General features: G+C 38.5%; 68 protein-coding genes, 15 long non-coding RNA genes and 1 pseudogene across 268 annotated transcripts; 50 read left to right on the forward strand and 34 right to left on the reverse strand.

Annotated features, from left to right (window-relative positions):
- Positions 1–23073: 23073 nt before the first annotated feature.
- LOC126918768 (cAMP-dependent protein kinase catalytic subunit 1) lies at positions 23074–54512 on the reverse strand. Its single transcript, XM_050727156.1, has one exon. It carries the CDS (start codon positions 53354–53356, stop codon positions 52295–52297), a length of 1062 nt encoding a protein of 353 aa, XP_050583113.1. The 5' UTR covers positions 53357–54512; the 3' UTR covers positions 23074–52294.
- Positions 54513–58080: 3568 nt separating this feature from the next.
- On the forward strand, positions 58081–61331 carry LOC126918780 (uncharacterized). The gene is made up of 3 exons (XM_050727174.1): positions 58081–58280; positions 59589–59779; positions 59968–61331. The coding sequence occupies exons 1-3, from the start codon at positions 58261–58263 to the stop codon at positions 60126–60128; spliced, it is 372 nt and encodes a 123-aa protein (XP_050583131.1). The 5' UTR covers positions 58081–58260; the 3' UTR covers positions 60129–61331.
- Positions 61332–62063: 732 nt separating this feature from the next.
- LOC126918741 (probable ATP-dependent RNA helicase DHX35) lies at positions 62064–71575 on the forward strand. Its single transcript, XM_050727076.1, has 12 exons — positions 62064–62478; positions 62778–62992; positions 68292–68471; positions 68608–68748; positions 68842–69004; positions 69276–69437; positions 69542–69688; positions 69831–69972; positions 70074–70360; positions 70464–70769; positions 70849–71002; positions 71094–71575. Exons 1-12 carry the CDS (start codon positions 62448–62450, stop codon positions 71218–71220), a joined length of 2055 nt encoding a protein of 684 aa, XP_050583033.1. The 5' UTR covers positions 62064–62447; the 3' UTR covers positions 71221–71575.
- On the forward strand, positions 63346–67768 carry LOC126918767 (ceramide phosphoethanolamine synthase). Its single transcript, XM_050727155.1, has one exon. It carries the CDS (start codon positions 65326–65328, stop codon positions 66400–66402), a length of 1077 nt encoding a protein of 358 aa, XP_050583112.1. The 5' UTR covers positions 63346–65325; the 3' UTR covers positions 66403–67768.
- LOC126918764 (WD repeat-containing protein 89) lies at positions 71429–73910 on the forward strand. Of its 2 annotated transcripts, none has more exons than XM_050727149.1 (7): positions 71429–71840; positions 72335–72561; positions 72625–72959; positions 73040–73165; positions 73240–73343; positions 73500–73602; positions 73678–73910. In XM_050727149.1, exons 1-7 carry the CDS (start codon positions 71677–71679, stop codon positions 73831–73833), a joined length of 1215 nt encoding a protein of 404 aa, XP_050583106.1. In that variant the 5' UTR covers positions 71429–71676; the 3' UTR covers positions 73834–73910. The 2 variants fall into 2 exon arrangements, with proteins under 2 accessions (XP_050583106.1, XP_050583107.1); XM_050727150.1 differs by having other exon boundaries at positions 71431–71840; positions 73249–73343.
- Positions 73911–77184: 3274 nt separating this feature from the next.
- Positions 77185–89889, reverse strand: LOC126918729 (rho guanine nucleotide exchange factor 18). 3 transcript variants are annotated; one of them, XM_050727022.1, is made up of 17 exons: positions 89729–89889; positions 89322–89413; positions 86849–87184; positions 86349–86725; positions 86042–86191; positions 85771–85964; positions 84830–84967; positions 83911–83986; positions 83724–83836; positions 82526–82597; positions 80411–80464; positions 79772–80324; positions 79453–79682; positions 78824–79368; positions 78532–78737; positions 78106–78285; positions 77185–78045 (listed from the first exon to the last, which is right to left on the reverse strand). In XM_050727022.1, exons 2-17 carry the CDS (start codon positions 89359–89361, stop codon positions 77329–77331), a joined length of 3981 nt encoding a protein of 1326 aa, XP_050582979.1. In that variant the 5' UTR covers positions 89362–89413; positions 89729–89889; the 3' UTR covers positions 77185–77328. The 3 variants fall into 3 exon arrangements, with proteins under 3 accessions (XP_050582979.1, XP_050582982.1, XP_050582981.1); XM_050727025.1 differs by lacking the exon at positions 84830–84967; XM_050727024.1 differs by lacking the exon at positions 82526–82597.
- Positions 89890–90507: 618 nt separating this feature from the next.
- On the forward strand, positions 90508–97257 carry LOC126918730 (RNA exonuclease 1 homolog). 3 transcript variants are annotated; one of them, XM_050727027.1, is made up of 9 exons: positions 90515–91100; positions 91254–93061; positions 93168–93507; positions 94991–95157; positions 95227–95697; positions 95776–96073; positions 96160–96322; positions 96474–96733; positions 96883–97257. In XM_050727027.1, the coding sequence occupies exons 1-9, from the start codon at positions 91001–91003 to the stop codon at positions 96966–96968; spliced, it is 3693 nt and encodes a 1230-aa protein (XP_050582984.1). In that variant the 5' UTR covers positions 90515–91000; the 3' UTR covers positions 96969–97257. The 3 variants fall into 3 exon arrangements, with proteins under 3 accessions (XP_050582985.1, XP_050582984.1, XP_050582983.1); XM_050727026.1 differs by having other exon boundaries at positions 90516–91100; positions 91251–93061; XM_050727028.1 differs by lacking the exon at positions 96883–97257 and having other exon boundaries at positions 90508–91100; positions 91251–93061; positions 96560–96716.
- A 1008-nt stretch (positions 97258–98265) lies between these two features.
- On the reverse strand, positions 98266–108361 carry LOC126918750 (solute carrier family 41 member 1-like). 21 transcript variants are annotated; one of them, XM_050727105.1, is made up of 9 exons: positions 108188–108361; positions 107709–108018; positions 105276–105378; positions 104289–104429; positions 103519–103969; positions 103229–103408; positions 101709–102148; positions 101357–101577; positions 98266–100854 (listed from the first exon to the last, which is right to left on the reverse strand). In XM_050727105.1, exons 4-9 carry the CDS (start codon positions 104375–104377, stop codon positions 100514–100516), a joined length of 1722 nt encoding a protein of 573 aa, XP_050583062.1. In that variant the 5' UTR covers positions 104378–104429; positions 105276–105378; positions 107709–108018; positions 108188–108361; the 3' UTR covers positions 98266–100513. The 21 variants fall into 21 exon arrangements, with proteins under 21 accessions (XP_050583062.1, XP_050583061.1, XP_050583075.1 ...); XM_050727104.1 differs by adding an exon at positions 104650–104808 and having other exon boundaries at positions 104289–104550; positions 107709–108361; XM_050727118.1 differs by having other exon boundaries at positions 104289–104426; positions 107914–108361.
- A 564-nt stretch (positions 108362–108925) lies between these two features.
- On the reverse strand, positions 108926–113211 carry LOC126918759 (solute carrier family 41 member 1-like). Of its 4 annotated transcripts, none has more exons than XM_050727140.1 (7): positions 113011–113211; positions 111173–111602; positions 110606–111077; positions 110351–110498; positions 110063–110265; positions 109852–110000; positions 108926–109751 (listed from the first exon to the last, which is right to left on the reverse strand). In XM_050727140.1, the coding sequence occupies exons 2-7, from the start codon at positions 111563–111565 to the stop codon at positions 109566–109568; spliced, it is 1551 nt and encodes a 516-aa protein (XP_050583097.1). In that variant the 5' UTR covers positions 111566–111602; positions 113011–113211; the 3' UTR covers positions 108926–109565. The 4 variants fall into 4 exon arrangements, with proteins under 4 accessions (XP_050583097.1, XP_050583098.1, XP_050583096.1 ...); XM_050727141.1 differs by lacking the exon at positions 113011–113211 and adding an exon at positions 112866–113010; XM_050727139.1 differs by lacking the exon at positions 113011–113211 and adding an exon at positions 111734–111870.
- A 574-nt stretch (positions 113212–113785) lies between these two features.
- LOC126918755 (uncharacterized) lies at positions 113786–118375 on the forward strand. Its single transcript, XM_050727134.1, has 2 exons — positions 113786–114279; positions 114861–118375. The coding sequence occupies exon 2, from the start codon at positions 114891–114893 to the stop codon at positions 116505–116507; it is 1617 nt and encodes a 538-aa protein (XP_050583091.1). The 5' UTR covers positions 113786–114279; positions 114861–114890; the 3' UTR covers positions 116508–118375.
- Positions 117320–125842, reverse strand: LOC126918753 (alkaline phosphatase 4-like). Of its 2 annotated transcripts, XM_050727127.1 has the most exons (8): positions 123638–125840; positions 122557–122663; positions 121608–121828; positions 121342–121534; positions 120441–120607; positions 119787–120098; positions 119242–119671; positions 117320–118718 (listed from the first exon to the last, which is right to left on the reverse strand). In XM_050727127.1, exons 1-8 carry the CDS (start codon positions 123664–123666, stop codon positions 118519–118521), a joined length of 1659 nt encoding a protein of 552 aa, XP_050583084.1. In that variant the 5' UTR covers positions 123667–125840; the 3' UTR covers positions 117320–118518. The 2 variants fall into 2 exon arrangements, with proteins under 2 accessions (XP_050583084.1, XP_050583086.1); XM_050727129.1 differs by lacking the exon at positions 122557–122663 and having other exon boundaries at positions 123638–125842.
- Positions 125843–126961: 1119 nt separating this feature from the next.
- Positions 126962–128876, reverse strand: LOC126918165 (40S ribosomal protein S13-like; annotated as a pseudogene).
- LOC126918742 (microphthalmia-associated transcription factor) lies at positions 128462–145985 on the reverse strand. Of its 4 annotated transcripts, XM_050727079.1 has the most exons (8): positions 143839–144905; positions 141489–141696; positions 140539–140886; positions 133903–134092; positions 133206–133281; positions 131788–132067; positions 131483–131574; positions 129927–130054 (listed from the first exon to the last, which is right to left on the reverse strand). In XM_050727079.1, the coding sequence occupies exons 1-7, from the start codon at positions 144528–144530 to the stop codon at positions 131494–131496; spliced, it is 1875 nt and encodes a 624-aa protein (XP_050583036.1). In that variant the 5' UTR covers positions 144531–144905; the 3' UTR covers positions 129927–130054; positions 131483–131493. The 4 variants fall into 4 exon arrangements, with proteins under 4 accessions (XP_050583037.1, XP_050583034.1, XP_050583036.1 ...); XM_050727080.1 differs by lacking the exons at positions 131483–131574; positions 143839–144905 and adding an exon at positions 145365–145985 and having other exon boundaries at positions 128462–130054; XM_050727077.1 differs by lacking the exon at positions 131483–131574 and having other exon boundaries at positions 128462–130054; positions 143839–144879.
- Positions 145986–146448: 463 nt separating this feature from the next.
- Positions 146449–149788, forward strand: LOC126918770 (procathepsin L). Of its 3 annotated transcripts, none has more exons than XM_050727158.1 (5): positions 146449–147229; positions 147472–147648; positions 147920–148279; positions 148843–149003; positions 149541–149788. In XM_050727158.1, the coding sequence occupies exons 1-5, from the start codon at positions 147092–147094 to the stop codon at positions 149734–149736; spliced, it is 1032 nt and encodes a 343-aa protein (XP_050583115.1). In that variant the 5' UTR covers positions 146449–147091; the 3' UTR covers positions 149737–149788. The 3 variants fall into 3 exon arrangements, with proteins under 3 accessions (XP_050583115.1, XP_050583116.1, XP_050583117.1); XM_050727159.1 differs by having other exon boundaries at positions 149546–149788; XM_050727160.1 differs by having other exon boundaries at positions 147122–147229; positions 147401–147648.
- Positions 149789–150475: 687 nt separating this feature from the next.
- LOC126918761 (growth/differentiation factor 8) lies at positions 150476–156385 on the forward strand. 2 transcript variants are annotated; one of them, XM_050727144.1, is made up of 5 exons: positions 150476–150603; positions 150724–151666; positions 152179–152436; positions 154086–154468; positions 155152–156385. In XM_050727144.1, exons 2-5 carry the CDS (start codon positions 151183–151185, stop codon positions 155317–155319), a joined length of 1293 nt encoding a protein of 430 aa, XP_050583101.1. In that variant the 5' UTR covers positions 150476–150603; positions 150724–151182; the 3' UTR covers positions 155320–156385. The 2 variants fall into 2 exon arrangements, with proteins under 2 accessions (XP_050583101.1, XP_050583100.1); XM_050727143.1 differs by having other exon boundaries at positions 150575–150654.
- LOC126918782 (uncharacterized) lies at positions 156241–158812 on the reverse strand. Of its 2 annotated transcripts, none has more exons than XR_007711430.1 (3): positions 158693–158812; positions 156919–157311; positions 156241–156595 (listed from the first exon to the last, which is right to left on the reverse strand). It is a non-coding gene; the product is annotated as an uncharacterized LOC126918782 (long non-coding RNA). The 2 variants fall into 2 exon arrangements; XR_007711429.1 differs by lacking the exon at positions 158693–158812 and adding an exon at positions 158126–158263.
- Positions 158209–160770, forward strand: LOC126918766 (acidic fibroblast growth factor intracellular-binding protein). 2 transcript variants are annotated; one of them, XM_050727152.1, is made up of 6 exons: positions 158276–159192; positions 159316–159517; positions 159602–159829; positions 159915–160142; positions 160208–160462; positions 160546–160770. In XM_050727152.1, exons 1-6 carry the CDS (start codon positions 159108–159110, stop codon positions 160622–160624), a joined length of 1077 nt encoding a protein of 358 aa, XP_050583109.1. In that variant the 5' UTR covers positions 158276–159107; the 3' UTR covers positions 160625–160770. The 2 variants fall into 2 exon arrangements, with proteins under 2 accessions (XP_050583110.1, XP_050583109.1); XM_050727153.1 differs by lacking the exon at positions 160546–160770 and having other exon boundaries at positions 158209–159192; positions 160243–160356.
- Positions 160759–163236, reverse strand: LOC126918769 (pyruvate dehydrogenase E1 component subunit beta, mitochondrial). The gene is made up of 5 exons (XM_050727157.1): positions 163051–163236; positions 162874–162936; positions 162265–162471; positions 161532–162162; positions 160759–161449 (listed from the first exon to the last, which is right to left on the reverse strand). The coding sequence occupies exons 1-5, from the start codon at positions 163057–163059 to the stop codon at positions 161301–161303; spliced, it is 1059 nt and encodes a 352-aa protein (XP_050583114.1). The 5' UTR covers positions 163060–163236; the 3' UTR covers positions 160759–161300.
- A 3654-nt stretch (positions 163237–166890) lies between these two features.
- LOC126918728 (calcium-dependent secretion activator) lies at positions 166891–178221 on the reverse strand. Of its 4 annotated transcripts, XM_050727019.1 has the most exons (16): positions 178120–178221; positions 177823–177981; positions 175663–176185; positions 175406–175573; positions 174246–174737; positions 173654–174060; positions 172998–173462; positions 172001–172357; positions 171673–171912; positions 171254–171556; positions 170624–170790; positions 169811–170262; positions 169250–169408; positions 169031–169147; positions 168721–168956; positions 166891–168627 (listed from the first exon to the last, which is right to left on the reverse strand). In XM_050727019.1, the coding sequence occupies exons 3-16, from the start codon at positions 176083–176085 to the stop codon at positions 168432–168434; spliced, it is 4182 nt and encodes a 1393-aa protein (XP_050582976.1). In that variant the 5' UTR covers positions 176086–176185; positions 177823–177981; positions 178120–178221; the 3' UTR covers positions 166891–168431. The 4 variants fall into 4 exon arrangements, with proteins under 4 accessions (XP_050582976.1, XP_050582978.1, XP_050582977.1 ...); XM_050727021.1 differs by having other exon boundaries at positions 170624–170780; positions 171256–171556; positions 177823–178167; XM_050727020.1 differs by having other exon boundaries at positions 169031–169144; positions 177823–178167.
- LOC126918789 (uncharacterized) lies at positions 169408–169907 on the forward strand. The gene is made up of 2 exons (XR_007711439.1): positions 169408–169683; positions 169720–169907. It is a non-coding gene; the product is annotated as an uncharacterized LOC126918789 (long non-coding RNA).
- A 3033-nt stretch (positions 178222–181254) lies between the features above and the next one.
- LOC126918763 (beta-1,3-galactosyltransferase 5-like) lies at positions 181255–184900 on the forward strand. The gene is made up of 2 exons (XM_050727148.1): positions 181255–182026; positions 182195–184900. Exons 1-2 carry the CDS (start codon positions 181885–181887, stop codon positions 183298–183300), a joined length of 1248 nt encoding a protein of 415 aa, XP_050583105.1. The 5' UTR covers positions 181255–181884; the 3' UTR covers positions 183301–184900.
- Positions 184901–185673: 773 nt separating this feature from the next.
- LOC126918736 (splicing factor, suppressor of white-apricot homolog) lies at positions 185674–190736 on the forward strand. 2 transcript variants are annotated; one of them, XM_050727069.1, is made up of 8 exons: positions 185674–186340; positions 187229–187398; positions 187476–187678; positions 187764–187986; positions 188250–188332; positions 188473–188643; positions 188733–190141; positions 190327–190736. In XM_050727069.1, exons 1-8 carry the CDS (start codon positions 186144–186146, stop codon positions 190487–190489), a joined length of 2619 nt encoding a protein of 872 aa, XP_050583026.1. In that variant the 5' UTR covers positions 185674–186143; the 3' UTR covers positions 190490–190736. The 2 variants fall into 2 exon arrangements, with proteins under 2 accessions (XP_050583026.1, XP_050583027.1); XM_050727070.1 differs by having other exon boundaries at positions 186197–186646.
- A 2456-nt stretch (positions 190737–193192) lies between these two features.
- Positions 193193–196467, forward strand: LOC126918773 (inositol oxygenase). Its single transcript, XM_050727164.1, has 6 exons — positions 193193–193323; positions 193780–193963; positions 194403–194611; positions 194750–194886; positions 194960–195190; positions 195463–196467. The coding sequence occupies exons 1-6, from the start codon at positions 193306–193308 to the stop codon at positions 195569–195571; spliced, it is 888 nt and encodes a 295-aa protein (XP_050583121.1). The 5' UTR covers positions 193193–193305; the 3' UTR covers positions 195572–196467.
- LOC126918784 (uncharacterized) lies at positions 194467–208871 on the reverse strand. 2 transcript variants are annotated; one of them, XR_007711433.1, is made up of 5 exons: positions 208292–208871; positions 206959–207102; positions 206628–206729; positions 205612–205738; positions 194467–194649 (listed from the first exon to the last, which is right to left on the reverse strand). It is a non-coding gene; the product is annotated as an uncharacterized LOC126918784 (long non-coding RNA). The 2 variants fall into 2 exon arrangements; XR_007711434.1 differs by lacking the exon at positions 208292–208871 and adding an exon at positions 207658–208085 and having other exon boundaries at positions 206959–207095.
- LOC126918746 (bone morphogenetic protein 2-B) lies at positions 196589–212010 on the forward strand. Its single transcript, XM_050727090.1, has 3 exons — positions 196589–201514; positions 206685–206805; positions 209675–212010. Exons 1-3 carry the CDS (start codon positions 200582–200584, stop codon positions 210505–210507), a joined length of 1887 nt encoding a protein of 628 aa, XP_050583047.1. The 5' UTR covers positions 196589–200581; the 3' UTR covers positions 210508–212010.
- LOC126918745 (nucleolar GTP-binding protein 1) lies at positions 211520–215163 on the reverse strand. The gene is made up of 8 exons (XM_050727089.1): positions 214954–215163; positions 214592–214866; positions 214281–214518; positions 213951–214193; positions 213626–213877; positions 213249–213527; positions 212890–213168; positions 211520–212778 (listed from the first exon to the last, which is right to left on the reverse strand). Exons 1-8 carry the CDS (start codon positions 214999–215001, stop codon positions 212479–212481), a joined length of 1914 nt encoding a protein of 637 aa, XP_050583046.1. The 5' UTR covers positions 215002–215163; the 3' UTR covers positions 211520–212478.
- A 135-nt stretch (positions 215164–215298) lies between these two features.
- On the forward strand, positions 215299–220232 carry LOC126918743 (uncharacterized). 7 transcript variants are annotated; one of them, XM_050727086.1, is made up of 9 exons: positions 215302–215439; positions 216366–216464; positions 216651–216814; positions 217262–217541; positions 217667–217807; positions 217898–218095; positions 218185–218358; positions 218440–218968; positions 219090–220232. In XM_050727086.1, the coding sequence occupies exons 4-9, from the start codon at positions 217338–217340 to the stop codon at positions 219764–219766; spliced, it is 1923 nt and encodes a 640-aa protein (XP_050583043.1). In that variant the 5' UTR covers positions 215302–215439; positions 216366–216464; positions 216651–216814; positions 217262–217337; the 3' UTR covers positions 219767–220232. The 7 variants fall into 7 exon arrangements, with proteins under 7 accessions (XP_050583039.1, XP_050583043.1, XP_050583040.1 ...); XM_050727083.1 differs by having other exon boundaries at positions 216366–216814; XM_050727088.1 differs by lacking the exon at positions 216651–216814.
- Positions 220072–222997, reverse strand: LOC126918752 (GPI transamidase component PIG-T). Of its 3 annotated transcripts, none has more exons than XM_050727124.1 (9): positions 222857–222997; positions 222357–222592; positions 222111–222288; positions 221786–222017; positions 221548–221715; positions 221184–221481; positions 220957–221109; positions 220570–220816; positions 220072–220480 (listed from the first exon to the last, which is right to left on the reverse strand). In XM_050727124.1, exons 2-9 carry the CDS (start codon positions 222532–222534, stop codon positions 220225–220227), a joined length of 1710 nt encoding a protein of 569 aa, XP_050583081.1. In that variant the 5' UTR covers positions 222535–222592; positions 222857–222997; the 3' UTR covers positions 220072–220224. The 3 variants fall into 3 exon arrangements, with proteins under 3 accessions (XP_050583081.1, XP_050583082.1, XP_050583083.1); XM_050727125.1 differs by having other exon boundaries at positions 222818–222864; XM_050727126.1 differs by lacking the exon at positions 222857–222997 and having other exon boundaries at positions 222111–222263; positions 222357–222522.
- Positions 222998–223049: 52 nt separating this feature from the next.
- Positions 223050–224549, forward strand: LOC126918776 (BLOC-1-related complex subunit 6). Of its 2 annotated transcripts, none has more exons than XM_050727169.1 (4): positions 223050–223275; positions 223383–223910; positions 224010–224170; positions 224260–224549. In XM_050727169.1, the coding sequence occupies exons 1-4, from the start codon at positions 223186–223188 to the stop codon at positions 224309–224311; spliced, it is 831 nt and encodes a 276-aa protein (XP_050583126.1). In that variant the 5' UTR covers positions 223050–223185; the 3' UTR covers positions 224312–224549. The 2 variants fall into 2 exon arrangements, with proteins under 2 accessions (XP_050583126.1, XP_050583127.1); XM_050727170.1 differs by having other exon boundaries at positions 223123–223280.
- A 3799-nt stretch (positions 224550–228348) lies between these two features.
- Positions 228349–288322, forward strand: LOC126918738 (PDZ domain-containing RING finger protein 4). 2 transcript variants are annotated; one of them, XM_050727073.1, is made up of 6 exons: positions 228349–229273; positions 282889–283278; positions 284066–284236; positions 284745–284843; positions 285292–286740; positions 286851–288322. In XM_050727073.1, exons 1-6 carry the CDS (start codon positions 229253–229255, stop codon positions 287229–287231), a joined length of 2511 nt encoding a protein of 836 aa, XP_050583030.1. In that variant the 5' UTR covers positions 228349–229252; the 3' UTR covers positions 287232–288322. The 2 variants fall into 2 exon arrangements, with proteins under 2 accessions (XP_050583030.1, XP_050583031.1); XM_050727074.1 differs by lacking the exon at positions 228349–229273 and adding an exon at positions 266915–266935.
- On the reverse strand, positions 287941–293206 carry LOC126918733 (importin-9). 13 transcript variants are annotated; one of them, XM_050727035.1, is made up of 15 exons: positions 293127–293205; positions 292959–293021; positions 292396–292491; positions 291945–292326; positions 291630–291863; positions 291186–291555; positions 290865–291109; positions 290496–290757; positions 290092–290411; positions 289800–290019; positions 289437–289708; positions 288905–289313; positions 288532–288680; positions 288383–288452; positions 287941–288257 (listed from the first exon to the last, which is right to left on the reverse strand). In XM_050727035.1, the coding sequence occupies exons 4-15, from the start codon at positions 292269–292271 to the stop codon at positions 288043–288045; spliced, it is 3093 nt and encodes a 1030-aa protein (XP_050582992.1). In that variant the 5' UTR covers positions 292272–292326; positions 292396–292491; positions 292959–293021; positions 293127–293205; the 3' UTR covers positions 287941–288042. The 13 variants fall into 13 exon arrangements, with proteins under 13 accessions (XP_050582992.1, XP_050582991.1, XP_050582997.1 ...); XM_050727034.1 differs by having other exon boundaries at positions 291945–292329; XM_050727040.1 differs by having other exon boundaries at positions 292838–293021; positions 293127–293200.
- Positions 293207–293607: 401 nt separating this feature from the next.
- Positions 293608–293962, forward strand: LOC126918786 (uncharacterized). The gene is made up of 2 exons (XR_007711436.1): positions 293608–293679; positions 293816–293962. It is a non-coding gene; the product is annotated as an uncharacterized LOC126918786 (long non-coding RNA).
- A 527-nt stretch (positions 293963–294489) lies between these two features.
- Positions 294490–299407, reverse strand: LOC126918749 (tetratricopeptide repeat protein 39B-like). 5 transcript variants are annotated; one of them, XM_050727096.1, is made up of 13 exons: positions 299140–299404; positions 298486–298606; positions 298024–298230; positions 297866–297935; positions 297755–297783; positions 297503–297683; positions 297296–297428; positions 296708–296840; positions 296522–296621; positions 296389–296454; positions 295585–296306; positions 295269–295502; positions 294490–295194 (listed from the first exon to the last, which is right to left on the reverse strand). In XM_050727096.1, the coding sequence occupies exons 4-13, from the start codon at positions 297887–297889 to the stop codon at positions 295092–295094; spliced, it is 1725 nt and encodes a 574-aa protein (XP_050583053.1). In that variant the 5' UTR covers positions 297890–297935; positions 298024–298230; positions 298486–298606; positions 299140–299404; the 3' UTR covers positions 294490–295091. The 5 variants fall into 5 exon arrangements, with proteins under 5 accessions (XP_050583053.1, XP_050583054.1, XP_050583055.1 ...); XM_050727097.1 differs by having other exon boundaries at positions 299131–299404; XM_050727098.1 differs by lacking the exon at positions 299140–299404 and adding an exon at positions 298689–299078.
- Positions 299408–300312: 905 nt separating this feature from the next.
- LOC126918754 (TBC1 domain family member 22B) lies at positions 300313–304889 on the forward strand. Of its 4 annotated transcripts, none has more exons than XM_050727131.1 (8): positions 300313–300466; positions 301287–301460; positions 301575–302134; positions 302208–302338; positions 302428–302682; positions 302773–303022; positions 303115–303338; positions 303442–304889. In XM_050727131.1, exons 2-8 carry the CDS (start codon positions 301378–301380, stop codon positions 303580–303582), a joined length of 1644 nt encoding a protein of 547 aa, XP_050583088.1. In that variant the 5' UTR covers positions 300313–300466; positions 301287–301377; the 3' UTR covers positions 303583–304889. The 4 variants fall into 4 exon arrangements, with proteins under 4 accessions (XP_050583088.1, XP_050583087.1, XP_050583089.1 ...); XM_050727130.1 differs by having other exon boundaries at positions 300413–300523; XM_050727132.1 differs by lacking the exon at positions 300313–300466 and adding an exon at positions 300536–300742.
- Positions 304068–323521, reverse strand: LOC126918725 (uncharacterized). Its single transcript, XM_050726991.1, has 25 exons — positions 323387–323521; positions 322678–322945; positions 322289–322576; positions 321811–322073; positions 321465–321509; positions 320247–321381; positions 319477–319840; positions 318939–319248; positions 318361–318863; positions 317938–318233; positions 317310–317817; positions 317014–317155; positions 316771–316944; positions 316145–316690; positions 314994–315921; positions 311439–314385; positions 310838–311187; positions 309317–310704; positions 309010–309194; positions 308744–308898; positions 307309–308480; positions 307016–307227; positions 305875–306903; positions 305322–305765; positions 304068–305239 (listed from the first exon to the last, which is right to left on the reverse strand). The coding sequence occupies exons 4-25, from the start codon at positions 321896–321898 to the stop codon at positions 305156–305158; spliced, it is 13005 nt and encodes a 4334-aa protein (XP_050582948.1). The 5' UTR covers positions 321899–322073; positions 322289–322576; positions 322678–322945; positions 323387–323521; the 3' UTR covers positions 304068–305155.
- A 240-nt stretch (positions 323522–323761) lies between these two features.
- Positions 323762–326626, forward strand: LOC126918779 (RING finger protein 11). Its single transcript, XM_050727173.1, has 3 exons — positions 323762–324255; positions 324568–324958; positions 325180–326626. Exons 1-2 carry the CDS (start codon positions 324124–324126, stop codon positions 324919–324921), a joined length of 486 nt encoding a protein of 161 aa, XP_050583130.1. The 5' UTR covers positions 323762–324123; the 3' UTR covers positions 324922–324958; positions 325180–326626.
- Positions 326627–327099: 473 nt separating this feature from the next.
- LOC126918734 (leucine-rich repeats and immunoglobulin-like domains protein 3) lies at positions 327100–334826 on the forward strand. Its single transcript, XM_050727049.1, has 14 exons — positions 327100–327667; positions 328802–328873; positions 328989–329132; positions 329221–329358; positions 329455–329595; positions 329681–329968; positions 330081–330224; positions 330306–330544; positions 330648–330794; positions 330869–331183; positions 331267–331548; positions 331633–331908; positions 331988–332290; positions 332391–334826. Exons 1-14 carry the CDS (start codon positions 327372–327374, stop codon positions 332516–332518), a joined length of 2913 nt encoding a protein of 970 aa, XP_050583006.1. The 5' UTR covers positions 327100–327371; the 3' UTR covers positions 332519–334826.
- A 731-nt stretch (positions 334827–335557) lies between these two features.
- On the reverse strand, positions 335558–380315 carry LOC126918735 (trehalase-like). 17 transcript variants are annotated; one of them, XM_050727052.1, is made up of 14 exons: positions 380103–380315; positions 379656–379741; positions 379285–379563; positions 379060–379201; positions 378509–378958; positions 378236–378437; positions 377384–378153; positions 377273–377320; positions 376831–377006; positions 376541–376743; positions 376262–376309; positions 375778–375961; positions 373999–375669; positions 349505–350048 (listed from the first exon to the last, which is right to left on the reverse strand). In XM_050727052.1, exons 1-13 carry the CDS (start codon positions 380198–380200, stop codon positions 375590–375592), a joined length of 2766 nt encoding a protein of 921 aa, XP_050583009.1. In that variant the 5' UTR covers positions 380201–380315; the 3' UTR covers positions 349505–350048; positions 373999–375589. The 17 variants fall into 17 exon arrangements, with proteins under 17 accessions (XP_050583014.1, XP_050583013.1, XP_050583015.1 ...); XM_050727051.1 differs by having other exon boundaries at positions 376831–377015; XM_050727050.1 differs by having other exon boundaries at positions 376831–377039.
- LOC126918783 (uncharacterized) lies at positions 355391–359225 on the forward strand. Of its 2 annotated transcripts, none has more exons than XR_007711431.1 (3): positions 355391–355567; positions 355905–357997; positions 358958–359225. It is a non-coding gene; the product is annotated as an uncharacterized LOC126918783 (long non-coding RNA). The 2 variants fall into 2 exon arrangements; XR_007711432.1 differs by having other exon boundaries at positions 355399–355567; positions 355905–356129.
- On the reverse strand, positions 366253–367707 carry LOC126918788 (uncharacterized). The gene is made up of 2 exons (XR_007711438.1): positions 367516–367707; positions 366253–367448 (listed from the first exon to the last, which is right to left on the reverse strand). It is a non-coding gene; the product is annotated as an uncharacterized LOC126918788 (long non-coding RNA).
- Positions 380316–380434: 119 nt separating the features above from the next.
- On the forward strand, positions 380435–384474 carry LOC126918737 (polynucleotide 5'-hydroxyl-kinase NOL9). 2 transcript variants are annotated; one of them, XM_050727071.1, is made up of 7 exons: positions 380435–380670; positions 380791–381002; positions 381132–382708; positions 382789–382991; positions 383484–383534; positions 383621–383814; positions 383902–384474. In XM_050727071.1, the coding sequence occupies exons 1-7, from the start codon at positions 380603–380605 to the stop codon at positions 384132–384134; spliced, it is 2538 nt and encodes an 845-aa protein (XP_050583028.1). In that variant the 5' UTR covers positions 380435–380602; the 3' UTR covers positions 384135–384474. The 2 variants fall into 2 exon arrangements, with proteins under 2 accessions (XP_050583028.1, XP_050583029.1); XM_050727072.1 differs by lacking the exon at positions 380435–380670 and having other exon boundaries at positions 380860–381071; positions 381155–382708.
- LOC126918731 (DNA (cytosine-5)-methyltransferase 3B-like) lies at positions 383067–444780 on the reverse strand. Of its 3 annotated transcripts, XM_050727029.1 has the most exons (19): positions 444566–444780; positions 422499–422542; positions 390528–391761; positions 390146–390234; positions 389656–389760; positions 389500–389581; positions 389016–389126; positions 388787–388930; positions 388347–388438; positions 388146–388256; positions 387818–388040; positions 387151–387278; positions 387000–387047; positions 386442–386506; positions 386083–386354; positions 385748–385984; positions 385211–385352; positions 384924–385138; positions 383067–384836 (listed from the first exon to the last, which is right to left on the reverse strand). In XM_050727029.1, exons 2-19 carry the CDS (start codon positions 422538–422540, stop codon positions 384610–384612), a joined length of 3567 nt encoding a protein of 1188 aa, XP_050582986.1. In that variant the 5' UTR covers positions 422541–422542; positions 444566–444780; the 3' UTR covers positions 383067–384609. The 3 variants fall into 3 exon arrangements, with proteins under 3 accessions (XP_050582986.1, XP_050582988.1, XP_050582987.1); XM_050727031.1 differs by lacking the exons at positions 422499–422542; positions 444566–444780 and adding an exon at positions 394154–394251; XM_050727030.1 differs by lacking the exons at positions 422499–422542; positions 444566–444780 and adding an exon at positions 392586–392714.
- Positions 396930–452933, forward strand: LOC126918732 (probable serine/threonine-protein kinase yakA). Its single transcript, XM_050727032.1, has 10 exons — positions 396930–398531; positions 398829–399169; positions 422752–422819; positions 424759–424976; positions 427639–427940; positions 429588–429729; positions 432469–432538; positions 442095–442244; positions 445160–445302; positions 445386–452933. The coding sequence occupies exons 2-10, from the start codon at positions 398982–398984 to the stop codon at positions 447390–447392; spliced, it is 3288 nt and encodes a 1095-aa protein (XP_050582989.1). The 5' UTR covers positions 396930–398531; positions 398829–398981; the 3' UTR covers positions 447393–452933.
- Positions 452934–453200: 267 nt separating this feature from the next.
- LOC126918765 (26S proteasome non-ATPase regulatory subunit 6) lies at positions 453201–455002 on the forward strand. The gene is made up of 5 exons (XM_050727151.1): positions 453201–453434; positions 453724–454075; positions 454139–454467; positions 454547–454715; positions 454787–455002. The coding sequence occupies exons 1-5, from the start codon at positions 453290–453292 to the stop codon at positions 454959–454961; spliced, it is 1170 nt and encodes a 389-aa protein (XP_050583108.1). The 5' UTR covers positions 453201–453289; the 3' UTR covers positions 454962–455002.
- A 134-nt stretch (positions 455003–455136) lies between these two features.
- LOC126918781 (transcription elongation factor 1 homolog) lies at positions 455137–456005 on the forward strand. 2 transcript variants are annotated; one of them, XM_050727176.1, is made up of 3 exons: positions 455137–455390; positions 455501–455650; positions 455723–456005. In XM_050727176.1, exons 2-3 carry the CDS (start codon positions 455535–455537, stop codon positions 455853–455855), a joined length of 249 nt encoding a protein of 82 aa, XP_050583133.1. In that variant the 5' UTR covers positions 455137–455390; positions 455501–455534; the 3' UTR covers positions 455856–456005. The 2 variants fall into 2 exon arrangements, with proteins under 2 accessions (XP_050583133.1, XP_050583134.1); XM_050727177.1 differs by having other exon boundaries at positions 455504–455650.
- A 312-nt stretch (positions 456006–456317) lies between these two features.
- Positions 456318–459362, forward strand: LOC126918778 (PRA1 family protein 3). Its single transcript, XM_050727172.1, has 4 exons — positions 456318–456891; positions 456973–457190; positions 457317–457430; positions 458142–459362. The coding sequence occupies exons 1-4, from the start codon at positions 456692–456694 to the stop codon at positions 458198–458200; spliced, it is 591 nt and encodes a 196-aa protein (XP_050583129.1). The 5' UTR covers positions 456318–456691; the 3' UTR covers positions 458201–459362.
- LOC126918760 (UBX domain-containing protein 7) lies at positions 458141–461892 on the reverse strand. The gene is made up of 10 exons (XM_050727142.1): positions 461322–461892; positions 460923–461168; positions 460561–460835; positions 460215–460481; positions 460067–460130; positions 459821–459969; positions 459707–459752; positions 459543–459628; positions 459292–459464; positions 458141–459219 (listed from the first exon to the last, which is right to left on the reverse strand). The coding sequence occupies exons 1-9, from the start codon at positions 461359–461361 to the stop codon at positions 459306–459308; spliced, it is 1332 nt and encodes a 443-aa protein (XP_050583099.1). The 5' UTR covers positions 461362–461892; the 3' UTR covers positions 458141–459219; positions 459292–459305.
- A 173-nt stretch (positions 461893–462065) lies between these two features.
- Positions 462066–464548, forward strand: LOC126918757 (uncharacterized). Its single transcript, XM_050727136.1, has 6 exons — positions 462066–462682; positions 462765–463184; positions 463260–463458; positions 463527–463757; positions 463830–464039; positions 464119–464548. The coding sequence occupies exons 1-6, from the start codon at positions 462515–462517 to the stop codon at positions 464448–464450; spliced, it is 1560 nt and encodes a 519-aa protein (XP_050583093.1). The 5' UTR covers positions 462066–462514; the 3' UTR covers positions 464451–464548.
- LOC126918722 (twitchin) lies at positions 464536–542328 on the reverse strand. 41 transcript variants are annotated; one of them, XM_050726947.1, is made up of 126 exons: positions 541939–542328; positions 536837–537358; positions 536529–536550; positions 534194–534356; positions 533860–534001; positions 531719–531854; positions 530886–531089; positions 530036–530337; positions 528882–529099; positions 528301–528706; positions 527428–527600; positions 527192–527362; positions 527009–527088; positions 526760–526925; positions 526325–526468; positions 525884–526063; positions 525389–525433; positions 524864–524881; positions 524059–524103; positions 523934–523969; positions 523797–523844; positions 523579–523635; positions 523398–523445; positions 523180–523248; positions 522477–522533; positions 522327–522383; positions 522193–522249; positions 522051–522116; positions 521919–521975; positions 521802–521858; positions 521644–521712; positions 521480–521536; positions 521350–521406; positions 521091–521147; positions 520944–521000; positions 520753–520806; positions 520617–520670; positions 520402–520500; positions 520263–520316; positions 519862–519915; positions 519708–519764; positions 519528–519584; positions 519340–519390; positions 519178–519216; positions 519037–519090; positions 518877–518942; positions 518715–518771; positions 518477–518533; positions 518288–518344; positions 517686–517730; positions 517355–517396; positions 517040–517198; positions 515963–516148; positions 515807–515821; positions 514185–514364; positions 512011–512055; positions 509545–509583; positions 506044–506191; positions 505214–505450; positions 504871–505007; positions 500690–500815; positions 500140–500284; positions 499699–499838; positions 499454–499598; positions 499215–499356; positions 498724–498848; positions 498290–498643; positions 497766–497972; positions 497081–497389; positions 496025–496615; positions 495458–495763; positions 494823–495125; positions 494440–494724; positions 493944–494255; positions 493325–493627; positions 492954–493235; positions 492259–492558; positions 491741–492043; positions 491045–491632; positions 490580–490882; positions 490018–490319; positions 489091–489676; positions 488661–488935; positions 488231–488537; positions 487204–488085; positions 486683–486982; positions 486204–486485; positions 485771–486070; positions 485344–485646; positions 484551–485009; positions 484227–484349; positions 483257–484144; positions 482184–482486; positions 481222–482103; positions 480825–481080; positions 480337–480662; positions 479836–480138; positions 479248–479632; positions 478956–479161; positions 478386–478846; positions 477751–478285; positions 477254–477448; positions 476657–477140; positions 476246–476498; positions 475676–476010; positions 475470–475585; positions 475020–475304; positions 474694–474833; positions 474278–474541; positions 473393–474009; positions 470972–473296; positions 470738–470871; positions 470349–470556; positions 469935–470087; positions 469601–469827; positions 469209–469499; positions 468657–469028; positions 468108–468164; positions 467012–467175; positions 466812–466911; positions 466580–466722; positions 466232–466388; positions 465835–466152; positions 465612–465725; positions 465267–465503; positions 464536–465115 (listed from the first exon to the last, which is right to left on the reverse strand). In XM_050726947.1, exons 2-125 carry the CDS (start codon positions 537147–537149, stop codon positions 465310–465312), a joined length of 27756 nt encoding a protein of 9251 aa, XP_050582904.1. In that variant the 5' UTR covers positions 537150–537358; positions 541939–542328; the 3' UTR covers positions 464536–465115; positions 465267–465309. The 41 variants fall into 41 exon arrangements, with proteins under 41 accessions (XP_050582904.1, XP_050582918.1, XP_050582908.1 ...); XM_050726961.1 differs by lacking the exon at positions 525884–526063; XM_050726951.1 differs by lacking the exon at positions 523398–523445.
- On the forward strand, positions 501560–504788 carry LOC126918791 (uncharacterized). Its single transcript, XR_007711441.1, has 2 exons — positions 501560–501689; positions 504630–504788. It is a non-coding gene; the product is annotated as an uncharacterized LOC126918791 (long non-coding RNA).
- A 127-nt stretch (positions 542329–542455) lies between the features above and the next one.
- On the forward strand, positions 542456–548400 carry LOC126918785 (uncharacterized). The gene is made up of 3 exons (XR_007711435.1): positions 542456–542561; positions 548194–548247; positions 548306–548400. It is a non-coding gene; the product is annotated as an uncharacterized LOC126918785 (long non-coding RNA).
- Positions 548401–549462: 1062 nt separating this feature from the next.
- On the forward strand, positions 549463–556803 carry LOC126918787 (uncharacterized). The gene is made up of 3 exons (XR_007711437.1): positions 549463–549744; positions 556481–556538; positions 556628–556803. It is a non-coding gene; the product is annotated as an uncharacterized LOC126918787 (long non-coding RNA).
- Positions 550569–560170, reverse strand: LOC126918777 (Na(+)/H(+) exchange regulatory cofactor NHE-RF1). Its single transcript, XM_050727171.1, has 2 exons — positions 559167–560170; positions 550569–553334 (listed from the first exon to the last, which is right to left on the reverse strand). Exons 1-2 carry the CDS (start codon positions 559590–559592, stop codon positions 552990–552992), a joined length of 771 nt encoding a protein of 256 aa, XP_050583128.1. The 5' UTR covers positions 559593–560170; the 3' UTR covers positions 550569–552989.
- A 2037-nt stretch (positions 560171–562207) lies between these two features.
- On the forward strand, positions 562208–568777 carry LOC126918756 (rab11 family-interacting protein 2). The gene is made up of 7 exons (XM_050727135.1): positions 562208–562516; positions 565260–565298; positions 566256–566502; positions 566653–567031; positions 567108–567382; positions 567461–567905; positions 568018–568777. Exons 1-7 carry the CDS (start codon positions 562486–562488, stop codon positions 568192–568194), a joined length of 1593 nt encoding a protein of 530 aa, XP_050583092.1. The 5' UTR covers positions 562208–562485; the 3' UTR covers positions 568195–568777.
- Positions 568778–569013: 236 nt separating this feature from the next.
- Positions 569014–572079, forward strand: LOC126918748 (dnaJ homolog subfamily C member 2). Of its 2 annotated transcripts, XM_050727094.1 has the most exons (5): positions 569014–569195; positions 569564–569833; positions 569951–570335; positions 570416–571520; positions 571599–572079. In XM_050727094.1, the coding sequence occupies exons 1-5, from the start codon at positions 569144–569146 to the stop codon at positions 571647–571649; spliced, it is 1863 nt and encodes a 620-aa protein (XP_050583051.1). In that variant the 5' UTR covers positions 569014–569143; the 3' UTR covers positions 571650–572079. The 2 variants fall into 2 exon arrangements, with proteins under 2 accessions (XP_050583051.1, XP_050583052.1); XM_050727095.1 differs by lacking the exon at positions 569014–569195 and having other exon boundaries at positions 569691–569872.
- A 772-nt stretch (positions 572080–572851) lies between these two features.
- LOC126918727 (muscle calcium channel subunit alpha-1) lies at positions 572852–631908 on the reverse strand. Of its 17 annotated transcripts, none has more exons than XM_050727002.1 (44): positions 630732–631908; positions 614255–614884; positions 612806–612911; positions 610214–610353; positions 608234–608340; positions 607969–608121; positions 606240–606436; positions 606052–606155; positions 603837–604000; positions 603256–603358; positions 602973–603118; positions 602774–602847; positions 602552–602703; positions 602342–602459; positions 602161–602253; positions 601950–602070; positions 601671–601762; positions 597864–598036; positions 597680–597786; positions 597458–597578; positions 597215–597344; positions 596987–597153; positions 596567–596654; positions 595831–595938; positions 591281–591388; positions 587671–587723; positions 587317–587463; positions 586843–587044; positions 586110–586379; positions 585927–586010; positions 585643–585831; positions 585247–585349; positions 584753–584907; positions 584432–584656; positions 584151–584355; positions 583943–584076; positions 583677–583778; positions 583495–583593; positions 583218–583336; positions 582969–583115; positions 581892–582157; positions 580769–581275; positions 579432–579559; positions 572852–579180 (listed from the first exon to the last, which is right to left on the reverse strand). In XM_050727002.1, exons 2-44 carry the CDS (start codon positions 614563–614565, stop codon positions 578815–578817), a joined length of 6684 nt encoding a protein of 2227 aa, XP_050582959.1. In that variant the 5' UTR covers positions 614566–614884; positions 630732–631908; the 3' UTR covers positions 572852–578814. The 17 variants fall into 17 exon arrangements, 16 of the variants coding, with proteins under 16 accessions (XP_050582959.1, XP_050582961.1, XP_050582957.1 ...); XM_050727004.1 differs by having other exon boundaries at positions 579432–579520; positions 581892–582160; XM_050727000.1 differs by having other exon boundaries at positions 581892–582160.
- On the reverse strand, positions 604704–606045 carry LOC126918792 (uncharacterized). The gene is made up of 2 exons (XR_007711442.1): positions 605099–606045; positions 604704–604772 (listed from the first exon to the last, which is right to left on the reverse strand). It is a non-coding gene; the product is annotated as an uncharacterized LOC126918792 (long non-coding RNA).
- A 1228-nt stretch (positions 631909–633136) lies between the features above and the next one.
- Positions 633137–636976, forward strand: LOC126918774 (RNA-binding protein squid-like). Its single transcript, XM_050727165.1, has 2 exons — positions 633137–634315; positions 634423–636976. Exons 1-2 carry the CDS (start codon positions 633944–633946, stop codon positions 634927–634929), a joined length of 879 nt encoding a protein of 292 aa, XP_050583122.1. The 5' UTR covers positions 633137–633943; the 3' UTR covers positions 634930–636976.
- A 585-nt stretch (positions 636977–637561) lies between these two features.
- On the forward strand, positions 637562–643343 carry LOC126918775 (E3 ubiquitin-protein ligase SIAH1-like). Of its 2 annotated transcripts, none has more exons than XM_050727168.1 (6): positions 637562–638115; positions 639328–639679; positions 639774–640013; positions 640087–640279; positions 640371–640568; positions 641505–643343. In XM_050727168.1, the coding sequence occupies exons 2-5, from the start codon at positions 639451–639453 to the stop codon at positions 640546–640548; spliced, it is 840 nt and encodes a 279-aa protein (XP_050583125.1). In that variant the 5' UTR covers positions 637562–638115; positions 639328–639450; the 3' UTR covers positions 640549–640568; positions 641505–643343. The 2 variants fall into 2 exon arrangements, with proteins under 2 accessions (XP_050583125.1, XP_050583123.1); XM_050727166.1 differs by lacking the exon at positions 641505–643343 and adding an exon at positions 639107–639220 and having other exon boundaries at positions 640371–641289.
- A 318-nt stretch (positions 643344–643661) lies between these two features.
- On the forward strand, positions 643662–649079 carry LOC126918747 (transketolase). Of its 2 annotated transcripts, none has more exons than XM_050727091.1 (8): positions 643662–643900; positions 646276–646421; positions 646510–646699; positions 646829–647063; positions 647148–647291; positions 647371–647544; positions 647629–647844; positions 647908–649079. In XM_050727091.1, the coding sequence occupies exons 1-8, from the start codon at positions 643794–643796 to the stop codon at positions 648577–648579; spliced, it is 1884 nt and encodes a 627-aa protein (XP_050583048.1). In that variant the 5' UTR covers positions 643662–643793; the 3' UTR covers positions 648580–649079. The 2 variants fall into 2 exon arrangements, with proteins under 2 accessions (XP_050583048.1, XP_050583050.1); XM_050727093.1 differs by lacking the exon at positions 643662–643900 and adding an exon at positions 645289–645464.
- Positions 649080–649366: 287 nt separating this feature from the next.
- On the forward strand, positions 649367–708143 carry LOC126918726 (serine-rich adhesin for platelets-like). Of its 7 annotated transcripts, none has more exons than XM_050726999.1 (8): positions 649367–650741; positions 694267–694409; positions 694622–694839; positions 695517–695743; positions 695948–696274; positions 696383–702110; positions 702797–704307; positions 704409–704588. In XM_050726999.1, the coding sequence occupies exons 1-8, from the start codon at positions 650640–650642 to the stop codon at positions 704409–704411; spliced, it is 8259 nt and encodes a 2752-aa protein (XP_050582956.1). In that variant the 5' UTR covers positions 649367–650639; the 3' UTR covers positions 704412–704588. The 7 variants fall into 7 exon arrangements, with proteins under 7 accessions (XP_050582956.1, XP_050582951.1, XP_050582950.1 ...); XM_050726994.1 differs by adding an exon at positions 689199–689829 and having other exon boundaries at positions 649369–650741; positions 702797–708143; XM_050726996.1 differs by adding an exon at positions 689199–689817 and having other exon boundaries at positions 649370–650741; positions 702797–708143.
- On the forward strand, positions 654313–656378 carry LOC126918790 (uncharacterized). Its single transcript, XR_007711440.1, has 2 exons — positions 654313–655948; positions 656025–656378. It is a non-coding gene; the product is annotated as an uncharacterized LOC126918790 (long non-coding RNA).
- Positions 708144–709803: 1660 nt separating the features above from the next.
- On the reverse strand, positions 709804–711830 carry LOC126918771 (cell division cycle protein 123 homolog). 3 transcript variants are annotated; one of them, XM_050727161.1, is made up of 8 exons: positions 711657–711830; positions 711385–711445; positions 711079–711298; positions 710917–711024; positions 710634–710856; positions 710427–710549; positions 710069–710328; positions 709804–709956 (listed from the first exon to the last, which is right to left on the reverse strand). In XM_050727161.1, exons 3-8 carry the CDS (start codon positions 711283–711285, stop codon positions 709894–709896), a joined length of 984 nt encoding a protein of 327 aa, XP_050583118.1. In that variant the 5' UTR covers positions 711286–711298; positions 711385–711445; positions 711657–711830; the 3' UTR covers positions 709804–709893. The 3 variants fall into 3 exon arrangements, with proteins under 3 accessions (XP_050583118.1, XP_050583120.1, XP_050583119.1); XM_050727163.1 differs by having other exon boundaries at positions 711079–711313; positions 711657–711782; XM_050727162.1 differs by lacking the exon at positions 711657–711830 and adding an exon at positions 711620–711638.
- A 44-nt stretch (positions 711831–711874) lies between these two features.
- LOC126918740 (uncharacterized) lies at positions 711875–717404 on the forward strand. The gene is made up of 4 exons (XM_050727075.1): positions 711875–712158; positions 712259–712539; positions 712629–712935; positions 713010–717404. The coding sequence occupies exons 1-4, from the start codon at positions 712155–712157 to the stop codon at positions 714647–714649; spliced, it is 2232 nt and encodes a 743-aa protein (XP_050583032.1). The 5' UTR covers positions 711875–712154; the 3' UTR covers positions 714650–717404.
- LOC126918762 (probable E3 ubiquitin-protein ligase makorin-1) lies at positions 717391–723140 on the reverse strand. Of its 2 annotated transcripts, XM_050727147.1 has the most exons (7): positions 722678–723140; positions 722060–722202; positions 721915–721975; positions 721380–721704; positions 720976–721298; positions 720762–720915; positions 717391–720666 (listed from the first exon to the last, which is right to left on the reverse strand). In XM_050727147.1, exons 1-7 carry the CDS (start codon positions 722710–722712, stop codon positions 720532–720534), a joined length of 1176 nt encoding a protein of 391 aa, XP_050583104.1. In that variant the 5' UTR covers positions 722713–723140; the 3' UTR covers positions 717391–720531. The 2 variants fall into 2 exon arrangements, with proteins under 2 accessions (XP_050583104.1, XP_050583102.1); XM_050727145.1 differs by having other exon boundaries at positions 721915–722202.
- Positions 723141–723769: 629 nt separating this feature from the next.
- On the forward strand, positions 723770–731594 carry LOC126918793 (zinc finger MYM-type protein 3). Of its 4 annotated transcripts, XM_050727183.1 has the most exons (13): positions 723770–723925; positions 724641–725002; positions 725063–726858; positions 726943–727296; positions 727379–728214; positions 728282–728505; positions 728585–728820; positions 728903–729089; positions 729159–729284; positions 729355–729476; positions 729554–729701; positions 731054–731153; positions 731243–731594. In XM_050727183.1, the coding sequence occupies exons 2-13, from the start codon at positions 724663–724665 to the stop codon at positions 731415–731417; spliced, it is 4644 nt and encodes a 1547-aa protein (XP_050583140.1). In that variant the 5' UTR covers positions 723770–723925; positions 724641–724662; the 3' UTR covers positions 731418–731594. The 4 variants fall into 4 exon arrangements, with proteins under 4 accessions (XP_050583140.1, XP_050583137.1, XP_050583139.1 ...); XM_050727180.1 differs by having other exon boundaries at positions 724641–726858; XM_050727182.1 differs by having other exon boundaries at positions 724641–726858; positions 731057–731153.
- A 131-nt stretch (positions 731595–731725) lies between these two features.
- On the reverse strand, positions 731726–733144 carry LOC126918797 (39S ribosomal protein L19, mitochondrial). The gene is made up of 4 exons (XM_050727192.1): positions 732944–733144; positions 732342–732783; positions 732005–732280; positions 731726–731930 (listed from the first exon to the last, which is right to left on the reverse strand). The coding sequence occupies exons 1-4, from the start codon at positions 733008–733010 to the stop codon at positions 731801–731803; spliced, it is 915 nt and encodes a 304-aa protein (XP_050583149.1). The 5' UTR covers positions 733011–733144; the 3' UTR covers positions 731726–731800.
- A 48-nt stretch (positions 733145–733192) lies between these two features.
- LOC126918796 (uncharacterized) lies at positions 733193–735125 on the forward strand. 2 transcript variants are annotated; one of them, XM_050727190.1, is made up of 3 exons: positions 733193–733341; positions 733612–733709; positions 733788–735125. In XM_050727190.1, the coding sequence occupies exon 3, from the start codon at positions 733938–733940 to the stop codon at positions 735045–735047; it is 1110 nt and encodes a 369-aa protein (XP_050583147.1). In that variant the 5' UTR covers positions 733193–733341; positions 733612–733709; positions 733788–733937; the 3' UTR covers positions 735048–735125. The 2 variants fall into 2 exon arrangements, with proteins under 2 accessions (XP_050583147.1, XP_050583148.1); XM_050727191.1 differs by lacking the exon at positions 733193–733341 and adding an exon at positions 733351–733507.
- Positions 735126–735558: 433 nt separating this feature from the next.
- LOC126918795 (oxysterol-binding protein-related protein 9) lies at positions 735559–740860 on the reverse strand. Of its 3 annotated transcripts, none has more exons than XM_050727188.1 (13): positions 740696–740860; positions 739945–740160; positions 739641–739871; positions 739454–739529; positions 739298–739387; positions 739034–739154; positions 738858–738958; positions 737844–737873; positions 737608–737770; positions 737254–737519; positions 736782–737176; positions 736477–736704; positions 735559–736407 (listed from the first exon to the last, which is right to left on the reverse strand). In XM_050727188.1, exons 1-13 carry the CDS (start codon positions 740858–740860, stop codon positions 736315–736317), a joined length of 2175 nt encoding a protein of 724 aa, XP_050583145.1. In that variant the 3' UTR covers positions 735559–736314. The 3 variants fall into 3 exon arrangements, with proteins under 3 accessions (XP_050583145.1, XP_050583144.1, XP_050583146.1); XM_050727187.1 differs by having other exon boundaries at positions 738858–738961; XM_050727189.1 differs by lacking the exons at positions 738858–738958; positions 739034–739154; positions 739298–739387; ... (2 more) ...; positions 739945–740160; positions 740696–740860 and adding an exon at positions 738133–738563.
- On the forward strand, positions 738263–739311 carry LOC126918800 (uncharacterized). The gene is made up of 2 exons (XR_007711443.1): positions 738263–738373; positions 739059–739311. It is a non-coding gene; the product is annotated as an uncharacterized LOC126918800 (long non-coding RNA).
- A 304-nt stretch (positions 740861–741164) lies between the features above and the next one.
- Positions 741165–744900, forward strand: LOC126918798 (protein sarah). The gene is made up of 6 exons (XM_050727193.1): positions 741165–741417; positions 742107–742376; positions 742449–742638; positions 742723–742875; positions 743598–743922; positions 743990–744900. The coding sequence occupies exons 2-5, from the start codon at positions 742119–742121 to the stop codon at positions 743723–743725; spliced, it is 729 nt and encodes a 242-aa protein (XP_050583150.1). The 5' UTR covers positions 741165–741417; positions 742107–742118; the 3' UTR covers positions 743726–743922; positions 743990–744900.
- Positions 744901–745092: 192 nt separating this feature from the next.
- On the reverse strand, positions 745093–750260 carry LOC126918794 (cullin-5). 2 transcript variants are annotated; one of them, XM_050727186.1, is made up of 11 exons: positions 750162–750260; positions 749212–749421; positions 748955–749134; positions 748746–748887; positions 748351–748665; positions 747803–748275; positions 747448–747711; positions 747209–747364; positions 746654–746934; positions 746448–746571; positions 745093–746358 (listed from the first exon to the last, which is right to left on the reverse strand). In XM_050727186.1, the coding sequence occupies exons 1-11, from the start codon at positions 750162–750164 to the stop codon at positions 746164–746166; spliced, it is 2343 nt and encodes a 780-aa protein (XP_050583143.1). In that variant the 5' UTR covers positions 750165–750260; the 3' UTR covers positions 745093–746163. The 2 variants fall into 2 exon arrangements, with proteins under 2 accessions (XP_050583143.1, XP_050583142.1); XM_050727185.1 differs by lacking the exon at positions 750162–750260 and adding an exon at positions 749931–750113.
- An 875-nt stretch (positions 750261–751135) lies between these two features.
- On the forward strand, positions 751136–755389 carry LOC126918674 (ero1-like protein). Of its 5 annotated transcripts, none has more exons than XM_050726836.1 (9): positions 751136–751254; positions 751736–752084; positions 752170–752373; positions 752480–752637; positions 752722–752907; positions 752993–753039; positions 753123–753471; positions 753556–753849; positions 754008–755389. In XM_050726836.1, the coding sequence occupies exons 2-9, from the start codon at positions 751872–751874 to the stop codon at positions 754057–754059; spliced, it is 1503 nt and encodes a 500-aa protein (XP_050582793.1). In that variant the 5' UTR covers positions 751136–751254; positions 751736–751871; the 3' UTR covers positions 754060–755389. The 5 variants fall into 5 exon arrangements, with proteins under 5 accessions (XP_050582793.1, XP_050582796.1, XP_050582792.1 ...); XM_050726839.1 differs by having other exon boundaries at positions 751141–751254; positions 751736–751795; XM_050726835.1 differs by lacking the exon at positions 751136–751254 and adding an exon at positions 751410–751635.
- An 800-nt stretch (positions 755390–756189) lies between these two features.
- Positions 756190–758976, forward strand: LOC126918678 (D-aspartate oxidase). Its single transcript, XM_050726848.1, has 7 exons — positions 756190–757305; positions 757709–757921; positions 757996–758221; positions 758286–758353; positions 758448–758565; positions 758643–758744; positions 758821–758976. Exons 1-7 carry the CDS (start codon positions 757121–757123, stop codon positions 758929–758931), a joined length of 1023 nt encoding a protein of 340 aa, XP_050582805.1. The 5' UTR covers positions 756190–757120; the 3' UTR covers positions 758932–758976.
- A 3-nt stretch (positions 758977–758979) lies between these two features.
- On the forward strand, positions 758980–763792 carry LOC126918673 (tubulin polyglutamylase TTLL13). Of its 8 annotated transcripts, XR_007711405.1 has the most exons (14): positions 758980–759851; positions 759913–759994; positions 760085–760375; positions 760456–760612; positions 760680–760780; positions 760931–761059; positions 761132–761357; positions 761461–761642; positions 761720–761951; positions 762044–762205; positions 762280–762445; positions 762537–762625; positions 762706–762770; positions 762832–763792. XR_007711405.1 is itself a non-coding variant. In XM_050726834.1 (13 exons), exons 1-12 carry the CDS (start codon positions 759575–759577, stop codon positions 762617–762619), a joined length of 2088 nt encoding a protein of 695 aa, XP_050582791.1. In that variant the 5' UTR covers positions 758980–759574; the 3' UTR covers positions 762620–762625; positions 762706–763792. The 8 variants fall into 8 exon arrangements, 5 of the variants coding, with proteins under 5 accessions (XP_050582791.1, XP_050582790.1, XP_050582789.1 ...); XM_050726834.1 differs by having other exon boundaries at positions 762706–763792; XR_007711404.1 differs by having other exon boundaries at positions 758982–759851; positions 762280–762625.
- Positions 763332–770667, reverse strand: LOC126918676 (protein pygopus-like). 3 transcript variants are annotated; one of them, XM_050726843.1, is made up of 5 exons: positions 770348–770667; positions 769355–769587; positions 768250–769269; positions 768021–768166; positions 763332–767942 (listed from the first exon to the last, which is right to left on the reverse strand). In XM_050726843.1, exons 2-5 carry the CDS (start codon positions 769568–769570, stop codon positions 767822–767824), a joined length of 1503 nt encoding a protein of 500 aa, XP_050582800.1. In that variant the 5' UTR covers positions 769571–769587; positions 770348–770667; the 3' UTR covers positions 763332–767821. The 3 variants fall into 3 exon arrangements, with proteins under 3 accessions (XP_050582800.1, XP_050582799.1, XP_050582798.1); XM_050726842.1 differs by having other exon boundaries at positions 769355–769602; XM_050726841.1 differs by having other exon boundaries at positions 769355–769652; positions 770348–770666.
- A 404-nt stretch (positions 770668–771071) lies between these two features.
- Positions 771072–772559, forward strand: LOC126918684 (uncharacterized). The gene is made up of 2 exons (XR_007711407.1): positions 771072–771516; positions 771850–772559. It is a non-coding gene; the product is annotated as an uncharacterized LOC126918684 (long non-coding RNA).
- LOC126918683 (uncharacterized) lies at positions 772338–774962 on the reverse strand. The gene is made up of 3 exons (XR_007711406.1): positions 774208–774962; positions 772812–773158; positions 772338–772434 (listed from the first exon to the last, which is right to left on the reverse strand). It is a non-coding gene; the product is annotated as an uncharacterized LOC126918683 (long non-coding RNA).
- Positions 774963–776826: 1864 nt separating this feature from the next.
- On the forward strand, positions 776827–782558 carry LOC126918681 (allergen Tha p 1-like). Its single transcript, XM_050726851.1, has 3 exons — positions 776827–777134; positions 781508–781697; positions 782076–782558. Exons 1-3 carry the CDS (start codon positions 777117–777119, stop codon positions 782219–782221), a joined length of 354 nt encoding a protein of 117 aa, XP_050582808.1. The 5' UTR covers positions 776827–777116; the 3' UTR covers positions 782222–782558.
- Positions 782559–794430: 11872 nt separating this feature from the next.
- On the forward strand, positions 794431–834417 carry LOC126918677 (lachesin-like). Of its 4 annotated transcripts, none has more exons than XM_050726846.1 (9): positions 794431–794668; positions 802249–802376; positions 819447–819544; positions 828107–828353; positions 829504–829677; positions 830998–831135; positions 831462–831597; positions 831757–831914; positions 832285–834417. In XM_050726846.1, the coding sequence occupies exons 2-9, from the start codon at positions 802250–802252 to the stop codon at positions 832617–832619; spliced, it is 1413 nt and encodes a 470-aa protein (XP_050582803.1). In that variant the 5' UTR covers positions 794431–794668; position 802249; the 3' UTR covers positions 832620–834417. The 4 variants fall into 4 exon arrangements, with proteins under 4 accessions (XP_050582803.1, XP_050582801.1, XP_050582804.1 ...); XM_050726844.1 differs by lacking the exon at positions 794431–794668 and adding an exon at positions 798695–798940; XM_050726847.1 differs by lacking the exon at positions 794431–794668 and adding an exon at positions 798698–798940 and having other exon boundaries at positions 831007–831135.
- Positions 804490–819321, reverse strand: LOC126918685 (uncharacterized). The gene is made up of 4 exons (XR_007711408.1): positions 818212–819321; positions 817654–818027; positions 807964–817569; positions 804490–807886 (listed from the first exon to the last, which is right to left on the reverse strand). It is a non-coding gene; the product is annotated as an uncharacterized LOC126918685 (long non-coding RNA).
- A 93-nt stretch (positions 834418–834510) lies between the features above and the next one.
- Positions 834511–835290, reverse strand: LOC126918682 (protein kish-A). Its single transcript, XM_050726852.1, has 3 exons — positions 835122–835290; positions 834842–834957; positions 834511–834763 (listed from the first exon to the last, which is right to left on the reverse strand). Exons 1-3 carry the CDS (start codon positions 835122–835124, stop codon positions 834658–834660), a joined length of 225 nt encoding a protein of 74 aa, XP_050582809.1. The 5' UTR covers positions 835125–835290; the 3' UTR covers positions 834511–834657.
- Positions 835291–835490: 200 nt separating this feature from the next.
- LOC126918672 (ras GTPase-activating protein 1) lies at positions 835491–840729 on the forward strand. 2 transcript variants are annotated; one of them, XM_050726828.1, is made up of 15 exons: positions 835493–835889; positions 836405–836586; positions 836696–836877; positions 836953–837350; positions 837420–837565; positions 837631–837964; positions 838172–838515; positions 838585–838776; positions 838842–838991; positions 839075–839123; positions 839190–839408; positions 839512–839744; positions 839825–839966; positions 840040–840180; positions 840272–840729. In XM_050726828.1, exons 1-15 carry the CDS (start codon positions 835842–835844, stop codon positions 840347–840349), a joined length of 2838 nt encoding a protein of 945 aa, XP_050582785.1. In that variant the 5' UTR covers positions 835493–835841; the 3' UTR covers positions 840350–840729. The 2 variants fall into 2 exon arrangements, with proteins under 2 accessions (XP_050582786.1, XP_050582785.1); XM_050726829.1 differs by lacking the exons at positions 840040–840180; positions 840272–840729 and having other exon boundaries at positions 835491–835889; positions 839512–839749.
- Positions 840730–841424: 695 nt separating this feature from the next.
- On the reverse strand, positions 841425–845038 carry LOC126918679 (ras-like protein 1). 2 transcript variants are annotated; one of them, XM_050726849.1, is made up of 5 exons: positions 844884–845038; positions 843990–844180; positions 843773–843916; positions 843483–843689; positions 841425–843350 (listed from the first exon to the last, which is right to left on the reverse strand). In XM_050726849.1, the coding sequence occupies exons 2-5, from the start codon at positions 844116–844118 to the stop codon at positions 843246–843248; spliced, it is 585 nt and encodes a 194-aa protein (XP_050582806.1). In that variant the 5' UTR covers positions 844119–844180; positions 844884–845038; the 3' UTR covers positions 841425–843245. The 2 variants fall into 2 exon arrangements, with proteins under 2 accessions (XP_050582806.1, XP_050582807.1); XM_050726850.1 differs by lacking the exon at positions 844884–845038 and adding an exon at positions 844443–844872.
- Between the last annotated feature and the right edge of the window lie 167410 nt (positions 845039–1012448).

Consider the following 1012448-nt stretch of genomic DNA (forward strand, 5'->3'; position numbering starts at 1 on the left):
CAAAACGTCGATGGGACACAGGTGGTCGATTTCCGACGTAAAATCGAAAATTATTTTACCTTACAAAAATTAGTTTTCGTGGCTGCGCGTTACATGCAAACGCGAGATGACTCGAAAAGGACCAAACGTTCAAAGTTCAAATATCTTCTCGTGTCTTATTTTAATACGTTTTGTCTCTTTCGATAAAACCACTCGACAAATGTGTTTGTATTATTGGTAACTGTTAGAAAAAAAAGAAAGACATTTCACTCAAAAGGGTTGAAAAAAAATTGTCGAAGCGAGATAAAATTAATTCCATCATAACGGTAATAATTTTATCATAGATAAGGCTTGATGAATATCGCCGTGAATAATTCAACGGCTTAATTACGGCTAGGAATATCTTGTACAACTTCCTTTAATTCGCTGATTATCCCTGAGAAAATATTTTGGTATAAATTAATCGGTAATGAAGCATCGTTATTTTACTCGTCCATGAACCAAGACCGATTAACTCGTCTCTATCCACGTGAAAAGTATCAGAAGTTATGAATAAATAATTTTCTCCGTCATCGTTGACTTATAAACCAGCTTAAACGGTTTGCCGAGTTTTAAACAATAAATGTTTCGATAGCAACGTTCAATAAGATTACAATAACGATACGGCTATAGATATTGAAATTAAAGAGGAATATTAAATCCGATAATGATCTATCTAGCAATATTCTTCCGTGAAAGCTGTTCAATCTATTGGTAAATGTATTCTAATTAAAATCTATGTTTCATTGCAGCTTCGATTCAGATATAGAAGAACAACATACTAATAAACATTGATGGACGTAAACGTATCGTATTTAGTTTGCATACCATTTACGTCAGTTAGATGCCGTTTGCGTATCGCGTTTCGAGACACATCGCTATATTAACGAAATTGTTTTTTCCATTAAATCTGCTTTTACGTAAGAACGATTAATACTTGCTGACTAATATATATTTCTTTCAAATTCATCCATCTCCGACAAACTGATTTATCGATACCACGATTACGAAAAATCTGGAACACCTTACCATTTATCATTTTATCGTCCTAACGGATCTTCTAACGTATCCGTAAGTTTCTCAAGGCAAGAACGACGACTACGTTTGAAGTTTGTTCATTTCATGAAAATAAGTTCTAAGGTGTGATATTGGATAAAAGCGGTAAAGGTATGTACCTAATATCCGATAATTTCGTTTCACGTTGTTTCTGTTTTTAAAAAGTTGTGAAATTATTAGCAGAAATATTATGTAGAAATCGTTTAAACGTGAAACAATGGGTGGTCTTTTTATATTTCTCTCTTATATTTTTATATCTTTAAATGAAAATTCTATAATACACTCACTGTACATGGCAATATCAATTAATCACTTCGAATATCATTTTATTCGATATACGCCAGATGCTCGGTACGTAGGACAGAAACAATCGATTCTATTTGATTAATTAAAACCGCAAGTAATTAATTTACATGAATAGAACATTGAATTGCACTATATATCGTTCTATTATAAACATGTGTACTGTTAAAGAGTATGCTTAATTGGTTAATGGCAGATTAATCGTTCGACGATAAATATAACAACGTGCTTAATTTATTTGCCTTTATTGAATATTATTAAACAACCGAACATATTTCTAGCGTTTAAACGACACATTAAAATTATGATTTACGATCGTTATCTCACGCACATCTACTTAATCTATTGCAAATACTCAAGAGTAAAGTTATACACGTTCTTCTATACGATTCACGTTAATTCCAAATTCTTAAAAATACTTTGATAATACTTCGATCACACTTATGTTGTCTGGACTAAAGGACTTAAAGATAGCAAACATCGATCCACTTCATAATTCCACTTTACAATTCGATAAAAGAAACGATAAAATATCCGTTAGACTACTTCGTAGGAATACTTAAGATAAATGATAAGAAAATATTTGCCAATAAGTATACAAATAATCATTTTACACACATGCCTTACGATACTCTAGAAATTACTCGAATCGATAGCGTCGCACTTATCAAACTCAAACGTTTCTAAATATGACGATGGTGCGCGACTAGTCGATAATTTATTAAAAATAGAAACACTGTACATCGTCGTAGTCGATGGTTGACAACAATACCTGCAATTATTCGTTTCTTTACGAAATAGCAAGAATTACAAATTGCCTTATAGCAAGAAATCACGAATGCTGTACGAGATTAATAATTCAAAGGGAAAACATATAATTTTATTCGCAACACGACGTATAGGGGATGAATTCTAAAAATAGAGGTCTATCGGTAGGGGGAATTTCAAGAGTCCAAGAGAGAATTTCAAAAGCGGTAAGATAATATTTATTTTATTTTAGATCTACGTGATTTATGGACACGGTCGGGAGAAAAGGTATTTTTCGCGAAAGATATTTTTTACTTTTATCGCTCGTGTTTAACCGCTGTCTACCTTAGAAAGGGTAATTATATAGATCTTATCGGGAAACGAGTAGGAAAATCAGCGAACAAGGGAATCTCTGTAAGCATCGCGACGAATCAACGTGTGCACGCATGTAACGTGTTTCCCATTTGCTGATCGGCGACGTTGATTGACAGATAATGGAGATCGATATTTCGAGGCAGCCACGAAGATTCTGTTAGCGGCGTTTGTTCGTCGAACATCTCTCGCTAGACTACACGGTGCTCGTCGTTTCTCGCGCGATCCACCTGTTTAATTAAACGACAGCAGCCGGCGCGTTCGGTTTCATTAAAAATTTAATAGTCGCGATTGCAAATCCATCGACGTATTCGGTTCGATGTAAATCGATCTTTAGCCGAGATACACTGGGCCATACGGGTTACCGTGTCACTGCGAACGATAATGACGATACACTGGATGATCCGTGGCGAGCACCATAATACCAAATGCTATCTATGTTACTGATATGTATTTATTAAATTTAATGCCTATCGATACGTTCGCTGTTCCCGTGTTAAATATAAACTTCGATCGTGCGCCGGATTACCGCGTATCATCTGCAGCTTATTCAATAACGCGCCGTAAATTCGGATTGGCGGTAACGTAATTTAATAGCCTTGAAGCTCACGGAGTGGTATTTAGATCCGTGACAGTTTCTCGACGAGTCGAATCTCCGAATGATCGAAGACGATCTTCAAAGAGCCGGCGTTTGAAGGCGACGGCATTTCAAATATTCATGATTCTTCCTAAATAGCGAAGATCGTGTCGGTATCGAAGTTATTCTGGCGAATTACCAAAGACTTTAATAGCTAGGAATATCGGACAAAAGACGCGTTATTTCATTTGAAACGAATGCAGCCATCCTGCATCCTATAGCACGATCGATCCAAAAAAGATTGAAATTAAGAATTTAACGAAATTTTACAAATCACGTATTCCCGGTATAAATTGCCGGAATAAATTTTCCCATTACGATGTATCAGATAATCGTACGCGGGCAAAATTCCACCAACTTACGAACCAATCCGATACAAAGGAACAGAGATGTATAAAGAAACCTACGCGTGTACGTCGAACAAGCTGGGAAGGTTAAGGAAAGGAAAAAAGAAAGAACGAGCTGATTCCCGATTGTTCGCTTTAAAATCCGACCGTTGCTCGAGAAAAGTGATCGAAGGCAAGGTATTCTGCGTGGAGCGGCGCTACGACTTTACAGCTGGCACGAGGAATAGGGATAGCTGTGACACAGGACCAGGGGAGGTTTTGACGGTATTGATTTCCCAAGCCCGGGACCTCGTACCATCTGTAACTCAAACTGCTCGACTGAGATACCCCTACGTGCTCTAACCGAGCCGTATAAAATCGTACATGCAGCTAACTCTATATCTCGTTCGTTCCATCAACCATTTCGTCAACATTTTGCACCCCATTCTCGCCGGGGTATGCGCGATTTTATTGACGCGCTATAGCACGACAGAAAAGGCGAACGAAGAAAAATTTCTGACGAAAGTTTGAAAGGAAACAGAAGTCGATGTTGCGTCTAAAAGGAAATTGGCAAGCTGCTCGACAAAAGTTGCACAAGTTTTAACGAAATACATATCTGCTCGCGCAGAATACTGGAAACAAAAAGACGCGACTGCTTTATTTTACTTTAGTATTACATTAAAATAGAAGAGCGTTGTCTGAAGTTTTTCATTTGAAAAGTAATTGCCACCCTTAATAGCCAATTTGTGAGTTTAAAAGGACTAGTCTTTAGAGATACAATTTATCAAGCATTCTGTCCTTTTTTATGCCCGAGTATTGCGGATGAAGAATAGATGGTGACACGATAGTGACGTGATAGATTAAAGCTATAGAGCTTGAATAGAGTTTAAAGGACAAATCTTTTTCGGAAAGATGCTTTTTATAAGAAACGGTAGACCGTGGCAATGAAAAATGCTTTCAAAGTGAAAGAAAATATCACTTGAAGTAATAGATTCGAATATCTTTGGGATACGCAAAGAAATCTATCCGGCCATAACTTTCCGGTATCGTGTAATATTCGGGTCAAGAAGCTTTCCAAATTTTCCCATTGTTTTACGTGAATATCAATTCCCCAATTTTCCTATCCTCCATATCTTTTCCTTTTTACGTATAAGATTGCCCAAAGGAGCTGTCTAAGCTGGATTCATCCGGAGTTAGTATTTATTCGCAAGTTGGAATTTATTTATTTAAGGAATAATTATAATATCCCTTCTATAACATTTACGTGAATTTCCATTTTCATTTCCCTTCCAGATGGATTTAAACGGTGCAAGCCGAATCTTGGGAATAAGAAAATGTGTTACTACTTCGATCCACGCAATCTGACTGGCTTCGACGCATGTCGCCTACGCATTTTCTCGCTTCATCGTCGAAACAAAGGAAGCCCGGTTACCGGGTCAAAGGTGACAAACCACCAATTCAGAAAATTGCCCTGCTAATACATACATCCGCGCAAAGCATACATAGTTCTATATTTACCTAAAGTGTTTACGAAAATCTACTCTATGAATAGGAAAGAACGTAAGATATAGAAAAAATTGCACGCAGAAAAAATTACAATTAAACGAACGTAAGAAAACAGGAACGAAAAGAAAGAGCAATTGGCAGTGTGCCTTAAATGCATACTATCGATAATTCGATTAATAATTTCGCATGATAATAATGCAAATGATATTCTGCCTCTTTTTTCTTTTTAGAGAAACATGTACTTCGCTTTTGTCATTTTCAACATTCTTCTTGAATATACGCGAATATATCTCATACGCGATCTTTGAGATGTTTTCTTTAAAATCTTATCACGTACTAGGTAACCGTGTTTTCGAAGAAAACCAAAGCTCGTCTTCCATGCGAGCGATGTTTTTAATTAGTTTTACTGCAACCCTAATCAACGACAAGAATTACTAATAAACTTATGAATTATAAACAAGATGATAATTAACAACTTCGTTAAATTTCTCGAAAGCGAACCTTGATTTATAGTTTATTATTATTTGCGATATATTCGGTTCAAGACGATGCCGAGAAATATCGAGAGTCTCGAATAGTCCCAATTCGGTGAATATCTGAACCGCTACGTTTGCCGACGATACGGCTGTATTAGCGTGCGATCGGAATTCGCGTGAAACTTCAAATAAACTGCAACAACGTCTCAACGAGATAGAATATTGGCTAAAAACACGAAGAACTGGAATCAATACTACGAAATCTACACGCGTGAAATTCATCGTAAAAAGCGAGCATGCCCTGCAGTAAAATTAAATTACTATCACAGCTGCTATACTTCGACAAAAAATTATCACGGAAAGCGCACGTCCAAAACGTAAGAAAATAAAGCGATTGAACGAACGGCGGAAAACTTTGGTGGTTGATTGACAAAAAATCACAGCTAAGAACAACGCTAACGACAAACTTGCAACAAACTGGGAATACGCGAAACTATTTTCAAGCCCGTGTGAAATATACGCCTGTCGATTAGGGGAGCACAGCCGCGAATTCCGATAAAATCGATAGAGACACGACAAAACAAAAATTTGAGAGGCGTTTTGAAAACAGATCGGTACGTGCCGAACAAACAAACAAAGAAAAAGACCGGTATATCCAGCGTAAACTAAGAAATCAGCAGACACAGCGGGTTATATCAACAACGGCTGAAGAATCGTCCCAATAACCTGGCTACGAAATTACTGGACACCACGAGAGAATACGAAAAATTAAAGACACCTTCTACGTCTACCAAATAGATTTAATCACATAAGCTGAGTAACATCACGTCTCTGGGTGTGTTCATATTCGTGTCGACTTAAGTCACCGACCTGTGCTGATTATCGTTGTACGATAAATCCCATATACGCAAATTATAACAATAAAAAGAGGAAGAAAATAAAGAATGGGATTATAGATAGGAAAAGAAAAGAGCGAAAAACCGATGGTGGAGAACGCACGATGAAGGTAGATCGTCTTGCGAAGAAGCTTGACGCGGTAACGTTCGAACGGCGCATATATCCGTGGCGTTAAAAGGAGCCTCCTACCTTTTTACTTTATTTCCGTACGTAATCAATAGGCGTTCGATCGGGTCGGTACATTTCCGAAGTGGCGTCTCAACGTTCAGAGGAGCGCCTCGCCTCCTTTATCGAGGTTGTCGGCGTACGAACGAGCGAGGAAAGGATACATATAGGGAGCGGGAGCAAGAGGGAAATTGGCAGAAGTGTGTAGACCACTACATCTTCTTCAAGAATCACAGATATCGTATATAAATAACCAACCGCTTATTTATCATGCTCTATCGAGAAAGGAACGGAAAAGAAGGGGTGGAGGCAAAAGGCCATTTTTATACGATCGGTATGGTACACTACCGCTCAAAGAACTCGTAATCTGATGCTCTTGTTCATTTTTTATAGGATGCATATTTAATTACAAAATAGTTTGCAGTAATTTTGTTACGACGCGATAATATTAGCTTTTTAAAACTAATATGTTACACGGTAAAACTATATCAACTTGCATCGATGAATCGATGAATAAATAGTCGATGTGATTAAAGTTCCTATTAACTTCACTTACTAAAATTCATTTACAGTTTACCACGGGTACTTTTCCTCGCATAATAGAAGCTCACCTTCAGAGACGAAAGAAAAGTCGCTTTAATGAATGAAATTCTCGCTGCAAACAAAATCGATGCTCGGAATTTAAGGCCACAGTGATAAGATACGATAAGTTATATAGTTCGTTCTTCGTAGGGAAGCAATTTTTCAATCGAATATGCCGATAACTATTCTCGTGGTAATAAAATTGTTTCATTTGAAAATATCGCTTGTCATAATATTATTTAAGTCCTTAGCCTTTAATAAAAATTCGGAGATATAATACCCATTTTTACGAGGCCTCATATTTTTGCACATAATAGCTTCTTCCCCCTTTCCAGCGTCATATTGTGCCACATTAAAATACTCCCTCTTAGCTATAGAATAACATAAAATCAGAAAATAAAAATGAATTCGCCATATTTTCGTCTTATGGCTTTCAATTTTCCCAAACTTTCTAACATTTAAGGAACCTTTTATCGTCGTCTTCTTGCACGATTGAACTAACATTATTATCCTTCTTTTGCAAATAGCGATGAAAATGTAACGAAGCTTATATTTAGAACGATACTTAATTTTAATTCGTGAAATTGAAGCCTATTAAGCACGAGCTGCGTGTGAAGTTTCAACGTCCTTAATCTGGTACACTGTTTAAACATCGAGTACTACAATACACAACATATATAAGCACTAAAAATGACAAAAATAAAAAGATAATCAGGTAAAGTATAAAAATCGTTGTTCTCTGCGCCTGGTTTATTTACGCTGCTTCCTACAGTTTTAATTACGTCGCATCCGATTATCGCGTTTATATGATAAAGTAGCGGCGATTAGTATAAGTCAGCAAGCAGACATACGTATGCATAAAGGACCTTTGTATTCACATAAATGGAGAACATATGCAACGTCCAATGATAAAGGAAATTAATATTTCAGTTAACATCTGGTAAATTCGAAAATTACTTCTGAATCTATGTTCGTTATAAGCTTTTACTCTACTTGAACAAGTATCCTAAAGTTCGGACGGAGCTTTTTCGTTGCGCTGTATTTTCGAAGAGGACAGATTGCCTCGGGGTAACTCCACGCTTCGATATTGATAAGATTCCAAGTTCACTGGAAAGGTTATTGGGAGAAAAAGTGAATTATATTCGGAATCAGAGCATGTACAATACTATACAAAACGATTGGATGTTTCCAAAAGAAATTGACTAAGTTCGTTCGAATAGTCGTAAACCGTAATGTTCATCGTTGTCTTCTGAAACTGTTATATCGCGTAGAATAAATTGTAAGTACGCGAAATTATTGCTACCTCCTTCTATCTCTCCCTCTCTCTCTCTACTCAGTCTATCTTCTATTAATAATATTTTCTATAATCAATGTAAAACATATTTACTCTGTTAAAGGATGGCGAGTGAGCTTTATATATAACGAACCACTTGTTTATCGAACATTTCTAATAAAATCAACAACGTTAATACACGTGCATTTTCATACTATTTATTCGAAATAGTTGGGTTTCTTAAATTGAGGAAATCAACGAATTTATACGACAATTTATAGAGGACTCGAAGTTATATTAGTACAATTAGAATATTCTTATGCTACTACGAAGAGAGCTCTTGGAATATTTAAAAATCTAAACGCGTTGTATGTATAAATTAGCCATTTAATGAAAATATTACTTTATCAAACGGATGACAGCCACTGACTAATTTGATTTATTTTCCTTCGTTATTTCTTGACGGTATTCTCGATATTCCTCGTAACTTTATCAAGAAATTTCATTGCGTATCTTTCGCGTTCGACGTTGTTGCGAGGGCGCGCGAAGAATCTTCTTCGAAACGAAATGAAAAGGGAAAATAATGCTCGGCGGGATAAATGTGAAAGTTCGAGTTTTATTTGCTATCAAGTTTTCGCGGAGGAATACGCGTTTATTAATAACACAACACATTTTCCTTGAGAAGCGCAGGCATCGCTTATAAATAACCAACTTATTTGTCGTAGCCCAAGGAAAAAAGACAGGATCGCTATTGTGGTGTATTTTTAAAAAAAAACGACACACAAGGGGAGAGATTGGAAGCCGCTTTTTACAAAACGTCGGATACTACGGGCGATTTACCATCGCTATGACAACGGAACAAAACGCCCGGTGAAAATTATGTTTTTCGTTACGTCCATGAAACGACACGATGAATCAATCGGTTACTGCAAAAGATAGCGATAATATAGATACGCAGCTCGGATTCAAATAATATTTGACTCAAATTACAATTGAACTTTAGAGAAGATATATACACATATACGTAAAACTTGTTGGAAAGAAAGCATTAGCGCTCTAATAAAGAATTTGAGACACCTGATAAAATCGCTGATTGTTCGTATCGTAAGTAACGTAATTATTAATATTAATTTTTGTACGAAAAGTCAAAGATGTCGGATGACAGAAAGGCAAAAAGTCTTGTCGATAAAGGAATAACCAGTTTCCAAATCGTTCGTTCGAAAGGAAACACGCGTGCAAAACCACGCTTAAAATTCGTTGATTTATTCGTCTGGCGGTGGTCCATTTCGCTGTAATTTTCCTGCTTGGAATTTATCTGATAGGTGGCATTAAAACGCGATCGAGCGGTCTCGTGGTTATTGATCAACGTGATTGAAATATTTATAAAATCCAAGGAAATTCGCGATCGACCTTTCCGAACGAAATCACTGCCCTCGTGTCGTCGCCGTGGCAAATTCTAAGGTGGCCTGAAATAAATGTCCGTAGGCGTAGTAAGCACGAGCAAAGCCCGCTTGCACGTAACATAACGTGACGTAGTCCCGTGAGGGTCCTCGTTATGGGGATTTGGCGAGCCGTCTTCCCGTTTAAATATCATTTCAAACGGCTATAATACGTTGCATGACGAAGAGAAACACGATAACAACACGTGCAGAACGCAGGAACCAGAGCGACGAATAAACGGAGACGAGACCTTGAAGTGCATCGCGGAAGCTTAAACGTCTAAAGAAATGGCCAGAGTAGGGAGAGAGAGATGTGGAGAGGGAAAACCAAAGGAGGGTGAACTCGGAAAATCTGGCAAAGATTACGGAACATTTACCACGCCACGGTCCGTCTACCTTTTCGTTTGTCACCGCGTATCCACGTCTAACGACGACCACTCAAACTACCCCTGTTTTAATTTTCAATCGGACAATCGTCGCGCATTTAATTTTTGCCTGCAAAGAAATAATTAAAACGGCCACGAATTATAAAAACAGAATAGAAGTTCGCAGCAGCTCACTGACTAGCAACTTGTGTAATTAACGTATGCAGAGAAGAACTCAGCCAGTAAATCTGATAGACCGATCGATAGAAAGATCGTCGATGGAAAGATCGTCTGCGTCTATGTGATATTCGACTGTACATGAAATACAAAAAGTTATCTATAAGAAACGACGTTTTTCGTAAAAGTTGTCAAGCTCGGATAAGCTGTTAAAAATATTTAGAAATCGTAATTATAAATAAACGTCTCTTCCGGAAGATGTAAAAACTTATTTTTCTTGTTCGAAAGGAATTATAAGATGTGAAAGAATAAAAAAACTATAAGAGAATAAAAGAACTAAACATATGCGTAATGCGCCAACGAAATGTCGTCATGGACAATGGCGATAAATTAATCACCACGTTCAGCTGAGAATAGTGACGTTGCCTTGTTTTTCATCAAAACAATTTAGCGTAGAAGATCAGAGTATCGCGAAGGATTACGTGTATAATGTGTTGCGAATTAACAGCCTACGGCCACTACTTTGTACTAAAAATAGTGACAAATTTATCATCCGTCTTCCTCGTGAAACTTCGAAGAAAATAGCTGCAAAGCGTTTACGACATACGAGTATTCGCTTAATCCAACTTGTGTATTTTGAGAAAATTTTAGAAAAATGTTATCGCGATAACAAAAGGATTAGATAAACGCACAAAAGGACAAAAGCTGAACAGCTGAGAAACACCATCGTTGTTCAGAAATTTCCAAGAAGTACACTTGAACGTATCGGAAACCCGAACGAGGCTACGAGGCATCGTGGAGGAATACTTAAAATTTTCCGCTGCAAAGGAAACGACCATGATCGTCGTATTCCTCTCCCTACTTACGCAAACCACACGACGAACAAACGAATAGATTCCATACGAAGGAGAAACAGATTCACCAGACAAAGATAACGCATATACGTGTACTCGCATGGTTTCCGCCGGTTCTTCGGTCACTGCTTTCGTTCATCCTAACCCATCTCTATATCTATGTTCTCGTCGGTTGACAATTTCGTATGTTTCTGGTAGGACGAAACGTGGACAACTTGGCTAACTAGGTCTCGGGTGTTAGGACTAGGGCAAGATACGTTTTGCGGTCCTTGTACCGGACTGCCCGACCGAATTTAGTTTCCTGTACGGATAAATCTATTTCCCGCGCTGCCAGATACCGCGTGGGATGAGACAGCGTCTGTGACTTTGATTAATTCGAATTTCGAACACACGAATTCGATGCTTAAAATATTTTCAAGCGAAACAGTGGAAACTGCTACGTTCGTAAATTCAACTAGCTAACGTTATATATGTATTTACTGCGAAGGAAGAAAGTGGTAGGAGATGGTTCATCGTGTAAGGATCGTACGATGGACTGCGATTTACTGAAACAAATTTATACCGGTATTTATATTGACATATATACGTGTAGATTCGTTGAGCGTGCGCAAAGTTGAAGAAAAATTCGGCAACGTGTAAACAAATTGCACGAAATCGGCATCAACGGTTGCTAGGTACCTCGACGAAGAAGCAGTCGTACAGTTATGCGAAAAAATGTTAATCGATAAATTTAAATACGTAATAATAATATATAATAGATTAATATCAAGTAAAAGAAAAGGCGTTTCCTCCGATGATTAACATTACTTCCAGGAATGAACTTTACGATTAATTATCAGTCGAGCGTAAAATATGCGATGCAAATAGATAACTTATCGTAGACTTTAATCTTTGGCTGTACGTTTAAAGGAAAATAAAATTCGCGATAAACCATTTCTATGAAAATCTCTTACAAGTCGATAGTTCCGTAATCGTATCCGATAGAATATTTCAAACAGCCGTGTTTCAAACACGAATGTTACGTTGATCAACATCAGGGAAACAGATCTTTTCTGCGAAAAAGAACAAAACGAGAAAAATATTATCTCTCGGATCGTGATGAGAATAGTCCCGTTTGCAAACTGTTTCGATGAATTTCAACAAACGTGTTAACCTATGCGATCTAAATCCGTTTTCAAGCGTCGGTATGCAAAATAAAATCAAATACGTATAACGATACCACACGCCTGTTACGGATCCTATCGTAACTATATCGAATGTCAATTCACACAGAGGCAGTTAAATCCATCGGAATACTTATCGAAACGTGACAGGCCATGCGAAACGCGCACCAAGTGTATGTATACGTTTGCGGTCTAGCGGATATTCGCGGCTATCGATGATATCCGGCGATGTCCTTGCCCTGATAAACGACGAGATACCTGTTTATCCGAATAATCGCGGCTTTATCTTCTGGTTCATGCAATCTCACGTTTGCTAGGTGTAATAAAAATTCGGTACTTTCAGTTTTCACTTCTACGAAGAAAACGTGTATCTGTATCCTTCACGATCGAAATATCTTTTATCACTGAACCGCAAATATTCGCGCATTTATGAGAAAGACGCGGAAATGCAGGGAATACGCGTAACACGCAAAAATGTATATCGCATGAAATATCGAAAAGATAGTGGTACTCGTTGTGGTATTTAATATCAGAATTTAATAAACAGATCCATGCTTAGGTTTCGTTTCTGCGATTGTATTCGCTTATAAATTCGTACAAACGTTTCCTTTTTACTCTTTCCCGTCGCTAAAAACCCGTTGATAAAGGTAGAAATAACGAGAGAAATAATCCTGGTAAAATATAAAACCAAAGACACAATACCCTTTTCTACACCCAGCACACATATAGTTAAAAACCAGTTTTCATTTTTTTACTTCGTTCGTTTCATTTTCATTCACGGGTATTTTCCTTTTTCTCCTTACTCACCCTCCATTTCTTTCGCCGTTTCCCCTTCATTCCCGGAAAGCGAAATGGGAAATACCGCGTTTTCTTGCCGCTTGGCTGGTGCAAGATGAAAATAAAGCAACGCAGATGGGAAGAGGAAGAATAAGAGAAACCGGCAACACGGAAAAATGGAAAGCATCAGCGCGCTCTTTTTACCTTCTCCTCGTTGGTCAAGAGCAACAACGTGGTCCTCGGCTTTACCATCTCATCAAACCGCGCATAGATTTTTGTCTCGTTATCGACTACAATTTATGAACCGATAGACAGATCGTGTAGTCGTCTGAGGAGTCTTATACCCGATGCTTATTACATCTCGTCATAGGAAAGCACGCGAATGGTCGATTAGGCTGTCGAGGCGTAACGACCAAATGAAAATTGATGAGAGTGAAATTTCTGGGCTGTGGATTACCAGTGGCGACGGTAGTCCCGAAATCTCAAGTAAACGCGTAGCCGATAAAATTGCGAAGCGTCCGTAAGAAAAATGATCTTACCAAAACAATTACGAGTACGATATAATTACGTGTTCTACATTCGTAAATTTCTTTTCCGAAGCGTGCTGCAATTGCGAAGCGTCTATAATTATGGCTGTGCGCCCTAAATTCGATGTCTGCGAGGTGTTCGATTAAAACAATCCGGATCGAGCTTAAATTCAGCTGCTACATATGTAAATTATGCCAGACCGTTGTTCAGGGAAAAAGCTACTGACGTATATGTATTGCAATCGAAGGAACACGAAAGGTGGAAATTGTGCGAATTCCAACGGGATAATCCGTACGAAACGTAAAAATGCGCACGGAAATATATAAATTATACAAACCGAAAGCTGTAAAACATTTAGAAAGATATTCTAACGTATCTAACGTACTGACGTTTAAGTAGCTTTTCTGCGATCAGCCAGCTAATACGTATCGAATCGCGACAAGCTTGCGTGTAACAGTGGCAGTGAAGTGGCTAGAGACAAGAGAGAACACAGGATTTACGAAACGTGCCACTGTGGCAAAAGAGAGGTGTTTGCTGACATTTTCGACGATGAAGTGGCGTCAAGCGAGAAAAGAGAGTGGCGCGAAGCAGTGAAATCTTTATAATTTTCACAAGGCAAACGAAAGGCTGAACCGGAGGTAAAAAGGACCGGACCGATCGCGAGTATAATAACGAGGCAAACATTAAGCGCAAGAACGCCTCGGGTTGCGCCAAAGGTCCCCTCTTAACACACTTAATAAATATGTTTATCGCTTCAGTGACTTCCGTCTATCGGCTGAGTGGATCCAGTGACGTCACTGGCGCTTCTCTAACGTCATGTCACGATAAAACAAAACCGTCGTTGTCGGATCGCGGCAAAATAATTGCCCGTTATCGGCCTCGAAAAGCACGTTGTATCCCTACACTTTGTCCGACAATGTATTCCCGATTCTATTTACGCTCCGCTTCACGACTATTTTTAACGAAAACGAACAAAGTCGGGGGGCAAGCGAACGACGAAACCGCCATCCGACGATTTCTTCGACGCAGAGTGCAAAGTCTGCCGTGCCGAATCTGAATGAGAATGTTCTATTTATTATCGGTCGTCTCCTCTTTGGCGACTCTGTGGCTCGAGAATAGCGATATTTTATTACAATTTATAATTCTTATTACGCAATCCTACGTTTTTAGATGAATGTATATCTGTATATTTTTGCGCTACGATATCATTCAGATAACACCCTGTATAAAAGTTGATTTCATCGTTCGTAGTACACGGTTCAGTATGCAACTATGTGTATATTAATAAAACTGAAAACCGTGGGATTATAGAGGAAAGTACAATTATAACGAGATTATTTTATGTTGGAGTTAAGGCGTTTATTCTTATTTAGTACGGCAAAGGAGAAAAAAGATGTAGAATATCTATTTATACGTTGTTTGCTCGTACGTGTTGTTCTATTCAGCTACGACAGGTGGAATGAAAAATTCCAGAAAAATCGATTATCAAAGATAACGTGTTGTAAATGGACGATGCGTTGCCTTGTCTCTATACTTTAGCCTCTCTATACCAAAGGTCTGTTTATTTCGTTAGATCCTTCTTTCAAGTATCTCTGAAACATTCTCAACAGACGTTAGTACGTCTCTCGTTGCTCGCGCAAAGCATCTTAACAATGTTTTCTTAAACATCATAGTAAAATCCATATACCAACTCGACAAGAAGAAGACACACACTACGTGTTTAGTAAGTCGTTATATTCGAGTAACTTGCATCTCGAGATGACACGACTGTGCACACAAATACCGTGACATTTCAGAACGAGCAAAAGTAATTATTGACTATCGTTCGTGTTAATAATATTTGGAAGTCACCTTACACCGCGACGTTACAACTCCTATAAATACGTATGTATATTATGTGGATTTGAATACGAACAATGCGAATGTGTTTGAATAGGAGTAAAAAAGCACATAAAAAAGGAAGTAGCTGCATTGATACCGATTCAAAGCATTCGATGTTTATACTTGACGACACTGATTACGAATACAATGCAAAAATATGTACATATCTGCGTCTCTATCTCATAGTAGTGTAACGGATACTTTCAATTTTCTATTGATCATTTCCAGTGTGTTGCGCGTCGTATTTTCAAGCGTCTTTTTCGGCCTTCGTTATTCTTGAACGACGAACGATATTTACGCGAACAAATAAAATTCGACGAGACGGATTCATAAAGAGCTGAAAGAATAGAAACGATTTAACAGAAAACGATCGAGTCCTCTTGAAACGTTAAACGGTAGTCAACTATAAAACATAAAAAGGAAATCAAGTTGGAAGCTTGCGGGGTCATCGAAAAGCTCGTCACCTCCATTGTACTCACGTAAACTGAAACAATCGAACGGTATCGACAATCAATAGTTGCAACTCGATTTACGAGCACGTTCTGCAAACTATAGGTAAACACCCTCTAACGAAGATGCGTTTTGAGTTTCGTCGTTTTTTTGTCTTCGTATCCTTCTATTTCTGCTTTTCTCTCTCTCTCTCTCTCTTTCTCTCTTTTCTTTTTTTTTTTTGCTTGTTAAAAAAGAATATCCGTCGTTTGAGGGAATATCCATCTTCTCTGGAGCAACATGTCTATTTCTGACACGTGGCTCATACATCAAACTCTCATTCTCTACGTACTGTACTGACCCACATATGTTACAAGCAACGTCCCGTATAAAATCCCATACTCTGATAAAATGACGAATGTAAGCTTCATTTCTATTCGACGATGTTTTGTCGTTCCATCATGAACGTATCGCCCTTCTCCGTGTAACTGTTTTACAAAAAAATGATTCATATTCGCGTGGATACGTCAGAACGAAGAACGTACCATGTCGATCGAACGTTTATTGTTACATTGTTTCGTGGTAATTTAATATCGTCGTTTCATCAGTTTAATAAAGAATACACGGACGTCGTTATAACGATTCGTAGCAACGGAAACGTCGGTCGTAACGTTAATATTAATTTTTCCATCGTATACCGAGTGATACGCCTAAGAAATAGCATCGGTGCGTTTCCAATAGAAGACAAATTTCAATAACGTTAGGAGAAATTCGATGGAGGAAAAATTATAATCGTGAGTCGTACGATACTACGACGAGATAAAAATTCGATATCTACGACAGGCACCATGTTTATAAAATTGTTTGTGCGCGACCACGTTACGTGTTTACGTTATGATTTATATTATGCGTTTAGTCGATAAAAAGAACAGAGTGCTGGATGTCAGGTCAAATCAAATTTCCGAAACCCCACTTTGACCTTCGGTAGACATCTTACACCTGTATGAACCTCAAGATTAGCTTGGATTTGTTACACAAGAACGACGATGCGGATCAAGGATGAACGCGCTGAACCGACTCAATAACGTTCATAGGGTTCGGAAGCGACGACACGTTCTATTTATTCTTAACAACTACTTCTATCAACCGAAGTTGTATAGTACTCCGCAAACACGATGCAGAAATTCCCTTTACGTAGTCTGCTATTGGAAATTACATTTTCTTTTCGATAAAAGTTTGCTTATCTTTCCTAACAAAAGGGTACGAGTTTAATGGCTTCTAACATGATCGTGCCTTGTATCCTTTTCTATCACGCGGCAAACTCATTAAAAATGAAATAAAACGTTTGTAAAACGATACAAGAATAGCTGGATTTCTACAACGCGAAATGATTAACGTTAAACCATAGATGAAGAAATATATTACGATTAGCTTACGAGTTAAACGTATTTGCTTGTTCCTTCATGACGACGAAAAATACAATTTTAACAGAATATTTCAATCGTTAATTATATACGATCATAAAGAATTCGTGGCATCGCTTGTAAAAAAAAGGGTTCCGTCGTCTAATCTCAACAAATGACACGATACAGTTACATCGTGTCGACGAACTCACCTCGTCCTTGAACATCATACGCATTCTAATGGACGCAAGTAACTCGTGCGTCTAAGCAAAAATTGACGTTAGTTCGTTACACGATACCTTCGACGAGGTTAATACCCGTTTAGGCGATTCGTTGTCATTGCCCTCGCTGCCATTTCCGCTCGTTGCTTTGAGTACTTGTAAATGCCGCGCAAGTCGGTCGAACGTCCACGAATAATCATAGACAATTTATTTATCGACTTGTTATTTTTGTAATTAGACGTTTCGCTTGAAACACCTCGTATACAAGCAATATTTAATTTTTCGCCCGATATTCCAGAGGATATTATTATTACGTGTATGAATGAATGGATTAACCGGAATACGAATAACGCGAGTATAGTGAAAAACGATTTTGAATAAAAATGAAAAGAAGAAATGGTGGTAATACCGATTGAAAATATTTCGTTGTTCGTGTGCTATAAAGTTTGTGCAATGCAAATGATCCACGTCTCACTTTTGTGTTCGATGACTACTGAAAATATACATGTGTACGCTGATTGATACGAGGCTTTGCACACGGTGTTCCGAGAAACGTTTAAATAAAAGTGTCTTTGAATAAATTGAATAAATTGAAGGATAAAAAACGAATAAGAAGTAGCTGCACTAATACCGATCCCAAGTATCTAAACGTTTATACTTCACAAAGCTGAATACAATGGAAAATATCTGCAGCTCCGTTTCACGTGACGCAAATTCCCGTTTATTCTGTTTCTATCCACCCAATCGACGACGCGGCGATAGAAATACGAACACAGGAGGCGTGCGCTTCATTCATCGATCCTGGCTTTTAAATTTACTGAAACCACGTAACACACTACCACGTCGTTTCGAGGACGTTACGCAACGCACGGTTAAAAAAGATGCAACGTATAACACGATCAAGTCATCCAGCCACTGTGGTTCCCGCCAATTATTTTGTAAAACCTGCAAAAACGATGCTACGATGCGTCCCGTTTGGAAACTTCGATCTAATCGAAGTAACATTTCAGCGAAACTCTCGGTAAAGCCAAGTTCCACGAAACGGCCACGTTTTGCCTCACTTTTCGCACCAGCCATCCTTTGCCGTGTACACGCGCGTCGAGTTTGTCTCGTAACGTGCAAACGTTCGATGTTTCCTAGAGAATCTTTTCACCGAGTCTGAGTCGATGGACGATGGATCGTGCGACCTCAAAAATTATAATTCGACGAATCGTTGACGACCGTACTCACGGTGGCTACGAACGATTCCGATCGATCGTAGTCGCCCGATGGATACGAAGAAGTCGACTGGTACAGGACCTAGCAAGTGTCTTACGATGGCTGTGCACGAGCGAAGACATCGATCCAACTTTGGCCTTTGGAATATATCGTGCCATTATATAATTACGTCGACGTAATGTTACATCGTTACGTAAGCAAAGGACCGTGGCACGGACACGATCATCGTACTGGCAAAGAGGCTACCAGTTCGTCGCGTAGCTCTAAAATTAATTGTGTGCTATTCGCCAGAAGTTTGCTGATTTGCGATCGAAGACCGTGAATTTCTAGCGGCTCGACGCGTTCGTCGTGATCGCTTTCGGCGCTCGTGCTGCACAGCGTTGTAAAAGCGTCATAAAGACGTACAGAAAATAAAGCGTAAGATGTCTCTGCCTCGTCGTCGAGTGTCCGTCGTTGATTTTTGTGAATCAAGTCGATTGTTTTTGCCGATCGAGGAACGTGTCTCTACGGGGATATAATCAAACACAAGGAAAGATTAAGTTTACGTCGAGTCGAGAAGAGATTTCTGTCAATCTCTTCTTTTCCAGCGAACGAATTTGATCGGTTTTTCGCCACGGAAGGAATCAATCTGTACAAACGTCGAACTACTTTGCCGCCTATGGCCATAGAAGATTGACTATTGAAAAGACCATTCTTTGAAAAAATACATATATTTTCGTTTCTTCCGTCTGTCCTATTTTTGAGAAACGCGTTGCATAAAAAACAGCCCGTGCCAAAAGCTTCGCTCCGAACACTAGGAGGTTCCATTGTGCCAGCGAAAGCAACGAGATACAAAAATACACGGACGTATTTCTCGTGAAAGCGCGTAAATCGTACCATCTATGACTCCCTTTACAGCGTCGATATTCTCGATTCGCGGCAAAAATCAAAATGGGATAGGCAGAAACGATTTAGCGGAGGAAACTCTCGAGCGATTTACTTTCTACTGGACAACGACGTCGATGCAGAAAGAACGCCGTAAATCGTAGACCCATAAAACGATCTGTTTCGTCGGTCGATGTATCGATCGAATCTTCTTCCTTTCGTACGATTTACATCCGATCGCGATCTACGGCGTACGGAGTTCCATGGGAAATCGACGTCGAGAAGGCGGAAAACGCGTTCTCGGCGAGGTCGACGTAGAGATACGAAGCCTCGGGCTGGTCGATGCAGCAATTAATGGTCTTCGCGGTTTCGACGAAGGAACTGGCTTGGCTTAATCGAACAATTAGTTTAGGAAGATGTTCGTCTCGTTCGAGCATGCTTAGGACGATCTTGCGTTGACATTATCATCTTCCGATTTCGCAACATAATTATCCGAATGGTCTACCTTTTTATTTAAATCCAATTAAATATGTAAATTTCTTCCTTGGCAATCCGAGTCTTCTATTTCGCGTTATTCGAGCATCTTAATCGATGTTATTCTTTCTTCCCGTGTACTGACTACGTACATTTTACGCTTTATTCGTGGAACAACATATATAAGAAGGTACATCGTTCTAAACGTAGCCGACGCTTGCTAATAAGAAAATTAATGTAAGCAAATATTTCCAGTAATTTGCAACATCGAGTTTGTTCGGAATATAATCATATACAAAGTTTAGAAATCAAACAGAAAGCAATTAAAAAGAGATAACTACTAGCAGGTGAGTAGAGAGACAATTACGAAACCAAGGTTTTACGACATCCCATTTCAGAAATGTGTTAAGTGAAAACAAATAGGCCAAGAACTGATGTGTTATTAAATCCATGCATAAGTTTGCACCTCGTTATCACAGCTAATTACGCATTATGATTCTATGATAAAAAATGTAATTCCAGTCCAATCAAAAGAAGAACTCGGATATCAGATTGGAATTTTAATTAGAATATCCAACGCGATACATTTTCACATGCATAAAGATCTCTGTTTACGTGGAAAGATAAATACGTATTTGACGTATCACGTTCGCTAGGAGAATTTTCATTAAAAATGTCTCCTTACAAAGTTTTATACGGCAAATTAAAAAAATCTATTCGGCCGGCATATTATCTGCAACTGACCCCTTCGGTGTCGCGAGGTGTTTTCTGGCAGTCGCCACGGTTAGTTGTTTCCAGCTGAATATTTTTAACGCTAATTAAATACTAAGTTAGAATTATATTTTGAAATATCTGTTTTTTTTTTATCTTTTCAGCTTGTTAAAAGTGTATCTTTTTTTTTTTTTAATGAGAAGTGGAAGTTTCTAATATGAGAAAATTATAATTTATAAAATATGGCACAATTTCGTGCTTTTCTATTTTTGTCAAATATCTTCCACTTCCTGCTACGGGAAAAACCTTCGCAATTAATGATTAATAACGCAAACATTCTGTACAGCACATATGGAAAGCATTAATTAAGAAATATCCTGCTTCGAAGCGCTTGACAATATAAAACATTTGTTTAAAAAGGTAAACGATATGTATATAAGGTCATTTATTGCCGAGTAAAAGATTCCAATCGTCATCGAGAAATTGTACGATATTCCTCTGCAATTATTATATGCATATACTTATTGGAGCGTCACGTTACGGATGTGCAGCTTCTAATTGCTTGCGAAGTAGATATAACACAATTATTACGTTCACGCTTGATTCTGTTGCCCGTTGATACATCTATAAGTCCATGTTAAAACCGCATCGACCGATGTGCACACGCGTACAAAGTAAACGTTACGTTTCTGCATGCGCTCCTTTGTGTGCAGACTAAATCGAGTTGGTGCTCAATTTGAAGCTAACTTCGATTCACAGCCGAGCTCGGAGAAGCATACGTTTAAACAATAATTGCGCCATTCAGACGCGTGACATCGTTTAATATCGTTATTCAGCACCGGCCGATGAATGTCGGAATACATTCTTCGGTTCTTCAAGAATCGGCAAACCCTGCCTAATTGGCAAGCTTGTCTTCGAATTATTTATCTACTATAAACACGCTGCAAAACTCACTATTTTCTCCCTTTTCCGTTTTACTCCATCTTCACGGTTCCCTTAAAGCAGCCAAGTTACATGAAAGGGCGAAGCTGATATGTAAATGTTATACAAATTTCACGAATACAAACCTTATTAAACGTGCGTGGATAATTTCTGAAAAATTACATTGCAATTCGAAAGGTTGATCAGTTGATAATTACTTTGATATTGTACTGTATGTATTATTACGTGTATTATATATATGTACACTGATTCTATCAAATAAAGGTATTCATATTGGAGAGTAGTTTAGCGATATAGGATATAAAGCAATTGTAAAAACAAACATGTAACTCGATGAAACGAATGTGAAAGAATTTCACTCTACATCTTTAATTCGTTGCTCTCGTATCGAGTCAATTTTTCTACGGTATCAGCATCGATCACGCGCGTGTAATATCTGTTAGGAACAATAAACATTCGAATTCATAGGTGCGGAGAAACGAATTACTCTATAACTTACGAGTGCCGATATCGAGCAATTTGAATTTGCACCTACAATTTTTACAACCGTTGCAACGAAACGGAACGTTTGCGACGATTATTACGATGATTATTACGCAACTCGAAATTATCCTACTTCATTCACGTATTGTTCGTCTAATCTTTTCTTTCGACGACGAAGAGAATGTAATTATGTAATCCGTTTAAGACTCGACCAAGCTAAAGGCAATTCCATGCGATAAACAAATTACCGAGATACGAAACTCGTATCTCGATTATTTAAGGAGCTGCTCGGATGTAAAAGGGAAACTGAACTCTGCTGATATTCAGCAATGACGATACTGTACAAGGCTGACTGCGTACGAGCGATATTTTACTGTGCGAGGCCCACGCGACTACGTATCTTTCTTTGTGCTGCTGTTAAGAGCAGCAAAGACAGACGCAAAGCGTCGTTCGTGGAGTTGCCGTGTAATCGTCGCGAAATACGATTCAAGTCGAAAATAAGAACCGTGTAAACGATACGTATGTCGAAATAGGTGTTTACAGCTACGTTACAGCGAATAAACGTCACCGAAACGCACATGCTTGCAGAACGAAAGCTAATCTTTCAAATCTCATGCTAAACGTGCAATTAATTAAAAGCGCCGTTGGATCGGTGTAACAAAGATTTTTTCGATACGCATACAATTTCCAGCAACTTACCTGATCGATCGATAGAACGGAGATTAAATTGAAAAGTAGAGAATCCTGTAAGCAACGCGTTACATCGTGGTAGAAAAGACAAATTGATTAACTATTTAATTAATTTATTTGTATTTATCGTATAATCACTCGTAAGTACCAGGGATACGTAAACAATCAGCTCAAATTAGTTTAAATACAAATAGCCTAAAACACATCTTTGTTTACATACTTGATATTATATTCACAGACAGACTTAGCCGCGTTTCGGTTCACGATTCGGTAGAATTATCTATATTTATACATATACAATTGACCCGTATTGTCACGGATCATAGACGTCAAAGAGGCCGAATTGCAGCGAACCTCAGGTAATTCGGCGACTTCGATCCGCATTTAGATTCTTTATTATTTCTTCCTCGTTATATTCATATATATATATTTACTTATTTATATATTTATTTATATTTATATTCATTTAATTTATAGGTACATCCTTACGGGCGATCATAGCTGCGAATCGAAAAGAAACAGCGAAACGTACATCGAAATGACGATACGATACGATACGATACGATACGATTCAACGTTCGTCCCTTGCCACGTAATTATTGCTTTGAAAACTAGTTTAACGTTTATTGTATTCGCTAAAGGCTGGTTCAACGATCCTTTCAACGGTATATCATGGCAACGGGTATTCGCGTATTTTGATTCTTCTAGGTTACATTTGTTTGCGCATCGCTGAACTGGCGATCTGAAGCTGAGATACTCGATCAACAACATGTGATCTCGGTTGCCTCTTTGTTCGTAGTTTCTAGCTGGATGCCTGGGCGAGCAAATGGTCGGTCATCGAACGATCACAAGCATCGTTTCGTGGTTTCTTTTCGTTCCCTCTTGCGTCTGTTTCAGCAACAGCAACAGCAGCAGCAACGGTAAGTATGCGGCCCACAAAAAGGTACCTCGATACAGATTGACACTTAAACGATAGCTTCACGATAACGGTCGAACGATTCAGGAGTACACTAAAACGGGTACAGCATTCTTTCTTTTGTTTAAATAATCTTGAAAGATCGCGTGAGATGTCGTTTCGTGCGAGACATTTGCCTACTGGACTCGGTGGACGATCTACTTTAACGACGAGTGACTAACTAACCAAAGGTTACGTACAGATCTCTCTTCGTTTAAGTTTAAGTTACACAACGACAATACGTTTTCCTCTCGCCCTAAACACTCCAGAAAAATATATACGTATTAAGCGACTTTGGTTCCATCGTCGAGGTTCGACGCTACTTCAACTTCCTCCGCTGTGTATTACATCTCTGGATTCGCAGCTGGCCGCGAAAACGAAAGTTTTACACGCCGAAACACCGGTTTTCGCCATCTCGCGATAGCTAAACGCTGGAATCGGATGGGTCTGCCGAGGATCAAACTCTATCTGCGTTCCACTAAGGAAAGATCCTGTGGCTGAAGGATGAATCGTACAATTAGCTATCCGCTCTTTAAACCCATGATCGCCCCTTTTAACAGCGATCTATTCGCAAAAGCGGTGGCTTCGGTCGGTTGCCTTCGAGAGATCGTTTCGTAGGAGTTGCGGCTCGAGTCAATTTAACCCTGAAACGGCGCGCGGATCCCGATAGCGTCATCCAAACGTACGTGCAAACCTCGTGCCTCCTTGCCAGTTAGCGAGTTCAATTTCGTTCGCGAATGGACGTGAAATTTTCGAACGACGGACGACTACGAGCGTTCGTCGTTCACCGAACAAGAAACGGTTAAACCGAATCAAGCTGAAACTCAAAGCGAAAGGATCGATCCCTCTAATCGCGAGTTAAGCTCGATGACGACTCGAAACGATCCACGGGACGTACGGGCGATCGGGATTAATTATTTCCAACTGGTATCGACATCGGAAAGATAACACAGCACGTATACGACACATTTAATGACAGCTGAGTCTGCTGCTAGTTTAACGAGCTTCGACGAGCGCTATTAACAAAAAGCACGCTTCAAGAGCCTGCAAACGATTGGAGCCGACAATTGGCAGGTCATCACGCATACTCGTTCCGTTCAGACGAATGCCTGAAGCATTCGAATCGCCTTCCTTTGGTCGTTACGTGCTCTGCCTACACGCGTGCTTCTCTGCACGGCGATGCGAATGGAAAAACAATTTGCCGGTTCCGCTAAACGTACACCAAAAACGCTATCGGCTATACACGAGACAACGTTATTAAGAGACGGTTTTTCAAATTCTGCCAGCGACGAATTAATAACGATATCGATTCGTACACTCTTATGGATCACGGATTTAGATACGAAGGGAAAAAACATGGAATTTCTATTTTCGCTGATTCTGCCATGTATAACGTATCTTGGATTTCTGGATTACGAAGCAGAAATATAAAACGACATCGCTTAAAAATGATTGTTTGGCGCACCGGTTAAAAACAAGATCGGTGAAACAAGACACAGAAAATGTTGCCAATTTCCTACCACTTCCATTATTTTTCGTTTGTCTAAGATCGAATTACGCGATCGACATACGTAACATGCGAGCGCGTAACGATGCATCTAAGTACATATTAATAAAACGATTGGATATTTCTCGTCCTGATAATAATGGAAGCAGACATTTCTCAGTTTGTTCCAACGTTGCGCAGTTTACAACTGGAGAAACATCGACATAACGTGGAACGATTATCGTTTTATTCGTATTTTCACCGATTCCTGGTAAAAAAACATCGCGTCATAAACAATATAGTTAAACTTACCGAACCTTGTTTTTTATTGGCAGACCAGAACATCAAAGTTCATCTTCTTCGATAAAATTATTTCCTAACGTTCCTTGTTCTTTCCCCTTATCCGTTTTACGCACGTTAAAATGACATGAAATTGACCAAGTGGTTCAAAACTGAAGCGAGAAGAGCCAACTAAAATCGCGTCTAGATTCTATCGTAGAGAAACGCAATAATCGAATCTGTGTATGTATTCTGTGCATTTTCACGCCCTCAAGTTTCCTGTAAATGTATAAAATTTCACGATCCATCGACCAATGTTAGAACGTATTGTTATTATGTATTTTCGTAGAGATTGAGAAAAATGTATCTTTGTCGAATTATGCTCGATGCTATTCGGTAACGTTCAATTCCGAACCACGTATACAGAATATCTCCAAATGTTCAAAATTTCGGAACGAATAGTGCCACTTAATATTTTTGCTATTTTTAATTAAAGCTTTCTAATTAAACTATGAATTACGTATCACATATTCACGCATAACATTTATCGTTACATTTTACGTTAGTCTTACACTTCCGCCACAATCGCTGTAAACTCGGCAAACATTGTCCACTTCTCAGAAGCATTTTATCCGTAAAACGTAACAATTACGTTTTAATACATTTCTGATCCCTTCTTTCTCTATTCTATCGCTACAAATCCGCCCGTTGTTGAAAAACGCATTAACAAAATAAACCGACTATACATCTATATTACACCTGAACCTTATTAAACAATTCGCAGTAACCCGAATGCCTACATAAAGTTTAATATATCATCAACCCCTTAAACGTTCGAGCAAACGTTCGTTTCTAAGCAATGCGAGAATCAACGTGTTTCAAGATTTCGTGCAAAAATTTTGCGAATATAAAGTTCCAACCGAGCTGCAAAATTGTTGGTTAAAGGTTGGTTGGTTAACGTTGCACGTGGTTTTCGCTCAAAATGGAACCAATTCGGGAAACAGCAGATACGCGACAATCCATGTCCATGAAATTAATAGAATTTGCAACAACTGGTGCTTACAGATGTAAAATTTTTCGTTCCAAAAAGAATGGAAGCATTTGTCGATGTTATCTCTCAGCTTTGGCTATCTTTGAATTTGAAACGTATTACTACGTGAGGAAAATATACAACGCTTTTGCGTTAGGATAAACAAATACATATGGGGATTGTTCGAACAGTTCGTAGCGAAGTTTCAGAAAAATTTTACAGCAGGAGAGGAGAAAACATTTTTCTCTTTAATTTGTGTATGTAATGTTCGACCAGCGTGAATTCAACATTTCGCCATATATTTCAGCGAAACGCCAGATACGTATCAGAACTTAATCCTTCCTTTACACAGAAGGTATTACATTTGCTAAAAAAAGCATATGCACGCGTTCTATAGAACATCGAGTTATCTCTATTTCTATTTTTACTTATACGTGTCACATGTAGAAATTATGTAAATATTCGTGCATATGTTTCTCTCGTGCTACCAAAAATTAGTTTCAACGAATTTAAGACGTTGAGAAGATTAACACTGATCGTGAAAAAACGCTATGAACTTTTCAAACAACCAAATAAAAGATCAAAGTCGTGTATAAATTGTTCCTACAATTCACCGACGTCTGTACAGGATTCAACAAAGATAAAGAAAGACGGTGTATCGATGTTCGTCGCTGTATAAGCGTCGGACGAATTTACAACCCGTCATCAACGATACCCAACGAAATACTTAATCAACCATTCGCATTTTTACGCATCGTCGAAGAAGAAACTTATTCCTGAGGGATGGGAGGCGGGCAGATGTGGTTTAATTTATTTGTTGAATTTAACTTGTTGGTCGACGCGTTCAATCGACGAGTTAGCACAGCACGCGATACCGTACCCTCGTCGAGCACATCCGCTTGTTCTCGTGGTAATCGTAAAATATATGCGTAGCTTATTATTCTAACTTAACGCATATGTAGAGATAAACGACGGTAAGGAACCACTTTGTGTTGAAAATAGAAACTTGCACGATGGAGACACGCTAAAAATAACAAGAAGTACCGACTTCACACGCGACAGTAGAAACGCTGCGCGCCTTGTATCTGAAACAAGCTATCTTGGGAAGTACGAAAATTTTCACGTCGATCGTACGCGAAGGAGCGCCACGATAGGTTCGTTAGCGAGACACAGCTATTAATAAAGATTTCCAGCCGATCGGTGTTACCTATTAACGTACTTTGGACCCACGCAGCTCTAGTCTCGATCTCCTACGATCTAACAGCGTAACAAGTAGACTGCGAATTAATATCGTTCGATTAACCGTTGATGGAATGCCGTAAATCTTCTTCCGTTTCAATCAGTGAACTTGTCTTCCACAGACTGTGTGCCTCGCTATAACGTTAGAAACTATATACGCGAACCGTGAATGGTCGCGATGCTAACAAATTACACGAACCAATAGAACGCTGTTTCCTTCGCGTCGATTATACACGTAGCGAAATTAATTTCCTTTGTATCCAAGCCGATACGAGATTACGTGCCGTGTTCTCCAGCAAAGCATATTTTCAGATTTCAACTTGCCGTTAATTAGCGTAACTTTTTCTTTCTTACGAACAGCCTACACGTATAAACCGTTGAAGTTTGGTCGTAGCCAAGTTCATCCTCGCGTTTATCTTGCTTGCGATCGATCCACCTGTGAGAAAATTCGTGATATTTCCGAGCGAAACTTTTCGGACCAGATACCGAACAGATCATCGCCTCGGCATTCTCATTGTCTTTTTACTTTCCGATCGAACAACGATTAGGTATATTCGACGCCTAATAAACATCTTCCTTTGAAACATCCTCTGACGAAACGTTGCTATCATAACGAACGTCGATAAAAGTATAACGGGAAAATGGTTCGTAAAAAAAAAGAAATAATTTGACAACTATCGATAAATAATTTCCGTCGGGCGTTTCTTCGTCTCCTTCTTCTTCTTCTTCTTCTTCTTCTTCTTCTTCTTCTTCTTCTTCTTCTTCGAGGAGGAAACAGTTTTATTCGATTCGACACGCATGAATCATCGCGCTAATATTATGCAAAAATTCAGAGATAATTCACACGATAACACGAGTCACCGTGACATCTGTGAACTAGACAGATTCACCATCTGACGCCCGTCAGCGAGATAACAGCCACGGGAAACGCGGCCTTTTAACCTTTCCAAGCACGATTCGTCTTACGAACACCGCGTTTTTTCAGATCGCCCTGCTCTTTATTAGCCAAGCGAACAGACGTAAATATACGTTTCCATGGCGAATGAAATACGTATCGCGATCAATTGTTAATCACCTAGCTGACTCACCGCGGTTCTCCTACAACATCGCGGTTCTCGCCGAAGAAACTCGATACCGTCGCTTTCTAAGCAATAACACACTCTGTGCAATTCGCGAACGCTTTAGTCACACGCTAACAGGCAGCAAGATTTATGGCTTTAAGATTTCCTTTATATTACCTGCGATTTTATACTTGGACAGAGGAAAATCGGATGGTTCTTTTCCGACAAAGATATCTGGCTGTCTATGTCGGTTGACGTTCGGTAGAATTGTCGTATCGAGTCGTCTAATTAGATAGTTGTACACTTCAAAAATATCCATCAAATAAAAGCAATCGATGAGAAGCAAAGTATCGTTGTTCGTCCGAAGGAAATCATCTCGCTGTTGCTCCGTAGCCAAGCGAATAACGCGGATCAACGGTATTTTGCCAATGAGTTACACAGTCGCACAGAGAAATTTTCAAGCGAAGATCGGTTCGGTTGCCAAAGAATTATTATCGTAGATAGGAAGGATAAAAATAATTAGACGAAAACGAGGCGAATGTAAGTAACTATGAAGTTTCGGGTTTCGGTATGGCGAAAGATCGAACATCGGATGGATGTTCATTGTTGTATCTAGAAAACGAATTAACAGGAGTACGACGCAAGAATGATTTCGTGACACAAGGAAAGTCACTCGTCTAACGTTCTTTATACTTTCGGAGCATCGGTGGACGATGTATCGTTGCGGAAACATTATGATTGTTCGTGCACACGGGAGTGGTACGAATTTAGACGCAGCAACATTCTATAGATGAGCCAAGGTCGTGCCGCTGGCTTTTTCACAGGGAGCCACTCCTCTCGTCCGCCATTCTATTTCGAGGATTTTCTAAAATTTATCGTCCGGCACCAGCAGTCATCGTTATACCGCTCTAATACACCGACGCCGTCAATTCGAAGCTACGACACGGTAAAGCACAATGTTCATATCGTGTTGCTCCATGTACACTACCATCCATAAATATTTAGACACTGATAAATTACCGCAAACGTGGAAAATGTATTTCGAACGAAACTTTTTCGTCTAATTCTGTAGTCTCTGATCGTACAGCCAACAATGTACAAGTAATTAGTATAGGGTAATTTACGCTGCGTCAGTTAGGTAACTTTAAACGTATCTGTTTAATGTTAGGATCCTAGGTCGACCAAAGTACCTGTGTGTTTTATAGTTACATTGTAAATTCGATAATGCGGATATATTCCGTACTTTAGTTAAAATTTAACAGGGAATGCGATCCCAATTAGGACAAGAGGAGGTAGTGAATGAATAATAGGAAAATGTTCTGCGATCGTTCTTCGAAACTGTAACGAAAATATCAAACACTTGATCAAATTGCATCAGTTACCCAAGTACCGATGCATGGTAATGTACAGTTTCGAATCGACTACGGTTGCAACATTACAGCTCGTAAATTTGTCCACGATAAGAATGTACCGGGCAATTTGTAATCGTTCGAACTCGTGCCAATAATACAACTGCAATGAACGTACATGGTACTTTATCCTACTAACTTTCGTGCATCCATGAGAAAAGAAATTTGTCCTACAACTCGGATGAAAAAATTGATTGAAAGATACAGTAATTTAGAAAATTCACTTATATCGAACGGAATGCGTTTTATTCGCATTATCCGCTGTTAATAATCGACTAAATTTAACGATGCAACGTTATTTCGTTTCGACAGATTCCGTATTTTTAATATCTTTTGTTGCAACCTTTATATTCGATCAAAGTAATTTTAATCAACAAAACCAGCAAAGAAATGGCAAACGAGCGATCTAGTACGACGTACTAAACCTAAGAGATTTCTGCAAAACTTTTCTACAAAACTTTATCAACTTATGTAACGTAGCTTTTGCATAATCGATACATATAGCTTTATTATTCTATTTATATGTATATAAACGAAGTAACGAAAATTTTACGTGACTTCTACCTAACTTTCAAGCTTCCACGACCCAACTTTTCATAATTTATATCTTTCATGTAATCCATGTTTTTTCCCAAAGAACGTTTCAATGTTTCGCCAGCATCGCAAGACAGTTTTATCGTATAACGCCAGGACCAATGCCAAAGTTCTCAGATCCATTGAAAACAACCGCAATGCTGGCGAAACGTTAAAAAATTTCAAAATTACATCACCTACAACCACAAGTTCCTACTTTACAACTAAATACGACCGTCGATCCGAATCGTGTCCAAGGAATTAGACCGTTCCCGAAGGATCCGATTAGCACTTTGGAAACCACTGTTTTGTTCCACGTATCCTGTTCAATCTCGATACAGATACAGATGACGGAAAGCCAAGACTGAGCATCCGATATCGATAGCGTAACCGCACGACCGCAATCTACCGATGTTAGCGCGAGTACGATGATCGTTGTTGATCATTCGTAAATCGCACGAGCGAATATATTCGTAAATGAACGTTTCTAGAATATCTTTCAGAGAAATTTAGCGCCTATCACGAGCGAAATTTCACGCCACGCAATTTTTATTTTAATGTTATCGTCATGTAGTATCGAGTAACGATAGAACTTTTAATCCCATTTCCTTTGAAATTAAAAAGCACGTGCTGCGATGAATTTTCACTTATAATAAAAGTCTTCGGCCTTAACGGTTAGGGAAGAAGATGTATATAAACCGTGAAGGATCGAGTCTTTGGAAATGTAAAAGGGAAGAAACCTAGAACCGTACACGGTTATTGAGAGTTAACGATGGCTTGGTATCTGCAGTTACTGAAAATAACGGTGTTACGTGTATTATATAAGACGATGCATTTGTTCCTATTTTATGAGTGCACATGTAACTCGTAGCATTGAGCTGAAGGAAACACGCGATGGAATATAATGATTTAAAACACTTACGAACCTTGATAGATGTACGAATTCTGTTTAATTCGATAATACCGTTGTTTCGCAATTTCTTTGTCCGTGTTATTATTCGAATTTCATAATGATTAAATTTATTAATACGTAATAAACGCGTTAGACGTATATAAACGAAAGGAAATTATAAAAAAGAAATTATTTGAAATATCGTAGCAAAGTTCCACTAAAATGGCTTCTAAAATTGGTAAGGAAATATTATCCACTTTTAAATGGCGAAAAAAAAAATAATATATTGGAAGAAAAATCAGAGATTAATATATCGCGCAAATTACGTTTCTTACGACTCGATTTATGCTTCGAAACTTTTTATTCCTTTTAATAAATATGTCACGTTTTATTCGCATAGTACAACGTAGAAATATCAAATATATTTGATAAAAAAAAAAAGAAAGAAAGAAAAGACCAATTCTATTGGACTAATTTTAATCGGAATACAGGAAACTTGTAAACTATTAACAAAAAGAATACTATAGTTAATACTCTTGAATATAATATATTGTTGCCGCAAATATTTTTCTTTAGTCATCAAGTATCACATTTATAAGACACTAATGTAACCACATAAGTCATTTGTATCGGATAAAAATTATTTTATCTTTAAACTGACAAACGTTTCAACGTATCCGCTTCCTTTATATTTGTCGAAAGAAGCGTTCAACAATAACTTCTTCGATTTTAAGATGCGTAACACCTATTATCGTTGTCGGAGCAACAGTAACAATGTTTCGTTAGAATGCGTTCGTCGATTACAGGATCGGAAACGTTGTCGCACGATGAAACGTAATCGCACAAATAAATTCTAAACACTGCACGCATTTTTCACTTTTTTCTTCCCTGCAGATAAAAAGTGCTTAAACTAAAAAGAGAAAGAGAGACGTACCGTTACGTATTGATCGAAATAATACGATACCGTGAAAGTTCCGCCGCTACTTACAAAATGAAAAGCGTACTAACAGTGTACGGTAAAGACGCGCCATTGCCAATACGAATTGCCAAATGTTTTATGTGCTTCCATGAAAAAGGAGGAGGAGGAAAGATATTTCATGCAGCATGGACGAACGAAGGGGAATAGAATAGAAAAGAATAGAAAAGAAAAGAAAAGAAAAGGAAAGAAAATGAAAAGCGCAACGGAGAGGGAGGATCGAAGGAATACGTGCAGTAACGATTGACTGAGAGAAATCGGTAAAAACGTAACGATGGTTTAAATTATATAATCTTTACAATAAGATTTATTTCTTTTTAAATTAATATTTACAAAAATGAGATTAGTATATTCACCAACGAAACTTCGTAACTCATTATCGAGTGCTAAGAATAAAATAATACAAGTCCGTTTCTCGAAGTGTCTAGAGTACATATACATCGTATTATAGGAATCGTATGTCGGCTACAATTTACAAACATAAATGATCACAAGGCGAGGAAAATTCCCCGTTTTACAATACTCCTGATGCAAAATAGCGATGATACTGATTTCTTCCCCTCCCTCCTGTCCCTCCCGCCCTTAAATTTCATTCCTCTTTTTCATTCCAATTTTCTATACTCGCAAGAACTTTTATCGCGTCACCCATTATCGCGGTACACATAAATTACTTCACAAGTACGTACTTTTTGACGCAACAATATATTAACGAACAAGCTAGTATTTCCATTGTTCTTTTTTTTTTTCTTTTTTTATCTTTAGCAATCGTGGTTTTGTTTTCGACGCAGTATACCTACGTATATATAACGATCATAGTGCTTACGTTCAGTTCCATGCACGGATTAAATCTCTGCACGGCCATCGATACGTAAGAAAGAGACTCGCGTTGCTATCGCTACGCGAAATCATTTTGAGCCTACTTATTATAAGAAAAAGGTACGTGGAGATTTGATTGGTGCGCCTGTGGTAAACGCGGCAGCAGGGTCGGTTGAAAGCCGACCCGTGAAAATAACGTTTTCTCAGCGTAAAGCGTTTTCTCGATATCTACACGAACCGGAAACGTGTGACACGCGGCGTCAAGCTTTCGCGGCAAAGATCGGCAACGACACTCGCGTGCCTGACAACGCTTTCAAATTCCGATTTCGCCTCGAAATTCGCCATCGATATTACAAGGGGATTATCGAACCGAATTTCCACTGGTCAACCATCGACAGCAATTCGAACGTCACTGGCTAATCCTACGAAATACCCTAATAATAGCCCTAATTGCACGGGCCAACCGGGCAAATCTCGAAACTGTCGTGTTTAATCTGGCCAACGTTTCGAGGTTACCAACGACAAAAGTACCCGGAGAATTCACGGGCTCCGCTCTTTCGCCACACACGACAGCGTCGAGATTGCCACGTCGAACTTCCGGCAACGACTCGTGAAATCGTCGATCGATCGGAAACACGCGACACGCTCCCGTTCGACGTTGCGCCGTTGCCGTTATCGTTGTTGTCGTCGTCGACAATCGATGCAGCATGATTTCCTGAATTTACCGGTCGCCACGCGCCCGGATCTCGGAAAATCGCCGTACCGGAAACGGGCCGGCAGCGTACGCGGAATCTCCGAAATTATCGCGGGCGAGCCGCGTCTAGATTCGCCGGTACAAATTTCCAAATTATCGATAACGTATCATCGGTCTGCGAATTTCCCGGCGAAGCGGGCGAACAACACTCTTTCGTACGTATGTGTACTTTACTCGTGACTGCGGAAAATCAATACAAGCGCGGCTATCTGCTGCCACGTTTTGCTAGATTTCGCTATCGCTGTACGTTGCATCTATTTTCGGGCTAAGGCTGAACGGTCCGATTTTCCTCCTCTTTTCTTCGTCTCCGAGTTTTTATTTTTTCTTCCCTCCCCCTCCCTCACCGTTTTCTTCGCAATTAATTTTAAACGCGTGTCGACTACACGGACGACGACAGAGACAGATTATGAAAAAGAATGGTCGAATCACGGAGAGAATCGGTTTTCATTTACGACGAGTAGACAAATTGCACGTTTAACAGAGAAATGCCGTAAGAGGGAAAAAAATCATGCGACTCAGCCTTGACGCGTCACGAGCCACGACTCGTGTTCATCGTATCGCCTGCTTGTATAGCTCTCTCCCTGTCGAATGCTCCGGACAAGTCGAAACTTGTCCAGCCTCTGGATTATTCTTTCCAACTGCATACGTATATCTCATCTACGAGGCAACATACGTAGGAAGCTAGAAAGGAGAAATTGGACGCGTGCGAGCGAGTAAGCATTCGATATGCGTGCAACGACACAACCAGATGATATTGCAGATACGAGTTAATTAATTTTCGTCGAACGCTGCTAATTAATTTTCGGCGAAACAGTTAATTAACGCGAGCTACACGATCGAACGACGCTCGGTCCGTTCGAAAATACGATGCTGCAGTTCTCAAACGACGATCTCTCCGATATTACATCTTAGCAACTGTTGGAATAACCTTGTTTCTTCGAACGTCGTTAAGAGATACTCTTTCGCAGAAATATCGTTGATCGTTAATCCTCGTACATCCCTCTCATCTTCGGTAAGAGAATTTGCAAACTCGACTCGGTCGTTACATTGATTTTCGTTATATCGACGTTTTATCATTGTCTGCTCTGACTTAACACCAAAGTACGAACATTAAGCGGAGAAAACGAGCGGACGGACGAGGATTAATCGAACGACTGACTTCTTGAAATATGTTTTCAACGGCGTGTGACAGTACCCGCTTTATAAAACTACGTCGTTGGATAACGCAAAAATTATCGAAGAAATTTGATCTTCTGGTTACGTCATCGTATCTGTTAACGATCGAGTCGCGTATTCGGTGCACGTTATCGATGAAGAGGAAAAGTCTGCAACGACGAATAACTGCGATCGAACGATAAGAGAAGCTGTTCGTAGGTAAAAGCATCTTTCACTCTGTACACGCGTATTTTTATTTCTACACAGACATAGATATTTCGGACGGCCGTTTGAATTATTTACACGACCGTGAACACTCGTTTACTTTTACCAAGAAAACACGCACAACGCCAATTATCGTCGTTCGCATCCATCTTCGAAATTCGATTGCCAACGACGCACGACAAAAGTATACCCTCCCGTTCGTACCTATCTATCTCGTTATCGCGAGTAAATACCTCGAAGAGACATAAATTGGTACGTAATGAAATTGCCGTAGAATAAATAATATCTGTTACCCGTTATCGAGCAACGTAAGGACGAACCAACGCTGTTGCCTTTGAGATTCTGGTAAATTTTTTAAGTAACTTTAATTCGCAAAACGAACGTCATTGGTAAATTGAATTAATAAGTCGCCGTTGTTCAAAGAAAAGCGCGGCTTGTTCGGTTACACGGTAAGAATCGTAACGCGGTAAACTATCTTTTCTCAGCCGCTCGGTATTCCGTAATTTCTTTTCTTTCCTGTCTTAATCCATCGTATTAATTCGTTAATTCATTTTGTACGACTCGGAAGGTGTTGGACGGTGTGTAATTCTCTCCGAGGTACGTAATTTCCTATTAGATACGCGTTACATCTATTCGAGGTTCACAATGTACGCTTCGATCCTTAATATCCCGTCACGACTAGAAATAGGGGCGATATAATAGAATTTTCTTCTCGTTTTAGTGTTACGTACGCTTATTTAATGTATTATATTTATATAAGTATACGTATGTATGCGTGTATTACATGTACAAGAGCATAGAAAAGTAAATTGGATGAATGCGGTAGAAGGACCGTCCTGTCCCTGTCCTGACACCTGAGATTCTCCACTCGATGATAACGAGATTTTTGTTACAAGCAACAGCTCGTGTGCTCACGTGGAGTACCGATAAATATTATGTTTGGTCTAAATCGATCTTACGAACGACTTCTTCTATCTATTTACGTATTTTTCAAGTCGTAATTACGTACGTAACTCGATGCGAGATTCGATAAGTTAACGTTACAAATATTCCACGTATTACCTAGCGAAAACGTAGTTATCTAACGCTAATTAAGAGTTGAAACGTTGATGAGGAAAAATGAACGTAAGGACTCGTCGAAGAAATGGCTAAAAATATTGTACGCGTTAAACCGAAACCGTCTATCGAGAACAACCAGATCGTTCTTTCCTTTCCAAATAAAGAAGATCCGGAGAAAATTCAGATGAAAAATCGACGACGATTACTTCTCCGCTTCGACGAACTGAATTAAATCTACGATTTATACATATATATATATATGATATATATTAGGATTCTCGTCGAGAACGAGGTTCCATCAGGTTTCCCCGAGAGTCTCGATTGTCTTTGTACGCGACGTTTCCAGTTACGTGTCATTTGCAGGAAAGAGACGAGTCACCCTAAAGGATAACGAAGGAAACATAAATAAAAGGACGAGTTTTTAATGCCACTGCGATGCAACAAAACACTTGGAAATTTCTTATCTCGTCTTATATTTGGCTAGCAGATCTAGAACTTGGAAGGAACTTGACAAAGTTCGAACAAAACCTAAACGTTCGCAACGAATTTATTAAATCTTCGGTTTTATATCGGACAGACAAGAAGCTATCGTTCGATTTTCCTGTCTTTCGTTTACCAATTCCGTTCAAATAAAATAGGAATTAACCGGCAAGTCTAATCGAATACCCACCCAAACAACTATGTCCAGACTGACCAGATACGATCTATCTCCGATCGCTATAGAAATCTCGATATCGTCGCTGAAACAGCGTAGACCTATAAAAGAATACGAGTCTTTGGAAAGAAATCTTAATAAATCGACGATCCATGCATACACCGTAGTCCGTAAAATTAAGCCAAAATTTTGTATCGTACGCGGATTCGTTGGAACCTTCGACCGTCGGCCTAACGAGAAATATCGCCATTTAAGAAATATTCAGGCTAAGAGAATCAATTTATATCCTTGTCTCCGAGACAAAGAGGAATTTGGCAGAAATTTGTATTATCCGTCCTTTACTCTAACTTTTTCTCATTGGAATTTTCCCCGATTATTTTTACTTCGTCCGATCTGATCGCGAGTAATAAATACGAAGCAACGAAACGTTATATTCTCTCGGAACAAAATCGTACGAACGCGTCGTGGTATGTACGTATTTTAGTACGAATTCTAAATACATGCGCCATGGTGAAGTACAACTTGGAGGCGGGCCTCGATGAATCATTTCGGTTCGCGTTGAGCACACACCCTCGCAAAGTCGAAGCATTTAAGTACATGTACGTTCATCGAACTAATAGCCAGCGAACTATACGAACGCGATTATCACACAGCTTCCAATCGGGCGATCTTCGATTTTTCGAAATTATTTCGGAAAGATTTCGCGTAAAAAAATTATTTGTATGTAAAGAACATTAATTAACAAATCGGAACGTAAGAAACGAACCGTGTCAAGGTTTCGAAGAGACGTTACATGCTCTAACGTTTGAGGTTCATGGTAATTGATTTATCGTTAAACGACTCGAGAAACTGCAAAGTGTCGATACTAAAACGCAGCAGAGCTAATATCGAATAATTACAATGGTCGTTCGCTACCGAGTGTCGCATCTGGAGGCCAGACACGAGGTCGATGCATAAAATTATAAAGACTAACGACGGCACATCGTAGCTATTGCTCGAGTTAAAGCACACAGTTAACGCTCCGACTTCAGATCGAGACGTTAGAGCGGAAAATCTATTTCTAACGACCAGGTATAGCTGGATAATTGTGCTCTGGGACGAAGAATAATTTTAATTCTAGTCGCAACTTCAATAATAATTTCCCGTTCTAATGCGTTTTCAGGATATTCCACGTATTAATCCATTTAACAGTGTCGTCTGAAAGAGACTCGCGGCCAACTTGTTAAGTATACATGGTACTCTAAATGTCGTATCTTAAACGCTTATGTTACTTCTAGTTTCATACAAAACCATTCGCCATGAATATTACTAGAAAAAGTTTCAAATATGCAGCGACTGCGAAAAGATATTTGCACGTATCGTTGAATCTATCGTGACATTTATATCGATATTTTATATTTATTAAATTAGCTAGAATTTAGTAGTACGTTCGTACGATCAAGAAAATTTCATATTATACAAATAAATAAAACGCAAAGCGTAATTAAAAGATGCCTCGTTCGGATGCGCAAATACTTTTCCTAGCCACCGTATATCAAAAGGAAACATAATACTGAGCAACGCTTTGATCGTTCTAATTTAAAATGGGAATTAGGTATCGGTTGAATTAGATTTGACTGTAGACGAAGAGGTAATTGAAGCTAATATAGGTAAGTTAGCATAAGTAACGAGAGTGTAAATGATACTACGAGTAAAATGTCGAAGATAAATTGAAAATGTATTTTTCACAACATATTCGTATCTCTTCTTAAAATACGTATGAAAGATCGTATTTAAGGAAACAGCGCGAATGTAAGTAAAAAGAAGATCAAGTTATAGAAAACTCAAACTTAACAACGACTAATTATGGAGGTAAACGTAAATATTGCAACGACGATTGCACACGATATTCGTAACGATAAAATTCCAATTGCTTTCGCGTTCTACTTTCATATTCGACGCAGGAGAACAAAGACGTCGACGAGAAATATCAACTGTCGAACGAGCTGCCCTTCCTCGACTCCACATTTGGAAGGGAAGATTAACGAGGCCAACGAAACGGCTTCGTTCGTTGGCGACGACAAAAAAATTCTGCGGGCGGCTGAACGCCTAACGAATGCAGGTAGCCTTCAGAGGTCGAGACATTGCGTACGGAAAAGCAACGAACTTCACCAAGGCTGACTACTTTGCCTATGTACAAGCATAAAAGGCTCCCACCTACTTTTATTTCGCACATAAAAACGCTTACTTTGTCTTATACACAGCAAATGCGACACACGAAACACGTACTCGCGGATATAAGCGTACTCCGACAAAACGCATAAATTATACAAAAAAATTGGCGAACTGACGTCTCCAAAGTTTCGTTAATTCGCCATCGTAAACGTTATCTGATGATACTTTTCGAAACCTAGCCGTGACGGTCGAAAATAACAGAAATCGGATATGTCTGTTTCTCAGAAAATAGAAAAAAGTTTCCTGAATACGACGACGCGTTATTTCGTCGACCAACATCGAATTGATGTTTGTCGCTTTTACTTTATAAAATGTCCATCATTATTTCTGTAACAAGAATGCTATATTTAAAATATAAAATGTCATGCATTCGCTTCAACGGTTCCTTTGCCTAATTTAACGAGACGCCTAAACGCGATACGTTATTTGCCACAGACAGCAAATTCAAATGCCGAGATCCTGGACGAACGGCAAACAGCGCGAAATAATTCGACGAGAAAAGTGCGAGACTTTGCTAACTCGATTTCTCGATCGTTAGGAATATCGGGGCTGATCGTAGAGGATGGAAACGAGAGAAAGAGGAGGGGACCATACTCGCGATATCGTTCTTCTGTCGCCGATCGATCACGTCGAGAACTGCGTTCCAACAAAACTATGTACTTGGCTTTGAATCGAAGTCGCCTTCCTTCCGATAGAAGATCGTCCTCGCTGTTCCACTTACATCGCCATACTAAAATCACGCGATACGTCAATGAAGTGTTCGACAGATGGAGAACGACGTTACAATTGCGTCGAACATTCGCAATCAAAACAGTTCCTCACACGCTTCTTGCTCGAACGCAATCTTATCTGGTCGTCCGATCGAAAATCGTTACACCTTACGAGGTCGTTATCGGTAGCGCGTTCCCGTGATATCTGCGACGGCGACACACTTGCGTCGATAAAAACCAGAAAAGTCGAAGATCGTGTTAATCGATACAAGTAGAAAAATGTATCTAGAACAAGAAACAAAAGCAGATACATCTCTTAGATCTTGGTTTGGCAAAAACTCTCAAAACTAATTGGTTTTGTCCCGTTTGCGCGAGTTTACAACTTGGCGAAAAGGAAATGCGACTGAATATTTTCCGATAATTACACGTGTATTATATCGTGCGATAATTACTAATCGACCAACTAAATATTATTTCCAAGAAAAATGATGATTTCCTCGTGTTTGCAAGTTCGCCCGTAAATGTTCCACGATACCCAACACGACGTACGCTTATCTATTACGCAATCAGACAACGACGAGCTAAATAAACGCGAGATAAGCAGCGATAGGAATAGAATGGAATCGAAGGAACTCGCGAATTGAAACATAGACGTCGTCGTTTGAAGTCGTATTTACGAATATCGGCACCAACTAATACGTATCTGATGAAATCAGAATGCATTTGTACATTTAAGAATCAAAAGTTTGATATTGTACTTGCTACGTTGTATTCTATTGATTATTACGAGGATGAAACGCGTACAAAGTGGATTTTTAAAGATGCAATAACTCGATGATAAATTCTCCAAAGTAGATGCTTTCGTAAAGCAAAAAAAAGAAAAAAACGCGTGACTATAGACCAGACTATTTTAAATTCACGAATGTAATTCCTTCGAAAATCCCAATCGCGATAAGAACTAAGGAAGCAGATCAAACTATTCCCCAAGGAAATTCCTGTGGACGAAAAAAAGTCCATATTGCTACGACGCACAAGCGCGTGAAAATCCCATGAAAATCTTACGTACTTGGATTCTAGTTTTCTACGTCACACATCAGACAGAGGAATATTTCTAAAGCTGTGTTCAGATTCAACGGTAACCGTGTCATCTCATTTAGAACGGCGATGTTTCACCGTCGTATCCCACCACTTTATCAACATGTATCTGACGTTCGTTTTGGTCGTTAGTTCCCTATGTTTACAATGGTCGTGGAGAAAACGTCGTTCTCTCTGCATCGATAGAATGTCGCGTTTTAGCGCGTTATCGCACGCGATGGTGTATGTGTTTCCAAAACTATAAGTCGCGTGATTCATCGATTAACGAAACGCCTGACGCGCACGGATGGAACGAACTGTCAGTGTTTCAACTGTCATCTCCGTGTTTCACGGTCAATGAGAAATGGAATGTCGATGAAACGGATCAGGATACGCGATACGAAGAAGCGGATTCTCGGCTTCGTTCTTCGAACGCGCTACCAATTAACACAAAGCTTACCGAAAGAAGAGTTTCCGTTCTAAGAGACACCTGGCCGATATCCTTCTAATGTTCACAAGAGTCGGTGCAACATCACTCGCTGATCACGCGCAACCCCCAAGTTTCCGCGGAACTCTTGGAATTTTAACTTTTTCACAACTTTTGAAATCTTCTCGACGTTCTGTCGATGCCGATCGCGTTCGATCGACGATAACTGGAATCCGATTCGATCGGAACTTACGATGCAATCTCGAGAACGATATCTTCTTTCGGGCTGGTTGCATCGTCGCGTAGTCAGTTTCGACGCCTGTCCGTTCGATAGACAAAACGTCAACATGGAGAATGAACTTGGCCAAGAGTGGAAACTGCCACCTCGACGAAGCGATACTTCCGACGCCGATTAACGGATTTTCAGTTTGACGAATTTCAGTTTGTCGAACGAAACTATGAGCCAGGAAGGAGACGAAGTTTGGCTGAGTGTGTGGAAAATTGCGGTTCCTCGAGATGTCGGCGAGGATGTCACGGGGACGTTTGGTCCCATAAACCGGGAGACGCGCAATGTAAATAACCTGGTACGCGTAACCCTTGTGCAACTAGGAAGCGGATCGAAGCCTCGCTCGCTAACGAGCATCACTGGTATCAGCATGAGATAACGCGGTTTATTCGCGTCGAAAGCGTCGATAGCGACTATCTACATATCAAGACGAGCGACGATAACATCCGAGAAGCAGAAACACTATCGTGAGCACAGCCACAGATGAGGAACGTCGGCTGAGAGGACCGACGATTAATTTACTACGGATAGTCCTTCTTTGCACGCTTGATAACCTTGCTGATCGAATAAGTCGGAATTACTTCTCAAGCCGGATCAAATAATCTTGTACTTGATATAAAAAAGACACGATCCTACACTCGGAATGGCATTGCCTGGGTCGGTGGAAAGTGGATTTCATCGCGTAATTCCCGGGATAAAAGGAAATAACGTAGTTTCGAATTGCATACGGTAAAATTAGTTGGAGCTCGGAAACTCTTACGAATTTCAATTTCAAGAGATCGAAAATGAGCGACGGATCGTATCGATGCGAAAGTTTCGCTGCTTTTTCCTATAACTATCTCTCTAGAACGCGTGAACGCTCCATAGATTTCTACGAATCGAGCAACTTTAATAGATTTCCAATGATAGAAGAACGTCGATAGACTTTTATTTACGAATCTATTTCCATTAAAACGGAATTACATCGGCAGGACTTCCGATCTAATCCGGTAAAACAAACGAACGTATAAGAGAAATTCTCGAATAAAGATCTTAATAGAGAAGAGGGTTCGATGTTTGGTTAAATAGCAAAGTAAATTCAAGATCCGACGTAATTTTAATTTCCTTTGATCCCGCAATTATAGACCTATCGAGACGTTCTGTGCATTACGACGTGCACTGTGAATATTCCAACGAACGAAGCATAACCGTGATGTCGCAATCGCTATCTGTTACAATGCCGAATGAGTTTCGCGTTGTAGGCGAAACAACCGAAAAGAGACGAAACCTTTTTATCAGATTCAAATCAAATTGAACCGCACTCCGCGAGAGCAATTTAGGCCTCTGAATTTTCATTTCATCGATCGTAATTACCACGCTAGACACTTCCATTGCCTTCGAATTCCTTAATCTCCATCATTTATCCGACGATAAGTACCGAGAAACGAAAGAGGCAAAACGACGCGTTCGCTTTAAAACAAAGCAGCCTGGAATTATACGTGAGAAGTATAAATGGTACAAGCGTATTTCTGCGATTCTTTGTATTACATTACGATTCTCTGTGACGCAATACTGCGACAATCGACCGCCAAAGATAAAATAAAATACCAGAATACCAACGATAACGAACGATGAACAACTTTCGATATTAAGCGACAAAGAGACGCGTAAATCGTTGGAAACGTGGAGAGGAAAATTAAAGATCTGAAAAGAAGAGAAGAAAAAAGGGAAAAAAAGAATGCATTTCATTAAAGCTGGCTTCTTTCAAAGTGTTTCATTCCACAACTTCGCTCTTCGTCTTCCGATCAGAATTTCTATGCTACGAATAATCGAACGTTTTACTTCGAAGAATTATAAAATACTCGACGTTGATCGCTAATAAAACTTGGCGTAACATCGGACAACTTTTTTTAAATGACTCGTTCAATTTCACAAATTTAAGCGGATCGAAGAGCCGAACGAAATTTTCAATGCCGATCGAACAACTCGAACGTCATTTTGCGATTTCAAAAAATCGATGCGAACTACCGCGCAGTTTTACGTATTCTGTCCGACTGTTCCACTACACAAACAACAATGATTTTCAATTATCTATCGCGAACTCTGCAGAATTCGTAAAAATTTTCCCTACGCTGATTAACAAAAAACGTGATTACGTGTTCCCTATCTAAAATTACAATATGCAAACAAAGAATCAACCAGACATCGCCGTTAATGTAAAACGGATATTACAGCAATAAATACGAAACGGAATTTTGATCGATAAATCAATACCGCGCACGGTTTACAAAGCCCGATATGAAAATAATCTGCGAGCACGTAGATTTTAAAGAAACCTTTATACACTGCAAGTTATTTCCGAAGAATGGCACACCGCGTAACTACTACCACGCTCGCCTTGTCTCAAACTAAATTGATCGTTAATAGCCCAATCGTAACTTTTACGAGCGTGGTTGTCATAGACGTTCCATGTGGTACGTGCTTCGCTCTTTAAGATCATCGTTCTCTTTCGTTGCTTTCCCCTCTGCGCTTCTCCCTTTTTTATTCCAAATAGTGATCTTTCTTCGTTCTACGTAGAATTAGTTTGCACATTATAACGGAATTTACTCAACTACTTTATCGAACTTCACTTGTGCGCACAACAATCTCGCAGTGTCGATGTTTCATATAAAAATATGAACGTGAATATTAAACGTTTCTGATAGCGACTCTTACGAGCAGAAAGTAACCTTCGAGGATCATCGTCGTATCTTTCATCGTAGAAATATTTTAATATAATTATCGACGGTACGTCGATATAAAATATAAATCGATAAAACACGTAACGATGCAAACGAAGATATCCTATTGTATTACGTAAGGAAAGTACGCCTGGAAATTCACGAGAACATGATAAACCGTAAGAAAGTTGGAATTTTAAAGACGAACGCGCGGCAGAATAGCCTGGCAAAAGATACGCAGATAGACGCGTCCTAATATCTCATATATATAAATTACTATTGCACCAGTTATTATTCGGTAGATTTAACAACCTATAGAGCGCAAGACAAACACATCGATTTTCGAAGAAAGGACAAAGGTAATATCAATTACCGTTGAGTTCGCTAGTTGATAAAACTACGATGATGGGAAAATTTCCAAGTCCATATATTCGCCGACGTTCTATCGTAGCAGTTCAATATTATCGAGTACTCTCTTAACCTCTATCCCCCTTCCTTCTTCGTTGATTCTCTTATTAAAACGTCGCAACAGTTTGTCTGTTACACGAAGAGGGAAGAACCAATGTGCCGGCTAAGAGAGAGAGAGTGTGTATATGTGTGTGTGTGTGTGTGTGTGTGTCCGTTTCATGAATATTGAATTTATTAATTCGAAACTGCACCGTCTCGACCAAACCTGATATTTCATGCCAATATTCCCCCAAGCTCTTCAAAGAGATTTGCTTTTACCAATACTACCGTTATGGTGAAATATAAAAATACAAAAGTATCGGTGAACAGTTCATTGGTAAGTATTTTTACATTTATAAGTATTTCACTGACACGTGTTCTGTTAAATTTCTCTTATGCTTCGATTCGAACGTTATTTCATACTAAACTTTGAAATCGTTCGTTATTTTATGTAAAAACAAATAGCTTCGAAGATACTAACTGACGGATAAGCTGATTCTTTTACTCATTAACATCGTGTATAAATCGTATTGAGAAAAATTGATAAAAGTCGGTATATCGTTATTCGACTGGACGAAGTTAAATACGAGATAGGATTTCGAGAAAATAATAATTGCTGTGCCGCTTGGATATTCTAACATAAAAGCAGATCGATGAAACAGGTCAAACCTTGTTTTAATTTTGGATACCCATAGGACACTGCGCTACTGGCTATAAAGGCGTTGGGTAGCTATTTTTGAGATGCAAAGTCACCGTGAATATCCGAAATCCGTTCACCACGGTGATTCGGATATTACCTTTCCAAAGAAATAACGATAACAAAGTAATATTATATGAGAAGATGAACATTCGTAAAATAACACAGATAACACAGAAGAATCTATTCTCAGAATTAATTTGCTACGAAATGAAATTATTTGAAAATATCCGTTTGTTATTTCGACTGATGTAGGTTTTTAAACCCTGAACTGAAACCATTGCATGAGAAATGGCCACGTTACCGTCACATTTATACAAAATTTTAAGATATTTCGTTTTAATTTGTATCATACTTCGATCATCGATCGATGCTAGTTCGATCGCTGATTATCTTTATCACATAAAATACAAAATACAAATTAAAATAAAGTATCCTAAAATTAATCTACCTTACTGTGGATTATCTACAACTCAACGATACCAATCGAAGACTAAGACATAAAATTATCCAATCCTAATCGTACTGATTACATTATCCTAAGTTAGAAACCAGGCCACTAAGAACGCTACGATCATAGATACAGAAACGTATCAAAAATGAACTGCCACGATTCCGATCATTATAATTCACTCGAGATATTTAAAATAGCGATTAGATAAGTTGTCTTATTCGATTCGATTCACTTCCTGCGTAGAATCTTAATAAAATACACTACGCTGCAAGCAAAAACGTTGCGACTGTTCTGTTCTGTGCAACGATATTTTAATGGGCACCGAAGGCAAACCGTTACATGACAATGGATGAAACAATAAAATAACGCAATTGACCGCTTTCCATGAGCGGAATTGCACTTGATTTACGTTCAATAAATAATTAATTCCAATTCGAGAGCATACGGATAACAGACGGAAAGTAACCATCGATACGCATGTACTATCAGTCAGAAGTTTAAGACCGCTTCTGTCGCTGTATTACAAGCTACGCGTAATAACAACAAGTGACGCCGGATATAATAGATTTTCAATGTTAAATTAAATAATAATACGATGTAACGTAACAGAAATAAACAACTTTGAAAAATGTATAATTAGAAAACAATCTTTTGATTACATGATTCTTGAAACTGTGGAAAAAAAAAAACGTTCCGCTGTTCCAGGAAAATCAAATTAGATTTCGATCGATATAAGAATCAATAAAAAATATGTAACAAATTATATCAAATAAAGTAATATAAAAAGCATAAATTAAAAAATGTAAACGAAATAATGCGCGTCTTCTCTTCTTTTTCTTTCTTAATTTAATCTTCTTTTCTTTTTTAATTTCTTTTCGCTACGGAGTGGTCTCAGACTCGCAGACATTAAAATATTTCTATACATTCGAGGTTTTAATATCAAATAGAATTATATTCGTTCTCTTACTTGCCAAATTATCTGATCACTGACAAATTTCCTCTCTATCGTGGATTAACTGGTTTTACAAGAGGAAAGAAAACAGGATTGCTCAGTGGTTAATAACGAGTTGTAAAATAGATCCTTCCCTTCATCGACGGGTACAATTGTGCAAAGAGATAGCAGACAAAAGACAAACGTAAAGTACTAAACACAAAGCGGAACAAAGTGTTATTGCCAGAATGTATGCGTCTGTAACGCAGGCAATTTACCACTTACGATATGAACTTGAACGAAGATACTTTTGATACGATTGCGTAAGTATTTATACGTGTGATTGTTCAAAATTTTATCGACACACGTGGGTCAACGATTGCGAAACGATTATTCAGAGAACCAAGGGACGATCTATTTACGAATAGAGCAATAGCGGCACGTATTGCACGTCGAATCGAAGAAGAAAAAGTGGAAATGGATAACGTTGAGGAGTGCGATACGTAATTGAGAATCGACTTAACGATACGTTCCGTGGCAAATTCACTAGAAAGAATCGCTTAACGCAGCAAAACTACGATAAACATAGCGGTATAATGTGGCTTTAAACGATCGCTTACAACTAATATTTACAAAAGAATCTTTGTACACTCGACGATCGTACACGTTCTTCAAGATTTTCAAAATACAATGAAACTATCCCGTGTAACTTTTATTGCACAGATATGACTCGACGGTTATTATTCGTCGAAAATAAATATTGTTCGAATGCATTAACGCTACATTAAGATGCCGTAATCTACAACCATTTGTAGAGAAGCTATAACGCAGAAAATAATACGCGACGGTGAAAGAGGCCTTATCTCCTCAAATCCTCACGTTATAGCGATAAAGCTTAGATGATTGCCTTGTAGTTGTCCTAGGACAGTTACGAATAATCAATCAGATAAAGGTCCGCAACAAGAAGCGTAGTATGAAACTCGTTCGTACGCGTAAGATTATCCGATTTATAGAGGTGCCACGATCGATTAAGAACCTTTTATAGCGTGCCTGTCCTTACCAAACTAGAAAAACATACGAAGAAACATTTTCGAACTAAGATCGATAAAATATAAAATCAATTGCTCTAAAAATTGATAGATCTGATCCTGCTTGTATGATTTGCAGTGTATCGAGCAATTCAATGTGCGCTAAATTTACAGCGTTCAGCTATAACGATATGCACATAGGTGAGATAACGTGGAACTTTTATGAGCAAAGTTCCAACGCGAATCATGGCGATTTGCTCCAAGTTGAAGATTAGAATACCGAGCGAAATGAATTTGTGCTATTCAAACAACTTTACCGAGTCACAGGTTTACCTTTCTTTCTGAATATATCGAGAGAAACGGTTTTTGTAAAATGTAGAAAAAAGATGAATTTCATACGAGTAAGAAGCGAAACCAGCGATCTAACCATTCTCCAAACTACAAATATCGAAGAACAGGAATAAACGACAAGCTAATCACGATACTGGTAGTCGTGTCGCCGCAATCAACGTTTCAATGTATACATGTGTGTGTGTGTGCATATGCGGATAGAATACCAGCCAAAATTGGACGATTTGAAAGCATAACCTGTCTCGATCGCGCAATTCCTTGCCAACAACTTCCGTGCTACTTTGTTCGAACCAAGCCTATTCTTGTTTTTATTTATTCAGCACTGCAGCATACGCGACCGAACAGTGTACACGTGTATACTCAAGGTAGGGAAGGAATATACATCCTAAAAGTCACCAACGCGACAAAAAAGAACATACATTCTTTTCTCTGTCCAGTTCTTTGTACTTGCGCATTGCTATGACGCGCTCGTTTACCGCAATAGAGAGAGAGAAGATTTCGCGTTTTTCAAACTGCGATCTTTAAATATAAATTTTTCGTGGATATAAGTTGTTCGATAAACCAGCTCGTTCAATTTAGAAAAACCATACGTATGGTTGTTAATTACATTCTTGTTGAAAGAAACTCTATTCAAAAACAAGCACGTATTTTTTACGTTATATACATATATATATATATATATATATATATATATATATATATACATACATGTTATATACATATATATATATATATAACTCTTATCGAGAATATCCAGATACGAGCACGTTCAAAGCACGCGGAAAAGTAAGCCTCGTTATAATTTGACTTGTTACCCGTTACGTTTTCCTTACCCCGTTCTACCTTTTTTTTGCTCAGTTGCAACTTTGATCGTTAAGTTTTGTCTCGTTTGCAAAGAGAACGAAACTGGACGAAGCTAGAGGAAACTGGAAACCGCAGTAATCGTATACCCGATGTTACCGCAACGAGGGCCACAGATTTATCCGAATGTTTCGCATTCTCTATCTTTTTCTTATTACATATATCTAAGCTGGTTAACTAAAGCCTTGGCCAATTCGCCGAAATCGGATTGATACGACGTCCCTGTAATTTAAATTACTTCGTGCCTACAATCAACCTTATAACTTTTCTTATCGCGTAATAATCGAACAGCCCTTTGAATTCGGATCAGAAGTGACAATCTTATGTCACGGCGAAACCATTCGCAGAAAGTTTCGTAATATCTGTATATACGCACAGTGTGTGTGGCTTGGAATGAAGCTACGCGTGTGGCGGAACTTCTCGTGCGTGTTTCATTGTAAAATCGATTCTCATTATACGATCGACGCGTGTCCAATCGTCGACGCTCAGGGTTCGTTGGTGTTGGTGATTCTCTGATTCTCGCGTTCCTTATGTTAACTGGTCGTTGAATTTCATTACCGCCGAGATACGATGCCGTAAAGTATCCCATATGCTCCATCTCGAAAGAAGGTGGTTTTAATGGATTAAAAAAAAAAAAAAAATTAACAAACGCGTCTTTCAGCGATAATATTCTCGCTGTCATTGCTACTGCTGCTGTTCTTCGTTTCGTTATCGTATCCCTTTGTTCTCCTTCGTTTGTTCTTGTCCCTGGTTTCGTCATTCGTTTTATTTTTTTTTGGACAGTCTTCTCGCGATTATGTTTTAACACGCTTCTGTATCCCGTTCAATGAAATTTTCACTTCACGTGTACGTACACGCGCAATTTCCTTTGGCCATTTCGCGCGTGTGCATCGTTCGTTTCTCTTTCCTCTTGCACAAATACAGGATTGTCCATACGTTTACATTTCGTACTAAAAGTGCAGCTCTATATAAAAGATAACGTTGCTTTTTTTGCATACAGCAACTTAAGGCGATATAATTATATACGAATACTCTTATAACGTATCTATGTACGAACGCCGATGGTCCTCTATTAAAAACGTTCCAAAAATGAATCCTTATTTTGCTCGTACTCCCGTCGATCGCATTTTCACAAATACTCTCACTTTCTCGCTCTTTCTCTCTTTCTCTCCCTCTCTCTCTCTCTCTCTTTCCCTTTCATCTCTTCGTTCCTATTTTTCCTGTATCATTTATGCAAGGTACAATATAATTCAACAACGAGCATCTGTAGCCAGTATATAACGAGTATTTCTCCATTTTTTTTCTTTTAATAAGATTCATAATATGCTATAATAAAGGTCTACTTTTCTCTCTCTTTCTCTCTCTCTCTCTCTCTCCCCTGTTCTCCCACCCTCTCGTTCTCCCCCTTCTCGATCGATGAAAAACGAGTCATATAAATATTACTTCAGCAAAATAATCGTGTGACGACTAGCTATTATAAATACGGTTCGTATTGTGGCAAAAACTTTTCTCCCAACGAGAATGAAGAGAAAAATGCTCGTAGACAGATAGACAACAATGCACGACATGACAATTAATTGTTGGTGTATTTTATATCCATTTTCTCCCGTCAAGTCCCTTTTTATAAACTTTATATGTGCTAAAAGAGGCAGGACGATGGAGTAGAGGGGCGTGGTGTAAAAGGGGGTCGGGGAACATTCATAAAGATTACAGGGACACTAGATGTATGTACAAAATAATTCCGGCAAAACGACGTTTTCCGATATTAATAGTACTTATCGAGAGCAATCTTTACACACGCCGCCTCTAGTAAACCGGATAATAAAGCCATCTTAGGGAACACACACATATACGTGTATATATATATATATATATATATATATATATATTTATTTATTTATTTATTTATATATAATAAATAAATATATATATATATATCGTCATTCTCATACGTCAATAATGTCAGGCTGAATTACTTGGCTGAAAAAAAAGATGTTTCTCTTGTAAAAAGTCGTAGTGGTGACAGTGACTATGAGTGTGAGCACACGCGTACGCGTATGTGTATGTGTGTTTATATATGATATCTGTGTATGCAATATATCGTAATATTTTCCAATATATTATATCTCTTTTATTTCTGTCAATCTCAATACGTTCAACGACGCCGATTACCGTGTTTCCTTCGTATACTCTTTTCATTTCCGCTCTCCTCAGAAGTCCACAATCATAAAATAAAGCGCAAAATCTGCCATCTGCATCTTACGTACTCGTCTTCCTTAGTTTTCTTTCCCTTTCTCGACTCTTCTAAGCCACCTTCCTTCCTCTATAAAACTATTGCATCGAGCGTGCCCGAAACGCACAGAATCATACACGCGCACGCACACACCTGTATACGCTTTCTTTCTATTTTGCATACATGTAATACATTCTCTCGTTTACACTACTCGCTCCCATCCTCCCGCTCTCTTACTTCATCTATATTCCTCGCCCGAAGAAAAGCGAGCAGCGAGCGACGAACCATCGCGTATGAATGTATACGCGATACGTGTGACCATCTTGAATCAATGTGGGAATTCAAAATTCGGCAAATTCCTTGGCACACTTCTCCGTCAACGAAATCCTCAGCGTCTCCTCCTCGTAGTCGTCGAAATTGCTTGTGTCTCCCGGCCCTTTGCATTTCGGTATGAACGGGGCCTCGATTTTCTTTTGGAAGACAGCTATCCAATCGGTACTGGCGAACCACTTGTGACCCTTGATATCGTTTACACCGGCCTTCAGATTACCGTACCTCTTGGTAAGATCAACTTGCAGCAAATTACGTAGTAAGTCTTTCAGATCGGATCCAAAGTGCGAAGGAAATCGTGGCTTTCCGCTCACGATTTTCTCGTAGATTTGGATTGGTTGATCAGCGAAAAATGGTGGATAACCGGCAGCCATCTCGTAGACGAGGACACCGAGCGCCCACCAGTCTACAGCTTTGTTGTATCCTTTGCTGAGAATTATTTCAGGCGCGAGATATTCCGGCGTGCCACATAAGGTCCATGTTCTACCCTGTACCCTTTTGGCAAAGCCGAAATCCGTGACTTTCAAATAGCCCTGTGAATCGATCAACAGATTCTCCGGCTTAAGGTCCCTATAGATTAAGTCGAGGTAGTGAAGGTACTCGAACGCTAATACGATTTGTGCCGCGTAAAAGCGCGAGTGTGGTTCCGAAAAGCGACCAACCTTTCGTAGATGGCTAAACATTTCCCCTCCTGGGACATATTCGAGGACCATGTAAAGATAAGAGTTATCCTTGAAGTGAAACCGTAACGAAACCAGGAACGGGAAGCTAATCGCCTGCAGTATCCTCTTTTCGTTAAGCGTATGTTCAACTTGCTTAAGTTTCACGACCTTCTGTTTGTCGAGTATTTTCATGGCATAATACTCTCCGGTCGGCTTGTGTTGCACTATCATGACACGGCCGAACGAGCCGGTGCCCAGTGTCTTGATTCGTTCAAAATCGTCAAGGGCAGCAGTATTTGTAGGGTTTCTTTTCCATTTGTCCTCGAACTCTTTCTTTGCCTTGTCAAGAAACTCCTTGACGCTCTCAGCAGCGTCAACCTTTTTGTTTGCAGTCGCGGCATTGTTGCCCATCTTAGCAGCCGCGCTCGTACACGAGCCTGCCAGGGCTCTACACAGCTCAAGAAGTTCCAGAAGACCGCGTCTTCGTTTTCGTTTTCTTTTGCCCTCTTCCGTAGTCGAGCCTACCACGGCCCTGCCAATCTCCACTCTCTTCAAAATTGTTGCTACCTTCTATTACTTTCCTCCACTATCCGTACTCTCTCCTAAAGTCACCGACGATTCGCAATGTTTCTATCCGATACTTGTCAATGCTGGCCCTACGAGACCTATAAACGTCCGAGAGAGCACTCACACTTACGCAAGAACAGGGCACACGCGCGCACTGCACGATGGATACACTCCTACCGATGGCGGACTATCCTTCCCTTTTTTCGCCAGTGTTCGATTCACTTAATAACAACCGTACGACTTCTCGCACTCGGTACAAACCTTCCTGGTCCCTTAATTGTATGACAAAGTGAGACCGAGCGATTTCGCGCGGAAAAATGGGTCAGCATTAATCCTCGTCCGCACCTTGCGCCATCTTTCCTGTCAATTGTACTAGCCCGTCGTTGTCGTCGTCTACTAGAGCTGTCTCAGTCTTTCCTTTCTTATCCTTCTCTCTTTATTTCTGCCTTAACTTGTCGCTGTACTCTCGTACACCGCAGCAACTTTCTTTGACGTGTTTGTCCCACTGGTTTGACAAATCAAAACACTAAACACTAGTGGGTTCTCACAGTAATAGTACCGAGTAGCTAAATCGCAATTCGAGAACGACAGTTTGAAACAAGGGTCGAACGGAACGAGAGAATGACGTCGGTTTCGATCGCTCTCAACCCTCGGAACGCTTGCGAAACGTCGTCTGCTCAACTTACACGACACGCACACCACAAACTTTGACTCGGACGTATTAAATGAACATCGCGAACAAACGTGTATCGCATCTTCTCGCGATAGAAAACAAAGTACGCGCTATCGCACTAAACACACGAATTCTTTTAATATAGTCGCGGACTGATTTTAAGCTCTTAAAGCGAAGCAGGCGGCGATAGCGGAGATAGTCGGTACCGTTCCTAAAGATGGCGACGCGGCTCGCTCCGCTTGTTCGTTCGGGATTTCGCACGGATGCGAAAATGACGAAGTGTCGCTCTACGAAGCGAGAGAGCTACTGTAATGCACAGATCGGATATTGCTTCCACTTATCGCCGATAGATGTAGCATTGGAAGGTTTAGTGACTTCCTCGATCAGTGCTGCCACCAAACGAAAGCGTCAACGTACTTTCGATTCAAAGTAAACTCGTTCTTGCTTCCAAATCCTCAAGGTTTTCATATATACTGAATCACGAAATGTTTCGGACAACTACTTGTGTCGCTGTTTCAATGGGGAATGTGATTCTCTGAGTCATCGCGAAAAAAGTTACGATATCTTGTGAATTATCTGTCGGACTTATTATTGAAGTTCATCCATTTAATAATACTAATTATTAGCTTTTAAATTCTTATATTAGCTTGACTAAATTCTATGGTTACCATGTAAACTTAGGGTTCATTCGTTGTACTAAAACTTCAGTGATGTCATCCTATATATTTTCTAAAATTTTTTATTATTTTTACAAACTACGTATTATAATTTTATGATATTGATATTTGTAGTAAAGATAGAAGCCTGCTTGTCTTAATGTGTAAAGCTATTTTTACTCGCTCGTCATTGATATACGTATTTTTTAATAATCTAAAACAACTGCAAGGTTGTGACTACGTTTTTGTCATTGTATTTAGTGTATTTTACTTAACTAATATAATCTATATTATAGTTATTTTGCTATAAACTAATCTTATGTTGCGTTTACTATTAATTTGGTAGTTTCATGGTTATTAATAATAATCGACCTGCTTGTGGTATTGAACCGTGGTACGCACACGGAAGGTTGAACACTCGCTGACCTGTGATAATCCTTTGGCAATTAGTTTCTAACTGTAGGTAGGCATATAGGCACAATTTTAGAGCGGTAGATGCGGTCGAGAAAGCTAGGTGGAGTCGGTGGGGGACGGGACGAACCGGTTACGATCGAGTCAAAAAGGTACGACCAGGTCAGGCCTTTCGGATATATACAGTATTTTTGTGTGCAGCCCTGGTGCATTGCACATCAGACTAGACAGAGATGGGAAAAGACACGTCCATCGAGGTTGCAATCGGATGTGTTACTTATATTAACTTTAGTTTGTTTCTACCCTATGGGATGCGCGCGACCACGCGTTCTATTGATTCCATGACCCGAAGCTGAAAGTGGTGTGCCAATTTGTGAAAGGAAAGTAGAATCGACTCTGCTATTTCTTGAATACTCTTTTTCGAAAAATTGTATATACAGTATACTTTAGTAAATTTGAGTCCCAAATGACGTTAATCTATTAAAAAACTGAATATTTAATACTAAAAAAAAACACTATCTACATATAAATTAGAAAAATTGTGTATATATTGGTATAAAATATAAAAAAAGGCGTATATAAATAATTGTTACTTTCACATGTGTGTATGTTTAATACTTTTGAAATGTCTCGCTTCCTTTATTCGTTTTGCTTCTCGACACTTTCTAATGCACAAAGAAAGTAACGAAACAAACGTAATAGGCAAAATAGCATATAGCGTGGTGAGTAAGAACGCATCAAGAAAAGTGGGAATTTAGTCCAGCGAAATGAAAATTTAGATGCGTGGATGCTATCTTTAGTTTGACACTGCAAAGCCAGTGGAAATATAGGTTACTGTCATCGAAATAGCTTGTGGCTGAACACTTCCACTGACCCACTAAACGAAATTTAATTTTATCAAGTAATACTGCATGTCACCAACTACATGGTTATTTTCGTTAATAAAATATCTTGAAACATTAAGAAAGTTCTACAATAGTTACCAATATACATATATATATATATATATATATGCATGTATCATGAAGAAATTTGCTTATTAAAATAACTTTGTTAGAAAAGACAAAAATGTATATATAAAGATAAATCTAGTTCACAATGTTTTGAACAAGAAAAAGAGACGTATGTATATATATATCGTTTCTTTCCTATGTAAATATCGTGCATTTATTTGTTCCATATGTATCATAAATAGAAGTGCACTTGAAACAGCGAACACCTTCCTTTTGGAAAGTTTCATTGAAAACCTAACTTAATCTGATATAAATGTGTCTTCAAGGTTTTACCGTGTAAAGGATATTCAAAAAGAAGCATCTGCTTTGCACGTCTTCACCTGCATCGTCTATAGCAGCTGCTTGGTGTTATCTTCGTGCTTACGTAGACCTCTGGCACGTGGCATGTTCGGTAGGACAAAAAATACATTTCTTAACAGACTAAACTAACACGTTTGCATGATTTTTGCAAATATGAAGATTGATAAATCATCGAATATTCGTTTTTATAGATAAGATTATCAGAAAAGAACGATTCTTTACCTTCGTTTTCGAAATTATTACATTTCGATGTAATTATAGGATAGATTATCGTATTGAAACTTTCTGCAGTGTGATGGAATAAATTTTGAAAACGAATTTAATATCTACTTCTTCCTCATTTATAGAAAAAAATAAAATATATTTATATATGTATATATAATCATATATAAAAGTAATAATTATATTTCCTTACTCTAGGTAATGAGATATCGATATATATAAATATGTATTAATTTTTGTATATGTATGTACATCTATATATATACTAGCATACACATAGTATTTAATGTATCCATATTGCGTATCATAAGGGCATTTAGAGTGTCATCATGAGTTAAGTTACACCTTTGATAAAATGCCCGTAAGACTTTTAGAACTAACGTCGCAATAAAATAATACTGTAGCGAACAGGAAATGTAATCTTTTACTATTTTATGGCTAAAAGCAACCTGTAACATGGACGTAAATACAGCAGAGCCTTTTAGACGGGTGCGTGGATCAACCTGAAAGCATCGCGCACCTTTTAATATACACCGGAAATAGAACCATACGCGAAACTTCTAGAACTTTCTGCACCTTGCTTCCGTTTATATCTTGTATATTATTCATAGTATACATTAAATTTCATTAGAATCGAGTTAATATCTTAAATCATACATAAGATTTAATAGACATTATTTTGAAAGTGATGCGGGACAAAATACATGTTTCTCAACAATACAACGCTAGCGCCGGAAGCACGGGGATTTTTTACGAGCTTCGTAAGACAGGATCCAATTGGCTAGTGTGTTATTTGGAGGGGCATTAACAATGCGGTAGTGGCGAAGCTACCACTACCATGAACCTAAAACCACATAATCATTGACAGATTTAGATAAATGTATTGTACTTCACATGTGTGGTATTTTTCATTTGAAAGAAAATGAAACTAATACTATAATTAATTACTTGCATTCCATATTTTTTATGATCCACAGGCATTTTTCTAAGAAACTTCATTGAACCATGATTCATGATTAAAATATAGCGGCAAATTATTTATACGTATTCTAAGGTCATATTCGTCGGAAAATAAACTGAGATTAATAAGTACTATTGATAATATTATTCACTAAACATATTGCAGTAATTCTTTGCTCTTCTGTAAAGGAATTATATATTAATGATTTCTAGTCATTTTAAAATTATATTTACAATGAATAGTTTAATAAGGAACCGAATCGTGCGCCATCTGTAAACGAGCGGGAAAGAAAAGTGTTTGAAGGCCGCCGGCCTGCCGGCCGGACCGAGTAACTCGGGTCTTGGGCGAATCAGTGTGCGAGTCTCTCTGCCATTTGCGCGTCGGTACGCGACTACGCGGCAGTGGTGATACCAGAATTCTACGTCTGCTTACCGGTGCGTAAAAAACGCAGGCCTTATTAAGTGCGTTTTGTATCTAAGTGCTTTATCGATCACACCATTAAATTGATCAGCATGGCGGATACAGAAGCTAAGTAAGTACTACAGATTTTTTTTATTGATCTATCATAAGGAAATCACACGTTTTCACTGAATGCTTTTGTTATGTTTCTTTGCTGGATACAGTAACGGCGGGACAACAATGCTTTATAATCCCCATTTTTTACTTATCTGTTTTAAACGATTCGAGTTTAAAGTTGATTCTCTTGTTTTGATAACTTTATTTGTATCGCAATTGTTTGTGTACTTTTGAAAGCGTACGTAGTTTGTACAATCACGAGAAAGGGACCACAGTGGAGGAAGAGGGGATGCTCTCTCTACGTGATATTCTCAGCTTGATTCGTAAGGCGCGTTACGTTCTCAGGATTACCTGCTTTTGCCATGACATGTGCTCTACTTGTAGAGCCGCTTTTCTGGCGGTATCGTTTACCCTTTTATTTTCCCCACTTGTAGCTTCAGTTATACGAGACATGCGATAAGAAACTACAACGCGTGTTCGTCTATTATTAATATTTATTTCATGAATATTTTAATCGTAAATACCCCAGTTATTTGTTATCTATGAATCATTCGATATTTTTGCGAATATAATGGATAAACGTGACTGCAAATTAAAATAAAATATTTTGTAATGCGTTAAATTGTAATTTTTTAATATTTACAATAATTCGAACATTTTTATATAAACACATAGAATGTTGATTACTCATGTATAAAAAGAACTCTCGCTCTCTCTAGAAATATTTTGCGGATGATTGTACACGTATCACCTTAAAAAGAAAATGGACAACGTATCGATCTGTTCTCCCTTACCGACTAAATGTCAGGAATATTCGCATTTTACTTTTTACTAAACATTTCTAAGAAAAAATACATAATGTTTGTAATAATAAACATCAGTAATATTTAGGTTTATTTAAGTTCCGATAATATGGGAATAAGTACATATGTAACATTGATGTATATATTACGGTCCACGAACATCCACGGTTTGCCGCGCCGAAACAGTCTGTATGTATTGCGTACGTATACGTGTGTAACGTTCTGTTGAAAGGAGTATGTTGCGGGAAGGGGGAGACGAAAGCAGGATAATATTAACATCGGTAGGTGCCGCTACGGTTGGCGTCCTATCTCTATTTCTTTTCCTTGTCATTCCATCTCTGTCTGTAGCTATAAAGTTTAGCCGCTCTAAAGAATCACGTATCATGATAGAATAAGTATTTCATTCATACAAATATGAATGTCATGGATATTTTTAGTACAGAATATATTACATATTATGTTTTACTCTATATGAATTATTTGAAAATTAATGTAGGCACATAATATATCCCAATTTTTAGAGACACCAAAGTTGTTACAACCCCAGAAAAGAAAGTAGTGGAGGAAGAAAAGAAAACTGTTCAAGAAGTTGACGAAGATTCAAAAGCATCTGAAAATGGAGATGCCAAAGAAACCAAAGAAAATGGCTCAAACGAGGAAAAAGAATTAGAGGAAAAAGAAGTAGAATCAACAGAAAATGGGGATTCTACAGGTAATATCATGAAAATTACAACAAAAATTTTTTAATTTGTGATTAAATACTTAATATGTTCAATTGCATGCATACTAATAATTATACTAGGAGTAAACTATATAAGTAGTTAATATATTATTGATGACTGTAGAAAATTCAACTTACATTTATAAGAATAATATTAAAATGATTGATTCTATTTGTAGATGCTCCCATTGATAGTTGTTGTATAAAGAGGAAATCAACGACTTTGAGTGAAACAACAGAAGAAGCTGCCACTGATGGTGCCAGTCCTGAAAAAAAAACAAAACTTGATGAGAAGAGTGCTGAAACGGAAAGCAATGGAGAAGCAGAAGCTACGGCCTAATATTTTTTATGTTTACTGCAGATTTAATCTATAGATGCAATTTTAAGCTAACCGACAAGTCAGAACACCTAAAATTTGTTATCCATGCATCGTCATGGTAGACGAGCATTAAAAACGAAAATTTCAATATTGTATTAATGACTTTTTGTGTTCAGACATTTTATGTGTGTTTATTGCAACCATTTTTATGTCTTTGATTGGCAATAGTATATATCCATAACATCATTACAAATTACCATCTTAGATGACTACCATTCATGTTTCCTAAGTTCTCCATTGACGTCCATACATTACACGTATATACACACAGATTTAATCTTACAAAATGAGGAGATTACAAATAATATAAATAATATATTTCTGATACGTAAAAGTAGATAATAGTGTGGTGCTTGAGAATGATATTTGTACGAAGATGTTCCATATATAATTCTCATTCTTTCTGATGCACAGACATATGTTAACACTTTATATCGAAGATGGAAGAAACAATATTTGTTTGCAAATCAAAATACATTCCTAAAATACCTTAAAACTCACCCAGTGTTCATTAGTATTTTTTGACGAAAGGTGTAAAACGAATCCTATTTGTAAATTCTTACAAATACTTGTTTCACACATATATGTATATATATAATTTAACGTTCATCAAACGTAAAACAGAAATTACACAAATTGTAAAGTGTGTGAGTGCGCTGACATTAATACGATATATAGTTTAAATGATTTGCAATTAAAATTTAAACTACATTTAATAAAAAAGATATATATATACTATTACTCAATCATCAGAATTATCCAAATACTTAATATATGTAATAACTTGTATGTACAAAAAAATACTGGTGAGCAAAAAACATGTAATGTTATTTGCAATAACAGCGACGGAAAATACTATACTAACAGTTTTACTTTAGTGAAAAGTTGCATATCAAAAGTTTGAAGTTTATGTGTGAATAAAATAATATAATAGCATACTTTTAAACACAATATGATAAGTGCAAAATTAAAAGCAATCTAGTGTATATGTATCAATATAACCAATTGATTAATAATGTTAAACACGAAGATGTTACTATATCATCATTAGTCTTCTTTAGTTACTATCTAGTACAAATTGTTCTCATATAAAGTATGATAAAATCAGAATAACTCTGTAATATTATTTCTTATATAATAAATATTACATGTGAATTGGCAAAACTGTATAAAATTATATTAAAACATATCCAGGGATAAGATAAAATTAATTAAAACGCAATGTTAATATATTTGTGTTAAATTTTTATATTCTTATAATTTACACAGAATACGAGATGGTTGTTATTAATAAAACTATTTGTGTACAAAGTAATATATCTATCTTTGTATATAATATTGCAATTTATATATAATTTAATAAAAAGTTATTTACTATCAGTTTACAGAACCTGAAAAATTTTAACATAATACATCAAAGAATTTTTTTGTACTATTTGTATTTTGGTTTGATATACATAATATACATATTTCTATATACATGTATATATAATGTCATATATCGCTATTGATTTTAAATCTAAAGGAACTATGTATAATTTCCAAATGTAAATGTTTATTATATCAATTGAAATATTATATTCATGTTTTCCTAATTAGGTCTTTAATTTTTTTTTTTATATATTGTTCGTCCAGTTTAGAATTGAAATAAAATTAAATAATTTGCTGAAATATATGTATGTGTGAGGGTATGAAATTGAAATTTCTGATTCGTTCAATTCAATTAAAAATAATAAAAAATATTTCCTACCAAGTGGATTTTTTTCTGCTGTTTATATAGCTGAATAATATAAAATATAATAATTATAAATATTCTTATACTTAGAATTATTTAAATATTTTCAAATCATATACAATGTCATCTATACGAAAACTCATTTAAAGGAATATGACAGGTGTGAGAAATATATATGTACTGCATTGTTCGTAAGTGTCGTTATCAATTCGAATGGCATAGAGGCAAGAGAAGTACTGCATTATATCGCTCATCGTCATGCGTGCTATATTGCTTTATTTGTATGTGACACTTTCAACCAATACGCATGTTTATCTTTATGATTGTGTTGAGTCTATCGGAAATAACCAATTAGGTCCACATTTCTTCCGTCTGTCAACGTACCAATAACACATTATGTGTATTTACTTATATATATATCGGGCGGTAAAATAGTTGTGTTTATTTGAATTGTGTGATTATTATGTAAATATAAGAGTTTATAATCTGATGATATACGTGACAACTAATTTTATCTCGTTATATTGTTTACATAATTATATAAAATGAATACAAAACCGACTTTTTCTAAACCTGGTAAGTACAATTGTTTTGGAACATATTCGTACAAACATATAAAAGGACAATATTTCCTCTTTCTTTATTTTTATTTTCCAATATTGTATTCTTTTTAATTATAACTGATTTAAAAGTAGTATTATATGCTGACATTATCATATGTTGTAAAACTTATTCTTACATATATGTATAACAATTGTATAACATAACCTATTGAACTTATGAATTTTGTACATATATGAGCCTTATTTGCATATGTTTATATATATTATATCGAGAAAAATTTTATATTCATCTGATAATTTTTTTAATTACAGGTGATAGTATGTGGCAAGAGGATAAACCAGATACAGAAGCCCATTCGTCCACACAATTTGTATACAATGCGCATCATTCACTTGCACTTAATATGCAACGTCAACGATTGCCTACATTTAAGTATAGAAGTCATATTATATATTTACTGGAAAAATATCAAACATTAGTCTTAATCGGTGAAACTGGATGTGGAAAGAGTACGCAGTTACCTCAGGTATGCCTTTATTTTAAAAGAATTATTTTATAATATAGTGAGGTGAAATTTAAATAAATAATATTGTGATGATATGGATTTTATTGCATGTAGTAATATAATTCTACATAAATTTATGCTATAAAATATAATGTAACATATACATATATATAACATATTTGTTGTTGCCACTTATATAATCTTTTACGGAGTTATACATATTTCAAACATGCACTTATAAAAATTGGGATATTCTTAATATTTCATAATTAAATTTTTCTTGCTTATTTTTTAAATTTTATGTGACATTTAAAGTAGTTATATAATATTTTTGAGTGGGAGTTTTGATTTTTTTGATTGAGAGTATGAATATACATGATTTTCCAAATAACTTAATTAATTGTTTTTCATATACATAAGATGACTCGTTTTGAATCTATAAACGTAAATTACTCGTACACCATCTGACGTAAATACATAGTTTTTCTCTGTATACGGACATATAAAATTCGTACGAAGATGACACGTTTTTGTATTACTTATATACCATATACCTATATACCATATTACCTACACATTACTTATATACTATATTAACCTATTTATATCGAGAAACCATTAGTTTAACAGATATCTTAACTTTAATTTGTCAAATATAATGTATGAAAGACAAGAAAAGACGCGAAGCGGTATTCTTGTGTTTACGTTGCCTTGTTTGTGCGTCGTCTTCAAAAGAACTACTTACACCAGCTTATGGCCCCCTCGAAATCCCCACTTCTTATCTAAACTATTTTTTTATACAATTGATATATTGTTGTATGAGTAATTTGCGTATATAAATTAAAATCGGTCATTCTGTATATACAGAGTGTTATTGAACTGGTAGTACAAACCGAAAGGAAATGAATCTACATGAAAAAACAAGTCAAACACATGTAATAAAATCCTTTCATAAGAATTACATTCTTTTTTTTCCGAGAAAAATAAATTTGAAAATTTATTATGCGCGTGTACCAAGATAGCTCTTAACTAAACATATGCAAACTCTATTTTCTTGAAAACGAGGCTTGAAACAAAAATTTTATTTTAAAATGTATCGTTTACGCATATTTAGTTCATGATTAGTTAAGTTTAAGCATATTTGACAAATTTTTTAATTCAATTTTCTCGAAAACAGTGCGTTATATGACAAAATTTTATTCTATACATTTTTGACTTTACTTTTCATGCATTTATCTTCTTTTGGTTTGTACCATCTGTTCAGTAACACCCTGTATATTAGATTTACTTATTTAGGATTTCATCTACATGATATATGTACAAATATCATAATAATGTTATTTATATATTATATATATATATATATATATATATATATATATAATAGAAATTTGAAGTAATATATAAACTCGCGCACGCGCACAGATAAAGATCTTGTTGCATCGCCATTCTGTTGTGGTCAAACAAATTCGACAGTACATCATCATCTTTTCAAATTGTAATGTGTGTTAGTAAAATTTTTCGGGAACGGTAATTTTCATAATAGTTATACCTAATAACTTAGTGAATAATAATGTGTCGTAAAAAGAAATATCATGGAATAACAACTTTTATAGTTATCTATTTTGTTATCGAACAATTAAAAAAAGAAATTATCTGACAACAGTGCGATTGAAATATTATTATCATAGAAGAAATTCATGCTATTTTGATAAATAAAGCGATAATGTATTAAATAAGGTATTTGAAACGTTTTCCAATACCAAACGTTTTCTAAAAAAATATACCGGCATAGTATCAGTTAATCGATCAAAATAGTATATTCGGAATCTGCAGATTTCATCTAGCCATGTGTAGTCACGGCACACTGATCCGTGTCCCATGAATACGTCGTCCATGAATATTGCAACATTACTAACAACGGAGCAAAGTACTGTTAATTATAATGATAATTTCACTGTACTCGTAATCCTGCAAAAAAGTGTGGTACAAAAATCATCGTAATCAAATTAGTCACGTGATGAGTTTAAAAGTTGAAAGACTATTTTTTATTTGCCATACACAATTCATTATATTGAAAAAGTGAATATCACAATAATATTATTGCTTCAAAATAATAAACGGACGTGTTTTTTTATTCGTGTTATATTAAAGAAGTATCTATAATAAAATTACTGAGCAATGAATTTATTGCTAATATTTAATAGCAGTGTGCATTTACATTAACTACATATCTCTAATATATTTGAATCTATTATAAAGAAAGAAAGTGATGATATAACATAAGGAACATGTTATAAAGATATAACAATATATTTACCAATTTATACAAACGTGCCAAATTTATATACAAAATGTTTGGTTCAACAACTGTAGTAAGCAGGTCATTCCTAGCAATTTTGATATTAATGACATTATACTTCCTTGGAATGGATCTTCTATTGTATTCTAGAACACAAAATTATGATATAAGACCTGTATCAAATGGTACACAATATGTTTCAATCATACCTTGTGATTTTAATCCATTGTGTACTGTGACTATAAAAGGATTAATGCTTGATCATCCAAATCATTTTCTCTTGAGTCCTCTCGCAGCTATCATGGATGATCTATTGCATATAAGCAGTTCTTGGATATGGGTGACACCAAACACAATCAGTTGTTTCCATGTATTAATAGCAGTGCTGGCTGGTAAATGTGTTTCCAGTGATTCGTTGTCTTATAGACGTTTAGGTGTAATACTGTTTCAAGCAAGAACATGGTTGGATGATTTGGATGGACATGTTGCTAGAAAAAGAGCAAATATTAATGGTGAACGATCAGACATTGGCTCATCTGGTTATATTATTGATGGTATTTGTGATGCTTTTGGATGCGTTGCTTTTATTATTGGCTTATATCAATTTCTTGTTCGTAACTCAAGTAGACGTGGAGGTTACGATAAGCTGCCACAACTTCCTGTATCTTCAGTTTTGGAACCTGGAAATGTAACTTTGAAAACTTCAAATGCAGCACTTCGTAACATATTACTTATAGCCGTCCATTTGTTCCTCAGCAGTGCCGCCTGGAATCGATATATATATTTATATCAAGATCTTCTTGAGACTGAATATAGAACAACACCGATTAGTAGAGAACATTTTTATGCTAGACAAACAGCTATATTTAGAAGTTTATCTTTTACAATAATAACCCTCTGTTGGAAATTTTTGAATTTTCATGCTGTCATGGATTACTTGCTTTTGGCAATATTTTTTGATCGTATGCGGGAGTATATTAGACTTGTAAAGTGGTCTTTATATGTTGTTGTATTATTACTTGTTTATGTAACTGAATTTCATTATTTACGGGCCTATACATACATGCAAGATGTACCATCACTGATTGATGAAGAGATATCTTCATCTGATGTCTATACTCAAGGATGACAGTGTAAATCTTGGAAAGCATTGTTTTCTACTATTTGTTACTGGTGATATAATGACTAAGATGACTATTGTACACTGAAATTTGCAAATTTGTCTACGAAAGCAATATGTTGATAAAATTTTTTGTATTTTCTATTTTTCTGCATGTATTTTATATACACAGCAGACTGATATATGAAAAAATGTGTATAAACCCTTAAATGATAAGCTAATAATACTTTATTACGAATTAGCTTTATAAAATATATGATATGTTAATGTTCTATTATAAACAAAATTTTGAACAGTAATTTTTCTAAATTATTTGTAGATCATAATATGTATTAGTTCATATGTTGCTTTTTTGGATAAACATAATTATTAGTAATAATTAATACTGATTTACATCGCTAAATATTTAATAATACATTTGTCTTCCTAGTTAAGCATTTATATTATATGTCTTAATTTCATATTTGTAGAATATGGTTATTAAAATATATTGATTAATTGTCATAGATTATTAATTTTGGTGGTATTGCTGTGATGTTCGATATTATTGAAATACTTGAGGATAATGTTAATATCTACTTATACGATAATAAACAATAACTTACATATACTATTGAAAAATAATGATGGACTTTAGCGTAAATTTTCATAAAATGTCAAACCTCATAAAATGTTTTTAGTATGTTTTTTATACCTGAACTTCAAATTAATGCATATTTTGACTGTCATTATTATATGCAATAATATTGTATATATGCAATAAAATTGTATTATATGCATAACATAAATATGTATTTATATTAAATATACGAGTTAAGTAATATATGTTGATACATGATAATTATTAACACCAAGTGCATCAAAGTATATAATTTTGTACTTTTTATTTGTAATAATTAACAACTTCTTGCCTTTATCCGTATTTCTAGTGTGATCCAGTGTCGTGAGTTACCTAATTAGAGTACTTGTAAGTTTGCCGAAGTCGAAGTAAACCGTTATAACAAGCTTTCAATAAAATCCGATATAAATATGACATTAAACCACAAAGACGTAATACGTGTAATATTCCGCCGTTACTGATGTGCGCTAATGCAAGATTAAAGCTGGTAATAGATTTCAGAGAATAGAACTTCACGTTGAACTTGAAAAACGATCAGTGCATTCAACAGTATACTAATCAAGTTTATGTGAAATATAATTTTTATTTATCTGACATATGATGTTACTTTACTTAGCCTTGGTCATTCTGCGATAAGAGTATCAATTGATTTTTATGTTAGGTAATCTTTATAACTACCGAATATTACATAATAACACATCAATGTCTATTACAAAACCTTTTGTCTAAAATAAATTCAGAACAATAGTTTATTTATATTGAGGCTATTTACTTTTTATAGTTTTCGCAAAATGTATTTCGTATCTATTTGGTAGTTCCTCTCAAATATGAGGAAAATTACATTATTAGATAAAATAAAACCGTATTAGTATTTTCAAGAATATAAATGTAATATTGGATTTTTTCGGCATTCATTACATATTTCTTTATTATGCATTTTATCATTATTCGTATTACTCATATCGTTCATCATTTTATTATTATTATCATTATTATCTTAGAACGTTTCTAGTATCAATAAGCGTTTATTTTATCTCTTACTATTTCTTTTGTATTTATTATTAATAGTTGATATTTGTTTTATAAAAATTATTAGGAGCAATAAAATTTTGATAAAAAGTCAATAAGATTTCGGTATTCCTAAACCATGAAATGTTTAGTATATTTTCTTAATGTAATAAACGTATATTATTATAATATTAAATTAATTACAAATGTACATATATTTATTTTTATGAATTGCATACATAAGAAGCTTTATTTTCTAAAATGATTACAGTATCTTCTTGAAGCAGGATGGTGTACAGATGGGAAAATGATTGGCATCACGGAACCAAGAAGAGTTGCGGCTACATCTTTATCTAATCGTGTTGCTGATGAACGCAATTGTATTTTAGGCACCGAAGTTGGTTATTCTATACGTTTCGATAATTATACGGATGAAACGACAAAGATCAAGGTATTATTTTAGACGTTAATTGTAACAGCAAAGAAAATAATAAATTAAAATAATAGAGAATTTTAATTATCAGAAAACTAAAAAATAATAAAAGTTAAATGAATCCAGTAATTATATAAAATTATATTATTGATAGTATATGACAGAGGGAATTCTGCTTCGTGAATTAATGAGCGATCCTTTGTTGACAAGTTATTCTGTAATCGTGGTGGATGAAGTACATGAAAGGACCCTTCTTACGGATATTATTATGGGACTTCTGAAAAAAATAATCCGGGTAATTGAATATTATAAATTCATAAATATTTAATTTAATTTAAGTCTAAGTAAAAGATATACTAATTATTATAAAAAATTTGTTTTCTTTTAGAAACGAAAAAGTTTACGAATTGTCGTTTGTTCCGCTACGGTCGATGCAGAACAGCTTCGAGATTTTTTCAATACAAATACAACGAAGGATTCCGCAAAAGATACTGCAATTATACTTACCGTCGAAGGTAGACTTTATCCAGTGGATATTTTCTACATTATAGGTATATCTATTTATATACATATATAAATACATCACATCATTCTATAAATAATATGTTAGGTCAATTGATAAATAAAGCAATTGGTTTACAATTATTAATCACCAATATCTTTTTCTTATTTTCTACAATGATTTTTTACTTGTTTCCTAATGTTCCAATTTTTTAAATATGTTTTTTATTTCCGTTTCGAGTTTTTGTAATACATATATTACCTATGCGACGTCTTATAACTATGTCATGAATATGTTCTCATTTTTGTATTTTATTTTAGAGCCAGTAGCTAATTACGTGACCAGTGTCATAGATACTGCTTTAAAAATTCACGAAAATGAAGAACCTGGTGATATTCTAGCGTTTCTTACGGGTTTGGACGAAGTAGACCAAGCAGTTTCTCTTTTATCAGAGCATGCAAAGCTCATAAAGGAAGGCAAGCGTGAGTAGAATACGGAATGATACCCTCGTCGTCATTGTCCTGTTATATAACTGTTCGAAGTTTAAGATAGATCTTATCAGTGCCTTCGTATTGTTCTTTTTCAGAGAAACTTTTACCTCTAGCTATGTATGGATCTCTTCCGAACTCAGAACAACTGAAAGTATTTTGGAGGGCTGCCAAAGACACTCGTAAAGTTATCGTAGCCACAAACATTGCAGAAACATCTATCACTATTCCAAATATTGTTTATGGTATGAACTTAATAAAACATTAATTTTGTTAGTTATATTTTAAATAAAATATTCCTATTTTTTATTGTTATTATTTAAACATATATATAAGACCTTATATAAAAAAAATTCAGTTAAAAAAGATATTGAAATTTTTATCTAGTTATTGATTGTGGCTTTGTAAAAATTCCATGGTATGAGGCTGAAACTCAGACAAATTCTCTCGTAATTGTTCCTGTGTCCAAAGCATCCGCGAATCAACGTGCTGGTCGAGCGGGTCGTGTCCGAACAGGAAAAGCATATAGGTATACAATAGGTGTAAATGCTCAAATTGTTTAAAAATTTAATAAAAATTTATTTGTTGGTTTATATTTTCATATTTTTCAAAGTTTCATCCAAAATCTAGATTGTACACAAAGGAAGCATACTCAGAACTATTTGAGGCAACGCCACCAGAAATGCAACGCTCGGATTTAGCACCGGCGATCATACAATTGAAAGCTTTAGGAATTGATAATGTATTAAGATTTAATTTTCCTTCTGCTCCACCAAGTAAAAATCTTCTTACTGGGCTGGAATTACTTTATGCATTAGGAGCAATTGACAGTAATGGAGAATTAACGACACCATTGGGCGTAACAATGGCAGAAATGCCATTGGAGCCTGTTTTGGCAAAATCTCTTATAGTATCAGGTAAAGTTTAATGAACAGACTTAATTAATCATAAATTTTCCATATAAATCACCGAAAATTATTTTAAATAATTTATTATGTAATTAGCTTCTATCGTACGCAGGTGAAATGGGATGTTCCGAAGAATTATCAACGATTTTAGCTATGCTTCAAGTACAAAATGTTTTTGTAAGACCTGCAGGAGGCCAAGCTGCTATAAAGGCAAGAATAGCGCATAGAAAATTCGAAGTTGAGGAGGGAGACTTATTAACGTTGCTCAATGTATATACTGCTTATGAGAAAAATAGAACACTTAGTTGGTGTCAAAAACAGTTTCTTAATAACAAAGCTTTACGCAGAGTTACGGAAATTCGAACACAAATGCATTCTATGATGAAGAAATTAGATATACCGTTGGTTTCGGCTAATGGTAAATTAAACTAAATTTTATTGTTTTATATATAGTATGAATTATAAAAATTTTCTAATAATAGCTCATTTCCTTCAAGGAAATTTACAACAAATTCTAAAATGTATAACTGCTGGACTTTTCCCGAAAGCGGCGTACTTGCATTACACTGGAGTATATAAAACAGTACGTGGAAATAAGGATTTGTATATACATCCAAATAGCTGTTTATATACACTTCAGCAACCTCAATGGTTTGTATATCAACCTTAGTGTAACATCTTGTATATTTTTATAATAACGCATGTACATATCATACTAAATTTTTGTTTTTTCTTTTTCAAGGTTACTATTTTATGAAGTTTTACAAACAAACAAAACGTATATAAAGGACATAACTGTGATACAACCAGAATGGTTATTAGAATTAGCGCCTCACTTTTATGAAAAAACATCTCTTGATCCTATTTAATATAATTTTTATATGTATATACTTAAAATAATAATGTAGTAAAAAAAGGAACAAAAGTTTACTTAATTCAAATACCTTTCTTTAATTTGATAATTAGACCACTTAAAACAATGCTACAAACACAGAGCCACCTATCGATAAAGTAGTATAGTTATTATAACTAACGCTAGACAAACTTCATGGTTTACGTTAGTTTTTGTTCTTACTGGGGCAAAAAAAGTTGCGTCTTTATACGACGCAATCTGATAAAACTCGCAGTTAAAATAAAAAAAAAAGAAAACACGCGTTGGATAATTTTACACATCAAAATAGAAAGTTAAAAATAAAAAGTCTAATAATCCTAATTTAGTTCAAAGTGGCAGATATTTTATATTTGAGAAGGCGTATGGCTACAATTCGAACGTGATATTAACCTTAATTTTGTGATATCTGCTCAGAATCTCGAAAACGAGCAGCATGGCTAAAATTGTTGAATCATTAAAAAGATTAAGTGTTGAACATGGTGCACGTAAGCATGATAACAATCGAACCATCAAAAGAAAAAGCGAATTAATTTCGTCGATTGAAGAAGCAGTATCTCTTGATCATAATTATATTCTTGCTATCTGTGGAACTCAAAGGCAAATCTTATTTATCCCCATGGAGCATTTTACGTCAAATCTATTTTAGAAAAATATGATGTTTAAAAAATTTTTTAAATTTTTACGTGAATGTTTATTATTATGTAGTGCTATGCAATTTTTTTCTTCATTTCATTTAGAACGTGCTGTTTAACAATTCCATGGAGAAATCAGTATTTTTAAAAATGTAATTTATTTAATATATAATTTTAAAACTTTGTATTTAGGAATTAGTATTTTATTGTAGTAAATGAAATATTAATAGTATAAATATATTTAATTTTTTAAGCATTTTAATATTTTTGCTTAATTTACAATACATCCAATTAAATGTGAAATTAAAAATACCATTTTTATAGTTACAGAAAATATATTTTCAAAGCATAGATATTAGATATTTAATATTAGACTTGGATTTGACATGAATTGACTCATAATTATATATGTTTAAAAGATATCATCAAAATATCTGATGAATTAATGTTTATGTACAGTGACCCAGAATTTAGAATTGGTACAGCCTTATCCAACCATACATGTGTAATATATTCTGTTGGGGAAAACTTAAACCAAACTGCCACATTAAGTCATAATCAAACACCTATCGTTGGTATTAGGTTTAGTCCTACTTCTAGAAATATTTTATATACAGCTACAAACAATGGAGAAATTACAGCATGCGACTTGAGAGCTAAAGGCAAAGTTGTTGCAAGGTTTAAAGGTATGTAACGATAAATTTTACAATTAAGTTTGTACATTTAATATACTTCTCTTTTATTCTTAGATATTACAGAAGATGGCAAAACAAAACCTCTCTGTAGTTTTGATGTCAGTTGTGATGAAAAGCTTATAGCAGGTGGTACTGAACATATTGGAGGAGATACATTTATTTTATTTTGGGATGCACGATATACTAGTTCAAAATTGGGTGACAAAAATAATCTCCTTGGTGGATACTGGGAATCTCATGTGGAAGATGTAACCTCCTTGGCATTTCATTCTAGTAAGCAGGACGTCTTAGCATCTGGTAGTACAGATGGATTGATTAATGTCTTTGACCTTACACAGCCATCGGAAGATTCTGCATTAACTTATTCCTTAAACACTGAATCATCAGTGGTAAGTTAATATGCTTTATAAAATCTGAAATGTATTTATACTCCAAAAAAAATTAGGATCTATTTTAAACAAAAATATAGGATAGGATAGGTTGGTTAAATGATGACAACCTTTGGTGCACAACACATAATTCACTACAACTTTGGGACTATGATGGAGCAACACCATATGCTAAATTTGATCGCAGTAATTTAGTAGTTTCTCAGGTTAATAGGATATGTATAATTTATATTAATATTAATGTTTATAAAAATGATAAACTTTACATAATTTATATCATTCTTTTCAGAATGCTGATCCAGATGATTATTACATAGTCAGATTTCATGCTTCAAATGCACTTGGGCAACCGTTTCTTCTTGCAGGTGCCAGTAGTGTTAAAGGGTAAATTGCTATATAATTAAAAAATTTAATAATGTCAGATAGTATAACATCAAAGTTAATGATGTTCTTAACAATATTAATTAGAAACTTGAACATAAACAATTAGTTTTACATACTGACAATATTTTTCATATATTCCTTATTAAAACATTTTAGGGAAAACTTGAGATGTTTAAATGTTGTAAATGATCAATTAGAAACATGTTACAATATGATAGGGAATAAACAAATAGTACGTGATAGTTGGCTACATGAAAAGGTATAATTTTAATATACATAAAGTTAAAATGAAATTCATATCATTTTAATTAATATTGTCTAATATCATTTACAGAGCGGTTCTTTGATAACAGTAGGTGAAGGTGGACTTATAAACATTTGGAGGACAGCTGAAACTATACCCATTCAAGAAAATTCTAGCCATAAATTGGTGGCGAAAATTGGCACTGGTAAAGTACGTGATCGCCAGCATAGAACCAAACCATATTAAAGTAAAAGTGATAGGATAAAAATTTGTAAATGCAAAGAAAGTTTTTGTAAGTAAATATAATAAACAGAAGAGAAATATTACGTGTAACATTAACATAATCGTACATTTCCCTCACGTTTTTCTTTATTACAATAACAGTTGTATGTACATTTATAATAAATAGATATTATTTCTTTATGCGGTTAATGATTTAACGGCGATTCATGTATCAATCGAAAAATGTAGCATATGTATATATATAAACGTTAAGGAATGTAAATCACATATCAGTATGTATATATTTGTATAGAATTGAAAGAGGAAGAAAAATATCGTAAATATTTGTTTACTCTTGCCAAGTAACAGATTAATTTCTATGGATATCGCCTTCCGGAAAAATCATTTCATTTTACAATATAAGGAGTTATTAAAATAAGAGTTTACGTGCATTTGTTATAGAATAGACGCATTTAGTGTATCGCGAATAAATGGTAATCTTGATGAAGTAATCAAGCAAATAACACAATAATAACAATTAATATTAGCATATAACCGACGTAACGGCCTTTAGTTTAAAATCGTTAAACTCTAAGAGAATTAATGCTGATGTACCAAGTAAACGCGTCTTAAAACAAATACGCGTTTACTTATTAGGTGTAATTTTATATTAACGTTTCCAAATACGATCGCAGCTGCGAGTATCACAATGATAACAGTAATATATAGTTTTAGAGTAAAATAGTAGGTACAGAGTAAACGTACAAAAATACTTCCCATGAGCGTCCGGGACGTAAAGATTCACTAAAACGTGGAAAACCGCGTTACTAATAATTCTTTATATCCTCTCTTAAACTTATGCTGTCCAGTGACCTCGAATATTTTAGATGCCACAAGACGCATGTAGGCCGCCACACTACTCCTTAGTTGTTATCCCAATTTGATTCTTCGCGTTACCCTGAAGATGGTGTGCGACTTCATTGTATAAGGATAATATTTAATAACAATAAACTTTAATAGCATGAAGTTACATTTGACATGGTGCAACGTTCTTAATGTATATAAAGAATACATTCTTTAATATATATTAAATTATATATATATATATATATATATTTACATATATAATTATATGCATATATATATATATATGTATACATGTATAGAATATATAATTCGTAATATCTATTTGGAATAATTTCGTGGAATTACATTCCAGTGTTAAAACTTACTTTTCGCATATGTTCTATGTTTTTTTCATAATGAGCATTATGATATTAAGAATATTTTAATTTGTGTTAAGTGTTTTTGAAATGAAGTCGTACACCCATCCATGAAGGCTACTAACAGGTTAATACAATATTATTTGCGAGCTAATATATACTCGGCATTGTTTTAATAATAGACTTGTAAGAATTCAATTATATTTTTTTCTCTCACGCTTTACATCTTATGGAAATACTTTTAAGAACTATTGTCATCACGATTGATTGAGACAAGTTGATAGCATTACTTATGTTTCTTCACGAAGATAAATTAATTAGTCACGTGTTTTATCATCGTGCCTCGACGACGCTGTCCTTTTATTCGATCATATTGCACGCTACAGCATCTTTTGAGGTAAATACGTGGAAAATTTAAACAAGACGTACGTATCAAAACAAACAATTTTTGACCTTATAACGACGAACTACATTATAGAGTCACATTTTCAAGATTACTTTTTATCTAACATCTTACAATTAGACGTGCAGTATGATCAATCTTTGTATAATACTTTCTCTGGAACATTTCCATCTTCACGAAATACTCAATAAGTCTTTTCATGAAAAAAGTCTCGTATAAAGTATAAATAAAATAGTTTAAACGATCAAGAATTATCACTGATCTTACATAATGCAATAAATATGTTATTTAAAAAAGGATAAAAGAAAAAACGATTACAGATTAATGATAATGGCAGTGAATAATCTCGAAGAAAAGTATCAAATATAAAATATTGCTTGAATTGCTTTCGATTCAATTAAATTAAAAACGATTTATACCCGTTACAGGAATGATGTAATGAAATTCAAATAATTAACGATTTCGATCTGTGGCTTGGCACACATAATAGCAATGCATTATTGTTAATAGTGGATCTTACCCGTCGTTTTAGCACGTATTAAAATACTTTTAAAGTTATGGTATAAGAATAGCTACCGCGCTCACACATTCATACACATACATGTACAAATACATATACACGTATACGTGCCGCAAAATGAAATTGTTACGTACGAACGTACATTCAATATTTCATTCATATGCACGATATACTTCCGCGAGTTTCATTCTCAACATACGTACACATGATGTCATACATATGTCATGAAAAAGTATATATATATACACATCCATGTATATATGTCTGTATATGCAACCCTAATATAATGTATTTTCTCTATTTTGCATTTGCAGTAAACTGCAACAGATTTGCTTAAAAGATTCGTCTAAAATCATGTTTCTAAAACTGTCAGTCGGCTTAATAACATAACGAGTAAGAATTTAACAAGATCGGCTGATCTATTTCACTAAGCCGGCCATTTTAACATATTTTTTTTCGCAAATATTTCTGAGCACTAATCATTATCTCTTTATTTCTTCACATATTTTATAGTTATTCTCCTTTTATGATAGGTTTTGCGAGAATTTGCATAAAAATGATATTATTGCCCTCAGTAGCAGTTGAAAAGTAACACTATCTTTTATCAATTCATTGAGAATAATATAATATATTCCTTTTTTTATTTGACAATCACACTGTTATTATGGACACCATAAATGCATCACTTATATACTATGTTGCATTTCAATGTACAACATTAATAAAATTGTTAAGAAAAGAGAAAAAGAAAGATACGGGCAAGTGAGAAGAAGAAGGAGCAAAGAAGAAGAAAAGAGGTGGTCGAGGAAGAGCTTATCATAAACACGATACGAACAAGGAAGAATTAAAGATAATAGTAATAATGAAGAGAACATTAAAAATAATGTAAATCTTACCGAGAAAATGTTGAAAGTCAAAATGACTTTACGCGACTTCTAGGTTGAGCATCTTTTGATTGGCTTCGAGAAGGAGTTAATGTAGAAGTCGGGGTAGCTTCGCCAGTTGCAGGACGAGAAGATCGAGAATGTTTCCGACCAAAACGAAAGAAACGTCAGAAAAAAATGACTTCTTCTTCCAATGGTTGCTGCTGTTCCGTTCTTTGATGCTGTTGCTGATGTGAATATTCCGGAGGAGATCGTGTAATTCTAAGTGAACGATTTGAGGAATGACTTTGACTTGTAGCGGCATGATTGTTTCCTAATTCTGGTGAAGAATACGTAGAGCCAGTTACGATTGCCGGGCTACTTCCCGTTCGTGAATGCCGATCTGGACTATTATTACTCGTACTTCCGCTTCTATATTTTTTATTAGATAAAAAATGTATATGCATGAAATATATTTTGTAATTTAAACACATAATTTCAGACTAATATTTATACTTGCCTACTATTATTGTTGCTTCCACTAGCAAGTTTTAGAGGCAATTGTTGCTTGACTGGAAGATTACTTTGCACTTTTTGTTGATTAGTAGCACTAATTAAATTTAATGGTATTCTTTTAGCATCCGGCTGTGCTTTCCGCGTCTGCACAGTGGTATCAGTTCCTTGCGTCAAATGGGATAAGTGAATAGTTGTAGAACTAGGTGCAGAACCTGTAACTACTGTCACTCCTTGCCGTTCTAATGCCTCGAGTCGTCGGTATAACTGATCTCGTTGTTGCGTAACATCTCTCTGTTCTGCTGCTAATTGTTCACGTTGTCTTACCAATTCGGCTCGTTCTTCTTCTAGCTGCTTTTGTTCTTGTTGTGATGCGGCGCGAAACGCTGCTTTCTCTCGACTTAACTTGTCTTGTAAATTACGTAATTCTTCTAATTGGCGATTTGGGTTAGGTCTATTATTTGATTTGCCCATACTACCCTCTTTACATGCTGCTAATTGAGCCTGTAGACTATCAATTGTTGTCATCTGATTACTAATTATACAGACCAACCTATAGACATGATGAGACAGACGAATCGCTGCCCACTGTTGATCTTTATTTATTTCTGTATCTTGATTTCCTTTTTCTTCTTGACCTTCTTTTATAAATTCACTAACCTTTGGAAGAGAAATTACAGAATGAATTGCAGACTCTCGTAACGGATACTTTTCCTAAAAAAAGAACATAATATTATATTGATTTTAACTGCTATGTATGTATTGTGTATTTACCTTGTTATGATCAAAACCCGCAAATGTCTCAGCTCTTCGAGGAACGCAAAGAGCAGATGGAACATAGGCCTCACTATGTCGCTCTCCCGCAGAACTCAAACTTCTCGAAAGAGTAGCGCCACCCGCAGTAAAAGATAATGAGCTAGCAAGTTTTGTTGCTTCTTGTACAGCAACAATCACCTACAAAAAGAGTTACTTTTTCCTTAATTTTCACTGTACTTATATGCACAGGATATTTAATTTAATTCTATACATATGATTAATTTATTCTATGCATCTGATTAAAAATGAAATAAAAATGTTATATAAGTTTGAATAATATAAGTTATAATATCTTACAAAGTATATACAGAAATCTGTGAATATCCTTTATAGTTATAATTTAATTTGAAAATATATAAAGTAGTATATATAAAACATAATAACCTCTTGTCGTAACTGTGTAGTATCTGTTCCTTCATTGTGAACTAATCTTGTATAATCTGCAATTTCTTTATCAGCTTTTTCTATTTTCTCATTATCACTACTTTCGTTCCCACTCCAAATATTAGCAGCATGTAAGAGTTGCATTTGTAAGCTGATTTTCTCTTCGAGTAATAACGCCTGTTCTGCATCCTTTTTTCGCAGTTCACCTAATTATAATAATATAAAATGATTTAATAACATATTCATGTTTTTATTAAAATATACATATTTAATAATGAAATATCGCACGTACCGACTATCTTAAGAACACGTGACTCTTTAGTTTTAACTAAACGTTGTCTTTCTTCAACAGAAAGTAACGATATAGAAGAGGAACGTGTATCTCTTAATTCATTATTATTATTATTTTCAGTTAATATATCAGTTTCATTTTCAGATTCTTGTGGACAGGCTTCAACTGCTGATCTAATTGCTTGTATCCATAATTGTTTATCTTTCGGTTTTTGAATTTTCAACTCGAACATCTCAGGTTCAGCTGGATTACTACTTATTAAATAAATTCCTCTAGACTCTTGACCCGCTTTTTCACGAACTAGTAATTTTTGAAGTGATACTATACCAGCCTTATTGTCAGGCACAAAAAATGCATACTTCTGATCTCTCTCAGCCAAGAAAAATAATATGTCAGAAAGAACAACCACTACAATGGCAGTCATTTTTCCACGACCTTGCATTAAATATGCAGTCCCTTCGAATTTTAAGACTCTATTAAATGCCATGATGTCTGATTTTTTGAACTTGGCACCACGATATGTCGCAAAAGATTTTGCATCAATCCTAAATGATAATAATAAGAGAAATGTTATTAATAAGTATGAAAGCATTAAAAATATAGTTTATAAAATATATAATTTTTTTTACTTGTTATAGATTTCTAATTTTCTATCTTCTCTTTCCTTGTCAGCAACACATGCATCTACATTTGCTAAGATTTCTTTAACAAGAACCAGGGCTTTGCGTAAATCTTCACCTTCTTCGTGTGCAATAACCGTTTTTATGAGTGGTTCAACGAGCAGTGGATACTTTGTTAAACGTTGAGTAACAAATAGAATGCACTCAGGAATTCCTTTCTTCTTCAGCAAAGGATGTGACTGTATAAACGTTAATTATATACATCTTCATGTTATTATATATATATATATGCAAATGGACAAAAGAATAAATGCTCTACTATAGTTACCTGACATTGGCGTACGAATCGTGCAAATCGAGGTTCATGACGCAAATAATACTTATAAGCTTCAACAGCATCTCTGTGACGGCTACAGAATTCTCCATAGGCACTCTTCATACGTTGCGCATTCTCTCCAGAGAATTGATCCACTAATATATCAGCAATTGTAGGAACAATAGAATTTGTGTTTTGTCTCTTACGTAACTTTTGCAGAAATCGTAAATGAATATCAATGAGATCGCGTAGTCTTGGGAACATGCGTTCCAAATCTGCTTGACTCAAACGAAAGTGACGTCGCAGACCTTCCGCAAAAATTCTTTCCATGGCGAGAAGTACCAAACAGTGATGTTTTTCCGTAAGTACAAATTCATAAATGTGTTCTTGTCTTTTCACTTTTCGTTCACAGTTATCAGCTAATCGTAATGCAACGTTATGTCCAATGGCAGCACTCCAAGAATCAGGTTCTTCTTTAGCTAGGCCTAATTCAGGATCCAAACCTTCCAAATCACCCACTGTGAATTGATAAGCATCATCTCCAAAGTCAAATCCTTCTAATCCACTGCAATATTATTTTAAACAAAAAGCTCTTATAAATTAGATATTTTAAGATAAAGAAAATTTAATAATACACAAGTTTCTACAAACCTAGATATATCACGATGTTGTCCATCTCCATCTTTCTCCTCATTTATTGTTTGACTGAAAGAAAAATATAAGTCTATATTTTCAAATACTGTTTCTATCATAAAGAAACAAATGTTGTGTTTGTTGTAGTATTCCATAATTAAAATTATATATTATATGACAATTTTATTTTAATGCTGATTTGAAAATTAAACACTAGTGCCACATTTATCAAAACTTGAAGTAATAAAGGGAATAGTGACACAAAATTATTAATGCAATTCTAATTAAACAAATCTATAAGGTCAATATGATGTCAGATATTTTGAATATGTTAAAATTCTTTGATAGTTTATTTATCAGTTAGGGACAGATGTTTGTATATTAATTGGTCAGTACTGCGGGTACCCGAAATTAAAGTATGATCTGGTAACGAGATGATATTCAAGACATAAATTTTCATATTCTCCAATATTTTCGGACTAATTTGGACCGATTCGTATCTTTAATTTTATGAATAACCGTGAGCTATTAACTTCGAAATTCAAAACCGATCATGTCGGACCAAGTCGGATGACTTCTTTCTTTTAATCGACTTAAATCGGCTTGAAAGTGACAGGCTATTCGTTCATTCGTATGTCTCGGATATTTGTCCGAGCCTGTTCGACTCTTTTGAATCCGTAATCTCAGGTATCTGCAAAACTCGGATAAATTATATATAAGGAATACTTCTTGAATAAGATCTATTGGGTTGGCAACTAAGTGATTGCGGATTTTGACATTAGGTGGTATTGACAAAATTCGCAATCACTTATTGGCCAATCCAATAAAAATAAAGTGGCAGGTCTCATACCCGTCCCATATGTCACTTATACCTACCGAAGGGTTTCTTTAATGCCATTCAAATGAATATAAAGAAGGGGGGTTGTGTCACATGATGTGTCTCAACATAAATGTAGTCTATATTCACTTTATTTTCTGTTTAGTTGCGCTGCTAAACATTGAATATTAAAGGAAAGATTTAATATGGAGTTAACATGGATGCATTCCATAGGAGTAGTACGAACAATCGACCATAATAGCGAAGCATACAGTCCGTTTACCTGAAATAAGGTGCACGTGTTGCACCGTCTTTAGAAGCTGAATCAATTAAACATTTTCAAAAACTTCATCGGGGAAAGGACTTATTCTTTAACTAAAATTTCGAGGAACATTTCATTACATCTTCTTAAATTTAAAAACACACGATTTTCGGACAAATTAAAAGAATAGGAATATTTTAAATAATATTTTCAACATTACAATACGTCAAGTTCTGCGAATAGTTTCCGAAATCAAATTTTTTAACTGTAACTCATTTTAATGAAAACAGGCAAAAATTCCAAATTTCGCAATATTTTTAAATAAATTAGAAATTAGCAAAATTATTACTTAAATCTCCCTTTCTCTGATTTTACGTGCACTACATCATATTTTATTTTGGAAAATACATATTACTAACATAAAGAAATAATTAATTTAATATGAAATCATAATCTGTGTATAAATATAGAAATATAGTGTATAATAATAGAATTTTCCCTAACTTGACACTTAAAATGTTTATTATTAATGTATTTCTACAAAAATTTTATGAGTGAACAATGCTGAATGTAGATTCTGAGATACATCTAGTAGCACGGGACAGATTGTAAATAAAGCTACAAATTCATACTATGAAGGGAAAGTCAAAGTGCAGGGTAATAAAGAAATTTATATCAATTGGAAGCACGAGAGTACTAGATGTTCATTCTTGATGATGCTTGATAAAGAAATTACTTAGTTATTTAATAATTGTATGTTTATATTATAATGATTGGATGAAGTTACAAAGAGATGTATACACAAAATATATCATTGAATAATCAGAAATGATAGAAGCAAGCATATCAGAAGCATAGGCAGGGGCAAGGTGATGTCTCTGTCAATACAACACAAAGAGGCAATTCAATTGCCTTTTGAACAATGTGTGCAAGAAAAGAATCGAGAAACGATAGACGCGGGTCATCCTACTACTGTGTAGGATTTAATATACGAACAGAAACGTACGAACGCTTCGACAGAATAGGAGGAACACATCAGACTTCTGAGACTTACTTGACTCCGAGCTTAGTAGCAACTCGCCGCCAAGGACTGTAGCTTGTCACGGCTTTCTTGCTGTTAATTTCCCTTTAATCGTCGAACAATCGATCGGTTTGTCGTTGCACGAGAGGGAATGCACGGGGGAAGGAAAAAGCACACACTGCATTAGGGCAACCCTATTTTGCCTTTTGTTTCCCTTCCTTCTTCAGTTTTCTTACTCTATTACGTTTCTCAGTTTTTATATATCACTTGATAATACACGCTCTTTTATAGGTAAACATTACCTTTTCGAAAGCATACTTTAGTGCAATATAGAACACATTAGAGCAACATAGATATGCATTTTTAAAAAGATTGTGTATACCCTTTTCGAATTGTAAAAACTACCATTTTTCGTTAATATCGTATCTATAATTTATGTTGAACTTGTAAAATCAATATCCGAAGAAGTTTGGGTATAGAAATTTGTATGTTAATTAACATGTATATGCAAATGTTTTTATCAATTAATGTTAGAGACGCGAGGATAAACACGCTAAAGCTTGCCATACTATTTGGTTAAATTGCAAAATTAATTAGAAATAATAAGCTTTTGAGCCAGCCAAAGCTTCTGAATAATAAGCAGATACAATACTTTCTCTAGCATTTATCCTATTCTATTTGTTTTTCATCCAAAATGTAGAAATTCAGTAAGAGAGACTTCTCAGAGTAAAATGTGAAATATAATAGATTAACAGAAGTTTTAAATATATATAAATATTGACATATCGAAGTTTTTTTGGCAATTAACTATATTAAATTATCAATTGATAAGTGGCAATTAACGAAGTTTAATTACTTCTCTCGGATGATACATTTTTATAAAAATCTAATGAGCAAAGAAAAGTAAAAAAAGTTGCAATATTTTTGCTGAGCGCAAATATGCGTATGTATTCTTTAAGTTATACAGTACAGTAGAATCTCTAATATCCGAAGATCTATTCGTTATTAGAAATTTGATTCTCCGATATTCGAAAATTTTCTCATCTAAACAATCATGCCTCCTTAATAATTCGGATGCTGGAAGTTCTCCTGTACTTCTGTTGAAAATAAGAAGAGTTTATAATAAACTCCGAGTTTAGGCCTAGTCATGCCAATTGCGTGCGAATCTTGAACCACAGATACGCAGATCCAATGCAAAAAATCTATAATTCTAATAATAAAAGTTATTTACCTTCCACTTCCAGAGGATGCTGGTAGGGGTAACGATGCGGTAGATCCTCTCTTAACATTATAGCTATTCGAAGTTGTGGATATGCTTGATGTAGATTTGATGGAACTCTTATCCTGCAATTTCATTGTAATTTTTAAAATTATATTTTATTTATATACTTGAATCTCCTATATCGTAATTTTAATACCTTTTTTTTACGAAAAAAGATAGAACCTCGTTTTCTTCTAGTTTTTTCTGATTGATGATCGTCATATACAACTCCACTAAAAATAAATGTACATATATTTATTTATTATATCTACATATTATAATATATAATATAATATATGTATAAGTGTAATTAATTGAAATAATTTACAATATAAAACAATATAGTATGAAAATGATTAGCAGTAAATATTTACAAGCAGTACTATGGTGTATTTACACTAGTGATTACGATAAAAATAAATTATAAGTTATGACTAAATGCGTACATTACTGAGCATTTCAATAAAAGAGTAAGATACACATAGAAAAATCTAAATAGTATTATAATCTGATTATCATGTATATACGATATAAGAAAAAAATAATTAATAATAAAGCTGATACAAACCAGTTATTTGTTTCCTTGTGCCTTGTTAGCAGAATACACTATATAAAGTGTTTGGTACCAAATGATAAATAATTGCTTAGACAAACTAAAATAAGACGAAAATGCAGAATAAAAAAGTCGTGTACATAATGTATCTCTTTTGTAATCATACGGACAAATTCGTGAATTAGAGGAGATGATAGTCCTTTCTACTTGGAAATTCCATAGGGTAGATTGATATTCTCTTATGGATTTTTGTGAGTAGGCAAGTTCTATGTTCAATCTATGATCTTTCTTAAAAAAATGCATTATTTATGGCAGTAAATGTTATAGTCTTCTCTTAATATTCTATATTATAGGGATATTGAAATTGACTTTTAAATGTCAATAACTAATAAAAAGGAGTTCAAATGTAATTTTCTTATTCTTCTCTTTTGTCTTGTATAATAGAAACACCCCTTAAATTGTTTTTTATCTGTTACCACACACTTTATATATATGTGAAAAACTGAAAATGTATAATACTCACTCCGTCAGTAACTCATCAAAGGATATCTGAGCATTTGGAGTGCCTTCTCTGTCTTCATGGAATTCATGGCTGTTTGGAGTGTGAAGATCCTCAGTTTCAGTTTCACTTCCACTACCCTTTTCGTTTCTTTCACGTCGGCTGTACCATGCAGGATGGTAGGAAATTATCAAGTACAAACACAAAGTATGCGACTATTGTGTAAAAGATGCAAATCAGATATTCTCGCGTGGTTTTCCACCAAGATAATAGTGCCACAAAGACGTAAAGTTAAACAGAGTATACAGAATATCATTTAAATGATTATTTAATGATTACTGAGATTATTCAACGTGAGATAAAAATTTTTGAAATAATTTTAGGAATCAAATATTATGAGGATGAAGTAATATTTTGACTTTAATATAGGTGCAATGTAGTCTTAAAAAATTGAAAATTGCTTAAGTATAGCAATAAATGGTGCAACCATGCTAAAATACTTTCATCTACAAGATGCAAGCATTCTTAAATGTAGGCAAATTTTGAAATCTTTTATAAACGTATTAATAACCATGCAATTTGTTTTTACTATTAATTTAAAAATTATTCAAGTTAAAAGAAATATATGTATACACATATTTTATACTTCATATATACATAAAATATGTGTTACTTTATATGCTACTTGTATATGATATCTTAAAAAGATTGCAAGCTAGATCATAAAACATGAAGTATTTATAAGCAGTTGTTAAAAATTAATGAAATTAATACAAAACTGAAAATAAAATCAAAATATTATTAATATACTTCAATGACATTTCAAAATATAAAACTTACATTAATAATTTTATTATAAAAAATATTATTGTTATTTCTTAAATTAAAAGACAATACAATAGTTTACAAATTTGCATCAGTACTGATCTAGCTGTACAATCTAAAAATATTTTTATTTAGCTTACGCTGTAAGTGACGGTGTTGTTCTAGTTACAGTTTCTGCCAAGTGAGCATTAACTTGAGGTGTAACAATTGAAGGCGTTGAAATAGATTTCTGAAGAGGTAAACGAGAACCTGTAAGACCAGGCATTAAACCACTGCTGTCTGCTAATCTTTGACTACCTTTGAATCGTTTTGTAACTATCTTCTGATATTCGCTCTGTTAAAGAAAAATTTGCAATGTATTTCATTACAAATTGAACATATAAGAAACTTCTCAATACGAGCATCCATTACCTGTACAAGATCAGCTTCATTAAGAGAATGAGTACTTGCTTGCGACCTGCATGCTCGACTAGCAACTCCTACAGGTCTGGTACAAGATTTTCCATGTAATTCTATTTCCATTTCACTGTCTAAACTGCTTAAACTAATACTGCGTTGTCGCTGCAATTGTAACGGTTATACAATGAATATGATAATGGAAAGAATAGTCAAAAGCTTTAACAAAACATATTAAAAAAAGCAATGAAGCTATTAAACTCATGCCACAAGTGTACAATGAATAATGTATTTCTTTAAAAATGTATCAGAAAATATTAACCATGTTCTGTGCTTGTAGATGATTTTGCCCAGAATATCTGCGACGTCCACATCGAGTGTCTTCCAAGTCAGTCCAGCTGCGTCTTCTGTCTATACCTTGTGCATTCTGTGAACGAGGACCTACTGATGGAAAATGTGTGGGAGAGCTGTTGGTGGAACAGTTAGCAAGGAGATCAGGATCAGATCCTGTATCATTATTGCTTGAGCGTGGTGCAATTTCAGGCGAAATGAAAGGACATAGGGAAGGACATGATGAAGTTAATCGTTGAGGTACATCGTTGTGGGATGTGCGGTGATTATATCCCCAGTTGCTCAGCGTCAGATCTCTCATACGCTGAATACAATCATGGATTTCATGCAGATGCTGCAAATTGTCCTCTGCAAGGAGGTGAACGAATTGTTAGCCACAAAAGCACATAAAATTTTATAATGTCAAGTGATACTGAGATCAACGAAATGTAATGCATGGAGTTACATAAATCAAAAATCAAAAATATTTACCTAAAACTGGGTAGTTTTTAGCAAGACCAGGTGAATGAGGTGTGACACTAATAATTGGCACCAATGGATTAGTCTGAGCTTGACTATTAGTGCCAAGTGTAAGCAGTGAGTGCTGCTGTTGCTGTTCATCTCTTTCAGTCCCTTCAGACATTGTAATAGCCGTTTTCTCTGTATTGTCTTTGGTGTAGCCGGTCTCAGTAATTATATTTCCATGTAAATTTAAATTGCCAAGATCTCCATTAATAATAGGTATACGATCGCAATCAGAATGCGATGATCCCAAATAATCAGTTATTACATCTTCTTCACTATCCTCCCCACTATTTGGACATTCATCTATAAGCATATTAAAAACAAATCTTTTTTTATCATTTATGGCTATATAATACAGAGATGAAATATAACAAAATAATTATTATTTAAACACATTCAGTGATCAGTTTAAGTAATAACAATATGTTATTGTATGGCACAATATAAATTACTCAAAAATTAGATTGTAAGATAATACTCTTTCACGAAAAAGACGGTACTGCAACAAGGAATATCGCACTTCATGAACTGCATCGAGATATGAGAAAACCGATATCCAAATGTCCTCGCGTCTATTGACTGCGAAGAGAACAAATAGGGGACCCGCTCGTGACAATTGCAGCAGCCTCCCGCTCTCATGTCAGTAATGTATAAAGATATATTCAATGAAAACCAGGTCAAATTGTTGTATGGTATATATTTGTATTTTTAATTTTATGAACGTGTGAATATCAATACGAATAATTTGTTCAGTTCTTTTATCGAAACGAACTTAATTGAAAATAGTAGTTATATTTTATTACATTAATATCGATCACAGATAATCCAAGGTCGTCTGTCAAATGTCACAATTCGGAAACAAGTATGTCTTATTACATCGATTTAACGTTAATTGGTAATAAATAAATGTAAGACTATTATCTTGATCTTATCACTTCTACTGATAAAACCAGTTTTCTTATTATATTTGATCTAACAGTTACATGTTCAATTTTATCAAAACAGAGAATCTAATATAGATGTTGATCACATGAATCACCCGGATAACGACACTCCTGATGAAAATATTCAATCAATTAACATATTCTATTGTACCTACATATTGATTTGATGAAATGTTTATTGTCATCCTAGTATCACGAATAAATAAAAGAGATTAAATCGTATCAAGTACTTTTCCGGGAAGCAAGGGGTAGACACACTGTTGCTTTTCCCCGTAGCTCCCAAGCGCGAATTGATCCGTTGGTCCGCGCGTGCCACCCCACCTCCATGCACCCCCGATCCTTAACCGACCTCCAACCTTCAACCTAATACTTTTATTACCACCCTTTTCAATAATTTTATTTTTTGTTTCCGTATTCATAATTTATATCTCGCGATTAAATATCGTTTACAAGAGCTATTAGGCTTTAATCAAAATATTTTTAGATCTAAATTGTATCTGTTTGGAGTCTCATCTTAAACTAACTAAATTATTATTTAATCTGAATAATGACGAATTTATTATTTGACCATATTTTAAAATTTTTTACATGTTTAATATTTTTTTAACGCTAAATAATTTTAATATAAAAATTATCATTTAAATTTGTTCTAATTTTTATATTTTTATTAGTAAAAATATTATACATAAATTTGAAATACTTTGATTATGATTTAGCTATGCTTAACTATTACTTATTTTAAGTATTTTCTATTACACTACTATATTTTGAAGTATTGATAAAATGTATAATTTTAGAATACCAGTATTGTATCAATTTTATACTCATGGAAGCATTGAATCCAATCATGTGAAAATTAAATATACATATATTCTCATCCTATAAATATAACAAATGACAAGTTTCTGTAGAAAATCGTTATTTTAGAAAATTTATTACAACTAAAATATTAATTTAAACAAAAAGTTATAGTTGTTACAATAGAAATTCGTTTTTAATTATTAAATAAAACCATAATAATAACAGATTAATAAACAAAATTGCATGTGTATAATATAATATTTATTCAATTTAAAGTCACAAATGGAGACTAAAGAGAATTAATAGCATTTTAATAAAAACAGCGAATTTTAAAAAGTTATGAAAACAAGACACACATCTATACTACAACGTTAATTCTACTTTGAATTAATATACATAACTGTATTTGTATATTAAGTCAATAACATTGAAACAATATTGGAATATATATTCTATAACAAATATATAAAAAGTTATACATATAATATTTGTATGAAATATTAACAATAAACATTTATACATTTTACAGAAGAAAGAAAGGCTTTAGTAAATAAAATATAGACAGGATATCAACTCTCTAAGAAATATTATGTTCCTTCTTTCAATATTTTATTGCATACAATGATGGTATCAATAAATGTATATAATATAGACAGAGAGAAATTACTCATGTCTTTGTGTCAGTAGCAACTTACCAGAAGAAAACGGAGCCAATATTTCCTGTCGTTTTTCCATCTCTTTTATTTCTGACGATTAGATGATTATTTAATTTTTCCAAAAGCGGACACTGAAACATTTGTAAATATTATAAATAGCGTTACATTAAGTTTATCGTTTCGAAAACATTTCATAAAAGAATATAAATTCGAGAATCTTTATACAGTTAATGGAAAAATTCGCAAATAACAAGTACAACACAATTACGATATATTTTAGACTTATTATGAGTTGGGAAACATTAGTTATATATGCAGTCTTTCACACTCTGATAAGGGCGACGTACACACTTTGCTGCCAAAAGAAGCCGTATTGACAGGTGAACGCTCGACTTAATTACTTTGCTTATTGAAAGATATCACTTAACATTAAAAATAATACACACCTGAAATGCAATAACCTTTATAAATCCATTAATATTACACGTAGTGTATTGTATCTAATTCCTTCATGAGGAAACAAAATGTTGTATCTACCAATCTGTATCATACACTCAAGGCACGTCGACCATTTTGTACTAGCTGAACTATAGGTAGTAAGAAATCGTAGAGATGTGGTAACGCATGAATCGTTTAGTGAAAATAACAATATAGTATTAGGCGCGTACTTAAAATTTATGCGATGCAAATCTATTTATCGGAAGATGAAAATTATTTAAAGAACACAAGGGATACTGACAAATTAAAGCGAAAACCTTATTTTTCAAAATATATTGCATTTTATTTTTACGTTAATATTCTCAAATATTTAACCAAAATATTCATTAATACTGAATTTTCGAAATATAAAACTTTCGAAATATATTTCGAATTAATACACATATTAGGTTCAATTATTAATAAATTCCGGATTCATTTTTTATTAGATTTAAAATATATTATATTTATATATAAGTTCCTAATTATAAATTTAATGCCATATTTTTATTAATCTGAATCAAGTATTTATTTAGAATATAGTATTGTTTTGTACAATTAAATTAGAAAAACAATTACAATATACGACCGCACTTGTTATATATTTACACCCATTGTTATAATAATAGAATTGTTTTATCGTCATTATAGTGAATATAATATACATACTTATGTGTACATATAAAAAATATGTGAAATTAAGATTGACTTTAAATTCTACAATAATATCAAAATAAATTAAAAATTTTCACATTTAACATCTTTTTATAAGTGGTATTATATACAATTCTTTATAAATTATATATATGAAATATTTTCAAAATTTCTGCAAATATTAGATTGCAGATTTGAAAAAAAGTACGAAATTGAGGAAGAGCAGATGGAGGAAACAGTAAGATGTCGTTAGGGTGGTTGGTTCAGGTGGGGAAGGAAGTGATTGAATACTCTCAAACAAATTGCAAATAGGGAAATGTACTACTCAATTGTACATAACCTCTGTTTTCGGGATTCGCTTCGTTTTGAGTTTTGTGTTTTCGATGTGTCTAATAAAAATTCATAAATCTCTTGATTTATAATAATCACACATGTCCATTAATTAAATATAAAGAAGAATAATATTTGATATATAAAGCAAGTTTACAAAGGTTGGTTTTGTTTAAAAGCCAATGTTCTAATATGACTTTATACGATACCATGTCAAAGAATGAACGATCGAAAGTATAAAGTACAATGAAATAGTTATGTTGCCTTCGACTGGTTACTTTAAAGCTATAAACTGTCCATTTTATGAAAATGGAGCGTGCGATAGACCTTACTGTCATTTCAAGCATTCGAAACGAGGTAAGTTCCTTTATTGTTCAGCTTTTCCTTTATCATAAATATATTACGCGTGATATTTTATATTGCTCCAGAAGATTATTTCGGTTTTATCGCAGAGTTTTCTAGCATAAACAATTTATCTAAAAAATGTGAATTTATATATTGTTTTAGAAGATGTTGGAGTTACCACAGAGGCTACAGAGACAGTGGAAAACCATTCTGCGGGGCAGGCTGAAGATTCTAAAGCTGCTACAATGGTAACATCTGATTCAGGCGTTTTACAACAATTAGTAACAGAAGCTGTCAAAAAAGTTCTAGCTAATCGAAGTGTCACAGATGTAGATAATAAATTGTCTTGTCAGAATGTTGTTTCTCAGGTAGTTGAAGAATTAAAACCAACATTAACCACTGGATCATCTGGTACAGTAAACAATGTTAAGGCCACTGTGGTAGAAGAAAGAACAAATACACCAGCACCAGTTAATATGCAACCATGCGTTTATAATCCAACACCAATTGCAGAACTAAAGAAACGTCACATACCGATAGTATCCTATATGCCAACTAGGAAAAATACAGTAGCTGTGAAACGTAAATCTTCTCCAGATGAAACTAAACCTTGGTTAAATATGGACAATGAATCTGCAGAACCTCAAAGTGTTGAAATTAAATACAAACCTACTGTGATAATCACACCTGAAGCTCGGGATACTATGCAGAGTTATATACCTACATGCAAATCGGACTCAGCTTCACTAAATTCATGTAAGGATGGTAGTCCAAATGAATATTTACTTAAACTCAGGGAGACCTATTATCCAAAGAGTAAAAAGAAAAGGGAAGAATATGTTCCAAAAAAAGTGAAAACTCGACTAAAAACAGGTGACGAATTAAATGAATCTGCATTAGATCATATTGAAACAGATCTCAATATGATGGATGAAGTACTCACATGCTCTAAATCAACTTCTGATGTACAGTCTAGTAAAATATCTCCAGATACTTCTATAGATATCGAACCAAAATTTTCTGATGATGAAGAAGAGAATAGTAATGATTGCGATAATACTGACGATCATGATGACACAAATAAAAATAATACTTCACACATTGATTTTAAGACTTTAGAACAAAATGAATCTTATCCTGATATAAAAAAATCTGACTATGTGAACAATTTACAGGATACGTATTTTCCAAAGATAATAGATAGCACTGATAGAACTATTAACAAAGAAAATCATAATGAAAAAATATTGACATGTAGCAATACTGTGAAACAAGAAACGCTGCCTAGTGATGAGAGTTCTAAATCCTCACAATGTGAAAAAGGAAATGTATCAGAGGTAGATTCGAATAAAAGTACGGTTAAAAATGTAAAGGAATATAAAAGCAAGGATAAGGATAAAGGTAATAATCAAAGAGATCACAGTACCTCTCATAAAAGGTATAAAGAGAAGCATGAGTCAAGTAAAAGGTCGCATTCCAGTTCGCATAATAAAAGTAAAAATAAAAATCATTTAAGTCACAAGAGCAAGGAATCAAAAGATAAGAATCGTGATAAGGATAGGAGTAAATACAAACATCAGGAAAAGGACAAGGCCCAAGATAAAGATGAGAGTAAACACAAATCTAAGAGCGATAGAAAGGATAATCATAGATCTGGGAAACGTCATGGGCATTCCAAGAGTTCTTCAAAAGAGCACACTAAGAATAAAAGTGATAGAAGTAGCAAACATTTGAAAATGCATCGTAGTTTGGATGATACAATAAACGAAAAATATGTGAAGAGTAAGGAAAAAAGAAATTTAACCGAGAGATTCAGAAATTCTTTAGAAAGCATTCGTCTGAATTCCATGAATGACAATGATGAAGAGAATGATGATCATCATAGTAGTATCATCGGTAATGATATTGATGTAACTTTCAGCATGTCTGATTCAGACCATGATGTACAAGAAGAGTGTTTAAAGATATTTCAGGTATGTGTAATAAATTAATCTTGTTAAAATTCTGAGGACTTAAAAATTGCAATACAGAATATATTAATTTGCATATACTTATTTTTATTGGAAATGTTATTACAAGGAATACCAAGTACCAGAACAATCAAGGGTAGCAGAACCATTGAAAGTCAGATCATCTGCATTGGACGAAAAAGAAAAGGAACAGGTAGAAGAGATTGGCAAGAAAAGAGTAGCACATCCTTCAGCAGCTGCATGTGTTATCAGGCAAATTGGAGTTAATCAACAGGCGAGAAAATTTGTAAATCCACAACAGAAAATGTACGAAAGGTGGCGTCTGATGCGCGATGCTGTAGCAGAAAAAACAATTTCTGCAAGTAGTAGTGCCCCCAAGGATGTACGTCGTAATTGTACCGAAGCAATAGGTACAGCGAGTAACAGCGAATTGAAGTTAACTGGGAATGGTACGTAACTATTTTTTTAAGAAAGTATTATAAATAGAAACTTAAGGTGATGTGCGTGATAGGTGTAGAAGAATCACTCGATATTGTTCAACAATAATTATTTATTTGTTTGTGTTCGTGGTACACAGTCGTGCGCCGAAAGCGCGGTACAATTATCGGTTCGCAATTACAAGTTCAAGCTCGGCGCAATACTTTTCGCGGTGCGATTCAAGTCGAGACGATTGCACCAGATGTCGAGAAATTCGGGTTCGCTATTACGGACAACTGCCGACGATCAATTCAGGTGGACATCTTCCAACTCGTCTCGCGGCTCACGACAGAATGAATCTTTGTCGCGATGATGCTCCTTAGGAAAACTGTGATTGGATATGTCTAAGGATGCGGAATCATCGGATTCGTTAAGGAAAGTGTTAGTTCAGAAAGTGAGGAAATGGACGTCGCTGTTAATTGGCTAAATTTTGAATTGGTGGTTGAAAAGGGATGTTAACCGCCCTTGAGAGAAAGTTGCTAGCGAGGAGCGTCTTACGTGAGGAAAAGCAAATTTCCTGTGTTTTCCCGTAATGGGTGGTATGTGTAGGGACTGTTGAGACAAAGACTAGAGAACCCTTTAGAGAACCTTAGCTACATGAATCTTAACCCTTAGAGTGCTATGGGCGCATATAAGCATCTGGCGAAAGCTATCGGTGTGGACTAAGGACATATATATGCGTTTTCTATAAGTGCCTGGCATGGACTAAGGACGCATGTATGCGTTTTTCAATTCACCTACGCAGAAGTAATACTGTTACGTTTGTGTGAGATAAATATAAATGCATTCCTTAGTAACGGCAGTAAACAAATGCCAATAATGCCTCGTTATAACAGTTGTCTACCTGTTTCGCGGACAGTCGCATCTAATTATTAAGAAGAAAATGTGTTGTTTGTGTGAAAAATAAGAGAATGCAGAAAATGCGATGTCGGATTATGTATCGATAATTGTTTTGAAATTCTGCACACACAACTGAATTATTAACTTGTGTTATATTTACTAAATTTAGTTTTCTAGTTTATTGTTTTTTAGTTTATTACCCAAATTCTAGTTAATTATAAATTTCAATGTTTATAATAAATAATTAATACTAAAAAATAACGCTCTTAAATCGTTTAATCTCGCACGAAAGAATTACTATAACTTATTACGATTTGCGCTTTGAATAGTCAATTAATAGAGTTCAGTCTAACGAAAAAGTATTCCACCCACAGCGATCGTCAGCGCTAGCTGCGCGCCGTACGTACGGACTGCATAGACCGCGAGTATTCAGCACTCTAAGGGCTAAGATTTATAGCGGGTCCTTAGGCTAGCTGAAAATATTCAGTGAAAATATATCGACATCTGGCAATCATCTTATTCGAAGGGTAGAGTCTTTGTGTAGCGGCCGCGGGACAGAAAGTTTGCTGTCAAGTACCGCTACGAACTGTTAATAATTAATTATATATTCGACAGGTCGTGTCAGGATTGCACATGTACCGTATGCTAAATCCTTAGCACTAGAAAAAAGAAAGGTAACAGAAAATGTAGGAAAGTCAGTGGAGCCGAAAGCCGCAGATAATTATAAAACAGCTGCACAAACGGCGAAGAGTGGTGTACGCATAGCTCATGTTCCACAAATGGTCTATATTCCTTGTTTTTTAATTAATTATAAGTGTACAGAGCTGTATAATGTCTTGGTTGTGTTTCAGGTTCCTCAGTTAATTCGTCCTGAACCATTACAAGTAACCACGCAGAAATTTCCTTTAAACGTTCGTCAGTATTATGTGAATATGATGCAAGACGTATGTGTATTAATTTATACAAGTGCCGAGGACGCAGCACAACGTGCGATTAAAGAAGAATATGCTTGTCACGAAAGATGCAAAGCACTAGCCGTTTACAAAAGTTCCTGCATGCTTGCTACGCATAGATTGAGAAAAGAAGCTGATCAAAATTCATCTGTGGATAATAATGCAATAGTAATTCCAGGTAGTAGTACAGTTTCTCATGAAACAGTGCTGGCTGGGAAAACTAAAGGTTCGTGGAGTGTTCTTAAAACAAAAAGATCCGTTACGCAATTTAAAGGGGCAGCTTTATATGGTATGCTAAAAAAATGGATAATGACGGAGCAACAACTTCAAAGTAACGGGTTTCCTCGTCCATATCCAGATGGTCAGAAGGTAAAACGAGTGAAAAAAGCTTTTCAGAAATATAGTAAAATATTCGTGAAAATATCGCTCAATTCCTTTCAATTGCAGGGTCGTGCCAAAGTCTATGTAACTAACACACGAAATCAAAGTGTTCTGTCAAAAGTGCCTAACGAAAGAATATGTAGTCGATGTGGTCAAACCTATATGATTGATAAACGAGGATTTGCTTTGCGATCACAGAACTGTATATATCATTGGGGCAGAAAGTTCACAATCAGAGGTGAAAGCAAATATAGTTGCTGTCAACAATATGGTTCTGCAACTGGTTGTTGTGACGCGAAGACGCACGTTTGGGATTATACAGATTACGAAAACCTTCGTGGTTACGTGAGAACTTTACCGAAAGGTAATTTGTAAATGTTTATTTATCTCTATTTCCAACTCTAGTTTATATGTGTTCTATTATTTGTCTTCATTGTTATTATTATTAAGATACGCCGGTAGAGGAACAAGGAGTATATGCACTCGATTGTGAAATGTGTTATACTACTCAAGGATTGGAACTAACCAGGATAACAGTTATTGATGATGATTGTAGTGTAGTATATGAGACGTTAGTGAATCCCCAAAATCCTATAGTCGATTATAATACGAGGTAAAAAATATTAAAATATTTCTTCTTTCATCTTTTCCTGTTCCTTTCTCTTTTTTCTTTAAAAAAAAGGTAATGCGTAAAATAAAAAGAAAAGTAATTTTTCATACAATGTTTATAAATAATCAAATCAATATTAAAATCGCGTATACAGGTTTTCTGGGATTACAGAAGAAAATATGAAAGACGTGACAACAACGTTATTAGATGTCCAAGCAACATTGTTAACAATGTTTTCAGATAAAACTATATTAGTGGGTCATAGTTTAGAAAGCGATTTCAAAGCTTTAAGGCTTTTGCACGATACTGTCGTTGATACAAGCGTGATGTTTCCACACAAAAATGGCTATCCACAAAAGAGAGCATTGAAGAATCTTTGTTCCGAATATTTAAGAAAGATCATTCAAAATGACGGTTAGTTTAGAATCATTTACTTTTTTGTTTTTTTTCATTCGCGGTATAGTTCAATAACGATATTTTATTTCGCGATTTCTTTGCACATTAAGGTTTGTGATGAAGTAAAAATAATTCTTCTATAACTAATTTTTTGTTTCATATTACAGTTGGTGGACACGACAGCAAAGAGGATGCTGTCGCTTGTATGGAGTTAATTCTTTGGAAAGCAAAGGAAGAAGCAAAATTACAATAAGCGAACCTACAAGCACTTTGTCAGACTGAATCGTGTACAGCTTATGGTTTTATGGTATATGAAGCGATGATAACTTTTTTTAAAATTATCGTATGCGTTGTATTATAGTTTTTAATGTATAAATATGTGATATACATGTGCCCGGTTAATTCTAGAATCGATTATTATATAATCACCGCTCATCTTCGAATTTCATTCATTATTCTAATTGTGGAAGATACACGTTTGTTCTTTTGATTATGCGCAATTCATACTTTATAAAATTCTACAATAAATATTTACAAAGCAATTGACCGCTACCGATTTCAATGGCCTTGAGATATGTTACCAAGCCAACGCGGTTGAGTAGTTTTCCTCTATCCACGTATAACGTGTAAAAGTAGTTGCAATCCGGAATCACATTTGGTTGCTTATCTGACAATGAGTAATTATTTCGAGAATTCAAGTGAAATAATAAGCGTTAGTAAGATATTGATACTTAACATAAACATACCATATATACATCGCTGACAACTCGATGTCATTATATGCATATTGAATTGTCTAAATGCATACTTTTTCGCACCTGTTTCGGTGCAGCATTGTTTCTATTTTTTTCAAAATCAGCTGCATTTACGATAATGGCGCATTCAAAAAATATGTGTATATCTAATTAATACAGTATCATCGAATCTAAAACCAAGTGACGGTTGTCTGGAATTACTCAGTCATTGAGCTTGACAATATATATTAAAGTCATATCGGTGAAGTATGTATTATTCTACATAATCACCTTCCAGATTAATGGTAATAATAATTTCGTAAGAAATTATAATCATGTCTTTTATTTACTACCTAAATCAAACCTAATCCAGACTCAGCCAAATCTTTAGAAGACATGTAAAATAATAAAAGACATAATGAGATACATAGTATCGAAAGTACTTTTGCGAACATTTTGAAGGCTGATGCCAAGCGGCGCCTGTATGTATAGACGATGTTACACAACATGTTGACCTTGACAACATATCGCAAGGTCATTGAAACCAGCTGGATCAGGGTAATGGGCTTTGTAAATAATTACGTTTTCATTGTACTTTAAAGTGGTACCTGCGTTGCATCTGTCTCTTTAGTTGTTTTCGAAATTATACACGATATAAACTTATTTTTGGAGATTAAGAAACTTGCAATAAAGTAACTTCGATGTTTTGTATGCGTTGAGGTTTTCAATTTCTTTTACTCTTCAATAGTGTCTTAATATTTTGATAAGTAGAATAGAAAGATTAGGATAGGTAAAAAAATAATTTAAACGATAATGTAAAGAAGCACATTAGATTGTTTTTTTTCATTTAATTTTATTATATAAAACTACTATCAATGTTTCATTCAAATGTGCGTTCAATCGCTTTGTACCAGCATGGCATCTCGGTTTTAATCTCACCATTAAAAAATGGTTAACGCTCCTCTTACTTGACTTGTTCGATCGAACTATGACATTTTAGAATGCGTATACTTTGACGAAGAACAGGTACCATGACGTGAATAAGCGAGCTCGTTTCGCCATTTACGTCTATAGTTCGTAGCAGCTCGCATGCGTTTTGCCGTCGTAAACCTACTTTCTTTTTAGTAGCACCGTATTAAAAAATAATTATCATCCTCAATTTTTCATCCTCTTGAAATTTACGTGTGTCCAAATTTAGTTTTGCCTCTCTCTTCTCTCTTTCTCTTCCTCGCTTTTCCTCTGTTCAAATTTTGTTTTCTTTTCGTTCGAGTGTTAGGAGAGACTCGAAGGAAAATATTTCATTATTCGTATCATTATTGTTGGCACGTATGTAAATATATACATCTGTTTAGGGAAAAAATTAAATTCACTTAAAAGATACTGGTTAAGCAATGAAGTATCTTCCTCCGAGTTTTCCTAGAACGAAACGTTTATCGTTCTCGTGAAATCTGTATCTATATTTGTAAAAGGAAGAGTTTTACTTTACACCTTTTGTTCGTGTTGGGTAAAAAATAGTCTATCTGCCTCCTTGAAACAAACATTATTGTCAAGATATATTTATAGCCTAATCTTTGGTGTGGTTTTCCTACTGGTTTTTACAATGTTTTTCAAATTTTAGGCATATGCTACGCTCGTGTACGCGTGTTAAGACAAAAAAGAGACAAAGTATATGTTTGTATCGTTTGCATTTCAACATGCGCGTGTATCTATCGGCGACACTCCTAAGGAAACCTCCTATGACGAAACCTGACTCGTTTCGAGGTACATATTCAATATAATCTGTGTACATAGTGAAAATACATTTTGCGGTGTCGATAATCGTCTAGCTTCGGTGGAAGACTCGCGAAATTATGGACTATAGCAGATGTGTAACTATCATAGCGAAATATGAACTTCTACAATGCCGCACTGCGACTGATTTTATTGAGTGATCGAGAATGCGCTAATAGTTATTACAAGGAGGGTCGCTCAGTGTCCCGCCCCCTTAACTTCGTTAACAAGTTATTCAAAGCGTTCAAAAATAGTTCGTGTGGACATTACTCGATATTTAAATTACCTACTTAATTCCCATCGTATACGAAGGCAACTATTTGAAGACACGTACACATTGTATCGATGTTACAAGTATTAGGTATGCGGATTTCATTCAGTTTGTAACATATGCGACTTAACGACTGATCAACTAAAAACAAAATTCAGTGTAGTATCCAAGCTGAAATAATATCTCGTATATTCTTTTTTCTTAAACTGTTTCATATCCGGATTCTGGGATGCCTTTTCCTTCCTTTACTTATCTCTGATCACAATCTTCGCGAAAACGCGGATTGCCCATCGGTCTAAAATTATTTATAGCTAAAGATTATCATAAGACCTCGTGTACATACATAGTCCAATTATGATAAACTTAATTTCTTCACGACTAGATGAATAAGGAAAATAATATCACGGAATCATTGTGGTACGGGACTAAGTAGTGAATCAAACCGAATCGAACTAAGTTGAATCGAGTCAACTGCATGAGAATTCGGTTTAATTCAAACGAAAATATTTCGGGCAACAAGGTATGCTCTATATTACTATACAATATATGTACCTCCGCAAAAGCACAGCCTTATTAGGCATTGGCCTTCATTCAGTTACATATACATTTTTTCGATGTATTGCTTTCTTTCGTGCAAAAAAAGTATTACCTTTCCACATGGCGTACTAACAAAGCGAGTAACTAACTTGTAATTTTCCTTATACAAGGAAAAATACATAGAATATGTAACGACGATAATAACCACGGAAACTATGGCGACGACGACGACGACGACGACGACGACGACGATAGCGACGGCGACGGCGACTATGACGATGACGATGACGATGACGATGATGATAACGTTGATGATGATAATGAAGATAACAGCGACGACGACGACGACGACGATGGTGATGCCGGTGACGAAGACGATGTCAATGATTTTTCGAGAGAGGATATTTTGTACGACGCATCGATAACTATCGTCGCCTCAAAGGAAATAATCGAAGAAATCTTTGCGATCTATTTAGAATGCAATTTTTATGGAGCGATCGTCTGATCAGAATCCTGATCTCCAACGAGATACAGGAATTGGAAAGCGATTGCCAATAAACTGATGCCTAATAGGTCCCCCATTGCCGTCAAGTATGGAATTGCTGAATTATCGGGATCGATTTTTCGCTTCCACATCCAATGTATCATTATGTAAGCAATGTACAGGAGAGCAGCAACCTGCAGCGTAGAGGCACACAAGTAAACAAAAACGAAGAGTGGCGTTAACGAGGTGTTGCCGTCCTTCATATAATTGATCAGGTAAATGAAGATGATGTGACCTGGTATAACCATTGCCATTAGGACTCTTGTTGTTCTCGCGTGCATACCTGAGAATCAAAGGAAGAGAAAGTAATTAATTCAACTTTAGGTTGATATTAAGTGGAGACAGATGCATATACACCGTCGACAATGAGCATTAGGACAAAACCATGCGTTACGTTTACTGGGAAATTTTACCATGTTTCGCTTTACTATTTTATTAAAGGTTGGTATTTTTCTTAAAATACTGTTACAAGAAATTCCTTGTACTTTTCCAAATCACGGAAACGTATCAAGGGTATAACTTAATTAATTATGAAACTAAAGGAACGATTCTTGTACGATTTGGAATAAATAACTAATTGCAAATTCCCAACATCTTGATTCGCATCACCATGGTTTCCGATTTGCCATACGATGACAATGAAATAACAGATTCATAATATAATAACAAGAAAATAAAAGCAGTAAATGGCAATCAATTTGTACTAAATATCGACAAGCATCTTGATACTCGTGGTCGTCGGTGTAAGTCTCGACTCGTGAGTTTCGTTAATATGGCTTAATTACCTTTGCCAAAAAAGTTAGCGATAGGTGTAATGAAGATAACAGGATGTGTGTGACCCGGTGGAATTAGAAGCGTTCCCAGTTCGGCTTGCTTATGAAGGGCCGTCGATATCCTGCTTGCTTGCACAGCTACCAAATTTCCACCGACACCGTTGATCACCGGTTGGAAAACGGTCAGGTTTTCGAATCGCGACACCATGAATTCGAGTATTAGACCACCGCAACTGCTTGGTCAACAACAGCGGTCGTTCGTGTTCACTTTAATAGTTAGTTCGTGCCTTCTTTTTCTGTTTACTTTCCTGAGTCGTTCTTGGCACTCGCAATAATTTTAACGAAACGGAATATCGGTACTCACCTGCTGATCAACATAGCGATCATTACAGGAGTCCATCCGAAGTAAAGGACATCGTTGGTGTACTTGTTTCTCTTGGCGATCCATACCCAGAGCGGCGTGACAAGGATGTAACAAGCGATCACCAGAGGCGCGACCCAATCTTGTTTATTTATCGATTCGTAGAGAATCGTGGATATCCAAGAGAGCAGGGCTAAGGAAGTGATGTCACCGAGACTGGCGGCGATCGGTGTCGCGACGTTGTCCGGATTTATGTGACAATGACGGGAAAAAACAATCACACCTGCGGTGATCAATCCAAGGACGAAGGATGCCAGAGAGGCGGTAACTAGGCTGCTTGCACATAATAGGTATGCATGATCCAACGAGATGGTACCGTTTCGGAATGCTCCCATTACGATCGCCACCACAGAGCCCAGAAATCCAACCACTATCGCCTGGCACTGCCAACACGAACTGATCTTCTTTACACAAATATCACGCCAAATGGCAGAAATAACGGCTGTATAAGATACATTACTGAAAAACTGTTGACCAGTGGAACGGAGACAAATAAAAGTGAAAATTACACGGGAAGAACAAGATGAATCCATTTTTATCAACTTTCTGAGCTTGATGTCGCTTGAAAAGGGGAATCTAGCAAATCTGGCAGCATCAAAATAGTTGATGAGTCTTGAAATTTTACAGAAAATCAATAAATATTCTTAAAATGTCTTAAAATGTATTTAGTTCGAAAACGAAAGCGAATTTGGAAACGAATCCGCTATAAAAACGTAACTTGTCATATTCTTCCCTTGTGGTCTTCAAATAGAGATGTATTGCGCGCATCTTATCCATTTTCTGCATGATTTTTCGATTAAATATTCAAAGGATATACCGTGACTTTTACAAACATAGCAACGTTTCAAAGTATCAAGATAAGTCCGATAAATGATTAGAGAACTGTACAGCGTAGATATTTTTAATGTTCTTCCAGCGAACTGCGAGTGTTCCGAAGATAAGGGATGTCCTGGTTAATAGATTAATAAAAAATGAATATTGCAAATTAAAACGTATGCATTTTGCGGTAAATGATCGTACGATCTGGTGGAAAAGCGCAAGTAACGTGACGTTTACACTTGAAGGTCGTTTACCGTTGACGCGTTGAACGTATAATCAAATAGAATTGTGGCGCCAATGATAAGGCACCTGCGAGTCGCACGTCTTGTCAGTTCAGGTATCTGACATGGGATAATTTTTGTGGCCAATATATCGTAAGATGTGTTGACAATTGCTAGAGTTTGTGGAAAAAGTCGTGGAATTAACGAGTACGAAAAAAAAAACGAGATAAAGAAGACGACAAGATGCAATAAAGTAACAGACGACGCGAATAGAAAAATCGACAATGATGTGGAACGATCGCAAAAAGCGATAGGTAAGTGGAAGAGAGAATAGAGATAAAGAGAAAGGGAGAGTGCACTTGAGACAATATTTGCGGATAAAAAACAAGGAAAGATTAAAAATAGAATGTGAATCCGACTCACTTGAATCAAGACGAGATTTCCGACGATCATGTGCCACTGTTCTTTCGGCGCGTCCATGTGTCCGAGATTTGCTTGAGTCGAAAGACGAGATGCGAGAGTCATTTCCAAATTTCCTTTCAAACCCAACAGTGCTGGTACCAGAATGATAAGTTCGCTCACTTTCTCAAACACGACCCAATGCTGTGGAAAGCAGAGACGTATAAAGAGGATGTTAGATCGGAAGCTGTATGGTATTAATCCGATTTTGATGGAAGAGATAGAGGAAGATGAGGGAAAAAATGTTTTCATACTTGAACCAAATCTAGGACTAATCCAGCTCCAACCATGCCAAGACCGGCAATAAGAAACGGTATAAAAACTTGAATAGTGATCGCTAGGTACGATTCGAGGGGTTCATCCCCGTTTACGCCGTAGATTTTACTCTCAGCGACGACGTCGGGGAGGCGGCCGCCATCGGTGGTTCCCTCGTCGAATATGGGTACCTCGACGCAATCTTCCTCGATGGATTTGTCGGTAGGATCGGTGGTAGTATTCACCCCGACAACGGTGTCCATCCATGCATTCGCATTCGTGCCCGTTCCCATAGCCGTCACCGCAACCATACTCGTGCCTGTGGCAGAAGTTGTGCCCATGATCGTGTTTCCGACTGTTGATTCTGAGATAGTGCGCGAACGAGCACGAACTGGCGTTACCCTGTGGGTAGTTTGCTTCTCGGAAAGCAAAGGTTCCTTACATTGATCACTGTCAACAGAAAGTTAATATAAAATGTATATATTCATAATATACATGTGTAAACGTTTGTAGTATATACATGTATCTATATCCGACGGTAGATAAACAGGTATTTTTACGAATGTGTAAACCGAATTCCAATCAAGAAATGTAATCGAGTCACAGATATGACAAAACGTACGTCTTAATTCCATCAGCGATATCTCGTTCAAGATCATGGTTGTCAACTAGTCAGTAATTTATTTATTATCGTGTACGCTTCGAGGATGCACTAGCTGCGTATCAGATTTAAGATTGAAAATGAAATAATGTTAATCGTTGAACGTACTTTTCAATTTTGGCTCCTGTAACATCGATATGGGCGTGTTTGTCGGGAGGTAGTCGTACCGGATGTTGATGCACCTGGTCCTCTATCATCTTCTACTGAGGACCCCGTGTGACTCGCTGCCACGGATATATAGCCATTCTCCTTTCAGAATGATAACGCTTGTCTAAATGTTCGCTCGTTGTAGTTGTATTTCAGGACAAGAATCGAGCAAATTACGTAACCAGCGAGGGACGATATCTCTAGTCTGATTCGCTCGGAACCACTGTAAGGCACGTCGAAAATTAAAACACATCGGCTTTTAGCGTCGTAAGCAAGTCAGATTTGGTGTTACGAATTCTGCAAACTGTTCTTTTGCTCGTACCAAACTATCGATGATTCGATCGGTGCATTCATTATATTCGACACGTTGTCTATTGCCACTCGTTACTTTCGATATCACTGTTTTCTCTTTTCTATCCATTTTCACTAATCTGCATCTCTCATAATTTTTCATCGTTTCATTTATCTTTGTCACAAGTCACTTTATAAAAAAAAGAAAAAATTAAACTTCGTTCTATCGAATCAACCTACATTTCGTTCGTGTTATATCACGTAAGAATATGATCGTCTTTAAAACGATTCTAATAGTTAAGTATATTATAATTTTTCGTGAAAAAAAGTCGAATATTATGGTTATTTAAAATCGTAAAATACTTCTATAATCGACGATCGCAATTTTTATTCGAACGTAGTTTCTTCGGATAAAAATTACGACAAAGATATCAAACGTTTGTTTTCTGGCTTGAAAAAGGTGTCAAAAGAGAAAGAAGAAAAAGAAAGAGAGAGAAGGTAGAACAACTTTAAAGTGTAGTTTGCGGATTATAAGATATCGATTAGCGTCCCTGCTGTTTACGTAACGAATACGTTTCGGCAAAGGAAGAAATATGAATTTTTGAAAGATGTTACATAAATATCATGCTTGCATGTGCATCGATACTTTGACCATACCTGTACCTCTGTAAGGGAATCCTCGATGGTGTATCGAATCGTGGCCAGATTCATAGACTCGAAAAATCTGATTTTTAATGTTCTCAAAACTGTTGTATCGATTCTGATAAAAAAGAAAATCAACCGTCGTCACGCATCTGGTGGTGTAAGGCTGGTGGCCTGGTGCGAGGCCGTTTCACGCTATGGTTACATCGCGACTGATCTCGATCATGCATCACGTTTGTCTCCTTTAAACTCACTTAGGACTTTTACCGGGAACATACGGTAAACGGAGCAAGCGCGAATTTATCGATCGTCAGCCGATGTAAACCTTGATTGTTCGTCTACCTTACCGTCTGTTATTCCTCGCCTATCTACCTGTCTGCTTTTCTGCTTTCCTGCTTGTCTGCCTAGCTGCCTGCCTACCTGCCTGCCTTCCTATCCGTCTGCTTGCTTGCATATCTCTCTTACTTTTCTGCCTTACTCTTTATCTATTTTAACGTTTATCTGTTATTCTAATTGTTCGTTCACGCAATAAAATATCCATTCGCATATGTGGTTGATTATAGAATTATATTTCTTTCGCTCGACGAGGTTACTTTTTTAAACTTTTTTATCGGTTAAACCCTCTCTTTGCCTCTTTCTTTCTCTCTCACCACCTTCCTCCCTTTTACCATCGCGTTATTTTGCTCGATCGACCTTCGCGCAAAGAATCGATACCTTAATCCGTTTCAGATGTAATCTCCTATCGAGATTCGATTTTCTATCATATAATCGATCAATCGACAGACGTTTAATCACGATATTGTCTATACCGGGGACAGAATTTATTTGAATTTAGAATTGAACGTAGGTGCTTGTCTTGTTTGACGAAACGCTGAATTTTACAATTTTTCTCGGTAAAAATCACGAACTCGATATTAATTTATCACACTTTGAAAGCTCTAAATTTTAGGTATTAATCGGTTCGCTGTATACATTACTAGATCGCCTATATTGAAACTTATTCATTCCGCGTTTATCATTTCAACGTAAGTTTCCACGACTGTATTATACGATTTAAGTCAGGTTCTATCATCACAATGTTTATTTACTATTTAATTGGATATCCTCTATGTGTACGTATTATTATATCTTTATCGCACTATGTATTCTTATCTATTTCCTAAAAGACTGGTTATGTAAGATCTCTTACAATTAGTCGTCCATAAATCGAGCGATTTGCTATGACATTGAGTTTCAACTCTCGACTATGTCGTGGTGCCACGATAATCTACGTCTCCCGTATTTTATTAACCCGATGTACTTTCTTTACTCACTAATTAAATCGACTTACGTATTTTGCCTGCGAATTCTACTTTTTTTTTTCTGTCGATGAGTTCATTCGATTTTAATACAGTAACTCGGTTTAAACACGTTTTGAATACAAACAATGTTGACGTCGCAATTGATCTCAAACACGTGGTATAGAGAACTAATTGCTGCAAGCATAAAATTACCGTTGCATCTACAAAATGTGCGATCTTCGAAGGAAAAATTGTAGAATTTTGACATCGTTATGTATCCCACTTAGATATATAATAATTAATAGATATTAAAAATAATTAAAATAGTGTCGGTATATCTTTCAATAGATAAAGTTTGAAACAAATTGATACAAATAACGTAAAAGAGATTGAAACGTATCGAGTAAAGTTTTAATAAGAATCAAAGATAGAATAATTACGATTTATGGCACGAATATGCAAATGAGTAAATTTGTAATGCAATGGAAAAATAGAGTGGAAAGAATGAAGGTACAGAAAAAGGAAAAGAGAGAAGAACGACGAGGGTGACTACTATTATCGTAATTGCGATACGTTATGATATCACGTGTACTTATAAGTGCGATATATCATTTTCGATCGTTCTACAGCCACACGACATATTTCTTCAAATGTAAGTATATACTTGTTAAATCAATATCCATTAACCACAACGTTGTAATATTAATCGTAGAAGTATATCTGCAGATGAATGAAATAATAGAAATTGTCAATAAAAAGTGCTGTTCGTCTCATCATGTTATAAAGTCGGAAGGACATCGGGTAATCAGAAGTATCTTAATTATAAAAATGAAATGATCGTATGCGGTCGGAAATCGAATATGTCCTGCAACATTCATGCATCGGGATTTGCAAACATTGCCGTTTAACGTTAACGGCGCGCGAGTACGAAGCACTTCCGTAACATATTCACAAATTGATAAATTACTCCACGTGTTTAAGTTCGACCATGAGGAGCAATAACTTAACATACGTTTTGATACTTGGTTCCCGTGACCCGTGAAGCGTGCATTCAATCGCATCTCTTTCGTTTATCATGGAAGGCCAAGAATTTCGTTCCTTCGTCCCTATAGTGCCCTCGTATCTCATGACAAAGGGGGTATAGTAGTTGTGTCGTAATTATACTTACACACGGTTGTATCGCGAGACGGAACGGTAGTAAACAGCAAGGAAATACGTAAGAAGAAAATAGATCACGAAACAAAGATTCACGTTAAAACGTGTTTTACAATCTTCACACACCGTCAAATTGCTTTTTTCTTTCTATTCCAATTAAAACTTAACGTGTTATGAAAATCAATGACTGATATATAATTTTCTACTTTGATAGTTACTTTCGTTCTGTATTTTATTTTGTCTTCTTTCTTTCTTTCTTTCTTTTTCGTAGTTGACGATGAGTAAACGAAGAATGAAGGACAGAGTACGAAAGACGTATGTATCTACAACGTACGAATAGGGGACGATAAAATGCAAACGAAAAAGAATAACACGGATCCGAGACAAAAGTATAATCGACTGAGCGGATTTTTATTTCTTCCGTTGCCCTTTCGTTATTACGTATTTAGTAGAGAAAGAGATCCAAAAGAAATATAGAAACGGATATTCGACCGATAACAATCGACTCAAGGTTCGCGACACTCTCTCCCTTTCTTCTTGAGAACTAGAAGCTACCGCGGCGGATGTAGGGAGGTCAGTACGAGAACAGTTTTAGAAAACGACTTAATCAAGCAACGCGATAGATAAAATCTAAAAGGCTCCGCCGAGAACGAGGCGATAGTTGGCACTGACAGATCTAACTATTTCATTGACGGAGACAGGCTGATGTGCTTCTCAACCACAGCTTGGTCGTTTCGTTTGTACGTTGTGCGTGTGCGAATCGTTGACTAATGTTGATGTGCACGTGCACGCATCATGATGTATATTCGTTGAACGCACACGCTCAGATGCTGCCTCGCTTATGCGATTACGCTTACAAACCTTTAAGCCCTATTCGTAACTCGATCGTACAATATCGTACGAAAGAAAGACATCACTGTTACGGTCCAAGTAGAATTGCGCTTAACTCGAACCATATTACAATTTGGCCTATCTGCGGCTGCACTTATAGCGTTCTTACCCCCGTGTATATCTTATCGCGAAGCTTCTATCTACTCATACTTCTCTTCTACTTTACCTCGCTTTTTTTTTCCTTCTACGTTTCCTCTTAATCCATTCCCCCTTTAACGTTCATTCTGATTCTGGATTACATGCTTTAATTTTAGAAGCAATTATAATACCGTACGTAATAAAAATAGAACAGGAGGAAACCTGGAAATTGATGAGAAATAGTAAAGGTACAACGACGTATATATTTTAGTCGAATTTATTTCGACTAGTAAGTACAATATTTGGTACAAAATAGTTGAGCATGTTACGTTATATACGATATGCTGGACGTGCTCACTTTAAAAATGGCAATTGAAATGAACGCTGTGTTCGTCAAATGTTATTAACGTTTGTACATACGTGTCTGCATGATGGTATAGAGAAATACAAACGATAAGTATGTATCTTTATACATTAATAACATACATGTAAAAATACGTAAATATTGATTTTTAAGAATCGAACAATTCGATCACATATCGTGTAAACTTCACGAACGTATTGCCTATGAGATGACTGATTTTGAAACAATCCCAAGATTTGCTCCAAGATCAGATAATTTTCCTCCGCCCATAACATTCATTACTTTTTACATTTGCATCAAAATCGAGAAAAAGTACTGTGCAACGAAAAATGGCAAAGAAGAAAATAAGCTATAAGAAAATAATAAAGAAAACAAAAAATAAAAGAAATAATAATATGGCTTGTTACAGAATACAATATATAAAGATAGGAATCGCATGAAGTATTTCAAACTCAATTAAACATCACACAAAATCATCAATGTTCTCTTTTCTATATACATTCGGTATTTCACGCGAGCTGTGAATATAAAATCCAATCAGTCTCCAACATCAGAATCTCCATCTCCAATGGCATATAGTAGGTGAAACGCGATTCCTAGTAGTGCTGTTCCTATCAAATCACCTGCTGCAGTTAGATATGGTATTGCAGAACTATCTGGGTCCATTCCTCGTATCCACATCCATACAACCATCAATTGTGTGATGTATAACAATAATACTACCTAACGTTCAAACGAAAATACGAATGCAATGATCTAATTGTTCAATGAGTTTTTTTATTGATTATATAATATAAACGCTGATAAAAAATTGGCTGTATACCTGTACTAAAGCAGCAGTTAGATAAACAATGAGAAATATAGGTGTAAAGGAAGTATGACCAGCTTGGAGGTAACTAATGGTATAGCTAAATATCAAATGACCAGGTATTACCATTGTTAACAGAACTCTAGCAGTCCTTGCGTGTCCGCCTGTAATACATTCCCATTGTACCATATGGAAGACATCTTAAGTTTAGTTATAATTGACGTACCTTTGGTACAGAAAACGTAGAACGGATTGAAACGAACGACGGGTTTCTCTTGATTATTAAATCGGCAATCCTTATGCAAAGACGTCGATATTCTACTAGCCTGAACAGCAGCTAGATTACCACCAACGCCGTTTATTACTAATTGAAATACTGCTATACCTTTGTAATTGGATACCGTATAATCTAGTATCAAACCACCCATACTAAAATTAATAGAAACATTGCTGTTAAGCGACCAATATTGATTTAAAATTGCACGCATTTCCAAAATGAAGAATATGTAAATACCTGCTAATTAACATTGCACATATCACAGGTGCCCAGCCGTAATCTAATATTTCCTTGGTAAATGGATTTTTAGCTGCGATATAATACCAAAGTGGTGTAACAATGACATGAAATATTATTAACACGGGTGCTATCCATTGTGCATATTCTGAAATAATGTTGCAAATGTTTGGTTAGTGGAAAGCTATTCTACTTTTAAACAAATGTATACACTTTTGTGTTTACATATACATGTATACAAATATACATATTTACCTGTTGCTTTGAATAGAAGAGATGCTATTCCTGAAAGAAGCATCAAAGTGGTTAAATCACCAAGGGAAGCTGCAATTGGTGTAGCTATATTATCTGGATCGATGTTTATCTGCTTGGATAATAATATAACTGCGACCATCACCAAGCTCAACAAAAAGCTTGCTATGGATGCAGTAACTAAGGCACTGGCGCATAACAAAAGCGCGTGGTAAATATCAAACTGTGCTTCTGGAATCCAACCAAGTATGATAGCAGCTAAAGAAGCCAATAAGCCTACTACGGTTGCTTGACATTGTATTAAAGCAAGATTTCCAACGATCAAAGTCCATTGCTGTTTCTTTGTATCCATGTGTCCAAGATTTGCATGAGTTGAAAATCGTGAAGCTAATGTCATTTCCAAGTTTCCTTTCAAGCCAAGCAATGCTGGCACCAATATATATACTTCGGATACTGTTTGATATACAGGCCAATGCTACAGGGAAGAAGGAAATCAACCGACGTGTGCATTTAAACATTTTCTCAATGTTTTTATATTGCGCTCCTATCAAATTCGGTACTCGTACGTACCTGCACAACATCCAGTAACATACTGGCAGCCACCATACCGAAACCAGCTAACAGAAAAGGCACAAACATTTGTATAGATATAGACCAAACATTCTCATCTCTGAATTGCCTAAATTGGGTGTCTCGTGTAACTGATTTTTTCGCATCATCGTTAATACATTGATGATCAATTGGCGATGGTATAAGTCGCTGTGTATGTTCTCCATCGCTTTCCGTTTCTTCATCAGTTTTAATTTCCACTTCCATGGTAATATCGGAAATATTCGATCGAAGTGATTCATCACTATCTAGTCCCACCATTCTGTTTACGCGAAATTTCTTTTCTGATTTTCTCTGTCGTATGTCTGATAAATTACTTGCGTACACCTTCATTCCTACATTAGCATGGCTCATTCTTGACAAATCGCTTTCCAAGCAGTACTATCGAAAACTGTAACGAAAAAGATGATTGCTGCTATTCTTTTGAACTCTGACAAAGATTGCGAATTTGCATCTTAATCAGAAGAATGTGAGTGTAATTGTTGTAACTGATGTGTAATTAACGAGCATTACTATTATTACTATTATTGTTATCATTATTGTTATTATTATTATCATCATCTACAGCATCAACGTCCTCATCCGCCTGTTCTTCATCATCGTCATTGCATTTATCATTGTCATTATCATTATCATCATCATCATCGTCATCATCACCATCATCGTCATCATCGTCGTCATCATCATCATTATCGTCATCATCATCGTCATCGTCAATGTCATCATGATCATCATCACTGTCATCGTTTTCGTCATTACTACCACCATCGCTATTATCATCATTAGCATTATTGCATTGCTCGAGAGTTTCCATCTTTGATATATTTTCTCCTTTCACCATATAATTAATAATAATTACAATGCTGTACAGTAAAAGAAAGATCTCTTTTCATTGCACATAGGACAGCTTATCTTTTTATTCTTGCTGTACAAAACTGTCAAACGAAAATTAGCATCGTATAAGAAAAAGCATGCATTCTGTACAGAAAAAAATTATTTATTGTGTGTTCATTTTGAAAGTACATAATATTTCCATATCTTACGCATCGGATGACATTAGGCGTGAATTGACTAATTCTTAATGATCGATATCGATATTTGTATCCATTATCCATTTGGGATGAAGTCAAACGCATTGCTTTTTACCTGTTTTGTAATCGATTGTTTCGTAATCATGATCAAATGGAAAATTCGATGAAAACAATTTATAACGGAGAAACGAGAAAAAGAGAGACAATGAAACACAATTTCATAGTCGTCAAGTTAATAATAGGATCAAAGTAATTGGCAAATGTGATACGACTAAAATTATGAAAGTCAAAAAATGAACGACAGTGAAATTAATAGAATTCGTATATTCGTATATTTAATAGATATCTACCGATATAAAATTTTAGAAATAATAATATCTAGAGTAAATGGAGGTTCGTTATTTAAAAGATTGTCAAAAAATAGAAAATGGTTATAGCTTGAAATAAAAGTGTAATTGTTTATATCAATAATCTATCATGAAAAACGATATTATTATATTGTACAAAAAATTTGATCGAAATAGGGATGCTGCTACAGGTTAAAATGCCATGTTTATGTGTAAAAAAGGTGTTTCCATTGTAATTGCATAATTACATAGCTTAATATTTTTGATTTTACGTACGAGATATTTAACATTGATACAGATATTCTGGCTGTTAGTAGTATTTTTATAAATAATCTTTTGGCAATAAAACAAGAAAATACTGTATTGCCAAATTGATGATGTTTCAACGTGGAAAACATAACCTCGATGCCGTATAACCTACCTTGAACGTATAATACGGCTCCATATTCGTTCGTCGTTGAACCACGTGGAGGCGTTCTCAGTTACCAGCGAAAAAGTATGAACAGCTGTAATACGAAACATTAGTAATCTAGTTATTGAACCGTGAATGATGTATACACTCTTTCATGGTACATATGTACGTGTTGTATAATATTCACGCAATGTAATATGTATATCGAAGAGTTCAAATTTGACGAGTTTAAAGTTGTAATTTCGAACTATTGAGTTAAAGATATACCAAAGATACGCGAGATCATATAGATAAAAAACAGACAATTAGATAATAAATGGTTGATGATAAACGATATAACCGATTTTATTGTTTGTATAGAAACGTAACAAGAGAAGAAATTTACTTTACCGATACGTTTCAGTTTGTAAAAATGATAAAAAGCAAAACTAATCTGAGAACGAATTTTCTGAATGTTATGAAAATCTATAAAATAGGACTAGTATTTTATATTGCAAAGTTAACGAACGTGGCAGTTGTCATGTACTCTTCCATACATGAAATTGTTTCTTTCGTTAAATATAAGAAATTAAATTTACATAAAACAAACAGGAGAACAGGAATATGCTGAACATATTTTTAGAATGCAAAAAGTAAATTTTTATAAAGTAAATTTGAAAATTAAAGTAATAAACAAAACATTATACAATTATTTATTTTCGTATATATTCTTTCACGTACGTACGACTAAATGCATAATTTCCTAAAAATGCAAGAGAAAGGTACATGCCTAAAAAGAATGTAGTCTTCTGTTGAGTAGTAGAATAAAAAATTTAATAAAAGCTTCGATAATCGTAAAATAATGCAAAAATATTGATTTCGGAGGAAAATTCAATAAGAAATCGAAGGAAGAAATAAAAATACACGCGGCTGCTTTGTAATAAATTCATCTTATTACAAACGAAGACTAATTAATTTAGATGCAAGTTACCCTGGGCATAGGGGGTATACACCGAGGAATGATGCTCGAAATACTTTATCTGGGCAATGGGCATAGTGCCCGTAAGAGAGTTCTGTCTAGACGATGCATGCGTATTATATGAGACTTCGACGAGTTAGTTTGCATCCATTGTGCGCCTTTCTATTGTCAAATCGATCACGCGTTATTTACGTGATATCATTTCAAATAGAATCGGATAATTGTTTTTCTTCTTAATAATAATGAATTCATATACATCATAAATATTATTTAGTAATTTATTACTCTTATATTATCAAGATTTAGTGTAATATTACAAGGTAAGAGATTTTCCTATATATCGTTCGTGTCTACTAAATTTTTAGTAAAAATTTTAATCTTCTTTTCTCGTATCTCCTTTTTTTCCCTTTCTCTCTCCTTCCCGTGTATTCTTAATCGGATTCATTTGCTCGTTCATTTGCATTTCTTCGTTACATGCTTTCGATCCAGATAAAGTTAGATCCAACACTTGCATGTAATAGATTGCATAATTAAGAAACACTTGAAAGCTCTTTGTTACATAATACTTTCAATTAAAACACTACTGAAACATTAAATATACAGCTACATAAAGCGAAAGATGATCCTATTAATTTACCAATGTGATTATGATGATCGTATCACATTGTATATACGTGCGAAATTTTTTGCATAACCCATATATTTAAAAACAGTTTCCATAAGTGTTCACATACTTTCGCGAGTGTTCAAACGCTTCCCACTATAGCTGATTAATATAATAAATGTCAAATTATCGAAGAGAGAGAGAGAGAGAGAGAAAGGAAAATAAGAGAAGAGGAGGAAATAAAAAGCACGAAATGAAACACGTCAGTACCGTAATTAATTTGAAATTTGAATAAAGTGACAGTGCACGAGTTTCGAAGAATCTGCAATGGGTCGCAGAAAACATCGGAGCAAAGGAAGCAAGTTACCAGCGTTGAGATCGTCGAAGTGTAACGTAGCTTGTGGGAAATCAACGACTTGCGATGAAGCGAAAGCGAAGGAAGAGAGAGAAAGAAGAGGAACAACAGAGAAAACTATAACACCCGATGTTATGCGTTACCAGAAAGAAAGGACAGACTGTTTTCACCAAACGAATGATCCAATCGGTGTACGTTCTCGATTAATGTATCCTTTGGTTCAGTCGTCTTTATTAATTAACTCATCGATATTATCAGAGGAGGATGAGAGCGTAGAGGACGAATGCATCGAATTAAAGGTAAAACCACGGTTCGTATTCGTGTCTAGCCTTTGTATGGTTTGCTCGAAGAAGTCTCAGTTATTTTGCGAGCGTTGCCAAATGGTGTCTTATTGCTCGATAATGCATCAAACGCAGGGACTGTCGCTGCATCGTGAGTTGTGTGAAGCACTGACAGAGATTCATTCGTCCATCGTCTTGACACTCTCTGATGGTTCGGGCGTGCAATTGGACGCGGACCAGTACCGTATTTATCGGCTAAAATTGCTGGCGATACTCGAGTCTGAGGTCAAAAGATCGTTGGATCTTTGGGAAAAAGAAATCATATTATATCCTAGAGTTTGTCGAGTTTGTCGTCGCTTTAGCGAAAAACTAATCTGCTGCACGCACTGCGGGATGGAATTCTTTTGCGAGGAACATAGTGACGAACATAAAAATTGGTGCGAAGAGTTTCGAGTTTATCAAAGAATTTTGCACCTTCAACACAAACACGGTTACGTTAATCCGAAAATTCCGAACGCGCATCTGGAAATGTTCGTCGCGCAGCCAGAATTCGATTTCGATAAATTAATGCATCGAATTTACGGGAATTCTTTATATTATCGTCAAATGGATTGTTATACGTACGCTCTATTATCGCATCTGTGCACGATTCCACTGACAGCCCTTTATTCCATGCAGATTTCTTGCCCCGAATGGCGAGATAGAACCGATTGGACTATTCATATACTTGGCGCGGAATTCCAATTCGAAGGTATACATTTAGACGTCTGGGAGAAACTGTTTCTTCATTTCTTACCGAACTTACAGAAGCTCCATTTGATTTTGATTGGACCAGAGTTACAATTACCGAAAGACATCCCTCCTAGACTTTTATCCATGGTTCAAATTTGTAAGAAATGTAAATCCGCTGGTCGAGCTGTTATCGTTACGTTTAAACCGGAGAAGCTTTATCACTGCTTGGTTCGCGATCCATCGCAAACTCTTGCTACTCCTGATTTAATTTGTCTCTATAATCCTGGTCTTTATCGGACGACTGGGTTTGCAGGAAAAGACACATGGCTCGAGACGATACGCGAGTTTTCCAAGACGTTAGCTCCAACCACCATCACGTCTTACACTGCGCAAGAAATGCTTTGGGAAATAAATCGTATAAATTCCGTTGCTGACGTCGAAGTTCTTTTACAACCGTGTAAAAATCCATTTGCGTCGGTCAAGCCAGACCGAAACTTCGTTAGCGATAATACTAACCCTCTTATCTATAAGAATTACTACATTACCATTGTCAAAGGGAAATCGATTGTACTCTAATCCTCTGTATCGCACACGCGGATAAAGTATACACGCTCGCCTGTATACGCTCTTATCGTTAGATTTACTATGTATCAACGGCAAAGTGAATGCTTTTACGGCTTGAAAACTCGTCAAGTATACGCGAATTTGAGAAATTCCCAACTAGGTAGGAGCAGACAATTGGCAGGGCATTATCTTTCATTCGAAAGTAGGTAAAAAATGTATAGTAACATATCTTCCGCTTCGAAGAAAATTTGGAAAATTTCCAAGAAAAGTTGGAACTTGTATAATCAAGAATTAGTCTGATACTACGCGCGTACTCGATGAATCGAAGGGCTCTCGACAAACTCGGCTCTAGCGTCTTTATGCACACTTATATGTACATTTTTTTACCGTTTTAATAAATCATCCTCACGAGACGCTTTTTATTGTTTCCGTGTATTTTTGTATTCCTGATTTCCACATATTAAACGTTGATTCGCATAATTTTTCCGATATCAGAATGACCGAACAATAAGTTGATGTATCTGAAGTACCAGTGCTCTCGTCCCTCTTGCATTTCAGGATTTACGTTTAATTACGTAGACGAATTAGTTGATTGAAATGTGTGTCAGGGGCATCGTTGATTCTTTTCAGAAAGGTCGAAGGGGGATCGGAGTGGAATGGAGGAATAATCGACCAAGACGGACGAACGTTCTCGTCGAAGATCGAGTAAATGAAAACATATACGTGGCATTGAGCGCAAAGGCGAGCTAAGCTACTTCTTTTCCAAATGCGAGTTTACAACATTATTTTATTCGCTTCTGCTCTCAATGTTTCGTATCGTCGTATATCGAAAACAGTTTTCCGTTCGATTTTTTTTCGTTTGTTCAACTGTAAGCGAACCGCATACTTTTCAAAAACGAGTACAATTATAGTTATGGTTACGATTACCAGCTAATTTGCGTATATATCACAGATGAAACTGCATTAATTAAATAACTTACGTTCTCTGACACGCGCCTGCAGGGGCGTTAAGGCCCGTTCAGACGCGTTCGTTAGTTTGGTAGAACGACTTTGCCGAGAAGATCCGTTTTATTAGATTTTATTGCCATAATACTATGGATACGTTTGAAATACACGTACGTTCGAAACGGATCTTTCTACATCCATTAGAAGATCGACCAAATCGTTTCACTAAATTACTCGACTACACTTTCGTCCACACACGGTAAGTTACTAAAATTACTCGCCACTCGACTAAACCATTGAAACGTCTTACTAAACTACTCGACTAAATTATTAGACGCGTCTGAACGAGCCTTTACATTACGCACGCATACACGTACGCAAGTGTATAAATATACTATAGTAAGTTGAGCCAGACATTGAAATACAATATGAATCGTGAAAATTATATACAAAGGACAATTCGTATTGTTGATCGCTGTATTCTAGATCAAACGTTATACCAATAGTTATTTGCGAATATATTTGCCGCTTATGCGTATGTGTACACCACCGCTCATAAGCGTTCGAAACAACGCTTTAGTTGATTTGCAGCTTATAAAAATTCTTCTTATCTCATCTGTGTTTTACAGGCGATAAAACCAATTTTATCGTGTCGTAAAAATAAAATAACAATAATACAGAATGTAGTCGTTATTTGTTAACATGTAACTTTGGCTCGTGATCCAGCAATTAAATTACATCCTGTGGCAAAAATAAGGAAAAGAAGTTCGAATACTTTCGAGCGGTATATACATGTGTCTTTTGTACTGCTTTCAAAATCAAAGAAAGTGATAGAAAAGAAAAAGAGGAATACAGAGGGGAAGTAACGAAAAGTAGGAAAGGCATCAAATATATTTGACGCGTAAATTATAATTGGCTATGGAAGAATTCAACGATTGGAGGAAAAGAAGGGATAGACGAGATCTAGGCAAAGGATATTTGAATGAGAAAGAATAGCGAAGAAAACGCAAAAGTACGATCAGCAAGAAGAAGCATACTCGTCACGTGCGTTGTTCGTGTTTATGGTTAATACATACGATTAATCGAACCCGGTGACGATTAAAAGCAGCACGGACGTCAGGAGAAACACAATAGGGGAACTAGTAGGTTGAGTTACCGAATTGTAAGAATGGGAGTTATCACAGTGGGAAGGCCAGTTTTTGAGGCACGCCGCATACGCTACTACGTGAGCGATGTAATTTTGCTCGAAAGTGCCACGAATCAAGTGGGAGTACGGACCTGAAAAATATTTAAGCGTTAATTATATTTCCTCAAGTAGAATATAAAGTCAGAAATTGAGGAATATAAGATTGATAGATATCGTAGAAATTGATAGCGCAAAATTGTATTCTTTGTTTTATGTTTTAGAGTTATCGTAAAATATTATGACACAATAAAGCTACCTTCTGGAAGTTAATCTGTAATAAATAAAATGGTATCCGTCAATGTCAAACATACAGCAATTTCGTCAGTTGAACAGTGCATTATGCAATGTTGATTGTCAAGTTATATAGATAAGATAGAGACAGTTTTTCCAATTTGATGTGCTATCTTAATTAATTTTAGCGATATTATTTACAGCAGGCTAACTTCTACTTCATCGGTAATATTCAATCGATAAGATTGAATTAAATTTTATACGACATAGTGTCTGTTGATTTCACGAAAGCATAGTATTAGTATTTCGATCGCTAGTTTGTCGTTAATTTTCATATCTCGATAACGTCGGTAGACGAAAGCAAGCAAAGGTAATATATTTTACCTATAGCGTAGACTCCAACGTCTTCGCCCCCGTGAGTTTCATCTTCCAAGTATATGCCAGCCATATGGGTGTAATATGGTTCGTCGCGTTCCTTGTCTTGATCGACAGGTCTCCATGTTTCGTTAATGTTGTTACTATCCTTTCGCCTATGATGATAGAATCCTGGACCATTGATGTAGCTGAGCGTTTCGTAGGACTGTATTTCTGGCTTGTTTGGATCGTTGGCGAAACCAAGGATATCGTTTCCACGTTTCGGATAACCATTCATGGTGAACGCGTGCGAGTGGTCCGCAGTTACGATCACCAACGTTTCTTCCAGTTTAATTTCCTGCAGAGCTACCGATATCGCTTCTTCGAGTTCCGATAATTCCCTCAACGCTAGCTTCGCCCAGTTATGGTGATGCGCCATGTCTATTCTTCCACTCTCCACCTATGCCCGCAACGAATATTTTTAACCGCTTTGCCACCACGTTGCTTCTTTACACGAACGAACGATTTTGATAAAGTTCTGGCATAAAGTTGGATCTGTTTAATCATTCACTCACCATTAAGAGAAAACCATTGTCATTTTTTTTAAGCAACCGAACAGCCTGCTGGGTCATCTCGGCTAAGCTCGGTGTTTGCTCCGTCTTCACAGCATGGTAAGGGAGATGACTAGGAGCAAAAATTCCGAGAATTTTCGACGTGTTAGCGATATCGACGGAGAGAAGCTGTTCGAGATTGGTCACCACTTTGCCGTCGGGATTATTCTCAGCCCATACATCCGCCAAATTTTGTCCATCTCCTCTGACACACGTATCGGGATCTATCGGCTCCATTGGTAAGCCCATATGTTGCGCTCCACCACCCATAATCACCTGACGTTAATTAAACGATCGTTAGACGAACGTTCGAAGCGGCAACGAATACGGATGGAAATGTAGTGGCTCGCGAAAGTATCTGGACAACTGATCGTGGAATATCTTTGTGAAGAAATTATTACGCGCGCTGTACAAAGCATTTTGAAGACGAGGAACGATCATCACGATTGCAACAGTACGGAATTTGAAACGTGTATATCGAAAATGTATATTGTACGATGAATCGTTAGTGCAAACACGTACGCTTAACGTAAGTACGAATAGTAAATTACGTATCCTAATACTTATGGCTAACAGGGTACAGTGAAATCAAGGGAAAGGACAAATACATTCCCTTACCTTGAACTTGTTTCCTGGTTCGTCTTCGATTAGTTGTCTCGCGATATCCTTTACGCAACCTTTATACTGCGCCGGTATCGACGTATCGCATTCCCAGTCGCGATTATTGGTATGAGCGTATAATCCGCCCGGAGTAGCATGCGTGATCCGAGTTGTCGTGACAAACCCTGTATTTCGCCGAACGATTCAGCAAAAAAGGAAATGAGAAAATCATCCAAAATTTAATTTCGCTTTATCTTATATTAACGCGTCTCTTTCGTTTCATATTTGCGAGTTTATACTAGGAAAAAGATGTTTGCTCTCGCGTTTCGTTCATTCACTGACATATTGGAAAGCAATGGTGAAAAAAACGAGAGTTACGAGCGTTATGCCCTAGATAAGGCGGAAAGTTGGCTCGCGACCTTCTCTCTGCCGTGTCGTTTTCGAGCTCGTCCCGGCAAGGTCTATTCGATACTGATGTTTAATGTTTAACACCGGTAGCTGGCCGTGAGTAGGTCGTCGTTGCTAACGAGTCACGTTCGCGCCAGTCCCGGTTCTATCTATGCGTATCGACCATTCCATTCGGTCAATTATACGTATGTATAGTTACGCCTAATACGTGCATCTACATGAACCTATATATATACATATTTATATATATATATATACATATTTCATTTCATTCGGTCAATTATACGTATGTATAGTTACGCTTGATACGTGCATCTACATGTACCTATATATATATAGGTTAGGTTATATAATATATATATATATGTATGTATATACACACACCACACATATACAATAAGTCTCTGGCGAAATCTCTTTTCATCTATTTATTTACGTATTTGCAACGGGTTATCAGTTCAATCCTTTCCCTATCATTTTCTTTTTTTCGCAAGTATAAGAAGCGGCTTACCGGTATCCATGCCACTCTGCTGCGCCCAATCTGCGACAGTCGTAACTTTGCTCGCCCCGTCGGTTTTGTTATTACATCGATTAAACGAAGCTTTCGTATCTAATCCAATAACCTTGTATCGGCATTTAACACCGGAAAATATCGCGGTAGCTGTTCCAGCTGAATCGGGTACTTGTTTATCGGTGTTGTACGTCTATAAGGAACAACTCGAATAGAAATTTGTCCGGCTACGAAACTTTTGCAAACCGCTGTACGTGTATAAGTACCTTGGCGAGTCCAGTGTTAGGAAAATTTTCAAAAGCTAATTTGTATTCCTCGCCGGTGTTACCCTTGATTTGGCCTTTGTATATTCGACCAGCTGTGATCGTAGATATTCCCATGCCATCACCGATAAAGATAATTACATTCTTCGCGCGATTTTCGTTGTTTCGATAAGCCAGAATTCTTCGTAGATTCTCTTGGCCGGATTTCAGCCAAAAGGACATATCTGTAAAGAGTAAAGAAACACGCTCGTTTGTAATATCATAGCGAATAACTATGAGATTACCGATGTTTACGTAAATTTGTATTTTTATCAGGGATCGTAGCCGTTATGACCCAAATTTAAGAAAGTTACAGAATACGAATTCGTATTTTACTTGGAACGATTTTGACTAGGATTAACCATTAAACACGACTAAAACTTTGTTAGTTACCATTACCGATAAATATCATAAACGATACACATTTTTATTGATTATCGATAACTATTATCGATAGGAAAACTATTCATTTAGTAGGTACCTGTAACCATCGCCGATAATGAAAAATTATTTTTCTGCGTGCTTTCGATCATCGTCAATTTTTATCGAATTTGAATGAAAACGAACCATTTCGTTTCGAGTTACTCGAATTTAAATTGCTGGAATTCAGGAAACACGACCGACCTGGAAGAAGCTCGAAGCGCGAGCATGCACATGTAGAAACGTGAACGGTGTTTAATAAGCGATTTAAAAGCGTGGAAAGTGGCGACCTTGGTAATGTCAGTTCACGAGTTCGTGAGTCTTGGATACCACGTAATTGTTAATTCGAATAATTATAAAGATAATTGATTCTTATCAACATGGCAGGACGTGTTTGCCGTAAAGAGCGACAAATACCATTTTATCTAATATTAAAAATTTGCTTTTTGATAAAACCCGAAGTGGGTCGAATAATTTGGAAATATCAACAAACCTTCGTAATCGGTAGCATTTCGAGGTAGAGAATTTGCGAGCTCGAGAAATCCCAATAGAGAACACGCTAATACAACCAGACACCTCATCTTCGTAGAATTTGTAAATCTGTAACAGATTTTATACCATGGTGAATCTTGTATCGTATCGTTGACTCTCTGGTAACGCGACTTGTCGCGAAACGATCAGTTAAAGAATTTAAGTTATTTTCGTATATGCTACTTCCATATCGGTGGTCGATATATGATAATGCAACTGTTAAAACAATTACGAAGGAATGGAAACAAAAGAACTTTTATAACTTGTTTGTTAAATAAATGGAACAAAGATCCAATAACAAATATCCAATACGCGACAGAGGCGGAGAAAAAAAGAAATATAGAAACCAGAGGTAATATTTACAACTACAGCATGATGGATTTTGTGGTCAATGACTGGCCGTTCTTCTAGGTAAATATATATATATACACATACACACACATATATATATACATATATATATATATATATATATGTAACAGTAGTTGGCTATTGTAACTTAATCGTAGCTGTTCGTTCATTAGTTATAATTTAAGGTTTCTTTGATTCGTGCATTGGCCGATTGAATAATAGGTGGCGAAAGAAAGATAGGAAGCGTTTTTTCTCGATGAGATGAGAACAATTGGTTTGGTGTTTGCGCGTATCGGACAGGTTGATAAAAAGGGAGAGGGATATGAGGTGAACGAGTAACAGGCAATGAAAAGGGGAGCTGGTATTCGGGTCAGTCAGCAGAGCAGCGAAAACGTGCCGATACACATCCTGACGTTCGTAACAAGGCTACTGTATAGGTAGCGCGCGGAAAGATAGCAAAGATAGGAAGACGACTCGTGACCAGCGATTGTCTTTAACCTATACAGCTACGATACACGATCACTGTGCATACCGACCGAGAATCGAGAATCGAAAGTCGATAGTCGAGAGTCGTTCGAATAGTCATGCTCGATCGTAAAATCGTTGTCGTGCTTGACGGTTCAGCGCTTTGAAGGTTTGGCGGTATTTTGCTGGCGCAATAAAGGGGAACGATACTCGTGAAAATTACCTACCCAAATAACTCGATCCGTAAATGGATCATGCTACGTGACAAACGTCTTCTTCCGCCCGTGTGGTACGTTATAGAATAGGTTCTAGTTGTAGATCTCACGGCGTTTATTGTCGTCAGCAGGCACGTGTTTTGAGTGGGATCATCCTTCAACGGTTGACGAAAAGGATCACCGTGGACGAACGTGAGAGTTGGCAGTGGAAAGACGAATGGATTTGTCCGATTTGATTGAATCGGTCGGCCCTGTTCGGTGGCGATGTCCCGAATTTTTACAAACACGAAGAGACAGCGATGAAAGCAGCAGTCAGCGATAGTAGCAACAGCAACGGTAACAATCGGTAGTAGAGTAACGGCGCGATATCGATGATGCGAATTAAGAACTGTATCGTCGTTCGGTAGATTTTATCCGGCGATTATTACCTGACCGGAACGTGATGCCGTATTAACGCCAATACAGCGGCACCGAGGAAGTTTGTCACTTTATATAGCGTTTCAAAGGCCCTGGTAGATTGTGCACGAGGTGGAGAGCGTGCAAGGGACACTGAGAGTACAGATTCTCGAGGAGAGAAGTGGTTTGGGGAGAAGGGGAACCCCTCGTGTACTGCTAATCCGAGCGTAATTGAGCTGCTCGGTGCCATTATGTCTTATGTCCGCGAAAGATTAATTCGAACGCGGATCTCAAAGCATCTTGCGAGTCGCCAATTCTCCACTCTTGCTCTTCATCGCTCTTCATCGCTCTTCCTCGCTCTTCTTTAGCTTTCCCACCTTTTCTTCCCCTTCCTCCCGCCCCCTCTTCGTCCAATTTTTCTTCTCAACGATTTTTTCAACGACAACCGCTTTCGAGCCAACGTCGCCTCGATTTTTGTTCACTCGAATTAATTTGTCGTATGAAAAACTGATAAAAAAAAATCGATCATCGACCGATCGATCGACAGATTTTAACGATTGTCGATATCGAGTGGCGAATATCGAGCGATATCGATTGGGAAATCGTGGCAAAGTGAAAAGACAAAGAAAGAAACACGAAGCGAGGGGAACAGACACGATCGAGAGAAGAAAAAGACACGAAGAGGAAAGAGGAGAAAGATTTTGTCTGCGATAAAAATCCCGATATTACATTATATGATGGTATCCGTTTCCTTTTCTTCTTCTTTCATTTTTTGCTAGCTTTATCGCTTAATCTCACCTTGCAGCGACATATCCGACGCGAGATCGGGAAATGTAGCGAGCATGAGATCGATGTGCTCGCGCGTAATTCCACGAGTGCCCTGCGTCAAAAACAATGACAGCAAAACGAAGAGGGATCCAGATCAGCCAATCACGATTTCCAAGTTGCCACGAGCCTTAAGAGGTGAGACGAAAGTTTGACGCTCGATTGGTTGGAGATAGGAACTCGCGTGTTGGTTCGATGTTGATCTCCACGTTCTGTGCACGTGACGAGTACGAAATAAGCAACTTTCAAAGTTCTCACGACCAATGCGCGATCGACGTTCACGTTTCACAAACACCGGCTCAGCATCGTGATCACTGGCTGATAACGATAATCACGAGTATTGTCATCGTGCCTGTTAAAACTCTGTGCATTTCTTCCTACTTAATCCGTTGCTTTTTCCGTATCGCTATTTATCTTCTACGATATGTCGAGCACTCTGAATTTGTGACTGTTTTTACAACGCAAGATAGTTTATAACGTAAACCAGTTGACTTTTTTCTCTCGATATGCTATCGAAATAGTTCACCGCAAGTCCCAATTGCTCGAAGATACATACATCTTTCTATTATCACAGAATAGTATTTCGTTTGTACGAACTTCATTTGCTGCAACGAAATCGTAGGTGATGCCCGATTAAATAAACTATCGTTGATCGGATTCGCTTACCTGAACGTGAATCGTTATTACGTAAACGAAAACTCATTGGTTGTGGGCATAATCAGAGGATTCTTGTTACCTAAACTCCGATTATACTGTCGATTACACCAATATATTATCTTTGGTTCGACAATTTTACATAAACGAAGTTCTACCATATATATTTGACTTGTGAAAAAGAGAGGAGATTAATTGATACGAGCACTTCCTACTTAATATTCGTTGTCGATGTCAGTACTGTATTTGCTATAATACTGGCACCGACAACGATTAAACTGAAAACTAAAACCATTACATGATCATCCATCCATGAGACGGTGAAGTCATAATTACGACAACGGTTTCCATCGACACCTCATAATGCATTTATTATGCAACTTACGTTTCGCATCGTTTCTTACTAAATGTAATAAAATTCAAATAAAACGCAAAGTTAAGTATTCTTTATAACTTCTTATATACGCATACTCTAGTCCATTCTTCTTAATATACTATATAATAAAAATTGTAATTAATAACAGAGATACAATACTACGTATGCGGGATATATATTTTACGAATAGATAGTACTAACTTGTACAATACGGTTCGAGAGTAATCTTTACCTTCGTATATATAGATAGAGTCGTATTGAAGAAAAGTATACTATAAGCTTTATCGATACTTTGAGTTTCCAGTTAACGAATTTTAGTGAATTCTTACATCTTTATTGCCTAATAATTTTATATCTTCTACTCTTGATAAGGGAAATAACAACCAACTGTGATTCAAATATGGTACAAGCAAGATTTTAAGCGACCGCGCATTCACGCGCGCTTCCGATCGTCAACATTCGGCTGTTTTCGGGCGATCCCGTTCACCGATGCGAACTGCGGCACGCCTGCGCAGGAGTCGATGTAGGGACCGCGCGAAGTCGAGAAATGAACGCGATATTCAAATCGCAAACGTTTTTCAAATCTCAAATCACAAGACTATCCTGCAAATCACATTGAGATTCAAACTGTCGTTTATACATAAAAACTGCACGATGTTATAATATTATTTTATTGCGATACCGTCTTTAAAATTAAAAGCACGACAAGCCGTAAATATGATCAACAAAAATTAGCGTCCATCAATCAAGCGTCGCGTCAATTCAAACAATAGTGAATTCGTTCATTAGAGGCGTGCAGCAATTTTTGTTTTATATTTACGCCTTGATATTCTTTTCGAATTCCCATTTTTAAGGGAAGTTCAGTATCCTGGCTTCAAGACCTTAACTTTTTAATAATAGACGATTAGTGTTTCGTTACTTATTAAAAATAATATTAAACCACGGTGATCTTTACGCTAATAAGATTTTTCATTTGTATTTATATACCAATATTTCATTCCAGATTAATAGTAACTATATTTAGGTTAGATACACATAAATGGAAATAGAGAATTTGGAATGAATTGGCTAGTAAAACACAAGTCTTATATTTAAATTTTTATTCTGTTCAAAAATTTGTAAAAGTAATTAAGCGACATGAACGCTAGCAATGGAACTCTCACCATATTTCCAGTTTGCTGGAGGAATTCCCTTGGGTTTGTAATATCGAGCAAGTCGATGGATTCTAGACTCCAGGAGAATCAACATGCTGTTTTTGCCTTCTTCGTTTCTTTCCAAACGTTTTCTAATAGCGAATGCATCTTTTTTAATCAAATAATATGAATCTTTTGGTAAGTCTAGGTCACAACGCACCACACTTTTGACGATTCTGAGAATTTTATTTGCACTGCGGTAACGCATTTGAACCACTTCATGAGGATCTCGAAGAATTACACCTAGATGATTTAATCACATACTTAGTTATTGCTGTAATGATTATATATATTGTATTTTTCAACAAATAAATAAATTTAATAAATGTAATATACGTTAACTTTGAAGTGTTGGTGATTACCTATAATAGCATGACAAAATGTCATAACTACCTCAAAAATCATCATATTTTTAATATTGCAAACTATTGATAAGAATCAACGATAAAGCATTGAATCTTAATCAGTTTGCTTGAAAAAAATTAAATCTGGACACAAGGGGAACAAGAGTTTAATTTGCTCTATAATAAATATAACATATACATAAGATATTAATATGAAAATTTCATTTTTACAATTTTCATTAAATTAACTGTGTATCAAATGAAGTAAAAAATTACCTATTTGAGATGGATGCCCCTTTTTAGCTAGCTCAATTCTTTATAGTTTTCTGGTATCAATTTCAATCATGTTGGAACTGTGCGTCTGTAGAGTAGAGCCGACTGGAATATACCCTTTCTGTAATGTTACAAGTTTTTATTACTAAAATATATGGTTCTTTTAATAAAAATTATATAATCAATTATATATGAACAAAGAGAAAAACCATTTAGAAATATTAAGATAACTACGAAAGACAAGTTGGAGTTATGTATAGAAAAAAAAAACAGAGATTATGACACATTTGTAAACTACTAAGAATGTAGTTACATATCGGAAAATAATTATCTTAAATTGTTACTTCAAATAAGAAACACATGGCTACTAAGAAGAGACTGTTGTGATAACCTTTTATACTAGAAACTTATGAAATTGTACTACAATAATAGAAAAAATTCAGGCCATGCAAGACAAAAAATAACTTTCAAAGCTAAACATAATAATCTATCATGCTAGAATCTAATTAATTTTCCGACCTATACGACCTATCTCTTACATAATTTTCGTATGTAACAAACGGCTAGTGGTCTTTTAATTCGTTCAGTAACTGGTAGAATTATAAAACAATTTAAAATTTAAATATTGTATACCAAACGAAGAGTATATCTTATTTTGGTCAAATTATTAACATAAATTTGTCAGGTACTTGAGCCCATCGCTAAGATGCTAGGAAGAATATTGGGAATATATAAACAAAAGGAAAAGACAAAACGTGAAAAAATGATTAAACACTTTTTCTGTAACGTCTCTTTATATACTCTGTAGTTTCGCGCGATCACCGTGAAGAATTATCACGGGATTCTCGCACGGTTTTCGCGGATAACAGTGAGCGAATAATACGCATTAACGAGGTAAAACGCGATAGTTACATATATTAAAAGGATCACAGAGCGACGGGAACAGCAATATTATTCGCGCACACGAGACATCTCTATGGAATAAGAGCATACATTATTCACCAGTAACATTAATCACTTGCTGTTTCCGACGCAAAATACTTTAGAAAATATATATTCTGTCGCAGGCCTTTCTCCTACGTAAGTTTTCGTCTTTCAATAAATCACCTTCTCTTATCTTGTTTACAGCACTTGTTCAAGTTTTCCTTCGAGTTATCGAATCGTCTCTTTTCTAATTGATCGATTATCATCTTAGATCTACGTGTCAAGTTTAATTAGCCCGTACTCGCCATTATATATCTATATCTGAACGTATGTTCACTAATGTCTTTTTAAATCGAGAAATTTTATAGGAAGAAACGAATAATCGTTAAAAATGGTTAACGAAATCGTTGGACGATGAAACACGCAGTTGATTCTCTTCGCACATTATGAACAACTAAGACAATGGGTAGCGAAGGAGAGTGACACAAAAAAATTAAAAGGCACTTGAACGAACTGGTTTGAGTATTGCAGTATGTTTTGCTCCTAATAATGCGATGAAACGCAACATAATGCAATACAGCGAAACACTGACTGTAATCGAACTGGAAAAAAATTAGAAATGAAAAGGACCACCCAAAGTATTTCTCGTAACTTTGGACAACTCCAAAAAGTATTTTAAAGTATATTTCAATTTTTTGTTTGTTCGTCAATGAACTCGCGACCTGCGCGAGCGCTTATTTATCGTAAAACTTCGGTGCTGATCGCATCCGTTATTCATTACGTATATCCCATAAGTATTTGACACCTGTAAGGGATCGATGGTTGCCATCGAAAGCAACCATACGAATACGAGTTCGAGAACCTTTTTGCTTTTGGAACTATTTGAATACGTGAAAGTACGTGAATTTTCTCAATGAATTATTATACGATTATACTAAGTAACTTTTTACATAGACTTACGATTTATAATACGTATGTATGTAACGGCCAGCCGTTGAAAAAAAGGACAAGAACAACACATAACATGTATGTTGTTAATCAGACACAAGGATGCGACGTTCGCGAGTCGCTATTCGCCTATTGCATCGCTCAGTATCGATTATATTGCGTTTGTTACTTTCTTGTTACGATAAAATTCGAATGTCCTTCCGATTGAAAAATATATAAATTGATTATTTGGAGCGCTATTAACGCTCGGATCCTATTACGCGACAATGTCCATATCGGAGGAGGAATTCGGTGTGGTTGGTGCTAAACTACCAAGGGTATCTTCGTCTGGTAGGGCATGTTGACAGCCAGCCTGTGCTGGACTTAGTGGTGGTAAATGAGGCGAGGAGAGCATCGGGTCGCCGCTATGAATCGGACCGTTTCCATCGTCCTCCATCAGATCTTCGAGCTGCGACATACTTAAGCTCGTTGCTTCTTCGGTAACCAATTCTGGAATCTGTTTAGTACACAAAAATAACATGTCTTTACAACGGACAATCTATTTTTATTTATTAACAAACGAAGATCACACGAATAAAGAACGATAAGTACATTTCCGTTTATTCGTTTACATAAAATTCATAAGAATGGAAAGACCCTGTCAGGTCCAGCCAGAGGAATAATTGTTAAGACAAACGGTACTTTGGTATCTTCGATATTTTAATACAAAACGATATTATTTTTTGATTATGGAGGAGGTAGGAAAATACATACATGCTAAATCCGAAAATCAAATAAAACGACAATTTCGGTAATGTAAGATTAGTTGAGACAATATTCTGAATTTTAAAACTGTTGTCTCGCGAAGGATGGAAAATGCGACTTATCGTGTCTTTCCCTTGTAATCTTCGAGTGTGATAACCGAAGCTAATCGTCATGTAGTATCGAAATATTTTCAATTCACGCGAATGAACGATAGAAATAAATTATACATGTATATACGGTGCATATTACTCAACACTTTCGTTCGATGTAATCGCGAACGAACAGCGGTGAGGGACGTCCGCTTTATTTTGTTGTTTGAACATGCGATTCAAATTGCGCTCTTATCAACGTTCGCATTTCATCAAACCAACGAATCGCTTATAGATATACCGACTAGATTTTATCAGCAACAATTCACCAATGTGTCCTTTCGATATTTGTATTCCCGCGCGTGGAATAGTTTCATCGTTTCCGTTTCGAAAATCTCTTCCTTCGCTTAAACTCGGGAGACTGACAGTCCGAACAACGAATTGACTCATAGTCTTTTAAGACTTTTACGACGAATTAACGAATTAACTCGTTTCCGTCGTCAACAAGCGGATATTTAAGGAAAACGCAATTAGATAAACAGGAAAAAAAAAATAGAATACCGAATGTAAAAATATACCTAATGTTTCCAAATCACGATAAGATAAGTCATTTCCGCAATTGGATAGTTCTGTAACGTAGGATTAGAGTGCCTGATATATGTACTCGTCGTGAATCGAAGAAACGCGGGGTGAAGGAAGAAGAGCGATGCGATGCAGAGGGAAAAAGAGAGTAAAATATTAGAACGGCAAAGAGAATAAAGAAAAGACAGACTGACAATAAGAATACGCGTACAACGGAAGAACGAACGGAAACATGGTGCTTGGTGGAAACACCAGTAACAAGGGAGAAGAGGATGTGATATCGACGATAGAACTATTTATTTGTACACGCACACAATAGGAGACAGAGAGATGGAGCGGCAGAGAGACAGAGAGAGACAGACAGAGAGCAAGACGAGCGATTTCGTAGCTGGCAGTCTGATCGGAACACATGCGAATTATGAAACCAGTCTCGGGAACGAAGCGAGCGTTTATTCGGATCAAGGATCGTGAAACGATCAGTGGTACATATCGGTGTTGATCGGTATAACCTTGACGAAATTCATAGCAGCCGCGATATCGTGACAGTCGTCGTTGCGCGAGGATGCACACCATCGAGAATATGTACATATTCACCTCGTTCCTGAGAGAAGACAAATGACGTTCGTGATAAACCAAGAGAGAATAATATGGGCCGTCGAATTAGGACCACGGACAAAAATTTGGATTTCTTTTTATGCATACGCTTGTAAACGACTAAGAAGTAAAAACAGCAAGAAATATCCAATTTTGTATTAAATATCAACGGATGTCCTAATTCTGTCATGACCGGCGTTATATATAGAAATTCGATTACCTTGCGTTGTTCGAGCTTGTTTCGAGGAAAGGTGTTCAGCATGCTACCGGAAGTCGAAGCCCAACTAAAATCAGTCACCGGAAGACCATGCGCCTTCGCTTGCAACTCCAACTCTTGAACTCGTAAAAGGAGTCGACGATTCTGATGTTCCAGTTGCTTGTGTCTCAGCTCGTTCTGTTTCATCCTTGTCAACTCGTTTTTCAACAATTTTATGTACTCGACCGAAGACTTCAGAATCGTTCCCTTGTTTGGCCTGACGTCTCGAACGATTTCATAATATCTGCAACAAGTGAAAATTAGTTGATTACGATGTTACGCTGTTCAGGTCGCGTTATTAAAGATTCGTCGTGTCTTCTCTTCTCGTGAGATATATTCGATTAGACTTTCAATCCTTAAAAGCTATCCTTAAGAAATCGTTCGAATGAATAAAAATTTCGCTCCTCCTCCAAGATATATTCCTATTTATTTTACAATCCTATCGATAAAGTTAGACAAATGCAATTCGGTATTTTCTTATCGTTCCACGTTAGATGGAAAAGTAAAATAGCGCTGTAAAATTCAACCGCATAAAATCTAACACAATACGAGACAGAAGATACATACGTAATGCCAGCCAAGAGACATCGATCGGCGGTGAGAAAGAGAGAGAATTTTGGAAAACGGGGTCGTATCAGAATGTTTGCCATTGTACTTAGACTCGTTTCGTTATCGAGGTGAGACTTGAGACACGGTAACACGGTCTACTCGCAGTTCCGTACATCTTTCTTTCGTACGGTGCTAATCTTAGAAGGAGGCGATGCTTTGGTACTCGACCGTACCAAGTATCGCTCGTTATTTCGTTCTCCGGAAATTTATTACGCAATGCAAGACGCAGGATACAGGGAGACACGAAATCGAACGAATTTAGGTTCGAGAAGTTGTTTCAAGAACGAATTATCGTTCGTTTTTCGTTGCTCTTTCGTCTTTCCATTCTCTGATCGATCTATTCTTAAGATTTATAAGTTTAATATCGGCTCATGACGAAGGAAGCGTAAGCTGAGAAAAGAAACGAGAGAACATGTCAAGAAGAATGACGTAAACGTCATTCTTGAGATACTCGGCCTACTGGCAATGAAAAATGAGCAGAAATTAAAGACGACGAATAAACGACCCATTGATTAAATATTTCACGTCGAAAAATATTAACTACATTTTCACTAGCAAGTTCGTTTTCCAAAAAATTGTCTACGTACGTTTTTCGTCCGTGAACGATATATTTTGCACGACGAGCAACGCTCTTCGTACATAATGTGTTTTACGAATCTTATCGAGCATTTTGTTCTCTAAAAATTGCAAAGGAGTTACGCGCGAAATGCTTGTTGCTGCCTTACCGCTAGCAATACGTGGTAAACGATCATGAAATTGAAAAACGTACTTACGGGTCGTTAGTTTTAGGCAAGAGAGTGCCGAGCTCTTTGATTCTATCGTTGATATTGAACCGTCGCCGTCTCTCGACTGAAAATCATAATAATAATATGAATTATAATTAGGATATCGCAGTTGCGTCTGAAAATATTTTTACATATTTTCATATCGAGTGCCGACGCGCGAAAGCTGGCATTCAGATGGTAAGCAGCATGGACAGCAGCCGTGTTGATTAACGACAACCATGTCGGCTACGAATAATAAATAGACAAAATTATCTCCTACTCTAATTTTATAAAATTACCATTTCTAGTTTCACGTTACTCTGCAGATTTCTTATTCGCGCCTATACAACCTATCGTATTCTACATTAGTATACTTTATATACTCGCCTACATATGAACCAGTATACTGGCATAACAAAAATAGTTATCTCGTTGAAGAAGCACGAATATCAGAAACGAAGCAATTACGTTCCGCTCCATGGATATTTGACGTGGATATATCAGATTTTACAGGATCGCAGGAAGAGGAATCCGTCTCTAATTCGTTTACAATTCAAATGACTGTTTCAGTTGTTTTAAGCGGACAACGAGCATCGAAATAGAGACATACGAATGTATTATGGTTTTTCGCATACTGCTAATAATTAATAGTAACAGGTTACCGTCACCGCATACGTATAGCCAATAGTCGATCGTATTTACTTACTCATATTATGATTATCTTTCTTTTGTCGATCTTTGGCAAGCGCGTGTATTTCAGCATCGGTAAGCAACAGAGGTTCGGGCTTGATTTGTAACTCTGGAATATTGGACAGACTTCCTGACTGGCTGTCTTTTAAATTATCGCCTAGGGAGTTGGCTTCGAACGACAAGATGTCGTCCAGAAGATCCTCCGCCTGTAATCATACAAATTCCTCAACTCAAATCAAACTCAACTTTCAGATCGTCTGTGTTCTCGGACGATAAATAAAAATTCCACCGTGATATGGTACTTTTACACGCGACAGAGGGTACACGATTCTAATGTATTTCAATCGTCTTCGAATGCCTTTTCAATTTATACTTTATCGATTTATCGATGGAAGGAGGACTAGATGCAATTTTGCCTCGATGCGGGGTCAGCAAACGAGTTCACGTTAAAACCGCTGTCAAAGCTAATTATCATATCACGTTTTCTCTGTAACATCTCCTTTTCTCTGTTTTTCCCCTATTGATTCATTCGCCGGGTATCTGAGCCAACCTTTGAACGAAAAAAGTATCATAGAGGATGTGATATTTTCGGAAAAACAATTTGATTATATCACGCTTAGTTTGCCCTGTTAAGCGGATTTGATAACAGGAAGAACGTTCTCGCACCTATATCGTACACACTGCCACGATTTTATCGAACCTCGTGGACTTTATTCGCAATTCTTGATATCCTCTCCATTGACGATCGCCGATTCGATTGCTGTCGATAGTCAAAGAATGTTTTAATGGGACGGTGGTAGATCAGGTTTGAACAAACGAGAGTGAAATAGAGAGAGGAAGCGTTAAGCAAAAAGAGAAAGATGATAAAGACGATAAAAAGTGAAGAAGAGAAATGTGATAGAGAAGTTGAACGGTTATGAAAAAGGAGGGCAAAGTGGTACAAATTCAGAGGAAACGATATGAAACGGGTTGAGATGGCGAGCATTGGTGCTCAGCGTACGGCGCTTATGGCTATTCAAGTTGCGTACGTGTAAGTTACGTAAATATTACGTAACAACAATAACCGATGTCTGTCCGTGGAAGAACGTGCCGATAGAACGTGTTGTGTCAGAAAGACAACGGTGGCAAAAGCCAGAGCCAAAGGATACATTTAAAGTTGTACGGGAGAAAGCGATCGAATAGATAAAAATATGAAAAAGTCAAGAGGAAAGAAAGAAAGAAAAGAAAGAAGTCGATTGATAAAGGGAACTAAGTAGCCGTCTTAATAAAGGGAACCTAGTTTATCGTTGGAATTTCATTTATGTTTCAGCTACCGATAATCTAACTGCGAGATTAAGCGATAATATGAAAGATATCAGTAATTACAGATAGTCGGAGAAGCACAGTTGTAAAAAATGATCGAAATCGCTATTGTTTATGTCATATCGGATAAAACAATTATCATAGTTGAAGTCGTGTCTGGCCTTACGTTCTAATGTTTCATCTCGTTTCGTCATATCGTGTTATATCTTTCGCTACGCAAGTGAAAAACGACATTACCATTGTATTGGATACACAACGACGTTCTTTTTCATTCGTTGAAAATACTATACGCCTTAATAGGCTGCGAATATTTATGCAAATTCCTATTTTTATTGACGTAATTAAACGAATAGAATTTAACTAGAACTCTAAAATATTACTGTGGATATTTTGCTTCAAATATTTTATACAATTCACGTTATTTATTTATGTGCATTCTGTACATTTTAACGACTTCGAATTTCCCATAAATGCATAAAAATTCACAGACTACTCGTTAGTTGCGATAGAAGCTATCCTTGTAATCGGCTGAGAGCGATTAAACCAAAATGGTCGGAGGGCGGTTTCCGTAATAAATATGCTAACACGTTATACATATGTGCACTTCCATCACGACTGGCATCCTCTCGCTGATCCGCCGTCTATGTCTGCCTGTTCGTATTGGTATCGGTTATGTGTTCGCGTTTCTGACTTCGTACAAACGAAGTTGTTCGTTACGAAACCTAAGTATGGCATCGCTCACAAATATTAGCATCGCCCAGAATGTTCGTAGTATTTAGGTGTTTTTACCTAGATAAGCTGTTATCGAGGCGATTGTCGTTATCTTGAAAAGCGTTTTCAATCCTTGATCGAGAAAGATTTATATGCTCGCCCAACCGGTCGGAAATGCTGACGCTTATCACGATTATCTTACGCATCTTCGCCGTGAATATACGTTGAATAGTAAAAGAAAATTAAAAATTCCAAATTATAGCAACGAAGTTTCGTAAGGTGAGAGGTCGCGATGTGCTACTGCCAAAGATCTATCAATTGGTGATTACGCGAACGACGTCGATCGCTGCTGTATCCTATATATATAGGATGTTATATTAGGATAAATATAGGATAAATATAGGATATTTATGATATTATATATATATATATAGGTATATGTATATGCAGAAAATACGAAATACAGAAGATTAAAGGTACGTAAACAATCCATCGCCACTCGTGAATTTTTTACACGTTACGCTTACAACGGTCTTTTGTTAAAACGATAAAGGATGCGATAAGCGCCGATACACCGACTTAATCGATATCGATCTTTGACAGTTGATTAGTTCGCAAATACGAATCGATCAAACGAAGCGTGAACGTATTAAATTTTCTTCAAATTCATCTTGCATCGTCTTGCCCTTCGCTTCGATCCATTCAACGTCTCATCCGTCCGTCTACTCGTTTGCGTTGTGAAATGCAGCGCTGATAACGTAATAACGCGATAGCGTGATAACGCGATAACACGAGTAACTAGATGCAATTAACGAAAACGAAGCGTGTCGAGATGCGCGTAAAATACGAGCAAAATCAGTGAACGAGCGTATCTTGAATCGTTTCGTTGGTAATAGTTTAACGAATCGAATGAAACTCACCTTACACCTTCGGGTTATTATATTGAACACTGGCATGTTGTCGTTGCTTGAAATGGATCCGATGAACGAAAAAGTAACAAGAACCGTATATGCGTGCGATCAAGTACTAGAGACATGCGCGCACGTGTAGTACGCGTTCACGCACGTGGCTAGTAGCGCGCGATGGTGGCGTGGGGCCGCGTGGGTTCGAACTCACAAACGCAAAGAAGATTGGTAATTCAGTAAAATTCGCTTCTCCGCTGAATGTTAAAGAAGCGTATATACGGTGCGGTAATCATGCCAACCGTTAAAACTATCTTGAAGCGAAGCCGACGATGGAAATTATTTCCTCGCGATCTCAGATGAGTTTCAGCGTCGCCGTCATCGTCGTTATTGTCGTCGTTATCATCGTCACTATCGTCGTCAACGTCACTGCCACCACTTTCGACGTCATCGTCCTTCTTGTTCTCTTTCCTTTCCTGCTTCTCCGCCGCCCTCCGTCTGTCTTCTTCTTTGCAAAAGGAAGATCCTTGGCGCCGATCGCAACTCCTGATAAACGCTGCGTGTTCCACTAACTATTCTCCGCTTCGTCCATTCATTTCCCGGAAATTTTCTCGTAAAACTGATCGTCGCTCTCCTCATGAATAATCGTTTTTACCCGTTCGGTGGCTGGCACTCGAAACGTACACGCGCACGATAATCGAAACACCGAAACAACAGTACTCGCGAACGAGAACAAGAACGAATACAAGTGGGAGAAAAAGAAAGTAAAGGTCGGTTAATCGGTCGCGGTCGCGAAGGATACTCGAATATAATTGTAACTACAACCTTGATAACAGGGTGGATTGGCATTCAAGAGGACAAACGATTCTTCCTGTGCGAAGAATACGTGTCAAAGTAACGGTGCTAGAACGAGCGCGAAAGCGAATACGAATGCGGATAACCGATCGAAGAACGAATGCATTTTTCGGACTCAGGCTTGGACTCGAAGGTTTTGCCGATGCGACGACGTTGTTTCGTAGCAACCTTGCGTTTTCTCCTCGTACCGCCACTCCGTCGCGACTCGGCTACCTACGATTAAGCGTACCTCAAGGTTGCGGTTACCCAATAACGTATCTCACGATCTCGGCGAAGTGAAGTGGGATTCCGAGTTAAACGGGAACGGCGGGAGAGTTGGGAACAGGGAGCGAATGATAGATGACGAGTGACGAACAGGTGGAGTATACGCGAAGATAACTCGATATTAGTCTATAGTACGCTGAGTTGAAATATACGTCACGCTTTAGAACGATCTATCGTCCAAAAGAGTCGTTATCGGTTCGAATTGGCAGCGATAAAATGAAATATGATCAGCGTTGAACTCTATCCTTCTCCTTCGGTTCTAAATCGGATCTGTCGTAGCTAGAAAATCGCTTTTACCGTATCGATGGATGACAAGTTACGTGCTGGTCGTCGGCTTAAAGCAGATGCGAAACGAATATCGCGCCGATGTTGTTCTTAACCAGAGCGAGATCGTTCGGCGATTCATCGATCGCGGTTCTCCTCGTTGTGAAACATCGTTACCGGGTGTTGTCACACGATGGACGCGTTGATCGCGTGGAAAATTTCCGCGTCGAATAATCTGTGGCAGGAAGATCTTTTCTCTTCCTTCTTCTCTCACCCCTTGTTGGCCCGTTGTGAAAACGTCGATCGCTCTGACAAATCGAAGAAACGAGACGACACGGAAGATCGCTTCGCGAAACAAACATCGAACCACCGTCGAGGTAAACGACGCTCCACGAAGGTTTGCTCTCGCGCGAACCCGAACCTCCACCGTCGATCGGCTCGTTTCGGTACTGCTCGCTACTGCTCGCTACTGCTCGCTACTACTCGCTGCTGCTCGAATACCCGCCACGCGCCACGAGCATCGCCATGCCCCACGCCCGCTGCCCTATCGGCTATCGTTAAGTTACCGCTTCTACCCATTATCCCCTACTATTAGGCTACAGCTACGGCACTACGGCCACATGGCAGCCGCGCATTTTCATTTCTATCATTCGCCATTTAAGCCACGTTCAAATTAGTCCAGTTAAATCGAATTCAAACGGCTTGGATTCCAGCAACTCGAAACAACTTGACTGGCGTGAACTTGCTATTTATCTAATTCGAATGCAATATCCTTTCAAATTTCTACGCCCATTGGTCCAGTCAACCATTTCGACCGCCTTGGAATTCAAACTTGACCAATTTAAACGAGGCTTCGCAGTAGGATGTTCGCTTGATCCCTTTTGTCGGCACGTTCTTCCATCCTTTGTCATTTATTCTTTCGTCGTTTCAGCCTTTCGTGAGTCACGGAGGGTATTTGTAAATATTTCCCTGGCTACGCGAATTGCCTGCGATAACAAAATTTCTAGTTCTAGCTCGTCGCGAATATCTCGTGAACGACATTTTAAGTTTTGGTTTTCGCCCCGGAGGTGCTCGCTTCTCTATGCGTCGTTTTTTTTTTTAGATTCTTCCTGTCTCCTCACCAACTCGCACTCAATACGTTCTTTGCTTAAATAATTTTACGACAGTTGTTGAAGCTTGTGTCGCGACCAATTTCTCCTATCGTCCACTACTATTATGTATTCTACCCTCGCACTGACCGTACGACGCGCCTTAGGTATTCTCCGTTAACCCAGTTGTGTTGCGGGATCGAAAAATATCGCATGCTACGACCTCGTGAACATAGCTAAAAAATAGCAATGTAACAGGTTTCAACTGATAAAATTAACAGCAAATTACGAAAAGAGCCGCGTTTACGTTCTTTGTTCGTTTTAACGGAGATACGTGTAACGTAATCCATTTCTGACGTAGTACCCAATACCAGCAGTTCGTTCCTCGTGTTATTCGTTTTTAAGAGCCTCAATAAAATGTTAAATAAAAATTCCGAGAAGAAAATTGCCGATGTAATAAATAAAAAATAAGCCGACAAATAACATCTATGCGTCTTATAAAAAAGAATTAATTGCAAATGAACCAGTAATTCTCGCGGAGATATGACACGTGTCATCGTCGAGCAACTAATAAAAAGCATTATAGTTTCCGTGCGACTTTCGATGCCGCACGAATAACAAAGAAAAAGAAAGTGAGCGAGCGAACGATCGATCGATCGATCGGTTCGACCTTCAAGCTGCCAAGTATGATCGTAACTATGATTTCCAGCCGTTTAATCGTTGTTACGTTTAGCGAACGAAACAGGTGAAAGTACGTTCCACGATTTTGTTTTCATTTTAAAAAGCCAAAATTCTGTTACACTCTTACGTACGCGTACACGCGCATACGCGTGATTCGGCAGATACGCGAAGGAAACAGATACGCGGCATCGATACATTCTTTGCGGTTCGTCTGTGCTTCAGTTTCCCTAAATTTCGTGTATTTCTATTATCGTTTTCCGATACTTTGTACGAACTGAGCGTCCTAGAGTAAAGCAAGATTATTCGAGTCGAGCTAAGCAATTGTAAGAAAAACGAATGAAAAAATTGAAAATTGAATTGTAAGAAAAATGACTTTTGTCTTTTCAGATAACAGTACATAGAGTACATCAACGAGTACATCAGACTCGAATTAGCTGACTCGAATAATCCTTTCTCTTACTCCTGCGCTTTGCGATCTTTTCTATTCCGATAGTTCCAACGGAATATTAGGTGTTGTGCGAATTGAGAGCACGAATTTGATGACAATGATAAATCGATAGGCAACAGGTAGACGTATTAAATTACCTCGGAGTTGCTGGTTGCGACACTGGAAAGTCCTGGTGACATGGCACCAGTCGCAGGATCTGGACTGGCCGCAAGCGGATTAACGTGCGACAATACCGTGGGACCATGTGGGTACGAGGCCAGGTGAGGATGCTGTGGCTTTGGATGGTGTACGGTTGGTCCCGGTGGTGCGCTCTGGACGACCATCGGCGCAGACGTCGGCACGGCTTCCACCGAATTTCTTCCGAGAACGCTTTCGTCCCCAGCGGTACCATTGCCGCGAAACGACTCGTGAAGATACTGTCTCACTTGATTCTTCTGCTTCTGAACAACGTGATAACGCGTCGGATTTTCCAATAGCGTTCGTACCTGTGAACAAAAAGTGGCGTAACTCGTTTAATCTATCGGCCCTCTTTCTCTTTCTTTAAACCACATTTCGTGTTTGTTTCTATTCGAAGAAACGACTATCAGTTTCGATGATTGTTACCAAGTGACACGTGTTTCTATTCTATTTTTGGTCTTATCGGCAGTGTTGGCTAAAGCTTGGAGAAATATGCAATAAGGTCGAACACTGTAGGTTTCTTACGCTATTACTTCGAAAGTGCACCGGGATCGTATTAGTTCGTCTGTCTTTATCGTGCCTTTAGTTGAGAAAGAGACGGTATTTTATGTTTCTTCCCCTCCTTCTGGCTTGAATTGTGCTACGCTGTGAAAACGTTAAAAGTTTGAATCATCTGTTTTTCTGAAACACGTGTTTGCACACACGTTGCATTGTCGCGTTCAAGCGTACACGAGCGCGTAACAAATATAAAAGAAAGGAGAAAAAGAGTATTCACGGGACGATACGTCGTATAAAAATAAATTGCATCTCGTACACAACGTCGAAATAAAGTAGACGAAGGGCGAGGGTAGAATTGGAGTCAATGATAAGAAGATAAGAGAAATGATAAGAAGTATACATACATACATACCTGTAAGACTTGCGGTGGTACATCTACCCCGATAGTCGACAGCGTAGTAGTGGGTACGGGTCTAGGAGGGGCGGTAGTTGGTCTCTGTTGCTGCAAGTTCTGACGGAATTCAGCCTCTCGCCTCTCTTGCTCCTGCAGCTGCTCTCGCATCAGCTGGAGCTTCAGTTGCGTACGCGATGTGGGTGTCGCAGTTTTAAACGTCGGTGGACTGAAAGCCATCGGAAACGAATCGATTTTATGCATCAAATTTTAGCTTCCTTCTCCAAGCTGATGTACGAGCCGCTTATACGTTGGACACGATTAACGAATCTTTGTTAGAACCAGCTACTCGTTTTCAACTTCGTTACTAGCAGCAACGACTAATCAATTTTTTTTTCTTTTTCGCAGGAGTGAGAGGAAAGTGCCGAGGAAATGTCGAGGGAGCAGTACCTTCTCTATCCCACGATCGTTCGATCGTTTCGTAGTTTGGTCCACGCATCTATTCTATTATCCTCGACTAAAGTCAAGAACGAAATATGGAAACGATGACGCGTGTGTACGCGCAAATTACAGCAACATGCGCGCGATACAACCGTCGAAATGTAAAAAATAAGTCAAAGAATGCGCGTATCAAGAATCAAGGCGTGGTTCATTAACATCAAAATCTACGACACAGCGTTAAAACGATTTTCCTTTGCCGTTATTTCCGTAACTTGGCGCGATCCTGTTCGTGCTAATATTTATAATAGCCGAACAAAAGTAAAGAGACGTTCGGTTGATCTGATACTTGCATATAGATTATAATTGATACGAGGATCGGTAAATGACAAAGGTGTGCCCATTTACAGAGCACAGTTCTATGCAAAAAATAGACGCGCAGAAGTCGCATGGCGAATCGACGGTTTACCAAGAGGAGGTGGTACCAGTCGCCTAAAAGGTATTCCCGGTTTGGGAACACTGCCAAATTATAGCCATAAGAAAACCAAAATAGAGATATTGTGCAATTTGGATCGAGATGCGATTCTTGTCCTCCGAGTGGCGATCTTCTCTTCCGAACAATACATTGAAAGCACAACGCGGTTCTGTCGCTGCTTTCTGTCTCGAAGCGATCGGGATCCCGTTCATTTCGCATGTTTGTCGCAACTGCGTTACGTAATCATCTTCGGCGAAAACTAACCGAGTTGCTCTATATCTATTCGTTGCTTCTCTTTCCCCCCTCTCTCTCTCTCTCTCTCTCTAATTGTAAGTCGTTCTTACGCTTTTGTGCCTTTCCTCTCTATCTCGCTTTTGTCGCGTTGGCAATCAATTATTTTCATTTCTATTCATCTAGCCTTTACCACAGAGGGGAAATACCGACGAACGTTATTCCTCTTTTCGAATTTTTATACACTTGTGAGAAATTGAAATGGTGAAAGGTGTATACAATTTCTAAAGTAAACTTTCCATTATAATATTTAAAAAACGAAAGAAATGTTACTTTTAGATTGCTTTTCTTTAGCTATAAAAGTATAAATTTGCATAAAAATCCGCAGTCTACTAAACGCATATATTGAGAAACGATCGAAAACGACTTTACAGAGATATGTATCTATCGCTTGGTGACAGTGAACAATTTTCGAGGTAGAAACAAGGAGGGATAAACGTAACGTAACGTGTAAAATATATAACGAACGAATTGCGCACATGTAAAACGAAATTTACGATTTACCGGCCAGCGATATCGAGTCGCTATAGCCACTGTCGGACTTCCTTTCGAGGAAGGAACATTATTTTCCTTCGTCTGTGACAGAATAGAGCGATCGAATCTTCTGTATGTTTAAAATCAAATTGAAAAACAGGAAAAATATCGGAGACGAAGGGCACAGACGCAAGGAAACGGCGAGACTCGTGTGCACGATACTTGCGGTACACCGCCAGGTTCACGAAACACATCTACGTGTAAGAACCAAGGACGCATTTATATTTAGATGCAATGTTTACAGTCGAGAAGAATGTAGACGTAGCGGTAAACGGAAATGGACACACATGTTCGGCGAGAAGAACGATCTTACGAGGAAGATCTCGCTATTTGGCGAGCAAGGTTGAACAAGCAAAAGCCAGAACGAATAAAAGATTTAGATAGATAGATAGATAGATAGATAGATAAATAGATAGATAGATAGTAATGAGCAGACGAGCAAGTGCGGGAGCGAGATAGAGACGGAATGAGAGAGTGGGAGTAGAAGGCGTAACGGTAGCTGGGCAGGAGAGTAGCTGAAAAAAACGAAAGGACGTAACGTAATTGAAAAATCAGGTTGAATACGGATATGATAAGAAATGAAAAGATGCAAAGCGTTGAATGAAACTCGAACCGTTTTTAACAGTTCTGTACCAGCCTTGTGGGCGAGTAGATCGTAATGGTCGGGCAAACGCAACGTGACCGTTGTTCCGAGAATTGCCGTGCAACGGAGACAACGTCAGCGTTCCGTCAACGATCGACGGATCCATTTCGAGGATCATGCGCAGATCCTCGTCGATACCGATGTTCACGCGCACGCGTTGCTCTTGCTCACGTTGTCCAACCTTCCCGTTTTTCCGTTGACGATCCAAGGTAGACGAGAAATTGAACGCTCGATCAACGACGGACTTTACGGCAGATTCGATGTCCGAATGCGCGGGCGACGATAACGACAATGGAATCGAACTAAACGATGGTGATTGCTGTTTGCTCGCAAACTCTACCGATGCCGACGTCGACGTTGGCGCCGACGCCGGCACAGGCACCGTACCCAATTTTGATACCGATTCCGATTCAAATTCAGGCACTGATCCCGGAGCTACATAACGCGGACCTAGCAACGAGCCAGTATTACTCGTCCAATTGGACAACGACTTTGTCGTCGTTGTTCTCGTTAACGTAGCCGTTATAGTTGTTGTTGGTAGTGTAATTGCGGTCCCGATTCTTCCTTCGATAACGGAACGGTTATTGGTCAACGGACGTCCAACGTCGTTTATTCGATTCAATCGCGACACTAAATCCTCGAATTCGACGATTTGCCGCACTGTCTCGGATATATCTTGCATGTCCTCCGAAGGAGGTGAAGACGCTTTACGGCCAAACTAGCCGACGCGACGAGCCGCGACGCTACTAAGCCAGATGTCTTATTTTGTTATCTTCAACATCGTCGACGACCACCACGCTGTTAGCTATGAAAAAACCAACGATCGTTGCTCTAAACCTGGATCCGTTACTCTTATCTCTTTTCCACCCTTTCGATTTCGCTCGCGCATCTCGCCACTATCGCGCATTCGCGTATCCGCGCCAAATCTCGTTCGTCGCCTAAACACCAACTATCAACTAGACGTCAAAATCGTCGATTTGAAGAATACAAAACGCGGCAATTAAATTACCCAACCACCACCTAAAGCGTTTCTTTTGGGATTTTTAGGTTTGTAGCGAATTATTTCGGGAGATGATTTTATCGACGAGAACGTATTATTTTCAACATCGACATGTGCCCATGTGTCACACAAACCAATTTTACACGGGATGAAATTTTTGTAAATGTTTTGGCAATAGAGATTTAAATCCTACGGAACGTCAGAGGTACGGATTATTCCAGAATCGAGAGATTTTTCTTCCAAGATCGAAATTAAGATCGAAAGTGTGAGAGCGGCGGTAGACAGACGAATTAAGCCGAATCGAAACCGAGTCGACTCGATGTACGACGAACCGAGCCGACTCGAGCCGAAGCAAGAAACGAGCGCACAGATGACGGAGACGAGTAAAGAATGTAACTTCAAGAAGTTGCAAACGGTGAATTGATATCGTGAAACTGTTCGGATTAAGAAACGATTTGAACCTTGACCCGTATAACCGTGCTCGTGTATCGTGATCATAAGTTTAAAGCAACGTACCTGTCGATATTCGGCGCTCGACTTTTTAATTCGTAGTACATGATGTCTTGCAGTGGTGTCGAGAGAAAAGATAGAGCTTGTTCCCAATCGTCGTGGTTGTTTCTATGCCCATTGTCTTGTTTATTACCGCAATCCGATTCATTGATACCAATTATTCCATTCTGTTTCTCCTGACATAGACGATCGCAGAGATCCGCTTCGCGATGTTCCAAATCAGCGGTAATAGCTGCCAGATCGAAACCCATGTCGATGCCAGATTCGTCCATTCTTATACTTTTACTACTAGCGGATAGTAAACGAAAGCCGCGACGCGACGCGACGCGTCGCGGTCAATAGCGTCGCGACGCCTCTTGCCGCGAACAACTACGATCTTCGATACTTTTCTCGGTGAAACGATCGCGATTACGAGACAACGATGTTCCCGAGTTTTGCTTTCTAGCGTGGCGCCTCCCCACTGGTTGAAGCTAGGACGCGCGTGTCGAGCGATAATCGGACCGAGAGAGAGACGAGAGAGACAGTAGTCGCGAGTCGTGCGAGAACTTTTAACCGATCGGAGACGAGCGGGGGTCGCGTTCGTTACTCTCGACTATCCACGCTACTCGATGCTCGATGCTCGATGCTCGATGCTCGATGCCCAATGCCCAATGCTTTCGATGTTCCATGTCCGATCTCGGCTCGATGCCCAACTATCTACGCAACGAGGGGATAAGAGACGAGCAGATCACGAGTTTCTCGCCAACATCCGCGATCTTTCTTCCTCCCCTCTCTCATTGTCTTCGCCATTCTCTCTATCCCGTCCCGCGCAACTACATCACCAACCACTATCACTGCTAATATGTATTGCAAGCGAAAGCGAATGAGAAGCGGCTAATAGATTTAGCTGGCGACCATGCATGCATGCGCGCGCGTGTACGCGCTCAAATAATTCAACCCTGCAAAAAAAACTTAATTCGTAAATTGGAAGAAATTAGATATGTCAGTGCTAAGAGAACGTAGAAACGCAAACCGTAAGCGAAATGTACAGTACAAGCGGTCGGTTATGCGCAAACGGTACGTGAGTTAATGAATTAATCGTCGGTCAATGCATGAGTGTGTGTGCCTCGAATTCCTTATTTCTAAAAGTTGCGCGATTTCTGCAAGTACAGCCATCTCACGACGAATTTCTCAATCTTTCGTGTCGAACGCTATTCACGATCTTACGAACTCTATTTGAGTATTTGTTAGCTTTGCTTCTCGCGTTTCAATATCACTCGACGATACAAGCTTAATTCCTCTGAAGAATATAGCTGATAATAGTCGAGTTTTCATGCAAGCTATATGTATATAGAAAAGCTTGCTCCAAGGAAAAGTGCAGGAAAGGTTGTGAAAGTAGATCTGTCATTTGCTCTTTGACCCATTTGCGGTGGAAGCGACGTTCGTATCACATTGTAGAGACATTAAATCGGGCACCGCAGATATTATTCTGCAGGCTGCTGGTAAATATACTTACATATATTGCACTCGAGATGACGCAAGTTTTACGGTTCAACTTCCCTCGTGCTTACGTACGTACGAAATTTGTAAAATTGCTGACACTGTAGTTACAAATTGGATGTCAAATGAGAACAACCGTAAGGTCAAACCGCATTCGAATCGAAATAACGAACGCTTGAGTCAGTTGATCGAACTGCAGAAAAAACAACGATTCGTGTGTTATCGAGCCGATTTTTAATACGGTTGCATTCGCGATGTCTCTTCGTCTTTGTGTCCTTTTAGTTCTCCTTGTAGCTATATGGGGTATCTATGGCATCCAAGTGTTTGACAAACAAAATCGTTTTCCTCAAGAAGTATCGGAACGGCTAGATGAATATTGGAACTTGTACAAGGTACTATAAGCGTCTTATTTGAATATCTTCGATCAATATTAAAATTAGGCTGGATTATAATGCAAATTAATACCCTTACAAATATACATAAAAGAAGTAGAGAATATAAATAAAGGACTGATCCGTTTATTAAATATTACGAGGACCTTATTGAATTATTAAATATTTCAGCAAAATTTTGTACTCCATCGTACGTATCGTATGTTATAATATTTTACTCTAAGATATTACTGTTGCCGCAGACTCGTTACAATAAAAGTTACTCTGGAAATCTCGAGACTAACCGAAGGATAGCTTGGGAAGAAAATTTAATAACGATTTATAAGCACAATATGATGGCAGCTGCGGGTCATCACAGCTATACATTGAGAGACAATCACATTGCCGATCTTGGAACTAGGCAATATATTCGAGAAATGGTTCGTATTCTAAGAGAGCTATCGTAAAACGGATATTGTTCGGTAATAAATAAATTCTAATTAGAGATCTGTTTCATTTCCTAATCATACTATAACCAACAACATAGATTACCATCTGGCGAAGATATTCTCCATATTTTTTCATATTATGCGCAGCACGCGCATTTCCACAAATTTAAATTTTCCATAAACATTCAGTTACGAGAAAAATTGAAAGAAAACTCTCCTTTGTAGCATAACGGTTTGGATTTTTCTTTTCTTTATTCTCTAGGTAAAACTAATTCCTAGTCGTAAGCGGCGTGTATCGAATGAACCGATAGTTGGAGCGGTTTTACATGATCCTCGAAGAATTCCACCACAGCTTGATTGGCGCGAAATGGGATTTAAAACGCCGCCAGAAAACCAAAGAGACTGCGGAAGTTGTTACGCGTACTCGATAGCCACCAGCATTCAAGGGCAAATCTTCAAAAAAACAGGAATGTTGATTCCATTGAGCGAACAACAGTTGATCGATTGCAGTACGTCTACTGGAAATTTAGGTTGTTCAGGGGGTTCTCTGAGAAACACACTGAGATATCTCGAAAAGGCAAAAGGTCTAATGCCTCAAAGCCGTTATTCGTATACAGCGAAAGTACGTTCCTTTCTATTTTTCCTCTTCTTTGTCATTTTTCTTTGCAATAACACTGACATACGAAATGTTGAAACAAAACACGGACTGTTCTCAATCCTGATAATGCTATATTCGGAAAGACATTCTTTATTTTATTCCATTATACTTCGACTATAACGTACAATGATTAGAAAAAGTGTTCGCACAACGTTATGTCTATTAATTATACGTGCAAATACTTCTCGTAGCTACTGTAGGTAAGTTCGTTCGTCGATTATCGGTATCGAGATTTCCGTTATTCCGTTATCCCTCGTGTTTCATAATATATCTTATCTCCAAATGCTGATTTAAGTTATGCTCGTGGCTGAAGTAACAAATATATTTTTAAACAAAATGTATACATTAGGAATTCGCGAATGTCAACAAACATGAGGCAACGAAATCAATATCGAAGAAAGTCCAAACGATATCAAATTACGCTCGGATTATGTGTTTTATGTATCGTAGATTAGTTTGTATACATGTATATGTATAGAAGGAAAAGATAATTATCCACCAATGATATGTTTGCTTTTGGAGGATAGCAAGGTCCCTGTCGTTTTGTAGAAGACTTGAGCGTAGTTAACATCACTTCATGGGCAGTTTTACCAGCACGTGACGAAAAAGCTTTGGAAGCTGCCGTAGCGACCATAGGTCCGATAGCTGCTTCGGTAAATGCCAGTCCAAAAACGTTTCAACTTTATCAGTGAGTATTTTTTATTCCTTGGAAGCCAAGATTATCGGGGCTGTTAGGGCAAACAATATCGTGGTATTTCAGGTGATAGATGGGGTTTGAAAGGGAGTGGGGTATTAAATAGAGCTGTTGTAAAAAAGGGCATAGGAAGGAAACGGACAAAGCGCTTTTGACACGCGACCAATCCGTGTTTAATGAATGTTTATGCGAAAGATGAAAGTACGAAAACTCGTATCATCCCCCTCTCACAGATGTTCAAAGAAATTGGTCCATTCGTACGATAACCTTTGATGCATCATTTATGCGATGACCCTGAAACGACAACGAACCGAAGTTATTGAACTGTCGTTTACGAATTAAAAAGAGGCGCGGAAGTTTTTACATGCTCACAAAAAATACTCGTTATCGCAAGTTTTTACGATTGCTCTATCGAAATCTTAGTACGCGATCTTCTGTACCTTCCATCCTCGCATTTCCTCTCTTGTTATTTCATTTTCTTATTCTTTTGTTCTTTCCTAGTTACAAAGGTAAGAAAATTTTGTTTCGCAGCACAGGAGTCTACGATGACGAGGTTTGTAGCTCGGACACGGTGAATCACGCTATGGTGATCGTTGGATACACGCCAACCGAATGGATTCTGAAGAACTGGTGGGGCAACGGATGGGGTGAAAATGGATATATGCGTCTGGCTAAAAACAAAAATCGATGCGGCATAGCCAATTATGCGGCGTATGCAAAAGTTTAACTCAATATGAATCGGAGAACGAACCCATTAAAAGATATTTATTAAAATCTATTATTTTTAAATTAACGACGATACCATTCTACATCTCTTCGTGTTATTCTCGGTCATTAAAGGAAGAACGTATAGTGGCATGAACGTATAGATCGGTGTGTATGGGTGTGGATGACCCGAAAACACGATTAGGTCGTAGCTCGCCAACTCCTTCAAGACACTGAAGAGATTTACGTACTTTCACGATGTTTCCCACCTCCGAAAGAACAAGATAGTATAAGTATAAAACAGTAAGAGTTTGATCGCTCTCGGAAGCGATAGTTTAATCAGCCTTGAATTCAGCTACAGATTGCTCATTTTCTCAACGATTAATTTTTTTTTTTTTTTTTTTTTTTGTTACTTCTTCTTATCTAGTAGACACTTGAAATAAAATTTCAGCAAGGGGTAACCGTTTATCGAAAAGAGTAACGTACGCATGGGCAATCGTGTGCGAGGTCGGATGCGATCGTGGATCGAGAAAATTTTGTCGACGAAATTTGTTCCACGAATTCGTCCAATGGACATAACGTAGTGCGTTTACGGAAAATAGACGACGCGCGCTTTCGCTTTACGTATCAAATGTTCTAATAATTTCAAAATCTTTCTTACCAAACCGAGCACATAATTAAGAATTTAGGTGAAAAAGATGAAAAAACGGACTACAAAGACGACGAAGCACAAAGCATGTTCGTGGCGCGTGTTTCCCCCGACGATATCAGTACGATTCGTCTCCGTCCAATCCGCTGTATCCCCCGCTGATGGAGCAAAGTTCAGACTGTACCAAGAGCCGATGCGTGACTAAATAATGATTTAACGAAGTGTCTTCAGTCTTCGCGGGTAAGTTGCATGTGTTGTTGGATCAGCGAAAACGACCGAATCAATCGAAAGGTAGAACCGTAGCGAATTATTGATTATTACGTGGACCGAATAATAATTTTCGCTCGTTTATCGTTCAAGCATTCTGGGTCGAGCCTGAGGACGGTATAGTGATAAAAAAAATAACGAAGAAGGTAAAGAAGGAAGAAGAGAAAGAAGAAAACAAGGTTGAGAGAAAGGGGGTAGAAAGGGGCAGAATGGGAGGAACCTGAGGAAGGAAGAAAGCGCGGTAGCAAAAAAGGAACTAAGGAGGAAAGGAAAGAAGGAAGAGGGAAAATAAAAATGTGGATTAATCGAGCAAAAATATTTTTCAAAACACAGTCGAATTCGAGTTAGTGGAAGATTTTATTAGCGGTCCATGCATTCGATAGCTACCGATAACGAGATAAAAAGAAGAGAAAGGAGATCGATGTGCGACTTAATGGAAAATCAGTGGGTATTCCTCGATCGATGAGATTCTTCGAAACAATGTTAAAGGGCTAAACGAATGAAAGAAAAATATCTGTAGGAAAACACGTGTGAGTGGGATATTCATACCCGATGCAAAATATCGACACGATGCGTCTAATTCAACAGCTGGTATTACTTTCTATTCTCTTGTTGGATAATCAGGTGGAAGTCACCTGGCCCAAGGCCGCAAATCCCTTGCCTTACCTTCGGTGGGCATCTAATTTACGATCAAGCAGTTCGACCTCACCGAGTTCTTCTTCCTCTTCCTTGCTTTCTTTATCGACCTCTTTCGAGGAAGAGAATTGCGCTGAATGTACACAAAATAAGGTTGGCATACTAACCGTTACCGATCCGATTTTAACAGAATTAAGAGTCGAGTATGTCAAACAACAAATACTCAAGAAGTTGCGACTTTCCAAGCCACCAGAGATATCGATGCCGCTGTCGACCTTGCCGAAGCCTCTGATAAATGGTCGTGTACTCGAACTTCAACCCGGAGCACCACTCGAACCGGAAAAATCAGCTGACAGTTTTTATGGAAAAACAGACCAAATTGTTGTTTTTCCGAACGAAGGTCAGTCCCTGTGAAATTGAACGATCCGTTTCACGAGACGCGTGTATCTCTGTGAAATTAAAGCGAGGCGAAAAGATCGAAGGAAGATACATCTAATCTTACGTTTAACGAATATAAATTTTCAAGCAACTATTTATGCAAGTTGGTATTTTTACAATACCACAACTAAATAACATTGTTTCCAATATTTCAGCGCGATACGTATATCTCGCGGATTTTTGCGTATCAAAGTTTTCTATAAATGCATAAACATCTGCAGTCTGCGAATTATTCGATTACTTCAAATTTCTACATTTAATTAAACGTTAATTAAAAATTTCGTATTTAAATTCCATCGATAAGATGTTTACGCGCGGCGATTAACTGACATTAGACCTTCTCTTCTGCATTTCGCTGCTGTAAGCATCTTGTCGTCTTTATTCCAACGTTAACATGTTCGAATCGAACAAAGACCACTTTACGTTTGTTAGTAACGGCAAACCGAATACGAAAATAAATGGCAAACGTTTCAGGTATTGCCGATTCGAAAAAGTGCCAACAGAAATCGAACCATCTGACGGGCTTTAATCCGGCGGCCTGCTTCACGTTTTATCTACCGAACGAAATGCAATTCGTGGATGTGACCTCGGCGCAGCTTTGGTTTTACAAGGAGTACGACGAAACTGACTATTTAAATCAAACTTTCGTGCTCTCTGAGCTCGATCATTGGGATATGAGCGGGAACTTCGAGAAAAACACGATTATGGCTATCTTTGAAACCGATATCGGAGGTAGGTAAATCGAGATACTTCCTTTTCTTAGATATTCGCGCACAGGTCTCCGTATAAAAGCTTCGTCTACTTCTCGTTCTTTCGTACATCTTTCGTGTTTTCATTTCTCTTAGATACGGGATATACGACGTTATCGTAAAAATACCGAACCGAGTGAAATTGACCGCTTCCTGCCTCTGTCCCGTTACATGTCATTGTTACAGCAAATCCATGTCGTAATTTTGTCGCGTTTACATCTGTCGACAGAGTTTATCGTTCTATAAATGAACGCTTTAAGCTTGAAGATCGAACAACGGTTTAGAGTAACAACGTGGATACTTCGATCTCTTTTCTCATAAAATTGTAGAATTTCGAACGGACGACATAGTGACGAAAGAAAAATTTAAGCGAATCCTTGGAATTCCCCGCCCTAGTCACGATGCTAATAAAAAACGGAATTCGTCGATGTAAGCGAATCGATGGAAAAGAGATTGTCAACGATACGTTACGTTAACGCAACGTTGATCCTTAGTGGGATAAACTGTTTAACCGAGTCGTCCCTTAACCGGAAACTTCTACAATTACCGAATCAAAATTAAACAAAAAGAAATCGATTTCGGTGAACTTTTAGTCCTTGCTGTTATAACTATGTATTATATAATTTATTTTCGACAGAATGGAACGATACATAAAAAAAAAGGTCGGAGATCTCTAAATAAAAAAATAATTCCTCCTAATAGATTTACAATCTAAATAATCGGTTAATTCGACTTCCCTCAGGTAACAGATTAAAACGTTGGAAATGTTGGACCAAAGTCCATACACCGAAAGTATGGGACAAATGCTAACCTTAAAGCATGTTTTAATGGATTTAGTTAGTGGAAAAATTGTAAGAATATGAGAGCGAAAGAAAGAAGATGAGAGGGCGGACGGGAGAGGGGCAACTCGTTAAGATACACGAAAGGAATCGGCAAAACTGAGCGCAAAACTGTGCAAAGATATTTGTTGACAGTTGGTAAGGACTTTAGACCGTGAAGTGGTATGTCAGCAAAAAAAGTCAACGCTCTCACGGTATAAAGTCACTTCATGCTGTATTACTGAAAGATCGCGATTACGAATCGATCAATTTACAGAAATCGAACGCGAAATTAAGTCGATCGTATCACGGAACTTACGAACGGTCGTGCGGTTGTTCGATCGAATTGGGAGGGGGCGAGTGTCAAATTGGAAAGAACAATAACGGCGTAGTCAAATCTTGTACCTCCCCTCTTCTCTCGTGCCACATGTACCATCGCCACCACCCTCCACCTTCCCACGCTTCTAGTCATTCGCAATGCAATTATGCATTTAGAATCGCGATCGCATTGAAAAAAAAAAAAAAATGAAAAAAAAAAGAACCGGTAAAACAAAGAAAGAAAAGAAAGGAAATATATGGAATATAGAGATGGTAATGGACAAAATATCGATGCTCGCAGATACAGCAACATTCTTGGTTGTGCGAACGAACAACGAAGTAGTCGAATCGAAACGATAAGAATAAGAATAAGCGAAATGGAAAGGAGAGGCGAGGCGAGTCGAGGCGAGGCGAAGAGAGGAGAAGAGGGACGAGGCGTGGCGCGACGATATGAAGCGATCGCGGGTTAAAACGATCAGGACGATCGCTGTTTCAGAGGGATGGGTGAAGAGCGACGTAACTTTCACGCTGAAGAAATGGGTGGAAGAACTTCGATTGAATCACGCGATACAGATAGCTTGTAGCACCTGTTCGATAGATCGAGACACAGCGCCTGTATCCGTTGAACAAACATTAAAACCGTTCCTTGTGATACACACGTCGCCGTTACCGCAGAAAAACAGGCCGAAGAGGAACTCAAATTGTCTGCCGGAAATGAAGGAGTGCTGCAGGGACGAGCTCTATATTAATTTCAAAGACATCGGTTGGAGCGATTGGATTCTTCATCCGAGCGGATATCACGCGTATTTCTGTCGTGGATCGTGTTCTTCCGCAGCTTCGTTGACCATCAGTGGATCTCCCTACAATAACGTGATCAGAGTAGGCATCCTCTTTTATCTTCTCTTTTGCTCTTGGTGCTTGAATTTATGATTGGATTTATTGGATTTATTGCTTGGTTGAATTTATTACACAACGTAATGCTCTCAAACCTGACTTATTTTACGATCTCGCAGTATCCTTCCCCACCAAATAATCAACAGAGACTACCGCCAACGATTGTATAGGGTGCAGTCGAATAACACGTAAGAAGTAAGAAAAAGAAATAGAAAATACAATTTTTCTCCTATGACGCTTCGTTTTCAAGAGAATCAAGTTTGAACATTTCTCAGCTATACTTTAGCCGCTGATAAGCCGACTGGATACGAGTAAAGAATCAACAGGTTATTTCATTCTAGATGCGAAGATAAATCAAAAATGAGAAAAAAGTTTTTTCGTTGAAAGCGTTTCATCTTGAAGAAAACAGAGTTTGAACGTGTTTAGTTAAACGCCGTTGATTGCTTACTCCTGTTCAGTCCAGAAGTCAGTCCATGTTCAAGTATACTTGATTGAGTTTCAAACTCGATTTTCTCGAAAACGAAGCATCGTACGAACAAATTTTATTTTATATTTTCGTCTTACTTTTTCGTAGGGAATCGCCCGAGGCCCGCTTGTACGTGTTATTCGACCACACCCTATATGGAACTCTTTCGAAGCATTAATTTCTTTCTCTTTTATTGTTTCAGAGGTTATTGGCCAAGAATGGTAGCTCAACGCGTCGTAAAAACGAGATCATTCCATGTTGTTCACCTACGCAATTGTCGCCGATTCAACTGCTCTATGTTGATTCGAACAATACGATCACGCAAAAAACACTGCCAAATATGGTAGTGGAAGCCTGCGGTTGCATGTGATTTACAAAAGTCGCTGAAACTCTCCCACAAATCCCTCGAAAATAACCTACGTCGGCTCGATCGATTCGAATTCGAGGTCCTATCGCATCTGATTCAATCGTTTCCAAAGCGACGAGAGTTTGATCCCCTTCGTTACCTGAAACAAGTTCCTTTTGAATAAATTTGCACATGCAACCTCGTCGTATCCTGAATTTCAAAGGACTCTCGAATGTTCACCGTTTCGTCGAGAATTTATCGAAACATTATCGCGGAGAAACGCGATGCTTCTGTCGAATCGAATGGACTTCACGCGTAGTTTTATGGTTCGCAGTGAAGAGACTAGGAAAACGTTTAAAGTTTAAACGTTGTGAACTACAAATACTCTCAGAAAGTGCGTGGAAGGCACGAATACAGAATCGAGAAAGAATGTACACGCACGAATCGCCTTTGATTTTAGTTTCCACGTGGAATACAGTTGTTTATACCTTCGCATACAAAGGCTCAAGAAAGTATTTACACAGTTACAGAAACTTCATATTACACAGAACATTTTGAAATATTATTAACACGACTGTCACAATTGGTAAAATTTGAAACGAATTTGAAAATTGATATATATATAGATTTATATATACAGAAGTTAAAATATTTGAACAGTCAATTATTCGTCGTATTAATGAGCCATGATATTTAATGATATTTAATGAGATCATCTTTAGCACTAATTATACGTTTAACACCACTATTCATGCTATATACATACTAATTTTTTAACATGTAGATCGATATATGTACACTAGCGTTCGGATATATGGCCACGAATTTGTCCGCTCGTGTGGCCACAAGTTATCCCCACCAATTCCTGGAACTGCTGGCGCGAGGCAGGCCTCTGCGTTATCTATGATCCGCATCGATGTAATTCAAATCGGAATAAGAAAAATATAATGTTTTTTTATTTTTTTATTATATCGTTACGAGATAGCCTCAGTCGGATTATTGAGATTTGTACAAACATGACTATATCTGATCAACAATTGTTAACTAAACTAATGAAATATGTAATATACAACTAGGAGTAAAAAAATGATCTGATTCTACAGTATCTTATTACACTCTACCTATTCTGTTTCACTCGCAATGTCTACTTCTCCCTCTTGCCTTTCATGCACGGACAGCGAAGTGAGCAGGAGTCACATAATGTAGGCAAATTCTCGGAAAGTCAACTCCCAGGATATATGGCCAAACAGGTCCCGATCGGTGGCCATGTATCCGATTTTCGTATTGGTTTCAAATTTTACTAAAATAATGACGATGATTATGTCTCGTTACTAATAAAATTTTAAAAAATTTGGTACAATGTGCATAATACATCCATCAAAACTTTTCATTTATGTTCAAATACTTGTGTTCGAATACTTTTGTGAGCAAGTGCACGTATAGTATCCATCTTTATACACAAATGTATACACAAAAATAGACCGCCTCTTAATTTTTCACGTGAGAATGGTGCTCATTAATAAGTTAAATAGAAAGTTGCGTAATGCCGATAAGAACGAACATTATTTGCACGTTAAGTCATGCGAATAATTGAAACAGTATTCATTTCCTAGCTCTACTTACCGCTAGTGTGAAAATCGCGCGCACCACGTGTGTTTAAATTAATTGTTCCATATTTAATCCAAACGTAATTGCGTAATCACGCACGTTGATAAAATGTATTTATTATTAAGTCAAATCAATTATATGTATATTCGAACAGACAAACAACCATCGAGGCGAGCAGTAAAGCTTGCTTCTTCCCGTTGTCAATTCAGTTAATACGCTTATTCACCTCAATGTCTCTATATTTACTGAGAGAATTGCGATCAATATCCTCGCCATTGTTTATTGAATGCAAGAACCAAATAGTCGAATGATCGAATTGGATCCAATATATGTAGAATATTAACCACTGGCTAAGTTTCAGATAGAGATCTTACATCTTAAGGGACTTCGTGACTCGTAACAAATGTTCTGAAATACAAAACATGTAAAAAATCAGAGATCTTGCTGTGCCCTCTGCGATTTAAAACGATGAGTGTAGCGATTATATTGAAACTATAAACAAGTTTTAATAGAAACTATCATTACTGTAACGAATGAAATAGACCTGACATCTTACGGGATTTGATATCACAAGTTCTGAAATACCGACCGTTTAACTTAACTTAGAGTTCAGAGTTTAGGATAATAAATGTAGAAATTACATTTATAAACGCAGAGGAGGTACCTGATGAATTTTTAGTGATTCGTATAACAAAATTAAATTTTACTATGAAATTATAAATAATATACAAACAATGATATCTTACAATTGCAGTCCGAATACCTCTACAATATTCGTTTATCTTAACATAGAATTAAACGTAGAATTTAATACGTAGTACTTTACTCAACAACTATCAGATAAAAATCTATGCTTATATAGAAATCAGCGAAACTACTTAGTAAATATTCTAACTACGTAACACAATCAACCACGCAGCTCATATTATTTGCTATACAATTCATAATTGTATTATGTATAGTGGTGTCTGCAGTTGCTTTTAAATGGGAATAGGAAAAAAAAAATATTATGGAAGGAAAGCAAAGTTAGCGTAAATAAAGTGATCTTCACAATCAATCAATGATCCGTGCAAAAGAAATTATAGTGTAAACTACTGGCGATTTTGACAATTAAGTAAGAGACCAATAAAATGCGAACAAGATGAGTTCGAAAAACTATTTAACTTCGATATAGCATTATCTAAGAAACTATTAAATAAACAAATATATTCGTTAAACAAACCTGGTAGTAGTTTATAAGGGAAGAATTACTACGTTATGGAAATCACGCACTTTTAAACAGGATAACACGCGTAGAGTGTAGATATCATGCTTTCAGACATGGAAGTGGTGCTTTGTCCTGCCAAATGCTCGCCTAATTGATCGCTAATTGGCCGAGGCGGCGCGGATTCTTATCAATCAAAACCAATTCGAGAAACTGAAATACTGCACTAAACAATTCTTTAACAAACTATGATGTTTTCAGACCAGATAGGTGTAAAGAATTTTTAACGGTTAGTTTTCTGATTAATAATTAAGGAGCTCACATGCTAAGTGGACGATTCCTTGAGAAAATATTGAATGATATGAAAGAAAGGGAAAGAAAAGGGGGAAAAAGAGAAAGAAGCTAAGAGAGAGATTATCAAGAGTGAATGAAATAAAATATAATGACAAGAAAGAGGAGGGAATAAGAAAAGTCGAGAGGAGTAAAGGGGTTAAGAAATGGGAAAGAAAATGGAATAAAAAAAGAGACCAAGGAAAAATGGAAAGAGAAATGATATGAAGAGTAAGGGAAATAAATTATACGTACTTTGTCTATAATTATAACACAGAATGGATTAGCTTGCAATACACATAATCTAACATGACACATTTTCTAACCTAACCTTATTCTATATTGAATCGATAACGTCGGAAGTGACATAAGGATGATAAAGGAATTCTAACCCAGACGAGTAATAAACACTGATCTGTATGAATACATAGACTACAGAATAGACATATTACCAATAATTATCGTCTGTAGTTTTTAGGATATACAATATATACTATCTTTAATTAGCATATATCTCATTTATGGAACAAGACGTTAAACGCAATCGATGATATAAATACGACGCACCTAAAAGCTGAAAATGTACGTGATGTCTTGAATCGATGTGTGGCTAAGCCCATTTACGGGCCTACTTTTAAAGTGTGAAATTAAAAGACACTGTATTTTCGTGATGCTGTCAGAAGTCGATGTATTTATCAGTAATTATACTCTTGTCGATCCTGAGATATATCAGCTTTGGGTCGATGGCCATTCATGTAAGTTCGTCAAATACAGTTGTATAAAAATAGAACTCTTTGTTAAATAAAATTACTAATCTACTTGGATTGTCGAGTATAGATATAAGTGAAAATTCACATGAATTTTTCTTATCCGTTTAGCAAGCGAAGCAGTAAATATCTTACATCAACGAGGAATATGTCAACAAACGAATGCCTCGATTGAATTAATAGCTTCTGACATCCTCGATCACTATCGGACTTATGCACTTCTAGAAAAATTACTTCACACGCCTACTAAACTGGCGAGCGAACAGCTCGCGTTTCAAATAGAACCACAAACAAGTCAAATGCTTATTGAAATGTAATCAGATTTTTTTATTAACAATGTTATTTATATATCCATATTTCTTCTTAAAACGCGTATTCTCTCGATTACAATTCGCAGGTACTATGAATTCGATGACGTTGTTATTAGAGAATTATTAGGTAAAAAATTAACATCAAAAAGTAGAAAAGATATGGATGAGGTGTCAGAAAAAACAGGCATAACGTTAAAGAGTTGTCGTCGACAATACGATAATGTGAAAAGAGTCTTCAAAGTTGTTGAAGATCTGCCAGGTTCTTTGGCTGCTAATATCGAACAACATTTTTTGCTCTCAGAAGATCTTGCCAAGTACAATATAAAATTATTACTTTGCATTGTTCTTCCATATACATGTAAAATTTGTCTTAGCAGCTATGTTTTTATTATCCATCAGGCGATATGCTGCTGTGGTGTTCATAGCATGTCTTAGATTTGAGATGAACAAGAGGAAGCTTCAGTTTTTAACATTTCCTGATTTATATCATTGTGCCAACAGTATGATGTCATCTTGGACATACCGTTGTGTTGGATCAGAATATTTTGACACTGATTTAGATAGAGAATTTTTGTTAGAGTTAGCAGAATGTAGGGTGCTTTTAGAAAATGATAAACATCATAAACAGTAAGATCTTTTTTGTTGGATATATAGGATACATTGTGTTTAGTTTCTACTATATTCCTTTACAGTTTGGTGTGCATCAAGCTTAAACCTATGCTTTTAGAACGTTCGTTTCAAGAAATAGATACTAACTTTCGTTCATATACAAGAGCTATCCTAGGAATAGGATGTAATCTCCATCGCACCAGAGATTTACGATTTTTTTTCTTGGAACTGGTAGAAAGATGTATAGAACCATGGCGTCAAGTGAACTGGACACACGCTGATCTCAGAAATTTCATGTCAGTCTATACTCAATGTGCGCTAGATATGGATGTACTTAGGTAAAGGCCAAATAGATTACTATAAGAAGTAAAATTTTTTGGAGATATTTTACTGTGTCTAATTTCAATATTTTATTTTTCAGGGATAATGAATTAAGAGACGCGTTTGAACGTTATATGACTGTTGTTACATGCTGTTTATTGCGCATGTATCATACATGACCATTAACAGATGAGGAAAATGGAACACAAAAAATTAATACAATTGGGAATGATGATAAATGAGCCATAAAAAATGAATTAAATGGAAAAAATTGTAGTCATATTGGAATTTATTAAGTTTTCATAATAAATAATTAATAAACAAATGCGGCATGTTTATTCGTTCATTTCATACACGCTAAGAATTTACAATTTTGCCTATCTATGTAATACATTTGAAAATTATCTTTAAAGTTAATTTAAAGTGAGAGATTAACTCATAGTAGCATTTAATAAGATGTGGCAGTATTTCAATGACTTATCTTTCATGTACGAAGGACATTCTGGTATTGTTCCAGAAGCAGTAACGTTAATTTGTTTTAGTAAATAGTTATACTATTTCGAATCAACATGTACAAATATACAAGCTTGTACGCACTAACGTCACACATTCACACACACACATCACTTAATTATGTGTAGATCTGTGGATATAGTGTACAAGTACTGCGAATTGAACTCTTTTTCTATCAGTAAAACAACTTTCTACCATCTTATTATCGTTAAACTTTGTACTTACTTTCTACCTCATGAGGAACCTACTAGAGGCCGTAACGTGAAATGATACAAAGATCATGTGAAACTCAAAGAAGAAACAAACAGCATTTTTCATTTACCTAAAGATCTATATAAATAATTACTCCAACCCCAATACTTTATTTACTGCAAACACAATATCACTCGTTTGCGGCAGACATGCGATTTCCAATGATTTGGCATAGGGCATAGGCGCGTCAACACCCGTGACACGAATTACCGGTGCATCAAGATGATAGAAAGCCTCGCCTAAAAACGAACGTGAAACGTGAATAAAACTTACACGCGATGATTAAGTTGCTTACACATCAATTGAATTAGAAAAACTTACTTTCTGAAATTTTAGCACTAATCTCCGCTCCGATACCACAATGTGGCCAACCTTGTTCCACAGTTAAACAATGATTTGTTTTCACTATTGATTGTACAATGGTGTCTATATCTAATGGTCTTAAAGATCTAAGATTTATTACTTCTGCTTCTATTCCTTTCCCTGCAAGCTCATTTGCTGCTTCAAGAGCCTGCTCTACTGCTTTGGAATGTGCCACTAATGTAATATGTTTTCCAACACGTTCAACCTTTGCTTTACCAATTGGTAAGACAAAGTCTTTCGATAAAGCCTCATCAGACATAGGATACTGAACACCATATAATATTTCATTTTCTAATACAACAACTGGATCGGGATCTCGAATGGCAGCTTTTAGCAATCCTTTTGCATCTTCGCTAGTATAAGGTGATACTACCTTTAAACCAGGACAATGACTATACCAAGCACCGAAGCATTGAGAATGTTGTGCAGCCACTCCAGCTGCTGCACCATTAGGTCCACGAAAAACAACTGGTACGTTTACTCTTCCAGCAGACATGTAAAACGTTTTGGCAGCAGAATTGATAATTTGATCGATAGCTTGCATTGAGAAATTGAATGTCATAAATTCACATACAGGACGTAAACCAGCCTAAAACATTTAATTAGACAAAGAGTATTAATTAAGAAAACAAGAAATTATGAGTTTTCAGAAAATGGAAGAAATATTATATGAAAGGATGTAGAAACATACCATAGCTGCTCCAACAGCTATACCAGCAAATCCTGCTTCTGTAATAGGAGTATCAATGACACGTTTGTCTCCATATTTTTTCCAGAGGCCCCTAGACACTTTGTATGCTCCATCGTACAGTGCCACTTCTTCGCCCATCAAAAACACTTTCTCGTCTCTTTCCATTTCTTCATCCAGGGCTGAGTTCAAAGCATCTCGAACTGTCATCTATATCGTAATTGTGAAATCAGCAACGAGAAAAATACGTTAAAATTTAATGTTACCTTCTTTTGATAACAGTAAAATCATTGCGAACAACGTATAGTAAAAACTGTTATCATAAATATAAACGCTTAAGTCATAATCAAATAATTGACATCGGAAATAGATGACCTTTGTCGTCCTTCAGCATATAACAACCAGATCGTATGATTTATTAAACGAACAATATAAAGCAAATAAAATCCATCAAATAGAGAGAAAGGAAGAGCCTTTCTTTAAGAAGGCTATTTTTGTTAAGCGACAAGAAGGTTACACACAAGTACAATCTTGTCAAAGTAGAAATAGGTTATGTCCGAACAAATGATAGAGAAAAAGAATAGTCGCACAATGTACAACAATAATTTTTACCTGCTGTGCGCCGCTCCATTTTGACGTTGAAAACGATCGTCGAACAACCCTCCTTACCGCTGACTAAAAATAATGAATAATGAAAAGTATGAGTTTTTCATTTTTTCTTAAACTACCAATATCATATGTTCTATACATTTAAACTCAAAGTCGGTTTTTATAAGAACATATATTTACCGAGAACATTGTAGGCCGTTAATTGTTTTTAATAATCTTAAAATTTTGGATCGTTTCGATCGTTTCAATCGGTTCAATTGCTCCTACTCGTTATTCACGTGTGTCGCCAGGGCCTCTGGTTCGTGAATTTGTCTTTACTCTTTACCATAGATCAAAATGCTGAACCAGAACAATTCAAGGTCAGTAGGCAAGCTCTTATGAAACATTTTTACTATAATTTATACCTTTACATTATGATTTTTAATAAATGACCAAAAAACGAATTATTAGCCATCTAACCTATCGTTTTTTTAAACATTCCTATGATTTTTTTTAAATTTTACATAAAGTTTTAAGAAATTCCATATAAACGTAATATATCATTCGATCTCATAACAATGATGACGATAAATAGAAAGCGCCACTTTTTCAAGCCAATGATAGTTAACCGAGTTCATGATTTAACCAATCACGGCAGGATTTAATGAGTCGGTCTCTTTTTATTAATGTATCCGAGCAATATTAGCGGTTAGTCTTGAGTATGATGAACGCACGTGGTACTACACGTAACAACATAGTAAAAACGGTCCAATTAAAAACATGCGAACCATTCAAACAAGTGAATTAATTTATTTCTCTTAATTTATATTTTAATCTCAAGTTCTTATATTTTGTTTTACATATTTAAAACGATGGTTACATATATACTTACACGAAAACCACAACAGTGTGTATTATATTATCCACTTTGCAGTTATTTATTGTCGATCTCGATTATGTAAGGGAAATAAAAAAGAGAGAAATAGGGAAAATGATTTAATAATTCGTTCATCAAAAACTGTATTATATCATATAACGTATCGTTTAAGCATCTGCGAATGTATGCGAATGTACATGTATACATATACGTGTTGTCTGTATATTATACAATATGAATGATTGAAACAAGATCATAGAATTTAGGCAGTTTTGCGAACGATGGCGACGTGAACTGAACGTATTGATTAGGAAGCGAAAATAAATACAAAAATATCGTAAGGTCGTATCGACGTATCGAAGTTATCGCGTAAAAAATATATCGATGGTATTGTTTGGATGTATCGATCGATAAGGAGTCCGCGTCAATCAAATCCATGATTCGATCGATGATATATTTGAACGGAACGAAATTGGCTTACGAATCCTTAGATCAAGGAGACAAAGTACCAACATTAGCATATTGTTTATTTACAAAAAGTATTCGCTCATGGTACAATGACAATGCTATGTGAAAATGCGTGTTGCGTGCGTGCATGAGGATTGCTTTTATAGAAAATGCATACGTTGTTAACAATCATACAAGAACAATGTATGCGAAGACATTGTTTGTATCGTGACTGTGTTTAGGATCTTGTTTCGAGTATACGTACAGATTCTCAATAAATCGGCGAAAAGAATGCTCGATGAAACGTACTACATGAACGAATGACAATGAAACATCTCCGTGCATCGATATCTCGAGAAGGAAATTCAGTTTGGGTATACGTTCTAGACCGTAATAGCTTTTTTTCTTTGTCGGACTTTTTATTAACGAGAGAACAACAATTGCATAGAAGTTTAATGGAATAAAACACTAGCTAGAGTAAAAGATCTTCTGTTTAGTCTGTAATTAAAATTATGATAACACAATCGAGATCAAGTGAGATAAGAGAACGAAGAGAAGGCCCAAAAGTATGGGACTTTTATATATGTCTATTAACTGTTAGGTACTTGTTTTCTTTTGTGTATTTGTATCGATCTGTGTATGTATGTATATACGTGTATGCGTTGACGTGTATGCGTGTATGTGTCTGCGCGCAGATACGTCGCTTATGGCTATAAGAAGGCATAAAATGAATTGAAATAAAAGAAAGATACAAAAAGTAAATAAAATAAGATCGAAAAGAGAAGTAGAAATCGTGGTTGATGTAAGAATACTGCCGTCGGAGCAAAAAGAGATCCTTTCTTGATCATCCTAATCTAATTAGCCGTAGATTGCAGAAGAATCGTCGATAGTAAGAATGATAATGATCATAATAATTGTAGTACCGTTAGCATCGGCTGTAAGTACACTACAACGATTTAACTTCAGTTTTGATAACGTCCACTACTCTCGGTTGTACGTTTATTCTTCCAATGTGCCCGAGTACCGAGATAAATGCCCATCTCGTTGCACATTTTGTCGTCGAATAAATGCTGGCACAATATTTTTCTGATTAAATCATAAACTTAATTCGTTCGATGGCATCGAATCGTTTAATCGTTTTTCGCGCGTTTACTTCACGTTGATCATTGTGTACCCGCGATAAACGATCGCAATGAATGCAAGCAAACCACACTCCAAGGAGGATCAAATTTTCCAGTGATTTTGACCGTGATTTAATCTAGGTATATATACTTAATAATTCGACGAGAGCTTGTCAAATTGCTCCGTGCCAATTAATCGCAAAACGCGTAACAATCTACGAGTACAGATGCATGTATACCGAGAGTACGAAAGGCATCTGTGATAAGAAATAACAAGGCATAACTGACACGTGTTTACGCGTCGAGAGAATCTGTCGAAAGAATAATCTAGGAAATTTTTTACACGAGTCGAATCGAACAATAGAGTTCCTGGCTAATCGGCGACACGTTGAAGCGCGCGAATGCGGGCACGGGCGCAGGCGTAAATGCGCGCGCAGACACAAATTCAGGCGCAAGCGCAGTAGCAGGCGCCAGGCCGGAATCGGCGCACGTGTCATACGATTGGACGCGTAAACATCATTTCAACGCGCTAATTTACACGATATAAAAATCTCCTTTCCTTTGTATCATTTTTCGCTAATGTATGTACAAATAAACGGCTACCGATAACTCTTTTCGAATGCAGCGCGCATTCTCTTCGAACAAAGTATTTTTAAATAGAGTTGTCGCATTTCGTTCGTCAACGTTTCTCTATTTACTTAATGACAAGCGTCTGTTTTAGTCAAAGAGCTGGCTATATAAATTTCAACGTTATTTGTCGTGATTCGCATCATGCAGTTGTGATTTCTGCACGGAAAGGTTGGACTACCGTTGCCAGTAACAAAACCTGCCAGGTAGAAGTTGGTGCGCAAAAGATGGGCGAATGTTAGTGGTCGAACGTGTGAATTTTCAAAGATCATCAACGTTATGCAGTTTTGGAAATACGCGTTGATACAGTAAATAATAGTACACACATGGAAAAGTATCGGCGAAAGTCTAGGTAGAAGATAAGATGCCGGCAGTCGCCAAAGTTGCTGAAAATTCGGTAAAGTCAATGATCGAACAAGAACAAGTACACGAAACACTGTCAAAATCGATAGCGGCTAATTAATTACCATTTTCGTTTTGTTCGAGCATTGGATTCCAAGATCTCATGACCGTTGTTGAGCCCAATCTTACACCACGTAAAGAAGAAGCGATTAAAAGAAAATTAATTGTTTTAAAAGCATCAACCGAACAAGAAATAAAAGAACTTTAACGAACAATTACAAAAATCGAATATAAATATTAGACTTACAGTTTCAATCGTATAAATGAATTGTTAGGACCACGAAACGATTCGCAGTATGCGCACACTGTATACGCCGCGCTCATTATTAACTTCATTAGCAACGATAATCCAATCTATTCAAGTAGAAATGACCGCGCCGAGTAACGTTGAAATTTATTAGGTAGTCAGCTCTTGGTCTATTTCCTTGTACGTTGAATGGGAACAAAACGATTAAACGTACGTGTATGTATTTGTTTTACGCACACTGAGATGGCCAAAGTACACGTCGATCGGAAGATACATCGAAATTTTGTTATACTTTTGGCACTACCCTTGTTTGTTCGTACGTTCGTTTCGTTCGTTTCGTTCGTTTCGTTCGTTTCGTTCGTTTCGTTCGTTTCGTTCGTTTCGTTCGTTTCGTTCGTTTCGTTCGTTTCGTTCGTTTCGTTCGTTTCGTTCGTTTCGTTCGTTTCGTTCGTTTCGTTCGTTTCGTTCGTTTCGTTCGTTTCGTTCGTTTCGTTCGTTTCGTTCGTTTCGTTCGTTTCGTTCGTTTCGTTCGTTTCGTTCGTTTCTTCGACGATTCGGTGTTTCTTATTTCTTACGTAGGCTGAAATTTTCCGTGGCGTCCAGGTTACTTATACACGGACAATTTGAGGTAGTCAAAATACTTGAAGAGCTCGACGGTCAATGCGATGTTACCAATCGTTTAAAATTATCGATCATTTCGTGTTGATACGAGAAGAAACGCGATCGTCTATTAAATCATTACTACACACAGGTTGAGCCCTTTTGGACCGTCGCGTCGTTGAACGCTTATTCGTACCAAAAATAACATAGCTTTCGTTGACAAATCTTTGTTTTTTTGAAAACAATATCTATGTATATTATAAACATGATTATCAAACAACGTTAGACATTTTTACGATAGTGGCATTAGTATAAATAAAGTAGGGATTTGCAGAGAAATAGAGATGTGAAGAATAAAGAGCGAAGATAGAAACAGGAAGAAACACGAAAATATGATAACAAATAGCTGTAACATACATATGATCAGTGAATTTATAAATCGGTTTCTCTCGCGATGCGAACACCTATTTGAAATACTCATCCAACAGCAACAGCAACTGTATAGGATCGTTTAGAACATAAATACACAGTCGATCGGCGCGTTTACTATATGTATAAATGAGAAACGTGATATCTATAAAAGTTTTGAACAAAAGAAACGTTTATCGATGCACAGATGGTAGAGAAAGATAAAGGAGAAGACCTTTCGACCTTACAGCGGTCGCGTTCGCCAGTAGTTCTCGTTCGAGCAAGTGTATCAAATCGGTAACGATTCGAAAAAAGATGCGTCACACTCTCTTTGGACGAACGGCCGAACGTAATCGAACAACGAAACGAAGATTTGTCGAAAAGCCTGTAGAATCTATGAAAACTAACACAAACACACACGTCTGTGCGATAACGATAAGGTTTATCCTTTCGATCGATTGTACCGAATAGTGATTCTTCTTCGAAGAATGCTTCGTTCGAACAAATTTCTAAAGTGTACTATGGACAATCTTGTCGTCGAAACTCTCGTTTTGTATGTACATATGTATAGACAAAACAATCTATTCGTTCAATGTAAAGTTGCCGACTGAATATTAGAAGTAATAGTGGCTACAGTAATGACGAAAGTAAAGTGATAACGATAGTAAAAAAGAAAAGTATTAATAATACGAACTGACGGTAATTATCATCGTAGTAATTGCTATTCAACAATAATAACAACGATACTGATGATCATAATGATAGAAAAGATAAGCAAAGTATGGAGGAAAAAAGAAGAAACAGAAGGAGAAATTAAGATAAGCAATAATACTAGAGGTAATAAGAAGAATGATCAAAACCAGCTAGGTCCGCCAAACTTCGTCGAAAGTCCACCAATGCCCTTGCCAAACATGTTTCCAACTTTTTCAACAACGTTCGAAGTAACGTTGCTGATTAGATTCGCGTCTTCGCTGTTGACCGTTTCGACGACCGTTACTTTTGGCTTTGGTCGTTCTACCTCGTCGTCGTTACCGTTCTCCGAAAGACCTCTAAATAATAAGGGAGAACAAGATTTTACAACTCTGTCGAATCGCTTTCGTTTACTATAGGTATCGTCGTTCGATCAAATTACGAGTACTCACTCTTCGTTCTGAACGCTCGTTAAGGCACAAGTCGCTTCTTCCGTTTGCATCCTCTTAAATATAGTCTGATATGTTGTCGAGTTGAGTTTCTCCTCTATGACACCTTGCAGCTCGAAGTCCGAGTAAATCTTTTTTACGATGTGGGCCAAACAGGTACACTGATAGAGATGTAGGCTGTGATCGAGTCTTTCCGAAAGCCATGTGCACAGCATTTGAATTTGCGCCGTATACCATTGCTAAAGGGAAGAAGATCGAATAGAAAATAATTCTACAGAGGAGAAAAGTTTGATCAAGCTATCTGTATGCATACCTCGAAGAACGTTAAAATCCATAATTCGTCCAAGACTTTTCCACGAATTTGGTCCATACAGTTTCTCGTAAAGCTCACATAGGCCTGTCCCATTTCTTTTCCGCTTCCCGATACCTTCTAAAGAAGAGTTTCGTAAATAGTTCGCGAACAAACGTGTTAATTTCTATCTGTATCCGATTAATCGGATTTTCGTGATTTAAGAAAAAGATAATAAACTACCGTTAAACTGAGAATGGAACCTATGAAAGATCCCTCGTCGTAACGAGATAGTTTGGATAAGGTAGTCTCTAGAACCGTGACCAGCTTGTTGATCATTCCTTGTGTCATGGAGGCCAACATTTTTTCTATCAAATCGTCGATATTGCCATGATATTGGTGCTGAAAGGAAATCACAATCGGTGATAGTCACTGTAGCGAAGATTAATACAGTCGGATGTGACCCGACGAGGAAACACACTGCGCCTCGTAGCTACAAATCCAAACGTAGCATTTACTTACACCGGTACGAGGTACAAGATACAAAGTGCCAAAATCTGATTAGAAACGTACAAAATTTAGCGAATAACTCGAAGTTGTTGCTACAATTTCATCTGCAATTGCATTCCGAGTTTCATGTTAATATAAACAAAATATTCTGCTATACTGGTTCTATGGTTACGAAACGAGAATATAATATATCTTTTTGCAAGAGGAAAAGACAAATTGCCCTTCAACGTGATTCCTAACACGGCACACTTTGTTCTTTATCAGTGGTGTATTTTAGATAAATAAAGAACTTACCACGTCGACACCATCGATGGTGCACAATTCGAAGCTTTGGTTTTTCGCATCGAGAATAACGTTCACCATCGCGCACATTTCCGATGGTATGATGTAATCAGTCGAAATAAAAGTTACACCTTTCTTCAGCCACTGTTGAAACGCGGCATCTGTTCGTTGCATGCAAGTTTCGATCATGTCGCATGCCATCAACGTTAATCTCTGTTCTAGATGCTGCCGAAATTCTTGGTCCGGCCAATGAAGGTCACGAATGAAAGATTGAAGCGCATCGAGCTTCCAGAATAATTCGCCGGACGTAGCGCATCCATTCCCTTTTATCTCCCAACGTTCCTTCTCGAAACCTTTTAAAACCGATTGTGCAATGGAGGTTTCCATCAAGTCCACGTAACGCACCACCATCGGAGAGAAAGTATCGCGAAGATGCTGATGAAACCTTCCATTCTTCAAATTATCTACGAATCGAGATAAAGAAAGTTAGCCTTGATCGAAAGTTGACGGCGGTAACGACGACGATCAGGAGGAGAACAAAAACAAGAAGAAAATGGCAACGATAAATAAGAAAAAGGCTATGAATTTGCATAATAAAAAAAAAGAAAAAGTAAGTTGTCGAAGTAGAGAATACAGCCGCTCGTTATTTATTTTTCATGTTTTGTATACGTATCGATGAGAAAATTTAGGAAAGTCTCGTCAAAATTCGCATAATAAATATGACTATATTTCTATATAATAGAAATAATAGAAGTGAAACATTTTTGCTGTAAATTGATCACAAAAGGAATAAAAAGTATGGAGGAACAACAAAAGCACACGTACCATCTTCCCTCAAATAGTCGTTCAAGATTTTGAAGAGCGGGAAGCTGTCCCATGTGTCGCGCGGTTGTTCGGCAAGCACCTTGTCCATGTCGTCGGCGAACAAGGACCAGAAGATCTCGGCGTGCTCCACCATAAGATCGCTAAACCAGGCGAACGCCTGCGGTACAGTGTAGTAGGAGCGGCTCGTGAAAATATTGGACGTCACACATACATACGGCGGGTATGAGTAGCATAAAACTCAGAGCGATGGGACTATCGCCCTGAGGAAAGAATCCTCGAGTATACGTAGATACGATAAGGTCTATTTGTCGTAATACGATCTTGTACATAACGTATATGTATTATGCATTTTGCCTACCGGTTCTAAATAATCCAAGTGGCTCGAGGAATTCATGGAAAAACAGCAAGCTACGACTTAGCGTTTGTTGGACTTTTTGAAACATGCAGCAACAACAGGCAAATAAAAAAATTCTCGTTGTTGCTTCAACGAGGACGTAGTCGTGAACGCGATTCGTATGAAGATGAATGTGATCGTGATTACCAATACTGTTTGCCTTTTCCTTCTCGTCAATGATCTTACTTCTCGAGGATCCAGAAAAGATGACATTCAGTTGTAGAAACCCAACTAATACCTTCGAATAGTGCTCCCCGTTTTGTTGAAGCAGATCCACGCACATTTCGGCCAGATGAATGAGATCCTCGAGCTTCTTGCTAGGCGAGGCACAAACCTCACCGCTGAAGTCATCTTCGATCTTAGCTTCGGCAGAAAGTTTCGTATAGTTAACAAGAGCAGCTTTCTCGAGGCAACTCTTGATCAAAGCCTTCACTTCCTCGGGAGGTACGGAACTGACGCCATCCTTCATCATTACTCGTTCCAGAAGAGACAGAGTAGCTTTCAATGCTCCCTCCGGCCGACCGAAAGGGAAACTGTATCTATGTATTTCGACAAGAATTCGTTTTTTTATCACTTCAGCAAAAGAACGAAAAGAGGAAAGAAAGAGAAAGACAAAAGAAACACGGAGTAATTGCTGTTAACTACAGTCTCTTACCTAAAATTAGTAATTTGTTCTTCGAGGATTTGCCTGAGCCTTTCTTTCACCTCTTGAAATTTCTCCTTCTCCTCGTGAGTGATAGAACCGACTCTGTCCGTACGGCTGCCGTAGACGTGGCTGGCGCAAAAGGCGAAACTAAAGTGAATCAGAGTTGGATCGATCATGAGTCCGCGATCGATTCTGTCCAGTAGATCGTTCAAGTAGCACAAGTGTCGAAAACAGCCTCGTACTCCGTATCTGCGAAGGCAAGCGGACGAGAGCGCAAGTTCACGATGTTCTGTTTCAGATACGGGAGATCTTTTCTCGCATCTCGTAATCGCGTTACCTAGCGCAATATTCGTCCAGAACGAATAATTGACCGGGTGAAAACCAGCCAAGGGAACAGTATGGATCGTTCAAGCGATAATCCAGAATCAAGTTTTGTAAAAACTTGAAGAGAACGTGGTGATCGAACTTGCAAGGATCCGCGCTAATGTAATCTTCCATCCCGTGCTTTTTCGCTCGATCGGCGTCGCCCTGTATCTTACTGATGGTGGAATTTTTGTCCGCGGAAACTGGTGGAGTGGGTTTGTGGGACTGGCCGGTCGCCCTGTACATGACCATCACCCAGGTCTGGCACTCGTTCTCATCGTCCGTAGCGAACACTATGCTGTCCCCTTCGCGAACCGCATTAAAATAAAATCTGCAAAAAGATGATGCATGGTATTTATCATTTTACGCTCACTGTCAGTCCAGTAATTCCATCATTTCTGTATTTCTTTGTTCCGTCTATACGCGTTTTTTCGTTTAACTGGACTTCTTGAAACAAATTTCAGCCCGTAACCGAAATGTTACAATTTAAATGTTACAAATGTTAGAAATTTACAAATGGTATTTTGGATTAATACATGCACCGATAATCATTCAATTGTGCGTTGAAGAATATACTGTAACATCCGACAACGTGTACTTTCCGAATAAACACGAACATCAAAACTCTTAAGGTTTCATAAATACATCGCGTTATTAGTCGCAAGTCGAATAACTACACGCAGATACTTGCAATCGTCGCGATTGCAATCGCGAGGATTACCACGACCATTCGTATATTCAACTGTATCCGATCGTACATCGATCGTAATTCGCGCGAAATGTGTAGATACAGCGGAGTGTACTGGAACGAATGTAATTGATTCAGGAATACATATAGCATACACCGAGATATCTGTGTGTATTTTATTGTACCAAACTGATTCTCTTGATAAACCCTGATTATGCGTGTAGCTAGCATACGTTCGTTCCGATAACATACTCCACTGTACATGTACACAGGCGATATCTACCTTCCGTCATCTAGATCCATGCCAACCATAAGATTAGCAGAGGCAGGTTCGATATAATCAACCGTATAACCATCTAGCTGCATCATCTCTGAGGGTTCGCTTCTCCTCTCTTTGTACGAGCACATCGCGAACGTGTACTGAGAAACTTGAACTAGCACGTGGTATCGTTTCTTCCACTTTTTCCACACAGACTTGCCCATTGCGTAAAGGTAGCCGCAGTGTTTCATGTTGAAAGGTTTGTCCATTCGGCAACCAACTTTGATGAGGAGATCCTGGTCGGGACAGTTTTTCGGGACGGACATTCGATACCATTCCGGATGTTTGCAGGAGAACGGTGTAGGTCGCAGATGTACCTTGCCTAGCTCCTTATCCTCGAGCGCGAGCATCGCCGAATTTTCAGTGTAGAGACGAACCTTGACCAGTGGCAGCGGTTGCATGGTGGTAAAGTCGCCCTGCGTGTCCCACCTGTAAATCGATGCGGCCAAAGAGAGAAAGAGAAAAAAAAACAGAGAAGAAACGATGTAAGGGCGAGTCGGTGCAATATGCCAAAACGTGGATGCAAAAAAAGAAAAGAAAAAAATAAATCGAACTTTCGGTTTAGCTTCGCAGAATTTAGCTCTACCGGTGGTCTACTTAATGCTCGGGCTACTACTCACATAGGTTTCGAAGCCTCGGCGTGATCGGTTTGCAGCTTTTTGCCACGATCGACTTCCATCGTGCAATAAACTATCTTGTTCGGCGGCAAACTCTTCAAGCCCCTGACCTCTACAACTACCACAGCCAGCTGGAAGGTCAGGCCTACGTCCATTTTGGTTAACTGCGGTTCCGAGTCAGCGGAGTCGCTCTCCAATTTAACGAGAGAACCCTGACCGCGGCAGCGGGAGCGCTCACGTCGATGGTTGCAGCGCTTCAGCTTCTGCAGGCCGTATTTGCTGTCTGTCGAACCTTTCGAGACCGGTAATGACTCTAAATTAGCCATCAACAGGTTGATAGACGACTTGAGTTCCTCGATGTAGAGCGACTCCATTTCTTTTAGAAGGAACTTGGGCATAAGCTTGCGGTTCTATCGAACAAGAGGAAAACAGCGATCGTAACGATCGTGCGTATGTGCAGAGTAGAATCTCGTTTATCCGAAGCTGAACATTAACGTGTTCCTATAAACGAATGGCGAATAAACGAGGTACTACCGTACTTGGAAACATATAAAACAAACGCAAACAGACGAATGCATGCATCGAAAAGCGTTACCTTTTCCATGTCATTAACCCTTTGGAGGCGACCATCCAGCTCCCTCCTGATGGCGGCAGCCTGTTCGTCGGCTGAGTCCAACAGGAGGGCGTTGAACAGAAGCTGATGCTCGAACTTCTTGATGCCAAGAATTTGCTGAAACATGTCGTACAGCTGCTCCTTCGGTAGAATCATCTCCGAGATCAAAGACTGCTGTTGCATCCTGGAGGGCCTCTTGGTCTCCTCGTCCCCCGAACCTTTCATGATACAATCGAATTTGGCCAACCAGGACGTAAGTACAGTCTCTTTGCTCAATCCGTCGATTTCCGGGAAGCGTAGAACACGTATCTTTATGTTCTCCTTGAACACCTCGCGGAAGTCGAGTTGTGAGCAAGCACCGCTTTGCACCATTTGCAGCACTCGATCCGACGTCAGAAATACGTCGTAATAATTCTGTATGGCATTGCGGAACGCTTCATCCGCCATTATCTGCGTTTCTCCCTTTAGAAAACTCTGTAAATCATAACAAAGCATATGAGTCTTTCCTTCACCCTCTCCTTTCTTTCTCCCCGTCTCTTTTTCTACGGATTACGAAGTCGAGACGGATCGACTCGCGTCAATCGCTCTCCTTCTATCAGCCACTCGAAGGTGAAGGTTACTCGTTTGCGACGAATTCGTGCATAAAACGACAGTATACGGCTTCTTTCATCGCGTTACATCTTCTTAGACGGGTTTCTTTCGTTCGCCCTTTGATCTTTCGATCGTTTATATGTATACTCGCTGCAAACGATATAGTATGATCGTTAATCGAAGCTTTAAAAAGAGACAGCCGTTGACATAGCCGTACGCAGGACGATAGAAGCAATTATCTTACTTAATCTTACTTGTTATCTTAAAATGCAAAAGTTATTTGTAAATTAATATTCTGCTCGCGATCTTTCGTTAATTTTTCAAAATCGATCCGTAATCGGCGAAGATTGGGACGTGTGCTTTCGAAGAAGACACGAAGAAACGGTCCTGAGTCGACATTCGCACGACTCCGAACGACCGAGTTATATCGTACGAAGATGGGCAGAGACAACGTGCGTATATCTGCATATACGACGGAGAACGGGAAAGAAACGAACAAAGATGGAATATCTGTCGGTTGATCGATGCGAAGAAGAAACATCGATGATTACCTGAAAACGAGAACATATCGTTTCGAGTTGCTGCTTGGTCACTTTTAGCGAACGTTTCGTCATATCCAGTGGTTGTTTGGCGTTAAACGGATACGAAATGCATCTCGATACGAACACGTACAACTGTATCCTAGTCTTCCTTTCCTCTTCTTCCCGCTCTTGTTTATCCTACGCAGAGCAAGATCACGCTTGAACGTGAAAATCTTTCGAGCAAAGGACAAAGTGTAAACGAAAGAGACAAAGGTATAGATAGATACTTGGAGATCCGCTTCGGTCTTCTCGCTGGCGACGGAGGGCGAAGGGCTGGTAGGTCTCTGAGCGTAACTTGCCGCATCCTGGGCGGTAGACATCGACGGCGACAACGAGCTTCTCGCTGTAGTGTAACTAGATGCATCCAATGTGCCATCCTGGCTGGTAGCCGTGCCAGCACGAGGTGTCCCGACCGGTCCGTGGATCGATCCTCCTGGTGAGGCCAACGAGCTCACGCTACCCGATACGGGACCGCTCGCGCCACCAAGGCTAGCCCCAGGTCCGATCTGTCGCCGGGATCCGTACGAGCTACCGCTCCCTGTGCGAACTCCACCACTACCTCCGCCACCTCCGCCACCGCTAACACTCCCGACATGCTGCGAACTTTGATCCTCCTCGCTTTCCGATTCCGACGAGCTCGGGTCGATCATTCTGCTTCCTCAGGATATACTTCCCGTATGGTCCAGGAAGCCTAACCTTCCCTCTCAATTACGGATCCGTTCTTCCTCCGCTTCTTCTTCTCCACCACACCTACGATCGAACCAGTTTCTTTTCATTTTCCTATACCATATATACATGCTCTATCTATCTCCGTGTTTCGTCTACTTTCGTATTCACGCTCTTTCTTATTTCCATTTCTTATTTACACGAGACTCGAGAGAGCAAGTACATGCACGTAAATTCCAACGAGAGAGCATTAAAAGAGATAAAGCAACAACAAACGTTTGCCGGTTCAGATGCAACGAATATCGATTGTCCAACGTTTGTTCGTCTCCGTTCGACTCTATTCTCTTTGTTGCTCTTTCGTGTCACTCCACTTCCTTTTCGATCAAGGATTGACTTGCGCGCGTGCTCGCGCGTCAGACACGCGACACGGAACGCGACGAGAAACCCGGCGACAGATTCTGATCAAGCAACGCGCCGATCATCGATCCTCTCGCATACTCGTGTATCGAAGAGGCGACACGGCACGACGCGAGATTCGGCGCCAGCACGGTAATGGAGATTCACGAGTTCGTTATAATCACCCGTATATGGGTCTTAATTACATACAGATATGTAAATATTTCTGGCGCAACGCCGATATGCGGCGTGTCACAGTTCGAGCACGAGTTTAGATTCGAGTCGAATAGGACGTTTCGTATTCACACACATCTTTTTCACGACACTTTCCTTTCTCCTCCTTTTCAATGTTTTACCCACGTGTTCCACTTTTTTACGTTCCCAATTTTTACGTTTTCACAGATTTGCCATTCTACGAATAACGTATTTCGAACGAAAGAAAAACTTCCTCCTCGATGCGTTTCATATCGATTCTTTTTATTCTTAGTGCATCTAGCGTTTACACGGATCGTTTCTCTTCGCCCGGCGTTCCTCGTTACTGTCTTTCACGCGCGTCAAAACCACGAAGTAAGCGTTATATTCAATTAACTAAGGATCTCTTTTAACGAAAGCGAGCCTATCTATGATCAAACGTTGCTAGTTCATGTTGCTCCTCCGATATTTTTTATCCAGAGAAAGTCGAGATAACAACGTGAACCAACGAACGCTCGTTTCGAGAAAGTAATTTGCATCGATACAGGATAATACGCTTATACTATACTGCAGGATATACTAGTTACCGACACTGCCGTTTCAACCGACGAATAGAAACGCGCGCAACTACCGGCAGCGATATGCTTCGTTATCGCCGCGTATCCTTTGCCTGCATATCCTTCCGTCGATTCAGATGTTTATCGTCGTTGTTAACTGCGTTCCTGTTACGTTCTATCGAAACCTGTTTTAACATTCGTATACCGTATAGACGACCGCAAGCTAAACCAAGTTGAAGTCAGATGTTTCGGCGCGAACGTTATCTATTGATTTAATGCGAAACGCGAAAACGAATTGGAAGAATGTACCGTCGTTCGGTGGTCGTTGGGTGTGTCACGGTACATAGAGGACTTTGGAAACGAATCTACTTGTTGGAGTGATTTTTTCTCTCTATGTATACCTATATGTCCACCTATCTAGCTATGTATTTTATCTCTTTTCCTGTTTCGCTTACTGACGAAACAAGCTCGCTCGTGTTCGTATTCTCGTTTGCTCTTTCGCACTCTCGTTCTCTTTCGTGCATGCGCACGTGTCACAGCTTTCGCGATCGTTATTGCGAACCCACTGAAACCAACCTTTTTTTTCAAGCGATACGCGGCCACAATGACCCTGAATATCGGCAGATCATCCTGCGTTCATGCTATCACGCTGCAATCCACTCCGAGGTCTTCCTTCGTGTCGCGAATATATTGGATCAATTTTCGTAATGCGTACCCGTAACACGATACTGCGATCTATTGGTAAGAGAAAAAGGAAGGATAGCTGATTTCCTTTAATACACCGGCTATCGTACAAACATCAACCGATATCGACAAGCGTGAACGAAGGTTAAAGAGAGTGAACGGGGCGAACTCTCAACGAACGTGACGTACCTCAACGTACTCGACCGCCTTCGTTCGTCTACTAACTAACCACCGAGATCATAGCGCCGACGCCGATACCGACACCGACGCCGACGCCGACGCCGACGCAGCTGTCCACGCCATTATGGAAACACTCCGAAAGATAAAGACAAACTGTCGTAAAGCAGACGAAACAACGGATTGACAAAAAGAAAAGAGATATAAATACCCAGAAGTATGTGAAACTAAGAATGAAATGTGTTGCAAGCAAAATATTCAAAAGTATAAAAAACTAACGATGAAAGTAAGTACTAAATGGATTGCTATGCGTAACAAAATGTTACACGTCTTCCTCTAATAAAAATGCCAAAAAGGATAGAGAAATATGATTGTAAAGATAAACGAACGTATTTTAAAAATCAGATTTGAAGCAAAGAAGATAAGAAGGAAGAAAAATTTTTTATGAAAATAATTACACGAAGTAAGGTGATAAAGATGAAGTGGTAGCATAAACTACGTCGAGTCTGAGAACGGGAGGACAAAATGGAGAATGGGGTGTGTCGAAGAAGAGGGTTAAAAAGAGAGGTAAAGAGAAAGTAAGAAAGACAGGCTGTAGGCAGAAACGAGTGGCAGTGGGCCATCGATTGGGTGCGCGCGATTGTCAATGTTGCCGGCTATCCGGCGTTACTACCGCCGTTCTTCTCTTTTCATATCGATACTTTATATCTGCGCTTAAATACACTCTAATATGTAGTTAATTCTTCCTTCTCATTCAACCTTCTCGTTAACGTTTTGTAATTCTCATCTCGCCTTCGATTTTTTAAATTATTCGCTTATCGATTACTAGGCTAGATTATCAACGTATGTGAAGCAATAGCTTCATATTTTTGTTCTTAAGGAACCCTCCGTTTTGCAAAGAAACAAAAGTTTCACGTAATTTTAATGAAGAAATATTCTTCTGTTCAACCACTTGCTAACGACTAACTCGCTTGTTGGGTTTTTAAGGTCAAGTGATTTCTCTCTAGAATCTAGAGTCTAGAGTCTAGTATCCAGAATCTAGATGCTGAGAAATACTTTACATTCGAGATAGAAACGACGCGTCTGTTTACGACACGTTACGAGTCAATATATCCTAGCTCTATCCTAATCTAACACATTTCGCGTAAATGAACGTAAAACGCTTACATTGCAAACTCGTCTTTCGAATAATCGTCGTTGTCAGCCGAAATGAAACTGTGTCGGACAAGAAACGTACGAAAGAAAATAATGTTTTGTTCAAATAATGCCAATGAATGCGAATAATGAAAACGATTCTCTGATATACATTACGTTTAAACATACGTATAACACTATTGTGGTTGTCACTAGCTTCGCTTCTGCTTCTGGTAGGAACACATATGTATATGCAGATTATTGTAGATCGATATTTAATCAAGTAAATTGGAAGTGCTGTAATAACTTAGTTACAGCGGAACAATTCAACGATTCTGCCGAGGTCTCGTTATTAATTTCGCTAGTCCAGTAAACATGAAAACATTCGTGACCTAGGATGAAGTTACGCCATTTGCCTTCTCGAAGTCAGCGTATTCACTTGAAATCTGGCACTCTGCCAACTATGGAAAAATAGGTTATCGATCAATCGCTCGTATTTCGCAACAGCTGCAATTTTAAATTCGTAAAGAAACATTGCAAGATATTTTATTTTATATTTATTTTATTCTATCTTTGAATTTCATTCTTTTTTAGTTCATTATTTCCGCTTTTCATCTGTCTTACCTTTTACTCTCTCGTTTCCTGATACCTCGTGATATTATGGTTATTCTCTACTTTATCAGTACGACTATATCTAACTTCAAACGATCGGTCGATTTCTCAAATTTACCATATCAAACCGTACGAATGAAAATCGGTACTCGGAAGATTATTATCCGATTGATTTATCATTTTCCCGCTTTTCGAGGAACGAACGATTGAATGAAAATGCGTGAGTGACAACAACGACATCTCAAAGGGAAAAAAGGAAATACGACTATTCGATAAATGTACTATTCGAGAAACGAATTTTACAATTTTCGATAGGATGTCAGTTATAATTAATGATCGAAAATCCGATGTGATCGATATGACAAATATCGATATAATAATAACGAAGATGAAAGAAATACGATAGCGGTCAGGACCATAAAAGGTACATAAACTATGAACAAAAAATATAAATTAGGTTTGGGTTAGGTGTCATTTGATCCGCCACGGACGCACAATTATAAACAGAATTCACTGATTGGTACCGACAGTTTTTTGCAAATATTTCGAAAACTAAAGCCGAGCGGCAGAATAAGAAAAAGTTGTTCAGAATCGTGCCCCAACGATATGTGGCAGCACTCGACAAGCCAAATACCACCACTCTGACACTAACTAGTGTGAGACGGCGGCAGTGCAGTAGTTAGCGTCTTAGGTTACGAACGTTCGGGAACCCGGCTTCGAATCCCGGCGACCGGAGTATGATTTTTCTTCCACGCACAAAAAAAAAAAAAAAACGGAGGAAAAATTTAGCAGTACCACAGCAGTGACATCTACAGCCCCTAGCCGACAAGTATTCCGGACGAGGCCCAGCAACTACACAACTATCACGGACAAACATATATTACCACCTCAGATATATTCAAAAATCATCGATTATCAGTGCAATAAGGAAAACTGTTATAATAGCAATAATAATAATGTTAATAATAATTATCAAAAACTAATTACGCCTCCCTTGAAACCATTCAACTTCCATCTGAAATATTTTTCATTGAAATCGTTATTTATGTAGTAATCCAAGTAGTTCCAGTTACGTATATCTATTTATTGTATTTAATGAGATCGTGCTTAAATAAAGTAAGGAAAACTGTATCGTTAAATCATTCTAAAATGCAATGTAATATATACGTACATATTGTATGTACATATATCATCTCTGGTGTAATCCTCTAATCACGTGTACCGTGTAACCAGAGGGGTATTCTTATCGGACTTTTAGTCGTATACGATTTACCCTTTTAACACTTGTCTGTGATTTTACCAACTTTACAACTAATTGCATTGAATGTAATTCCTACACTTACCGCTGTAAATCGCAGAGGGCGTAAGAAACAGTCGGATTTTTTACACGATCGGTATTTCAGAACATGGGACATGATTCATGAAGTGCCATAAGATGAGAGGTCTGTGCTGCATATTCATCTGGACAGGACCGTGTATTTACTTGGATCTTGGATTGGAACCACAGACTTCTATAGTATATAGAACTTTCGGAATTTCGGAATAGTAGTCAGACTTTCATGTACTCAAAACGATTCCTTCGTCCAGCGAATATGAAGGTTACGTAAATTCCTCTGTATAAATATACTCATCTATTTTTTGCTGGACAGTATTAAAAAAACTGTGCGTATTAATACATGGTAACGCATCGGAAATTGACGTACCTTGGTTAAAGAATGGTTTAAGGATATGAAGATTACAAAGAAGATTTGAACTGTTGTTATAACCAACCATCTGTTCTAAACATGTTTAGTACCATAAAAGAAAACTCGGAGGAAGATCGACATATTACTCTTATAATAATTTCAAACGAAACAATATGAGGATAATCTATTTATCTAAATACTTGTCAATTTGTTTCACTGAACTCGCCACTACGATGGAAAATTTCTGACGAACGAATTGTTTGTAGTGGATTGAATATCACGGCGATGTAAATGAAGAAGAAGGATTCGTTTTAAAGAAAACAAGCGGAATAAACGGGCAATAAAAATGATCGCCATGTGTCAATTACTACATCTTCGTAGTCGCCCTTTGCGAACCCTTATTCTAGGATTGGTCTGTTTGACTTTCTACGCGTATTATCGTACGACTCTCTACGATGTTCCTCAGTATACTGTACCACGAAACATTTGTAAGTATTGATTCTTTGCTAATATTAAATAATATTTCGTTCACATACGATTACGAAATGATTTTAACATTTATTGCTATTGATAATAGTTGGATCAACTATTGGTAATCGTTAGATAACAATTGAATATGCATTTACATGTTTTAAGAAATTTTATATTCTATTTAGGTCGACCTGCATCTCTGGAGATTTACAAGCAACGATCAAACACCAGCATAGAGATTCATATAGGAACTTTGTCCAAAAATGACTCTCCAGAATTATCTGTCATTGATCCTTACAGTGTACAAAATGCTAATCTTTCGAATGCTGTGATTACTACACAGTCAACATCTTCTAGTTCTCAAACTGCGAATGTATCAGTCGTCATTTCCAAGCAAAGTAGCGAAAAACCACCTATGCAAATGGACAAGGTTATCAACGAGACCAAAGCAGTCTCTGTGCTTCCCAATGAATACTCTGCACGTGCTATTTATGAAGCTGGTCATATGGTACCAATACCAGAGAAATGTCCAAATTTTGGTAGAGAAATGGATCTGGTAATAATAGTAATGTCGGCACCAACTCATCTAGAAGCTAGAATGGCAATACGACAAACATGGGGTCATTTTGGTCAGAGAAGCGATATTAGTATCTTGTTTATGTTAGGTGCAACTATGGACTCCAAAGTGGAAACAATTTTGAGAAAGGAACAAAAAACTTACAACGACGTAATACGCGGGAAATTTCTAGATTCATATTCCAATCTGACACTTAAAACAATTTCTACCCTCGAATGGGTAGATAGTTATTGTTCCAAGGTTAAATTTCTTTTAAAGACTGATGACGACATGTTTATTAATGTTCCACGTTTGCAAGCTTTCACGATTAAACATGCAAAAGAGAAGAATGTAATATTTGGCAGACTAGCCAAGAAATGGAAACCAATTAGGAACAAAAAAAGCAAGTATTATGTATCTCAAGCACAGTTTAAACATGCCATCTTCCCAGACTTCACCACCGGACCAGCATATCTTTTATCCAGCGATATCATACGTAAGCTGTATGATGCTGCATTAGACCAAACATATCTTAAACTTGAAGATGTTTTTGTGACTGGTATAGTTGCAAATAAACTGGGTATCAAAAGGACGCATGCTAATGAATTTTTAAATAAAAAAATATCATATAGTGCGTGTAATGTTCAACGAGGTATAAGTATTCACATGGTCAAGTACAGCGAGCAATTTGATCTTTGGAAAAAATTACTCGACGGCAAAAGCAAGTGTAAATGATAAATTTTCGATAAAATAGTAGATATTATATCATTGATTTTTTTCATTTTGCAACACCATTACTCCGAAAAAATCAATGATATGATATCCTATTACTACAAAAGCTTGAAATCTAGAGTAGATGTTTGAGGTTTCCAAGTCACATGACAAGTAATGTTAGTCATTTATTGCAGTATGAAATCTATTAGACTGTGTTAAATCAATTTGTAACATTTATTTCTCTTTTTTTTTCTTTTTCTTTTACCTTTCCAAATCAATTAAGAACAGAAATCATGATTTCATATTGCATACTTGATACAGAATGTACTTTTGCGCCTCATCATAGCAATGAGAGGCTCAAACTGTCTCTCTATATAATTGTACGTGAATGAATGACTCGTAGTTTCATGCATGAACTATCTGATATTTATAATACTCAAACATCACAATCAAACAACAGTACTCTTAATATACTTAATATTTTAACATTTATGAATATGCGAGAAATAGAAGCTTCCTACATGCACAACTGCGCGATCATTTCGAGTAACATCTAAGTATTTATCATAAGAAGATGGAGGATTTAAAACTATTTTATCCAATTAAATACTTTTCACAAAGCTCTTTGTTTGGATATAACGCGGAATGATTTAATACGATTACATAATCTATCATTTCGTTACGCAGTGGTATATATGTGAACAAGATACGTCTTTCCCACGATTTAAAACGAACGATCAAATAATTAGCAGCGTACCATTCAAACATGTATTGATAATCTCAATACGTTTTCGACGATAGACATGTGAAAATAATGTTTCAACAGGAATCGCCATCGAGTAAACAGCGCGTTTAATTACTAAAGTACGTGGTTCAATTCGTATCAAAGATTTTTCCTTGCTGTCTAAAAGAAAAACAAAGCAGAAAATAGCTGTACTTAAGATGCGTTTCAGAAAGAAATAAAATAAATTAATTAAAATTCGAAGATGTATACGAAAAAGCGCATTTATCGTATAAATATATGTACTCTGTATAGCTCTGAGATTTATCGAATTTGAATTTTTATATAACTGGAGAAATGGTATTTTAAAAATCATATGCGCAGTGTATTATTTAAAACAATTCATTTTTTTCTATAAAGAAAAGACATGAATGAAGTAATAATATTACTCAGATGAATGAAACGTACAATATAGAAATATTGTACATGCCAGTATTATAAACTATTATAATACGCGATACAATGAACAATGACTTAACGATTATGACATGCCTTCCGGGATGACCAATATCGTTTTATACCAACGATTGTGTAACGTATGTACGGTCATGAGATACCTACATTCCATACTTTTGCTGAACTAGTTACTATCCATGAACAATTTGCATTTTATTTTTATACGATTCTATTGCAAATATATTCTGTGAAATTATACTATAATATGTGTAATTGTTACGCGAACGATCCGTATACCGATTTTTCGACAAAATAATTGTTATTACTTCACAATAATTTTATTCTGAAAACAAACACGAATCTAAATTTAAAATTAATATCAAAGAAACAGGTACCAGTGTGCTATCATTTTACAAAACGTAAATATATCTAATTTTCTAAGGATATCTGTTCATTGATTTTTACAAAACGTTAATCAACCCTTAATTATAATTCATAACTCGTCTATTAGAATCGCAAATCATCACATAATCGAATCGTGATTAATTATGTTGGTACATAGAATCAAGTACTATATGTATCATATCCTATATATATATAAGTCATGTTAATACACTAATCATGTAATTTGGAATGGACTTGAGAAATTAAAACGCTTTGAGAGAGAAGTTGATGAATTTGTCGGTGTAATAGAAAGTTTGAACACGGAAACAAAATATTATTCATTTTATTTATTTATATTTCGATCTAGTAACGTGTCCATGAGTAAATTAGGTATTATAATCAATGGAAGAAATATAGGACGCTAAAAATAACATGTTCGTACAAATTATCAGAAACTTGAGAAAATAGGAAAACCAATACTCAGTCAAGACCGCATTGAGATATACAAATATTATGAACATAGGCAATGGCAAATATACATATGTACATATATATATATATTATATATATACATATATTTTAATCTTGATTTCTATTGAAAAATTTCTACTGTATGCGATTATAGGTCTCATTATAATTAATCAATACTGTTATTTGATAGTATAATTTGAGACGTTTACATCTCCAAGCTGTATTTCTCCCATTGTGTGTACCCTACCACCAACCCATAATCAGGTTTCGACACTCGGGAAAATCATCCAAAAATTGAATTGTAAAAAAATCGACATGAAAAGCAAAAGTTGATTTTCATGACTCAATTTTCGGATGGTTTTCTCAAAGTTTCGGTATACGAATATTGAGATCTGTTTAAATGATCATGGTATATACATATTTAATAAATATGTAAGTGCAATGTACATATGTATAGTGAGCGAAATTTGATTGGAGTTTACAATATTAGAAAGCGGGCGATTTATGCCTAGGCAATATTCTTTCCCATGGTAAAGAAAGTAAATACGAAATTTGTGAGTGATCACACTTGTTACTGACAAATAATTTTGACATTTAATTAATAAATTTGTTAAATAATTTCTATTCGTTGCCTCGTATACGCTGTTGCATCATGCAAGATATTCACGCTAAAGAGAGTCACAGGCCTTCAGATCTAGAGACGAAATAGTTGAAAATTATGATAGCAGGTTTAGGCAACGTTCTAATCCCGCAGCCAACTTCAGGTTTATTGGTTATTTCTTGGCATGTATAATGTACAAGGTGGAACGCAAGTAGTATCAGTGGATAGAAAATGGCGACATCGAAAAGTCAGCGTTGGATGGTAGATTCGGGGATTCTGCGTAAAAAAAATGGAGAAGAGGAACCGCAGGAGCTGTTGGTGTTTGGATATAGCTGCAAATTATTTCGAGATGATGACAAGGCGAAAATGATTGATCAAGGAAAGCATTTGATACCATGGATGGGCGATAGCACATTGAAAATAGACAGGTCCGTTTCCCTAACCTAGACAAATTTATCATCTAGGATATTTATTCTTGCATAAATGCACCGTACATGTAACCTTTAGAAGAATGATATCAATCGAAACTAAGCAAAGTGCAGCAGTTGGAAAAATTCAACGATAAACGGTTAACGTACGGATAAGCAATCTGGAGACTGTTTAAGGTTTCTGCAGGTGTCTTGGCTGTGAACAGGCGGTGTGGAAGCGCGATATATACGCGCTTTGCACGGCCGTAGAGCAACGTGGTCTCATCACGTTGGTGTTTTGTGGCTGACCGACGGCGCAGCAGCAAGGTGAGACACAGCGTAGAGAGACAAACGGCAGCTGACGATTGTAGGTACTATAATCGTTCAGCATGGTATGTATTTTAGCGTTCTAGAATCGAATGTATCTACCTACATAGACGCACAACGCGGTTCCTGTTATTCGCCTCTGCTTCTGGATCTGTACAAGATCAAATTGAACAATGCTCAATGCAAACGATTATACATTCGCGAAACAAGAGAAACTCTAGCGTAATGTCATTCGTTGTCCGCTAATAATAAGTAAAAAAGAGTAGTACTTTTTGCACAACTTTTTGGGTTGATTACGGAAGTTTCCGCGATGTCTATAAATAGTAACAAATAGTTCGAATGAACAGAGCATTTGAAATCGAATTGTTATCGTTGTTATTATATCGTTGTCGTTATTATTTTGTAAAGTGACATAAACGGGACGTGTGTGGTATAACTATATTCTATTTCAGAGAAATTTTGAGGTTGACTGAAACAGGGTTTGCTTCGTGACACAATTTTCAGATGCCGCAATCGAGCAAATTGCTATCTGAAACACATAACATCTCTTCTACGTTTAAATCGATTTATGTATGTGTATAGGTACGATGGACGAGGTGCTCTGGGGGACTTACGGATATATGAACCACCGACAGGTGGTTTCGATCATCGAACGATCCTGACCGAGGATGAACTGAAAGTGGAGCAATTATGCGACGAAGAGCGGTATCGGTCTCTCTACAATAATGAAATGGAAGATGCTGTACATCATGGTAAGTGGATCGCGTATATGGTACACTCGTATTTACTATCAGTGCATGAAATCAACAACAAAATGGTCGTCTTTCAGAGGAAGAAATAAAGAGGCTACATCAAGCTCTGGATTCAGAGAACACATACACTCAAGTAGCATATGACTACAACGAGGAAGGGAACGGATCGAAAATCGCGTGCGATGATTCACAAAGTCCAAAACAGTCTGAAGGTTCCCAGGAGGAGGATCAAACTTTTGTCCCACCGCCTGATTTGGAAATTCCAGAGGGTATTTCACTGGTTGGTAAACAAACAACAATAGATGTGTTTATATACACAATTCATATTTCTGTTCATCATGCTTATTGTTATTGTTTCTTAACAGCCAGAAACACAAAAATTGAATGCCATCATAACAAAAACGGCGCTATTTATAAGTCGTCAAGGCGGCCAAATGGAGATTCTAATTAAAGCGAAGCAGGCGAATAATCCACAATTTTCCTTCTTGTCGATAGACGGACGGCTTCATCAATATTATAGATATATACTGGATGCGATCAAGACTGGAAAGTATAATCCTGAAAAGCAGCCGGAGAAAGAAGAATCCGGTACGCATATTGTTTTATTTAAGAGACCATCTTATCGCAACATTCTCAAATGTTGTCATTATTATGTCGTGTTAAAATAATCCAAGAGATTTAAAGCAGGATTTATTTACCCACATCTACTTTGATTCTACTTAGCTTTTCCATCTGTAAGTATTTCTATGTTACATTTGTTAATCCATGTTAATCTCTGTAACTCATAGGAAGTATTAGTAAGCCGGTATACAACTGAACGTTTTATTAACTTGTATTCTTTTTAATGATAGAACACGAAGAAGGATCATCCGATCAAGACGATGAACCGTATCTTCATCCGAGCTTGGCGTCGTCCTTAACTAAAATAGAAGCGGTATGTAACTTGCAGTTAATGCGTTCTGCGCCGGATACGTTTTGTACGTACGAGTCGTAGATCGTGTGTTTCGATGTTCGTGCAGTTCTCGTAAACTTGGCTCGAATACAAATCAATCTCGAATTCGTCGTTGTTTACAGGCTCCCAGTATTCCAAGTATACAGTATAAACCATCGGCTGACTGTGCTTATTCGATGCTTGTAAATAAAATAACCGGGAAACCACCGCCTTCGAAAGCACCGCCGCTACATCGCGAAAGCACAGTTCAATCAACAACTAACACAGGATATTATCATCCTATGCCAGGACAAGTAAGAGATACGGAACGCAAAATATGATAAACAGAAACATGGTTAAAGAGAAACGCAATGTAACGAGCACCCTCTCTTATTCTTTATAGAATTATAACCCTTATTCAACTTCGGTTACTGCGATGACTGCAACGGCTACAACGGCTGCCACACCTGTACAATACTCTCATGGTCCAGTAATATACGGACCAAACGGGCAGATACAATCACCATTACAAATGGCTGTACCGAACTTATTAACATCTACGAATGAAATGTCGACGACACAAATTACAACGAATGAGTCACAGCCGCAATTGGTACCGTACGGATCCACATCTCAGAAACAATTAAGTAGACCTTCATTTATCGTTCCACCGGCGGATGTACAAATAATTATAGATAAAATGGCGAGTTACGTGGCGAAGAACGGTAGAGATTTCGAGGCGATCGTTAAAAACAAAGGAGATCCGAGATTCAATTTTCTCGAATTATCGCATCAGTACCACGGTTATTATGCGCACAAATTGACAATATACGAAGGTGCAGTAAACCCGAAAGTATTGACAGAGGAAGAGCTATTACAGAAACAGGAGCCGCAAGAAGAAAAACAGAAGAAGCTGGAGGAATTGCAAAAGAAGCAACAAAGAATGGAGGAAGTGCAGAAGAGAGTGAAGATGATACAAGCGAAAAAGAAGTGCGAGCCAAGGATGAAAGAAACAACTACGACATCGACGACGACGACGGCGTCGAACACCGAAGGAGTGAAACAAGTGACGACAGTTTCGTTTTCGATAAAAAAGCCAAAGGATGGGGATACCGGGGTGATTGAAAAACGAAACGCACTGCCACTGGAAGAGAGTGACGATGAAATGGAAGCCGAGAGTAAAGATGGAAATTCAAAACCAAGCTCGCCACAAGATTCGAACGAACAGAGTTCACTAATCGGTGTTGGGATTTCAGTTGACAAAGATGGCAGTGGAGCGTGGAAATCAGAAAAAAAGTGGAAAAACGAGGAAAAGGAGTTAGTGGACCTTACGGACGAGATTCTGGAAGACTGTCAAAAGGAGATTAGGCACAAACAGGCCGAAGACAGGATCAAGGATAAGCTAGTTGCTGCAGCACGTGACAAACTGGCTGCTACTTCGAGAGAGAGGCAGCTTCAATTGGAAAGGAAAAAGAAAGCGGCAGCGTTTTTAAGTCAAATACAGAGCTCCGGTTTACCGAAAGGTAGTGGAACCGTAGCGACTGTCGCGAATCAGGTAGGAACGAGGAAAGACGACTCGGACGAAGTGCACTCCGTCCCGTCGCCATCCCCCTCGCCGTCGTTGGAGGACTCAAAGTCCTCTTGCGATTTAAGGACCACCGGTGGAAACTCTTTGATGGACAGGCTCAAGAGCGCAGACTTGACCGGCAAAAGATCTAGACCACGATCGAGGAGTCCAAGTGGAAGTCGAAGTTACACAGATAGACAAAAATTTCACAAGAAACACAAAAAGAAGAAAAGTTCTCACAGAAGGTACGCGACTTTTTCGATCGATTATCACGTCTAATACTGCGTACAACGTAGTGACAGTTTATCTATGCCTATTCGTAAATACAACCAAAACCACCGCTTCGATTATCTGTAATCGATCTCTTTTCTTCGCTCTCTCTTTTATACTCTCTTCCTCTGTTTCTCTCGCAATCGTTTGTTTGTCACAGCAACCACGACAGTCCGAGCAGTTCTCGATCGCATAGATCCAAGAAGAGCAAGAAGTCTTCGTCCAAGCATAGGTCACCGTCGCAAACATCATCTCGAAGACATCATCACAGTGCACGACGAAAGGGAAGCAACTCCTCGTACTCGGATTCGTGTTCATCCTGAAAACGTGTTGTCCTCATATTCGCGCATTATCGATAAGCGGAAATGTATACCTTACAAATGTACATTTACATACGCGTATATATAAGTGCACGCATACGAGATGTAAATATGCGAGTACATATGTATACGTAGTTTCGTGCGTATATCGGTAATTAAAGTGTCGGTGATAATTTTAATACGACCACTGTCCAAGAAAAAACGAAAATAACGAAAGATTGAAGAATAAAAAGGTTTTGCCAAGATTGTATATGACCAGCCGTAATTTATTTATTGCTTTTCCTTTGCCCGATTACTCGTAAATCAAATTACACTCGAATATTTTGAAGCTGGTTACGATAAAAATTGTAAATAAGAATAAACATATCGAGAATACGAAAATGTATCGAGCGTCGCTCGAAACGAACTAAATTTGTTTTACATCAATTTTCGTATATTATAAAAACAGTGGGAAATAGAGCGGATGGAGAAAGAACGAAGATGCTAAGAGCACAATAAAACCGATTATATAATAAGAGTATACCATTATGCGAAAGAATGTCAAAGTAGATGCCGTCATCACGGCAAACAGTCGATTGTCGTCACAGTTTCGTCAGTTTGATGTAAAGAAAAGCTGAAATACTGTTGGCAACTCGCTTTTTATTTTCTTTTTTTTTTCCATTTCTAGATATTTGAATAAAAAATGTTTAACTTTGAAAATATATCCTTTACGTAATACCGAAGGTTATCAATTTAAAATATTCCATGATTCGGCATATGCGCCACATCAATCGATTCAGTATTAATACGAGAGAAGCATTCACAGATGTCAAACAGTAATCTATTCCGAGTTCTTTCCACTCTTTGTCTTCTCCTTCTTCCATTTGCTCGCCGCTTCCCTCCATAGTCGTTGAACGTTTCTATCGGCTAAATAAGTAAGCCAGTCGTTCTTCCTCGATAATTTGTGATATGAAAATAGCATCGATGTGTTATGCATTTAACACCGATCGCATATAAACTGCCCCGAGGATTTATTTCCTTTTGCGCCAAATCAATCGTCGTCTAATTGAGTTTAATAAATCGAGAACGCGTCGCTTGAACTACGTCCGCAGAAGGCACGTGTGCCGTCGGAACAAACAAAGAATAAAATACCAACAAACACCTGTTTAAAGGTGCTGTCGCATAACTGTACCAAATGGAATCGTACAAAATGCAATTTTCGTTGAATTTTCTCCAAAAGTCAACAACGTAGTGCGAGAGCAACAACGTTATTACTTGTAATCCTGCTGCGGCTCTCAAACTTTTATATTTCGATTTCGATTTCAACAAATTACAGACTTTCGATATTTTAAGAAAATGTTTAACAGGAAATCACGTATCGGTAACGACTTTCTTCGTATTTTCTTCGAACCTGGGATATTTTCCAATGTTAGAAAAATACGAGTGTATCGAAAATGACTGAAAGTACCTCCTGATAGTTCGTAGACGCACAAATTCGATCGAAAGTAGAAACGCGTACCACGAGGTGAATCGTTCAGTACTAATTTGTAATACAAAAGCGTGAAGCGTCAATTTCCTTTCTTCAATTTCCAGTCAAAAGAATTCAGGGTCTATAACATTACAGGCTAACAGAGTAACCTCTGTTTTTCTCCTCTTCTTCCTCCTCTTCATCCTCTTTCTCTTCCTTCTGGTCCTCCTTCTCATCCTTGTAATTTCAAGAAAGACTTAATCGTTGATGAAATAGACTGTCTTTTCACTAGCCAATAGAAAAATACCGTTACGCGAAACTTTTTCATACCGTCCCTGGTACAGTTTGAAACATCTTTTTCATAATATAAAGAATGCCATTCATGAGCCCGCACGATATCTTTATGCGTCGCTTTTCACGCGATTACGTCCAATTGTATGCTTTGTTAATTATATAACGTTATGGATCGATTCAAATTGCGAAATACATTTTTATTTTCGTCCAAGATAAATAATGCTTCTTTCATAAGAAAACCGTTAATAAAAAGAGAGGGAAAAGTATATCAAAGCAAAATAGTGTAAGAAAATAGCGTCCCTTTGATAAAAAAGACTTGCTTACGGAAGAAAGGAGGGAAGTGAATTAAAAGAAAAAAAGAAAAATGCAAATGTTTGTTTTCATCCAAAATAACATCTGTTTGGTAACAAGAACTCGAACGAAAAAGAGAGAATAATGGGATAAAAGAAATGAAATTATACTTTTATTTTCATCCGAATTAGTATCTTTAGTTTCATCGCGAAACGAGTTCCAGCAAAAAGGGAAAGATACGGGTAAAAGGGGAAGAAGAACGTTAAGAAAAAATGACGACAAAAAATCGGATGATCCAATGAATCGAATATCAATGGCACCAGAATATTACGTGAGCGAAGTTAAAAACTTTCCAACTTGGAACACTGACGATGAAAGAACAGTAAAAGAAAATATTATTCGCAAGGCATGAAGAGGAGAAGAAGGGAGAGAGAGAGAGAGAGAGAGACAGAAAGATAGGTTGGTACTGTGAACGGTACTGAAGAGATGGATAGATTGATTGGACGAAGAGTTCGAAATGGGGAGATCCGTAGAATGCGCTACTGCTAAATTGTTAAATTCCACAAAATGCTTTTTATTTTGTGGGTTCGTCTGTTTAGAAACATATACGAATGTATTGGATCGAGATAACATTATCGCTTACCGAACATTACGCGCGTGACCATACTTTGATGAGACAGAGGTCAAGGGTTGAATTGCCTCAGATTTATAAGTTAACTCGGTCGCATGGGACCAGTTAGTCAGTGTTGCATACTCAATACCAGTTGGAATATAGTCGCATAGACAGATGTCGGCCAAAACGCTCGTAAGTATCAACAGGAGACGATGAATCGAGTAGTAGCGATGATCGTTAGCTTCTTCGATCGAATTTGTCTCGATGATCGATCGTCTTGATCTTTAATCGTCGCCATGGTAATCGAACGCAATTTTCCATTTCTCTTTTTCCGAGACGTCTCCTTTTTTTTGACTTCCGTGTCGTTCGTTGCGGTACAACATTTTTCGGTTGTCGATGTACGGTGTACGGTGCGCAAACCCTACGAAAAAAAAGACGATGTCGATAAACACGAATCACGATCGACTTTCACGAAATTTGGAGGCAAACGTGTCTCTCCTTTGCTCTAAATTTGAATTACGAGTCCTCCGACATCCATCGGAACGTGGGCAACGGCCTCGGTGTTTAGTGTTTTTGAAATCACAGGACAAATAGGAAGAAGCGAGGGAAAAAGAAAAAATAATAAGTGTGATTGATATGTGACGACAGGCACAGCCGCAAAGGCAAACCATCCTGGATCCTTCGGACAAGTATCGACCAGAGACTGTTTACGCGGGAAAACTGAAGGGCGAGTTTAGAGATTTCTCTGAGGATCCGACCGACCCGGTGAAGGAGCGGGTTCGAAAGACCTACGAAAAGATGCACGCTAATCAAACCGTCGAGTTTGTAAAATGTGAGTAATACATCGTAATGCACATGTATGTAGGTGCACTGACGTAAATATCAGGACACCTATTCGTTACGTACAATGGAAAATCCTATACAGTTTTACTTTATCTTATTTTGTTTAGCATTCTAGACTATAAAGTACACGCGATAAACGAATGAAATAATGGATTTATAATAAAATAAACGTAGTAGGTAATTTAATTACTAAGCAGAAGATACTTGTACGTTAACGGGTGTCCTAATATTTATAATCGGTATCGTAAGTGCGCTTAAGTTTTGCATTCACGTCGCGTGTTTCCCCATTAAGTTTTCAATTGCGAGCTATTCCGAAATAAATAGCGAGTAGATAACGAACGAGTAATTTTGAATAACGGGAACGAAAAGAAGGGAATAATAATCATCCGGTGAATCGTATTCGTAATCTTACGACTCTTACATTTCAGCTCGCATGAAAGAATGGCTGCGATTCGACAAGGCCAAGATGACTATAAAGGAATCGTTGATCAAGTTGAACGACTTGGTGGACGAGAGCGATCCGGACACCAGTTTGCCAAATATCGTTCACGCTTTCCAAACTGCAGAATCTATCAGAAAGGAACATCCTGACATGGATTGGTACCACTTGACCGGCTTGATTCACGACTTGGGCAAGGTAACGTATCTTGGAGCTTCTCTAGATTAGAAACCATCCTAAAAAAAATGGTAAGGAATTAGTTATTTCGTACTTGAGACCGTATTCTTTAAATAAAATACTTCTCTCTTAAGTAAATGCTAAATTCCTCTGATCCAGATAATGGCGTTTTACGGGGAACCACAATGGGCAGTTGTGGGTGATACGTTTCCCGTGGGATGCGCCTGGGCTGATTCTATCGTCTACAGGGCAACTAGCTTCGAAGATAATCCGGACGGTAAAGACGCCCGATACAAGTAAGTATCGAAGAGAACTGGTTCATTCCTCGAAGAAAGATCGTGGTAAAACATTTTTCACGTTTCGCTTCAGCACGAAATACGGTATGTACAAACCAAAGTGCGGCATCGACAAGTTACTGATGTCCTGGGGTCACGACGAATACCTGTACCGTGTCCTGGTGCACAACAAAACCAAACTACCAAACCAAGCTTTAGCTATGATTCGTTATCATTCGTTTTATCCATGGCACGCGGGTGGCGACTACATGCACTTTTGCACCAACGAAGATATCGAGATGCTGAAGTGGATCAACGACTTTAAGCAAGTATCCATATTCAATCACCGCGTTTCTCTTCTTTCTTCAAAAAGACTAAAACTAATGAAAAAAAAGAAACAAAAAACAAAAGAAATAAGAAGGAAAAAATGGTAGAATATAATATACGCGGAATGTTAATATCAGTTTCTCGAATAATTTAGTGTCTTTGATAAATACGTATCAGACAACCGTCGATTTTATCGTCTTCCAAAATATATATAAAAAGAAGAAAGATGAAAGATACGCTCTGACTGACCGTTTGACTATTACGTTTCAGTAAATACGATCTGTACACCAAGAGCGCCGAAGTGCCGGACATCGAGAAATTGTGGCCCTATTACGAGAAATTGATCGATAAGTACATCCCAGGTGTACTAGAATGGTGAAAATGGAAATCGTAGATTTTAATCGTCCGTGTGCGTAACGCATGGACAAACGATTAATCCGTGACCGATTACCGGTTATCGTTTACCTGCTTCCGACCATCGGGCATCGTGCGATCGACGAGCTTTCCTATCTGCGATAACGATAGTACAATGGATCGGACGATACTGTACTTATCCTTTAGTCGCTAGCTTGATACGCAATCCGTTTCGCTTTTGTCCGTTCCCGACGAAACTCGACTGGAAGAAGGCGCGATGAAAGAGAAGTAGTCGATGTCGAGTCGAGTGAAAGAGAACGAGATCGGTTAAGCAAAGCGGTGAAAGAACGGAGAAAATTGTAGCGTGCAGAAGCGAATGAATAACGGGGAATAACGATGAGCGACGTGTTCGCGTTTCGTTCCTTTTCATCGATTATACGACTCGTGACTTTCAAGTTTCGAATTTCGAAGAAAGTTCGCGGTATAATCGATAGGATCAGGGATCGGCGCGAAAGTAGGACTAATGTTGATTGAATAGAAAATCCAGCGACCGTGAGTTCCGAGAAAAGAGCTGACTAAGACAGGGAAAAAGAGGGAAAAGTTGGGACAAGCTGGAAATTGTCGTATCGACCGGAACAGTCATAAAATTCTTGCGTTTACTACGCTTTTCTTTCCTTTTGCTCGATTTCTAGCACGCGCCCTCGTTTTACCCTTAGCTCTCGCCGCGTATATGTTTAGCCATTTCTTTGCTTCGATTCGCTCGATCGAGTACCACTCTTTACCATTTCGTATTCCAAAGGAACGCAGAGTCGTCAGCGCGAGGCTCGGTGGTCGATATAATGTAATAATTTATGCATTCTTCGCGACTAGTCTTTGTTTAATATTCGCCGAATAAAGAATTCTTGTTATACAATCATAGAATCTCTCTCTTCGCTTTACGATCTTGGCAGGTACTACTATCAGCGATGACGAATTAACCCTTTATGCTCGATGCATATATCGCCTGATACTCTTATCGTCCTAGACTTTCGCATAATCTTAAACGCACAATTCCCATTGAAGTTTTAAACATTTCGATTTCTAAATAGAACGTTCGAAATACCGTTCTGAAGAAATTCCAGAGTGAATAACGATACTTTACAAAGCAAAGATTTCGAGTTGAGGGAGAATTCCTTGGTGCACCCCGTGCTGCGATGCGCCGTATCCTTAGTGCACGAAAGATAGTATGGGAAGCTCTAGAAACCACGGGTATGCGTGGTAATCGAAAACGCATCGACTTTCGAGAAGACCCATCGTGCACCATCAAACGGTGGTATTCGCTTAACCCGCCCGTTGCGTTCTTTCGTTCCCACGTGGTGCGATTAGCCTTCGCTAACTTGCTGCACTTTTCAAACATTCACATGTTTCCCCCAACTGAACGTCAGATTGAAACGATTCGATTCGAAGATTCGGTCGAAGATTGGACCAGGAGAAGAGGGAGAGACAGAGGGAGAGAAAGGAAGGGAGAGAGAGAGAGAGAGAGAGAGAGAGAGAAAGAGCCGGTTAAAATGAGAGAGATCGTTAAAACGGATTCCTACGTCTTTTACACGCTACGATGACATAGCGGCAAAGAATTTGGTTGAGAAAAATCCGGAAGTACGGTTTCGAAGGTTATTCGCGGGACATTCGCTCGTTTGATCTTGGGAACGGTTGGTGTCTCGAGCCGCGTCGTCTCTCAAGTTCGTTGGACGCGAACGGGAAACACCAGTATGGGGCTTCTTTATTTTTAACGCGCGATTCATCGGCGCTCTTGTGTCGGCTGAGGATATCCGAGCGGAGGCGGTAACGTTCGTGTTGGTATCGGTGCCAATGCCAATGCCATTGTCGATTCTGATGTCAATACCGATATCAATGACATCAACACCGACGATAATCACGACAGTGATCAAGTGCGATACCATCTGGAAGGATTTGTCAATGACGAAGAATGAACAACATTCCAGGCGACTCGTAACGAATAGCGCGTAACAGTGCGGAGAATCGGCGTTATGTAGTTCAGGATTTCCCATCGGCAGAGATTCCTCGAAAATAGCGCGAATCCTTCGTAACTTGCAACGATATGCGTTACAGCGATGGTGCGCGTAGGTTGCCTGTTGTCGAAGGAACTTTGCTCGCGAAATTGGCTTAGTCATCGACGTATTACGGGATATTACGGGGTATTAGCGGGAACAGCCGCAACGACCGGCAACGACCACGACTTTCTAGGCGGACGTGCACGAGGGGCGTGCAGGAAGGACTGGCCGTCCCCGGTATTCGTGAATCATGCTCTACCTTGCAAGTCCGCCGGTCGCCGTTTCCAAGAACAAACAACGCGACGCGATGTGACGCGAGGTAAACCGAAGAGGTAGGAGCATTTAGCGAGTCGCAACGAGGCAAGGCGGGGTAAGACCAAGCAAGCGTACCGCACCATGCGAGGTAGAACGAAGCGAAACACGAAGCGACGTGACGGAGCGAGGCGCGGCATCGTGCGACGCGGTGCGATATGTCGCGTTAAACAGGACAAACTAAATACCATTCTCGTACAAACTATATATGTAGTTACGTATCGCTCGTCCTTTCTCTCCCTCTCCCTTTCTTTATGCAGTGTCTCGTGAAAGTATTTCAACTTATCGTATATCGTGAGTATTGTATGAAATGTTTTAAAATTTCATTTCAGAGTTGTGGCGACATCTGACTATCGCGGTAGCGTTGATAAAGTCGAGGCTGGTCCAATAGGAGTTTGGGAAAGTGTGCGTACATTCGCGTGTAATTTTATCTCTTTTTCTGTTTCTTCTTCGTTCGGCCGCGGAAATTTTCTCTCGCGTTGGATCGTCGATTTGGATCGACGGAGGGCTGAAACGTTGTTCCGAGATCCCTCGGATGACGCGTCGACTGCCACGAAAATGCGACGCGGTCGTTGCGTCGCGGTCACGCGAACTTTTCATTCCACGAAAAAACGTGCGAGCCCGGGGGACACGAACGCGCGCCTCTAGCGCGAATTCGTTTCACCGATCAATCGATTCCCCGAAATCGAGCAGCGTTTAACTCTCCGAAGGGTAGTCTCCCGTACTTTTGAGGTCGCGTGCGTAACCGGTTAGCAGTTGCGTCAATGTTGCGAATCGCAGTTCCGTCTGCAAACCGTTCCCTGCATCGAGATGCGTATTTCGTCGATTGGATGGCTTGAAAAAAGGATATCAACCGTTTCGCGACCGAATATCTCGCGTCACAAAAACGAACAGGCACTCGTCGTTTCAAGGCGACTTTTGACCTCGCGAGCGATTATTCCAATCTCTTGGCTGACCGTCTCTCGATTTCCTCGTTGACGTTGTCCTATTTAACGGTCCTTCCGGTGATAAAGAAGCACGGACTAGGCGCCGCCTTTTCTTCCGTCACACGGACGCATTTGTCGCGTAAAACTTTGATGGTTACCGACAAGAGCCGCCACTCGACAGGAATTCCTGTATTCTTCGTATAATCCTGTTCGTCCTAATTCCACGCAATTTGCAGAAACTCCATTCTGGCGAATACATATAGCGTACAGCGTTGATATATTCGCGCGTAACATCGAAACGAGACTCCATGTAAGATACGATCGACAATGTCTGGAAATAAAGTACCTCCGTATCTCTGTTACTTTTAAGCTGTTCTACCCTTTAGTCACGCGGTATACCAATTTTTCACTAAAGAAAGATTTCCAACGAATATTTTTTGATTTGTATACCTATGCATGTTCGCATTAGTTTCGAATATGATCGAATAATCGAGTAATCGTTAGGGTCGCGTCTCGTTACAGCGCTAACGATACTTTAAAACGTTTTACGTGACATGTGCAACGTATACATGAAAGATTTCAACGATAAGAATCGGGAAACTTTGGTGAACCACCGCGTGCCTCATTTTGTCAGATTCGATCGAGGAAAGATCGGTGCTTGGAAACGATAGACGACGAACACGAGACAATGTGGTCGACGGGGGCTACGACGACAGCAAGGATAGCAGCAGCAGCGGTGGTTACGACGTCGAACTGGACGCCGAGAGATTGGAAGCGCGATCAGCCGGCCGGCGCGCCGGCGGGGAGTAGTAAACGGGATATATACGCGAGTGCGTGTTGCCGAGTACGGTATTCGGCAGTCGACGCGCGACGTCCGAACGGAGCGGGTCGTATTTTCTCGTCCCGTTCCGTCTCAATCTGCCGTGTCCAATAAGAAGTTCCTCGTGTCATTCGATATTTAATATTTCCGACGAGTCAACGAAGAAGAGGGAGACAGAGAGCAAAGGGCGCCTAGAATCATTGAAAATCAGTCGACAATCGTAAATGTTCGACCGGCCTGTGTTTTAAGATGACCGCCTCGGCACTGTCTCCTTTACCTTCCTCTCGCTTTCTTCGATCCTTCTCCGCGTTCGGTTCTATTCCGTCCACGTCAACGTCGTCGTCGTCGTTGTCATCGTCGTCGTCGTTGTCATCGTCGTCGTCGTCGTCGTGGTCGTTGTCGCAGTCACCGTTACCGTCGCGTAGGAAGAAGAAACCAAACGAGCGGACGATCCATCGTGGTCGGCATTGTTTGGCATTACGCGTTAAGAGGAGCGGATGAATCGTCGCGTGGCAGAGCAACAGTGGAAGAAAGTGAAAGAATCGAATACGGTTCGAATAGCGGTCGGACACTGTAGAAGTAGTTTTTGGAAATCTCGCAGACCTTTGCGTACTCGTTTCCAAGTCGATCGCCAAACACCGTCTTAACCGATTCGTTGAGATTCGCGCGAGTCTCGGCTGACATGTTGGTCGACGCGTTTAATGGTTGACAAAAGAGTAAAAGTTAAAGGTAAGAAAAGCGACGTAAAGAAGATAATAACGAGATAGAGACGAGAAAGATAGAAAGAAAGAAGGAAAGGAAAAAAGGTGAAAGAAGAGAGGTGTAGGAAATTAGATATAGAATCGGTGCACGATAGCGACGAGGTGCTTCCCAGGGAGGAGGTGCCCCGGTGGATCGTGCTTAAACTCGTGGATCAGGAGCCGGCTATGGGAAAGCTGGCAACGGCTGGTCGACTCGTGACCCGTGACAACGAGCAGCAAGAGGCATCGGTGTGGTTGCTCGAGCGAAGCGGCGCCAGTTCCGGCCGCGCTCTCGTCGCGGTCCCTATCGGTGGGGTCGCAGTCTGTGGCGTGATCGTCCCGCAAGTTGAATCGGAAGCACCGATCGAGGTGACCGGCCGAAACGCGTTTACCGGCACTGCGTCGAGTTGCTTGGAGAACGGTGCTCGAAAGGGGAAGGAGGATCGCCGAACAATAGCCCTGGTTGGAATTTGTCGGACCAGACACCAGGCGCTGATCGACGATCCAGACTCTCGATACTTGGTCGAGACGGCAACCGGCGGCGACGACGGTGCCGGAAGAGATGACGCGGTGGTTCGCCTCGAAGGTTCGTCGTTCGAGTCTTCTCTAGGTCGGAAATCCGGATGGTGGTTCGACGATATCGTCAAGCAGAATACAAAGGAGAAGAGAAGAGACGTCGTTCAGGAATACCGTCCGAGAATTTCCAATGAATGGCGACAAGTGGCGCGTAAAGAATCGTTAAATCGGCGAACGATCGTCGAGGGAAGGAGATGCGAACGATGTCGTCGACGTCGGTGGCTGAACGGAAGCAACGAATCTTCTCGTCTGTTTGGAATAGCGACGACGATCGTGGCGGTTGTGGTGGCAGTAGCGGCGGCGGCGCTTTGCGTGCCGGCCGCGTCGGCCGTGCCGATGCTGCCGCGGGAGAGTCCGCTCTCTCGAACCGGTCCTCGACACGACCTCGACCGCTCGACCGGTCTCGAGGACGTCTACGAGGACGCTTTCCGAGAAGAGGATCGACCGACGACGAGGACCGTTCTCGACGAGACTGAGCTGGATATTATCAGAAGGAGCATCGCGCGAGGTCTTGGCCTCAAGAGGATACCCGACCCTTCCAAGGTGAGTAGTCTTTCGCTTCTCCCTCTTCCCTTTTTCCTCCCTTTCTTAGTTCGCTTTTGCTTCTCTCGTCTCTCGTTCTGTTCCACTCGATATCGATGCGGATACGGAAACGGCCACAGATATGCATATCCATGTCGATGTTTCACGTGACAACGTCACACGTCCGTTAGAACACGTTAGTTACGCGATCCATTTCGAGTTTTCTCGTTTAGGGAGTCAATTTTTGGTCTGTAAAAAATTCACATAGCAACGTAATGTCAACGAGAAAGTTGCTTGAGCGAAGAAAATTGTTACTATTATTATTGTCGTTGTTATTATGAGATTCTATTTATTTAACAGGCGAGATAAGCGAGAAGAGCTCGCGTTTCCTTTTATATATTTTATACCAATCTTTTATACACTAATGGAAATTTATTCCCGTCTATGGTATGAGTAATAACAATGATAATAATAAATAGCACGAGAAAAATGGGAAAAGCAGTTGGAAAGTGAAAAGAAAAAGTGAAGGGAAGCCGGAACTCTACGTGGAAATAGAAGAATGCTCGACGTAGAGAAGGCAGAGAGTAGCGATGGTGGCGGTGGCGGTAATGGCGGCAGTCGAGTTTCGCAGAGGGTAACGAACAATGAACGAAAAGGAAGAAAGGACTAAAAAGATAGAGAGGGTACAGAGAAGGGGAACAGATGGCGAGAGAAGGGAATGCGAGAGAAAGGAAAGAAAGGGAACGGAAGGGAATCGAATCGAAAGGAGCAACTCGACGGCGAAAGGGTATTATGTGTATACCGTAGAAATCGCGGGAACGACATGGTGCAAGCGGCAAGTAGTACGTAAACAACGGCGAGTCGAAGACGAGGAACGTGGGTGGTCTGCGTTGCCCCACTTTCGCTACGTATGCACGAGCACGTGCGCATTCCTGCTGGTATGCAGAACCGGCTGTCCACGTGCGTACGACGACAACGCCGCCGCTGCCATGCTCTGTTCTTTTCTACTCTATTCAACTCTTCTTCTCCCCTCGTTCCTCTTCGCCTTTTTTCATCTGGTCCCTCGCTTTCTGCTACTAATGAAGATGCAGCACGTTGCCTATGATGAAACTGCCGGACCTGCCGGGGTCGTTGGACTATCGATACGATCGAGGCAGGTTACATCGCATCGAATCGACTAATTCGTGTCGCGAAAGCAAACGACGTCTCGTTTGGATCAAACGAGTTACACGAATTCGAATGAAGCAATTCGACCAACAAAAATAAGTATAAGTTTCGGATATAAAAACTCCATGGCCGTGGGATGATTTAGTTAGAATCGAGATCGATGGAGGTTTAGCACGAGATGCAGAGTGATTTTAGACGCACGCGTTTCCATCTAAATTCGGAGCGTTACGTGAACGTTGGCATCGATCGTTCGGAAATTCCCAAGCGATCCGAGACGATCGGTGAAATCGGAGGAACTTGGACTGAGGATTTCGGTAGGAAAGTGGAAGGAAGGTAGGAACGGCGATTTAGTCGATGACGATGATCGAAAGAGGTCTCGTTCCGGATCTTGAAAAGGACAAGAGCGGGAGAAGAGGTGGCGGGAGCGACATCGCAAAAGAACACCTGTTGTCGCAGCCTCTATAGCCGGTAGGTTCGCCGTTATGCGCGCACGCGATAACGAACGTCGATTCTTGGCCGTCCTCGAAACTCGAGGACATCCTCGACAAGTGTGAGAGAGAGTACGTGTGTCTCGAACGCAAGCACCTACATATATACATACATGTAGGTATGTAGCTCTAATGCCAAAGGGAAGATAGAACCAGTTATCTTTCTGGTTTTCTAGTTTTCAGGTCTTCTGGTTGCGTGCGCGCGCAGACATACATTCTTCTTTTACCTCGTTCGATGATCCGCCGCACTTAACGCGTACCCACCCGTCCATCGTCGACATTTATATCCAGCTTCGTTGGTTTTTAACAAGACGAAAGAGTCGATCCGAGACGAGAAGAGACGAGGAGACGACGATGGGACGACGGGACGACGAGACAAGAACCGGCGGCGTCGAGAACATAGAATATGTCCAATTAACTTTCTTTCGCATTCGTCGCAATCGATTTGCAAGCACTTCGTCGTAGTGATCAGAGATAGTTTCAACACGATTGTAAGCAAACGACGTCGCAGATTACATATTGCGCTGTCCGCTGATCGCTTCTGTAATGTTGCAAATATATAACATTGTATTAGACTTTTCCTTCGGTTCTAGTAACGTGAATTTCTATTTTATACTCTTATGATTTCTATGTACACTTTATACTTTTTGTACACTGATGACAGATAATTCGGTATACGAAGGAAACGTTAATTCCGTTTGCAAACGAAAGTAACGAGTTACGAAGCAGAAAGTGGCGATCGTCTAAATTTATCCAATCGACTCGGATGATTCGCGATTCACAACGATCATTCTACTCGATGAACAATGAAATTGAGCGAACTTAACGATCTGGAAAGATGAAAATCGCAAATAGATATTTGTTTGCTTACCTTCCCACGACTTTCACCGCGTTAGACCATCTCGACCTCGAGAAAGAATGATACAGCGAGATTCATGGTCGTTATGGTTGATACTGAAGAGAAAGCTATGGGAGAAGAGCGTGATGGCGTTGGCTCGCGATCGAACGTGTTACAAACGCGCACCCGACATCGAACGAAATCGAGTTCGATGAGAAACGTTCGAATCTCAAACACGATGACGCGCATTCCCGCCGCGTGTTTCGTCGAGCCCTCGAGCCTCGAGGCAGAGGGGCGAGGATTACGCGAAGAATGCGGCCTGACTCGTCCGTCGATACACCTAGACGCGATGTGCGTTGCTTGCGAAAGATCTTTCTTCGAGACGTAGGCGTGGGAGGCAAACGAGCGTACGTGGTTGCGCGAACGTTTCTTCAAGGTCGTCCGCATTCGCTACAACGTCACCTATGCCCTCGTTGCGCGCTTACATACACTTGTTTCCAGATTTCTTTCCCCAAATACGTTATATCTCGTGAACGGATCGCGCAGTCGTTCGGTCATCGCACCGACCACGCGATTACACCCATTCGCTAATATCGAAGTTACGTCGAAGATTCTATTTTCAAAGTGAATCGCTAAAACCACGAATGACAAAGTTGCGTCGGATACTTCATTTTCTCGGAAACGAACTCTGATTTTCAGTCGTCCTAACTCTATTTGTACTACGAATTTAGGCCCACGGCGTACAGAAGATAAGTTCGGTCGACCGTCTACATCGTTCAAAGAACGTTAAGATTCATAATTCATGCAATATCTTACAACGAATCTGGTCCATACCGTTTCTCATAAAGCTTGCATAGGCCTATCTTATTTCCTTACGCCACGGTGTATTTTTCCAAGAAAATAATACAAGACTATCGATGAAAGTGATACGCGGCGTGGTTGCGTTTAGATTCTGTTCCTTTTGAATCCCGGCGCACGGTCAACGCTCGTTGGAGCAACATGTACATACGTACATACTATGTATCGGGATCTTTCTACAATTTCGTTCGTGTTCGAAGTTCGCGCAGTCATACCATGTCTACATCTTCTTACCCCTCCTCGCACATCCTCTCTTTACCCCATTCCCTCTCCTCTCCTCTCCTCTCCTCTTTTCCTTACATTCTCCTACCTCTTTGCAAGTAGAAACATCTTCGAGTTTCGTGATAGCCATTGAGCAAGCGTGCGCCAGTCGAGTCTAGCTACAAACCAAGACGAAAGACCAACGAACGCGACATCGATGACCGACACTGACCGACCTTTCGAACCAGTCAAGCGGTTGCACACGAGTCAACTCGCTTGGGGTCGGCAAACGACGTCTCGGTTTCAATCCGCAACGAGCGAAAACGCGTGTCTCAATCGATTTACGATTCGCCACACGAGTCCTTCTGACGGACTAACGATCTTGTGTCGTACATTCCGGTCGACGAGGGTTATCTTTCCCTCGAAGTATGCAACTTCGAAACCTTGGCGAATACTTGACGCACGAATGACGCGACGGACCACCGTCTCGACAAACCGGAACTCGCTCGAATCCACTAACTAGCCGACTTTAAAGAAAACAGCCTGTTAAACGAGTCCATACTTACTCGACGTATTGCGGAGGCGTCCGTGTGTCTCCGTTTCACACGGCTCACGGCTCTGATAGCTCGCTGAGTCATCCTTAACGACACGATCCTTCAGTACTCGTGTCCTCCTTCCTTTCAACCTCACGATCTGTGAAATTCATTTCATTTATTAAACGTCTTTTCACTTATTAATCGTTGCGTTGCGTTATGTTGGTCGACTCGTGCGTTATCCCGCGTACCGCGGCTAGCTAGAGCCGCGCGAACCGGCTAATTTTACCGGAAACGTCTAGCGTGTCTGGACTTTCTCACCATGGAAATTATATACCAACACGAGTGACGGCGAGGGTAAAGTAGCGAGGGACGTGTTTCGAGTGGATCTCGAAAATTGCAACGATGCTCGAGAACGACAAAGGGATTTGAAGAATAGGGAAAAAAGTACAAAGGGGGACCGGCGAGCAACGGCGAAAGAAGGCGAATGACGAGTGACGAGGAAAGAGAGAGGCAAAGCGAAGAAAGGTTGTTGAGCCGCGACGTTGGGAAGATGGCAGACACTATATCAGTGCCTCGCCCGCAAACTAATTATCCCGCTTGAAGATCGATTTCAGTGAAACGTAAAAGCGTACGATTCGGTGAATTTTTCCATAGGTCACCGGAATTTTGCTTTACGTGTCCAACAGAGATTCTATCGCGCTTTTCACGCAATCTCTCCGATATTCAACAACTTCATTTCCCTTTCCAAATTGATTAATGGAAGAACGCTGTCCACAACTCCTTAAACTAATTATGTAACTCTTGCGTGTTAATAAGACCTTTGAGATCCTCATAACCATTTCTCCCATATCCTTATTTTCCAGTAAAACGATATTGTATCAAGTTCTACGTTCTGTTTTCATAGCTTCAAATTTTTGTAGAATTTCCATTCCACGTAACATGACTTTCGCTACGCTTACACATCTTTTTATGCATTTTACGCTAATTTCTTCTATGCTAATAAAATTTTATCCTGCGTATGAAATAAATAAAACCATCATACCTACCACTGTGCGTTCGTTAGCTGGTCAATAAGTCATCCTCGCATATTTCCTTTTTTTCAGGCAAACGTCAGTCAAGCCGAATACGAAAGAGCACACAGAGAGTACCTGATGAGAATGCAGTCGTCATTCGACGAGCGAACTTTTGAAAGCAAGAAGTTTCTACATGTGTTTCCCGCTACAGGTAACCAACGATAATTGATCATGATTGATTGATCGTGTATTGAGACATTCTTCTTCGTTCTCGAATCGCTGATAATTTAGTATCGGTTCAACAGAACCGGCGATCTTTGGAAACGCGAAATATCTTACGATCTTTCTGAAAAAATATACATACCCACGCTATAATTACTACTTGTGTAAACATCGAGCATCCTAGTTTCCGCCAGTTCGGCAACGTCGACGAGATTTTACCAGGCGTATCTGGAATCGATGCGTATCGAACGAACCGCGATTATCGATCTTTCGCATAACCTGTAAACTGAGAAAGATAAGTCAATTTCTTACTTTGATTGTTAATATCATGATAATTTTTCTTATTTACGCATTTTCTGTTTTTTTACATGTCGTTTCACGTTTGTTTAAAATAAATTTAAAAAACGTAAAAGCAAAGTTACTTAATCTTGAAAATTTCATCGTAATTGCGAATAAATAATGTATCATCTGCTTTCCCCTAAATATTTAACTATTTCACTTTCTTCGTCCTTTTTTATTCTGTTACCACTTTAAGATTCGCTATTTTATTAAATTTCTTATAGCTTGTTTATTTTACAACTACATTGTTGTTTAGATCCTGTAGTGATCAAAATAAACGAACATCTATCGGTACTAAGTTTAGAGGATAGAGCGAATAACGCAACAATTTCCAATTATATCATTTTAAATAGTTTATCCAATGTTTTTTATGCGTGCTACTAATCATTCTCATAGTAAAACAAACCTATTTTTTGATTCATTGGTATTGATCTTTTTTATATTGATGTTATTTGCGATCGTTATAATAATTAATTATAAATTTCAGTAGCTACGTATTTACCGTTTCAGTTTATCGTAGAAATTCAAAATGCAAAGCATGACTGATGTTACTTATGGAATGACACGATATAAAGCGAATGAGTTTACAAATAAAACGCTTCGTTTCGCTTAACGTAATTCCACTTCGGTTTATCTCGATTCGATCAGATTCCATCAACTCGTATCTTCGCTCTATTTTCTCCTTTTCCGTTTTCGCGTTATTCCGCTTGAGAGGCCTCGCCAGAAGCATCTGCGTTATTATGAAAGAGAAATTCCGATCGCCACGGAATGCCGAGTAACGAGTTTCCGAATGCAATAAGAACGAATCGTCGAGAAAGATCAATTTGTCGACGACTCTCACGCGTGACTCTCGACAATCGATTGCAGATCGCCGGTAATTTATACCATACCGACCCTTACTGTTTTTCGTCACGAGCCCAGACTCTAGACTCTAGACGAATGGAGGCGTACCGATTCTACGAAAACTAAGCCAAAAATATCGTAAAATACTATTTATAAAAGATATACCCACAGACTAAAATATTTTAGATAGCAGTGGTGCAAGGTAAGCTATAATTGGTGCGAGTCAAATATTCAGAGAAACCGTTGAATTTCCATTCAGTGACGGAAGCATATAGGCTTGCTCGATTACTTACACAAACTGAAATATCGAAATATCACCAATTCCTGAATTTCACTTCGTTTCCAGTTACTTCACAGTTTGAATTTTCATGATTGATTTCTGTTATTGATATATATTTACCACGATAATCGTGGCGAGACCATTTCTTTAGCAATAAATCGACTCACAGATCTTTTCAAACATTCCAAGAAAAATAGAAACATTACCGAATATATCTCGAATCGTTTGTTATACATATACATAATATGGACTGTTTCGAGACACCGAGTCGAGATAACGTTCGAGTCGAACCGTTGCGCGTTGTATATCGTTGCCGACATACGACGCATACCCAGATAACTTTCTCAATCTGTTTCGTCGTATTTTTACGATTATTCCTGACAGATTTATTTCCTAGGATCCGTAACGCGAGCTTCGTATTACACGATGTTTTACGACTGCTACCGAACGAGCCGATCTAAGTGACGCGACGCTAATCCGTCGGTGTTGTGTTACAAGAATGCCACCGTGTTTTCTCTTACCAAACCCAACATCTATTTTCCAATTGGGGAGATCGAATATAGATCGAATATATCGAAATAATCTAACGAATAAGTTACATCGTAACTATAGGTATCAATTTTCTTCTATGAGATCGTTGCGTACTTCAATATGAAGATGACTGCGTACAATCAATAATATTCTCAATATTGTTTATTACATATCCACGAAAATTTAAATATGTAAATACGATACAACACAACTTAGAACTTCTTATATATTGATAATAATTAAATATTGATACTAATATTGAATCATCCTATAAGTAATGCGGTTTTTCTGAAAGTGAAGTTCAAAACAAAAGACAAGTTGTTACTATCGGACTTCTATAAAATTGCAAAAGAAAGTGTAATATATCGTGAACGATATTGATTACGCGAAAAGAGATCGAAAATTCGATACGCCCGCGAAGCGAAGAAAAAGCGAACAGGGACTCGTACGTACGTGTACCAACGAATTACCCCGGAATTTAATAATTCCACTAATTAACCGATGAAAATGGAACGGACGAGAGTTGCCGTTCTCGTGATCTCTAGCCGGATACGCGTGAACACGTCCATTCTCATAGGTCATAGGCGGTTCTAACGATATTTTCGCATCCGCTGTCAAATCTCTTAACGTACGTGTGGTTAAGTTGATAATCGCGACGGGAAAATTGAGAAGGTGAAAGATAAAAGACAGGTAATTGAGAATGCAGAAATCGTGGATTCCATTTAGCGTCGACATACCAACAGGCGAGAGAACGAGGAGGGAATGTAGCGATAAAAGATCGAAGATAATTCAAGGTTTTCACTTACGTAACGTTACGCGTTACGCGTATCAATTGTTCATGTTTATTCGTTCGTGATTGTTACAGCGTATCCTGGAAACGAATCGAGTCGACTAGATGGAACGAGCGAAAAGGAAAAACCCTATCGTCACTGGTTGTTCTTTCCCGTGGAAATTCCTCAGAAGGATCTGGATCAAACGTCGGTAGATCACGCGACGCTGCGACTGCTGCTTCACGGGCCGACGACAGATTACTATACCGAACGTTCCGAGCTGGAGGTGTTATTCTATCTCCGAATTTCGTCATTTCGTCGCTCGAGAAAGTTAATCGGTCGTAGAAAAATTCAGCTGCAGGACTCCCGAAATCCAAGATGGCTCGAACTCGACGTGACTCAGGCCGCTTCCTCGTGGATCGAGACGCCGCTCGAGAACCTAGGAGTCGAACTGGAATTTATGATAGACAGCGAACCGGTGACACGTACCTTTTCCTTGCCGGTTCTCAACGTGTTCACCACGACGTATTCGGGCAGTGCCAGAGTAAAACGTTCTTCACCCAAAGATGTGATGTCTCTGCACAAAGGTCGTAGGACAAAGTGCAAAGGCGAGAGTAAAAAGTGTTGCAGACACGAGCTTACCGTCATGTTTAAAGACTTGAAAGGTTTCGAATTTATCGTTTACCCGAAAACCTTCGACGCTGGATACTGTAAAGGACGATGCCCGCCTAGATACAATCCAGCTCATCATCACGCCCTTCTGCAAAGTCTGCTGTGGAAGGAAGATAGAAAAAAAGTGCCTAAACCATGCTGCGCGCCGAGTAAGCTCGACGAGTTGATGATCGTTTATTTCGACGAGAACGATGCTACTCAGTTGAAAAACTCGTACTGGAAGAACATTCAAGTACTGGAATGCGCTTGTTCCTAAAAATACTTTGTCCTTTCTTCCCGAATGGACGAATCGGCTAAATGACCGACTGAGCAACAGAGCTAACTAAGGTCATGTTTATAGTGGATGCTTATTCGAACGAACTTGAGTTCTAACGAACGAAACATCTGAAGACTGCAATGCATATAAATATACTCGTAAAAATCTATATACATATTTGATTAGGCGGATGTATCTTCGTCAGAACGTCAGTTTGTTCGAATACCCATCCACTGTAACCACAGTCTAATTCAATCAACTAATTAGTATATGTACATGTGAACGAACAACGAACGAGCGAACGAACAAACGAGTGAATGGGAGCGAACGATAGAATATATATGTATACGTTCGATCGAAACGACACGATGATACGGACCAGTAAATGCTGCGATTGAAAACGTTGGTTACAGAATGACGAAAGGACAAGGGTTTTCATAGTCGCAGACGACTCACCAAAGAATCGTCCGAATACTGTTCGGTTGTGTCACTTTTTCGTCGTTACTCGCGACATACCGAAAACACTTGCTGTTAACGTATCACGCGAAACTTTCCTTTTCCGCTTGACCCCTTGTCCGCTTGGCATATACATTTGCGAACGTTTCGATCGATAAAAGTTATTCCGTAAAACGAATGACGAAAGATTTAATCGTATCGCTGATAAACGTTCGATTCGGTTCGACTCGAGGCATCATCGAAAGTCCAGGCTCCCGATCCAGGCTTTCGCATTGACTGTGATACTAAAAGATATCTGGCGTTTCTGCTTGTAGTAATCGTATTTCACACTTTCATCCTCTTTTGCCTTATTTCCTCTTCTCTATCTTATTTTCTCGACTATTTTCTATATTCTCTCCTCCTCTTTCTTTTCTTCTTCTCTTTGTTTTTCTATTTTGATATTGAAAAACCATTAAGTGTATAGAGTTATTGACAACGAGAAGAAAGAAATACCGCGACAGCAATGTTTCGTTTATTTGGTTAGTGTCACTATTAAATGAAGTCTTAACCGGAACAATTTAATTGCTTATAATTTATTGTTCGATCAAATATCGAACGATGGAAACTGTTACATCTTTTTACATATTAAAATATTATCGAACGAATCTTTGAAAGATTGTGCATTTTTTTACCAATGAAATTATGTTAACGTTGTACAGAGGATTTGATCGAAACTTGGTAGCATAACCGAAGTTTGTGCACGGCGGAAATCTCGCGAATGCTCCTGCAACTATATATATGTATAACATTTATGGACTATCACCCAGAAGACTCCCCTGTTTCGCCTTCGTTGTATATGTACAAACGCATAACCGAAATTATAATGCTTCCGCTGCACCTCGATCAAAAGTTTAAATGCGTTCTCATGTCGTGATGCAAACATGTATCGTTCGCTGAGTCAATTTCGATCACGCACCATAATCGTAACCTCGCGTTACATGTATTTGTCTAATCGACTACTATCGATGATGTAAAATAAAATTTTATTCCTTATTTATAACCAAATAATCCATAACTGATCTTGATTGAACAAAATGTTTTATCCAACAACCGGCATAAAGAGTTACTTGATTTTCTAACGCAACAATGATATGAAGCGACAGTAAGCATTGCACAACATGACACATTCGATATAGGTTACACAGGAAGGAATACGAATCTACGAATAAGGCAAACTTTTCAATACCGCAGCATGTAAAAGGTTATCAACATACGACAGTAATAAACTTTCGCTGAATGCGATGTTTCTTACCCTACGTACGAAGCCAAAGGTCGGTTTACTGGCACTAAATTATGCAATCTAAGACAATTCATTCACATTGTTGCATTATCTTTCAGCGAGTTTAACTAACCTTTTACGGATACTATCGTAATTACGAAGCAACGTCGATTTATTCACGCAATACATGGGAAATGAATCATCGATTCAATGAAAATTTGGAAAAGATTTTCGAAAATAACAATTTCGAAATACCACTATCTCCTGTCTGTTTTTCCAACACCTCGTTTTCCCGAAAACAAATGTTTTGGCATTTTCGTGCCGATGAATCGATCTGCTTCTCCTTTCAATCCCTTCTTCGCGATCTTTTTCTTCAAAGCTTTATGCGCAATGTTCTTTAATTTAGTCTTCATCGTCGAATCCTTTACACCCATTTCGTCGCGAGCAGGTTTTGAACTACTTCGAGCTCTTGATTGAGACTCGGATTGCAGTCGCATACGTTTCCTAGCTGGTTGCGATAGAGATCTTGCACGTCCTCTAGTCTTGGTAAAGTGCGCCTATTGGAATTTAAACAAATAATCATATACGCGAATCTTATACACATTTCGTTCCGTTACATATCGTTATTCTTGGTATTTATTTTGATTATATTTCGATGCGTTACTCACATTTTCTGTGTCTTCCATATCGATACCCAAGTCTTCCATTTGTTCTTTCAATTTCGATACCGATCTGTCTCGAAGTTTCGCCGCTGCTGTGCGCGGCATTACAGGCTTTGTAGAAGCCTTCAGTATTCGGGCTTCGTCTTTCATAATAGCCTTCTTATCTCGAATTTGCTTAGCCATTTGTACAATTTCTTGCATCGTTTCGGACAACTCAGCCACTTTATAATCGTACATTCCCGCCTCTTCGCGAAGCTGCTCCTCTTTTTCCAGGTCATTTAATTTCTACCGTAGAGGATAAAAATAAACTACTATCCAAGCAAAATGTAATACGCGTATTTAAAATGAATAAATGTTGTACAAACATTAAATATTTCTGGATCGATGTAATCAGCGATATTGTGTCCTTCCCAAATTTCTGGAATAACATCATATTTCTGATCGCCCTCGATGTCATAATTCTTCTTCAAATCAAGTACATAATCGTCTCCCATTTCTTCCTCTATTTCTCGCTCTAATTTTCGTTTTATCTTTAATCCTTCCTTCCTCTTTCTTAAAACGCTCTCAGGAATACAAGGAGCGCGAATTTTATCGTCTCTCGGCACAGGTTGTGCAACGTGTAAACGATTAAGCAGTCCCTCTACCTGCAGTCATAAACATTCAAGAACTTGAACCAGTGTTTTAACGCCTTTTACATTACTATAAAGTAACACAAAAGGTGTTTAAAAAGTATTTATCTTACCTTTTTCGTTCTTATCTTCTGATCAACACGGAAAGCTAACAAACGTTCACACGCTTGTATTTTCACGTCCATTACACCAAAATCAGTAATTGTACTCATTTCCAACACTGGGACATCTTTATCCTCCAACGACTTTAAAAGAGCTTGTTTTTCGGGCGAAAGTTCATCCAGACGCAAAATATCCGCTTTATTTGCCACAACTGTCAAAGGTTTGTTAGCAAACAGAGGTTTAATCGATTCAAATAGTTTCACCTAGAAGGTAAAACTGTTGAATCATATTTGAATAAAATGTATACTTTGGTTAGCTACGAAACCAATACTTTACCTGCTCGTCTAAACTATGACCACATTGTTCCGATATATCGCAAAAGTAAAGTACAGCTGCTCGTAAATGCGCGAGTGCAGTTATTGCCTGCATTTCTATTACGTTTCTTTCTTCAAGTGGATGATCTAGAATTCCAGGTGTATCAACCACTTGCCATCTTAAATATTTGTAATCCGTATGACCAACGTATAATGACTTTGTTGTAAATGCATATGGTTGAACTTCAACATCAGCGCGAGTTATCTAAATAGAACAATTAAAACAGTTCATAATGTTCCCTGTGCATAAAATGCATAAATAATCTGTTAATAGTTATTAAAATTAAATTACCTTGTTAATGAAACTGCTTTTACCAACATTTGGGAAGCCACATATTATTATAGTGCGCGTATAAGGATCTATACTAGGTAATCGGGCTAAATGCTGACGAACTTGCTCTAAATATGCCAGATTTGCTGCTTGCCTCTTCATAATTGTTGCCATACGTCCTAAAGCAGCTTTTTTCAATTGTTTACAACGGTATAGAGAGTCTCCATATTTCATCAAACGGACATAATCCTTGGCTACACTATTTTGACGATATATGTGAATTTCATTGAAAAACAGTGATATTTGAAAAAATACTATTTCAATATACTTACTTATCGATTAAATGTCTCGCTATATTTATTTGACCAAGAGCTAATTTGTAATGATCTTTGTCATAAAGGACGTTCATTAAATCAGCATAAAATGGATGAACATCATTTAGCTTAGGAAATTCCTGTATAATTTGAGATAATCTGTCATGAAAGTTTTGTTGCGTAAACCTCACTTTACGCAAATAAAATGCACGTATCCTCGCAATTTTATAATTTTTGTGTATAACGGTTGGAGTTTTGCGTTGAGTTTTTGATAAAATTATATCAATAAAGTCCTAGACAAAAGGAAATATTTATTAAATGAAATTTGAATTACAATTGAATTAATTACCAAATAGAAAATTAAAAACAAAGTTGCTAACCTTTGCGGTAGGTACAACCGCGATTTTCTTGAAATTGTATAACGCCATTATTGAGTTGTTCTTTCGACTTATCGTTTTATCAAAATCTTACACTTGAAAAGTTTGTAAAAACTGTTTAATGACCAAGTTTAAGAGTAAAATAAATAAAAAATTCACAAAGCGTATACAACCACGTGTACATACCGAAATTTTACATCATTCGTCATATGAACACAACTTTAGTTGCGATATCAGCGCTCTGGCGGCAAACGTAAGAGACTAATGGTACTGTCAGGTACTGGTTACATGTTACATCAAGTTACACCAGAAAGGTTACATTTACACCAAGTATTTGTTAAATCACTAGTTCCTCACTAACATAATCTAAAGATCTGAATGTAAAATTAATATTGAATTTCTTGGTTCTTCTTTGGGCTTGCGTAAAAGATAGTATATAATTTTTCAATTTACTGCGCTCTTTGAAACATACGTGTACATAATGTATAGGTATGAGACTCACTTACATATATATTAAAAACATACTTATTTATATACGTACATCTTAAATATTTAACATAAAATTTATTCAGCTAATAATTTTTATTAAAGAGAAAAGTTGAAAAATAGTGTTATTTTCCTTGTATATTATTCGTTAATTTTGTTTAGATATAGAATACTGTACAATTAAATAAATAACATAAATTTTGAATTTACGAATCGTTCAAGTAGCTCATTGAATGATTGTGGAAAAATACTTGACGAGTTTATTATTAACAAATATTTAGAATTAGCTGGAATGACCGTAGCCGAAACCACGGTCACATAAATAGGTCTGAACATTTCTATACCGAAAGCATTGACGAAACTGTCTGCCTTTTGAGTCGAAAAAAGTCAAGGTGGAGGGTAAGAAAAGGTCTCGTTCTGTGTATATGCCACATGTATATACATACATGCATACATACCTACGTGTACATATAAATTCTATGAATGCTCAGACAGAGACAGAGACACTCCACTCATTTTATCTGTCTTGCAGAACGAAACCTTCTCGTGCCTTCCATCTTGAACATTTTTCACTCAAAAGACGGACGGTTTTCCCTAGCGAATGTGACTGCCTATATGATCATGACCAGAAACGATAGAGAGGAAGAACAACCACCGATGAATGGGAAATTTCAATAATTTCAAAATTTTCCTAAATCAGTTATCGGTATTTTTGTATTAAGTAAGAAAAAATTGTACATGTTGATGTGGCATTATTAGTAAAAAGAAAAAGCGAAATAACAAGAAAGTAAAATAAAACCTAAAAAGGAATACATCATGTGAGAAGTAAAATAATTTACGAATGATTATTAGCCACCGCGAATTAAGCTGATTCGTTCCGCCATCTTGAATTATACCGTGCTTTATCGTGGCAAAATATTCTGTTCAAGGAGGGAACCACGGAGGGAACTGTCAGTACATGTATACATACATCTGTAAATTCGTAATACGACGCGTGCCTTTCCACTTTCGAACCTCAATCGAACGAGGTACAGACTAGTTTTATAATTCAGATGTCGTTTTTACCACTTACACCACATCTGCCAATTTAAATAGTAAATTAACTTTTACAAAAGTACACGTAGGTTGCACATTTAAATCCGTATTCGTCTTAAGCTTTTTTCAAATTTTAACAAATATTACAAAGATAATGCAAAGATGTATCTTCATTATAGCAGTTTTATCTTAAAATTATTCGATAATCTGGCTATTGTGCAACTTATATATTAGATTGCATACAAACTGTAACTTACAAATCAGTGATTAGGAAGATTTTTAATCGTGTGGAATATCAGTCTGAAAATACGGAGGAAGAAAGATCTTTCGATCGTCTGAAAAGGTATACGATTGTTAGTTGCAAATTTGTATTTTTTGTTTAAAAAACTAATTAATTTTTTATATCTCTTACCATGTATATTGTATTCATTTTGTTCGGTTTTCATACTAATGATATATTTCATTAAAATCTAACTTTCATCTATATTTGATTATAATTAGATATTAATAAAATATAAACGAGACTGGTTGATTCATGTAATGCTTCATGTCATTTATTTTCTAGTTTTCACAATTTCTAATTGTCAGAAGTACGCATACAAAATTGTTCAGTGCTTTATGTATGAACAAAATTATGAACAGTACATATAAATACATTGATTTGTTTTTTGATTTTGTGAATAGATCTTAATTATAAATAAGAGTGTTTTATGTTTATCACTTTTTTCCATTGCTATTTTAATATACAAAATAACATCTGTAGCCTTCAAGACAATATTTTTGTATGCAGAATAAGCAGAAATGGAAAACAGCTTTATAAAGGAAAATGTACCTTAAGTGAAAATAATGCAAATAGCTTTGAAAACATGAAATACTCAATGTTGCAAGAACAAGAATACGGGGTAGGTTTACCTCAAAATCTGGTGTCCAGTGAAATGAACGAATGTGTGATGGTCGATACAGATCCTATGGAAATAGAAAGCAGTTCTTTGGAGGAAGCTTCTGTGGTATCTAATCTTCCGCTTTTATTTGCCAATGGACATCCAACGTCATTGGAAAAAATTACTGTGGTAAAAATATTACTTTTTATACTTATACATTTAAAATGAATTTTAAGTTATCATGTGGTAATGAAATTTATATTTTGTAGTAAATTATTAGTAGTGTAGGTATCATAAAAAGTGTTTGATTTTAGACACAATTAGAACGTTTTGTTACATTCATGGTTAAATGCTCCTTGGGTCATGATACTAACGAAGTGATCAGTGAACCAAGGTGGTGGCCAAAAGAAGTTAAATTTTCAAATCCTTTAACAAGACCTAAAAGAGTAAACGATGTAAGTTAATTATCTCAGTAAAAATATAATGATATAATTGTTTCCTCAATGGTAAAGTATTTAACTTTTAAAATGTATATTATATTTTAGAACTGGATGGCCAATTTAAAAAAATTAGTATTCAGATGTTATACATACCATAGAAGTGAATATCTCTTACGTTTTTGCTCATATCTTGCACGGTACTCGCAAGAAGATCTACAATATGTTAATAATTGGGACTCTACAACAAGTTTGTATCACAAAAGTACTGGCAAGCTATTAGTGACATTTCGCAATGAAAATATGGTTTGTTCTTGTATTCACATCTTACTTCGCTTTGTAGAATACTAAAAATTTTATAAAAAATAAATAAAAAAATTTTATTTTAATTACAGAATTATGATAGAACTTGTGAAAGTCCACGGAAGAAGTTGTTATCTTGTAGAGGAGTAATTTCTTCCTATACGAAACAGCAACAGCATTCCGTTATGATGAATCATACACCAACAGGAGATATTTATCTATGTGATAATTGTGATGCGGAATTTATAGGCCTAGAGAAAATGAAGGTACACACATCAAATGTGTGTGTTTATATGAATTCTAATAAAAAATATAAATGAAATTAATAGTAATTTTGTATATTATAGGAACATGAAAGGGTATGTTATGAACAAGAACATAACGGAAGTAATTCTCGATCTACAACTCCGGACTTGTCGATTGTAGAGCCTGAATTAAGGCAAAACCAGTTCTTGGAATATTTTCACTTGTGTTCAGTGAAATCGGAATCAGAAGCGAAAGCGGAATCGAAATCAGTTGAAATTGACAATGATGCTACAGTTAATAATAACAATAATATCATTAGCCGAACTTCCCGTCGTGTTCGAGGGTTTGTAAATTTTACAAGATGTCCGACTATTCCTTTTTCTTCTCCTGCTGGTATATTATTAGCTAAAAAATCCAAGGCAATGACAGAAGAAACGCAACAAGAAAGGCTAGAAAGAATAGAAAGACACCTCATTGCTCCTGTCTTAAACAGCTCGTCTAAACCAAAGTGGTTGGAAGCGGACGTTGATAACGATAAATGGAGTGTTACATATAAACCAAATCGAGATAAACTGGCATGCGATTATGTGCACCAATATAAATTTGTAAATTCAGTTAAAAAGAAACCAAGTAAGTGCTTAATCTTTGGGGGAGTTTCATAGGGTTTCGTTTTCCTTATTTCTACGTTTTTTAAATGTTATTATAATATGTTTTCTATGATATATATAAGAACTGTTCTTTTCCTTTTTAGTGTTGAGCATACAATCACAGTTATTGTATGTTATTTGCCGACCTGTTTTTGTTATTCTAAATCGACTGACCCAGGAACAAATACATGATTTTAAACAAAATCAGCCAAAATATCAATGTCTTATTCAAAATGTTTCTATCGTAAGCAAGAAAATGATAACCCATAATGAAAGAAAAACAAGACCAAACGTTCCTTCAAAACGTAAAGCTCCAAGTGATGAAAGTGACATAAACACGATGAAAGAAAACGTAGAAAAGGTAGTTGGCAATGAAATTATCAATGTAGAATTAATTGATTTTGGAGGTAAAAGTTTTTCTGGCGAAAATAATACGACTACCATTCATTCAATTAAAGAGATCGCATCGTGTATAAGACCGTCGGAAGCGATTGCAGTAATCGATCTATGCTCTTCGGATGAGGAAGAAAATACATGTACTCCTGCATCTTCAAATGAAAATAAAGATTCAATGAGTTGTTTATCTCACGATGTCAAAGATGTAACAGAATCATTCTTAGAAAAATTTTCTTCAACTAAATTTCAGTTAAAACATGAAAAATGCGAGTGGCTATCGGATAATATTTTAAATAACGATGTTGAAAATTATACAGACAAGTACCATAGTACAATGTTAAATACATTTACAAATTTATCCCCAATCCTTAGACCAGCACCATAAAATAATGATTATTTAGTATATAGCATTCATTGTATGCGTGTTACATTTATTACAATATTTATTATTTCACTTTTATATGATTTTAAAATGCGTAAAATAATGTTACATCATAATGTTTTATTATTAGCAGTAAATTGTTAATCATTACAAGAAATTCTCAATTGTAAAATAACAAACTCGGTATTTTCATTAAAGGGGAATGTCAAATAATATTTGTTATATAATAAAAGATAAGCCTACGCATTTTTATATATTATATACTTATAGAGAAAGAGAAGTTAAGGAAAAGATAAATAAAATTGAGATGAATTGTTAATTTTCTTTATGATCAACTTCGTTAATGTACCTCATTGCAAGATGATTGTATTTGTATTTCGTTTCCATTTATATTTTAACAAAAATTTTTATCTTATTTAAAAATGCATATATATTTAAAACCAAATAATAAATTACACTTTTCATTCTTGTTTCTTTTTTGATTTAAAGATCTTTTTCATTAAAGACGATAATAACCTTTCCTTCCAATCCATTTCAACACGTTTCAAAACTAATCTTTTAGTTGAAATGTTATGAAGTGGACCAAATGCTAGGGCAATTGCTGTACAGGCTAAACAAATTACGTTGTATGGCATACTAAAATCAGGCGTCGGTAAACTAATTAGTAAAGATTCAGTTTTTAGCTGTACTTGATAGACATCCTCTGAAGCATTGAAACTGAAAATTCAATTATGCTTTAGCAAAACTTGAGTGTTAAATATTATACATATGTTGTAATATTAATTACTAATGTAGACATTTTTAACCTTGATATTATGGTAGTTCCATCGATTTGTATTGCAGTATAATTTCTTGCAATTGGTAGTAATGTAGTGATTGTAGAAGGACCTATGTAAAACCCATGATTTGCATCTGGCGGGTATTCTTGCCACTTAAGAAATGAATAATCCATTTCTATAGAAAATTTAGTTACTGATTGTGGTGGTAAACTTAAAATAAGTTCCAAATAGTAAGGCTTTTTTCGTTCCTTGCCTGGTAGATAACGCAGCATCACTATATACAAAATTTCAACAGATTAAGACAACAAAAAAAAAAGCTCATAGAAACAAAAAAGATACAAATAATTACAATGAATATATCACTGCCTATGATGAATACAATGATATATGATATATATGAATACAACTACTTACATGGTATAATATTTTCTGTCCCACAAGTTATTTTGACAGAATGTAAATATACTGGCAAATACCATGGAATACTTTCTAATAAAACAATATTGAGTTCTTGCCAGTAATTATTGTAAATTTTTGTTACTAAACTACCTCTTTCTTGTCCATATCCTGCAGAAAAGAATTTTTATTTTGCTATTTCTCCCCACATATGTACCTACTATAATTTAAGTAGTATTACAAACCAATGACATATCTATTTGCATATAGAACTGGAGGATAATTTAAACCAGCTGTATGAGCAGTATTATATAGAACTTCAATATTAAATATTCCTTTTGAAGAAAACGATCTAATATCATAAACAGCTATTTCATTTAATTGTCCTCCTCGAAGATTAACAATCTTCGCACTTGGAGGAGGCATTAACTCATAAACTTGATTAGTATTATTATTAGATATGTCAATATATACATTGCTTAATGTAGCAAGAGGGCATGCTCCTCTAATACCCATTCCAAAAAATTTTCTAACTGACCAATTCTGAAGGAAAATTCATATGAGTACTACAAATTTCTTATAACATACAAAATTTTGTTAAAAATTTACCTGTGATACATCGGTTATTGTGTCATATATCAATGAAACAGATTGACGTAACTCTAATGATGTTTGAACACAGTACATGTTTGAGCATGTAACTCGAAAATGTACTCCAATGGAATGATAGTTTGTGTTGTGAATATAAGCAGAGTTTAATAAGGTTGCCAAGCCTTTCTATTAAAACATCATATATATCAGTATCTGTTACACAAAATAAATAAAAGTCTCTATTTTTTACATATACCTTAGAATTACATGGCAATAATTTTTTAAATGGTGTTAAATTTTCAGTGCAAACTATTTCTTTTGGTAATGATGAATAGCGTAAATAAGTAGAATTCATACTGAGATCTATTACCCCTGTAGGAAGGAATGTAAATTCTGGAGACACACTGTTTGCAGAATTAACAAAATTCAAGGAAGCACAAAATAAGCCAGCTAGTGCATTTGTTAAACCTTTCCACTCATCATCAATACTATAACAATAAAAAATAATTTTGTTATTAATATCATTCATACAATTTTTAGAGTAATACATTGTGTTTATTAAGTTCAAAGTGATACTCTACTTATTAACATCTTCGTGGAACCGTGAATATATTTCAACACCAGGACCAGCATCATGATAAGGATATCCCCATTTTTGATAATTCCATAATCCTTTGGTTAATGTAAGATGTAATTCATTTACATTGTGACGACTTATAATTTCACCAAGTCCTCTTGGAAATAAATGAGAATGTTGAACTGAAATATTAACTTCTATTTGCATAAAAAAGAATTTTATATTTGGTAACTTATGTCTTGTAACTTACATGTTGTTATGTCTTTTGTGGTTTCCCATAAAGTAGTAAATTGGAAATGTGCATAGACATGACCGCTTGGTAATGGTTTTAACATTAGTTCTTCATGAAAGAAATCATTTTGTGAAAACACGAATTTCATAAGGGTGATAAGGATAAAAAATGATGGTATTTTAAAATGCATCATCATCAAATGATTTTGATATAGTTCAATTTAATATTGCTTTAACTATAAAGCAATTTTATATCTGTTATAACAGAGAAAAATAAAGATTTAGATCAATAAACAATATCTGCCTTTTAGTACGTTGAATAAATCATATTTAATTCACTTATGGGTAAATGTGAAAATGATATAAACATGAGATAATATATTATGGTACATTATACCAAATACTATTAAATCTTTCTTAATTTTCAGTCAATTAATGGGTTAATTGGTTTCAGTCAAATATCGATTGTTCAAAACTTACAAATGACAACAGAGAGCATATAGCTATGAATTAACTAACCTGAAAATTCGTATTTATATCAATATGATATCAACGAATATAAGTTTTCGTTTAAAGGCGAGTTTTCATTATTACAGAGGATTGAGATAATATACCGTAACTCTAATGAAACGTTTTTGAAACAGTTGTATAATTATTTCTTTACTTAAATTTATTTCTTAAATTTTAAGAGAAATTTGTTTCAGGAGAACTATCGTTTTAGTAGAAACGTCCTTTAAGGATCGATAATTGTGACAGTATTATTCCATTATATCAGTTGTGACGTACGTCAAATAAAAGGGACGTTTGTTTTATTATAAAGGACTGGAAAAATAAATTGTTTCTTAAATATGGAATCAGAGGAAGGGGAAACATATCCGAAACAAGGAACGACAATACGTAGTGAAAAGAATGCAGTTATCGACTACGATGAAGACAGAGTAAGGTTAGAGTTAATGAATCCTGTGTAAAATGCTGTTATTTATATTTGCAAAATGTGATTGATCGAAAAGGGCAATACTAGGGACATTAACTATAATTATTTCAGCTACATGAGATGACAGCATCATATTCGGAAATATCATTCGATTCACAATCATCTCCACCTGTTTCGGAGTTAAGATCGCTGATCGATTCACCAGATATTGATGGAACAAAATTTTTAGATGGTAGCCTAGAGAAAATGAACGGAATTGGTGGTAGACCAGACCAGCTAAATTTAAGGAATAGAGAATCTAGTCCAATAGAGGACGACGATATAGATCCCCCAAGTTATCACAAAGCCATGGGATATTTGCAACTTGAGGGGACAGTAATGCAAGATGGTGATATGGTACTGTTTGTTGCGGAAGATTTAGAAAACAAAATTAAACTGTCAAGTCCTGTAACAAAAAAGGGAGAAACTCCATCCTTTCCGGGTTCTCGCAGTTCTACTCCCTGTTTGTATAGGCAAGCCTTAACACCTCAGGTGCCTCTTCTTGATCATAATGTGTTAAATGAATTAGAGATGGAAGCGAGAAAAGTGGCCACCTCTGTTGATGCACTAACAGAAAATTTGGCAGCCATTTTGCATAGTGTAAATTATCTTTTTCTATTATATTTCTTCTTTTTTGCTTTGTGAAAATTTGTTGTTTCATTAAGTTTTCAAAGGGTTTTGCATTAAAGTTACTTTTAGGCATCTGCACTCACCGTAGGCTGCTTAGAAACATATAGGGATGCTGTTTGTAAAACGTGCGATGCAGTGGATCATAATATTAAATCGATGTATCAGTTAATGGCAAAATGCGAAGAATTATCGAAATCAATGGGACCTGTATATAAGCTAGCAGAACAAATGTGAGTATTAGAGTATCTGTCTTTACATTTGTATTATGTATTCCATTTCTGTAATCATACTAACATTTATCCATTTTCTTAACTTTCAGTAAAGAGATGAAAAGGATGTTGGAGCTATTTGAGAGTGCAATGAATCTGTAATTTATAAACGGAAAAGATTTTAAGCTTTTACTCTAATATGTTTATGCGATTAGAGCTCTTGTCTGTTATAGATCATTTTGGAAGTTGTCTCAATTTCGAAATTGTTTAGTTTGAAAAAACATATATTTGCTGAAATTCAACATTTGTTTCCTTTACACAAATATTATTACGTTGAATATATCGTCACAAATGGAACGCAGGGGTATTTATTTGATACAAATAAAAGGCTAGACAAATATGTTTATTTAATTATGATTTCAAGTGCCAGAGGCGTCTTTGATAACCTCCATTATCTACAATTGATACTTGAGTAACTATGAGAATCAACAACATGGTCCTGACTGCCTGCCAAATTTCTTGTGATTTTCAAATTATCTTGCATCTCATTTTAACCTTGATCAAATGCCGAGGATTCCGAATGACACGATTTCATCGACATTTTATGAATCATAAAAAGACTTAAAATCATATCGTATGATATCCTTTCTTTGAATAAGTGATTTTAGAGAAAATTACTTCTGGGAAGTGAATGATGCGAATGTTTCCTAACAATCTTTTCACTCGATACACTCGTCGAAAAATAAGAAAATAAATTCCCTTGTATCATAATCGTAAAAGATATATAGTTCTTATTTTGAAGAGAAATACTGACTTTCAACAATAATATTTTTCATAATCTTGCATGTGTCATAAAAATATTTATTGCAACGGATTTTATTATCTTAATGTACATAATTTAATTAAATGTTAGCAATGTTAATCAACCCTTTAAAACGTGTATTTTTTAACCTTTAAATATTAATTGATATTTCGAATATGATATGCGCATAGTAGTCTTACAATTATCACATAGTACGAGATCGCAGTGATATAGTATCCGATAATGGTCCGAAAAGTAATATCCAGTGTTTTGCTTTTATGCTTTATACGTATTCAGTGAGCGCTTCTTCTCTTTCAATGTGACGAATAAAATTTACTACCACACGTCGCATTTTATATCTCTTTTATTCCTTAATGGTATATACAATGTAGGGAGGAAGTAATTCGCGTGGATTGCGAGGTTCAGTGGCGATCTATTGTAAATCACAGCTGTAAATAACATTATCAAAAAGCAACAGTGGTAAATACGTCGCGACGCGCGCCTCATTTAACGTATTCGGTCGGTATAATTATTAAAGACAGAATGATTTTAATCCGGCTTGGAAAAAGAGTGGTGATAACGGACAAACACCTCGTTAATTTATTCTCCTGGCCCGACGCCTATTGAGATCGCGGATAGGTGTGTATGTGTATCACTCTCGTACCACTCTCTACAAACGTGCTCACGCGTTCGCTCTTTTGCACGTTTTGAATTCCCGTCGATGAACACCGATTCCTCCTCCTCCTCCTCCTCCTCTTCCTTTTCCTCTTTCTCAATCCTCTTCCCTATTTCACATTTCCACACGGCCTCAATGAAAGGGAGCACGTTCCTTAGACTATAAACGAAACGCTTGAATTACTAGTATATTTTCGATGTCATTACATGCCGTCGCGTATCAGTCACAGGTATTGCATTGTCGGTTTCCTTTTCTTTCAAAGAAGAAAGGAGACCCAGATCATATATCGTGCATTGATCATTAATATATCTCGATCATTAAAGAAAAAGATATTACATATTTCGTTGCGTCGATCGTATATCGTGATTGCGACGATTTAAAGTTATTTCATTTGTATTTACATCTACATATCTGTATATTAATATAATTTACGTTATATTATATACACAAATAACTTATTTTCATGCTCTCAAGTATTGTTTCGATAGAATTATGTATTCTTTATCGAGAATGCAGTTCGATTTGTTTATCGTGGTTAGGTTGAATATTTTCGTTGACGTTGTATACTATGTATCTAATTGTAAGATTAGATACATAACCAATTATATTTCATCCCTCTTTTGTCTCTTTCTTAAGAAAAAAGAACTAAATGAGAAATTGATATTTGAAAATGTGGCATATCTAAGGAGTGGGTGCGCGAAGTGTGATCGACTCGCAATCAGTCGAGTACGAAATTGAGGAAGGAGAAAAAGAATGAAGAAAAGGAGAAAGGAGAAGAAAGAGGAAGAATAGGGAAGGGTGAACAAGGAAAGCAAAAATGCTTGGCAGATCACAGACAGCCTAATTAAAAGGCTCGCCGTCACGCAGAATTTTCTTTCTTTCGTTTCAACGAGAGCAGCTAACGGTAAAATCTCAGGAAGCCGACATCTCTCCTCCCTTTTGTCCTGTCTTTAACCCTGTCTCGCATACGTATCTATGAACATTCGTTCGTGGTTGCTTGGTAATGAGTCGGAGGTATCTTCTTTCGAAACGTTGTTGCCCTTTCTTACAGAAATGAAGATAAAAGGAGACATACGTATATCTACACTCATATGTATGTATGTATATTATATGTATACTAATGCGCAGAAGTATGCACATTGCATACACAATATATAGATTGGAGATGCTTCGATATTTGCCTACATATGCATCGCGCTGTTTGTTTTAACTATTATATCTATGCTGTAACTATCTATGTTGTTCGGCTATTCTTTTTGTTACAGGCTGGTAACCAATTTTTAACAATTCCCTTTCTTCTTGGAAACTAACTTTTCTTTCATGAAAAAGTATTTTTTTCCCTATGTTTTATAGCATTTGCTTTCAATCATATAAATCGGTTTGTTCGTTTACGCAACCACTGTGTTGTTTTCGGGAATGAACTGAACCGAACCATCGTAAAATCCTATTCCGTGAAAGACAAAGTTTAAAGAACCTTCAAGAACTGGCCAATTAAATTGCGATTCGCAAATTAACTTTGGTAATTATGAGTGGGCTTCGAGAGCAGTGCGGTGAGGAAGGGTTGGAGAGTTGGGATTACAAACGAGACGGCGCCGCGGGAACTTGGTAACTTTTCAGTCGCTTTTTATACAACTTTTCTTGTTAAGATCGTGATTATGAATTTTCTATTTGATCACCTCTTCATAAGCTAGCGACGTATTTATTTTGTAGTCTCTTGGCAAGACTACGCGCGAATTTGTGGTTGACCAAAAACGTGACAATATTACAGATTAGAGAGGGGAGAATAGAGAGCGCACAGAATTGTACCACTGAAGTATATTTATCGTACGAACAGTAAACGAATGAACAAAAATTAATAAAAGTAAAATTAAAAATACGTTATGAGGGATTTTGTTTTTATTTATATTTTTTAAATGGAATGTATTAGCGCGGAAATTTATATTTTTGTGAATGCAAAGATATAGAATCTACTCAAAGATTTGTTGCGTTCATTAAATATCACGAGCAGTATCGTATTTCGAACATTTTACTATTTTTATATCTTCCTTACATTTTGTGCATTTTTGCATTAAAAATTTTTTTTATAAATGCATAAACACCCATTAAATATAATACGACGATGATTTTGATCACGTAACTTTTATGTATCCACAAGATCGTTTATCGAGGTTCTGTGTTTCCAGTTGCAACTAATCAAAAAGAGTTGCATTGAAAAAATTGAAACGGAAATTGATAAAACGAAAGAAACATTAGTACGAATCGTGATAAGTCGATTGTAAGATTCGATGGAATGGAACGGAAACATAAGAAGAAACACGAAGCACACGATAGGTATCGTTAAAGGGAAGAGCTATCGGTGTCTGTGCATACCTACGCTATCGCAACGGTAGCGTTGCAAACGGTAGTTTTGGATAATCAGCATTTGTGTAACTCTCTTTTGCTCTTTGTGTCATTCGTCCGTTTTCACGAGTCGAGGTATGTATGTATCTCATTCCATTCCATTCCGTTCCGTTCAATCCCGTCGCGTCCGTTTCTCCTGAAACCATTTCTCTCCTTTTCTCTTCACTCCATTTCGCCGCGCTCCGCTCTGCTCCACTCCACTTCACTCCACTCCACTCCACTCCTCTGCACGCCGTTCAACTCCCTCTAACAGTTGCAACCAGTGTGACTATGGTCTCCGACGGCCGGTCGCGGCGGTCGCTCATCCTTTTACCCGTCTCTGTCTAACGCAATGAAAACTATTCTCCTCTCTGCCTCGCACTTTCTTCATCCCTTCTCCGTCGCGATAGTATACCTCGGTCTCTTTTCATCGTACACTCGAGACACGCCTCCCACTCGTGGCGCGCGACTGCCGTTGAATTCAGTCGACGCCAAGCCGGCACGCGTGTTGGCTGAATATTTTTCTCGCGTGTTACAACGTTGCACCGCGCCGTTTGCCTTCTTTTACCTCGCCTCGTCTCGCCGCGTCTCGTCGTACCTCATTTCATCTCGTCTCATCTCGTCTTGTCTCGTCTCGTCTTGTCTCGTCTCGTCTCGTCTCGTCTCATCTCGTCTCGTCTCGCCTCGTTTCGCTTCGTCTCGCTTTGCCTTGCCTTGCCTCGCCTCGCCTCGTCGCTTTTCGTTTTTTCTCGCGTCCAGTTGTGAGTTCTCGAGAGTCTGTCTGTCTGTCTGTCTCTGTCCCTCTTTCTGTCTCTCTCTCTCTCACATTCTTTTTTTTTTTTGTCAACACATAAATGCAAAAGTTGCATTCGATGCAATGCGAGTAATCGGTCCGTTTGCATTTGTGGCGTGGAATCGCGAGGAGGCGTGCTACGACGATGCTAGATCATCGAAGTAAGGACGATCTAGCCGCCTCGTGCCGCGTGTGAGTGCTAACGTCGATATTCCTCGTTGTTTCGAACAAGTGGAAAGAAGTGTCGAGTGGGAGGTTCGCCACCGTAATTGCTTTCGTTCGGTTTCCGTTTGATTCTATCTGATCCTTCTTTCGAGCTCTTCGTTGTTCATCTCCGGTACATCAAACCAAACACATCCTGACCAATCTTGGCTTCAACGTTCGCATCTGCCATCGCTTTTCTTTGTAAAACGTCATTAGCACGCCTCGTCATCAACTCCAGTCCTGTGAAACATGGATTTTGTCATTTTAAAGGTAAGCACAATTTTCTGTGATCCATTTCCTCTATTTTTTGTTATTTATATGTTCGATTTTAAGATTCGCGGTACAATACACATTTGGCGAGTTTCATAGGGGTGATTTACAACGTTGCGTCCAAAGGACGTATACACACTTAGTTAATTCGAAATTATTACACGGAGGTATACTCCATTCGAGTATGGTTTCAAAAACGGCGCACGTCAGTAAGTAATGGCAAATATGGTACAGCGATTGTTAGCGAATAATAATAATAAACTTTCATAATTGTCGTTGAGGAAAGATGATTTATTGCGAATAAGATAATACAAACTATCGGCTTGAGAAATTGAAAAAGGGGAGATAGAGAAGAGTGGAATTCATAGAATAAGATGATTTAGCATTCGGGAATAAAAGATCAACTCCACGTATTATTTTCTCTTTTATTTTATATTGCGTGCGTGAGTATACTATCGAGTGTGCTTTCATGGATAATTGCTGTTGTCGAGCGACACAGTTATTGAATGTATGTGTATATTTCGAACCTCTCTGTACAGTAACATAGTATACATCGTAGTATCGAATTTTAATGCTTTGGATTATTTTATCGATCGAGTAACATGTTTTTATCGTTGGAAAATTTCCAAACATTTAAAAACTCAAAAATCAGTTACAAAAATTGTAACGCGAGAAAGAATTGTTATTGACAATATTTGGTTGATTTTTTTCTTGTTTGAATTCTATACTAAAGATTTTCGTAAAATATTAAGAGACTATTTTTCGATTGGAACGAAACAGAGATATGAAGAATTCTATGACCTTATCAGAGTTAAGCGAAGACAATCGACGAAGATAACGATAATTTTTATTCCCATATTTTTGATAATGTGGCATTTTACAATTGACAAGGGTTATGGTAGAGAATACATACCAAGGTGTCTGAAAAGTATTATTACGTAATTGTAGTTTCAGTTATTGTTTTAGTATTAAAAAGAATGTACGTTATGTTATGACGTACAAACACGGAGGAATGTAAGATAAAATAGAAGCACAATTGTTGATCCTCTGACGAAGTGTATCTTTGGTCATACCTGGACGCGCTTACCTTTTATTCTTATCGTATTCGAACTAGTGAAGCAAGTACGCTTTAAATAAACACGACGATAAAGAAATTTCCAAGAAACACAGTGGCCCGAGGTGTGTTTACCAACGTTCGTCGTTTATCGAAGTTGCTAGCCCTGCCGTACATATACGTTTGTATGCGTTCCGTTTAATTTTAGCGCTCACGTTGCGATCTAGGGGATGCTGTATTATTTTTCTTCTTTCTTTCGTTCTTGCGTTCCTCTCTGTTACACGTAATTTCGAACGATCCAAGTTACAAACGTTCTATCGAGTCGGTTTTACAGATTCGATAAAACGATAAATACGTCGTTGAACGATGGTTAGATCGTTATCGTTACGAGCGTTGAACATTCTGCCTTATAGCCATAACGCGAAGAACTGAATAAAAGGGCATCTTATTTCTATCGTATCTGATTTCTCATTTCAATTCTACGTCTAAAGATTCTCCGAGAATATCGAGCCTTCTTTTTTACTCGTTAAAGTAAAGACAAGATTGAAATATAAAAATTTAAGAATTGCAACAGAGTTAGCTGCAGGCGTTGCTTTCTGTACTCGATAAAGCGAGAATTGGAGCTCTCACCTTTCCGGATGTATGGATTTGATCGGCGAAGGAAACGGGCGTATCGCGCTTTAATATCGGAACTTAAATTAAATGCATATCGTGCGACACGATGCAACTTCTGCATGCTTCTCTCTCGTCTACCTAGTCGGGAGAATGGACGTATTATCAGACGAGAATAGCCTCTCTGTAAAAGGATGAAAAGGATCACGCTTTGTCTTTCGATTTTGCAAGATATTTTGAAAATTTTACTTTACCCTTCAATGTTATCGGCAATGAAGTATCCTAGACGGGAGCTTCTATTACTTGTAAAAGTTTTACCTTTCGTATGGATCTAACTATATATAGCACTTATTGTTAGAAGGGTTCGATCTTTTCTTTCGCTTGAATGCGTTTGCGAACTTCGTTAATGTTCAAAGTTGTTACGTAAGTGGGTATGAGTGATTGGCGAGGATTCGTGTGTTCGGCACACGAATTTTAGGATAAAATTACTTGCAAAGGTATTCAGGCAGTGATGATTAAGGCGATATAATAACGTATCTGGGTTAAGCGAAGGACGTAGGGAAAAGATCCAACAAGTACATACATTTTCTTAGTAAAAAAAAAAATAGCGTAATTAAAAACAAAAAGAGAAAAGGGGGCGTGGCAGCCGTTTCTACTCTAACATTTTGTTCCAATTTCAATCAAAAAGGAAACGTAGCTTGTTTCAGTCACGTGAATCACTCTTTACAGTTAAATCTTGTTATAGTCGTTGTTAGCATATAGTTAGTAAGTTATTGGACTAAGTACTTCTCGGAGTAACTGTAAGTAATCGGCGTATGGAAAAGGGAAGAGAAATTGTCTCGTTGTGGAACGGTGTCGCGAGACTCGCAAGATTTCCAATTAGTTTGCTAGTAGACGCATGTTATAACGACCCGATTGCGTCGATGAAACGCGTAAAGTGTTCGTTACAGAATAGCGATGAGGAGTGACGAGTAGAGGGGAACGGAGAGTAGAGGATGAAATTGCAAAAATTACTTGACAGCTGGGAACGGTGGAAATATTTTAATTCTTTCCTTCGAACACTCCTCGTACTCCAGATAATTGCCATTTGCGCCAATAAAGTCGGAATCTCGGCAGTTCCTCCTACTACCTACTCCTCGCGCTCGTCACCGTTGTTTTCTCCCCTTTACCCCTTCTTCTCCCTACCTCTCACCCCCACACTGTTTCTATTCCTCGCTTTCGTTCTTTCATTCGTTCCTTACTCTGTGTACGTGTGCGAGAGCGTGCGTATGGTAACGAACAAGGGACACAAAGGAAGAAAAATTTAATCTTATTAACGGAAGATATTTTCATTATAATGATTTCTTTATTTACTTGAGATGTTTCTAATGTCTGTCTATCCTAATTCAAAATATCCAACGAGGTAATAATTCTTGGAGGTTAGTAATTTCTTAATAATATTTGAGGTTATTTGAGGTTAATTTCATTCTCCATCGCGATACTTACGATCGATGGTGAACATCGACTACTTTTAGTTTCACATTGATCGAGATATTCAGATAAAAAGCTGTCCAGTAGTCGCGTGTATCGAAAAGGGTCGAAACAGAGGACGAAACACCGAACGCCGAATTATCGCTGGCGATCAAGTATTGGCTCGTCGTGGCATTGTTTACAGCATGCATGAAAACATAGTCGTTATTCGATATATCGATGCTGCATGCAGTTCGATCGTGCGTGTATTTTTATCGATCTGTTGGACACTGGACACACGTGCGGTGCATGTTGGTACCGTAATAACACCGTTACCACCGTAAGTTCGTCGGGACATTTTAATTAAACGCCCACCAGTATTGGTAACAGTGCTATCGCCGATACAACCAATACAACCACAACCTTCACCACTGGCAACAGCGGCAGCAGCAGCTTCCTATCACGATTATTAGTCGCGAAATTTTGAAATTGCCGATGAATATCGAATTGGATACGGAAGTGACGATTTAAAGCGGCACGCTTCCTCGTTGTTTCTCTCCGTTTCCTTTTATTCCGGAATTTTTCCTCTTTCTCCAGCCGCGTCAATCCCATTTCCGGGCATTTTAACATCGACTCGCCGGACAATCGAGCGGTATAGCAAGCACAATCGATATACTGCAATTTTAAACTTGTTCTATCCATTACATTTTTTCGAAACATTCGAGACGCAAAAGTGTCTTTCATTTTCTTTCCGTAATCTGTGTTCCTTCTTCGTTCGATTAAAAATATTCAGTCGTTATTTTACAATAGCCTATCGAGGATCTTAAAAAAGTAAAATCTGTTTCTTTTAGCGGGAGACAAATTTCTGTAAATATACCGCGAAGCAGGGACCGGTTCTAAATTTCCAATATATTTACGAACTTTAATTACTGAACGAATTTACATGCTTACTGTATCGTTCTCGCCTACTATACGGCAAAATTATTGGTATGATGCACCTTATCGATCCAGTCGCTTTCGATGCTGTCGCACATGGAACAATCGCTTGACTAAGGTCGACGTTGATTAGATCTCGAAGCGTTAGCGCGATAAAGGGTGAGTGATGCACAGTTAGAACCAAACAGACAGACAGACAGCCAGGCAGACAGACGGATAGGATAGATAGATAAAGGCGGACACAAGCTTCGAAGGACAAAGGGTTGCAGATGACCGAAGAAGTAGCGAAACATCAGTGAAAATCTGCTACTAGTTGAATACTGTATTTCAGAGTAATCGATAACTAGACGAGATTTTCTGCACGCATGTCAACGAAGTCTTGTACCATCATGTACGATCATCGAAGAAAAGCACCGTGAACGTGTCGGAGATAGTAGGAAATGGTGTTTTTATTGGAAAAGTTTGACAAAGGGACGGCGCGACGTATACGCACAAAGTGTCTCGTAACTGGCGATAACGAACAGAAAGAGGATGATTCTACGTGGAAATGTAAATTAAAGACAAAGAACAGAATATTTTCGTACGAATCCAGTGCTTTCGAGAAAACTTCCGTTCGGTATATTTGTTTAGCGTCCTTGGATCTTTTCTTGCGCAATTGAGCTAATGTCTGGAGTGGAATTTTATGAGCCGCGAGTGAAATTACGGATAATAGACGAGCGATAAATATTCTTGTAGCAACTTTGGTAAAAACAATTAAACGAGATTATTCGATTATCCTATTCGGAAAATTGGGAAATTATGAAAGAGGATGCGTAAGCTATGACCTGTAACGGAGGGAATTTAATTCCATAGATATTTAATAGGAAGAGAAGAATCAAGCATCTATTTGGCAGAACATGAAGCGTTTCATATAATTTCTGCCGTGATTATATCCATTCTTGCGAAATTTCCGGTTTCGTTGCATATTCTCCGGTATACAATACGCAAACACGGTAGAGGTGTTAGTTTAACATTAGTTAACATTCGCTCTCGTAAAGTATTTAACATCTCTTTCCCTCGACTTATTAATTAACGAGAGAATTTATGAGAGAAAATTTACATTTGTTACGATTAAAAGATTTGCCGATCGTCCGGGTCTGTATCGTTATCCTTCTAGGTATTTAATGTTTCACCATTTCCTCCGGAAACCTGATGCTTCAAAGATTTACATAGGCTGATCATGCGCGAATATTTTTAATAGGATACGTTTAAAATAAGAAGGCAGATATAAGGAAATATCTTTGAAAGTTTGTACCTAATACGTAATAAAATTAAACCTGTAGTAAGATGCATATTCGTGACATCGAGAATTCGCAGTTAACTTTTTCTAAAACGGAACTTAAGCCGCGTAAGAAAATGTTACTTTACGTTTTTAACTTCCTTCTTTACGATCGCACCGTTCTTTTTTTCTACTTTTCCTGTTAGTAACATATGTAGGTACATATTAGGTCGTCCGAAAAGTTTCTTTCGTTTTATAAAGAAATAATGGATGCACAACATTTTTCGTTTTATATTGTTTTATCGAATTAAGTACGATCCATTTTGTTCTATCGAAATAAAGATCGCAACGTTCGACAGATCAGGTTTCATGTTCGTATAAATATGCATCGTTGTAAAAGACGTGTCTGTAAAGGAAAGACTTTTTCGATAACCTAATACTTAACTACACATGTACCGAGACTCTAGAATCAATCTAGAATCGACGAAAGAACGGTGCAGTGTCGAACGATTTTCGTTCTGCTTCTCGGATTACGTGGATACTCTCCGAAATATGGGCTGCGTGCAGCTGGCAAAACCGAGAGAGTCGAGAGCGTGGAGAGTGAGCCGATATCAGCACTAGAGAAATAGAAGGGAAACTTTTCGACCGAAAGAGTGTATCGTATGTCCATGGATCTGTGTATAAACCTACGTTTACCCCGGGCTCGTCGTTACTTTCCCGCATCTCGGATTTCATCCCATGGAACCGAGTGTGCGTACTTTTCCAACTCACCGTCGTGTTTTCCAATTTCCGAAGGTTAATGTGCGCGCAATATCCACCGTATGCTAATGTTTGCATCGTTGACACCTACCATCAGCTTTCTCCTAGTCATCCTCTCACAATGCGTTATCGACTCTACCGACATTGCCACGTCCCTTCTTTGTGCTTCCCTTTCCACTTCCCCTTTCCCTTTCCTTTTTGCCTCGCTCTCTGTCAGTCGTCGGTGCAGCAGCATATTTGTACATATGTAGTTTACAGCAGACTGCAACCGGATATTTTTGGGGCTGCACCTCCCGTGTCGAAGGTCCATGATTTTTGGGGGGACAGATTGACGGCTCTGCGAGACAACAGGAGGTGTCTTTTAACCTCGCTGCGGTTCTCAAATTTTTATGCTTCAATCGAATTTCTGTTTCGAGTTCTTTGGTTTAGAATGTCACTGTTTAGATGTTTTTCTAGGAAGTCACGACTTCTTTTCGTCCTTCTTCTTCGCGTATATATTACACATGGATACTTGGCAATCGATGCCAACAAATTTAGCGGAAACGTAGGTCATCGACGACCACCGTGGCAGGGTTTAATTTCGCCTCCGGTTGAAGTCGAGCTTTATTTCTCCGAGCAGGAGCACTTGACGATACAAAGGATAGAGTACGTAACCTGTTTTGAGTCAAACGACGGACGGTAGTCGAGCGAGTAGTCTAATTTTGAATCTAATAGCGGGAAAAAGTGTGAGCGAGATTACTCGTTTATTCGTTTTTACAGGCTAAGACGAGCGAAACGTTGAACTACTCGTTGCGATTCGCTCCGCTCCGATCCTACGTACGATTAATTACTTTTCTCGAGCTTCTCGATCGTTCGACGAGAGACATCATTAACCGGATATCGATCTTGCGAGCAGCAGCGTTCAGTGTTTATCGAAAGTGGATTCGTCGTGGTTGGAGCTCGTTAGCGTGCTAAAACTCGTTTAGTAGCGATAATAATGCGTGTCAAGCAGCGCAAAAAATCGTTGGCGTAAAAAAAAAAAGAAAAGAATGAAATAGGTGAGAGACGAAGAACGGAGAAAAAAAGAAGAGAGGATTTCGCATGTATTTCCGAGAATCGGCTCTATTCGACTCGGAATCGATCTAACGATCGTTCTTCGTTCACTGGTCCGCTCGTTCGTTCGTTCGTTCGTTCGCCCCTTCCTCCGACAATTCAGGTATAAATGACGCGTTTAGCAACGAAAAGGACGAATGAAAATGAAGAATAAAAAATGCAAAAGAGAAAATAACTCGATGGTCAGTTTAATCGCGTGGAATAGAACCCGGACTCGGTGTTTCGTATCGTGGTACAATTTTTATTCTTAGCACGTAAAGTTCTATAAGTAAGTTAAAATCCTGTAGCGAAAATTCAATAGAAACCTGTGGTGTTTCGTTAATTTAGAATCAAACAGGGGTAAGAAGCGTATACAAAGTTGTATCTGTACGCGTCTCGCTCACTACCAATAAGCTATTTTTAAAAGACTCGTACCATTGAATCTAAGGCCGTGATTATACAAAGAACGTCGAGGGGGTAAACGATAGGCGGAAAAATTGGCATTTCCAGCAGTGGTATTAGCCGTGCCGTCACTCGATTTGCCTATTTTGCCTATCACTTGTATCGCCCATTTTGTATAAATCTACGAGTTTGATTTATTTTCTGCCGCTTGTTCCTCTCCGCGTAATCACGACCAAACGGGTCGTCTTCCTTTTCAATTATGTCACATTAAAATTCTCCCGTTTAATCGCAAAGTGACATAAAAACCAGAAGATCGATAAAAACGTATTTATCGGACTTTTCTTCTGCGATCTTCGGTTTATTGTTCTTTTCTTTTTCTTTACTAGTCTCGTTACGTTCTCGCCGTACCGCGTGCATCGTGTTGTATTTAATAATAAAACCGACGGACTACCTTGCGGCGATAGATCTTTTTTCTTCTTTTTAAGCGCCTCTCCCTTTCTCCCTTTTGTTTTCCTTTTTAACGAAGAATCGAACGATCCGCAGGGAGAAATAGGTCGATTCAATTGCTAAAACGAGACGTCTAGCCGACGGCGAAAGAGCGAACGAGATAACGGACGGAACACGAGCGTTTGCGCGCGCAGATGCATTTATCGTCTTTATTACGAGCGTCGAGAATCACGAGTAAGCGGTTATTCAGTAACTATATTCGAACACGAAATCATTAAATAAAGTGGGCTTAACGAATGCACAAGTGCATAATCGTTGCGCCACCCGCGCTACATTTGCACGCGTTTTCTCGTTTACTTCCCCCGCGTGACAGCCTCGAATCTCGCCAAATTAATTTCGTCGACCGTCTCTGCCTTCCATTATCGCGTATATTCCCACGGAACTAGAGAACGCGCGAGCGAACAAGAGAACCGGCAGAAAGCTATTCCCTGAGCCATTTTCACTCCTCGATTACATCTCACGCATCAACGATCTTTGTTACTCTTTCCGATCGTTCTCTGTCCTCTGTTTCTTCTTTCTTATTCCTAGTTGCCCATTTTTCATCTGCAAGCCTCCGCAATCTGCTGCGATCGATTTGTCGGATCATTTTTTACAGCCTCGCTTCTATCATGTCACGCACGTACAGCCGAAGAATCGTAATATTTGACGCGGATCGTTTTTCTTACGAACCCTACGACTTTCTATCCGATCGAATTGTCCTGCAAGCAGACCGCTTCCTCGTCCGCTTTAGTAAAATTGTAAATTGAGGTGTAAACGACTATTTTTTGGAAAATCGTAGAAAATCGCAGATGCTCGAAAAGCAGCTTTTTTGAACGTCGTAAATGAGATTACGAACTCGTGATTGCTCGATGACCGTTTACGCTAAACGAACACGACCGAGAACCCTTTTGCCCTCGCTCCGTGTTCTTTTGTTCTAAACTTTCCTGAAAGTGTATCGTCGTGCGTTGGAAAAGTTGTATAACTCGCGGGGTTAATCGACTCGACGACCCAGTTCAACGCGTGAGACGAATCAACGTAATGAACGAATCCTCTTTCTTTCTCGAGATGCGCGGTGAAGCATCGTTGAAACTCGTCAGAGATATTAGGAAATGCCGGTTTAATGGCAACCAGGAAACAGGTGTACGTGGAAAGAAGAAACACGCCGAGGAATATGAAGAGGTCGACTAATCGGATCACGGGACGGTGTACGCGACGTTTCGAGTACGCGACGCTGCTCGAAACTTGGAAAGTACTTGGACGCCTGCCTCGAGAGCATAATTTACGTACATAGTTTGCAAATCGCTTTGTAATCGCGTTAACGTTCCGGACCGTGTTTCCACGTATTTCGGCATGACGCCTAAAGCGATCTCCAAAGTACGTATCAAATTTTTAGTATCGGGCAAGGTACAGTCCGACGTATCTCCAGCACTGCGGCTATACACATGTTTCCATCAGAGATCAAACGACCCTCGATATTCTTCGAATTCTTCCTCGAGTTCTTTTTCGAGGTCTTCTCCGTGTTCTTCTTCGAGGACGCGGCTTAGACCTCGATTTAAAAGATTTTGCGACTATACTAAACAATGTGCAAATTTCTGACGCTCAAAATGTCTTTCACTCGGTATATCCATTCGCGGGAATTTTAACATGTTGAATGCCACGGGGCTCACCGGTGACTAGCTTGTCGGTAGCGCCGTAGGAGCCACAGGTAATCGGCGTGCTAAGATTGGTAGCAATACGTAATTTGAACAAATGTAAATAGTTAAAAATTTTTCATTATTACTGTTGTTATTTCTGTATTTAGAGGTAGGATCATAATAATTATTAGTTTATTCTTTGGATAAATCTATCACACCGTTCTGAGCCGAAAAACCTTTATTGAACTTTCTTACATGGACTAGGGATAAAAACAAAAGAAGATTATCGACTAAATCTATCGATTGTATCTAGAACTATCTTCTAGTTACTATTTATTGTAACTAGCGCATCTGCATATAGATGGCGAGCGCGAGCTCACGTTGTCATTTTCAACAATTACATCGTTTTACAATGTGTGACGAAGTTTAATGTGTGACGCAGTATAAATCATCATGGCATCACGGGCAATCCCTGTAAAACTAGCATGGCATTCAACGTGTTAAACAAGGAAAGATAATTTTGGGCAGGCGAATAGAGTGGATAGTTGGTTACGAGCTCGAGAAACGTGAAACGACGATGATGCACAGGCATTGTTGGAGGAACCGTAGAAAAAGAAACTAGGCTGAAGTTTGTAGCAGGTGGAAAGAATATAGCAAGGAGAGCGTAGGTTGTAAATGAAAGCTGTAAGAAGGAACCCACGTTAATGAAGCTGCATCCAGGACCGTGCGGGTTTTCTCAAGGCAATTAAAATTTCGTACTGTAGAAATTATTGGCACGTTTATGTTCTCTAATCTTTTATCACGCGTATATGATTTTAAGTCCGTGTCTTGTCCTCTTAAATAACAATTGTCGTATCTGTGAAGATTAACTGGTAGTCGTTAAAGATTAGGTTTCGTATTCTCGAAAGAGGCAGAAAGAAAATTTTAACTGGACGTCGTTCGATCTTGAAAACCCTTGAAAACCCGAAACCCTTGTCCCTCCAAATGGGTTTCCAATTACGTGTTAATACCTTTCGCCTGAAACGCGTAAACTTTAGCTGTCCGTGGATTTCGCGTACGATATGTAGATCGTATCGATGTAAAAAGGACAAAAATAAATGTTCTCGAGGCTAAAGAAGGTAAAACTGTATTTTCGATTGATCATTAACGATTAACCGAGTGAAACGATTAAAAGACGACGCGACGACGTAATTTATTCTGCTCGTCGCTGGTAGTTGGCAGATCGAAGATAGGCGTCTGATTGTAAGGTATAGACGAAAGGCTGGATATACTCGCGAGAGCTTGAGCTGTAGCTTTACGCCGACTGTCCGCTGGCGCGTTGAATGTGATGCATTCATAGAGGAAAGGTTCGTGGGTCTGCGGAGACCAAGCAAGAAAAACGAGAAGATAGCATCGCTGTTTGAAACGGTTTAAAAGCAAGCAAGAAACGACACGTCGCTCTCTACCCTTCTCGCACGCGAGATCGTGTTCGATATGTTTGACGCGTGGCGTGAAATTAATCCAAATTTTCGATCCGTTTCACGCCGTTTGTTCGTCCCTCTGTGTCCAACCGCACCTACCGTTCTCCCTTTTCGCTCGCAATAACGCAACCGATGATCGGTCGAGCGTGTAAAATATTCATCACGATTGCAGATTGATCGTTACAATGGTAAACGCAATTGGTATAATTAAAATAAATTCAAAGCGCGGAATAGCCGACAAATATTTGCTCTTTCTCTTTCTTTGTCTATCTCTTCCTTCTGACGTTTATTTGATAATTCTTTACCGGTTAACAACAGCACACGATTGCGCTACGCAATCTATCGATCGTGGTCCGGTACGACCGATGGTCGAATCTCGCGAATTATCGTCCTTTTGGCTTTTCGATCGACGCCGAAACGTATTAGCCTTTGATCTCGCCGGTATAATTGGAAGAATAAGATTAAAAGGAAAACGAAGTTGTTGCAGTACGTCGACGTGTACATCGCAGCGCGATTGATGACAGAAAAGTTTTTTCCGATCCACCTTGGTTAAGGCGTCCTATCTGCCATTTCAGGACAAGAAAAAAAAAAAAATAAAAGAAAAGGAAACGAGACTAACCTCTTGCGTCACTTTCTTCGCGGTACCTTTGTTTCCCTTCGTTCGATGGAAATTAGATATTTTTGTATTTTTATTTTTATATTCGTTAGAAAGAAAAGAACGGGACTTTCCTTTGTACGATTGTTTCGATAGAAACCGCCCATGCTGTGGTGACACGACTCTGGTACGTGTTGTACGCGACTCTTAATCTTTCCAACGAAATGCGTCCAATGAGCGCGTATCGAATAAAATACGCGAGACCGAGCAGTGTTTCGCGGTTTATGCGTTTCGTAGCGGTGGGACGCAACCGCGGTGAGCTGGACTGACGTTGTAAAGCGGTTCGGTGATTTCGGTGAATAGGGAAAGAGGGAAAAACAAGGGGTCAAACTGGCCGAACAGAGGACACAGGGAATACGGGATCTGGTTTGAATTAAACGAATAGCCTGTCGACGCGTTAGCGGACCAAGCGACATTCACAGGGCAATTCGCGCGCAGTCGATTAAAAGGTGCATCCCTTTTTCATTGCACGCGCATGTTACCCCCTAATGTCAACTTAGAATACGAGCTATCGAGCGCTTTTTGTCGCTTTTCCTTTTTATCCCTTTTCCTTTTCCGTCGTATTGCTTTCAAAGTTACGAGGTACGTTGAGCATCGTTCGATCGCAATTATCAGGAAAATAGTTGTCCCGTTTGGTAACGATCGAGTTTAATTTTCCGATGTCCTCTGTTCTGTGCTTCTTAGCGCTTCCGTCTTCCAAGCTCGCTTTCTCTTTATTCTCCGCTGTACTTTGTCCGCTGTTCTCTCATTTATCGACTCGAATCGTCAACGATCCTGTTTGTTGTAACTCCGCTGCTACGAATCACTTTTACAAACGGAAATTTATAATCAAAATCGAGCTACGTACGCTCTGATTAACTCAGCTACGTGGAAACCTGACAGATTCGTACCATTTGTTACGTCCGGTGACTACGTACGAGGCGGCCACCAGCTGTGCACATAGAATTAAGCGGATCGCAATAATCCTAAGGAACTGTCATAAAACGAGGCTTTTTGATTTACCGTTAAGACCGTCAATTGGCATGAAACATCTTCGAGTCAAGGGGTTCCTTATAATTATTGCTCCATGAGGTAAACATTGGGGAAACGTAGGTTTTCCAATGTTTCCCGGGATTCCACCCGCACGAGATCCCCATCCAGCAAGAGTTTTCCTTTGTAACAGCATCGTCACCGGACTTCACTGGTTCATCATCTTTAGAACAGTCAACATCTCTTACCGGGTTTCCTCCCTTCAATCATTCACCTACTTAACGTATACCTTACGCACCAGCGTAACTATCTTTTTTACAAAATTATTGGAAATATATAATATCCTCGAACTGTTAATCAAGTATTTGTAGCGGCACTCGACACCAACTAGTGTCGGATGACGGCAGCGCAGTGGTTAGCGCCTTAGGTTACGGACGTTCGGGACCCGAATTCAAATCCCGGCAACTGTAGTCCGATGTTTCTTCCGCGACATCTAAATGAGAAGAAATGCAGCAGTACCATCTACACCAGCGCCATCTACACCAACAGTACCACTATCATTACAACTATACAACTATCAAACTACTAACACTACACCTCATATTCTACTCATTAAACCACCTCTATTATCCTAATCGAAATAGATGATCGATCAATTTGTGGCGTCGATTGTAAAATCGTAACGGGAATTTACGACTCCCGTTGACGCGCTTCCCCGCGATCGCGAACGGTCGAAAAAACACATTTACTTGCTAGAATATTCTGGATCGTGAGAGTTACGATTGTACTCGCCCTTTAAAATTTGTCATTTACGTCGCGATAGCTACAAATCACGCGTATCTTTCGTACGAAGTGCTGTTAAGCGAAACGACGTTAAACGCAAAGTAGCGAGCGAACGAAGATTCGGCTGTGCAGTCGAACGAGACACCGTCATGCGCGTTCGGTGGCCAAAGCGATGGTCGAGTATTCCTAGTACGTAGCTATGAATCTGTTAAAGCGACAATTGCGACGGTATACGCGAAGCGAGGGGTGTTCGGTTTTAGAGTAGGCTGGCGACAACCGGGATAGAGAGGAACCGCCTGGAGAAGAGAACGTTTGACTCTGCGAATGCGTATTATAGGTATACAAATACAGTCTCGGGAGACCAGTTCAAAACATAGCGTATATCCCACTGGCCACGCTATTCTACGCGTACAAAGCGCCCTCAGTGCCGCTTCGTTCAGTCCCATTCCGTTACATTCTCTGTCTCTTGACTAGCTTGCATTTGCATACGCGCGCGAATCGCTGCCTCTCGTCGCTGTTTCCATTTCCATGCGAAATCGTTGATACATTTGTCATTTTATCGCCAAAGTATATCTGTATAAGTACAAAGTCTTCATATGCTTTATCTCGATCCAGTGTGTCCAGCTCTCCTTTCTTTTTTGTCTCGAGACGTCACACTGCGCTTTGTCTCGTTTCTCGACTTCGTACACGAAACATTTTTCATATCGTTCGATCTTCGCACGTTCTACCACGGGAAGGAAGAATATATCAGGTCGCCCAAAAGTTTCTTTCGTTTTATAAGGAAATAATGGACGTACAACATTTTCCGTTTTATATTATTTTATCGAATTACGTATGATCTATTTTGTTCTATCAAAATAAAAATCACAACGTTCGACAGATTAGGTTTCATGTTTGTATAAAGATGCGATGTTGTAAAAGACGTGTCTGTAAAAGAAAGACACTTTCCTGACAACCTAATACATTCGGCTAATTCTTGAACGGTGTTTAGACGTTTTCTTAAAAAGTATTTACCTCGGCTAAACCTAACAGAGGATCGAAAGAACTATACACGGCGTTCGTGGACCGTAATTTTTTAAAGGCAGCAAGTTGATTGCGTCAAGCGTAACAGGATATTAGACGGTCGTTGGCGATTCGAGCCGAGTCGCGTTCGCAGATCGCAAGCTGGACGAAAGAAAAAGGACGACGATGTCTAAACAGAGACAGTGGTCTCTCTTGCGTGTTGTCGTGACAAAGGAAATCGCGCGAAAGAATATCGAGGTCGTTCTATTCCCTGTAGAAGGAGCAACCTCTTTTTATGTAAAGTTGGACAATCGCGACGTTCTGTAGAATATAACGCGACAGCGTGCAAAGATTTCTTTTCCTCGAACGGAAGAAAGGCACCTCGGTTAAAAGTAAGAATCTCGGTCGAGTTACTTGGATTGAAAAAATGTATACTCGTAGCGCACTTATGGCAAGACATTTACTCGAAACGTGTATTCGCTGGAACAATTATATATCGCGATTTCTGCTGATTCTTGCAACAGAAACAAAGACGCGTTTTGATATAGACATCGATAACGGATGACGAGCTTTGCCAAGAGACGAAGAGAGGGCAAGTATGGTAGTACAGAGAGAAAGTGGAGCATATTGCAACGATGGTTGCATCCATTGTCCGTCGTAGTCAGGAGAATCAGACCCCTTTTCCTCGTTCTCTCGTCCTCGGTTTCTTGTTGCTTCCTCTTATTGCGATTTCGACTCGCTTTGCACTAGTATCTCAACGTTCCTCGCGCGTTTCCTCGCGCTCCCTCCTTTTCCGTCTCGATCCACGCGTCTCTCGCGTTCTTTTCTCCTTCGTTTTTCCTATTTATCTCTAGTTTGCTCTAGACGTTCTTGTCGCTACCGGCGACTACACCATCGTTCAAAATTCCCGCGCCTGCCTATTTCTCACACGATGTATCTTCATCGTAAAATTGCGGAACAAGTACGAGAGGAAAGAAGCTTCGACAATTTTGAACGCGTAACAGAAGGAGAAACGTTTTGATTTATTTGATTGTTAAAATCGCCAAAACGCTTTCATTTATTCCCTGACCAATTCGAAATGATACCACGAGCGCATGGCGATAAATCGATAGAAATAACACAGGCAGTTTCTCGAACAGCGGTGTAAAAATGGTACGAAACGAAGCGGAAGATAAACTGGTAATTCGCTGATAGCAATAAATTCAAAATCTGACGATTTTGTATGGGCTTCGTATATTTGTGAAACATGATGTACATCGACGCCTACATCGAAGAACCGCGTCCCCTAACTTTTAAACACGGATGGCTCGATCTCTCGTTCTCATTTCCGTAGTTGCTTTTCTCCCGCTGACCCATTCGGGCTTTTTTTTCTTCCGCCTTCGAGCGAGAACTTTGCAGCAAAGACACTAGCAGTTTTCAATTACTGTTGCAACTGCGCGCCGGTGGATATGTACGCAACTGTGTCGCTGAGAATGACCGACAGGCCTACGGCGATGATGAGACGAGAACGAATGGATGGATTCGAAACACGTATTTGGGTTACTGCGAACAACCATCTCCGAAAGCTTCTACGCTGATTCGAGTCCGCGATATTACTTCGCGATAGTCGAATCGGAAGCTGGACCGGTGCTCCATTTCCGACCTTTCATTCCGTCGAGGAAAAATCGGTTACGTATTTCCTCCCAATGGTATTGGATTCGATGGTTGTGGAATCTTCTTGCTACGTTCGTTTTCATCGAATTCCGATGCTTTTCCTTCGTTCACTTTTCCGAGCGGACGCGTTCCTTACGCTGTTATTTCGCTTCGCCGATTCTCTTCGTGGACCTTTGCATAATTTTTCTGACACGTTCCTGTCACAAATCGCAAATGCGCTCGATATTTGTGAATTTCGCTGTTCGTACGAGTCAAGGGATTTTGCGCCGATAAAGATTCAACAACTGCTATATACGCTCTTAACTTTGCAATTTGCTACGAAATTTTCCAATTCGATCTCCATACTCGCATCTCGCTAATGAAATGTCAAAAGTTTCGCACGGTACATTCGTAAGAATTGTCCACGGTGAACGTTGAAATACTTTCGCGAATAAATGAGCGTACCTTGGCATAAACGCGACGTAATAAACATAGGTCGTAGGTAAATACGGCGCCAGTTAAATACTGTTGAAGGTACAAACGTAAATACATGTGGTTTGATCGATCGTGTTTAAGCTACGTACCTTACGTATTGTCAGATCTTTGCTTTCGCTTGGAATCGCGTCTGGTCACGAACGAACAGAGCTTCGATATCCGGAAATGCAATTAAGAAAGTTTCGTGGCATATTAAAGCCTAATTTTTCCCTTCTACAGGGAAGAGAGGCGCGGTTGGGTATTCTCTGGTTTTATACAGCCGTTGCCGCATTCAACCCTTGTCCACTGGCAATGCACATTGTTCGGGCGATACGAATCCGCGTCTATTGACGTTGCCGTTTGTCGAATGCTCCACCAGTCTCTTTCCCTCCCTGTCGCTCTTTCTCTCTCTCTCTCTCTCTCTCTCTTTTTCTCTCTCTTCCTCTCTGTACGTGTCTTTTTTTCGTTTCTCTTTTATAACGTAACGTTCCTTCCTACCACTTACTCTGTCTCCCTCTTTCTTTCTCTGCTTCTATGCGGCGGGTGAACGCGTAGCCTCGCGCACTGCCATCACCCTTCCTCACCCTATTCTATTTCTCTGTCTCCTTTTAGCGTCGTAACACGGCAGCAAGCGCGACTTTATTAGAATTTTATTGGATCGCTGTGGCCGCTTTCATTAAGCTGGATGTAGCTAATTGAGTCGAGGCTTTACTTCCGCTACTCTTTCTCTCAGTGTCCCACGAACCACTCCATCTCGTCGACGTAGGTCGATACAAAACTCGTTGTAGCTTACAGCTCGACGAAGCACCGGAACTCGAACGGTTTCTACGAACCGCCGTCGCATCGCGTCGCGTCGCGTCGTCTCGATTCCGCCCCCGTCTATCTATTTCCTTTTTATCCTTCCACCCCGACTCTACCCCAACCCCGTGCCACGCAACACAATCACCCTCCTCTCCGCTCCTTTCTGCCGCTCGCCGTGAAATTTTTTTTTTCGTTTCTTTCGTTCCCTTCGTTTCTTTCTTTCCTTTCGCTTCGCTCTCTGTCTCCAGTCTGGACAAGAACGCGGGGGCGCGGGCGTTTAACCTTCGGGAAAGATGAATGCGTCGGATGACTGGCACGAAGCTCGCAAAAGGGCACACCCTTTATGTCGACGATAATCCTCGCGACCGCTCGCGCTCCTTGTTTCGCGCCCCATCTCGTCCCGCGTTGTCTCCACGCATTCACCACCGTTTCCATCCTCTCACCGTCGCGCCTTTCTTACCGAAACCAGTTCCTCTTCCTTCCGCCGAGCAAACTACCACTACCCTACTTCGTTCTGTACCCTCTTCGTCCCAGTGTCTTTCTAATATCCGCGCGGTTTTCCATCGACGCGTAAACTACAAGACGTTCCTGCCTCGCGTTATTCCATTTCCCGCGATTTTCCACCAGACACGCACGTTTCCGTTCGCAAATATCAGAACACGGAACTTACGTATGCGCGTTCGATATCGCGATAAGCGTACGACGCAGTTAAATTTCCGATTCGGCGAACGATCGCCAAACTTTCGTTTATACATTTTTCGTAAAATCAGGGAAGGACGACCATATGCGTTCGCTTGGTCGAAACGCACCGTTAATCCCTTCGCTTCGAGCTTATCACGTTGACTACCACGCGTGTTTTCACTGAAATCTCCGTCAGGCCACTCGTGCCGCAGTACCAAGCGTTCTCCGCTAGGTACTCCCATCGATATTTTAGTAATGCGAGTAAATAACTTTTTTAATAAACCATTTTCGCATTACTTTTATAACAATTCAATAGTTTTATTATTTCCACTGGAATATCTTTTCAAATACCTGCGACGATCCTTCGCAAGTAGTCAAATAAGCGCTATTCGAATACGGGTGACGCGGCCCTACCGGAAACTTTGCTGTCACCCGTATTCGGATGGCGCTTATTTGACTACTTGCGAAGGATCGTCGTAGATATTTGAAAAGATATTCCATAATTATAAAACTGCTGAATTGTTATAAAAGTAATACGAAGATAGTTTATTAAATAATTTTTTAGAATGTGAAACTTTAAAGCATTCTATACATAACTGAGGTTGGTCAGTACAATTTGGACAATAAGTTGCTGTTTTCTTTAAATTCTTTCGTGCCTTTGTTCGGTCCATTCGACGTCTTTTATTTGCATAGCATAGTTTGCATGCGCATCTAACGTTTCTTCCGGAATCATTTTTCCGAACGGCGATATTATACTGATTCCGCCGAAGACAAGGATTTTTTGTATTTTCAGACAACCCTAATAATTGTCTAAATATTCCAATATTTATATTCTTTCTTGTTGCAATTTCGTAAACCGTCGAAGCGTTTACAACAGAAATTCCCAGAAGGAGTTGAATGCCAAGTTTTCTGTACCATTTGATGCCTTTTCTAATAGTGGTGGCATAAAAAACCATTTGGTCGGAATAATCTATACCACACTATCCTTCGTTATATTCAACAACAGCTACTGGTTTTAATGTTGCGAACAAACGAAACGAGAGATCATTCTTGAGACCACCACACCAGCGACTCGCATTACTAAAATATCGTTGGGAGCACCTAGCAGAAAACGCTTGGTACTGCTGCACGCGTGGCCTGACGGAGATTTCAGTGAAAACACGCGTGGCAGTCAACGTGTTAAAGGCGGCACCCGCGAGATGACCTGTAGGTACAACCTCCGTATATTGGTGGCAACCACGCGACAAATCCTAAGTCCAGCATCTCATATATGCGGCATTCAAATGATGTTTATGTAGAAAATTTGTAGAGGATAGGTAGTTAGACTAACGAGAATTTGCTGTTGCAACCCGTCAAATATATCTAAATTAAATAAATAAATAAATATAAATATTGTGACGCTCGTACAAACGTATTCGCTAAGACAGTGTATAATCGCTGATTAGATCGCTGATAGATACTCCGTTAAATCTCGTATAACTGATTCGCTTGCGATCGCGTCCGTTTATTTATACTGATCGGGGGAGAGCCGGAAAATTCAAGTTCGTCTTTGTTGCACGTAGTGGCGACATTGTTTTGTTCGGAGTTTATTTATTTTTATTTTATTTGCGTGTATCGTAACTCCGAGATAAAACAACAACATGATTTGAATTATCCTCTAACTCATGTGCCGCTACATATATACAAGTGCTATCTGTAGTCAATAATATATTTTTTCGTTATCGGCAGAACATTTTCTGTTGATTTTACTGACCTCTTGGATCAATCACTTCTTAAAGTTACTCATTGTTGAAACATCAAAACGTTTCGCGTTATATATTTCAAACATCCAAACGATCGTACACTGTTTCATGCTAAAAAATCTATTAAATCCGTTGACAGTGAAACGATATTTCATATACGGTTCTTACAAGAATTATTATTATTTAAGACTTAGATATAATAGGTAGGTGTATACAGCAATCACGCACACTGTGCGTATTTCTGGCGCGCGTTTCCGTTCAGTGACAGTACTTCGGTGGACTGGACTGCCGAAGCGAAAGGGTTAAGGGTCCAAGGACAAAGAAAGTTCTCCGCTCTTGGTGAAGATTCCGTTAGGGGGAGTAAGTATCTTTGATCGTATTACGCATCTTGCTACATCCGATGTTAGTAGGACAGTGCGTGTACCGAGGGTTGGAACATGACGTTCCCCGGTTTGTGTACCATCGATGGTACACGATCGGCAGTAGAATCGGCCACGCGTGCCTCTATCGGCAAAAAGTACATATGTAAGTACGAAGCAGCAGGTCTCCTCCGCGATAAGATCTTCGTACAACGAATCTAACGACTTCCTTGAAAATCGCCCGGCAAATATTAGCTCAGCTATTGTTGCGCTCGAGCATTCTACCGGATAACGGTCGAGTCGATCGCAAACCGATTGCAAGAGGTTTTTCTGACTTTATGAAATTGCGAATCGCGTTCGGTGTAGCCAGCGTTCTTTCTATTTGCAAATGTAACTGCTTAGAAAGGATCGACATCGATTTCTTTCGTCTCGCGATCTTTTTTACAGGATATAGCTAAGTAGTTGATCGTATTTCCTCTTCTACCTTCTTTCCTGTATGTTATTGTAGCGGCACTCGACAACAAATACCGCTACACGACACTAACTAAGCAACGGACACGGTAGCGAAGACCCCCCACCCCTCCCAGTCCATCCCCTCTCATCCCCTCCCTAATAGGCTAGCGAATTGTCCTGTTTTTGCGTCCAGGCTTTCAGGACATAAATTAAAATATCGTACATAAGCACACCGCAACAGCGGCTCAAATTTAAGGCACAATGATAATCTTAAAAAAAAAAAAAAAAAAAAAAAAAATGTAATAATGCATGGCACGTCGTACCGTCGCGCATCGGTACTTTTGCCTGTACCATCCTACAATTAGAATTCAGCGTTTATTCTGGAAAAAAAAAATCATGTAAAAAAATATGTAAAAAACCTGGAATTAATAAACAAAGATAAAAAAAAAAACACGGTAGCGAAGTGGTTAACGCTCTAGGTTTCGAACGGTGGGGAGCCGGGTTCGATTCCTGGCGCCCGTGATCCTATTTTTCTGCCACGCAACAAAATAAAAGGATAATTAGCAGTGCCCCAGCAAGCGGCATCTACAGCCGGCAACTACTACTATCACCGACGACAACATAACGCCACACACACCACATTTCTACATTATCAAAACTTGAGATTTAGCGCGGGATCTATGTAACATAGATGATAGAGCGTACTAAATCGATCAATGTACGATAAAAGTAATTTATCAAAGCTAAGGCTTCGTGTATAAGCGAATAAAAATTAATCGTACGAGCAAATAAGAATTAATGTACATACGAGTGCCACAGTTTCATCATCTTTGATGTATAGCGACTATTTAATTTGTCGAGTTTAGTGTTAGTATCATGGAGCACGCCCGTATTCTCGTAATCGGGCAACTAGGCTGATTAGAGTGTCGTTGAAAATCTTTTTTATTATCACCGTAGCGGCACATGAGTCAACAGAAGATTTGAATCAGCAGAGAGACTCATACTATTGTGCCTTGGAATTCCAACGTTGTTTTGGTTTGCTAGGTTCAAAGGTAAACGAACTCCAGACAAAATATTATCGTCGTTATTTCTAATCGTCAACCGGAGTTACATTTGGACTTTTTATAATAACACCAGTCGATACAAATAGACGAACGTGCTCTCCAGAACAAAGTCAGTATAACGAATCATACGGTCGAATAGCGACGATTACGACCGGCATACGCTATCTTTGTATGTTACGTCCGTTAAGACCGTCAATTCACATGAAACATCTTCGAGTCAAGGGGATCCTTATGGTTATTGCTCCGTCAGATAAAAATTGGGGAAACGTAGGTTTTCCCATGTTTCCCGGGATTCCACCCGTAAGCGACCAGTGGTGGGGCGATCATCACCGAGTAAGAGTTTTCCTTTGCAACAGCATCGTCACCGGACTCCACTCGTTCATCATCTTTAGATCAGTCAACATATCTTTCCCGGGTTTCCACCCTTCAGTCATTCGCCTACTTAACTTACACCTTACGCAACAATGTAACTATCTTTTCTACAAAGTTGTTGGAAATATATAACACCTTTGAACTGTTGATCAAGTGTTATACCAATTAAACCACCTCTATTATCCTAATCGAAATATCCTAATCGATTGTCAAATCGTAACGGGAATTTACGACTCCCGTTGACGCGCTTCCTAGCGATCGCGTGTCTGCGCGACTGATCGAAAAAACACTGTACTTGTACTGACAATGATTTTAATATCCCTTTGAGTGCTTACTACTCGCGGCGCGCGTCTAGCGCTGACGATCGCTGTGGACGGAATACTTCTTCGTTAAACTGAACTCTGTTGATTGACTATTCAAAGCGCAAATCGTAATAAGTTATAGTAATTCTTTTGCACGAGATTAAATGATTCAAGAGCGTTATTTTTTAGTTATTTTTAATTATTTATTATAAACATTGAAATTTACAGTTAACTAGAATTTGGGTAATAAACTAGAAAACAATAAACTAGAAAACTAAATTTAGTAAATATAACACAAGTTAATAATTTAGTTGTGTGTGAAAAATTCAGTGCTTGAGAAAACTAAAAAAACCAGATGTAGAGTTTTCTTACAAGTGGTGACCACTTCAACAATAACGAGGCACTATTGGCATTTGTTTATTGCCGTAAGGAATGCATTTATATTTATTTCACACAAACGTAATAGTATTACTTCTGCGTAGGTGTTCGGAAAAATTGAAAAACCCATACATGCGTCCTTAGCCCATGCCGGCCACTTACAGAAAGCGCATATATATGTCCTTAGTCCACACCGATAGCTTTCGCCAGACACCTATATGCGCCCACAGCACTCAAAGGGATATACACTGACTATTACAATTTTATCACTCGTCTCTTTAATAAACGAACCAACGCCTCATTACGCATTATACCTCATTACGTTCGGTTATTTCGGAAACAAAAATTCAGAATGTTCGAAAACATATGGAAATAACGAGCGCGTGTTAACAAGGTCGTAAACCATAAAGAATCCAATTCTGGGAAGAGAAATTATTAACATGTACGGGTTTATAAATCTAATCGATGGATGGAACATGCTATCGGAATTTGCTCTGTCAATTTGACTAGAAACGCGAAAAGTACGGAAACGTTTCAACGATCCTAACTCGATGAACTTTGGTATTGTACGTCGGATAGGAAATCCGAATTCCAAGGAGGATAAAATTGGTGCACGGATACGAGAACGTGATTTCGACCTGTGGTAGTTTGCATTGGAGGAAGAAAGGGACGAGGCTTGAGGGAGCGAAGACGAAGTTGAAAGAAACCGACGAAGAAGATCGTGGTCGTGAACGCGGATGAAACCGATCGTAAATTATTCCGCGCGTTTAGGGGGTTAAGCGACTCGCGTCCCTTTCAGCCACTAGCAGTCTCGTTGCTTTTGGTCGAGAAACCCACCCATTGACCATCCTTTTCCAACCTAGCTCGCGAAGAAATGCGAATGCAAGAGGTAAATGGAGGGTAGAAATCTATGGCGCCATCAGTACGATCCTTCCTTTCCATTTTTACCTATTCCATTTCTCAAATTTTCCGTTTGTCCAGTTATTTCCAGACTGTCGTATACAACCGCAGTAGCTCGCCAAAGTATTAGAAATCTTGAATTTTCGTTCGGGTACCAAAGCGTTTTCCGCTTGGCTATAGACGCGCATACGACGAAAGCGATTGTGGTGGACGGTGTGCGTGTTGTTGGTTAAATCAGTAATGAGACGTGTTAATTTAATTAACTATATTTACAGATATTTTAAAATGTAGAATACAAAGTTCTGAAAATGACAACGTGAGTTCGCGCTCGCCATCCATATGCAGAGCGCCAGTTGCAATAAATAGTAACTAAAAGATAATTCTAGATACAATCCCTAGTCCATGTAAGAAAGTGCAATAAAGGTTTTTCGGCTCAGAACGGTGTGATAGATTTATCCAACGAATAAAATAATAGCTAATATGATCCTACCTCTGAATACAGAAATAACAACACAAAGTTAATCGCAAGCGTTGCTTGCTTGATGGTATTCGTTATAAGGTTGCGCGATACTGCGGTACTGATACTAATTGTTATGCCGATTCGTTAGATCGATTCGTTATACTTATTGGCACTACTACTGACTGTGTCTGGAGGACATGGTCGTCTATTTATACTGGTCGAGGGGAGGTACCGGAAGGTTTGAACTTGTCGCCGGTTGTAGATTGCGCGTAGCAGCGGAATTGCTTTGTCCAGAGTTTGTTTGTTACATTATGTGCGTCGTACAGTGTTAATCCTCTGTGACAAAACAACTATGCGTATCGCAACGTCCTAAGACGCATATGCCGCTACACAATGTTACTGAACAGATTGTATATAACAACGTTTCGATGTGGCCAACCAGAACGCTGATAACCCGTGTTGCTAATTTGCTTACGGGGCGTATCTATCCACGTGACGTTGATCAACGTACTCAAAAGTTTGCAACGCGCATCCAGACGTCGTCGCTGGCGACTACGTTACTGGAAACCAACTTTTCTCCCTTTTTCTACCTTTCTCCTTCTGCCCCTTCCAACCTTTCTCTTTTATTCGCGGATCACTGGCACTTAATCGTCGCGCTTGTATCCTTTTCCTCGAGCAATTAGATCCACTGGACCTGTTTGAAAAAAAGCGCGTAGTCCAGCGAAAGCTGCGAGGCACGGTAAACGCGTTTTCATGAAAGCGTAACCGGTAGTCGAGGTTGCTTTCATTTAAAACTACTGCTTCAAGACTTGGACTCGGCCGAGAAGTAGTACCTCATTATCCTACATACTGACTCGTTTATGCTTCATGTTTTCAAGCTCGTACTTCAGCTTTTACTCCGAATCTGTCTAACGTTTCTTTCACTCCCTCTCATTCTCTCTGCTCCTTTCCCATTGTCCTTGCTTTTCCCCCTTATCTTCTAATTTGTCTTTACTTTACTTCTCGTAGTAACTCGTGCAAATTCAATTGAAAACGTTTGCGCGGCGTTTCCGCTGTTCAAATAAAAATCTCCCGTTTGGCGATGTTCGATAGTCAACACTGGCGATGTTTGGTCGTGTTTCAGACAATTTTCTGTGTTTAGTTTACTCTTCGAGGTTTGAAAGAACATAGAAAGGGAAGAAAAGGGAAAGAAAGCTAATACGAGTAGGACAAAGGTAGTTATAGAAGAACTGGAACGGTAAGTGGAATCGTTGGAAACGATGGACCCGGGCCAAGATATAACGAAGTCGTGGAACGAGTCAAAGTAATCACGTTGCATGTATCGGAACAATGGGATTATAACAGAGAAATATGGCGATTTAGTGACCCGAAACGAACCCTCAGCCAGAGCTCCACGTACGAAGAAATATCTAGTCCAGTATCCCGGCTTGTTCAGTTATATTCCGGATTCTCAACCCGTGAATCGTAAGCTCTAGGAAGTCTTCAAGTATGTTCCACGCTCTAAAGAATCCTGCTTATTAACACTAGAACTACCACACCAGTCAAATCGACTGGTTTTACAATTGTGTTATATTTTTCTTCCGCAATGATGTAACGACTTTCGCAACGATAACTAAAAGAATAATATAACGAATTTTGTTTTGCTTTTTATGTATTCAAACTGAAAATAGTTTTGTATCAAGGCTACTTATACCAATAGCAGTCAAAACGACTGGTAACTTGTCAGAGTGTAAAAGGATCCTGCAATCTGTTTATCGAACCCCAATTAACCAGTTTCCTCGTTTCATACAACTTCCCACATGATTTTCAAATTTTTACCGCGTATCATTCGATATGACGATGTCAGATATCAGGAAAATTCCGGATCGATCGCTAGATCGCTAGATGCTAACGCTAGAAATACCACAGCAGTCAAAATGAATGGTTCTACAATTTTATAAATGTGCCAACCCTCGTTTAGGGATGATGGTCCCAGACGGATTAATAATACCAAAAATGTACTACATAACATGGAATTGCTTCTGTAAGAAAGTAATAAATCAATAAATATAAAAATATTTTATTATTACGTATTTTTAAAGACCAGTCATTTTGACTTGTTTTGGTAGAAATAGCTTCGTGTTAACTATCGGTAGTTCTAGGGTTAAAGATTTCTATTTAATCTGTTCAATGTAATACAGCTACGTAGTATCGCTTTCTCGATAATCTAAATTAACCTTCACGTTTCCTGCGAAATCGGTAGATGTTGCGATACTGTTAGGGAAGTGTACGGGTTTAACCGTGAGAGGGTTGATACAGAATACGACGAATTAGGCTGTTCGAAAAGTTTCTTTCGTTTTATAAGGAAATGATAGACGCACAATGTTTCTTGTTTTATATTAGTTCATTGAATTATACACGAACATAATAATAGAAATACAACGAAATGGATGATACCTAATTCAATAAAATAATATAAAACAGGAATTATTGTTCACCTGTTGTCACCTCATGAAACGAAAGAAACTTTTCGGACAACCTAATACAATCCAAAAGGTGGTCGCACAAATCGATGTCAATTCTGAAAGATCACATAAACCGATTACTAAAATTCTGCGGCACACCAACAGTATATTATACTTGGTCCGAGACAGGACATTCGCACTGAACAATTGTCCTTGTCTTTGTTCGACGATCCGTGAGAAAGGAGGTCAGTTCTGTCGACTAATTACTCAGGTGAAAAAGTTCTCGCGGTTGAAAATCGCCGGTCTGAACTATTGGCTTGGCAACTAAGTGATTGCGGATTTTGTCAATGCCACCTAATCACAAAATCCGCAATTACTTAATTGCCAACCCAATATAAGATCGTTCGTCGATATCGGCGAGCAAAATCGCTGCCTTTCAAAGTATCGCATTTCGTTGGGGGGACGAACGTTGCGCGCTGCGAGTTGTTGACGCTTTCCAACTCGCGATCGTGAGTCGCAAACGAGTCGGAAAATGAGAGAAAGGGCGAATCGGGATCGAATCGAAGTTTGCTCGCGGGGCGAACGAGACGAAACGAATCGCAGCAAAACGGGACGGTACGGTACGGAATGGGACGAGTTACTTTTGTCGAGGTTTGCAGGTACGATGGAAGCTTAGCACTCGGTACTTGGTCGTAAAAGCTTTCGCAGACAGTGTCGGGGAGGAGGTCAACCGATCCCGATGCACGTACGCCTAAGTGCTCTGCCGTTGTATGCGTTCGCCATAGCGCGTTTTGTCTCGCCGCGACGCGACGAACATTTTCACGACGCGCGTTGTGCCGTGCCTTGTCACCGCGTTACGTTATACGATTACCGGCAATGAATCTGCAATTTGCAAATTTTACCGAGTTGCAAGAAGAGAAGGAAAACAGCAGCCAAGTTTGTAAGCAACGGAATACTGGTTTTTAGCCGCGAGAGATTCTTTGGAACAAGTTTCGTTCGAGCAGCGAACAACTAACTTTCGGGATTTACGTCGGACGAACGACGCGACTGTCTCCCTTGACGATATTTCTTATTGTCGAAGTACGCGGGCTACATCGCTCTGATTACTTTGCTTGTAGCAGTTTGCATGAATTTTTGTTGTACGACGCCGTCGAAAGTTCGTGTACGATATGGTTTTGTGGGAGAGCTCGCCTCTGATCGAAACATGATCGCAGGATACGATAGGTTTTACAGCTAGTTAATTATACAGAGAAGCGCGATACGGGCAGAATTAAAATGTTCATTAACATCGAATTGAATTACGCAAAGCGGAAGATACGGTGATTCACGCGGCTGATTTGAATATTTATAGGAACTTGCTGCGAATTTATTAGGAAATTCCGAGAATCCGCATTATAAGATCGTTCGCAGCGTGTGTGGGATCGCATAATGCAAAGATATAGTTAATAATTAAATCGCGGATGCTTACGGATTTATGAAAGAACGTTAAGGATGTACGTAATTTACCAGAGTAGTTGTAAAAAAAAAATATTCAAAGTAGAGTGATTCTTGTAATATTTACGAAGTAAAACAAACCTCGATTTAGTTTCGATCTTTTCAGTTACGTTCGTAGAACAACGAATTTGCAAGAACATCCACGATGTAATAATAATCGCGCGAATATTTAAATCGATCGAGGTAATGATTTTTCAATGTGTCCGATCATTTCTAAAAGGCGTACTCGCGACGAAAAGTAAGAAAGAAGCAGAAATTCGCCTAGTTTCTTCCCGAACCCACCCAACGATCGATCGAATAAATTTCCCAGGTTTTTCGAAGCAACCGCATCATGCGGCTAGGGTCAATGTCGTCATTGATACCGCGTTCACATCTCATCCAATTGTACGTTGTCGCGATCCAATCTCAATTCCAATCTCGATTCGGGAGCTAGTCTCGGGAACTCGCTTTACAGTCCCTATTCGTGATATTTCCTTCCCTCGACCAACCGCTTTTTTCTCCCTTTTCCCCCCTTTTCCCTTCTTCCTTTTTTCCCTCTCGAAGATACACGCGAATCCGGGCGCGGTCCGGGCGTGGGCGCTTTTCTTTTTTCTCTTCCTGCCTCGGTGTCTTCGTCTTTCTTTTTCCGCTTCTGTCATCTGGAATATCCGCGAGTAATCGACGGTTCTCGCATCGTCCATGCTGTATACCATGGTCGCAATTCCTCTCCATACTTCGTTTTCGAATTTCGTGATCCCGAAACTTCCCGAAACTCTTTCCAGTTTATCGAAAATGGAAAATAAACTCTGTTTTTTCCTTTTTTTTTTTTTTCTTAGAGGAAGAGTAACTTATTCGTCGGATTAACACGTTGACCGTCACTTACGCGTACATCTTGCTGCCGCGATACTTCGAAGTATACTTCGCCATAACGTTTAATCTTGGCAAAATATCACACGATATTCACGTACATCCTTCCGACGATGTTTATCCAAATTGCTCGCATCGTTGAAAATTGATTAGTCGAGGAACTCGATCTTCTCTCGATCGTTCTAAATGAATTGTAAAACGTCCTTTGGTACGATCATCGCGGACGATCGACGTGTTAACCGATCCGCGTACAAATAAGACCACTAGGCATCGGGTGACGGTAAACGAGCTACGATGACACTCCTCTTCCACCTATACTCTGCCGAATGACATATTCCGATCGACGAACAGCACACACTCGCTTGTTCGGCCACTGCAGCCTTCGATATCGCGCGATGCTTTTTACTTTTCTCGAATCGATGCGACGTCGCGTTGATACCGACGCCACGGTGTATACACCGCGGCGCGCCGCGGCGTTCGCGCACAAAAGAGAAGGAGAAAAAGCGTCTGAGTGCTGTTGATGGCCGATAAGCTGGAAAAAATACCTCGTTAATTCGCACCCTCGATGAAGATGGAGGGGAAGCGATAAATCGACGCAGGCGAAAGATGCTTAGGGAGACGGATAATGTTTCTCAGAGCGTGTTCGTTAATTGCGCCAATGTCGCGGACCGCTGCGTTAATTGCTCGAGAATTATTCGGCGACGTTTGCCCTTCGCCAAGAAGAAGACGCAAGGGAGGTCGCGATCGATAGTTCGGTCGATCTTTCGATCGACGCTTTGCCTCGGGTAGCGAGCTTTTATTCCTGAAATCCGATCGGAACTATGGAAAGGGAAGGTGGAACGCGAGGAAATTAGTTTATCCCCCGATGGCTACCGATCGAATTGTCAGATATATCCGAGGGTTTCGCTTCGTGGAACGGTCCTTTAATCGAATTCTCGATACAAAGACGGGACGTCGATACGTCGTCGCCTCGTGAGTGCAAAGCGATCGATCCGCGAGGCTCTTGCGAAAAGTATACGATGGCCAGGTTGCAAAATCAATCGACTTTCGGACCACGTATATGAGTTTTAATCGGCGGAATAAAAAATTGCATCTGTCGTGTCGCAGATGGGTCCTTTCGTGATGTATCTTTTACTTAGCTCTGGGACTCTTCTCGCACGGTACCCTTCTTACGCGATTTTTTAACACGTTTTATCGTTTCAACGCGAACGACATATTTCCAGCGTCTTACGCGAGTTCAAAGGGACTTGAGATTGTTTGTACAAATTTTACGCAAATATTTCTCTCTTTTTCTTAGGAAGAAAGTATACTTCGTCGCGATTCATACAAGACGATCGAACGAAGGACATTTCGCGCGATGAAAATCGATTTTGGAAAAGAAATACTTTTTTGATCTTCCTTTATGTATGGCGTTTTTGCTTTCTTTTTTTTTTTTTTTGTCATTATCGAAATGTCATTATCGAATTCGCTTCTATATTTTAAATTACTTTTTCCTATCGTTCGCTTCAGTTTAGCGCAAGTTTTATACTTTGCTGCGAATCGATTTTCTCGCAGTTCTTTTTTTGCTTGGCTTTTTTTTAAACGCTACTCATCGACCGTGTAAAAAGAGTGCCGCGTGTATTTTTAATCTGTAGATTAATCCCACAGAGCATGTACGTGCATTTACGAAACACGCTGTATATCGTGTATACATGTACGCAGTTAACGTGATCGTTGCTAATAGCCGCAAAGTTGACGCGGCTTTCTGATAAATAAATAAATAAATAGATAAATAAATAACAAAGCAACGATGAGAGTTTTGCCCGCGAGTGTTTTCGTTCCGATACAGCGACGCGACAGCAACAGCGGTCTACTAGGCGAGTTCTCTCTCTCTCTTTCGCTCTCTCATTTGCATCTGCATTTGCATCTACATCTGCATCTGCATTTGCATTTGAACGGGAAGGTTTGGATCGTGGAAGCGGTTTCGAAAGTGCGAGGAGATAACGGCGGAAGCGTGGAATCGGTCGTGGCACGCCGCGCTCGCTGAAAGAGTCAGTCTGTAGCTTGGTGGAATGGTGGTTTCGCGCGTACACCTTGAAACGTTCGCGGGTTTCACGATGGTTTAGATCCCTAGAGCGCGATAATATTGTGTGTCGAAGCCAGTATTTGCCGAGGGGACCGTCCGAGCTCGGTCAACCGTGCTCAGAGTTCTCCTCGTGGTCGGTATCGCTAGTAAGAACCTTTAGAAACACGGAAACTTGTTTCATTGCTGCCACTCTCTCTCTCTCTCTCTCTCTTTAGGTTGCTCCTCTTTTTCTCGACGCGAGATCATCCTCGCACTCTTCTTTCAGCGAAGTAGAAATTCCACGCTTCGAGTTCCTATCCAATTCGTTCTACGTCTTGCGTTTCTGATTTTCTTGCGATTCGCAGCTACGATCGATCCTGTCGATCTTACTTTTCTCCGATTCGTTCGCCTTTACTCTATTTCCCTTAACGAATCGATCTTACGAAGGAAGCTTGAAATTTTCGAAGAAGAAGAAAACGATTTTTAAAACGAGATCGTGGCATTTACGACTACACGCGGTTCGAGATTCGAGAAGATAATTGAGAAATAAACGCATCGTGTTTCTCGCGTAACGTCGATGCTGCGATGACGACGCTGGTGACTTCACTCCGCTGAATAACTGTTTCAAAGTCGTGCAAATCCATCGATGAATACGAAAAGTGATTCGCGATTGATACGCGATACGCCGAATATACCGAAAGAGATGTTTCGCGACCGATTGAACGCGATCGTAAAACGCTAAATGGAATCAAAGTAGAAACTCGATCGACGTTTCATTGGATATCCGGTCGAATAAATAGGCAGCGGCAAAAGCGATGAGGTAAACGTCATTCGGTGATTAAACTGCCTATTGCGAATAGCACCGTATATCGAATTAGATACCATGTTGCAATACGTATCGCTGCGCGTCCATCTATTTCACGGTGTTTACTGTCTCTTTCTAGCGAGGTCGTAAAATGGAACGTCAAGTAAAGTTATCGATCGATCGATGTAGTCGTTGCTATAATAGAGGGAGCTACGGTAGATCGAGGCGTTGGATTCTGGTTGACGAAACCAGTTGCAACGCTGTACACACAGTCGTTAGAAGTAGTTTTATTCGAGAAACGAGCGTGTTTGATGTGTCGAGAGTCGCGGAAGTTACGACGTCTTATATTTTCTATGATTTTTACGATTTACGTAGGACGTAAGTTTGGCAAAATAACGGTCTATTTTTCGACATTGCTCTTTGCGTTACTTGTTCGTTTCCCTGTCCGCTGGTCCAGTGGAACGAAAATTTTCACTGCAGAATTTCCAGCCGATATTCAGCCCCATGATGGAACGATGTATGTTATATCGGGCGCGTTTGGCGTGTCGAGAGTCGCGGAAGAAACATCTTGTATTTTCTATAGTTTTTGTGATTGGTGTATACATACATATGACGTAGTTTGGCAAAATAACGGTCAGTTTTTCGACTTTGTTCTTTGCGTTTCTACCAAGCGTTATTCGTCCGTTTCCATGTCCACTGATCCAGTGGACTGAAAATTTTCACTGCAGAATTTCCAGCCGATATTCAGCCCCATGATGGAACGATGTATGTTATATCAGGCGCGTTATCCCGATATCGACCAAGGGCCGGTAGCCTACCGCATCACCGCAACGTAATGAACCGCCAGGTATTCGCAATCGGTAGGACCGGTAATTACAGAGCTATTAGACAGGACCTTTGCGGACATCGTCGCGCGCTTCTATCAGCCCTCCATACGAGAATCGAATTCGAATTAATTTACAGAATCCGCTGCAAATCTAGTGAAACGTTCGGCTTTGAAAATTTTTTCTTCATACAAGCTTACATAGGATTAATATAGGCTGATATAGGAAATTTGCGCGTTAACGGCTTTTTAGCGCGTTACATGAAAATGATTCACAGGGGGAAAAGCTCGAATAGCGGTCAGACTGTGTACGAAGAAAATTGAAAACGGCCGTGTACGGACGCATCGTGCGGATACGTTGAATCGGGGCAGGTCAAGCTAGGTCAGCATAGGCATTCTGCGTGAAATTCGCCGAAAATATGAACGACAGAGAGAGAGAGAGAGAGAGAGAGAGAGAGAGAGAGAGAGAGAGAGAGAGAGAGAGAGAGAGAGGTTGTCTGGGGAGGATAATATAGAGACGTAGGAAGAGACGGTGGCAAAGTCTGAGGATCGATGGGTCGGCCAGATCGCTCCATTATACAAGGATTTGCTCTCGGCGACGTTGATGGGATTTAGGGAGAAGGACCTCGTTCGTCCGGCTGGTAACGCTTTAACTACGACCATGATTACGGAGACCAGATCGTGACGCGAGCTTTGGATTCACGGGGTCTTTCGAAAATCGACAGATAAGCCGATATGTATATATTATATATTTTTCTTTTCTTTTCTTTGACACGGCAACGAATTTTCAGTTACTTACGATATTCATTCGTAACGCGTCACAGATCTGCAACTATGGAGTCTGTTCTTTTCGATCGTCGGTACGATCGTATCGCTTTTTTACCTTCTAACCGATTGATCGCGACTTCGTTATTGCCGGCTTGTAAACATCGCGAAACGACACTGGGAAGTTCACAGATCGAAAGGAACGACGGTGTCGACACTGATCGACGAGACCGAACTACACGGCGGAAACCCTAGCTTGGCAGTGAAATTCTCACATGGCCGATCATTTCGGCTAGCAACGCTCGAATTCCTGCTCGACGTCGTCGTTTACGTGTCGACGATTACCTTCCGCGTTCGCTCGATCGAAATCCTCTCTCAAGCGTGAAAACCGAGGGATTAACGGTTACTGTCGTGGAACAAGTTAAACGGGTGTCGTTTGCCTTTGGACTCTACTCGAACATTCTGGAATTTGTACCGCGCGATTCTTCGCTCCGGACGAGCCGCGTGCGTCGTGGCGATGAGTAATTTCTAAGCGAAACCGAAACTGCCGAAGAAAATTCGATTATTACGTAGAATGTGCTACATCTCGCGGTTTCAATGGTTTCGAAATGTACTTCTGTATTAATTACGAGATATATTTGAAACATATTTTCCTGTATGAAATATAGTTGGAATATATCAACACCGTTGGAATTTATGGGAAATTTCAAGCTGCAACAACGCACTATAAAAATGTATAAAATATCGATATCGTAGCACTCGATAAAACTGTGAATTTGCATAAATATCTGTTTACAAAGATCGACAGATATCCGACTGAATCTAAATTCTGACCGACGTTCATTCGCGCCGCTATGATTTTCAGCCCGCCACATAATTGTCGAAGGTTGATCGAACGCGCCGTGTCGCGTCGCATTCGAGCAGACGTTCGTCTTCCGAATGCGAGGAAAATGTGGCTTCCGCTTGCTTCCGTGGAAAAACTTTTCTCGGTTGTCGAAGAAGCGGGAAGACTCGGAGAAGGCAAAGAAGGGAAATAATTGCGAGAGAGGGTAGTTTCGACGAGTTCTCGGTCGAGCTAATTCTCAATCCCCTGCGACAACGCAACGGTAGTATCCTTAGCCCATGGCCCTCGAATCTTTCGTTCTTTCCACCGAATCCAAATTCAAACTTTTCTCCCTTGAGAAAATTATTAGGAAGTCGCTTTCGCGACAAGGTCGGCCGATCTTCGGAAAGTCGTGAGTAGCTCCCCACCGAATAACTCTTTCCACCATTCACGTTCTTTCAACGCTATCTATACGCCGTGAGCCTAAATTCGTGGTACAAGCGAAGTCAGGAAGATCTTATCGCTGGAAACAAGAACGACGAAATTGCTTTGGAAGCTCTGTTTTCGATGGAAACCGAGCTTGTCAACTTGTCAAGATGTTTATCCCATCGATCGAATAAATCCTGTACGTGCCTTCTGGTTGTAAAGAAAACTCAACGTTTCGTTCATTTAGACAGATGGCACAGATGAAAGCCAAGGAACCGTTAACTAACGTTTATCGACACATGTGTTTTTTTCTGTAGAGAAGACGTTCTGACATCTCCCGTTTCTTTGTCTTCCAGCATTATATTAATAACTATTTCGAAAGAGAGATGGCACTTAAATTCTATATCGCTATATCCTCTCATCGATACGTAGAACGTTTTCCAATAGAAATGTTGAAAATGACAATGTGAGTTCGCGCTCGCCATCTGTATGCAGATACGCTAATTACAATAAATAGTAACTAGAAGATAGTTCTAGGTACAATCGATAGATTTAATCGATAGGTTTAAGATGTTCTTTTGGTTTTATCCCTAGTCCATATAAGAAAGTGTAATACAAATTTTTCGGCTCAGAACGATGTGATAGATTTATCCAAAGAATAAAATAATAGCTATTGTGATCCTACGTCTGAATACAGAAATAACAACAAGAAAGTTGAAATCTTTCAATTTTCTACTGACAGCGTGTTTCTTCGATCGTTCGCGAGAAGACGCATTCTCAAGGAAGTACGTCAACGGGAGTCGTAAATTCCCGTTACGATTTTATAATCGACTTTACGAAACTGATCGATCCGTTATTTCGTTTAAGATAATAGAGATAGCTGAATTAATTATAACGCTGAGATAACAGGTTACAATGTATTCTTTATTCCAACAACAATTGTAGACAATATGATTAAGCTCGTTGCGTCTATATATATGTTAACTAGATATATGTTGACTGAGTTAAAGTAGTGAACCCAGTGCAGAGATGTTGACTAATCTGTAGTCGTAGATCTAGTAAAGTTCGGTGACGATGCTATCACAGAGGAAAACTCTTGCTGGGTGTTGGTCGCCCCACCTCCGGTCGCTTGCGGGTGAAAATCCCGGGAAACATGGGAAAATCCACGTTTCCCCACTTTTTAACCTTAACTTTGGAGCAATAATCATAAGGAACATTTTGACTCGAAGGTGTTTTATACCACTTAACGGTCTTAACGGTCAAATCAAATTGCTTAGTTTTGCGACAGTTCCTTATGATTATTACGGTCCAATTAATTATGTTGACGTAGCGAGTGGCAGCCTCGACCTAGGGATAGATACCGGACAAAACACAGCGTTTTCTACGAGCGCTCTTCGATTCTCGATCAAATAGAAGCGAATATTTATTTTATTTTATTTGTTTTTGATAAAATCGTACGAAAATTTTAGTAGGTTTTACAGAATCGTCTGAAGAAAAAGAGAAAGAAAGAAAAACGACGATTCTTCTGATGAATACGTGATCGTGATACCACAGGAGCTTCATCGTCGTCGGATATTCGTTAATTATTAAAGACTATTTTCTCTCTCGCCCTTTTGCTTTTTTGTCACCAGGCAGGAGAAAGCGGAAAGCGTAGCGGCAGCAAAGAGGCGACTGAAAAGACGCGACGATTCGAATTAATCCGATTTCGCGTTCACGACTGGAACGAAACGTGGAGAGACGCGTTGTTGCGATTCGCGGCAGTGCTTCGACGCGTGAAATTCGTGTGGCTCGCGCGCCATGATTTCCACTCCCTCACACCTTTGTCCAATTTATTCCTCGCCATATCGAATTAGGATCGCTCAAAGCTTTCCACGCTCGCCACTGTTTTAATAAAATTTATAGCCTTCACGGATTCTAATAGCAGAGATTATTAATCATTCAGCTATTACACACGCGATACACGGGCTGTCTGCCGAGTGTTTCAAGTTTGATGATCTTCCGAACGTCTCTTCGTTCTTTAACACTCTCCTGACCAATAGCTGATTAATCGGTTTTTTGCCACCGACGTTTACCGACCGATAAACGATTAATCGGCTTTTTGTCGCCTACGCTTACCGACCGACAGCCTATTAATCGGTTTTTTATCACCGATGCTTACCGACCGATAGTCTATTAATCGGCTTTTTGACGCCAACGATCTTTCTTATTATCTGAGCAGTAATTTGTTATTAAATACTAAGATACCTTGCTCAGTTGCGTCAGTTGCGTTGCTTTGTAAGCTGCCCATAGTTTTATACCAATTTGAAAAACTTACCGTTCGCGATGAACGAAAAGAATGGTATTGGAGAGTCTAAACCGAAACAGAGCCGGCGTCAGGGAGAATCTGCGCTCGAGCTACCGGTCAGACGTGCGTATGCTGTCGAACCGCTAGCGGTCGGTAAAATGTTAAAATCGCGATGGCTGCGAATCTTTGAACAAACTCGTCGCATCCTTAAAAAGAGAAGCATCGAAAGTTTCGCAAAGATTTCCTATTTCCGTGTAAAATTCTTATACGAAGTCGCAGAAACGTGTTTCTAAAAGGTTTTTGACTATCGCGTTCGTATGGGGCGCCGCACGTGTCTAACGCGTTTATAGGAAATTCCACGTTCTCGCAATTTTATTTTATTCGCAAAACTCTCTTAATTTAAGCGGCGTGCTGATTTCCGGTTCACTAGGTCCATACCTTTTGCTCTCTTCATGCTGCACCGTGTGGAAATGGAATTGGAACAAGTTTGCGAAGCCCGGCGTATCCGCGCGAGGAAAAAAATAAAATTTCTCGTAGAGAAATTCACTCGTTTGACGTAGAGAGCACGAAAGGTGGCGAACGGCAGACGTCGGATGACGGCAGCGGTACAACGTTCGGTTCGAAGCGTAGATCGATCGGTTAAGTTGGCGCTAATTACGGTTTCGTTGTGCAAAGGTTTCAATGGCGATCGACGAAGAGAGGAAGAAACGAGAAGCTACAAAGGCTACGAGCGGGAAAGAGTTGGCCAAAGACGATGTCGGTACGGAATTTGCGATGCAATGGTGGAATGGCGAGGGTGGGTGAATGCGACCAAACACGGGACAATGGTCGCGAGCCTTTGTCTCCGCCACTTACGCGTCTTCCCCGCTTCTTGGCCAACGACGGTTATCGTCGGACGAATATCGCGTTATATGGAAACCGTGAGGCGCGAGGAGAAATCGATTCCAGTGTTTTCATGCTGAACGTTCCCCGCGAACGAGCAAAGGCTTGGAAAAAAGAAAACGTCGCGTCTCGTGGGTCATAAAGTTGGTCGGTCGACAAAGTTACCGGCTCGCCGAGAGACGAACGCACACCAGTCGCCGTGTTCCAACGGATTAGTCGCTCTCGTTTTTTCAAAATTCAAAATCTAGACAAAGTTTCGCTGCTCATCGTACAGTTAAGGATCACGGCAATCCTCTCTGCATCGTCTCTCCGCAAATAACGAGAACGTATAGGTACGAGACTCTTAAAAGTTACGTACGAGAAGCTCTTTTTCCGATGGTCGGTTCACTCGCGTGCAGATTGCACACGGAGTCCTCTGGACCGATCCGCGCGTTCAGAAACATCCGCTTGCGTCGCTACGTAAAACTGCCGCGGAGCTCCTGCTCGCCACAGAACTATCGCATCGTCGGCGTATTCTGAGAAATATTTTACTAACCGCAACATGATGGAAATCGATATTAGGAAAAACGATCCGCGTATGTCTTCGCTTATCTCGATAAAAATAAAATTTAGAATTTTTAATTACAAAACTTTCCTTTCGAAATTTAACAACAGTTGCGCTCGCGAGAATTACGTTATCCGGTGAGTATTTCTGTTAGAAAGACAGAGACGTGTTAAAGGAAAACTAAAGACGCCAGAGCATCCTTTTGCTTCGTTTGTATCGCAAGCTGTTTTATCGACCTTTTTAACGTTTGCCTTGCAAACTGCAGCAGATTCTTCGGAACCGCAGAAACGATAAGAGTGTATTCCAAAAACCATACCGAACCCGATGTATTCGTTGCCGATTGAGAGCGGTGCAGTGGCGCGGTCGGACGAAAAGCGCGGACACGCTTCCGGCGTTTCAATGGATTTTCGAAAGGAGCGCGAACAATGGTGGGTAGCGCAAAACGATCGGGACGGCCCCTCTCGTTTCGACGAAATTGGATCGCGTCTGAATACTCGGCCGATAAAAAGCGAATCGCTTGCACACCGGACATTCGAAGAGAAAACAGCAACAAGGGGAGTCGCTGGCATTCGTAAAAAGGATGACTCGCGTCCGTCCAACGATCCTTCCGCTTTTTGTCTGTTTGCCTTCTCATTCTCGCCTCCTTTCTCCTCTCCCTTCCTCTCCTTCTCTCCCCCTTTATCCTCCATCGCTATAGCAGGAAAATTGGCCGGACGCTTTGTCGACGCGTAGTTTCGCCCGGCGTTTGATTCGTTTCCGTTTGCGTTTCTTTCGTACAACGATCTCGCTATCCGACGTGCGCACCTACGCAATCGATCGTAAGTAGACTGGCTAATATTTATCGGATCTTTTCTAAAAGCTCACATTTACAAATCGATGCTAACTCAGCGTAGCCTGCTTTTTTTAACTTTCTACGAATCGCTGGCTTTATCTGTCGGCAATGAAAAAGCCATTGGCAAACATCGAGAAAGCTAAATTTCCTTCAGCTTGGACGATTATTCGTAACCAGTCGAGGAACAAGTTGACCGATCGGTACTTCGTTGCGCGCACGATTTTCCTGGGTGAAACGATGGGGGAGAAAGGCGAAGGTGACCAAGCGGAGGGAAAAGAAGGGTGGCACAGGGAAAGAAGTAGCGAGAGGGGAAAAAGGGAAGAATCGGTCGCCGCAGGGGACGTAAAGCATAAGCCGTGGATTCTCCCGACTGCTTGCTAAACGAGAATGTTTACGCAAAGTGGCACTAACAACGCTATCATTAAGAAAATCTTGCTCTTCTCCCTTCGAAACAAACTCCGTGCACACGCTTAAGCTTACCACTTTTCTTCCCTGCTTCTTCTCTTCTTTTCCTTCCCTCCCGCGTCACCGTACATGGTTTTAACAGCTGCTTTCACCTCTCGACTGGTATTCGTTTCGCGTTCCTCGAAAAGGCAGCGATGGTGGCTTCGCGAGAAACACGAAACCTTCCTGGCCATGGTATATCGTTCAACTATCCGTGAGTCCGTATAGTAATAGATGGAAACGATACAGCGTAGTTAGCAACTGTTGAAGTAATTGCTTCAAGAAAAACAATACATTTTTGTTTATGTATATTCCATTTGCCTGATGGCGCTATTTAAGAGAACGGTTGAAGACATTACTCTAAGATCCTTAATAGATGCACCTTGGTATGTTACCAACGAAACAATACATCGCGACCTTAAGATACCTACAGTTAAAGAAGAAATATCCAAATTCAGTAACAGATATAATATAAGACTTGACAACCATCAAAACCCATTAGTTACCCAATTGCTTGACACGACGGATCAGATCCGCAGGCTAAAGAGACATTACCCTTTAGATTTAAACATTAGATTCAGATAGAATCAAACATACTATAAATACTTGTAATCCAAGTTACAATAACACGCCAAAATAATTTACTTATAATTCTCAATGAGAATTGATTGTAAAAATTCTACCAAATAAAAAAAAAAAGTTGAAGGCATCAGCGGCGTTCAATTGACGACTGATCCCTATCACCGCGCGCGGTCGGTCGTAGGTGCAGTAAATGACATCCGAATTCTTCATGGAGATTATCAAAAATTTACTGTTCAAACATCGCATCTTACACTCTTCATAACAGAGGAAAAAGGTAAAAATTATTTATTTAAAAAAAAATTATTTAGATTAAAATGGAAATAAAAAAATCAGTCGCAGCATTGTAACACTATGAGAGTCAAAATCTGGCTCAGCATAAACTTATACATTATACTTATACTTATACCTTTATTTCAATATATTTTTCTATTACAAATTCATCCACTCGTTCTTCTATCAGTCAACCTCAATAGAAACTAAAGCTTTAGGAAGAAACATCCGTTGATGCAACCATATCCAGAACGATACACTATCGCATGTAATTATCTGGACATTTCCAAAGTATCGGGTATACACGAAACGCGTTTGGAACGTTTTCGAGAATGCTTTTGCACGCGGTTTCATGGTCAATCGAGTCACGCACCTCGTCAGTTGGTTGTTTATGCGCTTGAATCGTAACACTATATCCGACAGAGATAGAAACATTGCTCGAGGAATCGGTGTTTGCGTTCACTCAAACTAATATCAAAGAGAATCTATTGGGTCGTCCGAAAAGTTTCTTTCGTTTTATGAGGAAATAACGGATGCACATTTTCCGTTTTATATCATTTTTGTAATTACGTATGATCCATTTCGTTCTATCGAAATAAAGACCACAACGTTCGATAGATTAGGTTTCATGTTTGTATAAAGATGCATCGTTGTAAAAGACGTGTCTGTAAAAGAAACACTTTTCGGACAACCTAATACATCATGGACGAGACATCTGTTCGTCGTCGATACCGAGCACGAGTCACGTCGAACAGTCTAGGCGATTCTATCGTCGATCGAGTAGCGTTCCTCGTGAGACACTTCGCGCGTGGTCGATCCCTGAGAAATTTGTTCGGCGGAAGGAAACTGCAAAGCGGAACGAACAGGGCTCCATTGGTTTCCTCGAATGGACACCGTCGAACCGTAGGTAGGTGGTTTATCGACCAACTACGCTTCGTTAAATCGCCGTGTCGTCGGAATGAATTTTTCACGCGGAGATTGGCAGAAGTTTCGGCGAGCAATCGGCAGCGGCAATTAGGTGGGTTCGAGCGGTTCGAAGAGCAACAACCGGAGGTTAATGGACTGTGATAGAGGGCTTAATCGCATTTAAGTTCGCGCACAGAATTAGTCGCGCGCACTGGAAACAGCAATCGCGGAAACGCGTTATCGAACTGGTAGACTCGTATCGGATTAGAGGCGTTCGACCTTCAGAGGGTTGTACCGTTGATATCGTCGTTGGCCAACTACCCTCCTATTAGCAGTGATTCGCTTTCACGGCGTGTGGCGCGTGATTTTGGCTACTAGCGATTATATCGGTGTCACGAAGTAGCGGCACGAAGATTATCGCAAAATGGAACAGGAGTTTGAGCAACGTTGCGCAACGTCGAGTAAAAGTAGAGATATGAATTTAAGGAAACGTAAGACAGTTCCACGGCTGCAATAAGACGATTTTATATACGTTATATCGATCGTGCGGAGAAGCCTGGGAAGTAAGACGACCTTAGACATTTAAGCCCTTAGCCGCGGTATAATTCACTCGGAACTAAGCCGAGTAAGTCCCTAAGCTGCGCCGCTTACCTGCTTAAGCGTTTATGAATCATAGCTAAGAGCGAGGTATTAGTCATCCAACGATTCGTCGCCCTGGTTCCTAACTATCCCATCTGTATCTTTTAAAAACACGTAATCGACCGATTCACGCGTGTTATAATAATTGCCTTGGTATAGACAGAAATTTGCTATAGGCAGCAAACGCTCCGTTGCTTTAGGTCCCATAACTGCATTTTCTCAGGTCACAGACTGGCAGAGGCAGAACAAACAGCGACGAACTGCAGCGGCCAATCGTCCAAGACGTAAGATCTTCCGGGAAATTTGAACGACCGTAAATATCAACCCGCTGTATCAACGAAAATCGATTGGATGCGTTTCTGCGAAATCAAATAATCCAGATGCGAAAATAATTGTACGTCACATCGCGAAATACATTATGCAGCGTGCTGGTTTTTTTATTTTTGTAAAAACCAGATGCGCAGTAACGGAACGAGGGAAATTAAAATTCCGCTTACGGCCGTTGGTTGGGTGGCGCACTGGCGTGTAAAGCACGGGTCTCGAACAGTATCACGACCTTTTCGTTCTCTCTACAGGCCGACAACGAACCAGAGGAGAGAAAGGGAAGATCGTAAAAACCATCCGATGCAAACTCACTCACCTATAAAAGGCTCGATGTAGCTTTGTCGCGCGAACGTTTCACGCGCGTTTTAACAGTACATTGGATTACACATGGAAAAATACGTACGTACGGCCGTGTAAGCCGCGATGTCTCTCGCGTTCATAACGGATAAAAAATTGACGCGCGTCTACGATTCCCTACATTTCTCTACATCGCACGGTTTATCGCCAATAACGAATCGAATAATCCGCTTTCGAACGCGCGTCCTTTAAAAATCGTTCGCAAGCGAATTCCTCGAGTTACCAGAGAAATTACTCGACTGGTTCTCGACGAGTGACTCTGCGTTACCCTACGCGTTAGCGCAACGCGCGCCACACTTACGCGCGAGAAAACACGTTCGTCTGTATCGAGCCCGAGCGCGTGGAGTCAGGTTTTCGAGACAAAGGAAAACGTAGAAGGCGACGTAATCCGGGATGACGTGTTCCGTGACCGGTCGTTAGACTGTCACGTCGCGAGTCTAACGGCTCGCGGGTCGCGGTCCTTTCCTTTCCTCGTCACGGTGTCTGCACGCGGAGCGCGTATACGTTTGGTGGGTTTGGAACGCGCTGGAGAATAGCGTGGAAGACGATAGCGGGTACCGGGACGAGGAAGCGAATCCAGAGAGGGAGAGTACGCGCGCTCCAGACGGAATAAATTAATCGAGAACGAAGAGCTGGCAGACCTCCAGTTAGTCGCGTTTCCGTGGGAGTCGGCGACCGTCTCTGTCCCTCGACCGTGACGCATCGCGGTCACCGGTTGTTTCGAACGAGGCGCACGTTCCTTGGACGCGAACGAAAATACCGAGACGCGACGACCATCGCGATCACGATCGCTGGAAGGTCGGCGAAGCGAAGCGGAGCTCGTCCACGCGTGCCGCCGGCCGTTGCGCAGTGCAGCGACGAGGTCGAGCAACGTCGAACAGACCGGCACGCGCGTTACTCGTCTGCGATCGCGCTCGATTGCTCTCGCACGGATGATCGAGCGGAAAAGCATAGTTATCCGCTCGGAGAAGCTGCGAGACACGGCGAACGAAACCGCGATCGTTGAAACGCGTTCGTCGCTGCAGAAACTCTACAGGGCGTCGCAAAATAAGCGGCAAATATTTAGGGACAGCCAGAAACCAATCGCGCGAGTCTTAACACTGGAATTACCGATAGTTAACACGAAGCTATTTCTACCAAAACCAGTAAAATGACTGGTCTTTAAAAATACGTAATAATAAAATATTTTTATATTTATTGATTTATTACTTTCTTACAGAAGCAATTCCGTGTTATGTAGTACCTTTTTGGTATTATTACTTCATCTGGGACCATCGTCCCTAAACGAGGGTTGGCAAACTTATAAAATTGTAGAACTATTCATTTTGACTGCTGTGGTATTTCTAGCGTTAGCATCTAGCGATCTAGCGATCGATCCGGAATTTTCCTGATAACTGACATCGTCATATCGACTGATACGCGGTAAAAATTTGAAAAATATGTGGGAAGTTGTATAAAACGAGGAAACTGGTTAATTGGGGTTCGATAAACAGATTGCAGGATCCTTTTACACTCTGACAAGTACCAGTCGTTTTGACTGCTATTGGTATAAGTAGTCTTGATACAAAACTATTTTCAGTTTGAATACATAAAAAGCAAAATAAAATTCGTTATATTATTCTTTTAGTTATCGTTGCGAAAGTCGTTACATCATTGCGGAAAGAAATATAACACGAAGTAGGAATTTTAAAATAAAATTGTAAAACCAGACAATTTGACTGGTGTGGTGGTTCTAGTGTTAACCTGCCCGCTTCGTTAACAAGACTTCTGTGAAGTTCGGTTTTAGAATATCGTTATGATACGATCGCGTTATAAAGATCGTATTATAACAACTAAATTGCATATGTCATACAAATTGCTTTTAGCGAAAAGTGGTTTACGTTTGTGATTGACATTTGAACCCTAATATCGAAACGATACTAAAGGTTGATAAAGAAAAGCGTCGTTTGACGCTGTATATAGAAATGCGAATTAATAGGACAGAAAGGAACATCGGTAAGTGCATAAGTTACGACGCCCGTCTTTGTAAAACTCGCGTACTCGCTTTTGACACTCACTGTACGCTCGCACGCTCGCGCATCCCTCTTCTTTATAAAGCGTGGTCAGATACGCGATCTTCTCCTTTAAATTATAGGTTTTCCGTTTGATTATGAGCAAAGACAACACGCAGGGAACGCGATCGGTGTGCAAAGGGGACGGCCGAGGTGTCCACTTGGACGACGTAATCCGTTCGTCCTTTGCTCTTCACCTCATTTCGTTCCACCCTTGTCTCGTACGCCTTTCCACCCTAGATCGCGCAGAAGCGGAGAATCGCGAGGGTTGTCTCGCGTCGTGTCCGCTGAGAAGCAACGATGCACGGACCACGTATCGACAGCCTGGGACAGCTGCAGACTTTCTCGATGAATTCGACAAAAAGCGAGTACAAATCACGCGTAGCAGTACGTCGATTCTGTTTCTTATCGTCCAACAGACGGCTGAACCGAAAAAGAGCAACGGTCGATCGTTGGAAGAGTTAAAAAGGAAAGAAAGTGCGAGATACGCCGAGGCAAAGCCAGCAGTGCGCAGTTCCTTAAATCGTCGATCAGCAACGGTATCGGTAGATTTTGGCGCATTTTTCTGCGTTTATGAGAAATCTGCGGATACACGAATCCGCGTAACGTGCAGAGATATATGAAATATTTAAGATGAAACAAATCTCTAGAGTCTGATTCCATTTTTACTCTTTTTTTTTTCTTTTTTAGTTATATTCGTAACAATACGAAATCGCATAAAAATCCGCGTTGCAGCGACGAGACGAGTTTTCGTCCAGAGACGACTGCTTCGAAGTTGCGCGTCCGCATAACTCCGGCCAGTTCTTTCGCAAACCGAAAAATCCCCTGTGTCGTTTTCGTTTTCTCAACGGGCCGTTTTTAAATACGGAACAGAACGATGGGAAGAAGGATGAGCGAGACGAAGCGAGGCGAGGCGAACCGAGGCGAGACTGGATGAGAGACGAAGGGTCGTTGGACGGTCTCGTCTCGCGCGACGCTTCTCTCGTCTGTCTGTTCTCGGCCTATTCTATCGGCTACGGAACGTCGAACGTCGATTCCCTCGGCGATACCGTCCAAAATACGTGGAATCTCGTTACCGTTTGCCCCGGGGGTTTCTCGGCTCGGCTCCTCCTCGCGTCGATTTTACGATCTGCGGTTATCGCGAGAAAGCGATCGAGAAAATTCGATAACGACAGAAATTCGAAATAGCACCTTCCGGGATAGATCGCTGCTGGATTTTAGACTTTAGTCGCAGGGGATTCGGCGAGAAGATCGTTGGAATCTCCGTGTAACGGCGCAGTGGGAACACCGACGAAACGTTTGTTGATTTTGACAACGAAGTTTACAGTTGTATCGTACAGTATCGTTTGCACAGCGATCGACTGACTTTCGGCTTCGATGAACTTGTTCGAACCTCTCGAATGCAAACCCGATTAAAAAATCTCACTTTTCCCCGATATCTTTAGCTTCGTTAAGCGATCAGTTAGTTAGCGAACGAGCGAATCACTTGTCTTCGTAAATTTGTTCGTCTTGTCGCGACGATACGAGCAACGGTAGACTTAAAACGCAACGTTTCTTAATGTCGTCGGTTTTCTATATTTCTCGATATACAGAGTCGATAGATAGACTTTTGAACGGTTTGTACGTACGTACAGAAGGTAAGAGCGTCGTCGTAGAAAGGGTAGGATAGGAACGCATCGCAAAAGAGATAGCGATTCGAGGATCGTAAGCAATTAAAATATCTCGCCGAGTTTCTTGTTAAGTTGAAACGATCCGACTGGTTCGAACGAGGCGTTAGTCACCGAAGGAACTTTGAGAGAAGCAAAGATCGGCTGACGAAGGGATAGAAACGAAATAGGTTGGCACGGAACGAGACGAAGCTAGGACGATAACGGTAAAAGCGGTAAAAGTTTAAGGTTCGAAGGAGAACAGGGTGTAGGTAACGAGCCCTTCCGAAGAAGAGGCACTTGGCTCGTCACAGCGGAAAGGGAGCGACTTAAAACGTTTCGCTTGCGTACCGAACTACGCTCTTCTTCTCGCTCGGCACTTGTTATTATTTGCCGAGCAGAAAAGAAAGAGAACGAGGAAAATCAAACCGGCGTTGTCTCCTTCGCACCGAAGCTGTGCTTTTTCCCTCGGCTTGCCTGGCGAGGATATAAGGGATGAGAGGGAAGGTAGATGAAAAGTAGGAGAAAGAGGCAAGGGGAGAAGGAGGAAAAGAGAGAAGAGCGGAAACAGGGGTTTTCCCGTTAATCCGAGTCTAGAGTCGGGTCGGCGTATAGACGAGCGCGAGATCTGCCGACGTTTTCATGGCTCTCGGCCTATGCCAGCACGCATTTTCCCTGTTCGTTCAATTTTCTCACTCGCGTTTCGCTGTGGGCGCGGTTATTTTCGTCGTCCCTCTCTATCCATATCGGTGGCTATCGGCGAAATTATCGACGTCTTTCTCTCCCAAGAATCGACGTATCGAAGTATCGATCGTAAAAGCCCACTGAACTGTTCATCTAGCCGTGTACTAATAAGCGTGTATTACCGTAAAATAAAAAAAGGAAAACCAGAGAAACGAAGAGAAGGGAAGAGGTAAAGTGAACGAGAGGGAGAAAGTAATTACGAGAAACAAGGACAAAAAACGACGGCTGAGAGAAGAAGGATGATACGGGGACTCGAGATCGGGAGGCTCGAGTATCGTGCTTTTACGGTTTTTACTTACGGGGATAAACGCGAAATACGGTTTTTATACGCCGATACACGATTCCGTACAGGTTTGTCAACGTAGAATTAGCCTTGCGTTTTCACAAATCTACCTACGCGTCGCGAACGTCTCGTAAACGTATTCGAAAACCGCGCGCGTTCAGCGATTTTCAATGCGCTGTCCGAGCTACGGGAAACACAGTGGCGATATCAGCGAAGAGAAAAATGTACGCCCTTTTCTGTATCTTCCTCTGTGAGGTCCGATTAGGGGCCGAAATCTCGTGGTCGTAATTACGCCGTTGGTCGAGCACCTTGGCAAGCGTCTATGGAGAACGGCGAAAAACAGCGCAGCCCCTTCTTTTTCTCGTTGATCCGCCGTTGCGTGATTCGGTTCGGACGGTTTCGAGCAACGGAACGAATCGAAACGTTTCCTCGCGCGACGTTGCTCGCTCGGAATTGCGCGCAGACAGGAAATTAAAGAGGGAAGCTCGAGCGAGGAGAGCAAATAGCGATAACGTTGCCTTTACGCGGCAACGATCGATATCGAGGCTTTCCACGTACCAATTAAAAACGCACCCCGCCGCCCACACCGCGGCCGTCCGCTCCAATCGAACTCACGATCGATCGCTGTGATCCGTTCTTGCACCTTTTCATCGCTAGTTGCCAAATATCAGTGACTCTGAAGGAGAGAAATTCAAGTTCGCAACAGTCGCTTCGTAGCTTTGCCGGTTTGTACTTTACGCGAGTACCTCTCGTTGAATGGCCAACCACTTTTATCGACCTTTCTCTTCGACCCAACCTGCTGCTGCACATTCTGCGCCGAAATAGTCTATTTTCGTGAAGTTCCAAGGGTAGAGTTGGTCCGAGCTGGTCATCGACTACTCCTTTTCTTCTCTACGCTTTCGAAGCTCGCGAACAAAGATCGTAGAGAAATTGACGACGCGAGTGTCAGAATCGAGCGCACAGATTTTTATCGCAATGTCGAGTCACAGTTTCATCGTTTTAACCGGTAGAGTCGCAGCGATCGCGCTGTTTAGATTTTGCGTCGAAAAGTCCCAGTACGTTCGAACGCTACGGACGGTATTTTGTATTTCATTGTTATGAGGTGGTTGTTATTGGTGAAGGTGTCAACAAGAAATACTCTTGATGTTCAACAAAAAAGGTATATTAAACTATTAACAATCAACAGTCAACGATCAACGATCAAAGAACAACAATTAACAATCAAGAGTTAACAATCACGTATGTCGAATGTGTTTGCTTCGCCATGACGCTAGACCTTTCGCACTTCACAGCTCGCGGCAGAATGAATCTTTTGTTCGAAACCAAGCGGATTCTTTTCTTTGTTGCCCCTCGATATCCCCACTACGCACGCGTTTGTTAGATATCCGCGACAGTTGCTACGTATGCATTCTTCCGAATATTCGACGAAAGAACCGTAGGGATATCGATGGGGTACATTAAGCATGTCGGCCTCACGCTTTGAAGGTATAGCGCTTTGTGTCGCGAAGCCATAGGAAAGTTCCATGGTCGAGTGCCGCCACACTTATCTTTTCAATAATGTTTATCGGACAAAACTTGAAATATTTATAAACTAATAGTACTCATATATAATAATACAGATGTATTTCATAAAATAACAAATATGAGGAGCGAAATATAAGCGCCGCTTGTTTCTCTTCGCCATCGCGCTGTTCAGCATTTTTCAACCTTGTTTTTTCAAAGCCCCTGAAACTCAAACCGTTAACACTTCACCAACCGATAGCCTATTAATCGGCTTTTTGTTGCCAATACTTACCGACCGATAGTCTGTTAATCGACTTTTTGTCACCGACAATCTTTCTCATTATTTGAACAGTAATTTGTTATTTAGTACTAAAGTACCTTGCTCAGTTGCGTCAGCTGCGTTGCTTCGTAAGCTGCCACAGTTTTATATCAATTTGAAAAACACCGTTCGCGATGAACGAAAAGAATGGTATCGGAAAGTCTAAACCGAAACAGAGTTATTGAATCGCTAGCGGTCAGTAAAGTGTTAAGACTCCGTAGCTTCTGAGTAAACCAACAGATGGCCATGAATCTCTGCGCGAAATTAGCCTAAAGATCGCGAGGCACAGTCCCAACGTCGTTTCGTCTGAAAATTTGATTCGCGGTTTAGAGAAGCGGATGAACGAGACCAAGAGGGAAAGTTGCTTCCACGGCGTATAAATAATGATTCGGAGGATCAAGGGAACCGCGAAGAAACGAAGGGCGAAAATGAAGAACTGTAGGACGGGTGCGAGGATAAGTGTCGCCGAGATAAGGCGGAAACGCGATTTTAAATTATCCCTCGTCCGTCTCTGTCCGCGTCCGGTTAGCGGCGTCTGATCGCGATTATCGCGTTTCCTCTGCGAAACCTCCCCTTCATCCTGTTTACGCCAACTCCATCGAATCCATGGAAACGAAACAACTTTTACCGACGCGAAAACGCGAAATCGCGCAAGTTGCAAAGTTCGTTCCGCAACGGCACCGATCAGCGTCACCGCGATTTACGATTTATTTCCGTCTTGACGCGAATCCTTATCGACGTTAAAATTCCGGTAGGTGCGTCGAGATCGACGGACGAAGCTAATTATCTTCGCCTAATTTAGACAATGTGCTTCTGCGCGTTCCAAACGTACGACTCTGAATACGATTCGCGGAGCCTGCACAAATATTAAATAATAATAAATATTAAGCTGCGTACGCAACGACGAACGAAATTATCGATACAGAGTGAACTTTCCCCTAAGATATTTGTAGAAATCCGTGGAGATATAGGTAGGATTCTTTGCGAGACGTAACATTAAGAGACGTGGCGTAGGTTCGTGGTAATCCGTAATTTTCCGAGACGAAAGCGAGTAGACGTAGCACGTATTTCTCATAAGCGTCAGAGATCCGCGTCTGTACGCGTTCGGTGCAACACAACCACAGAGATTTCCTATCGATGTTAGATGCTTCGCTGCAATACGTGTGCGACATCTTCCGCTACGAAACACGCTTTCAAATGGTTTTCAGCTGTTGCGTTCGCGTGAAACGTACGCGTCCCACGCAAATACACGGAACCTCACCTTAACGTATTTAAGCGTAGCAGCTCGGTTGCTACTTCGTCGGTCGGTGAGTCAGTGACTCGTAGTCGTCCGACGTGCAAGAGCTACAAAAACCTTACCCTCGACGATGTCGATGAACAGGGGTGGGACCGAGTCGACGCGATATCACGAAGAAGGAGAAGGTTCAAATTTACGATTCCTATTAATACTTTGGAAGATTTCGGGGCGATGTTGGCGCGTGCCATGCCGCCACGCCAGCCAAAACGAAACAGAACGCGTAGTCGCTGGTCGGCCGGTTTTGTATATTACGACCGCTTGAAACAAGGAAAACGCGCGATACAGAAAAAGCTTAAATTTAAACGAGTACGAATTTTCCAGTGATTTCGACTACGGTAATTGCGATCGTCTTGAACGTTTGTCGTGGTCGTAGCGGTCGTCGTCGTCGTCGTCGTCGTCGTCGTCACCGTTCGGTAGTCGTCGGTGTTCAAAGCCCGACTACTTCAGACTTCCGTGTTTACGGAACGCCAGCGACAGCTTGACGGCTCCCTTTTTTCTTCCTTGTACGCGATTCCTTCACCCTGCACTTCCCTCACCACCTGCCTCACAATCCGCGCTTTGCCGACAGAAATGCCAGCTTGTTCGCCTCTTCCCGCGCCTTGGTGCTCGCCCCCTGCTTTACCTTCTCTTACGCCCTTACCTTTGCCCTCTGTCGCTTCTCTCTTCTCTCAATCTCCTTTTTTCTCTCCTTCCGTACCTTTGCCGCCTCGTCCCTTTTCGCTTTTCCCATTCCCGTTTCCGATCCCATTCTTTCTCTCTCTCTCTCTCCTTTTTCCTTTCCCCGGTTTCCCCCTCGCTTTCGTCATCTCGCTCTAATCACCTCGCGAGCACGAACGATATTTTTTTCGCGCGGGACATATCGCGCGAAATATATTTCGCGAGTTTGAAATACTCGCTCGTTGTTTGCGTGTTAAGAAGTGAGAGAAAGAGAGAAAGGGGAGAAAGTAACGACCAACGGGGAACACGGCGCATCGTGATAAGTCTGTTTGCGGGACAGCGACGTAGCTCGTTCCAAGAGGGAAGATTTACGCAATTCGCGAACGTTTGCTCTGCGTTTTAGCCGCGCGAAAGCGTTCCTCTTGCTTGGATAGGATTGTTTCCCTGGGGCGCGTGGAAATTCTTGATTTTTCACCGACAAACGTTCCAAAGTATTTGGCCGTTTTTTGCTTTTTTCGCGGATTTCAGGTATTAGAATCGAGCGGAACGCTTTCAACATTCGACGACGAGGTTCGTTCGAACAAGTACGTTGCGAGGTTCTACGATTATTTGAGTTCTGTATCCGAGTGGGCGTCGAGTAAAGTAGGAAGTTTCGAATTACTTTAATATTTTCATAATCTCTCTCTCTCCCTCTCCCTCTCTTTGTTATGGTTCTCGGCACACATATTCTTTCTTCTCGTCGAATAAAGCTAAAAGAAAATTGCTATTCCGATTCCGCACGCGGAAATAGGAACGTCGATTTCAACGACCGATCGTTTTTCGATTTGGATCGCTTTCGGATAGAATTACCGTGACCAAGACGCGGTTAACGACGCGTCTCTGGTAACGATTCGACGAAACGCAGACGCGTCGATCGTTTCCTCGACGAAGAATAAAAACGGCGGGGGGGGGGGGCTCTCGAGTGTTCTCCGTAAAACGGTCGAAAGCATCCTTCGGTCGTGACTAATGGAACGAAAGGACGAGCGACTGGGTAGTCGAGTGAACCAACGAACGAACAAGCGAGTAAACTATCGATCGAGAAATTACAAAGACTGACTTCTTGGCGTCGAAACGACTCCGTCCCCCGTCCGTTTTTCCTTTGCTTTTCTCTGGCAATTATTCGCCGATTAGGAGGTATTATTATCCGTGACGACTGCCGCTATTGCCCTCTACTCCAGAGAAAAATCTATCGTTCGAATCGGTCCGAGGATCCATGTTTCGTATCGATTTTACCGTCAGAGTAGTCTGTAGCTTAACGCGTGTCTTCCGTTTTAACACTTTACCGACCGATAGCTTATTAATCGGCTTTTTGTCGCTGACAATCTTTCTCATTATTTGAGCTGTAATTTGTTATTTGATACGAAGGTACCTTGCTCAGTTGTGTCAGTTACGTTCGTAAGCTCCCACAGTTTTATACCAACTTGAAAAGCGTACCATTCGCGATGAACGAGAACAATGGTATTGGAGAGTCTAAAGCGAAACAGAGCCGGCGCCAGGGAGAATCTGCGCCTGGCTAGCGGTCGGTAAGGTGTTAAGACGAGTTATTGGCAACGATACGTCGAACCGCGACGACTATGACAAACAACGCTGTACCACTATGTCGGAGAAACGAGGAAACTCGCGTTCTCCGGCGAGAATATAGATGGTTTCGTAATCGATGGTACAACCGGGGAGGGGATGATGCTACGTGAGGAAATATAAGACGGAAAGGAATTATAGAGCAACGAATTACGGACGATTCTTTCGTATGCAGCTCTGTTTGCGGAAAAATGAATCGTTAACGTTGCCTGGTATACGTTGTCTGTGTATATCTCGGCCGAAAGAGCCTGCTTATAGACGGCGACATCGTTGTACAGATACTCGCGATTTGGGACAAGCGAACGAAGAAAAGAACTTGACTTGAACTTAAGAAAAAGAGACAACGGAAACGAAGACGAAATTTCATGAAATAGCGAATAACGAGAAACCGGAGACCTCTTGATTTCGCGTAAAGCCGCTCACTGGGTCACCGCTGAAATCCTCAAGCACCGTGACGGCTCTCGTTGCCAACCGGAAGAGATAAAAACGCGATGAATATCCGTAATTCCGTTAATGAATCGTACAGAAAATTCGTCCTCGAACGTCGTTATAAAGGACCGTGCGCCGTGCTGCACCGTCATCCTCCTCTGTCTCGCATTTAAACGACTCTGAAGAAGCTCTTTCCACTCCACTCTCTCTCCGCTCTCTTGCCAATTGACCTCGTCGCGCCTATTGATATTTGCCAACCGTAAAGACAACCCGGTTCCTCCTCTACCGCGTTACTCTTCTCGATATTCGCGATCAAACGCAGACCCGATTTAGCACGCGGGATAAAGTTAGTTCCAGTTAATATGCAGTTTGCTCGCTTTGTTGCAGGTAAATGGTCAAGATGTATCGAACTCGAGTCACGAAGACGCGGTGCGTTGCTTTCAATCGGCCCAAGAACCGATCATCGTCGAGGTATTGCGACGACAACCGACTCAACAGCAACAACAGCAACAGCAGCAACAGCATAGTCAGCGAATCGGATGGAAGGAACAAGAGAGTCGAAGCACGGAACCGGAGAAAGAATGGGAGAGAACGGCCGAAGGTGGCAATAAACGCGATCAACACGCGATCAACACCTGTCCGAATTTGGTGTCGACCGCGGTACAGACCGACTGGACCGGACTTCTCGAGACCGAGGAAGAAGAACTGCTGCCGGTCGTCGACGAGCAGCCAAACGACAGTTTCGAGGACTTTCTCGCGCACGACATCGATTTCGAGGTATGTTAGGTGGAAATGATACGCGCTATCGGACGACATAGCAACTATTCGAACGACATGGAGGTGGATGGACGTTTCTTAAATAATTTTAATTTAACGCGTGTACATCTCCGTTCCCAAGTACGTAGTCACCGTGAACATTCTGACCGATACTTGTCAACAACGGCCGATCGTTGCTAGCGATATTACGCATCGAGGAATCTTTCTACTTGTAATTCTACGAGACGAGTAAGAGTCCGTAAATTTTCGAGTAGGTGGTGTACGTATCGATTAACACTTTACCGACCGATAGTCGATAATCGGTCTTTTGTCACCGACGCTTACCGACCGATAGTCTATTAATCGGGTTTTTGTCGACAACAATCTTTCTTATTATTTGAGCAGTAATTTGTTATTTAATACTAATGTACTTTGCTCAGTTGCGTTGCTTCGTAAGCTCCCACAGTTTTATACCAATTTAAAAAACGTACCGTTCGCGATGAACAAAAATAATGGTATTGGAGAGTCTAAAGCGAAACAGAGCTGGCGCTAGGAAGAATCTGCGCCTGTGATGCCGGTCGGACGTGCGTATGCTGTTGAATTGCTGGCGGTCGGTAAAGTGTTAATTTGTTACGACTAATTAAATTTCTCATTGTTCGGTTACGGAAATGAAACGTATGTAGAATCGGATAAAGAGAAAAAGAAAAAAAAGAACAGTCGATCGGAGAAGAAGAGTACGTGGAAATATTTTTTCTTTTCAACGTTCGAGATTGGATGACGAGAATTTGTAACGAAAGCACAATTACAGGAGGTGACGTTGCGGAAGGCGGGCAGCGCTGAGAAGCTAGGACTCACGGTGTGTTACAGTTCCGGATCCGGCAGCGAAGACGCCGACACCGAGGTCTACATCTCGGAAATAGTTCCTGAAAGTCTGGCAGCGCGCGATGGCCGATTGCGAGAAGGCGACCAAATCTTGAGGGTAAATCGCGAAGACCGCGGACTACGACGAATCGAAGCGGTTGATTCGATTACGGGAGAACGAGCCGGACGAGCTCATCGCGTTTTCTCCTCGCGATTTCCTTCCAATCTGCTACCCTTCTAATCTCGTTAAGCGGATCGTAATCGCGGAACAAAGACTTTGCGCTTCGCTCGAGGGAAATCGGATGGAAGAACGACCCACCGTGTCACGGATTTCTTCCCTCGATTTTCCACGTTTCCGCGAATCCATCGAGCAACGTCGTTGCGGCAGAAAAATTCTCTTACAGTTCGCGAGGCTGCAGAAGAACCAGGCCACGATCGCGCTGAATACGAAATTTCCGCGAACAACCAAACGAACGAATTCTAATTATTCCGCCGTTCTTCGTCGAAATTTCTTCGTTCTTATACATCGACGAGCAATCAAACTCGTTTCAACAGCGACGAAACTTCGCCACGAAAACACGTTGCGACCACCGTTTCCGCACCAAACCACGTTACTCGTGTTACAGGTGAACGGAAAGGACGTGGCGAACAAAGAACAAACGGAGAACCTGTTCGCCGAAACGAAAAACGCCGTGACCATTCTCGTCAGTCGATGTCTTTATCAGGTAAGATCTCTTTGTGGGCTACTAAAATACGAGGCTAAGAAAATCGAAGTATGGTAAAGTATGCTACAACGAACGCCTTCAAAACGAACTCCAAGAGACGAACATCGTAACGAGCAATTTTTGCCAGTAAAATCAAATTGCTGCGTCAGATACGAAAAAATATTCATAGAAGATGCCTTCTTCTTTTCTAACGCGGTTTACGATCGATATAGTTGCAAGTTGAAAGGAACCAACCAGCCTCGTACGTAATTCGTTCTAACGTACTCCACCGGGTAGCCGATCCTTTTATCAGACTTTGATCTTTCGAAAACCGTTTCTTTCCTCTTTTCCTCTCGTAGGAGGACGATTACAAGGAGAGGCGCGTGTACCCTCGGGTGAATAGGGACGATCGTCCTCCGTACTTGCGATACTCGTTACGAATTCATAGATCCTGCTGGTTTCTGTGCAGGGCTCGCCGCTGCTTTCGCCGGACCATCTACCTTCGTACCAGAACAGCCTGATCGAGCAGCTGATTCGGCAACAGCAACAGCAGACGGAGGAACGGACCAAAGGCACGGAAGAGGACGGTTCGACGTTGAGGCCACCGCCGCCACCGCCTCCACCGGTGCCCTGTCACACGCTTGGACACCAAGCAAATAATAACACCCCTTCTTCGAGCTGTTCTTCCCAAACGTCGCAAAAATCTTCCGGTAGAAACGCTGCGTCGCCTGCGCGACACGCGGATCACGATCGCAAACAGTGGATGCAGGAGACGTTGAAGGATTGCTCGAAGAAGATGGAGGGTCTCTGTATGCGCGGTCAATCGCAAACAGGTTGCGGAGGCGGAGGCGGAGGAGGAGGAACGATCGCGGTTAGGTTGGCAGACGCTTACTCAAATCACGTGTGGAGCGAAACAGAACACATCTACGAGACTATACCCGAGTCTGACAGCGAACCGATCTACTCGTCGCCGTATGAACATCACAGACATTGGCATCATGCGAATCATACTTCTAGCGTCGTCGCTACTGCGCAGCCAACCATTACCACCGTCCCTCCGCCACCGACGACCATCGTCTCTACCATCGCGATCGCCATCACGACTACTGCAAATACCACCACGTCGAACGCGGTGATTCAATACTCGCAGAACCAAGCGAACCAGAGTGGAAGGTGGTACTGTTCGTCGAAGAGCAACAGCTCGGGCGAGGAGAAGGATAGCTCGAGCGCGTACAACACCGGAGAATCCTGCAACAGCAATCCGCTCACGTTAGAATTGCAACGCGGTGAAAGGGATCATCACAAGAGTACATTGGTGCTTTGTCCCCCGAAAGCGTTGGCTGTACAGCAACAACAGCAGCAGCAACAACAGAGGCTCGGTTGCACGTGCCCCGCGTTCACCAACAGACAGACAAGGAGCCAATCGAACAAAAGAGGCTCGAGTTCTCATTATTACAGAGATCGTGCGACGGATCCAACCAACTTGCCCGCGGATACTATGTACACGAACATGGCTAACCTTCAGCAAACGATGCTTCTGCAGCAGCAGCTGTTCAAGCAGGCTCTCGACCGGAGAAACTCGACCATCGGTGGATCTAGAGAGAGCAGCAGCGTTACCGCGGTCGCTGCCGGTGGCACTGCCAAAAAGTCCAGGTCTCATGGTAATTTTCAAGCACCGAATTTGACTCGGTACCAGTTTGTCGGCAGTCAACAGGTGTGCGCGTCCAGTTCCTGGATACCCCCGGAGGACAAAGCGAACGACGTGCAGATGGAGTGGAAAGTGAAGAGGAGAGCGGATGGAACCAGGTACATCGCTCGGAGGCCAGTCAGGAATCGTATTCTGAGAAATAGGGCGATCAAAATATCGGAAGAGAGAGCCGGTCACAGCACGGAAGACGACACCATGTCGGAAGTGAAGGTGACAGCATCGAATTCAGGCCAACCTTTTATCTCTCTTCTCTCTTCCTCTCTTTTCCATAAGCACGTACACGCGCCGCTGTAATTCTTATCTGTTCGTTCTTATTTTAGGTTGGTAGATACTGGACCAAAGAGGAACGTAAGAGACAGCTGGAACGTGCTCGCGAACGCAAACAGAGACAACAAGAACTTCAGCTGCAGCAACAGCAACAGCAACAACTTCAACAGCAACAGCAGCAACAGCAACAACAGCTTCAAATGCAGCAGACCAACGAATTGTTGTCGTGCGAGCATGGCGAACACGAGAAGCTTCCGAAGAAACCGTTGAATATCGTGGAACTGAGTCACAAAAAAATGGCTCGTAAAAAGAACACCCTGGACGATTTCACTACCGTTCAGGAGATGTTGGTTCATGGAAACAGAATCGGTAGCGCGGGAGGTCCCGGTACCGGTGGCAAACTGATGGGTCTTCTTTCGGTAACGACCGTTTGAACCGTATGACGCGCGATATCCAAGGAAACGACGAAAAGCAATTTTTTCCTTGTTCCTGCGTGTTTCCTTTTGTCGCGTTATATTTGTCTTGCCACGGATGATCTCGTCACTGTTCGATCGTTTTTCAGGTTCCGTAATTATAATCAAACTTGTAATTACATATTTGATCCACGCGTTATCCTATCACCGCTCCACGAGTTTCCATTCCTCTTTCTTTGCGCGTCGTTTCATTTTCGTGTTATAGGGCTACGAAAACCATGACCGAGCTTTATCTCGTTTTCAATTTGCAGCAACTGAAGCGAGTCGTGTAATGCTCGTGTCGTCGAAGTAGCGTAAATACGAATAAGGTTGTACATATTTTTCGTATAACGATATAATAAATGTATGTAGATTATTTTACACGAGCTGAAACTTTTGCAGACAAAGAAAATAGAACGAGTACGCTTTTGTAGATATGTACAATAAACGTAACGATGGTATGAATAAATCGCGGGTGAAAATCGTGAATCATGGCCCTGCGACCTACTGTGAGAAAAGGATAAAAGGAAAAGAATGTTTGCATCGCTTCGTGCCATCTTTCTTTGCACGCGAGTCGTCGATCGGACGATACGAAACGTCGAGTTGCCACGCGAACAATGTAAAACAGGTAAAATGTGCCGTAACAAAAATATATATAATATATATACGTATATATATACATACACATATATATACGAAGAATCACATATTTTATTACGAAATTCGAAACTCGTCATTATCGACATATGTATCTCTTCATGCGTCTATTTAACCATCTTATTTATCCATCTATCTATTGCATGAACGATGCGTTGATGTTTAAACCGCTTAAAACCTTTCGTTCCGGAATATTTAGATGCTGAATGTATACCGGAAAACAATGGTGAGTCGAAAAATTTAATAGAAAGTCTTGCAAATATTGACTCAGATTCAAGTGATAGATGGAATCTTGCAGCATATCCGGATCGTCCTCGTCTTCCTCAGTTTTAGGCATATTTCCTCCAAGTACTAATTCATAAAACGATAATTTGTCGTGTGTTAAATAACGAAAATATATTATAATGTTAACGTTAGCGAGAAAGATTAATGAATCAAGATGTGCCGAAAACACCATGGAATCGTACCCCACTTACTTATCATATTTTCGTAGCCCGGATCTAAGTAGTCGTCTTCTTCTTCATCGTCCTCGTTGTATGATGAATTCTGCGCGTTAAAGACTGATTAATTCGACCCGCGAAACAAAGATAAAATATCAAAAATATTATTCTTTATTATCACTAACGTCCGTGTCATGACCAGCGGCGACCGCTTCGATGTCGTTCGACAACTCGTTGATTATCAGCTTGAATATTTTCACCAAAACAGTTATAGTGGTCCACTGATAAGGCTGTGATTCGGCTTTACTCCTAGTCCTCACGCCTTCTTCGTTTCCTACGTATTCTCGAATTTTAATTAGTCAGTCGCTCTTTTGGGATAAATATTTTATCGACATCTTGTACTAATTAATGAAATTAATGAATTGAAAATAAACATTCGAAAGGATTAACAAAGAAAAAAACAACAATCAAAATGTTTTCCCTGTGTACGCTCGTAACGCGTTTAATTCGTCCAAACGTTTCCGTTATCAAATTCTCTACGATGCTTCAAATACGAACCTGAGAATATTTGGTCTCCCCTGACTAGGATCTCGTTCAATCGACTATCGTCGTGAGTAACACCGTACTCCAATATCTTGCAAAGCGCGACCGTTGCTACCTTTCGGTCGTATTTACCGAAAAACAGTTGTTGCCTTGTGACCCATTCGGAGAGCACGAAAGTGAGAGCGCTTTGTCCTGTCGGACCGGGTACGGTTGACAGAAAATTTAGGACAGCGTCAAACTCTGTGTTTATGAGATGAGCGTATACCATGAGCAAACTCTGTACCACAGCCAACGTCTGAGCTCGCTGCATTTTGCTCAATACAGCCTTCAATAACAGATCGAGATTTTCGCCCAATGTGTTTCCCGCTTTCCTAATCAACGTCGTCACCAATCGTCCGACAAAAGTCGCTGTAAACTCGCTCGACTACAAATGCCACGCGCCTCGTTAAAAAATCAATTCGTTTATAATATAGATTATGTGTCGATCATTTGGCGGAATAAATTAACAGAGGCGGATCTAACCGTTGAATCAGGATTGTCAAGTTACCTGCGGGTTCAATAGCTGAGCAATGATCTGCAGTATGTATTGTAAACCCGTTTGACCGTCATTGTCACGATGCACTGTCACCTGCCGAGCCGCGACCGATAGGTAAGCTCGTATCACTTCCCCGCCACTTTGCAACGTTTCGTTGTCTTCCGAATTCAGAATACAGTGGCACGCAGCAGGAAACGCAGTTTCGACTAACGCGCTACTCAGTGGTTTAGGAGAGTACTGCACCAATACTTGCAAAATATCTAGAGCTACGTTCCGACATCTCTCTATTGTACAAACAATCAGAACGAATAATTACAATTTTCATGTCATGTTACTGCCTGTATCCAAGTATGTCTAATTTTTAATAAGACTTACCGTCTTTTAATTTATCCATAGGCGATACGGCCATCATACTGGTTAACGTTGGTATCAAACGTGTTTGTAATGGTCCTATGCAGTCAGGATTTTGTGTCAGACTTTTGAATATGTCTTGACACAAGTTCAAAATTTCATGATCGCTATAGAACTTCAAAAATGCAGCGATAGTTAAGGGGCAAATCTTATTTTCCACTGAAGCGGTAAATGCTCTGTCCAACTGTAAAAACAAGCAAAACCTGATGAAACGAAGATGGACAAAGGCAAAGAAAGATGATAACTCGAACATTACCGGAACCAACACTTGAAAAGTTTCCATTACTAGTGTAAAAATTTCCATGGATGTTTGATTAGCTAGATTGAAAAGTCCTTGAAATATGTTCGGCAAATGCGATCGTATAATATTGCTGAGAGTACTGTTATTCTCCGCCAGTGAAGCCTTGCAAAACCAGTAAATAGCTTTTACTGCACTGATGCGGATACACGAAGGCTGATTCTCCTGTAAACCATTAACAGTTGCCTCCAGGAAACGTGAACTCATTTCTGGTGGCATTATTTCAGCGTATTTGCCACCAGTACACAAACAACGGCCAAGAAGTAACGGCGGTGAACCTAAAAATTGCCGGCACGACACAAAACGACAAACGAATGAATACCAAAGTAGAAACAATTGTTATTTTATTGAATATCGGATACCTGAATCCTTTAAAGTAGCTAAAACGATCGTATCTAAAAATCTAATAATATCGAATTGAAGCATTCCAGTTTTCTGCCTCTCCACAACGACATCTTTTACATTACTTAAGGCTAAAATAGACGATTCCCGTAATTTCCAACACGTTTCACTGTTTCCGCTTCCATCATTTGCAGTCTGTAATCTACTAGTTGCTTCGATGTGACGCATTACAACCTCGAAAAGTGCATTCACCGCTTTTTCCTCAGAATAATTTACTAAAGTCTGCATTCGAATAAATTAATTACAAAGAAAAGAATTTCAGTTTAAACGTTCTATTATTATCAACAAAATTAACTAATCCAATTGTTCCCTAGAAAACATATATTTACCGTTAAGAGCTCTTGCGCCGAAATACGAACATTGTAAGTCAGTACGTCGTCTTCCTCCACAAACTGGTTGGGGTTAGTTGTCCATAATTCGATTTGTTCGTCGGTTATTTGCATAAAAATTATTAAATAATACATTACTTCTTGCAGGAAACTATCCAAAAGATTTGAGAACCGTTTACGATCTACAATAGAATGAACAAACTCGAATATGGCAATGATCAAATTATTAAAATTAATTATTTCACCTGCAAAAGTCAAAGCGAATTAAAAACAGATTAATCTTCAACAATTACAAATTAAGACTGCAAAAGCAAAGTTCACCATCTGAATCGACTTCCTTCTCGTTTGTATCTCCCTCGCCATTTACAGATCCTTCCTGATAAAGTTTCGCGCTTTGCACTAAAGTTTCCCAAAAGGGCGGTAGCATTTGAGGTAAAAAAGTTGCGACGTATTTAGGTAATCTGGTAACTAGGCAATTCATAGCTTTGATAACATCAGTTTTAAGACCACTATCGCAAGTTGAACCATCAGGCAGTCGTAAACAGTGAACGAATTTTTCACAAAACATGGGTATAACGGGCTGTAAATATCGCCCCGCAAATCCTTTTTCGAACAGTTCCGTAACAGCAACTAATGACGCAATCGTCGTAAAAATTTCAACGGCACGACCACGAATTCTAATAGAATATTGCTAAAGACACAAATAATCATCGCCATTATTATTATTCTTGTCAGAACCAATGCTTGATAAAATAATCAACTTACATTTTCACTTTGAAATATTCTATACATTTCTTGGAGGATTACTGGTCCCACATTAGGCAACTGATTATCAGTAAGGTCTGAAGTAAATTCTGTTAAAACACGCATGGCTCCATGAACAGCATACTCGTTTTCCCCGCTTAAACAGCTGACAAGTATATCAAACAAACCGGGCCAATTTTCTGGCCAGTCCCAGTGTGCAATCGCTGATATCGCATAAGCTACTGCTGCACGTACCTGAAATAAGTAATGAAATAAAACATTTTTACATGTAATGTGTACAGCGTATATACATATACATAATTATAAATGGATTACCTTACTAATGGATTCACGGAGTCCTATTGGCAGTAATTCTTTGATTTTTTCCTTTGTTGCATACTTTATTTCAGGAGCCCGAAATTTCTCAGCCATGGAAGACCAATGAGTTTCAACATATTGCTTTAACAATATAGAAGCTAACTGTCTAATAGGTAAATGCCCATTTGGATCTATTACAAATTCCGTTAAATGTATACCAAATTCTTCTGTCACTTCTAATGCTTGAATTCTCTGTTCTGCTGCTTGACGAGCCTCTGTATGAGGAGACAAAATACCACTTAAAGTTTCATACAAAGCTTCTCTCAGGGAACCTTGAACGTCCATCGTAATTGTGCTTCTTGTAAAAATTTCTGCTTCCTTATTTTTTATTCCTTAAATGCTTCTTTTTACAATATGATTAGAATCTATTTTTTTAATTTTACATTCAATTTATATGATATTCATTTACCTGAGCACATATCCTTGGTAAATTGTTATTGTTCTATTATTAGTACAAGTGCTTCTTAACATTACCGATCATCTTAATCTCTCAAAAATAGTTTCTCTGCAAATAATAGAATAACTATTATAGATATGACAAAAAGGTAAACGAAATTTCATATGAAGATAAATAAGAAATCAAATGACAAAAGTAAGTACATTGTTGCTAATTAATAGTTACACAACCTAAAAGAGATCAACGTGTATATAATTTGTGTTAGAGCAAACCACTTGTACCTAATGAAACGAATCACTTTTAAAATACATAAATTTGGAAAGAAATTTAGATGACAAATAATTTACTTTATTTTCCGTATGCTGACTTGCGGACAAAGCCGGCTTAATCGAATGACACAAAAGGTTAAATCATATCTGAGATAATACAAAGATAAAAAATAAATGCTTCTCACTCTTAATATTATGTGAACAAAACGTTTATACGTGTAATTTATTTAATTTGAAATTCCTTTGAAACGGTAAATGCGTATTATTCACAACTTTATAAGTTTCTATAATTGAAATCATACGTACGCGATTGAAGTATAACAGTACAAAACGACATATCGAACATCAATGTATTTGTGCACGCACGTCCTGCAATTCAGAAATTAATTCTTACCAGAATATGTACATATCCAGTGGATATTACGTATACATATACATGATAACCCAACTAAATGGGATCATTTAAATACCTACCTTTTTTATTATTGTATGAAAAAATTTTTCTGAACAAAGTTATACGACTATTGTATAAAATGTCATATATATATATATATATATATCCATATGATGGTGGATATAGCTTTCTTCCATGATCATCTTTTTTACGAAATTTTTAAGTTCTCAGTATTTTTTTAAATAAAATCGTAAATTTATTTTCCGATATGGTTTGTAGAACGTGAAAAATCAAATTTACCCGCTTTAATAACCATATCGTTCTCATTATTTAATTTTCAGATATTTATCTGGTAATATAAGTAAATTATATTCAATTGATAAGTAGCAAAATTAAAAAATTCAAATTTTTCGGCTCCTGGGTAGGGTTTCGTAACTTTCGGGGCTCAAATGAAAATTTAGAATCAAAAAATGATTTAAAATTTGTTTTGTCTAAATATTCCCCCAGTTTCTTAGTAATAAGATGTTATAAATTTAAAAAGTTGTCCAATAACCACTTAGTGGTGAAATAGTGGAACTAATATTTTCATGAAGAAATTGAAAAGTAAAATTTCGTCTGTAGGGCGATTTCCAGGTCAGTTCAGGAATCAAATCAAAGTTTTAACTCTCAGAAATTGTTTCTGTATAATATTATTCAGATTTTTTCCTAATTAATTAATTACATACCATTAATGGGTATCCTGTTTTTGACATAGTTGTGCCATTTGCAGGTGATTCCATGAAACTTAATAAGAAGCAACATTTTTGAATGGTGCTCAACTGTAACTGTATAAATAAAATCAGTAACCATTTTTGAAACAGTGCCACCTTCTGCAAGATTATATTTTCCTGGTACAAAATCAAGATTTTGACGAAAATTTTCTTCGAAAACTCGAAAACTCCAAAACTCCAAATTCGAAAAATTCCCGGAATATGAATGATGTCATTTCCAAGAATTGCTGGAGTCATGCCACTTCCTGATACAAAATTGTAAAACCGACCGAAATATTTCTCGAGGAGCAAAAAATTTCGGGGTTTCGAGAAATTCTTGGAGTTGCATGACATTTACAAAAATCGCTGGAAGTGTGTAATTTTTTCCGTTATCATGTTCTCGTAATCCGAAACTGCAAAACCGACCGAGAAGTTTCTTGTTCGTACAGTAAATTTTTCGCTCTTGGATTTCCTAAAAAATGACATCTCCACGAATTTTCAAAAGTTTCGAATACCTCTTACTCTCTTGATATCTTATTCTCTTGATACTCAGTAATACTTACCAATATTTTTGGACCCTTTCGTCGTTTTTTGCAATATAGTCTGTTATCTGTCAAATTAAAATTATTATATGACAACCAGGAAAAATATGTTAAACAAAATAATGCAAAAGGCAGAATTATAAGTCAATCACTTTTGTAACAAGTCCAATCAGCAATAAATTACTTTTATTTCCATTTCGCCCCCTTCTTATATTCTGTTTGATTTACAATTTATTAAACACTGCAAATACAACATGTGTAATGAAGAACGTATACATATAAACAATAGTGATTTCTATTCCCAACAATTAAACTGTCGCATTATACTATCGATACAAATTCGCTAATATCTTTTACAATTAAAATAACTGAAATTTAAAAAAATCATTCAATCTTTAAATCTTTCTTTAGATCTTTTGAATGAATTATGATATATGCACTAGATACTTAATAAATATCATCGTCAAAGATGGTACTTTTTAATCAATATCATTAAAGATATTCGTTGATATGTAAAAACCAGCAAAAAATATACACGATATAAATATTCTATACATTAGAAAAAAAAAACCGATAACATTAGACATGAATTTTAGAAGTTATTAGTTCCAAAATGAGCATTAAAGATCATTAATAACTTATTACATAAAAATAAATCTTTAACAAAAAATTAATAGTGCCCGAATCTGCAATATTGTGATGCTATTGGTAGTAATGAATTCTTTCTCGCAGAAAACTTATCTTTCAGGTACTATTATACTAAAATATCTTCGGCCTTCTTTCCAGTCAATTTCATTAAATCGGAATGGATCCTAAACTGTAATCTGGATTCCAACAGATATCCAGCGAATGTTTTTCTGCAACGAATAAGAGTTAACAACTGAATAACAAATGTTATGTGAACGTCTAAAATAAATCATATAGAAATTACTTGACGTCCTCTAAATATCCAATAGCGAGTTGAATATTTCCTTGATCTTGTGCCAGCAAAGCTAATTCTACTGTTGCATAAGGAAGTAAATAGGTATCCTCTTTGATCGATTTGTCCAACTCGAGAACGCGTTTTAAACAATTTTCAGCTAACAAAGGATGTTTCATTTGTCGTAAGCAAGCACCCTTTAGAAGCAATAAGAGTGCTTCATTATCCGTGTGATATTCTGTTTTCCTGTAAAATATTTGAAATTTTTGTATGCTACCAGATAAATATTCTAAATTAGATTAGGAATGAAATCGATCGAAAGACTTACGAAGCTTTCGCAAGTTCCTTTTCAGCTTCTTCGATTACTTTAAACATGTTTAGCGTCAAATCTTGTCGTTTGCCTACTATGCGAAACAAATTCCACACATACATAAGTTCAAATATAGGAAGGACCAGGTTTTTTTTTTGAGCAAAGTACCGTTCAGTTTTTTTTACTATAAATTTTTCCATTGGTAATGACTTCCCTGCAATACGTTGTTTATACGTAGACGCTTGCATCATTAAAGTATCTATCATTTGCTTCTCTTCGCTTTGTACTGGTGGTTTCCGCATCATAAGTATCGCAGCTCTTTGATACAAATAAATTGTACGTGACCAATGTGATTCTTTGGCTAAAGCATCTGCAAACGTTGCAGCTTCATCCCATTGCTGCAGTGAACAATGTGCCCACATTAATTCCCAGAAACAAATATGATGAAAGTGAGGCCATAGATCTTGACTTTTCCAAGACTTTGTATACCATTCTAAAGATTTCTCAAAATTTCCTCTCGTTAGTTCTAGTCTGCCTTTAAAAAACAAAAACCATATACCGTTTGGATAAAGACTCAGTTCTTCTTCCAAAACTTTTTCACACCAGTATAGATCACCGTCTGTATGACTCAGAACAAATGATATTATTAAATTGTAAGATAAAAGAAACATCGCGCACAACACGTGCCTTAATCCTCTTCTTTCTCCGTATCCCGCTTCTAATTCCGATAAACCATATTCCTATTGATGAAAATAATATGTTGTCATCATAAGATGGAAAGATTTATACAAAGATTTTTTATAGTAAAAGATATTTTAGTACCTTATCACCCGAAAATCCAATAAACTCTAACAGTTTGATAATTTTCGCTGGTAATAGGGAAATCATCTAAAAAATTCTCAAAAATAGTTATTGCTACTTATTTTGTACAGTAAATATTGTTAATACCACATACCAAATTAAATGCACCAATACCAGTGCGGACACCGCTCTCAAAATGTATTTTATGAGCATTATTTTCCCATTTACGATTATTTAAAATTGATAAACATTCTCTGGAAAAAATAATGTACATAAATAATATACTATTTTTTAATCGACGTAACATCTACATAAATAATTCACACTATGATTCGTTTACTTATATGACAGAAAGCAGGTACGAATTTTCAATCCAGCTTTAACAAAGCTGACCAAAGTCTCGTCCTCCACAAACGTGAGCATCGATTTTAAAAAAAGTGACTCGGCATAACAGAGTTCCGCATGCACTTCCTCTGCAATAGTAATTCGATATCATTCCTTACATGCTTGATGATTTAGTAATATCAGTGCCACAACATGTTATAATATGTGGGTAATTTAATTATTAAAAATGGAAAACTTGTTTGTTAGTAAATAAATTCGTACATCAAAATACTTTGCATTAGATAATGAACTATGACTATTGAATTGTCTAGATTGATATATATATATATATATATAACAAATATAACAAAATGTCCTGACAATATTCCATAATTTTGCTACAAAGAGGAGATTTAAATATCTAAATTAGTACAAGTTACTGGTAGTGAAATGTTATCTGTTAATTTAAAAACCGACTTACATATAAAGTATTACATGCTTTCCAGGAAATTTTGTGTTGACAATGCATTATAGACAAAAATAATATAACTAGCTTGATAAGACATGATGGCACAGATCAATCTGGTATAAGTGTATACATTACCAATTGTATAAGCATCGTAGTTAGTCTTCTTCACCATTTTGCCAATATTTTGTGTTAGTGTAACATGTTTACGCTGTTTCAAGCACACAGTCATGCATTGTTTTACAGCTCCAACCGCCTTTTCAATGCATTTCTAAGCAATACACATTACAATATATTATTGAAAGACATATTTTCCGAATATCACAATTTACTGTGGTTTAATACTTGTTCAGATGTAAGAATAGCCTCGAGGAATGCAAATATACTTGTTCCTAAAGAATGATACATGCTACTGCCTGCCCAGGGCTCCATAATCTTTCTTGCTTCTTCAAAATCATTATTAAAAAAATAGTGTATGGCTTTTTTTGCCTCCATTATTGCTGTATCCAAATCCATAGAAGTAGGCCTTGAAACAAAATATAATTAATTTAAAACATATAATGTACATATATATAGGTATATCAATATAATACTTACTGTGGTAAAGATTCTTGAGCATCTTGAAACTAAAATCGTGGAAATGAAAATTTAAATAAGATACTGCCAATTATTACTAATAATGAAACAATCTTACTTATGCATACATACCTCATCTTCTTCAATGTCTGACATCTTGAATTAATATTTGAATATATTTGATAATATTTGAATTAATATGCTAAAGAGATAAAATATTGTATATTACTATTTAATTTATTGACACTTAATTTATATGAGGGATTTGTATAAAAATAAAATAGTCTCACATTGAATAAATATACAGCATAGAGATCTTATATTTTGTAAGATGATCCTTTTATGCATCAGATATGTTAATTATTAGAGATGAAAGATATATTCCTTAAGACAGATTTCTCAATTGTGCTTTTATCTTTAATTTTAGGTCGTTATTTCTCTTGTTCCATCATAAAAATTACATTTTGTAATTTGTAAATATAACTATTAAAAATAAACTACAACAAAAAAATAAAAGCAATTTCTTACTATAACATATCCTTACTTTTATAATTTATCTATGTATTGTGATATACAAAATTGATTATGATAATCATACAAATATCAAACAGGTTTATAGATTAACATATATTGATAGAAAAGATATATTGATGATAAGATAAAATATATTTTTCAGAGGAAAATTATCATCTCTTTAAAGATCGTATTGATAAAAACGACATAATTTTTAAAGAACAATGTCAAATATTTACCTTCAATGATATAGATATATACTTTTATCATGGAAATTTCTTGTTATTACATTCCTAGCTTTGCAGAGAAGATGTTTTCTTCAGATATATCCAGGTGGAAGGTGATAGTAGAGTGATAATGCTAGAAATAAAAATTATAGATAGTAAATATACATATAGACAATATATACATGTATATATAGAAACAAAAACCAATTACTTACTGATTCTTTCTGATATGTGCGAATTATATGTAATTTAAATATGTATTTAATTTGAATTTAAAATATTGTAAAGTGAAGAAGATATTATCATATTAAATAAACATAATACATATCGTAATCATAACTGTTATTAAAAGTGTAAAAACCTCAATCGCAACCTTATTACTAGAATTCTTTCTGTTCTATAAAATAAACTGGCAACTACGAGACATGAACCCGGAAGCGATCTAAAGTAGAATGTTACAAAGAAAGTAGTATAACTGAATTACCGCGGTGGTACCGATAGACCTACATCGCTCATATAAATTCACGATGAAATCATGGCAATCGATAAATTGAATACATTACAATTAATCAATGCTTATAAATTAACAAAATCTGATCCTTTTATAATCTATAACTTCTAACAATAATATAAATTACTGTATGTAAACGTTTCAACGAAACTTACCATGAATCCATAAAATGTCAAAACGTAGCAGATTCGATTCACAAGGAAAATAAGGAAATTAATACTTATTTAATAACATTTCTAAGTTAATATAATCAGATTCTAATACGTGTATATGTTACAATGTAAAAAATTATAAGTAGACGTTTTTACATTTTTGTTCAAGATTTGCAAGAATTCTTGTTATACGCCGCTACAAACATAACGGTGTAAAACATACGCGACCGACTGACAGTGCACTGATTATGTTGGTATCGGCCAGATCACATACGATGCAACTGTACACGTGACACTAACTCTACACAGTATAATGGTGCTCAATATATGTGTGTGCGCGCGTGTGTGTGTGTATATATACACATCGAAATCACGGTTTTTAAAAGGAAGATTTGTTAGGAATTTCTTTCGAGATCATCAACATATAATCAGCACGATGATAATTTTGTTTAATGCTTGTTCTTCATAAAAAATAATCAATTGTATTTTTATAAAGATGACAAATGTAATTATTAAAAATTTCAAGAGTCACTGATAGTCACGTGTAATCTTTTTAGATTTCGAATCTATGAAATTCTGTACCTTAATTATACATGTATATTAATATTTATGTAATCTATCACATATCTAATCCTTCTCAAGGACTAAGAAATAACAACATAAGTATTAGAATGGTATACACAACTTAAAGAAATATTTTCAATTAAAACATTTCTTTTAATTCGTAGGTTCATAGGATAGAAAATAATAAATATTACATCAACATTTTTATGTGACATATTTATTTTATAAGGACATATACAAATGATTCTATATAGATTTTATTTTCAAATGAGATTTTAAAGTTTTATGTTTCATTAACCCAAATGTTTAAAGTTTAAGTTATATAAAGAAAATTGATATATGTATTGATGTACACTAAACTTTTCTAAATATTGAAAATCGCTGATTTCCTAGCAGACTGCTTTCTCTACCGCGAAATTTCATTTAGTCGAGAAACTGTTACTGTTTTATATTTATTTATTGTTTGCTATTATTAAAAACCATTTTTCATAACACTATTGTGCTTTATAACATTAATGTTTTTATTTATAAGTTTCGAGTTAGTTTAATTGATATCAAGAGAAGGATATTTTTTCAGACAAGAGGTTTTAAAATTACTAGTACAGTCTTAACAAGAAAAGAATATTGTACTTACGTATATAGTATGTAAAAAGGTGATGTAGTGCAACGAATAGTATTGTACATATGCTGATATACCTATGCAAAATTTAATTTAGCCATTTCTTTGATGGCAGCACCAGCAAAGACGTGTCATACGTCAAAAGCAGTGAGTGTATATGCATCAAACAAAATTTTGTATCATATCCTATTTCTTGTACATTTGGTAAATTTTTAAAAAGTCATTTAATGTTATATAGTTTATAGTGCACTTGTTTTAACATCTTGATTGAAATGTTGAATGCACTAAAACAAGAAATCAAAACTAATTCGCCTTATACGCACAGTGTCCCATACCTTAAACCCTACTTAATGTTAAATGCTTTTTTAGTTTGTTCATTGTTGACGTGACTACGCTATTGCATAAATATTTTTAGATATAATGGTATCTCCATTTTTCCTAGTCACTCGCTGCGATCAAAATATTTGTACAGTGTAACCTAACCTGTTCATAATTAAAAATAATATGAAGATTTGATGTTACAGTATTTTTGTTTTTCTATATCTTTTAGAGATAGTTTGTTATTATTACTTATAATTTTTAATATAATTTATATATATACCAAATAAATGTTTTTTTTATCCTATATAAAATAACTGTATATTATTCTTAACTATTGATATATTTATCATAAGATGAACAATAAGTTGGATAAACTTATGTATTAAAATTTATATAATATAAAGCAACATGAGTTAGAAGAAGATGATAATTACATAAGTTCACTAGTGTCTGTTATTTTTGGCGCTTGTATATGAAATGATATGATCTTTGTAATTTTATATATTAGTATATATTCAGTATATATTCAGTATATATTCATAATATATTCAGTATAACGATGATAATAACCCAAAGACTGTAATAAGACTGTGTAAGACAGTGTAACAATAATAATAACAAACACTATCATTAAAATTTGTTTCAGTAAACTTTTCTAAGGGAATGAGGACTTTGTACCATTTTTTTAATTATTTTGGAAAGGTGACAGGTGCTAGTTAACATAATTTCTAATAATTATGGAAAATCAGAGTCACCAAGGCGAAGCTTACCAAACGTATCAATCTTTTTGGAAAAAGAATACTCGTGCTGTTCCAGGCAGGTATGTATAATAACATTATGCTTCTAATAATGGTAAAAATAAAGTTATAATTAATCTTTAGTATTGATTATTGAGAATAATATAATTTTTTATATTTTACATGCATAATAAAAGACCAAGTCCCAAACAAGATGGTAAGCTTGGTAAAATAGGTAGTACTACACTGATGTCTGGCAGTTCAGCTAATATAATATCTACAAGTGGTGGAGTTATATCAGGAAGTAGTGGAGGCTCTACATCATTTCAAGATTTTCAAGAGAGTGTAGATGATGCGTGGGATTCGGGAGATGATGAGTTTTGCACAGTCTCAGATGTAAAAATATCAAAACGAGTTAGCCAATCTGCTGCTATCAGTGTCATTAATAGTCATAGGTCAGGAAAAACATGCATAGATTCAGGGACAAATGTAAAATCTACGCATCGCGTTCAAGAAATTATTCCGGAGGAAAAACGGGCGGAAGCTCTCCAAAGACTAGCCGTGCAACCGTTGCATTTGCGAAATGCTAATTTGTCTATACATTCTCAAGTGAATAACAGTCAACATTCCACAGAAGATGTGGGTGTAAAGTACGGTGTTTCCCCGCAACATAAACCAACGCAATTCCCAGGCAGGCCGCAACCGCTAAGACAAACAACCGCGCCTGCTAAATTTTTTGTACCTTCTAAAGAACAAGGTGCTTATGGAACAATTTTTTACATTCATTTATCTTTAATATATCCTTAGTTTTGATTTGTTAATAATTGTAGATGGGGAAAGTAAAGTAGATAAATTTCAGTCCCTTCTGGAAGCTTCTGTATTAAACTTAGACGAACTGAGGCAGTTGTCGTGGTCGGGTGTACCTGCAAGACTGCGTTCTGTTACATGGAGGTTATTGTCTGTAAGTAATAAAGGTAAACTATGTCATATGTTTTATGCATAATGATAAAATTTCGTAAAAAATTTTTAATTTTGTTTTTTGTCATCCAGGAGTATTTACCAGCTAATTTGGAGCGAAGGCAACACGTATTAGAACGAAAACGATTGGATTATTGGAATTTAGTGAAACAGTATTACGATACTGAAAGAGATGAAGGATTCCAAGATACATATCGTCAAATACACATTGACATTCCAAGAATGTCACCGCTTATTTCGTTGTTTCAACAAACAACAGTGCAATTCATCTTTGAAAGAATACTCTATATTTGGGCGATTCGACATCCCGCCTCTGGTTACGTTCAAGTATGTTTACGCCGTTGTTCTACCTTTAATTGTCATCTTCAGATTGTTTTTATTTTCATTTCTTTTCCATGTAATTTTCTTTGTTTTTAGGGAATGAATGATCTAGTGACACCTTTCTTTCTCGTGTTCTTGCAAGAAGCAGTGCCTGTGTCAGCGTGGCAAGATTTAGAAAATTATGATGTTGCATCATTGCAAAAAGAACAACGAGATATTATAGAAGCAGATAGCTTTTGGTGTTTGTCCAAGTTTCTCGATGGTATTCAAGATAATTATATCTTTGCTCAATTAGGCATCCAGCACAAAGTAAATCAGTTGAAGGAACTGATACAAAGAATTGATGGTTTGTAAATCAGTCATTTGGAACATTCTGTTTTTCTTTCTTTCCATTATACCTTGTTTTTGGATAATCACAGATATAATTCATTTTCTTAGTACCTTTGCATCAGCATCTACACCAACATGGCGTGGATTATTTACAGTTTTCTTTCCGATGGATGAATAATCTATTAACAAGAGAAATCCCTTTACATTGTACCATTCGTCTATGGGACACTTATTTAGCAGAATCTGATCGATTTGCTTCGTTTCAACTTTATGTATGCGCCGCGTTTCTTCTTCGCTGGAGACGTCATCTTTTATTGCAGCCTGATTTTCAAGTAAGTTTAGACCATAGCACTAGTGCAAACTATAATTCGATGTAAAGCTTTCTTTCAGTTATTAAGTAAAGAAAGATGGAGATAGTTTATTATTACTGTTTAGGGGCTAATGTTAATGCTACAAAACCTGCCTACTCAAAATTGGACAGATTCAGAAATAGGAATATTAGTAGCAGAAGCATACAAATTAAAATTCACATTCGCAGATGCTCCCAATCACTTGCAAGCTCACGATACCAGGTGACCACTTTGTAATGTGTTTAGATAACGATATGAGAATTGCAGCCACGAACATTGACACAAATGATTTTGTGCTAAAATGATACGCCTGTTTTTATAGTCATCGCTTATATTATATAATATATCGATGACTCTCAGGACCAGTTTAAATTGTTTTCTAATTGATTCAAGTTATTAATTTTAAGTCGCTTTGTTCTGTAGTTCAAAAAGGAAGCTTTGTTTTCGTTATGTTTTTCAAAGACTCAAAGTCTTTACAAATTTTATTACTATATTATATGATATATTTTATTATTATTATTATTATTATTATTATTATTACCATTACCATTTCTATCATTATTACTAATAATATTGTAGCAATTATTTTTAGAGTTACTGGACGATAATCTATGAACAATAAGTTTGCTCGCCATTTCTCAATTTGTGAAAAATATATTTAGATGCATCCTGAAATACGAAGATGTAATGCGGATCGACCGCCACTCATGGTTCGTGTTACATTTGTATAATATATTTAAAATTATTATATACATCGGTAACAAATAAGCGAAAGATTTTATAAACCAGTTGCAATTATATGATTGCTATTTTACGTAGCGATTACAAGTTTTCTTCTACTCGTATAAATTTTCAGTTTGTGCCCGATTTCATTTAAACAAGTTAGTATATGTAATTTACAATATACAAAGAGTAGCACATGTATTATGATAATATTTATTTCCATTTCTGTCAGTTTTTCTTACTTCAGAATACCTTTAAAAAGAGAACAGGCTATTGTTCGGAATTTAGAATCTCGTGTCAGGAGATTTCGAAGCAAATGTTTGCCATGTTTATGCATTGCCATAATACAAATATTACAGAGAGAGCTTCTATCTTTAAATTATCTGTACGTTATTCTTAGTTATCTATAAACATCTTACAAAATAATTAGAATGTATGATATTTTGTCCTTGGTCAGTGATTCAGTTGACTTTCGAACGAATGACATTGCGTTTATATATACACAAGAGTTTAATAGAACGTAAAAGTATCGAAAGATACTTGCCTGATAATTTGCATGTTGAGAAAGACTAATCGAAAATTGTATAAAAAGGAAAAAGATATAAAAAATGCGTATTTCATAAGATGAATTGTACTCTTAGCATATGGCACGTATTATTATTATTTACTCGATATTGTTATGTTCTTTGTCGATTAAATTTAAAATAGCGTGATGTTTTTTGATTCTTCGATTCCAATTTTTTGATCGAAAACTTGTACACACAAAGCGTGTAGCGTCGTCGATTAATAAACGAGACTGTCTCTTTCTTACTTATGTATCTATATAAATATAATATTCCTTTCAAAGTATCTCGAAGTAAAAGTCGGACTGAATATTACTTTATAAATACATGAAATTATTTACTAAACGTATGGTATCATTATGATATTCTTAAGTTCAGAATACGTCTTGAATACTCATTGTCGAAAGATGTATGGCATATACATTGGTAGAAGTTTTTCGTTCGAGCGAAATTAACAATACCTATAAAATAAGTAAGAAAAAGGAGGGACGCGTGTGCCCATTTAGTGCTTCTTCAGCTGTCATCGATATCGATTTGATCATAATCGATGTTCAGTGACTGTAGAGATGCCAAAGAATCGTTCAGATTAAATGTTTCCTGTAAAAAAAAGAAACCTCATTATATTCTTACGTTAATATAAAAACAGAAATACAGATGGAAATGGCAAGAAGAAACTTACGTAATCAACAGAAACCAGAGTTGGATAGATGCAAGGTATACATTCCATACGTGTGACGCCATTATTATCAGCGGTGCATTCGCAGTTTTGGCAAGGATTAGGTTGCGCCGTTAAAGCTACCCTCTTGGAGAAAACACTGGCGAATTTTTTGATCGAAGTCAGCTTATCGAAACGTAATTTGTTACCGCTAAATATTGTTCCATTAATCTCCAGAGACAAAGGCGTGCAATAACCTAACGCACTTTTTGAAAGTTTCACTTGTCTTCGTAGGTCGATATCACCGATTAACGTTCTGGAATCTTTTTTCGTATACGATTTTGTCGCGTCCAGACCATAGAAGATCTTATTCAGTTTCTCTTTTTCGAATTCGAAATCACCATCCATCAATATGTGAAGCGTAATATCGTGTTCCAATAATACCTCGTGTACCACTGCGTAGTCAAGCTAAGAGAGGAAATTTGTTTAAGGAAACAGATTGATTGAACGATTCGAATCGAATTGTAGTTCTGAAAAGCACAAGTGCCATTCAGAAGAATAACGTCGAATCACTTACCGTCTGATTTTCCGGCTCGCAATGCGAGCATGGCATTAAGATGAAAGTTTTTGATACGCCGGTTCTGAACACGAGTTTCGAGGCAAACGCGATTGCCGCGAAAATATCGCCGCTTCCATCGCCGATAGGCACGTGATCGAAGTAATCGACAAATCGCGCCACGTTCTTAGTAAAGATTTGTCCATCGAAGACGACGCTTCTCGGATGATCAAACACTCCGTTCGCTCCAAAGGTAACCAGAGACCAACGATTATCCGTCAGACCTTGATCGTTCAGCTCCTTGTTTAATTGAGTGACTAACTGTTCGATGCTACGATTTTCTTTCACACCGTGGTTACATTCTTTCCCCTCGACGATAAACACTACGTCGGTCGAGCATGGTACTCGATCACCTTCTAATTTAATGAACTGGCCTTCCGCAACTTGACTACCGTCTATCATACTGCAACTACTACATACGTCCGGTATTCTGAGATATGTATCATGGAACATACAAATCTGCATATAGGATAACGCCACGGTGCAGGCTTCCGATCTGCTCTCGCTCGCAGTACATATTTTCGAGTATTCTTCCGGCTCTATTACGTGGAAGCAGCTAAGGAATTCGGAACTTTTGTTCACGAACAAATCATTACAGAATTCTATGACCACCGAATCCGCTTTTGATTTTATTCTTGGATCGGAATTATTTGTCGGACACTTATCTTCGGTTTCTTGTTCGACCGACCAACTTTCGGCAAATACCCTCACGTTTTTTGTTACCATACCATTCGATGCGATGGTATCGTCCATTGGCTCGTAGTTCATCGTTCCGAGAATACCGGCGGTTTTGCCGTGATACCAACCGGATAATTCTAATGTACACAGATTGAATTTCAAATTGCATTCGAGTCGGAACTGATTTTGCTTGCGCTCCACGGTAACCACGCTTTCTGCCTGATAGACATACGTCGTTCCATTCTCGAGTTCGATCGGAAGCACGAGATTGCTTGCTGTACTCGACGATTGTCCGGAGATGAGCTTAATACTCTGCGCAAAGATAAATGTATCATTAATCGATTGTTATTTCACAAGGGAAAAATATTTGAGCATATCGCTAATTCCTGCTATTGTTCTTATTATTATTGTTATCGTTACTAACATCGTTGAAGAAGTTGAGTTCGAGAGCATCCTTTCCAAGTAACACGATAATCTTGTGCGTAACTCGATTGGATTGTTGCTGATACTCAAGGAGAATGGCAAAGGTGTCATGCACGAAATCGCGTGCTAACAGGTACGTACAAGAACCGATGAACTCTATGTGTCTTCCATCGAAGGTAATAAAGTCTTGCAAACCAACGATCATCGCTTGTGCTGAAATTAGATCGATCGAAATTAGATCGCCGCGAAACTAACAAAATGAAAGAGACACAAAAGACTGGATCATGTGATTACCTCTGAACGGTGGAAGCCAATTAGACGGATCCATGTACGGCCTGTACCGGTATAAACTCCAGAAAGTCACGTCTGAGGACGCGAAATAGGAACTTGCGTCAGAAATGGCCCTGATTTCAGGTATCTCGTGAAATTCTGGCGTTTGATTGAACGAGTGCCAAGACATGGGAAGCTTTTGCTCCAAACACATCAAGCCCTGTCTAGGATCGAAGATGAATTTCGTTTTGGCTACCCGGTATTTACTTTCAGCCTGGAGAGCTGTCTGACTTATATCGATTAATTTCAAGTGAATTAATCGTATGGCACTTTCTATTTTCGCTTGTATCTCGAAGTAATCGTAAGCATAGCACACCCTATCGTACACTTGTTGCATCTTCTCTAAAGCGTAACGTATAGACGGCAATTTTTGCAATTCCTTTAGCTCGTTCACGATCTCGTCGATGACGTCCTTCAATTCTTTTCCAAATGGTACGAAGGCGAAGTATCTATCTTTCAAGAATTGTATTATCAAACTTGAGTATTTCTGAATGTTGGTGATGATATCGTTGCCCTTGATGTCTCGGTAAAACTTGTCGATATCTTGAGTGAAATTGGAGAAATGATCGAAATAAGGAGAAGAAATGAGGTCGTTTCTTCGATCGTAGAGGAAGTCAAGGAATTCTTTGCTCGTCTTCCAGACCACAGTTTCCAAATAGTGAATGAAACGGATGAACATCGGCTCTATAAACAGTAAAAATCGATTCCATTGCTGCGAGATCGACTGAGAAATCTGTCCCCACAAATTTCCTATGTACTTGATGAACGACACGTGAAGATCTTTCATGAACTTGTCGTATTTTTCGAGCAGTTGATCGATTGTGCTTGCCACTTGAGTAATCATGTCACCCCTTAGAATCGCTGCAGTGATCTCGGGGATTTTGTTTAACGCGCTCTTTATCGTTTCAATGATCCAGAGTAACGAGTTTCTGATCGCTTCTCCAGATTCGCCCATTATTTCCCATATTTCGTTCAGGATATTTGGCAGGGATTCTATGTGACTTCGTAACGATAGCTCATCTATTATATATCCTCCGTAAAGAACGATATCTTTAATGTAAAAATCGTTTGCGTTGTAAGAATCGTTTAAATAGTTCTTCAACTCCTCTAGGTCTGTCTGCACTTCCTTCAGATTGCTATAACATAAACAAGCGATGACATGACTATGAATATCGTTTGAATAGTCAAATACTAGAAAGATTAAAATCATCGCAGTCTGATTTGTTCGTAATTTTATAATTACAGAACATCTTGTTAAGAATAAATGTCCGAATACTTCTGAGCGATAATGTACATAAAATAGATTTTGCTATTTTAGTGGTAATTTATACAAATATAAATTTACATAGATATCTGCAGTCTATTGATACTAAACGGTAAAACGACGAAAGTTACTCACTTCCAGTCATCGATAAATTCTCGAAGATCTAATTGAGCGTCATCCCAAACATCCGAAATTACGTTCACGGTTTCGATTTTAATATATTGTTTCCAATAATATATATCGTTGTTTATACCATCGTATGCATCCATTGCCGTATTTTTCAAAAGAGCCTGAAATTAAGAGCACATATATTTATTTTCTTTCTTCGTCTTCTTCGAAAACTCGTCTATTTTGAAGTGAAATTTGAATGAAAAAGGATAGTGTGAGAAATGGTTGCGTACAATAATATCGGCCTTGAGCTCGGGTCTCCAGCGCAGGGTGGAAGTAATCAGTCGGGAATGATTGAGCTTTAAGTAAAAAGAGACGTCTGACACGGTAAAATCTTCCTCGTAAGTTCTCCAAATATCGAACACCGCATTCCGTGCGTCAGGAATTCTACCATACATTCGTAAACTCTCCACAGCATCTGTTAAAGAATTTTTGTTAAATTTGTTAAATTCGTTAAGATAAGTTCACATTAGAAAGAAGCAAGATTCAAATCTAAATAATTATTGAAACAATATTTTTCTTTTTAGCTCGTGCGCTAACCTGGAGTGTAGTTGACCATCATCCACGTCAATTTTTCAGTCGGATCGAGGAAAAAGTAACCAGTAGCATTTAGATTCGGTGTATTTATTATACTACCGTTCAAGACGTATTTGCGGTCAAAGGGATAATACCGAGCGTTTAAAAACTTGATCGCATCGTTATACTCTCGCTGGTAAAATATCTCGTTGCGAATGAGATCCAATCGTGCATTTAGTTTTCCAGTATCTCGGGTTATGAATCCACGTTTGTAATGTCCGTTGTTCGCCATTCCGAACAACCTGCTATTCTGTTCGTATGCGAATCCTTCGGCGCCTAGGTCGAATTTCGTACTTGGATGCTTACCCACTATTTGGTAAGAATATTTTTTAGAAATCGGTGGCTCACTTTCATTTCTAAACGACGCTGAAAACTCTAACCACTTGCTCGGATCGATAGAGTAATTAGCGACGAGAAGAATATTCATGGAGTCTCTGGAGTTGCTACGTTTTACTTCGCCTGTCAGAGCGGCTTGTTTCAGGAAACTCGGATGAATCAAAGCGAAGGTTGCTCGGTGATGCATGCCAGCTTTATCCTCCGAAGAAAGTTTCGTCCAGTTGAACAATGCTCCTATGGTTCTAGGTTTCGTCGTTTTTTGATCCCAAGCGAGTTTCACCGCAGACCTCAACTCTTCGCTGCTGATCCAGTAAGAGCCGTCGAGGCTGAAATTTCTACGAGGATAAGAGACGTTCAGGACTAAGAATTGATTATCCACTTCCTCGGTAGTTTTGTTCAAAATGTTGATACTGTAAGATGCCCAAACGTCGTCGCCCAAACTGAGCCAGCTGGTTTGCTCGAATTCGCCTGGTAAAACTTGATAATCTGTCTTCAATTGCACAGTCTTGTTCAAATGTATCGCCTTCAAATGGATATCCTGGCCTGTGTGCGACGTTTTAATCCTAGATTCGCCGACTACGTTGAACGCCGTCTTGTTATCCAATCGGTACAAATTAACTTGTTTAAATTCGACAGTCGGATAGTTGGTCCCTTCGTTTCCTGCGCTGTACTCGAATTGGTTTATGTAAAGAATACCTATCGGCTTATATACGTTCTCAATCGTGATTTGAGTGTGATCTTTCTCGAAGCCAGCTCTCGACTCGCTCTTCGAATTATATTGACCGTGAAGAACTTGCTGACCGTTGTACGTCAGTTTGGAGTAACCGCTGGTCATTTGTGGTCGTTTCTTGTAACCGTAAGTCAAGTGGCCGATGTGACGTGTATTCAGAGGAACTTCAGCGTGCAGAATTCCTTCCAGATCCGAATTCAATTTCTCGCTCCGGTAATTGTAATCTGAATCCACGATCGCGGTGTTTTGTGGCCAGTAAAATTTCACGTATCTCTTGTTTCGTTGCCTGTAACAGTTACCATTCGTTGTACTAACCCAGATGTACCTTCGACGTAACTTAATCGAAAAGAAATATGACCTACTATGTGTAAAGACAAAGGTATAGATCTGTGAACGCATAAATGACGCGATTTACTTACAAAGTAGTGAGAACTGTGAACTGACATCCTAACGACGAGATATTCGCCATAGGTAAGATGGTGTTGATGGTTCCGTTCACGTTCTCCAGACTTTCGAAGGATACATTTGCCGAAGCTAATCGCGTGTTAGCTGGATAATAAATTTCTGCGTCTATGGAGCCTTGCGTAGCGCCGTAATCAAGCAAGAAAACTAACGTTTCTTGTTGCTGAAACTTTGGACTGTATAGCGAGTATTTCAGTTTGAACTCTTCGTCGATGCTTATGTTCAGGAGATTATTCACGGATTGAACTGGTAGCGTTCCCCAGGAGCCGCGAAGATGTCCGTTGATGTCTTTCTCGTCTATGTGTATCTATGGTAAAACCAAAATGAATTTTTCATTTTACAGACTGTTTTGCTTGCCTTGTATTCGTTAATACGTTTGTAGTCTTGCCGATAGAAAATATTATGTCAGGGCAAAGTTAGTCGATTGGGAACGATGAAGAGATTTGCAACGGGTGTTTAGGTTTTCGACGATAACGTGTATAGGCAACGACAGTAAAGATAATGAAATAAAAGCTAAATATTTAAGAATACAAGATAAAAAAATGTGGGAAGACAAACCGAGCCATCGGAAGCGTAGTTAGTTTTCGCACGCAGACAGTTGTATCCGATCACGTAAGTTACGTCCTTGAAGCCTCCGTTGGCGTGATAACTAATAAGAAGACGATGATCATCGTTATCAGGAGGTGGTAGCCTAACGCTAAACACTCCATCGATGTTCTCATGGTTGCGGAATCCAACAGTAGCGTTCGCCGCAAATTTCCATTTTTCACGATCCACGTCCAAATCGAAACCTACGTCAACGTTTTTGAACGCTTTACGAGGATTCTTGAAGAATAGCCGGGTATCGACAAGCCTGTTGTCAAGATCGGTTGGTCCTTCATAGCCGATCAAAACCCTTCCGAACATGTCTGCCATATAGATCAACTTCCATTGAAGAATCGCATATCGGGTGTAATCGTTCAGCCAACCATTTGCTCGAATATCACCGCTATCGTTGGACATCAGCATACTTCCGATAAGAGTGACGATACGAATATCCGGTAACGGTGTTATCGCATGAACATACAGCGTCGTGTTACCGTTCACTTGAACATTCATAAACGTGATAAATTGCACCTGACTTTCCACGGTCGATATTTTGTCAAAATTTGCAAGCGCTCTCACATCCCAGTTCAAAGGGTTAACGAAATTCACGTCCAACGATCCGTTTATCGGGTGACCAATTAACGCAGCGTTTAATCCATACTTCTCCTTCTTCAGTTTCAGAACTAAACTGTCGTTTTGACCGACTTCGGCTTCCTTTGGCTGGATCGTTACCTCGACAGTGTGTAAAGAGCCATTCTGCATCAGCTCGATGGTACCGAAAACAGTAGACACCTTCGAAGTCATGTGATTTCGTAACTCGCCGTTCAATTTGTGTATAGAATCGCTTTCTTTCATCGTGTTGCCGTGAAACTGGAGATGCGGTTTCCCGTTCGAGGCAGGCGTATAGAACTCAGACTCGATCGTGTCACCGCTATAATTGCCCAATAGTTTGTATTGTTGGTCGAGTAGTTTCGCTAAAACTTCTAGATTCGCGGTACCGTTGTTCGTGGTCGTGTTTGGATGATACGAGATATGAACTTTGATGTTCTTTAACGATTCTATCCAAGAGTTGAAGAGAACGAAAGCTTTAATTTCATCCTTCGTCGCGTGCCAGCTCGACATAAGGGAAAGTCCGACAGGTTCGGCAACGTTACAACTTATCTGCGCGTACCTTTTCTCCACGGTAAATTCTCGTTTCGCGGTAATAGTAGATTTCGGTATCTTCAGCAATGGTGTATCGACCTTGATAACGATCAACGTGTCCATCAACGATTCTTTCGTTTCCAGAAGTCCGTTCACATCGATGACACTGTCCGGTGCACGAACACTGAACTTAGGCCTGTAAAGGCTGCCAGAGACGCGCAGGCTGCTGTTAATGTTAATGAATTTCAGAGACTCTATCGGAGTTTTTATGTTCAACTCTAGCACTTGCTCTTCGCTTTCTCGATAGGTGTAAATAGCGAGTACTCCGGTTTCGTACCAAGTCACATTTTTTTTAACTTCCACATTTGCCTCCATCCTGTAGATGAGTTTTTCTAGGTCCACGATAAACGCATTCGAGCAAACGATCTCATTGACGGAACCGAACGGAACGACCAAGTTCAATTTGTTCCGCATATTGAAAAGATCCTCCATCCAAAATGTATCGTGCAACAGGATTTTCTTGTCGTTGAAACTGCCCAGAACAGCGGCAACCTTGTAAGTCGGTCCTTCGTTGTCTATATCTAGTTCTCCTACGATAGGTTCGATGATTATAAGACACACTTCGAATTCACCGTGCCAATGAAGGCTACTTTGCTCCTCGTAATCCTCGAACTGATCCAGCTCGTCTTTCTCGATGTCATCCTCGTTCTCTGTCAACTCCTTGCTACCGTCGTTCTTCACTTCTCCGATGTTCGTCTGGTTACCCGTGATAATAATCGGTATAGTAATCGGCGCAGGTTTCGGACCGGCTTTAGCTCTGACACCGATCTTCACGTCTGCGTATTTTTTGTCAGACATTCTTATGGTGAATTCCGTATCGATGTCGACAGACTCGTTCTTATCGCGTGCGACGATTAACTTGGCAACGATTCCGTTCTCCTCGAAACCTTCGACAGGCGTAAACAGTACATAACTGTAATGAAAATCAGTAATATTGCGATAATGCCAAATACCCTGGAAGCCAGCGAGTATACGGTTGTAGCCAACACGGAAGTCGGCCTCTCGATTGTTCAACTTAGCGACCAAAAGTAGCCTTTGAAGTATTTCCAATGGCGTCGCGAGTGACAGTCGAACGTTGAAGTTGTAAATCGGCGTGATGAACTGACAGAGTATCTCGAAACCGATAACACTAGTTGGAGTGGCCACTTCAGCGACGATGTGTCTATTGCTTTCCGACAGACCGAACCTTCCACGAACCAAAGAAAACTTTTCTAACGGAGTGGTAACGTTGAATTCCACCATGGATTCCTTCAAACGATGAAGATCGCCGATCAGTTTGCCAGTATAGGTTTTCACATCCAAATCCAAGTTAGCCGCCCCTAAGAATTTCCAGTTTGGTAACACTTGCAGCTGACATTTCATGTCGCTCACTTTGTAGCGAGTCACCGGCGACTCGAGATGCAGATTACCGGTTAGATTGAAAACGTCATCGGACTTCTTGTCCAAGTGCCAAATACTCCAAGCATTGATCACCTTATCCGGGTGATATTTAACTAGTAAACGAGTGTTCGCGGTTTCCCAACCGATAACCTTATGAGTAACATTGACGGTGGTCGACAAAATGTCATGAATGGAGCTACTTATTCCACAGTTGGCTCTCCATTCTTTAACGTTATCGTGCTCTTCCGTGCTGCCGTCCAATTCCGCCATCAATCGTTGCGAATCCTTCCAGTGAACATTACCGTTCAATTTTATCTTGTTTTGTTCCTGCTCGTACCTGTAACCCAATTCGAACGAACGAATTAATCGAGCCAAATTGACTTATACGTTACTGTATTAGACTTATACAGGGTGGTTGGTAATTGTTGGTACAAGTGGAAAGGGGTTGATTCTACCGAAAAAAGAAGTCGAAAATATAGAATAAAAATTTTTCGTTTGAGGCTTTGTTTTCGAGAAAATCGACTTAGAAAGTGTTCATAGAAATTTAATTAGAAGAGCAGAAGTATGTGTTCGGCAGAATGGGCAACATTTTCGGCAATTTTTGTAATAATAAACTTTATGATTATTTCATATTATTTCATTATATATTCCTAATTTTCCGTTACGGCAAAAACAAACTTAAACTGCGATAATATCCATCGAGACAACGGTCTACAGTGAGATCCGTTATAACGAGACGTGATAAAGTGCACGCGTACCCAGCGAAAATTTAAAATCGATTTTCTCGAAAATAAAGCCTCAAACGAAAAATTTGTATTCTATATTTTCGACTTCTTTTTTCACGTAGAATCACCCCCTTTCCGCTTGTACCACCAGTTATCAACCACCCTGTATATTACTTAAATTCAAGGATTAAATTCAACCGAAAGAATTTTCGTTACTTGCCTGACGCCTAAGGCCGTTTTCCTCCAATTTTCAAATGGCATGAGCAACCGAGTATCCAGGCTGATCGATTTTATCAACGGTTTTACGTTATATTCAGTCGCGATGAACAATTTTATCGCTTCTTCTGGATTCCAATCGATCGAAGCATCCACGATGTAATTGTAGTATCCCCGCGCGGTCACGTGGCAGGAGCAGGCTAGTAAGCGACCAGGATAGGTCAGAGTGACCATTGTGCTAATATTTCGTTCGGTTAATTGTTCCTCCGCGCTGGAAAGTGCGGGCAATTGAGCCTTTTGACAATCTAATGAGAAAAACAACGCTAGCTTCAACGCAGGATCTCGATTTGCGTCCCATTTCACTTCCGCCCCGAATCTCTTTTCATTTTCCTCGTTCATGCTAATAAACGCTAAATGAACGTCTCGCCATTTGTCCAAGTGTATCTGCATTCGAATCTCTCGTTGCGTGTCAACTTCTGTCATCACCGAATACACGTTTCCTTTGTATCTTCCCTCCACGTACGATATAATGTTTGTCGGTGATGCTACCGTGTGATTTAAGATGAAAGCGTATCTATCCTGATCCAGCTGCTCTACGTGCAGAGCGATTCTAACGTCGCTGTAATTTCGATACACCTTGCAATTCACCAGGAAGTCGTTGACGAAGCTCGGAGATTTCAAAATCAGCTTCAAGCTGTGACTAAATACGGTCGCCACGGATCTGTCCGAGTAAGTGCCACGTGCTGTTATGTTGTGGCCGCTGAACCAAGTTCCAGCAAGATCCAAATCGTACGTTCGCTTCATTCTCTCTGTGATTCGTAGGTTGACCAGCATCGAATTAAAGTTCGGAATTGTTAAGTTTACGCGACTCTCCATGATGAACGCCAAGCCGCGAGGCATTATCAAGTTCACTATTAGGTTAATCTCTTTTCCTAAACACAAAGAAATTGAGATTAGAAGATGAGGTAAGGGTTTTATTCTACGTCAGGAATTGAATTATTATATACGAGGCTGAATCAATATCACAACTGGAAATAGTTGAATTTTGCGTTAGAAGAACATGGGAGGAGAATTTCAGGGAGTAGGGATGAGAAATTTCATTTGACCATTGTTTTCTAGAGCGTTTTTTCCCAACATTGTGCGTTTAATTCTAACCTGGAGCGTATCTGATCAACAAGTCCGTCTTCGATTCTGGTCCCATAGCATAGTGAATAATTCCAACTTTGATGTCCAAGTTCTGAATGGGTTTTGTTATGGCGAACAACGCGTTTACTTTCGTATCTTGATTTTGAAAATACATTTTCGAATAAAAGATGCTCAGTAACGCTGTAAGCTTGTGACGATCGTCCTTAAGATGTGGACTCGAATTCACTTCCGCGCGTAACTCCAACTGACCGAGCGCTTGTTTATACGATCCTTTGATCTCCGTGTTCAATTGTGGATATGCGCTAGATTGTAACTTTAAATCGACCGTCTTGTGCGTCACAGGTTTCAACGAACGATTGTAAGCTGACAGCTCGAATATGAGACTTTCCTTCTTGGGCATCTTTTGTATCTGATACTCCAATTGGAAGGCGCTGGTCAAGCTTACGTTTCTTCGAACGATGTATCCCGTGAATTTGCTCCATACCCTTTTCGTTTGGAAAGTCAGGTCTATATCGCACTGAGAAACATTGCTTTTCCAAACGTTTCGGATTTTACCTTTAATAAAATCGAAGCTTTGGTTAAACAAATCGAACTAAACCAAGTAATTGATGATAGGCGAATCGATAGAGTTAAACCTGAAAGAGCCGCAACCCGTTCGTTGTTCACGATTAAATGCATTTGTGGGCTGAACGTGTATCCATAGGGAAACTTTTTGATCGCGTAACCTAAGCTTGCGTCCAAGTGTTTGGTACCATTTATGTCGAAACCAATGTCCACGAATGTCTCGTTTTCCGTGCTTTTGTAGGTACCTGAAAGAAATGAAGTTAATGACGAACGTCGATGAGTCTACTCATAGTTTTGCTGACGTACGAGCTCACCTTCAGCCACCAGAGAATTTCCAGCAGACTTTAATAAAACCGTTACGTTGTGAGTCTTCGTATCGAACGCTACCATTGCGCTTAACTCTCTATTAACCAACGATCCAGGTGTATCGAATGCGACTCTAAAAATATTTCTCTCCTAAAATGAGACAAACGAAAATACTGGATACTAATATATATATGCTACGTCTCTCATAATTACAAAATCATCGTAAAATCTTTTATTCTTATACAGATGCGAAGCACGTGTAAATTTAGCGGTTTTTGTAAAACGAAAATAAAGGAGACGATACCATTGTCTTCTCCCATGTATACTTCAGCAAGTAGTTCTTGGCGGTCGGATCAGCTTTGATCAAAGAGATTTTGAAAAGCGTGGGTCCGTTCAAAATGAAGTAAGGCGCGTTCGGATCTTTCGTTGCGTTGGATAGCTGATAATTAACGCACATCTTTAAACCAATCAATCTATCGAGTGCGGCCCAAGTGCAGCTCGTGTTGCTAATCACATTTTTCGGGATTGGTATCAAAGCCCGATCGTTGCTATTTTGGCCGGCGATTAAAATACCTAGTGGCCTTTCCACTAATTCGGCGCCGTTGCCTCTTGTTAGAAGGATGTCCGTGCCAACGGAAAATACCTCCATTTGTTTATTCGGCAGGCCCAAACTCAATTTGACCGACTGTACTCCTTTTACCTCCAGATGAATTTGAACTGCTCCGGAGGAGTACACGTTCGTTCGTAATTTAGTTCCAGCAGTCTTATAAAAGGCGTCTACGGTCATGCTACCGATCAAGTCGGCGCTCATGCTGTTCACACATATAGATATTAGTTTCATACATCATAATTTGATAATGCCGAAGAAAGAAAAGGCAACAAGAGAAATAAAACAAGGAAGATGAGAAAAGAGACGATGCATTTAATTATACCTAGGTGCAATATTACTGATGAGTTCGATCTCTTTCTTAGAAATCCTCTTAGTGTCCAATAACCCTGACATTTTGAAATTGCAAGCCGCTGAGCCAGCAAAATCCAAGCGTACAGGTAGCCCCGATGTCATCGGGGCTACATAAGTGGAATCCAAGAACATTATTGCATTTTCGTAGCGTATCTCCTTTCCAGAAGCAATTTCATTAAACTTCTCCCATGGATTGATACGCGTTAAGGCTTCTCTAATTTCGCGATCGCTGTTATACATAGAATACTTCAAGTCGCTTCCAAAGATCTGCAAACGAAGCGAGAAACCATCGTTTCGTACAACGCGCAAATAGACGAATAACGAACATCGAAATAACATTTATAGGAATTCATCGCTATGCGTGATCATTAACTGGTCACGTTCTCTATCTCACCTTATAACTAAAGCTGATTCTGGGTTCGTTGAAATTATTCTCGATAACATTCGGTAGCCTTTTCACGCGTTTCCAATAGTCTTCTTCTTGTTCCGGAGCTGCTCTGAAGTTTCTGAATAAATGTTTGAAGAATCCCGACACTTTCTCGTTACTATACGGTCCATTCGGACCAAAGAACTTCTCCGCATAATATTCGAAGCCTTCGAGCCTGGTGGTTATTTCAAAAACATTCACAGATTCGCCAAACAGGTCGAAGGTCAAATTGAACGTAGCGGTTCTAGGTATGTACGATTTAGGAGAAAAAATTAAATTTCCTTGGTAATTTCCACCGAAATTATATTCCTCCGAGAAAAAGGATCCGTCGTAGTTTCGTGAGAATTTTCTTCTGTCTTTGTTGAACTTGTCGTCGAGGTCGCGATCCGTCAAAAGACTTTGAACTTCGATTCTGGTCGGCGAAGCGGAATTATAGAGATTGGTCAAGTGGCTCCAAACGAAGGTCCCGACTGTGAACGAAATTTCGGAAAATTAAATTCGATTCTATTTCACGCGAAGATCATAGAAGAGAATTCGACGAGTACCTTGGTTAATTTCTTCCGATTTTAACGTGTGCTTAATTGTTTTAACGACGTTGTAATCGGGGCAACGCATTACTTGCAGATAAGACGCGATACGTAATTCCGTATCCAAGCTAAAGTTCCGGTAGTAGTTGAGAAAGTAGAGATCTCGCGTTTTCTCGCAAGACGGCATTCTACGATGAGCGTCGATACTTGCTACGCGAATCTCCATGGATAAAAATCCTCCTACGTCATCTATGCATTCTTTCAATAGTTTTGATAGCTTCTCGGTTTCCAAGCCCATGTTTCCGATCGCTTTTAACGCCTCTAATGTCTGTAAAAGCAAGGAAGAATCAGGTAAAGCCAATCACTTCGCAGCATCTTTCGAATTTCCGCTCATAGATCAGTCGATCCAAAATTTTTGTTCCAGCTCAAAATTTTTGAACGAGCAAGACACTCGAGAACCAAATTGATAGTTTACAGACTCTAATGTATTCTAGTAATTTTTACAAAGATTAAAGGGTTTAAATAACTCGCCAAAATACCTCGATATTTAACGTACCTCTTTGGTCGTAGAAAGTGAATGCGTTCGAGGTGCACATCCCTTTTCGATCTTTTGCTCGAGGTATGAAAGGAATCGTGTCACCTGTTCGACATTGGTGCAACTTATGTCGTGAGTGGAACAGAAGCCATAAATCGTCGTGGAGTAGCTCAAAATGAACTGAGTCTCTGGAATTTGTTGATGAAAATCGAGAAGGGGTGACAGAGCCCTGATCGTATCTCGATTTGGCCGAGGAACTAAAGCAAACGCGATCACCCACTTTTCGATCGTTGAATGATTGACGTATCGTTTTATTATCAGATCTTTCATTACGTTCAAGGCTGCGTTACTGCCAATGAATGGCAACGAGTCGACAATGTGTTTCCTATGGAATTAATAAAAAATAAATTCGTGTATTCCGAGGAATCGTGGATTATGTGCCGTATTCCTCCAAATGGGATCGGTAACCAATCGAAGTGAAATTTGATATCGTGGAAAGATACGATGGCTTTGAGACACAAGTACAGTCTATTGGAACAAACTAACGTTATAAATTTAAATTCACAGACGTACAATTTTTGACTTAATTCAGCTGTGCTTTCACGTACAGGGAACGATGCCTCGCGTATAGCGACTTGCATCATTCAGACGCACGAATCGTCGAAACTGAGATTTCATATTTCAAGTTCACAGTTTCTCCCCATAATACGTAACAGATTTCATCTCGATCGGTGTCTTTCGGAAGTACAATCTCGCATTCGATCTTTCCTTTTAAATTTAACGCTACTCACTTGCCAGTTTTGCAAATACCGTGGGCTCTGACGAATAATTGCGACAAGGATGAATAATCGAGGAGTCGCGCCGACTGAATGAACGCAGTGAATGTCTCGGGAAATCGTTGCTGCAACTCATCCGTACTCACTCCTAGTCTACACATTGTCTTCAGCAAATCTCTGGCACTCCTCAACTCGCCGTGAATGGTCCTCGGTGTTTTCGAGTAATCGTACAACAAATTGGTTCTTCTCGCGCGACTGTGTCTGTCCATTTCATATTTTTCCTGTTCCTCTTCGTCTTCCTCTTGGTCGGCCCCGTAATTGTCGCTTTGTTCGTACTCGTTGCCGTAACTATAATCGTCTTTCAATTCTTTGGTCAATCGAAGGGTAGTCGTCGATTCGGTTCTCGCGCCTGTGCTGCCACTCGACAGCGGCACCAGCACATGAAACTCGTTGCACACGATCTTCTCGTAGACGTTGTGATCAATCGTTAACTCGCAATCGCTTCGGGACTCGAGAAGAGGATGACGAGGACCGTGAGCGCCCGATCGGGGACTCTTGTAGGCGTTTGAACGAATAACAGAGAAATGTTTTGGCCCGTGCATGCAGTTTGACAGATTTTTCGTTTTCTTCACGACCAGACTGGTCTGTCTCGCCTCGTGGAATCGATAACTCGTCTCGCAGATGCCATTCACGTCTAACTCTTCAGCGCGATAATCCACGTCAAGTCTGTGCATGCTGTTTTGCAGCGTAGACAACACGCCTCTCTTCAAGTTCAAGGCCCAGACTGGGTCGCGTTTGTCCGGACATAGCTCGCCTATCCGACCATCGTCGTAGGCGAACTTTAACGCGAAACGTTCCAGGTTCTTCTTGAACTCCGAGCCGGCACGGTCGGGAAATTCTGGATTGTATTTCCGGGGATCGTGACTTAGACTCACGTTGTGGAATTTCAAGCTTCCCTCGCAAGGGTTGTTGAAGCGAATCACCAAATCCGCATCCAATCGTAAGGTGGACTCGTTCGCAAGGAAATCCGATGACGGCGGCATCGAAAACGACGTCGACGATACATTGCCCAGATTGGTGCTCACGTCTACCGAATATCTGTACCAGTATGACACGTTCTCTTCGTATTTGAATTTCTTCGTCGCTGTCACTGTAAACATCGATCGACATCAATTATCCGCCTCTTCTCTTTCGCTATACGGCTACAAGAGCTTTAAAAATCGTATCAATTACCTTTGCATTTCGCTCGGCCACACGATGTAGGATCTTTGACGAATTCTGTAACGAAAGTTTCGTAATCAAATTAATCCACGCTCCGTTTCGTGATTCTTAGAAATACGTTCTATGCTTTTCACGCTATTGATAACGGTAGCCACCGATACCCGCGAATCGAGTACTCGACGTAAATTCTTGGAAGGAAACGTTAAACAATAAGCGCCACCGATAACCAGCCGACGAAAAAAGATTGACGCGAAACCGATAAACTATCCTATAAATGAATTTCATTCTGTTCAAGCTTGATCTTACGTCGATCGAAAATCGTCAATTGATCTTTCGATTGCTGAAAACTTGGATTTACCTGACTGCGCTGTACCGAGGACGAGACAGATCGCAACGAGAAGAAAAATAGTAGCGCGTCCCCGCGACCGTTCCTTGTTCCAAATCATATTGCTGGTTACGATAACAGGGCTGAATATCTGCTTATTTCATCTATACGCTCGCTCCTTCATCCCCTTGCGTTCCTCATGGATAGTCTTCTTACAGCTTTTAAATTGAACGAGATGACCCGCGGTTTAGCACTAGCGCACTCCTACCGGAACACGATCAGATACTCGAACCCTCCTGCAACATTTCGATCTCGTTACCTCTCTCCTTCTCGTTCTTTCTCTCTCTCTTTCCCTCCCTCCCCCTCTCTTTCTCCTTCCCTCTTTTTCTGACTGGTCCATCGCCTTTTGAACTTTGCTTTTCCCACGAAACGATTTAAAGGATTCGATCGGCGAATAGAGAAATGATAGAGACTTAAGACACTACATGAAAGAATATAATGTAGCTCGTACCGTGTCGAAGATATCCAAAGATTGCGTTAAGAAATCACTGATCGAGGGGAATGATCGCACTAAGAACAGGATTGGGGTGCAAAGCAGGTTGCGGTCGTACACGCTTGATGGGAAGCACGGATACACGATAGATCGGTTAAGTAAGTGCTTCCTGCCCCGACTATGTTCGCTGACCGAATGGCCAACGACATCGAATCAACTACGACACTGCTACTCTTTTCAAGGGGGAGAGGATCAGTATCAAAGGTCTTCTTGCTTTTCGTGCTTATTGGAGGTTACAGGTCATAACTAGATAAGATAACAACAAAAAAGATTATTCTCGGCCACCTAAGATTTTTACATTAAGTTGCAACAATATAGTTCATATTCTCATCACTGACCATACGTACTTATAGCATATTTTCTTTCTATTTCGTTCAGAAACGTTAACGAAGTATCGGTACATCAGTACTGCGTCAGTACATTATAACATTTTTGTCTGCTATAATGCGTTAACGATACTTTTCGTTACGATTACATCGTTGCTTTTCTCTTGTTGTTTTTTAAATTTAACGTGCCCCTTGCTTCGAAATAGATTCGGTTTGATAAACCGTACTTATTTTATAAAATTATCGATCGACGCATCGACGCCGCGCTGTTATCGTCGTTGAAGTCTAACTAAAGATTTCACAATGAAGAGCAAAGAAATCATATTTGCTGAAATGAATGCTTATTTGGTATAGTTTTGAATATTACATATTCCCGCATATCATCGAAAGAAACGAAGATCCACGAATCGTTCAAGATCAATAGGACAAGGTCATAAAGGTCAGAAATACATAATAAAGTGCATAGTATGATAAATTCTCGTATAAACATCGAGTGTTTTTGCAACTTCCGCGTTCTTCTTTAAGTTGGAGGAATATCGATATAACGTCAATTTACACAGAAAATATCGCGAATAAAGAAACAGTAACAAAAATGAACGAAAATAAATGAACAATATCAATTAAACAGCATTTGTACATATGTATTTGATCTCACGCAATCCATACGCGGGAACATACCACAGTCATTCTACCGATAAATTATTTTTTCAAATTCATTATTCACGTTTACCGACTCATTCTTATTATAATAACCCCATCTTTTGAAAGTATTTTGAAAAATGGGAAACAAATCGAATGGAAAAGCATGTTTATCGACATTTTTCGCAAATCGCTTCGAATCCAAAGATTTAAATTAAAGGCACAATGTAAACACGTTGTTTCACGATATGTCGGTGTTGATTTCGAACCAATCGCACGTCAGTTGCCGAGTGTCTTCTGAACGGAACGTAGTAATCTTGTGCAAAGTCTTTGTATCACACGGAATCGTTTTTCGGTGATTGGAGGTTGGAAAATGCGACACGGTTGTAACGACGAATCACAGCGAGGTATTTTCTACGCAGTAAGATGAAAGCGGTGGTGTGTACTAAACGTTTGAAGAACGTCGCGTGGGGGATGTGAAGTGTTTTTTTCACAACCTGTGACTAACTGGCCCGTTTTTTTTTCTCGTCACGTTTCGTTGGATACGTCGGGCGCTCAGCTGTGGTACGGGTATGTGACGGCTGAAGATGTTTTGATAGTAAAGATTCGTACGTGAAATTTTCAACCGAGACACGAAGTGTCATCTGTTCAAAGGCCGAAACGGGCTTTGTTAAGTGTATCGGCGGAAAAACAAGCAATTTATGATGGGGACAAGTTTCGGAATATCCCACGTCGAAGTTATCGCGATCGTTTAATCACGACGTTGGGATTAACGAACCGAACCACGTTGCCCGAGAAACGTAAAGCTAGAGCTGACGTTCCTTCAAAATGGGGAATTGTTTGAAACGAGCTGGAAGCGGCCACCAGGATAATACCACTTTGCTGAGTAACAATACTGATCCTCCTACGTTAACTAGCGGTTCTTTGCAAGAAGGCCTTGGACCTCCAGTACCTAACAATGTAATTTCATTTCTTCCTATATTTCGACCAACCGTGATTCCACTATCCAAATGGTGTTTATCGTCGCATTAATCGTAACTACTGTGTCTCTACTCCATCTCTTTGATTTCATTTGTGTATTTTTAACGATAAAAATATTTTTTGTAAAAATGCTATCAAGATATACGAACGATTATAATAATAATCTACTTTTGTCAAATAAGACGATATCCAGCTAAATTTTCGTTTTTTAAGAAGTTAATAAGATATATCAATGCTAAAAAAATTTGATTAGTATACTCTAATGAAACTTACTAATGCTTGATTCTGTAGGAGGCAGTTACCTTTTCCTATGCACCAGTTTTCACAAGAGAACTTCATCTTCAACAAATTGGCATCGGTGTTAATCTAGGACCAGGTAACGAAGAAGAACAACAAGTTAGAATAGCAAAGCGCATTGGACTTATCCAACACTTGCCTATGAGAGAATATGATGGAACTAAAAAAGGAGAATGCGTGATATGTATGATGGAGCTTCAAGTGGGAGAGGAAGTGCGTTATTTACCCTGTATGCACACTTATCATGCTGTGTGTATCGACGACTGGTTGCTACGTTCCTTGACTTGTCCATCGTGCATGGAACCAGTAGATGCAGCACTGATTAGTTCGTACCATCCAACCACTTAACACCATGAAGATGGGAAATGGAATAAATAGCTAATCGGTAATCAAACAATATTATTGCTGAACAGAAAAATTGAAAGAAGAACCATTAATTTTATTACCACGTATAATGGCTTCTAATTAGCAAAGGGACCTTTTCTTGTTAATGGTCGATCATATTTGCCATTGTATCCACCATACCTGCTCGTATGCTAAGTAATAATAATACTTGTATTATAAAAAGTTTCAAATGTCTTCTACATAGGTCATTCCCTCTTACAGGGTAATGTTCTACACATGGATCATTGATAAGAAGTAAAGTGTATTTACGATCAGAAAGCAATTGCCATAGTTGTTAATTTTCTGCTAAATCTAAAGAATAGCTTTTCTTTCATATGGCTGCAAAAGATACACTATCTAATGCTCGAATTTACGGAGCAACCGAAGATATGAGATCTTGTTAAAAATACTTTCAGTTGAAGGAAGAGTAGCATCTACTTGACTTTGGTGATTTGGTCGAGTAGTTATAGCCAATTGTATGCATTGTGAATATCATAAGTAATATTATGTATCACAAAAAATATCGCACTATGTATATTTTCAACCATATTTGCGATGGTTTCATGTTTCCAAATACTAAAAACCTATTTTCGGAATATATCTTGTGGCATATAAAGTTAATCTTATTGTTTCTAAATATAATGCCTCTTATTTCAATGTGACCTGGCCTTAGATTATGAATAATCTTTCTTCTGAAAATAGTACACATTGTAACCGAAGAAATTGTAAAGCAAAGGTATTGGTATTCCGTGTCTCTTATTTATATTCCAAATTACTTCACACAAGGAAACGGGCTGGTTGAATTTTATATTTATATTAGTATCTATCGAGTATCATTTATATGTCCTTTTTATATACGCATAGTTACACTGCATTCAAATTATTTAAAAGTTTAGATTTATTAACCCTAATGGCCTTATCGGCAAAATTTTTATACGACCGTAACGACCATTATACGTATTGTTACGTTGGTGCTTTCGTCATAAGCAGTAGCAACGCAATTATCAAAGTCTCATTCAATGCAGTAATTAAACACATCTTACTTGAATATTTTTCCGTTGCGTTTTCTTACTGATAGTAACAATAATCGTGTATCGCAGTAGGTATCTACGTATAAGAAACTCATTCTTTATTTTTATAAAAGTATTCATAAAGAATATACAATTTGGGAGATTTTGTTGAACAGCATTATAAAATTCAAAATACAATTTCGATTTTAAATGGAGGAACGTAGTTCGTATAACAGTTTAAACTCAATCTATTCCAGTTCGATATAATCGTAACTTAAACAAAAGGCTGCACGATTTAACTTAGATTTCTACGTGGACTTAAAGCCCATAAATAAAATTTTCATAAGAATAAAAAAACTGCAACAGTTATGATGGTTTTCCAACCCATAACGTTAATAGAAATTGGACGAATCGGTCGATTTCATACATAGAATATAAATGTATATATTCTTTTAAGAATACATATACGTACATATAGTATATATACATACGTTTCCTACTTGGACGAAAATATTTTAATGTTTTATGGAAGCTTCATGTGTAATGTTAATGATTTGTTTGGAAGAAAAGTAAGCGATGCTGTGAAATAGTGATTTACTGACAAGATATAAATATTCAGATAGAAATTGAATAATAATAATAATATAAATATTTAGTAACAGCTGACGATTTTTTCAACAATACCTATCCTTACTTTACATAGATATGCTATTTTGATAATAACTCAGAAATTCATTCTACTAGAATTTTCATATTAGTTAAAATGTAGTGAACAAAACACTAAAATAAATGAACCAAAGATTCAGAATATGTTTATGCTGAAAATAAATAAATTCTTACGTTTCATATATCTTACTATTAATTATTTAAATAGTTTCTAAAAATTTGCTTTGATGGCGCTAGAAGTGTTAAATACATTCTTTCATGAAATGAAAGAGCATAGACTGTCAACAATTTATTTTCATAACATTTGTGGTACCGTTCGCATACAGTAAGAGCTCCATTAATGAAAAACGTAAAAGTAAATTTTCATTCCTACTTCTTGATACATACTCTTAAATCTGCATCTGTATGTATATATGTACATATATACTGTCCGATGCTATTAAACATAGAATATGTTACTAGCTAGGAACTAAAATTCTAGTGATATAAAGGTTGGAACGTTGCAAAGAAGTAGATGGATACACGAAGGAGAAAGAGAGAGAATGGCATCGCGCAATCAGTGAGGGAGTCTCGCATCGGTCCGTGGGCGTCATCATGGTGTGTGGGTTGAAGCGTTTTTGAGAGACAAGTTTGTTTTTAATCGATAGGACGTAGGCATTTTTATTATTACGGTGATGGTTTTACCAGAAATGTCATTGTTATTCCGCAAACCGCTATGGAGAAAATCATTGACGCGCGATGTACAATTACGAAATAAATTTTAAGCGGAACGATACAACGGTGCATACGATGTCGAATTCGGAACAAGTTTTTCTTCAACATCGACTTGTGTGGAGATACAAATGGATGGTTGTTACATTGTCGGTGTTACTCATAATTCCATCGAACTTTACAAAAGCCGACAGGATATCATACGATAGTACCAAGGGTAATCAGTGTCCCGTTGAGTGTTCGTGCCTTGGGAATGTAGTGGACTGCAGTAGCTTACAATTGATCGGAGCACCCAGCGGGCTACCACCATGGACAGAGATCTTGTAAGTAAATAATCGCTCGTTATTCTATCAAGAAGAACGTGCATCATCATGACGCCACGCTGTCTTGTCTTTCACGGATTATTTCATTTGATTCGTTTCCGAAAATTCACCGAGATGCTATTATGTTCCACCTCTTCATCTTAACGCTGATTGTCATTTAGAAATCATATAAGTTTATTTTTCTTAATTTTATTCTGTTCCAATCGTTATAGCGTCACGTTATAACAATTATCGCCAAAATTTAAACGGGAAACTACATATATCCAGTGTAACATGATCTAACCAGATAAGATAGCATACTATGAATTTCTAACAAAAACGTTAATGTACACAATAAATAACATTGGCTTCATTAACTAAATGAAAATAAATACTTTTCATGACATCTTGTTAATTTGTTGTTTTTTCAAATATTTTCATTACTCTTATTGTATTTTTATATATCATATTCTTTATATTCTTATGAACTTATGCGTAACATAAATAAATCTAAAAATATAATATATAGTATAGTAATATATAGTATAGATATAGTATATGATTCCATTCTTTAATAAGATTCTGTTCAGAATAGTTCATTAAGTAAGGTAAGACAGGCTAGTAATAATAAGAAGTAACTAATTTTGTATTTAAGTAGTTATTTTAGTTTAATATTTGTTAAACAATTAATTTATATTGGAGTATTTCAATATTTATCAAAATAGTCTTTATTCTTCAAATCATAAGTAAATCAAAATAGTACAGACAAGACACATGTGTAATTGTATTCCAAACATAGGAAGATGTTACATTGAAAGCAGGTTTTTGTTCCCAAATATGCTGGCAAGGATTTTTAACTATATATGGCAGTATGTACTGACATAAATCGTTTGAGACTACATGGTGTTTAGAGTCAAGGAGATCAAGATCGAAGTGGAAAAATCCTTATCTTACATTGTCTTAAGACCACTTATATTATCTGCTACGTATAATTGTATTTATAGATATTACGCTTGACATTATGAAGAACAAAAGATAATACATACATACATATATATATATATATATATTAATTATAAAATATTTTCTATTAGAAGTAAAATAAAAAAAAGTGAAGGAAGAAATTAAAATCAAGATTATTGTTTTCCTTTGTAGAGAGTTAAAAGAGAACAACATAGCTAGCTTGGAGCCTGATGTATTATTACATTTAACTAAATTAAAGGAATTGTGAGTAACTTCTATAAGTACCTTTAATTTAAAATATTATTTCAATCACAAATATATTTTGAAACACGAATGTTTTATTAATTGCAATTAATATTTTGTTTGATAATTATTTTAGAGACCTTAGCGCCAACAAATTTGGAGACAATTTTACGATCATTCTACCAGAAGATACACATTTGCAAGGGCTTAAAATAAATAAAAATCAATTAACAGAGGTACCAGATATGTTTTTTGTTAAAAACATAACACACCTTGCCTTGTGAGTATATCAACTAGATACTATTGTATAGTGTATACATAAAATTAGTATTTTTAACATAGAAGAAAATAATATTCTGTTTTTGTAGGGCTCATAATTCTATCACTGATATAAATGGAACTGCATTACTTACTCTGCAGCTACTTCAAAATTTGGATATGAGTGGAAATAAAATAAGTGTTATTCGGAATGGGTCCTTTCTTGCTCCTAATTGCCTTACACATTTGTATGTATTGGTTACTATTCATTTGTGTAACTTATGATACGTTGTTGTTTCATAACGATAATCACGAAAACTTTCGTATTTTCTATTTTCTTACAGAAATTTGAACATGAATCAAATAAGGATAATTGAAAACGGAAGTTTAGATAATCTAACTTCGTTGGAAGAATTACGTTTGAATAAAAATCACTTGACGCAGCTGAAAGATCTCTTTACGAATTTGAAAAAATTGCGTATATTGTAAGAAATTTTTTCATATGATCTTTTATCGTTTATTATTACTTGTGTTTAGGATGATGATAAAAGTACGATATTCCTTTTGTAGAGAAATAAATAAAAACGAATTACAAACGATCCAAGGACTTAGTCTAACAGGTTTAAAAAATTTGAAAGAATTACGTTTGAAGAGAAACAAGATTGAAACGTTACATGATGGTGCATTCTGGCCACTCGAAAATTTGACGATCCTGCAACTTGACTTTAACATGTTAACCGTGGTGAGAAAAGGAGGCCTTTTCGGATTAGAGCATTTACAAAAGTTAACGTTGTCGCACAATCGAATAAGCACCATTGAAATACAAGCATGGGATAGATGCAAAGAAATTGTAGAGTTGTTAGTAATATTTTCATCCCGTAATACATATAATATACAATAAGACATTCTGGAATTTATAATGTTAATTAACACACAGTATATTCGATTATAATCGAGAATTTGATTGCAGGGATCTATCGCATAACGAAATGAAGAGCATTGAACGAGACACTTTTGAATTTTTGGAAAAATTAGAAAAGCTCAAACTGGATCACAATCAAATTACCTATATTTCGGATGGTGCATTTGCTTCAACTCCTAATTTGCAGATATTGTACGTATAGTATAGTATAACATAATACACTGTAATGATATAAAACCTTGTGAAACTTTCAATAACTATCCTTTATTAAAGGGAACTAAACTTCAATAAAATTTCGTACATGGTGGAAGATATCAACGGTGCCTTTGATCCACTTGGACAACTATGGAAACTAGGATTGGCGCACAATAGAATAAAGTCGGTAAACAAAAATGCATTTACCGGACTAAGTAGCGTAACTGAACTAGATTTAAGCGGAAACAATGTAACGAGTATTCAGGAAAATGCATTCGTTTCAATGACTAGCCTAACGAAACTGAGAATGAATACAAGTAAGTACGAATGTGAAACGTGTTCTTTTATGATACGATTTAAATCGAAACGAGGTACTCTAAGTATTCGCACGCAATTATCATGTTTTCTTTACATGCACAGGAGCTTTAGTTTGTGACTGTGGGCTGCAATGGTTAAGTATGTGGTTACGTGAGCACAGTTACAGTGACGCGGAAGTTTATTGCGGGTTTCCACATTGGCTACAAGGAATGTCGTTGACTCAGCTTCATCATAAGAATTTTACATGCGGTTGGTATATTAGAATTCATACGTAACTTTACCATAAACTAGTAACTATTAACGAGATTTTGTGTGATATTTAGATGAATATCCAAAGCCAAGGATTATTGAAGAACCTAAAAGTCAAATGGGCATTAAAGGAGATAACGTGACGCTAGTTTGCCGAGCAACGAGTACTGCCAGTGCGCCACTACATTTTACCTGGAAGCATGATAACGTTGAAATGGATGATGTTAATCTGCAAATAAACACCGATTCTGTGGAAAACGGTGTAACACAGGCATCTTCCATTTTACATTTTACTAATGTTACACACGCGAATGCTGGGAAATATCAGTGTATGGTAACTAACACATACGGAACGACATATTCCACAAAAGCAAAAATAAGCATTTTAAGTAAGTTTTCATTTTAAATAAGTTAAGTAAGTTCCTAATATGAAACTGTCAAATGTAAGTATAAAATGTCATCCTCGTTGTAGTTTATCCATCTTTTTCGAAAATTCCGCACGATATACGTGTAATCGCTGGAAGCACTGCTCGACTGGAGTGTTCCGCGGATGGGCATCCATCGCCGCAAATAGCGTGGCAAAAAGATGGTGGTAACGACTTTCCAGCGGCAAGAGAGAGAAGAATGCACATGATGCCTACTGACGATGTACTATTCATCGTCGACGTGAAAACGGCGGATAGTGGCATTTACTCGTGCACTGCGCAAAATCTTGCTGGTTTAATCGTCGCGAATGCTACTCTTACGATATTGGGTAAGTGGCATGTGCTTTTACACAATACAGTTACAATTACTTAATGTAGGCGAAATTATGATATCTAATTTTTTCTTCCGAAAGAAACGCCATCATTCGTAAAACCAATGGAAAACAAAGAAGTAACAATGGGTAGTTCGATCGTATTAGAGTGCATGGCAAGCGGTATGCCCAGACCAAAGTTATCATGGCGTAAGAATGGAAATCCTCTGCAGGCGACCGAGCGACATTTCTTTACAGCTGAAGACCAACTACTGATAATCGTCGACACTAAAATTAGCGACGCTGGTAGTTATGAATGTGAAATGAGCAATTCGTTGGGTAGTGTCGTTGGTGCATCTATCCTTACAGTGAAACCAGGTAAGAGATCTTCAGTGAATTACATCTTTCTTTCAAATTTGGAATAAAATCTAATAAAAAAATATTTTACGTGTCGCAGCTCCGGCATCAACTCCTAATCCGTCGGTAAACGAGGATGATATACTAGGTTTGATAATAATCACCGTTGTATGTTGCGCTGTTGGTACATCGGTAGTATGGGTGGTTATAATCTATCAAACTAGAAGACAGTTGAATGCTGTTGCTCAGACTAGAAATTCACAACCGTCGTCAGCTATAGCAGCTACGGTAGCGGACACGCAAACACATATATATCTGGAAACGAGTTCTCAGCATAGTAAAGACAGCGGTACAGGAGACAGTACCAACCCTAGTAACGATCAGTTACAATTATGTTTACCCGGTACGCACAAATATTTTTGTCACTCGTTCCGTTTCACCTTTCATTTTATTCTCGTCTTCTGTTCCTTTTTATCTTGAAATTTGACTATTTCTATTTGTAGAAGAGATCGTTACATGTTCAGTGAACAATGAGGAAGAAACAAGTGCAGTGGTGAATGTAGGAGCACCTTTGTTACGATACACGAATCATGAACGACAGGTCCTGGAGAACAAAGACTGCGCCGTTTAAAAAACAGAAATTTCAAATATGTTTTCATCGTGATCGGTTCGTCGCAGTCCGTGCATAAACGTTCTTCTTTACCATGTGCAAAAGAACGATTGAAAAATCGCAAGCGATCGAACGTTGTTTCAACTGTTTGACAACAAACTATTTGCTACAGCAAATGTGCAATTTGTCAATCCTCGTGTGTCATGAACATTAATGTCGTGGTGTACGATAGGGGTATAAGAGACAAGGATCCCGATCATTGTCGTATTTATTATAAAAACGTTTGTCAAAAGAACGATACGTAAACTAGAAAGTACTAATGACGTAAAATTTGTAAATATTTAAGAGTAAGGACTCATCGTAATTAGTGTGTAACTGAGTGCCGTCAAGAGAAGGGTAAAATAATAAGAGTATGTTGACACTGGGAATTACCGTAACCCGCAAAAGCCACTTATATCATAAACCAGTCTTTTGTGATAGATATTTATTTTTAGGATTACTTAATTACTATTAGATAATGTTTGTATTTATAGTGCCCCATGACGTCAGTTTGTCTTAAACGAAAAAGAAGAAAAAGAAAAAAAAACAGATGAGATGAGAAAGAGAAACGTACATACGTACACAAGTCCACGCACACGTATTTTACATATACAACAAACGCGTTAATTGTGTATACATATATACGTACGAGCGAACGGGTATGCGTGTACAATTGTTACGCACCAAAGTGCTGATATGTAGACACTTCATGATTTGTCTTCCTCTTTATTTTTTATTCATAGCTAATGGTTACGTCGCACCTAGATAAACACTTTGATACAATTTAATCCGATAACGATTGCTCATCACCGATAGATATCAATACCAGTTTTCTAGTATCTGCCTGTGTATTATCATCGCTTAAAGTCAACGATTTTCCTTTAGTATTTAATTTACTAAAATTTATAGCGTCTAAACATGCAAAGAATATTATATTTATTATAGTAATTTCATGAAAGTTCGCAAACGTTGTCACGATTGCGTTTTATCGTCGTTTTGATCGAGGAGAAATTAACAGGAGAAAACACTTTCTTCCTTAGTTTTTCTTCTATCAATAATTTGTTTCTTGTGTATTCGTGCGTTTTAATAGAAAATCTAAACGTAAGATAAGTAGAATTGTAATTAGTTGAGCGATCAAGCGACAAGACGACGGTAGCTGTGTAGAAAAACTCCAGTGGATATTATAGTTTTTGTGAATTTGAAGTTCATTTGTGATATTACCGTGCTGCGCACATGCAATTTAAAATGACCGTGAACATACATGGTATAAGATATCAAACAGGAAAACGCAAATCTTTGGTAAAAGCCGATGCTTGCAAAAATTATGATTGTGATACTTCATCGTTTCGCTATCATGTCGCGGTTAAAAATACATCCTTCATAATCATCTATATTTTTTTAAATCATATAATTCAGGAAAACGAAAGAGAAAAAGAAGGTTAAGCGAATATTGTCATTCTTGGTTGACGCGATACAACGCATTATATCGCGTAGTAACGTATCACGAGCGATAGATGGTTGTTCGGTCTACGATCAAGTTCGTTTATTAGTTCCTTTCCCTTTTCGTCATCAATGACTTGCAGCATGCGTCGTTTTTCATTCTACGGAAGATTTTTATGAAATATACAGTTATTTTGTTCTGCGAAAGAGAAGAGAATGAAAATTCAATGTATCGTCGCCGGTGGATTCAGGGATGAGTCGCGAACGATTGCGAATTAAGATTGCGTCCAGCAGGCCAGCAGATCCAGTGGGATCGTGCAAACTTACCACTGACAAGTATTAAACCGTATTTTGCCAATAAACAAGAGAATCTGTCGCGAAAACGTTGATTGACTTGTGCCTGTGTGTGATACACCGAATAAGGTGTCCTCGTTTAATTCAGTATTTTTCCTTGTTGTTACGTGGTATATTATAAACAAATACAAGTAATCTATCAGAATAATGTTATATAGTCAGTCAGCAAACAAACTCCCTCATCTTTCCTCTCTATTAACATTTCGTTTCTTTTCTTTTCTCTTGAGCTTTATTTACCAAACGAGCATACTTTGTTAAAATATACAATTGCTGATACATGTACATGTACATTCATAGGAGAAAGAAAGAAAAAAGCAGACGGATTCGGCAATCTTCTTAGAAACATTGAAACGATACGCCAGCGTATCATAACCATATGCTTTTTTTTCCTTTCTTTCTTTTCTTTCTTCCTTTCTTTCTATATTCTTTTTTCCTTTTTCTTTTCTGCTATCAATGAACATATCTGTGCGGGTGTACATATTTTGCGCGGTTGCAGCCATTTCGAATATTCCTGTTTACACTACATCGGTGATCATGAAAACACGCATCACACACATATACAAGTATTCCCACGAGATATTAGTTCTCTAAGGGTTAAAAAATACTAGATTCGCATTCAGATGAATTCAGAATTGATTTTTTATCATCAATCTGATGGCGTTGATGTCAGTCATGAACGATCGATAGGAACGAAACCCCTTCGATGATTTTGTTACGCATTCGCGATTAGAATCGTTCGAAGAAAATAAAAGGACGCGATGTCCGATTCGTTTAAAAATTAAGATCTTAAGAGAAAACATGATAAGTACTTTTTTCTTAATTTTTCGATATTAATATCGTATTAAAACCGGAAAGGAATATTTTAATATAAAATAATTAGAACTGGAAAGAATCTGACAGATATGGATAGCCAGAAGTATGATTGTTAAGATAAAGAAAATTTTAATATGTTCAATACTTTAATGACTTCAAGCAGTGTTTTCCAAACTATGAATAAAATGGAAAAATATATGTTTAGAATAAATATTAAATAAAAGAACAATTTTGATAACGCAAGATTAATTAATAGCGTTAGTGAATTTTAAAACTACAGCATGATAGAAAAGAGATGGAAATTACGTCTTATCGTGTTTTTCCTCTATACATAGTTTTCAAACGCGAACGAAAGAAACAAGAAGTTTGAGGCGGGGAAAAGAGAATTAAGATGTAAGAAACATAATACATATATAACGGCACGTGGGTAGTTACTTATTTCCAAGTATCACAATGATCAAAGTATCGTACATATACACAGCGTGTATCAAAATTGTCGTTCGATTCGTTGTCGCAAGAACTGATCGTTGTTGATACCCAGGTTGCGAATATTTATGCATTTATGGAAAATAAAAGAGAAAAATATATAAAATATTCAGAGTAAAGCACAATTTATAGCATTTAATAATTGAAAGAAATCTATATTTATGTTTCAGTTTGATAAATATTTGTGTAAACATTCGCAATCTGTTGATAACGTTCATTTCATGCGATGGTAAAGTAGAATCGTGCTTTTCTGCGACGCGATTAAACAATAAAAGAAAACGCGTAGGTTATGACGCTTTAAAGGACGAACAATATATAAATAAATAAGAAGAAAATAGTTTAGTTAAGTAAAATACATCGTGTGGTTCCTTTTAAATTGGGAACAGTAACATCTTTGATGGTAAAAAGCCACGATATCTCTTGCGAAAGATCTCTTGAAGTTTGTTGTCGTTAATGGAAGGAATTTACTAACAAATTAGACTGTTCGGGAAATTCGTAATGTGAGTTAAGAAAGATCTAAATTAAAAATTTGTCGTCTTTTTCATCACTAAACTTCGCATAGCTTTTACAGGCTTCTAAAGTATTTTTTATTTCATGTTTGACTTTCGACTAAATTTTGTAAAGATCACAATAAATAATAACGAGGCCGATAGAGACAAACATTCTAAATACGATTCAAAATTTGAATGTGTAACGTTTAACATTGTCCCACTGAAAAAGAGAAATATATTTTATTAATAAATTTTGGATACTTCTTCCTAATTTTCTTTAATATCCAACCAAGAGCAGTATAGTTGTTTAAACATTTCATTATTTGATAGATAGAATTTGTAATAAAAATGCTACGAACTTTTCGAACAATCCAATAAAAGGCGTTGAAAATTGTGATATTCGCAGGAAAAGGAATCGTTCGATTCTTGCCGGTTCCGTTTTATCTGCAAATCGCAAATATAGTTTCTTAATATCCTGCTTGTTAAACATGATGCGCATCCTGACTCGGCGCATCCTGAACGAACCAGGTGATTCGTCTATGTCGTTAAACGGTAACGCGAAAATAACAGATTTATTTCACCGCAAAATATGTACAGGTTTCGAGCGAATTTTCGTCGGTAAGACGGCGCGCGATGGTTTCAGAATAGGCATGCGCGTGCGCGAAACAGTCGCAGCTAACGATCGAGTCCATCCGACCGCGTCGTCATCCTTTGTGATGCGGTAAATTTCCTCATAGGATCAACCGCGATCATTCTTCGTCGGCTCTCGACCGATTTTTCGTTCACTCGCAAACACAAAATTCTCTATCTATCTACCTAACTATCTATCTATCTATATATATATATCTGTATATATATAATATTCGCGTCGCTCACAATAAAACTAACAGTGTCAAAAATCATTAAGACGCGGTGCTCGTTGGTCGATGCTCGTCGGCCGGCGATCGATCGCGATTAGCGGAAGATGCAGATATCGCGGTAACGTTCTTCAGTCTCGAACCAGTCGATTTTCGATTCGTCGGTTGACGCGCTTCGACGACGGTTCGTCAATAACTCGTTCCGTGGCCGTGCAAAATTTTGTTCGTTCGAGCTTTTTGATACGTAAATCTGTCTATAAACAACGATTATAGTAGAAGTAACAGTTCAAATTGTCTTATGCGTTTGGCCAATTACGTTCCGCGTATCGACGTTCCAAATCGTCGAACAACGAAAACACGTATTACTATTTACAAGAAAAGTTGAGCGAGCATAGAGTTCGGATTAGAAACGACGTCTCTTGTTTCGATTCGGTCGTCACAAACGAACGAGGATAGCTCGATGCATCTTTTACAATTAGACGGATACAAAGCACGAAGACCGGTTCTTGCGAAATCTCGTCGTCGGTAATTGATCGTTCATCTCGTCACCGTTTCCGGATAGCAATGCGCACCTTGCGGCAACTTTGCGCGACTCGTTTATACAAGTCGATAATAACGTTCAAGCGAATTATCCCGGATGGTAAATAGCAATAAGAACACGACTTTCACTAAACGTACAAGCTGCTCTTTATACAAAAATATCCTCAAAGATACGACATTTTTATCTACAGAATCGATTATCTAAACTCACCTATAAACAATGAACGTGGAAGTACGTGCCACAAAGCTTGGTCGCAAAGTTGCACATTCTTCATCCGAGCTTCAACGCACGCACGTTGTTGCTCGTTCCGATCCTTGCACAGCTCTTCACACCATCATTCGTGTTCAATTTTGCGAGTTTCGCTCGTCGCCAGTGTGTTTCGAAATTATAAGGTAATTCGAGAAGGATAAGCGCGTGCTTGCAATGAAGATAACTGTCGTGTAATTAGGCCGAGCGCGTAGTGGAAGGGAAGGGTTAAAGTGGGGGAGCCCACGACGCGAGCGGACACCCGTCGAAGTCGCGGCGAAGCTTGGCGAGCGAAACGCACGGTTTCCAGCGGTTTTTAGTGCCGTGCTGTGTCGCGTTCCAAATCGTTCCGCACTGCCGTCTCTTCTCGAACGTTTTCCTTCGGAGAAGTCGATTTTTCGCGCTTTAGTCTATCAGCGACAGAGTTGTCCTACAAAGAGTCGTTAACGTGTCACCGTGCTACCGTATCACCTTCCCCGCGAATGTAGCGCGCGCGATCCACTTACCGAATTGAAAACCGAGAAAGAGAAAAAGAACTTGAGACGGACGTGATCACGCACGACCAACGTGCGAACTTTTGTTACGAATATACGACCGTAAAAACGTTCGAGTCGGAAGATTCACCGCGATGGATGCGTGCGCGAATCAACGGCGATGATGTTCGCGTAGTCGAATCGTGCCAGGACGATCTGAAACCGCACACGAATTGTTACCAAGCTTTCTAGCCTTTGGCGAGAAAATCGAAAGCGACGATCTTCGTTGGTTGGTTCACGGTCGATCTTGATCGCGATCAGTCAGTAATCGACGGTTTCTGGTTTCTAGTTGGTGTCCTTTTTGCGTCTGCGCTCCTTTTATCCTATCCCCGGTCTTCTTGTGCTCTCGTTGCGCTTTAAGAGTCTCTTTAAACGAATCGGCTTTCTAAAAGAGCAACGGTCGTCAATCATTGTTCATGTCCTTCAATTCAGTGTAGGCGATCCTCTTTCGATAAACGTTTCCGGTCGGTGAGATCACTTTTCTCTTGTTTGGCATCGTCGATGGTCCAGGAACATAGTAGTGTCGCCTTTTGTAAACCACCATTCTGTAAATGTAGCAAACGATTCGATTAGTCGATTGTCAATCGCGATTCCTAATTCCTATTCCATCGATTTGTATCGTTATGCGAGGTATTTAAGAATCGTCCACCATTTGCTATCGACTTTCACGAGGGAATAGCGTAATATCGTTCTGTAATATTTCAGGAAGAAACGAAGCGCAATTGGCGATGTACGCTTTAAAGAGGATACACCATCTTGAAGATCGATTCTGTGAGAACTGGTGTCAAGTGCTTCGATGATGCGTTCCCGTCACGTCCGTATGAACACGTGTACGTACAGTGATGAGAAAAGTATTTGACTCGCAGAAGTATTTAAACGTTTATCGTAGAAAGTTTTTCTAAATATATTACGCATATACCTACAACATACGAAACTTTTCGAAATTTTATAACGAATCACAAGTATCGTAATCACGGTGATAGAATTTGAAAGCAGTCTAAAAATCTACATAGGAGTTACAAGATATTTGCTGTAGGCATATAGTTTGTAAAAATGTAATATAATTTAAATACATTAAAAATGATAATAATAATATAGTAGATACGTAGCTGTTTAAATAATAGCTTTAGCGAAACTGTTAGTTTCAAACTTTATCGATGATCTCGTGTCATGCAAAATCTTTTCCATAACATACATAACATATTCCAACAGTTTCTACGAGTGTTCGAATACTTTCATGAGTCATCGTATGTGAGTGTATGTATGTTAATGTTAGGTCCATGGGATTCACACGACTCTACGCGACCAACGCTTGAAACGTATCCTTGTTCTATCGATAAACGATCGAACGACTAATAAACTTTCGTTCGACGTTCTCAGATCGAACAAATTGTTTTTGTTATCCGTTTGCTAATAAAATACAACGATAAATTATGTAGATCGTGTAGAATCGAAGTGTCGCGACGAGAAAATGTTGTTTCGCGTTGGTTTACCGATCGCGGTTACGTCGGCGCGATATAGCGAACGTGTGTTACGTGTCGCGACTTCCGGTGTTCCGTGCGTCGCCATGAAATTGGCGTAACCGTCAGACAGTCAATGTCGATTGTCTCGACAATACGATCGAGTTCTAACATTGTCATTCCACGTTCTCGAAATGAGTCCATTTTATGTGTTTAACGATAACAAAGACAAACAGAGAAAAGAGATAAAAGAGAAATGTTATGCGAGAAATCGTCACGTTCACTTTTATGCGTTGTTTTTCAGCACGATCAACCGGGACAGTGGCGCGAATAAATAGCTGTAGTTGCAAAAATGCGAGTTTATTTAAATGGATATGCGAAACGGATTTGGATTTGTCAAAAGGGATAAATTTTGAGGATCGGAGAGACGATAGACTGCGTCCTCGCTGAAGCAACACCGAGCAGCTTTTTTGTTGCCTGTCGTTGCTGCATGTTCCGAACGGAACTCAACAAATATCGAATCGTAAAATTAATCACTTGGAGTTCTCTTTTTTTAATTTCAAAGCGAAAATTGTTTTCAATAAGTTGTTTGCACCCAAATGCTTTGTAAAACAGTTGACAAACTGTACACGCTGAAGGAACGTTTGTTTCTGTTGCAACGCGTTGCTGCGTGTTTCTTACTTTTAGCCTCGGTCTTCGGCATTACGGAAACAGGCAAGAAGCACCAAGCTTCGTCATCAACGACAGAAACGCGAAGGAACATAAAAAAGAACACCGAGCAACGACCCGTAACTTTTTCATGCGGTATGCAACTTGAGTAAGAAGATCCTCGTTGTTCAATCGCTTCAATGAGGACGAAACTTTAGAGGAACAGGTTAGGTAAATTTTCTGATTAATATATACTCTTTATTTAAAAATCAGCACACACGCAGGTAAACCTAGGTAAGAGGAAGCATGCCGATATCGTTGACCGGAAACAATCGAAGACGGTCTCCGTTTACCTTTTTCATACGAGCGACGTTTCTTTTACTCTGTCTCGTTTGTCGTTCCTACTTTGTTTCGTCGTCCTGCAACCATCCCATCCTGCTTTACGGATCGATCAACGACCCGTTAGGACGCGTGGAACGAGCGTATTTACTAATAAACTTTATTTATTCGAACGATTCAACTACTATCACGAAATAGTTGGTCTAATTGTAAGCGTCGAGCGTTACCAGCGAACGCTATACTCTGTTACGTTAACTCGATACCCTTTAAATAAATATATTGAAAACTAAGACGACAAATCCTGACGTATTGCTAATGCAACGTGTCGATACTTAAAAGCGAACTTACACGCTATATTACCCGATACTTGGAGATCCCGTAAATCTAATAGTAGCGATTATTCCAATAAAGAATCATCATTGCTAGCCACGAAACGTAGAAAAATAAATACTTCTCGAGGAATAGCATGGTTCGGAGATGGGTTGTTGATAAGGCCTCTTTGGTACACGCACGATGTAGCACGGTGGTCGGATTGACTAGACAAGATCTACTACAAGGCGCTACTATTCTCGCTCTCGATCCTTTCACCATAGTATATGCAACAGGTGTTTTTCAACATTTGTCTACAACATTTAGACGCGGCGCGCCTAATTCAAAAATTCTTCCCAGAATACTCCGCGTGCTTTGTCGGTGTTATACATACTTTACGTAAGCTTTCGTAGCTATACGTGCTTTATATAAGCTCCTCCTCCCACCCTTTCCTACAAGATTTCCTTACACCGTTGTTATTCAAATTCATGCGCGTGGTTCGCTTTTCAGCTGGATACCTTGGTGGCGACGCAAAGCTATACAACTCAATTAATACTGAAAGTTATGGCGAAATCCCTCGTTCGGCTATTCCTCTACGCGAATTAACGTACACGTTAATGCGCACGTGGTCTGATCCGCGAGCCAACCGAGCTGAACCGAAAGATCGTTATCGTAGAAGCGCGTCCTCGACCAGCGAAGAGGCGTTTCGAAAATCACAGAATATTGCACGCGACACGACGCGGAGACACGGGATGGAATAGAGAAATATGTTGTAGCTTGTCACGATACCGCGCTCCAAAGGAATATCATCGATAATCTCGAGCGACGTTCGTTTAAGATAATTGCTAAAATTAGCGGCAACAGGGAAACGTTACGTCTTTGGATAAACCGTTTATAACCGTAACAATAGCCAAGATAAGTCTCGGCTTTTCCCTTGAACGTCGAGCTGTTAACGCAAAGGGAAAAAACGATCGATAGCAAACAGGGATAATTGTTGGATCTATGCGTTTACGATCGATTAATACTACTACATAATAACGATAAAAGACGCCTTGATTTCGCAAAGATTCCCCTACAGATCGACAGATAGACGGATAGATGCGAGAGACCGCGCACGTAAGGATATCTGAAACATAAAGCAAAGAGAAGAGACGAGTGACGTATTATTCAGCGATAGAAAGGCCATAGCTAATTCCACACGTGTACCGTGATACGTGTACGAGATACGTGTCTAGGAGAAAAATACCCACGTGATACAATATTTAATTGTAATAGAATGGCTGGGTGTCGATTATTCGTTTCTTGGGAAACTAGAGAGAGAAAGAGATATCGATGCGAATGGAATAATTTGTTACGATTTCTAGGTATCATGAAATTTCTGTTTCGCCGATGTAAACGTACGTAAGCACTTTTGAATCTGATTAATTTTCCACCTTTTTTATTCTTTCCAACGGTGATAAGTACCATCGACACACGTATCCCCGTACGGAATTAAGCTAAGGCTGCAGCTAAAAGACGAGAGGGGAACGAGACTCACCTCACCCGATGAATCCCGCGGCCAACGATATTACGAGGGCGAGAATACCGGTCATCACTTGACCGGCGGTCGAAACGACGACCGCTGGAGGGGCCAAGCTCTGCACTATTACGAAACGATCTTCTGCTGTCAGTCTATCTCCGTACTTGTTCAGCAAGTCCATGATGATCCCGTTGCTCCAACCGAAACCTAGTTGCACCTCGTACTCACCGCCACCTCCGTGACCGCCTGATACCGTGGCGTCATACTGTGAAACGAACATGTCACAGACGGTCTATTCGTTTACAGTTACATAAGTTTACCTAGATCCCATGGAATTTTGCGTTACCTTCTCGAACATGCTGTGCGTCTCGTTGAACGCCTTCCAGTTGCTGCGAACCCATCGTTGGCTGATCTCGTAGGCGAGCCTCTGCGCCCACGGGTCTCCGGTGTTATTCAACGACATGATGACAAAGTATTGCAAGGGCGGCCAGGCATTCGGGTAATCCCATTGTTCACCAGAGTGTTCGAGGGTGGTCGGTATACCGCCCAAATTTAACATTATTTGATTTTTCTCTAGATACTTGAGCACCTTCGCTATGTATTCCTCTCTCTTTGCGATGTCGTAACAATCGGTCCAAAGCGGTAGAACGTTCGTCGGATAAAAATAATCTCTTTTGATGTCGTTCAGTAAGTCGTAGTCGAGCCAAGCACCGACTTCGTCGTGCCACAGTACGGCCGTGACCGCTCTTTTCCAGTCCTCCGCTCTTTTCCGGTAATACGCGGCCTTGGTCTCGTTGCCCATCCTTTGATTGTACTGTTCTAGCAGCTGCGCGTTTCGATATATTATCGAATTCAAGTCCACGGGGACAATGTATCTCGTTTTCAAGTTCGTCAGGTTACCTAAACAAGAAGTTCGTAGAGTGGCCGCGTTGCTATTCATCGTGAATGGGACACGGCGACGCTACAGGATACGATACGATACGATACGCTCGACGCGGATGTGGCTACGAGAAGTATTTGCATATATCTTGTCTTCCGATGAAAAGTTTTATCGAGCTCCGCGTTTCGTGATTGTAGCATTAATTCTTTGTATTCTAATGAAATTACCCACGTACTACCGAGCGATACGAGAGTCTGATACGAAGTAACTAAACACCTCTAACCTCGCTGTTCTCCTCGTCTTCTTTACGCTTATATCCCTTCGGACGTCTTTTTTCCGAGAATCTACCTTCCTTCTCGAAAATTACGCATCATCTCGTTGAAAATACGCGTTGCGATATAATTTGCGTTTTTGATCGCAAAGAGCCGCGCGGAGAACAGCAATGACGCGAGCGAAACAGCGACTACTAATCGTCAACGGGACGAATCTAAGGAATCGTTTTATCTTCGAATCCGCAAACTTGGACTCGCTTTCGAGATAACGCGAGAAAACAATGCGCGGCTGCTTTACCTTTGTTCGTGCCGTCTAGTATGAACCATCGACTAGAAAAGTCCCAGCCGGACTCGGCCGCGGTCTTCAATTCCGCGTAATAGTTGTCCTTCTCTTCGTTCGTGCGAAAACTTTGGCTGGTCAGGTAATCCTCTCTGGTCGGTAGAAATGTGCTCGTTAGAACGCGTTACGAGATTCGGTCGCGACGAAGGATCGGCGACGAAAGCGCCGAAGAAGGAAGAGGACGAGACAGGACTGCGTAGGGAAAATCGAGAATCCACTCTTCTCCTAGGACATTCTGGTCAACTTACTTACTTGTAGGATTCTGGTCGAGGTCCCGAAGACTCCTCGAAGAATCTGGCTAAAGTGTATTTCACTCCATCCACTTCAACGTCCACCGTCCTATTGGTCATCCAAAATTCAAACTCCTTCTCTAGAAGGTGAAGGTTATCCTCCAGCCATTTGTAGTCGTTGGTAACCTTCAGATACTCTTCGACCATAGGAATCAACATGGGAGGCTGAGATCTCCTAGCGTAGTAGATTCTGCCTCCGTTCGGGATGAAACCGATCTTGTCCACCAGAGAGACGAAATTGGTTAACATTCCTTTGACGGTGGTGTACATCTCCGAAAGCAGCAGCCCTTTCACGATCCAGTACGAGTCCCAGTAGTAGAACTCGCGGAATCGGCCGCCGGGCACGATCACCGGATTCGGCACGTAGATGATGGAATATCGATCCTCGTTGACCCGCACGTCGTCTTTCATCTTTCGTCCCAACATTTTCCAAATTTGGTTCAAATCAGAGGCAAATTTGCGAAGATCGTGATCGTGGATTTTGTTAAGAAACTTCGGTTGGCTGGTCCAGTCCACTGGGTTCCATTCCTCGAACTCGGATCCTTCTTGGTCGAACGTGTTGTTGATGAATTGTTCGATCTGGTTCCTGGTCGGTGTTTGATTCACGCTTTCCATGAATTCGCGAAATAGGAGCAGCGTCTCGTTCGGCGAGAATTTCATCTTCATGTCGACGAACGTCTTCGAGTCCTTGTAGATCGAGGCCATCTGTATCGTGTGCAGCAGCTCGCCATGGCAGTAAATATCGCTGCAAGCCACAGAAACGCACGCGTATGTCCCATCAGTACGCTGATTTTCCGATTCATCCACGTTCGATAGAATCAGACGACAAATTCCAGTCGAAACGAGCTAGAATTCGCTAGCTGTGTATCTCGATAACTTTGCGTCTCGTTCCTACCAGCCCTTGCGTCTTGTGGTCCGACGCAGACGAGCGACATTTCTTTCGCCAATTTTACGCGCGTTTCGTCAGTTAGATAACGCGAGAAGCAAGTAAACATACTTATGATTGCAAACGACAGTTTTATTGCTTTGTGTTCGCTCTAGGAATATCAACTTAATCGAGCGACGATATTCTGTTCGATGTTATATCGTACGTAGTTATGGCGATTGTAAAAGATAAGATCGTAGCAAAACCATTTACCCGTACTTTTCTAATTGAAATAAATCTTCTCAAGAAATACGCGTCGCTCGTCTACGTCGAATCCGTATCGTAGAAATCTTCAGAGTCTCGCGGATTTCCCCGAACTCGTCGTATTCTTCTCGTTAACGAGGCACCGTCGAACGTCACGAGCAATTTCCGACCACACGAGTCTCAGGATTTGGTCAAGGATTTACCATACTCTTCCATGTAAGCGTGGAACGAAAATTCCGCGCGATATCGACCTCCACACGTGTCACGCGAATATCCGAACGACGAGCCGTCTTTCGAACGTTGCATCGTTTGAAACATACGCGCGGGATAACAAATGGCAATAAAAAGAAAAGTTTACGAGTATTTGCAAGTTATAGAATCTGCACGGAAGCAGCGTCGACCGAATTCATGGAATTTCTTTTCTCCCTTTGTAACGTTAAAAAGTAGACCGAAAAGAAACTAAATCGATGGCGCAAAGTTGTAAATGATACACGTCGCGTTAACGCAACGTGATCCCTCGATAGGTCGATATTCGTCGTGACCGATCTTTTTATAGACCAATCAATTAGCCCGGTGGCTCTTATTTTAATGAAGGTCACGTGTAAATAATTCGAAGCTGGAGCGCTTCGTCCAATTTCATTTTGTTTCGTTCAATTTCATCGCCATCGTGATAATCAAATTTTTCTGCGGCCGCGTGTTATAGGAACGCACGATGTATCGCGTCGTGCGAATCGAACTAACCACGTGTGCTTTGGTTATCGCGCATCTCGTCGACAAACGAGAGTCTTTGTAAAACGCGAAACTGTGATCTCGCTACGATAACGTGGCTAATCCATTATCTCGTTCGTAGCTGATATTTACTACCTTTATGATAAGCTATCGTACGCGGCTGAAACGCAACGCCTCGTTCGGATCAATTCGAGTAACTTGAAACCGTTCTATTTACTTGGCGTGAAATATTCTTACCCAGTTTCTGCTCTCGTCCTCGTTCATCACGTCGATAAAATTCAAGCGCTTGAAGAACGTTATTGCGAAGCTCGTTTTAAAAGACGTTGATACAAACCCGTTGTTTTACTTAGATTCCGCTCGTCTCATTAGAAATCCGCTTTCTAGCTTCAAGCGAGGATGCGGTGATTTCTTGGAAGAAACAGCGATCGCCAAGCTATTGTATAACGTTATTTTCAGTTTCGTACTTGCTAATATTAGTTTTGAAAACCACGCCGATTTTTCCTTGGCTCTGTCAGCCAGGTCTATTCTTATTCCGTTCAGATTGTAATCAAGCTCGTAATTAACATTTTGCGGATATTCCTGTCCAGAAGCATAGGCATTTAGTCGATTCTAAGTTATAGCAATGACTCGCGAAAGCATTCGAACGTTTATCGTAAACAAATTTTACGTATGCAACTTCGCAACGCTACGTGTAAGACACGCACACGTGTTCGTAAAAGCTATGTACGACTCCTCCGATGCTTACTACGAGCGTTACAATGATTTACTATACGATCATCATGTTACGTGTTACCTGGTGTTTATTTCTTATTTTCTATTAAAAATACCCGACAGAACTGAAAAACACGGGTTTCGCGTAATTCGACTAATCCGAACGAAGAAACGTTCAGCGAAACATCATCAGCCTCGCTAGCCGAGCCGAGCCGAGTAGGGACGAGCGAATGCAAGAGAAATCGCTCGTAAACCTCGCAAATACGGTGCTCGGTTCGTTCGACGTATCGCGCGTTAAGGTCACGTTCATTGTACTTGCGGAACACGCTAATTTAGGCGAGACACGCGCAGTTTCGTTCGGCCAAGTTCATTGTTAAGGCCGTTTCTCGCTGGCTGCAACTTCGCCACGATCTCGTAATTCGCGACGATTCCGCGATACGCCGAGGAAGCTGAGAAAACGTGCGACGAACGAACCAATTTCGTTGGCATTCTCCTCGACGATGAATCAGCGAGAGTCGTGCGTTCGCAAATAATATCAACTTGCAGACGATCGAGCATCTATTTCCGGTTGATAAGATTAGTACGGCTTGCGAACGAAAGAATCGCGACTAATTTTGTCGAAAGTCACGCGATGAGATCGCGCGTGTCGATCATCGGATCGCCTTTTGCGCGCTGCCACGAGTGACGACAATGCCGGACACGAGAATTCCTCGTTTCAATGGCCGGGACTCGCGAGTCATCCGGTTACGCAACGAGCGCGTGAAATGCTAGGCTTCGCGCAGACGATACACGGTGGTCTCGGATGCGCTATTTCGTCGCCAAAATTACAAACATATTTATACCGATGTATTCTGTCCACGAGAGAAGCAACATCTAAATTTATTAGAGTCGACACCGATGGTACGAGCCAGAGAGAATATACGATCGATCGATTTGTATGCACGTTAAGCCGTATAAAACAAATAAAAGGAATAAAATTACAGATAAAATAAAAGAAAAGCTTCTTTTAGCGCAAATCGTTCGTTCATACTTGGACGGAGTTACGGTGGCGATTGCAGAAAGTATTTTGCCACGCCATCGTATTTCTTAAAATATTTACGTGCTAATCGGTTAGGCCCGGGTATATTAAATTTCGTACTGTGAAAATGAAATGTATAGAACGCGATGAAAAACGTATGGTAAATAAGGGTGTGCGCCAATATTGTTTGCAGTCACTGTCCCTATGGTGTATAATATCAAGAAAGATGTCTGCTTAGAAATGAACGATCACCAATTGGTGTCGATCGCGTTTCTCGTTACATCTTGCCAGGTCTCGCAAGGGTACGTTCGGTATTGGCTTCTCGAATAGCAATTTTTAGTCAACCAATAGCTTTTACGGAGTGACGTTAAAAGTAACGTGTATGCCAATACGCGAAAACTAATGGATCAGGCGAACGATGCTATTCGAGAAGCCACGGCGAACGTATCTCTCGAAACCTGGCAAAATGAAAGAAGAAACGCGGTCGACAGGCAATGACTTTGTTCGACGATGAAAGGCGGCCATTTATCTTTATGCAATAGATAGCACGCATTAACGTCCAGGTACTAATCTAAGCGATTTGTGCAAAAAAGAAATACGTTCGACCATTTTGATTAAACAGCGTTTAGTTGTAACGATAAAGCCTAGCGATGGTGAAGAAGCGGGCGAAAAATTCTTTTGTCGTCGGAGTTTGTTTCGACCAAAGTACGAATTCCTACGCCATAATTTCAGAAATTTGGTAACGTGAAAAATTGCTCGGACGTCTGTTTCTCGGGGGTTTGCGAAGATTAAAAATTTGCTGGAAGTAAAATTTACACGCTCGTGTAAGTCAACGTCGGTGTAAACATTCGTATAAAAAAGTCCGACGCCCATTACTACCAATTATCTTTTTATACATCTTCTCAAGGTTCAAATTACAATAAAGCTTGCGCTCTTTGCACGCACGTAAATAACAAAACGTTCATAACACGCACAAGTATGTAAATAACTGTGCTCGCGAGATATATCTGTATCCGCGTATTTACACAAATATCCGCAGTCTGGTTACGAGACGCGGCAGTTGTAAGAGATTCTTGCTACGAATACACAGTTTCAAAAGTTTGATTTTGGCCGCGAAAGGACGCTTCTGAGGCCGTTCTGCGCGATACGGTAGATTCGATGGCAAAACAAGACGTTGATTAATCGGGCGTACCAACGGAACCGCGCGAGGAAAACGGGACGAAAGGACGCGTGGCAGGGCACGAGGCGAAAAGAGGAGAGAAAGGTGGAGAAAACGCGACAGCGAAGAGCGGTTCTCGGCTCGAGATACGAGCATCGCGGACACGGCTACCTCGGCGACTTTTACGCGTTAGCTTCTAGATGGTGTACTTACCTCTGACACGGAGGCGGTTTCACGTAGCTTGCCTTCTCTGTGCTAGCGTAACACGGAGCAACGACGAGAAGCGCGAGGAACGCAGCACTCAGCAGCATATTCGTCGAACCGCAGCGCGTGCAGCTCCAAGCCATTTTTTTCTCCACCGGTCGACCCTTTCACACAATCCCTCTTCTTCTCTCCTTGTCTCCTTTACTTCCCTTCTTTTAACAAGTTCCTCTTTTGCTTCGAATTCGGAAGACAACGATGCGGCAGTAAGCGCGCCACTCGAACCAACTTTCTTAAATTCTTCGTTCGATCGTCTGCTTACCGCTGCAACATACCCTGTATAGTTTCGACGACCTATACACCGTCTCAGTTCGAAAGCATTCGTTTCTTCGTCCTTCCTATTTTAGTCTCTGCTCCTCCTTCTTCTTCTTAGCTCTGGTTACCACCTGTGCTCTCTGTCCGCTTCTTTCTGTCGCCTCCTTTCACCCTTTCTCTCTCTCTCTCCCCCCTCTCGCACGCTTAAGCTCTGTTTTTTTTGTATTCGCTCTTTTTTTTTTTGTAACGCTTTGTTCTATCGTTTCGTTTCTGATACTCGAGTTGTTTGCGAGTACGCTAGCAACGTGGAAAGGTCGAGACGCGAGACGATATTAGAGCTTTTCTTACTTTTTGGAGATCGGTTGTGGTACCGGACCTTCCGTCTGACGCAGTCTGCGGGGCGGTCTCAGCTCCAGGGCCTCATCATCCTCCCTGAAACAGAAAATTCGTGCTTCGATTAATCTTTAACACGCTCACTGTCGCGTTTGGTTTATACGATTTGCCTATGGCACGCGACATTTCACTTTTGCTAAATATACTACGATGTACTACGATGAAGACCTATTAAGCATCGAATAACACGTTTTCCACTATACGGCGTGTGTTATCTAGTTATTCGCGTTATTTAACACTTTTTAGTCAACGATACTCATCCTACTTTAATCCATCCACTGTTTACTACGAGATATCTCGTACTTTGCGTTGTAGTTGAGTTGAGAATTATTAGAAAGGATGAAAGAAAATTGTATGTAATAATATTTACATAATAATATACAGATTTTGTGAAATTCCATGTATTCTTTAAAAGCTAATCAACGTTACTCGTTCAGAAATTTCCATGCCGTAAAGCTCCATTTACATGAACGAAATTTCGCTTAATACCAATTTATCTGTTTATTAGCCGAGCTCTTATTTTTTAAAAAAATTTCCAAACTCCGGTCGTACGAACGTGTAAATTGTAAGAAACAGAATCATAACTTTGCTTGGCGATTTTATTATTCGCACTTTTTCCGATCACAAAGGAGATAACGTTATGTACAAGAAACTGGAAATCCGAGTAACAAGCCAACTCGTTTTTCCTTGTTAACTTCCATTGACATGCACATTAACCGCCAGGAAATCTGAATCATCGCGGCCGTCTCTTGTTAATTGCCACAATAAGAAGACTGCTCCATTTCCCAATATTTTGAATAAATAAATGAAAGACCTTATAAATTTATAATCCTCTGATATTCATGCAGTAATTGTGTAGTGAACTTTCTTTCCCTTCCGATAAATACAATTTAAGTATAGAAACCATCTCCTTGTTCATGCAAATTGTCCTATCGTCACTCCCTCTCTCTAAATGAAACCTCACAGAGAACTAAATCCTAAATAAAAAAAATATTACTCTAATTGCGAGCTGTCTGAACCAAAATTTCAATGTACAATTCCACTCTCTCTTATTCGGAATCGACCGAGCCAACGAATAAAAAAATTATTTGAAAATCAAACGGAACCGAGAGGCGGGCGACAAAGCTCGATCACCCACGGAATTTATACAACAGTCGGAGAAATGGCCGCAACGAGAGTCGGCACAAGCAAAGAGGCAAGGGGACAAATCGCGCCATTCTATTCGCGTCTTTGAATAGAAGGCGAAAGAGCTTTTGACGGTATGGCCGCTTAAAAATAACGTGCCGGTTACCAACCATTACTGACGCCTAATCGTAAACGCGTGTTCCTTCCGCTCGTCGGTTGGACCGATGTTGAAGATTCGCCGAGTGGAAGGAGGAGCCGATTATCTCGTCAACGTGTATGCCCATCTGGATCGACTCGCATTTTCGCTGGCTTTGCGTCAAAATCGTTTGTCAAGGAGATAAACGACGCTATCGACAAGCGCAAAATCGACCAACGATCTTGCTGGCGATACGCGCGATCGCATTAGGCCGATTAGGGAAATTTCCATGAGAAACGAACGAGCAAGGTCGAATACGCATCGCGAATCGCTTGAAGGATTTATCGCGGCGCCGTTTCACCAGCAATCTCGTTAATTGGAGGCCGTCGGTGAAACGGCGAAAGAAACCGCTGCGAAATGTTGCATAAAGAGTGGCGAACGACAGAGTTGGCACGTGTAATCCTCCACAGACAGATGATTTTATTCACCTGTGAAAATTATGTGTATTTAGATGTCTCGTTATCTGAATTTCGACCAATCAGAAATATATGTTAGGGTTTTATCTTTCAAACAAATCGAAGATTTCATTTCTTAAGACACGACGTAATCGAAAATATGCAATAGAATTCTGTCTCTCAATTTATAATAGAGACAAGGTGTATAATCTCGATTGAAAGTTCACGACTTTGAAATAGACGGCGCAGCTGGCGAGAATGAAAAAACAGGTGGGAATTAAAAAAACGAATGACGTTCACGAGCACGATATACCGCGAACACGTCCAAGTCATGACGATTGCAATTACTGTAATCCGAACGAAGACGGTAACGACTATGGTGGCGATAACAGCGACAACTCGATTCGACTGCTTGAAACAGACCAACCGCTAATTACAGCTGGAATATACCTATGTACGTTTAAATTTAAAGCAACACCCATTAAACACAAGGTATTTAGCCGCGATCGCAATAACATTCACGCGTTTACTATCACGCGGACAAAACGTGCATCGACCAACCGTTTCATTTCCACGAATAATATTTTTTTAAACCTGTCTCTCGTTCCAGCTGACTTCCTGACGCAAGTACACGTGGTCATAGTATCGCATCTCGCCATTCCAACGACGATTTCATTTGATTCGCGATTTTCAATTCGATTCTCTAGTCGAGAGAATGGACAGAATCGCCACGAGAACTGATCAGCCGAGTGGATCGTTTACGCGACGCGGACACACGATATCGTAAAACTATACAATTTCGAGCGCAGAAAGGTCATCGCTGCAACGTAATACCTACGCGCCTAACGATTCCTCGATCTCTGTTAACGACACTGCTGTCGTCTGCTTCCTTCCTTACGATGTCTCGATCGATCGTTCGATACTTACGACTCGACGATAGTTTGCTGGCACAAACGCCAAAGTTTTGCTTTTCCGGAATCCTTGGCCAATTTACAACGATAGCTGTTGCAGATCGTTGCTTGAGTCGAGGATATAACGAAAAACAATTTTAATTGACCGCGACTTAACGAGCAGTATGTAGTCACAAGTTGGGAAAGAAGGATTAGTCGAATATAAATAGGCCCGATTTCGAGGAATTTTGGATGATGAAAGGTCGGTGGTGCTCGTGCGGGGAAGGTGCACGGTGTACGGTGCACGATGCACGCTACGCGGCAATAGGTACGGTACGCGACTAAATCGGCCGAGAAGGTACGCGGCTTCTTTATGAGCTCGTGATAGGCCGTGCGCGAGGAATGCCCGAGGAATGCGCAAGGAACGCTACAGCCGAGCCCCCGGTATCGCGGTCCCGATTGGTCCCGATCGGCCCATGTCGCACCACCATCGTCCCGCGCCTCGTCGACATGATCACAGATTCGAATCTACTCTCTTTCCCCTCTGACAACAACTTTTCGTTACTCTCAACGATTCTAGCCACGATTCTAACCTCATCTAACCTCTTATACTCAACCATCTATGTGCTAAATTCGACCGGTCAAGGACGCGACGATGGTAGCTAGAAGCTAGTAGCTACCACATTTGCCAGATGTCGTCCACATATATATCTGGAAACAATATATTTTAATCTAACCTGTTTCTAAGCGTTGTTGTATTTCAGAACGAAAGACATAATTTATGTTTATATTTTGATCTATTGATATTTAACCTAACCTAACATTATCGTATTCGAAAACGAAAGCCAACATTCATTTTCATATTCTAACCTAATCTAACGTTATTGTATTTGAAAATGAAACACAAAATTAATATATACGTTCTAACTTAACTTAACGTTACCGTATTTGAAAACAAAAAAGCATAATGTATATTCATATTCTAATCTGACGTTATGATATTTGAAAACAAAAGCAAGGTTCGCTTGTTATTCGTCGAAAGTGATACAGTAATACTAGGATGTATTTGTTTCAAGGTCTGTCGGTCAAAAAAGAAAAAAGGAAGAATAAAATAGAGAAAAAAGAAAAAAGGTGGCACGTTCGTGTCGCTTTCTTTCGTGGTTTATAATTGCCAGTAAAAAAAGAAACATGGCCGTGAAAGGAACAGTCACACAAGTGAAAGCGAGTTTGAGAGAATAAGCACGAAGTACGGGAAGACTAGTGGGTTGGATAGAGGTGACAAGGTGTGATAGATCTGGTTCAAGTTAAAAGTATCTGATTCGCGTGCGTGCGGCGGCCAGCGATGTTGCGCGTATCTCGTTGCTTATTATTCGCTGTTGGCAGCGAAGTGGGGACAGCAACGCGCACGTTACTTTCGCGGCGAAAGACTCCTGCTTAAAGGAGTTGACTAAAAGAAGAACGAGGAAGGCAAAGCAAAGGGAGAGAAGAGTGTCAATTGCGCGTAAAAAGTCTTCAAGTTTAATAGCGATACGCGGCGACCGAATGAACGTTGCTCTAACGACAATCATTCTATTGGCTATTTTTAGCTGGAAATAGGTCGGAGTGGAGGGCTCGCGGTTTCGAGAGGGCACAATAACGGTGACGACAACTATAACAACCAGAAAGAAACGAAAAATAATCTGTAGCACTCTCTTTAAAATTCTCGTTCAGTCGAATTACAAGGTACGAGAATATGTTTGATGTGAAATACTACAAAGTAGAAGGTCACGATACGACAATAAGTCGTATTATTGTCGATCGTTGTGTAGTATACGAAAAATAACGACAAATTAATTGCCATCCGTGTAATAAAACTGCTATTATTTGATAATTCACGAACGTGCGTTTTATTCAAACGTTGCGACACAGCTGCACACCTGTACTCTGTAACGCGTTACGACAATCAACAATGGCCGAATATTCTTCCCTTCCTTTCCTTTCACGATTCGATCTATATGTATGACGATGAACGTGACCCAAACGATCAACGTTCGCGAATATTCGTCCCTGACGAATATTTACACCGAATACATATGCTAAATAATTCGCGACGATTACGCTGCGAAAGATTAACGAATTTAAAGGTATGTCAAGTAATTATTATCACTGAATTGAACACGTGTCCTTGAATGTCAACGAAAAGCAGAAGAATGCGAGATAACTTTTGTAAATACATAAAAATTAAAATTATTTTACGAATCTGCTGCAAAAATTTGCTCATTGGTAATGATGATTTAAGCTTAAATACTGAAAAAAATAATGTTGATGTTATGCTGATCAAGCCATGCGTCGATTATGCACGAACTGATTAAAAAGGAACGTGTCAACTCACGAAACAAAATTGATTACTTCTACGTATTTTTCTCCTTTTTATCTAGCTAACCGTAATTAATTGAATAAATTTCGTTATGTAAAATTGTTTTTTGAATCGTTTTGTGAAATCATTGAATTTAAAAAATGTACGCGTGACACGATACGAATTACTCTACGCTTAATTCGGTTACAAGTCCTCCAAACTCTCAAAAGACGAAAAAATCGCTAAGAACGTTGGTGCTCCCATCTTTTGAGGAGATAACGTAACAAAATGTACAAGTCGCTAATAGTGTTGATAGTAGGCAATAGCGGTTGTGGTCGATAATGCGAATGCTAAACATCTGTTGGTAATGTAAAGCTTTTGGTATACGAAACAAAAGGACACGTTTACGCAATAAAAGACGAATGTCTCAATTATGGATCAACGAGCCAAATCCAGTCAGTTCAACTGGTCCAAGCAGCAGCGTATGTTGCGCGTAACGGAATCTGTGTGGCGAGAACAGCGATTCGTTTACTTAAAATTTAAAGTGATCACGGGATACAGCGACGTGGCGTGTGCATCGGCACGTATACCGAAATGTGCGCTGGTCTATGTAACAGGTAAAGCGTGCGTCGAGTCGCGTCTCGCGTCCTATAGCGTCCAGATGAGCGAAGGCCTACGTGATATGTAGATACCATGAGATGATGCAACATCGTTTCAATCTATGTATCCATCATTTTTTCTGCTTTTCCGTAAAACCAAATTAACTCGGTTAAAATCAGAGAATTCACGCATTTTCTTCTATCTGTTTAGTCGATGAATAAGAAGAAAAATCGCTTTATTCTTTTGAATAATTTCGGATTGAATCTATTTTGAAACATCTAACGTGGAAAAATTTCGTCGTTATTGCGACTCGTTCGCCGATAACGTCTAATCACGATAATTCTGATTTACCAGGGCTGATTTGCAAGGAAGGAACAAAATAATAAAGCGCAATTGCGCGAGCCCTCGATTATTTCATTGCACGTTGACGTCAAGTTATACACCGACCAATCATCGAGCTCGCGCATCGACGAGCCCCCAGTGAAGATCGACGAACACGCGTACAATTTCCTCACGATTTTAATGATCAAGTCTCATGGAAGCTCGATATTTGACCTTCCCTCTTTCAATGACACGCTAGTTAGTCAAATAAAATTCATTGTTTCAAGTATCTTTTTATATTATATCGTTTGCTAATTTGTTGACCGCTTTCGAATCGATCGGTAACTTTCTTTTTGAAGATCGAATTCGTGAATCCATAAGTGGACTGCGGATTCATATTTTCGATGGAAATTCATATTTTTATATATACAAATGAAAAGATGGTATCTAGATAGAGACTTATATTCTATTCCTCATATATTATAAAGATGCAATATATTATATTTTTATACGTATACGTACATGTAAAATAAAATTAACAACGGCTTATAATATTTATTTATAAAACGAGATATATATCACTAGAAGCATTCTTCGAACGTGCGTCTTATTTAACGATTTCACGAAGAAACTTTATATTAAATTTACGTATACTTTTACAATATTTTATATATTTCTCCGTATTATGCATACTTTCTGTATTTCTATACATTTCGACTTCCTATAAATGTATAAGCATATGTTAGTTTATCGATAACTCGCAAAATCGTTAACTCATCTAATGAAAACAAATGTAATCAATTTGTTTTTCCAATTAAGTTTTTATCATTGTCTATGAGGAGAAAGTTGCATTTAAACAATGATCAAAAAAGACGAGAGTAAGCCGGAATTTAGGCCAGTGACAAAACGAAACGAAGGTACAGCTGCCAACTTTTACTCGAATCTCATCTTCTCGGTCGAGGTTCTCTACTACCTACGCGACTATCCGACATTCGACCCATGACGTTGCAACGTGACGTTCTTCCCGCGCTTCTTGCGTGTTTCATGCAACATTCGAATTATTGCTGTTTCACGGTTTTGAAATTTTGAAGCTTATCGTTCATTTCTCAGGATTTTATAATCTCGAAAGATCATACTAATACTGTTGCGATAAACAGCGGGCTGAAAATCACACCAATATAAGTCATGATTCTGAAAATGTAGATCTAGTCACATATTTCAATTTCCAAAAGAGTCGTCCTTTTTGTTTCATAATTAATTAAATATTATAATCAGAATGCGAATGTTTATGCATTTATGGGAAATTAAAATATACAAAAATGTACAAAATAATATAACAGGAGCTTTAAGATGCGTAAATTCATTGAACCAATTTCATATAAACTTCATATAACCGCAGTTCAACAAAAAGGCTCTCCCGTAGTCTACGAAATTGAAGTCTTCTAATTTTCTAACCAGACAATCTCCGTAGTAGCAGGATTACTTGCCAATTTCTTGGTCTTTTTTTAACTTCTACGAAGATTTTTTCCTCAATACTATCGACTATACGAATTGAAGTTGCCGCGACTGAAATTGCATCGTCAGTTAGCACACATCTCATCGTACGAGATTGTACAAAGTCTCCTAGCGCTTCTCATTACGTCACAAGAGTTAAAATAACCTGCTCATTGGTAGTAGACGATCGAACATTCGTCACGACCATAGTATCGCTCAAATAAAACCACCATTGAAACACGCGAGAACAGTAAAACCTGCAGATACTCGATAGTATGACCTTTTGAACTTGGCATCGATACTCCAATCATCGTGATACGTATACATACTTACATATGTGTAAAAGCAATGTATCAATCGAATAGTGCAAGATTGGAATAAGAAAAGTTCGAAGATCTCCAAAAGGATTAGGATATATTTAGATTCTTTGTATAACTACGTCAAATCTTGGGGGAGAATCGTAGTTGTTAATTAAAGATGCAAAAGCACAAATGAAAAGGAAGGAGAAGGTGGAGGAATGAGAATCGCTGAGGATCGAGCCCCCTTGGTTGAACCAATCGCAAGACGCCTCGAAACCAACGCCTACCAATTCGACCAATCGGAGATTAAGACTTCCGAAGGCGCGACCGCGCGTATGTATCCGCTTTCTCTGGTCGTAGAGGGTCACAAACATCGTTGATGATTGACGGAGCAACGCGTGACCGAATTAATTTTACGATCATTCCTATCATTTCGATTTATATTGGTACAGTATAAATGCATTCTATCACGTGATGTATGCGCTTGCTTTGGTCAATTAACTCGTCTGCTGTCATAATTGAACACGTTGAAAATGAGAAGCTGTGAATCTTTCCCATACGACAGTTCACAATACTACAATATGAAATCTAATAATACCATTAGGTCGACCCTCTAACTTACTTTGAAATCAATTCTGGCAACTTCTCAATTGTGACATTGCCATACCATTGCCATACTAACATTACTTAAGACAATTTTCATTGAATCATTAAGCGGATATTGTTTGGACTGTCTCGTTAATTTCATCATAAAAAAATTGTAATTTGGAAAGAAAATAGCATTTCAGCACGTTCCTACGTTCATCGAAAGAGTATCATTTTTCTTTTTCTTTTTTTGTTTTTGTTTTCTATTATCTATTCGATAAGTTGCAAGACTGCCGAAACATTCCAATGTGATCATGTCAGTAAACACTAGCGTAAAATGCGAAATACCAAATTCAAGGTTATTTTTCCTTCTTATTTTCTGTGCAAAAGTTGTACAACATATACGAGTATGTGCGTGTTAGCACCGATCGGTCTAACAACTATAATCACGTGTAAAATGTTCTTTGTCTGAACACTTGCATATACGTATAAAAATTCAATCTTCTGAACTACACTCAAACTTGCAAAAATTTACGTTCTATTAAAGATAAGAAAAGTACATTATGTAAGACGTTCTAAAAAAAAATTGAATTTCCGTCCAATAGGAATCGAGTTAGCGGTGGCGAACGTCAGAACACGTGTTTCTGAATGATATCGAGAAACAGTCGAAACGCGATAGATGGGTAAAATTGTGTTTCTTTTGAACAGGAGGCAAACATACCTTTGTCCATACTATCGGCGAACCAGATGGAAGAAAGAGGAAAAATTAGCACGTAACAAACCCACTCACACCCCCGGTTAACCACTCTTAAGATCGGAGCAAACGAATCGCACAATCTTGAAAGCGGAAACACACGCGATATAAATAGCTATCAACGAAATGCTACAGATATTAAACACGCAGTAGATACCGTTGATGACGAAATCAAATTAATCGATTCGTTACAGAAAAAAGTATTCACTATTCACTGTTCCGCGTTGCGTATGTGACTGACCGAGAGTATCCAAGTGAACCTCCACCGTTCAGACTCAGACGCTCTTTCGCTCTCGTCCCCTCTTTCTCCTTTCCTGTCCGTCTCCCTCTTTCAGTCTCTCTCGCTTCATCCCACCCGCTCCTTCTTTCTTTGACGTTCATTCGTTTTATCGCCCTTACTGATTGTCAGTCTTTCTTCCCCCTCTCCTTTTTACATTTGCCAAATCCTCGTTCTCTTGATAAAGAGGTAGGCATGCCCATCATGTGTCTACAGTGTCTCAGAAAAAAGCAATCAAATTTTTTTTTCTATAAATTATAATAACAGCATTGCGTAGATTTAAAGAGATGATAGAGTAATGAAGTATATCAAAGGGAAACAAATGAAACATTATCTGGAAGAACTTTCTTTTTTTAATCTTTCCACTTACATTCAAACTCGGTCTACACTCATGAACAACCCGGTATGAACTGGTTTGCATCGACGTGTATGTGTGCATCGTGGCGTCTAGCCAGACATCGAGTTTACGCGAGGATCAGCGAAAACAACCGAAGGCGAACCACGTGTCCACGATGCGAATCATTCACTAATTTTATCTCAACCATAAACGAGCAAAATTTTTGTTTTTATCATTATAGATTTATGTACTAATTCAGTTAATATATTATGGGAAAAAAGTTTATGAAATACTATCGAAATATGGTCATTTCTATCCACATACTGTACATACTGATATTTTTCCATTATGCGAACAGTAATTGCGAGAATGTAATCTATACGAATTTTTTTCTTGTGACCTCTCACCAACTTTTTGCACGATAGATTAGACAGATTCGCCAGAAAGGGAGAATACAAAGTCGTTCTCAATATCATTTAATTTTTCTTTTTTTTTCGTAATAAGATAATTTTTTAAAGGCTCGCATTCCACCCATAGTTTGATTTTTGCAAATAGATTTTAAACGTACGAGGGCTACCGAATCGATACGAAAGGAACCGAAGATACCACGTGTCGTTTGAACACGTTACCATGGCGTACATTTACAACGCAAGTGCCCTCTCTTTGATCGCGATAATTGATGCTGCATAAAGACACGCCGAATTAATCTGAGTTTTTTAAAGAATGGATTTTGTGTCGATAATTTATCTTATCTTAGTAGTTACACAAATCATATAGTAACTCATTTGAATAACTCAACTCGACAACGATAACGATCGATCCTCTCCCGTTAGAGAAACGCGTGACTCCAAGAATCGATTCACTTAATTGCAATGTTATCTTTGAATTGGCAATAAAATAAATCGTACAAGCAGAATAACGGTATTTGTAAAATCGCACAAACATAAAAAAAGAAAAAAGAATAATAAATATTTACAACAATCCGCCTTTTTACGAATATTTATTTTGATTGAAAAGAACGGTTACTTGTTTTTCGATAGATGATGAAAGATATTATATACATACCGTTCGAAATGACCTCAGACTCTTTTTTGATGCGTCCTTAACCTCGACACTATTTCGTCAAAGAAAAATTCCTTGCAGAAATCGAGGTGCAATAAGCAGAATAAACATTAACTTTGAGTCACTTGAATGATTCTCATCGGCAATGTATTTCGTTCCAAGTTATTTGCACTATGTAATTTTAGATCGTAAACATGTGGCAAGAAAGAATCGCGTGCACGCTAAACATCACACTCTTCCAATACACGTGACTTTTTGCCTATGACAGCGTTGAATATCTCTTGTCAGCAAGCTAATATCGTTAGAGGTTAGGTACCAGTTCTATCTGTTTCACGACTATTCCTAACACGATTGTATGGATTAAATAATCGGCCGAAGGAAACAAACACGAAATAACACATGCACGGTAATGATGTCGCGTTTAAACGAGAGAAAATTGTTGTTCGAAGAATTAAAATAACGGAAACGATATGAACACACCACGGCGAATCTTATACGGCACTGGTAACGAAAGAGCGTAACCTTCGAGAGATACGAACGCTCCGGCGTCCAATTGCTCACTGACGCACTGGCGTGAATCGGGAGAACTTTTATAGAGTTACCCCTCGTATCGATATGTTTCGCCGGTAAAAATTATGTATCTGCTGCTGTAATCTATTATAGTGGACTCTTTTCTGATATTCCCCACAACGTTTCATTTTCTAGAATCTATTACTTACATACTGCGTCCCAATCATTTATTAACGAATAATATTAGTGACTTGATAAATTACAAATTATAGGTTCTAGACTTTTCCACAATTTTACAATTTTACGTGAAATGGGATATTCAGATATCTTTGACTTATAAAATTTACTTGTAAAAAATGTCCTCTGTTTTATCATCAAACTTGTTATTATGATGCAAGAGAATTTATTAGTAATAATAACTTGTAACTCGTGACTCGTAGAGTTTCATTTTAATGGTATTAGTTCAATTATGCAAGAAGTAACTTATAGGTATTCTTTGAGAAATTTTCTCCTTTTTGTTAATTAAAATTAAATTATATATGCCAAGATTAAAGAAAACAGTACAAAAGCTTATTCCATTTATACACAAAATTTGTGGCAATTTGTAGTGGTATTTTATATAAGTTATATTTTATTAAATTGTATCATATAGCGTGATTAGCGAGCCATCATTTCAAGTCGCCTCCTGTCCCTATAACGCAACAAATCAAAAACATTCAACAATAATAATTTCAATTAACCTCGAATCTCCTAATTGCCATTGTTCAATTGATTTTGTCTGGTGGGCCAAGAAGAATAAATTGGCACATAAAGAATAGTAGATTTAAATGACAGATTTTTAACGTCAGTGATTCTGCGTGACCGTGTAGTCGGCTGATTTTCCTAATGTCACGCGATTACGATTTCGTCACGTGATCTAAATTCGCGCGCATCAAGTAGCCTGTTTTATCGATACATTCGATTTGGTTTACTTATATGTCATTTCATCTTCCATTAACGATCCAGTGAATAATAACAAAATAATGGCGAGTGTTTAACGACGAATGAACGGAATTATTTTCCAACGTTAAATACAATTCGAATGTATGTAAAAGCTGATCGAGAAGGTAATCGTGTCGCGAGTCAAAGCGAGCCGTGATGTGATAGTCGTTGCACAGTTGTACAGCAAATGATTCAAAGTCACTCTATAACTGTTCGTATTTATATTTTTCTGGTAAAGTCATCGAGTCTACACGTGCTTGAAATTATCATGAATGTTTGTAGCAATGTTTTTAGCGGCCGACATGAAATTTTTCCACGATTAAACGATTCGATCAATTGGTCAGGTCAATAAGAGCGGAGGATTACTCGGGTCTCCAAGTACGTTGACACAATGTCCAGAGTTCTTTGCGCATATGTGTTTGTGCGTGTATGCGTGACCATATACATATGTATACCCGTATACGTAATACATACTGAAATGTGATTTACTAGCTCTGGCGTTCAATTAATTTGAATGCCGTAATAAGGCACTTACGTGCATTGAACCTTGGACTACGAGATAAAGTTATTCTCGTAAGTCCACTATCCATCAGCCTTTGGGTAATTAATTTGCCTTGAGGAGTCTGATTGGACGAAATGTATAGAGAATGTATCGGCTCCGGGGGAACGATAAATAGGGAGAAAAAAAAATTACTGAAACGCAAACAAATCTTCGAATATTCGAATTATATAAAACTCGTGAGAACCCAGACACGGAAGATTATCTCGGTCGTTAAATGTTTAACCGTTTTATCCTTGTAGTGAGAAGAGAGAAGAGAGAGGGTACGATCACACGAATCGAACGGGAGATTAGGTTGGTTCGATAAAATACGCGACTAACAAATTTGCACACCTATCAATTACGATTTGTTTTCACAGACGACTTACCGGGTACCGAGTTGATATCGATCGAGTTTATCACCAATTGATCCACGATGACGACGCAGTTGGTAGCCTTGATGGGTGCGCTGCCCGCTGCAACTCAGGCAACGGCGAGCTCCTTGCCAAACCAGCATCACTAGACAATCAAACGAACGACCCTCAGCTTCTTTATCTCAACTTTCCAATCAACTTTGCGCTACACATATAAAATATGCGTACACGTACGCAAGCGCGGTAATGCGAAAAGATAGCAGCTCGGAATCGGAAGATCGTATTACGAAATGAGAAATAATATATCATTTCTTTTTTTGTTTCTATAGATTAAATTATGCAGTGGCATATTAAATCAAAGTATTTCATACGCTGAACAATTATCAAGCAATTTGTGGTTCCATTCGAATTAATTGGGCAAACTCCAACGTAACCTTGTATTAAAATGTTCCATTATTCGATATTTATTCGAGATATTGGTTTTTACTGTGTGGAAAAATTTCTTTGGAAATTTTATTACACAACTTTTTAATTTTTCGTACAATTTTATATTGATTTGCAATTTTACCGATTAGATATGCTGCCGTCAAAATTCAAAATTATAGCGCGAATTTTAAATTGAAGTTTAATATTCACATTATTTTACTATTCAGTTCTTAATGGGTTAAATAACGTATTACACATCATATATGGATATAATGTACATCGTATACAATGTAATGTCGTCAAACCCTACATGGTCCCATACCTGACGATTTTTATATACTGTTAGATGATACTCTTTCCATTTTCCGGCGTTCAGAAAATCTAACTATTGTATTCGCCAAAACTCTGAGTTCGTCATTTAGAACTGAAAAAATCAACTCAAGCTCAAGAGCCTCTGCTCCATAAAGTATCCCCTTCCCGACCAACTGAACTTTCACTTAAGACCTAAAACAACCACTCCCTCTCTCACAATAGATTTTTCCACCGAGTTACCGTGACCGTTGCCAACCACCATGAGATCGTTTCCGAATCCGCATATTCGAAAGCACAAATCGACAAATAAAGGTCATCAATGTTTAATTCTTTACTCGTCTCCATCTCCTAACCAATAATTGTTTTCTCCTCTGTTGTTCGCGACAATATATTCTTAGGATTTGTAATCGATACTCTAAAACAATTATCCAATTATTTCTTATCATTTCTTAATTCTATTATTAGTTATTCACACAAATTCTTGCTGGCGCAATTATTATCCATGTTGCAACATGGTTTGCCCGAATCTATAAGAAACAACATATGTATTGTCTGTAAGTCGTCTCAGTTCATTTAGGTTCAAGTTTGTTTAATCACAATCATAGCTATTACCGTAAACGATATAACGCAATTGTTTTTTATGCATCACCGATAAGAAATGCGAAGATACACGAAATATATGTTATGTGGCTCTTGTATGATGCTGGAAACGCATTGTTGTTACTAGCAATACATTTTCACTAAGATATAATAAGTACTGAAGCAACATTTTTGATAAACTTTACAAGCGACAAGTTACATGACTATCCCATCAGCTAATGTGTAACAAAGAAATCTATAACTGAAGCTACAACTCGTAACTTGTCAATCTATTATTATCGAAATTATTAGTCAATAAATTGTCGTACGATAGGTTCTTGATGAGACCAGGTAAATGGAGTTCTATTGCATACACGACAGGCTTACGTATTTAAGTTCTACTTGTGAGCTGTTCGAGAGCTCCAGTGAGAGATAGTGAGATTATAATATCTTTAATGCAACGTTGTATAAACAAGTAAAATAATCGGATTATACAATTAATAAATAATTGTTGAATAGTCATACTTGCTTAGAATAGAATTAAGAAAATTGATCAATTATCGATACACGTATCACGTAGGTTGTAAGATTCTTAAATAAAACGTAGATGTAAATGTAAACGAAGATGTAATCGCGAGTGACCGAAAGCCGAAAGTCATGAATAAAATAAATATACTAATAATATATATATTATGGCACATAGGATGAGAAGTTTACCACAATATTCTCAAACGTATACCATTACAGATGTTGCAAATTAATTTATAAAATTTCCTTTCTTGTAGACGTTCCTCCACTTCTAGCTTTGCTCACACCAGTAACTTTTTCCATTCGTTAATATTGGTCAATCTGAATTTTCTTTCCATTCTTTAACACTAATCAGTCTGAGCTTTGGCTGCTTTGTAGCTACGTACTAATATTTTAAACAAACGATAATAATATTAATATACTCATTCATTATCGTTTATATAAGACTACGTAGACTGTAGACACTTGATTTTATTAACAGACTGTAATTTACTTGTAAAATTAAAGCGGAAAGATTCGGGACAACCTTGATCTTTATTAAAGTGGCATGATAAATATCTCTAACGAATTAACAAAAATTAGTATTAGTGAATATCAAATATTTTGGAGTAGCTTCGTTGAGTAGCTTTTGTAAAAGAAGCTATTGTTATTCTGAGCACATTTAACAGATAAGTTGCACAAGTTTCCTTAGAATCGATAGCGAGGCTAACAAATATACAATAAGTCTCTCTGTTAATCGGTTTCAATCACGATAGCCACGATTCAGTCACGATAGCTATCAAATTCAAAATGGCTTGTTCAACTTATTTGTTAAGTATTTCATTTTAATATAGTATTGATAAGATTTTTAAGTAAACAATTTAAATTCCATATAATAGATCTATATCTGTATATTCTACAGAAAGACAGTAAGTATCGCCTTTGATTAACAGTTTGCATAAATCAAAACATTTATTACTATAGCAAATTGACGAAAACAATTTTACGATAAAAATATAAGAATTAATAAATTGTAGGATATCGTAATAGAAAAGCAGTTGTTTGTGTCAACGACGATGACTGTACAAATGTGGCGATTATTGTCCATATTGAGAGTTGATTTGCTATCTTGATTCTGTGTCAAGCAAAATGAAAATTTAACCCATTAAGAACCAAGGAGTAAAATGAATACATAAAATTTACGTAAACCTATATTACTGAAAAACTTAAATAAATAAATTACATATTACCTAGTTTGTTAAGCTACAAAAAGGGTATATTAAAATAATACACGAGGTTAGAGAGATTCTATGTGTAGGAAAGTAATTGAAACGAGTTCAAGACAATCGCGTTTACAGTACATTCTGTATATTCAAACTTTACGTTTTCTTACATGTGACAATAAGATGAATAATAAATCAAAATAAGATGAAAATGTGGAGTAACAAAGTTGCGTTGGAGGCTGCAGTTTTTAGAAAATCAAATTTGAAAACTTGTCAAGTATGCGTATGGGAAATGAAAAACAAAGAAGGATGTTAGAAAATGGCCATTTTTGGACTTCCTTGGGTACGACAAATTGTAGCAGAACATTTAAGAGCATCTTTCAAGAAACTAATCCACGCGTTACACTTAATCTTCACCTTTTCCACATACTGAACCATCCAGGAAATGATTTTTTCGCAATTCTGCTGGTAAATCAATCGAAGCTTGGAATCGAGCCAGTCCAGAGCATCACAGGATCGTTGTTACGTTCATCAACTTTGCACCCGCATGCCTGTGCTACAATGTCTTCCAATCCGGTTTTATCTGTGTCAATTAATAGGTAAACAAAGTATTTTTAACTATTCGACTGCCTTATTCCAATGCAATTATTCGGTTCTATTTCAATTTGATATTTTTGATAGTGAATGGAATCGAATGCTAATTGCAATCTGGAATTCAAAGTCCCCGTTTCGAACATCGAAACTGACAGATGCAATGGGGAAAGGTCTTATCTGTTTACGTCTTCAAGCTAGTATCTGAGAGTGACTCTGGCTGATTTTTCGCACTTCATAATTACTTCAAAGTGTTTACATTAATTCTGTTTTTAGACCGAGTGTAATTCGTTGCTGACATACAAAACATATATATGCGGATACAAAGTCAGCGAGCGTATCGTTCATCATTGTTCTCACGTAGCAACCATCTAGTGATATTACAGCAGAATTTCTGAGATATTACGATGTCGATATGGACGAGAAATTATCCTATAAGTGAACAAGAATATGAAGAAAATGAAGATTAAGTGTAACACACGAGTAAGTTTGCCAATTTTTCATCTTCGCACTCATTTTTTTTTTTTTTTTTAACTTTCCCATCGCTTTTCGGATAAATGGTAATAACATGCTTCGTTCGTCGAAAGATGCTCTTAAATGTCCTGTAAGAATTTATCGTTCGCAAGGAGATCTAAAAGTGGCCATTTTTCAACATCCTTCTTTTCCGTCCCAAGTGTCTGACAGTCGTGGCTGAACGTGTTCAAACTCTATTCGTTGGAAAATGTGACCTTAAACAGAAGAATTTTATTTTACATTACCGGCTTATATTCGCTGGTAGAATATGTAACTTCTTACAGATTGTCTACTCCTGTCTAATTGGAAATTAGCCAAATTCGTGTAGACTTGAATTTCCAAATTTTATTTTCGTTTGTGTGTGCAATTCTGCTGTGTTTCATTTTTGTCTCATTTGGTGTCATAGAATATTTCAATGGTATCACGCAATTGTCTGCTAAACTATTTATTACAGAAAAAAATATCTCAAGCAATACGTACTTTGTTTGGAGGAGGATATCTTACGATGACCAATAGATCTGTCAAGGAGTTTAAGACCTCAATTTGTTTTTATAAATTGTATATGTTTTCATTTAGCTAGGTTTATAACCCAGTTCGAGGCGAATTCAAATTTTCTTTTCTTGAGAAATCCAAGATGATTTCGTTCTTCGTAGCACGTCGTCGATACAGTTGTATTGTTATTTCTCTTTACAAACAGATATTTTCCAGAACATTCTCAGTTCCTGTTACAATCTCGTGGAATCGGTATTAAAAATCAATATTATTGTGTCTGGCAGTGCGTGTTTCTTGTATCGGTATCAATTCAGTTTACGATGGCTCATTTCGTTCGGAATCATATTTCAAGTAATTTCATTAAGTATGCAATGAACCATCTTAAATTGATTTGATACCTTTGATTTGAGCCACGGATGGCCCACGCTGAACTTCTCGTTCAGGTCATTTGGATAATTACATATAAGAAGAAACATTATCGCGAAATGTTTCATAATAACATTAATTGGTATATAATTGTCATGTTTAATAGGATTATCATACTGTAAGCCATCGGTAGGTCATGCGGCATGATGATGCGTCTTTGGATCGCACGATGGCGCTGCTGATTTGTTCAAATCGGCCATCGTTTTTCTTTCATTTTATTTGTCATTTATTATTGTTCGGCGAGAGTCTTAAGTCGTAATTCAACTGGGCAGGACATAAGCATAAAATTGTAGCAGCCCATGGCCGTATAGAATGTTCCAGGGTTGAAGCACATGTGTCGGCCGCATAGCCCGCGAAACGACTTCCGAAGACAGGACGTCGTAAAAGAACAAATCCTGGCACTTACTAAAATACCTGTGAGCCTTCGAAGAGAAAATTTATTGTTTTATTGCCTACGGGTTTCTCCATCCCCACCTCTGAAGAAAACTTTCTCCTCCGAGCGCCTCGCTACCCTATAAAAAGCGAAACGAGGAAAAGTTCGTGATGGTAGTTGATGGTAGTCGATGGTAGTCACACGGTTAGTCAGTCAGACAGATAGTCACGGTTAGTTGTATCGAGTTTGTATGAATTTTGTATCAAGTCTGTATCGAGCCTGTATGGAGGCGCTATCGAGACAGTAGCAGTTTAGTTCAGTAATCGTCAGAACTGTATCGTCATCGCTCGAGCTCGACATGCGTCACGATACGATCTAAAAACGACGCGCACTCGACATCGAAATTAACACTGTTGAAGTGAAACATCGGAGTACTATAACACCCAACATGTGCTCCATCTCAAATTGGTTGCCCCGACGTGATCTGAACGAAAGAGGTGAACGTGTTTGGGCCGCATAAACATCCTACCGTAAATCAAGAGTGTTTATAATGACAAATGGCAACAAGAAAGGGGGCGCAATGAACGCCACGGATAGCGCAGACACAATAAGTCAACTTATTCCGCGTACCTCCACTACGGCCTCAAAGAATAGTGATGTAGTTTGCCATGTTGCAAGCGCAGTTCGAGGTGGCGCGCATCACGAGTGACAAATCGAAATTTACCGCCCACGTCACGAATTTCGGCGATCAATATTTAGATCAAATCGAGGACATAGTGCTAGATCCGCCAGCGACGGGACGATAGAGAAGCTCAAAAGTGAACTCATCAAAAGACTGGCTGATTTGGACGGCACGAGAGTGCAGCTGTTGTTCGAAGGTCAAGAAATAGGAGACAGGACACCGTCCCAGTTCTATAGGGATCTGAAGAAGCTGGCTGTCCCATCGATCTCCAGACGACTTCGTTCTGACGCTTTGAAAGATCCTTCTACAGTGAATACGCAACAGGTCCTAGCCAAACAAGTGTCCAAACAGAAGTCCTGACCACGGTGGCAGACAGGATCCACGAAATACGCCCCGTACCCGGACAAATAGCAGCGGTCAGCGAGCAATCGAACCGCACCCCAGACACGGTGCACGACCGGGTAAGTCGATTGGAAGCGCAGAATAGCGCGCTACTCCTCGACAGTCGCCACCGACCAGGATCACGCTCGCGACATCGCAGATCGCGTTCGAGAAAAAGACTGCAGTAGCCCGGCATATGCAACTACGACAGAACTTTCCGTGATAGCGCGAATAAGTCCCATTTCCCATGTAGCTGGAACCAAATGCGAACAGCCGTCCGTGAACGCGGCGTACGGCGACGGCTTATGATTTCGCTCGCGCCGAATTTACATTTCGCGGGGTTAATTACCACACCATAATCGTTTAACTGTTCGAACAATGTACGCAGGTGTTCGCAGTGTTGCTGCTCGTCTTCCGAGCATCGTCGTCTGATGGGACAGCCAGCTTCTTCAGATCCCTGTAGAACTGGGACGGTGTCCTGTCTCCTATTTCTTGACCTTCGAACAACAGCTGCACTCTCGTGCCGTCCGAATCGGCCAGTCTTTTGATGAGTTCACTTTTGAGCTTCTCGTATCGTCCCATCGCCTGCGGATCTAGCACTATGTCCTCGATTTGATCTAAATATTGATCGCCGAGGTTCGCGACGTGGACGGTAAATTTCGATTTGTCACTCGTGATGCGCGCTACCTTGATCTGCGCTTGCAACATGACAAACTACATCGCTATTCTTTGAGGCCGTAGTGGAGGTACGCGGAATAAGTTGACTTGTAGTGTCTGCATTGTCCGTGGTGTTCGTTGCGCGTCCTTCCTCGTTCGCCATTTGCCATTATGAACAGCCATGATTTACGGTAGGATGTTTATGCGGTCCAAACACGTTCACCTCTTTCGTTCAGATCACGTCGGGGTAACCAATTTGAGATGGATCGTAACGTGACAGACATCACACTCCATATAGAAATAAACATTGTTGAAGATAAACACCGCAGTATTTCAATAACACCCAACACATCCTCCACCTTAAAAGTATAAAGCGAATAAAAATTAGATTCGTCTGATTCCAAAATATAAATAAAAAGTTTATATAAATTATCCTCAACGATCAACATGGAATTAAGACGAAGATTTTTCGAGCGATATATCTGGACCGTCATGAAATGCAGTAAGAAGAAAGCAAAGCGTCAACTGAATGTTATATAAACAATGTTCAAAAATTTGCTGGCAAACAAGCAAGAGGATGTACTGTGAGAATAGTAACATTTTGTGACGACTGTCCGAATAAATCTCACTTTTATTTACGTGTATTTTAACGCTAAACATCGTTTTATGCAAGCTTTTTTTATTACAGCACATTAAAATATTTCGAAAATTGCTGATAGTATAATTTTTGTTTTGTGCTGTTATTTCTTCATGGCTCACTGTCACAGCGAGTTGATTCCTTGCATATAAACGAAGCGTGCGTTAATGACTGCGGCCGGCTCGCAACAGTTGCTACACGCCTTCGGCTCATTAAATGCGGGCATAACGTATGAAAATCGCTTTTAGACTAAACAAAAGTCTATCACCGACCATTGTATCGCTACAGCTGTTAATATCTTTCCTCGCCAGGGTTACCGGAGGGGTTCCTTAAGTGAGGAAAGGTTACCCCTACTTCCACTGCCATACTCAATACAATCAAAAAGATAAACTCGCGTATTGGCCGAAAAGTCACATATACAAATAAGATCTTACTGCTGTAGGCACAGCGGTAGTGGTAAGAAGTTCCTCACTCTCTCTTACACACTTCTTCAAACTTCGTTCAAAATGTCCTGTTCCGCGCTGCAGTTAGTGTTGCGCGTTCTACTCGTTTCTGTGGTTGCTGTGAATGTTTCAAAGTTTTTCTGTTGATTTAATTGTGTTGGTTTAATTGGAATCTTAATTTAATACGCGAGTACATTAATCGAAGGGAAGAAAAACTGTTCCATACACAACACTAGAATTATTGACATGTTGGCAATTAAAAAAAATTGTTGAACCGATTTAATAATTTGATACTGTTTAGGATTACACGTGTATGTAGTACACAGTGCGCCGGGTGTAAAATCTACGAACCGTCACTGATTTCATATCTCTTTAATTATATCTTACTCAAATAAATATGTGCATTGTTTTTATAGTGCATATCATATATATTATCCTTTTTTTTCCTCCTACTAATTATTTTTGTAGTTTTATAAATGTCAACTCATATTTTATAAGCATTTCCAATGAATGTAATCACGCGAGTAATCCGTGGTACACGTGACCTCATCAGAGAACGACACTCGTCTATAACGTGACTATGCCGCAGTACTCGATGTGTTAATATTGATTTCAAAAGATCTAGTTAAACTTCGTCTTAGAGCACCGCTTGTTTTACGATGGTTTTCGAATAATCTGATAGCAATCGCAGTCGATTTTATTAATTTATTTAAATATCGATATCTCATCCACCTCACCGATTTCGATGATTTTTAGATATGTTGTCGATGCCACTATACTGAACAACTTTTTCCTTTACATACAATCGTCACTTAACCTTAGTTTCCGCGATATTTGCAAAAACTCGGTAGCATTATAATCAATTCTAACTATACCCGCCTACTATATATAATATACTATATATAGTATAATATTATAATCGCAAAAAATAACGACAACAAATGCTAACGCACACGCTGTCATGAATGTACAATTATAGTCAGAATTCACTATAGTACTACCAATAGTTTTTTGTTCTTTACCAGTAGAATATCTGGGAAACTAAGGTCGAACGAGGGTTATATGTATAGGAAAAAGTTGTACAATGTCGGTTTCTACACATATTCAAAAACCATCGAAATCAATGAGGTAGTAGTACTTGTAAATAATTTCCACAAACTGTAATAACGCGCAACATTTGAACCAATGAATTGCGACACTGAAAGCCGTTGTAAATATTTCGTTTTATTCATCGATTACTATCAGATTATGTAATAAAAAATTAAAAACAAAAGTGGTAGGAAACTTCTGTTTGTAAACAGAAGTAACGATAATGCATATTATTAGTGTGACTTTGAGTTATGTTTACAACCGTATCGATAAAATATTGCGAAGAACGAGATCTTGCTATGTTCAACGAAAGTAGGTTTTGAATAACAGGAAATGACCTTGAAACACCAACACATTTAGGTTAATGAAATTCATCTTGTAGTAGACTACAAACTTGACTAAATGAAAACATATAGTTCCATTTAAAAAAAACAAAGATCACCTTAAGATTTCGAACACGCCTCCACCTGGACAAATCTGATAGTCATTACAAGATGTTCCCCACGGAACAAGGTAAGTTTTACTTGAAACATATTTTTCTGTAACAGATAGTTTAGGTTTAGGGAATAATTACGTGCTTTATTTCAAATGGGACACCCTGTATATAGACGTAATAAGCATAAAAAATGAGACATTTTTTAATTTCACATTTAAGTAAAACCAAAATCTGTTTAATTAAAGAAAGACTTTTGTATAGACATCTACTCTTGTTGAATCTCGATTAATTGATACCTTTTCATATCGTACATAGTATCGTAATCTTACTGTGCTTTGAATCGGTCATAAACAGAGTTTAAAGTCCTTAAGCCATATGACATAAAGATGCGTTGCGTATGAAGTCTATTCTGTTATCTTGCCTATGATTACGTATAATGTACAATATATCGACTATTAATTTACAGTATTACTTTTGTTGATTTATGATTATATAACATTTTTGTAAGAGAATATACTTTTTCTTATAATTCGGTGTAAGTGATCATCAAAGCGATTTGACAACTCTTTTTGCAATGATTGAAAAATCACTGTGCTAAATTTACAAAATTATGTAAATAGGTAGTATGAATACTAACCAACTTACTTGATATTTGTTCTCTACGAAACGTTATTTGTTTATGTCTTCACATTATCGTCTAATAATAATTTTGCGTAATACAGTTTCAGAGTTAAATTTCATGCCATTTGAACATGCCAAAAGATACGAATCCTCGTGATGAATCTATTTTAAGTTCGAAGTAATACTGATATATACAGAAGTATTACTGCAGAGGCGGAAGTCTCCCCATATGTTTGTTAATGCTAACTGCTATTTAGGAAATAAACGATTTCATTAACAATACTTAAATAAGACATTACTGGGATAAAATGGAAGGTCTAAAATGGAAAATCCTCAATAATTCTCTTCTTAATTCATATTCGTCTAGTTCACGATAAACGACTAAAAGATTGCATTGCACGTTTTGATTAGCGAACTGTACCGAACACTAAAATAGAAGTATTTAATTAGATTTCCTGTGTATGAATAAGGCAAGATGTATGTTTTAATCTGACAATGTTTCATTTGGAAGGCATACATTTCACTTACCTTGTGAACGTCAAATACACACGATAGCGTCTTGAATATTCCACGCGGTCGAAAGGAAACAATTTCACGTCCCAGTCGGTATTATCGCATATTACAATGAATTTCCCTTTTACTATTGATTCACTGGCTCACGATCGTTTCACAATTTGTATGCTATACGTAAGTTCTATACGTATATACATACACTACGTGTTGAAACACCATAAATTTTAGAAGAAAATTTTTCGAAGAAAAGACACGAGCAATTGACACTGATTAGAAAACAGATATTGAATACGATTAAATCGTTGAAATACACACTCGCCGATATAATTAGCGACGGACACAGAGAACGAACGGTCGATAGACTTTTTCGCGAACACACATCAAATCAACGAGAAATTTTACAAAACGGTCAGCATCAATCAAGGTACTACTGAATACTGCTGAGTACAGATAATTACACGCATGCGCTCACACTCCTTAGCACTCTATATTCAGCGGGAAGTATGAAATCCATACATCGCATCTCGCATTTATAAACGTCGCAACGAATATATAGTATGTATTGTAATTATAAAAGAAATATATTGTATACATTACTGTGAAAATTATATTATCGGTGTCACCTTTCAATTAATAATAATACATACAAATCAGTGATTATAAATGAAAGATTGCGTCACCTTTTAATTAGTGTCGTCTTTCAATTAATAATTATATATATAAATCAGTGGTTACAAGTGAGAAATTGTGTCATTGATAATGAAACTGATAATAAATGAAGACAGACAGCTGTAATTTATATGTGTATATGTGTGCAATGTTTGTATTCCTTTGACATATGAGCATGCTCAATTACAAGATATTAATAGATATACAAAAAGGATTACATTAGTTTATAAAAATGAAAATGAATCATGCTCTATAATATGTTTAACGTTTGTTCAAATGTATAGATCATAGGTGATAGAATAAATTATTAAATATTATAATATATCAAAGTGAATATAACTTGATATAAACCGAAGATAGAAGTAAGTACAAGACGTAAATGTAACGAAAAGCACATGATCGAGACCAAAAGTTCTAAGTAAATCTATACAGAACACAGTATCGATTATCCCACTGTTTTTCGTTGTCGTGGAGCTATTATGCCATATAAAATTTGTTACTACTATTATATAGCGAATTGAGAAAGATTTAATATACTACAGCCTCTTTACAATTAGATGGACAATGTTGTTCTTTCTTAGTTATAAACGAATAATGCTTTAAAATAAAATTGTACATTTAGGAAAAGCTTCAGCAAGTGTTCGCTACAACATAAATAATCTCTTACTGAAGTAGTCAAGTATCAAAACATACAATATATACATATGTATGTATATATATCTTAAAATTAAATACTGCGATAATAAATATAAATATCTCGTTAAAAAACGATCGTAATTTTAAAAACTAGATTCTTAAGATAGATATACTACCTTAATGATTTCAACATATTTACATAGCAATGTACATCTATTACACATGTAGTTTTTGTACATAAATCGAGAGTGTAATGTGATGTATAGTCCGTTACGTTCATGATTTTTTGCTATTTTTTAACCTAGTGCATCATTTTGTGAAGTTTCAAAATTTTTCCTAAGCGTTGCTTCGCCGTTTTCATTCCTTTCTTTGGTTTTCGTTCTGAAAATTAAGTAAAAATAGTATAACAATAGTATTTTGATAAGACAGAAAAATGATTTTGATAAAATACCAAAAGAAAAAATGTTCTGAAATAAGGAAGTATCTTACCAACTGGAACCGGGGCGGCTAATTTCGCTTTAACATCCTTGAGCCTATTAGGACTCGTTAATATCGAACCGAATCCGATGCTTGTTTTTGCGGTATTTTCCGAAGAGGTGGTCGATGTACCACTTGCCGAAGTTACAGATGAATTCTTTTGCTTCTTTTTATTATACGTCCGCTTAGTTGTGCTCTATTATGTTATACAAATTAAAGGTAAATCAGTTTCACCTTAAATACCGTTCAACGAAATAGAAAGTAATATAATCAGAAATATAATTTATCAAAGTATATCATAAGTATGTTATAAAAGAAGTATAATTTGCAATCAAATATTCAATAAAATCAATAGTAATATCTGTGTGCCATAGAGTTATATGTATGTATATACATCAAATATATAACATATTACTTTTGCTGATATTATGATATCGTATTCAAGATACATGCAACACATGTTATGAAACGAAGAGTGAAACCGTAATATGCCTACCAATTTCTTCTTGGAGCCCTTATCCATGTTGTTATCCAGATAATCGTCCTATGCGATATGAGTATGCAAGAAAGAAATAATCATGGAAATACAAATGAATGTAAACATAGGATCGCACATAGAATGATAAATGAGTTAATTTGTGTTATAAAGAGGAACCTATATTATCTATTGAGTTAAGAACTTATTTGATTATTAATTAACGTGATAATCAGTATAATAATGAGAATAACAATAACAAAAACATCAACAAAGGGATAAAAGCAAATTTGTACATACCGATTGTTTTGCACGTTTCGCTGCCGCTGCTTCGAGCCCTTTTTCGACAGATGTTTTCTTGACACCTTCTCGAGCTGGACGATTCGTTTTTGGCAAGAGAGGTCCTACTCTGGCTTTTGGATTCCATGCCTCGTCTATCTGACTTTTCGCTTTAGGTTTAAAAATAAAATCTTCATCGTCTGAAGCGTCTAGAGTCGGGTAAACTATATCGAAAATATATATATAATAATGTTAATTATCAATGCAAACGCACTCGCATGAAGAAGTAATCTTTTTATAGTTTCACATACTAAAATCATCGTCCTGGTGAACTTTATCGATATTTTCTATAGACTGATCGTCATCCTCGTTAGTTTGAACTTTCGTAATTTTTGTAGTTTTCGATGTACTATTTGACGTAGTTGAATAACATTGTTCACTGAAGGATAGCATCCCGGCAATTGCTTCCCGAGTCGAAGGAGATGCCCTACCAGAACTGGTTGTTTTCAATTTATAAATACTAGGACACCAAAAACGTAAAACATAACAATACTACACTATTAAAAAATAATACACTCACGCGCAAGTGCGCACATTTACATATTCACGCACGCATACATACACTTCTGTTTGTTCTTTTAATAAAAAGAGAAAGAAAAAGAAAAGGAAAGGACAGATGAAATAATAAAGTAATGTTAAACATGCGTTTTCAAATAAATTCCTCAAGCATGCTAACTTTTCATATTATCTTACCCAGTAGGTGGTGGCATAGGTTGACTATATTGCGATATCATTGATGTCCTATAATTACCAAACGTTGTAATACATGAAAATGTTTCAATTTGTTAAACAATTAATACGTACGTTACATCCAATCTTTGAGTCCCGTTTCCTAAGGTATAAGCCGAAGCTTTTAATAATTCTTCGATTCCATTTTTAGGTACATCATTTAAAACGTCAACATCTCCATCGTAATCGCGTTTTAAACGCTTTTGCGTATTAGTTTTGGGTGTTCTCTTTCGTTTTGGCGATTCGTCAATAGTAAATCGACCATAATCGCTTTCATTGCTGCCGTCGTGAAAATCGTATATAGAAGTTTGTTTCCAAGTTAATTCTTTCGATGTCCCAAGGGGATGGTCAGAATGTAAATTATTATAAGTATTTATGTCATCATGTGTACTCCTGACCACCTCGTTATTGCCGAGCTTAAATCTAATTACGGTTGGACTTTGTTTACCCGGTTTTGACGATCTTCTATTACTAACAGGGGAAACATTTTTCTCTTCTAATGTTGGACTTTGAGTTTTGGCATAGGGATACATGATGGGTTTCGGTAATGTGAGTTTTAACGGTGGTCTACCAGATGACGGTGACTCCGCGATCGCAGAATTCGCTTTACTCGTCTCTTTTAACGTTGCTTTGAACGGATTATCAGGCATTCTATCGGCAACATCATAATCTACGAAATCTTTATTCAATGGTTTCTTTTTCTTGCGTTTACTCTCTCGCTCTGGTTTCGGGGGATTTAAAGATATTAAGTATCGTTCAGCATGTCGAATTTCCTTACTGAAATCTTTTAACAATTTTTGACTATTTATTGTTTCTGGTATTTGACCTCTACTGGTCATATTATACTAAAATAGAAGCAATTCAGAAATATTAATGAGATACATAAGCTATGATAAAATGATTTTACCATGGAAAAAATGAACTCACGTCCTTATCTGTGTTCCACTGTTTTAGAATACTGAGTAATGCTTTAACACCCTGTAAAAGATACGCTGGACATTTCTTTCCTTCATTGTTTAATTCTTTCAATTCTTTCAGCAATTTCTTTGCTGCAAACCAATTGATTGTCTCAAAACCAGGATATTGAAATTTGGCAGGAGTCTTCATTTTTTTTTCTAATTCGTATATTCTATAATGTTTGGAGATTAAGTGAAACATCTGAAATGATCTTTAAATCAATGATCACTGTCATGTACTCACTGTAGTTGCATTGGAATGTTAAGGCTATGTACAAAATTTCCACCAAAGACCAAAGAATCAACTGGAGTTAATACAGCATGTATCCAACCTGTTGGAATCATCATAGTTTGGCCTTGTTTTATAACGCATTTGTAACACGCATCAGCTTGATCTCCAAAAAATGTTTCACTCTGCGTTGAGCTGCACATCCAATGTTGATACAGTTGTAAATTAGCAGGGGTAGGCCTGATCAGATAAAACACTTTCTCTCCGCGTAGCACGTGATACCACACAGATGTACCACCAAAATCAATGTGGAAATCTGTGAAACTGTCTTTGACCCCCATTAGGCAATACTTTTGCACTTCGGGGCGTTTTATGTCACTATCCTCAAGCCAATCACGCGGCCAAACAGAATTAACCCAGTCGAGTTTACGCGCGATGTATGGTGCCTCGACCATTGGTGAAAGACTGCAACGTTTATTTGTCAATTTATATATTATATATATATACATATATTTCCTAGAAACATTTAAAGCCAATATGTGGCAAGGCAATTAATATTGATATACCCAGTGTTTGTAAATTCAAGACTAATCACATTAAGAACCCTTGTTCTGCAAGGGGAATTGTAATATTCAACAAAGTCTCTTAATTTCATTCTGATATTACTTTGTCTTGTAACGTCGATTACATCCATGTCTCGATCTCCACCTGAAAAAAAATCAGTTCTATCTAGCACACACTTTTAATGCATAAGAGTAACATAAATATTCATATATACAAAGAATTAATACCTATGTAACTTTCTACATCATAAACGCTGAAGTTTGGTGGTGGAACGGTCATATCAAGTCCATCCTTCCCATCAATTATAATAGGATTTTCAAAGCCATTAGCTTGTAAATATTGAAGGGTCAATTGCTGTCCTCTAACATGTTTAACAACTTCATCAGCTTTTGGGAAATGTCTGGATTTTAATTCCCTTATAAATACTGGTGTGCCAGTTTGAACTGGTTTTGTATCAGCATCGGGCTCGGTATAATCATGTCTATGCCAATTCAATTTTGTTTTCACTGAAATAGAATCAACATTTGAATAATAAAAGAGCTGTAGATTTTTTTATATAAATAGTACAGTAAGAGAAAATTAATTTCTATGTGCTCACTAAGCGATGGCCCGCACATTGCTTCACAACGCGGACAATGGTATTTGTCAAGATCTATGGACATATATTCTTTTACAGAAACACACCTATAGAGAGAAAAATATAAAAATTATTTTAAATGTTATGGATACATCTTGTTACATGTAGAGGATATTCATAAAATATATAATCTGGCCGCATAATTTACTTTTGCATCAAAAATTTTCGCGTCATTAGGATAGGTTATGCGAGTATCAACAAAACCTAATTCTTTTGCTGCAAAAGCTGTAACCATTATTTTCAGAAAAGATATCACGAAAAGGAAATCATGAGAGAGTAGCTAAATTATTTAATGGGTTTTGTAGAATAGGTGACGAAACGTGTTTATATTCGTTCCCGGAAAGCATAATTTAATCATAGTGTTTGGAGAGACCGTTGTTTTTAATTGTCAATATTTCAAACACTTACCCTCCATGATACCATTCTTTACAAACATCACATTGTATCATAAATTGTTCGAAATCGTAAGAACGGCCACATAAACAATATGTAACTGGTAACTCCATTTTTCGTGAATATTAACGCCCAATACACTTTCGCGACTCTGTATCGTTAACATTGGATGGTAACTATAGTAGCCGTCATGCGTCGCTAAAGAGCCGCCCTGTTATCCTTCTTTGAATGCATACTAAAGGAGCATTTCTATCTTTCGAATGGAGATTTAATGGAAAGGTACTCTAATTGAAAACCGGGTTTACTTTTGTGTGAATATGTATATATATATATATAATTATATACATACACTTACAGCACTCATGCGTCATATAGCTTTTCTTTGAATAAATACACAAAACATTTCTGTAAGAAGGAATCATAATATTGGTTTATTTCGAGGTTAATTATCGAAAGTGCGTCTTTCTGAGATTTGAATCTTCTTATTTCATAACCAAATTTCATAAAAGATAAAAATGAAATCGTCACAAACAAAGAAGCTAAAAACGAAAATTTTGAAAATTGGTATAAAGCAAACCAAAGCGTGAGTAAATGTCGAACAATTAGAATGCTTCTTAACAATTTTATCTGATATGATTAATGTGTTGGTAAATTTGTTAAAACACGTATTGTATTGATTCAAAAACTTCAATTTTAAATTTAGGCAATTACCACAATATAAAGCACAAAACAAGCTCGTCCAGGGAAAAAGAAAATCTTTTCTTAAATGTTTAAATATGAATTCTTTGGGCAAAAAGAATAAAAGTGCTCAAAACAGTGTGTTGCCTGAAAATTCATTAAACAGAAAACAAATACTCTTACAATGTAATTTAAAACGTAAAAAGAAAAAGTGCACCAATATAAAAGGAATACAACGTAAGGAATTTATTATTCACAAATTGGGATAAATACTGCACGCTATTTATAGGTTGAAGATAAAATATGGTATAGTATCTTTATTGAAGTAAAGAACATCATTATGGAAACAGGTTGCTTAAATTTCAGATTCTGTGGATCTTTCCTTCCAGAACGATGACTCGTTAGGAGTACAGTTAACCAGAGACAGAAATGACCAGCAGTCTTGCAACATTTCAGAGCAAAAAACCATAGGTTCACCAGTAATAGTAGAAACTCTGTCGAATAATCTATCCTTGCTAAGCATACCTGATGTACTTAAACAAAAAGAACAAAAGAAAATGAAGGGCAATGATTTTGACAATAATCCATTACATATGCAAAGTATGAGGAACGAGGCCTGTGTCATTATTGGTGAATCGTTAAATCCAAATGATAGTTTATCTGATGGAGCAAAGGATACTAAAATCGTATCACCGTCCAAGAGTAACCGCAAACCACGTAAGGATAAAAAGCAGTTACAAAATAGCAGTTCAAATACTACTCCTAGTAATTCAGCAAAAGCTAAGAGATCTTCTGACATATGCTACACTGGAAGTAGCATCCATAATAATAGAAAATGCGATACATTGGAAACAGTAACTTCAAGTAATAATGATACTGTTCTCATTGATCAGCACTTGGTACGATTTTATTGTCTTAAGAACAAAGTAGTCGCAGTTATGTCGAAAAATACACGATTTTGCTTTACTGGAAAGTTAATTGTACAAGTAGTATATGGGGCTATAGAAGCTTACGGATACGTCATTACCACACAGAACAGTCCAATCGAAATTTATTCACCAAGAGGATATAGTAACGTTTTGATCGAAACGAGTGAAAAATTTTCACAAAATTTGGAATCAAATATATGGGTATCTTTGTCCACAGAAGGCATTGATCAAAACCAAGAGAACCAATTAATTGCAGACATCAAAGAAATTCAACCCGGCATGGCAGTTGTTTTGTTATCAAATTTGGAAAACAAATTGACTAGGTTTTTACATGTTTTTTATCCATTTAAGCTATTTCCAAAAATAAGAAATGTACCTTATCATTCTTGGACTAACCCTAAGAGAGCTGAAAGAATATTACAGTCGAATCTTTATATTGATAATTACGCGTGTAAGGAAATAAATATTGATCAACGTATTACACAAGAAGTTACTGACAAAATGTTGAAACGTTGCCGTGAGAACGAATGGTCTTGCACCTTAATAGCCGGTGGAAAAGACGTCGGGAAATCAACTACAATGCGATGCTTGATAAATACTCTACTACCTGTTTCCAAAATGGTGGTTCTTGTAGATGTTGACCCAGGACAAGCAGAATGCACACCAGCTGAATGTATATCGTACAGTTTAATTAGACAGCCCTTATTGGGACCAAACTTTACGCATTTAAAGACTCCGGCTTTTCAATTATATATCGGAGATGTGAACGTGTCAAAATGCATTACACGATACATCGAGGGTATTAAAATGTTGATTAATAAATTGTCAAGTTGCCCAGTTTTGTCACGCCTACCTATCGTTGTAAACACGATGGGTTTTTCACAAGGTATTGGTTGGGATATCATCTTGTTTACGATCAAATTGATTCGACCTTCTTTCGTTGTACAGATTATGTCTGAGAAGCCAAAGAATAACTATATCGAATACTTAAGTAAAGAAGTAATAAATCGACAGGTAATTGTAACTATTTTACCATTCTATACATTTGAATAGTTTTGCAAACAGATACGTCGGAAGAAACGCATTGTTTGTAGCAATTGTCCTGGTCGAGTTGGTATACGAATGTTATTGACTGGAGTCGACCATGCGATCACGAATTATTCGTGATACATTCAAATGCAGAACGTAAAGGTACTCCAGGACACGACAATTGGAACATGGAGCCGTATCAAAAACGAGAACTTGTAATGATCTCCTACTTGAGTGAAATTGACCAACAAGACTCTTGGAATTCCGCGTAAGATATATGAATTTAACATACAATATTGTGGTGGATATTAAACGTGTTGCTTTAAATGACGACACGAGTGAATATTTGTGATAGTCAGATATATTTAAAATCGTTCTAAGTACAGAATACAGAGTTAGTATAATACGTCTTAATTGTCGTTCGCTCAATGCTATTCGATATAAGGATACTAAGTAATAAATGTCCTAGAGAGCATGTTCGCTTATTTATCCTGGTCGGGGGAGTACCGGAAAGGTTGAACTCCGGTTGACGGTTGCACGTAGCGGCGATATTGTTTTGCCCAGAGTTTGTTTACTTTTAAATCTCGTACATCGTAACAGTGTCAATATCCCGAAGCAAAACAGCAACACGAGTCACTCTCGATTCGAATCGTCCTATGACTCATGTGCCGCTACAATATCAATATTATTTGATAGTCATTTTAATATATTCACAATTGTTTGATCTATGTTAATGATGTGAATTCTATTATTTCTTTAGGAGACGCTATGACCCTTTATCGTTCAGCATCAACGAAGCTGTTCCATATGTGTTAGTATCATCTTTCCGCACGCGTCGAGTGAAAGGTATCAAATTATTAAGTTACTTTAATATATAGAAAATGTCTTTACTTACAGAACATCTTTTGCATCGTTGTACATTTCAATTCCACGAACGTCAGTACCTCCGTCGCATGCATTAAACGTAGTGAATGGTAATATAGTAGCATTATGTGGAATCGATATGAATAACAATGAATGGCAAAAAGGTGGAAGTATGGCTGGTCCACGTATATTAAACAGATCACCTCTTTGCCAATGTTATGGGTTTGGTAAGCATATCAACGTACATATATTTTTTCTCTGTTTGTATTTACTTTATAATTTGAAGTTAATGCGTGACATTGCTTTGTGTGTAGGTATCATCAGAGGAGTTGATATGGAGCGACAAGAGATATTTATAAACACACCATTACCAGTTTCTACAATGCGGTACGTGAATTGTTTGATGGGATGTATACAGGTACCTATTACGCTACTACAAAGTAATCAACACAAGAACGTACCTTATATCGGTGGAAATGATGTTTTACCAATGTCACGAGAACATCGCAGGGGGTATTTCCGTATGAGGTATCAAAACAACGCTTGATACAATAACGATAAATTTTTATAATATATTTTTATGTATATCAAAAAAGGGTTGTATATGTATCATCTATTTGGTTCCATTTTTTAAGAATACGCATTTGTAATATTGTTTTTCTTTTTTCTTCTTTCGTTTTCTTATTTTTTTCATCGTACCAAACAAAAAGAAAAATGTATAAAATGTATGATGTGTGTTTGAGGCGTGTATGAAGTATACATTTCAGAGAGAAAGACAAAGATACAATTTTAATAGAAAAGACAGAAACGGTAGAAAATACTGCGAGGTATTTGTTTTATCTTGATTGTAATAAAATTCAAAATAAATTGGAGAAAACTTGATGAAATGCTTAAAATATTCGCTATATCTTCCTTTTGGACTAGACGAAGCGAGATCTGGTTCACGTTTGATCGTTTTGTCTTTGCTTAAACACTGTGTTCGCTATGTTTAAACATTTTCGATTTTTCTAAACGTGTCACGATTAGTTCGTTTCAATCGTATTACACTCGAAAAAAGGACAAAGAGATCTAAAAATGGCAGTTAGTGTTTGAACGCTCCAAGACTTTCCTATTAACCTTTGTCTTTGTGTCGCCGATAAATTCTTCACGTCCGTGTAGTGACGCGGGAATCCGAATATCTCTTCGAGTTCGGTTATCCACAAGGAATCACTTTCGTCTTTCATAAGAATTGGTTTCAAAGCCAATTTGCCTACGAATGTAAAGAAATCATTAATAATTAAAACGCGATTAATACGATGAACGGAGAGTAGCATTTTTAAGGATTAAGAATATGTACCTTGTTTTAGCGAGTTTACTTTCGTAGTAACAGTCCGAATCTTTTTAACAAGCGAATAACGTTGACAATGCGGTGTAAGTATATCCTGAACGTCTTGTTCTCGTTGTGTAGACAATGAGTGTATTTCTATCGGTAAATTATGCCAGTATAACCTCAACCTATGCTGAGGAGAAAAATCTGCCGAGTCTATCGTGTCAGGTTCTCGTCCTAAATGTCTGTGACACAACGAGGTTTCAATGTTCTCGATGTAAGAACTCTGTAAAGCTTTCAACTCGGTTTCAACTTACCTGTTAATTTCCAATCTATATTCGGTCGGCATCGAAGCGACATTTTCATATAACCAAAACAAATGGCATGCATTGTTGACTTTCTTTAGCAGATCCTTGATACGACAGTACTCGAAGAATAGGATACCAGTTCCTTTTGGATCTGAAGCGAAAAATCCGTGAAAAACAGTAAAACGCTTACGCGTTCTTACGTACACCCTCCTAGTTTACAAGTATTGTATTTTCTGCTCTCCTATGGAGATTAATCCTTATCTCAGATTACCAGAATTTTGTTCGTCTAAGAACAGAATGCAATACGTACTTCCATGACAAAATGTAATAATATTAGGTTGGTAACTAAGCGATTGCGGCTTTTGTCATTACCACCTAATTACCACTTAGTTGCCAACCTAATAGTTGAACGAAATTAACGAGTTAACAGCATGGAAGAAAATAATGGCTTTCAAAAACGGGAACTATTAACCATTATTCTAATATGTACTTATAAACGAGGGTGTACATACATATGCTATTGTGTTTAAAAGTAACTAATCGAACCATAGAGGCCGAGTCGCGCTGGATTAGCCAAGCTGAGATCATTGCACGGTGATCCACCGATTAATAAATCGATAGGCGCTATTTCTTGAATCTTTTCCTTCGTGATATCTTTCACGTTACCCAAATGAACGATTCGATCACCAAAATGCGCAGCGGTCACCATTAACGCATCCGGGTCGATCTCGCTCGCGTAATACGTGTCCACGGTTAAACCTAACTTGAGAAGTACTAGTAAACCTGAAAACATCTATCTTTAGGAAAAATCGGTAAATTACGACTGGACTAAATGCCAAGCTTCTTGGCAGAGAAAAAAGAGTAGAATCTCAACGCAGCACCTGTACCGAGGCCATCGAATAAGGACAGCACGCGTATCTTTTTCTTCTCCCAATTATGTTTCACTAACTCTTGCGGATTAGATTTGCAATTCGTACGGAACATATTGATTATCTTGTCTTTCCAATTTGCTCGTGGCTTGATGATCGAATCGAAGGACGGTCGAGGCTTATTGTTAGTTGCGCAGAGGAAACACTCCCAAGGATCTTCCTGAAGAACTTGTTCATAGGTCGTTGGGCATAACAGGTGTTTCATGCAGGCGGTACAATACACTCTGAAGAAATAAGAAACAGAGAAAAGCACAATTTATCAATGTTCATACGTTTGGAAATTATACTTGCAAAGACGAAGAAAACTTCACCTTGGGCAATCCTCTTTGTCGCATATGATCATCATGCCAGAGGCTGCGCACACCGTGCAGTGAAACTGATCAACAACCAATGAATGAATTGGACGATTATTTCGGCTAAGTGAAACATTGTACAGTATATTGACAGTCCCAGGGTCTAACAACCAAAGTTTGTCGGTATATTCTATAGGTATATTAGCGAAGCAAGAAACGTGTAGCTTCTTAGAAATTTCTAAACATTTGTAACTTCCTTTTAGTTGATTTACATGGTATTTATGAAAAGAAATTTGTTCCATATTTCTTTCCAAATTTGTTCCACATTCTTAATTCTATGAATCTCAATTTTATGAATGATAGACTATTATAAATTATGATGATTTATGACCAACTATTTTTTAAAAACATATTCTTCTTGTATCTGCCATTTGTGTAATGGGCATATATATCTATTATTTTAATATATTTCTTTTAACTTGTCAAAAACCGATAACCTGCTTTGTTTGCATTTCATAACTAATTTCCGAACCCTGGGACTTTTTGTAGCATGTACATCGAAACAGGAATACTTACGCACTTGGCGTCATTGCCGAAAAGGAACATGCAGGGCTTATAGTGATCCTAGAACAGTTCAATTTCCAAGCATGAACAACGATTTGCCTTTGCAAAATTATAGTACGAGGTCTCTGTGACGTTATCGATGCGTTAACTAGCGTTATCTTACCGAGCAACTTTTGCACAAAGATCCCTCGAAGAATGGATGAATTTCCGTCTTACCCTCAGCAACTCGTAGACACTTTAGGCATAACGATTCGAACGCGATGTTTCCGTTCATCGCAGAACGTAAGTCATCTAGATCGAAACAGATACTTATGTTTTACAAGTGATATTTTTCCATAACGTATATGGTATGCTGAGATCGATAGCGGTGTAAGCGAATCAAGATTTTGAGAATTCAAAGTTTGTCACGTATCTCGACTCTTAACACTTTACTTGACCGCTAGCAGTTCAACAGCATACGCACGTCCGATCAGCAGCTCGGGCGCAGATTCTCCCTGGCGTTGGCTCTGTTTTGGTTTAGACTCTCCAGTACCATTCTTTTTGTTCATCGCGAACGGTACCTTTTTCAAATTGGTATAAAACTGTGGGAGCTTACGAAGCAACTGAGCAAGGTACCTTAGTACTAAATAACAAATTACTGCTCAAATAATGAGAAAGATCGTCAATGACAAAAAGCCGATTAATAGGCTATCGGTCGGTAAAGTGTTAAAAAATATCGTCCCTTTAATTTCATTAAGACGATATAAGAGAGCTTATACGCTGTCGGTACAAATGTTTCAACGTTTCCGCGTACTCACAGCGCGACATTGTATCCATTCGGCCGAACTTACCACTGTTCTTTATGTCATTCGTCCGGCCATCGTCTACATTTGCATTGTTCTTCAACTCGTTCAATTTCTTGGCTATGCAAGCTGAATATTTATCGTATATTTTGACGGAATCTTCTTTTCTTTGAGCGCACGATCTTTTGGAATCTTCCTTCCTTGCGAAATATTTCAACGCGTCGTTTACAGTCCAGTTCTCGGTTTTGAATCCCAGACGAGAGCAATAATCCTAAAAAAAGAGAAAAAAAAAGAAAAGAATTGGAAAGTAACGGTTCAAACGGAATTTTTTGGATTACGAAAGACGGTGAAAACGACACAACACGCGGATAAATACCTTGGAGGCTTGGAGAACCCCAAAGAGGTATATGTGCTTTTTCGTATTATTTATGTAGTCGCGCATTTTTTCCATGCCCTTGTCGAATCTCATGAACAACTGATGGTGCACCTGTCGCGCAATGAAAATCGTGTAACAGTCTACGCGTATATTCCGCTCCATTTCGATGGAACGTTTTTAGTAACGTTCGATAATTTTTACCTCTGAGAGCTGGTAATCACCGTACCACATAATCCACTGGCAACCAAAGCTTGGTTCACGCATGCAACAGTCACGATAATCGATAATCATCGCTGCAACGTAAAGGGAGCGTGTTTGGGAAACGTGCGAAAGGATGTTTAAAACGTGAATTTGTAATATTCGAAAGACGCTTGAAATTGTATTTACTCGCGAACAACATTGTCGTTCGTAGTTCTACGCGACGATAGTACGTAACACTTCCCACCGTTAATTTCTCATTGTTCGCGTATTTTTAGTAATATTCGTGTTAACAAAGTGGTCGCATACGTACGAACGACAGTGTACAGGTGGAATTTCATCCTATCGATATTCGTAATAAAGATCGAAACGATTGAAAACTGTAGGAGAGAACGCGTAATCCGCGACCAGCCTCGTAAAAGAAGGAACTTAAAGCGCATTACCTGGCCACCAATTGTGTCCGGCGATTTTAGCCCACGCTATAATCCCCGGATTCTGTTCTTTCAACGGCAAATGCGTTAAATCTACGTTGCCTCGTTGCAGCGAATCTTTCGCTTTTTCAGCCAACCTTTTCCCTTGACTTTCGCCTATCGAAAGAAATTCAGCAATTGATATTCGCATCGGAGAAGAGACAGAGGAGGAGAAAAAAGAACGAAGAAAGTAACAACATACGTTTTTGGTCTAGCAAGTATTTCTCCGTAATTTTTGCGTTCTTCTCCCTAAGTCTGTTTAATCTCTGTTGTATCTTGTCTGGATATGGGTAGAACTTGATTTCGTCTAACGCTATGTACGAAAAATACGATCAAATTGATGTGACCGTTTTACCGGTTCGCGCGCTAAAGAAATACTCTCCTATTTCTTTCTTTTTTATTTTTTTTTTTTTTTTTTTTTGGAGTCGCGACCTCCTGTTATTATTTCGCAATCGTAGTTCAACCGGACGGAATCCGATTACGCGCATAAAAATAAGTCGAAAGTGTAGTACCAAAGTCTGTCATATCGTAGGTTTCGCTATCGTTCTAAAAGGAGCGAGGTATGAAAATTTTTGATCGAAAGAAATGCGTTCTTCTCGCGTGCTCTCCGTTTCGTTAGCGCGAAAAATCTATCAGCTAAGAATAATTGGTTGCAGGAGTCGCGACCCACGTATTCGATCACTTACTTTCGATTGCGCATTGTAAATTGTTCTCGATCCAGGTGAAGTAAGGCTTGGTTAAAGTGCCGCCCAATAATCTCCGCAACATCTGAAGCGAAACTCGTATCTAAGTAATAAAATATGAGAGAGAAAAAATGGGAGAAAAAGATGGAAAAAGAAAACCTGCATAGTTGCGTCGATGACACGCATTCGCGCTTCGTTCGAATTCTGCGTTAGTCGGCTCTTGAGGTTGTACGAGAACGGTTCGATCTGTGTCTTTTCACTCAACTAAAACGAAACGCCGATATGTCAGTTGGCAATTTTGAAAAATCAGTCGCTCGCGGAGAGCGTTACCCCTTAACTGTCCAGTTTCTGACAGTCTCAGACTCGTACGTCTCGTTCGGTCACGTTGCAATTGATACCTTGCGTTTCATCGAACTACACCGGGTTATTCGGAAAGTTCATAACGTTTGTATCCCGGCCACTTACTCGTTACAGGCACATGGAGTAATTGAATATTCGATTAATTTCTCGACAAAGTACAACCAACGAGTCTTTGGTCGGGTTTGACCAAAATTTTCTGGACCGTTAAGGGAGTAAGAAGAACGAAGAGAAAGAGAGAGAAAGAGAGAAAAAAAAAAGGAAAAATAAATAAATTGAAAGATATATTCACTAATGATATACGAGCTTCTCCAATCCAGTAAACCCATGATTTGCCTGCTTCGGACAACATTCCTACATGGTCGGCATCGATAATTAACGCTGTAATATCACATAGAAACGTTTACTTAGGACATAGCTGCAACATCGATTGCGTTCGTCTCGTCGCGTCACGTTGCGTCACGTCGCGTCACATCGCGTCACATCGCGTCACGCGCATTCCCGTGATCCTATTCCAGCTTTATACACGCGTTTAAACTTTCGATCGGGTAAGCCGATCGCTAGGTTCCAGTCTGCCGCTAATCGATCGAGTAGCAAACTCGCGAGTACGAAGTCCGAGTACGAGCTTCCGAACGAAAGTACATGTTAGAAAGAAATAGTTTTGAAATTCTCGCCTGGCCACCATCCAGAACAACAGCCCCACACCAGCTTGCCGACGAAAAGATCCTTGCTGATTTTTATCGATCCTCGCGTAACCCTTCTGACCTCGTAATATTCTTCGCCCCACCTGGATCCTTTGTTTCGTAGCTCGTTGTTTCTCGCCGCTTTTTTCAGGGGCTTGGTCGTTTCGTTGTTTCGTTCGCCTTCGCTGGACGCTCGACTTTCGGACGAGATTCTTTTCGCCAGAGGAAGCGTATCCGTATCGTCGAAACTCGTCGATTCGACTTGGTCGAACCGTTCAAGGGCAATGTCGCTCCCCGGTGGTTGCTCCGACGAATCCTCGGTTTCCATTCGATCGGCCATCGACGCGTTATCTTCGACGCTGTTGTTCGTCGACGAGGTACCCTCGCTGTTACATTCTTCTTTCGAGCAACGACGTGCAACGACGTCCTCGTCGTTGTCGACCAACATTTGCTCCGTCTGCCCGTCGAAGACGGGCGCTGAGATCTGAAAAGCGTCGAGTTCGTTGGTTTCCAAAATCTCCGCCGTGATCACACAGAGATCGCTTTCCTCCGTGCGATTACAGTCGCGTGAAACGAAGTTAGCCACGTCGTTTTCGTAAGACATCTGCTGATCAGACGCACGTGTCTGCGGAACGTCAATTTGCATGTCGAGGCTGTTTGCCGCGTGATTTGATCCATTCGCCAAGTTATCGTTGTCGTCTACGATGGACTCTCGATGGTGGTGCTGTTTTCCAGCCCCGTCAGGAAGAAAATGTTCCGAACTTTCGGACTCTTGGTTCGTTCGTTTCTTCGACCTGTCAAGACCCGCCTTTCGGGACCTCCAAAACTTATCTACGGTGTTGGAGTGGTTCGCGGTGGCCGAATCATCTCCTCTATCTTTGCGTGAGCTCTTCTTTACCGCTTTCCCGATGGACGAGTATTTGGATTTGGATCTAGATGGAAATTTGCACTTTTGTTTCCTCTTGGTGGACGATCTCAAACGAGTACTCTTCGTGGTCTTACTTGCGGCATCGATGCAGTCATTTGCCAAGGGCAACGAGGGCTTTGAAACGGTGGCGTTAGTCTGGACGAGCGATCGTTCATCCGACACCGTGTGGAACGGCGCGTTGTTTCGGGAAACGTCTGATACCAAGCCCAGTTCCATGGCGCATACCATGGACCAAACGCTGTTCCCCGCCCATCGTTGCAACTCATCCTTCCTGGGTAGATTCGTTCGCTCAAAGACCTGTAACACGCGTACAATTCGAACTAGAAAGCGCAACTTTCATCGGGGGTAACAACTGGGAATGTTTTAGCCGCGTTCGATCATCGTTCTCGTGGATTTCCAGGGTCTCCGTTTCGAAATTTCGTTGGAGGATCGCGCGAGATCGATCGCGGCAACGCGTTCCCTCGAAGGACGACGCATTTCGGCTCAGGTATAATAGAAAGCAGGACGGATGGAGCGCGCGAGCCGGCGCCCGAGATTCACGGCGATGGCACGGAGAAGATAGCGCGATGAAACGAGCTGGAAAGATTGAAATCGCGTTTGAAACAGCACCGCGGAGGGTTGGTAACAAAAAAGAAAGAGAGAAAGAGGGGGAGGGGGAGGGTAGGGTAGAGGGTTAGGGAGGGGTATGCGATCCACGTGGCGCCTCGAAAGGCATTTCTCGAGGTCGCGGCATGCTTTGCCGGGGTCGACCTGATGAATGGAAACGTCGGTATTATTGTGTTTACACGCGGGACACACGGGGGCCTCTCTCGCTCTCTCGCCACACTTGGCGTGGAAACATTCATTCATAAAGCGTTCCGCGCGTTCCTCTCACCACCGCTGTCCCTCCTGCCTAGCCCCGTGCGCGCCTCTCACCCCATGTTCTCCTCTTCTCTGCTCTCCTCACTCTCTCTCTCTCTCTCTCTCTCTCTTTCTCTCTCTCTCTCTCCCTCGTCCTCTCTCTGTGCGCCGCTCCGCGCCACTCTCCCGCCGCCGTTATCCCCCTCTACGCGAGGGTACACAACCCTCTGTCGAGTGTAGAGGGGTAGTACCAGTGACGTAGCCAGAATTACGACAACGACCTGCTGATTCGCTTATTTTATTGTCCGCCATGTCGTGTCCACTCGCAGTCGGCTCGTTGGAGGCCGCGTTCTCGATTCTTTAACGGGCCTCTCGGCCTCCTTAACCGACATTGTCGCCTACCTCCCACCCTTCCTCCTCTGCCTGTCTATTCGACGACTCCGACTCGAAGTTGAACCCCGAGTCTTCGACTACGATTCTCCGATCGTGGGTTGGATGGCGCGCAAACATTTCACAACGCGAAACTCTACACAGGTCTGTCTCGTAACGCAAACAGACGGCGACTAGGGCGACAATGTGAGAAGCTGGAACTAAAATTGGTTAGCTCGCCGGTGAGAGCGAACAGAAAGCGAACGATTCTCGAGGGAGAGCGAGATAGAATATGGTCGGCTGAGTTGTCGACTCGCCTCGTTCACTGTTCGCCGTTCACCGTGCCGTGACGATTAAGCGTATCGTTAGGTGTTTTCAAAGATACTCGAAGCTTGGGAATCTCGCGCACGCGATCCTGCGTAGCGTTCTTAGCCGCACGGTATCCTCGATGTCGCGTGACTGGATCCGCGTAGCGATCTCACGCGAGAGGTTTTTTCGCTCGGACAGCACGAAACGTCGACTAACGCGCCAAGGATACGATCCCAAGGTTTTTCGACAAATTTTGTTCGACGCGATGGAGAAGGGATTTCGATCGGCACAGCGAACAGCGTGACAGAAAATACAGAGCGGTTCGACGAACCGCTCGTACGCGATCACGGACCAAGAACGATACGGTAACGTTTACGTGCACTCAGCTGATATGAATGGACTAGGAACGCGAGCGAGTGTACGTATTTGTAGATTCGGTCATGACGACTTTCAGTATAAATTGAAACTTCTCGAGGGTGTCTCGTCGGCGGTGGGAGAATGTCAAGGGGCGAAGGACAGAGAGAGAGGCCTCGTACACCGGCAATACCGGACAAAGATGAAAAGAAGCAGCGAAAGAGAGGGGAGAGAGCGAGCGAGCGAGCGAGGGATCGGCTGACTGGCAGAGAAAAAGAGACAGACGGATCAACGAAGGGTACAAAGCCACGAAGCTGGGTCAGTTCCGTTTAGTACGAGGTAGGCTACGATTCCGTTTGGATCGCAGAAGGTGCACACGGATCGAGATCCATGCACCGCGCAATCGTTCGCTCAACCAACTTCCACTCTCTCTATGCGGCCTTCTATCCTTCCACTCTCCATCGAAACCCCTCCGCGTTGCTGTCTACGCTACGCGTTTCTATCGTTTTCGAATGACTTGCTCCATTCCCACTTGTACTACATTTATATCAAATTTGCATTACTCAGTTCGCCTTGTTTATTTATATCGTATCTACGTTATTACTATCATAACTGCTATATAACTGTACGAAAAGTACTTTTCGCCAAACTAAAGAAAAATCTACAGGACAACGTCTCTATGAACGTCTCGTTTCCAAAAAAGGTGGAAAAATGCGGACCAGAGACAGAGCGAGAGAGAGAGAGAGAGAGAGAGAGAGAGAGAGAGAGAGACAGGGAAGGTTTCATACGGGTAATGCGCAACTCGGTGCAAACTCACGGTAGAGCGGACAATTTGGTCGATCTGAGATTCGTGTCGATCGCACACGTGCGGCTGGCTCCGTCAGCTGCTTTTTCTCTGTTCGCGATTTTTTCAGGCAAACCGTTTATCTTGGTTGTTGGGTCGGACGCAGAGCATCGCCAAGCGTTTCGTGTTTGCGTGGTGGACGCGACCGGCGAGTAGTAAGCGAGTACAAACAGAGAACCGCGGAGGCGAAAGGAAGAAGGGAAACAGAGGGAAGGAAGGAAGCACGGAAGGAAGGCAAGCAGGCAAGAAGGAAGAAGGGAGGGACGAAAGGAAGGAAGGAAGGAAGGAAGGAAGGAAGGAAGGAAGGAAGGAAGAGAATAGGAGGGAGCTGTAAAGAGAAGGAAGAACGAGGAAGAGAGGGCTCCACTCGCCTAGCGCAGCGTGGGCTTTTCTTGTATTCTATTGATTTTTCCGAAAGTTCGCGTGGTGGGAGTCTGGCAGGCAGCGGTGTGCGAGCTCGGCCAGGAGCGTGTTTGCGTGAGCTTCGACGACGGTATCGTCTTTTCCTTCCCTCCTGCTCTCTGCCCCACTCTTTTACTCTCTCTTCGTCGCTCCTTCTACACGAAGGATGGGTTGATCGCAGCAGGCGTTGCGCTCTCTCTCTCTGTCTATCGCGCGCGTGAGAGCCTCCTTTCGTTTCCCCAGCGGTAGTTCTCTTTCTGTTTCGAGGATCGGTCTGTACGAGCGTTTCCCGCTTGGTCGCGATCTGCTCGTCTCTCGCTTCATCGAGTGGCGCGCAACGAGTTCCCTCTCGCTCGCTCGGCTTTGCGTGAAATCCACCCTCGACCCCGCTGCTTTCGCTTGGTCGCGCTCGCGCTCACGCTGCGACCTGCTGGTATCTATATACGTACGATTGGCCATCGCACGCGCGCACACACACATGAAGCGGCTACTCGAAACAGGAGCGTGTTAAGGAGTTTGACTTTGACATTATTTTTACCGCGACGATCGACGAAAGAGATGGCGCGCGCCACACGTGCGATATCGGCGCGCGATCGAACTATCGTCGCCTATCGTATCTACCAAGCGAAACGAGCGTTCGTTTCGTTTCCATTCGCAAACCGGTACGATCGTCTGTCTACCTTCTCTCTACTACCTGTTACTACGCGTCTCGTTAAATATTCGTTTGCTTGCCCTCTCTCCAAGAAACAACAGTAAAACTCGATTCTCGCCTCGATGCCAATCGTTTAAACGGCGAATCGAGCAACGGTGTTTCGAGTTTGCGCGAAATCACGCGACTTTCGATCGGAGCGTGCGCCACTTGCCCCGAATCGAAAACGGTTCACCATGGATCGGCGTACGAATCGTTGGATCATCTCGCTTCGCATCGTTCGAAGCGATCGAAATGCAAATTTCAGGACGTCTCGAATCGAGACGCGAGCGAACAAATTCGTTGAAAGATATAGGTTCTCGAGGGGCCGAGAGAGACGTCGACACAGGGTTTCTCGGTACAGCCCTGGCATCCCATCCACCTACATCGCGGCAGGGTCACCGCATACACCACTACCGCCATGGCAGTCGGTCGTGCATACGTGTACGCGTACGTGCCCTTATATACGTCGAAGCTATCTCGGTTTCTCCAACGTTCAGTCTCTCTGTCTCGCAGTCAGCCTCTCGGCGATATACGCTGGTTCGCGCGCGCTCTCTCACCCACACGGGTTCGCGTACAGTCGCGCTCGCGCTCGCCTTCCCACTCCGATCTACACCCTCACGGCGGACTCGGTCGAATGGATTGCACGCGTTACACGGACACGCGTGCACCGAGCCGCGTTTCGACGCGTGCATGCAGCTACGGTGAAACGCTGGGAGCGCAAGCCGCGCGCACGGCTCGCCGCCGCCGCCGCCGCGGCCAGGCTCTTGGCCAGCGAGCCAGTTAGACTGGCAGGAAATCGGCCAACCAACGCAACGGCCGGTCGAGCCGCGCGACCTTTCGATCGATAACGCCGATCGATTTTCTCCGCGGAATCTACGAGACTCGCGGCAACTGCGTAGCGGGTCGACGCGTCTCTTTCGAGATTCGAGGTCGCGATTCCTTGAAAACTCGAACGGTTTCGCGCCATCGTCTCTGTTCGATGCGTCTGGCGATTTCTTCGAGTTCGAAGGCGAATTCGGAGGTCGCTTTAGCGAGATAGCTGTGGCAGGTCGCGGTCAATTAGCACGACTGGTTCGATGGTACGCGGCAGTTTCGAAAGGCCGTTGCTTTCCGTCGAAAGGAGTCGCGCCCATCGGTGCGTCGAGGAAAGGATACGAGCTGGCGAGTTACTCGTCTCGAAGGATTCGGTTACGACATTCCAGCAATCGCGATGTTGTCGCGTAATTTGTATAATGCCGTTGGTATCGAAACACACGCAGATTCGACCAAATATGTTCTTTCTCTTGGCTACGTCTGTACGATGAAACCGCGAACCGTTGGAAATTCAGTAAGGCAAATAATTGCACCGAGAGCCAAGGATCGATTCCTCTTGACCAATCAAAGTCGCGTGACTCGATTTATCGTCGATCGTCGAATATCGATTAGCGTTGGTTAACGCGGACGCGAACGCGAACGCGTCTATTACACCTGACAGAGAGAAACGATCGACAGAGGGGAGAGAGGCGAGAAGAGGACGAGACAAATGTAGAAATTTTACAGACGTTGCTAGCAACGATCGTAATCGTCGTAATCGTATCCGTCGTCGCTGGCACAGATATCGCCGTTGATACCGTTACTGGTACCAGCAACGTAGTCGTGGTTGCCGTCTTTGTCGTCTTCGTCGTCGTCGTTGTCGTCGTCGTCGTCGTCGTCGTCGTCGTCGTTGTCGTCGTCTTCGTCGTCGTCGTCTTCATAGTCGTCGTAGTCGTCGTCATTGCCGTCGTCGTCGTCGTCGTCGTCGTCGTCGTCGTCGTCGTCGCCGCCGCCGCCGCCGCCGACGCGGTCGGCGGGAGGCTCTGAAACCGAGCGAGACCGAACGTAGTCGATGGAGGTCGGAAACGCACGAACCTCGCGGCTCGAGCGACCGAACCAGCGACACGGCCAAGCAGTGCGGTGCCGACTCTTGCTGCCGCGGTTTCAACATCCGTGGTGTGCGTGGACGAGTGTTTACGCGACAGTAGACTTCTCGTCGAAACGAATACGGAGCAAGGCGTATACAGCGAAGGATAGAGAAAGGAGACAGAGACGGGATAGAGTCGGACACCGAAGACAAAGGAGAGAAGAGAGACGAAGAGAAGGCGCGTTTGCGGTGGAGTGTCGTATCGTGGAGCAGCGTACCGAGGTTTAGGAGCGGTACACGTCGTTGCGTTATCGAGAGCGAAATAACGCGACGAGTCGTCCGGTTGGCGAGACGACCGAACGAACCATCGACGCTCGTCCAGTGAAACGGAGAAAGAGGCAAGAGAGGGAAAAAAAGAGCGAGCGAGCGAGCGAGAGAGAAAGGCGGAAGACAGGAAAAAAAGAGAAAACATTGTGCCGTCTTTATCGTCCGGGGCGTGGGTGCAGCGAACGCGAATCCCTCGGACGAGACCGCTTTGCCGCGAGCGAACGAGCAAGAGAAGCGAGAGCGAGGAAACGGACGAGGAGTGAAAGAGATGGTGGAGGACGGAACGGATCCGTCGCGAGAATCGAGTCGAGTAGCCTTTTCTTTGGTCGGCGCGTCTTGAGGAGGCCGAGCAACGCAAACCGTGCAGTGGCATTGCAAGCGAAGAAACGAGAGTCGAAGACGACGAGACCGAACGAAAAACGAGAGGAGACGCGAGAGGAGACGCGACAGGGACGATCGAGAACCGGCAACGCGGAACAGGAGAAATTCGAAGAGAAGAAAGTTTTCGGCCGAGAGGGATATTCGGCTGGTTGAACCATCGCAGTTGTGGTGGTCACGTGTAGCAGCGTGCGGGTGAAAACCGCGAGAGAGCAGCGTTTCTCGAAAAGGTCTGCAGCCGAAAGTATCGACACAGCTGGACACCGTGGGTCCGGCTAACAACAGCGGTTGGTTTTTGCCTCTCTCTTTCTCGTCCTCGCGACACCTCGGCTTTGGATACATCGAGCCGACGTCAACAGCTGCCCGACGGAGGATCGAGGCGATCCCGAGACCGACCGTCGGATATCCTGGAGGACGATGACGATGGTGGTAAGGAGGATCACGAGCGGTAACCGGAGGACGAGCAGCACGAGAGGACTCGATTGAATCTCGATCGAATCCGCTCGAATACGCGGCAATCGCCGCCGCCATCGCCGCCGCCGGATCCGTCGTCGTCCGTCTCGCCTCTTTGCCGGCGACCGTCGTCGGCGACCGACCGGGCTCGCCGTCGGTCCCGTCGTCGCGACGGTACGACAGTTTACGTTCAACGCAGGGTGACACACAGTGCCGTAGTAGTGAGTGTTGGTGCGAGCATATTAGTCACGCGGGATCGCGCGCGTTCTTTCTACTCGCGTTACCCTGCCGACGGCTCGCGTTCTCTCCGCGAAGCCGTCGGGGAGAGCGGTCCTGTCTGTCAGTTTGCTTGCTCGCTTGCTTGCTCGCTTGCTTGCCTGTCTGCCTGTACCTGCCTGCCCGCATACCCGTCCGCCACCCGACTGCCTGCCTACCTGTCTACCTGTCCGTCTATCGACCCTTCCTATCTTTCTCTCGAACCTCACGATCCCGAGTATCCCGACGTTCTTCCACGCCAGGAAGCGTGCTGCTCTCAAAGACTGGCAAAACCGTCGGCAACCACTATCGGTGATACCGTGCAAGTGGTATCGGATCTCGCAAGGACGTGACTCGTTCGCGGACGGACAAATACGCGGTTATTCGCTCGGAAACGCGGCCGATAACCAGCCAGGATGCAGGTGGCAACGCTATTTAGGGAGAGCGCCACCCTGTTGGGTGCCTCTAGCCTGGATCCCCCGCAGACACATCATCACCAGGCTATGCACCCGCAACAACAACAGCAACAACAGCAGCAGCAGCAACTTCAACAACATCCTGCCGACCTGCATTTGGCTCATCACATGCAGCACCATTACAAACTGTAAGTTTCCTATATACGCGAAATCTTTCGCTGTCTTTACTTCTGTTACGCTCGCCTACCGTTTTAACCGCGAAACGCTTCAATCACGCGTTTAGAACACTTTCGCATCGATCTCCGTTGATAATCGGAGGCCGAATCCGCGTTCCGACGGTGCCGACACAGCGACACAGACCAGCGTTCCCCGTTTCCACGTGAAATTCCACTTTTTGTCTTCGGAGTAACGCGTATCGCGAGCAACGATAGCGCGAGCAAAAGCGCTACAGGAGCAAACAAGTCGAAAGATGCACGGTCGCCGTCGGAACGTGGATCGCCAACGAGAAGTTGGAGTTGGAGCCGAGACGATCGAAGGATCGTGGCTCGAAAATCTTGGATTCCTTGACGACGACTTGGTCTCTGTCGCACCGTGCGAATCCTTCAATTTCGTCACAGCCTTTCCCACGAACGCGTTATCGCGTTGTCGTCGATAGGAGCGTCTCCTCTCTCTCTCTCCGTCTTTGTCTCTCCGTCTCATGGCCGCGGTTCCACCCTTGGTTCCCGACCTCTCAGGCTTTTTATGAATTTCGTCACGCGCCACGAAGGGACAGGGTAGCATTTGTATTCGTTGCGCAAGGTCCGGTCGTGCCCTCGTTCCTTAAACCGTACAATTTGTTTGAGGTATCTCGTCGTTGAAGTTCCCACCACGGTCCGCGTACCGTGATCGATGTCGCGGCGATAACCGAGTAGAAGGTAACGCGCGAGTCGAGCGAGCGTTTTCCTCGATCGGGGAAAAAAAAAAAAAAAAAAAGAAAAAGAAAAGGAAAAAAGACGAAACGCGTGGCTAAATCCGTCGGTGATCGCATCGTGTGAACATAGTCGCCGATAGTCGTGCGGTTTCTTTTTTCCTTGCGAGGAAGAAGTTTCTTGTAGCGGCTGTGTCCGGCCCGGAAGCGGACACCGATAAACGCGTTTGATGCGGCTTCTGCAGAATCAAACCGAATCGAATCGAACAGGAGCGAAGCGAAACCGCGAGAAGTTTGGACCAGACGCGAGGCCGCCAATAGGTCAAGGCTACTAGATTCTCTGCTTCGACCGGTATCTGCTATCTGTAGCCGTTTCCCGGCAAATTCCTCGCCAACTTTCCTCGCCTCTCCATCGCGCTATTCTTCGATGCGGTCGCGAGTCGCCGATATCCATTTAATCCCTTCGCTTCGTCCGATGCACGAAGACGCGCGTCGCCTCCAACGAAACGACGCGCGAGTACGTTTAACGAAACCCATCGAACACCGAATTCTCTGGCAAGCAGCGTGTTTACGAATTTTGATGCTTCTAGAAACAAAACTTTGAGAGTTTGTAGATGTGTAAAAACTTTGTAGGTGTGAAACTTTTAGCAATACGCGTGTTTTTTATTATTGCATCGAGTTTATGATAAACGACCAATCGGATCTGCATTCCTTTCGAGTGCCTTCCAAGCGACCAACGGTATAGTATCGAACGCTACTACGCGCAGTGGAAAACAGGACTAGGAACGACGAGGCAGAGGTAAAAGGAATATTCCGTTTGCTTCGCTCACGCAAATACAGTCGCGTATCAGTTAACGATTAAGTGACGAATTTCTTTTGTCCTAAATTCCTATTTTCTCGAACATTTCTAAAGAGATAATCCACAGCCAAATAGAGAAACTTCCTCTATAAGTTTTATAGAGGACAGTTTGCTTCCGGTCTGTACCTGTATGATTATTTCCATACGTTTCTAGCCCCGCTGTTTTTTTTTCCACTCTGCCTAGCTACATACGATCCGATATCAACGGATATTATTAAGATACGGATAATTTCCAAATACCCGTGTGGTGTAAGTATCGGATAGAAACTCGATAAAGAAGCGAGAAGAGCAGCAGGATTTCTCCCGTAAACGTAAATCAACCGATAACCGCAATCTACTAATAGCGTTCATACTACAGCGGAAAACGCGCGTGAGATCAAAGTCCGTGTGTCTAACCCAGTAGAGTCGATCGGACTTGCACTCGTTGCTGCGAGGTTCGCGTAACGTAGATCTGACAGATTATCGTTGTTCGTATCTACGGAGGATCGAAGGGAAGGAACGACGAGGAAATTGCGAGTCGGTGGTGCGAACGCGCGATCGCGGTCGTGGTCGCGGTCGCGGTCTCGGCACAGCAACAATCGAAAGATACGAAGGTAAACGAAGCCACGTGGCCGAAGGACGTGTTTTGGCGTGGATAACGCGAGAAAGATATGGTAAACGATTTCATCGCTGCCACCTACGCTCCTCGGACGCGAGCAACAAGAGTAAAGAGAACGCGAACGCGGTCACGTGTCGCGGATAAATCGTGTTTCACCGATAAAAATCGACCTTATCGATAAGATCGAGCCTCCTTCTTGGATCAGCAGTCTGCCCTCTCTTTCTTCGTTGTCCGCTCACTTCCTTCGACTCGCTGCCGGTCGCTCTCGTCCAAGTTATTCATGTATTCCATAAGTTCGGAATACATGAATGGCCTACGAGAGCCAGGTATCCGAGAATCGGCTTCGACAAAGCCGTATTCTTTGCCACGGTAATTTAACACCGTTTAACGTTTCTCTTAGAAAAAAAGCGTAGCGTCCTCCTCCCCCGAGTGTAACGAACGATTGGAACGTGCCAACCAAGGACGAACTTTACACGGACACGTTCGGTCAAAGCTTGCTCGTGCACCGCGTCCAGGGTAGCGCCGCGATAAAGATACGCGACGAAGGTTGTCGCATTCACGCGCGATCGGAGGTTCGAAGAGTCGGCTGGAGGTGGAGAACGAATAAGGCTGGAATCGTGAACGACGAACAGGAGACGGTCGACGCGTTCTATGTAAATAGCGTAAATACGTGACGCGTGACGAGTCAGAGTTTAAAGTTCTACGGAGAGTTTGACCACTTTGGACTTGGCGTCGCAACTTCGATGACTGTACAACGTTGCTAACAGAGACTTGCCGATCCTCGATTCGCTGTTGCCTCGATTCGGCGTTGGACCAGCGGAACTGTAGTTTGATTCTTTCGCGTATTCTTTCGAGTAGCGTGCATTTTGATTTTGGAATCGGTCGGAACGTCCGCTGTTACAACTCGCAGTCCAGTCTTGGCTAACCCGATCGCTAGCTAGCATCGAGGCTGGCGCAATCACGACAATTATTCTTCGACGGACTAGGATTCTAATTACCTGGGAGCGTTATTACACGAACGACGCAGCAGTCGTGATCGACGCGGCTGATTGTCGCGCGCGTCTGTCGAGAATTCGCGATTTCGGGAAATCGCGATGGAATGGCGAGTACGTCTCGTTCACGGCCGAGTTTCTGATATTCGCGGCACGTAGTCGAAACGCGGAAAAACACTCGGCATGCGTTTTGAAAGAAGAGGAGAGCGTGGCGACCGATCGGTTAGATCGTTTCCCGCCTAGTGGACCAGAATAAAAGGACAAGCGGAGGAAGAGGAAAGGAGTGAAAAAAGGAACGTAAGGACGAGACGTGCATGACTTTTAGAGTTAACGCGCGTAAATCGCATTCCGAGCGACGCGAAACCCTAACCCCGTGTCTCGACTGGTTCTCCTCTGCTTCCTCGCGCGTCCGTTGCTCCTTTTTTTTCTTTTCTTTTTTCTTTTCTTTTTTCTTCCTCGCCTCGCGCTTCTTCTGTTCGTTCTTCTTCCTTCGAGTACGTTCGGTTGGTCCGCGTTACCTTCCTCTCCAGACCTTACCGTCGTCTCTTCCTTCCCTTCGCGCCGATCATTTTACTCTCCGCTCCTTCGCGCCTTTACACTCTGTCCGTTCTTTCTTTTCTTCTCCGTACGTGTACGCGTTCGGCCGTTCCTCTCTCTCTCCCTCCCTCTTCCTTGTTCCGTCACTCTTCTCCTTTCTCTCGCGTCTCGCACACGGTTATCTCCCTCGCGTTTTTATTTTAGCCCGAAGCAAACGTCGAGGTGGAAACGGCGAGCCGGAGGTAGGAAGGAGGGTAGGAGACGGAAAGGAGAGAAGCGAGTAACGCGGCAAAAGAGGAAGAAAGAGGCGGAGAGGGAATAAACGAGCGAGAGAAGGAAAAGTAGGAAGGTGGATGCGAAAGACGGGAAGGAGGGAAGGAGGTGAGGGAACGGAAGAAGAGACGGCCGAGGAGGACGCGGGGCACAAGGGGACGGGTGGCGGGGGCGGCAGGAGGGAAGGTAGGAGGAGGAAGAGGAGAACGAGGAGGCGGCGGCGGTGGCGGCGGCGGCGGTGGCGGCGGCGGAGGAGGACGACGAGGAGGAGGAGGAGGATAGAACACAAACGGCCGCACGAAGAGAGCTCGTCGAACGGGCTCTGCTCTCCTCTTCTCCTCCTTCGGTTCTCGCAGGCTATGGTTTCGTAACACGCGTCTTTCCCGCTCTCCGCCTCTCTCCTCTTCCACCGGTTGTTCGTTCGTGCAACGCGTTCCACAACGTTCGTGATACGCGTCTTTTCAAAAGTCGAGGACCCGTTCGAGTGACTCGTTCCGTAGAACGGAAGATAGAACGACGACGACGACGACAGCGATGTCGCCGCGGTGGCCGGTCCTCCGCTCGAAAAAGCATCGCGTCGTACGATCGATGATAAGGGAAACCGCGTCGCCAAGAAGATCGAGCAAAGACAGACCTCGAGGATCGATTTTGCGTCCGTTTGGGAAGTCGCACGAAACATGTTCGATCGGAGCGATCGCTTTGCGATAGCTTTGAAAGCGGCGAACACACGGAACGCGAATAGCCGTTGTCTGTTGCAGCAGGTTTTCGGCTATTCGCTGTGACGCGGATGTTCCGACCGTTCGGAGGAAAAACGACTTGTCCGGGATCGGAACGCACCACGCATCGAGTGCCACGCACAACGCATAACGCGCTACGTATCGGTCTCGCTACGCCAAACAGCACCTAAGACACCGACCATACGGATCTCTAGGGAGCTCCGTGATTATTCCGGGCGCAAATTTATTTTTATCAAGCTGTACCGGTCTGTTCTCGCTCGGAGGCCAGCGTTGCCGGATTAGAACTTTTTCTCTCGAGTCCTGCAAAATCGACCAACTTGAGCGATGCACGAGGTCCGTATCGGCGATGGTTGCGAAAAAAGAAAGAAGAAGGAGGAAAAAGAAATATCGTGGGACTCGTTAAAAAAAGACGGGTCGCGGACTCGGTCGACAGGAACATTTCTCGGGGCGATACGTGTCTTTGGTATTTTCGTTCAACGGCAGCAGCGCGTATCGACGAGAAAGCTCGGAGAACAAGAACCGTTCCGTCTCCGTTTTCTTGACACGGTGCGGGCACAACGTAACGAACGAGCGAGAAATTCGAACGATCCGGCGATTCTGTTGGCAACCGAGTTACGCGTTGTACGCGACTTCGCCGCAACCTTGGCATCGTCAACGAAAAGCGCGTAACGACGTGCGTGAATTTTACGAGCAACCTTCGCGAACTCGAGAATCGCAAAAACTCGAGCGGCGATTACGCATTCAATGCTCGAAAGGAAGTGGAATCGAAAGAGAATCCGCGGATTCGCCGACGCTCTATACGTCGAAGCTTCTTCCGTTACATAATTTCGTTAACGCGTTCGGTCGACGGCTTGGAAATCGCGAATCGAATGCCGAACAAATTTTTACAATTTTAAGATTTTAGCAAAATTTTATCGCCATTTCAGTGTCTACGAAATGGTTTTACGGTGTGACGAATCACACGGACAGTACGAAAAGCACGATCGAACCTGCCACGATCCTCGAATTTGTTACGTCTCGGTCGAATTTTCTACATTTTAGAGGAATAATCGGCATGTAAACTGAGACATTCGTAGTTAAACCGCGGATATTTACGTTCCGTTACGATTATACCTAAAATAAAAGCCATTCTCTTATTGCTTTCTCGAAGATAGTCTAATCTTGGATACGACTGATTTCGTCACGAGTTCGTCGATCGAAACGAGAAGTCTCTCTTATCAATAACGATTCTGCCGTGTTCGACTTGGAAAAATGTCTACCCATGAGAAACTAACGATTTGGTGGAAAATGATCGGGAAGGATGCAGCTAGGGTTAATTGCAAGGGTGTCCAAAGAACACGATTCTGGAACACGGAGAATAAAGTAAAGGGATGAAAATTTGCCAGAGCCACGGAATTTTCGGATTTGCGATCCGGTGACCAGCGCGAACACCTTGGTTCTTCCATCGGAGCAGACCGAGACCGCTCGTAAATAGCTGCCGCACTAGAAGCGGTCGTAAGGGTTTCCCTTATCTGCGTCAGCGTTTCTGCTCGCTCGATTACCTACGGTTTCCTTCGCGTACCAACCCGCCGAACAGTTTCTTTTTTTCCTTACTTCTTCTTCTTCTTCTTCTTCTACTTCTACTACTACCAGTACAACTACTACTACTACTACTAGTACAACTACTACTGTTACTACTACTACCACTATTTCCCCTTCTTCTCTTCTTTCGATAATCATCCACGCATAGGTGCAGCTCGCTGATGTCGAAGCAGAGAATACGTCGTGCGCGTTCGCCGCGTTTCGGGCTTCTCCGGCTTCTCCACGGTTTTCGCTCTTTCGACCTTTTCGTCTCGACAAAGTCGATGTAAGCAACGCGGGTCGCAACATTTGAGAAATGCTCGTAAACACCGAGAACTCGCAGTGCCTTCACGGTGCCTGACACATCCTTCGTCTCGTCCTTCTTCTTTTCCGTTTTTACATACGACAGCACATCGATTAAAGAAATTACGGTTATGCGCAAACGTATTTCCGCATTCGTGCAAACTCGTTACGAATACGCACGATGATCTCTAAAATATTTTGAAATTTTCATTAACACGGTAAACAGAAAGAAATGGTATAGTAATTTGAACCGAAGCTATAGAAGATATTTGGCGCAAGTATAAATTTTCTAGAAGAAGTGATAAAGCTGTTTAAACAGCCAATTATATTCATTATATTAATAAGCTTCGATATTCACTGCAACTACTTTTAAGGCCTATTATATACTTTAGATAGCCGTTCATGTCGCATACTAAATTTCTGCTAAATAATACGTTTCCAGTTCAACGTCTCGTATACGTTGGAGGTTCGAAGAAGGAGCGTTTAAAGGATCCGAGTCGCACTGTACCGGTAAACCGTCTTCTTTACGCGTAAACTTGTCAAACTTTCTAACGCGACGAATAATATCCGTGGAAAAGCTCGTCGTCGACACATCGGCCAAACGAAACTCAAACAACTACGGGGATACGTGTAGTTTCGCCGATTATCGTTAGCCAATTTCTCCAAACTGTCCGTTCTCAGCGGATCGCTGTATCCTCGTAATTTCAGGAGAAAATGTTAAAAAGCAAAGAAAAAAAAGCGAAACGTAGGAAAGCGGCATTTTCCAGCGTTAATGAGAAACGTATCGGGCTCCATTTGGCAAGGAACGCGATAACGAGCGTTCGATGAGTCATCCTGCTTATCGAACGCGAAACAAATTGCGAAAAGGTATTTACAACGGAAATGTTTAACCGTTGCATACGTTCGGGTGTACCGTTCGTTCGAGTTATCCTCTGTTTAGACGATCGCCTTATCTGTTAACGCTGCGATACAGCGCACGAAATAAGAAACGTTGGCGATATAAATATGCTCGATGAACCGGTTTCGGTACGGACCGAGCAAGGACATGGCGTGTTTCGGCCACTACGAACGTGGAAAAATGAATTCTTGTTGTACGCTCGCCGCTTTTGAAAATACGATAGCAAAAGAGAAGAGAAGAGAAGAGAAGAGAAGAGAAGAGAAGAGAAGAGAGGTGGAAATCACGCGGAAGACAGTAGCAGACTCGGTCTTATTAAGACCGCAATTAGGCCGTATTACCGAATTACGTTACAATTGAGAATAACGAACATACGCGGTAATAAATTACAACGGTTCGCGTAATCATTACCTCGAAGTTTCGTGTAACAGCGTCCCTATCAGTTTACATTTGACTTTAATTGCATCGCGGTACGACGGCGCTGCTTTTTGGAGTAGATTCGCCTGCCACCGGTCAGAGAGTTATAACGATCTGAATAATTAAACACACTTTTTATAAATTAATACAATAATACACCACCGGTTTGCCAGATATTACGCAACGTTCGTTTAATTATGCTCGTCACTGAATTTTAAGATTCGTCCCATAACTTTCTTCCTCGCCACTTGTTTCGCCGCGAAACATAAATTAAACGCATGGCCGTGAAAGCGAAAAAATTTGGAACTTCTCCACCGAGACTCTTTCGTATTCCATCTTCCTCTTCGCGAACGATAGGAACGGAAAAACGCGAAGGACAACGACGATAGAAACAGAGCAACGCGAAAAATACGACAAACCTGCCAAAATTACGACACGCGATCTTCTTTTCTTTGTCCAACGACGAACAATGAGAGAAAGAAAGGCAGTGCGTGGTTAGCGTGTAATGACGCGCGTCGCTTCACGCGATGACACGCATACGCGTACAGCGACACGGGGAAAACGTGCATCGAACGCGCAAATAGCACTTGCATGTACGTTTCGTCTGTACGCACGAAGGTGCGCGAATGCGCACTGCTTGCAACGTGTGTAACGTCTGTCCGTGCCTGTACAAAGGGCGATCGCAGCCTGTGTTTCGATTTTATACTATACGAGCCAACATTAAAGAACGGGTCATTTTTTAATCAGACTTGCCGCAAGCCAGCGAGTTTCGTTTTTTCGCCTGTGTGTTCCGCACGCGTTTTAACAGTCCATTGGCTTGTATGGAAAAATATACACGAGCACGCTCGTATCTTCACACCTAAAAAAGTTGAACGTTAACGTTCGAACGAGGTTTGAACGAAGATCGTTGTATAATATGGCGTATTTATAGAAAATACAAAGTACAACTTAACGTCGTATATCCTAAAATCAACGATGAAAATGAAAATTCTGCGAATTTATATTCGCTCGCGTATTTTTCCATTCTTCCAAGGGTCGTGCGGTTTCGGTTTTATGGTTGATCAAGTTATGGCTAAAACGCGGATCTTGTGAGAAACTCGACTGTACGCAAACTTACGAGATACGTGTAACGTACAAGGACGAACAAAAACAAATCTCTACTTGGAATCTAATGCCTTGGTTGCGTTTCTAAGAACTCGAATAAACATCTACAGTTTATTTATAATGTTACTCTACAAACTAAGCCGAAACTACGTAAAAAATTCATTATCGTTGTATGTTCTCATGACTGATGAAATATTATGTATAATGAATTTTTTAGCCATAATACCAGGCTCTCATGAATAATACCAATGAATCGACACGCGCTATTCCGATCCTCGAACAGCCGATAATTCAACGAACGTTGAATTCGTTCGTTTCTGTTGCGAACGAAACGTGTCCAACCGAGATCGACTTGCCCTCGCTACCTTTGATTCCACGATTATACGAGTTTGTCGTCCAGGAACTGCACGGTTAACGACTTAACGCGTTGATTGCAGAGTCGAAGTGGCGTGGCCGTTCAACGCGACAGAAATTGTTATTTTCTTGACACGTTGAACAACGCCGAAAGAAATACGCGATTACGAAGAACATAGAATTCGGTGTTCGTCGTCCAGCGTCTTCCTCGATCGCAGGTCGGTTCTTGATCGACGAAAATCGTCGTCAGTCGACGCGAGATCACGCGTACCCTCGATAACGCGTAATGGCGGCATTTACGATTAGCAAAGCCGGTTGTTGCGGACGAGTGGGAGCGTAAACGCGCTGCGTTTCTCGTAAATCTATCGTACGTTGAAAGCGCGAAGCGTGCGAACCCGCAAAATCTCGCCGTTGCGTTGGCTGAAAACGATCGACGTCCGATCGCTTGCAATTTTGTTCGCGCGTACGGATTCAGCGGATACAGCGTTTCGACGGACGACGCAACGTCGGACGCGAATCTCGACGCGGACTCGTCTCCGTTGTTCTCCGCCAGCAACGTTTCCACCGCGCCTATGCGAATTTACGACGCGCTTTTACGACGCGTGCTCGTAAAAAGCTAACGCGAGTGTAATCGTTCGAATCGATTGGAGAAGGTTTGACGAAAGTTTCCAGCTCGCTATCTCTCGTTGCAAGCTCGTAGCAAGCGGGGATTTGGTTGGTGCCGCGTGAGAGCGCTAACAAGAGGCGAAACTTTCCGGAATTCGGCGAGAAACTGGCAAGTTTGAAACACGCGGCTCGCGCGCAACCCCTCTCGCGCCCCTTTAACGAAGAATTTTCGGCTGGTTGTTGACAAGTTTGGGAAAGTCGCCCATGAATATCTTCGACCGGTCGTCGCGTGTGCACGTCCGAGCGAAACTTTGATCGGTAGATACCCCCAGGCATCTTAGCTATGTTCTCTCTGGCCATCCAGCATATCGGACGTACGCGTGGCCTTCGTGTTTACGCGCCCGGGGCATGTCTCGCCTTTTCAGTTCGGCCACCCATCTTCGTTTTTCGCCACGTTGCCGCGATCGTCTATTGTCCTCGCGTTTTACTTTCTACGATATATCTCGTGGACAGTGGCGTCCTGATAACAGGTGCGTCGACGGCTAACAGGTATACGAGCGGTATCGATCGATCAATCCGTACAACGACATACAAATTTTCCCTCTTCTCCTTTGCTTCGCGTTGCCCTTATTTTCTCGGTTTTTTTCCGTCAGCGGAGGACGACGTAGCTTGCTCGTGGTTTGTCGGTTGTTTCTTGGACGGAAAGAACGAAAAGCAACGGGAGGGCGCGCGAGAATCGCGAAGCGTGACTGGCGAACTTTTGGCACCGACCACGGTAAATGGTTTACTGTCGGCTATGCGAGAAATTACGAGGCGATACGGGGCAACGGAGGAGGTCGTCTGGGAGGGCGGCGCGCTCCTCTTCGCTCTCGCTTTTCCTTACTCTCGCTTACCCTCTCCGTTTCTCTCTTCTGCTTCCCGCACCCTCCAACGGCCCCACCAGCTGCGCCGCCCTCACCCTCTCGTCCTCGCGTCGCTGTAGCAGTCGCTTCAAAACTCGGTCAAAGTCTCGTCGCCGTGGCGTCTCGCTTTGGGGATTCGAAGGAAGGGTCGTTTCTCTTTCTCTTGATCTCCTTTTTCCCCCGCCCCCCCGTCTTCGCCCAAACTCGTTCCACGTTTCTTTTCCTTTCGCCAGTTCTCCTCTTTCTTTCTCTATTACTCTGCCTCGTCACCTTCTCTTTCCGTTTCCTTTCTTCCGTTCGCGAGGCGCTGTTTTCTCGCGCGTTCGCACGCGAACGCAAATATCCGCGTTGGCAGAGCCGCGAATCGTAACCAGACGCGGCGCTACCTCTGGCTTCTGCTTTTGGATTTTCGTTCTCTGCTCGGCCGAAAGTTTTCAGGTCATACGGACGACCTCGTTTCTCTCCGCGAAACGTCTTACCGCCCGACCGGACGAGATTTGGAGCGTGGAAGATTTTCGGGGGAGGAACCGTCGGATCGAGACTGCAAATTTCACCCGGCTGCCGGCTAAACGTTTTCCGAGAACGCCGAGACTCGTTCCAGTCGTTTAAGCTCGCCAATAGCATCGCCGACGTCGCCGTCGACGCCGTTGTCGTTGGCATCGTCGGCGACGAAACTCCCACCGACCGGAGAATTCTCCGTTAATTTAAAGCAGCGGAGAATAAATTTGAAAATCGCGAGCCTGTTCGACGCCACGGTTAACGAAAACCGGTTAATTCGTTAACTTGTAACTGGCACGATGGTCGTTTCGTCACGCGCTTACGGACGTTCGGTAATTTGCAAAAGCTATCGTTAGCCTAACGTACGTACGATGGTTCACGGAAATATTCGAACGTTCCAGGAAACTCTCGACGAATACGTACGTTACGCGCGCGATACGAAACGTTTTGAAATTTCATTAGCACCGTAGCGAGACGCAACGATCGCGATTATATCGGTGAAATTTGAAACGAGTGTGACGATGTACAGGTATGTACAGAAGTTACAACATATTTATTGCGAGCTTCGCGAACATCGCTAACTGCTTGAACAGTGGATCGTTCGTTGTATCGATAAACCGCGATATTTAACGAGAATACAAACGTAAATTGCACGTTCAAGATCGTTGTACGTTATACAACGTACGCGTGTATTTGGAAATCGTTTCGCGATATTTTACCGATACAGCGTAGCGATCTGGCTGTTGGAGTTTTCGCAAACCGGAGACACGCGCTAGAACGATATTTTTCAAACGAGACAGCTCGTTCGATCGCGATTGAGCTATTTTTTTAAACGACCATCCGGCGCTTCGCTCCGGCTGGACTCTGTACCCGACGATCGCGAGGATCGACGTAACGGAAGCGCGAGAAAGAAGAAGAAAAAGCGAAGAAAAAAGGAAGAAAATATTCGCGATCTTGTTGGTCGTTCGTATTTCATTGGCGTTAGACGCGAGAGGGGCGAACGTGCGAGGAAAGCGAAACGAGAGTGGGAGGGAGGTTGGTGCGGCGGGTGGAGATAAAACGAGCCGGCTGGAGGGAAAAAGTTTAAAGCGTCGAATAGAAATTCGATTTATTGACTTTCGAAGTCACTCTCCCTTTTTTTCGCGGAGGTCGAGGCAGGGGGAATCCGATGGAGGTACAGAGGGTTCGAAAAAAGCAACGAAAAGAGTACTATCGGTGAAACGGGTGGCGGTAGGTCAGGATCGCGAGGAACGAGATGGATACAAATCATAAAATTTGATTGGGCCGACCTAGGCCAGGGAATACCAGCTGTGTGTGTATCCGATATATTGACTCACTTGGCGTATTCTCCGCGTATTTTCCACCGGCCGAAGAGGGAGGGAGATGGAACGCGAGAAAAAACGAAAGGCAAGGAAAAAACGTCGAGAGAATCCGCGCGCAAACCCGTCGCGTCCATTCGTTCGTTCGTTTTTTCTTCTCTCGTTCCCAGACCAAGATAGCCTCCGCGAGCGTACATCACGCGAAAACCTTTTAAACCGCGCGGCTGTTTATCGCGACCGAATGACCCAGCGACGCGAACCACCGCCTCTTCTCGTGCCTGTTCCATCGAAATCGTAATGCATGGAAACCGGAGTAAGGGTAACACGATTCGATCTGTAACAGCGCAACGACGTTTTACGAAACGATCGAGATAGAGACACGCGAGAGCTATACGCTTGGACGAGCTAAGGGCAAATTCGTTTCGCAGTTTCTGCATAGAACGAGAACGATGGTCTGGACGCGGCATGGAATCGCGAGAGCCGATATCGCGTCGAACAGTTTGCACGCGGAAATTGGAGCGAATAACCCAGACCTTGGACTGGAAAACTCGGAAGCGCCTCTCGCGCGATTGAAAATCGATAGGTCGGTGTTGATCAAAGTTTCGAAATAACGTACGTCGCGGATGGACGACGCGGGTTTTCTCCGCGCGCGGTTCCACGCGTAAGACGAAGCGAAACGGAGCTGGTAGCGAGAACAATACACGATGCGTTTGATCGGCAAGACTTGGGTCTCGGTTTCGGTAGGATGGCTTAGCCAGTCTCGGCGAGGACGGCTCACGCTTCATTTGAATTACATGAAAATCGAGCACGCTTCTCGAGGGGCGGCAACGGAGAATCCTCTCGATCGATCGCGACTATACAGATTCGAGGCAAGATTATCGCGCCTCGACCGCAAGAGTTGTTGCTCCTCGAACGGCTGAGAGGAGGCAACGAGAGTATAGAAGGGAGGGAGGAACAAGAGGACTCGTTCGAGTTCTTTGTCTCGTTTCGAGAGGAAAAGAGAGAAGAGCACGTCCGAAGGCGAACCGAAGAGCCAAACGACGCGGATTATTCTCGACTCGACTCCGACTTGACTCGGCCCGACGACGATCGCGATAGACCGATGGATTAGCTACTAGGCGCGACTAGACGAGGCCGAAGCGAAAATCGATTCGCTGGATGACAGAGAGAGAGAGAGAGAGAGGGAGAGAGAGAGAGAGAGAGAGAAGGACTAGTTGACGCGACATGGCCAGGAAAAGGGCGGTTTACCGTATACAGTACGTGGTAGGAAAAAAATCATTCCTATGCTTTTCATTTTTCCGCAAAATCTTCGTTACACGGTCATGAATCGACAGAGAAAGCGCGACTCGCTGTATACGAAAGCTACGGGATAAGATTGGAACGAACCACGTTTTCAATTTTTTTACGGGCAAGCGTAGTTTCCAGATTCGGTAGGTTTTCGATCGCTATTGTGTGATACCAAAATTGTCTTTTCAATTCGGTTTCAGAGACAAACTTTTTTCGTACTCATGAAAATTTTCGAAACATCGTTCGTCACGGTGAATACACTCTCTTTGGCTTTCCCTAGAGCCTCGTCCACGTATCAGCTATTTCGAAAAGATCCACGCCTACTTTGACCGTTTTTGTTTTTAAACGCGTCGAGTTAAAATTCTTCCGTTTAATCTGGCAAAGTGACATATTTCTCTGCCGTGATTTTCATGTACACAGCGCGTCGAAGCAGATAATTTATTCCCCTCTCTTTTACTGGAAAGTCGAGCAGCTGTCTCTTTATTGCACTTTCTGTTTCTTTCGTTGGCCGTAAGATCACGGTTGATCATGGTCGATCGTTGATCGATTCCGATCGCGAATCACCATGTCGCGGCCAATTTGTTTCGCAAGGGTAGCGCCGCGTATCGTTCGATCGATCGTCGCTGCTTATTTATTCCGCGTACTCGAATATGCTAAGAGGAAGGGGAAGAAGAAGAAGAAGAAGAAGAAGAAGAAGAAGAGGGAAGGTCGTATCGCGAGGGGAGCCCGGGGAAGTGTTTTAAAAGTGCGCCGGTGTCCTTTAGGGGGTTTCGATGCACGTGCTACGGCTCGAGGATTTTATGAATGGGGACCACACGTGGTTCGAACGCACGTTTCGATACGCGGTCTACCGCTTCTGCGAGCCAGTTAGGGCAGTTAGACGACCAAAGAGAAGAAAAAAGGGGGAATCGAGGCGCAGAGGAGCGAAACAGGACGCGAGAGAAAAAGGATCGGACGTCGAAGGAGCAGGCTCGGCAGAAAAGAGAGAACGTTCCCCGTCGACGTCAGACCGAAGAAGAAACGGTGGAACTCGGTCGTCTACCCTGTAATTTATAACTGGAAACTTGGAACTACGACGCGACCTAAGGCGATACGTCGATTCCACTCAGGGGAATCTCCCTTCTTCGTTTTGCCGAAGGTCGTTCGACCTTCGACCAGAATCGATGTCTGTCCGCCGATCCGCGCTCCTTTCCTTTTTTTTCCTTCTATTCTCGCGTTTTCTCTTTTTCGCCTCTCTTCTCTATCTCTCTCTTTCTCTGTCTCCCTCTCTCTGCCTCTTTCCTTCCTTAACCTTCTCCATCTCGGCTGTTGCGTTCTATCGCGCGTTTCATTCGCGCTTTCCAGTCGCCAACTACGAAAGATATGATTCGGCTAACTTTTTCAATCGTATCCGATCAACGATTTCGAGTTGGAAATTCGAATTTCGGTCCGGCTTTCGATCAAAGTAACGACGTTTCCGCGAAACGAATCTGCGATACCAGGGGCACTCGTTCCGGTTGTTCCCGACACGTTCGCGCGAGATTCGCGCGTTACTTTTATCACCCATCCGCCGTTTTCTCGTTTGGTTGGCGATGACGAACCAGAGAGTTCGATATGGTCGAAACGTTGACGCTCCTACGCAAAATAAATATTCATGCGTGGATGTAAAAATCGTTGGTACGCCGGAGGCAGACTGTCGGAAGACGATGGCGCCACCACGGGTTCTCCTCCTTCTCCTCCTCCTCCTCCTCTTTCTTCCTCTCCTCCTTCTTCGACTTTGGAAACGTTGCCGAGCCTGCGGTTTTTCGGATTATTGTTTGCCTCGTAAATTTTTATCGCGCACGCAGGACGCTCCGTTTTTTTTTACGAGAGCCATTACGTCGTTGCCACGTAAGGTTACGCCGGCGATTCTTTTTCCTTCCAGCGTTTCCCTTTTTCTTGCCTGATAATTCGACGAAGGTCTCGAGAGATCGACGCGGTCCGAGAGATATCGCGATCCATGACGCGCGAGATCGTCCGATTCGCGTTACGATCATCGTCGTACGTTTCGAGGCCAAGCTGGTACAATCGGTGTCCCTATCCATCCAATTAGAACCGCTACGAATTTTCAGCGTTTCGTTATTTTTCTACCGGAACGTTCTTACGAAAGATTCTTTTACGAAAGTGGTTACATCATTCTCCGAGATGTCTTGTTCCACAGCATCAGTTCTAACCATAACGTAATATCTATCACGATCGATTGGCACTCGCGTACCACCTTCTTGTCTTCTTTTCAACCCTACGCGCTACGTTGACGAACGCGGTTAAGCAAGAAGTTTCTACTCGCGAAATGTCATCGAATCGGATACGCGAAACTTGGCGAGGAAAGCTCGGCGACACGCGTTTCTCGCCGGGTTCGCTGATTCTCTTTTCTCCGTCCGATACATCGGTTAGAAAAAAAACTCGCTACACACCGGGGTGTCGTATTTGCGAGGAAATCGGCCGTGAAACGAGTCTGGTAATAAGCAGCTCGGAGAATCTTGGGTAGAGGCAGAGGATTCGGTAGAACGTCCATGCAACGAAGGCGGAGAACCGCGACACCGAACGTAGTTCGGCGCATCGAAGGAAATCGTCGATTCGTTCTCTGGCTGCAACGAGACAGTTTTTCCGGAAGCTGGTTTGATCGCGCGCGAAAAAGGGAAACGAAATGGAGGGAAAGGGGATTCGAAGAACAGTGGAAATGGGTACTCGCGATGGTGCGCGCGCGGACCATCGAGCGAACGAAACGTGGAGCGAGCGAGCGAGCGAGCTGGCGAGCGAGTAAGCGGACGAGAAAGATAGCGAGAAAGAGAGAAGGGCAGGAGGAGAGAGCGAAAGAGCAGTGGTTTTTCGTTATCGACATTTTCCAGGACGCATGAAGGTGTGCGTGAGCGTACGTGCGTGAGCTCCTCTCGTTGCCCCCTTTAACGGTGAGCATGTGCGAGCTGGCGACCGTGTCTGTGCGTAGTGTAGGTGTCTCTGGCGGTGTATGCGCGAAAATTTGTATGGGTATGCGTATACGTGTCAGCGGGCATACGGGCAGTGTATGTGTGTAGAGTTTTCTGGAGGTTTCCCCTAGCAACGAGCAGCAGCACCAGCACCAGCACCAGCCACAGCCCGGCTTAGGGGTAGCTACGAACCCCGCGCGAGACCTCGCCTCTTTCCCTCTTTTCCGCTCCTTTTTTCCATCTTCCCCTTGCTTTTTCCTTCTTCCTCGATTTTTTCCATCGAAGCTCTCGCGTTCGCGTTCGCGTTCGATCGTCTAGTCGATGGATCGAAAGGAAGAGCCTCGGATGACCTTCCTCGGAGAACGCTCGCGCCTACTCCTTTGCTCGAACCGTAAGGAACGTTTTCCGATCGTTGTCGCGTTCGTCGATGTTCGCGGGAAACGGTATTTCCCATACAGAACAAAGGAGGAAAGACGAAACGACGAGGATGGATCGGTGGTATACGCACCGCCGATCGCCGCAAGGTTGTTTTTTAGCGGTAAGAGCGAGTTCTGTTTCGTTCAACGCTCGTCGTCGGAAGCTGGAAAAGATGCTGCGACTTCAGGAGGGAACGTCGCGTACCTCGATCAAACAATTGTCGAGTAAAAGCACCGACGATGCCGACTTTCGACGGAATCTCCGTTTTCCGCGGATTCGATGAATCGCTCGAGACACCGTTGACACGGTAGCTCGGCTTTCTTCCCAAAGATCAAACGGAAAGTCGTGCTGGAAACTACGATTCCGTGGTTGATCGGCGGACAGGAACGAAACGATGGGCTACGAGAGAACGAAGGAATCTCGTTCGATCGTTCACAATCGTTTCCTTGTAACACGGAAGAACGTTCTCGACCAACGGTTCGAAGCTTTCCCTACGAAAGAGGAGGGAGCGAAGCGAACAGAGACGGAGACGAGAGGAGAGAGAGAGAGAGAGAGAGAGCGAATGCGAGAGAGGCGGAGAGGGCTTGAGAGAGGGCGAGGGAGGAGCAGAAGTGGAGAGAGGGATCGGGAGGGCGGGAGGGAGGGAGGGAGGAAGAGAGACGGATAGAATCTCTCCATTCCCTTGCCTGCCTCCCTCGTCTCACCCCCCCTCGTTCACTGCCCTAGTCGTTTCCAGCAAGTACTTCTATGTACCAACCATCTCCTACACGCTACCCTTATATACCTTGTATATTTACCTTAGTGGCATATACGCGTACCTATATGCATGTACATCGGGGCCCGCGATACATAGGTCCGAGCGCTACATAAAAAGTACATAGACCACCAGTAGGTATAGCTCTGGCTGAAAATTATTCCGAGTATTTTCGAATTAGCGTGCAAAAACGAGCAACGTTGCACGGGGGAAAAAAAAGGCCGACTACGAAACGTAGTTTTCACCGATGTACCGACCCCGCTCGTTCGTTTCTTGAACGCGCTTCAACGACCAAATTCCTCCACGAACCATCTCCGTCTTCTTTCCCTCTCTTTCTTTCTTCTTCCCTTCTTTCCCCTCTTTCGTCTTCGTTTACCATTTTTCTAGTCAAGCTTCACGAGCAAGCCGTGCATATCGAAGCACGGGGCGGCCGCGCGCGTTTTCGCGTTCGCCGATCTCGATTCGCGAATGCCGTCACCGCCTCGGTCCGTGATCGTTCGGCTACGGCACGAGGAACAACACGAGAAACACGCCGCGTTGCCCGTGACTGTACTACGTTTTCCGTCGGCGCCATTCTTTCGCCGCGTTACGTAGACGGTAGATGTAAATACAGGCGACGACGACTGCGATGCGCGCAACCCGACATTCTTTTCTCCTCCGAGAGCCGAGAGTCACCTTTGCAACGCCTACACGCGCGTCTTCGTCTCTCCGTATTGTCTGGACGACGGAGAGACGAGAGTTTAAGGCCGATGATGCCAACCAGCGGTGGACGACGCGAAAGTGCGAAGATAACGATGGCCGCGCGCTATTAACGAACGGCCAACCGGAACGCAGAACGCAGCTGCAACTTTGCACGCTCGGAGAAACGGCGCAAAGTAATTCCAAGCTTTTTCTTCGCGCCGAGGTAACGGCGCTGCGTGGCGGAGGAAAAAAAAATTGGAAAGAGACGAGCTTGCTGCCACGGTTCTCCTCAAATGCATCCGAACGATCGTTTGCCAGTGCGCGTTGCACCGTGAATACTCGACGCGTCGCGTCGATAACACTACGAACGAGTACGAGTGCATCCCATGGTCTTCGTACCTACCTATCTACCTACCAACCTACCCACCTACCTACCTACCTACCTACCTACCTACCTACCTACCTACCTACCTAGCTACCTAGCTACAGCCCTACGAAGCCACTTTTATCGCAGCTTTCTTTTTCCCTTTCCTTTCAAAGCTTTTCTTCCCCTCCTTCTCACTCTCTCTCTCACTCTCTCTCTCTCTCTCTCTCTCTCTCTCTCTTTCTTTCGCTGGCACACGCACACCAAACTATCGTCTCTGCGTGAAAATGAATTTCTAAGGATATCCACGAGAGTAACGCGATACACGATCTTTCTTATCGACGTTTGCTCGCCGATTCGAGTTAACCTTGCCAACTTTGCCAACGTTGACTACGGAATATCGATGAAACGGTGATCGTTTTCGGTGTATACGAGGTTTGTCGTAACTAGCCAAAAACACGCGGCATGAGAAAAGAAAGCGAAACGATATCCTTTCGTTCGTTTCGATCGTTACGAGGTCTGTTTGTCATTGAGGAAATGGCATTTCAGGCTGCACAGAGAGGAAAGAACCACGAGGCTACGTTCGCTCATTGCCACGTAATATTATATGATTTTATTTGTAAACGCGAAACTTTCCACTACCGTTATCCTGTTTCGTTGAAAGGTCCTAATGACACGGATAGGAACACGTGTAGCGAAAGACGAGAAATTCGCTTGTGCAAAGTCCGCTTGCTCGACGAGATTTTATAACGTTACCGACCGATCAGATCAACTTGCACTGCTACGCGAACAAAAACCCATAAACAAGGAGAATCGGTGGAACGTTCGTCGGTTCGGCAAAGCGTACGTACACAGCGAATCGCACGGTGCGTGGAAATGCTCTAATTTCTCCGTATCCTTTAAGTAAAATTATGTTGCGGGTATCTCGAGCGTGAATACACCGATTATATCGCTTGCATCTACTATAAGTAGCTTGACGTACGACGTCTAAAAGTAACTTTGTCGAATCTCGAATAACGACACTCGATAAAATACGTGTGTTTCTTCGAACGTGACGGTCGTGCGTTTCTTTCGCGACGATTACAAAAGCGAGCGTGACGGGCGATTACGCGGCGTTGTGGCAAAAAATAAACTTAGTTCCGGCTTTTCGAGCGTTTTCGTTCGATCGTAAACTCTACCCACTCCAAGATCCATACCCGCTCGAGATACTTTACGTAACTCTTTCGTCCTGACGAGTTTTTCTTTCGCGGCATCGTTCTGTCTTCGACAGTCGTGCAAACGTTTCTCTCCTTGCAACCGTATCGACAGAAAAGTACCGCTTCGCCTCCACGTTCCAGCGATACCGCGACGCGTTTTACGTCCCTACCACGTGACGCGACAGCAAGAGGGTTATGCGGATGGATCGACGTTCGATCGAGTTTCCGGACAACGATTCCAGAAGGTTCCTCTTGCGTCGCAGTCGTATCGACGCTTATCGACGAGAGCTGATTTATCGTCGGCGAAAATTCTGACAAACTGTTTTACCTGCGCTACTTCGTATCGTTCGTTCGTTATTAACAGACTCGACCCTACGTAATAGTCGGCCGCACTACAAATCGAACTTGAGAGAGAATTTTCAAGTTTTCATTCAACTAGTATTTACGTCGAGGCGGAAACGTACCGATGATTATGGCATTTAAGTTCGAATTATTACGGATATCGATGTCTCTAACCGCGTATTACGTTCTGTTTTACCTACCTACGTACTTAAATAATATACGTATGTATACCAAAGTAAAATATGGATAGTAAAACACATTAGCGCTGTGTCTTTTAAACAGATAACTCAAGTATATTCTATCGATAAGGTCGCGAGTTATAATGCTTCTAATTATTAATCTATCACGAATTTGCATACTTTGCACTAATTTAAATATCGTTGCCACGAGTCCACCAAGATATAACGTACGAACCTAACAATATATATTAAGTTGTTCGAAAAGCGTCTTTCTTTTACAGACACGTCTTTTGCAACGAAGCATCTTTATACAAACGTGAAACTTAATCTGTCGAACGTTGTGATCTTTATTTCGATAGAACAAAATTGATCATACGTAATTCGATAAAATAATATAAAACGGAAAATGTCGTGCGTCCATTATTTCCTTATAAAACGTAAGAAACATTTCCGACGACCTGATAGTAGGTGGCGTAAATTCAGATTCTGCAAACCTTCGTTTACGTTATAATTTTGAAGCTGCCGTTGCAGAAGAAATCGAAGCGTTCGTAGCGAATGGATGCCGCGGAAATCTCGCAAATATGAGAAAGCTCAGGCCGGACAACGTACGCGCAAATATTGACTTCGTATTTTGCCCCCTTTGTCAGCAGCTTCGACAAACGTATCGGGGGGTCTATAATTTTCGATTTTAACGGAAACAACGAAGCTGTCCGCATTATGTTGCGCCGTACAAACCGTACAAACCGGATTGTTTGTATTTAGTCTCGAACGTAATATTTGTAACACGGGCCGAGTGCCCATTACGCACGGCATGGTGCGGTGTATCGCGAACGCACGGAACCGCGTATCCGCTAAATGGAAGGCCTTCTCCTCTCTACATGTACATTCGTATCTACTCGAATGCTCGTTGACGTCCGCTGACTTTCTCCGCTTTTCAGATTCTCTTCCACGCGGTAAAACGAATCGATGACTTCAAATTCCAGTTCCACGCCGGTGCTCGTATTTCTGTTTATATTTTTGCCACCTTCGTGCTACGAGTACCACCCTATGAATCTTTTATTCTTCGAGGCGTCCCATCGAATACCAAATACCAAATAAACACGACTCGACTACGATTAACGCGTCTACGTGAATTTTCGATTTTACGATCGTTGAATTCATCGATCGAGGAACGACCCGTTTAACGAGTTAACCGATACGCCTTCTATTCGTCATTGACTAGAAATCCGTTTGCCTTACAAAGTCTGAAATCCACGCAGTCTGATGGCTATAAATATTGGCGTAAAGCTGATCGGCGCGTGTTCCATCGCCACGTGGCTGAACAAAGATCGAAAGAGTGAAAGAGCGAGAGCGAGAATGGCGAAATTCTGCGGACGTGAAACTACTTAATCGATCCAACGACACAGCTGATCGTAATGGTTTCACTTGCCGAGAAGTTTGTACAGCCGCTCGGAACACGTAATCTCCGCGACTCTCGCGATTCGAATCTTCCGCAATTGCGGCTCCGGGATACGCGACGATTTCCACTCACGTTCGTAAAGTGCGCGTTTATCAACGAGGGCTGAGAGACGACATCGTACGTTTGTAATTCGCGCAAAATGATTTCGATGTATGGCGTGCACCTTTGGCGTAGCATGATGCTAATAGGACCTCGTAATTAGTCGAAAGCTAGATGGATGGAGATCGAGAAAAGCAGAGAGAAAGAGAAAGAGAAAGAGGACCGGGGAGGAAACGTAGCGAGGATGATAGGGGAGGAAACGAAAGGGGTAGATAACAGAGAGAACAATCGTAACTGGCGCTTGGTTATACGGAGCATAATCAATTAAATGTGGTGCACGCGGGCTTATGCGGTGTAACGACGCTGCACCGATTACGATTTTCCGCTAATTCTCACCTCTGTTACTTTTCTTTTCCGCGTGCTTTTTCTGCCCCCTAGATATTAACATTACCGGTATTTAATTGCCTTTTAGGAAACGCGCTCGGACCCTTGGGAGAAACACCAAGTTTCTTCGATTTAACGTGGCTCGAGAAAATGCTCGAACACTCGTCGACGTCTTTTACGAACACATATTACGTTGTACGAAAGTTTCGAAATTTTATTAGCATTGTAACGACACCCAACTGTAGTAACTAAATATTCGTTAGATTAATACGTTTAAGATGGTTAAGCGGTAAATATTTTGTAACTGGCGCGTAATAATTCTGCATAAGCTCGACAGTCGTGGCTCGTTGAAGTTCTAATGAAATTTCAAGATGTTTCGTACGATACACGCGTTACACGCACGACAGTTTTCTATGACGAGCCACTGTACGTGAAAATCTTTGGTCACAGGGAAGGAAAAATCGCGAGAGAATAATCCCCGTTGAAAGAGAGATCGCTGGAAGAATTGGATGCCGATTTTTGGCTAAAACGACGTATAAATGCTAAACGCGCGCTCCAGTATTCTTGGACGAATAAAACGAAAAGTGTTTCAAAATAGGTTAAAATTACCTGTTGCTGGTCGGTACACAAAGGCATTTCCTCCAACTTCATTTCTGTAAAGGAAAGAAAAAGGGAAAATAGTTTAACGATTTATAGAGTTTGAGCAAAGACCGCCTAATTTTAAAATGCAATTGCTATCGCGAGTTGCGTGGCTATTTTCGTACGGATGATAAAACGTTTTAATATAATTATTATCGATACAGTTTCGTTTGTTAATATAATTGAACGTAACGTAATATAGTTTGGTTGGTCGATTTTGCAGATCGTATCCGTCGCCTGTGCAAAATGGTGGACCGAACGGCACCCCGATGAATTGCGCTGGTTCTCAAGGTAAGAAAAATTCCAACAACAAAGCGAGAAATTGAAATCGAATTGGTACGCGTGTTACAATAGTCGAACAAGAAGAGAATACGCGCGCGTTCCGAAAGTTCACAGGGAAATTGTACATTTTGGAGATTGGAACGGTATTTCGCAATAAAGGAAGAACGTCGCTGATTAATCAGTGCAGCGAAAAATTCGGGAAAACGTTCTACATATTAAATTAGCGTTGTATTAAATTTATTGGCGGAGTTCTCTTTTAAAGATTGGCCCGGCGCGGCGCATCGGATACGCTCGCAACCTCTATAGTGTGCGAACAATTTCCAACTATCAAACGTCGGCGATGTATAAAAGCAACGACTCCGATATTTCAGAGGAAAGTTTCAAGCTACGTTGAAAAAATTACCCCCCTCGTGACAATTCAATATTGCACGATTACGCGGACAAAGGTATAACGAATCAAATATCGTTTTAATTTTGTATATTGTATCTTGCAAATACGACTACGCACACAAGCCGAAACGTAGGTGATTCATGCGTTTGGCATCCCACAAAAACGCCCGCTTAATCGCGTACGTTCATTTTCAGATTCAACATATACCGTTGCTCGTATTTTCAACGGGAATTTCGGCGGAAAAAGATTTTTCGAAAGATAAGCGTAAAATCGTCAAATCACCCGATAAATATCAGCTCGTAACATTTCCTTCGACATTCGCGTTTTTTCCTTTAATTTCCACCTTACTCGATCGAATTGTTCGAGAACGTCGCGTCCTCATTACGAATTTCCCTCGGATAATGGCACGTTCCAGCGAACGCTGTTCTTAGTCGTACGTTACGCAGGAACAAGAAAAGAGAAACAATAAAAAATTCATTAATAAAACACGTTTCTTCCGCGAGTTCTATCTCGTTCGATGATAACATTTCGTACAGCTCATAGTCTCGTTATCGTTTATCGTGGCGTTTAGAAAGCTTATTCGACAAACGAGATACTCTGCAAGTCCGTGAAAGCTAAAGCTCGAGAAAGCCTAGTCGTAGAGGAATCTTTTTTTAACCGTTGCTCTGAATTTTCGCGATAGCAGCATCGTAAAAACCTAGCGAAATTTTGGGTAAGCGATTCGACGATATCGAGAGTGTAAACGCAGGGTGGAGGTTGAAGAACGCGTAAGAAACTGTTTCAGAAGAATCGAAATTTTATGGAAAGTGTCGACTAGCGGAGATATCGACGATGATGAACATTTTTTCCCGGGTCCATTGAACGATTACACGCGTCGTTGAGCAACTTTCGGGCGCGTTCTCGGTTTCGAAATCCTCGAATTAATACATCGATCGAACTTACTCTCGTATCGTTCGTATTAAAAAATCTGAACGAAGGTTAACGAGACGCGACCGTGAAACGTACAGACGCCGAGGGAAGGAAACGGTCGCGAAGACTCGTGCGAGGAAGGATACGACGGATTTCGAAGCTGGAGTTTCGAACGGCGTGCAACGGCATTTTATTCGAACTGGCGAGATACGGTTCCGCATTTGCGGAAAGTCGAGTCGCGATGTAAAAATATACCTGCAGCGATAAGCTGGTGGAAAAATAACGCCACGTTTTTCCGTCGAGATCGATATTAAAAATATTCCAAAGTAGCGGGAAAACGTGGAAACGAGATGGACGGGGAAAAAGGCGCTGCGAGAGAATCAAACTCGTTCGAAAAAGGAGCCGAAGCCTCTTCTATTCGCGATGATTCTCGATCTTCCATGTTCTTTCTCGAACGCGATATTTTCTTTCCTATCGGCAAGATAAACGAAAAAAGAGGGAAAAGCGAAGCCACGAGAAACCGCGAAAGATTCGAGTTCGAAGATCGAGGAGGATCGAAAAGTAGACTCGAAATTGCTAAGTTGCTAACGATCAAGGCGAGAAGAGATTGAACCGACGTCGGTGGGTGCGATGTCTTTTTCTGTGCAGGGGTGATGGTAAAGCAGGAAGCGAGGGATGACGGTTACGAGACAAGTCCGGACCTCGAGATGAGGAGCACCGGTGGTGACAGCAGTCAGCAGTACCACACGCCACTGACACCGCACACACCGCACACACCACACACGCCGCACACACCCCTCACGCCGATATCGGCGACAGCGCATCAACCCCAGCAACCTGGCTCGACCGCTTCCACCCTCGGACAGGTGAGTTTTTTCCTATTTCTCTCCAGAGGAAGGTACACCCGCGAAACCTCGTTCGAATCCAGTTTCCACACCTCTTCCCTTTCTATCTTCCTTTCTCTCCTGCCAAGCTTCCTAACAAATCTGTAGCCAACATTCGCTTGTTTCCATTCGACCACCAAGTTTCCATCGAAAATTTCATTCCTACTAATCGCGTGAAACGTGAAAATTATATTTATCGGACGGAAGAGTATTTTTAGCTTTCCAACGAACTACCATCGAGTATACTCGAGAGGATATCTCGCTTAATCGATCGCAGTGCTACGTGAACGTATAATTCCCTGCGATATAAACAATGTTCTTCTAAGCTTTGCAAGTAGTTTCTCGCATTTGCTGGAAAGCTTTGCCGAGTCAATTTTTCGTGTAAGCGCGATATCATGGAATCGAAATTAGACGAAAGAAAAGCGAACAAAGGACGTGAGCGTAAAGAGCAAAGGTGACGTAGCATGAATCGCGCAAACAGATAATATTAAACGATGCGCTGTTAATCGACACCCGTGAGTTTCCGGAAGTGGACGATTGCGCAAGGAAAAGTTCTTAGGTCTGTTTAGAAGTGAATCAACGACCGACAGAGATGCTCGTTGCGATCGTATCTATCGATCGGATCTAGTGGTCGTTCGATGAAAATTACGAGCAATAAATTAAGACGAGAGCACCGCGACGATCGGCAGATCGGGTTTCCGCGATGATACGCCAAATGGTCGATTCGCGTATCCACGTTAGTTTTACGGCTGGCTTATGCAACGAGGTTTGTCGTTGACACTTAACAACGTGAGTTACGCGAATGGGTCTGGTCCATCACACTTTTCGCAACCTATTTTTTCGGCACAAGGTCGATCCAACTAAACATTTGATACACGTACGTATCCACGTACGTATCCAAGACGAGGTAAAGGTGAGAGAATTTACATATTGGGGAAAAGTTTCGTGAATAAAAAACCTTGTACCGTGAACTGCGTATTGGAATTATTGACACCAGTTTGCGATTCAATTCGTCCCATTGGACGTAACGATAGAACAGTGTTTTATCCGAATTGCGCTGCTCGACTTGAATTCTCGCGTTGAACGGCCCTCTTTCGCGCAAGCAATTAATGAAAAATGATAAACGTGCTCGACCGGATGTAAAAGGCTGTTGGTTTCTTATGTCTGGTCCACACTGTTCACAACTGTTGGCAAATAAAACGTTTCTGTTATGTACCGTACGCTGATCAGTTCGTCTGCTCGCGAAAGTGTGCAGGATGTTCGCAAATATCTTAGATTTGGAAGTTTCGCGATGTTTATTAGATAACATATTTATGGTTCCTGGAGTTTCACTGGGTTTCAGTGCATTCTTGATAGATTTTCAGATGGAATTTTAAACCTGTCCCGAGGACATTCAAGCCGAATGTACACGAAACAAAGCGCAGCGTGCTATTAGAAATTCGACCAGAATAAATAGCACGCGAAGAAACGATAATCAGACGACAAACTGTCGGTGAACCGTTGACGAATCATGGCAACCGATTGTCGCCAACTGCTCGTCAACGACGGTATGAACTCGGCGTTAGCCTTCTCGTGGGTATCGCTTAATTTTTAAACGCGAATCGTACATGTCGAGTGCTCTCATGTCGCACCAAGATAACCTAAGATCGAGGCTAAGAAGTCGAAAGATAATCGGTCGCGGCGACCAAGCGGACACTGATAAAAAATATCCCTTGCTTTTGTGCTCTGCACTCGGCACGGTTCGTTCGAAGATTGCAACCAATAGCTATAGATAATCGTGTCACTGTCGCGTCGGCTAGTTATCTCCTCGTGAAATTTACATCGATGATCGATGCGCTCTCGTCCGGTTGCTGCCTTTTCGTAAGAACCGATTCGTTAACCCTAATTTTCTTCGATTTAAGCGGTCGGTATTCCTTTTCTTCTTTCTTTTTTTTAGATTCAAGATTCCTCCTTTTAGCGGAATTATTTCTTGGCTATGTATTATACTAATATATATCTTCTTGTAGTTCTGAATCCTACGTTGCTAATAACATGCAGTACACGCATGGGAGAAAATGAAGAAACCTTTTTTTGAATACGATTTGCACGAATAGGAAAACGCGACTGCATAGTGGCAAAAGAATATGTCAAAGACGGTTAATTAGCTGCGCCTGTGCCTCACATCGGCACGGCGGTTTTAAGCGGTTAAGATCGTCAGAAGCTACTACGAAAACACGTTGAAACGGGAAGGTTCACGGGCATCGAGAAAATGATGAGAACACGAATAAAGACGTGTGGACGGGAATTGACGTGTAGCGAGTAATTACGAACGATAATCTGTTTGACAATTTTGAAACACTATTCCGCGACTAGTACGTGTATATTTTACGATCGTACGTGATCACGATACCGTGTGCGTTCGCTCTCTGCCTGTCGTTCAAACGTTATTTTCCCAACGACGCATAAAAAACCCACTGCAAATTCGCCATCGCTGTTGTCACGATGACAAAAAGTTGTAACAAGTTAGTCGGATGTTGATCGCGCGGAATCGGCCTGATTAGTTATGGTCTGTTGATTTTTTCTAAAGGAACAAGGAGAGCAAGAAAAAGAAAAAAGAGGAAAAGGCAGAAAAATTAGTTTTGCTAAAAGAGAATGTGATTCGTAGGTGGCGATCAAGTGCGAGACTCCGGTGGATCCGTACTCGTTCGTCGACGAGGAAATGTCGATGGGCGGCATCAGGACGGCTAGCAGTCCGGTTGGCAATCCGGAAAACATGACGTGTCCAGCTGGAGGCCAAGGAGTCCTCTCTACACCTACGTCGACGCCGCCTGGATCGCTATCCGGACCGCAACATCTTCAGATGAACCTCGGCGTAATGAACGGCACCGTGAATCCCCAGTTGGCGGCGCAACAGCCGAAGAAACGCGGCCGCAAGAGAAAATCCGAGATGATTCTCACCCCCGAAGAGTAAGAACGCACACGAGATTTTCAATATCTTTTTCTCGTTTCCTTAAACGTTTCCTTTCCTTTTTTTTCATTTCTTACAAATATTACTACGAGATCTACAATTTCATAATTACGATCGGGTACAGTTCTTCCGCGATATATTTAATATCGGGACCTTCTTGCCAATTAAAAATTGTAGAGTTCAACTTCTCCTTTATGATTTCATAATTTTACGTCCGATTCGTTGCCGAAGATGTTACGGTTAAACAATTTGCGAATATGGATAATTTCATTCGTTCTAAAATGTCATTAATAATAGTAATGATAATAATGATAATGCAATCACAGAAATTTCGTAATATTCTGTTTAAAAGAATTGAAATGTATGGAATAGATGGTAAAGAAGACAGAGTATCTTTTTTTGCTTCTGTAGCACGTTGACTGCCACGCGTGTTTTCACTGAAATCTCCGTCAGGCTACGCGTGTCGCAGTACCCAGCGTTCTCTGCTAGGTACTCCCATCGATATTTTAGTAATGCGAGTAAATAATTTTCTTAATAAACCATTCTCGTATTACTTTTATAACAATTCAATAGTTTTATTATTTCCTTTGGAATATCTTTTCAAATACCTACGACGATCCTTCGAAAGTAGTCAAATAAGCGTCGCCCGAATACGGGTGACGCGGCCCTACCGGAAACTTTGCTGTCACCCGAATACGGGTGTCGTGGCAGTCAACGTGATAGAAAAGGAGAAATATGGCTTATATTTGTTACGAACTGCTCAACTGTTTAGCGAAGCTAGCGAACAGGAGAAAAATTCACGCGTGAACCGCGTTTAATTCGAAGATAAGGTAACGAGATAATTCGAATCGGTTGTATATTCGCGAAATAATTTTGGCAAGTACACCGCGTGCGATTAGTGTTCGTGGTCGACGGGTACAGTTCATTCTAAATAATAATTTGCGGCGAGGTCAATAGACGTGGATCGATGCGACCAGACTCGATTATAGCTGTTCGCTCCATGCGAACTTTGCTTCCACCGTAAACGAACTTCTTCTACGTAAATAACGCGTTCGCGATCGAAGGAATCGACCGGTCGTGAGCATAGTATTCTTCTCTCCCCTACGAAAGCTCGTTATATTGCCGATAGTTACGATACACCTTAAAAAAATTGTCTCCAATAGCGAGCAAGATTATTTGATTTGTTACAAGAATATTCGTCCCGTTTCCCTCTAATTCGAATTAGAAAAGCTTCAAATCCGATTTTTCGTTACAACCGAGTTAGCAAGGTGACTGAGTCGTTGTAATTTTTATACGTGGAATAACACACTATAAACTTATAATTTATCTACATATTTGCTGTACTATTGTATTACCGCGTTCATTATGAAAAGAAAAGTCTGTCTCGGAAAGGTTGACCGAGGAAGATGGCTTATTCGCTCGGACTGGCATTTTCTTCTATTTAAAAGTCGTCTATTCTTTCACGCGTCGTTTCATTTCTATTAAGAACGAATCACATCGTAGGTGTTTCCATTCGCGAGCAACTAACCTAACCGAAACGAATTATTCCACTATTTGTCAACTTGGAGTCGCGCAATTATAGAAATTCGTTGATGAAAGACCCATCTAACAGGTTGATACAACGATACGATGTAAATTTGATTTAGGGCGGAGTTAGCCGAGGCGAAGAAACGAGCAAAGACGTACAAGGAGAGAAAGAAGCACGACAGATTCGACGGTATGCCGGAAGAGGAAGTGAGCAAACGCGTTCTTCCCGATCATCTTACCAACAACCTGGACATTATTATAGTAAGTTGACGAATGTTGTTCGTCGCGACAACTATATATATATATATGTCGGAGATGAAAGAACACCGGAACCTTCCCTTCGTTATTGAGCCTAGGATCATTGTCATTAGCTTCTCGAGTATCTAATTATCGCGATTACTTGTCAAATTCTATCATAATCATATTTGCACTAGTAAATATCTCCCCTATCGCATAATGATCACGTCAAATGCCAATAGGGATTCGTTTCACGCCCTTACCCTAACTTTAATCTTAACGCCAACCCGACATATATATATTTATACAATAGAAAAAGTTGGACGTGGAAGCGCGATCGAGCACGATGATGCATCGTTAGTTTGGGTCGTATAGTTCCGGAAGGAAGTCGTCGCGCGATCCTGTCCCGTCGTTTTTCGCGAAGGAAGAAGGATTAATCGGATTATCCGTCGGCATAACGGGCGTCTGGTTAGCAGGAAAATCCATCTCGAAGGTAGCGAGACGGTAGGAACAAGTAACGACGACAAATAGCCGTTTGTAGCGCGTTCGTCAGGTGTCGTAATCGCTTTAATGGTCCATACCCAATTCGGTTATCACGCTCGACGTTGGTAACGAGCGCGTTCACCACCTTCCTATCGCGGGCCGTTTCATCGAGCACCGTGTCGATCGAAAATCGTTCTATTTCCAATCGGCAGGACGCGACGCAACGGGACACGCGTTTGCGATATTCCCTCGGTTTGTGAAACTCTCTCGCCACGACCTTGACTCGCGCATCTCGCGAATCGTCCGATATCCGTCTATTTATACGCTGGATCGCGATTCACTCGAATTCTCGATCGTTCGAGGGAACATAAGATTTCTGTAATCGTGTCACGAGAACGACGCAAGGATTCCTGGCGATCGCGCCTCTAAAAGCGAAACAAGCTGGAACGACAGGGTAAGAGAAAGATGTAAAATGTGCAGGAAGGGAGGGGAAGGTAGAGAGAGGGAGAGAGAGAGAGTCAGTTAGCGGCTGGTTCATATTCATATATTACGCGGAACGAGTAGTCAGCGCGGTCGATCATCCGTCAAACGGTGTAAACGCTTTAACGGGCCGTGGGCAATTCGGTTATTACGGGCGTCGTTGTAATCGAACGCAACGGGACACCGGTGTCGGCCGGCCTTCGTCGAGGCTCTCTACCCCTGGATCCCCGATTCGAAGCCCCCTACCCTCACGGCGGCCTGCCCCTCTGCCTCTCTATGCTCTACCTATCGAATCCCCCGGCCCCCTAACCCAGACCTGCTCCGATCTCATCGACGCGCGTTGTTTTCAATCGGCGACAATTCCACACCCTACCCTGGCTTCCAACCCCCGTCATTTTATCCTCGTTTATCCCGGCCGAAGCGCCATTCGACGCCGACCGACCGGCTAACGCATTGGCGTTAACGCGCTAATGCGATACGTACTTTATGTACGGAGGGAGAGAACTCAACCACCCGTACGCAACAAACGATATAACGCGATTTCGACCAAAAGTTCCACGACCCCTCGCGCGATTCACTCTTTCCTCTGTCTGTCTCTCTCTCTCTCTCTCTCTCTCTCTCTCTCCTCCTTCTCCACTTTTACTCGAACTCTTCTTGATTTTTAATTCTTTTCAAAAAGCAAGAAAAAAACCAACTTTTTCCTGTTCGCTATTTTTTTTATCTTTATTTTTTATTTCTGTCCCTCTCGAGAAAAATAACACGTACTTGGTCGACGCCCGAGGCTTCCATTACTTTGGCCGAGAAAAGTGTAAAAAGTTAGGGTCGGTGTCTATCGTTGGTCAACAACGAACGGAAAGACAACAAGTGTTGTCGCGTATAATAATCGGGACGGATATCGGTGATCAGTGGCTACCGCGATAAAGTCGTTGGCAGAGAATAAACGAAAAGCGGGAAGAAACGCGAGGACGAACGTGTCCAACAGCGTCCCTGTCACGTATCCTTGGACTTTGTCGTTATTAATTGTTCAACCGACGGAGCGAAGAGCGAAGATAATGTGGTTGCGCAACAGGTACTACCACACCTGTCTCTACCGCGTTGCATAATCGCGGCTAAGAACGATGTATGTGAAATCCGTGTACGCGTGTTTCGCGCCGGGAAAGGAATTGACCGTACGAAACAGCGAACGCCAACGTGTTCAGCAGGATCGTTATCTTCCACGTTCGTCACGTTCTCCTCGCGAGAACCTTTCGACCGAGGACGAAAAGTACGCGTGGCCCGGCAACTAGCGGCTAGCCGATGCTACTTTCGCCGCGTTTTCGGCAGAGAAACGATCGATCGATGGTCGGAGCGTCCAAGCTAACGGCGTATAAAGTTTCTCGCTGGCAAGAGAGATTTCGACGCGACGAAAGGCGTGGAGGCGGGAAACACCGAGAAACGAGGACGAGTCGCCTCGAACGACGTCCGCCGAACAAACCTGCCAAGACAATAATCCCATCGTCGGGTACGGAAACTAGTTGGAAATAAGCCTACCGCGTAATGATCTGTGGGAGATTGAAGTAGCGCGCCTTCGTAACGAGTATTTCGAGCGGGAATAAATCGACGAACAGCCGATAAACCTAAATTAAGCGTATTGCCATGATTTCCGCGTGGTTATCGCCGTTCGCGAACCAACGTGAAAGAAGGTTTGCGATCCGCTTACGACCAACAACGAGATCGGTGACCACGATCGCCAGGATCTCCATGCTCCTCGACCCGAGAGTCTATCCGGCTTGAAGTTAATGGGATCGATTTTTGTCACAGATTGGAATCAACCCGGGACTGTTCGCCGCTTACAAGGGCCACCACTACGCCGGACCGGGAAACCATTTCTGTGAGTTGAACTCTCGATCTCTGTCTTCTTACCGTAAAACCTATTGTTCCTTTACTCTCGACAACGTTTGCGGAACACACGAGCGTACCGCGTTCCCTGGAGAACGGCAAAAAAAGATGTATCGCGAATGCTTTCTCGATTTTGGTCGCGATTACGCGTAACGTGGCCTTCGTTCTCAACGACGCGGCGTTGCGTCGCGTTAAGAGAAATCGCGCAAGATCCGCGAACGCGATTAACAGTAACGAGAAGCGGCTCGTTGGAACGCAAATTACCCAAGCCGGTTGGCGCGTAATGCTCATCGAAAAACTCGGTCGTTCCCCCTATTTTCCTTGCCTTGATGCGTGCTCGGCGCGATCGACCGAACAACGATCACCGGTTATTTTTAACGCGGCTTCTAACCAAGCGGGGAACGACGACTCTCGACAACGCAAACGCGTAGCCAAGCAACCGTCTTGTCGCTGCTTGATTCGTTGCTTCGCTCGTTTAACGTCTCTGCTCGCCGCCTACGCTTCGCTGATCTCGCTGAGAAGCGGCATCGTCCACAAGTCGCTTTTCTTTTTTTCTCCGTTTTAAACGAAACGGCTATTCCACCAAGCATCCATAGGCTTTCTCGATCCGGTGATCGTTCGACTCGCACCATCGGCCTTTTTAACTCTCGCGCAGCCTGGATCAGTCGTTGCCGCCACAGTTTCCAATACTTTGTTTCACAGCGGTAAACCGAATAACCGATTAACATGGCATTTTACGTCTACGCGACGACGACATTTACACGAAGAATGGAACTTTTTTCGTACAGTCAGAGATACACGCCGTACGTCGCGACTAATCGCGTGACATAGAAAATCGGTGTAAAATTGTCGACTCCTCGAGATTGTCACGTAAAATAACAAAAGAAAAAAAAAATAGAAAAAAATAAAAAAAAGGAACTTTACTTTTTTCTAACAAAGTTCACAATTTTTACTTCCGAGATCTAGGCGTGACTTTTCAAGACTCTTACAATTTTTTGACTTCCGATCGGATCCTTTGTCACCCCTCAATATCCCCACTATCCATCCGTTTGTCAAGCGTCCGCGATCGCCGCCACGCGCGCCTTCTCCTCGAACATTCGGCGGAAAGACCGTTGGGATATCGATGTCTCATTAGGCACTTCGGCGATATACATTGTTGCCGAGTGCCGCCATATCCTTTGTCTCCGATTTTAAAGTGAGCCGGTCGTGACAGCGGCCTGGTCTCTGATGTGGATTGACATTACAATGTCGTAGATTGAGGAAAGAGAATCTCGAAAGATGATCGTGCGAGAGCGGTGTACGATAACAAAATACGTAATTATCAGTTAGAAAGTAACGAACGCGAACCCGCGTAATTCGGTCGTTCGAGGGTTAAAGGCCCTTTATACGGTCCGGTTGAAATCGATCTCGAAGGGGAAAAGATCTCTGGAAGTTGATAGCGAGTCTCTCTGGCTGTGTTTTCGCGGCGCGTACTGGAAAGAGCGGCGGAGGGAGGATTCTTGGACGAAACGTAGGCCCGCGCTCGATCGACCTTCAAACGATCTCGCGCGCTCTCCGGCTAAGCTATGTGCCTATTAGACAGCGCGCACGCACGCACGCGTGTCCATTTTACGGCCGTGTATACGCGGTGCTCGTAGTGGCCCCGTACATAGGGTAGAAATACAAAGTACATACATGCATATAACTGTGCACATAGAGGTGCGCGGACGCGCACTCACGTTCTTCCACCACACATAGGTGGTATATACAGGGTGAAGTTAGGTGTACGCTGCTGGATTTTCCAGGGTTTTCCCGGGGTTGCGGTAGAGCAGTGGATCGGGTGGAGGGTGGTGGCGTGCAGGAGGGTGTGGAGGTGGGATACGAAGCGGGTTGAAGCGGACTGCGAAGAGCAGTAAAGGGGTGAGGGAGGATGGTTGTAGTGGAGGGAGGAACTATAATGAGTGGTGCGCGTGAGGGAGAGCAGGATAAAAAGGGGGTGAGAGGAGGAGGTGACTCGGGGAGGGACCGTGAGAGGAGGACGAGGTGGAGGAGAGAAGAAGGAGGCGGAGGAGGCGGAAGCAGGGTAGTACGGGGTAAAAAGGTTGGAAGCTGTGTGGCAAGGTGAGGCGCGGCGAGGTGCGGGACGGGGAGGAGGCGAGGGTTGGATGGCATGGGATGGCATGGAATGGGATGGAATGGGAGGTGGGGGGCGTTTGCCAGCAATGGAGAGCAGAACAGAGAGGGAGGCGTGGGCCGCATGGGGGGATGGGTGGATCGAGAACGACGGGTCAATTTAAGCCCCGAAGGGAGGGAGAAACGGACCGGGCCTAAAGGCAGTAAACCCCGAAAAATTCAGCGCGGTTCAGGCGGTTCGATCGCTCGAAAGCGAACGCGGTCCCAGTGATCGAGGCTCGCGCGCGTCCAACTCGCAGTGCCGTTCCGTTCGCTTTCGTTGCGCCGCGTTGCGCGTGAGAATACGCGTGGCCGCTGCGAAAGTCTCGCGCCGCGAGGTGTTTGTGCCGTAACTGCCGCGCCTGCAACGTCGTCGAAACGCGGCCGCGCGATAATCGACGACGCTCGCGCGTTAATTATCGTTGGCGCGCGTCTTTCTCAACCTTCGGAGTGCGACACGCCGCGCGACAAAAGACGCGGACCCCTGTGTGCCTGCCGCCGCGTTCGATCGATCGAGGTACGTTCATCGCTGGCTCGACGCTCCATCGATCTCACACCGGTCTCGATCTCTGCGAATTCACTCGACAATCGGTAAATACCTAGTCACCCGGAACGTTTCGTCTCTCGTTCGGCGAGAAAAGAAGGCCGATCCTTTTCTTTTTGTCTCTTGCGCGTTCCACGTTTCTCACGATATTTGAACGATCGTTCCGGGCTAACGGAAAAAAGTGAACTCCTCCTTGACATTTTTTTCTTTATACAGTGGCTGCCAAGCGGTGTTACTCCACGACAAAAATCTAATCCGCGCGAGTATTCCGTAATACGTTAGGTGTTTTAGTTTCGTTGATTCCTTCGCGGCACGAGAAAGAACGAGAGAGGGCGTGGAGACGGCGATCCGATCTGGAAAAGTGCACATCCGTGCGACGTTTCCAGCAACACGGACATTTCGCAAATTGTTCAAACTCCTCGGGTATCCTACAAAAATTGTGCGAAACGATAGTCGATGTACGGGCTCCGTTTTCTCTGAAAATCGTCGCAAGATGCAACGATCGGGGAAACGGTGTTTGAACGCGAAAAAAGTTTAGTCGACGGAACGATGGAGAGACAGGATGACAAGGCGAGAAAGGATGGTCGTGGGATAGAATCGCGCAACCCGATGGGGAATGAGAGTCGGCCGGTCGGTGACCCAATTCGGGCGGCGGGCTTTTTCCAACGGCGCGAAAGTTGAACGTGACCGGGGAAACTTTTCGTGGTCGTGGCAATCGAGTTGTCGCGCCTCTCTCATCCGAGAAGGAGACGACGGTACCGCGTTCCTTCACCCTCGCGCCTCCTCGGACCTCCGTCGCCGCAATCGCAACTACCCCCGATTCGGCTCGTCCCAACGATCCGTTTCAACTTTGTCGCGCCACTCCGTGACCCGGCGCCGTTTATCGGCTAACCGAGAATCCAACTTTTCATTGTCGCGTCCTACGCCTTCGTATATTTTTCTTCCTTATATCCGAAAGTGCGTTAAACTTTCAACAGATCGAGAATCGGACAAGAGACGTCTCGCGAGCTCACAACAGACTCGCCTATCGTACGTACAACGTACCTTCGTATCTTTCTGCTCGAGAGACAAGAGGCTACCTTTTCTAGGTTTAAGGGTGCGGGAAAGAAAAAAAAAAAAAAAAAGAAGGAAGAGCGAATGAGAAAAAACAATAGCAGAAAAAAGCGTAAAGTGTAAAGTAAATTATCGTCGAACTTGGAGTTGGCTCGATCGACGACGATGACCGATTTTCGTCTTTGCGGTTTCGTCGGTGTTACAAAGTAGAAAGTAAGTCTAGACTCTGACGTTCGTTAACTTGAAAACTAGAGTTCCGACTTCCTGCTCGAGATTACGTCCTACATCCTTTGGTCGTCCAACGTGCTTGAGAATACTCGAGCCAAGTTTTCGTCGGCGAAACTTTTTCTTCGAGGGACTGTCTCGAAAAGATCGCGATCTTCTTCTATCGATCATCGTCGGCCACGAACAGGAAATAATAACCATTGACGGGCAGCCTTGAAGTGGACGTGACCAACGTTGTTTTCATTTACGGCGACTTCAAACGCCTTGCTTTTTTTATTTGCCTTTGTTCCCCTTTGTCGCAAGCTAGACGATCGAATACAAGGTTTTTCGTACATCGATGACAGGAATCTGCGTGCTTGAGTTGCGGAAAAATTTGACGAACTCCGCGCAATTTCTCTCGGCGAGCACCGAGCGCGAAAATATATCAGGAACAGAAGAAAAACGAAAGAGACGAAAGAAGAAGTATGTATTCAGCGTCGAAGAGTATCGTAGCAGTGACCTGCGAAAAGATTGGGGAAGCCGGCTAAATGCGTGAGTGGGACAGGGATGCAAGCTTGACGGTTGTCGATGTTGGTGGAAGTGGGAAAGGAGGTGGCGGAGGTTAGGGTTGGTAGTGGTGGGAACTATAATGAGTGGCGGCTGTGTCGGGCGAAGGGAAGAGGACGAGGATGAGGGCGGTGTGCTCGAGGGTGTGGGTAAGAGTGAGGGTGAGGGTGAGGGTGAAGCGGAGCGAGAATGAGCCAGGAGAGCGTGAGGGTACGAGGCAGAGAGAGAGAGAAGGAGAGAGAACGAGTGAGAGAGAAAGAGAGAGAGAGAGAGAGAGAGAGAGAGAGAGAGAGAGAGAGAGAGACGGAGAAGAGCTCGGATTGGAAAGGGGGCAGGGAGGAGGGATGGAAGAGAGGAGGGGAACAGGGAGGAGGAAGTAAAGAGGGAAAGAGGGAAAGAGAGGGAGGATAGATAGGGTAAAACGAGATGGGCGAAGGGTACAGGTGGTGAGGGGTTGGTTGGCCGGTGAGTGTGGGAAAGCGTGTAGCCTCCTCCCTTTTCCACCCACCGGCCACCCTTCTGCCAGCTTGCTGCTCGGTCCAAAGGGGCGGCAGGAGGGGCCGGAGGGGCAGGAAAAAGGGAACTAGAGCTGGCCGAGGGGGGCGGAGGGCGGGGGGCACCAGGGAAGGGGTTGTCGCACGCCTATCCGCTCGATAGCAGCTTTCAGTCCGTGCACGTTTACTACCCCCTAGAATTTTGTGCCCTATCTTTTCGAGACTCCCTGGTCGAAAAGATTCGTTTCTATTCTTCGTACCCGGTACGCCTTCGCCCGATACAAGATTCGCAAGATTTCACCGCGGCGTCGCGATCGAAACAGCCGCTCGATGGATAATTCGCCGATAGACGAAAGGCGCCGAACAGATTTCTCGTCTCCCTGCGACATAGTCGCGATCCAATCGCGCCAAACGTTTTATCGGACGATTCTTTATGGTTCTACGAAAAACGAATAAACGACGAACAAACGTTTCTTTCGTCCGTTTCACGCCTCGAGCGCACCTTCTCGCCAAATCTTCGAAAAACGATACGGATGGAATTCTTACGAGGATGTCGTTAAACGCGTCTATGGTTATACGTGCTTGTTCGCAAATTGTGGCAGTTGGATGGGTCCGCGCACCGAACGACGGAAAAGAGAGCATCGCGGTACACTCGACGCTTTTCCTAGGTCTCCGTGAACGGGTCTTCGTCCTGGAAAACCCTGAAAATTGATTTTCCAGGCGCGGTCTCCCGCGGTACCCACGCACAGGTCTGTTTCTCTCTCTCTCTCTCTCTCTCTCTCTCTCTTTCCCCCTTTCCCTCGGTTGCATCGATTTTCACCTGACTCTCCTCGCATCCCCTGCAGCGAACTCGAACCAGCCGTTCATTCAGAATCGGAGGAAAAGAACGAAAAATCTGGGTCAACGAAATTTCGAGAACGATAAGCGAACGGATAATGGGACGAATCGACGCTTATCACCGATGAGACGGTTCGATTTTTCGTTTCGTCGATCCGTCGTGTTTCTACCACGAACCTCTATTCTCCGGAGGAAAGAGCCGCTGTACGTTGAATTACAGGAGGCGCGAAACCTGTACTCTAATGGTTTGGTTTCGAGCGGGATCGAAGTCGGCGACCGACGATACACATCTACGGAAATATGGAAACGCGGGCACGGGCAGAAACGCGACGCCGAAGATCCTGTTGCTTTCGAACGTTTCCGAAAGTCGGGAAAACGAGTTAAGTCGGTCAAACGGGAGAAAACCGAAACTTTTTCGACTTTGAAAGTTTCGAGGACCGAGATAAATTTACGGACGCCTCGGAAATCGGTAAACTCGAGTTTGCCCTCGTTCTAAGATTACGCACGGCAGATTCTTTTCTCACTCTGCCACCTCCGCCACCTTCTTTCTTCCGACCTAGCTAAATAGCATCGCGTGCTTCGAAAACGAAAGGTTCATGCAAAGATTCGATGTCGTTTCGGATGTTCGATACAATCGCGAGTAATATATCCAATGGAAAAAGCAAGGGGAAAAAATGATAAAAGTTAAGGTAGGGTAAGGTGAGGCAAGGCAAAGTAAGGTAATGTAAGGTAAGATAAGGTAAAGTAAAGTAAGGTAAGGTAAGGTAAGGTAAGGAGAGGTAACGAGCGACGCGGAAAGGTCGAGGCAAGTCAAGTTGGGTTAGGTTAGCGGTGTGAACGAGAGGGAAGGGTCGCATTTCGCTTCGATAAAGTTTGTTCGATCGGTCGTTAGTCCTGTTCGAAGGGACCAACAGGCTTGCCGCGCTTGTCGTTCCTACGAGGCCACGTGTATAAATGCAATGGCCATGGAAAACCGAGCCAAGAGATTTTCTAAAGCGAGGAAAACAGTGTTTCTCTCTCTTCTTTTTGTCTACTCGATTCCATCTGCGTTCAGCTTAGGAGAAAGCGAACGAACCAACGAACGGGTTCTGCTCGACGAAAAGCGCGCTGCAGCTACGACTACGGTTACGACTCGGCTACACGGCTATGGGCTACGGCAATGGCCACGGCAGACGAGCGTTTAACTTTGTTCCGAAGTTCTCCAAGGTCGTATGGTGCGGCTGTAGGTCGGTGGTGCAAGAGGTGGCGAGACCGGGAGGACAAGAGGGAGAGAATTTCCGAGGCCGCGTCATAAATCTCTATCTGCTGGCTGCTAGGGGTAAACGCTCGCGGGATATACTTCGGCGACGTCTGTAATTTCGCGCCATCAGACCTTTCTCTCGCTTACGCGTCTATTCAAGCTCCCGCCTTCCACTTCTATCATCTCTATTTCTTTTTTACTCCTCTCTTCCACCCACCCAGTAGTCGCTGTCCCCTTCTTCTTACGCGTATTTCTCGTTTAGTTTCATCGTTTTTCGACAGAATTTTATTACTCGATTCGCACGTTGATTCCCGTGTTTGATAACAAGCATCGTAACATAATTATCAAACTCCTTGTACGCGAGATCACAGAACGAGCGAGTTTCACGCCTACGAGATCGCGATTTCACGAATGTTATCGCAAGTGACGATATATTACGTCGCTGACGCGCGCCAACCGACGTGTAAATTCATTGTAAAACGAATATAAAAAATACGGTTGACAGTTTCGGATATGTTGTCCTCTCGCGCCATAATTCGGTAAATAATAATAATCGACGAGCTACAAGTTACAGACTTCTTTTCTATCGTTTCGCAGTTCTATATTATAGGGAATAATCAATCGTAAAATTGAATTCATTTTATTATCGAATTTATCGCTGTAACAGAAAAGAATTTATTGCTGTTGGTAGCAATAATGGTAGTTCAATTGTGCGAGAGAGCCGAGGCAGCGACGAGGAGATAGAGTTTGAAAATTATACGTTGGGCAAACATTAAGTAATTTCTACTCGAACCCTAGTATCAACAAGAGTAAAAATAGGTATTAAGGGCTGTCTTTCCTTCCTTCTATTTTTACCCTTTTTTTTCCTTTCTCTTCTTCCCTACCTTCCCTTCGCTCTGTTCTTTCCCACCGTTGCTTGCTTCGCTGTTATTCCTTCCCTTCTTTTTTTCTCCTTTCATCCTATCTTTGCCTGCAATTGTTACCAAAAACATCGGTATAGTCCTTTTCGAATTTCCTTTTTTCCTGTCTCTAATTTTTGCTTCGAAACGTACAGCAACGTGCTTCGAAATGTACGCAGAATTCCGACTCGTTAAATAAATTTGCCGCATTGTACGGAAGAAGGCGATTTATCGCTTATGACTGAACTTTTGAGAGCGATATAAAAAGGGCGGCGCAAGTCTGACCCAGACCTATTTAATCCATTAAATGGTACGCTTTGCAACACCTGCTGCACTGCTACCGCTAGAAACATGGTCCTCGCTAACAACCACCACCGCCACACCACCACTAACAAGTATCATCGGATTATTACGACAACATAGAACATTGCAAATCTGTTGCTGTTAGGCAAAGCGAGGGAGGAAGAAGAATCGAGAAAGTAAAAATGCAAAGATCACGAAAGTAACAAGAGAATAACAACAAAGGGAAAGTAATAGCAATTCTGTGAATATAAAAGCGGATGACGATCGACTGATGACTAGTCATGTTATTTTCTTCCATCAGTTTATATAAGTGCGCGTTATTTTTCGTTATTGTACCATCGTTTCGAAACTTTCGTCGTATCATTTTCACAAAGAGAAGATGGTTCCGACGGAAGGAATTTCTGTACGCGTGAGCCTCAACTTTTCTCTTTGCATTTCGTCCTTTAAGTAATTTTGCCACGACCGAAAATAACGCTGGTCTAATAGTGACATGTCTAAAGAGCAGCGCAGATGAAAAATGATTCCAGACACGTATGCAATTGCATTTGCATGTTTTTCGAATTCACGATTGATCAAAAACAGACATTTTGTCGTTATTAGTATTAAAACTGTTCGATCTGTACCGGCTTCTAAGATCAATCGAGAGTCAAGTGTTTTATAAACGCGATATATCCTACTTACGAAATGATTTTATCGTGAACCGTGACATATAAGTCATTTGGAACTGGTTTTCGTAATACGATACCAAGCCAATATTTTTTCCATGCAACTCGCGCTCGAATCGTACGAACGTCCCGCCAATGATCGTCGTTTGTCATCGTGGCGTTCCCCTCCTTATTTTCATCGTCGAAACTTTCGCACGAAACGATTTCATCTGGCTTTGTTCACGAAATTCGTCGTACGGATGAATAAATCGTTCGAATTAAGACGACGAGAAGCGAACGAACAATTTAACCTTGTACACTATGCGCCGCGTATCGTCGAGGATGCTTTTTATTTCGTTTCGTGCGCGTCGCGGGGCAATTTATCGTCTCGAGTTTACGGAACCCGAGTATGAACTTCCAGACAGTTTGTCGACAATGTTTGACCCAGACCCATTGAAATTCTCCCTTCCTCTACACTGAGCCGCGCAAATGTCGGTCGAACTTAACGACGAAGGTACTCAGCCTGTTTCCCGCGGATCTCACTGAAACAGATCTCGCGAATTTCTCTCTCCATCTTATCTAACCACCGACTGAACCAACTTTTTTTTTCAGGGAAGTGTTTACACTTAAGTGGTCTGACACCCGAACCACTGACAGCAGATGACGACTACAAGCTCCTACGCTTCGGTATCGGTTTCACGAATATGGTAGCTCGTGCCACTAAAGGCAGCGCTGATCTAACGAGGAAGGAAATCAAAGAAGGTCAGTATACGAGACGATAAAGGTATATAAGCGATCCTCCAACGTCCAACGACAACAAAACCTGTGGACCGCTCTTTGTATGTGTGCGTGCACCGCACGTGTAATATAAATTACATATAACTATCGTTTACGAGCATCTATCGACCCAAATTTCCACATTATTGGAAAATGATTATTCGAATAATATATTATTTTATTTGGCTATACATTAGGTGGTGCGCTATCAAAGGATTAATCCCATCGCGGTCCTTGATTTCTTAATACGTTGGTCGCCACGTCACCCATACGTATGTGACGGGTATATTTCCGTGGGGGGCCGTCACCTATGTATGGATGACGCTCTTCTTGTTCGAGTTAATTAAATATAGGATATTACACATTATACCATACTTTTTATTAATTTGTATTCTGGATAAAATATTACATTATGCTATATCGCATGGTATTTGTTAAAACATTCCAAACACATTTGGGGTGATTTTGGACACTTTGAACGATAGTCGACCGTCATCGCTACTCTCCTCACTTTCAAATATATTTTCACTGTGTTTACTGAATATTTTGAGGATGAAAAAATCACTGATGTACGTCTCACAAGTTTGCTTCTCGACTAAATGAAAGATCTGAGGTATCTGCCATCAGATCCGTCGGAATACTCTAGCTGGAAAGCTTGTGGCTTTCTCCATTTCAGAACTAAATATTTTCTTTACAATGAATCGAAGATTTTAAACAATGAATCGAAGGCAGTAAACAATGAATTCCCGCTTATTGTTCTATTTACTCTGCATACCGGTGAGGTCAGATTTTGGCCCCGCAGGAAACTTAGCCAAACCGACCAACGTGTTAAATAATACATTTGGAAAATGATTATGCGAATAATATATTATTTTATTTGGCTATACACTAGGCGGTACGCTATCAAATGATTAATCCTATCGGGGTCCTTGATTTCTTTATCTCGATTTCGCTTTAGTCTCGACCAAGAAAAACACCGTTAACGTTTTAAAAGAAAATCGTAGCATCAAGTTGAAATAAGAAATCGTGCCATAGGAAGCGTGTCAATAACGATTCTTCCATGTTTGTCTTAGATAAGAAATTTTCTAACGATGGAAAAGTACGGTTGAAAGTGACTTTGAAGAACACGGTAAGATCGAGTAATCGAAATAATATTCAATTACGTGAATAATATCCAACTTTCGTAATATCGTAAATTATAAATAAATCGCGAATTAAAGATTCACGGAACGCGTATTATACGCAGAAACCTGCAAAATATCCAGAGTATGGTAACCAATAATATTAACTAATGTGCGAAATAAATCTCTGCGCGTACATTCTACCCGTTTCGTTAGTTGTATTTATAAAAACACGAATTTGCATAAACATTTGCATTTTAATTATAAAATACAGCAAAAGCAGGCTTACGAGCGTAACGGATGGAAAACTTCGATGTTAGGATATGCACGATGTATATAATGCGTGTACAAATTTTAACCATATTGTACACACATGGGCAGCAAAAACTAGACCGTTTTAGACCGAGACGAACATGTTTGAACGTGGGTTGTTCGAACCAGCCAGACGAGTATCATTTCAGCGTGCATTGCATACACAGCGACTTACACGAGTACATACGTATACCGATTTTTTACGCTGATCAGCATCGAGCGAATTAAATTCGATAGCCGAAATCACGGACCGAGGATACAGAGTTGAACATGTTGTAAATTCGTATCACGGTTTCGTTATTTGCTTCTCCGCTTATCTGAATCGTCATTAAATTTATTGTCACGCCGACAAGATATACTTATTCGTTTCGATTGTTCCGCGAACATAAGTTTTTACGAAAAATAACACGACCGTTGTTAATTACTGTTCACTGATGTAATATCTCCTTCCGCTCAAAAGTATACAATGAAACGCTTAGCGTAGCTAGCATAGTAGTCATTTTCACTCCTTTATTCTCGTTCCTTTCGTACCAAAAGGTTATCGTCTGTTAACTTTCTACGCGCTGTTTTCTCGAACGGTTAACAATCGTTCACTTTTTAAGCATTTTACGCGTACAACTTTCGTTAAAACTCTACTCTTCGCAAATGGATACTTGTACAGAAAGTTACACACACGCGTGCATATGCGTATTGCTAGAGTTCGATACGCTTTTTACGGAAAGTGTTCAAAGGTTTAAACTCGACAAAGAACGTAAAGGAACTAAATAAAGGATTAAGTTGAAACGATATAAACAGATAACTGGAAATACATGGTTGAGCGGGTAAAAATGTAAACGATATCGAATGTTTATCGATAAACGTTGATTTACTTACCGTCTCTGGATACCTGCTAGTGACGAGAAGTCTCGCGTGCCACTAGATTCGATTTGCGATTTATCAAATTGTTAGCAAAATCTTGTTCACTTATCTCTAACCGGTGAATAGTAATCGTTGTTTCTTCGCTGTGTTAAAAAAAATTAACCACGATCGCCACAAAAATCTTCCGATCGACTTGCACTTCGAGCCGGTTCCCTCCGCGATCGTCGCCGCGAGAAGACTGACGGCATGCGGCATCAGTGTTTCCAACCAAAACCGTTGAATTCTCTCGGCCGTAAGACAACGACGCTCCCGCGCGACTAATAGATCGAAAAGTCAAATTAAGACGGAACTTAATCGATCGAGGACCAAACAATGAAATAGCACGCGAAACTCCCGTAAATGTTATGTAAAGATATAAATGAACCAACTTACATACTGTTTTAAAAAATATATATTGCAACGATGGATAATTTACAGAAACTCCTCTGATTCTTTCGAACGATATACTTGAAATATATTTTCGTATCGTCGTCGAACGATCGAGAATTCTTTCGCCGGTTATATTATTAATCGACAAAACTTTACAAAGTTGGTGCGTCTTTTTTACAGGCAGTCACATTTTGTTGGAGAAATTACGAAAGTATAAACCGAAGATTGCCGTGTTTAACGGTAAACTGATATACGAGGTATTCTCCGGGAAGAAGGAATTTGGATTCGGTAGACAACCCAACCTGGTGGACGGCACAAATACGGTAAGAAAAGAATTGATTTTGGATCTCTTTCGAATGATAAAAGTAAAAGACTCGCTAATAATCGATAAACTGCTGGATTTCAGTACATGTGGGTGATGCCATCGAGTAGCGCCAGGTGCGCGCAACTTCCACGGGCGGCGGACAAGGTGCCATATTATGCGGCGCTCAAGAAATTTCGCGATTACTTGAACGGCACGATCTCTCATCTGGACGAGTCCGACATAGTGTTCGCGGACTCGAAGCTGAAGAAGAAGGAACAGGAGGCGATCGAGGACAAGAAACCGGCGTATTGCGAGGAGCTTACGAACGAAGGAGAGAGCAGGATCACCGACATGAATGGAACTATCATCAAACAAGATTCAAATTGCCAAATACCTGGCAAGAAGAAAAGAGGCAGGCCAAAGAAGATCAAGAATCCGGAAGATCAACCACCGCCCGATCCCGAGAAATTAGACGCGAACGGGGAAGTGATAAAGAAGCGACGGGGGCGGCCGAAAAAGATTCATCAACAACAAAAGCAACAGGAGCGAGAGATCAGAGAACGAGAACAACAGCAGCAACAACAACAGCAACATCAGGGTATGGGTCATCTAGGAGACGGTTACGGTACCGTGGTACCCAATTGTTTCTCTCCGCCGAAGACGTTCGCGCATATGGCTCCGTACCCTCAACCGATGAACGATTCTGGATACTACGGCCAAGGCATCAACGACAGTCCGTACAGTATAAATGCGAAACAGAGCCCGGTACATTTACAGCACTACAGCCAAAGCCCGAAATCCATGTCGCTCTCGTTTACTCATTCCGATCTATCCTCGGAGATCAACACCGCGATCTCTTCGGAGAACAACTTGGAGCCTTCGCCACTGACATCCCCGAGCGTCGAACACCCAGACTTCGAACCACCTACCAGTATCTCTCAACAAAATATGAACAACGATCATCGTCAGTACAATCCGGCCGGAAATGGCGACAATACGGGCCATCACGGTAGTCCAGGAACGCCGTCTCATCCGAGTTACACCAGCTACATGGGTTACCACGAGCAAACATCCGACCCCCACAATCCCCATCCTCATCAGACCACGTCGACACCGTTGAGTCAAACTACCGACGAACATTCGCATCACTCGCATCCCACTCCTCCGCATACGCATCCCCATACGCCGACACACGCCTCGATGTCGCCTCATCATCCGCACGAACAGTACGCCATGAAAAGGAACACCGGACAGGACGTGGCCTCGAAAAGTCTCAGCGACCTGGAATCTCTAGTCGATCAGATACCGAGCATAGCCGATGGGGGTAGCCAACGTTTGCAACACACGCATCCGGGAATGACCGACGATGGATCTTTGGCAGAAAAAATGGAAGCGCATCATCAGTCTTATTTGTCGGGATTCTCCGGTATGCCTAATGCTGGCATGTCCAATTACAGCCCTCCCTTGGCGCCTACCGGTGCGATCTATCCATCTTCGTTGCACCATTCTCCCAACGACGGTTACGGTTCTCTTTACGGCATGAATGGACGCCAACATCAAGATTCGCAGCAACAACAACAACAGCAACAGCAGCAGCAGCAACAACAACAGCAGCAGCAGCAGCAACAGCAGCAACAACAGCATCAACAGCAGCAGCAACAGCAACAACATAGTAAATCTTATACCGTCGAAAATCTAGCGTCTAGCAATTACACGCCGAGCATGAGCCACGGACATCCCGGTAACTCGTATCCGAATATAATTCCCGGACCTCATTATCCCGTGCCGATGGGATCGACGAACGGGTATCTTTTTGGTGGCCTTGAGTCAAGCTTGATGCAACGCACCTACGGGATGAGCGGTATGAGCGGTATGGGAGGAATGCACCCATCCCTCGGTCACATGGCCAATCCTTATTCCTACAATGGTTCGTATTCTAGTTCCTTCGACGCCTATCCGGCGCCGCCAGCAGGGATTCACGCGCCCAGCGCCAATTATCCCGGCGGTTACGCGAGCGTTGGTAGCGCGACGCCAGGTACTTCTACGCCACCGTCTTACCTTCCTTCCCATCACAGACCGTCGGTCGACCTCGCTTACGACGGTGTATGATAATCGATGTAAAGCTATTATTCGACGTACATACGCGCACGCTCACACACACGCTCGCATTCGCCCTCGCGCGCATGCGCGCGCGCGTTTACACAAACACGTATACAAATACACGCACAGACAGACATACAGACGGATAGACATACAAACGGACAACGGACAAACAGACAGACGAACGGACAGACAACTGGCAAACAAGCAGACGATTCGAGCGCTACGTTTATCTTTTCTACGTATTTTTACACGTTTAGGATCCGCCGGAACGATCGTCTCTTTCTGGCGCGACTTGCTACTGCGATTTGCGCGCCCGTTTTTCTTCCTCTTTCTCCTTTCATCGATCTCTCCGAGCTTCTTTACGCTTTCCTCGAACCTCTTGTACCTTTCATCGCGTGTTTTCGTATTCACTCGGAACTCTTCCCTCTCCCGATTTTTCCCCCTTCTTTTCTTTTTCATCCGGCTAGATCAACGATTATGCCGCGAGTAGCAACGGGCGCACGGTTCGAAACCGCGACGGCAACCGCTATGAGAAGGAAAAAGAAAGGGAAAAAGCCGGTTCTCGCACGCGCTACGCAATCAGGCTGTCGAATTATGTAAATGCGTTAATAGGGTTTCGAAAGTGGCGTGCTCGTCCAGATGCTATTTGTCTCTTTTTCGCAGTGATCGCGCATCGATCGTCGATAATGGGAAAAGTCGAACGTTGAAGTTTCGCTTCTTTCCATCGTTTTCTAACGTTATACTGTTACGCTTTCGTTATTGTTGAAGAATATTCCGCTGTTTCGCTTCACTGGCAAACATGTGCGATCTGTTGCTGTTTCAACGAATCGGTATACATTTTTCTCCGAACGTCGCTCGTTAAAACATGCAAAAGTTTTACGGATTTTCGCGTGTATTCGTCCTTATTTTATCCTCTTTTTCCGTTCCTTTCGTTGTATGAGAGAAGGTATGCAGTTTGTACGCGTCGAATCGTTTATGTCACGTTATTAACTGTAACCGTTATGTCCACAAGTGAGACTGCTATTCGATAAACGGTAGCGTTCGACCTTCGTGTTGAAGCATTTTTTACGAACCAATGGACGAAATATATCCGAATTAGCGGAATATGTATACACGTTCGCGTTGAAACATTGACCGGTAATCGTAGCGATGCGCTAGTCGCAAAAATGTAATTCGCGAAAAGTCGATCGATACACTACCGAGTAGAAAGTACGACTTTCAATGATATTCCTAAAAGAATTTGGAAATATTTTCTGTTCGCGGTGTAACAAATGCGATGTCGTAGGTATACGACTGCTGCATCCTATACAGCTATGTATATGCGTGCGTTACAGTGTATGATATGTTACATCAAAGCAATAGCGCATACACGCGTGTGCACATGATTAATTGCAAAGTGTATGTGTTTAATGCGAATCTAGTCAATTCGATTCGTTGAATCGTGGCGGTTTATCGCAATCGACCGAGTAATTTTACACGCGGATTAAGTCGGGAAAGAAAACTGACCGATCGATAGAGGTACTGAATTTCGCGCGATTTCCCTTCCGCTCGTACGGACAGAGAAGAGACTCGACTGAATCGCGATCGACGTTAACCGATCACAGGCGAATATTTCACCACGTTGATTGTATTCTCGCGTAATAGCCTACTTTCAACGTGTTATTTTTTATCGCCTGTATTCCAACATGAAATAGTGGAATCTTCTTTTTGGTCATCAAATGACACAAAGAGATGCATTCGTCGTAATTTTTCCCTCTAACTCTTCATTATAATTTCGCAGATACTTTTTAATTTAATCGGCATACACGAAACAGAAATGGAAACGTAAACGGTCGAAAGATCTCGCGGTCTCTCTGTCTGTACGCGTTGGTCGAACGAATCGCGGAAAGTTTGAGCAGTAAAAAAATTAAAAAAAAAAAAAAAAAAAAAAAAAAAAAATTAAAAAACGGGAGAGATGGGTCGCGAAAGAAAATCTCTCGATAGTCGATTGGGTAGGCATCCTCGCTTTCGTACCTCGCACTCGCTACAGCCATAGCCATAATCGTTCTCGTTGCAATTTGTTTATCGGTTAATGCATATCGGTTAATCGTTGACTATCGACGTCGCTGTGAAATGTCATAGGTTACCGTGATTTTTATAGTTATCGCGTTATGTTGTCTCTCGTTAATTGTATATTTCATCGCTGCGTTTCGAGTAATCGAGGATTACAGTGTTTTTATCGATACACGATCACAAACAGTCGATGTAGATGTATGCCATAACCGACATCCTCTTTTGTCGCTAATCAATGCTGTAAAATTGCGCATCTGGCATGATTATATGCAAAGAAATAAATATACGCACGCGTACGTGTACACGATCGTACATAAACAAGCGGAAAAGAAAGAAGAAAAAAGGAAGAAAATGAAAAAGAAAAATAAGAAAGAGGATGAAAGAGATATACGTATACGCGTGTACGCGTTCACGTGCCTATACTTATAGAATACACATACAAAGTATAAATATTATATATTGACTATCTACGATAAGCGAGAAACATTTATCGAGTAATCACATAGGATGTGTTGAAACATTTAAAATGATGCACAGGGTATAGATGAGAAAATCGTTGATATAATAACTGATGTCTATATAATGAATGTTTCTTTTGTTCTATCGGCCTCAAGGACACAAAGCGCGTACGATCGACAATTAATCTATGGTAGATGTTTTTCAGAATCCATTCCGATTCAAAGGGGACGGTTTTAGTATAAGTGTCGTCGGTGTTAATCGTTCGTCGATAATGAAACGAAACGAAGAAAAAATGAAGGGAAGAAAAAGATGGAAGCAGGGAAACGGAAATGAACGTATACCGTGCCGAACGGAACGAACCATCGCTACGAATTAATCGATACCTTTCGATTAATCGAATCAATCGATTGTAAATTGATCGCTAAGAATTAAGTATTAAGTATAAATATATTATACAGATTTAAGTGGTTTCGCTGTTGATCGTATCGAATAATAATAATAATAATAATAATATTAATAATAATAACTATAACAATAACAACAACAACAACAACAACAACAAAATAATAATAATTAATAATTAATAACAATAATAATTAATAATAATAAAACGAGAAAAAAGAAAGAAAATCGAAAGAAAAGAGAGGAAAAAATTTCGAGCGTAAGCGAGTAAGAGAGCTTGGGCCAAAACCGGCCTCCGACATATTTTTTAATCGCTTGGAACCCTCTATTATTCTACCTTTTAAACTTAACGGTGTGAATGTCCAGCCGACCGATCGATCGATCGATCGATCGACCGATCCGTCGATTCGTGGCCGAAAACAGTAATCGACCGCTCGCTCACTCGCTTCTATCTTAAACCACACTTCTCTGTCATAATTCTCATTATCAGCATCGTATCGATCGCTCGGATTATTGAGATGTGTTCTATATCGACCAACAACGTACAAGTACTTGCGGAGTATTTATAGCTGTTCGTACAACGCGGGAAAGAGGGGCAACGTATCTTACGTTATTCTTTGCAATTTTTATTTCGTTCCTCTTTTCCTATATCCTGTCCTTCCCCCCCCTTCTCTTCCTTTTTTACGTCACTCGTTGGATCAACGATTTCTCGCCTTAAAATTGATTCGCGATAATCCTCCAGACGCTTCGTTCAAAACTACATCATCCTTCCCTTCGTATCCTTCCTTTTCCTTCGCCTTTAACGCTCGCTTTTCGTCTTTTCTTTTTCGTATTCACCTTTTCTTTATTTTCTTTATCATCGGATCGGGATTACACGAAAAATTAAACTTAAAAACATTTCATTCGGATTCTTTACACGTGCAACGAACTTGCAGATTTTACTTATAACTTTCGAACAAAGCAAACAAAGAAAAATAAAGGAACCGAGAGCTCAGAGAGGACAAGGAAGGAAAAAAAGTAGAATTCGATCGTTCGTTCGATCAACGAATAAGAGTAGAACCAATTCGATATAAATATTCGTTTTCTTTTTCAATTTTTACTGCGAGTTCCAGCTCCTTTTGATTAATCGACAAATTTTCTCCAACAATCGTTGATAACGATTAAATAACATGCTTGGAAATTCGAGTCGCTCGTATTTTCGTGTATGATCGTTTTGCACGAAAAAATGTTCGATCGAACAAAGTAGCGATAATATCGTACCGTGCATGTTGGAATTGAGCAATGGCGAATGCACTGCAAACGCTCATTTAAATGCACACTGTTTTCTCGCTTCGACAAATTCGTAACATCCTTGCTGGTTGTTCGTTTGTTCGTTCTTTCGTCCATTCGTGATGTTCCAGATACACGAAAATTCGGGCTGTTTCTTTCATTCGAAGGAACGAATCGATGTACGCTTAACGATCATAAACGTAGCATAGTTGGATTCGTAATTCTAAATGTTGTGTGTTGCGTTATTTGCCATGAAAGTCGGTCGGTAAACTAAACTGTACTAGAAAGGTGCATCGATTACCCAACGATTTATTTTTTACCAACCGTGCACACGAATTCGATTGCTGATTCTTCGATCGAATGTGCGATCGTCTCTATTACCAATAAACGATACGTTTTTCTTCAAAACGAGGAATACTCTTTAGAATACACGTCTGTTTCGCCATGCAGCATATTCTCTTTTGAAGAAATAGAACGTCGCATATATTCGATTATCTACATCGAATATTCAAAATTACAAAGTTCATTATCAAATTTAAAGTACCGATCCTGTATTGGCTGTATGTATGTGTATGTATTGCTGCTTATATACATGTACACACATGCATATACACATGTAAAGCTTAAAGAGTAATTCCAGTTCTTGAAAAAAATTCAGAGAGTTCTCTAGAAAAAATTATCTGGGAACATCTATCAATTCGGACGATTTAACGAATTAAAAGACAAAGATACAGATTTCAAATAAATTCCTTTATTCTACTTAATTCATAGTATAATCGAAATATAGTGGTTCGATCGCGACGTCCCACGATCTGCAATTTTTATTGAAATGTGAAATTCAAAAATAAAATATTTGCTGTCACTTACCGTCACGAATGTGACTTCGAAGTTTGCCAGACTAACGTATAAGATTGATGCTAATTGTTATTTCGTGTTTTCTCGACTCTCTTGATTGCTTTGACTAGCTTTGCGTACACGTACAGAACGTAATTTATGATATCGAATCTTTCCAGTAAAAGGAAATCTTTAACGATCTATTACCGCTTCGTTAGAATCCTGTTTAGCATCCTTTCAACAATCATATTGCAGTCAGTTTCGTTGTTACTGTCCAAACATAATTGTAACGATATTATCGAGAGAATGATCAGTGTCGTGCAAAACTACCATTGGAGAGAAAGAAATACCGAAGTCGTTAGTATGCGTTGAATTGTGTGATATGTGAATGAATGAAATCGCATTATGCAATCCTTCTTGTAAATTTTAAATATAACGAATCCTGTGAAAACATTTTTCTCTTTTTGGACTCACTTTACCTGAGTCATTGGCAGTTTGTGTCAAAAAATAAATTGATTCGTTAAAAGAAAATTGTCCTGTGTTTATTATTTCCAACAGTTCGTATATCTTCAAAACTTAAATGAAGAACAACAAACATTAAAAAAATATACGAACTTTCATTTAGTTAATGTGTTGATTGTTCCTTAAAAATATAATTATTGAATTTATCTAGAAATATTATGAAAAACCCAAAAAATGATATAGTCTAGGAGTAATAAATGATGAATAATCAAACTAAAAGAATTTACCCCGCCATCTATCGAGTAGATGTAGAAATATATGTTTTCGCGTTTGATCTATATATTATTTAGTTCGTGCTTCGTAAAACACAAAGTGTGTTGGATAATTTGTGTTCACCAGTGTCGTAATTATAATTTCAATTTAAAATGCCGTTGGAAAATCTAGACGAAGAGGGTTTAGAAAAGAATCCCAAATTGGAGTTAGCTCAAACTAAATTCTTATTGAGTCTACCAGAACATAAGGATGATCCATTTTTAAAGAACAAACTATTAGATGCCATTAAAGCAGACGGTGAGATAGCATTTTTGCATCTTCAGTTAACAATTTTAGTTTATCTATACAACAAGGAATTTTACTTATAATAAATTAAATATTTGATATTAAAAATATAATTAATACTTTTACGCAAGTTGAAACTAAGAAAACTACCATGACACTTAACATAACCTTTTTATTGCTGACTATTCCTTTTCATAGTATTCCCCTTGATTCAATAATTTCCTTTCTTTTTATTTGAAAATCTCACTTTTTTTTTTCGTTACTATTCAATAAACTCTCAGTTCATTTTTTATTTCATTAGATATGGCTCCATTCTATGAAGAAGTTTGTAAAGATTTGAATTGGCCAATTGATGATACTCTTTTAACTACAATGAAAGCTAAGAATATGGAACAACTGAAAGAATTAGATGATGCAATTGAAGATGCTGAGAAAAACTTAGGTGAAATGGAAGTCAGAGAAGCCAATCTTAAAAAGTCAGAACATTTATGTAGAATAGGTGATAAGGAAGGTGCTATTTCAGCATTCAGGAAAACTTATGATAAAACTGTATCGTTAGGACATAGACTAGACATAGTATTTCATAATATTAGAATTGGATTATTTTATCTAGATCATGATCATGTTACTAGAAACATAGAGAAAGCTAAAAGGTACGTATGTATTGAAAAATAGGGTGGATGTAACAGAATGTAGGTACCAGTATTTTATTTCAGTTTAATAGAAGAAGGTGGTGATTGGGATAGACGAAATCGCTTAAAAGTATATCAAGGGACATACTGCATAGCAGTACGTGACTTTAAAGAAGCTGCAACTTTCTTTTTGGATACAATTAGCACGTTTACTAGTTACGAACTGATGGATTATAATACATTTGTGAGATACACTGTGTATTTAAGCATGATAAGTTTACCTAGAAATGAACTTAGAGATAAGATTATCAAAGGTTCAGAAATTTTGGAAGTACTTCATAGTAATCCAGATGTAAAAGATTACTTATTTTCTCTATATAATTGCCAATATACTGATTTCTTTAAAAATCTAGGTATTGAGAATTTCCACTTCAGTATAAAATCTTGATAATTTCATATTTTATTTGTTATTATGTATGAATATGGTTTCAGCACACGTCGAGGGTTTGTTGCGTAGAGATTATTTAATTTTCCCACATTATCGGTATTATGTTAGAGAGATGCGCATTCTCGCATACACGCAACTTTTAGAATCTTATAGATCTCTTACACTTCAATACATGGCTGAAGCATTTGGTGTTACAATAGAATACATTGATCAGTAAGCTTGGCAAATTTCATTCTCTGCTAGTATAATGTGCATTTAATTATTATTTCAACTATTTTTTGCAGGGAATTATCGCGTTTTATCGCTGCTGGAAGATTGCATTGTAAAGTTGATCGTGTTGGTGGGATAGTTGAAACTAATAGACCAGATAATAAAAATTGGCAATATCAAGCTATGGTCAAACAAGGAGACTTGCTGCTTAATAGGGTTCAAAAGTTATCGCGTGTTATTAATATTTAATTATATAAAAAATAAATCGAAATATCAAATTTTAAGATTTACTTATTGTCTGGTGTGTTCTTAAAAAAATCTGAAGTTCTTTTTATTACCCACGATTTTAATTTTGTATTAAAGACTTAATATAATTAACAATTTTTACGATAAAAATATATGCGTTGAATGTAATCCCTAGTAAATCCTAGTTGCGATTTTTCCTCCCCTTCTAAATTCTGAATCAGTCCTTTGGAAACATTCCCTATAGTCGTTCTACAATGGTCATAATCCCTACAATCGTTAGGATACCTGCAAGGGTGAAAACCCAGAGAACGATGACGGCTCGATTTCTTTTTAAATATTTAGTTGCTCCTGAACGTTAGTCAAGAGAACATGGAGTTATCATTACACTAATTACAAAACTATATTTGTATTCTAACTTGACAGCGTTTGAAGGTATGTTCTTTCTTTAATAACTTCACAATTAATATTAATTTCCCTATCGAAATATATGTAAATATATCATTTTTATAACGCGTACAAATTTAAGCCTCTGATGTTTTCAGAAGAACGTTATAATAAAATAAATATCTATTGAAAATGGGTCGAAGAAAATCTAAACGAGAAGCGCCACAAAGAAACAAAGCGATCGTACCTATGGATACACAATTCACGTGTCCATTTTGTAATCATGAGAAGTCATGTGAAGTTAAAATGTAAGTTTTAACGCATCGTAAAATCAGATTCTAGTTATGAAGATTATTTATTACATTTTATAATGATTTTAGGGACAAATGTCGAAAAATAGCAAGAATTTCATGTCAAATTTGTTTAGAAAATTTTCAAACCAATATTAACATGTTATCAGAACCAATTGATGTGTACAATGATTGGATCGACGCCTGTGATGCTATTAATTAACACCTATCGCACAACATAGAAAAGTTTGACATTCCATTTTAAAAATAATTGACTTGTTGTATAATATATATTTGATATGTATCAACGATCTTTTTTAATCATGAAAGTAATGATTTTAATCAATAAAGTATGAATGATATTATATATATATATATATATATATATATATATATATACACACACACAATTAATAAATTTATGTAAAATGTTAATTTAAAGATACAACTGTTTTGTAATAAAAAAAATTGTAAAAAATATAAATATATTACTAATAAAAACTTAAAAACGTTATTACATGCATGAAATCACATAACTATATCGAACTTTGATTGATTTATATTTTATACCGACGCAGTTACACAAAATTTTATTATTATTCAATTTATAGATCGATAAAGTAACATTTTGAAACACGCGCTGGATCTGACTTTCTCGAGATAAGAAATGACGTTACTTTTAACTACACAGATACATTGTTCACCGATGTTTACCACTTAGCAGTAGATAAGCAAACGCGCACGTTACGATAATAGCCTTTAAACGGAATTCGAAGCAGTTTATCAATATAGTGCATAAATTCTTTTGCTGAAGTACATGATAATTAATACTTTGCTCCTTTCTTTTACGAAAAGTGAAAATTGCATGTAAAATCGCAACTAATCTAGTTAATTATTTTCGAGTTGCGGTACGAGTATTTCATGAACTTGCATGACGTTCGTTTTGGTCGTCATCGTCCAAAAATACCAAAAGACTTTATCGTATAAAGATCGATTGATGTGCAATCGTAAAAATTAAGCTGCTTAATTTAATATAAAATTGTGTTTGACATCGTTACAATGGATAAAACAGTAACAATAGGTGACGGATGGGAACTGCCACCTCTTCGTAGTTTATATGATTTTCTTTTGGAATCTTCACGTTTCCAATTGCCTAATTTTAGAGATTTCGAAAAATGGGGCAACAGAGTAGCAAATAATCTTGTGTATTATCAAACCAATTATCTTTATATGTCCATTGCTATTTTATTGGTTGTAGCGTAAGTATAATATTGATATTTATAAAATATATATATAATGAAGATTACAAAATTGTTTGATAATGTACATTAATTATTTAGATTGGTACATCCAATGAAGATGATTATTGGTATATCAACGCTCATGGCAGTATGGGCTGAATGTACTTATTTGTTTAATGAAAAAGAATCATTGCTTAAATTCAAAAGAACCTATCCTCAATTTGGAGTAATTCTTACTATTATTTGTGCAGCTTATGTTCTTTATACTATAAACTCAGTCCTTCTTGTATTATTTGGTATTTTACTCTCATTTTGTGGTAAGTTTTTTTCCATATAAAGAACAGTACCAAGAAAAGTATTTTTTCATTATGGAGCTCTGAAATCAGTTATAAAAATCCAAAAATAATTGGTTGATCTGTATTAATATATTGTTAATATTTTAGTGACCTTTATACATGCATCTTTGAGATTAAGGAATGTGAAGAACAAATTTGTTAACAAGATTGAGGGTATGGGACTCAAGCGTACGCCAATGGGAGTTGTCTTAAACTGTTTTGGTATGAAAGAAGAACTCTTTACATAAATTCATAGTCAGATGTTAAAGAGAGATGTACTTTTGTGAATTGATTATGGATATATATAATATATATGTATATATATACATACATATATATGTTTTTGACATTTAAGTTATTCATTGTTACTCTTAGCTTTATTGCTCTTAAGAATAGAAACATTTTCTTCTATATATTCTAATGCTGGGATATAATACAAAATGCAATTTAAGTATTGTTATAGTTGTATAACAATATTGTGGCTAATGCAATATATAATTTCCTTCATAAATTTACTTACATTATAGATATAAATTAATATGTTAACATTTTAAAGTGATTAATGTCAATAATTTACATAGGATATATATGTATGACCTGTGATCTTGTAATACAAAGTTGAATTATTTATTAAATCTATATGGTAACCTTACATAATTCTTAAAACCATATATTTCATTTATTTTGTATTTTAACATAGTTATATACATGGTATGTATATTAAATATATTTTTATTCTCGAATATTAGAACCACATTTAACATACAAAGATGACATTATATCACTAATGTTCAATATATGAAAAAAGAAACTATTTTATAATATTTTTATATGACATTAATTATTTTTCTATATTTCATGATCCTATTTTGTATCAACACACCATTTATTGCTACATTTAATTTTCCATTACTTTCTCATTTCATTACGCAGAACATGAGACCGGTATAACTTTACGTACACAAACAACGTATACTCACTCGGTTCATTAGTAATCTGCTTCATACAACAAATTGTAACAACGTTTGGCAGTGAATATGTATCAATAATATTTGGATGCTGCCTAAAGTTACAAAAAAATGCATTTGGACAATTAGGTAAGAACTATATGTTTAAAATATTTCGTAAATTTGCAAATAAAACTACATTATTAATTTACTTAAATAAGACCTAATTTAACATCCATTTATTTATATATATATGTATCTATCTAAAGTAATAATTGTATTTAAGTATAGCGCTTCTCTGCAACGAACAGATGTAGGTCATAAATTATCATAATTATTTAAAATATGGTGAATCATTTCAATATACAACTGACATACATTGTATTGAACATATATATAATTGTTATAGAGTAATATAATTAAATAATTCTATTTTATATAAATCTTACAACATATGTAAAATAAGGATAAAATAAGTACTATTCAATGTATAATTTTTTTATTTAAAAATATAAATAAAACTTTTCGGTTTTTTAAAATTTCTGTATCTTTTATGTGAAGATACATTGACGAGTAGTTTAGAAAATTTTTAACACAAAATGTTCGAGGCTACCTTGGGGAACAAAAGAGTATATGTAAGAATATATCGTAAGAATATATCGTATAGGAAGCATACTGAACTGTTTTATATAAGAAGAAAAAGAAGGATACAAGTTTCTCAAAATTTATATTGATGTATTCTAATTCTTGTCATTAAAAATGAATGTTATAACTTTGTTATTATTTGTATAAAAGTCAATTAAACTGTTATGATTCATTCTACTGTACATTTCATTGAAAATATTTAACTGAAATGTGACTATTATAACGATAGTAGTAAATGTTTAGGACATTCATTTGATTGTTTAGGACAAATAGGATTATTACAATTACACATAAATGGTAATTGAATATGTCAGTGTCTTTCCATATATATATATATATTAAGATACGTAACTTTTATCAAACTTATGATGTATTCCATAATGCAGTAGTTAAAAGGAAATACTTTCGCTATATTTTATCTGTAAAAAACACAACATATTTCGTTACTTTAACATGTTACTTCATTTATTAAAATATATATGCATACTTACCTAACCAAAGATTACTATATCTTTGTTATAAATACTGTATTTGCTGGAAATAAAATCGTATCCGATAAATATATCTGTGGAGAAAGTGCTCCAATATTTGTTTTTGGAAACGGTATTAAATAAGTATGATCGGTTGATGAGTAACCCATACTCTCCATAGTATTTATGAAATCCTAAAAAAATAAGGATTAATGTGTATTTTCATTTATCGTTCCTAAGTACATTATTATTAATAAGTTCATTGTACTTACCTCTATAGTATCTGTAGCAGACATTGATATCGTTTCTTTCTTACCATTTGGCAGTCTTAAACAAAGTCTTATAGCAGATGTACTATCTATATAAACAATATATATATTTTTATTAACCTCTAGAAATCATACGAATAAAAAGTAAAATGCAATAATTTTTTTACCAGTTTTCTTGCTCAGAGTGGACTTCAGTTCGTATGATCGTTCGTCCTAGAATAATATATGTGAATTACTCGGAATTATACAATATTAAATTGTATGTGCTAACTTCAATATACCTTTGAACTTTCTGTTTCTTGTTTCTTTTCGTTTAATTCGTCCAATTCATTCATTCTTCTTTTTTTAGTTATGTTTCCAAATGTATCAGCTGACATACTTGTACTTGAACTTTGAATAGTTGTCATATCATTCTTAATATCTATATCACCTGTATAATAATTATGTAAATAAAATACAGATATTGAAGAAATGTCATATATTAGAAATACATTAAATTTTTGCTGTAATTGACAAGTACTACTCACCTGAATCATTTAAATTATCAATAGTGTGCTTAAATGCCTTAACAGTAGTACTACTACTACAATCCTATAAATATATAAATACATGAAGAATCAAAGTATTGAAATTAACTATTTAATTAAAGAATGAAAAATCTTTTTTTACACATACTGATGAATTTGATGTAGAACTTCCTTCCGTTGCTGTGGCAGTACAGTTATTCCATTTTTTAGAATGAATTGAGTTGGTTGATGCACATTCTGGTGACGAGTGAGAACTCAACATATCATTTAATGCAGACATTAAAGTATCTACCGTAATATGATTGTAAGTTTTCATACATTCTCCTGTTCTAGGATCTATTATTGCTAGATAAGGATATTCATATACATCATACAGATGCACATAACGACTTCCATCACTTGTATTTGATAAAACCTATTTAAATTTGCAATAATATTAAATGAGTCTTTTTCCTTTGATAAAATTTAAATACAAGTGCTTTATGATAACTCACTTGCCACAAAACAAAATGATCCTTTACAATTCCTTGAATCTGTTGATTGGACCATACATCTCTGTTAAGAATTTGGCAAGAAAATTCTTGAGGATTTTGAACATTTACAAGTAACCAACGGTTTAATGATTTAGCGTGTTCACGAGCTTCCATAAAGGAACCCAGGAAGAGAATACCACATGGCGGTCGAAATAAATCTTCCAATCTTTTTGATTTGCAGTAGGATATTTGTTTAACACCAGCTACTTTTCGAGTCATTTCTTCTTCTTGTCGTTCTATATTAAGTACAAAATGATTATACTATATACGTAGTCACATTATGTATGTGTATATTATCTACTATTTAATAAGGTGATATTCACGGGTTTCTACTGCAAAATCTCTAAATCTGTCAAATACATTAGTCGATAATCTTGGAAGGGAACATATTGGACCAGATGGCACTAATACTTCTTGCACAGGTAAAATAGGAGGTCTCACTTCTGGTTCCGGATCAGCCGTACATAATGGTTCAGGTGCTTGACTACCATCAAACATTAAACTTATTGCAGTTTCCACATTTCCATCAGCTAATGACAAATATTGGCGAGCTGTTGCTTCATTCTCCCCTTGAATTAACACAAAATAACTTATTAACGTAAGTTAAACATAAATTAATTTCAAATTAATTATTCACCAATTTTTTAGATAACATGTCTCTGTACAAAACGGGAACAAGTTTCGTAATCTTTGATATGTTATTAGATTGGTATATTGCTTACCTGTCACTTCTATAAATTTTTCAATCAATTCTTGATCCATTATGACTCTAGATTACAGAAATGCATCAAATAAAATGCGTCAATATTAACATCATTCGTAGGTTAATACTAATTACACAACATTTCGAATTGTTTTCGAAGGTTTTCTATTTAAATCAGCCATAAATTCAATAGTCTTTTCAATAGTCGTGATCTTTACATACTAACGACGCGAAGCGTATATGAAGTTCTGACTTAATACAAAAAACGGTTGTCTGCACTGCAATTATGCGATTGTGCGATTCAACTCAACATTCAACCAAAAAGTAGGGTTGACGATTCCATTTTAACCACAGAGAAAATGTAAGATAGATCCAGTATCACAATATATTTTTATGTCATATGATTTTAAAACAATATATGTTGTCAGTCATAGCATTATTTCCATGTGGCTATGTAAGTAATAGGACGTATTACTCATGTTGCATATGTCACACTATTATATGAAATCGAAATTGAGTATGACTATGAAATTAAAGATTTAAAAAGGGATAAACGGAAGCAAAAATTTTGTATAAATTTACAACCCACCCTATCATATCATTTTATAATAGTTTATACATTTTATCAGTTCTACTTGATAGAAAAATAGTCACACTGCAAATAAAATTACTTCCAAATGTTATAATATGTTATAATATATATGAACACTAATTTATTATTTATATAATACCTGATAATACATATATTGAGATCTATTTTATGTATTACATCTAATTTAGTAAGACATAAAATAAATTCTGCTGTATGTTCACTGATCATTGCTATTTATTTTACATTATCAATATTCTTAAAATCTCTTAAATTTTGTTAAAGCTAAGGAGGTTCATAGTCAACGATTGTGTTCCATGATGAGAAAACGAACATGACACTAACTCAACATTTCAACTTTTGTTTAATATTTGTGATCAAAATTTTAAACAGAACCTTCTAAAGTTAAAGTGAAATACAAATTAAAGCATGTACTCATTTAGTTCGCGGTTTGTATTACTTATAATGACTAATCTGTATTCTAGCCCTCTTGAAGAGTTGTCTATACTCTTTCGAACAACAATTTTTTACAACAATATATTTGAATCGAAACGTTGAAACTGATAACTTCTGAAAACGTATTAAACAAGGGTTTATTAGATAAATAATATCGAAAATATACCATGGAAGAATATTTAACCCTAGTTCTTAATCAAAAAGATATACGAGTGAACAAACAAAAGCTTGCAAGTAAAAGCCGCTATTTCGCGTCTCTTTTTTCACACAATTTTAGTGATTCTCATAACCAGGAATATGTTATTAATTATGACATTGCTCAAAGTACTTTACAGGTTATTTTTATGTTTTATATCAACTAACGTAGAAAAATGTTTATGTATTATTGTCGTAATTATTTAATTTTTATGCTTTTAGAATTTTGTTGATTGGGTTCACAATGACAGACGTATAAGTATTCATTATCAACCCATAAAAATTTCTCTGATAAAGTTTATGCAAGATAAACATTTTACAGGGTTATTGAATTTGTTACAGTTGAGCGCATTGTTTATAGTTGATGAATTAACAAATGATATTGTAAATATTATAGCTTTACAATGGTTGTCACCACAGAAAGTAATCAATATATGGTTATTAGCAAAAGAGTTAAACATGAAGGCATTACAAGATATTTGTATGTCTGTCTGTTTAGATAGGTTTGAGGAAATCCCTGTAGATGTGCTTGTCAAATTAGCCGCAGATGATATTGTTCAATTATTAAACAACGTTAATATAAGAGTTTCCTCAGAATCATATTTGGAAAATATAAGGAATAAATGGATAATGCATCACGGGGTAAATGATATTGATCTTCTATCATATTTATTTACATGTGATCTCTATAGTATATATAAAATATTTTAACTATAGAATTCAGATATTGCGCATATCAATCAAGGAAGGCAACTTAAGTTTATAAGGGGAACAGTTATCTATGAAACATTTGAAGATGATACAAAGGTTGGATATTTGTGTACTTGGGATGGTAATGTTTTAAATAAATGTGAACAATTAAAAAGTATTCAACATCCAGATAAATGGTTATTTGGGATGCAAGTTATTAGTAGAGGTATGCTCCTATTAAGTTGCATATTTTATTAAGAAACACATTTCTAATCATTGAAAATATTGCTTTAGGTTTCAATGTGTATACAGTTGGAGGAAACATAGGTTTAGGAGGCACACAATTTAATAATGTTATTTCACGTTATTGTCTTCTATCTAAACAATGGTATTATGAATCAACGTTGCCAGTTCCAAGAAGGCATATGATTGCTGTGTTTCTTAGTAACAAGTTGGTCATAGTTGGTGGTGTGGGAAGGCATAGATTAAAATTGTATTCAGTCAATATTCTTGATATTCACACAGGTTAAAAATTTACATTATGAAATATAGAAAATATTCATGAAAGTTCCAACGTTAATGCGCAAACAATTTCAGGTATTTGGAAAGAAGGCATGCGCGTTCCTGAGAGTTTTACCAATATTCCTCCTCACTGTGTTCTAAATGGAAAATTGTATATGTTGAAATCATCTGTTTATATTTATTATCCCAAAGAAGATTATTGGCAAACTATATCGATACGCGATGATGATGTTATTGAAAGAGTAGATACATTTCTTACATGTGATACAACGCTACTTTTTGAAGGTAATAATGCATAAAAAGATATTGACGATATTTTTATTTTTATATTTACATTTATAATAATTTTTAATGATTTTTGTAGAGGATGATGATTTAGACGAAATGATTATTACTAGAATCGAGATTACAAAAGACAACACTGTTTGTGAGAGAGGAGAATGTATAAAACGCTCTATAGAGAATAAGGAACTAAGGACGTATGTTGTGGATGTAGAAAGTAATTGTAGGCTTCAGTTAAGATACCTGAAATCCTCTAATATCGGTATAATGATGATAAATAATATCAGTCAACAAAATGATAATCAATATTTGCATTCACACACGGAGGAGAGAGACGAGTTCAAAGACTATATTTTTCCACAATATAGTTGCTTTAATATCATAGATCCCCGTACTTTGTACAATACCACGTAATTAAAATCTTTTTACTTGAATATGTTGTAAACGACTTTATGAAATCATAAGGGAAGTAGTGAAAGGAAAATAAAAAGTCCGCAACTTTTATATTTGAATCATCTTTTTTATTTATCTGAAATTTTGTAACGGAAGCAGTCTTCAAACATGTATAACACGACAGTGCGTACGATTACATGGAATAAGGATGTACATTTCGGCAGTGTTAAACTCTTTCGTATAGTCATCTAGCAAGATTGGTTATTGTTGTTTTAACGTACGAGGATGCTGGTTATCCTGCTGAGTCTGACTATTGCGAAAGTTTCCTGTTTGTTATTTAACTGCCGTTTGTGTACGATTGTGTACTTAAAATATGCAAATTCGTGTATACAGCAAAGCTCGTATTAGCGTATAGATTGCACGTGCTATCCGTATTGCTTAACACTTTGGATTCTTCTTTCATCATATAATGACATGATTTTTTTTTGCGATATGATAAGCACACAAAAAGTAAATGATAATTTACATATAGAATAGCATGAATACAATAGTTTTCCAATTTCTCTTTTATACACGAGCGTTACGTCGCCTATGACCGCGATTATTTTCAAGTCGCACATTTATATAGTTCATTTTTACAGTTTTTTTTTTCTCGTATTGTTGTCCTCCCGATAATATTCTAGAAGCTGAAAAGAGACGCATTAAAACAAACAAATAATTAAATTTCGTGAATCGACATGCTATCTTAAAATACATGAGATATGAAGATGAGGGCGAAACTTTGGATGAGGTAAGGGGAAGAATAAAAACTGTATATATACACAGATCTTATCAAACCTTGTCGTTTTGCGTTTTGACACGCGCGAAATCAACGATTTCATTATTCGTTGGTAACGTTCAGGGCGAAAGCAGCATTGGTCTCACCCTTCTTGCCGATCGCGCGAGCAACATACTGACCCACATCGCTGGCTGTACATGCTTTGATACGCAACTCGAACGATTTGTCACCGTCTGAACTGAAGAGGTACCTGCTACTAGATTCTGGGAGCGCTTTTCCGTCTTTCAACCACGTTACTGTATCGTTAAGAATAATAATAATGTAATAAATGTAATAAATTTAATAAAATTTGGTAAAATTCTGTGCTTCGAATTCTCACGACTAAAATAAACGTTTTCGCTTACCTTTCAGAGGCGCGGTTTCAGTCTTGCATACGAATGTAACCGATTCGCCTTCGCTTACCGTTGCAGATTGTGGGAATGTCGTGAAGACTGGACTCTTCGGTTCCTCATTTGGAACTGAAAGCAAAATACTTTCGTGAATCATTGTACCAGATTTCATATCGATCGGTTATCGGCGTTTGCTGCAAGCTAATAAAATAAATTTTTGAAATGAACGTTAACGTACCAAGTACGTTTAATGTGCACGATGAGAAGCTCTCTCCTGCGTCATTGAATGCCTCGCAGGTATAAGTGCCAGAGTCTTCAGGGAAGATTTCGGCAATGTTCAGTTTATAGATATTAGCCTCGCTGCTGTACTGGAAGTCCTTGCTAGGTTTGATTTCCTTGTTGTTGTGAAGCCAGATCACGTCGAATTTCTTCGCGCCGATTATTCGACAGCTCAAGGTCACGGCTTCGCCATCCTTTACGAACATGCTGGTTACGTGATCTACGATCTTTGGAGGCTTGTCATCGGTCTTTTTCTTCGCGGCTGCATTTGCCATGGCTGCAATGAATATGTTCATTTAACCATTCCGCCCCTTTTCCATAGTACGATTTCTAGTTTCACTGATTACTGTACTTACGTTTCACGGTTAATTTGCAGGAGGTAGTTACGGTACCGATGCTATTGCTTGCTTGGCAAGTATATTCACCCTCATCCTCGGGGAATACCTCATTGATAACAAGAGTCGCGACTCCGCCTTTGTACTTCAAGCTCATAATTTCCGACGAACTCAGCGTCTAATGGAGGAGAAAGCTTATTAATTTTTATCCTTATAACAAAATAGAATTGTATTACAAAGTGTGATAGAATTCACATTTATTACTACAAAGCGTTATAGAAGTACTGAATTTTATGAAATTTAAATATCAAAATTCGAGGATCGCGATAAGTTCTCCAGTTTTTTATATGTATACATGTAAGTACTTGCCTTGCCATTCTTGGACCAGGTGACTTGTGGTTCTGGATCACCGTCAACGTTTACGTTAAGTTCCAGCTGTTCTCCATCATTGATAGTAAGATCGCTCAATTTTTTCGTGAATTGCGGTGCTCTCATCGAGTCATCCGGAGGATCTTTAAAGACGATATTTAAGCAAAACCAGTTATTAGATAATTCACTTGATCATACAGTTTTTCAGGTGGAAATAACGTAATTAACGTACAGATTAATTCCTTTGTCGTACTTCTAGAACGAGATGGACTACCGGTGCTATCGAGTCCGTATTTCTTGGTATTTCGCTTCTCTGTGCTGGACTCTGTAGCCTAGAGAAATTGTATGTATCAAATACTTATTTTTTTTATCTATTACCAGTTTATCTATATCTTTTTTTAATCAAATATTTAGTTTCTCTGCTCCTCTTACTTTATAGGAAGATGAACTCGAAGCATTGTATTTATTGGTGGTAGAGCTACTGTAATTATGACCCTGTGTGGTAGTGGAACTGTATCCACTGTATCCACCGGCTTTGTGTACCGTTATGATCGGAGGTGGTGCTGGCTTCAGCGGCTGCTCGATGAATTTTCGATCTACGAAATAATATTTCAGTTTCATACGTTGCTGTTAGATTATATTTTCTCTAGCAAACGCAAAAAAGAAACGAGAAGTGCGACCGTAAAGCCGAACGCCAGGAGCAATAAAGCAGTATCAAAGTCACTTGCAAGAAAAATTAAGCAAGATCGCTGATAATGGCAGTTTCATGGGAGCTGGGGAATTGCAATATAGTTTAGGAATAGCTAACTAGGGGCAAGATAATAAATTTTGTTATTATTTACAAATTATGGGTCACCAAAAGGTTGATCAATCATGTTTTTCTTACAAAGATGTCTCCTAATTTGGCAACAGATAGATAAGAAAAATTATATATCCGATTGACAAGAGTTCAGGTCAACCGCTATATATAAATAATCTGTCTCTTTTCCATCACGTGTGTATCTCATAAGTTAAAGATCTCTCTTCATTTTTTCAAAAACTGCAAATTTGTCCAACGCTCGACAATTTCGTTACTCGTTCAGATATAGAAATTTCCATACATAGTATGATAGACATACGCTCCTACTTTTTGAGAATATATATATTTTTTTATATTAACCGTATAAGATAATCACTGTCAACGAGAAGATATCGATTTTGTCGCAGACTGATAGAGACTCTAAGGAGAAATCCGCAAAAACCGGAGGGGTAAAGTAGACTCAAAATTTTTTGCTACGCTCTTCAATATTTACATATTAACCATAATAAGCAATAAATTGATTTACTTGCGGTACTTGTTAAAAAAAAAAAAAAAAAAAATTCCTAGAAACATTCCTACTTTTCAAGATATTACAATGATATTAAAGGAATAATGTTGTACAGGGATAATTTGTTTTAAGTAATTGTACAGGGATAAATTGCGTTTTACAATTAATGTACGATTAAGCGGGATTGCAAGCAAGAAGGGGCTATAGTCCAAAAATTGTACCTCCGGAATGTAGGAGGTCGTGCGCTAATTTCAGTTGCTCCTCTGTTTCTCCAGTGCCTACAAACAAATATTTCATCAGTGTTTTACTATAAATACTAGTAAAAGTGTAAGTAGAAATAAAATAATATAGGTATACATTTTGTATCAAGTGAAAAAGAAGCATCTTTTTTAACACGTGTCACCAAGAAAAAACTTTCAATTCATAGTCGATAGTCGTCATACGATGAATGAAAATATTTTGTGGAATATAATGGTACAAAATTAATTATGCAGGGTGGTTTTTTCATCCTGGCTTTCTAAATGTTTTAATTACTCTCATTGATATAAAATATTGTATCAAGACAAAGTTCTGTTGGCCCTGGACAACAAATATTGTGATTTACGATTTTTCCTTAGACATCGTTTTTTTTTTCAAGATTTCAAGCTCAACGTTATTCTTTGAAGATCGCAACTAAGATATTAACGAATCACACTATACATTTCACTGTATATTTCCGCGTGAATGGAAAGTCATTGGAAATCAGTTCTACGGTGAACGTGTTAAATTACCTTCAACGATGACTACGCAGCTGGTTTCATCTTTTCCATGTTTGTTCGTCGCGATACAACGATATTTGCCGCTGTCTTCCGGTTTGCAGTCGATGATTTCCATCGTGACGACACCGTCCGAGTTCGTCATCGCGTAGTGATGTTTGGAGAGCTCCTCCCTGTCTTTGTACCATTTCACCGTCGGTGGTGGATTGCCAGCGAGACAACAAAGGAGTTTGCACGTTTGTCTGACTTGAATGACACGTGGTCGAAGGAGGAAGGTGAAGCTTGGCGCCGATTCAATCGTCTCCAACCAGACATTATAACCGAGCGGTTCTCTCCTTCGGACTGGATGCAGTTCTGGTCTGTATTTTGGAATCTCCTTAGGTAGCGCTGAAAATAAAAAACGATGAGTCTTTTAATGTAATTAATCTGGCTAAAGAGAAGGAAAATAGAAACTCGGAGGGATATTTGTAGTTAAGTAAATAAGATTTGCATTAATAAAGTGATATCAAATTGCTCGAATTTGGACAATTTGACTAGTTTAAAGGAGATTTAAGGTTCCATACGTACGTTGCACGTTCAGGAAAACGACCTCTTCTCTGTAGCCGTAATGATTCTCTGCCCTGATCACGTACTCTCCTCTGTCCTCTAGTTTCACTCTGTTGATGATGAACGTGTAATCATCGCCGTGATATCGTTTCATGAATTTCACGGATTGTCTGAGTTCCTGATTGTTGTGGAACCACGTGAGAGTGGGAGAGGCAATTGCGATTACGCGACACGTGAACTTCACGCTCTGCCCTTCGTAGGCAAACGCACTCGTCGGTTTAATGACGAATCTAGGTGCCGCTTGTCGTCGATCTGTATAGAAATTTAAAATGTTACTTGCGCAAATGAAATCTTAGTTTCCTGAAAATAAAATGAATCGAGAATTTCGGAAGCTAAGGAACATCATCCCTTACCGAACGAGGAATCGTAGATCTTGTACTTCTCGATCAACAATTTTCTGAGCGAAGAATATTCGGCTAGCCGACCAATAGGAAGAACGTATTTGTCCCAGTTCTCGTATTTGGCTCGCAGTCTGTCTCTGAAGTTCAGGTATCGACTGGTTGCAATTGGTGTTGTACGGTTGCTGTGATCACCGGTTAACCATGGATGAAGGAGACATTCATGGGCAGTCATACGTTTCCTAAATGCAAACAACATCTCATTAATGTGTAACTCTATATCTACAATGTACGCATTGAATTTGTTGAACGAGCCAATATTATCAACACATTTTAAGCGACAACGTACTCTTTGTTCTTGACGAGCAACCGCCTAATGAAGTCCTTGCCTTCTTCGGAGACGTCGCGGAACGCTTCTTCGTCAAAGTCCCAGTCGCAGGCCTTAACGTTCTTCAGAGTTTCGATGTCGTTGTCTCCGGCAAACGGCGAAAGACCGCTCAATCTGTACAATTAGCTTTAATTAGATCAACCAGTTAACTAAGTGATTTGTTAGTAGTAGTTAATAGTAGTAACCAGTTATGTAGATGCTAGTAATTTTCGTTTTTCAAAATTAATTATTTTAAATTGGACGAAGAAAAACAAAAACCGTACAAGGAGAATAGCATAACTTGAGTTTTCTTTGAGTCATTAGTTTTTCTAATTATCTTTGCAGGTTAATCGAAGGGGTTCGTAGACGTATTCGACTCAAATAAACGAAGCTTACAAAACGTAGGCCAGAACACCGCAAGCCCACATGTCCGTGTAGAAACCAACAGGTTCGCGTTCGACGATTTCAGGCGCAGCAAATTCTGCCGTGCCGGTACTGATCTTCACCACTTCGTTAGGATCGAGCTTCGTAGCTAAACCAAAATCGATCAGTTTGACATTGGTGCTGTTGCGTGTCTGGCACATGATGTTTTCAGGTTTGATGTCTGAAAAAGAGGAACAATAGATTTAATTAATTTTCTTTTTCTCCCTTTTTCTTATTTCTAATGTAGGTAGAGTCGAATCGATTGGAGGACCGACAGCTTATGTAATCGAAGTTCATATAGTACGAGTTCATTCATCTTCTCCATTGCTAATGATTTTTCTTCAATTCGTTCGTATAATTACCTAGATGTATAATATTCTTCTCGTGCATATGTTTCACGGCTTCGCAGATCTGTCTCATATAGTTGATAACTTCAGCCTCGGACATGGTGTAACCTTCCGCTGTGATTCTCTCGAAGAGTTCACCACCGGACAAGCTGAACGAAGGAAATGAGATTAGAAATTGAAGCAAAAACAGCTAAGCCTGAACAGCTAAGCCCGATTTATGATCGTAACAAGATATGCAGGTGTACTTACAACTCGAAGATCAAGACCATCTCGTCATCGTCCTCGAACGCGTCATGAAGATTGATCAACTTGGGATGATGCAGTTGATTCATTATGTCGATTTCCTTCCTGATAAGTTCCTTTTCCATTGCATGAGACACAGGGATAAACTTAGCCGCGAATATGTTTCCAGTAGCTCTCTCGCGACAACGATGGACCACGCCAAACGCGCCAGTTCCAATCTCTTCAAGAATATCGTATCTGTCATACACCGAGATGTGTTTAATTTCAACCGGCTGTGGAACGTATTTGCTATAGATATCGAACACGAATTGGTCGTAATCTCGTGGCTTTTCGTCGCTTCGTCCGCGGATTTTCTTGCCTGTCTCGTCCACCTTGTATTCTTTCTGTTTGTATTCCCTCTTAATCGTTCCCTTTGTCGTGATCAACGGCGTGACTTCACTCGGGTCAGATCTTCCGTAAATGTTCTCAGCGCAAATTCGGAAGTCGTACTGATGTCCAGGACTGAGGCCAGTAACCGCCATAGAGCAGAATCTGGTGTTGCCGACTCTGATCCAGCTGGTCATCGGATGTTCGCGTTTCTCGACAAGGTAATTAGTGATGTTGCTACCACCGTCCCAAACTGGTGGTTTCCAGGTCAGAGCCAACGAGTCGTGACCAATATTGTCCACCTGTGGGAATCTGGGCGGATCCGGTCTGTCGCTGATTTGGATCTTGATGATCGCTGTGTCTTGACCCATGTCGTTCTCAGCAGTGATTCGATAAGGTCCTGAATCGATACGGCTACCGTCTATGATGGTAAGAACAGCGTGTCTTTCCTTCACCTCCACGGTGTAGTGTCCGCCAGATTCGATCGTCTCTCCTTCTCTGACCCAGCTGATCTTTGGTTTCGGATATCCGGTGAATGGAATCTTGATAACCACGTTGACACCCTTGTCGAAGAATGCAGTGTCTCTGAACCTCGGCGGTACGTTCAATTTCGGTGGTGTCTTGATCAGAAGTTCGCCCTTAGTCGATTTGACGCCGCATTTGTTCACAGCGCGGCAGACGTATTCATCCGCGTCCTCTCCAAACACATCGTGGATGATCAGGTTGTGCGTGTCGCCCTCCGAATATATGTTGTATCGAGATCCACTGACGATCTCGCGAGCTCCCTTGAACCACGTGATCGTGGGTTTCGGGATACCAACGATCTTGCACTGGAAGTGAGCATTGTGGTTCTGCACGCAGCTGACCTTGTGCAAAGGTAGAATCACTTCCGGAGCTTTGGCTGCCTGAGGATCGGTGATCTTCACGGAAGTCGAGGCCTTCGATTCTGGTCCGAGACCAGCAGCGTTTTGAGCGAACACACGGAACTCGTACTGCCTTCCTTCGATCAGGTTGCTGATGTTAATTTGAGTGGGTAGACAAATAACGACGTTCACGCGCTGCCAGGCTTGGCTACCGACTTCGCGCTTGTCGATCCAGTAGCCTTGTATCTTCGAGCCACCGTCCGATTCTGGTTTCTCCCACGAGAGATTTACGAAGTCTCCGCCAACCTCGGTGACCTTTGGCGTTCCTGGAGGGCCAGGAGGATCGAATGGTGCCTTGGCCTTGATAGGATTGGTTCCCTCGAGCGGAGGTCCCATTCCGTTGTCGTTTACGGCCATCACGCGGAACAGATACTCTTGTCCTTCGGTCAGACCCTGTACCATGAAGGAACAATCCTTGCAGAAGGAAGAAACGATGATCCAGTGAGTGTGACTGACGTCGCGACGTTCGACGACGTAGTGAGTGACGCGAAGACCACCGTCGTACTTAGGAGGTCGCCAGGTCAGAGTGCAAGTGTGTTTATCGATATCTGTGACGTCGAGAGGTTCAGTCGGTGGTCCAGGTAGTCCAGTGATGTACACGTTGAACGAACCACTGACGCTACCGCTGTCGTTCGAGATCGAAAGATCGTATACTCCAGCATCGTCTTTCTGAATGTCCTTGATGAAGATGATGAGGTACTCGTCGAACACGGTGTACTTGATGTGACTCGTTTCCACCACCTTGCGACCATCTTTCTTCAAAGTAATGTCCATCGGTTGGTCGCCACTGTAGTAGATCTTAATCTTCGTGTTGTCGTTTTCAGCCAGGTACAGGACATCCGGCATGCGCTCGATACGAGGCGGAGAACCGATCTTTAATCGACCTGTAGTCGTAGCCAGACCGAGTGGGTTTGAGATCTGACAGCTGTAGTCGCCGTCGTCTGCGTCTGTGACTTCGGATATCACGAGCCTGTAGATTCCGTCGAACGCCTCCGTGCGGAAACGACCGCCGACCGTGATCTCTCTGCCATTCTTCAGCCACCTAGAATTCGTAAAATCCAATTAGATGCAGTGTTCGATATGAAACGAAAAATAGCGTGTCGAATTGAAGAGTAGGAAACGCTTCGAAGAAACAAACCTTGCGGTCGGTTGTGGTTTTCCTGTGGCCTCGCATTCGAGGACCAGAGTTTTGCCGAGCGGTACGTTCGTGCTGATTGGCAGAGTTCTGACGAATTCTGGCTTCTCGCCACCTTCCACCTCGCAGATCTTGACGGGCGTGGTGCAGGAACTTGGTTCGGATCTTCCCGCAGCGTTCACCGCGAAGATTCGGAATTCGTAATCTCCTCGTTCGATCAGATGTAGAACAGTGTACTCTGTGTCGGTGACGTTGTATTCGTTGCATTTTGCCCAAAGCGCGCTTCCGACTTCGCGTTTCTCGATCACGTAACCGGTGATGCGGCTGCCTCCGTCGGAAATCGGAGCTTCCCACTTGAGATCGACGTAGTTCTTGCCAACCTTCACGACCTGTGGTGTGCCTGGTGGTGAAGGCACGTTGAATTTGCTCTTCAGTTTGAACGGTGCTGATGGCGCGCTAGGTTTGCTGAAGCCAGCTGCGTTCTTCGCGCGTATTCTAAACTCGTATTCGTGTCCGCTCAGTAAATTGTAACAAATGTAGGTGGTGTCTTTGACCAGGTAGTCGTTCGCCACTCTCCATGTGGCATCGTCTGCAGGATCGCGGAATTCGATCTTGTAACCCTAAAGAGAAAAAAAGCAATCGATTGATTTTTGTTTTGTTTCGAATATAGAGCGGAATCTCGATCATTCGGCTTCATTGCAATCGAGGAAATTCAGATCTATCGAGATCCACAACTGCTCCGAATGTTTTAGAAAGTGACAAATTAATCGGAGAAACTGTTTCAATTTTTCATACTGTCTTTCGTCAGCTTTTACCGTATGATTTATTCATCATAGTTCATTTCCATCTTAAAAGATCTACAAGTAATGATGTTATTAATATACATACCTGAATACGAGATCCACCATCGGATATTGGTCGGGTCCATACAACGGTTGCGTTCGACGTATCCCAATCGATAACACGTGGTTGTCCAGGAGGTTCGGGTACCGTGAATGGGAATTTCGCGGTAATTGGTTCATCGGCTTGCAATGGTTCTGATATTCCGTACTGGTTCTCCGCACGGACACGGAAGTTGTACGTACGGTTGGGTTCAAGACCGATTACGTCGTAATGAGTGTTTCTTACGAAACTGCTGAGTTTCACCCAATACTGAAATCATTCAACATGGCATTTTAGAATTAATCAGAGGAAAGAAAGGAAATCGTTCGATGTGTAATCTAATAGTTACATAGTTGTACGGGTATAGATAAAATTTCAAAAATTTTTTTAGAGAAAAAGAAGAAGAAAGAGAAGTTACTTACGCCAGCCGGATCCAGTTTTTCAACGACGTAATTTGTAACGGGTGAGCCGCCATCGTCGAACGGAGGTTTCCAAGACAACGTACAAGTTTCAGGAGTGATATCAGAAATATCAAGTGGTCCTTGCGGTGGAGATGGTTTATCTACGAATATAATCAGTCGTCAAGTACTTCGATTCTAAAGTTTCTTTTAGCATAACTAAACAATTATAACTGCTTAAAATAATTATAGTAGCAGACGCAATAAAACCATTGGTAGTGACGACAGCTTAATTATTTTGAACAAGGTATTTGCGTGAAAATAAAAGAAACTTTCATGCTGATGCTTACCCACAACGAGAACCTTGCACGAAGCAGAATCAGTGCCAACAGTGTTCGTAAGGTAGATCGTGTACGTTCCAGTATCGGATCTCTTGGCTTTCTTATTGATGAATTGTGAGGCGACATCCGTCGTATCGAATTTGATTCTTTCGCCTGTAAGGACTTCCTCGCCGTTGATGGACCAGCTTGGTCTTGGTTTTGGATTCGCTGTGTAAGGAACGGTTATCGTGAACGGTTCTCCGGCAATCACCGTCATGTCACGGATGCTGAGGTCGGACGTGATCTTTGGTGGGACTGAAATAAAATCGAGTAAAATCGTAATCACAACAGTTTGATATCACTTTGAGCATCTTTCGTTTTTAATAGCGAGATTATGGATTTTTAACTCTACCTATTCTTAAGTAAAATTACTGATATATAAATAAAATATGCCTAAGAGCAAATGCTTTGAATACTTACATGGTGGTGCACTGGCTCTAATCACGTCAGAGTTGGAACTCCATGGTCCTCGTCCAGCAGCATTCTCTGCCGCGACGCGGAATTCGTAATCGTGATTTTCTATCAGACCAGTTACTCTATAAAATTTCAAACGGTTTAGGTTTCTCAATTTGTTTCTCATAATCGAGTATAATTTCAATCGTTCGAAGACACGAAACAAGCTTTACCTATAAGTAGTCTCATGAACGAGAGATGGTGTGGCTTTCGTCCATTTGTCTTCGCTCAACAAACGTTTTTCGATGACATAACCAAGGATAGGCGAACCTCCATCGTGACGAGGTTTGGTCCAAGTAATAGTAATGCTATCTTCTGTCGTTTCAACGCCTTTTGGAGTTCCAGGTGCTCCAGGTGGATCGAATGGATGCCTGGCCTTGATCGGATCCATCGTGGTTACAGGATCCGAAGTACCGTATTGATTTTCAGCCATCACGCGGAATTCGTACATGTTTCCGACTGTTAGATTCCTTACTCGACAGAACGGTGTCGTCACATAGCTGCTCACCTGTTATAATAATATAAGAAAGTTAATAAAAAAGGATCTCGAAGAATTTTTTTCAAGGAACCGCATTAAATACCTCATGATTCAGTTAATTCTAATAATTTTCATTTTAATAACTGGTAAATATTTTTGAATCACAAGTAGACAGACGCAGAAAAGCCGATACCAAAAAGTCTTACGATTTCTCTGGAAAGAAATCCTATAGTATACCTGAAAAGCTCTGCTTTAGACTACAAACCTTGGACCACGTGCCCCTCGATTCTCGTCTCTCAACGACGTAGTTGGTGATATCGGCGCCTCCATTGTCTTTCGGTGGGTTCCAGAACAGCGTGAGAGCATCTCCGCCAAATTCATCAGCGTGAAGATTCACAGGTGGATTTGGACGGTCCAGAACCTTAACGTTCACAGTGGCGGTGTCGAAGCCGGAAGAGTTGCGTAACTGTAGACGGTACTGTCCACCGTCCGAACGTTTCGCATTCTTTACCACAAGACTGTGGAAGAAATTATACGCGATATTTATCCATGTTACTAATTATCATATGTTGTCTTTTGTCTGTTACAGGTAAGCAACGTTTCAACGATATTCTTCAGAATAAGACATTAAGCAACTAACGAATTTATTACACAATTGAACAGTTAACAAACATACCTAGCATAGTCGTCGCCCAATTGTTGATGTACACGCGGATCTGTCTCATCCTTGATAACATCGTTAGCAAACCATGTGGCAGTGGGCTTGGGGAAGCCAATGTAAGGCACGTGAATGGAGAAGTCTTCACCAGCGCGAACAGTGATGTCGCGAACTCCTCCGAGGTCCATGACAGGTTTGTTGGGTTGTTCCTCGATAACGATGGGATTACTTGGTCGGCTTGGATCGCTGTTACCGACGTCGTTCACTGCGATCACTCTGAAGAGGTACTCCTCGCCTTCGGTGAGTTTCGGTACCGTGTACACGTTGGTCGGTATCAGAGCGCCATTAACGTCGTCCCATTCATCCTGACCTCTCTGCTTCATTTGGACGATGTAGCCTCTGATCTTAGCACCACCGTCGCTACGTGGTGGTCGCCAGCTCAACGTTACAGAATCTTTCGTTATCCTGTCAGGTTTCGGTGGCTCGGGAGCATCAGGACGCACTAAAATACATTGGATGATCAGAATATGAGAACAATCGCTTATCTTTCGACGATCTGTCGAAACATCGTGACCGTAGCGGGAAAGAAACGAGTAACCATTTTGTTATACTTACAACGTTGATGTCCAGCGGTAATAGGTTCAGTCGGTTTACTGGGTTTACCAGGTCCAGCTTCATTGACGGCAATAACTCTGAATTCGTATTTAGATCCTTCGTGAAGATCTTGCACCGTGAATGTCGTATTCGGAGTTGGATAGTTGTTGACTTTGAGCCATTCGCCACCCCGTTCTCGTCTTTCCACATAATATCCTGTAGGCAGGAGAATTAATCGGTAAATTTATACATAAATTAATATACATATAGTAATAATTTAACAGAATGTAATTTAATTAGAAAATTACAAACAGGAGGAGCAGATGGAATTTGTCGCGTAATACTAGAACATGATTTTAAAAGCATGACAATGCTCCTAAATGCAAAACTGTAGAAAATATCCAAAATAGTATACTCGTTATGATATTTAACAAATGAAACAGACCTCTATTTTGATCACTTTCTTTGGTTATATTATATTTAGTTATATAGAAGAAAAGAAAAGAATGACGTCTCACCGGTAATAGGTTTGCCACCAGTATTGAGCGGTGGATTCCACAAAAGACTACAGCTGTTGGGTGTGTATCCAAGGATTTCGGGTTGACTGGGTGCATCTGGTGGATCGTATGGACTCTTGGCGACGACTGGTTTGCCTTCCAGTGGTTCAGACACACCGTACATATTTTCAGCTCGCACTCTGAACACGTATTTCTTGCCCTCGGTAAGACCTTTGGCGGTGTAGCTTGTTCTCGGGCAGTATCCCGGTGTTTGACGCCAGTTATCGGCTCCATACTCCGATACCTCAACGATGTAGTTGGTGACGTCGGATCCACCATCATCCAGAGGTTTGTTCCAGGATAAGGACACGGACTCCTGCGTGGTGCCAGTGTATTGTAGGGGACCTTGAGGCGGTCCTGGTCTATCGACCACGATAACCTCGATGTCGGCTGAATCTTTTCCATGCTCGTTCGTCGCTGTGACTGTGTAAATACCGCCATCTTCCCGGACCGATTTTTCGACCAACAAATTCGTGCGATCGCTCTTGGTTTCGGTCTGAAAGTTATTAGAAAATTAACGGTTGAGATATTATTGATTTGCATGAGTCGATACTCATACGCAACAGATCTGAACTAAAGTTAAACTATTTGCTTACCGATATTCGAAGAGTTTCGAGGAGAGGCTTCGAGTCTTTGGTCCATTCGATAGTGGGAGTTGGCGCTCCGGACAATGGAATGTTAACATTGATGGGTTCTCCGGCACGCACCTTGATCTTGCGTCCAATCAGCGCGTCCAAATTCAATTTCGGTTTCTCTTTCATCGGTTTCGCGATGAATACGGAGGACGTGTCGCTAGGTTTGCCCGAGCCAGCGGCGTTTATAGCAGTTACTCGGTATTCGTATTGATGACCTTCGGTCACATGGTCGTCATAATATTCAGCATATCTCGCTGGCTCTTTGGTCAATTTCAACCAGCGGCCAGTTGCGCGATCGCGCCGTTCCACGTCGTAACCGATGATCTTCGATCCACCGTTGCTGATCGGTGCCAACCATTTGATCTTGATGTGGTCTTTGTCCGCGTCGACACATTCTGGCTTTCCAGGTTGTCCAGGCACAACTGAATAGAACAAACAATTTGTTAGGGTTTTCCAGTAAATATAATCGGCAAGTGTAATAATACTTATGAGCCGTAGTATACATATCCGATGATAGAGTAGAGAATTTACCGAATTGGTTCTTGGCGACGATCGAGTGATCTGTAGTCAAAGGATCTGAGCGGCCTTGAAGATTCTCCGCGCATACCCTGAACTCGTAAGTCGTACCTTCCAGCAATCTCGGTACTGTGGCGTGATTATACTTGGGATTGACGTGAGTGACAGCTGGTACCCAGCCACCACCATGGGTCAAGTCACGTTTCTCGATTACGTATCCACTAAAAAGGATCGCAAAAAGCGTTGTATTATTTTACGCTTATCACTTTGTTTCGTCAAATCGTCAATTTAAGACGTCGGTACTCACGTGATCTCGCTACCACCGTTATCTTTAGGTGGTTTCCATGACAAGGTAACCGACTGGCTTGTAATTTCTTCGTACTGCAGAGGACCTTCTGGTGGACCAGGTCTGTCGAGAACGATAACTTGGAAGCTACCTTCGTCTATTCCGCTGCTGTTCTTCAACAACAAGTGATACAATCCGGAATCGGATCTTTGAGCGTTAACAGTATGAACAATGGTGTGATAACCGATCGAGGTAACAGTTGTTCTATCGGTGGTCAGTAGATCGCGACTTCCAACGGTCCAGGTAACTTCCGGAGTTGGTTCACCGACGAAGTCGATGTCGACGTGGAAGATGAGACCAGCCTTGATTCGAATGTCTTGCAAAGGCGTCTTGATCTTTGGAGCCACTAAAATATTGAATTATTTTATTAATAAAATGTTTGGATAGTTCTTTGTAATAATTAGGCTGTGGATGTTTATGCAAATTAATATTTTTACGAGTACATAGAAATTGAATCTAAATAGAGATTTATTTCATTCTTTACATATGTATTATAAAGAATACTTAATAACAATCGAGAAATAACGAATACAGTAAAAATATACTCACAGTAACGAGGTTTGGCAGTGATGAGATCGCTTGGCTCCGATGGTTCTGATTGTCCAGCAGCGTTAACAGCAATTACACGGAATTCGTATTCTTGTCCTTCCGTTAAGTCAGGCACAGTTGTATTTGTCTGATTTGGTGGAACGTGAACCGCGTTGACCCAGTATGGACTACCCTTTTCTTTCTTCTGGACGATGTATTCTGTAATGGGAGAACCACCATCGTTGCTTGGTGCTGGCCATTGCAGATCGACGTGATCTCTGTCCCAATCTGTGATCTGTGGTCTTCCAGGAGCGTCGGGTTCGTCTACAAATACAAAATCGTATTTCTATTAGATCTGTGAACTTCTTGTTAACTTTTAGAGTGTGATTTCTCCTTGTTTTCCTTGTAATTTACATCATTCCGTTTTTTAAGGAATTTACTACTATAATTGATGTTTGATAGGCCATTTTTTATCATACAAATAATTAGAAATCTTTGAATCGTTCATAGTCGAACACTAACCGAACAAATTCTTAGCGATGATGCTCTTTGGTGCTTCGAGAGGATCGGATTCTCCAATGGTGTTGACAGCTTTCACACGGAAGAGATACTCCTTGCGATGCGTCAGTCGCGCTACTTCGTGGCTCAATATCGTGCTCATGCCAGCATCGGACCACGTGCCTCGCGACAGATCCATTTTTTCGATAATATAGTGCAATATGGGGCTGCCACCATCGTCCAACGGATGGCCCCAGGCTAAGTGACAACCTTCCTTGGTGATTTTGCTGATCTCGAGCGGTTTCTGTGGTGGTGATGGTCTGTCGAGGACGGTGACTCTGGCGCTCGAACTGAAACATTTTATTTCGCTTTATCTAACTATACTAAAATAAACAGAAGTTCGTTATAGAGATCGTATAAACGGAGTCCTACTACACTTAAGTTCCACTTTGTCATAAAAATTTGAATTTACATAAACACCTACAGTCTAGTTATCATAGATTCGAAATTACCTGAATTTCCCGTGTTCGTTCTCCAAAGTGAGAGCGTAACGGCCAGTGTCAGAGCGAACAGAGAATGGAATCTCAAAGGTGGTTTCGGTATGTGTAGTATACATTTCATGGCGAGAATCGGCCATAATCACTTCTCCGTCCAGGGTCCAAGTGGCTGTAGGTTTAGGCGATGCTTGGATAGGGATGATGTAGCTGATCTTCTGTCCAGCTCGAACAACCAAGTCGCTCAGTGCATGTGGATCGAAGGATGGAGCAACTGTGAGAAAATGATCATACATATACTCTTTGTTCAAAAGATAAACTTAAGTAAAGTTAAATAAAATTAAATTTGAACGTGGTGTTTAAGTTTGAAAGTACATTTTACACAGAAAAAAGAAGAAAGGAATTCTTTACTTACGGAAACGTGGTTTTGCAACGATAGGGGAAGAAGCTTCGGATGGCTCGCCAGGACCAGCTTTATTAACAGCGATGACCCTAAACTCATATTCTTGTCCTTCAACGAGGTCTGGTACCCTGGCGCTAGTTTTAGTTCCATCGATTTCCAAAGCCTTCTCCCACGTGCCGAAACGAGGTTTCTTTTCGATGATATATCCTGTAATAGGTGAACCACCATCTTTTTTCGGTCGTGTCCATTCCAAGTCGACGTGATCCTTGTCCCAATCAGTGGCAACAGGTGTTCCAGGTTTGTCAGGCTTGTCGTACGGATCTTTCGCAGTAATGGTATCCATACCAGTGAGTGGCAACGATTCACCTTGTTTGTTTACAGCACGCACACGGAACTGATAGTCATGGCCTTCGATCAGGTGATCCACGTGTGCATAAGTCGAGGAAGCTTCCGCTACTGGCACCCATCTCATGTTCTCTGTATCCATCTTCTCCACCTGGTAATATAGAATTTCTGAACCACCATCGTCTTTCGGTGGGCGCCATTTCAGGTCGCAACCGTTCTTTGTCACGTTGTCGATCCTTAAAGGACCTTCCGGTGGTGCTGGAATGTCGAGGACGTTCACAGTTAAGGTGGCACTGTCTTTGCCGTTGATGTTCTTCGCTTCCAGAGTGTACACGCCTGCATCGGAACGTTTCGCTTCGATCACACGAACTTTGGTGTTGTAGTCTTCGTTTATGATCTTGATGCGATCGCTCGGCACGAGTATCGTGCCCTTCAGCGACCATTGTTTGGTTGGTGGCGGTTCGCCGATAACAGGAACGTCGAAGTCGTAGAAGCCACCGGCTTTCACTTTTACATCCAGCATGTACTTCCTGTCGATCTTCGGTGCAACTGAAAATGAACATTTTTTTATCGACATATATACCTTTGACGAGGGAGGAGGGGAAGAAAAGAGATAAAGAGATAATTACGGTTCTTAGGCCGAGCCAAGTGGGATTTAGAAGCGTCAGAGGGTTCACCGGGGCCAGCTTTGTTAACAGCTCTAACGCGGAATTCATAATGCGTGCCCTCCACGAGATCGGGCACTCTTCCACGATTTACGTCACCCTCGACCTCTGCGCATTTCTCCCAGGTAGGACTATATTTGTCTCGTTTCTCTATGATGTAACCAGTAATAGGTGAACCACCATCTTCTTGCGGGCGATCCCATTGAAGTTCGACAAAGTCCGAGTCGTAGTCGCTGACGGTCGGAGTGCCAGGTTTTCCCGGCTCGTCTAAAGATAATAATTATGTTTAATAAGAGAAGCGATCTAAGGTATAACGAGATTGTAGATTTTTACGTAAATCTATATCCTTATAAAAATAAGTAAAGAAATAACATCTGAATGGAGATTTGTTTTGTAGCGGCACATGAGTCATAGGACGATTCGGATCGAGAGTGACTCGTGTTATTATTTTGCCTCGGGTATTGACACCGTTCTGATGTACGAGATTTAGAAGTAAACAAACTCCGGATAAAACAATATCGCCGCTACGTACAACCGGCAACCGGAGTCGAATTCAAACTTTCCGGTATAAATAGACCAACTCTCTCTAGGACATTCATTATTCATTATCCAGTATCCTTATAGCGAGTAGCATTGAACCTGCGATGATTACGACGTACTATACTAACTCTGTATTTTTGTACTCAGTGTGATTTTTAAATATATCTGGCTATCACAAGTATTCACTAGCTTCGTCATTTAAAGCAACACGTTTGATATTCACCACAGTTTCTCCTATTAAAAATTACGTCGAGAATTCTACATTGGATATTTGAGATATTTTTTAATATCATATCCTTTATATACAAAATAATACAAGACTTATTATACTTGAATCTAATCAATTGATATATAAACGGTACGATAAAGACAATGGCGTACAAGTACTTATTGTAGCCACTATGAATGAATTTCTCATGCAGCGACCTAATATTTCTTTACTTCCATTCATGAGATTACGAACCTGCGTAAACTATCGAATGAAAGCTCACACTCACCGAATGGATTCTTCGCTTCGATGCCCTGCATAGCCGTGAGCGGTTCCGATTTGCCTTGCTTATTAACCGCGCGGACTCTGAACTTGTACTTGTGACCTGGCGTAAGTCCTTCAACCTGCAACGAGGTCTGCGGTCCATCCGTCTCTCCTGCAGGTACCCAGCGGCCAGTCGCTTCGTCCATCTTTTCCACGACGTATTTGTCGATTGGTTGGCCACCGTCGTCTTCCGGTGGTTTCCATGATAATTTGCATCCTTCCGCGTGCACGTCAGATGCTCTGAGCGGTCCTTGAGGTGGACTCGGTTTGTCCAGAACCGTTACCTTGACAACTGCTTCGTCCATGCCATTTATATTCTCGGCGGTGATAGTGTATCTTCCAGATTCCGCTCTGGTAGCATTTCTGACGCTGAGAGTCGTGTTGTAATCCACGTGCTTTACTTTTATACGCTCTGTCGGTCGCACCTCGCGCTTTCCCAACATCCATTTCGTGGTTGGAGGAGGTTCACCCGAAACCTTCACGTCGAAGCTGAAGTTTTGACCAGCTTTGATTCTGACCTCCACCAAATTCGTACGATCGATCTTCGGTGCTAGGTTTCGCGGCTTGGCAATGATCGTTGGCGTCGGATCCGAAGGTTCGCCAGGGCCAGCCTTGTTTACGGCTCGCACGCGGAACTCGTAAGGCTGACCTTCTATCAAGTCAGGGACTGTGGCTGACGTTTCATCCGCTGGTACTTCTACGGCCTTCTCCCATTCGCCGTATTTGTCTTTCTTCTCGATTATGTAGCCAGTAATAGGCGAGCCACCGTCGTTCGCTGGCGGTGTCCATGCGAGATCGACGTGGTCCTTGTCCCAATCGGTAACACGCAGATCGCCTGGTTTATCTGGTTCGTCTAAGAATTTACAATAATAAACGTAATTAAAAATGTCGACGACGAACGACCTCGTTAACGTTGCAAGCAGATAAATACTCACCGAATGGATTCTTAGCTATGATCGTTTGTTCCGCTTCCAGAGGTTTAGACTCTCCCTCGGCATTTACCGCGCTAACTCGGAACAGATATTCTTTGCCCGGTGTCAGTCCGCTTACCTCCAGATCTATTGAAACACAAGAAAGTTTATTCGTTTATCTGACATTACAACGATATTTCTGTATAATATGATTATAATATTAAAAATTGTACGTGTAACATCGATCTATGAAATACAAGCTTCGAGGAAGCGACTTTTTAAAAGAATGCCTTTCAATTACATGGTTAAAATTATAAATATATAATCTGAAATAATTATGGGACTTACTAGGTTCGGTAGATCGGCCGCAAGGCACCCAGCATCCAGTCTCTGGGTCCATTTTGTCCACTTGATAGTACTCGATCGGGGTGCCACCATCGTCTTTCGGTCTCTTCCATTTCAACTTGCATCCCTCTTTGTGAACATCAGTTACTTGAAGCGGACCTTCTGGTGGCATTGGTTTGTCCGTGACTGTGACTTGTATGGTGACAGAATCCCTTCCAGAGGAATTGGTGGCTGTGACGCTGTAATCGCCGCTGTCGTCGCGCGACACAGGACGAATGCTGAATTTGGTGCTATAATCGGAATTGTCTATCTGCACTTTCCTATCGGAATGCAGAGGAATAGCTCCGTATCGCCACTCGATGTGTGGTGGAGGCTCGCCGATCACATTAGCATCGAATCTCAGTAACGAACCAGCCGACAGAGTAACATCACGCAGATTGCGCCGATCGATCTTGGGTGCCACTGTCGAAATGAAATTTATATGTAAGCCATCGCTCGATCAAGTGCCAAAAATCGATTTCACTGATGATTATTTATAGAGCATTGGGTGCGTTATCGTTAATGATGTCTATCCGGAAATTATGTATGATATTATATTTGCGACGAGGATACTGCTTCTTTTGTCTCAGGGATACAAAGCGATGGTAAGTTGGATCGTTGCCACGATCATTGAAAGATAGATTCTTCGAAACTCGATACACTTCGTTAAATCGATAACGAGGTAACGTGAAAACGTAACCTTATTGAAAAATGTAAAGTAACGTTAGCGCATTGAAATTAATAACGAAATACTTACGATAGCGTGGTTTAGCGGTGAACGTCTTGCTGGTATCGCTAGGCTCTGACTGTCCGGCTTTGTTTACAGCTATCACGCGGAACAGATAATCGTTACCCTCGATGAGCCCATGAACGAGACCCTTCGTGGTCGGTACTTCGATTTCCAAAGCCTTTTCCCACATTGTACTGTATTTGTCTTTCTTTTCGATGATGTAGCCGGTAATGGGTGATCCACCATCGCTGACCGGTTCTTTCCATGTAAGCTCAACCTGGTTAGCGGTCCAATCGACTGGTTCCGGCGCACCAGGAGGACTTGGTACAGCTGAAAGAAGTTGTCACTGTTAAATTTCTTGCGAGGCTTCTAAGCTCGTTCGTTCGTTCGTCTGTATCGTTGCAGAATGGAATGATTAATTTACGGGCAATTAGAATCCAATAATTTCACTTACTGAATGGATCTTTCGCTACGATCGAGCTGAATGTTTCCAGTGGTTCCGATTCTCCTTCTTTGTTAAGCGCCTTCACTCTGAACTTGTATTCGTGTCCAGGTGTCAGTCCTTCCACCTTCATTTCCGGTCCTGTCGTCTTGCCGACTGGTAACCAAACACCAGTGTCTGGATCGAATTTCTCCACGAGGTATCCCTCGATGGGTTCTCCACCGTCGTCCTTTGGTTTTTTCCACTTGAGCGTGCATCCTTCTGCGTGAATATCGGACACTTCCAGTGGTCCTTCTGGTTTGGCAGGTTTAGCTGCGAAAGAACCATAGGCGTAAGTAAGTTGCGCAAGTTTATACAAATTTAGATAAATATATTTATTCGAGACGATATTTATCGAAATAACGCTCGACTCTAATTCGAAACAACGAAATAAATGAACACGTACAGACAACGGTGACTTCGACTTCCGCAGTGTCGGATCCATACTGATTGACAGCTGTGATCTTATAAATGCCGCTGTCTTTTCGTTCGGGTTTGTCGTTAAAGAACTTGGTATTGTATGGAACGTTCTGTATCCTGCGGAACGTTGTTTGTTGAATACTCTTGTTGTTGAGAACCCATGTAACATCTGGCGGTGGTTCACCGATGATTTTCACGTCGAAGTGGAATCCTTCGTTCTCGCGTACTGTGATGTCGCGTAAGTTCTTCCTGTCGATCTTAGGTGCAACTGTTGGAAAACAATCGATCAATCGGTACTTCAGTCGAGACGATCGATAATACAGTTTCTTAGGAGTCAAACTGATCTCGATTGTATTTTCTGTTTTTAACCGAGTATGTGATTAGCGTTCAACTTTTTATACGGAATTGATCAGTGTAGCTTCTATACGACTCGATCGATTGCATAAAAATTAGAAAAATTCTTACGTCGTCGACTCTTGGCTGTAATCGGTTTGCTGGTTTCGGATGGTTCACCGGGACCAGCAATGTTAACAGCTTTCACGCGGAACTCGTACTCGACACCCTCGTCGAGATTATCGACGCGTCCTTTGCAATCAGGTCCGGTTTCGCAAGCCTTTATCCATCGTGGACTGTCTTTCTCGCGCTTCTCAATTATGTATCCAGTGATTGGAGATCCACCATCGGTTAAGGGTGGAGTCCATCTTAGGTCTATGTGATCCTTGTCCCAATCGGTTGCCTCTGGTCGACCAGGTGGCCCAGGTTCGTCTATAAAACGAATGTGGTGATTGATCTTCAGTGTTTTTTCTTTTTTCAATTTTGAAAATACAACGATGTGCTTTGAAACACTTCGGATTGTTTCGAAACTTAAATTTAAACCATCATTATCGAACGTCGGTAAAGAAAATCGACGTTAAAATAAAAAATACGACGAATTATAAGAAATATATAATTAATATTATAAATCAATAAATGTTTGAAATACTAACCGAAGGGATTCTTGGCTACGATTCCGTGTTCAGTTTCCAAAGGTTCCGATTCGCCTTCAGCATTCACAGCGCTAACTCGGAACTTGTATTCCTGACCAGGTACCAAATTTTCCACTACCATAGTAGGTTCCTTCGTGCGTCCCACTGGAATCCATCTTCCTGTTTCCGTGTCCATTTTCTCGACCACGTAATGATCCAGCGGCGTGCCACCATCATCCAGGGGTGGACTCCATTTCAGTGTGCATCCTTCTTTGTGCACGTCGGATACTTTAAGCGGGCCTTCTGGTTTGCTAGGTTTGTCCAAGACCAAAATCTCGATCGACGCTTCATCTTTTCCAGAGCTGTTCTCTGCTTTCAGCGTCAACGTGCCAGTGTGGGCTCTGCTAGCGGACGATACCAAGAACTTGGTTTTGTAATCTTCCAATTCGATAGTCACCACGCCGGCAGACTCCTGCTTGGCTTTGTTCAAGAACCATGTTTTCGTTGGAGGTGGTTCACCGGTAACTTTCACGTCTAATCGAATGTGAGTGCCGGCTTTGATCGTTAGATCTTTCAAGTTGGTACGATCGATCTTCGGCGCTGCGTAACGATCCTTGGCTACTAGACTGTCGCTTGGTTCACTGGGTTTGCTCTGACCACCTTTGTTCACCGCTTTCACACGGAACTGATACTTCTGTCCTTCAACGAGATCCTCGACTCTACCTTCTGTTTTGTTTCCAGGAACTTCAGCCGCCTTCTGCCATTTGCCGTATTGATCTTTCTTTTCGATGATGTACTTCTCGATCGGCGCACCGCCATCCTTCTTTGGCGCTTTCCATTTGAGGTCTACGTGGTGCTTCGACCAATCCTTTAGATCGGGCTTGCCTGGAGCGTCTGGCTCGGCTACGATAACGCAGCAAAATTATAAAAATTGTACTGAATGGCCAGAAATTTGAAAGAGAAGGTATTGTATATCATGGTGGTACAAATTTAAGTAGAAAAGCTTGAGAATCCCCCGTATACCGAAGTTGAAATAACATCTACTTACTGTAAGGGTTCTTGGCAGTGGTTGGAATCGCTGTCTCCAATGGTTCGGATTCACCTTCGGAATTGACAGCCTTCACGCGGAACATGTAGTCTTTGCCTTCGTTGAGGCCGCTGATGTCTGCTTCTGGAGTCTTGCTCGTGCCACAAGGTACCCACCTTCCGGTATCAACGTCCATCCTTTCAATGACATAATGATCGACTGGCTCGCCACCGTCGTCGTCGGGTTTGTCCCATTTCAATTTGCATCCCTCTGCGGTCACGTCTGACACCTCGAGCGGTCCCTTTGGTTTGCCAGGTTTGCTCAATACCTGGAAGGAAAAATAATTTATCGTTTGTTCTTTTCTTTTTACAAGTTCTCTCTCTCTCTCTCTCTCTCTATCTATCTATCTATGTACGCTACTCAAAACTATCAGAGTAGTATCTTAACGTACCTGGAGCTCGACATCGACTTGATCGGTGCCGCTGTCGTTCTTGGCAATAACAGTGTAAGTTCCAGCATCCGATCTTTGTAATTTGCTTATAATGAAAGTGGTGTGATAGTCTTCATTTTCGATCTTAAGACGGTCCATGCTCTTAAGCACAGCGTCCTTGAGCTTCCAAGTAATGACTGGTGGTGGTTCACCTTGTATATCTGCTTCGATTCGTAACATTTGTCCCGTTCGCATAATCTTCTTCTGTAGGTTTTTGCGATCGATACGTGGTGCCACTTTACGCGATGAAAAAGAAAAAGAATTTATCAGTATCAGACAATATATAGGAAATTTGATAGGAAAGAAGAGACGTGTAATTCTTAAACAGATTCTACGAACTTCCTTGAATGAGTTTAGTTGTAAAACAGTATACTATGACCTATACACTTACAGAATCGCGGTTTAGCCACAACGCTCTTCGAGGTATCGCTGGGTTCACCGGGCCCGGCTCTATTGACAGCAACTACTCTGAACTCATACTCGTGACCTTCCTGGATGCCATCAGTGACCTTGGCAGTAGTGCGATCTCCAAGAACATTAGCAACGTCTATCCATTGCCGTCCTTCTTTATCTCTCATCTGCACGATATATTTCTCAATTGGAGCACCGCCATCGTCTTTCGGTGCTGTCCATTCAAGGTCAACAAAGTCCTTGTCCCAGTTTCTGATTTCTGGACGACCAGGTTTGCCAGGCTCGTCGAACGGATTTTTGGCTATGATAGACTTGTCCGCTTCCAAGTCGTCGGATTCACCTTCGCGATTTACCGCTTTCACACGGAATTTGTACGGCTTGCCTTCCTGGAGTCCGGTTACCGTAACTTCCGGTTCCACGGATTTCGCACAAGGAATCCATTGTCCGGTAAGAGGATCTAACTTCTCGATCTCATAGTATTCGACTGGCACACCGCCATCGTCGTCGGGTTTCTCCCATTTCAATTTGCAACCGTGTTTATTCACGTCGGAGATTTCGAGAGGACCCTGTAACGCAAAAAAATGGTAATTCTTCACTGGCTAGAAGTCTTATAATTTTTAAAGAATATAATTTATTTGTAGCTTTTCGAAAGAGTGTGATTCTTTAAATTTAGAATTATGCCTTACTATCGAATTCGTGTAGGGTTACAGCTAACTCTAGATAAGGGATTTTCATTGAATGAATTCGAATATTACTTATTACGAGTAATTATTGTGATTTCAATAATGTCAGATAGGTATTCGTAGTTCTAATAATTTCTACGAAATTGTATTCCAAATTGTTACTTTATACCCTGCTATGCAAATAGGGGATGGAAATGTAGAAATGTTTTCAATAAAATACGTACTTTTGGTTTGCTTGGTTTACCGATGACGATTATTTCGACATCGGCACTGTCCTCGCCTACTTCGTTCTTTGCTTTAATTACGTATTTTCCGGTATGAGCCCTCTTAGTCTTCAGGATGAAGAATTTGCTATTGTAGTCAATGTTGTCGATACGGATCGTATCGTCCGACTTAAGTTCTTTCTCTTTAAAGTACCAAGTTACATTTGGTGGTGGCTCACCGATGATATTCACGTCCAAGGTTACGGTGAGACCAACTTTTACAGTTATCGGTTGCAAATTGGTACGATCGATGAATGGTTTCACTGTAACAGGACGAAACGAAATTTTTGTTATTGCTCGATTAACTTATCGATTAGCAATTCCTCTTCCGTGATGTTTTTTATTATGTTAAATATTATATGTATAATTCCATAGATTCTAAGCGATCTTCAGCATTTTTGATATCAGCAAAAATAATGCGCAATGGTAACCATTGTATTTTCCTCAGATAAGTTTAGATTCAAGTGGAATTTTGCTATAAGCGTAAAATATTTAATTCGAATAATATTAAGATTATACTCACGCCAACGAGCCTTGGCAGTGTGAGGATTGGTAGCCTCACTAGGTTCACCAGGACCAGCCTTATTTACTGCTCGAACTCTGAACTGATATTGATTTCCTTCTTCTAGTCGGGTCACTGTTCCTGTACAAACTGGACCATCGACCTCTGCAGCCTTTACAAAGGCGGTACCAAATTTATCTTTCATTTCGATTATGTATCCTGTGATAGGTGCACCGCCGTCTCGAATTGGCGGCTCCCACTTCAGTTTCACCATGTTCTCGGCCCAATCGATGATCTCTGGTAGACCAGGCGGAGCAGGCGGATCTGAAGGTTCAAGTTTAAGCATTGTTACGACGCATCTTTTAGAAAGCTAATTACCTAATTTTAACAATTAAAAACACGATCGAAACCCGGAGAAGAAACAAACACGTTATCCAATCACCGTGAGAAATAAAAATCTAAAATTTTTCAAGTAATTCTTCATACCATAAGGATTTTTAGCGATGATGGGAACATCTGTTTGCAAAGGTTCGGATTCTCCTTCCTCGTTTACAGCCTTGACGCGGAACTCGTATCTCTTTCCAGGTTCCAAACCGGTAAGAGTGACCTCTGTTTTTTCAGGATCAACCATCCCAGCGGATACCCATCGACCTGTAGTCGTATCCATTTTCTCCACCAAGTAATTAGACAGTGGCAAACCACCGTCGTCTCTCGGTTTGTTCCACTTTAATTTGCATCCCTCCTTGTGAATATCTGTCACTTCCAACGGACCTTCTGGTTTTCCAGGCTTATCGAGAATCATAATTTCAACGTCAGCCTCGTCCTGTCCGGAATCGTTCACAGCCTTGATGGTGTATTTGCCACTGAGCTTGCGACTAGTGTTGGTCAACTGAATCTTTGTCAGATAATCTTCGTTGTCGATTTTCACGTTGGCTCCGGTTTGCAGCTCTGCACCACCGAAGCTCCAGGTGACGGTTGGTGGTGGTTCACCTTCGATGTCGACTTCCAGTTTCACCGTTTGACCGGCTCTCACTTTGATCGTTTGCAATTTGTCACGGTTGATGTGTGGTTTCACTGAAAATCGAAAATTAAATAGTAACATCTCCGAATCTGTTGCATTGAGCAGATTGCAAATGCAAATATGCAAAATATATTAGCAATATGTTGCTGAAAGATACTTACAGAATCGCGCCTTTGCAACATGTGGCTTGGTTGAGTCGCTTGGTTCGGATGGTCCAGCTTTGTTAACAGCACGCACACGGAATTGATAAACAGAGCCCTTTTTAAGGCCTGTGACGCGCCCCTTTGGTTGCGGTGATTGAGTTACGGTAGCTTCTACCCAATTTGTCGATGGTTTCTCTTTCATTTCTATTATGTAACCCGTAATAGGTGCACCTCCCGTATCTTTTGGTGGTTCCCATTTTAAATCGACACGATCCACGTCCCAATCTTCCAACTCTGGTACACCAGGCTTACTAGATACGTCTAAAAATTGTTCGGATGATCAATTTTTTCCTCATTCGTTTAAAAATACCCTATGAATGTCTACTATGTCAGAATGTTGATGATACTTTGGTTGGTTTGTGTTAACAATGCACACATTTTATTAAAATATAAGAACATACTAATAACAAATTAATGATTAAAGATGATCAATCTACAGCATTGTGTGAAATGTGAAGTATAAAGTATCGTCTTACCATAAGGATTCTTTGCAAGGGTCGTGCTATCAGTGACTAATGGTTCGGATTCGCCTTCTTCGTTAACCGCTTTCACTCGGAATTCATATTCGTGACCTTCTTGGAGGCCTTTAACGTCCATTTCGGTATCTGAAGTGCGTCCAACCGGGACCCATCTTCCGGTGGATTTGTCTAGTTTCTCCACTACATACCCAGTAATAGGTTTACCACCGTCGTCTTCTGGTTTTCCCCATTTCAATTTGCAACCGCTCTTCGTGACATCGGACACTTTCAAAGGACCCTCTGGTTTTCCAGGAGACGCTATTAACATTTATAGTCATGTATATTACGTAGGTATTATCAGGTATTATCATATAAACAGATACTATCATTCCTTAAAGAGAAAGATTATTGCGTTGTAAGTAATATATTAGAGTTTCTGAATGGTGTATTGCTGAATTCTGGTAGCTGGTATTACTTAGCTTCCAGTAATTTAGATTATTTTCTACTGATTAATAATTTCAGTTACTTAGTACTGGTGAGCACTGGTGAATTACTAAAATTAATAGCGTGTCCAAATCATTACTGATGAAATACAGTCATTAGTTTTGAATACTTCTTCGGTATATTTTCTGCCAGTTTTCAATAATTTTCTTCTATAAGGAATGCTCCATAAAATTGCATCGTTAAGGATCGAACATCAAAGTTAAACTTACAAAGTATAGTAATTTCGACCTCGGCTTCGTCTTCACCGTGTGCGTTTACAGCCTTGATCTTCCACACTCCAGTATTTTTACGTACGCTATCGGTAATACTAAGTTTTGTGTTGTAATCGACATTGACGATTTCGATATTTTCACCAGTTTTAACTTCTTGGTTTTTGTGGTACCAGGTGATTTCTGGAGGTGGTTCACCGCGAACGTCCACGTCGTATTTGACTGGTTTGCCAGCTCGTACGGTGATAGGCTTCAAGTTTGTACGATCGATTCTTGGTTTCACTATTATAAAAGAAAACGAAGATTCGATGTAAGGTTTGGAAGAATTACATATCATAAAGTATAGTATCAAATAGGAATGGAATACTTACGGGATTTGTGTTTGCATATCTGCATCTTCGAGGCGTCCGATGGCGGAGATGGTCCGGCTTTGTTTACAGCAATAATCCTGAATTGATATTCTCCTCGCTCCTTCAGATCGCCTACCTTGGCCTCCAGTTGACTTCCAGGTACCTCCATCGCTTTTTCCCAGTCTGGTTTATAACGATCTTTCTTCTCGATGATGTACTTCTCGATCGGTGCACCACCATCGAAATCCGGAGCAGTCCATTTCAAACTTATCGACTCATTGTCGTAGTCGGTTATCTCAGGTGTTCCAGGTTTATGTGGTTCGTCTAGAAATTATCAGCAGAAATTGGTGTGAAAGATTTGGCGATCCATTATACGTTCTGATCGTTCTACTGTTCTTTTACTGTCAGATCTCAAAGATATAGCAAAGAAAATATATATATCACTGTGTTTTTCATTTTCATCGTTTTCATCATGTTTTGCCAACAAATTTATATTAAAATTTATTATTTTCGTTTCTCCTATATTTCCTCTCTTTTAAAATATAAGAATTTCAAAAATATAATCAAGACATAGTACTTCATACATCGATATAGTACTTGTACTCTGCGTTTTGATATGAAACGCAGCTTTCATGCCTACCATATGGATTTCTGGCGATGATCGGACGTTCGCTCTCAAGCGGTTCGGAATCACCTTCGTCGTTGACAGCTGTAACACGGAATTTGTACTCGCCTCCTGGATTTAATCCAGTCACCTCGAATTCCGTATTCGGTGCATTGCCTGGAACTTTTCCCACTCTGACCCATTTGCCAGTTTTCGTGTCCAATTTTTCGATCTCGTATTCTTTGATCGGGACACCGCCATCGTCTTCTGGTTTTTCCCATTTCACCTTGGCCGAGGTTGCCGTAATGTCCGTCACTTCTAACGGACCCTTCGGTGCTTCTGGCTTGCCTGCGTAACAAAAGCAACCCTATTAATTTTCCTGTGGATACTCAGCTACACATCTACAAATTTTCTTCACGATCTCTTACGTTCTTGCGGAAGTAATCAAGGGCTGAATAAGATAATTAAATAAGAAATTCTGCCGACTTTTCTAATAAACTATAACTGTATTTTAAGAACGATCGGAACTTACCGAGAACCGTAAGTTCGACAGTTTCTTCGTCCGTTCCGTTAGCGTTCTCCACTTTGAGAGTATATTTTCCGGTATCTTTGCGCATCGCATTTACGATCGTAAAGTCTGTGTGATAATCGACGTTATCGATCTTGATACGTTCCGTGTTGGTTAGAGGGATGTTATCCCTCCAAATCCATTTAATTTCTGGTGGTGGCTCTCCGATGATGTCCACAGACCATTTGTGCGTACGTCCCGCCTTGATGATTACGGATTTGAAGTTGGTTCTGTCGATTCTTGGTTTAACTAAAATTCGATAATAAAGTTTAATCATAAAATTAAGGTAAATTGACCGAAGCGTCGAATACTTATGAACAGTGTTTGTACATTGAAAGTGAACTTACGGTTCTTGTGTTTGCAGAGATGGTTGTCGGTAGGTTCGCTGGGTTCACTCGCGCCTGCTTTATTATGAGCACGAACTCGGAATTGGTAAATCATTTTCTCTTTTAGGCCTTCGACCTTCACTTCCGGAGTGGCGTCAGCGGTTTTCGTTACCTCGACCCAATCCACCGCAAATTTGTCTTTCATCTCAACGGTGTAGTGAGTGATTGGCCTGCCACCGTCGCTCTCAGGCTTCTGCCATTTCAAGGTTACGCTAACGTTGTCGTAATCGAAGATTTCTGGTTTACCAGGTTTGCTGGGCTCATCTAACGGAAACCAAGAGTTAAAGTTAAAGAACTGCGAACATTAGAGATCTGAGGCTGTAATATCATAACGTGAACGAGCTTCCAGGTGTAAACCACGTCCTTATAAAAAGAAAAACGGGGGTTGAGCCACATGTTGATCAGTCCATTTATGGAAAGCTTGAAGGCGATAAAACAAATACGACAAAAATATACGAAGATCGCAGGAGGAAAAGACGACAAGTACGTTTTTTAACGCATTTTCCATAAAACTGTGATTTACACTCGAGAAAGCTTTGATTATAAAAACTGCGAACATCGTTGACTCCTTGTAAGCTATTAATGATTCTATTTACCATATGGATTCTTGGCAAGAATAGCTTCGTCGACTTCCAGTGGCTCGGATTCACCTTCCTTGTTCACAGCTTTCACGCGGAATTTGTATTTCTTCTTCGGAGTCAAGCCGCCGAAGGTGAAGGAGTAATCGTTTGGTCCGACTTCTCCGGCAGGGATCCATCGTCCAGTGTCCATATCCATCTTTTCCAAAACGTAACCGGTAATATCCGTACCGCCATTGTCTTCCGGCTTTTGCCACTTCACTGTGACGTGATCGGATCGGACTTCTTCCACTTTCAGCGGACCAGTTGGTTTCGACGGTTTGTCTGCAGAAGAGAAAGAAACGATTTGCAAAAGGTTCTCACGATATCGAGTGGTTCGTCGACGAACACATAGGATGGAATAATTTACTATTTTACTTTGTAACTTGCTTAGAAGCATTTCCCAAAGAATCTTAACAATTTATGCGATAGCGAAAAGGATGAGCGAAAAGGATGAGCCATTGAATTTATATTCCGGTTCAGTAAGCAATACAGCCATAAATCGAAAGACATGACAGGGTAAAAAGGAAAGAAACAAAAACTTACCGAGTACAACAACGTCACCGACGCTCTCGCAGGTTCCAGAGCTGTTGGTCAGAACCAGCTTGTATTTGCCTGAATCTGGTCTAGTCGTTTTTCTAACAGTAAGCACCGTGTTCCTTTCGTATTTATCGATCGTGATTCTTTCCGCTGCATCTTGAACAACTTCTTTTTGTCCGAGGAACCAATGGACTTCTGGCTCGGGTTCACCGGCATACTTAATATCGTATTTGATAACTTGTCCTTTCTTTATGATAAGATTGGTCAAACCATCGCCAACGATGTACGGTTTGACGAATCGAGATTTAGCGATAATTGGTTTCGTTGCGTCTGAAGGTGCACCAGGTCCGGCCTTGTTCACGGCTCTGATTCTGAATTCGTATTGGGTGCCTTCTTTCAAACCGTCGATAGTAGCTGCTGTTACGTCTCCTTCGATTTCTTTGCCCTTCTCCCATTCTTTACCGAACTTCTCTTTGTACTCGATTATGTAGCCCGTGATCGGTGCTCCGCCATCGCTTTCTGGTTTCGTCCACTTCAAGTCGGCGTGATCTTTGTCCCAGTCCACCACCTCCACGTCCGTCGGTTTACCTGGCTCGTCTGTTAACAAGAATTACCTTTCTCATAATTTTGTCAGGGTCATATCTTTTTGCTTATTTATACTTGAACAATTCTGATTGGAAAATATAGCAATTTCAAGAAATTCTAGTTTAGAAAATGTTTAAAAACGCGTTCACCATGGCGCTGATTTCGAGTAACTGTGCGTTCGCAATACGAACGTATAATTAATTTTATACCAAACATAATTTTATTCCGTGATCAAATCTACGTTGAACGGATTAACCCGTAACTGGTTTGATGATCGTTTCGCCACGTAGACAGAAATATTCAGGAATTTCCAACAGGTGATATCGTGGGTTACACGTACATCAAGTTATACATTTATCGACAATACAACATTTTACGACGTATACTCTCAAAATTACCACAAAGACGATAATTCCTAGCGTTGCATAGATTCCGCTTGTCCAGTTACGGATTTAAAGTGAACTATTTCATACGTACCCCATGGATCTTTCGCGAGTACTGGTTTGGCGAACATCGCGGGTTCGCTGGAGCCAAGTTTGTTCACCGCTCTGATACGGAATTTGTACTCTTTTTTCGCTACAAGGTCTTTGACTTTGTAAACGCATTTCTCGCCAGGCATAACTTCGCCGACACTGTCCCATTGTGCCTTCTTGCTGAGGTCGAGACGTTCGATCACGTATTGCGTGATCGGTGATCCACCGTCGTCTTTCGATGGTTTGAAAGACACCACGCAAGAGTCTTGGAAGATCTCGGTAACGTCAACGTCCGTAGGCGGAGCTGGCACATCTAAACGAGGTTTGAACGATTAAGTTAGTTACAACGAATAGCACGGTTATTGTTCGTCGCTGGGAGAGAGGCGAGTGAAACGGTACACCGAAGTTGAGAGCGACGATCTGCAAAGTTTTCAGGGAGAAAACGATAGAAGACACTGTAGGAAGTCAAAAAATTAGGTTTGTCTTTTTATACAAATTGGGCAATGAAGAAACAAGTAAAAATCAATCTTGTCTAAAATTAAAAATTTGTGTACCATATTCCATTGTTTTAGTGTACAATGAAAAGTGTTTTAGTGGACAGTAAAATAACTTTACAAGAAACGAACAGAACACGTCTGAGCAATAGTACTGGTGTTGGGATGGAAATGATCGATCAAAAGTCGGTTTACCTTGCATGTTAATATTCACATCACGCACTTCCTCTCCTTGGCTGTTACCAATCTTTACTTGATAAATTCCAGATTGGTCGTGAGAAGGTTTCTTGATCTTGAACGTGATCTTGTCTTCACCTACAACTATTTCTACATCCTTCAACGGCAATGGTTTGCCATCTTTCATCAGTTTAGCTTCTACCTGGCTCTGTTTCGTTCCTTCGACTATGGACGAGAATAATAGTTTTAGAAGGCGATCTCTTCGATGAATGAACATCGATATATTGACGTATTTACATGATAAGAATTAGCATTTCCTAATCATAGCGAATGAAGATCAAGTAGCGACAAATTATTGCTCACGATCTCGGTTTCTAATTACTTACGAGTCTAATAGTACGATATATCCAAGAGTAACTTTTAAGAAGATCGTTAAATTGCTATAATTGCAGATTAAATCGCTATAATTGCTTGGAATGAAAGTATAGGTGTGTGTTCGATAGGATCAAATCAACTCGTAACAAGGAAAGAACGAAACTTACTCTTGTAAGGAACAACGAACACAAGTGGTTGGCTGCAAGGACCTTCGACCTTATCAGGGATTTCAACGATCGGTTTGCTCTCGCCTTTCTTAACCGTCAGTTTACAGCTGCTCGTTAACTGTCCGCTCTCACATGTAATTTCACCATCGTCGCTCATTTCTAGTCTATTGAAGATCAGCTGATGCTTGCCACCACCCAAGTTCTTGATCTCGATCCTCTCACTGGGTTCGATCTTTTGGCCATTAAACAAGAAGATGGCAGGTGCGGTCTGATCTTGAAGTTCCACATCCAGTACCAATTTTTCTCTTTCCACTGCCACCGTGTCCTTCAACTTCTTGTTGAATCGGTTCGCATCTGAGGAGTTTGGTTATTAAATTAACGCAACATCCGATCGATAGATCTTATACAATCTTTCCGGTGCTAGGTCAACTTACAGTTTATAACTATTTCGGCTTCAGTCTTGTCAGCGTTGCTCACGCACGAGTATTGACCGGCATCTGTGACTTTCACATCCTTGATGATGAGCTTCCTCTTTCTGCCCTCTTCCTTGATCTGTACCCTGTACGATATTAATAGTATCTGTATTAAAATTCTACGTTTATGAGAAGCAAAACGACAAAGACTATACGTGTATTTAATTTATGTTAATTCCACAGTTCGATCTTAATGTTGTTAACTAACTAAGGGATAAACGTCCTTGTACTTGCTCTGGGTAAAATTAGTTTTCAATTTTAGCACGCTGTATCTTTCTTGCGAAAAGATCGGAAATTACATAACGTCTACGTTCGCATATATTGTCAGTATAATTTTTTAATCAGTATTTATTGTCAGTATAATAATTGATACGCGGGATATTTGCTCTGCAGCTCAAAGGAATTCGATTTTGAAAGGATCGACGAGATCAAATCTCAAACGACGTCGTTACCTCTTGTCAGGTACAATCTCCTGGTCACCTCTGAACCATTTCACTTCGCCACCAGCGTCGTCCAACTCGCAGACAAGCGTCAACGTTTCCTTTTCTACGATCTGCTGGGACTTGAGCACCTTTACGAACTTATAAGGATACTCTGCATGGAAGAAGGGATATTTTAGAATTTGCAAACATCATCGATCGCCAGAGTTTACAAAATATCTAGGATAACGTTTTCCTAGATTAAAACATACCAACTATAGTTAGAACCGTTTCAGTCTTGTCGGTTTGTTTGTTAATCTTACAAATGTAGTCGCCGCTATCTTCAAGCGTAGCGCTCTTTATGGTTAATCGACAAACGCCATTCATGTCCTTCGACATACTGTACGTATCGCCCTCCTAGAGATATTAATTAATCGTTTTTTTTTTTTTTTTACGTATTTTGTATTTTCAATTGTACGATGTACGAGAAATGAAATTGTAATCTTAAAAGCTTCACCTCCAACTTCGTTTTTCCTTTGTACCACGAAACTTGGGCGAGGTTGGAGCTAACTGTACATTCCATGTAAACTTCATGCTTAGTGTAACCACTTGTTTTCTTAGCCAGTGGTTTCGTGAATGTGTAAGTTGGGTCTGGTTCTGTGTAACAATAAATCAGTAGCTCGATATATTCTAGCCAAGATGACATATTGTGACTTATAGTCCAAGTATAATCGAATCTATGGTAAATAGAATGTTAATAAAAAAAAGGAGAAAAAAAGAACGAATAGAAAATATAGAAAGGACAAAGAGCAGGACAACGACTTAACAAATTTAAAAACAAATACAAATTAAAAAAAAAACCAAACTCTGTCCTCTTATTTGGTTTTGGAACAAGTATTGCTACCTATACTACTAGTCCTTGTACACAGTTCGCGAATATCCATCGAATCGTACTAACCTTCAACGTTGAGGAAAGCCGTGCTGGAGATACCTGAAATTTCAATTTTATACTTCCCGGTATCCTCGACCTTGGGATTCATAATAATCAGTTGGTAACAATCTTCCTCGTTCTTGAACTTGTATTTCGACGAAGGGAACAGTTCCTAAATAAGAGAAGCAAATTTCTTTATAAATTTCCGAACAAACCTTTCAATTAATATCTATTTTATTATTTGCCAATTAATTATTTAATAATAATTAGGTGCAAGAGGATCATAGCGGTGCAATATCATTTTTCATAAAACGCTATTATATTGTAAACAATTAGAAGGAACTGATTGTATCCTTTCGAGTCGTGGAAACGTATACCACGGCAGAGAATAAAGTTGCAACTTAATTCGTCAGCAAACTAAAACGACGACGTTCGTAAGAATCAAAGTACGCGTTGAAGTTCAAATTCTTCAAATTTTGACTCAAACCGCTATGATGTTGGAACACCCAATCGATGAACAAATATAACAGACTTATCACTGTCGGAATAAATAGTTAAAAAAGAACGAGAAACTTACGTCCTTTCGGAAGAACCATTTTGGTTTGCAGTTCGGTTTCGAGAAGTTCGCCTCGAAGACCACCTTCTTGTCTTTGCCTTCCTTGGCATATTGGTCCACCAGTGGTTTGAGGAAACTTTCCTGTTTCTGTGAATACGAAAATTCTGTTAGCGAAGGATTCTTCGTTAAGAAATTTCCATCAGATCTAAGAACACCGCCAAGAACGACAACGTTGCTGGGCATACAAGGAAGATGAAGAGTCAAAACGTTTAAAAAAAAGAAGGCGCCACAAACCAACGGATGTCTCGCTAGGCGAGGTAAAAATATGTACAAAATTGCCCCAAAAATAGAGAAAAATTCTCGTCGACGAGGACGAAGCGTTCGAAAGCCGCTGTAGCTGGAAAATTCTAGAAAAAAATAACGGAACAGCACAAAAATAAAATGTCGGCCGTAAAAAGGTTCGATAGAAGATTGTTGTCGAAGATAGTGAGAAGTGACGATGGATGAACGTATATGTAATACATATATATGAGAAAGAAGAATAAAAGTTGTCGAAACAGACCGTGTATAAATTTGATAGATTTGAGGAAGAAGGTGAGAATAGAAGAAACAGACGTAGGAGAAGAGAATGAGAGAGATATCGTAAAAGACAAAGAGAGAAAGACGAGTGGTCTAGTCGTTGAAGAAACGATAAATAAAGAGGAAAATAGTGAATCGCATTCTCATAAGAAAGAGCGAGAAAGAGCGAAAAATATAGAGATAGGGAGGAATAAAAGTGAAAGACATCGATATCACGCTGGTAGATCGTGAAACTGTGTTTCGAGTTTCAAGTTGTCGAGGAATACGATCCAACCTCCGTCTTGGTGAAATGGTGCAGGGTCGGCCAGTCGGGAATTAATTCGGCGAGAGAGGGTCTACGAGATCCACTACTCTATAAAACAACAAAAATCGTCTACGATCACAGTCTGATTTACTACACGGGTATCTTCTTCGTTGAGGCTGATGGCAGGCAAAGTAAAGCGTAAGAAAATCGTGTTTTTAATAGAAATCGAGCTTAGTGGTTTGCTTGTGTGGGTAGTCTTCTCTTTCCAAATAATTTCAGAAAAATAACCAATGAAAATATTAGTCGTATTAATTTCACTAGTTTAGGACCTAGCAAGGACCAACGTTAACGCAACGTTTCATTCGAAATCTTTTCTCGATTAATTTAATCTACGTTAACGAATTATGTCTTTCAACACCGACGTTGTGAAACATATTTTCTAGCCATTAATTCTTGTATCCTCGTTGTTGCTTCTTTCACCCAGGTCTTGTTACGATTTTACCAAGTTCTAAAGAAATCCACCTATTTAGAGAACTATGAAAGGTAAACTTTCTTTATATTATGAAAATCTTGGTCGCGATTCTAATTTGTACACGATCCATCTTTTATACCGAGATATAAAGCGATACGTAAATTGTTTTACGTTACTCGATAAATTTATCTCGGTAAATTTATCTGGATTTCTTCAGAACTTGGTAAAATTGGAAGATCTTGGTGGCTGAAGCGACGATGACGAAGAAAGCAAATTTGACGCGTTAATCGATACCGACGTGTGGTCCTTAACTGGTCAACGGAAAATCGTTGAAGCCGAGCTCCTCTAGAAAAAAGAAGCGCAGGCCAAAGCAGGTGAACTCAATGGATCGCGAGAATTTCATCGTTGACACAGCAACCCTGAAGCAAAGAAACTGAAAAACGCGACGGAAAATCTCGCGATCGTCTCGGTCGTGAAACGGGACAATTTACATGTTCCTAGCTTCCTTCGTAGTTCACGTAAAAGTAACCTTTTACGGGTGTCATATAAAACTGCTTGTATTTGTTGAAGCTTTGCAGGGTGGAAGTGTAGGCGTTTAGTCTGTCCTTCGAAGCTTTTAACCCTTTGGGGACGTGGTATACGCAATGCCAAATTTTATCAACGCGCGTACAAAGGGTACCACGATTATAACTAAACTACGGATGTTTGCGCAAATTTATATCTTTACAAACGCAATCGGAGAGATGGATCCTACAGACATTCGTTTCACCCACCGAATATCACACAGAGCTACGACGATAACTTGCACAGAAGTAACTTGTCATAGAAACTGTGCGTTCATATTTTAGAAATTCTTCTTTCTTATTTACGTTCCGTGCAATTTCGCGTCTTTGAACTTCCTACAGGTGTATAAACATCCGCGGTCTAATTATAACGGTCGAGCAATGGAAGAAACATGGACGGAAGAGATCGTTGGAAAAGGCATCGCGAGCCCAAGGGATTAAAGTAGAATCGAGCGCCAGGAATGAAGAAAACGTTGCTAAAATCGTTTTCGCGAACCTTCTCTTTGATCACTGTCGCTAGTATCGGCCAGTCGGCGATTAGCTCCTGCAAACTTGGCCTGCGCTGAATGTCGAAGACGTCCTGCATGCCCGGCACACACACACGTTCACGTTAATCCCACTCTTGTACGATCCCGGATATCAAGTAGCGGACCACCCTGACGGTTACTTTCATCAAGCTACTCTTCCAGTCGAATCGTTTAAACAACGAAGCGTTGTAAATTTCACATAAATTTCTTGACCGATCTACGTGAATTCGCCAAAACGAATTCACCAAATTTCGATAAACGCTTCTTAAGTCGCATCAGGGTTTTCCGCGTTAAAACACTTAAAAGACATTTAACATTTAGAGATAATGCTTGCTGCTAGGTTACACACCGTTATTAATAATCGAGCTTCGAGATGCATACCGCGTTAATCATACCTACGAGTGCAATTTTACTCGACAAAGTGCATAATTTCTACTCATGCATTGTGAACGATGATTTTTTATTTGATCGATAAAGAATAAGACTAATTTTTGGTTAATCGACGGTTGGTTAATTAAAATCAATTACTACGTGAATGTGTACGATACGAATCAAATACGTGTATATCGAAATACGAGATTCAAGCGCAGCATTAGCTCTAAACTAGCGTGTGTACGCGTGAATATCACACGGTGCGTGTGCTCTTGTAAATTAGAACGCAACGGTTCTGTCGTCAAAGTGTCGTAAATACAGTTGAGTGTATCGTTTGTTCTTCAGTGTGAGACTTTCGACGCTGTGATAACGTGTAATGTGGATTAGTACGGGGTTTCTGTTTCCACAATTTCTTTCCTTTCTTTTCTTAATCCCTTGAGTCCTCGTTAAAACGATCAAACGGATCTACCTGTACAAAAGCAAAATTATGTCTATTTCTCTAACCATCTCAGTTGTTTATAATTTGTTTATATTTCTACTCGCGTATGTACATACGTGTAACGTACGAACTAAATACTCAAAGGATTAAGCCTACCTTTTTCTCAAAATATCGTCGACTTACTTAACGCGAAATATATTTCTTCCAACGGTTCCTAAAATTGTAGAAAACAGAATGGTATATTAATGCGTCCAAATTGCGTCTCGTCAAAGTCGGGAAGCTATCTACGAGGGGAATGATGCCTGAAAACCTTGAGCCAGCTCCAGTTAGTTTCACCCTTCTTGTCTAGAGAAATTCGAAGGACCTCCTCACCCTCCGCCAAGATCACTATATCCTCCCCGTCTTGATACCAGCTTCTTCCGTGCATCACGAAGTCGCCCAGCGACTACGAAGACAAACTTGTACAAAGAAGAAAGAGACAAACAAAGAACTTGCTACCACCGATGCTATAACATCGATAGCTTTCGAACGTACTATCGATGTATATCTGATTTACGGAAATGTTAAGTTGTCGGTCTTTGTCTTTTCACCTACTTACCAAATAAATCGAGCTCGTCGTCGACTTACGCTATTACCACGTTATTCTCTAGTACATGTACGTTAATTCTATTAAATTCTCGACCGAAGTTGTGTCGTTGGTTTCGTATCTCACCTAGCGCTTGAAATTCATTTGTAATTAAACGATAAGCAATTTTTTCTTTCCAGATAGAACAACAGTATAGACGTAGTAGCATACCGAGCTGTTATTGAATGATCGCAAGTAATCGAGAAATGCAACAGACTTACAACGAATGGACATGCATACCAATAAGGACAAGCTCCCTCAAGACATACAAGAAAAAAAAAAAAAGAAAAAAAGAAGAAGATTCAAAGTTTCTGATTCGAAGTATTGAATCACGTGATAAGAACGATCTTCGATCGTAGACGAAAGTAATTGGCTACGCACCTTCTCCAACTTTTTCAAAGCCGGCAACGGTTTCTCGACTTCCTTTAAGTCTACCTTTTCCTGTTCTTGCTCTTCTCTCGCCCATTTCTGGTACTTTCTCTTTTTCAGCATAGCACGGAAGTCCATACCACTGGCGTCTGCAATAAAACATCGAGGCTCGTCGATCGAAAGATTGAGAACGAAGACAGTAGGTTAAAGATTACGATTAAAAACGATTAAAATTGAAAATTAAAGATTAAGATTACGGTAACTAAGGAGAACATTGGAAATTAAGATCGAGAAGAATCGGAGTAAAAATTGGGAATAGAAGGTTTAATACGTAGAAAGGGAGAAGAGAGCTTACCGGAAACGTAGAGCTGCATCTCGGCAGAGTCCTCGCCATGGATGTTGCTCACGACGACCTTGTATGTGCCCTCGTCGTTGGGCTTCGTCTTCCTCATGCAGAGGGTGATCGTATTGGTCTCTGTGTCCGTAAGGAACTTGAATCGGCCACCTTCGATGATCTCGGTGATACCCTTGTAGAATTTGAAGGTCGGCGCAGGCGTACCTTCCACCCCAACAGTGAGGTACGCCGTCGAATCTGAGAGAAACGTTCATCGTATTCCATCGGTCGAGTTGATTCGACAAGGAAATCAACGGAGACGATTTATCGTTACTTGCGGCTTTTGGCTGCTCTGTTCGATCGGAACATTATCCCAACGCATTGTCAGTATTGCAACTAGCTTCTTCAGAGGGTCGTATGACGCACCGAAATGTTTGCTTATGACGAAAATAGGAATATATTGGTTTGGCAACTAAGTGATTGCGAATTTTATCAATACCACCTAATGACAAAATCCGCAATCACTTAGTTTCCAAGCCAATAGAAATACAGCAATACCGATACAGCGAGAGGAATGAGTTAACGCAAAATACAAATTGTTTGCATAGGAATACAGATACGCTAATATAGGAATGTAGGAATATAGAGATAATGCTCCTATCGAACACGGTATACAACCAGAAGGCTCAAGTAATATTGAGTTGGCAACTAAGTGATCGCGGATTTTGTCAATACCATCTAATGGCAAAATCCGCAATCACTTAGTTGCCAAGCCAATAGTAATCGCAAAAACTCAGGTCACGGAAGCCTTGAAGTTTCAAAGGAGAGAAAGTAGAACGTAGGTAACGTACCTTCGACGGCGGAATATGATTCCTGAACATCGACGATTTGAGGTGGTCCCGCTGGTCCGACATCTCGAAGAGGTGTGCTCGGCTGATTGATCTTATTCTCGAGGTCCGCCACGCTGGGTCTTCTGACGTCCGCACTCGGACGACGACGCTGTATCAATCGATAATCGATGAATCATAAACCATTTACATCGTTCCCTTTGTTTATTTTTCTTTTTTCGCTTTAAAAAGCGTTACAAGCTTTCGGAAAAAGCAAGCAAGCTGAAGAGATCAAGTACGTGACTTTCGTCGCCTTACCTGCGCTTCCTTGATTTACCTGGTCGCGATAACTGCATACGGCAACTCACGAAATTATTAAGTAACTATATTATCTGTCTGTTACACGAAACATTTTGAAAATAACGTTGTAACGAGGTCGATAAAGTTTGAAACATATCTGAAAGTATATACGTGAACGTTTACCGCAGATACGCGTATGTATATTTGGTGTAAAATTACTACGCAGCACGAATCGCCGTCTTAGACGCAAAGTACGTGTCGAAGACGACTGCATCGAAATTTAAAATACTTGGCCTTCATATTTGTGCAAATATCGAAACATTTCCGTGAGTCGCTGTAAATATTCGCAACAGATAATACCGTGACTCGGACGAAAGTCACGACTCGTTCGAAGCTCGGTGCTCTCATGCTGTGTGCGTGGTGCTAATTATTAATCATGCATTTTAGTCACACCGTTAACCTACGTAATTAGTAGAAAGCGTTATCGTTAACTGTTATTCACAATATTAGCGCAAGTAAATCGGAGCCGTAAAACGAGGTCAGTTTTATACAGATTCATATCTTTGGAAATTAAACAGTAATTAAACAGTGAAACGGAAATTTGTTTCATCGGCGAAATATCATAATGTATGCATAATGTTCGCGTTTCTATACTTTCACAATTTCTGACGATGAAAAATCTCCGTTAATCGGTCTGCCGTGTACAAAGAATGTGTCTGACCACGTTCGGGTACTCCTGAGGGTTTCACGTACTCGTTAGCTAAAGTAAATTCGAGGATCCTCCAAGAGGCGTTTGCCGTTAATTCGAACCGATCTATTCTTTGGATCGATCGATGCAAAAGAATTTCTTTCCTCGAATACCTCGAGCAGAATCCTCGAATATACGCAGGAGAAGGAAAGATTTTACATATGTACGTTTGTATGCTTTTCCATTCTGGTTCCACAGCTCGTTGTTACAATACGATACAATGAATGGCGAAGAGAACCAGAATGATTTGTGATCAGAATGTACAGGGTACACATAGGATACATATAAATGAAAGGTTTCCGAGTTACGTGGAGAGGATGTTTTGCTTCGTCGATGCCGAATCGATGAGAATTCGGCGCGCAATTTTCACCAGTTGATCAGTCACAAGGTTAAACCTAGCGCTACGAGATTAAGACTCAGTACGAAGAATTTCGTGTCTTAATACGTGAGAAGAGCTTCGCTGCGAAACAATAAGTAAGTACGCATAAAAACTCGGTAGCTATTGTTCGTTGCGTCGATCGACAATACTTTTTCCTCATACGCTAATCGTAAAAATTCTCTACGTTTCTTTACGTGTACGTTTTTCTACACGATGACGATGAATGTTTTATAAATTATACCATCGATATGGTATAATCTGAACTATCGATCGATGCGTTTTGCACAACTAGAACCATGTAACGATGATGCGTGCAAATAAAAAATGTGCGCTTTCACTGGGATTATAAGTGTTCGTTAAATCACAGAAGCGTTCAAGCTTCAACTGCGAATCTTTTATTTGCATCGCTGTTTCATTCGAAGGGTACTCGATGCGCAAGTGGAACTTTCGTGACGCTTACGAAATTTCTCGGTCGTCGTCACGCCATCGCTGTTAGATACAATTGCTATACACGAAGGCATGGTTAATAAGACATATATAGGAACACAATCGATGAGATGGAGAAATACAATGGATTGTGACGAAAAACAGAGAGAGCGTGAGCGAGAGAGAGAGAGAGAGATACACACACAGTTGACAATTTCTAAAATGGACTGAGAAGACGAAAAGGAAGGGGAAAGGAAATGAAGGAGGAATTACTATCGACACAGTTTTACCACCTTTTTTGTTGTTTAGTTACACTATCGCGATTCCATTACCGCATTCCTCTATGTGGATTATTTACGAAAAGGCACATCGAATAGTACAATATGCACGGGTACGACGATACACATAAAAAATAAAACACATAATATTCGCGATCTGTGTACACTTATCGGATAGGTGAATAAACAAATTAATAAACAAATGAACGTCGTACCTATGGTTATAACAGAATCGATCGCTAACACATAGCATGGTGAGAGCACGGTGAATAATTACATGTATACTACTCTTGTTCGCGAGAGATTAGCATTCGTATCGCAATTTCATAACAAGCAATACTCGGTTTTAACTTATACATATGTATATGAACCGTGCTGCGATCTTCGACTGTCGACTATAATTCGATGTTGCTGTCAGCTCAACGAGTTCTAGGGAAACGTTCGACGTGAAATTATTAAGTTGTCCGAAAAGTGTCTTTCTTTTACATGAAACCTAATCTGTCGAACGTTGTAATCTTTATCTTGATAAATAATTGAGAAAATAAAATGGATCATACGTAATTCGATAGAATGATACAAAACGAAAAATCTTGTGCATCCATTATTTCCTTAGAAAACGAAAGATACTTTTCGGATGATCTAATGGAAGAAGAAACGGCGGACAAGAAGAGGAATTTTCTCGTATTTTGTTAAAGAAAGAGGTTTGAACGTTTGAATCGAAAACCAGCGAAAGAACGCAGCAGGGTTGCGTCTCAAACAGGTCGTAGCAGCATAAAAATCACGGATAAATCGAAGTTTTCAACGTGAAAGGCGAAATCCAGTTGAGCAACGTTGTCCGACTAAACCGTACTTACGCTACTGCGGCTTGTTTGACACCGAACGTCCGATACTACTTTAAACACGAAAAATAGATGCGTAAATTGGTACATAAAAAAAGAAACAAATATATATTGCTATGGATGGAAACATCGACTGAAAGAAATATTTCTTACCACTATCTAATTTCTACGTTCTCAATATACATAGTATTCGCTCGAATTAAGCAAACGTTTATACTACATAGCTGCGGGACGTTTCGACTGCAAATATACCGTGTTTAGTCGACGAGCAAGTACTAGACGGCAAGACAAAATTATCCGTAAAATAAATAAACAAAGATAGGCGCGCGAAATTTATCGTCGACTAGGCACGAGAGGCGCGTTTACTCGCTGAGAAACGTCCGTTGAGCGGTTTTTGCAAAAACTATGTACAGACGCGCATTGCGAACAATTCGGAGCTTTGCGGCACGCATCAAAAATGAAAAAATAGAGATGAAAAAAAAAAGAAGAAAAAGAAACAGAAATATGTTTGATACAACGCGTTCTGTAATTTGAAATACAGTAATATGAGCTAACCTCTTTCCCCTGTAGTTCACCAGGACGGCCGGATTTATTCTGTACGTGGTGCGTGAAAAATGGAAAAAAAAAGTAGAAAGTAAAAAACAGAGAAAAATCATTTGGGTGAAAAAGTCAGAAGGGGGCGGGGATTCGAGACGTCTGATAGGGAGATTCTTATCGGAGAAAATAAGACGGATTTACGTCTGATTGCCAGTGTACTCTCTCGAACACGTAGAAACGGGCCTCGATGGTAGAGATAGCGGGGAGTGGACAGCAGCGGCGACAGCTTCAAAAAATTTAACTAAAAAAAGGGTGGTATAGTCGCAAAATTAATATTATCGGCGTTCCATGGTGGTATGCGGCATTTTCTGCGTGTCCTGCGCCTGGCAATTCAACATTCGGCTTGTGGTTTTATAGCTTGTCGTTGTTAAACTGCTCTTTGATAAATAGTATAGCTGTACTCGAGGGAATCCAATTCAAATCCATCGTGGCTGGGTCAGGTATGAGCGGTTGAAAAAAATAGATTTACAAAAAAAAAAAAAGATGTATGAAAGTAGTGAGAGCAAAAAAAAATCGAAGTCGTAGAAGTGAGAAACATATAGAGAAAGATCTCGCAGGTAATGCTATTCGGGCAGGTAAGCTTTGTGTTATAGCGAACACAAATCTCACCTTAGCTTCAAGCACCTCGCCGGGACGTAACTTTCCCAACTGCAAAAAATTATAGAGACCATCGTGAGCATTGTGCGTGTACATCGGTTAGTCGCGCGAAGTCTTCCGATATCCTTTGTTATCGCATACTGTATCCAAATACGTCGCAGACAAAACGGAGACGGGGAACGTGGGCAAACCTTTGGCAGCGAGATGTCCTTCGAATCGCAAGTTCGAGGTAACAAAATACAAAAACAAAGAGAAAAATACACGACGTCCAAAAACTTAGGGAAAATATCGAGGGGAAAAGAGAATTTAAATGGATGATGATACAAAGAGGTAAAGGTAAACTAGCGACAGACGAATACAAGGTTGCCGAAGTTATTCGACGGATATTCTTCTTTACGACACCTGGCCAATTAATTCACAACACATCGGCGGTGCTAGATTCCGTTTGGTAGAAGTGAGCGGTGTACGTCAGCCAACGCAAGTGCCGTTAAATCAAAGACGGACTTACGCAGTTTCGCATTAAGTAAAGTTCAACGTCTATTTGCCACGACAGTGATTTATCACGCTCTAGAAAGAGACATTGGGGAGTGTGCGGCGATCGAGTTTCTCGCTTGTTCGCAGCCTCGTTGACCGTTATCATCGTCGATGATTCGAACGGCCACGATCCGAGAAAATCGGTCTGAGAATCCGTGGCGTGTCCGCGAGACTCGGCTAGAAATAACGATAAAGCACTGGTTGGATCGCGGACGCGTTTGATTAATCGATGGCAAGTATTAAATGTACAGAGGCATAAATCACAGTCGTCCTTCGTGTCCGGTAAATTGATAGTTTTACCCGACCGTTGGCAGCAAGGTAACAAGTGTCGGGACTGCGTAGAACGCATTCCTACTGCGAGTAAATGACATATAAACGTACGTAGGTAAAGACGAAGTGGTATACGTTCGAAAGTAACCAGGTTTCATGCGTCGTGGATGTTTGTCGTTAGCCTGGGCATTTGTTAACGCCGACGCCTGTCCTTTCCGAACGATGTTTGCCAAAATGTAATCTACGATTCGTAATATACGCGAACGGCAATACGAAAGTTTATACACCAATGATTTAAGATCGTTGAAACGTCCGTTTCGCGCCAGACACGCCTCGGATGATTCTTTCGTTGTTATCCTTGCGACTGTTGTTGTTGCTGTTATGATTATTATCATTGCTATTATTATTATTATAATTATTAACATCCTTACGATTAACGATATTAATATTAAAGTAATAATCGTGGAGTGTAGAGTGCTGAGAGATTCGGTTGCAACATATCCGTGCCAGGTGCAGTGGTGCGTTGGTGCAATAGTGCAATTGGTGCATACTTCCACGTCAATAATTATTAATTTATAGAAGAGAATGGAGCCGAGGTTTTCTCGAATCGATGCGTCTCGATGGAACCTGTGCTCGTACGAACGATCCCGCGCCAAATTTCCAAATCTTCTCGTAGTCGAATTGTTCGAACGTTAACACTCGAGATCTCGAGAGTAAAAGACGCAAGAGAAAGAACGACAATTTTTCGAGCGCGAGATCATTGAAAATGACATATCAAGTAAGTAAAATAAATTGGCGATAGAAGATGAGAAGTGAGCAGGCAAAGTCGAACGAAGAGACCAACGAGTAGAGGAATTGCGCTTTCGGCAGACGCGCTCTTCGTTCAACGTTCCAATAGGTGTGTGTTTGTAAAAGAAGTAACGTGCGAGTAAAAGAACAAGTGAAAGTGAAATAAGTGCATTGGTAGTCGAGTAAGGTTGCAGACGAGGCATTCGCTTTCCCATTTCCAGTGATTTTCCTCACCTTGCGCTCGTCCACCACCTCGCCTGGTCGCAGCTTTCTATTCTCCTATGAATCAAACTCTTCTTTACTAATCTGTATCGTTTCGAAAGTCGCTGTACGTGTACGCGCTTATACGCACGCACATCCATGCACGTGTGCATTACCATCCATAACTATCTGGTCACTTCCCAACTATCGCAAATACATCAAATACGCTTGAAACGAGCCTCAATTTAATTCAAATTTTTCATCTTGTCTCGTGCAACCGTATACTCGCACAGTTAACAGACATCGATGAGAACGATTGTTTGTATTAATTCGAATAAAGATTGGAAAACTTTGTACTGAATTTTACGAAGCTTGCCAACTGTTCGTCGCGGACAAACAGCGACGCGGATATATCGCTTCGCTTTAAGCATTTAATTAACGTGCAGAGACGAAGCTAGTTACGCGAAGAGGCAAAGAATTAGCGGCTCGGTTCTTCCATCGCGACGATATCGAAGATATGATAAAGATATGAAACATCCGATCAAATTATATCGGGTGTCCAAATACTTATGGACGATAGTTAGAGATAAACGTCTGGTACGACGAGGACGACTTTCATTTTATCCTTCAAAGATTCATTTTGCTTGCATGTGGTTCCTTGATCCGCTTACTTTCCACGCTGCATCGAACACTCGTAGCTAAGATATCTCGCGAAAGACGAGAAGGGTATTATGGTAAGGGGAAAGTGGTTTTTCAGAAGCTGGGCTGTTTGGACGATTCACGAGTAGGATTGCTTTACTAGCTTTGCTGACACTAATATCAACGTACACACCCGACACGTAATTTCGTATCGTCAGACAAACACGTCGGGGGTTCACGTGATTGGACATCTAGCTCTAAGACTATCACGATTGGGATCACTAAATCACTGACGTTGCTACGAAACTGCAAAAAAACTCCAACAATTCTAGGGCTAACCAGCAGTAGCCACTGATCTACCTACGCTTTTATCTAGTTCTGTACACGAGCTAACGTTTTCTATAGTTCAGAATCTTTATGTTTCGTTTTTTTCTGGTTACTCAAACTCTCAATTTTACAAAAAAAAAAAAAAAAAGATACTACGTTTAGCCAACAGTCTAAGGATAAGCGACTTTGTTTCAGTCAAAATTTCGTTCGTTTAATTGGTCGTTCGTACAAATCGAAAGAAAAATTGAGAGCACGAGTAACCTACGAGCGTTCCCCTCGAACGATCAGCCGATTTGCTCCGTTAAAACGTTACTTTTCGTCGCCAGCAGCAACGAAATCGAGCGATCGCATTGCGCGCATTATTCGAATCCTTTGATACGTTAATCTGTCGTCGTTTATGATGTACGTATCACCGATTTTAGACGTTGGACACGCCCAGTCAGTCGCGAATCAAAAATTAGTAATGAGTAATTGGACAAAAATAGGCTCGAACGCGTCTATTTCTGGAAACGTATTAAATATCACGGGCTATTAAGAACATTGCTTGGCAATCTGACAAAAAGACCTTGATTAACGAGTTTTACGATCAAATTCGTTACCGATCCAAAAGCTTCGATCTTTCGTCGTCCAGACGAACACGTACCGGAGCAAATCGCTTTTCGAGGCAGACTGGCTGCGATGGTACCGATTCTAACGGCGATCAAAGCGATCGAATAAGCGAACAATCGAATGGTTGAACGATTGGATGGCCGAATAGTCAAATAGTCTTTTGCCCTTTCGGTTTTCGTTAAGAAAATTGTACCATCGTCTTGTAGTAATCGCGTTTAGATTTAAAATTAGCTTAAGGAGACAACTGGAAGTCGCCCTTTAGTCGCAAAGCAACAGGAGTATGAAATAAATAACAACGATAATGACAAATAGACGAATGGTCAAATGGAACAATAGAAATTTTAATAGTCGCGAAGGCTATCGAAAAAATCCAAAGTGGTCGAATAATCGAACGAAACAGTCAAGAATTTCGTATAGTTGCGAGTTGAGGGTTGTCAAAGAGATGGAAAGATAGGCGAATAGTCAAATAGTGGAATGGTCCGATGCAGAATGAAATTTCACGTAATCGCGAAAGTTAGCAAAGTGGTTGGATGATAGGCTAATCATCGTAAACGATACCATCACAGCTGTTCACTCGATAGTCCAAAAGCGTAATCGATATACCTCGCGGATAAACACAATCCGTAACATACCTCGTCACTGATAATCAGACTGGGTCTGCGACCCAATTCTTCGGGTGGTATCAAGGATCCCCGTCGACTGGTTGTGCCGCTGCCGGGTATCAGGGAACTCCTTCTGCTTCCAACCGGCGTTACGTCTTTGATAACTTCGATCTTCGGTGCTTCGGGTGCTTTGATCTCTGGCACCTTTGGCTAAGTACGCGAGAAAATCAATTATCAATTCAGATTGCGTCGTATTTCGAATTTGGGAAAGTAAGCGATAGCTGAGGCGAAATCGCGGCCGAACGATACGCATTCGTAGAAGAATCTGCATATATCGATTAACCAAGAAAGTTTTGGCGTTATTAAACGTTGAAAGAGAAACGCGCAAGCAAAGAAGGTAATTTGTTGGTGAAAATAATTATTCTCGGCTAATGAAGCAAACCTTATAAATGCCACGTTTATCAAAATTATAGTCTACGGAATTGAAGAACTTTTGCAACGCCGTTTTCACAGTCGGTGTGTTTGCTGAGCGCAAATTTAACAGATAAGCGATCGTCCGAGTGGCTAACGAGACATTTCCGTCCTAGCCTTTGTATTTTCTCAGAGATCACACGTGCGAACACGACAATCTCGCATCGTCTTGTACGAGTAGAATGCTTTCGTGCTTCGCTAATATCGTCTGCAACGTTATTTTTACAACAGCTTCTTCAACTGTCTACGAGCAAAGTAGGTACAACATTTGCAGTAACAGTATGCGGAGAACGTGGCGATTCGCAATGAACGAGAGAAAAAACACCAGAACTTTCTTCGGTTAACGTCTCTCCTAAAGATCCCGAGAAACTGAAACATAGAAGCACGTCTGTCGGATTTACCGAAGGATCGAGAACCGATGAAACGTTATCGTCGACGGCTCCTAGAACGCGATCGCGATCACGATCGTGCTGAGATTAAGACTGAATCGAGACTGTCCGGTCTGCCGCGAGAAATCAACGCGAAGAGATACGGTCGGGCACAAACGGGTCGCAATAACACCGAAAATAGCGATCGACATTTTCTCCATCCTAATTTTCAAGTCGAAAAATTAGGGATCCGAGGGGGGTGATATACGAGCGGTTATTTGCCAAAATAGTTCCCCCTCTTTCGCGGGTATCCGGATGCAGGGTGGTGGTGGACACGGGACCCATCGGTTGCCAAACGGTCATTTTGTTCGTTCGATTATTAGCGCTAGTATAGAAGCGCGTTGCGTTAATTACGTTCGAGAGAAGATCGAACCAGGATTACCGGGCTATTTGCGTCGGCGATCTTTTATCCGCGGCAAACCACGACCGAGACCACTTGCTAATCCGCCAGCAAGGATTTCGTGTCACCGCATCGTCTACGACCCTGAGCGTAGCCTCCGTTAAACGTCGATTAATATTAGACCAATAGACCAACTCGCGAGGAAAAAATGCTCGATCGTTTCTCTGAGTTAATCGCTCGCTGATTTGCAATTTTAACTCTGCAATTTGTAATCGAGCTTACGGAATTCCAGGAATCTCGACCGATCGTACTTAGGCGCGACGTTGCAAAACTCTTGTCATTCCTGACGTAAAGCGAAGCAGCTTGGCAAAATCGTTTTCTTATTCTTGCATTAATAACGAGAAATTACTCACCTTGGAATCGAACTTCTGTCCGCCGCGTGAAAAGAGAATTCATTAGTAGTGGAATAAACGACGTTTGATCTTATTAAATTAATTATCGACACAAAGTAAATATAGTTGATCGGTTTAACGCAACAGAATGAAAAATAAGAGCAACGTTTCTCTTACTTGCGTGGTTGGTCTGTCCAACTTGGTTTTATCTCGGGGCGCGTACTCCCCGAATTCGAATTCTTGCGGCTTCTCCAAAACCGGCCGCTCGTAATCTGGAATCTCCGGAAGCTCGTAATCCTTGTCCTTGCTGGCTTTTCTCACTTTCGTCTTCTTGGCTTCCGTCTTTTCCGTCTTCTCAGTTTTCTGCGCGAATGGTTTCCGATTAATTTCTAGCATCGACGATTTCGTCGATGAAAATCACTCGGGAAGGCACGATAGGTCTGTTGATTTTCTGATTGTTATCGCTATTCTCGCTACTTTCTCGCTGTTATGATATATTAACTCATGGCTATGAAACCACTGAACATTTAGAAACGAAGGGCGAGTTAACGATGGAGCATGTTGAATTTTAAAATTACTCGTGCGAACCGAGAAAACGTAAATTATCGTGGTCTTCCCTCGTGATCTTCGTACATTGAAGCCGTTCGATAAAACAAAGAGCGACAGATAGAACATCGATTTCAGCATAGAGAATTCGAGTCGACGAGCAAATGTTTTGTACAGCCAAATAGCCGAGATACCTTGAACATTGTTATTATATTAATAATAATATTCGTGTAGATTGAATTAATCGGTTTGTTAACGATTCGCCGAGCTTTCAAGAATTGAGAAAGTGAGAAAAGAGAGAAGAGAGAGTCTTCGAATTATGCACAGTACCTTATACTTTGTGTCGTTGTTATCAACATCGAGGAAAGAGACCAAGCATAGAAAGTTGTCGAAAATTGGAGGAAACAGTACCGCAGTAAGAGAAGAGACACATCGAATAATCGAGATTGTGAAATTTTATGAGTGGAATTAATAAGTGGAAAGAATCGTCCAGAGTGTGAAAAAGAATTTTTCATAGTAACAGCGAAAGTACTTAGAACGATCGTAGATTCGAAGAATAAGTAAACAGCCAGTGTATATACATATTATGTAAATTTGAAATATTATGTAAATGTCAATGCATAGAGAAGAGAGAGAGAGAGAGAGAGAAAGAGAGAGAGAAAAAAGAGTATAGTGTACGTATATTTAGATTCCCATTCACGGGAATACCTTCAACTCAACGATAACGCCATTCTCAGGTTTTTGAGGTAATTTTGGCTCCTTCGAAACCGGTTTAAGTTGAATAGATTGAAAGTTCTCGGCTTTAATTTCGTATTTCGGTGGTTTACGCAGTCCGAATTTCTCCACGTTCGTCTTGGGTTCCAATGGCTGCATTTAACGTATCGTTTATTCCAGACAATTTTCAACCAGAATTTACAAATACCAATCCGAATATAACGAAATTGCCTCGTAAATAAGCACCGCGAAACAGTAAAAGTTCTTCTATCAATTACGAATAATTCACGGGAAAATGAAAATACACACCTTCAGTTCTACTTTGTTCAACGTCTTTGTTTCCTCTTCGATCTGTAATTTAAGAAAGTCAAGAATTATATTAGCGGACGAGAAAGATCAAGGTTTTGAGTTTTTGCTTAATATTTTATAATATTTAATAATATTTAATTATTTTAAATACTATTATTATAATATTATTTTAAATATTTAATTATTTTATAATATTTAATATTTAATATTATAAAATTTGCTTAATTAATGTCTATCGTAAGATGTAAGTAATAATTTTTATATCGTTTTGGTACGACACGAGCTAATGTATCAAGATAACAGATATCTGTATACTTCTACATATATCTACCTTCGTTGTAGGTTTCAGGCTGACTTTTCTGAGCGGTTCCTCTACCTGCGAAAATACAAAATAAAAAGTCATTCGAGGGGAGAACTTCAAGAGATTTTGCCAGCGATAATTTGTAAACAATCATGATTCGATGAATTGTTATATTTCTTGTTACGGTGATATTCGTTCTCAGAGATTGCTGAAAAGAGTATGAATATGTTACTTGGTATGATGATTCGATTTAATCTTTGCTGAAAAGATTAAAAACAAATTGGTTAAATTAAATTAAATAAATTTAGTTCGTGAGATGAAAAATTGAATGTAAAGAAGTTACGCGATACACACGCCTGTGCGAATTAACCCTGTAGGTGTTGTAGTTACACGTGTCCGTGAGATGAAAAGTTGATGTGAAGAAAGTTATGCGATGATACACACTTGTGCGAAAAAATGCAATTTGTGCCGTGCAGTAATTAAGAGTGTCGTGTCAGTTCTCGGGCAAATGTGAATTGTGTTGTGGTGCATTCTCTCAGCTCGCGAACAATTCGCCGTCCGTATTATCATACTTTAGCAAATATGTTCGCGATAGTAGTACTATACAAACGCGATAGATTGACTTTGTGTACCTTTGGTAGTTCGGGTTTACCAAGCGTGGTTTTAGGTTTCAGGGCAGGTTCTTCCTTCTAAAAAAAATCAATCACGTGACTATTCGTGTTCGTATAAAAAGGAAAAGTAACGCGTAACAAAATTTGGTATCTAAGCAAAAGAAGAAAAAAAGAAAGTCTCGTATTCAAGCAAAAAACGATCTCATGTACCTTAGCCTCCTCGGGTTTACCAAGTGTGGCCTTAGGTTTCGCAGCAGGTTCCTCCTTCTAAAAAGAGTAAATATGTCAAGGATAGTGTTGGGAAAACTAAGAAAAATTTCTTCTATATAGAAAATGTAGTTTCATGGCTATCCGTGTTTGTATAAAGAGAGTGTAACGCGTAAAAAAATTGTGCATCTAAACAAAAAAAAAAAATTTTCGTATTCAAATAAAAAACGATCTCATGTACCTTAGCCTCCTCGGGTTTACCAAGTGTGGCCTTAGGTTTCGCAGCAGGTTCCTCCTTCTAAAAAGAGTAAGTATGTCAAGGATAGTGCCAGGAATACTTAAAAGAAAAAAAAAAAAAAACTATCTGCGCGAAAGGAATGACTTTTAACGTGGTGTTGTGTACCTTCGCCTCTTCGGGTTTACCGGCGGGTGTTTTGGGTTTCGTTTGCGTTTCGACGGGTTCCTCTTTCTAAAAGTTAATAATCTCGATAATGGAATCATTCAAAAAAAAAAAAAAAAGATGTCGCGATTACGACTAGGCAAAAAGTATGCGATTTGTGTACCTTAGTCTCCTCGGGTTTACCGAGAGTGACCTTTGCTTTGGGTGGCTCTGTTTTCTAAAAATCAATCAATCGTATCGTGTGAGGTATTTGTGAGGCGAACATCGATAAATAGTGTATGTATGTCGTATAGGTTTTATGTACCTTGGGTTCTTCTACTTTGGGTGTGGGTTTGAGTTCCTCCTAAAATTAATGGACGTGAACTTAAAGTATTTGAATATGATTCACTCGATACGTATCGTGTATGATGACGTATATACGATATGTAAAATGTGTGTACGATAAAATTGCGTGTTCATTTTGTACCTTCTTTTCTTCCTTTCCGACGATTTTAGCTTTTGTGACGGCTTCCTGCTTCTAAAAAAGTATAGAAACGATCAGATTTATTCGCTGTTCGTTAGTACACTGGCGTTAATGCAAGCAACGGCTAATACTCGATGTTTTTGATATTTTTCAAGAGTAACGCTTTTTAGTTAGGAAATACATTTATATACCTTCGTCCCGTTGGAAATACTGTCCTTTTCTATAGAATCTAACGTAGGTTCTTCGTCCTGAATAACATTCGTACGAATGAATGAAATATACAACAGATAAAGAATAAAAAATAAACAAATAGAAGAACCGTAACAAACTCGTGAGATATCGTAAACTATTGAGTTCTTTATTCCCTGTACCTTAGACCCCTCTGTTGATTTTGTCGATGACCTACGTCGTGTGAGCGGTACTTTCTTCTAAAATTGCAAACGAAGAAACAAAAATTATAAATATACGTGTCGCGTGCTCGATTAATCAAATTGTTGAAAAATAATAATAAAAAAATGCTGGTACCTTGCTCGCTTCGTCAAGTTTGCGAGAGGTAGATTTTGGTTTCGCTTCCTCTTTCTAAAATGACGAAAATTAATTGCAGTTTCTTCCTATTAAATTATTCGTCGTTGTGGCAGTGATACGTGATATTCATGTAGGTGTACGTGTGTGTGTATATATATATGCGCTAACGTTCAAAAATATCCAGACCTTTGCTGATTTTCAACGAGATGTATTTCGGTTACAAAATTACGAATGAATCAGAGTACAATAATTTTATTCTTTTGAATCATCATAGCGTATATTTATTGAACGATAGCGTGCGTGCATGTATAATATATATGTAATGTTGTAATATTTTTAGAAATCTAAATTCTATAGAATTTACATATATATATATATATGTCGTATATCGTATTATGTACCTTGTCCGTCGTCACTTTTTTACGAGTTGTTTTTAATTTCGGTTTAACTTTCTCCTAAAAGAAAAAAAAGAAAAAAAAATGTATGTTTCACTTTAGTTTTCAAGCGTTGAGAGACAGAAGAGTATCGATGCTATTCTACCTCTATATCGTCAATCGATTCGATCGAAGGCGTTTCCGATTTATCTTTCAGTGTATCGGGTTTGTCATTTGTTTCGTTTAAATTTGTTTTCCAAGTGTCCTAAAACATGGTCGATTAATACATATAAAAAAGAACAATAAAATAAAAAAATATATTAAAAGGCAGCTTTTGTATGTTACAATTTCGATCGGATTATTTGTGTAGTGCGTATGTACCTCGGGTATTGTGTGCTGTGTCCGTGATAAATCTATGCTAGTCTTTTCTGGCACCTAAAATATTATTCGTTTATAATTCGTTGATACCGAGCAACAATTTTTCATGATGGAAATTTTAATCAAACGAATCATGTACCTTTCTCCAAATTGATTTAATTTCTGGTTCTTGTGGCCTGTCTGCCCAGATGTCCTACAAATCGTGTATTCGATCATGCGTATATATTCGGGTAAATTTTGAACAGTGTACGTCAAAAATGAGAGAGAAAGAGAAAGGAGAAAACGAAGAAGAGATGAAAGAGAAGAAAAAAGAAAAAAAAAGAAAACTACCTCTATCTCATTATTTGGCTCTTGTATAGTCGGTTTAGATGTAATCTTTGGCATATCCTGTAAATGTGTATACGAAACAAAATAAAATAAAAAGTAGTGAATTAAAAATGTGGTATTGAATGTTACAATCTATATGCGCTCGTGTACCTTAACGTTCTTAATGGATTCAATTTCAGAATCATCTGGTCTATCTGGCCAAGCATCCTGAAATGTGCTTATTTGTTAATATCTATACTTTCTCTATGCAATGCGATGTACAGTAAAGCCTCCCGTATTCCAACAGAATTTAGTATCAAATTTCTTTGATTAATTCTGTTACAAATACCATTGTTATACTATGAAGGACGGATACTGTGAAATTTCTGTCTTGGAGGCTCTACTGTATTGTAAAAAAAAAAATAACTACCTCTACTTCGTCATTCGGTTCTTTGAATGGCACATTAAATTTAGGCTGTGACTCATCCTATAACGAAACAAAAGCTGCATCAAAAGAACAGTAATCGTACGCAAGGAAAGAATGAATAGCAACGTTCTACCTCGGTGTTTCTAATTAATTTGCTTTCAGGTATGCTTGGTTGTGGATCGATGGAAACCTAAAATTGTTTTCGTTTAATGGTCACAATCTTTCTCGTTTTTTCCGACGATACGAATGAAAATGTAAAATGTAAAATGTTTAGTCGTATAAAGTATGCTGTTATACCTCGTGTATTGTATCTTTACTAGTACTATGGGTTCGTGGTGCAGACTCGTGTAATGACTTTGGAACATCCTAAAATTGTATCTTTATAAGTAATCACCAATCGACTGAAAGTATTGATTAAAAAAAAAAAAAAAAAATCGAATTTATCCATTCTGTACCTCGTATTTACGAACTGGTAATTCGTCGCGTTCGGTATGCTCTGGTCGTGATTTTTCCTACAAACAATTTTGCACGATAAAAGAATATAAAAAAAATTCTGATAAAAATGTATCTACCTTGACGTTAGATTCCTCAGGAATTTTATATTTAATATAATCTGGCTGTGATCGTTCCTACAAACAATTTTGCACGATAAAAAATATAAAAAAATTCTTTCACGCTTAATGCCGATAAACAAAGATATCTACCTCAATGCTTGGTTTCTCAGGGTATTCGCGTGTGACGAGTGATGAATATTTTACATTTAGCGTGTCCTATAATTGGATTGAAGCGTAATTAATCAGTTCGTTCTATAACACGAAAATTGCAAATTTTTCTGTATTCGCGTACCTCACTTTTTCTAATGGATCTTATTTCCGGCTCTCTTGGCACCGAAGCCCAAATATCCTATAAACACGATTTCTTATGAGCATATGCGTCTTTCATTGTAATATCAAATCATTTTCTTTTAAAGAATCGTTTACCTCGATATCATCGTCAGGCTCGGGCTCGTAATATCTAATACTATCTCTCGGTGCGATCTATAATGTCAGTATGTATATTTTAATTTCCAATAAATTCTATGTTTTACATTCTCGCGAATCTGTAGTGTGTATATTTAGTGTTTTGTGTACCTTTACGTGTTGTGTTGGTGTTAGCGTAGGTCTAAACTTCGGGGTCTCTCTATCTGCCTAAAAGTGCAAAATAATAAAAAAAAAAAATTAAAAATTGGTAAATCATATTTTTTTGCTGGAAAAGAATTGTTTCATTTGTTTGGCAGATTGTATCGAGGATGTAGTTCGAGGACAGAAATCCTATCAAAAGCTCAACATTGAAATAGAAGTTACCCTTGCTGGATAGCGTGTCAGTGAAATAGATCTATGCCATAAGTAACACGCTGTGAGTCGGAGCTGTCGTTGACAACGACTACTCCGTTTACGTACTACATTAAGTGAACGCGCCTCGTCTTATGTTTTTTCTAAAAGTTCATGCTACTAATTACTTACAAATTGTAATCAAATATGATACATAACGTATCGTAACGTGTTATACCTTTTTTTTTTTATCGAATGCAACGATTACTTAAATACGTACACGTCACACAAATATTTGATATTAGGTATTATTAGCCTTCTTGAGTCATTTGCAAGAAGGTCGGACTCACACACGATACTTACTGTTTCTATTCGTGAGACGAAATTCTTTTAAGTTTACACAAAATAACTCTTTACGGACATTAATTACGACGTTAATAAAAAGAACTGACAAGGGAGTGATTAAAACGAAAGACACGGAAAGAAGGGAACAAAAAGAAGAAAACGAAAACTGATCTTTTACCTTTTCTGTCGTCATCTTCTTTTCAACGATGGAAGAACGCCTGCTTTCTGTCATGACCTCTGCTTCCATCTGTTTGCGCATGAAAAAGAAGGAAAGGATAAATTAATGTAAGAACGAAAGAATTTTAGTTTGTAATAGAATATTAGTTTAGCCGTGATAAGTGGCATTTGCTAATTAGCATTACGTAGTTTAGGTTTAATTATTCTGTACTCGTGTACCTTTTGCATAGACAAGCGACGCGGTATTATGCGGCCGTCTTCGAACATCTGCGTATTAAAAGTAACAAAGTAAATAAAAAATAAATAAGAAAGCTACTGGGTTTCTACAGTTAAGCGATTTAGCATCTACTTATACTGTTCTGTACACTGATTAAAGGGTAAATACAAAATAATGTTTAACCTTTTCTTCTGTTGCTACTAAAGAACTTCTTCGACTTTCTGTTCGTATTTCTTCTACCTGTTAAGAAAATTAGGAAAAAGGATAAATCAGTGTTAGCTTCTTTATGCCTATATAGTAATATTTTATATATGAAAAATTCTACGCAAAGAGTTATACATATGTAAAAATTCTGTATGAAAAAATTATATAAATTTAATTAATAAACAATTGCTACTCACTCTACTAATAGACTGCTTGCGAGATACCATTTTTTCTGCTTTAAGTTCCTGGAATAAGAAAAACCAAATATTAATAGGAATAAGTATGTAAAGATTTGAATAAGCATAGTAAATTGAAAAGACATGACCATTCTTACCTCCTTCTTTTCTTCTCCTTTCTTCACAATCTTTTTCTGCAAACACAAATTCGTTTAATTTATTTCTCTATGTTTTGATCTAACGAGTAAAAAGTATATCTTAAAATTCGTGTCCAAAATATTACCTTTTCAACTTCCTTCTTTTCTTCGACTTTCTCTTCTGGTTTTTTCTATACAAAAGTAAATCGTTATCAATTCGTTTATCAATTGTTATGAATTGAATAGTGCAACATTCCTACCTTTAAAATAATTATACACGCGTTCGACGTATATCATACACTCTCACTAATAAGTTTACTCGTATGTCACTAAAATGTACACATGGAAAGTCAAATTACACAAAACACAGACATGCATGCGGAAGAATAGAAATAGAGCGAAAGGGAGAAACAGGAAAGTGGGACAAATTACAAGTTATAGCTTTTTTTAGGAAAATTTCAAAGCCCAGCTTCTAAGGTAAGGGTAAAGAAAGTTTGCTGAAAGCTTAAGCATTAGATTATATGCGAAGAAAGATGAGATATGTGTCTCATAATCATGAAATGATTTCAGATAATTTTGCTGCAATAGAATAGATTTTAAAGTAACAATAGAAATAACTTGATGCAAATAGGATCAGAAATAATAAAAGCTGAAACATATCAAGGTTTATCAATGAAAGCTGAAAAAATATGTGAAGCTGAAAAGAAGCAGTTAATATAGTAAAAGCTGAAAAGGAGAGCATTTAATTCGCAAAAAGCTGAAAATAATTTTTGTCGTTAGAGGCATGCCTTTCGTCTCTTTGGATCGATTGGATCGAATCTATAAGCGTACGCATAAAAGCCGCATGTAATAATTGTTCGCAATACTGTTCTTGCAATGCAATCGGAAAGCCGATTCGATAATTCGAGCGCATACTCTGTCCAAATGAAATATTTGACACTCATTCCTCACCTGTAGAACTTCCAGTTTCTGAAACAGACAAATAAACGATCGTGTTTAATATCTTGTCAACGAGATTGTACACAGATATTTCCCAGGCATTTTTGAGTCGCAATTCCTTTTTATTATAGCCAAATAACTTTCTTAATAAGATGCCAATCGAGAAACATTTTTAATAAAGTAAATAACAATAATAAATATATTTCAGAATAATTCTAACTTCTACAACATAATTCTAATCCCACAGATTAGGAACCTGGACTGTATAACTTTTGCAATGGTTTTTACATAAACAAGTTTCTCATAACATAAACATATGTATGTAGTTAATACAGGGGAACACAAAGCATTCATACAAATATAACCACTACAAGGAACCATAAAGGGTGCGAGCAAGAGGTAAAATGACGCTGCAGTTTGTATTTCTAGATGTGTACCGTGTAAAGTAAAAAGGTTTTGCTTCAAAAAATAGTCACTTTACGTAAAACATGATTTCCACCTTTGTGTGAAAAATGAAAAAAAAAAAATTATTCATACCTTCTTGGGTTTGTCGATACCGTTCTGTCTGTTGTCGGGTATATCCTTGAAAATAATTAAAAAAGAAACATCTTGATCAATCTTTTAAAGTCTTAACAAAAATTCTCCTTAAAGAGTATAGAAGAATATAATTATACCGGATGGTCTAAGGTTTTCACTCGTCCGCTTTGTATTCTATGAGCATAAATGAAAAACCGACGTTACATAAACATAAATCCTTCGAAGTTTTATTTAAGATAGTAGAAAATGAAATTTACTATTTCACAAAATTTGTTTCGATTACCCTTCGATTCTGATAATCCGTGTTTGAATAACGTTACTTTCCTATTTATGTTCGTAGAATACATCCACAAAGTTCGAGTGGAAAAACCATGGAACACCTTGTATATCAGACACGTTAGAAAAAAGTTGATACGAAAAAATATCCAATGATTAAAAACATAATCTGAACTGTATGTATATCTGTGTAAATATGTGTAGCGTGTATGTGTGTACCTCTACTTGTGAAATTGTTTCCGAGTCTGGTTCCTCGATAATCGGCTCCGCGGTGCTGGACTCGATTACACTCACCACTTCTTCCTCCTCCTCCTCCTCCTCCTCCTCCTCCTCGTACTCTTCTTCCTCTTCTTCATCGGGAACGGTTTTTTTGTCATCGTACCAGATCGAGCTTTTTACCTTTTGTACCGTAATATCGAGATGCAGTTCAAAAGAGCCGAATTATCGTACAGATTAAATGGAAATGATAATTTTGTTATCGATCATCGTTTCTTTCAACTTTATCAAAAGCAACTGTTACTTAGTGTTTAGGTGAGTCTGTGTTCTTAGTGTGTAGCAAGGGATAACTGCTAATTACGAGCAAATAGAGGAACGAGCACGTAACAAAAGGAAAAGACAGGTTAAATCGAAAAATAGTGTAATCGTAAGAACATTCGCTACCTTCTCTTCTTTCTTTTCTTCCTTTTTCTCTTCTTTCTTTTCTACCTTCTTTTCCTCTTTCTTTTCCTCCTTCTTCTCTTCTTTCTTTTCAACCTTCTTCTCCTTCTTCTCTTCCTCTTCTTCCTCTTTCTTCTCTTCTTTTTTCTACAATACGTACAAGGAATTGCATGCAACATTCAAGGACATATATGTACATATGTTTTCAATCACCGTGAATTGAATATGGAAACGAACGCAATTTACTCGTGGATGGGGAGAGACAATTCGAACGAAGATTTCTGTACGTCTAAACAAATATTGTGCAACAAACTCGCGACATTGCACGTAACTTGAAACATTGGAGACAATTTGTAACAGGGGGAAGAAACAATATCGAGCCATCTTTGATCATTAATTTTCAAACGTTCGACCATCGTCGAATTTCGTGTTTCTTACCTTGACGACCAGTCGCGCCGACGATTCGTCTTGACCGAATTCGTTACTAACAACTACTTTGTATGTTCCCGAGTACGAAGTGGAGGCAGACGTGATTGTCAGTTTCATGTCTGTACCATTGAAAGATATCATAATGTCCTTGGAGGATCTGACTACCGTGGAATCTCTGCAGAAGCGAAAATAGTCCAATAAGTTTAAACAACTGGGCAGAAAGCACGTAGAGGTAACCGTTTAAAATAATTTATTTACCTGTACCACGTAACGGTAACTTTGCGATCCTGTTTCGAGAGGCTAGCGACAAGTTCGATCGATTTACCCTCCTCGATCGTCTAAAATACAACAGATTATTCAGATTTGTCGGTTCCTTTTTAACGATAAGAATACGCTATCTCTGAAGAGAAGTGGCATAGTCGTTTCAATTGTGAAACTCACCGCAGATTTCAAGCCGGATATAATCTTGGGTTTCTCTCCTTCTTCCATAATCTCCGTCACTTCTACAACCTGCGACGTTGCCTCTCCCTTTTCGTTGCGAGCTACTAACTTGTACACACCCTTGTCGGAAACCGATACTTGCTCGATTTCTAACTTGACAGCGAATTCTCCCTGCAGGTGTAAATTTCGTTAGCCTCGCGTCTCTGTTATTGTTAAAGCGAAAGCTCGTTACGTACGTCTTTGACTTGCTCGATGTGAACTTTGTGCCTCGTGTCTTCCTTCACGGCCTTCGTTTCCTTGAACCAAGTACAATCTGGCGTGAACTTGGAAAGGACGTGGCACTCTACAATGACCGTCTTCTTCTTCACGATCTTGATAACCTTTGGCTTTTCCTTGATCACAGGTATAACTAAAATCACACGATGGAAACATGTTATCAGTCCCTTGTATTCGAGAAGCGTTTTAACGTCTACGATATTCCTGTGACATCAACTCGATAATTAACCCTTTCGCTTCGGCAGTCAAGTACTGTCACTGAACGGAAACGCGCGACAGAAATACGCACAGTATGCGTGGTTGCTGTATATACGTTTTCCTAGGTCTTAAATAACAATAATTCTTGTAACAACCGTATATGAAATACCGTTTCACTGTCAATGGATTTAATAGACATTTTAGCATGAAAGAGTATACGATCGTTTGGATGTTTGAAATATATTGCGTGAAACGTTTTGATGTTGTTTCAACAATGAGCAACTTTAAGAAGTGATTAATCCAATATGTCAATAAAATCAACAGAAAATGTTCTGCCGATGACGAAAGAATATATTATTGACTACAGGTAGCACTTGTATATGCATCATTTGGATGCTGGATATATGGGGTGCTGGACTCCAGGAGGGGCTGTCCTATATGCAGCATTCGAAGCGAAAGTGTTAAAGATGGAATTATGGGAAAAAATGTACGAGCTCCTGTTTCAGAAATAATCGCCTCTTTGTCGCGAAGACTTTTCGCGTTGCGTCTTTAAATTTCCCATAAATGCGTGAAAAATGGCAAATTATCGATGCACACTAGGAGATAACGAAGCTAAGGTATAGGTGAAAACTCACTCTCGACGTTGAGCGTCAGGTTGGCGTTCAATTCGCCAAGATCGTTTTTGATATTACATTTGTACAAGCCAGAGTCTTCTGGGCCAGGATCGTTCAAAGTCAATTTGATATAATAGATATCCTCCTTCTCTTTAACGACGCTGATCGAGATCTTCGAAGACTCCTTCACCACCTTGCCGGCGTGAGTCCACACAATCTCGGGCTTTGGATTTGCCTTTACCTTGCAATCCATGATCACAAGTTTACCCTGGTTTTGCGACTGAATACGCGGTTTCTCCACAAACGTCGGACCATCGCCTTCCGGTTCTGGTTCCGCTTCGATGTTCAAGTTCAAATTGGCGTTGCTTTCGCCGTATTCGTTTTTCACGTGACATCTGTAAGTACCGCCGTCCGGTGCTGAAGGATCCTGCAACAGACATTTAGATTTATCGCCAGTTTCTACTCAGCCTCGAGAATCTTCAGCGGTAGAATGAAGCTCGTTACGTATCCGAATTTACTAAAATGATTGTAACGCTATGAAACGAACAATTGCTAACGTAAGATTACGATAATACAACGATATAAAATTTCCATGATATTACCTTGATCTCCATGATCAATTCGTAAACGTCCTCCTCCACGGTTTTCGTCTTGATCGAAATCTTGGAAGATTCCTTGACGACGTTGGTCCCACGGAACCATGTGACTTCCGGTTTTGGATTCGCCTTGCATTTGCACTTCATCGTGATCAAGGTACCGGTTTCGTTCGGAATGATACGCGGTTTCTCGACGAACGTCGGCGCGAAACCAGGTCCTTCTTCTGCATCTTGGAAAGATCCAGGGTTAAGCACGGTCGCGAGCAGAGTCCACTTCCGACCGCTCAAACGGCAGAAGCGACTCGCTCAGCCGAATCACGATTTTGGTCGAACCAAATGACTTTTTATTCGACGAAAATCGCGATCCAGCTAGTCAGGGAGAGTTCGATTGATTTTAGTGTTAGCGAAACTTGGATGACGTTAATTTTTCTACTATACGCTGTTCCTGCGAATTCTCGAGCTTTCGCGCGAGATTCAGCTCAGGATTCGAAGCGGGTTATAAAGCGACCAGAAAAGGACTCTGTGATTAGTTAGCGATAGCACAACATGCACTTACCTTCCCTTGCAAACAACGAGGAAACATATCGTGTCTGTACTTGTACGCGAATAGCACAGACGTATTCTTCCGATGGTCATTCTTTTTTATTCGATTTTGTTTTATAAGAAAAACGTGCTAGGAAAGGTGGAAGGTCCGAGTTTCACAGGGAACGTCTCGTTTGGCTGTCGACTCAGAACGGTCGAACCGTTTCGCAAAAACGCGGAGTAACGTACAGTCGAACTTGGGTAACTCGAGCATTCGTAGAATGCCCAGAAACAATGCAGAACTCCTGAACACTTTACCCGTTTATCTCGCAAATTGTCTTAAGAATATCAATTATTTTTCCATTTCTTTTCTCTGTAATCCGTACGTAGAAAGGCGAAAGAATCGGAATTAGCCCGAGTTAACTTGCTATAAGACCTTTCTGTAGCTTATTATAACTTCCTTCTCTCGAATTAATTTCAAATAATAGAAATTTAAATGAAATTAATTCGATGGATCGAGGCAAGGGTTGAAATATTCGAGCTACCGAACTTTGACTGTACTTTCTCGAAAAGTAAAAGTGAAAAGAGCAGGAGCCAACGAGAACCACGCGGCGTTTGTTGGATCGAGAGGGACTTGCCTTGGAAGTTGAGCGAGATGTTGGCGTTACTCTCGCCAAAGTTGTTAAACGCGTTGCATCGATAATTTCCGCCGTCGGCCTTCGTCGGATTCGATATCTCGAGCGTGAGCAAATACGTGTCCTTTCCGGTTGCCTTGCGTGACATCTTCACGCGTTTGCTGTCGGTGATCGCTTTCTGGCCTTGGTACCACGTTATATCCGGTACCGGATGAGCTTCCAAGATACACTCCATAATCAAAACGTCTCCCTCTTGTCGAATAGTTGGCTTCTTTGGGAAACGCGGTGGTTTACCGTCTGGTATTCTGTGTAAATCCACACGTCAGATACTCGGCTCGATTCTCCGTTACGCGAAGATCGAATCTGCGCCACAGATGTAGTTTGCGCGTTCGTTGTTCGAGTTTCACGGGTCGTCGCGTCGCTAGGAAATTTTTCAAACAAGCTTCCCCCTATCCCCTCCTAGATTTATGACGATTACTTTTATTTATTACGCCGAGCGAAGAAGAAGAAACGAAAAATTTGTAGCTCTTTTTGCTTATAATGTCGGGCCATCGAAATGAAACCATCGAAAATTTTCAACTTTCCTCGGTAAACCGCGAAACGTAAGCGGATTTTACACGCAATAAAAAAGTTTCTCGAGTATCTTTTTCTTTACTGGATTCTGCTTTATACATTTCTCCGCGTCTTTTATGTTTAACGAAGTGTCGCTGTTCAACGCGTTCAATGCAAGAACCGCGTTCGTGGCACGGCATTACTCTCGACAACAACAGAAAGGAAAAACTCGTAGCTTTTCACGAGTACGTAAATCTAGCGACGCGACGATCATCCGACTCGAAACACGGTCGATGCATACTTTAGCTTGTCACCCCCCTCGAAGTTTAAGTTAATGGTCGCCACACCCTGGCCGTGCTTATTCTTCGCGACGGCTCTGTATTCCCCTGCGTCGCCTTTCGCCACGTTGTCGATCTTTAACCTCGCGAGATGGTACAGCTTCTGATCGAGTTCCAGCGACATGCTGTATCTTCCTCCTTCTTTCACCTCTTCGCTACCGTGATACCTAATTCGTGCCCATCAAACCATCATGTATGCTGAGTGCGTTCGAAGGGTGACGCGATTGGAAGTACGAAAGTTCGGTCGCTAATGACGTTCGATTATCGGTCTCGAGAAATGAGAGACAAAGAGAGAAGGGTAGGGCGAGCGGCATGCTGTGACAGGACTACGAGCTAATGTCTCGATAATTATTCACAGATTTACAGGGCGTAGCTCACCGATTTTAACGACTTTCACGCACGTTATCACGATCAACGTCCCGGGTAATTTCATCGATGAAAATATTTCAACAGCCATCGGCCAGCTACGTTACGAACGCGTTATCCACGATACAACTTTTATATTCCACTTCGTTCCCGTTACATACTCGTGCAAGTAGTTTAACGATTTTCGTTAACGACGAATGCTGAAATACTCAACTGGGTTCTATCGTTGAGAAAGAGAGAGTCGCGTATTGGTGAAATGTGACTTAAGACGTTGATCTTGACGACGTACCTGTCGAATCGTTGAAATTCGTGAAGCTTGCCACATACTATACCGGATGTTAAAAAAAAAAAAGTGGCCGATATTTGTAAGATACGATTGTTGTCATGGTCCCGACGTACTTCCGCGCTGTAGACGTGCACGCAATCTTACCACTTGACACTCGGTTTCGGGTCGCCGACTAATCGACATTCGAAGGTGATGGTGTTACCGTCGTCGGATTGCCTTATCACCGGTCGTTCGGTGAAGGTCGGTTTAATACCGTCGTCAGGTACGGGCGCCTCGTCGCCTATGTTCATACAAACGATCTACGTGTCGAGAGATCCCTTTACAATATCATTGCTGTCGCTTAATCCCTTCGCACCCTTATCTGGTTCAGCGACCAGGCAACCAGGCGCACGGTTCGATATTCAACCCGTACTGCTTGATCTGGTTGCGGAAGGTTTAAGCTCTTCGATTCAAGGTCAGAGCTACGTATCGATTCGAAGTTGCGCTACATCTTCTCTACTTATCGCTTTCGTTGCAAACAGCCTGATTCGCCTAGCAAACCGACATCTCCTAACTTAGGTTGCTTTTCATCGTAGTCGTGTTCATTTGTTCGTGAAACACGCGTTACTTTACCCTTTTTCCTGCCACTGTTTTTCTTTCTTTTTTTTTTGTCTTGTCCTGTCCTGTCTGTACGATGGAACGACGTTTGTCTCAACGTCGTAGGAAAGTCTGACTGAACGCGGTCTAGCGTTTCCTTGCCAATGTAATTACGCTCTCTCGGTTATTTACATTCTCTTGTTACTACATAGAAAAGCTCATGTACGTTTACCACTCCATAAACTCTTTGGTAAGTGCGATAATTGGCTAAGCGAGTCAACCCTTACGTTGCGTAATTCGTTTCTTCGACTGCGATATTCTCGCGTGGTGTCGATCTTGGAAGAGAAAAACACGGTCCCTCGATCTTCCATTTTCTATTTTTTATCTCGTCTTTGTACGTTATCGTCGATCTCTACATCGACGAAATAAATTACAATCGCGAATGGATCGAAGTCCGATCGGTCGATGAACGCGTAAACGCGACAGCGTTCGTCCAATGATCGAATATCGCAGCGTAAAGGTTTATGAAACGTGAAATCAAAGTATATATCTACGTTTGTACGGTTACGATTCAAGTCCCTTTTAGTAAAGTCAAATTAGTCGATAATCTCTTAAAACACATCTGAGCGTACGCATGAGTATATGTACGTTATACATAAGTCTAACATCGAATGCTACTATTTCTATCGCGTAACGAATATTACACGTGAGAAATTCACACGGCAAACGTTGTTCGTGCCGATGAGAAGACTAATGTGTACGTGACTGTAGCAACCTAACGAAGCGTCAGCACGAGGCGATCCGCATCCCATGCACCGATTTTATCTTTCAACAGCGTTGAGACTAGCTACGCGTACTCTTTCTTCTTTCAATTCTGTGTCGAAGATTTGAACCGAATGGAAGATGTCTCTGGTCGTTTCGATGATCATAGACAACGTTGAAACATAAAGATTGCACTAGTTTTCTTATCTATCGGATGCGTGGAATGCTAATCGAAATTAATACGTGATTGAAGCAGCTTTATCGTTACGGATTAATTAGAATTCAATTTGCGATCTATGCTGTCGATCTATGCGGAACTCCCGATAATCCTTTTGCTTTTAGTCTTCTTTTAGATTAAATTGGGCTGTATATCGTCGCTCCGTCGAGCTAACAATCGATACGTGCTCATTGCTCGACCGAGATAAATCATTAAAAAATAAATACCACACGTACGGATGGAGACAGAATATGAGAAGAAAAAAAAGTGTAAGGTGGGTGAGAAGAAAAAATAAAGAATAAAACAGAGACAAGGTCGAAGGGAGGAGAAAATGTACAGGACAGAAATTCAGAGAACGTGTGAAACGTAGAAACAAGATAGAGGATCACCGATATACACCCCGAATTAGTAGAGACAGAGAAAAGTGAAAAGGTGGGTGACGGTAAACCGGTTTACATTTCTTCTTAAGCGACGGACGCATCGCTGGAATTTCTTCGAATCGTCGATTCGACGAAAGAAACAGAAGGCGGATCGAACTAACGATACCGCGTGTACCGTTAACTACGCTAACTACGAAAAAATGAAAAATAAATTTCTTTGTATTTCTTTCGATGACGCGAACGTGACGTCGAGCCGATGTCACTACGAATCGAACAAATGTAAACCGGTGCCATCGAGTGTTCGAGCACGTGGATAGCGAAAAATTGAGCTGATTTTCTATTATACTTACTATCGAAGTTTAGGGAAATAGTGGCGTTGGATTCGCCGAGCTCGTTCTTCGCGGTGACCTTATATTTACCAGCATCCTCGACGGTCACGTTTTTGATTTCCAGAGTCGCGAAGTACGAGTGGCCATCTTTATCGACGGTTAGCTGAAACGTTTCGACGGTGTTTGATAAAATACTTGCTGTTAGAAACACAGGATAATGATTCATTGTTAGAGCCAAGCGATCATCGGCGTCAACGATCGTCGGAGCGTATCGCTAGTGGAGCGAAACTAATAATTTCTCATACGTCGATCTTGTAACAAAGTTAGCGATGTACGAAAGGAGCCGGCGACTAACCTTGTGCCTCGGTGAATCTTTAACCAAACTTCCATCGTGAAACCACGTTACTTTTGGCGTGGGATCAGCCGTGATGCGACATTCGAAAAGTAATCGTTTACCGTCGTCTTCTTGTCTGATAGCAGGCTTCTTCGCAAAAGTTGGCGCGATTCCATCGATTTGTCTACAAGAGCGGATGAAAATTTAAAGTGGACGTAAAAGCGTTACTTTCGTTGGTGAAATATCAGACTGCAAACGCAAGTGTAATTTCCACTCTTGTCATCTTTGTTAGGTGAATAAACGTGTTGCGGTGTTAGTAAGCGCCGCCTGATTATCAGTAGAACAGGTCGGTATTTGGTCGGACGAGCCAAAATTCTCCTACCTATGCAACACGATACTTTCACGAGCAAAAATACTAATCGCTAATGTTGTATCAACGCGTTCTATGTTATACGTAAGAAGATTGGCCACGAGATTCGAGCTTATTTCTCGAAACGTTCACGAAACAGAGAAGTCGTAGACGTTCGTTAAATTTGCCATAAAGTGAAACGTAATCTGGCAGCACCGATGCCACGGCGATATCTTTTGTTTTGTTTAGACGTTGCATATACGAGTCAGAGGTATCGTACTATGGCGCCGTTGTTAGCCAGCAGGAACAGAGCCCCGTAATGGCTCGTTCGAGAGACGCTTCGTCTACCAGAAGCTGGTGTAAAACGCGAGATCAACGAACCCCTTTCATTCAAGCTGCATTTGAATCGGAATTTCCTGCTGAAATATTGCGTCGTTTCCATCCTATTGCGCGCCCTCGTACTCGTTCTAGCGCGTAAAACGGCCAAAGTATAATAAGCATGGTCGGTAGTTCGCTACTATGACGTGGTGGAGCGGAGCTCGAATCAATTTGCCGTTACTGCCGCGGCATTTGACGAAAATAAAAAGAATAACGAGGCGAAGCGATCGTTCCAAAGTGTAAAACCAATAAGATGGCGCGATAGGAAAGAACGGTAGCAGAAGGGAGGAACGTCGAAACTAACTTTAGCAAAGAAGTAGGCTGCAGCTGTTTCCTGCGGCTTCCACGCTACGGTCAATTAGCCGATTCGTCTCGCGGATCGTGATTCGTTCTCGTTGCAAATCGGAGGGAAGAATTTCGCGGCGGGACCACTCGGGAAAACGTAGATTTTCGAATCGCAGAAGGATTTAGAAAGGTACGGGCGTCAAAGGCTGGCGTTACTTTTAGAAATTCACGGGAATCACGTCTGTTGAACGGCTCCGAAAATATAACATCTCGCCAAGCGCCTCGTCACGTTCCCGAAGAAGCAACTTTCGACCCAATTTCTACCTGCCTTAGAACGTTCGCCGAGCGAAAAATAATCGTGCAAAAATATTTCCCCGAGCGATGTCAACGCGCTTACGGATAAATATCGACACGTACGATACAGCGGATCATCGTACAAACGCGGTTTAGAACGTGGAAAGACACGTTTCGATCGACCGCCTCTTCGTTCCTCGACTTCGACTACTTGTCGATCTCTCGGAACCGAATCATCGTATCGGCGAGGAAGCATCGGTTGAAACAATTCGACGTGGCAAGGGTCGTAAATATTTCGAAGCTGCCACGAGCGCGTACATGGATACTTTGTAATAAAAAAAAAAAGAGATGTTCAGGCAACGCATCGAAGATAGACAGACGGTCGGCGAACAAATGTCGTCGGTTAAAAGACCGAGAATGAAAATAGAGGAGAGGATCTCGATTCTATTTCCACGTCGACCAGTCAGACTCGTATGCGTGGGCAGAAGAAGAAAACTGAGCGATCGGCCAGCTAGAACAGCCGTAGCTGTCGGTTTCTCTTATCGGACGAGCGCGTGAGCGCACGTGAACGCGTCCAGAAATAGCGAGCATTCCGCGACGATTATTATTAGTTAGCCGCATTTGATGTGCACCTAAACATTGTCGACGAAACCGCTCGTTTCGTTGCAGTTGCTTCCTATCTTGCCCGATATCTTTTATCCCGTGTTTGGTTAGTTCCTTTTATCCGATACAAACCACGATTCCGACAAACGGTGGGTTATAATGTTAAATGTAGGTTATAATCACTCGCAAGCATTCGCTGGTATTCGTTGAAAGCAAGCAGATCACTCACCCCTCTCTGCTGAGATCTTCCGCCGCTAAAACCATAAAAAAGAAACAGAAAGCGTAGTAAGCGAAGCGTATGGTACGTGAAACGCATAGGAAAGAGAAACACAAGAAGCGTTAGAACAGCGAAATAAAAATGAAAAAGGGAAAGAAAAAATAAAAGACAGAGCCTGGAGAAGCGACAAACGTTCAGCATTTCGAAAATCAATCGATCGTCGAACTTACTTCTCTCTAGGCTCGTCGACAGCTGGAAAATAACGAAACTTTATTTCGAATCTTTCGAATTGAATGGAAACGAAGAGAGGAAGCGTTAGGTACACGTGAAACGTAATAAAAGGAGAACGGTATTTCGGTTATAAGGACACGGACAGTCCGAGACCGAAAACGAAGGGGTCAAGAACGTATCTATTAAAAGAACAATCTTTCGAGTAGCGAACGTCGAAGTAGCGTGTAACGCGTTGCGCAACGTGACGCAATTTACGATAGGGAGGAAAAGAAAAAGAAAAAAGTGGCAACGAGAGGCAGGTACTCACGGCTGAAATTCAGGTTGATCGAGGCCGCGACCTCGCCCATCTTGTTCTTGGCCTTGACCTTGTACAGGCCAGCATCGGTCTCTATAACGTCGTCGAGCTCCAGAACGACCAGGAACTTGTTCGTTCCGATGCTCTGCATCCTGAAATTGGTCCTCGCATCTGCGCTGAGTTCCGTCTCGCCTCGATACCACGATATCTCGGGTTTAGGCGCGCTGATCAGCTGACACTCGAAGATCAGCCGGTTCCCATCGTCCTCCTGCCTTAGTTGCGGCTTCTGGGTGAAGCTCGGCGCGAAATCGTCGGCGACCCCCATGGTGTTGGGTCGCCTTCGCCCCTCCTCCCTTTACCGCGAATTTCTCGGGTGGCGCGCCACCCTCTCGTCTTAGAAATCGAGGACTCGCTCGGTTCTTTGCTTGCCGATAAATCTCGTCTATCCGCTTCCAGTCGGTTTAAACGGCGCCGACCCGCGGCACCATCCAACCGTTAGCCTCCTTCCCACGCTGATGACGATCCTCGTCAAATCTGTCGATCCGAAAGATCGTCTCAATCAGAATTTAGCGATAAACGATTTTCGTATCCGGTATCGTGGAAAGATACTTCGGTTGGGAAAACTGTTGCTTAACGGAATAAGGGAATTCGGTGTTGAAAGGGTTGATAGTCGTTGCTAAATAGACGTTTCGTAAAGCAAAGATTAGCGACCATTAAGTCGAGCGATAGATTAACTTGGACGGCTCGAGATACAAGAACAGCTTTTGATCTCACAGTCACGGGTAATGCGAGCCAAATTATTATATTTCGCGCGTTACATCCAAATTCAAGAAAAGATATATCGCTACTGAGGAATTCAAAATAGATTTTATGTAATTCGAAAAATGTCCTACCACCGCCGATATCTTTCGTCGTTTGTAACTTCCGTTTGAAATTTACGCGTTTCTTCCAACTTGTACATTCTCGGACATTTTCGTGCCCTACTTTGCAGGATTTCAGGCTTTCGGAAATATTCGAAGCGTAGCGTAGGAGCCGGCGGCGGAATTCCGGCGAACGATAAAATCAGACACCAATGGGAAACAACGTTGGGAAGCAATCGGTATTTTCGTGGAATCCGCGACTCCAAACGCGGGTTTTCAGGATTTTCCAACACGTCCAAGGCCGAACAATGACGCAACACCTCTATTATTAATGCGACTCTTGGCTCGAAAATAGGTGAACCAGTTATCTCGGTAATCGGTTATTATGTTTGGCATCTAATAGCGAAAATGCACGCGTTTGATTTACGACTCGTCTGGCGAATCAAAAAATCTTTATCTAAACGCCTTCCGAAAAATCTGCATCTCGTGCCATAGAAAATTTCCTCCACGACGACGACGGCGAAAAAAGAATTTACGATTCGCAAAATCATCGATTCCTTCGTATTTAATCGACGCGGATGTAACGTTCCGACCTAACTAATGTAACTTCAAAGTACAAAGTAATTTCGTCACGATACGAAGCGTTTACAGTGGCTGCAACAAGTATTGGCACGTCGTTGTATTTATCGTAGCTTCTCGTTAATTAGGTGCGAATAGACGAAACCTCGTGAGCTTTGGTACGCGGAGAAGGCTTCGTTCCCAGGATAAGGATACGCGTAAATACTTCCTGTAACACCGTTGTAAGTACAAGAGATGGGACGCGACAAGTAGCGTAAAAATCCGAGGAAAGAAATGCAAATCGGAACGAATGCACCAAATGTTACAACGTCACGGTAAGACTTGGCAACGAGCCTCGAGACATTCCTGAGATTGCTCGGCTTCGTAACGCTCGTTCTCATTCTGCTCCTTTCCTCCGCTTCGTTTTCATCTTCGCTAACACTGTACTACCGTTTGGCCGTTTAATTCGATGAAACGTAACTTGGCACGTTAGTTTCTTCAAAATCATCTTGGATTAAAATCAAATTGAATCGAAAGAGTGGAAGATACGCGGAGGTGTCTCTACTTGTAACGTTCTGTTTGCAGCCAGTACTCGAGAAAACCGGGAAAAGGAAAGGAGAGATAAAAACAGGAGGGAAAAATAAAAAAAAGTAAGCGGTTGAAAAAGATTTTCCCAGCGTTCGATTAATAAAGAAAAACGATCTGGGTTAACGACCCCGATTTTCGTTCTACGAAATTGAGATCCGAGCCCGACCTTTCCAAACGGCAAGTTCCTTGCTCTTTGTTCGAGATACACTTTTGACAGGAGAGTTCTACGCGTGCCAAGTGAAGAAGGGAATGACCGAAGATCGAAAGGGACGTTCGAACGCGAACGTCGCGCGTACAGCGATTTCTAAGGTCTTCCCAGCAACTCGGACGAAACTCCTCGTCTCAAATATTCCACGAGTCTGTGCATAGAAAACTGTCTATATTTTTCGATCAAAACGGTTCGTAATAATCGATCAACCGAGTTAACGATCGCGCGTCGATTCGACAGGACGTTTGGCAGTCGCTTAGATCGAAGGTCGTGGTTGGCCGTTTCAAAAATAGGTACACGGATTTTTATGAATGGAAGAGAACGAACGAACCTTGATCGGTATTCGACGTTATTTTCGAGGCAATCGCGTTCGATCGATGTTGGGCGAGCTTTTTCACGAGACGAGCTGCGAGATTTTGGTTGTGGAGGAGCGCGACGATCGATGGACGAACAGGTGTTTAGCGAGTAACGCGATGTCTCAATAGTTTCGTTCGCTAAGACTTGGCATAATTTTATTGTCTCCTCGCGATGTAATATATTCGATGACAGACTGGCCTAATAACAAGTGGCACAATGTAGAGCCGGTTATAAAAAGCATGGAATGAATGAAACATCGTTTAGCAATGGCGAGACAGAAATATCGAACGATGTCGCCGCGTTAGCCGAGAGAAAAAATTAGCCGATGTAATTTTTCTTGCACGCGCCTAACGTCTGCGGTGTTAACGGTGTTACGCGCCACAGAAAAATATCTCTATTCGCTGTAATCTTTGTTCAAAATTTCACCAACGCCATTCGCCACTTTATTCCAGAGAAAAAAATACCCCTTCCACGTAATTTTCGTTTGCGTTTCCAAATGTCCGAAACACGGTGTCGTAAAAATGGGGAAAAAAGCGTCAAATTTATATTCGAAGAAATATCTGACGCGGTATATCGTTAAAAAGAAAACTATCGTAATCCCAGTTCGTTTTTGAAAATAGCCGAGAAACTGTGCTTAAAATATTATTGGATTCCGATCGATATGTAAATTGAAGAGGAACCGAAAGCGAGGGAGTAGGAAAATTCATCACGAGGAAATGATTCACGTTTCGAATTACAAGCACGGAAAGAGTATTAGATCATCGTGGGGCTAATACCACGGTAAGCTCGGCAAGTGCACTAAATTCGACCTAGAAGTTAAAATTATTGGTCGAGGCATGCGTTTCGTCGCTCTCTTCTTCCGTCTACGCTACTATTTTCCCTGCATCGCTCTTGTCGCAACGTCTATTTCCGTGGACTGAGTCAAATCTATAGCAAGAGAAATCGTACATCGTGGAAATGTTGCTGGTCGCGAAATTCTTTTCTTCTCTCGCGTACGTAGAAACACGAGCCACGAAGATTTAGGAGGCTACAGAGAGTATTTATAGCGCTAATCGTATGGAACGAGCATATCGGAAGGCGCTACTGTACAATTTTTAAATTATCCGTGAAAGATACGACGAGGCTGAAAGAGTAAATGATATATCGATATTCGACTATGACCAGCGAAGACCAAAACAATGAATTAGTCATCCGTGCTAATTTCAACCAAGCCTGACCATCAACAGGTGTAATTTTCAGGTTGGCTGACCATGAAGTTTATAAATATCGTGGAATTATCAAGCGCGTCGGGCGTACGCGATCGGCCATGAATTTTTGACAAATCGACAAACGTCCATTCGTATTTCTAACATACTTTTAAACCGATCTCTTCTTTACATTCTTCGGATACTTTAGCAGATTTTCTCATCGATCGCGTACTTTGTGTGTTTATATTCGCGCATATACATATATACATATTATATTACTTGTATGTTTATATTCGCGTGTGTGCAAATATTCTACTTGTTTCTTTTTATCATTCGTCTATTGGTTTTCGCTATTATCGTCGATGGTAGCAACGTGTTGTTCTAGCGAGATAAAAAGGAGAAGATCTTGAAAGAGAAAAGGAAGAGACGAAAGAAGGCAAAAGTGGCGGATAGATTGGCAACGACGATTAAACGAATTTGAAAAAGGTGCGAGAGAAAAGCCGACAAAGTGAGAAAAATATAGTTGGATAGATGGTTGGAACGTCGAACGAGACGACGAACCGTTGCTCCTCGCGTTACGCCCTTCTAAAAATAAGTAGACTTCGAGCCTAGATACCTAGATAGTAGTCTACGAATAGTTTTCGGTGGTCGGACGCGAACAGACTCGTGGCAATTAGTCAGCAAGCCGCTAGACCACCGTTTCGACCACGAACCATCGAAATCTCTTTCGATGCATCGTTATTCGCAACGGTCCGCTTCTGGGCCCACGGCGCCTCGTCTTCTTCTTCTCGGAGCGACACGCGTGTCAAGGTCGCCGTATCGATCATCATCGATTCCAAGATTCTATCTTTGGCGAGCGGAATTTTTCGCCGTTCGAATCTATCGCCGTTTAAGATCGTCGCATAATCGATACCACTCGCGCATTACGTTTCTCGGATTTCCACGGAAATCTTCGAATCTCGATTACGGTTGAGCAAGATTGCACGTAACGCGCACAAGAATCGAAGAAACGTCCAGCTGAAAGAATAGCTTACGCACTGGCGTCCTGATCCAACGATCTCCAAGGGAATACGAACGAGTACAGCACTTGGTGGTGCGGTCGCCAACGAAACGTAACACTTTGAAGCACTGAAGCACCAAAAGCACCCACGAGTCACCATAGACGAAGGTGGAACAGGGTATACGTTGGAAGGGAATTGGGGAAGACGATAAAGGAAGAACGAAAAGGGGATGTTTAACGCGATGGCGAAGGAGGAAAGGGCGCACTGTGTACTTCGTCCATTTTCGCACATTCGTATGCTCGCTCGTATACCCTCTCACGATCAAGGATCCAGTCTGTGAAACGGGAAAACTTACTTGAAGCGAGCGGTGAAATATCCAAATAGTTAGACGAGTAAATACGGTCCGTGGATGGCCGTGCCGACGTTAGAAATCCTCGATTGCAGGCACCTTGGCGGGATTTAACGTGGATCTGTGGCTCGAGTGGGTCGAGCTCGCGGCTCGTCGATCGCGCACTTTGATTCTCGGAAGTCGAAGTGAAATTACGCGTACGAACGTAGAAAAAAGAGAGAGAGAGAGAAAAAGAAACGAGTGGGGAAAAAAAGAGAGAAATTTCTTTGATATTCGATCGTCTTTGTCGTGGTCGTCGTCACTGTGTGGTCGTCGCTCCGTTTATAACGTATCCTGTTCGTTTGGCCCTGTCTCTTGTCTCTTCTTTGATACGGAGCGCCTGTCTTGGCCGTCCCAGTCACCGGGGCCCCGCGCGCCAACTAACCACACGAAATATCGCCGTGACACCTCGACGTCGGGTCCAGCGTCTCTGCGTCGGCGCAACTTCCACGATAACCGCTCCTGCCCGATCTCCCCACCCTAAGAACGCCTACGCCGTCGAATTTCGAGGCTCGCTCCTGACACTGAGGCCAGCCGAGTCCTGCGCGATCGCCGACTACCTGACACGCAGGATCCACATCACCCACAAGGTACACACCCCTTTCGCCAACCTCCGCCCAGTTTCCTCTACCAACATCCAGCCCTCCCTCTACCATATCCATGCTTTTCACCATCCACCCTTTTTTCTTGGCACTTACCCTGCTATTGAACTTGAAACCTTGTAATTAGTGGGGGATCGAGGTATTCGCAACCAATGAAGTTGACACTACCGTGCGAAAATAACAGCGGACGCGCTCTTCGTTTTACCTTCGCGTTTTACGACCGTTTCTTCTTCTTGCGATGACTCGAACGAACCAACGTCAAGTTTCGCATCGATCGACCAAGGTTATTCGAATCCGGACTAATCTACGAATCTACGAACGAAAGCGATTTTACGAATACTGGAAACTCGAAAGATTGGCGGTTCGACGGTTTAAAGCAGCTTCGGTTGGAAAGGGAAATGGTCCGAACGTGGCTCGACTCTTCCTTCTCAGGTTTCTTTGTTTCACCGCGGAAAAACGCGGCACGCGTATGCGGAGGATACGAGTGGGATAAAAAAAGAAGATAAATGACCTTATAGCAGGTTAATTGCTGCTGCAACCAAATTAGCCGGATGACGGAACGTCGGAGAAATCAGCGTGCAAGAATTTTACGTCGACGTCCTCGAGTCGAAATTAGACTACGTGTAGCGGTTTAACGATTATTCTTACCCTTAAATATAATCAAAGAATGTATCTCATCGGGACCGATGAATCAAGAAGAGCATATTTAACAGTACGTTCGTTTATAGACAGCACCAAATTAAGCATCTACGTTTCAACGATTCAAAGTCGATAGATATGGATGGCGCGCTGTCCGATACCGTATCGATGCCGAAAAGCATTCACCATAAAATCGTATTCCCGGACAAAGGTGGAAAGATATCAGCATTGGTAGGAAATAGAACATCGTACGAAGAAGGAGAAGTGGGTCTTGGCCACAGTCCTCGACGAAAATAAGTTTTCCGGCCGCATCGGTACTTTCGACGACTAATCGACCTTTTTTTTTATTTTTTATTTCGCAAACGTCCTCATCGTTGATATAATTTCACGGATAACAGCGTTTGATTCACAAGTCGGTAAATCCGCGAGCGCGCTTTACTCTGCGGAGTATTCCAACTTCTATGAGACATTTTTGGCCAGCTTTCAAAATTTCGATCGAGTACACAGCGATCGATACACGATATCTGCTCGAATTTCCTCCGATTCTCGTCTGACTAATACAGTTTATATTTCCACGCGCTCTCTTCTCGCCGAGCTACCTCGCCAGCCACTTCTGCTAACACTCGCCATATACCTTTTTCTCTTACGTCGATCTTTACCTTTCGCGTATTAACCATTTTCCATGGAAAGCTAATTAACATTCGGAAACGAAAGTTTCCATCGAAACGTACGCGAGGAAACTCGTGGATCCTCGAAGGGAACGACGTTTTCCTAGAAACGAGAGTTCGCCAGTGGCAAAGTGAAACGACCCGATGGTCGACAGAGGATCGACGAGGAATTGGCGAGAGAGTGGAAATGAGAAGACGCGTAATGGAAACGAAAGATTTTTTATTCGCACGGAGAAACGTTACAATACGTTCTCGCGTGTGGTTAACAAACAAGATATCGCAAGAGAGATAAAGAGGAAGAGCTCGAAGGAGAAATCTCGCACGCGGTGTCGAGATACGAGTCTCTCTCGGTTCTGGCAAGCCAAGCACTTTTCTAAATATACACGATCACCCCTCACCGCCCAATCTATCTTTGCGTATTAGAATCTATACCTAACGACCTGAACACTCGCGCTTCCATCGTTTCACGTCGCGGATATCCACCAACTTGTTCGAGAACTGGTCGATCTACCTCGAGATTATGACAGCCCAACCGTTACGATTAGCCAACATTTTCCTTCGTTCGGAGCCGTAAATCGATTACGACCGTACGTACTATGCAAATTAAACAAATAAAATGTCTCTTAAATGCGTGTACTCGTAAATACTCTGCGATACATTATGTCACGAGAGTTGAATTACAGGAGTTTTATATCACAGTTTGCTGCACAACATCTACGCGCCAAAGCGAAATCAAGTAAATTTGATTTACGACGAGCATCTGTTTGCCTTATGCCTTTGTTATAGAAATCTTTAGATTTATCGTTGAGAGAAGGACTCGTGCTTTTTATTCTTCTCGAAATTACTTCGCGTTACCTATGCAAACTGTTCTGTCAGAAGTAGACAAAGATCTATCGTTCTATTCTTTGGAAATGAACCGATCGAGAATCAAACACCGAAACGATATACCAGAGTTGCATAAACGAAACAATCTCGAGGAAATAGAATAGACACGTTAGAAAAATTAGTTAAATAAATTACGATAGAAGAATAACGTCTGTGCTTTGCAAAAAAGAAAAGATAATTTATCAGAGCGCTATAAATATTCCGATTCCTTTGAACCTCGTAAATTTGTATGATTTAGGCGGAAGACGACAATTCATGGAATTCGTTTTTACGATTTCGATGCGAGTTCCACGGTATTCGACGAGTGCTGTTTACTTCCTAAAATGGGAATAACATGGAAATATAGGAATTGGCGGATTGCGGTGGAGTTAACATCGAGAGAATCGTTTCGCGCAGGTTACAACGAAAGCGACCGTGAAAATTCGACCCGGAATGATAGACGAGAGGTCGTCGATACGGTCGAATCGGATGTTGCTGGGTGATTTACGAGCAAGTATGAGAGCGGTTCTTTGCGGGAAAATAAGCAAATCGGCGGCGCTGCGTAAATTTTGCGTTTTCGCGGAAACGAAAACACCAGAGTGGAAGAAGAAAAATGCCAGAGAATGTTTCAACAGGATGAGCAAGAAGCCTCGCGTGGTTTATTCTACGCTAATAGTACTCGGCTTTCGAAACTGCATCGCGTACTTCTGCTAATTCCGATGAATCGACGCAGCCACGTATCGCGCGGAGAACGCGCGCCTGACGACGTACGTTTTTGCGCCTGTGACGTACCTTTCTCGCAAGTCTGGAGCGCCGTTACATCTTCGGACCTGCCCTTTGCGTTGCCTGGCTAAAAATACCCGGCAAATCATGCACAACCAGCTGCCTTAAATTCCCAATTGTGGAATACGTTACGTTATTTTCGCCACTCGAACCGAGTTGTGCGTTTCGTGGTTTTTAACATTACGCAAGATAGAACACCCGTGACGCTTCCGTTCTCTGTCGACGCGTCACACGGCATTCCAAGTTTTACATATAACCAAGAAAGAGTCGCTTAACGTCATTCGTTCGGTAACGAACGAACGAACGAACCATGCCGCTAAAATTTCTCGCGCGTTATGCTCGAAATATTTTTAGTATGCTTTACTTTTAGCTCGGAATACGAACAAGAAAAAAAAGAAGAAAAACAAAGGTAATCCGCGACTCTTTCGTTAGATTACTCAATTTCCACTCTGTGCTCTTGGAAGCCTTGTTTCTGTCGGATGGTACTGTCTCTTTGACCCTTTGCGAACTGCAACGACGATAACGCAACGACCAAGAATTCACGATGAATGAATTGAAAATGAATTACTTGGTTACAAGATTTCCTTTTCGATAAGCAGCAATAGCGGTATTTATCTCGAGCAAATACAGACTACGGTCTCTCGACCGACCTAAATACAATATCGCGAGCGATTCGCGCGCAGAACCACGTTTATTTCCCCTCGATGTTTTTACAGTGCCACCACGATGCGTTTGTTATCGTTGCACTGGTGAATGATGGAAATGGATGAAATGGTATAGGTACGTAGGTACTAGAACGTTACTCGTTATACATGTGCACGTATATTTTGACGATAACGATGATAAAAAGAGAAGCAGATTTAGAAAGGGGAGACGCGACAAGATCCGGAGTAGCCACGTATCACTTATTTGTTCGTTTATCAGATTTTCTTGGGAGCGAGTGGACCCGAGTGGGCGAATGGCTCGAGTATATGGAACAGCGAATCTAAACTTAGTCGTTGGTCTGTTCTGGAAATAGATGTTATGAGTGCGAGGACAGGACAAGATACCGGCCCCTATTATGCGTACGACTACGTATCGCGAACGATCCCCTTTCCATCCACCTTACGCTCGCGAATTCCTTTTACAGCAGCAACACTTTCTTCTCCAAACGAGCTTACTTTCCAATCTGGCCGATCGGATGCCTCTTACGTGGTAATTTAGCGAGTAACAGCGTCGGTAAATTGGCAAGTTTGCGCAATGTGTACGCGAATAGAGCGGTCAATGACGATAACTGGTGATTTAGAAAATTTCTTTGATTGCCGGATCGTCGACTTTACCGCGCCTCTCGAATTTGAGAATCTGCAAAAATTCACAGAATACGATATAATGTGAGAAAATATACGAAGTATCTAAGTAGAATATTTCCTAGACGATATTTAATATGTAAGATGCTACCAAAGTCCTATCTTGTATTTGGTTGTCCGAAAAGTGTCTTTCTTTTACAGACACGTCTTTTACAACGACGCATCTTTATACAAAAATGAAACCTAAACTGTCGAACGTTGTGGTCTTTATTTTGATAGAACAAAAACTTATTTGCGTTATTTCCTTATAAAACGAAAGACACTTTTCGGACGACCTGATAATTATGAATTTCATTCATTACCAAACTTGTTATTGTTACGCAAACGTATTTATCAATAACATTAGAATATTTATTTAGTAATGGTAACTGACCATTTTGACGCTATTTTTATTACTATGACGCTACGTTGACGCTATATTTATTATTAATTACACACTTTATACGCTATACTAATCGCTAAATTTCTGACATTGTTCAAACCACCTCGCACATACATACGGAAGGATTCGTCGACGAAATCGTCCTTTAGATATAACGTAATGGTAATGTAAAATGGTAACTTGTAAAATTTTGGTTAAATCACGCGAGACAGTCTTGATCAACAATTTCCAGTACGAACATAGAAATCTCGTTAACATTGTTTGGATTTTAATCTATAAATTTGTAAGAAACACGTGTGTGTATATGTGTGTTATAGTATTGGACGTTCGTTTCATTCCGATTCATAATAATTAAGCACATGGCGCCCAAGTTTATGGCACACGGATCCACTTAGTGTTTACAAATTTTCACGGTATAGCTACGTAGATAGATAGCTAGAGTACAAAAGTGTCGACAAAATGCTCGTCGTATGTATCGGAACGTCTATTTATCGAGCTGATATCTATTTTGGGAAAAATTGCATCTTCGAATAACGCGGTGAAAAGCGATGATATAATTAACAACGGATCGGTAGTCGCAGAGAACATTTCGAAACGTCTTGACTAGACAGCGAACGTTTATACATACGTTTAAGGCAAATTTGCAAATCAAACAGTATGCGGAATGTACATAGTGGTCGTGCAAAAATATACAAATAATACCGTTAATATTAATATAATATTTAGTAGGAGAAGGAAATCTCTGTTTAGATATCGTTTCTTCAGCCGTGTTCGTAAAAACTTGAGTCTACGTAAATAGTCTGCAGTCTGAAATTGACCGTCGGATATTTCGAATTGCGATTTTTACTATGGGAAAAACTCGCGAAATATTTCGCGGAGAAAATTGCCAAACAGTTCTCGCTGACGTAGAAAGACGTAATCGCGTAAATTATTTACAGGGCAAAACGAAAAAAAAGATGAGATACGAAGAAGAATGCTGAAAAGTCGAGGAGGTGAGAAATCACGATGGAGCGAATTTGAAATTTTTATCGATCCCGTCATTTGTTTCAGCTGCAAGCCTTCAGTCGGCTTCGATAAATAAACTCTTTCTCTTTCAACCTGGAATCAGCCGAAATCGAGTTCCCGAAATTCATCCTTACGTACATATGTAAAAATGATAAACCCGGGGACCAAAACTCTACGATTCTGCATTTCTTGCCCCTCTATTCTTAGACTACTAAACTCCCACGCGGTTATTTAATATCCCAGACACGTACTATTTACCGATGCTTTACACAATTTGACAATTCTATCGTATAACAGGTTCGCAAGACAATGCATACTTAAAATTGTTTTCGAATATAATTTAGTCCGATATATTTTTATCGACTTTCCGCGTTACTTCCGCGTTATTAAAACTCATCTTTCCTTGACTGAATTTAATTTCGTGTAAATAACCCTTAATTTTAATATCGTACTAGTTAATTGTTTCATTTCGATTTCCTACTATTTAGCGTCGAAATTAAGGTGTATCGGTAGGCAACGATAATAAAAATAATTATAACCATATTAGTCGAGGTTACATCGTATAATATTTGTTGCCTCGAGCTTTCTTATTATCGGATGCCGCTTAAATATTGAACGATTCGCATCAATGACTGCGACTTATTGGTAAGGTACAGTAAGATGAAGAAGCCGTCTCGATATCGGGAGTGGACGAGACGATCGGCACGATTCCAAAAAGCAGGCAATCCCCGATAATCTCGAAATAACGAAAACCTCATCCCTTCTCTCGCGCAGCATCGCGACGATATGTCGCGGTTCTTCCTTCTGTCTCCGTCGCGCCAATGCCGCCCCTGTAGTTCCCTCTCCTTTTCACCCATGGCTGCACGAACACCGGTATTTTTGGTCGTGGCGCGACGAAGAAAATGCGATTTCTGTGTGCATACGAATGACCGAGATCGCGAGCCCATACGTCGAAAAGAGAAAGACTATAGACAAGTGGGATCGAAAGGTGCGAGTGTATACACGCGGATTTGAGAAAGAAAAGAAAAGAGAAACGATGGATGAAGAAGGAGAGGAAGAGAGAGAGAGAAAGAGAGAGATAGTAGAGAGACAAGGAGAGCAAACATCATCGTGAAAACGGTTAGCGCCGTCGGCGTAACCTGAGAGCTTTTCGGACCCTGCAACCATATATGTCCGCCTCGCGCACTCTCTCTCACTCGCGCCACGCTCAATCCCGTCGTGCTCTCTCGCTTCCACTTACCACTCAAAGAATCTGCCTTTGCACCCTTCTTCCGCTACTTTTTCATCGTACCACCGATCCAACACGGTGCTGTTAATTTGCCAGTAATTTACTTCCTCTGTTTTTCACGAGCCAACATCTTCAACCACTTTTTCTTTTACTTGACTGACAGTGTTAACTATCGCTGCACGACTGCATCCTTCCGAAAATATGTATGCGGTCTTCTCTACTCCACAACATCGATCATTCATCTCGTACGCATAATGTAAGTTTCACAATGACTTCTTAAAAACACCAAGTACTGAAAAAATGTACAGGTCAAAATGCAAGTCAAAAAGTATAGAGATATATGACAAATTACATATTGGGTCTACAGATGCCATATAAACCCATAGACATTTAGCTTTTTATTCACAAACGACTAATTTTTCTACCATAGAAGTAACTAGAAACTAATGGCATAGTAACAATTATTAAAATAGGTGCATTGATCGATCAGAAGAACGATAGATGGAGGAAAGTATCGATTCTTGAATAAGTTGTACTGTCGATTGAAAAATTTTATAAATAATGCCATAGACGAAATTTAGTATAGATCTGATATGCAATGTATTTTTATAACACAGAATTTGAAGTTTCTAGAGCTAGAACCACATCTTCGGTTAGAATCTTCTTACTACATAATTTCGTGTCACTTCCGACATTACCGACTCGGGACGGAATACGATTATAGTGTCATCGGTGTTAGGAATTAAAATCAAATTTCCGGCAAGTACTTATTTCGAAAATAAAGAATAACATCAACAATAATGTTACTAGATTTTTTTCAATGATACACTACACAGCGATGTCAGTATTACAGCTCAAAAGGATCGAGAAAATCGAAGTGTTCTGAGACGTAAATTAAGTGTAACAAAAGTTATGGATTAATATGTATCTTTAACTAGCTGTTAACCTATAACTGTTGAACATAGAAGCTTTGACTTGCTTTTCCTTCGATCGTCTTTTTCGATATGTTGATATATGCGAGTTGCTTCGAAGACATAATGTACCGACGATGGGAGGTTGTAAGAAATAAAGCGAGTCATATACGTACAATATTATTTATACAGAGATGTACGTAAATGAATATAATTTGATGAATAACGTACAACTAAGTCTTGTCGTCAAACATAATGCTTACAGTTACGCTTAAAAAATACGACTTGTGCAATAGTTGTAACAACGTGTGTATTTTACCCTTATTCAGAGCATTTATATACATTTCAAGGAATCGGTGCAATAATTTGCGTGATAACTAACATTTCAAAATGTCAAGGGATAAAGTTTATCGTTTCAAGTTTCCAGTAAATTATAATTTCATTTTTAATACTAGCAGAAGTATCGCAAACTGCCTCAAACGCGTGATACGTATGTACTATATCGACGGCCAGCGATATTAATTATGCGAAACAAGGCATGAAGACGATTGTTCATTCGTTCTTCCGATCGTTGCACCGACCTTGCAGCACGAAGATCTAATATTTACAGAAATGAACATGCTTATGCATCGAACTTTATGTAATATATAAGAATATGTAAGAATTTATACATAGCGTATATTCAGTGCCAGAGCATAAACCGATAGATCACGGTAAGCGAATTAACCTTGAGCGACTCGATCTTCTTGATCGATAATGCGATCGATCGGTTTCTATAGTGCGCGGTGTTATCGATCGTAATTCGCGATCAAATCGACATTTTAATTCGTTTGACACCGATTATCGATGGTAAACGAAAAATATAACAGAAAATTCGAACTTCAATAGACGAAATTCACAAATAAATGAAATTCCACACAAAAACAAATTATTCTTAGAATTACATTTTCCTTTTCAAAGATTACAACCTTTTGTTTCTTCAACTGAATCATTCCGTTATACATATGTATTTAAAATTTGCATCGTTGAAAATACCGCAAAACAAGAATTCTTTTTTATACATACGTAAAATTTATTTCAAAATAAAAACAGCTTAACGAAATACGAATTATGAATAAAACAAAACAACTATCTTTGTCTGACTTTAAACAGATAAGAGTCCGCGCTGTAATTACAAAAGCGCTTGATCTTATCGAATCTATCGATCTCAAAAATAATAGATGTACAACACGAAATATTGTTATTTCTAAGATATCGTACTTTAGTCGTAAAATAACCATATAGGAATCCTGTTATCGATACTCGCATGACATCATTCGTAGAAAGTGTGACGTCTGATCAATTTATCGATCGATTTATTATCGGGTATTAAATACAATATATCGGCATCCATTATTTGACTTTGATGCGTCGATCGAATTAATTATCGAATCTGAAATTTGTGCGACATAATGCTTCGAAAAATATGACGAAATCGGCAATAAATCGTTTCTTTTCCTTGTAACGCTTCATCAAACAAATAATAAAGTCGTACGTTTTCGCGTGTTACCGATCGGTATTTATCGTGGCTACAGGAATTACCGCAAAACGGAATGTATGTAGGTACGTATAGTGCGAAAAACAAAAGAGCAATAAAAAATAGAACAAAACAACTAGCTTCTAGGTATTCGCGTAAGGTACGAAGCACGACGCAAAAGGATCACAACGGCGATAATTGAAAGTTACACAACAAGTTGTCGTAATATTTAGCAATGTCGAGTTAGAGAGTACCCGAGTTTCCTGCGAATCCTGCGACTCTCTCAACTATATATAGTCGCATACGCTCGTTGAAACTTCCAACAAACGTGGAAATTTGCCCAAGTCTTCCCACTATTGTGTCGCCGCATTTTTGTACATCGTTACATTTCTTAAATTACATAATCCATTCGGGTGTTGGCATATTCCTCGTTGTGTCAAATATCGGTTTCTAGGATCGGAAAAGAAGCTTTCCTTTCTACGCACTACTCGCAAGAACTGGAAGACGCTTTTTACTTCGCAAGCTATACACGTTCCCCTTCGATTACAATAAGAAAACGAACGATACGTTGAATTTGATAAGGAATAATGAAAATTACCGATGACGCGCGCGTTACGCGTCCTACGTCGCGCAACGTTCTACACTTTCTCCCGCGTCGTCGTGAACGTCCTTGGTGCGCGCAATTCTCGCTGTAGTTAGCGGGACAACTGTATATCTAATGTAACAAGAAACTATTTTAGCGTTCAGACTTTTCAGCAATTTAGAAACGTTCAAATGCGTCCTTCGTCCTATCTGTAGCAAACCATCCGAATTTAATGGACTCGCAGGTACAAGCAAATACACACAAAGATACGTATACCCGCACGCGTGTATATGCCCGGTTAGAATTTCAAAAATGTCTATTACCTCGAGCTATTTCTGTCTATACAGTAACTCAGAAAAATATCCGATAGTGTTTTGCGTTCATCCGGATCAGTCAGGACACAAGCATCCTAACTACTAATAGCGAGACAAGAAACAGCACCGCGCAGCATAGCCGACAAGACTATCGAACGAGACGGACAAGATCAACGGTTATAATTTTTGTACGATGTCAAATTTGTCCTTGAAGCCGATCGATTCTTTCTTCGGATCGTATTTCTTGCGCGCAGCCAGCTGAGCTCTAAGTTCTTTGGCGCTCATCTTCAGGTTCAGGCCCTGTCGTGGCTCGTTACCGGTGACGCTGCCGTTTCCGGTATCGTGCACGTGCGCCATCGTCGTCTCGTTCCTGATGTTCCCGTTCCCGTTCTCTCGGCCAGACTCCTCACGTTCGCTCTCGTTCTCGTTCTCGCTCCTGTTCGAAGTTCTCGTCGCACCTGCCGTCAGTGTGCTGCTCTCGCTGTGCGAAGTGTCGTTCGATCCACTTGACTTATGCGCGTTCTGAAAAGAGACATTTCCTTTTATAATCTCCTCGTCTGTAAGCGTAATATATATTTTTGAACACACACGCGCATTTCTACTTGCATATTAGCTATATGCGCGAGGAGAGACAAAGACAAGGAGGAACAAAGAAAAAGCGTGCAAATGGTAGGAGGAACTCGTGTCACGTATCAAGGTCGATCGTTGTCGGCGCGCTACTTTTTTCCGAAATATGCGCTTCGAAGAAGTTGAAAATCGGTCGCTTCGAACGAAATCAGCAACGCAAGCCTGGAGAAAATATTTCTCTATTTACCGGTTTGTCTGTTATTCGGAAACTTCTATAATTATTCGACTTTGAATGTTTACGCGAAAACATAATTTGATGAACGCGATCGAAGAAGCGGCATCGAGGCTGACATTCCTGTCACCTGGAAAATATATTGCAATGAGTAGCGGGTTTTGGATATTTTACATATTTCTGTATATCTCTGGTTAAATTTCCCATAAATGCATACAAATTTACGACGCGATAATTATCTAACGATTATGAATTTCAATTAGATCAGCTTTGATGCTTGCAAATATAAACGCGATACGGCTATTTATAAATGAAACGAATTTACGTTATTTTTAGTTATTTATCTTCTATAAATAGAGAAATTATCGTTCGAACGAAGAGTCGACACATTCTGCCAGTTAACGCCTGTGACTAAATTTTTCGCATTAAAGAAAATTTACGTTAACGGGGTGCGGTCGAGCGAAACGCTTCAATTTTCCGTTATACAACAGAAAGTGTTTCTCCTTAACGCCCGCCGATAGAAAGTAAGAGCGTGGACGCGGCAATTAATAGACGCGTTACATCGGTCGCAGCATTGTTCTCTTTTCCTGGGTAATGAAGAGATACGTGCGATTCAGACAAGTTTCACACGGGTCAAAAACGATGGACAAATTCGTGGAAGGAACTCATAATGACCTTGGCTCCTGATGCAATATTCCGAACGGTACTTAAAGGAATTCCATCGGCAAAAGGCAAGCGCGATGGAAAACCGGTTCCCAACCACAGGCCGTTTAAATCTCTTCGAAATAATGTTAGTCGGTTTGTCCTGCTGCGGCTCGCTGTTATCGCCGCCGCAATTGAAAAACTCGCTTCTATCGAAATTTCCTTCGATTACGATTCGAACGATCCTCGAATCATCATCCCAGAACTTTGCGAATTCTTACTACGCTCTGAATTGTGCTACTTGGGATTTGTTTATAGTAGCCAAGTTACTGGAACTCGAGCGACTTGGTTTAAGCTTCGTTCGAATAAAGTTGAGATTCTTTCAACGATTTCTCTAACTCGAAACAAACAGCACGGTCGCTAGATAATTTCCAACTTACTAACATCAATGTTCTAAACCAAGTTGACCTTTCTTGAACTTTATATTTAGTACTAAATCACATGTCAGATTTATAATTATGATTAATATCGTGATTAACATTTATATACCAGCAGATATCCTTTTGAAATCAGGTTATTCAAATTCAAACAGTTTGGATTCACGTAACTTGGCTAATTTAAACTAGACTACAAGTCAAGTTCGTTAGATCGCTTGAATTCGCACGACTCGTGCCTGCCTTCAAGCAAGTCGTTACATTTTCCAACCACTTAATAAGTTCAAGCAACTTCGCTAATCCGAGGACGATCTCAATAAAAACGAGCGTAAAAACTCGAAAGAATATTTCGAGTCGCGTGAAGTAAAAAGACAGGCACACGTTTAACAAACGGTCTCAACTTGTTTGTCATCCTCGAGTGACTTGAATTCGGATAACCTAACTAATACGAACGAGGCTTTGGTAACGTCGAAGGACTGATCGTGATGATGCAACGAACGAAAACGTTCGATATAAACGTGCGAGTCCAATAATGCTATGAATACCTAATACCAGCATAGATCAAGCTGAAGTAACTTTCCATAAAACATCGAGAATCTATGTCGTGGCATTGTTGCGTCGACACCGGCATCCCGCGATTCAATTAATTCCAGCAACCACGAGCTTATATCGTATGCAATCGCGACTAATCGTAACTACGATCTTTATAGCGAACGACTAATTCCTTACGGCGAGTATCCCGTTCGAAGTAACAACGGAAGCGACGTCCTTGTTAAAAGGTGCGCACGCGCGCTTCAAGAACACACAAAATAGTATGTGATTATTATTGGAGAGCAAGAAAGGAAAAAAGGATACGTAGCTAGGATTGAATGACCCGTAGTCGCCAGACTGGAAATTATCGATTCGTCCTGTGTTGTTTAGTTGCGGGTATGTTTAATTATTACTGGGAAGAGAAACACTATACGCGACCACTGTCCTGATTCCTTTCGGGAGGGGAATCCCCGTTATCTGTATATGCATTCGGCCTGGCTTTTTGGCACGCTTTCTTTGAAAATCGCTGCACACGGAAACCGAATAAGAGCAAATAACGGACGTTTAAAACTAGTCGTTGCCACGAAAGTATTTCACCGATTTGACCGTCGCGTCGTTACTCCGCTGCATTCTGCCACGTTCGTGAAAATCTTCGAAGATCAGACTCGCACGACAAACGGTTTTCCCTCTCATTCGTATACCGTGCATGCCACACGGTTTGCTCTATTGCGTAATTGAAAATGGTGACAGGAAGTTTGACCAGCAGTCTGCACGGAGGCAATTAATTATTTACTATACGTATGATCAGGCTCGCGACAACGCAACCTTTTAGCTCGTAAATTACGATGGACGATCGATTAAATTGATCGTGGGTCGCGTAAAAGTGTAAAATTAGCATTCATAACGTGGAAACACGTTAATCGATCTGAGTCCCGATATTCTTTTTTTTCCCCGATGCGCATACACCGTATCTCATAACTATGAAAATGGCCTAAGAGTTTCAACTATTGCGCGCCGTACCACGCAATTACGGAATTTAATGGCTTTAAAATTTGCAATTCTTAGAAAAATACGAGAAAGAAACGCGTACTATGCGTGTAATATGCGAAAGTATATAAAATATCGAAAGTATCGTTGCAATTAGTCCGTGGATGCAAACAGATATTTTTACAGATACATTTAGAGAGACGAAACGTATTTAGACATTCGTTTCACCTACTAAATATCATAAAGAGTATTATATTTTAAATTTGTTTGTTTAGATCTTGGAATTCCCTATAAATGCATATACATCTGCAATCCGATTATAATATTTGACAGGTAAGAACAATTCTCAGTGCATAGTTTCAATTTACCAACTATATTCGTGAAAACGTGAATTTAGACAAAAATCCGACTTTTATCGACAGGTTCGATTATCTCGCGTACTTCCGACTTGGTCGTGCCGTGTCTCGTATCTGGTACTCGTAGAAGAAAACTTTATGGTGGTTTTATAGCGTACGAGACAGCATGTGCAGCACGATCGCGGATACGCGTGCGTCTTCGATTACGTAGCTCGGTAGAACGCGAAATTTACGTAATTTTATGCCGCAAAAATGACCGGATATCCGGTGAGTCCTATCGACGGAGGACGAATCTTTCGATCGCGAGATAGTTGCCGCGATCGGATTCGCGGCGCGAGCGTATCGCAACAAGACGATCGAACGCGTGGATCCCATAAAGACGAATTAAGGCCAGTGACGTGCCATTTTGTAAAGGAGCAACTTCCGTCGATTAGCACCGTAATTGTTACATCCGAGAATGCTGACGGCGATATCGTTCAACGATAGCACCCCGTTTCTGCTCGATAACCGAACAAACATAGTTGAAACATTCGTCCGATAAATCCAATCGGGCGTCTTGGAATTTCTTCGCGAGAACCGATCGTACAATATAACGAGCAAGAAACGAATCTCGTGATACGCTTTCCTACGTGTCTTATCGCTTGGGAACAAAACGAATGAGTCATTCGGTGCTCGTGAACGCTCACCTTCTAGCAGCAGTGAATCAACCGACGGAAACAAGGAAACTGAAGGCGAAACAGGAAAATTGGTTTTTCTAATAATTCCGCGTCTCGAAAGAAGGAGCAGGAATCGTTAGGAAGGAAACGAGATGGAACATGATTCAGAGACCTTGAGAAAAAAAATCCCCGAGTATTTGATTTTGCTTCGAACCAAGCTGAAATTCGCGGACGTGACGCGATGAAATAAATAACGTACAAACGAAACGCTCCATCGCGTGTTAAATTTCAATCCGCTCGTTTACCACTAGGTGTGGCAAAAGTGGATCAACGGATAGATAATTGCGATTCGCTTCATTCGTTCTTTTCCATGATCGAATAGTTTATGTTTTGCGTTTTAATTATGTTTGTAAATATATTATCAATATGCGATCTAATTCTTCTTAACGTTGAAAGAAAATTTCTGACGAAAAATTTCAAGAAAATATCGATAATGTTTTAATTTCTCTTCGTACTTAAGAAATTTGTGAATGATAAATATACGACTGGTATAATATGCGCATATCGAAAATGTCTGAAACAATGGGGCGATGTTAAAAATTAGAGAATAAGTTTTATCGAGTGAGAACAGTACAGTGGTTGCACGTAGGAGGCATCCCGTGAGGAAGATGAGTTCGTATTCGTTGAGGCTGCGATAATGGTATCAAAATCTAACGTGTTATCGTTCGACGGCGCTTTACTGGAAAGAAACTAGCGAAAACACGAGATACTATATCATGGTAGCCTTTTTTAATGTAAAACATTCACCGTATCGAAACAATATGAACAAGATCATAAACACTTGCGAGCATGTTCATACATATGTATCTGATGCGCTAATTGTACTATGTTATATCGTAACATCTGTTCGCCAAACATTATATTTTTAGCGTAGACAATCTTTTCACGACGTTGGACAAAGTCGATTTTCGAACGAGTTATCAAACGGAAACGATGACTCGATAAACGTATCGACGAATGCTTTTTCCGTATTGACGATATTACCTACACGCGTTACACAAATAATCTCGTGCAATTCGTCGGTATTCGTTTTCCGAGTGTGGAACAAAAAATCGAAATTCCCCGTTTCTACTTATTTGTTCATGCGTTCGTGTATTATACGGCGAGACGACGAGGCAGCGTTCCACGTATGGCGTGTTAACTTTTTCTCTCGCTTCTACTGGCCAACTGTGGTAAACACAGATGTTCAAGACCGCAACCTGGTGAAACACTTATCTCTAAATATGTAATAAAAGAAGACTGTTATTTTGCTGCCTTGAAAAAACAATGATCCTAGTGCATGTCGTTAAGATGTTGATAAGACGAATCACGATCCAGATATTATGCCAAGATTATTTGTAAAATCAAAATCTGTTTTCCTACCAAATTGGATGTTCGCAAAGTGAGAAGCGGGGAACACATCACGCGAAACACGGTTTATTATTTTGACCAAATCGACACGTTCCTGTGACGCACGTCTAAAGATATTATTGTAGAAAAAACAGTACGCTAACTCTTAGCTAAATCGTACCATTACATATTAATCGGCGTTTAATAAAAAAAAAAAAAAGCTCGTACGTTTTCAAATCGTCGAAGAGCGTTTGAAAATTCCTTAAATTACAAGTTTTATCGCGACTTTTACGACGTTGATAATAACAGATAATTCTTTAAAACGTTCTTGAGAAAAATTCACAGAGATGCATAGAAAACGATCGCCTACCTCTTGAAGGTGTGATTCTACGTGAGGGGTCACGACAAATAGCCGAACGACCGATACACGTATCGAAGCAACAGGTGGATCGACCGACTCGCTCGACTCAGTGAAGAATTCGCTGCGTCGGGCAACAGGTAACTTCCAGAAGGTAATTGGAATTTAGAGAAACTGTGTTCGCGAACTAAACTGTACGCACCTCATCTGTGGAGACATTGCTGCCGTTGAGCTCTTCTTGTTCGATACTATTCGGGTTCTTCTCTGGAGTCTTGTTCACCTTGACGTTCGCCATGGTGCCCTTGATAACGATGTTGTTGGCCCTGAAATATTCGTCGGCCTCTTGGTCGACCACCAGAAGTTTTGTCTCATTGGGAAAGGCCTTTATGCGTTCAACAACCTGCTTGTGGGTCTCGTTCGCGATGTTGATCTCGTTAACTTCGATGATTCGATCACCTTGTCGCAAACCAGCAGCCTGACTAGGAGAACCATCGTCCACCTTACCGATAAATTGACCGTTCTTGCCTTTTTCCGCGTGTAGATTGAACCCATAGCCGTCAAAATCATCCCACTTGATGATATGGCAAAGTCGTGCACACGGAATCTTATCACCCTTGAAGGAAGACATGCCTCACCCTCGTAGCGCACTAAACGAAACAAAAAGCGACCGAAACGAGGGGAATCGAAGCCGACTAACAACTAAGCGAGGAAAGAAGACGAGGAAAAGCAACGCGTTACACGGATCGCTACGAGAAAGTTTGCACGCCGTGTCGAACCGCAATCGGTAACAAAATTTTCTGTGCAAGATCGACGATCGAGGCGCGGTCTCACGGCTCGTCCGTACCTCATACGGCGGCTGGTTGACTAGGTGATTGGATAGCTGGCAGGCTCGGCTTCGCCGATTTTCGTCTTCACCTGCCACGAGGCGATTATTCGAACCGACTGGCGGTATGCACTGTCGTGAATCCAAGTGAATCGGTGACCACTAGCGTGGGGGATTCGAAACTTAAAGGTTGGTTTACGCACACACTAGGTCACGTGACCAGTAGCCGCGAACGAATTGACAGCTGGAACCTGGAAATATCAAGAATTTAAGAGCAATCGATCGAAAACGACGCAGTAATCGACATAACCAAGAAGCAATCCGTGCGAGACGCTGTCGCTGACTTCGGCTAAAAACTAAGGTAAGTAAGCGAGAAGGAGAGAGAAAGATCGAAAATCTTAGGAGAAGGGGAACTAGGAGAACGAAGGTGAACGTAACTAGCTGATTGGACTAACGTAGTGGGGCGGCTCGATGATATTGTTACTTGCGTGACAACTAATATAGCACCATCTATCGGTAGATTAACAAAATCCAGATGAATCAACGGGCAAAATGGGAAACATCAAAATTTATCGAATTTTATCTTATTATAACGAATACATATTGTTTCTTCGATTATATTGCTTCAATGAACACGTTTCCTTAAAGAAATGTCACGTTATCAACCATAGTTATTCGTTATAATTGCCACTTTATGAAAAAATATACTGAACACCTGTTGCAAGTACGTTTGATGAATTAAGAGTCGTATTAAGACATACAATAAATCACAAAATTGAATTATCTTTCTACGATAAAATATAAGTCGATAAATATATCGTCGATACGATAAAAAATAACAAACAAAGAAATTACTAACGATTAAGAAAGAAAGAATTATGTATTACAACTTTTGGTGTTTGTAGAAGAACCTCTTTATGTCGTAGTTTGTATCCGATATAGCTGTTAGATGACTTTTATTAACCATCAAACTTGTACTGGTATGATTTGAAATTTTATAAACATTCAAGAAACAATTGATTGCATGAAATATTACATTATGACATATACGATATTTGACGCTTGTTTCTGAGTGGAAAAATTTTTGAAACTCAATATATATAGTGTTGTTTGAGAAGTGACGTTGTAGTAAACGGTTTTATAATTCCAAATACTTGAATGATGTACGTGCATGTTTGGTAAATATTTATACATATGTAATAAAGTAAACGGATCCATATTTTAGTAGTCACAAAAAATATCTTTCTTAATTTTTGCATTTTAGCATTTTAATTGAATCTCAAAGAGATAAAAGTTCGTAACGCGATATGCTTCAGCATGTTATAAACATACATACGTGATGTATACGTGATTCTTTTTAAATTAGAATTTGCACATATAAATTATAAATTGTAAGTTATAGAATCTATTTTTATTTAAATACAATAATGGATGTTCAAAGTCAATTATCAATAGTAAATAACCTACAATGCGTGAACATAATGTAAAGGAACAATCTAATTTCAATTAATTTCAATCCAAGCCTTAATTTCAATCCAAGCCTTAATTTCAATCTAACAAATAAAATACATATGTGTATCGTGAATGATGATAAAAGGAGGTAAATCACGCGATAACATAACGGTGACAAATCTGTGATAAAGTGGGCGTGAAGCGATTCCATTTGGAATAAAGAATTCTTCGAATACTTGACGCATTAATTACCCAAATAGGATGTCTTTTCCCAAAATACTTGCTTTATCTTCTGCAAAGGACTTACCTGTATAACTTGAACGTAAAATTATTTTATCTTTGTCGATACGCGAACCATCTAATTATTTAAGTATAAAAACATATCAGTTTTGTCAGGATAGTATAAACATCATGACTAGTTAATTAGAAGCACGTATACTGTTTACTTATTCATCGTTACAGCATTGTTACAGTACTGTACATATGTTTGCATATTCAGATGTCTAATTTCTACTTCTGTATCTTCGTATTTTGCCGATGACTAATCGCGATGATTGTACGATGCGTGGACATATATTATTTTTCTGTCCTCTACCAACTCCATACTTTTGTTAAATACACGTATGTTATATGTTTTCTTTTAGAATGGAACCTTAGACAAAATAATTTCGCTATCCAACATAGACAAGAAGAATGGAATAGCTTACTCACTGAGAAAATTTATTTATTGTTAAAATTAATAACTTGTAGCAGGGAAGCATTCATAAAATCTATATCAATTTTGGACAATACTATATTCTTCGCTTTGCTTTGGAGATAATATTCAATATAAATAATTCCTCAAAAAAATTAATTTTCTATTTGTTTTCAAGTTCAACTAGCAATAAGGAATCAGCTATATTTATTATGGTGCAGGGCTATTGAAATGCATCGTACGAATCTGAAGCACGAGCGTAGTGGATGCGCGAAACTGGATGCGCGATGGTTACCGTAATGGTGCGCGATGCGCGAGGCAGACGTAGCGGTTGTTCGAACAGTAGTCAAGTATAGTTGTCGTTGATACATTGGGACGCGGATAGTTTGTTGTTGACGTGGTTTGTTTCTGTAACGCCTACGGTTGTGCAAATGAAAACGCGTAATGCCAGTAGCCGGCATTAGGATAGTGATAGATACGTAGATCGGTCTCTCGATAGGAGGAACAACAGATGAATTATCGTAACCGTACGCTGTAACCGAATCGAACAAAATGTGGAGTCCGACGCACGTTCAAGTGACAGGTAAGTGCATACGAACCTGGAAGCAAATTCTTTGACGTAGCGGATAAGAAGGTTATTTGTGCGGCAGGTGGTTCGTATCGAAACAGATGTACCGTAAACCAATTACCGCTTACACGTAGGCTAGGTTACGTAGGTATCCTTCGTCGAATGTAGGCAATCGAAACCTTGCAATCTCGTTAATACGTTCCAGAAATTTATTTACCGGGACTCTACTAGGTGTTTCTCGTGCTGTCATCTACCAATGTATATCTTTATAGTCAACGACGCATGTCTTACTCAAGCGACCTCAATTGTCACGGTATTTTTAAATGGTTAATGCGGATCATGTTGCGACGGTGTAATTTTTCTTGACCAACGTGTGCTATCGCAAACGTTGGCAAAAGCGAATGTCGAAGAAAATTTTCATCGCATTCGAGTGCAGCGTCGCGTAACGCGATAGACAGATTGGGAAGAGACGGTGAAAACTCGAATACTTTAAAAACACGAACGCTGCTCCAATCGAAAAGATAGTAATCTTACATGTGCACTTGCATGGTTTATCACATATATGCACGAACTTGCGCATTCTAGTTCCTTGGTGGATGTAAATATTTTCACTCTAGACTTTAGACGGACGTCTCGTATGAAAATCGTCTACCACGATTTTGCGACGTCTCCGAATCGTGCCAAATTAAGGACGATGTACATATTTAAACCGCGCGCGGCTATCCATGGCTTAAATATACAATGAGTCAACTTCTGAAAACTGGTCGGCTTATTTTGTTTCTTAAAATTCGGCAAATTAGCACGATAAATGCACGTCGATACAACTAATTCGATAAAATATCATTACTGATATTAGACTATATTTTCGACGTGATTTCGTTTGAACATTTAATGAGATTGTTTCTCCTACCAATTTTAACGTATAGAGCATTTATATGCGAGTTGACAAGCATTTAATACTTTCGTTTCGATGCAAAATAGGTAGAGTGTGAAAGCATATGTAGGAGCAGCTGATGATGTTCCCCCTTCTTATTCGTATATTCGAGTCCTCTTTCCAGGATCGTAGTTATGTCCTTAAGTGCCCTTTAGTTTTCTATCCTGACTCCTCATTTTCCTTTATCTAACGTAAGCGACATTTTAAGTTATATTTTCTACTTTATCACGACAGATAATCGCAACTTCTAAAAAATAATTAATGAAGAGCTTTATCTCTTTCATTTACAAAGATAGAAAGATATTTCCAACGGTCAATTTAAGGATTTGCCCTATGTCGTGTGGTGAATCATTGCGGAATTTTTTACTCATAGAAAAAAGAAGTATACCAGCTTAATTAGCTGTGATCTCGAACCGTTAAGAATGTTTCTTTCCGAGTAAACGGTATTTGGCTGCAGCTGTAACGAACGCTTCGCTTCGTCTAATCGAGTCGTGGAAGCATGCAGCGAGAGAGTTGATTTTCCCATCCAATTGGCTTTGTTCGGCGAGAAATCGAGGAAAACGATACATTTTATGCGATTGTAGAAAGAATTCTAGTCATCGAGTGCATTTCATGCATCGTTGTCTCGTGACTAGGGTACAAAGCCAATATTATTATAGCAGGATCGAAGCTGAAATTCTCTCTAAACGTTAATATTTATTTTTGTAAACCATTGCCAGAGTACACCATTATTTAAAATATACAATTATACTGTGAATGTTTATACACTTGCGGGAAATTTAAAATTGTACAAATGCACAGAGAGCGTGATATGCAAAAGTACATAAAATATGTAAAGCAAAGCGTTTGCATTAATTAGCAGTTTAGTACAGTGCGTAATAACTACGAAAACGGAATCTATGTATAAAAATTCTATACGGAATTTCAATGTAGAAACAAATCCCTAATAGATCGTAATTTAATAAGTTGATATAATATTAAAAAAAAAAAAAAAAACTGAAGCAATAGAATCTGTATAGAAAGTTATTTTTATTCCTAACGCTAGCGGCGCCAAACTTTAAAATATGAACTTTACTTTAGACGTTTCATGTATTTTTATCTTCATCTATAATTTATATCTATGTTTACGTAGAAACAAATTTTTATATAGCTCCCTTTTACTTGCTATCTCACTTAGCTGTTTCTGCTTACGTACGTACATTAAAATATAGAATTGCATAAAAATTCGAAATTTCCACACGATGCACACAACCAAAAGGAGAAGATATATCAAACGTAAGTTTACGTGCCAGCGTTACGATATACGTATTGAGCGTAGAATTTATTTCTGACGTTATACATATCCTCCATAAAAAGAAGTACGTAGCGCGGGATAGTCAAAAATAGCAGAATAGCAATGCGATAAAAGCAAGATTTCGCGGTAAGAATGCAATAGAATAATGGAACAATAGGGAAGCGATACGTTCACGCTTTTACCGTGATAGGAAGCTATGTTGTGCTCGTCAGTCATGATGCGTTTTTACAAAATGCATATTATCTCAGATATTCTAACGATGGCTCGCTCTGTACTCTGGCCAGATGCCATTTCGTTTTATCGCGCATAATAAAATATACGGCTGATTTATCCATAGCTACGCCTCTTTCTCTTTATCGTATTTTTGAGTACAAAAATATTTCCACGGACAAAAGGCTGTGAAATTTTAGCATTTAGTACGTTTGTTCGAACAGCTGAAACATAATAGGACTTTGTGTCATCAAGGAATAAATCATTCTTTACTTTTTCCTTTTTTCTAGATTTTAACAAAATGTTTTCTTTGTTTGCAGTTCAAAGAGCGAAGAACTTATTAACCAAAGGAAAACACAGTGAGTATCCTGATTGATCGTTACGACAACAATGGTACAAACTTCAGATATATCGAGTGGCTGTTGCACAAATTGAACGAATATTAGTAGTGAAATGTTATAATACAAGTTATGTCGTGAACTTTGAATTATTTTCTTTTTTTTTTTTCTTAAGCATTTGAATTTTCTTATTTTAGCTGTACAATATCTGTATACAGACAAAATGCACATAACTAGAGTAGAGTATACTCGTATAGATATACAGCGTGTAACTATTGTACAATATTCGTATAGGTGAAGGGTATATGAATATTTTCAATAGCGTTTTCAATTTTTGAGGAGAGATTGCAGGTTTTTAGAAGGTTGTAAATACATAAAGCAAGCGAATATATTTGGTTGCACGATTACAGTTTCTATACTCGAAGGCAAGTAAGGAGGAAGTCCCGGTAATCTGAGATTTCCTGAGTTAAGAGGTTAAGATTATCGAGCCTTTGTACGTTGCTTTATACATATGTTGTACAGCTTAAACGGTTTTGCATGGTTCGCGAAATTCGATTCGAATATAGCACAGTGACGAAACACCGGTAAAATTTCGTCTTGCATTGTTTTGAAACTAGACACGCTTCAATAAAAAAAAGGTACTGACATCAACGAATTGTTACGTTTCCCTGCGCAATCTGACATATATGACGTAAAAAAACGGCTAAAACGACTACAATTTCAAAGGCATTTAATATTAGGTCATTTCACGAGTAATGTCACGTTCGACGTATTGCGACAAATTAAATATAAATAAAAGAACGATTAGTGCCGTCTGGACAGGAGAAGAGAATATCGCGAATGTAATTTATACGGTCAATAAGTAGACAATAAACGTGGCCTGTGCGACATTTTTAATATTCGTCGCGCGGCTTGTTAATCCTAACCTTGCGGTTAACCGTCTCCACCCACGTTAAATGCTTCGATCTGACAACGCAGAGACCAACGATTGTTTCGTGACGATCGCACTTGGCAAGGAAAAATACCAAACGTCTGTGAAGGAGAAAGCGTCGAAGGATGTGGAATGGCACGAAGAATGCGAGCTACTCATACCGGAACAAGGGAACACCGCAGAGATTATCCTTACGGCCCTTCATCGCAACTTCTTGGGTGTCGACGAATTCCTCGGCACTATCAGCATACCTCTCTCCAGTTTCGATGTTTACGAGAGACCAAAGAATAGATGGTACGTTGTTTGGTATTACATAATTATTTTCCATCATTGCATTTTTGATTTATTTATGTTACGGAATAAATGAAACGCTGAGAACGTTGATAAAGTTACATGAGAATTAAAAAGCAAGATTTTGTCTGAAAAGTTTCTAATTATATGCAGGTACACTCTTGGGAGTAAACCAGGCAAGGAAAATACGAAAGAGAGAGGAGAACTTGAAGTGAAGATAGGTTTCATCGTGAAAGCTGGTAGTTTGACCGATTTGAGCCACAAGGAACGTCACAAAAGTTCCCTTGGACAATTATCCACGGCTGCTCATTCGATCGGTGGAAGTTTACTCAGTATAGGCAGCTTCGAGAAGCGTAAAGGTTTAAAAAAATTAGCCAAATCGATCGGGAATCGAGTGAAAGGAAAGAGCAAGCATAATTTGGATAAAGGAGATGACCTGAACGAAAAAGACGAACGCAAGTTCCGCACTACGAGACAAGAACCTGGAGAAGCTGACCCTGGTGTTATTAGCGAGGACGAGGACGAATTTACGGTAACTATGAATCTATCGATTTGTTGTTATTTATATTTGTTGTATAATAATTCACAGTTACAACTGTATATTTCAGTTTGACGATTTGTCTCACAAAAGCTCGGCATCGTCTTTAAATGCTCCGGTTGTCGCCAACAGTAACAGTGTAGCTTCGATCGCTTCGAGTAACTCCTCCAGTAACAATTTCGAGGCACATCATGTACCACCAGCGCCAACGAACGCAGCACCCAACAAACCACCACGATTCTCCATGAGCGCTTCCACTACCTCCTTATCCAAAGTGGACAATATCAAAGAAGATGAATGGGGTTTGAAGCTTTATGGCAAACAAGTTAATAATAATGTTAAAAGGTGAATAAAATTGTTCTTACCGTGTGAAATCTCAATCTGAATGGAAACGATTGTATTAATACCCGTTGATATATTTAGATGGGATAGCAAAGCAAGTCCAAAAATTGTGATAGATGAACCAAAGGATGAATATCGCGAATCATCACCCATAAATTCACCTTCTTCGACTTTGAAACGTCAAGAACTTCCAGAGATTCCAAGCCCTGCACCGCGTGAGGTACTACTAACAAAGAACAAACTTGAAGATAAGTTTGCATCGACTAAAGAAAAGAATGTAAAAGAAGAGAAACTCAAAGAGAAGAAAGAAGATAAATACAGTTGTTGGAGTCCTAAAGATGAAAAGCAATCGAGGAAAGACAAGAAGAAAGAGAAAGAGAATAAATTTAAAGACTTTAATGACGATAATAATTTATCCGGGGAGAGAATTATCATCGGAGGTGAAGACGCGATTAAAACTACAGCGTCGGTAAAGAGCCACTTACCGCATGAAATTCTCTCACAATTTGAAGGGAAATCGAGAGAGGTAAATACGCTGTGGTATTACCATTACTATTATTATAGTAAATCGCCAGTTTTTAAATTATAAAAAAGAGATTAGAATAATATGCTAATAATAATAAATTTTTTCAATACAGGATCTCATCGAATTGACGCTACAGCTGCAGGCGGAAGTAACAGATAAGAAGAAACGTCTAAACGACTTGGAAGATTATATAGATGCGCTACTACTACGAGTAATTGAATGCTCGCCACGCTTACTGCAAAACCCATATCAATCACAGAGACGTTTGTCATCACCTGGTCATCAGTAGATAATAAAATAATTTTCCGTTCTGGTATTTTCAAGTGTTGATGTTGAGATTAATTATGTGTTCGAAATAATTGGTGATAATTGCATACTGCTCGTTCAACCTATTTCGACCATTTCATACATTTAACTGCAGCTACTTTGTAGTTCGCGGGCTTTAATTTATTTTCAACTAACATTTATAATTTTTAATTTGCACGTACTTCGCAATGACATCGCTTCTTAAAATGTATAAACATTTGTTGAATTTTTAATGTTTTCTTATCGTTTCAACAAAAAATGTTTTATTAAAGTTTATATATATTATATATATTTACACATATGTATAGCATGTTTTAAAGCGCGGCGAAAAAGAGCGGTGTTTGTGCCAACCGTTGTAAAATGAGAAAGAAAAATAACAAATACCCCTAGTCTTCCCAACAAAAATGATTGATCCAAAAATGTTATTTCCGTCCAAAGTAAGATCCCAACAAGTATGATTAAAATATTTGTATTTTTGAATATTTACAAGAGTATTTCTTCGTACAATATGTATCATATTTTCACAAATATATTTAAAATAAACATTAAACTATTTCACAATCTAATTACTCGTGTTAAGTTATTTCTAATCTACACGTATATATACATATGTATGTACAATCAAATAACCTTGAATTACGTAACATTTCTCAAAAGTACAATAATTGCATTATATACTAATAGTACAATAATAGTATGTACTATAATAAACATACAGATAGTATAGTTACATAGTCGAATGAATATTTGTACGTGGTCGATGTTTACAGATTGGATAGTCGTTATTTATTCTAACGTACCCGTAGAGCGCCAAATAACGTGGTCGTTTGGTATTGAGATGTCCGTAGTACGATAGTCCGTTTGCTTATGTTTTCATTGGGGTTTCTCTAGTAATTTATTTGTAAAAGTTAATATCCATTTAACGACTAACGATGAGGAACGATATAAATGATGACAATTCAACTAATTTAAACACAGTATCCGGTAAGTTTCAGCAGTTTTGTTAATATTTGCCTTTTGACATGGACCATGTGAGGTTAGATTTCTCGAAATACGATCGTTTCAAGGGGCACATTGAGACATTGCAGAATTTTAAAGAAATTCCTTCTAATGTTCACACTGTATGCACACCAGTTCTATAGCTTATGAATGATTAGAAATATTTTAGTTGTAACAATGATGCTGTTTGGAATAATTAAATTATGAATATTTTGCTGCCCTTATATATGTACCATGTGATCGAAAAATATAATTTATTTTCACATATAGGTTAAATGAAAAGTCTTTCAACTTTTAAGTTTGAGTAGAGTGAAGAAGTAAGAAGTTTAACAACTGCAAAATATAATTTATAGATTCATCCATGGAAACATGTACAGCAGGTCCCTTAGTCCTATATTCCACCGCACAAGCATGGGCAGCTCAGTTTCATCGCAGCCTTATGCCTGCCAGGATATCTGACGAATCATCCGACGAAGAAGATCTTTCACAGTACCAATTTGAAGATGACTTGGAGTATCTTAGGTCATTGGACCCAAAGGAATGGAAAGATCAAGACCATTATGCGGTGTTAGGCTTGAAAAAGCTTAGACACAAAGCAACCGAAGATATTATAAAAAGGGCTTGTACGTAAAGAAAGTTCAAAGTATACTCTGTAAAGGAATGTAGGTGTTATATCGTTCACTGTCGTGCCTAATACAATGATTAACCCGGTTGAGGAGTATTTGATGTGTGAATTACAGATAAGCAGAAAATTCTCAAACATCATCCTGATAAGCGGAAGGCAATGGGCGAGGAAATCCGGCCAGATGACGATTATTTCACCTGCATAACAAGGGCCTGGGAAATCTTGGGAAATCCTATGAAGCGGCGGAGTTATGACAGCGTGGACCCGTATTTTAGTGACGACTTGCCGGATGAAAAAGACTGTAAAAATAACTTTTACATGCTAATGGGTAAAGCGTTCAAAGACAATGCTAGATGGTCTACAAAGAAGCCGGTACCGCGCCTGGGTGGATCAGATACACCTAGGGATAAAGTAGAAAAATTTTATTCGTTTTGGTATGACTTTGATTCGTGGCGCGAATATTCTTATTTAGATGAGGAAGACAAAGAAAGCGGCCAAGAGTAAGTATACCACGATTAAATTTTTTCTGTATTTCTTTGCCTTCTAACATATTTATAATCTGATGTAATTATTTTCCTAGTCGAGATATGCGCAAGTGGATCGAGAAAAAGAACAAAGCAACACGAGCGAAACGGAAGAAGGAGGAAATGACACGTATACGTACGTTGGTCGATATGGCTTACAATATAGATCCCAGAATAAAGAAGTTCCAGCAAGAAGATAAGGATAAAAAAACAGCAGCAAAAAAAGCAAAACAGAAAGCTGCAAAAGAGAGACAGCAAGAAGAAGAGAGAATAGCGAGAGACGCGGCAGAAAAGGAAAGATTAGAAAGAGAAAAACGGGAGATTGAAGAAAAAGCAAAATTAGATGCGCTTAAACAAGAAAGAGAAGCACAGAAGAAGGCGCTTCGTAAGGAAAGAAAGGCATTGAGAGATTTTTGTAAAGCCAATAATTACTTTGCTCAAGATTTAGAGGAAATTATTAGACACATGGAAAGTGTTGAAAAAATTTGTGAACTTTTTAAATTGGTTCAATTAGAGGAGGCAATGAAAAAATTACAGAGTGACGGTAGAACTGCTTTTCTAAGTATCATGGAAGAAACTGAGAAGAAAATAGAAGCAGAACGTAGAGCCGGTGTTATCTCTAGTGATATGCGAAATACACCGGAAAAGCAAGTAAAATCTTACACCGCTCCATGGAGTGAAAATGATTTACAGCTTCTTATAAAAGCTGTAAATTTGTTCCCAGCAGGAACGAATCAACGTTGGGAAGTAGTAGCAAATTTTATCAATCAACATAGTACTTCCTCCACTGGTGTTACACGCGATGCAAAGGAAGTTCTTGCGAAGGCTAAAGATTTGCAATCGACTGATTTCAGTAAATCTAGTTTAAAGGAGCAAGCAAATAAGAAAGCTTACGATAATTTTATTGCCGAAAAGAAAACTAAGGAATCGGTTGAGGACCGAATGCCAGCTGTTACTGAACGTCTGGATCATCCTGTTTCTAACGGTGTTAGTTCCGAACAAAAAGATTCTAAGAAAGAGGCACAGCCTTGGACTCCAGCGGAACAAAAACTGCTGGAACAAGCGTTGAAGACTTACCCTACAAGTGTGCCTGATAGATGGGATCAGATAGCAGCATGTATTCCAACTAGGACGAAAAAAGAATGCATGAGGAGGTATAAGGTACGTTTCGAAAAAGATATATTTGCAAATTTATTGTTTTTCTATATTTCTAAATTTCTATATTTCGATTTTTTGCAGGAGCTGGTCGAACTCGTCAAAGCGAAAAAGGCGGCACAAGTCATGAAATAATATTAGTCTGTCTTTAACATGAAAATTGTTTTTAACTTATTAAATTACAAACAAATTCATAATTGAGTTTGGAAGAAGAATGAATGTTAGCTTTTACCGAACGTCGGCTGTTGTATATACTTGTGCCTTGGTTTAATTTGTACATGCACAGTTTGTAATGGTTCTAGGAATTTTCTGCTACTTATACGCAAGAAAGCAATTACTGCACCTAGTGACTACATTAATCGCAATTGTTAACTGCATGAAAAATCGTGGTCCCAAGGTTCGAATTGACGCTCCCGAAAATTAACCTCTTTTTATATAACAATTCTTCTGCAATCGTGCGATCGAAATGTCTTGTAAGTAATGTAAAATATGATACTAGAAAGCAATCGTCGTTTAGGTCGAAGCATACATACTTTATAAATAAAGACGATCGATATTTCGAAAACGCGTGTTTCCTCGATCTCCATTCGAACACAGAACTAGAACATGAGATGTTTGAAATTCTTATATTTTTAATTTGACACATTTTTTGACAACATTAACAACAACAATTGTTTGTGTTAGTTCCTTTCTATGCAGCGAATACTGTCCATGCAGTTCCTTCGTCGTTCTCGCCAGTCTCGTTTACACAATGTCGGAACCACATGCACGTATTTAGCATTCGAATGCGTCTGCGCTCAACATTTCGCTTTACCCAAAACCGGTTTAAAATCTCAGTTAATTATCTTGGAAATCACATTGGACGAAAGGGTCGATTTGTTTCGAGTAAACGAAGCAAAGTATCGAGCGTAGAGGTTCATCGTAGATAAATCTTCGCGTGTTTGAAGAATAGAGAAAAAAAATATGAATACCGTAAAGCGTAAGCCTAATGGCTAAGTGAGTTTCGGATTCTTAACTTGCTTGGTTACGTGCCTTTCGACACTTTCTTCGAAAGAAATGTAAACGCAGAGTGACCGATGATTCTTTACGATCACGGAGACGCTTGTTTCTTCATTTTTACTCATTCATATGACAAATAAGTTGCGTTGTCTAGCTTCTCGCAAACGCAAGTGTCGCATTTCTTTTCCTATAAGTGTCACTGGTGCAAAAAGAAACTTGGATTCCCGTTTCGAGTTGCACCATGTATTTTTTTTCTCCCCTTTCCCTTTTTTCTTTTTCTCTTTTTTTTCTTTTTTCGAAGACACGGACAGTTTTGTAGCGTGCGATAAAAATCAACATGTGTTTCAAAACTATGCTCCGCCTTTGCTTGTAATTTGTATGGTTTTGTTCCGACAGTGAAATGGAAAATCATTTTTTTTTTTTAACGATGTCTTTGTTCATCGTGCGCTACAAATCATCGAGGACTGTTTACGGAAATAGGTGTAAAAGAGGAACGTTTCTTGACACGAGTAGGAAGCGGAAGAGGAGCCAAAATGGGAAAAAAAAACGGCAGTATTATCGTGTGCGTGTCTGTTGGTTGTGCATCTTAAGGTTCTTGGGTCTTAACTCTGTAAAATTCCTACTGGACTAACGAGAGTCACAAATGCGCAAGTATTAGTTCCTACCCGTTTCTTTTTTTCATTTTTTCAACGAGATACATAGGTTGCCAGATCTGGCATAGGAGCATGTTTCCTCGACTTGAACGTTTGCGAATAGAGCTTCGGAAAATGTAAAAGTTACGATCCTATCGGTTCTATCATCGGCACATACAAATAATACCGTTACAGAAGATATACTTATGAACTAAGCAACAAAGAGAAATGATCGAATCGAAGATGGTTAAATTTAGCTAGATAGAAGTAGTCACATAAATTTACATGATGTATTTCATTAAATTTTACCTTATTTTTGGTACTGTGAACTCTATCATCGCATTAGTCGTTAAACCACAATTAATCGTATTGTACATATTATTAGTGTATCGCAATGTAACTGTATTATTCGTATAACCGGTTACTGATAGCTCGTAGATCGTCACCTGATTTACAGAATTCCGAATGTTTGCTTCTCAAGATCGTTATTTCTAATAATAATAATCGTTAAATAAGAAAAGCAAGTGAAATTAAGTAGTAATAGGGAATCGATCTGAGAATCGAATGACGTTTGGCGCAATCGAAACATCTAGACACGTTTTCGATATAACTAGCATTGAAAGATTCCACTTAACCGATATAAATTTGAATAAAATTTATAAATCTGAGTTTTGAAGCGTTAAATTTTGAAAATTAAAACAGAGAACTTTGCAAGTTGACATTTAAAGAATGTTGTTACATAACGAATGTAGACAAACAAAACGAGGGAGAAATCACGTCATCCTTCGTTATTGAACATCGATGATCGAAGCGTCTTTGTCAACGTGCGTCGAGTGTGTTTCCTAAAAACTGATGATAAGTTTACGCGAGCATCGTTCGTTACCGTGCCGATATAAGAACGTTTAGTAAAAATAAACGGTGCAAGTAGCGTGTGTGAGTGCCAAAGCTGTGCCACGAGATCGGTAGCACGGGTAAGAACGCGTCGAAGTGCAAGATTCAATTTTTTGGAAAGCTCGATCGATTGTTTATTTTATCTTGGGTTTTTTCTGAATTTCAGTTATTCGATTTTTCGGTTTATACTAACGAGCTAGGACAGTAAAATACGATTCTAATTACAACCGTTCGATACACGGTTCGTTACACAGATTGGATTTTTCAACAACGAAACGATCGTAAGTAAGTATTTACTTAGGTGTTGGATGACGAGTGATCGTACTTGCGTCGTTAGAAACGCGAATCTTGCGCGTCGATCGTTTTATCCGATCGCTGACCGTTTCGATCATAAAAGATGGTCAATACCGGTTGTGTATGGTGCATGTAAAGTGTTTAGTAGTGGCACGATGAACGAGTAAGTTGGGTTCACTGGGCCGCAAAGGCTAGCGAGACCGAAGAGGAAGGCATTAAAAGGACTGGTTTCCCGCGAGTTTCGCGTCGCTTGCCTCTCGTTCAGTATATAGTGTATAGTATATACATACGTCATACGCTTCAATGATCGTCAGTCTCGTAACATAGAAAACGTTGGTCTTCCTAAACGCGTCTATCAAACACTTAAGCGACAACGGGTTATCGCGCGCCGCTATTAATCCGACATTACGATTTAAAGGTAAGAATTTTTTTTCTTCTACGCATATATTCTACGGATCGGTGTAAACGCCACTTTACAACAGTATAAAAAGATCGCTATAGACAAATACATAATTGTTAAAAAGACGCTGGAAAAAACGAATACGAAAGGTCGACTATATATAACGCGAGTAGCATCCTTAGGACGATTAGTAATATCGTGCGCGACTCATCGTGGTAGATGTCGCTTCGTACGAATATTCGAGATCTTCGATATCCGTTTTTACCGTCTGTTCGATTTTTCTCGATCGGATACACACGGAAATTGCTCTCTTTTATCCCCTCGCTCGAAATTACCGATTCGACTAAGCCGCGCGCGTTATTACACCGACTTGTCTCGGCTCCTCACACACACCACGTACCTATATTATCGTACTCCTAAGAAAATGTCCAAAGACGTGTCCTTCGGTTTGTTTGTTTGTTTGCTTGTTTCATTTTAAATATCGTTTTAGTTTTCTTTGGTTCCCTTGTCGACGAAGGGCTCGCGTCAGCCGCGGCTCTTCGAAGGTATTCTTATGTCTTACTCGAATGCGTACATGAATATACAATACCATTTACTATACATATACGTAAAAAGATCGGCCGTAAATATCGACATCTAATAAACGAACGTAAACGAACGAAAAATATAAGAAGAAACGAGATGGTCTCCGTTTTTCGAATCGGACGAGCGGAAAAGAAACGCAACACGGAGAAATGTAAAGCGCGATAAAGTGGGTAACGCGTTTGCGACGAGTCAAAGGTAGAACGCTTAGAATCGAAATGGTGTCGAGAGGAGTTCCAGAGAACGTGGTTCTGAGAAATATCATCGATGAAGATTATTGTCGAAGTCATTTCAAGGTACACGAGAGATTGAACAACGTTGATCGTTTCGGGCTTCCTCGATAATTCCGATACGTTCTCGACAACCACATCCGCCACGCTTTTCTACTTTAACCTTCTCGAGGATGCGTTCAAACGAAAAACGGTGGATTCTGATCGTACTTTTGTCTTCGATTAAAAATCCGTGACATCGCACGATCTACGTACCAAGCGTTCACGATGAAGTATTCCAAGTTGTATCACGATCGTTTTCGAATCAAGTTCTCGCGTCGACTCCCGGATCGGACGTACCCGGGCGACGGTCACGCGTCGGTGAACACTTTTGCTACGTTATGGCGTTTTCATAAACAAGTTACACGCACAGTCGATCCGAAATATTGATCGGAAATTGCTCGGCGCGTATAGGATTTTCGATGCGCAAAATGGCGTAATTAGTCGGTGGAATATCCGCAGAACCACGTGTCTATTGGATGTCTTCCACTTTCTTTCCTTTCCCTTTTTGTTTTGTTTACTCGGTTCTAGAGGTCGCGGTTTTCAACGTGTAACTAACATACACGTGCTTTAATCCGTGTAGCTTCTAATACATGGCCGCACACGTATTGAAATATCTTATTTCGCGCGATTATTAACGAAGCACATATTCAAATACATCGATGTCAGCGGTTTAGAGTTTCTTATATCAAAATACGATTACTCGATTATACTTTGCGAACCGAAAATGCTCGTTATTGTAACCAGTAACCTAGAAAACCGTATGCCCGTTTCGCGAATTAATTGCGCAAATGTAATCAAACGTATTATCATACGCATCGATGCTCGAATGAAATAAAATACGACTGTACGTCGAGAGTTACTCGGATCAAAACACGGATATAATAATTACACGTGGGATGCAGACCCAATCTCTTTACTCGGTACCCAATCTTTCCTCCGATCGAATCCGATAATCTCCACGCTCGTCGTCCAAGCGCCTGCCCCTGGCTTCGGATGTCGCGTTTTCGCGAGGAACGCGAGCACACGAAATTTGCCGATAATCGCTTGGCCAACTATCGGACGAAAGATCGACGATCACGCGACACGTCATTACACGACTTTGTGCGTGTAAGGGAACGACTGCCACTCTTCACCGATTCGTTACTCGACCATATCATATACCTAATTAATACGTAAACTATAGCCAATTATGCATACTCCGATAGATCTGCAGAGGCAGCTGTATAATTAGTGGAAACAAAAAACGTTAAATAATCGAGAGGCTCGTGTGACAGAAACGATCCTTATTAATAATTTAAATTTTTTAAATAATAACGCGTTCCAATGGTCGCACGCGTTGCTCCTAACGTTATGGGATTGGTATCCTAAAAAAAAAACGACTCGCGTGTTGATTTATCGCCGAATGAAAATGAACCGGTTCTGTGGAAGAAAGTTTTGCTACGAGGCTCGTAACTTGGCGATTCGATTACACGCGCTTCGGTTTGTCCGTTCGGGCAGGCCCTCCCTAGCACGCGCACACGCGTCAGTGTGTAGATACGCGTGTGCGTTTACGATGATATACGCGCGCGGCTGGAAATTTCGTTGGGACGTAATTCGTAAAAATTGGGAATTTTAGAGGAGAGGAGCACAGGCTGGAATTGTACGCAAGAATAGTAGACGATACGCGTGAGTTATGGACATTTGGAGATCTGAACGATCGGGGACAGGGGGATGAGAAGATTACGCGGACGCGAGACGTGACAGCGAGCTGCGAAAACGAAACTCGAGTCTAGCTGCTGCGTTCGAGTCGCGTGCTATCGTAAGTAGAAATATCGGCATCGGTGCGTAAGTGTAAATAGAAGCATCGTTCGATCGTCCGGCGATCGTTCGGCCGTTGCCTGGGGATCGCGCCGTATTTAAAGCAATTTAAAGTTGTTCTTTACGGATCGTGCGCGTACACCGGTTCACCCTCCGACGTACAAACGAATATCGCGGCAGTCGCGTTTATCGGCCATTCATCCTCGCGCATCAATTATTATACCCGCAACGTATATGTACAAGTACGTACGAATAATAATGGTAGTAATAATAGTAATAATAATAATAGTAATAATAATAATAATAATAATAATAATAATAGTAATAATAATAATAGCAATAATAATAACAATGACTTTATGTGTATGTACGTGTTTAATGTTTTAACGTGTATGCGTGTGCGTGTGTATGCGTGTGATGTGGCGTGTGCGTGAATGTGTGTGTGCGTGTGTAAAATATATATAACGATATATATGTATGCGTATATACATATATCGTTACAATACCGTAGCATACACACTCGCAACATGTTTTCGTAATTCGCGGTAATAGTACTTTGTCTAAGTTGATAAAAGTCTTCTCTGGTCCGAAAGAAGTTACAGATACTTAGGCACTTGTTATCTCATCTAGTAATCCATCGTACGAAGAGCAATAATGAGTTCAATTATATCCTAAACAACGGTAATCGAAGGAATAAGTGTTTTACGATAAGAACGAGAGCAATAAGGATTTTAATCGTTCGCGTCTCGCTTCGCGCCAGTTCTTTTCTCATCTGTTTCCGCGCCGTCTCGTTTTACCAACGAAGCTCGAAACGCGACACGCTCGCTCGAATCGAGAGGATCGCGCGCTATTCATCGCCAACATCGTCTTCGCTAACGTTCCCAATTGTTCGATTCGCGATCGTGTCGGAAGCCTGGCTATCTCGATGGAAGCGTTCGTTGCCTCCATCCTTCGAGCGTTCTCGCCGCTTTTCGCAGCGTTCCAGCCCCCATGCTTTTCCTATCGACGCGCGATCGGTCGTTGCTCTCGTTGCTTTATTGCTTGCGTCGGCCGATCCTCTTTCGACCGCGTCGGAAGCCTTCTTGCCACACTTTTTTTACCACAGTCACCCGCTACGTCTCTTGACCCGCTTCACGCCGCAAATCCTACAACGGCAGAAACGTGGAACCCTCGTTTCCGCGGCAAAAGCTGCCAAACGAATCGAGGAGATTCGTCGTCTCTGCGACGAACGTATCGATCGACGAAAGGTGGTTCACCGTTTCGTTTCGCTCCTCGTTCCGCTTCTCGTTCCACTTCCAATTCCACCACCTACAGAGGCTTCGAACTGCCTCGTATTTTCGGCGAAACGATAGACGATACCTAGGATGAGAGTGGTTCTCGTTCGACTAGATGAACGAGTTGGGAACACGATCTACGGGATGGTCGTCGCGTCGCTAAGACGGCGGCGGTTGTTGCTGTTGCGTCGACTGGTCGGAAGTGGCGCCCGTTGGCCCTCTGCCTTGATAGTACGATCGATACTGTCGCGGGCCGGACGGTTGTTGCTCCTGCAGCGGCTGGTACCCGATGCCTGTCGCCTGTTGGCTCTGCTGGATCGGCTGATAGGCCGGCGTCCATTGCTGGTCTGCGCCCTGTTGCAGCTGATACGACAGCGGTTGTCCACGACGCTCTTGCAGAAGAAGCTGATGCGCCGCCCGGTCCATCTCCTCGCGCGTCATGTCCAGTGCTTCCTGCATCTCTCGCGACGTGTATCTGACAAAGTCCGGGTCGCAGTATTTGCCTAGCCCTTGCTCCACGAGAACCTACGGATAACGAAAGATCTCGTAGCGTCGATTGACGTGTAATCGCCTCGAGTAACGTCGCGAAGATTATTTGAGTCATACGATTCTTCGTGTTTTTCCTTATCGCGGTTGAAAAACGCCATTACGCCGATGGCCAACAACCAACGTACCAAGTATACGGCGAGTTTGATCGTTCTTACGAAAAGTCGAGGATCGAAGCTTTGGCGACTCAAATAATTTTACGTTACTACTGTAACTGGAGTAACGCTTACCCGGCCAACCAAGCTTTCCGCGCTTCCGATGACCTCGAAGTTCGGCTTCCGATCGGCAGGACTGCCGGGTAAGCTGTGGGACAGGCGCTCTGCGCCGATGCTTCCGTTACTCTCACCGGCCCAGGAAACTGACGAACGAGGACAGTCGTCAAGGAATTAAGCTCGCCGCGGTACGCTCTGCCTCTACGATCTCAACAGCGATTCGTGCCATACCGAGCAGTTGCGTGGTTAGTCGCGACAAGCGAATCACATCGCAAACGGTTACACGTTCAAACTGTTTGGCAGAACGCATGCTCCGAGCGAGAATCTCGTCGTGCGATACACGCGCCATACAACGACCGCGTGTATCTTCGTGTCTGTGTGTTGCAGCGTCGCTGGTGTATCTCTGGTGCATCGTTGGTGTATCGTTGGTGCATGGACGGTGCATCGTTGGTGCATGGTTGGTGCATCGTTGGTGTGCAATGATCGGGTAAGGAAGAAAATGCAAACTGTTTGGGTGCAAGTCGGAAACGCGCGTGCGTGCGAGCAGAGGATTACGACCACGTTTCTTTTAACAATTAAATCCGATGGCTGTCGCTGAAGAGCCATATTAGACCAACATCGATACGTTCACACCTATGGTCCCGCTATGGTGGTCTCTAACGCAGCAACTAACGCAGCAACTAACACGACAACGTTCGGTTGTTCACGCGTCCGGATGCTACGTTCGTTCGAATAGACAAGTTTGAAAAAGCGAGGATGGATCTCGTGCAACGAGAGATCCACCAACATTTTCCAGCAACTTTTGCTTATCTTCCTCGAACATCCATCGACGCGTACGCGTACGAACGGCATGCGATTGTCGCCTGATCAACGAGACAGTTCATGCTGCTACGAAGCAATGCGGAGGAGTATCGATGCCGTGCTATCGTCGTTAACCCTTTCGCGCTTACTTTAACGATCCGTCTAGCGACTAACTGCACGAAATACAACGCGTAAACGCGTTTACATCCGATTCTCAGAGAAACATTTCCATCGTGCATAGTAAAGAGAAAACGATTTTTCGCGAGATGGAGAGAAATTTGGTGTGAAAGGGTTAAGCGGATGCACGTCCGATACACGCACAACGAATACGTCGATGCTGATCCGACGTCGTTCATGCATTAACGTAGGTAAAAATGGCAAATGACAAGCACGTTGGCGCCGATCGGAAGCAAAACTCGACAGAGCCGGAGTTTTCTTCCGGATCGAGCGGAAGGCAGCCGGGAAGCTAGCGTATGAGTTTGGAAGGCGGGCAGACAGATGGGAGCCTTGGCGATAGGCGTGTGGATCGCGTGTATTAGTCGAGGATTAGTCACCTCTGCCGTGGTAAGAGGCCCGATGCGATAGACAGGAGACGCAGACGCGGTCGTGTCGCGAGTCGACGTCGGCGAGGAAGCCGGCGACAGCGATCGCCTGGGTCTGGGCGAGCTTGAGGCCGTTGGCGACGCTACGCGCGAATCCGGTACTCGCGGACGTTGTCGAGCTGCTCGACTGTCCACCACCACCGCCGCCGCTGGTCTCGCGTTTCCGGAAACTGGACGGCGCCGATTTAGCGACCGGCGGATCGCGTCGACCCCGAACACGGCACCGAGACGCTACCGTCAACTCCTGCCTCAGCGACCCTCCGCGAAGTTCTCCGACCTTCTCCGAGTTGCTCCAACTAGACCCTCCGGAACCACCGGATCCTCCTGAATCTCCCGAACCTCCCGAACCTCCTGAACCTCCTGAACCTCCTGAATCTCCCGAACCTTCTGAACCTCCTGACCCGCCGGACTCGCTATACTCGCTCGTCGCCGACGAATCTCCGTCCTCGCGATCTATGGCTGTCGTGTGTTCGGACGACACCGTGTTTTTTTTATTATTCCCGCGAACTCTCGATCCCATCGACTCTGAATTTCTACAGGGTTCAAGCGCGTTGTAACGCAACGATCGCCACGATTTCTCGGCCGTTTCTCCTAATTTTACGAGACGATATTTTATATCAATAAACGTACGTGTACGATTGCTCAGATCCGTCTAATAAGTCAAAATCCATCTCTCGTTTCGAATCGGCTGAGAAGCTAGTCTTCATGTTTTTAATACGCAAAGCGCTAGCGAGATACCACGGCAAACTCTTGAAACTCCTTTAACTTTCTTCAGATTTCTCATCCGTTCACAACTCTGACTGCAACTCACGAAACGTAAATCTACCGACTTGCTTCTCTTTACAACTACCTTGGTCTTATGAGAAACGCCTGAACAATCGTGGCGACTATAACCACTAACACCCTGTTGTACACCATCGTAGTATCATCGTAGTTTCAATCGATCGATGGGAGACGAGATCACTTTTTCATAGAGAAAATAGAGAGAGATAGACAGGAAGGAAGAGAGAGAGAGAGAAGAGAAAGAGAGAAGAGAGAGACAGAGAGACAGAGAGAATGAGAGTGTAAATCGTACCGTGATTACTCCAGACGGCACAATCGACGCAGCAGCCTCTAGTCGCGTAAGACCGTGTCCCGTTGGAGGATGAACCGAGGCTCGGGCTGGTCGTAGCGGTGGACGTGTTCGTGTACGTGGCGATCGACGTCGTTGCACTGGCGGACTTGCCGGATGAGATTTGCACGGAGTGCAGGGTGCCGGTGCTCGGATCAATGGACGGGGGTGGGTTCCTTCGGGGTGGTGGCGTCGGTGGCGTCAGCTGCCGCTCGATTCCGTCCTGAAGACTGCTTCGAGCAGCCGCGACGAGGTCGACGCGCGTTGGACGCACCGCGCGACACGGGCAACACCAAAGAACGGGCAAAAACCACTCTCTTAGTTAGTTACTGGCTTTCGACGTGTCGGCGAACCCTTGTCGCCGCGTCCTCGAGAACCCTTTCATCCAGGCACTCGACGATATCGCAGAGTAGGCGAAATTATTGCACCGTGACGTGTATATATATATATGTATATATATATGTATACACACATATACATTAATATATAGAGAGAAAATATTGTCGATCAGGCGCGAGAACATGCAGTTGGTTGAGCAACGTAACGAAAAGAAAACCGAGCTATCGAGAGAGTCGATCTCTTCGGTACCTGGGCTAACCTGGCCGATCCCTTGTCGATTCTCGGATCCATCGGCGCGCGTGGTCAGACGCCTTACTCGGACACGGTGGAACAAACTCGGCGATAATCGTCGAGGTCCGGTGGTTAGTGGTTACGCATGCAAGCGCGCAAGCGAAAAATGCTATTCGATCAAGTAAAAGCAAACTATCGACTCCCATAACCCTAACGTCTCTTACCATATTCGCTATTCGGATGAAGGTAATTACCGCTACCTGGACCGCTGAAACGTATAATTCACCGATCACTAGGACGATCATGCCGTTTCTTTTCTTCCCAGTTTTCTCTACTTTCGACACGACGCGATTTCTCATGCGGCCCATAAACCAGAAACTCTAACCGCCGATCATTTAGCAACCGATCGCGCGTTCATCGACCATAATCGGCGCCAATCAGGCGCGTTTCTAACGATTCTTATCTACTTACTCGAATACTTTGTAAGGTGTGTGATGATAGGATTGCTGCTGGACGGGATTTCCGAACACGGCCAATGGTCTCAGTGGTATGTTCTCCTCGATACCCGTGAGCTTAGGATCCATTCCCATTTGGTTCATCGCACTGTCGCTCAAACCGCTAAATCACGTTTCGTATGATTTTTAATCGTCGCTTCGACATTCCGTCGCTCTCGTTTATCGTTCGTCACGCATATCGTCCTTTACGTATATCGATACTAACCCTGCTACGTTTGGCACAACTTGGTGAGATCTCGCGGTAATCTGATTCGGCGGGTCGTGTCCGCTTCCTCTCTGAAGCGACGAGTACGGCAGGAAGTCTATGGAGTTTGTCGGGGAAGCCTGCGGATCCAAACGAACCACATTTTAGCGTATCTTCCGTTTCTGCGCCTCTTCTCTCTCCAATTTTTGTAATTCTTTCGACGGAGGAGATTGTGGAAATTGCGCTTTACGTACATATATTTTACTTTTACAACTTGTACAGTCCTCTGGATATTTACCTTAGTCGTGGAGTTCACTTTGAGCGACCTGGCTCGGTTAAAATTATGATGTCCCTTCCTCATACTCGACCAAACGCTGCCGAACAACGAGTGGTTCCTCTGTAAAGCGACAAAGAGTCACGTTAGTTCGTGTTCGCGTTCGAGAAAACGAGATTTACTATCGCGTTTGCGAGCATCGATACCCTGTGCATAGGTTCCGGATTGTCGTCGAGCAGTTCTTCCAAATTTCCGGAAATGGCTCTCTTCAGTTCGGGCCCGGCTTCGTGCAACGTTCTCAGACCAGCCTTTAACGAAACGATAAGGCGATTAGGCTACGATGCCGAACTGACACTGACGTTTATTCTTCTTTTTCAAACGTACAACGTAGAAATTGTACGTTCGCATTTTCGTCGTTACTTTTCGACAATCGTACGTCGCCTAGAGAATATACGTTTGCCATAAATATTACCTGAAGCGTGACGGTGTTGTGACTCTCCTTATTACCGTCCTTCAATTCTTGCTCCTTGCGCTTCTTGAATCTTCTGAAGTAATCCTGGATCAGGAAGGTGGCGTAGAATTTGCCCACGGTCACTTCGTCGTCGCCTAGAAGATTCGCGATCGATCAACTGATTCTCGACGATACACAGTGGCTAACTAAACTAAAGAGCAGAAAATACCTCCGGGTGGCGGCACCACCTGATCCAGAAGCTTCGGGCTGGTCCTCTTCCAAATTTTCTTGATCACGGCTCTCAATTCGGCGTTAGCGTCGTCGATGTTTCCCTCGGTTTTAATTCGCAACGACGTCCTCACCACGGCGAACAGAGTCGCGTTAAACAGCACCGTACCGTCGCTGTTCAACGGCATATTCATCGAAACCAGCCTCTGAAGAATTCGTTAAGAAAAAGTTTCGTGTAGAAGGACGAAACGATTTAACGCCAGACGATATCGAGACACTAACTTTACACGCGACGCGATGAGGGCAGAGTTTACCGAAACCCAAGGGCGGAGATATCTTTCTGAGGAGAGTGACCACGTCCAGGTGCTTGATACGACCTTTCGCGTCGGGATCGTACTCGGACCACAAACGAATAAACTCGTCCAAATGGTGAGGACCCAGGATCGACCAATCCCTCGTCAGGTAATCGAAATTGTCCATAATTACGGCGACGAATAGATTGATGATCTGCGAAACAACGTTGCTCGTCAATGTCGAAACGAAAAGAAGCACGAGCGACCTGAGATTTTTGCGCGATACCGTAAAACGTTGGAGGTTACTTACGAGGAACGAGCATAAAACGTAGAAAGATATAAAGTAGGGAAATGCAATGTCGGATCCACAACCATTGTGATTATTCACTTCGTCGCTGTTTGGGTCGCATTTCACTTTACCGGGCTGCGCCGAACAGTCCAACATGATGTCTTGCCAAGCTTCGCCTGCATCGTGTAAACGTCGATTTAACGCAACGTCGAAACGTTTAACTCTTAACGCAAGTTTGTTTCTCAAATACCATCGATGTGCGATGTTATAAATATTGTAATCAAAATTATATTACTTCTGAGATGAATAAAGATCGTTTTTTAATGACTCTAATACTATTATTTACACGTTATTGTAGCATTTAAAATCTGATACTTAGAAACTTGCAAGTCGATGAGACTCAAGTACGATGAGAATAAGTTGGAGCTGCCGGTCGATATTCGCAATTAAAAATCGCAGCGTTAAGGGTTAACAGACTTGTAATTATCCGATTGGAAGTTTCGACGAACACGTACCCGTAGCCGATCGAAACAGGACCAGCACCGCTTGAGGGAACGACTGGAAATTGTTGTTCCGGTCTATCGACGTATCGTCGTCGATCGCGATTTTTCCAAATACCTGAAAAAACGTACGAACTCTTTCTCTCTAAACGTACGCTGCATTTTCGCCGCTAATCATTCGGGATACGACGGTATACGTCGCCGATTTCGCTAGACTCGATATACGGTGATTGGTGAAAATATTGTAACGCGTACCACGGCGGATTTTCACACGTATCGTAGAAACGATGATCGCGATAGAAAGTTTCTATAAATTTCGGATTACTTTCGCGATATACGTAAAGCGTATTTACGAGTCTTGGAAATTGGCGCGCTATTCCGAGTAATTGCTTTCACCTGGTCGTGTCTTACCTGCATACCTATCACGGCGTAAATGAAAAATAACATTATAATTAGCAGAGCTACGTATGGCAGAGCTTGGAAAGATTTGATGAACGTCCAGAGAAGCGTTCTGATGCCTTCGCCTCTGCTCAGCAATTTCACTAGCCGCATCACTCGAAACAGCCGGAAGAAGTTGATGGAAATGATAGTGGAGCCAGGCTGAAAGTATAAGATTTTAACGTTGACCGTTTAACCGTCTGATCGGATAAAACTCGGATACTCAGTGCGAGCAGATTTGTTGCCGAACAACGTACATTGACCTCGGAGTAAACGATGTCGATGAAACTTCCAAGAACGATTATGAAGTCGAAAACGTTCCAAGCGTCGCCAAAGTAGTTCTGTAATTAATCGGTTCGCGTTAATCGTACGATTTGTCCGATTGGAGAGCGTCGGAACATCCATTATAATCGCGTTGTTTGTTTCGTTTGACTTTCTACCTTAAATCGAAAGGCCGCCAACTTAAAGATAAACTCCAGGGCAAAGACCGCGGTGAAGATCATGTTAAGAACGTCTAACGCTTCTGTGTAGATTTCCGGTTGTCGATAAAACTTCATCGCTAAGGTCACCGTGTTAATCATGATCAGAGTGAAAATGGTGTACTCGAACGGCTGAGATGTGACGAACCACCACACTTTGTACTGTATTCGATGCTTCGGTATGTATCGTCGCACTGGTTTCGCCTTTAACGCGAACTCGATGCAATTCCGCTATGCAATCACGTGAAAAGTTTCTACATGTATACGACACGTACACGAGATGTACACTCCCTCCCGTTCATAAGTATGCGTTAGGACACCCGATGGTCTCGTGCATCCGATTGATCCGAAAGTACCAGCGTGGCACTGCTTTTAACTTAACTTTAACTTTTAACTTAAACCGCTTTTGCATCGATCGCAGATAAATAACGGATCGATTAAGAGTGTCGTTCTACGTCGTTGTATGTAAATCCCTGGAAATGTTCCAAGATTGTCGGATAGAGACGACACTGGAAACATAGGCCGTGTACGTAGGTGCGAATCGATGAAATTTTGATCGCAACGTGAAACGTACGGGCCCTGTGTAATGGAAACGAGAGAAAAAGTGTCCTGATATTTATGAACGGTGGTGTATACGAGATGTAGGTATACGAGATATCGTGGTTGATAGCCGGTTGGTATTCGGCAAACTTACCTGATTCTTATCGAGCTCGCAGTTTTTGTACTCTTGCTCACCCTCGTTCTGGAAAGTGACAATAACGAAACCAACGAAGATGTTCACCATGAAGAATGCTATGATAATGATGTAAATGATGTAGTACGCGGCCACTATCGGCCGAAAATTATGAATTGGTCCATGATCCTCCTTGTTAGAGTCGATCGACACGTCTAGTAATCTGTTGGGAGAGAAAATGCTAAGCGGTGTGCACCGTGGCTGGTGGCATCGAGCTTGTTCGTTTATCTTTTCTTTCCGTATACCGCTGTTAGCAATGGCGCAACGGACGATTCGATATTGCGAAAATAAAGAAAAATAACCTGTGTGTTCCGCTGGAAATACACTGGTTTCGTCGATTTTGAAATTCGAAAAGGAGCGGAAGGAAGAAAGAGAGGAAAGTATAGAAGAAGTAGTGGTGCGGGTGAACGCGGTAGACGACGCTTGGTTACTTACGACGGCCAGCCTTCGAACGTGGACACGGTGAAAAGCGTAAGCATCGCTTTGGCAACGTCGTCGAAATGGAAACGTTGCTGAACCCAACTTCTCTCCTTCATCACCGGCTTATTGATATCGCCGTTGTCGTATTCCAGGTACGTACCCCTGAAATTATCAACGCCACCGCCAATGTTATTCGTTGTGCCTGTTTCGCTTGACCGATCCGATTTGCGGGAATCGTCGATGTCGCCGTTACTGCGAACGATAAATCGCGGACAAAAGGAAAACCTTCGTTTTACCTCGATGTACGTAGCGACGACACTGAACGATATCCCACGTTTGGGGCTTGTGTTTGTTTGCGAGATAACTTACTGGCATTCGTCCTTCGTCATTTTCGATGCATCGGAACAATAGAAAAATTTGCCCTATACAACATAAAAATTCCATTAATGCGAAGCAGATCGCTGTCAATTAGAGGCTTCGCGCAACCTTTTACAAAACTGTCGAACGTATCGATACTCTTGATATACTTTTACTCGTACGTTCTTTTATCATTTTCAACGCGTTTCCAATGTATCTATGATCGTCACGGAGATCGTGGAAAATCCGACAAATCGGTCATTCTTTCCATCCGATATCACGAGTGTCGATAAAGTGGACATAGCGTATCGTTAATTGGCCATTCTCTGAAGCAAAGTCAATAGTAGCTAGTGATCGAGCAAAGTAAAAGGAAAGAACAAAGAAAAATTAAGAACTGGTAGAATGAAATAAATAATAATAAAAAAAAAAAAGATTAGAAAATGAACAAATATATACATATACATGTATATATACATATGTATATATATACACATGTATGTCATTCCGTTAAGCGTGCACGATAATACGAGTCTATACGTGTGAAATATATACAAAATGTAGGCCGTGGTGCAGGCTGTCTCGTCTGGCCTACGTCGATCGAGCGACGTGGCACGTGCGCGAGTAAAATCGAGAGTCCAGAAAATAGTTGTCGCAGGTTCTTCCGATCAACACGATCGACGATCCGATCGTTTCGATCGTTTTCGACGGAGTATCAGCCGTCGAGCAATTGGGAACAAAGCTCGTCGAAGCATCGCGACGTGTCTAATTATCAATGGGGCAACTGTTGACGTTTCTTCGCAGGAATTTCGTTCGCGAACAGACTTTAACCTGTTAACCAGACAAGACGAGATCGTTCGTCGTTTACGATTCCTGGCCTCTGCTAGACGCAACAACTGCTTCTTTCTTCGTAGATATTTTACTTTTCAACGTTAGAACATTAGAACGTCGACTTTTAACCTCCGCCTAAATATACACCGTACGTAGAAGATTATAATCGGACGTTTGGTAAAAATAAATAAATATACAGGGTGAGTCGATAGGAAGTACGTACTGTTTAAAATAAGTTATCGTATTTAATATCTGTTGTATTTGTCGTGATATATCTTAGAACGTCAGTGGGACCAAAGCTAGTTAGTTTGGCAGATATTTTCAATTTAGTTTGTCAAGTTTCCACGCAAATTTGACGAGTTAAAGCTAATAAATTATCCGCCAAACTAATGGTTCTTCGGTATAAATAGGACAATGCTCTTTTGCATTATCGTCCGGCCGACGTTGGAAAAACAATAAAACATTGTCGTTTAAAAAAAACCTCTAAAAAGCATCTGGAGATCCAACGTGATTAGTTGAAGACGTTTTTCTATGAAAACAATAGGAAATAATATAACGTAAAATAGTAAATTTCGATAGTACCACTTACTGACTCACCCTGTACATAAACTAATGTTTATGTTTCTCCGTCTGAACAAACTAAAATTCGAAAACGTCCATCTTCAAACATCGTGAAGAATCTATGTGTTTTTAGCAATAGGAAAGACAGGAAGCCCACTTGGACCAGTGGCAGTTGCAGCGTCAACGAGTCGTCCCGTTTTCATCGGAAACAAACGTATTTTGCGTACGTTGGCAGTGACTGGGATCGGCACTCGACACGATTCGTTCATCTTAGCTTTAGCTTTCTCGATTGCTCGATCGTAGAAGCTTTCGGTTAACGAGTTAAAGAATGAAATTTCGATTCGATGAAAGCCCTACGCGCGATAGCTACGATTTCGACTTTCTGGTTGCGTGTTTTCGAAAAGAGCCCTGCTCGAGATCCGCGCGGTTTAATCGCCTAGAACCAGACTCGTTGGAACGACTGTTGCAGCACGACAAATCGTACGTTTCGAAACGACGAAGCTGCGCATTACGATTCGTTCGACTTTCCGGATAAGCCGTGGAAAGAACACCGAGTGCAGCGTGGGTTTCTTGATCGTTCGTTTCGTTGCCCCTTTAAGAGCATCTAATAATTGCATCGTACGAAACGTTTGGGTCAAGGAGTCTCGTTTCCTGATTTCGTGAAACCACGTTCGCCTTCGATGCGAACCACGATCGTTACGATAGAAAACGAGTTCACATGCATTCGTAGGTTTTCGTTGGCCGTTGTCCCGAACGGCAACCACGAGATTTCTAGGTTGGCTGGCGCTACACTTGCTTCTAAGCCGCTTCTACTAACAATCTACGACTATATCTGTGCATCTAGACGGGCTGCTCTGTTTCGAGCTTCGTTATCACGCGACGCGATACTCGTCTACTCGTAAGGTTCGAGCGATAGCGGCGAGTGTCTTCCAAGGCGATAACTAAAGGCGAGAGAAAGGCTGTTTGCAAGTGTGCAACTCGATAACGAACGGAGTTGAAATTTTGTTGGGACGGAGAGCAGTGGAACTTGGCGATGGCGTAGATGGACTAGGCTAGGTTTGACTCGTGGTTCCGGTATATTTGCGCGTTCGATCAGCATGCACTACGATCAAAGCTTCATTCTCACATTTACAGCGAAACTTGCATGCCGATTTGTTAAACGTGTTGTCTATCCGATATGTTCGATAGCTACGTATTCGTTAAAGCGTTCGTTAAGCGACGGTGACGAGTAAGAACGTTACTCTCGGTGGATGTTACAGCCCCGGCTGGTTTTCTCGGTGAAGCGTTCGATCGTTTAACAGCGTGTGTTACCGTGCTCGAGGGTGTTATCGTGAACGCAGAGAGCGTGTCTCTGCAAAGGGTAATATTGGCAGCAACGAAGTATCCTCGAATAAGTTGATCGATCACCGTGCCAGTTTCGTGCTCCACCTTACTACGATCCTGTCCAACGTTCCGATAAAGCATTATCGATTCGTAAGGAGGACACCGACTAATGTGCACGAGGAGGAACCGATCCTCTCATCGTGTACGCGATTTGGCCATGGTAGTGGAACGTTGCAAGACGATAGAGTTCCATCGATCTTATTTACGCTCGACGATTGCCTCGTTTGCCGATATTCTCCTTTGTAGAGTCGAAGAAGGATCGAGAAAAAGTAGTCGGATCGAACGAGTTTCGATGGGTCGGTCGGAGTGTGCGGCGCGTCGCGAAATTCGGGGTTCGCCCAGAAGATAAGTTAAATCGTGCGAAAGAAGAGAGACGCGAAATTTTCCGCTAAACGGATGGCGATCGGACAGCGGCAATTTCCGCAAACGCGAATGGCACCCCGTATTTCGCGAAGGAAATTTGCATTTCCGTGACGCGTCCAAAACTTCCGGTTGTAACGCGAGGCCGTCCGCGTCGGTGAACAGCCGACGGCCAAATAAATCAAACGGAGAAAAGAAAACAAGAATAACGAAAAGTAAAAAGAGAGAGCTGAAGAAGAAGTAGTAGTAGTAGTAGTAGTAGCAGTAGTAGTAGTAGTAGTAGTAGTAGTAGTAGTAGTAGTAGTAATCAAAGAGTAGAAGAAGTAAAAGGTAGAAGTAGAGGTAGGAGAAGAAGAAGGAAGCCAAAGACGAAGATGTAGAAGAAGAAGTAGAAGAAGAAAGAGAAACGAGATAGACGTGGTAGAGAGAAGAAGAGAAAAGTTCTCGTTGGCTTAGTATAAACTTTCTAAGTGGTGGTGGTTGGCTTTACCTTAAACAGCTGTACCCCGATAACAGCGAACATGAACTGTAGGAGATAGGTGACCAACATAATGTTGCCGATCGTTTTAATGGCGACAATCACACACTTCACTACGTACTTTATACGTAGTTGGTTGAGGGCAGGCGAGCAGGGCGAACGAGCACAGCGGGGAACACGGGATCGTGAGACAGACAGACAGAAAGAGAAAACAAAGAAAATACAAAGTAGCATTAATCAAGGGTTTGGCTAGTTTCGCTCGTGGAGCTAGGTATCTTAATTACGAGGGGCTTTAGGGCTGGGGCAACGGGAATTTCGCTATTTGCCAACGTATCGTCGTATCATTTCGATCGTTGCACGCTTTTCCTTCCGCGTTTTCTCTTTTTCTTTCAAAAACATTCTTTCTTTCTTTCTTTTTTTTTTCTTTTCAATTTCGTTGCTCGCGTTCGTCTTCCCTTAATCTCTCTGCAACGCTTCCCTTTCGTTTTCCTACCCTGTTTTCTCACCACCTCTCGGATCGCGTACGAACGAGCGTGCGTTTCCTATTATATTTTCGCATCGTAGCATCGACTTGCATCGAGACGTCGGTTTCGTCGGCTTTCCCCTTCGCGAATTCGTTTCGTTCTCGCGACACGGCGTTTCTCAACCACCCTCGTTCATCGTCAACGATAGTCCCGTCTTTCAGCCAGTCTTTTCGTCCCCCTTTTCCGTTTTCCTGGCTTTCGTTTCTCCTCTTTTTATACTCTCTCTCTCTCTCTCTCTCTAGTTTCCTGTTTTATCTTTTCCGCTTTTTCTCTTAAAATTTCTCTTTTCGTGAATCGTGAACTAAGCCCTCGCCATCCATCCAACCCACTAGTGCTCGATGTTTTTCCTCGGCAATGCACCTATGGGGCCTCGTACGGGATAACGTATTTTCTCGTCGAATCTAATCTTCGAAAACCTTCGATCGTAATTGTTTCGCTTTCGATCGTCGTCGGCTAGGCAAAACTTTCGTCGCTGTTCGTCGTCGAATTGCTTCGCGGATCTCGATCGCGATCTTCTTCCTTCGGCCGTACGTTGCCGTCATATACGCTGGCGTCAGCGGGTACGCGACTCGACGTTGCGTTCGACCGCGCGCAAAATAAAAGGAAAGTTAAATTGTCTGACGACAGAGTAGATAACGGTACGTATCGTAAAAACTTGTTGTTCCTTTAAGCGCTTGGTTTCTTTGGTCAATGGAAGCGCTGTGTCTGAGATACACGAGCAAACCAAACTACAAGAACGTTCTTCCGTTTCTGACGACAGATCTATTTGATCGTGAAGAAAAGTAACTGGCATCGCAAACGCGTTATGCGTAACTAACACCTTCTGGGATATTTCATTCGCGATCTACGTTTCACAGTTTCTTTGTAAAAACCTGTCGAGTTTCATCGACCGAAGCAGGACTTTTTCAATTGCTGACCCATGTAATTTTCACCCTCTCGCACTCTTTCCAGGCACCAAGGACACGTTTTTCACTCGCCTTTCGCCTCTCGTTTCGTCGACCAACGCAAATCGTCGGAGGCTGGACGATCGAACCAAAGGAAACTGCATCCTTGGAGCTTAAACGATCGCTCGTGAATCGAAGGAAACGGCGAATCAAAGCGTCTCGCGACAACTATCGGATCGTTGACGATGCATCGACGCGTACGAGACGCGTCGAGGCTCGTGCGTGTGATTGTCGATATCGTTGATATCGTGGAGGAGCGCGTAACGACGAAGGATCGATACGCGGCGAAACTACGCGTCCGACTACGTGGTCCGCTTCTGTCTAACGATTCTAACGCTAATTAAACGAAGCAACCAAGGTACACTATGCTACGACTCGTCTAAATTTGCTCGCTAAGCGTTTCCTCCGCTGTCGAACTTTACTTCTGGCGATCGCCACAAACACCAGTTACGTTCTAATCGTAGCGCACGAAAATATTCGAACGCGTGGATAATTCTTTCGGAATATACGCGAAATCTTCCAACTTCGTCGAAATTATCCTCACCGGTATCCCGACGAAACAGCTTGGCGATTATCTCGTTGAAATTCGAAAGCGATCGTGTCGCGAATATGCCCATGTCCGCTTGTTCCTTCGTCTTCTTTTAATTTCGATGGAAGAGATAGAGACGCGACTCGAGGCAATTCTCGCGACACGTGTATTTTCGTAAAACGTTTAGCAACGAGCGTTCGAATATCTCGGCGAGCCAGCGTAGCTAAACGGACTACGAAGAAAATGTAGAATCGATCTCCGTTCGAGTTGATATGATGAAATGTGATCGAGGACGGGACGACAAAAATTCTGCGAGTAGACCGGACAGAGAAGTGCCGTGATGCTTCGTTTCGAGGCAATTGCGGAAATCGACGAGACAAAAGGATAACGCGTTGTTCGACTCTCTGCTTTTTCTACGATTCTGTCTGGAATCTCGAGCTCGAGACCGATGCTTGCGAAAAGAGTGGCGGAACACCGAGTCCTTTCCTTCTTTCCCTTTCCTTTCTCTCGTGTTAATATAGCGGCACACCACTGCAACGCTCAGCCGGCACAAGCATGCAATTTTCAAACAATCCTCTACTATCGGTTTTCACCACGCAGCCTGTAAACGTGAATCTCTGAGTGTCGTGTCGTGTCGTATCGTACCGTGTCGTACCGCGTCGTATCGTGTCGGTGTTTCGAAACACGCGTACGATCTGGACCAACCATCGTCGTCGGTAACATCGTCGGTATATCGGATCGATAGATATCCTTCGATTACGCGGTTCACCACTCGATTTACCTGTTTCCCCGCGATATTCTTTCCCGCGGCGTTTTGTCATTGCGTTCGACAACGGTTGTCCGTTTCGTATCCGCGTGTCTTTGATATTTAGTCTTCCAGCTACGGAGTCTCGAACGACCAAGTAAAGGCAAAAATAAAAAAAAAAAAAGAAGACAAGGGAAGAAAGAGGAAGAGAAACAGAGACAAAGACAGAAGTAGAAGAAAGAAAGAGAGGAAAAGAGAGACAAAGAAAGTCGTAGGTGTCCAGACAAAGGAGAAATAAACGAAGATACGAAAGCCAAAGTCGAAAGATCAAAGACCATATAATAGATCTTGCGAAAAGCCGCTTTCTGTAAGATTGTTTCCTCCGAAAAGTGGTGACGTACACGCATACACATATATAGATAGTATGTAGATGTATGTGCGCGACAGCGAACTTCCATCCCGTCTCTATCTACGTTCTTTTTTCTTTCTTTTTTTCTTTTTTCTTTTCTTTTTTCTTTTTCAGCTACCATCTCATCTCCCCCCGGTCACTCGTCTATCACGTAAATCGTTCGACACGTAAGTATACGTATAGTACGTATAGATATATTTGTTGCTCGAAACGTAACAAAAGGACAGAAAATGAAAAGAATCGGCCGTTTATCGGCCAGCCGTCGATTACGATCGTCTTTCCTATGCTAGCACGATAGTTTAGTCGAAACAGTGTTCCATCGACGATTTCGCGAGAAACGATCTACCATCGATCGTCAGCAACGATCGCGACGCATCGTTCGCATACGCAAAGAAAAATAAAGTCTCGTCGCGCGCTTCGCGTTTTCCATTATTTGCAACGAGTTGCCACATCGTTGTCCCACGAACCACGCGTAACAGAGTGGACGATCGTTCGATGGGCGTAAAACTACGAGAAACGATTTTACTTTCCTGTAAAAGTGATCGCGATACAAGCCAACAGTCTTTTACGCAACGGTAACAGTGTTTCAAGAACAAAGAAAGTGCGACCGTTTACGCGTCAACGTTCGAATCGATGTAAACGCTTGTGGAAAGATCGCGAATGTAAATGAACGGAGTTGGACGCGTTCGTGTAAAAGCGATCATCTCGCTTGAAATGAAATTCGTTTACAAAGAGCGTGAAAGTATCGCGAACAGGGGCAGTCGTTCGATCGTTAGGCTACACGTAATATCGATGGAAAGAAAGAAAAACGTTCGAGGGAAAGAAGAAATCAAGGTAATCCCAGTGAGAGGTTTCGGGGAGAGAGTGTCGAGACAAGAAACCCAATGAACAAGTTACACGCAAAACAGTTCGTTTCACAGGGAAGGTACCCAGAGGTGCATCTGTCGGAAAAAACAACGTTTGCTTCGTGCCCGCGCCTCTCGACGATTATTTCTCCCAGTCTTTCTTCTCCACTGTTTCTTTTCTTTTTTTCTTGTTCTTTCTATTTCGTTTCTTTGACTCTAAACGACGAAACCCAATGAACAGAAAATCGAGAAAACGGCGAATAATCGTCGAGGAAGGCTGTCGGGATGTCGAGCAAAGGCGTACCGAGGTGGTAGACGAATTGGTAGTAGTGAATTTGGTGATGGTGAATTATCTCGGCGTTGCATCAAACGTATGTGAAGTAATGGATGAACGAGAATGACGATAATATATGCATATAATATCGGATCGTAAGAGAGGGCTGAGGGGTCAATGAGAGGGGGGTATCGAAGGTTTTGGTTTGTAATATTATGCCACTCTAGTGTACTACGAGAGGTTGGAAGGAATGTCCCAGGACCGTTTAGTGTGCGGGGCCTGGCAATCCTACCTTGAACAGTTGTACGCCAATGACGGCGAACACGAACTGCAGGAGGCTGGTGACGAGGACTATGTTTCCGATAGTCTTTACCGCTACGATGACGCACTGTACTACGTGCTGGGTTCAACATTAATCATAATGTAGATTCGCTCCTTTACAAATGAGATTACGTATGCCGACTAATTTATTACGTCGGATGTCACTCGTTTTTTTTTTAATCAGTCTTTTTTTTTTACTTCTTACTTTGTTTTTTTTTCTCAGAATCGTTTACGTTTCTTTTTCTTTTTTTTTCTTTTCTTTTTTCTTTTTTTCTTTTTTTTTTTTGATACTACTCTCCGAATCGCAATAGGAAACTATGGACGTAGAAGAATGGAAACAAGATAAATTATACATGGACGCAAAGTAAGTTACGTCGGTTCGTTGATCGAATTTATAAATTCGTTGGAAAGAGTTTCCCTTGCAATACGGAAGATTCGAAATGTTTCACCAAAGTATCGGTAAAAGTATGGACTTTGAAAAGCAATCGCGAACAGTCTGATACCGTGCAGACTCGATGGATCGATTTTGCTAGCTTCGAAAGAACAATTGCTTGAATTTTCACGTAACTCGAATCTAAGGTCGCGACTGAAAGCTACTTTGGTATCAAACGTTATTCGTACGTCTACTTCGGGGCATGTGCTATATCATCCGGGACCGATTTGGCAAGTTCGCTAATTGTTCGTGGATAACGAGCGAAGAAAGATACCTTTAATCCCTTTGCACGATTGATGGCGCGTAGAGGTCTCAACACGCGTAATACACGCAGCACTTTCACCACTGAAAACGCGCCAGAACTGAAACAGAAATGGTCAAATAAACGTCTGGTTTTACAGGCTGTCGCAGAAAGTTGATGGTGAAAAGTGGCGGTCAAACTTCAGGAGCAGACGGTGGTATTGGTCGAAACGATTAAAAGAATCCAAGGTATCGTCCTTTGAAAAACGTGCTCGAAACGTTACGAACAGATATTACGTTTTTCTTCAGAAATTCGTTTCTTCGACGCCAAGTCGATGAAGATAAACGCGACGTAAGAATAAAGCGTGCTCGTGAAATTTGCCGCAGCAAACTTTTTGAAACGTCGAAACGTAAACGTTATTTTACGGACGAAGAAACGTCGTATAGTTCTTACCTGAAAGACATAGAGATGAGAGAAGAGCACACGACCAAAAGGTCGAGCAAATTGAACGCCGACCGGCAGAATGCACCGTCGTGTATAATAAAACCGAACGAGATCATCTTTAAACAGATCTCGATCGTAAATACCGTGGTGAAAAAATAGTCAAAATTCAGTAAAATCTACAACCACGAACAACATGGTTACGGTGGAATTTAAACGAATATTCGTCGGTCGTCTTACCTGATTTCTATAAGAGGACGCGCGTAAAGGATCTTCGGCCGCTAACATGGCCGAAGATATCATGATACATACGAGGATCATGTTGCTGAAGTAGCTATGGTTAGACAGCCAGTGGCAAAACACTCGAAATCTGAAACACAAACGACGAAAGTCGTTGCAATAGAAAGATATCGCGACGAACTACAATTTTGTGTGTATATAAAAAATACATTTTCGAAGAAACACGGTAAACGTCGTTGGTACCTGTTCGTTTGCGAGAAGAGGAAGAAAGACGAACCGGCTGGAATCGGTTCTGTCTTCGTAGCCATGTTGAATTCGGACATTCTTCGCGGTCTAGCCGATACCTCGTGATCCGCGCCGTCATCTGGATAAATTAAACAGCAGGTAATTGTCATCGACGACGAACAAAGTACAAAGGGTCAATTTCCGAGACGTTTGACAAAGGAAAGAAGAAAGCGTAGATACCGTGCATCTCGTTGTGTTCGACTTCCTCCTCTTCCTCCACTTCCTCGTCGGATTCTATGTTCAATCGCACCTTGGCGTGATTGTTCGTATCGTCGCTTTTCTCCGACCTGAGGATACGTTTATCGAATGAATCTTAAATCGAATTTATCTATCGCTTTGCATACTATACAGGAAGATCGCTTACGTTTCCGTGTCCACGGCTGCCTCGTAATCCTCCATCCTTTCGTTAGGATCGTGCTCGAGGTCGGTTCCACCGCCTTCGTCCTCTGCACCGGTTCCTTCGCCACCGTCGTCACCTTGTTCCCCGCTCACTTCGTCTCTACTCGCCGAGGCACTGTGCTGTTTATTCTTCTCCCCCTGAGAAATCCACCAATTCGTCTGTTACTCGCCATCCGTTTGTCACTAGTTGGATAGGTGAGATCTTTGAGCGAAGATCAGGATTCGTTTTGGAAAATCGTAGGATACCGTGGCGTGTGTCACGTCGATTCGAGATTATTTCACGTTCCGCGCGTGAGGTGAGAGATTCGTATTTCAATTATGATCGTTATTACAAAATTGATTAGAAACTGACAGAGTAACGATACAGAATGTTAGAACGGAATGGAACGTCGAATATTGACTTGGGAGGATTTTTATATCAAGGGTTTGGTTCCTATGGAGGGTTTGTCGCTGGATACCAATTACATAGGCATCCTATTACTGCTTAGTTATTGTTTCGATGGCTAAGGTATGTGAGATATGATTATCCTATCGCTGTAATCCCGGGACCACCGTGACACGTGCTTAGCGTGTGGCAGCGACGAACGTCGAACGCCGGCGGAAAAATACGCCGATCGAGAACGGTTAATTAATACGGCAGGAAAATCTAGCGTTCGTTTCGCGCGAGATAGTTTGTCTATTAATAAGCAAAGAGAGACGTTGACTCGACGTCCTATTTAAAGTAGAAGAAACTCGAGCCGTGGATCTCGTCGAATTTCATGAAGCATCGAAGCGGAATCAACCCTCGCCCTCGGGTTAATACTCGAGAGCGATCGATTTTTCATTAGCTTATCGAAAAATCACGAACGATTAAACCTTCTAACGCGAAGCTGTACACGGTAGACGCGATGATACTTCGCCGTGAGGGTTCGTTTGTTCGATAACGAAGACGACACCGATAACTCTCTTTCCTCCACCTTTGCCACCGCTTTTCACGCTCGAGTTACTTCGCGCATTTACTTCTAAACCGTTATAGAATTTCGTTATATACGAAATATGGTCAAAAAGGCGGGCGAACGAATAGAAAACGATAGCGAACAATAATGGAGCGAATGTTTCTGGATAACGGTTTTAATTTCGGAGTATCGGTATTCGATCGGGATGACCCCGATTTCGCGTGCGTCCTTTGTACGCGGTACGTAGTTCGCAGCAACAGTTGGAGCAAACGAGGCGTTCGGTTTAAAGGAGATGGCATAGTTCTGGGCGATTTAGCGTCGTATTAAAAATCATTTGTACAGCGACGTTCAACCTGCTCATAAAAATATATCGCGGTGGATCTAGCTGCCTCCAAGGTCGCACGGAAATGTCTTATCCGTTAAATCTTTCAGCTCGTAAAACGGTTGACCGAAGATTCGTATCTGCTTGGTAAAAATACCAGCAAATAAATATACGCGAAAATGTACGTTTCGTTAGTCGTGTGCCAATACGATATCCGTCGTCAGGTAGAAAAATTCTTTTACAGAAAATGAATATTGAATAATAATTACGTTTCGTACGTTGATATTTCTCGAGTTACGCTCTGAAAAGATTCGAATTTCGGACCAAGTGCAATAATTAAATCTCCTTTCACGTTGCCGCGAAATATCTTTGAAAACCATTAATCGGCATTCGGATTTATGCCGCGTGTTAATTGCAAACGTCAAGCAGCAACGAATATCAACAACTATCGTTTTATGGCGCGTAATTAAAAATTTGTTACGGCCAGAAAACTGCGATATTTCTATCGGGAATTTGTGACCGTCCTAGATACGCGGTCGAATGAATTACGGCGCGTCGAATATTCGCAAGGTACGCGCTTTAAGACGCGTAACGGGCAATAAAAAGTCGGTCGAACGGCGTCGAAGTCGGCGTCAACGCCGGCGTCGCGACGCCTTCTGTCGAGGCAGTCGTGATTACCAGCGCGTCGGCAAACGAGCCTTCCCACTCGATGCTCTTTGAGAACGATAAAACGGCTGGCATTCTAATTTTCTTCGCCCTTGCAACTATGTAAACGCGACGACCAAACGTTTATTCGCGCGACACCGTGACGCTCGCTTTTTCCAAATGCGTCGAACGTTTCAACGTATTTATCAGTGCTCGTTTAATCCTTGGCATACCGTGGAAGATGATCGACGTCTTTTTACCAAAAAAAAAAAAAAGAATAAAGAAAACAAAACGTCTTTAGAAGATTCCGTGGATCTTTCGTCCTCGTCTCGTAGTTTTTAATTATTTTGCAAAAATGACCGCAAGTAGTCTTTTTATATGTCCGTTTCTACGTGTCGGAACCAACAACGTGACGCGGAGAAAAGACGTTTGATACAGTTTCAGAGAGAGATATTAGGTTGTCCGAAAAGTGTCTTTCGTTTCATAAGGTGATAATAGATGAACAACAATTTCTGTTTTATATTATTTCAGTGAATTGGGTATGATCCATTTCGTTGTATTTGTAGCGGCGGCAAAGTTTCTGATCGGGCCGTGTCACCCGTATTCGGGTGACGCTTATTCGACTACTTGCCAAGGATCGTCGTAGGTGTTTGAAAAGACATTCCACAGAAAGTTATAAAAGTAATAGAAAGATGGTTTATTAAGAAAATTATTCAGAACGTAAAACTTTGAAGCACTCTATACAAAGCCGAGGTTGGTCGGGACAATTTGGACAATGAGTTGTTGTTTTCTTTAAATTTTCCCGTGTCTTTGATCGGTCCGTTCGACGTCTTTTATTTACATAAGATAGTTTACACGCGCGTCTAATGCTTCTTCCGGAATCATTTTTCCGAATGACGATATGCTGACTCCGTCAAAGACAAGGATTTTTCGTATTTTCAGACAACACTAACAAGTTTCCAGCTAATAATTCCCTAAATCTTCTAATAGTCACATCCTTCCTTGTTGCAATTTTGTAAACCGTCAAAGCGTTTACAGCAAAAATTCCCAGAAGGAGTTGAATGCCAAGTTTTCGATACTATTTGATTCCTTTTCTAATTGTGGCGGTGTAGCGGCACATGAGCTAGAGGACAATTCCAATCATATCGTTTTGCCTCGGACTATCAACATAGTTAGGACATACGTAACGTAATAATAAATAAACTCCGTCGAACAAAGACGAATTGAAATTTTCCGGCTCTCCCGCGACCAGTATAAATAAACAAACGCGATCGTAAGGTGACCAGTTTTTCAGTCTCAGTCTCGAGCGATTTTAATAGCGATCAATAACAGTCTTTTGCGAATTAGTTAATTCCCTGTATTTATTAATTATTTTTAAATAATTTTGACATCGAGTCATCTCGTCGTTTAAACCGACCAACCATCCTCTACATATTTCTATCATTATGTTCGTGCATAATTCAATAAACTAATATAAAACAAAAGACATTGTGTAAAAATAAATTATTTTATTATTATTATAACTTTTCGGGCAACCCAATACCTAAATTTTACGAACGTGATAGGATAAAACGGAACATTGAATAGACGATCGTTCGACTCGCTGGATATTGTAAAAGATACTGTTACGTTTGTATTATACGCTAGATACGGGCGTCCTGTGCATTTTTGCACCGCGAGATTTGCCGCAAATGCGTCAAATTCGCAACCTACCTACGAGTTTCGCGATATACCGTTTCGATTTGTATGAAAAAACTCCACGCGATTGCATCGGCGACGGATGACGAGCCAGTCGTTTGAATTTTGACGAAACGATCTCTATGGAAATTTATGGGAGCGCGAGCGTATTTTAAAATTGAGAAAAGCTCACCCCTTCCTCGGCTTCTTTCTCGATGGCAGTTAACGATTCGGCATCCGCAAGGTTGTCGACAGCGATGGCCAAGAAGACGTTCAGTAGGATATCTGCAATTGTCTTGGTCAAGGAACGTTAAACGAGGATAAAAATGTGTTTGTCGCGCGTAATGTCACTGATATTATGTACCCTATGGTCCGTAAATATTGTCGGATGGCGTATCGAATGGAGGACGGAAAATTACGTAATTGGACGAGGCTCGTCGATGTTTGCGTATTTTCACGGTAAAAAGGATACAGTTACCGCATATAAAGAGAATGATGAAATAGAAACAGGCGAGCATGCCAAAGCTTGAAACACCGCCATAGGCTCTAATTCCATCGTACATAACGGCGTTCCAATCTTCGCCGGTTAATATCTATAAATTGTACGACGACGTTCGATAGTCGGATATAATCGATTTAGGTTTCGACGACGCGTTGAAAGCGTTAAAAACGTGCAAGCTTACCTGAAACACGGTTAACAAACTTTGCCAAAAGCTGTCGAAATTGTGACGGGGCTTGTTCTGTAAATCGCTAAAATTGAATTTTCCACCAAACACCTGCGAAAAAATGGAAAATGTTAGAGCTCGTTATCCATCGACGACGGCCGATGGACGTGGAGAGGCGAGAAAGAAGGACGAATCGTACCTGCATGCCCAGCAGGGCGAAGATCACGATAAAAAGGAAGAGCAGAAGCAACAAAGACGCGATCGATTGTATGGAGTTTAAAAGGGAAGCCACCAAATTCGACAACGACCTCCAATATCTGTAAAATTCCATCGCGTTCGTTTAAGATAAATGTAAAAATTTGCAGCGTTGCAGGAGGTGGCCGACAGACCTCTCCCTCTGTAAACTTACTTTGTCACTTTAAATACCCTGAGCAACCGGACGCAACGGAGAACGGAAACGCCGAGCGGTGGCATCACGTGAGTATTCGTGAGGATCATCTCGGTGATGGAGCCGATCACGACGAAACAATCGAACCGATTGAAGAGCGAGACGAAGTAACCCTGTTCGGATAACAAACGTTTTTATCGAGAGGAATTTTCCTTGAGAAACATCGTTTGTCGTGAAACTTACTTGAAATCCTAAGCTATACATCTTCAGCATCATCTCCATGGAAAACAACGCGATGAAAAACATGTTTGTGATCTCTGCGTAACCGAGAAGCAACGTTATTTTAAATGGAAAAGTAAGGTGCAACGTGAGGGATGATAAATCTGCATATTGGAAAAAATCGAATGTTGGAATATTAAATAGCAACGAGAGGATCGCGTACCTTGAAAGTCATCCAACCAATGAGGTTGATTGTAGTGTTCGGTGGCCAGAACGCCGGTATTCAGGAAAACCAATACTATGATCAACCAGTAGAAAACCTGCGACTTGACTGCTTTTCTGCACGCCCTCCTCATTCTTCTGTTTACTCTGTGAATTTCCATTGCAAATTCGTGCGATCAAAGGCAAGCTAAGTAGCGAGGCTCGCTTTTCCACCTTCCGCCTTCCCCTTTATTATAACTCGCTTCAACGAAATAAAACAAGAAAGCGCGTCTCCACTCTCCTACCTGTCGAAATCCAGCTTTTTCCTTCTCCACAACGATTCTTGTTGAACCCCTTCCTCGTCGCCCTCTAACTGATCCGTGCTTTCCATCTCGTTCTGTTGTTTCGCTGCGAAAGTCATTTTATTCTTATTATCCGTTTGCTTCGTACGCGAGATAAACATCCCTATACTGTACAAAGGATTAGCGGACAGTAAAGAAAGAAAGACGCGTCAGGTAGATTTTGCAGAAGTTTACGAGTGGTAAAAAGGTGTTTAAATAACATTGTCGTTCCTAAGTAACGGAATATATCGATAGATCTCTAGCAAAATGGTAATAATCAGTCAAATTAACCGTCGATCAACAATTATACGAACACATTCGAATTTTAACGATTTTGGCGTGGTAAAAATTTTGCAAAGTCGTTCGCGATCTACGTGGTCCTCTGTATCGTTAAACGTAAACCGAAATCTCTTGTATCTTTACGGACACGTTATCGAAGGTATGAAGGTAACAGAACCGAAACAGAGATTCGTTTAGCTTCTTAAAAATTGTAATCCTGGAGTTTTCCATAGATGAATTTAATAAACCGCTGATAGGTAACTCACTTTTGCCATCCTGCATCTTCGGCTCGTCGGTTTCCGGTTCGATATCCTCGGCCTGGGTGATCCAGTCCAAATAGCCCCTCAGGTCGTCCTCGATCTGCTGCTTCTCTCTGAGTTTGTGGAAGTCGCCTCTCGCTTTTGCTTTCTCTCTCTCCTTGGAGAATTCGCTGCGCCGGGTAAAGGTACGTTGATCGCAACGCGATATCAGAGACGCCGACGAGCGGTGTAATTGAAACGCGCGCGAATGGAACGGAAATCGAGAGTTGCGTGCGAGTTTAGCGTAAATAACAAAAGGAAGGAGAGCAACAGCGAGTTGCTGGTACAAAGCGAGGGGACTTGACTCGCAGTCCCTTGTCCCATGATGCCACACAAGCTGACAATCTTCCAGATTATCCGCTCTATTTTTCTCCCCGGGGCATTCGAGCCGTTTTATCGTTTAAAGCGGAACGACGACGAATTCGCTGTGCACTTTGATAAGACGCGCTTTTACGGCTCGATCGTCTAAGCCACCGCTACGTAACGTAACCATCGGTAGACAACAAAAGGGATGTTTATATTTAAATCTTTCTTAGGAGACTGCGACACTCGGGAGTCGATATATCAACCATATATAGGGTGGTTGGTAACTGGTGGTACAAGCGGAAAGGAGGTGATTCTACGCGAAAAAAGAAGTCGAAAATATAGAATAAAAATTTTTCGTTTGAGGCTTTGTTTTCGAGAAAATCGACTTTGAATTTTCGCTCGGTACGCGTGCACTTTATCACGTCTCGTTATAGCGGATCTCAGTGTAGATCGTTGTCTCGATGGATATTACCGCGGTTTAAGTTTGTTTTTACCGTAACGGAAAATTAGGAATACATAATGAAATAATATGAAGTAATCATAAAGTTTATTATTACAAAAATTGCTGAAAATGTTGCCCATTCTGTCGAACACATACTTCTGCTCTTCTAATTAAATTTCTATGAACACTTTCTAACGTATTCGATTGTTTTAAAGTATGAAAGGCTACAATAATCTTTTCTTTCAATTGCTCGCAACTTACGATTTCTTCAGAATAGACAATTGATTTAATATAACTCCATAAATAAAAGTCAAGTATGTGTTCGGCAGAATGGACAACATTTTCAGCAATTTTTGTAATAATAAACTTTATGATACTTTTTACTTTATGATACTTTACTTCATATTATTCCATTACGTATTCCTAATTTTTTGTTACGGCAAAAACAAACTTAAACTGCGATAATATCCATCGAGACAACGATCTACACTGAGATCCGCTATAACGAGACGTGATAAAGTGCACGCGTACCGAGCGAAAATTCAAAGTCGATTTTCTCGAAAACAAAGCCTCAAACGAAAAATTTGTATTCTATATTTTCGACTTATTTTTTCGCGTAGAACCACCCCTTTTCCGCTTGTACCACCAGTTACCAACCACCTTGTATATATATGTATGTATGTATATATGTATAAGAATAAGCTCTGTTTTACGAACTTCACGTGTGGCGAGGCCGAGTAAGAGTTTCAGAAAATGTCGTAAAACCGAGTGGGGTTTCGAGCCGTAACGTGGAAATTAGATAAAACGAAGATACGTTAACCGTCGATAATTGAAAGGAGAGATAGACACGGCCGGAAATGGAACAATTCCGTTGGTTATTTCGGTAGCGTAAAAGTCGAAAAAGACGTAACTCGAGGCAGCTATAGCGTACGTACGCGCATTGTACGCGTACGAATACGTTGTATTACGAGCCCGAGGAGAAGTAATTTTAGTAGCGAACAATGAATCTGTTATGCGACCAGCCCCTAACGATTGATGTACGTATATTTATACGACTATTTGTCGCGTAGTTTTAAGAGGTAGAAACACGCTTTATAAAAATAAACCGACCGTATCGTATGGCCGTGTTACGTTCGCGTAATTCAAAAGAAGATGGAAATGCGAACAAAATTAGAAAAGGAACGGGACTCTGTCGTAGAAATTGCGTTTCGCGTTTTAAAATATACCTGACGAACAAAATGAAATCGTAATCTTATCGTTAATTAACGTCGCGTTGCCGATCAACCGTTTCGCCAGTCGCTTTAAACCCGTTTCTTTCTATCTACTTGAAGAAAAACTCTGTTTACTTCTCGTTCTTATCTTCCCTCGCGTTACAAGTACTTCTCCGACCAATTGACTCGGCCAACTCAATTTCCCTGGTCGCTTAATACTCACCCGGACAGTACACCGAGAATTAGATTCATCACGAAGAAAGCTCCCAGAATGACCATGGAGATGAAATAGATCCATTGCCACGAGCTTCCCATCGCGTCTTCGATCTAAGCCAGCAAACAGACAGAAAGAAAGCGTGAGATCGAGGATCGTTCGTCAATCGTTTCCACGTTCCACGAAATCGATCTTACGTTGTAGAGCACGTCGGTCCAGCCCTCGAGCGTAACGCATTGGAAGACCGTCAACATGGCCAAGCCGAAGTTGTCGAAATTCGTAATACCCCAATTTGGACCTTCCCAGAATCGCCTGCTACAGTAGTACTCGGGTCCCACGTTATCGCACTGGAAACCGCCGGACCCACACGGAATTGGGTTGTCCATGATCGCGTCTGTGAATCCATTTCAAGAGGATACTATCTTTCTCTATATTTCAAGAGGATATTTTGCCTTCCAATCTCCCACACCGTATACAATTAAATCGCGATTATACAAATGGAATCCAATTAGAAAGTTGATCTGACTGTCGAATATTTTAACAGCTGATATTTTTTCAACGGTTTATGCGGTTTAATTATTGTTATACATATTACGTTGTGTATTTTGTACTTTTTATACACCGCCGCAAATTTCCCATAAACGAACGAAGATCCGAGAGTGTAACGTTGGGTCAGTTTAAATCCGCGGTGAAGCTAGTCGCGACGCTAGAACGAGACGTTCAAACTGAAAACCTGAAACGACCCTAACGAAACAGGTCGTGCGACAGCTTTGGGACTTTGAAAAGTATCATTCTTTAGTCGAAAATATGGTCGACGAAAGACGATGATCGATACAGAGCGATGGTCTCGTAAGTGTGCGAATTTCTCACGTTCTGGCGCCCTACGCTGTCGTTACCGGTTCTTGCAACTCGGATCGCCCAGCAAAATTGACTCATACGCTCGTACTGTTACGTTACAACGCTTGCAAAAAGTATTTCGACCGTTCTATTCGTTGTAGCATTTGCACTGGTTCGTTAAATGTTCGAAGCTTTTTAATCCCTTTTAACGCTGATTGCTTTACAAAGTGCAGTCTTTCGGTCTTTTCGCTAAACCAGACAAAGTACAGAACGTAGACTTTCGTGGCTGAATTATCGCGCGAAACCAACAGGTGTCTTGATATTTACGAACCGGGGCGTGTTCGATGAAACTTTGAAACGCTGTTTTCTCAAAAAACGAGAGGCGTCTTGGTTTTGCGTGGACTACGGCCCGATACGATCGTACCAGGAACCTGTGCGCGCATCCGGCTCTCGCGTCTGGCCTGTCAGGCAAGTACAGGAATTCGCAGATTCTCGTGAATCAGCTGTTTACCGCGAGATACGCGCGGTCCACGCAGATCGCGTACCACGCGCTAAGAATAATTAGACGTTAGTTGCGCCGCGGCTGAATCATATCTAAAATAGCGCCGGTGCAAACTGTGTTTCGGGGTTAGGACGGGAACTCCCGCACCAACTTTGCCAACTTCACCGCGATATTTCACGTTTAGAGAAATTCTGTCCGGTCCGAGTCCCTGTCCACGGATCATCGTCCTTTGCCTTCCACGTAATTTCGGTCTCCTCGAGAAACATTCTCCCGTCGAATCTCGAGGAAATAACACGCCGTTGCGTGGCCGTCGATGCCAATCTGTCGCGTATTTGTGATATTTCGCGAAGTTTCGTCTTTCGAGAAATTCCTGCCGGTCTAATTCTATCGGTGGATCGTTTTATTTTTCACGTAATTTCCATCCTTTCGGAAAGATTTTCTCGAACGAGATCGAAGAAAGTCACCGAGTCTCGTATCCATTCGTAGATTTTGCTGCGGTACATCGCGTACGCTGTTACCGATGCAACGAATACCCACCTTCGCGTTACGTCTGTGTCCCAAACGTATCGTAAGCGAACGATACTCACCGGTGACATTGTGCCTGCAGGTTTTGTGCATTTTGCCGGAGAACAGCTCGAGGCCGATGATAGCGTAAATAATGATGACGAATAGAACCAGCAGAGCGATATGGAGAAGGGGTATCATCGCTCTCAAAATAGAGTTTAGGACTACTTGCAGACCTGCACAGATCGACAGAGACATTCGTCACGTCCCGTTTCTTTCGCCGGGCTCGATCAACTGGTATCGAGAAATAATCGGAGTAAAGACGTTTGTTTGACATGAAAATCTTACTTGGTACACCGGAAACCAGCCTGAGAGGTCGTAGCACCCGAAAAGCCCTCAACGCTTTCACATCGAAGCCTTCTTTCATAAGTATCGACAATACCGTGCTCACCATTCTGCAAGGAGACGATGTTAAAGAACATTAAAAATCATCTCGTCTTGCAATACGTTGCTACATATCGAAACGTGCTCCGTCAGAGATAGAAACGGGCCACCGAGTAATTTCAAATGAAATTTCAGACGAAATTATTTTCTCGTATTCGCAACACGAAACTGCGTGACAGAAAGAAAAATGGAATCGACCGTGACGTCTGTGCACATTCTGTTGTGAAGAAACCTACCAACGTCGGTTTACGGCCACGAAATCGGGCGAGCACGAAGCGCATCTTTCTATCGTCTATCGTCGAAAGCGAGAGAATTATTTAGATGGCCATAGTTTTAAATCGTCTATTTTTACCCAAACGAAATATTCACCGTCTCTGGACGAGTATTCCGTACGTTTCGCCGAATTCCCTCAACGGGAAACTTCCATCTCTCTGCTTTGAATCTCGTCTCGTTTCCTCCTCGATTATTCCATCGTGGGCGCTCGTCGCTGCAAGATTTCGCGAACGGTTGGTCGACGATAGACGATGCTTGGTAGAGACGAAGACTCCGGTCGAAATTAAAACTATCTTAATTCGCAAAGCGGAGCTGACTCGGTGAAGCAGAGGAGGAATCTCTCTCGTTTCGCCAAGTAAGCAGAACTTATTGAATCAAAGTGGAATGCGCGACAGAGAACAAAGGAAGTCGCGTGCCGATTCAATGTCATCGTGCCCAAGAGACGACGCGAACTCGCGACACGCTTTTGTGCGACGACGGAGGATGCAGGGCTAGGACATTCTCGAGAAATAGAACAGGACGGAACAGCGCGATGAAAGTGCAGCCATGGGATTGGCAGGTTGATCGGGAAATCTGCGCGCAGTAAAATTTCCGTTATTGGCTCTGGCGATTCCCATAATCGTCGATTTACGAGCTGCGCGTGTTCTCCCTCCGGACCGATAAACTCGCGCAAGATAGCAATCGACTCTGCGAAAATCTGTTTTTCTCGCGAAGGAGATCGTCGTCGACAGCGCGCGATTTTCGATAGATCGATGGGATGGGATGGGAAAGTCGCGCGACAGACGAACCGCGTGTTTCGTATTTAACGCGTTACAGGTGCGGACGCGAATGTTTGTTACGCGGTGAAAGATGATAATTAAAATGGAAATGTACACTACCGTACGCTTAACACTAGACTACCAGTCAAATCGACTGGTTTCACAATTTTATTTTAAAATTCCTACTTCGTGTTATATTATTTTTGATGATGTAACGACTTTCGTAACTAACTAAAAGAATAATATAATGAATTTTATTTTATTTCTTATGTATTCAAACTGAAAATAATTTTGTATCAAGTCTACTTGTATCAATACCAGTGAAAATGACTGGTACTTGTCAGAGTGTAAAAGGGTCCTGCAATCTGTTTATCGGGCCCCAATTAACCAGTTTCCTCGTTTTCTACAACTTGCCATTTGTTTGTGAAATTTTTACCGCGCATCATTCGATATGATGATATCAGTTATCAGGAAAATTGCAGATCGATCGCTAGATGCTAACGCTAGAAATACCACAGCAGTCAAAATGACTGGTTCTACAACTTTATAAATGTATCAATTCTCGTTTAGCCAAAAATAATACGAAAAATGCACTGCATAACATGGAATTGCCTGTGTAAAAAAGTAATAAATCAATAAATATAAAAATATTCTATTATTACGTAGTTTTTAAAGACCAGTCATTTTCGCTGGTTTTGATAGAAATAGCCTCGTGTTAACTATCGGTGGTTCCAGTATTTCATCGACGAGTATGTACGGTGACAAATTAATAACTGGAAACAGCGGTAACGATCGGTAGGTTTTTACGACCGTATATCACTGTGTGCGCAAAATGAAACGCAATTGTACTCACCCTATCACTACTATCGAGAAGTCTAATATGTTCCAGCCGTTTCGAAGATAAGCGCCGGGATGAGCCACGAAGCCGTAAGCGATGATCTTCATGACGCACTCGAGCGTAAAAATCACAAGAAATATATACTCTATTTTTTCCTGAAACACAGCGAAAGAAAGTGCGACATGAGTCGTCGACGGAGCGTCCAAGCTTCCTCGAGCGAAATCGCAGGCGCGTCGATCGAGAACAAATCGCAAAGGCAGCGCTCGTCCTTTCGAAGGTAAAGTTCACGCGTTCAAAAGTGAAACGCGCCATACGTTGCTTCTTGTCGCGTTTAATAGCAACACACAGGATGAGTCGATGAGAAGTACGCGCTATCCAACGAATTTTCCGAGACATCGAGGTTCTCTCGAAAAGCAACGCGATTCCTTTAAGACGTTTTTCGATGAAATCGAAATAGATGACGAGTTACTTTAGACAGTACGTACGTCTCGTTGACTCATTTTGCCTACGTACGAGAATCGAAGGTTTCTGGCTGGTTTTACCGTCGCTAGAGAACACAGTCTATCGCTGTTATCTAAAACCGCCAATACTTTTGCATTCGATTAATAGGAGGTATAGGCAAGGTGCAATGTTGGAAGCAATTCCTCAACTTTCGAAAACTCGTTCAGACCAGCTAGCCGCTTTAATCTGTAAACTCGTCGCTATTTTGACTAACAGGTTCTCGCGACAAGAAATCACGCGTGACACTGAAAATTCATTTAGCAAAGAGTGGAAAACCTTTGATCGTTTCGACACGTCGATCGATAACCGATCAAGTTTGTTCGACGTTTGCCAGAATGTAACTAAAATGTAAACGCTTATACCGCGTGTACATTGTCGATCGAAACTGTCTACACCAACTTGCGCTACGCTCTTCTTGGCACACATCGGCACGGAGAGGATTCCGTGACGTAAACGTTCCAACAGGAAGGAAAATCGTCGGTGACGAGCTACGACGACGAGCGTCGCGTTCCACGTTCGCCATGAACCCCGGCAAAGGTCAGATCGAAAAGAAAATTTACGGCACGCGATTATCATGTTCCGTGCATCGAAACGCCGTTCTTCGAACTCCGATTACTCGATCTCTATCGAAATTGAAATTGCTAGAATTTAAATATCGACACACTCGATGAATAACGTCGCGATGCTTTGGAAGAAAACGATTTTACCGTATTCTTTCGACGATGATGTATCTTCCGTCGTTTCTTGGGAGCGTATTTCGTAATTCGTACATTTTTCTATCGAAGAATGTTTAAGATTCCGAGGCAAAATATTCGTAAAGTTCCTCGTTGGCTAAAACTCGTTACGTTTAACGGTATTTCGTTGCGACGAAAGCAAAGGAAAATTTGTAATTGAAAACGCTATAAAGAACGAGGAATTAAACTCGTAAGAGCGTATAAATTTGTTCAACGTAGAGAAATCGATCGAATCGCGAGCAGTTTTTTCTTATTTTTGTGCTCCGAATGCAGCCTTGAAACGGAACTCGCGCGTCAATGTACGCTCTTTACGTAGCCAAATGCTTTTTGCCAAAGTTTCCGGTCTGACGCGGCGCACAAGCGTTTACCCTACCGGCAGCGGTAAACCCGTGGAAAAAGGCCAACCTTTGATAGAAGGTTTTATACTTCGTCTCGAAGGTTAGGTCTTAGCGTATTATCTAGGAAAACCTTTTATCCATTTTCCGGAACACGGGTTCGCTAGTTTCGATTCTATGGAAGCTCGAATTCACCTCGACCCTCGTACGTAGCTCTTTCCAACTATCTTCGATCGCTTTTCTTTCATCGGCAAATATTTACCGTGACCGCTCCTTATTTTCTTTTTCTCGTCTTCCTTTATCGCGCTCGTCTTAAATAGCGCGCACAACGTTCCATTTAAAAAAAAACAGAGCCCTGCTAATAAGCACGAAACTATTCGCGATTCTAAAATTCAAAAATTCTAAAATTCAAGTCGGCGATTCGTTAAACAGCGAAATTTATCGGCTCGGCCTACGAGTGACTCACAAAACCGTCGTCTTTCCGTTCGACCCGTATACACTGGCCTATATATGAATCATATTTTCCAATAATAGCGAGGAACGATGGGTGCCGATGTTAGCAAGATTGAGCAATTATCGAAGTTTCACCTCGAATAAGTTCCATGCCATCAACCCTATCTCTTGGACGTAGCGTTTATTTATCGATAACCCAGCCGGATCGCGTGGTTCGACGAACGGAGCTTGTTATTCCTATTATCTTCTCTATTATTAGCTTAATCGAAATTCCTTGGTCGGAATTCGTCGTTCGAACGATATTTCTGTTGAACTTCGATCCGGGGTTCTGGCATCGATCAATTCGTTCTCCGTAAAATGTACGAGAATAAGAGACAGGGAAGAGGTCCTGCGAGTTGTTTATCCGAGGTGTTCGACTTCTGGATCGTCAAAGCGCTTAGCACGTGGCGTAAAATTTCTACCAAAGAAGCACAAAAATAGCCGTGCGATGCCTTGCGAGTGTGCTGATCGTATTAAGGGGAGGGGTCGGGAAAAGGATTCTCGAAGCAGAGTAAAAAGCGTTAAGAACAAAAGTAGGTACTTACCAAATACTGGTTGGTCAAATTAGAATCGCCAAATGGGTACGGTGTGTAGACTGCCAGGGCGATGCAATTCGCGAAAATCGTCATGAGAATAAGCCACTCGAAAGGTCTGAAAAGTTGCGTCGAGAGATCCGGCTAAGGAAAATGAAAATAATGTGGGTAACGCGGTCGATGGTTCGCCATGCTGGCTCGTTATGCCGCAACTCTCGTTTTACTATTTCCCGGTCTTCGCCGGGTAGCTGCAGCGTCGATATTTCTTTTTTCTCCGACATTTTGATGGCTTCTAACCGGAAACGAAGTACGAAAAGCTGTAAAATTTCTCGCCGCGTTCCCACGGTTATACTATCGTTACGAGGGATATCGTAGCGTTTCTCGCGTAAAACTTTCTTTCGTTCGTTTCCTTCGTCTAATCAGTCGCATCGACGAGAGCGAGGAAACGAACATTGCCCTGAATTGATAGAGGCAAACTTCTTTTCACTGCACGTTGTATCGAGCGTACAGACAACACGGCGTATGTATACGTTTTACGTAACAATGGAAAAGCGGGGGTAGGTAGGCTCTGAACAATATACTCTAGAATGGGTTTGTCAACAAGGGTTGACGTTCCCCGGCAAGTTCCCCGGCATACGTTTCCACCCGCCTCCATTGGCCTATTTCGCTCTCGAACAAACACGGTACGTTTGCCGCGACAGGTTAGACGTTACGAGAGGAAAACGAGTGGAAACGAATAAGCAGAGACGAAACTTTGAAAGATAAGGCTGTGTGCAGTTACAGCGGTGCGTGCTGCGACCAACTGTCGCGTCGCTCTGACAAGCGGTGAGATACTTTTGCGAGTATCTGGAAAACTAAATTCTCGGAACTCGCCGAAGGAATTGCTCCGAACGTTAACCTTGACAACGCGTATATCAAGGCCGATCTATATGCGAGGGAAACCTATATAAAATTACCGCTGTTACTTCATTTTCGTTGCGAAGACATTTAACAGATACAATTTTGATTAAACAGTTCGTTTCGTAAATCGATTTTTATGCTCCAATTTCTCCCTCGCGTTTTTACTAATTTATCGTTTATTTATTCGGACGGAAAGAGAAGAAATAAAAAAAAAAACAAATGAAAAGCGAGAAATACATACAAATAGAAAATGCGCAAGGATATAAAAGACAAGTTCGGACGTAACGTTGTCGTAAAACACGGTCAGGAGCGTATCTGAAAGACGTTAGAGACCGGCCGAAGATTTCCACGCTCGCGCGACAAGATTCTTAACGCGGAATCGAAACGAGAAACCGTACGCATCGACGAGATCTCTCTCGTATTTTTCCCGAGACCGAGATACATCCTAATATCGGAAAAACCTGACTGAGCCAAAAATAACGGGAAGAACGTAGCCAGGATGAAGCCAGGTCGTGTTCCTGTAACGATAGGAAAAAAGTAAAAGTTCTGTAAAAAGGATACTTCCATTCGATAACGTCGATGCACATTTTGCGCACGGGATTTTTCAGGGGTAAACAAAAGAGAGCCCTGAGTGGTCTGTCGGGTACCGCTTTGCCACCCCTTCGAGCCGGCCTTTTGGTGGCAGATTTGGCGGCACCGGTGCTGGTCCCGTGTGTCTGGCCCGTTTGAGACTGCGCGGTAGCTGGCTGTCCGTCCTGGGCAGTTTGGGAGTTCCGGTGCTGCCCGAGGATGGGGGGGGTCGCGGCAGTCGGCTGGGCCCCCGGCAGCTCAGGGGGGCCCAACCCCGAGCCCCCATCCCCCCCCGCGCTCATCGGTCCCTCCTCCTCGCCTCGATCACCGCCGTGCTTTCTCTTCTTCTTCTTCTTCTGATCCTTCTCCTTCGCTTCCTCTTGCTTCCTCCGCCTCCTCTTCCGCCGCCTCTTCCGCCTCCTCCTCCTCCTCCTCCTCCTCCGCCTCCTCTTCCTGTTATACTCGCGTATGCACGCTTCTCCGGCCCCTGCCTGACCACGCAGACGCCCAAGTAGACGCCTGACGACGCCGATCGACGCGCTCTCTCAGAGACGCCCCACCACCCGCTGCAGCTCGCCGGCATGCTACGGCACTGAGCTCTTTCGAACCTCCCTCCGTGACCTAAACGTTAAACGTAAACCGTTAGTGTCCTTTCTTCTCTCGTATCGCCGCTTTTCACTATACGTGTGCATTATATATATGCACGTGCATATCCAATCGTTTTACTCCAACTTTGTTTCACGTCGCATCGAATATCCGACTTGTTGCGACTGATCCTGACGAGTAGAACCTTCGGAACCGCGTAGCAGTTTCGAGGCGCGCAGACCGATCGTTTCGAAAGACGCGAGTATATCGAGTGCACGCGTGTCGCGTGATTTATTTGCTACGACACATCCGCGTCCTGATTAAATTCTCAGCAGCGCGATTAACGCAGCTGGTATAGCTTTCGATTAGGTTTAATCAACACTGTTACAGCTGGCTCCAAAATCTCTAAACTCTGCACGTAGACCAACGAGATCGATGGATCGACCGGTGGCAGTCTTCGCGCACACACCCAGAGTCGATATATCGACCTGCTGGCGGTAAAAGGATTTTAATAGCGTCAAGAAACACCTTGTCGTCGATACGTACAACGACTAGATATATAGAGTTGCAAAATCCACGCCCTGCAACAGACTGCACATGTTGCGTAGCTTTATCATTTTTCGCGTTTGGTGAAAAGCGCGTAGCTTCGCTGCTACTACCATCGCGTTATTCCTCGAGAAACACCTTTCCATTTCGTTTCTCGAACAGGACTATTGGCAAATCTGCACGACGTTCGCATTCAAAAGCAGCGAACGCTATACGCGATGATCACATCGATGATCGTCTCGTAGGTATGGTCCGTCTGGCATGGGATTGATCGAGATATTCGCGAAAATGGGAAAAAGTGGCGATAGCTGTATAGATTGTTCCTCGAGAGTTCGCAGCGGACGCGATAAATATTTACGAGCGTAAGACGAAGTGTTTCGCTGCTTGTCTCGCGCCTCGTTAACGTTCGAGGCTGTGGATGGGGCGATTTGACGTTGCCAGGCTCTCGCCAACGAGTTATGGGTTGACGGAAAAGGGATCGAGCGTAAAAGCCATTCGTTGTTCTCTTCTTTGTGTACGGGTTCAAGCCTGACATCGGTCTTTCTTCTCCGGTGGAACGAGAATTGCCGTTTTGCGTTAGCATTTCCACGTTACACGGGCGATTCTCTGGAAAACAGCTCCGCTAAAATGGATTAAATCGTAACAATAGAGAAGAGATTTCTCGCCGCTCGAAAATGAGCTCTCGATCGAGCGACATAATTAATTGCAGGACGGATTGCAAGCAGAAAATATTCGAACGATAAGCTGGAAAAATATTTCGAAATTCACTGCACGAGCCTCGAACGATACGATATATCGTGCGCATTGTACAGAACATTTGCAAGCGATCGTCGTAATTACGTTGATAAAGTTTCGAAAATGGACACGCGAGTTACGAGATATTTAACACGAGCGTGTACTCGCGTACATCGCAAATAACGTTCGAAGAGTCAAGTATTCGCTGTCAATTAATCTAGCGAGATCGTCTTTGGTCTGACGCATCGACTATGCATTTAAGACGCCTATTCCTATTGCGTTACATAAATACCTTTCTCGTCTCTGCAAAATGTACGACGACGACGTCGGTAATGCGAGAAAACGAAAAGTATGAAAATGAAAAGTTTCCTAATTCGCGTTCGAGTAAGTTTATCGGTCGACGGTACTCGATTTCGTCGACTTGACGGATCTTCTCTCGAAACGGTCTACGCAGATGGGATCGGATAGGGACACCGAGCAAATTCGTGTTTCCGATGGCAACGATCGGATAAAAAATGGAACGGTTCGGCGATAAAAGCCATGGGACGAGAAACTGTTGAGTTTCGGCAAGTCCGGGAGTCTGGGATTTATAATGGACTCGCGCGCGCTATATTTAGTGAGCCTAAATACTAGAAAGCTGTAGCTACGAGCGAGTTTCTCGTGCGCGTGCTTGTTTCAATCTCGTCGCGTGAACTTGTCTGAAATCGTTTGCCCCGACTGATCCACTGCTCCCTTTAAACTAACGCTACGTACGTACGTTTATAGCCGTTCGTAGTGCCGCCACGACCATGTGCAGCGTATGCCTTACGTGCGTTTAATCGATCGTAAATTTCGAGTCTCGTTATCGATCGGTCGCGTCGAAACGTTACGCTAATTTTGAATAATTTTCAACAATTTTAATATTATTCGATATTAATATTTTATTTAACAATAATAGATTTTAATATTATCGTAGCTTACGGGTCGCGAGTTACCGATTACTAATAAGCTGTCTCTCGTAACGAAGACAAGTCCGCTGTCGAGAAAGACGAAACTCTGGAAATAAATTTTACCAATTGCCGATCGTTCGACCGTTCTACGCGACGTAAGATTTTTAGAAAGTTGTAAGCTAGAAAATTAGAATGTACGACTCTATAGCGGCGATTCGCGTTAAAATAAATCTTCGTTTGGAAAACGCGAGATCGCGAAACTAATTACGAGAGGACGCGAGTGGAAGAACGTTTCTTCCGGAAATCGAATTTTCCTCCTTTCATCGGGATGACTCGACAGTTCCTCTGTAACTACAACGCGCAATTTTCGGTTTTCCATTCGCGTATTCCATTATGCAGGTTCCGCGATCGAACAGGAGCACGATGCACGTATATCGAATATTCGTACGATCGAGTTTCGCGCTGTATGTAGGTTATCGGATAATTAATGAAAGCAGCGAGTATAACTCGTTCGACCATCGAAAAAGTTGATGTCAACGAATTGTTCGTTCGTTAGGAAGGAACAGCTTAATGAAATTTATCGGATAACGAGTTTGCGAGAAAAGATATTAGCATCTATTCAGAGGCGGTAATTGTCGAGAAATTAAAGAGGCGAGTGATCGGTGGTTCGGAGCGCCTGACGAAACGAACGTTTCTATTAATTTATCACATATGTCTATGGTTTCCCGGCTTTCCATCGAGTTTCTAATAACGCGTTGCACTTTGTAACTACGTTTCGTGAACGTTCGTTCTTTCCAGCCAGACCTTCGTTTCTTCGCGCTTTCCAATGACACGTTTTCGGCTTTCGATCCTACTTTTAACGATGCATTGGCAATTGTGAATCTCACCGTGGTATCCACGAAACGTCGTGTCGGTACAAAGTGCAACGCGCTATTAAAAACACCGATCGAAACCGCGAAAACATCGTCTGATGTTCAACGTGGAACGTTAAAGTCTAAAATTCCCGTCGATCGTTTGCTCGGCGTTAAACGTTTCGCAACGAAAAGATAAGTTCGGTGGGATGCATCCCAAAATACAGCAACGGAAGAAACTTATGTCTTTGCTCTTCTTTGAAGCCTTTCGATCGAATATCGGTCGGCGCTAACAAAGTTTCCTCGTGTCGAACGGATATAAAGACACGCTCGTTCGTAAGATAGTGGCCGACTGGTGCTAACGAGTTAAATTTAGTTCACCACTTTGCTGCCACGGAAGCATCGGGCAAGCTGGGCCGCTTACCCGTTTACCTCCTGGCATGAGCTTCGCTCCGGCCTCCTAGCAATCCCTTTTCGTTCGACAGATTCCAGCCCTTTTCTCTCGGTGAATGTCCCTCTCAAATGGCGCCCTTACTTCCTTGCTTCGACTCGATACGGCCGGATCGTTTTGTCACAGATACAATCAGAAATATATTGTAGGTATAAAAGGCAGCGTCGTGAGTTACGCTGCTCTCCCTTGATTAAAAGATATCCTATATAACGCTTTGACGGTCGCTGTCGCGTAAACGTGATTTCGATCTGCTACCTGTAGACAGCCGTTTATGTAACATAGGTTTCTTTTTTTTTTTTTTTTTTTTTTTTTTTAATTTAATCGGCACTTACACGCGAGACAGATGATCGATGCATTTGACGGTGTTGTATCAAAGCGAAACGATTTACAGATACACCCGGAAGCGCGTCGATTTGCGAGCGCAACGATCCGAACGAGTGAAAGCGAATGCTCGCTAAACGTAGATTATAATCGCGATTGCTGCGACTGTATGGCACGATGATCACGGGAAACAAACGAATGCAAAACGAATCGAGATAGTCCGATAATGGATTCGGTAGAATTTTCTGAAAAGGCGCGTCGTAATTTTGTACGAAATGTTGATTTACACCGAAATCTACTGCCGTCGAAGCGTCGACGCTGGGACATGGGACCGTCTAACGATGCAATTTATTAAGCGATAGTTATTTTCCAAATTAACGAAAGAAAAAGCTTGCCAGAGTTTCGTCGCCTCGCTCCGTGAATTATATGTATTTATAATTATAAATTATTCGTTAAAAACATCGCGACACCCTAACGTGACGCCATAGAGTCAACCTACGCGCGATAAACAGGGAAGAAATCGATATCACCGTAATAATAGGCGTTATCGACCTTTTCTTTTTCGCGCGAACCTTGCTATATGGGCTACTTAATGGAAATAAGCGTAAAAGTAGGTGCGACGTCGAGGTACTTGGATATTTAATCAGCCTCGTCCGAGGTGATACTTTACGATCAAGACCGGTGCCAATAATCTAGTAATGGAGAATCGATCGTATCGGTTAAGCACCTAGCTTGATTGATGTTTACATTAATGGAGAAACTAATTGCCAACTGGTACTAACAAGGATTCGCGCGGCCGAGCTCATTTGGCTTCCATTAATTACAATTTTATGGGTTAACGATATAGAAATCGATAATCACGAAAGAAGGTAGAAAGCATCGCTCTTAAGAAAAGACACGCTGCCAAGCTTTTGTCGCTAATGTTCTACTTGTTTATTTGCTTATTCATTGGTATTGACACATTGTTCACCGGTTACGAGTTAACTCGTGTCTTCATGGAAAAACGTTGCCGACCGGCCACGAGAAAATTCGTGATGCGCTTTCCTTTCGCAGCAGCGTCGTTTAACTTTAAAGTGGTTCAAAAGATTAGCATTTCTTCTGATAAACTGCACCTTGTTCGATGCGTATAAAATGTACCGTATCTATCTGCCAGAAAATAAAACGAGATACAACAAATTTCTACCGGAAGTAGCTAGGGAATGAATGGATAACCGTAGATTCCAAAAAATGCAGCATTGCACCTGACACTTCTCGAATTTCTGAAACAGCTCCTTATAACGATGCGCCGTTCAGACTTCTCGGACGACTAAGAGGCCACGTGTTAGAAAAAATAGTCACTGGCAGAGGAACGAATCTGACTAGAGCGTGTAGAATATGCTCTTCAAAAGGAAAACGCAGCGAAACTAGATATATTTACGAAAGCTATTGTGTACCATTACACGTAGGTGATTGTTACGCTGTTTATCGTGCGAAAAGAGAAATAATAAAAGTTTAAATAGGAAATACAATTTATTAAAATTTATTTATATCGTTTTACTTCCACGTGCAATTACGAAATAATAGCCGGTGATATGAGATAAATTCCCAGTAAAATTGCCGCTCAACAATGTGTTAACAGGTTCCGGGTTGGTATTATTGTACATAGACCGGATCGAGAATTCTACGAATGTAATTTGCACAAGTTAATGTTGATGAATGTCGATTCTAAGAACTGGCTGATTCTATTCTAGTTCCTAGAAAGTGGAAAAACAGCTGCTGTTTAACTGCAACAGTTCTATATGTTATCACATACTTATACAGAATGCGTCATTTAAATGGAAATACTTAAATATCTGCGTTATTTATGCTCGCCGATACTAGACACTAGGAATGCGATTCATTTTCTCACGAAATTTTAATCGCTGTTTCTAACCGCGTTATATCAAGGGGCGAACTAATTACTAAATAACTAGAAAATCAGAGAATCAAGAAAACTGCGCTTGTCGTATTTCTACCCTGTGGTCTTCGTATTCTAAAGGACACGATGGTACGAGAGAATCGTGCAGAGCGTTTAATGCACAAGGCTTCTTAAAATCTTTACAGAATGGGAATACGCACGTATACGTTGTTGCAGCGATACAAGAATTCTGAACGAAAAACGTTTGTCGATGGATTCAACTAATTACAGTCTCTTGAGGAATATATTTTTGGCTCGATAGATGTCGATTTTCCTTGAACGAAAGAGCGATTTTGAAAAAGAACGGGCCGATACGGTCGCTTTATGTTTTCCAAAGTGCCACGTGTGCCATTTCATCGACGTGTTTCGTGCTACGGACGATCGCAGTTTTGGACAGAATGTTTACGTAACTCGTGGAAACGGATTTTGGCAGCAAGGGCTAGAGGGGAAAAAAAAATAAGAACATCGTGCATCGTTGAAAATGTGCCGCTGGAAAAATTGGCCTTCTTTGAAAGGAAGATGGGAGGAATGACGCGCGAGGGAAAAACGAGGAAAAAGTTGGAAAGGGTATTTATGGAGGAGGAACAGAAAGGAGACACGGATGAAAAAGGAAAAACACGGAGGAGCATCGATTCCGGTGCAATGCGTCCTACGTGATTCTATTGTCCGTTAACTGGAGCTGAGTTTTCCGGCCTGATATCAATATTTCAGCATCACAAAGTCGTCCCTCGACTTTCGTGAAAGAAGGCCGATTGTTCGTGAAATATGTAACTCCCATTCTGTGTCACTCGTCCCTTTTGTTTCTACGTCCTCGTCTTCTGCGAACTATTCGAGATATAATACACGATATACCAGTGCAACCAATCTAGAAAGGAGAACGATCGAATCACATTTCATGTCGTCATCAATGAACTCGGTTAGGACGCCAAGTACTCCGAATAGAGAGAGAGAGAGAGAGAAATACGCTAATTGAGGATCTACTTGAAAAAGGACCTATGGTCAATGGCAAGTAAACAGCGTGGACCTAAATTTGTGACACAAATGAACTGCCCAAATTTACGTGCACGATGTATAGATGCCACGTGTATTCGTTTGATCAAATAGCTAAATTACATATTACGAAATTGTCGTTTATTTCGCTATCGTAATCATCGATCGGAATACGCAATGTTAGACAACTAAAATTAAAAGGTTCGTCGCAATTTTGTCTTATGGACACGTTTTCCGAGAAGCTCTTTAATTGGCGGAATATCAATCGTAAGGTATACACGAACACGGTTCGTTTGATTTCTATTAAATCGACCAATTTGCTAATGAGATACGACGGACGCGACTCTGAAACAAACTGGATGGAAATTTATTCGCTCGGCGAGTAATAACGTCATCAAAATACTATTGCCATTTCCATGCAAATTTTTCTCCATATCTCTAACGTTATCGACGCGCGTTTCGTCTGACGGCCGTAAACAACCTAACTGCCACAAAACTAAAAATCGCACGACTCTGATAGATCGCACCTTACGCGAGTGAAATGAGAATAACGTCGGAAGTGCTCAAGATCGAGCATTTGGCTAGCGTATCCCGCTCATCCTGCGATCCGAGCTTCTTCTGAAAATCGTACTCGAGATATTTTTACTCCTAGACACATGTCCGGGCAGCCATCGAGATCGTCGAACTTTTCTTGTCTTTCGTTGGAAATAGCGTTAACTCGAATTTTACGTTCCCTCGATCCATGCTCGAACTTTTGTCCTTTCGCGAGGTCTCGCTGCCGCGATGAAAAGGAAAAAAGAAACAGGGCTTTAAAAATAGTTGACACTTTGGATGACGAACAGCCGAGAACATTCCGGATGATATCCAAACAGCGAATCTGCAGAATTGACGTTTCTACCCTGCAAGAGACACTTGTAATACATCGATGACTCGCCATCTATCTTCCGTTCCTCCGCATCAAGTGGATGATGCCCTTGCGGCTCAGGCGAAACGCTCGATATTCGTGCGCCCAAGTTCGTAGTTAAAATCATAAATCACAGAAGGCAAACACGATATTTGTATTCAAGGATATTTCTTTTAATTTTCTGATTTTAACGCCGGACCGTGATCGGCTAGGAGAATTTCAATACGACGTAATTGAAAACGAGAACAACCTGTTAGATTCGAAGATGAAGATCATTTCGAAATAACAGGAAAACCGGCGAGATTTCACGAACGTCGAAGATACAGCTATTAAGACGAACGATATTTGAATATTAAATCTCATCGGGAGAGAAATTTCGTCTACTAGTTTCGAAACTAGCAAATTGCTCCGCTCGTACTTGGCTCGTACGTTCCAAAATTGATGAAAATAAGCCGATGGGTATCGAAGATACGAAAGCGTACCGTGTTGACTCGGCTCGCGTCGAACGTATTAAAATGTAAAAGCCGAGAGGAAAGAATTTCAAGCGATGCAACTTGAAGGACGCTTGGAATTTCTAATCGGCCGAGTTTAAGAAGTACGTATTATTCGTATTATTCCAACTATAATCTATTCCTTTCTCGGCCCTTTCATGCCGGAACTCGATATACGATCGCTGTCTCGTTCTCTTCTTTTATTCGCTCTGCCGTTTATTCTCGCGGAGATAGATGGTCGTGTTTTCTTCGACCATCAAAAGCGAATCGTACGTCGAAGCTGTCAAATATTACCGGTCGAAGAGTTTCGAAGTAGGTCCAAAGGATGAAATCGCGTTTATCAGAAGAGAAGGAACAATGTAGATTTCATATTGAAAGACGCAAATGTTCGTTTACTGTTCGTTCGAATATTAGTTGACCATGAATTTACAGCGCACTTCAGAAACTGCTTCGATTTTGATAGACTCTGAACTGATATTTGCCGGTTTGTTCAAATTACCAGGGCGTGTATATTTTTCAAAATTCGTATCTTTATAGACGCAAGTGGAAAAATTGTCTCATATACCGCTGTTACAACAAGTACCGTCGCTTCCAACGCTCGACGTATTTTTACGCGTTACTCGCGTCTTAACCCTTTGCACTGCGAATTTTATTTCAATTTCGTTCCCAGCGGCTTTTAAGCGTTTTATTCGAAATTTACTTTGACTAAAAAATAAGACAATTTAGATAAATAAAGGAAGAAACGAATTCACTTAAATACCAGTATTGAGATGTGTATAATTTTGTGTGCTAAACTAGATTGGCCACGTAGTAGTGACGCGCGTATGTGAATATGAGTGTGTGCAAGTATGTGCGTGCGCGGCGTCTCGAAAAACAGACGAATGTGACTGTTTCATTGACAGCGTGATATGGAAGATGGTGAGACGAAGAGAGTGCTGAGACACGTGCAAATGTAAATCGACGAAGATCCTGGAAATCGTTTATTAAATAAATCTAAAACTATTGTAATATTAATTCTAAGTGTAACCTTGGTGTTCCTTTACTTTTATTTCGACGATTAAGATCCACGATTCTCAACAATCAGTTTTATTCACACTATTGGTGTATTTTGTAACTTTTAAGTGTATGATGTACCTTGAAACAATTTCCAGGATGCAATGCTGCTTTTCTTTCGCACGTTTCACACAAAAGGTGGGACTCCAAGCGTAACCTTAATGTTCCTTTACTTTTATTTCGGCGATTAAGATTCACGATTCTCAACAACCAGTTTTATTCACACTATTGGTGTATTTTGTAACTTTTAAGTGTATGATGTACGTTGAAACAATTTCCAGGTTGCAATGCTGCTTTTCTTTCGCACGTTTTACAAAAATAGGTGAGTCTCGACAAAGGAGCTCCTGAGATAAAAACTGATGTCGATTCACACTCGACATAGGGGTACAAAGGGTTAAAATTGTCCATAAACGGACAAAAATCCGCAATCTGATAATTACTGATCATCGAATTGAATAAAAAATTACGGGAAGGTGAGAATCGTTGTCGTCTATGGATCGGGATTGGATTAGAAGAGATCGATATCGTTAAAGCGAAACTTGGAACGTTTCAACGGTAACAAACTATCCAGACAGAAAAGGAAACGATATTTCCTTGCTGCTGAGGCAATCCGTCGGCGGAAGCGTAGCGAAACGGAAACCCGATGCAATTGCAATTCGAACGTCATCGCGCTAATCCTGTACCGGCAAAGAACGTCGTATCGTTGTATGCCACGGCATTACCCCGAATCTTCTTATCGCCGCTTAGCAGACTGTATCAACGGATTTACGTTTGCAAAAGAAAATCACAAAAGATGGACAATTTTTTATCTTATTTCTCATTGCTGTTACTCTTGCATAATGCGATCCGACCAAATTCTACTACGTTCGTTCTTCTACGTTCGCCTCCCTCTTGTTTATTTCGTTTTTACCGTGCATCAAAGTTTTACGAATCTCGGGATCGAATTTATTCCCCGTCTCTTTTATGTAAAGAAACTTGACGATTGCCTGCAACTTTGCATATACATACGACGTACATGCGAAGGAAAATCTTCCGCCTTGCAGCGATATAACGCGACTTTGATTAATTTATACGACGGTGTTACGTATACAAATGTATTAGACCAACGATATACGACTCCAAAGTGCAACAAACGACGATTAATCTAGACGCGTCGCTGTATAGTAAAAATCGTGCTACTTTTGTCCTGATGCTTCCGCGTTATCGTAAACTTGACGACGCTGAAAGATAGGTAACCATTGTCGAAAGGAATATCGCTTGAATAAATATGAAAAAAGAATATGGTTGATTGAAAGTGACAGAGAATGTCGAAAGAAAGAGACGCGGTAGTAAGCTGCGGATGAAATGGAAACGAAGACGCGTTCCGGTATCTGCGGCGCGTTAATAAAGTTTCTTAACGGCGTGGCGCAACTTTCATTAGGGAAATGACAAAGTAAGGGTGGCGGCGACAGTGACTGGTGGCGTTTCGAAGAAAATCAAAGTCGGTCTCTCTATACCTCGGCCTGTTTAGCTTGCGTGACTCTAGTTCCGACGATACCGAATATCATTAGCCTGAATATCGAGCGAACACGCCCGAACCGAGCTTTTGTTTTTCGTCGCCGGGATCAGACGCTCCTTCGCCGAACTGCACCGTCCTCGTAAAACCGTAGGACGACGTTCTTCCCTCCTGTTCGCTGGCGCCACTCTCCTAATAATGGATCGGAGTATCTTTTCAAGGTTTCTCGTTTTCCTCCGCTTTCCCCATCCACACGACCATCTTCTATTTCTTGTGCCGTGTGTGTACGTTCAACCAGCATTATTTATCTCTATTCCGTTCGCTATTCCTGTTCGCCTCGCAAAACAAGATCCAGATTTATTTATGGTGCGTTAAGCTTCGCCGGCCGTGGAAAACCTTCGCTGTGGAACAACTTGTCACCGGTTCGTATCTAACCTACTAACGCAAACAGAAAAGCAACGAATACTACGAGCGTCATAGCGCGATTCTCCGTGTGTCAAAGTTGACACGATTGACGTTTCAGCGATGTACAATAGCCAGCCGACGAGCTGCCGCGTCTCTGTGAATTATGTTCTAATGGCGCTACTTCGAGGCACACGCGCCACGCTCTATCTCGTACGAAAGCGCTTGTTTCTCGGTGTCGTGTGCAATTACTAGATGTTCCTCGTGTCTCGCGCGAGATAGGAAAGCGCCGTTGAAGAATTTTCCAGTTTGTTCGACGTACGCTGTCTTTGGTGATAAAAGGATCGGATTCGTGCGAGGATCCTGGCAGCAGCAACATCAAAGCGCGGAGTTTCTCGACGAAATGGCAAACGGTCCACTCGAATCGGCTTCGTTCGCCTCGAACCAAGAGCCGGTACCAAGGCAAACGCATCAAGTTCCGGGCACAGGAAAGAAGCTGACTTCGCTGCTGTGATCCGAACCCACGTCGAATCGTTCGAACGAGCAAATTTTATTTTCGTCGAAGGTTGACGATAAGAGACGTTACTGTTAGAGAAGAGAGGAAGAATTTTTGCGAGGAAACGAGGACACCTCGTATTTACAGCGAACATTTTCGAAATCTGAACCGCGGTCTTATCAGCAAGACGAATATCTCTGACGTCTGGCCGATCGATCGAACCGTTCGCGTCAGAATTGAAAGTGGCTCAATTAGAAATTCATCGATGGAGAGATACGCCAGCTATAATGCGCGTAAATACGTAAAACTGCATCTTCGCATCCCATTTGATCCCATCCGTGCTGAACCTTCCTCGATTTCAGCTTGTCAGCCGTTCCTTCTAAGAGTACGGAAGTTTGCATCGAGGAAAGCAAAGTGGATCTACGCTTTAACACGCTCGCTATTATTTTAATGTTGCGTCGGATCGCAACAACGATTATCGCTTAAGATAGAGACAGTCGCGTGATTGAGAACAGAACGCAACCCCAGCGGTACATCGGTAGGTGGTTTGGCATTTTAGCATCGTTGTAATTTACTCTCACTGCGTTCGCTTTATGACCAAAACCTTAGGTTTCACGCGACTCATAAGATAAATTACGATCATTCTGCTGGTACGTGCACGCTCCTTTCGTCTACGATTCGTTTCGTTCGAACGACATTTTCAGGATAATCAGTTTGTTGTCCGCGAAGGGAACCTTCTTCCTAGTACGTGACTTTGCGTCCCTGATGATGTAAGTACTTACGTCATTCAGTAGCCTCTAATATTCCGAACTATCAACCCCAGGGAAAGATAAACATGCGCTAACGTTTCCCACAGGATAATATTGTCACGCAAGTTGGCCGACTCGTTACCATGCGTCACGACATCCGCGATAATATCGTTTGGTAAGAGCAGCTCGAAACGACTATTTTATCGAAGCTATTACGACAATAAGTTCCGATGGATGAACGGTGAAGACACGGCTGATTGTTAGCGAGCGAGTTCACAAAAGATATCGTTGGTGAAAGTCGACGAACCTCGGCTCTTTCGAATACGATCGTCCTGATTATTGCGTATTATCTCTGAAACGTGCGTTGAAAGTCATAAAATCATAAAAATACGAATAAACGTCCGTGATCCAATTGCAACGACCCAGTGATTTTTCTAAAAGTTATATCGAAACTTATCGTGTCGTTAATCTCGCGAGGATTAAATTTCCTCTGTAAAAACTCGTAAATATCCACGTAGCGGACAATTCGATACATCGATTTCGCTGGATTTGAACGTCGGAAAAAGGAAGAATCGTTGGTCCACGTTGCTTCGAAACGATCGCGAATGACGAACAAATAGATAGAGAGAGAGAGAGGAGGAGGAATTCATTTCTTAACGCAATGACGTCCGTCTGAGTAATCTACGCTTCAGTAAGGAAGGCAACGTTCCTGGCGGAATGCCTTGGAATGCCGACCGGGAATCCAAGGTGGAACCTCATTATGCATCGACCCGAATTTCCTTGAGATTAGTCCGCGAGTATGAACCGCGGCAAATCGGACCGACCTTAACAACAACTTGCCCGAGAAACTTGGCGTCGTCTTCTCCGACGGACTCGCGGCCCAACGACCCGATCGTTTCAGTCCAACCTCGAAATACGTATGTGACCAGCAACTTTTCTTCCAAACGCAAAGTCACGGGAATCCGAGAAGAAGGAAAATCGATGAGGAGCGACGCGCGCCAGCTGGATTTTCATCGTTCGGAGACGAAATTTCATCGAAATGGAAACGTTTAATTTCTGTTGAACTTCGAACGGATTAACGACATTGGTCGAAGTTACACGCTTGAGAATCGATTATTGTAAATGTCAGTGTGGAAGAGGGTGTGCCGTGGGTCGAGTAATAAAGAAGATAGCTGGCATTTTTACGACACGTGTTTGCAGGCTGTTCGAACGAAACGAGGCTACAAAAGTTCATGGTGGATTACGAAGAAGAAGCTACGCGCAACTGTCTTTCTACGTTTTACGAACATTTCGCATCGGTAGAGATTTCTTCAGCCTGTTAGCAGGCTTATTTTTCCATCGTGCAAGGACTTGCACGATTTTAACCCTTGCGTTAATAGATCGAGGAAACTCATAGCCAAAGAATTTGGACGATTTCCGTGGCTCGATACTTAGGAAGAAAGATTTATTCTTACTCGTCCGTGGAAGATGGTCGATGAAACGAACGATGCATCGATACGGAAGCTCGTTTTGGTATTTTCTATGAAAACAACTTCGCAGAAAGGTCGTACGGAAGAGATGGCTGACCGGTGATACTCGGGGTGCCGGTACTAAAGAAAAAACACATTGGCCTTTTAGTGGCATTTAGGTATTATCCTTTTTAACTGGAATTAACGATCGAGCTTTTACGACAGTTGCAACACGAAGGCTTTTCTAATTAATAACAGACATTCCACGAAGCGTTCACAAATTTTTTTATCGATTTTCCATTAGCCAGACTATCCGCGCTAACAACTCGTTAACATCGTTCTCGAAAATTGGAGCGATCAAACGTGTAAAAACGCGAGGAAAGGAATCGTGTAACGAAGAGATTAAGAGAATGGTATCCGAAGCTCGTGGGTTCTGTTAAAGGTTAGGCTTTCGCACACCGACTATCCGCTAGAACCGCGTGTTTCTTGTTTGTTTACGAATCAAACGCATCGTCCACGTTCACCGTCCAAACCGAGAAACTTCGATCGGATCCGTATATAAACCCTGCTATATAGTCTATCGCGATAAAGAATAAGCTGCTTCGTCGACACGAAGAAAACACAACGACGATATCGAAACGACACGACTCTTGCAAGAGCACGTGTTTACAGAATCTGAACCGATTCGTTCTCTAGTTACCTGGTTAACTTTAAAGAAGATTCGAGCCACGTACGGGCTTCTATTTTATTGGAAAGAAGAGAGTGATGCACGGTAACGGGGATGAAGAATGGAAACGTAGTCGGGCAGAGACTGAGATGTTGCTGGTTCGAGAGGGAGAATCTCGCGGTCGATCGTTAGAAATTCGACGACTTACCACATTTTTTGAAATAGAGGAAATATCGGTGAAGCGATTGTGTCGCGTATCACGTGAGCCGGGCGTATCCGCTCGTCATATCCGCGTTGACGCACTCGCGGCGACCACGATCCCTCAACGCCAGTCGACTTCTTCCACTCGAATTCTTCCACTCTCTTCGCTTCCTATACTCTGCACTCTTGTCCTCCTTCCTCGACGACTTCTTCTTCTTCCTCGTCTTCTGCTTCGGAAGCTTTATTCGCTTCTGTTCGCGCTACGCGACAAAGGACCGACCACGACGAAAATGCCGCTTAATACGCGCGCTAACCTTCCATCCAATCGGAAGCCAGCCGCCGTTTTGGTCTCCTGGTCGGTACAGTCGGTCGTAATAGTTGTTTGCACCGAAGCGGGAAAACGAAAAGCGGGCTTTTAAATCAGTTTCCACCTCTTCCGTATTACGTTGCCTGGTACACTGTCGCTACCACTAGGATCGCTAGGATCATCAGCACACGAGTAGCAGCATCACCGTGGCATCACTAGCGGAGAACACCACTACCAGCAGCCGTTTGACACGCACACGTATCTACCAGCGAACGAGCATCGCTACCACCGCTACGGATTTCCACCACTCCTTCTTCTCGCCCTGTGTTTAAACTTATAAATAGATATCTGGGTGCGTTCGATTATATTTATATGTACGCGAATATACGCGTATATACGCGATACATCGGTGTATACGTTTCTCTACACCCTCACGCTTCCACGAACGCAGAATCGTACCAGCGTGTACCTGTTCGCGAGCTGCGCGTATTATTCATGATGCACCTAGTTACGCGTTCGCTCGTTCGTCTCTCTTTCTCTCGCTCCTCCTTCGCCTCGTCTGCAAACCACCACCACCACCACCTCCACCACCTTCTTTTCCTCCGCCTCCACCGCCTCTTCCAACCCCTGCCCTCTCTACCGTTCTAAGAAAGCTTTCCCTAACCCTCGTCGATCGCGTTCACGGCGCACACCGATCGGATGGATCGTCCGGTCTTCTCGAAAGAAACTCGCCAACTATAACCGAGCGAACAGCTCGAGGAACAGACGCAAGAAACGAGATCGGTCGAACCGATTCTTCGACTCGACTCTCGTCTCCTTTGATCGTCACGAATATATCCGACAATGGATCGGAGAACTAGGTGGAAAAAAGGCGTCGTCTACGTCGACGACAAATCAATCGAGTACCTTACCTTCTCGCTGCGTGCCGCTCTTCTCTCATACTACGGTTATCGTCCAGCTCGCACCCTGGCCAATCTTCTCGGCGATCTTTCGTGCAAATGGATCAACGCAATTCTGATGGCTCGGTGTCGTATCGTAAACGATACTCCAGGATCCAGACGCTCTTCTCTTCCGGGTTTCTCTCTCTTTCTCTCTCTCGCTCTCTCTCTCTCTCTCTCTCTCTCTCTCTCTCTCTCTCTCGCTCGCCCTCCCTCGGTCTGCTCGCGTTCTCTGCCTAACTTGCCTTCCCTTCTTCAGCTTTCCTCCTGCTCGCACTCGCGAAACATTGGCTTTTCCGTTGCAAGCATGGCCGTACACAAACTCTCGTCAAACCCCACTCGTTCCAGTTCGCCGTAACGCGTAGCCGTGGCCCCTTGTACTCGCGCACTTGCTTCTCGACTAGATCGTTCCGTGACCGTTCTACGACCGGGAGTTGCTCGGGCGTTGATTCGATCGGGGGGAAACTGCACGCAAACGTTAAAAACAATTTTACCAAAAATATTCACCCCCCGACCGGCGACGGGAAACCACCGAGCTTCGGCTTTCTCTAGGGTTTTCGAAAATCCGCTCGATGAAAAACAGCGACGATGACGACAACGACCACGGTGGCGATAGCGACGGCACACGACACGTTCGACTCAACGATATGCTGCCGGTTCGACACCAGCGACGCCTGGCGTCGCGACGCCCCGCTACCCTTCCTCTCTACCTATGCGTCCCCTCCACCCTTCCGTCAGAACGGCTACGAGCACGGCGTCGAACAGCTCCGCGCTGCGTCCCTTCGTCGCCGCTCTTCGGCCACCAGGATCGAGCGAGATCCATCGAAGGACGAACAGAGAAAGCCGAGAATCACAAGGGAACGTACTTGACAAAACCACCGACGAGAAATAAACGCGTTACGAATGGTGAAAGAGGATCCATCTAGCCACTGGATGCATTTCGATCAGAATCAGCTACGATAATATAATTATTATGTTTTAATCGGTCGTAACAGATATCGGAAGACTACGACGATTCGTGAGCAAATGAATTTATCTCTTTGATATTAAGGTTATAACGTTTAGGCAATAACACGTATAAGTATTCACTTTTAAATGTAAGTGTAGATGTGGTCATCGAGAGGGTAAAAATTTCGTTTTAATCGCAGAAACATTAGCAATTTGTCTTTGTATATGGGTATACGCATCGAATAAATCATATGTTTTCTATTGCGCGATTCGGGTGTCTATTTATACGATCGATTACGGACAAGATTGTTGCTATTTCAACAACATACGACAAAGCGTTAACGCATCCTAGAAAAGGTGATGAACGCAAGAAGTATGGTACAACTGTCGTAATAAATATAATGCCGCAACACGCGTAAGGTAAGCGTAACATAATATGAATGATATTAACCTGTAATTAACAACTAGATTTGGAATAAGTCCTTTTCGAGATAGTCTAGTATAAAGCATACTTAACGAAGAAACGTAGAATTTTATCTGTCGTTAATATTTCATTGCCAAACTATCCCTCTACCTTTTATCTTGGTAATCTTTAGTATTAATATCGATTTTATTGAAACTTACAATGCGAATCGAATTGGAAAGGGAAAATTGGAAGAAATTTGATATTTCATAAAGTCTTCCCGAATTGCTAAATCAAGTGGCGCCATCGAGTGAGTTCATCGGCACTTATTTTTGTTACTGGATCTGCGATAAAACAGTGCAAGAGGAGGAACGTTTTTTCGATATATGTACGTATGGAAATATTAGTAAACACTTTTATTTTCTAATAATTTGAAGCTACATGCCCACCGTTCCGTAGTCAAGTTTTTATATGACAATATTTGTACCTTTTTTATGTACGTACAAATAAGTGTGTTCTATAATTAACAACGAGTCAGTCTACCCGTAGAACCTTATTCTATTCTTAAACTGTTCCGACTGAAGAGAAAAGATAAGCCGGGGTTGCCGAGGGTCTGTGTTTTATTTATACAACCTTCTCTGTCTGACTATATTTATATACGTATATTGAGAAAGCAACGACTTTAAACGGTGCACAAACAAGTAAGAACACCACGTGTTCCTAAATTTTTAAATAAAAATTCGAAATACATAAACGCTATGTCTTTTAACATTTGCAATAAAAAAATTTCGATTAGGTAATCGAAATCGAAAACAATTCGAGTTAATGCGTTATATATGAACATTTAATGCGTTACTATTTTCATTTTCATTTCTTATTCGTTACATACGTTTGTATGCTGATAAAATTAAAAAGATTACACAAATCTTATACACATTGTTGTTACATGTACCATATAAACGTAAAGATTAAATGAATTACACATCGAATTTAATTAAAATGTGTGCGCTATCGTTATAGTGATTTGAGTTTTACAGCTTCATGGATATGTTAAGCAATTTTTCCTGTGTGCATCGATTATGCATGTTACGATAATTTGCAGCAATTTGCAGTAATAGAATAAATAGTATCATGTAAATTTGATATCATTGACAAAAATCAATTTGACAACCTATATAAATGTTAACCTAACCTGAATCGATCTTTATGCGAAAAATGCAGAGAAAGGTTATTAAAGCACGAACAAAGTTACGATAGAATTTTCGTAATGTCAACTGGAAATATGCAATTTTCAGTTTTCAGCGAATAAAGACCCTGATCTCACGGTTAGGAACAAAGGTGTTCATGTATTGTTCAGGTTCAGCAATGTTCAAGGACTTTCGGTAATCGTCCACTACGTGAATATGAAATCGATTAAAAAATAAATCGAAAATTTAAGCAACAAATAAGTATACTAGCCTGTCAATTTTCCAGCTTGTTGGAAAATTAATTAAAGTTAGTAATGAAACGACCACCGGAAATACACTGGAATTTCCGGCGTTGTCTGTTGGATCTGTCGTTGTGATTGGAGAGATGAATTGCGTCTGAGTAGAAAGAACGAATAGCGTCGTGTTAATAGAGGCTTAGAGGGAATCGGAAACTGTTGCTGACTCTCTTTCTTTCGGTCGTAAGCCGGCACCGGTTCACCATAAGAACCGACTGTGACGCGTGCCAACTGTTCCGAAATTATTCTGGTGCGCAGTACACCGTTGCATTTACTGATCTCATCGGTTCGACCAGCCTACCTTGTATCTTCTGACGTGCTTTTAACGCGGTAAGCTCTAAACAGTACGCGATGGCGGCGGTTGACTGTTACCAGAATCAAGCCCAGACCGAGGGTACCGGCCAACAGACACAACAGCAGTCTCAACAGCAACAGCAACAACAATCACAGTCACAGCAACAACAACCCCAGCAACAACAAGCCACTGCCGGAATTCCAGGGAAAGATGACGAACGCAAACTTTTCGTCGGTGGCCTATCGCGTAATACCACCGACAAAGAATTACGGGATCATTTTAGTAAATTCGGAGAGATAGAAAGCATCTCCGTTAAAATCGACCCCTACACCGGTGTTTCACGAGGTTTTGCGTTTATGGTATTCGCCAATCCCAAGACGATCGACAAACTTCTGGCTTCTGGCGAGCATTACATCAATAAGAGAAAGGTTGGTTATACTGCCGAAATTAAAATCTATTGCCCAAGCTTAAGAACTACTTTCTAATTATTTCTGTATCTTGTTTCTTCAATGAGATTTCCTTTGTTTTGGTGTAGGTGGATCCCAAACGGGTGAGTAAAAAGCCCCAACATGGTAAAATTTTTGTGGGTGGCCTTACTCCTGAAATTACCGATGAAGATATCAAAACATATTTTGGACAATATGGTACAATTGTCGAATTACAAGCACCATTTGATAAGGTAAAAAATCAGAGAAAAGGATTTTGTTTCATAACATTTGACTCGAAAGAAGTAGTGTACAAATTACTTAAAACACCTAAACAAACGATAAATGGTAAAGAAGTGGATGTCAAGAAAGTGAAAGTTAATCCAGACCCAAGGAATCAAGGATTTTGGGGCCCAGGCTATGGTTATGGATATGGCGGAGGCTATGGTTACATTCCTGAATACTGCAATGGCTATCAAGGAGGATATGACGATATGTATGCAAACTATGATTACGCTGGTTATGATGGGTATGACAACATGGGATATGGGGTTCAAGGTAAGCCAAGAGGAAATGGTCAGGGACCACGTCAATTTCAGAGACATCAGCCGTACTAAAAATGGATTCATAAATCCTACATACTCAAAATTTGGTGATAAAGCAAGAATATAGTAAGGAGTAGACCAACTTTGTCTGAATGCAGGCTAAGACTGAGATAGGGAAATTTGGGATAAAAGAGCTTGTAAGTAGAGTCATTGGGAAACTCTTATAGAAGCACCAAATTCCCTGATCTTTGTACATTGGGTCTGTAAAATACTAGATAGCTCTATGTACATTTACTAAAAGAGAGGAAATGAATTTTCAATTGATTTACGATTGGTATAATTTAACGAGTCAAAAGAATCATGTCTTTTTCTATCTATGCACATTTTATCACCTATTATATAAACAAGCTATTCATGAAACTATTAAAATAGATGTCCAAATATTTTTATTAAAACCGAATACTTTATATATGAAGCTGTTTCTCTTACATAGGAACCATACATAAGCTAAAAATTGAAACGATTGATTTACTCCTATTTTCTTGTTATTCATGATTCATAATACTAACATGTATATCTTATAATTTAATACTCTAATTATTCTTTAGCATCTTAAGTTGCATTACTAAAGTATTGTTTATTATATGCTTGGTGTTAATCTTATTATTAGAGAACACAATGCTGTGTTGTTCACGATAGGACTTTATGTTGATAAACAGTTTCAGTTCAGAAAGCATGTGTCAGTTAGAGGTAATTGATAGAAGTAAAACAAAATACCATTCATGGACCAATGGTTCGTACTCCTAATTAAATGTACTTCTTCCTCATAAATTTATAACCTATACGTATTATCTAGTATCATCCATAATTGTTTGTACACTAAAGTAAGTTCTGTAACTTATACGAATCATAAGGTATTGTAAGAAACATACGTATCCTCGTATGTTAATATGTATATACGTGTACACATACATACGTTGTACACGTGTGCGAATTAGCATATAATGCAGTAGGAATTAAGAAAAAGATAAAAATATTTCAAAATGAATATAATTAAAATATGAACGTCCTGGGTAGATACGCGAAGAGTGCGCGAGTGGTAGAAGATGGTTACAAAATATTCTAAAACAATATTTGAAATCACATCAGAAGAGCAATAAATATACCGTACTGTACACAGAATTTTATAATGAGTTATTTGGTATCTTTCTTTCTTTTTTTCCCTGTTTTCTTTTTGTTTTTGTTGATATTTTAATGATATTTTAATTGTCATGAGAACTACAGTTCCAGAAGTACCTTTAATACAATTAATGATTTCTGAATGTTGCTACACTCGTGTACTCCTATGTCTCATAAAACTCAAGTATAAATATAACAAAACTGATCATGGCTTGTTATATGAAAAATGTTTTGAAGACCCTGAATCAACAGAATGTTTAAGGCATTGAAACTAGCAGAAATATAACTTTTGTATAATTTAGGCTACTATGACATTTTTTGCATTTGCATCAAACAGTTGTTCCTGTCTGGTGTACAAAGACTGCTCTTCATATCGCAAGAAGACTGTTAATGTGTAAAGTATCATTTGAAATGATACAAATACTAGAGAATTTGACAGCCAATACATCTTGTGATTTTCTGGACTAAAAAAAATGTTTAAAGATGACAAAATAAATACATATAGCAAATGTAAATATGGCATTGTGAGGATTACATTTAGGTACATCGAAATTATATTACACACAAGGCTGATAAGGCTTTAAACATTCAAGTTTTTCTCAGATGTTACAAAAGTAACGACAGTTTGGCTTAAATAAATTTCATAATACACATATACACGGGAAATAAACCGTTTTCTAAAAAAAAAAAAAAAAAAGAAAAGAAAATATTTTAAGCCAAGCTAATTGTGCTTTTGGAAAGTGAATCTGTATACTATGTATACCATATTTGCTGCGTGTGGAAAAAATATATATATATATAAAAAAGAGATCAGATTGTGAAATTAAAGCAAATAACACAAATATTTTGTTACTATTGATTACTATTCGCCTGTTTCACCCATGACACAGTGTATATTTTAATTATAACAAAAAATAAAATATTCATTACTTGAAAAGTATTTTGTGATATTCTTCTTTCAATGAAAGCTTATAAATAAATAGAAAAGTACTCTTCTAAGAAAATTTATACAATCATCTTGAAAATGGTAATTTGATACAAATCCTTTCTCATCCTGACTTCGAATTAATTTTAATAAAAATATGAATTTCAGTTTTGTAGGTTATTATTATAGCTTTATATTACTATAATTAGTATCATCAACATTATTTTCTATATATATATACCCCTATATATTCCTATATAATATATATATAGGAAGATTGCATAATCATAATAAATATAAATAAATATATATCTGAAGCAAATAAAATTAATAGTGATACTTAAGATATGAATCATCGATTAATTTGAACAACTTTTCCGATCATTTAATCCTATAGTGCTTTATTTGCAAAAAAAATTAATAAAGGGAAAATATGAAAATATAATGTAACGTAATACAAATGTTAGAAATACTTTGTCACATATGTAGTATTTAATATAAAATATTTCTATAAAAAAGAAAAACAAAATATTGCTATTTATTATTTTTGAAAATGAATGTTACAGCATGAACGAAAGTGTACATTAAAAACGCGGCTTAACACTCGTTAATGGCAGTTGCATGCGTTGCATGGGTGTAAACGGACGGACGTACAGTCGGACAGACAGCTGCAGTGTCATCATCTTGCTCTGTGCGTCTTATTGTACGGAACGAGCTTGAAGTGTCGGAAGTTCGAAAAGGAGCAAGTTGCTACTATGCCTCAGCGAAAACTAACCAAAGTCACGTTACTATTAATGTTGCCTGTTTGGCCAAGAGAATTCGCGATGTAGCCTCTTATACAGTCGATCTCATTGCATTCGTATTTATTCTTCATCCGATGTACCGAGAAGTATCGGGAGCATTTCGTGCAACATTTTCAAAGCCAAGTCGCATGAAATCTCCTGTTGTTGTTCTCGTAAAAACATTTGTCTATTGTCGTGTCACCCTCTGTCGTTATTCTCGACCTTTTCATCTACGTTCATATCTCCGTTGTCATCATTCTCAAGTGCCTTCTCTTTCCCTCTTTCACACTTTTAACTCACTATTTTCTGATTTCAACCACGCGAAAAGTCAGTGTATGCATCGAGTGACGTACTAATATATTTGTTATTTCGGTAAGTTTAAACATATATTTTCCATAAAATTACAAATTCACATGCTTTATCGTATTTCTTACGTAGAATTTTCCGCGAGAGAATCATCCGCTTTCTTATTTCTTGCGCATTGTTTATTTGTTGATCGCTGATTCGTCGTGACTCGTGATTTGTGACTCTCTTCACAATACTATTCCGCAAAATTTTCCCCTGATTTTCGGATTAAACAATCCACGAACAAGATACCGTTTGAAAATTTCTTAAGTTGCTCGAGAAAAATTTGTCAAGCTTTTTCCTGTGACGGTATACCGAAAAGACAACGATAATTGACGCAAACGCGATAAATGGTCTTGCGATCGATGCAACATAATCCTCGTTATTTATTCTGCTTTATTGATTCATAATTATAAACAGCGTTTCTTTTATAAAAATGTCGATAAGAAGTTTAGTTTTTTTTCTTTGAATTAATTGATGCAAAAAATGCAAACTGTACGTATATAAAACGTATATTGAATTATCTTGTTTTTGCATAAAATTAAGTAGGTAAATGAAAATGTTTTAAAATAAATTGTAAATGCTTCGATTAAATGTATATTCATATAACACGACAATATTATGAATTGTGCATATATGATTCTAGTATTTTTTGATAATAAATTTTATAACATTACTTAAGTAAAAATTTATTGAGTAAAAGTAATAAAAGGATTGCACTGACCAAAATTTTTATTGCATCATTTCAATGTCGAATAAACATCAATATACGTAATGCCTTATAACACATTATTTTCTTTCTTTTTTTTTTTTTTTTAGTTGAAAGGTAGAATATAGTACATTGTATAAGTGATAAAAATATAGAAGCCAGATATACTCCATAAAGTTCATTTTATCCTTACATAACTGTAAATAATGTATTAACTGAATTAATTATAAAGTTTAATAATTAAAATTATCATGAATATCCCACTATGTAGAATGATATATATAACAAAAAGTTCATTATTTTTTATAGAGATAAAGTATAATAACACTGACGATAGCCAGATTATACACATTGCAAGATAATTATATAAATGTGTTAAATATATATTTCAATATATTAAAATAATTTTCACTTTATACGAAGGTATTAGTTTAGAATTTAATGAATATTCGTAATTAATAAAATCATAAAATTTTTGTATTTATAAATATAACACTCTGTAATATCTCTGAAATTCTAATAATTTGCAGATATGAGGTGGATGGCTCATTCCAAAATGCATCGCATTTATTAGACATCTTTAAAATAAATGGATTTTTTTGCCAACTAAAAGGCAAAGTGTTCTTATTTGATACATAGAATAAAAGAAAAAGATGTCCCAATTAAGTATTAGTACTGGGAAGAGAGGGAGGAGTGTTGCAAGCTCCTCCGCATCTACTGTATCATCTCTAAGCAGCTCAACTGACCTAGCAAGCCTATTTGAATGTCCAGTTTGCTTTGATTATGTTCTTCCACCAATCTTACAATGCCAGAGTGGACATCTTGTTTGTAGTAATTGCAGACCAAAACTTAACTGCTGTCCTACCTGTAGAGGTCCATTAGGTATGTAGATAGCAATAAATTGGAACTTATATAAATAAAAGTAGTTTTTAATATTGTTTTGTGAAGAGAAATTCTTTATGAATCTGTAATGCAGGTAATATCCGCAATCTGGCAATGGAAAAAGTGGCAGGTAACGTGATGTTTCCTTGCAAATATTCAACAAGTGGATGCACAGTGTCACTAGTGCATACTGAAAAGGCAGATCATGAAGATGCATGTGAATTCCGTCCATACAGTTGTCCTTGTCCAGGAGCTTCTTGTAAATGGCAAGGATCTCTCGAACAAGTAATGCCACATCTTGTTATGAGTCACAAAAGCATTACAACTCTTCAAGGTAATTTTATCAAATAAGACATGCATTTGTGTTTCCGTTTATTACACAAATGTCTAAATCACTTTCGTTACAGGGGAAGACATTGTTTTCTTAGCAACAGATATTAATCTTCCTGGTGCAGTGGATTGGGTAATGATGCAGTCTTGCTTTGGTCATCATTTTATGCTAGTGCTTGAAAAACAAGAAAAGTATGATGGACATCAACAATTTTTTGCAATTGTTCAATTGATTGGTTCAAGAAAACAAGCAGAAAACTTTGCTTACAGGTATATATATATTATAGTGTAGACGGCAGTTAAAATAACGAATGCCAATTGGAACATGTAATGATAACATGTAAATGCTTATGTTCGACAGACTAGAATTGAATGGGCATAAAAGGCGCCTAACATGGGAAGCTATGCCGCGTTCTATTCACGAAGGTGTTTCATCTGCAATTTTAAATTCAGACTGCCTTGTATTTGACACCTCCATCGCGCAATTATTTGCCGATAATGGAAATCTAGGAATTAATGTTACAATTTCTATGGCATGAGGAAAGCTGGAAAAAGCAGTGTAAAATATTTTAAATGTATCAAGTAGTCTTTTGATTGTAATTCAGTCTTTGCACTGAGGATTGCCCGTTATGTACATATAGCATTTTTTACGTTACCACAGATAAATATTAGCAATATGGATGTTAGGATATGTTTGGAATGTGTTGATAAAGCACAGCAATCAAACGCTCAGTTATAGGACCTCTCTTTAGAAGCTTTAAAGTGTACTTGTATGTGATATTAACATTACACATGGAAACAATAAACAATCATTCAGTATACTTATGCTGACTTTAAAGCTTTAGCACTGAGTATAACATCAATTCCAAAATGTACCTGACACCTATTGCACACTGTTATCATGTTCTTTTAGTCACTTCTTACTGAGCCAATTTAAAAAAAAAAAAAGCAATTTCTTTAATTTTGATGCTTACCAATTTAATTCTTTATAGAAATAACATTACATTCTATAAAAAAAAAAGTAGTTTTCGTCAACAGATCAATAATGATCTGTTGATATACAGCATGGCATTATAAGTAAAAATTGATGGTACATACCTGAAGAAATCCTCTATACGTAATTTTTTACTATGTAGTAATGTGTACTAAGCTGCATCAGTCATTATTTATTTTCATTTAGAAATTTTGCGTGGTCGCATATTTATTATAACCTCATCTTTGTCCATAATTATAGTTAAAAAATAAGTTTATTTTAATAAATTTACTTTCTTTTTAATTAAGACATACATTATAATTATTATCTATACTTGATACTTTGTATTTAACTTTTCATTATTTTTCATAACTTTCATTAAGAAACTACTGTTTGAGACCATACAAGAACTCATATAAAATCAAAAGTTAGTTATAAGTTTGCAAATATACTGCTGAGAATTTATGATTATTAAGATGTGCTCAAAGATATTCAGAAAAAATTGTTATTACTTTATTACAGGAAATCTAACTTACGCTAATACACAGTGCATTGAATTATTTCTTCTGGTGAGCATTACAAAGATTGATAACATTATTCCATCTACTTTAATTTTATGAAGAAAAACTATTAGAGTATATGTATCAGCAATATATACGGGAACACGAAAGTAGTTGGTATACGATAAACAGGTGCAAAATAATAGAATAAAATTGCGCAATTTCATCCTTTTTTACTGACATAAAAATGAACAAACTTATATAAGGAGAAATTATAATTTCAGGAATACATAGTTCCACTAAATTGGTGCATAATAGTTTTATAAATAATAAGTGACATTGTAAATAATTTTCAAACTATCGTCCGTATAAATTTTTCGAGTGTCATGTATCAAATTTGAGGAAATTCGATGATGATTATACAGGTAAACAAGGTTGATTAACGTTTGTGCATTAAGAACAAAAGAAATTAAAATTGCATGAACTTGATCCTAATCAAATTTGAGATTCTCAGGTCAAAACCAAAATGTGGAAGACAACCGTTTTTACATCACCATGAATAAACGCATATAAATTGCTTAACATTCCAGATATAGGTGAAAAGTTATTGTAAATAGAACAAATTTGACATGTGTGATAAAATTATTAATTGGTAATTAAATTAACATGTAAACATGCATATGTATGAAGTTCAAAGGAATATGGGAACCAACTGCATGTTATGCATATGTATAAGTATATATAAATATATAAGCATGACACACACACACACACATGATATATAACTATGTAAAAGTGTATTTATATATATGTATATATATGCGCATATAAAACTTATACAATTACTTTTAAGTTTACATAAGTGTATTGCAAATTGAAATACTTAATTTTGATGGTTTTAAAGTTTCTGCAGTTTTGGCGGTTACTAAAAAAAAAAGACATTCGAATGTAACATTCACGTTAATTGTTATACTATCAGACGGTATCAGATTACCTCCCTCCCCTATAGTCGTAATGCATCAATGGAACCGCATATTTTGCACATTTAGATGTAATTAAAAATATCTGTTGAAGAACTATTATATTAAAAAGCTTGATGATAGAACTAGAACAGAACTGACCGGATAAAATATTACTGAAAAACAAAGTACGCTAATAATTAAATACGATCTTAAATACGGTCAATAACGATCGTTCCGAGTATTAAAGTGCGAATTTCGTTAAAAGGATGATATATGTATCATTAAGATGTATATACATATAATTTAATGATATTATTTAGATATTTATATATAGATATAAATCTAAAATTCATCACAATGTAAGGTTTAATTGTTCATTATAGCAATTTATTCTTACAGATAACGAAGGTATTATACATATTTGTACCAATACAATCACTAAAAATAGTTAATTCACTCCTTAATTGCATATGTTTTCGAAATGTTGTAAAAATAAGTTAAATTCTTAAATAACATATTCGCTATAAATATTAAGCATTAATTAATATTGAAATTTTTATAACGACTTAGTAATTTTCATTACGATGTGAAAAAAGAAACAATGTGTTGAAAGTAATGTTACATTAAGGATTAAATTATATGTAGACATTGTAGACTTATATATTATATTATAATCTGTAATTTGGTTCTACGTACAACATAAACTTTTATGGACGACGATTTTTTTATAATATAACGATAAAATTTCTATATATTCCCCTAATTTTAATTAGATAATTTATTCTCAGTTACGTATAAGATTATAAATGAATACTTCGATATTGGTAGTATTAAATATGATTAAATATAATACTACAGATCCTGTTCCTAAACGTCGAATAAATTTGTTATTACATTAATATTGTATGTGAAAGTTTGTCAAGATACCTCTTCCATATTTGTATTATATATAAGTTACGCAATTTACCGCGTATACGTTAAATTATTTGAGAAAACAAGACCTCAAAATAATTATGTCAAAATGCTCTTTAAAATTTATAAGTAGCACAAAAAATTATTAACAATACACGCATTCTAATCTTTTTTTATAATAAAAAAAAAAAAAAAATGATGACTGTTATACGTACTATCAAAATCGATACAGTGCCATCTAGGAACAATACGAGAATATGCTTGGAATAAATCGCGCTCGAATCCAGGGTTTGAATTCTTCTCTATATTCAAGCTAGATCGTGCTTGCGCGAATTCTACTTGTTGCTCGGAAACACGTTTCGTGGTCAGCATTTATCCGAAGTTTTCTTAAAAGATTATTACAGTTTTAAAAAGCCGTTACATCGTACACGAAGAAAATGGCAAACTATCACAAACCAGAATCGAAAACCATTCTAGAATTGAAAGATATTGCGACAAAGTTGAGAATTCATTCGATCAATGCCACACAAGCCAGTAAATCCGGGTATGTGTGATATCCTATGTTATAATAGCAGTATCATTAATTAACTGTTCATTGTATAAATTTCTTGTAAATCAACGTAGATCGATGCACCCTTACTAATTTTCGATCATCTTTATATTTAAATTCTAATAAAGTTTGAACACTTGTAAAATCACGCGCGAAGATTATCTCGATGAAAACGACATGAAAGGAGAATGTTTGCTTTAGAATCAATTATGTTATACAATACATGCAGTTTTTTTCTATTTGATATTTGATACTTAATTAATATTCGATATTTTCTATTATTTTTACGTGGTATGATCTTAATTGTTTTGTTACATGTCCCATTCTTCCAAGTTATCATATTTAATGTTATATCACTTTTTTACATCTTCTTACATTATGTTTCATGGATCAAGGTAGTTTTATTATTGCTCTTCATGTTTATGCATAGAGTTTATATCTATACGATAATAAAAGACTACATTTTAAAATTTTTATGAACTTTCACTTTTAATGATTATTGATCAAAGTGGGATAAAATATTGGAAAATTTTTCCAGAAAAATCTAATTTTGGATAAATAAATTTTTCAGTATATTTTTTCTTGAAAAAAAAAAAAAAAGGAATCTATAGATACCTAAAACCTATCGTATTAGAATTATCCAAGTTTCGTATTAATCATAAATTATACCTTTATATAATTAACAATAACAATACTTTGAAGAATGATCGGGAATTGTCGCATCATTGCACTTTGTATCTTGTAAAAAAATGTTCAAACTTTTTAGAAGGACAGTTATAAAAATAGACAGGAAATCATACCATGTTTTCTTATGACTTATGCAGAGCAGTCGCATAGTCAACACGTGCACAATACCAAAATGCACGCTATGAAGTAGTTACGTAATAAACATACGATAGTGTTGAAGAATCAAGAGCATATAGAATATTGAAAGAGCTGGACATACCATATAAAATTGTGTACCCTCAAATATGATAAAAACGATTGCTACATAGTTTAAGAATTTGATTATTAGTCTATTATTCATCTTTTCACGATACCTGTAACTTTTATAATAAAGTTCATGGAATTATCAAAAATTTCCTACACTATATTATTATTTTAATTAACAATTATCAATTAATCGCGATTAAATTTTTCTCCATTGGTGTCCAGAAAAAAGTTATTAATTAGTATTTTTGAAATTTTCTAAGGAAAAGATGCTGATAAAACATGGTTATTATAAACCAGATATTCTTGCTATCGGTATGGTAGTTCTAGCGATAGTACGAGTTCCAAAAGAGTTCGTAACCATGAAACGTGAACGTGCCGATTTTGAAATCTACGATAGCCGGTCTGGAAGAAAGTAGGGAGCGTGCAGTTACTCGCGAGTTGCGAATTATTGTGTTCCATGTCCCTTAGTCAGTCCCTCAGTTGCTATCGAACGTTCGGTGGGAAACGACTTCCGAAATTCTCTATAATTTAAAATGGTGCGTGATACGAACATGGAAAAACTCCAAGACCTTGCAACCAGGCTTCGTATTCAATGTATTCAAGCAACTGAGGCATCAAAAAGCGGGTATGATACGAGTGAAATGTTAATCCAAAGTTTTTACTATCGCTTTGGCGAAGTCGAAATACATACCATATCTTTCTCGTATCATATTTATTTTAAAACCTCTCTGTCGTCGATAGATTGTATTATCAACACGCTGATCTTTCTTCTTGGCATGTTCAAAAATTTTCCTTGAAATTTTTCAGGAAATCAGAACTTTGCAATAATTAGTAACTTATTACGTTAAAATTAAATAATTATAAATTAAAGCATCCTTGTAGGTATTTCTTAATGTTTTATTGCATTTAAATATGTTCGCTATCAACACGAAGTCAGCGATTGATAATGCTTTAACATTTATAATATAATTGCAGATAAAATTAAAATATGAAGAACACAAGAACACATAATGTATAGAAAACAATACATTTGATTCATAATTTATTTAAGATTTTTATATTTTTCCTACTATGTAGTTTACGTTATTTAATCAAAGTAATTTAAAGAAGTAAATTTTGCTGATAAATTAATTTTAGTATAAAAAAGTATAATAAAAGAAAGAGAAATTTATTCTTTGCAATGCAGTTAATGATTAATGCCTTTTTTGCATATAAATCGTATTACATAACTACGGTTTTTAATGATCATTCCGATATTCAATGATCGTATGATCAAGATTGATATCCTGTATGACCTTTGAAGATAACAGTTTATGATTACGAAACTTGCAATTACACGTTCTGATAATCTTTGGAAACTCGATGTATTCAAATTATTCTTTATTAATACCATTATGAAAATTTTCTAATTTTGTATATTTTTTTACTTTACATAGACATCCAACATCATGTTCTTCTATGGCAGAGATTATGTCCGTTTTATTCTTTCACACGATGCGTTACAAAGTATCGGCACCGCGTGATCCAAACAGTGACAGGTTTATACTGAGCAAAGGTCATGCAGCACCTATCCTTTATGCAGGTAAATATCTGAAATTTATGCGCATTAATATATCCTTATGAAGTTGCGTCAAATTCCGAGGTAACTAATAATATTTATATGGTTACAGCATGGGCCGAAGCAGGACTTTTCCCAGCAAATGAATTATTAAATTTAAGAAAAATTGATAGTGACTTGGAAGGACATCCTACTCCAAGACTAAACTTTGTTGATGTGGGAACTGGTTCTTTGGGACAGGGCCTTTCAGTTTCTGCTGGAATGGCCTACGTAGGAAAAAATTTTGACAAAGCAAATTATCGGTATGTTGATATTGAAATAATTACCCTTTATTGTTTGTTTTAAATTGTTTTACATAAAGCAATGTTGTACTTATGTTTTCAATAATGTATGATAATAATTATATGAATTATTTATTAATGTTTATGTAGTGTATACTGTTTGATTGGTGATGGAGAAGCAGCTGAAGGATCAATATGGGAAGCACTTCACTTTGCTTCTTACTATAAGTTGGACAATCTTTGTGCTATTTTTGATATTAACCGTCTGGGTCAAAGTGAACCAACATCTCTTCAACATAATATGGAAGTCTATCGCAAAAGACTTGAAGCTTTTGGTTTCAATGCATTGGTAGTTGATGGTCATGACGTAGAAGAGTTGGCCAAGGTTTGTTAGGAAAAATACATGCTCACGTATAAATAAATATTATTTATGAATACAAGAAATTTAAAATAATATTTTATTTATCAGGCCTTCCATGAAGCACAAAATACAAAAGGGCGACCTACTGCCATTCTAGCAAAGACGTTTAAGGGCAAATATTTCCCTAATATTGAAGATCAAGAAAATTGGCACGGAAAGCCACTTGGCAACAAAGCAAATGAAGTCATTCAAGTAAGGATTGCATTTCCTGTATAATAAAAATAATTTTACATTTTTTACATTTAGAGATTAATAAAATGTTCAATTGCAGCATTTGACTGGAATGTTGAAAAATCCTGGTCCTTTAGGATTGCATCCTCAAAAACCATTAGTCAACGATGTTCCAGCCGTAGATCTTAGTAATATTAAATTAGCATCGCCTCCGAATTACAAGTTAGGAGAACAAGTTGCTACCAGATTGGCTTATGGTACTGCTTTAGCTAAGGTTTGTATCCTTTTCCTTCAGTTAGGCGAGTATAATGCATTTTGTTGTTTTGTTTGTGTGTTATTGTTATATTTTTTGATTTAGCTGGCAAAGAACAATCCTCGCGTCGTTGCTCTGGATGGAGATACAAAGAACTCTACGTACGCAGAGAAAATCAAGACAGTTGACCCAACTAGATTTATCGAAGGGTTTATTGCTGAGCAGAATATTGTAGGAGTAGCAATTGGTGCAGCATGCAGAGACAGAACAGTCGCATTTGTATCTGCGTTTGCTACTTTCTTCACTCGTGCCTTTGATCAGGTAAAGTATGAAAATGTGAATAGAAAAAACGAATATACTTTTGATATACTTTTGATTTTGCAGATTCGAATGGGTGCTATTTCACAAACGAATGTCAATTTTGTTGGTTCTCATTGCGGTGTTTCGATCGGAGAGGATGGCCCTTCGCAAATGGGTCTGGAAGATATAGCTATGTTCCGTACAATTCCTGGTTCTACCGTCTTTTACCCAGCCGATGCTGTTTCTACGGAGCGTGCCATTGAATTAGCAGCTAATACAAAGGGTATTTGTTTCGTACGCACATCTCGTCCTGCCACGGCAGTTATATATGAAAACGAAGAACCTTTTACTATTGGCAAGGGCAAAGTGGTTAAATCTTCTCCAAAAGATCAAGTTCTCGTGGTTGGAGCTGGTGTAACTTTGTACGAAGCACTTAAAGCTGCTGATGAATTATCTAAAGTAGGAGTAAATGTTCGAGTGATCGATCCATTTACAATTAAACCACTTGATGGTCAATTGATTGTAAAGAACGCCAAAGAAGTTGGAGGTAGAATCGTTACTGTTGAAGATCATTATGCGGAAGGTGGCCTAGGGGAAGCAGTTCTTTCGGCGGTTGCTCTGGAAAAAAATGTTGTAGTTAAAAAGCTAGCTGTTACTGAAGTACCACGTTCTGGACCTCCAAATGTGTTGTTGGATAAATATGGAATTAATGCAAGCAAAATTGTTGTTGCGGTTCAAGAAATATTGAAATTGTAATCGCAGTGATTATATAAAGGTACTGGTATCGTTTTGATGTTAAAAAAATTACACAAAATCAACTGCCATATCGAAATGTACGCAAAGCTACATAATATTTTGAAAAATACGTATATGAGAAAAACAGTGCATTCCGTTTGTAAGCATTTACCGTACGTTTAAAACGTCGAAAATTTTGTTTTTGTTATTATATTAGAGAAGATGGTAGAAAAAGATTGTTCTTCTTTGTATATATATATACGTTTCAAAAGAAAGATATTAGACTTGAAAATTGTATCAAATTTTGATACTGAAGAAATATAATTTTATATGAAAGTTTGATACGTATACTGTTTATAGATTAATACTATTTTGGAATTACCATTCTACACATAAGTAAATAGGTATATCTGCAACAAGAATTTTTTATTAACTTTATCGATACCTACTACCTCAGACGCACAATTTTTTGATGTTAAATGTTATATTAAATACAAATAAAAGTTTTATGAGGACGTAAATATCTTATTTCTGTTATTGAATACAGTAATATATACCTATATGTATAGACGACTAACAAAGAATAGACACGTCATTACATGAATAAAGAAGACAGTTTAAAAAATTGCGCGCAAATTACGATAGAAGGAAGTTTCAGCTCCAAGAAATTGGAAGAGAAAAGATTCGGAGGTAGGAAAATCCCTAGATGATGAAATCAGTTCAGTAAGAATGGGATTGTGATTGGTCGAGAAATTGTATAAAGGTTATGGTGAGAGACGAATAAAGAGAAAGATAACAAACGAGAAGAGACAGCAGCGCCACAATTCCCTGTTAAACAAGAAACGTCAACCATTCCCTGTTCTTCGGTTCGGTGTCTGGATTGCCGTTCGCTATCCAAATATCCAGGCTAGTACGGTCAAGTTGTATATGTGTATGTGCGCGCAGGTGTCTCCCTCGCTCTTGATTCTCGTTGTTGGGTTATACGTAGTAGAGTATTGCGTGTACATAGGTGAACGGTGGCACGTGTATGCATGTGTTGGAGGTATACACGCGTGTGCGTTTCCCGTTCCGCGATTCGCGTATCCCGAAAAGATGGCCGCCATGAAAGCGTACGGTTGTGATGTTGACGTCGTTCACAGCAAGGCCGCGTCACGTCCTCGAAAAGCGTGAAAAGAAGGTGATTATTCGAATGCTTCCACGACTCTCATGGTGCTCTCTAACGAGAACGCGGTATAGCGAGAAAGTAGTTGATAATTCGAAACGCGAGTGCGGTGTTCGTAGGATCCCTCTCGCAGTGTTCGACGAAAACGACGAACAGAAGAGAGGAGAAAGAAGAGAGGGAGGACGAGCGAGGAACGTGCCCTGTAAGGGGTTGAAAGGAATCTTATGTGACAGAGAGAGGAGTGGACGAATAGCCTGTCGAAGAGCGGAGGTAAGAAGAAAGGAAAGAAGAAAAATAGGAAAGCGCGTGGAGAATACAACAGGGTGATACACGGAAGTTAGTGATAGCTAGAGAATCGCGGGTGGTTTATGGTGTCGCGAGTGAAACAAATGCGTGCGCGTCGTACGCGAACAAGCCTCTCTCTTGCCAACGATATCCCGGTCAACCTGTTTTTCGCATTTCCTTTGGGCTGCCTTTTACGTGTGACTCGAAACATTGTGTCAACGAGGGACGGCCATATTAATCCGTAGCCCCCGCCGTCACACACATATTCCAACAATCTTAACTCCTTGAGGTGGTCCCTCTAGTTTTACGATATTCGCTACATTTTTGGTGCGTATCCTATGTTGCGACCAATCTTCTCTTAACCGTGTCGTGTCGTGTCGTACCGTGCTGTGCTGTTCCGTGTAGTGTCGTGTCGTGTCGTGTTGTATCGTATCGTATCGTGTCGTGCCTTGCCTTCTAGCACCGTACCGTACCGTACGTATCGTGTCGTGATTCCTCGACTACTTGGATATACGCGTGAGATAATGTTCAGATTTTCGCCGGATGACGGTGCGTGCACCTAGTGCATGGACGGTGGTACTAGTGCGTACAAGGAATATAAATGACCGCCACTACGTGAGTTCTATGCCACCCGATGTTCATGTATCGTTCCGAAACAACTCAACGGTTCTCCACCACTGTGTCTATCCAGTTTACCAGCAGTACCACCCTTCCTAAATTCTCTACTATCCGCAGAGTAAGTAAATCAAATACATTTTCCTATGTATCTTTATGTTTTTATTTCTTTATTTACCTTGAATAACATACAATGGGAGAGAGGAAGGGTATACCTTGTATAAGCCAAGATTATACAAGTCAGAAAAAGATAGCGGTAATCATTTTGACTCATAGCACTCATTGTGGTTAACGTATGAAGGATCATTATATGTATTTCAAGCCAGTATTTTATAAAACAACCTGTTTCAAAGTTTACGCATAGAAGATACCTGTTAGTAATACATGCATTTAACGATGATCAGACGATAAGTTTTTCCTTAAACCAATGTGAATCTTGAATAAAGTATTTTGATCTTAACTACTTTTTGAATGCTGTTTTGCTAGTTTATATATGTTATTGTTCTGTCGGATACAGATTTATGTTACATGTGCTATGTTATAAAGAATGATTTATTGGATTAAGTAAATTAAAGCAACGTTTAGATTCTCTTTCAAAATTATAGACAAGTCGTCTGAGAAATTAAGTCCTGTCATAATAATCAAAGATATTGTTTTGCTTCAAAGACAGTGTAACGTCTTAACTACTTTATTATCTTTACAATGGTACATAATAAACTACTTTATCTGTTGTTTTGCTTGGTAATATGTTAAACAAGTGTTGTTATTCAAGATGATAAAACAATGGGAGGAAGCAACAGACAACATAACCTCATCTTGAAGTGACAGGAAAACAAGGTGTCTGACTTAAGCGAATGTGATAATGTTACAAACATTTAATTTAATTTTAATTATCATTAATGTTATTAATGTTAATTATCATCCATGAAGTTATCAATACCTGTTATTGTTAACTTTAGTTTTTCTAGAATGTATGTTTATATACAAATACAAATAGTTCTGTACATTTTATTAAATATTACTAGAATGAAATGGTAAATACAAAAACATAGAAACGAATGTACAAAAGTATGTATATAACAAACATGAAAATAAGTTTAAAACAATATTTTCAAAAAAAGATAAAAAGATAAAATGGCGAATTACTCTCGCTTCCTCGTTGTGACAAATGCGAGCTAGGTCGAAAGAGAAATAATAGCATAGGAGAATCAATTGATCACGTTTGTCATGTAAGTAATTTTTAAGCTAAAAAGACAGTTTCGTGGTGATTAATCATTCCCCTCGTAGCAGCTCGGCCTATTTAATAGCGTGTTCCAGTGGCCTGTCGCTCGGCCTTTTTTATACCGGTTTCAAAGGCGGTCGAGTGTACTTGGTATTTCGTAGCAATGTGTCGTTACGATGATACCGTGCGAGATTTTTGCCAGTATCTTTTTTTTTTTTCTTTTCTTCTTTTTTGAAAACACGTACGAATATATGTATATCGTTTCGCAGTTTCCTATTCGCGATTGCAAGTTTTTGTCACATTCAGTATCATTAGTATAGTGTGGTTCGTGGTCTCACGCTTAAAAATTGCTCTCGACTAAAAGTCTGAGTATTCGAGTCAGTCAGGTAGCAGGAAAATAGATGATCGTTTTTGAAGTACATGCTCGTACCGGCGTACGACAGACAGGATTATTAAGGCACTTAAGCTCAGACTACTAACTTGTAACTTGTAGTTTGCATAAATGAATAAATGTAACTGACAAGTAAAAAGTTTCTTCTAGCTTGAGAAAAGCGTTTTAGTGGATTTGATTTTTCGCGAAACATCTCTTCTGTTTGGGAAACTTCAGTATTTTACGACGAATTTCCCCTGCTTTAGAAGATTCTGTCACTCGCGAAGAATTTTTTCGTATTACAGAAGATTTTATCTTTTGCAAAGAATGTTTTCTCTTTCGAAGAGTTTGCTTTTTCGAGAATCAGGTTTTTTCAGTTTGATTGAGTAAACTGCTTATAAAAAAAAAAAAAAGTGGATTAACGTTTTGAAGAGGTCTATTGCTGGATTTCTAGCAGTTGGAAGTAACAGCTCGTGCTCGCTGTAATTTATTTGCTTTTTATTTATCGGCCTGCTGTTCATTGTTTTACAGCAACATCGATTCACTTGTACCGATATTTATTTTCATTTCTCGTTTCGCTGGTCCATTACACTCTGGACGTAGTTTACAGTTCCTATAACGAAAGCACATAATTTACTTTTCTTTCAACGAGTGTATATCGTTTGATCGTTGAAATTTCGTCGGAATTCGAACTAGATATCGGTCGGCAACATAAACGCGTACATAGTTACCGGCAAATAGCTACAGGTGAATTCGTAATTAGCCTCGTTCTCTTTTCACGTTGAATAGTACTAGTTGAACTATGACAGTTGTACAATATCGAGCGAACCGGTTGAACGTTACAGGTTACGAACTCGATCGTTTCCAATTTTTATCTTATCTTCGTGTTCTGATTTTTACCATGCGATAAAGCACGAGTACTCGTTGAACATTGCTTTTGTTTCACGTCGATTAGCGAGAATGGTTTATGATTAACGCGTTATCGTATATTAATTCCTTTTGAGCCAAAATTTACCCTCCATAATACTATCCTCTTTTTTTTAGTTAAAAGTCAATAATGATAGGTCGAATTATCTACCATTGCATAACTAGAGAAAATTGAAGTTTCGTTATTTTCTTCCGCCAGTTTTGTCTTCCTTCGTTCGTTTAGTAGAAAAGTAACGTCGATATTTGATCGTGCACTAATCGTAAGACAAACAGTTTCAAGTTGTTCGTATTTCGGTTAGTTTGCGATGAAACTGCGCTTGTAAAAACTCATTTCTTTTACGCTATTTTTTAAAATCAGAAGTTTCTAAACAGTTTTCCTTTTCCTGAGAAACACTTTCGAAATGGCATCGACTACATTACGCTTACGAGATACACGCACATTATGAATATCTTGAAGAACGAGAAAATGTTAGATGGGACGCTTTAACTAAGGAGGGCAGAGTTTCATCGTGCCGGAGCGAAACGTTACAGCGAATCATTTAGGATTCATTTCACACAAATTGAAGCTGTTTGCACGAGTGTAAAGTTGCAAGGTCGTAAGCATAAAGTTATTAAAGGGGTTAGTTCGATCTAATCGTTTAAACATAGCGGTCACTAATTGCCCGGTCCAGGTAAATAAATAGAAGGAAAAAAGAAATAGAGAAGGAAGTGAGAAAAGATGGTGGACTCGGTAAATTTTATTCGGTGCATAGCTTGTTTTTCTTCTCCGCGCGAAAGAACGACAACGTCTCGCGTTCTCCTCGCCACTTTCCGCGGGTGAAGTCCCCCTTGGAGAGTTCTCAGGCGTAGCTTCGCAACAATACGAACTACGTAAGATTCGTCTTACAAGCGCTTGCACTTACACTCGAAACGTATCAAGGACGACGGAACTCTCTCGCGTTTTCCGTACCTCCGTACCCAGGTGTCGAATCGGTTCGAAAATAGTTCGATTCTCTCCCGTCGATTGGAGCTTGGTAAATTAGAGAAGATTCATAACAAAAACGACCTTCGTTCGCGCTTGTATTCGTTTCAGAAGAGCTCGCGCGTTTGTGTTTCTTCAGAGTTAAGTAAAATGCGCGAGGATAAAATAGTTTCCTGTTTATACCTTCTGCAACGCATCTGCAAAGAGTAAGCTACGCTAAAGTACGTTATATCGTATAATAACAGACAAAGGGCAACGAGGTCATTGCATTTTCATGGCAGCGCCGTTCTTTTTCTAACGGCCAAGGGATCGTATCGTACGTATCGTATTGTGGCCAGAAATTGACCGAGGGTCTCGAAGTATTCCGAGGAAGCGTAGTTTTGATCGTACGAAGCGAACGAAATACGGTGCTCGTTAAAGCGTATATTTCTTATATGATGTCACGGCAATTGAAATATGCTTCTCTAGCCACGTTCTAAAAGCCTATATATAGATTTTATGAAATGTCAGCGGTTTGTTAAAGATAAATATGGAACTCGAGGAACGCAGATATATTCTTCGCTTTGGTCTAAATTTAGCCAAATGTGCAAATATTTCTTTATTTCCACCGTGACTTTATATAAAATACCAATATTTTCATCGAATCGCGCCAGATGTCCGAATACTTACGAGCCACGGTGTAAATCATTTTTGTCGCGTATTCCATAATTTCACCGGGTCACTTCGCGATTCCGATATATCGAATTATTGGAAAGATCGATATTCACTCGAATCGAACGAAAGTCCACAACGTTATTCAAAATTCTATCGAGCCAACGTAGTACCGGACTTTTCCAAGTTTTCCGAAGTATGTGGAGTAACGTATTAGCGAAGCGGTTGCGTGATGCGCGTGTCCGGTACACAACTGAGTTTAGATCGCGTCCGAGAACACGTACGTGAATCGTTTGGGGTCGGTGCATTAATTAATGGCACAGAGGCAGAGGCCCGTTATCTCGTCCGAGTGACGATGTTCCCGTCGGTTGAATCACGAATCCGTTTATCTCGGCGCCGCGACAAATTTCCTGCGTTAAAAGCGTCGTGGAATCGCCAGCTTTTCGGTAAGAGTTGCACATCCTGACTGGAAGAGCAGAGACTCGCGTGACGCGACACAGTTCCTCGCTTCCGGGCTGTACTCTGCGAGTTTTACGCGAAATAACGAGACTTCCTCGGCAAGTTTATTACTCGGCCGCGCTCTGTCTTTCGTATTCGCCGATTTTACTGCCGCCCATAGTTACAGTGTTCTATCTGCCATCTCGAAACATCCGAGAGAACTGAAATTTTATCGTTTTCTTTCCGCCATTCTTGTTTTCTTTCGCGCGATTCGAAATTCTACTCGGTCATTATTTTATGAGACAGAGATATCGCAATGGTATTTGCTACGGCACGATAATATTAAAACGAAGTTCGCACGAAGTAAAGTTCCCGTCGTAATAGGTTCCGAGAGTTAAGAAAAATACGTGGGAAGAAGGAACTCGGCGTGCCATTTTAGCGAATTGGCTCGTAAATATAATATAGCGCGCATCTACCGTATAACCGGAGACTTTGTTGACTTTGAAACGCGCTCTCTCGAAGAACGGTGTCTCGGGTTAAAATAAAAATAAACTCGCAATAGAGGAGACGATTTTTTCGAGCCGAGTCCGGATCGTACGTAGAAACGCGAAGGAATTACGACAAATAATATCGTCGGTTTGGCGAAGCCAAAGCTATCGAACTCGGGAACGAGGAGGGCAGGCAGGGAACGGGAAAATATTCTCATTCGATTTCCATGATTTTCGTTTCGCGTAAGATCAACGTGCATCCGAGCTTTCGGTAAGTGGCTTTAAATCAGATTAGTCCAGTTGCCCGATGTAATTCCCTTCGATTTCGATTACTTTGCTCGATTCAGATTATCTGGATAAAGTGGAACGAACGTTTACCGATGTTGGGGAAACGCGTCGGCTGTAAGACTGACGGCGACGACGCCGACTCTATACGCCGCACTACGGTTACGCGAAAAACGAAATGAAAATACGTCTGTCGTTCGCATGACCGCCAAGCAGACTGCACGTGACGCATCCGAGCTGTGCTGCGCCGTAGTAGTGTGCTTTCTAGGGAGGCTGCAACTCTTAGACGCCGGTCGCCTCCCTTTGCTTCCTTCCTCTCTGACCCAATGTTTGTTCTGCGTTCTTTCCAACTGCTATGTATTTAAAACCACTTTTTACGCAGAGAATTATACGAAGAAATTCCTGTTGTTCTCCAACTCGATTATTTATTCCTCCCTTTCTCACAGTTATTTATTCTTCTTTTGTTCGTAAAACTCCTTTCACAAGTGTCAGAGAGTATTTACGAAAACAGATTAGCATCATACGTATGTCACGAAATATACTTTTTTCTCCGTAGTTAAAATAGCTTGTCTAATATACTTTTCCATTGTTCAAGGTACGTTAAAATATTCGAAGTACTCGCGTCTTTTCTCCTTCTTTTTTTTTTTTGTCTTTCAAGTAAAAACGTATTGTACAAGCTGTTACGAAACAATCTCTACGTAGTTGAATTTAAAGTCGAACCAAGCGAAACAAAAACTTCGGTTTTTTCTCAGTTCCGATGGCTACTCCGATTGGCTATGAAAAATATCGCCGCGTCGTTGTACTTGTTGCAGTATCTACAGATCGTCAATTACGTTGAAATATATCAAATTTCGTGTCGTTTAGCAGATACTCTTGTACGATTACAAAAATTTGATATCGCGGAAATGAAATATATAGAACCTCGAGAAAAACGCTTCATTGGAAAATAAGAGCGCGTACCGATAATTTTCCCGGCTATCGCAACCGCAATCTCATTTATCCGGGAAATGTCGTAATGGCGATTTCGTCACTCGACGAGATTCGAGCACTCTGCATCGTCTGATAGCGACATTGTAACTTTCGTTTTCCTTTTTTTCTTTCTCCTTTCTCGATATCGCCGGTTTCTTTCTACGCTTTTCTTTCAAAAGTATGCATCGGACTGGGATACGTGCCAATTGGAACTTGTAACGATGGGGGAGGGAAAGGGGAAAACAAAAGTGGAAAGACCGATGGAACAGAAAAAGACGAAACAAGAATCGAAGTATCGATGAAAAGAAACTCATCCAAGACTGTGTCGGCCTGACGCTTATCGTTACAGGACTTTCGTACGAATTTCATGCGCTTCCCTTTTTGTTACAAATGGGATTACGCGAGAGTACGAAGCGTTAATAGAGCGACGGTAGTTTGAATCAACGACCAACGCTGATGGAGATACTTGGTTGCCTCGGTTCGCGTTCGAAACAGAGTTAATTCGGGGTAATAATCGTAACGATCGAAATAGCTGGAACCCGGCGAAGAAATAGTAAATGGCAAACGATAAAAGTCTCTTAGGGTCTACTTTTAAATAACTATCCTTTGACGTCTCAAGTTTGCCAACTGTTCACGCGTTGATTGCCACGATGGTTATCGGTGATGCGTGTTTTACTACAATTTTTAGAGCAATTAAGATAGAACGAATGTTATGGACTAGAAAATTGTCAACGATGCGAGGGACTCGATTAAGCGAATGAGTCGGAGATAGGCGCGCAAATGCGATAGAATATTTTGCAACAAATTAAATGTTATGGCGTGGCATATGCCGATCTATCGCGGTTCTCGGGGCAAAATGTACAAAATTCGCGTGGCAATCGGTTGATCAAGTTTCAAGCTTCTAAACGGGTGTTTTACGGATCGATGATTCGTCGATCGAACCATGTAATTAGAGTGTCTGCAACGCTATAGGCGCGTACCCATCGGTAAACACGTTCACGAACGGTATTTATGAACGGTGTTCGCAAGACGTTCCTAAACATTTTACGACCATTCTACGATTTTCCAGCGACCTGTAACGAACTCGTGAACGGTTCTTGAAAGCTACATAAATATTCTATGTGGCTCTTTATATACCGTGTTCATAAAAGCTTTAGTATAGACGCTCTTGAGAACTAGGTACATTTCACGAACAGTGTGCAAACAGATGTCAAACAGGCTACGAATTATTCACGAACAGTAAGTGTTTGTCATCTGTTTGCATGCTGTTCGCGAACATGTTCGTCAAATACAGTTCCCTGAAATGTCTATACCAAAGCTCTTGCGAACACGGTTAAATATTTTTGTAGGTATCGAGAACAGTTCGGGAATCTGCGTTGTTGCACCCGAACACCTGTTCGTGAGAGCCTGTTGAAAGTTCACTGGCGGATGAGCGGTTTTTTTTTTAGCACCGCGGAGCCTACCTGTTCAATGATAAAAATCCATTCGAACTTAGTGTTTGTTTTTCTTTCTTTTCTTTTTTTTTTTTGACGTTTGTTTTACAAAAGATTTTCGCTAACCCATGGTCCGTGACTCGTGGAATTTCACCAATAATGCTAATCTAATCACGCAAGATGGCCCCGATCGTTCGAATGTATCGTATTACAAAAACACGATTGCCGATGCGCAACGATTATTCGGAAGACGTGTGCCGTTCGGATATCGTTGCTCGAACGGACGGTTAGAAAAATTGTCGAGGGCAGAAGAAGGGAAGACGCGAGAATGAAAGAGAAACATTGGTGGAGGAAGAAATCGATGATACGATTGTTTTAGAGAGAATGGAACGAGCTGCTTTGTTCGACCACCGTGTTCACGAACGACGTAGAAATTTCTTGGCTCGTCCATGATGGATCTCGCGTTCGATGCGATAACGAATCGTATTTTTCAAGGGGAAGAGCATTGCGGAGAAATTGCTTCCAAAATTTTTCAACCGCTGCTCGTTACCTTGAAACGAGTCACGCAACGTGGATAAGTCAGCCTCGACCTTGTAATAACGTATGCATAAGAGCCGCTGGCTATTATCGTGGCTTAATTGTTCGCCGAGATAATTAAAACCGGCGGATGAAATTTTTCTAAGAATCGGATGGATCGCTAAATCCTGAACGCTGTTGGCGACTACCGTGTTTCCCACAGGCGTGGCGGTTAACGAGAAACGTGCTCCGATTTATTCCAGAGAAAAGGTTAAAAGCAACAGCGAGCGCAAGTAAAAGTAGTACAGCGGAGCTTTGCATATTGGAGGCAATAGGGAGACAAAAAATTCTGGATAATGGAATTTTCCGGATTAACCGGTTAACTGCGCTCGACGTGTATACACGTCAATCCGAAACTTTATTTCGGTGCGATTGACGCGTGTACTCGTTGTGTGAAATAAAAAATTGTCATTTACTATAAAGACTCGAGAATTTTTAGTAAAAAGTAATATAAATGACATTTATACTTGCGGTAAATCTGTTATGCATTTTATAAAAATATGTTTGGTTATTCGGTTATTCTCTTTGGCTCGTATACCGGCTATTCCCCGAATTGTTTTGTGTTTTATACCAGCTTATATAACTTTGTACCAGCTATACCATCAGAAGCAAAAAACGTAGTCCGTAAGGAGTCAGGTTACTGGTGCTCGACCTGCGAAATGCCACTTTGCGTGGTGCTTTGCTTTGAGAAGTATCACGGTGAAATCAACCGAATTTTTTATATCTTTTTTCTTTAATTTTTATCGTTTACCAGTTTTATTATTTCTTTGGAATTTTTATGTTTTGTAATAACAAAATCTTTTTCAATGACGAATCGTTAATTTTTTATCGAATAAAAATGTAATTTTTTCTCTTTTGCTTTATTTTTTTCGTAAAACTTATATAATAGGAACATTTGCCCTGTATTATACGCGTATACTCGTCGTTGCTTGATTCCATCTGCGCATCCCGTAAAGGATTCTTCGAACTAAATTCCGCACTTAATTGGTTAATGAACAATAGTCCTTAAATGGTTAAAACTGTGTTGAAGAAACTGTACTGTCGTATTGAAACATTTCGTTAAATTCGTCGTACGTGTGGCGTGTAATGCTCGAATGGTTTCTTTTTCACCGTTGAATTATATCTTAGCATGAATAACTCCGCGGAACTGTGTCGATTTTGTGTCTAAAATTTCCTTTTAAATTCCTCGAATGCTTCAGCGTAGAAAGACATATCCTTTCGTTCTCCCTTTCAATCTGTGTAAGAGTATATCAACGAAATTTTTGTCGTGGAAGGGACGAGGTAGTTCGCTAACGGAAAATCGATGAAACGATGATTCACAGATCTTGGAAATAATTATGAAACGCGTAATCGAGACAGGTAGTACCATGTTGTTTGAAATAATACTTCAGATGGTATAATTTCAAATGCTCTCGGATTTGATTAAAATGTAACTAGTGGAAATTAGAATACGAGAAGCGTAACTACAATGCATTTCGAAAAGAGGGAGAAATGCAAATCGGTGAATAGAAAGTTTTCGTGAATTCATAAGGTACATAGCGTGAAATATGTAAGTTAACCGAGGACGGTAGAAAAGGATGCACATTTCGAGTAGCTATTATATGCCACGGAAGAGGATAGTCGGACAGATAGTAATCGATGGATCCCACTTACGATATCGAAGTTAAATAACCGATGCACCTTCCAACCGTAGGAAGGCAGAGATAAAGCGGTCTCTGGAGATCGCGTAGTAGTTAGCCACGGATTAAAAACCACTGTCAAGACTTTGTTGAATAAAGGTCAGCTTAAAAATAAAGCTGTAAATGTAGGAAGAACTCGACCTAATTTCGTTACCATTGGAATTTTTCTATGGGAATTGAAGTCCTTTCGACTCGAAAGAGACAGAGGGAACCGCTGTACCATTCCAAGCAGCTCCGGTCTATTCATATTCTTTCTCTTTCACGATAACCAAATTTTCTCTAACGATCGTTGTCATCCTTCGTCTCGGCCGATAACCTGGAAACGATTTTCGTATAATTCGTAGATCGTTTCCTTACGGAACACGGTTCTATTTAAATTTACCGATCGTCTATAAAAATCCAAGCTATGAATAATGGTTTCTTTTTAGTAAAAGACTCCTACATATTTATTTCGCTTGTTATTAAAGACTCGTTTTCAAGCTTCGTCTTTTATTTAGTTCTGTAATTTTAGCTTCTATCAGGGAAATTAAAATCAGGGAGATACGATACATTAGGGGTAACTTTTATTTCTAATTTGTCAGATGACAAATTACTTCTACTCCTACTAGTTTCAGAACTATAAAGTTTTATTATCGCGTATATTGAACCTTTGAAAATCAACTTGCTCGTTGTAATATAATTTTACAGTAAAAATACATCTTGTCAGAATTAAACAAATGTCCACGAAGCTTCCGAATGGTAACATATTTGTTAGATCGTTACGAAAGACTAAAGATACATGCAGTTTATTGAATTATCGACTCTCAACGACATCATCGTACATTGTTCGATAAAAGACCGAGTCAGAGTTGAAAAGAAATAAAATTACAGACTTCTCTGTCCAACATCGGTTCTCGTTTCGCAGAGGGTAGAATCTATCTTATCCTCCACGGGATCGAAAATATCTTTCGGAACGAATCGATGGCCGTAATCCGATTAGCAATTTTGAAAACGCGGTTCTCTCCAAGTACGCCATTCGAAGCTACGTACATTCTCGTCACGGGAAAAGTATCGATGCGAACGTAACGCGAACGTGACACGAGTCGAAATAGTTTGAGACGAGCGCGTTTAAGCCAACCAATGGGGAGTTACAGATGAAATTCGTGTCAAATAAATCATATTACATTTCTGGTATAATTAAACTGTCCTGTCGGAGCAACGCTCCCCGCGTTTTCATGTTTCTGCCGTGAATATTCTAATTACGTATCTCTGCGCGTAACACGCGCCTGTTTGTTGCGGTTGGTTCGCATCGAACAACGTTTCTCGTTTTCTGGTCTCGTCGAAATTTTCTTCTTCCGTTGAATCCGCGATGAAAACTCAACTAAACCTACCGTTGTATTCGCATTTATGCGAGCCAGTCGTATTTTTAGACGCGATTTTTCAAACATTCTCGTATCGTCCGCGAGATGCGTGTTTCCAACAAACGCCTCGCAACTTTTCTTTCCGTATACATTTCCGGATTTCTGTCTCAAACTTTTTAGCCACGTAATCGCGATAATCGCGTCCATTTATAGCGTAATTGTACGCCTCGTATCAGGCCGAGTTAACATTAGAACTACCGATAGTTAACACGAAGCTATTTCTACTAAAACCAGTGAAAATGACTGGTCTTTAAAAAATACGCAATAATAGAATATTTTTATATTTATTGATTTATTACTTTCTTACAGAAGCAATTCCGTGTTATGTAGTACATTTTTCGTATTATTAATCCATCTGCGACCATTATCCCTAAACGAGGGTTGGCACATTTATAAAATTGTAGAGCCCAGTCATTTTGACTGGTGTGGTATTTCTAGCGATCTAGCGATCGATCCGGAATTTTCTTGATGTCTGATATCATCATATCGAATGATACGTAGTAAAAATTTGAAAAACGTGTGGCAAGTTATAGGAAACGAGGAAATTGATTAATTGGGGTTTGATAAACAGATTGCACGACCCTTTTACACTTTGACAAGTTCCAGCCGTTTTGACTGCTATTGGTATAAGTAGCCTAGATACAAAATTATTTTAAGTTGGAATACATAAAAAACAAAACAAAATTCAATAGATTATTCTTTTAGTTATCGTTGCGAAAGTCGTTACATCATTGTGGAAAAAATATAACATGAAGTAGGAATTTTAAAATAAAATTGTGAAACCAGTCAATCTAACTGGTGTGGTAGTTCTAGTGTTAGTGTGGTAGTTCGCTTGTGGCTAGAGCGCGGATTTTCGTGTATATGTAGGAAACTCGAGGAAATAGGAAACGCGCAAAAATACCTGAAATTTCGGAAATATTAGGTCATCCCATAAGTTCGTTCTGTTTTTCGAGCGGTTATATATGTTAAGATCGTTTACATACCTTTCAGTTTCATGAAAAAATGTAATCCCCCTCTCGTTGTACAACTTCTTCCCATTTTTCAAGTGCATTGGTCCCTTATCGCCGTATGTTTATAAATCGACACATGAAATGTATACACAAAAGTCGGCACGAACTTATGGGATGACCTAATATATGTGGTATCATGGAAAAGTACCTAAGAAGAGTGTCTAGTTAACCATAAACAATGTCGCGAGAGCCGAGACGTCGTCGGGTCCATCAATGTGTCGTCGGTCCTTCAAGTGAATAGTTTCGTAGAAAAGGCCTGCGTAACCCTGGCCACGGGCCTTCGCGGAACACATGCGTGGTGGGGCTAAGAAAAGACAAAGGGATGCTAGCTCAGGGGGTATTAGTTAGTTGGGAAATCGTAGAGTGTGAGTGGAGGAGCCGGAGAGTGTGAATCGGGAAGTTGAGAGCCGAGTATGATAATAAGACGTACGACAGTATTGTAATCAGTTCGTTGTATTGAATATTACTTGTTAAACCAAAACATCATTACTTGTCCTTACTCTAAGACCCGTTAAGATACTACATATATAGCGCTCTCTATGATACGTAGTAGGTAAAACAATTTTTCACCTACGTTCCATTTCTTTAAGCCTACTTATCGAGATACGAGTATAGCTGCGTATGAGCTAGAGGATAATTCGAATCATGTTACTTTTTTGCCTCGTAGTATTAATATCGTTAGGATACACGCAATGTAATAATAAATAAACTCCAGGTAAAACAACGTCGCCGCTACGTATAATCATCAAGCAAACTCGAATTCAAATTTTCCAGCTGTCCCCCGACCAGTATAAATAAACGGACGTGATCGTAAGGTGATCAGTTTATCAGTGAGTCGTGCGAATCAATAAGAGTATCTATCAGTTATCAACGAGTTAATCTCGAACGATCTTACTGACAATTTATACACTGTCTTTAGCGAATCCATTTGTACGAGCGTCTTAGCGAATATTGTCTGTACTTATTTATTTATTATTTTTAAAATACACTTGACGGTTTTCAGCTATCTCGTCATTTAAACACACTATCAACTATCCTGCACACGAGTTTGCATAGATAGCACAGTGCGTGTATCTCGCACAGTCAGAAACTTTGGTATTTTTAGTTAGCCGACTGTTAGTATTATTACGTTCGATCGAATACTTATTACCAGAGCTAGTTCGTACGTATATGCTTGGTTCTAGGCAATAACAGCGTTCAGAAACAAGAAACAAGTTTGTTCGATGAGTAAAACCACAGGATCGAGGCAACTCTTTCTCTCTTTTATAGGTTCAAGATATCGAACATCGATATTCGTCCTCTCTCTCTCTCTCTCTCTCTCTCTCTCTCTCTCTCTCTCTCTCTCTCTCTCTCTCTCTTTCCAAATAACAAATTCGATCCTGAATGGCTCTCAATGCGGCTCCATTAAAATACCGATAATAGCGAGATTCGCTGCCCTTTGAAATCAAAGCGAACCACGGCTTCTGGTGAATTCAACGCAACCGTTCCTCGTTGTCTATATTATTTCAGGCATTTAGTATCGCACAATAACAGCGTGCACCTTGTTAATCGTCGAGGAAGTTCCAGCGGGTTTCGCGGACTAAGCTCCGTCAATTATTTCGCGGTTTCACGAGATACTAGGCGCACGTCGATTCGAGAAAATATTGCTGGCACTTCGATTTGCCGATACATCGAAAATCCCTGTTGCTGTACCGATCAATTTTCGCCTGATAATGACTTTAACCATCTGCGAGCGACTCTTGATTCCTGCAAGGCCCAGGACATTTTTTATACGAAAGGAAATTACAAATTGATCCTCCAGTCGCATACTAGCTCGTTTTCCATCGGTAATTTCAAGCAATTTTTCGCGTTGCTCGTATCTTTTGCTCGAATGTTGCTCCGTTCGACAGGATTAAGGCGAAACACGTAGCGATGAATAAATACGTTGGACGATATTCTAGGAACTTGGAAAATTATCGAAGAATTGTCTGGAATTTTTTAAAACACAGACGTAGAAACACCGCGTGGATTTAAATGACCCAGTATGCAAACGACCTCAGTGAAAATAAGATTGCAGACGGAGGGTTAAAGATTTAAATACCAGGGATAAAGAAAAACATGTACACAGCGTTTTATGCAAATTTTATTCCCGGTAATCGAACATCGAATATATTAGAGTTTAATTTAACCGTAAGTTAATTTTTATATGCTTTGAAAGTGTGATACGTTTCGAAAGAATGTTCAACGTGTAAGCTTACCGAGATTACTTCCTCCTGCGGATTATCTGTCTGAGCACGCTATACGATTCTTCTCTTTTTGTCCTTTTTCGCACAACGTGTACGTCTCATCTAGCCTTTGTGGTTCAAAGAAACGGAAGACGGTGGAACAAACTGCTCATGGCGTTTCTCATTTGCCGGCCGGTTGTAACAGCGGTATTCGTCCACAAAGGACCAGCAGTCTTTCAATAAATGCAATTTAAATATTGCTGCCTCGTTATTGCTCGAAACCCGTCAATTAGCGAGGACAACTGTGCGTCCACTGACACGGCAAACGGAATGAAAATGTGTCCATTAAACGATCGATACGGTATTTCTTAAACGCATCGCAGAACGTAGTTACATCTGCTTGTTCCACGTAATACGATTTTACGTCACCGACGTAATATGGGGCACAACACTGGCGTTCCGCGTCTTCGTGTTTCCTAAGCTCTTAAAAGGGAGAGACTAGACTTGTAAAAGGGACACGCGTAAGCGCATAGGGAGGGCAGGGCAGGCGTAAGCTCGTAATCTCGATAGCGATCTAATCCCTAAACCGCAGCAGGCAAGAAGAAAGAGCACTGACGACACGTAGCAAATATAAACGAGGAATCGTGCACACACGAACTCGACCTGATGTCTCTCACGTGCTGCCGTCTTCCGCGATTCTCGCGTGACCACAGCGTGCCTCGATTCGCCATTGCACTTGAAAGATCGCGATGTCACGATCGCGACTCGACTCAGTCGACCCACGATACAAAAAACGAAAACAAACAGAATACGATACTGGTTGAATCGAATAGGTGAACAAAAAAGAAGTAAAAAAGAGAAGCAGAAAAATATTATGAAGAGAATTTTAAAGCGAAAAGACCAACGACGACGGATCTCGAGAAACACGGTTCGACGAATTTGATGAAGCTCGTGTGACAGAACGCGACCAGTCGTCGTTCGAACGTTGCTAGCTGGAAAAATAACGGTCGGATGCGCGAGAAAGGTAATTAGAAGTGGTGGCTCGAGCGGCGTCGATCAAATCGATTCGATGATTTTTGTCCCGACGCGATAGAAAGCAACGCGGTGCATATGTTCGACAGTCGAGCACGATGACGCCATGTGTTTCCAGCTGGATTACGACCAGGGAGGGTTCGATAGACGCAGCAAATTCTAGGGGCGCTATGTAGGGTGCACGAAATGTTTTGGGTCTGTGGGCTTTCGTGCGTCGAGTCGGTCGAGGGTGGCCGACACACAGCCATTCTACTACCTTCCTCGTTCGGAATCAACTTATGCCTAGCGATGGCTTCGACACGCCTCGAATCCCATTTAACGTTCAAACGAACTTTTCGCTCGTCTCGAATTTCCTACGAATTTATATTCGTATACAGCTGTTCGTACAAGCATTCGACAACTCGACATAAAATATTTTCACGTGTACGTTACGCGTGTTATGTAAAATACTTTCAATACTTCCGTCAGTAACGTGATAAGACAAGGATTACGTAGGTAAAATTTGAAGATAATCAGAGAACGTATATGATATATGGTCTTGGACAAAATAATAATATTTGTATGTGTAATTTCTCGAAAACGACGTAGGATTTCTAAGTGCAACAAATACAAAGTAAATGTCACTGCAACGACGAATTTTCTCCAACAATTTTCAATGATATTGGAATGTAGGCAGCGCGTGGGCCGTCAAATAACCGATACGTTTTCTCCTTTAAAAGATATTTCTACCACTTTAGCTGGCGCTTCATTATCACGCTGGGAAATTGCGTTCGAAACCAATTAATTTTGCCAAATGAAACATTTTTCCATTTTCCACAGTTTCAGAGCTATAGCTCGCCCCGATAGAAATACTCAGCATACAACGTAGCAGTAGCGGCATGAATGATGGTTCCTGAATCACAATGTCTCACAGAGACGCATTGTATTCGAACAATATCATACAACTAGAATAACAAGTAGAATAACGAGCGGCAGATTATCCTATTTTAGCTTGAAATATTCCTTACGAAAAGAAAAGGTCCGATTAAAAGGTCAATGCCTTTGGTTGCCCGTTTTGTTTGGCGGTCAGGTCCTTGGTCGTTCGACTGACAGCGAACCGGTGATAAACGGTTAAATTGCAGGTAGACGAGCCAGAAGGAGAGAAGGGGACATTTTGTAGCGGGTTTCCGTGAAAGGTACGGGAATAAGCGTGGCTGCATCGAACGTCGAATGGTCGTATCGGTGGAGAATGAACGGCCAACAAGGAAATTGCGTGGATATGTCGCCGAGTGTTATAACGGTTCCCTGACTACGAAAAAGCAACGAGACGATACGCATGATTAACGTCCTGTCTACGTCTTAACTATTCTAATTGCTATTTATTATAGCGAAAATGTTCATGTCACGAATGCTTTCGACGCGTTAAAATACACATTGTTAAAATGTACCGTAATTTATTCGTTCTCGATCTTGTTAAGAGAAAACAAGTAAATATATATATATATATTTATATATATATATTATATATTATATATATATAAATATATATATATATATATGTAGCTGCACATGAGCTACATATTCGAATCATGTTGTTGTCTTGCCTCGGAGTATCAATATCGTTAGGATACACATAATGTAATAATAAATAAAAACAATGTCGGGTAAAACAATGTCGCCGCTACGTACAACCATCAAGCAAATTCGAATTCAAATTTTCCGGCTTTCCCCCGACCAGTATAAATAAACGAACGCGACCGTAAGAGTTTCAGTTATCAGTCAGTTGTGCGAATCAATTTGGGTTATCAGGGATTATATTAACGATTATACATTGTGTTTAGCTAATCCGTTAGCGTCTTAACATTATCTGTATTTATTTATTTATTAATTATTTTAAAATATACCTGACGGTTTTCAACAACGAGTTATCTCCTTGTTCAAACAACAAATCACACAACCATCCTCTACATACATATATATGTATATATATATATATAAATGTAATATTAGAAAAATTATGGGCTATGCTGGGCGTCGCATAAAACAGTGAGTCTACATGGAAGAATAAATGACGTATCCTGTATTTGAAGAGTGTATGTAGATTTTCGTGTCTGATTGTATATACTACATTGAATCATTATAATTACAACTGAGAACATTAACGTTGTTTACACACTTGTTTCCTTTCGACGAGTAAAAGCTATATGTATATATATATATCCCTCACGGAAAGCTGTGGCCGTCGATGTAAGTACACGGTGTGATGACAATGTTTTCGAACACACTGTGTATCGTGGTGGTGTTGTGAAAGTGGCGCAATACGTGCATTAAATAGTAGGCAGATGTGTATTTGGTTGACGTGTGATCGAGACTAGGATAAAAACGGAACAAAGTTTAATTACACTTTAAGACGGATCGATATCGCGCGTGTTATTCTTTCGCTGCTACCTCGCCATCCCAACCGTATTAAATATTTCACTCCGTGGCACATTTTATCTTTCCTCGTAGCGCGAAACGCGTTCTCTGGCCGTTCTGGCGCGCGTTTTACTTCCTCCCCGTTTTAACTCGTTTCGTTAAATTGCATGTGAAATTCGTTCGAGCGTTTCCCACCATCGGCCCTGTTTATCCTTCGAGTAAAGCCATTTACTCGACGTTCTTGCAATGTTGCCGCAACATTCGTAGAAAACTCGAATCTACGAAATGGTGGCTCCTTCTGTCTGATTTTAGTATATTCCTTTATCCACGATTTCAACAGACTGTTCGTTGCGTTCGTTCGTCGTCAGAGGCGCACCGGTTCGACGTCCAACTTTGCAATCGAGTCGAGATCCGCGATTAATCACGAAACCAACTATTTCGTTGTTACTTATCGCGTCGGTAACATAGCGCTATACGAAAATGTTTTCGATAAAACACGTGCCTTCAGTGAAACGCCATGAATCATCTATTACAGTTTCACGCGGGTCTACCGTGCATTGTTAATATCGAAGCATTAATTTTTTTTTTATGTAGCTTTTAACGTCGCATCAATCGCGCCTATGTGGCTATTAGCGACGACGATGCGACCAGAGAGAGATTTACTAGTTAGATTTCGCTAAATAACAATATATTTTCTGGAAAGGGGAAAACTCTTGAAACTTGATTTTTATCACAGAGATATTGGCCCGATACGATAGCCGCTCTGAGGCAAAGTTTCGCAAACAACATTTGTTGCGAAAGTAATCGTATTTAGAACAATTTAACAGGATATGCTTGACGATAATTTCACACGTCGCAGATTAGATTTTCAGATACGTATGTGCGAGTCTGACACGACCAATTCTAAGTCTGTTCGATACAACTTAATGTCGGCAATCTTGATGGCGTTTCCAGTAAATAGATCCTCGTTAAAAAAAAGCATTCTTCGTTGATGTCGACTGTATACTGGAGTTTTTTGGAGATGCCGTGGAGTTTTTTTTACACGCGTCGTTCCGGCTCGGGTTTCCAGGGATTTTGCTCTGGTCGTAAGCGAAGTGGACGATGATAGAATTCATTTACATTCCATTGGAGAATTTTTAGCCGTACGACATATCGTTGTCGGAATCAAACAACCAATCTGAAGGAGCTTCGTTTGAACGTTGTGTACAGGTTCACGGATCAGAGTTTCGCAATGTTCTTTCTCCAGTTTCCTTTTGAGCCGATGTAATCTGTTTTTTATGCTCCTATCTATCAATAGAGGATATACAGTTTTGATCATATCTGTTAATGCTTTGATATCAGCAGTGTATTCCTTGGCGATGGCAACTAGGTTTTCTATACCAAACGTGTTTTCCAGGAAACTCTGAAATTGGTTATAGCTCAATACGAAATTGTTCTCTGCTTTGTCGAACGCCTGTTTAGCTAGTTTCAGCGTGTCGTCGATTTTTCCTATTGTCCTGTTTAACGGCTGACTGCGTTTAGGTTTCTTATTAGCGTCGTCGTTGGTAAGTTTTCTACTTTTAGCGGTGATACGATGCTCGGTATTACAACATGTTTGATCTCTGTCGTTAATATTTTCCACGGCGGACAGAGACGGTGTCCGAGATAATTCCGATAGGCATCTTTTGTAACTAAAATTCTTTAACTTCGCTTTGATACTTTTTAGAACTATTTCTACGAGACTGTTTACGACAGTGTTCTTCGTACAAGTATCATCGTCGTCGTTAATACCGTTGTTTTTCGTATCACTATCGATAACCTTGGTGACTGAAGCATCGTCGTTCGATCGTATCGTATTACCGACGATAGTTTCTGTAGATTTGTCGTTGATATAGCATCGTTTGGTTACGTGGTCTTGCCTTTTGCAAAGAGAACCAGTAGCTTTCTCGATAGATAAAAAAATGCGGTAGCGTATATCGTTGTGATAGATTACAAAGGATTCAGGAATTTTTGCCACGTCGCTTGCATCGATGTAAATTTTCCTCCTGAAGCTTAGAACATGACCGAATCCAGGCTCTCGAATGGCCGCTCTGAGGTAGCTGAGCTTCGACGTGGCTTTAACCCTTTGAGTGCTGTGGGCGCATATAGGTGTCTGGCGAAAGCTATCGGTGTAGCTAAGGACATATATATGCGTGTTCTGTAAGTGCCCGGCATGGACCAAGGACGCATGTATGGGTTTTTCAATTCTTCCGAACACCTACGCAGAAGTAATACTATTACGTTTATGTGAAATAAATATAAATGCATTCCTTACGGCAGTAAACTAATGCCAATAGTGCCTCGTTATTGTTGAAGTAGTCACCACTTGTAAGAAAACTCTACATCTGGTTTTTTTAGTTTTCTCAAGCACTGAATTTTTCACACACAACTAAATTATTAACTTGTGTTATATTTACTAAATTTAGTTTTCTAGTTTATTGTTTTCTAGTTTATTACCCAAATTCTAGTTAACTGTAAATTTCAATGTTTATAATAAATAATTAAAAATAACTAAAAAATAACGCTCTTGAATCATTTAATCTCGTGCAAAAGAATTACTATAACTTATTACGATTTGCACTTTGAATAGTCAATCAACAGAGTTCAGTCTAACGAAAAAGTATTCCGTCCACAGCGATCGTCAGCGCTAGACGCGCACCGTCCGTACGGACGGCATAGGCCGCGAGTATCCAGCACTCAAAGGGTTAATATCACTGTCCGCTAGGAATTTCTCGATGTACTCGTTAGGGATAGACGGTGATACGCCGGAGAAGATAATTCTTTTCGACGAAGAAATTGAAGGTCTTATCCCAACGATGGTATCCTTGACAACGATCGTCGAGTGTTTGCAGAGAAGTTGAAAAGCGGATTGCCTACTGTCCAGATACACGCATACACGATCGTTCGATATACGAGAAACGAAACGAATAGCAGATTTGCTAGAAAGCTTCCCAATGGCACACGCGTAATCGGTTACAGATGTTCCTTCGATGCTATCGGCGATAATTGCTACTTCTTTGCTGGGGTAGACTCGATGCATGGTTGCAGAGGCGTAGGTTAACGCAGGTGTAGACGGAGGCTGAGCGATAGTTTGGTTCCGAACCTGCTGTACTCGGCAGACCTCGGGTAGCTTCTTACGAATTAGAGTCGTGTTTACGATGGTTGAGACCTTAACGTGACGCAAACGTAAAAACAGAGATACCGACCGATAGATACGACGGCTAGTAACCATCTGAAATATTAATAATCGTCGTTGAAAATTTGTTGATATCGTTCCGACGAATATCGTAGTTTGTTATGGAGGAAAATTCTTTTTATTCCAAAGTCCTTGACGATGCGTATTTACAGAGAGAAATTTCAGTTGTGCGCGGAGGCCAATAATGTTTCGTCTATTTGCAAAGTTATTACACATCACGTGGCTGGCAACCTCAACGCCGACATCAATGTCAACGTCGCGGTTGATTTCTTGCTCGTGCAGCACGTGCGTATAATAACACGACCGCGATATCAACGAACCATGCATGTCACACAGCGAAAAATGGTACGCGAGAACTGCTCCTGAACGAATACCAGATCAAAGTGCACGTGGTAGCGATACATGAAACGTGCACCGGGTTACGCTCGAGCTACGTGAAAATGGAATCTTCGGACTTAATTACCTGTTCGTCGATGTTGAAGCCTTTCCAGATAACGTTTCGCAGCGGTAATATAAGCGCAGACAGAATTAGCAACAGTTAGTAGAGTTACTTGACACGTAAAATAACAATTCTCTATCTGGATTCCGTTTTTTCCAATTATCTTCGTGAAAATATACATTTGCATAGATATATTCGCTGCCTATTAATAACACTGGCGTTGAATAACAGTCAGATACGAAAGTATACTTCGACGATAACGTTAGACGACAGATTACGTGGTTTCATGGAACTTAGAAGTCGATACATGTATCGTAATGTGTCTCGATGTATTGTAGTACGTATGTATGTGAATCCTTTAAGATCTAGTTTCGTCTAGGTGAAGCGACTTATTCCGCGAGATAACGAGCAGGTCTGTACAAATTGGCGGAATTACGTAAATCAGCTCTTGCGATTCGCCTGATCTTAAATTAGAGGTCTTCCAAAGTAAACTACGCGAAATCTGTTCAAGTTCGTAAGATATCAAGCGCGAAACGTCGTTTATTTTCGTCGTTTAGTTTAATCATGATGAATAATAGTCCGGTCAAATTAGACATAAAAATAGTGATCAAATAACAAAAATTCCGACAGAGGTAAATTTTGGTAGGGACCTTGGGTACACCATTAGAAACAAAGTGCCAAAAGTCCCCATTGATTCCATGGGTGCTAAAAAAGTTATTCAAGGTCAAAGTTAAAACTTTCGGATTTTTTTAATCTTTCTTGAAAACGATAAGTTTTATCGAAAATATAGCCCAGACAAAAATTGTAAATCATAAAATTATCTACAAAAATGTTTCAAAAGTATTTTTTTCCTAAGAATCACCATTCCTAAGATATCGTCATTCTAAAAGTTGAAGGAGTTACATTTTACATGATACGCACACAAATACCACATCAAACCAACAACAATTTTTTGCTAACATTCATAATAAATTTCGTTTCATTTCCATGTTAGGTGACAAGCTGACCACTGAAAATATTGCAGTTAAACAAGCTCAAAATGACGCTGATGTCCTCATAATTGAAACAGCAATTGAACAACTCAATGCAACAAATACAACTGTTGTGGTTGGTGAAGATGTTGATTTGTTAGTACTACTTACTGCACGGACTCCAATTGATAAAATTATTTACTTTCTAAAACCTGGAAAGACTCGATAGCAAACAGAGATATACTCTTCAAAAAGTTTATCTGCTTATCCAAAATGCCAAAACCATATTTTATTTTCACATGCGATAACCGGCTGCGATATTACATCAGCAATGTTCAGAAGGGGTTAAACATCAATATTAAAATTATTTGAAAAAGAGGATTTAATTGATTGCGCTAAAGTATTTGGAGAAATTGACTCTTCTCCTCAAACGATAATCACAAAAGGAATTCGCTTTCTCCTTGCTGTTTATGGAGCTCCAAAGAAAATTGATTGTATAGACAAGTATAGATATTTAACTTTTGTAAAAAATACACGGAACAAGAAACAAGTACAGCTATCTTGTCTTCCTCCAACATCGGCTCCTGCTCATCAACACTTGTATCGATCATTCTATCAAATTCAGGCATGACTAGGCAATCAACTAAACCCGGAAGACTGGGGTTGGAAATTAACAGACAATATTTTGGAACCGATTCAAACTGCTCCGGAAAATTCCTAAACACTATTTTGCAACTGTAAAAAAGGTTGTAGTGCTAAATGTGGCTGTGGAAGATTAGGGTTGTCGTGTTCACCAGCGTGTACTAATTGCCAAGGCCAGTGTTGCTCGAATGTTCAATCGAATCCTATAGACGAAGATTCGTGTGATATCGATGAAGAGAAAGCTGATTCATCTTCAGTTAAACAATTTATGGACATCCAGCAAGAAGAAGAGGAGGAAGAAGAAATCAAAAAGACATGACTGTTGAAGTCGAATTTGAAGAATATGAATCAGATTAAAATATTAACATAAATTAGAACTACAGTTTAAAATAATCACCTATATCAATATCAATATCACTATTCATCATGCAGTAAATACAGTATTTTCCCATAAAACCCCGTCATAACAGATCGTGGAATAGGCTTACCTGGGAAACCACGTTAAAAAGAAAGCGCCAAATACACTACCTCATAGGTGGTGTGGAAATGTGTACATATCATGTAAATGTAATTGCTTCAACTTTTAGAATGGCTATATCTTAGGAATGGTGATTCTTAGGAAAAAAAAGTATGAGGAACATTTTTGTAGATAATTTTATGATCTACAATTTTTGTCTGGGCTATATTTTCGATAAAACTTACCGTTTTCAAGGAAAATTAAAAAATTCCGAAAATTTTGACTTTGACCTTGAATAACTTTTTTTAGCACCCATGGAATCAAAGGGGACTTTTGGCACTTTGTTTCTAATGGCGTACCCAAGGTCTCTACCAAAATTTACCTCTGTCGGAATTTTTGTTATTTGAAATGTCTATTTTGACCGGACTATCATGTTCGGAATTAGGCTACTTCGTTGTACGAATAACCAACCAAATGCGTAATTAGAACTCGCTTCTCTACAATTTTCTGCGAAACTTTATCTAACTAAAGGCACAACACAAGTAGACAGTTTGTTTGTTTTTTTTTTTTATCAAGTTTACAAAGAAGAATTAAAGTAGCTTAAAAGATATGGTTCTCGTGTCGAAGAGGGACGTTAACGGTCAAGGTGTGAAACTTATCTCGTTGAAGATTACGCGACCGATTGATTGGCTAAATGTGCGCAGGTCATCCAGGAATATACTTCCGTCGTTCACGTTTTTATAATAACTCTTGTTCCTAACATGCGGTTACTCGATCGCCCATAGGTTCTCGCTCACAGAAGCTGTACGATTAAAGGGGATGCACCGTGCCTTTTGATGGCCAACTTCGTCAAGTTGGAAACCCAACGAGTTCGTAATTAAGTTCCACGATGAAAGAAAATCATTCTGTTGGAACTGGAAAATAGTACAATTTTATTATTTCTCGTTATCGTCTTCTTTCGAGCCATAGAATCTCTTCCTTGCACTAAGTGTATCATAGTTTTACCACGAATTACGTGCCACTATGTATTCTCGCATTAAATATCCTGTAGTTTCTATGTACATTATCGTACATACGTTGTCAGATTTATTTGAAATTTTATTAGCGTTATTTATTTATTGTACATAGTTCTCGGTTATCGGCTTACAGCGGACTTCCGGCTGTACATTTTCCGTTTAGGAATTTTACTAATATAATCGTGATACGATAGTCTCGTTACACTTGCGGAAGATATATATAAGCAAAGAAAACTACATATGTATATCGGATGATATCTTAAGCGTGGCCGATATATAGAAGCGTGATGCGACGTCGTCGGTGAAATTGAAACCCGACAACAAACAGCAAAGGTTTCGAGAAGAGTATCAAGGAGGTGGAGAAACCAGTCTCGGTTACTCCGAAGAGTTAAGAGTTCTGCACCTTTGATTAAAGCGCGTCGTAATATCGCGTAAAGAGACGTATAGAAAGAACCGTAATTCACATTAATAAAAATTGTCCACGCGGTGTTCGGGAAATTTCGAAAAGTTACGTAGATTATTATTTATCGAAAGTTTACTCTCGACACCGATTTCGACGATTTTTTAATACGTCGCAAAACTCGATTCCAAACGACTTTCACAAAAGTGTCGGAGTCTCTTAGCTTCCCAGATATTCCCCCCCCCCCCCTAAAAAAAATAAAAAATAAAAAAGTAAAAAGAAGAACATAAAACTGCAGAGCGTAAACTTTTAAATTATTACCGTTTTGCACGACACACGAGTAACGTATTCAGAAAAATTGTACACGATAACCGTTAAAATATTTTTGCAAGCTATACTGTTAACTATACGTCTGAAATAACTTCCAACGTCAGTTCGAAGAATTAATTCGATAAGAGGAGTCAAAGTACTTGATAGTAGGTAGACGTGACGATAACCAAATGGAAGCGTGTTTAAGCCGGTCGAATAACATTTCGGATTTAGGTGTATGCAATGTCGCTCGTCTTCAGGATTTATCCTTGTTCTTCGCTGTTGATGGTTCATTTGCATGATAAAACGGGGAACGATGTAACACTCGAGGGCTTTATAAGCTAACGCAAGCTCGAATCTTCTCGATGCACCTCGATGATTGTAACTGTGGTTTAATTCTTCTTACGGTATTTGCATATGCTCGTAATAATGTTTCTTTCCTGCCGTCCCGGCTCGTTGTTTCTTCACTGAGCGGCCAAGAAGCTTGCTCGTTCGAAGGGTCGAGAAGGTGAGATTAACGCGACTCGCGTTACCTCGACCTTCCGCTTCATCGAATCGATTCGTCTTCTATAATACGTGCGTTCCCTTCGTCGAATTCAACCGAGAATCCTGCAAGCAAAAAGACTAATCGATTAACAATTTTTTGTACTCTGAAACATTGTTGATCGCCTCGATTTATAAACAAAATGGGTTCGATAAGGGACCGTGCTAGTTTGCATAGTTAGAATTTAGGCGAGAACTTATGGCCAAAGAGATTAAGCAGTTTAAAAGTTTGTATTCGCTTAAACGTAGTTGATAATTATCGCGATTCGTAAACAAAAATTTGATACAGCGTTCGTCCTAGTTTCCCAGATCGAATATAAACGAGAATCTTAGAAGCAAAGAAATTAATTAGTTGAAAAGTTCTGTGTTCTTTTAAATGCAGTAATTATTCCAATTTGTAAAGAACATGTATTGAAGCGGGTTCTAGATTTTCTATAAGCGAACATTCTATGAGCAAAATTTGATTGATTAATTAGATTCAGCCTGTTGAAACGCTGAAACGTTCGATACGGCAAATACACGCGTAACTCCACAATCAAACTGAGCAGCAGTTTTGGTAGCGTGAAATTAATTATCGATTTGGCTATTGAACGAAGCCGGTCCAACTAATTATTGAATTTTTTTACTTCTTTATTATATCGTTCAAAATGATTGGATACACGGCCACTTGTTAACGAGTCGAAACGAAGCCGAATCGAAATAAGATCTTCGAGTTTCTCTTAATTATTCTCCGGCAAGTTTTTTCGAGTGGTAGCGCGACGCTGCAGCGCTGGTATCGTGGAGTTTCTCGGCCAGGATTCAAGTTTCTCGACGGAATGGAAATCTAATTCCGCATCCCGGCTCTTCGCTTAAGGAAGACAGCGAAAGAACATCGACGCGGCTTCTTCGAGGAATTAGAAACGAAGCGACCGGCTCGATGGAACAACTATCGATCTCTTCTGCCGTTAAATTTTATATCTAAACAGCGAGAAGAGAAACGGGGATGATCCGGTGACCGATGAAACGACGTTCTCGAAATACGTTCTAACGCGAGGCAAGAAGAACAAAGGCCTCTCACGGGGACGTCTTCTTCGCGGGTCTCATGGGAGAAATTGAAATTTTCCCGCATTATATTCCTAGCTTGGAATTTAATTAAATCTCCTTTAAGCGACCACGAATTGTGTTTTACCGAAATGAAAACGTAATTTAGACTTTTGTCCATGTCGAAGAGGACGAACACCGAGACAGTTTGTTCTTTGAAAGCTTTCGGCTTTCGCAACGATGGTTTTGTTTTTTCCTCGAGCGATAAAACACGCGATACGAGATTTTTCGTTCCATCTGGTTCTCCGTATCTAAGCGTCCTAGAAAAATATTTTGTTCTCGGTTCATTTTCACGTGTAAAATAATCTCTTGTCGATCGTTGGCGCCTTAATCGAGTACACGAAAACGATAGCAAGTTTTTGATCACGCTATCACGCGATCGAAAGTACTGAGAATTCTCTTGGAGCAATTGATCGTAAACAAACGATAAACCACGTAATTATAAATAAAGAAAAGCTTCTGACCTTCGTGCCGCTATTCCAAATTGCTTGTAACATTATTGGCAAATTCAATCGGCAAAAGGAATAACACGATTTTAGTGTCGTAAATTGTTTGGCATAATTGGAGAATAATTTGACCGTCGCGCATCCGTTTTCAAAATATCGTTTGCCCCAATTAGCGGAATCTGCCAACGTGAAATTTATAAAATTCAACAGAAAACGTACGTCGCTTGGAGCAACGAAAATTTCATCGAAATTGCCACCGTTGACTGTCCTTCGCTTTTCAAAGGGACAACTATTGTCCGGGCTTTCTATGGTGTTTCTTGTTTACTATTCATCCGGTCCTGCCATTACGATATCTGTATATCCTGCCTCGGGTTTCGTTTTGTCTCCGAATATCCCCAATGCAAACGTTTTCCAACGTGATATTTAACGACACAATGTCTCCACTTTTAACCCCGCACGCATTTCGCATCTCTCTTGTCTTTTCTTTTCTTTTTATTTCCTTGCTTAACGCTTTATACCGTTCCACGGCCTTGTCGCCTAACGCGCTGCGTTTATTCATCGAGTATTCCCATCTCGAAGAAATGATTCACGCCACAACTTGGGATACGCGGTGTTAGGATCATCTGTACTTGATTTTTTAGCAAGTTTTCATCGATTTATACGAATTATTGAAAAGTGAAACTGTAGCCGCTTCAGTCGAGAAGCTCAAAGAAACCGATCGCTACTCGATTTTTAGAAAAAATATCTTTCGTGCTGGTAATCTCGTTTATCCTAAAGAGATAATAACAAGCGCAAATGATAGTAAATTTTAAGGTAAATTTTCAAGAATAATTTTTCTAACGCTATCGTTGTTGCCTAGTTCGTAGTTTCCCAGTAGATTATCGTATGCCTTGAATGACCTCAATTGCTCCTGACTGTACTCTGACGTAAGATAAAAACGTAAGCGCGAACTGTGACTAGCTGGATTTCGAATTCAACATTTCGTTTTCAATAGAATCTACGGGACGTCCGTTGTCAAAAGTTCCGAGATAAAACAGCTCTGTATTTTATTACGCTGTCGTTTATACTAAGCCGTAGGTCCTTTGAGTTAGCCGAGTACGAGTTTGGAATCCTTAGAAGCTGCAACACTCTTTTTCTTTTTTTTCCCCCCAAGTTCTTACTCGATGGACATCAAGAGATTTCACGGAACTGTAAGGTTGATTCAAAAGTTAGGAAAAGGCAGGATGCCAAGTTCGGCGTACACTTTCAAACGAGGGAAGAAAAAACACAAGAGTAGGCGGTGCTGCGAGCTGTCGAATAACGCGTTTAGTCTCCACGAGCCTGGGAAGCTTATTACCAACCGCAATCACCTAATCTTGAATAAGTGGAAAGAAGAAGTACTCGTGGTACTTGGGGGTTAAACGCATACTTGGTTAGGATTTTTCGCGCGACTACCAGAAACTTCTTTCTCGAAGTTTACCTTTTTCTCAGTCGGATTAACACCTTGATGACGCACGTGCGCGTGCAAAGACGAAAACTGCGTTTTGTCACGGATGACTCAATGCTGATTCAAGTTTCTTTAGCTCTTTCGAGGCGGACTCTTTTGAGAATCAACGCCATAGCACGCGCTATGACTCACTTAAGTTTATGATCAAAGTCTAAATTTTAATTAGGTCTAATTTTTCAAACGGAATACGTAGCTCCGTTATTAACGAGATTCTATATGGCAAAATAAATCTCGGTAGTGTGAGAAAAATTATAATAATTTAATCTTCTTTCTGTAATAATTCTTTCGAGTTGTATCGTACCAATACATTAGTCTCGTAACAGTTGCGATTCGATGTTTCGTTGCTTTTCGTGTCTGCTTCTTGCGATCCTACGTCGAACCGAATTCAACATTCCGTTTCGTTCGACTCTGCTCATTTTTTACGTGTAAAAGACAGGTTTCGTTGGCGTTACGCGTTAACCGGTTTAACTGAGTTCGTCGTGTATACGCGTCGATCGAAAACTTTATTTCGATGTGGTCGACGCGTATACTCGTTGTGTGAAATAAAAAATTGTCATTTACTATAGAAGCTCAAAATTTTAGTAAAAAGTAATATGCATGGCATTTGGTGGTACGTTTCCTTTATACTTGCAGTAAATCTATTATGTTTTTTGTTTTTAAAAAAAGTTTGATTATTTGATTATTCTCTTTGTACAACGTATCGCTTTTTCTGAATTGAATCGATTATTTTCCCCAATGTATCCCCATTTGCGTATTTTGCCGCGTATATTGCCTATTCCCCGAATTGTTTCCCGCACTTTACTGCGTATTGTTCCGACGTTTCGTCTACTTCACTGTATTATTTTTTGGCAATTTAAAAATGTTTAATAACAATACCTCTTTCAACGACGAATCGTTAATTTTTTATCCAATAAAAATGTAATTCTTCCTCTTTTTGCTTTGCTTTTTTCGTAAAATTTATAATTACGATCATTTGCCCTGCGTTCCATTTGTATACTCGTCGTTGCTTGATTTCAATTACGCATTACGTAAAGGACTTTTCAGACTAAAGTTCCCAGTTAACAGGTTAAAAATATTCGTAGAACTAACGCGTTCGCTGCAATATTTTACATCTAAGGGCTGTGTTTAGACACTTGCGTCTAACTTGCTTTTTGTTTTTCTCTCGTTGTTCGATTCGCAGGGTAAACAAAAACCGTGTTTCGCAGTGATGTCTCGGAAAGATTAAAGGTTTCGGCTGTAGCTTAGCGACAGGATCGCACGTAACGGAACGTGTTTGAATTCTGTGAAAAATGGGTTAGCGTAGCCGCGGGCGTCAGAGGTTCGCTTGAAAGAAGACTCGGCGTAAAGGGAGAACGTTTGGTCCGCTGGCAAAGCTTCTTCGTTTTACACGATATCAGACATTAGTTCGGCCGTGAAAAAGTAGTATCGTCCATTGCATATCGCGTGCGGCACGTGAGACGTCATAGCGGTTGACCGGCTAACATCCGAGAACTTAGATTTCTGCGAACATTAGCAATTTCCGTCCATCTTCTACGAATTATCCAACAAAGTTGGCGTCGCGTTGCGTCCACGTGCTTCGCAATTTTTTTCTCTTGCGAACGTTTCGCGAACACGATAAAAAGCGGCTTTACTTACACAAAGTGAGCTGAAAAGAAAATTTTGATCTTGAAGATAAGCCACGTTCCGTATGTTTGCTAGAAATCGAGCAATGTTTTCATGCGAATCAAATAGAAATCAAAGAAATTTACATAATCACGGCGTAATTTCTCTGCTAAAATAACGGGGAAATAATAGAAAAGGAGGTATGAGAACATCGTTTCTTCGTAGATCCAATCCAACCACAAGTATCGGAGCACCTGTTCGTTAAAAAACTCCAAGAAATTTTACTTCAGCCGATGTCGTACGTTATAAGGCGCGTATGATACGCGTGAAATAAGAAATAAGTAGAAAATAAATATACTAAAACGCATCCGATTTGAGTGTCTCAGGACACGTGTCCTGATACTTACGATCGGCGGTGCACGTTTCCTTCGATCGCAATCTTTTACGCAATCGCATTCTCAAACTGTCACGAGAAAACACAAAGGAAACCCGTTCTTGGCAAATTGCGGTTATCGACGAATACCAGGAGGAAAAAACTCGTTAATGAAAATTAAAGTAATCGCACGGCTGATTCTATATCGATGCATCACCTGTTACGTGGCAACAGGTGGTCTTTTGTCGAAATGAAAAAAAGGGGCACAGTTTTTTTTAACGCTTTTTCATTCGGTCGTGAAACGCAGCCCATGAAATTTAGGACGCTCCTTTCTGCCTTCGAAATTTTCACGACTGTCGGTCGTCACAATTCCAGTTCGTTGGATTTGTTGGAACGTCTGGACGCTCGGGTTTCTAGAAAATTGTCCTTCGGAAAGGAGCTTATACGTAAGTTTCGAACGATCGTGAGACGATTGTGGGAAAATCTCGCATTTGTGTATCTTCCCTTTCGATCTGCTCGTCTACACAATGTATATCTTCTTGCGTAACACGATTTTCGTAGATTTTGAGCCGGCCTTGCGGACGCAATCGTATCGAGATCTCCTTCGTGCAGAAATTCTCCAGTCAAACGACACGCAACATCCAGTAACGGGACAAAAGCACAGATTCGACTGAATTTTACTTAACGAGACATGTAACATCCATTGTTTTCTGTAGATTATCGCCACGATTATCTTTCGATTACCTTCGTATCATTTTCGTGGCAAGAGGCTGGTTTCGATTTACAAAAGCGTTGTACGTGTACCGTTCGACTTCAAACGATCTGCTTATGCCTCTTTCACTTAAAATAACTTTATAGCAAAAAGCGGTAATAGTCTAGTGGTGCCATGTATTTATACCTCCTTCTTTTCTCTCTTTCTTTTTTTTTCTTTTACGTTTTTTTTTCTTTTACGTTTCTTTTACGTCCATTTATCCAGCTGCCAGCAGCAAAAAGTAGGAAATCCCGATGACGAGTTTTACGTGTTTCACGCTGACTGTGTTCAATTTATATAACATAATTGTCGAAACACAAATTTCGCCGTGTTTCGCATGCAACAACTAAAACTCGTTTACACGAGTTTGGTGTTTCATAAATATGGATCATCGTCTTTATAAAATGGTGCTATCGCGAATTGATTTTCTTCGTTCGGAACTATCGTCCTTAGTAAGATCAAGACACTGAAATTACACTGCCACAAATTCGCTAGAAAGAATAGAAACGATATCAACTCGCAATCGCGTCGGAGATTCGTATCTAACTCGTTACGTCGTTTTTTCCTGCGAGTCGTTTCGAAACGCGAGACGAATTTTCGATCGACGAAAAGTTGTTCGACGAGTCGGCAGATCCGCGGCGATATAATGGCCACGTTTTATGAGAGTAACGTGCCGGCCAATAGCCAGCCGTGCTACAGAAATACGTCTATTTGCGTGCTCGGTCACGCGAGAATTTGCGCGCTACGCAAAATGCAAAACGGCGCCTAACTGCGTCGCGAACGCTGCTGGCCAAATCTGAGTCGAGACACAGCCGAACCACTGGTACTTTGCGTGGAATCGTCTGGACGATAGTCAAGCAGCGTATCGTTAATTTCCCCATGGAGAAGCAACGAATTTCAAAGGTATTTTCCTTCGGAAGATGCCATTAAGTACAGTTGCCATGCAAATGACAAGGCGTTTTCCTTTTTCTTCCTTGCCTTGTCTCTCTTTTACCTCGCGACAACGTAGGAAAATGAATTCCGCTAAATAGAAAGGACGGCTGAGCGGAAGTTATTGCTTACCCGGAACGTGCAACGATTTAAGTAAGCTGTCTACGATATCGGAAATGAAATCAGCCGGTCAGTCGGTTGACGTTGTAGACGTTTCAAGCATAATGAAAATTCTATTTTGCCTGTTAACGAGCATCGATATTTGGACGCTTCCAGATCCTTGCGAATATATAAAATGTACAGTTGTTCACGGCGGTAGTCGTACGTCTACCATAGGAAGGTTTTATGAATATATTACGTGTATTACGTGGAACTTAAAATTTTATTGTTGAGACCAGTCTCGCAATGTATAGAGAAGTTACGAGACATTTACTGCGGATATACGTATATCTGGTAAAAAAAAAGAAAAAAAGAATATTATATGGCACGAATAGTCGTCATGAACATTACCTGGATATCGAGACTTATTAAATCTAATTGATAATTATGGATAATTGTGAATAATAGTGAGATTCCAGCGTTTCTAGCCGCGTTCGCAGAAAGTTTATAAAAAGTCCACATTGTATCAACGGTGTATTACGCATAAACATAGAACTCGAGCGACGCAGAATAAACATATTGCCTGTTGCAAATGAAACGTTGCAAAGCAATTCGACGTAAATTATATGGAAAAACAAGGAACGAAATTAACAGTAGATAAACGTTGCTCTACCACCACGTTGAAAATATAGGAAAGATATCAATCTTTTGATCGAATTGCAGCAGGTGCCTAAAGACATACTTCGGCACGCTAACGTATATCGAAGTTTCGCTGTATCTCAGCTTGGCAAAATTGGACAGGTTTTCGAGTTGTAGTTAACGCGAGCGTGGAACAAAGTTGCGTACGGAAGAAAGCGACGAGCAGAGGGTAACTCGCGATCCACGCAAACCCAAAGAGGGATGATTTGCGTGCTCGGTCACGTGAGAAGTAACGCGTAGCACGGAATAAAGCTCTGTACAATGTAGACGCGGTAGAATCGCGCAATCGATAGATAACTCGTAGTCTGGGCTGGGCTCTAGTTTGGTCGGGAGACGTTGAAGGCAGAATAATAGCTATTCGTCACGAAGCGGTGCAAGCCTCCGAGAGAAACGCCAGCTCGGATTAATCTTATGCAAAACATCGGAAAGAGAGAATCTATCGAATCGTGCAATTTCCATCGCGTTTTCCTTTTTTCCCATTTTTGTCCTGTGGCTTCGTTACCGTTTATCTGACCACAGAGTCGATCGTCGCGAGTTACGCATTTCACCGATCCATTGATTCTAATCCTTGGAGATCCTGTATCGAGCTCGAACCCGCGTTATTTCGCTCAATTTTTTACAATTCTCGACTTGCGAGATACGTTGCGCCGTATTACGCATCGACGCGTTAGCACGTTGACTGCCGCGCGTGTTTTCAATGAAATCCTTCAGGCATTTGTGGTATAGATTATTCTGACCAAATGATTTCTTATGCTACTGTAGAGGATGCTTGGTCGCGAGGTTTAAATGACGAAATAACTCGCTGTTGAAACCATAAAATGTATTTAAAAATATTTGATAAATTCGCTAAATAATAGATTTAATAGATTCGCTAAAGATTGTGTATAGATCGTTAATTAGATCACTCGAGATTGAGACTGATAAACTGGTCACCTTACGATCGCGTTCGTTTATATATCCTGGTCGAGGGAGTACCGGAAAATTTCAATTCGTCTTTGTTTGATGGATTTTATTGATTATTACATTACGTATGTCCTAACGATGCTGATACTCCGAGGCAAAACAACAACACGATTCGAACTGTTCTCTAGCTCATGTGCCGCTACACCGCCACTATTAGAAAAGGAATCAAATAGTGTCGAAAACTTGGCATTCAACTCCTTCTGGGAATTTTTGTTATAAACGCTTTGACGGTTTACAAAATCGCAACAAGGAAGGATGTAACTATTAGAAGATTTAGAAAATTATTAGCTGGAAAGTTGTTAGTGTTGTCTGAAAATACAAAAATCCTTGTCTTCGACAGAGTCAGCATAATATCGTCATTCGGGAAAATGATTCCGGAAGAAGCATTAGACGCGCATGTAAACTATGTTATGCAAACAAAAGACGTCGAACGGACCGATCAAAGACACGAGAGAATTTAAAGAAAACAACAACTCATTGTGCAAATTGTCCCGACCAACCTCAACTTTGTATAGAATGCTTTAAAGTTTTACTTTTTAAGTAATTTTCTTAATAAACCATTTTCGTATTACTTTTATAACAATTCAATAGTTTCATTACTTCCTGTGGAATATCTTTTCAAATACTTACGACGATCCTTCGCAAGTACTCGAATAAGCGTTACCCGAATACGGGTGACACGGCCCGATCAGAAACTTTTCTGTCACCCGAATATGGGTGACACGACAATCAACGTGTTAGGAATACGTGAATGTATTGGGTTGGTAACTAGGTGACTGCGGGTTTCGTCAGTACCACCTTATGACAAAATCCGCAATCCCTTAGTTGCCAAACCAATAGACACGATATCGGCTACAGAGACGTACAGATGCATTGAAATTTTAAACAGCTTGTTACGTAAATAGGCGGAACTCGATTTGTCTAAAAACTGGACCCTCTGACGTAGTTAGGTTAGTCTTGACCTGCCGGCTTCATTTCTGTCGGGAATTTAAGCTCCCGATGTATAATAAAACCGAGCAATACGAATGACGACTGTTATCCCTTCATTTTCTTCTTCTCCCTCTTTCAAATTGACAATTTGGAGGAGCTTTCCTTCGACGGAACGTCGTTTGATTGGTCCCGAATCGATAGGATATTGGTAAATATTTTTCTCCTTTTGGAAGACGAAATGTTTTACGACTGTTGCAATACGAAATTGCGAAGGTAGGAAAAAGGAGCTGTTATATGTACTTTTCGAATAAAAGACCAACTTTCCGAGCGAGAGAATCGATCTCGTTCGGTTGGTATCGAGATTTTTTCCCCGTAGACGTCTTTTTCGTTCCACGAACGACACAAAACACATCGTACACACGGTGAGTGCCACATTGCGTCATTTCGTTTCCTTCGGAGAGGAAAAACGACATATAATTTTATATGATCGCATTTATACCACGAACTGTTTCTCACTAAGATACTAGGCAGTAACACGAACAGCTTAATCATAATTTCTTTGTCGGTTCGATGCATATTCAATTACGTGAGTCATCGAACTGTTTTTGCAGAGCCGCGTTTCGTATACTCCGCATATTGCAACACATATTTTTAATCGTCGTTAGATTTGTCGACAAGAATTAATCGTTGTGCATACGATAGCGAGCGAGCGAGCATAGAGAGAGGAGAGGAAGGAGGCTTCCTCTACACAAGATTTAACGTAGTTTTCTCATTAAACTGTAATCCATACGAATCAACGTGATCCGTAATTGTCGTGCGAAATAAAAATTCCAACGTCATTCTATATCTGTAGGTAAATTCAAGAAGAAATGTATTTCTTGAATCTTACAGACATATAACGGAAACGAAACTCTTCGATTAGTTGAATTTACGAACGAGCATTTTCCCTTGTACACATCTGCCGCTGTATGTACACGCAATAAATAAATATTTATGTTGCTCGTCGCCCACCACTGGAGAACAAAGGAGGCAAGAGGGAAATGGTGAATATAGAAGGGGTGAGAGGAAAACAGAGTGTACGAAGAGAAAGGGAAAGGAACAGGAAGGACGGGATAAAGGTAAAAGCGTGGGCGGAAGCGTAGAAGGTGGAAAGGAAGGAAGCAGAAACAGAGGGGAAGGGAAAGGGGACGAAAAGGACGGAAAACAAACGACGAGAGGGCGGGAAAGCGGGAGGCGAAAGAGAAGAGGACGAACTAAAGAAGAAAGGAAATAAAGGGACGAGAAACGAAAGGTGGGGAAGGAAGGGAAGCCAGCCCCATTATCTACTACGCGTGGCTGGAAAGTTGGCTAGCAGGATGACACGCGGGGCTAAGAGACGTATTTTGCTGGCTCTTCGTTCGACTTGTAAATGCGAACATTTCGCCCTCTAACGAAAATATGTGTGCCTTATTTTTGAGACTGTGTCAGGCAAGCTGCTAGTATTACGCTATAAAGCGATCCGACCTGAAATCCTAGCCAACTTTCCAGCCACGAATGGTATACGTGCGTACGTACTTGTTGGAAACGATGTATGGTTGTTCTCGATATTATACTTGGCTATAGATAAGGCAGGGAAATGTTTCGAGATCGATGGAAAATCCATAACGATGATTCTAACAATAATATTTAATCGATAAACGCTTGGACGAATCGTGCAATTTGATTTTAACATAGCAGTAGCGATGGTCGTTAAACTATTTCAGCTTCGTACGATACATATCCGTGGATTCTGCAAGGAAATAAGACGTAGTTACTTTCGATCGTTAGTTTGCTATTAATTCGTACGCGTTAATTCGCGTACTTATCGTTGGCAAGCTTTAAGTATCGGTTAATACGAAACGAACCAGTGCTCACGTACTCATTGCGTATGCGTCACGTCGTGCATCTGGGAAAAAGTCTCGATGGGACGATGTTTGGAAATTCACGAGGTAGCCAAAGTCGAGATAAAATTCATGAATTCTGATCTTCGGTTCGATACATCGACGTACGAGCGACAGTGCCAGCGGAGCGCCGTAAAAAAAAATGTTACAGCTTCGACCGACAACTTGACGATATTCTGTGGAACGGCGATATCCATTTCGCTAGTGTTGGCAAAAATAACGATGGGAAAGGAATTTTTCGCTTTCCAAAGTGGCCGAGAACCGGCTGTCAGCGTAGACGACGGAATACGATGAAAAAGAATCGCGATAACAAAGAGGCGCGGGTCAATCTGCATGCCCGGGGGAACAGTTTTCATCGGTGGCAAGCAATTAGAAAAGTCCTCGAATAAATCCGAGCTTTTAAAACGCGTCTCGTGCGCGGTCGTGTTTCCTCGTCGTGAAAAAAAAAAAACGGTGGAAATGGCTGGATGGGGCCAAAGAGACGATCTCGGGCAATCGGATAGCTAGGACTTTAGTATCGGAAGTCAACGAACAGAAAGAAACGCGCCTCGTTGTGTTTAACCCTCTTTAGACTCGAACTCTCGAAATACTATCGTTGCATACACCGTCGCTCTAATTGCATGTCATTTCAACTGGAAAGGAATTTGCAAGCTTAAAACTTTAAAACCCACGATATTTCATAATGAATATATTTTTCCGATACGTTTTTATCAACTTGGAAGCTATCAAGAAACAATTTGTCAAGCAGTAAACTGCTCTATTTCGATAATCCATCCTCGCTCAGATATTTGAAAATTCACTCTCTATAAAACAAGAAGAAAATAGATGCGATTTATTATATTGTCTCTGAAATAATATCGATATCGATACCAAATACCGCAAATCGGATGCTTTCCGCTATATTTGTCTTCCTGTGGTTCCTTTCGTAAATTTGTTATTTCGTTCGAATCGGTTCAAGTAAATGTGACGAGTAGTAGGTGTCCTGATACTTACACGCAGCAATGCGAATACCTTCGTTCGCGTGTTTCGTCAAACCACCTGAAGCCTGTCTACCTATTCAGCTTGCGCTAAATCAGCAAAAGAATCGCGTTTTAGTCGCGGTACCACTTGACTCGAGGTGTTGATAATCAACGACGAAGCGAATCGCGTGACACAGCTAACCCGAGATTGCTTTAACCACGTTGAACGTACGAACTAGTCGAACGTTTGAGAGGGCTGCTTTCTCGCGCACGAGTGGAAACGATTCGATTGTAGTTGTTTTGAATTGCAGATGGTAGTGGTACAGCAGGCGCTGGAATTCGGTTGGTAGTGGCGCGTCCCGACTGTGGAGACCACCTGGTGAGAGGAGCAGGAGAAAACCCGGGATAGCCGGGTGAAGCGAGAAAGAAAAGGAGGCGGAGGTGGTGGCGGTGGAGGAGGAGGAGGAGGATAGAGGAACAACTTTACGGAGGGGACTGACAGTGACCAAACGGAAGAAAGAGAGGAAGAAAATAGGCAGCGGGAAGGGGAAGGGAAAAGGAGAAGAAAGAGATAGAAGGCTCGGTCTCGTGGAAGGACATTGTCCACGGATCTTCCGGTAATTCAGGATATCGAACCTTGAAGCTGCGAAGGTCGCTGATGTCCGCTACGAGCCCTGCCCCTACCCCTGCCAGCTCAGCGTCATCCTCAGCTCAGAGCGGAGGAAAAAGGTCTTCGCTGCCATCGACGCGGAGGAAAATCCGGTCGCTCGTTAGCCTAGGCCTTGATCGAAGAAGAAGGGAGATCTTTTACCAGTGTCTCGACGACCACCACGCGTTCTCTCGACCGAAACTTCAGTATCGCTGCTGCTGTATCGCCGATCAGCACGACCACCCCTCTGAATGTCTTCGCACATCCAAAAGTCGTGCGTGGTGAGGACACAGGTCCATTTTCGGTCCTTCTTTCGCAGATAAAGAGAGAACGAAAGAGAGAGAAAGAGGGTTCGTCTCACGACAAACCAGCCTACACTGTCCTAGCTTCGTTTTCTTTTCACTTTCATCAATGGTTCGTACCATCTCTCGAACCTTTGTCTTTCGTATCGTTTACTCGACCTCTATTCGTATTAACACTAGAACTATCGGTAGTTAACACGAAGCTATTTTCTACCAAAACCAGTGAAAATGACTGGTCTTTAAAAAACACGTAATAATAGAATATTTTTATATTTATTGATTTATTACTTTCTTAAACAAGCAATTACATCTTACGTAGTACATAAGATTTTTGGTATTATTAATCCATCTGGGACCATAATCCCTAAACGAGGGTCGACACATTTATAAAATTATAGAGCCAGTCGTTTTGATTGGTGTGGTATTTCCAGTGTTATCATCTGGCGATCTAGCGATCGATCTGGAATTTTCCTGATAACTGATATCATCATATCGAATGATACGCAGTAAAAATTTGAAAAACGCGTGGGTAGTTGTAGAAAACGAGGAAACTGGTTAATTGGGGTTTGATAAACAGATTGCAGGACCCTTTTACACTTTGACAAGCACCAGTCGTTTTGACTGCTGTTGGTATAAGTAACCTAGATACAAAATTATTTTAAGTTTGAATACATAAAAAACAAAATAAAATTCATTAGATTATTCTTTTAGTTATCGTTGCGAATGTCATCGCATCATCGTGGAAAAAGAAATATAACATGAAGTAGAAATTTTAAAACAAAATTGCGAAACCAGCCAATTTAACTGGTATGGTAGTTCCAGTGTTAAACTCTATCGCGTTGATCAATTACCGTGCAACAACGTTGATCTCGTGAGAACGTTGTAATACGCGTAGCTAGGATAGTTGGCGTAGATTAGGAACGGAATGTATCTATCAAACGTGCGATCGAATAGCCGCTTGTCCGACCAGATTTATCAAGGCACGGGCAATTAGACTGGATCTGCTGTTCGTTTAATTTTAAAGGCGCTTACGCTCTCGTTGCGCTATACCCGTAGTTGACCTCTTATACCTAGGTTTTCCAGAGCTGTGAATTTACCGGAAGTACCTAAGTCTCGAGTTCAATGTCCAACGACGTGTAAAGTGGTAGAAGAGCGTAAAATATACGACAATAATATTTGATAGCGATATCCTCTGTGTTTTACCGAAGTTTTACGATTTCGAAACACTTGCATTACGTCGATGTATCTTCTTAAACGCGATAGAAACAATTGCCATGACTTTTCCTTGTTATTTAACGTGTTTCGCTGGTCGAATAATCGATCAAATAAGAAGAAGCGGGAAACGGTGACAACGACTCGAATAAACATTCGAATCGAGAAACGCGGCGGCGAAGCTGCATGTTCGCTGGAATTCGATTTGATACCAGGAGGAAGTTGATAGAATTTCGCGAAAGCCTGACGGGCTATATAAAATCACGTTATTGAAAAGCTGTGATGTAAAAGTTAATATCGGAAATACTTCGCCTGCTACTATATCCGAGCCTCGTTTTTCGTTCTGCCAGTTTCCGTTACAGGGTCACGGCAATACGTTATTACATCGTAAGACAGAAACTAGAAAACTGCAACGATCGAAACAGTAGGAATTAATCGATCATCGATCCCTTTTCCACTTTGTGAACAGAGAAAAGCTACGGTTTCCCTTTTCAATCGCGCATTATAGCCCATTAAGGACCGAAGCAACAGAGAAGCAATACGTGAACGCAATATCGTTGCGAGATGTAAAGTAATTCAAAATATCTTTTGTATCGAGGTATAAAAAATGTACCGGTATAGTTACGTACTTTATTGGAAAACATTACGCGAATCAGAAACACAGAAGTGATTTTTAAGATTTATAAAAAGTACGTAGAAATGCTATGATTCTTTTTTCCTTTTTACATTTCGTGTAAGATCGTAAGAGACGTAAATGGAAGATGAAAGAAACGTTCAACGTATCCTTGGACTTTGCTTTCACGATCACAGTGCTAAAAGGCAGAATCCGGTAATACGAAATACCTGAAGAAGGAATTGTAAATGAAATGTTACGTTAACGCTGAGATTTGTCCTTAATGGGTAAAAAGGAGGATTCGGAAAGGAGAGCAAGATTTTTGCAACAGATACGCGCGATCTTACGAAACGAACGAATTTTCCAATTTTCCTGGGGAAACGCGAGTAGGAAAATTTTATCGGTGAGAGGTGTAAAATTGGGGGTGAGTTACCGTAGAACGAGAACTGGAATAAGTAAAGAAACGAATCGGGGATGAAACGAGGGGTATCTGCATCGCGAAGTTGCTCGTGAACGGGGCACAGAAGTTGCAAATGGGGAAAGTTACGCGAAAGTAAGATCAGGAAGTTGCCCGTAAGAACCGATGGTTGAGCTCGCAAGGTATGCCTTCGAAATTAACTCCTTTCCAATTGGAAGTTTTCCTCCCGGGTTCGAAGAATTTTTCCAGCGACTTCTTTTATCTGTGAAAATTCTGTCGGTTGTTTGCTTGATACCGTTAATGCTTTTCCTTTTTATCAGCGCTTTTCCTCCTTTTCCCGTTTGCTTTTAGAATGTAATTGATTTTGCAAAGAAATAAAAACATCTCGAGCCAAGGTCGCTTGAAAAGTTACCTTGTATTTTAGCGTTGCAGATTTAAATACCGAATTAAATGGCTGAACAGTTGACGCTTTATTTTAATCAGGTAATTTTTGTTGTTATTATGCTTTTTCTTTTTTATTATTTTTTTTTATGCTAATGCTTCACGGCAACCATAGGATACGTAGTTAAGGAAGAATCTGTGAGAAAGTAAAAACTGTGCATATTTTCTACCAGTATCTTGTAAGCGTTTCCATGAAATAGTAAATTTTCATTCAAACGGAGATTCGATCTTCTATACTGTCGAGTCTCCGATATTTATTGCGCATTGAAAACATCCGTTCGACCTATATACAAAAATCGTTTCTCATGCATCCACAAAAATACTTTTTTTCATTCGTTTGTTAACGAACAAAATTGAATTTTAACGAACGCGCTCGTAGGTGAACGCGACGTTTTCCCTGCTTTCTTTTTCTCCGTTATAACTATGGATCGCCCTTTAACGCGTAACTCATTTCGCGTTCAATTTCTTAAATCGCTTTTGTATTTGATTTCGTTCGATGGCATTATTAGTCGTGTAGGCACGAGCGTTGCTTCGGCACTTCGCGATCGTTGTCCTCTGGATCAATCAAAAAGAGGATTTCATCGGCCAGTTTTCAGATACAGCGGGAAATTCATTCCGGTTGCCCAATATTTGCGGTTTAATAGGAGGATATCGTTTCCGTCTTGTTTTCGCACGTGGTTCTCGGCCACTGGTCCTGCTACCTGCTGAAAACTACAACCCTACCGCTTTTCCAGCGATTAAATACCTTCCTCGGTAATTAATAATTATACTCTGGATTACCAGTCGGCCGTTCTTCAACGTCCTATGCTTAAACTTTTAGAATCGTAACGGAAATCTAACAAATGTGAAGTTATTTAACGCATTGGTTTGCATCGGTGCGATCGTTTAAGGAACGCTGACGCAACTATTGAATTCTAAATTTTTTCGTCATTTTAGTATTTCGGTATTTCTCGACGAGATAACTTTGACAGACAAATAGAACAGTGGACAAAACGTGTTGAAGCAAACATTATTCAAGCGAAGGCATTTCTGATGAACAGAAGTATGCAACGCGATGCAATGTGTTAAACAACGGAACGTTTTCGTCGGGAAAATTGGACATTCTGACGGCGAATTCTTGGATCAGAGAAGGACGCTATTTCGAATCCTCGAAAGTGACGAGCTCGGTTAAAGTTAATGAATTATCATCGGCAAATTTCGCAGTTAAATATTTCGCTGGTCCTTTGTAACTAACATTAGCTACAGGAAAGCTTTCTTTCTTCTAGGTAATGATAAATAGTAGTAGTAAATTTATAATTGTGAAATATGATATAAAATTACAATTATTAAATATATAAATCGCATAATAGTAAATAATTTTATTGGACGAAAACGAAAACCTGGCTGTGTATCCGTTCCTGAAAACGATGCATCGCGCGTTCTCTATCTTACATCTTCCTTTGCCCCCTTTTCCTTTTCAATCTCCTATCGAAAATACCCAGCAGTTCGATTTTCAAATTGGAAATACGATGTTCTATATTTTCATCGCGATGATATCGTTTTAGGTGGCGCGGATAATCAGTTGTCGAAAACGATCGGTTAGAAGTAGACGTACAAATTGCACGATGCAGAAACAAACGATTAAGACTCGGACAGCGGTTCAAAGAGTCGATTAGTCGAACCATTTCCCCTCTTTCTTCTGGAAAAGCCTATGAACGGGAGGTTTTACTTACGTTTAATCGATGGCTGATTTACCGGGTTGCAGGGGCTTGAAGCGACATTGAGTGACAGCAAAAAGAAGTACGGCGACAAGGTGAATGCACTTCTGTCCGCCTGGGAGCATGTCACCAATTTCATTCCTGGGGCAACGCCAGAGGCCACCCAGTCTCTCATAGAATGGGCTCACAAGTGAGTATTTCCACCACCGATAAAACTGTGTTTCCCCTTTTCATCATCGAAATTCAAGAGTTTCTAATGAAAATGATCTTTACCTGTGCTTGTGTTCCTCTAAGAGGTCAAAGATGCGGGTGGCCTTCCACCTCGTTAATTTCTCTTCGATGAATTTCACTCTTTGTTAAACACGGTTTAATTGGTCGTATCACGCGTCTTTATCGTTGTAGACACACGTTGAAATTGGTACTGCGCGGGGAGTGGCCGAAGTTGTCACCCGCGACGAAGACGCACCTCAGTGTAACGTTACAGAGGTGCGCGTCACACCTGGTGCAACACCCCGCTGCACCCAGGTGCACTGCCCTGATAGCTCTGGTGCACAATCCATGGACTCATCCCGCTCTCGACAGCATACTTAACGGCCAACCGGATTCCGAACATGAAGAGGGTAGGTCGCGCATCTACTTCTTTTCTTCTTTCTCTTTACGCAACCTGGGTTTTATATTCGTCGTTATACAAGTCATACAGGTTGTAGCCAAGAAGATCGTATAGCACGGAATAATAAGTAACACGAGGATCAAATATAATGATAAAATCAAATTTCGTTGGTTTCTTTTTTGGAAAATCAAGTTTGAAAATTGCAGCTTATAATACAAACGATCCTTATCCGTGTTTGTGTATTTTTAGGAAAAAGAAAGAATACCCTGGCACTTTCAATTCTTATGTAAAGAACACTTTCAGATTATATTTTGTCCAAATGAGACGTTAAACGAACAAATTTCATCGTATTGGGTTGGAAACTAAATGATTGCGGATTTTGTCATTAAGTGATATTGAATTGCCAATCCAATACATTTTCGACGGAGTTTGTTTTGTAGGATAACGTCCTGTCGATCGTGTAGCCATGCGTAGCCGGGCACTAGGCAAATTCAAAGTTGATTTTCACGAAAACGAAACGTCGAACGAAATTCGGTTATCGTTGATGTTCGCCTTACTTCGAGTCATAAAATCTTGGCAATGTCAGTTGCACCGCGAATATAGGACTCGTGACGTTGATGCAAAGTTCGTCCGTAACTTATGAAAGATGTAACAACGATCTAACGATAGATTATTCTCGATTTACAGAGTTCTGTTGTTCGGAGAAAGGTGAACTGCTGACAATGAGGCTGAAAATACTTTGCGAGGACCGCTGCGAGGACATAGCGGTAAAACTCGCCGCTGCATGCGTACGTTCTCTACGACGGAGCGATCGGTTGCGCTCACTCTCGGATTCTCATCACGTTCATTACATGATCGACGTCTATATCGTCCTCTTGTATAAATTGAAACGCACGCAAGATATATTCGCTCAAGTGAGTATCGTTTGGGAGGAAAGGTCGACCCTTGGTCCGTTTTCGTGGTTACACGAATGTATGTTTGGTTGCGTCGAGAACACGCACAAAATATTTTGGACCCCGAACCGTTCCGCAGGTTTTCGAACGCCCACGTGTACTCAGATTAATTTGCCGATATTACAAAAGCATGCATGGTGTGGTAAGGAAAGGCTTTCTTTTCAGCTAAAATTAATGGACCTCAGCGACGGATTGGAATTGGTCCAACGTCTCAGTGGTGAAAGACCGACAAAGTATGGAACTGCACGCGTTTGGAGAAATTCGATAAAAGCTGCCGAATTGGTTGCACAATATCTCGTTACAGCTGGTATGGTACGCCCTGTGCCGGAAACAGGCGCAAACGTTTTGGAACAAATTCTAAACTCCTGGGCATTGTTGCATTCGAAATTAAAAGACGTAGCACCTACGTTGCCAGGGATGATAAGGAAGTTAATCGAACCCGCTGAGAGTGCTCAGCACATTTATATCTTTTGCGCGGTACTTGTTAAGCATGTGAGTATATCTAGGTTCTTGTTATCGTCATTCTCCAAATTATTTAATTCCGACAAAGTTCGAGAAACAATTGAAAACTCTTTTCGTTTGTTTTTCTTTTAATTACAGTTTGGCGATAGCATAAAGCCCGTGGTAATCGAATTGTATATCAGGGCGTTGACCACGGATATGAATGAATTGGAGAGTCAAAAAACAAAATCCGATACGGAGAAGGTTCGCGAGACTGCAAAGCGTCTGAGCACGCAATTCCTCAAGTTAGCCGATGTCGTTGGTAGCAATATCGGTATTGCCCGAGAATGCGTGTTGACAGCATTTTCTCTGCATCCTACCAGGGCTTGTTACGATAGGATCAAGGAAATCGCTGTTGCTTGCGGAAAAACGAAAGAGGATGGAACCTCCGGTGATAACGTCACCGGCAACGAGAAACTAAACCACATCCTTGAGAATAATCATTCTAACATAGGATTAAAAAAGATCGATAGCAATGCCGGAGAAAAGAACGGAACAAAAGTGACGAATACGGATTCGTCTTCGTCTTTATGCAATTCTTCGTTATTTCCAGTGTCGCCGTCGTTGTCCAGTTCGATCACGGGTATAACAACACCAACGAAAAAGAATATCGATTTCCAAAACGGACAAGTAACCAAGAACTTTGAGCGAACGGATCAACTATTAAAGAGCCTTTTAACTCTGAAAAAGGGAGATACGACGAACTCGGCAAGCGACAGGTGTCCTTTGCATCCAAAGAGGGATTCGTTATCCAATGGTCCACTCGGAGAGCTTTGCTTCAATTGCGGAGAATTTATTGGGAACGATATCTCGAGTAGTAAGACTCCAGAGTCGAACAATACGAACTCTAGAAACGTGGAAAGAACGCTCGATGCTTTAATTCTGATCAAAGGCGACGCTGTCACGGGTTCTGCGAATTACGACGAAAAATCCGTGCCAAATCAAGTGCTAGACGCGGAAAAACTCGGTCTGTCGCCACAGCTTTGCGATGACTTGGCCGTGGTTTTGAGCAGTCCTCGTTACCACATGCTTAGCTGGGTTTTGGATTGGAAGGAGCTGAAAAGTCTGTGCGAGAGATACTTGGAGAATGCCGAGGAGATGAGAAATACCAACAAGGAGCTGAAATACCTCAATATCGATTATTCGCAGTTTAAAGATTGGCCCTCGGAAGATGATACCAAGGATATCTTTTTTGGAATTGAAAAGGGATACGAGCAATGGGTGGATTTACCTTCGGATGGCTCGGAACAGTTTGGTAGCTTCCAGCCTGCTGGTAACTTCAAGAGGTCGTCGACGAGAAGAAGCCTCGATGACGCTACCACTACCGATTCGGATAGCGGAAGTGTATTACGAGTAAGGAGAACAGGGAGACAGAGAAAACTTCATAGATTAGAATCTTCCGAAAGCGACTATGACAGCACGGAACGTAAACCGAAACATTTTAGGAATAGGATCAGTTCGATCTCTGATACTGACAGTAATACGCAAGACAGCCAAACAGACAGCTTTGGCAGCGACGGATGCCGACTGGAGGTAAAGAAAAAGTCGAATAAATCGTCCAATAAGGAGTCGAATAAGAAACGTTCAAAAACTTCAAAATTAACTGTTGATTCCGTCTCGCATTTTCATATGCTTGTTAATGAAAACGTTCGACATACAAACACGAACGAAGACGCGAGCGGATCCGACGTAAGTGGCAACGATATTATAACTTTATTTTCTGCCGATATGGATGAAAACAAACGTGAAACAATAAAAGGTTCGACGTACACAGCAACCGCGCCATTAATACTTACAGAGAGAAGAAGCGACCCAGCGGTACTTAAATCTTTGAGGATGTTCAGGCCGCAAAATTCGAAGAAATCTGCGAGGATTTCTCAGATACTGCACAAGAATCTCCTAAATAAGAGTAAAGACAATAATAACTTAGAAAATAATACGAACAGTATAACGAAATTTGCTCCGATGCTCAGCACGCTCAACCTGAACCCGAAGATTGTATTAACCAGAGCGGACGAGATCGACAACAGACTGATACGATCGAAAAAGCAGCAACGATTGAGTAGTGGCGATATTACTAGCGAACTGATGAACATTCAGAAGAATATGCCATTCTCTCCGAACAAAAACGCATTATCCCCGTATCAGAAACAAAAAGGAAATGGAGCAGCCATCACTGGTAAAACCGACTTATCTCCTACCGGTGGACGGGACTTAAATTCTAAATCGAATTTGGGCAAAAGAAAGTTTGATATTCTTGCGAAGGTTGTCAGGGATTCGGATATCTTGGCAAAAAATGTACCGGGTCTAAATTCATTGGATATGATGGTACCGCCAAGAATGCGACCCACTGTAAACGTCGTGCAACTTTCAAGAAACATTCCACAGAGTCCGAATTCGGGCTCTATCAACAGCGGAAATACTCCCCCGCGGCCAAACAGAACTCCGAGCGTGGCTGGAAACATTCAATTACCCGGTACACCCTCTTCCGGGGGGCACGATAGTGGTGTTGGCATGAGTCCGGCCGGTCAAACCCCTCCTCCGAGATCGTCGATTCTTCCCGATGTCGGTGAAGAAACGAATCAACTACCCGATAGTTCACCAACCTCTTCTACGACCACGAACGTTTCCGGTCAACTCGAGCCTGACTCGAGTCCTAGAACGGTGCCTATTCGGCGAAATCAACAGAGTCAATCGCCCAAGAAATCTCCGTCTCCTTGTTCCACGGTCACAACTACCACGACGACGAGCTCGGTAGTCGCCTCGACGACCATCGCATCGGAGCAGCTACAAATCGTTTGTAAACCAGACGGTACATACCAGTTGGCCTCTATAAATCCGAACGTAGTGTCTAATCAGAGGAATGTCCTCAATCTGCAGAACATCGACGATGGAAACGTTGGTAATTTTTCGCGGCAAAACCAAAGAGCCGAAAACGCAAACGCGAACAGGAGTACGTACGAGAGATTAACGTCTGCAAAAGTGACGGCGCAGTCTGGACAAAACACCGGTTTGCCCAAATTTCAGCAAGCTTTCGGCAAAACTATATATACGCTTTCCACGGACACGTCGACGGGCGGCGTAACCGGCGCCTCATCGGAAACGCACGTACAGACGGCGTCCCCGCAGAAGACGGCAAACCTATCGAAAGCAGTACAAACATCAGTACCTAATGCACAACAAACGAACGCGTCTACAGGCATAAACGTACAGTCCATTGCAAACATTCCAAACACGTTACAATTATCCACTAGCAGGCAAATCTTGAATATCGTCCAAAGCTCTGGAAATAACGCAAACGTGGCGTCTAGTCCGAATACGAATCAAACGTTGACGCAGCTAGTACAAAGCGTTCAGAATGCTTCGCCGGGTGTGATATACACGCACAAAATTCCTGTTACTATATCCACTACAAATCCGAGTCAACTGAACATTATACCGACTATATCGCATTCGAATTCGATACCACCTGGAAGAACACCGGTGGTCAAGTTGAACATTATTCGTGCTCCTTTGAGGCAACCAAATATTACCGGAGCTATTCAAGCAGTTTTGGCCACGCCAAGATTACAACAGCAGCAGCAGCAGCAGCAACAACAACAGCAGCAGCAGCAACAACAACAACAACAACAACAACAACAGCCACCACCACAGCAACCACAACCAACAGTTAGGACAGACAGTTTACTTGGTTCTCCTATAGAGGTACCGAATCAAGTTAGCTCAACCACTTTAGAGCAATTGAGAGAATTCGAAAGCGTCCTGGAGCAAGTGAAAGAGAGGAGTACGATTCAACCACAGTCTCATCAAACGATATCCACCGCAGCCACTACCACCGTACAAACGCAAACTACTACGCAACAAACGCAAGCTACCAAACCACAGCAAGTTTCTGTGAGCGCTCTCACTCAACAGCTTTTGATGCCGACGCAGCAAACCACCAACAACGATTTTGCGAACAACGGCAACACAGTAAATTTTCAACAGGACGTTTTCTCTCAGAAAGTTTCTCTAACTTACGTAAATCAAAACGCAGGCTCCGTTGCCACGAAAACTCCAAATTCGACTCCGGTCGTTGTTGTGACCAGCTACTGTCAACCGGCGGCTTCGCCCGCTCTCAGTGTTACTTCGCAAAGTTCTTCCAGTCCGTGCGTCACCCCGGCTCCGACGCCTGCACCATCCGCTGGGAAAACGCCTCCCACTCCACCTTCGTCGAAAACGGTGAAAAAAACGGCGCCCAAGACGGTGAAAACCAGCGCGACGAACACGTCGAAGGCTTCACCAATACCGAAGCCGCAACAAAAGCCACAGGAAGACGAACAGACCGCTCAAAGAATCTACGCTATATTAGACGAGTATGCAGAGCAATTACGAAATTCTCCTGATCTGAACAATAAACCCGCTCCGAGGAGAAGATCAAATCCACCAACGAATCCGAGTCAATCTTCGAAGAGGAAAAAGTCGAATGCGAGCAAAACGAAACCTGGTGGTCAACAGAGCTCGGAACTTAGCCCGAGTACAGATGATCTCGGAAGAACAATGGGCAGCGAGGATTCTTCGAGCGGCGTTGTTCACGTGCAAGACAGTCCTGCTGGTTTCTCCGCTCCGGAGGAACCATCCAGTAACGTTGGAAACGTGACGGATGCAACTGCCGAAATTAGAAACCTGACGAACGATTCGAACGACAGTGTGGAATTAAACGTTAAAAGACGAAATCTGATTTTCGCGGAACCTGGTTCCGGGCAGTCGAGGGCGGTGATCGTTCAGGAAGCTGTGCAAACTGGTTCCGTGAGCGTCAGCGAAGCTCTAGCTTCGGTAACGGGAAAGATGGGAAGCACAGCTGTCTTGGTCCCTGGACCTAATTACATATTACCGATGAATCTAGTGAAAGGTCAGCAATTCACGATAGTATCCAGCGGATCGAAACTTCTTGCAACGGTGCCCGCAACCGTACGAGCTACTGGAAACACCGGTGTATCGAATACTCTCGTACTTCAATCCTTTCTGAATCAAGCAGGGAAAATAATTTCGCAACCGGGGCAAGTCAAGCAAGTTAAAATACCAACGTTGCAGACTCTGTCAGGCAATCAGACTCTGACCACGACGCAAAACGTTCAGGGTGCGTCGGTGGTTATTCCTCATAGTGGAAATCATACTCAATTTACGAGCGACGTAAGTACAGAGAAGAGTAACATCATCGGTGACTTGACTATGACAAAATCCGACACTGTGACTGGAGGAGTTACCGTTGAATCCGCGACGAACACGATCGTCGTGAACAAGAGCAATTCTACGATCGGTCTGATACAGCGTAACTTGAACGAGCCGTCAGAAAATCAACCGATATGCGGCGTGATCACCAGCAACCCTAATTTAACTCTTCAAGGCGCCAGACTGTTCAACTCCTCTATACACAAACTGACGACGCCGGCGCTTAAGTCTGACAACGTAGTGTGTATAACGCCAACAGCTACGATCGCCCATAGTCCAGAAAAGAAGTCACCGCAAGAAAGTCAAATACATAACGACAAACCTGTCTCCATTCAAACGAGTGCAACGATTGCTCTCGCTTTTGCCACTCAGTCCGATGTTTCCTTGTTGAACGACGCTCAACAACATCAGCAACAGCAACAACAACAACAAAAGGATATGAAGGAAATATCGACGGAAATAATCCCTGGTGCCAAGATCATCTCCCCGAAGACGGTCAAGAGAAAAATCGACGACGCAATGGGTATGTCGGAGAACGTTCCGAAAACCTTGATCACTTCCAACTCTGTCGTTTGTTCGAGCAATGCCACACCGTTACAGAGTAACGAAAAGATTGGTTAGTGTCTTTTCCAAAATTGGTACGATAATTGGACAAATTTTCTAATCTTTACAAACTTTTATCGCTCAAGTGGTATTTAAAACACTTCCGCCAGACATCATATACATGTTTGATGCAAAAATTCTAATGCTATTACAGTATCGTGAAAAGATTCGTCGATTTCTTTGGTAATCTTCTTAAGTATTTGATTGCTACGTAAATTCAACAGGCCAGTCTATCTCTATATCCATTTACAACGTTCATTCATAGTGGCTACGAAAACTATTTGTGTACTACAAATTAACAGGCTTAACACTCAGTACTTGTAATTACAAAAATTTGATATCATGAAAATGAAACATAGAATCTAATAAAGAAGCACTTCATTGGAAAATAATGATACGTATAAATATGGTTTGTAGCCACTGTATGTGATGTTGCGTTATGCCTCTTTTGCAAAAATTTATCAATTTATCGTTAAAAATAGGATACGTTGTTGCATTTTTACTGCGTCTAAACGTTGCAAAGAGAGTAGAAAAATACCCGTTTAAAAAGAGATTTTGATAGCATGAGATTGGTCGATTGAAACTGATTCCCTGTAAAAGTGTAATGAGGTAACGATGTAAGAAGAGGCATACAGGATTTATACAGTGTAGTGGTAAGTAAGAAGAGCTTAAATAACGTGCCAACGTATCTGTTCACAGACTCTATGTCCACGATAACGGTTACGAGTAAACAGTCTGGTGGAATCGACCACGCGACGCAGTTCCTGGTAACTGGTGGACCAAGTAGTTCGGATAGTCAAGAATCTGCTGTTCAGCAGTCTGCCGATGGTATCGAGGTATCGTGCAAGATCGGAAACGGCTTACTATATGGAAACGCGCGATTGCAAGAAGCTTGGGAACCAGAGGGTAAAGTGTCGCCCGATACACCTTGGCGATACGTTCCTACGTCAGCGAATTCTTTAAATATCGAACCTTTGAATTCAAGATACTCAGATAATTCAGAGAACGTTCAAAGCGTTCTGCAGATCATCAATAAAGGTCAAGGTATCGAGATGGCGAGTGGACAGATCTATCAAACGAACACGAAAAAGTACTTTATGAATCATACGTTAGAACCATTCCAGCAATACTCGAATAAGAGCAACATGATGAAAACGCCGTTAAATCCTAGATTAGATCGAGAATTGTTACAACAAAAGATGGAGAGGAAAGCAGCCGCGATAGAACGCGAGATGAAGCTACAGAAAAGTTTATCGGAGGAGTGCGAAGACTTGGGCGTGGATGAACCGAGCACCAGTGACTTGTTCCCAGAGGCAGATTTGTTGTTCGATACGAATCATTCGCCATCTTTCGATCATTCTTCTCAAGACGCATCCTGCAGTCAACCACTGGGTATGAAATCTTACGGTGGTTCCTACTTTCGTTCATTAGATTCGTCAAGCGGTAGCAGAGACGCCAGTCCCGTTGCCGATTTTAAGCTGAACGAACGTAGAAAAAGTAGCAGCCAGCGAACCAGATCCGCGAAAGATTCTTTGAAGAAATTGAAAAGAGACAAGATAGATGATCTACATTTAGAAAATCCGTCGAAACACTTGCGGCTAACCTTGGATAATTTAAGTCAGGACGAAGCATCGAATAGTAATTCTGATATTTCGAGATTATCGCCGACGAATCTGGGATCGTTGGAGAACGATTCGTTGAAGGATACGGGTCGGACAAAAATGATGTCAAGAAATGGTTCGAAGGAAGGTTCGCCAAGTAGCGTGTCGAGCATTCCATCAAACATGAAATTGGATATCGACTTGGATTCGGAATCGCTACCCCCAAGCATCAATGTAAATAATACCTCGGCAGCAAGCTCGGGGGACGAAAGCTTAACCTTGCTGAGCGGTAACACCGCCGATGTCACGATACCTTCACCACTCTCGCCGATCGCTGGTCCCATGCTATCGACGCACAAGTATACCTATACCAATAAGAAGCGAATTCCGTCGAAGGTGACGAGGATGGATTACCTTTCTTGGGAGAGTCCAATGTCCGAGAGAATGAGATCGAGCAGCGACGAAGAGGATTCTAGTATAAGCGAGTCGGTCAGCAGTCAACCAGAAGACAACGCTCTGAGCAACGGACTCGAGGATAGTGTACAAAGTCTCAAATCTCTGTCGAACGAGCGACGCTGCAATTATCTAAAAAAAAAGGATAAGTTACAGGTGAATTCAAGAGTAGTATTGAATCGAGCGGATCATAAAAGTAGTCTGTCGAAACGTACCAAGCTGAACGAGTCGATTCAAGATTCGGTCATGGTTTCCAGTGATAAGGCCTCTGAGGCCTCGGACGACGAAACGAGCAATATCGCTTTGGTCGAGCCGGACTGTCGAGCCAGACGATCCAGTTTACGTGGACACGTTAAGAAGGGATGTGCCTGTTGCAACGGATCGCCGGAAAGACCCAAAAAGAAATCGGTCAAGCCCGAACATTCGAAATTAAAGAAGCGACTGCCCTCGAAACAGGCTGGAAAGAAAAGGTAGTCCTAGCGTTCGAACGCTCGACGGAGCATCGCGTGTTCAATCCTAATGGTGTATGCTCATGCCTGGCGACACATGTCCAGTGACAAAGGAGCTTCCAAATGTACGGGCGTCGTACTCGTACTTCTCGCTACGAGAACGACACAAAACCTATAACTGACAGCCGGAAAGCGCATCGAAGGGAAACCAAATCGCGTATATAATTCGTTCGGATCGGATGATGAGGTACACAAACTACAAATTTGTATATAATATATTAGCGAATACGGGAGTTGTTAGAGACAAACTTTTATCATACACCGATAACTCGGAGTGCGTCAGTTCTCGATACAGCGTAAACACTGATCCCGTTTCATCTATGAGAGAGCAAAGAAAGGAGCATAGAAAGAGCGAAAGAGGGAGAGAGAGATAACAAGCGAACAGTTTATTAGCGATTCTCGAGGTATAGGGCATCCTCTTACCACTAAATGTTATTATGATAACTAGATGTAAGATGCAAATTATAATGAATGGCAGACTTAAAGTAAATCATTAAGGATATTAGAGACGCAATCTAGTCAAAAGATAAAGAAATTCGTTGCGAGAAGTAGGCGTGAATGCGCGAAATAGTGTGAGCGCGAAAAAAAAAAGCGTAAATGAAAAAATAGCGGAGGATAACACGAGTAAGAGGAGAGAGAGCGAGAGCGAGCGAGAGAGAGAGAGAGAGAGAGAGAAAGAGAGAGAGAGAGAAATAAGCGTATCCGACTGTCGATAGATCCCTCGCAGACTAAAGAATTTATAATTAAAAGCCTGAATTTATAACTCTGTCTACTGTATCTATCATGACGATACTATTCCACGTTCTTCTACATGGTGTGGTCAGACTGAATAGACGAATTAATCTATAGATCTCGGTAAATTAATGTAGTAAAACATGCATTTTGAACTTTTTGCCTTTCCGCGTAATGCTTCTCGATAACTTAGAACCTTCACTTTATAATCGAGATGATTCTTGTAAATTGTAGTGTCATACCTTTGTGCAAGGGAATAGTGACGAAATGGTTAAATGGATGAGTAATAATAAAAAAGAAAAAAACCAAATAAAGGTAAACGTATTTAAAAGAAGATATCGAGAAGGAGAGATGATAGAGAAAAGAGACGAGAAAATATATATAACTAAGGAGAGTAACCTTGTGTGTCGTACAGGCCGACCATACCTTGTCACGGTGCATGTAAAAAGTATCCAAAACACTGTACATTACGTAGATAATTCATTAAAAGTATAGTATTATATCGCTGCACTTTAGTACAAAATCGCTTCACCTTGTTTCAGAATGACAAGTTTATATCATCTTTCGGTGTGCTGTCGTGACGCGTGAATGCCTGCAACATATTATAAAACTATAAGCAAAGATAACACTTGTAAAGGTTGTGTAATTAAGCTACGAAACACTGATTAATTTCCGTACGTTTCTTTCGCGCCTTCCTCATAGTGTGATTGGAGGTTTGTCCGCGTAAAGGCTAATAAAACTCGTTAATCGAGGCGTTTAATGTATTATCTCTGGCGCATAAACTAAGAGTTAAGGATGTTGAAAAGTAATGTTCCTGTGAATAGTCTCCTTTCGTGATACGAACCAAAGTGATTCCGTTTAGAAGCAAAAGATGGAAGAAAATAAATGATAAACAGAAATAACCTTAAAGAAGAAAGAAAAAGATAAAATGAGAGAGAAATGAAGTACGAGATATAAGCGTATTAAATTTATTATCTTTCTTATAATCTCATGTAAATTGTTACATTAGTTGCTTCGATCGTAAGATAAAGTATCTTCTTCGTTTTTCCATTCTGTCAACGATTAGTAAAACTCTACCTCGTGCACGCGTCGATCATTTTTCATAATTCTCATCATGTTTTTAAGCAATTTCTATACACTTCGCCCGCTGTAACTTGAACGATTTTAAATAATATCTTTCACTTTGAATCGCATGAATAAGTGGGTGGAGGTGGAGGTGAGGGTAATATAGACAATCTGTAATTGCTGCTCCTAACATTTAAATTATTTTTATCGGAAAATAATTTATGTTTAAACAATGTCGTATCATTAGCAATAACAGAATGCGTACAAAATCCAGGTCTAAAGCCCGATGTTTTAGCCATTAACGATATGTTTCACTAGACGCTCTATGAATTCAACCGCTTCTCTGAGTTTAGTTGTCTATCTTATTCCATTTTAATCGTCCAACACCTTCTTGTAAATAATGTACATTTCATACTTTCCAAATCCCTTTTCAATCGTTCAACGAATAATCCCACAACAAATTTCAGCGTAATCCGACGAGTTTTCAGCGGGGCGAGCCAAGGAAAAAAAATGTCAAGTTAATGTTATCGTGTAAACGTAAGCTCTTATCTTCCTATAAAGCTAAAGCGATGTAAAAAAAGGAAAGACACGAAGGAAAGGAATGGAAATGAAATTACGGAAAGAATCGGACGTACGGACAACAAATAGACACGGACAGATGGAGACGTTGAGAAGATGCATCTTTGTGAGTAAGTGTAAATTTTGGAAAAACGTCACACCAAAATAATACGTATTTTTCGATGGGAAGGAAGAAAAATATATTACATGTAGCTTATACGTTAAAGCAAAACAAGCGAGAAACAGACAGAATGAATGTGCATGTACGTATGAGTGAATGAATGGAAGAGAAAAAACGAGGAAGAAAATACGATTGTCAGTGATAGCCTGGCCTTTTTCGCCACCTTTAGTCGTACCAATCGCATTTATAATAGAGGGGTAACTGTAGTCTTCGTAAAAAGAACTCATGAATGGACTTAAATAAAAAAACAAAAAAACGAAAAACTAGAAGAAACACTTAAGGATAAGCAAAGTTTTCCAGAGCCGAGAGCTTTTCAGGTACTTAAAAAAAAAGGAAAAAAAAGAAGAAGGAAGGACAAAAAAGCAAACGAACAAGAAGGAAGAAAGAGGAGGTATAGTAAAAAGACAGGAGAGAAGAAACTAAATGTAGAAAGAAACAAAACCGCTTTACACTGGCCGTTAAGTGATTAACTTAAGAGTTTTTGTATCGTACGTTTATTAAGACTACTGTTTTTTCTCACTCGAACCACCCCTTACTACCAGTATTCGAAAGGACGATGTTTGCCGCGTCACTTTGATATCTGTAAACAGCAACGTGAGAAAATAATGTAGGGAAAAGAGGAGAAGCATTATAAAAAAAAAAAAAAATAAGGAAAAAATAAATAAGTAACCGATAATTCTAGAGAGTGGAAATGGAGAAATTGGCGAAAGAGCGAAAAAGGGAGAGAGGCAGAGAGAATACGTATAAACGAAACGGCCGTGCACTGCAAAACGTACATTGATTAAAATACGTATTGTCGTTTAGCACAAATCAGTTGAAAATCGAGAGATTAAGTAATTACAAAAATGATGAACGAAACCGATGAGAGACGGGAAGCCAGATAAACCGAGGACGAAGTTGTTAAAAAAAAAAAGAGAAAAATCAGAAAAAAAAACGAAAAAAGAAAAGTAATAGACACCAGTACAGTCATGTCCGAAATATAAAATAAAAAAAAAAAAAAGAAAAAGGAAGAGAATAAAAGAAAGAGAAACGTGTAAGATCGGCTTCTCTGTATATACGTTTAAAAGAATGCAGTAAAGGAAAAGCACGAATGAAGGGAACATTTCTTTTCTAGACATTACCATTATACATATGTACTGTAATTATATAAAACATTAATAATACATATTTTCGAGATACACGATCAGTCGGAAAAAGTTTGTTCGGTGAAGGCTACGGTTCGATCTAACGCATCATTATATTTAACGTAGAATCGATATTTACATGTGAATACACTTGCACCAGCATTTATATGTAAATATTTGACTAGCGTTAAGTGAACAAATTCATGCATAAACTTGCAATCTTCGTAGTTCTCTCCATGCGATACATATTATTCCTTTGTGACTTCGATAAATGCTAAAGGCCTCGTTATTTTCACACATTTTGACAAACGCATGTTTCGGACTGAAAATATTGAATTTATATTTTTAAGATCGTTCTACTTAACAAACGCGTACAAAAAAAGCAGCGGTGCACTACAACGCTAACAATTGAAACTGAAAGGTCTTTATAGAAAATTACGTGATCTCATGCAGTATTTTGTAGGTACTTCTGATTTTGCTGTTCGCTTAATTTGTTAAAACAGAAAATTTATTTTCATATTACCGGCACATCTCTTTGCGACATTGATATTGCTAAGTCATTAATGTTTTATGAACGGGTTTGCATAGAGTTTCATAGCAATGTTTCTTGTTTTTAAAAGTGACTGAATTACGTATGATTGAGAGTCTGGTCGTAAAGAGGTGAAAGAGTAAATTATTAAATTTATAAATATTGGACGATGATAAATATTGGAACACTTGAATAGTCGTCATATACGTCTGAACAGACAACCAAATTATGACTATACTAATGAATACGAACCCTTACAAATTAAAATTTGAATTGATTCTACGTATATATTATATACATCTATTAAAATTCTATTTTTGATATATTTTATATTTATTTAACTAAACTGTTAATATTGGAAATCAAATTTCTCTTCAAATTTATTTTTTTCTTTTCTTCCTTTTAATAGTTGCAAAATAATAAATGTAAAGTGAACAAAAATTATATCGAATTACCAACAATTAGATATCTGAATATCTGAATGATAACAATCCTGAAGAACATCGCACATAGGTGAAACATTAAAAATAAAAAACAAAAAAAGGAATTAATTACATTTACAGTTGCTAAAAGTTACCATCAAATATTTTTCATGTTCAAATGTATCAAGAAATGTAAAATCAGAAAAAAATGAGTAAGGATCAATCAATATAATTGCTCGATCTTGTTGACTTTTGTCAGGTAATAATGAGAAAAGAACGAAAAATACTCCGTGGATATGACTGTACAGCGTATTAACTTGTCCGGAGGTACATATATCGAGAATCCTTTTTCAAATCGAAGTATTAAGGATTGCATATTGTACATAAACAAGACATATTTTCTATATAAAGGACGTCGCTCGGTAAGGCCGATGGCTCGAAAAATATTGCAATATTACGATAATTCTTTTAAGCGGTAGGATAGCCTTTAATCGTTTTATGTAATGTAATGATAGAAGAGGGTCTGGCAGAATAAAAGTGAAAGTTCTGTATTTAAAAATGTTTTTAAGTGTACAATTATTCATTTGTTATTAGCTTTTTCGTTTTCCTTTTTTCAAACACATCAATCATGCTCTAAACTATTGGAATTTGCGCTTTCGTAGTCTTTCCTTTGACTTTCCACCTCCTTAAGTAAAAGATATTAAGTTAATATATATATATATATATATATATATATCTTTTTAAATATAACTGCTTCGTATATATGTTACTACTAATTTGAGAAATCATACACTTACTCGTTGAATAATATCTAGCAACGTGGAACTTTCGTTAGATTGAAAAAATTCATTTATTTCCTGTGGAATACAAAAATGATTTGGAGCTTTCGGTTGAATACCAATTTCCTCACCGATAAACCTAAATTCTGGAATACTTTCTTCTAGATTCTGTAATTCTTCATATGTAAAAAGAGTTCCTTTGGTAACAGATTCATCCAAAGGGCCAAAGTCAACTATTTTTACTTTCTCTTTTTTATACCGTATAACATCAAATGAATCTATATTATGGTATATTACATATTAAAAGATATAGACTTTAAATATTAGGATTAAGAAGTAGACTTTAATTTAGCAAAAATATTCCACAAATACTCACAATTATTCAGTGGAAACCTGTTTTTAATACGTTCCATAAATAAGCTTTTTATATCTGTCTGAATATTATATTTTTCCGATTCATTGTAACTATGATATTGTGATATATCCCGTTGACTAATTGCTGAAAGAAATTAAAGCAATAATCTTTGATAAATATATAATTATGTAACATAAAACATAAATATGCTAAATTGAAATTTGTTACCTATAAGTTCATTTTGTATTACAAAGCATCGAAATTCTGTACAAGGATTAATATCCTTCCATTGCTTTAAGATAAGAGAAGATTTTATAGGAGTTTCATGATTTATATAATTTTTTGTATTATTCAAATCTTTGGCAATTCTATCTGAACTTTTTAGTAACAAGTATACTTCTTCCAATGTCTTGCATTTCAGAGTTTTAGTTGGTGCAACCCAAGTCGCATCCTAAAAATATTTTTCAGTTAAATTAAATATTTTCCTGTAGAAACCAAAATTTTTACATACCAGAGGTGAACTCCAATTACTTTTTATGAAAACTGCACCATATTCGTTTATGACATCTTGAATTTGTTGACTGAATTGTGGAAATGTTGGTTGAACCTCGAGTGAATGCTGAAACAAAATAATTTCTGATTGCTTCTTTTTATGTACACATTTTAAACCTACCTCATCATTTACTACTGGAGATCCATCCATCCATTCTGTATTCTGCAATGTGGAATCGATTGCCTCAACAGGTAAAACAAATGCATCGTGTTCCAAGTACTTAAGTACTTCATCAGGAATATGAATAATCGTAGCTCTCAAAGAATCTTTAGAAAATAGAGGGTACCATGATGTAAAAGAGCATTCAGGTTTTAAACTATTGACCATGTTAAGCCTATACCTAATTGATCAAGAGCTTTTACTGACAAATCAACCAAAAATTTTTAATTTAAACTTTTTAATGAACGCATTGTACTTGCTACTTACTTAACTTTAGAATTTATCAAGTTATTCTGTAACTCAGTTTTGTACAAAAATAATGTAAATTCTGAAATTTAGTAAACGTCAAATATTATTAATGAATGAAAATGAATTCCAATCAAACGAATGTGTTTAATCTAGTTTAATTATAAATATATGATATAATTGGAACTATTATTTTAAAGTAACAAAAACAATGTAGCCAAAAAACAAGTTTATATGAATTGTAATAAATATTTACGAAAATTTTTATAACTAAAAATAAAATTCAACTACACCAGATCACTATGTAGATTGTAGACGACATAGAGTATAAAAGATGGCAACTATACAAAGGCAATAAGCGTCGATTTCTTGGCTCATATTTTTCGTTCCCGTACTAAAGATATATGCTTTTGTGTTCAATTAGTGGAAATATTTTTATTTGTTATAGGATTTTCTATAAATACCAATAAAACAAGCTTCGGTATTAGTTATTATGACGTAGTAGTACAAATATGTAATCTTGATTAATAGCTAACCTACTGTCACTAGTTTCTATTATTGTGTTTTATAGAACTTATAACGTAAGGCAGTTTAGAGATGATGAAAATTAGGTTTTCAAAGAAAAATTTGTCAAGTAATGCAAACAAAGAAAAGGTCAGATGTTACAACATACATGACTCACTAAATGTGTCAACATTGATATTTCCTGTCGCATCTCATACAACTCAGTTATATAAACATTCCAAATAAAATACCTGTAGTAGAGAATATCAATATATTTTGCTAATAATATGGGTAAGCAATATGAAATAGAATTATTATAAATCACTTTGTTGCATTATTTAATAAGAGGGTGAATTATGTTCGCAAATTATAACTGAATTTTTATTCAAAGTGATGGCAGGGAACGAAAGCACACCTGGATCTTTGGCAGAAGATTCATTATCCACAAGATTACAATGGCTTCGTCAACGTAGGGAAGCATTGCAAGAGAAGCTAGCTCAAAAAAATAATGAACTTAAAAATCTATGTGTAGAGGAAGCAGAATTAACTGGTGTTTTGCCACCAGAAATTCCATTAGAACCAGGAGAGAGCCCACCGGCATTCCGTAAAAGAGTTGGAACAGCATTTACATATCCACAAAATTTAATTAATAAATTGAAAACAAATGAAGTTGTATGTTTTTAAGAAATTTTAAGAGATTAATTCATTAAGTTCAAGATTTCAAAGTAGAACTCAAGTGATTTATTGTGTTTTCTCTACAGGAGGAATCTGCTTTAGAATTAGAACGACAAGTTCAAATTGGTATAGTAGAAGCTGCTTTAGGAATTGTAAATGATCCTACAGAAAGCAAAGCAGTACGCCGTAAGCATAGACTTGTTTACCAACAAAGCCAACGCAGGCTACAAGAATTAGAAGCACGTTTAAATTTCCTAAGACAAAGTCGTAATAAAACTCATCATTCAACTCCAACACAATTCCAACATCCTAGTATTTGTAATGCCCAACCACATTTACATGCAAATGTAAAACATAGAACAAAAAAACCTCGACCACCATTAGATGGCACAGGTACAGTAACTTTTTATTCTGATATGAAAATGATTAAACTTACTTAACTTTGTTTTAAATATACTTTTTCATAGTAAATGATGTAAATTCAAAAACTACAAGAGGATTGCTTCAAGAAGGTGGTATAAGCTTAAGTCCGTTAGGATCAGAAGAGAAGTGTAGCACTTATCCTAATCATGGATATGATGATCAGTCAATAATTCCTAGCACTTGTAATCACAATCACATTGGTACTTATTGCCCTACAATTTCTGATCAGCGACAAGGTATCAAAATAATAGAACATGATCATAACGATAATCAAAATGTTTATATATTATCCGATCAATGTCGCACGCGAACGTATTCTCACGGTAGTGGTAGTTCGCGTAATCAAAATCACTATCAAGATAGTGAACGAATGTACCGACCACTGCCAAATGCATATGCCGAAGACGAACGACAAATAAGATACCGCCAATTTCAACCAGAACAAGTGCATAATCATCAACAATATTCTGACTATAAGCATTTAGATAATGACGTCCAGCGAAGATCTGGACAGGAATATTATGAAAGAGACTTTCGTACATTACATTATACGCATATACCTGAGTTTCCAATATATCATAAAAATTCACAACCACAACCCGTACTAAGACGAGACCGCGATAGCAATACAAATAAAAATTTGCGATATACAGATTCACCAAGCGAGTCACAATTACCATCAGGCTATTGGATGCGATATGAAGACGAAATTGTTTGGTGCACAGATGATCAACTTGCTTCAGATAGATTTGGTAGTTTAGATCGAAGGAAACGCAATGCCGTCCAACATACGAGTAGTATTGGAACCGACATGCAACCACGATATCGCACAGTATCCGTAGGTTGTAATAAAAGTCCTTCTTACATTGCATCTCATCAAAATGCTTCTGTTCATTTACTTCCATTATCTGAACAATCGTCAACTAACAATAAAATGTTACTACGTACGCAATCTTTAGGAAGCGTCGAAAAATGGCATTCGAATCATTTACATGAACTGCATGATGGTAAGGATACAACGGATAATATTAGTAGAAAAGGAAGAGAAAAAGAATGGTATGAAACCTCTTTGGATTCAGGTACAAGTCCGGGATCAGATGTTAATTTAATATCTTCCCATAAAAATATCCACTATCAGTCTACTCTTCCTGTTTGCTCTAAATCATCTACTAATAGTAATGGCGAAGATGGGAAAAGTAATTATATTCCTTCTGTAAATCATCGTAAAAGTGATATACTAACGATTGAAACTGATCAACATTTACAACCATTATCATCTCGTTACGAGCCAACACGAAAAAAGGTACTTGAAATTCCAGCCGAATCGAAATCACCTCAAGAAACAAATGAAGAAACAATTATGTTAGGATCTTCTCAGAATTGTACAATTGTACAAGCTGGAAAATATCAACCATACAGAGAAGTTACAAAACCTTTTGAAATGTCTGATTTTTACAAATATTCCACCAAGTTTCGTAAAAGGAACGAAATAAATGGACAGAATATTTCAAGTGAAACACAAAATGATTCTCGAGGGTCGCACTATGTCGGAACAACCGATCTTGGAGAATCTGAATCTTCGAATACGATTCACAATGGATCAATTGCTGGTTCAGTTCAAAAAAGAATTTATCAGCCTGTTCAAAGAATGACGTGTCAACCTTATCTCACATCATTAAGATAACTTTTGATTATAGATAAAGTAGGAATAATCTAACAGAATGATGTGAAAAAGACAAGATAGGCTGGACCTGTCTAAACAAATATTCAAAACTCACTTTCAATTTGTAACAGATTTAGGAATGGTATACCGATTGCAGTAATTTTTGCCTTAATATCGCATTACAATTTGATAAATCTTATAACCTTCTGCGTTACGATACTGCCAATCGACTGCATTAAAATTAATATGGAGACCTGGAAAGTGCCTTATTTTAACAAAAAATTGTTGTTGAAATTGTACGAAATTTTACGATTACATTATTTGTAATATTAACATACATAAGATCTTCTGAGATTTTTGAACATCATATATATATCTAAGTACAATTGATAACCATCGCGTTTAAAAATAACCGATATTTTTCATTTAAGAAAATGGCAGAACATGCCAAAAGTGATCATATTTTGTTGAGCCGACTGCCTAGATTTCTAATGTAAGATATAAATAAATTTTTTTCGTAATTAATTTTTTTTAATATTTACTATATAGTATATAGTATACAGTAGCAAAAGGTACATTTAAAGTAATGTAAAAAACTAAAAATACATTTAGACAGCATAGAAAAGTATAAGACTATCACAATGATACATTGGAGATTAAAGCATATAAACTAAGTAATATTAATAAGGAATGATTTTCATTTATTTCATTATAACATATATATGTCGGGTTGGCGTTAAGATTAGAGTTAGGATTAAGGGCGTGAAACGAATCCCTATTGGCATTAGATGTGATCATTATGCAATAGAGGAGATATCTACTAGTGCAAATATGATTATGATAGAATTTGACAAGTAATCGCGATAATTAGATACTCGAGAAGCTAATGACAATGATCCTAGGCTCAATAACGAATCCGCGGTCAACGGGATGACGAACTCTACTCTTCTTTAGTGTCTAAGTTGTACTCAATGTTAATGCATGGAGCAATCACTACGTATGTGAGGGTTACTTGAATCGTCGTTGAGATCGTACGGGAGAGTAGTTCTCCATCACGGTAATGCTGTCGAGGAAAACTATGATGGGTGTGTCTAAGGGCACGAGGTCATAGGATTCGTGAAGAAAAGTCTTCGTTCGGAAAGTGAGGGAAATTGACGTTACTGTTAATTGGTCAATTTCCATGTTGGTGGTTAGAGAAGGATGTTAGCCGTCCTTGGGGAAAGTTGCCAGTGGGAAGCGTTCGTGGAAGGATAGATTTCTCTTATCTTCCCGTAATTGGGACACAGGCTATTTGTCTATTTGAAACACTTTGTATAATTGAAATTTAATATTCGTAACAGGTCCTCGGCCGGCTAAACATATACTCTGAAGATGCGTCGACATCTGGCAATCATTTTACCCGAAGGACAAAGTCTGCGTGTGGCGAGCCACGAGACAGAAATCGTTGAGACGTTTACCGTCATGCCCCGTCCCAAGTATTTCTTTTAAGGAGAGCTGTAGAGCTACTTCATACCTTTGTTAGACAAAACGTTCATCCCTTGACCGCGGCTACGTTCGGCGACTGGTTGTCGCCTCGAGCCCGAGCTCACTATCATAAATCTCAAATAAGTACAGTCGGATCGAATGACAACAGTTTCTTAATACGGCTACGGTGGAATCTAGATTACAGTACTAAGGGGTCTTCCCAAAGTTCCAAAGGGAAGGTTCCGATGTTCTTTCATCTCCGACATATATATATATATATATATATATATATAAGAATATTTCCTTTAATAAATATTTGTACAACAACAATAGGAAAACATAGAAAATGTTAGATTTCATTGCTTTGAGCTTATTCAATTTCAACACTTAGCCAACCGAATAGGGAGATCTCATCCCTCTGTAAAGTATATCGATGCGTGACTGAACGAGATCTCTTTTTGACTTTTGCAACGCGTTTTCTTTCTTTTTGTTATTATCAGTTATTGTTTACCTGGAATTGTACCCAATTAATCACGCCAGTTTTTCTGCTTTTATAAAGTACAGTATATAATAAAATACACCAATTTAGTGGTGTTAAAATTAATTAAAAGGTTACACTATCAGTTATGACTAAATAAAGTTATAATCGAATAATACTACACTGTAAAAAAATATTAAAATGCATTATGAATTTTTAATTTTAATTTCACGTTCAAGTTGTGTTATTTATCTTCAATCACCTTTAATATTTTTAATTTTACTTATATTCTTTTATGCTTTTAATATATACTTTTAATTTGATGTTTTGCATATACAATATATGAAATCGTTAAATAAAATCATTACCGCAAAATATAATTGACCACTTAAATAATTTTTAGGTTTCTTTATTTTTTAAGTAGTTAATATTAGTCCTCGATACTTGGAAAAATCCGCAATGAGAAACGAAAAGCTCGTTGTGACGCACGCGGTTGGCTAAGTGTTAAAAACCAAGATTCAAATGATGTAAATACTTTGATGCTTTTATATTTATTGAAACAAAACATGTAAACGTAATGAAACTATACTTCCATAATATATTTCTAGTATGTATACATTTTACTTAATTATATTATCTTCAGTTTCATATTGAACAACTCGAGTGTATGCGTAGTATGTACCCAAATTAATATTTAAGTTATATAAATGTTACAAACTCACAGAAATAAATAATTCGCACACTTCATTTAGTTTCCACTATTCACTAAATATATTGTCTAAAATAAAGGTATATTTGTTAAAAATAAATAAATGATTGATTGTCTTAACTTTATCTTTAATGCTGTTTAATGTTTCCTCTATTACAAAAAGCAAATGTTACATTTTTTTATAATAAAATTATATTTTGTTTACAAAACGGTAATATTCTTTCTATGAAAAATATCTGTAAATAAAAAATATCCCTAAATTTGAGAATTTTAGTTTTTATTGTGTATAGATCTATCGTAAAAACTAACATTTCAAATTAAGTTTACAATTTACGTATAAATCTCTAAGGCTGCAATTTATGCTACTTATATGCTTGAATAAACTATCAGATGTTAAATATTATTAAAAAAGCATTCTCGCGTAATATTTTTTTACGTAATTATTGCAAGAACTTTAGAGGTATTTATTATCCTATTCATAATTCATATATTCAATAACTTGGAAACTGCGGCACGTATTAATTTTTTAACTACTACATTCAATATTTTTATGTAAGAAGTAATAAAAATTATTGTAGAGGTGTTTTGTTGTACTTTAGCAATATGAATAACATTAAACAACGTGATGATCTTCAGAACAAGAGACTAATAACGCCTTGTTTTACAATAAGAAACTCGTTTATCATAAAATCGTATTAATTTGGAAAAAGATCAAAATTTATAAAAGGCATACATCAATAAATTAGATACAATGAAAATTTGTATTGTATCTTCCAATGTGTTTACATTCAATAACTTAAAAAAAGGATATAATATTATTTCCCTATATGATGTATATTTTTTCGTAGAACCAGGTAGAACAAGCCATATACATTAAAACGAATAAAATAGTTATACAAAGGAATGAAACTTAAATTTTGAATTGTGTAATGATTAAAATCTTATCTAGTAAATTCGTAGATATGGTAAGAAATAAAAGTAAATGTAAATTACATCTAAAATATAATACCGATTAAGTAACTTGATCTTAAAAGTTTATGTTTCATAATATCACACAAACTATACAAAAATTCTACTTCCATACTTTCGTGTAGTGCAATTGCAAATACACATATACATATACATGAACGACGTATTATTATCCCGTTTACAATTGCACTTCATAAAAAAAATTAAATATTGAACTTACAATTAGACCCATTGGCACTCTATATGTCCCTTTTTTACACAACACTATAAGAGACATATATTATTGAGAAGAAAAACACATTAGAATCTACAAGTGGTTACACCCAGTGTTAACAAATAGTAGTATTGTTATTCTTATTGTTAACGCATGCACATCAATTGTTGAATATTCACCAATTAAAATGAAGAAGAGATAGAGAATAATGAAAAATAAGACAAAAATATAAGGCAACTGGTTTCTATATAAAAAACAATATACAAAACGTTTCGTTTATTTTTATAAGCAGCGTTAGCAATAACAATAAACTTTTAATTACAACAATTCACTATAAAATTAACAATGTAGAAATTCTATAGAAAATATAAGCAACTTGCATATTTTATCACGAAAAGATTGAGAAAACTTCGAATAATATTAGTTCATATTAACGAATCGAATAATTATCTTGTTCTTTAAAGGCAACACTGAGGACAGATGGTTTTGATGAAGAAAAGTGCATCCTATAACTATATGTAATAATAACTGGAATTTATATGCGCAAAATATCTCGAGACAATTCGATTACCTAATGCTTATACAGAAGCAATTCTTTAAACAGATTAAAAGATCATTTTTATAAAATAGTTCTATCAAAAAAAAGATTGATACCATATTCTTTGGCTTTCATTTCTGTTTACAAAGCTCTAATTGCTTTCATTCATTAGTATCCTTTTAAATGATTATTAATGTTTAAAAATTTAATTTTTTGAAAAGCGTCTAAATATACTAAACAATAAAATACAAAGATAAAATAAAGATTCCAAATAGACAGCTTTAAATTCAATTGTCGTTTATAAAATAATTTTTATTTGTTATTTTTTTTAAATCTGGAATTCGTGCATACTCGCTAAAAATGGTTTCCTTTTATTATATTTAGCAGTACACACATTCAACCGAATTTTCATACTATCGCCCAGACATACACTTATTACATGGAACACTCGATTTGCGCAATTTATCACGGTCTTAAAACTATGAATTAGAAACTAACACTATACAGTTCACGATAATTTAAGGAAATTTGTTAAATGTTTGCAAAGCCATAACAGGAGGTAGGAAGAAACTTATTAATTGAATGTTCAATATGAATAATCATTAATCAAATAGAGAGTACTAATACTAATCTTTATAATCTATAGATTATTTATATAGTTTACCATCTCTTTAATTTATATAAACCAAAATTTCATATTCTATAAATTGTTTATTCCTCAAATTGGATGACAAATAAATGTAATCAAGTCCACATTTTTTGGCAGAATAAGTACCCAACCAAAATTAAAAATAATTCTAAACTACTAAAGATATGTTATACAAAAAGTAAGTTTGTATTTTTTTATTTTATTGAACTTGTCTTTAAGCAAACATTAAGTTTCGAGCCAAGGGTTAATAATGAGAATATAATAATATTTACGAAAACAATTTCATTTAAAATCTTGGACAATTTTGCTTAAAAAAGTAAGGAAAATTGATTTCTTAATAAAAACGTTTTTAAATGTATAAACTTATTTTTGCATATATGTATATTTACCTCTTTACGTAAAAAAGGACTTTATTCGAGACAAATTAAAAAGAATAAAAACAAAACCTGTTATTTTCAAACTGCCAAACGATTATTCTATTAATGTGTATTCTATATAAATCGAATTAATTTGGACCACTGATGTAATAGACTTGATGCATATTTCTTATGATTGAGTACTAATTGTAACAATATTGGTCAAGGTACACAAACAGAAGCGATTACAAAGTGGCTATGTAACATTTAAAAACTTGCCATTGTACATGCGACTGCAACCTCCTCGTTATTATTGACTTGATATTATTTACATACTTCTCGCGTAAATATCATCAAGCAAAGCACACAAATTTTTTAGTAACTTAGCTGAGATATTTTTAAATCATAACCATTTAAACAATTCATAAACTACTTGTCTATTCAGCCATTGAAACCACATACAAGTGGTGGATAAAATAGATGGTACAGTTAACAGCAACAGTAGCAGATTACTGAATTAATACAACTACTCAGCCTGAAATTCAAATTCAGACCAATCAGACTCTTCTGAGCCTGAAAAAAGGGAAATAATATCTTCAATGTCTACATCATATATCCAACGGTTATCCCTCTCTTCAAAAAAGTCCCACAAAATTATTTGCTGTAAACAATTGTGGTTATTTGTACATTTTTGACAATAATGTTAGTAATTGAAAATCTAAACAATATTATAACAAAATAAAAATTTTAACTTACACGCAAAATATCGACATCTGTATCTGTATTGCGTCGACGAACAGGAGGGCCAACATCTGTTTTAGTGCCATCAGGAAGTGCATGTAGGTAAAAACACTTATTGCCAAATGGACATTTTCCTTGTCCTTTATTGAAGTACTTACAATCTTTAGTGCTATAATATATAAACGATTTAATGTAATTAAAAATTATAGTAGTGCATGTTTTATCCTACCTTAACGCACATTTGTAGTCCATTATTAGTTTTTCTTTTTCTTCTTTATTATCTACCCAGTACATACTTGGGCATACAAAATCGGAAGTGGCACGGCATTCTGGGCATGCTCTGATAATTTTATTGTCAAACTGTTTAGCTTGTCTCCATTTCCTAATACAACTTAGACAAAAACAGTGATTGCAATTTGGTAAAATGCCAAATCTCTGTTCTCCAGATGCTTTTTCCATTATAACTTCAAAGCAAACACCGCAAGATTTTTCTCTGCTACGTTGAATAGCAAATGAAAGCTCCATGTCCACTTCATGTTGTTTGACACATGCCTAAAATATTAATATTAATAATGGAAAATTTTATATAGTTGAAATATACTATTTAAATTATGTAATATTACATGTAATTACATTTGTATGTTTCTTTCTAAGTTCTTCGTTGTACGGATGAAGTGCAGCACGATTACACAATTCACAAATATCTCCATGTAGGTATGTACAATCATGTTTTTTGCAAATTCCAGTTGCTTCTGCATATGGACATAAAGGTTCTGAAGATGGACTGGATGCTTGATCAGATGAATTTACAGCTTGAGCATAAGATATTGACATAGAAGAATTTGTAGATGTTCCCAAGGCTGTAGAAGCTTCAATTGTAAAAGATGATCCAGCCACATGTGAAGGTACGAATTCTGGTGCTTTTACCCATTCTTCAGCATTACGAATATTGTCTTTACTGGAAATATATAAACACATTTTAGCATATTATATTTTCTATTACCCTAATATTATACATATATATGTGTGCATGTGCATATATATACATATTTATACATATATTATATATCAGATATTTTTATATACCATATTACAACGTATTACGTGAAATGCAAATGTTATTACGATTTAAATCTTGCCGAAATAAGATCATCTGACAACAACATACGCAATCTTTATTGTTGTCGAAGTTGAAATATTTGAGGTGTGTTGACCAGCTGATGAATTTTCTACCGAATTTGCATTTACCACACTATTATCAACACTTTCAGTAGTATGACGAAAATAGCACTGATTTCCAAATTTACAGATACCATGTTTAAAAAAGCGACAAATATTGTTCACAGGTGGAACAGAAGAAGATATTATTGTTTCATTAGTTTCATCATTCCGAGCTCCTTCAGTATGACGGTATCTACAATTATTTCCTTCACGGCACATCCCATTTTTGAAGTATCTACAACAAAAAATCAAAACATCATATTAGCCCTAACATCATTTTGACATCAACAAATTTCACACATAACACAAGTGTCTATTATTTATATTTCATACCGATTATTTCAATAAAATTTCAAAATATAATTTGATGACATGTAAATGCTCACTTATGCAATATATATATAACATGTGTTTTAGTTTTTATTTGTGTTTTATTTTTACTTAAATAAAAATAAATAATACATAAATGAAGATTTTGTAACATAATCTGCTAGACTAATAATTTTTTGATACAGTTTCAAATACAATTACTTTTGGTTAGTAAAAAAAAAAAGAAAACAGACGCAAAAATTTAAAAAATATTGATATTTTCACAGCTTAATATGTTGGCGCACTATATTCTGGTATGAGCAGAGGTTGGTTTCGATACTTGAGTATTTTTATATTGTTATTAAAATTCATTAGGAAGTAATTACGGGACAATTTCTTACCGGCAAACAACGCTCTGTGTCCAACTGTCGGCCATTTTCTAAAGATTCCACTTTAACAATAATCGACAACGCGTCCTGGAAGGATCGCGTACGACTTTTTTAACGATGACAATATGAAGAACAACAGAGATTCGTCTCGATAATCGTGCACTTTACACTGCACGATATCTTATGCTACATCACCAATTTTATTTAACAAGTGTATTTTCACAAGTCCTTCGAAAATTCTAAAAAAAAAAACACCTCTTACACATCAATTTTCTTTTTCATTCTGTTCTGTTACTTTGTTTTTTCTTTTTTGACGTCGTTCGAAGTTTAATTTTTACTAAAATTTTACTATTGTATATGTGTACTATCCGCTTTTAGGCATTATTGGACAAATATTTAATGTGTACTGAAACTCATTGACTTTACGCGTGAAAGCACACATATACGTCACGGACTAAACTAACAACAGGCAAATTTACATTTAACCGTTATACACAAGTCAGAGCATTCGCTCAAAGTTTCAAGTGTTCAAAAACAACTTGTAGAATTAATAAATTCAATATGTACGTTTCTTTTTTTTATCCTTAAGGAATACAAACAAAAACATACAATTGTAGAATGTTCAGTTAAAATCAAGTCTAGAAATAATTTTATATTTAAATAATTTTATATCTCATTTAATATTATATGCTGTTTGATGCTTTTTTTTAATTATATTATATAATTTAATAATTAATTCATTCGTTATTTATTTTAGAAAAAATGTATTCATTCTTTAAATATTTATTAGTGTTTACTTAATTAAAATCAATATACTTGCATTTTTGGCTATTATTAATATTCTATTAACAAAATGTAATGTTATAAGTATATTGGTTTCTTCATAAAAACAAAGATATTTTCAAAAAGTGTATATACATAGAAAATTTTTTAACGAACATTAATTTGTAATCCATTTGTAAAATATACATATATCAATCGTATCTTAATCATACTAATTATAGTAATATTTGATTCTAAGTTTATTTTAAAATATTGTCTTGCGATATTCAAAAGAAATGAGAATCAAAACAATATGATAACGCAATTCTGAGAACGAAGCTTTATTTAGTTTGATCGAAATAAAATTACAATCATATGTTGGTAGTGTACACTATACACGGATTACCGCCACGGTTGTTGTGGTTCGACAATGAATACGGATTTATATTTTTAACTCAAAATTGAGGCGATAGTGCTATTTAACATTGAGATAAAAAGGTGAAACTTATTTTTTAATATTTAAAAATCTGAAAGTGCTACATGTTTTTAAATAGAATGTCACAATTTCAATCAATATAAGATTTTGAATTGTACACAATATTTTAGTTTGAAGTATCAAATTGGAATCGTTATTTGCTCCTTTATCCGGAAAATGTTATAATTAATTGTTATGAAACATAAGTATGATTTTCCTTATCTATTTTTATTTATGTTTTGCCTCTACTGACAGACTTGATATAATCTCAAATATAAAATACAACATGGCGAAGTAAAGCTACTTTTTAGAATAACCTCAATTTTTCATAACCACAATTGTTTATTATGTTTGCTGAAAGAAATGCAATATCAATTATTTTTTAAAACTGTTTCATTGTCTCTTCTTGTTATGTAGTACTTCTTTTCTCAGTGTAATTACTTTATTGTATCTATTAATTTATGCTTGTAATATTCCTTCTATTTATATTTGTTTATATAATTTGAAACGAACTTATTTATGTATTTATGTTAAATGAATAAGACATTTAATACATAATACTTTCTCATTTATAGTTATTTTTCTTTCCCTTTCTCTATAAACTTTTTTTTCTTTTTTTTTTTTATTATTTTAGAACAATTTTTTGAGGATCCAAATATATTTCCATTTTTCTTTCTATGACATCATTTTATATATAATTTGTAATAATGTAAGTAATAAAATTATTACTTTGTATAGCTAATCATATAAATAAATACACATGGATTCTAATATTGGTATGGAATTATCAACTAATCAAACTCAAAAGGATTCAGACACAGAAAATGAAACAAAAAGTAAAGATATGAACGAATCTAATAAAAGAACAGATATTACTATAAATGAAGAACAGAGATTAGTAATCTCGAAAGAAGATGAAAATTTTGTTGATCAAAATGAAGGCAATAATAAGATTAAAAAAAAAAAAATAAATATGGTAGATGAAATAGAAAAAAATTTATCTGATGAAAATTCAAAAAGTATTCAATTATCAACCACTATATCATGTCAAGAGAATTTGTCAACTACTAAGTCATGTCAACAAAATATTTCTGAAGAAGGTAACTTAATAGTAAAGGAATTATCTTTACAAGAAAGTAATACAAGTACTGTGGTTACAGATTGTAATGACACACAATCATTGACTTTACATGAAAGTACTACAAAAAATATTTCACAGGAAAAAGGTTCAATAGAATTAATGATATCCAATACTATTGACAAAGATGACATAGATAAATTATCAGATAATATCAATGTAGTAGAATGTACAAAATCTAAAAAAAGTTTAAGAGATATATCAGAAGAAGTAGAAAATGTCAATATAGATGGTTCATGTGATTTGCACTTAGCAGAAAAAGAAATTGTTGAAAATGTTTTAGAAGATTCTCAAATAAACAAACAATTTGCAGTTAATGAAAAAAATAATTCAGATAATAAAAAGACTGACTCAATGGAGACATCAGAGAGTAATGATAGAAATGTGACAGAAAAAAACATTATAGAACCAGAAAATACTGAATTTGTGCAGTTTTCTCAAGAGAAACATGGAGATGCACAAATTGAAAGTCAATCTATGGATGCTGAAGATCCTTTTGGTGGAGATAGTCTTACAACAGAAAATATTGAATCTATGGATACTGACGACCTTACTGAAACTAATATAGGATTTTCTAAATTGTGCAACCAAACTAATAATTTACCAGCTATTGTAAATAATGAAGAAAGCAGTTTTAGTAATAATAAAAACAAAAAGGATGACAATAATGGAGCAAATAAAGATAGTTCCATTGATATTTTACGTTCTCCAAATGTTACATTGGACTTACAAGATACTAGTAAAAATGGTAATGAAAATTCAGTTCAATCAGAATGCAATGAAAATCTACATATAAATTCCACTGAAAAGTGTGATAATCAAACAAAGAAATCTGTCGATGAAATAACACCAATGGATACTGAAGAAGAACAATCTAATGTTTTACCAGGACAAGATGATGAGTTATGTATTATCCCAGATAGTATGAAAGTCATAATTCCTGAGCAAACAGAAAAATCAAACTCTAGTAATAAAGAATCAATACATAAAGATAACCATAAACAAAATGAAATTAAGCAAACATGTGAAAATTCCGGACCAAATAATGATGAAAACAAAGACTTACATCAAAGCCTGAAGGAACAAAATACCATAAATGAATCTATTGTAACAGATGCAAAAAATATCAGGACAGAAACAGATTCAAGTAATAAAATCACAGATATTACTACAGATGTTATTAACATTGATGAAGAGTCAAAAAATTCCGAAATTGAAGAAATCACAACTAAAGAAATTTGTAAACAATGTAACGAAGAAAAATCATGTAAAATTAAAGTAAAAATTGGTTTTGATACTTACAATGTATGTTCGAAAACCTGTAAAGCATTATTCAAAGTTGCTAATAATAAAGCGATGGATATACCAAGTGATGGAGTTAATTCTAAGAGAGAGAAACGTTGTGCAAACTGTTTGCTAATTGTTGAACCTAATGATGAACGTAATCTTTCTTGGGAAACAATGGAGTTCTGTAATGAGGAGTGTCTAGGCAAATTTCAAACAAAATATGGAAGTTATTGCAGAAATTGCAATGGTTCAGTACAAGCAGTAAGTTTAGGAAAATATTGTGTACGATTTGGTTATGATGTTAGACAATTTTGTTGTTCCACATGTTTGGAAGAATTCAAAAAGGGCCTAAAAGTATGCAGTTATTGTCAAAAAGATATAAGCTCTAGTGCAGAAGGTTTTCTTGCACCAGTTGGTGATAAAGGACAATTTAAGGATTTCTGTACTCAAGATTGTATGGAAAAATATTCAAAAATGAGCTCTGTTGAACCTCCAAACATAGAAAAAAAATGCTGCAGCGTTTGCCAAGAAGTAAGTAGTCATTTTCTTGTATTTGTATTTTCAATACGAATTCAATAGAAACTTTCTAAATTAAACCTTTATTCTTTACAACAGGAAAAAATTGTTCATTGTGAGGTTCAAATAGATAGATCTGATCCAGTAGCTATATGTAGTGAACCATGTTTTGCAGCATTCAAATTTGTGAAAAAGGTTGATCCTGACCAGTGTTCTACCTGCAAAAAATTTTTTGAGTTACCTAACAAAAAAAGTTCTGTTGTGTTTTATGAGAATGAAGCTCATACGTTTTGTTCTAAAACTTGTTTAAATGTATTTATTATTACCAATAGGAAAATTGTTCCTTGTAATTGGTGCAAAGTAAAAAAATATAATTTTGACATGATTAAAAAGGAACTAAAAACATGTCAAGTAATGATGATGTGCAGTTTAAATTGCTTAACATTATATCAGGTATAAAATGGTTACATATTTTTTTTTACTTCAAATAGTACTACATGTAAGACTGATGTTACTTAATTTTAATTGTATATAGGTTTCTATCAATGCAGTTTCAGCAAAACGAATAAACTGTGACTTTTGTAAAGAATTTTCGCAAGCACAATATCATTTAACAATGTCAGATGCAACGATACGAAATTTTTGTTCTTATCATTGTGTAATGAATTTTCAAGCTCAGTATACTAAATCTCCGATTACGATACCGACTGGCGATGATCCTGTACCTACTGGCATGCCCAAAAGAACGTTACCTCAAAGAAACACAAATTCCAATAATCAAAAAGTTAATGATATACAAAACAAAAAGAATATGCCTGTAATTTCTTCCGTGACAAGTTTAGCCACAATTGGAAATGGTCAATCCAGTCCAACAACTCAACAAAACAGTGTAAATAACATGTTAGTACCTTCAGTTGCTATCAGCCAAAATCAAACACAGCAAGTAATTTATAAACAACATATTATAACAAGACCACCAAGTCCAGTCCAAATTCACAATAAAACAACTCAGTGTAAACCTGTGATGCACACAAAAGGAGTTTCAGTACGTCCACATCCTTGTACAAAAGCTTCACAGACGGATGGGATTCACCAAGCAGTTGTACCGATACCAGTTCCAATTTATGTTCCATTTCCAATGCATATGTATACTATGCCTTTTCCAGTTCCATTACCTTTTCCATTACCAATTCCTGTTCCTATCTTTATACCTACAACAAGAAATAGTGCTAAAGGAATATTTAAAGAAATCAAAAGAATACAGGAAAAAATACCAGCAGATCCTTTTGAAGCTGAACTTCTTATGATGGCAGAGATGGTTGCGACAGAGAAAAAAGCTAATGAGACTGATTCGGATTCTACAGATGATAGGTAACTTTACTATCAGTAATTGTTATTAAAATATTTTTTCTGTTTTTCTCCTCTACTGTTTTTACAGAGATGAAGATACTGGCGACCGTGATCATTCACATAGTGGAGTTTTCAGTCCAGAAGGCGTTGATTCTAGTAATACATTTGGTGATGACATGTTACAAATGGCTTTGAAAATGGCAACTGGAGAATTGGATGAGCCAGCTGTTGACTTAGAAGCTGCTTTAACTCCAAATACTATTACTGCTACACAAGCACCAACACAATCTGACACAACTATAGAAAATGATGGTAATGGGAGTGTGCGATATATATATATGTAAGTAGATGAAAAAGATAATTAATAATGAAACGTTTATTTAATATTCAGTTCAATCGGAACGGCTTATTGTTCCCTCTCGGGGAAGAAAACGAATGGTTCCATATAAACCACGATCTACGCCAAATAAACGAGGAAGGCGCGTATCTGGCACAAATGATATGCCTTTGATGCCACCCCCAGAACCTCAACCTCCGCCTCAACCGAGAATAATAGAACCCATAGAAAAACCAGATGCTAATATGGCTCTCAAATATACCTTTGGAGTAAATGCTTGGAGACAATGGGTAATTTAGATATATCGTATTTTCGATTTAAATTTTGATTGAAAATATGGATATTAAAAATTAAAAATTTTTTAAAATATAGGTAGTTACAAAAAATGCTGAATTAGAAAAACAAAGTACACCAATTAGAAAAATGAAATTATTTAAAACAGATCTTTTGCAACTCACAGCTGACGAATTAAATTATTCATTATGCCTTTTTGTGAAAGAAGTTAAAAAACCAAATGGAGCAGAATATGCTCCTGATACAATATATTATCTCTGTTTAGGTAACTAAGTTCATCACATATATTAATTGAAAGAAGTTTATAATTATTTATAATTATTTTATATTACAGGAATTCAACAGTATTTATTTGAAAATAATAGAATAGACAATATTTTCACAGATTCATATTACGAAAGATTTACTGATTGTTTAAATGAAGTTGCAAAGAAATTTTCTGTTCTTTATAATGATGCACGTAAGTTAACTTTTGCTTTTAATATCTATGTAAAAAATTATACTGTAAATAAAATACCAATTTTTCGTAGAATATATTGTAACAAGAGTTGAAGAAGAACATTTATGGGAATGTAAGCAATTAGGTGCTCATTCTCCTCATGTCCTTTTAAATACTCTAATGTTCTTTAACACTAAACATTTTAATCTTGTAGTACGTATAAATTATTTTGATTTATTATATAAATACTAACATTTGTTTTAAAATACTTAAAATTTAATATCATTTAGACAGTAGAAGAACATATGCAATTATCATTTTCTCACATCATGAAACATTGGAAACGTAATCCAGCTGCACAACTTACTACAGGAGCAGGAAAAGTTCCAGGTTCCAGAAACGTTCTTCTTCGTTTCTATCCACCACAATCAGCATTGGGTGAGTATCAAACAATTTATATATTGAGTCTCTCGGAAAGTTCGTTTCGATTTTTAAGGAAGATTTAAACACAGTACATTTAAATTTTAATATACATTTATTGAATTATATAGGTGCTAGTTTGTTCTACAACCTTTCTCCATCTTTCATGCAACTTGAATATTCCATCCTCTCAGAACCTTCCAGATTTTTCGGTGAAAAAATTTTCAATATGATTTTTTATGTTGACCAAAGAAGTAAAATTTTTGCCATTAAGGGAATTTTGTAATGGCCTAAATAGGTGAAAATCTGAGGGTGCAATATCTGATGAATATGGTGGGTAGGGTAGCACACCCCAACCAAGCTCCAACAGCTTTTGTCGAGTAGTTAGAGATACATGAGGCCGCGTATTGTCCCGATGAAACACGACGCCCTTCTGATTTGCTAGTTCTGAACGTGTTGCTTCAATTGCTATCTTTAACTCGTCTAATTGCGAGCAACACTTTTCCGAATTTATCGTCTGGTTGCATCGTTTGGTAGAAGGTCATAATACAAGATTCCCTTCCAGTCCCATCAGATACAGAGCATGACCTTTTCGAATGAAGACTGGCTTTTGGGATGGCTAAAGGTGATTCATTCCGCTTTCCCCGAAATCTTTTCCGTTCAACATTGTTATAAATAATCCATTTTTCATCCTCTGTTACTACTTACTTCAAAGATGGTGTCTCCTCATTGCGTTTATAGAGCGAATTGCAAATGGAAATGCGATCCATTAGATTTCTTTCCGTTAAATTGTGAGGAATCCATACATCAAAACGGTTTATATAGTCAAGCTTTACAGAATGCTCGTGGATGGTGGACCTTGATATTTTTAACATTTTTGCTAATTCACGTATCGTATAGCGTGCATTATTCTCGATTAGTGTTTTGACCTGATCTTTATCAGTGGTGGCCTACCCGGGCATTCTTGATCTTCAAGGTTGAAATCACCAGCTTTAAACCTAGCAAACCACTTCCGCACAGTTCTGTCAGCTATAGCACCATCACCATAGACAGCGCATATCTTGTTTGCTGTTTGTGTAGCATTTTTACCTTTTCGGTAGAAGAAAAGCATCAAATGCCTACAATGCTCTTTGTTTCCTTCCATATTTAAGAGCGTTAAAACTAACAAAAATTAATGTATCCGAACCAAACTTTTTTCTGAAGATGTTTGAAACATTACCTTTTAGAATATGTACACATGTCATTAGTTTTCAATCATCCTAATATATTCAGACATATCCTAATACCACCTATCGAAAATCGGCACGAACTTTCCGGACATTCCAATAGTTAAAAAGTAATAACACTTTAAGGTCTTAACCTTTTCTCAGAAGGTAATTCACGTAAAAAGAAAGTATATGAGCAACAGGAAAATGAAGAAAATCCATTAAGATGTCCAGTCAAATTATATGAGTTTTACTTGTCTAAATGGTACGTCTATTTATTTATTTCCTTTTTTCATAAATAAACATTATAAATAAAAAAATAATAGTTATGTTAATTCTATACTGTTGTTTTAGTCCAGAAAGTGTTAAGACTCGGAACGATGTATTCTATTTATTGCCAGAAAGAAGTTGTGTACCGGACAGTCCAGTATGGTATTCAACATCTCCATTGGCTAAGGAACATCTCATAAAAATGTTATATCGCATTAAAATGGTTAAAGAAATCAATGTGGCATTATTAACTAGTTAATTTCACGTTTGCATATTTATCTTTAATATCATGAATACCATGATATGCAAAAAAGTAATTGTTCCCTTATACGTCAGATAAGATTGTTCAAAGAATGTGTAGTCATTGAAATTTTTATAATTTCTATTGTATATTTTTCACTTCCTAATAAAACAGAAGAATGTATTATTAACGAAATTTTTTAGAACTCTCAGTATGAAACATATCCAAATGAAGTTGTTATTTCAAAAATGGGCAATATGTATGTTTATAAATTATATATGATCTATATTTTTACAAATAATTAGGATCTATGTAAGAAAAGTATGTACATTACACCTCTTTTTAATATACAGATAACACATAATTGGGAAACAATTTTTATTAATAATTTTATGAAATATTTATGAAGTTGATTTACTTCTTTGTAACATATGTTTGCGTTTTAATATAATCTTCTGTATTTCTAAGTGACGAAGTTCTGTATGTACATCTGAAAATATTTCATTTTGTTCCTCTTCTGGAATGGTCTCCCTGAAACAAAATATATTTGAATACATTTTCTTTAAAATAGTAAACATTATTTTAGTGATAATATTCAATTTTACCTGTAGGTTTTCATCAAATCATATTTCTCCCATGGTTTAGCGAGAGCTGCTGCCTTTTTTCGACGTCTTTCATTAACAACTATATCTTTAATTCCCTTTAAATCTTTACGTTCCCATCTCTCTGACCAAGGTAATGGCTTAAGAGGGACTTTAATATCATTTAATGGGACAGATTGTGAAACTGTCGTTTCTATTTCCATATCAAAAGGAAATGTACTATATTCTAATGGTGCATCTCTGAGGTAAAGTAATTCATCATCTAATCTTCTTTCTAACCTGCAAATAAAAGGAACTTTTTATTCCAAGTTCTAATTACATTTCATTAATAAATACTTACTTCAAACAATCAATTTTCTGAATAGCAGGATCATATAAATCATAACGTACTTCCACACCTTCCCCATTAACAACATTTCTTAAAAGAAATGAACTTCTTAGACCACAGCCTTCTCTTAATATACATATACCAACAAATCTATTTAGTTTTTCAACTGCATGTGGTTCTGAATAAGTTACTGCTAATATGGAACCAACATAAAATTCAGGAATATTTAATACTGATCTTCTTCTCAACATATCCATACGTTCTAATTTTTCTCTTACACTCTGACGATATAATGGATTAGGATCTGGTAAAAATTCAGGATATATAAATCTGTAATTTGCAAATGATTCAGATTTGGTTGATTCATTATTAATTTCAGTTTGGGAATCATTATCGTCATCTACTCCATCATCTTTTGGTTGTGCCAAGGTTGAGAGAGCTTTAGGTCCTTTACCTAAAAATGATAATATATAGTAATATTTATATGTACTAACTGAAATATAAATTATTTAGAAATATTTCAAATGTGTGTTATTCGTTAATTATTAGTACAGTATATTTTTCATGATATGTAAAGCAATATACACATATAAAAATATGATAACAGAAAATACCTAACAATTTTATATAAGTTAATTTTTCCCATGTTTTTTGACACAATAATCTTGAGGAAATACTCATACTTGTTGATACTAATCTTAATTTGTTGTCACTTTTAATTTACACCGTTCACACGAACTGTATGAGGTTATGTTTTGGTTAATATTTTTTCCAATAGGTAACACTACTGTCGTAAAATAAACTAAGATGGAGGATTAATTTCTGAATTTTTGTGATTGTGTCTTTCAAATTAGACTCTCAGCCTTCTTTTTATATTATTTTTAACCTACGAGATGCGTGTATAAGGACTTATAGATTCTATTCAACAAATCGAAGCATTAACTGGAATAATATCTATTTTCTTACATGAGATAAGATCCAATTTACAATAAGCGATATTTGGAAAGACAAGGTACGTATACAATGATTTTCAAAAAGCACGTGGTATACCAGACAAAAAAATTACAATTACATTATGAATTGTAATTGTTTACTTATTCGCGTGGAATATTTAAAAATATTAAGATTTAAAATAATTAGACTCAAACTAAAACCATAGTAGACATAAAATGTTTTTGGTAAATTCTATTTATTTTGTAATAAATTTTGATATTTTTATTTATTATAATATCCCATTTAATTTTATGATATTTCACTAATTTATAAAAATCTATTCTTTTAGGTGTATTAATAAGTTACAGAATTAAATTTAGTATATATTAAGACATTGGGTTCAGAAGATTTACTTATCTTGTGTATCAAAAAGGAACCACTTTGAAGGTAAACCTATTAGAATTTTGTTACATCCCTTAGATAAATTGTATAATAGGATAAATCAAGTTTAAAATCTATTTTTAGGTTTAACAAAATATAATTAAAATACAAGAAAAGAGAATTCATATACATTGAGTCATATATATTGGATTGAAGTTGAACCAGTGCGAAGGAGAAATTATTCACATTTTTATCTAATTGAAAAACTACAATTTAATTTTTTAAATTTTCAATATGATAGAATCTATAACATTAGAACTACGACCTAGGCTTCAAATATGCAATGTTTTTATTCATTTAAATAAAAAAGTAAATTCAACAGGAGTTGCAATAAAACTTTCAAAAGAAAGTATAAAAATAACTATAGAAAATAATACAATAATATTTTTAACAAAATTTGTAAAGTTAATACCAGATTCATTATCAACGTTAGATATTACAAACAATTGGATTTGTTTCCGTGTACAAACAATATCTGATCCTGTATTTGGATCTTTTAAAACACAAATAATTACCAATCCAACACCCAATGTTAATTCTTTGAAAGATTCTTTTAAAACTATTGAGTTATTTAATACTGGTAAATGTCATATAATGTGTGCTTCTTGCAAAAACATTCTTTCTAAAGACATGTGTATTAAAAGGATTTTACCTGTACCAGATATGAATTATGATTCAAGCGAATGGTTTTGTTGTAAACATAATCATAGTAATACTATGCATAATTTGATTCCATCAGAGTCTGATATTTTTTATGGGTCACTTTTCTTCATCATTCACACAAGTTTATTTAATCACAACTTAAAAATAGATGAAAATATTGCGATTTGTAACAGATGTTTACAATATTTAGGAAAAATTCTTACAGATAATTCACTTAAATTATGGAGTTGTGCTGTGGATTACAATTTATTAAGTAACTCACAAAGTAAGACTGCAACAGACCCCTTTAATGATTTTTTACTTGCTATTAAAACATCAATGACTGGTATGTTTGGTGAAGAAATAATTTTGCAATGCTTTGTAGGAAAAGAAATTCACTCTCTCATTTTAAAACCAATGAATTGGCACTTAAATTTAATGATTGAGCCTAAGGAAATGTCAGACGATAATATTGTAACTTTGCAAAGAATATCAGTTGTCAAAGTATTATATAAATATGAAACAAGCAAAAATATTATTGATTCTGTAAATAAATCGTATTGTGAAGTTAGTTTTTTAGTAATAAGAGCAGGTTTGGAACATTTGTTAACATCAACAAAACGATTTCCACAGCTTCATAGAACTGCAGCTGATTATTATATTGGACATATATGCCTAGAAAATTTTACAGACAATACTTAATAATAAAAAATATCTTTTTTGTTTTTTAAATATATCAAATTTTGAATTTTTCATAAATAAATGATGTTTCTTAATAAATGATTTCTAATTTACTTTTAAACCTTTTAATGAAATTAAAAATTTCATAATTTTGATTTATATTAAGAGTGTGCATTATTTTGATGCATGAATAAAGTTTTATTTTATCAAAAATTTACATATATTTATTCATATATTACATGTTATATTGAATAGGAATATTTTACAATGCGCTATCTATGGTTAATAAAATTTGAATGATTATAAATCACGATTTTACTGAATATAAATATCTAAGCACTGTAACATAACTAAATGAAATTAATCTCATGGAGATACTCAATACTCTATGGTTAATTTAAAAACAATTAAAACATGTGGAAAATCTTATACATAACAAGTTATGAGGGAGATTTATATATATTTACATTATGTATGATTAATGCTCTGTGTGTGTATGTGTGTGTGTTCCATGGAAATTAAGAACAAACAGTTATGTACATAAATATAATGTACATCATATATATGCATATTATTTTTACAATCACGAGTACAGTTGTCCATTTTTTAAATTTATTAATTAAATCATTTTGGATACTATCTGGAAGTAATTATTTAAAAATATCCAAAGTTCAATAACATACATAATTATTACGGAATGAAAAAAATTCGTGTAATTTAATTTCATTAATGTTTCATTAATGCTATATTATGGAAACAGCTAAAACATATTAGAGAAGCATGCTTTATGCATTAGGTCTATTACTACATTTTTATCTGTATTGTGTTATGTTAAAACTGTATTGCAATTCTTCTTAATAGAAACGATAAATCATCATCAGAAATATTGTTTTTATAGCTGTATATATTTTTTTAACAGTACATAAGCTTGTATGTCGATGTCAACATATAATATATAGCACAATACTATGTAAACTTGTTTCCTTTAAAGCAGTAACTATTTCTGTGATAATATATTATAAAAAATAATTTGCTTGCTATCAAAATACATATGTACCTTTCAATGAAATCTTAATATTGTATAGTATTTAAATATTTGCTATTGTACTTAATCAGGTTTATATAAAAAAAACAAAATGTTAAGGAAGGAATTTATAATACCTTTCAGTTTTGTTCTTCTGCATAGCACAGAGTCATTAGATTTAAAATTAGTAAACATATTATTAATCATATGTGTTAGGCCTTAAATTTCTAGTACTGTGCAATATCTAAAACTGCAGCAAATTATTTATGTTGTAGCACTTTGATTGGAGCAAGAATGTAATCTGTCTGCAAGTGGTTTTACATAGACCCAACTACCATCTTTAGTTTCTTTGAACAACTATTGGAAGATAAGACTTTATATAATCATTTGAAATAAAAAGTACGTAATTTTGAAAGAAAAATATACCTTAGTTTGCCAATTAATATTGTTTTCTTTTCTATTACGTGCTTCATCTCGTTGTTTTTGTTCAATTGCACATTTAGCAGCTGTTGCCTTTTCCATGTCGTTAATCCTTAATCCAACAGTTACATCTCGCCAAACTTTTCGTGATTCGTGTTCTTCTTGTTCACACACTGGCTTCACTAATTTTCTTTGAGTGTAAAGTTCTTTAACGTCCGCAAAAATTTCAGTTCTCTATAAAAATTGAATTTATGAATGAAAAAAAAATAAAATGAGAAATTGGTATTTTTTATAATATCTTGTGTACATACTCCATCAGCCCACTTTGCTTCCATGGCACCACTCCATTCTCCGTTTATAACAACGAATGGTTTCTTATCTCCTGGTTGTGTAATTTGACATGTAATTCGATTACGCTTACCGCCATAAAAAGGTTTTGTCAAAAATTCTACAGCAGCATGGTAACCAGTTTGCGTACAATGGATAGTTGCAGTCCCCCCTAACTCTATCCATGGTACAGTGAGAATAGATCTACCATAACCATTTGGGAAAGTCAATACATATTCTTCTCCATGTTGTAATACATTTACCCAACCCTTTCCAACATTATGTACTCCTATACTCAGTCCAAGGAATTTGCTTTTTGTCCATACATGTGCACCAAAACTAATTTTTTTCGCATAATGTTCAGCATAAAATGCACTTACTATAATATGAATCATACTTATTCATCTAGAAAAATATTTTTAAAAGATTTTAATAAATAAATATAAGTGAACTTACTGGGAGGATGATGAGAAACTTGTTCAGCAATAAATGAAAGCTGATTTTCTTTGCACCAAGGTACAGGACCTCCAACAACTAGTTTCGTATCATTAGAACTATCTATAGCATCATTAGGAATATCCCAATGACATCTAAAAATTTCACCTAATATTGGATTATATGGTTTCTTAGCTACCCCTGATTTACGACCTGCATGGAAACTGCATAAATACCAACGAACTACTTGAACCATTCTATCTTTAGGAGTAGACATATCTGCTATGCTAAAATATGAAATACTATGGTGTATAAAGAGCTTCAACAAATAATTTTGAAAAATATTACTAATATTATTTATTTCATAGAATATACCTTACAAACTGATTTGGATGAGTAAAATAGTCTGCATACATTTCAAGAAGCGACCTGCGCTCCAAAATGAATGTAGGTAATGCTACTTTTGTTAAATCCATACCAATTTTTACTTGAGATAGGAGATGAGTCACTACGGATCCATGGGATTCCATGGAATCCACTAAAAAGTATCATAAAGATAAGGATTTAATCTTATTTAAATAATTTACATTATTAATATAATAGTTACTAACTTTCTGTTTCACTTTCCTCTTCATAAAGGGCTGTAACATGTAACAAAAGCTTACAACAATAATTTATAAACAATAATGTATAGTGATTTAAAAAATGAGAAAAAAAGTAATTTCTTTTTTTAATATAATTCGTTTTAATGTTTCTCCTAAGTCAATAATAGTTGTAATATGTATACCAATTTAAAACTTTAAACTCAAAAAATACAACCTATAAGAACAGAAATTTTCACATAAATATAAAAAGATTTCTTTTTTTATGTATATATTTTACTATAATTTAAAAACGTACTATTTGAAGCTGCACCCAGCATATTGTATTTTTATAAAATGTCAGTTAAAATCCATTCCTAAATACGATCATTATATGATATTGACTATACGCAATATAAACGTCTTTTTCTGAGAAACAAAATTTTCCAAGAGGGGAAAACTATTCGAAGTTGATTAAATGCATTTTTCTGTAATTGTGTCATACTAAAAAATATTCACACTTGATTTTAACTATAAATTTGATAATGCTTTACTACAAGGTTCGGATGACACGACAATTCACGTGTATAATAATTGTAGTTGTGGGTTAAGTCGACTGATATCGAAACTCTATTATCGATAACGAGTGCAATTTATTATGGATTTTTAATGTTTATATAATTTCTTTCTTATTTAAAATTTGAATGTGCTTTATGCTGTGTTTTATTTGTTACTCTAAATTTGTAATATAGATATATTTGCTATAAATAATTAACAATAATCATAACATATTTTAATTTCTTTATCATTCTTTTAATTTGATTAAGTATTTATATATTGACTTTATTTGAATTTCTTTCTTAATTTTAAACATATACACACTAAAATTATATATAAATATATATATAATAAAAAACTGAAAACAAATAAAATAAAATTATATCCTAAGAAGAAAGAAATGTGTACAACAAATTGATTTTATATTTGTTAAACAATATACGAAACATATAAACTTTTAAGCACTTAACATAGATTAATACTTACCATCGTAATCAACAGAGCCATCACCTTTTATAGGTGGCAACGGATTTTGCTTCCGATTTTCGTTCGATACATCCACATGTGAACGTTCACTATCTCGTCTTCTACTGAATTACAAAATATATCACATATTTCTTAAATTTTATATTAAAGATTCACGAACCCTGATAAATACTTACATACTGATATGATTTTGCATTGCAGGAGGTGATATTTCGTCTGCTGCATCATAATAATCTTCGTCTTCATCCGAAGATGAATAAGAGAATTGGGGTACAGGGAGATCCCTATCCACAACAGCTTTACAAGTAAAAATCAATGAAAATATGTATTTTAATCCGTTTGTCTACTTGATTGATAATTTTATTTTTAGGGATACTATAACTTAATAATTTGACATTTATTTTTAATTTAGTACACATAAATAAGAAAAAATAAATTACCATTTGGCAATGTAGGTACCCTTAGTTCTACACATTCGGAACCTAATTCAATACCAGTCTGTACAGTTGCTTCTGGTTCTCTAACAGCAACTAAAATTTATTATATTGCATGTCTTTCATTATAGGTGTATTTTATACTCACATTTAAATACATACCATGAGATAATGAAGACGAAACATGTATCGAATCAGTGGGTCCTCTATATACTCCATTTACAGGTATTGCTGTATTCTAAAAGTATAGAATTTTTACTACACACAAACTATACCTAATTCTATTAAATGTATAAAATTTAATTATAAAGATTCATTATGGTGTCTTATATTTATAATGAATATTTACCTTTGCAATTTGTAATTGAACAATTGTATGTTTAACTGAATTGAGCATTGCATTGGCTTGGGTTAAAATTGCTGTATATTTTTGTTGCTTTTCTTCATCTTCTGTAGCAACAGATCTTTGTTTTGTTTCAATTAATTTTATTTGATCAATCAACAATTGAAGGTAAGCATCTGCTTCAGCTACTTTACGATCAAAGTCTTGCTTGGGAGGAGATTTTTTAGGATCCCATCTCTAGAGTAATTTAAATTTTACTTAAGCATTAAACTAAATGTAGTTTTTGTTCTTAATATCTAAGTAACCATACAGCATGTGAATGACGTAATATAGTGTCTTCTAAAGCACGAATCCAACGTTCTCGTTCCTCTGCATTTCTTGTTTGAAAATGAAATGTTTTTGGATCATCTTTGTATGATGATGTAGTAATTGTAAATGTGCTATCGTCCTCATCATCGATACCTATAATAGCACCTCTTAAACGTACACATCCTCTACGTGCCCCTCTCATCATTTTTTCTTTACTCTGCAATATAATTAAGGTATAACATAACAATTTATCATATTCAAAATATAATATTTATAGCAATTGTAAAGAAAATATCATTAATATTTGCAATTTAAATGTATATTTGTTTAAAAACTAGATATTGAAAAAAGCAATAATAAAATTTTCATGTAATATCAATTAACTATTTATAATTAAATTATAATTGATATAATATGATAAAATTTACATACCCATAATAATTCTTTTTGAATATGATTTAACTTTACCATATAAAATTGGTAAATACTTTTGAAATTAAATGTAATTTTGTAATTAGATATTTAGAGATCAGCTGACTATGACAGATGTGCAAAATATTTAAAGAGATACAAATAATGTTTTAAAGCAACTAATAAATAAATTCAAAGATTACTGATGCATACAGAAATTTATATTAAATTATAATTTTGAATTGAACATTGCATAAATGTTTAAAAAGAAAATGGGGTGTAACCTATTAATGAACAAGAGAACAGTAAATGTAACAATTACAATATTTAAAAATTCTTACCGTATAATACGATAGAAGACCAGCATTATCATCTAAAACAAACCAACGATATTGCCATCCATTAACAACATTTGTCCATTTACTAAGTGAACCTTCCATCGTCGACATTGTTATTTGTTGCTCGCTGTTATTTATGAGTGTATGTGTATGCATAAGAACAAGCATATAATTGTATATATATATATATATATTACATTTACCTATGTGTGTCCTGTATGAACGCATAGAGAGGTAACTCGATAAGAAAACTAGTATAAGACGAATTTCCAAATATCTTCATCATATCTAAAACAATTTACATGGTATCTAAAAAATATAATTTCTAAACTCACTGTGAATTTACAAAATTGAATGTTCTAAATAATACAAATATCTATTTTTACTTGACATGCGCAGTCAATGAAACAAGTTTTTCTTCGATAACAGATGATTCTACTGCAAAAGCTTGTCTATACTGATTTGCTTATCTTTCTAGTTACTTCTTATAGTCTACGATTATAAAAGATTACATTACGATAATAATAAAATAACGAATGCAACATGTAACATCGAAAGTTGTATAAATGAGTAATAATAACGTTAATACAATGAAGGATTTTATATATATATGAATGTATGAATGTATACATAAATAAATAAGTAAATAAAATAAACAATTTTCTCTCGATCTGAATAAATATTAAGAAGGCACACATTCGATTTAACTGCTTAAGAAAAAACATGTAAGTATTATCTGTTCTCAGTCAGCTGATTAATTACTTTACCTTTGACATATTATGTCTCTGCATATTATTTATTATTTATTATTATTTATTATACATAGTCCTCGCTTAATATGCTTATTTATTTTAGCATGATAATACGTAATATTACCTTGCAACTAACAATTACAATTAATTGTAAATAAATTCGTTTTTCGTAATCATTTTGCAATATATATTTCTATTATTCATAGTTTATGAATTATTTACCCCAAGAGTGATTCGTAACATAATGTTTATTTTAAAAAATATGCAATATCTGATTAACTTATTTAAAAAATTATACGTTATACTATGATAATTTGATTAACGTTGTAGATACTTACTTGATAAATAAATTACAGCATTATTAAAGTTTTGGCAATATATTAAAAGTCATTAACTGAACATATAAGATCATTTATAATAAAAGAATATTGCTTTTTTGTAAATTAAAATATAAAAATGAATGAGAGCTATATATTGAAAATATTTAAAATATTTGCTCAGTAGACATGCAAAATATTTATAAGAAAATACATTTTTTTTTAGTTAATCTCTGTATTATAGACACAATTTATATATATATATATATATATATATATCTTTATTATATCTTTATGTTAATGTGTAAATTCAAATAAATTACAATTTAGTACTTCTATATGCAGCATAGAACAGATATGGAGAAGAAACATGGCTCTAATATAGTGGAAGAGGAAGAATTAGAAGAATCTGAAAATATAATTATAAATGAAGTTGATGGATTACCAAATTTACATCCTAATTATCAACAATTGGAGTTAGAATTTGATGTAGAAAAAAATCGTTCTGATACAAATACAAGGACTATTGAAGATTTAGTACATGATGAAGATTTACCAACATCAGTTATTGTAACTAATGTAGATCCCAGAGTTTTTAAAGATGATGAATTAAAGGTGACAAAAATATATAGTAAAATTGAACGTAATAAATTCAATATCTAATAAGCATATGTTTTATTTCTGTAGCAAGAAATACAGAATCTCTTCAAACAGTTTGGGGAAGATGCTACATTTCAATATTTTAGATCATTTAGAAGAATGAGAGTGAATTATAGTTCTCCAAGTGCAGCAGCAAATGCCAGAATACAATTACATCAAGCTCATTTTGGTGAGACAGATATCAACTGTTATTTTGCACAACCTGTTACTCCAATAGGTTTGTAAATTTATTTTTTAATGAACATTATGTTATAAGAATTAATGAAAATTTTATCAACTTTAAAAATAATATATATTTCAGATGTAGAAGATCAACACCTTCACCCACCAGCATTAACAAAACAGTTCCTAATTTCACCACCTGCTTCACCACCTATTGGATGGCAGCCTAGAGAGGAAGGCGAACCTTTAGTTAATCATGACTTATTGGCAGCTATAGCAAATTTATCTGCAGGTTCTGTCATTTAAGGAGTTTATAGCATGTTTTTCTATGTGTATTAAGTACGAAAATCTCCGATAACTGCCAGAAATTCGGGACGCAGGTGTTGCAAATGATTCTATTCCTTGAAACTGAAATCTTAGCTGTACCGAACATAGAAAAGGACAACGCAAATGAAAGAGGAAGAGGAACTGAGAGCCGAAGCGATCGGCAAACATTAAAGACTCGCGATAAGCTGAAACCTTTAATTAAAAAATCAAAATTTTTTATTTTTGATTTGTGATCAATGAAGCTTTTACTAACATATTAAGATGACACCAAACACGATATAATTTGGAGCATATTTTCATACTTAATGATAATTAAATAAGTGATAATAAACACCAATAAGTAAATATAATTCAAATTTTATCGTGTTCCGTTTCATTTTAATCAGAAAATTCCCACAAATACGTTTGTAAAAGATTAATTTAAAAAAACGTTAAAAATAAAAAAGTTTCATTTTTGAATTATTACCTAAATACGTGCATTGTCTCACTGATATCTAGGATTGAATCATGTGAGACTAATCGACCCTTCGCGGGTCGCTAAGCTTTTCAGTGCATTGAGGGAAACCTCCCCCTAGTAGTAGGGATGACGAAGATGCAATTATCGAGAGATTCTATTTTGGCAGTTATCTGAGATTTCCTATACATGTATATATTATGTATATATCAATCATACAAATAATTTTACAGGAGGCAGTCATGAATTACATCCTGGTGGTTCAGGACAACCTGGCATAGTTGTACATGTTTGTGAAACAACAAATCCTATGAAAAATGTTCCACGTATTCAACATACACGTTGTCCAGAACATTCATAAACAGCTCTATTAGAAATATTGTCCACTCATTTGACAATGAATTATTTATCCATCCAAGAAGCAATTAGTGGCATTACAAACAATGATATTCAACACTCAAAAATTTATATTGCAATATTGCAAAATTAATACTTTAATTTGAGATCACAAATTCACAAGAAATAATCTGTAAATGTGTTTTGCTCAGAGTAATATATGTAAGTATTTAAAAAGATAATAAATAGATAAAAAATATTTTATTAAAAGTTATGTTTTCGTTTACAGATAAATAATATTTTATGCTGACATTACAAATAAATAAAAATACGTGATATAATGAAATAATTTAAAAAAGTCATCGAATATTAAATAACGTACAAATAAACTATTAGAAAATCTATATAATATTTCGGAATAACTTTACACCAATTCTTATCCTCTTTTAATTTAAAATCACAATTTAAAATATTAGATGCTTACTTACAATTATAAAAATTAATATTACAATATTAAGGGTAAACGATATTGAAATTAGCGATATTAACGTTTCACTCGAAGTATCGATGTTACAAATACTTTTAAAGGAAGTATATAAAATTTATGATCTTAGAAAAGGCAATTAGAATTAAATTCTTGATCTGTTAATTATCTCAGAATTTCAAGCAAGATTTACTCAAGAAATATGATTTGTTACAAAGTGGGTGTGTGTGTGATAAGTTTGAGTAACATTGATATTTAATGTACATATATGTGATTATAAGAATGTACCATGCAACATATGAAAAGTGGTATCAATGATACTGTTTTCTGTCATATTTTAATTAATCAATATTAAAATTTAGAAGTGTGTGAATGATTTTTTTTTATTAAAAAAAATAAATCTTTAGGAAGAATGTATATTTTATTAATTAAATTTGTAGGATATATATACTTAATAAAATTATAAGTAGTGTTATCATTTCAGGAATTCTTTGCAATAACAAATTAATATGTTATTCAAAATGTATTAGTGCTACATGTTTTTTTTTTTGTAACAATAATATTTATGCATCTGTATATGTAAATGTATATAGTGTTCCCACTTGCATAAAATATATTTCATATTGATGTAAGATTTAAAGTAATATAGAATTGTTGAAAATTTATAAATATGTTATAGCAAATTACTTTTGTGTGAATAAATATGTTACTCAAAACCTGTTTTTTATGTCTGAATTTTACAAAGATAAAATAAAGAAAATGTCTTTTTATGATCTATTTGCTCAATTATTTAATTTAAATTATATTAGATACTCTAGCTTAATTTTAAAAGATATTGTTTTATTCATGAAAATTTGTGCATTTTAAAATAATACTTTATAGGAAAAATGTAATAAGATGTCGAAAAATATAAAAAATCCTTTTTAATTTCGAAATTGTTCACTTTTACACTTGTCAATCGCATATTGAAATAATATAAAAGCTTTATACACATAAATGTTAATAGTAATGCGTGTGTTGAGTAAAGATCTTATCGTTCACAATACAGTTATGTAAAATTTCTTTAGTACAGGGATTATACAACGTCTTATTATTAAAATATAAAAGAATTAAAATTTTATAACCTTACATTTATATATAACGGTATAGGCCATTTTTTTATATTCTCCCTTTGTATGAATTTTTTCATTTTACATTTTTTCAATCAAAAATTATTAATATTATTTCGGTTAAAAGAAACATAATGTAGTTCATAAAAACAGAATACAAAAAATATTGTATACAAAAAGTTCTGTAATTTCTGTACTTTCTACAATCCAAATAAATCAATGAAAAACAATCATATTTGGAAAATATGTACACTTGCAGTAAATAAACATATCCATGTATTTACGTTTAGATATGCGTTAAAATGTATAATGTACATATCGTGAACATCGTCCTTGAAAATTAAATACATCTGTGACGAGTTTATAGTATTCATAAATATTTTAAACAATTTACTTTATTTTTGTATAAAACAGAAGATATAAAATATATTTATGAAATTGTGATTACGTCAAAAGTAAAAGACAACATAATAACATATAACGAAATAAAAATTTTTGATCTTGTACATTTTTTCCCTTGATGTTTTTAAGTTTTGAAAGAAAGAAGAGAAGAAAGAGAAAGAAAAAATTAATCAATTTTCTAGTCCGAGTTTTTGAAATATTATAATAATTACCTGTTTAGTAATGCATATTTTCATGGTCGAAGGCAATATCATATTTAATCATAATTTATAAACGATATGACTCTGTATGATGGTACTAACTTTTCATTTAAAAGATGTGTTTTTTGTGAACATGTTACAAACAACGTTAACATCTTTCAATTACATTGGGATTTTTGAGCATACAATCTGATAAACAAGAACTGAATTTTTATAAAAATATAATATTAATCATAAGAACAGTATTATACGTATGTATAATCCCGACCTATGCCATATACACAAAGGTGTTAATGTCATCGTCGTGTCTACGTATATATTTATGCTCAATAAGCCACTCAATTTGTTCTTTTATCATCTTTTTACTTGGCAGAAACATGTTCTTTAATATATCAACTAATTCGGTTTGTAACTGAGCATTACTGATTTTTTTACGCATCTTTAAAATCTTGATGATTGCTTCCTGTTAAAAGATATACGTAAAAGATATATGTATCATTAATTTTACTTAGAGGAAGGTAAAAGACAAAGTTAGTTGAATAGAAAGTGTACCTGAACTCTTAGTATTCTAAGTTGTACAATGGATTGGTTGTCTTCTTCTTTACTTCGTTCAGTTGATAATTGAAGTCTTCCTATTAAATTAATTTTACCTCGTTTTTGCAGTTTACCATTTTTCCTAAGAATTAAAAAGAAGAATTAATTATATATATTTTGAGTAAATTAAATTATTGCGCGATTTTTCAAAAAGTATTACTAACACTATAGCGAATTCTTGATTCACCCAAAATCGTGTATCATTTGCAAAATCTTTGGGACTATGCGCATGTGGTTCAACTAGAAGAAGTTGACGTTTGAGTTTTGGAAAGGCACACAAAGACCATAAAGTTCGTCTGAGTTCCGGATCAGGAAGTTCTGTTGCCAATCGCAAATTTTCATATGATATCTTTTCAAACGGCCGCTGATTCCAAGCAAATAAAACTGCCATTTGAAATGTTGTTACATCCACATCAAAGCGTCCCACTTGGTTAGAAAATGTTATCTGGAACACCATCCAAATTGGTTGCAAGGTGAAGCTGAAAATTAGAACCGAGATATTGAATTTTTTGAAAAATTTTACTCTATACCCATGTTTACTGCTTCAGAAAAATTTATGTTATTCTGCTTTAATAAACATATACATAGTTTCTGATCGAAACTGTATTAACACTTTTATGATTATGGCCAAAAAATTTCCTTTTTAAATCATAACAATACTTAAAAAGATGTAAGATCTCTTTCTAATATTTTTTTTTACAAGACATTTTCTTTCTTACCGTGCCATTAGACATATGATGGTACCACTGTAATTTTCTTCCACTGTGTTTTTTTTTATAAAATTCTTCCACTTCAGGAATATAATCTTCTAGTTGCAGTGGTAAACTTACGGTGACACGTTCACTACCTCTAGCCCAAGCACCTGCATTTAATATCTATAACAAATTATATTAATGCCTTTTAATATATGTTCCACAATACACAAATCAAGATATTATTATAACATCTTGGACCATACCTTAATGTTAATACTATCTGCAATAGCAGCTCTACATTGCTCTTTAAATTGTTGATTTAGATCTTGTGACACTTTAATGTCTTGAAACATTCGTGCTAATTTATTAACGTAATCAGCAGGCATTCCGACTTCACGAAGCCATTCTACCATATTTTCCTCTTTCTCAGAATCAGCGGATGTATCTAATATTAAACGCCTTGTTAAATGAGCTTTATGATAGCGCATAAATACATCCTTATTTTGAACATATTTTAGCACTAATAACTAAAATAAAACCAATATAAGATAAGTATGAGATAAAATGATTTTAGATATTAAAAATATAATAGTAATATATATAAGTTAAGGTGCATACTACATCTTTTAGTTTGCTTTCAATTTCATCAGAAGTTAATTTTTTACTGAGTGGTGTTTTCCTAAGTAACATATCACAGTAATTAGCTAGAAGTTCTGGACACTTTGATTCTGGCTGTCCATTATTATTGTTGTTGGGTTTATTATTTAAAATCGTTGTACCAATACCAGAACACTGACGTGCAGGTAATTCTAATCTGAATACCGTCGCATCATTTACGACAAGTTTGTAAGCTTTATCTCGAGCAGTTAGAAATCGAGGATCATCATCAAATGCTTCTTTAACAAGAATTGAAAACCGACGAAAAAGATCTAATAATCTTTCAACGTATTTTTCAGAATCTTGAGTAATAACATCCACAGCTGCCATCATATCAGCTAAACCTGCACTTGCTATATGTTCTTCTAAATTTCTTAACATTGGACCAACTCCTTCAGGAACTCTATCCATTAGTTTTAGCATTAACCTAAGTTCTACAATTGTAATTCATTTTATACCATTACAAAAATGCTATTATAAAAATATAATTCAAATTACATTATACTCACTATCTGTTTGACGATGCTGAATCATTCGCGGACATTCTGCTAATATGGCTGGCTTAAAAGTTGCTACTAATACACGTACGCAACAATCAGTTAAAAGTTGTACACTAGCACTGTTTGGTTCTAGGTATTTTTGGGCACGAAGTTCTTCTTCTTGTAACTTTGCATCAGCATAACGCATATAATTTTCTACACCATGTAATGATAGCTGTTCAGGTGCTTTAACCCAGTAGAATGCTTCTGTTGCTTCTATATATGCTGCTTCAAAATTCTCTCTATAGATTTGAAGCTTATCAATTGCATTTGAACATAAATTTACTGTAACATAATTTAACACAACTTTAAATTTATAAGATGTATAAGCAGATAATTTATATAAACAAAAATTTGTTATATACCATAAGATTCTCTAACACCAATAACGAGTTGTGAATCAAAGGCTTCACCATTTCTTTCAGCACGAACAAGTCTCATAGCTGAATCTTGAAGTTTTTGTTTTATTTCTCCAAATATACTTTGATTCCAACTATCCAACATTAGCTATAATAAACAAAAAAATGTATATTATGGAATTATATTATCGAAAAATTAAAAAAAAGAACTTTACTTTTCTAACAATATCATCAGGTTGACTTTTTTTTTGAACACTGGATGGTGCCTTTCCAGCAAGAGATGTTTCTAATTGTCTAAATGGTGTTGGCAAATAATTACATTGTGCAAAAAATTTTCTCCATTCAACTATATATGCTTTCAATAAAGCTTGCTCTTCTTGGTGTGCTAAAACTCTCTAGAAAATGCATAAAACAGTAATATTTTTCTGTTGATAAAAATATTTTTTTTGTATTTATAAATTATAATATGTACCTGCTGAGCTTGTTTTATAAAATCCATTATGTTTGCTTTGAGCGCATCTAATAATTTAAGAGCACCTTTGTCATTCCATACACATACTGCATGAACTAAGAAGAATAAATCTTGCCATTCTGCTTGAGTAACAGGTTCTTGTTTGAGTAATTTCAAAATAGTTGGTCTCATACATGGCCATTTATCTTCAAATATAAACTGATTTTTATCCTAAACACAATTTAGTAGAAAATTAACTTTAATTTTATGTTTACATACTAAACTCTCATTATTAACACGAATATTATCTTAATCATTGTGCATTATTTTTTTTATCAAACATAAAAATTAGAATATATGTACAATACCATCTGTGAAAATATTTTTATTAACTAATGATTTATAGTTCTACTGTATAATGGAAAAACTAGTATATAATTGTTGAAAAATAACAATATCTAAGTTAATCATTAGTATACTGAGATAACAATAACATTGTATGAATATTTTCAAATATTTTTAATACAATTTTATAGATATTTATATATACGTTAAAGTTCAAAACGTTCTTTGACAATTCAAACATTGTATAGGTTATAAAGATTTATATTATATTATCGAAAATAAAACAATAAAAAAAAAATCTTATAAATTTAAGAAGTTTGAAATATCATTCTCAGATTTATTCCTCAGTGTAAATTGATTTTAAATACAAATATTATTATTCAATGACAACTAACCATCGGCACCTTCGCATAAAGTTTTGACATGTCCTATACCGCAATGAGTCTACGCCAATGAGTACAAACAATAGGTATTACAGTGAACAGTACTGATTAATTATAATAAGGATTGTTTTAAACGTCAATTTATACTTTAATAGATGTTTATTTTAACATTAAAATAGATTTTACATTTATTTATCGCGATATATCATATATATTTAAAAAAGATGATACATATATACATACCATTTTTTTCTAAGGAAGAAACGTAATACAACATAATACATACATGTAGTGTACTGTAATGTAACACTATAATGAGAGACTCTAATAAATGTAAAATAGTATAAAACATATATATATATATATATACATACAGGTAAATAGATCACATGTAGGAATGTTAAATAGGTTAAGGAGAAAATAAGAGGAATGTAAGATGTAGAAGATAAATGTAAAACCAAGTTCATTTCTTCTTATATATAAAAAGTTCACATTAATTTTTGTATACAATACAAAATAATGTCTTTTATATGTGTTTCCTTATTATTTAAAACGCTGTTTTTTAAACATTGTGTAAGAACTTCGCAGTTTTTGTACTTTTAGTATTAGAAAATTTCGAATAAAAGACAAATATTTTCTTAATGTATAGCTTTTATTGCACTGATTGCAATGTATGTATATTAAAGTGATGTAATAATAAAACAGTATATATATAAAAGCGCAAATTTGTATAAAACATTATTCAGAAATTAAGTTTTCTAAACGAAAATAATATATATAGACGAAAAGTAGCGTTATTTAAATGCTGCACAAAATTTAAAAAAGTAATTTTGCATCTACGTACAATAAAATTATATTTTACATTAGAAATGTATTTCAAATTTATATTAAACTATTGATATTCTTTTATATTATATTTCTTAAACTTAATTTCAAAATTAAGAACATTTTACCTCGTATTTGGATAATTTATGATGCCAAGTTATTTATTATGACATCTGAATTATGTGAAATAAAAAATGTACATTTTAAAGGAATAATTTTATATTATATTATATTAAATCCATTTTGTTATTTGATAAATAATAGACGTAAATATTTAAAACGGCTAATTTTTAAGATAATGTTAAAGAAAGGTCAATATTTTTCTCGGCTCTTAATGACTCATTATATCATTCTAACACTCTATTTTTTACATTTAAAGTGAGTAACAAATGTTATAAGTACACGTGGAATTAAACTTGGATATGGTTAGCTAAAAAGAGGGGAGTAAACATCTATTATTTATATATATTTATAGAAATGAAGTTGTGTTAACGTTTTTCCGGGTATAGATGTGAGTTGAACATTTTGAAATCATAATCATTATTATTATATAAATAATGGTAAATTAAAAATCTACAAACATCATAATTTAAATATATTACTATAAGATTTATTTGCTACATACTAATATTCTACATTCTTTATTAGAAATTTTAGATTTAAAATTATGACATAATATTTAATAAATAGTTAAATATGTATTACAATAATTAAACTAAAAAGTTAGTAAGAAAAATACATGTCTGTGGCAGCGTGATTGTAGTCACGTCACGTTAAGATTACAGGTCGTCTGCTACAGATGAGATAAAACATTCCAGATGTGTGAAATACCGTTACATTTTAGCTTGACTTAAATATGTAATAGAATAAAAAATATAACATTTGTATAAATGTAGGTGAATTTGTGTATATTTAATAGAGGAACATTTAATGGAACAACATTAATCAATAAGCAATACAATGAAAGCATCAATAAAGTTTATTTTTGACAGGGTAATTTACGTTTCTGGTGGCACGTAGTCTAGTCGGTGTTATAAAAGGAGGAAACCTCGGTTAGTACCGCGGTGACGTACGACAACTATTATCAATTAGAAAACGTGATTGATAGGTATACCAGTGAATTTAATTATGAAGTGCGAAACCAGTGAAAATATGTTCGGCATATTAATATTATTTGTGATGTTTTTACCTTCTATTGTACATTCCAATTATTTTGGAACGAACAATGAAAAGAATGATCAATGTTTCTGTAAGGTACTATTCTCGTTGTTTTCTCGTTATTCAACTTTTTTCATAAAAAGTAAACATAACCTACAATCAAATCTGTCAACTTTAACATATGTGAATATATGTTATTTTATATTATCTCTAACTTAATATCTTTTTCATAACTTTAAGTTATTAAATTATGTTTATAAAAATTTAGTTGAAGGGATCAATTGATGACTGCAGTTGTAATGTGGATACAGTGGATTACTTTAATAACATGAAAATTTATCCAAGAGTTCAGAGTCTTCTAGTCAGAGATTATTTTCGCTTTTATAAAGTAAATTTAAAACAAGAATGCCCTTTCTGGGCTGATGATAGTAAATGTGCTATAAGATACTGTCATGTACAACCTTGTCAGGAAGTAAGTATTTAATATGGTAGTTTGATCTATATGCAAAGATATTACAATATCATTTTATACAAATTGTTGAAATTTATATATATTATATATATTTTTATACTTGTAGGAAGACATTCCAGATGGTTTAAAAGGAGATATGTTAAAGAACAGTCATTTTAATGAAAGTCCTGCGGATAAATATAAAGCTTCAACACAATATGATGATTGCTTACATAGGACTAAAGATCATAATAAAGAACTGGGCTATTTAAACACAACAATTAGGTAAAGAAAAATATTTCTAGCACATTTATAAGTAGAATTATTTATAAACAAGATTTCAAATTCATTTTGATATATTTTGTTTAGTTCAGAGAACTACAAAGATTTTGAATTATGGAAACAATATGATGATGCTCAAGATAATTTTTGTGTGAAGGAGTCTAGTCCTGGAGAATATGTGGACCTTTTGCTAAATCCTGAAAGATATACAGGTTATAAAGGACAGAGTGCACATAGGATATGGCGCAGTATTTATAAGGAAAATTGTTTTAGGTAAAAATATAAGTTAATGATAAAAAATGAAATAGATATTAAGAATTGCTGCATTTTATATTTATATATGTATACTTAATTTCAGACCTGAAAATTCACCACATAATTTTATTCAATCTTCAAAAATAAATGGTGAATAGTTTTAATTCAATAGTATACTAATAATATATTTCAAAGTATACATTGATTTTATTATGATATATTATAATTTGCAGGGATGTGTCTGGAAAAAAGGGTATTCTACCGTGTTATATCAGGGCTTCATACTAGTATTAATATTCATTTGTGTTCAAAATACTTGTTGTCACCAAAAGACAATTTAGAGATAGTGCCTGGTGGCCGATGGGGCCCTAATTTGCAAGAGTTTCAAAAAAGATTTTCACCAGAGGAAACAGGAGGTGAAGGTCCAAATTGGTTAAAAAATTTATATTTTACTTATCTGCTTGAATTAAGAGCTTTGGCAAAAGCTGCACCATATTTGGAAAGAGAAGAATATTACACTGGTAACAAAGCACAAGATAAAGACACCCGTTTGGCAATGAATGATATTTTAAATGTTGTTAAGTAGGTATTAGTTTTAACTAATCAATTATATTAATTTATAACTAATGAATTGATGCTTATAGATTTAACATTAATGTGTTTTAGATCATTTCCTGATCATTTTAATGAAAGTGTTATGTTTACTGGTGGAGCTGAGGCTCAGTTATTGAAGGAACAATTTAGACAACATTTTAGGAATATATCTCGTATTATGGACTGTGTAGGGTGTGATAAGTGTAAACTTTGGGGAAAACTTCAAACGCATGGTTTGGGCACAGCATTAAAAATTCTATTCTCAGGAAAATTCGACAGATGGGAATCAACATTAAATAATTTTAATAGAAAGAAATTCTTCTTAGAAAGAAGCGAAATTGTTGCACTTATAAACGCTATTGGAAGGTAAGCAGAACAATTACGCTTTTTATATATATTCTTATTTTTATCATCGTTATATTAAGCTTTTATATGTAAATGTCATCTCTTAAGCTATTTTGCAGATTATATAAAGAGAGAAATTATTACCAGAAAATATAATTAATTATTTTGTAATTTTGCAGATTATCAGAAAGTATCTTCGAGTTGGATAAATTTAGACAAATGATGAGATAGCAGAATACAGATTAATAATCAGATGATTAAGTTACTTTGGTAAAATACATCACACAAATCTTTATATTTATATAACCTTTGATTATTTAGATTTATACATTTAATTATATAGTAACTTTATAAAATAACTGATTTTTGTATCAGTTATAAATTATTTAAATTTTTTTTATTTATACTTAAAATGTGGTATAAAATCGCAATAAAAATGATTACATTTAACGCGTAATCTTTTTTATATCTTTTATTTATAATAAGAATTAGTTTAATATTGACAAGAAAAAGAACTATTATTGAATAAATATAATGTTGATTGAATTATAAAAAAAGTATCAAATTTCATATGATTGCATTTTGTTATTTTATTGCGATTTTAATGATAACTTAACTCTGTCTGTGATAAATATTTCTTCTATAGAAAAGATTCTTGTACCAGTTTTGAAACAGCATATAGCATATTCAGTTTTGAAAGAACTTTCATTTATCGAATTCATAAAATGTTCAAATTTTTTTACTGATATATACACAAGTATATCAAACTTTAAAAATTATAGCTTGTCTTTTTACATCTACTTTTATTTTAATAAAAATTGTTATCAATGTAACTACTAGTATATTATTCTATTTATAAAGATAATGTTGGTTAGTAAGGTTCTACAGGCAAATAGACTGTAACGTTTGAGGTTCAATAAGATATTATAAAAGTCGTCCAAGATAAATCAATTTTGTATAATATTGTGTACATTTTTTGAAAAATGTTTTTATAACGAAGGCGACAGAAGGTTTCACATTATTTTCCGACAAATTTACATACAAAGAGAAAACACCAGTGTATTATATTTCTATATACTAATTCATAATAGTTTATAAAATATTTAATATTATTGTATATAGGCGTAAATTTAATTTATTGTCGCTAAATTATACTATTTGCGGATTATAAAATAACGAGTTAAAAGCGTATTAAGTTATGGATTACAAAAATGTATTAAATGATAAACTTTTCATTACATTTATTTACAATGAAATAACTTATCTAAATAGGTCGTATATTATACGAAAAATTTAAAATTCTATTATGAATTCCGTACATGAAAACTATAACATGAATTTGATTATAGTGTGGAAGAATGTATATTTTATATACAGATATGAATTAGTGTGGCGTGTCTAATTTTTACGGATTTATTTATAATCTAAAGTAGCAAAATTATTATGTAACCTGCTTATTTTTAAGAAAACATAACACGTTTCATTTCAGTAGAAGATTTGATACATGCGATTATAAAAGGTAACGAAGTTTCGAATATAATATGAATTACAATACCATCAATATTTTATGCATTGTAAATTATTTATATCCTCCCTATTAACGAATATCATTCCTGCGTGTATGGTTAATGAGTAAGGCCTTTTTCTCGATTTCTTATCATTAGCTTTTAACCATATACATATTTTTTAATTTTCTTTTAATAAATCATTTTCTAATTATTAGCAAGCATTTTATAATTTCTTATTCCGTTTTATTTTAACTACAAGGCGAATCTCCGAGTGAATAGTGGTACGTAGAGTACGGTGTAATATCAACGTACCGAGTCGATAATCTTCTCGGATAACAGACGCTTAGGTGTCCGTTATCCGAACCCATTGAACCGCGAAAACAGTCGAGAAAGATCGTTGACCACCCTGGCGACGATCTCGAGAAACGATTCAGGTGTTTTATGATAATTCATATTCTAATATTTGAGCATATTCGATCGAGTATTCTTATTATCGTCGCTTTTCTGTTGGAACCAGCAATGTTTATAGAATCGAGTATTTTCGAATAAATTTATGAAGACACGTTTCTTGTCACAACCCAATATCTATAATAATTTAACAATTAATTTAACAATTATCGGACTTGAAAGTGAAATTTTATCTATCAGCTCGCGTACTCGACATTTTTTCAAATTTGATTTACCAAGATCGCAGCCTTATTCTTAATTTTCGTCTTATTTTCAGCCATAGAATTTTCTTCACTTCAACTGTACCACGAATATACGCTTTCGGTGTATCGTAGATCCTAAGAGACTCGCACAATCGTAAGTTTGAAGAATATGTTGTCGATTAATTTCTCGAGTAAGGTATATAGACGCGAGTAAAATAACTTTCTTTTTTCAAGACACCAAGAACATTACCGTCTATCCTGTCATTTTATTCTTTATCGCATTTCCGGGCCGTATTATGTCTATGGTATTCGTATGCGATGTAAACAAATACTCCATATCGTGAATTGTCATCAGGCACCTCGGTCAGCCGTCTTGTGGGAGGCAGATACGTGTGCAGGGCTCAGTCGATGGATCGTACGTCAAAACGACCGCTTCAAAATATTTCCTTTTGATTAGCGCTACACGATCCTTCTAGGATCGTTTCGGGGTTACTTCGTTGAGCTTGCGACCTGCGATGGATCTCGAGCACGAAAATGTCATATCCGTAAAAACGAAATCGTGTGTCGTGCTATCGGTAAGCAGAGTATAAGACCTTTGAGATGCGAAATTTAAAGTATTATGCTCCGTTTATCGTTGGTGCGCCACGAAACGAGCATCGCTTGGACCTCGACATGGTAATTTTTTCACAACAGTTTCCGCGCGCTGACTTCCGCGATTCCCATATTCTAGCATAATATTGTCGGGCTGTGAAGTGGCATTATGCTAGGAATATGTGGTATCGTAAGTTCATCGTAATCTTCCATCCAAAAGAAATTAAGATAAATCACTGTTCGTTCTTGAAGACTTTATAGCTTAAAAATTAAGCAGTAGTTGGACGTTCTTCAACATCGAGGAATCGTAGTGTTCTTAATTTCTATAGCTAATCAGTCAATTTGTTTCTATCTTATCTTTGCCCGATGCAATTCGAAGAGCAGCCGTTATTTATGTACTGTAATTTACGAATACAAAATGACGAGGTTATCGTTCGAGTCGTGCAATTTTTTTTTTAAACATCTTTGACGAATGCTGTTACGAGAAGCATTAGTTACGTTTGGAGATTTGTCGTGAAATTACATATCGGATTTGCGTTTGAAATGCGCGTGGCAGTGGTGGGCGCCGGTGTGATCGGCATGACAAGTGCGTTCGCGGTGAAAAGCAGTTTTCCACAGTTCGAGGTGCAGATATTTTCGGATAAATTTTCACCAGCTACTACCGGCGACGGAAGTGCCGGTTTATGGAGTCCTTATCTTCTCGGAAACACTCCTTATGACAAAATATCGTAAGTATTTAGTATTTTCAGCTACTGAGAGCTGTCTCTAGCTGGAAAAGTAAACTATGTACGTAACTCGAATGCATTATGTTAAAATTCATTGTGACGAAATCAAAGAAAAAGGATAGGTGAAGTTTGATCCTCGGTGAAACAGCGAAGGTTGACTTATGCAAATATTTTACGCTTATTTAATCATTTATGGTTACGCTTACTCTCCAAGTTACATTTTATTTTTATTTTTTAATTCAGTTATCACGTAGAGGTAAACAGCCTTTTTTAATTGACTGTGTTCACTTAATCGCTATAATATAAAACAAAGCGTTCAACGATCGTGACAGCAATGATCCAGCCTCCGCTGACGAGGGTTAAGCGCAATTTATATTCGCCTTGTAACTGCACTATACGCTAACAGACAATGGAGTGAAATCACGTATCGATGGTTGGAAAACTTTTGGAAAGCAGGCTTGGCTTCTGAAATAGGACTCTCCTTGATACCGATATACCGCGTTACCAGTAATCCCGATGGTTTCTCCGATTTAGCCTGGACGAAAGTGGTGTACGGTGCGTACGAACTAAATGCCAGTGAATTGGAGAAACTAAACGCAGAGTGGAATGCCAATTATAAGTACGGTATTAATGGTATTCACTTGCAATATTTAATTTCGTGTCATTGTAATTAATTCGTGTCACGAATTATAGACACGGATGGATGTTCCTGACATATACGTGCGAGCCAGTTAAATTGTTGCCTTGGTTAATGAAACGATTCCTCCAAATAGGCGGAAAACTACGAAACAGGAAAATTCACACGTTCAACGAACTAATCGACGATGGATACGATTTAATAATAAACTGTAGCGGCCTCGGTGCATATAAACTCGTGGGTGATAACGCCGTTAAGTCTATCAGAGGTCAAGTTGCTAGGGTTGGTAGTTTTAGAGATTGATATATCACAGCATGAGATTTCTTTACGCATTGTATCGTTTAAGGTGACGGCATCCTGGGTAATGCACGGGTTATTGGTAGACGACGACGATGGGAATTACATAATACCGAAGTAACGAATTAAATCGAAGATATATTTCTAAGCGTTAATCGTACGGCGATTTTGCATTTATTTATTTATAATGTTGAAATTCTTTTTTCGAAAGCATCGACAGCGTAGTGTTGGGTGGTACGCACCAAGAGAACGATTTCGACTGCACACCACGAAAAGAAGACTCAGAATTCATTTATAACGGATGTGTGCGCATTTTACCTGCTCTGAAAGTATAGCTTTCTTCAAATTTTTAACTATATCCAACACGTCGTAATGACAATTAATTATTAATCGTCTTTCTTCGAAGGGAGCTGAAATAACGAAGGAGTGGGTTGGTCTGAGACCTGGAAGGTACCAAGTTCGTATTGAAGCTGAGGTTTGCAGGTCTTCTCAAGGCAGACAAGTTACGGTATCGAAAACAAAGCTGGATGAACGTGAAACGTATAAATTTTTCGATCAATTGAAACTGGTGTGAACCTTTGTAGGTAATACACAATTACGGACACGGAGGTAGTGGCGTGACGTTATGCTGGGGTTGTGCTTTGGACGTCGTGAACATCGTAGAGAATATGACGAGTTTGAAATCGAATCTGTAAAGTCTTAGATAAGCGAAAGATAATAAAAGATCTTTTTTCAAAGAATATGCTACGTTTGTTACGTTAGACAAGCCTGCGCGTGCTCGTGATAATCCTACGGCTGACAACGCTGTTTCATACATATGTAGCAAGTTTTCGTGATCCCTTTTGTGACTGCACGAACTTTGTAAAGCAACGTTGCGCCGTAATTAAAGTAACGAAAAGTTTCTCAAGCAAAGGTTTAACACGAGCTGCACCGCAGTAACCGTCGATTAACCCGCATTGTCGCATGCATTTTGCTTGAAAAGTCTTGCACCTTTAAATGCAGTCTTTAAATTGAAATTAGGATACGAGGCTGCCTTCTTGCCTCGAGAAATGGAAAAACAATTGAGGCGAGGTGCGATGCGTGAAACGAGACGATCTATTTTGGAAAGGGCGTTTCTGTAAATAGCATCGAATTTCGGTTTCTTGTACGTCAATAAATTGATCACAGTCGAATACCTTTTTCACCGAGGATATTATTAGTTTCTCGTTTGTCTAGGTGATCGGTCCCGCGTACGGAATAAAATTGACGGATCGAAGTATAATGCAGGTCTGGCTCGACATATGATCAAATTAAAGCCATGCGACGACAGTTCGTTTAGAATAATGCGATACGCCGGTCATGAACCTCATCGAACGCAGCAACAAACGTCCTTTGATGGTGGAGCGCGAGATCAAAGCCGGTGATACGAAGAAGAGTTACCCGATAAACAACGAGATCACCAGTGAATCTGATTCCAGTGCCGAAGTGCGATCATGTAAAACAGTGTATAGAAACCGGTGCAAGAAACTCGTGGTATCTGATACTTCGTTTAACGTTCTTCCATCTACCGATTCGATTAAAAATGATCGGGAACCGATTGCTTCTAAATGTTTCGCTGATAAAAAGGACGACAAAGGTATTTGTTCCTAAGCTTGCGCGTCGTCTAAACAGTTCCATTTATGCATACGATATTGCAGCAGATTTGTCGTTCGTGGAGACCGACGTTGAGTCGCGAAAGGAAGGAACTTCGATCAAGGCGAAGAAAAAGAAAAAACGGAGGTACAGTAGTTTGTTATCAAAGAGATCGAAGATATCATTCTTCGCTTTCCTCTTTGTTTTTTCGTATTTGTTAGATATCTACGATTACAGATACTTGACAATATGCACGAGTAATTGCAAATACGACGCGGTGAGACGAGTGGCGGCTCGTTTCGGGATGAAAGAAGTTACCGAGGATAGCAGCTGGAACCTTTACTGGACAGACTTGAGCGTGAGCGTGGAACGAGCGAAAGATATGAAAAGATATCAGAAGGTCAATCATTTTCCAGGAATGACAGAAATCTGTAGAAAAGATTTGCTTGCTCGTAACTTGAATCGTATGCTGAGGCTTTTTCCAAAGGACTACAATTTCTTCCCCAAGACATGGTGTTTTCCCGCAGAGTAAGAACGTTCTGTCCTTTATCGTAGTAATTGATAATATCATTAGAAGATTTACGCTATCTGTCGATCGAAACGTCTAGCCACGGAGAGGCAATAGCCTATGCTAAATTGAGACGTTCCAAAACTTTCATCATCAAGCCCGACACAGGCTGTCAAGGGCGCGGCATTTATTTGACAAAAAACTTAAAAGATGTTAAACCCAGCGAGCGAATGATCTGCCAGGTTTACGTGGCTAGGGTATGCATTTTCAACTTTAATCGTTCGTTTCTACTCTTCTTTTGGTGAAGATCATTCGTGTCTGTAGCCCTTCCTGGTGGACGGCTACAAATTCGATCTTCGTATCTACGCGTTGCTCACCTCGTGCGATCCCCTTAGGATTTACGTCTACAACGACGGTCTTGCGAGGTATATAGTCACCGTTTTGCTTTTAATTAACCCCTGACCTTTGCGACCGTACGAAACTCAAGCTGTGCCGACGGTCCACAGCAGACGTACAATCGTAAAGAGTGCAATGACTAAATTCGACTTATTTATTCTTTACGTGCCGCGTTTCAGGTTCGCCACGAGCAGATACAAGGAACCAACTGGTCACAATACGTCCAACGTGTTTATGCACCTAACGAATTACGCTGTCAATAAGCACAGCCGAATGTACGTAATCGACGATGAAATTGGTAGCAAAAGGTTGGTGGTATGTTCTTTCAAGCGTCGTTTCGTCCAACCCCCTTCGGAATGACGAGAATCTTTCGTATGCAGGAAAATATCCACTCTGAACAAGTGGTTTAAGATGAAAGACGTCGACGTGGATGAACTATGGCGTAAGATCGATGAGATTATTATAAAAACGATTTTGGCAGCACATCCTGTTCTGAAGCACAGTTATCACACGTGTTTTCCAACGCACGATAAGACCTACGCGTGTTTCGAGTTACTGGGCTTTGATGTGTTACTCGATTGGAAGTTGAAACCATATCTTTTGGAGGTAACGATCCAGATCTCGATTTTAATAACGTAGCAAAACTTACACACATAGGCGCTTATGCACATACACGCTTTTTGTGCTTATGGGAAAAAATATACTTTAGGTAAATCACTCGCCGAGTTTTCATACGGACGCACAAATCGATAAGGATGTGAAGGAAGGTCTGCTGATGAGTACGTTCGAAATGTTAAATTTACAGCAATGCGACAAGAAGAAAATTATTGAAGAAGATAGAAAGCGAGTTAGGGATAGATTGCTTCAAGGAATAAACACAAAGGACGGCAGGTAAATTAGCGGAAATGTTCTCGTACCATAACTTGTTCCTGGGTGAAGGGATAATTCGGATCGTGAATTCGGTGCAGTACGAATGATTCGACGGTCGGCACAACGAAGCTTGACAAACCGGAGGAAGACCTGCGGAAGCAATTTAAATGGGAGGACGAGCATATGGGCAATTTCCGCAGAATCTATCCATGTTGCGACAGTGAAAGGTACGAGCCATTCTTTAAACAAAGCAGCATTTCCGTGTATCAAGATACCGCGGCATCTAGAGCTCGGGAAGAAGCGTCAAGGATTCAAAAGGAGGAAAACGAGGTGTTTCATCAGTTTACGTAAAAGTATATTTAACGAACAGCTCGATTCTTGTCCGTACGAAAAGCGCTCATAAAAGCGAATTTTATTGATAGATGAAGATAAAGGAACAAGAAAGCAAGAAGATTTCTGGCAAATGGAGCGATTCGAAATTGCATTCAGAGAGTCCAAACGTAACGCAGAAGTCAACAACGACACACGATCAGGATAGAAACAAGTGTGCGAATGTGTCGAGAAGGAATTCTTCCCATTCGAATGTCGGTTTTTCAAAATAACTAAGTGTTGTAAAGCATTGAATTTTAACGATAAAATTTTCCAAACGTATGTATAGACAAAGAAGCAGGCAATTTCGGCTACTAATACTTCACACTCGTTCGAGCCAGAGATCATTTGCGAATCTGAGGAAAGAGAACGCGTTACGGCATTGGCTCAACGAGATTTCCTGATCAAGAGTTACGGAATGTTGGAGCAAATCTATATGGCAATGAAAAAGAACGGTACGTTGCGAGCTATCGACGAGAAGAAGTACGGATTGTATGGAAAACTCGGGTATGCGGATAGTACGAGCAAGAGCGCGTCTATTTGTAGGCACAAGTGTCATCTTCATCAGCATTCTGGAATGGAAACTAGATACGAACCGTGGACGAGTCAGTCGCCACAATTTTGCCTGAAAGCAAGTAAAGTAGATAATGTTCCATGAAATTAATTAGTTATTATTTGTAAGTTTATATAAATATGTTTTGTTTGTTTTCCATAGGGTAAAGTGCCGGATAATAATTTTCTATTTACGAGTTTAAAAGATAAGAAATTATTGTGTGCGAGGTGAGGTATACGTTTGAGTGTCATGAGTACAAAGTACAAAAGCAGTTTCTTCGAATTACAGATTTCAAAGTAATTTGTAACGAGGTGCCGGTTTATATTCGACCGAGGATACCGGAGAAATTTTGGATGGATAATCTAAATTCGAACGATCAAAGCTGTCGAATAACGAAGGCCCACGTGGCCCGTACCTTATCGAATATCGTGCGCCTTCATACACTTGAAAAACGTGGAGAGTTCAACTCGTCGAAATTGTAACAAGTATACGTCGCGATTCATGAATTCAAAAACACAATGAGATTAGATATAAATTTGAAAACGTTTGTATTTTACAATTACTTTTTTAATCAATCTCTAACGAGTGATTTGTTAATATCAAACTGTATACTTCATGTTAAAGGAAAAAGATTCCCCATATTTAAAAATAATAAGTCCAAAGACTATAATACGTTAAACTATGAAAATAAATTGTTAATTTGAATCACTTCAAAAAGAGAGATTATTGTAAACTTTAACTATGTTTCGATTAACGGATGGCGTTTCGCAAGATATATACAAGAATAATTTAAAAATCAACATATATGGATTTGTTATTTAAAGTGACATATAAATATGTACACACACACGCGCGCGCACATACACACATACACACACACAATGATTGAACATATACACGCTTCGGTAATCGAAATTTTCATCGCACATCTTGATTGTGTATCCTAATAATGACATACGTATATACATGTAACGTGCCTGCAATATGTATAATAATGTTTATCGTTGATGCGACATACATACACGCTATACACACATGTATCTGTGATGTATGCATATATGTATGTCAGCATTCACATGATAAAAAATAATCTATGAACAATTTTGGCGTGTATACCTTTCGATCATAATAACACGTAGACATTTCTTTTTCTATTAATGTGAGACATTGTTGTCAATTTGTATGCCTTGCATTGTTTCTTTTTTTAATTTCTTCCGTTTTCAATAGTTTTTTTTTTTTATCAATGGAACCACAGCTTTCAATTAAAAATGAACGATCGATTCGTCGCGACACGTTTCTTGAACGCTTATTCAAAATACAGGAGCGTTAAGATTAATAATGAATGAAAATTCAATTATCAATACTAGATATTGATCTTGTACAAAGTAATAATACAATAGTCATAATAATAGTACTTAATTGATAATAGTCCAGAATAACAGTAATAATAATAATAATAATAATAAGGTGCTGCATTCAAATCGCGTGTTCAAACGCTCAGGTTTTTCTTAAAACTCAAATAATAATTGAGTTCTTAATTTAGACGTAAAATGATTGTCTAGGGAAGGAATAGGAACCATTACCTTCCCTCTATCCTCGTTACATGCATCTCGGCAAAAATAAAAAATGAACCGGTAAACGCATATAACGCATTCTTGTCTCGATTTAACACGATACAGAAGATATTTACAAATCTGATACAATAAATTGATAAGTATAGTCATTATACGCGTATTTTATATCGCTTTGTTACTATCGCTTACCTTCGAAAGAGTGTAAATGACCTATATACATAAATGAATACATACAAATTCGATAAAATTTTACAAATGTTTAAAGAACAACGAAAGAGTCGAATATTTGGATATTTGTCTAATATCGTATTACATAAGCGGTGCCTATTTTCGTGAAATCGTTGATCTATAAATCGTCACGCTTTGAATGTTACGAGAACGTCTCGGTTTTGATGGTAAGATAAAAGGCTGAAAAACAACGAGGTGACAGAATTTGAAGGTAGTATAATGAGACAAACATTCAGACACATAAGAAATGCATTTGCTTCGAACAAATTGTACAGGGATTAAGCTACTGTTAAACATAAGTTAAAGAACTTTTTCTTCCCATTTAGACATAAGGTTTCGTTCTTAGGCGTGCGTCATGTTCAGTGATCGCATAACGGTTTCGTTCGCAAACGATACAACTTACGTAAATTACCTCTGAAAAATAGAGCAGCTACTAGTAGTTACTTAAATTACGATTCATTCGTTTGTACTAGAAAACCATTATCTTTGATCCTTCAAATACCTAGCATCGTTCTCGATTGCATGCCCCCTCCCCCTCTCAACTGTCACGTCAAGTAATATTTCTCTTCTCGTTATATGCTTAATCCCCTGCATTCCCATATATAATTTTTCGTAATAGAGAAAAAAAAGCTACGTCAACGCGCGAGATCTTCAGCGTGCCCCCCCCTTGCCCCTCGTTCCGTCATAACATGACAAAATATAGGATGAAGATATGTGAAGATGGTATTCTATTCGTTGTAATACTAATATGAGCATTATGTAGTTATAGGATCCTGTGTACATTACTCATGTATAATATTTGTTAAAAAGGATTACAATAAAACAAGCTTAAAGCGTGAATTATACGGAGAGAAACTCGAGAGTTAAAGTTTAGAAGAATAACTAGTTAACTCTGCCGTGTATTAGAGATACTAGTTAATCTGAAATACTCTAGAAATCTTCAGTCAGTCCTCCGTATAACGCAGGCATCAAGTAGTAAAATGATAACTGGCTATATTTATATATATATATATGTATATATATATATATATTTATATAAATATATATAGTTATATATATATATTTATATATATATGTATATATATATATGTATATATATATATTTATATAAATATATATAGTTATATATATATATTTATATATATATTTATTTATATATATATATATGAAATATATAACATATATATTTATTTATATATATATATATATAAATAAAACTATACAATCCGTGGACTTGTTAATTTTACATTAGTTGCCGACGGAATTCAGTTATTCCTTTCCTTTTGCATTACATTAATCATTCACGTCGATAATATATTCAGTTCTTTTTCAATATACTATTATATTAGTACTGACACCAAATGTCTGTGGCAGATATAACAATAAACCTTAACTTGACGAAGAAGAGCGTGAATGTAATATATGTATGCGTGTTCATATGTGTGCACAAATTTATTACTGCAACTAAATACGAGACTTCATTCGATATACATACGAAGTATCTTGAGTTTAATTCATATTTGTACGAATTTTCTCTTAAGTTACGGCAATTATTGCATCAAGAAAAGACGGATTTGCAGAAAACATAAATGCATCACATATTTTTGACATCATGCTTATCGTTATAATCCAATGGTATTGATGTTTCCACATTTTATTCCGTAAGGTTCATTTACACGGTAATCATTCCTGCATTCCCTGAACACCAAAGTTTCTTATGAATCTGAGTCTTTATGTTTCTGCTTAAATGAACATACGTGATTTGTTCATCGCATGATCTCATATATAATACAGAAAGACCCTGCAAATTATCCATCAAACGAATTCGTGCTGTTTCTTTGTCAAGGTATATGAAGAATCATACAGGTAAAAAATTCATCATTGATACGTGCCAAATTAAACCCCAGCATAAACCATGGCAAGAAACAATACATGATCTTTGATGGAAAAAAAGGAGTTCGATTTTTCAAGTCTCCTTTCTCATTACGTAAACCATTGATTGATCTTTGTAAACAGATAGAAATATTCTTTATACATGCTGTGTTAAAATTTCTCATTAGTGTTGGTTCTATTTACATTTTGAATATATTCTAAACTATAACACTAAAGTAGCTCGAAAATATATAACTGACCATGGTTTATACCAAAATATTTGAAATATAAAAATACAAGAACCGCAGCACTTTTATTTGTAACATTTGGGAGCAAAAAACGGCGTTTGAGAATAATATATGTTTGAAAGTATTAGCAATACTTATTCTTTACGTAGCACACCAATGTCAAACGCGTTTTTTGGAAACCTAAAATAATTCGGTAATATTTCAATTGTACGAACGGGTTTATAGAAATTTTTTGTTGTTCTGGTACTTGAAGATAGACATGAACATTTATAATCGCGTTATGAGAACAATTTACATCGCTTAAAATTCATATTACTCTGTTCTTAAATAGTTGCTAAATGTGCATTTGTAATATCTCTTTTTTTTAAATAGCATATTAATCCTTAATTAACGTAACGAGCCTGATGATAAATGACAATGACATAACTAGAAATAATTGATGAAGTAATACACGTTGTTAATTATTTTTGAATATCAATTATAATTTAGCAGGAACGTTCACCCAAAGCTAAATAAAGTAAACAGAATATATGTATTTGTTTCATTTGCTACTAATATGCAGTTCCAGCAATTTTCGCTGTTTATCACATATATATACGTACATATCTTTCTATTTCATGTATATAGAGTTGCGTATCACGCAAATGGGTGGTACTATATACATTTTATGATTAGAGATAGAGAAAATATTTTACAAGACAAAATTAGATGGTGTTATGCATAATCATTGAGGCACAAAATACGTAAAAGTATTGTAGCAATATAGAACAGATAGCAATATTTAATTTTGTTCTCTGATAAATTGTTCTATCTCTACTTGTTTTAAAGAAATGGCTTCGTTTACTTGCATGATGCATCTTGTATAATTATTCTTTAATTTTGTATCAAATGCAATTAAAAATAACAGATCAAACGAAGTTTACCGATGACTGTACAGTTTTTAATACCTATAAATCTTTTTAAAATTTTTATGCTTTCTGGACTCCGATTTCATTTATACTTTACAGTATGTTGATTGAAAACGGGTCAGCGATATCAAAAGTTAAAAGATAAATTACTTTGTAAACAGACTTGTCGTAAACAGACTTAAAAATTAATATAACTTTTGAACATATGTCGTTTTTGCCATCTCATTCACCAATACGACTCATAGCAATACCCTAATATTTCAACAAGTTAAAGCTAAGATATTAACAAACAGCGCATGTTTATATTATATGCACGATTTTGCTCGTGCATCAGTGTATGTTGTATGTGTTTATGTGTGTGCAATTACACGCGCACGTGTGCGTGTACAAGGTGTAAACGCTAACAAAGAGTCACTCGTGTGTCGCATATACGACGAGTCAAGAAGTGTTATGGTTTAAATTTAACCAAAGGTATATTTTTCGATTGCAAACACTTATCACACACCCATTCGGCATAAACTTCTGCCGTTAATAATTGATAGGCAGTTTCCGATAATCCTGTACATCCCCTGAAACAAATTGTTGCATGTTAAGTATATGTTTTTTATATGATAATATATAAAGAAAGAACATAATTTTTTACGTACCTGTGAAACCAAAAATTACAACCGGACTCACAAAGGATCGCTTGATCGTTATCATGCACTTCTTTGTGACATACTCCACAAGGATAAATAGGTGGAGCATTAGGATTTTGTGGATTAAACACCATTGGTTGATCTGGAGGATATATCTGTAATATTAGAATGATATACATTTAGATGCCATCGTAAATTTATGACGCAATTGTACGATGATATTGATAAATTAATTTACCTTTCCTGCAGAAACTGGCATTGGTTTCGGTCCCATCCCCGGTGGGCCTTGAAAACCATGAGGTGGCATGGAACCTCCCATGTTAATAGGATGGCCCATTGGTGGACCTCCGCCTATATTACTAGACATTGTACCCATTGGACCAGCTATGTGACTCATTTGATTATGATGATTAATACTCATATTAGACATGTTATTCATCGGTGGCCCACCCATATTCATATTATTTATTTGATTTGGGCCACTCATATTCATATTATTGGATACCATTGAACTCATGGTAGTCATGGGTCCATTCATGGGCCTTCCTAAGTTATTAAGATTATTTCCCATATGATTCGGATGTGGTTGAGATCCGTTATGTCCAAGTGGACTGTTTACACTGTTCATAGATGGCCCGTTCAGTGGACTATTGGGTGGTATATGGCTATTAATATTGTTCATATTCATTGGTCCATTAGGCATATGATTTGATCCCCCCATAGTATTCATAGGAGATCCCAATGGACCACCCATAGGACTTCCCATACTGTGTCCCATGTTATTCATTGGACTACCCATTGGGCCACTGTTCATATTATTCATTGGACTACCCATAGGTGGGCCGCTAAGTTGAGAATTACCCATGTGACTCATATTCATATGATTGTTCATGGTATTCATTGGACCAGGTGGCATGCTGGGGCCCATATTATTCATCGGGCTCATACCACCTATCGGTGCATGATTCATAGGAGACATTGCTCCCATGTGATTCATGTGATTTGTCATGGGCGAATTTCCCATTGGACTCATACTACCCATATTGTGAGGCATCATAGGGCTCATTCCACCTATAGAAGTTAAAGGGCTCATGCCTCTCATAGGTGGTCCACTTATATGATGTGGGTGATGGGGATGCATATGAGGCGGTCCACCATGCATCATTGGCGTTTGCGTGGTTTGTGGCGGTGTATCATCAAAAGGGTTACTTGCTACTATTGTGTCTCCATAGCCAGTTAAAGGTGGAGGTAGTAAATCCTGAAAATATTTTTAGGGTATAATAAAATGATGAACTATAACGATTATTAATGGTATGCTGATCAGTTATATCGTAAATAGTTACCTGTACTATTGGAGGTTGTTGCGGAGATGGTTGAGCAACATTTGCATTTGTACGTCGTTTCTTTTTTGGATTGGCACCAGACGGTGGCGGTGGTGGAGGATGAGGGTGAGCAGAAGATTCAGGATGTGGGCCACTAGGACCCATATTCACACCCATACCCATACCCCCCAAAGGCATCCTTGCAAAGGGTGGCATGCCTGCAATATTGTGGCTCATCTCCCTCGTTGGCTTGCCTTATTTTAACATGCCTTATCAGCACCACAATAGATTTTGATGATAAGTCTTTACTACTGCTCCACTAGTATTTTTAATTAAAGAAATACTATGTTTTATTTTATGTTCTACAATTATAACAAGTACACTTAGAATATATATTGTTTATGTCAAGAACACTTAGTTTCTCAATTCATGAAAGATCAAAACTTGTACAATCGTTAATTGAGATAAATTATAAAGTAAATTATAAAATAAATACTTATGTGTGACATTAGTTGAATATAATATAAATCTGACTGAAATTTCAACATTTACATCCATTATATTGTAATTTAATTCAATGGATAATTTTATGTAATTTAATAGTTCTTGTAATTTAATGAGTATAGTATGCACACATTTCTTGAAGGTATATTTATAATCTTACATTCTTAAGTGTATACATTCAGGTAAATACATGTATAATTGCAAGTTGCTATACTTTGTATATTGATATAAATACAGAATATTTCAATATGTTTTGTTTAAATAACCATCATTCGAATAAAAATAATACACGACATTGAACGACAACACGTTTAAAGCGATAAAAGTAATGTAAAAAAAGTAGACAATCTTTTAAAAAGAAAACAAAATAAAATCCGCCGATGCCAGTTTCTCAGGCCAACCTAACCTACACATTTTTCTAAATCATTTAGTACGTTTAGCAATACGTAAGAGATGTGCGGTCGAAAATAAATGGCAGTTGTAAAGAATAAAAATAATTCGCATATTTACCAACGCATTATTTTCGGCAAGATATCGTTGTATACATGGCTTTCCCGTTTTTTCGGCAGAGACTAACACCATTGAATTATGTCGTGCGCCTAGCTAGCTTTAACGGCTGAATTCGCGCAGTTACTCGTTTTTAATGGTTCCTCTTCACCAGTCACATATTTTACGCTAGCACGAATATGTTTCACATTCACGAACATGCAGAAGGAGTACGGTAAACACTGGCGAGATGTCAGAAGTATATGGAGCAAGGAAGCGCACGCCAATGTTTCAGGTCGCCATTGTCGCGTTACGCGTGTCCCTGTGGTTGTATTGTTCGCGTAAGAATATTGCACAGTGTATTCTGCAGATGGCGGTACTAGCTGCATTCCTGAAACATCAAGACAATCAACATATTAAGGCAGCTTCGTATTATCGCGAAGCTTTCTTTTAATCTATCTAAGAAACTGTATTGGTTATTAACACTGGTGAATACTAGTTGCGTGGATCCAATGCGCGAATGTTTCTTTCGAAATCATTCCGCATTCAATCATATTGAAGATGTTTTTAACTAAAGAAAATTTATTTTCCAAGAAATATGAAATCTACAAAAATGAATCGTTCGGTCGTAATTTGTCGTGCTGAGTACACGCACGTTATATGATAGAATGAATAGGATGAATATGAAGAAAAAGCTTCTGTGATTAACTTTAGAGCGAAACGTTTACAGTTCAAGGCAGAAGTTTGAGAACAGAAGGAAGTTCCTTCAAGATGGAGCAGTTTAGTATAAAACATACGTTACTTTGACGACGCTATTACCTGTGCTTGAAATTCTCCTTCTCTCCTTCTCCCTTTCTCTCTCTCTTTCTCTCTCTCTCTCTCTCCCTTTCTCACACGGTAGTTTCACGCGTTATATCTTCCATTCGCATTAGGATCCAGGAGTTGTCCCTGTAACCTCAGAGTAGGGCCTGTACACGTCACTTTAATTATTTGAGTTACATTAGCAAGTTAGTGGGGTTTAACAACTGGAAAATGGGTTTCGCGCATATCTACCGCGGACAGTTGCTTCGTAGTTACTCGTAATATAGTTCACAAAACTGCAATAAAAATATCTTATCTTTCTTGAATTTTATTTCGGTAAGAATTCATATAGACAAACTGGATGAACCGCGTCATGATTAACACGGAGAACGGTAAATCACTGTCAACTAAGTAAAAGTGAAACTCAAGTATCATTTAGAACTGAGAGTTTCTCTTTGTACTCTAACATATTCCCGCGTATTGTTCATGAACGTTAAGCAGGATATATATATATATGTATATGTGACTCTTGACAAAAAGAAGCGTAAGTCTTTATCGATGTCTTAAGTAGGGTGCCGTTAACACATTAATGATTTATTATAATGATATACATACCAGTAACAGTATAATCTTATAATATTAAAAAATATATTCGTTTTATTATTTTTTATAATATTATAATATTAATAGCTTATTATATGTTTATAATTGTTTAACCATTTAAGATTTATCTCGAGCCAAGAACGATGTTATTTATTAGAAGTGATCGGAGGAATATCGATCATGAGTCCAGGACAAGAAGGATCATGACAGTTCTCGTGAGAAAAATGCAGAGAAAACGTTGAAAGAAGAATGGTAGGATTACAAAGCAAAAGAAAATAGAAAATACAAAAGAAAAGGGAAAGGACGAAGGACAAAGGATCGAAGATCAGATGGTCGCGAGATGTGGCAATCGAAGAACAATGTAAATGGATTCCACAAATAGCGGCATTTCCCAAACAAATACGGCATGCCAATCAATCTGCCGTGCGCAGACGCGCGTGCTGAATAAGTACGAGCGATTATATTTTCGCGAATTATAGAGAACCGCAGTTACCGATGAACATTTCATCAAAAGAACGCATCGAAACGTCTTAGTCGTGATCAGACCTTTCAATGTTTTGCTCGCATGTTCGTGCTCGACCTCTATTGCGATTCACCTCTACTTCATTGTGAAGTACTTACACCACCATTCATAAATACTCCAATAGCATGATCGATTTGTAGTAACAGCGTGCAATTTTTCTTACGTCCTTTATGGAATCGTTATACTGCAAGTTTAAATTATCCTTTAAAAAACATAGTAACAATACATTTTATTACTTTTTATTATATAAATTAATGTCAATGGCGGCTATAAAGAATAAGAGAATGCATTTTTGTAATTAAAATTATACTTGTAATAGCATTTGTAATTTTACATGCATTTTAACAAGAATAAGCAGATGTGCAGATACTTTTGAACACTACTACACTAGAATACTATACACATCGTTTTCCTTGGAATGTTCATGATGGCAAACTTCGTCACGCGTCGCATAATGCATGAAAACATCCTAATAGAAATCATCCTTGACCCAATGCTCCCTTACTCGTCGAGACCCAATTTTATTATTATCGTTGAAGATTTACATCGTATGTTTCTCACCTCGCGTCAGCAAGATGATTTGAATCGGTGATACGAGTTGTTCAGATCCGTATCAATTTTAGAATCTATCGTATATTTCAAGGAATAAACGGAATCCATTGGTTGATCGGCGAAGTGCATCGAATACAAAGATCGGTATCGAACAGATATTTCGACGGAGCAATTTTTGTCCATCGCGTTAGAGGTCCGGCAATAAAGTGGGAGCGCGATCGAGCGAAATTACAGTGGCGATTGTTCAAACTGACAGGTACAAGGCGAGCATTGCGGCTTGATGCGGGGCCGATTTTTACGCGTCATCGTTCCGTGTCAGTGTCCATACTGTCCATCGTCCGCGTTCGATTGCGTTTCTGAAAGCATAGTAAAATATATTTTCCACGCGTGATTTCGTTCAATGTCGCTACTGAAAGCTGCAAAGAATCAAAATTGCTTGCACCGTGATCGTAACCAGTTTATACTCAATGTTAATTCGTTTTTCGTCACTTGTAATTTGTAACAATTATACGCTTGTTTTCTCCAGATGAACGACTATAAATAAGCGAGTTGCTTCCAGGAAACCAGCGTTCTGTCGCTTATTCAGCGTCACAGAGATTCAGACTTTTCCTACTTTCTCTCGCAGGCCAGCAGTTAGTGTATATGCGCGTGTTCGACGGACTGTGACGCGTTCCAGCATACTTTCATCTTGGGATTTCTACTTTGGCAATGTTTGATATTGCGTCAAAAACGTCCAATCAAAGCATCCAGTTGAGAGACGAGGCTGACGTAGTTCTACGTTTGACACCAACTGCTGTTCTCCACGGTTCCACTCGCGTGCACGCGAATTTTTTAAATAACAGTTGGAACCGAGACAGACGTTTTACTTTAGTAATAATATATATTTTGCTTTTAATATTTAATGTATGCTACATATATATACATATTTGTCATAAATGCATACATAAATATCTGCAGTCTAGTTATGATATATAAATATAAAGAAAAAATCGACGTATAAAATATGAAACAAAACTTTGATAATACCGCTGGCGAATTCGCGTCTACTATGATCGTAGCTTTATTCTATCAACGGCGCTCGCTCCGTTTCGATGAACTGATCAGTGACCGGGGACATATAGCATCAGAAAATTTTCACGCGCCATCGCCAACCGACCTAGATATGTGCTCGATTTTAAACTCCAGGCTTCGTGAAATTTATTAAACACGCTTGCATTATCGACTTTCTTTATTCTCGTCGCTTAATAATAATTGGAAAATTAGGAGGTTGCCTGGAAAGTAAGGGTTTCACGCAACATTTGAGCTTGGCGACGCGGCACGTAGAGCGGTCGGCACGTTGATATTCCTGCTTATCCGCTCGAAACGAAGCGAATTCCACGCACACGCCACACTACCGTAATTTCACCTGTAACAACGACCACGAAGAGAACGACGCGCGACATTACGTCGTCGTTTCCTGCCTCGGCCACGCACAGGCCACGGTGACACGAGAGAAAGTGAACAAACAGCGAACCGCTTAAAGTTCCCGCGATGCAAACGAAATCAACGTAATTCCAGTGGAGTAGAAGGAGAAAAGAACGACCGTAAAACGAAATTTATATTCATAGCCGTTCACTTGAACTTTTTCATCGCCTTCTGCGTATACTCTATCGCGTCTTTTGTCGCGTTTACGTAGGAAAAATATAACAGCTATTCTTAGCGTCTGCGCGTTATTTATTTAATGGTATGATTCGTTTCCATTTGTTTCTCGACTGATCGCGATCTAATTTCCCTTACGAAATTCGAGCAACTTGCAAATATGAGTCAGAAGCGAAATCGCTTATAATTTTTCGATACTAGTCGCTTGGTATTCCACGGTCATAAGACGAATTATGAAAAAAGATAAGCTCGTTGCGATGCAAATTTATTGCACGATGATATCGATAGATAATTCAGGAACCAACAGAACTTTTGTATCTATCTAATAATTCTCTGCGTGCTATTCGCGGTTGATCAATCAGATGGCAGATTTATTTGTCAGTTAAGGATACATGGTTTGCCGAAATTGGCGAATACGCGTGTCCTACCGAAGTGACGGGACTGCTGAATTTCGTCGTGAATTTCGGTTAGCGTTAGGTGGTGCATGACATCCGGAAACTTGGTACTTAACGTACGATGTCCAGCCGTTTCGGATTGCTGAATCGTTCTCACGTTTCGAACAGACTCCCGCAGAGATGTTTCGCGCGATTCGCGTTATCTTCTCCTCTTGAAACGCGTTAGTTTCGTTTTTCTTTTCGGTGAGCGAAACGGGAACCGAAAGACTAACAGATCCATTATGATTTTAAATTGTCTAGCGCGGAACGGCGAGATAAATTTGCCGCGGAACGAAATCAGCCAACGAGGAATCACGATACGTGACTCTCAGGACAATGAGCCATATCAATCCTTCGTCTCTCTATTCTCCTTCGGCTGGTCGCACGGCGAATTCGTTTCGTTCGACCGATGGAATCGAATCGCCTCGAAAACGATCCGCCTATTCAAACGGCACTCGACAACGAATCACCGAAAAGAGGAAAAAGAAGGGACGAGGCCAATGACAGAGAGGTGACTCGCAGGGATGAAAAAAGAAAAGGAGAAGAAGAAATAAAAATAGGGAAGAAAAAAGGGACGCGAGAGAGCGTGGGAGGATCGGGTGGGAGCGACGCGCGTCGACCAGAAATTCCCTCGACGCCGCAAAAGCTTCGAACCTCGATACGTCGTTCGATCGAAAGTAGATCGACGAATGAATCCTGCCCGTGTAATCTTTATCGATACAAGGCACAATCTCCCCTCCCGGTCGCTGCGTTTCGTATCGCCCTGGATCGTTTCGTATCGCTTCGTATCGCTTCGTTTCGATAACGCGTCGGACTTTCGTTGATCCGCGTTCTCTTCGTTCAGCTTCAGTTTCTCGTTACGCTCTCCTTCTCCCTCCGACCGTCTACCTTCGGTGAACAGCTTAATCGTATTTTACGGCAGATCAGCCTGCTATTCTCTTTACTCCATTTTTTTCACACCAATTCGCCGACTGTTATCATCGTGGACAGGCGCGCACACACGCGTACGATCGCGGTGCGCGGCGACGCGCCGGCTCGATCGTCCGTTAAATCCGCGGCTTTATCGGAATTTCTCTTTTCTCCTGTCGTTCGCGACTTCGTTCTCCCGATTTTACTAGAAAAACGAAGGTTCGATCGTTTCAAGAGTACACCGGGCCCGATCTCCGGCCGGTAAACAGCGTAAACGTTATCCAACTTGCATCGTTTGGAAATCAGAAATAAGCATGGTCCGCCGGAAATTATCGACGTCTCGGTGATCGAAGCCTTCCTCCTGGAAGAAGTAAACGAGTGAGGACACTGAAAGAATATTTAGTTACAGCGCTGATGCAACCGGTTTTAACGAGCGGCATGATCGATATGGGTTTTCCTCGACGAGGATACCTCGGGTAATTAATAGCGGAGATGAAAATAAAAATATACGACCTGGGAGAACAGACGGTTACGCGGGTCGTCGCCTATGCAAGTTTCTAGATTAAACTAAATCCATAAATCTGCACGGATGATCTAGGTCGGTCGTGGTGCAACGTTGGTAGACGTTGTTGGAAACATTGCGCGTGAAAGATGACGAATACTATAGGGAAGGCGTCAAGTTTAAAGAAAGCAAGCACGTGGGAATTTGGGTTTTTCCACGAGATAGGAAGGCGCGTGAACGCGAAGAAGGTCGAGAAACAGGTTAAACGTTTGGGAAGAAAGCGTCGGAAAGCGGACACGTAGAGACGCGAGTAAAGTGGCGCGCGGAGTGACGCGATTCGAACGGCCGAGCAAAGAAAGCGCAGCGGCTCGGAAGAAGTTTAACGAGCAAAGTGCAAGAGCGAGAACGAAGGGGAGAAAAGTGCAACTTGTACGGCGCACACTCACGCACGTCTCAGCTTCCCCTACTTCGTAACCGTCTGGTACACAGAGAGGTGTCCGGAGACGGAGAACTACCGGTATATATCATCACGTCGTCGGCCGCTACACACACTTTCGTATTTATCGGGAGAAGAAGGGGAGGAAAGGCTACGGACGGTACATTCGGGCCAGTGCGTTCCGAGATTTCGTGGTGAAAGGACATCGTAAGCCAAGTGGCCGATCGTAAGCCTTTATTCTCGGTTTTATTTCCTTTCTCTAGCTTACACCGAACAGCCGCCGGTTGCGCACACGGCTCCTCTTCGTTTCTTCGATCTAGCGTTTATCTTCGCGTCACGTGATTCGAAAAGGAGCGCGATATCAGGAAATCTATCGCGCACCAACGAGTCCCGACATGGCTTCGACAATCAAGGTGAGTGAGTGACGAACGTGCAACAGGTAGATACACGCGCACCCTATGTACACGTACGCCCGGTGATTTAAAGTTTCGCAGTATCCGGAGGGGCTCTCTCTGTTTCCCGCTGTCTTTCTCTCCCTATTCCCGTCGTCACGGGATCCGCTCCATGCTCCCATAGGGGTGGTTGCCTCCGTACGCGACTGGCGAACTCGATATCGTCACCGATCGTGCCTTTCTCTATCTTGAATATTTAGAAGACGAGACGGGCTATCGCTGTTTTCGAAGTCACGTACCTCTAACTTTTCCCGATCAAGCCTACATACGGAGAATACCGATCGCGCTCTGCCTAAATGGTCCATTACCGCGGTAATCCCTCTTGCCAGAATCTCGCTTTATCGGTTACGATTGCACGTTGTTTCGCATCGATATTTTATATCGGTCACGTAAGTTTGCTTTCTCGTATCGAACTTCTGTTTTGCTTTTTTAAACAGCTCTATCGCTATTGTCGCCGAAACGAACAAACGTTATCCGAGACAAAGCAGTCGCAACGACCGTCGCGTTAGATAGATTTCCGTGATGCGAATCGAAAGTGCCACTGCACACGCGTATCGTGATACAGAAAGCAGTTTTCTAGAGCGCAGAACCGTGTGCCGTTTGGATTAACGTATATACGCGTTTCGCGGGACGATAAGAGCTCTCGGAAAAAATTCGCGACTGGCTCTGACGGAGCCGAACAGTGGAAATCCTTGCGATATTAAAGAGCCAATAAACGTCAAGAGGCAACGAGTTTCCAGTTATTTCGTCGGAAAGAGGATATCGGCTAAGTGCGCGCGCGTATTCATTCGTTTCTTTCGCGATATATTTCCATGCAATCTGAAAACAGCTGTAACGTGTTTATTTCCTCCGATTGAAAAAGAAGCGAACGAAAAATCGAGCAAGATGATAAACGACGAACATATCGATCCTGATATTTTCTTGGTCCGTCAATCGGGAAAAACATGATTAAGTTCCGGCACGTAGCTCAGCTTCGCAGCGATCCAATCGAAATTCATTTATCGAAGGCGTCGCAACGTTATAACTTATGCGTGTGGCAATCGTACGTTCACGAACAATGGCATGGAAACGGCAACTGCACGGAATAACAAACCGACGGAAAGGGTTCCTTCGTCGTTTAGTTCTACTTAAAACTCGATCGTCCTAACTAAATCGTATTGCGCGTTGTTCGAAAGCTTGGAAGAGAATTGAGAAATTCCATTACACCCGTTGCGTGTGTTCGCGAGGAATTCCCGTTCAATAGTGGAGGATGGCACCCGTTAATTCGCTACAATTCGATATTTACACTGGCCGGCATTCTCCTCCGTACGGCGAATTACGATTCATTCGGCGCATCGTCGATATCGAACGGCAGTCACAGAGTCGTGTAATCGTTGTCCATCGGATGCCAGTCGACAACTAGGCGATTGTAAATTAATTTAATAACTGAAACAGCACGGCATTTCGGCCAGTCGTATATGAACAATAAATTATTATTTATCGTGCACGGGGTTTGCAAAGTCGCGTGCTCGCGCGCTTCCGTACACCGATAACTACGACGGAATATTACGGCTACAAATGGCACGAGTTTTCCAGGCATCCCCCGTTTAAGCGGTGAATTATCATTCATAGACTGTGACGACAATTAACGGGCCATACGTAGGATCTACATGGAATGCATGGACGAGAGGAATCGTCAGCATCGTCTAGCTCGGACGTAATAACCCACAACGTTATGGTTACTATCGTTACAGCCGACGTGACAGCAATAAAATCTATATCACACCCATTTGCCATTTAGAGCGGCCAATAATTCTTATAATCCACATCGATTTGCGGAAGTAAGCGGTTTGCGTGCACGTACCAGAGCCGGCATCCAATCCACAAATCATCCCTGACCATGTATATACAGCGACGTGGTGATTTACCGAACCGTCGCGATTATTAGCACGCCTATAGGAAAATCGAAACTCACCGCTGATCCTGTTCAAGTATTTAGCCGATTATAGCGGATAAGGGAAACCAATGAAAAGTCACGAAGTTGCCCGATCGAGCCTTAAGATTTAACTTTTGGCAAGTTGTCGACTGTTCGTTATCACCAGTGATATCGCTGGATATTTTATTTTATAGCGATAAAGGGAGAAGACTGAAAGGCGTCTTACCTCTACGCGATAATCAAATTCACCTAATCCCGTTGTGCGTTTCTTAAATTCGTGCGTCTGAATCTCACTCCCGTTTAAACGAATAAACTAACGTTTTAATGAAATTTCTAGCAAAGCAATTGGAACGAAGAATCGTGTACGTTGGTAACGATTATTTCGTTATTTCCTTAATCTTGCCTCTGCAGCGAGAAATTTCCCAACGATGGAAAACTAGGAAAGGCAAAGTGGTTAATATAGTTTGATAGAATTAATACAAAGCGTAAATGTAATTTAGAAGGAAATAAATGCGGAATACTTGCGCGAATCGGGATTGATTCAAAAAGGAAATAAACACAGGTCTATGAGCGATTACCGTTGAAGATGTACAAATGGAAGAAAAATCGTGCGATTCACGTCAATTTTGAAATCTATTCTTGAAATTCGCTAGTAATTTAGGATAAGAGGTGGGAGAGGGTAATTGGAAAAAGTAGAAAACGACACCGAAGAGGGAAACAAAAAGGAAAGAAGAGAAGGACCGCGTGTTCTGGATTGTGATGCGAGTTGTTTAAAAACGAGGTTGATCGTCAAGGGAGGTGCATGCAGTCGAGAGGTACAGCGCGACGAAAATAAAATCGAACTTTGAAATATTCGTCACGGCCGGTGTCAAAAGAATGAAAAAAAGAGAAGGTGTGTCGGGCATAGGATGCCGAATATACTGCCAAAGTATATTCATCTGTCAAGCAGCTGCGATCTAATCGGAAATATTTTTTACGTTTCTCTTCCTCTTTCATCGACTAGCTCCATACTTTTCACATGGACAAGCAATCGGACGATTCGGCAGCAAAGCTAACAATAAGATCGTTTCTAAAAAAGATTGTGCAAATATGACGCATGGCATGCACTCGGAACGATCGAATCGTTTATGGTGTCTATGGTGACTATTTCGGAGAACTTTACATACGCATACGTATATCTGTTACCGCTGAAGAATATCGAGGAAGTTGCTTATTTTTGGCACAATGCAATCTATAATATAATTTAGAAGTTTGTTAATAAGTGTAAGAATCATTATTTTATCATTACGATATGATAACATTTGTTTTAAATAACCGATAGTTTGAAATAAATAAAATATGATATAAATAAGTCAGGGTACAATTCTTCGACGAAATTTATAACAAACTATGTTGGAAAGATTAATTACCCTCGGACTATTTACGTAGTCTACAAAATACCGGATCACAAAGCTTTATCTTCGTTCCAGTTCTTACTTCGTTCCTGTTTTAAATGGGACCGTACAGTCTCAGAGGATAGACTGGTCCTGTGGCGAGAGATTAATGAATTACCTACTTCTTTGACCACTTCGTCCACTATTTTATTTCTTTCGCAAGAAAGAATCCGGATTACGGTGAGAACAATTTTCCTCTCTGTTCTTCCGCGCGAAGGCAAACTCACGTGCTACGTGGACGAAGCAAATAGTATTATCGTTCGAGTCGATATCGTTACCGAACACACCGTTCGCTCGAAAACGGCGAACGAAGGCGAACGAAGTAATTTAAAAGGCAACTCGTTAGTCAGTCGCCGTACACAATGTGGAGATGCAACGAAACACGGAAGCGTGTTGATAGGAGCCGGGGTGAGTCGGCAGACCAACGGAAGCAAACAAACGAAAGTCGTAGGTACGCGCATGCCTTCGTTACTCACGGTGGTTACTGCTTGTTTAGCTATGTTAGCTTTGGCGTGCTTCGCCAGGGCAGCGTATAGTCGTAGTCTGCAGCTAGCCTTTCCTTATCCCCTTTCGCTATTCCACCGTAGGTATACTCGTGTGTTCCGACCTTTACCGCGGTAACATCCGCCAATTCGCTTCGTCCTCGTTGGCTCGGTCTATCCGTTACCTATCCTTTTATTATATTCCAGTTCAATTTCCTGCTTTCAACGAGTCATGGGAACTTTGGATTCCTCTCTTTCGTTCCGCGACGCGACTCGATGTGTACCAATTAAATAAACGACATCGATCGATCTAGAAACTTGGAATTGTATCATTATCTCGTCGTATCGGATAGGCGCCACTCAATCTCGTTAACCGTGAATTTCCTTAATTGCTTCGTGCCCAGATGTGCGGAAAGTGCCTCGACCTTTTAAAGATAGTTCCCGTAACGTCTATTTACTTAGAGCCCCGTGTGCACCACTTAACTATCTCCAACTATGTTTCAGCTGCTGCTGGTCGCCTGCGCCTTCCTCGTTTACGCTGTTATGGCAGAATCGGAAGAAGGACAGACTGCGAGATCTCGAGTCTCCGACGAGCAACTAAATATGGCCCTGAGCGACCAACGTTACTTGAGGAGACAACTCAAGTGCGCGTTGGGCGAAGCTCCTTGTGATCCTGTAGGAAGACGTTTGAAAAGTACGTGTTCGTTGGGCGTATAAATCCATCGGGCGAAGGGGCGGCAGGCACGCAAGGTTTCGCGATTGTCCTGAACGAAACATGGTGCGGAATTTTCAATAGATCGCGTGGACTAAAAAAAAAGAAAAGATGTTGCGAGTAGTGGGGAGGGAACGCGGTGATAGGTATTTTCTTCGATTCAATGGATACGTTAATGTTGAGCGGAATTAAATCCATTTTATAGGAAAGTTCACGTTGTTCCGAACAGCGAGTCATCGAATTGCTTAGGTTGGATTTATATCCGTATTTCGAGAGCCGTGTGTTTCCTCGGAGACTTTGCCGATAAATTTCTATAAAGTTACCAGCAGAATTCGATTTAACCCAGGCGTTGTTATCCAGGTTTAGCACCACTGGTTTTGAGAGGCTCCTGCCCGCAATGTAGCCCCGAGGAAACACGACAGATCAAGAAGGTCCTTTCACACATTCAACGGACCTATCCAAAGGAGTGGTCGAAGATAGTGCAGCAATATGCCGGAGTTTCGTAAGACGTTGGGATAATGGAAGCAGCTGAAGGGAAAACTGGGATGGTGGATACGTCGATAAAAAAAGAAAAGATAAAGTACGGAAAGCAGGAAAACGGCGATCTGCCTACAATAGCCGTTTAAACCATCGTTCAATTGTTTTATTCCGTACGTTAGAGAAAGGTACGATCGTATTCACACCGAGTTCTTACAGCACGCGTTATATCCAACACCTGTTCATCTTCCTTAATGAACACGTTTACTATCGTTGATCGTTAACACAGCGTTACACATATAAGGAGTATTTTATACACACCGAGACAATCGTATTATATACCGCAATAAAGTTTGTTTTCCAAAATACAGAATAGAATCGCTTTTCCACGAAGACACGTTTTCGCTCGGTTCGAGTTCGCAAGCGAGCAATATGTATTACTGGCTATGGAACGAATTCACGCTGTTCAGCGATCGAGACTAGTTCGCGTAGCGAAGAGTCACGAATCGAGAGCGGTATATAAAAATGAAAAGAGCGAAGAAAAGTGCAAGAGGGAATGATCGTCTACGATTATGACGTTAGAAACGGGGACAGTAATAATAGCGGATGCAAGTAGCGGGAAAGTAATAAGCCGGATTCATATTTTATATTTTATTCCGGCGTCTCGCCTGGTTTCAATTTCGCTGTATTACAATAGATAGCTTTATTCCCGTAAACTATACGAGAAACTCTATACAGGCGGCGTTTTATAACGTCTGAATTTCTCGTTGAAACGTTTCCACGAATATTTCTCGTCGCCGGTTTTCCTACTTAAACGCCGCATCACGAGCCGACGCTACGCGCAGTTTCACTTTCTATCAGCCAACCACGAAAGTTCGTTACTCAACGATCGCAATGTATTCTTCGTGGCATGTTGCGTGGTTTGCATACGGTATTGGAAATATTTGAACGACGCAAGACGATGCAAGGCGACGGCATCGCGAGCCAACGATTTCCAATTAGGTCGTATAACCGTGGAAACGTAATTACCCGATATCGTAAACATAGCGTAAACATTTATCCCGTTTTATCGAGAAATAACGACAATCAACAAGTTGATAATTACTTGGAATATAATTAACGATATATTCCGGATCGAGCAATTTACAGCAACTTCGAACTGTATCGCGATTCTGGCCTTAATTTATCTCCATTTCCATCCCTGCTAAATCCCTCCTTTCGTATTTTCTCTTTGTGCCGCTTCGTTTTCATTTAATTCGGATGTTGACGATATTACGAGTCTGACGGAGTTCGATCATCGGCAAATCAAATTAATTCGATTTCTCGTCTGTGCGTTCTTCGTCGATTAGATTTGCGGATAAATGCGGAACGTCTGGAATTTTCTGCTGTCCGTAATTCTATGTTATCGTGGACTTGGCGTTTCTGTTCGTTGAAACCCGTGTTGCAGACCGTGTCGCCGATTTCCAGCAGGATCGATTCACTGGTCGAATCAACGTGTGGTTGACCGATGTAAGCCAATTAGCCAGATGTCTAACATCGTTTGCGCGTTGTACCATGCGTCGTATATAGAATGTTATTTCCTTACGCGTTTACGATGGTCTGACGCTAGGGTAATAGGAAATAGCTGAACGGAATCCGATGCACGTCTATAACGTCTACAACGTTCGTAACATAATCGAGCAACCGCGATACGCTTTTTCAACAAAGATCGAAACGTCGTATCCCGATCTGCAACGTTTCGGACGTTGAACAAGTCCGCGATTTTCTTTCTTTTCTTTTTACCGAAGGCAAATTATGGGTTGCGCGGATCCGCGCCGATTGCGATATCGACTACAAATCGATGTTTCTCTCTTCGACTATTCGCGTAGGAATTACCGTCAATAATATTGATTTCCGCGAAGTTTATAATTCGTTTCACGGGAAAGCTAATTTTTCTTCGAACGAGAGTCATTAATTTTTCGTCGTTCTTCCGAGTACACTCGTTTGGGCAACGTTTTGTTGGGCTAACAAGCGGTTGTTTTGTAATTATCGAGAGAAATAGGCGGAGGGTAAAAAGAATTAGCGGGCTGGAAGGCGCGTAAAGTGGAAGCTCGTAAACGACAGGATCGAGATCGCACGATGTACATTTTGGCAAGCGTTTGTTCTTCTTGATTGATGCGCGATGATACACTTTCATCGGGGAAATACAAATATTGAATCTCGTCGGAGGGAGCCGAGAATCAATGTTTGTTTTCTCGGTACCTCATAGACGACAGGGAACGTATAGATCATATATACATGTATATTTGCGCATTCCTCTTCAAATTTATCGCTCATTCGCCAGTCGACTCTACCTACCAGCAGCTTAAATATTATAGTTCGATGGTGGAGCAAAGGGTAAGTAAATGTATATAAGAGTTCACGCGTCAACGTACACTCCATATCAAAAAACGAAAGAATCGTACCTCGTTTCGAGGTACGGGAACGAGGTGTGCGAAACTGTCGTTTAAAATCAGAAGAAAGAAAAAGAAATAAAAAAAAAGAAGACGACGAAATAAGCACGTAATGATACGAAGAAGGCGTACCGGCGTTACCATAATAAAACGATAGAAGCCTCGTCCGTAGTATAATTTTACATGCATGTTCTGTGACGTTGCGGAATATTTGTACACGGCGTGTACGCTTATCTTTCTCTCGTAACAATAAAAGAATAGAGTGGAGTAGAAAGAGTGGCAGGATCGCGCAGCTGTTTGCGGTCGTTCGATCGCGACTCTCGTGCCCTATTATAATTCGTTATACGATCGCGGTGAAACGACCTACTCTGAGCTGCACTCGTTCCTTCCGCTAGATCCACGGTGTCGTTAAAATGTTGCACGAGGATCGCGACCGAACTCCCTGATTTTATTCGATACGCGGCTCATCAGCTTAAGGGATCAACGTTCCACGACTCTATCGACCATCCGAGACCATGAGAGGCCGACTCGTTTCAGTCGATGGAAAACAGATAAAAAAAGCACCGTTAAGTTGCTATATATACGTACTTTGGTATATACGGTTGAACGACGATATAGAAAACGCGAAAGAAGGAGGCGTGGGAGACGGAATGGAAGATGAGAAAAGAGAAAAGAGGAGGGGCAGAACGGAGAACGATAGAGAAGAGTAGGCCACGGGAAGAAGTTTCCAAGGGAAGTTTTCAACGAGAGGGAGACGTTATGGGACAAGAGTCCGGTGCGACTGATTTGTTCGGTTGGCGCGGCGTTGGCATTTTCGCACGTACCGAATGCCGGTGCATACACGACTACGCTTTCCTCCATATTTATGTACACGCGAAGAGAAACAAGTTTCCGGCTCGCTCGTTGACGCTGCTGGCGGAGGAAAATTTTCCGCGATAAAAGCACCCGTTTATTTGTACGTGTATCGGCTCGATCGCATCCTGCAGCGCGGACGCGATACGCATCGTTTGGAGAAATATTGTAACTTTCACCGACCACGGCGTGAGCCATCGCAACGCAAACAAGGTAGCGTTTGCGGCGGAATAAGTAAATCGATAACACGGTGAATCAAGCACCGATTCGTAATGTTAGTTGGCTATTTACGCAATACGCGGTGGTACGATAAAGCGCCAGTTTGGTTCGATTCGATTTGGTTAAGGCCGGCCGTCGGAAAGTATCGAACGTATTTAAATTTGGTGCGCGCGAACGCCGACTGGAATATCGAAGAGTATTCGTTACTGGAGTATCGAGCGGGCTGCTATCGCGAATCAAAGTAGTATTCATCTGGTAATCGACGTCAGTGTCAATCATGCCATGCATATGCAACCCTCTTATCGCGATTCTGCTACGGTTCATTAACAAACAACGAATTCGCTCGTGTTACCGTTAACGTTATGCAGCGTGCGTTTGTTAACGCGCGAGTGGGACGGCGTGCAAAACTAAAGGAATTAAAAGCGGAATTGAATGAAGAGAGATGCTCGGCCGTGGAAGATAGCATTCGAAGTGGTTGATAGAAAGGGAGTGTTCGCCGATTAGAGGCACATGGTTCGATAGAGATCGATGGAAATTACGACAGAGGAAAAGAAGGGAAAACTAGGAACGGAATTAAAGGATAGAATGCTAACGAGATTCAAGCGCACGAGATATCCTCGTGCGTCCAATACGCTTCCGGCAACTCTTGCCGCTCACAATGCCTCAATACAGACGCACCGATGACCCGAGCACTCGCTACACATGTAAACGCATTTTGTCGCAGAGGGACAAACGCGAACGTGATCCTTCGGTGTGTATAGGTTGTTCCAAAACCTGAAACGACCATCGACGTTAACGATACGTCGCCGATCCACCAGCAACGATAATTTACACGGAGGAACCACGATACAAAATGTTGGCAAAATCTAATATCCGAAGTGTTCTCGCGTTTTGAAGATATTTTTGCCCCGAGGAACGTGTTCCACGACCGAACAAAAACAAGCAATCACGGCCTTTATCGTGAAACGCGTTACCTTCGGAGCGAGCATTTTCCAAGCTTTTGTTCGTCCATGTCTTGTTTTAGAACACGTTGATGCATTTTTGAGCCAGCCTGTATTACAAACCCCGATTATGCGGCTCGTTTCGACACGTGGTGAGGGGACTACGCGATAGAGCCAAAGAGAATACGATCGAGAGAGAAAGGGAAAAGGAAAAAGGGAAGGCAGAGATAACAGAGAAAGGAAGACAGATAGGAGAGGAAGGTAGCGGCTCGAAAAGGCTTAATGAAAGTTGCCTGTTGCTCGTACAAATCGTCGTGTCAACGGAGAAAATCTCCATTCCCCACTCTTTGCTTCGACCTATAGCCGGCGAACGAGTGGCCTTTCACGTGATAGTCGCTCGTAAGGCCGGATCAATTCCGTCCCATACTACTCGTTCTACTCGACTCGCTCCTAATTACGAGGTATTTTCGTCGCGGTGGATTTCCGAAGCTTTCCCATTCACTTCAACTAGCGGTTAATTCGATAATTAGAAGAGCGCACTAAACGTCTAATCTGTCGTAAGGTGAATCGGCGGCCGATTAAAATTGCCGCTCATCGATGAGATCGCGATCGTACGTGTAACGTAAAGAAAATCCATTGTTTTAACTATCGTCAAAGAGATAAACGTTAAATCTTGCGCGGGATTACGTGTTTCGCAGGACCGGTTGATATTCTTCGATGGCGAGTTCGCGGCTTCGGACCGACTTTGCGTCGTATTACTGGTGACGTGACTGTGGTATAAGCTGGTCCCTGGTGAACGCGGCAGCTTTGCTACAAGTTTCCATCGGAGACAACGGGAAACTTTGTGGACTTTCCGAGATAATTGTGTAACCTCTTTGTACGCGTCACCAGCGAATCCATTTTGTAGCGTCAATATTCGCTTTCGATGTTGGTACGTGTTCAAATTTTTTCGCCCTAATTAAACCACCCGGGACTGTCAACGTTCGAAACGATTACGTTCTTCGTTACGCTCTATATTCGAACGTTATCTTGAAAACGAGCCTTTAAATTGGAATTTTGAAATCTTAATTTCGATCTGAATCATGAACGTGAAACGCGTACGAACGAATTTATAAACGATCCTCTTGTATTTTTTAACGTTACAAACAATAGTTAAAACTTTAATAGCCCGTAAAGATAATAGCAAAGGTTACGACTAGCATACTTTCTGTAATAACGTCTCCTTTTGATGGTTACGTTAAAGTCACGCTAATGGACGCGGTTGAAGAGGATTAAGCATGGGAAACGTAATTCGTCCGTGCCAATGGTGACGTACGGGCGAATCTTTCGCGATCGCTGATTTTCGATAACGACCGCCATCGTCTGATGGACTTCCGGAAGCGTGTCACATCTCTCAATAACGCAGTAAACACAAAGACATTCCTGTCCGTTCTACGCGTCGTTTATGTATACATAACACATTCTTCGGTGCTAAGCGTGGTTATGCGCGCGGACCAATTCCATCCCTCTTGCTCCCGCTGCGAATGCAAACGGAGAGAGACACTCGGTGGTACACGTTCGGGTTCTATGTGTATGCACGCCAGGAATTCGCCGCGGGAGAGAAAGAGAGGATCCGAGCGAGAAGCTATAGCGCGAGGGGGAGGACGGGGAGGAAACCAAAAGGGGAGGAAACAGAGGAAGAAAGAGCGAGAAAGCGAGAACGAGGGACAGCTGGACCGACGCTAGGACGCGCAGGACGAGGAGAAACGAGGAGAGCGATCGAGACGAATAGAGACGGGTTTGATTCGAGACGAGAAGAGAGACGAGGACGCAAAGACGAGGAGGCGGAGAGCCGCGAACAGAGGGTGGAAGAGAAAGGAAGATAAAGAGGAGGAAGAAACGATTGAGAATGAACGAGAGAGCGTGAGACGGAGAGGACACGAAGGGGAGAGCGGACGAGGAAGAAAAAGAGACGCGAAGGAGGAGAATGGATAGGGACGGAGAGATTGGTATATGTATATGGCAGATACATAGCACGGCTTGTGGAGGGCACAAGTTAGTGTCTATATACGCGAGAGATCGATAGAGGACAGAATCCCGGGACATCCCCAGCGATCCTGTTCTCTTATTCTTGCAAGAAGCATCCTCGGGTAGCCTACGTCGTGCCTCCGTTGCATGTCCTCGCTTTGCATTAATGCGAGACTGGTAAGCGAGCAGAGGGTTGGCAAGGGGGTGTGCTGGCTGGCCAAGAGGCGTCTCGGGCAACGAGCGGCAAAGGAACGAGCATTATCCGGCATACATTACGCGCTCGTCGAACGTACTCCAACTTTCTTTCTTGGTCCCACGACTCTCGGTAGCCGCTGGTGAAATTACCACGGGGGCGGACTCGATTTCTCGGGGCTAACGGCGAAATCGTGTTCGAAGGTGGGACCCGCGCGCGCTTTACGCTTTCTATCGCCGAGCTGAGCGCAAATAATGATTTCTTTCGGACGAGATCACGGTTCAGATCTCGTGTCGCGTATACGTTAACGCGCGTGGAAACGGTTTATCGCTCGATCGTTACCTCGATACGCTCGATCCTGTCGGCGGGGCGTCATCGCGGATTCGCGCCTAAAGTTTCCCGATCCAGTAGTTTTATTCGTAGAGAACGCGCGGCAATCTTGTTTCGTCGAAAGGCGTATCTTTTAATTTAGCGAGGAGACAGGTTGGCTGGCGAGGGAGGGAAATTTCGAGCAACGAGTCACCATTATCGTCGCCTATGCTTCCCCGAGGCGAGATTTCCGCGCAAGATGCGCGCCATCCTGATTGCATTACACCGTATTAGATTATGCCATACGGTAGTCTTCGAAATGTCAAAATGTAATTACAAGAGGCGCAGATAACAGCGAACTTGGCCGAATACAGCTGGAAACGTGCGTGCGTTGATACAACTATCGCGTTATTAGATCGGTAAAACTGGCCTCCTGCTGGCGTCTTCGGTGAATTATCAACCGAATTGTAATTATCGAGAAGTACGAGCTGCGTCGTCACGTATCAGTCGCGACGTATCGCGCTTTGGGAACATTCGTCCCTCATCTTCGGAGAGTTCGAGTAACGAGGTTACAAGGATCGAGAGATAGGAGGAAGCAGAGGAGGTCGGAGGTTCCTTCCTTGCTTCTGTCGAAAGGATCATATTACTCGACGCGACGCGACGTGGCGAGGGATCTCCTACTGTGTAATTTTCTCGGCCTTGATATTCACGGCTAATAATTGTCGTGGCAATTCCATTGTTAGATCTTCCTGTATATATATATATTATATACTATATAGAGAGTGATCCTTGGTACCGCTGCCAAATTTCCAAATGTACCTCGCGTTACCTCGAAATTCCTCTATACCACTAACTGAGACATTCCTTGATGCATCACAACCGCGACACAATAATAACCAAACGTATATACGCGTAATAGCGTAAATGAATACCAGATACTGCTTGCTACTAATACGCGGTATATAGATCTTACTATGGATGTTAGCTCGTCCAATAAGTTCTTACCGCTTATCAGGTATTTCTATTTCTTCAATTTCTTTAAACGCTTGATATTCGCTACTTTAAATAAGTCCTGTAGCGATAAACTTCTCGCTTCGTTCGACGGATCACGATTTCCGTTATTAACACGAAGCGCGGAACATGACCGATGTTTAGAATCAAAGCGATTCTGCGATACGATTGCGAAAATCTGTTCGATCTAAGCCCATTAGAGACTGATATCGCGTTAGAGAATCAGGTCGACGAACGAGATCGTATTATTTCTCGGGTACGTAAGAGCGAAGCTGGCGAGACGCGATATCGTTGTAAGAAGTTCCATATGGACGCGAGTATAGCGTAAACGATAGACCCAGAAACCATTTCTTCCAATCGAATATCCGAGAAGAAACCATTCCATCGAGCCTTGAAATAACAGCTACGTTCGCAGTTGCTTAGAACCGTATAAAGTCGCTTTTACGCTCTTCAACGGCATCCATTGTGTTGGTCCTGTGTAACGTCGAGCTGCATCGCAGAATTTCTAGGAATTCCACACTGACTTCATGCATTTTTATGCGCTCCGATCGGTGTAATTGTCCCCCACCCTGTTGGCCGTGCAAGCAAGCGTATCGTGGTTCGTTCGTTCGCTCGTAACGACTAAGCGACCAGACAAAATGGAAATTCACGGTTTTCAAATAATCGTAGGTTCACGCGTCGGAGATCGAATACTTTATCGGTGGACGTGTCGTTCGATCAATGATGCGGCTATGTGTTACACGTACCGGTCACCGATACGAGACACTGTCGGAGGAAAGACACGCGAACGAAACGTGTAGTCGCTCGACCAAGTAGCTTGACCAATTTCGTAAATGGCAGCGATTCATGCGTCCAGTCTTAAGTGGCTCTTTTCTTTAATTTTTTCTCTGTCGCGGTAATGGCGCGTCCGTACGACTCGGTGCTTTCTTGCGACGACCATTCAACGGCATTTAAGGGAACTGGCAGCAATAGCCCGGTCGTAATAAACTGTAACCCGGGCGCAAATATCATTAAGTGCCACCTTTAGCATCTTACACCTTTATATAGCGTCCCATAGGCATTCTGTCGGCTTTCGTTTTATTTTAAAAGTCAATGCCCTGTCGCGAGCGTTTCCTCTTCCACGTAATCGTTTTATATGATTTCGCCTCGATCAGCGAGACTTTTAATTCAATCTCTATTCCAAGTACATACAACGACGAAGAAAGCGTACGAACGATATTACAAAATTGTCTGAAACGTCTTGGTGACAGATTCGAGCACGGACACGGATGGACGGCTTGATGAAAATCGGAATTCTAAAAATGTGTTCGGCTGTTCGCGGGAAAACAATACGAGATTCCATTAGGCTGTCTGTGGAAGGTCCGATTTTCCATTTTCCACGGTGACACGAACATGCTCGGATGACACTCGGAATATCCTGGTGTATTCTCTTTAGACCGTTGCCACGTCGGTTTCCAAGTTATACTTGCAAACTCATTGCACAGGGCGTCGTCGTGCTCCTCGACGTTGGCGTCGGCGTCGGCGTCACCGTTGGATTCGGCGTCGGAGTCAACGTCGCAGTCGGCGTCGACGTAGTCGTTTCTGCTGTTCTACACTGTAGGCGATGTTAATCTACGGAGCTTTGGCTGCGCGCAAGTGAATTTCATAGATTGTACCCGAGGACGATTGCTACGACGCCGGTACATACAATAAAGTTACCCGTTGCAATTACAGGCCGAAACTTTCCTCAGAAACCGAACCTGCTTATTGGAAGACTAACGTAGTTAGCTCTATTCACGGGCGGCTGTTAAGCCACGATAACTACGTTATTACGTGCTAGGAAATGTGAAAGTACGCAGCGCGCGCAAGCGAGACTATACGCGCGAGTCGAATGTATCGCAGGCAAGTGAGAGAGCTGGCAACCTGTCGTTAATATACGTGATTGAAATTTTTAATTAACAAGGACGAAAATTATTTCGCAGCGAAACACGTCGTAAGCACGGCGAGGCGTCGAAGGATTTCACTTTACGATTGGGAACGCGTCGCGTGATCGCATATCGCGGCATCGCATCGCGCGAAGGAAAACAACGACGCGCGACAACTCCGTGGTCCCGCTGGGCCGGCATGAAACGACGCTCGCCTAAAGGATTTCTCGTCTCTCGTTCTCGTATCGAAAGAAATTTTCGTGTACCAATAACCTTGATAGGTATCGGAGAAAAAGCGGAACAACCGGCTGGCTGCCTGGCTGTCAGGTTGGTTGGTTGGTTGGTTGGTTGGTTGGCTGGCTGGCTGGTTGGTTGGCTGGTTGGATGGTGCTAAGAGCAGCTCGAAACAGATCGGCGGCGCGGCGTTACGGGTCTTCGAATATTAATCCAGTGCCGTTGGAATGCATTATTCTCTTTTTATCCCTGGTACCGCGTTGTGCGTTATTTTTATTTTTAATAAACGTGACCGCCAGAGATTTGCTCACGAGCTATGATGCGGAGAGACATTTTCTTGATTAAAATCATCGATCTCGCTGGGATTACGAACACGTACTTCCGGAAATGAACGCGCGCGTATCCAGTATGCGCGAGTCTAAACGCGTCCTACACGCGTATTTACCTACATTAATTAGCCTTGCGTATCGATTCGAATTGGATAGTCGAGTCATGCGACCGTACGAAAGATTCATTACGTGGTTCTTACGCGGTTGGCGCGAAGCTTTGCGCGCATTCTTCGCTGTAAAGGCAGCTGGTTTCGCGTCCGAGAACAATTAGAGTCGGCGGATTAATGGCAGATTATTTCGCAAGACGAGGCGAGGATAAAAGATTTTAATTGTTCGGGTTACATACGGATCGGTTGGTTCGCTTGTAGGAAACAGCAAGAACAAAGCGATTGCGGCTCGCGCTTTGAGGTGAAACGCGCGAGTCGCGAGCATTCATTAAAAACGATGAAAACGGTCGATTTACCGTTCGCTTGTTTTTAGTACTTCTTTTGGCTGAGCCAAAGAAGAACACCTTTGCGGTCCGGTTTAATATTAATGCGAACGAAATTGAAATACTAATTAGTATTCAGTTGGGGAAGGTGCTTTCCGCGGTCGAGTTTCACCAAGTGACGGTCTCTTAAAACGAGACAGGGCACCGCGCCGTTGCAATGGGAAGGGTGAGAGCGCGAGGGCAAGTTTCGTGTCTGTCGTGTCTGAGGAAACTCAACACTCGCGGGAAATTACTCGTAAAATGGCTGGAGGGAAACGCGAGAATGTTCGTACGTTTTACGACTTCCGAGGATTCATCCGACAATGTCCGTAAACACGTCAGATCGCCTTCTATCGGTCTTAGTTCAACGTGTAATCTGAAACGCGGCAAGACGTACGACGACGTGTGTATCGTTCTAAACGGGACGAAGAGAAGTTGACGCGCGGTGTCGCATATGTTTACGCGCGCATCTATTCACCCTACGGTTTTTCTCTCGGTTTACCCAAAAATTTCCATCTTTGTTCTACGCGTTTTACACGCTCGCTGTTTGTCGAGCGTTTCGTCGCGTTTACGGTAACCTCAAGCCGCTTAAACTCCGCTTAGCACCCCTGCGGTTGCGCCGAATCGTTTCGGACTCGTTGGCCCGAAAGTGTCTGATCGTTGGTCCTGATCGCTGATAAATAACGTTCCGTGCACTTTGTTACAGTTTGTCTGCGAGAGCGCTACTTTTCTTTCGTCTCGTCGCCGTTCCAATCGAATATCGAGCTCGACATTTCAAAGAAACTACGAAACCGATCGACTAACTCGCAACCACCCCTGTAGATGAGCAACGCGCCATTTAACAGACAACCTATATACCGCTGTATATTCCGCACGCGCACACGTGAATCGAGCGTAGGCGTACAGACTGACACGCGTACGCGTAGTGGACAGCGTGACACGTGTGGTGGCAAAGATAAGCCGGTGAAAATACGCGCAGTCACGTATTTTATGAAATGTACGTAAACGTTTGTCTTCTGTGTGCGCGGTTGGTATACACGCGCACACGCGAACATTACTATGAAAGTTTTAGCGGCATTAGTGCGTCGCGCGTACGATAAACGAATTTTCCGGCGAGATACACCGAAGAAACGGATGAACGATGCTCGACCCACCGGATGCTTCGTACGATAACCTACGTCTGTTTAGACAGGTTGGCACCGTGGACAGTCGCGACGTCTTAAAATTTGAAAGCGACTGGTCGCGTTGTTACCCTTCCGATTTATATACAAACGTAACTGGTCTGGTTTTTCGAAGCCGCGTTGCTCTTCTCGCGTAACAACGAGCGAGTTAAACGCCACGACAGATTACGACGAGATGCTTTTTCGACGATAATCGCATTAACCGTTGGGTTTTACGCTCACGCGAGGATGCGTCGAACGCGGGGCTTTTTTTATACCAATGCTGGGTACAAAGGACGTCCTACATGGAAGGGAAAAGAAAATTCGAAGCTTCGTCGAACGTTATTGGCTCGTCTCTTCAAGTGGCGAGCTTAACAATGAAGCGACGTTAAAGTTTGCAGATAGCTGGCCATAAGGTAAAACGATATCTATTACACCACAAATAGTTTCTGCCACTAAGTTTTAACTAGCTCTATACTTTCCGATATATACTATTACTTTATCACTGTTCGAGCATTTCTATCGACCGTTATTCCCCAAGTTCTGCCGGGGCTGCTACTCCGATATAATTTGAACTCGGATATAATGCAGCCTCCGATATATTATCGACGATTACGAGCATTAAGCTCCGAGCTTTTAGATCGCGTCGGTTTTCCGAATCATTTCTCCGACGTTGAAAATGAAAAAAAAAGAGGAAAAGAAAACGAAGGAAAAGACAAAGGAGAGAAGAAAGGAGAAGAATAAGAGACGGAACGCAAGGTAATTCGAAAAAGGATAATAATAATCGAATGGAAACGTTTCTCCAGCGATTTTATTATCAACGATGAGAATTGAAAAGCATCTGAACGAGTGGAACGTCTGCATAGGATCGGCAAGCGTGTTGCGAGATTATTTAGCGCACGACTAACGTAGAATATTGCCGAGTACGAAACGAGCTGGACTAATGACGCGCCTCAAAACGGCCGAAACATAACGTGATCTTTTTGCAAACATTAACATCGACAATCCGTTAACGCGGCGGGTGGACCGGGGACACCGGTCTTCTAAAATGGATGGCATCCAGATGTAAATTCTCCCCTGATGCATTGCGCCAAAGCATAATTCGATTTAGCCGAAATCCAAAACGGCTATTACATCTCGAAAATCCGTGTAGCTGTACGAGTGCCGATGGAACGCGTGTCATTTCGCTAATTGTACCTAGTGGTTACTGTAAATTATTTAATTGGACAAATCTCATTTTACCGGTCGAACCGTGCGTGCGTGAATCCTGCTGATTCCTATGCTTTTTTCCCGCCACTCCTATTAACAACCGGTTTATGGTATAATTACACGATTGCGTTAAGTTCGTCGAACGCGGCAGCTTGTAGAATCGACCTAGAAAGCCGGCTTATGAGCTCTCTCGTTTCCGGACGTTCCTTGATTATAAAAAGAACGAACGAGCTATTTCAAACGAGCCAGGAATTTATTTTATTTACGATATCGCATGCTACCGCACCTCTAAAAGTTTGCTCGATTTGCATCCTGTATCGCTTTTCCCTCCGACCTACGTATATACAAGGTGTTCTATTTCCATCGTTTTAAAACACGAATCTATTAAGTTCTCGCTTCCGATCCTTTACCCGTATTTATGCTTACGATTTGTTCAACCGTACAGTAATTCGTGTATTTAAGCGTACAACCTTTTCGTCTATCATTTTACAAGCAGCGAAGTGGAGAGACGAAATCGGAACACCTCGCGTGTCCAAAGTTGAGAACGATCGAATTTCGTAACCGATAACCCGTAGGTCGAAATACGTTGTGCTTCCTCGATAATCGTTGAAAGTTAACGCGTATTTGGTGTCCGCGCGTGTATCGCCGTAAAATCGAACGGCGGATCGGTATCCCAACACCTTAAGGTGTATTCGTCGTTGCAAACTGGCAGCTCTGATCTGCAAATATTAGATCGATCGACTAAAGACGTCGCTGTGTCGATTATTCTAACGATTATTAAGACAAAGATGTAGCAACTGGTATACATAGCCAGGCAAAATAAAAGAGTAAAAGATAACAGAGCCAGGACACGCGCCACAGTGTCCACTTGCGAGTCGAAAGTAATCTTTAGAACCCTATTGCTTAATATAATATTATAATTTTATATTTAGAGTACTTGTGTAGAGAATGTTTAATCGTGAGATTTATTAAATGTTATTGCTTGTTGTTGAAACCGTCGAATATATTTAAAATAATAAATTAGTATGCAACTTATATTCGCTGGGACGTTCGTACAATGTATAAGTCGTAAAATAGGATCGCTAACGACTCGTTAATTAGATCGCTGATAATTCGTTGATAACTGGTTGATAACTGTTCGACAACCGACTGTAACTCCTTTAATAACTATTTATACCATTTACCATTAAGCATATTATAATTTTTACCCTAAATTTTCGATCGAGACATTTCACACTCTAATGAAGACACGCGAGATATGTTGGCCATAGCGTCGCATAAGCGACATTGCGACGCAGGATATTTCGTCCGTAGTGTTGCTCAATCGGCGTTGTGGTAGCGAGATATTTCGTTCATGGTGTCGCATAAACGACGTACGTATCTCGAAGTAGCGAGGTATCCCGTTCGTGGTCACGAAACGATTAAATATCGTACATCGATGGAATCGCATTTCGAATTTTAATACACCGTCGATCAGTTCTTCAACAGGTAGTTAAAATGTACGATTTGCCGATTGTCTAAGAAGACGATAAATACGCGGCTGACTTTTGCGCGTTAGTTGAATATTCCTTTGTTCCTATAAATCGGTTAGACCGTCCACGTAGATACCAATGACAGTGTATACGTACACTATGCATACACGTGATTGCTGGTTTCCGCGAACGTGACAATTTCTGTTCGTGGACGCGTTGTTAATGGCTTATTTGCCTGCGATAAACGTATCAATAGAATAAGAAGGTGTCGCGGTAGTCTCGACGTGTGCAGGAATTTTTCATAGGTCTAGCGACGTCGAGACGTCGGTAGGACGGTTTTTCCGCTTTCGTGGAGCCCTCTAAGTTCTAAACCCTTTTCATTTATCTTCGCCTAGCGCAGCTTAAGCAGCAATTTTGTTGCGCCCTTTGCATGTAGTTGTTTCAGCTGCTCCGAGCAATCCCCTTAATGTATACTTTTTCTCACTGTCATAATTGAAGACCTGGAGGGTGGGGTCGAACACTTTCCACGAATGTTCTTCGCTCGTAAATTTTCCACTCACGGGAGAACGCTCGACGAGAGGCCACGTGGCCATCGAATCCAACGGTACATCGTGCATCGAATTCAACCAGCTTTCGTAACGAAGCAGATCTCTTGTTCCTCGGAGATACTTCGTATCATGAACGACATTCTGTTACAGCGCGTTACGCTCGAACGCGATTTGCTCTTTCACGGTTCTCCAGACACGGTTTGTCGATTATACAGCACGGTTTACTATTTCCACGATTTTTAAAAACCAGATTGTTTACCTTGGCGTAGAACATCCGGTGATTGGCAAATATGATGTTTGCCGCTCCTCGGAACGTATTCGGTCATGCAAGGTGTAGCGTTACAAACGAAACGGAAAAACCGACGGTGAACGCTTATTTTTCTACTAATATTTGCTGGCCATTAACGGAATCCTGGCTTATACAAAATAAAAACAAAATAAATGTTATTTCGTACAAAATAAATGTTATTTCATAAGTTGGGGACGTGGAAAGTCAACTTCGCTCGGTCCACTGGAAAAATTCTACCCCAAGAGTTTTTGGTTATACGTTCGGTTCTCGATTGGAGAGGGGGTTGGTAATCGAGATCATGGGAATCTTTCGAAATACGATTTCGGAAGAACGTATCGAAAGCGGAAGTGGGCGCAGGCGCGAACAATATAGTGTCGGTTGCTTCGATCCCGAGGCTCCTCCTCCCCATTACGGTTTTTTTCGCTCTTTGACATCGCGATCAACGTTTAGACTCTTTTCTCCCTTACGGGTCGTCGAACGATCGAACGTCAGAAAGCGCGAAGCTTCGTGGACCGCGGAACGCTTTTCGACCAACGAGCGGCAAACTCGTGCCGCGATATCGTTTCAGTCTCGAACGATTTCTTCCAAAAATCCCGCTTTTCTCTCTCGCCCTTTATTTTCCCATGGACCACGCTGGCCGTGCACTCACGCTCTACCTCCGCTTCCCGTTCTTCCCTCTTCGGCGACGACGTTCCGCGTGCATCAAAGCTACATAATAAATTGAATATTATATCCAAGGGTGGTGCGTGGTGTGGCGTGGACGGAGCGAGCGAAAGAAGGAGGAAGAGGCCGAGGAAAGAAAGAGCGAAAAGGGGGAAAGAGGAAAGTGGAAAGAGGGAAGAGGGAAGAGGAAAGACAGGAGGTCCTGGACCTGCGCTATGCGAGGCAAGCGTTCCGTGACGGAGCGTTCCGACGCTCGACTCGCTCGACGGCTAGCTCGACGCTGTCAGTACACGCGTCTCGACGCCCGGGGATGCGTCCCTTACCAGAAGCATAGCGTGACGCTTGGTTCAAAGGTTCGAGCTCGATCGGACGAACGCGTTTTACCTTTTCTCGTACACCAGTTAACAAGAAGTGTGTCGTATCGAAAAGAAAACAGATACATATCGATCATCCATCTATGACGCGCCGCGTACATTTACGAATATAATGCTACACCTTTCCCACGAGGTAATGTCACAACGACGACGTACATAAGTTTGGAACCAATTGGTTGACCAAGTTGCACGGGTATCGTTAAGCGCGTACGGATCGGTTGGGCCAATAAGGACGAACAAAAATAGAACGTGAAACGCGAGTGTCCATCGATCGTCAGGATCGTTCGATAGATCACCGTACGAGGCATTCGATTCGCAAATTCCCAGAGGATTTAGCAGCGTTCGGCTGGTGGTTACCAACGATCACATAGCGTTACGAGCGGTGATTTTCCGCCGGGGCCATACATCAACGTGATATTTTCCAACGGAATTCCCTGGTGAATTCCAAGTGAATTATAAGGATCATAGGTACGCGTGGACGGGCTTCTAGCTGGCCAGAATCGAACGGACGTCGATTAATTTTGCGATAACAATTTGCGAATATAACGGGACGATAATCCGAGCTGGGAAATTCAATTTTCGATATCGGAGAAAAAACTAACGACTACCGTCGATTCCGCGATGTATACCCGAAACGATCGGAAATCGTTGCCGCTCGGCCGATCAACGACGATCGACGGCCACGGGATCCCTCCTAGAGACGAGTAAAAACAACCGGCGATATTCGCATATGACGCGTTTTTATCGAACCGGTCACCGTAGATGGTCATAGCTAATGGCCTTGTCGTTGACTTTGATAAATTCGTCACCCGAAGGAGATTCATTACGCGGTAATATCGGACGAGTATGAATTTTAATATTGTCCCGAACCTACTCTTACGTCCGAGCGTTCAATTTGTTTAGCCGCCAAGAATTCGTCTCATTCGTCCGAGCAATTGTTACGTAGAAGCCGAAATTACGTTTCGATATTTACTTGAAGCATGTTTCATGGTCTTTTCGCGAGTAAGATTAATCGATTGGATATGTGCGCGCGAAAGCCAACTTGCCGTAACGATCTCTCGTTACAACGGTAACCGTTCGTCTTCGATGGAACGTCTGTTCGAAGGGAATGGTATAACGATCGTGAGACCCGAAACCCCAAGGACACGTTAATTTCGCGTCTAATCGGTTAATCCTGGATGAAGTAGGTACGATCGTAATCGTCGGTCGGGCAAGACAGAGGCGAAGTCTTTCGCAAAAACGGATACTCACTGCTTTCAACGGCATCCTAGATAATTAATCTGTTTCTCCGCAGAATAGTCTCGTATTTGCATAGTTACGCGTATGCAAATGATATATGTACCTTTCTGCCATTCTGTTCCAAAATTATTCTTCGGATTGCAAAGCGACGAGAGTAAACGGTCGAGTGGAGTCGAGTCGATGCGATTCAACGATCGCGATCGCGCGAATAAATCTTCCCGAAAGCGTATAATCGCGTACACGGTGAAACTGTGTCGACGGTCGACAGGATTTCACCGGGAAGACAGGTGGAGAAAGGAGGAAGGGAAAGAAATTAAATCCGCGCGACATTCGTTGAGATACGTTCTCGCAAGGAAAGGGAAACGTTCGTGGAATAAAATTTCCGGTCGTTCGACAACTTTTGCAGGAAAGTACGCGCGCCTCGGTCCTTTCCGTGAATCCGTGATTAAGAAACGATCGGTCTCGGCGCCGATCGATCGCGATAATACGCGTCCTTCTCTTTGATACGAGTAATTAACGATCAACGAGGATCCTCGATCCTCGATAAAGCTCGGTAATAAAAATTACAAGTTCGCATTTTCCTTGATTATACGATCGTACTTGCAGCAAGAGAACGGAGCAAAGTCGTTCGAGTTGCTTGGCCGTACGAAATTTAAGCCGCGCTTAACGCCGTTTCACCGTAATGAAGACAAAACGAGGATTCCCAATTTTTCGGGATTACTAAATTGCTAAAGAAAGACATCCCCCGGGGAACTCACGCGCGTGGGATAGCCATCGTCGAATCGAGATCAACTTATTTCCAGTACAATGCCAAGCGAGCCATTAAGGTTTTTCCCTTTCTTCGTATTCTTCGTGCGAGCAAGCGCTCGCAAAGACATTTCCGACCATTTCGCCGACGAGGCTTTTAAATCGATCATAACGTTTGCACGATTCTTTTCTCAACGGACTATGTTTGCGGACAAACAGCTCATCATGGTAAACACACGGAAGACGCTCGGAAATGGAATTTTGCTTCGAAAAGTGAAATCTCTTTCGCCCGGATCCTTGTATTATCAATCTGTTCGAAGAAGCTTTTAACGACGACGAAAATCGAATTTTCTTCTGCTTCGTGTACCTTCGTACAATCGTTTGATTCTATCAAGTGACTAGCTGGAATCGACGCTTGGAAATTAGTATCTCGCGGGTAAATACAACGATAGCCCGGCGTGCTTATCTCGTCCAATTAAAAATCGTTTTTCGCCGAATTAAAATCGTTTCTCGTCCGTCGTACACGGTTCGGCCTTCTACGCGACGTTTGTTAATTCGCCGTCTCGTTGGTTGCGCATAGATTCAGACGTGGATTCTCGCGATATACCGCGACTAGAATTTTCCTTTGCCGCATATATCCCCGAGGATGAAGAACGAAGGTTTCTGGTTGATTTTCATCGAACCGGCGGATCTTTCGCCCGGCTCGCTGAAAGCATCGATCACGCGTCAACGAGATAAAACAAAGAACGTATAATCTGACATCGGTTCGAACGAAAAAGATACGACAGGCTGTGTCGATGTGTAAAGGTGCGGGCGTGCGAGAGTCGTTGTTTACCGTGGAAAGAAACAAGAACCGTATCGCGGTAGAATAGGTGGGCCGCCGGTGGTACACGCGACAGAAAAGGAGAAACTTTTCATTTAGTCCTGCCGTAAATAAGAAGGGGCGGTTGTGCCGTTCGCGCTCATACCATGTGTATACGAATTTTTCGTCGGACGGTGGTAAATTCTGCTCGCACGCCGGCTGAAATCTGTGCTCGTAAATGGTCGAAATAGTTATTTACGGGATAGCGTAGAAAAGATAATTGCGTCCTGCCTTGGACAGAGAAGAAATCGAGGATGTACGAGTAATACCCTGATACCGTTTCCCCGATTTCTTCTCCGCCAAATGTGCATTACGTGAAATTGCGCGAACTTGCAGCTCGTACCATCGCCTGACAAATGTATCGATTGAAAAATGGGAAGAATGAAAGGAATAATAAAAAAAGAAAAGAAAAATAAACAGGAGGCCGGTGTACGAAGAAAGAAACAAGTAGTAAAAGGAGTTTGGGGTAAAGAACGGGGCAATGGGTACGAGCTAGGCGAAACAGAGAAAGCAGAGATCGGAGAGAGGGAAAGATAGATAGAGAGAAAGATAGTCATTATTATTGTTCAGGTTTCTTTTTCTTCCACTTTCAGAATGAGGGTGGCACGGCTATTACTGTGCTACGTACTTCTCGAAGACTACAGTACCAATCTCGGCGGGGCTGCAATTACTAGCGACGCCGCGCGCCAGGACGCCTCTGCGACGAATCCTACGCTACCAGGTATATATTTGTCGGTATATGCTCGTTCCCATATATCGAAAAGCATTGTTTTCTTTTTCGAACGCGTGCCACCGACTGACAGAAAACCGACAGAAAGCCGACAGAAAACCGACAGAGAACCGAACGAATCTTGGCGTTGATGCCGCGGATATAGCTCGGTGCACGCGACGCGACGTCTTCAACGCGGCTCACTTTCGTTCCCGACGTTACGAGTAATTACGAGGCCGGAAACGAATCAACTTTCGCCTCTGCGTGGTTACGCAGTGACCGTAATCGTCGTGACGATTAAGCTCGAGAACGTCCTTGAAAACTTTTTCATCTCGATTTCCTGCTCCGTGGAGCGGCACGGCGTTTACGCCGTACGGAGTGCGAAATTAATTTTGCACCCCTAACGGATCGAAACGAATTACAACTATTACGGGAGGTAACAACGAGCGAAACTGTACAAACGATTTCGCGGCTCTGGCTCGCGTGTACATCGGTGATAACTAACTTGGACCAAATTCCCAAAGCCGATGACTCTGTTGCCCGACCGCGTATTATTCCCGAGAGTCTCGTCGTTTCCACGACGCCTCTCTGATCCGCTCCAATATTTTTTTTTCTCTTTCTTCCTGTTCTTTTTTTGTCCTTGTTTCCTTTGTCTCCTCTTTTTCCCCTTTCTCTTCTCTCCTTCTCTTTTTTCGAATTCAGGACGGTGACAGAGGTGCTCGAACTCGTCGAACTACGCACGTCAAAGGGTTTAATTACTGCGGTGACTTCGCGTGGACAGTGCCCAGTTCGAATCACCTAATCGCGGTTTTCATCGGTAGCTTCAGTGTCGTTCTATCGCATTCATCCTGTGCCGCGCAGCTTTTATTTCCGTGCACGAAAAGACGCATCAGGATTTTTACCATGGAAAACCCGGTTAGGTGCATCGTTATCAGCCACGCTGGTTCTCGGCTCGTATTTTACATGGCTAATCGTCGATTATATACGCAAATATATTCGCAAACGAGGAAATGAACGCGTATTTTTGGCAAATGTGTCTCTTCTTCCGCCGGGATATAGCGCTGTAGCAGTTTTACTCCTATCGTTAGATAGCACAGAGAACAGTCGATCTATAGAGCTCCAAAGCGGAGAAATCAAAATATACGTCGTGAAATCTTGTTACCAAGAACGAATGAATTCGCGAGAAATAACATCAAAGAATAGATGAATTCCCAATGGAAGAATGACTCGTTCCCTGCTGTGCAGATTTCGTGGATTCGACGTCCGGAAACATCTGTATTAGTAGCTTCGCGATGATGGCCGTCGATGGTTATCCTATCTTTTGTTTCTCGGAAATCGTTTGTTTGCGACGAAGATTATACAGAGTGTAGCAATCTTTCTAAACGAGTCTTCAGGATATTTTATGGATATGAATAAAAACGAACGTTACACGAACGTAAGTTTGTTTAAAGCTCTATTAACTCTCGCCTGGCGGAAACTTGCCCGTCGTTGTTACGAGTCTCGAATGTTTTACAGCTAAGAGTCCAACAAAAAGAATCTTTTCCTCCGTGTGGTACTAAAATTCGCTTGAAACTTGAAATTATTTATATCGTTTGATATTTGAATAATAATTCGTTAATGAAGTTTGAAAAGTAATAAACGTGAAATACCGGCATGTGCCACGACCGATTCAGCTTCCATCGTTTGAACGTTAAATGATTTCAATAAAAATAGGAAATATGAATCACATCATGACTTGTAGTTACTATATTATTTAAAAAAATAGAATAGATTTCATAGATTTTTAATCGACGTAACCAATTAACTTCGTTAACTGTCACTCTTTCATTTCGGCTCTATCTCAAAATTCCTATCGATGCAAAACTGACAATGATAAATAATTCGCTTTACTACTCTGCGAGTTTAATTTCGATCCTTTATCCTTTATCTCGATAAACCAATCAACCGTTTTATCGATTCAATATGACCATTAATATTTATTAGAATTGTTCATAAACAAAAGTTCGACGATGTAAGTACTTAAACTCGGACTATATCGGACTATACATATTATTCTCTCCGTGTTTGTGTATTTTTATTGTTATTTTCAATGAAAGCTTTAACTCTGGAATTTCAATAGCTCAGATTGTAACACAACATGTAAAATTTATTCGTTTCGATGCAAAACGACAGACTTTGAAAATTCGTCTTAAAATATACGTGAAATATGTTATCTTTTTATCGTTGTTACGAGTTGCAAATTTGACATAAAGGTAAAAAAGGACAGTTAATAATCGAACCAGACGAGAGATCCTATCGATGGTACTACGAATTAACGCGTTTTAAATAAATGGTAAATAAATGGTAAATAAATGGTAAATAAATGATAAATAGTTTAGAAGACATTAGAGGACATAAATTGTCACCTCGCTGATATTTGTTATAAAACAAATAAAAAATGGTACCTATTGGTATCTATGGGAACTGAAGGATCAAACGACCTATCTTCATGTAACGTACTACGAATTAACGCGTTTTAAATAAATGGTAAATAAATGGTAAATAAATGGTAAATAGTTTAGAAGACATTAGAGGACATAAATTGTCACCTCGCTGATATTTGTTATAAAACAAATAAAAAATGGCACCTATTGGTATCTATGGGAACTGAAGGATTAAACGACCTATCTTCATGTAACGTTTGTTCGTTGTTTATGCTCGTAAAACATCCTGACAAAGTTTGACCAGAAAAAACTACAACTGTACCCTGTACATAACTACTATATATTTTGCATACACGTATACCGTGCGCATTATATATACAGAATGTTCGCGATATATCGGCGTAGAGTTTTTCTCGAAAACGGCTTTCGAAAAAACATGACAGGGGGAAAATTTTTAATGTCCTTTATCGCGAATATGATAGCGTACGGGAATTTTTTATATCTGCAGTATTGACCTTGAGGGTCACAATACGCTGCGCGTTTGAATTATTCTCGATGCAGGTTTTTGTACGATATAAACAAATTTATAGCATTCCATTTAGAAAAACTAAAGTTCATCATCAACGTTCACCGAATAACATGGCACAATACATATGAAAAATTCGCGTACGCTACCACGTTCGCCATAAAAAGCATTAAAACCACTGTCATTTTTTCCTAAAAACTTATCATTTTCGAGAAAAACGCTGGTCAACTATACCGCCAATGTTACGCGTATTTCTGTATATGTTTTGCCCGTTGGCAAATCGCTTTTGATCGAATAATGTTCGTTCAACGACTCGATGATTTCCAATTACGTGGCACGATTGATTCCCTTCTTTGGAGAGCTTGGAACGCTCGACAGTGCCAGGGATACCTTAAGTTTAATTTAAAGTTTGCCTAAGTTTAATTTAAAGCTTTAACTATATCGCGTTCATCGTGCTTAAGACAAAGTTGTGCCGGCGCGAGAACCATCGGCATTCGATGCGTCGAGAGAAAGCAGTTAACGCGTTTTAATTTTATCGCAAGCCGCATCGAGCTTTGTTAGTTCTCACTGTGGCAAGCCACCAATCGTCCCAAATCTATTTGCGACGTTAACAATGCGACGTTTCGTTGATTACTCATTAGGGAGGGAACAGGGTGTAACAGCACGAGATCAGATAAGGGGTTACCGCAGTGGTTAGCGATTATACATAGCCATGATGGAACTAGGTAACGCCTTACCGGAGGCCTGCACGCCGTTACACGAGCATAATGTCCTTCGAGAGCTGCTAAGTTGGCCGTGGTATGTCGCTTAAACGGATAGATAACGGGAAAGCGAGGTGACTGATAACGGTCGACGACGGGCCAAGAATAAACAAAAGGATATGATTATCACGGAATGCAAAAAGAGAAGATCTGAAAGCTGTTCGACGAACGATCAAAGCCACCTGTTCGTAATTAACGCTGCGACTACCAAGGCGACGTTTAAACCATAAATTTTCTATCAAATTGATGAAAACGAGGTAATATACATACTAAGGTTCGTAAGTATGGCTGAATACTTTATCCAATTTGTAACAACGGTACGCGAATGTTGGTAAAATGTATAAAGAAGGTCCGAGACTGAAGATCAAAAGCGATACTTACACAATCTTCTCGTGTAAAACTGATGTAGAATCAACAGATAATATGATATAATTATTTCCTTTAACGATTTGGCGAGGCTATATTAAAATACGTTTATGGTTAAGGTAAAATTACCTGCTACTACACGCGCGTTGTTTGTAATTAACGGGAGGAGGATGTTGTATAAAAAGCTATAGAATAAACAACAAAATATGTTGCAGGCAAAAGTAATACAATCGCGCTATTGAATTATAATTACCACTAAAAATATTAACATTAGTCGAACAAAACCTCTTATCTTTTAACTATAGTAAAAGTTTGATCTTGGCAGAAAAGTACGGCCGTCGAGCTGTCATTGTGCGTTTCGCTTTTCGTTTATTACTTCCACAATGACGTCAAACAGCAAAGTGCTGCTAAGGAGTCAAATAGGCCGTTTGGAAAAATAAATCGCCGAAAAATTGTTCGTAACTGAATTTGAGGAATTAGCCTGTAAATCGTTTAACTCGAACCAAATATTCTCTATCGATAGAATCGAGTGATATTACGTGTATTTGTTCGACATTTAGTACGTTAGAGCGATCGAAATACGCGTATTTGTCTATTCGAGTTTCAAATATTTGCGTAGATTTTGCAAAGCGTCGACCATTTATCAGAGATAAATATAAAACTTGGGCGATAATATGGAAATATGGAAGATGTCTGGTATTAAATTCAGCAACGTCGAATCCAGTTACAGCAAGAGCTAAAGAACTAACGGCAGAGACAGGTTGATCGAATTAAATCAGATTTCCAAACACTTATGCACGGTGGCGTACTAGCGAACGAGGCCGTACGTATATAATGCAAAATAAACTTTTATGCATATATTTCGCAAGAAATTATTCAAATTCCCAAAAGCGTACTGTGGTAAATCTAATCTGAAACTTGCGTGAAAAATTATAAATTTCCACTGCTACGACAGTTTCGACGTCAACCATGAAGGCTGCTTACGTAATTGAAATTGATAACACGATACAGCGAGAGAGAATAAGACGCGATAAGAAAGAAGATTCATCGGTGAATACAAAGAAGGTCTGACTAACTCTCGGGGATCTTCCGCAAGATCTACCCAGAGTGTGCAAAACGGTTGTCGAGTTCCCTTTCGTTGGCACGAAACTGCCCGAGTTTCGTGTCCCGGAGCCGCCTCGCGTTGGGCTCATTGACGCGCGAGACCATCGAAAATAGCGGAAAACGACAAAGTTTGTTCCCAAGGCTGGCGCGTAAAGCGACGAAGGCTCGCTGGAAGAAGAAAAGGAGGGGCGGTCGCGAACGACGACGACGACGACGACGACGACAACGATGGTGGTGAATGTCCCTGAAGTTGAAGTAGCTCCACTCGGCTTGCCTCGACTACCCCACTAGCTCTTTTCTCTCTCTGGCCGGGCCCGTGCCGGTTACTTCACCAAGTTTTTCCTTTGAGGATGAAAGATATTAATTAAACTGTCACAGACACGGTAGCAGAGAGCTTCTAACTTTATTTCGCCACTTACAAGTTTACCGCTTAAGCGGTTGCCGCGCGTGCGCGCTTCTTCGCTGCCGATCTTATCCCGCAAGCATCAGAATGCCACGGACCTGGTTATGAATGCGAAGTGACCCCCAGGGCGCAGCGTGCAACGCGTGACTAACGCGTTCATTTCCCTGACATAGTGCCGCTTCCTCCTTCGCTCGTCTGGCCTCGGCTGGATCCGAAACGATTCGACTCGGTTTCCCGTTAGATACTTTTACCCTCCAACAGAATCGATCACCGCCGCGGTAGGATCGTTCCGACGATTTGTCAAATTGTCCATCGAAACCGAACGACCATTTCACCAGCGTGATCGTAATGGAATCGATGTCGAAGTTCGCGTAAGAACAATGGGACGGCGAGGTAAAAACGGTATCTACGAAAGCTCGAAACCGACGTAGGTCCTTTTTTCCGGGTCGAACCGCTCGTTTCCGAAGACCCACAGGTTCCTTGGTAAATTCCTGACAAATGAATCGATCGGGGACACCAAGCTCTCGGGGTTCCAGCATATCTGGCGGTCGCTTTGAAAAATATCGTTCCGTCGAGTCATCCTAATGATATTTATTATCAGCAACTAAGTTGATTCGCGAGAAAGCGCGCAGGCAAGCTTTAACTTGTTCGCGATGTATATCGACACGAGTAAACGCTTTTCCAGCAGTTCCCGAGACCCGCTGCGAAAACTTAAACTCGCTTCTTCGGAAAGATAAATTGTAAGAGGTTAACCGATTAATAAAGCTCTCCGTTAATCCATCGGAACGTCGCTCCTCTGAAATTTCACGGTTCTATCGTCGCCACCGTCTACAACCTCTCTTCTCCAACTTGTCGTAACTCCGCTACAAAGTCAAGTTCGCCGTTTCCAAGAATCGGCTACTTCACTGACGAGGTACGTTGGTTATTAAAAAATATTCGGTTGGAGCAACGAACGAACGATTGATCGAGTCGGAGGTCACCGGTCAATCGTTCTTTCTCGATTATCGTCGATGACGATGGGCCGCTTATCTCGCTCGAAACTCCTAATTAAACCGTCAAAGTATAAGCAACGCGCTCTCGTCCCCATACCTGACGCCGCCTAATATCGCAAACATCCGCGTGGTTTGCGTTGGGATGGCGCCTAGGAGGTGGAGGTTACAACGCCCGGAGAAACGCGCTGCAAGAGCACGAGATTGACGTTAATTACCAGCCGGTAATGCAGACGCACGTGACCACGCGCGCCAGGTATGCGCACAGTGGGAGTCACGATACGCGTGAGCCTTCATCGAGGAAAGGATAGTTTGGCAGACAAGGTTCCGACGCTTGGCTCGCATATTAGATGTAATCTGCTCGCGCTTCGAGCTTTAAGGACACGTGCCGCTACGGTCATACGTGCGGCACGCAGGCTCGTATCAGAGGACGAAGAAGGCGTGAATGGAATAATCGTGCTACGCGTACGATGACGCGTGTGAAATGCACGCTATTCCGGTGAACATGCGGGAGTAAAGGGGCCAAAGTTTTAAACGCAATTTCGTGTTTGCGCGTGAACGCTGCGGCTGATCTTACTCGGTGTACCGCGTTCGTCGCTAAAATAGTTTCGAAAGTTGGCGCAACAACCTGGAAACCTTAAGCGCGTCCTAACGTAACACGCGCGAGTTCCGCTTCTTTTGTTTTCTCAACGGCTTCTTCGTTCGACTTGGTTAATTGCAAATTGCACGGCTCCCGCGGTTATTTTTCGAAGCGACCCGAACGTCCGAAAACTTGAGGACAACTTAGTCGGAAGTGGAATACGCCGAAATTAGATTTTCGGATGAGCGCCCTCGCGAAGGCTGCCTGTTCCCACACCTTCCACTTCGTTCAACCACCCCCTAGGCATCATTCTTCGCTCCACCCCATTTTCGTTCCATTGAAAACGATTCAACGGCTCGGAACGCGCTAATATTTCCGTGGTTCCGATCCCTGGTAAAACCGGTCGCGATATTTCAATCTGCTAAAGTTGAATCACGTTTGTCGTGCCACGTACGTACGTACATTATATATATGTATATATATATAACATATATATACGGTATTTAGTTGCAAATTTCCCTGGCTCGACTTTAATAAACCTTTTTTCCGCTGGCAAGGATGGAGAGCATCTAGCTGCGACATATTAAGGGAGCGTGACGCGAATCGCGAGCGCATAATGCGCGTCCCCAGCTGCTCTGGTTCGCGCCTGTGAGCGCGCGTGCAAGCTTAAAGTATGTGCACGTATACGAGGCGCGAGTGGTCGGGCGGCTGAGTGGATGTGCAGCGTGCAGTTAGGAAACCTTCGTGTTCCGCATGTGCGATCTTACTAATTTCCGGGATCGAAACTTGTCCTAGAAGGAGGAAGGGTTGCGAAAGGTGGTGGAGGGTAGTTGGTTGGCAGCCGCGGTGAGGCGGACAGGTCCCAGGGACATGGGCGCGAATTCGATTAATTAAAGTACGAATTCGCGCCGCTTCGTGGAAATGGAATTATCGCGGCGTAGTCGGTGACGACAGAGGCGACGGTGGTGGCGGCGGCGACTCCACGCCATCGACGTTTCTACGCGACCGAGAGGGTCGAACGGAGCTTCCCGGTTCGTTCTGTCGCACGCCTCGGCCCACTACCTCCTACTCTTACGGTCGAGATGAGAGCAAGTCCGCCGGCAGGGCGGCAATTCCAGAGAGGGAAAGGGACAGCTGGGTGCAGGTGGGTGCCGGTGGGTGTCGGTGGGTGCCGGTGGGTGCCGGTGGGTGCCGCGCGGTGTAACAGCTTGCGACTTTGAACGCGTTGAAGCGAGAGCAGGGAAGGGGGTTATATATTTACGGTGCTCCATCGCGGAGAAAAGTTTCGGCAAGGATTCGAGCCGTGAGAATTTAAAGTCCCTGGAATCTGGGTAAAAGAGCGACCAACTTTTCCTTCGACTTCCACTGGCGTTTCGATAATCCGCTTTGGTATCGTTCCGTTTGGTCCGCCGAGAATACCCGAAACCGTTCGGTCGGGCGTTCACCGCGTCCCGGCAACGCTCCGTCAGGATTGATCAAATATTTATTAAGTGGCCGTCGAGTTTGCGTCGTTTACGTCCTTTTTTTGCTGCGGTGACTTTAACGCCTTTTTACCCTCCTGATAAATGCCTCGCACCTACCCATTATCCCATCCACCAGCCGCCTCGATATTTACGTGGCATACTCCTTGCATAATAATCGTTAGGAAAATAAGACGAAGAGCGTAATCGTTGAGGTTGTTACAAGGCGTGTATATGCAGATTAACGCGAGATGATGAAAAAGTTGAAAGACATCTTCGTTGTTTTTCGTTGGCCGATATTTTGCTTGCATTGGCGACAAATTTTAACGATTTCCACTAGCTGAGAGCTGACGTAACATTCGAAGCGCTATACGAAGCCGCGAATGAACTCGTTCGGCTGAATCTCGTGCGCTCTCCTTCTAAACTCGACTGTTATTTTAGTAATCGGCTTTAGTTTTGCCTGTTACGATCCAACGCACAATGAAGTTTCAGAGAAGCGTTTCTTGCACAACGAAATTCATCGATTGGTTAAGTTAGTCGGAATTCGAGCTCAGCTGCAACATCTAGACATGGAGGAGTAGGGCGATCGTTCGATAGCGCGGAATTGTCTACGAGTACGCGGATAAGATTAAACGAAAGGCCAGCCGGTGAAGATTACAACGGTGGTTACAAAGCACGGGAAAAATTACTGCGATTAAGATACGCAAAGGAAATTTACGACGTAGCGAAGCCGGAGCGTAACTGCGCAACACGTAAAATCTGAGATTAACATCGACGTTGAAGGTAGAGAACTAATTTCCGTTCTCTTTGAAATTTTGTACAATTCCAGAGGCGCCGCTTGGTTTTCCGCATACGTCGTCAGCGAAATACGGTTTTGGTTCCTGTTCGCGATAACCGCCGGTGCAACGGAACGCGAGTTCAGTGGATCAAGAGCAATCTCGGATCTCGTGACTACGCGCGATGCAAAGAGGCATCCTTAATGTATTTCTACGCCGCGGTGCTTTAATCCGCGATTTGCGGTCCACTTAGTTTCTGCAACCCAATTGTTTCAAGCCGCGCGATCTCTCGAATCGTCTCCGTTCGAGCGGCGCTTCAGCCTTTAGGCTGGCTTATGCCGGCGGCAACGCGTCACACACGCGGACAGACGACAGAGAAAACTCGTGTCATACAACTTGTATACCTTCTTTTCCCTTCCACGACAAGGACAGCTACGATGATAAAAATCTTTTTGCATCTGCATAATATCATAATAACTATGTAAATCAGAGCGACGAACCAGTCCACAAACACAATTGGGCATTCGTATGCTAACTTTCCATCCCCCGTTTCCCACCTCCTGGCCTCCATTTCACTTTGCTAGGTACTATATATATACATGTATATATATATATATGTATGTATGTAGCTGGTTACCTAACTCCGATAACGAGTTCAGTGCTCGAGAAAGAAAAAAAAGAACCGTTCCAGCATCCACTTTTTAACTATTATTCACGCGTATAACAAATCTTTTGTCGGAAAAACTTTCTTCCCGAATGAGTCGCGTCACTCGCGTACGAGAGACTGGCCTTCTCTTTTCTACAGGTGAGATCCAAGTTGGCGATAATCGAAGACAACTCGCGAAAGTTGGACAGCCAGTTGGTCGTGGCGAGAACGAGAAACAATGAAAGCATTCCTTAAGATTTTTATTTGGCTGTTGGATTCTACCGGCATAGGACGTGCATTACGAACGAAACGATTAGAATAAAAGAAACGGCGACGATTCGCGTTTGAACGAGTACGTGGAGCCGTAGAGAGCGCAACTCGCGCGTCTAATGAATTTAATAAGCATCGTAAACGCGTTGCAACGAGGTCGATTGCGACTTTAAACGGGCGGTACGCAGATGGTGCCCCACCTTTCGCGAGCCGATGCCGCATTTATTAATCGTAATGGTTATATAATTGCGCCTTGTGTATCCATCGTCGCGGTAATAGCTTTTATTATTCGTTGGCTCGCACTGATCCATTTTACACGTCGATTCCTACTTTTCGTGATATTAACGCATCAAATATTATCTATCGCGTGGCACGCTGAATTTATATTGTATCACGGGAAATGTAATTAAATTGATCGAATTACATCGCGAATCGTGATTAAAAATTGTATTATGAAAGCGGCCGACTGGTCGAACTGATGCGCGATTAATTAAAACGGCAGTCGAGTACGAGATTGATTTTCTATAGATGTAATACGTAATCTTTTACTCGACCGGAATACATCAACGACCATCCACGTTGTCGCCGTGTTTTACTTTTCTCGATCTATGTAACTAGCTCAAACATTAATACCGTCCCTTTAATAAATGAATGGTCCTGCCATTTCGTTCCCTTCTCTTTTTCTCTCTTGCTCATTCTTCGGATACCCCCTCGTCTCGATTTCTTTTTTTTTCATCCTTTACTTCGGACGGAAGGAGAACGACGACAGTGACACGACAATTCTCAGATTTGCTCGTCAAATATGCCGGAGGATTTAATAAATGCAGCGTCTCGCTAAAGTTTCGCGATGAAACTTAAATATCCCTGAAATGCGAGCTAGAGCAAGGGGAGGCCGCGACCGTGCCGCGAAATTCCTATACTTGGCTCTTCTCTTTTTTCTTCTTTCACTATCTTTTTTTTTTCTTTCTTTTTTTTTCACAAATTAATGCTTTCGCCGGGATAAAAATTTGCCGAGCTCTGCCTCGAGAAAAAGGAACAGAGAGATGTTTGCTCTTTTGGAAGCGAAGTTGCCTTCCCTTGAAAGTCAAGCTTCCTTCTGTACTCCCTCTTATATTCAAAGTTCGCTGTTCTATCGTAATAACATGGAACTTTGTTAAACTCTCGTTTGAGGAAAATCTTCCTTGCCGTGGATCCTCAACGTTAATGGCCGATTCAATCTACTCTTACCGATTTCACGCGAAATACATCGATTTTGCAACTTTTCGTTATCATTGGGATCCCGCGCTTGGAAAATGAAGCATTATTGGCATCGATAAGGACCGATCGAGGCAGAAATTCCAAACAGTTTCCAACTTTTGGATCTTCTTCCATTGGAAGCGACCGTGTCTCCGATAAGATGACAGGAAAATACAATATTCATTTTCGAAGGTCGCGTAACTCCCGATAGCGGGACGTTACCGCGATATCGCGTGGAAACGTAAAGTATCGACGTACGATGTTCGTGAAGGTTTTTGTACGGGAACCGGGGCCTTTCGCGGCGAAAGGAAAAAGAAAGACACGGGCCTGCGCTTCTTCGTTTAAGCGTTGCTCATATTTTCGTTCCGGCGGTGTCGACCATTTCTCAGACTGTCTTTCCACCGGAGAACGATTACGGTGTATCTTCCGGCAAAGGTAGCAAGCTCCGGCTCGAAATAAGAGAGTAATTTGTCGAAGGTGGAAAACGTATCGTGATACGCTCGGTGATATGTATTTTTATGATAGGTGCGAGAGACGCGTCGACGAGAAATACGTCGAAGGAACATCTGTACGGTTCCACGATTCTTTATTCACGGTAAGCGATGCGAGGGCACCGACGACACGTAAAAACATTCTTCTTTCGGCCGCGTCGATTCGTCGTGACGGGCACCATGGCGGGCACAAAGCTCCACAGGCCATGGTATCGTCGAGTGCCGTTACCAATTGCAGTCCAATGTTCGTCGACCAAGTCCCTAAGATCTCTGAAATACGTCGAGCGATATTTTATCCTGTCGCTGCCGATGCTCCCCATCCCTACGCGCTACGCGATAGATCCGATTCGAACTTAAAGCTCATTCTCTTCTATTTCGCTACTCCTTCGTCGCTTCCATTTCCAAGTATCATAGAAAAATTTCCAAATTTACGACGGCACGAGAAAACTGCTTCATGGATATTATTGTCGGACGGGAAATCCACCTTTTTTTTCCTCTCGACATCTCTTTTCCATTCTTTCTTTATTTGCGAATATCCGCCTATCGATCCTGTCGTGTTTACTCCCGACGTTGTACTTGTGCTCGACAAAATATAAAAATAACGACCGTATCGATGGTATATAAACGTTAAAATCAAACGGAGCGGAGCGCTTCGCCTCGTTCCGCCCTCATTAATTTTATTTCGTTGCGTCCATTCGTTTCCGCGATACGAGATCGCCGATTCCACGCACTCCAAGGTACTTAGCGATTGAAATCGGAAAACATTTTTGACATCGATGAGCCGGAGGAAGATTGGCTCCGTAACGTATCGCGCGTACACTGCCAACGGCAGATCCGAATATGCATTTACCAAGTATTCGTATCGCCGTCGCCTCTAATTATCCTCCTGTTGGCGCGTGTATTGAAATCGCAAAGTGGAATTCCATTCGCGACAGCTGGACCATGCTATCGCGGCTATTCGGCGGTAGCTTCACTCGATAAGATGCTACGGTAATCTGTACAGCGGCAGAGATTGAATTATTTTTCTGCCAGAATAATTTTGCCATAAAATAAAAGCGGCGGCAGCGAAACTGGCGTGGGTGAAGTCGCTGTAGACGCACCCACGCCACCGACTCCGAATACGACTCCAGTTCCGACTCCAGCTCCGACTCCAGTTCTGACTGCGACTCCCACTTCGAAGCTATCCGCTCTCCCCGCGCCGCTCCATTCTCTTTCCTCCGTTTTCTCCCGGTTCCTTGGAACCCCCTTTTTCTTCCTTTTCCTTTCAGCCTCGCAGCTCACCGGTCGCCCGTTCACCGTTCGTCGTTCGCTGTTCGCATGGCCACTCAGCTCCGTTGCCTCCGCTATTTTCCTCCACGTTTCCTTATATTACATTCTAGATACGGCTGCGAAGACTACGCTGCAACTTGAAAATTCCTTCCCTCTCCTGTTTCTGTCAGTGAATATCTTATCATAATAGCTACCGAGCTGTTTTCTTAGGTCCGCCGGGCCCAAACTCTTTCCCCTATCGTGCCCGCACTGCCAGTTGCTTACTGCCACCCCCGTTCGTTCGACCCTTGCTCTTCGAGTAGCAAAAACCTCGCAAAGCTACAGCGTTCTCTCTCCAACTTTCATAAGCAGTTACGACCTCGTATCTTCGAGTATCGCGCACACGTCCACACACAGCTGCAGCGCAGCGTTTTTCCGTTCGATGCACACGATGCACATCGGTCGAATGCAACGCTGGAGCGTCTTCCGGTCTCATCGGGCAGACTGGTCCACGGGTACGCGTACCTTTCATGCCATTTCCAAACTTTGACTCGTTGGGTACGCGATATCGCGCCATGTGGCCACCGTCCGATAGCACCGCCACCGCTTCATTTTCACCGAACCGTTCGGCTCGTTCTCCGTATCGAAGAAGCTTTTTCTTTTTTCCTCTGCCTCCCCTTCCCTTGCCCCTTCCCCTCCGCTTTAGCTCGTTTCCAGCTTCGGATTATTCCAACTTTTTTAAAACGGCGCCAGAAAAGTTTGTCCGGGTAGAGCGCGCGCAGACACATCGTGAGATTCCTGCGATCTACTCTCGATTCAGTTTAGATAATTTTATACCGAATTTTTAATTTTAGCATCTATTCTATCGAATTGTAGGAGCCATGATTGGTATACACGCAAGAAATTTGATGAATCGGAATAATCGTTAAAAAATTATTAGATGGATCAGCGACGTTAACATCTGATTTTAAATCTCAGAGTATCGGAAACTCGTATCCGCGATCCGATCCAGAAATAACGAGTAAATGTAGAAACAAGAAACAGCATATTTTGTTCATTGTCGATGTGAAACTAGCCGGCTGGAAACTTGTAACGTTAAGATCATTTCTTATCTTGGTGAACAAGAAGAACCGCGGCACCGAGGTCTGCAGAATAAAGGAGTTGCAGCACTGGGTCGTGCAATTTTCTTTGCTACGAAAACTTCGTCGGACGATAATGCAACGAGAGCAGGTGCAACGTCGTGATGCAGCATTTTCATGACATGCTCACCAAACACGTAATTACTTATCTGGTAATTATTCTATATTAGCGAAACCAATTAAAGTGTACATAATCCGCTACTTTAATAAGGTTCGCGGATCGCAACAATTTATTTGTTTTTTGTCAGAACTACCAATTTGAGTTATGTAGGAAGCATTCTCGTTATTTCTGAACCAGATCATGCATATTAAAGTGATAATTGCATAATGTTATAACGATAACCTCGTTGAATATAATTAAATTTCTTTCTCGTATATTCGACGGGTCTCTGTTTCAGCCAATCTCGATATTCGTATCATTGATTTTCTTTCTTTCTCTATTGTTCGTTATTTAATTTCACGAATCAGATGCAAGTTTTAGCCAGATCTGCCTACCTAATCTCGTTGCTAAACGCTTTAAACGAGTTTCAGCCACGGTAGACTGTGGGGTTGACGAACGATTGATAAGCCGTTAGTTTTCTTTAACGCGAGCAGACAGTTCCTGCTCTACGTTGTACGTTTTGGAATGTTATTTCGTATTTGCGAATAATTTATACCCTACCTTTACGAAAGAAAATTTTTTCCAATGGTACTTATCATTGTATGTATCGTATTTCCAAAAAAGCATGTTTTTCGGGAAAGGATTTTTAATTTTCGGATTGAAAACTTGCTACTATATTCTTTACATCTAGAAAGATGAGTAGAAGAAGGTAAAACAACGGTGACGTATTACTGTGTTTTAATGAACGAATTTTCTGATCGCTTTGGTTACCTTTTACATCAAAATGTGGTAATTGGAAAGGGAGATGTTATAAACGCAAGCATATCGTTTCTGCCTTTTTGAGTCCCGGAATCTCTTCTTTCGTATTTTATAAAATCATAATTATTTTGTTTCCATGGAACAGTGCGTTGTCTTTCATCAAGAGACGCCGCAAGTTTCTACTTCCCTGTGCTATTTTGAAGATAATTTATTCCGACACAGAACCATTCCATAGATTCCCCTTAACGTATAACAAAAGTTAGATTATGAGAAACTATGAAACTTCGATTAATATGACTGTAGAAATGGACGAAGTATTTAATTATACAGACAGAACTAGAACGTGACAGACTTGCAATTATTATTCATAAAAGTGTTCGCACATCCTATAAAACAAATTCTCATTTACTATATTTATTTATCAAAGCACAAAGTAACGCATGCTAATTATCTTTTATGGCAAAACGTGATATTATATGAAAACATTTAAACAGGTAAGAAGCAAAACATATTGCGTTCGTACAGTGTTGCCATATACAATTACAAATTATGTTAACATTTTTTACTTACAATTTTACGCTATATAAAATATTTTTGACCGATTGTCTGTCAACGGTCTGCTCTTCGGAAACAACGAAAGAATCTCTCTCTCTCTCTCTCTCTCACTCACTCACTTTCTCACTTTCGACTAACGTGAAAGGAATACACAACGCTAACAAAAGCGATAGAGTCCTCGTCTTTCCATCCTAATCTTTAAAATATCGATACAGCATCTCGATTAGCGTATCTGTAAACAAGAGCGAGTATACGCGTGTTGCTGATCTCCGCGATATAGCCAAATACCAAATTAATGTATCGAGTAATATGATCGATACGGGATCGTTGTAACGTCTCAATCTTTGCTTCAATGGCGACTAGTCCAACGGGTGAGGTATGCTTGGTTGGCAGCCCTGACTAAGGCTTAGGGACCTTATCTTTTCACGTTTCCGTCAATTCGCTCGTTCGGCATACTATTCAGCGCATTTTTCACAGCGAAACGTCGGTGTCCTTTTCATCGGTGATAAACGTTCGTTCCCGAGGAATGTTTACGGGGGAAAATTCTCTCTCTCTCCCTCTCTCTCTCCTTTCTCGATCCATCGGCTTAACATAATGCACACCAGCCCGGCGTATCATCTTTGGCCATTAGCCAGTGACAGTGCATCCGTTGACAGGAAATTGAAACTATGCTTCACCAGCGACTGTTCGATATTATATGCGCCAACAAGCTGTTAATCGCTGTCATTGCGCCATCACGTACGCTTTAACGAGGGCTACGAATCACTGCTATCGAATCCGCACCCGTTGTAAACGATGTGAAATATGTTTCCAGCTACACGAAATATACGCACCTTTCTATTTTACCGGGCTGTCGCGATTTTTCCATACCTTCCCTATAAATTCGTCGCTGTTTTTCCTCGATAGAGGATACATTCGAGTAAAACACTCACGAGACACAGAGAGAGGGAGAGAGAAACTAATTCTAAACGCAGTTTCGTTACAAATTTCGTTACAAAAGACTCGTTGTGGCGAACGTCGCGTATGCGACGGGTAGAAGCGTTGCGTGTAACGAGACCGCCTTTGACCGAAATTAGAACGAGAAGCACGCGAAACGCGAGAACAACGAACGAAACGATATGACAGTCGGAAGTTGGAAACGGCTAGTTTCGTTCGTTGCAGGTATTGGCATCGTCGTGGTACGTTTAATAATAACCAAACGATATCATACGTTATACGAGGATGAAACGCAGGATACTGGTTTTTTGCAGATCTGCCGAGTTTTGTGCAGCCGATCGGTAATGTGACAGCGGCTATTGGTAAAGAAGCCGTTCTACCGTGCACGATCCGGAAACTAGGAAATCACAAGGTAAGGGATTTGACGAAGGTTTTATGGGAGGAAAAAAGGAGGGGTGGGAGGAGTTGGCGTGGTTGTGGAACGTTAATTAGCCAGGTCAGGAGCGTAAGAATAAACGGGTTCGTAGGTTCACGAGTCGGCGAGCTCGAGTTGTTCACGGGTCACGAGGCGATAAAGGAATTGGAGATTTTCGGTAATCTCGTCGCAACAAATGGGTCGCGTGGATGCTCGTGGCAGATGTCAGCGGCTCGCGTCTTTTTGCCATTTCTCGTCCCACCACTGTTTCGTTATTCACCACCTACACCATTGCCACCTCTCCTACTCTCTAGCTCCTTCTTGCAGAATAACTTTGCAACAGTTTTCCGCGTGGAAAAGGTCGCGCCTCGCTCATTCACCAGGTGGAGATAAACCGAAACTTCGTCATCCGGTCGTATAGGGTTCGTCCAACGCGCAACAAAGCTCCGCGGAACTTCTCGCCAGGTACACAATTCATTAAGCTTGGCACTGGCTAACGAGACGAAATTAAGCGGCGTTCTGTCGCAAGTGATTAACTCTTTGCGTGGTCAATGTACGTGTATTCGTATTTCAGCTTCTTTCGCCGCGGTATTTCAATTTCATGCGAATTAACGACAATGTGGCCGGTAACTGTGCGCGGCCACCGACGCTTCCTGTGACAGATTAAACTTTAATCGACGCAAAATTTGAAATACCGTTAAACCTCGAAGCGGCGAGTGGTTCGTTTCGACCGGTTCTCGTTGCTCGCGCTAGTCTCGTACCCCTTCTACCCTTCTGTACTCGGCCGCGTTTATATTAATACCGGCTGTTCCTTTATCTTACGGTAAGGAATATTCCGATTGTCGGTTAGAGAAAAACGGTACTAGCCGGAAAGAAGGGCGCTCGTGGAAAGTTTTCGGTGTTTCGATGTGGGCGGCTGCCGTCGCTTTACGCTTTTTGCACAGCAACAACGCAAAATATCGGAGAAATTTTCGAAAGTTTATTCGCCGACGAGACTGGTGCCGGCGTCGGCGCCTAAAGCAAGTCTACCGATAAAAACTACGGAAAACAGTTAAAACAACGGTACCGCGATGAAATTAATATTCAACGGTTGGTACGGAAAGCGTCGTGAAAATTTCAAGCCGATTTGTCAACGGGAATGGGCGAATTTCGCGGCGAATCGCCGAAGGAGGGAAATTGCCACGAATACAACGTGGATCGTACACTTTCATCGCAAACGTTTAAACGGGGAATTTGCGGCACGGCGCCGATTCTGCTGGTTGCCCGGGGCTGTTTCGCCAACGAACGCAAAATAAGACGGCGTTTCATCCCGCGGCCCGAAAGCAAGCTATTAATCGACCACGAAGTTTTAGTCAGTTTATATCAACGAGATGAAAAACGTGGACAAACGGCGCCCCGCGACCAACCTCGAAATATCATTGCACGGAACGTCCGATAACTTTTCTAACCCGATTTGTTTTCGACGTATTCGATACACGTTCATCGGTATTCGATGTTACATAATCGAATTTCTGGCAGTGACGCGCGCACGAATGTTTGCATCAGCCGGAACATCGAGCTCCGTTTCGCCATCGAATCCTTTTTACTTCTCCGTTCTCTGTGACAAACGTCGCTCGAACGACCCAGTAATTAGAAACTAAAGTCGAGTAACGACGATGTTTTGTGCCCCGGTGGCCGTTTCGCTCTTAGAGTGCAGATTTTCCCAGCAAACTCTCAACGTACGATCGAACACGCGTTAAAATCCGTTTTTGCCCGCACGTAGTATAAGCCGCATCGCGTTGTGTTGCGTCGCGTTTCTGTTATTTTACATTATTTTCAGACGGTACGCTTTTAACGTGTTCGTTCCACCTACGTGGTACGTTCGTACAACGTCGCGGACACCAACGCACCAGTACACCAACTACCGAATAATACTCGACAACCGCAGATTTGTATTCACGCGAATCCATTCTGCGAAACTACCGTCCTGGAACCGTAGTCGCGTTACCCTTCGACGAAACGACCCTGTACCATTTAGCCCTTAACCCAGCCCGATCGGTGCTTTGCAACCAGCAGATCCACCCGCCAAGTAATATCGATTCTATTCTATACGCGACTTATTTGCCTCCACCTGTTTCACACCGCGTTGTGGTTAATTTTTCGATGGTCGGCCACCATATTTTGAAATTAGAAGCAACGATTCGCTAAATAAGTTTAGGTACGCGGTGGTGATCGAGCCGGAAACCACGGATCCCAACGTACTCCGATGAACCGCGTAAATGAATTCGTTTCGCAAACGACTCTGTTCCGCTCACGATTTTTACCAACATTTACTTTGGCTGTCGTCCACTACGCGCCCATCACGAGCGTTTCCTTTTGCCCATGCCGCGGCGTCGCTTCGTCAGCGACGCGAAATAAAATAATTAAAGGAATTTCTCTTCATTGTTTCGTTGAACGCGAAAATTCTAATTTGTGAAACACGGTGTCGACGACGACGCGTTATTGAAAACACGACGGATAAACAAGCGCGTCGATGAGATAAAAAGCATTGTTCGTTCAGAGGGAAAAAGAAGATGACGGAACAAGGTCGCTGTAGATTGTTAAAAGGCTGGCGAACGTTATATGCGAAAGAAAATTTTCACATATTTTCATTTTTAGAGGCAACGGTCGACCGACTTGTCCCGGAAACGTATTCTTCTCATGCAAATACACGGGCACATTGTGTCGCTGAGTTTTCACGCACGCGTTAACTCGCGAAATATCGCCGTACGTCGGCAGGCAAATAAACAAACTTGCGGGATCGGAGAACAATCTTCTCGCAAAGAGTTGCATGCATCGCGACTTTGCCGAGGCGACACAAAAGCCCGCACGTAGTCGCAGTTACCTCGAAGAAATCCAATTCGCAGGAATGCTGGCAAGTTTGCCCGAGCAACGCGTCGCCTCTGATCAAAACTTCACACGCGGCGCGCCGTTGCACGCCTTCCCTTGTAACGCGTTTCCCGCGGAATTCCTTTGATCCATTGTTGTGCTAACACGCGCGAATTTAAGGCGCCCCTATTTTCCCAAGAACGTTCCCTCTTTCTATTTCTTTCATGCTGCAGCTTCCTCCTGCTAAACCCCAGTTAACCGTTCATGAATATATAACGCGGATTTGCCGTGGGCCACGCTTTCCAGGATTCGCGAGAGAATTTTCTTGCAGCTTCGAGTCGAAAACCAAGCAGGTTCGGAAGAAAAAAGAAAAGTCGACCGATCAATCCGTTAAACGAAATGGACGACTGGTTTCGTCGCGAGCAGAATAACAGGGGTGGAGGGGGTGAATCGAAATTCGCCGCGGGGAAAACGTTTATTTCTAATTTGTATTCCGTAACACGCGGCGAAATAAAAGGAGAACGTAACGAATGAAATCGATAAAGGCTGGTTCGCCAGCTGGTCGGCAAGTTGTTCTTCTATTTACTTCGTGCGGAGTTCCTCGCCCCGTGTTTTCTTATCCCTGTCGCGCTAGTTGCAGTCGATTTTTCTAAAGTCCCGCTCTGTCTGGAAGAGGAAGGAGCCTCGAGACGAGTCCGAAAGCTTTTAGTTTTACGCGACACTGTTTCGGCCAAGTAAAACGAGGCGAATCGGCGAGACGCAACCAGCCAAACCTTTCTTTCCCTCTTTATTCCGGCTTTCTCAAAGCTGGATCAAGGAAAAAAAATGGAAGGGGATGTTCCCTCTGAAGACGGAGGCAACGTCGCGCGAGGATACCGATCGTCGAACGCAGTCGTTTACACCACCACCACCATCACAACCGACGAATTTGAAACGCGTGTGCGCGACTTCAAAGCGATTCTCTTCTACTCTGCCAGTGGGAAAGACGTCTGACGAAAGTAGAAGATTTATGGCTTCTGAAACTTCATCGGACATATTTGGATAGAGTTTCTCGCGTCGTGAATTCATAAAGGAGAGCGAAACATCTTTCTACGACCGTCTTTTGTCGACCAACAAATATTATGCAGCTTCTAACGCGAGATATAGTACCTGTATAAATGAGAATCGTCCGTGGCACAAGGAAATGGTAAGATGGTAAGCCGATTGTGGCTGCCGCCTATATATATTCGGCAGTTCGTCCAAGTTGCTATAAATTGAACACGTTCGGATCGGGACTCGCTGGACATTTCCTGTTTGCCGGATTTTTCGCAAGCGGGCAGTACGGCCAGAGAAGGGAAAAGCGAAGGAAACGACTGTGACGTCTACGAGCGAGGATGAAAACAAAGAAAGAAAAAAGAAAAAAAGAAAAGAAAAAAGACGAGGAAGATCGAAGGTCGAGGCATTTCGTCGACGTGATTGTAATCGGAATCGTTCTTATTCCCTTATTTATAGGCGACAAAATCCTCTCGCCGTCTATAACGTTTGCGCATAAAAAGCTCGTAAAAAGGGAAAAAATACGACAGGCCGGTGGAGGTTCCCGGGGGAAATAGAATTGGTCGTGGCGCAACGAGAATCGAAAAGTGACCGATCGCGTGGAGATTCTCGGCGTCAATAAAAAATAAAGTTATCGTCTCTAGACGTTTGGCGCGGAAAGATTTTCAATTCAGCTGGCGATTTCATCGAAACGGTTATCGCGCATGTTCCTCACGTTCGATTGACGCATCGTACGAGCCGTGTAATGATTCGAGTTTCAAGCAACGCAAACTGACAATGACGGGCGAAAAATAAATTAGCATTTAAAATGCAGAAAGCGACGGCTGGTTTCGACGCAACGACTAATACGCGTACACGTTTAACGCGCCACGCCACAACCGATCGTTCAACGCGCACTCGTTTCAACGTTGATTCAATTTCCGCGATGGAACGCGAAATGACGATTCCGATGACGATCGATCTTCCGGCGGAACGAGCGACGGAACGTTTGCCGCTCGAATAAAATAAATTACCATAGGAAAAGCCGCGAGAAGAATCGTGCGATTCGGTGAAGCTTGGTGGGCTGGTCGAGGATCTCGCTGGAAAGATGCTGCAAGTTTAATTGCCGTCGCGTCGGTTGACTCGTCGTCGTTTTGTACGAATCGGTCTTTCACGTTATGAAAGAACCGCGAGAACGATCGACTCGGTTCCGTTTCATTCACGGATACGGAACTTTCACTTCCATAGGTCTGTCCTTTTATATCGTTGGATCTATCTCCGGATAATTCCGGGCCAAAGTAGATTCCTCCTCGGTGCTCGTTTTCTCTCCCCCCCCTCTCTTTTTTCTTTTTCATTTAATTACGTTCCGCCGTCGCGGCACGTTTTCGATGGCTCGCAATTAGATCGTCGCGAGATCTCGACGCGTATCGGTTGCCCATGGATCAACGAACCGCGCGAACGCGATTTCCTTCTCGCTTTCTGCGCCGCGTATTTCTCGAATGGTCAGACAAAATATATCTACTTTAGATCGATTTCGTGGCAGGATTAATTGCGCTATAGGTTTTCACGGCCGATTTGCCCCGCAACTCGCCGTATATCTTAGTCGCGCGAAACGCGAGTGTGCGGAGCGATACGACTCGACGCGACTCGATGGATCGTCGAACCGGTGCAGTGATCGGTCGTCTCTCGTTTATCCGATCGTTTCGTGTGGATTCACTTACACCTTACTTGCCATCCATGACGTTCCATTTCTGATTAACACCGAAGTCTCGTCGACGGCGCGACGACTTTGGCAACTCCGTTTCTCCCTTTCCCTTCCTCTAGCCGCCGGTTTGCCGAAGCCTCTTCCTCCGCAGCCTGGTTCCCATCAAGCATCGATGAACCGGAGTATTTTCGGGTATGGAGTCGCTGCCAGACCGATCGAGGGTGTAGGAAGCAGAATGAAGAGAGGCAGAGAGTACAGGGGGTTGCTGTTGAGGGAATGCAGTCGGGTGGGGGCAACGGCGGTGAGAGAGACGATGGGTGTGAGTTGGCCGGAGTGGTGTTTCCCCGGGGTAAGCACGAGCATATACTTGCCCGGGGCTTATTCAGACAAATCGGTGATTGCTGCGGAGGCGAGCGAAAGGGTAGCTCGCCACACCACTAGCATCGCTACTACCACCAGAGTTGCCGGCGGAACCGCACGCCACCTTGCTGGTGCAACGAAGACAGGGGTTTTAGCCCGAAATTCGCGATGGAGCCGAAAAGAGAACGAGAAAGATGAACGGATATAGATAGGCAGAGCGGTAGAGGGCGGGAGAACGGACCGAGTTTTGGGAGACGGACGGAGAAGAGTATATATCTATATATATATATCTATATATACATACATACATATATATACATATATATATATATACATACATACAGAGAGAGAGAGAGAGAGAGAGAGAGAGAGAGAGAGAGAGAGAGAGAGACGTAGACGGAACGAGATCGTCGAGGTTAGAACGAAGAAGCATCGGAGGGAAGGAGAGCGAAGAATGATTGTTTCCATGATTACAATGGAACGGAAGAGGAAAAGGGACGGAGGTTGGCCTAGGAAAAGGGTATGGGGAGCAATCTCTTAGCGCTAACGTAGATTCGTGGCCCAGGGTCTCTGGAAATATTACACCGGAGGGGTACGAGAGTCCCGGCCGTACCCACCGGGGAATTTCGTAACTCCAAGGATAATGTGTGTCAGCTCCGTCGAACCAGTTCCGCAATTTTCCAAAGAAATCTCGCGGTTTGTTTGCCGACAGGGCAAAAGGCAAAGGGCAAAGGGAGAAACGCGTACGGCCTACCAGCAGGCCCGTACATCTCCGCGGATGCAATTTGAACACAGAGAAGACGATCTTCGATGATCGCGCGCGGCGTATTACGCGAAACAAAGGAATGATCGTGGCTGGTGGTGGATCGCGTACGGAGATCGGGCAACTTTTCGTCGGATAAGAAGTCGCGTTTCCTCGTGGGATGGTCGAACGTTATCCTGAATTAACGAATCAAGCGAATCGTTATCTTTGTCGTGGAGATAGCGATTCTGCCGGCGACGTAATAGTTTCCGTTCTCGTTCTGCGCGGGACAAATTGTTGTTCCCCAGTGACAAAGTACTTAAGACGTTATCGATTGTCCTCGGAGAAGGAAGGAATTCAAACTTTTGCCCCGTTCGTCCCCGTCTATTCTTTTCTCGTCCGAAACGGTCAAAAGCACAACGATAGGTTATCTTCGTTCGCAGATTATTTCCGACAAAGACCACGTTCGATTCTACCGGTTACATTCCACGAAAGATGTTTCGAGGAACGCTGTGCCGAGCTATCCTAATTAGACTCGCAATTGCCGCTGAAAGCAGCGACGATGGTCCGATTCGTGCGGCTCCTCTCGATCACCCGTTCGTTTTCCCATGTATCTTCTTCCCTTCCTTCGAGGTGAATAATTTCGAGGAACCGATCTTGTTATCTACTACGAGAGGATATCGACCATCGAAGATATCGTATCGCGATCGTACATCCAGATGAGGTGTATAAGGCCAGAGGCGGAGGAAGGCGAAGAACGCAAGTGGAATTCCGCGAAATTGGCGCGCACGCCTTCCAGGGTAAACGCATTAGCTGATTCGTAGATTGAACGAGCTAGTCGGGTTAGTCGGTTCCTCGAGCAAGGTACACGGTCGGATCGCGCGCGTACGAATGGTCGGTGTCGCATGACATCGTGTAACCCGACGCATACGGGCGCATAGGTAGACATACGGGATGTGCACGACAGTCACTTCGGATTAATTACCAAGTGCAGCGTTATAGATAACGCGTAGGAGATGCGGGAGTGGGCCGCGGGGCAAAGGGGTGCGCGATACGACGTTAAATTGAACCTTTCGTCAGGTTGATTCCCGCGGTGCCAATGGCACACCGGGTCGAGCTCGCCTAAAAGCAATTACCGCTACCGGCCATACGTGCGAACACGTATCGGTCGTGGATATACGTCGGTGCACATAAACACACGGCAAGACAGCAGGCTGCTACGCGCGATATAATATTGACTCGAGCTGTCCTCTATTCCGCGGCTGATCGCTGCCTGACTCTGTCGCGTTCCCACGTCGCTGCTTTCCGATCCTTGCCGCCAGATGTTAATCTCCTTCGTTATCCTGACGCGGTAATCTCGACGGAGATTCACGTTTTTCCTTAAAAAAAAAAAAAAGAACGCGATCCCGTCAAAAGGAGAACGACTCCTGCGTCTGTCAGCGATTCAGTGGCGCGTGTGCCGTCGGATAAACGATTTTTGAATCGGCTCGGCAATTGTTTACGTCGTTGGATGCCCACCAGTCTATTTATCCGCTTTGTCGTCGCTTATTTAACCATTCCTGCCTACCCCTTCTACGTTCTACGTATTTGAATAGAAACGTCGATATAATTAACTACATTTACGTTGGGGATCGTGCAAGTGTACGTTTATCCGGGATGCGAAATATTATACGCACATATACGTACAGATCCGTTGGTGGTAATATCGAAGCAATTAGGATGGTAGGAAGGGATAGCGGATTATCTTGGTCACGCGGTCCAACGTTTCGCGAATGTATAGACTCGTTCCGAAACGGCCTTTCCATTCGACTTTTGATTTAAAGGCACATCCGCAGACGGATGGGGTTGCGAGAGGATCCGCTTTTCATAAAAAATTGTGTGTTCGCTGTCTCAGGTGGGATGGATTCGTGTGGAGGATAAAACGATATTGTCGATGGGTCAACGAACGGTGACTCACTCGCCCCGATTTCTCGTCACGCTGGAGAACGCAAAGTCGAAGAATCAAAGCCAATCGAGAGACGAGGAGGAAGCCACTTCGCGGCTTCATATTCGCCAGCTTCGGGAAGCTGACCGAGGCTGCTACATGTGCCAACTGAATACGAAGCCCATGTTGAGCCAGCTGGGATGCGTGGATGTCCTAGGTATGCCTAATTGCGCGTTATACCGCATTCCTACGGCTAGATACAGTTGGGTGTTTGCGGTCGGTCGCAGAGACGTCACGTACGCACGCACCGGTTTCGATTAGCCTACCTCGAGAAGGGGTGGAAAATATGCGCGCCTCGCCGCTAGAATACGTTTCAATGGGACCCCGACACAGAACACGGGCCGTAACGTTACGTTGCTGCTCACCCGCCTTCTATTCGTTCCACCCGCTAACCCTCCCTTCCCATTACTATTTCCCTCTACTTCCTCCCCCGTACGCCATACATGCGAGCGCGTATATTACCAAGCGTCGTCCGCGTCTGGCAGACGCGTGTACGGTACTACGTGTAAGCGCGTACGCTCGCGGTACGCTGTATCGTGCGTATACGTGGACACCGAGGGAGAAAGAGAATTCATGGAGAGTGTGCGTGTTTGCCTCGGCATTCAACTCGAAAGAGCGATCGGCCCGAATGGAATGAAATTCCTTTGTGGCCAAACACAGGAAAGGTCCCGTTTCCTTTTTTCTCGCCCTACCTCCACCAAACCTCGGCCCTATCTCGCGCTGAATCTCCTCCAGCCGAAGCTTGCCTGCCACCCGCCCGTCCGCCCGCTCGCTCGCTCGCTCTGCTCCGCTCGACGTACAGAATATTTGTCCAAGCTGAACGCGTGTAATTGAAATGGCCCCGTGCTCCTTCAAAAGAAACGAGATTTCATTGCGAAAATGTTCCTTCTCTGTTACCCAGGGATAGATGGTATTTAATTTTCCTCGGGAGCGAAGCGTTTTAACCTGATTTTGCCCAGTCAGACCCGCCGACAGACGAGTCGGTCCAATTTCCATGCCGGCTTTAGTACCGTCCCGTTACATCGTGCTCGATCTTTACGGCGGTCCGTAATTTCTACCGGTGCCACCCTCCACATTTCCACGCGCGTCTCTGCAAATACGCGACTCGCAAACCCCGTCGTTACGACTATGCACCTCAAAACTTCGACTTCGCTTCGATTCAATCTTCGATTTATGCTCCCCTTTGGAAACGCCTTGGAAATTTCAATCGACGCGATCTTGTTCTCGAATTCTCTCGTTTAGCGGCTTTCTAATTACCAACCGCAGCCGATCTACAATGCCACGCGAATCCAATTTTGTTCTTTCAGTACCGCCGGATATACTTAGCACCGGCACATCGGAGGGCGAGGTCTCCGTTCTAGAGGGTGAGAACGCCACCCTCTCTTGCAAGGCCTCCGGAAGACCGACACCTCGTGTGCTCTGGCGACGCGAGAAAAGTGGTTTCATACTTATGAGGGGTCTTCACGATCCGCTGATACCAGGTAAGATATTACATTTTTATCTCGACTCGAGCACCCTCGCCACCGTCGTTCCCAATGACAAATAACCTTCTATTCTCTTCTTCGTTTTATTAATTCTTCGCTGCCCGAAACGTCCGCCGTGCGCTTCTCGAATATCGCTCTTTAAATATTGGTCATTCTCGAGCCACCGTTCTTTACGAAAAATTCGAAGCTTCAATGAATTTCGAGAATACGACGAAGTAACAAAGACGATCGTTTAACCGGCATGACGGTAATTAAAATTTCGATCGCAGATTTCGACGACTAATTATCCAAGGTGTCTACGCGACTCGATTCGCCATCACGATCCGCTTAGCGGAACATGAAGACATCGTAAATTCGCAAACCTACGTGATGCCGATCGAAAGCAATTACGGTGGAACACGTCTCATCGAATGGAGATTAGTCTGTTCGGAACGACTTTCGATATATTTCCGTATACGTGCCTGTGCTCGTCGATTCTCCGAGTATCGTAGAATTTGGCGGTTTCACGCCTCCCTCGCTGTCGACGGTCGCGGTGAATACACCGGATGCCAAATGGTTCGCGTCGGACGCATTTTTCGCTCGGACGCGCGGCAAATTCGTTGATCGGTCGAGAGATATTAATGGGAACAAATTCTCGAGCGGTGTTGATAAATCGATACGCGATATTTTGAGTACGATCGACGCGACACCGCCTGCGACGAAAATATTCGTAGACCGAGCGATAGGTGGGTCACGCAAGCTGCATCTCGTTAGGAAACTGACGCGCTTTATCGGAATAGCGAAACGGCGCGTTTGCTCGATAATAATCTAATCCGGCGCGGTTCATTGATTTCGTAAGCGTTGAAAACGTATACGCGTAATTAAACGATAATACGATGTACGTATTATAACGTCGTAACCGATAAACGATTAGAAAGTTTCTCGGCGATTTTGCCGTAATTTGCCCAGGAATTTTACGATAGGACTTTCGCGGTTCGGCCCTATCGATCATGAAATTCGCGACAGTAGTTGGCGAATAGTTGTCGACTATGTTTCAAGTTACCACGCCTTCGTTCGATACGAACGTCATACGGCACGGGGTACAGGTCGCGTTTTACGATACCTCGTCCTTCCTTAAATCGTTCGTACCGCTGCTCGTTAACGAATAATCGTGTAAACGATTTTCGAACGCGAGATTTAGCGTTGTAGTAGGCAGTGGTCTGGTTGTTTTAACGCGAACGACGTATTTCGCGTGTAATTTGGTATGCGTGCGAACGCTGGCACGCGGCCAGCGATATGTATACGAGAGCTTTCAACGAGATATTCATACGACGTGAGATTTTATAGTGGACAACCAGTCCGGTGAGAAGCTGGAATTAACCAGGGTAGACAGGAGGCAAATGGGAGCTTATCTTTGTATAGCCAAAAACGAAGTGCCCCCGGCAGTCAGCAAGAGAGTCTATCTAAGGGTAAACTGTGAGTATATACTTTCAAATTCCGGCTAATCGATTATACTTTAGCGAGTATCGTTGGCCCGCGCTTTGGTAAACGATTATACTCTGCTTCTTTCGATTTATTCGACCAACGACATAAACGATATTTCTTGTCGCCGGAAAATTCAACCACGTTTCGCCGAGCTAACCGTCTTTCTACCCGCGCGAACTTTATGGCATTCGAAACTCGATAAAGTCAACGTGGTTATAGATTTCTGCGCGACTCGATAATTCGTTTCTTTATTCGTTTGCGTAGGTTGGCAAACTTGTTACGTATTAATCGACTTTTATCATCCGTTGGAATTTCAGTTCCACCTAGCGCCAAGGTTCCCAATCAATTACTGAGTTCCCCTTTGGATACGGACGTATCGTTGATCTGTTTGATCGAGGCATATCCAAAGACGATTAACTTGTGGACTAGAAAGGAACAAGTTATTATGAGCGGGTATGTATGTACACACGTCGAGCTGTCGATCGTTCGTGTTTCTTTTTCATTAACGCACCTCGCGTTATCCCTCCGAGCTCGTCTAGATATCGTACGATCGCAAAACGAAATCGATTGTATGCGCTCACCGGATAGTAAAGTTAAGCAACGTGTCAACAGTGGTAGATACGAGATCGACGAAAGGGGACATCCGGACGAGGAATGGAAGACAACGAGCGAGCTGAAGATAAGACGTTTAGAGAAAACGGATTTAGGAGAGTACACGTGTTCAGCGTCCTCAAGCATGGGGAAAGCCGAGGCTACCCTTAGAGTGTACGGTGAGTCGACATATGCGATCGAACGTGTCATTTTTCCACGCTCGATGTTCCCTAGATTTCGCCTTCCATTCCAGTTATATACGCGTACATTTTCTTTGACATCCGTCACTCGCTGTTTCTCGTCCCAGCCAATGTTTGCGTTCCTGCGTTCGCCCGTACCAGTCACGGACAACACCGATTTCGTCGGCCACGATTTGTCTTTGTCGACCGTAAGATCGTTCACGCTGGCCGACGAAGTAGTTGAACCGGTGGCTGATTTTCCTCGTAAAAAATTGATACAAAGCTCGGTCTTACACGGTATTTTCTTAGATTAACGAAGTCGGATTCTTCCGCCTGTTTTCGCTATACAATCCAGGGGAATTGTTTTCAGAAATTGAACGAGCAACTCCACCCACCCGGACTACCTTGGCAAACTCAAACAAATCGAGCAATCGAGGGAAATCAAAGTTCGCTCAGGTCACGACGATAAATCGAATTTTTCATCAGATGAGCACACCGGCGATGCAGAAGAGTACCGCGAAAATCGTTTACAGCAAGCACATGACGACCTCGACGACGGTGGATCCACGGGCGCCTTTCATCAAAGACAAAAACTTGTTTAAGAATCGCGACACCCCGAACGTGAGAAATTGTGCCAACGCGAAGAAACTCAGCGGTACGCGGATTTACGCTGTCTGCTTGTTGTTCTTCCTGACCCTACGGTAAACGTTCGCAACGAACGTATACGCGGCGAAAGCTCTGTTAATGGATTGAGCGAGCGAAAAGCTACTGCAAATTGTTTGCTCGCGGTTCACGCGTGATGGCGCGCAAGGGAAACGAACGAACGAATCGGAAATCTTGCGGCTAGATAAACACCGTGACTTGACCACGATATCTCCGAATAAACGATAGAGAGAAGAAATCGTGACTCCCAAGTATTAATCGAACAGAAGCAAGTTCTTATTGCGTTTGAAACGAGCACGAATTGCTAGTAAATAGACGATACAGCGAACAAATCGATCTCTCTCTTGTCGCGGACAAACACCGCGGTGAATACTGTTGCGAATTTTAAAAGATAAATGCTTACGAATGTATTTTTTATGACCCTTTTATCCGTTTTGGAATGCGGGGAAAAGAGTAAAGTCGTGAGCAAAGTGTGTTCTTTAGTTGAACTAAATGTAACATTGTCGAATATTTTTTTAACAACGAACGAAGCAAAAGGAATACAAGGTTTCCCATTGGAATTATTATTTCCGATTTGTGGAGTTATTAGGAGTAACGATGTAATTTTTATAACGTTAGCGTCGAAAGCCTTACACATGCAGGGTGTCTATCTCAAGTGGGCCACCAGTGTCATTCACGAGATCATCGTTCGACAAAATACGACTAAAAATTGATACTTTCAATCGATTACCCACACTTCGAAATTATTTCAACAATGGCATTGGCGATCCAATTAAAATGAACATCCCTTATGATATCTTTACGCCGTAATAATTATTATCAACGATTAATTGTATCTCCACGTTCTGCGAGATTCGCAGTTTGTCGTGAATCACCGCTCCTTAATCAACTATTCGATTATACTCGAACACAGACAAATAATTAGCATACTAATTTGTACGTAAGGGGTAATAAGATAATATCTTTATTTATCGGTACGATAACAGAGTGAACTGAGATCGTAAGTGGCATCTTAACGAACGTTAAACACGTCATATCTAAGATTCATATCCGTAGGGCGTATAGTACCGTACTATATATTTTAGAAAGATACTAGACCTTACTTTTCTTATTTTACGTATTTTTTTAATTACCCGTAGGCAAGTAACGTACCTCATATGCCAACGATTAAACAAGACCACAATTATAAATATAATCGATGTGGTTAACTGCGAGGAATCAACTGACGCGATCATCGAATACATTTCTGAACGTTCTACCTTATCTATCGGATAACGATTATTCGTTGTATTATTTAGCGTCTCTTCGTTTTCTTTTCTTTTCTTTCCTTTGCTTTTTTTTGTGCAAACGTGTATATAAGCGAACAACGCAGTCTCTCTTTAGCGTAACAATCGTTTGCGATAATATCGAAGAAATATTTTTCTTTCAAGGAATCGACAATAATCGTTCCTAATAATTTGTATGTGCTTTGCATCATTTTTAAAATGTTCCTCGCAAAACTGCAAATCATATGTTACTCTGTAATTACAATCTGTGTACGAAATGGTGCGACTAGAAAGGCTCGATGTTCTTTAGCACATAAAATTTTCAAACCGAGAGCGTCGGAGCTTTCTTCTGGTACTATTACTGTCATGAATGTCTTCTATTACAGAGTACAAATTTTAGTCATGATGCGTGGTTTATTGTCATTGAAATAGTAGCATATCCGCGAAATAAACAGAACGACACACGTGTTAAATATATCTATTTAACAAATATTGTATATCGTAAAACACTGCTCAATATAACGACTCTACAATAACTATAATAAAAGAATGTTGTTGTTTATAGAAAAAAAAAATATATTATGAAAATATGATGAGAAAATGTGCTCAAATTGGATAATTATATAGCTTTGGAGAAACCAACATGTTGACAAATAAAACATACCGTGCAAGTAGCCAAAATATTAATTATTTCCTTTCATTTTAGGTTAAACTTAAGCTTATTTACATTAAAATCCATTATATCTGTAATTAGTGTAAAATTATACGCAATTGATTGAAATATTTTTTGATAGTTTGTAATCCATATGTAAATATTAAGACCAAAATAAGATATTGAAAGCCATAAAAAGGCAACCCACTGCCACGTATGGACTTTTTCTCTCACCAATCCTGGCACACTTCCAAAGAGTACCTTGAAAACTAATTATTACACGTTAGTATTAATGCATATATATTCAATATACATAATATTTTTTAAAGTTGACAAAATATACATACCCAACTTTTCCTAATCGACTGTCCAATAAACTGGGTACGATAGATCTAACGTAAGTACAGGTACATATCAATAGCAAAATAACTGTCAGCAAACTCTGGAAATTAAATAGGGCAGACTGCATGTCCAACCCCGTAAATAAACTTTAGAAAAAATTGCTCGATTTAGAGAACTCTGTATAAGTATCAAAGAGGTTATGACAAAAGTCACCGGTTGTTTATAGTCATGTATTCGACTATTCACAATATATACATTTTATATTTTACGAATCCACGATCTTACCATTACGATTTATGAACGATGATAAATTGTTACATAAAATTGTTATACGAAATCACTTCCCATACGAATGACATTTACTTTAACTACTGACTAAATGCAAACCAAAACTACGATCAAAACTACAATACAAAAATTTGCTATGATAAAAGGCGAATACGCAACAAACGAAAAAGATTCAAGAAGGAACTAGTAGCTGTTTGGTGAACAAATGTTTAAAAATCTACCAAAATTTATTCTAAATTAAATTGTCTTCATGTTACGATTTACAGAAAAATTGACATTTATTACGAGAATAGTGTTATATTTAATATAATACGAACAATTGTTATTATCAAGACATTGGCTATCTATATTAGCGTATTGTCAATGGTATATTATTTATAAAAGTGCTTTTAAGAGATCCGTATCGTGTCCGATATATAAAGTTATCACCCAATTAGACGATAAACGGATAACTGTAAAAACATGTTGCCGGTATTTAAAAATATTTAAGAACTTCATACGGTAAAAAGTACTCGCTGCATATCTCTATATTCCGCGATCAACGCGTGCAGTAGTAAAATGGCTGCCGAGAAACGTCAATACATTTTATATCAATAACAGCTTACTTTTGTAAATAATCGTGGTAAGGAGGATCGCAATAAAACGGATGCCGTTCAATTAATACTATTAGTTTCTTTTTCATAATCGTGTGTATGAAGGAGTGCATGTGAACCGAAAATGGCAGAATTTGTGCGAGGAGGTCCAAGCGTGTCCAACAGTGCTAAGGTACTTACGGGTATTATTCATCATAGATTATTCATTCGTCATCGTATTATCGCTGAAAATACCAATAGTTAAATAAGAAAAAATAAATTGAAATCATATGTTTGAAAATCTGTAATAGCTTGCAGAGTATTGTAAGTTTTCATAGATTAATGATTATTTTTTAAATTTTTCGACGGAAAGATGCTTACGGTATTATTTATAGACAATGTTTTCGATAAGTATCTGCACGTATTAAAGGAAGATATAAAAACCCATGGATATGGGGGGAATTATAAGTAAATATTTACACATGATATTTATGCCTTGTTGACAGAAATATATGCTATGTTTAGAGTAGTATGATGTATAATGTGACGCTATAATAGAAACAAAGATATTGTCGTACTATTAAGCTATGATTACTATGAAAAATAATTATCAAATATTCTTATTATAGAATTGATAAAAGGAAAGAAATGCTTATAAGTTTTTGCATGAAATATTTAATATTTATTTATATATAATTATGTTTTTAGATGGATCATAATAGCAAAGGAGGTTCTCCTAGCACTGGTAGCGAAGATGGTGGACAAAATGAATCAATGAATGCAGAAAATGAATTTGATCCTTTTCTTGAAAATATACCAGATGATATTCAAGACACTGAAGAGCCTGATAGTGCTAATGCAACACTATTAACAGCTCCACCAGAGAATCAGTAAGATTTAATATCAATAAAAGATTTTAATTTCTAATGAAAACATTGTTTTTTAGAATAGAAAAGTTTTTTCAAAGAATAGAAAATTTAATAGACGAATAATTTGCAGATGGTATCATGGTAGATTAGATAGATTTACTGCAGAAGAAAGACTGTGGGATGCAAGTAAAATGGGTAGTTATTTAGTACGTGAAAGCGATAGGAAGCCTGGAAGTTATGTATTGTCCTATCTGGGCAGAACTGGCATTAATCATTTTAGAATTACAGCTGTGTGTGGAGATTATTATATTGGTATGGTAAACATGTAAATGAAATGAATAATTATAATTGTAACTGATTTGTAAAATAATATGTATCTTGTTATAGGAGGCAGACAGTTCAATAGCTTGTCAGACCTTGTTGCATATTATACTCATTGCTCTGATCTTCTAAAGAGAGAAAGACTTATACATCCTACTCCACCTCCTGAACCAGTGAACGATAAGAAACGAATAGTTGCAATACTGCCATATACAAAAATGCCCGACACAGATGAGTTAAGCTTCCAGAAGGGTGACATATTTTTTGTGCATAATGATATGGGAGATGGTTGGTTATGGGTTACTGCGCATAGAACTGGTGAACAAGGCTTGATTTTTCGCGAATTAGTGGAGGATTTAGATGACTCCATTGATCCTAATACTGTATTTTCCTGGTTTCATCCTAATGTCACTAAAAGTGAAGCTGTTGACATGTTGGTGAAGGCAGGACCTGGTAGTTTCTTGGTAAGTTATATAGCTTCTTATAAATATTTAATGTTTAAAAATAATAATTCTTTATTTCACGCTATTCAGGTCAGGCCTTCAGACAATAGCCCTGGTGATTATTCCCTCTTCTTTCATATAAACAATCAAATTCAAAGATTTAGAATTGAAAAGAAAGGTGTACGTTATCTTATGGGTGGTAGAACTTTTGAATGTCTTGATGCTGTTATAAACAGGTATGTTTGTTATAAATCTTTAAGATTTTGAAATTCTTAGATTATTACGAAAATGTTGTTTCTAGATATCGGAAAGAACAAATAGTTGAAGGTCACACTTTAGTTCAAGCAATGGTGACTGAGCCTGATGGTAGTGTAAGAGTCAACAGAGAGGTGCAACATGCGGAAAAGATATATGCAACTCTCAGAGAATGTCGTGAACAATCTGGAGCAAAGAAAAATAAAGGGATAAAAATGCAAGGATATCTAGAAAAAAAATCAGAGAAGAATAAAAAGTGGAAAGCATTGTATTTTGTACTTTTAGTAGATGCAACTGATACTCATTTGTATTTATATGACAATCCAAAAAGAACCAAACCTAAAGGTCTTATCGACTTAAGCTGTGCTTATTTATACCAGGTAGATCGAGTTTTATAATTAAAATAAATTTCATTTTTCTACATGATCATGTCAGTTTTCAGACTGTCTTATCTTTAAAATATATATGTTCTATGTATGTAATTGTACTAACATTAACAGCAAATCACCTTAAAAATTATATATTATGTAAGAGTTATAATAACTAAATTGTTGTTAAAGTTCTTTTCTGAGATGTAGTTTTTTTAGGTTCATGAAAGCGTCTTTGATAGACCTCATTGCTTTCAATTAGTCGAACGTGCTTTACCATGTTTGGCCACGATAACATATTTGGCTGCTCCAAATTCAGAGAATGCTTTAGACTGGATTAATGCCTTGAAACCATTATGTGTATCACAACTTACTCGTGCTCCAAAGGTTGCTCGTCTTCGTGAATTGCGTTCATTACATTTGCATATTTTAGACGCTCATAGACTTCCATATAAGCTAGTACCGAATCCATTCATCATAGTGGCTCTAAATAATGTAAAAGTCGCCCGCACAAAAGTTAAGACTGGATCACATCCAATTTGGGATGAAGAATTCATTTTAGAGTACGTATATGATCTGCCCTTTTAGATATTTATATGTTTGAATGACATTTATCATAAATTATTCTACAGGGATGTACCACCGGATGTTATGTCATTTTCTTTAACATTGTACAATAAAGGAAAACGCAGCAAAGATACGGAAGTTGCAGAATTGACAGTTGAATTGGCGAGCTTGACGAATGGGGAAGAAATGGACGAATGGTATCCGTTGTCAGGACTTACCCCGATTGGTGAATGGGGTGTACTTCGTCTACGAATAAGGTAGAAATATAATCAAAATATTTATCAATTGTTTGCGTACGTTTTATGTATTTGTTACATTGCAGGTATCGACACGATTTAGCGATGCCTCCTGAGGAATATAGTCCATTACAACAGCTATTATTGGATCCAGAATTGCATGTTGTTAGGGCATTAGCAGATGTGTGTCACTTGGATAGAGTACCATTGGCAAATAGTTTACTTAGAATATTTAGGTATAAACAAAAATGTATAACATATTAAATATTTCGCTTCTCATTTAATGGGTAACATTATAATTTAAAATGTATGTCTTTAGGCATGAAAGAAAAGAAGCAGACCTCTTGAGATCATTAAACCAAGCAGAAGTATGTTCATCTATATTTACACTTCTAAAGAAAAAGTGTCTTTCTTATTAAAGGTGTTTTATTTAGGTGGACAAAGAAGATGAAACGCCAACACTTTTTAGAGCTGCTAGCCTTACGACTACTTTAATGGATTTATATATGAAATCTGTGTGCACTTCCTTTTTGAAAGCCGCGCTACGCGACACCATAGTAAAATTGATCGAAAGTAAACAGAGCTGTGAATTAAATCCAACAAAAATGGATTCTCCTGAGGATGCTTGCAGTAATGCCGAATTTTTACTACAGGTATATATATGTATATATAAATAAATATAGTTTAATACAATATTACAATATAAATATAAATTATTCCAAGTGATTGTGAAATTTGCAATCAATATTATTTTAGGTTTTAGATGAAGTGACGTTAAGCATTTTTACAAGTCCTGATGCATGTCCAAGGACCTTGAGATATATTTGTGGATGTTTGCAAAGAGCAGTTGTTGCCAAATGGCCACATGAAAGACTAGTCAGAACGCGAGTAGTCAGTGGATTTATATTTTTACGTCTACTTTGCCCTGCCATATTGAATCCTAGGTCATTTAATTTAATAGCTGAACCACCACCTCCAGCTGCTGCAAGGTAGGGTAGGTCTATATTAAACGTAAGAAATTTTACAACTGAATAAATTGCTCTTTAATTCTCATTAAATAATTTTGCAGATCACTTGTGATGGTTGCAAAATGTTTACAAAATCTGGCTAATTTGGTAGAATTTGGTGGAAAAGAACCATACATGGAGGTAGTTAATCCGTTTATTCTTAAAAACAAAGAGAGAATGGTTGTTTTCTTGGATCAGTTATCTGTAAGTATGCATTTAAATGTTGCATAATATATAAGTAAATATGAATTTAAAATAATTTGAGTTTATATTGTAGAATGTAACCGAAAAACCAGAATCTGAAGGTGCAGATCCAAGAAATAGGAGTTGCGTTTCAGATACAGCAAGAGATTTGGCAACCTTGCATCATATTTGTGTTTCTCATTTAAAAGAACTTCAAGTTTTATCGAAAACCCAGGTGTGTTTTATGATTTATATGTTTAGACGCTTTAGACACTTACGATCATATCAATATTCATTTGTAAATGAACAATGCTTCCTTTTTCCAGCCAACAATAAAGCAATTAGTGACCGTGACTGAAATGTTAAGCAAACATAAACAAAAATACATGGAAATGATACGGTAGTGCTAAAGCCATCCGCCATGAATAATGCCAAACGTAACAAAACAATTCATAAGATTTGTCGACAGATACATGGTAGTATTTAATAATTACTCATAAGTGGTTTAAGTAAACGTACAGACTGATGTGCCATATATATATATGTATACATACACACATCCAAACACACGTTCATTCATACATATACATGTATATGTATATATATATATATTACTGTATACACACAAGCCTATATTTACCATTTCGTATGTAATTAGAAGATAGCTTTTACGTATAGTAAACAGTACCATGACAGTGATATAGTTACATACAAAATCATATAGGCGTATAACGATTTTATATTTACTTAGGTGCTCGAAAATAAATGCAAATTAAACCAAAAATATTGTGTTCTACATATAGTTTCCCAATTTCTTAAAATAAATATTATCTTGATAAATTTTCTAATAATTAATGGTAATTGAAGCAGGTTAAGAAACTATATTTCTTATACGTATAAATGATTTTTTATTAATTTTAATTATTTTATAAACTAATTATTACATTTGTATCGTTGCAATATTTTTACCATGCCATTAAATGACGAATATTGTGTTAAATTTAAGACCCTAATCAGTTAATATAAAAATTCTTAGAAAATCTGTTAACAAAAATATATATTAAATATCAAGTTAAAAAACTAAGATGTATATCCACAATGACATTGACACATTAAAATGTGTTTTAACATTCGATTAATGTATAAATGGTGGTATTATGTTACGATTATGAAGTATATATTTTTGAATAAGGCTATTTTAAATAATGGGTGAAATATATCGAACCATTATAAATTTATTTTCTGCCCTATCTTTAAACGTGAATATCATACCGAATCCGTGAACATTGGAGTTCAATCATACTCTTTTACGTTTACGTTCCTATCCACCGATATATGCGGTCTATTGAATTAGTACACTTTAGTGTATGTATTAAATAAGAAAGAAACATTGCTTTTTATAATTTGTACTTATTGTGTATACTTATATGATATTTTTTTCATTGGACAATATGTTTTGAATAAAAGAATAAAAAAATATTAAACAGTGTTATGCGTTTAATGTTTCCCAATACGCGTGAGCATCAAAGTTGACACTAAACATGCTACATATGATAAAGACGCATGAATTTTGATTTAGAAATTTAATTTTTCAATATTAGTACCATTTGATTTGAATAACATTATTCGATATATATACACATCGTAAGAATAAAATTGATCAAACAACGATTTGTTGATTGCTCTTTCAATGTTATAAAACCAAACAGCATAGATGACTTATAATAATTAATATTTAATGACAATCATTCAAGATAGAATGAATATAAAGAACACGTTTTGTACAAAGTTTTATTATGAATTTGAACTACATAATAACACCTATGCTGTGCAATTTTATATATCTTCGACATTTGAAAAAGCTAGTATTACAAATTTGCGCGTTTACATACATATAAGAATATTTGCAAATTGTACTATTTAAATCATTCAGCAAAGTATTTAACCCTTGATTGTTCAAAATTCAGTTAGACCCGAGACACGATCGTACAAGTATGATCTTAAATATCCCATTAAATATTTCGATATAGATTTTATAGAAAAAATGGATCCTTTATGTTATACATACATGTCTCGTTGAAATGTGATGGCATTATTGTCTGAACAAATATTAAAGTTTATGATTACAATAAAAGTTTACAATTGATATTTATAATGCCTTAAAATTATACGTTTCTCGTAATACAATCGTGACTAAGATAACATGAAAATGATAAGATGAAGAGATAAAAAGATGTGGCAAAATGCGATATCTCATTATTATTACATACAGGTGATAATAGACATTCAAATATCAATGGAAACTTTCACTCTGGTTTGCAATATAATCCCTAAAAAAAATTATAGTTTTTATAAGTTTTTTTTTATTATACATGGAAACAACAATGATCGATAAAAATGACGCTTATATTTATACAATAATCAGAATAACTTCATATCTACCAATCATTCCCTACTGCAAACGTATAAAAACATTGCTATAGAAATTAACAACTTATCCTGTTAGTTTCTACAGATATAAGAAGTCTCAAGTATACGTTTTTAATTGCACTAAAAAAAAAAAAGAAAACGCCAACTATGTACTATTAAAATAGCAAATAGGCGTTTTTGTAAAAATTGCATACTTAATTACAGTAATATCTAACTAGCATGGCATGCTTAAAATTACTTCATCACAGCACAAAATGAGTTATCCACGTTTTAGTTTTTTGAGTTTTATGGCTTGTATCTTTTTGTTTAGGAAAATGTAATCTTTTATTATGCACACTAAAATGAAAAAATACACAATAAAAACATATTTAATTAATAAGTTAAAAAATTATGAACTATCTAAATAAAATATATAAAATGGAATTTATTAAATTTAATGAATGACATATTTTTTCCATCCACAATACTAATAGAATTCTTTGATTAGATAATACTTTTTCCATGTCTAATATAATGAAAGAAGTGGATGGCCTAGAAAATATTTTTTTGATACTGACTATTCTACGCAATCAAGGGTTAAAATTTTTCTGCTAATGGAATATTAAGAGTTATATGGCAGACTGTTGAACAAATAATGTATTTTATGAAATTTATCTTCAAGAGTAAAAATGTATGTGATATAATACAATACTATTATATATTTTGTTCTTTATCCCTCCCAATGTATAGAAAAAATTGTGCTTGTAATTTATTACAATATTCTATAGAGGAAGCTGCAAAAATGTGCGTAAAGTGAACATAATCTAATGTTTTTTGCGTTCTATTTCCATATTAACATACCAAATGAGAGAATTAACATTATTCAGTGATTTAAAGCAAACAGCACCGATGTTTCCTACGGCTTGAGTTACCTGTCTTCATCCGTTTCTTTTTTTCTTTACCTCTATGTTCTTTATCTTTCCGTATTTCTCTCACCTATAATTTATTAGTAGTAACCCAATAAAAGCATAGATATAGTATAAATTTTTGTTTGCTGTATTTATCATAAATAATGTTTCTTTCTATTTTGCTTGTAAAATGTGTAATTAATCATGTAACATTACTTACCAAGGTATAAAAAGCATCATCTACTCCCATTCTAGTCTTAGCTGAAGTTTCAACAAAAGGCACACCATACTGACGGGCAACTTCTCTTGCTTGTGTCATATTTACTGCCCAAGATTGCTGAAGATCACATTTATTCCCTACCAGCACCATTGGTACTTCTTCTGCATCTTTAACTCTTTTTATTTGTTCCCTATATGTTCCTATATCCTATAACATTAAACATACGCAAGCATTTTTTCATAATTTTCACAAAAAAAACATAACAATTTTAAGAAAGCAGATCAACATACTTCAAAACTTTTAGCAGAATTTACAGCAAAGACTAATAAAAATCCTTCTCCAGTCCTCATATACTGGTCTCTCATTGCACTGTATTCTTCTTGACCAGCTGTATCTAATATGTCTAAAAGGCATGTCTCTCCATCTATAACTACCTGTAGGTTACAAAATATTTTATACAAATATATTCTCAGATAACTATTTCCATTGCTTATAATAAAAACTTACTTGTTTCCTATAAGAGTCTTCTATAGTAGGATCATATTCGTCTACAAAATGATTTTGTATTAGTTGGATTGTAAGCGCAGATTTGCCAACACCTCCAGCTCCCACAACTACAAGCTTATACTCTGTCATTATGTAATTTCTATTCCAATGAAGGTTGAAGCTTTTAACTTAAAGCTGCAATCTCTTTTCCTCTACAAAATAAAAGTTTGCTTTTAAATCAACCGCATAATGAGTGCAAAACAAAGTGCATAGCCAATTAAACAAACGAAATACTAAATGTGGGGTTAACAAGATTAATTTTTAGCAGAAGATGCAAACTACTTCTTCCAACAAACATAAAAGAAAAGTTCGTATATTTTCAGGAATTTCGCGCGGTGATTCTTTGTTGAGTCATTCATCAGCATCGTTTTGATAGATTAATTCTCTGACTAGATCGTTACGAGTAATACGTACTTTGTGAGCAATAATTTTGTGCCAAGTTTGTATGCACTCTAGCACGATCGTTCCTTAAATCATCTATATTTCTAATTCGCCGATCAATATCGTAAGTTCGAGTGTAATGCACTTAACTTAAGTGACTTAATAACTTAAAAACAGAATGAGTGTGTCAAACAAGCACACCCATAACAATATCATAGACATGTGAGTGGATGTGTAACTGATGACCAAACACAATTGTAATACATTCTACACACACACTGGATGCATTTTTTCGAATGCAATTTAATTAGAAGAGAGAGTGTTTAACAATTTTTGCTTTAAATTCTTCGAATTATTGATGCTTAACGGGAGGAGTGTTTTCAAGTAAACATCGGATAAACGAATAATATTATCGATGTGAAAATGAACATTGTTCAAGTACAAAATCTCTTCCGTTTTCAATCATACCCTTACCAAAGTTTAAAAATTCATTTCAGGAACATGCACCGGCTTAAAACCACTCTTTTCCAACTTTGACTATTACGAATTAGTCACTGGAGAAACCATCTGGAAAGAAGCATCAGTGATGCCAATATATAAAGATATAATGTCATATCTGTAGGGTGTGGATTAAGGGATAATCAAACTTTTATTATATCAAGAAAGATAAAGAGTTCAATCATTCGCATTAGATTCTAGTTTTTGTTACGAATTTGCTTTCAAATGTAAAATTTGCATTCAACGAACTGGATTTTGAGAAAGGAAGTACAATCGGCTTCCTTACAAAGGAGACTCGATAGAAAAATTAAAGTTTCTCCTTCGTCCAATCAAAAAACAGCTGTAGACTTGCGATTCTGCCTTGTGCGTCCTCTATTTAGTCGTTTCGAAAAGCAGGGTAGATGAATTTATTGAAAAGTTTTAATAGTTCCAAACACGAAACCTGAATTGAAATGTTTTAGCGATCTTATTCTTTTCGGAGTGTCTTAAATTAGTTTAGTCAAATGCCGCGTAATAATTGGTTTTATGATGCTTGTAACTGTTAGTTGCAAATATAGTTTTATAATGGACCATTTGAATTTTAGAAGTCGCTGTTGTTGCGCTTGATTTGTGAAAGTAAAACGTGTAAATGATAATGATCAGTTGATCAACCTGTATCATTATGGTAATTTGTAAAAATTGTGCATCAAAAATGGATGAGATATTATGTATTGTGACAATTTTACAGTGTAACTGAGAACTGAAGGAAAGAAACATATGCTACTTACCGTTCGTAGGTAACCTTAAAGATAAAATACAGAAATTTTTAATTCAAATTCAAATTTTCGAATTCAAATCCAAATTTATATTCCACTATTGAAAAATCTTGTTTTAAATTTTCACAATTTTGTATTGTTATATTATTTAACATTGTATTATATTATATATACATATTATATAGATAATATAGCCACAGTTGTATAATATTATTATAATATTTGTTGGAACACTTGACTTTTCCAAATAATTGTCTATTCGTGTACGTCTTATGTCGAGCAAGAAACAAAACACTACAAATTTCTTACGGCTATTTGATTCGAGGTTGCCATATTTTGTTAATTGAAAAAGTTTTCATGGCGTACAATATTTCGAATTTGCGCGCTGCTTCAATCAAACGAGAAACCATTCTGTTCCAACCAATAGGAAAGCAGCTAGGCGACGCTACGGCGTGAGACACCACTTTGCTGTCGAAAATCGAGACGTCAAGAAGTATCACGCTTTTTGAAATCATTTTTACTACGAAACACCTGATAGTATTCTCCGTGCAATTCTATCTTTGTTTAGTATTAGGTTTGTTTCATTATCACGTATTTATTTAATCATTTGTTAAATACTATTATAAAGAAACTGTATAATTCCTATCATACATTTTTGTGTTTGGATTTCGTCTGTCTTTTATTTGATATTCAGTACTATTAATAGTTTGTATTATTATGAGTTTTATGAGACAGAATTTTAGTTCAGTTATTGATTTATTTTAATACAATTAGTTTTAATTTTATATATTTATTTTAAATGTTTGGTTTTCTTTTGTACAGATCATTGATTACAATAATGGCTTCGAAAGAATGGGGGTTTGCAGTGTACACATTACGAACGATGAACAGTTCATTTGATCATTGTGAATACAGATTTGACAACGTTTGATTTATTACAACAAAGGCAGACGTAAGTACGCATTTATATTAGTCTTTTATTGGACCATAAGCAACAAGTACATACTTAAAGAATACACAATATATATGCTATACATACATAAATTATTCGTATACATATAGTCTATATGTAATACAATTAAATTATAAAATATAAATTATTTCAAATTTTAATAAAGCTTGGTCAGATCACTAAGGTGAAAATAAAAACGATTACATAAATTACTCTATTAGGTCGAATATACCTATTAGGTACACTATCTGTGTAACTTTGTTTTAATCTATTTTTATAATCATTTTTACTATGATCTTTTATGATTATCTACGTATGTAAATTCAATTTATATACAATAATTTACGTCTTTAAATTTAAATTTAATCTTAAATAATTACGTACGCAATTTAAATAATATTATCTGCAGCACTTTAAAATTTTATTCTCAATTATAACTTCAGTGGTTGGATTAAATATATTACACCCATTGCATTCGCTTAAAACACTTTACATGAAATCCTATAAAATACCAGTACCAACGAAGTACAGGAATAATAATAATAATTCGTTGTTCCATATCGTACCTTATTCGAAGTGCAAGTAAAATAGATTTTCCGTGATCTATACTTACCTCCTAAGGATATGGAAGGAACTATCAGTCGATAATTTAGTTCCCACTTTACGTTATACCTGGATAAATATCTTTTATCCTTTTTACCGCAATATGGTGTTAACACGATGGTTAACTAAATGTAATAGCTTTTGACTGTGTTAATATTTGTATTCGAAAATTATATTTCAGAAGTTTAGTGTACGCAAATATTCCATTAAATTATCTCGTATATCTTTGGAAATTCTATCAAAGAAAAACTAACATAGCAGTATTATTACGTGTTAATAAAGCGAAGCTTTCCTCGAATTCCTGGGTTGGAGGTAATAAACTTTAACACGGAACGTAATAGCGTAAATGTTCTGGTTGAAACATTTTGTGTCACCATTATTCGAGATATTTCGCCGTTAAATGAGCCACTCGGTAAGTTTATATACGCGTAAAACGTGCATCATACCATTGTCCAAAACGGTCCTATTTCGCGTTCATTTCCGCGAGACTTGATTCTTGCACGTTTCCTTAATCTTTGTTACAACGTCGATAATGGTACGTTTAACACGAACTTTTTCAAGTGCATAAACTCGTATCAGATATTCTATATCTATACGTATGTATGTATTTACGATATATTAGAGGACTTGGGAGGATATCTCGAAGATTAAAAATAACAAAATTGTATTTATAATCTGTTATATTCACCGTTGTAACAAAGCGATTTTTGTTCCCCCTATGTTATTTAATCAATTTCATTTAATTTAATTAAAAATCTCGAATCTTTTCCGGAAAATCAGTTAACCGAGTCGTATGTTCGAAAATTATAACTGCGGGAATATTATAAATTAATAACAAATTTGTTAGGAACGAACGTTATCCCGTTCTATCTTTTTTAAAAACATTGTATATTACGCGTGGAAAAATTATTTATATTTCACAGTTTTCTCGTATTTCGAAATTTAACGAAATCCGATAGCATATTCTCGTGTCATTGTTTTATCTTTCATCGTTTCAACGTTATTTGATAAATCGGAACTGCATAACGAATGTTATCACGCATTTGCTTTTAATGAAAAACTACACATTTAATATGCTATATACATTGGTTTTATCGTTACGTAGGATTCCGTTGGTTACAACTTGTGCAATATTGTTAATGAGTTTTACGTCTGCATCGCGTAGTTTAATTAAGCGGTGATCAAATATCATGGTTCCTTGCATCGCGGCTATCAATTAGCTAACGTCGAAATACGAAGATCGAATTTACAAATGGACGGTTGAACGCGAATCCTCGACGCGTGGTTCTGCAATTTCGTTTTAATATCAAACGATAGCCATTAACAGTTGATTCGCAAACGACGATCGTCATCTATCGTCAGACGATAATCGTGGCATCACTTTCCTGGAAAGATGGTAGACACCGTGGCCTAGATGGGCAAAGATCAAAGGCGTGCAAGTTATTCGAGGCTTTATTGCGGAAAAGCTCGGTAATTTTACGAGTTTTCTAGTGAGGCGAATTAAGATTTGCATAACGTCGGTGCGCCGCTCGGACCTAAGTGTCGAGAAATGCAAATGTAGCCTCGTGCTTAGAACTTTCCTCTCCCTCTGTTTCACCGTACCGTCTTTTCGGCCCTGTTTCCCTAGCCGTTAGAAGCGACGACGAAATCGTAAAGGATGTGGAGAAGACGAAGTACGAGAGGCGAAAATAGGAGCCACTATAACATTGTGCGAACGTAGGATCCTGGATCCTACACCTTCTTCTGGCAAATTTTCAACCAAAATTTCACCAGACGATGCTTGGTCCCGATAGAACGAAAGAACCTTCTTCCATTTGCTTACATCTCTGCTGTTATTCTTTTACAATTTTCATCGAATTTCCGTTCTTTTCGGTTTGTGCGCGAACAATGGAAAATTGGAACGAGATTCGATCCTTTCCACGATTCTGTACAATCTTAGTATCGTCGTTTGTGGACTACTTTGCGGAGGATCGATGCTCGTCCCTTTTTGCTTTCACGGGGAAATTACGGTAATGGAGCGTGCGAATCATCGCGTTGGTTCGCGCGCGTTCCCAACGATATCGATACCTTTCGCAACCGTTAGCGTAAACTGGTCGCGTTGCAACGTATTCATGCGCGGCTCAGGTGCACCTGATTACGTTAATAATGAACGCAATTGGTGCTCACCTGCGTGACTCGTCGAACGCGCGTTTAATCTGTTTACCGAAGCTCGTTGCTGCTATCGCGTAGTCTCGCGTTTGGCCGGCAAAATTGCCGATGTTGGCCCGCTGCTGATTTCAGCAGCTGGATAATATCACCGCTAGATTCGAAGATAGTCTTCACACTAGAATTAAATGGCAATTTGTCCGTCATAGTACACCAATACACACGTGTACCTACGTATAATAAAATTTTTAGAATCGACAGATGAAAAGAATAGATTAGAGAAAAATTAGGGATAAATTAGGAAGAGGTTAGGGAGAAATCAGAGTTTCTGTAGGTTGTTGATAATTATCGCGTATTTAACCATAGGGCAGAGATTTGATCGGAAAAGACGGGTCACGCAATGCGGTAACGTTTTTCCGAGGCACGTAGCGAACTCGGTGTACAGCGGAAGGCGGAAAAAAGGAAGAAAGAAATAAAATAGAGGAAGTAGAGGGCTGGTGTTGGGAGAGTAAGAGTGGAGCGTATTTACGGTATATTTTCGTATCGCCTACGGGCTGGTCAAACGTCAATTCAGCCCCGGTTCAACGTATTCCCGGCACGCCGCAGAATCAGTGGGTCGTGTATTTTCCGCGAGAAATCTCGTGTCCGGATAAAGTTGGTTATCGCGCGACCCGACGAATACAATGGATCGGATATTCTTTCGTTTCTCTCTATTCTCAACGTTCCAACCTTCGCAAATCTTTGCTTTTCGTCCATGTGTAGCTATCTTTCATTTCGATCAGCATCTTTCTTCGTGTATCGATTAAATTTCGAGTGATCGTGTTCGTCGCTAATAACGAAAGATCGTGACTACAAGAACGTTTCGCTTGCTAGTTCGGGCCGCGTGAAATGCAGCGTAAACAATAAATTCAAATTTTATTGAATTATACGGTATACCGAGGAAGATCGTTTAAAGTACAAGCAAATGCTTTCACGATCGAATTCGGTGCGTGGTTTCTACCAGGACTCCTCGTTCTTGTTTGCGCATAATAAATATTTATAAAGGGGAACACGGACAGAGAGACGGATTTTGAGACGAAGGAGAATACTAGCTGGTTTTTCAATCGGTTGCTCCGTAAATTACTCTAATTTTCCTTTCCAACGTTGCCCGTGGATTCTCGATCGCTGTTGCGCGAGAAGTTGTCTTTGCAAGGAATCGTATTCGTTCACTCGCAATTTGGTAGAGGAAACCATTCTGAGGTATCATTTGACACTCGTTGATGCGTAATTAAGCTGTTTAACCGGGATACAAAGCGCAAAGGAAACGCGATTTCGGTTTAATTTCGAAGGATAATCGGGAGCAGTAGCGGAGGAAAATTGGCTGGAATCGGAGTGTCGAGCGTCGGAATAACGAGACCATCGAAACGCAAGATCGTTATGTCGCTATTCCTTCGTAAGACCGCTAGTAAACAGCGATACATCTGTTTAACATCGATACGTTGGCCGTGTAAATTGCAATCTCACGAGATTTGCCGAACGAGTAGGTTCGATGATAAGCTAGTTACGCGACGATCGAGGAGGTCTCGTTAAACGGGATAACGAATTTTCTAGCCCGAAATTGCTGATAATTTGGAATTAATCGGGAACGGCGTACATTAAGAGTTCATTTGGATGTAGGTTTTTCAAGGACATAATAATCATCGACATCGATTTCGCGTGTTTGTTCCGCGATGGAGAATATATTACAGCATTGGGAACATTTTCATTAAGCGAAACACGGGACTCGTAGAGGAGCGTGCAAATATTTTTATTTCGGTTCTCGTTGATGCACTCTGAAAAGAGCGTATTTTATTCACGCGCTGCATGACGTAGATACGTTCGATACGTGCCACGATGAAATTTTACTTCCGTCAACTGTGCGTATATTTCGTAGAACTCTCTTTTGAAATTCGTTGGAAATTTGTATAGCAACACGTGGATGCATGCAAAAAACAGCGTACGTATGCACTCGGGCACGCACTATTGTATCTGTCGTTGCCAACTTTTACAAGGGTTCGATTCGCTTTGTTCTCGGAGTATATTTCGAATCCATTGAGAAACGTCGTGTTCCGACATCGTAATCGCTGAATTTCCATGAAACTTTCGTCGAACGCGATTGTTCCATTTCCCCTGCATCTGCATTGTTCCTTGCCCGCCGATGTTACATCCGCATGTTCCACGCAAATATACGTCCCCGTAAAAACAAGCATCCGTGCTGGTACTTCGTTTACCCGTGGATCGTAGATAAACTTTAACGACCTATTATCGCGAATCTTCTGTGTTAAGGTTGTTAATCAAACCGAATTCCAGCGAAGAGGCAAGACGCTCTCTATCTCGTAATGGTTTCGCCGTGGCCATTATCGTAATTGAAACGAACTTCCCTCGAAATTCAACGCCTGCCACCGAGATTTACAGGTTTTTCGTTGCTCTCGCGTGCACAGTTAGCGTTACGGTGATTTGCTTTTAGCTTGTACACCGGTGTCGTCCGCAGCTTAAAGTTGAAGCGATACTGTTTAATCGTAGATACCTGTGATACATTGAAGCGGATGAGACGCAATGCAGGACTTAAAAAGATCCCCGTTGCCAGCAGGCAAGACAATGGCTCCGAAAACGTTTAATACCGGCGCGTCCGTATGCCTTCGGTGCGCCGTATGATTTATCGTTCCCCAAGATGCGCAAGAATATAATGCTAGTGATTTATCGTTCCATTATTCGGTCTCCCGGTTCTGGCCTTGCGTTTACGACAAAGTGGCGAACGCTTTAGTTTCGTGTCACTCGTAAATCCCTAAAGAGAGCCGATTTTCTGCCAAACGTATCCCACCATCGAGGTAAACCTCGTTTACCTAAAAAAACCAGGCACGATCGAGGCATATCTTGTTTCATTCGGTGCGTCGAAACTAATAGACCAAATGTCTACCTACGTTACTCACCCCTTTACACCTACATATATCTATATACATACACATACACACACATATATATATGTACGTATATATCTTTGTCTTACTTTTTCCTACTCGAGCTGCAAATGTTCTTGGACGACTCCAAGTTGCGCACGAAGCGTAATTGCGTTCTCTCATGGCGAATTTTACTTGTTCCTTTTGCGCGTGGCCTTGCCCTTCCTCCAAATAGGCTGCTTCGGTACAATTATGGGAGGAGTTGGTCCGAGTTCTGGCAGAGGAATGTAATTTCGCGGCGCCTTAAATTCAATTTCGAGAGTGTTCTTTAGGTTGTCGTTTGGCATAATGTGCCTTATAGCCTTCAACGAAAGTATCTCTTCCTCGGGCTTTTTCGCCGGTGGATTCTGATCCGGTATCACGTGCACTTTCGTACAACCTGGCTTGCATTTTTCACCTGTGCAACACACGCTCTACTATCCAACACGTATTCGTACGCGCGTACCTCTGAATAGATATTGGACGAAATAAAGGAAGAAAAGGACAAAGGACAGCCGCAGTGTACCTTCGGAATCCGCGCAATTAAAGTCGAAGCTCGATTTGTCTTGTTGCTGCCGTGTACCTTCGGGTTCAAATTTCCCTCTGTTTTTCGGTATTTTCACGGATATGAAGTTGTTGTCGATTTCGTGCGCCACTTCGTCGTATGGTGGTTCCGCGTACGGTAGAGGACACGATGGATGAAGGCATCGCGGACAGACGCATCGGTTATCCGTCATGTTATTTTCGATTTATCGATTATTTTTTGGCGTCGTGCTCGAACGCGCCGCGCCTTTTGCCTTCTATAATCTCGAGGTTTGTTCGTCGGTCGCCATTCTGCCCAGACGACTGAAGCAAGTTGCTATCGGTAATTGAGATACGTACACATACACGTTCATTTCACGTCAGTGAACGTTCGTTATTCGTTTCGCGTTGATGTTCGATTATTAAGTTCGGCAATTGAAATTTCCGATCGATCGAAAATTGCGAAAGAAAAGCGATGAAATTCTCCAGTTGGACTTTGACTTTTCGAGTTTAGAATTCTAATTGTGAAATTAATCGTTAAACAGAGGGCGAAATCGCTCGTTGCTGCAAATGACTTCCTGTCTTTCGGCGCGAATTACCAACTCGTATAATATTTCCGGCGAGACTGGCAACGTGATCGAAGCGAATATGTTGCGTGAAGGCTAATCGAGATAGAAGACCGTATCGATCGATCTCAAACGTACGGAATCAGTCCGGCGTGCAGCCAAATTACGTGCCACGCTAGCTTTCGACGTACTAATCTGCGCGAATGTACTACTGTATAATGCTCGTTTCAAAGCAGGCTGTATCCTTTTTGCGATAATTTCCCGTGCACAGCTTTCGCGATCAACTTGCAATGTATATAAAGTATTAATTAAATTAGCTTTACTGGAATATCTCTAAAGCTTCTCCATATTAAGAGGCGTGTTTAATTAAAATTTATATCATAGGATATAGTTGGTATTTTTTTTTTTTTTTAGTTGGTTTTGGGTCGCGTCCACCCATCTCGCGACAAAACTAATTTTTAATCGCGCTACCTTTCCACGGACTTAAAGAACGAACGATATCTGTTAGTGAAATCCATTTTGTTACACTTTTTACCGTGCGATCAAAGTTCGGGGCACCGACTACAATCGAATTATCGGTTTTTAAATGAAATTCTTCGCGAGGGTCTCGCCACTCTTCTCGGAAACTTTTCAAGCTAACGCAATTTCTCGTATAATTGGCCGATTAATTTGATGAATTAAACGGTCTGCTTGGAGTTCGTTTAAGTCGTTACACCGAGTACGCGTATAATCGCTTCAGCTCCACTACCTTCTCTCTCTTTTTCTTTCGTCTCGTCCTTTTTTTCTTGTGTCTGAAGCGACGCGTTTATTCCAACGACACGCCACTCCAAAGTATCGCGACTGTTAGTTTGCGCGTCTACCCTTTCAACTCATTAACATAAGAACGTCTACTCGGGAAAATTGCATGCAATTTTCTTTAGGAACATGCTTCGCGATTCTGGTAACGCCGGGTTTTCACTTTGTCCTTTAAACTACATTCTGCCATAACATGTAATGTACGGGCAAGGAATTCAGCTGGCACGCGAACCCCGAGGCGGGCAAACAACACGGTCCGCTTAATATTTTTCATTCCCTACTGCTGAAAATAGAAGACGCGACTCGGAGATAAGGGCAAAGAAAGTAGGGAAAGCAGCATGTAGATGAGCAAGAACTGTTACTATTTCTGAAGAGGGGATTGGGAAGTTTAAACGAGACAAGGGTCGACGGGACAGGATCGTTGCTTTTCTCTGGAAAATTTCCTCTGGACACGAAGGCTGCAATGTCGGGAAAGCTCTTCGAACGCTGGCGGTTTCATTGTTTCCCGTTCGTGGCTCTTTTCTTTCCCGATTCCTCGCGAAGTGTTTACGTCATCGTGTTGAGTGCACGGATTCATATTTTACAGGCAAATATACAAGAATTACTTTCGTTCAACGACCTAACGCGTCGTGTTTTTCGATACCAGGACCTTCCTTCGTCGATTTTTCACCCAAACACCCAACATCTCGTTTCTTTCTCTTGCATTTCGTCGTAAAAAAAAAAAAAAAGAAGAGAATGAAAGCTTCCGTTTCTTCTATCAGTTCTCGATAAATATGATTGATTTCACGATTTTATATTTTCTTTCGATTCGCATTAATATTTTCCCTGGAACGGTCACTCGATTAACTAGTTTAAACGAAAGTTTCGCCAATACGTAACGAACGATCTTTATCGGTTCTCGTATCGGGCATTTTAATCTTGAGTTTAAAGTGGTTTCTAGAAAGAGAGACTCGAAGTAAAAGAGATTCGAAAATTCCATCAATCTCGTCGCGTCGGCCGACCGATATTTGATGCGCTCTATCATGGAGATATACCGCGCACAAGGCCGATGATATGCTAATGCCATGCGCCCCTTTCATAACGACGGCAAGTCGTGTTTTACTTTCATGAACTTCTTCGAGCTGTTAATAGTTCCCACCAAAAAAAAAAAAAAAAAAAAAAAAAAAAAAAAAGGAAGAGAAGAAAGAATCGACCACGTTCTTGCAATGGCCGACTCGTCTTTTTCTACGTTTAATTTCAGTTAACGCTTAATTTCACTTATATATATGTAGAATCTTTACTACAATTAGTTTATTTAAAATTAATTAAACAGATGTTGGTTAAACAGGAAACGATGGTTATTTAACGTGAACTAAATACAACAACGTACTATAATTAAGACAACTAAATAATTAATTTGCAACTCTCGTTATCACGGTTCCAACGCTCTCTCTCTCTCTCTCTCACGCGGTCCACACTCCCTAGACAACGGAATTCGCACTCTTTGACTTCTCGATTCACACTCTCTGACTTCTCAACTAACACTGACCATTAATTCGCCTTTCTCCCTTAGCATCCCTTTGTCTTTTCTCTTAGCCCACCACGCGTGGGCCTTTTCCGCGTAACTATTCGATCGAAGGACCCACGATACATTGTTGGGCCTGTCGCCACTTGGGCTTTCTCGCGACATTGTTTATGGTTCGCCCGGTATCTTTTTTTCGTCCACGATACTACATATATGTATAAATCACGAGTATAATTATCGGCCATTTTTATATTCGTGTAAGTTTACAAATTTCTACTACTTTTTGTCTTTTCTAATTTATTCACGAAATAATCATTTTGTGGCAACTTCAAATTTGCGTAATGTAATCCTCGGATGACACAGGATACATAGAACAGTGTGTGAAACGTGTACAAAAATTACCATCTCTCGAAAGTTCACTTGAAATTTCTGAAAAAATGTTAGAATATAAAGTAGTCTGAAACAAGAAAAGTTTTTATCGCGCGCATATAATGAAATTTACTTTGTATAGTCAAATATGGTATCTCCGAGAATTGGAATCGTTTCGTACTACCACGGAAATTTTCAAGATAATAGTATTTATAAATTCTTGACAGGTTCCAAGCCACTGTAAGTGCTACTGTAAAGTATCGTCAGATCAAAAACGGTTGAGCGTCGGAAAGTTAAAATACGTTGCGGACAAGTTTTTTCGCTGCCGGAATAGCGTAAGGAAAATTGATTTCTCGAATGTTCGACAGGGTCAGAGGATTGTTGGCGAATGTTCGTACATGGAAAAAGAAAAGGTTTTAATCAAAGGCTGCCAGATTAAAATTAATTTCAGCTTTCTATTCGACAACGTTTTTAGAAAGTATGACATTTTTGCGTCAACTCGCAACTTTGTTCGTTTTAATTTCTCGTGGCTTATTCATTTCGAGTACTTGAGTTTGTCAAAACATAAGCGAGCTTTATTTAACAGGGCTGTGGTTCTCCGGGGTATAATGTCATTGTACATCGACGTAGCTATCCATTCTACCGGCTAACGAGGTGGCCGTAATATCGTTGCGAGAGTTGGCAAGCACTAAACAATTTTAATGAGATATCCGAAAGAGAAGAAAGTTACCAGTCTAATTTCGTCGGGCCTTGCTAATTTCGCGTCAACTTTTTCACCAGCCGCCCAATTAACGTTATTTCACCCGCGTCAAAATAATTCGTTTCACCGTTACGCTGTAACTTAGTATCGGGAAATCCGGCCAAGTTGTCTGTACCAGGCATTTTCCAGTAACGCGGAGAAAAATGCCAACTTGGGTTAGAATCGACGTTAACCCTGTTACCGTAGGTTAAATAGCAACCTACACTCGATGCTGCTTATTCCATTTGGCTAATAACTCGAAGGCTAATGTTTCAAGTTGAACGTGTAACGGTTCGATGGCTTACGTACATTGGACGGTTCGCACTCTGAAATCATCGAATGATGTATCGTGGGATTAATGGGTAATCAGAATATCGATGCTGCATAATGTTGAGTAACATATCGCGGAGTAATGTATCGGCCGCGATCTACCTATTAGGATGATGCACGTGAAATATCGTTTTCTCAAATAGGACTTTAATCACGTACAAGGTAGAACCGTACGATTCGAAAGAATATCTTTTGCTAATTCTTTATTTTCTTATTCACAAGGGACGCTATTTATTCGATGATGGAATCGCATAAATCTTTTCATATCGTTCGAAAGGATGGATTACTAGGGTGGCAAAAATATCTAAAAAGATGTTATCGATTAGATTGGTTTCGGAGCTAGGTCTGTTTTTGTGAAAATCAGCGAGCGCCAGATGCGAGTTATCGTTACACTGTCTACTAAAATATTTGTAAAATCGAAAGAAATGTAACGGAAAGTAATTTTATCGTATTTCTACATTTGGCAACAATAATTTATGTAATAAGAGAAATCGTGTACACGCATAGACAGAAGAAGATTAGCTGAATAGGCGAAATATGTCAAAATTTCATGTAGGTATTTCAAATTTGATTTCCGGATAAAGGAAATACAGCGTATAGCAGAGGAAATGGAGGAAGGATAGACCATCGACGATCGTTATATCATCGCTCGCATAGATTAACGCAAATGCGATCCAGATTATCGTACTGGCTGGCGTCAATAAAATCTCAATTTCAACTGTCGTTATGCGAGCATGCGCGCGATTGGTATTTGGACAATTTGCCTTTGCCAAACTTCAATTCCATTGCGTCGTAATGGCCGAGATAAATAAATTAACGGAGAACAAATAATAAGTAATAAAAGGGAGGATGTACCGTGAGTAACGTGCACGATAATCGATTCATAAATCTCGATATAGTTTAATGCCAAGCATTGTTTACAATCGATAATAATGTGGCATAATCGTGTTGTAAACGCGTCACTCTTTATAATCGTATTATCGATTCTATCGCTTTAATTGCGGTGATCTTTGTTCCGTTGATTACTTCGATATGCATGTTTATTATCGTAAATCGAAATAACGCCTCGCTCGTCCTTATTTCCTACAGCAAATATTTAACGCAGCCAAAATCCCACCAATTAAATTATGTTTTTCCACAGTAGCTTAATCCATTAAGTGAATTTTCAGTTTTTATTTAGCACGTAATCGTATTTCCGAAGTGTCATATGGCTGCATGCATGTTTTTCTAACGATTCGCTTGTTTCGTGCTATTATTATTATTACATTTTCAGTTGTTCGGTCAATTTATTTAACGATACTTTATAATGCGCATTTATCGCAAAAGGTCGCTGCACGCTATATTCAAATGGTTTATATAACACGCAATTTTATTGAATTTTCCAGAAATTTGAAATATTCGTTTTTTTTTAATTGGACATATCTGCCGGCCAAAAGTTTTGCTAATTTTATTATTAATTCGTAATTAGTTCTAAACAGTATAGTCATAATAGCTTTTAACGAATCGTTTGTTCTTCTTATATTTACAAAGCAAATAAAAACTTTATAATAATTCAAATATTTGGCTAGAAAATACACTCGGTGTCGGATCTGCTACGCACCTTTTCTCTGGCAAGCTTCTCAATTGTAAACTCAGTCTTTGTTCTGTACAATAAACGTATAAACGCAAATAAACGTACAGCGACCTCGAAAATCCCACAATGCGATCGTTCTATTTAATATTCATTTCTACAATATTGATAGATGGAAACCAATCTTCTCCTATAGTATTACGCGCATAAACAGACAATTGAGGATCAATCTTGAAACAACTATATCCGTTTACATACAGCAAGATTTCCTTTAAAATTGCAGCGATGCTGCGGTTAAGCAATCCGCTTAAGGGTTAATTATCATTTATAGCAATCGATAATAATTCCACAATTCGACAGATTCATCTGGTTTGGACGAAAGTTGGACACTTGAAAAATACACTCGTCCTGGTATTATTACCGACGTTTGTCACTCCCGTCGTTCATTTATGGATCGAAGTTATTGTGGCTGGCTTACCGCAAACGAGATTGCGTTTGAAATATGTTTGCCGACCAATCGAATCAATTTAATTAAGAACCTAATACATTATCGCCGTCTATCGTCGATTTCGTGGCGCAGCATCGTTTATAGAAATTTCAGGGCATCGATCAGTCGACCACGCTCGTCTACCTCCTACGTTTGATTTCCAAATCTATATTATCGATAGACGTTTTAGTTGAAATTGACGTTTAATGACGCCTCAAGGTACATACTATGAGGAAATTGCTTGTAAACGAAACGCCTTTACGTTCGCTGTCGGTTTATGTCGCTTACTTAAGCGGACGATATCGAAGATTTAAGCAGGTTTAAGCATATTCCGGCTCGAAGAACGCACTTTTTATCCGTTCGTTCAATTCAACCATCCAATAAGTGTCATGCAGTATCGATTATTTTAATATTACGTAGTATCGATTTTAGCAACCATATATTAGGTTGTCCGAAAAGTTTCTTTCGTTTCATAAGGCGAGGATAGATGAACAAAATTTCTGTTTCATATTATTTTATTGAATTAAATATGATCCATTTCGTTTTATTTCTATTATTATATTCGTGCATAATTCAATAAACTAACATAAAACAAAAAACATTGTGCGTCTGTTATTTCCTTATAAAACGAAAGGAACATTTCAGACAACCTAATAGTAGATCATCTACTTTAACATGGTTCTCGTATATGTTCTCGATCGGTGCGTAGATTTTTGGAAATATTTGTTTCGCGCAGTTTCTATTCTATTTGCGATATTTCGAGTTGCAAGGAAAGCTGGAATAGTTCTCTGCGTAATGTAAATTACAAGCGAGTTATTGGGTTGCCAGATAAAACGGTCCATTCTGTACATTTACGATAGGTGGTACAAGCTATGCAGAGTTATTTTAATTTCCGGTTGGTCAGTGTCTCGGAAAAGCGAGTTGGTGATAGAGCATTATCGTCGAACCGCTTTTCTACCCTAGCGAAAGTTTCCACGAGTGTGCAGGTTTACAAATGAATTCGTTGGCGTTTCAGTCGATAGCGCGGATGAATCTCGAGTTCGATGAATAGCAACTTTGACGACTTGGCGACGGTATTTAACGTAATATCGTTATTGGCTGCTAGGCGAGTTCCAGTTTAATTGGAATATTCCTCGGAGCTTAAGAAATTACTTCCTTGTAATTGTTCGATACGGACTGTTCGTTAAAATAGGACCAAGGCTCGCTTCTCTAGACAGGCTACATTTATATCGATCGAGCCGTTAGGAATGTTTTTTTAATCGCTCGATTCAATAAAAGCGAAACCGAAATCGAGCGGAAAATCAAGAGAGCCGGACGAAATTAAAAGTTGTTTCCTATCTGGAGAACACGACCGTATCTCCGTATTCCACTACGGTTCTCTTCTCTCGAAAGGGGATTCACAGGGATTCGCGAACATACACAGGAACGAAATTATTCTCCGCGAAAGCTCGGCAAAAGCAGAGACGGTTGCCAGACACGTGCCGGTATCAAACCACTTTTACCATTTCCTTCTTTAACGATCCTCGTGTTTTCTCGTTTCATCGCATCATCATTTTCTACAGTAAGATACTGCTATCTTTGCTTCTAGTTTTCAAATAACGCACGGGTTATACCCAATAACGCGATATTGTGATAGACATTTCTTTCTAAGCATTGATAGGACAGCGAATTTTTGACTCGTTGTAGATCGATTAAGTTCAATAGTCAAGAAACGAAGAATAGCTAAACCGAATGATTTGTAAACATTTTGTCAATGTCTTCGAAGGAATCCCAATCGCCAAGAATTTTCCAGAATTCGTTTCACTTTCAGGAATTCTGTCGATACATCTTCTTAAGCGATAGGAGTCTCGCCTCGCGTTTCGTTTTCGCTTCGAACACAAGAATTGCAAAGGTTTTTTCGACGCGTAGACAGCAGAAACTGAAGAGGGATGAAATTAGCAAGCGTCAAGGTCCGGGGTTTTTGGTTGGTTGACGTTTCGGCTGACTGGGTTGTCAGTAACGCACAGGCGAGGCAAGAGATGGCGAGAAGAGACGAGGAAGGAATAGAGCAGAGAAGAAGAGAAGAGAGAGAAGGAGAGAGAGCGAGTGGAGTTGTGCAAGGGAAAGGAAGGGAAGAGAATGGAAGGGAAGAGAAAGGGTGGAAAGGAGGAAGGTCGGCGGGGAGGTCAGCGCGTGACAAATGAGGCTGTTTGTCTGAACCTCGTACACACGGATAACGAGCCCCCTCAGAGGTCTCCATAGGTCCTCTTTGCCCGTCGAGTCTCGAGCTGCATCTCTTGGTATTTCGTCGCGCCTTCCCCCTCGGCTAGTCGAGAAAATTGCGTACTTTAAACACACCTGGCTGCCTCTGATTCTCGAGGATGTCGTTGCATCTAATTGATGCAGTAATTAGCGATGAGACGGACGGTTTCGCAATCAGGAACAGCGGCAGGAAATTGGGCTGCCGCGTATCGCATCGATGAAACGCGAGGCCAAACACGATTCCGGAAAGAAATTCGCTGATGGTCGATGCTGGTGTAGCTGGCTGGTCGTGTTTTCGGGATCGGTAAAGTGTACGTGAAACCCAGCCGAACCATCAACTACACGAACGTGTCTAGCATCGAGGAAGCTTCGTTAATTAGCAGTTGTTTCGCCGGTAGATCCTCCTCTAATTACCTATTATGTGGTCGTCTGATCGAACCGGTGACTTAGTCGCGCGTCAACGCTATCTCGCGACCCTTAATTAGCCTATCGATAAACGGAATCGGGATAAGGCAGCTACTCCGTTGCGGCTCCGTCCTTCGCGTCAACGTTATGAAAAGTTGCGGAACCAGTTAGACGCGGAAAATGAGCTGTCAGTCGGACGCCGCAGTATGCTTCGCGGCTGTCGATTAATTTCTCCTTTCGCCAATCATCGTGAAAATTCTTCCTCCGTCCTGTCAAACTGAACTTGTTTTCGATCGACGTAAAATTCGCGGGTCACAGAAACCGAAGGCGCAATATGCCCGTACCTTCCAACTTTCTCAAAGTTTCGCGTTTAAGTCTCTCACTCTCGATGTTCATCCTAACATTTAAATATTCGAAGTACGTGTATCCGAGTATGTCTGTAAAAACTATGGCGACTAAAATTGCCACGATCGCGTACGAATTTTTATACGAAATAAACGATGATCGAACATCGAGAGGACAGAATCGCTGACGACAAAAATCACACAGTAGTGGTCGACAGCATCGAATTTTAAGATTATCCTACAGACTGCAGAGGCATTTAAACGAGTAGCTTTCCGGAGCTTCGTGTCGTTCCCCGTTTTAGAACATCCACTGACTTCCACTGACATTTTAGCGAAATGTGAAAAACGGTGCAGATGTGGGATGAATGGACGACGAAGGAAGCTAATGGCGGTCGGTCGGTCGAACGATAGATACGAGTCACGAACGATCTGTCGTCGGGAAATTGAATGTGCATACTGCGGCCGATTCGATTTTCTTCGATCCTTAAATTCCACGTCCTTTTCCCTCCTGCCATTTGCCGACAAATTTTAATAATAGCGCGCTTTTATCTAAGAACCGGACTCGGAGAAGCGGACTAAAACAATGGACCGACTAGGAAAACGATGCTCGAAAGGAACTTGACGATAATCCGGGAATAAATTCAAGCGGTTCGCGATCTTCTTGGCTTCAGGGTAATTTATTGCCCAGACTCCGATTCGCGGGCTGCACGCCGCAATTTTCTCGACCATCGTAGTACTAGTTTTACCCGGTGTTCGCTAATATCTCTTTCCCTTCCTCTCCTCTCGTTAGAAATTCGTCTCAGTTGATTTATACGCGACCAATTCTCGTCAAACCATGCTGAATTTCATCGTTGATACCGCACATGAATCATCACCGGGCTTACCTCATTACTATCGCCAAATGTCGAACACAGCGCACAGCTCGTCAGCCTTTGAACTTCATTGCGATAATTATTTTCCGAATATCGGATGGTGACACGATATTAATTACGTTATAAATTACCGCCGCTGATATAAAATACATAATGCGCGTATTGTCGCGGGGGTTAGGATCAGGCTCGCGGTGGACGCGCCGCGTATAGTAGCCTATTTGAATTGCAGATAGAAACGAGGCTGGTATCGGTGAAATTAGCGTCAAATCTATCGGCATTAATAAAGTGCAAATAGACCAACTCCGAGGCCGTTAGGTCATCGTTGTGTGCTCTCGTCCGATGTAACGCGTCGATTAATTAACCGCTGGCTGTTATTTCATCCAAAAAGGAAAACAAATTATCGATGATACGTAAACGTGGATTTTTTCCGAAAGTGAAACGATCCGATCGTATCACGTGGCAATTGTTCTCCGCCAGTGCGCGTTCCTTTATTCGATCCATAAAATACGAACGAATGTGACGAGAAGGTAAATCGATCGAAAAAAAAAGAAAAATAGGAGAGGAATTAGGAAGGTAACGATATAAGCAATAATCGATATCGGTGAAGGATAAAAATGGTAGTGATCGTAACATATGGCGCGATATCGTAACGGTGGTGGCAGAAAGGAAATTCGAGATCGTAACTGGATCGGGTCCTTTTTTTTTACTTTCGCGTCCCTTTGTCTTTCCCAGCCGAGATAGATAAGAAGATGAACTCTGATAACGATATCTGGGACTTACGATTACGATACTTTGAGTGACTGTATCTCGTTGGTTGTTCGATCTCTCGCAAACCCCGGAGTTCGGTATCCAATTCTGCCCGATTCTCCTCGTACATTTTCTTCTCTTCATTTAATTTTCACGAGCACTCGAACCGCCGTGATTTAAAGCAGCACGAGGCGGATCGATATTTACTCTGGGTTCGATTAACGTTGCTTCGTAAAATTTTTATGTCTCATTGAGAAGCTAAAGTAAGAAGGTACAGTGGCAAATGTTTCACGACCCTTTGTAGGAAAAATCCACTTTTCCTTCGTTTATCACATTTTGACTAGATTCTCGGGTGCGCGTATCACGCGTATAGACGCTGGGATATGCAAATTGGATCGCAGTGTCTCAGTTCGAACTGCATATGCAGACGGTGGATATTGGAAGAAAAGGTAGTACGGCGGCGTAGTTGGTTGGAAAAACGAGCAAAGTTCCGTGAGAAACGAATTTTCTCTTGTACCCTTTAAAACGTTTCTCTTCGATATCTCGAACTGTCGTTCCAATAACCGCGAGAATACGCTGAGTAACGATTTTGGTGCAACGTCTAAACAGCACCGGTGGATTAGTTTCCTTTTCCTCGAGGAAAAATTTGCATCGTCGATCAAAGGATATTCCCGTGAACGTTGCGAAAGGTGCGAGCCATCATAGAGAATTCATAAATATAACGGTCGCGTCGATAGGGAGTTGGCTCGAAATGGATGAACCCGAAGACAGTGTGTGCCCTAAAGGACGAGGGACATCGTATTATGGTGGCCGATCGAAACCAATAAATCACTCGGTGGTCGGTCCCCGATGACGTTCGCCATCGATCATTCGCAATTCGCAAGAAGGGATCGTTGACCCACCACGAAGGGGCGTACCAGACCTAGACTGATCGATATTCGACCATTAAGTAGAGACACTTAATTAAGATCAATAAGGCTTTTGATACGACATTAACGTTATATGACGCTTCGCTTTGACACACCGACAGTGCACAATCGTAGGACACGTTGCGCGATCCAATCGTGTTTGCTTTAACGAGTTTCCGCCTGACCAACAACGACCATCGATTTGGATTACCTTATCGTCCAACTATCCAATGACTTTATTTCAATTCGCGTTACTAAACGTGTCCCGTATGGAGATACGTGCAGCGAACGAACGTAACATTTGACAAGCCATGCTTGAAACTCATTCGCGTTAGTTGCACGTGTATCCCGTAGAGCTTTTAATGTTTCACGCGCAAGTTACTTTTATATGACTCTCGTCTGCCGGTGAAAATACGTTTACACAGGTACGTAGAGTGATATGCGTGTGTGTGCGCGCGTGTGTGTAGGATTTCCGGAAGGGAGACATTACTTTGAAGAAGTAAGACGTCAAGCCGATATTCTTGAAATAATGCGCAGACGGTGCGCTAGTTTATCTTGATATTCGTGGCGTTTTCTCGATACATAAAATAGTAGCGACTACTTATGGCCACGGTAGGCGGGCATTTCGAATGTATTCGCTTTGGATGATAAATCTCGAATAAACAAAGTTACGTTTCGCTGTAAGTATTTTCGACAAATGCGACGGAAACGTAGTTGGCGTGAAATTCTCGTAGGATAATTTAAGCTCTTCAAAGGAGCGTGTTTGCTAAGGTACTTTCGGTCGAGGACATTAATCACACAGAGGCATTAATCATTACAACTTAAGCCACTTATCGACGTATCCGAGAGAAATTACATGGATCTCTGGACGAGTTATATTCGAGTTTATCCGCGACAGATGGAACGACAAATTGTTCGCTCGACAGAGATTAAATTTTATTTCAATGTGTTTTCGATTTTTCGTTGAAACTAACACATTCGTAAATCCAGGTCACTGATTCGTTGCTTTGATTTTTGCACCAGTTAACGGGCTACGATCTCGCCGGGCCGTGGATTTCACGGCGAAACGAAATAACGCCGAACGGTAAACGGTGATGCATTAAAACATGATCTTCGGATTTAATGTTCTACCATGAGCTAACGATACCGAGTAAAAGCTAATAGATACTAACGAACTACCAGTCCGGGTTAATCGATACGTTTACGTTACCGCAGCTACTAGCTCGTTCGTATATTTTCTCTAGGAAGTGTCTGCTATCCTCCGTCGTATTTCAAATCACCTTCGACTGGTATCGCGTAGCGTGATCTAACGAAACAGTTCTTGCATTCACAACGGTGAATATGGAGAGGGTCGTTAAACGGTAGGATCGTTGTAAGTCTGCGAAAAAAGGTTCTTATCTCGAACGTGCCGCAACTGTAACTCATCCCCGAAACGAGAATATTATCTCAAGTATAAATTCGAGAAACGCGGCAATTTCATTGATTTATCGAGCTACAGTCGAGATGGGTTGCTCGAGGGGTGGAGAAGAAGGTAGAAGAACGCGTGCCGGACAGCCACATCTCTGAACTTTATTTATTCGCGGTGAATCGAGGCTAGCCACGGGCTCGTTACAACGGCACATTACCCAAATTGCGGGCATTTCATAGGGCCATTTGCTGGCAACCCCTTTCGCCACCGAGCCACGGAATTTATAGCGTTCTTGCATGAGATCACTCGCGAACATAATCCTTACTTCCTAAGACGAATGTTTCTTCCTGAAAGTGTGTTTCTCGTGCACGTTTCCCATTCCCCTTTGCTCTCTCGTTCCGTCGTTTCGCTCGTGCTTTACTCGGTTTTCCGCTCGCTCGATCGTCCTATCCTTTTGCCGTGTTCGCAAATCATTTGTGCGTCGTTACGGTCGTGGATCCGCAACCGGGCAATCGGCCAGAAATTCCAAGTTTCGGCAGCCATGGTTTTTGCCCTATGATCCTGTTGAAACAGACTGCCAGCCACGCAACGCGTTTAGGTATTTGTTCTACGCCCGAACGAACGAAAGGGGTTGTTTTCCTTTTCCAGGGAAAATATCGACTACATAGCCAGACTGTCGATCAGGTGGCGAAGTCGAGTCGAAAGAGTCGTTGATCCGCGAATGTTTACCGATCGGATTAAAAGAGCAGGCGTCGGTTGGATGATCATCGCGGCCGGAACCATCGAAACCGGCGCTTGTGTCGCAAGTATCGACGCGGCGATTTAAGCGACGTCCAAACTATGGAGACGTAGGGGCGTGACCTATATGAACGCACCGGTGCAACTAAAGTTACGGCCATGGAAATAAATCCGGTTTAGTCCCACGGGAAGAGACAGATTTATTTTCAGAAAAACATTGCAACATTCGCGGTCGGCGGAACCTCTTTCCTTCGCACGTTCGTGGTAAAGGTACCGATTACGAGAGGGTGGGATGCGAATCACGCCCTTATTTTCACTAACAGATAGCGTCGACTAGTTTTTATCGACGACGGATGAAGCGAGCATCGATATCCGAAGAGAAACGTTTCCCTCTGCGTTTTATGCATACGTACGTATAAATTCGATCTTCTCTTCTCTCAAATTCAGAGCAATACTTGTCTTTGTTTGAAACGCATGAAAGATAGCCTCTGTGAGTAGCGAATCATGGAATCACCGCGAATCGAAGTGTCGTATGCTTTGTCGAGGTCGCTTTGAAGACTTCTCGTGGAAATCTCTTCGATACAGTCCCCCTGTGAACTTTTTTTTGCATCGCGAGTACAGAAACATTGGAGATGCTCCAGCTAACTTGCCTCTAGAGATCGCTTAAAGGGACGAGGAGCGCACTCGATATCCCTCGACTTATTCGTTTGCGTTTCTTTAGGACCGTATGAAGACGTAAAGGTAGCGACACTTCCGAGATAGTTGCAGGCGGTATACGCGTATTCGACAGGAAACGCGATTGTTCCGCGATAATCGTTGTCTCGAAATCTTCCTTTACATTGGCTGGAATAACGAATCTACGAGGTGAAATCCTACGTGATCTTGGGATGACGCCGGCAAACCTCATAGATACACAAAGCAAATACATATGTACAGGGTTATATCTGAGGAGGAGAGGCCGCGAGGCGTAAGAGGGCGAGGCACGGAGAAACGGAAGGAGGTGCGGCTATGTAGACACGATTATCCAGCCACTGGTTATAGGGAGAGCTAACAAGAGCAATGGTATGGGAAGTTTGGTAAGCGCGAGCTTTCCTCTGACGCTGCTTTACCGGACGATCTCCGCTCGGTTCGGCTCGGTTCGGCTCGGTTCAGCTCGGTCCGAGCAGGCTACGTGTGATTGAAGTTCATCCGGTGAGTGAAGGAAGTCCGCGAAAGCAGAGGCGGAAGGAGGCGGAATCCTCCACCATCTTAAGCCATCCACAGTCCATGCTCGAAGATAAATCCCTCGACGTGCTACTCCTGCTAACTAACTGGATTGCTCAAAATAGCGCGCTTAGTTAGGAGAAGGGTGTTCGTTGCTCTCCGGTTATCCTCGCGTACTCCTCTATTCGTTCCTCCATTTTTGCTAAAATGCTCCCACGGCGATACCCAAAGGTTTAGCAACTGTACCGAAGTGAGACTGTCTTACCTCGTAGCGCAACCGGGCAATTCATTTTCGTTGGATAGTCCGTCGAGCTTGACGAGTCGGACGCACATATTTTATCGTTCTGGCCCGACGTTCCGCCGCCACGAGGGTGTAATTAATTATTTCAATCTCGTTGAATGGGAATTTTCCTTGGGACTGAAAGAGGAAAAGTGAAGGAGCTACAAGTTTTACAGGATACGCCTTGCGAAGATACTTTCAGACGATTGCTCTCTGTTTAACCGTGGGAGAAGTTAAGTGGTAAGGCTAGGCGACCTCTCCAGGAAACATCGAAGCAAATTTGCCGTTCTAAAAGCCCAACCGGTAATTACGTCATACCATCTCGCCATAGCAATCTCTTCGAACAACAAAATGCTTTTGGGACGAAGCGCCCTGTCTCGCTGGGCTTTCGCATTCTGGCCAAAGTAACATTACGTCTCATGAAATATCCAATGTTCGTGTTTAACTCTTTGATACTGGTCGGTCTTCTAACGATAACCGGTACGTTGTTAGAAGCAACGATCGTCACGTATAGGCGTGGAAACGCACGTTAACCGGTTGATAAAGCAAACGAGCGAACGACCAACTATCCGACTAGCCGTTTCGGCTGGTTGTTTTATTTTTAATCCGCCGCTCCGTGACAAGCGAAAACGCTCGTAAAAATGTAAATTTTAACGGGCGATTAAGTTCGCGTGGCTACGATTAACGCGATGAACGTCGCCACGTGAATTTATTCCCTCGTAATTGCGATTTATTTTCACGTGGGGACGGCTTTCGTGTTCTTCGCTTTGAGCATCGAGTCGGTTCTCGATTGGAGCACGTGCGACCACTGGAAAGAATTACGAACACTTATGCGATGGTACGATTTAACGTTAAACTGGCAATTAGTTGAAGAAGTCGTTCTTAAACCATCGGTAACTTTACAAGAGAGTTGCCGGCTAGCCGGGTTAGTATAATACGCGTTGTTTAATGGATCGTTTAATCGGATATCGGAACTTGCGACTTTGAGAACTTCTGTCTGTCAGAAAATTTGCTATTGCAATTTCCAAAGCAGCTGCATCTTTACGCGCGTCGATGTCGATGTTTTCGTTTCTCGTCTATAACCTTCTCCAAGAATATTTCCCAGCGTGCCAAGAATTCCTACACGAGCGACCGATCTCTGAGAAGTTTGCAAGGTGCGCTGACTAGTCGAACCGAATTGCGTTAAATCTAGCGGATATTTTTATTCAGATGTCTGATCCTTCGGCAACTCGTAGGATGACGGATTATCTACTGGATAATTATATCCAGGAATTTGTAATTTTTCATACACGTTTCAAGAGGATACAGCCTGATTTGTATGTAATCATCTCTGTTATTATCCCAGTTTGTTGGACGTTCCTTGTAGTTTGTCATTTTGAATGGTTTTCACAATTCACGTCGTTTTATTCGTTCGACGTGAAAAAGCCAAAGATAATTCTGAGACTGAGTTTCTTCTAACAATGGTTACGGTAGTATAATGTACTACGATCTATAATTCACTCAAAGAAGAAAATAGATTAAGCATAATTTTAAAGATGAGATATGTAGTTCCATTTATTATAAAACCCTATATCTGAATAGATTCCGGCGTCAGAAAAATTATAACAATTTAGTAGTCTTTCTAAAAGTTATCTTTGATATATTATGCCATTAGTTCTCGAAAGAGTTAAATCGAGTCGCACGTGCTTCTCGTTTCTCCTCGTACCGCAAGAATCTCGCGAATAAAACGTATGGAACCGAAAATCCGAAACTATCTGGTCGTATTTAAACGCAAGACAAGCGTGAAACAAACAGCGAGAAACGATGACTCACCGATTAAAGAGGAACAACGAACGTTTAAACCGCGGAAGGTTCATCCGTGGCGCCATCGTAAAAGCAAAGTCGTTGCTACGTTTTACGGTGGAATGTCTGTTTTTACATACGGCGTGCTTTCGCGTTTCTCATCCACAGTGTCGATATAGTTCGTTGCGATCGTATGAGCCACCCGGCCAAAGGTAAACCGAGCCGAATCGAGTCGAATGCACGACTTTTATAGATATTCCGAGCGTATATTTCTTGGTTATGGTCGGTTACGATTTCGTCGTGCATGTAAACTATCTGGTAAATCAGTGAACGCACCGCGTAACGTGCTGCACAGACGGAGATTTCTCCGTCGAAACGTTATTGTTTCGTTGAAAGCCGTAAAATCGCACAGACATTGTCGCCACTGTAGGTAGATGCGACGTCGTAGACACGAACGGGTTGCTGTCAGCGTTTAATTATTCTGTTCGGTTAAAGCACGCTGTTCATCTCCAGTTGCGATGGTTGCGCAAGATTCGGACGGTCTACCGGGTTCTGCGTCCATACGCTGTGACCTCCCGCAACGTAATTATTTACGCAGAGCGCGCAATGTGTCGCGACCTACGTGTAATTCCCTTGGCCATTTTTCTGCTCTCTTTCGGGGCAGTGCGCGCGACACAGACGACGCGTCGAGTCGCACCAGGGAGGATTGCTCCGCCGGGAGGGTTCCGCTGACCACATATGCAAATGTAAGCTGAGTTAAGCGCGTTTTAATTATATGCAGCTGTGGAAAGGCGCACGACCCAATGGTACTGACACACTCATGTGCCAAAGCGAGCTGCGTGTCGCTCCGCCGGTGTTAATTGCTTTAAGATTTATCACCGATACTATCTTGCACGTGTCGCCAGTCAGCCTATTGTTCGACTATACCACACCTATAGCAAATACTACACGATAGAACGTCCATCTTGTTTGCCAATTCGATCGTATCGAGAAACATCGAAAATAAAATTCCTAATGGAAAGTTGACGTTAGAAAATACGCTAGGAGGGACAAGAGTTAGCGAAATCTTGGACACAACGGAACAGACAAAGTTTTAATAAGACACCGGTAGTTTTCAAATATACAGTCAGAGAGAGAGAGAGTTTCAAGCCATCGAGCAGAATTCTAACGATATACCGGAACACAAAGTTACGATCAAACAATCAGAGTTGCAACCAACAATCAGAAAGTTTCGATGGAATCGCAGAATATAGTTTCGATAAACTATCTAACATCCGTTGACTACAATACTCGTTATATTTTCATGCTTCGAATTCTTTGAAATTGGGTGGTTTCTCGAAGGACCTAGAGATTTTTAGACGTCATCCTGCGATGTTCAGCAACGATAGTCGAACCTAACGTAACGTAGAAATCCAGCCGTATCGACTTCTCTCATTTCTGAAAGGAAATTAAATACATTTTGTGAAATGCGAGAAAACGCTTGAATTCAGAAATCGAGCGAAGAACGGGCATTGCCTTCAGGGACGTTATCATGTGCTGCGCAATATATTTAGTAAAAAGTCCATTTCTTTTCGTCGAACTAGGACACAGAGCTCGACCAATTTAATCGCGTAATTTAATTACCAAACTGGTAAAAGTTACTCCTATCGCTGCTTTCGATTACCTTCCTCGATAGAAATAAAACTCATCAAACTTGACTTTAATGAAGATCGTCTTTCGAAAGTCGATATGTATCAGACGTAATGTCTGTTGTTCAGAAAATGGCATTTAAGTCGGCACGGGGATAGGAACAGCGTTCAATTCGCTTACTCAGCGTCGCATGATTCTACACAACTTGTAACTTCGAAACTAATGATATTTTCGACTCACGTTTATCAGAATTGTTTTGTTTCTTTTAATAAATACTACACGCTCTTGAAATTTGATCTCAATTTTTTGAAATACTCTCTACGGTGATAATTATTTGTAGATACGAAACTTTCGGCCAGTACAAAGTACGCGTTACAAAGTAACTGGGTATCCTTAAATTTTATCTTTATCCGACTTCCATCTCCTTTTATTTACTTCATCCGGCGGTTTATTTTTCTTTCGTTGTTCTTGTTGTTTCACCTGGTTGTTTGTCTGTCGTCAAGCGACACGACGGCGATTCCACTTTCCTCCGCTTCCTATTTCATTTTAACATCGCCGGGGGAAAAATTATACGATTCTTTTGCTCATTTCTCACCATCGTTCCATGGTTACAGACGGTAGCGTGGCGTTGCTTTGCTTCTCTGTATTTCACATTGTAACCATGTCTCGCCGTCTTTTCACCTGTTCTTACTGACAAAACACGTCATAGCTGGGATCTACGCGACTATCGTCGCAAACGTGGCTAAGCTAGCGTTCGTTGCATGTATGCATAATTTTACTCCATTTTCGTGTAAACAGGAAAACTTTCCCCCGAGGAATCTTTGAGAACACGGAGCTGCTCCGGTTTCCCAGCTCCTGTATAACCGTGTAAAGGTGCTTTATTACTCACGAAAGTCTCGCGAACAAGCGCGGATATAATGGATAATAATGGATATTTCGCGTTGAGCTCGGTAACGGTCAAACGTTGCTTTGTTTGAGTTTACGACGCAACGTAGGAAACAGAAGCGTGCATCCTTCAGCTTCCAACAGCAACAGTGAAATCGATCAAAATACCACTTGAAGGAAATCTCTTTCATCGCTATACAATTTCGTCGTTAGCGTCCAGTTAGGTAGAATTCGCACGAGCATGTAAACGACCAACGTTATGCTTGCAGCCGTAAGAGCGTTGATTTGTTCTCTGTAATCTTCTTACATCGCTACATTACATCGTTTTTCTTAGTTAAAATGTCTTATCTGTTGTTTCGAAACATCCCAGAGAACTGAAGTTTTATTGTTTCCCTATGCAGTCTTTACATTTCTTCGTTCGATCCTAGGTAAGGGAGAATTAAACAGGAGAATTTTAATACGAAATAGCTGAAAATGAAAACAATCTGTTAGGATCAAAGATTTAACCCCTTAACCTACAACTACGGGCATAGCCCGTAGTACGGTGATCGGACCAAATGTAAATATTACGGGCATAGCCTGTAGTAGATGATCGGACCGAACGTAAATACTACGGGCATAGCCCGTAGTACACAAGTCGTGCGAATGGCCCAAAATTCTCAAACGTAAATCGTAGGTTAAGGGGTTAAGTTTACATTCTAAGAAAAAAAGAATCATCACCCTGATCAACTTTAATTTTCCTAATCCTAGCATTTCTCGATCGCCGGTGTTGTATGGATGTAAAATTCTATAGACGCAGCTGTAGCTGGTCCTACACAATGCAACGTAGCTCTACGTAAGACTTATCGTCGTGTTTACGCATTTGGTGCATTTCTGTTATTTATTTGTTGCTTTTTTCTCTCAGTACTGCTCGACATGTTCGAGTTGATCTCAGTTTTTCCTCGCGAAAAACGCTTTACACGGTTGTATGTGTGAAGCACGCGTATATCCTCGTTGGTCGAAAAGTACACGCGAGAAAACGTTTCCGCGGCAAATCTTGGAAATCGATGTCCAGACTCACGTGCCCCGGAAACCTAGCAGCGCACTGTGCGTCGTCGGATAAATTCCCCGGCACGTTCTCGATGTTTCTCTTTAAAAATGTTCAAGATCACGCAAATAAACGTAAAACTGGTATATTGGCCGTGCCCTGTCACGACCTTATTATACTTTTAATAAATTTTCTCCCGTGTTCTTTCGGTCGAGTGTATAACGCTTTTAGCAGCGCGTGAACGGCCTTTTCACTCAGCGTCCATTTTTTGACTTTCAGATGAGCGCGGCCCATGAATATTTTCCGTGGAACTACGTTATTGAACGCGTACAGCTTTCGCTGTCCGCGCATAAACTCCTCCAATGATTTGCCGCTGGTGAAAAAAAAAAAAAAAAAGGGAGAAAGAGCAATGGCAAAGATGGAATCACGTGTACGCCGACACCGGTGAGTCGATTTTTAATTTAACGCGTTTTTTCTGCCAATTGTAAATTTCGGTATCGATAATTCATCGACGAAACGGTATTTTCGATAGGAATAATTTCAGTGAATTTGTTACGGGGAAACGTCGTGCATTCGAATTCGATCGTCGGACACTTTGCACCATCTGACGATAATCGACGCTGATAATATGAGAGATAAAACGGGCGGCTTGAAAAGTACAAACAGACAATGTCGATTCTCTTGAATTTCTATAGAAGCTGATACAAATGTGGCTGTTTTCATTCGTTTGTGGTTGAACCGCGAACGAACGAAGAGCTACAAATGGAGTATCGATATGGAGAAAGTTGCTCCGAAAGGCTGCGTATTCGAAGCTCGTTTTCGTAGAGAGTTTATTAGACGCGTAAAAAACGAGCGAACGGTAAGGAAAAGCCGGACAATTACGGAAATTTTAGTGTCGCAATAAAATCGCGCGCCGTTAACGGTAAAACTCTCTGGCGTCGCGTTCGCTTTCGAAACCACCGGAGCACAGCAAAGATAAACGCGGAAAGTTTCCGCGTAATGTTCAATGGAAACTTTACTACCGGCTGGATACTTTTCTTCTCGCTGTTCGTTCGTTCGTTGCCGGGTGTTTAATGTGCTCGGCTCCAAAGGTTAGGAGAGTAGGTTGTCGGTTGCTCTCGGTTCTCGGAACAATATATCTTATCGATTATACGGCTTGCGCATACGGAGAAGCGTTAATGAACCGCTGCAACCACCCTTTTGCAAATGGAACCATATATTATCAATGACTCGTCGAGGCGGTGGTTGCGGTCGAATAATCCAAACCGCGCCGATTGATCAGATCGCATTGCAATACCGCGGTTACTGCATCAACCTTGTAAAGTATCGCGAGTAGCACGACAACTATGTGGCACTAGCGGGTGACTTTTCCTGACTGAAAACTTCCGGGAATGTACGCGTCTTGGGTCAAAAGTCGTTTATGCGTACGTACAAACCAGTCGAGAGCAAGCTCAAGTTCGTACAAGTGGAGTTGATGTAGGGCAAGTTGATCGATTCTCTTCGCTGTCTATGATCTTTCGTTCGTACGATGAAAGTTCATATTCGGATAAGACAGAAAGTTCATTCGGTCGGGTATCGATTCTAATCACGTGCGAATAATATCTTAGGCGTAGAATACGTTCTGAAAGGTCGTGTCTAATGTTTGAAAGAATGAAAAATCAACAGAGCGCCCTATTGTTATTAATTTCCATCGAGACTTTTCTCGACAAAGCCACTCTGAAACTGTCCCGAAGACGAATAACATCGTCACTCCTTTCGTAAGAGTAATGCACAGCCTCCATCGCTCCTTCCGACTCCTTGCTAGTATCTTGACACGGAATTCTCGAGGTGAAACTACCCTGTAACCTCGATTCCACCGTTTCCTCCTCTCGGCTGCTCCATCTGACCGTCTCCGCTTCCAGCTTCGTATTTCATTCGTCGACCTCGACGCGTCTCGGTGTGTGTAAACGCGTTCTAGTACGCGTCTGCGGTCATAATTCGGTTTAAGAGGATCTCTCGGGTAGCGACAAAAGGAGGCCGATGAGCTGAGCGGAGTAACCAAAATCTCGAACATAGCGCCTTCGGAGGTCGCCGCTCGTTTCGACGTTCGAGCGGCCGAAAGAAGCGAAGAAAAAGATAATTGTATTTTATGAATTCAAGATAAGCCGAAAACTGTTTTCAACTTGAACCTCGATGAGGGCCGCTGGTAGAAAGGGAGAAGGAGAGAAAAAGTCGAGGAGGTCGCGGAAGCGATGGTCGAGAGGAATGTACGAAGAAGGGGTGTCCCGCATAACATCAACATAATTTTCAAGAGCCGCGAGAGGTCGCATTTCCATAATGGGATGCATCGAAAGCTGGGAGCTTGGCTGGTTTGCTTCCATTCTACCCTTTCTCCATCGTTCCTTGGTTATACCGCCTACACCTATCTACCTTTGCCCCCCTTCCCTACCTTTTCTCTTCCTCCCTTTCTCGTTTCCTGCGATTCTCCGTTTCTCTTTATCGCCATAATCCGCTTTCAACCCTGCATCTGGGAGCAAAACGCCGAAAAAGGGTTGCTGGAGCAACGGCCGACACCGCAAAATGCTATCCATGCGATTCCTCGTGTTTCGCATGTGATGGATGAGACTCGTCTCTATTCTATCTTTGTGCGTTCTTCGTTCTTGCTTTGTCTTCCTCTTTTCCCCGACTTTGTTCGTCGAGTTTTCGTTTCGAAATGTGCGGCAGTCGGACAGCCAGCCAGTCAACAAGATTCTGTGGCTTTTCTTGGTCCAATGACTCAACGGCTCGTGTTTAGCTCGCGTTTCGGCGACCGCTGGTCGAAATTAAGTTTCATGCAAAAATTGCTCGATCGGTGTCGATACGAACGATATGAATGTGCCATATGGTGGTGCGCTTTACAGATGTCCGTTCGCTGCCGGTCGGACCAGGTAAAGTCCAGTCCAGTTGCCGCGTCAGCGCGACCACCGTTTTTATGTGCAGATTAAATTTATTTCGCGCGTACGTTTATTACTCTCGACGTTTGCACGCCCGGAATTTTACCGCTCTGTTTGTTTTTCTCATTTTAATTCGCTAGTAATTGCCAGAAAAAAGACAGAGAGAGCGAGAGAGAAAGAGAATCGAATTTCATCTTGATAGCCTGTAGTAGATACATCAATGTCAAAGTGGACGGGTACTCGATCGAAGAGCCTGTCGCCTCTCTGTAGCTTGCATTAAACTAAGTTCCGTCTACATAGACTACTAACTACTTCCAGACAAGAATGACGAGCTTGAACTTTGACAGTGATAACTAGCTTTCTGAAACAATGTCCGAGATAAGCGAATACATAGCGTGATTTGCGATAGCGTTGGGCAACGTTGAATTTCACCACGCACGAAGTATTATACTTGCTAAGTTCGAAACAAGGTTACAGGAACGAAAGAACTTTTGCAGAAGATTTTCGCTCTGTGGTTATCGCATTGGCATTCCGCGTTAACCCTGTTACGTTCTGTCCGTTATTCTTCGCCGTATCGTATCTCTGTATCGTTAGAAAATTTCTTCAATTTTAGGAAAATAAGAAAGAATCGTTAGCGATATCCTTTATTCATCGTTTCGACTCTTCGCTAAAAATTGTCTTCTTTACCTGCAAGCTGTTTGTGGATTAAAAACAAAGGTGAGAGTAAAATACAATACGTATACATAGAGAATACAAGGCGGAGTTAAACGCGCGCGTACGTATATTACTGACGCGTAGTACCGGTGGTCTGGTTTGTGTCGTCACATTTCACTGCCACGCGAGGCTCGCGCACGACCGTTTACGCGCGTAACGATTAACTTTGCAAATGGCTGAACCGGTATACGGATGGCCGAATGCGAGCACTCGTTTATCTTTCGAAACTGCAAGTACGGTTGTTCGGAATCAGCGACGATCTCTCTTCGGGAGGCTGAAAAACCGATTGGTTTTTTCAAAGCAAACAAAAACTTTTTCTCTGTACGAAATACGAGCAGAGAAATTTGTGGAATTTTCATTGAAGAAATTGTATGCGTGCCGGTATAAAAGTATTAGAATTTGTGAGAATGAAACAACTGGTAAAGGCAAATTTACACATTCGGATCTTGGATGTTCAGGGCGGATGATTTATCCGCAGTGAATGAGAAAAATGAAAGCCAAAATATCGGTTCAATGGGTGAATTCGTTTTACTAGCTTTCAAAGCATCGGTGATCGAAACATCGAGTATCGGTATCGAGTTAATATATTTATTTCTCGCAGAAAGATATCCTGAACGCTTGTTTACTCGTTAGCAGATCAGTTTCACTCCGCTACGAATGAATCGTCTTTTCAGTTTATCAATAGTACAGTCTCGTTCTATCTTATTCGTTGATCGTTTTGAACGTTCACTTTGGATATAAACCGGCACGATCAGACGAGTTATCTACTTTATCGATAAATAGTTTGCCATGCAAATGCAATACGTGAAATCTAAATTCGTTTTAAGAGAGCATCGCAGGGCAAACGCGATTCGTGGTGGCTAGCGAGAGATCAGCGACGATCATGAAAGGGATCGTGTGTTTGCGCTCTCGATTACGAAAGGGTCATGGAAAACGATCGATTGATAAATCTCTTTCGATTCGCGGTTAGTGTTCCAACGACTGGGATCCATTGTAGAGGTATCCCTTTAAAGGGGATCGCATAGAGGTAACAGAGCCAATTGCCGAGATCGTATACGACTGCGGTCTCGATATCACGTACACCATTGAAATCGGACCTACCTATTGTAGTCTTTCAAACGATGGAATCATCATTTTGGAAGACGAACAGGTTTCCCTTATACCTGCTGTTTTGGCTGTGATATCCGACACGATAAGGACGCGAGTACCGCGACGGGGAGAAGAAAAGGCACGACATGCAAAAAATATATGGAGAGAGACGCGTTTGTGCGAATGGAACGTTCGATTTGATCGAAGCTTTTACCACGATCATGGTAAATCCAAGAATGTACACTCCGTTCGTTTAGGTAAGGCAAGAAAGACGAATTTTCTTTCGGCTTAAATGGCGAACAGTCCCGTCGAATAAACCAAAGACGGCAACGACAAGGACGATCCTTGAAATGCTCGATCATCGAATGGAGTCTCAGGAGAGCCATAATAACGGTTAAGTTCTATCGAGGTTCAATTACTCTGTTTCACGTCAAAATCTGTCGAACACAGTTGATGCTACGTTGACTGGAAAATACTAGTCCTGCGATTACTCTGGTATTCGCTTTAAACGAGATTGCGACTCATTATTCTTGTACAAACAAGAGACCGGGAGAATCGGAGCAAAAGGGGATAGGGAGACAGAGAGAGGCAGGCGAATGGAAGAGGACGATGAGCATCGAAGCTTTACCAACGTAGCCGCGCGTACTCTGAGGAATTTTAGAGAGGCGGAATATATATAGGGTGTAGCCGAAGCAAGAACGACGATGGAAGGACGGTGAATTCTCGCGGCGCAAAAGTAACTGGAAGTTTTAAAAGGAATTTTCTTGGCTCGGGGAACCGCGTGTTTTCGAGAGGAGAAAGGAACTTATCCTTACGTATGCGAGAAAGGTGGAAGACAGAAGGGGAAAACTCATTTTGCGCGCACGTATGTTCGTTCGACGGCTGATGGTGCTCGATCTCAGAGACATTGGAGAGTCTTCTCCGCTTTCTACGTCGAACCGCAGCCGAGCAAATAAACTGTCGCACTTAAAAGCCTTTAGAGAACGGGTTGACCCAGCAAGGGACTTACAGTTTGCCCAAGGCGATAGATAGGACGAAGATGAAAGAGAACTGAAGTAATTACGTTCGGGTCGTGGTGAGACTTTAATCTTCGATCCTGCGACAGCGAACCGAAGGTGTTTCGACAAGAAAAAATTGGCCAGAGGAATCGAGAGTTTGGCATCCTGCGCATTTCCCTTCTCACGCTTTCGTCCTTTGTTCGTCGCACTTGCATCCTCCATTTCCTCGCTTTGAATTTTGACAACTTTTACGCAGAAAATCTTAACCTTCGTCTGCTATTTCTTCCACTGTCTCGGTTTCGTCGACTCACCACGCATCACTGCTCTCGCATATTTTTCCTCGCAATGAGCACAGATCCATTCTTTCCGTTTCTTATTCATGACCCCTGTCGACCCGAGGCGAACATACTCCATAGGCGGTGTAATACGTTGCGTTTGCGTGCATCCGAGAGAACAATATTCCTGTTCAGTTTCGAAGGACGACTGAAAAAGTAAGCTGGCAATCAGGAAATAAAGAGAGAGAGAGAGAAAGAGAGAGAGAGAGAGAAAGAGAGAGAGAGAGAGAGAGAGAGAGAGGAAAGGAGAAGAAGAAGAGATACGTCGGTTTTTGTCGCGTCATCGTAAGACAGGAAAATTTCAACGGTATTAAATGGAAGGAAATTCTGGAAAAAGAAGTCGGCAGCCTGGAAGAGGACGATACAGCGGAATGTTCGTTTTTTGCGTAGCGCGCTTTGCGTGGCAAATGCTTGGAGTTCTTTTAAACTATCGGTCTGCTGAGAATCGTCGAAGGTATTCGCAGTTGGACCGCCTAAGAACGTGGAATAGAGGGATTCGTTTGCTCGATCGGTTCGTTTAATCCCGCAGAAGGGAATTTCTCGCGGCGGAGCGTTGCGCTGCTGTGTTCGAACGGTTTCGACGATCGGTCTGGAAACTCGGGGAAATTCCGACGTGTGTAGGTGTAGAAGTTGTTAGCCGAACGTATCGCGCTTTCACGAACAGTCGCAAATGCAGTCGAGGGACCGTAAAAGCGAACTGGTAGCGTGGACAATAGCGTAACGGGGTTCGATTCGCTTCAAAGCAATTAGTTCCGTGCACGTGCACGTATATTAATAACGAATGGTGACTGGATTTGTTAACCTGTTGGGAACGCGCGCGATAACACGAGCAACCGGGAAAGCCCGAGATTACACGGTCTGTTCCGTACTCAGAGACTCGAAAGGGTTTGCGCGGGCATGAAAATTAGTCGTGGCTTCTTGGTCAATTTACGGGCTAAGATAGCATGTCGAAGTTAGCCAAGTTTATGACTTACCGGAGGATTCACGAGCCTGCCTGTGATAACGTTCGCTGTAGCGCTTCGGTGCTCCAGCATGACCGAGAAGCCGAGCACGACGAGTAGGAGGTGAGGTGCTTAGGTAGCCGGCTTCATTAACAGCCGCGGATATTATCAAATAATAACTCGAGTCTCGTCATAGAAACGCATCCGTTGCCCCTAAGGGCTAGAGTCGTTAAAATCGATGCCACTTTTGGCTAAGATTCTCGATAAAGTTCCGTCAAGTACGCATATACGAATAAAACGTCAAGTACTTTCCCTTTGTTCTCTAAAATTGTAAGGTTAATACTACTCGACGTGTGTTCGTAATCGTAATGATCTTTTCTTGAAAATACGTTTAGCTATATCGACTAGATGAAACGCTCTTGTGAAATTACCTCGACCAGGTTGATTCACGCTGGAACAGGATTTCGATCGCTGCGCTAGATTATCTACCGAAGCAAGAAAATCAGAGGAAGAACGTACAACGGACGTTTTTACGTAACAGCGAGTCTCGATCCTCGGGGCGGTCGACGTACACGAGGAGATATGAAATTAACATGTAGCCCGGTGGGAACGGGCGTGTTTTTTCGCTGTTCGATAGATCGATGAAACGGATCGCTTTGACGCGTGAATATTTGTCCGAACATTGGACAAACGTATGTTCATAAATTGATATTTTGTCAACATCATCGGCTATTTTTATTTTATTGATGTTTCGAAAGATGAGCAGAACGGGAAATTTTCATCGCGGCAGAATCCTCGATGAGACGAGGTCGAGATGCTCGCGCCACGAGGCAAAGGATCGCTAAGCTCGTTTAATACTCAACGCTGAACAGGTTCAGAGTAGGCTCGGCGAAACGTGAAAACGTTCCCTAAAGTCGTCTTCCGTCGAGTCACGAATACGCTCGTTTGCATAGCTCGGAAACATCGAGAAAAAGGCCGGCAAAGAGGCAAGAAAAGAGGATGAAAATAGAGAACGAACTGGATGGATAGGGAGCAGAGGGGAGGAGGGTAGAAGGCCACTCGCAAGATTTGCCAAGATTTACGTGCTCGGAATTTCTCGCATGAATGCTTCGAGTGTAAGAAATTCCTCGTGCCTTCGAACGAGCTGCGACGACACTGGAAACCCTCTTTCGTGCCGGGTCGCATGGTGTCGAATCGTATCGCGTCGTATCGCGTCGTATCGCGTCGTATCGCGTCGTATCGCGTCAAGTCGTTTCATCCTCGCGATCTCACACTCACTCCGTGTATCGCACGTACTGTTTGACGCGGATCGGTAACTGCCTGCTCTGTACTTGTGTCCGGAAGCTATTTCGTACAATGGCGCAACGAAACGCAGAATCCCTGAAAGCATCGAGAAATACGATTTTACGTTGTTCTCCTTTTCAATGCAACGATCAGTTCGCGATATCAGTTGATTTACAATCTGAATCGCGCAAACATTGTCTTCTTCGCATGATTTACATTTGAATGCGGGAACTGTTATCTAACCGCGTCTAAAAATACGTAAAATTTAAAAATTTTGTTACACGTAATTACAAAATGAAAAGGGTTCGATGCTTTTTACGACAATGTTAACGTAGCTTTTCGTATTACTTTATAATCGAAGATCACAGATGAAAAATATGATAAGTCTCATTCCTTGTCTTTTCTTTTCCCCTTTTTTATGTAGAAGCATAGTTCTAAGATTCAACTTATAATTCGTCAGGATGACGTATTTTCTTGTAATCTCGGCACCCTTTCTTTCAACAGAGAAGTGCGATGGCAAACCATAAAATTAGCTGATATTGAGCGATAATGGTTCAAGTAGAACGGTGTTCGACGTCTGGAGTTAGCAAGATCGTTAGCCTAAATACGCTCTCGCAACCCGATCAATTTATACAGACTGACTCAGGATCGAGACGCAACACTCCTCGTGCTTAGCTTTAATTTATTCTCGTCGTACATATTCCTGGACGTTTCTCTACGACGAAACGAAGACTCGTATTAAGTTCATCTAGCGTATCCATTCCGATAATTTTCGTCGAACGTGTGTATTGTTGTTCGTGAGTGAGTAATTATCGTGGGACAAAGTACTCCCTGGCGAGGAGCGAATCAAATCGACGCGGCGACGTGGGCATAGCCGAGGGCAGTTATTCGAGCATGGCGTACCATTAGTTGCGAAGTAACTTGGCGCACGTAATAAGGATCGGTTAATTGCGAGGGTAATCTCTTCTGCTTGTCGTTATCTGCTGGCCGTTATGCATTGCTCGCTAGAAGGGAAACGATAAGTTTTCAAGCGAACTCGGCTAGCTATAGTTATCGGTCAGTGCGCGATATTCGGTTTGTATCGCAGGGCAAGGTGCGCGTTTCCCCCGAGTTCCGTGCAATTTCCCTCGATCGTCGATGAGTTAGCACCGCCGATTTCCTCGATCGTTCGAACGACCCTTCTAATCGTCATACTCTGTCAATGACCTTGTGCAACGAGAACGGCCAATAATGGAATAATTGCTGTAAATCCATTCGTAATTGGATAATATCCGATGGTATGGACTAGAATCTATCGTTTGGGCGATAATTGTTGGATGGACGATGAAACAATGGATGGGAAGCGGGGAGGGGATAAAATATCTTCGTTATTCGAGATATTTGCTAGAAATTGGTAAACAATGTCGGATCGCGCTCGTTGCTTCCTGTATCCGTCCATACGTACGGGAATCTTCGAGGCAAATGGTGGTTCAAACGAATTTGAGAGGATGATGTTGCATTACCGTCAGCTTACGACGAAAACGTTTATCGATTACGCCTATTTATCGATACAATTGCGCTAAGATTTCTCGAAAAGGTTTTATACGTTGTTCTTGTTTAACAAGGGGCAAAAAAAAAAAAAAAAAGGAAAAGAGACAACGAGTTCGCGGAATACACGATTCTTTGGATAGCTAACCTTCTTGCTTCAACGTGGGCTAGATAAATAGGTTTTAATTTGAAGCTCATGGCTGAAGTTAAATTAAACCACACCGCGGAACATTTCTTCTTCTTTTTTTTTCTTTGTAATATCATTTCGTTGTCACGGATAAACTTTCCAGGCTCAATTTATAGTTAAGGTAATGTGAAATGTCAGAGGAAATGTCGACACTTGGCAGGTTCATTTTTGTCTCCATATTAGAAGCCTAATATATTCTCGTTACGTTTCCGACCCCTTTGTAACGTCTCCCCTGTTAACTAACTTTGGTTTAATGCGTTAGCCGGCAAACGTTTCCGACAAATTGAGTTCGTCGTCGGAGCGCCAATGAGTTTCGAGCTACCGACGATTAAGTGGCACGACGCGACGGGACGAGTCAAGGCTGAAGTTAAACCCCTCGTTTCTGACGTAGAAACACGAATTGCTTGTGTTCGCCGGTTGCTCGATAATCGTCGAAATCTAGGAAATGACGTGGTTGCTGCAAACAAATCGTTTGAAGCTGGAAAGTTACGTCAGAGAATTATATCAAACTTTTGCTGCGTAAATTTAACTTTCATTGGCAACCGAATACACGAGTACCCGTTCCCACTTTTTGTATGTTTTTCTTGTTACGTAATTATGATTTTATATTTTTAAAATAGAATTGTTTGGCACGAATCGTTTTTTACTGTACCTGCAGGATTATAGAAGTGGAAAACTGAAAATTTCGGGAAAATGTAAGTATGATTTTTCGATCATAACGTTTGAAACAAAAATATCATCCTTTTGCTCGAAATGCATTATGTGTTCAGATATTTGTACACGAAAATGTATGCCTTTTAGTGGTGAAAATTTTTGTTTCACTGAATGAATATGTTAAATGCGAAAAAAAAAAAAAAAGAAAGGAAGCGTATCATTCGAACGGAGAAGATACCCAGGTGTCCATCGGAGGCTCTCGTCGACTGTAAAATGAAAATTCAAGCGTGACGTGAAAACAGCAAACCGCATGTCAACGAAATAAAACAAAAAGAAAGACGAAGAGTATTTCGATTCGATTAATATTCCATTTTGAAACGCGATTTGAATTAATATTCGTTCCGTGCAGATGGATGTGATCTTCGCCGCGGGCTTGTCACGTTCCTCGTCGAATTGCTCTTCGTTTTATTTGACGAAATTGAGGAACGAGCGAACGAACAATTTAAAGAAAAAAGAAAAAAAAAAATGCGAAAAATCAAAAAAAAATTGATAAAAATTTTGCAGCGTGTAATAAAAGTTGGAGCGAGACGTGCGAGCAGAAATGGCAGTTCGTTGGCTGCGCCCTAACGATCTATCAACGGCTAATTCGTCTCGCTTTGATTTTTTTCCCAGCTTGTTACGCACGGCCCATCGGTTGTTGATCGTAGATGAAATTTTTTCCCGGAATCGTAGCAGGCTATAATTTTAATCGGCCACTACATACATCGATATTCCTCTGCGAAAGAGAGAACGAATTTTCCGATTCAATTAATATTCTGTTCTGCGGTGCGATTTGAATTAAATTCACTTGGACGTTCGCCGATGTGGTCTTCGATCTCGAGTCGTCACGTTCACTGTGAATCGCTTCTCGTTACTCCGCACCCCTCTCTCCGATAGTTAGAGGGCGATAAATTAGAATTGTAAAGGTTCCCATGCCTCGATAAATCGCGCAAGTATAGACATTACGGGAAGAGCAGCCATTAAAATTACATGGCAATCGATCGTATTGATCGTCGCGTAATAAAAACGCAATATATAAACGCAGTGTCTTCTTTCTTTCTTCCGTACGCTTCAGTCTTTTCACTTGGACCACCCGAGTCGCTCGAACGCGTTTAAGCACATGTGTTTCTCGGCGCGGAGCGGCCACACATGGTCGATCGATATCGATAATTGTTACCAGGAATCATCTCCTTATTATTAAATCATAGCTTCGAGAATATATATCAGCAAGCATCCTAACGAAATAGAACTTCGTTTATACGAACATGTTAATGGCCAACCTCAGATATATGAACTCATAGTTGATTTTATTATCTTCTTTTCTATTATCCGAATTACGGACCTGTGTCGTTTCAGTTAAAGCTGTACAAACGCATATCCTTATAACGAATAAGCAGTCGTGAATTTGTATTGGAAATAAATTGCATGGGACCAACTTCCCACAAACTGTTGCAAATGTATCGTATTAAAAGCAAGCTTATGAAATTCTAAGTATAAACTGTTCGTAAGTGGCTGACGTTATTAACCCTATCGGTGCTAAGATGTCTGTCAATATAAATTTATTACACGTTGTTTACTTATCACGGTAAAACGTTTGTTCCTAAACTGAATAATCTTTCGCGTTTCATGCAAAATATATCAATCGTCAAACTATTTAATCACCGTTTATATCGATCGTTATATAAGTATAATGCATAAGTATAATGTATAAGTATAAGTTTATGCTGATTCAGATCCTTAGTTTCTTAGTGTTACTAGACAATGGAATGACAGGGAGCACGTTCATATGTTTATAGCAAAAGGACATTATCAAAGAAGTTAACTTTATAGCTTTAGCTAGAGGCTACAAGGAACATAAATAGAAATCTTTTTATTAGTTCCTTTGTTCCTAGACCTTGCAACCCAAAACATTATGTATATTCAAGGGTATTTCCTTCCCTTATTTAGAATATTTCTACGTAATAGCAGACTCCAGCTCACGGATATACATAAATAAAGATGTAGAGTTTTTCTTGAAGTAATTACTTCAACAGTTATAAACGCTAAAATATTAGATTATATATATTTTATATTCAAACAACTAATAATTATTTTGAGCATCGTAGGTAATTGTCGATCGAAAAAACTCCGATAAAACAACCAATAGCGAAAACAAGATAGCATTGGATGCTATTTATGGATTCACAGCGTACATTAAATAGACGTCCACACGCACAGTAAAGTAAATAGGCTCAGAACGCATGGTAAGTAATCTTTCGGTACTCGTACACGGGTTTCTAGCACTGAAAGACGACGTAACTTCATCTTCACGATAAATCCGACTGCAACGGACAAGTTAATCGAGGAGCAAGCGCGAAGCGACGTTTTGTCTGACGTTTCATCGAGCGATTCCGCGATGGTCGATGAACGAGATTCTGTATCTTGGTGTCGACGCGTATACGAGAATCTCGGTCGAATGGAGGCAGATCAGAGTACGGATCGGTCATCCGTCGTTAGTTCACGACGTGTGAACTGTAAATTGTGGCGATGTAGCCGTTCGAGAGCGGCATTCCGCTCGAGTTCCTAATGCAAACGTAATCTAACTAAGGTCAGCGCGCGCTGCTTTGTAAGCCGTCGGTCGTTCGGAATTAATGGCGAGCCCGCGTGATCCGTCGTCCTTTAGGCATTGTGTTACGAACCCTCTCGTCCGTGTTTCGTTTACTCTCGTATCCCACAGAGTGGAAGAAAATGAAATTTCGCCTGCATCGCGTGCTAAAGATTGGCGCTTGCGCGTTTCCATGGAATCAGTTTTACGAGATTTATAGGAAATTTGCTCCGCTCGATTCGTCGTTAAACGTTTTGCAAGCAATGTGACTCGATTTGGTAGCATGTAGTCGAATATTAATCGATTCCAACCGGCGAATCGCGATTCTAGCGCAGTTCCTCTTCTGGATCGTCACCCATAGATTCGCCACGATCCCATGGATGCGGTGTGCAAATTGTCAGTACCGCGAATATTCTGACAAGATATCTAATCGAATCAAAGACGTTCCGATGTTCGTTTTATGTAACTTCATAGTGCAACGACAAGATTGGAATTAAACGTATTACCACGTATGACTGTACGCATGACAGAAATATTACACATACGGGATATAACAAGACGTAAAGCTTAAAGAAAGTCATGTCGATTTAGGGCGCCGATATCGATAACTACGAAACAAGCAACTGCTAAGCCATTTAATACTTTGACTGTCACGTGGGTCATATATGACCGGCCACGGTTTCTCCTGTGACGCCACGGTGGTCATTGGTGACTGAAGCGCTTGAACTTCTTACAATTGTAAAAATTGTATGAAAATTGACAGTTAGGGCATTTTGAGTATAATCGATAAACAGAAGATACTTTGAAATAAAAAGTGATTAAACATTTTTATTAGAACATCAATAAAAAGAAAATGAGAACAAATCTTGCATCTAACGGTGCACTGTGTGTGCATCCATATCTTTGAGGGGTAGTTTACGAATATTATTATAAATACAGCTTAGAAAATAATCGTAAATGCTGCTTTATAATCATATAATTGAAGTTAGAAGCGTGAACATACCTTACTATTATATATAGAATGAGCAAATATCGTTTACTAATATCTTCTACACGTTTCAACAATATATTCTGCACGTTTTGTTTATGACGAAATAACGAATGCGAATGGTTTGTTGAAATAAACGAAGCCTTGTTATAATATGTCGCTATCAGCTGTTACCAAGGCGCCACCGTGGTCACCCGTGACCACCAATAAGATAAACGGTCCATTGGGGAAGAATGTTGTCTTACATCGTCAATTTATTATTATTTTGCCATTATATGCTTTGAATAACAAAAATACTCTCGTGGCGTCCTGAGCGAAACATGTGATTTCGGCGCGGCAGTGAAAGTGTCAATTGCCAACAGTTTCACTGATTTAAGCGAAGCTCGAGATGCCTTCAATCGTAGAAACCTGAAAGAATATTTCGATTCGAGTAAATGACAATCTAGTACACGACCTGCAAGTTGCTCAAATTTTAATTGCTTGAATTCAGCCAATTTGACTAATCTGAGCAAAGCTCTATATTCGATAATATATCGTAAGCCTAAAAAATGGAGAAGAAAGGATGGCTCGTTACAGTTTGCGCAGAAATCGTAAGCTGTAAACCGTGCAAATAGACACACAGAATTATCCTAAGCTTTATTTGCTTACGTCTGCCGCTTGTTTTCTCCGCTTCTCGTGACGTCTCCCCTCATGGTAGCTTCAACGACGTTTATCTCGACGACCGTAAAACCGTTGAAACGGTGGCACGGTTGTTTATAAAAAAAAATGTTTATCAGGCAAGGACAAAGGTCTGTTCTCGTGGCTCGCAACGTCGCTTTAATGTTCGGTCGGATTCACTGCCTCGTATCTCGTTAAGTAGTTCGAATTCGACTGATTCACGGCAGATTTCTCGACTGTGAAATTCCGGGCAACATTGAAACATACTAGAATGCTGGGAGCAGTGCGGTAAGATGCCTCTCGACTTTGCGGTTTCGCGTTGCAGAGAAACGCGGGTTCTGCCATTACATCCGGCATGGAATTACCGTAAGCTGGTCGGTGATGTTTATAACTGTTACGGATTTAAGCCGGCGTTATATCCGACATCCTGAAGGGTTTCGAAGTTCCACGAGATAGCCGTATATCTTTTGACCGTATCAGGAGTTTATACCGCGATAGTGGTACTATCCTTTTCAATTTTAATACGCGATCGTGCGACGTTTTAGGAAGAAAATTAACGAATAGCTTCCAGCGTGTTTTATTCTTCACACATGATATGTAATACAAATTTCAATCGCTATGCAGCAAACTCGTGAACGCGAACATTTAGGGCGCCAACCGTGTCGTTGGAAAATGCATGTATAATTTCTGGTTGTCGAGAATGAACCAGATTAGATTACCGATGACTGGAAAAATTATTTTCTATCATTCTGGAAAGTCTTTATGCCATTTGTCAGAGCAAAATTATATCTTTCATATGATATTGTATTATGTTTCTGCTAGCGACAAACGTCCTAATAGTTGCTGTTGTAAACGACAGTTCTATCTCCGACAGTCAATACAGTTGCTGTGAATTCAAAATTTTGAAAGAGAAAAATCCGCGTTACAATCGCATTGTTTAAAATGGCGATCTATACACGCCTGGATACGTAAATCGAATGCCACGCGAGGTTCCCTTTATTTAATTTTTTCGCAAATCGCACGGTGACTTTGAAAGTTGGCGAGTTAGCAAATATGCGCGGGGCTTTGTTCCAGTGGCAAATCGTTTCGATCATACAGGCGCGTTAAAAAATCCAACGATCGTGTGAAGCGACAGAAGTTAACGAAACGTAATGTTGGCTCTGAAAATTCCATATCACTCGAGTCAAACCGATTTAAATATCGGCTGATCCACAACTACTGTAAACGTGAACGCGAGCCAATCCACCGCGAGCCGATATATTTTGGATATTTTCGACTTGCCAACGTTCACGCTGTCGCTCCCTTTCCACGATTGTTACCGATTTCCAGCGAATGAAAAGTTTCGTCCCGTTTCCGGATTCCGTTCACGTTGCTTCCAACTAAATCGAACCTCTAATCGAACAGCAAAATCTCGAACCGCCTCCTCGAAGTTTCACCTTCTATTTTACCTATCACGTCTCTGTAGTTTCCTTTTCACCAGAACTTATCAAGGTTTAAATTCGCTCGAAAGTCGTCATATACCGCCTCGAGATCGTTCGTGTTTCGCTAAAGTTCCTTTCAAGAATATCGATCATCGTTAGCCATTGCGTTGGTATTATCCGAATAAATTCGATACGCCACTTTTCACTATAAATCTCTTACAAACTTACAAACTTTAGCTCGTCGACTGGATAGGGCGAGTTACTTCGTCATTTCGATAATAATAATAATCTTGTTTATTTAGAAATCTATCTTTTTATGGATAGTTTCCTACCCTCCATCGTGCTGTCAGTAGTTCAAGGTGATTCGTCTCCTACTGCCAGGATTTTCGTTTCTCTTTTGCACCGTCATTTGCTTCGACACTCGCCGCCGTTGATTCGATAGTCGACCCGCTACAATTGTTATATTACGACGACGTAAATTATTCGACGGTTGTACGGCGAAGTTGGCACGAAGGGGCCAATTAAAACTTCCGTATTATTATTCGCTAGATTATTTCTACTTTAAGAAGAGGATTACCTTTCTCGACCGACCAAATGCTTTCGATTAATCCTCTGCGGACAAACTTCGATCGTAGGAGAAAGTTAGTTGGCAAAAAGTTAACGAGGTATTAACTCTCGACGAAATCCCGCTGCCCCAGATAGGTCTATTTCTTTCCTCGACTTCTCGGTTTGCTCGACGTTCGCGTTGCTCGAAACTTGTTTGAGAAATAGTCGGTCGTACGATCGGACGTTCGATATCGAAACAGAAAGCGAACGTATTTCTCCAGATGCGTTAAATCGCGTCGCGTTTCACGCGGCCTGGCATGGCGCGAGAAAATTCGATCGCGTTGAAGGCAAGTAGGTTTCGACTACGGCATAATATATCGTTTCCGGCGATTCTTGTTCATTTTCAAACGCAATCTGCTAATGGAAGCCACGAAAAAAAGTTAATTCCGGCTGTGTATCGAACGAATGCGAAAGGTACGTTCGCGAAGCTGGAATTCGTTACGCGCGATTCTTGTAGCGTAGCCACAAACTTTTACGAGCTACATACGCACCGGTTAGCTCGGAAATCTTCTTTTTTTTTTTTCTTTGTTTTAGTCGCGCGCAGGAAACTGGCACACGTTTTTCATTAGCATAAAAGCGTTCGCGTGGATGGAGCGCGGTGTAGATAGGTGTAGCGATTAAATCACACCGTCGACGCTTATTTCGACGTTGTTCGTCTTTCGACCAGAGAAAGGTATTCAATTAGAATGCGAGCAAGGATTTTCAGGTGAGACTTACTCGACTTGAAATACAATCGGCTAATGGAAAAGAAGCGAGTAGATCGGCGGCGGGGATTGGTGGCGCGAGGTAACGAAAATAGAATTGGAAGCGGGTCGAAAGGCGGCATTTTCTTCCTGCTCGTTTCTTCTCCTTCGACAAAGCTTCGGGTATATATACCCACTTACCGGCGTTGTGTTGTCGGACTAAAAACGAATGGCTGGATTTTCGAAGATTCCAAAGGCGGACGAGTACGGCGTTGCCTCGTTTAAACCATCTTTCTCTCTCCTTCACCTCGTTCCTTCCTCGCTTGGATTAAATTCTACCTGGCTCGAAGCACTTGGCGATAAAGTGCGATCGTTTTTTCTTCGATCGACCGCCGCGATTATCGTACAGTTTCGCAACGCCGTCTTCTCCCTTTAAGAGCGGTCGGTCTGTTTGTTGGGATCGGCTCGGCTGACCGGTCGACGAAATTGTAATTGCAATTCTTTTGGTAAACTGTAACGAGCAAGCGAAGTAGAAATGCTACAGGGTAGATTTGCATAGAAGATACCGATCCGACTTTGCGATACGATTTTATAGAAACTATTACAGTTACAAAAGTGGCGATCTGACTTTATCGAAATCGCAACGCTAGAAGAGAGAAAACGCTAAAATTATTTTTTTTCTCGGGTAACTCCAATCGGGTAAGATCCGAGAAAGATGTGTTTGTACATACAGGTCGGAATTGACGATTTAAAATTATATAAATTATATTACACATATAGAAAAAACGAATAGTTCAGAAAATTAATAGAAAGAAACGATTATATGATAACTTGTTATTTTTGACAAGATTTATATTGTCATAGACAAAAATGGGCTTGATCGGAATAATGCGTAACGAATCGTTTGAATCTAATTTTGCAATTTGTTCCTACAGCACTGGAATCGTACGAAACAAGCAGCAATCAACGTTTTTCCTTCACACGGGTTTCGCGTTCCGTGTTCCGTGTTTCTCGGTGATGGAGAACCTCGCGTAAACAACCGTAAAGGACACGCTGGCGCCGCGCGTATACACGATAGGCAATCAGAAAGCCGAATTTAGGCCTGGATTTGCCTAGTTTCAGAAGCTTAAACGAGGTTTACCGAATCCAGTTGGCTTACACAAGTTAGAAACGATCTCGTCTTAGACGTATCATGGATTTCATCGCGACAGTTTCTCACAGTTTCAAACGTATCTTTCGCCTGCTAAACGCTGCTCGATAACGCTACACGTTATTCGAATACTTAGCGTGAATATTGCGAAACCTCGTGGCATGCACTTACGAGTGTAACGCGAGTATAGCAGACTGCACGAACTGCTACCAAGAATACTTGATGCATTTCGAGAAAACCATATACAACTACGAGGCACGTTAACCTGAGAAAGTCCCAAGCGGTTAACTAGCAACTAAATAATTTAAATTGCGAAACCAACGAGCAGAATTGAGCACTTAGCAGCGCATTTTGCGTTCTCCGCATCTTCGACTATTGTACGGCATAATCGCGCCAATTGCGCTTCCTGTATTCGGTGAATAGCACGCGCGCCGGTTATAGATTAACTCCGAGGCTGATGCTAGTGCTTCGACGCACGCGAACTAGTTACGCGAATACGCTCATGCACGTTTATGAAAATTTCCGTGCGGTTGGATTTTTCGCTGCTACGAACTGCGTTCGAACAATGGGGTGGATGAAACGCGATAGCCCGCAGAGACGAGGCGACATCGATCCTCGATGATAACGTAGCGTTCGATCCGGTGTGTCAAGGCACGCTGATGCTGGCGAGGGATAGAGGAAGAGAGAAAATGTAACGCGTGACGTACGTACGATGGTGAAACACGGAAAAGGTACGAGATAGGGACGCGTTGTCGTGCTGTGGCGGAGCTTGCTCATTTGGGACGAGGACAGCGTTGCTGTGTGGTAGGCAGAGCGAGAACGAGAACGCTACATCGACGAATCTTTTTCGTATTCAAAAGCGTTTCTCTGTCCTGTCCGTAGTCGCTATTTCTATCCCAGAGAGACGCTTAAATTCGATTCAAGAGACAGTTCCAAAATTGATTTACAAGGTGGTAGAAGGCTCGCTAATGTATAAAATATCAGCCGGGTCTGTCTGGACGGATGCGGATATGTCGTGGCCCTTGCCACACTTTATAGGATTCGGATAAACTCATGAGCGCAAGCTGTACGCCGTTAGCCAACCGATACGAAATTACCGATCGAATCGATTTGTCGGTCGATCCTGCGGTGTTTCGCTCCGAATCATCGTAAAAGTAAATAATACGAACGGTTCGAATCGAATTTGCTTACATTAGCAGGCCTATTGTTGTCTGTAATTGCGATAGGAGCCGGTCCTCGCACCGGTACGACCATAGTTAGACGATCAGACGATCAGACGATCGCCTCCAGTATATGTCGGTTTATTACGCAGCTACCGAATGCATAATGTCGGCATATAATCGACGTGATGTTCCTCTATGCCGGCCACGTACATCTGTTGGAACAGGGAAATACCGTGTCCGCATGCAAAGACTCGGAACTCGGTACCGTTCCTGGTAATTCATCGCCCATTTGCTTACTAATACATCTTTCAAACTCCTATTCGTCCTTCAAAAGACTATTGGTATTTCCCCAAACACGAAGCAAATTATTTTCTCGTTGACAAAACTTAGTTGGTCATACGTGTTTTCGTTATGTAACTGAATCAGTTCAGCACCGATTGCAAGATTTATTATACGCTGTTTGTTCATTATGAATACCATTCTTGATATACCAAAATATACCAATTTTAATCGAAATTATTTTAAAATCAAAATGCAAGATAAATCATTTATTTATCATTATATATTATCTATTATCGATTACTAGTAGCTTAGATCGCGCGTTCAAAATATCTCAGACGATATTTAGGGAAACGATTACGTAGCTTCGATATTAATTGCCTGCAGTAATTTTGCATAAAATAGCATCCCTTGACTCGTTAATAAAGCAATACGTGAAGTCACGGTAGCATCGATATTAGACGCTATAAACGCTTTATCGTCTTAACCAAGTTTCTCCTCCTACGAAATTCATAAATCATGTTTGTTAAGAATTCTTCTCTTATAATTCTCCTATACATAATTCTAAATAATAAATCGTAATAAATCCTATATGAATCTCGTGTATAGTTGGAAAAGTGGGAAAAGGTATAAAATGCTCGTACTAATTGTTTACCTCGTCCGCTTTCACCGTTTCGCTACTATTCGCATGGAATTTCGTTGTTTTCGACGGGATGCAGAGAAAGCTGACACTTTCGCGCGTCGGTACTGTGTCACGTGCAAAAATCACTGACTCGTTTTGCGAGCGTAGCCGCAGTCACGTTCGCGTACATGTTGCCTCGTTTTGCATTTTGATCCATTCGCCAACGATGCTAGTCCTCTCAGTTTTTTTTCCCAGACTAGTTGGATCAAGTTGAGTCGAGCCGCGTAGTTACGAATCTACGCGAACCTGCGTTACATAGCAACTCGGTTGTGTACGGAAGACTTGGCTATACGAGCTGGAACTATGGTCATCCTGTTTTCGTAACGATATTATCGTGCACCTTGTTCGGTCTTTCTCGATTCAGCCACGGACAATAATAGCCTTGTGCCGTGAACGAAGAAACACCGCGTCTCGTTTATTGGCTCATTACTGTTTCAAGAATCGTTTACGTTATACGATTGAAATTGTTGAGACGCAAGGTTATATCGTCAAAATCTTTTGATGTTGCAGCAACGATCGCTCGAGACTGTTACATTACAATAGATAGTTGTTCATTGCCAGTTCTTTATCACTCGTTATTCAAATAGATTCCCATCATCATGATGTTATCTGGCTCAGCATGACCAAAGCAACCGCCGAAAATGTAACAAATTTGGAAAACGTTCGTACAGCATCGACGATCGTGGAATAAATTAGGGCGGCAAGATGGTACGGTCGTTCTAATTTCTCAACGTCGCGTCGGGTAGGTCGCTAGGTTTCCTCTCGTTTCCTCTGGCGAGTGTCGCTGTACGTGATCTTCCCTCTGCGGACGTTGGTTCCGGAAGTTGCCACAAAAGCCCGACGAACGTACATTGCCAAGTCGTGACGAAACGCAAGGGGAAAAAGAGTTGCCAGGAAATACGTGTTCTTGGACCGCTTGTCCTCTAACCGTCCCTATCGAGCTTTCGACGTTAAACACTCTGCCGGTGAATCGAAAGTTGGAGGGCTTTCGAACAACTATCGTCGATTTGCGTTCGTTAAAGGTGCGAAAGGATCGAGCGACAGGGATGGTGATTTTTCCGTGGTAGGAAATGGGTTTCGGGCTACAATGAAAGCAGGAAAGTAGTCGAAGGGGAAAAAGGAAACCGCGGAGCCCACGGCAGTGCGCGGGTAACCTGGCGCGGACAGTTGGACGAATTGCGAGTGTGTTGCGGTACGGTGCTGCTGGATATCACGGTCGAAAGGTCAGTCGGTGATAAACGAGGTCGTTTGTCTACGCCCCGGATGTAAGAAAATGAAGTTTCCTTCCCGTAAGCATCGCGGTGCTTTGTTTCACCGGACACGAGCTTTATCCCCGGTAAATTACCCCGACTGGAAACGTGCGTAGAGGTAAAGTGGTTACAGCGACCCGTACGCCGCCCCGTGTGATTTATCCGACATCGTTAAACTCGATAGCAGGCCATCGGACGAAATTGATATCGGCCTCGTAAACCGCGTACAACCGCGATTTCGCCGCGATCTCGCCGCGATCTCGCCGCGATCTCACCGTCAGTTCCGCTCCATCTTCGTATCGTTGCAATTTACGTTGTTTCGATCGCATCCATCGCGAGGTTGATCGATCGACGTCGAATTCCAACGAATCACGAAACACGAGATTCTTGCTGGTAGAATCTGTTAACGACGATATATTTTCAACTCTTCCTTCGCATGGTCGCCACCGTGTTTCTCCCATACTCTCTACGCTATACTTCACTTTGCGTACAAAAAGAATCGAATAAAAATGTAACCTCAAGGATCGAAGGAACGAACAGAACCACAGCGAGGACGTCGTCTAACAATAGCTGGTGGCTTCGAGTCACGTAGTTGTCGAGTATCAAGAGTGGGATTGTTTGGAACGAGACAATTTGGGGACGACAAACGACCCATTCTTGCGTTGCCTTAAAAAAGGGAATATTGTTCCTAGAACGTACTTATTGTGGAATAGGAAAAGAAATGGCACCTTCTGGCAAGAGAACTGCGAGGAACTGCTAGTCGCTTAACTCGCAACTTACAAAACGAATGCGTATTCAAATAATTCGGTCGAGTAGTGCTTCGTATTTTGTCATAAAGATTGTTAACAATTACGCGAATAACGATGCAACCATACCGCCACGTATCGCGAGTCGATAATATTCCAGATTACTCTGTGACATTGTTACGAGCTGATAAATTTGCCCTTTTTCTTCCGATTACAACGATTTGGTAATTTTGTTTTACTACTCGAAGTGACGATCGAATGCTTGGTCACATGATAACAACGTATTCCCAACGAATCGATAGAGAAATGGGAATGCTACGTTTTTTAGAGAGAACGAAGAACCAGCGCGATTCGTTAGTCGATGGTTGGTTTCTGGCACTGGACGAAAAAGAGAAGCAGTTTGAGTATGCAAAAGCGAGAAATTATGTAAAGCAGTGGCAGGATTTGACGCGACTAGTCGTATAGAAGCAAACTGGGGTGGTTAGCATGGTGGCGGCAGGAAGGACGGTGCAGACGGAAAGTGAAGAACAGCTAGAGAGTGGTTAAAGAGAAAGAGAGAGAGAGAGAGAGAGAGAAAGAGAGAGAGAGAGAGAGAGAGAAAGAGAGAGAGAGAGAGAGAGAGAGAGAGAGAGAGAGAGAGAGGGAGGGAGAGAGAGGAGGGCCAGCGTCGGAGGATTGTTTTTGCACGGCGGCTTATTCGGCGCGAAACTCTGACGCCACCTTCGTCGCGAGAGCCTTGAATTATCGAGCCACGAACCAGGATTCCGAGGTTGAAACACGTTAAATCTTAAGCTCGCTTAATTCCAGTCGCAGACGCGGAAGCGTTCCGATTCTGACCCGACTGCCGACGCCGGACTATGTAAATTCTTGCCCGAAAATTTTCCTCCACCGATAGCTCGTTCCGCTACGCGAAATGAAATTCCAATTTACGAACATACGAATACTTGTCTCGCGATTAAGTCTTGCGTCGGCATTCCACTTTTTCTTTAATAATCGCTCAGCCAAGAGATAGAACATCGCGCATCTGTTTTGTGTTTCCATTTTCTTACGCGTTTACGTCGATCTCTGTCAATGAACAAATCGCTTGAACAATACATATTTACGATGCGTACAATGTCTAATTAATAATAGGATCAAAGTAACGAAGAATCATATACGTTAACAAGGAATTCTTACTTAGATTTTATGATAAAGGTAAAAAGGTCGTTAGGAGTGCAACGATGTATCATAAAATCGAAACTTTCGAACACAAATTCCAAATGGCTTATAACCGTTATTCTTTAGAAAGACAAATTTTCTTTTAGATATGCAACAAATTCTGTTTTGACGAGAATTTTTTTAATAACAGTTTTACAGTTAACTTTTACACGATCTAATTTGATTTAATATGGTTGATAGGTCACCTTTTATGACAAAGATAGAAAGAAGCGTGGCATGAAACGCGCGTCGCCCGAATAATTAAAAACAATACTATACGTAAATCATAGTTTCAAATGATTTTGTAGGTTTAAATGAATTCTTTAAAATCCTAGAAAAGCGGCTGTGTGGTATTTCTGTACTTGAGTTTCTTAAACGAAGTCAAATTCCAGTTGAGCAGAATCTTTACGACGTGACACTTTTCCGAAACAATTAATCGGTTGATGAGATCTTGACGAGAATTGATCATTGGAGCATTAATCGCGTTACCGCATTGCAATACGTAAGTTGAAGCAGTTTATTTCGGAACCCGGCTACACAGAAAAAGGAACGTAGGCATTGCCAGTAGCAGAATCCGGTTCGACCATTTGTAATTTTCCGCTCAATGTAGCATAAGCTTCCTGGCATGATTCAGAGCACTTTTAGTTATTTGCCGAAGCCCGCCAAGAGATGTTTCATTTCGTAGCGAAAGGAAAGTTCCGTGAACGGTTGAAAGCGATATCGAGGAGGCGGACAAAGAAACTCGGAGGAAAATTATAATTCACCCCCTTCGATTTCTTCCTACGTAATTCTTTTATCGAAACTTTTCTTAATATAATTCTATCTAACTGTACCTATTGCAATCCGATATTGGAATCTTACATTATCTTCTTTTTTTTTTTAATTTTGTTTCCTTCGGTGTCGTTGTAACCATAGTTCCATTTATCATCGTTAGGAGCGCAACGATGTATCATAAAATCGAAGCTTTCAAACACAAATTCCAAATGGCTTATAACCGTTATTCTTTAGAAAGACAATTTTTTTTTTTTTTTTTAGATATGCAACAAATTCGGTTTTGACGAGAATTTTTTTAATAAGTTTATTTAACGCAGTTTATATAACGCGCTCTTTTTAGCGCAATCTAATTTTTACAGATAACTTTTACACGATCTAATTTGATTTAATGTGGTTGAAACGTCGCTTTTCTAAAAATGTTCATTTGAATTCAAGTCTTTCCACTCAGAACTCTTGGATATTTTCCCTGGAATTTAATTACCAGCTGTCGGTTGCCTTCCCTACTTTATTCTCTATTTGTGGAGAAATTGTACAAAATTAAAATGTACTCTGTTCGGAATAAAACGGTAACATTGAGTTTCAGGAATTCCTGGCAATAGATTGAATTACGCAAAATTCCCCTCAATTCCATTTTCAGTAAATCTCTCGATCTCTCATTTCGTTTTCCAACTTAATATTTATACGTTTAATATAAGAAATCGACGAAGCTTTTCTTACGGTTCTCTTAACGATGCTTGCGTAATATAAATTCGTTAAATTTCACTGGTTAACGATCAAATAAAAAATTTGATAAAGATCCTGATACTCTTCGTATCCAAACGCTTTATCGTTTGTACTTAGAGTTTTCCCATGCTCGTATCGCGAAGGAACGCGTGGTTGCGAACCGCAACTCTAAACGAAGCTCTTGATTTCGTGCTTCAAAAAGTTTTTCAAATTACCTGGTTCTCGCAAACTTTGTCTTCCAATTGACTTTAAAACGTTACTATCTCGTTTTCACCGACGACACCGCCGCATGTTTCGACGTTTCGATATAGAAAATTCACGAAGGATCGAGCCGTATCGTAATCTTGATCATTCCGATTCGGAATCAAATATAATCGGAGACAAAATCGGAGCGTAGTTTGCTCGAACGGAACGTTATGGTAAAACGTAACTCGTCGGAACTCGTGGTCGTTCCGTTTGCATTTCAAAATTTTTCAATCCTCCGGACGCGAAACTCGTTTTGGGTCCATCAACGTGATCGCGCTACCGATCGCGAATAGAAAACGGGATCGGTTGTTTACCGTGTAATTTGCATTGTAAAAGGAAAAGCGGTCAGACGATTTCTCATGAAAACGTCCCATACGAACAACGAAAGGTCGTCGGTGGCACACCATGCCCTCCCGATCCTGCATAATTCAGGTCTCTGTCCCTCGGCCGGTCTTCTCTTTCCCTGGTCTGTTTTCCGTGCCTGCCGCGATCTGCAGCCTGGCAGATAAACTCGAGCCAGTATTTTATTGGCTAGTTGACTCACGCCGTTGAAAGTAATTTATGTTTTGAATATGCTAAAACTCCTCTCATAAATATGAAACAAGCGTCACGGTTAGCCTCCGCGAAGATAACGAATTTTACAAACGGTCTCGTCTCCAATAATACCGTTTTTTTCTTCGACTTCGTTTCGTTTCTTCTTTCATGGTTCTATCGCCGTTGCACAGTCGTTCGCGCTCGTCCGATGATATAAATTTCGCCGGTGAATCGAGCGGCGATTATTCATGCTCCGATCGATCACGCGTTCGTCCTGAATTCTGCAACGCTTGGTGGGGTCTCGAACTCCGAATAGCTGTGGTACTTGTGTTTCCGTTAATTTTGAGAATAAGTAAAGTAGAGAGGGACGAGAAAGAGGTAACGAAACGAGGCAACGATTCATCGGTGCGTAGATGGAGAAAACGAAGAAAGATGAATGGCCGTAGTTGGGTTCGCAGGCTGAAGTAATAATTTTTGCTTAGGATCAATGCTCTCTCCGATTTGCGACGTCGGGATACAATCGATGACGAATGCAGGATACGGGTAATCGGATTAAATAAATTGATGGATGGAGTCTGCGGTGGTTTCTAAATCCCAACGGTACGCCTCTGTGATGTACGTTGTAAAATAAATCCGCGAGACGGATTACATTGTGTGCTGCGGTGCCGCGTTACGCGGCATCCGCGGTCTTCCGGTTTGCGTTAATTCTTGGCCGAATCCTGTTTACGAACATCTCCCTGCGATACTTCCGGTTCTATCTATCGTAATTCGATGTAAACGCCATTTAGAAACTTCTCTTTTCACAGTCGATTTCTCGCAAAATGTTCGCGTGGTATACGTACAAATGACTGATCAATGAAGAAAATTGCCTATTTCGTTGATCAATTTCAAGAAAAACGTTACGTTGTGTTAGTGACGTTGCCGCTGTCACGTAAAATTAATGATAAAAAAGGAGTAGTTGAGCAGTAACTTAACTTGACTGTGCTTTTATAATTTTGTAGGCTTTTATTCACGAAAATGACTAAGTATAATATTACAATGAGGTAGCGAAGTTATAATAATTGTTCAAATCACGGCCAAGACTGTACACAAGACTAGTCTCGTGGACGAATGCTTGCAGTTTTATGTTTCGTTTGTAGGTGCTTGTAGGTATAGGGGCAAGGAGAGGATCCTGATTGCCCTACCTAATGAGGAAAATGTAATGTTGGGCCATGTGCAAAGGTCAGGTCAAAGCCTAACGGTTCACTGTCAGGTGTAGTATGGAATGACGTGAATTTGTATATGGTCGTTGTCGCACTATAACGTTCGCGTCTTGGTAACGCATTCGTTTAAAAAATGACTTAATTTAGAAAACCATGACAAACTGGCGCCAAAAGTTGCGCCCTGTGTAAATTTCCCCACAATATAAATACACGTAGTTGCTGCAAGGATGCAACGTAAAATTGACACAATTGCAAAAATAACACGTACGGGATATGTGCAACGTGTCTAAATCGCTGAGATTGTTTCGAGTTACGCCATGTGTGTGTTGTAGTACTACATATAACATAGCAAAAGAATTTTGATCGCGATCGGCTCATGTACGTTTTGATGATAAATAAAATTTGAAAAACCAAGGTTTCGCAATTTCGTACTTTATGTTTGCGGTCTACTAAATCAAAGGTAGGCGCAGCTGGCCGTTACGCGCATGTGTCGTTGACGAAGTCAAAACTCTACAAAATTTGTAAATTACCGTTCGTTCGATTTTGTCTCTCGGTGGGCAATTGACACGAATACGGCGGACTAATCTGACACAGAAAAATTTATAGGGAAACAGAAGCACGTTAAAATGCATCGATATAAACGCGTCTTATAGAAAATTGTTTTCATCAGAACAAACTTGTCGCCACGAAGATGTTACCATCTAAACCTTATGGATAAATTTCTAAAATGTTATCGTTTAACCGGTGCGCTTCATCGAGCAAGCAAATCTGCGTTGTCAGGGGAACGTAACTCTGGTGTAATAAGCCCGTATAATATTCGGAATAAACGCCACCGCGTATTTCGCCCGTTTTCATTGCTCCATAAAACACCACTAGGTTGTAAGTGCAGTTGCACCGCTAACACGATGCATCCCCACGATAGAACACGTATTATTTCGTTGCGTGGGAAAAGAATTTATCCGCAGCCTAGCATACGCTGTAACATTTCCTGTGACGTATCGCGGAACAATGAAAAGCGTGAACAAAGAAAATTATGAAACAAATAACTACGTCGATGAGTTTGTTGTTTAATTTATCAGTTGCTCGGTTTATCGCGCGAAACGATAAGAAAAGACGATCGAATAATTCCTGTTGGAAATATTTCTAACGCGACATATTACAAAAGACGAAATAAAAAATGAAGAACAGAAAGAGAGAAATAAAAGATTGAAGGTATCAAGGGATAATCCATTAGATGTTTTTTACGATCGCGCTGGATGTCGAATCGATTCATCACGCGTGTCCAATGGAATATCGGTGCACATGTTATTCCATACAATACTTGCTGCGTGTTCATCAGAGCGCAGTGAAAAGCCGAGGTAACTATAGGTTTATACGCCTTACACGAATATCCATCATTGGTCTTTTTTAATATATCCGTCGGATGTTCGACGGGTCTACATATCGTTGTTCGTGATACGAATTCCGCACCTGTGTAACGACCCTCGCTGGTTGACCGCGACTATGCAGTCCGTGATAATCCGACGTCCTCCGCAACATTGTTTTCCACTGTATACATTTACCATTATACGAAATGTTCAAAGCGGACTATAACCCGAAAAGAGATGAATCTGCGTGGAAAGATAAGCCGATTTTGCTACCAAACTCTATTTCCAAATAAATTGACGTTGAAGCTTGAACAAATCGTAATAAAACGAATCTTGTTCGTTTTTGTCTTTTTCCATAGAATGGATACCCTTCGTTTCTGCTTTTTAATTTTTTCTAACGCATCAACGACGCATTGGACGACGAAGGTTATCTTCGTAGGAAGATTTAACTCGTCGGATTAGAAAATTTCTTTTTTCTCAGCGGAAATGCGCTGTCTCTACAAAGTTGTACGTATAATCCTGCAGACGAGTAGCCGGCAATGTTTTTCGTAAGACGGTTACGAAGATCTACGAACGTTGTAAATCTTCGTCCATTTTAGCCTCTCGACTTTCTTTTCCACGCTTGTACATTGTTACCGAGAAGAAACGGCGTGTTGATAAGATTGCGAGACTGGCGAAAGTTCTTGCAGTTGGCAAAATTCGCCTGTTCGTCCAGTGTCCTGGCGTTTGCCATTCTCGATGTTTGCGGTATTTCCGCATCTGCCTTGAATTATTTTCGACAACGGATGCTGCTGGCCGTCCTTTTTATAATTTCCTCACGCACCCCATGCTTGTGTCACGTAGGAGACGCAAGAAATCACGAAATTGACAGATCACCGATGATCTCCTCGCGTCGCAGTTCGAACGTTTCACAAATAAGGTAGAGTTGAACTTTAAATATAGTAGCAAAATTTATTGTACGAAGCCAACAGAGTGACGGTTCAGAGTGTTAGACTGTCGAGAGCTGATTTTAGGAAAAGCTCCTTTTTACGAAAAGCTTCTTTCGTTTTATAAGGAAATAGTGGATACACAACATTTTCCGTTTTATATTATTTTATCCAATTACGTATGATCCATTTTGTTCTATCAAGATAAAGATTACAACGTTCGACAGATTAGGTTTCATGTTTGTATAAAAATGCGTTGTTGTAAAAGACGGGTCTGTAAAAGAAGGGTCTGTAAAAGAAAGACACTTTTCGGACAACCTAATACTCTGGGTTTGGCTCCTATGGAGAAGGTGTCGTCAGAGGTGTCACCAGGGCCCAGGTCAGAGATGACCATGCTGTTACTGTTTTCTGACACTGGAACAATCTCTACGTTGTTGCTTTGATGGCCTGCGTTTCCCTTGGTTTTTATGACTCTGTGCCATTTGCTTCATTGTTACATCTCGTATCTTGATACGATTCTAAGTGCTTTAGTCGGTTTAATTCATCGTGAAACTGAATTTTCCGTTACGTGACTGGATTGCACGTCACGGGCGTACACGCCGATACAATAATAAGCGTTCGAGAACTATTGAAAGTATTTCTTACCGTTGGCATCTCTTCTCCAAGTTATGCAAACTTGTGGGTTTCCAGCACGTAATCCTCTCGTATGAAATCCTTCGTTTTATCTCATTTTACTAAATAATTACGCGGTATAACTTACTTCTATTCCGTGCGAGTAAACTATCAGTCACAAGTATTTGAACAGCTAATGCAATTTAATCGGGCAATTTATATTTTTGCTACATTTTCCAAGTTATAATAAACGGACGGCTCTGTGCTGTTAATACCAGAACTGCGAACAAATGTCCTGCCAAGTTCAAACTAAAACAAGAAGCATTTCCGTGCATCGCTGCAACTTCGTGTTTATCTATAATGAATGGTTGACGCTTCGCAAAATCTATGTACATAAACCAGAATGTAGCTACAAACATTGAACAGACGTAATTTTAGAACGGTTAAAGTCATTGAACTCAGATATCTGCGCGGGATCAATTTTCAGCTAACTTCAGATAAACATATGTCGAGTTCTCGCTGGGGTTAGGGGCATGTAACGAATCTTCATTTGGATTAGCCATTGTTATCATATAATATAAATCGATATTTACTGGTACAAATATGAATAGTGACGATTAGATACTCGAGATGCTAATGACAATGATCTTAGGTCCAATAACGAACCCACGGTCGACGGGATAGCAAATGCGCTTTCTTTCAAAGTCTAAGTCGAACTGAACTTACTGGTCCACAATTCAAGTGTAATTCAACTTACTTGTCCACAGTACAAGTAGAACTCAACTAACTCTGTCAGTCCAAGTGGAACTGCATTTATATACTCTTCTCTGTAGCTCTCTGTATCCCTCGGGTCAACTACATTTTTAAGGAGAGCTGTACAACTACTCCATACCTCTGTTAGGTAAAAACGTCCATCCCGTGACCGTGGCTACGTTTAGCGACCAGTTGTGTCACTTCGAGCCCAAGCCTATTGTCATAATTCTTGGGCACACATAATCGGATTAAATCATAAACAACTACTTCTAAGTTTTATAATTTATGTACAGTCATAATAAAAAGTCTAGACTAAAGTATTGGGGATCTTCCCAAAAATTCCAAAAAAGGCTCCGATGTTCTTTCATCTCTGACATATATATGTCATGACAAGAGAAAAGTATATAAAAGTATATAAGTTCCACTTAGATTGAGATTCAGTCCGATAAGTTCTACTTGTACAGTGGACAAGTACGTTGAGTCACAGCAGAATCATGGATCAAATCGCATTCGTCATCCCGTTGACCGTGGATTCGTTATCGAACCTAAATTCATAGTCATCGACATCTCGATTATTCAATCGCCGCTATTACTTGTTAAACTCTATAATAATCACATTTGTATCAATAAATATCATTTATAGTACATAACAACGATGGCCAATTCACGTGAAGATTCGTTATACGCCCCTAACTCCGACTATAACCCGACATATATATAGGTATATTTCGTTTGTATAAAACCTCCTATTTAGTAGGCGCGTACGATTACTTGAGATGAAATCGGAGGTGAAAATTAAAGTTGTCTCGATTTATACGACATATAGCTGCGCAAACCACATATTAACAAAATCAGTTTACAAATTATAAATTATAAAGCTTTGATAAAGGTACAAAATGATAGAAGATAATTCGATAGAGAATTGTTTTGACGAATGTCGTACAAGGCGATTATTTTAACGGAATATTTTCTCGAAAGCCTATCCGCTGCGTTTATACGTGGGTTATCTAGAATCCATTCTGATAGCGAACGTTTCCCCTGGACCATAGCTTAATAATAATCGAAGAGCGTACGATTTCGGACGTACGAGTCGCTCGATGAAATAAACAAAATCGTTCTTTAGTCGACTACAGCTTAATTTGTACGGTTTAATTATCCGGCATAGATCGTACGTTGTTGAAATATCGTCGTTTCGCCGTGAGCGATTTTCATTTCGTGTTAATCACAAGCTCGACCAGTCTTTGCTTTAGTTGAATCGTTATTCAGGGAAATCGATAAACGTCGGTTATTGAGCGACGAGCAATTTCGCTTAGCAAACCAACAAGTGAATCCGCGAACGATGAAATAGAAGTCTGAGTAGATTGATTTTTCCCTGGAGCGTAGTCGGACGAATCGGCTGAATCATTTTTACATTCAAGACGGTTTCATCGATGCGAGAAACTATCGATTCTTATTCGAAATATACCGAGATGAAATTAAACAAGCCGTATGCGTGTACGTATATGAGTTCGAACAATACAACGTGTACGTGGAGAGATTCTTACGGTTGTTGTACGACGTATCAGAATAAGCCATCTGGTGAAAATATATAGAGTGGCGTATTACGCTAGAATATCCTTTTTCCCGGCGAATCTGTCTTTGCCACGACGACCGTGTAGTACAATGGCAAACGCGACGTCACTGCGACGTCAGGTGCACTCTCTGGATTTTATCTGTTTTTCAGATCACCCATTGTTCTTTCTTTGTCTGATCATAAGGAAAGAAGAAAGATAAAAAGATATTAAATTCGATGTAAAGCACGGACGAGTTCTGTTTTCGACGTGAAATTAGCCCAAATAAACCGGTTCACAGAACGAAGTAAATCGTACTCGTTAGCGGTAAATGGTTTAACGTAACAAATTCGTGTAATGCAACCTCGGCTGTGATTTTATTAGAAAATGATACTATTTTAATGACCGTGCGTGGTTAAATGCAAATCGATGGAATAGGTTCGGTAATAAACACAGCTCGTTTCAAATTTGCTTCGTTACTTTGATGTTTGGAGAGCGACCGAACGAAGAGCGATTTCGGGCAGAATTTTATTGACAAACTCGAACCGGATGAATGCCGGTTGCGGCAAGTCGACGTGAAACGATTTCGCGTATTGTAAAAATGTATATACCACGCTTGTGATTACTTTGTGCATTCATTTATTAACTCGAATGGGCTATTCTTCGGCGTTGATGGGTTTACGGATACGCTTGTAGCGGATGAAAGATTAAAAACGAAAGCCCGGTTCGTGAAACGATTTCATCGTACCGCCAGTACAGCGTATAAAATTCAACCAAGCTTATTGCGATCGTTTGAACGGTTGAATAGGCTTTTCAGTCATTCGTACGCAATCCGTAATTGAGTTCGTACATTTCAACGAAGAATATGTAGATACGTTGGATATACGCGGTATAGGTCGTATCGAATACGGTTCTGATTAATTTTAGGACCGGCCGTCTGTCTATCAGTTTTCACACCACGGCACCTACAACTCCCATCGTCTCCTCTAGGTATAGATCCGCTAAATATTTGGTTTAGGAACCGGTGACGGTTTCGACGAAGGCAACCTGTACATTTATCGATTCCCGCTCGGCGCCTGGATGTCAACTCAGATTAATTGATCAACCGGGCAAAGAGGAGGGCCACGCCGTTTGCTAGAGACGTTGTTAAGGTCTTCTAAATTCGACCTCGTCTCCTAACCACCTTCTCTCCCTCTCCCTCTCTCTCTTTCTCACTCTCCCTCTCTCTCTCTCTCTCTGTCCTTCATCCCTTCGGACCTCGACGTCGTTGACCGAACGTCGTTCACCGACGAGAACGCTGCAACATTGTAGCAACTTCCGGCGAATTTGCACATTGCCAGGACGGTTCGGTCGGTGAATAGCAGTTTGCGAACATCGCAACGCGGAGATTCGCGACTGTCGAGCTAATGTATTGGATTTTCTCGGTGCGCTTGGAAATCGAAAGCATTTCTCGCTCTCGAAAAGCAGAAAGTAATTAACTTTGATAGATGTCACGAACTGAGAGGCTGACGTGTGAAGCAGGACATGCATCTTGTATCCAATCTACCTGGCGCACTCCTCAGGGATCGTGTAATATATATTGCAGAATTTAATTAAAGCTGTCGTACCTGTGCGCCTTGGTTAACTGGCATCAACGTCAGTTTTAGGCATTAATCGGATGTCGCGAGTGCAAAGAAACGGAAAATTGCCGGATAGGGAATCGATTTTGATTCTAATATCGCGATAGCAGCACTTGTTTCTAACGTTAATAGGGGGGTTGTCTCTCTAACGTTGAAATCCTCCCATTCTTTGTGTCTTTCGTTTAAAAGCGGACGCCTAGAGACAAAGAGTTTGTATTTTAACAAGTTCGAAAATCCTAACAAATTTGATTTTTCGTTACTTGAAAAATGAAAAATCAAACATTTCCACGGAGAACGTCATCGTTGCGCACCAATTGCAAATCGTAATTTGCAATGTGTTTAACGTTTCGTACTCTTGCAACGTACAGAGTAAATTATTCGTCGAATCGGTGAAAATGTGTGAAAAAATTGACTTTGGGCAGGATCTTTGAGATTGAAATCCTTTTATTGCATCGTATAGTACTCGTCACGAGAAACAAAAGTGGCGAAAGAACAGTAAGAGATGTGTCGTTAGTTCTTAAACTGATTTTATTTATTATATTGCGACGATATATTCCAAATAGAAAACAATATCATGACTCTGCCTCCTCTCTCGAAATCATGATAGATACTTTTTTCACACCTTGTACACACACATAATCGAGTAACAAGTATCGTTCCGTGGAAACTGTTTACCGATGCAAATTGTCAAGTTCGACGACAAGGATTCGGTCTTTTGTCTTGGCCAGCTCTTTCGCAATATCTTTTATCGTTTTCCAGATACTCGACGAGAAAGAAAATTTTAAATGTTGTTAAAGGCGTGATTTCTCTCTTTGAAGCTCACCACAGCACGGAGAAAAAGATAAGATTGCGCAAACTATCCCGCTTGTACACAAAGTTTACCAGTTTCTAAAATTTTCCGGTTACCTAACTTTCCTTGACAGTTATCAAATTTCGTCTCAAACCAACCTCTACTTTTCACTAAAAATTTTATTGCGGTAACTTTTTCCTTTTTCTCTTCTCCGTTGCCGCTCGGTAGATAATTTAATTCTCAGTTTCGAACCTCTACCCTTTCATCGCGATATTTTGGCTTACCTCGGCTAAGCGAATGGTCGCAAACATCTTGTTTAGTTTTTTTTCAGAATATTCGACGCGTTAAACAAATTCTCCTCGCAGAAATATTTTAGCGATATCCCATCAACGAAAGCATTTTCGTTCGAAAGTTGTTGGAATTCCACGAGCGACACTTTCGAGACCTCCCTCTTCCGTTTGTTCCATTTTCTCGATAATTCGCTGGTATCGCGAAGTAGTTGACGCCGATGGTTTTCTTCGTCCCTATTTTCCCTTTTTATCGTCGCAAATCGACGAACATTTGTCCTTTTTTAATCGCGTTTTATCACGGTAATACACACAGATAGCTGATAATCGCGAGCTAGCTAACGTGTATCGACGGTCAATTTTCAAGCAATGCAGCTCTCGTCGAAGAATAATATTTATCGGCGGATATTGAATCACGGCCGACACATACATTCCGCATTAATGCACGGTGCCCGGTGAAAATATTTCGACGATGTAATCGGATTGCCTGATAAATTGCACCGACAGATCCGTTTCGAGTTGGTGCTTCCAAGGTATTATTTACTTTCGCACAACGACTCCTACAACCATTTATTAAATCCTTGTTTCCGTATCGCGTAGCACTCGAATTCGTTGTATCGTAAACACTCGTTTTGGTTACCATTCTGTAATTGACTTTGCGATTAAGGCTGTATCGTTAGAAAATAATAATAAGCAAAAGAAACACAGCGGAATAACAACGATAATAATAATAATAATAATAATATCAATTCAGTTCACGATTACACGTAGAGGAGATGATATCGCTATTTTCCGAAAGAAGATACGTAATGCACATCGACGTGCTTTAGATAAAAAAAAAAAAAAAAAAAAAAAGAGAAGCGCAACGGTCGCTCTTGTTTTTCGCGTTCCATTTTCGTCTCGGTGGTAACGAACCCTTAACGGAGTATTCCACGGGATTCGGGCAATAGATGGGCTGGTGTTGCTGGCGCGATAAAAGTAATGCCCAAACGCGTTGTAAACAGCGCGTAAATGAAAAAGATACGAGACGGTAGTTGGATAGTTAGAGGAGCCTCTTACTTTGCTCTCTGTTCCAACCTCGGTGCCGCGTAAACTCTCATAAACTCATAAAGTTTTCCTCGTACGTCTCGCTCTCTCCGTTTCTCCTATCTGTCGGTGGTCTGCTTCGTTTCTTTTCGCTCGTCCGCTTATCCTCGTGCCCTTGCTCTTGCTCTTCATCAAGCCGCTTTCATCTATCCCGTTCCCTCGTTTATACGGCAGTTTGGTTTGGCTCGTAGCAAGGGGCAGTTTGTTCGACTAGAAATAAAGGTTGCGAGGCAAAAGGATAGTCGTAGAATGCAGCAACGACTACTGGCCTCGTCTGTCAGCTCGATCGGCATCGAAAAGCCTCGTTCGCTCGTTTATCGATGAAATGCACGCGTAAATACCACGATCGGCAATCGTGGCACGACACAGCGGTGGAAATATTCTTGAAATATCAGTCGTACGAAACAGAGGGCCGCTAGAGAATAGAAATTGCTGGGAAAAGGGGGCATTAAATTGGAAGCCAATAAATCGGACGGTCGTGTTCGAAGTGGAAAAATCCAGCAGCTAGGTCGGAAGCTCGTTAATTCGGAATGCCGTTGTTCGACGGTGAGCACGAAGAAGGAAGAAAACGCAGCCTGGCTACGTCCGACCTAATGAAAAAGTTAATTGGCTTGTGTTCGCGAAATGGCCGATCGCGTCGCGATATCCAAGTATTACGTTGCATCGTTTTGCAGGTATCTGGTAAAGCTTCTTCGTAATCGAGTACATCGAGGTCGATTATGTCGAAAGAGCCTGTTCTGTTCGTCGACGTTCGACGATGAAGAAGTCTTGCGCTATCATCCACTGCGATCAATTTGCCTGACCTACTTTGAAAGTCAGTCGGTTCGAAGATCTATTCGAACGTATTTACCAAACGCCGTTCGAATTGATCGCTTCAAGACGAAATATTTCGGAAAATGTACGAAGCACAGGGCCGGAGCGATCTCTTTGCTTGGTTAGCGTCAGCGATAAAGATTAATCGTAGCTAGTAGCGTTTTTAAACGACGCGACGTTAAACCTCCGCTCTTGATACCGTCCTCCAAATTATCGACGCAATTTCGTGGCGGACGAGAGAGATTCATAAAAATATACGAGCCTTATTTGCGATACCATTCTCTGATTAAGCTCGTTAATTCGGCAGCGGTTTGAGGATTTTGCCTGGCACGGAAAGTTCTGGCAAAAGTCAGAGAGTCGGGGATGCTATGGAGGACCACATTCACCAGAATGGGAACGAAAACGTTAATTGAGCCACGAAGCTTGTCAGATGAGAGACGAGGAAAGGATGAGCATAGCGTGGCGAATTAAGTTCGCGTGTAATTCTGTCGATTGTTTTGAATCCAGTTGATGGACCGTTTTTTTTATTTTTAGATCGTCTATTCTTCTGTTTCTCATTGACGCGTACTGTAAACGTGTGCATTCTATCAGTTCTCTCTCTTTCTCTCTCTTTGTTCTTTCGCGAAACGTGATTTCAATCCGTTTACTCGTGTTACGATTCGCACGCAAAGTAGATCTGTCGTGTTCGAAGGATGTCCAGGGAAAGCTGGAGCTTCGAGCGACTAGTAACTGTTTTCTGATCAATTTCGAGACGCGCTGTTCAGCATAGAAATGGGTAACAGTATGCATTGTTAGACCTCGATGGTATTCACGTTCTATAGTGCACCACGGTTCGTCGTGAGGCTCTTTGTCCGGCGACAAAAACCACGATTGGAAATCGAAATCGAGAGGGCTATCAGCAAAACGGAAAAGAGCGAAGCAGCCAAGTAGCGAGAACGTCACGAGGTAATATCCGCCAACTAACGGGAAAATATAACAGTGTATAGCGATCGGTCATCGATGTCTTTCAAAGAGAAGCGACTTCTCCCTCGTAACGCTCGCAATTTTTGATCTACGATTTGTGATTATCGTCTCGTTTATTTTTCCCTTTCATCCGATGGTGTCATTAGATCCACGAGTATCTTTCTCTATCAAGTCAATCGTCGCCACGCCCTGTTTCTGTCTCAACGCGATTATTACAGGTGTTACAAATATTCGAGATCTAGCGATCGTCGAAAATTTCGAACGATTTGCCTCGCTCTTTTCACTGATGTTGTTTTACCGGTTTATCACTATGCAAAGATATCAATTTGAACGTAAAAATCGTCGATCGTAGGTTGGCGTTTAAATCAACTCCGACGTCGTCGAAAAAAAAGGACGAATTTTTTTGCCGCGTACTTTTAGCGCGCAATCGCAAACAATGCTTTGTTTCGAATATCCGGTGCTTGGCCTTTTTTGTTATCGAGTGTACTTACATACGCGGCCAGCGAGCGCCGCATGCTGAACGATAGAAATGGAATAAGAGAATTTTTCTGTTTGACGAGCGCAACGATCGGAAATCGATGTGGAGGGATAGTACGCCGATATCGCAGAAAGTATATAGTAACGTTATATAGTGTAATGTTATAACGCTTTACGTTATATAGTATAACGTTATAACGCATTACGTTATATAGTACAACGTTATATAGTATATCATTATAACGCATTACCTTATATAGTATAACGTTATATGGTATATCGTTATAACGTATTACGTCATATAATATAACGTTATAACGCATTACGTTATATAGTATAACGTTATATAGTATATCGTTATAACGCATTACGTTATATAGTATAACGTTATATGGTATATCTTTATAACGTATTACGTTATATAGTATATCGTTATAACGCATTACGTTATATAGTATAACATTATATGGTATATCATTATAACGTATTACGTTATATAGTATAACGATGTAACGCATTACGTTATATAGTATAACGTTATGTGGCATATCCTTATAACGTATTACGTTATATAGTATAACGTTATAACGCATTACGTTATATAGTATAACGTTATATGTCATATCCTTATAACGTATTACGTTATATAGTATAAGGTTATAACGCATTACGTTATATAGTATAACGTTATATGGCATATCCATATAACGTATTATGTTATATAGTATAAAGATATAACGCATTACGTTATATAGTATAACGTTATATGGCATATCAACATAACGTATTACGTTATATAGTATAACGTTATAACGCATTACGTTATATAGTATAACGTTATAACGCATTACGTTATATAGTATAACGTTATATAGTATATCGTTATAACGTATTACGTTATATAGCATAACGTTATGTGGCATATCCTTATAACGTATTACGTTATATAGTATAACGTTATAATGCATTACGTTATATAGTATAACGTTATATGTCATATCCTTATAACGTATTACGTTATATAGTATAACGTTATATAGTATATCGTTATAACGCATTACGTTATATAGTCTAACGTTATAACGCATTACGTTATATAGTATAACGTTATATAGTATATCGTTATAACGTATTACGTTATATAGTATAACGTTATGTGGCATATCCTTATAACGTATTACGTTATATAGTATAACGTTATGTGGCATAACCTTATAACGTATTACGTTATATAGTATAACGTTATAACGCATTACGTTATATAGTATAACGTTATATAGTATATCGTTATAACGCATTACGTTATATAGTCTAACGTTATAACGCAATACGTTATATAGTATAACGTTATATAGTATATCGTTATAACGTTATATAGTATAACGTTATGTGGCATATCCTTATAACGTATTACGTTATATAGTATAACGTTATGTGGCATATCCTTATAACGTATTACGTTACATAGTGTAACGTTATAACGCATTACGTTATATAGTATAACGTTATATAGTATATCGTTATAACGCATTACGTTATATAGTATAACGTTATATGGTATATCGTTATAACGTATTACGTTATATAGTATAACGTTATGTGGCATATCCTTATAACGTATTACGTTGTATAGTATAACGTTATGTGGCATATCCTTATAACGTATTACGTTATATAGTATAACGTTATAATGCATTACGTTATATAGTATAACGTTATATGTCATATTCTTATAACGTATTACGTTATATAGTCTAACGTTATAACGCATTACGTTATATAGTATAACGTTATATGTCATATCCTTATAACGTATTACGTTATATAGTATATCGTTATAACGCATTACGTTATATAGTATAACGTTATATGGTATATAGTTATAACGTATTACGTTACATAGCATAATGTTATAACGCATTACGTTATATAATATAATGCTTTAACGTATTACGTTATATAGTATTACGTTATGTGGCATAACCTTATAACGTATTACGTTACATAGTATAATGTTATAACGTATTACGATATATAGTATAACGTTATGTGGCATATCCATATAACATATTACGTTATATAGTATAAGGTTAAAACGCATTACGTTATATAGTATAACGTTATATTGCATATCCATATAACGTATTACGTTATATAGTATAAGGTTACAACGCATTACGTTATATAGTATAACGTTATATAGTATATCGTTATAACGCATTACGTTATATAGTCTATCGTTATAACGCAATACGTTATATAGTATAACGTTATATGTCATATCCTTATAACGTATTACGTTATATAGTATAACGTTATGTGGCATATCCTTATAACGTATTACGTTATATAGTGTAACGTTATAACGCATTACGTTATATAGTATAACGTTATATGTCATATCCTTATAACGCATTACGTTATATAGTATAACGTTATGTGGCATATCCTTATAACGTATTACGTTGTATAGTCTAACGTTATAACGCATTACGTCATATAGTATAATGTTATATGGCATATCCTTATAACGTATTACGTTATATAGTATAACGTTATGAGGCATATCCTTATAACGTATTACGTTATATAGTATAACGTTATATGTCATATCCTTATAACGTATTACGTTATATAGTATAACGTTATAACGCATTACGTTATATAGTATAACGTTATATAGTATATCGTTATAACGCATTACGTTATATAGTCTAACGTTATATAGTATAATGTTATAACGCATTACGTTATATAGTATAACGTTATAATATATCCATATAACGTATTACGTTATATAGTATAACGTTATGAGGCATATCCTTATAACGTATTACGTTTTATAGTATAACGTTATATGTCATATCCTTATAACGTATTACGTTATATAGTATAACGTTATAGCGCATTGCGTTATATAGTATAACGTTATATAGTATATCGTTATAACGCATTACGTTATATAGTCTAACGTTATAACGCATTACGTTTTATAGTATATCGTTATAACGTATTACGTTATATAGTATAACGTTATGTGGCATATCCTTATAACGTATTACGTTATATAGTATAACGTTATAGCGCATTACGTTATATAGTATAACGTTATAGCGCATTACGTTATATAGTATAACGTTATAGCGCATTACGTTATATAGTATAACGTTATATGGTATATCGTTATAGCGCATTACGTTATATAGTATAACGTTATATAGTATATCGTTATAACGTATTACGTTATATAGTATAACGTTATGTGGCATATCCTTATAACGTATTACGTTATATAGTATAACGTTATAACGCATTACGTTATATAGTATAACGTTACATAGTATATCATTATAACGCATTACGTTATATAGTATAACGTTATGTGGCATATCCTTATAACGTATTACGTTATATAGTATAAGGTTATAACGCATTACGTTATTCAGTATAACGTTATATGGCATATCCATATAACGTATTACGTTATATAGTATAAGGTTATAACGCATTACGTTATATAGTATAACGTTATATGTCATATCCTTATAACGTATTACGTTATATAGTATATCGTTATAACGCATTACGTTATATAGTATAACGTTATATGGTATATAGTTATAACGTATTACGTTACATAGCATAATGTTATAACGCATTACGTTATATAATATAATGCTTTAACGTATTACGTTATATAGTATTACGTTATGTGGCATAACCTTATAACGTATTACGTTACATAGTATAATGTTATAACGTATTACGATGTATAGTATAACGTTATGTGGCATATCCATATAACGTATCACGTTATATAGTATAAGGTTAAAACGCATTACGTTAAATAGTATAACGTTATATTGCATATCCATATAACGTATTACGTTATATAGTATAAGGTTACAACGCATTACGTTATATAGTATAACGTTATATAGTATATCGTTATAACGTATTACGTTATATACTATAACGTTATGTGGCATATCCTTATAACGTATTACGTTATATAGTATAACGTTACGTGGCATAACCTTATAACGTATTACGTTATATAGTATAACGTTATAACGCATTACGTTATATAGTATAACGTTATATGTCATATCCTTATAGCGTATTACGTTATATAGTATAAGGTTATAACGCATTACGTTATATAGTATAACGTTATATGGCATATCCATATAACGTATTATGTTATATAGTATAATGTTATAACGCATTACGTTATATAGTATAACGTTATATGGCATATCCTTATAACGTATTACGTTATATAGTATAACGTCATAACGCATTACGTTATATAGCATAACGTTATATGTCGTATCCTTATAACGTATTACGTTATATAGTATAAGGTTATAACGTATTACGTTATATAGTATAACGTTATATGGCATATTCATATAATGTATTATGTTATATAGTATAAAGTTATAACGCATTACGTTATATAGTATAACGTTATATGGCATATCCATATAACGTATTACGTTATATAGTATAACGTTATAACGCATTACGTTATATAGTATAACGTTATAGCGCATTACGTTATATAGTATAACGTTATAACGCCTTACGTTATATAGTATAACGTTATAACGCATTACGTTATACAGTATAACGTTATATAGTATAATGTTATAACGCATTACGTTATATAGTATAACGTTATAATATATCCATATAACGTATTACGTTATATAGCATAACGTTATATGTCATATCCATATAACGTATTACGTTATATAGTATAAGGTTAAAACGCATTACGTTATATAGTATAACGTTATATTGCATATCCATATAACGTATTACGTTATATAGTATAAGGTTACAACGCGTTACGTTATATAATATAACGTTATATAGTATATCGTTATAACGTATTACGTTATATACTATAACGTTATGTGGCATATCCTTATAACGTATTACGTTATATAGTATAACGTTATGTGGCATAACCTTATAACGTATTACGTTATATAGTATAACGTTATAACGCATTACGTTATATAGTATAACGTTATATGTCATATCCTTATAGCGTATTACGTTATATAGTATAAGGTTATAACGCATTACGTTATATAGTATAACGTTATATGGCATATCCATATAACGTATTATGTTATATAGTATAATGTTATAACGCATTACGTTATATAGTATAACGTTATATGGCATATCCTTATAACGTATTACGTTATATAGTATAACGTTATAACGCATTACGTTATATAGTATAACGTTATATGGTATATCGTTATAACGTATTACGTTATATAGTATAACGTTATAGCGCATTACGTTATATAGTATAACGTTATATGGCATATCCATATAACGTATTACGTTATATAGTATAACGTTATAACGCATTAGGTTATATAGTATAACGTTATAACGCATAACGTTATGTAGTATAACGTTATATGTCATATCCTTATAACGTATTACGTTATATAGTATAACGTTATAACGCATTACGTTATATAGTATAACGTTATATAGTATATGGTTATAACGCATTACGTTATATAGTCTAACGTTATAACGCATTACGTTATATAGTATATCGTTATAACGTATTACGTTATATAGTAAAACGTTATGTGGCATATCCTTATAACGTATTACGTTATATAGTATAACGTTATAGCGCATTACGTTATATAGTATAACGTTATAGCGCATTACGTTATATATTATAACGTTATATGTTATATCGTTATAGCGCATTACGTTATATAGTATAACGTTATATAGTATATCGTTATAACATATTACGTTATATAGTATAACGTTATGTGGCATATCCTTATAACGTATTACGTTATATAGTATAACGTTATGTGGCATATCCTTATAACATATTACGTTATATAGTGTAACGTTATAACGCATTACGTTATATAGTATAACGTTATATAGTATATCGTTATAACGCATAACGTTATATAGTATAACGTTATGTGGCATATCCTTATAACGTATTACGTTATATAGTGTAACGTTATAACGCATTACGTTATATAGTATAACGTTATGTGGCATATCCTTATAACGTATTACGTTATATAGTGTAACGTTATAACGCATTACGTTATATAGTATAACGTTTTATGTCATATCCTTATAACGTATTACGTTATATAGTGTAACGTTATAACGCATTACGTTATATAGTATAACGTTTTATGTCGTATCCTTATAACGTATTACGTTATATGGTATAACGTTATAACGCATTACGTTATGTAGTATAACGTTATATTGTATATCGTTATAACGTATTACGTTATATAGTGTAACGTTATAACGCATTACGTTATATAGTATAACGTTATGTGGCATATCCTTATAACGTATTACGTTATATAGTGTAACGTTATAACGCATTACGTTATATAGTATAACGTTTTATGTCATATCCTTAAAACGTATTACGTTATATAGTGTAACGTTATAACGCATTACGTTATATAGTATAACGTTATGTGGCATAACCTTATAACGTATTACGTTATATAGTGTAAAGTTATAACGCATTACGTTATATAGTATAACGTTATAACGCATTACGTTATATAGTATAACGTTATAACGCATTACGTTATATAGTATAACGTTATATAGTATATCGTTATAACGCATTACGTTATATAGTCTAACGTTATAACGCATTACGTTATATAGTATATCGTTATAACGTATTACGTTATATAGTATAACGTTATGTGGCATATCCTTATAACGTATTACGTTATATAGTATAACGTTATAGCGCATTACGTTATATAGTATAACGTTATAGCGCATTACGTTATATAGTATAACGTTATATGGTATATCGTTATAGCGCATTACGTTATATAGTATAACGTTATATAGTATATCGTTATAACGTATTACGTTATATAGTATAACGTTATGTGGCATATCCTTATAACGTATTACGTTATATAGTGTAACGTTATAACACATTACGTTATATAGTATTACGTTTTATGTCATATCCTTATAACGTATTACGTTATATGGTATAACGTTATAACGCATTACGTTATATAGTATAACGTTATGTGGCATATCCTTATAACGCATTACGTTATATATTATAACGTTATGTGGCATATCCTTATAACATATTACGTTATATAGTGTAACGTTATAACGCATTACGTTATATAGTATAACGTTATATAGTATATCGTTATAACGCATAACGTTATATAGTATAACGTTATGTGGCATATCCTTATAACGTATTACGTTATATAGTGTAACGTTATAACGCATTACGTTATATAGTATAACGTTATATGGTATATCGTTATAGCGCATTACGTTATATAGTATAACGTTTTATGTCATATCCTTATAACGTATTACGTTATATAGTGTAACGTTATAACGCATTACGTTATATAGTATAACGTTTTATGTCGTATCCTTATAACGTATTACGTTATATAGTGTAACGTTATAACGCATTACGTTATATAGTATAACGTTTTATGTCATATCCTTATAACGTATTACGTTATATAGTGTAACGTTATAACGCATTACGTTATATAGTATAACGTTTTATGTCGTATCCTTATAACGTATTACGTTATATGGTATAACGTTATAACGCATTACGTTATGTAGTATAACGTTATATTGTATATCGTTATAACGTATTACGTTATATAGTGTAACGTTATAACGCATTACGTTATATAGTATAACGTTATGTGGCATATCCTTATAACGTATTACGTTATATAGTGTAACGTTATAACGCATTACGTTATATAGTATAACGTTTTATGTCATATCCTTAAAACGTATTACGTTATATAGTGTAACGTTATAACGCATTACGTTATATAGTATAACGTTATGTGGCATAACCTTATAACGTATTACGTTATATAGTGTAAAGTTATAACGCATTACGTTATATAGTATAACGTTATAACGCATTACGTTATATAGTATAACGTTATAACGCATTACGTTATATAGTATAACGTTATATAGTATATCGTTATAACGCATTACGTTATATAGTCTAACGTTATAACGCATTACGTTATATAGTATATCGTTATAACGTATTACGTTATATAGTATAACGTTATGTGGCATATCCTTATAACGTATTACGTTATATAGTATAACGTTATAGCGCATTACGTTATATAGTATAACGTTATAGCGCATTACGTTATATAGTATAACGTTATATGGTATATCGTTATAGCGCATTACGTTATATAGTATAACGTTATATAGTATATCGTTATAACGTATTACGTTATATAGTATAACGTTATGTGGCATATCCTTATAACGTATTACGTTATATAGTGTAACGTTATAACACATTACGTTATATAGTATTACGTTTTATGTCATATCCTTATAACGTATTACGTTATATGGTATAACGTTATAACGCATTACGTTATATAGTATAACGTTATGTGGCATATCCTTATAACGCATTACGTTATATATTATAACGTTATGTGGCATATCCTTATAACATATTACGTTATATAGTGTAACGTTATAACGCATTACGTTATATAGTATAACGTTATATAGTATATCGTTATAACGCATAACGTTATATAGTATAACGTTATGTGGCATATCCTTATAACGTATTACGTTATATAGTGTAACGTTATAACGCATTACGTTATATAGTATAACGTTATATGGTATATCGTTATAGCGCATTACGTTATATAGTATAACGTTATATAGTATATCGTTATAACGTATTACGTTATATAGTATAACGTTATGTGGCATATCCTTATAACGTATTACGTTATATAGTGTAACGTTATAACACATTACGTTATATAGTATTACGTTTTATGTCATATCCTTATAACGTATTACGTTATATGGTATAACGTTATAACGCATTACGTTATACATTATAACGTTATATAGTATAATGTTATAACGCATTACGTTATATAGTATAACGTTATGTGGCATAACCTTATAACGTATTACGTTATATAGTGTAAAGTTATAACGCATTACGTTATATAGTATAACGTTATAACGCATTACGTTATACATTATAACGTTATATAGTATAATGTTATAACGCATTACGTTATATAGTATAACGTTATGTGGCATAACCTTATAACGTATTACGTTATATAGTGTAAAGTTATAACGCATTACGTTATATAGTATAACGTTATATGTCATATCCTTATAACGTATTACGTTATATAGTATAACGTTATAACGCATTACGTTATACATTATAACGTTATATGGTATAATGTTATAACGCATTACGTTATATAGTATAACGTTATGTGGCAAATCCTTATAACGTATTACGTTGTATAGTCTAACGTTATAACGCATTACGTCATATAGTATAATGTTATATGGCATATCCTTATAACGTATTACGTTATATAGAATAACGTTATAACGCATTACGTTATACATTATAACGTTATATAGTATAATGTTATAACGCATTACGTTATATAGTATAACGTTATGTGGCATAACCTTATAACGTATTACGTTATATAGTGTAAAGTTATAACGCATTAAGTTATATAGTATAACGTTATGTGGCATATCCTTATAACGTATTACGTTATATAGTGTAACGTTATAACACATTACGTTATATAGTATAACGTTATGTGGCATATCCTTATATCGTATTACGTTATATAGTATAACGTTATGTGGCATATCCTTATAACGTATTACGTTATATAGTGTAACGTTATAACGCATTACGTTATATAGTATAACGTTTTATGTCATATCCTTAAAACGTATTACGTTATATAGTGTAACGTTATAACGCATTACGTTATATAGTATAACGTTATGTGGCATAACCTTATAACGTATTACGTTATATAGTGTAAAGTTATAACGCATTACGTTATATAGTATAACGTTATAACGCATTACGTTATATAGTATAACGTTATAACGCATTACGTTATATAGTATAACGTTATATAGTATATCGTTATAACGCATTACGTTATATAGTCTAACGTTATAACGCATTACGTTATATAGTATATCGTTATAACGTATAACGTTATATAGTATAACGTTATGTGGCATATCCTTATAACGTATTACGTTATATAGTATAACGTTATAGCGCATTACGTTATATAGTATAACGTTATAGCGCATTACGTTATATAGTATAACGTTATATGGTATATCGTTATAGCGCATTACGTTATATAGTATAACGTTATATAGTATATCGTTATAACGTATTACGTTATATAGTATAACGTTATGTGGCATATCCTTATAACGTATTACGTTATATAGTGTAACGTTATAACACATTACGTTATATAGTATTACGTTTTATGTCATATCCTTATAACGTATTACGTTATATGGTATAACGTTATAACGCATTACGTTATATAGTATAACGTTATGTGGCATATCCTTATAACGCATTACGTTATATATTATAACGTTATGTGGCATATCCTTATAACGTATTACGTTATATAGTATAACGTTATAACGCATTACGTTATACATTATAACGTTATATAGTATAATGTTATAACGCATTACGTTATATAGTATAACGTTATGTGGCATAACCTTATAACGTATTACGTTATATAGTGTAAAGTTATAACGCATTACGTTATATAGTATAACGTTATAACGCATTACGTTATACATTATAACGTTATATAGTATAATGTTATAACGCATTACGTTATATAGTATAACGTTATGTGGCATAACCTTATAACGTATTACGTTATATAGTGTAAAGTTATAACGCATTACGTTATATAGTATAACGTTATATGTCATATCCTTATAACGTATTACGTTATATAGTATAACGTTATAACGCATTACGTTATACATTATAACGTTATATGGTATAATGTTATAACGCATTACGTTATATAGTATAACGTTATGTGGCAAATCCTTATAACGTATTACGTTGTATAGTCTAACGTTATAACGCATTACGTCATATAGTATAATGTTATATGGCATATCCTTATAACGTATTACGTTATATAGAATAACGTTATAACGCATTACGTTATACATTATAACGTTATATAGTATAATGTTATAACGCATTACGTTATATAGTATAACGTTATGTGGCATAACCTTATAACGTATTACGTTATATAGTGTAAAGTTATAACGCATTAAGTTATATAGTATAACGTTATGTGGCATATCCTTATAACGTATTACGTTATATAGTGTAACGTTATAACACATTACGTTATATAGTATAACGTTATGTGGCATATCCTTATATCGTATTACGTTATATAGTATAACGTTATGTGGCATATCCTTATAACGTATTACGTTATATAGTGTAACGTCATAACGCATTAAGTTATATAGTATAACGTTATGTGGCATATCCTTATAACGTATTACGTTATATAGTGTAACGTTATAACGCATTACGTTATGTAGTATAACGTTATGTGGCATATCCTTATAACGTATTACGTTATATAGTATAACGTCATAACGCATTACGTTATATAGTATAACGTTATATAGTATAACGTTATGTGGCATATCCTTATAACGTATTACGTTATATAGTATAACGTCATAACGCAGTACGTTATATAGTATAACGATATGTGGCATATCTGTATAACGTATTACGTTATATAGTGTAACGTTATAACGCATTACGTTATATAGTATAACGTTATGTGGCATATCCATATAACGTATTACGTTATATAGTATTAGGTTATAACGCATTACGTTATATAGTATAACGTTATATGGCATATCCATATAACGTATTACGTTATATAGTATAAGGTTATAACGCATTACGTTATATAGTATAACGTTATATGGTATATCGTTATAACGTATTACGTTATATAGAATAACGTTATAACGCATTACGTTATATAGTATAACGTTATATGGCATATCCATATATCGTATTACTTTATATAGTATAACGTTATAACGCATTACGTTATATGGTATAACGTTATGTGGCATATCCTTATAACGTATTACGTTATATAGTATAACGTTATAACGCATTACGTTACATGGTATAACGTTATATAGTATACCGATATAACGTATTATGTTATATAGTATAACGTTATGTGGCATATCCTTATATCGTATTACGTTATATAGTATAACGTTATGTGGCATATCCTTATAACGTATTACGTTATATAGTGTAACGTTATAACGCATTACGTTATATAGTATAACGTTATATGGTATATCGTTATAACGTATTACGTTATATAGAATAACGTTATAACGCATTACGTTATATAGTATAACGTTATGTGGCATATCCTTATAACGTATTATGTTATATAGTATAACGTCATAACGCAGTACGTTATATAGTATAACGATATGTGGCATATCCGTATAACGTATTACGTTATATAGTGTAACGTTATAACGCATTACGTTATATAGTATAACGTTATGTGGCATATCCATATAACGTATTACGTTATATAGTATTAGGTTATAACGCATTACGTTATATAGTATAACGTTATATGGCATATCCATATATCGTATTACTTTATATAGTATAACGTTATAACGCATTACGTCATATAGTATAACGTTATATGGCATATCCTTATAACGTACTACGTTATATAGTATAACGTTATGTGGCATATCCTTATAACGTATTACGTTATATAGTGTAACGTTATAACGCATTACGTTATATAGTATAACGTTATGTGGCATATCCTTATAACGTATTACGTTATATAGTATAACGTCATAACGCATTAAGTTATATAGTATAACGTTATGTGGCATATCCTTATAACGTATTACGTTATATAGTATAACGTTATAGCGCATTACGTCATATAGTATAACGTTATATGGCATATCCTTATAACGTATTACGTTATATAGTATAACGTTATGTGGCATATCCTTATAACGTATTACGTTATATAGTGTAACGTTATAACGCATTACGTTATATAGTATAACGTTATATGGTTAATCGTTATAACGTATTACGTTATATAGAATAACGTTATAACGCATTACGTTATATAGTATAACGTTATTTGGCATATCCATATATCGTATTACGTTATATAGTATAACGTTATAACGCATTACGTTATATGGTATAACGTTATATAGTATACCGATATAACGTATTATGTTATATAGTATAACGTTATGTGGCATATCCTTATATCGTATTACGTTATATAGTATAACGTTATGTGGCATATCCTTATAACGTATTACGTTATATAGTGTAACGTTATAACGCATTACGTTATGTAGTATAACGTTATGTGGCATATCCTTATAACGTATTACGTTATATAGTATAACGTCATAACGCATTACGTTATATGGTATAACGTTATATAGTATAACGTTATGTGGCATATCCTTATAACGTATTACGTTATATAGTATAACGTCATAACGCAGTACGTTATATAGTATAACGATATGTGGCATATCTGTATAACGTATTACGTTATATAGTGTAACGTTATAACGCATTACGTTATATAGTATAACGTTATGTGGCATATCCATATAACGTATTACGTTATATAGTATTAGGTTATAACGCATTACGTTATATAGTATAACGTTATATGGCATATCCATATAACGTATTACGTTATATAGTATAAGGTTATAACGCATTACGTTATATAGTATAACGTTATATGGTATATCGTTATAACGTATTACGTTATATAGAATAACGTTATAACGCATTACGTTATATAGTATAACGTTATATGGCATATCCATATATCGTATTACTTTATATAGTATAACGTTATAACGCATTACGTTATATGGTATAACGTCATGTGGCATATCCTTATAACGTATTACGTTATATAGTATAACGTTATAACGCATTACGTCATATAGTATAACGTTATATGGCATATCCTTATAACGTACTACGTTATATAGTATAACGTTATGTGGCATATCCTTATAACGTATTACGTTATATAGTGTAACGTTATAACGCATTACGTTATATAGTATAACGTTATATGGTATATCGTTATAACGTATTACGTTATATAGAATAACGTTATAACGCATTACGTTATATAGTATAACGTTATGTGGCATATCCTTATATCGTATTACGTTATATAGTATAACGTTATGTGGCATATCCTTATAACGTATTACGTTATATAGTGTAACGTCATTACGCATTAAGTTATATAGTATAACGTTATGTGGCATATCCTTATAACGTATTACGTTATATAGTATAACGTTATAGCGCATTACGTCATATAGTATAACGTTATATGGCATATCCTTATAACGTACTACGTTATATAGTATAACGTTATGTGGCATATCCTTATAACGTATTACGTTATATAGTGTAACGTTATAACGCATTACGTTATATAGTATAACGTTATATGGTATATCGTTATAACGTATTACGTTATATAGAATAACGTTATAACGCATTACGTTATATAGTATAACGTTATGTGGCATATCCTTATATCGTATTACGTTATATAGTATAACGTTATGTGGCATATCCTTATAACGTATTACGTTATATAGTGTAACGTCATTACGCATTAAGTTATATAGTATAACGTTATGTGGCATATCCTTATAACGTATTACGTTATATAGTGTAACGTCATAACGCATTAAGTTATATAGTATAACGTTATGTGGCATATCCTTATAACGTATTACGTTATATAGTATAACGTTATAACGCATTACGTCATATAGTATAACGTCATAAGGCATTACGTTATATAGTATAACGTTATGTGGCATATCCTTATAACGTATTACGTTATATAGTGTAACGTTATAACGCATTACGTTATGTAGTATAACGTTATGTGGCATATCCTTATAACGTATTACGTTATATAGTATAACGTCATAACGCATTACGTTATATAGTATAACGTTATATAGTATAACGTTATGTGGCATATCCTTATAACGTATTACGTTATATAGTATAACGTCATAACGCAGTACGTTATATAGTATAACGATATGTGGCATATCTGTATAACGTATTACGTTATATAGTGTAACGTTATAACGCATTACGTTATATAGTATAACGTTATGTGGCATATCCATATAACGTATTACGTTATATAGTATTAGGTTATAACGCATTACGTTATATAGTATAACGTTATATGGCATATCCATATATCGTATTACGTTATATAGTCTAAGGTTATAACGCATTACGTTATATAGTATAACGTTATATGGTATATCGTTATAACGTATTACGTTATATAGAATAACGTTATAACGTATTACGTTATATAGTATAAGGTTATAACGCATTACGTTATATAGTATAACGTTATATGGTATATCGTTATAACGTATTACGTTATATAGAATAACGTTATAACGCATTACGTTATATAGTATAACGTTATTTGGCATATCCATATATCGTATTACGTTATATAGTATAACGTTATAACGCATTACGTTATATGGTATAACGTTATATAGTATACCGATATAACGTATTATGTTATATAGTATAACGTTATGTGGCATATCCTTATATCGTATTACGTTATATAGTATAACGTTATGTGGCATATCCTTATAACGTATTACGTTATATAGTGTAACGTCATAACGCATTAAGTTATATAGTATAACGTTATGTGGCATATCCTTATAACGTATTACGTTATATAGTATAACGTTATAACGCATTACGTCATATAGTATAACGTCATAAGGCATTACGTTATATAGTATAACGTTATGTGGCATATCCTTATAACGTATTACGTTATATAGTGTAACGTTATAACGCATTACGTTATGTAATATAATGTTATGTGGCATATCCTTATAACGTATTACGTTATATAGTATAACGTCATAACGCATTACGTTATATAGTATAACGTTATATAGTATAACGTTATGTGGCATATCCTTATAACGTATTACGTTATATAGTATAACGTCATAACGCAGTACGTTATATAGTATAACGATATGTGGCATATCTGTATAACGTATTACGTTATATAGTGTAACGTTATAACGCATTACGTTATATAGTATAACGTTATGTGGCATATCCATATAACGTATTACGTTATGTAGTATTAGGTTATAACGCATTACGTTATATAGTATAACGTTATATGGCATATCCATATAACGTATTACGTTATATAGTATAAGGTTATAACGCATTACGTTATATAGTATAACGTTATATGGTATATCGTTATAACGTATTACGTTATATAGAATAACGTTATAACGCATTACGTTATATGGTATAACGTTATGTGGCATATCCTTATAACGTATTACGTTATATAGTATAACGTTATAACGCATTACGTCATATAGTATAACGTTATATGTCATATCCTTATAACGTATTACGTTATATGGTATAACGTTATAACGCATTACGTTATGTAGTATAACGTTATATTGTATATCGTTATAACGTATTACGTTATATAGAATAACGTTATAACGCATTACGTTATATAGTATAACGTTATTTGGCATATCCATATATCGTATTACGTTATATAGTATAACGTTATAACGCATTACGTTATATGGTATAACGTTATATAGTATACCGATATAACGTATTATGTTATATAGTATAACGTTATGTGGCATATCCTTATATCGTATTACGTTATATAGTATAACGTTATGTGGCATATCCTTATAACGTATTACGTTATATAGTGTAACGTCATAACGCATTAAGTTATATAGTATAACGTTATGTGGCATATCCTTATAACGTATTACGTTATATAGTATAACGTTATAACGCATTACGTCATATAGTATAACGTCATAAGGCATTACGTTATATAGTATAACGTTATGTGGCATATCCTTATAACGTATTACGTTATATAGTGTAACGTTATAACGCATTACGTTATGTAATATAATGTTATGTGGCATATCCTTATAACGTATTACGTTATATAGTATAACGTCATAACGCATTACGTTATACAGTATAACGTTATATAGTATAACGTTATGTGGCATATCCTTATAACGTATTACGTTATATAGTATAACGTCATAACGCAGTACGTTATATAGTATAACGATATGTGGCATATCTGTATAACGTATTACGTTATATAGTGTAACGTTATAACGCATTACGTTATATAGTATAACGTTATGTGGCATATCCATATAACGTATTACGTTATATAGTATTAGGTTATAACGCATTACGTTATATAGTATAACGTTATATGGCATATCCATATAACGTATTACGTTATATAGTATAAGGTTATAACGCATTACGTTATATAGTATAACGTTATATGGTATATCGTTATAACGTATTACGTTATATAGAATAACGTTATAACGCATTACGTTATATGGTATAACGTTATGTGGCATATCCTTATAACGTATTACGTTATATAGTATAACGTTATAACGCATTACGTCATATAGTATAACGTTATATGTCATATCCTTATAACGTATTACGTTATATAGTATAACGTTATAACGCATTACGTTATACATTATAACGTTATATGGTATAATGTTATAACGCATTACGTTATATAGTATAACGTTATGTGGCAAATCCTTATAACGTATTACGTTGTATAGTCTAACGTTATAACGCATTACGTCATATAGTATAATGTTATATGGCATATCCTTATAACGTATTACGTTATATAGAATAACGTTATAACGCATTACGTTATACATTATAACGTTATATAGTATAATGTTATAACGCATTACGTTATATAGTATAACGTTATGTGGCATAACCTTATAACGTATTACGTTATATAGTGTAAAGTTATAACGCATTACGTTATATAGTATAACGTTATGTGGCATATCCTTATAACGTATTACGTTATATAGTGTAACGTTATAACACATTACGTTATATAGTATAACGTTATGTGGCATATCCTTATATCGTATTACGTTATATAGTATAACGTTATGTGGCATATCCTTATAACGTATTACGTTATATAGTGTAACGTCATAACGCATTAAGTTATATAGTATAACGTTATGTGGCATATCCTTATAACGTATTACGTTATATAGTGTAACGTTATAACGCATTACGTTATGTAGTATAACGTTATGTGGCATATCCTTATAACGTATTACGTTATATAGTATAACGTCATAACGCATTACGTTATATAGTATAACGTTATATAGTATAACGTTATGTGGCATATCCTTATAACGTATTACGTTATATAGTATAACGTCATAACGCAGTACGTTATATAGTATAACGATATGTGGCATATCTGTATAACGTATTACGTTATATAGTGTAACGTTATAACGCATTACGTTATATAGTATAACGTTATGTGGCATATCCATATAACGTATTACGTTATATAGTATTAGGTTATAACGCATTACGTTATATAGTATAACGTTATATGGCATATCCATATAACGTATTACGTTATATAGTATAAGGTTATAACGCATTACGTTATATAGTATAACGTTATATGGTATATCGTTATAACGTATTACGTTATATAGAATAACGTTATAACGCATTACGTTATATAGTATAACGTTATATGGCATATCCATATATCGTATTACTTTATATAGTATAACGTTATAACGCATTACGTTATATGGTATAACGTTATGTGGCATATCCTTATAACGTATTACGTTATATAGTATAACGTTATAACGCATTACGTCATATAGTATAACGTTATATGGCATATCCTTATAACGTACTACGTTATATAGTATAACGTTATGTGGCATATCCTTATAACGTATTACGTTATATAGTGTAACGTTATAACGCATTACGTTATATAGTATAACGTTATATGGTATATCGTTATAACGTATTACGTTATATAGAATAACGTTATAACGCATTACGTTATATAGTATAACGTTATGTGGCATATCCTTATATCGTATTACGTTATATAGTATAACGTTATGTGGCATATCCTTATAACGTATTACGTTATATAGTGTAACGTCATTACGCATTAAGTTATATAGTATAACGTTATGTGGCATATCCTTATAACGTATTACGTTATATAGTGTAACGTCATAACGCATTAAGTTATATAGTATAACGTTATGTGGCATATCCTTATAACGTATTACGTTATATAGTATAACGTTATAACGCATTACGTCATATAGTATAACGTCATAAGGCATTACGTTATATAGTATAACGTTATGTGGCATATCCTTATAACGTATTACGTTATATAGTATAACGTCATAACGCATTACGTTATATAGTATAACGTTATATAGTATAACGTTATGTGGCATATCCTTATAACGTATTACGTTATATAGTATAACGTCATAACGCAGTACGTTATATAGTATAACGATATGTGGCATATCTGTATAACGTATTACGTTATATAGTGTAACGTTATAACGCATTACGTTATATAGTATAACGTTATGTGGCATATCCTTATATCGTATTACGTTATATAGTATAACGTTATGTGGCATATCCTTATAACGTATTACGTTATATAGTGTAACGTCATTACGCATTAAGTTATATAGTATAACGTTATGTGGCATATCCTTATAACGTATTACGTTATATAGTGTAACGTCATAACGCATTAAGTTATATAGTATAACTTTATGTGGTATATCCTTATAACGTATTACGTTATATAGTATAACGTTATAGCGCATTACGTCATATAGTATAACGTTATATGGCATATCCTTATAACGTATTACGTTATATAGTATAACGTTATGTGGCATATCCTTATAACGTATTACGTTATATAGTGTAACGTTATAACGCATTACGTTATATAGTATAACGTTATATGGTATATCGTTATAACGTATTACGTTATATAGAATAACGTTATAACGCATTACGTTATATAGTATAACGTTATTTGGCATATCCATATATCGTATTACGTTATATAGTATAACGTTATAACGCATTACGTTATATGGTATAACGTTATATAGTATACCGATATAACGTATTATGTTATATAGTATAACGTTATGTGGCATATCCTTATATCGTATTACGTTATATAGTATAACGTTATGTGGCATATCCTTATAACGTATTACGTTATATAGTGTAACGTTATAACGCATTACGTTATGTAGTATAACGTTATGTGGCATATCCTTATAACGTATTACGTTATATAGTATAACGTCATAACGCATTACGTTATATGGTATAACGTTATATAGTATAACGTTATATGGTATATCGTTATAACGTATTACGTTATATAGAATAACGTTATAACGCATTACGTTATATAGTATAACGTTATATGGCATATCCATATATCGTATTACTTTATATAGTATAACGTTATAACGCATTACGTTATATGGTATAACGTTATGTGGCATATCCTTATAACGTATTACGTTATATAGTATAACGTTATAACGCATTACGTCATATAGTATAACGTTATATGGCATATCCTTATAACGTACTACGTTATATAGTATAACGTTATGTGGCATATCCTTATAACGTATTACGTTATATAGTGTAACGTTATAACGCATTACGTTATATAGTATAACGTTATATGGTATATTGTTATAACGTATTACGTTATATAGAATAACGTTATAACGCATTACGTTATATAGTATAACGTTATGTGGCATATCCTTATATCGTATTACGTTATATAGTATAACGTTATGTGGCATATCCTTATAACGTATTACGTTATATAGTGTAACGTCATTACGCATTAAGTTATATAGTATAACGTTATGTGGCATATCCTTATAACGTATTACGTTATATAGTATAACGTTATAGCGCATTACGTCATATAGTATAACGTTATATGGCATATCCTTATAACGTACTACGTTATATAGTATAACGTTATGTGGCATATCCTTATAACGTATTACGTTATATAGTGTAACGTTATAACGCATTACGTTATATAGTATAACGTTATATGGTATATCGTTATAACGTATTACGTTATATAGAATAACGTTATAACGCATTACGTTATATAGTATAACGTTATGTGGCATATCCTTATATCGTATTACGTTATATAGTATAACGTTATGTGGCATATCCTTATAACGTATTACGTTATATAGTGTAACGTCATTACGCATTAAGTTATATAGTATAACGTTATGTGGCATATCCTTATAACGTATTACGTTATATAGTGTAACGTCATAACGCATTAAGTTATATAGTATAACGTTATGTGGCATATCCTTATAACGTATTACGTTATATAGTATAACGTTATAACGCATTACGTCATATAGTATAACGTCATAAGGCATTACGTTATATAGTATAACGTTATGTGGCATATCCTTATAACGTATTACGTTATATAGTGTAACGTTATAACGCATTACGTTATGTAGTATAACGTTATGTGGCATATCCTTATAACGTATTACGTTATATAGTATAACGTCATAACGCATTACGTTATATAGTATAACGTTATATAGTATAACGTTATGTGGCATATCCTTATAACGTATTACGTTATATAGTATAACGTCATAACGCAGTACGTTATATAGTATAACGATATGTGGCATATCTGTATAACGTATTACGTTATATAGTGTAACGTTATAACGCATTACGTTATATAGTATAACGTTATGTGGCATATCCATATAACGTATTACGTTATATAGTATTAGGTTATAACGCATTACGTTATATAGTATAACGTTATATGGCATATCCATATATCGTATTACGTTATATAGTATAAGGTTATAACGCATTACGTTATATAGTATAACGTTATATGGTATATCGTTATAACGTATTACGTTATATAGAATAACGTTATAACGTATTACGTTATATAGTATAAGGTTATAACGCATTACGTTATATAGTATAACGTTATATGGTATATCGTTATAACGTATTACGTTATATAGAATAACGTTATAACGCATTACGTTATATAGTATAACGTTATTTGGCATATCCATATATCGTATTACGTTATATAGTATAACGTTATAACGCATTACGTTATATGGTATAACGTTATATCGTATACCGATATAACGTATTATGTTATATAGTATAACGTTATGTGGCATATCCTTATATCGTATTACGTTATATAGTATAACGTTATGTGGCATATCCTTATAACGTATTACGTTATATAGTGTAACGTCATAACGCATTAAGTTATATAGTATAACGTTATGTGGCATATCCTTATAACGTATTACGTTATATAGTATAACGTTATAACGCATTACGTCATATAGTATAACGTCATAAGGCATTACGTTATATAGTATAACGTTATGTGGCATATCCTTATAACGTATTACGTTATATAGTGTAACGTTATAACGCATTACGTTATGTAATATAATGTTATGTGGCATATCCTTATAACGTATTACGTTATATAGTATAACGTCATAACGCATTACGTTATATAGTATAACGTTATATAGTATAACGTTATGTGGCATATCCTTATAACGTATTACGTTATATAGTATAACGTCATAACGCAGTACGTTATATAGTATAACGATATGTGGCATATCTGTATAACGTATTACGTTATATAGTGTAACGTTATAACGCATTACGTTATATAGTATAACGTTATGTGGCATATCCATATAACGTATTACGTTATATAGTATTAGGTTATAACGCATTACGTTATATAGTATAACGTTATATGGCATATCCATATAACGTATTACGTTATATAGTATAAGGTTATAACGCATTACGTTATATAGTATAACGTTATATGGTATATTGTTATAACGTATTACGTTATATAGAATAACGTTATAACGCATTACGTTATATAGTATAACGTTATATGGCATATCCATATATCGTATTACTTTATATAGTATAACGTTATAACGCATTACGTTATATGGTATAACGTTATGTGGCATATCCTTATAACGTATTACGTTATATAGTATAACGTTATAACGCATTACGTTACATGGTATAACGTTATATAGTATACCGATATAACGTATTATGTTATATAGTATAACGTTATGTGGCATATCCTTATATCGTATTACGTTATATAGTATAACGTTATGTGGCATATCCTTATAACGTATTACGTTATATAGTGTAACGTTATAACGCATTACGTTATATGGTATAACGTTATATCGTATACCGATATAACGTATTATGTTATATAGTATAACGTTATATGGCATATCCATATATCGTATTACTTTATATAGTATAACGTTATAACGCATTACGTTATATGGTATAACGTTATGTGGCATATCCTTATAACGTATTACGTTATATAGTATAACGTTATAACGCATTACGTTATATGGTATAACGTTATATCGTATACCGATATAACGTATTATGTTATATAGTATAACGTTATATGGTATATCGTTATAACGTATTACGTTATATAGAATAACGTTATAACGCATTACGTTATATAGTATAACGTTATGTGGCATATCCTTATAACGTATTACGTTATATAGTATAACGTCATAACGCAGTACGTTATATAGTATAACGATATGTGGCATATCCGTATAACGTATTACGTTATATAGTGTAACGTTATAACGCATTACGTTATATAGTATAACGTTATGTGGCATATCCATATAACGTATTACGTTATATAGTATTAGGTTATAACGCATTACGTTATATAGTATAACGTTATATGGCATATCCATATATCGTATTACTTTATATAGTATAACGTTATAACGCATTACGTCATATAGTATAACGTTATATGGCATATCCTTATAACGTACTACGTTATATAGTATAACGTTATGTGGCATATCCTTATAACGTATTACGTTATATAGTGTAACGTTATAACGCATTACGTTATATAGTATAACGTTATGTGGCATATCCTTATAACGTATTACGTTATATAGTATAACGTCATAACGCAGTACGTTATATAGTATAACGATATGTGGCATATCCGTATAACGTATTACGTTATATAGTGTAACGTTATAACGCATTACGTTATATAGTATAACGTTATGTGGCATATCCATATAACGTATTACGTTATATAGTATTAGGTTATAACGCATTACGTTATATAGTATAACGTTATATGGCATATCCATATAACGTATTACGTTATATAGTATAAGGTTATAACGCATTACGTTATATAGTATAACGTTATATGGTATATCGTTATAACGTATTACGTTATATAGAATAACGTTATAACGCATTACGTTATATAGTATAACGTTATATGGCATATCCTTATATCGTATTACGTTATATAGTATAACGTTGTGTGGCATATCCTTATAACGTATTACGTTATATAGTGTAACGTCATAACGCATTAAGTTATATAGTATAACTTTATGTGGTATATCCTTATAACGTATTACGTTATATAGTATAACGTTATAGCGCATTACGTCATATAGTAAAACGTTATATGGCATATCCTTATAACGTATTACGTTATATAGTATAACGTTATGTGGCATATCCTTATAACGTATTACGTTATATAGTGTAACGTTATAACGCATTACGTTATATAGTATAACGTTATATGGTATATCGTTATAACGTATTACGTTATATAGAATAACGTTATAACGCATTACGTTATATAGTATAACGTTATTTGGCATATCCATATATCGTATTACGTTATATAGTATAACGTTATAACGCATTACGTTATATGGTATAACGTTATATAGTATACCGATATAACGTATTATGTTATATAGTATAACGTTATGTGGCATATCCTTATATCGTATTACGTTATATAGTATAACGTTATGTGGCATATCCTTATAACGTATTACGTTATATAGTGTAACGTTATAACGCATTACGTTATGTAGTATAACGTTATGTGGCATATCCTTATAACGTATTACGTTATATAGTATAACGTCATAACGCATTACGTTATATGGTATAACGTTATATAGTATAACGTTATGTGGCATATCCTTATAACGTATTACGTTATATAGTATAACGTCATAACGCAGTACGTTATATAGTATAACGATATGTGGCATATCTGTATAACGTATTACGTTATATAGTGTAACGTTATAACGCATTACGTTATATAGTATAACGTTATGTGGCATATCCATATAACGTATTACGTTATATAGTATTAGGTTATAACGCATTACGTTATATAGTATAACGTTATATGGCATATCCATATATCGTATTACTTTATATAGTATAACGTTATAACGCATTACGTTATATGGTATAACGTTATGTGGCATTCCTTATAACGTATTACGTTATGTAGTATAACGTTATAACGCATTACGTCATATAGTATAACGTTATATGGCATATCCTTATAACGTACTACGTTATATAGTATAACGTTATGTGGCATATCCTTATAACGTATTACGTTATATAGTGTAACGTTATAACGCATTACGTTATATAGTATAACGTTATATGGTATATCGTTATAACGTATTACGTTATATAGAATAACGTTATAACGCATTACGTTATATAGTATAACGTTATGTGGCATATCCTTATATCGTATTACGTTATATAGTATAACGTTATGTGGCATATCCTTATAACGTATACGTTATATAGTGTAACGTCATTACGCATTAAGTTATATAGTATAACGTTATGTGGCATATCCTTATAACGTATTACGTTATATAGTATAACGTTATAGCGCATTACGTCATATAGTATAACGTTATATGGCATATCCTTATAACGTACTACGTTATATAGTATAACGTTATGTGGCATATCCTTATAACGTATTACGTTATATAGTGTAACGTTATAACGCATTACGTTATATAGTATAACGTTATATGGTATATCGTTATAACGTATTACGTTATATAGAATAACGTTATAACGCATTACGTTTATAGTATAACGTTATGTGGCATATCCTTATATCGTATACGTTATATAGTATAACGTTATGTGGCATATCCTTATAACGTATTACGTTATATAGTGTAACGTCATTACGCATTAAGTTATATAGTATAACGTTATGTGGCATATCCTTATAACGTATTACGTTATATAGTGTAACGTTATAACGCATTACGTTATGTAATATAATGTTATGTGGCATATCCTTATAACGTATTACGTTATATAGTATAACGTCATAACGCATTACGTTATATAGTATAACGTTATATAGTATAACGTTATGTGGCATATCCTTATAACGTATTACGTTATATAGTATAACGTCATAACGCAGTACGTTATATAGTATAACGATATGTGGCATATCTGTATAACGTATTACGTTATATAGTATAACGTTATAACGCATTACGTTACATGGTATAACGTTATATAGTATACCGATATAACGTATTATGTTATATAGTATAACGTTATGTGGCATATCCTTATATCGTATTACGTTATATAGTATAACGTTATGTGGCATATCCTTATAACGTATTACGTTATATAGTGTAACGTTATAACGCATTACGTTATATAGTATAACGTTATATGGTATATCGTTATAACGTATTACGTTATATAGAATAACGTTATAACGCATTACGTTATATAGTATAACGTTATGTGGCATATCCTTATAACGTATTACGTTATATAGTATAACGTCATAACGCAGTACGTTATATAGTATAACGATATGTGGCATATCCGTATAACGTATTACGTTATATATTGTAACGTTTATAACGCATTACGTTATATAGTATAACGTTATGTGGCATATCCATATAACGTATTACGTTATATAGTATTAGGTTATAACGCATTACGTTATATAGTATAACGTTATATGGCATATCCATATATCGTATTACTTTATATAGTATAACGTTATAACGCATTACGTCATATAGTATAACGTTACTATGGCATATCCTTATAACGTACTACGTTATATAGTATAACGTTATGTGGCATATCCTTATAACGTATTACGTTATATAGTGTAACGTTATAACGCATTACGTTATATAGTATAACGTTATGTGGCATATCCTTATAACGTATTACGTTATATAGAATAACGTTATAACGCATTACGTTATATAGTATAACGTTATATGGCATATCCATATATCGTATTACTTTATATAGTATAACGTTATAACGCATTACGTTATATGGTATAACGTTATGTGGCATATCCTTATAACGTATTACGTTATATAGTATAACGTTATAACGCATTACGTCATATAGTATAACGTTATATGGCATATCCTTATAACGTACTACGTTATTATAGTATAACGTTATGTGGCATATCCTTATAACGTATTACGTTATTATAGTGTAACGTTTATAACGCATTACGTTATATAGTATAACGTTATATGGTATATCGTTATAACGTATTACGTTATATAGAATAACGTTATAACGCATTACGTTATATAGTATAACGTTATGTGGCATATCCTTATATCGTATTACGTTATATAGTATAACGTTATGTGGCATATCCTTATAACGTATTACGTTATATAGTGTAACGTCATTACGCATTAAGTTATATAGTATAACGTTATGTGGCATATCCTTATAACGTATTACGTTATATAGTATAACGTTATAGCGCATTACGTCATATAGTATAACGTTATATGGCATATCCTTATAACGTACTACGTTATATAGTATAACGTTATGTGGCATATCCTTATAACGTATTACGTTATATAGTGTAACGTTATAACGCATTACGTTATATAGTATAACGTTATATGGTATATCGTTATAACGTATTACGTTATATAGAATAACGTTATAACGCATTACGTTATATAGTATAACGTTATGTGGCATATCCTTATATCGTATTACGTTATATAGTATAACGTTATGTGGCATATCCTTATAACGTATTACGTTATATAGTGTAACGTCATTACGCATTAAGTTATATAGTATAACGTTATGTGGCATATCCTTATAACGTATTACGTTATATAGTGTAACGTCATAACGCATTAAGTTATATAGTATAACGTTATGTGGCATATCCTTATAACGTATTACGTTATATAGTATAACGTTATAACGCATTACGTCATATAGTATAACGTCATAAGGCATTACGTTATATAGTATAACGTTATGTGGCATATCCTTATAACGTATTACGTTATATAGTGTAACGTTATAACGCATTACGTTATGTAGTATAACGTTATGTGGCATATCCTTATAACGTATTACGTTATATAGTATAACGTCATAACGCATTACGTTATATAGTATAACGTTATATAGTATAACGTTATGTGGCATATCCTTATAACGTATTACGTTATATAGTATAACGTCATAACGCAGTACGTTATATAGTATAACGATATGTGGCATATCTGTATAACGTATTACGTTATATAGTGTAACGTTATAACGCATTACGTTATATAGTATAACGTTATGTGGCATATCCATATAACGTATTACGTTATATAGTATTAGGTTATAACGCATTACGTTATATAGTATAACGTTATATGGCATATCCATATATCGTATTACGTTATATAGTATAAGGTTATAACGCATTACGTTATATAGTATAACGTTATATGGTATATCGTTATAACGTATTACGTTATATAGAATAACGTTATAACGTATTACGTTATATAGTATAAGGTTATAACGCATTACGTTATATAGTATAACGTTATATGGTATATCGTTATAACGTATTACGTTATATAGAATAACGTTATAACGCATTACGTTATATAGTATAACGTTATTTGGCATATCCATATATCGTATTACGTTATATAGTATAACGTTATAACGCATTACGTTATATGGTATAACGTTATATAGTATACCGATATAACGTATTATGTTATATAGTATAACGTTATGTGGCATATCCTTATATCGTATTACGTTATATAGTATAACGTTATGTGGCATATCCTTATAACGTATTACGTTATATAGTGTAACGTCATAACGCATTAAGTTATATAGTATAACGTTATGTGGCATATCCTTATAACGTATTACGTTATATAGTATAACGTTATAACGCATTACGTCATATAGTATAACGTCATAAGGCATTACGTTATATAGTATAACGTTATGTGGCATATCCTTATAACGTATTACGTTATATAGTGTAACGTTATAACGCATTACGTTATGTAATATAATGTTATGTGGCATATCCTTATAACGTATTACGTTATATAGTATAACGTCATAACGCATTACGTTATATAGTATAACGTTATATAGTATAACGTTATGTGGCATATCCTTATAACGTATTACGTTATATAGTATAACGTCATAACGCAGTACGTTATATAGTATAACGATATGTGGCATATCTGTATAACGTATTACGTTATATAGTGTAACGTTATAACGCATTACGTTATATAGTATAACGTTATGTGGCATATCCATATAACGTATTACGTTATATAGTATCAGGTTATAACGCATTACGTTATATAGTATAACGTTATATGGCATATCCATATAACGTATTACGTTATATAGTATAAGGTTATAACGCATTACGTTATATAGTATAACGTTATATGGTATATTGTTATAACGTATTACGTTATATAGAATAACGTTATAACGCATTACGTTATATAGTATAACGTTATATGGCATATCCATATATCGTATTACTTTATATAGTATAACGTTATAACGCATTACGTTATATGGTATAACGTTATGTGGCATATCCTTATAACGTATTACGTTATATAGTATAACGTTATAACGCATTACGTTACATGGCATAACGTTATATAGTATACCGATATAACGTATTATGTTATATAGTATAACGTTATGTGGCATATCCTTATATCGTATTACGTTATATAGTATAACGTTATGTGGCATATCCTTATAACGTATTACGTTATATAGTGTAACGTTATAACGCATTACGTTATATAGTATAACGTTATATGGTATATCGTTATAACGTATTACGTTATATAGAATAACGTTATAACGCATTACGTTATATAGTATAACGTTATGTGGCATATCCTTATAACGTATTACGTTATATAGTATAACGTCATAACGCAGTACGTTATATAGTATAACGATATGTGGCATATCCGTATAACGTATTACGTTATATATTGTAACGTTATAACGCATTACGTTATATAGTATAACGTTATGTGGCATATCCATAAAACGTATTACGTTATATAGTATTAGGTTATAACGCATTACGTTATATAGTATAACGTTATATGGCATATCCATATATCGTATTACTTTATATAGTATAACGTTATAACGCATTACGTCATATAGTATAACGTTATATGGCATATCCTTATAACGTACTACGTTATATAGTATAACGTTATGTGGCATATCCTTATAACGTATTACGTTATATAGTGTAACGTTATAACGCATTACGTTATATAGTATAACGTTATGTGGCATATCCTTATAACGTATTACGTTATATAGTATAACGTCATAACGCAGTACGTTATATAGTATAACGATATGTGGCATATCCGTATAACGTATTACGTTATATAGTGTAACGTTATAACGCATTACGTTATATAGTATAACGTTATGTGGCATATCCATATAACGTATTACGTTATATAGTATTAGGTTATAACGCATTACGTTATATAGTATAACGTTATATGGCATATCCATATAACGTATTACGTTATATAGTATAAGGTTATAACGCATTACGTTATATAGTATAACGTTATATGGTATATCGTTATAACGTATTACGTTATATAGAATAACGTTATAACGCATTACGTTATATAGTATAACGTTATATGGCATATCCTTATATCGTATTACGTTATATAGTATAACGTTGTGTGGCATATCCTTATAACGTATTACGTTATATAGTGTAACGTCATAACGCATTAAGTTATATAGTATAACTTTATGTGGTATATCCTTATAACGTATTACGTTATATAGTATAACGTTATAGCGCATTACGTCATATAGTATAACGTTATATGGCATATCCTTATAACGTATTACGTTATATAGTATAACGTTATGTGGCATATCCTTATAACGTATTACGTTATATAGTGTAACGTTATAACGCATTACGTTATATAGTATAACGTTATATGGTATATCGTTATAACGTATTACGTTATATAGAATAACGTTATAACGCATTACGTTATATAGTATAACGTTATTTGGCATATCCATATATCGTATTACGTTATATAGTATAACGTTATAACGCATTACGTTATATGGTATAACGTTATATAGTATACCGATATAACGTATTATGTTATATAGTATAACGTTATGTGGCATATCCTTATATCGTATTACGTTATATAGTATAACGTTATGTGGCATATCCTTATAACGTATTACGTTATATAGTGTAACGTTATAACGCATTACGTTATGTAGTATAACGTTATGTGGCATATCCTTATAACGTATTACGTTATATAGTATAACGTCATAACGCATTACGTTATATGGTATAACGTTATATAGTATAACGTTATGTGGCATATCCTTATAACGTATTACGTTATATAGTATAACGTCATAACGCAGTACGTTATATAGTATAACGATATGTGGCATATCTGTATAACGTATTACGTTATATAGTGTAACGTTATAACGCATTACGTTATATAGTATAACGTTATGTGGCATATCCATATAACGTATTACGTTATATAGTATTAGGTTATAACGCATTACGTTATATAGTATAACGTTATATGGCATATCCATATAACGTATTACGTTATATAGTATAAGGTTATAACGCATTACGTTATATAGTATAACGTTATATGGTATATCGTTATAACGTATTACGTTATATAGAATAACGTTATAACGCATTACGTTATATAGTATAACGTTATATGGCATATCCATATATCGTATTACTTTATATAGTATAACGTTATAACGCATTACGTTATATGGTATAACGTTATGTGGCATATCCTTATAACGTATTACGTTATGTAGTATAACGTTATAACGCATTACGTCATATAGTATAACGTTATATGGCATATCCTTATAACGTACTACGTTATATAGTATAACGTTATGTGGCATATCCTTATAACGTATTACGTTATATAGTGTAACGTTATAACGCATTACGTTATATAGTATAACGTTATATGGTATATCGTTATAACGTATTACGTTATATAGAATAACGTTATAACGCATTACGTTATATAGTATAACGTTATGTGGCATATCCTTATATCGTATTACGTTATATAGTATAACGTTATGTGGCATATCCTTATAACGTATTACGTTATATAGTGTAACGTCATTACGCATTAAGTTATATAGTATAACGTTATGTGGCATATCCTTATAACGTATTACGTTATATAGTATAACGTTATAGCGCATTACGTCATATAGTATAACGTTATATGGCATATCCTTATAACGTACTACGTTATATAGTATAACGTTATGTGGCATATCCTTATAACGTATTACGTTATATAGTGTAACGTTATAACGCATTACGTTATATAGTATAACGTTATATGGTATATCGTTATAACGTATTACGTTATATAGAATAACGTTATAACGCATTACGTTATATAGTATAACGTTATGTGGCATATCCTTATATCGTATTACGTTATATAGTATAACGTTATGTGGCATATCCTTATAACGTATTACGTTATATAGTGTAACGTCATTACGCATTAAGTTATATAGTATAACGTTATGTGGCATATCCTTATAACGTATTACGTTATATAGTGTAACGTTATAACGCATTACGTTATGTAATATAATGTTATGTGGCATATCCTTATAACGTATTACGTTATATAGTATAACGTCATAACGCATTACGTTATATAGTATAACGTTATATAGTATAACGTTATGTGGCATATCCTTATAACGTATTACGTTATATAGTATAACGTCATAACGCAGTACGTTATATAGTATAACGATATGTGGCATATCTGTATAACGTATTACGTTATATAGTGTAACGTTATAACGCATTACGTTATATAGTATAACGTTATGTGGCATATCCATATAACGTATTACGTTATATAGTATTAGGTTATAACGCATTACGTTATATAGTATAACGTTATATGGCATATCCATATAACGTATTACGTTATATAGTATAAGGTTATAACGCATTACGTTATATAGTATAACGTTATATGGTATATTGTTATAACGTATTACGTTATATAGAATAACGTTATAACGCATTACGTTATATAGTATAACGTTATATGGCATATCCATATATCGTATTACTTTATATAGTATAACGTTATAACGCATTACGTTATATGGTATAACGTTATGTGGCATATCCTTATAACGTATTACGTTATATAGTATAACGTTATAACGCATTACGTTACATGGTATAACGTTATATAGTATACCGATATAACGTATTATGTTATATAGTATAACGTTATGTGGCATATCCTTATATCGTATTACGTTATATAGTATAACGTTATGTGGCATATCCTTATAACGTATTACGTTATATAGTGTAACGTTATAACGCATTACGTTATATAGTATAACGTTATATGGTATATCGTTATAACGTATTACGTTATATAGAATAACGTTATAACGCATTACGTTATATAGTATAACGTTATGTGGCATATCCTTATAACGTATTACGTTATATAGTATAACGTCATAACGCAGTACGTTATATAGTATAACGATATGTGGCATATCCGTATAACGTATTACGTTATATAGTGTAACGTTATAACGCATTACGTTATATAGTATAACGTTATATGGCATATCCATATATCGTATTACTTTATATAGTATAACGTTATAACGCATTACGTCATATAGTATAACGTTATATGGCATATCCTTATAACGTACTACGTTATATAGTATAACGTTATGTGGCATATCCTTATAACGTATTACGTTATATAGTGTAACGTTATAACGCATTACGTTATATAGTATAACGTTATGTGGCATATCCTTATAACGTATTACGTTATATAGTATAACGTCATAACGCAGTACGTTATATAGTATAACGATATGTGGCATATCCGTATAACGTATTACGTTATATAGTGTAACGTTATAACGCATTACGTTATATAGTATAACGTTATGTGGCATATCCATATAACGTATTACGTTATATAGTATTAGGTTATAACGCATTACGTTATATAGTATAACGTTATATGGCATATCCATATAACGTATTACGTTATATAGTATAAGGTTATAACGCATTACGTTATATAGTATAACGTTATATGGTATATCGTTATAACGTATTACGTTATATAGAATAACGTTATAACGCATTACGTTATATAGTATAACGTTATATGGCATATCCTTATATCGTATTACGTTATATAGTATAACGTTATGTGGCATATCCTTATAACGTATTACGTTATATAGTGTAACGTCATAACGCATTAAGTTATATAGTATAACGTTATGTGGTATATCCTTATAACGTATTACGTTATATAGTATAACGTTATAGCGCATTACGTCATATAGTATAACGTTATATGGCATATCCTTATAACGTATTACGTTATATAGTATAACGTTATGTGGCATATCCTTATAACGTATTACGTTATATAGTGTAACGTTATAACGCATTACGTTATATAGTATAACGTTATATGGTATATCGTTATAACGTATTACGTTATATAGAATAACGTTATAACGCATTACGTTATATAGTATAACGTTATTTGGCATATCCATATATCGTATTACGTTATATAGTATAACGTTATAACGCATTACGTTATATGGTATAACGTTATATAGTATACCGATATAACGTATTATGTTATATAGTATAACGTTATGTGGCATATCCTTATATCGTATTACGTTATATAGTATAACGTTATGTGGCATATCCTTATAACGTATTACGTTATATAGTGTAACGTCATAACGCATTAAGTTATATAGTATAACGTTATGTGGCATATCCTTATAACGTATTACGTTATATAGTATAACGTTATAACGCATTACGTCATATAGTATAACGTCATAAGGCATTACGTTATATAGTATAACGTTATGTGGCATATCCTTATAACGTATTACGTTATATAGTGTAACGTTATAACGCATTACGTTATGTAGTATAACGTTATGTGGCATATCCTTATAACGTATTACGTTATATAGTATAACGTCATAACGCATTACGTTATATGGTATAACGTTATATAGTATAACGTTATGTGGCATATCCTTATAACGTATTACGTTATATAGTATAACATCATAACGCAGTACGTTATATAGTATAACGTTATATGGCATATCCATATATCGTATTACTTTATATAGTATAACGTTATAACGCATTACGTCATATAGTATAACGTTATATGGCATATCCTTATAACGTACTACGTTATATAGTATAACGTTATGTGGCATATCCTTATAACGTATTACGTTATATAGTGTAACGTTATAACGCATTACGTTATATAGTATAACGTTATGTGGCATATCCTTATAACGTATTACGTTATATAGTATAACGTCATAACGCAGTACGTTATATAGTATAACGATATGTGGCATATCCGTATAACGTATTACGTTATATAGTGTAACGTTATAACGCATTACGTTATATAGTATAACGTTATGTGGCATATCCATATAACGTATTACGTTATATAGTATTAGGTTATAACGCATTACGTTATATAGTATAACGTTATATGGCATATCCATATAACGTATTACGTTATATAGTATAAGGTTATAACGCATTACGTTATATAGTATAACGTTATATGGTATATCGTTATAACGTATTACGTTATATAGAATAACGTTATAACGCATTACGTTATATAGTATAACGTTATATGGCATATCCTTATATCGTATTACGTTATATAGTATAACGTTGTGTGGCATATCCTTATAACGTATTACGTTATATAGTGTAACGTCATAACGCATTAAGTTATATAGTATAACTTTATGTGGTATATCCTTATAACGTATTACGTTATATAGTATAACGTTATAGCGCATTACGTCATATAGTATAACGTTATATGGCATATCCTTATAACGTATTACGTTATATAGTATAACGTTATGTGGCATATCCTTATAACGTATTACGTTATATAGTGTAACGTTATAACGCATTACGTTATATAGTATAACGTTATATGGTATATCGTTATAACGTATTACGTTATATAGAATAACGTTATAACGCATTACGTTATATAGTATAACGTTATTTGGCATATCCATATATCGTATTACGTTATATAGTATAACGTTATAACGCATTACGTTATATGGTATAACGTTATATAGTATACCGATATAACGTATTATGTTATATAGTATAACGTTATGTGGCATATCCTTATATCGTATTACGTTATATAGTATAACGTTATGTGGCATATCCTTATAACGTATTACGTTATATAGTGTAACGTTATAACGCATTACGTTATGTAGTATAACGTTATGTGGCATATCCTTATAACGTATTACGTTATATAGTATAACGTCATAACGCATTACGTTATATGGTATAACGTTATATAGTATAACGTTATGTGGCATATCCTTATAACGTATTACGTTATATAGTATAACGTCATAACGCAGTACGTTATATAGTATAACGATATGTGGCATATCTGTATAACGTATTACGTTATATAGTGTAACGTTATAACGCATTACGTTATATAGTATAACGTTATGTGGCATATCCATATAACGTATTACGTTATATAGTATTAGGTTATAACGCATTACGTTATATAGTATAACGTTATATGGCATATCCATATAACGTATTACGTTATATAGTATAAGGTTATAACGCATTACGTTATATAGTATAACGTTATATGGTATATCGTTATAACGTATTACGTTATATAGAATAACGTTATAACGCATTACGTTATATAGTATAACGTTATATGGCATATCCATATATCGTATTACTTTATATAGTATAACGTTATAACGCATTACGTTATATGGTATAACGTTATGTGGCATATCCTTATAACGTATTACGTTATATAGTATAACGTTATAACGCATTACGTCATATAGTATAACGTTATATGGCATATCCTTATAACGTACTACGTTATATAGTATAACGTTATGTGGCATATCCTTATAACGTATTACGTTATATAGTGTAACGTTATAACGCATTACGTTATATAGTATAACGTTATATGGTATATCGTTATAACGTATTACGTTATATAGAATAACGTTATAACGCATTACGTTATATAGTATAACGTTATGTGGCATATCCTTATATCGTATTACGTTATATAGTATAACGTTATGTGGCATATCCTTATAACGTATTACGTTATATAGTGTAACGTCATTACGCATTAAGTTATATAGTATAACGTTATGTGGCATATCCTTATAACGTATTACGTTATATAGTATAACGTTATAGCGCATTACGTCATATAGTATAACGTTATATGGCATATCCTTATAACGTACTACGTTATATAGTATAACGTTATGTGGCATATCCTTATAACGTATTACGTTATATAGTGTAACGTTATAACGCATTACGTTATATAGTATAACGTTATATGGTATATCGTTATATCGTATTACGTTATATAGAATAACGTTATAACGCATTACGTTATATAGTATAACGTTATGTGGCATATCCTTATATCGTATTACGTTATATAGTATAACGTTATGTGGCATATCCTTATAACGTATTACGTTATATAGTGTAACGTCATTACGCATTAAGTTATATAGTATAACGTTATGTGGCATATCCTTATAACGTATTACGTTATATAGTGTAACGTCATAACGCATTAAGTTATATAGTATAACGTTATGTGGCATATCCTTATAACGTATTACGTTATATAGTATAACGTTATAACGCATTACGTCATATAGTATAACGTCATAAGGCATTACGTTATATAGTATAACGTTATGTGGCATATCCTTATAACGTATTACGTTATATAGTGTAACGTTATAACGCATTACGTTATGTAGTATAACGTTATGTGGCATATCCTTATAACGTATTACGTTATATAGTATAACGTCATAACGCATTACGTTATATAGTATAACGTTATATAGTATAACGTTATGTGGCATATCCTTATAACGTATTACGTTATATAGTATAACGTCATAACGCAGTACGTTATATAGTATAACGATATGTGGCATATCTGTATAACGTATTACGTTATATAGTGTAACGTTATAACGCATTACGTTATATAGTATAACGTTATGTGGCATATCCATATAACGTATTACGTTATATAGTATTAGGTTATAACGCATTACGTTATATAGTATAACGTTATATGGCATATCCATATATCGTATTACGTTATATAGTATAAGGTTATAACGCATTACGTTATATAGTATAACGTTATATGGTATATCGTTATAACGTATTACGTTATATAGAATAACGTTATAACGTATTACGTTATATAGTATAAGGTTATAACGCATTACGTTATATAGTATAACGTTATATGGTATATCGTTATAACGTATTACGTTATATAGAATAACGTTATAACGCATTACGTTATATAGTATAACGTTATTTGGCATATCCATATATCGTATTACGTTATATAGTATAACGTTATAACGCATTACGTTATATGGTATAACGTTATATAGTATACCGATATAACGTATTATGTTATATAGTATAACGTTATGTGGCATATCCTTATATCGTATTACGTTATATAATATAACGTTATGTGGCATATCCTTATAACGTATTACGTTATATAGTGTAACGTCATAACGCATTAAGTTATATAGTATAACGTTATGTGGCATATCCTTATAACGTATTACGTTATATAGTATAACGTTATAACGCATTACGTCATATAGTATAACGTCATAAGGCATTACGTTATATAGTATAACGTTATGTGGCATATCCTTATAACGTATTACGTTATATAGTGTAACGTTATAACGCATTACGTTATGTAATATAATGTTATGTGGCATATCCTTATAACGTATTACGTTATATAGTATAACGTCATAACGCATTACGTTATATAGTATAACGTTATATAGTATAACGTTATGTGGCATATCCTTATAACGTATTACGTTATATAGTATAACGTCATAACGCAGTACGTTATATAGTATAACGATATGTGGCATATCTGTATAACGTATTACGTTATATAGTGTAACGTTATAACGCATTACGTTATATAGTATAACGTTATGTGGCATATCCATATAACGTATTACGTTATATAGTATTAGGTTATAACGCATTACGTTATATAGTATAACGTTATATGGCATATCCATATAACGTATTACGTTATATAGTATAAGGGTATAACGCATTACGTTATATAGTATAACGTTATATGGTATATTGTTATAACGTATTACGTTATATAGAATAACGTTATAACGCATTACGTTATATAGTATAACGTTATATGGCATATCCATATATCGTATTACTTTATATAGTATAACGTTATAACGCATTACGTTATATGGTATAACGTTATGTGGCATATCCTTATAACGTATTACGTTATATAGTATAACGTTATAACGCATTACGTTACATGGTATAACGTTATATAGTATACCGATATAACGTATTATGTTATATAGTATAACGTTATGTGGCATATCCTTATATCGTATTACGTTATATAGTATAACGTTATGTGGCATATCCTTATAACGTATTACGTTATATAGTGTAACGTTATAACGCATTACGTTATATAGTATAACGTTATATGGTATATCGTTATAACGTATTACGTTATATAGAATAACGTTATAACGCATTACGTTATATAGTATAACGTTATGTGGCATATCCTTATAACGTATTACGTTATATAGTATAACGTCATAACGCAGTACGTTATATAGTATAACGATATGTGGCATATCCGTATAACGTATTACGTTATATAGTGTAACGTTATAACGCATTACGTTATATAGTATAACGTTATGTGGCATATCCATATAACGTATTACGTTATATAGTATTAGGTTATAACGCATTACGTTATATAGTATAACGTTATATGGCATATCCATATATCGTATTACTTTATATAGTATAACGTTATAACGCATTACGTCATATAGTATAACGTTATATGGCATATCCTTATAACGTACTACGTTATATAGTATAACGTTATGTGGCATATCCTTATAACGTATTACGTTATATAGTGTAACGTTATAACGCATTACGTTATATAGTATAACGTTATGTGGCATATCCTTATAACGTATTACGTTATATAGTATAACGTCATAACGCAGTACGTTATATAGTATAACGATATGTGGCATATCCGTATAACGTATTACGTTATATAGTGTAACGTTATAACGCATTACGTTATATAGTATAACGTTATGTGGCATATCCATATAACGTATTACGTTATATAGTATTAGGTTATAACGCATTACGTTATATGGTATAACGTTATATGGCATATCCATATAACGTATTACGTTATATAGTATAAGGTTATAACGCATTACGTTATATAGTATAACGTTATATGGTATATCGTTATAACGTATTACGTTATATAGAATAACGTTATAACGCATTACGTTATATAGTATAACGTTATATGGCATATCCTTATATCGTATTACGTTATATAGTATAACGTTATGTGGCATATCCTTATAACGTATTACGTTATATAGTGTAACGTCATAACGCATTAAGTTATATAGTATAACGTTATGTGGTATATCCTTATAACGTATTGCGTTATATAGTATAACGTTATAGCGCATTACGTCATATAGTATAACGTTATATGGCATATCCTTATAACGTATTACGTTATATAGTATAACGTTATGTGGCATATCCTTATAACGTATTACGTTATATAGTGTAACGTTATAACGCATTACGTTATATAGTATAACGTTATATGGTATATCGTTATAACGTATTACGTTATATAGAATAACGTTATAACGCATTACGTTATATAGTATAACGTTATTTGGCATATCCATATATCGTATTACGTTATATAGTATAACGTTATAACGCATTACGTTATATGGTATAACGTTATATAGTATACCGATATAACGTATTATGTTATATAGTATAACGTTATGTGGCATATCCTTATATCGTATTACGTTATATAGTATAACGTTATGTGGCATATCCTTATAACGTATTACGTTATATAGTGTAACGTCATAACGCATTAAGTTATATAGTATAACGTTATGTGGCATATCCTTATAACGTATTACGTTATATAGTATAACGTTATAACGCATTACGTCATATAGTATAACGTCATAAGGCATTACGTTATATAGTATAACGTTATGTGGCATATCCTTATAACGTATTACGTTATATAGTGTAACGTTATAACGCATTACGTTATGTAGTATAACGTTATGTGGCATATCCTTATAACGTATTACGTTATATAGTATAACGTCATAACGCATTACGTTATATGGTATAACGTTATATAGTATAACGTTATGTGGCATATCCTTATAACGTATTACGTTATATAGTATAACATCATAACGCAGTACGTTATATAGTATAACGATATGTGGCATATCTGTATAACGTATTACGTTATATAGTGTAACGTTATAACGCATTACGTTATATAGTATAACGTTATGTGGCATATCCATATAACGTATTACGTTATATAGTATTAGGTTATAACGCATTACGTTATATAGTATAACGTTATATGGCATATCCATATAACGTATTACGTTATATAGTATAAGGTTATAACGCATTACGTTATATAGTATAACGTTATATGGTATATCGTTATAACGTATTACGTTATATAGAATAACGTTATAACGCATTACGTTATATAGTATAACGTTATTTGGCATATCCATATATCGTATTTCGTTATATAGTATAACGTTATAACGCATTACGTTATATGGTATAACGTTATATAGTATACCGATATAACGTATTATGTTATATAGTATAACGTTATGTGGCATATCCTTATATCGTATTACGTTATATAGTATAACGTTATGTGGCATATCCTTATAACGTATTACGTTATATAGTGTAACGTCATAACGCATTAAGTTATATAGTATAACGTTATGTGGCATATCCTTATAACGTATTACGTTATATAGTATAACGTTATAACGCATTACGTCATATAGTATAACGTTATAACGCATTACGTCATATAGTATAACGTTATATGGCATATCCTTATAACGTACTACGTTATATAGTATAACGTTATGTGGCATATCCTTATAACGTATTACGTTATATAGTGTAACGTTATAACGCATTACGTTATATAGTATAACGTTATATGGTATATCGTTATAACGTATTACGTTATATAGAATAACGTTATAACGCATTACGTTATATAGTATAACGTTATGTGGCATATCCTTATATCGTATTACGTTATATAGTATAACGTTATGTGGCATATCCTTATAACGTATTACGTTATATAGTGTAACGTCATAACGCATTAAGTTATATAGTATAACGTTATGTGGCATATCCTTATAACGTATTACGTTATATAGTATAACGTTATAACGCATTACGTCATATAGTATAACGTTATATGGCATATCCTTATAACGTATTACGTTATATAGTATAACGTTATGTGGCATATCCTTATAACGTATTACGTTATATAGTGTAACGCTATAACGCATTACGTTATATAGTATAACGTTATATGGTATATCGTTATAACGTATTACGTTATATAGAATAACTTTATAACGCATTACGTTATATAGTATAACTTTATTTGGCATATCCATATATCGTATTACGTTATATAGTATAACGTTATTACGCATTACGTTATATGGTATAACGTTATATAGTATACCGTTATAACGTATTATGTTATATAGTATAACGTTATGTGGCATATCCTTATATCGTATTACGTTATATAGTATAACGTTATGAGGCATATCCTTATAACGTATTACGTTATATAGTGTAACGTCATAACGCATTAAGTTATATAGTATAACGTTATGTGGCATATCCTTATAACGTATTACGTTATATAGTATAACGTTATAACGCATTACGTAATATAGTATAACGTTATATGGCATATCCTTATAACGTATTACGTTATATAGTATAACGTTATGTGGCATATCCTTATAACGCATTACGTCATATAGTATAACGTTATATGGCATATCCTTATAACGTATTACGTTATATAGTATAACGTTATGTGGCATATCCTTATAACGTATTACGTTATATAGTGTAACGTTATAACGCATTACGTTATATAGTATAACGTTATATGGTATATCGTTATAACGTATTACGTTATATAGAATAACGTTATAACGCATTACGTTATATAGTATAACGTTATTTGGCATATCCATATATCGTATTACGTTATATAGTATAACGTTATAACGCATTACGTTATATGGTATAACGTTATATAGTATACCGATATAACGTATTATGTTATATAGTATGACGTTATGTGGCATATCCTTATATCGTATTACGTTATATAGTATAACGTTATGTGGCATATCCTTATAACGTATTACGTTATATAGTGTAACGTCATAACGCATTAAGTTATATAGTATAACGTTATGTGGCATATCCTTATAACGTATTACGTTATATAGTATAACGTTATAACGCATTACGTCATATAGTATAACGTCATAAGGCATTACGTTATATAGTATAACGTTATGTGGCATATCCTTATAACGTATTACGTTATATAGTGTAACGTTATAACGCATTACGTTATGTAGTATAACGTTATGTGGCATATCCTTATAACGTATTACGTTATATAGTATAACGTCATAACGCATTACGTTATATGGTATAACGTTATATAGTATAACGTTATGTGGCATATCCTTATAACGTATTACGTTATATAGTATAACATCATAACGCAGTACGTTATATAGTATAACGATATGTGGCATATCTGTATAACGTATTACGTTATATAGTGTAACGTTATAACGCATTACGTTATATAGTATAACGTTATGTGGCATATCCATATAACGTATTACGTTATATAGTATTAGGTTATAACGCATTACGTTATATAGTATAACGTTATATGGCATATCCATATAACGTATTACGTTATATAGTATAAGGTTATAACGCATTACGTTATATAGTATAACGTTATATGGTATATCGTTATAACGTATTACGTTATATAGAATAACGTTATAACGCATTACGTTATATAGTATAACGTTATTTGGCATATCCATATATCGTATTTCGTTATATAGTATAACGTTATAACGCATTACGTTATATGGTATAACGTTATATAGTATACCGATATAACGTATTATGTTATATAGTATAACGTTATGTGGCATATCCTTATATCGTATTACGTTATATAGTATAACGTTATGTGGCATATCCTTATAACGTATTACGTTATATAGTGTAACGTCATAACGCATTAAGTTATATAGTATAACGTTATGTGGCATATCCTTATAACGTATTACGTTATATAGTATAACGTTATAACGCATTACGTCATATAGTATAACGTTATAACGCATTACGTCATATAGTATAACGTTATATGGCATATCCTTATAACGTACTACGTTATATAGTATAACGTTATGTGGCATATCCTTATAACGTATTACGTTATATAGTGTAACGTTATAACGCATTACGTTATATAGTATAACGTTATATGGTATATCGTTATAACGTATTACGTTATATAGAATAACGTTATAACGCATTACGTTATATAGTATAACGTTATGTGGCATATCCTTATATCGTATTACGTTATATAGTATAACGTTATGTGGCATATCCTTATAACGTATTACGTTATATAGTGTAACGTCATAACGCATTAAGTTATATAGTATAACGTTATGTGGCATATCCTTATAACGTATTACGTTATATAGTATAACGTTATAACGCATTACGTCATATAGTATAACGTTATATGGCATATCCTTATAACGTATTACGTTATATAGTATAACGTTATGTGGCATATCCTTATAACGTATTACGTTATATAGTGTAACGTTATAACGCATTACGTTATATAGTATAACGTTATATGGTATATCGTTATAACGTATTACGTTATATAGAATAACGTTATAACGCATTACGTTATATAGTATAACTTTATTTGGCATATCCATATATCGTATTACGTTATATAGTATAACGTTATTACGCATTACGTTATATGGTATAACGTTATATAGTATACCGTTATAACGTATTATGTTATATAGTATAACGTTATGTGGCATATCCTTATATCGTATTACGTTATATAGTATAACGTTATGAGGCATATCCTTATAACGTATTACGTTATATAGTGTAACGTCATAACGCATTAAGTTATATAGTATAACGTTATGTGGCATATCCTTATAACGTATTACGTTATATAGTATAACGTTATAACGCATTACGTAATATAGTATAACGTTATATGGCATATCCTTATAACGTATTACGTTATATAGTATAACGTTATGTGGCATATCCTTATAACGCATTACGTCATATAGTATAACGTTATATGGCATATCCTTATAACGTATTACGTTATATAGTATAACGTTATGTGGCATATCCTTATAACGTATTACGTTATATAGTGTAACGTTATAACGCATTACGTTATATAGTATAACGTTATGTGGCATATCCTTATAACGTATTACGTTATATAGTATAACGTCATAACGCATTACGTTATATAGTATAACGTTATATGTCATATCCTTATAACGTATTACGTCATATGGTATAACGTTATATGGTATATCGCTATAGCGTAATGCGTTATATAGCATAACGTTATATGGTATATAGTTATAACGTATTACGTTATATAGCATAACGTAATAATGTATTACGTTATATAGTATAACGTTATAACGCATTACGTTATATAGTATAATGTTATAACGTATTACGTTATATAGTATAACGTTATGTGGCATATCCTTATAACGTCTTACGTTATATAGTATAACGTCATAACGCATTACGTTATATAGTATAACGTTATATGTCATATCCTTATAACGTATTACGTCATATAGTATAACGTTATATGGTATATCGTTATAGCGTATTACGTTATATAGCATAACGTTATATGGTATATAGTTATAAGGTATTACGTTATATAGCATAACGTTATAATGTATTACGTTTTATAGTATAACGTTATAACGCATTACGTTATATAGTATAACGTTATGTGGCATATCCTTATAACGTATTTCGCTATATAGTATAACGTTATAACGCATTACGTTATATTTATAACGTTATGTGGCATATCCTTGTAACGTATTACGTTATATGGTGTAACGTAATAACGCATTACGTTATATAGTATAACGTTATGTGGCATATCCTTATAACGTATTACGTTATATAGTGTAACGTTATAACGCATTACGTTATATAGTATAACGTTATATGGTATATCGTTATAACGTATTACGTTATATAGAATAACGTTATAACGCATTACGTTATATAGTATAACGTTATTTGGCATATCCATATATCGTATTACGTTATATAGTATAACGTTATAACGCATTACGTTATATGGTATAACGTTATATAGTATACCGATATAACGTATTATGTTATATAGTATGACGTTATGTGGCATATCCTTATATCGTATTACGTTATATAGTATAACGTTATGTGGCATATCCTTATAACGTATTACGTTATATAGTGTAACGTCATAACGCATTAAGTTATATAGTATAACGTTATGTGGCATATCCTTATAACGTATTACGTTATATAGTATAACGTTATAACGCATTACGTCATATAGTATAACGTCATAAGGCATTACGTTATATAGTATAACGTTATGTGGCATATCCTTATAACGTATTACGTTATATAGTGTAACGTTATAACGCATTACGTTATGTAGTATAACGTTATGTGGCATATCCTTATAACGTATTACGTTATATAGTATAACGTCATAACGCATTACGTTATATGGTATAACGTTATATAGTATAACGTTATGTGGCATATCCTTATAACGTATTACGTTATATAGTATAACATCATAACGCAGTACGTTATATAGTATAACGATATGTGGCATATCTGTATAACGTATTACGTTATATAGTGTAACGTTATAACGCATTACGTTATATAGTATAACGTTATGTGGCATATCCATATAACGTATTACGTTATATAGTATTAGGTTATAACGCATTACGTTATATAGTATAACGTTATATGGCATATCCATATAACGTATTACGTTATATAGTATAAGGTTATAACGCATTACGTTATATAGTATAACGTTATATGGTATATCGTTATAACGTATTACGTTATATAGAATAACGTTATAACGCATTACGTTATATAGTATAACGTTATTTGGCATATCCATATATCGTATTTCGTTATATAGTATAACGTTATAACGCATTACGTTATATGGTATAACGTTATATAGTATACCGATATAACGTATTATGTTATATAGTATAACGTTATGTGGCATATCCTTATATCGTATTACGTTATATAGTATAACGTTATGTGGCATATCCTTATAACGTATTACGTTATATAGTGTAACGTCATAACGCATTAAGTTATATAGTATAACGTTATGTGGCATATCCTTATAACGTATTACGTTATATAGTATAACGTTATAACGCATTACGTCATATAGTATAACGTTATAACGCATTACGTCATATAGTATAACGTTATATGGCATATCCTTATAACGTACTACGTTATATAGTATAACGTTATGTGGCATATCCTTATAACGTATTACGTTATATAGTGTAACGTTATAACGCATTACGTTATATAGTATAACGTTATATGGTATATCGTTATAACGTATTACGTTATATAGAATAACGTTATAACGCATTACGTTATATAGTATAACGTTATGTGGCATATCCTTATATCGTATTACGTTATATAGTATAACGTTATGTGGCATATCCTTATAACGTATTACGTTATATAGTGTAACGTCATAACGCATTAAGTTATATAGTATAACGTTATGTGGCATATCCTTATAACGTATTACGTTATATAGTATAACGTTATAACGCATTACGTCATATAGTATAACGTTATATGGCATATCCTTATAACGTATTACGTTATATAGTATAACGTTATGTGGCATATCCTTATAACGTATTACGTTATATAGTGTAACGTTATAACGCATTACGTTATATAGTATAACGTTATATGGTATATCGTTATAACGTATTACGTTATATAGAATAACGTTATAACGCATTACGTTATATAGTATAACTTTATTTGGCATATCCATATATCGTATTACGTTATATAGTATAACGTTATTACGCATTACGTTATATGGTATAACGTTATATAGTATACCGTTATAACGTATTATGTTATATAGTATAACGTTATGTGGCATATCCTTATATCGTATTACGTTATATAGTATAACGTTATGAGGCATATCCTTATAACGTATTACGTTATATAGTGTAACGTCATAACGCATTAAGTTATATAGTATAACGTTATGTGGCATATCCTTATAACGTATTACGTTATATAGTATAACGTTATAACGCATTACGTAATATAGTATAACGTTATATGGCATATCCTTATAACGTATTACGTTATATAGTATAACGTTATGTGGCATATCCTTATAACGCATTACGTCATATAGTATAACGTTATATGGCATATCCTTATAACGTATTACGTTATATAGTATAACGTTATGTGGCATATCCTTATAACGTATTACGTTATATAGTGTAACGTTATAACGCATTACGTTATATAGTATAACGTTATGTGGCATATCCTTATAACGTATTACGTTATATAGTATAACGTCATAACGCATTACGTTATATAGTATAACGTTATATGTCATATCCTTATAACGTATTACGTCATATGGTATAACGTTATATGGTATATCGCTATAGCGTAATGCGTTATATAGCATAACGTTATATGGTATATAGTTATAACGTATTACGTTATATAGCATAACGTAATAATGTATTACGTTATATAGTATAACGTTATAACGCATTACGTTATATAGTATAATGTTATAACGTATTACGTTATATAGTATAACGTTATGTGGCATATCCTTATAACGTCTTACGTTATATAGTATAACGTCATAACGCATTACGTTATATAGTATAACGTTATATGTCATATCCTTATAACGTATTACGTCATATAGTATAACGTTATATGGTATATCGTTATAGCGTATTACGTTATATAGCATAACGTTATATGGTATATAGTTATAAGGTATTACGTTATATAGCATAACGTTATAATGTATTACGTTTTATAGTATAACGTTATAACGCATTACGTTATATAGTATAACGTTATGTGGCATATCCTTATAACGTATTTCGCTATATAGTATAACGTTATAACGCATTACGTTATATTTATAACGTTATGTGGCATATCCTTGTAACGTATTACGTTATATGGTGTAACGTAATAACGCATTACGTTATATAGTATAACGTTATGTGGCATATCCTTATAACGTACTACGTTATATAGTATAACGTCATAACGCATTACGTTATATAGTATAACGTTATATGACATATCCTTATAACGTATTACGTCATATAGTATATCGTCATAACGCATTACGTTATATAGTATAACGTTATATGGTATATCGTTATAACGTATTACGTTATATAGCATAACGTTATATGGTATATAGTTATAACGTATTACGTTATATAGTATAACGTCATAACGTATTATGTTATATAGTATAACGTTATGTGGCATATCCTTATAACGTATTACGTTATATAGTATAACGTTATAACGCATTATGTTATATAGTATAACGTTATGTGGCATATCCTTATAACGTATTTCGCTATATAGTATAACGTTATAACGCATTACGTTATATTTATAACGTTATGTGGCATATCCTTGTAACGTATTACGTTATATGGTGTAACGTAATAACGCATTACGTTATATAGTATAACGTTATGTGGCATATCCTTATAACGTACTACGTTATATAGTATAACGTCATAACGCATTACGTTATATAGTATAACGTTATATGACATATCCTTATAACGTATTACGTCATATAGTATAACGTCATAACGCATTACGTTATATAGTATAACGTTATATGTCATATCCTTATAACGTATTACGTCATATAGTATAACGTTATATGGTATATAGTTATAACGTATTACGTTATATAGTATATCGTCATAACGTATTATGTTATATAGTATAACGTTATGTGGCATATCCTTATAACGTATTACGTTATATAGTATAACGTTATAACGCATTATGTTATATAGTATAACGTTATGTGGCATATCCATATAACGTATTACGTTATATAGTATTAGGTTATGACGCATTACGTTATATAGTATAACGTTATATGGCATATCCATATAACGTATTACGTTATATAGTATAAGGTTATAACGCATTACGTTATATAGTATAACGTTATATGGTATATCGTTATAACGTATTACGTTATATAGAATAACGTTATAACGCATTACGTTATGTAGTATAACGTTATGTGGCATATCCTTATATCGTATTACGTTATATAGTATAACGTTATGTGGCATATCCTTATAACGTATTACGTTATATAGTGTAACGTCATAACGCATTAAGTTATATAGTATAACGTTATGTGGCATATCCTTATATCGTATTACGTTATATAGTGTAACGTTATAACGCATTACGTTATATAGTATAACGTTATATGGTATATCGTTATAACGTATTACGTTATATAGAATAACGTTATAACGCATTACGTTATATAGTATAACGTTATTTGGCATATCCATATATCGTATTACGTTATATAGTATAACGTTATAACGCAATACGATATATGGTATAACGTTATATAGTATACCGATATAACGTATTATGTTATATAGTATAACGTTATGTGGCATATCCTTATATCGTATTACGTTATATAGTATAACGTTATGTGGCATATCCTTATAACGTATTACGTTATATAGTGTAACGTCAGAACGCATTAAGTTATATAGTATAACGTTATGTGGCATATCCTTATAACGTATTACGTTATATAGTATAACGTTATAACGCATTACGTCATATAGTATAACGTTATAACGCATTACGTCATATAGTATAACGTTATATGGCATATCCTTATAACGTACTACGTTATATAGTATAACGTTATGTGGCATATCCTTATAACGTATTACGTTATATAGTGTAACGTTATAACGCATTACGTTATATAGTATAACGTTATATGGTATATCGTTATAACGTATTACGTTATATAGAATAACGTTATAACGCATTACGTTATATAGTATAACGTTATGTGGCATATCCTTATATCGTATTACGTTATATAGTATAACGTTATGTGGCATATCCTTATAACGTATTACGTTATATAGTGTAACGTCATAACGCATTAAGTTATATAGTATAACGTTATGTGGCATATCCTTATAACGTATTACGTTATATAGTATAACGTTATAACGCATTACGTCATATAGTATAACGTTATATGGCATATCCTTATAACGTATTACGTTATATAGTATAACGTTATGTGGCATATCCTTATAACGTATTACGTTATATAGTGTAACGTTATAACGCATTACGTTATATAGTATAACGTTATATGGTATATCGTTATAACGTATTACGTTATATAGAATAACGTTATAACGCATTACGTTATATAGTATAACGTTATTTGGCATATCCATATATCGTATTACGTTATATAGTATAACGTTATAACGCATTACGTTATATGGTATAACGTTATATAGTATACCGTTATAACGTATTATGTTATATAGTATAACGTTATGTGGCATATTCTTATATCGTAATACGTTATATAGTATAACGTTATGAGGCATATCCTTATAACGTATTACGTTATATAGTGTAACGTCATAACGCATTAAGTTATATAGTATAACGTTATGTGGCATATCGTTATAACGTATTACGTTATATAGTATAACGTTATAACGCATTACGTCATATAGTATAACGTTATATGGCATATCCTTATAACGTATTACGTTATATAGTATAACGTTATGTGGCATATCCTTATAACGCATTACGTCATATAGTATAACGTTATATGGCATATCCTTATAACGTATTACGTTATATAGTATAACGTTATGTGGCATATCCTTATAACGTATTACGTTATATAGTGTAACGTTATAACGCATTACGTTATATAGTATAACGTTATGTGGCATATCCTTATAACGTATTACGTTATATAGTATAACGTCATAACGCATTACGTTATATAGTATAACGTTATTTGTCATATCCTTATAACGTATTACGTCATATGGTATAACGTTATATGGTATATCGCTATAGCGTAATGCGTTATATAGCATAACGTTATATGGTATATAGTTATAACGTATTACGTTATATAGCATAACGTAATAATGTATTACGTTATATAGTATAACGTTATAACGCATTACGTTATATAGTATAATGTTATAACGTATTACGTTATATAGTATAACGTTATGTGGCATATCCTTATAACGTCTTACGTTATATAGTATAACGTCATAACGCATTACGTTATATAGTATAACGTTATATGTCATATCCTTATAACGTATTACGTCATATAGTATAACGTTATATGGTATATCGTTATAGCGTATTACGTTATATAGCATAACGTTATATGGTATATAGTTATAAGGTATTACGTTATATAGCATAACGTTATAATGTATTACGTTTTATAGTATAACGTTATAACGCATTACGTTATATAGTATAATGTTATAACGAATTACGTTATATAGTATAACGTTATATGGTATATCGTTATAACGTATTACGTTATATAGCATAACGTTATATGGTATATAGTTATAACGTATTACGTTATATAGTATATCGTCATAACGTATTATGTTATATAGTATAACGTTATGTGGCATATCCTTATAACGTATTACGTTATATAGTATAACGTTATAACGCATTATGATATATAGTATAACGTTATGTGGCATATCCTTATAACGTATTTCGTTATATAGTATAACGTTATAACGCATTACGTTATATTTATAACGTTATGTGGCATATCCTTGTAACGTATTACGTTATATGGTGTAACGTAATAACGCATTACGTTATATAGTATAACGTTATGTGACATATCCTTATAACGTACTACGTTATATAGTATAACGTCATAACGCATTACGTTATATAGTATAACGTTATATGACATATCCTTATAACGTATTACGTCATATAGTATAACGTCATAACGCATTACGTTATATAGTATAACGTTATATGTCATATCCTTATAACGTATTACGTCATATAGTATAACGTTATATGGTATATAGTTATAACGTATTACGTTATATAGTATATCGTCATAACGTATTATGTTATATAGTATAACGTTATGTGGCATATCCTTATAACGTATTACGTTATATAGTATAACGTTATAACGCATTATGTTATATAGTATAACGTTATGTGGCATATCCTTATAACGTATTACGTTATATAGTATAACGTTATAACGCATTACGTTATATAGTATAACGTTATGTGGCATATCCTTGTAACGTATTACGTTATATAGTGTAACGTAATAACGCATTACGTTATATAGTATAACGTTATGTGGCATATCCTTATAACGTACTACGTTATATAGTATAACGTCATAACGCATTACGTTATATAGTATAACGTTATATGACATATCCTTATAACGTATTACGTTATATAGTATAACGTCATAACGCATTACGTTATATAGTATAACGTCATAACGCATTACGTTATATAGTATAACGTTATATGTCATATCCTTATAACGTATTACGTTATATAGTATAACGTCATAACGCATTACGTTATATAGTATAACGTTATATGTCATATCCTTATAACGTATTACGTTATATAGTGTAACGCCATAACGCATTATGTTATATAGTACAATGTTATATGACATATCCTTATAACGTATTACGTTATATAGTATAACGTCATAACGTATTACGTTATATAGTATAACGTCATAACGCATTACGTTATATAGTATAACGTTATATGTCATATCCTTATAACGTATTACGTTATATAGTATAACGCCATAACGCATTATGTTATATAGTATAATGTTATATAGTATATCGTTATAACGCATTACGTTATATAGTATAACGTTATAACGCATTACGTTATATAGTATAACGTTATATGGTATACCGTTGTAACGTATTACGTTATATGGTATACCGTTGTAACGTATTACGTTATAAAGAATAACGTTATAACGCATTACGTTATATAGTATAACGTTTTATTGCATATCCATATATCGTATTACGTTATATAGTATAACGTTATAACGCATTACGTTATATGGTATAACGTTATATAGTATATCGTTATAACGTATTACGTTATATAGTGTAACGTTATAACGCATTACGTCATATAGTGTAACGTTATATGGCATACCCTTATAACGCATTACGTTATATAGTATTACGTTATATGGTATATCGTTATAACGTATTACGTTATATAGTGTAACGTTATAACGCATTACCTTATATAGTATAACGTTATGTGGCATATCCTGATGACGCATTACGTTATATAGTATACCGTTATATGTCATATCCTTATAACGTATTACGTTATATAGTATAACGTTATAACGCATTATGTTATATAGTATAACGTTATATAGTATATCGTTATAACGCATTACGTTATATAGTATGACGTTATAACGCATTACGTTATATGGTATAACGTTATATATTATATCGTTATAACGTATTACGTTCTATAGTAGAACGTTATGTGGCATATCCTTATATCGTATTACGTTATATAGTATAACGTTATGTGGCATATCCATATAACGTATTACGTTGTATAGTATAAGTTTATAACGCATTACGTTATATAGTATAACGTTATAACGCATTACGTTATATAGTATAACGTTATATGGTATACCGTTGTAACGTATTACGTTATAAAGAATAACGTTATAACGCATTACGTTATATAGTATAACGTTATATTGCATATCCATATATCGTATTACGTTATATAGTATAACGTTATAACGCATTACGTTATATGGTATAACGTTATATAGTATATCGTTATAACGTATTACGTTATATATTGTAACGTTATAACGCATTACGTCATATAGTGTAACGTTATATGGCATACCCTTATAACGTATTACGTTATATAGTATAACGTTATGTGGCATATCCTTATAACGTATTACGTTATATAGTGTAACGTCATAACGCATTAAGTTATGTAGTATATCGTTATGTGGCATATCCTTATAACGTATTACGTTATATAGTATATCGTAATAACGTATTATGTTATATAGTATAACGTTATGTGGCATATCCTTATATCGTATTACGTTGTATAGTATAAGTTTATAACGCATTACGTTATATAGTATAACGTCATAACGCATTACGTTATATAGTATACCGTTATATGTCATATCCTTATAACGTATTACGTTATATAGTATATCGTAATAACGTATTACGTTCTATAGTAGAACGTTATGTGGCATATCCTTATATCGTATTACGTTATATAGTATAACGTTATGTGGCATATCCATATAACGTATTACGTTGTATAGTATAAGTTTATAACGCATTACGTTATATAGTATAACGTCATAACGCATTACGTTATATAGTATACCGTTATATGTCATATCCTTATAACGTATTACGTTATATAGTATAACGTTATAACGCATTATGTTATATAGTATAACGTTATATAGTATATCGTTATAACGCATTACGTTATATCGTCTACCGTTATAACGCATTACGTTATATAGAATAACGTTATATGGCATATCCATATATCGTATTACGTTATATAGTATAACGTTATAACGCATTACGTTATATGGTATAACGGTATATAGTATATCGTAATAACGTATTATGTTATATAGTATAACGTTATGTGGCATATCCTTATATCGTATTACGTTATATAGTGTAACGTCATAACGCATTAAGTTATATAGTATATCGTTATGTGGCATATCCTTATAACGTATTACGTTATATAGTATAACGTTATAACGCATTACGTCATATAGTGTAACGTTATATGGCATACCCTTATAACGTATTACGTTATATAGTATAACGTTATGTGGCATATCCTTATAACGTATTACGTTATATAGTATAACGTTATGTGGCATATCCTTATAACGTATTACGTTATATAGTGTAACGTCATAACGCATTAAGTTATATAGTATAACGTTATGTGGCATATCCTTATAACGTATTACGTTATATAGTGTAACGTCATAACGCATTAAGTTATGTAGTATATCGTTATGTGGCATATCCTTATAACGTATTACGTTATATAGTATATCGTAATAACGTATTATGTTATATAGTATAACGTTATGTGGCATATCCTTATATCGTATTACGTTATATAGTGTAACGTCATAACGTATTAAGTTATATAGTATATCGTTATGTGGCATATCCTTATAACGTATTACGTTATATAGTATAACGTTATAACGCATTACGTCATATAGTGTAACGTTATATGGCATACCCTTATAACGTATTACGTTATATAGTAAACGTTATGTGGCATATCCTTATAACGTATTACGTTATATAGTATAACGTTATGTGGCATATCCTTATAACGTATTACGTTATATAGTGTAACGTCATAACGCATTAAGTTATATAGTATAACGTTATGTGGCATATCCTTATAACGTATTACGTTATATAGTGTAACGTCATAACGCATTAAGTTATATAGTATATCGTTATGTGGCATATCCTTATAACGTATTACGTTATATAGTATATCGTTATAACGTATTACGTTATATAGTATGACGTTATGTGGCATATCCTTATACCGTATTACGTTATATAGAATAACGTTAAGTAGCATATCCTTGTAATGTATTACGTTATATAGTATAACGTTATTACGCATTACGTTATATATTATAACGTTATATAGTACATCGTTATAACGCATTACGTTATATAGTCTAACGTTATAACGCATTACGTTATATAGTATAATGTTATATAGTATAACGTTATGTGGTATATCCGTTATAACGTATTACGTTATATAGTATAACGTTATGTGGCATATCCTTATAACGTATTACGTTATATAGTGTAACGTTATAACGCATTACGTTATATAGTATATCGTTATATGGTATATCGTTATAACGTATTACGTTATATAGTATAACGTTATAACGCATTACGTTATATAGTATAACGTTATGTGGCATATCCTTATAACGTATTACGTTATATAGTATAACGTTATGTGGCATATCCTTATAACGTATTACGTTATGTAGTGTAACGTTATAACGCATTACGTTATATAGTATAACGTTAGATGTCATATCCTTATAACGTATTACGTTATATAGTATAACGTTATAACGCATTACGTTATATAGTATAACGTTATAACGCATTACGTTATATAGTATAACGTTATATGGTATATCGTTATAACGCATTACGTTATATAGTATAACGTTATATGTCATATTTTTATAACGTATTACGTTATATAGTATAACGTTATAACGCATTACATTATATAGTATAACGTTATATGGTATATCGTTATAGCGTATTACGTTATATAGCATAACGTTATATGGTATATAGTTATAACGTATTACGTTATATAGCATAACTTTTTAACGCATTACGTTATATGGTATAACGTTATAACGCATTACGTTATATCGTATAACGTTATGACGCATTACGTTATATAGTATAACGTTATGTGGCATATCCTTACAACGCATTACGTTATATAGTATAACGTTATATGGTATATCGTTATAACGTATTACGTAATATAGCATAACGTTATATGGTATTTACTTATAACGTATTACGTTATATAGCATAATGTTATAACGCATAACGTTATATAATATAACGTTATATAGTGTAATGTTATAACGTATTACGTTATATAGTATAACGTTGTGTGGCATAACCTTATAACGTATTACGTTACATAGTATAATGTTATAACGTATTACGTTATATAGTATAACGTTATGTGGCATATCCATATAACGTATTACGTTATATAGTATAAGGTTATAACGCAATACGTTATATAGTATAACGTTATATGGCATATCCACATAACGTATTACGTTATATAGTATAAATTTATAACGCATTACGTTATATAGTATAACGTTATAACGCATTACGTTATATAGTATAACGTTATATGGCATATCCATATATCGTCTTACGTTATATAGTATAACGTTATAATTCATTACGTTATGTGGTATAACGTTATATAGTATATCGCTATAACGTATTATGTTATATAGTATAAAGTTATGTTTCATATCCTTAATCGTATTACGTTATATAGTATAACGTTATAACGCATTACGTTATATAGTATAACGTTATGTGGCATATCCTTATAACGTATTACGTTATATAGTATAACGTCATAACGCATTACGTTATATAGTATAACGGTATGTGGTATATCCTTATAACGTATTACGTTATGTAGTATAACGTTATAACGCATTACGTTATATAGTATAACGTTATATGGTATATCGTTATAACGTATTACGTTATATAGTATAACGTTATAACGCATTACGTTATGTAGTACAACGTAATGTGGCATATCCTTATGACGTATTACGTTATATAGTATAACGTTATAACCCATTACGTTATATAGTATAACGTTATATGTCATATCCTTATAACGTATTACGTTATATAGTATAACGTTATATGGTATATAGTTATAACGTATTACGTTATAGAGTATAACGTTATATGGTATATAGTTATAACGTATTACGTTATGTAGCATAACGTTATAACGTATTACGTTATATAGTATAACGTTATGACGCATTACGTTATATAGAATAACGTTATGTGGCATATCCTTCTAACGCATTACGTTATATAGTATAACGTTATGTGGCATAACCTTATAACGTATTACGTTACATAATATAATGTTATAACGCATTACGTTATATAGTATAACGTTATATGGCATATCCATATAAAGTATTACGTTATATAGTATAAGGTTATAACGCATTACGTTATATAGTATAACGTTATAACGCATTACGTTATATAGTATAACGTTATATGGTATACCGTCATAACGTATTACGTTATATAGAATAACGTTAGAACGCATTACGTTATATAGTATAACGTTATATAGTATATCGTTATAACGCATTACGTTATATAGTCTAACGTTATAACGCATTACGTTATATAGTATAACGTTATATAGTATAACGTTATGTGGCATATCCTTATAACGTATTACGTTATATAGTATAACGTCATAACGCAGTACGTTATATAGTATAACGTCATAACGCAGTACGTTATATAGTATAACGTTATGTGGCATATCCTTATAACGTATTACGTTATATAGTGTAACGTTATAACGCATTACGTTATATAGTATAACGTTATGTGGCATATCCATATAACGTATTACGTTATACAGTATTAGGTTATAACGCATTACGTTATATAGTATAACGTTATATGGCATATCCATATAACGTATTACGCTATATAGTATAAGGTTATAACGCATTACGTTATATAGTATAACGTTATGTGGCATATCCTTATAACGTATTACGTTATATAGTGTAACGTAATAACGCATTACGTTATATAGTATAACGTTATATGGCATATCCATATATCGCATTACGTTATACAGTATAACGTTATAACGCATTACGTCATATAGTATAACGTTATATGGCATATCCTTATAACGTATTACGTCATATAGTATAACGTTATATGGTATATCGCTATAGCGTATTACGTTATATACTATAACGTTATGTGGCATAACCTTATAACGTATTACGTTACATAATATAATGTTATAACGTATTACGTTATATAGTATAACGTTATGTGGCATATCCATATAACGTATTACGTTATATAGTATAAGGTTATAACGTATTACGTTATAAAGTATAACGTCATATGGCATATCCATGTAACGTATTACGTTATATAGTATAAGGTTATAACGCATTACGTTATATAGTTTAACGTCATAACGCATTATGTTATATAGTATAACGTTATATGGTATACCGTTATAACGTATTACGTTATATAGAATAACGTTATAACGCATTAAGTTATATAGTATAACGTTATATGGCATATCCATATATCGTATTACGTTATATAGTATAACGTTATAACGCATTACGTTATATGGTATAACGTTATATAGTATATCGTTATAACGTATTATGTTATATAGTATAACGTTATGAGGCATAACCTTATATCGTATTACGTTATATAGTATAGCGTTATAACGCATTAAGTTATATAGTATAACGTTATGTGGCATATCCTTATAACGTATTACGTTATATAGTATAACGTTATAACGCATTACGTCATGTAGTATAACGTTATATGGCATACCCTTATAACGTATTACGTTCTATAGTATAACGTTATGTGGCATATCCTTATAACGTATTACGTTATATAGTATAACGTTATGTGGCATATCCTTATAACGTATTACGTTATACAGTATAACGTCATAAGGCATTACGTTATATAGTATAACGTTATGTGGCATATCCTTATAACGTATTACGTTATATAGTGTAACGTTATAACGCATTACGTTATGTAGTATAACGTTATGTGGCATATCATTATAACGTATTACGTTATATAGTGTAACGTTATAACGCATTACGTTATGTAGTACAACGTAATGTGGCATATCCTTATGACGTATTACGTTATATAGTATAACGTTATAACCCATTACGTTATATAGTATAACGTTATATGTCATATCCTTATAACGTATTACGTTATATAGTATAACGTTATATGGTATATAGTTATAACGTATTACGTTATAGAGTATAACGTTATATGGTATATAGTTATAACGTATTACGTTATGTAGCATAACGTTATAACGTATTACGTTATATAGTATAACGTTATGACGCATTACGTTATATAGTATAACGTTATGTGGCATATCCTTCTAACGCATTACGTTATATAGTATAACGTTATGTGGCATAACCTTATAACGTATTACGTTACATAATATAATGTTATAACGTATTACGTTATATAGTATAATGTTATGTGGCATATCCATATAACGTATTACGTTGTATAGTATAAGTTCATAACGCATTACGTTATATAGTATAACGTTATATGGCATATCCATATAAAGTATTACGTTATATAGTATAAGGTTATAACGCATTACGTTATATAGTATAACGTTATAACGCATTACGTTATATAGTATAACGTTATATGGTATACCGTTATAACGTATTACGTTATATAGAATAACGTTAGAACGCATTACGTTATATAGTATAACGTTATATAGTATAACGTTATGTGGCATATCCTTACAACGTATTACGTTATATAGTATAACGTCATAACGCAGTACGTTATATAGTATAACGTCATAACGCAGTACGTTATATAGTATAACGTTATGTGGCATATCCTTATAACGTATTACGTTATATAGTGTAACGTTATAACGCATTACGTTATATAGTATAACGTTATGTGGCATATCCATATAACGTAATACGTTATATAGTATTAGGTTATAACGCATTACGTTATATAGTATAACGTTATATGGCATATCCATATAACGTATTACGCTATATAGTATAAGGTTATAACGCATTACGTTATATAGTATAACGTTATATGGTATATCGTTATAACGTATTACGTTATATAGAATAACGTTATAACGCATTACGTTATATAGTATAACGTTATATGGCATATCCATATATCGTATTACGTTATATAGTCTAACGTTATAACGCATTACGTTATATAGTATAACGTTATATAGTATAACGTTATGTGGCATATCCTTATAACGTATTACGTTATATAGTATAACGTTATAACGCACTACGTCATATAGTATAAAGTTATATGGCATATCCTTATAACGTATTACGTTATATAGTATAACGTTATGTGGCATATCCTTATAACGTATTACGTTATATAGTATTAGGTTATAACGCATTACGTTATATAGTATAACGTTATGTGGCATATCCTTATAACGTATTACGTTATATAGTGTAACGTTATAACGCATTACGTTATATAGTATAACGTTATATGGCATATCCATATATCGTATTACGTTATATAGTATAACGTTATAACGCATTACGTCATATAGTATAACGTTATATGGCATATCCTTATAACGTATTACGTCATATAGTATAACGTTATATGGTATATCGCTATAGCGTATTACGTTATATACTATAACGTTATGTGGCATAACCTTATAACGTATTACGTTACATAATATAATGTTATAACGTATTACGTTATATAGTATAACGTTATGTGGCATATCCATATAACGTATTACGTTATATAGTATAAGGTTATAACGTATTACGTTATAAAGTATAACGTTATATGGCATATCCATATAACGTATTACGTTATATAGTATAAGGTTATAACGCATTACGTTATATAGTTTAACGTCATAACGCATTATGTTATATAGTATAACGTTATGTGGCATAACCTTATATCGTATTACGTTATATAGTATAGCGTTATAACGCATTAAGTTATAAAGTATAACGTTATGTGGCATATCCTTATAACGTATTACGTTATATAGTATAACGTTATAACGCATTACGTCATGCAGTATAACGTTATATGGCATACCCTTATAACGTATTACGTTCTATAGTATAACGTTATGTGGCATATCCTTATAACGTATTACGTTATATAGTATAACGTTATGTGGCATATCCTTATAACGTATTACGTTATACAGTATAACGTCATAAGGCATTACGTTATATAGTATAACGTTATGTGGCATATCCTTATAACGTATTACGTTATATAGTGTAACGTTATAACGCATTACGTTGTGTAGTATAACGTTATGTGGCATATCATTATAACGTATTACGTTATATAGTGTAACGTTATAACGCATTACGTTATATAGTATAACGTTATGTGGCATATCCTTATAACGTATTACGTTATATAGTATAACGTCATAACGCATTACGTTATATAGTATAACGTTATATGTCATATCCTTATAACGTATTACGTTATATAGTAAAACGTTATAACGCATTATGTTATATAGTATAACGTTATATAGTATATCGTTATAACGCATTACGTTATATAGTATAACGTTATATAGTATAACGTTATGTGGCATATCCTTATAACGTATTACGTTATATAGTATAACGTCATAACGCAGTACGTTATATAGTATAACGTTATATGGCATATCCTAATAACGTATTACGTTATATAGTGTAACGTTATAACGCATTACGTTATATAGTATAACGTTATGTGGCATATACTTATAACGTATTACGTTATATAGTATAACGTCATAACGCAGTACGTTATATAGTATAACGTTATGTGGCATATCCGTATAACGTCTTACGTTATATAGTGTAACGTTATAACGCATTACGTTATATAGTATAACGTTATATGGTATATCGTTATAATATATTACGTTATATAGAATAACGTTATAACGCATTACGTTATATAGTATAACGTTATATGGTATATCGTGATAACGTATTACGTTATATAGCATAACGTTATAACGTATTACGTTATATAGTATAACGTTATAACGCATTACGTTACATAGTATAACGTTATATGGTATATCGTTATAACGTATTACGTTATATAGCATAACGTTATAACGCATTACGTTATATAGTATTACGTTATATGGTATACAGTTATAACGTATTACGTTATATAGTATAACGTTATATGGTATACAGTTATAACGTATTACGTTATATAGTATAACGTTATATGGTATTTAGTTATAACGTATTACGTTATATAGCATAACGTTATATTGAATATCCTTATAACGCATTACGTTATATAGTATAACGTTATATTGTATATCGTGATAACGTATTACGTTATATAGCATAACGTTATAACGTATTACGTTATATAGTATAACGTTATAACGCATTACGTTACATAGTATAACGTTATATGGTATATCGTTATAACGTATTACGTTATATAGCATAACGTTATATAGTATAGCGTTATAACGCATTACGTTACATAGTATAACGTTATAACGCATTACGTTATATAGTATAACGTTATATCGTATAATGTTATAACGTATTTCGTTATATAGTATAGCGTTATGTGGCATATCCTTATAACGTATTACGTTATATAGTATAACGTTATAACGCATTACGTTATATATTATAACGTTATAACGCATTACGTTATATGATATAACGTTATATAGTATATCGTTATAACGTATTATGTTATATAGTATAACGTTATGTGGCATATCCTTATATCGTATTACGTTATATAGTATAACGTTATGTGGCATATCCTTATAACGTATTACGTTATATAGTATAACGTTATAACGCATTACGTTATATAGTATAACGTTATATGGCATATCCATATATCGTATTACGTTATATAGTATAACGTTATAACGCATTACGTCATATAGTATAACGTTATATGGCATATCCTTATAACGTATTACGTCATATAGTATAACGTTATATGGTATATCGCTATAGCGTATTACGTTATATACTATAACGTTATGTGGCATAACCTTATAACGTATTACGTTACATAATATAATGTTATAACGTATTACGTTATATAGTATAACGTTATGTGGCATATCCATATAACGTATTACGTTATATAGTATAAGGTTATAACGTATTACGTTATAAAGTATAACGTTATATGGCATATCCATATAACGTATTACGTTATATAGTATAAGGTTATAACGCATTACGTTATATAGTTTAACGTCATAACGCATTATGTTATATAGTATAACGTTATATGGTATACCGTTATAACGTATTACGTTATATAGAATAACGTTATAACGCATTAAGTTATATAGTATAACGTTATATGGCATATCCATATATCGTATTACGTTATATAGTATAACGTTATAACGCATTACGTTATATGGTATAACGTTATATAGTATATCGTTATAACGTATTATGTTATATAGTATAACGTTATGTGGCATAACCTTATATCGTATTACGTTGAATAGTATAGCGTTATAACGCATTAAGTTATATAGTATAACGTTATGTGGCATATCCTTATAACGTATTACGTTATATAGTATAACGTTATAACGCATTACGTCATGTAGTATAACGTTATATGGCATACCCTTATAACGTATTACGTTCTATAGTATAACGTTATATGGCATAGCCTTATAACGTATTACGTTCTATAGTATAACGTTATGTGGCATATCCTTATAACGTATTACGTTATATAGTCTAACGTTATAACGCATTACGTTATATAGTATAACGTTATATAGTATAACGTTATGTGGCATATCCTTATAACGTATTACGTTATATAGTATAACGTCATAACGCAGTACGTTATATAGTATAACGTTATACGGCATATCCTTATAACGTATTACGTTATATAGTGTAACGTTATAGCGCATTACGTTATATAGTATAACGTTATGTGGCATATACTTATAACGTATTACGTTATATAGTATAACGTCATAACGCAGTACGTTATATAGTATAACGTTATGTGGCATATCCTTATAACGTATTACGTTATATAGTGTAACGTTATAACGCATTACGTTATATAGTATAACGTTACATGGTATATCGTTATAATATATTACGTTATATAGAATAACGTTATAACGCATTACGTTATATAGTATAACGTTATATGGTATATCGTGATAACGTATTACGTTATATAGCATAACGTTATAACGTATTACGTTATATAGTATAACGTTATAACGCATTACGTTACATAGTATAACGTTATATGGTATATCGTTATAACGTATTACGTTATATAGCATAACGTTATATGGTATATAGTTATAACGTATTACGTTATATAGCATAACGTTATAACGTATTTCGTTATATAGTATAGCGTTATGTGGCATATCCTTATAACGTATTACGTTATACAGTATAACGTTATAACGCATTACGTTATATATTATAACGTTATAACGCATTACGTTATATGGTATAACGTTATATAGTATATCGTTATAACGTATTATGTTATATAGCATAACGTTATATGGTATATCGTTATAACGTATTACGTTATATAGCATAACGTTATATGGCATATCCATATAACGTATTACGTTATGTAGTATAACGTTATAACGCATTACGTTATACAGTATAACGTTATAACGCATTACGTTATATAGTATAACGTTATATGGTATATCGTTATAACGTATTACGTTATATAGCATAACGATATATGGCATATCCATATACCGCATTACGTTATATAGTATAACGTTATAACGGATTACGTTATATAGTATAACGTCATGTGGCATATCCTTGTAACATATTACGTTATATAGTATAACGTTATAATGCATTACGTTATATAGTATAACGTTATATGGCATATCCATATAACGTATTACGTTATATAGAATAACGTTATAACGCATTACCTTATATAGTATAACGTTATATAGAGTATCGGTATAACGCATTACGTTATATAGTATAACGTTATATGGTATATGGTTATAACGTATTACGTTATATAGCATAACGTTATATGGTATATCGTTATAACGTGTTACGTTATATAGCATAACGTTATAACGCATTGCGTTATATAGTATAACGTTATGTGGCATATCCTTATAACATATTACGTTATATAGTATAATGTTATAAAGCATTAGGTTATATAGTATAACGTTATATGGCATATCCTTATAACGTATTACGTTATATAGTATAACGTTTCAATGCATTACGTTATATAGTATAACGTTATATGGCATATCCATATAATGTATTACGTTATATAGTATTACGTTATATAGTATATCGTTATAACGTATTACGTTATATAGCATAACGTTATATGTATATAGTTATAACGTATTACGTTATATAGCATAACGTTATAACGCATTACGTTATATAGTATAACTTTATATGGCATATCCTTATAACGTATTACGTTATATAGTATAACGTTTTAATGCATTACGTTATATAGTATAACGTTATATGGCATATCCATATAACGTATTACGTTATATAGTATAACGTTATATAGTATATCGTTATAACGTATTACGTTATATAGCATAACGTTATATGGTATATCGTTATAACGTATTACGTTATATAGCATAACATTATAACGCATTGCGTTATATAGTATAACGTTATGTGGCATATCCTTATAACATATTACGTTATATAGTATAATGTTATAACGCATTACGTTATATAGTATAACGTCATGTGGCATATACTTGTAACGTATTACGTTATATAGTATAACTTTATAATGCATTACGATATATAGTATAACGTTATATGGCATATCCATATAACGTATTACGTTCTATTGCATAACGTTCTAACGCATTACGTTATATAGTATAACGTCATGTGGCATATCCTTATAACGTATTACGTTATATAGTATAACGTTATAATGCATTACGTTATATAGTATAACGTCATATGGCATATCCATATAACGAATTACGTTATGTAGTATAACGTTATAACGCATTACGTTATACAGTATAACGTTATAACGCATTACGTTATATAGTATAACGTTATATGGTATATCGTTATAACGTATTACGTTATATAGCATAACGTTATATGGCATATCCATATACCGTATTACGTTATATAGTATAAAGTTATAACGCATTACGTTATATAGTATAACGTCATGTGGCATATCCTTGTAACATATTACGTTATATAGTATAACCTTATAATGCATTACGTTATATAGTATAACGTTATATGGCATATCCATATAACGTATAACGTTATATAGTATAACGTTATAACGCATTACCTTATATAGTATAACGTTATATAGAGTATCGGTATAACGCATTACGTTATATAGTATAACGTTATATGGTATATGGTTATAACTTATTACGTTATACAGCATAACGTTATATGGTATATTGTTATAACGTATTACGTTATATAGCATAACATTATAACGCATTGCGTTATATAGTATAACGTTATGTGGCATATCCTTATAACATATTACGTTATATAGTATAATGTTATAACGCATTACGTTATATAGTATAACGTTATATGGCATATCCTTATAACGTATTACGTTATATAGTATAACGTTTTAATGCATTACGTTATATAGTATAACGTTATATGGCATATCCATATAACGTATTACGTTATATAGTATAACGCTATATAGTATATCGTTATAACGCATTACGTTATATAGTATAATGTTATATGGTTTATCGTTATAACGTATTACGTTATATAGCATAACGTTATATGGTATATGGTTATAACGTATTACGTTATATAGCATAACGTTATAACGCATTACGTTATATAATATAACGTTATATAGTATAACGTTATAACGCATTACGTTATATAGTATAACGTTATGTGACATATCCTTATAACGTACTACGTTATATAGTATAATGTTAGAACGCATTATGTTATATAGTATAACGCTATATGGCATATCCTTATAACGTATTACGTTATATAGTATAACGTTATATGGCATATCTATATAACGCATTACGTTACATAGTATAATGTTATAACGCATTACGTCATATAGTATAATGTTATATGTCATGTCCTTATAACGTATTACGTTATATAGTATAACTTTATATGGCATATCTATATAACTCATTACGTCATATAGTCTAACGTTATAACGCATTACGTTATATAGTGTAACGTTATAACGCATTACGTTATATAGTATAACGTCATGTGGCATATCCTTGTAACGTATTACGTTATATAGTATAACGTTATATGGTATATCGTGATAACGTATTACGTTATATAGCATAACGTTATATGGTATATCGTTATAACGTATTACGTTATATAGCATAACGTTATAACGCATCGCGTTATATAGTATAACGTTATATAGTATAATGTTATAAGGTATTACGTTATATGGTATAACGTTATATGGCATATCCATATAACGTTATATGGTATAACGTTATATGGCATATCCATATAACGTATTACGTTATATGGTATAACGTTATATGGCATATCCATATAACGTATTACGTTATATGGTATATCGTTATAGCGTATTACGTTATATAGCATAACGATATATGGTATATCGTTATAACGTATTACGTTATATAGCATAACGTTGTAACGCATTGCGTTATATAGTATAACGTTATGTGGCATATCTATATAACGCATTACGTTACATAGTATAATGTTATAACGCATTACGTCATATAGTATAACGTTATGTGTCATACCCTTATAACGTATTACGTTATGTTGCATAACGTTATAACGCATTACGTTATATAGTATATCGTTATATAGTATAATGTTATAACGTATAACATTATAGAGTATATCGATATAACGCATTACGTTATATAGTATAACGTTATATGGTATATCGTTATAGCGTATATCGTTATAGCGTATTACGTTATATAGCATAACCTTATATGGTATATAGTTATAACGTATTACGCTATATAGCATAACGTTATAACGCATTACGTTATACAGTATAACTTTATGTGGCATATCCTTATAACATATTACGTTATATAGTATAATGTTATAACGCATTACGTTATATAGTATAATGTTACAAGGCATATCCTTATAACGTATTACGTTATATAGTATAACGTTATAATGCATTACGTTATATAGTATAACGTCATATGGCATATCCATATAACGTATTACGTTATATAGTATTACGTTATATGGCATATCCATATAACGTATTACGTTATATAGTATTACGTTATATGGTATATCGTTATAACGTATTACGTTACATAGCATAACGTTAGATGGTATATCGTTATAACGTATTACGTTATATAGTATAACGTCATGTGGCATATCCTTATAACGTATTACGTTATATAGTATAGCGTTATAATGCATTACGTTATATCGTATAACGTTATATGGCATATCCATATAACGTATTACGTTATGTAGTATAACGCTATAACGCATTACGTTATACAGTATAACGTTATAACGCATTACGTTATATAGTATAACGTTATATGGTATATCGTTATAACGTATTACGTTATGTAGCATAACGTTATATGGCATATCCATATAACGTATTACGTTATATAGTATAACGTTATAACGCATTACGTTATATAGTATAACGTCATGTGGCATATCCTTGTAACGTATTACGTTATATAGTATAACGTTATAATGCATTACGTTATATAGTATAACGTTATATGGCATATTCATATAACGTATTACGTTATATAGTATAACGTTATAACGCATTACGTTTTACAGTATAACGTTTTATAGTATATCGTTATAACGCATTACGTTATATAATATAACGTTATATGGTTTATCGTTATAGCGTATTACGTTATATAGCATAACCTTATATGGTATATAGTTATAACGTATTACGTTATATAGCATAACGTTAGATGGTATATCGTTATAACGTATTACGTTATATAGCATAAAGGTTATAACGTATTACGTTATATAGTATAACGTCATGTGGCATATACTTATAACGTATTACGTTATATAGTATAACGTTATAATGCATTACGTTATATAGTATAACGTTATATGGCATATCCATATAACGTATTACGTTATATAGTATAACGCTATATAGTATATCGTTATAACGCATTACGTTATATAGTATAACGTTATATGGTATATCGTTATAACGTATTACGTTATATAGCACAACGTTATATGGTATATCGTTATAACGTATTACGTTATATAGCATAACGTTATAACGCATTACGTTATATAATATAACGTTATATAGTATATCGTTATAACGTATTACGTTATATAGCATAACGTTATATGGTATATCGTTATAACGTATTACGTTATATAGCATAACGTTATATGGTATATCGTTATAACGTATTACGCTTTATAGCATAACGTTATAACGCATTGCGTTATATAGTATAACGTTATGGGGCATATCCTTATAGCATATTACGTTATATAGTATAATGTTATAACGCATTACGTTATAGAGTATAACGTTATATGGCATATCCTTATAACGTATTACGTTATATAGCATAACGTTATATGGCATATCCATATAACGTATTACGTTATGTAGTATAACGTTATAACGCATTACGTTATACAGTATAACGTTATAACGCATTACGTTATATAGTATAACGTTATATGGTATATCGTTATAACGTATTACGTTATATAGCATAACGTTATATGGCATATCCATATACCGTATTACGTTATATAGTATAACGTTATAACGGATTACGTTATACAGTATAACGTCATGTGGCATATCCTTGTAACATATTACGTTATATAGTATAACGTTATAATGCAATACGTTATATAGTATAACGTTATATGGCATATCCATATAACGTATTACGTTATATAGAATAACGTTATAACGCATTACCTTATGTAGTATAACGTTATATAGAGTATCGGTATAACGCATTACGTTATATAGTATAACGTTATATGGTATATGGTTATAACGTATTACGTTATATAGCATAACGTTATATGGTATATCGTTATAACGTGTTACGTTATATAGCATAACGTTATAACGCATTGCGTTATATAGTCTAACGTTATGTGGCATATCCTTATAACATATTACGTTATATAGTATAATGTTATAACGCATTAGGATATATAGTATAACGTTATATGGCATATCCTTATAACGTATTACGTTATATAGTATAACGTTTTAATGCATTACGTTATATAGTATAACGTTATATGGTATATCGTTATAACGTATTACGTTACATAGCATAACGTTAGATAGTATATCGTTATAACGTATTATGTTACATAGCATAACGTTAGATGGTATATCGTTATAACGTATTACGTTATATAGCATAACGTTATAACGTATTACGTTATATAGTATAACGTGATGTGGCATATGCTTATAACGTATTACGTTATATAGTATAACGTTATAACGCATTACGTTAAATAGTATAACGTCATGTGGCATATCCTTGTAACATATTACGTTATATAGTATAACCTTATAATGCATTACGTTATATAGTATAACGTTATATGGCATATCCTTATAACGTATTACGTTATATAGTATAACGTTTTAATGCATTACGTTATATAGTATAACGTTATATAGGATATCGTTATAACGTATTACGTTATATAGCATAACGTTATATGGTATATCGTAATGACGTATTACGTTATATAGCATAACATTATAACGCATTGCGTTATATAGTATAACGTTATGTGGCATATCCTTATAACATATTACGTTATATAGTATAATGTTATAACGCATTACGTTATATAGTATAACGTCATGTGGCATATACTTGTAACGTATTACGTTATATAGTATAACTTTATAATGCATTACGATATATAGTATAACGTTATATGACATATCCATATAACGTATTACGTTCTATAGTATAACGTTATAACGCATTACGTTATATAGTATAACGTCATGTGGCATATCCTTATAACGTATTACGTTAAATAGTATAACGTTATAATGCATTACGTTATATAGTATAACGTCATATGGCATATCCATATAACAAATTACGTTATGTAGTATAACGTTATAACGCATTACGTTATACAGTATAACGTTATAACGCATTACGTTATATAGTATAACGTTATATGGTATATCGTTATAACGTATTACGTTACATAGCATAACGTTAGATAGTATATCGTTATAACGTATTATGTTACATAGCATAACGTTAGATGGTATATCGTTATAACGTATTACGTTATATAGTATAACGTGATGTGGCATATCCTTATAACGTATTACGTTATATAGTATAACGTTATAACGCATTACGTTATATAGTATAACGTCATGTGGCATATCCTTGTAACATATTACGTTATATAGTATAACCTTATAATGCATTACGTTATATAGTATAACGTTATATGGCATATCCATATAACGTATAACGTTATATAGTATAACGTTATAACGCATTACCTTATATAGTATAACGTTATATAGAGTATCGGTATAACGCATTACGTTATATAGTATAACGTTATATGGTATATGGTTATAACGTATTACGTTATATAGCATAACGTTATATGGTATATCGTTATAACGTGTTACGTTATATAGCATAAAGTTATAACGCATTGCGTTATACAGTATAACGTTATGTGGCATATCCTTATAACGTACTACGTTATATAGTATAATGTTAGAACGCATTATGTTATATAGTATAACGTTATATGGCATATCCTTATAACGTATTACGTTATATAGTATAACGTTATATGGCATATCTATATAACGCATTACGTTACATAGTATAATGTTATAACGCATTACGTCATATAGTATAATGTTATATGTCATGTCCTTATAACGTATTACGTTATATAGTATAACGTTATATGTCATATCTATATAACGCATTACGTTATATAGTCTAACGTTATAACGCATTACGTTATATAGTATAACGTTATATAGTATATCGTTATAACGTATTACGTTATACAGCATAACGTTATATGGTATATCGTTATAACGTATTACGTTATATAGCATAACATTATAACGCATTGCGTTATATAGTATAACGTTATGTGGCATATCCTTATAACATATTACGTTATATAGTATAATGTTATAACGCATTACGTTATATAGTATAACGTTATATGGCATAACCTTATAACGTATTACGTTATATAGTATAACGTTTTAATGCATTACGTTATATAGTATAACGTTATATGACATATCCACTTAACGTATTACGTTATATAGTATAACGCTATATAGTATATCGTTATAACGCATTACGTTATATAGTATAATGTTATATGGTTTATCGTTATAACGTATTACGTTATATAGCATAACGTTATATGGTATATCGTTATAACGTATTACGTTATATAGCATAACGTTATAACGCATTACGTTATATAATATAACGTTATATGGTATATCGTTATAACGTATTACGTTACATAGCATAACGTTAGATAGTATATCGTTATAACGTATTATGTTACATAGCATAACGTTAGATGGTATATCGTTATAACGTATTACGTTATATAGCATAACGTTATAACGTATTACGTTATATAGTATAACGTGATGTGGCATATCCTTATAACGTATTACGTTATATAGTATAATGTTATAACGCATTACGTTATATAGTATAACGTTATATGGCATATCCTTATAACGTATTACGTTATATAGTATAACGTTTTAATGCATTACGTTATATAGTATAACGTTATATGACATATCCACTTAACGTATTACGTTATATAGTATAACGCTATATAGTATATCGTTATAACGTATTACGTTATATAGCATAACGTTATATGGTATATCGTTATAACGTATTACGTTATATAGCATAACGTTATAAGGCATTACGTTATATAATATAACGTTATATAGTATAACGTTATAACGCATTACGTTATATAGTATAACGTTATGTGGCATATCCTTATAACGTACTACGTTATATAGTATAATGTTAGAACGCATTATGTTATATAGTATAACGCTATATGGCATATCCTTATAACGTATTACGTTATATAGTATAACGTTATATGGCATATCTATATAACGCATTACGTTACATAGTATAATGTTATAACGCATTACGTCATATAGTATAATGTTATATGTCATGTCCTTATAACGTATTACGTTATATAGTATAACGTTATATGGCATATCCATATAACGTATTACGTTATATAGTATAACGTTATTACGCACTATGTTATATAGTATAACGTTTTAACGCATTACGTTATATAGTATAACGTTATATAGAGTATCGGTATAACGTATTACGTTATATAGTATAACGTTATATGGTATATCGTGATAACGTATTACGTTATATAGCATAACGTTATATGGTATATCGTTATAACGTATTACGTTATATAGCATAACGTTATAACGCATCGCGTTATATAGTATAACGTTATATAGTATAATGTTATAAGGTATTACGTTATATGGTATAACGTTATATGGCATATCCATATAACGTATTACGTTATATGGTATAACGTTATATGGCATATCCATATCACGTATTACGTTATATGGTATATCGTTGTAGCGTATTACGTTATATAGCATAACGATATATGGTATATCGTTATAACGTATTACGTTATATAGCATAACGTTATAACGCATTGCGTTATATAGTATAACGTTATGTGGCATATCTATATAACGCATTACGTTACATAGTATAATGTTATAAAGCATTACGTCATATAGTATAACGTTATGTGTCATATCCTTATAAGGTATTACGTTATATAGTATAACGTTATATGGCATATCTATATAACGCATTACGTTATATAGTCTAACGTTATAACGCATTACGTTATATAGTGTAACGTTATAACGCATTACGTTATATAGTATAACGTCATGTGGCATATCCTTTTAACGTATTACGTTATATAGTATAACGTTATATGGTATATCTTTATAACGTATTACGTTACATAGCATATCGTTAGATGGTATATCGTTATAACGTATTACGTTATATAGCATAGTTTTATAATATATTACGTTATATAATATAACATCATGTTGCATATCCTTATAACGTATTACGTTATATAGTATAACGTTATATATTATATCGTTATAACGCATTACGTTATATAGTATAACGTTATATGGTATATCGTTATAACGTATTACGTTACATAGCATATCGTTAGATGGTATATCGTTATAACGTATTACGTTATATAGCATAGCGTTATAACATATTACGTTATATAATATAACGTCATGTTGCATATCCTTATAACGTATTACGTTATATAGTATAACGTTATATGGCATATCCATATAACGTATTACGTTATATACTATAACGTTATAACGCATTACGTTATATAGTATAATGTCATAACGCATTACGTTATATAGTATAACGTTATAACGCATTACGTTATATAGTATAACGTTATGTGGCATATCCTTATAACGTATTACGTTACATAGTATAACGTTATAACGCATTATGTTATATAGTATAACGTTATATGGCATACCCTTATAACGTATTACGTTATGTTGCATAACGTTATAACGCATTACGTTATATAGTATATCGTTATATAGTATAATGTTATAACGTATAACATTATAGAGTATATCGATATAACGCATTACGTTATATAGTATAACGTTATATGGTATATCGTTATAGCGTATGTCGTTATAGCGTATTACGTTATATAGCATAACCTTATATGGTATATAGTTATAACGTATTACGCTATATAGCATAACGTTATAACGCATTACGTTATACAGTATAACTTTATGTGGCATATCCTTATAACATATTACGTTATATAGTATAATGTTACAAGGCATATCCTTATAACGTATTACGTTATATAGTATAACGTTATAATGCATTACGTTATATAGTATAACGTCATATGGCATATCCATATAACGTATTACGTTATATAGTATTACGTTATATGGTATATCGTTATAACGTATTACGTTACATAGCATAACGTTAGATGGTATATCGTTATAACGTATTACGTTATATAGTATAACGTTATATGGCATATCCATATAACGTATTACGTTATATAGTATAACGTTATAACGCATTACGTTATATAGTATAACGTCATGTGGCATATCCTTGTAACGTGTTACGTTATATAGTATAACGTTATAATGCATTACGTTATATAGTGTAACGTTATATGGCATATCCATATAACGTATTACGTTATATAGTATAACGTTATAACGCATTACGTTATATAGTATAACGTTATATAGAGTATCGGCATAACGCATTACGTTATATAGTATAACGTTATATGTTATATGGTTATAACGCATTACGTTATATAGTATAACGTTATGAGGCATATCCTTATAACATATTACGTTATATAGTATAACGTTTCAATGCATTACATTATATAGTATAACGTTATATAGTATATCGCTATAACGCATTACGTTATATAGTATAACGTTATATGGTATATCGTTATAACGTATTACGTTATATAGCATAACGTTATATGGTATATCGTTATAACGTATTACGTTATATAGCATAACGTTATAACGCATTAAGTTATATAATATAACGTTATACAGTATGACGTTATAACGCATTACGTTATATAGTATAACGTTATATGTCATGTCCTTGTAACGCATTACGTTATATAGTATAACGTTATATGGCATATCTATATAACGCATTACGTTACATAGTATAACGTTATAACGCATTACGTCATATAGTATAACGTTATATGTCATGTCCTTATAACGCATTACGTTATATAGTATAACGTTATATGTCATGTCCTTATAACGCATTACGTTATATAGTATAACGTTATGTGGCATATCCTTATAACGTATTACGTTATATAATATAACGTTATAATGCATTACGTTATATAGTATAACGTTATAACGCATTACGTTATATAGTATAACGTTATATGGTATATCGTTATAGCGTATTACGTTATATAGCATAACCTTATATGGTATATAGTTATAACGTATTACGTTATATAGCAGAACGTTATAACGCATTGCGTTATATAGTATAACGTTATATAGTATAATGTTATAACGTATTACGTCATATGGTATAACGTTATATGGCATATCCATATAACGTATTACGTTATATAGTATAACGATATAACGCATTACGTTATATAATATAACGTTATATGGTATATCGTTATAGCGTATTACGTTATATAGCATAACCTTATATGGTATATAGTTATAACGTATTACGTTATATAGCATAACGTTATAACGCATTACGTTATACAGTATAACGTTATATGGCATATCCTTAAAACGTATTACGTTATATAGTATAACGTTATATGGCATATCCTTATAACGTATTACGTTATATAGTATAACGTTATAATGCATTCCGTTATATAGTATAACGTTATATGGCATATCCATATAACGTATTACGTTATATAGTATTACGTTATATGGTATATCGTTATAACGTATTACGTTACATAGCATAACGTTAGATGGTATGTCGTTATAACGTATTACGTTATATAGTATAACGTCATGTGGCATATCCTTATAACGTATTACGTTATATAGTATAACGTTATAATGCATTACGTTATACAGTATAACGTTATATGGCATATCCATATAACGTATTACGTTATGTAGTATAACGTTATAACGCATTACGTTATACAGTATAACGTTATAACGCATTACGTTATACAGTATAACGTTATAACGCATTACGTTATATAGTATAACGTTATATGGTATAATGTTATAACGTATTACGTTATATAGCATAACGTTATAAGGCATATCCATATAACGTATTACGTTATATAGTATAACGTTATAACGCATTACGTTATATAGTATAACGTCATGTGGCATATACTTGTAACGTATTACGTTATATAGTATAACGTCATGTGGCATATCCTTGTAACGTATTACGTTATATAGTATAACGTTATAATGCATTACGTTATATAGTATAACGTTATATGGCATATCCATATAACGTATTACGTTATATAGTATAACGTTATAACGCATTACGATATATAGTATAACGTTATAACGCATTACGTTATATAGTATAACGTTATATAGAGTATCGGCATAACGCATTACGTTGTATAGTCTAATGTTATATGTTATATGGTTATAACGCATTACGTTATATAGTATAACGTTATGAGGCATATCCTTATAACATATTACGTTATATAGTATAACGTTTCAATGCATTACGTTATATAGTATAACGTTATATAGTATATCGTTATAACGCATTACGTTATATAGTATAACGTTATATGGTATATCGTTATAACGTATAACGTTATATAGCATAACGTTATATGGTATATCGTTATAACTTGTTACGTTATATAGCATAACGTTATAACGCATTGCGTTATATAGTATAACGTTATGTGGCATATCCTTATAACATATTACGTTATATAGTATAATGTTATAACGCATTACGTTATATGGCATATCCTTATAACGTATTACGTTATATAGTATAACGTTTTAATGCATTACGTTATATAGTATAACGTTATATGGCATATCCATATAACATATTACGTTATATAGTATAACGTTTCAATGCATTACGTTATATAGTATAACGTTATATAGTATATCGTTATGACGCATTACGTTATATAGTATAACGTTATATGGTATATCGTTATAACGTATAACGTTATATAGCATAACGTTATATGGCATATCCATATAACGTATTACGTTATATAGCATAACGTTATAACGCATTACGTTATATAGTATAACGTTATGTGGCATATCCTTATAACATATTACGTTATATAGTATAATGTTATAACGCATTACGTTATATAGTACAATGTTAAATGGCATATCCTTATAACGTATTACGTTATATAGTATAACGTTATAATGCATTACGTTATATAGTATAACGTTATAATGCATTACGTTATATAGTATAACGTTATATGGCATATCCATATAACGTATTGCGTTATATAGTATTACGTTATATGGCATATCGTTATAACGTATTACGTTACATAGCATAACGTTAAATGGTATATCGTTATAACGTATTACGTTATATAGTATAACGTCATGTGGCATATCCTTATAACGTATTACGTTATATAGTATAACGTTATAATGCATTACGTTATATAGTATAACGCTATATGGCATATCCTTATAACATATTACGTTATATAGTATAATGTTATAACGTATTACGTTATATACTATGACGTCATGTGGCATATCCTTATAACATATTACGTTATGTAGTATAATGTTATAACGCATTACGTTATATAGTATAACGTTATATGGCATATCCATATAACGCATTACGTTATATAGTATAACGTTATATGGTATATCGTTATAGCGTACTACGTTATATAGTATAACGTTATATGGCATATCCTTATAACATATTACGTTATATAGTATAATGTTATAACGCATTACGTTATACAGTATAACGTTATATGGCATATCCTTAAAACGTATTACGTTATGTAGTATAACGTTATATGGCATATCCTTAAAACGTATTACGTTATATAGTATAACGTTATATGGCATGTCCATATAACATATTACGTTATATAGTATAACGTTATAACGCATTACGTTATATGATATAACGTTATATGGTATATCGTTATAGCGTATTACGTTATATAGCATAACCTTATATGGTATATAGTTATAACGTATTACGTTATATAGTATAACGTTATAATGCATTACGTTATATAGTATAACGTTATATGGCATATCCATATAACGTATTACGTTATATGGTAAGACGTTATAACGTATTACGTTATATAGTATAACGTTATAACGCATTACGTTATACAGTATAACGTTATGTGGCATATCCATATAACGTGTTACGTTACATAGTATAACGTTATAACGCATTATGTTATGTAGTATAACGTTATATGGCATACCCTTATAACGTATTACGTTGTATAGCATAACGTTATAACGCATTACGTTATATAGTATAACGATATATGGTATATCGTTATAGCGTACTACGTTATATAGTATAACGTTATATGGCATATCTTTATAACGTATTACGTTATATAGTCTAACGTTATATGGCATATCCTTATAACGTATTACGTTATATAGTATAACGTTATAATGCATTACGTTATATAGTATAACGTTCTATGGCATATCCATATAACGTATTACGTTATATAGTATAACGTTATATGGTATATCGTTATAACGTATTACGTTACATAGCATAACGTTAGATGGTATATCGTTATAACGTATTACGTTATATAGTATAACGTCATGTGGCATATCATTATAACGTATTACGTTATATAATATAACGTTATAATGCATTACGTTATATAGTATAACGTTATAACGCATTACGTTATATAGTATAACGTTATATGGTATATCGTTATAGCGTATTACGTTATATAGCATAACCTTATATGGTATATAGTTATAACGTATTACGTTATATAGCAGAACGTTATAACGCATTGCGTTATATAGTATAACGTTATATAGTATAATGTTATAACGTATTACGTTATATGGTATAACGTTATATGGCATATCCATATAACGTATTACGTTATATAGTATAACGTTATAACGCATTACGTTATATAATATAACGTTATATGGTATATCGTTATAGCGCATTACGTTATATAGCATAACCTTATATGGTATATAGTTATAACGTATTACGTTATATAGCATAACGTTATAACGTATTACGTTACATAGCATAACGTTAGATGGTATATCGTTATAACGTATTACGTTATATAGTATAACGTCATGTTGCATATCCTTATAACATATTACGTTATATAGTATAATGTTATAACGCTTTACGTTATATAGTATAACGTTATATGGCATATCCTTAAAACGTATTACGTTATATAGTATAACGTTATATGGCATATCCTTATAACGTATTACGTTATATAGTATAACGTTATAATGCATTACGTTATATAGTATAACGCTATATAGTATAACGTTATAACGCATTACGTTATATGATATAACGTTATATGGTATATCGTTATAGCGTATTACGTTATATAGCATAACCTTATATGGTATATAGTCATAACGTATTACGTTATATAGCATAACGTTATAACGCATTACGTTATATAGTACAACGTTATGTGGCATATCCTTATAACGTATTACGTTATATAATATAACGTTATAATGCATTACGTTATATAGTATAACGTTATATGGCATGTCCATATAACGTATTACGTTATATAGTATAACGTTATAACGCATTACGTTATATGATATAACGTTATATGGTATATCGTTATAGCGTATTACGTTATATAGCATAACCTTATATGGTATATAGTCATAACGTATTACGTTATATAGCATAACGTTATAACGCATTACGTTATATAGTACAACGTTATGTGGCATATCCTTATAACGTATTACGTTGTATAATATAACGTTATAATGCATTACGTTATATAGTATAACGTTATAACGCATTACGTTATATAGTATAACGTTATATGGTATATCGTTATAGCGTATTACGTTATATAGCATAACCTTATATGGTATATAGTTATAACGTATTACGTTATATAGCAGAACGTTATAACGCATTGCGTTATATAGTATAACGTTATAACGCATTATGTTATATAGTATAACGTTATATAGAGTATCGGCATAACGCATTACGTTATATAGTATAACGTTATGAGGCATATCCTTATAACATATTACGTTATATAGTGTAACGTTTCAATGCATTACGTTATATAGTATATCGTTATAACGCATTACGTTATATAGTATAACGTTATATGGTATATCGTTATAACGTATTACGTTATATAGCATAACGTTATATGGTATATCGTTATAACGTATTACGTTATATAGCATAACGTTATAACGCATTACGTTATACAGTATAACGTTATATGGCATATCCTTAAAACGTATTACGTTATATAGTATAACGTTATATGGCATATCCTTATAACGTATTACGTTATATAGTATAACGTTATAATGCATTCCGTTATATAGTATAACGTTATATGGCATATCCATATAACGTATTACGTTATATAGTATAACGTTATATGGTATATCGTTATAACGTATTACGTTACATAGCATAACGTTAGATGGTATGTCGTTATAACGTATTACGTTATATAGTATAACGTCATGTGGCATATCCTTATAACGTATTACGTTATATAGTATAACGTTATAATGCATTACGTTATACAGTATAACGTTATATGGCATATCCATATAACGTATTACGTTATGTAATATAACGTTATAACGCATTACGTTATACAGTATAACGTTATAACGCATTACGTTATACAGTATAACGTTATAACGCATTACGTTATATAGTATAACGTTATATGGTATAATGTTATAACGTATTACGTTATATAGCATAACGTTATAAGGCATATCCATATAACGTATTACGTTATATAGTATAACGTTATAACGCATTACGTTATATAGTATAACGTCATGTGGCATATACTTGTAACGTATTACGTTATATAGTATAACGTCATGTGGCATATCCTTGTAACGTATTACGTTATATAGTATAACGTTATAATGCATTACGTTATATAGTATAACGTTATATGGCATATCCATATAACGTATTACGTTATATAGTATAACGTTATAACGCATTACGATATATAGTATAACGTTATAACGCATTACGTTATATAGTATAACGTTATATAGAGTATCGGCATAACGCATTACGTTGTATAGTCTAATGTTATATGTTATATGGTTATAACGCATTACGTTATATAGTATAACGTTATGAGGCATATCCTTATAACATATTACGTTATATAGTATAACGTTTCAATGCATTACGTTATATAGTATAACGTTATATAGTATATCGTTATAACGCATTACGTTATATAGTATAACGTTATATGGTATATCGTTATAACGTATAACGTTATATAGCATAACGTTATATGGTATATCGTTATAACTTGTTACGTTATATAGCATAACGTTATAACGCATTGCGTTATATAGTATAACGTTATGTGGCATATCCTTATAACATATTACGTTATATAGTATAATGTTATAACGCATTACGTTATATGGCATATCCTTATAACGTATTACGTTATATAGTATAACGTTTTAATGCATTACGTTATATAGTATAACGTTATATGGCATATCCATATAACATATTACGTTATATAGTATAACGTTTCAATGCATTACGTTATATAGTATAACGTTATATAGTATATCGTTATGACGCATTACGTTATATAGTATAACGTTATATGGTATATCGTTATAACGTATAACGTTATATAGCATAACGTTATATGGCATATCCATATAACGTATTACGTTATATAGCATAACGTTATAACGCATTACGTTATATAGTATAACGTTATGTGGCATATCCTTATAACATATTACGTTATATAGTATAATGTTATAACGCATTACGTTATATAGTACAATGTTAAATGGCATATCCTTATAACGTATTACGTTATATAGTATAACGTTATAATGCATTACGTTATATAGTATAACGTTATAATGCATTACGTTATATAGTATAACGTTATATGGCATATCCATATAACGTATTGCGTTATATAGTATTACGTTATATGGCATATCGTTATAACGTATTACGTTACATAGCATAACGTTAAATGGTATATCGTTATAACGTATTACGTTATATAGTATAACGTCATGTGGCATATCCTTATAACGTATTACGTTATATAGTATAACGTTATAATGCATTACGTTATATAGTATAACGCTATATGGCATATCCTTATAACATATTACGTTATATAGTATAATGTTATAACGTATTACGTTATATACTATGACGTCATGTGGCATATCCTTATAACATATTACGTTATGTAGTATAATGTTATAACGCATTACGTTATATAGTATAACGTTATATGGCATATCCATATAACGCATTACGTTATATAGTATAACGTTATATGGTATATCGTTATAGCGTACTACGTTATATAGTATAACGTTATATGGCATATCCTTATAACATATTACGTTATATAGTATAATGTTATAACGCATTACGTTATACAGTATAACGTTATATGGCATATCCTTAAAACGTATTACGTTATGTAGTATAACGTTATATGGCATATCCTTAAAACGTATTACGTTATATAGTATAACGTTATATGGCATGTCCATATAACATATTACGTTATATAGTATAACGTTATAACGCATTACGTTATATGATATAACGTTATATGGTATATCGTTATAGCGTATTACGTTATATAGCATAACCTTATATGGTATATAGTTATAACGTATTACGTTATATAGTATAACGTTATAATGCATTACGTTATATAGTATAACGTTATATGGCATATCCATATAACGTATTACGTTATATGGTAAGACGTTATAACGTATTACGTTATATAGTATAACGTTATAACGCATTACGTTATACAGTATAACGTTATGTGGCATATCCATATAACGTGTTACGTTACATAGTATAACGTTATAACGCATTATGTTATGTAGTATAACGTTATATGGCATACCCTTATAACGTATTACGTTGTATAGCATAACGTTATAACGCATTACGTTATATAGTATAACGATATATGGTATATCGTTATAGCGTACTACGTTATATAGTATAACGTTATATGGCATATCTTTATAACGTATTACGTTATATAGTCTAACGTTATATGGCATATCCTTATAACGTATTACGTTATATAGTATAACGTTATAATGCATTACGTTATATAGTATAACGTTCTATGGCATATCCATATAACGTATTACGTTATATAGTATAACGTTATATGGTATATCGTTATAACGTATTACGTTACATAGCATAACGTTAGATGGTATATCGTTATAACGTATTACGTTATATAGTATAACGTCATGTGGCATATCATTATAACGTATTACGTTATATAATATAACGTTATAATGCATTACGTTATATAGTATAACGTTATAACGCATTACGTTATATAGTATAACGTTATATGGTATATCGTTATAGCGTATTACGTTATATGGCATAACCTTATATGGTATATAGTTATAACGTATTACGTTATATAGCAGAACGTTATAACGCATTGCGTTATATAGTATAACGTTATATAGTATAATGTTATAACGTATTACGTTATATGGTATAACGTTATATGGCATATCCATATAACGTATTACGTTATATAGTATAACGTTATAACGCATTACGTTATATAATATAACGTTATATGGTATATCGTTATAGCGCATTACGTTATATAGCATAACCTTATATGGTATATAGTTATAACGTATTACGTTATATAGCATAACGTTATAACGTATTACGTTACATAGCATAACGTTAGATGGTATATCGTTATAACGTATTACGTTATATAGTATAACGTCATGTTGCATATCCTTATAACATATTACGTTATATAGTATAATGTTATAACGCTTTACGTTATATAGTATAACGTTATATGGCATATCCTTAAAACGTATTACGTTATATAGTATAACGTTATATGGCATATCCTTATAACGTATTACGTTATATAGTATAACGTTATAATGCATTACGTTATATAGTATAACGTTATATAGTATAACGTTATAACGCATTACGTTATATGATATAACGTTATATGGTATATCGTTATAGCGTATTACGTTATATAGCATAACCTTATATGGTATATAGTCATAACGTATTACGTTATATAGCATAACGTTATAACGCATTACGTTATATAGTACAACGTTATGTGGCATATCCTTATAACGTATTACGTTATATAATATAACGTTATAATGCATTACGTTATATAGTATAACGTTATATGGCATGTCCATATAACGTATTACGTTATATGGTATAACGTTATAACGTATTACGTTATATGATATAACGTTATATGGTATATCGGTATAGCGTATTACGTTATATAGCATAACCTTATATGGTATATAGTCATAACGTATTACGTTATATAGCATAACGTTATAACGCATTACGTTATATAGTACAACGTTATGTGGCATATCCTTATAACGTATTACGTTGTATAATATAACGTTATAATGCATTACGTTATATAGTATAACGTTATAACGCATTACGTTATATAGTATAACCTTATATGGTATATCGTTATAGCGTATTACGTTATATAGCATAACCTTATATGGTATATAGTTATAACGTATTACGTTATATAGCAGAACGTTATAACGCATTGCGTTATATAGTATAACGTTATAACGCATTATGTTATATAGTATAACGTTATATAGAGTATCGGCATAACGCATTACGTTATATAGTATAACGTTATGAGGCATATCCTTATAACATATTACGTTATATAGTGTAACGTTTCAATGCATTACGTTATATAGTATATCGTTATAACGCATTACGTTATATAGTATAACGTTATATGGTATATCGTTATAACGTATTACGTTATATAGCATAACGTTATATGGTATATCGTTATAACGTATTACGTTATATAGCATAACGTTATAACGCATTACGTTATATAATATAACGTTATATAGTATGACGTTATAACGCATTACGTTATATAGTATAACGTTATATGTCATGTCCTTATAACGCATTACGTTATATAGTATAACGTTATATGGCATATCTATATAACGCATTACGTTACATAGTATAATGTTATAACGCATTACGTCATATAGTATAACGTTATATGTCATGTCCTTATAACGCATTACGTTATATAGTATAACGTTATATGGCATATCCATATAACGTATTACGTTATGTAGTATAACGTTATAACGCATTACGTTATACAGTATAACGTTATAACGCATTACGTTATATAGTATAACGTTATATGGTATAATGTTATAACGTATTACGTTATATAGCATAACGTTATATGGCATATCCATATAACGTATTACGTTACATAGTATAACGTTATAACGCATTATGTTATGTAGTATAACGTTATATGGCATACCCTTATAACGTATTACGTTGTATAGCATAACGTTATAACGCATTACGTTATATAGTATAACGTTATATGGTATATCGTTATAGCGTACAACGTTATATAGTATAACGTTATATGGCACATCTTTACAACGTATTACGTTATATAGTATAACGTTATATGGCATATCCTTATAACGTATTACGTTATATAGTATAACGTTATAACGCATTACGTTATATAGTATAACGTTATGTGGCATATCCATATATCGTATTACGTTACATAGTATAACGTTATAACGCATTATGTTATGTAGTATAACGTTATATGGCATACCCTTATAACGTATTACGTTGTATAGCATAACGTTATAACGCATTACGTTATATAGTATAACGTTATATGGTATATCGTTATAGCGTACTACGTTATATAGTATAACGTTATATGGCACATCCTTACAACGTATTACGTTATATAGTATAACGTTATATGGCATATCCTTATAACGTATTACGTTATATAGTATAACGTTATAATGCATTACGTTATATAGTATAACGTTAAATGGCATATCCATATAACGTATTACGTTATATAGTATAACGTTATATGGTATATCGTTATAACGTATTACGTTACATAGCATAACGTTAGATGGTATATCGTTATAACGTATTACGTTATATAGTATAACGTTATGTGGCATATCCTTATAACATATTACGTTATATAGTATAATGTTATAACGTATTACGTTATATAGTATAACGTCATGTGGCATATCCTTATAACGTATTACGTTATATAGTATAATGTCTTAACGCATTACGTTATATAGTATAACGTTATATGGCATATCCTTATAACGTATTACGTTATATAGTATAACGTTATAAGGCATATCCTTAGAAAGTATTACGTTATATAGTATAACGTTATAATGCATTACGTTATATAGTATAACGTTATATGTCATATCCATATAACGTATTACGTTATATAGCATAACGTTATAACGCATCGCGTTATATAGTATAACGTTATATAGTATAATGTTATAACGTATTACGTTATATGGTATAACGTTATATGGCATATCCATATAACGTATTACGTTATATGGTATAACGTTATAACGCATTACGTTATATAGTATAACGTTATGTGGCATATCCATATAACGTATTACGTTACATAGTATAACGTTATAGCGCATTATGTTATGTAGTATAACGTTATATGGCATACCCTTATAACGTATTACGTTATATAGCATAACGTTATAACGCATTACGTTATATAGTATAACGTTATGTGGCATATCGTTATAACGTATTACGTTATATAGCATAACGTTATAACGCATAACGTTATATAGTATAACGTTATGTGTCATATCCTTATAACATATTACGTTATACAGTATAACGTTATAACGCATTACGTTATATAGTATAACGTCATGTGGCATATACTTGTAAGGTATTACGTTATATAGTATAACGTTATATGGCATATCCATATAATGCATTACGTTATATAGTATAACGATATATGGTGTATCGTTATAACGTATTACGTTATATAGCATAACGTTAAATGGTATATCGTTATAACGTATTACGTTATATAGCATAACGTTATAACGCATTGCGTTATATAGTATAACGTTATATAGTATAATGTTATAACGTATTACGTTATATGGTATAACGTTATATGGCATATCCATATAACGTATTACGTCATATAGTATAACGTTATAACGCATTACGTTATATAGTATAACGTTATATGGTATATCGTTATATAGTATTACGTTACATAGCATAACGTTAGATGGTATATCGTTATAACGTATTACGTTATATAGCATGACGTTATAACATATAACGTTATATAATATAACGTCATGTTCCAAATCCTTATAACGTATTACGTTATACAGTATAACGTTATAATGCATTACGTTATATAGTATAACGTTATATGGCATGTCCATATAACGTATTACGTTATATAGTATAACGTTATAACGCATTACGTTATATGATATAACGTTATATGGTATATCGTTATAGCGTATTACGTTATATAGCATAACCTTATATGGTATATAGTCATAACGTATTACGTTATACAGTATAACGTTATAATGCATTACGTTATATAGTATAACGTTATATGGCATATCCATATAACGTATTACGTTATATAGTATAACGTTATAACGCATTACGTAATATAATATAACGTTATATGGTATATCGTTATAGCGTATTACGTTATATAGCATAACCTTATATGCTATACAGTTATAACGTATTACGTTATATAGCATAACGTTATAACGCATTACGTTATATAGTATAACGTTATGTGGCATATCCTTATAACATAATACGTTATATAGTATAATGTTATAACGCTTTACGTTATATAGTATAACGTCATGTGGCATATCCTTATAACGTATTACGTTATATAATATAACGTTATAATGCATTACGTTATATAGTATAACGTTATAACGCATTACGTTATATAGTATAACGTTATATGGTATATCGTTATATAGTATTACGGTACATAGCATAACGTTAGATGGTATATCGTTATAACGTATTACGTTATATAGCATAACGTTATAACATATAACGTTATATAATATAACGTCATGTTGCATATCCTTATAACGTATTACGTTATATAGTATAACGTTATAATGCATTACGTTATATAGTATAACGTTATATGGCATATCCATATAACGTATTACGTTATATAGTATAACGTTATAACGCATTACGTTATATAATATAACGTTATATGGTATATCGTTATAGCGTATTACGTTATACAGCATAACCTTATATGGTATATAGTTATAACGTATTACGTTATATAGCATAACGTTATAACGCATTACTTTATATAGTACAACGTTATGTGGCATATCCTTATAACGTATTACGTTATATAATATAACGTTATAATGCATTACGTTATATAGTATAACGTTATAACGCATTACGTTATATAGTATAACGTTATATGGTATATCGATATAGCGTTTTACGTTATATAGCATAACCTTATATGGTATATAGTTATAACGTATTACGTTATATAGCAGAACGTTATAACATATAACGTTATATAATATAACGTCATGTTGCATATCCTTATAACGTATAACGTTATATAGTATAATGTTATAACGTATTACGTTATATGGTATAACGTTATATGGCATATCCATATAACGTATTACGTTATATAGTATAACGTTATATGGTATATCGTTATAACGTATTACGTTACATAGCATAACGTTAGATGGTATATCGTTATAACGTATTACGTTATATAGTATAACGTTATATGGTATAATGTTATAACGTATTACGTTATGTAGCATAACGTTATATGGCATATCCATATAACGTATTACGTTATATAGTATAACGTTATAACGCATTACGTTATATAGTATAACGTCATGTGGCATATACTTGTAACGTATTACGTTATATAGTATAACGTCATGTGGCATATCCTTGTAACGTATTACGTTATATAGTATAACGTTATAATGCATTACGTTATATGGTATAACGTTATATGGCATATCCATATAACGTATTACGTTATATAGTATAACGTTATATGGCATATACATATAACGTATTACGTTATATAGTATAACGTTATAACGCATTACGATATATAGTATAACGTTATAACGCATTACGTTATATAGTATAACGTTATATAGAGTATCGGCATAACGCATTACGTTGTATAGTCTAATGTTATATGTTATTTGGTTATAACGCATTACGTTATGTAGTATAACGTTATGAGGCATATCCTTATAACATATTACGTTATATAGTATAACGTTTCAATGCATTACGTTATATAGTATAACGTTATATAGTATATCGTTATAACGCATTACGTTATATAGTATAACGTTATATGGTATATCGTTATAACGTATAACGTTATATAGCATAACGTTATATGGTATATCGTTATAACTTGTTACGTTATATAGCATAACGTTATAACGCATTGCGTTATATAGTATAACGTTATGTGGCATATCCTTATAACATATTACGTTATATAGTATAATGTTATAACGCATTACGTTATATGGCATATCCTTATAACGTATTACGTTATATAGTATAACGTTTTAATGCATTACGTTATATAGTATAACGTTATATGGCATATCCATATAACATATTACGTTATATAGTATAACGTTTCAATGCATTACGTTATATAGTATAACGTTATATAGTATATCGTTATGACGCATTACGTTATATAGTATAACGTTATATGGTATATCGTTATAACGTATAACGTTATATAGCATAACGTTATATGGCATATCCATATAACGTATTACGTTATATAGCATAACGTTATAACGCATTACGTTATATAGTATAACGTTATGTGGCATATCCTTATAACATATTACGTTATATAGTATAATGTTATAACGCATTACGTTATATAGTACAATGTTAAATGGCATATCCTTATAACGTATTACGTTATATAGTATAACGTTATAATGCATTACTTTATATAGTATAACGTTATAATGCATTACGTTATATAGTATAACGTTATATGGCATATCCATATAACGTATTGCGTTATATAGTATTACGTTATATGGCATATCGTTATAACGTATTACGTTACATAGCATAACGTTAAATGGTATATCGTTATAACGTATTACGTTATATAGTATAACGTCATGTGGCATATCCTTATAACGTATTACGTTATATAGTATAACGTTATAATGCATTACGTTATATAGTATAACGCTATATGGCATATCCTTATAACGTATTACGTTATATAGTACAACGTTATATGGCATATCTATATAACGCATTACGTTACATAGTATAACGTTATAACGCATTACGTCATATAGTATAACGTTATATGTCATATCCATATAACGCATTACGTTATATAGTATAACGTTATATGGCATATCGTTATAACGTATTACGTTACATAGCATAACGTTAGATGGTATATCGTTATAACGTATTACGTTATATAGTATAACGTTATGTGGCATATCCTTATAACATATTACGTTATATAGTATAATGTTATAACGTATTACGTTATATACTATGACGTCATGTGGCATATCCTTATAACATATTACGTTATGTAGTATAATGTTATAACGCATTACGTTATATAGTATAACGTTATATGGCATATCCATATAATGCATTACGTTATATAGTATAACGTTATATGGTGTATCGTTATAACGTATTACGTTATATAGCATAACGTTAAATGGTATATCGTTATGACGTATTACGTTATATAGCATAACGTTATAACGCATTGCGTTATATAGTATAACGTTATATAGTATAATGTTATAACGTATTACGTTATATGGTATAACGTTATATGGCATATCCATATAACGTATTACGTTATATGGTATAACGTTATATGGCATATCCATATAACGTATTACGTTATATAGTATAACGTTATAACGCATTACGTTATATTGTATAACGTTATAACGCATTACGTTATATAGTATAACGTTATATAGTAAAATGTTATAACGTATAACGTTATAGAGTATATCGTTATAACGCATTACGTTATATAGTATAACGTTATATGGTATATCGTTATAGCGTACTACGTTATATAGTATAACGTTATATGGCATATCCTTATAACATATTACGTTATATAGTATAATGTTATAACGCATTACGTTATACAGTATAACGTTATATGGCATATCCTTAAAACGTATTACGTTATGTAGTATAACGTTATATGGCATATCCTTAAAACGTATTACGTTATATAGTATAACGTTATATGGCATGTCCATATAACATATTACGTTATATAGTATAACGTTATAACGCATTACGTTATATGATATAACGTTATATGGTATATCGTTATAGCGTATTACGTTATATAGCATAACCTTATATGGTATATAGTTATAACGTATTACGTTATATAGTATAACGTTATAATGCATTACTTTATATAGTATAACGTTATAATGCATTATGTTATATAGTATAACGTTATATAGAGTATCGGCATAACGCATTACGTTATATAGTATAACGTTATGAGGCATATCCTTATAACATATTACGTTATATAGTGTAACGTTTCAATGCATTACGTTATATAGTATATCGTTATAACGCATTACGTTATATAGTATAACGTTATATGGTATATCGTTATAACGTATTACGTTATATAGCATAACGTTATATGGTATATCGTTATAACGTATTACGTTATATAGCATAACGTTATAACGCATTACGTTATATAATATAACGTTATATAGTATGACGTTATAACGCATTACGTTATATAGTATAACGTTATATGTCATGTCCTTATAACGCATTACGTTATATAGTATAACGTTATATGGCATATCTATATAACGCATTACGTTACATAGTATAATGTTATAACGCATTACGTCATATAGTATAACGTTATATGTCATGTCCTTATAACGCATTACGTTATATAGTATAACGTTATATGGCATATCCATATAACGTATTACGTTATGTAGTATAACGTTATAACGCATTACGTTATACAGTATAACGTTATAACGCATTACGTTATATAGTATAACGTTATATGGTATAATGTTATAACGTATTACGTTATATAGCATAACGTTATATGGCATATCCATATAACGTATTACGTTACATAGTATAACGTTATAACGCATTATGTTATGTAGTATAACGTTATATGGCATACCCTTATAACGTATTACGTTGTATAGCATAACGTTATAACGCATTACGTTATATAGTATAACGTTATATGGTATATCGTTATAGCGTACAACGTTATATAATATAACGTTATATGGCACATCTTTACAACGTATTACGTTATATAGTATAACGTTATATGGCATATCCTTATAACGTATTACGTTATATAGTATAACGTTATAACGCCTTACGTTATATAGTATAACGTTATGTGGCATATCCATATATCGTATTACGTTACATAGTATAACGTTATAACGCATTATGTTATGTAGTATAACGTTATATGGCATACCCTTATAACGTATTACGTTGTATAGCATAACGTTATAACGCATTACGTTATATAGTATAACGTTATATGGTATATCGTTATAGCGTACTACGTTATATAGTATAACGTTATATGGCACATCCTTACAACGTATTACGTTATATAGTATAACGTTATATGGCATATCCTTATAACGTATTACGTTATATAGTATAACGTTATAATGCATTACGTTATATAGTATAACGTTAAATGGCATATCCATATAACGTATTACGTTATATAGTATAACGTTATATGGTATATCGTTATAACGTATTACGTTACATAGCATAACGTTAGATGGTATATCGTTATAACGTATTACGTTATATAGTATAACGTTATGTGGCATATCCTTATAACATATTACGTTATATAGTATAATGTTATAACGTATTACGTTATATAGTATAACGTCATGTGGCATATCCTTATAACGTATTACGTTATATAGTATAATGTCTTAACGCATTACGTTATATAGTATAACGTTATATGGCATATCCTTATAACGTATTACGTTATATAGTATAACGTTATAAGGCATATCCTTAGAAAGTATTACGTTATATAGTATAACGTTATAATGCATTACGTTATATAGTATAACGTTATATGTCATATCCATATAACGTATTACGTTATTTAGCATAACCGTATAACGCATCGCGTTATATAGTATAACGTTAAATAGTATAATGTTATAACGTATTACGTTATATGGTATAACGTTATATGGCATATCCATATAACGTATTACGTTATATGGTAAGACGTTATAACGCATTACGTTATATAGTATAACGTTATGTGGCATATCCATATAACGTATTACGTTACATAGTATAACGTTATAGCGCATTATGTTATGTAGTATAACGTTATATGGCATACCCTTATAACGTATTACGTTATATAGCATAACGTTATAACGCATTACGTTATATAGTATAACGTTATGTGGCATATCGTTATAACGTATTACGTTATATAGCATAACGTTATAACGCATAACGTTATATAGTATAACGTTATGTGTCATATCCTTATAACATATTACGTTATACAGTATAACGTTATAACGCATTACGTTATATAGTATAACGTCATGTGGCATATACTTGTAAGGTATTACGTTATATAGTATAACGTTATATGGCATATCCATATAATGCATTACGTTATATAGTATAACGATATATGGTGTATCGTTATAACGTATTACGTTATATAGCATAACGTTAAATGGTATATCGTTATAACGTATTACGTTATATAGCATAACGTTATAACGCATTGCGTTATATAGTATAACGTTATATAGTATAATGTTATAACGTATTACGTTATATGGTATAACGTTATATGGCATATCCATATAACGTATTACGTCATATAGTATAACGTTATAACGCATTACGTTATATAGTATAACGTTATATGGTATATCGTTATATAGTATTACGTTACATAGCATAACGTTAGATGGTATATCGTTATAACGTATTACGTTATATAGCATGACGTTATAACATATAACGTTATATAATATAACGTCATGTTCCAAATCCTTATAACGTATTACGTTATACAGTATAACGTTATAATGCATTACGTTATATAGTATAACGTTATATGGCATGTCCATATAACGTATTACGTTATATAGTATAACGTTATAACGCATTACGTTATATGATATAACGTTATATGGTATATCGTTATAGCGTATTACGTTATATAGCATAACCTTATATGGTATATAGTCATAACGTATTACGTTATACAGTATAACGTTATAATGCATTACGTTATATAGTATAACGTTATATGGCATATCCATATAACGTATTACGTTATATAGTATAACGTTATAACGCATTACGTAATATAATATAACGTTATATGGTATATCGTTATAGCGTATTACGTTATATAGCATAACCTTATATGCTATACAGTTATAACGTATTACGTTATATAGCATAACGTTATAACGCATTACGTTATATAGTATAACGTTATGTGGCATATCCTTATAACATAATACGTTATATAGTATAATGTTATAACGCTTTACGTTATATAGTATAACGTCATGTGGCATATCCTTATAACGTATTACGTTATATAATATAACGTTATAATGCATTACGTTATATAGTATAACGTTATAACGCATTACGTTATATAGTATAACGTTATATGGTATATCGTTATATAGTATTACGGTACATAGCATAACGTTAGATGGTATATCGTTATAACGTATTACGTTATATAGCATAACGTTATAACATATAACGTTATATAATATAACGTCATGTTGCATATCCTTATAACGTATTACGTTATATAGTATAACGTTATAATGCATTGCGTTATATAGTATAACGTTATATGGCACATCCATATAACGTATTACGTTATATAGTATAACGTTATAACGCATTACGTTATATAATATAACGTTATATGGTATATCGTTATAGCGTATTACGTTATACAGCATAACCTTACATGGTATATAGTTATAACGTATTACGTTATATAGCATAACGTTATAACGCATTACTTTATATAGTACAACGTTATGTGGCATATCCTTATAACGTATTACGTTATATAATATAACGTTATAATGCATTACGTTATATAGTATAACGTTATAACGCATTACGTTATATAGTATAACGTTATATGGTATATCGATATAGCGTTTTACGTTATATAGCATAACCTTATATGGTATATAGTTATAACGTATTACGTTATATAGCAGAACGTTATAACATATAACGTTATATAATATAACGTCATGTTGCATATCCTTATAACGTATAACGTTATATAGTATAATGTTATAACGTATTACGTTATATGGTATAACGTTATATGGCATATCCATATAACGTATTACGTTATATAGTATAACGTTATATGGTATATAGTTATAACGTATTACGTTACATAGCATAACGTTAGATGGTATATCGTTATAACGTATTACGTTATATAGTATAACGTTATATGGTATAATGTTATAACGTATTACGTTATGTAGCATAACGTTATATGGCATATCCATATAACGTATTACGTTATATAGTATAACGTTATAACGCATTACGTTATATAGTATAACGTCATGTGGCATATACTTGTAACGTATTACGTTATATAGTATAACGTCATGTGGCATATCCTTGTAACGTATTACGTTATATAGTATAACGTTATAATGCATTACGTTATATGGTATAACGTTATATGGCATATCCATATAACGTATTACGTTATATAGTATAACGTTATATGGCATATCCATATAACGTATTACGTTATATAGTATAACGTTATAACGCATTACGATATATAGTATAACGTTATAACGCATTACGTTATATAGTATAACGTTATATAGAGTATCGGCATAACGCATTACGTTGTATAGTCTAATGTTATATGTTATTTGGTTACAACGCATTACGTTATGTAGTATAACGTTATGAGGCATATCCTTATAACATATTACGTTATATAGTATAACGTTTCAATGCATTACGTTATATAGTATAACGTTATATAGTATATCGTTATAACGCATTACGTTATATAGTATAACGTTATATGGTATATCGTTATAACGTATAACGTTATATAGCATAACGTTATATGGTATATCGTTATAACTTGTTACGTTATATAGCATAACGTTATAACGCATTGCGTTATATAGTATAACGTTATGTGGCATATCCTTATAACATATTACGTTATATAGTATAATGTTATAACGCATTACGTTATATGG

Source organism: Bombus affinis, chromosome 7, assembly GCF_024516045.1.
Source record: "Bombus affinis isolate iyBomAffi1 chromosome 7, iyBomAffi1.2, whole genome shotgun sequence".
NCBI classification, from domain to species: Eukaryota; Metazoa; Arthropoda; class Insecta; order Hymenoptera; family Apidae; genus Bombus; species Bombus affinis.

Coding starts and splice junctions, on each gene's coding strand:
- LOC126918725 (XM_050726991.1), bottom strand. CDS start 321,898: ATGATTTGGAACAAGGAACGGTCGCGGGGACGCGCTACTATTTTTCTT. Junction 318,234..318,360: donor GAATCAGCTTTAGTTATAAG/GTGAGATAGAGA, acceptor CTTCGTTTGCAG/ATCTTTGGAAGCGACTTGAA. Junction 308,899..309,009: donor AGCTCAAGGCCGATATTATT/GTACGCAACCAT, acceptor TCTTAATTTCAG/GCTCTTTTGAAAAATACGGC.
- LOC126918794 (XM_050727185.1), bottom strand. CDS start 749,960: ATGTCAAAACTTTATGCGAAGGTGCCGATG. Junction 749,422..749,930: donor TTTATGCGAAGGTGCCGATG/GTTAGTTGTCAT, acceptor AATTGTGTTTAG/GATAAAAATCAGTTTATATT. Junction 746,572..746,653: donor AATCAAGAATTCGCTATAGT/GTTAGTAATACT, acceptor TTTAATTCTTAG/GAAAAATGGTAAACTGCAAA.
- LOC126918731 (XM_050727029.1), bottom strand. CDS start 422,540: ATGAAGTTGGAGGAAATGCCTTTGTGTACCGACCAGCAACAG. Junction 389,582..389,655: donor TCATCGACGCAACTATGCAG/GTTTTCTTTTTC, acceptor GTTTCGCTTCAG/ATGTTGCGGAGATTATTGGG. Junction 387,048..387,150: donor CTTTGTGCAAAAGTTGCTCG/GTAAGATAACGC, acceptor GAACTGTTCTAG/GATCACTATAAGCCCTGCAT.
- LOC126918770 (XM_050727158.1), top strand. CDS start 147,092: ATGTCTCTTCGTCTTTGTGTCCTTTTAGTTCTCCTTGTAGCTATATGG. Junction 147,230..147,471: donor AATATTGGAACTTGTACAAG/GTACTATAAGCG, acceptor CTGTTGCCGCAG/ACTCGTTACAATAAAAGTTA. Junction 148,280..148,842: donor GTTATTCGTATACAGCGAAA/GTACGTTCCTTT, acceptor TTTGGAGGATAG/CAAGGTCCCTGTCGTTTTGT.
- LOC126918779 (XM_050727173.1), top strand. CDS start 324,124: ATGGGGAATTGTTTGAAACGAGCTGGAAGCGGCCACCAGGATAATACC. Junction 324,256..324,567: donor GACCTCCAGTACCTAACAAT/GTAATTTCATTT, acceptor TTGATTCTGTAG/GAGGCAGTTACCTTTTCCTA.
- LOC126918750 (XM_050727105.1), bottom strand. CDS start 104,377: ATGATAGAGGACCAGGTGCATCAACATCCGGTACGACTACCTCCCGAC. Junction 102,149..103,228: donor GAAATCTCGTCTTGATTCAA/GTGAGTCGGATT, acceptor TCGTGTTGGCAG/TGCCAGGCGATAGTGGTTGG. Junction 100,855..101,356: donor CGCTAACTTTTTTGGCAAAG/GTAATTAAGCCA, acceptor TTTGATTCTCAG/GTATGCACGCGAGAACAACA.
- LOC126918743 (XM_050727082.1), top strand. Junction 217,808..217,897: donor GACCTAAAAGAGTAAACGAT/GTAAGTTAATTA, acceptor ATTATATTTTAG/AACTGGATGGCCAATTTAAA. Junction 218,359..218,439: donor TAGGCCTAGAGAAAATGAAG/GTACACACATCA, acceptor TGTATATTATAG/GAACATGAAAGGGTATGTTA.
- LOC126918774 (XM_050727165.1), top strand. CDS start 633,944: ATGGCGGCGGTTGACTGTTACCAGAATCAAGCCCAGACCGAGGGTACC. Junction 634,316..634,422: donor ATTACATCAATAAGAGAAAG/GTTGGTTATACT, acceptor GTTTTGGTGTAG/GTGGATCCCAAACGGGTGAG.
- LOC126918733 (XM_050727035.1), bottom strand. CDS start 292,271: ATGGACGTTCAAGGTTCCCTGAGAGAAGCTTTGTATGAAACTTTAAGT. Junction 290,020..290,091: donor CTTTTCAAGTGTTGGTTCCG/GTAATGTTCGAG, acceptor TTGTTTTTACAG/TTGGACAGAGCATTTACCGC. Junction 289,314..289,436: donor CTCAGCTATTGAACCCGCAG/GTAACTTGACAA, acceptor TGGCATTTGTAG/TCGAGCGAGTTTACAGCGAC.
- LOC126918757 (XM_050727136.1), top strand. CDS start 462,515: ATGGAAGAATATTTAACCCTAGTTCTTAATCAAAAAGATATACGAGTG. Junction 462,683..462,764: donor TTGCTCAAAGTACTTTACAG/GTTATTTTTATG, acceptor TTATGCTTTTAG/AATTTTGTTGATTGGGTTCA. Junction 463,758..463,829: donor TATTCTTGATATTCACACAG/GTTAAAAATTTA, acceptor AAACAATTTCAG/GTATTTGGAAAGAAGGCATG.
- LOC126918753 (XM_050727127.1), bottom strand. CDS start 123,666: ATGATCCATTTACGGATCGAGTTATTTGG. Junction 122,664..123,637: donor TTACGGATCGAGTTATTTGG/GTAGGTAATTTT, acceptor AATCTGTTACAG/ATTTACAAATTCTACGAAGA. Junction 121,535..121,607: donor CTAACACTGGACTCGCCAAG/GTACTTATACAC, acceptor TGTTCCTTATAG/ACGTACAACACCGATAAACA.
- LOC126918759 (XM_050727140.1), bottom strand. CDS start 111,565: ATGAGCCATGCTAATGTAGGAATGAAGGTGTACGCAAGTAATTTATCA. Junction 110,266..110,350: donor TGTGCAATGTTAATTAGCAG/GTATTTACATAT, acceptor TATTAATTTTAG/TATGGGTGGTTTGATACTAG. Junction 109,752..109,851: donor TAACTGCTGCTTTAGTACAG/GTATACAGCCAA, acceptor TTTGAACGTTAG/GTAGTATTATTGTTATACAT.
- LOC126918732 (XM_050727032.1), top strand. CDS start 398,982: ATGCAGGTGGCAACGCTATTTAGGGAGAGCGCCACCCTGTTGGGTGCC. Junction 422,820..424,758: donor GAATTGCGCTGGTTCTCAAG/GTAAGAAAAATT, acceptor TTTTCTGTGCAG/GGGTGATGGTAAAGCAGGAA. Junction 427,941..429,587: donor ATGATTCTCACCCCCGAAGA/GTAAGAACGCAC, acceptor AATTTGATTTAG/GGCGGAGTTAGCCGAGGCGA.
- LOC126918775 (XM_050727168.1), top strand. CDS start 639,451: ATGTCCCAATTAAGTATTAGTACTGGGAAGAGAGGGAGGAGTGTTGCA. Junction 640,014..640,086: donor AAGCATTACAACTCTTCAAG/GTAATTTTATCA, acceptor CTTTCGTTACAG/GGGAAGACATTGTTTTCTTA. Junction 640,280..640,370: donor GCAGAAAACTTTGCTTACAG/GTATATATATAT, acceptor TATGTTCGACAG/ACTAGAATTGAATGGGCATA.
- LOC126918738 (XM_050727073.1), top strand. CDS start 229,253: ATGGATTTTGTCATTTTAAAG. Junction 229,274..282,888: donor TGGATTTTGTCATTTTAAAG/GTAAGCACAATT, acceptor GCTTTGTTGCAG/GTAAATGGTCAAGATGTATC. Junction 286,741..286,850: donor ACACCATGTCGGAAGTGAAG/GTGACAGCATCG, acceptor TTCTTATTTTAG/GTTGGTAGATACTGGACCAA.
- LOC126918740 (XM_050727075.1), top strand. Junction 712,540..712,628: donor AATTGAAAACAAATGAAGTT/GTATGTTTTTAA, acceptor TTTTCTCTACAG/GAGGAATCTGCTTTAGAATT. Junction 712,936..713,009: donor ACCACCATTAGATGGCACAG/GTACAGTAACTT, acceptor ACTTTTTCATAG/TAAATGATGTAAATTCAAAA.
- LOC126918798 (XM_050727193.1), top strand. CDS start 742,119: ATGGAGAAGAAACATGGCTCTAATATAGTGGAAGAGGAAGAATTAGAA. Junction 742,377..742,448: donor TTAAAGATGATGAATTAAAG/GTGACAAAAATA, acceptor TTATTTCTGTAG/CAAGAAATACAGAATCTCTT. Junction 742,876..743,597: donor TATAGCAAATTTATCTGCAG/GTTCTGTCATTT, acceptor ATAATTTTACAG/GAGGCAGTCATGAATTACAT.
- LOC126918674 (XM_050726836.1), top strand. CDS start 751,872: ATGAAGTGCGAAACCAGTGAAAATATGTTCGGCATATTAATATTATTT. Junction 752,638..752,721: donor TATTTAAACACAACAATTAG/GTAAAGAAAAAT, acceptor TATTTTGTTTAG/TTCAGAGAACTACAAAGATT. Junction 753,472..753,555: donor GATATTTTAAATGTTGTTAA/GTAGGTATTAGT, acceptor AATGTGTTTTAG/ATCATTTCCTGATCATTTTA.
- LOC126918776 (XM_050727169.1), top strand. CDS start 223,186: ATGGAATCAGAGGAAGGGGAAACATATCCGAAACAAGGAACGACAATA. Junction 223,276..223,382: donor TCGACTACGATGAAGACAGA/GTAAGGTTAGAG, acceptor TAATTATTTCAG/CTACATGAGATGACAGCATC. Junction 224,171..224,259: donor TATAAGCTAGCAGAACAAAT/GTGAGTATTAGA, acceptor CTTAACTTTCAG/TAAAGAGATGAAAAGGATGT.
- LOC126918747 (XM_050727091.1), top strand. CDS start 643,794: ATGGCAAACTATCACAAACCAGAATCGAAAACCATTCTAGAATTGAAA. Junction 647,292..647,370: donor AAGCAAATGAAGTCATTCAA/GTAAGGATTGCA, acceptor GTTCAATTGCAG/CATTTGACTGGAATGTTGAA. Junction 647,545..647,628: donor ATGGTACTGCTTTAGCTAAG/GTTTGTATCCTT, acceptor TTTTTGATTTAG/CTGGCAAAGAACAATCCTCG.
- LOC126918771 (XM_050727161.1), bottom strand. CDS start 711,285: ATGGTCAATAGTTTAAAACCTGAATGCTCTTTTACATCATGGTACCCT. Junction 710,550..710,633: donor AATACAAAATGAACTTATAG/GTAACAAATTTC, acceptor AATTTCTTTCAG/CAATTAGTCAACGGGATATA. Junction 710,329..710,426: donor CAGGTTTCCACTGAATAATT/GTGAGTATTTGT, acceptor ACCATAATATAG/ATTCATTTGATGTTATACGG.
- LOC126918780 (XM_050727174.1), top strand. CDS start 58,261: ATGGCGGATACAGAAGCTAA. Junction 58,281..59,588: donor ATGGCGGATACAGAAGCTAA/GTAAGTACTACA, acceptor CCCAATTTTTAG/AGACACCAAAGTTGTTACAA. Junction 59,780..59,967: donor AGAAAATGGGGATTCTACAG/GTAATATCATGA, acceptor TTCTATTTGTAG/ATGCTCCCATTGATAGTTGT.
- LOC126918777 (XM_050727171.1), bottom strand. CDS start 559,592: ATGTCTTCCTTCAAGGGTGATAAGATTCCGTGTGCACGACTTTGCCAT. Junction 553,335..559,166: donor GCAATGTCTCCACAGATGAG/GTGCGTACAGTT, acceptor GTCTCTTTTCAG/AACGCGCATAAGTCAAGTGG.
- LOC126918742 (XM_050727077.1), bottom strand. CDS start 144,530: ATGCAAGATATATCCGAGACAGTGCGGCAAATCGTCGAATTCGAGGAT. Junction 134,093..140,538: donor TCGCAACCAGCAACTCCGAG/GTAATTTAATAC, acceptor GTATGATTACAG/GCGGAGGATCTTCTGGACGA. Junction 130,055..131,787: donor ACAAGCTCGAACAACGCAAG/GTAATCGAATTT, acceptor TGTACTAAACAG/ATTCCAGAATTGGTTACCGA.
- LOC126918766 (XM_050727152.1), top strand. CDS start 159,108: ATGCTGTCAGAAGTCGATGTATTTATCAGTAATTATACTCTTGTCGAT. Junction 159,193..159,315: donor TTGGGTCGATGGCCATTCAT/GTAAGTTCGTCA, acceptor TTATCCGTTTAG/CAAGCGAAGCAGTAAATATC. Junction 160,463..160,545: donor CTAGATATGGATGTACTTAG/GTAAAGGCCAAA, acceptor TTTATTTTTCAG/GGATAATGAATTAAGAGACG.
- LOC126918793 (XM_050727180.1), top strand. CDS start 724,663: ATGGATTCTAATATTGGTATGGAATTATCAACTAATCAAACTCAAAAG. Junction 727,297..727,378: donor ATTGCTTAACATTATATCAG/GTATAAAATGGT, acceptor AATTGTATATAG/GTTTCTATCAATGCAGTTTC. Junction 731,154..731,242: donor GAGTTTTACTTGTCTAAATG/GTACGTCTATTT, acceptor CTGTTGTTTTAG/TCCAGAAAGTGTTAAGACTC.
- LOC126918682 (XM_050726852.1), bottom strand. Junction 834,764..834,841: donor AGTCGATTAGGAAAAGTTGG/GTATGTATATTT, acceptor TGTAATAATTAG/TTTTCAAGGTACTCTTTGGA.
- LOC126918722 (XM_050726947.1), bottom strand. CDS start 537,149: ATGGGGGTCGCCGACGATTTCGCGCCGAGCTTCACCCAGAAGCCGCAA. Junction 520,317..520,401: donor AATCGATTGACGATATAGAG/GTAGAATAGCAT, acceptor TTTTTCTTTTAG/GAGAAAGTTAAACCGAAATT. Junction 465,726..465,834: donor GTGCACATTAAACGTACTTG/GTACGTTAACGT, acceptor TTTTGCTTTCAG/TTCCAAATGAGGAACCGAAG.
- LOC126918749 (XM_050727099.1), bottom strand. CDS start 297,889: ATGTCAGACATTGAAGAAGATGAG. Junction 296,622..296,707: donor ACCTGCTTTCTGTCATATAA/GTAAACGAATCA, acceptor TATTTTTTCCAG/AGAATGTTTATCAATTTTAA. Junction 296,455..296,521: donor GTATTGGTGCATTTAATTTG/GTATGTGGTATT, acceptor AGAATTTTTTAG/ATGATTTCCCTATTACCAGC.
- LOC126918734 (XM_050727049.1), top strand. CDS start 327,372: ATGTACAATTACGAAATAAATTTTAAGCGGAACGATACAACGGTGCAT. Junction 330,225..330,305: donor ACTCCTAATTTGCAGATATT/GTACGTATAGTA, acceptor CCTTTATTAAAG/GGAACTAAACTTCAATAAAA. Junction 331,549..331,632: donor TGCTACTCTTACGATATTGG/GTAAGTGGCATG, acceptor TTCTTCCGAAAG/AAACGCCATCATTCGTAAAA.
- LOC126918736 (XM_050727069.1), top strand. CDS start 186,144: ATGGCGACATCGAAAAGTCAGCGTTGGATGGTAGATTCGGGGATTCTG. Junction 186,341..187,228: donor AGCACATTGAAAATAGACAG/GTCCGTTTCCCT, acceptor GTATGTGTATAG/GTACGATGGACGAGGTGCTC. Junction 188,333..188,472: donor CCTTAACTAAAATAGAAGCG/GTATGTAACTTG, acceptor CGTTGTTTACAG/GCTCCCAGTATTCCAAGTAT.
- LOC126918756 (XM_050727135.1), top strand. CDS start 562,486: ATGTGGAGTCCGACGCACGTTCAAGTGACAG. Junction 567,383..567,460: donor GTTAATAATAATGTTAAAAG/GTGAATAAAATT, acceptor TGATATATTTAG/ATGGGATAGCAAAGCAAGTC. Junction 567,906..568,017: donor TTGAAGGGAAATCGAGAGAG/GTAAATACGCTG, acceptor TTTTCAATACAG/GATCTCATCGAATTGACGCT.
- LOC126918677 (XM_050726846.1), top strand. CDS start 802,250: ATGAGGGTGGCACGGCTATTACTGTGCTACGTACTTCTCGAAGACTAC. Junction 831,136..831,461: donor AGTCTATCTAAGGGTAAACT/GTGAGTATATAC, acceptor TTGGAATTTCAG/TTCCACCTAGCGCCAAGGTT. Junction 831,915..832,284: donor GGCTACCCTTAGAGTGTACG/GTGAGTCGACAT, acceptor AATTGTTTTCAG/AAATTGAACGAGCAACTCCA.
- LOC126918678 (XM_050726848.1), top strand. CDS start 757,121: ATGCGCGTGGCAGTGGTGGGCGCCGGTGTGATCGGCATGACAAGTGCG. Junction 758,222..758,285: donor TCAGAGGTCAAGTTGCTAGG/GTTGGTAGTTTT, acceptor GTATCGTTTAAG/GTGACGGCATCCTGGGTAAT. Junction 758,745..758,820: donor CTCAAGGCAGACAAGTTACG/GTATCGAAAACA, acceptor GAACCTTTGTAG/GTAATACACAATTACGGACA.
- LOC126918745 (XM_050727089.1), bottom strand. CDS start 215,001: ATGGCGTTATACAATTTCAAGAAAATCGCGGTTGTACCTACCGCAAAG. Junction 213,169..213,248: donor TCGATCCAGAAATATTTAAT/GTTTGTACAACA, acceptor CCTCTACGGTAG/AAATTAAATGACCTGGAAAA. Junction 212,779..212,889: donor ATATGGAAGACACAGAAAAT/GTGAGTAACGCA, acceptor AAATTCCAATAG/GCGCACTTTACCAAGACTAG.
- LOC126918727 (XM_050727000.1), bottom strand. CDS start 614,565: ATGAGCGCGGGGGGGGATGGGGGCTCGGGGTTGGGCCCCCCTGAGCTG. Junction 606,156..606,239: donor GGACCGACGTGCTCTACAAC/GTAAGATCGATT, acceptor TTGCTGGCTTAG/ATCGAAGACGCGATGGGAAG. Junction 602,704..602,773: donor TGTATAGCTTAGGATTTCAA/GTAAGTTTCACG, acceptor TTATCCGAACAG/GGTTACTTCGTCTCGCTCTT.
- LOC126918679 (XM_050726849.1), bottom strand. CDS start 844,118: ATGACAGAGTATAAGCTTGTAGTTGTGGGAGCTGGAGGTGTTGGCAAA. Junction 843,690..843,772: donor ATTCTGCTAAAAGTTTTGAA/GTATGTTGATCT, acceptor TTAATGTTATAG/GATATAGGAACATATAGGGA. Junction 843,351..843,482: donor ATGATGCTTTTTATACCTTG/GTAAGTAATGTT, acceptor AATAAATTATAG/GTGAGAGAAATACGGAAAGA.
- LOC126918676 (XM_050726843.1), bottom strand. CDS start 769,570: ATGAGCCACAATATTGCAGGCATGCCACCCTTTGCAAGGATGCCTTTG. Junction 769,270..769,354: donor AACAACCTCCAATAGTACAG/GTAACTATTTAC, acceptor AAATATTTTCAG/GATTTACTACCTCCACCTTT. Junction 767,943..768,020: donor TGTAATTTTTGGTTTCACAG/GTACGTAAAAAA, acceptor AATTTGTTTCAG/GGGATGTACAGGATTATCGG.
- LOC126918797 (XM_050727192.1), bottom strand. CDS start 733,010: ATGAGTATTTCCTCAAGATTATTGTGTCAAAAAACATGGGAAAAATTA. Junction 732,784..732,943: donor AACTTATATAAAATTGTTAG/GTATTTTCTGTT, acceptor TATCATTTTTAG/GTAAAGGACCTAAAGCTCTC. Junction 732,281..732,341: donor CAGAAAATTGATTGTTTGAA/GTAAGTATTTAT, acceptor TTTTATTTGCAG/GTTAGAAAGAAGATTAGATG.
- LOC126918729 (XM_050727022.1), bottom strand. CDS start 89,361: ATGGAAAAACGACAGGAAATATTGGCTCCGTTTTCTTCTG. Junction 80,465..82,525: donor GCTACTAAGCTCGGAGTCAA/GTAAGTCTCAGA, acceptor TTTTTCTTTCAG/TCAAACAATAAATGAGGAGA. Junction 78,286..78,531: donor CTACACAGTTACGACAAGAG/GTTATTATGTTT, acceptor CTCTTTTTGTAG/GTGATTGTTGCTGTACAAGA.
- LOC126918754 (XM_050727131.1), top strand. CDS start 301,378: ATGGAAAATCAGAGTCACCAAGGCGAAGCTTACCAAACGTATCAATCT. Junction 302,339..302,427: donor TTACATGGAGGTTATTGTCT/GTAAGTAATAAA, acceptor TTTGTCATCCAG/GAGTATTTACCAGCTAATTT. Junction 303,023..303,114: donor ACTGATACAAAGAATTGATG/GTTTGTAAATCA, acceptor TCATTTTCTTAG/TACCTTTGCATCAGCATCTA.
- LOC126918730 (XM_050727026.1), top strand. CDS start 91,001: ATGTTGCCTTCGACTGGTTACTTTAAAGCTATAAACTGTCCATTTTAT. Junction 96,074..96,159: donor CGTGAGAACTTTACCGAAAG/GTAATTTGTAAA, acceptor ATTATTATTAAG/ATACGCCGGTAGAGGAACAA. Junction 96,734..96,882: donor AAAGATCATTCAAAATGACG/GTTAGTTTAGAA, acceptor TTCATATTACAG/TTGGTGGACACGACAGCAAA.
- LOC126918765 (XM_050727151.1), top strand. CDS start 453,290: ATGCCGTTGGAAAATCTAGACGAAGAGGGTTTAGAAAAGAATCCCAAA. Junction 453,435..453,723: donor AGATGCCATTAAAGCAGACG/GTGAGATAGCAT, acceptor TTATTTCATTAG/ATATGGCTCCATTCTATGAA. Junction 454,076..454,138: donor AACATAGAGAAAGCTAAAAG/GTACGTATGTAT, acceptor ATTTTATTTCAG/TTTAATAGAAGAAGGTGGTG.
- LOC126918767 (XM_050727155.1), top strand. CDS start 65,326: ATGTTTGGTTCAACAACTGTAGTAAGCAGGTCATTCCTAGCAATTTTG.
- LOC126918781 (XM_050727176.1), top strand. CDS start 455,535: ATGGGTCGAAGAAAATCTAAACGAGAAGCGCCACAAAGAAACAAAGCG. Junction 455,651..455,722: donor AAGTCATGTGAAGTTAAAAT/GTAAGTTTTAAC, acceptor TAATGATTTTAG/GGACAAATGTCGAAAAATAG.
- LOC126918760 (XM_050727142.1), bottom strand. CDS start 461,361: ATGGATCAAGAATTGATTGAAAAATTTATAGAAGTGACAG. Junction 460,482..460,560: donor ATCATTTTGTTTTGTGGCAA/GTGAGTTATCAT, acceptor AAATTTAAATAG/GTTTTATCAAATACAAGTGA. Junction 459,753..459,820: donor AAGAAACAGAAAGTTCAAAG/GTATATTGAAGT, acceptor ATATTATTCTAG/GACGAACGATCATACGAACT.
- LOC126918795 (XM_050727187.1), bottom strand. CDS start 740,860: ATGCTTGTTCTTATGCATACACATACACTCATAAATAACAGCGAGCAA. Junction 739,388..739,453: donor TTCGTCTTCATTATCTCATG/GTATGTATTTAA, acceptor AATAAATTTTAG/TTGCTGTTAGAGAACCAGAA. Junction 738,962..739,033: donor ATGCAAAATCATATCAGTAT/GTAAGTATTTAT, acceptor TTTGTAATTCAG/TAGAAGACGAGATAGTGAAC.
- LOC126918741 (XM_050727076.1), top strand. CDS start 62,448: ATGAATACAAAACCGACTTTTTCTAAACCTG. Junction 68,749..68,841: donor TTCTGAAAAAAATAATCCGG/GTAATTGAATAT, acceptor GTTTTCTTTTAG/AAACGAAAAAGTTTACGAAT. Junction 69,689..69,830: donor TATTCCAAATATTGTTTATG/GTATGAACTTAA, acceptor ATTTTTATCTAG/TTATTGATTGTGGCTTTGTA.
- LOC126918746 (XM_050727090.1), top strand. CDS start 200,582: ATGGGAAAGCTGGCAACGGCTGGTCGACTCGTGACCCGTGACAACGAG. Junction 201,515..206,684: donor GGATACCCGACCCTTCCAAG/GTGAGTAGTCTT, acceptor CCTTTTTTTCAG/GCAAACGTCAGTCAAGCCGA. Junction 206,806..209,674: donor ACATGTGTTTCCCGCTACAG/GTAACCAACGAT, acceptor TGATTGTTACAG/CGTATCCTGGAAACGAATCG.
- LOC126918769 (XM_050727157.1), bottom strand. Junction 162,163..162,264: donor TAGCTGTTGGAGCAGCTATG/GTATGTTTCTAC, acceptor TAAATGTTTTAG/GCTGGTTTACGTCCTGTATG. Junction 161,450..161,531: donor TAGTGCTAAAATTTCAGAAA/GTAAGTTTTTCT, acceptor GTTCGTTTTTAG/GCGAGGCTTTCTATCATCTT.
- LOC126918752 (XM_050727124.1), bottom strand. CDS start 222,534: ATGATGATGCATTTTAAAATACCATCATTTTTTATCCTTATCACCCTT. Junction 222,018..222,110: donor TTCCACGAAGATGTTAATAA/GTAGAGTATCAC, acceptor TTATTGTTATAG/TATTGATGATGAGTGGAAAG. Junction 221,716..221,785: donor TATTGCCATGTAATTCTAAG/GTATATGTAAAA, acceptor ATGTTTTAATAG/AAAGGCTTGGCAACCTTATT.
- LOC126918673 (XM_050726830.1), top strand. CDS start 759,575: ATGAACCTCATCGAACGCAGCAACAAACGTCCTTTGATGGTGGAGCGC. Junction 761,060..761,131: donor GATGAAATTGGTAGCAAAAG/GTTGGTGGTATG, acceptor TTTCGTATGCAG/GAAAATATCCACTCTGAACA. Junction 761,358..761,460: donor TGAAACCATATCTTTTGGAG/GTAACGATCCAG, acceptor AATATACTTTAG/GTAAATCACTCGCCGAGTTT.
- LOC126918773 (XM_050727164.1), top strand. Junction 194,612..194,749: donor TGATTCACGACTTGGGCAAG/GTAACGTATCTT, acceptor CCTCTGATCCAG/ATAATGGCGTTTTACGGGGA. Junction 195,191..195,462: donor AAGTGGATCAACGACTTTAA/GCAAGTATCCAT, acceptor ATTACGTTTCAG/TAAATACGATCTGTACACCA.
- LOC126918748 (XM_050727094.1), top strand. CDS start 569,144: ATGAGGAACGATATAAATGATGACAATTCAACTAATTTAAACACAGTA. Junction 569,834..569,950: donor AGATATTATAAAAAGGGCTT/GTACGTAAAGAA, acceptor TGTGAATTACAG/ATAAGCAGAAAATTCTCAAA. Junction 570,336..570,415: donor GACAAAGAAAGCGGCCAAGA/GTAAGTATACCA, acceptor TTATTTTCCTAG/TCGAGATATGCGCAAGTGGA.
- LOC126918778 (XM_050727172.1), top strand. CDS start 456,692: ATGGATAAAACAGTAACAATAGGTGACGGATGGGAACTGCCACCTCTT. Junction 456,892..456,972: donor GCTATTTTATTGGTTGTAGC/GTAAGTATAATA, acceptor TTAATTATTTAG/ATTGGTACATCCAATGAAGA. Junction 457,191..457,316: donor TATTTTACTCTCATTTTGTG/GTAAGTTTTTTT, acceptor TTAATATTTTAG/TGACCTTTATACATGCATCT.
- LOC126918728 (XM_050727019.1), bottom strand. CDS start 176,085: ATGATCGACCCGAGCTCGTCGGAATCGGAAAGCGAGGAGGATCAAAGT. Junction 175,574..175,662: donor AGACCGAAGCGGATCTCCAA/GTATCTATCTAT, acceptor TGCTCTGCGTAG/GATAAACAAGAGCGGGAAGA. Junction 171,913..172,000: donor CTGGACGAATATTGCGCTAG/GTAACGCGATTA, acceptor TTGCCTTCGCAG/ATACGGAGTACGAGGCTGTT.
- LOC126918681 (XM_050726851.1), top strand. Junction 781,698..782,075: donor TGTAGGAAGACGTTTGAAAA/GTACGTGTTCGT, acceptor GTTGTTATCCAG/GTTTAGCACCACTGGTTTTG.
- LOC126918755 (XM_050727134.1), top strand. CDS start 114,891: ATGGGTCGCAGAAAACATCGGAGCAAAGGAAGCAAGTTACCAGCGTTG.
- LOC126918672 (XM_050726828.1), top strand. CDS start 835,842: ATGGCAGAATTTGTGCGAGGAGGTCCAAGCGTGTCCAACAGTGCTAAG. Junction 837,566..837,630: donor CTTGATGCTGTTATAAACAG/GTATGTTTGTTA, acceptor TGTTGTTTCTAG/ATATCGGAAAGAACAAATAG. Junction 839,124..839,189: donor GATCATTAAACCAAGCAGAA/GTATGTTCATCT, acceptor TGTTTTATTTAG/GTGGACAAAGAAGATGAAAC.
- LOC126918737 (XM_050727071.1), top strand. CDS start 380,603: ATGAAATCGTCACAAACAAAGAAGCTAAAAACGAAAATTTTGAAAATT. Junction 383,535..383,620: donor AACGAAGCTGTTCCATATGT/GTTAGTATCATC, acceptor CTTTACTTACAG/AACATCTTTTGCATCGTTGT. Junction 383,815..383,901: donor TTGCCAATGTTATGGGTTTG/GTAAGCATATCA, acceptor CTTTGTGTGTAG/GTATCATCAGAGGAGTTGAT.
- LOC126918763 (XM_050727148.1), top strand. CDS start 181,885: ATGATCGCCATGTGTCAATTACTACATCTTCGTAGTCGCCCTTTGCGA. Junction 182,027..182,194: donor TACTGTACCACGAAACATTT/GTAAGTATTGAT, acceptor TATTCTATTTAG/GTCGACCTGCATCTCTGGAG.
- LOC126918735 (XM_050727050.1), bottom strand. CDS start 380,200: ATGGAGTTACCAGTTACATATTGTTTATGTGGCCGTTCTTACGATTTC. Junction 379,202..379,284: donor TGATGTAGAAAGTTACATAG/GTATTAATTCTT, acceptor ATTTTTTTTCAG/GTGGAGATCGAGACATGGAT. Junction 378,154..378,235: donor AGTGGAACACAGATAAGGAC/GTGAGTTCATTT, acceptor CTTCTATTTTAG/TATAATATGACCAGTAGAGG.
- LOC126918768 (XM_050727156.1), bottom strand. CDS start 53,356: ATGGGCAACAATGCCGCGACTGCAAACAAAAAGGTTGACGCTGCTGAG.
- LOC126918726 (XM_050726993.1), top strand. CDS start 650,640: ATGTTCATGTATCGTTCCGAAACAACTCAACGGTTCTCCACCACTGTG. Junction 694,410..694,621: donor CTCATAGAATGGGCTCACAA/GTGAGTATTTCC, acceptor TTATCGTTGTAG/ACACACGTTGAAATTGGTAC. Junction 695,744..695,947: donor CGCAAGATATATTCGCTCAA/GTGAGTATCGTT, acceptor CTTTCTTTTCAG/CTAAAATTAATGGACCTCAG.
- LOC126918761 (XM_050727144.1), top strand. CDS start 151,183: ATGCAAAATATCGACACGATGCGTCTAATTCAACAGCTGGTATTACTT. Junction 152,437..154,085: donor CTTTGAAACCGATATCGGAG/GTAGGTAAATCG, acceptor TCGCTGTTTCAG/AGGGATGGGTGAAGAGCGAC. Junction 154,469..155,151: donor CCTACAATAACGTGATCAGA/GTAGGCATCCTC, acceptor TTATTGTTTCAG/AGGTTATTGGCCAAGAATGG.
- LOC126918762 (XM_050727145.1), bottom strand. CDS start 722,712: ATGGCCGACAGTTGGACACAGAGCGTTGTTTGCCG. Junction 722,203..722,677: donor ACACAGAGCGTTGTTTGCCG/GTAAGAAATTGT, acceptor TTTTTGTTGTAG/ATACTTCAAAAATGGGATGT. Junction 721,705..721,914: donor TCGACAACAATAAAGATTGC/GTATGTTGTTGT, acceptor ATATATTTCCAG/TAAAGACAATATTCGTAATG.
- LOC126918764 (XM_050727149.1), top strand. CDS start 71,677: ATGGCTAAAATTGTTGAATCATTAAAAAGATTAAGTGTTGAACATGGT. Junction 72,562..72,624: donor AGTTGTTGCAAGGTTTAAAG/GTATGTAACGAT, acceptor TTTTATTCTTAG/ATATTACAGAAGATGGCAAA. Junction 73,166..73,239: donor GTAATTTAGTAGTTTCTCAG/GTTAATAGGATA, acceptor AATTTATATCAT/TCTTTTCAGAATGCTGATCC.
- LOC126918796 (XM_050727190.1), top strand. CDS start 733,938: ATGATAGAATCTATAACATTAGAACTACGACCTAGGCTTCAAATATGC.